Raw genomic sequence first — 1,153,433 nt, forward strand, 5'->3', positions numbered from 1 at the left:
AATCCCACGTCGGGCTCCCGGTGCATGGAGCCTGCTTCTCCCTCCTCCTGTGTCTCTGCCTCTCCCTCTCTCTCTCTCTCTCTCTCTCTATCATAAATAAATAAATAAATCTTAAAAAAAGAAAAAAAGAAAATTTGAAAAAAAAAAGTTGCCTTGGGGATCCCTGGGTGGCGCAGCGGTTTAGCGCCTGCCTTTGGCCCAGGGTGCGATCCTGGAGACCTGGGATCGAGTCCCACATCGGGCTCCCGGTGCATGGAGCCTGCTTCTCCCTCTGCCTATGTCTCTGCCTCTCTCTCTCTCTGTGACTATCATAAATAAATAAAAATTAAAAAAAATAAAAAAAAAATAAAATGGTAATTCATGCTAAACTTTAAAAAAAAAAAAAGTTGCCTTAAAAAAACCCAGAAGCACCGAGAAAACTGGGTTCAGTCACCCAAAAAACCGCTCAAGAAAGGGCCACCCATCCGCAGTCCTGCTGTGCCTGCCGGGACCGCGGAGGAGTTTCGGCAGCAGGGACCCTCCCCCGGCTCCGGGCGGTGCTTCAGGGAGGGGGCGTGGCTTGCGGGGCGGGGCGGGGCCGGGTTGAGGGCGGGGCCACGTGGGGCGGCCCCCGGGGGCGGGGCGTAACGAGGAAGGACAGGAATGAGGCGGGGCGCGCGCGTCAGGAAGATGGCGCTGCGTCTGCTGCGGAGAGTGCCACTCGGGACGCCGGCGGCGGCGCTGCTGAGGCTGTAAGTGCGGGTCCCCGAGTCCCCCGCCGCCCGGCCCGGCCTCCCCAGTACCTGTCGGGAACCACCCCCCAGCCCACCCTCCGCCGGCCGGGAGCCCCGCGCGCCTCCCGCGCGCAGGCTCGACCTCTGCCAAGGTCGCCGACGCTCCGCGAGGGTCGCCTCAGGGTCGCCTCTCCCGCGCGTGCTTTCCTGTGGGAGGGTCCTTGCTCGGGCCGGGGAAATGGGTACAAACGTTCGGTTTAGCAGCCCCAGAAGCACAAAACGAGCCTTTCCCGCAAGTGGAAACCGCGAACGCGCGGCTGTTTTATAAAAGGGTCCCGGAATCAGCCCCTGAGGGGTGGCTCGCCGCCTGAGAACACCCTCCACCCGTTTGTCCCCACAGAGGCTCCCGGACTGGTCTCGGGATCCCCTTTACACGCCGGAAAATTGTCGAGGACCCCGAAGAGCTTCTCTTGTGCCTATTAATTCTTATGGTGTGAGGAATTAAAACAAATTTAGTTTTTTTTAAAAGATTTTGTTTATTCATGAGAGACACAGAGAGAGGCAGAGACACAGGCAGAGGGAGAAGCAGGCTCCCTGCGGGGAGCCCGATGCAGGACTTGATCCCTGGACCCCGGGATCACGCACCCTGAGCCCGATCGCAGACACTCTGCCACTGAGCCACCCAGGCATCCCTAAAATAAAATTTAAAAGCACTCATTTATAAATGATAAACCCATAACATGTCAACACAAACGTAGGTCGTGAAAGAGAAGCATGGTTTCATATTTTTGAAAATCTCCTTAGTTTCATAAAGGACAACTGGACCCATCAACTGCTTTGGAAGAAGTTTACAAAGGAATTCTGGGTGCAGGCAGGTGCTAGTTGGAAGAGGGAAACCTCTCAGACCATCTCGAAGGATCTCAGGAACTCCCAGGTGTCTTTGGACCACACTTTGAGAACCCCTGGTCTGGTAGTTGGCCAACTACATGCACACACGTTATCTCATTTGATTTCCTGACCACCATGTGAAGAAGTCAGGAGACTTCTTTGTAAAGATGAAGAAACAGGCTTCAAGATGCTAAGTGATGCCCAGATGAGAATGGCAGAGTTTGGTTCCAAAAGCAAGTTTATGGCTCCTGGTCCAGAGCTGCTTACATTTGCCTGCTCCGTGCTTCCTGACCCACCAGTGTGTCCGGAGCTGAGACCTACCCGATGGTGTGCATCCCACCTTCCCCATTCCTAAACCTGAGCCTGGAACATGCCCTTGGGTTCAGGTGATCACCCCTGGAACCAGAGATGCTGCTGAGGCAATATACCCAGACCCTTCCAGCAGGCCCCTTTTCTTGCAGGCCAGCTTCTAAGGCTTGTTTAATAACAGATCCAGTCACCACATGCAGTCACCTACTTCTAAGAGATGAGCGTGGGGCTCATCTCTCAGTGCTCTTTGCTGTCCTTATTAGCATGCTGGCTCATTCTCTACACGCTTAACAGATCCTACTAAGGCCACAGCAGCAGGCTTTCATGCTGGGTGCTTCAGAGAGCCTACCCATGGGTTTAAGTCTTCTAGGTTTCTGCCCCTTCAGAACACACAGAGATGGGAGAAGTAAAGGTGTCAAATGCCAACTTAGAAAGGTCTGCTTAGAGATGCTTTAGTCTCTACCCCTTGGGTTGTGCTTAAGCTTCAGGTGGATGTGCCTGCCTCTGGTGGCTTTTCCTTCTGTTATTAGAGCATTAGCACCATTGCTGGTAGACAGGGACCATTCCTGGCTGCTCTTCTGAGTCTCCAATATTTTTCCTGATGTAGTGCTGTCCCTGATGCTGTCCTTTTCATCTTATCTCTGGCCCCGCTTTCTGTAGCTACTGCTCAATTTATGTACATACCTGGCCCTCCACTTGAGGGAGCATAACTCCCCACTCCTAGCAGTGCTTTTGGTAGGAGTGTCATTTAACCCCTCTCCACTGACAGAGCGAAGAAATAGATGTGTGAATAGCAACCCATGCATGTATTATTATAAATACATATTTTTTAAGGTAAGCTCTGAGCCCAAAGTGGGTCTTGAACTCATGGCTCTGAGATCGAGAGTCATATGTTCTATAGACTGAGCCATCCAGATACCCCTAAATATTTCTATATGTAACTATTGTATCTATATTAGGCTAAACATGCGTTCATACTACCTCCAGTTCTAATTTATTACCAGGGATCCCTGGGTGGCGCAGTGGTTTAGCGCCTGCCTTTGGCCCAGGGCACGATCCTGGAGACCCGGGATCGAATCCCACGTCAGGCTCCTGGTGCATGGAGCCTGCTTCTGCCTCTGCCTATGTCTCTGCCTCTGTCTCTCTCTCTCTCTGTGTGTGTGTGTGTGACTATCATAAATAAATAAACATTAAAAAAAAGATTTAATCTATTACCACATGGATCATTCTAGCTTCCTCCCCTTTGCTTATTGATCAGTTTTTACTACTGGAATTAGAAACTTGGTGCTACTCCCCCTCCCAAATCCCTTCCCCTAACCAAAAAGGAAAGAAAAGAAACCCGGCTCCCACCATCCAATTTCATCATACACATATAGCAGTATTTGGATTGTTAGATCATACTCCATGGGAAAAAAACTGTCAAAAGTACAGTACTTATGTGCAGTTCCACTCATTTCCTTAGTTACTTAGGTTGGTGGCATTTCGTCCTGTCCCCTTCAGTGAGATTGTTTCATACATCTGTGATAAAGGTAGATTCCCTTGTCACAGTCTGTATTCTTTCCTGGGGTCTCTTACCTCCTATGTGAATTTTTAAATTGCATATATTAAGGTTCACTCGTTTTGCTATAAAATTCTATGGATTTTTACAAATGAATAGTATCATGTATCTACCATAACGGTACTATACAGAATTGTTTTATTTCTCTAAAAATGCCTCTGTGCTTCATCTATTCATCCATCCTTCTTCCTCCGAATTCCTGGCAAGCACTGATCATGTTCCTGCCTCTAAAGTTTTGCCTTTTCCAGAATGTTGTATAATTGGAGTCATGTAGTATATAGTCCCTTTAGATGGTGTTCCTTCACTTGCAATGTGCCTTAAGGTTCCTCTGTGTTTTTTTCGTGGCTTCATAACTCCTTTTATTGCTGAATATTCCATTGTAGAGATGTTTCATAGTTAATCTGTTTATTTGTTCACTGACTGAAGAACATTTTAGTTGCTTCTATAAAGTTTCAATAAAGCTGCTCTAAACATTCTCTCTCTCTCTTTTTTTAAAATTTTGTTTATTTATTCATGAGAGACAGAGACATAGGCAGAGGGAGAAGCAGGCTTCCCACAGGGACCCTGCTGCAGGACTCGATCCTAGGACTCCGGGATCACAACCTGAGCCAAAGGCAGACACTCACCCACTGAGCCACCCAGGTTCCCCTGTGCTAAACATTCTTGTGCAGGTGTTCTATGTGCATAAGTTTTCAGATTAATTGAGTAAATACCTAGGAGTATGATTGTGTGTAAAAGTATACATTTAGCTTTGGAGAAACACCCAAATTATGTTCCAAAGTGCCTGTGCCATTTTGCATGCTGCCCATCATCAATGAAAGTTCTTGTTGTTGTGCCAGCATTTAGTATTGGCAGTTAATTTTTTTTTGTTTAGTCATTCTAATAGGTATGTACTGGTATCTGTTGTTCTCTCTCTTTTTTTTAAAGATTTTATTTATTTATTAGAGAGAGTAAGTAAGAAGGCATGAGCAGGGGGAGGATCAGACTCCCTGCTGAGCAGGGAGCCTGATGTAGGGCTGGATCCCAGGACCCTGGGATCATGACCTGAGCTGAAGGCTGATGCCTAACTGACTGAGCCACCCAGGCGCCCCTCTGTTGTTGTTTTACCATTAATTTGTTTAACTTGAAGTTCTTTGGTGTCAAATGATGTTGAGCATCTTTTCAGATGTTTATTTGCTGTCTGTGTATCTTCTTTGGTGAGCTGGCTATCTAGATCTTCTGCCTATTTCTTGGATTGTTTTCTTATTGTTAAGTTTTAAGGCTTTTTTGCATATTTTAAATACAAGACTTTCATAGATATATGTTTTGCAAATATTTTCTCCCAGTCTGTGACTAGTCTTTTCATTCTCTAAATAGTATCTTTCACAGAAGTTTTTTATTATTTATTTTAGAAGTTTTTTATTTTAATGAAATCATGCTTATTGATTGTTTTCCCCATGGACCATGCTTTTGCCTTTATTTTTTCTTTTAAGACTTACTAATTTAGGGGATCCCTGGGTGACTCAGCAGTTTGGCGCCTGCCTTCCACCCAGGGCACGATCCCCGGATCGGGTCCCACATCGGGCTCCTTGCCTGGAGCCTGCTTCTCCCTCTGCCTGTGTCTCTGCCTCTCTCTCTCTTTCATGAATAAATGAATAACATCTTAAAAAAAAAAAGGTGTACTAATTTAGGGGCACCTGGGTGGTTCAGTGGTTGGGCATCTGCCTTTGGCTCAGGGCGTGATCCTGGGGTCCTGGGATCAGGTCCCACATTGGGCTCCCTGCAGGGAGCCTGCTTCTTCCTCTGCTTATGTCTTTGCCTTTCTCTCTGTCTCTTATGAATAAATAAATAACATCTTTAAAAAAAGATTTATTAATTTATTTGAGAGAGGACAGGGGGAGAGGGAAAGAATCCTCAAGCAGACTCCCTGCTGAGCACAGAGCCTGAAGCTGGGACCCTGAGATCGCAGGACCCTGAGATCAATACCTGAGCTGAATGCTTAATGGGCTGAGCCCCTGCTTTTGTTGTTATATTTAAGAACTCATTGCCAAATCCAAAGTCACATAGATTTTCTCCTGTATTGCCTTCTAAGTTTCACAGTATTATGTTTTACACTTGGGTCTATAATCCATTTTAAGTTGTTTTTGCTTTTTGTCATGAATGGATATTGGATTTTGTCAAGTTCTTTTTCTGCATCAATTAATATAATCATATGATTTTCCTTGTTTAGCCTGTTGATGTGGCGGATTACATTAATTGATTTTTGAATGTCAAACCAGCTTTGTATACCTGGAATAAATCCTACTTGATCATGGTGTATAATTCTCTTTATTATATTGTTGGATTTGATTTGCTTATATTTTCTTGAGGGTTTTCCATCTATGTTCATGAGAGATACTGGTATTGGTCTGTAGTTTTCCTTTTATGTGGTGTGTTTATTGAGTATTGGCTTCTGTATGTCTCATGTCCTTTTTGTTCCTCTGTTCCTTTCTTACTGCTTTTTTGTGCATTAAATGAATATTTTGTAATGTTTTACTATTTTAAATTTCTTTAATGATTTTTAACAATTTTTTAACTTTTTAATTGTATTTTTATTTTTCAGATTTTATTTATTTATTTATTTGCCAGAGAGAGGGAGAAAGCACAAGCAGAGGGAGCAAGTAGGCAGAGGGAGATAGAGAAGCAGGCTCCCCATGGAGCAGGGTGCCTGATACAGGGCTCAGTCCCAGGATCCTGAGATCATGACCTGACCTGAAGGCAGACTTTTAAGCAACTGAGCCACGCAGGCACCCCATTTAATTGTATTTGTATTTTTAAAGGGCTTTTTATTAGTGATTACTCTAGGGCTTATCATATATATATATTTTTAAAGAATTGTGGTAAAATAAAAACAAAATATATGTAACATAAACTTTGTCATTTTAACCATTCTAAGTGTACAATTTAGTGGCATTATCACATTCACACTGTTGTGCAGCCCTTGCCACTATCTATTTCCAAATTTTGTTCATCACTCCAAACAGAAACTCTGAACCCATTGAGTAAATAACTCCTTCCCCCAGTACCTGGTAATCCCTAATCTACTTTCTGTCTCTCTGAATTTGCTGATTCTAGATATTTCATGTAAGTGGAATCATGCAATTTTTGTTCTTTTGTTTCTGGCTTATTTCACTTTGCATATTTTCAAGAATCATTCATTTTGTAGCATGTATCAGAACTTCATTCCTTTTTGTGATTCAACGATATTCCATTGTATATATATTACTATATACATCTTAATTTATCAGAATCTACTTTTTAAAAATTTTTAAATTAAATTTAATTTTTTTAAGATTTTATTTATTCATGAGACACACACATACACAGAGAGGCAGAGACACAGGCAGAGGGAGAAGCAGGCTCTATGCAGGGAGTCTGACATGAGACTCGATCCTGGGTCTCCAGGATCAGGCCCTGGGCTAAAGGTGGTGCTAAACCGTTGAGCCACCTGGGCTGCCCCTCAGAACCTACTTTTGATTTATACTAACTTAATTCCAGAAGTTAGAGAAAGTTCCTTCTATATAATTCTATTTCCTTTCTTTTTTTCTTCCATTTATTTATTTATTTATTTATTTATTTATTTATTTATTTTTTCTTCCTCTTTTAAAAAAAAAATTTATTAGAGAGAGAACATACAAGCAGTGGGAGTGGCAGAGGGAAAGGGAGAAGAAGCAGATTTCCCACTGAGCAGGGGACCTGGTATGGGACTCAATCTCAGGACCGCAGGATCATGACCTGAGCTGAAGTCAGATGCTTAACTGACTGAGCCACCCAGGTGCCCTCTTCTTTTCTTAATTTTTTTCCTTTTTTTTTTTTTTTAAACAAAAAGGTTTATTTATTTATTTGAGAGAGAGAGAGCACATACATGAGGGTGCTTATATGCCAGGAGAGAGGGAAGTGGGGCAGAGGGAGAGAGAGAATTTCAAGCAGACTCCAGGCTGAATGGTATTATAGTTATACATATTGTATTTATATGTTACAAACCCAGTATGCACTGTTATAGTTCTACTTATATACTTTTATGTCATTTCTTTATTTTTAAAATAGGCAGTCTTTTTGTGCTCTCTGTCAAATAAATAAATCTTAAAAAAATAGAAATTTAGAGAAGGAGATGCAAATACACACACGCTTTATAGTATTTGTTATTGTTACCTTCTTATTTACTATTTCTGGTCCTCTTCATTTGTTCCTAATTATTTGAGTCACCATCTGGTGCCATTTTTTTTTTTTTCAGCCTAATACATCTTTGCTTTCACTCATCTTTGTCTAGTTATCAGTAAATATCTTACGTTTCTATATGTTATAGACCTAACAACACAATTATATAATGCTCTTCTGTATAGTTGCTTTTAAATTAGATAAGAAAAGAGGAGAAATATGGATTTATATTTAATTACCTTGCCACAGTTCTGTGTGTGTGTGTGTGTGTGTGTGTGTAAGAGTTTGAATTACTGTCTGGGATCACTTACTTTCAGTCTGAAGAACTTCCTTTAGTATTTCTTCTAATGTGGGTCTGCTGGCAATAGCTCTGCACATGTGTGTGGCCTTTTAGAATCCCAGGAATATGTCAGAGCTTTTCAAAACTTCTTATGGACATTTCGTTTTCCAGCGTTTCCTTTTTTAAACAAATTATATGTTTTAGGTATACAGCTTTATAACTTGACATCTGCATACACACATAGCAATCACCACCATAGGTCTAGTTACTGTCCATCACCATTTTGCCAACTCCTCCACCCCCTTAACCCATAACCATTAGTCTGTTCTCTGTATCTATGAGATTATTTTTGTTTCATTCATTCATTTCTGTTGTTTTTTAGATTCCACATAGGAGTAAGATTTTATATTTGTCTTTATCCATCTAACTAATTTGCTTGACACAATACCCATGTTCATCCATGTTTTTGCAGATGGCAAGATTACATTCTCTTTCATGGCTGAGTTTGACTTCATTATATAAATATAACATTCATCTATTGATGGACATTTTGTTTTTAAAGGTTTTATTTATTTATTCATGAGAGACACTGATACAGGCAGAGGGAGAAGCAGGCTCCATGCCGGAAGCCCGATGTGGTACTCAATCCCAGGACTCCAGGATCATGCTCTGAGCTGAGCTTGACTGCTGAGCCACCAGGTCGACCCTACTGATGGACATTTTATTTCTGTATCTTGACTATTGTAAACTATGCTGCAGTGAACATAACAAGAAACAGGAGTGCGTATAATTTTAACTAAAGTTTTCTTATTCTTTGGATAAATACCCAGAAGAAGAATAGCTGAGTCATATGGTAGTTCTATTAATTTTTTGAGGAAACTCTATACTGTTTTCCAGTGGCTATACCAATTTATAATCCCACCAACAGTGCGTGAGGGTTCCCTTTTCTCTACATTCTAACACTTGTTATTTTTTGTCTTTTTGATAATAGCTATTTTTACAGGTATTAGGTGATATCTCATTTTGGTTTTGAGTTGCATTTCCCTAGTAGTTAGTGATGTAGAACATCTTTTCATGTGCCTGTTGGCCATCTGGATGTATTTTTTGGAGAAATGTCTATTTAGATCCTTTCCCCATTTCTTAATCATGTTGTTTGTTGTTGTTGGGTTGGATGAATTCCTTTTATATATTTTGGATATTAACCTCCTATCGGATATATGTTTTACAGATATTTTCTCCCATTCAGTAGGTTGCCTTTTCATTTTCCTGATGATTTCTTTTGCTGTGCTGAAGCTTTTTGCTTTGATGTAGTTCCATTTATTTATTTTTGCTTTTGTTTTTCCTGCCTTTGAAGTCCAGTCCACAAAGAGGTTGCTGAGACGGATGTCAAGGACTTTACCACCTATGTTTTCTTCTAAGAATTTTATGGTTTATGGTCTTATATTCAAGTTTTTAATCCATTTTGAGTTAATTTTTGTGTATGGTGTAATACAGTGGTCTAGTTTTATTCTTCTGCATGTAGCTATCCAGGTACCTCAACACTATTTATTCAAGAGACCATTCCTTCTGCATTATATATTCTTGGGTCCAGCTTTTCCTTTTAAGCTTTTTAGTTTCCCTGTTGTTTGCTCTATTATCTGCTATCTCAGGTGGCGGTGATATTAAATAATTGCTTCTGATTTGACAAACGCTCTCAGGGAAAATGCTATGCCCACGATTCAGGCTCTGAACTGGGTGAGCCTTGGAAGTGGGATTTTCTAGGGGACTACTGGATAGGTGAGATAGTTGTCAGTTCTCTGTAAATGGTGCTTTAAAAGAGCTCTAACCCGGGATCCCTGGGTGGCGCAGCGGTTTGGCGCCTGCCTTTGGCCCAGGGCGTGATCCTGGAGACCCCGGATCGAATCCCACATCAGGCTCCCGGTGCATGGAGCCTGCTTCTCCCTCTGCCTGTGTCTCTGCCTCTCTCCCTCTGTGTGTCTACCATAAATGAATAAATAAAATCTTTAAAAAAAAAAAAAAAAAAAAAAAAAGAGCTCTAACCCTGCCCTGCTTCCTCCAGTGGCTGCCAGGCTGCTGGTTTAAGACCACGATTGTGGCTCTTGGTTTTCAGGCTACCTCTGAGCTAGGGAGAAGGAGTGGGTAAGTTAAAAAGAAAAAAAACAAAACAAAAAAACACAACACCCACATAGTTTGTTGTTCTTACCGAGATTCTTCCGTGTTTTTTGAAGAAATGCTCCCAGGTTGCTGCAAGCCTCTGATTAATTTCTAGAGTTCTAAAAATGTTGATTTTGACAATTTTTGCCAATATTTTCTTTGCTTTTATGGAGGATTGGGTTTTTGAATGTCCTTTCTCTGCAATTTTGTTGAAGTCACCCCTGCTTAGAATTTTGATCAAGAATGGATTTATTTTTTCTCTCTTTTTAAAGATTTTATTTATTTATTCATGAGAGACACACACAGAGACAGAGAGAGAGAGAGAGATAGGGAGAGGCAGAGACACAGGCAGAGGGAGAAGCAGGCTCCATGCAGGGAAGCCTGAGGTGGGACTCGATCCCGGGGCCCCAGGGTCACGCCCTGAGCTGAAGGCGGCGCTAAACCACTGAGCCACTGGGCAGCCACTGAGCTGCCCTCAAGAATGGATTTGAATGTATAAAATGTTTTTCCGGTATCTATTGTGGTGATCATGTGGCTTTTCTTCTTTAGTGTGTTAATATGATGTTAATTAGATTGATTTTTTTTTAAAGATTTGTTTATTTATTCATAGAGACACACACACACACACACACAGAGAGAGGCAGAGACACAGGCAGAGGGAGAAGCAGGCTCCATGCAGGAAGCCTGACGTGGGACTGGATCCCAGGTCTCCAGGATCACGCCCCGGGCTGCAGGTGGCGCTAAACCGCTGCGCCACCGGGGCTGCCCTAGATTGATTTTTAAAGTTAAGCTAACTTTGCATTCCTGGAATAAACTCTACTTGATCATGATGTATGATTTTTTTAAAAGATTTTATTTATTTATTTGAGAGAGAGAGAGCAGGTGAGCAAGGGCAAGGGCAGAGGGATAGGGAAAAACAGACTCCATGCTGAGTGAGGAGCCTAAAGCGGGGCTCCATCCCAGGACACTGAGATCATGACTTGAGCCAAAGTCAAATGCTTTATTAACTGAGCCACCCAGGCACCCCATGATGTATTATTCTTATATATTGTTGAATTGAATCTGCTAACGGTTTGCTGAAGTTATTTGCATTTGGGGGTGCCTGGGTGGCTCAGTCAGTTAAGCATCTGCCTTCAGCTCATGTCATGATCGATCCCATGGTCCTGGGATCAAGCCCCATATAGGGCTCCCTGCTCAGTAGGGAGTCTGCTACTCCCTTTCCCTCTGCCTGCCACTCTGGCTGCTTGTGCTCACACTCTCTCTGTCAAATAAAGAAACAAACAAATGAATAAATAAAATCTTTAAAGTTTTTTGCATCTGTGCTCATAAAGAACATTAGCCTATAGTTTTTTGGTACTATTTTGGTCTGGGTTTGGTATAGGGATAATAATGGCCACATAGAATTCATTGGAGAGGAATACCCAGGTGGCTCAGTTGGTTAAGCATCTGCCTTCGTCTCAGATCTTGATCTCAGGGTTCTGGGGGCCCACATTAGGCTTCCTGCTCAGCAGGGAGTCTGCTTTTCCCTCTCCTCCCTGTTGCTGCTCTCTCTTGCTATCTCTGTCTCTCTCAAATACATAAATACAATCTTAAAAAAAATTCATTGGAGAGTGTTCTATTTTCTGGAATGGTTAGTGTAAATTGGCAGTATTTTTTTTACTTAAATGTTTGTACCTGGAGTTTTCTTTGTAAAAAAATTTTAAACTACAAATTTAGTTTCTTAATAGATATAAGGTAACTGAAGTTATCCACGTTCTTCTTGGTTATTTGTGGCTTTCAAGGAATTTGTCCCGTTCATCTAAGTTGTCAAATTCAGGGACATAAGAGTTGTTCATGTTTTTTTTTTTTTTTTAAAGAGTTGCTCATGTTAATGCCTTATCCTTTTTCTTACAGCTTTATAAGGTATAATTTGTGTATCAAAAATTCATCTTTTGGGCAGCCCTGGTGGCTTAGCGGTTTAGCGCCGCTTTCAGCCCAGGGTGTGATCCTGGAGATCTGGGATCGAGTCCCATGTCAGGCTTCCTGCGTGGAGCCTGTTTCTCCCTCTGCCTGTGTCTCTGCCTCTCTCTCTCTGTGTCTCTCATGAATAAATAAATAAAATTTATTTTAAAAATAATAATAACTTAAAAAATTCATCTTTTGTAAGTGTGGAATAATCTTTAGTGAATTCATAGACTTGTGCATCCATCACTACAGTCCAGTGTTAGATCCCTCCAAATTGCCATCTTCCAGATTCCCTCAAGCCCATTTTCAATTAACCCTCACTCCCACTGCCGGCCCTGTCACCTTTTAATGGGCATAAAGTACCATCAGTAGTCACGTGCCCCTCTCCCTATTTTTTTTTCTCTCTCGTTTTCATTTGGTCTGGCTACAGTTTTGTCAGTTTTATTTATCCTCTTAAAGAACCATCTTTCAGGGATCCCTGGGTGGCTCAGCAGTTTAGCACCTGCCTTTGGCCCAGGGCGTGATCCTGGAGACCTGGGATCAAGTCCCGCATTGGGCTCCCTGCATGGAGCCTGCTTCTCCCTCTGCCTGTCTCTCTCTGTCTCTCTCTGTCTCCGTGTGTGTGTGTCTCATGAATAAATAAAATCTTAAAAAAAAAATCTTTCAGTTTTATTTGTTTTTTCCTGTTTTTCTGTTTTCTGTTACATTGATTTATATTCCTATCTTTATTATTTCCTATGTTAAGCTTACTTTGGGTTTAATTTGCCCATTTCTTCTTGCTTCTTAAGGTGGAAATTTAGATCTATTTTTTTAATATAAGCTTTTAATAATAAATTGCCTCTAGGGTTTATTTTAACTACCTCTAGCAAACTATGAGAGTTTTCTGATCCCTATAATCTCTTTTCACCTCTTACCTTGATCCTCTTTTTTTCTAAAGTAGTTAGTAGTAAAACTCTCAAAGGAACTACCTCTTGCCTTGCAGTATCAGGTTAGAGAGGAGCCTGGTATGGGAAAAAAAAATAGGTGAAGGTAGTTTAGAGAGGGACAAAGACAAACTAAGCATCTGAGACTGAGTAAGCAGGAGGGAACAGTATGCAAAGAGGCAGCAGGGTTGTGTAAGTGGCTGAGGGAGCTTGACTGGGGTTACCTGTTAGAGGTCCCAGTAGTCCCTTTTATAGATTTTGCCTGAGTTTTGAAGATTTCTAAGGTTGTGGTGACAACCATTGCTGTCCCTCTATACTACTGTGAGGCCATTAAAAGAAGGGAGGGAAGGAATTAAAAGGGAGTATGGAAAGGGAAGAAAAGAGGTATACATGGGGGAGGCCAAAGGGCAGAGAAGAACAGAAGTGGTGAGAAAGGGGAGAAACGTTTACAGAATGAATGCTAAAAAGCAGGCAAGGATTAAAAAGGACTGAGAAATTTAAAAATGATCATTTTGAAAAGAACTAGAATAAGAGTGAATATGTATACTTTGCTACTTGAACTGTTATTAATAGGTCAATGTGGAATATTACTTGAAAATATATATTGGCATCATTAGAAATTGACTTGCCCAGGTACATGGTGAGAAGCTAAAAGGGAATGCTATAATCAAAAGTTGTTTTGAGTTGCAAGGCAGAAAGTAATTTTAAGTGGTCCAGGGAGGCAAGGGACCAATGATTTCAGCTTGCCCAGGACTGGCCTGGTTTTAGCACTGAAAGTCCTGCCTTCCAAGAGGCCTCTCTATTTCAGGTAAAGCTGGATAGTTATTCACTGTAGAGATAGAGAAGTGAAAGGCTGAAGGATGAAGTGAAAAATGATCAAAGATGGTAGACCAAAAGTTCAAGATCGGAGCTCTAGCCTTTTAGAATGGCCTCCTAAAAGAATGGAATGGGACAGAGTATTCCGAATGTTTTAATGGAGAAAGAAATGCCTCTGTTGGAGGCTGAAGGGAAGAGAAAGAGGGAGGAGACTCTGAGGGTGCAGGAAATACCATGAGAGGGTACACAGATCAGGAGTAGCCTGTGAACAGGGGACATGTCCTCAGGCTGGACAGAGGAGTTGGTGGGAAATGAGGTAACCCAGAGCAAAAACTAGTGGCCAACAGCCAAGCTGGTGATCAAGAACTAAAAGTGGTAGCTGGGCCTGAATTGGAAGATGCACGTGTGTGGGTGGTACCTCCTGGAGAAGATGTCCTTGCAAGGAGAAATTCCCAGCAAAGTGCTGTTTGTTAAAACAAGGCTGCGCCAAGTCTACTAAATAGCATAGCCTTTGCTGTGGATCTCTTCCAGCTGTGTTAGGGCTTCTGCTCCGATTGTACTGTTTCTCTGTCATAGAATTTTATGTGAACTAGAACCATCTGTGTGGGTACAGGCCAAGAGAAAGGACTTTGGGTAACCCAGATGGTTTCTATGGAAGAGGCCAAGGAGTAGAGGAAAGACTGAGACCTGAAAATGAATTCTTGACTGAATAACCATTACCCTCCACCCCCTTTACCCTGTGGATCCATGGGGGGAGCTGAGGACAGTTTCACCACATGTGTTTTTCTTTACTCCCCTCTGAGTAACTGTGGCCACCAAAGTCTGTGCCACCCAAGGAAGTCTCCTGAGTGTCCCTGTTTTTTAGAATGCTTGAGTGGCATATACACTTTATGATTCTAGAAATACTCCATGGTGGCGAGTAGAGGATGGAGTATTTTCTGAAGTTACATTTGAGGCTTAGAAAGTGAACATATATGCTTGGTTGTGGATGAGCCTGGTGGAGAACATCATCATACATGGTCAGTGAGATAGCATCTACAGAGTGGCTGGCACCACTCAGCATTTGTACTTCACTGAAGTGCTTATTTTCTCCAGTTACAGGTTTTTAACAGCCAGGGTCTGATTGATGTAATTTCTAAGAACAGTCTTTGGTCACAGTTTCCCTTAACTGAATGTTGTGGCTGCCCTAAAGGAGCTACTGTTTTATGTGTGACTCCCTGTGAGGCAGTCTGTAGAGGCATGTGGCTAAAATTTTAGGAAGGAAGGGAGAAGAAAGCTGGGCTCCTTGGGGAGTGATTATTGGTAGGTTTGATAAATATTCTTAAGATGGAAAAGTTGTTAATTGTAAAAACAATACACTCTCTGCCCCTGAGTGCAACTGGAGCTGTGTTCTGTTGTTAAATTTTGCTTTGTTATTCCTCTATGCATCGTTCATGAGCTTGACAAGTTTAGAATTTTATTAGTTAATTTAAAAAATTGGAAATAATGTTTATGTTTTCATATCAGTCACTTGGATATGAATTTAAATCCATTCTAATTAAAACAAACTTATTGTTGTTACTTGAGTGTTTTATGACTTATCAATTAACTCACTTGAATGAGTAGATAATATATGCACTCCAGAATGGAGACTCATTCTTTCCTTACCTCCCTCTCTCCCTCCCTCCTTCCTACCCTCCTTTCTCTTTCCCCACCTTCCCTCCCTCCTTTCTTCCCTTCCTTTTCCCACTATAAGCCAGGTATTTGGTGGCTTTTTATTTAGCTCCTTTGATTTTATACTTTGGTTAAATTTTAGGATGTTAACCTAATCTGGGAGCATTGATGTTCACTATTGTTCCATGACTCTATCACATATATATTTGTATGATATAATTCCATTTATTCATTTAAACTATTTCCAAGTTTTCTGCCTTAGGAAATACAGAGAAAATGTCCCTATACTCAGATCTCTGTAGTTACTCTTACTCATGTACTTGGAAGTAAATTTTTGTATGTGAAATTGCTGGGTCAAGAGTAAGGACATTTCAAGTCTTTTGAGGCTTATTTTCAAATCACCCTCCAGAAAAACGAAGGATACCTGTATTGCAGGATGCCCTTTGGAGGCTTGTCTGCTCATTTTCCTTGGCATCAGCAGGCCCATGCACAGTAAAGGAAGTATATAGACTGTCTTGCTGGTCACACAGCTGGCAGAGCCAGGGCTAGAAAGATCCCATCCCCTAGCTGTGAGTCAGGGGTGGCTTTTCTGTCTGTGGTGTTGGCTGTTATACTGACCTTGCTTCTAGGTGTTTCTATAAACAGCTATGAAATTTTACCTCTTCTGCAAGTTCTCTTTTGAATTACACTATATGTAATGTCTTCCTCCTAGGTTTTTGAGATCGACAGAGGCGCTTGATGTCATAATAAAGGATTCAGAGTCAATCTCTGTGAGAAAGTAAAAATTCTGCTTTAATAGGATGCTAGTATGGGTAGGTTTTACATACCTGCTCCCCTTCACTATGTTCAGCCTGAGAAGGTAGAGTGACTATAGTATTCGGTAAGTATTTGCAGGACACTTTTAAAAAGAATATTCAGAACATGCAAATATTGGGAATTTTATTTTTAAAAATATTTATTTATTTGAGAAAGAGAGTGAGTGGGAGAGAGCACACAAGCAGGGAGTGGGAGAAGTAGCAGAGGCTGAGGGAGAAGTAGGCTCCCTGTTGAGCAGGCAGCCAAATGTGGACCTCGATCTCAGAATCCTGGGATCATGACCAGAGCTGAAGGCAGATGCTTAACCAACGGAGCCACCCAAGCACCCCCAAATATTGGAAATTTTAGAAAATGCTTTCTACTTTATTGCCCTCTTTCCACCTTTAGTAAAATTAGGGTCACAGTTCAGTGGTAGATTGTGTTCACTGTTTGACAGTTCTACATTGCTAAAAAATTAAATAAGGGATTCTATGAACCTTTTACAAGTGTATATAGTCATTTAAAAATATCATCACACATGTATACATTGTACCACTTTACAAGTAGTGCACACTTTAAAGCACACTTGCTTTGTCTTCTTATTTAATCTCATAGTATTTGTGAGAAAGATGATATGTCCTCCTTGATATACATATCAAGGATGATATTTATTTTTTGGCCAAATACAAAAGTTTAAGAAATGAAAAAGAACAACAACAAAAATCTGTGCCAAATGGTATTTTCACACAGAGGCACTGGAGGGTGCTCTAGCAATGGGAGATGTAAATTGTCTCCTTACAATCCTTACTTGTGATAAAATAGGGGAGATGGTTTTTGGTCACTTAAAAATTTTTTTTTTGAATTAGGTAATCTCTATGCCTAACGTGGGCTCGAACTCATAACCCTGGGATCAAGAATCACATGCTTTACTGACTGAGCCAGCCAGGTTCTTTCTGTCACTTTTTAAGACAAATGAAAGACACATATATGGCAGAGGAATTATTTCTATACTGATCTTTTCCCTTGAAAAGTTTATAAAACTTAAGAAGTAAGTCTGTGCCTTAGGGTTCCTTATTACTCCTACCTCTGTTGGCTCCATCCAACCATACTGCCTCCTTGGCAAGGCTCTGTCTCTATCCTAAGACTTTGCTTCTTTAAATCTTTCCTCAAATGTCACCCATGGGAGAGGTCTTCCCCCACAGCCCTATACAACATAGCAACTACCCCCCACCAAGACTCCACACTCTCTTCTTCTCACCCTACCTGTTGTTTTTTCCATTGTTTTCATTTCCACCTGACAATGTTTCTCTGTTTGTTTGTCTTCACTCCATCACTTCCCACCTCCCAAATATTCGTGAGAGCAGGCACTTGTTCTGTTTATCCCATTGCTATATAGTCCAGTCCTAAAACAGCACCTAACATATAGTCCCCAATATAAATTTGCTGAAGAAAAAAAGAACAGATTTAGGGAGTGCCTGGGTGGCAGTTGGGTAAGTGTCTGACTCATGATCTCAGCTCAGGTCTCGACCTCAGGGTCATGAGTTCAAGCCCTGTGTTGGGCTCCAAGCTGGGTATGGAGCCTAAAAAAAAAAAAATCAGGTTTCAGAAATGAAGTATTTAGGATAGTCCTTCTGGAGATTAGTGCCTTTTTTTTTTTTAAGCGTTTTTTCCAAACCACTTTTAAATATACAGATTGGTTCATTTCTCTTCTCTGCTTAGCATCCTTAGAGCTCCTTCCCTTGGCCTCCCAGGGCGTGTCTGGTCTCTTTCTTTCTACCCCTGGTAGCTCACCTGCTTCTACCCTTCTCACATGTTCTGCTCATGCCAGCATCATTGGCTTTCACTTGCTTTTTCCAGCAAGGAAGGCAGACCATGGGCTTTGAGGGTCAGAGGGGTTCAGACACTTGCCCGAGATCACACAGACCTGAGCAGTAGCCCTGGCCCTGCCACTTATTAGCCAACTCCCTTTAGTTTTGTCATTTATAAAAGCAGCTTGTGGTACTTACCACAGAGAGCGGTAAAAATTAAATGAGATACAATGAATGCATAGTGCCTGGCTCATAAGAATGTTAATAAACAGTGGATGCGAAAAGAAAGTAAGATAAATATGTAAAAGCCACCTCCTTGGGGAGGGGGACAACCATGTAAAGCATGTCCTCTCTCACAACCCCATTTTCCTCCCTCAGGGCATCCTATTCCTCATTACACTTGCAGTGTAATGTGCTGTGAATGGGTACATTTCCCTCATGTTTTGTTTCACCCACTAAACTGGAAATTCCATGTGTATTCTTTATGCCTGTATCCAGCATAGTGCCTGACACATAGTAGGTACTTACTAAATATTCTTGAATGAAAAATATCCTCATAGGGTCACAGTAAACAGAATTCATTACTCATTATTCACTTGACATGAGAGGATGGAAAGGCAAACTTTTTATTTGTGAGTGTGGGTGTATGTATGTTTTCCTAGATTATAGATTTGTCTAAACATTCCTGCTAATTTAAGATGTCAAATCTGAAGGTTCTTTCTTGGCTTGAGTTTTTGAACACAGTCCAGGGCTGTTTTCAGATTTCTTAGTATTCTCCTTTTTGTGAAAGTTTTTGAAAGCATAAAGGGGCATCTTCCCCACATGCTTGTCTACATTATTTGTTTATGTAAATGAATTGTGGGTTGAGGGGATATTTCAATGACAGAACATGGCTTTACCTTGGCATTGAGGTATCACTGGGAGATCCCAGCCTGTCTGAGTCCATGTGGTATAAATCTCCTGCCAGCTAGTGTTTCTCTCCCAGGTACATTCTGTTTATTTCAGAATTTCTCACCTGGGGAACACACTACTTCCTTTTGATTCCAGATCAACTCAGCAACTAGATGTGTTAAAAAAAAAAAAATCTTTCAATTCAGTGTAGGAATCTTAGCAGGATCCAAAACAATATTTGCTCTTATTCTGAAATTTTTTCTGGTTTTGTTTTTCCCTCTCCCTACACCATTTCCCACCCTCACCCCAGATACCCTGGTTGATACTAGGGTGAGGTATCCTAGAAGGCTTGGACTTCTGGCTTTGGCTGTAAATGTATGTGGCCAACACTGGATTACTGACTGCTGTTGGAGAAGAGCCTCCCTACTCGTGACTTCTCTGTTGGGAATTTGTTGAATGAGCCCACAGGCTGATAGGGGCAGAGTTCTGTTGTTGATCTGAGGCCTGGTGGGCTGTATGCTCCTTGAGGAAAAGGCATCATGTTTCCTCATTTCTGTCTCTCTGCAGTTCCTGTGTGAATCTGCACCCCAAGCAAGTTTCTGAAACCAGCTGGATGGCTCCATACGTTCTGTTGTGTGTGGGAACCGCTAAGCATTAGCAACTAGCCAGTGACCAGCAGTGACGAGCAGTTTTTAGGCACCACACACATTTAATGTGCTAAATGAGGACCCCAGGCATCGGCTGAAGAAATGACTTTTAAAGATAGAAACAGGACTGTTGACACAGGTGCATATTACTAATTGGTGTACTGTTTTTGAGGCATAGTAAAAATGTTAGTATTTCCAGAATTATTGTTAATGAGGGATAAAAAACTTATCTTTATCTTCATGACCATATGGCTTATTGCTTGATTTGGTTTTCTTTCTGTGGTGTTTTTTTTTTTTTTAATTTGGCTTTTATTTTAGTAAGGACAAAACCATTTTCTTGCAAGAATTATTATTTTATTCTGCAGGTAAATGGGAAAAGTATTTAGTTTTAGAACATTTCTTTACAAGAAATTCTAGAATATATTGATGGTGTTCTTTTTAAGTAAGAGGTACTTATATTTCTTTTTATTCAGACATTCATTTATACATTCTCCTGAAAAGGATGAGAATTATGCCTCTAGTAAGTTCTAGGAGGCTCCTAAAAATGAGGAAGGGAAGAAAATTTCCCATGGGTTTTTTTCCATGCCACGCACCTGGAGGTGCTTTGTTTGGCACATCTTTTGTAAGATATATGTGTCATCTGAGATGCCTGGGTCAGGGAATGAGACCCTGAGAGGACAATTCTCTTATTATATTTTATTCCTTGAATAGCTGGCATAGTGCTGTGGACCGTGGTGTGTACTTAGTAAATGTTGAGTAAACTGAATGTGTCATGGGAAATGGTAAAGCAGAGGCAGGAGTGACTTTCAGAGGGCATGGGAACTATTCCCAGGCAAGTTAACCTCTGAGCAGATTTGAAACGATGGCAGGAGAGGGAAGGGCATTCCTGGCTGAGGGAACTGCATGTGCAAAGATACAGCAGGGGAGTTAGGAGGGGGTTGTTGTGGAGTAGGGGGTGCCTAGTGGCAGAAGAGCTGGGCCTAAAGCTGAGCAGGGGGTTTGGGGCCAGGTAGCAAAGGGCCTCCAAAGCCAGCCCAAGATTTCAGATTTACATCTTGTTGTTAACAGGGAGGCAGTGGAGATGTTTATTGTCTCTCAGCCTCCATCAAGTTAGTTCTTTGTGCTATGGTCTAGGTTGTAGTCCTCGTCATGCCAACCTCTTGTCTTTCTCTTTTCTTTTAATTACATTCAAAATGTGCTGGGAAATCTAGTTATCTAGTTGGAATAGAGAAAAAAATGATGAAATTGTAGCCTATGGTCAGGTTAGTTCATCCTTTCCTCCTAATGCACATACTATATTTAAACGCTTCTAGTTATTTGGAGCCTTCAGGTGACTTCATTTCTCTGAATACTATACACTTAGTTTCCTACATCTGCTGTTAATTTCTTAAGCGACCTTAATGAGAAACTTCAAACAATTTAAATGTCAATTACCAAAAAAGTGAGGTTTTCAAATTCCAGTAATCTGTCCATATTGGTCAGTGGAACATAATCCTAGGTGGATGTAATTCAAGACAGATGACATTCCAGAGCTTCCCTGACAAAGAGCTTATAGATATTTGGGACTAATAGGCAGGCCCTGGTGTTGCTATAGTTCTGGCTTATCTGGCACAGGCTCTGTGCTCAATGCTTTTAGTTTGCTGCATTCGTTCTGGCTCTGTGTTTTAGCTGGTGCTTTTGAATCTGGGAAGACCCAAAAGCTACTATGTACACAAAAATATGTTGAGAATATAGTAAATGTAATAATTCCAATTTTTAATCCTACATTTTTGAGAGGGATAAAGTATTCACGATGTACTTTATCATAGAGTTATTCTTTTTCTTAGTAGGTTTATTCTTTTTTTTTTTAAGATTTTATTTTTAAGTAATCTTTGCACCCAGCATGGGGCTCTCAAATTCACAACCCCAAGATTAAGAGGTACATGCTGCCCCAACTGAGGCAGCCAGGTGCCCCTTAATAGATTTATTCTTAACACATGGGTTAATCTTAAATTTCTGACTGAGAAATCCGTTTTTTGCCACTCCCACTTTTTCTCCCCAAGTTCCTTCCTTTGCCTTTATTTTTGATTAAGATAAAACACAGGAAAAAAGAGTTGAATATGGTGATGAATATTATTTTAACAGGAAGTAAAACCGGAAGCATGCAGAATAAATTACGCTTACATTTTCTCTGCAGGTCACTTAGTGGGTGTTATGTGCTACAGAGTAAACAATTTTTGGCAGCTAGTTTAGTTTTCACCACTTCTAAGCCTCTGACAAATGATCTTAGATGATCTTTGGTCTTAAAAAGGAAAACTTTTTATGTGTAAGCTTTAAGTTCAGTTTTGTTGTTTTTTGAAGGCTTTTTAAGCCATTTATGTGAACTTTTGTTTTATTTGAATTTGAAATTCTAAAGTTTTTAAAGTAGAGTCTGCCATATTGAATTGTTTTTCACATGGTTTACATTTAAAATTTAACGTACCTTTTCTAGTTTTAAAAGATACTGAGAGGGATCCCTGGGTGGTGCAGCGGTTTAGCGCCTGCCTTTGGCCCAGGGCGCGATCCTGGAGACCCGGGATCGAATCCCATGTCAGGCTCCCGGTGCTTGGAGCCTGCTTCTCCCTCTGCCTGTGTCTCTGCCTCTCTCCTCTCTCTCTCTGTGTGCCTATCATAAATAAATAAAAATTAAAAAAAAAAAAGATACTGAGAAAATAAAGTTCCCTCATTAAACAGTCACTATCAACTACTTTTGAAAACTGGAATATTATGTTTAGTTTGTATGGCTTTAGGTTGTTTTTCTCCCCCAGGAGAAATAACGTAAATATTTTTAGACCTACTGTCTACCCATTTATCTATTTAGCTTGCCTTAAGTCTCTCTTTAAAAAAAAAAAAAAAAAAAAGATTTTTATTTGTTTATTGGAGAGAGAGGGAGCATGAGCAGAGGGAGGGCAGAGGGAGAGGAGAGGAGAGGAGAGAATCTCTCGTCTGCCCTGAACACAGAGCCAGATGCAGGGCTCAATTCCACAACCCCAGCAAAAACCAAGAGTTGGTTGCTCAACCAATTGAGCCATCCAGGCACCCCTGCCATAAGTCGCTTTTAAAGGTAAGAAAATAGTCATACAAATATATAGCTGAACATGTGAATTTCAGTACTTTCTGATAATCAGCCCTGTTTTAAAGGCTTCCAGAGTTCTTTCAAAAGCAGGTCATTGGTGCTGTTATTTGGTATTTTGTATATTGTTAAAACTTCACGCAAATGTAGAGGTGTACCGAATTGTGCACTTTATTTTTTTTTGAATTGTGCACTTTATAGAATCTTGTATGCCAACATGATCACTTTTCCAAGTATCAATAATCATTGTATTGTGAGATACATGTTATCATGTATACAAAACTTATGTCTGACTTGTCTGATTAGAATGTGAAATTTAACAGTTTTCAGTAGTTACTTCTCAACATTCTAATCGACTAATACCCACTAAATGTATATTTAAGTCCAAATGTAAAATCAGTGGGTTGCTTAATCAGCTTTACAGGTGTAAGTTAGGATGCAGATTCATATCCCTTCTCTCTCCAGAGAGGTGACTTGGTGACTTACTCCTCTTTCAGTAATGTAGTAGAGCCTATTTGGCTTAATCAGCATGGGAGTTGGAGCAGCCATTTGAAATATTGAGTGGAAAAGTTCTTTGTACTTGGAAAAGTCAGGAGGCCAGGAGTGAGAGACATATCCACATCCTTTCCCTGGTGGCCCCTCACCTGTGAATTCACACCAGGGTGGTAATAAAATTGTAGGAGCTCATTTTATGTGAAACCATTAGCAGCCTGAGAATTTGGAGCTAGCTGCCTCTCATACTTTAAGACACTAGAAAGTGTCATTTATAAGCATGGAGGGGCCTGAAAGCAGGCAGAACAGGCTTGTAAACTGTAGCTTTAGGCTCTGGACAGTAATCGGTTTGTAATATAGTTTAGTCTTAGGCTGTCAGAACCACAAATGCGCCTTTTAGTGTTGCAGGCAAATCCCATGAAGTATTTGCCTATAAAAGGTGGAGACAATGGCTAGTTATTTCCTATTTTGTTGTGATATGTTATTTTCTTTTTGTGCCTTCACGGATGAGGGTGGAGGGGAAGGGGGCCATGCTGCTAGTGGAACAAGTGAAACTCTGAATATTTTTGTTAGTTTTTAGGTTGCCTATGATGATGGTATAACTATCATAGCTAATATGGAGGTTTGACTTTCATACAGCTACTCGTGCATGCTTCCTGCTTCTTTGTGTGGCTGACTCTGAGTTCCAAGGCTGGGGCAAGTGTGTGTGACAGGCAGAGCCCTTGGGGCTGGGGGAGTAGGGAAACATTTCCAGCTTCCATTGGCTCAGAAGATGGAGAGTTCCCCAACATGAGGGCAGAATTCAGGTTCTTGGTCACCTGTGGAAATAACAAATGCCCTCACCGTGGACCAGCCCAGCTTCAGGATCTCGCCTGATAATCCCAAAAATAATTCTTTAACTGAAGCCATGAAGAAACCAGATTAGGTGAGATTTCAAGATCCAATTTTGCAGATCGAGAACAGTCTACAGAATCTACCTAGGCAAAACAGTGTATATATCAGGATGCTCCAGGTTTTGCCTCCTGACCAGTACAAATGTGACTGTTTAAAGATTTATTTTATTATTATTTGAGACAGAGAGCAAGAGTGTGTATGTACACAGGTGAGCTGAGGGAGGAGTAAAGGAGGGGGAAATTTACATATTAAATGGCACAAATCTTTGGCCAGCCACTAAGCTGTCTGTTTGTGTAGAGGAGCTTCCAGTGGAACTGGTGAAAAAGCAGTAGCTGGAAGCTGAAAGAACTGAGTAGAGATCTTAGCTGCTGTTCACCACAGAGGAGACAGAGTGTGGTATTTGTGTTCAGACAAACCAACTGTCTGAACAGTTGGTTAGTAAAAATCACCCTTTAGATAAATTAATATACAGAATATAGAATCTATATAACATATTAATCATTATGTCCAAAGGCCTATCAAAAATCATTGTATCAAATCATGTTGTATACTTTAAATGAATACAATATTATATATCAATTATATCAATAAAATTTTAAAAATCACTATATACATGAAACAAGAGGGGAAAAGCACTTAATTGAAGCCAAACTCAAGATCATTCATATGTTGTAGTCAACAGATAAGGATGCTAAAACATCTATCATAAGTATGTTCAAGGTCTTAATGGTAAATATATACACAATGAAAGAGCAGATAGAGAACGTCACCTTAAAAATAAATACTATTAAAAAGAGCTGAAAAGGGATCCCTGGGTGGCTCAGCGGTTTAGTGCCTGCCTTCGGGCTGGGGCATGATCCCGGAGTCCTCGGATCGAGTCCCACATCAGGATCCTCGCAGGGAGCCTGCTTCTCCCTTTGTCTGTGTCTCTGCCTCTCTCTCTCTCTGTCTCTCATGAATAAATAAATAAAATCTTAAAAAAAAAAAAAAAGCTGAAAAGTACTGGTTTCCAGGGGTTAGAGGAGAGGAGGAAATAGGTAATGACTATTTTAATGTGTTTAGTTAGGGTTTCCTTTTGAGGTGATGAACTTTTTTTTTTTTTAAGATTTTATTTATTCATTCATGAGAGGTACAGAGAGAGAGAGAGAGAGAGAGAGAGAGAAGCAGGCTCCATCAGGGAACCCGATGTGGGACTCGATCTGGGGTCTCCAGGATCACGCCCTGGGCTGAAGGCAGGTGCCAAACCGCTGAGCCACCCAGGTGTCCTGATGAACATGTTCTTGAACTAGATAATGGTGCTGCTTGTATAATATTGTGAATATATTAAATGCCAGTGAATCGTATGCTTTAAAAGGTTAAAATTAATTTTATGAAAAGAGAGCTGAAAAGTACCTTAGCTAAATTGAAAACTTACTGGATGAGCATAATAGCAGGTTGTAGACATCAGAAGAGTCAATGAACTAAAAAATAGACCAATAGTAATTACTCATTTGATGAACAGAGAGAAAAAAGATTGAAGAAAAATGAATAGAGCCTCAGAAAACTGTGGGACAATATCAAGCAGTCTAATGTATGTAATTAGAGTTCTAAAAGGAAAGAAAAGAGACAAGAGGCCCACAAAATATTTGAAGGAGTAATAGAAACTTCTCAACTTTTTTTCAGAAACTTCCCAAACTTGAAATACATTAGCTTACAGGTGACTCAACAAACCCTGAGCAAGATAAATATCTTTCCTCTCTCTCTCTCTCTCTCTCTCTCACACACACACACACACACACACACACACGCACACGCAGCATGTTGCTGAAATCCAAAAATAAAGTCTTGAAAGCAGCCAGAGGAAAAGAAGATACATTACTTATAAGGGAACAGTGATATGAATGGCAGCCAACTTCTCATCAGGAACAATGGAGAGCCGGAGATAAATGAATTGATGTTTAAAGTGCTGAAAGAAAAAAGAAAATGTCAACCCAGAATTCTGTGTTTGGCAAAACTGTCCTTCAAAAATGAAGCTAAAATAAAGACCTTTACGGAAAAGAAGAACCTGAGAGAATTTGTTACAAGGAAATCTGCACTATAAGAAATGCTAAAGGAAGTTCTTTAAGCTGAAGAGAAATAACCCGATAATAACTTGAGTATACAAAAAAGAATGTAGATCACCAGAAATGATGAAGAGAAGAACCAGGTAGATTTGTATGTGTTGATGTGAGCATGTAATAACCATAAAAACAATAAATATTCATATAGCAAGTAGTGCTCTAAGTGCCATATATATATATTTAATATATATATATATTATATATATTTAAAGATTTTACTCATTCATCCATGAGAGAGAGAGAGAGAGGCAGAGACATAGGCAGAGGGAGAAGCAGGCTCCATGCAGGGAGTCTGATGTGGGACTTGATCCCAGGACTCCAGTATCACTCCCTGGGCCAAAGGCAGGCGCTAAACCACTGAGCCACCCAGGGATCCCCCTGCCTTAGATATATTATTTAACCCTTCCAACAATCACATGAAATGGGTACTATTATTAACCTTATTTTGTAAATGTGATAACTGAGGCACAGGGTAATTTACCTAGTGTCACATAACTAGTGGGGGTCATATGTAGGATTCAAATCCAACATTCTGATTCTAGAGGCTGTCCTCTGAACCACTCAACTCAAGCCAAATTGCCACTTGATATATTATTACCTAAACAAAGCAGTGTGCATATACTAGGATCTTTATGTAAATAAAAATATATATGAAGAGGGAAGCCCCAGAGGTGCAGCAGTTTAGTGCCGCCTGCAGCCTGGGGCGTGATCCTGGAGACCTGGGATTGAGTCCCACATCAGGCTCCCTGCATGGAGCCTGCTTCTCCTTCTGCCTCTGTGTGTGTGTGTGTGTCTCTATGAATAAATAAATAAAATCTTAAAAAAATATATATATGAAGATATAAATTATTTTTAGGAAGAATACATAAGAAAAACCTTTAATGGCAGTCATCTTTGGGGAAAGATTGAGGGCTTGGGGTATGAAAGGGGAGACTAAAGTTTTGAATGTTTTTTTAATGTGCTTGTATCACTTTTATTTTTGAAAAATAAATTTTAAAGATTTTGTTTATTATTTTAGAGAGAAAGTGCATGAGCAGAGGGAGGGCCAGAGGGACAGCAAGAGAATCTTAAGCAGACTCCCTGCTAAGAGTGGAGCCCAACGCAGGGCTTCATCTTATGACCCTGAGATCGTGACCTGAGCTGAAATCACAAGTTGGATGCTAAACCAACTGAGCCACCCAGGTGCCCCTTGAAAAATAAATTTTAAAATGTCATGAAATAGGGCAGTCTAGGTGGCTCAGCGGTTTAGCGCCACCTTCAGCCCAGGGCATGATCCTGGATACCCAGGATCGAGACCCAGTTTGGGTTCCCTGCATGGAGCCTGCTTCTCCCTCTGCCTGTGTTTCTGCCTCTCTCTGTGTGTGTGTGTGTGTGTGTGTCTCTCATGAATAAATAAAATCTTTTTTTAAAAATGTCATGAAATAGCTGGGAAAAAAATAGAGATATGTGGTAGAGGGTAAGGGAATATAATCTGTTTCTGCCTTATAGGAAATTTGACAAAAATGAAGAAAATGTGGACTGGGAGTCAGGATTCTGGGTCAGAAAGAAAGGATGTCATTTGACAAAGGCTACCATGGAAGTGTCAGATAATGTTACTAGGTTTTTGACACTTTTCTCCCTTTCCTATATCTTCTCTATCCTCAGACTTTCCCCTCTTATGTAGGAGACAACTCTAAGGAAGCACCTCTTGCTTTGAAGTTTTCTCCTCAACACTACCATCTCAACACACATTCTGGCTTAATTCTTACTCAGAGCTGCTGACATTAGGGCCCCTGGCTGGTTCTGCTTAAGGTTACTTCACTCCTAAGTGGTAGAGCCAGGATTTGAACAGGATGGTATGATTCATAGGAGCCCCCTCAGTGACTATGAAGTCCTGTGCTGGTTGGCATCACATCAGTTAACCCTATCCATTGCTAGATCAGGGAACCAAGAAGGAGAGGGGTGGGTAGCACGGGTGGCTCAGCGGTTTAGCGCTGCCTTCAGCCCAGGGCCTAATCCTGGAGACCGGGATCGAGTCCCACGTCAGGCTCCCTGCATGGAGCCTGCTTCTCCCTCTGCCTGTGTCTCTGCCTCTCCCTCTCTCTCTCTCTCTCTCTGCGTCTCTCATGAATAAATAAAAACTTAAAAAAAAAAAAAAAAGGAGAGGGGTATGTACCTCTCCCAATATGAAACTAAGAGGCAGAGTTGGGATCTCAACCACAGGTCCCATTCCAACGGTAGAGCTCTTTTGACAAGACTATGCTGACCTAGTTTCTTGTGTTTACCCTTTCACCCAAGGCTAAATTGTAGTTCACAATCAATCAGATTTTGAAGAATCACCCATTAAAAGATCTTAAAGATGACAGTGATAAATGCTGTTAGAAAGCCAATAATCTGTGGTGTCTGAGTAGCTCAGTTAAGTGTTGGATTCTTCATCTCAGTTCAGTACTGCTTCTCCTCTTGCTCATGCTCTCTCTCTCTCACTCTCTATCAAATAAATCCTTAAAAATACATTTAAAAAATAATAAAACCTATAATTAGACAAGCAGAAATACTAAATAAATAGCTAAGTATGTAACTGTCCAGTCTGCTAAACTGTCTTATATGATCTGGGGGTCTTGAGTTCAAGCCCCACATTGGGCTCTGCATTGGGTATGGATTATACTTTTAAAAAAAAAGGCCTGGCCGGAGCCTGAGTCCTGGCCTCCTGTGTCATGCTCTTACTCTCCGAACAGCATGAGTTCACCACCCACTCTACCTTCTCTTCCAACTACAGGTCCCTGGGCTCCGTGCATTCGCCCAGCAACCAGGTCTGGCCGATCAGCAGCAGGGCGGCCAGCATCTATGCAGGTGTGGGGAGCTTGGGCTCCTGGATCTCCATATCCTGCTCCACCAGCTTCCAGGGTGGCTGGAGGTCTGGGGGCTCGGGCCTGAGGATGGCCCGAGGTCTGGGAGGCAAAGGGGCATCCAGGGTGAGAAGGAGACCATGCAAGACCTGAATGACCACCTGGCCTCCTACCTGGAGAGGGTGAGGAGCCTGGAGGCTGATAATCAGAGACTAGAGATGAAAATCCGGGAAACCTGGAGAAGAAGGGACCCCAGGTCAGAGACTGGGGGCATTACTTCAAGACCGTCGAGGACCTGAGGGCTCAGATCTTTGCAAGTGCTGTGGACAATGCCTGCATCGTTCTGCAGATTGACAATGCCCATCCTGCTGCTGACGACTTCCGAGTCAAGTATGAGACAGAGCTGGCCATACACCAGTCTGTGGAGAGTGACAACCATGGGCTCCACAGGGTCACTGATGACACCAGTGTCACTCGGCTGCAGCTAGAGACAGATTGAGGCTCTCAAGGAGGAGCTGCTCTTCATGGAGAAGAACCATGAGAAAGTAAAGGGTCTATAAAACCAAATTGCCAACTCTGGGTTGACGGTGGAGTTGGATACCCCCAAATCTCAGGACCTCAGCAAGACATGGCAGATATCTGGGCCCAGTATGACGAACTGGCTCAGAAGAACCGGGAGGAGCTGGATAAGTACTGGTCCCAGCAAATCAAGGAGAGCACCACAGTGGTCACCACCCAGACCGCTGAGATAGGAGAAGCTGAGATGACTCTCACGGAGCTGAGACATACCGCCCAGTCTTTGGAGATCAACCTGGACTCAATGAGAAACCTGAAGGCCAGCTTGGAGAACAGCCTGAGGGAGATCGAGACCCACTATGCAATGTAGATGGAGCAGCTCACTGGGGCCCTGCTGCACCTGGAGTCAGAGCTGTCTAGCTGTCCCAGACCCAGGCAGAGGGGCAGCGCCAGGCCCAGGGGTATGAGGCCCTGCTGAATGTCAAGGTCAAGCTGGAGGCTGAGATTGTCACCTATCGTCACCTGTTGGAAAACAGGGAGGACTTCAGTCTTACTGATGCCCTGGACAACAGCAACTCCTTGCAGACCATCCAGAAGACCACCACCTGCAAGATCGTGGATGGCAAGGTGGTCCCTGAGACCCAAAGACACCAAAGTTCTGAGGCGTTGAGGCAGCAGAAACAGCGTACCCTTTGAGGAGCAGGAGGCCAATAAAAGGTTCAGAGGTTTTAAAAAAAAAAAAAAAAGAGGGATGCCTGGGTGGCTCAGCGGTTGAGTGTCTGTCTTTGGCTCAGAATGTGATCCCAGAGTTCCGGGATTGAGTCCCACGTCAGGCTCCCTGCATGGAGCCTGCTTCTCCCTCTGCCTGTGTCTCTGCATCTCTCTCTCTCTCTCTATGTCTCTATGTCTCTCATGAATAAATAAATAAAATCTTTAAAAATAAAGAAACAAAACCAATCTACCAGTCTTCACGTTAATGAACAGTATAGCCTTCGAATTTATCATCCAAATATGGACAGTTTTGAGAGTGAAAGGGATGCTATTAATACTGACACTGGGACATCAGGAGTCAGCCAAGACCATCACACAAGCCAGGGCTTGTGGTCAGTCATTCTATATACATAGTATTTTATTTAGTGCCCATACATATGTATTGTTATTTGTAAATTCCGTTACTCTTTGGGATGCAAGCCTCGAAAGTGCAGAAATAGTTCTAAGCCTTAATCATACATTGTTTCGTAAATATGGGCAACCATAATAGCAACTACTTGGCTAAACTGATTGGCTAAATCCAATCAGTTCTAGAACATAAGCGTTTGTAGTAATTCTTAAAGGAGTGCTCCAGTGGTTTAGCAATTATTTAAATGCATTTATATATAACACATGAAACCAAAAACAAAAATAAAATCTAAAACCTATCCTTTTTGCCTACACAAGGTGACTGTATTTTTAGAAATACAAATTAGTGTACTCATTGAGCACATGAGTACATTTGTGGAAGTGGATATTGGGACAAAACATTTGAAATTGAAATTATCTGGGAAAATTCTAGGTATGTGATTGCTCTATGTGTAGTTGAAAATGCATATTCTCTAAGTAATGTAGAGTTTAATTAAACAGAAGGATCTCATTTTAATCTAACTTTTTATACTTATAAAATTGTTTCTAGGCACCTGGCTGGCTCAGTTGGTGGAGCATGTGACTCTTGATCTCAGGGTTATGAGTTCAAGCCCCACGTTGAGTGTAGAGATTAGTTTAAAAAAAATTTTTTTTTAAATTTGATTCTTTTACTTTTGGTGGCTTTTTAAATTTTATTTTTAAAATTCCCCCCCTCCCCCGGCTTTTTTAAAATCATGAGCTCAAAGCTCAAAACAATTTTTTTTTGCATATGAGGCAGTTTAATAGACTGGACAGTTGCATACTTAGCTGTTCAGTGTTTTTGCTTATCTCATTATGGGTTTTATTTTTTTAATATATATTTTTTATTTTTTAAAGATTTTATTATTTATTCATGAGAATAGACAGAGAGAGAGAGGCAGAGGCCCAGGCGGAGGGAGAAGCAGGTTCCATGCAGGGAGCCCGACGTGGGACTCGATCTAGGGTCTCCAGGGTCACGCCCTGGGATGAAGGCAGGCGCTAAACCGCCGAGCCACCGGGCTGCCCCAATGTATATTTTTTAAAAGATTTTATTTATTTGAGAGAGACAGTGAGAGAGAGAGAGCACAAGCAGGAGGAGAGGCAGAGGGAGAGAGTGAAGCAGACTCCCTGCCGAGCAGGGAGCCCAGCGCCCTTCATTATGGGTTTTACAAATCATTTAGTCTGGCTCAGTCAGCTTAGCCTCTGCCTTTGGTTCAGGTCATGATCTCAGGGTCCTGGGATGGAGACCCGCGTTGGGCTTACTGCTCAGTACGGAGTCTGTTTCTCCCTCTCCTGCTCCTCTGCTTGTGCTCTCCCTCTGTCAAATCAATGAAATCTGTAAAAAAAATACTTTAGTTTGGAACCAGATATATTTAGCTATGGCTTTTGTATACTAATTGACAGAAAATATTGTTGTTAATGTTTAACAATCTCCACCATGTTAAGCTGAAGATATTTTTTGTTTGTAACATATCCTTTTGTGTCTTATTTAAATCTATATCTACTTGCTTTAAATAGTTGGGATTATTGCAAAGGGGAGTGGAAAATATTATAAGTGTAAAAATGAGGGTTTTTTCCATAGTGTTCTATTGAGTAGTTGACATGTGAAAAAATTCAGGTTTTCTGCCTTTCCACCTTCTAGTAAGCTGTGCTTCTGAAGAAATATTCCTAACAACACGCTGCAGTATGTCAGAAACTGCTACATTACGGATGCAACATCATCTGAAAGGAAAAATTGAGTGTGGGTTTGAAGATGACAAGTGATGAAAGTAGCCCTGAAGTTGTTGATTAGAAAGTGAAGGCCTGGAACTAATAACTTAATAGACAGAGCCCCCTGCTATTTTATCTTAAGGACTGTAGGATTTTTACTATTCTGGCAATATGTATGTGTGTGCCCCGTTATGTACATAAATACACACGTGTATGTGTACGAATATATGATAGGAGGTGCAAAACCAAACTACTCACTGATACATTTACTAAAAATACATTTACTTTATGGGAGGACTTGCCAAAAAAAAAAAAAAATTCAGTGCCTAGTATTACCCTTGTTTCACGTTTATTGTTTTTCTGACATAGAGCTTATATTGTTTGGTTTTATGACTGTATTGGCAAATCACAGATGTGAAATATATATAATTTTTGTGGAGTTTCTTATGAAAATTCTTGCTTTCAGTCCTGCTGGGAGTCTTTTTTCCAATCGGCAGTGCAAACATAGAATCATGCATTATCTGTAGTTGATACAACCCCAATTGATATAGTATGCTTTTTGCTGATTTTAAAATATGAAGGTCACCTGGCTGGCACAGTCAGTAGAGTGTACAAGTCTTCATGTTGAGGTTGTAAGTTCGAGCCCCACGTTGGATATAGAAATTACTTAAAAATAAAATCTTTCAAAAATATATGTGTAATCATTTATAACCTAGGTCAAAATGAATTGTAAATGGATAAAGTAGAAATCCAAATTAACCAAAGCTATATTGTATTGGCACTATATGCTGCTTTCCTTTATTTATTATATCAATTTAAAAAATCACTTTATTTATTTAAATAATCCTACAACAGAAGAAGGGATGAAAGTACAGAAATAAAAAGCCCAAGGTGAACTCAGTGGAGTTATGAGTTTATGAGATTGGTGCATTTTCCTTTTATGAGATGTCAATTCAAATTAAAACCTCAAAAATTGAATTAGAAAATAATGCTTCCCAGTTTTTTGAAGGAATTTTAATTTTTTTTATTTTTCAAAGATTCTGTTTTTAAATTTTTTAAAGTAAACTCTGTGTCCAACATGGGGCTAAAACTTATGACCTTGGGATCAAGAGTTGCATGGTCTACTCACTGAGCCAGCCAGGTGCCTCTGAATGGAATTTTTAAATAAAATGTGACAATGCAAAAAAATGCATACCTGTGTTAATGAAAACCCATAGAAGACAGATCAGAGATGACTTCCCCAGGAAGAACTCTTAGAAGGGTCCTAAGTTCTTGGGCACAGTGCAAGATTCTGAGAGATTGTTGGGAAACATCCTGATTTTATGATCTCTGACTGTAGGTAGATTTGGTTGAGAAGCCCACACTCACTGGAGAGGGGCAAAGGCCTCATCTCATGGGCATTCTGACCCTTCAGTACTGCATCTTTGGCTAATGTATGTCTCTTGTGAGGATGGGAATATGCAGTCATCATTAGCCAAAGCAGGCATGGGAGAGCTTGGCAGTGATCATAGCGGGTTCCTTGAATCTACCACCAGCATGAAAACCAGAATATTGGCCCCTTTCTAATCTATTGAACTCAAGTGTTCATTGGGCGTGGCCTTCACAAGGACTTTGGCCCTGGGCTTATGAGGTTCCTCTCAGGTACTTACTTGTCTCTGGATTTCCCAGAGTCATCCCTTCACCCAGAATCTTTGACTTTTCTCTGGAGAGAAAAAAACAGGTCTGTGTGAAGGAGCTAGAAGGCTTGGGATACTGTGCTTCTGTCTGATTTCTGAGATAGCACCTAGTGGGTAGTAATGACATTCCTACTCCCAGCAATGTTTGCACATAGCTCTGGTGCTGAAAGCTCAAGCATTGATTAAATTATATCCATGTGTTCTGAATAACCAGAAACATTTAAGTTTACAGATCATCAGGCTTTTCATCAGCATGATTTGTAGTCTCTGTTACCTAGTATCTGTATCTATAGCCTCAGGTTTTCTGCCAACATCTGTATCTTTGACAAGATAGAGAAGGGATAAAAAAAAAATAAAAAAAAAAATTAAAAAAAAAAAAAAAAAAGAGAAGGGAAAAGAAAGGAGTTGATTCAACAGGTTAGAGCCTGAACCAAGGGACACATGTATCTCTGACACATATGCAAGAAATTGTCTCACTTTTATATTTTTTATTCATAATTACATTAAAATTTAGTCATATGCTATAGAAAGTTGAAGAATCACACATGAGCAGCCATCACTCACTACCCCTTTGTGTCTCATTTTGGATCATTTGGCTCCCAGGAAGTGAGCTGGAAATTAATTTGAATTATAATTAAAAATGAATTATAAGAGTCATTTTTCTAGTCAGTACGTTACATGTTAAATTTTGTTTTATAAAACTGTTGTTTCTTTTAATATGTGTGGGGTGTGTGTTGGGGATGTTTCTGGGCTCAGTATAAAATACGTTTCTTCCTGTGGGTTGTAGTAAAAAAAAACTTTGGAAAATGCTGCATTTGAGGAATCTTTGGTCCAGGGAGATGGCTTTCTTTTGGGTGTGTGTGGGGCACCCACAAGCTACGAGCAGCGTCCTGCGTATTTTTCCTGTGGTTGTGGAGCTCCTTAGTTTAAACTCAGATTCTCGTCCCATGAATACTCTGTTACGTAACTATTTGGGTATAGTTAAACCAGCACTTTAGGACATTGTGGGGTTGAATGGGTTTCTGTGGGCTCTCCTGAGACCCTAACCATCATTTGTAACATCTTTTCCATGGGGAAAAGTGCATTTTAAGCTCCAAAAAAGCAAATTCTTGGTGCATTTATTTTAGCAGAACTCTGTCATAAATTAGGTACTACTTTTTTACACTTTCTGTATATTTAGTAGTAAAATATATTTGTACCTTAAACATTCCGTCACATTCCTTTACCCCTTTTTAATTTCTTATGAAGAGCGATGTGTTCTAGGAGCTCTGGGTGGCCGGGGGTAAGTGATGTTGCTGACAATGCTTCTGAAGAGGGAGGCTGGCAAGTTCAAAGGTTAGAACATCTGCATGTCTGCACCCTTTAACGAGCCTCAGAAGTTATCTTCCCACATTCACAACACTTTATAATCATCAGGCTCCTTTTACCATTGAAGCCAGGATGGCCCTGTATTAATATAAGGTGTTCTTTACAAAGGCACATTCATACTGGATCTGCCTGCTGTTCTTTCCGCAGGCATTGATTGAGTACCCCTTCTGTGAGAGGCACTATTCTAGGTCCTGGGATAAGACAGTGGGCAAGGTGGATCGGGGCCCTGCCTAGGAACTTCCTCTCCAGTGAGCCTGCCCTTGGTTGATCTCCCACTCTGATCTTTTGTCATGGGGCTTGTTGGGGGTCAAGCTGTGCTACAGATTTACCCTTCCAGTATGATAGCTGGGCCCAAAGATGACTCTGTCCTCACTTTCAGTTGGGCCAGGTGTCAAGCATGTGAAAGACTTTTAAGAGAGAAAGGAATTCCTTCTTGGGAAATGGTATATTATTTGAAGAACAAAAACCTTACTAAGATTTTGAGAGCCCCAGCTCAACAAAACAGTAGTTGGGACACAAGCTTATAGACAGCAGAGAGGACAACATGCATCAAATCAAGATTTATTGCTCTAGTGTCTAAACAGCCCACTTAGAGAAGCACCCCACCCCCATCTATAGCTTCCCAATTCCATAGTATCTAACATTTATCTATGAAATCTATCCATGTTACATGTTGCCACCCCCCACCCCCAACACAACTTCATGCTAGGAAGAACTTATTTTACTGCCTATTTTTCCTGAGGTTTATAAAAACGAAATGTGTGAAGGGAATGTATGCTGATTCTCTTGGGACTAATTAAACAAACAGACTCAGGGAAAGAAAACAGAGAAGATGTAGGATAGTTAAGATGTAAAAAATGTAATTTTCGGGATAACAGCCGTCAATTTTTCCACTCGAGTGTTTTTCCGAAGGGCAGAGGGCAAAAAGCATCTTACGTTCTCTCAAAGCTGAGACACATTTCAACATGGAGATATTAGAAGCAAATTTGGTGCCCAAGACAGGTGCCAGATTTTAATTACAGTTGGCATTTCTGAGCATGCTTTTGGCAGAGGTGGCCATCTCATTGGAAAAGCCATAGATTTTGACACTAGCAGTATGGATGCCCAGTTAAAAATGATTGAAAATAATTTCCCTCCTATTTTCATCATGTTAGTTTTGAGAGAAAACTTTAGTGGTTAATATTTAAACAGGAAATTCTCTGTTCAGAGAAAACAGTTGTTCATTGGAATTGTCTTGGTGGTTTGGAGCATTAGTTCTGGGGGTAATAATTTTTATCTTAGAGCCTTTGAAAAACCCCAGTTAAAACAATAATATAGGATGTTTCATTATAAGAAAAGAAGTTGGCATGTACCAGGTTTTCCATTAAGTTCCAGGTCACAGACAAATAAAGAAAGTATGTTAGGGAGAAAAATCCTTTTTAAAAATAATTAGGGAGCTGTCTGTTTTGTTCACCAGATGGAAAATCCGTAGTTGTGGGTGGTCTGTGTTGGAGAGGGCATCTCACAATTGGCAGGACCATGCCTTTAACTTTTCAAGTCCTAGGACAAAAATTTGAACACCATTGACTGTTCAGAAGGCTCCTAATATGTGTTAGCCCTTCCTAGGGCTCTGCTTCCTAAATTTTACCATTTTTTAAAAGAGTATATAGGTAAAATGATTATGGAATGCCAAAATAAATGGCCTATTGTTCTTTGAATTCTGAAACAGTTTTCCTGTCAGCCCTTGTTTTCTGTGACTTCTCTCACTGTCAATACATTATGATGATAATGTGATTAGTGGAACTGCCTGCATTACTATTTAGAAGCCCCTTTTTATTACACTAATGTATTCCAGAGCAGATAGGATGGCCAAATGTGCCTGAAGCCTAAGAAATTGTCCTAAGATTGTTATTTACTGAAGAAGGATATTGGACCTTCATCAATGTTTAAGGTCTTTTATAAACTTGCCTTGATTATCTGATAAAATTAATTCAGCAAAAAGATATATATAGCTTTTCTCACCACTTTCTTGGACTGATAATAGAAAGTTAGCATCTAGCTTCACTAGTGTTTTTTTTTAATAAACTAGTAGTTTTTTTATATGCATCAAAATATCATTTTTAATCCCAATTACATGTTACATGGCTTTACATCTGCAAATCAGACTTTGAGATGAATATGTTTTATGTTTGAACATAAGGGTGTACATATATGTTTATATTAACATTTCATTCATAAGTTTAACCCTTCCCAAATAAAAAACTGTTAAAGATTATAGGACAGTTAAATTGATAAAAATCGTTTTTGGATGCATAAATGGGTAAACTCTCAAATTGAATGGGGAAAAAAAAAAGCCCTGGGACGTAAATCATTTTTCTCGGACAGCAAATGTTTGGCTTTGGCTGTACTATGATATTCTGCCTATGTGTAATAAAAACGGCAATGATTTATTAGTTCCATATCCCCCCAGCACAGATGCTGCACAGTCTGTCCCTTTTCTGGGCACTAAACACTGGGTTTTAAAAAACATAATTTCACTCAAGTTTTCTGCTTGTGTCCTGTGTTGTACTATTAATAGCAACCCTTTGTTGCTGGTGCCAGCTCTCTTCTAGCATAAGACAATGATGCACAGCGACCAGTTTTAACTAAAATACTGTAATTGGCACCCATTTTTCATATGATAGTCCAAGTAGTGCAGTTCTGTGAAGAATACAAAGACCCTTAAAAATGATGTAATGAAGGTAAAAAAGCTAAACACGTGTAACAGTTCAGTAGATTTTAGTGAGCTATACCTTTGCAATGTCATGGTTTCTTTGGCAAATCTTATTTAGTTGCTGTTAAAAGGGGGTGAGGAGTGGGGGAAAATTTGAAACATTGATCAAGAACTTACATATTAAATATTCTATGATTCTTCATGAGAAAAATATTTTCCTAGAGGGGACATAGTAAAGAACAGTGTTGGAAACAAGCTTTACCCTCTTTTAGCCTCACTGTTCAGGAACCAGGAACTGTATTGCTAATTCTCATTCAGAGATGAAGTTGAGTCTTGGTTTGGCCAAAGGTAGGTGTCTTCTTTTGAGTAGTGAGGTAAGCATGGAAGCCTCTGTGTTTGGTGTGTTGTTCTGGTCATTGCACCACTCCATGTTTCGTGGCTGAAATCTCATTGATTCCATCCAACTCCTTAGATTCTGCGTATTTCTACCATGGCTCCTGGCCATTCCATCCTTGCTGCTCTCCCAGCTCATCACTATATCCTCTTGCCTGGTCTCTCCTCCCTCCTGTCTGTCTTCCAAAGTGAAGTCTCTGAATACAAATCTCATTGCTCTACTCTATAAAAGTTGAGTAGCTCCCAACACTAAAGAATGGAGACCTTACGTGGCCATACAGTAGCCTTTATACTCTGACTTGAAACTACCTTTCCAGAATCATTTTCCAACACCATGTACCTGACCCACCAGTCACGTTAAAACTCTTAATGGGGCATCCCTGGGTGGCTCAGTGGTTTAGCGCCTGCCTTCGGCCCAGGGCGTGATCCTGGGGCCCCGGGATCCAGTCCCGCATCGGGCTCCCTGCATGGAGCCTGCTTCTCCCTCTGCCTGTGTCTCCGCCTCTCTCTCTCTCTCTGTGTCTCTCATGAATAAAAAATTAAAAATGAAAAAAACCTCTTAATGTTAAGATTCCCCAACCCTGGCTCTTGCCCATCTCCTTGCCGTTGCTTAGGCACTTCCTTCTCCCTATAGTGCTCCTCTTCCCATATTCTACCTGGTGAAATCCTAATCATATATCACCTTCGTCTCATGACATCTTAGCAGTCACTCACACTCACCCTGATAAAGGACACTCTTCCTCTGCATCCCTATAGCTTTACTCATGTTTATTGTTTTTTGTGCTCTATTATGTCTCCTATATTAGGTTAAGTCTCTTCAAGGATAGCGCTAGTCCTTGTACCTGTGTGAAAGCCAGCACCTGTCTTGGTGCTGAGTGTGCTACAAAAAGAATAAGTATTTTTTTGATTTAATGGAATTCTAGTTTGTGGCCTTCTATCAGTTAAGATTCTTGGTTAAGCAACAGATACTGAAGTGGGCTCTTTTAAGGTAACAGCAACAACAAAAATTTTTTTTTTAAAGTAAAGTTCTACATCTGATGTGGAGCTTGAGCTCAGCACCCAGAGTTAGAGTCACGTGCTCTACCGACTAAGCCAGCCAGACGAAGAAAACAAAAATTGCTTTTTTATAAGTTTTTTTTTCTTAGATTTTTAAAAATTTATTTGAGAGAGAGATTGCAAGAGGAAGAGGGAGACCAGCCTTCCTGTTGAGCAGGGACCTCCTCGCCCCCCCCCCCCCCCATGTAGGGCTCAATCCTAGGACCCTGGAATCATGACCTGAGCTGAGGAAAAGGCAGACGCTTAACCAATTTAGCCACCCAGGTGCCCCAAGGCAAGAGCAGTCTTAAGCAAGAGATACCAAATTTGGCTTTTTTAAGCAAAAAGGAATTTATTGGAGGGATATGGACACACTCATAAAATCATTGGGAAGGCAACCCTAGGCATCTTGGCATCAGCATGACTCCTTCGTCTTGTCCCAGCTCAGCCATCAGAATGGAAGTGCTACCAGCATGTTCAATCTTTAACTCTATTCAAAATGTTAACTGTGGGGATGACATGTTTGATTGGTCTAAAATGGATCCACCCTTTGGCTCTCAAAGAGTTGGGCATCTTGATGTTAATTCCAGAAGACAGTCAGTTGTGGGTAGGATGACGCAATTCCTCAAGAGGTGGGGTGGATCTTGGGGCGGATGGTAACCAATAAATGTTCATATGGGACTGAATGAATGTTCCGTTTCTAGCACTCAGGCACCCTGACTGGCCTGTCTGATAAGATTCTGAGCAAGACTTTCTACCCAAAGGAGAAGAAAGTCCTTTATAAGAATGCATATATTCCTGGAAAAGGATAACACAGACCCTGCAATTCACCCTCTCTCAAGCCTGGCTATGTGGCCTGTGGATGCAGGGTTTGGAGTAGGCTTGGGCAGCTGAGGTAAGAAGGGGCAGTGTACATGCCAGCAGTACCATTCACCCTGCTCAATGGTGTCATGGTCATACTTGTAGTAAAGCCATTCAGGGGCCTTTGTGCAAGAATGGTCAGGTTCTTAGCTGGGCCCTAGATGTGAGGATGCCCCTGAAAGTTGTTTCTCCTAAGAAATCAGTCAAATCAAGATGATGGGTACCACTCTCCCAAGTGGAAAGGGCTGTGTTGGCCAATGTGGGAGTAGATGCAGTCATGAACTCAGGGAGATATGACCTAAAAATGATGAACAAGTGGCAATAAAAGAATATTTCCACCGTGAGTAGGCTTTGAACATGCGTGGTAGAAGGGATGTGATACTGGGGAGGCAGGAAGTTATGCAGTGTGTTGAGAAGATAAGTCAGTTGAAGGCAACAGTTTGTGTGGGGACTGGTGAGATATGAGATTGGAAAGTTGTGTTTGGGTCAGAGTGTGGAGAGCCTAGACTTATAGGCTACTGATTTTAGGCATTGCTTTCTAGGCAAGTAGGAGCACCTGTAGATTTCAGAATGGGAGTATGGTAATGTGTTTTGTTTTTGTTTTTGTTTTTGTTTTTTTTTAAGATTATAGTTAAGTAATAGGTCACAGAGGAGTCTTTGTCATGAGGCAGATAACCTAGGGACAAAGATGGCTGGCCAAAAAAAAAAAAAAAAAAACACTTTGGGAGGGAGCACCTAGGATCTTAGTCTTAAAGTTACTCAGTTGTGGGGAGCCTACGTGGCTCAGTCAGTTAGGCATCCAACTCTTGATTTTAGCTCAGATCATGGCGTCAGGGTTGTGAGTTTAAGCCCCACATCAGGCTCAGCACTGGGTGTGGAGCCTACTTGAGATTTTCTTTCTCCCTTTCCCTCTATGCTGCCCTCCTTCACATGCACCTGTGCTTTCTCTCTCTCACAAAGTTTAAAATAAAGTTAGTTGTTGGGGCAGCCCCCCGGTGGCTCAGCGGTTTAGCACCACCTTCGGTCCAGGGCATGATCCTGGAGACCTGGGATCAAGTCTCATGTCAGGCTTCCTGCATGGAGCCTGCTTCTCCCTCTGTCTGTGTCCCTGCCTCTCTCTCTCTCTCTCTCTCTCTCTCTGTCTGTCTCTCATGAATAAATAAAATTAAAGTTAGTTGTAATTCCAGGGAAGTATCTGTGCCTCAGTTTTTTTATCTGACGGTAATGGCACCATTTTTATGATGATGAAATTAAATAATGATGTTTCACTTTAAAATGTCTCCTTAATCATGTGCATCTATTTGAAAATTTAAACTACTACCTAAGGGGCTCCTGGGTAGCTCAATTGGTTAAGCATCTGACTTTGGCTTAGGTCATGATCTTGGGGTCCTGGAATTGAGCTCTGTGTTGGGCTCCCTGCTCAGTGGGGAGTCTGCTTCTTCCTCTCCCTCTGCCCCTCCCCCTATTTGTGCTCTTGTACCTCTCTTTCTCTCTCAAATAAGTAAATATCTTTTAAAAAATAAAACTAAACTACCACATAAGAAGCTGATTATTTTCTCCTTGGCTTTCCGTTTGTTCTGTTTTTTTAAATTCTTTTTTCCTCCATGCTAGTTTTTATTAACCTTGCCTTATACTTGAAATCGCATAGTGCTCCAGATGTCCTAGTGGACCAATAGTGTAGTTTTGGTTTACTTGTTCTTTCTCCTGATCAAATTTAGACTGATTTTAGTGATAGCTAGGCACAGTAGGCTAGGTGCCCATTTCATTCAAACATATAGAGTAACTTGTATATAAGTCAGGGTACAGGTTTGGATATTGTAACCAAAAGGCCCCCAAATACAGTGCATTATCTAAGATAATTTCTCTCTCACTTTAAGTATACGTAGGTGGTAGAAACTGTGATGGCTCTATGAAGGCCCAGGTTCCTTTTATCTTGTGGCTCTTCCTTCCTCAGCATCTTACTACCTAAGAAGGCTGCTCTGCTCTGGTCCATGACACAGGAACCTGGAAGATGTGCAGGATCTTCCTTTTACTTCTGCTCCATACTTCTGCTTATCCTGACCATACCCCATCCACCAGAACTTTGTCTCATGAATATACCCAGACACAAGAGAGGCTGGGAAATGTCATCGTTAGATGGGAAATCTATTAGCTTCTTCCTGGGTCTGTCCTGGTGGGCAGACAATGCCACTGTAGTATTTACACACCAGAGCTGAGGGATAGCTAAAGGATGTTTGGGCTGAGACAAACACCGAGCTTAGATGTACAAGTTGGCATAGGCACCACATATACAGGACTGAACCAGGGACATGAAGAGGAAGGGTGGGCAGGGTCTTGGGTCTTGGGGCCTCCACTCAAGTGCACTGAGGCCCACATGTGGAGGGGTGGCCATGTTCAGCCCAGATCATCAGGTCTCAAGTTGTTTCTTGTGCATTATATTAGCCTGCTTCCCTGTCATCATAGTCTTGATTACTGTCAAGGTCTCCAAAGAAATCATCTCAGAATAATTCGTGAAAGTGGGCAGAGCACAGAGCCTCTGACCTCAAAGCCCAGAGTGAGCCACATTGAAACAACTCACAATTTTAAAACTAAGTATTTTAACAAAACTTAAATGTCTATAATGAGAAATAACAGTGCTGATATTAATCCTGTGGGGTCAAACCCAGTGGTTAATCTCTTCAAACTTTGCTCTGCCACACATATTTCAGACTGCTCACTGTGTTATCTACTTTTATGCTTCAAAACCGACCTATAGGGATCCATGGGTGGCTCAGCGGTTTGGCGCCTGCCTTCGGCTCAGGGCATGATCCTGGAGTCCCAGGATCGGGTCCTACATCGGGCTTCCTGCACAGAGCCTGCTTCTCCCTCTGCCTGTGACTCTACTTCTCTCTGTGTGTCTCTCATGAATAAATAAAATCTTAAAAAAAAATACAAACAGTCCTATAAGCTTGGTCCTGTTATCAGCCCCATTTTATAGATTAGGAAATATGTTTACTAAAGTTAAGAAATAAAAATAAATAAATAAAAAATAAAGTTAAGAAATTTGGCCAAGGTTACTGAGAGAACAGGTAAAAAAACAAGAACAACAAAAAACTGCACCTGTGTACCTAGGTCTGCCCAACTCCAGAACCTGTGTTCTGAAACTTTAACCTGTGCATTTAGCATGCATGGGGGAAATGGGGGCAATGCCATACACTTACAGTGGAGTTCCCATGGCGATGCTCCCCGCCATCATCCTTTGGTGATCCCCTCCTTTCTTTCTGTCATTCAGTAAATATATACTGAGCCTCCCTCCAAGGTTGGCACAGAACTCTGAGTACATCATCTCATTTAACTCTGATTAGAACAGGTGTTGTGACTCCTGTTTCATATTGGATGAGCACAAGACCCAGAGGGTTAAGGATCTTTGCAATGGTCACATGGTGATGCTTGGCAGAACCAGAATTCTGGCCCAGACCCACTCCAAAGCCCATTCTTTCCATGCAGTGACCCATCTATCTTGAGAACCCCTCTTCCTGCCAGACCGAAGTAAATAGATCTTAAATGTTCTTATTTCATGCACACAAAAATGGTAATTGTGTGAAGTGATGGCTGTGTTAACCTTACTGTAATTATTTTGCAATGTATATGTATATCAAATCATGTTGTATATCTTAAATTTACACAAAATTATATGTCAATTATATCTCAAAGTAGGGTGGGGGGAAAAACTTAGAAGAGTATGGTAGGTTCTACAGTGTTGCATTTTGTTACTGTCAGTACAGCTATGTTCTTTTAGGTGTCTGCACACAAAATGTGACTCACAGAAGCCAGGACAGTGGCCTCTGGTGGGTGGAACAAGCGTGTGGGTCAGTCAGTTCTGGGCATCTTTCTTCCCTCATGGGCCACCGCACACATGTACTGTAGGATACTGCCTCAGATGGCTGGAGAAGTGCTTCGAGGTATGCTTGCAATACTAACCACTGTGTTTGTTTTAGGAGGATTAATATCAGCAGTTATTTCTCATTATTATTCATAATTCAAGCTTTCTAAATCCGGTTTGTCTCTTGGGCTATGGCATAATATGGGGAGGGGGGTTCCTCTCATCCCAGTAAATGACACATTATGGGTTGGTGCTCCATGGAACTTTAAGTATTTGAAGCATGGAAACTGTTGGCCTTGCTTCTGGTGCCTGTTGTCAGTGTGTGACGTGGCCCTCTCTGGGTGTCAGGCAACAGGGATGGTCTCACACGATGAACACGAATACCACTTCTGTTCCAGTAGACTTGAATTTTTCTTTTTAAGGTTTTATGTATTTGAGAAAGAGCATGAGTGGGGGTTGGGGAGAGGAAGAAGGAGACTCCCTGCTGAGCACAGAGCCCAATGCAGGCTCCATCCCAGGACCCCAGGATCATGACCTGAGAGGAAGGCAGATGCTTAACCGACTGAGCCACCCAGGTACCCCTGGACTTGACTCTTTACAGAGCATATCCACACAGATGATCTCATTGCATTTTTAGCAACCTACTCTGAGGCAGACAAATATTGTAGCCCTGTATTATAGTCCAACTGATGCTCTGACATTATATTCTTGCCCACAGCCCATTACTGGAGAATGCTTACTACCCTGCATATCCAAGGGCTAACCCTGATAGTCCCTAAACACCTTCTTTAACTGTTAAACTCTTTAAGTGTCCATGTTTTCATACAGAGGGGAAAGGTGCTTTTGTGGAGGTGGCACAGTCTGGACCCAGACTCCTACACTTCATCCCAGCACTGCCACTATAGTGAACTGGCTTCACTTCTCTAGTCCAGTTGCCTTTTCTATGAAATGGGGATGATAGTACCTACCTCAGAGAATTTTTGTGAGGATTCGGTGAGATAAAATTGAAAGAACTTGGAACAGGTGTGGGCATAGTGTGATGTAACTGTTTATTATTGTTATTAAAGTGAAAAGGGAAAGAAGGAGTGAGACCAGGTGATCCAAGGAAAATCAGCCTCACTTACCACTGCACAAGACCCTAGTGTGCTGGGGCTGCTTTTGACTATGTAAGCCCTCTGAGTTACCATGTACCCTGGCCTAGGACTCTGCAGCACTGTATGTGAAGAACGTAGGTACCCTCCCTTGCTCATTCTCATGTGAACTGTTCACCCTCCTTTCAGTGACCCCTTCTCGGAGCAGGAGGAAATGATGAAATGAGTCTTTGTCTCTCCAGGTCACCTGGGGAGGGTCCTTCACCTTTCTGAGTCACTTAAGCTGGAAAATGAGAGTTGGAATATGTACTTTTCAGCTATAACAGACTATCCACATCTTGTTCTCTCTCAGTACCTGCACAGGAATAGTGATGCCCAGCCATAGAGCTAATTATCCATGCCCCACCCCCACCCCGCCTAAAGATTTAACACCAGAGAGTGGGCAGGTGTAGATTGTAGGGCTCCCTGTTTATTTAGCCTGGTCCTTCAGGTGTGGTCACAACAACTCATTATCTAGAAACTCTTTAAGTTTCTCCACATGGCTTGGAGCAGCCCTTAATGGGGACACCTGTGATACACTTTGCTTCTGGGAGACTCACCCCAACCTTTGGGATCATCATTGATCTTGTTTTCTGAGGCTGTTCGTATTTTTGGTTTATTTGGAAAATAGGGGAGAAAAGCTTCATTTATCGGGCAGGAGGGTTTTGAGTACTGAAATGAGCCAAAATGGAGTGGAGAAATGGGGGTCATTGGAGGACTTTTCCAAGTGTAGCTAGACCAGGGTGCAGTTCTAGGCAGACCACTAGATGGCACTCACACATTAGCGTTGGGACCAATCCCTGACACTTTCCACTTTGGGTTTTTTGTAGAATCTCTCTAGGGACTAGCCAAAGCTTTGTATCTGTCATCTCCATCCATCCATTCATCCCTCTAACCTCTCTTGCTCTTCTACAAATAGGTAAATGTGCCTGCCTCTCTGTCTCTCTTTCTCTCTCTCTATTTAGTGACCTTAAAAACCTGCCAAAAATAACTTCAAAGCCTCCCACATTTTCAGTGCTTTATTTTTACTGTATTCTCCTAAGCAGATGTTTACATGGCAGTAAATCCATTTTCAGAGTAGGAAACAAGGAAACATATCTCTCTTTAGTCATTCTGAGGATAGGTGCAGTAAAAGGAATGGAAACTGAGGGGAAAGGAGTTATTTAAAAATAGTAGGTAACAGAAATGTATAAAAATATTTCCATTCAAGGGGTGCCCAGCTGGCTCAGTCAGTAAAGCGTGCAACTCTTGATCTCAGGGTTGTGAGTTCAAGCCCCATGTTGAGTATGAAGGCTTTTTTTTTTTAATGGTAAAAAAAAAGAAAAAAAAGAATCCATTCAAAATTATAGGTTCCTAACTTGTGATGAAACAAAACACCACTTAAGATTAATGAAATTTTGGGGGCAGCCCTGGCGGCTTGGCGGTTTAGCGCCTGCCTTTAACCCAGGGCCTGATCCTGGAGACCGGGGATCGAGTCCCATATTGGGCTCCCTGCATGGAGCCTGCTTCTCCCTCTGCCTGTGTCTCTGCCTCTGTGTGTGTGTGTGTGTGTCTCATGAATAAATAAAATCTTAAAAAAATTTTAATGAAATTTTTAATCAAATCATTTTCTATTAGAGGATTTTCCAAAAATGGGGATTCAAATGCAAAATGTCTCATTCTACTGGGGATAGGAGAGAGAAGGGATAGGCAGGAAATCACAGTTGATATTATCTTTATCAGGGTGCTTGTATAAAAGCAAAACCCCATCTTAAATTTATAATCTGATGTTTCAGATGAATTTAAAAATTAATTTCTATATGTCAATTGAAATGGGTTCTGCTACTGCCTTGTTCAGTTTTCTCGCAGCTGGGTGAACATGTTGGGGAGCTGTTTGGAGCATACATGCAGACGTGCTTCATCTGTGCACTTCTTAGCTGAGATAACAGTGCCCTGAGCCCCACTGCTAAGGTTAACCTGTATACTGCAGAAGGACAGCAGATGGAAATTCTGGTTTGCAGCCACTGCAGAAAAATAAAAACATGTTCCAAAGGGAAAAGGATCTTGTATTTCTGCGTTTGAACCTTTGATCTGCACTCACATCTGAAGGGAAGGCTAGACCTTTTGGTGGAGACACATGGCTTTGCATCTGTGAAAACACAGCTGTATATAGCAAAACAAAACTAGTGGAAAATACAATGGTTTTGCTGTGTCAGGCTAGCTGCTAATGCTCAAATTCTATACAAATATTGTCTTTTGATAGCTCTTTCAGAAACCCTTCTTGACTTTCTCTGTAATTGTTTAGTAATGTTTTATTCTTTTAAATTCAGATTTTGAGCTCTTTAGGATTAAGGTACATGGGTCTCTTTCATCTTTTCTTTTAAAAAGGCAGTGAAATAAATGGCTTATTGTTAAATTGTAATATTATTTAAATTCTGACCTAATTGGGAGTGTTGAGGGAAAAATTAAACCCTTAAAAAAAAAGATTAAGTTCCAAGTTGATCCTGATCCTGAAAATTTTTTATTTTTCAAAGATAATATTGCACTTTGTGCTATGAATTACATTCTTAGTCATTCTTGAAACGTATTCTCAGGCCTCTTAGGCATCCTTGAAACTTAGCTGCTTGGTTTTGAGCAATTAGCATTTGTTGTTAAGTGAATTAGCAGCTCTGCTTTCCCTCATCTTTAAATAGCCATCTTCGGCTGGTTTCTTTATCAGCGTCGCCCAGTAATGTGAGCCAAGTTTGTTTCATTGGGAGGCATTTGCCTTGAACCTCCATGTTTCCTCTCAGTCCCAGCCAGACACTGAGCCCAGTCTGTGTGCCTGCCTTATCCTGCCCCGTTCGGTGGCTTCCTACTATTGAATTGGCGACCTTTTTCCGTCCCTCCCCTTCCTGTTGGAGCTCTGGCCCCTCTCAGCTCCCTGTGGCAGGATTTGGGTGCAGAGAGCTGGTGGACAAAAGATGAGGATGAGGGTCTAATGTGCCCCACTTTGCAGAAGTGTGCCTTACATTTTTCTGAAAGGAGCAGAGAGCTACGGCAAGGCCTTTTGTGCTGTCACCCTCCCCACCCTCCCTAACACCAACATCTTCATCAGCAAGCAACTCAGGAGCTGAAAAGTGGTTTTCTTTAAGAGAGATAATTTTGTTTTTATCATTTAATAACAACCTTTGGTGTTAATCACACTGATGGGAAGAGCAGAGCTAGGAAACAAGTCCTTCCAAGAAGTTTCGCCTTTGAAGTGCTGGTTCCCGCCTCACCCTTCCAAGAGCGAAGAGGGGAAAAGAAAACAAGTGTGAAGATCTGAAGCCACTGAGGAATGCCGAATTGATGTCTCTCCTCAGCATCCCTGCCCCTCTAACAGTTATCCCCTCCTTTCAACTCCCTGCCCTTTGAAACCGCAGGGTTGGGGTGGTCAGGCCCTCCAGCCAGGCCCTGTTGTAGCCACAGGCCTTCTCTGTCAGGTGACTGGTGATGGGCGGTGGAGAGAGGAAGAAGAGGGAGAAGAAGCTGGGAGGAAGTCGTGGTGTAGATCCTCTGTAGAGTCAGGGCTGAAGGCTTTATCCATTGTGATAAAAGAAAAACAAACACACCCCCCAAACAAACAAAAAAGCCCTCCCCCAACCCCAAGTCCTCCTTTACAGCTGCATTTTGTTTCTGGGACTGTGGGTGTCACTAGAACCTCTTTCTTTGCAATTCTAGAAGATATTGTAAAGGACTTGTCAAGCCTATTAATTTTTCAGGCAGAACGGATCAAGCCTGCCTTTGATGTGGCTGCTTCCTAATTTAATATTCAAAGGTAAAGAGTCTCACCTTCTCTTCACTCTTTACATAATTAAAGTTTTTTTTTTCCAGTGGCAGAGAACTAGTGATGTGTAGTATTTTTTGAAGTTAAAGGTCTAAATTTTTATATAACATCTGTTTTTATCTCTTTCCTTAAATATAGCCAATATTTACTTTTTGCTGGTACTTAGTTGTATACCATTCGCCCTGTGCTTTAATTTTTGGCAGATGGGGTTATAAACAACATGTTCCCCCCTACCTTATTCCCCTAATTTTAAATACATATATATATTTACGTACATACATATGTATATATTTCTATTCTAACAAACTGATGGTACAGTTAAAAATAAAACTCTGGAGTTGTTGCTTGCCCTAATTTGTCCATTGCCCTCGATTTTTATACTTGAGCATTCTAAAGTTCACTCAAGTGGACTTTCACATGTTTCCTTCTGCTGTGTTTAATAGCAAATTGTGACCCTCAAAACCACTTCAGGGCCTTTTGTAACCTTATCTGTGCATTTCAATACCTTCTGGGAAGTGCCTTCGGTTTCACTACATATGCAAAAATCCCAGCTTGAATTTTTTGACACCCGCTCTCCGTTTGTTGGTAGAGTCCTGTTTTCCATTGTCTGGTTGTTGATGTTGGCAAAAGTCATTTGTTTAATGATGCCAGGGTTACTGTGCCTTATTTTTTATTGGAATGAAATCTGAAAATATTGCTAAGTATTAAAAAATTAATGCATGCTGTTGAAACTGTTACATACTGTCATGGTTTAATTTTTCCATAGTAAGGTGAATTATATTTTAAAGATACTAGGTAGTAATAGTCACTAGAAGCCAGTTAAAACCACTAGGATTCTATCAAAAACCTGTTTGACAGTATAAATAATTGATATCTGGAAATAAAACGGCTGCTCCGTGCACAAGGCCCGTCTGTACATGACTGGGCAGCGTTAGCAATCTCCGTACTTCACGAACCAGGAGATGATTCCTGGGCATTGTCGCCTGGGTTTTAAAATTTTGATGATAAGGCCACATGCAAACAGATTTTTAAAAAACATCTTCTTTACCTATGGATAGAGAGAAATAGTGGCATTATTTTCAGATGTTTGAGCTTCTTATCGTTAAAGGAACAAAATACCCCCACTCCTCAAGAGCCAGGTGTGAATGGAATAAATTGAGGCACTGTCCCGACCCATCCAGCTTTTTAAAAAAATGATGTAATTAAAAAGGACATTTGAGAACAAATTTATGAAGTTGTTATGGCAACTGAAACACTTGGATTGAAATGTGTATAACTGAAACATGAAAGATTGTAGGAAGCCAGAGAAATAAGCACGGCATTGTATTTGGAAAAGGCAGCTGAACAGTGGTAGCCAAATGTTATTTCTTCGTCGGTCATCACTGAGGGTTACTGCCTTGGTTTCCACTTGTAAAAACGTGTGGTGATTGATGCTTTCCCAGACTGTGTCGCCCAAAGTCGCCATGCCTTGAACCAGCGTTTGCTCATTGGTCATTTGACCCGTTGAGAACTCACCCTTATGTTGTCTTCAATGCGGAGATTGCATTTAGAGTTGCCTCAGTGTTTGCCCCTAAGTTTATACGTCTGTGTTTTTATATTAACGTCCTTGTTTGTTAGTTGCCTCTACAGTGTGACCATTCACCATCTCCCCCAACCCTGGCCCACCACCGGTCACCAGTAAACAGCCGCACTCAAAGGAGTCAAAAGATTTAAATATTCCCTAGAATTCTCTGTTTTCTTCTAAAAGCTGTATATCCTTTCTACATAACTTGATTCCATCTTAACTTCTCATCCTTTTTAATTTTTCTCTCTGGTGCTGGCAAAAGTATTAAGTAACTGTTGTTTTAAATCATAGGCAAGGATGTTTAAAGTTAACACCTACAAATTTGTAGTACAGAGTGTTAGAAAATTAATCCAAAATGCTTCAAGTTTTTTCAGTCATTAGATTTCAGATATATAGTGTCCAGAAAATTGTTTTAAAGATATTACTACAAATTCTTTGTAATATATATTTTTGGCTTTACATGAAAAGATAGTTAAATGTCAATTATAGTAATTTTAGTAGATTATCCCATAAGTAATATGCTATTTTAATTTAAAAGAGTTTGATACCAAAAAATACATTTACACCAAAAAATTCAAATGAAAATTTCTTCTTTATAAACATTGACTGTTGAATACTGATTACTGGTTATTTGGTCTCCTTGATTTTAAGCATAGTACTTTTAACTTTGAATAGTCTTAATTCCTAAAATTAAGCGAAGTGAAGCAAAGGAGCAGAAAAAAGCAAAATAGTATTTGGAAAATTTTATATTCCTTAAGTCATGAATTGGAACTTTTTACTCTTGCTGAAATTACTTAGCAGTTTGATCTTTTTTTTTTTTTTCACTTAGCAGTTTTTTAGTTGGACCTGAGGGCATAATACCAAACTTCCCATGTATAATGGAGTGTTTTCCTATTTCTTTAAAGACTGAGCTCAAAATATTATTCTATTGCAAAATTAACTGCTGTTAAATCTGTCAGACTTATTATTCATTTTAAGTATTTAAATCTGTGCATTTGTGGTTTTAATCCCTTTTTGCATATGTACATGGAAGTGAGTCTATTTTGATATGACTTCCTTATTTTGAAAATTCATAGATTGTAGATGACATCAAAATTAAAAAAAGTGTTTCAAGAGTATTAAACATAAGAATTTGGGGTATTTACACACATTTAACAGTAATGGATTTCTTTTTTCCTTTCTTTAGTCTTTCAATTTTAAGGATTTAAAAAAAAAGTATGATTTTGATGCTTCCAAAGTGGATACTATTTTATTTCAGGTGGGTCATTTAATAGTTTGTTGATGTTTTCAAGGTCTCTAAACAAAGTCTGATGTGTTAACAGTCTTATTAACGATGTTAAAATAGAATTAACAGCTTGTGGATGCCTCCAGAGCACAATAGCCTGTCAACCTCGCCTGCCCCCTTATAAATTGTACCCCTGCTGTCTTCCCTTTGTTTCATGCCCAATCAGCAAACTAAACTTTTGTGGAGAGAGAAGGCAGTTCAAGTGTTTCTGCTGCAGCTGAAGGGAGGAGCTAATGTGGAATTTACTGGGAGACCAATCAGTGCTGGAGGGAAGAATGACCCCAGATTGGGAAGAAGGACTTTGTTGACCTGCTTGGCTCCCTGACCTTTCCTTGCTATTTTGTCGCTTTAAAGAGGTTTACTCTGGTTGTCGAGTACTTTATGATGCTTTTACTAAAGCTGCTGACGTTTTAGAAGTTTGGGATTATTTAAGATAAATCTCAGCATACATTTGATAGTGCTGTGTGATCTTTAGTAATTTGATGAGATGTTTGCATTTAAAATTATTTAGAAAGCTGGCACAGCAATAATAACGTGTTTTTTTTTTTTTAAGAGAGGAATAGATTTTCATCAATTATCTTGAGCCAAAATAGATTCCAAATCTTTTCTAGTGTCTCTTCCCCATAGCTATTTTTGTGTAGGGAGACTCACATTAGATACTGATGTTAGGCCATTGGTTCTATTTTGTTGAATGTATGCTTGCTTTGAAAAAATAGATTTTTATTTTTTTAAAAAGTTCATTTATTTTTAGTGATCTCTGTACCTAATATGGGGCTCGAACTCATGACCCTGAGATTAAGAGCTGCATGCTCTTCCAACTGGGCTGGTTAGAGGCCCCTGTTATCTTCTAACTCCTTAAAAGATTTTTCTTTGTCAGGTAATGGTTAAAATGAGTTGAAAACTAATATTTTTAGGAGAAGAGTTATTTTTTCATTAGTATTGCTAATTTGACAAACTGTCACATTTAAAAGCACAGATTTAAGGGTTAGCCTGACAAATGGGTGATACCATCTTCCTTTGTCACCATCCAATATAATAACTTACATAGTACAGCACATTTATAGAGTATTTCCCAATTCTCACTACACAGTATACCAGTTTTGGTAAGAGATAAAGAGACATTATTGAAATTATTTTTGTTTTTGTACTTATTAACCTTTAAATGGGCCACTGTTAAGTGAATCAAAATACAGTGCTGAACTCTGAGATATTTACTGTTGGTAGAAAGAACATCTCATGCAGGTGCAAGACGGAACATTTTCTTTAAATCAAGGTTTAATAAAATTACTCAAATGCAGGGCATCTGGGTGGCTTAGTCAGTTAAGCATCTGCCTTCAGCTCAGGTCATGGTCTTGGGGTCCCAGGGTCCTGGGATTGAGCCCGGGATTGGGCTCTCTGCTCAGTGGGGAGCCTGCTTCTCCCTCTCCCTCTTCTGTTTCCTGCTTGTGCTTGCTCTCTCTTTTTCTTTGCCAAATAAATAAATAAAATATTTTCTAAAAATTGGGGCAGCCCGGGTGGCTCAGCGGTTTAGCGCCGCCTTCAGCCCGGGGCCTGATCCTGGAGACCCAGGATCGAGTCCCGCGCCGGGCTCCCTGCATGGAGCCTGCTTCTCCCTCTGCCTCTGTCTCTCATGAATAAATAAATAAAATCTTTTAAAAAAATATTTTCTAAAAATTACTCAAATACAGGGTGCCTGGGTGGCTCAGTTGGTCAAGTGTCTGCCTTGGCTCAGTTCATGATCCCAGAGTCCCAGGATCAAGCCCCACATTGGGCTCCCTGCTCAGTGGGTAGTCTGCCTCTCCTTCTGCCCCTTACCCTGCTCTCATGCTTTCACTCTCTCTCTCATTCGTGAGAGACACAGAGACAGAGGCAGAGACAGAGGCAGAGGGAGAAGCAGGCTCTGTGCAGGAGCCCAATATGGGACTGGCTCCTGGAACTCCAGGATCACGCCCTGAGCTGAAGGCGGATGCTCAACTGCTGAGCCACCCAGGCATCCCAAAATAAATAAAGTCTTTTAAAAAAATTAAGTGCATACAGATCAGGGAATGAGATATAAGGAAATGAACTATGATTTCAAAATACAAGTATTTTGTCAAGGAATATGCTAGAATGAAAATAAGGCAGTACAAGCATATTACTTCTCTTAGCTCACCTTGTGCTACTTACTTAGGTGAAGCTCAAGAGGAATATTTCCTCCTAACTTTATAAACCCCAGAGATATGTATCCATTGATTGAACAATATATAAAACTGGGGCAAATAGGGCCTTGTTTGATACTAGCTACGTGCATGGGTATAAAAAACATTTTCTGTTTGGCATCCTTGAATGCACACTGCTTCATTAGAGTCCTTTTACCTGGCCAAGGAAGAATGTCTCTGTGGTAGTTCTCCCACAAATGTAACTGCTTGTCATTTTTACCCAAAGCACTCGTTGCTGCCCACCCCTACCCCATGGCCTAGCATGTCCACACATTCCACTGCTGGGTAGCAGAACCATCTTGCAACCAAGTGTAACTGACCTCTTTTTTGGTGTGCCCACTGAATGAATATTTCAGGCTGTAGAGTTGGGGATTTGCCTAGGGATGTGGGCACAACACTTTTGTGGAGACCGAACATCAGGACTGTAGCCACCTGATGCAATTGTCCAGTGCATGTTTGCATGAATTGAGGATAAGAAGCCAAAGGGATTAACAACAAACAAAGAAACCTTGTTACCTTTGTGCAGAAGCCAGCTGGCATCTCACAGGGACAACTTCAGCTGCTCCATTGTCACTAAAGCTGGGTTCGGGTGGATCTCATTTGCTACTGCTGCAGTATGCCACAGACTTGGTCACCACAGGGGAAAGGGGAAGAATCAACTGGAAGCCCTGTGCAGGGACCCATGTCTTTTGTTTTAGGTGCTGCTGAGAGGGATAAGACCATAAATTTAAAGAAATTTTAATAGTGCAGTTTCTCTCCTCAAGGATGTTGTGAATAGCATTTATCTTCCAAAAGTTCTGTCCTTTTTTTCGTCATTTGTTTTATAAGCTTGAAGGAGCAAGAGAAGTTGGTGGTCCCAGCATTTGCCTTCGTCATGGCCTAAACGGATTGTAACTTTTGAGGACTACATTTACTAAGATGATCAGAGTCATAACATAGAGCTATATCCCAGTTCAGGTCCTGACCAGCCCCCTTGAACAGAAGTTCTCGTGTGCTCTTAGGATTCTGAATTGTCCCCAGCAACTTTCAGGAAAGTAAAGGATACAAATAAAGTTTCTGACAATTTGACTGTTTGCTTCTGCCTCTTAAAATTTGGGAAATGTAGAAATAATTTTTCTCTGAGATTTTGTAATTCTCTGAAGTGGATACTTTAAGGGCAATTGTGTGTGAAATGCTGTTTAAGAAAGAATTCATGTAAGTGTGCTTCTTTATTTAATCATAAGGGAGACTAGAGAAAGGATGTTTTATTTTTCAGTAGTTTTTGTTCCATAGAATATGAAATTATTGTTGTCACGGTTAGTAATACTTTACCTTTACACAAACTTTATAATTTTTCATATACTTTTACACACATTATTAAATATAACCTCTGAAAGAGTTCTGCAGGAAGATATTATTATCCTGGCTTATAGATGAGGAAATAATAAATGCACATACTCATAACATGCCACATAGTACCAGCTTTGTATTTCCAGAGAATTTTATGTTTTAGGAAATATATGTGGTATGTAAAATGGTTAGATAACATAAATCTAGTACTGAAGAAGTTATTTTGGTTCCACATCATTGCTATAAAAGATGACAAAAAACTGGAATAAAATCATATGATAATGTGCAGTCCTCCTTTTAATACACAATTACATGAATGTTGGTTTTATGATTGCTTTGTTTTCATGTGTAAAATACTATATGTCACATAATAATCAAATAGAATTATTCCACCCTGTTTTTATTTTTTTATTTTATTTTTTAATTTTTTTAAAAGATTTTATTTATTTATTCATGAAAAACACAGAAAGAGGCAGAGACACAGGCAGAGGGAGAAGCAGGCTCCATGCAGGGAGCCCGATGCGGGACTCGATCCTGGGACTCCAGGATCACGCCCTGAGCCAAAGGTAGATGCTCAACCCCTGAGCCACCCAGGCATCCCCCACCCCTGTTTTTAAAGATAGAAATTATAATCAGTATCATAGTAGAAGGATATTTTCCAGTTAAAAGGTAGTCTGATTTGTAGTTTATGATTTTTTAAATGAAATACCAAATTTGTCAAAATATATTTACTCTTAAAAATCATATTTTTTTTCCTGCTTGTTAAAGACTAGGTAGCCATGGTATTTGTTTTGGGGCAATTTAATGCCACTGTTCAGAAACAGAACTATGTTACTGGGGACAGGAAAATCTGATTAGTGTTTCTAAGAATTATTATAGCACAGCAAGACAGGGAAGCAGTCCAAAAGTACTAAAGGTTAAATGCAATTTATAATAACTAGGAGAAGGCTTTACTTGTTTTTAAAAAAAATCTTAGCCATTAAAATGATCTAAGTGTTACTTGGACTACTTTCCACTATAATATTATATTATTTTCATAAAAAATATTTTGTTGAGAGGAGCAGAAGAGGAAGAATTAAAATGAGAAAGAAAACCAAAATAATTTCCTATTTTATAAAATCCAAAATTTTCTCAACGTACTTTTCAGTGAAAAAAATTATTAGTGTTCCGCTGTGTTTCTTTAGGTGTATTTGTTGCAATGACTTTGTAATTTGGAGATTTTATATATCTCCAAAATATATGTATATACACATAAAAAAAGAAAAAAATTATTAGTATAAACTTCCATATGACAACCCTAAGAATTCTCTGCATATGGTCCCAAAGATTTAAAAAAATAATAAAACTGGGGAAGTAATTATTTTCTGAAAAAAAGATTGATTTAGAATTTTTCTAGGGTTCCTCTTAGAATCAAATCAAGGTTCATTTTTATCTTTCATTCTGATAAGCACACATTTTGCATTCTAGAAGTTTAGAGAAGGAAAAACTATTGGTATTATATGTCCAGGGTATTTTTTAAACAGCTCTAACATCAAAATGGCCAAACTGTTGGACTGATTCATGCTAGATAAAACAGATGGGATTCCCAGATCGTGCACCGTTCAGCCGTTTGATGGAATTCGCGCCACCCTGACCAGCGAGCCCAGATGGCGCTTAAATCTGTCACTCTTTAACGACCCTACTGTTTTTTAAAAATATTTTTATATTTGAGCCCATTCGGTTAATCTGAGAGATTAATCATTTCCAAGATATGTCTGGGGAGGGATTTACTGTGGGTTTCATTTGGAGGAGCTGAGGATAAGAAGAATGAAGAGGCCTTCCAGACACAGGTCCACCTTCTAGAAGGAACATGAGGGGAGAGGCCTGGTGGACTTGGGCTTTGGAATACTTTCTGGGCAGCAAGGTTGAGAAGGCCACATAGAGAGCAGTGGCATTAGGAGTTAAGGGAAGAAGAGGGACATTTGGGATGGGTCTGGAAGTGGATGAATGGAGATGCCTAGAGAAACTATTGCATTGCTAAGCTTAGACCCCAGCAAGGGCCCAAGTGCCAACTGCCCACACCAGGGTGGTGTGTGTGGTCTGATTCTCATCCTACTAGGATGACTCTGGTGGGTGTGCCACCTGCGGCAGAACCCAGAGATCAAATCCAACATAAGCTTCTCTGAAATGGTTCTAGGAAGAACCTGTTCTGCAACAGAACATTCACTAATCTCACTGGGTTTTTCCCTGAAGGGTTTTCGCCCCTTTCTTTCTTGAATTACTATTTTAAGTCAGTTTGCTGAAATGCTTCAGTGATTTGGGGCATGAGATTCTGGCTGGCTCCTCCCTCCAGAATCCCTAACCTTGAATACATTTGCAGAGTGGCTTGGAATTGCTTTCTGTTCCTGCTTGGATGGAAAAGGGAAAAATGAATAGTTTTTCATTATGCAAACCCAATTTTTAAAAATTTTTATTTATTTATGATAGTCACAGAGAGAGAGAGAGAGAGGCAGAGACACAGGCAGAGGGAGAAGCAGGCTCCATGCACCAGGAGCCCGACATGGGATTCGATCCTGGGTCTCCAGGATCGCGCCCTGTGCCAAAGGCAGGCGCCAAACCGCTGCGCCACCCAGGGATCCCAAACCCAATTTTTTAATTTGCATTTGAATCAGATGTAGTAGATGTCAAAATATGGTGCAGAGGTTACACCATTCATGCAAAATTTGCATTGCCCCAAAAAGCCATCAGAAATGGGCAAACCCATCTACATTAACAAAATTTAAAATGCCGTGCTCTCTTTAACCATGTTTTTGATGGTATTCTGCCAGCTTAGTGGTGGTTTTCCTTTTTTTTTTTTTTTTTTTTTTAACCTGAGGGTCCCTATATAGGTATCCTCTGCTTTTTGAAAGTTTGCATTATGCCACTTAGCCTTTATGAAAGACCTATATTAATATCTGTTTTCACCAACTCAAAAAAATCCTAGGGGATCCTTGGGTGGCTCAGCGGTTTGGCACCTGCCTTTGGCCCAGGGCATGATCCTGGAGCCCCATGATCGAGTCCCACATCAGGCTCCCAGCATGGAGCTTGCTTCTCCCTCTGCCTGTATCTCTGCCTCTCTTTCTCTCTCTGATATACATAAATAAAATCTTAAAAAAAAATCCTAAGAGGATTTTTGCTCTTACGAAAAAAAAACAAAAATAGCATTCAGTGTTGGTTTTATAGCAAACTGTTATAGAGGCATCGCGAACCCACAATAGCCAGAGGGGCTCCACTAGGTTCCTTCCCCAAGAACTGCACTCAGCATCTCAGCATCCAGCCACCAGAGCTTTGAACTGTGTCTGTGAACATTTGTGCTTTATCTCCATTTTTTTGTGTGTATCTGTTAGCAAGATGTGTTGTATCAGAAAAGCCTAAGAGGATATTTTTTGGATTTGGGAATGCTAAAAAAAATTCCATATACATTAATCGTAATTGCTTCTTCACTTTATGCCATTTCAGTTTACAAAAGGTTTTTATAGAAATGCTGTACTTTAAAAAAAAAAATGCTGTACTTTCAGATAATGGGAGAAACCTATACTTAGGAGTCTCACGGAAGGCATGCTGATAGGTCTTACCCTTGTGCATGCCCGAGCACGTGGGAATGGGGTCCCAACATCCTGTGCCCCACCGAAGTATGTGCACACTGAAAACATGTTAGAGTTTTGCTTTAGAGGGTTTCCAAGGAAAATTAAATGACCTTCATATACACTAAAAAAGTCGAAGAAAAGTAAGTTATGTGGGGAGGTTCCTTTGGAAGCTTTAGAGCTTTGGGGGTCTCAGGGACTCAGGGTCAGTTAGAAATCAGATCTAGCTGTACCAGAATACAGTGGGAACTGACACTTGTAATTAACCACCCATGTGTAACCATCCTGTGGGGATAAAGCTAGATAAGGTTTTGAATGAGTAGAGTACCTTCAAGCACAGAATATGTTGTTTTCATCTTAAATCTGCTGTAAGCAACTATCACGGTTCTCATTCATTCTGTCTGTCTGTCTCTCTCTCTCTCTCTCTTCCACGCACACAGAGCCAGATTATGGAAAGGATTGCTGATAGTCATGCTTAAAGGATGTTGCTTTTTATAGACAGTAAACTGTCACTGGAAGAGTAGAGAGGCCACTCTGCATCTCATTCTGTAATGTTTAGGACTCAATAGTAATCCGTAAGACTCAGTTTTGTGTGTATGTGCATTGTGTGTTGGCCTCAATTTCTTTGGGTATTTATGGAATAAAATTGAACATTTTAATGAAAGCAACTAATGCCCACATTAAAAATTATTTTTATGGGGGCAGCCCAGGTGGCTCAGCGGTTTAGTGCTGCCTTCAGCCCAGGACGTGATCCTGGAGTCTCGGGATCAAGTCCCACGTCAGACTCCCTGCATGGAGCCAGCTTCTCCCTCTGCCTGTGTCTCTGCCTCTCTCTCTGTGTCTCTCATGAAAAAATAAATAAAATCTTTTAAAAAATTATTTTTATGAAGCAATATAATGTATCATATTAAACAACCAATTTCTTACCTTTTGACTAAAGTATATATACGTGATCATCCAAATAAACATTCTCTCTTATTTTTTTTTAAGATTTTATTTATTTATTCATGAGAGACCTAGAGAGAGGTAGACACACAGGCAGAGGGAGAAGCAGGCTCCATGCAGGAAGCCCAATGTGGGACTCAATCCGGGTCTCCAGGATCACGCCCTGGGTTGAAGGCATATGCTAAACTGCTGAGCCACCCGGGCTGCCTAAACATTCTCTCTTAAATTTTACCAGTCAGCTCATTCCATATTCCCGATTTCCTCTAAAAACTAAAATCTCTCAGGGTGCCTGCCTGGCTCAGTCAGTACAGCATGAGACTCTTGATCTCAAGGCTGTAAGTTTGAGCCCCACGTTGGGTGTAGAGATTATTTAAAAATAGAATCTTAAAAAAAATAAAAAAGACTAAAATCTCTCTACTATTCCAGTCGGCATATGGTCTAAGAACAAAAGGATGTGTGTGTGTGGGGTGTGTGTGTATTTGTTTTGTTTGAAGAATTCTGTGGTCACCTGAGAAATAAGTTTTTCACCCATCATTTTTCACTAATGCCAAATAATTATTAAAAATGAGGACCAGAAAAAAAAAATGAGAACCAGAGAGGCATCTGGGTAGCTCAGCTGGGTTAAGCATCTGACTATGGTTCAGGTCATAATCTCGGGGTCCTGGAATTGAGCCTCGCTTAGGCTTCCTCTGCCTCTGCCCTCCCCACTTGTGCTCTCTCTCTCAAATAAATAAAATCTTCTAAAAAAAAGTGAGAAGCAAAAATAATACTTCACTGTTAATGAACTGTTGACCATTTAGACTAGATGATTGTTTTGGTAGATAGAAGAAAGAGGAAAACTGCACTCTTCATTGCCTGTGTCTGTATTCCCTCCTTGGCATGAGACTGGCACAGCAACCCCAGCCTGGCTTTTGGAGGTTAAACTGAGCATTGCGTAGCCAGCCAGGTCCAAGGTGCTGGAGCCAAACCAGGAAATAAGATTAAGGGATAAAGCTAAACTCAAAGAACATGGTACTGTCAAATCAAGGTATTAATATAGGTGAAGAGTTACAGGGACAAGAGTCAGATTCAGAGCAATCAGGGAGCTGGGCCAGTTAGTTCAAGGTGGAAGGCAGGAGATGGAGCCCCTGGAGGTGTCCTCAGCTGTTGGACAGAACCACTGGTGTTCTTATAGGGCCTCAGCTTTGAACAATAGTGAAGCATTAAGGAACCAGAATACTGTGAAGAACATGCAGGTTGTCTATTCTTCTTTCTAGAGCCCTGTCTAGTCTTGGCAGAGATTCCACAGGCTCTTTTCAAAGTATCTTTTAAGAATCAAAGGAGAAAAGTCATAAGCCTTCAAAAAGTTGGGTATCCCTAGGAACCCTAGTTTTCCAAATAGGAAATGTAAAGTTGGATGGCAGTTTCAAATTATTGTTTCATCTTCTGCAACTTTGAAAGATTTCCTAGTTCACTAAGAGCCTGCCTTCAACTGCATGGATATTACAAAGTTTTTTTTTCATTCCCTATAAAGATCCCTATTTTTAGCTTTAAGGAACTGTTACAACTGAGATATAAACTGTACTCTGTACCCCACACAGTACACATCTCAGGATTAGAGACAGAATTCCTAAAACTGCAAGACAAGTTTAGTTTTAGTCAATCTGTTACATTTCCTTATAGGCATATTTTCTTATATTATTTAATTTGAGTGAAAGGCCTATTAGAAATTTCCATGTGCATAAATGATGCTTAAAAAGTTCTCACTATTCAAATTATGTGAAGTCTCATGGCAGTTTATAATTTCCCGAAACATAACTTGTTTGTAATATCTACACACATGTTCTAAAAGCAGCATCCATCAGACCCACCCGTAATGAAGGATGGGAGACTCAGTGATGGACTGGACTACAAGGCCAAGGAATTGAAATTGAACTGGAAGGAGCTTCTGAAAATTTTCAAACTGGGAAGGGACATGATTGAATTTTAGGAAGATTAATCCATAGCAATGGGCAAGATAAATTCAAGGGCTCTGTGGGAGCCAGGGAAAGACTGGAAGCTAAAAAGCTAAAGTGAGGAAGTGATTGCAAAAGTTCTATTAAAAGATGGCAGGGACCCAAACTTTGTACATTGAAGAGATGTGTGAGAGACTCCCCTTCTACCTGGACTCATGTCACTGACTTGTGCACCCCAGTGTCAAGCACAGTCCTGATCTCACCTTTTCTCAGCTCATGCCCTCAGGCTCTGACTGCCTTTTGGGAGGCTCCCTCACAGACTTGTAGTATTGAGGCCAGGAACTATGTCTTACTCTGTACTTACATACTTATATTCAGTGTCTAATTGAACAGATGTAATAGGTGTTCAATGAATACTTCTGGATAAATGAATCAATTCTGAAAGCAACTTATCATGCAAACTTTTAATTGATATTGTAACTTTGGAGCAGTTAATACACATTCCTTTGCTTCCTGTTTTTTTGTTTGTTTTTTTGCTTCCTGGTTTTAATTTGGTGGCAGGAGACAGTTATGGTTAAGAATGAAGGCCCAGGGCAGCCCGGGTGGCTCAGTGGTTTAGCGCCGCCTTCAGCCCAGGGTGTGATCCTGGAGACCTGGGATTGAGTCCCACGTCGGGCTCCCTGCATGGAGCCTGCTTCTCCCTCTGCCTGTGTCTCTGCCTCTCTCCCTCTGTGTCTCTCATGAATAAATAAATAAAAATGAAAAATGAAGGATACTGTTAAAATGATCAAATGAGACCAAGTATCGAAACTTCTAAGATCATTGCCTGGTACAATGTTAGATCATATAACTATTAATTATAACTTATTATAATTAATATTGATAGCAATCATAGTGGGAGCCATTTACTACATTTTGATTTGGGATTGAAAGTTTACTGATAGTAAGAGATATATTGAGATGATAAGCAGGATTGTTTTTTTAAGTCCTTCACATTCTGTGGGGCTACTCATCTTTTTAAATGATATTTGTGAGGCACCTGGGTGGCTCAGTTGTTTACGCATCTGCCTTTGGCTTGGGTCATGATCCTGGAATCAAGCCCCATAACTGACTCCCTGCTCACTGGGCAGTCTGCTTCTCCCTCTCCCTCTGCCATTCCTCCTGCTTGTTCTCTCTCTCTCTCTCTCTCTCTTTCAAATAAACAAAATCTTTAAAAAATTAAAATAAATATTTTTATGTAAATGAAACTTCTGGAAAACCATTAAAGTTTATGTGAAAGTATATTATAAATAATCATATTGAATGTATTAAGAGCTGTTTAATGAGTTGGTGTAAAACTCAAAATATTCGTGTGTGTTTACCCAACATAAATGACACTGGTTCACGAGAAAACTGAGCAAATTCTAGCTCTCCTCTTAGTATTGGGACGTGACTGGGACTTTTTGTAATTAAAGAAGAAAAAAAAGATTGGAAAAAGAAAAAAAGATGCTAGATTCTAGCCATGCTGAAGCTCAGAGGTATACATTGTAATTGATCATTGATGTTTTTATTAATTTTGACTCCAAGCACCACCTGTGCTAGTGATAGTTGTGAATACAGGGATGGTGAGATTGCTTCTTGTTGGGAGTTGTCACCTCTGAAGCAGGCGCTGCAGGCCCCCCTGGGTGGTGCTTACATGTCAGATCTGTCTTATGTCTTTTAGATGATATCACTCTTTAATATAGACCTATATTATTAGCTATTAATATTAATAACTATATTCTTTTTAAAAAGATTATATTTATTTATTCATGAGAGACACACAGAGAAAGAGAGGCAGAGACAGGGGCAGAGAGAGAAGCAGGCTCCATGCAGGGAGCCCGATGTGGGACTCGATCCTGGGACCCCAGGATCACGCCCTGGGCCAAAGGCAGATGCTCAACTGCTGAGCCACCCAGGCATCCCTAATAACTATATTCTTATTAATGATTATTAGCCCCTGTTAAAGCTCTTCTCAAGAAAAAGCAAATACATTGTAGGTGACTACTTCAGATCTTTTTCTTTGGGAATTTCTTAGTCTTAGCACAGTAACAATAAGTTTTGAATATAAAATTTTGACATAGAATGTGGCAGTGCTTCCACAGTCTCACTGGAAAATTTCATGCAACATTCCTTTTTTTTTTTTTTTTAAGATTTTATTTATTCATGAGAGATGCAAAGAGAGAGGCAGAGACACACAGGCAGAGGAAGAAGCAGGCTCTCTGGGAGGAGCCTGATGCGGGACTTGATCCCAATATTCCGGGATCACGCTCTGAGCCAAAGGCAGACGCTCAACCACTGAGCCACCTAGGCATCCCCATGCAACATTTCTAAAGTTACAGATTGTGAAGAGGATCAATGTGTTCTTGTTTCTAAAGTCAGAAATGAATTTTGTTTACAAAAAGACCAAGATACAAGATAGGTCATTTTAACTTTTCTCCTTTTGTAACACAGGATATTTTTGGATCTCTCTTTAAAGACCATTTTCACATGTTATTGCAGGGAGGAGCACCACCATAGAAATCTAAGCTTCTCGAAGATCACTTGAATTTGATGGATATCTCTATAATCTGCTCTTTTCCTTTCTACTCCAAATGTTGGTGTTAGCGCTTCAGAAATCTAGAACACATTTTCCTCTTTTACCTGTGAATTTTCATTTGCCAAATGAGTGTAAATATCTTAACATTCATAGTTTTATTTTAAGATTTGTGGAGTTGAGAGAATCTCATCTGTGTCACCTGTGTCATGTTTCAGGGCCATAATAAATACTAAACAGCAATAACACCTTACATCAATTTTCTCCACTGTTCATTTTGTGTAAAAATACGTGTAGCAAAATTTTATACCGTTAACTTGTAAAGTCTCCATTAAACAAATGTTGGCAGGTTATGGGTCCAGTGAGATTTCAGGAGTCATTCATTCATCCAACCAATACATATTGAGGAACTACCCTGTTTTAGGAATTTGAGATCCATCAGTGAACAAGAACAAGTATCTGCCCTTCTGGAGCTCACGTTTTAGCAACCTGACAACAAATAGAGATAATAAGTAGACACAATTTTATTTTTTTTAACTTTTTAATTTATTTATGATAGTCACAGAGAGAGAGAGAGAGGCAGAGACACAGGCAGAGGGAGAAGCAGGCTCCATGCACCGGGAGCCCGATGTGGGACTCGATCCCGGGTCTCCAGGATCGCGCCCTGGGCCAAAGGCAGGCGCCAAACCGCTGCGCCACCCAGGGATCCCAGTAGACACAATTTTAGAAGATGGTGAAAGAAAAGGCAGCTAAGCCAAGGAAACTTCCTTTGGGGTGAGGAAGGGAAGGCAGGTGGCAATCTTAAATAGCATACCAAGGATAAGCCCCATTGAGAAGGTGAAATATGAACAAAGGTTTGAAGGAGGGATGGGCATATATCTATATACATACATACATACATATACACACACATATACACACACATATGTATGCATATGTCTTATAAATGCATATAATGGGAGAAGAGTGCTTTAGGCGCAGGGAACATCCTGTGCCTAAAGGATAGCAAGGAGGCCTACAGGCCTGGCATGGAATAAGAGAGGGGTGGCAAAGCAGTAAGAGATGAGATGAAGGAAGTAGTGGATGCCAAACTGCTCTAAGGATTTTTCCCAGTACAAGTGAAGGGAGAACTATCGGGGTTTTGAGCAAAGGAGAGACACGGGAGGGCCCATATCCCTCTGTAACCTGTGTTGAGAATAGACTGTAAGGGACAAGGGTAGAAGCAGGGAGACCAGTCAGGAGGTAGTTGCCTTGATCCAGCTAAGACCTGATGATGTTTCAAACTAGAGTGGGAAATGGTGAGATGTAGTTTAGCTAAATTCTGAAGCAGAACCAACAGCACTTCCTGGCAGATTGAATGTTCCTCAGTTGTAAATAAAAAAGAAATCAAGGGTGACTGTCAAGGTTTTTGGCTCGAGTGACTAGAAGAAAAGAGTTGCCTTCAAATGAGATGGGAGAGGGATGCTTGTGTGGCACAGTGGTTAAGCTGCCTGCCTTCAGCCCAGGGCATGATCCCAGGGTCCTGGGATCAAGTCCCGCATCAGGCTCCCTCTGGGGAGCCTGCTTCTCCCTCTGCCTGTGTCTCTGCCTCGCTCTGTCTCTCATGAATAAATACATAAAATCTAAAAAAAGAAAAAAATGAGATGGGAGAGATTACAGATGGAATGTGGTTTCCTTGGGTGTTGGGGCCAGAGGAGGAGGAAGGATCAGGAGTTTAGCTTTAGACATATTGACTTTTAGATTCTCCATTAGAAATCAGGTGGAGGGAACACCTGGGCAACTCAGTGGTTGAACTCCTGCCTTCAGCCCAGGGCGTGTGATCCTGGAGTCCCAGGATCAAGTCCTACACTGGGCTCCCTACATGGAGTCTGCTTCTCTCTCTGCCTATGTCTCTGACTCTCTCTGTGTGTCTCTCATGAATAAATAAATAAAATCTTTGGAAATGAAGTGGAGATGCTAAGTTGGCAGTTGAATGTAGAAGTATGACATTTGGAAGAGCGGCCTGGACTAGAGAGCTACATGTGGAAGCTGCTAGCATAGAGGTGACATTTAAATCAGTAATACCAGGCATGGTCCCTGTGGGAAGAGTGTGAGGCTGCGGACCCAGCGCTGGCTGTGGACACTCCCAACATTAAGCGGTAAGTGGGAGGGAAGATCCAGCAAAGTAGATGGAGAAATAGCAAGCAGTAAGATAGGATTATAACTAAGGAGTGTGTGTCCTGGAAATCCGATGAACACAATATATCAAGACAGGGTAGGGATGGTGATTATGCTACATGCTGCTGGTAGGCCAAGTAATTTAGAAACTGAGAATTAGCTAACGTGAGGGTCATTGGTGGCCTCAACAAGAACAGATTTGGAGGAGGTATGGGTTTTTTCTTCCTCTTCAGAGGAGGAGAATTTTTAAATAATACTCTTTGTGGAGTACTCATCAATCTTTATGGTTGACCCTATAGCTTCTCCTGAGACCAAAAGGAACCAAAAATGTAAGGAATCTCTACTTTTTAAAATATATGCATAACAACTTTATTGGAATGTCATTTACATATCATATAGTTTATCCACTTGAAGTGTACAATTCAGGGGTTTTTAGTCTATTTATTATACTATTTATTTTAGTCTATTTAGTCTACTTACAGAGTTGAGTGGGCATTACCATTGTTAATTTTAAAACATTTTCATCACCCCAGAAAAAAAGTCATACTTATTAACAGTCATTGCCCTACACACTCCCCAGGCTTAGGCATCTACTAATCTATCTCCTGTTTCTATATATTTACCTATTCTGGATATTTCATATAAATAGAATCATAAAATGTCATCTTTTGTGACTGGTGTCTTTCCCTTAGCGTAATGTTTTCAAGGTTCATCCATGTTCTAGCATGCATCAGTACTTTATATCTTTTTATGGCTGAATAATGTTTCATTGTTTGAATATACCATAGTTTATCTCTTGATCAGTTGATGGACATTTGGGTTGTTTTCTGCCTTTTAGTTACTGTAACACTATTAGGAACATTTGTATCCAAGTTTTTTTGTGGACATTTGTTTTCTAGTGTCTATACTTAGGAGTGAAATTAGATTTCTACCTTCTTGCTTTTTTTTTTTTTAAGATTTTATTTATTTATTCATGAGAGAGAGAGAGAGAGAGAGAGGCAGAGGGAGATTCAGGCTCCATGCAGGGAACCCGACACAGGACTCCATCCCAGGTATCCAGGATCATGCACTGGGCCGAAGGTGGCAGTAAACTGCTGAGCCACCAGGGCTTCCCTCTACCTTCTTGTTAATATTACAGTAGCCTATATTGATAGTACCACAATTGCAGGCTAGAGGTAAAAAAAACGAGACAAAGTTGATAAGTGGGGCCTAGAGCACATGTCTGTTTTTCTTTCCCAGATACCTACATTTTTAGAGCTATTTTAGCCATAGTTACTGTTGAGTTACTGCAATGTTAAATGAATGGATATTTTTTTTTTGTTCTGCTTTGGAGCATAATGCTATATAGTAAGCTGCATCAAAAAGGGCAGAGAGTGAAAGAGAGAGTCCACCTGCCATTGGCTTACTGAAAATATAAGGTTATTTCAGAATCTAGATCATTGTTTACTTTTAGCTGCATTAAAATTTCAAGTAGATTTTCTTAATAGCATCACCAAAATAAAGAAACCAGGAAAGGCAGCCAAATACATTGACTTGGAGAAAAAAAACAACTTGTAATTGCCTATCAGACTTTGGATTTATTTCTGGGGAGCACCAATTAAAAATCTCAAACATAGCTTTTTCAGTGAAATTATATTGATATGAAGGAGTTTTATCAAATATGATCGTGTGTGTGTGCGTGTGTGTGGTTTTAAACATTTCCATAATGAGTTCCCAAGTGCTTTTTTGGCTGTGGTTATTAAAGCTTGTGTGTTTGCAATTTATTTGGCAAAATGCCTTTAGTGAAGAAAGGATATAGTGTTTTCTTGGTTCTTTGCCCAAAGTAATTTTGGAGAAGTCTGTGACTGTGTTTAGTTCATGTCATTCATTGGAGACAAGTCATTGTAATTACATTTGATCACAATCAGTTTACAGTTGTTTTATCATGTTTTCATACTGAATATCTACTCAGACATCATAGCAAAACTTAATGGCTACTGTTTTATTTGTACATAAAATGTTTTATAGCCTTTTTTGCAGTACACATCAGGTTTCAATCATCACTGCTGCATAGTGAGAGGAGAGAGATGGATAAGGAACTATCAAAAATCCTTAACTATATAAAATTTTATTTCGGGTCACCTTGCCATTAAAAGACATTGAATATATTTTGTGGCTTTTCTCCCCAACATGTTAACCATTGTAGAAGAGTTACTATATTTGGAGAAAACCATATGAAACATGGAACTTAATTCACCTAAGATGGTTTACATTTGCATTCGCTTTCTACTGGAAGTGGGTATATTGAGTACTTTGAATAGCTCTTAGGTAAAAGGCAGCAAACTGTTATTCTTGGGATTTAAAAGCAGGTTATCTTCTTAATTGTAAGGCAAAACATTTTGTCATTGTTGTTTCAGAAAGTCTGCTCTAACATCTGCACTGTGTGGCAGAGTTACATTACAGGGTGTTATTTACAGCTACCAAATGCTGGAGGCTCTCAAATCCCGGACAGTCCCTGATTTGCTAATTGTGGTAGCCCTGCTTCACCAGTGAATTTGGGTGAATTCACTAGTTATCTCCCAAGTGTCAGTTCTCACCGTTATTTTCCCCAAAAGGTTGGTCCTTAGCCCTTCTGAAAACTGCTGTTGTATATGTTTGCTTCTCCGTGGTTGAAGAAGCTCCTGTTAGAAAAGTGTAATTAATGGGAAACTTTGACATCCAGCTGAGAAAATTAGTTTGCATCAAAAAAGGCAAGATAGAGGATTAAAGAAATTTTAGTCCTAATCTAATTAACACCAATTAAAAGATGCAGATGAATTTGCACCAACAAATTGTTAATTATGCACCAATTTGCCTTTTCTATGACAAAACTAAAATTAAGATAGTATTATTATCTTTTTTTTATTTTAGGAGACTACCAGAGTGGGCTTGTTACAATCATCTTTTGTATAATTAAAGAAAAGGTAGGTGGCAGGAGTTAGTGTGAAATATTTTACTCTCCTGACATTTTCACATAGATTAACTCTTTAAAAACAAAATATAAGAGAATGTGCTTAGCATGTCTCTCACAGATATCTGAGGAGGACCCAGTATGTACTGGATTCTTGCTCCATGCAGTGAAAAACTGAGCATGTGTGCAACAAATTGGGTTTTCTCATTCAGAATATTTCAGCTCTTTATAATGGACTGATGTACTGTTCCTTAGAGAAAGCCTTGGGCAGTCCCGGTGGGACAGCGGTTTAGCGCTGCCTGCGGCCTGGGGTGTGATCCTGGAGACTCGGGATCGAGTCCCACGTCGGGCTCCCTGCATGGAGCCTGCTTCTCCCTCTGCCTGTGTCCCTGCCTCTCTATGAATAAATAAATAAAATCTTAAAAAAAAAAAAAACTATTAAAAAAAAAAAAAGAAAGAAAGCCTTGTGACCTGAATTGTACAGCTAACTAAACTCTGCCCTGGGTATGTTTTAGAAAAGGAGACTTGAACTTTTTCTAGGCCTCAAGAAATGGTCTTTCGTGTCCCCAAATTCCTCTTTAACACTGTGGCCTTTTGGGGTATTCTGCTTACATGTTCCTCAGTTGGCAGATCTGTGCTTCGGTTTATCAGAGTATTACTCAGATGTCCACTGTGCTGGGACTTTGATTTTACCTTTTGAATCGCTCTTATAGGTCCTCAGATGGTGATCTGAGTAATTGTGTAGGGGGCAGTGAAGCACAGACCTGTTGTATCTGCAAATGATACATCTGTCCGAGGGTCACATAATGAGTAACCACAGCCCACTTTATATAAACCATATTTTTTCTGTTTCCAAAACAGGGGGGAGAGAGGGAAATATCTGCTAGAAATGGGAAGAAAGGCAGATCAGTGGATTCCTCTGGCCATTGACTGGATGCAGAATCCAGCAGCTGCCCTTAGATTTCCAGGTACCCATTGTTAAACTTCATCCAAAGAAAATAGTTGGCCAACGGGTCCTGATGTGAGAAACAGCATTTTTTTAAAGATTTTATTTATTTATTCATGAGAGACAGAGAGAGAGAGAGAGAGAGAGGCAGAGACACAGGCAGAGGGAGAAGCAGGCTCCATTCAGGGAACCTGATGTAGGACTCTATCCTCAGTCACCAGGATCACACCCCCGGCTGCAGGCGGCACCAAACCGCTGCGCCACCTTAGCGGGGCTGCCCGAGAAACAGCATTTTTAAAGAGTAATGTTATTACTGCCCAGTGTATATACTTAGAACCTAAACAATAATATCTAAATGGCCATGTTTTATTAATGGGACAATAGTCAATATAAAAATTTAGGATGCTCAGTTTGCATTTTTTAGTATTTGTGCTGGAAACTTTTGCGTTCATGACTTTGGCTGAAAGCAAACGGCTATAAAGTATCTTTTACTGTCTGATATTTTCATGGGCAATGGTGGTTTGAAGTAGGCCTACTAATGGGAGAATTTCACTATGGCAATGCCTATGACAGCAAAGAAGGGGTCTTCTTTAAAAACAATGTCTTGGGGATCCCTGGGTGGCTCAGTGGTTTGGGGCCGCGTTTGGCTCAGGGCGTGATCCTGGAGTCCCGGGATCGAGTCCCATGTCGGGCTCCCTGCATGGAGCCTGCTTCTCCCTCTGCCTGTGTCTCTGCCTCTCTCTCTGTGTCTCTCATGAATAAATAAATAAATAAATCTTAAACAAACAGACAAACAGAACAATGTCTTCCGGGCACTGGTGGCGCAGCGGTTTAGCGCCGCCTGCAGCCCGGGGCGTGATCCTGGAGACCCGGAATCGAGTCCCACGTCGGGCTCCCTGCATGGGGCCTGCTTCTCCCTCTGCCTGTGTGTCTGCCTCTCTCCCTGTGTGTGTCTCTATGAATAAATAAAACCTTAAAAAAAATGTCTTCCTTCACACATTCAGAAGGGAATATCTGATACCATTTTTGACTTCTAGAACACCCATTGTACTTCTTATTGCTCATGTCTGAAAATCTCCAAGGATACAGTGCACCCTTCCATAAAAACATATTCCTGGGCAGCCTAGGTGGCTCAGCAGTTTGGTGCCGCCTTCAGCTCAGGGCGTGATCCTGGAGACCCGGGATTGGGTCCCAGTCAGGCTCCCTGCGTGGAGCCTGCTTCTCCCTCTGCCTGTGTCTCTGCCCCTCTCTCTGTGTGTCTCTCATGAATAAATCAATAAAATCTCAAAAGAAAACATATTCCCATTATCATAGATTCTATGTAAAATGTTTTATGAATCAGTTTAGAACATAGCCTGATGAAGTGGCATTAGTAGGGTTAGAATAGCAGTTGCTTCACTGATACTTCTGTTGCATTAGAATAAAAGAATGATGCCTCAGTTGACCTAGTCTTAGAAAAGTACTCCAAAAATAATTAATCAAGGACTGATCAACTAGCCTACCAAATTTCTCACCCCTAATCCAAACCTAGAATTTGTTGTGATTAGTAGAAAAGTTTATTTGTTTTATACCTAAATAAGATCCTGAATTACCCAGTGAGTTTCCTTCATTGAATGATGATGATTCCACCAGGGTAGAACAGGAATTTCGAGTGTAATTTTCCGGTGCTAGTCATTGTGCCTACCGAATGCCTTACCCCCATACTGAGCCTTTTCTCTGATCAGCAGCACAGACATGATACAGCTACTAACATCAAGGGTCTAGGCTGTGGCCTCACAACAGACTGCTTGTGTTTCTCTCCCTAGCCTGAAATCTTAGTTATATTTGCATCAGGCTTGAACCAAATAAATAGCTTGGTTGTGAAAACACATATTTTTCATGATGTTTTACTGTGCCTCTCCTATGTCCTCTTTCTTTTTTAAAATGAGTTTTATTGGGATGCCTGGGTGGGTCAGCAGTTGAGCGTCTGCCTTTGGCTCAGGGTATGATCCCAGAATCTGGTATAGAGTCTCAAATCGGGTACCTTGCAGGGAGCCTGCTTCTCCTTCTGTTTGTGTCTCTGCCTCTCTCTGTCTCTCATGAATAAATAAATAAATCTTTAAAATAAAATAAAATAAATTTTATTTTTCCTCTTGTGATTATTTTGGACCAGAGCCATAGCATGAGATTATAAGGGGAATTATTTGTGAACAGTCTCTTTAAGAAATAATGTGATACTGTGCTTTACTGACTTTAAAGAGGCATGAGAACTAAATGTAGTTAATGATTTGGGATCAGGTCATGGGCCTGAAAAAATGGACTTAATCACCTTATTGGGACAATTGATGAAATTTGAATAATGTCTACAGAATAGACAACAGCATTATATCACTGTTCTACTTCTTGATTTTGATCATTTTAGTACAGTTGTGTAGGAGAGTATCCTTGATTTGAGGAAGTATTTAGGGGTAAAGGAGCACAATGAATACAATTTACAAATGGTTCAGAAGAAAAAATAAATAAATACGTAATATATGAACCTCAGTCAATCAATAGAGGGCAGTAATGATAAAGCAAATATGAAAAAATGTTAACAATTGGCAAATCTGGGTAAGGGGTATTCAGGAATTTTTTTCGGCTACCCTTGCAGCTTTTTTGTTAGTTTGAAATTATTTAAAATTTTATTAAAAAATTAAAGTCAAAATGCTGTCTTTTTGCCTCAGATTAATAAGCCTTTTTGTATATGATTCTGGAAAGAAATCAGAGGTTTCTACTATGACAGAGATTCTCAGACAAAGCCTGCCACTGCATCACATGCAGAGGGTCAGTTGTAATGGCTCAGCTAGTCAAAACGGATTCTTAGGAAGAACGTTCACCAAGGTGTATTGGTTATATTCAACAGTTTAATGTATTTCTTCAAAATCTACCAGCCTGATGGAACAGAGAACTAAATGATCCCCTCCGAGTCTACAAATAACAAGATAAAATGTTCTCAAGTCCATCTTATTTCTCACGTGCACCTCCCTGGTAAGATTGAGCCATGGCCTTCAGTGAGCATTAGAACTGAAGTTCACTGTATTGTATGTTCCTTTTCAGATGGGATTTCACAAAGACCCTCTTTTATAAAGAAAACAACCAGCCAATAAAACAGTATTACAGTACATTATATATGTGACCAATCATTTTATAAAATCTGATGTAAGCCTTCAGGCATAATTGGAGTTCTTAGCAAAATACTTTGGTTTTTAATATTTCTATGACCCTCTAAGGGGGACTTAGCAATTACTCTTAAATTTTCAAAGTGGTGCATGGAGTTTTAGCTGTGTGACTTCCATTAAAGCCCATAGGAGTCTTGTTGCTAAAACATCACACAACTCATGAAAATGTGCTCCTTCTTGTGAAATTGTTAGAAGTAATGGGTATGGATGTGTAGCCTGGTATTTCTGGTACATTTACAGGCTTTCTGCACTTGTTTCAAATTTTATACTTTTATAAAAACTCAACAGTTCTATAGGAACTGAAAAAAAAGCTTATTATGTGTATTTCAAAAGTGAAAGGGTAGAAAAATACAGAACCACTAAAAAATAAAAAATAAGTTCTAAAATAATTCTTAAATTTTTAAAAAAGATTATCTGAGAGAGAGAGAGAAAACCAACACTGGAGGTAGGGGGCATGCAGAGGGAGAGAGAATCCTAAGCAGACTCTGCACTGAGCACAGAGACAGCCCATTGTGGGGCTGGATCTCACAGCCCTGAGCAGAAACCAAGTCCCCCAAGAGTTGGGGGGGCCACCCAGGTGCCCCTAAAATAATTCTTTAAGAAAATCCAAATGTTTAAAAATATTTATCACTGGGCAGCCCAGGTGGCACAGCGGTTTCGCACTGCCTGCAGCCCAGAGTGTGATCCTGGAGACCCCGGATCGAGTCCCACGTCAGGCTCCCTGCTTGGTGCCTGCTTCTCCTTCTGCCTGTGTCTCTGCCTCTCTCTCTCTGTGTGTCTCTGAATAAGTAAATAAAATTAAAAAATATATATTTATCACCTTTATTTCAAAATTAATATATTAGCTCCCAGGTTTTTTTTTTTTAAGATTTTATTTATTTATTCATGAGAGACACACAGAGAGAGGCAGAGACACAGGCAGAGGGAGAAGCAGGCCCCCTGCAGAGATCCCGATGCGGGACTTGATCCTGAGACTCAGGGATCACGCCCTGAGCCAAATGCAGACACTCAACCGCTCAACCACTGAGCTGCTGAGCCATCCAGGCGTCCCGTTGGTGACCACTTCTTGAGTTAATTATTGTTGGCTCAGTTTCAGTGGTACTGTTTTGCTGTAGATCTTTTTTTTTTTTCTTCCCAAAATTGCTGTAGATCTTTTACTAAGCAGTATTGAATTATCTTTTTTTTTTTTTTCATTATCTTGGGAAGATCCGTTAGGCATTGTTTTCTCCTGAAATTTCTGCTAATGTCTGAAGAGATTTTAGGATAAGTTTTAAAGATGGAGAACTTGACATAGAACCAATTTTGCAACATAGCATCGAGCAAATAACATCAGTTAGGTGTAAACTGTGCCACTGATTTGAAATGTCCCAGCTGGGGTCAGAATTAGGGACTGTCTAAATAAGGGAATTTCAGAAAGGCAGGGGAGAATATCAAGGTACAAATCGGAGGAAATAAGCCATTGTTCCTTTAAAAAGCATAATCACCTCGATAATGAGAGGCTATGAAATCGTTCTTTTTATGACAGTAGCTTCTTAACTTCACAGCCCTAAGAACTCCTAGGGTCACTTGCCGAGAGCCCCAGGGCTACACCTGCCTTGCATAGATTAGGACCTGCTGCAGCTGTCTTCATTTGCAAGACTAAGGTGGAGCTCGGTGAAGCTGTGGGTCTCCGCAGGGAGTGCTTCTTCCTGAGCTCAATAGGCTGGCATTTCAGATTAAGATGGTCATTGCAAGTTAGGCTCAGAAATGGCAAGATGAAGCAGGTAACTATTTCCTGAGTTTTATGTATCAGACCTTACGAGGTATCAAGCAGGAACTGCTATATAAAGCTGCCTTGAATTAGCCAGGCCTTTTCCAATCAGCCCTGCAGAAGGGCAGCTCCCTACACCATCTAGCATATTTAGGGGCCAAGCCAGCCTTTGGCTCACAACATGTTTGTAAAGAGCGTGTGAATGTATAGGATGATCTATTGATGAGGACAAAAGGGAATGCTCTTTGGAACCTATACCCGTCAGCGTTGGTCTGTGGGTTGGATACGCTTTCTCTGTAATGTGCATTCATTTCACAGAAAATACAATTAGGATAATTCTTGTGTGTTCTCTACAGGAAGGAAGTAGTATACTGCTAGTGAATGGTAGGCTAAATGAGGGAATCATTAAAGGGTTTTTAATAGACTTTTGAACGAAAGGCTTAAGGGACTCAGTTATGTTGCCTTAATTGAGAAATATTTTGCAGTATGAGGAGACTTAATCAAATTTTCATTTCATACCTGGTCAGGGACTAGGCTGATTGTTTCTTTAAGCAATTTGATAAAATGCACATGGAAGACTTGTTGGTTATGTAAGAATGTGTAGAAGTGCTTAGCATCTCTCCAGTGGGTGCCTGAGTATCAGATACTTGGTTTACTGTGTTGGGTTGAATGCTTCTGTTCTAATTTCTAATGAACTTTACCACCAGACTACTTGATCATGACTCAACCCAGGAACAATGCAAATGGAATTGCCCCCTGATGGGGAGGAATGGGCCCAGATGGCCCTTAAAAGGTGATAATTAGGAAATATAGCATATCTGAGTAGCTCGAAAGAGAGAAACTTGTTAAAGACAGTCAATCTGTTTGAAGCAATGGTCTTTCCCTTAATTATATGCATTTTCATTTAGAGTTGCTTTAAAGTACTATTTTCTCAGGAAAATTTTTTATTAGTAGCTAAAACCTAGAAACCAAACATTTTTTTTGCTACTCGGTTTTAGATTATTTTAAAAATCCTTTCTTTCATACATTTTTTGTTTTCTAGATCTGTGTAACAGACTTGCTGTGTGTGTTTTAGGAGGCCGTTTTAGGTTATTTTAGCTCTTATGCTGAAACAGTGGGGGAGTGATTAAAAGTGAGAAAAATATTGATATATATTTGTAAACTGAGCTTTTAAAATTAAAATAGTTACAGGATATGACAGTCTGTGATTTCATATACTTTGTAGGATTGCCTTAAATGTATCGCCTTCTTGGCAACATAATCTCCAGATTCTTCTTGAATATGTCACTAAAATAATTTTACATATGACAAGTAGGACTTTTTAAGCATTATGTTTTTATCTCAATTAGCATATTTGCATTCACTAATGACATCATTTCTTTGGCTTTTCCCTAGCCTCGTACTTTTTGGTGTACCAATTTGTCATTGCTAGAAGAATAACATGTGAATGGAAAATGAGAAAGTGGTGAATTAGGTGTGCTCAGTGTATCTTTTCCAGCTTCTACATGGCCTGCAGGGTTGGGAATATAGCTGTTCCAGGAATTACAGCATAAAAGAAAAGCTCTAATGGTCAGTAGGTAACTTCCTTATTTGTAAAATCAGAAAGTGCAATTACATGAAGTGCTAAATCAGAGTATTCCAAATATCGTGGTAGTCATATTTTGGCATGTGAGTTGCTTTCCTGAAATTATTCAACACCATCATTCATCTTGACAAAAGCCCGAGGTATATAGATGCACTTTTGGGACTGTGGCCAGGGGAAGACCTATATTTTCCAGGTCTGCCCACTTTGGTTTTGAAGGACTCACCATAAAATAAGCCTCACACCCCAGGCATTGCCCCTCCCATCCTTAGCAATTACATGTGGCTGAAATGTAGAGTTCCCAGGATCTAGTCCTTGGGGCCTAATAAAACTCCAAGTATCTTCTTCCACTCAAAAACCTCTTAGAAAAAAAAAAAAAAAAAAAAAAAAAAAAACCTCTTAGAGTGTCTTTGACATTGTAAGCCTTGTTATTGAAAAATAGCCATAGTTAATAATCAATTTCAGGATTCCAGAAGCACGTAAACCAAGACAGAATGGAGAAGTGTCGTGCTCCCCTTCAGCAAGCTTCAGGGGGAAATAGGACCGGGAAGGAGCCTTGGGTCCACTATTTGCAGGATCTTTTGAAAAGTATCCTTGTAATCATTGACAGGTTGGCCCAAAGGAAATAATCTGGCTCAAACTTCTCTTGTTATCAGTGAAAAACAAAAATTATTTAGTGCAGGTATGCTTAAGGGAAGAAAAAGTCAAGAGAAAATTGGAGATAAAAATCACTGCTATCTTTAATTCCATGATTCACAGCAAGGAAGGGAGTAGGTTTTACATCCTTTGTGCCCAACTGTATCTATAAATGAGGGTTTGATTTTTAAAGATTGTACCCAATTATTTCAGCCTTAGTAATTGCAAAACAGATCTAGCACTGTTGACTGAACAATCACATATATTTACCCTTACTTCCTAGATGTGACCTGACTTGAAACGTTTATAGTTGTTGAAACTTTTATTCACCACAGAACAAGCTCTGAGGAGAAGAGATTCAACTTTTCAAGTGTTTTTAAGAGACTTAAGTTTCATCAAAACCTAACTTGCCTTTTCCTAAGATAACTAAAACATGATTGCTATAACAATATTTGGAATTTTGTTTAACAGCAAGTATAAAGAACGGAGTTGAAATAGACCAGGAGATGGATGGCAATTAACTCTGCATTCTGTTTTAGACTGTTTTATTAATTAGTTCTCTAGTCTCAAATAGGTTACATCCCCTAAGCAGTAAATTGCATTCCATTTGCAAGCTCTGTGGATGAAATTTGCATGTGGCCTAAATGCTATTCACATTGTTGTGTTAAGTAGCATTTTATCTCTCTAGACCCTTCCCCCCCTACCCAGTGGAAAGTTTTATCCACTTTTCTTGCTAGAAGGGAAAGTTGTATGTAGTTTGGTCATTTGGCGCCATCTTCTTTTTTTATTGTTAAATCCACTAAAGTCGGTCATGCCTGGCAGTACTATGCAAGCTCTTTCCGGTGTTCTGGTCTGCTAAGGATTTGGAGTTCTTTGCTGTTTATTTACATGGAATGTTTTCAGTTTCTGTCTTTGCTTTAAGAGCTGATTAAAAGGAACCTTAAAAAAATAAGTTTTGAGGGTAGGTTTTTTCTTTCTGGAATCTTTTCACCTCTCCCTCTCTCCCACCCCAACACAACCTTGCCCCTGTCCCCAGCAACATGTACTTTTCCTTTTTAAATTTTAACATGACTTTAGGAATCACAATGCTGCACAGCTTGGAGGATAAGAGAACTGGACAAGTCCCCATCACCAATTGGTCACATCATCAGTGTTCTAGTTTAGTTTATTGTTATGCTTTGAGAATTTTTTTTTAAAGATTTTATTTATTTATTCATAGAGACACAGAGAGAGGGGCAGAGGCACAAGCAGGCTCCATGCAGGGAGCCTGACGTGGGACTCGATCCAGGGTCCCCAGAATCACACCCGGGCTGCAGGCAGCGTTAAACCGCTGCGCCACAGGGGCTGCCCTGCTTTGAGAATGTTACCCAACAGCTGCCCCTCAGAGGATGTTGATACTTAGACCCTCCTGTCATTTATCTGACTCAAAAGCAGAACTCTTTTGAAACAATCAGTATCAACCTTACTGATGAGAATTTCATATTTAATAGAGTGGATTCCTTTTAGGTACATACTTCTCAATTCAACAGGGAGGATCCCCTCTTTTAAAAATCATTAATCACATACTTCTGACATTTTCCTTTTGAATTTCCTCTGGGGGAAAGTTATTTGAATAACAAACAAATAAACAAAAACCCCTCATCACAAATAGCTGTCAGCCTCCTACTTCAACAAAAGGTTTCTATCATACTGAGACCTACAGTGTCCTGTATGGTTAGAGGCAGCAGGGTGGTATAGACACTATGCAGAAAGCCTTGGGTTAATGAGTACTCTCTGGATTTAGTGTTTTTCCTAACCCTTGGATTACTACTTTGAGTTTCTAGCATAACCATTGCCCTATGCAAAATTTCCAACATGGTAGCCTCTTCCATAGATGGCTCTCCTAGATGTCCTGAGTAGATAGCATGGAAATTTGTAAAGCAGTTTGGTTTTCGAATGAACTGGAAGTAAAAACCTTAGGCATTGATTCTTTGACCAAAGCACCATTTTTCTTAATGAATGTCTATCTGGAGCTATGAATGAGGTGCACAAATGAATTTTTATGCTTATTTATTTATTTATTTATTTAAGTAAGCTCTGCACCCAATGTGGGTCTCCCACTCATGACCCTGGGATCAAGAGCTGCATGATCTGACTGAGCCAGCCAGGCAGCCCAGTACAAACTAATTTTTAGACACACATCTTTAAGTCTTTAGTTCAAACCAACTCTTATATAGAAACTCTGACTTATTTTTTTGGAGGAGTTCCTTGGGGATCAGAATCCCTCCCCTTTGCCTCTCAGTTGCTGGTCCCTGAAGGAGCTTTCAGAGAGCCCCAGGTTTAAAATGCATCTTGTGTAATGAAATAGGATCAAAATGATATTCTTTCTTGTGACTGTGTGTTAGATTGAACCATTGGAAATTGCATACTGTTTGACCAATTTGACTTGTAAAAATGACAACTAGAGTACCAAACATTTTTCTTAGTGTAATAACAACACCTCCTGATAAGAAAATGAACAAATAAGAAGGCTTGAAGAGGGGCACCTAGCAGGTTCAGTTAGTAGAGCACGTGATTCTTGATCTCAGAACTGTGAGTTCAAGCCCCATCTCTTTTTAAGAGGTTACTTAAAAAAAATAAAATCTTAAAAAACAAAACACGAAAGCTTGAAGAATTAGGCTATAAGCTCATTATAAGCAAATAGTGACTGACTTCCTCCTTTCCTCCCCCTCCCTCCTCCTCTCTTTCTTCCAGGGTCACCTGTTGATTCCCCTGTGTGTTTCTGGTTCTAGGGATATAGAGATAAAATGTTTAGTCACTGCTCCCAAATCGCTTGAAGGACAGATAAGTGCAAGCACTCCAAGTGATGGTGGTGGGAACACAGCAGGTGTTTTTTAAAATCTTCAAAACCTGAAACCCACACTGCACAGAGTTTTAAGCCCCTGAGTTTTTAGAATGCTGTTTCTATGGACTGTATGGAAGTAATTGTTTCAGAATGTGGGAACTCTGTACATTCTTCATGGCCAGGAGGTTTGAGGTGAACAATGAATCCAATGATTTGTTTTCTGTATTCACTCATTCTTTCATTTTAAGAAAGTGCTTAAAAAAAAAGAAAAAGAGGGATCCCTGGGTGGCGCAGCGGTTTAGTGCCTGCCTTTGGCCCAGGGCGCGATCCTGGAGACCCGGGATCGAATCCCACGTCGGGCTCCCGGTGCATGGAGCCTGCTTCTCCCTCTGCCTATGTCTCTGCCTCTCTCTCTCTCTCTCTCTGTGTGACTATCATAAATAAATAAAAATTTAAAAAAAAAAAGAAAAGAAAAAGAAAAAGAAAGTGCTTAGAATCCTCATCATGTTCTTTTTTTTTTTTTTTAATGGTTTTATTTGGGCAGCCTGGGTGGCTCAGCGGTTTAGCTTCAGCCCAGGGCCTGATCCTGGAGACCCGGGATTGAGTCCCGCATCAGACTCCCTGCATGGAGCCTGCTTTTCTCTCTGCCTGTGTCTCTGTATCTCTCTCTCTCTCTCTGTGTGTGTCTCTCATGAATAAATAAAATCTTTTTTTAAAAAATGGTTTTATTTATTTATTTGAGTGAGTGGGGGAGAGGGGCAGAGGGAGAAGCAGACTCCCTGCTGAGCAGGGAGCCCAACACTGGGCTCTATCCCAGGACCCTGAGATCGTGACCTGAAGGCAGGTGCTTAACTGAAGGAGCCACCGAGGTGCCCCTCCAATAGCAGTTTTAAATAGTAGTATTATTGAGATCAATTCAAATACCATAACATTCACCTTTTTTTTTAAAGATTTTGTTTATTTGAGAGAGAGCACAGGTGTGCGAGCAGGGGTGGAAGGTCAAAGGGAAAGGGAAACAAGCAGACTCCCCACTGAGCAGAGAGCCCAATGTGGGGCTTGATCCCAGGACCCTGAGATCATGACCTGAGCTTAAAGGCAGATACTTAACTGACTGAGCCACCCAGATGCCTCAATATTCACCTTACTAAAGTCTATTCATAAAGTTGTGTGATGATCTCTACTAATTCCAGAACACTTTCCTCACTCCAGAAAGAAACCCCATACCCATTAGCAGCCATTTCCCCACATGCCCCTCTTCCCTCCCCCTGGCAACCTCAATCTACTTTGTGAATCTATAGATTTGTCTGTTCTGGACATTTTGTATAAATGTAATTGTATAATTGTGCCCTTTTGTGTCTAGATTCTTTCATTTAGAGTAATGTTTTCAAAGTTCATCCTTGTAGCATGGATCACTATTTCATTCCTTTTTAGGACCAAATTATGTCCTATTGTAGGAATATACTACATTTTATCTATCCATTCATCTATCATGGACATTTGAGTTGTCTCTGTATTTTGGCTATTAACAATGCTATGAACACTAGTGTACATTGTTGATGTATGTTTTCTTTTGGGGGGCATACCTAAGAGTGAAATTGCTGGGTTATAGGGTACTTCTGTGTTTAACATTTCAAAGGACTGGGATACATAGCATTCTGTCCCTAATATTATAAAACTAATTATGAAGCAACTTAGTTATCACAAGGCTTGTCTCTTGCACTAGGTTTTAAGTTTCCTGAGACAGGGGTTGTCCTTTTTCATCTTTGAACCCCTCCTCTCTCTAGTGTGGCACCCACCACGGTGTGTAGCATGTAGTATGTTCTCAGAAAGCTGTTGAGAATGGAGCCGACCAATGCAATGTCCTATTGCCTATGAAATCCCCAACACCCCTGATGACATTCTCCCTCTTTGTCTCTCTCTTCCCTGTAACAAGTGACAGCTTGTCAGGAATAGAAGCAGCTCCGTATTGTCCATTGAGCTTTTCAGCTGGTTGCTGACCTTCCTTATCTGCAGCAGGGCCTTTTCCCAGATCTTGGGATTTCTCCAGGCTGCGTCATCCCCACAGCAGCAGTTAGGACCCACTCTGGTTTATGCAGATACCTAAAGAGAGATTATTTTAAGCACCACTAAGACCCAGGCAGAGGCAGGGCTGGTGGAAACCCCAGCATTTGGGGGCACGCCCCCTGCTTGACATGGTTCACATACCTACTTTCAGGGGATTTGGACAAGGAGGCCCTAAAATGCCTATCTAGGCTTTGACTTGGGAGCATTGTACAGGAGGTTTAAGAGAGCTTATTTTAAGACTTTCTCAGAAGGCTGGAGCAGCATCTTTATGATTTATTCTGCTACCTTTCGCTCAGAGCCCATGATTTCTAATAACATCTATTTCAGGTTGGATTTGAGAGACAGAGCAGCCGCTACAGAATTGGCCACCTTTGATGTTACAGTACCAAGGAGGGGAGGGGCAGATGGAACAAAAGTCGTAATTGCCCAAATTTACAATAGCTTCCCAGCAGCAGCCAGCACAAAAGAAATGTTAATGCAATAAACTATAAATGGAAGGAAGCTAAGCAGGATTTATGGTTGGTGAAAACTGCACCAAATCACTGGAACCTCCTTCATCCATGAGGCATTTCAATAGTCACAGTAGAACTGAACCCATTTTATTTATTTATTTTTTAAAGATTTCATTTATTCATGAGAGACACACAGAGAGAGAGAGAGAGAGAGAGAGAGAGAGGCAGAGACACAGTCAGAGGGAGAAGCAGGCTCCATGCAGGGAGCCTGACATGGGACTCGATCCTGGGTCTCCAGGATCATGCCCTGGGCCGAAGGCAGGTGCCAAACTGCTGAGCTACCCAGGGATCCCCTGAACCCATTTTAAAGTCAGCCACCACTCCACATTCTCCATCCCTTGTATGTCTTGTACCCCCTAAATAAACAGTTTCCTGTAGAAACCTAGGAAATCTGATAGAACAGTTGGGGAGAAAAGATCAGTCATTGAGGGTTCAAACCTGAAATGCTGGCAGCGTCAAGAAGGCACATCAGCTCTAAGCATGTGCATTACAGCTGCAACCAAAGCAGGCATTTTTCTTTTGCTCTGAGTTGAAGATCTCTGCAGACACAACAGATGGCCAGAGTGTTTCCATGTTTCAGCCACGGAGTGAGAGGGCAGCGTGTCATTCGCCAGCCAGGCACTTACCCATCCGTCAGGGCCACTGCTATAAATGGCTGCTTTTCACATTTGGGTTCCTGCAGCTTTCATTTCCATTTAGGCTCACACATACCTTTACCTGTGTTGTAACGTGTGGGGTGTTCATTGTCTCCTTGTCCAGATTGCTGGCCCGTTTGGTTTTTTAATTAGCTGAGGAGCACAGTCTAAACGGAAAATTGCTTTCTGAGATCCCTGTGCTCCAGTTCCATGCTGTGAGGGGCTCCCTGTAATTAAACACGTTTTAAGAGTTGTTCTCTTGCATATGTGCTGTAGGCCTCAGTGCCTTTTCCACTAGTTGGAGAGTTCTGTTTCAGGCCTGAGACTTAAATATTAATACTCAGTATAATTAAAAAGGAAATTTATATATCAATCAATTAAGTATGGGCGATTTTTCCCCCCTTTGGTAGCTGGGGGAAAGAACTCCTCAGTGGGAAAATAATGTTTACACTTTTCAGGGCTAGGAAGATGGTCAAGCTTTATAGAGGCACTGAGGAAACTGGACAGGAAGTCAGGAGATCAGGAGCACAGATGTCAGGAAATTCTCTAAGGTCCTGGTCCCCACACTGGGTATTCCACAAGTCCCCTCACAGATCTAGAATTCATCCTAGAGTTATAATTTTCAAAATAAAGTACCATGTTTAGAAGTTCCTTCTGCGGGCAGCCCTGGTGGCTCAGAGGTTTAGTGCTGCCTTCAGCCCAGGGCGTGATCCTGGAGACCTGGGATCGAGTCCCACGTCGGGCTCCCTACATGGAGCCTGCTTCTCCCTCTGCCTGTGTCTCTGCCTCTCTCTCTCTGTGTGTGTGTCTCTCATGAATAAATAAATAAAATCTTTAAAAAAAAAAGTTCCTTCTGCAGTTTCAGATGCTACACAGGCAGTTCATTTTGAGCTTGGGACACGAAGGGACATGTCATAGGGGTCCCTTCCTCGTGAGGGATCAGTTCACTAATAATTAACAAAGGATAAAGGAAACCTTCATGAAGTTTTTGCTGAGACACTGAAAAATTTAGAGTTAATGGTCCCTAAGTCAATGTGTCTGTTAGAAAAAGTCTGACATAGGGCAGCCCCGGTGGCGCAGCGGTTTAGCGCTGCCTGCAGCCTGGGGTGTGATCCTGGAGACCTGGGATCGAGTCCCACATCGGGCTCCCTGCATGGAGCCTGCTTCTCCCTCTGCCTGTGTCTCTGCCTCTCTCTTCACTCTCTCTGAATGAATAAATAAATAAATCTTTAAAAAAAAACATTAAAAGAAAAAGTCTGACATAATCTGTAGAATAGCATGCTCTTCTCTGCAGTCTTTTTTGGAAAAGATTTTGCAGTTTTTCTAATAAACATCTGGACAAAATCATGGGGCACATAGAAGTCTGAGACCAAAACCGTGTAATAGAGATCATTCACTAGGAAAAAATATTGGAATGAAAATCTACTAATCAGGCCCTAAGATACAAGGCACATGGCACGTGGTAAAACTTAATTTAATCACTTCCTATGAGGCCTAATCCTGGCAAAGAAGGAAAAAGAAAAAGATGAAAAAAAAAGACAAAGAAATACCTATAGACAAAGAGCCACATATACTCAAACTTCTGTTTTTTTCATAAATGTCCATTCCTGTATTCTGTGACCTATGTCTTCTGACTCTGTCTTCTCTATGTTTTATAGCAGAGCTCATATTTTTCTATGTATTTCTGCTGCCAGTACTTTTCCCAAACCTTGGGCCATTTGCCCTCTAACACTTTATCCCATTTGGGTAAGCTCTTTGAGCTACTTTCTTCTTTTTGAGTCTTAATTGATGTTTAAGGTGTGTGACAACAGAAAGCACCTAGAATTTGGATGTTGCTTTGCAGAACCTTGGAGTTGTAGTTGCCAGCACTCTGGTTTCCTTCTCTGTGCAGTAGGTACAGTCAGAGTCTTGGAAGGCTTTAGGAGGCTGTGAAGTGGATGTGGACAGTGGGGTTGTTTGCAACAACTTTCATATTTTGTTTCCTTGTAAGTTTGTGATTTCCTCTCACTTGGATCCTCTTTTGTGCTGACGTTGCCTTTCCTTTTCCCCACAGGCTTTTAAATCTTGAGGTCAGCAGGGCAGTGGGTCAGGAAGTGTATTTGGTATCATGCATTTGATTTAATGTCTGGTAGGAAATAGATTAATTAAGGATTAATTAAGATGGTTAACGCCATCTAACACTAAATCTCCTAAAGCCTCGCAGGGCACCCAAAGCCCCAGTCAGTCCATACAACACATATACAGTCACATGCTTCTGAGCATTTTGAAGGCAATTTGCCTGGCTATATTTTTTAAAATTGTTATTATCAGATGGGCTCAGGATGACAGCCTTGATGGAGTTTCCAGTGGAGGGATTAGTGTCATTTATGGGCCCCCACCAGAATTCCAGTGAAGCTGTAAGTAGTCATGCAAAGTCGTAGGTTAAATGATTTGGGAATAAAATGTCATTTGACGTGACAGAAATGAACCCTTAGAGGCCCACACTTCCTCTGGGACTTGCTCTCAATTACAGTTCTTGTGTTAAGTAATTTTATTAACTGAGGAAAGGAGGAGCATGAGGTGACAAGGGAAATGTACTTTGTTAACATTTTAATTCTAATCACAAAATTAAAAAAAATTATTGTGTATGTTTTTCTATGCATTTGTAGCTATGAAGCCCTGGAAGACGATGAAAGTAAAACTGAGAATGCCTTGTTTTTCTTCCCAGGTGTTACTTAAAGCATTGTATGAATTGTCAAAAAGATTAATTGTTGTTGCTTGCAGCTAAACAGATGATAAATTTTAAAATTATATTATTACTGTGTGTCAGCATAAAAGCTCTGTGTCCCAAGTGTGTCACCTTTTTCTGTTGCTGTTGACAAGGTTCACATTTTATAGCACACCGCCAGAAGGTGTTGACATATATTCAGATCACGGGATTAAATGTTTTTAAAACGTGCCACTCAGAAACTAACCCTGATGTTCTAGGAAAGAATCGTTTTGGGGAGTCAGATTTTTTTTCTCTTTGTCATTGATATGGAAGATATTTATTTTTATTTTTATTTTATTTTTTTGGAAGAGATTTTAAATGTTGCCATTATAAAAGAAAAAAACAACCCACAAAAACCTCGTGATTACATTTTCCTATTTTAAATTGTGATGCAGAAGAGAAAACGTTGTTCAGCATTCCCGTTCTTCCTCTTCTCCTTCTCAGGAGGAAAAGCAACACAGTGTAAAACTATCTCAAGGAAGGTGCGAACTGGCTACTTGTTGAGCATGGGACTCCTGATGGAAGAGAGTGAGGGTGGTTCTGAGGTTGTGTTGGAGTTGTAAAGCCTGGTGTTGTTGTGACTCCTTCCTGGTTCAATGCTGTGACAGCCTTGTGCTACAAAGTATGAGAGCAGACAACTTTTGCACAGCAGCTGAGTGGTGCAGAAGCCTGTTTCTTTTCACAGCATAATGCTTGACGATGTTGCTGGTCATGGCTTTTTGCGTTTTGTGGATGGAATGGGCTGCCCTTTAGACCAAAGGCTTTCAGTGAATCTAAATGTGTATTTGTTACAGTGATAAACATAATGCCTCATGAAACAAGATTTTTTTTTAAAGATTTTATTTATTCATGAGAGACGCAGAAAGAGAGGCAGAGGCAGAGGTATAGGTAGAGGGAAGAGAAGCAGGCTCCATGCAAGGAGCCCTATGTGGGACTTGATCCTGGGAATCTGGGATCAGGCCCTGAGCCAAAGGCAGATGCTCAACCACTGAGCCACCCAGGCTCCCCGCACCCTTTTTTTTAAAGATTTATGAATCAAGATTTTTTTTTTAAGATTTTTATTTATTCATGAGAGACAGAGAGAGAGAGAGAGAGAGGCAGAGACACAGGCAGAGGAGAAGCAGGCTCCATGCACCCGGAGCCCGATGTGGGACTCGATCCCGGGTCTCCAGGATCGCGCCCCGGGCCAAAGGCAGGCGCCAAACCGCTGCGCCACCCAGGGATCCCATGAATCAAGATTTTAATGCTTTTTCTTTTCACTGTTAAGGTACTTGTGGGACACTGTCAGTAGATGCTCTTGTCTGTCTGAGCACAGCATGAAAAAACTTTGAAACAAATGATTTGCTACTCATTATGGAAAAGTTGAATTTTTCCTCCTCCCTGATTGTCAGGATTCCTTTGTCTATGTCAGTTTGGGAGTGTGACTTTTTCCCTCTCAGTAGAGAGGAAGTTGACATTGTTTCAGTGATGTTGCAGAGGATGATGTAGGATGTAAAGCCCATGTCGATTGTCACTTCACTCCAGCATGGTGCAAGCTTAGAGATGATTCAGTGACAGCCTTGGGTGCCCTTAGGGGGACCAAATCTCCAATGATCTCCATGACCAACAGTATATAGAAGGTTGCGAATAGTTAATAGTTCATGGCTGCAGACATGATAGCTGCCATTTACAGAGCAATTAATGCCTATCAGGAGCCCTAACTACATCACATATATTGTGTCATTTAATTCCAACAACATAACTGCAGCTATGCGAGGATATGTGTTTATCACCATTTTCACAAAGGACTAAAAGCAAGACTCAGTCATACTTCTGGTAAATGGCAGCCAGCATTGGAACCCAGGTATGTCATATCTTAGAGGCACCTTCACATTCATCCAACAATTGTGGGTTTTTAAAAAAATATATTTATTTATTTATTTATTTATTTATTTATTTATTTATTTATTTATTTTTGGAGCACACACAAGTGGGGGGAGGGGCAGAGGGAAGAGAAAATCTCAAGCAGACTCCTTGCTGAGTAGGGAGCCCAATCCCTCCAGAGGGGTGCTTGATCCCATAACTTCGAGATCCTGACCCCAGCCAAAATTGCTCAACCAATAAGCCACTTAGGCGCCACCCCCAACAATTGTTTATTGGTAATCTATATATTAGACACTGTTTTTACCACATCTATCACTTTAATCTTCTTCTTCTTCTTTTTTTTTAACCTTAATTTACTTATTTTGGGGCTTTTAAAAAATTGGCTCACCATTAAAAAAACCTCATGCAGAATTCCCTGGAAATTCAAGATAAAACAGTATTCTGGGAATCTTGTTTTCCTGCTTTAAAGAAGGAGTGAGGAGGGGATCCCTGGGTGGCTCAGCGGTTTGGTGCCTGCCTTTGGCCTAGGGTGTGATCCTAGAGTCCCGGGATAGAGTCCTACATCAGGCTCCCTGCATGGAGCCTGCTTCTCCTCTGTGTCTCTGCCTCTCTCTGTCTCTCTCATGAATAAATAAATAAAATCTTTAAAAAAAAATAAAGTAGGAGTGAGGGGAAAAGATTTTAAGATGCTCCCTGGAAAATAGCCCCTGTGGCTCCATCTTATTTACTTTGGACAACTGGAGATGCCTCAAGAGCTTCTGAATTTATATGTAAACACTTTGTAGGTTATTTAAGTTGCTGATAACATTGGTTGGCTTCTTGGAGGTGAACTGGGGACAGAGGAAGAGTGGCTGAACAGAATACCTTTCACTATTGAACTCTTTGGTACCTTTCTGGAACCTTGTGAATATAGTATCTTTTCAAAAAGAAAAGGACACTTTCTGCTGAAAAGCCACTTCAGGTAATTTGGTTGAAATGAAAATTTCGGGCAGCTCGGGTTGCTCAGTGGTTTAGCGGCGCCTTCAGCCCCGGGCCTGATTTTGGGGACCCGGGATGGAGTCTCATGTCGGGCTCCCGGCATGGATGCTGCTTCTCCCTCTGCCTGTGTCTCTGCCTCTCTCTCTCTCTCTCTCTCTCTCTCTGTCTCTCATGAATAAATAAATAAAATCTTTTAAAGAGAGACAGTGGGTTGAGGAGCAGAGGGAGAGGGACAAGCAGATAGATGCCTTGCTGAGCATGGAGCCCAGCACAGGGGCTTGATCCCACAACCCTGAGATCAGGACCTGAGCTGAAATCAGGAGTCTGATAGTCAACCCACTGAGTCACCTGGGCACCCCTGGATTTCTTTTTAAGATTTTATTTATTTATTTGAGAGAGAGAATGTGCAGTGGGAAGAGGGAGGGGCAGAAGGAAAGGGAGAGGACTTCCTGTTGAGCAGAAGCCCAATGCAAGGGCTTGATCCCAGGACCTGGAGATCATGACCTGAGCCAAAGGCAGAAACTCAACTGACTGAGCCACTCAGGTGTCCCTGAAATTTGGTTTAATTTATTTTTACATTTTTAAAGATTTTATTTATTTATTCATGAGAGACACACAGAGAGGTGGAGACATAGAGGGAGAAGCAGGCTCCCCACTGGAAGCCTGATGTGGAACTCGATCCTGGGACTCAGGAATCACCCCCTGAGCTTTATAAAGGCAGCTGCTCAACTGCTGAGTCACCCAGGTGTCCCTGAAAAAAATTTTTTTCCAAGGTATGCTTATAATTTATTTTTCAGATTCCTCTGCAGGATTAAAAAGTCTTTTTCACATTGAATTGCCATGCTTCCTGTTCTTGGTCCTCATTTCCATGTACACATTCTTCAAGCATTTTCTCATCTCCCTATCAAGATCATTGCAACGACCAAAAAATTTCAGAATACTGTGCTGACTGGCGGCCACACCAGGACGGCTGAAGTGACCGTTACTACTGAAGACTCCCCATCCAAAGGCTGGCCCCCCGGGACGCCGGAGGTGGGGCAGCTCCGGGGTGGCAAGAGCTCCTGGCACTCTCCACAACTGACCACGGCTGACCCCACTGGGCTCGACCAGCCCCTGAAATTTGTTTTTTTTTAATTTTTATTTATTTATTTTTTAAAGATTTTATTTATTTATTCATGAGAGACACAGGGAAAGAGAGGCAGAGACACAGGCAGAGGGAGAAGCAGGCTCCATGCAGGGAGCCCGACATGGGACTCGATCCCTGGTCTCCAGGATCAGGCCCTGGGCTGAAGGCAGCGCTAAACTGCTGAGCCACCCGGGCTGCCCTGAAATTTGGTGAGTTTTGTTTGTTTGTTTGTTTATTTATTATTATTATTATTTTTTAATTTGGTTTTAAACACAGGCTTCACATTAGCTCCCTAAACAGGATGAGAAGCTCAGAAGATCTGGGGGACTTTCACAGACTAATTTACATCTTTCTTCTTAGTGAGTTAAGTGGCAGGTAGAGCCAAGCATACTGTTTAAAGTGTTTCTATTTCTCTTTAGGCCTTTTTTCTTCCAAGTGCATGTAGTTGAATTTGAGTACCTTAAAGTACAAGCATTTGGCACCTTAGGTGGCTCAGTTGGTTGAGTGTCTGACTTTTGATTCTGGCTCAAGTTGTGATCTCAGGATCCTGAGATTGAGCCCTAACTGGGGCTCTTTGCTCAGTAGGGTGTCTGCTGGTCCCTTTCCCTCTGCATACATAATCTTTCTCTCTGTCTCTCAAATAAATATGTTAAAACTTAAAAAAAAAAAAATAAATGCAAGCATGACAATTTTTTTTAGAGAGAGATTTGGCCTTGATTTTTGAATGATTTATGGTGATATGTTTTATAATAAGACATTTAAAAGTTTAAACAGTAGTGGGGTATCTGGATGGCTCAGTCAGTTAAGCAGCTGCCTTTGGCTCAGGTCATGATTTCAGGGTCCTGGAATTGAGCCCTGCATCAGGCTCCCCACTCATCAGGCATCTCCCTCTCCCTTTGCCCCTCCCCTTGCTTATGCTCTCTCTTGCTCTCTCTCTCTCTTAAATAAATAAAATCTTTTTAAAAACTAAAAAATACAAGTTTAAACTAGTTACTAAAAAGCATTCTCTTGGGGCAGCCCAGGTGGCTCAGCGGTTTAGCGCCGCTTTCAGCCCAGGGCCTGATCCTGGAGACCTGGGATCAAGTCCCACATCGGGCTCCCTGCATGGAGCCTGCTTCTCCCTCTGCCTGTGTCTCTGCCTCTCTGTCTCTCTCTGTGTCTCTCATGAATAAATTAAAAAAATTAAAAAATTAAAAAATTAAAAGCATTCTTTCTGTACTGTTAAACATGTTGCTGCTATAATAACTGTTGACCTTGTATTAGGGAGTTGATAAAGCCTGGTAATTTGTATAGATGACCAAATTGTGTTTTTTTCCAGGCTGGCTACTAAAATCTCATCTTTTTCACTTACATTTTTTTTTCAATTATAAACCTAATTTTTCATTTTATTCCTTGTATCAACAGGTTAAGAAAGTGAAATTCTCCTACATACTGATTTATGTTTATAAGCAGCACACAAAACATTATTTCATAGAGAAATATTCAGTAATCCCCTTAATTGCAGTTTCTTATTTTAATCTAAATGCAATAATTTAATAAGCTTAACACACACAAAAATGGTATATCCTGAACTACAAAAGTGGTTTCCATAGCCATATATAATTTTAGTCAAGTACACATTTCCACAATGAACAATTACTAACAAACATGTTAATATTTTATTTTATTTTTTTTTAATTTTTTATTTATTTATGATAGTCACAGAGAGAGAGAGAGAGAGAGAGGCAGAGGGAGAAGCAGGCTCCATGCACCGGGAGCCCGACGTGGGATTCGATCCCGGGTCTCCAGGATCGCGCCCTGGGCCAAAGGCAGGCGCCAAACCGCTGCGCCACCCAGGGATCCCAAACATGTTAATAAAACACTATCTCAAATGCTTATCCTGCCATCAGCTTTTTAAGCAACACCATTTCTACTACTGAAAGTATTTATTTTCAGAAGTTTTAATCTGACCTAGGAAAATGAGTTCTCTTAAAACTTGACAACTAGTTCATTATTAAGTCCAAAAGGTTTTAAATCAAAGCCTTCCAATACGGAAGAATTCACATGAAACTTTTCATTTAAAAAAAACAAACAAAAAAATCATTCTTGTAATCTAAAGAATATTAAAAAACAAATATCTTAAGACCGATAAACATTCCTCCAAAACACTATTATTTTCTTGTATTATCTTCTCCTTTAAAAAAAAATGCAAACCAGTTCACTCTCTTAATAATTTCTTAGACTTCTGTAGTCTAAAAACTTTAGAATACATGAAACATCTTAGCAATCATAATCAAAGGTGCCCTTTAGATTTCATATATTAAACAGCTATTGTATAGCCTACAATGGCACAAATACATTCAACACATAAATACTACTTCATCATTTAGACGGTCAAAGTCGGAAGGAACTGCATGGTTTGCAAGGTATTTCAACTTACATGTGGTCATTAAAACCCAACAAGTAATTCAAGTATAGTCATATAAGGGCAGGCAATTCAAGGCTCAAATTTCACTCTAAAATTGAAGATCTGAAAATAAAAGCTGAAAACTTTGTTTCTCCATCTTGGATATACATGGATAGATACTGGGACCTTACTGTGGAAAATATACAATTATTATACACGGTTTCCCCAGAAAATAATGAAGCTTCAGAAAATACAGAAAGTGTCAAGACCCATAATTTGCTTCATCAAAAGCTTTTCTAGCTCGTTTCAATTCTTCATTCATAGTAAGCAAGTCTTTAACCCTAGCAAACTTCCTTGGGTCCTTTCGAATCAAGAAGACGATATCTTCAACTTGTACCCGACCTTGTCTTCCAATTGACATTGCCTTGTGAGTCATTTCAGTGATGAACTCTATGACAAGGTCTTCAAGAATATCCACTGACTCAGTATAAGGATTCTGGTCATCCCCAAACCCATACATCATACATCGCAATTCTTTAGAAAAAAGTCTCTTCCTTTTACCCTGTCCGCCTTCTGCACCTCCTCCAATTTCTTCATTTTCTTCCTCAAAAGCAGGGTCTTCCTCCTCGTCGGCCATGCCGCCGGCCAGCCTAGGAGCGCCGCAGCCTCGCTTGCAGCCGCTTCACTAGTTCCTCTTCACTTACATTTTTTTTAAAGATTTTTTTTATTTATTCATGAGAGACCCACAGAGAGAGAGACAGAGACTCAGGCAGAGGGAGAAGCAGGCTCCATGCAGGGAGCCCAATGTGGGACTTGATCCCGGGTCTCCAGGATCATGCCCTGGGCTGAAGGCGGGGCTAAACCGCTGAGCCACCAGAGCTGCCTTTACCTACATTTGAAAATCATTTCAGAATTGTTTAATTAGAATTGGGCACACACATTAAATCATTAATCCATATGTTTCCTGCCACCAAACACATTCATTCTGACTCTGAAACCTGCATGCTCTGTACTAGGTGGCATTTAGCATTCACCCTGGATTTAAGGATGCTACTAGAACTCTGCTGGGTGCTTTGGACCACAGCTCTACTGTGTAGAAGTTCTCAATCACCACCAAGTTTGTGTATTTCCCATTCATGTACTTCATTCATTCACTTGGGCATTTATTTATTGATATCTGAATGGGTGGGTAGAACCGTCTCCTTTTTTTTTTTTTTTTAAACTCTGCCTACTGCTGGGATTTGAACTCAAGGACCCTGAGATCAAGAGTCATGTGCTCTCCCTACTGAACCAGCCCCACCCCTAGAACCCTGTCTTTTTATATAGGGAGTAAAGGATAGTAGTTAGCACCTTGGTGATCTCTGCCTTAATTTCAGACTTCTGGGGACTCCTGGGTGGCTCAGTGGTTAAGCATCTGTGTTGGACTCAGGGTGTGATCCTGGAGTCCTGGGATCGAGTCCCACATCAGGCTCCTTACATGGAGCCTGCTTCTCCCTCTGGCTATGTCTCTTCCTCTCTCTCTCTCACTCTTTCTCTCTCTCTCTGTCTTTCATGAATAAATAAATAAAATCTTTTTTTAAAAAAAATTTCAGACTTCTGGCTTCCAGAACCGCAAGATAATACATTTTGTTGTTTCAGCCACTCAGTTTTTGGTACTTTGTTAGGGCAGCCCTAGAAGATGAATATGGTTGACGTTATCATCCTCAGCCTTCTGTGTTTCTCATTGACCTGAGAATCTGCCTGTATTTCCTGGCCAATGAGAAATAACGTGCTCTTTTTTCAGCTTGTATTTCTTTCCTTTTCTTTCTTACATAGCATGAAAATAGATTCCTAGCAAGAAATAGCACAAAAAATACTCCAAGCAAGAACAGGTGTTTAAGAAAATTTCCATGTCCTTTCATTCCTCTGTCTCTTCCTAAAAAGCTGTAGTTGAAAAATTTGTCTTCTCATTTAACCACATTTCTTCTCCCCTTCTCAGCTTGATGTTTCTTTCCTTATAAGATCATAACCCCCTTATAAATTAACTCCTAGAGATTGCTACCTCTCTCCCGAAGTCCTGACAAGAGGTGGGAGTGTTTTGGTAGGCTTTTACATATGACTTCTTTTGATAAAAAGGAAATACAGGCATGAGGGGAGGGGACACATGGAGGGGAGGTGCTGTGGCAGATGATGGAGCACATGATGGGGGTGCTCATAGTGTGACGAGGCACGTGAAGGGGACAGGCAGAGTGTGACAGGGCTTGTGAGGAGGACACGTGGAGCATGACTGGGCATGTGGTAGGGGCATGATGGGACCCATGGGGAAGTCACTCCCAGCAGTATATGTAGGCAGTGAGGACTAGGGTTGGGGCGCGTGATAGGATGCATCCAATGTGATGGGGCGATGGAAGGGTCTGGCCATGTGAGATGCAGCAAAGGTGGGGATGTGTGGAACATGATAGGGCAGGTAATGGGGAGGCCAGAGCATGGTGGGACATGTGGCAAGGACATGTGGGGCACCTGCTGGGGCACTTAACATGTGAGTTCGTGGTGGAGTAATGTGGTGGGACACATGGGGAAGGGAAGGGAGCGGGACACACAGGTAGAGAAGATTAGCAGTGGGGCTCATGGTTAGAAGGGAGGAAGTGGTGGGACATGTACCTAAAGCAAGGTCTTGAGGTCAAGACCCAGAAACCCAGGCCTGGCAGCAATGGGTTACTACCACCTTCCACCTTTTTGTTCCTGAGGTTCTTACTATTTCTTTAAGTAAACTCTGTGCCCAAGGTGGGGCTTGAACTCAGGACCCTGAGATCAAGAGTTGCTTGCTTTACCAACTGAGACAGCCAGACTCCCCTGTTCCTGAGAAATTTAGACACAGACAGGACTTTGAGGTCAAACTGCCCAGTTCCTGAGAAAACGAGGTTGTGTCCTTCAGTTTCCCATCACCAAATCCACAAAATCTGATGTACTTGCTGCCATGTGATACAGAGGGAGAATGGCCCTGGATCTGCCCCTTTCTGCTTGTTCCCTGGGTCCTTCCACTCCTGCCTACTCAAGGACTTGACTCCTTTGAGTATTCTGTCCATTGGCACCAGTATTGCCTTGACTATCAGATCATTTCCTCATCTGTGTCCTATAATTTCCCACTTTAGAACAAATACCCTCTTTTTGTCCCATATCTCAATCCTGCTACAGGTGGCCCCATTACGACTCCTCACAGAAAAACTTTTCAGAATAGTTGCTGCAAACTATAAACTCTCAACTGTTTTTTTCTCTTGGCTTCTGTATTAGTTTCCTATCATTGTGATAACAGATGACTACAAAACTAGCTGTTTAGAGCAACACCTATTTATTATCTCTCAGTTCTGTAGGTTAGAAGTCTGACACCAGGGTCACTAGTCTAAAATCAAGGCATCGGCCTTACTGGGGGCTCTAGGGAAGAATCTACTTCAGAGCTCATTAAGTTTGCTAGTAAATCCAGATCCTTGCAGTTCTAGGCCCGAGGTCCCCATGTCCTTGTCACCTCAGCTCTTAGAGGCCATTCTCCAATCCCTGCACATGAGATCCCCACATTTCAGAGTCAGCAACAGTGTGCTGAGTATGTCTCAGGTCTGGAATCCACTTGCCCCCTTTTCTGCTGCCTCTGTTTCTGACTCTTGCCATAGAATGTTCTTCACTGTTTAGGGGCCATGTGATTAGGTTCGACCCACCCAGATAATTCAGGTCCGTGACCATAATAGCACCTTCAAAGTCACTTATGCCATGCAAAGTAACATTCACAGATTCTAGGAATTAGAGCATGGAAATCTTTGGGTAACCATTCTGCCTACCACCACTTCCTGGGCAGCAATCTGATTTTCCTCCTACCTCACTGGCGCTCTCTCCTCAGTCATCCTCCTCTTCCTGACCTCTAAACAGTAGCAACCTCAGGGCCCTGCCCTTAGACCCCATCCCTTCTCTGTTCTCAATCCCTGTGAGATCCCAGCCGTTGCCCCAGGTTTAAGTATGTGGTGTACTTAAACAGGTGGTGAATACCCGGCCAGCCTCGAGTCTCTCCTGAGTGCCAGAGCTCCAGGCTCCAGGGTCCAATTGCCCTCATTCTCATTGTGTAGTCCCCAGACAGCAGCAGCAGTGTGGTCTAGTCACTTGTTATAAATGTGAATTCTTGAGTCCATCCTGGTATGCCTGAATCAGAGATTCTGGGAGCAGGGCCCAAGAGTCTGTTGTTTGTTTGCTTGTTTGTTTGTTTTTTAAGAGTCTGTGTTTTGACGAGCCCCTGCGCCCCCCACCCCCCCCCCCCAGCTGAATCTGTGGTTTGCTGAAGTCTCCAGATCACTGGCTACTCTACTTCACCTGGATGTCAGGTACCTGACTCTGGATTCCCCCATCTACCTTGTCCACCTTCTCTGTATCAGTCTTCAGCATCCATCCATCCATCCCTGTTCTCAGGCCACTGGGATCCTTTATCTACACAGTGGCCACAGTGATCCTTTAAAAATATAAGATAGATGATATTCCCTTGGCTTAAAACCCTCTAATTGTGCCCACTGCCCTTGAAATTAAATACAAACCTTTGCGCTGCTCAGGCCCTTCCTGCCAACACCTCTGGGTGCCTCCTCTGGTGTTCCCTCTCACTACCCCCCAGCTACCCACAGATCTCCTCTGTAGTGTATCTCCTAAATACTGAGCTCATTCTAGCCTGAGAGCCTTTGTACTTGCTACCCATTGCCTGTCCTGTCCTCCTGCAACCTTTCAGGTCCTCGGTGTTCCTCTATCATTCAAGTCTCAGCTCAGCTGTCCTTCCTCAAAGCATCGCTCTGCCCCTTTCCAGTGTGCCTTTCACACAAGCCACCATCCCCATCCCTCTTTCTCACACTGGTCACTTTCTGCTTAGCATTTAACACTGCAGTATTATCTTGTTTATTTATGACCTTACCCCACTCCTGCCACCACTACACTATAAACCCCAACAGGACAGAAAGTTGTCTGTCTTCTTCTCTAATGACTCCCTAATACCCAGCTGAGTGTTTGACACATTGCATGTGCGAGATAAATATTTGTTGAATTAACAAATAAAATTAGCTTTCTCCCTGCCTTTACCAGACCTTGGTCTTGTTGTTGCTGTCACAGGGCAGAGACACTCTCACTGGCAGACATGGATTTAGGCCTGTGGGGGTCATGGCCTGCTGGTCTAGAGCTTTCCTTTCCTTTCCTCTCCTTTCCTCTCCTCTCCTCTCCTCTCCTCTCCTCTCCTCTCCTCTCCTCTCCTCTCCTCTCCTCTCCTCCCCCTCTCCTCTCCCTCTCCTCCCCTCTCCTCTCCCCTCTCCTCTCCCCTCTCCTTTCTCCTCTCCTTTCTCCTTTCCTTTCCTCTGTTTTTGTTTTTAATTAATCTTAACACTCAGCATTGGGCTCAAACTTACAACCCCGATATCAAGAGTCACATTCTTAGGGCACCTGGGTGGCTCAAGGTGGTTGGTTGGTTAAATGTCAGACTCTTGATTTCAGCTCAGGTCGTGATCTCAGGGTTCTGGGATCAAGCCCCATGTCAGGCTCCATCCATACTCAAGGGTTCTCATCCATACTTAAGGGTTCTGTCTCTCTCTCTTTTCTTCTGTCCCTCCCAGTGCTCACATGCATACGTGTACTCCCTCTTTATCTCTCTCTCTCTCTAATAAGTAATTCTTTAAAAAAAAAAAGAAAAGAAAAGAAAAGAAAAAAGAGTTGCATTCTCCACCCATTGAACCAGCAAGGTATCCCAGAGCTCCTTTTTTTTTTTTTTTTTTTTAAGATTTTACTTATTTATTCATGAGAGACACACAGAGAGAGGCAGAGACCTAGGCAGAGGGAGAAGCAGGCTCTCTGTGGGGAGCCTGATTCGGACCGACCCCAGGACTCTCCAGGATCATGCCCTGAGCCAAAGGCAGACACTCAACCACTGAGCCACCCAGGTTTCCCTTCCTTGTTTTTTAATACTCCTGGAGACCCTCTTTCATCTCTGTCTTTTCCAACCAGTAATTTTTCACTACACCCCTGTGATGCACATAATATATGGTCACTGTAATATTTATTAACTATAACAAAATGTCATCAAACTTAAACATTTAAAAGACTTTATATTAGGGGCACCTGGGTGGCTCAGTGGTTGAGCATCTGCCTTTGGCTCAGATCGTGGTGCCAGGGTATCTTTTAAAAAATATTTAAAAATAAATAAATAGATAAAAGACTTTATATTTAGAAGTTCACAATTTAATAATATTGAGTAAGGGAAGTCATACTATATACATACTATATAATTCTGTTTATTTGAAATCCAAAACCATGCTGTGTCAATCTGTGGTGGTATGAGTCAGGATGGTGGCTCTCCTTATTAGGGTGCTCTTACTGGGGAGTGCGTGAAGGTATCTTCCAGGTGCTGGAAATGTTCTATATCTTGATCTTGAGAATGAATATACATATATAATGTACATCAAGTGCATGGTTAAGGTTCGTGCATCCTGTAGAAGCCATACCTCAAAAAACCTAAATAAGTAAAAATAAATACCTTCACAAAGGGTGGGGGAAGGAAATGTAGATGAACAGCTGTCTGGAATGAAGCAATATAAAGGTCTGGTAGAGCGTCCTCTGACTGCACTTGAGTAGCAGACCTCACCCTTATCTACCTTTAAATTGGTGGCTTGGGTTTTTCTTTGTTGTTTGTTTTTAAAGAAATTGGAGATTGGACAGTGTTTCTCTTTCCCCCCCAGAGGCCCAGAGCAATGTGGCCGGGTGCATTCTGGACTGGGCAGCATTAACATTTGTTCTTCCCAGGGACCGTCTGCTACTTTTCTCTGCCCCAGTGGAGCTGGAGGAATAATAAAGCTGTTATTATTTATACTGCACAGCATTTTTGTCAGTGGTCTTTGTCATTGAGAGTTATGAAGTCAATGGAGGGCACGAGGGAATTTGTGAGTTTTGTTTGTCTGCTTGTTTGTTTTAAAGATTTTATTTATTTACTTGAAAGAGAAGGAGAAAGGGAGAAAGCACAAGCAGAGGGAGAGGGAGAAGCGGACTCCCCGTGCCAAGCATGGAGCCCAATGTGGGGCTCAATCCTAGAACCCTGGGATCATGACCTAAGCTGAAGGCAAATGCTCAACTGACTGAGCTACCCAGGCATCCAATATATGAATTTTTAATATAGGTAAGGGAGAGAGGTAAAGGGGGGTTATTTTTCCAGGGATGTTACTTTTCCAGACACTTTCAGTTTTCCCACTCCTTTTCTTGGCCCTTTGTGCACTGTCCTTTTACACACATTTAAGATTTTACTTATTTATTTGGGAGGGAGGGAGGGAGCAAGAGCGAGCGAGAGCATGCTCACATGAGCAGGGGGACAGGGAAAGAGAGAGAGACAAGCAGACTTCCCATTGACCTGGGAGCCCAGTGCAGGGCTTGAGCCTAGTACCCCAAGACTATGACCTGAGCTGAAGTCAGATGTGTAGCCAACTGAGCCACTCAGGCACCACTAAATATCCTATTCTTTAAGGCAGAAAAGTACTTGTTGGGTTTCCAGAAGTGCAGGCCATGACTCAAACATCACACTTTCTCAGTCTCCAACTGCTGCACTTGGAAGGGAATCTTCTTCCTGCCTCCCTAACTTTCTCAAATTAGAGGCTGTTCTTTCTCTTCAGGGTTGCTGCCTTCTCGTTTCTTCCTGCTTCTTGGGGAATGTTAGCACACCAATTGAGCCCTTCTCTCTCCTGGTTTTTTTACTTCCTTCCCCTTTGTGGAATTCTTCTTCTCCACAGCCTACAAAGAGATTCTATACACATTGCTGTCAAAAATGAAGTAAAACATAAACTTACCTTTATGTCTACATCTTTAAGCCATTGACATGTGTCCTAACCTCTCTTGATCCCTAACTTCTTTGAGGAGTTGTCTGCATCCACCTTTCCTACATCCCACTAAGTGACATTGAATTCTCAGTCCATTAGAACCTATTTTATTCCCTTTAACTCTGCACCTGTCCCCTGAAGATCCCCTGCCTTTAGAATTGCCAGATCCAAGGCCTCATACTAGTTGACTCATACTAGTTTAATCCTCATACTAGTTGACTCTCTCTAGTTCTTGGTACTGTAGATCATGCCCTGCATCTCTAAATTCTCTCCTCCCTCTCCCCTGTATTGAAGATGCTAATCTCCCTAGATCTTCATCTTTATGTCTGAACATTCCTTCTTGTTTTCCTAAAAGGATTTTTCATCCTCCATTGGACCTAAAATCCTAATATTGCTCTCCTGGGTCATTTCCCTTGATGACGACATTCTTTTCCTTTATGATGGTCTCAGAATTTTATTTCAATCTAGATGTTAGTACAGCTCTTCTAAAGCCTGTATATACCAGTCTGGCTTCAGGAGGTTTCTAGAAAGTATACTGCCTAAATTTGAGTCTAAATAATGGCTCCATTTTAGCACTAACCATATTGTGGTGTGACTGCATGTCTGTCAATCCAACTAAAATTTGAATGCCACAAAGGCAAGACTTGTGTCTTTTCTATAGAATCTGTGCTTGATTGCTGCTGGTATGTGGGAATGCTGCTTGATTTTTTTAAATGTAAATTTAAATTTATATGAAATAATATACTCAGAGTTTCTCACTTCTCTTGAGTGCTCTGCCTGCTAGTTTGTTTTCAGTCTTTATCTTTCATTTTGTTTATTTTTTTAAAGATTTTATTTATTTATTCATGAAAGACAACAGAGAGAGAAGCAGAGACACAGGCAGAGGAAGAAGCAGGCTCCATGCAGGGAGCTCAGTGTGGGACTCGATCCCGGGACTCTGGGATCACTCCCTGAGCCCAAGCCAGATGCTCAACCAATGAGCCACCCAGGCGTCCCTTTATCTTTCATTTTAGCAATTTACCTCAAATGTCTGGTGATCTGTGGCTATCAGCCCATATTTAAGAATGAAGAGCTTAAGGACACCTGGGTGGCTCAGTCAGTTAAGCATCTGCCTTTAGCTCAGATCATGATCCCAGGGTCAAGGGTTCAGGGCCTCTATTCAGGCTCCCTACTCAGTGGGGAGCCTGCTTCTCCTCTCTCTGCTCTTCCCCTTCTCATGCTTACTCTTTCTTTCTTTCTTCTTTCTTTCTTTCTTTCTTTCTTTCTTTCTTTCTTTCTTTCTTTCTTTCTTTCTTTCTCTCAAATAAATAAATATTTTTAAAAAAGAGTAAGGAACTTAAAAATTGATAGGGAGTTCTTTTTGCATGCTAACTAATGGGCTTTGCTTCATGGAGGGTTATCAGATGGGGACCTGCCACCTTCACCAGGGGACTGACAAATATTAGTGTCTAGAGGGCCTCTGTTTCTCCTCTAACCTCTGGCTTACAGGAATAACCTGACTGCTAGCATTCTGGAAGCCAAGGAGGGGATGGATCCAAGGGGAATCCTCACCATTTCATAGCTGACTTTCACTTGGGCCCAGTTCTTACTCCCATGATTAACTCCTCGTGTTTTGTATCCACAAGTTGGAAGCTGGTTCAGTTTCTCTAGAGAGTTACTCCCTTTCCTTTATTAGCATGGGAAAATTAGTAGGGGCAGGGTCTTAGTGTTCTTTATACAGATTTATAAACAATTCTTTTGTTCATGCCCACAACCCTCCAATCATGGGTTGCAGGAAACTCAATTCCTCAGCATTTCCAGAGCTGTATTCTAGAAAGTCGCTGCATTTCTTTGGCCTGCCACACCTGTTTGGCCCCGGTATGTCAGGCAGTTCAGTAGCTAGTTTTTCACCTGTCGACTCACTATTTCCCAAATTTGTTGACATTTCTTTTTTTTTTTTTTAAGATTTTATTTATTTATTCATGAGAGACAGAGAGAGAGAGAGGCAGAGACACAGGCAGGGGGAGAAGCAGGCTCCATGCAAGGAGCCCGACGTGGGACTTGATCCCCGGTCTCCAGGACCACACCCTGGCCTGAAGGTGGCCCTAAACCGCTGAGCCACCCAGGCTGCCCAGTTGACATTTCTTAAAAGGGGTTTCTTCCATTGCATCTGGTACTGGGGATTCATACTCCTCCCCTTCAGTTGGGTTTTTGAAAGGAAATGGAATTAAATGCATGTTGATCTGGCATGTTTCAGCTTTTGATTTAGTATCCAGCCAACTGTATGAACATTTGTTAGTTTTTTAAAAAAATTATCTTGATTTTTGTTGTTGAGTTTTAGGAGTTCTGTATATATTCTGGATATTAATCCCTTATCAGATATAGAATTTGCAAATATTTTCTCCCATTCTGTCAGTTGCCTTTTTGCTGTTTATATCTTTTGATGCACAAAATTCTTTACATTATTGAATTTGATAAATGATTTTCCTACATCTTTTGAGATGTTCAGAAGACTTAAGTAATTTGTTAGTGAACTATATACTAATATACTTTCTAATGTTATTACTGGTATGAAACCATTTTTTTTCATTTTTTTATTTGGTTTGCTAAAATTCAGGAATTTTGCATTTATGCCTTAAGTGAGACTGGTAATTTTCTTGTATTCACCTTCTTTGGTTTTATTTTTTTTATTTTTTATTTTTTCCTTCTTTGGTTTTATACTCTCTTCAAATATATTGTGAAGAATTGTTGAGCACCTTTCCCTCATTCTTTTCTGTGAAAGTTTGTATAAAATACGAATATTCTGTTGCTAGTAATTATCTGTACAACTTGTGTATGTGTATATCTTGACTATTAATTCAGTATGTTTAATAGCATGATTTCTTCAGGTTTCCCGGTTCTTATTGAGTCCCTTTTAGTTGCTTATATTTATCTAGGAAATTGTTCACATTGTCGGTTTTCAGACTTATTGCCACAAGGTTGTTTCTAGCAATCTCTTAGTCTCTTTTGTACCTACCTGTAGGTTTAGGGTTTTGTGGTTTTTTTTTTTTTTTTTCATTTTTTTTTTAAAGATTTTATTTATTTATTCATGATAGTCACACAGAGAGAGACAGAGAGGCAGAGACACAGGCAGAGGGAGAAGCAGGCTCCATGCACCGGGAGCCCGATGTGGGATTCGATCCCGGGTCTCCAGGATCACGCCCCGGGCCAAAGGCAGGCGCCAAACCGCTGCGCCACCCAGGGATCCCTTTTTTTTCATTTTTTAAAAATGTTATTTGAGAGAGAGAGAGAAAGAGCATGAACCGTGGAGGGACAGAGTGAGAAGCTGACTCCTGGCTAGGCCGAGCCGGGAGCCTGGGGGGGGGGGGGGGGGGGGGGGCTCTATCACAGGACGCTGGGATCATGACCTGAGCCAAAGCAGATGCTTAACTGACTGAACCACCCAGATGCCCCTGTTTTTGGTTTTTTTTTTTTTTTCATTTCTAATATTATTTATTTGAAATTTTTTTTTTCTTCAGAGAGAGAGAGTGAGTACTCATGGTTGGGGAGGGGCAAAGGGGGAGAGAGAGAGAAGGAGGGAGAGAGTGAATCTTAAGCAGGCTCCACACCCAGCACAGAGCCCTACATGGGGCTCCATCTCATGTCCCTGAGACAACCTGAGCCAAAATTAAGAGTTGGATGCTTAGCTGACTGAGCTACCCAGGTGCACCCAAATTTTTGTCTTTTAGACCTATCAGTTTCTGCCCTTGAATTTGTTATTACTTCTGTACTTCTGGTAATTTGCATCTATTTCAGATGTCTATAGTTTAAGGAATACTATGTCTTTCTAATAAAGTAATCTTTTTGTCATTATCTAATGATATATTTTTTATCCCTAAGGATGTTTTTTGCCTTAATTTCTATCTTGTTTGATATTAACATTAATTAATTCAGTCATTCAGGGATGCCTGGGTGGCTTAAGCAGTTGAGAGTCTTGCCTTTGGCTCAGGGGATCTGGGGGATCTCCCTGCAGGGAGCCTGCTTCTCCCTTTGCTTTTGTCTCTGCCTCTCTCACTGTCTCTCATGAATAAATAAATAAAATTTTTAAAAAATTCAGTCATTAATTCAGCAATGACTATCAAGAAAGAACCTAATCTATGCCAGGCATATCATGACCGGAACAGGGCAGTGTCCCCTGACCATCCTTATCATCATATATAAATTTTTTAACTTTCAGCCTTATGTTTTAATGTATCTCTTTTAAACAGTATTTAATTGATTAATTTTTGTTTTTCTTAGCGTTTATTTTCTTTTAACAGGGATATTTAATGTGTTTACATTTGTTGTGTTTACTTACAGAAATTTATTTTTGCTGCCTTTTTTGAAAAAAAGATTTTATCTTTAAATAATCTCTACACCCAAGTTGAGGAGATCCCAACCCTGGGATCAAGAGCAGTATGCTTCACCAACTGAGCCAGCCAGCAGCTTTCTTTTTTTTTTTTTTTTCACTTTTTTAATGTACCATTGTCTTTGCTTTATTTTCCTTCATTTTCTGCTTTTAATTGGATTTACTTAGCTTTATTCCTTCGATTTTGTTTATGTTGATTTACAAATTACATATTCTAGTTTTTTCTTTTGGCGATTACTTTTATAATTTTAATATGTATATTTGATTTAACAAAATCTAAAGTTAACTGATAAATCTCTATTCTCCTTCTGAACAAAGTGTTCTAAAATATTTTTTTTGTTCTAAAATATTTTAGCTTTGATATATACCCCTAGTCTTTCATGTCCTCTAATACATTATCAGAGCCTACTACTTATTTTCTTGTTTTATTTTGTTTTCTTAGTCCTTTGTTTCAAGTGAGATGACATTATTATTGCTGCTGCTGTTCTAAAAGGCTCTTTTAGATTTAGTTACCTATTTGCAACCTCTTGGCTCATCATTGTTTCTTGGATCCCACTCCCTTCTTCTAGACTCGGCCTCGTGTATTATGAAATATATTTCTGGTTACTTTGTTTGCTCAGAGAAAGTATGAGAGTTGTAACTTCTTTTACTCTATGTTTGTCTGAAAAATGTATTTATTTTACCCCTATCTTGAATGATAGCTTAGTTGAATTCAAGACAAAAAGTTATTCTCCTTTAATACTTCGAAAATATTTTTCCATTATTTGGGGTTTTTTGCTACTGGGGAACAGTATATTGTACAACAAAACATGTTTTTTCTTCATGAGTATTTAGTCTTTTCTGGATTTTTGTTTTTGTTTTGTTGTGGTTTTCTTATTTAGGTATTCTATAGGTTCACTGCCATATGTTTTAGTGTTGATTTGTGTTTAGGTCATGACTGCTTCTTCATTCTGAAAACTTAAACATTTCAGTTCTGAAAAATAGAAGTCATGAATCCTCATTCTATTCTCTCTTAGATATACTCATTTTGCCCTTTTTGTTTCCTATCTTCATGACTTTTCTTTTTTTCTTTTTGCATTTTTAAGCCACTCCTGTTTTTTAGTAGTATTCAATTTTTATCTATCTTCATGATTTCTGTCACCTACCTGTCTGTGCCATATTCTGTATGATTTCCTTTTATCCATCCTATAGCTTACTATCTGATAAGAGAAGCAAAAACTACTGTTGTGCTTATTAATTTCATGACTCTATTTTTTCCTTAAAGGAAATCAAATGCTATTTGATTCTCTTTCAGATTTTTATTTTCAGTACTGTCCCTTTTTTTTTTAATAGTTACTATTCCTTCTTGGATCACTTTAATAACTTCAAACATATATTTCAGATTCCTCCTTAGGTTTTCACCTATTTCTAGTTCCCAGGTACCTAGTTACCCTTGCATTGTACTTGCTTACTGTCCCACCTGGTGGCTTATTTCTTCACATAATTGGAACTCTCTATTTTAAGCTCATCTTCAGCAGGGGTGTTTTTATCTCCAGGAGTCCAAGTGCCCTGGACTGTGGATATATTCTTGCAGCACTGCTTTGCATTTTTTCTACTATACACCAAGACTTAGTTGTTTCAGGGTCTTGAATTCAAGTTAATTTTAATTTCTTTATGTGTAACATCCAGGTGGTATAAACTTAATGCCTGCACTGCCCCTAATCCTTGTGCCAGGACTGATATCCCTCTGTGGCTACAACGTCAGTTCCAGGAGTTCCAGCCCTGGAATTCCTGCTCTTTCAGCACTTGAAGATTTCCCTTTACTTTTTCTTTCAATCTCAGCTATACATTTAACCTTAAAAACACACATATATATATATATATATTTTTTTGCTTTATATTATCCAATATATCTCTGTATTTTAAGTGGAGTGGGTTCTGCATCAACTCAGCTTGCCATAAACCTATTCATCTTTGTACTCCTCAGCCCAGAAGAGTAACTAGTCTGTACCAGATGTTTGATGACTGATTGACTGACTGACTGGATAAATGAATGAATGGATGAGTTTCTCACCTCTGGAAGCAAATGTAAGCAATGTTCCAGTGAGTAACAACCCCTGTCTCTCCAGGGGCATTGGAATAAGTGGAATTTACCTTTTTTTCTTCTTTTTAAATTTATTTTTTATTTTTATTTATTTTTAAATTTTATTTATTTATTCATGAGAGACACAGAGAGGGGCAGAGACACAGGCAGAGGGAGAAGCAGGCTCCCTGCAGGGAGCCTAACGTGGGACTCGATCCCAGGTCTCCAGGATCACACCCTGGGCTAAAGGCGGCGCTAAACCGCTGAGCCACCCGGGCTACCCCTTTTCCTTTTTTTTAGAATTTACTTTTCTATGAGGATGTAAGTTCCCCGTAAACAAAATGAAGAAGAGAATAGGACTTCTTATGTGTTTTTTCTGTAAGTTCTGGAACAATGGGAACATTTAACTGCCTTCTACTAGTTGATATCCAAAGATGGAGGGAAAGTGGGCTGAGGAATGAGTGCTCATATCGTTTGCTATCCTTCGCTGTGGCCCCATACTGCACTGCATGCTTACCAAGAGGAGAGATTGAAGAATTGCAGAGAACAGGACGCTGGGCCAGTTTAGTTCCCCTTCTCTCCACTGTTTTAAGAAAAGCGTGCTTTTGATGAGCTATAGCTGTGGGCTCTTGTTTTCCTTCTTATGTCAGCCACCTTTGTTAGAAGCTGGTTATTGATGCCATGCCCTGTTTTAATTCACACTTCTCTGCTAATCAATTACAGCGTTTATCCATTAATCAGGCATTCTGACAGAGTCAATAACTGCTTTTTTAAGGATTTTGTGAGGGGCTGCACACTATCCAGCAAGGAAACACATTCAGGAGTGCACTTTAAAACAGTGTGGCTTTCCCAGGCTGGTGGACTTCCGGAGCAATAAACATCTAGTGGGGATTTCATATGGTGGTTTTTTAATACATTTGGTTGATGGGATTTTCTCACTGAACACTTCATTAGCAGGGCTCAACATTAGTGAAGTGTGGACAGGTGTACCTCTGTTTAAGAAAAACAGAAACATCAAAAGGTAATTATTCCCATCATGTATAAATGACTGCATTCACCTAAAAGTAGCATTAAATCATGAACTTCCTTCACTCATAATAAGTGTAACAATATCTTCTTGGCAGTGGGGTTTGAGAGCAAAGAAACTGAAAGCCAAAATGTTTGGAGCTGCTACTAGATGAAAGCCAATCCAAAACTTAGAGCAAATATGTCTATAATTACAATGTGAGTCAAGAGGAAAATATTTTATAAACAAAAGCTGAGTTTATAAACAAATTTCCTGAAGCCAATCTTTTACATAGAGTGTTTTAAACCTTTGTATACATGTATTCATACATTTAAGTACTCCTAGAGCTTTATAATTTGTTATAGCATATTCACATGTTATAAAGTGTCATGGAAATTAAACTTTCCCTTTTAGCAAGGGTAAGAAACAGAGGTGGCAAGGTTTAATTGGAGAGTTACAGTTTGGGTAGTTAAGTTTACCGCACATAATGATGGTAACAGGTTTCAGTGATCTTTTTTTTTTTTTTTTATGACAGATGTACCAACATTTAATTGTTTTTCATCAAGGGTGGAGAGAAAAGACACTTCTGTAGATTTTTCAATTCTCCTATGTGTCACTTAGCTGTCCTCACCATTGTCTAAGCTCCTTTCTCTCATCCTTTTTGCTGCAATGAGTTGTGTCATTCCCTCATGATCAGCACTTTTGTTGTCTTTGTTTTTTGCTGTACCTCAGAAGTCCATCTTTTCTTTCATCTCCTTCCCATTCATGCATGAGGGAACAGTTGTGCCCTGTTGTGGGGATGTTCCGCTGGGTTTCAAACAGTAGGGTTTCTTTTTATTCTCTTCTAAGTAGTACAATGGGGCTGAATGTCTGTTGCAGAATGCACACACTAATATGCCAGGTTATTTGGTTTCTAAGAAGTCAATAAAAATACTACATTTAGTCTCAGCCTTTGGCTTGCTTTTTCCCTGTTTGCCTTTCATGTCTTCGGTTATAAATCTGTTTGTTTGTTTCTGATTATGAAATATAATCTTCCATATTAAATCAAAGCATGGAATCAACAAACAGAAAAATGTTCCTGTCGGTGGAGTATTTTCACACTAGCAGATTTGGCAGTCTGCGCCCTCCCTTGATAAGAGCCTTGAAACAGCCGCCAGAGCTAATTAATGGTAGCTAAACTCAGAGTGAAGGAAAAAAAGAGTGGATCACAAGTTGGTCTTGGCAGAACTTTCCAGTGTGAGAAAGTACCACATCTCTGCATTTAGAGGTTTGCAACTTTGGCTATTTTCCCTCCAAGTCACCTTGCTTGATTGTTGTTTTATGGGGGAGGTAAGTATGAGCATGAGTGTGTATACTGTTATAAACACAGACCCAAAGTCCATCCCAGCAGTAAAAGGCTAAAGACATAAAAAGCTAGAGATGTCTTAAGACACTTTGTTCTCATATTCAGGAACAATCTTCAAAATCCTCCTTAATGAGGTCATAAAAGAAAAAAATGGAACAAGTGTTCCTTGTGTATCTCACTAGGGCATGCCATCAGGGTCACTTGCCACCAGTATCCTATTTAAAAAGGGATTGGGGTAGTTCAATCAAGCATTGCATTAAGAGAGAGACTTTGATTAATTCCTTCTCTTTTCTTTTGTGCCACAGATAATTTCAGTAAATTTGTGATACTTTCTGCTTAGCCATTGCTGAGGCTTAAAGTTCTTGATGCGTCATGCTGAGTATTAGCATTTATCGGGCCTACTTGGCGATGGTGAAGAGGAGTGTATGCTCCAGACAGCTCTCTAATCTTTGACAAGCAGGGCTGGTCTTTAAACATGACCATTATCTGAGATCTTAGCGTAGGGAAGTTTCTACTCTCAGGTTGGTGGAAAGAAATCTTGGTAAAAGAAGGAAAAAGACTCAACAGTAAGGAAGATGGTGATTTATCACGGTTAACTTTTTTAAAGGTACTGGATCTGCCTCTTAACTCAGAAACGCACAGCTTGGGTAAGTTTCAGGGATGGCTCTCAAAGGAAACAAAAGCAAGAAAGGGACAAGTAAGTCCTACCACTGTGTGCTTTCACTGAGGCTGCTGTGGGGGGAGTTGCAGATTGGCCCCCGCGATGGTCAGGATCAGGTAGGAAATTGGATTCTATTGTCATTTGTTTTCTCTTATTTACCAACTTTGTTTGTTGAGAGGCCATCGGAGATATGAAGGGTCATTTAGCACTATGCTGCAGAAACCCAGGGTTGAATATTGTTAACTCTTTCGGTTGTTTTGACCTAGTAGCAAATTAGGGTATATTTCAAGCACTTAGTTAAAAAAAACTCAAGCACATACCTATTGTATTTTTTATAAGCTGATTTCGAAAGGGTGTATCGTGTTTACTTTATTGCAAATGCAAGGTCTGTTAGGTGTCTGTATATTTAGGTGTCATTGAAAAGTTGGATTTGGGTTCTGATGGACTGGAACGGCTCCCAGGGGCCATTGTGATGGTGTGTAAATCCCTTTTTGTTTGTGGGTTTACTCACTGGACGCACTAGATCGGCTCTCTTAGGGCTGCTGCTTTCTGTTCTGATAATTCAGTCACCGCACATGCGCATGAAGGCAACAGGTTAATAGTTTTAAGAAGATAGTTTTAGATGTGTGTGCAGATAGAATCTCTTTGCTTCCAGTTAAAACATTTGTTTTCAGCTAAAGTGAGGTAGTTGTATTTATTTTCATGAATTCATACATCAGATGTGTTTTTATTAAGGCAAGTTAAGGCAAGATTTTAGAATTAATTTTAAAGTACATCTTATGACAATTACTACTGTCCTGCTAAAGATTTAATAGCCAATCATAAGAGTTTTTTAAATTATTAGTTTAAAATGAATAAGATATTAGATTTCTCATAGATTCTCTTTTGGTATTGTTTCCAGATTAAACACCAAAGCTGAACTTATTCATTCATTCATCGAATACTAATTATTAAACTCCTACTTTATGCTAGGCTCATAGAATTACAGCAGCATTGTTATCATTGTCAATATAATTGGTTTTTAACTCATTTCTACAGTGATTATTATAAATTGTGGAAACCTCTAAGTATTTAGTTTTTGATAATCAGCTTTAACTGTGGGAGTGAACATGTTCTCTGTGAAGCATGTCTGTGAATAGATTACTCAGGCCTGACCATAGTTCTTGGAATACTAACCAAAGTTGCATGCTTGATAGATGTTTTCTTTTTGTCTCTTTCAAAAAAAAAATTTTAAAGTTTATTTATTTCATTATGTAATCTCTACACCCAGTGTGGGGCTTGAACTCACAACCCTGAGATCAAGAGTTGTGTGCTCTCCTGACTGAACTAGCCAAGTGCTCAAGTAGATTTTTTCATATTTGAAACTGTAAAGAGCCATGGAGGCAGAGTAGTGTCATGAAAAAGATAAAGGCTGTCACTTACTTTTTTTTATCTGAAAGGGAAAAGCCACTAAGTCAAGACAGTGTGAGAATAAGTTCTCCGATTGTGGTGAAGGAACCAACACAGGGCTTTGCTCACAGTGACTCCTCTGTGAGTGCCCCACCCCCTGCTTATTCCCAAGAAATAGGTATCTACAGGGCATCCAGTGTTTGCAGTCTGATTCCCATCATGCATGTTGAGGGTCAGAAAGTTACTTAGTCATGCTTTCTCTGTGCCACCAAAAATGGTGTGAAGATGTCCATTTGGAACCTCACACTGTAGAAAATCCTCAAAGACTCAGGTTCAGGGAATACCTGCTTCATTTGCTTTATATGAAACACAATTGCATACATTTTGGTATTCCCTACAATGGAAATACTCTAAATGCTGCTTTTTTACACAAAATCAGCATGATAATTGCTGAGAAGAAAGAAGTCACAGCCTTTACTTTCTCAACAAAATCAAGCCTTCCACCACATTTCTTCCAGGGTTGCAGGTTCTTTTTTGGATAAAGGTCTCACAGGGCAGACTGTCTTCTCATATAATCGGAGGACTATGATCCTCTGGACTCCTCATCTTCAGAAACCAAGTGGGAAAAAAATTGATGAACACAAGCACGTTTCAGCCTCCTTCAGACCTCCTTATGGTCAAATCTGGGATCCAGTAAGTAGCAAAAATAGGTCACCTAGCAAATGAGCTATTTCCTTTGAAACATAATGCAAGTGAGAGATCTGGGCTTAAACATAGACCTAGTTCTCTCTCCCATAGCTAATGTATAATAAATACAAACTGAAGAAAATTATCCTTTTAACCTTATGATAGATATCACAGGGAATGATACCATTGCCTTTATTTACAGAGGATATTAGGATTGATATTGCAGGTTCCATTATACTGCTTTTCATGTGTTTTATGATGAGAATTCCTCAAAATCCATTCAGTATAAATTGGAACCTTCTCAATACTTAATTAAAACCTAGAAGCTTGAGGATCCCTGGGTCCCCCAGCGGTTTGGCGCCTGCCTTTGGCCCAGGGCACAATCTTGGAGTCCTGGGATTGAGTCCTGTGTTGGGCTCCTGACATGGAGCCTGCTTCTCCCTCTGCCTGTGTCTCTGCTTCTCTCTCTCTCTCTCTATGTCTATCATGAATAAATTAATAAAATCTTAAAAAAAAAACTTAGCTTTTTTGAGATATTCAAGACAGTTGTTTGTTCTGCTTTGGAATGCTGAAAACTTTCTGCATAAATAGTGCTTTGCTATTAGAGCTAGAAAAAAGCATAATGACAAGGACCATCTCATTGTTTTCTTCTTGTAGATCAAGTTGAAGGACTGTATTACGTGTTCTCACTCATTAATAATTGGAAACAAGTAGCACTGAAAAGAATGATTCAAAAAAAACTTTTTTTAAAGATTTTATTTATTTATTTATTCACAAGAGACGGGGAGAGAGAGAGAGAGAGAGAGAAAGAGGCATAGGCAGAGGGAGAAGCAGACTCCATGCAGGGAGCCTGACATGGGACTTGATCCCGGGTCTCCAGGATCAGGCCCTGGGCTGAAGGCGGCACTAAACTGCTGAGCCACCCGGGCTGCCCGAAAAAAATGATTCATACTGATTTTTCTTGTCTTTTCAAAATGTGAACCCTAGATGAGAGAGTGTGTTTTTGTGTGCTGTCAGTATGCCTTATATATTGCTGGTGACCAGCAAATGTACTCAGTCATTTATATGAAGATAATATATGTGTGATCTTAGCCAAAAGGCCCTCCACTTATATGTCAATTGCTAAGCCTGTCTTTAATGGCCTTTTAGATTGGACTCCTTTTTTTGTTTTGTTTTTTAAAGATTTTTATTTATTCATTCATGAGGGACACACAGAAAAAGGCAGAGACATAGGCAGAAGCAGGCTCCATGCAGGGGCCCCGATGTGGGACTCGATCCTGAGACTCCAGGATCATGCCCTGGGCTGAAGGCAGGTGCTAAACTGCTAAGCCACCCATGCATCCCTAGATTGGACTCCTTTTTCAGCCATCTGCTTGAACCAATTATGCTTTAAGGAAAAGACACAGGAAGTGTCTTTGATTGATGTTACTTACTGTAAATGTGTCTCTGAAGCACAGTTTCATCTGGTCAGTAAGATGTCTGCCTTTGGATACATGGGTCTGTTTTGACTGAATATCCTCAGAGTTTGATGAGCTCTTGAAATGTGCATAAATAGGATAGGAAAGAGAAACCATGAAGATACATCGCCAGCCCTTCCCTCCCCTCCAGAGGGAACCAAAGAAAAGTGCAGATGGCCATTGGCCCATGGACTAGACACTCCAAAGTCATTGAACTATTCTTTTTATTTCTGTCGGTTAACAACATATAATTTTCTTCTGTTTACAAAAGTTTACAAAAAAGGAGAAAGAAGAGCACTGCATCCTGGACCACTGTCAGCTTGTACTTGAGTGTTTTGCATGTATGACTGTCTCGACCCCTAGATGCCACTGCACCCCACTCCCTGCGCCAATCAGTGCTTTGTTACTATTGTCAGTGTTGTTGCCAGACCAGCCCCTGGCTGGACAGTGGCAGGGCCTGGAGTGCTATCTTTCTGGGAGCCTGTCACCATAGCTGTGGATCTCAAGCTACACCAGCAGGTATTCAAGAAACTGACCTCCTAGTTGGGCAGTGAAGGTGTCACATTCCTGCTTTAATGTGTTCCATCCAGTATCTGGGTCTACCTCTTGCAGTTTGACTAATGTATGTAGTAGAACTGGTCTGCATCAGTCTGCAGGTGCATGGACAGTGTGGCAGGCCTGGTGGCAAGCAGGAGGCACAGCAAATGGGCCCTATGGGGGCAGCCCCAGCACCAGCCAAGTCTGCACAGAGAGCAGTTGGCTACATCACTGATCTCTTTGTTAGTTAGGATCAAGGATTGTCACTTGAAGCACTTGCCCCTTTGTCTTTCCTCAGTACAGGCCATACTAGGTTGAAGAGGAGGGGCAAAGTGGTTCTCTACCCATGCAGGGATGGGTGGGACTGGGGGACAGGGCAGCTTCTGAGCAGTAGTTTGTAGAAGGAATGGCGACACATGGGCCCCAGAGCCCAGGGAGCAGCAGAGCAGCCCAAGATGATTCTGTAGGGAAGCCAAGGTACAAAGGCTACAGCCTGGAGTCTCAGTGGAGAAGACCATGGAACCCATAACTAGGAGCCTGAGAGAGGACCCCTCCCCCAGGAGCCCCAGAGCAAGCTCCTCTGGTCAGGGTTCAGGAAGGAGGGTCATGGATTTGTAGTACTTTGTTAGTATAGGCCAGATACTGGCAGGTTGCGCCATAATAAGAAAAATAAACAAGGATGAAAAGTTATGTGGATTAATACAGTCAAAATAGGGCTAGCAAAGCCTGCTTTAAAAGTTGAAGGTGAGGCAGCCCGGTGGCTCAGCGGTTTAGTGCCGCCTTCAGCCCAGGGCCTGATCCTGGAGACCCAGTATCAAGTCCCACGTCGGGTTCCCTGCATGGAGCCTGCTTCTCTCTCTGCCTGTGTCTCTGCCTCTGTGTGTGTGTGTGTGTGTGTGTCAGGAATAAATAAATAAAATCTTTTTAAAAATTATTTAAAAAAATAAAAGTTGAAGGTGACTTGGGGCACCTGGGTGGCTCAGTGGTTGAGCATCTGCCTTTGGCTCAGGTCATGATCCTGGAGTCCTGGGATGGGGAGCCTGCTTCTCTCTCTGCCTGCGTCTCTGCCTCTCTCTGTGTCTCTCATGAGTAAATAAATAAAATCTTTTTTAAAAAGTTGGAGATGACTTTAATTTCTTAAATAAAAAGCCTAGCAGTGGACTGGCTTGCTTTCAAAAAAAGGATGCCGGGGAGGGGAGGAGAATGCCTCAAAGCATTGAAATAAAACTTACTGGTGATTCCACCAAAAGAATGGAAACATTCGCTGTTGATTAGGCTGATAGGTGATGGATTCAGATGGTGATACAAGGATTCAGACGCATGTAAAGATAGAGGTTATGAGGTGAGGGAGTGCTAGCAGGAGAGTGTGGATGCACATTTGTAATGCACAGGGTGTGGGGCGACATGGACAGTGGCAATACTGGGTGATGGAGGGGGTGCAGGGAGAAGAGAACGGAGAAATCTCCTGAGAAAAAAAGGTCTGTGCTGGCACTTCTAACTTCTTTGTTTTCTTGCTAAGGAGTAAACTGAATAACAGACTTCCCACAATGCGGTTTCACATTGCTTTAGCTTTTCAGGAACCAGTACTTCAGTTTTTTAGTGAGAACTGTCACTATGCTCCTCTGTTGGAGGCTATTGGGATGACATATTTTGAAGCACAGGAAGTGTAGGTACTCTTGCATGAATAGTACCAATGGCTATGCATTTTAACAGTATATTCTGTTGGGGCTTCACTTTTATTAAGAGTATATAGTTGTTTCTTTTCTTTCTTTTTTCTTTGTTCTGTATATAATATATAAAAACTCCCATCTTCCAGACCACATTGTTTTAAGGATTTCAGCATTATGTGGCATTTTAAAGGTGTTATCTTCTTTTTTCTCTTTTCAGAGAGAAATTGATTTCCTGTGTATTTTAAGCTATATCCACAGGAGGATTATGATAATGAGTCATTGTTTTGTAATTTTGCTATTTTAAGTGAGTTTAAAATAAAACCTGTGGCTAGTTCATGATCACTGGGAACATATCCATAAACCTTAGATGCTATAAATATGTTGAGAGCTTAAAAGTAGAGTTAAATATGAAAATAGAGTGTTGTAATAAAAAAGGTTTTCATTACCTTCACCCTTCCTATCAACAGGACAATTTTATATTTCACCCAAAGATATTTAAGAATACATCATCTTCCTCAGAAATCTCTTTTGAGTATGAGGCACCTGGTTGGCTCAGTTAGTGGAGTGTGCAACTCATGATCTCGAGGTTGTGTGTTTGAGTCCCACATTGGGTACAGAGATTACTTAAAAATAAAATCTTTAGGGGCACCTGGGTGGCTTAGTTGGTTAAGCATCTGCCTTTGGCTCAGTCATGATTACTGGGGTCCTGAGATAGAGCCCAATATTGGGCTCCCTGCTCAGCGGGGAGTCTGCTTCTCCCTCTACTTCTGCCCTCCCTCTACCTCTCTTTCTCAAATAAATAAATAAAATCTTTTTTAAAAAATAAAATCTTTTAAAAAAAGGAAAAAAAGAAATTTCCTGCCTATGTATCACTGTTTTCTATTTGAATGATTAACATATGCACATTAGTTAGTAGGCAAATAGTATAATTTTATTTGTTCTTCCAATTCTCTACAAATAATTATTATCACTGTCATACAGTTAAGGAAGGGAAATTTATACAAAGCTAATTTAAGATACTTGGTTTTCGCACCCATTTATTTACACATTTATAAATTTAATTATCATCTACTGTATGCCTGGTATAGTGCCAGGGTCAGCAACAAGGCTGCTTTCTAAAATCACAACTCCCTAAAATCATGGCTCTTGGGCAGCCCTGGTGGCGCAGCGGTTTAGCACCGCCTGCAGCCCAGGGTGTGATCCTGAAGACCTCGGATCGGGTCCCACGTTGGGCTCCCTGCACGGAGCTTCTCCCTCTGCCTGTGTCTCTGCCTCTCTCTCTCTCTGTGTCTCTCATGAATAAATAAATAAAATCTTTAAAAATAATAATAATAAAATAAAATAAAATCATGGCTCTTAAAATCAGTTCTTTATCTCTGTTTTCACCCCTCCAATATTCTCTTCTACCTTATCATTGTTATCAAAGCTTTGTGTTAATTTTTAAGATTTTGTAATCCCAGTGACGTGTAATATGCAGTAGGTATGGTCAGAGAAGAGAAATCTTTAAGAAATTTTAATTACGAGGTGTGGGGGGGATGACTCTAGCAGAGAAATGATCAGACTTGTCCATATAGAGATGGAGGGTTGCTCAGGCTGAACTGAGACCCTGTTGTGACTGAAACTCTTTCTACTTTATTGTTCAAATTACTGCCGTGACTTCCTTCCCTCTCCTCATTTGCCTATTCCTCTTGCTTTTTTATCTTCTGTGTTACCAGTGTACAACATAGTGGTGTTTAACTACTTCCTGAAAGCATTATTAGTCATCAGGAGCACTAGTTCGTTATGGATGTAGATAAATGGGTAGTCAGCCCATCAACTACGAGTTGGACTAATTTGGAAAATATGGTTCCTTCCCTCCAAAGAAACTGCTTATACTCCTTTGGACACTTCAGTAAAATAACTATGTGCATTTCCCCATTCATTATGAACAACTAGAATCAGGGTGTCCCGCTTGATGCTAGAACTGGAATTTAATTCACAATGGCAAAGAAGCTTTACCTAGAATGTCTGTCCACAGGAAAGGAGGGGGAAAGGCCTTACAACTTCCCTCTCCCTTTCCGTTTTTGGTGAGCCTTCGACTTTTCTTCCTTGTGATTATTATTGAGTAGAATGTAACCCCAAATCTTTCACCAGATGTTGCCTCACCATCTTAAAGGGAAGAAGAAAATTATAATGGATGTTTAGAATGTGCTCAACTTTTGTTTTGTTCAGAGCCAAACTGAATGAGGCAAAGAAGTTAAAATCTTTTCTTGTTCCATCTGAGTAAGCATGAAAACCTACAATCCTTAATCTTTTAAAAGAAAAATAACCCTCCTCTGTTTGTGGGATTTCTGATTCATTTCTTCCACCCTGCTCCCCTGTGCTGCATTTTTGTAGTCAAATTCTGTCTGGACTTTTGTGAGCCAATAACCTCCCTCCTCACCCCACTCCCCTCTCCTCCCCCACCTCTACCCTATGATCACACAAAGAGCAGGGAGCCCACAAAAGAGTGAGTTTCTGGGTTTTGTATTTAAAAGGAGGATGAAATTCTGGTAGACTTAGGAACACAAAACTGATTTGTTAAAACTTTACCAAAAAAGAAGTTTTTTGGCCTCAGGATACGGGGAATAAGGAAAGTGGGAGAAATTGAGGTTTTGTTTTTTTTTTAAATGCCACAAACAAGTGAATATAACATACTTTTTGTGATTCAACACTAAGTTGACTTTAGTGTAGCACAAGCTAGTTGGTGTGGTAGCAACTTCAAACCTCCAAAGTTAGCAAGTAATATAAAAAAAAAACGAGAATCCCATGGGAGGGCAGTGGGGAGCCCTGGAAACTTTGTATTTGTTGATATCTCTGAATAATAAACAGGGCTGGTGCATGGCTGCTGTTCAAAGCTGAGAACCTGAGTCTTAACCATTTTGCTCTGTTGCCATGATTGTGGTGAGGGCACTTCTCTGTAATTTGGGTCCTATGTCTGTGTACTCTGGGTCTCCACGGTGTTTATTTTTATTTTTTATTTTTATTTTTTCCACAGTGTTTAGGTTTGTCTTAGGCTAAACCCTTAAATAAGTATTCAAATTTTGCTCACTACTACAGGCCAAATTTTGCTCACTACTTATTTTTATACAGCTCTTGAACTGAGTTGGTTTTTCCAGATGCATGCTCTGATGAAGGGAACATATTTACCATTAACTCCCAATTAAGCAAAATGCTATTCCCCACCCCCCCACCCCCCCACCCCAGCCCCGCAAAGAAATTCTTCTCTTGGTTAGAACTATATTATCAAAAGTTGTACTCAATTTTATTTTGAGTTTCATCAGTTAAAAAAATATGGGAAATTTGTGTTCTCTCTTGTACAAGTCCTTGTATAATATCCCAGCATTTATCTCTCAGCTCACTATCTGAAATAGTTACTATCTAACCCTTTCAGACAACATTTGCTGAGCCTTCTTCTAGACTGTCCTACATAGAGACAATTTTGAAGGGGAGGGAGGAGGCATTCTTGCTATCATTCCTTGTTTGAATATCTGTTTTGATTTTTTTTTTTGAATAGTGAAGCTCTTCTGATCAATATATATGTCAGTTAATATGTTCTGGCTTGTGCACTGCCCTGAGAAAATGTATCAGTTGTTAATGTGGCACAGTATTGTCAGCAGCTGCCCGTTTGAAAATTTACAGTTACTGAATAAAATAAATTTAAAATTATTAAATAAAGTTACTGAAGTTTAGAAGTGCTCCCCTATATAAAATAGGTGACAATAAGAGTATCTATTTCATACAATTGTTGAAAGGATTAAGAGAACTGTAAATAAAGAACTCAATAGATGTTAGAAAGAACAAAGTCTACCATTGAGAATTTAGGTTTGGGGATCCCTGGGTGGCGCAGCGGTTTGGTGCCTGCCTTTGGCCCAGGGCGCGATCCTGGAGATCCGGGATCGAATCCCACGTCGGGCTCCCGGTGCATGGAGCCTGCTTCTCCCTCTGCCTGTGTCTCTGCCTCTCTCTCTCTCACTGTGTGCCTATCATGAATAAAAAATAAAAAAATAAAAAAAAATAAAAAAAATTAAAAAAAAAGAGATTTTAGGTTTGTTTGCCTTAGAATGAGTATGGCTACCTTGTATTTTAACATTTCGAATCTGTGTATTATCCCTTGTGCATTTGGAGTTACCTAGATAATGCTGCTTTGCTCCTAAGCTTCAGATAATACAAATCGTAATGGTTGTATCTCTTCAACATGATTCTGTTGGAAATACTTGTTTAAAACAAAATTATTAGTTAAGTCTAAGATAATTTTTTTTTAAGATTTTATTTATTTATTTATTCATGAAAGACTGAGAGACAGAGAGAGAGAGAGCGCCAGAGACAAAGGCAGAGGGAGAAGCAGGCTCCATGCACCGGGAGCCCGATGTGGGATTCGATCCCGGGTCTCCAGGATCGCGCCCTGGGCCAAAGGCAGGCGCTAAACCGCTGCGCCACCCAGGGATCCCAAGTCTAAGATAATTTTAAAGCATAAATGAATCCTATCAGAGAGCCAAAAGGGGAGGTTTTTTGATTCAGAAAATTTCAGGATATTGGATTGTCACTGTTCTGCTCACTGTAACAGAGGACAGGATCAGAAAAAGGACAGTTTTTTGGTGTTTTATATGGTTAGTGTTTACATCTGGGAATCTAGCACATGCACGAAGCCAACATATTAGTTAGAGATGGGCATGGCATTTGCAAAGAAAGAAAATCACTGGTGAGGGGCGCCTGGGTGGCTCAGTCAGCTGAGTGTCCAGCCTGACTCAGGTATGATCTTAGAGTTGTGGGATCAAGCCCCAGATGGAGGCCTGAGCTCATCAGAGTCGGCTTGTCCCTTTTCTTTCCCCTCTGCCCTTCCCGCCCTTGCACGTTCTCTGTCTCTCTCAAATAAATAAATATAAAAATCTTTTTAAAAATATGGATAGTGATTATATTTAAAAACAACAACACTGGTGATAATTGAGATGAAATCAGTGAGTTCACCTGTGCTCTTCCTCATCCTTTTGCACCCACAATGCACCTTTTGCCTCTGGAGTTTGCCCCCTTCCAACATTGTTACCACCTCTGAGAAGCCTTCTTTGAATGCCTCCTCCCACTCCTGGGCTTCTGGCCTCTGTTTGCCTTAGAGACCCCTTCTTGGGTCTGTCCCTCTACCTAGACTTCAACTTCCCAGACAGCTGATTCTCTCCTCATTGATATCCCCAGGGCTAGGCTTAGGTATCTAATGCCTATTTGTAGAATCATTGAAAGAAAAAAATTGCCTAACATTAAGATAAAATGAATGGCAAAACCCTTTGGATTTTCCTCTCTTTTTAGATGTAAGATTAATGTGCATAGGTAAACATGAAACATTATTTTAGAGCTGTTTAAAAATTCATAGGTATGCCAAAATTGGTATCTAGTTTGCCCAACTATTAAGTTCTGAAGACCCAGAGGGTTATATATTATAGAGGAGATATAACTTGACGTTTTTATTTTCTGCGCTGCTTACTCTTAGCATGGATGAGGGGTCCCAGTCCCATTGGTAGGTGTGTTTCCCAGATGTGGCAGAGTGCCTCTCACCATCTGTGTGTGTGTGTGGGGGGGGGGTGGGGGGGACAGCACACCTGTAAAAAATCCCAGGCAACACTCTGTTCCAGACCCCCATGTCTAACTCAAAGAGGTCAGAGAAGAGGAGGGGGAAATGCCTTCTTTTTAATAATAGTGGCTATTATTGATTGGACTTCCTGTGTGTGAGACATTTTATTTTATTTTTTAAAGATTTTATTTATTCATGAGAGACACAGAGAGAGAGAGGCAGAGACATAGGCAGAGGGAGAAGCAGGGTTCATGCAGGGAGCCTGATGTGGGACTCGATCCCAGGACTCCAGGATCACGCCCTGGGCCAAAGGCAGACACTCAACCACTGAGCCACCCAAGCGTCCCAATGTGAGACATTTTATCAGGTGTTCCCTGCATTCACTGATTTCTCACAGAAATCCCAACTCATAATATGAACCTAAGATTTAGGGAGACCAAGTAACACACTGAAGGTGTCACCAGATCCAGGTGTGCTGGATTCCAGAGCCCATGCCCTTAACTGCTCTGATTTCCTTACCACTCACCTCCTTTCCAGGGAAGTAGAAGAACAATTCAGAGATGGCAGGTCTGGGGACAAATGACCCTTTCTTTCTCCTCATAGCACAGACTAGCGGAGTCAGGTGGGCAAGTATCACTATCCTCTCTCCTTGAGCTCAAGAAAAACAACTCTGAGTATTAGAAGTTAGTTATGTCCTGGTCATTGTCCCCTTATTCTCTCATAACTCAGAGGAGAGTCATCACACACCCCTGGATGTGGGTAGACTGCAAGTTGCAGGTGAAAAGTGAGGCAAACTGCACGTATGACCTCCAACTTTTAGGAAAGGCTAGCTCCTGTGGACTTGAATTCTTCTAACCATTTTTGATGGGATTGTGCAGAAATACATGTGAGTTAAATCCATTGAGTACTACGTGCTAAAGTTCCAGGCAAGGAGAAATAAGCTGCATGGTAATTGAGAATGAATTTAAGGAAGAAAATTTTATTATTAATCAAGGACTTAATTGCCTCTGGGACATTTTAAATAAATGCCACGCCATACTTAAGGAGCAATATTCTGTAAGTGAGATGCAAAAATTCTTTAATTAAACCATCGTGGGTATTCCCTGATTGAAGTATCTGTCTTTATCTTCATAGTTAAGCCTTCATGATTCATGTAACAACTCAATCAGGGATTGAGTAAATTAAGGTCTCCTTGAAAGAATAGCTCAATTGCATAAAATTGATTGAAATTATTTCTGGGACAGTCTTCATTGTACTTATTTGTATTGACCAGAGCATATTTTTGGTGTATTTGCTATTTAGTAGTCTTATAGAGTAAGCTGTTTTTCAGCCTGCAAGGGACAGATTGTGGCTATTGCATAGTACAGCACAGGCAATTCTTAGACTTCATCTGAGCAATGGAACAAATATAATTGTTTAATGACCATGGAGAAACCCAATGATGATGACCATCAGTTAACCAGTAAAGAAGCCAGTAAGTCAATCAGTCAACAAACACGAGTGTGGCTACATGTAAGGCCTCATGCTAGATGCTGATAAACTTGAGTCAGTGTCCACGAGCCAAAGGGCCGAGTTCTTATTGCCAACTGAACAAAGCCAAAGACTCAGATTCAGAAACAGACTAAGGAGATTTGTGAGCTTTCTCATTGTACATGGAAAAAACAAAAAACATGAAAATGAGATATTCAAAATTTTTGACTTATGAGATTCCTCACTTTGAGTGGCAGAAGCCCTTGAATGGAGCTTGGTGAAGTCTTGTGAAAAGAAGAGTGGGGACCAGCGCCTGGGTTGGGGGTGGGGAATGAGCTGCCAGCACATCTGTCCTTGTCCCACTCTAAATTTTCCTTTAGTTGGACACTCAGCTACAATTCTCATTGTGCCATAAACAGAGGTCTTTGTGAGAATTCAAAAAGTATACAAGAGTGTACATCAGAGGCATTTAAAAAAGTTTGTAATGGTTTGTTTTGCCAAGCTTACACTGTGATTTCATTTAAATTTTTTTTCTTTTTTAGATTTTACTTATTTATTCATGAGAGACACAGAGAGAGGCAGAGACATAGGCAGAGGGAGAAGCAGGCTCCATGTAGGAGCTGGATGTGGGACTTGATCCCAGAACTCCAGGATCACATCCTGAGCCGAAGGCAGATGCTCAAGCACTGAGCCACCCTTACACTCCTTAATTCTTAAAAAGAGAAAAATTACTATCTGAAGCTACCAAAATCTTCAAACATATGATCACTTCTATTTATTTGTTTGTTTATTTAGTACAAGCCGAGGGAGGGGCAGAGGGAGAGGGAGAGAGACTCTAAAAAAAAAAAAAGGGATCCCTGGGTGGCGCAGCGGTTTGGCGCCTGCCTTTGGCCCAGGGCGCGATCCTGGAGACCCGGGATCGAATCCCACATCGGGCTCCTGGTGCATGGAGCCTGCTTCTCCCTCTGCCTGTGTCTCTGCCTCTCTCTCTTTCTCTCTGTGTGACTATCATAAATAAATAAAAATTTAAAAAAAAAAGAGACTCTCAATCAGACTCCGCACTGAGCATAGAGCCCAACGCGAGGCTTGATCTCACAATCCTCAGATCATGACCTGAGCCAAAATCGAGAATCAGATGCTCAAGTGACTGAGCCGCCCAGGGGCCCCTGATCACCTGTATTTTTAAATTTTTATAAAAGTTGAATTATCAGAAAATAACCTATATAATTAATCAAATAATGGTATTTTTTTAAAAAGATTTTATTATTTATTCATGAGAGACACAGGGAGAGAAAGAGGCAGAGACACAGGCAGAGGGAGAAGCAAGCTCCACACGGGAGCTGGACTTGGGACTCGATCCCAGGTCTGCAGGATCACGTCCTGGGCCAAAGGCAGTGCTAAACTGCTGAGCTACTGGGGCTGCCCCAAATAATGGTATTTTATAGAATGAGTTCATAACTGAAATTATTACCTTCTGTTATTTAGGGTTCTTGATATAAAACAACCGAGTCTTTTATTTTATTATTATTGTTTTTAAGATTTTATTTATTTATTCATGAGAGACACAAAGAGAGAGGCAGAGTCACAGGCAGAGGGAGAAGCAGGGTCTATGCAGGGAGCCCAATGTGGGACTTGATCTCAGGTCTCCAGGATCATGCCCTGGGCTGAAGGTGGCGCTAAACCGCTGAACCACCCAGTCTGCCCAACAACTGGGCCTTTTTTTTTTTTAATTTATTTATTTATAAAGATTTATTTTTATTTATTTATGATAGACATAGAGAGATAGAGAGAGAGGCAGAGACACAGGCAGAGGGAGAAGCAGGCTCCATGCTGGGAGCCCGACACGGGACTCGATCCCGGGACTCCGGGATCGTGCCCTGGGCCAAAGGCAGGCACAAAACCGCTGAGCCACCCAGGGATCCCCCCAACTGGGCCTTCTAAAAGTGACTTCATTTTCAGTAAAAACACAGATATACTTTGTGAACGGAGTACTTGAAGAAAGGGAATGAAAGGAGGAGAGAAAAATATTTGAAGTCATATTTTCATAAAGGCTGTGTTTAGACATGTATGGCCAATTCAGGCCAGGCTCAAAATGACAGGTAAGATTTTACTTGCTGCCCTGGGACCACACTGGACAGTGTGTCCCTTAAAAAGCCTTCTCTTCTTTGTTGTGGGCACATAGAAAGCCTATGTGGTATTCATCAGCTACAGAAGGGTCCTGTGATGGTTTAGATGTGAAATCACAACTTTTGGACAGTGTCTGGAAACTTAACATTGTAATGTCCCTGCAAGTGTAGAAATCCCTTTAAGATTTTACGTGATGACTCAAAGGATTAATTCTGTTTTAAATATCATGCTCTGGGAAGAACTGTATTTGTTTAAGTTTGACAAGAACAAGCATATGTGCACATAGTCTGTGAAGAAAGGCAAATGAGCCATACACTCATAGCAAAACTAGCTACCTTCCCAAATAGATATAAATACACCTTATTCTTTAACCTATTCCCAAATGACTCAGACTTACTTTAAGAAACATTTGTGAACCTAGGAAAACAAAATGGTATCTTAGCATTCTCTCCCATCAACATTTTTTGATTCTTTAATATCATGTAAGATATATTTGTGAAATCACTTTTTCTGACTCGAGTATATCTGTCTTTGGGAGCTCTGTCATAAATACACAACTTACACGGATACTAAGGGGTTTGGAGTTTCTCATGACACATTTGCCCCTGCTCTTTACAGAGCGATGGTGCCCATGAGCATGTTTTCATTAAGTGTGCACTCACTCCCTGGTTGAGTCCAGAGGGTCTCAAGTCATCTCAAGAAAATTGCCATGTGAACATGATGTTGCAGAGCTCTGGTGTTTGCTATTTAGGAGGGTGCATGGATTGTTTGATCATTTCCCCCTCTCTGTCTTGTACATTCTACGTGCTGGGCTTACCTTAGTCCATACGCTTCCAGAGAAGGTATCATGAACAACTTGACGCCCATATTATGACTTAACAAGCTGGCAAAGTCGGTGTGTATAGATTCTTCATCTCTCAAACTGAGATTTTTGATTCAGAGACAGGTTGCCTGTGGACACTTCCCAGAGGCTTTGGCTGCTTGACACACAGATTGTAATCACAGTAATTAGCACTGAATTTTCAAGTCCTGCTCTCCAACTTGACCTGGCAGCATTTAGTCAGCATGCGCACAGCTGGATCAATGGCAGGAACTGAAGGACCCAGTTGTGGTGGGCGTCATCCCTGGGGAGTTCCAGGGGAGCATCAGGGACAGGGGAGCAGTGTTGAGACCTGGAACTCAAGAGAAGAAAAATATGATATTGATAAAACACCTGTCAGTGGGAATTGTGTTAAAGATTGTTATAAGGGATAGATCACAGTACAGACTTTGCATGAAATTCATTATCAGTGAATTCATTTTTTTCCTTTTTGCCTAGTTCAGTTTTGGGTGTTCTTAAAATATCCCCTGTTAAAACTTTATACTTCCTTTTCCTAAGAGAAAGTACCTGCATATCTTAATCCAAAAGCTAGTCAAGAAAAAAAACAAAACAAAACAAAAAACAAACCTGTAGGACACGAAATAGAAGCTTTGATGGATAAAAAATAAAGTCTTTTTTTTTTTTAAAGATTTTATTTATTTATTCATGATAGTCACAGAGAGAGAGAGAGAGAGAGAGAGGCAGAGACACAGGCAGAGGGAGAAGCAGGCTCCATGCACCGGGAGCCCGACGTGGGATTCGATCCCGGGTCTCCAGAATCACGCCCCGGGCCAAAGGCAGGCGCCAAACCGCTGCGCCACCCAGGGATCCCAAAAAATAAAGTCTTTATTTCACATTCTGCCTTCAGGTAGCTTACTTGAGAGCACAGTTATGGCAAAGAAACACCTATGCCTGATTTGGAAATAGATTATCTGATAAGTTTGGTGGTGGAGGTACAGAGACAGGTATTCAGTTCAAGTAAGCTGTAGGGCACTTCTGTTATCCACTTGCTCTTTTCATTCTCATGGGTAGTGTGTTTGTTACCTAGAAGGGAAGGGTGATAGAAATATGGCAGTTGAGGGGGGGGATTTCAGACCCTTGACTCCCACCCATTAAGGGTTAATGATTTTTGGGGGGGATCCCTGGGTGGTTCAGTGGTTTAGCGCCTGCCATCTGCCCAGGGCATGATCCTGGAGTCCTGGGATAGATACCCACATCAGGCTCCCTACATGTAGCCTGCTTCTCCTTCTGCCTATGTCTCTGCCTCTCTCTCTCTCTCTCTCTCTCTCTGCGTGTCTTGTGAATGAATGAATAAATAAATAATTTTTAAAAAGGGTTAATGATTTTTTTAAAGACTTTGAGAGAGAGAAAGAGAGAGCTAGTGCACAACCATGGGTGGGGAGGCATACAGAGAGAGAAGCAGACTCCCCACTGAGCAGGGAGCCTGATACAGGACTCAGTCCCAGGACCTTGGGATCATGACCTGGGCCGAAGGCAGACGCTTCACCGACTGAGCCACCCCGGAGCCCAAAGGTTAATGAATTTGAATAGACAGTTGAAGACTGAGTGCTGAATAATAATAAATAGGTTTAAACTTACAGAAAATACTTTTTTCGGGGGACATCTGGGTGGCTCTGTGGTTGAGTGTCTACCTTTGGCTTAGGGCACGATCCTGGGTTCCTGGGATCAAATCCTGCATTGGGCTCCCTGCTGCGAGTCTGCTTCTCCCTCTGCCTGTGTCTCTGCCTCTCTCTCCGTGTCTCTCATGAATAAATAAAATCTTTTAAAAAAATACTTTTTAAAAAATAATCTCTACACCCAGTGTGGGGCTTGAACTCATGACCCTGAGATCAAGAGTTGCATGTTCCTCCAACTGAGCCAGCCAGGTGCCCCACTTACAGAAAATACTTAATTCACAACACAAAATGATGTGAATGTATGTAATATCGCTAACACTATGGTCATTATAGTTGGGAAAGCAGGTAGGCAAATTTTTTTTTAATGACAGATTTTTAAAAGTTTGGTTCTTTTAGAGTTGGAGACACAATTGGTTCCATTCTGCCATTTTGCAAATCAGTACTTCCTATATATGCTTTAGCTTTGAGGAGGTACTTTTGCATTTCTCATAATTGTAAGTTTTGCACTCAAGTTGCTAGAATGTTCATGTGGAAAATGAGGGCAATTCTGTGTTTAAATGAACTGTTATTGGATATCTCACTTGATTTTGTGACTTGAAAGTTAAATCATGTAACCGTCACATGCACACACATAGTAGGTTTTAGGCCACAATTAAATTTGCCGCTAACTTGTCCCTTAGAAAGTATTTATAGATGCTGCTATGAATGCCCTGTTCTAGTGATAAGCATCTGTTGGCAGAATGTACCTTATTCTGAGAGTAACCTGGTATTTTTTCTCAAAAGTTCCTTAATATCCAGTAGCTCATTCATGCAAGCACTTAGCATTTTTTCCAGAAATTCTTTCGTAAATCAACAGGAAGCCTTCTTTCCCGGTTTTATTATAAAGGGGGAAATGATGATAAAACTTAAACACACGTTGTTATTTTAACATCTAGTCTTAAATCTGTTGAGAAGTTGTGTTTTTACTTAAAAATATTTTAGCCGAGAATCAAAACCAGAGGATTATGCCTGTTTCCCAACCTTCTGTCAATGATGGCTGTTTGTTAAAGGCATACAGCAGAAAACACTATGTCAAACTCTCATTGGCTTTAAAAAGCCAAAGAAGCCTGAAAGCTTCAGTGCTTAATTTTTCTTAATATTAAGTAAATTGCGGTAGAAATCTGTGCCAAACTTTTAGAAAGTACTTCTCACATCTTGCCCTTATAAGTAACTGTGGAATAGGCATACAATAAATTTACTTCCTATTTTCTTAGTAAGTTTGGATTTTCAGATAGCCTCTACCTGTCATGTTATAGATCTTACAAAGCTGTTCCATTTAATGTTGAAGAGACCCAGCTGACATTGGTACACAATTTTTTTTTTCCTTAAGTGCAAAAGTTAGGTTGGGACAGGGACTGTTGAATTCAGAAAACATCAGTTTTCTTTTTTCTCCATCCTATCCTTCTGTGTTTGTTTCATTTTGTAGCTGGGGGTTGTGGGGGTTTTTCACCCTCTTTGTTTCTTTTCCTTTACAATACACATTAGGACAGGGTGGTAGGCTTTTTTGTTCTTGTTTCGGGTTTTTGTGTTTGTAGGATTTTGTGGGGAGGTTTTGTTTTTGTTTTTGTTTTTGTTTTTTGCATATTCCTCCCTTTCCTTCAGATATTGTTGCTGACCAAATTTAAAACACTACAGTGTTTAGGATCCCTGCGGGGCCATTTTTAGTATTTGGACCCGTAGAGGGCCCCAAGCAATAACTACCTGAATTGCTTTTAATTACACAATAAAGCTGCATCATTTTACTTCAGATTCTTTTTGATTGATGCTGCAAGGCAATTGTAACCGCGGATGATGGGATTAAGTGCCTCTTGAAGTGACTTTAGCTTCTTGTGGGAACAAAGGGAGCGAGGAGAACACTTAGTCCCTTTTTGCCTGAACTGCCTTTTTCTTCACTTTCGTATAAAGAAATACAATTAACAAACATTATCCCCAGAGGTAAATTGAAATGTACATGCAGACAAGAACTGCTCTTGACTGCAATTAGACATATATGATCCGAGGTATTCTGACCATTCATTAGTGTTAATTGTTTGAGAAACAAGCCTAGAACAAATGATTAGAATGTAGGCGCCATAACTGGGATTATTAGCATGTGTGATAAAATGTGTGCTCTGCAGCTGTACTAATAAAACGCTTTAGAAAGTGGCTTTGATTAGACAAATGCTTGGTTTGGCTCTGTGGTGAGCTCTTGGTGTTTGCTCAAGACCTGGTGGTGTTTATAACAAACAACTTATATCTTTCTTTCTTAATTAGTGGGAATTACTATGCAAATGTTGGTATTTCGTAATTTAATATCCTATCGTTTTCCCTGACTTTAGATTGTTATTGCAGTCTATTGGTCTTGCTGGGAATGGGATAAACTGAGCTCTAGGGTTGTGCTTCATTAAAATGCTTTCTTTAAAATGCTGGATACCCTGGAAAACTGCAAACTTTACTCTTACTTGGTTTTTTGTTTTTTGTTTTTTTTTTTTAAGATTTTATTTATTTATTCATGAGAGACACACAGAGAGAGGCAGAGATGTAGGCAGAGAGAGAGAAGCAGGCTCCATGCTGGGAGCCCTATGTGGGACTCCATCCTGGGACTCCGGATCATGCCCTGGGCCTGAAGGCAGGCGCTCAACCACTGAGCCACCTAGGTGTCCCTCTTACTTGGTTTTTGAACCAAAATAGATTCTTTTGTATTTAGAATTTGTATTATGGTGACAGAGATCTGGCAAGGGTGACCTAATCAAACATAAACTAACTGGGAACTGGTTGGCCCATATGGGCAGTCAGCATTCTGCTAAATCCTCCAGCCTAACCCGAGCTAAGGGAGTGGAACCGGAGGAAGACAAAAATGACCAGCAGAGTAAGGCCCAATTTCAAGATATAGACAGCAATTGAATTCCCCATGGAAATGAATCTAGGAGTTTGGGGTTATGAAAGAAATGTGAGTTCAGCTAAAGGAAGCACTTCTTTGGGAGACACAAGTGGGAATGGAAAGAAGATATGAGATGGAAGAAAGAATGGGACCCGGGTACCAAGAGCTGTTGGGAAATGTGCCAGGCAATCAGTAGCTAAAATCTGAGGCTGATCTAAGAATGGATGTTTTATGTCTCCTGACTTGTAGCTTAGTATTTCTCTGTAACTTGTTTGCGTTTCTGGAAACCAGAATCAAAGGAAGAATCTTTTGGAAATTGTCCATTTGGTGCCACAAAACCTTCAACAATTTTTCATTCTCAAGTGGTCTGTCATTGTCATCCAATGATCTTCTGAGCCACTTAACTTGTAGCATATCATTAGCACTTTCCAATAGAAGACAAAACATCAGTGTTGGTCTAGATAGAATGTAAAATTAAATTAGCTTTTAAAATTAGTTAATGTATTCCAAAGACAAATACTAAAAAGTTGTCTGGCTATCTTACTCTCTGTATAACCTATTTTATCTCTCTTGTCATTAGGCCAGAAAACTGTGAATCAAGTCACAAGTAAACCAAAACATAGATTATCATTGACATGCACCTTGTGGAAAAGATTCACCTCTTAATTTTTAATTTTATTCCCTTATATTTACAAAAGAATGTTACTGTCTGAGTTTGACCGGTTTATTCCATCAAAAACTAAGTAACAGTACACATTCAATAAGAGTAGTCTTTTGGTTTACTCTACTGGAATTAAAATAAAAAACTTAATAAAAAGAGTGGTTTTACCCCAAAGATACAGATGCAATGAAACGCCAGGACACCTGCACCCCGATGTTTATAGCAGCAATGTCCACAATAGCCAAACTGTAGAAGGAGCCTCAGTGTCCATCGAAAGATGAATGGATTAAGAAGATGTGGTTTATGTATACAATGGAATTTTACTCAGCCATTAGAAACGACAAATACCCACCATTTGCTTCAACATGGATGGAACTGGAGGGTATTATGCTGAGTGAAATGAGTCAATCGGAGAAGGACAAACATTATATGTTCTCATTCATTTGGGGAATATAAATAATAGTGAAAGGGAATAGAAGGGAAGGGAGAAGAAATGTGTGGGAAATATCAGAAAGGGAGACAGAACATAAAGACTCCTAACTCTGGGAAACGAACTGGGGGTGGTGGAAGGGAAGGAGGGCGGGGGGTGGAGGTGAATGGGTGATGGGCACTGAAGGGGGCACTTGACGGGATGAGCACTGGGTGTTATTCTATATGTTGGCAAATTGAACACCAATAAAAAACAAATTTATTATTAAAAAGAAATAAAAATATTGGTGTAGTTATAAAGTAAAAAAAAAAAAAGAGTGGTTTGAGAGGGAACCAAAAATAAAGGGAAAAGAAGCTCTTTTGTACTTCAAGCTGGTACATGCTAAGTGTGGCACTGAATTAAAAAAAAAAAAAACCTAAGCTCCCCTAAAATTAGAGCAAGTTCTAGGAAATCTGGCCTTAAATAGATATTTAAAGGAATTAGTGCCTGTAGCATGTTACACGTACTTAAAAAAAACAACCAACTATGTTAGAAAAAGCCTTCATGATCACATCCATATGTTTAGTTTTAATTTTTATCACACTTAGCTCTGAATAATTAAGAAGGAAAAAAAACAATCTTAATCTTATTGTGGGTCCCACACAATCAAAGCCACATACACGTGATTCGTGATCACAGCTTGTATTCACAGCTTTCGTGTGTGTGGTATGGGTCTGGCAATTAGACTCAGACTGTTTTTTTTTTTTTTTTCTATTCAGTGCTAGAGAGAGATCAATATTAAATCCTCCCAAAATCTACAAATCAGGATAATCAAAGGACCATAGCTAACAATATCAAAATTCTAAGCTATGTAACATTCTGGCCTTATTTCATTGAGATTGACACTTGAAAGGAATTTTTGAGAGAATCTAGGGAGAAAAATGGAGATTCCATTAACCCACATCATTTTCATGACAGTTACAAAAAAAATTTAAGATGTGGAGAGAACTATTTTCTCAAAATTGCAGAGCCATTTTCTGGAAGGGGAAAAAAAATCTCCCATGATTACTTTCATATCAAAGAACCCGGTCATGGGGGAGATGCATTAATTTGACACATTTAGCAGCCTTTGAGCTTTTGAAGAGCTCTGTGAAAGAATCCATGGTTACATCTGTCAGGTTGACAGTCTTCTTTCGTGACCTTTAAAAAAAAGTTAAGGAGAAATTGATCTTTCTAGTTCACATTTGCTCAGTTACCTCTAAAGCTCTGTTAGGAAATAATCATCTCAGTTTTTAATTTATTATTTTTTGAGATAGAATACCTAGTTACTAATGGAATCTCTAAAGGGAGAAATTTTGTGAATGGTCTTTTTTATAAAATTTTCTGGTAGACCTATGGTAATATTTCCTATACTCTCCACTGGCTGTTTTAATATATTAACTACTAAATATTGTCTTTTCTGCAACTTGTTTTAGAATGGATCTTCTTAGGCAAGGGATGTAAACAATGAACCATATAAACAGAAAGCTATACTCTGAATGTTCACCTTTGGTCAGAAATGAAACAGTATGCTATTTATTCCTCAGGCTCAGAGATTCCATATCATCTCTACAGAGGCAGAGGAAAATCTGATGGCATGTCCTTTAGGTTTTTATAACAATTTACCAAAAAGCTCCCATGTTCTGTGCTACGACAGGTACTATATCTCGTATGCGATGGTGGAATTACACTTGTTAATTCATCTATCAAATCTCTGTGGGCAGAGGTCCTGAGTGTCATTCCTGGACCAAGTCCTCAGCAACATCAACAGTTAACCATTAATGAACAATATCCTTGGACTTCTTTGTGTTTCTAGGAGCCCCTGGTGGAAGCAGCCCAGAAATAGAAGAGATGCTAATCTCATTGTGTTCTTAACCGTGTTCAGTGAAGGAGTGCAGGTTTCCCTCTTGACCTCAGTGTCACTCCAAGAAAAAAAAATCCTTCCAGTTTTCCGTTCAGATAAAACTTCTGCTCCTCCTTCTCTCACCAAAAGTAGAGCAAGAAAGTGGGATTACTGTGAATACCCAGTAACAGGCACATGCTCTATTGTCATCCCCTCCTCAACACAAAACAAGGAACTTTGAGGAAAAACAAAGGTCTTCTCTTACCCCCTCCCCTCCTCCACTGTCCCTTTCTGCACCCTCACTTCCAACTGCCTTCCTTCACTCCCACTTTTCTTACCCACCCCAACTTTCCCCTTGCAACTCCTCTTTCTCCTCCTTCCTTTCCTTTTTCACATCCTCTTCCTCTCCCTCACCTCCTCCAGAATAGTCTTCTTGCTCTTCTTTTCCTCCTTGTTGGCTGCTGGGCTGGCCTGGCTTAGCCAATATCAAACCCTTCCCTTCCCTCATCTTCCTTTCAGAAAAATGGCAGTCTTGACCCTCAGAGGTGCTACCAGATGCCTGAGTCTGAAGACCAACTCTGAAAGGTGCCCATAACAGTTATTAATAAAGACTAATAAAAAAAAAGACTAACCCATATGGGATATAAATGTGGGTCTCTGTTCTCATGGAAAACTTGCCCCCTTCTTTGGGACCCATTCATGGTCACACTATTGTAGGTGTTTTTCCCCCCAATTCTGGAACTTATCCCCACACAAGTTGTGCACACATCTAGAAAAATAGAGTCCTGCAGCTATAGCAGGCAGATGCATGTGCAACATTGAGGGTGTGCTGGACGCGTAGCTTTATAACCGTGTTTGCTCAGCCCCCACACAGCCTATACTGAGCAAGGACCAGCTTGCAGTGGACTCAGTATTTATTGGATGCATGATTAATACTAAAGTTGATCAATACATTTGTGTTTATGAAATGATAGCATGGATATGACAAGGGAAACAGATTTGGTAACTTTTTTCTTCATTGCAGTAAAATATACATAATATATAATTCGCCATTTTAACTATTTTTAAGTGGACCATTCAGTGGCATTAAGTACATTCTCTGTGTTGTGCAACCATCACCACCATCTCCAGAACTTTTCATCTTCCCAAACTGAAATCTCTTCCCATTAAATAGGAACTCCCCTTCCCCATGCCACCACCATTCTACTTCCTGTCTCTGAATTTAACTATTCTAAGTACCTCATATGAGTGGAATTATACAGTATTTGTCCTTTTGTATTTGGCTTTTTATTTCACTTAGCATAACGAGTATCTTAAATTTTTGACATGGTTGGTTGTCTGCTTTCTTGTTCTGTGTGAAAAAAGACCTCCATGCAGGGGGTCACTTGCTTTGCCTTTTGGTATTCTGATGGTCTGAGGAGGCAGAGATCTGCTGTGAAATAGCATGACACAAACTTCACCAAACTGGGCATAAATATAGATTCTTTTTCTTCCCCCTACTCCTGCTAAGTCTGCCCTTTGTCCAGTGTCCACTCTTTTTTTCTGGGGCTCCATGGCAAGGATAGTTTAAAAGGGAATTCCCTCACCAGTCACCCTCTTTGTACATGACACCCCACAATGGCTAAAAGGCTGGTCCACAGCCCCTGGGTTGCCCCATCCTATGTCCAGGGCTTAGAAGCAAACCCACAGTGGACCACAAACTGCTATCTTGTGTGTCTACTTTGGACACAAAAAACTATATCTTCACTTCAGTACAAAATGGAGCATTTGATTAAGGTGTGATAGAATTGCTTCATGAGAGAATTTGCCCTGAAAATGTTTTCTTGGCTTTTCTGAAGCAGCCTGCACGCTTATTTGTATTTCCACCACATGCTAATCTCACGAATGGCCCTGTTCTGCCAATGGGAGGACAAATAGCTGTTCTTTTACTCTCGTGCCCAAGGAAAGCTCTCCCCTTCTCTGTGCACTGTTGCCATAGTAACTGAAATAGTCCTCAGAATAGGGAATCTCTCTGGCACTTGGGAACTTAGGAAAGTGAGAACATAAGTAGGCCTCCGTTATTATAGATGCTGGCATAAATACCTATTATTAAGTCATAAGCATGGTTGAAATTCATAGGAGAATTTTACTGTTTTGTGGGGGTAGGAAAGGATTGGTTAAATGAGTTTTTTTTTTAAGATTTTATTTATTTATTCATAGAGACAGAGACAGAGAGAGAGAGAGAGAGAGAGAGGCAGAGACACAGGCAGAGGGAGAAGCAAGCACCATGCAGAGAGCCTGACATGGGACTCGATCCAGGGTCTCCAGGATCACGCCCTGGGCTGCAGGCGGCGCTAAACTGCTGCGCCACCGGGGCTGCCCGGTTAAATGAGTTTTTATCCTCATTCTAATTACATATATTCTTCCATAAGCACCAGAATTGTCATGCAAGATCAGACCTATGGGCCATGCAACACAGAACTCGGTTTTTCCTAGTGTATAAACTTAGAAGAAACAAAGATATAGCTCAGTTATACTCCTCCAGCCGTCTCAAAGGAATGAAGATCCAGCCCCAAATAGAGGAAACCCATCAGGAATCTGTCCTATAGCTATGGATTTGTGCAGATTTTTTTTCATAAGAAATTTTTATTTAAAAAAAAAAAAGAAATTTTTATTTTATTTTTTTTATTATTTAAGTAAATTCTACATCCAGTTGGGTGCTAAAACTCATGACCCTAAGATCAAGAGTCGCGTGCCCTACTGAGCCAGCAAGACACTCCAAGAAATTTTTAGTTTTAACTTTGATCAGTTCTTAAGAGTCAAAATCTTATTTTCTTTATTAAAAGATTTTATTTTAAGTAATCTCTACACCCAACATGGGGCTGGAACCTAAAACTCCCAGATCGAGAGTTGCTACTCTACTGACTGAGCCGGTCAGGTACCCCAAGTCAAAATCTCTAAAAGAACTTAAAGGACCTTGTCATTTCTGTGCAGTATTCTAACTAGAAATTTATTGATGCATTATTTTTATTTTTATTATTTTTAAAAAATATTTTATTTATTTATTCATGAAAGACACAGAGAGAGGCAGAGACTTAGGCAGAGGGAGAAGCAAGCTCCCTACAGGGACCCCAATGCAGGACCCAATCCCAGGATCCCAGGATCATGACCTAAGCCAAAGGCAGACACTCAATCACTGAGCCACCCAGGTGCCTGATGTATTATTTTTAAATGGTGCTTTGTTTTCTTATTATTTCTTAGGTTTATAAACAAATGAGAATCTACCAAAATTTATTAAAATTTTTGGAAGGAAATTTCTTTTTTTTTAAAGATAGTATTTATTTGAGAGAAGGAGAAGCAGACTTCCCACAGAGCAGGGAGCCTGACACAGGACTATCCCAGGACCCCAAGATCATGACCTGAGCTGAAGACAGGTCACTGAGCCACCCAGGCACCCCTGGAAGGAAATTTCTAAAGGGAACATAAAAGACGATTCTTTTGGGGAGGGGGTCCAAAATACCTGTTCAATCATTACTGTATTCAAATGCAGCATAAAATATTTAAAAATAATATCTGAGTGGAAATGTAAATTGATACAGCCACTGTAGAAAGCAGTATGAGAATTCCAAAAAAAAATTAAATATAGAATTAACATATGATCTAGCAATTGCACTTCTGGGTAAGTACCCTAAGTCATTGAAAGCAGAGATTCAAATAGATATATGTACACTAGTGTTTCTTATTTATTTATTTATTTATTTATGAGAGACACACACAGAGAGAGGCAGAGAACAGGCAGAGGGAGAAGCAGGCTCCATGCAGGGAGCCTGATGTGGAACTCGATCCCGGGTCTCCAGGATCAGGCCCTGGGCCAAAGGCGGCACTAAACCGCTGAGCCACCCGAGATGCCCTACACTAGTGTTTCTTTTCTTTCTTTTTTTTTTTTTTAATTTTTATTTATTTATGATAGTCACAGAGAGAGAGAGGCAGAGACATAGGCAGAGTGAGAAGCAGGCTCCATGCACCAGGAGCCCGACGTGGGATTCGATCCCGGGTCTCCAGGATTACGCCCTGGGCCAAAGGCAGGCGCCAAACCGCTGCACCACCCAGGGATCCCCTACACTAGTGTTTCTAATAGCATTATTCACAGTAGTACGAAAGTAGAAATAACCCAAATGTCCACCAACAGATGATGGATAAACAAAATGCAATATGTCCGTGCAACGGAATATTATTCAGCCTTAAAAAGGAAGGAAATTCTGACACATCCTACAGCATGGATGAACCTTGAGGACATTATACTGAAAAAAGGCAGGCACAAAAGACAGTGTATAATTCCTCTTCTATGACATACCCAGAGTGGTCAAATTCATAGAGGCAGAACAATGAGTGGTGGTCTCCAGGTGCTGGGAGAAGGGGAATGGGGAGTCTAGTGGGTTTGGAAAGATGAAAAGTTCTGGAGATGGATGGTGGTAATGGTTGCACAATGACGTGACTATATTTCATGCCACTGAAATGTGTGCTTAAAAATGTAATGATAAATCTTGTGTTATATATTTTACCATAATAAAAAAAATTGACATGGTAGGAGTGTAAAATGATAGAATATAGGTCAGCTCAAGGTGGGGAATGCCAGTTTTGAAGGGATTAATACAATCCATAAATTGGGGATCCCTGGGTGGCACAGTGGTTTGGCGCCTGTCTTTGGCCCAGGGCGTGATCCTGGAGATCCGGGATCGAATCCCACGTCGGGCTCCCGGTGCATGGAGCCTGCTTCTCCCTCTGCCTGTGTCTCTTCCTCTCTCTCTCTCTCTCCCTGTGTGACTATCATAAATAAATAAAAATTAAAAAAAAAACAATTCATAAATTGTTTCATCATTACTCAAATAGGGCTGTTGTAAACCTTTTCCCAAGGCTTCACATCTCCATCCCCTTCCTTTTTTTTTTTCAGATTTTATTTTAAGGGGGATCCCTGGGTGGCTTAGCGGTTTGGTTTGGCCCAGAGCGCGATCCTGGAGTCCCGGGATCGAGTCCCGCATCGGGCTCCCGGCATGGAGCCTGCTTCTCCCTCTGCCTGTGTCTCTGCTTCTCTCTCTCTCTGTGTCTATCATAAATAAGTACATAAATAAATCTTAAAAAAAAAAAAGATCTTAAGTAATCGCTACAGTCAATGTGGGGTTCGCACTCAGAACCCAGAGATCAAGAGTTGCACGCTCCACCATCTGAGCCAGCCAGGCACCCCTCCAGCCCCTTTCCATGGCAGTCTTCACTCACTACATCACACCTCTTCTCCTTGAATACCCCAAAACCACAGTGTAAAAGTTAAGAGGATGTCAGGAGCCTGGGCTCCTGTACTGCTAGTGGGAGTAGAATTAGTACCTTTTGGAAAGAAAATTTGATGAAATCTGCAGAGCATTACAATGACCATTTCCCTATTATCCTTTTTCTAAGATTTTATTTTTAAGTAATCTCTACACCCAATATGGGACTTGAACCCATAACCCTGAGATCAGAGTTGCATGCTCTACCAACTAAGTCAGGTAAGCAAGCACCTATGCCTGCTCTCCTCGTTAGCCCTTGAGGGACAGAGGCAAGTGGAAATATGTGGCCCTTTCTCACCACCCAGCTAGCCCTGAGTTTGTTCTTCCCTGCATTCAGCTTGCATTTCCTGAGTCCCTAAATATGGGAGGCTCAGTGCTGAGTACACAACGCAAAGCAGGTGCTTGCTCACCAGAATCCTGTGCCTTGGGTGTGTAGAGTTGTAAATGGCCAATACCAGCTGGGACTGACTTGGGCAGAAAAGGAATTTCTGAAAGGGATGTGGGCAGGCTGGAGAGTTGGGCTTGGAAAGTGGGCAGTGACAAACACCTGAAAACACAGCCCAAGTCAGGCCAAGACACCCTCCTGCTGCCCCCAGCTCCCAGGCTCCTGGCACCACCATCCTCGGCCACCTCCCTCCTTTGCCACTACTGGGATGAGGGAAGTCTTCACTGTCCTCCATCTTTGCCTCATTCCTCAAGGCTCCAAGGCTTGTCTTTAGCATCTCAGTGGCCACACTGTGCCATGTGTGCTCACCCTTGCTTTTAAGGACCATTGGGTTGCCTACTTCTTTCCTGCCAAATAAGAAGGATGGGATACCTGAAATGAAAAAAACTCTTGTCAGTTTTGTGGAAGGAAGACAAGAGACAAGTCAACAGGCTAATAATTCACTTCAAAAGGGGAAAGTCTATGAAATGAATAGACAGGAATCTGGAGTAGAGGGTCACAGAAGGAGTTTGATTTAGTATTAAGAGGTTGGGGAAGCCTTTGCTGAGGAGATAACATTTAGACTTGATGAGGGAACTAGACATGCTAGGATCCAGGAGAAGAAACTTCCAGAGGGGATAGCATGGGAAGCTTCTGAGGCAGACAGGAAAAATGAGGCTCATTCAGGGAACTGGGGGAAGATCCCTTGACCAAGGCTAGTAGCAGAGAGGGATGGACAGGTCACAGCAGCCAGGCCCTTGTTGGCCAGGGTAAGGTATTTGGGTTTTAATGAGAGAACATCTGAAAGCCATTAAAGTATTTGGAGCAGAGAAATACCATGATCTCAGGATCCCTGGGTGGCGCAGCGGTTTGGCGCCTGCCTTTGGCCCAGGGCGCTCTCCTGGAGACCTGGGATCGAATCCCACATAGGGCTCTCTGTGCATGGAGCCTGCTTCTCCCTCTGCCTCTCTCTCTCTCTCTCTCTTTCTCTGTGTGAGTATCATAGATAAATAAAAATTAAAAAAAAAAAAAAAAGAAATACCATGATCTCATCGACACTTGTAAAGGTCCAGCCTGGCTGTGATGTGAGGAGGAGACTGGAGAGGAGCAGAGAGGACATGGGATGATGATAAGTCTTGAATCAAAAAGTTCTTATCTGCACTTGGTTAAGTCTGGACTGCCATTTACTTACTTATTTACCTACCCACTTATTTATTTACATATGAAAGAGAGTGTGTGAGCAGGGGGAGGAGCAGAGGGAGAGGGAGAAGCAGACTGCATGCTAAGTGTGGAGCCCAACATGGGGCTTGATCTCATGACCCTTAGATTATGCATGACCTGAGCTGAAATCAAGAGTCGGACATTTAACCAATTGAGCCACCCAGGTGCCCCTATTTCTTTCTTTCTTTCTTTGTTTCTTTTCTTTGTTTCTTTTCTTTCTTTCTTTCTCTTTCTTTCTTTCTTTCTTTCTTTCTCTTTCTTTCTTTCTTTCTTTCTTTCTTTTCTTTCTTTCTTTCTTTCCTTCTTTCTTTTCTTTTCTTTCTTGTATTTATTTTTTTAGAGAAGGAGAGGGGGAGGGCAGAGAGAATCTCAAACAAGCCCTACAGGCTCCATGCCCATTACAGAGCCCAATGTGGAGCTCGATCTCACAACCCCGAGGTCATGAGCTGAAATCAGAAGTTGGACACTTAACCAGCTGAGCTACCCAGGCAACCCTGGATAGCCTGCTATTTAGATGATTCCGAGAAAGTATTAGATTCCAAATTTATGGGATCGGGCAGCCCGGGTGGCTCAGTGGTTTAGCGCCTGCCTTCATCCCAGGGCATGACCCTGGAGACCCCAGATCGAGTCCTACGTCGGGCTCCCTGCATGGAACCTGCTTCTCCCTCTGCCTGTGCCTCTGCCTCTCTCTCTGTCTCCTCTCTGTATATTCTCATGAATAAATAATAACATCTTTAAAAAAAAACTTATGGGCTCAAAACATTTGTGTTTATGAAATGATAGTAGGGATGTGACAATGGAAACATTAGAAGTCCTTGAAAGTTGTTGAGCTCGCCAGCCTGTGGTGCTTATGGAGGGCATCCATGGGTGAGGCAAGGGCATCTTGGGTCAAGGATCAGGGTCAAGCAGAAGACATGGAATACTGAGGGAGGGTCCCTGGACCTTGATCATCATATTTTACCCCACATTAGCTTTCAGAGACCTTCTGCTGCTTGTGAAGAGACCAGCTCAGGCGTAATCCCTCAGTCCTGCTCTGCCCATCCCACGCTGTGGATCTGGACACTTGACTGCGCTCAGGCAAACTTCTTCTCTATCTGCATTGGTTATAATTTGGGTGGGACCCAGCATCAGGGCACTCCACAGCCTCATCTGCCCAGGCCAGAGGAAAGGAGTCAAGTCTGGGCAAGCAGCTTGAGGGCAGGAGGAACCAGCCAGCTGGCATCTGTGCCATGGAACAACTAGTTGGGGGGGTAAGGCTGAGAAGCAGAAGTTTCTAATTAGCAGGAATGCTCTGAAGTGCTCTAGCAGCTGGTGGTCTACTGACCACGATGAGAACTAGGCCAAGCAGCAGGGTCCTGATGAGCAAGCCCAGGTATGCTTCCAAGGCAGAATCTGTGGGGTCCTGGCAGGGAGCTAGGGCTACCTTTCACTGGCCCTGTGGGTTCCCAGCCTTCACCTCTGCAAACCTGACCCCAGTATGAGGAGAGCATTTCTTCCTCCAGTTTCCACTGACCTACTTGTGACTGTCTCATCAGAGTCAGTACTGAGGCCCTGGCCTCAGCTCCTGGTGTTGCAGGGACCCAAGGAAAGGTACCTCTGACTTAAGATGGTGGAAGAGGGGCAACTGGAAGAGAACCTACCTCAGCCTCCTACTTACAGAATATAGCAGAAAATTCTTCTAATGCCAAGTTCCTGTAGCTCTTGCTTCCTAGGGAGGTGGCTTGCTTCCTTGGGATGTTTCCCAGGACACAGAGGGCATCTACGGGCTTCTCCACACCCCCAAGTCCTCCCTGCTTCCTATTCTATGTGGTCATATTCTCCCTATCTCGTCAGGGACTCTGGCCCCTCAATGCCTCAGCCTCCTGACAGAGTCTGAGTGGTCAGTTTCTGAGAATCGCAGAAACTCTCTTTATCTTTGTATTTTTTCCAGGGGTCTGGCCCCCTAGTGATCACTAATTGTCTGATGATAACTAGAATCAGAACTGGGATTGAAAGCAGCATCCAGCCAACAGGCCCCAGTCCCGGACCTGTGTATACTGACATAAAATCCTACCTTCCTGAGACACCTGGGTGGCTTAGTTGGTTAAGTGTACAGCTCTTGATTTCAGCTCAGGTCATGATGGGGTTGTAGGATCAAGCCCCATTTCGGCTCCCTGCCCAGTGAGGAATCTGAGATTCTCTCTCTTCCTCTGCTCCTCCTCACACTTGCAATGTCTCTCTCAAATAAATAAATCTTTAAAAAAAAAAAAAAAATCCTCCCTTCTCCAACTTTGAAAAGCCTGTCAAATTTTCTAACAAAAATTAAATATGATAAAATAAAATCAAATTGCTGTTTTAAAAACTCCAATTGCTGTATAAACACATTTCACCTAAATAAAAATACATTTGTTAAATAGACCAATAGTCAGTTGGCCCAGCATTTGTAAAAGTATCTGATATACAGGGCTCTTCTTGGAATATGAGTTTGTTATAACTTCAAAAGCAAAACAGCATGAGTTTGGACACTTTGGTGGAGCACTGGTGGGTTCTCAGGAAACTAGAGGCTGGGTGATTGTTATTTGTTAACTTGGGATTCTGTCTCTACTGCCTTCAGTTTAGTCTTTAGTCTTTCTTTTTCAAGATTTGGAAGTTTCCCTTCAAATCTAGTTCATTTTTATGTTTTTCATTTCTATGTTTTTATCATTAAAAATGTTGTCAGTTGCTCTTTTCTGCATCTATTCAGATGACTGTGATTTTTGCAAAAATTGTAAATTTGAATTAAATTGGCTCCAAGTAGAGGAAGATGTGACTCCTTGGAAAATACAAAGCAGATAAGACTCAGCAGTTATGGGCGCCTGGGCATTCATTTGGCTAAGCATCTGCCTTCAGCTCAGATCGTGATCCCAGGGTCATGGGTGTGAGTCCTGCATCAGGCTCCCTGTTCAGCAGGGAGTCTGCTTCTCCCTCTCTCTCTCCCCTGCTTGTGCTTTCTGTCTTACATGCATGCTCTCTCTCTGTCTCTCAAATAAATAAATAAAATCTTAAAAAAAAAAAATTCAGCAGTATACCTGAACCCAGAATCAGAGGCACCAGTATTCGCTGTAGCGAAATTTAACTAATTTTGTTACCTCAGTATCATGGGTCATGAGGAACTACTAAGCTGGGACGCCCAGGTGGCTCAGCGGTGGAACGTCTGCCTTCGGCTCAGGTCGTGATCCCAGGGTCCTGGGATCGAGCCCTCATCAGGCTCCCTGCATGGAGCCTGCTTCTTTCTCTGCCTGTGTCTTTCATGAATAAATAAATAAAATCTTAAAAAAAAAAAAAGAAAAGAAAAGAAAAGGAACTACTAAGCAAGAATATAGTATGCTCGTCTTGGGTCCTGTTGGTGGCAGGGATTTTGCTTACTTTTAAGTCCCCCATCCTTTCTCACTCGGCTTCCTGGGAGCTGCAGGTTCAGCCCCTCCAGCTACTGGAAATGAGACTTCCTTTTCTGTTAACAAAGGCAAACTTATGGGGCAGCCTGGGTGGCTCAGCGGTTTAGCACTGCCTTCAGTCCAGGGTGTGATCCTGGAGACCCAGGATCAAGTCCCACGTCGGGCTCCCTGCATGGAGCCTGTTTCTCCTTCTGCCTGTGTCTCTGCCTCTCTCTCTCTCTCTCTCTCTCTCTCTCTCATGAATAAATAAATAAAATCTTTAAAAACAAAGGCAAACTTTTTATTTCACTGTGGACTTGATCTAAGACTCTAGTTTGAAGTGCCTAGTATAGCAGAGACTTCCTGTTCACCCCACACCACTTTCAAGCCCCTGCAGGTGATGGCTACTGGTTCAGTGAGTGGGGGATGTAGAACATCATGATTTCTAGGCCAAGAAGGTTTTCCTCACTCCTCTCAAAATTATCATTCCCCAGCCATTTGATTAGTAGGATAATTTGCATAGTTGGTACCCAGCTCCCCTGCCTAAATATGGTAGGATTCAGTTCTGGCAACTGGTGAAGTCCAGCAACCTTTAGTCCTTTCTAGGACCAATTAGACATTTTGGTTGTCCTTGCAAATGGTAGTGCAGAAGTTCTCTTCCTTGGCTGCACTTTGGACTTTCCCTGGAAGCTTTAAAGAAACACTGATGCTTGAAACTCACCGCTGTGCTCTTATTTCATTGGGTTGGGGAGTGTGGCCTAGGGTTTTTTTCTTTTTCTTTGTTCCTTGGGTGATTGTGATGGGCAGCTACTATAGGGACATCTGTACTAGCTATCAGCTAGATAAAGACACCACTAAGTTGGGTATAGAAGTTGCGTACCAAATTGTAGATCTTAATATGGCTATTAGCTCATTTGAGTATTGCTCTTATTTCAAATATTGTTAGCAGTTGGTGTGTTAATTTTTTTTTACTAGAACAACTTTTCTTTAAACATGGATTTTTTTTTCTAAGTTTGCTACATTTTCAGTTATGATCTTATTCTTTTCCTGGCATCTACTTATGTATAGCAGTAGCACATGACTTGAGAAATTTTTGTTGGGGCAAAATTTCCTGTATTAAGATAGTGGCTACACATTGGTCCTCCTCAGAAGACCTCCATATAGAGAGCTTTTAGAAGTCCCAGAGCCTAGGCCTTACCCCAGACCAATGACACCAAATTTTCTGTGCCTGGAGCTTTAATGACAGCATATCTGCAAGTTCCCCAGATGATTTCAACATGCTCCCAAATTGAATCAGCCTAGAGCAGTGGTTCTCAGACTTCCATGTGATAAGCAGCCCCTGGAGATTTGTTAATATGTAGTTTCTGATTCAGAGGGACTTGGGGAGGGGGGGCAGATTCTGCATTTCTAACAAGCTCCCATATGACGATAGTAGATGCTATTATGAGAGATGGGAAATTCTCACATGAGGACAGGTAAGAGACCAGTAGTACTGGTCTGCAGCAACACCTCACATAATTCACAAGGACTTAGCTCAAATATATATATTTGAGAGAGCCTGGCCCTATTACCAATGAATTGAATTTGATTATGCTGGATGGGGCTAATTAACATATAGTGTGTTACTAGTTTTAGAGGTAGAGGTCAATGACTCATCAGTTGTAAATAACACCCAGTGCTCATTATATCACATGCCCTCCTTAATGCCCATCACCCAGTTACCGCATCCCCTACCCCTCTCCCCTCCAGCAACCCCCAGTTTGTTTCCTATGGTTAAGAGTCCCTTATGGTTTGTCTCCTTCCCTGATTTTGTCTTATTTTATTTTTCCCTCCCTTCCCCTATGCTCCTCTGTTTTGTTTCTTAAATTCCACATGAGTGATATCTTGATAATTGTCTTTCTCTGATTTACTTATTTCACTTAGCATAGTACCCTCTAGTTCCATCCATGTCATTGCAAATGGCAAGATTTCATTTTTTTGGTGGCTGAGTAGTATTCCATTACATATATGGATCACATCTTCCTTATTCATCTGTCAGTGGACATCTGGGCTCTTTCCATAGTCTGGCTATTATGGACATTGCTGCTATAAACATTGGGGTGCAGGTGCCCCTTTGGAGCACTACACTTATATCTTTGGGGCAAATACCTAGCAGTGCAATTGCTGGATCTAGGGTAGTTCTATTTTTAACTTTTTGAGGAATCTCCATACTGTTTTCCAGAGTGGCTGCACCAGCTTGCATTTCTACCAGCAGTGTAGCTTCCTCACCAACATTTGTTGTTTCCTAACTGGTTAATTTTAGCCATTCTGACTGGTATGAGGTGATGCTCATTGTGGTTTTGATCTTGACTTTTTAAATTTTTATTTATTTATTTATTTATTTATTTATTTTTAAAATATTTTATTTATTTATTCATGAAAGACATAGAGAGGCAGAGATAGAGGCAGAGGGAGAAGCAGGCTCCATACAGGAAGCCCGATAAAGGACTCGATCCTGGGACTCCAGGATCATGCCCTGAGCCAAAGGCAGACAGACATTCAACCGCTGAGCCACCCAGGCATTCCAATTTTGACCTTTTTTTAAAAAAAATTTTTTTAGTTATTTAATTTAGAGAAAGAGTGTGTGAGCAGGGTGGGGGGCAGAGGTAAAGGAAGAGAGAGAATCCCAAGCAGACTCCCCACTGAGCACAGAGCTCTATGCGGGTCTCCATCCTGAGACCATGACCTGAGTTGAAATCAAGAGTCACTCAACCAACTGAGCCACCTAGGTACTCCTGACCATTTTTAAAAGGTCCCCGAGTGATGGTTATATTGAATCCCAGGTGGGAAACCCCTGCAGCATTAGGGGTACCTTTAGTTATATAAGTGGCTTATAAAAATTTACCAGGTAGAGGAGGAAAGGAGGGCCAGGAGGGCCCCCTTCCAGCCAAAAGAACCCTTGGACCTGCCAAGGGATATTTTACATCCAAAAGAAGGTCCCTCTGTAGAGAGAACTCACCATAAGGCTACCAGATTTTTTTCAACGCCTCTTAAGCCCTGTTTTGCATATTGTTTGAATACATTTACATGTTGACTATCAAGAGGCCCTAACTCCAAATATGTAAGATAAAATTAAGTTAGCTCTTGTCACCTACTACAATTGTATTCATACACAATAGTCAGTGCTGAGCACAACTCAAGTGTGGAACAGATTTTGAAACAGCCGGAGATGGGGAAGGAAAGGACACAGAAGCAGTATAGGGATGAGAGAGAGGCTTGAGGAAGCTGAGATGGGCTTCTGCCACCTACCCAGCAACAGCCCCCTCCTGAACCTCAGAGTCTGCAACAGAACCTGAAACCCGAACCCTCTCTATACCTTTCTCCTTTTCATTATTCCAGTTTTACTGCCTTTGATCTTTTTCTCTGGAGCTTCATTATGTACTTTAGACTTCCTGAGCTGCTTGCGGACCATTGTTTGGGTGTTCTTCCCTGGACCTTCGGGGCATGTCCTGTTTCTTTTGTGCCACCTCCCCACTGCACTCAGCACAGAGTGAGTCAGAGCCCCTACATACAGTTGTGTGGAGGTATGCCCTGATCGGGGGGTGCCTACAGAGAGGCATGTGTCAGGACTGAGCTTCAGTGTATCTCCACTCACCAAAGCATGTTGCCTCAGAAGTAGGAGGTGTCGTTTTGCCCTTCTACCTGCTGGAAGGTGCCAGGGGGCCCTCTTTTCTTATTTGCAGAGAAGGACCTGACATATGCTAGTGGTGACCCAGTGTAGGTCTCTCCGTAGGTGCTTAATCAGTGCTTGCTGAATAAGTGAACAAATGAACAAACGAATAAATGAAAGAGTATAGTGGAAGGCAAGATTGATAAGAGGCTTCCATAGTCATCTAGGTCTAGGTTAATGAGGCCCTAAATAAACTAGCCTGTTAACACTGTGTTTATGGAAAGGAGGGGATAAATATGGAAAAAGAAGCAACAGACTATGGGTCGGATTAGAGTTTCCAGGATGGCAAAGGAAAGAGGGAATAAAAATGACCTCCTGCCTATAATCACCACTAAAACTTGACTCTTCCACAAGAAGAATAAAGACACTGTGGTTGCAAATCTGTCCTACATACCCACCTCTGGATTGCTGGCTTTTTTAGATGATACGGTAACAGGAATTGTTTGTCTCCTTGTGTGTAAAGCCCTGTGCTGAGCAGTGTGGAGGAGACATAGGCCTTTCTCTCCCTCATAGAACTCAAGACCTAGTGGAAGAGGGTGCTGGAGACAAGATTCCTGATTTAGGGCTGTGCTGACCAGCATTGAACATGAGTGACAAGTTTCAGATAATCATAATAGCTAAGTGCATGATGCTTTACTGCTTGTGGTGAACTCTCCCCTGTATAAGATATAGCAACATATAGCTATCTGTTGCTTCTTACTGAAGAGGGAATTAACACTTAGAGTGACATGGTGGCTTGCTTCTTTTTTTTTTTTTAAGATAAAAAATTTTTTTAAGATTTTATTTATTTATTCATAGAGACACACAGAACAAGAGAGAGAGACAGAGAGACAGAGAGACAGAGAGGCAGAGACACAGGCAGAGGGAGAGGTGGGCTCCATGCAGGGAGCCCCATGTGGGACTAGATCTAAGGTCTCCAGGATCACGCCCCAGGCTGCAGGTGGCGCTAAACTGCTGTGCCACTGAGGCTGCATGATGGCTTGCTTCTCATCCCATCTTCTGAATGCCAATCACGGTATTGGATTGAACCATATAAAATGGCTATTTTTGTAAGTCAAAAATGGTCAGATATCCTAAATTGCATATAGTCCATCTTTTCTACTATATTATGAAGCCATTTGAGACCTTTTGGGTGATTTTATTGATTTGTTTTAAGCCAGTTATAGAAGAGATTTTTTTTTAAGATTTATTTATTTATTTATGATAGAGAGAGAGAAAGGCAGAGACATAGGAAGAGGGAGAAGCAGGCTCCATGCCGGGAGCCCGACACGGGACTCGATCCCAGGACCCCAGGATCACGCCCTGGGCCAAAGGCAGGTGCTAAACCGCTGAGCCACCCAGGGATCCCCCTAGAAGAGATTTTTTAAAGGAGCATCTGGCTGGCTCAGTCAGAAGAGCATGTGACTCTTGATCTTGGGGTCGTGAGTTCGAGCCCCACATTGGGTGTAGAAATTACTTAAATAAGTAAAACCTTAAAAAATGAATTTTTTAAAAAAGGAGTAATGCTTCTTCTAGTAAATATGCAAAATAGGAACAAATGTGCAGAAGCAGAAAAATCTTAATCCCAAACTCTACAGTTCAGAGGTATCCCTCATAACATTTTGGTGTCTTTCCTTTCCGATATTTTCCCTTGCATTTTTTTACAATTTGAAATGTTATTGTATATATAATGTTATATCCTCTGTTTAAAAATAGCAGTAACTACCTTAACATTAAATATTTTTATAAACTTAATTCTTAACAATAGCATCATATTCCTTGAATATATATACTATAATTCATCCTACTGTTGGACCTAAAAGTGGTTTTCAGTTTCTTTTTTTTTTTTAATTTTTATTTATTTATGATAGTCAGAGAGAGAGAGAGGCAGAGACACAGGCAGAGGGAGAAGCAGGCTCCATGCACCGGGAGCCCGATGTGGGATTCGATCCATAATTTTATTTATTTATGATAGTCAGAGAGAGAGAGGCAGAGACACAGGCAGAGGGAGAAGCAGGCTCCATGCACCGGGAGCCCGACATGGGAATCGATCCCGGGTCTCCAGGATCGCGCCCTGGGCCAAAGGCAGGCGCCAAACCGCTGCGCCACCCAGGGATCCCATGATTTTATTTATTTGTTTGAGAGAGAAAGCACAAGCGGGGGGAGCAGCAGAGGGAGAGGGAGAAGCAGACTCTCTGTGACCAGGGAGCCCAATGTGGGGCTCAATCGCAGGACCCTGGCTAATGACCTGAGCTGAAGGCAGATGCTTAACCAACTGAGCCACCCAAGCACCCCTCTAGTCTTATTTCTAATTATTTTCTTAAGATAGATTCCGGTCTATTAGTTCGTTCCAGCTGTTATAGAAGGATACCATAGATTGGGTGACTGGTAAACAACAGAAATGTATTTCTCATAGTACTGGAGGCTGGGAAATCCAAGATCAAGGCTCTGACAGATTGGGTGTCTGATGAGGACTCACATCCTGATTGTAGACTTCAGTCTTTTTACCATGTCCTCACATGGCATAAAGGAACAGGGAGCTCTCTAGGGCCTCTTTTCTAAGGGCAAAACCCTCAGGACTTAATCACCTCCCAAAGGTCCCACCTCCAAATACACTGGGGATTACATTTCAACATATGAATTTTAGGGAGTCACAGACATTCGGTCTATAACAATTTCCAAAAGGAATTTTGTCAAACAACTTAAAATTACCGGGTCAAAAAGTAGAAAACTTTTTAGGTCTTTTGATTTGTATCATCAGTTGCTTTTCCAGAACTCTTCTGCCATCTTAATTAACTTTAGCTTGATAGCAGAACTTTAGCCTTAGTAGCAGCCTTGATAGCAGTCCTTTGCTGGTTCTGGTTTGGTTATGATTGATAAATGCTGTAAGAGTTTAAGATGAGAGAGTTTTTTTTTTAATTTTTTTTAAAGATTTTATTTATTCATGAGAGACACACAGAAAGAGAGGGGCAGAGACACAGGCAGAGGGAGAAGCAGGCTCCATGCAGGGAGCCCAATGTGGGACCCGATCCTGGGTCTCCAGGATCACACCCCGGGCCGAAGGCGGCGCTAAACCGCTGAGCCACCAGGGCTGCCCCAAGATGAGAGAGTTTAAATAATAGTCAAGAAAGCCTCAAGATTCAGAGTGGAATTTGAACTGAACTTGAAGGATCCTTAATATTCTAATAAACTGAAAGGGAAGACTTTTCCAGCAGAAGCACAGCAGAAGCAAAGGTACTCTGGAAACAGTGACTGTGGCATGTTCTAGAGATGATCAAAATCTAAGTTTCCTAAGATACTTACTGAATGGGAATAACGGGATATAAGTTGAGAAAAGGAATATCAGCTGAGAGTGAACTTAATCATATAGGTAGTGAGGAACTGTTGACAGTTTTTGACCAGGAGATGAGCAAAATAATATTTTAATGATTATAGAAGACTATCTGGGAAACCAGAAACATTAACAGTGGCAGATTTTTTTAAGTGATCATCTGTTTTAATTTATTTTATTTATTTATGATAGTCACAGAGAGAGAGAGAGAGAGAGAGGCAGAGACATAGGCAGAGGGAGAAGCAGGCTCCATGCACCGGGAGCCTGACGTGGGATTCGATCCTGGGTCTCCAGGATCCCGCCCTGGGCCAAAGGCAGGCGCCAAACCGCTGCACCACCCAGGGATCCCGATCATCTGTTTTAAAATTACACTTCATATAAATGTGCTAGGAAAGATTTACTCAAGTGCTTAGCATGATGGTGATATGATTTACAACATGAGCTATAGCTGGGAGCTCAGGCTTGAGATTCAAATAGTGTAGCTTGGAGACCACAGTGGCTGGAGCTGAAATGGTGGTCAGAAGCTATTTCACGTGGAAGAAAGCTCAGTTTTCATTAAATGACTGTCGGTTGCCAATAAACAGATGTGTCCAGACATTTACTCTGTCAGGTGAAGTGAGAGATCTAGGAAGGACCACTGAAGCTCTTTCTACTAGAGCCATTCTCAATCCTCTATTTGGGTTTTACACGTGCAGTTACAACAAATTCTGATGAAGAGTAATTTTGACCCCAAGCATTTCCTGGTAAATAAGATTTCATCTTGTTTAATTACTTTTACCAATTTTAAGGAAATGGATACATTGCAAATTTTGGATTCCAGTATGAATAAGTAAAATATGATTCTTGCTGTTACATCATTATATTTTCTCACTTTTAAAAGATAAACCAGATATTTTTAGTCAGTGCACAGCAATGACAGGTGTTTCAGTTTTCTTCAGTTAGCTCACCATAATATATTCTTTCAAAATGCATTTTATATTAAATAAAATGTCTTATAAAACTTGTACAGTTTTTTAAAAAGATTTTATTTATTTCAGGGAGAGAGAGAAAGAGCGCACGCGAGTGCATGCATTAGGGAGGGACAGAGGGAGAAAGAGAATCCCAAGCAGACTTTCCACTGAGCATGGAGCCCAACTCAGGACTTGATCTCACAACTCTGAGATCATGACCTGAGCCAAAACCGAGTCAGATGCCCAACCAACTGAGCCACCCAGGCATCCCAACACATGCACCACTTTTAAAATCCATTTGTATCTCGCCATACCTCATGTAGCGTAATGCTTATGCTGTGGAAAATAAGACCCAGACTCAAATTTTATAGTGTATTTAGGTTGGCTACAAGAAGGAATGAGGAGTCACACACAAAATTGACAGACCACCAAAGAATGAATGATTTTTCTTGAGATTCATTTTCACAAGGTACCCTAATCATGGCAAAATGTTACATCCATGTAAAATACTTGATGGCATTAACTTAGGATAACTTCCAAAAAGGGAGTTTTCATGAAAAGTAGAGCTGATATATATTTGGAAAGGATGATGCTGTGTACTCAGGGCAGAGTAAAACATTAGGGTGCTTCTGGCTTGCTGTGGCTTTAACCTTTCCTTAACTGGGCACTTCATGACATATATAGCTTGTCTGTCGTGGGGAGGGCTGGCTTTGTAGATATGTCATCTGGACAGTCACATATGGCCCTGTGCTTAAAAGGGTCTGGGGCTTGGTTTGATGTTCTTCTGTCACCAATCTTAAAATTCCTAATACATTTTGAACAAGGGCCTATATTTTAATTGTAGACTGGGCCCAAAAATAACGTAGCTGGTCCTGATCTCACCTTCCTTTACCATATGTTATGGGCTAAACCATAGCTTTCCCAGCTCCAAAGTATGGACCAGGTTAGGGGTGAGGGCTGTAATGAGCCAAACAAGCTTCTGGCTAACTCCTCTTATTTCCACAAGAGCCTAAACTGAGTCCAGTAGGGAATGGAAGGAGAGAGCAGGTGTCAGAAGCAGGCAGGGGCCACTGACACCTAGTTTCTCCACTAAGAATAACAACTGTCAAAAAAAAAAAAAAAAAAAAAAGAATAACAACTGTCTGTACTCCTGGAAAGCGTACCACCACATCTTCCAGGCCCTTACTGGGTGCTTCATGTGCCTTATTTTCTTTAACTCAACCCTCTCAACAACCTGCAAAATTAGTATTATTTTTATTGATGAAGGACCTGAAGTTTTCAGTAATGAAGTTGCCTTCCATTCCAGAGCTAGTAGTGATCTTTTCCCATTCATTATCTTTTTTGCTCCCTTACAGAGTAGCCAAGCATCCTTATCTGTTGTTAAAACTGAACTTCAATCACTTATTTGCCGATTTTAGACTCATTGGCAGGGAGAGGGCCATAGACTAATGTTTATATAGGTTGTTTATTTTCTGCTTCTGTTTTCTAATAATTATAGATAGTTACTTAGGACCTTCTGGATATAAATTTATTTTCTCTCTGTTCATGGATACTATCTGGATAATATATTAATACTGGAATGTTTTTCCAAGATGAAATAGGTACACACTCCTTCTTTTGTCTGAAGATTGTCTCAATAAACAGCGCTATATATTTTTTAAACTGTAGCCAAAAGGACATTTTGTTTCTTGGTTATTTCTGTTATTATTGTTTTCCTAGTTATATGTGATTGTGATCTGCTGAAATTAAAATAATCATGTTTCCCGTTTTATTTTGCATTAAAATATAGTTTTTCAAAAATTTGTAAATAGATTCTATTCTAGACTAACCCCAATTATGTCTCCTGCAGGAAACCATTTCTGGTAGCTGATGTGCCCAGGCTTGGGTACAGTTCCTCATCCAATCACAGGTACGTTCCCCGGAGGGCAGTGCTCTATGTACCTGGAAATGATGAGAAGAAAATAAAGAAGATTCCCTTCCTGAATGTAGATTGTGCGGTGCTCGACTGCGAGGATGGTGTGGCTATGAATAAAAAGGTAATAGCATGATTTTTCCTTAGGACAGGAAAAAGAAGTGGATTGAAATTTGGTGCTGTCTTGGTAACATTGCTCACTAATTGAAAAGATGCTACCACCCTCACCTTTTGCTATTACTAATATATTCTTGACCCAGTCTTCCTATGGGTTCTGAATGTGTCTCTTTTCTCCAAGAGAAAGGAAGAACCCAACCAAAATATACTTAAAATCATGACCTTCAGTATATGTGACTATGTGTATATATTGATAAAGAGATAAGACAATCTATTTTGGCTATACAATTTACCACTTAGGGCAAATGAGTTTAATCTGAGAATTATGATATAAATCTTTTAGACCAGAAAGACGCAACTAGGAATTTATTTCTTTTTTTAAGTAGGCTCCACCCTAGAGCCCAATGCAGGGCTTGAACTTAGGACCCTGAGATCAAGACCTAAGCTGAACAGGGCTGGACACTCAAGTGACTGAGCCACCCAGATGCCCCAGGAATTTATTTAATTTTAATATTGAGAAATAGCTTTATCTTTTCTGGGACAAGTGCCAAGAAAATAAAAGATAGACTTTTACAAATAAGTCACCATTTTTCTTACTTAATTTAAGGGAAACTACATGCAGAACCTTAGGGTTGCAGCTTTTGGCTGATTCCCTCATGGCCTGACCAGAGAGGACTGAGCCTTAAAAAGTATCCCGTTGTAACAGGTACAAGAGGTTCTTCCTGGGTGGTGGCATAATGGATGCTTTTTGTTTCATTTGGTATACTTAACTTCATTTTCCAGGTTTTTATAATTAAGATGGATTTGTTTAGTATTTAGGTGAAATAATTAAGTGTAAATCATTCTAACAATAAGTTCTCTTTGTATGGAACTTTTGAAGTTAAAACCTTGTTTTTACTTGACCTTTTTCCTTTTTTTTTTAAAGATTTTTTTTCTTTAACGATTTTATTTATTTATTCATAGAGACACAGCTAGAGAGAGAGGCAGAGACACAGGCAGAGGGAGAAGCAGGCACCATGCAGGGAGCCCGATGCGGGACTCGATCCCGGGTCTCTAGGATCATGCCCTGGGCTGCAGGCGGCGCTAAACCACTGCACCACCGCGGCTGCCCTACTTGACCTTTTTCTATCTAGTCCCTAGAGAGTGACGTTGTCTGGGAATAAATTGTAGGGCTGGGTGATAGAGGGAGATAGCCATCTGGATTTATGCCTATCTGGACACTTTCTTGTCTAAAGTTATCTGAAATAGCATGGCTGTACTGTACAGCTTTCTTGATTAGTTGCTTTCTTTGGAGAGTCTAGCAAACAAATATTTGCCTTAATTAAAAAAAAAAGACAAAGTTAACTTCCAACATCTTCCTAATGGTCAAATCAAGACTTTCCAAGTATTTGGAAAAGGATTAGAATAAGCATGTGGAATCTAAAGAGCCTCCTCGACATCTTTGGCATGCCCCAAGGAAAATACAATTAATCTTCTTTTTCCCAAAGATTAAGGTAAATAGGCCTTTTCTTGGAGGATATAATGTGCTTCCAATATGCTCCCTTCCAAATATCATGTAGTGCGCTCTAAGATTAGATACTAAATTGTAATTTCAGTTCTTTGTGACCCAGGGCAATTCACTTTACTTCTTTGCCTCAATTTCTTATCTATACTGTGGGATGACAAAATCTTCTTTTGTCAGAGACAGGGATTATTATGAAGAAAAGTTTGATAAAATGCCTGGGAGTAGCTTGATTTCCTATAGGAAATAGATTAGATAAATCCTATAGTAATCATGATTAGAGGAGAATTTATTTTAGCATGTAGCACAGTGAGCCATTAGGTACCCTGATAAACTTCTAATTACATTCACAAATCTTGAGGCTATCTTCCCATATCAACCAGAGGATGTTTTCTGCCACCCAAATAAGTTGGAAATATGGTCCATTCTTGCCTCACATTTCCTTAGTGTTCACCTGTGTTCTCAAGCGCATCCTTGTACCCAGAGCCTCTACTTATGAGGACGAGGAAGCTAAGGAAAGGGAGGAAGGAATTCCTGATGGGCAGGCTATGCCTGCCATCTTTGGGTCTATATCCAGACAATGTCTTCATCAGGACACTCCGGTTCTCTTAATGCAGTTAAACTTCCCATTAATTGCTCAGCTTGTAAAAAAATTTTTCTTAAGATCTCTATCCAGGACTTAATTTTATCTCATATGTTTTATTTCATTTCTACCTTGCCTATCAAGATCTTTTTTTATTTTGATTCCATCATCCATTATTTATAGCATTTGAAAATTTGACCAGCATATCATATGAAAATGTAACAAGTTTTTGATGGAAGTGTTGAAGAGGTTGGAGCCAAGTACTGCAAAAGCATGCAACTAGAAGCTTCTGTTCATGTTTTATTTGTATAATGCTGACTAAATGCCAGGCACTGTTCTAAGAGCTTTAATTTGCATAAAAACCCAGTATGGTACTACTATACTGTTTCTACAGATAGAAACTAAGGCATGGAGAGGTCAATTTTATGAATCAGTACTGTGAGTTTGGTTATTCAATCACCTAATGCTCCTAAAATCCAATCTTTTCATAAGGATTTACAAGAGATTTTTATCTAATGCCATTTCAAAATAAAGATACCATCCCAATTAACTGCCTAGAAATGCCTTCTCCCCCTGCACTTAACACCTTGCCACAAAAACGAAGTTAAGCAGATGAGACTTGATCCTGAAGACCCCTTACTCAGACAGTACCTAGCTGTCTTCATTTTGAAGTGCTGGAGATAGAAAAATAGTAATAGCTACCATTTACCAAGAATTTTCTATATAGGAGGTGTTATAGTAAATCCTTTTTTTTTTTTTAGATTTTGTTTATTTATTCATGAGAGACACAGAGAGAGAGGCAGAGACATAGGCAGAGGGAGAAGCAGGTTCCATGCAGGGATCCCGATGTGGGATTCAGTCTCTGGACTCCAGGATCACGCCCTGAGCCAAAGGCAAACGCTCAACCGCTGAACCACCCAGGCATCCCTATTTTAAATGCTTTTTATGTATTATCTCATTTAATCCTTGCAGCAGTTTTCAAATATGTCCAAGATCACAGTGCCATTAAATACAGAACCAAGATTTGAATCTCCTAGAATTTTTGCCAGGAATCAGCCTCAAGTTCACCTGTCTGCATAATCCCATAATTAAACTTTTTTTTCTTTCTTGGCAAATTTATACCTTGGCTTTTCTTTATCTTTTGTCATCTTTGTGACCTGATGGTTTCTCAGAGATTACTGATGGGAGATTTGTATTCACCACTGCAAATTCTTGTACTGTCCTGGGATTGTTAATCTAATTAGATTAAGTCTAAATAGATTTAGGGACTTCGATTCATTTGAAATGCCCAGATACATCTGAAACTTCTCACATATCACACATATATTATTTTTTCTTTGTTGAGGTCATCTTTTAATCATATTTCTTTTTTTTCTTTTTTTTTAAAGATTTATTTATTTATTTATTTATTTATTCAGAGAGAGCGAGAGAGAGGCAGAGACACAGGCAGAGGGAGAAGCAGGCTCCATGCAGGAAGCCTGACATGGGATTCGATCCCGGATCTCCAGGATCACACCCCAGGCTGCAGGTGGTGCTAAACCGCTGCGCCACCGGGGCTGCCCTTTTAATCATATTTCTTATTGAATATTAGTCTTTTTGATGAACAAGATGGAGTAGAGACCATTTTTAGGGAGTTTCTTTTTCTTTTCTTTTTTTTAAAAGATATTATTTATTTATTCATGAGAGAACACAGAGAGAGAGAGGCCAAGACACAGGCAGAGGGAGAAGCAGGCTTCATGCAGGGAGCCTGATGTGGGACTCGATCTCGGGACTCCAGGATCATGCCCTGGGCCAAAGGCAGGTGCTAAACCACTGAGTCACCCAGGGATCTCCGGGAGTGTATTTCTTAAGAAATACATGTTAAAACTCACTTCAGGAGGTAGCTCAGTCAGTTAAGTTTCTGCTTCAGCTCAGGTCGTGATCTCAGGGTCCTAGGATCAAGCCCTACATGGGGGCTTTCTTGATCAGCAGGGAGTCTGCTTCTCCCTCTCCCTTTATACCTCTCAATAAATAAAATCTTTTTTTAAAAACCTCATTTCAGATCGTTTTTTTCATTTCAGATGTTTTCATTATAGTTTTGCTAAACTCAACTATTGTCTAATCAACTTTCTTGGCACTATTAAAACTTGCTTCATTTTGTAACTCTTTTTATTTCTTTTTTATTAGTAGACTAAATCAATCTTTCATTTGATTGACATTGTGGAGTATGGGTTTGTAATGAAAACAATAGGAGTTTCCACGGAGCAGTGTATAATACCTTCCTGCAGGCTCTAAGCCTGTCCTGCTAATCCAATTTGTGTTTAAGTAGCTCCTTCATGTCAAGGATGGCACTACCAGCTCACCTTCCCAAGTATGGATGATGAAAAGACTGTCTTCACTCCCTTCATTACATTTTTCTTTTTGTTGTTAAATGTGTGAGAGATACAGAACTGCATAAGCCACTGCTTGCTGGGACACAGTGAAAATAAGCCAAGTAATATACAGATTTCTGGTGAATTTCCATGACACTTGGGTGAGGCCAAGAAAGTAGGAGTGGAATAAATAGAGACAGGATTCCAGGGTTGCTATTTTAGTGAGCAGATATTAAGGTAAATACTTAAATTGATTTAATATTTAAGCTTAAATATGTAAATTTAGACACTGGATATCTAAATAAATATTGAGTATCTACTCAACCAGGCACCATGGCAAGAAGGAGGGGAACAAAGATGATTGCATGGTCCCCAATGTGGAGGACTCAAAGGCTGGTGGTGAGACAGGGAAAAAGTAAAAAATAAAAAATTATAATCTAACCATAAAAGTCTATAAGAACATATATTTTTTGTTCTCATTGGATTCTAAGTATTTTTTTAAATATTTATTTATTTATTATTTATGATAGACACAGAGAGAGAGAGAGAGGCAGAGACACAGGAGGAGGGAGAAGCAGGCTCCATGCCAGGAGCCGGACGCGGGACTTGATCCCGGAACTCCAGGATGGTGCCCTGGGCCAAAGGCAGGCGCCAAACCACTGAGCTACCCAGGGATCCCTCTAAGTATTTTTTTAAAGATTTATTTATTAGAGAGAGAGAACGTGAGTACACACGTACATGAGTTGGGGGAGGAAGGGAGGGAGAAGGAGAGAGAATCCCAACCCAACTCCCTGAGGATTGAGGAGCCTGATGAAGAAGGTGGAGTGAGGCTTCATTTCACAACCCATGGGATCATGACTTGAGCCAAAATCACGAGTCAGACACTTAACCGACTGAGCCACCCAGGTGCCACAGTTCTAAGTATTTTTTAATTTCTATTTTCATATCTTTCTTGAACCAGGAGCCAGTAAAGAATGCATTCCTCTCTGCGGTAAAGAACCAATTTGGGGGCAGCCCCGGTGGGGCTCAATAATTGAGAGGCTAGTTGAAATTTAGGCTCCAATAGATAATTTTCCAATTTCCCCCTTTAGTTTTATCAATTTTTGCTACTTGTAGTTTGAGCCTATGATATTGAGTATATAAAAATTCAGAATTATTGTATCTTCCTTGTATATTGAATCACTTATTATTATGCACTGACCCTCTTTGTCACCTAAAATGTTTTGCTTTAAAGTTTCTGTGATCTCATATGAATCCACCAGTTTCCTTTTGGTTTGCATCTGCCCAGTATATTGTTTTTAGCCTTTTGCTTTCAACTTTTCCATATCTGTATATTTTAAATATATCTCCTATTGTTTTTTTTTAAGATTTTATTTATTTATTCATGATAGACATAGAGAGAGAGAGAAAGGTAGAGACACAGGCAGAGGGAGAAGCAGGATCCATGCTGGGAGCCCAACACGGGACTTGATCCCGGGACTCCAGGATCACGCCCCTTGCCAACAGCAGGCGCTAAACCGTTGAGCCACCCAGGGATCCCTTCTCCTATTGTTTTTAAATTTTTTTAATACCTTTGTGGATAATCTCTGTCTTCTGAATGGAACACTAATCCACTTACTTTTTATTTTTATTTTATTTTTAAGTTATCTCTACACCCATTGTGGAGCTTGAACTCACAACCTGGAGATCAAGAGTCACATGCTTCTACCAAATGAGCCAACCAGATTTACTTTTAATGTAATTACTGAAAAATTTAAATTTAAATATTACATTATTTTTGCTCTATTTTTCTCATCTTTCTGTGTTTTTTCCCTCTCATCTTTCCTGCCTTTTAAAGATTATTTGACTTTTTTCATTTCTTAGTCCTTGTTTTCCTTTCTTAGTTTAGAAGTTATGACTGTATTTCTAACTTTCATTGGTTACTCTTGAAATTTTACCAGTATACTTAACAAAGCTTAAAATTAACCTACACCTTCTTCCTGGGCAACACAAGAATTTTAGAAAACTTTTTTATTATTATTATTATTATTATTATTATTATTATTATTATTATTTAATGATAAGTTACCTGCAATTAGAGAGGTTTGGAACCTTTTTCTTTTTTAAGATTTTTAAAATTTATTTATTCATGAAAGACACACACAGAGAGAGAGGCAGAGACACAGGCAGAGGGAGAAGCAGGCTCCATGCCGGGAGCCTGATGTGGGACTCAATCCTGGGTCTCCAGGATCATACCCCGGGCCAAAGGCAGGCACCAAACCACTGAGCCACCCAGGGATCCCCAAATTTTAGAAAACTTTAAATCCAATCCTCTCCCTTGTAATTGATGTTATTTTTGCCTAGTATTTCAATTATCTCTTTTTAATCTCACAAATTTTGTATTGTTGCTGTCATTATTTTATATATACAGCATTTATTTAGATTAACCTACCCACTTCATCATTTCTTTAACTTGCTCATTATTACCCTTTTTTACATCTCAGATCTCTCTGGGATCATCTTTCTTCTGATGTGCCTCCTTCAGAGTTTCCCCTATAGCAAAGTTTTGATGATGTAATCACAGTTTTTATTTGTTTGAAAATGTCTTTTTGTTTGGTGAGGTAGAAAAATCAGGACTAATAGTTATTTTCTCTTAGAACTTTGAAGATGTTATTTCATTTTTTTCTGGTCAAAGTTATTTCATTTTTTTCTGGCTTCTGTTATTGCTTTTGGGAACTCCATTGTCAGTCTATAAACAAGGTTACTTGCCTTTTCTTCTTTGGCTGCTTTTAAGATCCTCTTGTCTTTGCTGTACTGAAATTTCACTAAAATATTGACTAAGTGTTAGGGTGCCTTGTGGTTCAGTCTGTTAAACATCCGACTCTTGGTTTTGGCTCAGGTTATGATCTCAGGGTCTTGAGATTGAGCCCTGTATCAGGCTCCATACACAGCAGGGATTCTGCTTGAGATGCCCTCTCTCCCTCTCCCTCTGCCTCTCACACCCTACCATCTGTTCACAGACACTCTTTCTCTCTCTCAAATAGATAAATAAAATCTTTAAAAAATATTGACTAGATGTTGGCTTATTCCTCCTTCCCTTCTTTTTCTTACTTTCTTTAGTATAAGTTGCTTTTCCCATATTTGTGGATTCATGTCTTTTATCAGTTCTGTAAAATTTCTACCATTAGCAATTCAGATATCACGTCTATTCCATTCTTTCTGTTCTTTCCTTCAGGGGTGTAAGTAGACCTACTAGGAGCTTTTCATCCTATCCTCCATGTCTCTTAGTATCTTTTCATATTTTCTGTCTTTTTGTCTATCTGTGCTACACTGCTGGTTAGTTCTTCATATCTGAACAATACTTTTATCATTCTCTTCGGTTGTATTTATTTTACCCATCCTCTGAGCTTTTTATTTTAGTTGTTATATTTTTCATATCTAGAAGTTCTGTTTGACTTTTTTCATATCTACTTGGTCTATTTTGAATGACTATTTCAATTCTTTTATTTTCTTTTTTCTTTTTTTAAGGTAGGCTCCACGCCCAACACGGGCGAGTCAGATGCTCTACCAACTAAGCCAGCCAGGAGCCCCAATTTTAATTCTTTTTGCTTTTAAATCACTTCTTGTTGTTCACTGACTCATAGTCATGATCTGAACTCATATTGATTGAAATTAATTCCTGGGAATCCCAAGGGCCTAGAGTAGGGAGCTTTTCCTCCAAGAAATTGTGTTTGCTTCTGCTGGGAGTCAGGGATATTACTAATTTGGAGTCTCAATTTGTTCTCCTCCAACTTTGCAGTGATCTCAGACTTAGTATCCTGATACCAGGTCTGATATAGGTATTTAGTTCTAAGCTTTCTTACTTTTCTGACCCTTCATAAATCAAACATCAGCTCTATGTTGTTGTTTTACAATGGCCTTGGGAAAATTCCCTTGCATTCTTATGAGCCCAGCAATGCAATGAAAAGTACTCATGTTGAAATGGATCCATCTTATGGTTGGATGGCCCTTTAGAGAATCTGGTTTGCCATATTGCCGAAGTAAAGTATCCAACCTTTAATTTTCTTTTTTTAATTATAAACTTAAAGGGATGCCTGGGTGGCTCAGTGGTTGAGCATCACCTACAGCTCAGGGTATGATCCCAGAGTCCTGGGATTGAGTCCCACATTGGGCTCCTGGCAGGAAGCCTGCTTCTCTCTGCCTATGTCTCTACCTCTCTCTGTGTGTCTCTCATAAATAAATAAAATCTTTCTTAAAAATTATAAACTTGAACAGAATAATCTAAAATTATACGTAAAAAATCAAATAGTTATGAGATAAGCAGTCCCTAAACATCATTCCATTTCTCCCCTTCAGACACAGTCCCTTTTATCTCTTCTAGCTTACTTTTGTGGCAATAACTCCCCTATCTCTAAATGATAGACTTCTTGAATTATTTTTTCAGTTTCAGGCATGATATTGACTCCTTGCTATGGGATTTTCCCCACCACCACCCTTACTACTATGTGTGAATTTCCTCATCTCTCAGTTGTTCGATAAAATTATATATAACTTTGATAAGATTAGTATTCAGTGTAAAAACTACTTAGAGTTTAACTACGTAGTAATAAATCAGTTATCTTTTTTCCCCCTGCCAACCTGTTGTTTCCCCTGGAGTTCATAATTACCTTTCCTTTCCCCTGAATTTGTTTCATATTCAGTTGTTACAAAGTGAAAACTTACTTCCTCACTAATTATCTAAATCTCTTCTAAATATGTTCAGAAGCATCCAGTATTTTATGTTTCATCTTCTTGTGGAAATGTGTCCTTGTGTCTTCTCATCCCCTGTAAGAGTTCCTGAGAGATAGTTCTCTTATTCTTCCTTTAAAAAAAAAAAAAAAAGATTTTATTTATTTACCCATGAGAGACACAGAAAGAGAGAGAGGCAGAGGGAGAAGCAGACTCCATGCAGGGAGCCCAAGGTGGGACTCCATCCTGGGACTCCAGGATTAGGCCCTGAGCCAAAGGCAGATGCCCAACCGCTGAGCCACCCAGGCGTCCCGATAGTTCTATTTTGAAGGACAAAAGCAACTTACATGAACATAGTATATTTTTTTTTCTAATATGATTTGCAAGTAGTGGGGATGTATTAGGACTTTATAGTCATGAGGGGTATTACACCTACCCTTCAGGAAGCCAAAGGATGAACTCTGAATTGTAATTCAGGGAAGATTTTTCTGTGGGAACCTAAGGTAAAATCTGGGATGTCACTTGTGGGCACCTTGACTTGGTACCAGGAACCCAGTTCAGTAGAAAGGGTAGAGAACTTGACAACATGAAGCCTATTTAAATTTCCCAGTTTTAACACTAGCTAGTCAGGAAACTTGAGTTTATAAACTCAAGAGCCTCTGTTTCCTTCTGTGTTCCATAAGATAGGTGATAATGAAACCTGCACTGCCCACCATAGGACCAGCTCTGAGGTTCAAACAGAACAGCACTTTGTAAACTCTCACGCATTACAAAAATATTTCTTGGGTCCCTGGGTGGCGCAGCGGTTTAGCGCCTGCCTTTGGCCCAGGGCGTGATCCTGGAGACCCGGGATCGAATCCCACGTCAGGCTTCCGGTGCATGGAGCCTGCTTCTCCCTCTGCCTGTGTCTCTGCCTCTCTCTCTCTCTGTGTGTGACTATCATAAATAAATAAAAATTAAAAAAATAAAAAATAAAAAAAAATATTTCTTTAAGTAATGGTATCATTCTTTTTTTTTTATGATAGAGAGAGAGAGAGAGAGAGAGAGAGAGGGATAAGCAGGCTCCATGCCGGGAGCCCAACGTGGGACTCGATCCCGGGACCCCAGGATCGCGCCCTGGGCCAAAGGCAGGCACTAAACCGCTGAGCCACCCAGGGATCCCTAGTTGTATCATTCTTAAAGGAATAAAGCTTAGAAAACTTAGGAGAATAGATAATATGTTCCATAAGATGTCCCTTTCACATAGAGGAAAGTTATTTGATGATCAAGAACACACATATTGAAGTCAAGCTGCCTATGTGTGGATTCTGGTAATATCTTGTCCTAATAGTGTGACCTTGGGCGAATTACTCTGCTTCTCTGTGCCTCAGTGTTCCTTCTGTAAGTGCTATAAGAAGGTTTGATAAATACTTAAAGAGCAAGTGTCTTAACTATATTCCTGACCAAGGGTCTGATGGATTAATTCAAGTCTCCTTGCAATGCCAAGATTCACTGGTATTGATTCATACCTTAGATTCTTGACTCTCATAGGGTAATATATTGGCATAGATAGGTTTTTGCTCTAAATGTGATGGAGTTTGCCAATTTTGCTATTTTTTTAACCTTTCTCTTAAAATGGTAGACAAATAAAGAAAAGACCCTAGAGACAAAATACCAATTTTTCTACTTTCCTCACAGATTTTTTTTTAAGATTTTATTTATTTATTCATGAGAGACACAGAGAGAAGGCAGACACATAGGCAGAGGGAGAAGCAGGCTCCCTGCAGGGAGCCCAATGCAAGACTTGATCCTGGGACTCTGGGATCACACCCTGAGCTTAAGACAGAGGCTCAACCACTGAGCCACCCAGGTGTCCCTCCCTCGCAGATTTCTTAACACTAGGAGGCTAGAGACAACTATGTCAGGAATATCTTACTTATTCTTTTTCTTAGGAAACCAGAAAAGAGATTATCTTTCTTGAGTAGCTAATCAATAAATTTTTACCTTGCATTTACTTTCTTGGCAGAAAGGGAGTAGGAAGATGGTAGAGGAAGGTAGACAGATCTGCCTGTGAGGGCCTGGGCCCCATGAGAATAATTAGAGTAAGGAAGAGCTAGGCTGTGGTCTAGGTCCTGAGAAAGACCTGTTTAAAATGACATTCTCCATTTTGGGAAACTGAAGGAGGAAGACTGTCACAGAGCTTCCCTTAGTAGAATGTCAGGGGGAGCCTCTTGGTTGGTAGGGATTGGAACAGCAGCTCTCTTCCCACCACTTGCTCTGCTTGGCAGAGGACCTAGGACTGCCAGGAGGACCATGTTGTCAAAGCTGCCCACTGTCATAAAAAGCAAGAGGGAGCCATTTGCCTTCTAAGCAACCACCAGTGCTTCAGAAGCCCCATAGGATCATTCCATGAGGCCATGTTCTTTGAATGCTTCTCTTCCCTCTATCCACTTTGGATATCAGTACACATGTGAGGCCTACAGAAAGGTTAGTGGTTGTGAAGGAAACAACAATTTCAGGCAACACTGCAAAGGCAAGGGAAGTGCAGTTGTGTCCCCAGTAGAGAGCAACTTTCTAAGTACTCTTCACAAACAGTAATTGAGAAAGCGCTCCTGATTACCTGTCAGATTGCAGAACCCTGGAGTCAGTTGCATTTGAGAGTTTGAGTTGCTCATTAAGAAACACCAAATATCATGATCTCAGGGTCATGGGATCAAGCCCTGAGTTGGGCTGGGTGTGGAGCCTGTTTGGGATTCTTCCTCTCCCTCCTCCCCACTCCTGCACATGCACTCTCCTCTCTCTCTCTCTCTCTCAAAAATAAAATAAAATAAATAAAATAAAATAAAATAAAATAAAATAAAATAAAATAAAATAAAATAAAATAAAATAAAATAAAATAAAATAAAATAAATAAAAACTAAATGTCAGTCAAGGCCTTTGGCTTATATTATCAATTGAAAAATATGACTATGACTTCCTGACACTCATCAGTTTAAGCAGTTAACTCTTGAGTTCCTTTGTAATGCCTTTAATTGTCATACAGATCCTTTTCTACCCTGAACACATGTATTCTAATTTGTGCTCTTTCATTTGGTTTCTTTTTGTGCACATTCATGTGTGTGCAAATACACACAAGTACATTATTACTACACCCCATTTGTACTTACCATATGCACACACAAATCCATTTAGCTAAATTTTAAATACCTGTGCTGTTACTTCAGTTGAAATAAATTTGTAGAGTAGTGAGGTGTATTCTCCCTACAGGGAGAAAGCTAACTGACGTGCAATGAATGATTAAATGTATACAGGGGCGTAGGGCGCTAACTCCTCTTCAGTAGGGGTGTGAAATTGGGATGGAAGGCTCCTCTCCCAGGGGCCTTGCCTTTATTAAACGACTTGAAAGCTTGGGAGATTTCTTCAATAGGAATTGGGGTATCTGTGAGTCTTTTTGGAACAGTATGGAAAGCTGAACTGTGCTTAGGAACTCTGCAAGGTCTTTTTGATCCTTAAAGGTTCTGATACAAATACCTTTCCAGGTTTTCAAAGAAATAGTAAAGTGTTTTCGGTCTTTTATTAATCCCTTCATACCCTTAAATAACCTTTCCCCTTTTGTGGAGTAATTGCTTTAACCTCCCCCAGAAAAACTCTGACCTTTTCCCCCCTCATTGTTTTATTCTTCAAAACAGGGTTCTTTTTAATGCAAGGATTCAAATATCTCTATTAGGGTCATACTAGTCAGCAATTTCCATTTAATGAGCTCAACAAAATCTCTTTACAAAGAAATACAGGCTTCAAATAACCAGTTATTTCTTTTCCTGCAATTCCTAGGAATCCAATTAAGACAGTATGATCTATAATATGATATACCTGACCATGGAAAGCCCAAGCCTAGAACAGATCTTTGAGCTCCAGTTCAAAATTAAGATTGAAAGAAAGGAACCCAGCTTAAATGAGCTGAAACTTTATAAAAGTAGAAACTATAGTCATTTCCTTCAAAATGAAGTAAGAAATAACTTGAAATCTGTAGTGAAAATCATTAAGCTGATTTATTCCAAATTTAGTTACCGGTGGAAAAAAAATCTCTTCTTTTTTTATCAAGGGACCTCAGGTCATTTTCACAAAATAAGCCTAGGAGACCTCAGTTTGGTAAATTTCAGTCACTAAAAAATTGAGTACATATAGCCACAACCAAAATGAAGGAGCTACAGCATGAAATTTTGCAGTGCAACATACTTGATATCAAAGAATAGTATATTCTTCAAGTTTTCCTATTTCAGTGACCACAATTTATAAGTATTAAATGCCACCATGTTTTCAATAATGAATTATTGGGTATATTTTAAGGCATAATTTAACATTTTGAGTTAGAGAGGTGATTAAGAAATAATACACTTTTGCCATGTATTTTTTTAATACATCAGAGTTTCTCAGGATGATGAGAATTTAATTCTTATTCTATACCTGCTGAGTAGGTTGGAGAAGATGGTGTTTTGATGGGAAAAGAAAAGTGTGGCTTGTCAGAAGCAAATGTCAAGTCAAAAACTAACCCAAAGCATAGCCTGCCTTTCTAATAAAGATATGCTGTCTGTTTCAGATATGTTTTTGCAACTTTTTCCCACTTAATAAAATCAGTGGTCATAAATTAACCTGCAAAAGTTAGTAGTTGTACCCTGAATTTCCACCCAAGTCTTGTCTAAGAAGCACATATTTTTGGGAAAAGTACTGAATAGCTCCAGGTAACTAGACCAGAAAGACCTTCCTACACATGTGTCAGAAGAGCAAAAGCCTAGAGAGAAAGATGAGCCAGGGAACTGGCCTGAGATGAAAGTAGGCTTCCCAAAGATGCCTCAAGTTTTTCCAGTAGAGGATGAATTCTTGGAACCTCAGAGGGTGGAAGAATGAAGCTAGATTAAGCCCCAAGAGGCTGTTCTACTAAGCCTTTTTATAAACATTATCTAATTGCCTTTCCATAGTGGCAGGAGGCTGATGGTCTGGCATAAATATAAAGAGCTTCTCTTTCTGGATGGCTAGATGCATAGGGGAAGGAAAGTAGAAAAGTAGGGCCAATAAATACAAAGAACTAACAAGGGATGCCTGGATGGCTTAGCGGTTGAGCGTCTGACTTTGGCTCAGGAGGTGATCCCCGAGTCCCCAAGATTGAGTCCCACATCGGGCTCCCTGCATGGAACCTGCTTCTCCCTCTGCATATGTCTCTGCCTCTCTCTCTCTCTCTCTCTCTCTCTCTCTCTCTCTCATAAATAAATCTTAAAAAAAAAAAAGAAAAAGAAAAAAAAAGAAAGAACTAACAAATAGGCTGTCAAAGCAAAGGAGCCTGAAGTGGGTATGAAGCACCCAAGTTTGGAACCAACATATGAGAAGGTTAGGGAGACCTTTATCAAGAATTCCATTGATCAAGGAGCTCCCACTCTCTGAGCTGGGAGCTGTGACTGGGTTTTCTTTCCACATTTGCCTGGGAGACATACTGAGCATATCACCCTTCAGTTCTGAGGGTCATAGCAGGTATGGACAATATCACCACTCCTTCCTGGGTTCTCCTTGGATTTTGAATTTTGGTCCATTCCTGGGCCAAAGGCAGCTAGCTATCTACAATCATTCTTTCTGGCCTCTGCCCTAATTGGAGTGAGCCTTGGAGCTGACCGTGGTGCTGAAGGTGATATGGGACCAATACTAGAGAACATTTAGAATATGTCTATGTGCCAGCACTACTTCTAGGTGCTTTGCATGGATTGCCTCATTTCATATGCACACCAGCTCTATGAAGGAGGTACTGTTATTCCCACTGACAGATAAGGAGATTGGAATACAGAGAGGTTAACAAACTTGCCCAAGGTCACACAGCCAATAAGTGGGAAAGCTGTACACTCTAGAGCTTCACTTGTGGTCACTATGATGGGAGAACAGAGGACTAGCTGAGGACAAAGCACAAGCCTGGGACAGCACATTGACAAGTCCTTGAAACAGGCAAAGGGACATTCCTCTACAGACTCAACTGCCTCCATGTTAATACTTTGCTAAGGGCAAAAACAATCTTAGCCCGACTGCCAGGATCTTGTAAGTCTACTTTAACATAAAAATTGCTTTAGAAATTTCCCTTTATCAAAAAAAAAGAAAAAAAAGAAAAGAAAAAAGAAATTTCCCTTTATCTCTAAACCCCCAAGATACATGTTGGCAATCATTCTCCAAGCACATGGCCCACTGATATACATCTGAAGGGTTTCATGACTCAGGTTTTATTAGACAGTAATAAGTGACCTTTTCCCAACAATAGCTACCTCAAGGTCCTGGAAACTTTGCTTCCAGAATTCCTTAGAGAGTACAGTATCCTCAAACCCCTCCCAACTCCCAGGTATATAATCAGCCACCCCTCACAGGCCTGGAGCAGCAGCTTTTCCTGCCCACGGGTCCTGTCCCCGTACATTAATAAAACCACCATTTTGCACCAAAGACGTCTCAAGAATTCTTTCTTGGTCGTCGACTCCGACCTCACCCCACCACACCTCACCTATATTCCAAAACTTCATCAACTACACTTGCAAATGAGAGTTATTATCAGAACCATACAGAACTTACTGAACTTCACTTGTTTATGTTTTATCCAAGCAGAAGTGAGCTACAGTCCCCTATCTCAAGTTGCCAGGGTAGTGCTGTGGTTTGGCATCTTGGAGAGCCAGACACACAGTGAAGACTGGTTGGGTGTACAGAAAAAGAGTGACTGACTTACTCCATCATAACAGCCATTACACCTTAATGTAATGACCTATTCCACATCTGCTTTCCTGGTAGGCTCAGTTAGATGAAGAGGGTGCCAATGTATCCCCCACAGCTTACCATAGTACTTGATACATAGTAGGTACTCAGCAAACGTTTGATGAATAAATGAGTTGCATGTGATCAATATAATTCTTATTAGCACATGTACTATTTCAACATTAATAGAAGCACTGTAAATTTGTTAAAATCTGAAAAAAAATAGAAACACTATGTTATGGAAAATATAGTCTCTTTGTATTTTATATTTGTCATGCCCCATCTTGGGCATTATACGAAATTTGGAATGCGTCTTAATCTCTTATAGATGCATCTATACAGACAAAAGAAAAATGCCCTAAGGTCATGATTTGGACAATTAAAATTTTTTTAACATTTTATTTATTCATGAGGGACATAGAGAGAGGCAGAGACATAGGCAGAGGGAGAGGCAGGCCCCATGCAGGGAGCAAATGCAAGACTCAATCCAGGATCATGCCCTGAGCCAAAGGCAGACGCTCAGCTGCTGAGCCACCCAGGCGTCCCATGATTTGGACAATTCGAAGGCCTAAACACATGTACATTTGAACTTTGGTTATATGTTAGATTTGGGGGCTTGTGCTCCCAAAGTTAGATTTAGGATTTTATAGTATCTCAGGAAGATAGTTCCTATTGACATGAAAATAACTGTGAATGCCTTTTTTAGAAGGTATATGAGTACTCTGTGGTAGCAGTTTGTAGTGGCAATTATAGCATACTCCAACCAAATTTCCCATTTGAAGGCTATTTGTTGTTTGATGTTCATCAAACCATATTTTTGTCGTGTTGTATTAACATGTAGAAGATTTCCATATCTGCCGTGTTAACTCTTTTCCAGCGTGTGTGTGTTTTTAAACAACACTCCACAGCTGAGCTCTTGGAGGACCAGCCTATTTTGACAGCTCCCCTTAGTCCATGTATCACCAAGCTCGTTCTCTGCCAATATGTTTCACATGATTCTGTGGACATGTGTAGCGCGCCTGTGCAACTTGCAAACACCCATACATTATTACAATAATAATTGGGTTTTGATGCAACTGGAACTCAGTACTACCAAGCTGCCAGCATTTCCTTTTGGCTACCAGTGCGAGGCAGGAAAATTATAGTCTAACTGTCTTCCTGTTTATTGATAAACAAAGTGGCCAGCCCAGCAATGGAGCCTGATTAGCAGTTTGCACCCTTTGTGAAAGGATAAACAGAACCCTACTGTTTTCTGTGTTTGACTGCAATTTGCATCTTTAAAGAGGTTGGACTGCCCTGAGATTCATGTTCAACTTCCGAGTGCCTGAATATTCTTTGATATGTTACATGTCAGCCTCCTTGTTTTCTTCTCCTTCATCTTGAAACGGTTATTTGCCAGCATATCTTTGTTCCCATCTGGCCCACCATAAGCTTCCGGAGTCACCTGCTTGAAAGAGGAGGGGAGGGAAGAAGGGAAGAGAAATATGTCTCTGTTTCACCACACTTGAATTTTGCATTCCCAGAAGGCCCTTTAATGCCAGCTCAACTTCATTTTTGAAGACAGAGTGATATAGGAATGAAGAGCCAAAGACAAAAGGGAATCTGCTTACCACCCTCACTTTGGTAAGCAGTGAGATCATTTTTGGGGCCCTTTGCCTTTCCTTATCTTCACCCACCCTCCAAAAAATGCCCTCTCTTTTGTAAAGTGAGATATAATGTTAGCCTCTACCTCAATTGTGTTATAGTATTCTATTCTGAAATTTATTTGTACCTAACTAGATTTTTTACATGTTAACAGACCAAATAGTTGACTCCCCTATGACTGTTTTTAAAAGAGAGGAATGAAGATCATTTTAACTTGAATTTGCGTGTTGGAAAAAGGAGCATTAATACATGTAAACATGGATTAATCCGTTTAAATAAATGTTTCCCGTAGTCCTTACTGTATGTAAACAGCATTTGTTCTGCCTTAGAGATACTGCATGATTGGACCCATGAGACTGGCTATCCACTGAACAGTTTACTTTTATAACTTCAAAAGAAATGTTATATATTTATTGGAGGTTGTAAGAAGTTAAGTGCAGTTAGACATGAATTTTACCTCGGCTATTTTGTTAATGCCAATAGGGATTAAATTCGATTTTATAGCTGTTGTAGAAGTCTATTTGGTAGCTAACAAGTGGGATTTTTAAATCCTGGAAAACATAATCCTATTATAAAACAGGCAGCTGAATTAACATTACCCAGAAAGGTTCGCTTCATGGATTAGCATTTTTTGACAATAACAAAGAAAATCATCAAATTCTATGGGGATATTACATGCTTTTCTCAAAAGTCAGAATAACGAATTGGGAAAAAAAGAGCAAGATAAATGACCAAACATGTTATTACTTAGACTGTTTCTTTTTAAGAAGAGCAGTGGAGGCTGGGGAGAACAGCTGAGTGTGGTCTTGTCTGTAATAATGGCACGTGCTCTGGAGTTGGAAATGTGGTCTTAGTGATTTATATGTCTGTGCTGTACCTTCAGTTGTATGTAGTTGTTTACATCGGTAATTTTCAACCTCTCGTTTCCTTATGTGGTCACCAAAAGGCAAAAAAGTCACTAGGACACAAAGTCTGTGAATTAAAACACAAATTGTGGAATAAAATGCTACTTCCTATGAAATCAGTAACAGGTCTTAGGTTATTATTAAGACCCTAGAATCTGAGAATTCTGGAGCTGAAAATTACCTTGATATTTCTTTTCTTTCATTTTTGTAGTCCTATTCTAAGTTTTAAACACTACAGAAAAATAAATCTCAATCTCTCTCCTGCATATACATTCATACACACCACATACATACACAGTTAAGTGCCTGTTTATTTTTAAAGAACCTTTCTTTAAGTCTTAGCCATTGGTTTTGGCTTGTAGTGAGGGTTATTATTAGAGCTCACAGGACTTGCCAATTTTCATTTGCATGGGTATCATCTTAGCAGATAATCAGATGGGTTTCAATCACTGGCATATCATTGTGTTAGATAATTGCACAAGCATAATCGCATATGGATCTGGAGCAAGTCATCACATGGGCACCAATTCCATCTATATAGAGGAAGGTAATTGCATTAGAAGCAGGAAAGGGTGTATCTTCATGGCAGATAATCGCATAGGTATCAATCACATTAGGTATTGAGGTCGATAATCCTTTACATATCTACAGCATGTACTAATGGTGAGAACTACATGCATAGCAATTACATCAACACCCTGGTTTTCTCATAGAGGTTTCATGTAAAACAATCATATCACGTGTTTGCTTATGTCCGAGAAGAGGCCTGATGTCCCTGTACACACACCAGGTCTGGTGGCTACCGAGTGGCTTAATGGGTAGAGGAAGCAGTGCCATCCACAGTCAAGTGTTTGCAACTCCATGATTAGAGAGCCATTTGAGACTCATTTTAAGGTTTTGTGTCCTGCAAGAGTTTAAATACTGGGAATAATGTGAATGAGTATAGAAGACATTTGTGATTTGCTACTGAGCATCCATTTTTCCTTTTTTAGAGGATGGCTCCTGATTTCCATTCCCAGCCCCCCCATCCCTCTGCCCTCTGAGTCAGATGTTCAGGGATAATCAATCAGTGAGTTGCATTCTTCTTGCCGCAGTGATTGGCCACGAGCACATGACATTAGCCCATCAGAGTCAGTCTAGGAACTTCTGTGGGACAAAGGGGCAGGAGATCTTTCTGGCTGGAGCTTCTGTGAGCGGAGGTGAACTGGCACTGTGGCTACCCTCAGACCACAGTAGCCCAAGAATGTCCAGGGTCCACAATGTGGAGCCAGAAATGAAGCCTCTCTAGAGAAATTAGGACTGAGAAATGGAGAACCCAGCCCTAAGGTCGTCCTCTGGACCTGATTCCAGGAAGCCCTGAAGCAAAATCCCTGGCCTGAAAACACTCGTTTAAGACATTAAAGTCCCTTTGGGCCTAAGCCTGTGGGAGGTGGTTTTCTGCCCTTTTTTTTTTTCAGAGTCCTAACTGATGGGACACATTTATCAGATTTTTTCCTGAGAACAAGGTTTCACTGGAGCAGGCCCTGTAGGAGAAGAGCAGCTCTGAGGGATGAAGTGAGGGCAGAGGAGGGGTTTGGTTAAAGACCAACACTGTGGCCCTCAGCCTGCCCCCGGGGCTGCACTTGGCTGTGTTGGCGTGCCCCAGTCCGCTGGCCCTTAAGCATTTGAGCTCAAGTTGTGAGGAGTATTTATTAAAAACCTTTAAATGCAGCCAATTTTCACTTTTTACCCTTGCCTATTCTTACTATTTTGATGTTTATCAAATGTTCCCAATGTACAAGTTACATATCATTGTTTAAATTAGTTTCTACTACCAAATAAATGAAAAAAGTGTGTGTGTGTGTGTGTGTGTGTGTGTGTGTGTCCTAATGGCAAGACTCATTCTGTTGCAAGGTATTCTTTTATTGACATTGCAGTAGACAGTTGGATTTTTTTTTTTATCAGACTGAATACTACATTGGATTGATTACTGATTGATTTGGAGAAAGCCATAGTTTTTGGAAAAGGAGTAATAGAAATAATTGTCTTTGAGGTATAATCAATCCACTGCTATCCAGAATAGAACATGTCTTAGAAAAGCTAAGTGGAATGTGTATGCTTTATTTACCAAATTCTATGTGTTAAGCAGTTTATCTCTTTTCCCCTTGGTTTGTATTTTTGTATTCTCTGCCCCCCCCTTTTTTAAAGATTTTTATTTATTTATTTTAGAGAGAGAGCATACAGGGGCAGGAATAAAAGGGGAGAGAGAGGGAAGGGAGAGACTCTGTAGCGGACTCCATAATGAACAGAGCCCTACCCTGGACTAGGTCTCAGGACCCTGAGATCATGACCTGAGCCAAAACCAAGAGTCAGATGCTTAACTGACTGACCCACCCAGGTGCCTCATGTATTCTTATTGATATTATCACCTGTATATATGCTGAGATTTGAAATAAGAAATGAATGGCCCAATCCATAGAAACACCTAATAAGAGAATGCAAATAATTGAAATTTACTTTAATCTTAAAACTGCACCTTAATAATTCCAAATTCTTTTTTTTTTTAATCAAACTTAACTCAAACATTAAAGATACCACTTGTGGTTTGAAATTCACCTTTTTGAGGTGGTCCAGACTGCAGTGGAAGTTTAAATAAACAATAGTATGGCTAGTGAAAAAGAGAGATGAAGTGTAAGGCATGGCTCATTCGCAGACTAATCAGCTCTTAAGTCCCTTTCACCGATGACATGCATACCTTCTCACCTACTGCTGGTAGATATTTATGTCACGAATGCATCAGGAATGACTGACTAAACAAATGATTGGTCTCTGGTTGACAGGTGTCCCAAGAATGAAGAGTTCAGTGTGAGAGTTGTTCAACTCATTCTCCACTCCACTATTCCCTCTGCTCAGCATTGTCTGAGTCTCTCCAAGATCATCATTCCTTAGGAGGCCTTCCAGAACCACTGAGACTCAGCAGTTTTCCAGACTCTTTGTTCTACATACTCCATGTCCTTTCCCTTCTATAACATGCATCATACTCTTATACTTGTACAGTGCTTCTTTTCTTTCGTACTAGATCAGAAGTCCCAGAGGGGCAGGAATTGCGTTTGGATCCCCAGCACCCAGCACCAGACCTGTGTATGCCACTCCGCAGGGAGCCCAATGCGGGGCTCTATCCCAACACCCTGGTATCATGACCTGAGCCAAAGGCAGATGCCCAACCGGCTGAGCCCCCCAGGTGCCCACAGAATATCCTTTCTTTTAAAAACTGAATAATATATCATCGTATGGGTATACCATATTTTGTGTATCTGTTGATGGACACTTGGGTTGTTTCCACCTTTTGGCTATTGTGAATAATGCTGTTAGGAATATGATGAGTATACACTATCTGTTTAAGTGCCTACTTTACTTCTTTTGGACATATACTCAAAGATGGAATTGCTGTGGATCTTATGGTAGTAACTGTTTAATTTGAGGGGTAGGGGAGATTGACCAGATTGTTACATAATATTACATGCTTTTTTAGAACCATATATTAAGTAGGGAGGAAAAAACAAGTTCATTTTGATGAGAGAATCCAAAAGTATAAGTGTCCAGATCATATTGAGCTCTGGAAATTATAGATAAAAAGAATAAAAAGCAAAAGGAACACTCTTACTGAGAAAGAGAAAGGTACGGAGGTATTGCGTGACCAGTGATGATCCTGTATCTGCTGGATGCTTAAGCTGGAAGGAAGGAGGGGTGAGGCAGAGAGGGCTGGGGGGAGACTGTCGAGTGCCTGCAGACTTATCTCTTGCTACTTTTGCATCCATTATTTAATCATCAAGGCAACCCAGCAGGTGCCCTTATTTTTAATGAACAAGTTTTTTTTTTTTTATTAATGAACAAGTTTTGTCAGCTACTTCAAATTTTAATTTTTATTGCTTTTACCAACAACAAAGAATATTTTTAAAAGGGAAGAAGTCATTTTGAATCCACCAATCCACAAAATTCATTTTATTAATTACTCCCCTGTTCTTTTTTAGGCTTTGTCCATTTGCAGCCATAATTTTTACATGAATGAGTAGTTATAATTTTATATTTTCCTTTTTTATTGCTATAAAAAATTTTTGTTTTTATTATTTTTGTTTGTTTTAATGTATTTATTATTTTAATAGGTATATAATATGCATCAAGTGGTTTCATTTCAATTCAGGTAACCATTTCCCTATTATTGAATATTTAAGTGTCTCTGGTTTTTCACTACAATTTTATGATGTAGTTATTATATAATTTTATTGTATGATTAGTATATAACTTAAAATTTTATAACCTTAGCACTATAGAGCTTTATGTATATAACTTTTCCCTCCTTAGACTACATTTCTTTCTTTTTTTAAGATTTTATTTTTTTATGTAATCTCTACACCCAACATGGGGCTTGAACTTATAACCTTGAGATCAAGAGTAGCATGTTCTCCTGACTGAGCCAGCCAGGTGTCCCTAAACTGTATTTCTTTAGAATACATTTCAGGACCACGGGGCACCTAAGTGGCTCAGTCAGTTAAGCATCCAACTCTTTTTTTTTTTTTTTTTTTAAGAATTTATTTATTTATTCATGAGAGACACAGAGAAAGAGAGAGGCAGAGACATAGGCAGAGGGAGAAGCAGGCTTCATGGAGGGAGTCCGATATGGGACTCGGTCCTGGGACTCTAGAATCATGACCTGAGCCAAAGGCAGATGCCCAACCACTCTGCTACCCAGGTGTCTCAAGCTTCCAACTCTTGATTTCAGCTCAGGTCATGATCTCAGAGTCTTGAGATCAAGCCCTGCACCACGCGGAGTCTGCTTGAGATTCCCTCTCTGTTTGCTTCTTCCACTCACACATATACATACTTGGGCTCTCTCTTTCAAATAAAAAAATAAATAAAATCTCTTAAAAGAAATAGAATACGGGCAGCCTGGGTGGCTCAGCGGTTTAGCGCCGCCTTCAGCCCAGGGTGTGATCCTGGAGACCCGGGATTGAGTCCCACATCAGGCTCCCTGCATGGAGCCTGCTTCTCCCTCTGCCTGTGTCTCTGCCTCTCTCTCTCTCTCTCTGTCGCTCATGAATAAATAAAATATTTTTTAAAAAAAGAAATAGAATACATTTCAGAACTAGGATTACCAGCTCAATGGGTAGAAACGTTTTTATGGATTTTGTTATGTATTGCTAAAATGTTTTACAGAAGGTATATATAAGAAATTTCTGGGATCCCTGGGTGGCGCAGCGGTTTAGCGCCTGCCTTTGGCCCAGGGCGTGATCCTGGAGACCTGGGATCGAATCCTACGTAGGGCTCCCGGTGCATGGAGCCTTCTTCTCCGTCTGCCTATGTCTCTGCCTCTCTCTCTCTCTCACTGTGTGCCTATCATAAATAAATAAAATTTTTAAAAAAATTTCTTTTTGAAAGATTGATGATACATTTTCAGCAGCAGTGTTGGGGTGTACCAGTGTGTCCACGTTATATATTTATTTTAAACTTTGTTTTACGGTTTAGTCCATGTAAAATTATATTTGTGTAGCATAGAAATGTCTGTCAGAACAGGAACCCAGGGAATCCCTGGGTGGCTCAGCGGTTTAGCGTCTGCCTTCAGCCCAGGGCGTGATCCTGAAGTCCTGGGATTGAGTCCACATCGGGCTCCCTGCATGGAGTCTGCTTCTCCTTCTGCCTGTGTCTCTGCCTCTCTCTCTGTTTTTCATGAATAAATAAATAAAATCTTAAAAAAAAAAAGAATAGGAACCCAGCACACCCATGTTCAGAACAGCATTACTCACAATAGCCAGAAAGTAGAAGTAACCCAGATATCCATGATAGATAATAGATTTAAAAATGTGGTGTAGAGGAGCCTGTGTGGCTCAATCGGTTAAGCATCTGCCTTCGGCTCAGGTCATGATCCCAGGGTCCTGGGACTGAGCCCCACACCGGGCTCTCTGCTTCATGGGGAGCCCGCTTCTCCCTCTCCCTCTACCTGTAGCTCCTCTTGCTTGTGCTCTCTCTCTCTCTCTCTGTCAAATAAATAAAATCTTTTTTAAAAAATGTGGTGTAAGGGCACTTAGGTGACTCAGTTGGTAAAGTGTCTGATTCTTGGCTTGGGCTCAGGTCATGGTCTCAGGGTCCTGAAATTGAGCCCCATGTTAGGCTCCATGCTGAGCAGGGAGTCTCCTTGAGGGATTCTTTCTGTCTGTCTGCCCTTCCTCCCCCCCCCCTTTTTAAAATAAATGAAAAAAAAATTGTTAAATATGGTGTATCCATACGATTAAATAGTAGTCAGTCTTAAATAGGAAGGAAATTCTGACATGTGCAACAACATGTATGAATCTTAAAAGACATTATGCTAAAAGAAAATGACCCAATCACAAAAGAACAAATACTGTATGATCCCACTTATATAAGGCATCTGGAGTGGTCAGATTTATAGAGACAAAGTAGAATGGTGGTCACCACAGCCTACAGGGAACATGGAAGGGGAATTACTGTTTAATGGGTAGAGAGTTTCAGTTTGAAAAGATGAGAAAAGTTCTGGCAATGGATGGTGGTGATAGTTGCACAACCATGTGAATGTGCTTAATGTACCACTAAATTATACCTAAAAATAGTTTAAGTGGTAAATTTTATATCAGGCATATTTTACCAGAATAAAATATTTTCAAAATTGGGACCCAACCAAGAATATGAAGAACATGAAAAGAGATTAGTTGAGGGATGCCTGGGTGGCTCAGTAGTTGAGCACCTGACTTTGGCTCAGGTCATAATCCCAGGGTCCTAGGATCGTGTCTTAAATCAGGCTCCCTGCAGAAAGCCTGCTTCTCCTCTGCCTATGTCTCTGCCTCTCTCCCTATGTCTCTCATGAATAAGTAATTAAGATAAAATGTTAAAAAAAAAAAACAATAACAAAGAAAGATTAGTTGAAAAAAGCAAATGGGTGAGAAGGTTGCCTCTCAAAGCAGAGGAAAGAATTAGGTTCAATTGTAATTTTTTTGTTGTTAAATTTTATTTATTTACTCATGAGAGACACAGAGAGAAAGGCAGAGACACAGGCAGAGGGAGAAGCAGGTGCCATGCAGGGAGCCCGACGTGGGACTCGATCCCAGGTCTCTAGGATCACGCCCTGAGCCAAAGGCAGACACCCAACCACTCTGCCACCCAGGCATCCCTCAACTGTAATTTAGACTCAAGAAAACCAATTCTATCTGAAGGGCATGAACTTTAAATTCCCTATAATCATGGCAACCAGAAGAGGGCTCAGGATCCTGTTGGCAGAGGAAGAATCACCTAGGCCTGTGTGCCTGCAGAGGATCTTTGGCCTATAAGCAACCTCAGTTTCCAGAGTATCTTATAGATTTACAAGCACTATTGAAGTGCTTATTTGGGGGAGGTTTTGCCTGCTCAGTCGAGTATTTGAAGCACTTAAGAAAAAGAGGGTATTGGGGCACCTGGGTGGCTCAGCGATTGAGCACCTGCCTTTGGCCCAGGGCATGATCCTGGAGTCCTGGGATTGAGTCTCATATTGGGCTCCCTGCATGGAGCCTGCTTCTCCCTCTGCCTGTGTCTCTGCCTCTCTCTCTTTCTCTCTCTCTCTCTCTCTCTCTCTGTCTCTCATCAAAAAGAAATAAAATCTTTAGGAAAAAGAAAAAGAGGGTAAAATCATAAATACGATTTTAAAAGTTTAAGGGAATTTAATAAAGTAAATTGCAATTTAAACTTATTTATTTATAAAGATTTTATTAATTAATTAATTTATTTATTTATTTATTTATTTGAGAGAGAGAGAGAGAACATGAGCAAAAGGAACAGTGGGAGAGGGAGCAGTAGACTCCTCACCAAACAGTGAGCCTAATGCAGGGCTCAATCCTAGGACCTTGATATTATGACCTAAACCAAATGCTTAGCTGACTAAGCCACTCAGGCACCCTTCAATTTGAACTTATTTAAATCTAGTCAATTTGAACTAATCCATTTCATTTATAAACAGAATAATAAGATTATAGGCTGAACTCAAAGGCCTAAGGAAAATAGATTTCTGAATTGATAATTTTTAAAACCAAAGGAACCTACATGATCTTTTCTGTATACAAAAACTGCCTTCAGACATTAAAAGAAACTCATGTTGACACCTCCAATCCTATACTTTCTACTCTACAACATAGTTGCTGATTTGTCCGTGGCTCTCTTCCACTAATACATAATAAGCTCCTTGAGGGCCACAACCATGTTTCTGTCCTAAGCATCTAGTATATAGCTCCAGACACACAGAAGGTACTCTACTAATGGTTGAGGGAGATGAGTTAAGGAGAAGAGATATGCTTGAACTTATCCAGGTGCTATGTTAATTTTGTATACACACACCTCCCAGATACTTGCAACTTCTGTTTTGATATCTCTGTGGACATTTGCTAGATGAAACCATCCACTTATTATCATAGATTACCATAATAATGTAATTAAACAAAGAAATTATGAGGACTGTTAGTTATTTTATTTTTCCCCTAGGAACCTTATGTAGGAGTATCTACACAATGGGTGTCCAATCCACATTTGCCCACATACTTTCCTAAAAGCAAAATGTTACTTTTGTGAGACCCCTTTCTGCAGATGGCCAGTGTCACACAGAAGGCCATCCTCTGCCATACTGGGCTTAATTAAGATCACAATTCTGAAGTCCAGAGGCACTACATTTGGATCAAAGCATCAAGATTTCAAGCTTAGTAACAAATAAAGAGACGCTTCCCAAAGCATCTTGTACAAGTTGGGGAAGAAATGCCCTTTCTCTGAGACAGGAGCCATGTCTTCATGCATGGCTTCCTCTTTTGGCACCTTTCCCCTCGTGGGACAGATCCTGAAGTGAAGAAAAGGACGGCTGTAGGCCCTTGGCTGTCATGCTGTTAGTGATTAGCTGTTTTCAGCAATTATGCCCTTCCATCCAGGGTGTGACGGCTGGCACCTCTGGTAATGAGATGATTTCCAGGGCTTGCATGTTTAAGGCTCTGCCGGCTTCCTCTTGGCCTTCGCTTGCTGCTCTCCTTGGCAGCTTCAGAGTTTACTGACATTATTACCAATGTGACATGTTCCTCTTGGCCAACATGAAGACTAGGGGAAGACATGCCAGTCTGCCATCAGAGAGAGCCTTTGGAGCTTCAGGAGAGAAACATCAAGCTGGATGTAGTCTCCACAGCTGACTCCAGGGAGTGGAGACACTGGCTCACTCATCCAGACTCTTAAGAGTAAACCATGCCTGAGTTTTCCCAGCAAGTGGAATTTCCACTCCATAGTGGAGTAACATAGGAGTTTTTTTCTTACATAAGAGTAGTATTGTTCATGAGGTTGTCACACTAGCTAGATAAATCATTCACTGGGTACCTCATCAAATAATTACTAGGAAACTACCCTCTGGGAATGCAGAGCTAGCACTGGAGGTGATAATCCTGAGCAAACAAAATTTCAGCCCCTCCTCTCACAAAGCTGATGGGCCAGTGGGAGAGACAGAGAGACATCAGCCCAACAGTTGCTGAAATAGCAAGTTGTCAATTGTGATAGGTGATAAGGCGAAGTCCAGAGTGCTGTGAGAGTAGGAAACAGGACTCCAGGCTGGAGAAAAATGAACTGGAATCTGAGAGATGAACAGGAAATAACTGGATTAAGGGGTGGGGAAACGTGGCAGGGAAGCAGAGAAAGAGCCTTTTGGGCAGGAAGAAAGGTGTGTGTAAAGACCCCGGAACAGCAAGAAACCTCTGAGAAGGCCAGTGAGCATGGGGATCTGCAGGATGAGGCTAGAGAGGGGTCAGGGGCCAGTTGATGCAGGACCAAGGGCCATGGTAAAGACTACATGCATTCTAAGAGTAATGGAAGGCCACTAGGGGTTTTAAACACAGAGATGAGTGTCTTACAAAATATCATTCTGGGTGCAGTACAGTGGATTTGGCCTGGGCAAAAGTGGAGGAAGAGGCCACTATTAGTCACCATGGTTAGTGAGAAGAAATAAGCACAAAAGATGTGGGAGACAAAGTTCTCTTTGCTTGCTTGCTTGCTTGCTTGCTTACTTGCTGCTTACTTGCTTGCTTGCTTGCTTGCTTGCTTCCTTCCTTCCTTCCTTCCTCTCATCCAAACCTACCCATCATGATTGCTCCAAAGACATACATGGGTTCTTTTTTCTTAGAAGACCTTTATGGTTTACTAAGTAAAATTCCATCCTCCTGTCCCTATGGTGAAATTCCTCAAAGAAACAGGTGCCTACAATTCTATGCCAGATGAAAAATTTTAGAAAAGTTGTGATCCAGTTCTGAAGGGGCAAAGGGCACAATCACAATATTCCTTCCTGTATCACTCCAAAACTCTTCCATCGAGGCCCATTAGAACCCCCAAAGTGATCTGATTTCCATCAACCCCAAAGTCAGCCAAGCAAAGTCACGTTTATAGGACTCCCTCCCGGCAACAGTCCAGAAAACAATAAAAACAGATGCAAACCCTGCTGTTGTACAGAAGCCCACTTTGGAAACCAGGGGGTCAAGTGCCCATTATCCAGGTAAGCAGGCTCTCCCTGGGAGACCAGAATTGCATGTCGACATGCCAAGTGAAGAGGGCTTGGAAATCACAGGGGCCACCTGGGAAAGGAGGCCTCAGCCAGGCAGTACTAATAAAACCGGACAATGCCACAGAGCTGGCGTGGCTAAGCCAGGAGTGAGGGAAGCATGGGCTGGGGGAAGGGCCTCCCTTCCTCCAAAATCAATGTCTTTGTTAACTTGGGCAGAAGAAAATCTGACAGCCCTGGAAACCTGCCCATCTGATGAGAAGGAAGAAGCTGAGAAGCAGTTGGAGCCGGAGAAAGCCCAGAGATACAGGCACGATCAGTTGCCCGTTGGGGACCTGGTGGCAAGCCCTCCCTGCTCAGCTTTTACTGAAGCCCAAGAGGACAGGTGCTGCTTCCAGTCCCCACCATGACCTCCCCAGCTGCCTCATAAAGCACCTGCCCCTCCGGTGATCCCAGCAGGATCTGTTTCATAAAAAATCTAAGAAACAAACAGGGCAGCCAGCTTCTGAACCCAAGCTCTTCTAAGGTCTATCCAGCATGGGACCATTCCATTTTGTTATCTGGGATATAACTGAAAGGCAGTGGGAATAACCGAAGTCTACAGAAAAACAAAAGTCCTAACAAGAAGAAGCTATTGAAAAACCACCCTTTTACTGATAAAAGTGATTGATACTATCCAACTGGTCCATGACACTTGTTCAAGGCCACCCGTGTGAAGAGAGTAGTATGAATCCACAGTCCTTTATTCACAGTTCCAAATCCAAAGAGCTCCAGAAACCACAGGTTTTATCACAAGTTTGCAGCCGACTTACTCAGCAGCAAAACCTGACCTATACTGATGTGAAACAGTTTGTAGACTCCATCACCTTAGCCTGACTAGTCCTACATTTTGATCCAGGTTTTGGGAGAAGCAAAACAAAACAGACTATCTGGGTACTGTTTTACTTTTGCAAGGTTCAAAAAAAAAATGCTTCATTCCAAAACATCTTTGTCTCTGAGATTTTCTAATAAGGGATTGTAAATCTGGTATCGTTATGGGTTTGACGACCTGTGGTCCAATAGACAAACAGGAAATCCAAGAGCAGGCAAAATAGAGCCCTTCACATTATAAAATATTTCAAAGACATCTAGAGATTTAGGTTGATGGAATTACAGAAATTTCCTGTTAATGGAGGCTAAGACCAGATTTCAATGGAGACAGCATGAAGTGAAAAAAAAAAAGCAAAGGTTTAGAAGTCAGAAGGTGCCTGAGTCATTGTTCATGACCCATGTGGCCTGGGCAAGACTTTTCTTCTCCCTGTATCTCATCCATAAAATGAAGGAATTGGACAAGATAATCTCTAAGGACACTTTCTGTTTTCAGATTCCATAGTTCAGTGAACTACCTGTAGAAGGGATAAGGTGCTGGGTAGCAAGAAGCTCAAAATAGGCCTCCAGGTGGGAAAAGCAAGAATATAGTCTCATGTTCCAGTACGTTAATAGGAATGGAAATAACACAAGCCAGTCAACTGCGGTTCAGCGAATCATGCCACCATTTATGGGACTATTCACATACCCTTGGTGACTGGGTGATCAATACACCCAGGACCCCGGATGGTAACAGGCCTGGCACTGAGTGAGGCCGAGAAGGATCCCTGTTGTGCCGAGGCTGTGACATTGCATTCTGCTGAAATCAATTTGGCTCCGTTTCATGCATACCTAGCAGATTTACCAGATTGTGAAAATGAATGTTTTCTATGCGCGTGGCTGATTTTTGCATGCATCTGTTCACTCATCTAAACCTTAGTTACATGCTGCTAGGAGAATGAAAGGCTATAATTTCTTCTTTTTGAAGCAAGAGTGGTAAAGGCACCATGATTTCTGCTCTACAATTCTGAGCCAAAATGCTGAACCACTTTTCTTCTTTTTGTCTCAGGAAAGAAAAAAAAAGTGATATAGCTGTATTTTCTCTGGATTTGCAAATGATGCTGACCTTAATGGGAGTTCAGTGCCTGAGAACATGGTCTGCAGAATATAAATATCTGGTGTAATGCAAACATGAGTATTTAACTATATCATTTTCATTTGACATTAATAAGCCCTTGCTGGCTTGTCACGTTTCCATTTCAGATGACAGTGCTTCCTTCAGATGTCAATGGTCAAGTACAAGAACAGTAATACTAGTATTTATTTAGTACTCTGCATTTCTGAGATGCTTTTATTGCCCTTAATTAGGAAACCACAATAATTTCTGCTCCATAGCTTAGAACTACAGTCTTTCAGTGTTCATGAGGATAATATGCTCTAGTGACTAATAAATAGGATGGACTTTGGAATCAATCAAACTCAGATTTGAACTCTCACTTACTGGGTGTCTGACCCTTGGCAAGTCTCTGAGCACTCATCTATAAAATCAGGATAGTCATACAGAGCCGGTATGAAGATTAAATCAGAATGTGCATGGTTACTGCATAACTTAGTGCCTGACATGTAATGCTCAATATATCTTACCTGTAAATCAGATGACAGCCACTCTGCTGTCCCCGGGTCTTCCAGCTACTAGAAAACACACCATAGGATAATCAAATACTTGAAACAGAACATAGGCCACTGTCATGGACCAAAGTCCCACCACCTTTCTAACTCCCTCTCCCCTTCGTTCTCAAACTGCTAGAATGTCTTCATTCTTCTTACTTCGTTTTGCAAAGAAATTTGGTTTTCTTTCTCTCACTCCGAATCCATCTCAGCCTCACCTTCAGGGTTATCTTTCCACTAGCAACTACCACAAACAGTTTATTTCTTTTTAACCAAACAGAGCTAGTTCTCTCTACCATTAGCCTTTCTATGCTAACTATATTGAAGGTGATTTTTAAAATAATACTTTTTTAAAAGATAGTTTTCTTCTTGATAATTCAGATGCCTGCCTTTAAGTTGTCATCTTCTCCCACTTCATCATATAGATATTATGGGTTACTGCAAGCCCTGGTTTAAGGGCTGCAAAACCCATGCAAAAGTAAGGAACTTACCCAGGTCATATAGTCAGAGAGACTGAACTCAGAGAATAGGAATTGAACCTTCTAGTTGTTTATTTTTTTAAGATTTTATTTATTTATTTTGAGAGAGAGAGAGAATGAATGAGTGAATGAGAAATGAAAATATAAGCACAAAACCAAGAAAGGAAGACTGGCTTCCAGTTCTTGCCCTGTCTAGTTAGGTGGGAGCATTTGTGTAGCAGAGATCAGCTAGCTGTTCCCCCAAACCCATTTCCACTTCTTCCTGGCACACAGATGATATTTTCCCATCTACCTTTGCAGTTACATATTACCGTGTGATTATGTTTTGACCCACAGAATGTGGGTTGGAGTGATGTTTATCACTTCTGGCTCTTGCCCATAAAAACTTTTTGCTGTCCTCCGTGTTCCTTCTCCTTGTTTATTATTAATAGCCAAAGAGACAACTTGTGAGTTAAAGATGATAGAGGCCTAGCAGCCTGAGTCCTGGAAGATAGGGTAGAGCAGAAGGCACAGCCACCCCGCCCTCCACTCCTCCACAGTTGAGATTCAACATGAACAAGATAGGAGCTGCTACTGTGTTAAGCCTCTATGATTGTAAGTTTTCTGTTATAGCAGCTCATATCACTGTAGCTAAAATGTGAAGTCGTTTGCCCTCTTCAGTTTATATAGCTGTAAGGTAGGATTTGCTTTGTGTAAAGCTCTACTTAATCCACTAGAAATGTGATGTGTGTAAAAATGCTTTCCTTACTCTATGTTCTTTTCCAGCCCTTCCCCATGCATTTTCACTTCGTTGCAGTAATAGTTTGAATATAATTTTGTAGTTAGCTATTTTTTACTTAATACACAAGAATTTTTCCACATCACCACAGTCTTCATAATTATAAATGTTAATGACTGCTTAATATTCCATCAAGCTGATGCACAATTGTCTAAAACAAGTATGAGATGCTGCTGTTATACCCTGCTTCAAGACAATCCAACTTATCAAAACACTTAAATCAGGGAGGTGACTAGTAAAGTTAGGGGAATTTTGCTCATCAAAAGAATTCTCAAAAAAAAAAAAAAAGAATTCTCTACCAAGGACTTTTTTTTTTTTTTAAGATTTATTTATTTATTTATTTGAGAAAGAGAGAGTATGCATACACACATGCAGCGGGAGGGGCAGAGGATGAGAGATTTGGATATGGAAGGATGTCTATATTTATCTGTATCCTTAATAGGTTCCAAGCGGCTTTAAGACAGGAGCTATATGGGAACCCTGGGTGGCGCAGCGGTTTAGCGCCTGCCTTTGGCCCAGGGTGCGATCCTGGAGACCCGGGATCGAATCTCACGTCAGGCTCCTGGTGCATGGAGCCTGCTTCTCCCTCTGCCTATGTCTCTGCCTCTCTTTCTCTCTCTGTGTGACTATCATAAATAAATAAAAAGTTAAAAAAAAAAAGACAGGAGCTGTAATGTAGTCATCTTTGTTTGGGTTTTTTTTTTTTTTAAGATTTATTTATTTATTTATTCACAAGAGATACAGAGAGAGAAAGGCAGAGACACAGGCAGAGGGAGAAGCAGGCTCCATGCAGGGAGCCCAATGTGGGACTTAATTCCAGGACTCCAGGATCATACCCTGAGCCAAAGGCAGACGCTCAACCGCTGAGCCACCCAGGAGTCCCTGTATTCATCTTTGTATGCCAAGCATCTGGTACAGTGCCTGGCACTTAGTTGGTTTAATTCACATTATTCTGTAAGTAAATGAATGAACAGATAAGCATAATTTATCTAAAATTGCTACTGTTATTGGATAAGCATATCTCTAATTTTCATTTTCTGTGGAAAATTGGACTAATTCCTCTCTGTGAAGGACATAGCCAACGGATTCTGGTGTGTGTTGCAGGGCAGCACCAAGGCACTGCATGTGTGTAGTCAAAAATGCTGCTGCCTTTTCCTTACCTCTCTTTGGTGTTACCTACCTCAGTGGTGTTGAGATCAGACTCAGGAGAACCTAGTTTCCTACATAGAAAGCACACTGCCTTTGTTTTCTTTTATGGAGGGGCAATAAAAGAGAGAAAGATAAATCCTTATGAGCTTACATTCTTCTTGGAGAGAAAAAATGTTACCTCCATTTCCTGGGGAGAGAGCTCTGTCTCCATTGAGGGTTGGTGCCTGGAAATCAAGCAGGGACCCAGATCACAACCAGAGAATATGTCTGTGGTAGATTCCAATGATTCATGCCTCCTATATCCACACTCTTGTGTAGCCCCCTCCTGCATTAATTCTGGTTTAGGCATGTGACTTGCCTTGGCCAAGGAACACATTGGGGCTTGCCCTTCTCGAACTTTGCCATCTCATAAAGGATTCCTGGCTTTCCTACTCGAGACACATGGCCCTAATGATAGCCTGCACCAACAATCGGGTAGATGGGACCATTAACATCATTCAGGCCCAGTCAAGCCACGAGATAAGTGGATGCACATTAGCAGTCCCCAGTGAGACCAACAGAACCACTCAGATAAGCCAGCACAAATTCTGACCCACAGAATCATGAGCCAATAAAATGGTTGTGGTTTTAAGCCACTGACTTCTGGAGTGATTTATTCACAAATATAGGGTCCATACTGTCAAGTCTAAATGAGTAGGTAAGAATGTAAACGGGATAGCAAAACAGCAGAACCGGTGTCTGGGAAGCCTAAAACTGGGACAGGATCAGGGTCATGAAAAAAGTCAAAGAAGTGGTTCACGAGTAAGGCTGAGATTCCTGAAACCTGAAGATCCCTCTAGTCTGGGTAAGAACAGGCATGGTAACTTAAAAGAGTCCTGCAACACACCCAGAGATCAACCCAATGGATCTTAGTAAGTAGTGATTATGGATTTGTGCTGAGCAACTCCATTTGCTGTAGCCCAGTTTTGTTTTGTTTTGTTTTTAAGATTTTATTTATTTATTCATGAGAGACACAGAGAGCGAAAAACAGATACACAGGCAGAGGGAGAAGCAGGCTCCATGCAGGGAGCCCGATGTAGGACTTGATCCTGGGACTCCAGGATCACGCCCTGGGCCGAAGGCAGGCGCTAAACTGCTGAGCCACCCAGGGATCCCCTGTAGCCCCTGTTTTAATTTAGACAAATGGCACATGACTGCAATGAGATGAAGATTCATGTGCTCAGAGAACAAGATCATAGTTCTGACTTTATTAATATTATGTCCTACCTACTACATAACTGTGACCCAAAGTGCTGAGGAGTCAGGGAAATATAGCTGATATAGGGGTTTCCTTTCTTTTACAATAAAGCTCATAAAGAAAATCCACCATTTCCTGCCCCTCCTCAGGCCTTGCTTCCTAGAAAAAACTACTTTCAACTTTTCTAACTTTCTTACTGCCTCTAAATAGCATGTTTATACTGTTACTTCTTCATTTTCCAGTTTTATATATTACCTATTGACTTCTTTTTATGTAAGATGAGGATTGAACTCTCTCACCTCTCTTCCTTACCCCCGTCCTCCCAATATAAATATAGTTTAGGATTAAATCAATATTCAGTGTTTACCTAACATACTTATTTTCACAACTGAGTCATATGGTTTACTGTGATTATATTTTCTTTCTCGTTCTTCTTGAAATTAGTAGGCGCCTTGGTTTTACTTACTTATTTACAAATTTTTTATTAACCAAAGTTAATATATATTTTATATATTTATAACTATATACTATACTTTACCTTACGATTCATTCTCTGTCTTGTACAGATTACAGGCTTTTGACAACTGCATAATGTCATATATCTACCATTACAGTATCATACAGAATGATTTTATTAGTCTAAAAATCCCCTCTGCTCTATCTATTCAGCCTGCTCCAGTGAGCTCCTGGGAACCACTGGTCTTTTTACTATCTCTATAATTTTGTCTTTTCCAGAATGTCAAATAGTCAGAATTATACAGTATGTAGGGGGATCCCTGGGTGGCTCAGCGGTTTAGCGCCTGCCTTTGGCCTAGGGCGTGATCCTGGAGTCCCGGGATCAAGTCCCACATCAGGCTTCCTGCATGGAGCCTGCTTCTCCCTCTGCCTATGTCTCTGCCTCTTTCTCCCTCTATGTCTATCATGAATAAATAAATAAAATCTTTTAAAAAAAAGAATTATACAGTATGTAGACTTTTTAGACTGGCATATTTCACTTAGCATTATGCATTTAAGATTCCTTCATATCTTTTTGTGACTTGAGAACTCTTCTTTTTATTACTGCATAATATTCCATCAAATGAGTATCATGGTTTATTCTTTCACCTATTGAATTTGCTTTATTTTCTATATATTTCTCACTAATTCAATCCCAAACTCTCCAACAGAACCATCATCCACTGCTCCAATCTGTGCTGTTTGCCCAATAGCTTGTTATCTGGTAACTTCCTTTCCTGTCATCCTGGGAAATCCTTTGGTCTGATTTCTGAGTTGGATTTTCTATATATCAGATCTCATATCTTTTTCTTTCTTGGTTTATTCTCTTGTTTTAAGGGAGTACATACTCTAGGAACTTCCTTAGAAAGGATGCATGGGAGATAACTTACAAAAAAGTTTTGACGTATCTACACATGTTTATTCTGTTCTCACAGATCAGACTTTTCTGGACTTAAATCCTAAGAGGAAAACTAGTTGGTTTACTGATGGCTTAGTATAAGCATGCTACTAAGATTCCTGAATAGTTTACACTCTACTATTATATCTTTGGTCTAGCTTTTCTTTTTTTACTATTTGAAAGCCTTCTGACTAATAGCCCCCTACCTAATCCTATTGTAAAATAATTTGAACTAGCCATGCTTGATTAATTGAACATTAGAAATATTAGCTTCTATGCAGAGATATATGTTATATCATAAGAGTGGTTATGTTCATTCACGTGCTCTCTCTCCTTTTGGATTGAAACAGGACAGAATAATTAGAGACTTTTTGGCAAATAAAACAGTCAGTAGTTAGAAAGGTATGTTTTAGTGAAGATTGTTTATAAACACACCTCTTGCTGCCAGGATCTTAAAGTCTAATTAATGAGCATCAGCCTTTCCTCTTCTATCAGTTCTTTCATCTTCTTTCACTTATACACACTTGCACACTCCTTATTCTCTTGCTTTCTCTTTTCCTCTTTATCTCTGTCTGTACAAGTTTGCACACAAAATTGGCTTCCCTTCTAGCTGTTTTGTCCCTGCGCTCCATCAAAAAATATTTTCTGCATCTCTAATTTCATCAAGATATGCCTGACTGAGAATGTCAAAACCACTGAGCAGAAGTGTTTAATCCAAAGTTGGCTCTGCCGGTGATGATCAGCTGAGGAAACAACCTCAAATTTTTTCTTAATTACTTGTTAGGACATTCAGTTTTCACTTTATGGAATAGATTCATATCCTGCTTCTCATTCCCTGCTCTTTATGGTGCAGAGACACCCCCCCCACACACTGAATTCCAACAGAGAATTCTCTGCACCCAGGAAAGACACATGGAAGGGAAAAAGGTAGGGTACCTGGCCGTATGTAGGAACAATACCTTCAATGAAGATTTTCCAGAAGCAGAGTCACTTCTTGATTTGGTGGACAGTTGGATTCTGGCCACCTTTATGTAACTCCATAAACTAGAGTTGGAGAGTTGAGCTGGTCACCAGCAGCAAGCCCTGGAATGAACTGAGCAGCCCCAGGTGTAGCCAGGAGCAGAAGGCTACACCTCCAATCCCTGCCTAGCAGTCTGATGGCTGTATGGTAGCAAGAGAGGCTGCTAACCTCTCCAAACTTTTTATGGCATCATCTGTAAAATGGGAGTCATACAATCAACCTTTTATCCTCAAGGATAAAATATAAGTGTGTGTGAAAGCGCTTTATAAATGATAAAGTGTCATGTGAATGGTTCTTATTACCTGCTTTAGTCCTCTTTAGATGAAGGATGCTTTGTTGTTTAAACTGTTTTATATGGGGCAGCCCGGTGGCTCAGCAGTTCAGCGCCGCCTTTGGCCCAGGGCCTAATCCTGGAGACCTGGGATCGAGTCCCACGTCGGGCTCCCTGCATGGAGCCTGCTTCTCCCTCTCTCTGCCTCTCTCTCTGCATCACTCATGAATAAATAAATAAAATCTTTAAAAAAATAAAATAAACTGTTTTATAAATATAAAAATTATGATTTATAGTACAATTAGCCGGGAAGGAAGCTTATGTTTCTTTAGGATGAGAACACCCATGACTTGTTGGCCCAGTATATTCACAATTTCCTTTTGTGAAGTTTACCCACATGGTAAGAGTACATCATGCTCCAAGGACACACTTAGTGAATACTTAGGAAACAGTGTTCAGGAAAGACACGTGCTAGTACCTGGTTGGCTGGGCAACACAGACAACTATTGCAGTTGGAGTAACTGCTTTGGAGACACTGGTAGAACCAGAACAGAAACTATAGAATAAGTGATTTTTCTCCTCTCCATTTCAGCTTGTTTGCCAGTACCTTCTCTGGACATTTATAGAAGGCTCAGAATCTGCATCCTCTTCCAATAGATATCTGGTGAGGAACACTGTAGAGCTGCATATTGTTAGTGTATCATGCCTCATTTGATGAGGTGTGGCTTGCAGGACCCTTTCAAAAGGAAGAAAGCTGAATCTTCATGGACTGAAGACATTTATTATTTTTTTACAGTTTGAAAGAAATCTACTGTGATGATCTGTTTTATGTGTCAACTTGGTAAAGCTATATAGTACCCAGTCATTTAATCAAACACAAATCTAGATGTTGCTAAGAAGGTATTTTGTGGATATGATTAATATCCATAATCAGTTTACTTTATATAAAGTAGATTACCCTAGAAAATGTAGGTGGGCCTTATCCTATCTGTTGAAGATCTCCTGGAGAAGATATTCTGCTTTAGAATTATAACATCAACTCTTACCCAAGTTTCCAGTGTGTCAGCTTACCTTATGGATTTTGAGCTTGTCAGTCCACAGCCTTGTAAGCCAGTTCCTTAAAATAAATCTGCCTGTCTGTCTGTCTAAGTATCTCCTGTTGGTTCTGTTTCTCTGGAGAGCCCTGACTGATACAGCTTTTCTCTACCCAGAGATTACCTTTTCTTTGACTCTGTTATAATCCAACTCTCATCAATCCAGGATACAAAATGTTTTCTTTTCACTAGGAAAATCACTGCATTACTAGAACAACAAACCATGTAAATTGACCCCAAACTATAAACCAACTCTGATCTTAGAATCTACTAAACTTTGGTATAACTAAAGTATATACTTTTTTAACCCTTACTGATTTTACCTCATCAAATTCAAAAGTTCAAAACATCTGTGTTCTAATCCTGTATCTGCCTTAGTTCTCATAGCTATACAGTCTCTAATTATTCCCCAAATGGTCTCCCCATGAATACATGCTCATCAGTAAAGAATCTCAATGTACTGTCCAAGTGGCAGTTGTCACAGGGTGCCAAGGCAGTAGAACCCAAGTTGTAAGCTTTATGTTTCAAAGAAGTAGTCTTTCCCTTGACACTAAACTTGAAAAGGTAGTGATCTCATAATTCAAGGTTTTAAGATCAGTCAGGGGTGAAAAAATTCTTCCCTGTTTAAGTAGTTATTTTTATTTGCAGGGCCAGCCCTGGAATTCTTTACATACATTCTAGTCACTTGAACTCCCATGAATCACAAAAGTGATGAACCTCACCTCTGGCCATTCCCAGGCAGACTAAGTCAGGGTCTGGGTTCCGTGAGTCATTTATCACAGACTTCAGTTTTAAGCAGTTCCCAGTGGGGTTACGTGTGAGCCTTTTCAATTGTCCGTGACTATGTTCCGTATACACATATCGATCGCCCTCTCTAATTCCCAGACCTGGTGCCCTGCCCTTCTGTCTGGCTTGGGACAAGCAGCATGGAGGCACCATGCTGGCCCCTGAGGGCTGGGGAAAGAACCTGGCGCCACTGAGCAGACGTCCCTTAATGGTAATCCTCCAGCGAGTCAGTGGCCTCCAAAGAGACCATGAGTGTGGCCTGTTGATGAGGAATGTAGTCATGGTCACACAAAAAAATCCCCAGTCTCTGCCTCAGGACCCCATGCATGGCCCATCATCCCTGCTGCAGAAAGAAACTGGACAGGACCTCCCCTTAGGAGCCTGTCAGCCCTCGTCACTAATCAGCCCAGGGGCTGCTCAGAATGACTGGAGGCACTCACTTCTACCCCCCACCAACTCACTGCCCGCTCTCAGCCCGTACCACCTGGGGAGCCCCACACTAGGCCAGGGCACTCAAGCTGACTTCTGCGTGGCCATGCAGAGCTCACCATCAGCCGAGCTCCTAAAATATTTATATTTATACATGCATGGCTCAGACTTTCTTTCTACCATAGCAAGTAAGGACTGAGTATGGTTTGGGAGAGTTTGTTCATCCCATGCTAGCAAACCTATCAGCAGTGGTTCAGCTGGCCAGGAGAGCAGAGATCTCACTTACAAAAAGAGCTAAAAAGTTCGTCATTGTCATAATCCATGCATTGGAAGAAATACACATCAGAAAATAATATGGCCTCCCCCTCCCTTTTCTTCAGAGGTTTGATTTAATTCAAGCACAGGCAAAAGTCAAAATACCTTTCCTGATGGATGCCCCTTCTGGGACTCATTGCCAGCACATTGAAGGATGAGTGAGCACTATATATGTATTTATTTTCAAAGATAGCCTGACCTGACACCATTGAGCTTTTGTGGCTACCATTCTTTTTTGAAGGACTGTTAAAAAACTAGATGGTTGGCAAAAAAAATCTATAGAAGAGAAGGAGGCTAGGAGATCTATAGAAGAGAGGGAGGCTAGAAGATGGGTGGTACACTTGACCCTCACTTAGCAGTTGTCCCCAAATATTCAGAAAATACCTTAGACTAGGGTTTTCTGATAGAAGACAAGGATCAAAGCCTGAGAGTTAGGTGAATTTTTCTGTTAGTGATGATTGTCCCCACATTAATAGTTAAGTTTTTCTAAAAACTGAAGGTTTCACTAGCTTGTGCCTTTCATCAAATTGGCTTTGCATGCATGGGAATTATTTCTAAGTACTCTAAAATGGTATTATTTCCTAGTTGCAAAGTATTTGGGTATATTTTGAAACTAATCAAAAGGGAAATGTCCTATTTTTTAAAGAGCAGCATTTCTACATTTAAAAAATCAGATGTTCTCAGTGGGGAGCAGGGTTTTATCTTTGTCACTGTTGGCTATTGCTAAGTGCATCCCAGATTGAAAATCTAAATGAAATAACTACAAGGATTTACATGGGGGAAGTTTATATTGGAAAAGCAGGAGGGAGACCCATATACATATATAATACATAGACAATTTATCTGTGAATTTAGAAAGCGTTTTCTTGTCATATTTTTTTCTTCCTAGTTACCTGTTATTTCACTGAGTATTACAAACATGGAGGGCTGCAGAGGTGCCAGGTTCCATCATGGTGTCCAGAAATTGGCTTTGTACATATGCTAGATTAGAGACTAGCTGGCAGAAGCAGTTCACAGATCCTGGATTGGCAGAGATTCCTCATGAAAGAAGACAGGGCCGCAAGCCCAAGGGACTCATTCTCCAGCCAGCAGTCATGCAACATGCTCCATCCAACAAGCCAAAACCCTTTTTAAAATAAATTCTGAATCTTCCATTAGGAATCAGGTCCATCTCAGGTAACATAGCCTCCAAAAGTCTACTCCCCTTTTCTGTTTCATGAGGAAGAGACTGTATTGAACCTTGCATGGGCCAGAGCTTTGAGATTTGTTGCCAGAGGTTTCAGGTCATTTAAATTGCCTCCAGCAGTGAATAGGCCTCCCCAGTATTGAAGGAGGAGGGTAGGAATCTTACAGATAAAAACCTTTCTGTTTTTGTTTTCCTTAGAAATAAGCAAACTGCTGTGATGGTTCTGATGGAGGAAGAGTTAACACAGTGGATAAATGTATTAGACAGCCGGAGCAGATAAGTCTATGCCAAAAGGATCCACCATCTGGGTCTTTCTCGCTCCTGTGTCAACTAGAAAACACCTCTCTCATTTACAAGTAGCTAGTTGATGGTTTCACTGTTCCCAAGAGATATACTTTATTTTATGGAGAGTAATGAGTTTTAATTTTTTAAAAAAACAGCTTTTTTATTGTTCTTATTGTTGACTTTGAGTTCCTGCTAATTCTTAGAGTTGAGTACTAGAGAGGAAATAAGGAGACTTATCTTCTAAGTCAAGAAGTGCTTTGGACTCCAATGATGACATCTGACAAGTTACAGAACAGTTCTAAGTGGGGACATTGACTTCAGGTACTTTACCTTTCCTCTAAGGAGATAGTGAAGAATTAAGAGCTGAACTAGGTGTCCCTAGTCCCAATCAGTGCCCTAACAGATCTGTAAAGCTGGATCAGAGCCTTGCAGCCTTTTGGGTTCCATCAGTCTTTCACTTACCTGAATGCAAGCTCTGTGAGAGCAAAGACCTTGTCTGCCCATAGCACACATTCAGTGAATATATTCATTAGGTTATGTCTTCATCAGTTTGAGCTGCTATAACAAATAGCATAGACTGAGTGGCTTAAACAACAAACACTTATTTCTTACTGTTCCCAGGACTGGGAAGCCCAAGATCAAGGTATAGGACAATTTGGTTCCTGCTAAGAGTCCACTTCCTTTTTTATTTTTTAAGATCTTATTTATTTATTCATGAGAAACAGGGAGAGAGAGGCAGAGACACAGGCAGAGGGAGAAGCAGGCTCCATGCATTGAGCCCAACGTGGGACTTGATTCCGGGTCTCCAGGATCACGCCCTGGGCTGAAGGCGGCACTAAACCACTGAGCCACCCAGGCTGCCCAGGAGTTTACTTCCTAAATCATAGATGACTGTTTTCTTGACTTTTCTTCACAATGCAGAAAGAAAGGTCATCTCTCCTTGATCTCTTCTTTTAAGACATTAATCCCACTCAAGGTATTCACCCTCATGACCTAATCACCTCTTTACTTCCAAATACCATCACATTGGAGGTTAGGGCTTCAACATACGGATTTTGGGGAGACACAAACATTCAAACCATAGAAGGTTGATTATTTCATTAGCTGACACCAATGAGGCCAACATCTCAAAGAGTAATTCATGTAGAGCAAGCTTTGCATCACATTCTGTATCATGTGTGATGGAGTGGGAAAGTGTTTACATAGGCATCAGGAGACTTGAGTTCTAGTCTTGGCTCTGCCCCCATCATGTAGAGTGGCCTTCAGTAATTTGTTGATCTGTCTGGGACTTTTATCTCCTTGTTTCTAAAGCAATTAGATAATTGCTGAGATTTCTTTAGCCCTAAGATTGTATGATTTTATGATTCAAACCTTTGCCAACTATCTAAAAATACATTTTGTGGTTGATGAAAGATATCTGTGAGGCTTACATGGAAAAACCAGCATTTTTGGTAGAAAGAATTTCTCCAAGCACATAGCCTAAAGACTGTGGATCAGAAGTACTATTTTCCTCTTCCCTTATCCTTAGGTGCTCTTTCAGTGGGAGTAAGAAGCAAAAAAGGGAGAGAAAGGCACTGATGCACAGAATAAATAGGGAGGCTGAATATGGCCAGAGACAGCACTATGGCCTACAATGTAGTGGTTAGAGCTAGCCAAGAACAAAGAGGTGGACTCAGAGGCATTCAGGTGGTTGTGAGTGCCCCTCAGGCCAGAAATTTTGCAGAGGGGAGTTATGTATGCAGTTAGGGTTGTCCCAGGTCACCTCTAAGATCTGTCCCAACTCAACTACCCTATGATTCTGACAATACTGAGCCCTGTTCCCTATCTTACAGTGGCACCCCTGGAGACCTTGTCAAAGACCTATAGTAGTCCAGGCATGTTCACCTAAACAGAGAAGGGGAGGAGAGGGTGGATAGAAAAGAGAGAGATCATATTAACATATGATTAACATATTTTCTAGTACCACTTTTTAAAAATGTATTTATATATGTATTTTTAAATTTTATTTAAATTCAATTAATTAGCATATAATGTATTACTGATTTCAGAGGTAGAGGTCAGTGATTCATCAGTCTTATACAACACCCAGTGTTCATTACATCACGTGCCCTCCTTAATGTCCATCACTCAGTTACCCCATGCCCCCACCCACCTCCCATTTAGCAACCCTCAGTTTGTTTCCTATGATTAAGAGTTTGTTATGGTTTGTCTCCTTCTCTGATTTTATCTTGTCTTATTTTTTCCTCTCTGTCCCTTTGATCCTCTGTTTTGTTTCTTAAATTCCACATATGAATAATATCATATGATAATTGTCTTTCTCTGATTAACTTATTTTGCTTAGCGTAATATCTTCTAGTTCCATCCACATCATTGCAAATAGCAAGATTTCTTTTTTTCTTTTTTTTGGCCTAGTAGTATTCTATTGTGTGTGTGTATATACATATATACATATACACACACACACATAAAGTAGTATTCTATTGTGTATATATATATACACATATATATATATAGTATATATACATTCATCTCTCGATGGACTTGTGGGCTCTTTCTATAGTCTGGCTATTGTGAACATTGCTGCTATAAACATTGGGGTGCAGGGGCCCCTTCGTATCACTACATTTGGATTATTATGTCTTTGAGGTAAATACCCAGTAGTGCAATTGCTGGGTCATAGGGTACCTCTGTTTTCAACTTTCTGAGGAGCCTCCACTGTTTTCCAGAGTGGCTATACCAGCTTGCATTCCCAACAGTGTATGAGGCTTCCCCTTTCTCCATATCATTGCCAACATCTGTCGTTTTCTGACTTGTTAATTTTAGCCATTCTGACTGATGTGAGATCATGGTCTAGTATCTCTTTTAAGGAACCATTCATCCCACTGTTTGTGTTCATTTTAGGGAGTAGGTTTATTTTTATTCAAAAAGTTACTGTCTCAAGACATAAATACAAATTAGAAAACAGTACAATTTAGGACACTAGATTGGAGTGATATATAAAACATTTTTAGGGACACCTGGGTGGCTGAGCAGTTGAGCATCTGCCTTCGGCTCAGGGCATGATCCCAGAGTCCTGGGGTCAAGTCCCACATCGGGCTCCCTGCATGGAGACTGTTTCTCCCTCTGCCTATGTCTCTGCCTCTCTCTCTCTCTGTCCCTCATGAATAAATAAATTAAAATCTTAAATAAGTAAATAAATATCTTTAAAAATTTTTTTAGCTGATTGAAAACAAAGCTGTAAGAACTGCTTTCACAAAGTACTGTTTTCAAGAGTAAGAAAAAAATCAACTTAGGTTGTTTTTTTTTTTTTTTTTAATTTTATTAATTCATGAGAGACACAGAGAGAGAGAAAGGCAGAGACATGGGCAGAGGGAGAAGCAGGCTCCATGCAAGGAGCCTGATGTAGGACTCGATCCCTGGACCCTGGAATCATACCCTGAGCCAGAAGCAGACGCTCAACTGCTGAGCCACCCAGGCATCCCTCAACTTAGGTTTAAAATCATATATCTAGTTCTCTCAGCAGTTCTAGTAAGTGTCATGGTGTGAAAAAAAAAACACAGGCAGTAGTTTTGTCCATAATATTTGTTGATGGCAAATCTGTTAGACAAGTCTGGTTTCATTTGTTATTAATAAAATAGTAGTATCATGATCTTTTAGTTAACCTATGATTCTTGGCTATCACAACCCAATGCTTCTTGATTTTCTACTCTAAGAACTGGAAGCCTTTATGGGATGCTTGGGTGGCTCAGTCATTTGGGCGTCTGACTTCAGCTCAAATCATGATCTCAGGTCCTGGGATCGAGTTCCACATCAGGCTCCCTGCTCAGCAGGGACTCGCTTCTCCCTCTCCTTCTGCCTACCATTCTCCCTGCTCATGCTCTCTCTCTCTCCTCTCTCTCTCTTAGATAGATAGATAGATAGATAGATAGATAGATAGATAGATAGATAATAAACAGATAAACAGGTAAACAGATAAATAGAACTGGAAGGCTTTGGGGGTACCTGGCTGGCTCAGTTGGTAGAGCACACAACTCTTAATCTCAAGGTTGTGGTTTCAAGCCCCATGTTGTGTGCAGAGATTACCTAAAAATAACTAAACAAACTTGAAAAAAAATAACTGGAAGCCTTTTGGTATTTACCCATCTGAAGATATTCTTGCAAGCATATTAAGGGTGGAATAATTGAAATAATATACCTCAATTACTGGGGTGCCTGGGTGACTTAGTTAGTTGACTGTTCAACTCTTGGTTTCAGCTCAGGTCATTTTTGATCTCAGAGTCATGAGATCAGGCCCAGCATCAGGCTCTATGCTTAGGACAAAGTCTGCATGGGATTTTTTCCCTCTCTTCCTCTCCCTCCCCCTCTGCCCCTCCTCTTGCTCACTTGTGCATACTCTCTTGCTCAAATAAATAAATAATACATATATGAGACATATTTTTATATTTTTTATTTATATATAATAAAAATATTTTAAATATATATAAATATATAATATACATTTTATATATATAAAATACTCTAGTGGTTTGAAATGTAGCTCTCAAAAGCCATGACTATATCCTAATCCCCAGAGCCTATAAATGCAAACTTATTTGGAAAAAGGGTCTCTACAGATGTAATTCAGTCATTGAGATAAGATCATCCTTGATCATCCAATGTCAGGTGTCCTTTTAAGTGACACAGAGGAGAATGCCACGTGTAGAGAGAGGCAGGATGAGAATGACACAGCTAACACAAACTGGGAACAGCCAGGAAAGATTCTCTAGGGAGGGAGACAGCCTGATCGATACCTCCATTTCAAATTTCTGCTTTTTGGAGCTATGAGAGAATAAATTCCTGTTGTTTGAAGCAGTCAGAGTTTGTGGTAATTGGTTATGGCAGCCTTAGGAACTAATATACTTCAGATGAGTATATCTTAAAGGATGGACACCATAAATCAGGAACTCTAATCTCTTTTCCTATTAACCTCATAGCTGGTCTTACTGATCATTAAAATCAAAGAACACTGACTTAAAACATATTAATAATATTATTAAACAGGAATACTAGATCTCTTTTGAGATAAACATTTTTGCTCACATAAGAGCTGTCCAGGGCAGCCTGGGTGACCCAGCGGTTTAGCGCTGCCTTCAGCCCAGGGTGTTGATCCTGGAGACCCGGGATTGAGTCCCACATCGGGCTCCCTGCATGGAGCCTGCTTCTCCCTCTGCCTGAGTCACTGCCTCTCTCTCTGTGTCTCTCATGAATAAATAAATAAAATTTTTAAAAAACTGTATAAAAAAACTGTCCATAAATACCACCCTCTGAATGAACTACTGTTTCCTTAAGATTTTTTTTTTGTGGAAATAAACACCTCATTATCAGAGAAAAAGGCTTCATGATGGTATTCCTCCATCCTCAGCTTTGTTTGGTAACTTCATTTCTGTATCAGATATATACTCTCCAATAACCTCTCCATTGTAGGGCATTTCAGCTTCTTAGAGTAATAGTACCAATAAAATTTTGCTGTATACATTTATCAAATAGTCCGCTATCTGGTTTTTTGGCCAGAATTTGTTGGCGTGTCCTTTCAATCAATAGCTCTGTCTCAGTACATCTTTTATTTTTATTTTTTTAAAGATTTTATTTATTTATTCATGAGAAACACAGAGAGAGCGAGAGAGACAGAGACGCAGGCAGAGGGAGAAGCAGGCTCCATGCACGGAGCCCAACATGGGACTCCATCCCAGGTCTCCAGGATCAGGCCCTGGGCTGAAGGCAGCACTAAACCGCTGAGCCACCCGGGCTGCCCCTCAATATATCCTTTAATAGCTGTTTCCCAACATAGTCTTCATTTCAAAATTAGAATGTGATGTTAATCAGATTACTAGTTCACAGTTGAGGGTGAACAGGTTACAATGTTTGTAGCAATACTGGATTTATTTATTCCCAAATGAGTGATTTTTTAATAACAGCACATTGTGTACTTGCTTGTTTTTCTGAATCCAGGTCAATATCTGAGCAACTCTGCTGTGATGATTCACTTCCATCAGAAAAACTATGAAAGCATTGACTGGGTTGTACCACTTGTTTGTCCTTTCAAATCTTAAGATGATCTCTTGAAAGAACTTGCTTTAGATTCCACTGTTACCTTACTTCTACTTCTTTTTCTTATTATTCAATTCAGTTCAGTAGACATTTGTTAAATACCCACAGCATGCTATCCAGGTAGAAGAAAAAAAACAGCATATATATGGATCATTTCAGTAGATGGTTAATAAGGAATGACCTAGCCTGGGTGTGAGCTAGTGTGTTCAGATTTATTAAAACAGACATACCCTGGAAAGGAGTTTCATTGTCAGACTTCTCAAGTTACCTTCTGAGGGAACCCAAGAACTCATCCCTTATGTGGACAGGGCAAGTTGGCTGTTTACTCCTTATAATCAGAATTAGGAATATAGCTTTAGAAAGAAAGCAGAACATCAGTAATGGCTCCATTTGACCACCAGTGGAGATCAGTTCAATGTGATACCTCTACTCATGCTCTTTCTCTCTCCCTCTCTCTCTCTCTTTCATAAATAAATAAATAAATAAATAAATAAATAAATAAATAAAATCTTTAAAAATAAATAAATAGATGTTTTGATTCTCCTCATGCTGATTCTTGGTTCAGAATTTTGATGATCAAGAAGGATTGAATTTTTTTTTTTGGTGGACTTTATTTATTTGAGAGAGAGAGAGAGCACAAGTAGGGGAGGGACAGAGGGAGAAGCAGACTCCCCACTGAACAGGGAGCCCAACTCAGGGTTCAATCCCAGGACCCTGAGACCATGACCTGAGCCAAAGGCAGATGCTTAACCAGCTAAGCCACTCAGGTACCCCTATTTATTGAAATAATAAAGAAACACATCTAAAAATCAAATTAATCATCTACACATACAGACTCCAAAATTCCACCTGTTCTGTTGGGTCTTCCCCCTCCATTTTTGAAACATGCCTCCCAACTCCCAACACACATACAGAGCAATGAGAAAGGGAATTATCTAGAACCAGTAAAAGGAATACCAGTCAATGCCCAGGGTTTAGAGGCTAGGAAGTTGGACTTTATAGCAGAACCTTCATGTTGTTATATTCTCCCAGACAGTCTTCTTCTCCCAGCTGCATACTCTACTCTCACCCTCTCACCATTTTCCCCACTCTTTATATGTAGGTGATTATTCTCTTCTTTTGTGTTCAGGCTCAGCTGCTATAACATAAAGACCCAAAGCTGCATTGGCTCAAACCAAGTGAGGTTTATCTCTCTTTCACCTAACGATGCAGAGGCAGGCAGGTGGTCCAGGTGGGTAGGCAGCACTCTTCCTTGAGGTCATTGGGAGACCAAGTCACTTCTACCCTGTTTCTATGACACCTTAATCTGTGTGGCTGAGACTGGCTCCATATTGTATTTGAGTTCCAGCCTGTGAAATAGGAAAAGACAGAGTGAAGAGCAAGTGGCTTCCTTGAGAGATTAAAAAATCAGACACATCACTTCTGTTACATTCATATCCTAGTCATAAGTAGGGCTGGGCCATGCAAGTTTTGAGAGGTAAACGATATATATACCCTGGTAAAACTCAAAGAGGCAAGAATGGGTACTGGAGCCATGAGCAGTCTTTGCTATACCCTATACAACCACCACATGATGTCTGCCCTGTTGTATATATTATCACCTTGATTTGCAATTTTTCATTCCTGTTTATTTCAAGGGTGCATTTTAAAAATTTATGTAAGTGATCTCTACACCCAACATGGGGCTCAAACTCACACACCCCAAGACCAAGAGTCATGTTCTCTTCCAACTGAGCCAGCGAGGCATCCCAAGAAGGATGCATTTTTAAATATATTTTTTAAAATATTTTATTTATTTAATCATGAGAGACACAGAGAGAGAGGCAGAGACACAGGCAGAGGGAGAAGCAGGCTCCATGCAGGGAGCCCAATGCGGGACTCAATCCTGGAACTTGAGTATCACGCCCTGAGCTGAAGGCAGACGCTCAACCACTGAGCTACCCAGGCGTCCCTTTTAAATATTTTTAGTTGTGAAAATCACATAAAATATACCATCATAGCTATTTCTTAGTGTACAGCTCAGTGGTATTAAGTTTATTCACATTGCTGTACAACCAATCTCCAGAACGTTTTCATCTTTGCAGAACTGGTTTTAAGTCCTCAAAATCCCAGTAGCTTTAATATCCACTAATACTTCTTTAATCCAGTTTAAAGATAGGTAGGTGTTATCTATTCTTTGACTATGCATAATTATATATTACATATATGTGTATAAAGGCTAATGTATACAGGCTAATAATAAATTTCAGCTGACTTTTTAAAAACATCATTTTATCCAAAATGATTTAAAAAGCTTTTATATTTAAAACTATAGAACACTCAAAATATTGGATATTTTGCATTTTCCTACTATAAAATACTAAGTTGAAATGTTAACCTAGCAGTATGTTATTACTTCTACCTGAAAGGAGATGATAGAGGTGTGTATTTCTATGAATTGAGAGGCTTTTCTTGAGACACTTGACCCAGGGTAGGGATATACAGAAAATGTTAAATGTTAAAGCCAGAAAGCAACTCAGAACTTATCAGTTTAGAAACTGAGGCCCAAAACATGTGAAATTTTTATCTTGGGAAGCTTCCATCTGTGGCATATTTTCTATCGCAGATAAAAATGAAAAAAAAATGAGTTGCCAAAAGAAAATTCTGAATATACATATCATTGTTTATCTTTAGGACAAAGACTGACTTTTATGAGATATGGTAATTTTCTCAGATTATGTTATTAAACATATAACATTCTTTTTGTTTTTGTTTTTTTTAAGATTTTATCTATTTATTCATGAGAGACACAGAGAGAGAGAGAGGCAGAGACACAGGCAGAGGGAGAAGCAGGCTCCATGCAGGGAGCCTGACATGGGATCCTGGAGACCCAGGATCTTGCCCTGGGCTGAAGGTAGGCACTAAACCGCTGAGCCACCGAGGCTGCCCAACATATAACATTCTTAAAAACCCTTTTGAAAAACTGAAAAATTGTTATTCACAATGGCTGGATTTAAGAACACTGTAATGAAAGCCATGTTGTTAAGCACATTGAATGTATAAAAAGTCTAACATCCTAACATCCTTGTCAACCAACAATTTTACCAGCCTTCTTAGGAATCAACTATCCAGCCAGCCAGATGTCATGCCCCCACATAACATCCAGATGAAGAGCAATGGGATCCCTGGTTCTGAGTTTAGAAAGAACTTAGCCGAATCTGGATTATGTCCAGAGGAGGACAACTCAGTGGTGCGGGGAGGTTGAATCTGTATCATAGACTTCCAGAGAGACAGCTATGAGAATGAGGAGCATTAGAAGACCAAAAACTTAGGAAATAGAGTGACCATCCTGAAGATTTTGTAGGACTTCCCATAGCCATGCTTACACAGTAGCAGAAAAATCACTTGCCAAGAGGATCAAAGGGGAGTCCTGCCCTGGCCAGAGCTTCTTGGGGTTAATTTCGAAGACCCCTCCCAACTCTAAGACTCTGATTCTCTGTGATTCTTACTCCAGGACCTCAGTTACTGATCATGTTTACAAAACATAAGAAAGAATCCATCATACCTAAGAATGGGGCATCTACTTCTTGGTGCAAGAACCTAACAGACATGGAAAAAACAATGCATATGTATGTGTAGGAGAGAGAGAGAAAGTGAGAGAGGGAAAGAAAAGGTGTGTGTGTATGAGCAAGAGATGTGAGATCTGCTCACTCCTGTGAGATCTCACATCTGACTCCCTAGGTAATCTTTCCAGATAGGGCATCTATTCCTTGCCCTGCCCTACCCTAGGAACTTTGAGGGCTTCAAATCATGGTCAGATCTCAATGAGTTTATTTCCTTTACCTGCTTATGGAGACAAGACTGATATGCCTAAGATGAAAGAGAAACCAGGAATTATTCTGGGGCTCTTGTGCTTTGCAGTCTTCATTTTCCTCCCTATTCCATGCTCTCCAGTCTTAAAAAAAAAAAAAATTAACTTCATCTATGTATTAGTACCTTAATCACAACCACCTCCATTCAAAAATGCATACAACCTAAAAAAAGATCAAAAACCTCTTATTCCCTCCTGCCTTCTTAATCAAACATGACCAAAGTAGTGTTTGTTGCCAAAATATAGTAAATATGGCTTGAGAAATCAGTTTACACATAGTCCAAATTTAAATCTTTAAAATCATCCTCGTTCCTAGACCAAAATAGCAGCAGATGGACAAAGGAAGAAATGGAACGTGGTCATATTTTATACCAGCAATATAGACCTTTTCAGATTGCAGTAAGTCATGTGCCATCTGCAACCTGTGGTCTTTAATTCCTCCTGAGGCACTGAATCAAGATTCTGGGTTTGGGGTTTCTAAGTTGGAACAAAAACATTTAGCAGGTTGCTTTTTTGTTTTTTAAATCAAGCAATGGTGTTTTTTAAATCAAGCACACTGGACCTAGCTGTCTCCCTGAAGAACCCAGTAACTTGAAGGCTATAGTACCCATAGGAAAGTAGACTCTAGATATTTAATATCTGATTTTATTCAAAATGAAAGTTCTAAGATTTGGGGGACAGGCTATCTCCCATTATCTGTGAGTAAATTTGGTTCCTTTGGGGACTGTCCTTAGTGCTAGAAGACCAACCCCATGTGTTTTCCTTTCAGTTAGGCATTGGGGACACAGGAGCCATGAAATCCCTGTTATCATGTGGTTATAGTTCTGGTGTGAGGATACTGGGTTATCAAAAATAGGGCAAGCTAGTATTAGCTCAGAACCAACCCCAAGTAAGTGGACTCCAGGAAATGGGATTTTTTATGTTTTTATTTTTTAAAGATTTTGTTTATTTATTTGACAGAGCACAAGCAGGAGGAGCAGCAGAGGGAGAGGGAGAGGGAGAAGCAGGCTCCCTGCAGGGAGCCCTATGCAAGACTCAATCCCAGGACCCCAGGAACATGACCCGAGCCAAAGGCAGACACTCAACCACTCAGCCACCCAGGCGCCTTGGAAATGGGATTTTAAATTTGGACAGCCCTTTTTTTAAAAGTAGTTTTCATATACACATTAAAATGAGCATGTATTTTGTTTTCAATGTAACATTTATTAACCACTTATACTATTTTTAATCCTCACCAATCCCTAAGTCAGGCACTATTATTGTCCCCACTTTTCTTTTTTTTTTTTTAAATTAATTTGTTTATTTATTTATTCATGAGAAACACAGAGAGAGAGAGAGAGGCAGAGACACAGGCAGAGGGAAAAGCAGGCTCCATGCAAAGAGCCTGATGTGGGACTCCATCCCGGGCCTCCAGGATCACACCCTGGGCTGCAGGCGGCGCTAAACCACTGCGCCACCGGGGCTGCCCATGTCCCCACTTTTCAGATGAGGAAACTGAGTCACAGTGAGGTTGAGAAACTGCCCAGTTTCTTACAGAGCCAGGAATTTGCACAGTTGGAAACATTTACGAGTTGATATATATGTATATGAGTGTTTACACAGGAAAGCAAAACTCCAGGTGCATCAGAGGAAGAATTAGGTACATCAGAGTCACCCACAAGTTTCAATACATTTCTAACATGTGGGATTGCCTCTGAAAAAACTAGACTTGCTGGATCAGAGCTGGTTTAGAGGGAGGCTCTGAAAGTTGGAATTTCATGGCCAGTCCTTTGGAGCCTAAATGAGCGTGTAATTTGACCTAGCATTTGCACTTCTAGGATTTATCCTAAGGGAATATTCAGACAAGTGCTCTGAAATGAATGTTCTGGGGTATTCATTACAGCTTTGTGTATAATCTTTTAGGTATCAGGGCAAATGTCATGTCTGCAAAGAAGCTGTTTGGCTGCCCTACTCAAGTACTACCACCACCCCCCCAGCATGCTATCCCATTACTAACTAAATTCTGTCCTTTTAAAGATCTTTTCATAGGCTGCAGTTATTTATTAGTTGTTTTCCTAACTGAAATATAAGTTCCATGTAGGCAGGGATCTGTTATTTCTGTTACCTGACACATAAAGAATATTCAGTAAGTATCTGTTGAGTAAAATGAATGAATTAATAGCAAAAAATTGAGGAAATTTAATATCTTAGTCATTAGAGGATTGACTAGCTAAATTATGTCCTATCTATGTAATAGAATACTGTGCAGTCATCACAAATTATTGTGGAGATTTTCTCCTTCATTAGAGATATACTGTGCCTGTTGTTGGGTGAAAAAAGTAGGTGATGCACGTTTAAGATGATCCCTGTACTAGTCAGGACTCCTGGTAGCCAGACACAGAATCTACTCTACCAAGTAAAAGCAGAAAACAAAATAGTTTATTATAGACTACTGGGTAACTCACAGACCCTATACAATGCAAGAGGGGCTCCACAGACAGGGCACAAGATTGGGAGCATGACACTTGAGTTCTGCATCACCTCCACTGCTTCCTAACTATGCAATCTCTGAAAAACTTAACTGTTGTAACTCCCATGTTTTTCAAGCAAATATGGAGAGTAAAACTTTCCCCATTACACCTTACGACTGCTATTAGGGCACATGAAATACAAGCCCTATGGAAAGTTAAAAAACATGTTCCATCAGGCACCTGGCTGGTTAAGTCAGTAGAGCATGCAACTCTTCCTTTCAGGATTGTGAGTCTGAGGGCTACGTTGGGTGTGGAGATTGCTTTAAAAGTAAATGAATGAATGAAAAAAGCAATGGGGTATAAAAACAAGTTTAAAAAGTACCAAGTAACATTTACATCCCTGTTGAAAAAGACAAGAAATAACAAGGGTTGGTGAGAATGTAGAGAAACTTTCATGCACTTTTCAGGGAATGCAGCAGCCACTGTGGAAAACAGGATGGAGGTTCCTCAAAAAATTTAAAGTAGAAATACCATATAATCCTGTTATTGTAGTACTGAGTATTTATTCAAAGAAAACAAAAACACTAATTCAAAAATTTCAAAAAGATAATATACACCCTTATGTTTATTGCAGCATTTTTTACAATAGTCAAAACATGGATGCAACTTTAGTGTCCATTGATAGATGAATGGATAAGAAAGGTTGTGTGTGTGTGTGTGTGTGTACATGCACACACAATGGAATATTACACAGCCATAGAAAAGATGAAATTGGGATCCCTGGGTGGCGCAGCGTTTTAGTGCCTGCCTTTGGCCCAGGGTGCGATCCTGGAGACCCGGGATCAAATCCCACGTTGGGCTCCCGGTGCATGGAACCTGCTTCTCCCTCTGCCTATGTCTCTGCCTCTGCCTCTCTCTCTCTCTCTCTCTCTCTCTCTCTCTGTGACTATCATAAATAAATAAAAAAAATTTAAAAAAAAAGAAAAAATGAAATCTTGCCATTTGTGACAACATGGATGGACCTAGATGGTATTATGCTAAGTGAAATGTCAGACTAAGAAAGGTAAATACCATAGAATTTCACTCATGTGGAATCTGAAAAAAAAAAAAAACAAATGAATAAACAAACAAAAAGCAGAATCAGACATGTGAATACAGAGAACAAACTGATGGTTGCCAGAGGGAAGGGAGTTTATGGGTGAAGGGGAGTGGGAAATCCAGGCTTCCATTTATGAAATGAGTAAGTCATGGGAATAAAATGTAAAGAATAGGGAATACAGTCAATGATATTGTAATATGTTGCCTGATGGTAGCTATGCTTGTAGTGAGCATAACATAAGGTATAGGGAAGCTGAATCATTATGATATACACCTAAAACTAATGTAACATTGTATGTAAACTACATTAACAGAGTTTAAAGAAAAAAACATTTACATCCTTATTATCCAATGATTCTAAATGTGTGAACATATGTCCTTCTTTTAAAGCCATATTACTCAGCATTGAAATGCCACTGGGATGCCACTGGTCCTATCTACTAACTGTACATCATGAAGCATTAAATTACACATGGCAGTGATCTAGACAAAAAGGCTGGTAATTTTGGCAGTCTTGTTTACTAAATCCCTTTCCACGTGCCTTCAGTTACTCTTTCTGTGGGGTCACCTCTGCTTCAGGCCTGTCCTTTTCTTGAGACTCCGTGAGCTTGCCATCTGCATGGAACATGCTATTCTCATCTGTGAGATCTGCAGTGTCTAGCATCAAAGTTTGGCGTCTCCCTGAAAGTCTTCCCTAAGCTGCATCCCAAGGGCTGACCTCTGGAACATCAGTGTTCAAAGTCACTATCAACCAAGACTTCATGTGTGATTTGGGCAACTTCCCAGGTATATAATGAAGGCTGGATTTAAGAAGCCTTTAAATTTCCTTATAATTCTATTCTTTGATATATTTTTTAAAGATTTTATTTATTTATTTGAGAGAACATGAGCAGGGGGAGGGGCAGAAGGACAAGTAAACCCCCCACTGAGCGGGGAGCCCAACTCAGGGCTTGATCCCAGGACCCTGGGATCATGACCTGAACCGAAGGCAGATGTTCAACCACTGAGCCACCCGGGTGCCCCTATTTTTTGGACCTTTTTAAATTGTTTGGTTCTCATTGCCCACCTATCATTAGGGAAAAATAGCATTGTGATATAACAGGGCATTTCTACAAGGTACTAACATTGTTAAAAAGGACTTTGATGTTCCTGAAACCAGGCATGTGGTGCAAAGTGGGATGATGTTCCTATTTCCTGTATGTCCAGAAGCCTTTCCTGGCAGAGCTTTTAGCCCCTGAGACTTCCATCTTCATCTTGCACGAAAGATACAATTTGGTCCTGACGCATGGATTATAGAAGCTGCTGAGCGTCCACACAATCTGTTATGCTAAATCACACCTGGTGTCTGCACAGAGAAGGCTCTGGCAAGCTTCCTCGCCACTGGGACCAAGGCCTCTGACTCTGACGCCAGAACATGGCAGTGTTGCAGGGAGCCTTCCGAGAGCCTGGCTCACCGGCATGGCAAATTAACCTGCTTGTTCTCACGTTAAATGCTTTATGAAAATTTACTGGGCGATAAAAGAGGGAAGAAAACCCAAGTGGTTCCGCACTGAGCCTGCCTGGCACCAGTGAAGGAATGAAGCTGCCGAGAAAGTCAACATGAAGAGCTGGCAAGAGGACAAGGTGTACAACACAATGAAAATCAAGTGTGGTGCGGGCCATTGCATTGTTTTATTAGCATTTCCTCAAGGAAGACCTTGAATTATAGAAGAGCTGGTATTCATGAACTAGGTAAAATGATACTGGGCTCTGCCACTTTCTCCATGGTACCCATTTTGAGAGAAATTATGGCATGCTCCAATGGACTGTAAATAGAAACTTCCTGGGTGGCTCAGTGGTTTAGTGCCTGCCTTTGGCCCAGGGCATGATCCTGGAGTCCCAGGATCGAGTCCCACGTTGGGCTCCCTGCATGGAGCCTGCTTCTCCCTCTGCCTGTGTCTCTGCCTTTCTCTCTGTGTCTCTCATGAATAAATAAGTAAAATTTTTTAAAAAGAAAAAATAAACTTCCTCCCGTGTGGCTTGGTCCTTGAGAAGGGACCTTTGCTGTAAGCCAACCATAGTTCTCAAAGCATAGAATCTGCTTTTTTAAAAAAATAAGATGTTCTAATGGCCATCCTCCTCCTTCATTCTTCAATTTTCCACATTGTGCCTTTCTTCTCTTTTCCTTGTTGATTTTAGAATTAAATAAAATGTCAAGAATAGGATAGAGAAGTTCTCTTTCAGATACCTATAAATTTTGGGGTACCTGGCTGGCTCAGTTGGTGGAGCATGTGTCTCTTGATCTCAGAGTTGTGAGTTCAAGCTTCATATTGGGTGTAGAGACTACTTAAAAATAAAATCTTAGAAAAAAATAATTAGAGGCGCCTGAGTGGCTGAGTCAGTTGAGCAGTAGACTTGGTTTCAGTTCAGGTCATGATCTCATAGGTCGTAGGATCAAACCCCATGTCCTGCTTCATGCTCAGCAGGGAGTCTGCTTAAAGATTCTCTCCCTCTGCCTCTCCCCCGAATCACTCTCTCTCTCTCTCTCTCAAATAAATAAATAAATAAATCTTTAAAAAATAAAAATAATAATAATAATAAAATACCTATGAATTTGCCACCTAAAAGAAACAAAGCCTTTTTAATGACCACTTTCTTTGGGAAATAATTAGGAAGCAAGACAAACGAGATCAACAATGAACCATGAAAAATAGAGGCACCTGGGTGGATCAGTTGGTTAAGCCTCTGCCTTTGGCTCAGGTCATGATGTTGGGCTCCCTGCTCAGAGGAGAGCCTGTTTCTCCCCATCCCTCTGCCACTCCCCCTGCTTGTGCTCTCTCTCTTTTCTCTCTCTCTGTGTCAAGTAAATAAATAAAATCTTTAAAAATAAAAGAAAAAGATATGAGGGGATCCCTGGGTGGCTCAGCGGTTTAGCGCCTGCCTTCGGCGCAGGGCGTGATCCTGGAGTCCCGGGATCGAGTCCCACGTCGGGCTTCCGGCATGGAGCCTGCTTCTCCCTCCTCCTGTGTCTCTGCCTCTCTCTCTCTCTCTATGTCTATCATAAATAAATAAATAAATAAATAAATAAATAAATAAATAAATAAATCTTTAAAAAAAGAAAAAGATATGATTACCTACTATAAAATGAAGCATGGGTATTTATTTGAGCAATAGAAATCAAAATCTACAAAGATAGAACCGACTGGTCATATGCAAGGGATTTTAAAATTCCTTTTCATTTTAAAGCCTCAACTACATTAAAAGTAGTTTGTGGGAATAATAATCCAGTTTAGCTTACTGTAAGAAATACTTCTTCATATTCGATTTCTGCTATCACAGAGCTTATTCAGTTACTCGATTTCTTCATTCATGGCTGCCAGGAAGACTAATTAAGAATCCTGCTTGGGATGCTGTTCTTCCACAGAGTAAAGCTTCTTTCCCAAAATGTGAAGTCAAGGCCTTGTGCCTACAACTAGCTGAAATGCCCATTATTTTGGTTTGTTGAATTGCGTGGCTGTTTGTGCCTTATTATTAGACATTTATCCTTCTATCTGTAAGCTTTTATAACCTCCTACTTACAGAGACAAGATTCTTTGTGTCAGCACCTTAGAGAAGTGTTGTAGAAGCAGTTGGCACATGGACAGGAATTTCCCAGCAGCACCGTGGTCGCAGCAGAGCTCCTGTGGAACCCACCTTAATGCGGCCTTGGGAAGAAGTTGGCCTGATTCGCCTCCAAAATTGTGACAGGCCAGCAAACAGATGCTTCCCCACATAGAAGGGAAGCTTTGGCTTTCTAAGAAAATTGGTTCTTCCTACTGAGATTATGGGACAGTTTGGATTAGTTGCTAGCAATATATCTTTTTTTTTAAGATTTTATTTATTCATTCATGATAGACAGAGAGAGAGAGAGAGAGGCAGAGACACAGGCAGAAGGAGAAGCAGGCTCCATGCCGAGAGCTCCATGCAGGACTCGATCCCGGGACTCCAGGATCGCACCCTGGACCAAAGGCAGGCGCCAAACCACTGATCCACCCAGGGATCCCCTAGCAATATATCTTAGGAAGTCATCAGCCACAACAGTTGTGAGCATCACACTAGAACTGCTCAGGCCAGGCCAGGTGACATGGCTATTATCTGAAGCATCCTTGAAACCATGGCAGAGCTGCCTCATTACATGATGACCCAATCACTCTTGACTTACCGTTAAAAAGGAATAAAAGGCCCACAGACCCTGCCCTGCGTGGGTGGGTAGTCTATGGCACCTGTGGCAAATGGCAGTATTTGCATCCTTATAATGAAGAAAGGTAGGTACAGAGTCCTTTGATGACACTATTCCCTTTCGCTTGTTTACTTTTATTCTCCCACACAGACTGCAACCCAGCAGGAGGGCTTTAAAACCCAAACAGTTAATTACCTTCTGTAACCCAGAGAAGTCGAGAAACAGAAATCTAGCAAGTTGAGAGGAAGAGGGCAGCTTTGCTTGGGGCTGTGCTTTGCACCAGGTGGGAATGGAGCCACCTTCGCCATTCTCAGGGCAGAGGGAGACCAATTAGAAGGCAAAAGGGAGGGAGGTGGGCCTCGTTCTCACTCTATGTGTACTTTACATTTCTTTTTCAGAAGAGAAAATTCACTGTAGTGTACCTATACTGGACACTGAATCCCAGATCAGAGACCCATGTAGAAAAAAGGAAAAACAAAAAAGCACCCATTCCAAAGACAAAATTGAGTAGCTTTAGGACTAGAGGCCCTCTGATGATAAAAGCATGCTTCACGCTCGCTCCCGCAATGGAGAAGTTGCCCACGGGCAGAGCAGGCTCAAGCAGGGAGCTTCTCCACTTGGCACTCAAGGGATAGACCTTCTCCCAGTCCAGGGCTGTGCACCAGCAGCTTCCACTATGGAGAGTACTATCTCAAGTGAACTGCAATTCTTGTCCCACCACCCCCAAAACTGTCTTCTCCCTCCATGAGGGGGGAAATATAAGGCTTCAACCCTTGTATTCCTAAATTGGGGCTGACTCCTGCCCATCTGGGAAGCTCTTGTCTTTCTGTCTCCTGGTGCCAGAACCTTCCCTACCTCACCTCATATGTATTGACCATCTGCCTCTTAATTCATTCACTATTCCTGCCTCTGCCCTCTGCCCTCTGCCCTTTACTGGCTCTTTGCTGGGTGCTAGCCCCTATGCACCTCCAGAAATCCCCAACTCTACTGCCTCCTAACTGAGCCTGAAGTGCCCTCTCCTATTTCTAAGTCCCACAGTCCTATTGTCTGTTCCATCCACTTGAACTATTTCACTTCTCATTCTATAGATCTTTCATTGCCACAACTAGATGACACAGTCCTCTGTTGATTTATATATCAATATAAAGTTATTTATATATTTTTCCCTATCCCTCTACACCTGTTCCCAGCACAGTGGATAGCATTTGATTGATCCCTCTCGTACTGGTTAAAAAATTTTAAATGCAGCAGACCAAAAACATTAAACAATCTGGGGATAGTATTCAGGAAATTTTCTTTTCAGAATCACAAATGTTCTTAAAGAAAAGGACAAATCCTATCAGTTATCTAAGTGTTTTCAAGTATCTAGGGATGTTTGGCCTTAAGTACATAAAATACCTAACTAGTGGTGGTGTTGTCTAGTTTTCCTCTGGATCCTTCACATCATCTAGACATGGCTAGTGGCCCCCTGCTAGCACCCTGTTCCTCCACTCACATTGTCCTGCCTAGAACAAGTCTCATGGCTTCTTGTGCCTCTGCTTCCTTGCTAGAAACCAGAAGTTATACCATTGCCCCTCTGAGGCTGTGAGAACAAGTGATGAGTGAGAACAAAGAAAATAGTAAGAGTAGGAGGACTCCAGAGCTCCATAAACACATGTGAGCATGGCAGTTATTATTCACATGGGGAAATGCAATACATGCCTTTAGTAGGTAAATACTTTTTGTCTTTTGAAAAGGTGATGTGCAAAGTGTACCTCAAAGCCACAATGCTAAGTCAAAGTTAACAAGAAATGAAGAAAGCATAGGCAGCTGTGCCCACGAGGGACATCTTCTCAGCACTAGCTCCCCATTGCCTGTGAGTTTGGCCCCTCAGAGGCCCATAGGGGTGCCTGGCAAGATTCTTTAAAAAAAAAACTGTCATATACAGTTGAAGCAAATCCATGAGAAGCAGGTGGGGAAAGGCAAAGTAAGAGAGGAGTAGAGTGGGTAAAGGTGATGGATAAGACTCAGCAGTTCTTCTCCTAGATATATACCCAAAAGAATGGATACAGAAAGTAAATTAGAGGTTACCATGTCTGGAGGTAGACAGGAATTAAAATTATTACTTAATGCTTAGAGTTTCTGTTTGGAATGATTAAAAAGTTTTGGATATAGGTAATCATGATGGTTGCACAACATTGATGAATATAATTAAGACCATCAAATGGTACACTTAAAATGGTTAAAATGGGGACCTGAGTGGCTCAGTTGGGTAAGCATCTGACTCTTGATTTTGGCTCAGGTCATGATCTCAGAGTTGTGAGATGGAGCCCTGCATGGGGCTTCTCACTTACCTCAGGGTCTGCTTGGGATTCTCTCTCTCCCTCTCCCTCTGCCCCTTCCCTCCAAGTGGCTAAGATGGAAAATTTTGTATTGTATGTATTTTACCATACTTTTTTAAATGGGCAAAGGATTCAAACTAGACCTTTCTCGAAAGAAGATATGAAATTGGCTAATAATGGCAAAGCTGGGTGGCTCAGTAGTTGAGCATCTGCTTTTGGCTCAGGTCGTGATCCTGGGTCCTGGGATCAAGTCCTGCATTGGGCTCCTTGCAGGGAGTCTGCTTCTCCCTCTGCCTATGTCTCTGCCTTTCTCTGTGTGTCTCTCATGAATAAATAAAATCTTTTTTAAAAAATAAAATAAAATGGGCTAATAAGCACATGAAAAGATACTCAACATCATTAGTCATCAGGGAAATGCAAATCAAAACCAAAATGAGCATGGTGAGAGACCACTTCACACCCACTAGGATGACTGTAATCAAAAAGATCATAACAAGTGTTGGTGGGGATGAGAGTAATTGGAACCTTCATATACTGTTGGTCAGAATATAAATTGACACAGCCACTCCGGAAACAGTTAATAGTTTGTCAGAAGATTAAACAAAGAATTACTTTATGACCCAGCAATTCTACTTTTTCCTAGATAGTACTCAAGAGAAATGAAAACAGATAACCATACAAAAACTTGTATATGAATTTTCATAGCAGAATTTTTCCTAGCAGCCAAAAGGCCAAACAAACCAAATGTTCATTAACTGATAGTAGATTAACTTAATGTGGTATATTCATACAATGGAATATTATTTGGCAATAAAGAAGAAAATACTAATACATGCTACAACATGATGAACCTTGAAACATTGTACTAAGCAAGAAACCAGTCACAAAAGATCACATATTGCAAGATTCCATTTATATGAACGTCCAGAATAAGCAGATCTACAGAGAACAAGATAGATTAGTGGTTGTGTAGACCTGGGAGTAATTGCTAAAGAGTATGAGGTTTCCTTTTAGGATGACAAAAATATTCTAAAATCGATGGCAGTGGTTGCACCATGAATATACTAACATTCATTCAATTGTACACTCAAAATGGGTGTATTATTTTATTTGAGCTTTATGTCAATAAAGCTGTTAGCCAAAAAAATCACAAGCCAAAAAATAATCTCCCCCAAATTATTTCCCACAAATAACAAGATGAAGTTCACTTGTCATTAACTTGTTTTTTTTTAACTTGTTTTTTTTTTTTTTTAATTTATTTATGATAGTCACAGAGAGAGAGAGAGGCAGAGACACAGGCAGAGGGAGAAGCAGGCTCCATGCACCAGGAGCCCGACGTGGGATTCGATCCCGGGTACCAGGATCGCGCCCTGGGCCAAAGGCAGGCACCAAACCGCTGCACCACCCAGGGATCCCTTAACTTGTTTTTTTAATTGAAGTATAATTAACATACAGTGTCGTATAAATTTCAGGTGTGCAATAAAATGATTCAACAGTTCTATACATTACTCAGTGCTCAATGAGGTACTTTTTTTTTTTTTAAGATTTTATTTATTGGGGATCCCTGGGTGGCGCAGCGGTTTGGCGCCTGCCTTTGGCCCAGGGCGCGATCCTAGAGACCCGGGATCGAATCCCACATCGGGCTCCCGGTGCATGGAGCCTGCTCCTCCCTCTGCCTGTGTCTCTGCCTCTCTCTCTCTCTCTCTGTGACTATCATGAATAAATAAATAAAATCTTTAAAAAAAAAAAAAAAGATTTTATTTATTAATGAGAGACACAGAGAGAGAGGCAGAGACATCGGCAGAGGGAGAAGCAGGCTCCCCACAGGGAGCCCAGTGCGGGACTCAATCCTAGGACCCCGGGATCATGCCCTAGGCCAAAGGCAGAGGCTCAACTGCTGAGCCACCCAGGTGTCCTTCATCGACCAACAGTTTGGTCTCTGTGTTCAAGAGTCTGTTTTTGCCTCCTTTTTGTTAATTTGTTTTATTTCTTAAATTCTACATATGAGGGGCACCTGCATGGCTCAGTCGGTGAAGTGTCCAATTCCTGATTTTTGATTTTCCTGATTCCTGATTCCTGATTTTAAGGTCGTGATCTTGGAGTTGTGGGATCAAGCCCTGTGTCGGGCTCCACACTCAGCATGGAGTCAGCTTGTCTCTTTCCCTCTGCTCCTCTCGATCTCTCTCTCTCTCTCTCAAATAAATAAAATCTTGGGACGCCCGGGTGGCTCAGCGATTGAGCATCTAGCTTTGGCTCAGGGCATGATCCCAGATTTCTGGAATTGAGTCCCACATCGGGCTCCTAGCATGGAGCCTACTTCTCCCTCTGCCTGTGACTCTGCCTCTCTTTCTGTGTCTCATGAATAAATAAAATCTTTAAAATAAATAAAGAAAATCTTTTTTAAAAAATTCCACATATGAGTGAAATCATATGTTGTCATTTTAACCAGTTTTTAACATTTTTTGTGGAAATATTCTAATATGATGGTTCAATTTAGGATTTTTCAACTTTATAGTGGTGCAAAGTGATACACATTCAGTAGCAACTGCACTTTGAATTTTGAATTTGGATCTTTTCTGGGCTAGCAATAGGCAGTAAGATCCTCTCTCATGTTGCTGAGCAGCAGCAGGGAGCCACAGCTCCCACCCAGCCACATGATCACAAAGGTAAACAACCAATACACTGACAACTATCTGTACCATACAACCACTCTGGTTTTCACTCTCAGTACAGTGTTCAGTAAATTACATGAGATGTTCAATACTTTATTATGAAATAGGCTTTGTATTAAATGATTTGCCCAGTTGTAAACTAGTGTAAGTGTTCTGAGCATGTAGGCTAGGCTCAAATATGACATTTAGTAGGTTAAGTGAATTGAACACAGTTTCCACTTACAGTATTTATTGACTTAAGAGTTTATTGGGACAATGAGTTTATTGTCAATGAATTGATTGGGACATATCCCCATCATAAGCTGAGGAAGATCTGTATATGCAAATGTAAAGAGAATAGTGTCAAGAGTCCCCATGTATTCATGAATCAGCTCCAAAAATTATCAACATTTTAGAGGCACTTTAAGAAATTTTCTTTTTTCTTGGGATGCCTGGGTGGCTCAGCAGATGAGCATCTGCCTTCAGCTCAGGGTGTGATCCTAGAATCCCAGGATCGAGTCCTACATCAGACTCTGCAGGGACTCTGCTTCTCCCTCTGCCTATATGTCTCTGCCTCTCTCTCTCTCTCTCTCTCTGTGACTCTCATGAATAAATTTTTTAAATCTTTAAAATCTTTAAAAAAGATTTTAAAATTTTTTAAAATTTTTATTTATTTATGATAGTCACACACAGAGAGAGAGAGAGAGAGAGGCAGAGACACAGGCAGAGGGAGAAGCAGGCTCCATGCACTGGGAGCCCGACGTGGGATTCGATCCCGGGTCTCCAGGATCGCGCCCTGGGCCAAAGGCAGGCGCCAAACCGCTGCGCCACCCAGGGATCCCAGATTTAAATTTTTTTTTCTCAAATTGTATTATAAAAATTTTAAACATCACAAAAGTTGAACAATTGTACAGTGAAAAACCTACCTCCTATATTCTCCCATTAATGTTTTACAGAGTAAAACCTTACCCACCTATCTGTCCTTCTATCCATCAGTCAATTCATTTACTTTTTAATTAATTTCAAAATAAGTTGCAGACAACAGCAATAGACTTCCCTTTAAATACTTAAATGTGTATATCATTAACCAGATTTCAAAAATTGTTTACCATTCTCTTTGCTCTTTTGTGGTAAATTTTATATAAAATGAAACACAAACTTTAAGCATACATTCTATAAATTTTGATGAACGTATAGGCCTATATGACTTAAAGTCATTTTTAAGTGTCTTTAAAAAATATTTTTAATTGCTCAGAGATCTTCAGACTAAATTCTTTTCATAGATTTATTGTATCCTAGTATTGTTTCTTGTAGAGTTTTCTCTTTTTCCATTATATCTCTGAGGGGCAGAAATGCCCATTGCATGTTATGAACTATCTATCCATACACCCTGAGTCTTCTTAGTCCTTTGAATGAAAACTGATTTGGCATTTCACCATAAACTTGTGTTTTATTTATTTATTTTTTTAGATTTTATTTATTTATTCATGAGAGTCACAGAGAGAGAGAGGCAGAGACATAGGCAGAGGGAGAAGCAGGCTTCATGCAGGGAGCCTGATGTGGGACTCAATCCCGGGACTCTGAGATCACGCCCTGAGCCAAAGGCAGAGGCTCAACCGCTGAGCCACCCAGGCGTCCCTAAACTTGTGTTTTAATGTACCTTTTATAATTAACACATCAGAGACTTTGCTCTACCCAAATCTACATTTTCAGAATAAACAGAGTGCCTAGAATATAAGAAGTTGTGGGATAAAACAGTGAGTGAAAATTTTTTCACTTTTTTTTTTTTAATTTTTTCACTTTTTTTTTATGGTGTATTGTATCTATAACAAAATTTACCATCTTAACCATTTTTAAGTGTACTATTAGGTTGTTAATGGTATATTCACGCTGTTGTGCAACCACTACTACCATCCATCCTTGTAACTCTTCATTTTGTAAAACTGAAACCCTGTGCTCATTAAACACTAACTCCCCAATCCCTCTCCCCCCAGTATCCGGCTACCACTATTCTACTTTCTGACTGCTCTAAGTACCTCACTGCAGTGGAATCACACAGTATTTGTCTTTTTGTGACTGGCGTATTTCACTTACCCTAATGTCCTCAAGGTTCATCCATATTGAAAAAAATTAAAATTTTTAAAAATAAAAAAAAGGGATGCCTGGGTGGCTCAGTGGTTGAGCATCTACCTTTGGCTCAGGGTGTGATCCCGGGGTCCTGGGATCAAGTCCCACATCGGGCTTCCTGCAGAGAGCCTGCCTCTCTCTCTGCCTGTGTCTCTGCCTCTCTGTGTCTCTCATCAATAAATAAATAAAATCTTAAAAGAAAAAAAAAGGAAAAATAAATTAAATAAATAAATAAATAAATAAATAAATAAATAAAATAAAGGTTCATCCATAATGCAGTATATGTCAGAATTTCCTCTCTTTTTAAAGTTGAATAATACTTCGTTGTACATACATAACACATTTTGCTTATCCATTCTTCTGTCAGTGGGCACTTACATTGCTTCCACATTTTAGCAATTGTGAATAATGCTTCTATAAACATAGGTGCACAAATAATCTCTGTAAGACCCTGCACCCAGAAGCGGAATTGCGGGATCATATGGTAATTCTATTTTTAACTTTTTGAGGAACTGCCATGCCATTTTCTATAGCAGCTATAATTTACATTCCCATCAGCAGAGTACTAGGGTTTCAGTTTATCCACATCCTCACCAACACTTGTTTTTTTTCTGTTTTTTGTTTTTGTTTTTTTATAGTAGCCATCTTAATGGGTGTGAAGTGGTAGCTTAGTGTAGTTGTGATTTGCATTTCCCTAGTGATCAATGATGTTGAGCATCTTTTCATGTGCTTACTGGCCATCAGTATATCTTCTTTGGAGAAATGTTTATTCAAATCCTTTGCCCGTTTTTGAATTGTGTTGGGGTTTTTTGTTTGTTTGTTTTGCCCATTTTTGAATTGTGTTGGGGTTTTTTTGTTGTTTTTTGTTTTGTTTTGAATTGTGTTGTTTATTTTGTTGTTGAGTGTTAGGAGGGAGATCTGTATATATTCTAGATATGAATCCTTTATCAGTTAAATGATTTGCAAATATTTTCTCCCTGTCTGTGGGTTGCCTTCTTTCTCTACTTATAGTCTCTTGATGTACAAATGCTTTTTAATTTTCACGAAGTCCAATTTGTCTATTTTTTTCTTTTGTTACCTGCACCTTTGGTATTACCCATGAATGAAATTTTAAACCAGTTAATTCATGGTATATTCATGGTATATTCATTGTTGTCAGTTTTCTTCTTTCAAAAACAAGCAAACCAAGGTTTCCTTTTCATGTGGAAAAAACACTGGAATAGAAAATTCAACACTATTACCTTCCTAAAGAAACACTACCACGTTGTTGTTAGTTAATGAGGAATTTATTAGCCTTTGTCCAATGTAGTCACTACAACAGTCTCTGGGATTTATATACATTTTTATGAGAAAAATACGGTAACATAGTTTACAAGTGATGACCTATCTTATGTCACAAGCACTTCTTTTTTAAAAACATAAATATATAAAAGAAGTTACATGGAAAACGAGCTCCTCCAATGGAAAAGTCCACTCCAAGTTTTGTATTTTAAACCAAACAACCTCAAAGTTTAAAAAATTTCACATGGATACTGATAGCAAGGCCATCTGCCCAAAGTTTGTTGCACCCCCATGCCTGTGTGACATCATTTTACAAATTAGATAAAATGGAAATCAGATGGGCAAATTCAGAAAAGATAGAATTCACTAGTGTTTTTGAGGATGTAGCATGGCAATTTGCCTTTTGGCATGATGAAATATTAATTGCACATTTTAAAAAAATCACCAAGATTATGCATCTCCCTGGAGTCTAGAAAGTCTTTCATATTTCTTAATTACCAAATCTGGGTTCGGCCGCTCGGCTTTCTCACTGCTCCTGTTGCATCAAGGGCGAGCTTGTGGTTTCCCCTGAAAAGGACTATACATTAACATACAAGGTTTGAGTGGGGGGTGGAAGAAGGGAAAGGTGTTAATTCAGATGTTATGAAACTGTGATAATGCTATTATTTAAGGCACTTATTTGGGTATGTTTATACTTTGTAGTTTTATAAATAAACCCAAGGGGCTCCTCCTGGTTGTCACAATCCTCCTTGAATCTTGTATCCTGTCTGTCTCTTCCTATCCGACAGTAGAATTGATGCCGCTCTAATCCCTGGAAGTTGGGAACTAATGAACTGACTGCTGAGCTGCCGCCACGGAGCTTGGTCCCAAACTATACTGTACTTCACACTCGATTTATTCTCCAGATGGCGAGACTGTGCCGCCCTGCCGCGAGGGACCACCTCTTCCACTGGAGTGTAAAAGTGGACGGATGTTGTTTTCTTTGCAGATTTGATCATTCTGAGCTAGAAACTTGCGAGGATGATTAGTTATTAGCTTTAATGGGTGCCAATTGAACCAACTGCACGCATATTTTCTCCTTTAATTTTGGAGTCTGCAGGTCTTGGCGACGGTTGATTTATCCGCTCTGTTACGTCACCGGAGCATGTCTCTTCCCCAGGTGATAAGAACCGGGTCTCTGAAATCATAGCACGCCTTGGTTCCTGGCCCAGACAGAGTCACATAATACGGTGGCTTATGTAGAAGGACAAGTTTATTAGCCACTGGTCCACTGCACTGAGCAGTCCGTGGCACGAAATATCGATTGAATGTGGGAAGTTTGGTGACACCACTTTTCATTTAGAACAGGGCGGGTGAAGAGTCTGATCCGTGCCAACTTTCTTTGTGACTTCTGCAAAGTTCGCCTCTGGAATCAGACATGCTATAGAACATACTTCAGTAATTAGTCTCTGCAAAGATCTAATGGAACTGTTGAGAAAGGCCTTAATGCCATTATTCTGTTTTTTCCAGGTTGACAGATTTTAGAGGGACAAATTCATCATAGATTAAGAAATGCTTACCAAGGCCGTTCTGTAGTGTTAACACATTTAGAATGCAGTTCCTTCTAAACTTCACTTTGAACAACCTGTCTTGCCATCAGAATATAAGACACTCCTCCCCCTCCCCGCCCCCCAAGAAAGGTCTTTTTTTGAGTGGCCTCTTTTTGCTTTGATTTCCTCTTCCTTCTTTTGCCAGGAAACATTACCTCCCAATAATCTCAGCAGATCATATATAGCCCTTCAGAGAAGGAGTTGTCTGCCAAGCTGTGTCTTATGGATCCCCCGAATGAGATAAAAATTGGAAGGATAGTCAGGGCCAAACAGGAGCCAGAGAGAGAGAGAGAGAGAGAGAGAGAGAGAGGGAGGGAGAGAGAGAAGGGAGTATGGTGATGCAAAGGAGAGAGCTGTGAGAGAGAGAGATTGGTATCAGGGAGAGAGGAAGAAGGGACAGGGAGGGAGAGAGGGAAGGAGGGAGAGATCAGAATGAACAGAATTTCTTTCATTTCACAACTGGGTGGACTGTGGCTCTCTCTAGCTGAGCACCCAGAACTAAACCTAATTGTTCTTAGAAACTGCCTTCCTCTCACCCAACAGATGGCATGGGTGTGTTTGCTAGCACAGTAACATATTTCACCATTAAAGCACTAAAAAGAAAAAAAAAATCAACATACTTGTTGGTTGGTGTAAATTCAGTGAAGTTGTTGGATATTTTGGGATACATAGCAGAGGGATGCACACTTAGTTTATGTAAATTGCAACAAGCAGCAGCCTGTTAATAAGGGTGTTGTGTGGCAATATACCTCCAAAGCCATCATCTTTTTTTGGAAAGGTACAGAATGATGAAGTGGAAAGAGCTTGTTTTAATTCTGAGAAAAAAAAAAAGCCTAACAAAATGCTGAGTATTCACTATTCATTATTATAACACGAAAAGTACTAATCAGATTATGCCTAAAATTGGAATTAGGTACTTCATTTGCAGCCAATTTCACAAAGGTTGAATTTTACTAAGTAAACCGGAATGTGCTGAAACCATGGCAATCTGACTTTAGATAAAAATCACAAACAGGTTTAGAACATGAGCTTTGAACAAACAGCCCCTTTCTAATCCAAATGAAATAACAAAACAGCTTAGAGGTCAGATTTTGTTTGACACCGACATGAACAATTTAGGAAGTTGACTTTGCCAGGGATCCTATACCTCGAGCACACGGGATGATTAAAGTAGAGCGTATATGATGATTCGAGTAACCCAAGTTTTAAAATGCATTTCAGGCTAAATGATCTAGTTTAGTTCCCTTCCATTTTCTATTTACTTTGTCCCAGGAGACCCTTTGACAAGCCCAACCTGCTATCAAAAGAAATCCTGGAAACTGAAATATTTACAAGTTGGAGCAATCCTGAGTTTGTAGCTTGTGCGGGCTACACAGAGCATAACACATTTTAGGTTCTCGGAGGCCATGGATCTAAATACCTGCACTGCCAGAGCTGAAGGCATTCTCTCCACAGTTCTAGATGTTCTTGGAACCATGATACTGAGCTCACTTCCACCCTTCACCTTCAGGATTTTCCTCTTTAGTGAATATAACAAGAAGGCATGGTAGAGCAAGCAGATGAGTTTTATAGCTGTGGAATAGCCAACGGCATGATGTGGAATCAAGCCACTGCTGGCCACATCGCCCTTCACTTTAGAAGCTAGTGTGCGCTCTTTCTTGCTTTTGTCTAAGCTTGGCCTAATTATCTGCAGTCAGAGTTCTGTAAATCAGGGCTCCACAGGGCTGTCTTAAACTGGTCTACGTATTCTGTTTCCATCTGACCTGACAACTCTAAGCCACTGTTTCCTCACACTGTTTAACTCAGACCACATTTGGAAGCCTTCCCCGTTTCCACTCGGTCGTAGACCTACATCCGTCTGCTTTAAATCTACTGTCCTGGCTTGTCTTGTTGATTAGACTTAGACCCAATATCGGCTCTAATAATTCTCTTTTTGTCTCCACTTTGGCTTGCTATTTCCCAGATAAGTATTGTTGTTCAAATGGCTGTATATTGTTCAGGCTTTTTTTTTTAAACCACATTCGTCAGCAGTAAGAAGCTTTAAAGTTTTATTAGTATCATAAAAACCCTTCCCAAATGAAACTACTTTTGATAAGTGTTCATTCTGACAATGAGAATTTGTTGAGGGCTTTTGGCAAGTTGAAGGAATTTGTTTTTGAAACTGAAATTGGCAGGAAGTAATGACCGCAAGTGCTTTCTTTCTCTTGACTCCAACCCCCAGCTCCTCAGTGTCCTTTCTCTTCCCACCCCCTACCCCACCTTCAACACTCCAACTCAGAGCCAATAAATAACATGTTTGGTTTCATACAATTTTTCTAGGGATAGTTCATATACTGAAGCAGGCTTTCAACCTTTCAGCTTTTCTTAACTATGGAGCACAGACTGTCAAATCCAAGGGGAAAAAAATGTATTTGTCCTCCACTTCATGAAGAGATTTCTTGGTGGTGTTATTACCTTCCATCTGAATAAATTGGAGTTTTTTTGTACTATGGAGTGTCATTTTCCTGTGAGCGGCTTAATTGAATGTCAAAATTCAACTCAGTAGCAAAAATATTTTAAGTGACTAAAAAACATGACACATATGGAAAGAGAAAAACAAATCCTTATTTTTTCCCTAATGTGAATATGCTGACAGACGAGACTACCATTATCCACATGTTATGTAGTTCCTTATGTTTATGAAATGAGAAAATGCAGGTAGAGGACTTAGAACCATGCTTAGAGCTTAATAAATGCTCAATAAACGTTACCTAGGGCACCTGGGTGGCTCAGTGGTTGAGCATCTGCCTTTGGCTCAGATCGTGATCCCACAGTCCTGGATTGAGCCCCGCATCAAGCTCCCCCTGCAGGGAGCCTGCTTCTCCCTCTGCCTATGTCTCTGCCTCTCTCTGTGTGTCTCTCATGAATAAATAAATAAAATCGTTTAAAAAAATAAGTAAGTAATGTTACCTATCAGTTATTTTACCTTTGTAGTTGAAAAACAGTGCTAATGGGTGAGAGCACAGAACTATTTGGAAATGCACCAGTATGCATTATGGTTGCTGTCATCTCTGTTATCTTGAATGAAATCTGGAAATCAATCACTTGTCTATCAGATTGGACAACTTATTTCAAATACCATCTATCTGCTGGACAGGAAATGTGTAGATATAGTCTTGGTGCTCAGAATCTGAATCCACATAACATATCCCCTCAATGATAAATAACCTTAGGAGATACATTTTATTGTCACTGACAGAATGACGCTAGGCTGAGGATAGTAGAAACTCTTGAAGACTTTGACCTGGGCCCAACTGAAACGTGTGTGAGAGTCAACTCGGTATCCAGTGGTCTAGCCGAAGAGGACCTGGAGACCCTTCTGCAGTCCCGGGTTCTTCCATCTAGCTTGATGCTGCCCAAGGTGGAAGGTCCTGAAGAAATCCAGTGGGTGAGTAGCTGATGTCCTGCTTTAATTAAAGTCTCAGGAGCAGCTATGAAAGAGTAACAGAAGGGAAGGATGTGGGGGTCACAGATTTTGAAAATGTGTACACGGAGCAGAGAGAAAGGGAACTGAGGGAAAGGGGAGGGGAGCCCCAGAGACTGTTCCCTTCACACAAGGAGAGCCTGGCCTTACCCAGAGTGTTCAAAGGAACAACTCTGCTCTTGGGATGATGCTTCTGCTCCCTACTCAAGACTTGCAGTTTGGCCAGAACCGCCTCCTCAGCAGCCTCACATAGCAATCCCTGGAAACAGGCTGGCCTGAGAACTGGATCACTTCTCACAGCCTGCCAGGCCCTAACCTCCACCTGAAAGAGCAGTGAAGTAAATGGCTCTTAGCCAGGTTCATTTGCAGTCTTCATAGACAGCGAAAGCACATTAGCCACGAAGGAAAAAATGAACCTAGAGGAGAGGGAAAGGTCACTCCTGAGGGCAACTAGAGGAAGTAACAGGAAGCTTTTAACTAGTGGTTTTAATTAGCACAGATATTATTTCCTGACCAGCTCTCTAGTCTGTCCTTTTTAAATTGCTGACAGGTGTGTGTGTGTTTCATGACAGACTTTTTGGCCAATAAAAACCTGGCATTTCAAATTACTTAAGAAAACTTTGAAATAGGCCTAATTATACTATGATTGTTTTCACTGTTAAAGTAGGGGGAGGCTAGATTTTATTTAGAGGTTGCTATGATTTTGCAGATCTCTGCCAAATAAAATACCTGCCAGTTGTGCCACTCCAAGCACAAAGCCTGGGACATGTCCGTGGGTATGCAGACGGTGCTTTTGACGCTAGATCTGGGATTATCCCTGAGGCTGTGGCTGCAAATGTAGCCATACACGGAACAGTTGTAATACTGGAGCAAACTACTACTCACCTTTTTCATGCATGTAGATGCATTGAACCTGTACTTTCCAGCACAGTGGCCGCCTGCCCCATGTGGCCACTGAGTACTTGAAATGTGGCAAGTCCAAATTGAGATGTGCCATAAGTGTGAAATACACATGGGATTTTGAAGCCTTAGTAGCCCCCTCCCCAAAAAAGAATGTAAATTATCTGGGTAATTTTTATATTGATCACATGTTGAAAGTGGTAATATTTCAGATATACTGGGTTGAACAAACATTATTAAAATTAAACTCCCCTGTTTCATTTTACTCTGTTAATGTAGCTACTAAAAAATTTCAAATTACATCTATAGCTGCCACTATTTTTCTGCTGGACAGCTCCATGTTGGGGTCTTCTTGAAGACCCCATGTTCAAGGACCCATATTTACTTTCTAAACTGGAGTTCCTCTCCAGGGTCACCCCTCAGAAGCTAGGAGATACCCGTTACAGTAGGTTACAATCCCTGAGGCCTCTACCCCATTTGAATGTGTCTTAAATTGATTGAAATGGAATCTGAAGCCACTGTTCCCTCTTGGTTTCATGTTAATGCCTGTTTATCACCGTTATTACCCTTCATTTAAGAGGGGAGGACCCAACCCAGCCTTCAGCTACAGCTTCTGTTCGCTGTTTTAAATCCTTGGATAGAAATAGGATTTCTAGTTAACAGAAGTCTTTTGGGCTGTTTATTTTTTCCTCTCCGTTTGTATTTATGTGAAGCATAAAACCCAGAGCCCTGATGCACAACTGAAAGATGGGCTTCCTTGTTTTCTTTTGTGTGAGAATCTCTTGCTGGCCTTTTGTCGCTAGTGTGGGTTCTTGTTTGACTGGCATGGCTTATTGGACTATAACAAGCGTGACTCTGCCTCCTTTGTCGTGGGACAATTCTCCCACAAATCCCGAACAGTGTGCATTCTTCCAACACACTATTGGGTGTGCACTGGAATTGAAAGAATTGCTGAGCCCTGCTACTTCATCTCCTCCCCAATCTCTTTGTGATTTTTTCCCCTTCTTTTCCTTCACCCCCCTCCCCAGCCCCACCACCTCACTGAAATGAACACTTTACCAGGCCGGAAACATTTAATCGTCTCCTTTTGAAAAAATTAATTGAAACTTCTCCACTAGTTACCTTTTGTGTCAGTATTTAATGCAATTTTTTAAGAAAGAAGGGGAGGAGGAGAAGGAGAATGGGCCAGAATATTTCATTTTTAAATGCCCCTGTTGGCTTAAAAACAAAAGGTGGTTAGAGATTTTTTCTAAGAACAGGAAATAGAGTGTAAAGTATTTAACTAGTTTTAAACTTCATGATTTTGTTGTAGGTACAACCTTTATCACAAAGAATGGGGCAAGTACTGTTGCACATTGCTGTTGTTGTTGTTTTAATGAGAAAAAAGTTCCACCGGTGCATCCATAACACCAAAACCCCTAATATTTCACTCCCCATTTTCTAACTTAAATGTGACATAAGTTAGGTTTTATTTTTATTTTCATGGAATATTATACACTTTGTCTCCTTACATCGTAGCCTTCTCTTCTTTCTTGCTGTTTTGCTTGAGTTATTCCTTCCCTTGAAAAGTTACTAAGGAGGTGATGATGGTGGTGTCTGAGGCAGGGAGGGGCAACATGGGAATAATTCTTCATTACTGAAAGCTGTGATTTATTTTAGCCTAATTGTAAAGTTACTGCAAATTGCTCAAAAGCTTTTTAAAGATCCCAGTGATTAGATTTGGTGGGGGGGGGGGGGAGGGAGTGCTGCATAAGCAAGGAGGGGGCAGCTAAAAGGGGAAATAACACCTCTAATCCTGCTTCTGGTAAATAGGCTGCCAGCTTTTAAAATGAGTTTCCTTTCTATTAGTCAGAATATTATGCTAAGCCTTAAGCATTAGTTTTTTTATGTTGCCATAGCAGCCCTATTCCTGCAGGGTGGTGACCTGCGATGATTACAGTACAAAGCTTATAGGGTCTTGAAACCCCCTTTGAAGATGAAAAGTCTTTGATGGTTTATATTTATGCAAATCTCTTAGATATGATTTACCCAACTGAGACTGAATGGAGAGATGATTAAAATTCCCTTTTCCTTTGATATCCATTAATGGCTGAATATTCCTTAAATTTAAAATGGATATATATGTTTTCATCTTTATTTACAAAAATATCTTTATCATACCTGTGTTGTTTCTTTTTTATCTCCCCACATCTTATTAGATCTAGATAGACATAATAGATTTACAATTTAGAGTGTGGTGGGTTGTGGTTTTTTTTTTTTTTTTTTTCCTTTTGAAAGGGGGGGTGGTGGTGGTGGTGGAGATCTGTGCAAGAGCTTTTGTATGTTTCCAGATGATAGATTTTGGAATTTGGGCTACCCCACTGGCAGCACAGAGCTAGCTGTGAACTGGTCTCATGGAAAAAATTGGCGAGCTTTGGTCTTCAAAGAATTAAACTTCCTTTTTAAGGTCTTCCTAGGTAAGCTAAAAAATTATGAAGAAAAACCTTCAGAACAAAGGATAATGGTGCTATAATGAATAATATGGGTTCCACGTAGAAGGCTGCTGAACAGTTACACTCATGTCAGTGCCTGGTCCAAAACAAAAACAGAATGGCAGGTAGAACAAGACTTCGCTGTTTTGGGGGCCTATCATTTGCATTTAGCTAAGTGAAGGCTAGAGGTCTTAAGTAAATATGTTTTCAAGGAAAGCATTTTGACTCCAGAATCTCTCTTTCCACTTCTAACTCCTAGGCCTCAAACTGTTCCTTTAGGGGGAAAAAAAAAAAAAAAAAAAAAAACAAGCATTATAATGCACTAAATTTACTATTTACTATTTAGTTTGGTGGAAACTTTGTTACCTTTTTATCTTGGTCTTTCCTCCTGGTTTTGTTTTGTTTTGTTTTGTTTTAATTCTTTTTCATGTATGAAATAGACTGGGATATTACTTCCTTAGGCCAAAGACTCAAATACTACCGTGTCTACATTTCAGTGATTGTACATTTTTCCCCCTACTAATTACCAATGACACTTCTGATTTTAGTTTTCAGACAAATTTTCATTCTACTTAAAAGGCCGAAAACTTGAACAACCTATGAATTTAATCCCTTTTGTGGAAACTGCAATGGGTTTGCTCAATTTTAAGGTAAGAGAACATAATGTAACTAATAAGTTAGCTTTATTTATTACCTAAAGAGAACTTTTGTTCTCAATTTTGACATCTACTTAAAATATTTTTCTAGAAAGATTTATAGGCAAAGTAAACCTTGAACACCATTTGTTATCTATAATAATCTAAAACCAGGCTGTGAGCATCTTAGAAAACAAAGAAACTAGCTAAATAGCAAGAAAAGACTTCCCAATCCTAAATATTTAAGTGAAATATTTATATATTCTCACTTTAAATAATCCTATGTAAACACACGCTTTGAATTATATTTATTAATGAATTGTACATGAAAATCTATTTTGTTGTCCTTATGAATTAACTTTCGATTGTTCTTTTGTAACAATTGCCTTTTAGTGGGAAATTTTCTGGCCTCTTTGTAGTAATAGTATCCATAACGTCTAGCATATAAGACTGCTGTTTGTCAGTTAGTATACATCAATAATTTGCAGTATATTAATTCAGTTTGTCACATTAGAACATAAAATATTTCCTGATATGCATTCAGGAAGATCAGCTGAGCCAAGTGTTTTCCAGCATTGTATGGTTGCATTAAATAATTTGCCTTAATGATATCATGGCTAGTTTGTTTTTTTCCCCCTTTATCACTGATCATTTAAACTGTTTTCCAAAATATGCCTCACATTTCACCTGACTCATGAACATCAATGTTGCACCCCATCTCAGAGGGCAAAAGGGAAGAAATCCCTAAAACCAAAGAAAAGAGATAGTTGAACACTTCCCTAGAGAGATAATATGGGAGTAAATGCTCTGAGAGGAAACTTTGAGACCTACTGGACCATGCAGGAGGGGCAGAGGGCACATGTTTGGGAAGCTGCTTCAAGCCTCATGATGAGCGCATTTACACAACTGATCATAAATTCTTCTAGGCTGCCCCACAATTCTGAGATATAAATAAAGCATGTCCCTTAGATATGACTAGATTCATACGATGATTGAATTCTAAACTCCACCGCCCCGTTTTATTTCATATTGTACCTAGAAGCACTTTCAACCCCTGAAATTAATCAACAGTGTCCACTCCCAATTTTCAGATCTTCCCTACCCACATACATTAGCATGCTGAATCTCCATCTCAGTAGATTGTTACATCTATGACAAATGTTATTAATCTTTATTTTCACATAGAAATATGGAAGTTGCTAATTAATACATCTTGGATGACTTGTTGCATTTTTATTTTCCCCTCTGGAGTTGTAGATTTTTGTACTGTATGTCTTTAATCCTGAGACCATTTACTAAGAAATCCTGATCCTAACACAAATAATCCAATTAATTTGATTTAAAAATTCTTTCCTTCTCTCCTGTGGTTTTATGTTTATTGTTTGAGAGTCTCTTAAAACAAAACAAATTTCAGGAAAAGAGAATCAATTTACAGAACAATCAAAGTGAATTCAAAGTTTTTTTAGAAATTAGATGAACTGTGATTCAAACATTATAACTGTATTCATATATATTTGGAACTAAATATAATCCACTAAGCAAAGCAAATCTATACAGCATAATTATTTTGGACAATATTAAATGCCTTTCAAAAGGGGTAAATTTAGGGCTGCATTTTTAGGACTGCCGGTTTGCTTTCAGCCAAACTGTGTTCAGAGTTGGAATTTTCTGTTACTGAAAATACACCATGCTGCTTCTCTCTATATTGTGCATTTCTATGAGATTTGGTTCTGTTCTGTTCTTTTACAGGCCGTGTGTGAAGAAGCACTAAAGAGTGGACCTCAAGTAGGTCTTTTTCTAGATGCAGTTGTTTTTGGAGGAGAAGACTTTCGAGCCAGCATAGGTATCAAACACATTTCTCTCTTTTTCAGTCTCCGTGTGTGCATGTATCTCTGTGTGTCTATGTATGTGTATGTATGTATTTTTTCTTTGCCCCTTCATGAAAGGACATTTACATGACAATATATATTTGCCAATCATGACAATGGTTTTTCAGCTGAATGGGCAGTACTTTCTGATAATTTAGGGCACCTCAGAACTGTCCTGCTTCCAGAACACCATATTACTACTTCTGTTCATTTATAAAGTAATAAAAAGCCTGTTGCAACCTCAAATGTGTTCAGGAGTATATGACATCTACTTTATTCATTTTGAGTATAATATATGAATAGCCTCTCTGTTGCTTAAATATTTTGTTTTCACATCCATCTGAGAGTTAACTAGGCTTGTAACACAAATTTAACATAATTTCACATTTGCTTTAGATCATTTTCTACAGTAAATGTAATATGCAAATATTATTTTAAATAGATCTTAAGTTCCTCCTAAAACACATTTCAGAACTCCTTATTAAATATTTATTGAGATAGTATGCTCATTTCCACTGATCTTCCCCATCCCTTGGGCACTATGCCTCCGGTCTGGGTACATGTGTACATAGTGACTCTGGGCACACCTAGAAAAGACAGCAAGGCCACAAAGCATGTGCAGAACCACAGTCCCGGTGGCCTAGAAACTGGAGCTCTCCCTGAGCGGAGTGTCACGGTCCAAATGCAAACAGTGACACCCCACACACACCCGCCCTTAGGGTGAAAGAAAAGGAACTTAGTTTAATACCAGTCTTTCTAAGAGACCTTTGTGTTTCCGACAGTTCAGTGGACACTTTCTGCCTCTTTCAAAATGAGTGCCCTTCCGTTTCCCTGAGTTCTTCATCCAAACCCTGAAGCTGCGCTATTTGGCTCAGAACCTTAGTTATGGCAGAGCATTGCAACCCCAGCACGCAAATTTCTGTGCTCAGTGAGAGAAGTTAACCATTTCCTCACACAGCCACTTGGCCACCTTTTGTGGTACTGTCTTTGGACCGATACTTTCCAAGCAACGGCAAAAAGGAAAAAAATATACCAGAAGTAATTTGTGACCTATCAAGTCATTTGTGATTGTATCTCCTGAGATGCAGGAGAATCCTTTTTTTAACACACACAAGTAATGACGCTGAAAGATGCCTTCCAAGATAAAGAGACACATAGGAGATTTAACTCTGCCTCCACATATCCCTCTCTTCATTTATATTAGAGTCATCATTTTGCTGGGGAACAATCCCCAGGACGATGTCTTTACAAACCAAGTTTTTACAACAGATGGCTAGGTTTGGTTTCCGAGTTCATGTCTCTTTTTTCTGTCTACATCCCATTTCAGGTGCAACAAGTAGTAAAGAAACCCAAGATATTCTGTACGCCCGACAAAAGATTATTGTCATAGCGAAAGCCTTTGGTCTACAGGCTATAGATCTGGTGTACATCGACTTTCGAGATGGAGAGGGGCTCCTCAGGCAGTCAAGGGAAGGAGCTGCAATGGGATTTACTGGTATGATTTTTGATGATACCTTAGAAAGCAGGATCTAAATTAGCAAACATTCCAGAAAAGTAGAAATAGAACCAGAAATTAGAGTTTCTAATGTAGCCATATATCTCATATACTTATTCTGCTATTTGAAATGTGAAAAAGCCATCTAGGGCAAGAACCTGCTGAACAAATTGTCATGTTTTCCTTTGTCTGTGCAAGTCGAACAATGAAGCATTCATTTTGTTTCCTCTTTACATTAGTTACCATTTTTTTTCTGTCCTGTCCTCCTAAGTATTTTGTTTTTTGCTGACCCTGGAGGAGGGATGAGGCTATTATAGAAGTGTTTTTGAATGAACAGCCGTAAGAATTTGGGCTGATGGGTAGAACAAAAATTTCCTTAAACATTCAAAATATTCACTCATTTCTGAAAGAAACTTTGTTGATATCTTCTTTGATTTTTTTTTTTTTACTCATAACTAGCTTTTTATTCTCCTGCCACTTCAAGCCCCGTATTTCTCTCCCACCTCCTAGTAAGTGTCTATGCACCTGGCGACACCTACGGGCATTGGCTGGCACTAAGGTCAGTGGGTTCCCTACAATCCAGTCCTGGAGCGCTGGCAGATATCTGTTGATTGATGTGTCCGATCACTGAGCATCAGGAGTCCAGGGAGCAACTGAAAATTATGTTTTTGAAACAGAAATCCATTTTTTTCCAAAACCACAATGGGATTCTATACACAAACACATATCTGCAGTTGTGTGCACTCACACTCTTTCTCTCTCTCTCTCTCTCTCACACACACACACACACACGCAACCATGGCTAAGCCATAAATTCTTTTATGCTTATTTATTCTTCTGCTACAAGTTCTAAGAATATCATGATCAGAAATGAACTCAAATAATGAGAAAAAGAGACAAGCATCCTTGCTGTCCCTTTTGTAAATATTTTTGAAATGTGTCCAGTTAGGGAGTTCATAAAGTGACCTTACATGTTAAACATATCTTAATGAATGATGCTTTAACTCCAAATAAAATCAAACAACTGGAGAAACAATTTTAGTGTTATATTAGACTTAAATAATTGTGTTATTTGTTATGTTTTTAATATGAAGAGTTAAAATAAAATGTGATTCCCCTCAAATCTGTTTAATAAATAAATAAGTAAATAAATGTGATCTTGTATAGAGAAATATTTTCCAGTCATCTGAACTATTAATAAATTAATCCTCCCTACATTTAACAGTGACTAAGAAAGAAAGAGTCCCTCTATCCTGGCCTCAAGGTTGCCATTGTCCCCATGGCCTGTTACATCTGCCTCTTTCCAATGACCAGTTAGGACATAGCCCAAATGGAAAAGTTAAGAGAAACACTCCATGAAATCTATCTAATAGACCTCGATGTTATTGGTCTAAAATGTGTGGCATTAGCTGCCAAGCAGCCAGATGTTGCTGTGAAATGGGTACTCATTCAATAAAAATTTTAAAAAATTTTTGAAAACACTGAATTGATGCTAGCCTGTATCACCATCGCTCAGTATAACCTGGGTGTCCTCAGCTACCTCTGGGGTAAATGTTTGCTCCAGAACTTACAAAGGAGTTTGAGAATTTCTCCAAGAAACAGGGCTGAATTAAATTGGTCCCTAATTCAGTCGCAGAAGACACGTTACTTCAAATCACATTTAGATTTCTAGACTGTGCCCAACTCAGCATGAGGAGCTTATGCGCTTGGCACTATTGTTTCTCAACAACAGGGAGTATTAAATCACACACACACACAAAAAATGGAAGCAGGGGGAGGATGGGGAGACATAGAGGGTATAGTGCCCATTATATATTCAAGTGAATAAGTCAGTAAACTAGGGAGCTATACTTCATAACCAGTTTGCAATTTTTAAAAGGAAGATCTTTGTTGTCCCAATTATATTTCTACATACCAGTAAAAAAGGTAATTAGTCCAATAATAAGATACCAGATTATTTGTAGTATTTTGAAATAAGAAGGGCTTTGAGTATTTTAAACCCACTTGTGATCTGTTTGTCCTAATTGTCATTTAATTGTCATAACTTGGGCTTTGCACAAGCAGAGAGAAAAGCAAGGAAGGAGAAATACACACCCTCTCTGAAGCAGGTGTTTGAAAGTTTTAGAATCTCATGAAAGTATCATGTTACCCACAACACTGATGAGCAACAGTCTATGCCATAAGGATTTTCTCTGCTTTTAAAAATGATACATTTTTAAACGAGTTTTGTAGTTTTTTTTTAAAGTTAGCCAGGCATCAAACAGTGCGTTATGGTTTCTCTTCTGCAGTCGTTATTTCACGGGGCCATAGTCCATGTGGATTGATTTGAAATCAATGCATTGGCCATACAAGTGGCTATTCACATTAGGAATTATTTTTATAAAAAGAAACCAAAACTAAATCTTGTAATAAAGCTTCAACAGCTGACTTGGTCATCACAGTTATTGCAGTCCTGCATGCTGAGAAGAAAGATGATAAATATGAAGCACTGTAGGTTTTCTTCTTTTTTGCAGTCTTTTGTAGAAGACAAAAATGACACCATCATATAGTCACCTAAAAGACTTGACAGGTATTGATTTAAAGCACGATATATCAAGTGGTACTGTAAAAAGGATTTCATGGTCATAAATTTTAATGTCTTCCAATTTTGTACCCTCGGTAACTTGCCAATAACAGCACTTCTGTATAAAATATTTGCCTCACTCTCACATGACATTAAAGTGTGATGTTCCATTGTTGGGGTGCACAAGAATCGACAAAAGATAACTTCATACATGGATGTTCATAAATTTCTAAAACTTAACACATATCCTAAAATTAGCCTCACTACTGAAATATGGGTACTTGCAGGCCATCAGTGGTTTCCCAGTATTCCTAAATAGTTTCTGTTTTGCTCCTTAAGTCATAGTATCTGTACCAAGAAGTTCCCGTGAAATATGGCTTTTTACACATCTGTGTAAATTATGTACATAAATTATAAAATTCAGGACTAACAATTAGTACAAAATGACTACCAGAACTGACATCCTTTATTAATAATATTGTAACAGCTATTAGATGACTTAGTATAATTGCAATACCTACCATTGAGAAAAGCTCTCATTTGTCATCACTGATACTATTTGTTCCCTGAAATTATTCCTCAATTTTAATATATGTTGCTGCCAAAGCAAGCATGATTACTCAAATAATTTAAAGCATCTTTATTTGTATAGGGTTTTAATGTTTTATTAGTATGCTGACATATGCGAATGAAATAGCAAGGTTGAAGGTGTTCTAATTATGCTACTGTAAGAAAAGATACTGCTATATTTATTCACTTAACTCTTTTTCCATGAAATACTAAAAAACTTTTTTTTACATCAAAGGTATAATTTGTACTGGCCAAATGTTAAAACAACTATTTCAAAAGCAAAGCACATTGATATATGGTCAAATATATTTAGGAGAGCAAATTATCATTAAGTGCACATTCATTTTTAAAAAACCAAATATGTCCATAATTTTATCATGTAATAAAATATAATCTCATCATTATTATAACATTAAATTATGTTGTATTTTATTAATGACCTGATTCGATTTTACACTTCCCTGATTGTTAAATTGTTTCTTTTAATGACTGCATGATTTCGTAGAAGCCTGTGAGTCTTATGTTTGTGTAATGTTTTTTCCTCAAGATCCTTAAACTCCAAAAAGAAGCAGAAAGCTTTTCTAAAGCTATTAGCACAGAGATAAGCTTTTCTTCTGGGGTATTTAAATATCTGTATAAGAGGGAAGTATTTAATCTTCATTCTACAAGAAAAAAGGGAAAACCTGATTATGTTTTTGGTTAGAGAAACTTTCAGGCACTTTTTTATTTAAATATTTTGAAATGGAGTAACCTAGAGACCACTGTGTTCAAATCTGCCTTCTGTTTCACTGTACTGAGTAAAATCTTTTCATTGAAATCCAATTTTCTGTTAGTGGTTAGAAATGACACACACTATATTTGTCTAAAAGAAAGAAAATTAAATGTGTTATTGTAAGCCACTATTTTATATTAATATAGTTGTAACATCTGCTCCTGTTAGCTTTATGAAAATCAACAGACCACTTCTAAAAGAAATCATGGTAGGTGGGATAATGGTACAAAATAAGCAAAAGACAACTTATAAAATTTGAAAGAGTTAACATATAATTTTTTTTACCTTAACTCAAAATAATCACTCTAATTTGCAGATATTGTCCTTTAAAGTTCCAGCCAAAGGATTAGTCAACAAGCTGTCTAGTCAACCCACCTGTAACTAAAAATGAGAGATTATCTGCGCTAAGGTGGCATTTCTGTAGGATCAGAAACACAATTACTTCCATTCTTCTGTGTTTCTTATGTGGTATTATGGAAAAGCATGCCAGATTGCAGTTACTTTCTTTTTAAAAAGTCTAAAATAATTAGTTATTTTACATACAGTTTGTGAGGCATTAGGAGCCTTTTGTGGTTGAGACATTTTGTTTGAACATCTGTTTGTTGTTTCGTGTTTCTGGTGTTATTAATCTTCTTGTAGGTAAGCAGGTGATACACCCTAACCAAATTGCCGTCGTGCAGGAACAGTTTTCTCCTTCCCCTGAAAAAATCAAGTGGGCTGAGGAACTGATCACTGCCTTTAAAGAACATCAACAATTAGGAAAGGTAAATGTTTTGTTAATGCCTCGGGTGAATCTGGTGTTTAAAATACTGTGGGGGGGGATCTAAAATATAGATCCTTTGAGTTGTTTCAAAAATTAATTGGCTTGTGGCGGGGGCAGAGGAGGGGCCGTGCGGGGACAACATTCATCAGGGAGAAATATGCTTCAGGTAAATTTGCCCTTCCATGTTTCTGAATATTTCACTACATGGCCCTCAAGTCTCTCTATAGCTTCTTCTTTTTATAAACTATATTGGCAGCCTTTGAGAAAATAGAAGTCTGTAGTTTTACTCTATAGACTCTGATGCAGCATTCACATGAAAATAATTTTAGATCAAAGTAAGAGCAAGTTGTAATGAAATAAATGCAGTTTGATCAAATGGTTCTTGTGGAGAGAGGATATAAATTTTCGAGTTATTTTAATTTGAGGGCAAAAATGTACAAAAAGCTCCTCCGGTTTAGTCATTTAAGAGTGGGAGGCTGTGTATGTGTTTGTACCAATTTCTGGACCTGAGATTTGGATAGAATGGAGAGCAAATTAACACTGGAGTATGGTTGTTCCTAATTTAGTGCATCATTGAGCCTCGCGTTTCCTGCTCTGTGGGTTTCTGCTATGTAAATATTGCAGTGGTGATGCGCAATCTGTCTCCACTTTGTGCCAGTAACACTTAAATTAGGTGTCGCCTGAAGGAAGATTTTATGCTAGTTGCAGCATTGTCAGTTAATTATCTTAAAGGTTATTTGCAGTAATACCGTTTGCCTCTTTGTAAGAGAATGGGGAGAAAGTTGCATTTATAAATCTATCCTAGAGGTACTATCTGAACTCAGCCTTGTTACCTACATAAGGAGTGAAGTTTTAAAACCTGTGATGCAAAAGTACTTGGGGGGGAAAGAATGCTGAAATATTACCAAGGTTGTAAATGCTAAACAGCCCCTTACAAAAAAAAAAAAAAAAAAAGACAAAACTGACTTCAGTGGTGAACTGGTGACATCAATGTGAGAAGTATCACTTGCACTTTTCACTGGCAGTAAAAACACCTGAAAATCCCAGGACTTGGGAACATGGGTAGCAATATTAAGTGGGTCACCCCCTCCCTCCCATTACGAATACCTGCCTTCAGCTTTGACCTTGCTCATCCTCACACACTCAGAGGTTCATCTTTGCACAAACTTGCACTTCAAATCAAAAGACAAAATATGTGACATTGGAAACATCCCATTTGGACTTACGCCAATTTCCGCATAAATACCATTACTTCATTTCAAATCAGGAGTGGGCTACTGGAAAAACACTGCAGTTTATAGAAATATATTTTGAAATTGACATTGTATTTTAATGTCCATTTCTGTATCCTGACTCCAAAACCCAGCTCCTCCATGAATGCACATAAATATTTGCCTAGAGAGAAGAGCCATGTACCTTTTCTTTAAAAAAAAAAAATTTATTTATTTATTCATGAGAGACATAGGCAGAGGGAGAAGCAAGCTCCCTGCAGGGAGCCCAATGCGGGGTTTCGATCCCTGGACCCCGGGATCACGACCTGAGCCAAAGGCAAATGATCAACCACTGAGCCCCCCAAGCATCCCACCATGTACCTTTTCATTCTATATATGCAAATAATTCCATCCACTCCCCTGTCCCACCTGTGCACACACTCACTAAATGTTCTCCACCTCTCTGTGTGTACCTTATAGTCAGCTGATAAATACTTCTGACTGAAATAAACTGAGGCAGGATATGGGCCATCAAAATGGCAGACCAAGCAGTGTTCCACTCTGGACCAGCACTGCCTCCATTAACCATCTACACTGGGTTTCACATTGAATAACAGTTTAAAGGATGCCACTTAGCATTATAAGCAGCCAGGAGCATGGAAAAGGTTACCCTAAATTTCGGGAAGCCAGTGAACAAAATTCAAATTGGAAACACACTCTTTTGTTGGCATTTATGTTCTCGAGTGAACGAAAAAAAACCACACTTTTCCTTGTATCTTAAAAGTGTTCCCAAACAAAATTGTTCCAAAGTGTCTTTACCTTTTGATGATGGCAACTTAAATGTTAAATTCTGAACTGGCTTTTTTTTTTTTCCATAAGAAATGCTCTCTTGTTGGGGCATAAGCATTCATAACAGTGTAGCAGGACAGCTTTTCTTAACACAGAACCACAGAAATTAGAGCAGAAGGGAGACTCACTATTAGGTCATTTCCTCCCTGCCCCATTGGTGTAGGTTTGTTTCCTACAGCAAATTCTCCTGGTGCTTTGTCCAGCAAGGTTTAAATGAGTCAAGTAATGGGGCTTCCAGTGGGGACATATGGTTATTTTATCCAGTTCACATGTTTCTTTCACTTTGCCTATAAATTGGCTGGTCACAAAAATTGGGTCTGCAGGTAGGTGACTCTGGGTCTTGAAGGGTCTTGGGGTTTAAATAATGTGGCATTCTGTTTGTAAAGATTTAGTATAAATAGGTTGTTCAATTGTAGAAAGTATTGCTTCCAACAAACATCTAATCTGTTTTATTTCCAATGTGAATCGTGATGAAAACATACACCCTCAGATACTTTATCCAAAGCACAGGTGAATTTGTCAGTGATGGGAAACTGATAGTTTGTGTCCTAGTGAGATGGTTACAAATTTCCAAAAGACCTTTTTCCCCCCTCAGATGAAAATTTCGTTCAAGTAATGTTTTTAAAGGAATGACCCAAGAAGGCAAAATTACATATTTTTGCTTTTCTCTGCTTCTGCTCCCATCTTAAATTATATTCTGCCCTAAAACCAAGGGTATAGCTAAAGCTCACAGGTAATGCTGGGTCCTTTGTATTTTCTATAGTGATAATAATAATTATCATTATACAACAATAATAATTATTATCAATAATAAAAGTTGTACCTTTCTTCTGTTCCTTTCAAATAAAATTTGTGGGAATACTTAGATTATAAAGTAGATAAATTATTGGAGCTCAATCTTTGGTGTCACAGAATTATTTGTTTCATTTTAATTGGAAGTTCTTAGGAAATAAAGTTTGATGTCAGGTGAAAAATACATTAAGAAATAATAATCTCCTCATATAATCTGTTTGGCAGCTAGTGATACTTGTGACTGCTTTGCTTCAGGAAACTATAGCTATTTACAAGCAAAAGCCTTTTGCCTGGCACAGTAGTCCTCACTAATAAGAATTAGGCTGTAGATTGAAATTAGAGACTAAAGGCCATCTTCTCTTATTAAAATCTTTTAGAAAAAGCTTAAACACTTCACATACTCTATGCTATTTTAATTCCCATAAGTTAAATATGTCAAATTTAGCTGACATCAGCCATGAGATATATATATCCTCAGTATTCATCAAACTTGAGTTTTTCTCCTGTCCTAGAAAAATATATTTTGAGATACAACTTGCATGTCATTAATTATTTTAACTCTAAATTATTTGGTAGAAACTTTAGTCAGGATAAATCACTTTCCATGTAATTTATTATAAGACTATAGAAGATTTTCCTAAAGGTCAATTTTATTTTTGATGTTATTTTTTCTGTAACAGTGGTGATTCCAGTATTTGAAAATTCTCCATTCAGAACTGAATTTAGTATTGTTTCTTAAAAATAGAATTTTGACAGTTCTTTTTGTATCAATTTAAAATTGTGTATAGTATGAAAATTGGATAACTGAAATGAAAACATCTCAAGAAAATATTTAGTTAATATATATCAGTGAAAACTATAATGTACATATAAGCACATTTAAATATTTATGCAATATTTATACATTTATGTATTATGATACAGTATATTTTTTCAAGCCTGTTATAAATTCAGTTCTGATTTTTTTCTCTTTTCATATTCATTTCTTCTTGGGCAGAAATGACAGCTAAAGGAACTGATCAATAGGTAATCTAAGGTATCTTAATATAAGAACTTACCATTTCTTTCTAAGTAAAGACTCTAAAAGAAAAATGTGAGAGAATAGCAAAGTATATTTACATGTGATAGATTTTAAAGGTACTTTGCTAGAATAGTCCCGTTTTCTGTAGTATCTGACCACAAATATGGCTTTGCTTCATTTTCAGTTTTATTCATATCATTATAATTTGGTTTTGGAAGGATTTCGTTGAACTTTTTCAATATTTTTCATTTGTTACAGCTTCACAAGCTAGCTAAAAACCAAGGAAGGGGAAATGTTCATCTTTAAAATCTAGGTTCAATTAACAATTATAAAGGTCAAAAATAAGGTCACTGACATAACAACTGTAAGCATCACTGAAACATTCTAATTTCACTCATGAGAAAACCATAGAGCAAATTAATAAGTTTACATTAATAAGCAAATCCTCTACTGGAACATAAATTGGGAATTTATATCAATAAAGAAAGAGGGTTTTTCCCCCTCGTATAAGTCTTTTCATCTAGAAAATTACAAAGAATAATAACCCCCCTCCAAATATTGAAAGCAAATTATTTTCATAGGTATCTGATTGCTGCTCACACACCTTTCATTTGTGTTTCCAAATGCAGGGCTTTACAAAAGAAATACTGTTTGGGCCAGATGGCCTTCTAGAGGGCTCCCTGAGAGAACTCAGAAGTCTCTCTAGCCAAAAATATTGTTTCCGCTTATTCAAGTGCCAGAAATCCCACTGCCACTCTTTCACGCAGATCAAATAAACCATCTAAAGATTTGGTTGTTGTCTTTGTCGTCTGAAAGGGTTGATTCCACTAATAGACAACAATATACCCTCCCACACCCACGCATCCCACCACCCACAGCCTTCCCCCCCCTTTTAATTGTAAGTAGGAATACTAAAATCAGAACCAAGTGATGTGTAGTGAAAATGAAAACTGAAGAAACACAACCCTATTTTTGAGATGCTCAGTTATTACATTACTCCTTTTATTACCTTTTTCATTTAATATTTCTAGAACCATATGCCATAATTTTGATTTTGAACAGTCAAGTTCATTAAAAAGCTGAGAGTCTGGCAAGGAGGACTTCAAGGGTGATCTGATTAGCAACAAATTGCAGATTTCTAAACATATGAAGTAAGACAATACAATTCTGGTGGCAATATATTCGATTTCTCATAGTTTTAGTGGCAAATGGTTCAGTACTAGAAGATAGATTATATCATTGAGGTTAAATATGATGATTTCTAAAGTTGTTTGCTTTGTCCTTAATTTATAACACATTCTTAGGGATATTTTAATCAAAATATTTTTCTCCTGATTTATATTCTCAGGATATTTTTTTGCTCAATTTCAATTAAAAATATAATTCTTTCAGTTGGATAAAATCTCAGAAATCTTCCAGTTAAATCTTTTCAGTTTACAACTTAAGACACTAAGACTCAGCAAGGGTTTAGAAGTTACCTGTGGTCACTCACAACCAAGGTAGTGATAGAGCCCCTACCAGCATTCAGGGCTAACTTTGTAAATAAAGATATGAACACAGTTAACACAAATGTAGTTTTACTTGGATCATAGTAAACCTCCGTCCACATTAATGACCAAAAGTAGATAGAGCCTTAAAACTGTTCAGTCACTAACAAAATGTTAATTTGGTTAGTTCGGATTAGTATTTTTTTCTTAGTGCTATATATATATATATATATATATTTTTTTTTTTTTGCATGAGCAGAAACCGATGAGGAGGGAAAGAACACAGAGTTTTCTGTGTGCCTTCCCAACACTCACTGCTCTTATTCCCCACATCGCACCCTCCTTCTCAATTCTCTCTTGCCCCAGAAAGACTTTTTGGCTCAGATCACTGCAAATCCTGCTCTGTTGTATTAGTCATCATTTGTTCCATCTCCCAATGTAGATTGGAAACTCTCCTAGCTAGACTGGGAGCCTTTGGCAAAGAGGCCATATCTAGCTCCAAGCTCCATTTCATCTCGCTCGAGGACAGGTTCCCAATGTCCTGTGTCTCACTTACACCTGTGGTTGCACAAACACCATGGCTTTCAGCGTCTGTAATATAAGCAAGATCCAAACACGAGCCATGAAAGGATGGTTTTTACTCTTTGGACATCTTCTTTTTTCCCTCGTAGAATATTTCTCCCTTTTTGTATGTGTGGGTCGGATGTGTGTTTCTCTGTATAGCTTGCCTATTCCTTCCTCATTTTCCTTTCCATGAGCTCTCACGTGTTTCCTCTTTATCTTTCTCTCCCCCCACATCATCTCCACACCCCACCGACATCCCTTGCCTTCTCGCCCTTAGCCGACTAAAATAAAGAAGTTCAGAGCATTCTTTGAATTGTTTGTTATACTTATTAAAGAATTTTGTAATTCTTTTTATATTAAAAAGCAAGCAAATGGAACTTTTATTTTATTAAAAAATATAAATCGAGTTTCTATAATTTTTTTCATTGTAGGTTAGTGAACCTGAATCAAAAGAAAGTAAGGAAATTTTTCACCACTACCCTAGAGAGTAAAGAATTCTGTTTACTAAAACACATACCTCCCCACAGCATCTTGGATAGAAATAGGTATACAATATGCATTTAGTAAATACTATTTGGCTAACTGGTCTCTAAATTTCTGACTCTCCTAGAAAGAAATGATTCACTCTACTTTTAACAGGTTATATCATACTGACCTTTTGTTTCCTTCTAGAATAATTGAAAAAATATTTTCACCAGTTATTTTATCATTGTCATCAGTTATATTTTAATAGATTTTTAAAATTTAAAGTGACTTTGAGTTAATTTATATGTGCTTTCCAAAGAAAGAAGAAACCTATGGTGTACAAAATAGAAGTTTTAACATTATTGCTCTTAGCTGCAAGCTGCTTTAAAATGACTTCCATTCTCTGCTTTTCTCATAGGCAATACCAGCTTAAATTTGACATGAAATATCCTAAGTTAAATAAAAAATGTTTACATATTTAACTCAGTGTTAAAAATATTTTCAACTAAGATTTCTAGTTTAAAAAAAATTTGAGTGGAAGGTGATAGCTACAGAACTCTATATAATTACTAAAAATCAACCAATTGCACACTTAATAATGGGTGAATTGTATGGTTATACAAATTATACCTCAGTATACCTCAGTTTTTTTCTAAAAAAAAAATTAAGTACATCTAATGCACTAGCAAATGTGGAAACTCCTTTAAATTACAATATGCTTATAAATCCAATTGTTGCACCTCATTAGGTAGCTTTCCACATGGCATACTTGGTTCCAAATTTCCTTATCAAAAGATATTTAAAATAAAGACTTGCCTGTCCCTATCTGATCATTCTGCCTGGGTACTTTTAAAGATAAGTTTTGCAGCCTACATTTTGTGAGCTCTGAGAAGAATTTTCAAAAAAAAGGTACCTTTGGTCTCCCCATCCGTTTGTATAGTAAAGATGGCTCTGGTCCACTGAGACCGTCCATCTGGGCAAGTAGACAACTCAGTACTGGTCACATATTAAGATAATTGACCCAAACATTCACCTCTGCTCTCCTCCCTACTGTCCAGCCACCTCCGTCTTCCCTGCCAGTTTCATTTTGCAAGCCTTTCACTGTTTTCTTTTCTCCTCCCACTTCCTAAAACTGTTGGTGAAGTCCCCAAATAATCTTAACAGCATATAACACGAGAGTTTCTGCCTTCTGTGCAGAGCTACAGCTAAATGATTTCATGCTTCCTTTTTAAAGAACAAAATGTTAATGATGCCTATTCATTTTACATTCACTCAATGTCCACATCCCAAGGAATTTCCTCCTTTTTATAAATGCATCAAGCCATGTGCTTTGCTAGCACTCTTCTGTTCTGCTCTCCTGTTGCTGGAAACCCTGTCCTTCTGTTTACTGCCTTCTCCAGTGTAAATTTCAGATCATCTGCATTTGATTAGTATCTCCTCAGCTGATATTCTAAGCTTTTAAATGATTTTAAATGTATTTGTTTTCAAATTTCAAATACATATATAGCACCTGGGTCTAGTTTCTTAAAGGGACAATTCAATCTATGATCTAAGCTATAGCTTAGAGGAGGCAGGGAGCTTTAGGCATGAGTCGGGCTTGACTCATTGCATCTTCAAGAATGTTGACGTCCCTAGAATCTTTAAAGCTACTCTGAAATCATGAAATCCTGTTATAATTCAAATACTGTGCAAAGGGGATCCCTGGATGGCTCAGCGGTTTAGTTCCTGCCTTTGGTCCAAGGGCGTGATCCTGGAGTCTCGGGATCCAGTCCCACATGGGGCTCCCTGCATGAAGCCTGCTTCTCCCTCTGCCTGTGTCTCTGCCTGTGTCTCTGCCTGTGTGTGTGTGTGTGTGTGTGTGTGTGTGTCTCATGAATAAATAAATAAAATCTTAAAAAAAAATACTGTGCTTCTCACTGCACCTTTCTGTGATAAATGGAATTGAATCATCTCTGGCTAACAATAGCAGTGGCAGTAACAACAGTGATCATGCTGGTGGTGACAGCAATCAGGTAGAGGTGATAACATTGGTAGTGATAGTGGCAGCAGTCTCAAGGGGACACAGTCACAGTGGTAGTGACAGTAATGGGAGTGGTGCTAGAAGTTGCAGCTCCCATATACTGAGAGCCTGTTCTGTGACAGGCCATTGCATACATTATTTTACTTAATTCTCACAACAATTCTGTAAGGGAGATATTTTCACCCCAATTTTACAGGTGAAGAAACTGAGGCTCAGAAAAGTAACATTGTTTGCTGTAGCTCACAGCTAGGAAATAGCAGAGCTTGGATTCAAGGTGTAGCTGACCCCAAAGCCCATATTCTAACCTCTGCATTAAGATGCCTTACATAGGAGAAGCAAGACCCTTTCTCTGTTTGTGTTTGTATACTTTTTGTTTCAGCTGCAAGCTACAGAATACCACTTCAGAATGCCCATCCTAGAGAGTTGCCTATTTCTGTTTGGTGGAAGGTCACAAAGGGGCTTCCTAGACAGACAATCCTTGGTGTCCTCTTGGGCCACTACTGCCTCAGCTGGTGGGCACTGCTCTGGAATAGAACCCTGCCCTTCAAACCCCTCTGGAGTTTTTACAGTCAGAGAGCTATGGGGGGGAAAAGATGGGAAGAATAAGGAGGGAGCTTCTCCAGGCTTTTTCACCTTTCAGAAATTGGAAACTAAATCTGATAGGTTGCCCAGGATGCAGGATCCCCCAGACCTCATACCCTTTCTGAGTCCACGTCTGAGGCAGGTGCTGAGGGGCCTTCCTAACAGTTTTACAGTCCTGAACTGTCACTGCATTCCCCAATCTGGTACAATACAAACCCGCTTCAGATAGTCCAACTATTACATTCTTAGGAATCATTTAAAGGGCTTCCCCACCAAAGGCCATGCAGTGTCATCTGTCAGAATTTCAGCGCTAGTAGTAATGACACATCAGCTCAATGTGAAGTGTTGACCAAGTCGAATGGCTTCAGTTGAACTTTTAGAAATTCATGTAGAGCTACATTAACATTTGAAATTTTCTGGCCATAGCAGTAATTGGCTTTTGATTTTTTTTTTAAGATTTTATTTATTTATTCATGAGAGACACACAGAGAGAGGCAGAGACACAGGCAGAGGGAGAAGCAGGCTTCCTGTGGGGAGCCTGATGCGGGACTTGATCCCAGGACCCCAGGATCATGACCTGAGCCAAAGGCAGACGCTCAACCACTGAGCCACCCAGGTGCCCCTGGCTATTGAATTTTAATTCAAAATATTGTTAAAGTACCTATCAAATTATCACTACAACATAAGTGTGAAAATAAGAAAAACATGTTCTCTATTTTCCAAGTCTTCAGAAATATTCTTTTACCCTCTTAATGGTAACATTAAAAAGTGTTTATCTATAAACCAAGGGTTACTGATACTCAGAAGTATATATAAGGATCAAATGTCACCTCCTTTAGTCCTTCTTAGAAATGCTTTAGGTTTTTTGAGGACTTTAGATGTCATTCACATATTTATTATTGATTTTTTCTCATTGAAAATATCTTTCAGTATTCCTAATATCATAATAATTATAGTAAAGTGGGTTCACCAATGCATACAACCACCCGCCTGGGTGGCTCAGCGGTTGAGGGTCGGCTTTTGACTTAAGGAGTGATCCCGGGATTACAGGATGGAGTCCTGCATTGGGCTCCTCTCAGGGAGCCTGCCTCTCCCTCTGCCTATGTGTCTGCCTCTCTCTCTGTGTCTCTCATGAATAAATAAATAAATAAAATTTTTAATTATAGTAAAAGCTGTTAAGTGGAAACTCAGGATTGAAGCATTTATATTTCAGTTGTTCCTGAATTCAGTTATTAAAATTACATTTTGGGGGCTCCTGGGTGTTTCAGTCAGTTGAGCATTCAACTCTTGATTTCAGCTCAAGTGATGATCTCGGGGTCATGAGATGGAGCCCTATGTAGAGCCCTCAACCTCAGTGCTCAGCACTGAGTCCAGTTGCTCCACTTCCTCTGTTCCTCCCCTACCACCTGTGCTTTCTCTCTCTCTCTCTTTCTCAAATAAATGAATAAAATCTTAAAAAATAAAATGAAATAAATTACATTTTCACATATTTGCTTATCTGACCTTATCTGTATATCATTTTTTTCAGCCTCATCCTAAGTAATATTATCTCTGAAATAGCAGTTCAGATATGGTGGTTATTTCTTATAATGCACAAAATAAAATCTTTAAATATATAGTATTATGTAAAATAAATATATATTTTAATTTTTTATATTTAAACATTTTTATAACCATCTCAGATAGCACTGTCACCAGTCATACTTTGGAGTATACCAATTAGGAGGAAGAGTTTGGGATTTAGGGTGATAAGCCTTAGATTCTAGTCCTGTCCTTCCCATAAGTTGCTTTAAAAAGGTTAACTAAATCTGAACTGTAGTTTTTGCATCTGTAAAACAGAAATTGCCATGCCCTACCCCCTGCAAGTAAGAAGATGTCTTTGAAATGTTTTGTAAAATCCTAAAGTACTATTAGATGAAATCTCTTTTTTTGGTATTGGGTCTTCCTAATAAGATTGTACCTCTCCGGGGCACCTGGGTGGCTCAGTTGGTTAAGTGTCTGCCTTGGGCTCAGGTCCTGATTTCAGGGGCCTGGGATAGAGCCTCAAGTTGGGCTCCCTGCTTGGCATAGTTGCTTCTCCCTTTGCCCCTCCCCCCACTTGTGGGCACTCTATGTGTCAAATAAGTACATTAAATCTTAAAAAAAAAGATTGTACCTCTCCGATTTTCAGTTTGGAAATAAATCTTCCAGGCCTTACTAAGGTCTATTGCTAACTAGAGCCTAGGCTATAGTTGCTGAGGGAATCTTCATATTTCCTCTTCAAAAGGGAATGAACATCCTTCTCATCCCCCTGGTGCCCAAGTCAATCCATTTATGATGGTCCCACTCAGAAGCAAAGCTGAACCAAGCCAGCTCTTAGCTTGTTGGATCCCCAGACCACCCTTAGACAGGGAGATAATGCCTAGAATAAAGGAAAGGAAACAGGTGATTCACTCTCTTTCCCCTAGGGTCCAGGAAGGGAGCAAGTACTGGGTTCACCAGGGCATACAAGAACAAAGGGATTCCAGTGGGTTCCAGTCCAGCTTCATCAAGGAGAAGCTAAGTTTTGTGCCTTGCATAAGGAAAGCCAAGCAGCCAATGAATAATAGAACCAGTAATCATCCATATTAATATAGGCTAGATCAGGTTCCCTTTCCTTAGATCCTAGAGAATCCCATTCAGCCATAGACAGATGCAGTATCTCATACTGTGTTCCTTCATTTTGCTTGACCTATTGAATCATTGGTGGCCAGAGGCATGAAGGGGTCCTGCAGACACAGAAAGCCAACCCCACTGATGTGTCTCTACATGCTGCTCCTAGTATCCATTGCCTCTCTCTTGTTCCTTTGGTATCCCTGACCTTCTAAACCTGACTTTAAATGTACCTGTTCTTCGAAGCCTTTTCTGGCCAAACCACCTCCATCTTGATGGCCCTGTTTCTCTGTAGTTCCTCAGTCCTTAAATGCCACAAATATGACAGACTTGCTTGTATTTTAACTATTAAGTCACTTGCGGGATCCCTGAGTGGCGCAGCGGTTTGGCGCCTGCCTTTGGCCCAGGGCGCGATCCTGGAGACCCGGGATCGAATCCCACGTCGGGCTCCCGGTGCATGGAGCCTGCTTCTCCCTCTGCCTGTGTCTCTGCCTCTCTCTCTCTCTCTCTCTCTCTCTCTGTGACTATCATAAATAAATAAAAAAAATTAAAAAAAAAAAAACTATTAAGTCACTTGCATGAGTTAACCTGACCCCAACCCAGCATCACATTTCTTAAGGTAAATCACTGTGTCCCACTGGAGGCTCAGCAAGTGTTAGCCAACTGACCAGGGAGTATTACCAGACCAGGGAAAGATCAAGTGGCATAGAAGGATGTTTGAAAATGAGGGAGAGTAGATAGGTATGATGGATAGCATCTTCCCATATCACTCTCCCCTCAGCCACCCAACTCGAGGCCCACAAAAGAACTAAGTTTCTTGACTCCAAACTATGTTTTGAGTACTGGGTTCTGGGTATTCAAAGATATATGAGACATGACCCCTTCTTCAAGAGTCTTACAACTTGGTGAGAAAGACAGCAGAGTAAACAAATCATTACAATGAAGTGTGACAAGGGCTGTAATGGGAGGCTGTGTAGGGAAAGGAAGGATAGGAGCATCTGGCTGGCACAGTCAGTAAAGCATGTGACTCTTTTTTTTTTTTTTTTTTTTTTTTAAGTAAGCTCTACGCCCAATGTGGGACTTGACCTCACCAGCCTGAGACTAAGAGTTGCATGCTCTAATAACTGAGCCAGCCAGGCAACCCCAGGCATGGGACTCTGGATAGCAAGATTGTAAATTCGACCCTCATATTAGGCATAGAGTTTACTTAAAGGAGAAAAAAAGGAGAGATCAGCCCTACCAGGAAAGTCTAGAAACACTTTATAGACCTGACATCTTCTGACGGTTTAAAGGATGAGTTTATAGGACAGATAGGGAAAGATCCTCAGAGCAGAGAATAGAGCATATGGGAGAGGTACAGAAGAATGTAACTATGGGGGGGGGGGGGTGTTGTATGGGTGTGTGGGTGTGTGTGTGTATAGTGGGTGGACCAGCAGGGGACAAGGCTGAGAGCAGAGACAGAGTCTGGTGTCCTCATGGGAAGCCTGGGATCCCTGCTAAGGAGATTGCATTGATTTTGTAAGTCCAAAGAGAGCCAAAGCCAGGTATAAGCAAATGGATGATCCTATCCAGTGCTTTAGAAAGATTGGGATGCCTGGGTGGCTCAGCGGTTGAGTGTCTGCCTTTGGCTCAGGGCATGATCCCAAGATCTGGGATCGAGTCCCATGTCGGGTTCCTTGCAGGAAGCCTGCTTCTGCCTCTGCCTATCTCTGTGTGTGTGTGTGTGTGTGTGTGTGTGTGTGTGTGTGTGTGTTGCTCATAAATAAATAAAATCTTTAGAAAGAAAGAAAGATAACAACATGATCCCAGTTAGGGAGGTGCAACATCCCAGTAAACATCCCAGCAGTCTCTCAGTGAGACATCCCCACTGAGCTGTGGGTGCCTGCCTGGCAACCAAACTAACATCGTTGGAAAAAAATGTCCTAACAACTCATGGGGCAACCAAGGGCTACCCTGGGGCCTCTCCAAGGACTCTCGAGGGTGATAGGGTGAAAAATGGGAAAGAAAGAAGAATGAAAGTGTCCATCAGAATACCTCAGTGGAGTAATCATCCTCCTCCTTTTTGGAGTAGGGAGGAGCAGATGATTTTCTAAGGAAGAACTAATCACAGACCATGCTGGGTCTGAGAGATTTGAGCAAATAGAGGGCACAACCTAGATCTTGAAGAGAAATTTCATAAAGGCCAACGCTGACAAAAGTTTTAGGAATTCACTGGGAACTGCTGTGAGGCAAATATTTCACTGGGCATTAGGCTTAGAGTCATACAGGAGGAGTGTCACCCTGAAAAAGAAGGACCATGACAGCTGTACTAATGTTATCATTTGTGCCAACAGAGCACCACCATCACTGGCATGCCAGAGAGAACTCCCCAAGTGCTCAAAGACATTATTTGAAAAATAAAGGAGGAGGGAAAGAATTAAACCCATTTGTGTTTCTAGTAAATTACTCTTTTAGTACTCTAGAGAAAAAAATTCTCAAGTATTAAGTGCCAAAAATGCAAAATATATTAATATTTCCTATAGATGATTCCTTTTGTCATCACCACCACTATCATCTGTACTTTTGCTACCAAACTGTAAGTCCAATTCACCCCTATGAAGAACTTTTGAGTCTGGCGAAATTCAGGTTATCTCAGTGCTTGTTTTACCAATGGGCAATAACTACATTGTTAGAGAAACTATAACCCAAGAGTAATTGTTTTCTTTGCTATACAGATAACATGTATGCTAAGAGGATATTGCCCTTCACTTCCAGGAATTTGAGACTCTAAACATGTATATAGTGAAATGTGCCAAAGTGATTGACCAATGATTTACTACAACAAATAACTCAATAGATAACTCTGGAATAAAACCCCATTGCTCCGTGGCAGCTCTAGCCAGGAATGCATGATATGTACTAGGTACACAGTATCATATCCATGTGAACAGGGCAAACGATCCTGAGTAGACAAGGGCAGTCCTTTCAGACCCTCAGATCTCTCTGTGCTCATCACACTGGGCTTTTTTCTAATTCTTGTTGCATTTTATGGCACCTGCTTCTTTTCCAGCACATTGCTCCTGAGGGCAAGGATCAGGTCATATCCATATCAAAGGGAGCCTAACTATTTCTAACCAGAGGAGCTAACACACAGAACTTTTCCAACTTGAATATTGGCTTTAGAATCATGAGATGATTGCTGACAACCCTCCACCCCCAACCTTCTGCATCAGATCCTGTAGGATGGGACTGTATGTGCATTTTAACAAGCCACATCCCCTACCATCCCCCTTAGATGATTCTGATCTGGTTGAGAACATTTCTCAGTCTGTGAGCCTACAGTGTAAGCCTGGAGCACACTCTAGATCAGCTAGAGCTAGCTTTCATCCCAGTTCTGTACTCAGTAGCTACAGGGCAGACATATAGAAGTTTCTTAAGCCCAGCCCCCTCAGTTATAAAATGGGGATATATGTACAAATTAGATACACAATAAGAATGATGGCTGCCAGGGGCTTCTGGAGAGAGGATGTGGAGTAACTTGTTTCATGGGTACAGAGTTTCAGCTCTGCAGGATGAAAACTTTCTGGAGATCTTTTGTACAACAATGCAAATACACCTAACATTACTAAGATGTACATTTAAAAATGGTTAAGGTGCGGGATCCCTGGGTGGCGCAGCGGTTTGGCGCCTGCCTTTGGCCCAGGGCGTGATCCTGGAGACCCGGGATCGAATCCCACATTGGGCTCCCGGCATGGAGCCTGCTTCTCCCTCTGCCTGTGTCTCTGCCTCTCTCTCTCTCTCTCTGTGACTATCATAAATAAATAAAAATTTATTTAAAAAATGGTTAAGGTGATAAATTTTATGTGTTTTTGCCACAATTAAAGAGAATTTTTTAAAGAAAATTTTAATGGGGTTGCATAATAGCATCTACCTCACACTGTTGTTAAGAGCATTACATGAAATAAAGTATGTCAAGTATCCGGCGCAGTCCGTGATCTAGCAACTGCTCAAAAAATTACAGTTATTATTATTGTCATGGTTCTGGTTGTTAAGGTAGTTAACTATGAATAAGTTACTATTTAAAGGCATTTTAAACCAAATTATAGACTGAATCTTCAAGCTGATGGAGGTTCTCTATACTTTTTGAAATGGTAAGCCAGTTTTTCAGGAAAGCATTGGGCTGTAAAATGGAAATTTATTGGGACACCTGGGTGGCTCAGTGGTTGAGCTTCTGCCTTTGGCTCAGGGTGTGGTTCCGGTGTCCCCCTATTGAGTCTCATGTCGGGCTTCCCTCGAGGAGCGTGCTTCTCCCTCTGCCTATGTCTCTACCTCTCTTTCTGTGTCTCTCATGAATAAATAAATAAAATCTTTTTAAAAATGGAAACTTATTTCTAATCATTAATTAAGGACTGTTTCAATCTCTCCCCACAAATTCAAGTAACTTTTGACAAACTGCATTTTTCCAAATCCTGAGCAACAGACCCATTCACATTTCACATGTAGATCCTTATGTTTAAAAACCCAACCATATTACAGGTCAATATGTGAAAGCAGGAGGATTAGGCAGTTGAATTCCTAACACTAAGATCCTCAATTGCAGAGATGGAGACAAAAATGTTTAATTTTGTTTTTGCAGCTTAAGCTTAATGAAGGAGGCCAAGCAAAATCTGCTACTGTAAAAGAAAGAAATGATCTTTATGAAATATTTTGCATCTTTGATGTGCACATGGAACCCAAAGCAGATTTGGGAAACATGGCATAAACCCAAGGCCGTAATTTTGATTGTCTGTGCATCATTTTGATTTTGTGTGCATCTATTCTAATTTCTTCTCTCCAGCCTATTATTTAAACCTTAGCAGGACAGATGTGCTGTTTTACAGGGGCATAATCCACTTGGTGGGCGGATAACCAAGAGGCCTTTGGTCTTCATCATTTACTCCAATAAGAAAACTAGACTATTGCCTTGTAAAACAGCGTGAGTCCCACACCCTGATTTCACACGCTATGCTAACCCATGGAATATCCTTGGAACTTCTCTAACTGAATTCATAAAATTCATCATGGTCACAGAGATCACCAAAATTTGCTCTAGGCTGAATGAAATTAGGCAAAAGTCAATCTAGAGATATAAATAGTAAAAATGAGAGGGTTGGAAAATGAATTCAGGTATAGGATGTTAGGCCAGCACAGGTGCTCTTATGAATCAGATTGTAAGGCTGAGTACTACTGGTACTCTAATCCCAGTGGCTTTTAAATCTCTTAATTGAAAAATAAATTCCAAAGTCATTGCTAAGGATTCCCTGCCACTTTTAAAAATCTCCATTCTATGTGTAACTCTTGTAATTGTGGGAGGTAAGGGTTTTCAGAAAGACCAGGAGACCCATCCCAGAACTTTTGAGTGATGACAATATAGACTGTCAAGAGGTGATACTTGTGAAATCAGAAATGGACGGCAGTGTATGCAGATGGACCACCAGCAAGGATTATGATTGCTCCCACCCACTATTATCCTTGCCACGTGTTACGTGGAAGGAAGGAGAAATATGAAGAGCTGTGATTGTAAACGGCAAGAAGGAGTGATTAAAAGAATGTAAATAACCAGACATTAACTTCAGATTCTGGGCATACTGCCTTCTGTCCAATTAATTTTTCTTTTTCTGATGCAGTAAAGACATTACCTTGTTACCTTAATATAGGAGTCTCTGATCAAGGCTTGAGGTTCTGATACCCAAGTGTTAGCTCCAGCTCTAACTTTTCCTAGTCACGTGATCTTGGAAAAATCACAAGCTACTCTAGGACTCAGATTCCTCATCTAGAACAGAACTTGGATCACATGACACATTGAATTTGGTATTTGCAGAAATTGAAAAGAAAATATATCTGTAAAATGGTGATAAACCAGGAGATCTCAGAAATTCTTTCCAGACTCACCATTCAACAGACCTGTGACTTCTTTTTTATAGGCTCATGTCCCTTGTCATTCTAGTCCTCTTCTGCACTTCTGTATCACCAGAGGGATCCCTTTTTATTTTTATTTTTATTGAGTACAATCCTACCTTACATTTTCTCATCGCATGATAGTGTTACCCCTCAATTATGTTACAAGAAGGAAGCATTTGCCATTAACCTGATCATACAGCTATTTTTTCAAACAACAATCAGTTGGTTACCAGAGCATATTACTATTTTTAAAGTTCCGTGTAATATTTTGAAAGCTATATAAGGAAGTATTTGCATTTTCCTTCCATAGTTGTGTTCTGCTTGATTTCAAGAGTTAAATGAACAGTTTCAAATGCCTTGTGTATGATGCTTTTCCCCTCCATTAAAATGCTGGAGGGTTGGGGGTTTTTTTCCCCTTTTGAGGAGGAAAAAAGAAATCTTACCCCTGTAATTTACTTTGGTTTTTTCAAAAGTTGGGTAGGGAAGTCAATATAATTCAGGTAGAATCTAAAGTGTTTTTGTTGTACAAGTGTGCACAGAAAGGAAGCCTATAATTTCTGAACATTCTTTTAGGAAGTTTGTATTCTCTGTTTTCCAGGGAGCCTTTACTTTCCGAGGGAGTATGATCGACATGCCATTACTGAAGCAAGCCCAGAACATTGTTACGCTTGCCACATCCATCAAGGAAAAATGATCTGTTAAATGAAACTCTCATCAGGTGGGCTGAACATATACAGTGGGTTTCTTAAAGACAAACCATAATACTCAAGGCAACTTGTTAGTATGCCAGATCGGAACCTTTTTCCCATTTACAGTTCATGTTAATCCAATTTTTTTTATTATCTCACTGGCCAGTTATTCCTTTAAAAATGAACTTCCTTCTTTTTGATTCCAAGCTTATGATTTTACTGCTCATTAATGTGTTACAAATATGCACTTAATGATTTCACAGGGAGATAAAATAGTGAAGAGAGATGGGCTGAGGGGCTGTTAGGACTTTAATGAAACAGATCTTTCCCGAATATTTCTCCCTTCACATTTCTCACATTAGATGTTTCCCACATTGTTCTACTCCACACTATAAATAATTTTAAGGCCAATCTTAAAAAATGGTAGTTAAGTGAAGGGGTTGTGTTTATTTCACTAGAAATCTGATAAAACGAGAGATGACATAGAAAAAGTTATCATTTTTGTTCATACAGATGGCTTCTAAAAATAAATCTTCAAAACTGATTACTTTTAACCTCCACCTCCCAAAATGAAACATCCCTACATTTGAACTGCTAGGTGAGAACTCTGAAAGCCCTCATCCTGGGTGAAGGCTATGGGTCAACAGATACCAGCAATTAAAAAAAAAAAAAAAATGTGCAGAAACACAAGACCATCCATTCTCTCCCTTAATTTCCCCATTTAACTGTTTGCCATTGAGGCCACTTCCCCCCTGTAAATGTATGGCCAGGACAGGGCCCCCTCAGCAATAAACTTGTAGACTCTAAGAAGACACAATGCAGCAGAGCTGGTGCATATGGTCCCCTGCGAGATTTGCATCACATTAGAGATGCTGCTGCAGGTCATATGGGCGGTATGGTTAACGGGCTTAGTAAAGCTGTTTTGAAGAGGTTAACCCAGCTTGTAGTAAGGGTAAATAAACATAACAACCAGCCATTCTTCCCTATTCAGCATGTGCTCTTATACTGAAGGCTAAAGGGTATTGAAGCTGGGAAGGATCAACTTGTGTTTGCCAGAGGACGCCAATGAAATTTGAAACACCAACAATCAGAGATTTTGTTTCTGCTCCTCATTAAATCATGAGCTTTTGTGTTGAGACTCTGGATGACTGTTCTTTAAGAAATTAACAGAATGGGAAGTTTTAAACTCTACACCAACCTTTTCATGACCTACACAGCAGCAAAGCTGCTACTCTTAGACAAACACTGCAGGGAAGGCTGTTCTGTTTATTTAAATTTGTAAATAGAAAACAGTTGTTTTTTTATTTTCATTTTTCACCTCCTCCTATACCCTTGTTGTTTATTTCCTCCATGGCCTCTACTGTACAACCCATTCAGGGGTCCACTTTGTCCCTGCCTCTTCCAGTTCCTACAGGAAGCCTAGAGTTGGAAGTAGAGTTGAAGGTTATATACAAGGAAGGGCGCCATGGAACCCAAGCAGAGTGGGAGAAGCCCACACACCGTCCTGCAACACCCACGCATGCAGTGCACTGAAGAAAAGGGATGATTCATTTCTAACTGGCATCCGGAAGGAACTGAATCTAGGCAGGAAGAAAAGGGATGATTCATTTCTAACTGGCATCCGGAAGGAACTGGATCTAGGCAGGAAAGTTTTTTGCAGGGGGACACATTCTTGAAACACCAACTAATAATCCCAAACTTGGGATCTGAGGAGACTGGGATGGGACATGCTAAGCCGGGGTCCTAGGCTGCCTTGGGCAGTGGGTCTCCTTTCTTCTGTGCACCCCTCTCTTCAGTCCCTCATGAGAGCATTGTCACCCTTCACCTAGGTCATCCTGTGCTGCCACTGAGTTAGCTGGAAAGGAAGGTAGGTGCTCGCTCCATCCTCACAAGGAGCCACCAGCAGGAGGAGGATGACACCTTAGCCAAAGTGGGAGAAAACTGGCCTCCAGCCATTTGGGGCAGCAGTCAGCAGTTACAGCACCACCACCACCACCACTCTTGCAGCTATGCCAGTGTGGGCTGGCAGCCATGTGTGTACCAGGGTAGTTCAGGATCATAGACCTGGTTCGGACCCCTTTACTCAGAGCACAGAGACACAGGAGGACTCCGCAGAAGGCAGAAGGCAAAGGGAGGCCTCCTCTCATCCTGACCTGTCCCATACACACACCTCCTCCTCACCTGTAGAACTAACCCATGCAGGACCTGTCTTAAACAAAAAAAGAAAATGAAAGCCTTCCTTCATACTTCCCTACATCAGCCCCCACTTCAACCCAACTGCCCTTCCTATTCTTGTATGTTGGTGCAGATAACCAGTTGATTTGACAGGATGAAAGCCCAGACATTATACTCTCTACCCCAGTTACATAGGAAACCCCCTAACCCTACATGTGAACGTCCTCAGGCCAAGGGCCCACTGAGAGCTAAGCCCTCCCTCTGAGGGCACCTCAGATTCTGGGGTGAAGGCATTGGGACCTCAGGAAAAACAGACCCTCAGCACTGTCTCTGGGTGCTGAGAGCCTGGATGTGGCTAGGACTCCCCACCCCCATTACCAACAGACCCATGGGTTCCTAGATACCTTACAACGTGGGACTGACTGGTCACCACACCCTTTGATCTGACACCTAAATGTTGCATTTATCTTCTTTCTCACAACCCAGTGTTCCCAATTATGGTAATATCATGAGACGAAGACCCACTAGAGCCAAAAATGCGGACCAACATCGTACTCTGAGCAAAAAACCCTAAGGAGGGCCCCAGAAGAGGGTTTAAGTTAGAGTCAGAGATCCTGGGGAATTCCTCCAGCTAGCAATGGCCTACAAGAAGAGGAACTTGCAGCAATCTGATTAATTAAAAACCATACCTGTTTATATTTTGTGTAGCTCATCACAAGCTGCTTTGCCATATCACCCCCTTGTTATTAATTCTTGGGGGCTAAATTATGGGTAACACTATTAAAACATTATCAGAACTAATGAGAAACAATTACTTAGAAAATGAGCCAGGACAAGATTGAGTTGAGAACATCAGTGGTGATCACTGTAGATTAGTTTAATAAATCATCAGGTGCAGGGCAGGGCTGACTCTATGTATGCAAAGCCCTGTCACGGGAAAATGAAATTGAGATTTTTTTTGCATAATTTTTTCATTAATCTCAATAGGACCCGTGTGGTGTAGATTGTTTTATTCCCCTAATACCTTGCCTGAGGGGGGGTGCCCAATAATGTCTTCATTGTTTTACTGAGATCTTAATGACAATCTGTGACAACCTCATTTTAATGTATAGAGGATTATATCAATACAATCATGTTTTATTGAAATGGTGCAGGGGAAAGTCCAGCGGAGTCAGGCACTGTCTGTGAGCACAAGTTGGGAATTTCTCGGGCATCTGGGTGCAGTTCCCTTCAGATTTCCAAGTATTGAACCGCGGGCTGCCCTTAGGTCCTCTCCTCCAGGGACAGGCTGGGAAAAGCTTCCTCAAGACTTCACCACAGCCTCTTTGAATTTGAAAGTAGCTCGTAGCTTGCCATGTATTTCTGGGCACATGGAATAGACCATGTAGGTTGTTGGGTTTTGTTTTGTTTTGTTTTGTTTTGTTTCCTTTTCTAAAATATACCTGTTACGATCATTAACACATGAACCCCTAATAGTTCTGCCCGAGTTTGGGAAACTGACCTTACACTGGAGAGGTTATATTTTCTAAGGACGTCTTAAGAGGATAAAGAGGAGTACATGGCTTTTTAATTTGAAGGACATTCTGGTTTTAAGGTTTGCATTCATCTTGGAAGGCTAAATGTCCGTTTTGTTTTTTATTTGTACCTCTAGTCCTTGGAAGGCAATTGATGGTACAAAACAGGTTATAAGATTACCAGCAGGATCTCGTGCATATTAATGCGGGCGAGGGGCACCGAACCGGTGGGTCACTGAAGAGTTTGTGCCCCAGGCTCGGGGACACTGCATTGTAATTGAGGGGAAAGTGGAGGAAAGTCATTAGCAGAGCTCAGCATTTAAATGTTAAAACTTTAATCTTCCTTTCCGCGCTTTATTTTAAATCGGGGGCGGGGGCTAACCGAGCGAACAAAATGGCAAATAATTAACTTTAAAATACCTAACTTAGTACCTGAAAAGCTTGCGCCGTGGTACTGGGCAGCTCTTTGCTCTCCTGTGACGGGCGATTGTGGCTGTTGGTCGTGGTAGTTTGTTTACATTCCAGCAATTATTTGGCAGCATATTTCTTTCCGAATCGGTAAGAATTGCCAACGACATAAAGAAAGTGATGGGTGGGAAGGAACCAAAAGCGTCGTTAGCGCCTTTTGCGATGGTTTGCTGTCGATCCGACCCGGTTCCAGCTAAGCGGTCTGAAGCCTGCAGAATTTTTTTTATTTAAAAAAAAAAAAATGTTTACAAGTCTTGTAAAAGACGAGATGTCTCGCTCTCGCCCTTCCTTTTTTTTTTTTTTTTTTTTGAATTTTGTTCGTAAGCAAACGGCTCGGCGTTGCCGGTTGCTGCTTCTTCCGACAGAAGGGCTCGGCGAGCCCGGGCCGCGCGCCCCGTCGGAAGGACGTGCGCCCCCGGGCCCGGCGCAAGGCCGCGTCCCCGCCGCTCCCCGAGGACGCAGGGCGGCCGGCGGCGCAAGGGGGCCCCGGGGCGCGGAGCTCGGCGGCCCCCGAGGCACCGCGCGCGCCGTCCCTACCCCGCGGGGGCGGCCGGGGCCGGGAGAGCCCGGTGGGCCGGGGCCGCGCACCCGTGGGCCCCCGGAGCCCGCGAGCCTGTCGCGCAGCCCGGCTGTAATGGTGGCAGATCAAAGGCTGCCCCGTGTCCCCGCGGAGCCCGGGACAATCCCGCGCCTTTGTGAGCTGTTGCTAGGAGCTCGGGAAACTAAGGGAAAGTGTCAGGAGCATGTTAATCAGACTCGTTACAGTGTAACAATAACGTCTCTCTCGGGTCTCCCAGGCCCCCAGCACCCCTGGCGCACCCTGCGCGCAGGCCCGACACCTGCGCGGGGCCCTCGCGCCCGCCCTGGGGACCCGCCGGCCCCTAGGTCCCTCCGGCACTGGCAGCGCGCAAGGCCCAGCCCTGGGGACCCTGCAAGCGCCCGGCGCGCCCCCTGGGCCCAGCTCGCCTTGACCAGAGCCCCGCGCGCGCCCTTCGGCTGCCGGGCTCAGATCTGGATCCCTGGCCGGAGGGACCTTCGGAGGAATCGGATCCCACCCCCCGCACTCAGTCACTGGACTGGATTTCCCACGATATTCAAACACCGTATTAGAATCAAGAGAAAAACGAGCATTCCATTTTAGATTGGTTTTTGGTTGAGTTTCTTCAAAAGACTCAAAACCAACTTTGCCAATCTCCCTCTGAAATCCATAGAGGATAGATACTATGAGTGATAATCCCGAGTTTAAAAACAAAACTTTTCTGAAAGTAAAGATTCCTCTGCACTTTTTTGAGAGAATCCTTTCATTCATTCGTTTATTCATTCAACAAACATCTGTTGAGCCTGACCCGGTGCCAAACAGCTAGCTTGTATGAAAGTCATAGGACTGGTTCCGGATGCACTTTTCTTTCAAAATTAAAATGCTCTTGTGTGAAGTCAAAGGAAGAGCAAAGGCGTAAAATAATGTCAAATGCGGAAACAAAAAGTGCCATTGACTACAGTAGTGATAGTAACAAGAGAGGTGCGGATTAAGAATTTAAAACATTTGAAAAACTATACACCATATGCTTGGAAAACCAGCCACTTTTTTCATCTGTTTTATCTCCTTCTGCCCTCCTCTTTTGGTCTCTAGATGCTCGGCCAGGCTGCAGTCCTGAAGCTGGGAGTCCTGCCTGAAGTCTGAAGAGTGAAGTCAGTTTGTAAACAGCCAGTCAGACTTATCAGAACAAACACTCGATCTCGTCCCATTCTCCCCTTGACTTTACACAGGGAATTGGAAAGCCGTGCTCAGGTTTAGGATAGAATTTGACCAAATGGAGGTGCCGTCCTCCAGTATGGGCTCTTGTTCAGGAACCAAGGAAGTTCCTTTGGTTTAAATGCTGAACCCTAAGTCAAAGACCAAGCTTTCTATTTATCAGAAAGGATAGAAAACGCACCCTCGGATCACCTGTGCCTATCGACCAAGGGAGTCCTCGGTCCTTAGACTTCTCCACTGGTCAAAATCAATTTCTCACACTGTGTGTGCAACATGTAAACATCTAGAAAACTGGTCCCAGAGATTAGTCTAAGCCCTGGAAGGAATTTTTAAGATTCCCTTTATTACATGTTATAAGAGAGTTGATATACTGAAAACTCAAATCTTGTGAAAAACAAAGAGAGACCAAATACCAACTACATTTTGTGATGTTAAAACGTCTAGCTAAACGGAGATATTCAGTGACAAGAAACTGGATTTTTTGGTCTACACAATGCCAGATAGCTGGTCTGGCCGGGTTCTGCTTTGTTTTTAAACAATGCACAAATTGCCTTAGTTATTCAGACCAGAAAATAATCAAGAGAAAAATGAACATTCCATTTCAGATAGCCTTGTGGTGGAGAGTTTCTTCAGAAGACTATACATTCTAGGCTTGTGGCTTTTTTTTTTAATTGGCTCTTTTGAGGTCCATGGAAGGAAGAACATAAAAACTAACATGAATTTCTGGCTTAGATTCTCTGGGAAAACTGTCTTAATAACCTGAGCACCCAAACGAGGAAAGGAACACACCCGTTTCCTCCAGCGGATTTCCAGGGATTGGAATCATGCAGCAACTTCTGGGGAGCTCTGTGAGACCTCTCCCAATCTGGCTGGAGGGAGCTCCCATTGCTGGGAGCTCCACCAGCATTTCCACACTAGTGCCGCATCACCTCTGTCAAGGGGCCCTGGTCTTCAACTCGCTGCAGCTACTGACCCTCTTTTGCAAAGCCTGTGCATAAGCTGCAACCTCTTCCTCTCTGGCACACCCAACAAACTCCTAACCATTCTTCCAGACATTCCTTGAAGGTCAGTCTGTGAGATCTCCCCAGCTTCCCACAGACGACTTGCTGTCCCTCCCCCAGTCCTTCTATTGCACTGGATCAGATGGCTGCTGTAGTACTTGTTGTGTGTGTGTCCCCCACCCCCAAAGAAGAGTGTGGATGCCCTGAATACTGGACATTGCCATGCGTTCCTGCTCATCTCTCACCCCCAGCAAGAGTTTGCGACAAGTGCATTCATTCAAATTAGGAACAGTTTTTCCTCGATCAGACACTTAGGTTCTAATCCTGGTCATTTCTGATGACCAGATTGTGTTACATTTAGAGAGAATAAATGAGTATCAGTTTCTTCAGCTAGAATAATAATACCTAACTCAAAGAGTTGCTATGAGGAGGCAGTGGGCACCAAAATGCACCTCCGGGGTCCCCCTTCCACCGCTCCCACTCGCTGGCTCGGCCAGCCAGGGACAGTGAGGTAAGCAGACAGCCTCCAGCTGTCAGCTCCTCCTCCTTCAGCATCTGCCTCAGATGCAGACAGCTGACCAGGGTCTCAACCTTCTCATGTCAGCCTGCATCCGGTGATGTGTAGATTTTACCACGATTTAAAAAAAGAATCTTTAAAAAAGAATGAATGTCAAATAAATAAAAAAAACCAAATGAATAAATATAGTACTTTTTGAAAAGTACTAACACCACGATTGGTGCACAGCAGGCATTCAGAAAGGCCAAATAATTTCCATCCCAGTGCTGAACCTGTGCTGTAGTCCAGGATGGGAAACACCCCCAGCAGCAAACTGGCTGGATAATGAATTTCTATTAAGTGAACCCCATTTTCTCATTTACTTTTATTGGCAGGTGAAGGATATGTTCTCACAGGAGAACATATTGGTGGGACCAATCCCAGGACATGCTGGGCATGGCAGCGCACTCCCAACAGCCACGCACATTCTAGGGGAGCTTTGTGGCTCTGTTGTTGTTGTTGTTGTTGTTCAGAACTTCCTAGTCCCATTCCCAGACTATGGAAATTTCTCCCGCTATAGAGCTATTCTGACTACCAATTCATGTTTTCATTCTGTCCAACCACCCTGATTTTGGAAGCTCCCAAAGATTATACAGTACCGATTCCTGGCTGAAGGGGGCTCCATTCACATAGGAAAAAAAATGGAGTTGTGCAAATACTGGCCCTTCTAGCGGACTTGCTCAAGGTCACACAGCTGGCAAAACCAAGACTACGACTAATGTCTCAAAATTAAACCGTAAACCACATAGCTCCACACCCAAGAACTCCTCTCCTAAAACCAGATTTCTGGTTTTACATTAAGTTCCCCACTAAGGAAGCTCCAAATAAGTTTTTTGAAACAATGAGAAAAATAGCTGAAACCTCTTTTTCATTTTTTTTTAATGTGGGCTCCACACCCAACATGGGGCTTGAACTCACAACCCCAAGATCAAGAATCAACGGTTCACTGACTGAGCCAGCCAGTGGCCCCTGAATCATCTTTTTCAATAACTCCCTCCCTCAGACACAGGGCCTGACCCAGCAGAGATATTTGAGCTCATCACAACTGAAACAACTAGTCCTCAAACGCAGTCAGGAAGCTCCATCACCAGGCAAACGCCATCCTGATGGCCCCTGGCTCCTGTAGGCCTGGATCACCTCCTAGGTTAAATATTTCCCATGCCTGCCCACTGAGGTCTGGTCTGAATGGCTAGAGAATGTCTTGGGTGGTCTAAAGAAAGGAATACCAGTGGAGGGATGAAGGAGCAGTCTGAAGACCTCCAGGACAGAGCTATTTAAGCTCTCTGGGATTCCCCTTGGCTCCAGCCTCCCGGCTCCCTCCATGGCCTTCTTTCTCTGTCTCCTCTCTCATCCCTGTACCTACTGTTGGCCTGTGTCCACTCCCACTCCCCTCTTCCTTAGAGTCTCCCTTTCCTTCCTCCCCTTGCAATTCCAGATGCAAAACCAACAAATGTAGGAAAGAAAATGAAATGGGGTAAAAAAAAAATTTTTTTTTTCCTAATTCTGTGTCCACATTTTGGAAGTAAATCTAACATCTTAAATTGTGTGCAGGAGGCTCCATAGTCCTTCATTTACTATGAACTTGGCACAGTAAGTTTATTAGCCCATCTTACTGCAGAGAACCCGAGTGCAGAGGACAGCTAATATTGTACTTTGGGAATCAAAGTAGAAATGCCAATGAGACTGCTAATTATTCAGTAAATTAAATATCGCTGCCAAAACTGCTATTCCTAATATCCTGCATTTGATCATGTTGTCTTAATGCAAAGGCAACATTCAGATTCTATTTATGCGATAAAGATGAGGATCCTGCAAATTGATTACTGGTTCTTTATGTTTTACTAGAAATTATTTGATATGCAGCCTGAAATTTATGTTACTTATAAGTAACAATGTTCAAGGATATAAAATTTGATTTCTGTCCTGTTCTTAACCGTATTCCTTTTGGGGCCAGAGCAGGGCGAGGGGGAGCATTACTAGACAGGTAGCAATAAGTGATTATTTACAAAAACAGATATTTTCAAATTATGATAAACATTCCATTTTACATAACTAAAGGTGTGACGCCCCCCCCCAATCATTTTTTACAACTATGTTTTGTAAAAGCCTTTAAAAAAATCAATTAGCCTTTGTGTCGTCTAAGGAACTTTAAATTGCGGAATATATTTATGAGAATATTTAAGGTAAATATTTCCAAAGTAAGGAGCAAATGAATGGGCCATAAATTTGCATGCACTGCCTCTGAAAACGAGCACATTTTAAAATGGTTTGTTCAAACGGAGCCATTGGCCTTTTTCCTTCCTTCTCAGAGAGCATATGTGTTAGATTAGTACTCAGAAAAGAGCATGATTTCATAGCCTCCAGTGCTGCATTTATAAAAATTGTGATGATTTTAGGACTGCACCTCCATTTTTTGAATTTTCAAAACTTGTCCCTTTTTACTCTTTTATTTTCTTTCAACAAAGCAAAGACCGAAGAACCCTTTAAGAAATTTTATACATTCCCACAGAGTCCCAGTTTGTTGACCTTCAGGCCACGGAGTAAAACCTTCCTTTTAAGTCAACCATTCCCCATTGGGAAGCGCTCCAGCTTTTTCTTTTTATGAGGAATTTTAACTGCTGGACTTAATTTAATTATTGTATTTTGTACATACTCCCAGAAGCCCCAGGGCATGAGCTTTACTTTTTTTCAAAACTTTCAAATGAATCTTTAGAAATGCACATTTCTGATGGTAATATTACTTCTTTCACTTGTATTTCTAATCTAAATACCAAACTTGGATCTGTTTCCTGACTTATTCACAGAGAGTTTCAACCTCGCATCTCTGCCACAGATACACTTGTGAGTCCACAAGTAAGGATGTGGTTATTTGAGCCTTCAGTGTGGATGCCTGGGCTTTATAATAACAAAATAAAAATCATCCCCAGCTGAACTCATTTTAAAAAGTTGATGGTTCTGGGAACGAGTCTTCAATAAGAACAGTTCCTAGGTAGACGTTGCTTTGAAATCAGTAGCATGCTGGCCCCATGGCTGCAGTGTGCCATCATCTGTCCTTTTCGTGTCTATGAGATCCCCTCACGCATATCAACTGCTCCTCCCGATCCCAGCAGACGCTCATGTGCAAACACACACTCACGCATAGGGAGTTGTCATCCCAAGCTAACAGCAAAGATTCAATATCTTCATTTCTCCCATACCTTTGTCCACAAACATTTTATTGGGTCCCTTTTCTATTATTATTATTGGAGTTCAATTTGCCAACATATAGCATATCACCCAGTGCTCATCCCGTTAAGTGACCCCCTCAGTGCCCGTCACCCAGTCACCCCATCCCCCTGCCCACTTCCCCTTCCACTACCCCTTGTTCACTTCATTGGGTCCTTTTGATTTCCAAATCAAACACTTTGACCACATCTTGACCATCAAAGGGGAAAAATAATTTGGGGAGGGGGGTAATTCCCTTAAAACTCAGTTAGGAGTGTTGAAATGCAGGGCAAACATAAATTTTCAAAATTCATAAAATCTGACCAAAATACCTTAATGGGGTTGGAGTTGGGCTAGTTATGAAATAAATTTCATTTTAGGATTTCTGAGACCTCTGAATTTGGAAAGATGTTTTTAAGCAGAATGCTCTATGAAATGAACCTGATTTTCTGATTGATTTTGATTTAAATTTTAAATTAGAAAAATCACAGCATTTAGGTGCCATAGAAGGACTCTAGAGATCACCTAGGCCAATGGTTCTTAACTCTACACATTAGAATTACCTGGTGGGCATTTAATAAATACCAATGTCTGGGCCCCACTGAGACTCATTAAATCAGGCGCTGGTCTGACCTGTCATTTTTCAGATACAAACAAAAACAACCAAGCAAAACTCTGAAAGATTAAATATGCCTTTTACATTAGGGATCTGAGTCTAATTATGCTGTAACATACTTTGGGAACTCCTAGCCAGGCTAACCTTTAGAAGCAAACTTACTTACAAGTAAGTAACAAGTAAATTTCCATAATTCAGTTTAGGGTCACATTAATTATAAAATAGTTGATTGATTCTTCCCATGTGATGGTACTTTCTAATGTTTACACATTCACATCCCTGACTGATTCACAGAAAAGGTTAGTATAATCATAGTCTTAAAATGTCTCACACTTAATTTTTAAAATATGGCACATTTATATGGATGGTTACCCTCCTATACATTGTACTTAAAAGTTTGAACTCTTCAGTGGCAGCGTCATACTTCATGACTAATATTCTGTAGGGGTTTTTTTACATGCATTTAAAACGTTCAAGCAGAAAGCAGTATTTGTCCCAGTATCATCTGAAGATCTCAAAACACCTGAATTTTACATTGTACAGTTTTTATAGAAATGGAGTCAGGGATGTCAAACAACAACTCATCTTGAGTGAGTGAGTCCCCACATTCCCCCCCGAAGGCAGGAGTGAGCTCAGCCATCGGGGCTCTGAAGGCTCTGAAGGCTCTGAAGGCCCCGAGAGAACAAGAGAGGCCATGCTGAGCAAAAGAGCTCCTTATAGTAAGAAGCCTCAGCCTGGGACTCAGCAGACTTTTGAGCCATCTTTGTAAACAGTCACCCTTACTGGCCTCCCCCAAGAACATCATCTCCCTCACCTTTTACACTCCCCCAAATCTGCCTCCTTCTCCTCTTTTCCCATCAGAGACAGCAAGCTCACAGGTCACAAAGGCAAGGGGAGAGCCCAGTCTTTTTTGAGTTGAGGTCCTGGTTCTCTCAGGCAAGGACCTCCCGGGAGAGATCCAGGAGACTTTGATCTCAGTTATTTGCTTTGGGCTAAAAGACCTCTGGTTGGCCACTACTCTAGGATCCTAATAAGGCCAGGACCTGGGATCACAGATGCAAACCTTTTTTTTTTTTTTTTTTTTTTTTTTAACCAAAGGGGACACTGAGGTGCAGTGATTCAAGGGATAGAGTTGCTAGGAGAGAGTAGGTTAACATGTGGCCGACTGAGATAGAACAGTTTATTGATTCGCTCCTCCAGAGGGGATTTATTGAGCTCCTATTATGTGCCTATGCTAAGTGATGGCACTGCGTTCATGACGGCTAAGAGGGCAATCCTAGAGATGGTCCTATGTCCTCTATGGTCCAGGAGTTTTGTCAGGAGTGAAAGCAGGATGGGCTGTTGAGACCTTTCTTATTCTGGTTTTCTCCATCCCCATTCCGTTCTAATTACTCTTTATTATCCCTTATAACAAATATGCAGATGCACTAAGAACCTAGCTCGAGGTCTGAAAAAAAAAAAAAGGAAGAAACTTACAAGTATCTTACAGGTAAATTCTCATGTAACCATAAAAACGAATGTTTATAAAAAGATTAAAAATTTTTCAGGGCAAGGAGAACTGCTGAAGGCAATATGTTTTTGCCTATCAAATTAATCATTTTATGAGTGGTAACCTCTGAGGCCGACACTCACATGGCTGGTGGCAGTGTGAGTCCAGTCCTCCTGGAAAGTTTTGGGCAGTGTATACCAATGGACTTGTCATCATCTTCTTGTACCTTTTAAACCTGGATCTGAGGATTTATCCTAAGGAAATTTTGTGATCCTAAATGTAGAAAAAGCCTCATTCACTAAGACTACTTGATTTACAATTATATCATTTAAATTACTGAGCTGTGGTTAAGTAAACCATGGAACATTTCTTGGATGGAATATTAGCAGCCCTGAAAGCTGGTGTTTCTGAAGAAAATAAGAAAATGCTCTTAATATAAAGCTAAGGTCAAAAACAAATACCAAGCTTCATATGCAGAGTCTGGAGATAGACTGCCGGGCTCTTCCGCTTATTATCTACTGCTGGTACTCACTTCTCTGTGCCTCGGTTTTATTATCTGTGAAAAGGGGTAATACTAGTAGCTATCTCATAGATTGATAGGAAACTTAGATGAGGTAAGACATATAAAGAACTGGGGCACCTGGGTAGCTCAGTGGTTGAGCATCTGCCTTTAGCTCAGGTTGTGATCCTGGGGTCCTGGGATCCAGTCCCACATCCGGCTCCCTCTGAGGAGCCTGCTTCTCCCTCTGCCTGTGTCTCTGCCTCTTTCTGTGTGTCTCTCATGGATAAATAAATAAAATGTTTAAAAAATAAAATATTAAAATATATCAAAATTTTATAAACCAAGTTGGGGCTAATTACAAATACAAATCTACTGAAACACTGCTTTTGATCATTATATGATCATACTGAGAAGACCCTGAAAAGAGAGGCCCTAGCAGGTTGTCTTCACATGATTGGAGACATGCTGCTGCCAGGACTCTAGGCAGGGACTCCTTCTGACTTGGCCACCATGGCCACTTCTCATCACAGGGAGGACAGGCTCAGCTGTGCTGGGCGGTGGAAGGCCACTCAAGATTTGCAAGAAAGTACACAAGTCCCAGTCCCCACTCTGGCACCGACTCCCAGTGAGGTCTTGGGATGACACTCTTCCTTCTCTATAAGGAAGGATCTCTGATGCAATTAGCAGCCTCCGAGAAAGAGAAAAGCAGTTTGAGGGAATTTTTGAGATACTGCCTCAGAGGTAGAAGAAGTGATTCTGAAAACTGTAATACTCCACTCCAGCTCTCCTTCCAGGGCAGAGAGCCCATCTGCTCTGTTTACACACCTGGACCTGGTGTGAAGGGCGGTTTAGAGGAGGTGGCTTCCTGACCATTTGTGGAATCATTCCTGCTTCCAAGCAGCACGCTATAGGCAGGCCTTCAAAGAAATACCAGAAGCCAAGTGTACTATCTGTCATCACTTACTAATGCTTGAAGCTTTTCATATAACAAAAGGGGAAGAAACAGCCCTACCTCGCATTGTGGGAGCCTGATAATTCTTCCATCAGCTCTACACCAAAAGGGCTTTCTCTTAACTGTAAGTATTAGATCCGATTAACATAGGCAACCAGTGCTTTTGGTAAGTAAAATTGGAAGAAAATAACTGTTCACAACTTTATTTCATCTCATGCTATAATAAGGAAGGAATTGATAAGTTGCAATGACAAGTAACTGCATTGGTTTTTTTTTTTTCATTTTGGGGGGTTTTTTGGTGGCCTTTTTTTAGACAAATATGTCCCATTTAAAAAATGTCAACATCATTTTTCTACACATACTCTTGTGAGGTAGGAATTAATCCACAGAGACAGAAGGGTTATCTGTTTGTTCATTCCTGGCATCCAGCATGGTGCTTGCTGGCCCTTAATAAATTTCTGTTGAAACTAAAAGACAGCCTACAGAATGGGAGAAGATATTTGCAAATGACATATCAGATAAAGAGCTAGTATCCAAGATCTTTTTTTTTTTTAAGATTTTATTTATTTATTCATTAGAAACAGAGAGAGAGAAAGAGAGGCACAGACACAGGCAGAGGGACAAGCAGGCTCCATGCAGGGAGCCCAACATGGGACTTGATCCCGGGTATCCAGGATCACATGCTAGGATAAAGGCGGCGCTAAACTGCTGAGCCACCCAGGCTGTCCAGTATCCAAGATCTATAAAGAACTTATTAAACTCAACAGCAAAGAAACAAATAACCCAATCATGAAATGAGCAGAAGACATGAGCAGAAATTTCACCAAAGACATATACATGGCCAACAAGCACATGAGAAAATTCTCCACATCACTGGCCATCAGGGAAATACAAATCAAAACCACAATGAGATACCACCTCACACAAGTGAGAATGGTGAAAATTAATAAGGCAGGAAATAACAAATGTTGGAGAGGATGTGGAGAAAGGGGAACCCTCTTGCACTGTTGGTGGGAATGTGAACTGGTACAGCCACTCTGGAAAACTGTGTGGAGGTTCCTCAAAGAGTTCAAAATAGACCTGCCCTACGACCTAGCAATTGCATTGCTGGGTATTTATTTACCCCAGAGATACAGATGTGGTGAAAGACCGAGACACCTGCACCCCAGTGTTTATAGCAGCAATGTCCACAATAGCCAAATTGTGGAAGGAGCCTCGGTGTCCATCAAAAGATGAATGGATAAAGAAGATGTGGTCTGTATATACAATAGAATAAGCTTTGCACAGTGGCGGTATCGTAGCCAATGAGGTTTATCCAAGGTGCAATTTTTGCTACAATAGAATATTACTCAGTCATCAGAAAGGACGAATACCCCCATTTGCTTTGACGTGGATGGAACTGGAGGGTATTATGCTGAGTGAAGTAAGTCAATCGGAGAAGGACAATCATACGGTTTCACTCATACAGGGAATATAAAAAATAGTGAAAGGGATTATAGGGGAAAGGAGAGAAAATTAGTGGGAAAAATCAGAGAGGGTGACAAACCATGAGAGACTCCTAACTCTGGGAAACAAACAAGAGATAGTGGAAGGGGAGGTGGGCAGACGGATGGAGTGACTGGGTGACGGGCACTGAGGGGGGCACTTGACAGAATGAGCACTGGGTGTTACACTATATGTTGGCAAATCGAACTCCAACAAAAAAGATACACATATAAAAAATAATTTTTTGTTGAATGAATGAGGTAATAGATTAGTGAATCAAATGAAAGATGTTCTCCTCTCTATTGTGTTAGATGCCATGGATATAAAAATGTGTGTAACTCAGGGTCCCACTCTTAGCAGCTCACTCTGGTGGCAGAACCAGACCTACAAATGGAGAATGATTCAAATGCAGTGATAGATTCCTAAAATCATACCACTGATCATCAGTATTCATGGAGCTCCAAATAGGAGCTCCTCCTATTTCAGGTATACACAGCAAAACATAACCCCTTCCTTCACAGTCTGGTCCAGAAAGCAAGCATGAAGCATAAAAAGCCCAAAACCACATGGAAAGCAAAATGGAAATATGTACACTGCAGAGAGGCAGCATGCCGTGATTTCATCATACAGACAACTCTGACATCAGACTGCTTGAGTTCACAAAGCTGTGTGGCCTTGGACAAGATGCTTAACCTCTCTGGGCTTTAATCATTCCACTTGTAAAATGGGGATAATACTGAGACTTACCTTACAAGGTTGTTATGAGAAATACTTGGGTTAATACCTGTAAAATACTCAAGATAGTGCCAAGCTCATACTAAGTATTATGATAAATATATGTGAAAAAAATCTTTCCTGTATTCTTTGAATTTTAAACTCTAAGAACTTTTTGGCTTTTTCTTTGTGCATGCCTGATATTCTCCCCAGATAAAACATACAACCAAATGCAACTCCAAAGCTGTGGGCTAAGCTTAAGAAGGGAAGGAGAAGTGAGATTCCTATCCGCTTGTGGAAAATAAGCATTTGGCAGAATGGAAAAAATTCTCCAAGCCAAGATACCTAAACCAGGACTGCAAATTCGTTCTAAACAACCACTACTCCCTTCTACCTAGTCCAGGACAGAGACTGCTAATCAACCTCAGTATCCTTTCCAACGGGGTCTAGATTCAGGGTCCAAATTATTGTCCAAAAAGGACAGTTAGGTTAGTATTGACTACTAACCAAGGCCTACTGGATCTCTGGCCTAACCCCTATCCTTATGGTTGGCCTCAGGGTTGTCCTTCCCACTGGGTCCACAGTCGCATGGTGAACCGCCTGCTCCCATGACTGAAGCCCAGCTCCCAAAATGCCCTGCCAGACCCCACTCCTGAAAAAACACTAATGGAGTGGGTCCCATTCTGCCCTCCCTTGTGGGTCCATGGCTGATGGCTAATTCTGTGACCTCAGCTAAGCAAGTTACTTAACTTCTCTGAGCCTCAGAATCCGATTCTTCCTAGGAAAATAGGATCTCTCCCTCTCTCAACTGTTGCAAAGATTAAATAGGATAATGCATATAAATAGATCTGGCTGGAATACTGGAGGAGGCTCCCAGTAAATGGCAGGTCCCATTATTGCTAAGCCCTGCTTTGTATTCCCTCCAGCCAGGCCCAGTGCCTTCGTGACTTCATCCCCAGGGTCCCAGCATAACCTAAAACAAGGCTGGGATGCTCCTGTTTAAGCCACTGCTACCGGCTCCCCCCAACACAGGATTAATAGTCCATCATGAACTCAAGGTCATACAGGCTCCACCACAGTGGCTGGGGGGAGGGGCAGAGGTGGGGGCAGCAGCTTGGGGATGGGGAGTGGGAGTGAGGGGATCACCAAGGTGCATGCAAGGACTCACTGACCCTACTAAGGATCAACAGAGAGGGCACTTGGCTCCAGTAAGCCGAGAGGGTGTCTTCTTCAGGCAGGGACCAGGGGCAAGACCAGGCCGATGGTGACCCACCTGTCTGCCTCCTCCTGCTCCTCTGAATGCAGCGCTGACTCACCTAAGACTTTCCATTTCTGGAAGCACTCCCCTTACTTCCTCCCACTGGATCTTGGTATGGATGACTCAGTTATGAGTTCCTGCCCCTTCCGCAGATGGGAGCATTGTGCCCTGAGAAGCTTAGCCGCAGTCTTCTCCCGCTGCCTCTGCCTCTCCGCTCTGCTTTCCTGCTCTGACTCTGCCTCCTCTCTCTGACTGTCTTTGCCTGCTCTTACCAATATGTGTGTAATATCCCCCCACCCTCACAGAGAGGAGCAGGTCCCACTGGCCTTCCAGAGAAAGCAGCCTGGCACCCTTAGCCCCAACCCATGTTCAAGAGCAGCAAATTAGTCAAGGCCTGGCATCTCTGGGTCATCTGCGGGATAGCCAAGTGACCCTTCTCTCCTCCCTGCATCCACCACTTCCTGGGCCTGGCCTGCGATTTGACACCTCCAAACCCAGAGCCCTTCATGTAAAGGCCCTGTCAACATTTCCATCATAGACTTCTCTCTTGAGAGTTGACAAGTTAACTTGGAAAACGAAATGAGCCCAAGCGGAAAGTTGCCTTACAAGGGCAGAGAGAGTACAGTGCAGTGATGCTCTCAAAGAGAGTCGGTGTTGAAAGGGCGGCCAATTTAATGTCTACATTAAAAACGGATTTGTGTGGAACACAGTGCTTCTTTTAATTGCTCCAAATAAATATCTCGGGTAATTTTAAGAAAGACTGCTGCAGTAGCTTCCCAAGCAGCACGAGCCATATATTACCAGGAAGTGCTTTGGGGTATTGTTTGCTGAAAAAGGCGTTACATAAATTGAAACTCCTTTTGCTCAGAGCCGAGTCCTGAAAGTTCATGCAGTGAGAAACATTTCTCACCATGCACAAACTGTGAATTGTATATAAAATTAAATTTTCTGATTAAAATCTGCATTGTTGGACCTCCTGCTGACTGCCACCATTTTGCTGAAATAAGATACTATTTGTGGTAATGGCAGCACAGGAAACCTGTTATCATTGATTGTAAACTGGCCTCACTCCTACGGCTTAAAAAATCTGGAGAGCTTTATTGTGCAAACATTGCATTTTCCTTACAAATATTACAGAGCAAAGCTTTACCATGGATTCATCAGCTGGGGTGCACACAGATTACAATCCAACCCATCGGCCCTAAATCTCCTGCACACCCAACAGTGGGCTGCAGGTAGGGTTGGGCAAGGTGCAAGATGTCAGCACAAGGAGACAAGCATATATAACCATCTGCTATCTAATTTTTAAAATGTTTGGCTTCACAAGGGTGTTATTATGAGAGACAAGGAAGATAAAAGAAAAAGATGAGGCCCAGGAAGAATTCAAATTCAACAACCCACCCTACCCCCACCTGTGTGAGCCCCAGGAGACTGCCAGCATGGCCCCAGCCCCTTGCCCAGCACTGCCAACTTCTGAGCCCAGGTCTGAGAATCAACTTTATGACAATCAGCTAGAACACTGCCCAGAAGTGCTGAGAGAGGGGTCCACGCTAATAGCTTCGCTTGACAAATGCAGAATCTGAAACCAAAACAATGACTTTTTTTTTTCCTAAGAAGATCTGTGTTCAGAATTAGAACCCCAAGGGCTGGCTTTTCATCTTTCATTTTCCCCAGCTTTGAGTTTACAAGCGTACGTACGCTCTCCAAAAGTCAACATCAGCCAGCCACACATAAATATTTTTTATTGCCTCTTAACCATTAGAATAGATTGTCCCTCTCTTTCATTTCGTAAATCACTTTGTTGCTTGGGTGATACAAAATTGCTTTGACTTACAAAGAAAGATGGGGCGCGGGGATGGAGGAGGGGTACAGGGTGGAGAAAGGTTTCACAAAATGATTGATCCATAGTGGTATATCTCATGTTTTGACAAATAAAATTAACCAACTTCTTAAGTCTGAATTTAATAAATCTCACCAAATCTTTTTTGAGAAAAGAGCACTAAGGTTACGGGCAAAGCCAGGGCTAAAGTAGAATAAGCTAAGCTATGTGCTCTGAGGGAGCAAATGCAAGGTAAGTGGCTTGAGGTGGATGCGTACTGGAGACCTGAAGTTCAAAAGCATAGACTTCCTGGAAGGCACCTGTGTAAAATGGGTAGGATCACACATCACATCACATCACATCACATCACATCACATCACATCACATCACATCACATCATCACATTGGGTTCAAGTGTCCTTTTGCAGTTTCCTTGCCCAAAAAGCCAATGCTAGGTATTCTTATTCATTAAGCCGTCTCACCTTTAGGAAAAATATGTGGAGGGTAAGAAACGGGAAGTGCCCAGCGGGGTAGCTGACCCAATCCCCAGTGTATTACCTTGCCTGTAGAATAGAATTTGAGGAAACTACTAGTAATTATGCAGACTTTTGTTTCAATTGCATAACCACTAAACAAATTAAAGTAACTTACAAATCCATAAGTTAGCTAATTTTGAAAATTATTCCACTGTTTATTTTTCTCCCTCTGGACTTCTCTTGTAATTCTCAGTCTTTCATGGTTTCCACAACTCTAAATAGCTCTAACCTGAGTTTCTTACATGAACATAGTGGGTGAGGGTGGGGAGGAGTTATCTGTTTTCCCTTTTTCTCTTATTACTTACCATCCATACACATGCCTTCTATTTGAAAACCAATAATAAAATCAGTTGCAATATCACACCCATCCATTCGATAATATGTCCTGAACTTACCAGGTGCTAGGAGCTAAACTATTAATCCTCCTTCACTCAAGAGTTGTGCCAGCCTGAGGAATACATCAGAAGTCCCAACTTTACTGTCTTTTGAACTAAGATTTGAAGAAACCAAGAGAATCTACAACAGGAACTTGCATCTGATGGCACCTCCTTCTCCCAACTTCACTTTTCTCTTTTGCCTTAACTCCTACCTCTTTCCAGTTAACTACAGATCCTGGCCCTCTCCTTGTTCCCCATAGGGCTCTGCTACTGGAAGGATTCCTTTCCATGGTTCTGTTATCCCCTCTAGTCTTGACCAAAGATGAAATTCGTGATCTGCCCAAACTTAACCCACATTTTTGCTCTAGGCTTCCATTTATTCTTAAAGACAAAAGTTGTTTCTGTAAAAAAAAAAAAAAAAAAAAATTAACAATATTCCACTGACTTTTTCACAGCTTGCAACAAGAAGACATAATGCCAAGTCCCTCTCTAGGACACCAAAAGTCAATGACAGGATAGACACATTCGAAAATGAGTCAAGATTTAATAGGCTGGACAAGCCAATCATACCCTGCTCAAGTGCTCTGGCAACCATAGCCAAAGAGTGGGCAAAGCTTGGTAATATGTCAAGAGGGGAGGAGCTGGGGTGAGAAGGAGCTCCAGGAGCCAGTAGTAGTTGCTTCCCCTCCCCCAACAAGGCCCTCAAGTCCAGGCATATGCTAAAAGGCTAGACAGTGAGGCCCTGCCTGCCTTGGGGATTACTGATAGAATCCCTAAAAAGAATGGAAATCTCTAGTACCTCTCCATCTCAAGGAAGAGGTGAGTTCTCAGGTAGGGATCTGCCATTGTGATGGTTGGTCATCACCCAGTTCTTTTCCCTATTAGTCCCCCAAAGAGAAAGGCCAAGCCCCATGCCTCCATGAACCTACTCTTCATCACAAATCACAGAGGCACCAGATTTATTAGACAAATAGCCATGGAGGTATCAACTCTCCTCAGCCAAGGGGGAGTTGAAATCCCATCATTTACCAGTAAAAAGAATCCAGTACCATGCTCATCTCCCTTTTTCCCTCTCCAAGTCTCCACCTTTCCCCTGGTATGGAGTGTCTTCTTTCTATCGTCCCTCTACTTCTCGTGCCCTTCCTGAGTTCTAGTCTTTCTTTTGGGTTGGCTGACACCAGAGGGCAACATAATCTTACCTACTTGTCATTTCTTTCATTTCACCAGTAGAGGGAAGAGTTTGAGAGAACCTACGAGAAGCAGGAGGTAATGTGGAAATTATTTTGAAATATGGAATTAGCTAGCCCACTAGGACAGCTCTCTCAAATGCATCCCGTGCCAAGGCATTCTGTTCCCGTTGGTAAATAATCTGTTATAAAACTGTTTAAATGCATATTAACTCACCAGAGCACGACACTGGCAAAATTTCCCTCTAGGCTGTATTTTACAAAGAGACAACTTTCAAGTGATGTGAGACCTGAGAGTAAACTAACAGAAGTCATACATTATTCAAGGTAACACTGCTGCTCCATCCCTTACTCACCACTTAGTCTTTTGAGATCCAGCTTTTTTGTTTCAGAAATAATTAGTAAGGCATTTAGCTCTAAGTGATCTTGTTTTGGGTACCCATCGTCTTCCCTCTCTAGGTGCTCTGAGGGTACATATGGGCTTATTTGGGCAAGTAAGGCTGAGTTAATCAGAATGACTGATTATGAATCAAGCAGCAGAGCCCTAAGGAAGAAGTGCCCCAGAAGCCTCTGTCAAACTTAGAAGTCCATGCAAGGGCATACTCCATCACAACCTCCCCATTCCGTCACATAAATCAGAGAACGTTCCCCTTAAAAATGTTGGGAAGGAAGGGATTCGGAAACTAAATCTGTGCCAATGAACTGACCATTTACCAATCATCATCCTGACCAAGTTAACATCAATACCTTTAAAAAGTAGACAACGTGGGGCTAAGCAATCTGCTCAACCATTGCAATGTGCTCAATTGTTTGAATCTAATTACTTGGCCTGGATATTTTCTGCTTGGTATCCCCAGCCTTTGAACCTTTTCCAAAGCCAGAGCTTTATAGAAAAGGTCTTTGAAAACCCTAAGAGTCTGTGATTCTGTCGTTCTTTAGATGGATTTTTGATCCAAGTGGCTGAATTTATCCTTTGCCTTTATTTCTTCATCAACACTCTTTCTTTGATTAATTATCTAAAGTGAGAGTTCTCATCCTGAGTTTCAGAAGTGGACTTGAGCAATTCTATGAATCTCTGGAAATTGTGGGCAAAATTCTATATGCATGTACATGCACAGTGTTTCTAGGGAGAGGACACATAACTTTAATCAGATTCTCAAAGGGCTCCAAGACCTCTGTCTTGTCACTGTACATTCATGATGTTCACTAGACCAGGGTTTCCTCAATCAACATGCAAGAACAGGTTACAGATGTGTGCCTGGGTCTTTAAGTCCAGACAGGGCCAGGAATGGCTGGCCAAGAGCTGCCCAGTTGCTATAAAAATATTATTTTCTCTGTGTGCCACAGTGTTTAACAAGTTGGGAAGCATTACATAAACTCTTCGCTTTTTTTGCTTTTTTTTTTTTTTTGAAAGTAAGCGCCACATCAATATGGGGGCTCGAACTTATGACCCTGAGATCAAGAATCTCATGTTCCACTGACAGCCAAACAGGTGCCCCTAAACTCTTTCTTCACTTTTATCGCATCCACCACCTTTGCTTTCTGCATCTCTTTCATCATTTCCATGGCCTTAATTTTCTAGAAAGAAGTGTGGCGTGGATCTGGCCATCTATGGCACAATCTGCCCTTGTGTACTTTGACAGGAAAGAAAATGCCATTGTACTATTCCCTTTCAGAAATGCTCCCTGGCTCCCACATCTGGGAATTTGCCTTGCTGGCCACATGGTAGTAAATGAGACCAGCTCATACCTCCCTTTCCTGGGAGATTCCTTTTGCTGATTCCTTGCATCTGCCCCTTTCCTATAGTAGCTCTGTCTTGTCCAGAAGTGTCTGGAAGAATCTCTATGCCAGATAAATGGCTCCCAGCTTCATTCCAAATATTCCTCAAAAGAGGAATTCTTTCTTTAGAAAGAATCCATGAAAGCAGGCATTAAAATTTTACATAGAAGGGCAGCCAGGGTGGCTCAGCAGTTTAGTGCCGCCTTCAGCCCAGGGCCTGATCCTGGAGACCCGGGATCGAGTCCCACGTCCGGCTCCCTGCATGGAGCCTGCTTCTCCCTCTGCCTGTGTCTGTCTCTGCCTCTCTCTCTGTGTCTCTCTCGTGAATAAATAAATAAAATCTTTAAAAAATAAAATAAAATCTTACATAGAATCCATGTAGAACCAAATTCAAACTCAGACATAATAAACAAGGCAGGCAAAGTCTCTTGGGTCCTGACTAACACAGAGTACCCTGAAAACAGTTACCTTTTTTTTTTAATTTTTTATTTATTTATGATAGTCACAGAGAGAGAGAGAGAGAGAGGCAGAGACACAGGCAGAGGGAGAAGCAGGCTCCATGCACCGGGAGCCCGATGTGGGATTCGATCCCGGGTCTCCAGGATCGCGCCCTGGGCCAAAGGCAGCCGCCAAACCACTGCGCCACCCAGGGATCCCAAACAGTTACCTTTTCAGCCCTTCCCTGCCCAAACCCCTAAGCACACAAAAGTCCCTATAGTCCCTGACCAGACAGGCCATCTGGGATCAGTCTCATCACCTAATACTCAGATCACATCATTTTCCTAGCAACAACTTCATAATTTTGGTAAACTAAGAAGTATCCCATCCACTTAGTTTATTTGTTTATTTTTTTAATCTTTGCACCCAACGTGGGGCTCAAACTCATGACCCTGAGATCAGGAGTCACATGCTCTTCTGACCAAGCCAGCCAGGTGTCCCAGTATGCCACCCACTTAGGATTAATTTATGATTCAGACTTTTGTATGAGTCAACAGAATGTTGACAATTGTCTGCTGTACTTCATCTGTCCTTTTCAAAGTCTTGAATACCTAATTCTTAAATATTTTTCTAGCCCATACTGTGTTGCTATTAGAGAATAAAACTATCTCTCTGCATTTTACCAGTTAATCCAAGCTGACAGCCCAAGATTTCAACCACATTAACTGATCCTTGACACAGTCCTGACCCATAACTTCCTAGTCAATACACCATTTCAAAAATACTTAACTTCTGGGGAAAAGAAATCATTGCTAAATCATAAGGAACTATAAGCACTTGTTTCTTAAATATATAACTGCAGTGTTACTAACTAGAAGGTTATCTGGCATAAAATAAGGAATGTAAAGTCAAGAGTGTGGGTGTTCCTCTCCTTTTGGGGTGGCACTGGGAGAGTCTGCTAAATCTGTCACTGTCACAAAGCCCCTAGGTCTCCAGATTTCACTTTGCTGTCGAAGAAAAACCACAGACCCACAAATAAGTCTTTTCTTGAAACCTACCACCAAGCGGCAAAAAAAAAAAAAAAAAAAAAAAGAAACCTACCACCACTAACTCTAAATAAATTAATTCTTCTTAGACCATTTCCAGCTGTAGTTAGAAAGGTCCCCCATCTGGGTGCTCCTAGAAAGCATTACTGTCAGTATTACAGGGCGTTGTTGAAGAATATTTATACGAGATGAGCTACTTCCTTCTTAATGAAACTGACAACCAGACTGAATTCAGGATCACTTTCCTTGAAGGATATAATCTCTGGCAAATCCTTTATGAAAGCCATCCTATCACTTTTCTGTGTATTTTAGAAATGGATGTATTTGAAAAAATGCCTGAAAATCACTTGCAGTCATTTTAAAACTGACTTTTTTTAAAAAATTTATTTATTTATGATAGTCACAGAGAGAGAGAGAGAGAGAGGCAGAGACACAGGCAGAGGGAGATGCAGGCTCCATGCACCAGGAGCCCGACATGGGATTCGATCCCGGGTCTCCAGGATCACGCCCTGGGCCAAAGGCAGGCGCTAAACCACTGCGCCACTCAGGGATCCCTAAAACTGACTTTTTTAAAGCCAATATCTGGAGTTAGAAAAAACTATGTGATGGGTTCCCCAAAATAAAAATACACAGAAAATATTACATTTTCTTTTGATTTATTTATTTTTAAAAGATTATTTATTTATTTGAGAAAAAGAAAGCAAAGGACAGAGCACAAGCAGAGAGGGAGGGGCAGAAGCAGAGGGAGAAGCAGACTCCTAGCTGAGCAGTGAGCCCTATGTGGGGCTCAATCCCAGGACCCTGGGATCATGACCTGAGTTAAAGGCAGAAGGCTAACCACTGAACCACCCAGGTGCCCCTACATTTTATTTTTAGAATAAAATAATGTACATTTGCAAGTTGCAAAAAAAAAATTAAATCTTTTTTTTAAATATTTGCTGAGTTGACAGAAAATGAAACACTGCACTCTCATCTGCATCCATTATAACAGAGGATTTACTGGTTATCATTCATGAACCTTATGTGTGCTCCAGCCTTTGAGGAGAGAGATGAACACAGTTTTTGCAGTGTGATTATAAATAAATGAAACATTAAGCACACCCCCGAATCAGCCTCTTACTCAAATCATATACAATGTAGATCATGCCAATTTAACTTGATTCGGATGTCCAGATATCCCAAGGACCTCAAATTTGTGTGATACTGGTGATTAACAATATTCCTTATTTTGTCAACAGGAGCCAATTGAATTTCATTCATGGTGATGTTTGTTTCCGTTTTCTATTACTTTTTTTTTTCTAAAGATTTATTTATTTATTCATGACAGACGAGAAAGAGAAAGAGACAGAGAGACAGGCAGAGGGAGAAGCAGGCTCCATGCCGGGAGCCCGATGCAGGACTCGATCCCGGGTCTCCAGGATCGCGCCCTGGGCCAAAGGCAGGCGCCAAGCCGCTGAGCCACCCAGGGATCCCTACTTTTTTTTTTTTTTTTAAGATTTATGTATTTTGGACAGAGAGTACATGTGTGGGCACGAGTAGGGAGAGGGGCAGAGGAGAGAATTATCAAGCTGACTCCCTGCTGAGTGTGGAGCCCCATAGGGGCTCTATCCCATGACCCATGAGATGACAACCCATTAGACTGCCACCTGAGCCAAAACCATGAGTCAAATGTTTAACTGACTGAGCCACCCAGGTGCCCCAATTTTCTCTTTTGATTGCTAAAGTTTGAATAGTAGTGAAACTCCTTTTTCTTTTGTATTTTTTCATTTAGGAGTTCAAAGTATGTTTTAACATCTTTTCATTTTCCTTTTGATCAATCTAATAGCTAAAGCTGCTTTCATTGTACTTCTTTTTTTTAAAAGATTTTACTTTTTATTAAAAATATTTATTTTGAGAGAGAGAACACAGAGGGGAGAGGCAGAGGGAGATGGAGAGAGAGAATCTTAAGCAGACTCTACACCCAGCGAGAAGCCTGACCCAGGGTTAGATCCCACTACCCTGAGATCACGACCTGAGCAGAAATCAAGACTCAGACACTTTAACCAACTGAGCCATCCAGGCACCCCTAAAGATTTTATTTTTTAAGTAATCTCTACATCCAGCATGGGGCTCGAGCTCACATCCCAGAGATCAAGAGTCACATGCTCTACCAGCTGACCCAGCCAGGTGTCCCTCATATATACTTTTGTTGTCTGACCATCTCTAAGCAAATACGTGCTTTCTACTTGATACTAACCTAATACGTTTCTTGACATGGGGTTTTCAAAGCCTCAGAAGCATCAGTTAGCAAATCCCCAACAGTCTCATGGGGAAGAAGCAATAAGGAAGCATGCAACACGACAGCTATAGCCTGAGATCCAGCAATAATGCAGGTCTGCTTGGAACCCTGGCCGAGGGCCTTTCATTTTCTGATATATCTTCTCTCTTAAAATATAAATGCACAAAAAAGAAAAATAAGTGGAAAAAATTTCATGTACAGAATAGCACAGTGCGTTCTGGACACTGGCAGCTCCCAACTCCCAATCATGTCATTCTGTACCTGGGTTCAGTGAGCTGTGTGTCACTTCCTCTTTGAAGGCTTTCCTGATCCATGCACCCCAAACTCCTCCTTCACACCCCCACTGGACCCTCTACAACCCATTACATTTGACACATCCCCATTCATTGGCTTTTACATTCATGTCCCTGGCTGCACAACTGACTCCTCAAGAGTGAGAAGCAGTATCTGCATCACCTGGATCCCCATCAACTGCCACAACCACTCTGACAGAGAATGTACTCATAAGTGTGGAGAAAACAAATACCTGGCTTTTCTGGAATCCATGATTTATTTTCTAAATCCCACTTAGCACATTTAGCCTGGAGCTACTTGGTATCTAGAAGAGGATGAATCAACCTTTTCAATTTTCTAGTAACCCAGGTGGTAAAAATACAGGTACTAATTCCCAAAAAAGTGGGAGGAAGCTAGGAAGTAGAAACATGTGCATGGGCGCATTCAGGACCGGGCAGAAGAAGGTGAATGAGGGACAGAGCCTCTGAAGAGGTCATGGAGTAAACAGGAATCGGGCAAATGGTATGAGCCCACACAAAATTTCTGACACGACTGGTGACATTTCCCCGTGTTGTAGCCACTAGCACATGAACAACCTGCCACCTCTGGACTTCTTTCCATCCCAGGCGTCCTGGCTTCTGCTGCCTAACGAGGTCTCCACCTTCAGCTTTCCTCGTGGCCAAACATGCGGGCCCTGGCCCACCTTCCCAGGACTCCATGCCAGCCGCAGGCCAGCCACGGTGCGCACCATGTTAATAGGTAAGTTTCCTGCGGGGGGATGTTAGGCACCACACCCACCTGGTAAAGACTATCTTTGGCGCCAGGTGGACATTTTGGTGCCGTGAAATCCCACTATCAAGGTTGCCACTGTCTCCTAATACAGCCCCAGAGGGAGTGTAGATCTAGGGAACTCAAACAACTTGGTCCTACATGCTCAAATTGCTAGTTCCTTCAAAGAGGGACATTGCTATTATCATATGCTACTGAACATTCAGCATGTGCCAGGCATCGTGCTAATCAGGCCTTTTGTCTAGAGATTGAGTCTAATGATGCCTTTAAAATCAGCCCCTCCTTGGGGCATCTGGGTGGCACAGTGGGTTAAGTGCCCAGCTCAGGTCATGATCTCAGGGTCCTGGGATCAAGCCCTAGGTCAGGCTCCTGCTTAGAGGGAAGCCTGCTTCACCCACTCCCTCTGCCCCACCCCACGAACATTCTCTCTTTTTCTGAAATTAAAAACGAAGTGGTAGTGAGGTGCAGAGAAATTTGAACCCTTCACACTGCTGGTGGGAATGTAAACTGGTACAGCCACTGTGGAAAACTGTAGGCCGGTTCTTTCAAAAATTAAAGAACGCCTGGGTGGCTCAGTCAGTTAAGCATCCAACTCTTGATTTCAGCTCAGGTCATGATCTCAGGGTCATGAGATTGAGCCCTGAGTCGGACTCTCTCTCCCTCTGCCCCTTGTCCCACCTCCCTCTCTTAAAAAAAAGAAAATAGAATTACCATATGATCCAGCAGTTCCACTTCTGGGAATGTACCTCAGCGAATTGAAAGCAGAGACTCTAATAGATACTTACACACTCATGTCCCTAGTGACATTATTCACAATCATTGAAAGGTAGAAACAACCCAAATGTCCACTGACAGATGAATGGATAAATAAAAAGTGGTGTATGCATACAATGGGATATTATTCAGCCTTAAAAAGGAAGGACATTGGGGATCCCTGGGTGGCGCAGCTGTTTGGTGCCTGCCTTTGGCCCAGGGCGCGATCCTGGGGACCCGGGATCGAATCCCACGTCGGGCTCCCGGTGCATGGAGCCTGCTTCTCCCTCTGCCTGTGTCTCTGCCTCTCTCTCTCTCTCTCTGTGACTATCATAAAATAAAAATAATAATTAAAAAAATCTTTTAAAAAAGGAAGGACATTCTGACACATGCTACAGCATGGATGAACCTTGAGGACATTATGTTCAGTGAAATAAGCCAGACACAAAAGGACAAATACTATATGATTCCTCTTATATGTGGTACACTTAGAGGAGTTAAATTCATAGAACTTGGAATGATAGCTGCCATGGGTTGGGGGAAATGAGGTACTATTGTTTAATGTATATAGAGTTTCAGTTGGGTGTGGAGATGAATGGTGATGATGGCCACACAACAATGTGAATGTTTTTATTTTTTTTCCAATGTAAATATTCCTTTGTGGTTTTTAAAAAGATGTTATTTATTCATTTGAGAGACAGAGACAGAGGTAGGAGAGCACAAGCATGGAAGAGAGGGAGAAGCAGGCTCCCAGCTGAGCAGGGAGCCCAGTGTGGGGCTCAATCCCAGGACCCTGACATCACGACCTGAGCCAAAGGCAGATGCTCAACAAACTGAACCACCCAGGTGCCCCTCAACGTAAGGGGGCACCTGGGTAATGTTCTTAATGCCACTGATCATATTCTTAAAAATCCTTAAGATAGAAAATTGTATGGGGGAGCCTGGGTGGCTCAGTGGTTGAGCATCTGCCTTCTACTCAGGTCGTGATGTCAGGGTCCTGGGATCATGTCAGAGTCCCCGCAGAGAACCTGCTTCTCCCTCTGCCTAAGTCTCTGCCTCTTTCTCTGGGTCTCTCATGAATGAATGAATGAATGAATGAATGAATGAATGAATCTTTTAAAAAACTAGAAAATTGTATGTCACGTATATGTTACCACAACAAAATTTTTAAAAATAACCTGCTGCCTGCCATTCCTAAAACCCAACCTGATGCATCTGTGCATACTGTGGAGCACTCATCCGAGACCCTAACTTGCCCTGGCCTGCCTCACCCAGACCTTGACAGCAAGCACAAGCCTCAGTTCTGCATCCCTGGTGCCCGAGCCCCCACTTGGTGCTCATTTCCCCACTCTCTACACCTCAGCTTTTACTCACTGACCTCCCAATGGCTTGGCCTTTGCCTGTCTGTGGCCTGGGCTTGTGCTCAAAAGCCAGTGCCCCAGACCCCAGGAGTAACCTTACACTGCCACCCCCCAAGAGGGATGAACGGGCAAAGAAATAGTCAAAACCCATTTCCAATCTTCATCTTTAGATAATACTAAAGTAATGCTTATTATGTGCCAGGTCCCGTGCTAAGCATATTGTTATCTCTTTTTAATTCACACCCCAATCTCACAAAGGGGTCCTTCTTGTTCCCATTATCCTCATTTTGTAGTGAGGAAGCTGAGGCTAAAGGATGCTAAGTAATCTGCCCAACGTCCCAAAGCCAGACAGAGAGCTACATGTTCAGGATAGGAAGCCAGCACTCTGATTGACAGTCTGTGTTCAGTTATGAGGCCGTACCATGAAAAATCTTTTTTTCTTTTTTTGAGGTTTATTTCTTTATTTAAGAGAGAGAGAGCAGGAGGAGGGGCAGATGGAGAGAGAGAGAATTTCAAGCAGACTCCCTGCTGAGCACAGAGCCTGTCCTGGGGCTCGATCTCACGACCCATGAGATATGACCTGAGCCAAAATCAAAAGCCAGATGCTTAACCAACGAGCCACCCAGGTGATCCTATGAGAGGCTTCTATAAGCTTCAATCCTGGATGACACCATCTTGATTCTCTCCCTCGTTGATATTAAAGTTATTTAAGGAAAGGAGAAAATGGGGATCCCTGGGTGGCGCAGCGGTTTGGCGCCTACCTTTGGCCCAGGGCGCGATCCTGGAGACCCGGGATCAAATCCCCCATCGGGCTCCCAGTGAATGGAGCCTGCTTCTCCCTCTGCCTATGTCTCTGCCTCTCTCTCTCTGTGTGTGTGACTATCATAAATAAATAAATAAATAAATAAATAAATAAATAAATAAATAGGAAAGGAGAAAATGTTTGCTACAACCTGACCTGTGCTCACAGCAAGCCAGGTGTAAGCTAAAGGTCCCAGTTTGTGTTGGGACGCCTGGGTGGCTCAGCGGTTGAGCGTCTGCCTTCGGCTCAAGGCGTGATCCCAGTCTGGGATCGATCCCACATCCGGATCCCTGCATGGAGCCTGCCTCTTCCTCTACCTATGTCTCTGCCTCTCTCTGTCTCTCATGAATAAATAAATAAAATGTTTTTTTAAAAAAAAAAATGTCCCAGTGTGTGTAAAAACATTAAAATTAAAAAAAAAAAAAAAAACCTGTGACTGTATAACTATAGCCCAATCTAGGAAATTCTGAGACCAGAGGTTCAAAGCAAACTTTTCGGAGCTTCAGTGGCACGTTAGCTTTAAACTCCAGTGTCTAATTCATGATCTTGGGAAAGCCTGTTAGGAGAATTTCCATTAAAGAGCATCAAATACAATCAAAAGCTGGTCTTTCCCAAATACACATCCGTATGACCAGGCTGCCTCTCCAGCACGCCAGCAGCACTTAGGTGTTTAATTTGGAATTTGTTTTTTTTTTTTTTTTTTTTTTTTTTTTTTTTTTTTTTTTTTTTTTTTTTTAAATTTTTATTTATTTATGATAGTCACAGAGAGAGAGAGAGAGAGGCAGAGACACAGGCAGAGGGAGAAGCAGGCTCCATGCACCGGGAGCCCGATGTGGGATTCGATCCCGGGTCTCCAGGATCGCGCCCTGGGCCAAAGGCAGGCGCCAAACCGCTGCGCCACCCAGGGATCCCTAATTTGGAATTTGATAGCTGCCTAAATCTCGACATCTCCCGTAGGTGCCGCACACAAAGCATCCTCAATGGCCACTGGCAGAAATTCTTAGAAAAACAATCATTCTGGTTGTTGGAATCACAACTACTACTTTCACTCCCCGCCTCCCCGTCACCAAAGAAGCTGTTTTGACTTGAATCACAGGAGCCCATGCGGACTACCTGCAGTCCAAATGTGCATGTGACAATGGACACTCCTTTGCTGGCCGCCCGGTGTTATTTCAGACACTGTTGGACAGATGGGCTCTGTTCCGAGTAGGGAAGAACCACACCTCACAGAGGAAATTTTTTACAGAGCTGTCTCCTCCCCGCACACAAAATGTCTCATCTCTTTGCCAGGGTGGGGGCCAAAAGGGGGCAGATCGCTTCTGAATATCAGGGCAGTGGTTTCTCCCCCAGCATCCACTCTCTGCTCTCAAGCCCTGGACAGAATTTCAGAGATCCTGGTTGTCTGCTCCCCCCACCACCTGCCCAGCTCGTTTCTGCCATGTGTGGGGCATGTGCTTGGAGCACAGCAGCTGCTAGAACGCAGTAAATCCATTCACATCCTGACATATCCCGATGACTAATACGGGCTTAGCGAGGAAACAGAAGTGTTTGACAAGCAGAAACAACTGAATTACTTGTGGAGGGGTGAGGAAATGACACCCCCAATGGGCTTGATCTCACCATTTGGTTTGGACTGGGGAGCTCACCATGGGAGGCCGCTGGATGTCCTTGCAGTTATCCACCATCATTAATTTTGAGCACAAGAGGAGCAGGGCCAGTGTTGGGGGAGCAGGAATAAGAGGGATAAGGAGATGGTGGTCTTGAGACCATGTTGAACGTGAAAGTAAATTGCTCACACCCCGAGACTGGAAATGAAGGGCAGTCTCTTTTGCAGGTTGGAGGGCTGGGTTTGGAATCAGACAGAACTGGGTTCAAATCCTGCCTCTGCCACTTCTGTGACCAAGCCATGTAGCCTTGAGTCTCTGTTTCCTCATTTATAAAGCGAGAATAATAATAGGATTCCTCCCTAATCGGTCTGTTTTCAGGAATGAATGAGACGACTGTATGAAGCACTTAGCATATGTGTGTATAAAGCCTGGTGTACAATAAGCACCTAATTAACATGGGTATTAATCATAGTGATATATTTTTAATAGGAGATAATGAACCCGGTGTTTGTCCACACGTGCAGACAAGTAACCGAGAATTCACCTCACGCTAACTAACCTAGCTCCTAAAAGAGTGTGGAATCAAAATGAAGCTCAACATTTACTGCTTCAAAGCACACTTTCTGGGACGCCTCAGTGGCTCAGCGGTTGAGCGTCTGCCTTTGACTCAGTGCGATCCTGGGATCCAGGATCAAGTCCCACATCAAGCTCCTTACAGGCAGCCTGCTTCTCCCTCTGCCTGTGCCTGTGTCTCTGCCTCTCTCTCTCTGTCTCTCTGTGTCTCTCATGAATAAATAAAATCTTAAAAAAAAAAAAGCATACTCACTTTCTCACCAAGATCCCCACCACCACATGCATCAGAGCCTCTGCCATGAGGAGAATTAGAGAACCACCTGAGGCTTGAAGATGGCAGGCACCACCAGACTTTGTGTCCACGAACAGACCTCCACAAACACCTCCTGCCTCTCATGGAACATGAAGAATGCCTTCTCCCATAGTTCCATAAATTACAGGGCAGAGCCCTAGAGCTTGGGGTGCCAACCTACAGAATCTACTGGTCTGGATATTATTAACAAGTATTACACAAATAAAGTAGTATTTGCTCCATCAAGTACACACAATTTTGTTCCCCTGGAACAGTGATTACCATAACCTCCACTTACGAAGTGTACCTACTGATGACGTTCCATTCCTTTTGGACATCTTTTTTTTTTTTTTAAGATTTTATTTTTAAGTAATCTCTACACCCATTGTGGGGCTCAAACCCACAATTCTGAGATCAAGAGTAACATGCTATGCCGGCTCCACCATCAAGAGCCAGCCAGGCGCCCCCACATCTTACATCCACCAAGCAGAAACCCACCAGAGCTCCTCCCCAAGCCAGTAGAACAAGGGAGAATGAATGGCTTGTTCACACCTGCTTCTAACTCACGAAGTCAGCCAGGGGTCGCAGATGTGGCCCTTTATAACGAAGCTGATCAAAGGAAAACATGAATTAACCACACTAATATAAGCTGAAGAGAATAGGACAAGGAGAGATATGAAGTGGATTTTGTAGAAGGGTGGAAGTGAAAACTCTGGAAGAGTTCAGCTTGCTTCAGGGAGGACTTTCCACTGGACCTCCTACTGACCACACCAGGGCAGGGATGTGCCAAACTGTCCACTGGTGCTCCCACCCTCTCCATCCCTCTCCTTCCACCTCCTTCATCCCCCTGCCCAGCTCCAGCTGACTCCTTTTATCCTCTCCTGGCCCCTCGGCCTGTGGTTGGAGTGTTAAGTGTTGCTTTGGGTCTTCCTGTGAAGTTCATCACTAAAGAGCTTCTCCCTCCCCATGCCATGTTTTAGTTGGAGCCCATATTTTTTCCGAATGACAAAAACTATGAAAACTGATGTGCTTCCTGGCCCTCTCTATCCCAGAGTATCCCAGCAAACGCTCAACACTTGCTGTCTTTACTGGGTCTTCTCTCCTCCTTCTCATTCTTCTCCACTGATGTTCCTTATTTGCTCTGGGAGCTGTATACCCAGAGAACATTTGAGTCCTGTACTGACCCAGAGTAACAAGAATATACTGAGCCTAGTGTCTTCGTATTTCCTTAAAGCATTCCTCCTTCCCTGAGTTCTAACCCTGTTGACTATTTATAGACACCAAGCAACACCAGGCTGTTTGAAGATGCAGGATAGAAGAAATTCTGAGGGCTGCCCCTTCCTTCCTTATACCTCCCTCAGAGCTATCTCCAAGAATTTAAGGCAAGGAGATTCACTGAAGCACATTTCACTGGTTTATTATTAATTGTCCCTTGGTGGGCCCAGGAAAGTACCAAGCAGAGGCAGGGATGCATGACTTGTGGTCACTGAAAAACTTTCAAGTATCTGCCCAGGTCCCAAATTTATGCCACAAACAGGGAGCCAAAATGAGGAAACAGAAGTCACAGAGATTGGATGGGAAGTAGGGAGGGGAAAGGAGGGGGCAGGAGTTGACTAGTACAGGGAACAAAACAGGGAAGCTTGCTGGAGGGGGCGGGGCTTCCTTGGAAATGAAACCAAGGTCTAACACCAGGGTATGGGATCCAGAAAACGCTCACAGGTCAACATGAGCAAGAGCCCACCAGCAGAAAGACAAACACTGCTTCTGGCCCCAGAAACAGAAACATGGACAGCCAAGGAAAGCAGATCATTATCTTCTGGACAAGGGCGCGGCAACCCACCAGCTCAGAAACATATTAGCAAGAAAGGGACCCTGGGGCAGCCAGAACACTGTTACTGCCTGCAAAGCATGTTCCAAGCTCCCACCTGTGGAAGAAAAGCAGACACACACCTCACCGAGCACACATTCACACAAGCGCACACACACACCATGAAAAAATTAAATGGCACCTCACTCCCTGATAACACCCAAGCAAGGCAGAGACGGTGACACGCAGCCAGACCTGAAAGGACTCTTGCCAGTGACTCAGTTGTTCTGTGCTGACTTCTAGTTCCCAGAGTAATTTATTTGGGAAAAGGGGCCGTTTATTGTTGATATTTTATGAATGGGCCAGAATCATACAGACAATAGTGAACAATACAAACTGGATTTTGCAAAGTCTGAAAAACACTCCTCGGCTGCCCCTCTTTAGGATTCTCCTTTCTCCTCCCCCAGAGTTGTTCTGTCTTTTATTGATTAGCATGCATGAGCCCCTTCTTAAGGCAAGGGACTACATCTTTTTTTTTTTTTTAAGATTTTATTTATTTATTCATGAGAAACACAGAGAGAGGCAGAGACACAGGCAGAGGGAGAAGCAGGTTCCCCGGAAGAAGACTGATGTGGGACTCGATCCCAGATCCCAGGATCACTCCCTAAGCCAAAGGCAGACACTCAACCGCTGAGCCACCCAGGTGCCCGTAGGGACTAAATCTAACAGAGATATCATGTTATTTTCATTCCCCTAGAATTTTTTTTAAGATTTTATTTATTCATGAGAGACACAGAGAGAGGCAGAGACACAGGCAGAGGGAGAAGCAGGCTCCATGCAGGGAGCCTGATGTGGGACTCGATCCCGGGCCTCCAGGATCACGCCCTGGGCTGAAGGCAGGCGCTAAACCACTGAGCCACCCAGGGATCCCCACCATTAGGATTTTATAGGCAGGTTTGGGAGGCATCAATTCCCTTATGGTGTGCCAGGCAGGAGCCATGACTGTCTTCCTAAGTGGTGGAAGACATTCCAGAAGCTTGTGCTGTTCACTGACTCTTACCCTTCCAGCACCGAGTCGTTCACTCCTATTTTACCTAATCAGTGCCAACGTCAGTAACACACCTTGTAGGGAGCCTGTAAAACCGAGGGTCCTTTCAGACCCCTGGGTGAACATGGGATAAATCAACTATTAGGATAAAAAAGATCTGGGTGGTAAGGGGCACCTGCCTGGCTCAGCTGATAGAGCATATGGCTCTTGATGTCAGGGTCATGAGTTTGAGCCCCGTGTTGGGCACAGACTCTACTTTTTAAAAAAGGATCTGGATGGTCTGTGAGGTATATGTGTCTTCGAGTGGTACCACTGATCATCATCTCTTCTGAATGCTAATCTTTGTTAAAAGGCACAGTTATACTCTGACCAGCCTGTAACACAGGAGTGTTTGACGTAGTCATAATTTCAAAAGCAACCTGCTAGACCAGCAGGGCAGAATGGTCATCTTGTTAGGAAACTGAACTGCCCTCTGAAAAATTAAATGATGAAGGTGGTAACCAGAGCTCCAGGGACAGGGGAGCAGCTGTTCAGTAGGGGGAATTTCAGATTGCAAGGTACAAAGTTCTGGAGATCCGTTTCACAACAATGTGAATGAACTTAACACTAGTGAAATACACATTTAAAAGTGGTGAAGTTGGGAAATGTCATCTGTGTTTTTGCTGTAAAATAAATGCAGATAGTTTTAAAAATTAATGATGAAGATTACCACATGGAAACAAGTGTGGGAAAAAGTGGAAATGGCTACAGGACAGCTTTGTTTGTTTTCATGGACAATGTTTGATACCTGTGAACTCGTGCCAACAAAACTCAGGAGTACTTTCATAAGAAAGGGGTTCTAGGGCAGCCCTGGTGGCCCAGCGGTTTAGCACCGCCTTCAGCCCAGGGTGTGATCCTGGAGACTCGGGATCGAGTCCCATGTCGGGCTCCCTGCATGGAGCCTGCTTCTCCCTTTGCATGTGTCTCTGCCTCTCTCTCTCTCTCTCTGTGTGTCTCTCATGAATAAATAAATAAAAATCTTTAAAGATAAAAATCTTAAAAAAAAAAAGAAAGGGGTTCTAAAGAAAGATAAGTGTCTTTCCTGACAGATGGCTATTGCCTGGCTATCCCTAAACCAGGGCTCCCCAGCACGGCATCACTGTGATCCCCTATCAGAAATATCCATGGGAGAGGGAGAGGAAGGAAAGACTGGAAGGAAATACCAGTCACGCAGGCTGGTATTTACGAAGAGGCAGTTCTAGCTGCTTTACATAAACGACTGCATTTATTTATTTATAAAGATTTATTTATTTATTTTAGATAGTGAACAGGGAAAGGCAGAGGGAGAGGGAGAGAGAAACTCAAGCAGACTCCATGCTGGGCATAGAATCCAACATGGGGCTCGATCTCACAATCCTGAAATCACAACCCTAGCTGAAACCAAGAGTTGGGTGCTTAACCAGCTGCACCACCCAGGTGCCCTGTAAACTACTGCATTTAATACAACAAACTTATGAAGTGTCTTTTCATTCTGGCCTTTTTAACTGTAAAGAAATTGAGCCGCAGAGCTAGCAAATACTTTGGCCAAGGTCACGTGACAAAGACCTGCTTTATGTGTTTCCAGAGCCCATGATTTTTTACAATCCTTTTGCCCCTTGACCTACAAAACTACAAAACAGAGAATCAACTATCCGGAACCCTAAAGGGAGCATTTTTTCCTGCATCCCATTTGAGAGTTTAATTGTAATGTAACCAGAATTTAGCTGAAAAGTGACCTCAAGTGTATTCCCTAGAGCTGAAGTCCACCTGTCCCCCAGGTGTGCTGTGGAAGTGAGTCACAGGTGTGCCAGGACCCTGAGAAGGCCCTCAGCCATCAGGGTGGCCAGGGTACCTCCTGGGACACAGGAGTCCCTGGGCTGAGGCCCTTCAGATTGTAAGCATCTGAGGCTTTTACCCTATTGTGTCATAAAACGTCACTGCCTATGAGTGCCCTCTGGGACAAAAGTTGGGAGGCACTCTGCCTTGTGCTCTGAAGCAAACTGCCTAGATTAAATCCCAGTTCCAGCATTTCGTACCAGCACATGCTAACCTCTGTGTGCTTCAGTATCCTCATCTCTCCATGAGAATGGAAATAGAATTTACCTCATGAGGTAAAGAAGTAAGTCAGATTAAAAGGCGCCTGGGTGGCTCAGTCGATTAAGTATCTGACTCTTGATCTCACGGTTATGAGTTCAAGCCCCACACTGGACTCCACACTGGGCGTGGAGCCTACTTTAAAAAAAAAAAAAGTAAAATAAAATAAACAGAGCTGTCAGTGTACCTTCCAGAAGTGATCCCTCAACAACCATGAACTGAGCCAACAGGTAGAGTCCCATAGGCTGTGCGTGCCATGACACTGTGGTACCATTCACTCAGGCTAGGCTACCAACAGTGCCCCCCAGAGTTGTGTGACCATGCATCCCTCACTTTAGTCTCGCATTTTAACCTATAAGTGTCATTCATGGTCAAACTCTAATTTATTTCCCAGCCTCATTACCTCCACTAGTTCTCAACCCTCTTCCCCACAGAACATCAAACACAACAGCCCACTTACAACCCTGTGGATTTTCATGAATGTCCCTGCTGCCTGGAACATTCCCTCTACTCTTGCTTGCTTCCATTCTTTTTTTTTTTTTTTTTTTTTTTTTTTTTTTTTTTTTTTTTATGATAGTCACACAGAGAGAGAGAGAGGCAGAGACACAGGCAGAGGGAGAAGCAGGCTCCATGCACCGGGAGCCCTGACGTGGGATTTGATCCCGGGTCTCCAGGATCGCGCTCTGGGCCAAAGGCAGGCGCCAAACCGCTGCGCCACCCAGGGATCCCCGCTTACTTCCATTCTTATTCATCCTTTAACACCCAGCCTATAGTCACCTTCTTTCTCAAGCTTTCTCTGACGTCCCCCACAGAGTTGGCCCACCTCCAGCGTCCCCAGAGCACATTGCAAATACCATGATAGAAGGATCATTTTGTTTTCATGTGGCTCACACAGTTTACCTGCATACAGTCCTCCTCACTGAGCCATGAGTTCCTTGCGATCAGACAGTCTTACTCCCCTTAGCATGGACTGGAACTATCTGCCTGCCCGGGTGCCTGCATCTCTATCCACCTCACTCAGTAGAAGACGGTCTGAGTGGGACCCAATATTGTCAAAGGAAGTTTGGAATACCAAGGACACAGACCCACTTCAGGATACAGAAGATACCCTTGACCATGTCTGAGTGGGGCCAAGTTCCCCTGAGTAAGGGCCTGAATACACCAAAAGGGAACGGGGCCTCCGAAGGCCTCCTGGCACCAGTGTGCGAGGTCCCTTGACAGAGCGAGATGGCAGACTGGCAGCGGCTTTGACAGGTGGGCTTTGTTTGATATGTGAGAGTAAAAACCAGGAAGCGTGGCCCACTTGCTCTTTCGAAATCCCTCCCTTCATTATATTTGAACCTCATGTCTCTATGCTTTGTTTCAAACTAAATTTCAAAAGTCTTCCGTTTCTGTTATCTCCCTGACAGTTCTTCAATATACTATATCAAAAACTCTCCGAGGACCCCAAAATGCACTTTTCTTACAGAAGTTTTTTTTTTAATTTATTTTATGATAGTCACACACACACAGAGAGAGAGAGAGAGAGAGAGAGAAGCAGAGACACAGGCAGAGGGAGAAGCAGGCTCCATGCACCAGGAGCCCGACGTGGGATTCGATCCCGGGTCTCTAGGATCGCGCCCTGGGCCAAAGGCAGGCGCCAAACCGCTGTGCCACCCAGGGATCCCCAAAATGCACTTTTCAAGTGATGTTTAAGAGCTTGCCACCCCGTCCCCCATCTGTCTTCATTTCTGAATCTCGGATACTGCATAAAACAAAGGAGAATGTACCAAAATGTGCTTCTGGACTATTTTAAATACTTTGAGAGATCTCCTCTGTCTTATAGAGCAAACAGTGCAGACTCAGATGTCTCGAAAGTCATATAATTCATACCTCATGCTGACGGGCCACTAACCATATCTGCACAAACTCTATCCCACATGGTACATGCAATCTCTGTGCATGGTGATTGAAGAAAATGGCCTGCTTCTTGTCAAAATGCCCTCTCCTTACCTGCCCACTCTACCAAACTGGGTAGCTACACGGCTTGAACTTTATTTTATTTTTTAAAGATTTTATTTATTTATTTATTTATTTATTTATTTATTTATGAGAGAGAGAAAGAAAGCATGAGCAGGGAAGGAGGGGCAGAGGGAGAGGGAGAAGCAGACTCCCCACTGAGTGCAGAGTCCAACCCAGCGCTCGGTCCCAGGACCCCAGGATAATGACCTGAGCCTAAGGCAGACACCTATCCAGCTGAGCCACCCGGGCTCCCAGGACTTTAATTTTATTAGACAATGTTTTCTTTTGCTTTTCTCTGTGTATATAAACTCTGCCTGGGTTATCCAAATGCTTCACTGGTAAGTGTTCATTCGCTGAATATTTATTATCTACTGTGTACACCACATGATCATTGATTAAGGAAAGTCCTTATTCTGTGCCGTGTAGGGTATTTAGCGGCATCCCTGGCCTCTATCCATGAGATGCCAGTATCATCCTAACCCCTCAGTTATGATAATCAAAAATGTCACCAAAAATCAGTGAAAAGAGGAGCGGTCACCAGGAGTTAGTGAGGATGGAGGGATGGAAAGGTAGGCATGGAGGGTTTCTCAGGCGGTGAAACTATGCTGAATAAGACCATAATGGTGGATACATGTCCTTATATAATCGTCAAAATCTACAGAATATACAACACCAAGAGTGAACCCTCTTCTTTTTAAAGATTTATTTATTTTAGAGAAAAAGGAAGCAGAGAAGAGGGAGAGGAAGAGAGAATCTCCAGCAGACTTTGTACTGAGCACAGAGCCGACAGGGGACTCCATCCTGCAACCGAGACCATGGCCAGAGCTGAAATCAAAGGTCAGACACTTAACGGACTGAGCCACCCAGGTGCCCTTTGTTAGATAAAATCTTTTAAAAAGATTTTATGTATTTATTCCTAAGAGATACACAGAGAGAGGCAAAGACACAGGCAGAGGGAGAAGCAGGCTCCATGCAGGGAGCCCGACGTGGGACTCGATCCCGGGTCTCCGCGACCACGACCTGGGCTGAAGGCGGCGCTAAACCGCTGAGCCACCCGAGCTGCCCACTCCTAGATACTTTTAAATGTGATACTTTCCAGATCACTTCTTATGAGAGAACATGTGAGGTCACCGTGAATTATTCACGTTATGGTTATTCAGATTCCTAACACTCACAGCCAAAGACAATCATGATCTCTTAGATACCGAGTAAATCTAATTAAAATGATGTTATCTTACTTGAAAAGCTTGTAACTGATTAATATGTCGATACTTCCTTTTCAGCCTGTCCCCTGTCACTCACTGCCTTGGGGAAGTGGCCCAGCTGCCTTACACATGTTTCCTGCTGTATTGGAAAGAGGATGATGAACACAGGCCCATCTCCCTGGCCTGTGAGTGAGAAATGAGGCACAGAGTTCGTGGATGGCCTGCACAGGCAGTGAAACTATGGTGGCGGTCCCATTGGCGCGGTCCCATTGGCACGGGCGTGAAGGAGTCACGGCGACAGACAGTCGCGGCCCAGGCAAGAGGCCCTGGCACTGGGGTGGCTCGGGCGGGCTGGACACGCTGCTGCCCAAAGGCTCATCCCCTCCCCTCTTCTCTTTTACTGAATCCCCACTGGGCTCAAGGGGCCACCTGCCCAGTAAAACACTCCCCTCCCACATGCCCTGGCAGCTGGCAGTGGCTGTGCCCATGCCACTCAAGTCTAACCAAGGAACTGAAAGAGAAACTGGGTGAGGTTGCTCTTATCAACCACTTCTATATGTGAGGGTTCGGAAATCAGGCCTTTATGTATTTGTAAGTCAAGAGGGATGTCACCCCCACCCATCCCAGCCTTGTTCCCTTCCTCCTCTAGTCCTATTGTTTCTTTTTCCTGTGTCTCCCTTGCAAGTATGAGCAAGTCCGTGGGTGTGTGCACACAAAAGGATGCATATCAACACTATCTACATCGATGTCTTCACTGTTCTTTATTTCCTATTCTTGTATCTTGGCGATTACCCCGTGGCTATATGTGTAGCACTTCCTCTTTTTTACTGCACAATATTATTGTGTCTACTATGACTTATCCAAACAGTCCCTCGTTGATGGACACTGGGTTATTTCCAGGGTTTGTTTGTTGTTGTTGTTTTTTAATCACCAGTAATGCCACAGTAAGTAATCTTACCCATGAGTCATTTTGTATTATGCCTGATACCATTCAGGACAGATTCCTAGAAGTGGGATTGCTGGTTGAAGGGCAATAGCGTGAGTAATTGTGCTGTAGCTTGCCAACTTCTGTGCCACGGGAGTTGTACCATATATTTTTAAAGGTTTTCTTTCTTTCTCTCTTTCTCTCTTTCTTTCTTTCCTTCACAGAGAGAAAGAGTGCGAGCCAGCAAGCCAGAGAGCACAAGAAGGGGGAATAGCAGAGGGAGAAGCAGAGTCCCCACTGAGCCGGGAGCCCAACCCCCAGAGGGGGTGGGACGACTTGATCCCAGGACCCTGAGATCATAACCTGAGCCAAAGGCAGACTCTTCGCCAACTGAGTCACCCAGGGGCCCGGAAGTTGTACCATTTTGATTTGCAAAGCTTTTGGTTTGCCTTCTGCTTTTTTTTTTTTTTTTCTATCTTCTTTTTTTCCTGTCTAGGATCCAGAGCTGATTCTAAAAAGAACAGAAGCCTTCTCATAACCTTGAAGATGAAAGTCACACCACAAGGATAGTAAAACTGGAAGGTGAAAGAGTTCTGCAAGGCCCTGTCCTACCCACCGGTCCAGTCCTTCACTGCCCACCACTGCCCTTCCTGCCGTGGGAGAATATGAACCCACCTGCATGGCCCTGGTTATTCAGATTCCTAACACTCACAGCCAAAGACAATCATGATCTCTTAGATACCGAGTAAATCTAATTAAAGTGATGTTATCTTTCTTGAAAAGCTTGTAACTGATTAGCATGTCGGTACTTCCTACAAGCTCCACTCCCGTATGGCAGCTACTAGTCTCATGTGGCCATTTAAATTCAAGTTAAATTGGGGGATCCCTGGGTGGCTCAGCAGTTTAGCGCCTGCCTTCAGCCTGGGGTGTGATCCTGGAGACCCAGGATCGAGTCCCACGTCAGGCTCCCTGCATGGAGCCTGCTTCTCCCTCTGCCTCTCTCTCTCTCTCTCTCTGTCTCTCTCTCTCTCTCTGTCTCTCATGAATAAACAAATAAAATCTTTAAAAATAATAATAAATTCAAGTTAAATAAAATTAGAATGTCAGTGCCTTGATTGCACTAGCCATGTTCCAAGAGTTCAGCAGGCACAGGACCCTAGTGGCTGCCACACGAGACAGCACAGTATGGAACATTGCCATTATTACAGAATGTTCTGCATCGTTGATACGAAATTTGACGTAGCCCTACAGGGTCTCTGTAGTGCCATTCTGATGCCCTCCTAGGTCTTCTAAAGTATTCCTGGAAACATTATTCATGTGAGATTAGGTTTGTCTATGAATCACTTAATCCAGTGCCATGGTATCAGGTGACCTTCTTCAGCTTCTCCCATTGTGGAACAGCCCACCCCCTGTGTCTTTCTGCCTCCTCGTCAAGGGCATCTGGGTTATGGGACTGGCCTTCTCAGGTGTGGCCTTCTCAGGTGTAGCCTTCTACATAGTGCAAGTGCATCTTCCAGGAACATAATCTGTAGGCCAAAAATATATATACATAGGCAACATCAGAAAACTCGGTCACCAGAAAGGATGATTGGTGTATTGGAAAGAAGAGATTATTTCAGTCAACAATGCAGAAAACAGCCCAGGGCGTGAGAAGCACGGAAGAGGTGAGGTGTGAGGAGATGTCAGAGCAGAAAGCCCATAGAGTTTGAGAAGGGGCCTTTCTACCTCCACTTCAGTCTTGAGGGGAAAAGCATAGGGCAGAGATGCAGAAAGCAAGAAGGACGTTTGCAAGTTCCTGAAGCTTTGGGGGTTTTCACACAGTGCGGATGCCCATATTGTGTGATCAGATAAAGTGGAATCATCTGTCAGCCTGTCTGTTCACATAGCTATGCTATTCATAGAAAATGTACCTCTTTCCCCAAATAAACCCCGTATGTGTCTCCTCCTACCTAATTGGGTGCATGTGTCCTAGGGGAGGTGATGCTGGGTGCCTCAAGTGGCTACTTCGGGCTCTTGTGTGGAACATTCTTCAGGGGTGTCGAGCAATAGGGAACCATGTTAATTAATCAATTTGAAATGAGTTTTGACTCCTGCCATCTACGGCATCACAAGAAAGGAAAGGAAAGACGACAGCACCATCTTTTGGACTCCAAAGACATCATTGGTCACCTCTTCCCACCCTCTCAGCCTGGGCTTACACAGCCTGACGTACAAGGTCCACCCCTGGCACCCCTGCCTCGCAAACCCCTATAACTCCCCTGCTCCCTTCTACCTCCCCAGCACGCCTACGTCACTCGGCTGGGCGCCCAAGCATGTCCGCACCCCAACATGCTGGGTAGGAAACATGCGCCTGCGGTTCCCAGGAGCTTTGGGGGGTGGGGGTGGGGGTTACCATTTAATGGCTGCAGAGTGTCGGCAAGGGACAACGAGGCGGACCTGGAGAAGCACAGCGGTGACACTTGCACACAGTGTGAATGTACTTAATACCGCGGAACTGGTTAGCGTGGTAAATTCTTGTCACGTATATTTCACCATAATAATGAAAGAGTTTAAAAACTGCTCAGTGTTGCTGGCTGGTGTCACTTTATTTTTCTTTAAGATGTTATTTATTTGCTTGACAGAGAGAGAGAGACCTAGAGAAAAGAAGGGGCAACAGCAGAAGGGGAGGGAGAAGCAGACTCCCCACTGAGCAGGGGCCTGACGTGGGGCTCCATCCCGAGACCCTGGGACCATGACCTGAGCCCAAGGCAGACGGTAAACTGACAGCCACCCAGGCACCGGCTGGTGTCACTTTAATTCAAAGACACGAACAGCAAATGGACACGTGACACGGCCAACGACATAGTCTTTAGTTTTGCACTTTCCCACTCTTCAGATGCCTCTGCACACTTTCTTCCATCTCTTCCTACGCTCTTACCCCAGTGCTCACTCTCCAGCCTCAATGAGAAAAGGTGAGCAATCCCCAGAGCCTCTCCTATCTGCCCATTGACAAGACCACCAGCCTACCCTACCTCAGCCATAGTCCATGCCTTCCCTCTTGTTATTAGGGCTAAGATGTCCTGCTTTTATCAAAACCTCTCTGGCCTTTTGGCTCGCTGCTTCCGAGAGAGCAAGGTAGTGACCAGCGGCTCTTCCTCTCCTCAGGAAGCCATCTGAGGAAATGTGACCAGGGTTGTCGTTCCTGCTGCCTCTGCTCAAACCATACGGTGTGAGGTCTGGGAATACGGCCTCAGGGCCTGGGTACTGGAGCTCTGGGGGTTCTCAGCAGTGTATGGAGGATACAGGCTGCAGTAGTGAGACCAGGTCAACTTCCTTGAATAGGTCACCCAGGGCACCTGCCTTAACTGCAGATACCCGGGCTACCTACCTTAGTGTAACTCTTTGTACACAACATAAAAATACTTCAACTAATTAAAAACTCTCTTGGGGCACCTGGCTGGCACAGTTGGTTAGTGGCAGCCTCTTGGTTTCTGCTCAGGTCATGATCCCGGGGATCTGGGATCGAGCCCCACGTCGAGCTCCCTGCTCAGTGGAGTCTGCTTCTCCCTCTCCTTCTGCTGTTGCCCCTTCATTTAAAGGCCTCACCTTCCTCATGGCACTGCTGCTTGCCCTGTTGCTGGATTCAAATCCTTGATGCTTCTCTCCATCATCTCCACTTCTTTCTGCTGGTTCAGCAAGTGCTGCCAATTTGTCATCTGAGACATACCCTGGAGATAGCCGTCCGCCTCCATTCCCCCATTGCCCGGGCCATTACAATGCTTGCTCCCCTCTTGCCCCCAGCATAATAGCCAGTCCCCCTACTTGGGACTCAGTTCCCAGAAAGTTACTTACATCGTTCCAGGCCCCAGTTTAAACCTTTGCACTGAACCTCTGGTAACATCTAAACATCTAAACTCCTCACCTGATCTGAGCCCAGCCTCTCTCTCTCTCCAAGCTCGTCTTGAACCACACCCATCTTCTTTTTTTTTTTTTTTTTAAGATTTATTTATTTATTCATGAGAGAGAAAGAGACGCAGAGACAAGGCAGAGAGAGAAGCAGGCTCCTCTCAGGGAGCCTGATGTGGGACTCAGACCTGGGAATCACGCCCTGAGCCAAAGGCAGACGCTCAACTGCTGAGCCACCCAGGCATCCCTACACACCCATCTTCCTAACCACACTCTAGCCACTCCAGCCGCCCTCCTGTCCTCTAACTTGGTGGTTCTTATTGGGCATGATTTTGTCTTCAGGGGACATTTGGCAAAGTCTGAAGATATTGCTTTATTTCTACAGTTTAGAGGGGAGTGGATTGCTCCTAGCATCTGATGTATAGATCAGAGGGAGGGAACAGTGCTAAATGTCCTACAAGGCACAGGAACCACCCCCACCACCACCACCCACACACAAAAAATTACCCGGCCCAGAGGTCAATAGTGCTACCATGGGCTAAATATTTGCATGCCCCAAATTCATTTGCTGAAGTCCTAATGCCCAGGGTGATATTTGGAGGTAGGGCCACAGGGAAATAATTAGATTTAAGTGAGGTCACAAAGGTGGGGCTCCCTTGAAGGAATGAGTGCACTTAAAGAAGAGGAGGAGACTCTCTGCCATGGAAAGACACAGCAAAAAGGCAACTATCTCCAAAACAGGAAGAGGCTTTCACTAGACACCAGCTTTGCTAGAGCCTTGATCTTAGACCTCCAGCCTCCGAACTATAAGAAAATAATGTCTGGGGTGCCTGGGTGGCTCAGTCAGTTAGTGTCTGGCTCTTGATTTCAGCTCGGGTCATGATCCTGCGGTCCTGGGATTGAGCCCCACATTGGGGTCTGCCCCCTAGTGGGGTGTCTGCTTCTCTCCCTCTCCCTCTACCCCTATCCCCACCCCATGCTCTCTCTCAAAAATAAATAAATAAATATTTTTTAAAAATGTCTGTTGTTTAAATCACCTAGTCCATAGTAATTTGTTATGGCAGTTCAAGCTAAGACATGTACTGAGGTTGGGAAATCCTGCAAATTGCTAAAGAAATTGGACAGCAATCTCCCTGCCTCAGGGCCTTTGCTTGAACTATTCCTTTATCTAGAATTGCCCTTTCTCTACTCTCTGCATGTCTCACTCCTTCTAGTCATTCATAGCCTGCCTTAGATCTTATTTTCCTAGAGAAGTCCTTTCTCATCCCCATTCTGAAGTATCACTATCATATCCTATTTTAATTTTCCAATGTATTAGCTGATAGTTTTCTTGTTTTATCTGTTTATCATGTTTCTCTTCCTAAAATTAAGTTTCTTAATAGCAGAAATCTTATCTAACTTGCTCACCAGGGCCTAATAAGTGCTTGTTGCATAGTTGGTACTCATTGAATCCCTGGGGGACAGATGATTTTTCTAGCTGATTTAGCATGATTCTAAAAATATGTGTGAGTATCTATTATTACATTGTATAAGCAATAGGTACCTCAGGACATTTAAAGCTGATTATCACAGTCTCCACTCTCAAGCAGCTTACAATTGCTTAAGAAGGATAAAAACGTGTTTTTACACATCTTGGGCAGAACAGTCAGTACATGCACTATACAGAGACAGTGTGGTGTCATGTGGGGAAGGGCGCTCACTGAGTTGTGAGATACTGCATGTGAGATGCCAGCAGGAGGGGCACCTGGGCGGCTCAGTCAGTCGAGCATCTGACTCTCAGTTTAGGCTCAGGTCATAATCTCAGGGTCATGAGATCAAGCCTTACGTTGGGCTCTGTACTCATCACGGAGTCTGCTTGAGGATTCTCTCCCTCTCCCTCTGCCCCTCCCTCGAACCCCCACCCCCTCCCAATCTCTCTGAAAAATAAATAAATAGATCTTTTAAAAAATACACAAAGATGCCAGCAGGGTAAGAGCTGAGAGGCAGCATTGTGCAGGATCAGGAGTATGGACTGTGGAGCCCAGACTAGTGAGGCTCCAATCCCAGCTCAGCCACTTCCAGATGTGTGACCTTGAACTGGATTTTTCACCTCTCTATGCTTCGGTTTCCTCATCTGCAACACGGATGTAATGAAAGTACCTGCTTCCCAGCCTTGTTGTGGAATCAAGTGAGTTACAGTCGGTAGAGTGCATGGCTCCAGAGGACACACCAGCCTGGCCTCTGGGACTAGACAGAGATGGTGAAAGGGCTGACTTCTGAGAGAAGGTGAAGTTCAATGGAAAGGATAATGAGGCGCTTCTCCGTGGAAAAGTTATGTTCTACATCAGAGAAGACGCACCACGGCCTGGAGCATTGCTTACAAATCGGGTCAGGCAAACATCCATTTTCCCCATTCACTCATCTGTTTGTTTTTTGAAGGAGAGATGATAATGGGATGCTGGTCATCTGCTGATCCTATTATATCAGAAAACATGACAGAGCTGGTCACCAAACCACAATATCACTTTCTACCTTATTCTTTTTTTTTTTTATTATTTCTGTCCATTATGCTTTGGTTTATTTTTTTTAAGATTTTATTTATTTATTCATGATAGACATAGAGAGAGAGGCAGAGAAAGAAGCAGACTCCATGCAGGGATCCCGACGTGGGACTCGATCCTGGGTCTCCAGGATCATGCCCTGGGCCAAAGGCAGGAGCTAAGCCGCTGAGCTACCCAGGGATCCCTATGTTTTGGTTTAAAAAAAAAAAAAAAAGATTTGAACTAATTTGGTCCTACCCTTTCTACCATGTGAGTCCATCCACTCGCCCCTAAAATGATAAAGCCCGCCCACTGTCCTCTGGAGGGCTAGTGCCTGGGTTAGAACATGAGCAAGATGCCAAGGTTTGGGGAGATACCACATAGATGTCAGATGGATTTATTACTGTGGTCTTTTCCTAAAAGGAAAACCCACCCAGGGTTTTAGTCAGAAACATCATATGCAGGGGCTCCTGGGTGGCTCAATTGGTTGGGCGGCTGCCTTCAGCTCAGGTCATGATTCTGGAGTCCAAGGATCAAGCCCCATGTCGTCTGGGCTCCTTGCTTGGTGAGGAGACCACTTCTCCCTCTCCATCTGCTGTTCCCCCTGCCTGTGCTCTCTTTCTCTCTCTCTCTTTCTCTCTCACTCACTTTCTCTCTCAAATTAATAAATAAAATACTTGGGATCCCTGGGTGGCGCAGTGGTTTAGCACCTGCCTTTGGCCCAGGGCGTGATCCTGGAGACCCGGGATCGAATCCCATGTTGGGCTCCCGGTGCATGGAGCCTGCTTCTCTCTCTGCCTGTGTCTCTGCCTCTCTCTTTCTCTGTCTCTGTCTCTCTCTCTCTGTGTCTCATGAATAAATAAAATCTTAAAAAAAAAAAGTCAAACTTGAGAAGAGACATGACCCAGAATTTCTTTAAGTTGCAGAGACATTTCAGGACACATCAGTCCATCTATTTTGAGCCTCCCCATCCTTACTTTTCTTTCGTCCCAAGGTCAGGACTAAAGGGCCAGCACAATGCTCTCCCAAAAGAACAGGTGGCGGGGGGCAGTGAAGGTGAGAGCAGCGACCACAGGAGGGGCTCGGTCCTGCCACCTGTGCTCCAGCCGCTGCAGCAGCGCTGTCCCTCCCAGAGAGGCAGAGGTGCCCAGCCCAGGCTGGTGCCTTCTCCCCTGGGTGCGGTGAGCACCCCACACGCTCTCCAACTTCCATTCCTGGCAGGGGCACTCAACAGAGTTCCCAAGTAAAGGGCCAAGGGCTCTGGGGCCACAGCGGGACCAAAGGCCATGGAAGACAGTGGGGCTCAGTGGGAAGGAAGGAGCGCCTTTGGGCCCCCAGGGTGGAACGGCAGGAGAGGCCAGGCTCCTGGGGTCTCATCAAGAACGAGATCAGAAAAAGGCATAAGGTCCCATTTCTCCCAGCCCTGGGAGGTTGAGGGGGCGGGGTGTCCCTTCAGGGAAGCTCCTCAAAAAGATGGGGGGAGTTCGAGAAAGTGTTGCAAAAACCAGAAACCAAAAAATCGAAAAACCCAGAGCAGGGAAGGGACAAAGAGAGAAGCCAAGATGGGATGGATGGGGAGTGGGGAGCTGCAGAGGCCTAGGGGAGCACAGGGGCAGGGAGGGCAGACAGGGGAGCAACCACTCTGCTCAAGGGGGTGGGGGGGGGACGCTGCCCAGAAACCTCAGTTCAAAAGACTCCCTTGGGTTTAACCGTCCCCTAGGACTGTGGAAACAGGGGGAAAGGAAGGGAGAAACAAGTCAGAAGTCTCAGGAGGATGGAGCTTTGTGCTGTAAGGACTACCTCTTGGGCCTGTCCCCAATTTTCTGGGTTTTGTTCCTGGTTTAAAGGAGGTTTTATGTCACCCATGAGAGTCTGCATTTTTGTGGGATTCAAATATTCCTTAATTAGGTGTTGTCTCTTTACAGAAAGAAAAGACGCCTTTTATTTCATTTTACTTTGCCATTTTAATTTACTCCCTTTCGTGTTTAATAACTAGGTAGGGAAATGTTAAACAGCTGCTGTAAAATATTACAAACCCTGCTCCCTGGGAACGTTGAGAAGGAACTTTCTAGAGCTATCTCCCTCCCAGAGAGGAGCCCTGTGAGAGTGGACCCACAAATCCCAGCCTGGGTGGGGGGAAAGGTAGAAGAAGAGGAGGTGCGCTCTTTCCCCCTTCCACCAGGAGTCCCCCTACCCTGTCAGCCAGACCCTCCCACCCCCCAGACCCCCATCTCTGAGGTCTGAATGCAGAGGGAGTGAGAGGGAAACTGAGAAACACACACATCCACCTCCTCCAGGTGCCCCGGCTGATAGGACCCATCCAGAGCTAGAGGATCTGCCCTGGGAAGCTCTGGAAATTCAAGAAAGAAAAAAAAAACACAACAGAAAAGCAAAAGTGTCCAAGAAAACGTCTCTGTTTGGCCTTAGTCTACTGGATACTGCCTTTCTTATTCTGTCCTTATTGAGTCTGAGGACGACCACATACACCGGACCAGGCTCTAGTTTTTATACAGCTAGAAAAGTAAGGGGGGTGGACTCCCCATCTCTGGTGGGTTGACCCTTTGGCCAAGGGTCAGTAGCTGTCTGCAAACTGCCAAAGCTTCCCAAGGGATCTGGAACACAAATTTGTAGGGCAGCACAGGGCACCAGTTTCCATCGACTGAGCTGTGTATGATGCTTATACGCTCATTTTGCTGGTAAAAGAGCCTGTCATAAAATGTAATACTGACTATAAAACAAATCAGCGCTTTGAAACGACTTGCTTCAGATGTTTTCATAAATCCCTAATGACTCAGGCACTGCCTGCTATTGATAATATTAATGTGTTAATAGTTCCTCTGAAGCAGCAGCACTGGGTAGGCCTGGACACACACACACACACACACACACACACACACACAGAATACCACGCTGGAAAACACAATGCTTTGGCTCTCCCTCGAATTCCAGCTGCACTTGATTGACCTCAGAAAGCCAGATCCAAGTGAGAAATCTGAGATTTCAATTATTGGCTGGAGCTCCCCTTTAGTTTAAAGTGTTTTACATCGGTTCATAAAAAGGTATATTTTTTATGCAAAAATATGCAAACATATAAAAGCATGCAGGCACACCTGTGTTCCTAGCAGCATTAGTCACAGCAGCCAAAATGTGGAAACAACCCAATGTCCATTGACAGATGAACAGATAAACAAAATAGCATATATCCAGGTGCTGGAGTATCGCTCAGCCATAAAAAGGAATAGAGTTCTAAAGCGTGCTACAACTCGGATGCACCTTGAGGACATCCCACTCGGTGAAATAAGCCAGTCCCAGAAGCCGTACGCATACTGCAGGGCTCCACTTACATGAGGAACCTGGAGCCCTTAGGTTCACGGAGGCAGAAAGTGGAAGAGGTTCTCAGGGGCCAGAGGAAGGGGACGTATATCTGTTTGGGAAGATGACAAAGTTCCAGGGGGCGGGTGCTGATGGGTGCACAACATTGTGAATCCCCTAATGCCACAGAACCGTATACTTAATGGTTCACATGGTAAATTTCATGTTACATTTACTTTACCAGAACTTTTTTTTTTTGCAAATTCATTTTTTTAAAGATTTATTTATTTATTCATGATAGACATAGACAGAGAGGCAGAGACACAGGCAGAGGGAGAAGCAGGCTCCATGCAGGGAGCCCAACATGGGACTCGATCCCGGGTCTCCAGGATCGCGCCCTGGGCCAAAGGCAGGAGCTAAGCCGCTGAGCCACCCAGGGATCCCTACCAGAACTTTTTAAATGGGAGAAGAAAAGCGTGTAAGGGACATGAGGGTTTTCAACAATCTTCCACACCCTGCCTCCCCTGCTTGTATTCCTCTGCAGAGCCTGCAGCCCGTCCCCAGGCCCTGGAGCTCCCAGCACCACCCACGCCTGAACCAGCCACGTCTGGTATCCTTTGCCCTTAAGAAAATGGCACGTTTTGGGGCGCCTGACTGGCTCAGTCAATGGAACATGTGACTTTCGGTCTTGCTGTTGTGAGTTTGAGCCCCATGTCGGATGTAGAGATTACTTAAAAATAAAATCTTTAAAAGAGAGAGAGAAGGAGAGGTTTTGTGTCTACACTTCCCAAACGCCCGAGCAGCTCAGGGAAGCCTCTCCAGGAAAACCCACTTCCAACCTGAAAAGGGAGTTTAAGGAACCAAGAATGACATTTTCATGATGCAATTTCTCTGTTCCTAACCGGCAGCATTCAGGTCGGAGGAATCTCAGAAAATCAATGCTCCAATCTCCCTGCCTGTGGCCACAGACACTAAAGTTTTCTCGAGGTATGTTTCTGTGGCTGGAGCACCTCAGCCCCTGTTTCCCAAGATGGACAGGAAGGGTCTAGAGAGCCAAAGTGACAAATAACAGGGTGGGTGGGCCGGGAGGGGAGGCGCTGGCTAGATGGCAGTGTTTTCCTGGACTGGCCTGTCTTTTTGGGTTCCTCATTCCTGAGAAGCTCTTGCCTAGAATCATTTTGTGATTTTGCCCCCACACAGGTCCAAGAAGGGGAACCTGGGAACCCCCAAAGGTTGGATCTGAAGGCAGAAAGGGGAGGCCCAATCTGAGGCCAGCACCTACCTAGAAGTTCTCTCAGTAACACGGCAGACACTGGACACAGACCACAGGTTTTTCTAACTTGTTCTTTGGGGTCAGTTTATTTAAGAAAAGGCCAGAGCATGGTGTGGCTCAGTCGGTAGACTATGTGACTCTCTCTTTTTTTTTAAAGCAAAGACAGATCTTTTTTTTTTTTTAAGATTTTTTTATTTATTCATGAGAGACACACAGAGACAGGCAGAGACACAGGCAGAGAGAAGCAGGCGCCATACAGGGAGCCCGATGCGGGACTCGATCCTGGGACTCCAGGATCATGCCCTGGGCCGAAGGCAGGCGCTAAACCACTGAGCCACCCAGGCGCCCCGACCATGTGACTCTTGATCTTGGGATTGTGAGTTTGAGCCTCACACTGGGTGTAAAGATTACTTAAAAATAAGTCTTAGGAAAAAAGATGGCCAGAGCAGTCAAACCCTTGGCCCTCTCCCCCTGAAAGGAGAAAAATATTAGCATAATCCTTCCTATTCCAAGTCTCCCTGGGCCTTCCTTTCAATTTTCCCTACACTCCATTACCCCAAGCCAGGCAGCCAAGAGCTCCTGGGTCCCCTCACACAGGCTTTGGCCCAGTTTTGCATCTACAACGCATCAGAGCCAGTCTTCTCCCTGCAAGTCAGAAAGATGACCCCCACAGCTGGTATGAGAAGCATGTTCAAAGCCCTCCATAGAGATGAGGACAGAACGGAACACGGTGCCTGTGAATTTTCAGGGTCATGGGCCCAATGTTAAGGACCCCCTACAAAAAAGAGGAGCCCACCAGAAGGGCCCCACACAGTCTATAGGAGGAGCCCCACTGGAAGGTGGCAAGCAGAGCATAGGGCTCCCAATATGGAGGGAGGGCCTCAGGTGGTTTGGCCCCAGGGTGCAGCCGGTTCAGAGCCTGAGATGTGAGCCAGTTACTAGGTCAAACACTGTTAGGACTTGGAGCTGTCAGGACTTGGAGCCAGGAGAGATGCATCGTCTAAGTATCACTAAGAAAACTTCACAGCCAGCATCCAGATTTTCTAAATCAGCCACTTCACCAAATTACCTGCCAGCTCGTAAAATGCTTCCCTGACTTGCCTTCCTTTCTCCAAATGATTTTATTAACCAGTGTGGGGGGGTGTGTGTGGGGGAGCAGAGAGAAAACTCAGGGGTGAATTACATTTTAATTTTATTTTAGGAAAGCCTGGGTGGCTCAGGGGCTGGGCATCTGCCTTCAGCTCAGGGTGTGATCCTGCATGGGGGATGGAGTCCCACATCCGGCTCTGGGTGGGGAGCCTGCTTCTCCCTCTGCCTGTGTCTCTACCTCTCTGTGTGTCTCTCATGAATAAATAAATAAATCTTTTAAAGAAATTTTATTTTAAATTCAGTCTTTCTCAGTTTTGTTTCTTTCAAGGCTGTGCTAAATTTGGTTAGGTCCAGGATGTGTAGGCTCTGAGAATTTGCCAGCTTGGATTTAAATGTGACGTAATTGTGTGTGTGTGTGTGTGTGTGTGTAGACTTCTCTGATCCTGACCAAACATACACTTAATATGAACAGGTACTCATTTTAACAGAGCAGAAACATGTCAATTTCAAGAAGTGCTTATGCTTACAGTATTTGGAGATACATTTAAAAAAATCATATTTCGCTTTGTGCATACATATTTGCTTTTGCTTGTAATTCTTCTAGAAACCTGTAATTCTTCTGGAAGCCTGATTGTTTCAACTACTTCAGCATGGACTCACTGGAGGAGCAGGGAGGGTATGCAAAGCTGCAAAGTGCTTTCATATTTAAAAGGGCCTTCTCCAGGATTGCAGACCAGTGGGTCGATGGTTTTTCTCTGGATACATTTCCTGTTTTTCAGGCTGACTCAAGTTCTCAGACTATCCGGGGTGGGTCTCAGCAGCTGGGGGTCTCAGCGGGATCTCTGCAATTCAAGGGAGCCTATTCCGGGCCAGGATCTGAGCCACCGCCTCTTTCTCATCCTCTGTCCACCAGGCACTAGGCTGCCAAAGACCCCGGGGGTTGAGGGCCAAGTGACCTGTAAGTCAACTTTACAAAAGGGAGGCTGGAGAAAAAAACAGGATGAGTTTAGGATCGTGAGACCGGAGGAAAGGAGGAGAAAAATGGAAGACTGAGGAAGCTGGAACCTCCTAGGAGCCCAAAGAAGGAGTTGTCATGGGTTTGGGCTCAGCAGACTGCAGGCCTCAGGAGAGCCCATGTCTGGGTCCCTGACAAGCTAGGCCTCCAGCCCCAGGAGCACAACCACAGCCAGCTGAATCCAGAGGCCCTGGGGCCACTCCCCTCAGGACAGACCCTGTCACCATGCAGCCACCCACTGATGCACTCTCTGGGCCTGCTGGAGCACAAACTCCACACAACTGATTGAGTCTGTATTGAAACCACAGGTCAGAAGATCACCAACAAGGCAACAGCTACCTTTACACACTCACTACCTCCAAACAGTTAACTGGATCACACACGCCTGGCCACACAAACCAGTGGAGAAATCGAAGACCTTCTTCTCACAAACACAGATACACGGGGTCCACCTAGGAGAGCAAGCTCCAGGCCCCCCAGCGACTGGCTTCCCAGGCCCAGTGGCAGGCTGTACTCCCCGGGCCTCTTCCTAACCTCGCGGCTGTCCGCACTCGCAGGCTCCTGGGAGAACCGGATCATCAGGGACCCGCCTCTCCCCGGCCCTCGGTGGCCTCGCCATTTCCTGGGCTGGGAGCTCCCGCAGCAGGAGCGCGTTGCCCGTGCTCCAGGGACTTCAACTTGGAGCGCAAACCGGGCCCGGGGCAGGGGCGCGGGGGCGCAGGGGGGCGCCCACACCCCCAGGGGCCGCACGGAACTGGGCCGGCGCCGCGGCCTGCGGGGGGGGGGGGGAGCGGGGTCACGGCCCCCCGGGAGCCGCGGCGCGGGGCGCTCGGGGCCTGGCGGGGCCTGCAGCGGCTCCCCCTCCTCTCCAGGCGCGCGCTCGCAGTTTGTGGGCCGCCGCGGAGCTGCGCCCGGGGCTACAGTCCCCAACGGAAGGCGCCTCCGCGGCCTGGACACCCAGCGAGCTGCCTCCGCGCGCCCCGCAGCGGGGACGGAGGCGAGTCCACGCGCAGCCGCGCACACCCACGTGCGCACACACGCGCGAGCCTGGGCGCTTCGCAGGAGGTGCCTCCCGGCCCGGCCAACGCGCTCGGCCCTGGGCCGCCCCGGGCCTGGCTCCTGCCGCCGGGTCCCGGCTCCCGTGCGCCCGCTCGGCCCGGGAGGAGAGCGGCCGCGCAGCCGCCCCGCGCGCCCAGCACGGCCGGGGCTGCGGGCAGCGGGGGCCGCAGGGCTGGCCTCGGGCCTGCGCCCTGTTTGTTTTCCCTTCGCCCCGTGAATGCTAGATTAAGACGTAAAGATTACCCGCGCCGAATAATGCCGGGAGTCAACACTCGAGCAAACAAAAGTGCTTGCACAACTCCGCCAACCCCGCTGGGACCCGGGCCGCGGGCTGGGGGGGAGAACGCGCTCCTCGCTGCTAATTACAAATAAATGATGATGTGCTCACTAAGTAATTGATTTAATGAAGTTCCTATGAAACTATTAAACCCGGGTGGAGGTCAGGCTGGAGGCGCCCCAGAGCGCCCATTGTGGGCTGTTTAACTCCACCAGGCTCCTCGGAAAGACATCGGGGCTAATAGGTGAAGTCACAGCTGCTCGCGCTGACTTCTCGGAGCGCCCGGCCGGCCGCGGGCACCCGCGCGCCCTCCTCCTGCCGCGCCCGCGTGCCCCGCCGCCCGCACCCGCGCCGGCCAGCTTACCCACGCCACTCCCAGCCCCGCCGCCGGCTCCCGAGGGCCTCTCCAAAGGGATCCCTGGTCTCGTTAAGAGCGGGAAGTTGAGCGCTGAACTTGTGCGCACCGCCAGCAGTTGGCGGCGTCCACCGCGCCCACCCCTCCCTCCTCACCCCACCCCCGCCACTCCGTGCAGGAACTGCAGCCAGTGTGCCACGCAGGGTGCTCGCGCGCTCTTGGCAAGGTGCCTGGAACCCAAGCGTGTGCCCAGTGCACTGGCTAGGGCGGGGGCGGAGGGGGTTGAGTTGTACATGGGTGTGTGTGTGTGTGTGTGTGAGAGAGAGAGAGAGTTGTGTGTGTGCGCGCGCCCTTGCGTTTCAGACCTAGAGGCCACGTTTTTACATCCCTTACCCTGGCCTGCGGCCTGTGTGTGCCAAAAAGTAGTAGAGGCAGGGAGAAGGAGACCAAAGAAAAAGGTGCAAAAAAGATCACCCATGGGGGCAGTTGGGCATGGGAAGCCTAGTCTCTCCGGTCTTGCAGACCCGCCGCTGGAGGAGGGGGCTGTTCTGGCACAGCGCCCCGACCCGGCCTGAGGGTTCCGCCCTAGAGCAACGCCTCCAGCTCCCAGTGGGGCTGCTGTGTAGGCCGCAGGCCGAGGCTCCCGCTGAGAGATCCCAGCTCCCTCCCCGCCCGGCGCGCAGAGCCCAGACCCCGCTGGAAGGTGGCAACTGCTTCTGCTGCGGGATTGCTCTGGAGGGAAATGTAACCGCCCCTTATCCTGGAGCCCGAGGGGACCCCTGAGGGGACACAGGCCCTAGGTGGAGAAGCCGACATTGCAAACGGATCTAACGTTAAGGATGCTAACCCCCTGCCCTCTGCAGCAAGGGCACGAGATACTGCATCTCCCTTCACCTTCTGGGTACCTAGTAATGAAGGAGAGGGCCCATGTCCATCTGGAACTCCACGCCAGGAGCCAGAGCCTCCCGTGGGGGTTCTGGCCCCAAAAGTCAATCCACCAGGGTACCCTGCACCCCTCCTCCCTCCCCCCCTCCAGCCAGCCAGGTCTTGTTTGTCCTGGTCAAGAACTGAGAGTTCACAAAGTTTCTTAAAGTACTCATTTCATGTATGTCACAGTTAGTTAGCAATAAGCTCCATTCCTTTTTTTTTTTTTTAACGTTAGTAATTTCCAGCTGCTGAAATACACTTCCATTTGATTTTGAGTCAAATGCTTGGCAGCGGGGAGGAGAGAGGTGTATTGGCTCGGTTCTTGGGGCCCTTAAAGAGAACTCCCTCTGTCTGGGTGTTTGGTCTTCCCTTGCCGGGAAGGAATCCTGACAAACATCTTCCCTTGAGGCTTGCTTGAGGTCTCAGTTTCACCGTCTGTAAAATTGGAGTGGAGGAGGTCCTTGGCAAAGCTCCTTTGTGCTCTGGGAGAGGAGGAAGTCAGTAAAGATGCCTGCTTGCACCAAGCTTTCGGTTTTCTTTGCACAAACCAGCTCCTTTGTAAAATAACACCTGGCCAGACTGCCTCGCGGATTTTTGCAAGGCTGGGGTTTTAATGTTCCCCACGCGAGCCAATGACAGAGAGCGGGTGTGCCAACTCGGCCGGTCCCACACGGCCCTGGTCCGCTGAACTGCACTCTCCCACCTGTGCCCAAAGTGGTGCCCGCCGGCGCCCTCACCTCCCGGCCGGGGGCAGATGTTCCCAAGTTGTTCCCGCCTCCCCTCACCCGAGCCCTCAGCCCTCGGATTCCTTTAACGCCTGCTGAGGACTGCATCCCTGCCGCCCTTAATGCAGGATGGGCCCTTCTCTTCAGCCTCCAAATGAGAAGTGACATTTGCACTGGGCTCAGCCACCGCGTGAGCACAGCGCGGGGACACAGGCCCATTGACCTAGTGGGGCCGAGGGGCCGGCGGGCTCGGCGGCATCCGAAGCTGCCTTAATTAATACCATCTTAAATAGTCCAGCAGCCACCGAAGACAAAGTTGAAGAAAGACTTTAAGGCTGAGTGCCCCTCGACAAGCTCTTTTTCCCCGTGTCATTCAATATTTAATGCGCCCGCTTCTAATGCTACTACTGGTGTTCCTTTCTCAGCGAGGACATTATTTTTTCACGGTGCCCATAGCCAGGGAAAGCCCTTTAGGCAAAGAAAATCAAAATGTTTGTTGTTTTGGATGACTTATAACTCTTGTTTAACACAAGCACTTTCAGCAAAGTATAACAGGCGCAGCCTCCAAAGCAAACAACACAATCCTTGTGACAGAGTCAGACACAAAAAGCGCATTGTCTTGCGGACTACCCCTTTTCTCTGGTGCTAGATGGGGGCCTGTCTCCGAGTGAACACCACGATGCCATTTCACTTTTGAACTATTGTTTTTGAGTTATGCCATGTGGTCAAAAGGAGCGAGAAGGGGGTTGTTTCCAGGCTCATAAGACAAACGAGTTGCCTTTTCATTGAAATCCCCCCGCGATCCTTGAAAACGGAGTTTAAATGTCACCTCCGCCTTTCTAATGGGCACAGGGCTGGAGGCGACCCTTCAAAGCGCCCGGGTGATAAACGACCCTTATTAAATATAGCCGGGACCGCTGGGAAAGTCCTGCGCCCGGCCAGCACGTGGGAGAGCGCCCCTCGCTGGAGCGCCCCAGACGGGCCGGGCCTCCCCTGCAGCCGAGCGGCCCGCGGCCGGCCGTGGCCCAAGCCCAGGCTCGGGGGCGGGGTGGGGAGACCGGGGTGAGGGGGGCCGGTTGTAATACAACTTCTTATCTGCCGCCCCCAACACGCCGGTGCGCCCCCATCCCCAGAGGCTCGGCGTGAACGCTCGGAGCATTTCCCCCTGACTTCTTTTTGTCCGTTGCCGAGTGGCGTCTGCAAGTCTGAGCTGCAAAGTTACTGATTTGCAGGCTGCATGTTAAGGCAGTCCATGTAAGTAATTTCTGCGGGCACCCCGGCAAAGGAGAACAAATCGCTGACAAAGGCGAGCGCTTTCGATTCAGCGGCGTCGTTAAGGCAACCCCAAAGTATTCCTCCTATAATAAGTTCCACTTCAAAGGGTTTCTCATTCAGCGGTGACTGCTTCGCACTTTTATTAAGTCCGGGCTTTTTCACTCGGAGGAATCATCTGTTTGGTTATTTTTCATCGTGTTTATTTTTCACCATTCACACAGTACTTGTATTAAATAAACAAAGAACAATCGCTCTGCAAATAAAAGTACTTAGGTGGGGAGAGAAGGAAGAGGAACTGGAGCCCGGGCGCCCCTTGCTCTGTCCCCTCCTCTAACTGCACCCACCCCACCCCCACCCGGCCTTCCCTCCTCCTCTCCTATCTCCCTCTCCCCTTTCTGGCGAGCTCGGACGTTCTATGGGCCACCGTAACAAGTGGGTGGAAAGACCTAGGTTATTATAGGTCGTGCGTGTCATATTATATGGGTGATATTACATGTAATACCTATATTTCCGATGAGGTGAAAATTGAGTGAGCTACGTGGGCATGAAAGTGCAGGTCACTGCAACTGTATCTTAATAGTGTCTCGAATGGCTGTGGACCCTCTGCCAGGGACTCCCCTGGCCCAGCCCATTGCCATAGCAATTCTGAACACTCGGTGTGGGTGTACCATAAAAGCAGTAGTTTGAATTTCAAAGAACATGCCTTTGAACTTCTCCCTGCCTGATTAGGCACTTGTGCCCTGTGTGAATGCGTGTGCCCAGGAGTGTTTAGGCGTGGGCATGTGGGGGGTGATCTGTGAGTTTTTGTTCAGGTAGGGAAAGTGGTGTGCTGGCAACCCCAGGGCAGTGTCACTGTGGGTCTCCTTAGCCATCCCTCCAGCTCTGGAGGGTGGGTTTTCCTGGCCATGTGTCTATTTTGGTAGATGATGGGTCCTGTGATGTGACAGGCTGAAAGTATTAATAAGTATCTAGATTGTTTGTTTCTCTTGTATTCAGCTATCTTTTTCTCTGACTCAAATGATCTCTCTAGAAATCAGGTTCTCTCCTCCTCCTCTCTCCCCCATTTTCTATTTCCTAACTGAACTGGGCTAAAAAATACTTCTGGGGGAACATCTCATCCCATTTCAGAGAGAAAGGAGAGGTACATAGATGATAGATAAATAGATGATAGAAAGATAGAAAATAGAGAAATAGCTAGCTAGATTAGTTGCCAGGTAGGTAGGTAGGTAGGTAGGTGGGTGGGTGGGTAGGCAGAACAAACCACTCTTGTCTCAAAAAACTTCCACAAAATGCCGGATGTAAAAGACAAGAGTGCAATACAAACATGTGTGCAGATAGTTGGGCCTCGCCTTCAAGGACTTTGGGCCCCCTGTTCCTGTCCCCCAGCGCTATCCCTCTTGTGTGGCCATCTCCAACTCCTTAAAAGAATATAATTCCCACCCTCAAGCTATTCCCGGTGCTTTAGATTTTTGGAGCATTAGTTCTACCAAAGAATCATGAATGCGGTTAAAGATAAACATAAGCCACAAATAACCATGCGTTTGAAGATTCTCCTAGCCTGGAAAACAAAGGTAGATGATTTAAAATGTTTGTGAGGGCCACAAGGGCCACGCTTTGCCTAGAAGAGATGAAGTCTTTGATGATAGCCAACTTAGTGTCAATAAGTGGCTTTCTTTGAGACATATTCAGATGGGAACGTCTTGCTTGCCAATTGCCATAGAAATCTTAACACACCATGAAGATTGTCCAAGCGCCAAGCCTTCCGTTCTGGACTAAATTACTTTGAAGTGGCGCAGGACGAGCAGTGGTCAATTTTAACTCTATAGACTGGACAGAGAACTCTGGGAGTGGGAGATTGTGCGTTTTAAAGCAGAAAATAAGAAGGGGAAACTTGTTTTATACACTCTATACAAGGTTCTGCTCATTGTCAGATATCTTTTATCTTTTATATTTCCCATGAATGATTCATGTCTTGGTGGCTTTGTGTCACCCCTTTCACCAGAAACTTCATTAGAGAGCTATAAGTTTTCCCATTGATTGGGGCCCTCAGCTATGAGTGTTTTTCTCCTTCGTGTGGTGGTTATTGTCATCTGGCTTAAAACAACTCTTTGCAACGTGTTTCACTTTTACTACATTTAACAAATCTTTTAAAAACCGCCATAACCTTATGGAGAACTGCTTGTTGACATTACTACCAATTGTTTTTTCTTCATCTTTTTTTTTTTTAACTATTTGCCTTTTATCCCTTTTGTATCAGCTAACCGAAAAACAAGCAGAGGATCAAGTGGACATCCAATTACATCAGTTTGAGCTACTTGGATATTTTGTTGCCATTGAATCTAATTTCTAGCTAACACTGCCTACTAAAAAAGCTGAGCTAGGCTTCCTAGATCAGCTCAACTTGCAAATAACCACAATCCAACTGGATGCTGCCTGCCCCCCCCACCTTCCCCAATACCTGATGGGTAGAGGTATTTGATGCCCACTATTCGTTCACCAGGTGTTTTTAACCCCGCACCCATGCCAGCTCCTGATTTCACCTTTTTTGTCTGGTAACCTATCACTGTCCCTTCAGCTTTTCCTCAGTCTTTTTACCCTTTTACGTCAGAAGCTAGGCACCAAAGAAATGCTCAAATTCACTCACCAGATTTTCACTGATTATGATCACTAAGGATATTATTAACAAATGGATGCAGTAACCCCTAAGACTTATGCTAGTGTTACATGCAACTTATAGGGCTTAGTATTCATAAGTACATTGTATTTTCTAGATTAGATTGTAAATTAAACCAAGCTGTAAAAATATTTTATTGCTTGGGAGAGGCTAAGAATAAAGAGCTCAAGAGAACCCCAATGTTCACTAGTCAGCAACCTGTTCTGTTTGTAAAAGAATGGCAGAAAAATGCCATTAGGTAAAACATAAGCAATACATAGGAAGAATACCTTTATTAAATTTTTTACTTCATAATCATTCTTGCTTTCTTTCTATTGGAGGTACACATTTTAAGTTTTTATTTTAGGTGTATCAGGAACCAATAGATCTGTGGCAGAGTAAACCTATGCATGGCAAAATACATAAAATACATATTCCTTTGTTTCATAATAAATAAACCTGTAGCATAATAAAGAATAGTGCAAACTACCATTGAAAAAGTTGTATAAATAAAACAACTCATTATAAATCAGGAATATTTTGTTCTAATAAGTTTACGATACATAAATTATCCCCCCAAAGTTCATACCTATTTTATCTATTTGAAAGAGCTTTGAAAGTGAATAATACGAAAATCAAATAAACTTTAAAAATGTAGAATTATTTTATATTCAAGTTTTATGGTCTTTTTCTTTATAAAGGAGGGTCTGCATGTTTCATATTCACTGTAACAATCTGAAGACAACATTGAAAGGCTTTCAAAGTGACAGCACCATGCACTGTACTAGTAATATAATATATCTATAAACTATATAGAATCTTGTCAACACAATGCAAAAAAGACATGCAGGAAGAGTCCTGGTTTTCACATTACGTTGTTCATTCAAGTAAGCTTAAAAATATATTCCCCCATTTTCTTTCCTTTTTTTTTTTTTTAAATAAACCGTGTGTCATAAACAATCCTTCACCAAAATGTATAATATAATTCTTTGGTGTGCTTTGAACTCTTCCAGGAAAAACAAAGGATGATGTCTGAAAATAAATTAATTCAACTGTACAAATAATAGTGTTCACATACAAGTTATTAACAATGACAAGACTACATCAACCACTCACAGCACACAGAACAAATTTCTACAAACCCTGGGGAGGGGGTGTCTTCAGGGTCTCTGAGGATAAATTAGTGCTCTTTAGTATATTTGTAAGATGTTTATGATGAGCTATATTTTGCATGAGATGTGTTGCACGAACTGAAAATAAATTGACTAAGAGTTATTGTCCTAGGTCCTTGACCTTTTTTATCCTAGCATGACAGCTCTGGCAAAGGTCACACATTCAACAATGTTTGGTGGTAACTATAAACCCTTAAAAAATTTTAATATGTATAGCAACTCCCTCCCCTCTTTTAATGTAAATCATACACTTCACACACTGTCATTTTTAAATGGGATCCAGTTGCGTGTGCTCAGTGCTCAGGTGGGAAAAAACTCATGAAAAATGCAGTTTCGGGCATTGAAAAATAAACACTTTTTTAAAAGGCTGATACAACAGTATAAAAGAGGGCTTGGCCTGTTTTAAAAACAACAGCTTTTCCCAAAAATAGGCATGTTGCCAACATCACACCTCCTTAGACTTGCCTGTTAATTTTGACATCCCCAAGAACTTATCTAAGACTTATCTCTTTATTACACGAGAAGTTTGCACACAGTAAAGAGGCAGCATCTGAGATTTCAGATTTTAAAAAAAAAGAGAGAGGAAAGGAAAGCACTTGAATTTCTTCTATTTCACAAAATATCACAGTTTCACAGTTGTCTACACAGCAGCCTTTTCTGTTCTCCACTTTTGCTGAAACAATCACAGTAGCACAATAAATGGAGACGTCTTAAGGCTGCTGCATCTTTTTCGTTTTAAATCATACAAGCGTGGTACCAAGGAAATAATCCTGTATAAAAATAGTGTGTTAGGATGAGATCAGTAAGAAAAGAGTGGAAATTTAAAATTACAATTATTAGAACTTAAAGGGTTTTTACAAATATTTTTTGGACACATGTACAGTCTAAGATCTGTTGGCAATGCAGCAAGTGTGTGGTTTACAATCAAGGGGCCTTTTTTTGGAATTCGGGCCCAAGGAGGAGGCAAGGGGGCTCTAAAGAAGCCCACGTTATGGTGTTAAAGGCATTCTGGAGGCACTGCAGGAAATGCAGAGGGCCTTGTTGCTCTGTGGAGTTGACTTCAAGCTTTTTCTCACTCCTCTCAAAGTATACATGTATTGTATTGGCAGTGTGTATCTCGATTAACCCTTGGTACATTTTGCTCCTAGCCCTGTCCCCCTGCAACATACAAGTCCAGCTTGGTTGGTTTTTTGTTTGTTTGTTTTCTAAGGAAAAAAAAAAAAAAAGCCCAAATATCTTAATTAAATTAATTAAATGTACAAACACCATAGGGTTTCATACTGAATAAATAGGGCTAATTAGACCCGGTGGCAAGTCTGAGTCAAGGGTTTGTCTCAGGCTCGGCATTGTCCCAGGTTAGGATATGGTCCAAGGACTCCCACTTATGACTTATTTTTATTATGACTAGTAAATTCTAATGTATCGTCCGTGCAACTTCAGAGTTCCCATATATCTCCTCATCTTCAGACTCCGAAGTGGTTCCATTACTGGAAGGTGTGTGAAGGTGGCTGGGGGCTCCACTGGCCTGGCAAACGTACCACTCATTGAGGTTGGTCACCTGAGGGGATAGAGTGCTCGAGCGACTCCTGGTTGGGTCCAGCACAGGAGAAACGGGGGCACCCACTGGAGTCCCCACTGATGAGTAACCAAGGGCTCCTGGAGAAGGTGGTGGGGACTTGCAATGAATCTTCATGTGTTTCCTCAGAGAGCTGGGGTGAGTGTAGGACTTGTCACAGCCTCGGATCTTGCAGTAATAGGGCTTGTCGCTGGTATGGACATGGGAATGCTTCTTCCGATCACTGCTGTTGGCAAACTTCCTGTCACAGCCATCAAATTCACATTTGAAAGGCTTTTCCCCTGCAACAAAATAGAGGGAAGGTCAACAATTGCTTTTCAGAGACCCCTCACTTGATAAGAGAAATCCTGGAGCAGAAATGTGAATGCATCTTCCCATTCTCTTGAAGACCAACCCCAGGCCTGGCTTCTCTTCCTAATCCCTATGTTCCAGAAGGCAAAGGGGAAGGGATACTCCAGGGATGGGCCTGTCAGTCCCTGGGTTACCACAGGGCTCAGGGGCAGGAGAGCCAGAGTGTTGAACCAGCCAGTGTGCTTTGAACTCTTGGTCCAAGAAGCCACACTGAAACCCTACAAGTACCCAAATACCCGATCCTCACTGCCCTCAGGGTCTGTACCTGCAAAAACACAAGCAGATCCCCTGTCAAAATAAATGCTGATAAAATGATTCTTCTAAAGCCACAGCTTGGGTGAAGGATATATAAAAAAAAAAAAAAAAAAAGTAAGCACAGCCACTAAATTAAAAGTGAAGTGGGGGTAGTGCCATAAAATTACAATAATGGCATTTTGTGTCAGAGCGGCCCCAGGATTCTACCGATTGGAAAAGAAATGAAATAACGCAAAATATCATTCTCTTCAGAAACAAAGGCACCTGTGAAACACACAATCCCATCACTAGATTTTGTATAAGCCTGGCAGGGCAGAGACTAGGCTGACGGCCTCTTCATTCTACCACCTTCCCTCCCAACTTGCAGGGCAATTGAGAGCCTCTGGAATAGAACTTTAGCATGTTAATAAAAAACCTCCACCAGAACCGAGCCCATACCTGATGCCCTGCAGAAACAGATGCTGACAGCTTCCTACCTTATTTAATAGTCAGAAAAGGGACTATTATTTACCAGTCTTTGGCCCACTGCCCCTTGAAGCTGCTCTAACCACCCCAGGAACACAATGTCTTTAAACACAAGGCCCCTAGAGCAGGAAGCGGAAATGCTTAATAAGACAACTAGAAATTCAGCCACCATACATTGGTATTAAAAAGGAAAAAAGGAAGACTGCAGATAACAGTATGAATTTTCTCTCTCACTAAGTATCTATGAACTTGATGTATTTGAGTCATGATTGAACAAGTCATCTCTTACATATTACTGTTTAATAATATTTCCCTCATATTTACATGATTTTAAAAATAAAGTTGAATTTCTCTACATTACCGCAGCTATTCTGGTGGCTTGCGAGGTATGGCTTTTTCCTTGGTTTGGGATAATACAGTTTTTAAAAAAACGAACAACTACTAAAACAGCTCAGTGTATATAAATTTTTGTGGTGAATTTTCTTCTGCAAATATTTCAGTGCAGGGTTTTCTGTGTTTTGTTTTGTTTTTTTTTAATTTCACCAATGATAACTGCTTCGATGCCAGAGCGTATTAACACAATCTGAAAGTATTCAGATGGCTGGAATATTACTTATCCTACCTAGAAAGACTGTTTAAACATGAAATTAGATATTATTCAAATATAGGTCCTGCATTGATCCAGAGAGGAGAAAAACACAACAAAACACAATAATCACAACCTTCTCTGCAGATGAGCTGCAACAACAAAAAACGTTAATTGTTTTTTTATCAAAACATCAGTTATCTGTCCTGACTTGTGTTCTACTTTAACTCGAAGATAATACTAATTTAATACAACATAATTTTTAAAATTGTCATCAGCCTTTCTTCAATTGGTAGGCCTAAGTGGTTTTATTCACCCTATGTAAATGTGCAGTGTTGTTTGGAGTTGTTTTCTAGGCTGGCTATATATCCCGGGTTGTGAAGAACACACACAGCTTAGACACTGCTGCCCTGCCACTGCCCACGATAAAGAGAATTAGGCCCAGTGAAGGGAGATATGGAATGGGGAGGGGGGGGGGGAGTAGAAAAGGAGGGCCAACGGAGAGGTAGAGGAAGAAAGTAGAAGCAGGGGGGAAAAGTGGGGGGAAAAAAGTGAGGGTGAAAGAATTGCCTGATTTATTCAGGGGGCCTAAGAGGGCAGTGAGCAAATTCTAGCTAACTGGAGAGGGTGAGACCCCAGTGTTTACATTTCAGATGCGGACAGAGGGGTCAATCAGAACTCAGCTCCTTGCAGAATCTGAGGGAGTAAGGGATGCTACGTGAGCCACCCTCAGGTCTACCAGTTGCCTCTCCCAGACAGAACTCGAGTCCGGCCCGGAGGAAGGCTATAAACCGAACTGGGGGCACGTGGGCCAGGAAATGGGCCTTCGGGAGCGACCGGGGAAGGCCTCCCTTTGATCAATCTGTTCCGGAATCTCGGATAACCCCCAAAAGGGAGAGTGCCGTGGCAGGGACGGGGCCCGGATGGCCCTTCTCCGCACACAGCGCCCCGGGGCTAAGCGGCAGGCGCGGGCTGGAGCACGACCGCGAGGGCCGGCACCCCTCCCCGAGGGCCCGGCGAGAACCACGCGGCCCGGGGAGCCGGGCTGGCAGTGCACCCTCGGCCCGGGCCCGGCGTCCCGGATCTCCGCCCCGCCGCGCGCGCCCCTCCCCGGGGGCCTCCGGCCGCAGGGCCCACCTGGGAGCCGGCGCTGCTCCCGCGCCTGCAGCTCCGGCCGCCGCGAAGGCAACGTCCGCGCCCTCGGAGGCCTGGAAAGGCGGAGGCCCGAGGGCGCAGGCTCAGCTCTCAGGGCGCCCGCAGGGGAGCGCGCTGCGGGCAGCCTCGCCTCCTGCGCCCCGCGCGCCCCGCCGCCCCGGCCCCGGGTCCCTGCCCTGGCGGCAAGCGCTGGCCACGGGGGCGGGCCGCGGAGGTTTTCCAAAAGCCTCAGGGGGAGCTTCCTTTTGGAAAACTCTCGAGGGCGGTCTGCTCCCGACGAGAAGAGCGCGGCCGGCCTCGGGAGCTCCAGGGGAGACTTCCTCCCAGGCCATCATCGGTCCCCAGGCGGCCGGCCGGGTGTGGGCCGACAGGCGCAAGGCCCCGGGCCCCGCCTTGGCCGCCCTGCCCCGGCTTCCCCCCAGGAGCCCCAGGAGCCCCCGGTGCCCCCGGCCCCGGCCCCGGCTGCCAGCCAGGCGTTGGGCCCACGCGCGGAGGCTGCCTCCTCGCCGCCCAGCGCCGATAAATCAGCCAAGTAATTACTGAATGTAAACTCCAGTTACTTAAGTGTCCTCCGAGGGGTAATATTGTCTGTCCCTATAAATCCCGACTGCTCGCGCTCACCAGCGCTTCCCACCAACCCGCTCATCCGTTCCACGGAGGCACACGACGCACAGGAAACACCCCACGGTCCCACGCCGCAGCCGCCTCCACTGGGGGGTGGGTAGGATGGGGAGCTGGGATGGGAGGGGTCGCCGCCGCGCCGGGGGGGGGGGGGGGACAGGTACCAACGACGGCAGGAGACTCAGCTCACCCTGTCCTCCTCCACCGAGGGCCTTTTTTGAAAGGACAGAGTAAATTTCTCGAGCAGCTTCTAGGACACGTGTGAATGTGTGTGACAGAGCTGTGTGATGGCGCATGGGTGTGTACGAAGTGTGCCTAAGTATAGAGGTAGGTGGAAGAGGAGGGTGTCCGAGCATACGTGTTCCCGGAATGAGGCAGAGGTGGGTAGTCTGAGATGCAGATGTGTGAAGTTGTTGACGGGCCGCGTGCACGTGAAGGAGTACCTGTGGGGTGCGTGAGTGTGCGCGTGTGTGTGTGTGTGTGTGTGTGTGAAGGCCTGGGGGGGGGGCCCAAAGGCGCATTCCTTTGGCATTTCGCACCACGCCCCGGAGACCCCGAACCCCTCCCCTCCTGTTAGGGCCACAGTGAGCCTGGCCTAGTGGCCCCAATACCGGAGTGAATCCCACGTGCCCCCTTGCACGCGGGCTCTTCCGAGCACGGCGACCGCGCGGGGTCCGCCACCGGGTGCGGAGGGAAGAGCCACCGGGGCGGCTTCGGCTCCAGCCCTCCTTCCCCAGCGCCCTCCCCAAGTTCCCGGGGCCGGGCGAACGTGGGCTGCCGACCGTCCTGGGCGCCTTCCTGCTCCGACTGCTGCTGCTTCTGCTCCGGGGCGGCGGCGGCGGCGGCTGGAGCGCGTTGCCGGTCCCGGCGAAGGGGCTGTGGACGCGCTGGAGACTCCACCGTGTGGGAACCCAGCGCGGGGCCTGTGTGTGCTATCGAATTACTTATTCATAGAAAAAAAAGGGGGGGAGAGAAAAAAAAGAAGTCACATGTCCGGGTTATACGTATGCGAAGAGAAGCAGCAGAAGTAGGGAAAAATTAAGGCGAGCAAGAGGAGGAGGAGGAGGAGGAGGAGGAGGAGGAGGAGGAGGAGGAGGAGGAGGAGGAGGAGGAGGAGGAGAAGCAGCGGCGGAAGCGGCGGCGGCGCGGGAGGCGGCGGCGGCGGCGGCGCGGCCGGGGACAGACACCCACCTGTATGAGTGCGCTTGTGGATCTTGAGGTTCTCGGAGCGCGCGAAGACCTTGCCGCAGCCCGGGAACGGGCAGGGGAAGGGCTTCTCGCCCGTGTGCACGCGGATGTGGTTGATGAGCTTGTATTTGGCCTTGAAGGGCTTGCCCTCGCGCGGACAGTCCTCCCAGAAGCAGACGTGGTTGCTCTGCTCGGGGCCGCCCACGTGCTCCACGGTGACGTGGTTCACCAGCTCGTGCATGGTGCCGAAAGTTTTGGAGCAGGGCTTGGCGCCGCCGGCCGGGGGCGGTGGTGGCGGCGGCGGCGGCGGCGGCGGCGGCCCGGCCAGCTCTTCGGGGTCGATCCACTTGCAGATGAGCTCCTGCTTGATTGGCTGCCGCATGTAGCGCAGGAAGGCCCCGGCCGCCCCTGGGAGGTGGGGGTGGTGCTGGTGCGGGTGCTGCGCGGGCGCCGGCGGCGGCGGCGGCGCCGGGGGCGGCGCGTGGTGCTGCAGGTGGGGGCCCGGCCCGGCCGCCGCCGCAGCAGCCGCGGCCGCCAGGTTCAGGTTTAAGTTCACGGCTCCGTAGCCGTGCAGGGCGGCGGCTGCAGCGGCCGCCACCGCCCCGTAGTGCGCATCCCCGGAGCGCGGCGCGAAGGGCGGCTCGGCGCGGCCGTACAGCTCAGCTGCCGCGGCTGCCGCTGCCGCCGCCAGCCCCAGGCGCATCTGGCCGTTGAGCGGGTGCGGGTGGCCGCCGGGGGCTCCCGGAGCGTCGTGCAGCGCGGGGAAAAGCGCCGGGCCCCCGCCGCCGCTGCTGTCCGGGCCCGCGTAGGTGCCGCTGGCCGAGATGAACATGCCGGCCGAGTGGGGAGGCGGGGCCGAGTGCTGGGGGGAGCCCGTGCCAGACCGCTGCTCCCCTCCGAGCGGGACCCCGTGCATGGCCGCCGCGGGGGCCGTGGCGAAAAGGTCCCTCCGGAGGACGAAGTCCCTGCTGTGGCCTTTGCCGCTGCTGCCGCCGCCGCCACTGTCGGTGGTGGTGTAGCCCGAGAGGGCAGGAGGAGGGGGAGGGGGAGGGGGAGGAGGAGAAGGAGGGGGAGGGGGCGAAGGGGAGGGAGGAAGAGGAGGGGCTGGGGGCGGGGGCGCGGAGGGCTGCGCGCGGCTGCTGCCCCCGCCACCCGGGTAGGTGCAGGCGCCGGGGTGCGTGTCCGAGGCTGCAGCACGGGCGGCGGCCGCCGGCGCCTCGGGCTGTGCCGGGAGAGCCTGGGAGGGAGGGCTGAGGCCGAGCGCGCTCGCCTGAGCCATGTGCTCGGGTCCGAGCGGAGTGATGGCCACGCCGGGGTCAGCGCTCAGGTCCCGAGGGCGGAGGTGCGTGGCTGTGGCGCGGCCTTGGGAGTGGGCGGGCGGGCTGGCCAGCGCCGGGAAGCCTGTCATATTCTGAAGCGGCCTGGCCTGAGCCGTTGCCAAATCCGCTAATCTCAGCGCTGGCGGGTTCCTCTTGCTCAAAGGGGGCTCCATCAGAACTACACAATCAGACCCATAGACCCTCACTGGGGGGACTTTTTTTCCCTCTGCCCACCTTCAAAAACATGTATATATTAGGCTCCCTTTAACTTCTTTGTCCTGGCCTCCTAACTCTGCTTATTCCTGTTCCCACTCTGTCCTCCAGCGATTGGCAGAGCCAACACCACATTTGAGCTGCACAGTGGGACCGAGATTTTGGAAATGGCACGGGTGGGATTGGAGGGAACAGCGTGATTGGCAGCAGCCACGGCTGCCGGATTGGCTCCCATTCAGGCCTCCGGCCCAGCAGGGATCCGCCCCCGTGCTCGCCGCCGCCTTCGCTTTCGCTTCGCGCCCCCTCCTCCCCTGGAGCCCTGCGTCCCCGCCTTCCAGGGGGATGCCCAAGTTGCACTTGCAGAAAGTTTGCGCTGGGCCTGCGCGCGCAGCGCCCCGCGTTCCCATGACGCTCCTTTCGGAGACCGTGCGCCGGCACGCGGCCGGAGGGAGCGGGGTGGGTGGGGGCTGGGAACCCCCCCACCCCGGGACAAAAGATGGAAGGGGCATAGCCCCCAACTTCAAAAACCTCCGCCTCGCCGCACGCAGCGTCTCCCCCAGCGTGCAAACACTTTCTACCTCCTCCATTGGAAGAGCGCTGGGCTGCTCTCTGGAGGAGGAAGGTGAACAGAGTATAACCCGTCGTCGTACTTCTAGAGGTGATGCTAGAAACTTCGTATTTGGGAAGGACACCCAATCTGCCGAGCGCTCACGTAGGGCGCAGAGACAGGCCCTCTCTGAGGACGGATATTAAGGACGTCCTATTGGTTGCAAAACAATTTAGGTGATTTGGCTCCGCAAGACACCAGGTGAAGTCAAAATAAATATTTCCGAAAAAGGAACCGTTTTACCTCGACTTTTTCGCTCATGCAGTCCTTTTCAACGTGGTTCAAAGGAGTTGGCTCGAAGTGTAATCTCACTGCTCGTCAGTTCTAGATCTGCCACTTCCAATTAGATCTACGGGAGGGAGGGAGTTGGGGGGGGGGGAGCGTCGGGTAGCGATTCTAACTTTTGCCTTTCTGAGATACAGTGGCAGGGCAGGCCAAACAGCATCTCTCCGGAGGGAAGCGGCTAAGTAAACAATATCCTTTACGCAGAATTTCTTTCCGTCCCAGAAAGTACTCCATATGTGTGCCTCAGTTTCTTTGAAAGGACCATAAATTAAAATTAATCCAATAAAGTGAATATTTTAAAATCAAGCTATTTATTAATAGAATACCTTTTACCTTGTCATCATTTTATAATAAACTGATATAGTAGGCGAGATGTCTTATTTGAAAACTATAAACTGGCCCTTTTTTTTTTTAAGTGAGCCCCATTCTTTCCAAGCGATTTGTTACCACACCTCTTTAAAAAGAGAACTAGGTTCCTGCGTCACTTTTGAGAGGGTGGAGAAATGTGGCATCCCCAAACTTTAGGGTTATTGCTGCCCAAGTGTCACTTCAGCTCCTTTGTAGGAGCTGAAAATTTTGTGATGTTCTAAGATGCTCAAAAATTAACGTCAGGGTTTTTAATTTTTATTTTGTTGCCCTGTATAAAATTACTTGTAAATAAAAAAAAAGGTGATAATGACTTAAATATGATCCCCCCCCTTGGAGATACAAAAAAAAAAAAAAAGTTATCAGGTTAATTCGTTTGCAGTCCAAGTAAAAATAGACTGTGTAGAGCCATCATCTTTAGGGTCCTGGGAGATAGATGGTCCTGAAAAGTGGTAAGAAATATTTTCAAAAGAACTGATTTGATAGTCCCATTTACGTCGGTGTGAGCAATGTTTAACAGGGAACTTCCCCGTGAGCCTTGGGAATGTCATTCCTCTTATAAAACTGACAAGCAAACAAAGAAAATACTACAATCAAATTTCAAATGGTTTTTTTCTTTAATTTCAGTGAAGTTCATATATGGGGAAATAAGAAAGGCATGAGTGCAAACACAACGAAAAAAATTAATAAACAACAGAGACTAAATCCGCATCTGTATTTGGAGAGGATGAGTCCTTTGACAATTTTCCTTTCAGAGACTTAAAATGTCTCTAGCCAACCAGGCAAAAGTGGAGCGAGGACTGCCATCTCTTTGGATGGTTTATGGGGGAAGCATCATTTTTGGAATTGTCACCACTGTCTTCATCCTCTCTCAGAACATTTCAAAGGAGTTTCCCTTATTTGAATTCCTTGGCAATGAGCATCATTACTTCGATAATAGCTTTGCATTCAATCCTGCAGGTTATAAGTAAAAACAAACCAAAAAAAAAATGAACGACTAAAGAAGAAAATAAACACAACCTACCTTTTAATATGGACTATTGAGCATTTTTATTGTGCAATAAAACGGGTACCTCCACCCCCTTCAAAATAGCTTTTCCTCAAAATTATAACTGCTTTGTTTTATTGAATTGCTGAAATTTAATGGTTTAATGGGTGAAGGCATGAAGGAAAGGCTGTAAAAATGTGAATAATAGTGCAGCAGAGCCGTGCGGAATCTGGAACCCGCCTCCTTGTACAACTCTTGTTAAACACAGCATGATATGTATCTGTCATCGATTTAATATGTCTTAATTCAAATATAGCTCCCTGATCAATTTCTTTTTATGGAAGCCTTAAAAAAAAACAAGTCTTTCTTAGGAAATAATAGAGGTTTGGGTGGTGATTGGAAAGAGGGATATTTACAAAGTGCGTTTAATGAATATTTGCAAATTTATGGCCAAACCCAGACTCTAAAAAGATAATTGACTCAGGTAAATCGACTTGAGATGCTAATTCTTAAGAGAAAGAACTGAGAGCAAAATTTCAATCAACACCAATAAGGCGCCAATAAACCGCCTGCCAATTAAACCTGAGAATAGGCCTAGCTAGATGGTCACCAGGAAGGCTCGCAGTGGATTTCCGGGATTGCCTTTCTTTATAAAAGGGCTTTTTATTTTGTAGACGCGCTTTTTGTTATTGTGATGACCCGCCTGACCCCAGGTGCGCTGTTTCTTTTTCAAGCCATTTGTGAGCCAAATCAAACCCCTTAAATCCCGAGTTTCTAAGGACCCAATAACTGTGTCACACTTCCTAAATAAACACCAGCAATTTCCAGGGCGTTCAAGAAAATAATAATAATGGTTTCAAAAAAAAAAAAAAAAGAGAGAGAGAGAGAGGATAGAAGTCAGTTCCCATCTGTGGATTCAGCCCCATGTTTCCGCGGTGGTGCTGGCTGTCAGGGCCGACCCTAAAACTCGAGCCCTTGTCTGCGCTTTTGCAGCAAAGGTGCTGTGTAGGGGGGCAGCGATGTGGCAATCTATCGAAATGCCCTTTCTGGGGTCAACAGGTGCTCTTGGGGAGCGTCGATTTTCAGACTTCCCTGTTGCACCCGGAATCCCAGCCTCCTTCCAGAGCCAAACAAAGGCTTGAGGAGGCTGAGGAGGTACAGTAAACGCCGAGCTGGCCCGAACCCGGCGGCCCCGCCGCGCTCAGCTGCCTTGAGGCTATGGGACCGGGTCTTGAGGATGCCCAGGCTGGCCGGCTGGCTTCCCGCTGCGCAGGGGCGGGGGTGGGGGGTGACTGAGGCTCCCCGGAGCCCTCCCTTCGTTCGTCTCTGAGCAGAGCCAAGTTTCCTTGTGATGGGTGTGGGCGATTAATAAACTCTAAGGGAAGTGAATTGGACATTTCCTGGCTTTTGAGCCTTTGTTTGATTGTTTCTGCAGGCGGAGGGAGGGCATAAGCCGGGGACGGTGAGGTGGACAAGAAAGGATCTGGGGGACCCACTGAGCTGCCTTTTATTGCCTTTGCAATTGCTTTACCGCTGGCCAGTCCCGCGTGGTTTCCGCGAGGGCGGCCTCCTTGCAGACGGACTGGGTGCCTGGCGGGTTTGAAGCACCTCGTGCCATTTGGGCCGCGCCAGAGGCACGTTCAAGGGCGAACAGGGTGCCCGGAATTACTCCAGGGATCAAAGGACTTTCGGAGCCCGGCCCCAGGGCGCCAGTGGGACTCAACCGGGAGGGGGAGTCACTAGCCGCACCCCGAGAAGGTGGGGAGGAGTACACTCAGACCCCTCGGAAGCCCAGGCAAAGTGGGCTCAGGAGCCCATAGAGGTTCCTCTTCATTGAGCTTTGTCTTGCCGGAAGTGGTGAGGACTTTGGGTTCAAGGCTTTTCTCAACTCAGGCTCGCTAGGCGTCTAGGCAGCCACTTCTCTTCGGCCCCTTGCCCGGCTTGGTCTCGGCAAATACCAGCTCCCCGCCCTCCCGCCTTCAGCACTCGCGGTGCAACCACCTGGGAGCTCCGAGCCAGCCCTGGGCCTTGGGTGCTCCCCGACGCTGGGCGATTCTCAGCCCTCTAAGTGTCCCTCCGGGGCGGCTCTCCTTCTGCACTTCTGAGCTCGCCCTCTCAGGCTTAACAGATACCTGCCGGGCTAGGAGTAACCTAAAAATGTGCTTCTTGCTAAAGTTCATGATCCCTGTCCCATGTACCTGGACTTAATGAGGATTCTCTCTCTCTCTCTCTCTCTCTCTCTCTCTCTCTCTCTCTCTCTCTCTCTCGTCTTTCTAAGGCACAAGACCGAGATTCTGTAGCTGTGCCTGAAAGGTTGGATTCGGGGTTTGTTTATTTTGAATAGTAAGAAGGGGGACCCATCCCATGTCTACCTGACCTTGGTGCTTAAAAGCCCTTGAAAAATTATGGCTCTCTTTACTTCCCCATTACTAAAAAATAAGTTGGGTAAAAATGGCCTGTCATCAAATATTCTCATTTGGTTATCAATCATGTTTACCCTCTGAGATAGGGGTTGTAGGAGAATGGCCTTTGACCCACATTTAACCATTAGGTTTGGTAATTTCGTGGGAAACGCCTAATTGTTACGCTAGAAAATATGCTTAGAAGGTCAAAACAGGAACCACAAAACCCCCTTACATGTTCACGGTACCTATAACCACCCAGGATTTATGTTGGATCCAAGATGTGCCTCTCTTCCCTTCCATTCTTTATCTTTTAGGATGTCTTTGGATGGGAGATAAAGGAGGAGTAGAGTTTGCGTGGAGTTTTTTGGTTTTTGATCCCAGATTATCGTGGGCACTTCCCCCTGTTCCACACCCCTTCCAATAACTATACTTCAATATTTGAAGAAGCTGTTGAGGCAAATCAAATAGTGACACGTTGACGGATTTACTTGTGGAAGCAATATGGTTGACATATGGCATTGTTATTTATGAATGACAGCATAAATTGTATTACAAAGTCTATTGCAATAATACTGCAGTTTATTGGAAAGCTGCTCCCCTGTCACCAGTATTCAACCTCCCTGGATGTAGTTCATTTAGGAGCCCAAAGGATAACGGTCCTCAAAATAATTAAACACATTCTTGTAAGCTAATGCCTCCCATTTTCTATTTTGTTTTTGTTTTGCTTTGTTTTGCAGCCGTAGAAAACACTCCCATCAGGAAAGAGGGGATGAAGTCAGGACAATTAGTTAGTTGTCTTCCTTTTTGCAAAACCACAATCACTGTCACGTAGAAGTGTTGACTATTTTTTTTTTCCTGAGTCCCTAGTGACAAATAGACAAACATTTGTATTCCTATCACTAAACTACTGGTGAGCATATATTTTATATAGAGACTTTTTATAAGTCCAGTTACAGAACAGTAAATTTTAACAGTAGGAAGAAGAGAAGAGTATTTTTAGCAGACTGGAGAGGGCCCTGTCCTATGATACCTCCCCACCTCCACTCAACCTCCCCCTTCTAAAAATGGCATTTAAAAGTTACAACAGAGGCTGAGATTTTCATCATTTCCCCTTCTTTTACATTACAAATTTTCTCTCTCTCTCTCTTTTTACATTATGCTTCTCTAAAGCTCTGACAAAGAACTTTTGTTCGAGGTAGGTTTTAGAGAGGGGGCTCCCCCACCACACATGTGGTCCTTCAGGGTCAGGGGTCACCCAGCCCAGGAGAGGCTGAGAGGGCTAAATCAAAGGTATTCTGCAACTTAATATCCTGTTGATGATCTTGTTGAATTTATGAGTCTGTGATACAGAGGATGGTGCTAAAATCCTCTTTTTTTGGCGGGGGGAGGTATGGTGTGTATAGACAGTTGATTCCACATTTGTTTCTCCCATCTTTACCCCATTCCCACTTCTTTCCCTAAGAGGAAATTAAAAATTTAAATGATATGGCCACTGAGTGTTTCAGCTTTCCAATTCAAAGGTCAGTTTTGTTTGCTTGTTTGTTTTTTACTTCTTCTGGTCAGCAAGACACACCTATGTGTGTGTGAGAATGTGTTGTGTGTACATACACATTGTTTTTATATTTTGTGTGTATGTACACACAACATACCGGTCATGCTACAAAAGAAGTCAGTCAACCGTTCACAGAGGCCCTTAAACCGCAATGAGGTGCTCAAGGGTGCCTGGGTGTTTGAAGGGATTTGCCGTTTTTTGAAGACAACCTGAATTCTCTCTGGCACTGCGGGGTAAGGGGACACCAGCCCATGCGCCAGGGCCAGCCATGCAGGGCCGTCCACAGACAGCAAAGCTCCGACTCTCGCCAGCCCCAGGCACCAGACCTGGCAGGGTCCATGAGATTATCAAAGAACAGTTTTGGAAAATTTACAAAGAGGGGACATATTTACCCGATGGAGACAGTCGTGAGTCCCCTGCGTCTGACATCGCCAAGGCGGGCCCTTCCAAAGACCTGTTGAAAAATTGATCACAAACAAGGTGCAGAACAATCTTAGCCGCTTTTTTCCCTTCGGCCAAGGAGCCCAAATCTACTTTTGAGGCTACGACTCTGAAAGCCTTTGCAGGGATCCCTCCCCCCCACCTTGCTTTCTTGCGCGCGCCCTCTCTCTCTCTCTCTTCCCTTTTTCTTCCTTAAAACAAAACAAAAAAACAACAAAAAATCGTGTCATGGGAGAAAGGCGTTTTGCGGTTTGTAGAGAAATAAAGCACTTCTAAGAGGGGGACTGCGACATGACTTTGAACTTGGCTCAGCTCTTCTGTGTCCTGCAGAGAGAGGAGAACTGGAGCTGGGGAAGAATAGCCAGGAGGGCCCAGCCTGCGGGCTCTCCGGCGGGAATTAAGGAGCCTGCCCACTACTCGGCCGCGGGCGGCCCCCCGAATCCAGCCTGAGCGAGCGCCCAGCCGCGCCAGCCGAAGCGCGCGGACGCTGCAAAAGGGGAATCAGAGCGAAAAGGAGAGAATGGGGCAAAGAGAAGGCTGAGGCGGAGGACGGGGACGAGGCGACAAAGTGTGAAAGGAGGAAAACTTGAAGTCTGGTGCCTTGATAAAAGGGGGGAAGTGAGGTTTTTAGATGTGCAGGTCTGCTATTTTCACGACCAATCTCTAAGAAAATACTTTATTTAGTAAATATTTTTGGAGTAGGCTTTTCCAGTTACTCCCACCCCCCATAGAAATTAATGAAGAAAGTAAGCAAGTGTAAAGGCTGTGCTGTGGGCAATCTTTTTATTGATTCAATGTCCAGAGGCAGCCTTTCTCCTTGGAGATCTCTCTCTCTCTCTCTCTCTCTCTCTCAATGCCCTCTCTGCTTAGGGGGCAGTTTAGCATCTGCTTCCCCTCCCTCCAACAGAGAGGTGTGTGGAAATGAACATTTCCTCCTTTCAGGTAAGGCGAGGATCTTCAGCTTTCAGACAAAAATCTCGGGCTTTCAGACAAGATGACCCAGCCTCCCTCCTTCTTGCCCCCCTCCAACCGCAATTGGGTGGGGACATCGGGAGGGCACAGGACATCTGTAAGCAAGGGGCTTCGGCCAGCTCCGACCTTCAGAGAGCCGCTGAAGCCGGGAGTGGCTGGCTGCCGGCGGCGCCGGCGGTAGAGAGACCAGGTTTTCCCGGCAATAGCGAGCCGGAGTTGTCATCCCGCGTTTTTGTTGATTCCATTTCACCATGAAAATTGCAAATGCATGTCGATTCTTTTCTATTCTTTGAATTTTATTTCAACTCGAAGAGATTTGTAAATAAAAGCAGTTCTCTAGCGAGCTGGGCGAAGAAAGGCGCTGGCTTGAGGCCTTTCATTCACACCTCTGCAGCCTCCCGGCCCGGCGAACCCTCTCCGGTTACCTCCGAGCGCAAGCGTTCCGCGGCGGGACGGGAAAAGTCCCCAACGGCCGACCAGGAGCCCGGGGGGCGGCTGTAGCCCCAGGGCCGCTGGGCGGGCCTGGAAGGGCCCTGGGTCCCGCCGGGTCCCGCCACCGCCCGAAGGTGGGGTCGGGCGTTCCCAGCTCCCGCAGAAGGAGTGATAAATATCTTCTAGAAGGTTTCAGCCCTACAGTCTGGAGGTTTCTTCTCTGGGGGCCCTGCGCCTGACCCTCAGCCAAGCTCCAGCCTGAGCCTTGCTTCGCCGCGCGCCTCCGGCGTCCCCATACTTCCCACCCCACCGTAGCAGCGGCCGGGGCATCTGGGCATCCACCTCCAGGACCACACTGTCTTTAAAGGGCTTCCAGTCCACCCCCTCCGTCACGGGGGCCGCTGCCCAGTGTTTACTGCTGTAACCGGAGCAGGACGCGAGCCGCGGGGGGAGCGAAGCGCGCGGAGCTGCGAGCGGGGCCAGCGCCAGGGCGGGGGGCGGTGTCTGGGTGAGGGTCCGGAGGGCGGGGGGCAGGGGCAAGTCTGGCTTCCCCTAGGCCCGCCATCCGGCCCCCGTGCTTTCGATGCCACAGAGTAAGTTTAAACGGGGGAGGGAGCAGGCAGGGCGTGCCACTCGCTCCCGGGGACCTGTCCCCGGGCCGCTCCCCGCCGCGTGCTCCCGACTGCGCCCGGGGCCTGTCGGATCCCGGCTCCGGCCACCTCCCGCCCGGCGCGCCCGGTCGCTAGCCGAGTGCGCGTGTGACCGCGGCTGCCCTTTCGGAGCCCGCCGGGGCTGGCTCGGGTACCCGGGAGCCGGTGGCCTCTGCAGAAGGGCTCGAGTGCGGGTTGCAGTCTCCTCTGGACCCAGCCAAGGGCACGGTGACCCCGCGGCGCGGACCGGCGACACGCGGCCCTCCCGGCTCCGGGGAGAGCCGCAGCCGGCCGCGGAGGGGAGGCGCGGCGCCGGGCGCGCGGGCGAGGAGCCGCCGGCAGGCCGGGCTGGCTGCGACGGTCCGCGGGAGCCGCGGCTGCGGGGGCAGCGGGGAGCTCCGGGAGAGCCGGGGAGGAGGGGCAGGCCAGCCGCGGGGCGGGGGCGCCGGATTGACGGGGCCTCGGCGGCCAATGGCGACGACGGAAGGGCGGGCGGGGCGGGAGCCGCCGTTAAAGGGGCGGTGTGACCGGGAGTCCCGGCCTGGAGCGGGAGGGAGAGCGGGAGGGGGAGCGGGAGCGGGGAGCGGGGAGCGGGGGGAGGGGGACGGAGGGGAGGGGAGGGGAGGGAGGGGGCGGGGGAGGGAGGCCGGGGCGGGAGAAGCGGGGGCGAGCGGGGGAGAGGAAAGGAAAAGGAGGAGACAAAAAATTAAAAATAAATAAATAAATAAAAGGCTGCGGCGCCTGCTGCAGCGCCCACCGAAATAAGCAGAGGCGGAGGTGGACCGCGGAGCCCAGCGCAGCCCAAAAGTGGGGAGGGACCTGCTTTGGCCTCTTCGCACTCGCTCGGGTCTCGGACTCCGGTCGGTCCTCGAGAGCGCGGCTGCCCGCTCGGGGTCCGGCGCCTGTGGCCGCCCGGCGAGCGGCGGCGAGGGCAGCGAGAGAGCTGGAGATTACTTTTTTATTGTTGTTATTGTTTTTCAGCCTAGCCTCCCCTCCTCCCCTCCCTCTGCAAGCCTTCTCCCCTCCCACATCCCCCCTCTCTCCTCCTCCCCCGCCTCCTCCTCCCGCACAACTTAAAGAAAGAGGGAGCGGCGCGGCAGCCTCCTTCATCTGGGGGAATTCGTGGCTGCCGCAAGTTTACTACGCGAAGCACAGCCAATGCCAAGCGCGGAGGACGCGGAGGGCTAAACACCGCGGCCGCGGCGCGGAACAATACCGGCCGCGCGCGGGGCGGCGCGAGTAGGGCCGCGGGGGAGGGAGCGGCCGACCCGGCGCGCCTGGGAGAGGGCGCCCGGCCTCCGCCCGCCGCCCCAGGGCCCCCGCCGCCGTCAGGTGGAGCCGTGGGCGCGCCTGGGCCGGGGCGCCCCGCGCGGAGCTCGCCTGCGTCCCCTCCTCGCGCGCCTGCCTGGCCGGTGCACGGCCACCGCGCTCGGGCACCGTGGCCCCGCCGCTGCCGTGACTCCATTCTGCGGGCGCCGCTCGGCGCTGCCGGGCCCCGGGTCCGCGGGGCTTGCGAGCGAGTGAGTGTGTGCGTGCGCGCGCGGGTGCGCGCTGGGGTGGGGGCCGCGGCGCTGCGCTCGCCCCCCTCGGCCCCCCTCTCCACTCTGCTCCCCACACCTCCCTCCCGCTCCCTCCTCCCGCCCGCCCTCCCCTGCCCTGCCCGCCCGCCCCCGCCGCAGCTCCTTTAATACACTTTGGTTCTCCGCCTGGCTTTGGACTCTTCTCCTCCTCCACCTCCTCCTCCTCCTCCTCCCGCGCCTCCTCTGCCGCCGCCTCCTCCTCCTCTTCCTCTCCGCGCCTTCGCTCCGCGCCCGGCCGCCCGAGGCAGATCCAGGCGGCGGCGGCGGCGGAGGCGGCGGGCGCAGGAGCGCGGCTCCGCGGGCTGAAGCCGCCACCGACTCCGCCGCCTGCGCTCGGAGCCGGGCGGCCGCCGGACGCGCCGCGCGCGGGGCGGGAGTGGGAGCGAGGAGGCGCGGGGCTCGCCGGGGCCGGCGGGGCGGGCGGGCGCGCTGGCCATGCTCTTGGACGCGGGGCCGCAGTTCCCGGCCATCGGGGTGGGCAGCTTCGCGCGCCACCATCACCACTCGGCCGCGGCGGCGGCGGCGGCGGCTGCCGAGATGCAGGACCGCGAACTGAGCCTGGCTGCGGCGCAGAACGGCTTCGTGGACTCGGCGGCCGCGCACATGGGCGCCTTCAAGCTCAACCCAGGCGCGCACGAGCTGTCCCCCGGCCAGAGCTCGGCGTTCACGTCGCAGGGCCCCGGCGCCTACCCCGGCTCTGCCGCGGCTGCCGCCGCAGCCGCCGCTCTCGGGCCCCATGCGGCGCACGTCGGCTCCTACTCTGGGCCGCCTTTCAACTCCACCCGGGACTTCCTGTTCCGCAGCCGCGGCTTCGGGGACTCGGCGCCGGGCGGCGGGCAGCACGGGCTGTTTGGGCCAGGAGCGAGCGGCCTGCACCACGCGCACTCGGACGCGCAGGGCCACCTCCTCTTCCCCGGCCTCCCGGAGCAGCACGGGCCGCACGGCTCGCAGAATGTGCTCAACGGGCAGATGCGCCTGGGGCTGCCCGGCGAGGTGTTCGGGCGCTCGGAGCAGTACCGCCAGGTGGCCAGCCCGCGGACCGACCCCTACTCGGCGGCGCAGCTCCACAACCAGTATGGTCCCATGAATATGAACATGGGTATGAACATGGCAGCGGCCGCGGCCCACCACCACCACCACCACCACCACCCCGGTGCCTTTTTCCGCTACATGCGGCAGCAGTGCATCAAGCAGGAGCTCATCTGCAAGTGGATCGACCCCGAGCAGCTGAGCAACCCCAAGAAGAGCTGCAACAAAACTTTCAGCACCATGCACGAGCTGGTGACCCACGTTTCCGTGGAGCACGTCGGCGGCCCGGAGCAGAGCAACCACGTCTGCTTCTGGGAGGAGTGTCCGCGCGAGGGCAAGCCCTTCAAGGCCAAATACAAACTGGTCAACCACATCCGCGTGCACACGGGCGAGAAGCCCTTCCCCTGCCCGTTCCCGGGCTGCGGCAAGGTCTTCGCGCGCTCCGAGAACCTCAAGATCCACAAAAGGACCCACACAGGTAACTGCGGGCTGGGACAGGGATGGGGCGCAGAGAGGAGAGGCTGTGGTTGGTTGGCTGGGAGAAACGCGCAGACCGCCAGCTCCTGCTCTGGGATAGGAGGGGTTTTTGTGTGTGCGAGACAGCCAGCGGCTTGTTTTTGTTGGAGAATGAAAGAATATTATCGGGCTGGGTTTTTCCATGTACGGAAATTGCGTTTAAAATGATCGGTGTAACATCAAATGTACGCTTTGGGTGATGCAATTGCTTCGTTTGCTCAGCCCCAGTTAATAATTTCCGATCTAAATAGAACGTACAAAATAAAACTGCTCTCCAACTCGGTGCCCGGGAATTGAGCCTAGAGAGGATTTTGCCAGCTTGTCTGGATGTGCTTTTCTGCTCCGGCTGTGTGTCTGTGTTTGGGTGGCTTGTGTGTTTTCCCACTTCTTTTACTCGCGGTCCAAAAGTCCTTCCAGGGACTCTTCCCATTAAATTAGTCTGGTGTGAGCCGAAGCATTTCTCGTTTAAAAAAAAAGAAAAAAAAGAAAGTTTTTTTTTTTTTTTTTTTTTTTTTAAGCCCATTTCGAGGTAGGTCGCAGGGCTTTACGGTGGGTTCGCAGTAGTTTGTGAAATTCTCTAATGGGCACCAGAGGGTTTTCAATTCCAAACTTGGACCAACAACCCGGTCAGAGAAAAAACCCTGGGGCAGCAGAGCCCCCGGGCGTAATCGCGTGAGAAGAGGGAGCTGCAGAACGCGCCTCTCGACTCATAGATTATTCATCTCTGACCAGGTCCCAGCCAAAATCGTGCCAGACGATTTCCTAAAAGAAAGCCAAATGTTTTAGCAACTTCCCCCGTCAATATTTACTCCGAAGTGGGGATGAGCCAGCGGCCTATTGTTCTCTTCCGGGAAGGGAGGGAGCCGAGGTGCGAGACAAGCTTTTAACAAGGTTTAAAATTTGAGAAATTTATTTGCATGAAATGCTTTCGAGTCCTGTGTCTGAGCGGATGTCTTTAAAAAACAATTTAGGTGTTAATGGAATTTAACGTTAAATGGTCCCCTTTCCAAGAGGAATGATGTTTGAGTTCTCACACCTCTAAATGACTCCAAGCATTTGGAATTCTGGCAACAGGATGCAGGGACCGCCAGAAAATTAAACAGGGAGATTTTGAAAGGCTTTGCTGACGCCCCCCCCCACCCCCCACTGCCCAGCCTGTGCCTCTGCCATCGCTAGATGCTTGTCTTATCCCTAATATTTACCTTCCCCCCAACCCTCGACTTCTTTTAAAATGACTAGAAGAGAGACTAGAATAATGGTTTATTTAATTTGCAGAATTTTGGATGAAAAATACTGGCTCAGTTACGATCCACAGCCCCGTCCCCAAACAACATAGCAACTCCAAATGTAATTGCCTACTGGCTCCAGAGACAAACCGACAGCAGCCCAGCCGCCTGTGTGATTTTGATAATGCCCTAAATATTTTGTCATAATAACAGCTTCTCCATGGCGAGACCAATTTGTTAGAAGCTGCGAATCCAAGGAGTCCTATAGAAAGGTGGGCAGGGCCGGGTTCTACCCCAAATTCATTACAAATCTGAGGAAATGGGTGTCAGTCTAGAAGAAAATTAAAATATGAAATAAATGAGCAGGACTGTCAGGTGGGAAGGCGGTTAATTTCATCTTAGTTCTGTGGCAGAGGCGATCCGACCTGTTAAGGGACCCAGGCCCTTCTGGTTCGCCTTGCAGCGGCCTTGCTCCCTCCGGGGTGGGTGGGGGCTCTGCGAAGCCCTGGGTGTGGGCAGCCTGCGCCAGTGTTTCTATCCACAGGGGAGAAGCCGTTCCAGTGTGAGTTCGAGGGCTGTGACCGGCGCTTCGCCAACAGCAGCGACAGGAAGAAGCACATGCACGTCCACACCTCCGACAAGCCCTATCTGTGCAAGATGTGCGACAAGTCCTACACGCACCCCAGCTCGCTGCGGAAACACATGAAGGTACCACCGGGGAGGCCGGGAGGAGTGCGAGGTGGCTGGCCCGCGGTGCCCGTCCGGCCTGGACAACCCTTACCAGCCTGGGCAGGCCAGGGTTCCCCGGTGCCGGGAGGAGGGCATTTCTGGGCGTGCCCCCCCCGGGAGCCCGGCCCCACAGCAGCTGCACTCACACCCAGTCCCCTTTGGTCTCCCCTCCCGGCTTTTGTCTTGCAGGTCCATGAGTCCTCCCCGCAGGGCTCCGAGTCCTCCCCGGCCGCCAGCTCTGGCTACGAGTCGTCCACGCCCCCGGGGCTGGTGTCCCCCAGCGCCGAGCCCCAGAGCAGCTCTAACCTCTCCCCGGCTGCGGCGGCGGCGGCGGCGGCGGCGGCGGCGGCGGCCGTGTCCGCGGTGCACCGGGGCGGAGGAGGATCGGGCGGCGGCGGCGGCGGCGCGGGCGGCGGCTCCGGCGGCGGGGGCGGCGGCGGCGGGGCGGGCGGCGGGGGCGGCGGCGGCTCCGGCGGGGGCAGCGGGACGGCCGGGGGCCACAGCGGCCTCTCCTCCAACTTCAATGAATGGTACGTGTGAGAGGCGGGGGCCTCTCTCCCTCCCCCAGTCCCCTACCCTGGCGCAGCCCTCCCTCCCGGTGGCCAGCGCCAAGGGCACCCTGTGATGTGTTGTTAAAATTATGAATCTGATTTTTATGATGATGAAAATGATTTTACCAGCAGAAGGATTTTTAAACGTTTTTTTTTAAAAAAAAAAAAATAATCTAGGCATGAAAAGCAAAAATATCCCTTCCGGAGTCTCAGAAGCTGAAAACAAAATAAATAAAAAAATAAAAAATAAAAAACCCCATAAAAAATATTGAACCAAACCCCCATCCTCTCCCCCCTGCCCCCGTGTCCTCTTTCCTTCTCACCCAGTTCCCAGTCTTCTGACAAACTGTACATAGTGAACTCCTTCCTTCTCCAAGGTGGTTTTAATGGCTTCTTGGTGTATAGAAGTTTGTCCATTTGTAACTCTCCGGACTGCGTTCCTTCCTGCCTTTCTTCCCTTCCCTTCCTCAAGTGATGGGCTATTTCTTTTCTCTTTTTAGTTTACCCGGTTTCTTTTTAAGTAATGTGGAAGAAAATGGTTTATTTTGTATTGTGGTATTGAATATTGTGTTCCTTTTCATGAGGCAACTTGATTGTAAACTTCATGCAACTATAGACTGGAAAAAACCGAGCCGTGCCAAAGTCTCCCTTCTGTTTCTTCAACACGTTGATCCACAGCACACATGTACACCACCACCACCACCACCACCACCACCACCAATGCTTGTGAATGTATTTTTTCTGTTAGCTGGGTTTACATGTGATGTTTTAGTGCTTTTGCAAGTTCAATTCGTTAGTTCCTGTATGAAAGATTGTGGGGGAAAATAAACGTTGTGCCGTTAGCTTTTCCGTCATAACACCCTTCCTTCTGTAAATACCCGTTACCATATTTATCCATTTGTAATTAAATTATGGTATTAACTTGCTACAGAGGAAACAATATTTATAAAGAATGTTTCTTAACTATAAATATGTACAATTGTGGGCATAAACTGTTTCAGATTTTTTATTTGAAGGTTTTAAGTGGTTTGATCATTTCTCGTGATATGTTTTGAGAGTAATGCATACAGAAATATAATAAAATGTGTTGAAACTGCATGAACATACTATTTTTTTTTTCTAGCAAAGTTATTAAAGACAAGGGGAAGGGGACAGCTGAGGGTTGATGTGGGTATGGCTCAGCTGCCTAAATGAATGGGAGGTACCACCTTGCATCCTGGGGAGGAAGGTGTATGTATGCATAGAAACCAGGCCAAACTGCCCCTTTGGCAGAAAGTCTCAAAATTATTTTCTACGTCCTTTGTTTGTGGCTGAGAGTGAATTAAATTTTTGGAAAGGCCCTGTGAGGAATGGCGGCAGGAACCTTCAGAGTTTCTAATGGCTCCATTATCTGAGGGAATGCCTTTCTTTCAGCTATTTGGACTGGATTTAAGAGCACTAAACATTTCCTTATTCTTTGTTTCCCCTTCTTCCCTGCCCCCTTTCCTCTCCCTCCCTCTGAAAAGCTGAGGTACAGTTATTTTTAATTGCACATTTAAAACTGAGTTGAGTACTTTGTTTTTGAACTTGGTCCAGTGATTGTAGTTTAAGGGCCCTTTTCTACCAAGTTTTTTTTCTTGAAATTTTAGAGAGCCAGCTCAAATTCTGCTTATCTGCACAACTGCTGCACCACCCATAACTAGGATGTTCAGGAAAAGGAGATAGTACATTTAAATTTCAGAAAGCAACAAACTATTGGCCCCAAACAAGAGAATCTCTTTAAGAATTCAGTAAAACCGAATAAGATAAAGACTCAAATGGTCAGGTGGAAGTGAGGCAGAGCCCCAACCACCAGTTTGTGTATAAGGTTTGCAGCTTCACTCCCCTCCCCTGAAAACAATTGATCAAATTTCAAAGATGCTCTAAGGAAGAAGGTAAAGATAATTTTAATAATCAAAGGGTGGGAACGGGGGAAATTATTTTGAAATCCCTGAGAACTCAAAAACCTCTCATCTCTTCCTGAGTATCCTCTAGAGTCCCTGGCAGACCCTGAGTCACCCCCCCCCCCACACACACACACACACCACCCGGTACTGAGTAGATATTCTGAGAGAGTACCAGCAGCGACACCTCCTGAGGATGGCCCAGTGGGCTCTCCGGACTCTGCGGGGGGAGACCCAGGGCGCGGGTGGCTGCTTCAGAGACAGCTGCTTCTGTCTCCTTCTTTCTGCAGTCCACTGAGCTGCAGGGCCAGGCAGGCTAGGCCAGAGGGCCGCTTGAAGAGAAGGGCAACCCTGACCTCCCCGAGACCACCTATCCAAAGGGGAGGGAAAGACTCCAGCCTGGTGTGTGTGTGTGTGTGTGTGTGTCCCCCAGAGGGTGACAGACACCTGGCTAGCCCTCTCCAGTGGCCCAACCAACTGCCCAAACACCAGCTCCTGAAGCAATCAGCCCCCTATTAAAGTCAAATTTATAACCCCTAATAATATTAAGGAGAATTATTTTTTTTTTTTTTTTTTTTTTTAATTTTTGTTTATTTATGATAGTCACAGAGAGACAGAGAGAGAGAGGCAGAGACATAGGCAGAGGGAGAAGCAGGCTCCATGCACCGGGAGCCTGATGTGGGATTCGATCCCGGGTCTCCAGGATCGCGCCCTGGGCCAAAGGCAGGCGCCAAACCGCTGCGCCACCCAGGGATCCCAAGGAGAATTATTAAAATAATTGGCATATGTTACTGATCCTTGGAAGATTTCATTGAACACATTATAAGCTATGAGGAAAGTGTTTAGTTTTTCAACCCCAACCTCCCACTCCCCACCTGGGGGGACCCCCCTCCAGGGGAAGGGTGAAGGAATTGGATGAAATATTTATCATCACTTGGGCAAGAAAGAGATAGTCTATCCTAGATGTGTTAAACGTGTTTTTTGTTGTTGTTGTTTTTTTTTTTTTGTTTTTGTTTTTGGTGGAAATTATTGGCTTTGAGACATCTTCCCAAATCTAAAGAGAAGGGTGGAATGGAGGGAGGTAGGCAACTTTTAGTATCAGGTCAAGGCTTGGGGCTTTTCTTCTCATTTGGCAGCAGCAGAAGGAACTGCGCAACAAGAGGCAGTGGCTCTCACAGTCCTGAGTTGGCTTGGCTGGCTTTCCAGCGCTGAATGTCGGAGAGCTACCGGGGGACCCTTCAGGCCCGGGGCGCTCATCCTAGTTTTCAGCTTGAGATAAAAATGGGAAGGCTCCTGGCGTGCGAAGGGAGATCGCAGCCTGGGAGCGGGTACCTGGTCCTCCCTAGGACGCGAGGAGCGAGTGGGAGCGGCTCTCCCGCAAAATGGCTCCTGTCCCCAGGGCCTGGCGCCCCAGCGCTTTGTCCACACTAGGCACCGACCCGATGGTGTGCTCCGCTCCACGCCTCTCGCTCCGGCCCCTCGAAGCCCGGGGACAGGATGGCGGGGGGAGGCGGAGATGGCAAAAGTGGTCGAAGGCGTCAGAACTGCTCAAGTTGGAAAGCGCGAGGGGGGCTGGCGGTGCAAGACTCTGCGTCGCAAACGGCGCCAGGCCCGGGGGTGGGGGGCGCGCGCGTGTCTGCCCACTGCCTGCACCGACCTGAATTCTAACCTGCCCTCTTCTGGACTCCAGGGCTACAAAACCGAAGCCCATCTTCGCTTCCCTCGGGGAGCCAGAGTTGCGGGGAGGCTCGGCTGCCTCCGCCCGCCCGAGGACTGTTTGTGCCGGTCACTGCCATCAACTTGAACTTCAGGGCGCCCAAGCTCGCTCCAGATGCGCGCCGCTCCGTCCACCACCAAATACCTCCCCTCATGCAAGAGCCGCTTTATCCGGAGGCAGCTGGAGCCCCCTTGGGAGGCCCATCATTATTATTATTAATTATCATGATCCTCACTGCATTATTAATGATCACAATGATAACTGGCATCGGTATCAGCTCCTCCCGGTTCAGTGAAGTCCCCCAAGTCCCAGGCGGGGAGGAGGTCACTCCTGGAGCAGAGGCCGTGTTGATTCTGCTCTGGGCCTGAGCAAGGGGAGGCTGCTAAGGTCGAGGCCCGGTGGGATGGGAGGAGAGGAAACAGGTCTCGGGCCCTGCACACCCCGTCCCGCTGTCACAGCCTCTTTCCTTTTGCGGGCACCTTCTCTCTTCCTCCTCCTCCCTACCCCCTGCCCCTTTTGTCTTTTTCAGACGGATGTTTTCAGTATCAAATGGTGCATTTTCTGCACAAAACTGTGAGATTAGGACAGATTACAGGCTGGACTGGACTTTCGGAGTTTCCCTGTACATTGGGCTGTTCTCTCGAATTCCAGGTGTGACCAGGAAGGCCTGGGTTTTCCAAGGGATCAGTAGCCTGCTGAGTAGGCAGGGCTGATGGGGGGGGTGGGGGGAGGTGTTCTCTGGTGGGTCCCTGGTGAGCACACCAGTAGTACACCTGGACACGCAGGGGCCCACCAAGTACTCATTTGGGACTGGGGTCCAGCCCTCCCCTCTATCACCCCACGGATATAACCCAAAGGGCCCCCTAGGCCTGTGTCCAAAAGCTAAGCAATAAAGGCCTCAAAATAATACCTCATCAAGACTTGGTTGAACCCTTGGATGCCTTTTTACTTAAACAGACCGGAAAGCGATGCACAATACACGTTCAATAAATACTTGAGGATTGATTATATAGTCTGATATCGCTTTGGTTCCATAGAAACTTGGAGCTCCTCGGCCAACTGCTACCCCTAGCAGAACGCAATAAACGTTTTCTATTTTTAACTGGCAGCTTAAAACAGGGCTGGAGACGCGTTGCCCTCCTCGCTCACCCCCCTCCCTAAGCTCCCAACAGATTGCTGAGGGGGGGTTTTGTTTTAGGGAAGAATCTAGATCCTTTTAGACTGGGTCCAGTGATGGGGCATAAACCCTCAGGTCGTCCCTCTGGGATCCTGTGAAAGTAAAGGCAGCCTTGGCAGTTTCAACAGGGTGTTGCGAATGAGAACTTCTGTAAACCATAACCAGGGCAGCCCGAGGGTTGGAGTTGGGTTGGAGTTCACGGTCAAGGCTGTGGGGCTACTGGGGCCGCAGAGTCCACGCCCGGCTCCGCCCCTGCTCCTCCGCGGCCCAGATCGCCCTCAGGGCGCGCGGAGCCAGGGTCCTCCCACTCCCGCCCCGCCCCTCAGGGCCGGGTCCCCCGGACGGTGGGTCCTAGGGCCACTCCTCGCACTTGCACCTTTCCTTTTGTTCCCAAGGCTCAACGAATTTTTTTTTTAAGATTTTACTTATTTATTCATGAGATACACACACACACACACACACACACACACACACACACAGGCACAGGCAAAGGACGAAGCAGGCTCCATGCAGGGAGCCCGATGCAGGACTCGATCCTGAGACTCCAGGATCACTCCCTGGGCTGGAGGCAGACTAAACCGCTGAGCCACCCAGGGATCCCCTCAACGAGCTTTTCAAGAGGTGACACCTCGCTTCGTCTCCGGGGGGCCTTGCATCCTTTCCTTGGTCCCGCATCCCGCATCCTGCCTGCCGGGTCATTCGGGTTAAGGCTCAGCGCAGCCACCAGGCCAGAGCTGGGGGCACCGCATTCACTTGAGTGCTGCACACAGACACCCCCCCCCCCCCCCATCCACACAGTTCTCTCTCACAATCTCTCTCCACGGTCAACATACACACATACACACATGCACTCACATGCTCGTCTCCTTCGGCAACCCCCAGCCACCCACTCTCGTGCATGGGATAGACCGGAGCTGCAGAGATTGGGGGCGCATGGAAGCAATCCCAGCAAGAGATGATCCTCTCACCCGTCCACTCTTTCTCGGCTACCCCACCCCCTACGGCCTCCCTCCTAAAGGGCCCGGCCTGCCCTGAACTCTCCATCCAACTTGGGTTTTGAGAGTCTTACTGCCTGGGCCTTAATTCCGAGGCCCAGGCCCGCACTTCCAAGTTGGGCGGGGGATCCCCCGCACCCAGGCCCGATCCTTCAGGCTCACTCCCCGGGGAAGGTGACAGGCCCGACTGTCCGCTCCCCCCACCCCCCCACCCCCCCACCCCCGGGTGCGCGGGCGGGAAGGTCGCTTCCTCACCTCTCAGCTAAACCAGAAGGGAGGGAAAGAGTTTTCTAACCCTCGCTCCTTTCCAACCTCCGCCTTTATTTAGCCTCTTCTTTTCCTAACCCCCTGAAGCCAGTATTTTTCTGTCCCCGAGGCCAAACCTGGTGGCCCAGGGGAGCAGAACAGGGCTCAACGCCGCCAGAGAGGTTGGGGGTAGAAATAATAATAATGTTAATAATGTCAAAGATAATCATCCTAGTTAACGCTCCCTGACTGGGTTGCTCCTCAGAGGCCGACGGAGGCCTGGGGCGGATACAGACCGCGCCGGGCTGGGAGTGGGCGTGGGGTCCTTCATGGGGGAGGGTGCGGAAGGGGTTCTTAGGTTGTCTCCCCCCATCCCCCCATCCTGGGTCTGGAACCACGCCGAGCCAGCGACTGCTTGGCCAGAAGCCGCGCTGGGCCTCTCGCAGCAAACGCGCACGGTTCGTTCTTTTTCTTTTCTTTCTCTTGGCCCACTGGGCCCACAGTGGTTGGTGTGGCGGAGTGTGGTTTCTCGAAACTCTTTGGAGTCGTCTGGGTCTGTTTGCCCGACGCCCCCACCCCATCCCCCCAGCCCAGGCCTGTTCCCCCTCCCCCTCCCCGCCGGCAGATGAATGAATGGTGGCTTTAATGATCCTGGGCGCGGCGTTGGCCCGGCGGTTCTGAAGATGCTCTGACCTGTAGGGAGGGCGCGAGAGGTCAGGCGCACGCAGGGCCGGGCTTGGGCTCCTCCCAGGCCCGCGCTGCCCCGATATTGATCTCGGGAGAAAGATAAACAGAAAAGCTGGACATTCGGTCATGAATACTAATGAGCCAGGGTAGGAGTTTTAATTGCTGTCGACTTCCTTTTTCCAGTTAATCTTTACTGCAGACTTCGGAGTCGTCATTTCGAGCTTCGTTTTGTCTCCTTCTCTCCCCGCCCTCCTTCTTATACTTTCATTTGAAATGCCCAGGCGAAAGAGACCCGCGTCAACTTGACTTCATCCCTTCCCCTGTGCCCGTGTGTGCGCGAGAGCCCACAGCCCGCGTTCCCAGCAGGGCGCTTCTTCTGCTCACTAATTCTGGAAATGTAGGGGATCCTATAAAATAAATTGTTTCAATGTGGCTTTGGCGAGTCTGCTTCTTGACTTCCTCACCCTTATTGTTTCCAAGACTTCGTGTGTTCTTGGCCTTTAAACTTCCTCTTGACGATCGCATCTTTTCTCCAGGCACTGAGCTCCTTTCTACTCCAGACGGGTGTATTCCATCCCCAAACGTTCCCGTTTCTCGAGTCTCCAGGATTTGACACTGGCTTTGCCAACCGCAGTGTCTAAGCGTTTCAATCTAGCAGTGAATTCTCAGGCAGGCTAATTCATCAGTTTACATAATTGCAGTGTTTTCTTTGGTACCTGTAAGCAACAGTGAAATCTGAGACAGGAACCTGAGGGAATTTCCAGAAACATTTCTGCCTCCATTCTTAATATGCATTTGATAACTTGGTTATACTGTCTTTCTTAAAATAGATTCATTCTTGAATTGATTTTTCCCTTGAAAATATATAAATTGACTGTAAATCCCATAAAAGAGTTTCAGCTGTATGATCAGGAGAGAGAGAGAAAAAAAAAAAAAAAAAAAGCAAACCCGATTTCTGAAACAGATTATGCAACTCAAGGCAAAACCAAAACCAACCAAAACAACACACACACACACACACACAAAAACCCCAGCTGTATTAGAATAATTTCCAGTATTATTTTGATCTTCAAAGTTTGGTACAAAATAAACTGTATTTTACATCATTGTCAATAGCTCCCAGCATTGAAGTCTCCTGAGGATTCTGTTTCACTTACACTTTTCAGTTCAAACTTTTTTTCTTCACACAATGATTTATTATGTAGGTAATTTTAGGGGATACAGTTTACAGCTTGAATTATTAGACTGAACACCTCTGGCTGACACCACGACGCCTTTTTTTTCAGCCTGCAGCTGTGAGTCACAACCCCATTTTCATACCCAACCACTGCACATTCCTCCACAATGTATATTTCCTTCTTGCAAAGATCAAACATGCTTTGGTCAAAGTGTTTATTTTAAAATACAGGAAAATTAAAACTAAACACAGCTCTGCCGAAAAATCCCCCAATGTATCATATTTTTCCTCCTTCTGTGCCCACAAAAAAGTAACAAGTTGTAGCACTTTCAGGAATAAAATTTCAAATCGAAGGGGAACACACAGGCACATACAGACTCGATTTTCATTTTATTATTGAAACACATCAGGAAACTTCCCACTTCTCTTCATATTTGAATCCTGTTTGGATGTCTTTAGTTTTTCCTATAAAAATATCAGAAGCAACAACAGCAACGGATCTTCAAGAAGATACTGATAGGCATCTATTTTAGTCACAAACCTACACATTCATTATTTCTAGGATGTTTTTCTATCTCAGTATCTTTCTTTTAATTGTATCATCCAGAATATAACTTAAAGGAGAGGATATTTTGAAGTATTTGCCAACAGGAAGGAGGAAAAAAAAAAAAGTAACTCAGAAACAACATTTCCCAAGCATCTGGGTAGGTTTTTGGTGTGTGCATGCGTTTCCTTTTTCCCTTAAAATTAAGGTGAAAAATTACAAGGTAAAATCACTGTTTTTCAGCACCTAAATCGTGTGAAGCGGATTTTAACTGCAGATTTTGATGGACAAGTTGTCCTTCTGCAGCCCACTATCTGCTGCTTTTTTCAAGCTTCTCTGGATTCCCATCTGACAGGGATATAGACCTCAGCCACTCCTCTCCCAGGCAGTTTACTCAGCTTCTCAAGCCACGCAGTTCTTTAACGGGGCAGAAACTGGTAGGCTGTTTTTAATCAAGTTTGGAAGCAGAATCTTTTCCCTCTGACGACTGTGCCCAGGGGTGGATCCGGCTGAATGTCTGGCGCTGCGGGCTGCAGGCTCGGCCACCCCTTTTTCAGACACAACATCAGAGAAGGGTATTGAAATAATTGCGTGTGGCAGAAATGTTTAAAAAATAGTATTTAACCTCTCTTACTTCCCATACTTCTGAACTAAAAGGCAAAAGAAGCCAAGAGGAAATCTGAAATGATATTCATTTACCTGCCCAAGGCAGACAAGAAACTTGTAAGAACTTGATGCTTTGAAAATGTGCTCTACAGAATCTTTCAGATTAGGTGCTGCTTAAGATCAACGGCAGTAAAAAACTGTTTAATGATTTGATTGGTTAAAACTTTTCTAGATATCAGTGATAATGAGTTAGGCTAGAAGTCTCTTTCTAGAAATAATTTGGAGGGCATATAGAAAATAATCTATATGTGATCCTCTTCTTCCTGTTCTTTAAGGCGAGATAAATTACAGTACATACTACTTGGATTTTTTTTAACTTTAGAGAAATAATAAAAAATATCTAGCCCTCACATATTATACTATTGAGAATTCTTCGCAAGAGTGGAGAAACAAGGATTTTCAAGATGAAGAACAAAACAAGGAATCAGATTACAATCTTTCTCTAAAATACATGTCTTCCTCCGCTGGGTTTTCAAATGATATCTTTGGTGATTGTTTATCTGAACTATCTGTTCAAATTAAAATGAACTGAATATTTTCCCCTTGACAGTTTAACTGCTGACACACAAAATATTTCTAAAAGTTCTAAATGAAATTCAAAGATTTAAAAAAAAATAAAGCCTCAGTAACAATATTTCTTATCATGACCAAACCAATTTATAGTGAACTTCCTTTCATCCTAGGTAAATCATCTGATACATCAAAATAAAAATCTCACCTTGAAAATATCAACTGTTCTGTCAATGTTATGAGGAGTTATTTTCATGATATGCAATTGGGATCTTTTATTTCATTTCCTTTTTTTTTTTTTTAGATCCAAAAGAATTAAGTCAAAAACTGATTTGCACTAGGGAGGAGGTATTATCAATGAAAAGTCCTAAAGTATAAATCAGACACATCTCAACTACCTCCTACTACATACATACACACACCCTTCCTGAGAAAAGAAAATGTTTTAACTGAAGAGAGCAGTCATACCGATGATCATCTGACTTCAAATGCCTTCTGGAAAAGTCTATCATAGTTATTTTACAATAGAGCAAAACTGTCATCAAAAGTTTCAGGGTGACATTTTTCTAAATCTTTACATGCTAATTTACTAATTCAGACATGTAAAAAATAATTGATTTTATCGGGCAAAGTATTGCATCATCTATCTGTTAACATAGATATCGCCCATAGAGTGCTATTGTAATCTATGTAAGTTCTCTTATTTTTGACAATTGAGTTCACTTGTAGTCTACTATTCACTTATGCCCCCAACATTTTTGCAGTTGAAAGTTAAATGCTGGGCACTCTGAGGTTGGAAACCCTATCAAATGCTTTCTGTGGAAGCAAAAGTATCTTCCTCTGACAGATGCTACTTTAGGTGTGTTTGCTGTCAAGCGGATCTCGGAATTAAATTAGCGTCATCACTTGCTACTATTTTTCCAAGGTTTGCGGTCCAAGTGGCAGCCCTCTCTGAAACATGCCGTAGGTTCTGTCACATGTGACTCAGAGTCTCCTATTTCTTTGCTTCAAATTTCGTTTTGTGTTTAAAATATAATAAAGTCGGTGTAAAAATAATCTTTAAGAGAGTACTTTCAAGAAGCATTTCCTTTCCTACTGCCAGACAACGCTGCTCCCCAACCTCTTGGCTGGAACCCTTGCTTTCGATTTGTTTGTTTCACGCATTTCCCTAAAGAACCAGGCTCTTTGCGCTATTTAATTCTGCTTAAAAAAATGCATAGAAACTTGTGCCTTGAATCCTAGTATGAAACAAATTGCTATCAAAAGTGTATCAGATTCGTTCCAAATATGTGATTTAAATCAATATTCCCATGCTAGAATATTTTTGAATTTAAGGAATATTTTTAAAATTGTCATTAGAAAAAAAAATTGTCATTAGAATCCGCACTTTTGCAATGTATTTTCAATTGAAGGAGGCTTGCCTGCATTTCTCATGATAAACAAACAAAAGATAACGATTACCGTCTGCTTAGACCTTCCTTTATTATTATTTTTAGCCCGTGTATCATTACCTAACTGGTATGTGTTATTCTGTCCAGCTCTTGATGATCTAGTTGAATTCTAGACATTGTGCCAAGAAGTGTATTTGAAGCAGATAAGTACATATAATACAAATGCGTTTTGTTAGACCTGATGGATGCTATTTTTCTTTTAATAGGTTTGTAGCAAACTAACACAATAACACAATGTATTCCTTTTCAAGGTACATTGTTGAAACAGGTCTATTAAGAGCGCGTTGAGCTATTTCTCGCTTCTATTGAACAGTCTGTTGCTCAAACACAACAGCCAACAAACGCCAGCTGCCTCAACAAAAGTAGAAACCTAACCCTTTTATGTAATGTTTTAACAGAAAGGGTAGCTCTGTTTAATTAAAAACATTGATGATTCAGTGAAACAATGGAAACTCAAGTTCAAGTGGTGCTCTATTGATTTAAGATGATTTTTACTAGCAATGGGTATAATTCATTTTTTTTTTTTCCTGGCTCTCTCTTGTGAAAAGGGGTTCCTTCTTGTGGCATTATTTGGGTGAATAGGAAAAGACAGAGATGGCTATTGCCTTAGAAACCTGATTAACGCACGTCGCTTTGAGGGTAAGGTGTTTAATTTATAAGTGCACCCCATATTTTTTGTCAGTTTATTCGCGGTGGGGAAGCTTTGAAAGTAGCTCCTCTCAGCAGGTTAAAAAGTGAAGTCTGCGTCCTGGCATTTAAATGTCTTTGTTATTGTGTCAAGCAAGTTGTTGAAAACCGCATGCCCGGAATACTAAGGTTGGGCGGCTAGAGGAGGCAAGTTGTGTGTGTGTGTGTGTGTGTGTGTGTGCGCGTGTGTGTGCGCGCGCCCACACGCGCCCCTGGGCTCGGGGCTGTGTGCGCTAGGACAATTATTTTCATCAGCTGCTTGCTGGCCCGCGCCCGACCGCTCCTCTTTGCAGAACCGACGGCCTCCGGGCTTTCAAGTCTGAAAGCGAGGCAAGAGGAATTCCTCCGAGGAGACCCCCTCCTTGGGAGCGTCGAACTCTCAGCGCCCCGGGGAGCGGGCCTAGGTCAAGGGTTTCCGGGTGCCCCGCCCGCCCCGGCAGAGGACACTCAAAGACCGCGAGGTTCCGGGTTTGGCCCTCCCGGGACCTCCGCGAGGGCCGCCCGGGAGCTCGGGGCGGCGGCCGGGGCGGGGGGGGCGGGGAGGGGGGATAGGTCAAGGTGGGCGGAGGCAGGTGCTTCCAGCGCCCCGCAGCCCGGCAGCCGGCGCCGTTCCGGCCGCGCTCGGCGGCCGCCCTTCTCATCCTTCCTCCCGGTCCTCCCGGGCCCCGCAGGCTGGTCTTCTGCATCCTCGGACCCCCCCCCCCCAGTGCGAGGGATGTGGGGACGCAGCTCCCATCCACATCCCTCCCCCAAAACAGGCGGCACGAGGCTCGGATGTCCGCAAAGCCGACCTACATAGAGGCCACCCCCAGGGCCTCAGCGCGGGTCGCTACCCATAGGACGCCCTTGTCCGCAGCCCAGGGAGGGCGCGGGTGGCCCCGGGTCGGGAGCTGCTAGGTCCCATCCAGTGGTCGTACAAGTCCCCGGGGTAGGGCCTGCGAAAGAGCGCCTCGGCCACCGTTTGCTTGACGTGGCCGCTACCCTCGTCCGGGGCGGCGTCCTTAGAGCCGCTGCCTCCGGGCCAGGACAGGCCGCGACAGGCCGCGACGGGCCTCGACAGGCCTCGGCGCTGTCCTTCCGCCCGCTCCCGGCGTCCTGTGCGCCCGGGGGGTCAAAGGGCCCGGGCCCCTTCCGGCGCCGGGCCTCGCGCGCGTGCGCGGGCGCCTCGGGCCACGCGCCCCCTCCCCCAGCAGGCGGAGGACTGGTGGCGACGTGGCCTTGAGGCCGCAGGTGGCAGCCCGTCGGGGCCTCCTTCCCAGGTGAACCCCGGGGAGAACGTGGCCAGGAAGGGACCGGGGAGAGGGGAGAGGGAAACATCCACATGGGCCCCGCAGGCCTAGACTGAATTATTTAAGCTGTTCCCGGTGTTTAAAGAGGTTTTTCAGTTTTTAAAGAATGTCGTAAAAAAATATCAGCCCTTGTTAACTCCCTCATTATATGCTTTTTTCTCCTCCGCTGAACAAGCCATATTTCCTGAAACTGAGGAGTTCTGTGTTTAAACACGTGTCAAGTGTCTTATAAATAATACAAATTCATAAAGAAGAGGAGGAAGTTTAAGGGATACCTGGAGTACTTGGCGTGGCTGCGTGTCCCTGTTGGGTTATTTCTGGCCGTGGGACTGTCGTGAGGAAACGGCTGCGGGACGACGTGGCCCCTCAGGAGCCCGTCCCGTACCTCAGCTCCCTCACCTCCAGTCCCCACGCTGCTGCCTCAGGAGCAATGCCTTTGTCCCTTCGGTGAAAGACTTTAGAGTGCTCCGCGAAAGTCTGGAATATAGAGAGGTGATACTTCACTCGGTGCTTGGAGGTCACCTCCCTGCCTTTGCCTCTCAGCTCCCTCTCCCTCGGAGTGTCCGCTGCTGTGACACTGCCATGAGAGCCAGCACCCCTTGTTAGAACGAAGGTTAGGGCTGCTTCTGAGGAAAAAAAAAAGGCAGTAAGACAGATGAGATCTGGCCTTTATTTTATTTTATTTTTATTTATTTTTATTTATTTTTTTAAAGATTTTATTTATTTATTCATGAGAGACACACAGAGAGAGGCAGACACGTAGGCAGAGAGAGAAGCAGGCTCCTCACAGGGAGCCTGACACAGGACTCGATCCCCGGACGGTCGGGGATCACACCCTGAGCCAAAGGCAGACACTCAACCTCTGAGCCACCCAGGCGTCCCTATTTCATTTTTTTAAAAGAATTAAAAAAAAAACATTTATTTATTCATGAAAGAGAGAGAGAGAGAGGCAGAGACATAGGCAGAAGGAGAAGCAGGCTCCCTACAGGGACCCGGGATCACTACCTGAGCCAAAGGCAGATGCTCAACCACTGAGCCACCCAAGGTGCCCCAAGTTCTGGGCTTTAATTTGGGATCTGGGCTAGGCTAGAGCATCATGTAAGTGTTTGTATTCATTCTCTTGCCTAGGAAAGCCGAAAAAAAAGAGACTGCCCTAACACGATTTGAGATCCCCTGAGTAACACGTAAGTACAGAGTATTATTTCACAGTAAAATGACATATGTTTGTTTTAGAATTAGATTGAACTTTAGAGTTACATCCATCCTTCAGATCATCATTCCAGGAAAGATGTCTGTGGGCATTCTATTTCTAGCCGTTTTCGAATGTCTTAACGCTGATCAGTCATCTCTTCTGTGTGCGGTGTTGCTACTGCTTCTGGATATAGCAGGTGATGAATGTAATGATCATATGGAGATGCCAGAGTGCTGCAGTGTTCATTGTTGGCTATCCGTGATATATGTTGTCAGAGGTTCCCAAATGGTCTGCCAAAAATGGTTTTAATATAAAGAGCTATTTCATTGTTACTTGTAGCCTTCTCTCTCCTTAGAACCTCACTAAGAATCTAAGGTGGTCTGAGCTGGGAATAATGCCTAGTCTCAGGAACTAAGATACATTAAAAATTCCTCATCTCCTCTAAGCACCAACTAAGCACTTTGTTTTAAGAGCAAGCTACCTAACCTTCTCTTTGCTTAAGATAATGAGTCTACTCTCAGGAGGTTTCTAAGGCACTCATGTAAATAGATTTCAGATGGTCATCTTACTGTTCTTTCAGAATTGCTCAGACATCTACGAACCTCAATGATGGAAACAGCTTAGACTGTATAGTTGGGGAATAGTTGGGGCTACTCCCCTTCCCAATAAATTCACTCAGAATCAGCTCTGTATGCATACTGATAAATTCCCAGGTTGGCAGATGAAGACTTTGCTGAGCTTAACAAATACCTTTTTGATGTTTAAACAGCCTCTAATAAGAATGCCAACCATCTGTTGAAAGCCAAACAATAAATAGTGAGCAGAATAGTCAATGCATAGATAATTTACTCATTTGTTGTTTGTTCTTAAACATTAGCCAATTGTCAACAAATTGATATTCAGGCACTCTCTGAGCCAAGCCTCTGTTGCTAAACTCAGATAGGACATTTTGATCTTTTTCTTTGTGTGCCACTCCCTATTCCATAAGAGAACAGGGTGCCTCTTTAAAGGAAAAGATGTACAGCATTTACTACAGTATCAAGTAGCTTGTTCTCTAATGGTAGAGTTAAGACAATTATGTAAAATGACTAAATAATACAAAGTAAATAATACTGGAATATGGAGAATGACTAAATAAAGCACAATGAGTGAGTTGAGTACCTTATTTTTTTTAAAATATTTTATTTATTTATTTATGAGAGACACACACACAGAGAGGCAGAGACACAGGCAGAGGAAGAAGCAGGCTCCATGCAGGAAGCCCGACATGGGACTCGTTCCCAGGTCTCCAGGATCACGCCCTGGGATGAAGGCTCAACTAAACCGCTGAGCCACCCGGGCTGCCCATGAGTGAGTGCCTTAAAAGAAATATTTATACATTGTCACAGAGTGTTCAAAGATGGATAAAATAACATCAGAAACTGTAAAAGGAACAACATTTAGGCTAGCAATATACTTCCCAACATCAACAAGAGATGTCGAAGACAAAGGAAAGGTCTGAGAGAAAAATAACTGTAACCCAGAATGCCATACTCAGCTAAGCTGTTATTTTAAAATAAAGGCTAAATAAATATGTTTTCGGGGCACCTGGGAGACTCAGTTGGGTAAGCATCTGCCTTTGGCTGAAGTCATGATCCCAGGGTTGTGGGATTGAGCCCCACCTTAAGCAGGGAATCTGCTTCTCCCTCTTTCTCTGCCCCTCCCCACCCAGCTTGTGCTCACTTTAACTCTCTCTCAAATAAATAAATAAATAAATAAACAAGCAAATAAATAAATAATATATATATTTTAGATTTTTATTTATTCACAAGAGACACACACAGAGAGGCAGAGACATAGGCAGAGGGAGAAGCAGGCTCTGTGCAGAAAGCTCCATGTGGGGCTCGATTCCGGGACTCCAGGATCATGCCCAAGCCAAAGGCAGACGCTCAACTGCTGAGCCACCCAGGCGTCCCTAAATAAAATCTTTTTAAAAAATCAATTTTCAGGGCAGCCCATTGGCTCAGCGGTTTAGCGCCGCCTTCAGCCCAGGGCCTGATTCTGGGGACCAGGGATCGTGTCCCACGTCGGGCTCCCTGCATGGAGCCTGCTTCTCCCTCTGCCTGTGTCTCTGCCTGCCACCTCCCCCGCCCTCCCATGTCTCTCATGAATAAATAAATAAAATCTTTTTTAAAAAAGTCCATTTTCAGACCCAAATAGTGGGAATTTACCACTCACCTTTGGTAACAATTATAGGAAGTTGTAGGAGGTGCAGGAGGAAAAGAGTCTAAATCCAGAAGGAGAGAGTGGGCTGCAGCAGGAAATGGTACAAAGAAGTTGTTCATTGACATGCAGGAAATTGAATAGTTACTGCATGTATAAAATAATATGATGAGGACTAGTTCAGGGTGTTTCAAAACATGATGGCAACACAACTTACCCAAACTGAGAGAATCATGGGATCCCTGGGTGGCGCAGCGGTTTGGCGCCTGCCTTTGGCCCAGGGCGCGATCCTGGAGACCCGGGATCGAATCCCACATTGGGCTCCCGGTGCATGGAGCCTGCTTCTCCCTCTGCCTTTGTTTCTGGCTCTCTCTGTCTCTCAGTCTTTCATGAATAAATAAATAAATAAAATCTTTAAAAAAAAAAAAAAAAAAAAAAAAAAAACAAACTGAGAGAATCTGATATAGCAGTTCATGTAGAAACTCTTAGCAGACTAAGACCAGAAGGCATCTTCCTCTGCTAGATAAAGAGCATCTACAAAACCCACAGCTCACGTAATACTCAAAGGAAAAAACTGAATACTTTTCTCCCTCAAATTGGGAACAGCTTAAGGATGTTAAGCCACTTCTATTCAACATTATACTGGAAGGCCTAGCCTTGTAGCTAGTTGCAGTAAGTCAGGAAAAAAGGAAAGGCATAAGGATTGATAAAGAAGAAATCAAATTTATTTGTGGAGAATGAGCCTGCATTGGTAGAAGATCTAAATGAGTCTACAAACTTTCAGAAGTAATAAGTGCATTTAGCAAGAATAGGTAGATACAAGGTCAAAAGGCAAAATATCACTTGGACTTCTGTATGGCAGAAAGACACAAATGGGAAAGGAAATTTTAAAAATGCTTTTACAATGATATAAAAAAAAGGTAGAGGAAAAAATCTAACACAGCTATGAGGAGGGAATTAAGTAATGATAATGAGTACAGAAATGAATGCACTGGAAATCAAAGAAGCAATTGGGAGGCTCAAGAAAGTGAAAGTTGGTTCTCTTTATTAAATCTTTAATTTTTAAAGATTTTTTTTTTTAAGATTTTATTTGTTTGGGGAAGCCTGGGTGGCTTAGTGGTTGAGTGTCTACCTTCGGCTCAGGGCGTGATCCCAGAGTCCCAGGATTGAGTCCTGTATCGGGCTCCCTGTGGGAAGCCTGCTTCTCCATCTGTCTATGTCTCTGCCTCTTTTTTTTTTTCTATTTTCTTTTTGTGTCTCTGCCTCTTTATCTGTGTCTCTCATGAATAAATAAATAAAATCTTTTAAAAAATTGGGGGGATCCCTGGGTAGCTCAGCGGTTTAACGCCCCCTTCAGCCCAGGGCATGATCCTGGAGTCGCAGGATCAAGTCCCACATCAGGCTCCCTGCATGGAACCTGCTTCTCCCTCTGCCTGTGTCTCTGCCTCTCTCTCTCCCTGTGTTTCTCATCAAAGAATAAATAAAAAATGTTTTTTTTTTTTTAATTGGGCCATCTGAGTGGTGCCATAGGTTGGGCATCCAACTCTTAGTTTTAGCTCAGGTTGTGATCTTGGAGTCTTGGGATCAAGCCCTGCATCGAGCTCCACACTTGACCTGGGGTCTGCTTGGGATTCTTTCTCCCTCTACCCCTCCTCTCATGCTCTCTCTCTCTAAAATAAATAAATCTTTAAAAAATTAATTTTATTTTTTTATTTTTTTAAATTTTATTTATTTATTCATGAGACACACACACACACACAGAGAGAGAGAGAGAGAGAGGCAGAGACACGGGCAGAGGGAGAAGCAGGCTCCAAGCAGGGAGCAGACGTGGGACTCAATCCCAGGTCTCCAGGATCACACCCTGGGCTGAAGGTGGCACTAAACCACTGAGCCACCTGGGCTGCCCTAAAAATTTAATTTTAGAAGGCACAAGTGCACAATGCTAGGAATTTTTAAAGGTGACAAACTATAGATATAGCAGAGATGTTTTTCAAAATGATAAGAGAATTTAGAAACTTAGGTGGTATGGATAATTTCCTAGGATAATGTAACTTATTCAAAGTGAGTACAGCAGATACCAATTGACAATTCAAAATCCAGCCTTCTTTATTAACCTAGTTCTGATTTTGTTTAGAGTAACGTGCCCAAATAAAAATACTTCCCTAAAATTCTTTGTGGCTAGATGAGCTTTGTGATATAGTTTTGGACAATGAGATGAAAGCGTTTTATTTCCTGATATGGGTGTTACTTCTTTCTGCTTCAGTTTCTCTCTCTCTTTCTTTCTTTCTTTCTTTCTTTCTTTCTTTCTTTCTTTCTTTCTTTCTTTCTCTTTCTGATTTTATTTATTTATTCATGAAAGAGAGAGAGAGAGAGAGAGGCAGAGACATAGGCAGAGGGGGAAGCAGGCTCCATGCAGGAAGCCCGATGTGGGACCAGGACTCTGGGATCACGCCCTGAGCCAAAGGCAGATGCTCAACCACTGAGCCACCCAGGCATCCCTGCTTCAGTTTCTTTCTTACCTAAAAAAAGTGAGAATTGGAAATATAAGCAGCTATTCTGAGCCCAAAGTGTACCAAGCATGAGGTGCAGACCTCTAAGCTAAGGGTAGTGGAATGGAAGGTTAAAGGCTACTTTCCTGACAGCATCATTAAGGAGCTGTGTCTTCTCTGAACAGACTTTATCTAGGGGGAAAAAAAAGAAAAAGTAAATGTTTTTTGTTGTTGTTTTGTTTTGTTTTTACAGAAAGTCAGTTTTTCTCTTATTTCTAGCCTAATGTATTCTTTTTTTTAAAGATTTTATTCATCCATTCATGAAAGACACAGAGAGAGAGAGGCAGAGACACAGGCAGAGGGAGAAGCAGGCTCCATGCAGGGAGCCTGACATGGGACTCGATCCTGGGTCTCCAGGATCATGCCCCAGGCCGAAGGCAGGCACTAAACTAATGAGCCAACTGGGCTGCCCTAGCTTAATGTATTCTTTACTTGAGGTATTACTTTAAGAGGAAATAGAAAACCCATGTGAACATATAACCGTTTAAAAAAATGGAATTATTTGTTTAAAAATTTTCCACAGTAAAACATACCAGGCCCATAATACATGCATGTGTGTGTGTGTGTGTGTGTGTGTGTGTGTGTATGTATGTATGTATGTATGTATTTCTCATAATGCTTTTAAACCTTTAAGGCTCATAATGGCTTTTAACCTGCAAAGAACAGATAATGCCTATTGTATGTCAACAATTTGCGTGTTTGTTTATTTTAAGTAAGCTCTGTGCTGAATGTGGGGCTTGAACTCATGACCCTGAGAGGAAGTCACATGCTCTACACTTTGAGCCAGCCAGGCATCCCATCAATTTAATCAGTTTTTATAAAAGAAGGGAAGTTTTCCAATTTATTTGATGAGTATGGTAAAAGCTAATAAAGTATTAAGAAAAGAAAAAATTATAGTCCAGTTTTACTTATACACTTTATGTTTATAATTTAAAAATCCTAAATAAAACATGAGCAGATTAAATGTGGCATGTATAAAAAAATGCAATCTTGGTTAAGGAGGAATTTATTCCAGGAGTTCAAGGATGGTCTACAGTAGAAAACTTACTGATAACTGGTATAATCCAGTATGTTTACAAGTTAAATAAAATGGTAAGATCATCTCAAAAAATTCAAAAACAGTTTTGGTAAAATTCAAAACATTTGTAATGCAAACTTATCTCTGTAGGAATAATAAAGGAATTTCTTTTTTGAAAAATATTTTATTTATTTATTCATGAAAGAGAGAGAGAGAGAGAGAGAGAGAGAGAGAATGGTAGGCAGAGACACAGGCAGAGGGAGAAGCAGGCTCCATGCAGGGAGCCTGACACGGGACTCGATCCCGAGTCTCCAGGATCAGGCCCTGGGCTGAAGGCATGGGTAGCTCATGCTAAACCGCTGAGCTACCCATGCTGCCCGAATTTCTTTCTTTTTAAGAAAGATTTCAATCTATTTATTTGACAAAGAGAGCAAAAGAGCACAAGTAGGGGAAGCAGCAGGCAGAGTGAGAGAGAGAAGCAGGCACCTGCTGATCAGAGAGTTCGACAACGAGAGGCTTGATCCGAGGACCCTGAGATCATGACCTGTGCTGGAGGCAGATGCTTAACTGACTGAGCCACGTAGGCACCCCCTAAATTGTTGTTTTAATTAATTAATTAATTAATTAATTAGTTAATTATTAAAAGATTTTATTTATTCATGAGAGACAGAGAGAGAGGGAGAGAGAGAGGCAGAGACACAGGCAGAGGGAGAAGCTGGCTCCATGCAGGAAGCCTGATGTGGGACTCGATCCTGGGACTCCAGGATTACCCCCTGGGCCGAAGGCAGGTGCTAAACCTCTGAGTCACCCAGGGATCCCCGTAAATTGTTCTTTTAAATCCTATATAGAAAATCTAAGAAAGCCAAACCACTAAAATTAATAAGAGAATTCAGCAAAATTATAGGTTACAGGATTAGTATACAGAGGACCAACAATATTCCTGTGTGCCAACAACAAATTGAAAATCCAGTTAAAAAAATACTTTATGAAGGGGCACCTGGCTGGCGCAGTTGGTAGAGCATGTGACTTCTGATCTTGAGATTATGAGTTTGAGCCCCACATTGAGTGTAGAGATTTTTTTGTTTGTTTTCTTTTTAAAAAGATCTATTTATTTATTTGAGAGAGAGTGAGAGTATGAGCAGGAGAGGCAGAGGGAGAGGTAGAGAGAATCTGAAGTAGACTCTGTGCTCAGCACAGAGCCCAACACAGGGGCTGATCTCAGCACCTTGAAATCACTAACTGAGTTTAAACCAAGAGTTGGACACTTAACTGACTGGGCCACCCTGGTGCCCCTAGAGGTTACATTAAAATTTTTTTAAAATAAAAATTAAAAAATAACATATTAAATAGTGAAAAAGCTATAAGGGACCTTGGAATATATCTAACAAAAGATGTTGAAGATTTTTATGGAGAAAATTATTAAAGAATTTATTTAAGTACATAATGTATACACGTAACATGCTTATGAGTGGGAAGACTTGATTTTGTAAAGATGTAATTTGTTCCTGTATTAACTCATGCATTCCCTACAGTTCCACTATAAGTCCTAATACTTGTATATGTGTGTAATTTGATAGGTGGATGTTAAAATTTATTTATTTATTTAAATATTTTATTTATTCATTAGAGACACAGAGAGAGAGAGAGAGGCAGAGACACAGGCAGAGGGAGAAGCAGGCTCCGTGCAGGGAGCCCGACATGGGACTCGATCCCAGGTCTCCAGGATCACGCCCTGAGCTGAAGGTGGCGCTAAACCGCCGAGCCACCGGGGCTGCCCAGATGTTAAAATTTAAATGGAAAAGTAAAATGTTGGGCAGCCCCGGTGGCTTAGTGGTTCAGTGCCTGTCTTCAGTCTAGGGTGTGATCCTGAAGACCCTGGATCAAGTCCCATGTCGGGCTCCCTGCACGGAGCCTGCCTCTCCCTCTGCCTGTGTCTCTGCCTTTCTCTCTCTGACTCTCATAAATAAATAAGTAAATAAATAAAATCTTTTTTAAAAAAAGGAAAAGTAAAATGTCAAGAATTGCCAAGATGATTTTGAAAAATAATGAGTGATTTGTCCTGCCAAATATAGGATTTAATGTAAAATTTTAGGGATCCCTGGGTGGCTCAGCGGTTTAGCGCCTGCCTTCAGCCTGGGGTGTGATCCTAGAGTCCCAGGATCGAGTCCCACATCGGGCTCCCTGCGTGGAGCCTGCTTCTCCCTCTGCCTCTCTCTCTCTCTGGTCTCTCATGAATAAATAAATAAAATCTTTAAAAAAAAATAAAATTTTAGTAATGATAGTATTGTGACATTTTCACAAGCTTATAAGCAATGGAACAGAGGAGAGTCATGTACCTATAGTAATTTGGTATGACACAGGTGATATTATAAATCAATGGGATGGTATATTCAATAAATAGTACTGAAACAATCAGCTAACTGCATATAAAAACTATAAATCTTTACCCTAACTGTATACAAACCATGTTCTAGTATTAAAACCTTAATCTTAAAAGCAAAACTTATGGGATGCCTGGGTGGCTCAGCGGTTGAGCGTCTGCCTTTGGCCCAGGGCATTATCCTGAAGTCCCAGGATTGAGTCCCACATCAGGCTCCCTGTGTGGAGCCTGTTCTCTCTCTGCCTGTGTCTCTGCCTCTCTCTCTCTCTCTGTGTGTGTCTCTCATGAATAAATAAATAAAACCTTTAAAAAAATAAAAGCAAAAGTTAAACATTTTCAGAAAAAAAATGTAAGAGAATATCTTTATTATCTCAAGAGGGACTTCCTACTAGACACAGATCATCCTAAAATAACTATTTGTGTGTTATCTAAGAAATTCTTTTTTTAAAAAAGATTTATTTATTTATTTCAGAGAGAGAGAGAGAGAGAGAGAGCACTAGTGGGAGGGCCCAAGGGAGAGGGAGAGAGAATCCCAAGCAGATTCTGCATTGAAAGCAGAGCCTGATGCAGGGCTTGATCTAATAATCCTGAGATTATGACATTAGCTGAAATCAAGAGTTGGACACCTAAATGAACCACCCAGGTGCCCCATCTAAGAAATCATTATTTTTTAAAAATATATTTTATTTATTTATTCATGAGAGACACACAGAGAGAGAGGGAGAGACATAAGCAAAGGGAAAAGCAGGTCCCTGCAGGGAGCCTGATGTGGGACTCAATCTCGGGACTCTAGGATCATGCCCTGAGCCGAAGGCAGACGCTCAACCACTGAACCACCCAGGTGTCTCTAAGAAATTCTTCTTCTTCTTCTTTTTTTAAAAATTTTGTTTATTTATTCATGAGAGACAGAGAGAGAGAGAGGCAGAGACACAGGCAGAGGGAGAAGCAGGCTCCATGCAAGGAGCCCAATGTGGGACTCAATCCCAGGACTCTGGGATCACACTCTTAGCCAAAGGCAGATGCTCAACTGCTGAGCCACCCAGGCAGCCCCCTAAGAAATTATTCTTGATCATATTTGGCATTTTTGGTTTAGTTTCTGGTAAAAAAAAAAAAAAAAGATGCCCAAATGCAGTAGCCAATTAGATAGCAATTTAACTCTCTTTCATGTAATAGTTCAGGGTAGATAGATGGACTTTGCTCCATAAAGCCATCCTAGAGATCTAGACTAGTTAGCTGACTAGACAGCTTTGTTATCTTCAACATATAGCTTGTAAGGTGCTCTAGTTTTAACATTTAACATGACAATGTGAAGGAAGATGAAGAAACAGCAATTGAACACGTGTGCCTAATAATTGAAGGCTTTTACCCAGAAGCAGTATACATTGTTTCCAGTTTTTCCAGGCACATTCTGTTATTGGCAACTGAGTCCCACCAAGCTGCAAGGGAGACTGGGAAATGTAGCTTAGCTCGGTAGACCTATGTCTGGCTCCAGCTGTTACTGTGGAAGAAGAGGAAAATAGCTGTTGATGTCACTGGAGTGGATGAGATACTCGCTGTGGCTTGTTATGATCTGGATAAGGCCTCCCTTTCTGGTCTCAGTGCTTGGTGGCCAATACTCAGTAGAATCTAAGGAGTAAAAATAGGCCCCAATGCAAAGTCTAATGTAGGCTTACCCTCAAGAACAACATAAAGAGCTTTTTTCTCTCCATACATAGGTATATAACTTTATGACCAAATAACATTTAAAAAAAACTAACAATTCTGGGATGCCTGGGTGGCTCATTGGTTGAGTGTCTGCCTTTGGCTCATGGCTCAGGGCATGATCCCAGAGTCCTGAGATTGAGATCTGCATCAGGCTCCCTACAGGGAGCCTGCTTTTCCCTCTGCCTAGGTCTCTACCTCTCTCTCTGTGTCTCTCATGAATAAATAAATAAAATCTTTAAAAAAACCTAACAATCCCAACACTTATATAAACATTCTTTGGAAAAGTTAAGAAAAAGTTAAACTTGAAAGCAACACACTATAAAAAAAGTAAACAGAGGGGCACTTGGGTGTTTCAGTTGGTTAAGCATCTAACTTTGGCTCAGGTCATGATTTTAAGGTCCTGGGATTGAGCTCCCCAGTTAGTTGGAAGTCTGCTTGTCCCTCTCTCTATGCCTCTGCCCCTGTTCCCACTCATGCTCTTTTTCTCTCTTTCTCAAATAAAATCTTTAAAAAGTTTATAAACAATATTTTCCCACTACCAACAGTGTTTAAATTATAATCTAAGTTAAAATAGTTTTGTGATAACGTATATTAGCAAAATTTTCTAGGCTATACAACTTCATTTTTGAGTTGCTTAAATTTCTGTCCTAATTAGTAGTAACTCAATTAAATATTTCTTTAAAAAAATATTCTTAAGTAATCTCTACACCCATTGCATGGGGTTGAACTTAAAACCCTGAGATCAAGAACCACATCCTCTACCAACTGAGCCATGCCCCTGTTAAATGTTTCTTTATTGTGATCCTGAAGCGGTCTTGGTTCATTTTTTTTTTTTTTTTAATTTTTATTTATTCAAGAAAGACATAGGTAGAGAGAGAGGCAGAGACACAGGCAGAGGGAGAAGCAGGCTCCATGCAGGGAGCCTGACGTGGGACTCGATCCGGGGTCTCCAAGATCACACCCTGGGCTTAAAGTGGCACTAAACCGCTGAGCCACCCAGGCTGCCAGGTCTTAGTTCTTTTTAACTAAGAGAAAGAATGTCTTTTTTTTTTTTCTTTTAATTCCAGTATAATAGTGTTATGTTACCTTTGGGTATTCAACAATTCCATACATCACCCAGTGCTCATAAAGACGAGTATAATCCTTAATCTCCATCACCTATTTCTTTTTTTAAAAAAGAGTTTATTTGTTTATTTGAGAGCAATAGTGAGAGGAAAAGAGAGAGAGAGAGAAAGAGAGAGAGAAATATTACGAGTAGGGGGGAAGGATGGAGGGAAAAGTAGATTCCCTGCTGAGTAGGGAGCCTGATGCAGGACTTGATTCCAGAACCTGGGGATCATGACCTGAGCCAAATGTAAACACTTAGCCAACTGAGACACTCAGGCACCTGCCCCCCATCACCAGTTCACCCATCCTCCCACCCACCTCCCCTCTGGTATCCATTAGTGTTTTCTCAATAGTTAAGAGTCTGTTTCTTGGTCTCTCTCTCTCTCTCTCTCTCTCCTGTGCTCATTTGTTCTGTTTTTAAAATTTCACACATGAGTAAAATCATATGGCATTTGTCTCTTTCTGACTGACTTATTTTACTTAGCATTATATTCTTTAGCTCCATGTTGTTGCAAATGGCAAGATTTCATCCTATTTTATGGCTGAATACTATTCCATTGTATATGTATACTACATCTTCTTTATCCATTCATCTGTTTTTAAATTTTTATTTATTTTTTTAAAGATTTTATTTATTTATTCATGAGAGACACAGAAAGAGAGGCATAGACATAGGCAGAGGGAGAAGCAGGCTCCCCACAGAGACCTCGATTTGGGACTTGATCCCAGGACCCTGGAGTCATGACCTGAGCCAAAGGTAGTCGCTTAACTGACTGAGCTACCCAGGTGCCCTTCATTCATCTATTGATGGACACTCGGGCTACTTCCATCATTCACTATTATAAATAACACTGCTAGGAGAATGTTTTGCCATAGATATACAAATAGGCTTCTCAAAAATAAAATTTAAAAGAATACATTTTGGGGATCCCTGGGTGGCGCAGCGGTTTGGCGCCTGCCTTTGGCCCAGGGCGTGATCCTGGAGACCTGGGATCGAATCCCACGTCGGGCTCCTGGTGCGTGGAGCCTGCTTCTCCCTCTGCCGGTGTCTTTGCCTCTCTCTCTCAATCTTTCTCTCTCTCTGTGTGACTATCATAAATTAAAAAAATAAATAGGGATCCCTGGGTGGCGCAGTGGTTTAGCGCCTGCCTTTGGCCCAGGGCGCGATCCTGGAGACCCGGGATCAAATCCCACGTCGGGCTCCCGGTGCATGGAGCCTGCTTCTCCCTCTGCCTATGTCTCTGCCTCTCTCTCTCTCTCACCTCTCTCTCTCTGTGATTATCATAAATAAATAAAAAAAATTAAAAAAAAAAAAATAAAATAAAAAAATAAATAAATAAAAGAATACATTTCGGTAAAAAACATACTCTTATAGGAGCACCTGGGTAGCCCAGTTGATTGAGCATCTGACTGGTGGTTTCTGCTCGGGTCGTGATCTCATGGGTTATGAGATCGAGCCCTGAGCAGGGCTCCAAGCTCAGTGCAGAGTCAGCTTGAGATTCTCTCTATTCCTCTCCTTCTGCCCCTCTCCCATCTTCATGTTTGTGCACCTGTGTGCTCTCTCTCTCAAATAAATAGATCTTTAAAAAATTTTTTTAAAAATATTTATTTATTTATTCATGAAAGACACACAGAGAGAGAGAGAGAGGCAGAGACACAGGCAAAAGGAGAAGCAGGGTCCTCACAGGGAGCCTGATGCGGGACTTGATTCTGAATCCTGGGATCAGGCCCTGAGCTGAAGGTAGGTGCTCAACCACTGAGCCACCCAGGCGTCCATATGAGGACAATTTTAAACATAAACTAAAAATAAATACAAATAATGAAAATTTATGCATAGCAATACATGCCACATGCAATGTGAAAAGACGAATGACTAAATGGGAAAATATTTGTAATTCATATTATAAAGGGATAAGATCCCTAAAATATAAAGAGCTTTTAGAAATAAATCAAGGGATCCCTGGGTGGCGCAGCGGTTTGGCGCCTGCCTTTGGCCCAGGGCGCGATCCTGGAGACCCGGGATCGAATCCCACATCAGGCTCCCGGTGCATGGAGCCTGCTTCTCCCTCTGCCTGTGTCTCTGCCTCTCTGTCTCTCTCTCTCTCTGTGACTCTCATAAATAAATAAAAAAAATTAAAAAAAAAAAAAGAAAGAAATCAAGACCAGAGCAACAACCCAGTAGAAAAGTGTAGAACATATTTTAACAGTTCAGAAAAAGAAATCCTATATATTTTTTATTTTTAAAATTTTATTTATTTATTTATTTTTAAGATTTTTATTTATTTATTCATGAAAGACAGAGAGAGAGGCAGAGACAGAGGCAGAGAGAGAAGCAGGCCCCACGCAGGGAGCCCGATGTGGGACTGTATCTCGGGACTCCAGGATTGCGCCCTGGGCCAAAGGCAGGCACCAAACTGCTGAGCCACCCAGGGATCCCCAAAAGAAATCTTTTTTGTTTTGTTTTGTTTTTTTAGAAATCTTTTAAATATGTGAAATGATGTTCATTTTCACACATGAGTTAAAACCTTACTGAGAGGGCAGCCCCGATGGTGCAGCGGTTTGGCGCTGCCTGCAGCCCGGGGTGTGATCCTGGGGACCCTGGATCAAGTCCCATGTCGGGCTCTTTGTATGATGCCTGCTTCTCCCTCTGCCTGTGTCTCTGCCTCTCTCTCTCTCTCTGTGTCTATCATGAATAAATAAATAAAATCTTAAAAAAAAAACACCTTACTGAGATAAATAATTTCTCACCTAGGATATGGGCAAAAATTCAAAAGTTTGATAACACTCTTTGTTGGAGAGATGGTGGGAAAATAGGCACATTGCTGGTAGAAGTACAAAAAGGTACAAACTTTATGGAGGGAAATTTGGCAATATACAGAAAGCTTACATTTGATTTACCCTTTGTTTCCTATTGCTGCTTAACACATTACCACAAACATAGTAGCTTACCCAACACAAATTTATTATATTTCTGGAAGTCAGAAGTCTAAGATGTGTCTGCAGGGCTGCATTCTTTCTGGAGACTCTAGGAGAGTATAAATGTTTATCACTTCATGGCCAGGGATTATATAACTTTGAATCTCTCATGTGCATTGAGTATAAACTTAATAAATACTTATTATTGGTAATGATATAAATACTAGTGATCCTTTAAATTAAATACTTTTATCTTTTGTTTTTCCCTAATTTTCTATTTTGGAACTTTTTTCTGTTTTCTTTTTCCTTTTTTTTTTTTTTTAATATTTTATTTATTCATTCATGAGAGACACACACAGAGAGGCAGACACACAGGGAGAGGGAGAACCAGACTCCCAGTGGGGAGCCAGATACAGGACTCCATCCCAGGACTCTGGGATCACGACCTCACCCAGGGGCAGACACTCAAACACTGAGCCACCCAGGCATCCCTGGAACTTTTTTCTTAAGTAGCCTCTACACCAAATGTGGGGTTCAAGCTCATGATCCTTAGATCAAGAGTCTCATACTCCATCAACTGAGCCAACCAGATGCCCTTATTTTAAAACTTTTCAAACACAGTTGCATGAGTAATTTACCATCATGAAACTTCACCCCAACGTGCACATGCTGAGATTTAAGGACATTCTCCAATATACTACTATTATCACAACTTAGATAACATCTAATACCCAGTTCATGTTCAAATTTCTCCAATTGCGGGATGCCTGGGTGGCTCAGTGGTTAAGCGTCTGCCTTCAGCTCAAGGCGTGATCCTAGAGACCTGGGATCAAGTCCCATATCAGGCTCCTGCATGGAGCCTGCTTCTCCCTCTGCCTATGTCTCTGCCTATCTTCCTGTGTCTCTCATGAATAAATAAATAAATAAAATCTTTTTAAAAATGTCTCCAATTGTTTTAAGATTTTATTTATTTATTCATGAGAGACACATACATAGAGAGAGAAAGAGACAGAGAGAGAGAGAGGCAGAGAACACAGGCAGAGGGAGAAGCAGACTCTATGCAGGGAGCCCGACGTGGGACTCAATCCCAGGACTCCAGGATCACACCCTGAGTCCAAGGCTGGTGCCCAACCGCTGATCCACCCAGGGTTCCCCTCTTTTTTTTTTTTTTTAAAAAAGATTTATTTATTTATTCATGAGAGATAGAATGAGAAACAGAGACATAGGACAGGAAGAAGCAGGCTCCCTGCAGGGAGCCCCATGTGGCATTGAATCCCAAACCCTAGGATCACACCTTGAGCCAAAGGCAGACACTCTACCACTGAGCCACCCAGGCGTCCCTCTCTAATTGTTTTAACAGATACCTTTTATAGGTTAAAAATCATACAAAGTTTTCTACACTGTTATCTTCTTAGTCTTTTTTGGTCTAAAAAAGTCCTTCACAGGATGCCTGGGTGGCTCAGTGGTTGAAGGTCTGCCTTTCGCTGAGTGTGATCCTGGAGTCTGGGGATTGAGTCCCACATTGGGCTCCCTGCATATAGCCTGCCTCTCTCTCTGCCTGTGTCTTTGCCTCTCTCTCTCTCTCTGTCTCTTTCTCTGTGTGTGTGTGTCTCTCGTGAATTAATAAATAAGATCTTAAAAAAAAAAGTCCATCACGTTTTTTTTTTTAAGATTTTATTTATTTATTTGACAGAGCAAGAGCACACAAGCCAGGAGAGAGGCAGAGGGAGAGGGAGAATCAGATTCCTCGCTGAGCAGGGAGCCCGATGTGGGGCTCGATCCTAGGACCCCAGGATCACGACCCGAGCAAAAGGCAGATGCTCAACCAACTGAGCCGCCCAGGAACCCAAAGTCCTTCACTTTTAATTTTCTTTTTATGACATTAATAGTAAATGTTTTTGAAAGGTCCAATCTACTTTTATTTTTATTTTAAAGATTTTTATTTATTTGTTTGTGAGAGATACACACACAGAGAGAGAGGCAGAGACACAGGCAGAGGGAGAAGCAGGCTCCACGCAGGGAGCAGGACTCTATCCCCGGACTGCAAGATCACGCCCTGGGCTAAAGGCAGGCGCTAAACCGCTGAGCCACCCAGGAATCCCCTCTACTTTTCTAATAGTGTATATCTCACATTCTGTGTTTGATTATTTCCTCATGGTGTCATTTAACCCGTTCTATCCCTTCTCTTTTCTATAAACCTAGAGGGTTTTTTTTCTTTTAAGACTTTATTTATTTATTTGAGAGGGAGAGAAGGACATTCTCCAATATACTACCATTAGTATTCATAAGCAGGGGGAGGGGCAAAGGGAGAGGTACAAGCAGACTCCCTGCTGAGTAGAGAGCTTGATGTGGGGCTCAATCCCAGGACCCTGAGATCAGGGCCTGAGCTGAAGTCAGATACTTAATGGACTGAGCCACCTGGGCACCCCAAGTCTAGAGGTTTGATTAGACTCAGGTTGAATTCATGATGTCATTTAGTTCCGTTATTAGTGATGCTACATTTGGTCACTTTGTTAAGGTGGTAACTGTCAGTTCTTTCTATGATAAAGGTACGTTTTCTTCTTTGGAGTTAAAAATGATATATGGAGTGATACTTCAGTATAGAGTGAAAATATCCCTTCACTCAATGAACAAACATTTACCTGTCTTATTTAGTTTGCTGTGATGTAGGGTTGATTCATATTCATAGGCTCAAGATCAGAAGATACTTCCAATTAGAACAGTACTTCTCACCTGGAGGTGATTTTGCCCCTCAGAGACGTATTTGGTTGTCACAACTGAGAGGGGGTGCATACTACAGGCATCTAGTGGGTAGAGGCCAAAGATGCTTTGCGTATCCTGCAATGCACAGGAAAGCCCTCCTAGCAAAGAACTGTTCAGCCCAGGATGTCAGTATTTCTACTGCTGAGAAACCTTGTCTAACCTAGATATAGAATTAAGCTGCTTTCTCACACACAGTTCATTTCAGAGACACTAGTAAAGTTTTAGACCCTATCTTCAGCAGTGGTAGAAACCAAGCAGATATTAGAGTCCATCATAATATTATCATGTTTCTTTCAAACCAGGCAGATTTTGCTGCCCACCTGTTCTGTCTTTCCTTTCCTTTATAGGTTATCTTCTCAAGAAGGATTTAAATTGCTTTTCTTTACTTTTTTTTTAAGGATTTTATTTTTAAATAGTCTCCACACCCAATATGGAGCCTAAACCCGCAACCCCAAGACCAAGAGTCACCTGCTCCACCAACTGAGCCAGCCAGTTGCCCTGCTTTTCTCTACTATTAATAAACTAACGACATAAGGATGGAAAGAAAAAAAAAATACTAGAATTAATACATTGAGGGATTTTTGTCTGCTTTTGTGTTTCCTAGAAGATTTTGTAATGTCATCTTAAAAGCCTCAGAACCAGAGAAGAGAAAATGGAGAAAGAGAAATATCAGGTTAGGAATTCACTGTTACAAAAATGGTCCAAAGAGAGTAACCAGAGTTCAAGAAGGGGCATGAGAGTGCAGAGGGCATTTCCACTCTCACACCTGTAAGTTATTAATGACCTTTGAAGTGATTGTTGATGGAAGCACTTGTACATTTGAGCTGCTTCATATGTATACTTAGTGTATTCAGAGAACTGCCTAGCTCTGGAGCCCTGAAATACCTTCAAGCTGCATTAGAGATCAAACGGCAAAATCCATGACTTGGGAATATCATATAGCCATGTGACATGTGGAAGGGTCCAGAGTATGAGAATCAATGCATAAACAATCACACTGTATATTTTTAACTGAGAGATTTAGCATTGCTTCCATAACTTTTAAAATTGCAATCTCAGAAAATAATGTCCCACAGTTTCAAGATAAGGTGGTAAGAGGAAAAGTGTTTATACATTTATTTTGGGTTCCTATTCTTAAAAGGTTAGAATGTAAGTGCCTTGTTTTCATTCAGGTTGTCATTGGATACCTTGTACAGCATTTGCTTGTCTTAGGTTTTGAACTCCTGGGACAAGGCATTGCCTTTCCCTATTGAGGGCTGAGTCAGCAGTTTTGTTTGCACTTAACAAATAAGGAATCACTCAAGTCTGACTTTTCTGTGCCATGGAGTGAGCACATGAATGCATTCAGCAGCTACAGTTAAACTTTTGGAGAAATCAGCAAAATATCTAGGTCTGTGGTTTTATTTTGTTTTCCCTCAGTATTTCTTAAAATTATTTTTCATACTTTTTTACCACATACTTTCCAACTAGAATAACATAGCAATTGTCGGCCTGACATAGGATTAAGAAATAATCCTAGGGCACCTGGGTGGCTCAGTCAGTTAAGTGTCTGCATTTGGCTCAGGTCATGATCTCAGATCGAGTCCCACATTGGGGTCACTGCTTTAAAATCTTAAAAAAAGAAAAATCATCCCAAAGAACTCCATGGAAAATTACAGAACATGATTTACTTCTCAATTTCTACTTTTTTTTTTTAAATATTTTATTTATTCATGACAGACACAGGGAGAGAGAGGCAGAGAAACAGGCAGAGAGAGAAGCAGGTTCCATGCAGGGAGCCTGTTGTAGGACTTGATCCCTGGACTCCAGAATCACACCCTGGGGCTGAAGGCAGACACTCAACCCACTCAGCCACTCAGGTGTCCTTACTTTTTTTTTTTTTTTTAAGATTTTATTTATTTGTTCACGAGAGACTCAGAGAAATAGGCAGAAACATAGGCAGAGGGAAAAGGAGGCCCCTACAGGGGAGTCTGATGTGGGACTCAATCCCAGGACCCCCAGATCTGAGCCAAAGGCAGCTCAACCACTGAGGCACCCAGGCATCCCTCAATTTCTGCTTCTTAATGAATAGGCAAGTTTTTCAGGTGAACAGTTTGATTAGAAATTAAGAATTAGGGGATCCCTGGGTGGCTCAGCGGTTTAGCCTGCCTTTGGCCCAGGGTGTGATCCTGGAATCTCAGGATCGAGTCCCACTTTGGGCTCCTGCATGGAGCCTGCTTCTCCCTCTGCCCGTGTCTCTGCCTCTCTCTCTGTGTGTCTCTAATGAATAAATAAGTAAAATCTTAAAAAAAAAAAAAAAGAAATTAGGAATTAAAACTTAATCTAAATCCATTTATCATTTTTAATATTTTTTCCTGTATTTGCTCAATTTCTGCAAAATACACAAAATTGAAGAAATAGATGACATAGTATATGTCGTTATTCTTTTATATCATTCTCTGTAAGTGGGAAGAGGGAATAAGAAAGGAGGCATAGGCTGCCTCTCTCTCTCTCTCTCTGTGTGTGTGACTATCATAAATAAATTTTAAAAAAATTAAAAAAAAATAAAAATAAGTAAAAAAAAAGAAAGGAGGCATAGGGGATGCCTGTCTGGGTCAGTCAGTAGAGCATGTGACTCTTTTTTTTTTTTTTTTTTTTTTTTTTTTTTTTTTTAAAGATTTTATTTATTTATTCATGATAGACACAGAGAGAGAGAGGCAGAGACACAGGCAGAGAGAGAAGCAGGCTCCATGCACCGGGAGCCTGACGTGGGATTCGATCCCGGGTCTCCAGGATCGCGCCCTGGGTCAAAGGCAGGCGCTAAACCGCTGCGCCACCCAGGGATCCCGAGCATGTGACTCTTGACCTCAGGATTGTGAGTTCAAGCCCACGTTGGGTGTAGAGATTACTTAAAATCATAAAATGGTGCCTGTCTGGCTCAGTCTATGGAGCTTGTAACTCTTGGTCTTGGGGTTGTGGGTTTGAGTTCCACACTGGTTATAGAGATTACTTTTATTTTTATTTTTATTTTTTTTAGAGATTACTTTTAAAAAATAAAATATTTAGAAAAACGAAAAAATAAGATCTTAAAAAATATTTTATTTTATTTTTTTTAAAGATTTTATTTATGTATTCATGAGAGAAAGAGAGAGGGGCAGAAACACAGGCAGAAGGAGAAGCAGGCTCCATGTAGGGAGCCCAACATGGAACTCGATCCTGGGTCTCCAGGATCACGACTTGGGCTGAAGGCAGGCACTAAACCGCTGAGCCACCCAGCCTACATTTTAAAAAATATTTTAAAAAGAAAAGAAAAAAGGAATAGGAAGATGGTCAGAGTAATTATTCTAATATCTGGGGTCTTATCTCTTGTCATTGTCAGTACCTTTACTTCTCTTTGAAATTCTCATTATCTTTATGATTAATTAATTAATTCATTAATTTAGAGAAACACCAAAGCTAACAAGGATAGTATAAGAAAATAAATTATAGGCTTATGTCATTCATAAATCCTAAGTAAATCTAAGCAAACTAAATCCATCAATGAGTAAAAGTGATGAAATACATCCTGACCAAATTGGATTCATTCCCAGAAATGCAAGTTAGTTTAACATTTGAAAGTTGATTTTATTACAATTAATATATACGATTTACTAGATTAAGAGGCTAAAGGGTAAAAACCATATGGTCATCTTTTTTTTTTTTTTTTAAAGATTTTATTTATTTATTCATGAGAAACATGGAGAGAGAGTCAGAGACATAAGCAGAGGGAGAAGCAGGCTCCACGCAGGGAGCCCGACGTGGGACTCGATACCGCGTCTCCAGGATCACACCCTGGGCTGAAGACAGGTGCCCAAACACTGAGCCACCCAGGGATCCCCTGGTCATCTTTTTTAAAAAAGATCTATTTATTTATTTATTTATTTATTTATTTATTTACTTACTTATTAACTTATTTACTATTTATTTATTTATTTATTTATTTATTTATTTATTTATTTATTTATTTATTTATTTATGAGAACCACACAGAGAGAGGCAGAGGCAGAGCATAGACAGAGGGAGAAGCAGGTTCCTCACAGGGAAGCCAATGTGGGACTCGATCCCTCCACCTATGTTGTTGTTCAAGAGTCAATGGTATATTTGCCATGAATTTTTCTAAGGTGGGCTTTATCGGGTTATGGGAGTTTATTTATATTCCTAACCTGTTTAGAGTGTTCTCATTTTATTTTTCTGCATTTATTAAGATGATCATATGGGGTGGGGGGACACCTGAGTGGCTCAGTCAGCTAAGCATCTGCCTTTGTCTCAAGTCATGATCCCAGAGTTCTGAGTTGGTCCTGAGATCCCCCCCAACCCCTACCCTCACTACCCCACCCCCCACTTCCAGCTCCTTGCTTAGCAGGGAGCCTGCTTCTCTGTCTCCCTACTACTCTTTCTGTCTGTGCTTTCTCTCTGTCAAATAAATAAAAAAAGGGATGCCTGGGTGGCTGAGTGGTTGTGTCTGCCTTTGACTCAGGGCCTGATCCCGGGATCTAGGATTGAGTTCCACATCCTGCTCCTTGTGAGGAGTCTGCTTCTCCCTCTGCCTATGTCTCTGCCTCTCTCTCTCTCTCTGTCTCTCATGAATAAATAAATAAAATCTTAAATAAATAAATAATATCTTAAAAAAAAAAAAAAAGGATGAGGGACACCTGGGTGGCTCAGTGGTTGAGTGTCTGTTTTTGGCTCAGGATGTCATCCCAGGGTCCGGGATCAAGTCCCACATAGGGCTCCCTGCGAGCTGCCTATGTCTCTGCCTCTCTCTCTCTTTCATGAATAAGTAAATAAAATTCTTTAAAACATAAAATAAAACCACTATTACATTTAAACATCATGAAAAATCTGTTAGAAATATATATATTTTTAAAAATTCCATTTGTGCCTGGCTGGCTCAGTTGGTGGAACATGTGATTCTTGATCCCAGGATTGTAACTTTGAGTCCCATATTGGGTGTAGAGATGACTTTTACAAAATCGGTAAAAATTCCATTTATTATAGTACCGAAACTTTTGCGATACTTTAGAAAAATGTAACAAAAAGAATTTATTTTCAAGAGATCTAAATAAATGTAGAGCTATTTTATGTGAATGGGTGAGATTCAATATTTTAGGAATGCTAATTCTGCCTCAAGAGTTATTGGAATTCCAGTATCTCCAACAGAGTTATTCTTTGAATTTAAGATGCTGAATCTATAATTGATATGAAGGAGCAAAGGTCCAATAGTATCTAAGACACTTCTAATGAAAAACAGTAAGGTTGCTAGATGGTCTTAGAATTTTACTTTACAGATATAGTCATTGAGAGTGTTGAACTGACTCAGAAATAGAGAAATAGACCAGTGGAACAGAATAGAGAATCAGACCCCCTCCCCCCCCAGATATGACCATATTGGGACAGTAAGTATACTGGAAATCTGAGGGTAAAAAAGATGATTTTTGAAAAAATGGTCCAAGTACCATCCAATTAAAAGAAAAACAAAGTCTGGTTCCTACTCAAACCATAAACAAAAATTAATTCTGAGTAAATTAAAGATTTAAATATGAAGGCTAAGCTATAAAATTTTAAAAAGGTGATAGATTTATCACCTCAGGATAAGAAAGGATTCTGTTAACAAAACAAAATTTTCAAACCAAAATTGAAAGATTAATCAATTAGATTACATCAAAATTAAAGTTCTGTTTCTTTTTTAAAGATTTACTTATTTATTTTAGAGAGAGAGAGCATGCACAGGGGGGAGGGGCAGAGGAAGAGAGGGGAGAGAGAGAGAAAATTCCAAGCAGACTCTCTGCTGAGCACTGAGTTCGACATGGGACTCTGTGTCATAACCCTGAGATCATAGTCTGAGTTGAAATCAAGAATTGGCACTTAACTGACTGAGCAGCCCAGGTGACCCTTGTTTTGTTTTGTTAAAGATTTTATTTTTAAGTAATCTCTACACCCAATGTGGGGCTTGAACTCACAACCCTGAGATCAGAAAAAGTTCTGTTTAAAAAAGACATAAAAAAGAGTGGGAATATAAACTACAAACCAGGATAATATAATTCTAACATATATAATTGAAAAATGAGGGGATCCCTAGATGGCTCAGCAGTTCAGTGCCTGCCTTTGGCCCAGGGCGTAGTCCTGGAGTCCAGGGATCGAGTCCCACATGGGGCTCCCAGCATGGAGCCTGCTTCTCTCTCTGCCTGTGTCTCTGCCTCTCTCTCTTGTGAATAAATAAATAAGTCTTTAAAAAAAAAAAGAAAAAGGAGCAAAATATATGAACAGGCATTTCATAGAAGAGAAAGACAAACAGCCCATAAGTATATGCAAAGACATCAAGCTCATTAGTAGTATGGGAAATGCAAATTAAACCATAATATATCATTCATATTTACTAGAATGGAAAATGTTAAAGTTGGATAATAACAAATACTGACCAAGGTTATGGAACAAACATTTCTCATTGTAACATTGTAAATTGCTACAATCACAATCAATTGCTAAAACCATCTTAGCATTATCTAGTAGTAGTTAGTACTAGTCAGCAGTAAAGTTGAACCCTGGTGCATACCAGCAATTTAATTCCTAGGAATGTATCCTAGAGAAAGCTCATACATATGTTTATTAAGATACAAGTGCACAGGGGCACTTGGGTGGCTCAGTTGGTTGGGCATCCTTTGGGTTCAGGTCATGATCCTGGGATCCTGGGATCAAGCCCCAAGTTGGGTTCCCTGCTCAGCGAGAATCTGCTTCTCCCTCTCCCTTTGCCCTTCCCCATCTCATGCTTTCTCATTCTCTCTCAAAATAAATAAATAAAATCTTAAAAAAAAACTTTTAAAAAATGTAATATTGAGCAAAAAAAAGCATGTCGGAAAAATAAACATTATATCATTTTTAGTGCATTAAGCCTGCTGTAACAGAATATCATAGAGTGGCTTAAAAACAGCAGAAAATGTATTACTCACAATTCTAGAGGCTGAAAGTCCAGAATCAGGATACTATTATGGCTGGGTGAAAGCCTATTTCAGGTTACATACTTCTTGTATCCTCACATGGCAGAAGAGGTCAGGGAGCTCCATGGAGCTCTTTTATATGGGCACTAATCCCATTCATTAGCATGGCTTATTATATGCCCATGTCCTAATACCATCACGTTGGCAGTTAGGTTTCAACAGATGAATTTGAGGGAGACACAAACATTCAGACCATAGCACATTTATTTGTTTAAAATGTAAAAGAAAAAAAATGTAAAAGAGACACATTAATTATTTTTAAAGATTTACTTATTTGAGAGAGAGCGAGCGAGCACAGAGGGAGAGGGAGAAGCAGACTCCCCGCTGAGCAGGGAGTCTGACTTGGTGCTTGATCCCAGGATCCTGGGATCACAACTTGAGCCAAAGGCAGATGTTTAACCAACTGAGCCATCCAGGTATCCCTAAAAGAGACTTATTTATTTATTTTGATTTTATTTATTTGAGAGAGAGAAAGAGAGAGAGAGGTGTTGGCAGGGGCAGAGAGAGAGAGAGAGAGAGAGAGAGAGAAGCAGACTCCTTGCTGAGCAGGAAGCCTGATGCAGGGCTTGATCATAGCATCCAAAGATCATGACCTAAGCTGAAGGCAGACACTTTAATCGACTGAATCACCCAGGTGCCCTGAAACACATTTAAATTATACATTTTTAAGTTCTACATAAATACGTGATAAAAACGTGTAGCAAAGGATTGAATGATTATAAAAGTCAGGATTGTGATTATTTAGGTTGGAGTGATGGAGTGTTTGAGAAAAGGCATTGTATGGGTAGGGGCTTCAAGGATACTGATAGTGTTCTTTTTTATAAGCTACATCCTGAGTACGCAGGTATTTGTGTTATTGTTTTTCAGGCTGTGTTTATAATATACACTTGTCCATTTGTGTGGTATTTTCATATTAAAATAATTAAAAAGAAGAAGAATTTGTTAAAAAAATCAGATATCTGACTCTCAGTCCCTTTACCTTTAGCAAGGATATAAATGAGTCATGTTTTTGGAGAAGACAGAGTTGTTTTTTTTTAATATTATTTATTTATTTATTTATAGAGACACACACACACACACACACACACACGCACACACATGAGAGGCACAGAGACACAGGCAGAGGGAGAAGCAGGCTCCATGCAGGGAGCGGGACATGGGACTCGATCCAGGGTCTCCAGGATCACACCCTAGGCTGCAGGCGGCGCTAAACCGCTGCACCACTGGGGCTGCCCAAAGACAGAGATTTTTATTATTTATTTATTTTTTAAGTTTATTTTTAATTAATTAATTTATTTTTTAAAGATTTTATTTATTCATGAAAGACCGGCAGAGGGAAAAGTAGGCTCCATGCAGGGAGCCCGATGTATGACTCGATCGCTGGGACTCCACTATCACATCCTGGGCTGAAGGCAGGTGCTAAACTGCTGCTGAGCCACCCAGGCGTCCCTATTTATTTAAGATTTTATTTTTAGGTAATCTCTGCATCCAACGTGGGCTCAAACTTAAACCTTGAGATCAAGAGGCACATGCTCCACCAACTTGGTCAGCTGGGTGCCCCTTAGGGCAGATTTTCATTTATTTTTAAAGATTTTATTTATTTAATCATGAGAGACACACACACAGAGAGGCAGAGACATAGGCAGAAGAAGAAGCAGGCTCCTCGAGGGGAGCTGGATGTGGGACTCAATCCCGAGACTCCAGGATCACCCCCTGAGCCAAAGGCAGATGCTCAACCATTGAGCCATCCAGACGTCCTAGGCTAGATTTTTTTAAATTAAAAAAGGGTTTTATTTGGAAATAATTTCAAACTCACAGAAAAGTTGCAAGAGTGATACAAAAGTACTTGTTTGGCTTTTACTCAGATTCATTTATTGTTAACAATTTGTCATAAATTGCTTTTTTGTTAGAGGTTTCTCATTCCTCTTTCTCTATTTTTTTCTAAATTAGTTAAGAATAAGCTGCATGCATTATTTCTCTTTGTCTCTGAATTCTTTATTGTATTTTTCCTAAGAAAAAGGACATTGTGTTCCATGACCACAGGGCCGTTATTAACTTCAGGAAATGTTAACAGTAAAACAGTACCTTTGAAAGACTTATGTCCACATTCCTGTTTGTCAATTGAATGGCATCCTTCACAGCATTTGTTTCCCTCCACTAGAGGTTGCAGTGTACATACTGCATTCAGCTGTTTTCTTTAGTCTCTTTCATATGGAACAGTTCTGGTGCTTTTCTTTGTCTTTTATCACAATGATAGTTTTGAAGAATACTGAAAAAAAGTTTTTAAAAGAACAGTTCTTTTTAGTTTGCTTGGTATTTTCTCATGATTAGATTTAACTTATGACCCTAGTCAAAATGCTATATAAATGATGTATTTTTCTCAGAGTATCACATCTTGAGGTGTATAATATCTATCTGCCTTTCATTGGTTACACTAATTTTTTTTTTAAAGTAGGCTCCATGCCCGGCATGGAACCCAATGTGGGGCTTGAACTTATGACCATGAGATTGAGACCTCAGCTAAGATCAAGAGTTGGACGTTCAACTGACTGAGACACCAGGAGCCCCTGGTTACAGCAATTTTGATAATTTGGCCAAGGTTTTGCAATTTCTCCACTATAAGGGAGAGGAATTTTTTAAAGGATTTCTTTGGAGAGAGCTGTTGGTAGGCTTTGAACCTTGCTCCCCTCTGATAAGGAGAAGTAGGTATGTGGTTTCCTCCTTCCCTCAAGTCAAAAGTGAGCAGCTTCCACTTGGAAAGCCTAATGTATGTCCTCTGAATTTATCAGGTCACAGTTCACTGAGATCTGACTCTTTTTCAGAAAATCTAGAGATCAAGAGAAGAGCTGGCTTGCTACTTAGAAGTAGAGCAGGGGGGACTATCTAGTAGATTAGAATCAGCCCATTCTTCCAGAATTTGTTAAGTAATCAGTGCATGAGTGTTTCCCATGAACCATATGTGAAAGAGAGGCTCTTTGGGGTCATTGCATAATCTGACTCAAAGGCCATGTAAATGAGGAGAAGCTAGAAGAGTCTCATTGAATTCCCAGTGTTTTGGAGTGAATAAGGGACTTGGGATAGAGTGTATCCTTTCAGGTCAAAGGAACAGCAGCTCAGTCCAACAATGACTTGTAGGGTGTATCTCTTAAGAATCCACGAAGAGCCCCAAAAGAGAAAGGGTTGGCTTAAAATATCTGCAAGCACAGAAGCTATACAACCATCTTATGGTCCTACCAGTAAAGTAGGAACATTTCTTTCCTCCTGTTGGTGGAGGATGATGGGTCGGAAAGAGTAGTGGGGCACCTGGGTGGCTCAGTGGTTGAGTATCTGCCTTTGGCTCAGGTTGTGATCCCAGGGTTCTGGAATCGAGTCCCGCATCAGGCTATCCACAGAGAGCCTGCTTTTCCCTCTGCCTAGGTCTCTGCCTCTCTCTCTGTGATTCTCATGAATGAATAAATAAAATCTTTTTTTTTTGAATAAATAAAATCTTAAAAAAAAAAAAGGGAAGAGCAGTAAAATGCCATTAAGGAATGGTAGAAGTTTGGAGAGGAGAAAGATGATTATGCTCCCTTCTGCCATTGATAGGAGTTAACTCACTGCAGAGCCCATCTGCAGGACAGGACAAGAGCTAGCATTAAATTAACCTTGAAGCTTTCATTCTTTTATGGGATCAAACATTTTTATTTATTTATTTTCTTTAAAATGGAATTGAGGGGCACTTGAGTTTCTCAGTATCTACCTTTGGCTCAGGTCATGATCTCAGGGTCCTGGTGCAGCCCCACATCCAGCTCCCTGCTCAGTGGGGAGTCTGCTTCTCCCTCACTCCCCCATTTGTGCTCTCTTGCTCTCTCTCAAGTAAATAAATAAAATCTTTAAAAAATATAAAATGGAATTGAGTCTGTGTTTATTTAAAGTAACTATGTGACCTTTAATTATGTAAGAATGATTTAAAAAAGCAAGTGACTGGGACGCCTGGATGGCTCAGCAGTTAAGCTCTGCTTTTGGCTCAGGGCCTGATGCTGCTGGAGTTCAGGGATTGAGTCCCACATCAGGCTCCCTGAGGGGAGCCTGCTTCTCCCTCCATCTATGTCTCTGCCTCTCTCTATGTCTTTCATGAATGAATAAATAAAATCTTTTAAAAAATTAAAAAAAAATTAAAAAGCAAGTGACTGCTTTAGTCAGAGAAAAGCCATACCTGAGTAAATGTTACTGAGTTGTTTGAAACATCTATTCATTTTTGAATAGGTAGTATATTACATGATTTAAATAAAAATGATATGAAGAGTGTACATGGAGTAATCTCCTCACATCTGTCCCCATCCACACCATTCTCTTACAGGTAAACATTCATATATGTTTATTGTTTAGTATTTCTTTATGCAAATATAAACAAATATGAATGTTATGCCCCTATTTCTTACACAAAAGGTAGAATACCTTTCAAAAGTTTTTTTAAAATTGTGGTTAAAATATACATAACATAAAATTTAGCCCCCCTCCCCTTTTTAAAGAGGATCATGGAAGGGGAGGGTGTTTGGGGGTGGAGTAACTGGGTGACAGGCATTAAGGAGGACACATGATGGGGTGAGTGCTGGGTGTTCTACACAACTGATGAACTATTGCAAACTACATCTGAAACTAATGATGTACTATATGTTGGCAAATTGAATTAATTAATTAATTAAGAGAGGCAGAGACACAGGCAGAGGGAGAAGCAGGCTCCATGCAGGGAGCCTGACATGGGACTCGATCCTGGGTCTCCAGGATCATGCCCCAAGCTGAAGGTGGCGCTAAACCGCTGAGCTACCTGGCTTCCCTGCAAATTGAATTAAAATTAAAAAAAGGAAAAAGGAAAAGGAGTGGATGTGCTCTAAGCCTCAAAAGGAAGCAAGGTAGGAGGCAGCTACAGGAAAGGTGGCACCAACCATGTGGCCACAGGGAGACTGTGGTTAGAGGGTATACAGGCTCACAGAGAAGCCAAATAGTTGAGGGAGTTTGTAACTCCAGAGTCACCACAGAACAACTTTTAATGGCAGAGAGTGAGAGCCCAGAACAAGCTCTGAGGCAAGGAAACTCCAGGAGGGCTGTGGAGGTGCTCGTGCCCCACCTGGGTCTCTGATGGGTACCCAGGTCCCACTCCCAGCACCAACAGGGTCAGAGAGAATGGCAGCCCTGAAATATCAAATCCCTGAAAGATTGGCTTCACTTTTTGTCTGGACCTGCTGCGCCACCCAGGGATCCCAAGGGAGAGAATTTTAATAATGAGTCAATGGGGATGACTGGGTGGCTCAGCGGTTGAGCATTTGCTTTTGGCTCAGGGTATGATCCTGGGATCCGGGATCAAGTCCTGCATCGGGCTCCTTGCACGGAGCCTGCTTCTCCCACTGCCTGTGTCTCTGCCTCTCTCTCTCCCTGTGTCTCTCATGAATAAATGGGTAAACTCTTAAAAAAAAAAAAGTCAATGATCAACAATGTCAAATTATATAGACAGGTTAAGTGGAACGTGCCCTCAAGCAAGGCATCGGATTTAGTAGTTAGGTCATTAAGGATTCTTAGTGAGTTCATTTGCTTCATTTTCCTTTAGGTATTTAGAAGTTGCTAAAATTTCATCTTGTTTTAGGCCTATGTAAAGTATTTACATTGTTTCAAATTCAAGTATACAAAACATGTCTGGCTTTTATCACTGTCTTCTCTATCCTGTTCTTCCTCCAACCTCATTAGTAACAACTTTAAAAAAATTTTTATGATTTATTTTCCCTTTGTTTTTTAGATTTGAGACTTTTTTTTTTCATGCTCAAGTATGTATGGGTCGAGTCCCACCACCCTTCACAGAAGGAACTTTTACTTTTGATCTGTACTTTAGAGAGTGCCTCAGCTTTGGTAGCTTGTAAGGGATCAGTGGCATTGATCCACTTGAGCATCCAATAACTGGTCAGCAGGTCAGCCTGGTCTGGGTAGCAGCATTCAAAGATTAATGGTAGTAATCATCTTTGTAAATTTGAGAAGTACTGAAGGAAATTTTTGTCTTGAAGTTACCATCATAGCATCATCAACCTGCTGTCAATATATTCCTGTAAAATCTTTTTGTAAATATTTTATTTTTAAGTAAAATAAACCCAACATGGGGCTTGAACTCACAACCCCGAGATCAAAAGTCATATGCTCATGGTCTGAACCAGCCAGGTGCCCCTATTCCTGTAAAATTTTAAACCAGAAATTATTGACTGAGGTTACCCCATCACTGAAGGCTCTGTTGGTCACCAGAGACTCTTTTAAAGGATTAGAGTCTTTGAATATCATCTCTCAGGAGATGTTTTTCTATCCCATTCTTTGGAATTTTCATTGCTGGTAGCAGAGACAAGTAATGGGAAGAAAATCAGTGATCCAAGAAAGGGACTCTCATTTCAAGTCCATGGGTAGCAGTAGTTTGATCTATGTGGAGAACAACATCAAACAAACAGTTCCTTCAGAAGTTTCTCGCCCAAGTTGGATTTTTTAGAAAAAGAAGTTTTCGGAATGCCTGGGTGACTCAGTAGTTGAGCGTCTGCCTTCAGTTCAGGGCATGATCCTAGGTCCAGGGATCGAGTCCTGCTTTGGGCTCCCTGTGAGGAACCTACTTCTCTCTGTCTATGTCTCTGCTTCTCTCTGTCTCTCATGAATGAATGAATGAATGAATAAATAAATCTATCCTAAAAAAAAAAGCAGAAAAATAAGTTTTCGTGAGAATATGTGTAACTCTGTAGAAGTATATCTGAACCTTCTCCAGAGATCACCATGCTGTGTTCTTCCACATGTACTTGGAAGTTAAATACATATCTACTGAAGTGTGAACTGTTGTAAGGTCATAAGTTTCTAAGGAAAATATGACTTCATTCAGTATCTGTATGCTTTCCTTAGAGTTAAAAAAGACTTCATGATGTTCATTCCCAAAGTGATTTGCTACCTTTTCAGCAGCCAGGAAATGGGGACTGTCTTCCAATGCCAGTTGCAAATGATTGGAGAACATACTGTACCAGAGCTTCTTTTTTTTTTTTTTTTTTTTTTTTTTTAAGATTTTATCTTTTATTCATGAGAGGCACAGAGAGGCAGAAGCACAGGCAGAGGGAGAAGCAGGCTCCATGCAGGGAGCTGATGTGGGACTTGATCCTGGGACTCCAGGATCACTCCCTGAGCTGAAGGCAGGCCCTAAACCACTGAACCACCCAGGGATCCCCAGTACCAGAGCTTCTTTTAGCTACTTCAACAGGGTGACAGCAACCAAGCTGGAATCCAAGCCCCATGATAAAAGGCATCCAGTCCTTCTGTCTATCATGTAATCTTTCTCTCTCTCTTTCTTTCTTTCTTTCTTTCTTTCTTTCTTTCTTTCTTTCTTTCTTTCTTTCTTTCTTCTTTCTTTCTTCTTTCTTTCTTCTTTCTTTCTTTCTTTCTTTCTTTCTTTCTTTCTTTCTTTCTTTCTTTCTTTCTTTTTTTAATATTATTTATTTATTCATGTGATTGATAGAGAGATTGAGAGAGAGGCAGAGACACAGGCAGAGGAACCATGCAGGGAACCTGACATGGGACTCAATCCCAGGTCTCCAGGTCAGGCCCTGGGCTAAAGGTGGCACTAAACTGCTGAGCCACCAGGGCTGCCCTGTAACATTTCTTAATAGCATTGTTAAAAAGGATCTGAAAAAAAAAAAAAAAAAAAAAAAAGAAAGAGGATCCAAAAGTAGGCATGTACATGAAGAGGAAAAAGAACATAAAAAGAACATGAATAAATCTGCTTCCCCAGGCAAACATTAATTACTTTACCACAGCGGAATTATAACAGGTTTGCCTTGAGTTTCAGTTTTAAGGATTGTTCCTCTTGTCTCATGCATCATCAGTTTGTTCTTTCTACTGGACCATTGATAACATGTGCAAATCCACAGACACTGTACTATCTCTCATCTTGCATCTATCTCTCTCCTTTATAGCAAAAGTTCTTAAAAGAGTTGTCTAGGGATCCCTGGGTGGCTCAGTGGTTTGGTGCCTGCCTTTGGCCCAGGGCGTGATCCTGGAGACCCGGGATCAAGTCCCACATCGGGCTCCCTGCGTGGAGCCTGCTTTTCCCTCTGCCTGTGTCTCTGCCTCTCTCTCTCTGTGTACTCATGAATGGATAAATAAAATCTTTAAAAAAAAAAAAAGATTAAAAAAAAAAAGAGTTGTCTATACTTGGGGTGCCTGGGTGGCTCAGTCGGTTAGGTGTATGCCTTCCGCTTAGGTCATGATCCCAGAGTGCCAGGATAGAGCCCCATATCAAGCTCCCTGCTCTGCAAGGAGCCTGCTTCTTCTTCCTCTTCCTCTGCTATTCTTCCTGCTTGTTCTCTCTGTCTCTATCTCTCTCCCTCTCTCTGTGTCAAAGACATAAAATCTCAAAAAAAAAATTGTCTATACTTGCTGTCTCTAATTCTCCTCACCTTCTCTCCACAAGTTCTATGTCAAGACCTGGGAGTAGGGGAATCTCTACACTGCTGTAGAGGGCATGCAGATATTCATCTCTACAGTGATGATATTTAACCATTTTCACTGATGCAACTTTGTCACTTGACTTTAAGTCCAAAATTTGATAGTGTCCTAAAAGAAAAGCTCCACTATTTTTTTTTGAAAAGGCTCTATTTTTTTTTTTTAAGGCTCTATGTTTTAAAAAAAGATTGTAGAGGAACCTGGGTAGCTCAGTGGTTGGGTCTGCCTTTGGCTCAGGTCGTGATCCTGGAGTCCTGGGATCAAGTCCCGCATCAGGCTCCTTTCAGGGAGCCTGCTTCTCCCTCTGCCTGTGTCTCAGCCTCTCTCTGTGCGTCTCTCATGAATAAATAAATAAAATATTTTAAAATAAATAAATAAACATTTTACTTATTTATTTGACAGAAAGAGAAAGAGCATGCACAAGCAGGAGGAGCTGCAGAGGGAAAAGGAGAAGCAGACTCCCCACTGAGCAGGGAGCCCAATGTGGGGCTTGATCTCGGGACCCTGGGATCATGACCTGAGCTGAAGGCAGACACGCAACTGACTGAGCCATGCAGGTATCCAGAAAGGCTCCATTTTGATAAAGAAGTTGTGATGTACTTCAAGTTAACAAGACCTTTCTAAATATACAGTCAAAAATTGATTTTCTGTCATGGCTTTATACAAAGCCCTGACTCCACAGGTGTCTGTGCCCAGGAACACTTTCTAATTGGTGTAAAATATTTATAAAATAAATGCAAGCACCCCATCCAACATACAGATTATTTGCTCTGTTCCTCCTTTGTCATAACAATGAGGGATGATCTCACCATTAATTTTGATGTAGTAATTAAATTCAAAATAAATTCAAAAGGAGAATTAAAGGGTAATTAAATTCAAAAGGAGATGTGTTTCATCTCCTTGTGGTTATAGATTTTACCATTGTAACAGAGCCACAAGTAAGGATGTTTCTTTGCCTAAATTGGCTGCATTCCAAACATTTGGTCAACCACTGCCAACCAGTAAAATCCAAAGTAGCAGTTCATGTACCTGTTGACATTCTGAAGATGAGATGAATCTGGACCTCTGTGTGTGATTTCAAAGCACTCCAACACTGATCGGAGAGACAATTGTCACTGCCAAAAGGGGCACAAATGCCACATATGGCACAGTAGAGCTACTGGCTCTCTGGACATGAGCAGGTCAGACTGGCAGCAGGAATGGAGGCAAGGGCTATGGATTATCTCCATTGGTTTTTTTTTAGATTTTTAAAAAAATTTTTATTTATTTATGATAGTCACACACACACACACAGAGAGAGAGGCAGAGACACAGGCAGAGGGAGAAGCAGGCTCCATGCACCGGGAGCCCGACGTGGGATTCGATCCCGGGTCTCCAGGATCGCGCCCTGGGCCAAAGGCAGGCGCTAAACCGCTGCGCCACCCAGGGATCCCTCCATTGTTTTCAATATAAGCATTATCTATGTATTTATATCTGTAGTCCTCCTTTCTTAGATAAATGGTAGCATACTATACATACTTTCTTTCTACCTTGATTTATTCCTTTTTAAAAATCATTTATTCATTTATTTATTTTAAATATTTTATTTATTTATTTGTGAGAGACACAGAAAGAGAGACAAAGACATAGGCAGAGAGAGAAGCAGGCTCCCTGTGGGGAGCTCGATATAGGACTTGATCACAGGACCCCAGGATCATGCCCTGAGCCAAAGGTAGACTCTCAATCACTGAGCCACATAGGCACCCCTCTTTTTTTTTTTTTTTCCTAAAGAAGGCTCTATAGGGGGATCCCTCGGTGGCTCAGTGGTTTAGCACCCTGCCTTTGGCCCAGGGAGTGATCCTGGAGTCCCAGGATCGAGACCCACATCAGGCTCCCTGCATGGAGCCTGCTTCTATCTCTATGTCTCTGCCTCTCTCTCTGTGTCTCTCATTAATAAATAAAATCTTAAAAAAAAAAAAAAAGGCTCTATACCTAATGTGGGGCTTGTACTCAAAACCTCCAGGTGTAAGAGTTGCAGGCTCTACCAACCAATCAGCCATGCACCTCTGTCTTGATTTCTTTCTCTCAACAATATATCCTGTTAATCACTCCATTGTTGTATATAGAGATTTTCCTTTTTTTTTTTTAATTTTTTAAAAATTTTTATTTATTTGTGATAGTCACAGAGAGAGAGAGAGAATGAGGCAGAGACACAGGCAGAGGGAGAAGCAGGCTCCATGCACCGGGAGCCTGACGTGGGATTCGATCCCAGGTCTCCAGGATCGCGCCCTGGGCCAAAGGCAGGCGCCAAACCACTGCACCACCCAGGGATCCCTATATAGAGATTTTCCTTATTCCTTTTATAGGTGTAGTACCCTATTATATGGATACATTTTAAGAATAAGGGTACTAGGTTAACTTTTGGAAGAGGAGGCCTTTTATTTTGCTAATCTGTGGTAACTCAGGAGTCCCAGAAGAGGCTTAGATGATGGTGCCAACAGAGAGATGGCTGAGCATTATTAACATAAGATTGCTGCTGGTCCTACATAGTCTCTTTGTTCTCTGAGCTGAAGAGGAACTGGAAGGGTTTGAAAAAAGAAATAAGCTTTTCCTCTTCTCCTATACTTCCTTTATTTATATACTATGTTATTCCATTTGGTTTATATACTCTGTTATTCCAAGCCTCAAATTAACCTGGAGTATAGCTATCTCCCGCAGCAGAGGTATCTAACAGAGTACCAAGGAAGTCCTGCTTTCACCTTTGTGAAACCACTTTCCTGATAATTGTTATTTCCCCTCTGACTCTTTTGGAGTCAACTCATTGGGCAGATGAGGTGTTCCATTACAAGCCTTGACTTGAGTAAAAAATGGAATAACTCAAGTCCAAAGCCCTGTTATATACTAGGTTCCTATATTCAATCTCTAGTTTTTTTCCCATCCCACACTATACTCAGCCATACTATCTAGTAAAGCTTACGAAAGACAATGTTTCAATGAGTGCTATATAGTAGCATAACTACCAACATACATGTAAGTAAAATCCTCAGTGGGGCTAACAGAACAAAACTCAGAGAGAGTAGAACATAGAAGATATTTGCCCTTCTGTTTCCCTCTCTCTCAGCTCACTTCCTAATCTCTTCTCAAAGAGAAGAGGCTGCTACTATGGTTGACCATACTCTGTTGATCTAGTTACATAGATAATGGGAAACTCTGTGTTTTAAGAGATTATGGATCAAGCCTATATGAGGAAGATTTTGAAAGAGTCCTGAAAAATCACAAAAGTATGATTAAACAAAAATAGAAACACATTCCTTGTTCTTGGATAGGACCAATTAGCATCATAAATATTTTAAGTCTTTCCAAGTTAATGTATAAACTTAGGATAATTCCCCAAAAAGATGCCAGCAGAATTTTTCCTGGCACTGGATCCTAAACTTCATATGGAAAAATAAATAAGAATACTCATGAATGTCTTCAAAAGGAAGAGCAATTAGAGAGTTTGGTTTTACCACATATTAAAAATTATGGTAGAGACCCTATAATTAAAACAATGTGGTGTTGATGCCTGCTAACAGAGAAACCAATGGAAACAATTTCAAGTATATGTGGAGATTTAGCATTTGACAAAGGAATCATCTTAAATCATCGAGGGGAAAGATTAACTTTAAAAAAAAACAGGTATTAGTACAACTGGAGAGTCATTTGAAAAAATACATATCTAGATTTATTCCCTTACTTTACATTAAAATATACTCCAAATAGATCAGTCATTTCAATATATATATAAAAAAAGAAAAGATACATTCAAGAATAAAATGTCGATTTCTTTATTACATGGACATGAGGAAAGCCATTCTATTATAATTGAAATTCCAGAAGCCATGGAGAGAGATTGGTACCTTTAAGCCTATCTCTATCTATCTAATATCTTATGTATCTATCTATATATATGTACACATAGATAGATAAAAACTTTTACTTGGCAAAATCATCATAATAAAAGTGAAAAGAAAAATGGAAAACTGGCAGAAAATATTTTCAGTTTAAATTACACAAAATAGTTAATTTCTATCAATAGGTAACAAAGGGGGTGCCTGGGTGGCTCAGTTGATCAAGCCTCTGCCTTCTGCTCAGGTCATGATCCCAGAGTCCTAAGATGAAGTCATATTAGGCTCCCTACTCATGGGGAGTCTGCTTCTTCCTCTCCTTCTTCCCGTCCACCCATTCATGCGCTCTCTCTCTGTCTCTTAAATAAATAAAATCTTTAAAAAATACATAAACAATAAAGAAGAGTATTGATAGATGCTACAACATGGATGAACCTCAAAAGCATGCTAAGCCAAAGAAGCCAGTCACAAAAGATCACGTACTGTGTGATACCATTTGTATGAAACCTATACCTATATAGAATAGGTAAATCCATAGATATGGAGAATAGATTCATGGTCACCTAGAACTGGATGGGGCAGGGTTGGGGGTTCAGGATGAGGGATGACTACTGAGAATTTTTAGGGGGTATTAAAAATGTTCCAAAGTTGTATTATGGTGATGGTTGTATATCTGTAAATATACTACTGATTGAATGGTACTCTTTATTTATTTTTTTAAAGATTTTATTTTTTTGATGGGACACCTGGGTGGCTCAGCAGTTAAACGTCTGCCTTCGGCTCAGGGCATGATCCCGGGGTCCTGGGATGGAGTCCCACATCGGGTTCCCTGCACGGAGCCTGCTTCTCCCTCTGCCTGTCTCTGTCTCTCTCTCTGTGTATCTCTCACGAATAAATAAATAAAATATTTTTTAAAATATTTTATTTATTTGAGAAAGAGAGTGAAAGAGAGAGAGAGAGAGAGAGAGAGAGAGCACAAGCGGGGGGGGGGGGGCGTTGGTTGGGGAGGAAAGGGAGAAGCAGACTTCCAGCTGAATGGGGAGCCTGATGTGGAACTTGATCTGAGGACCCTGAGATCATGACCTGAGCTGAAGGCAGATACTTAACCAACTGAGCCACCCAGGTGCCCTTGAATGGTACTCTTTAAATGGGTGAGCATCATGCTATGTAAATTATAGTATAATACAACTGTTTTTGTTTTTGTTTTTTAATAATACAACTGTTAAAAGAAAAAGACAAAGACAAAAACCTGGTAGGAAAATTGCCAGAAATGTTGAGATGGTTCACAGGAAATGAAAGGCAATTGCTTTTGAAACATTTGAAAAAGTGCTCAGCATCATTCTTCATGAAAGCAATGCAAATGCAGTGGAGGGCAGATTTGTTTTCTGACTAGGATAATAATATCTTCCTTGGGAGTAAAGATTGGGTGGGTTTTGTAGCAGCTCCCTTATATAAGTTCGGTGGTTTCCTAGGCTCACTGTTCCTCTGGTATGATACAAACTTACCTGGACACAGCATCTACCTAGGCTGCTCCTCCTCATCCCCATGGGACTTGAGGGGCAAGATGAACCAATGCCAACATGAAGCTCAGGCTCCAGCTCTACCATAAATAATAGATTCTCCTGTTTTTGACCTAAGAGTCTAAGGTCTTCTGGCAACACTCACTAAGGCTATCTTGTTATCATGCAAGGAAGGTAAAATCTCACACCCTTTCCACTTCTAGACTGCTAAAAGTCCCAAAGCTTGACATCACACTATGTTGGTAATCTTAGGGATAAACAGATATTCTTTTTTTAAAGAAAGACTTTATTTTGGGGGTACCTGGATGGCTCAGTTGGTTAAGCAGCTGACTCTTGATCTCAACTCAACTTTGATCTCAGGATTGTGAGTTTAAGCCCTGTGTTGGGGCTCTGTGCTGGCTTGGAACCTACTTAAAAAGATAATAGTGGGGCAGCCCAGGTGGCTCAGTGGTTTAGCGCAGCCTTTGGCCAGGGCTTGCTCCTGGAGACCCAGGATCGAGTCCCACGTCGGGCTCCCTGCATGGAGCCTGCTTCTCCCTCTGCCTGTGTCTCTGCCTCTCTGTCTCTCTGTCTCTCTCATGAGTAAGTAATTAAAATCTTAAAAAAATAGTAATAAAGTAAAATATAAAAGACTTTATTTTGAAGTAATCTCTACACTCAACATGAGGCTCAAACTCACAACCCCCAAATAAAGTCTCATGCTCCAGTGACTGATCTAGCCAGGTGCCCCAGAAATAGGTATTCTTAAACATTGCTAGTGGGATTGAAAAATGGTAAGACCTCTCTGGAGGGAAAATTGGGCAATATTTAACAAAATTATTATATGTGCATTTGCCCTTTGATTCAGTTATGTTTCTAGGAACCTAGCTGAAAACGTACCTTCACATATGCAAAATATGATATGCATGTACTCTGCATTGTGAAATTATTTGTGATCAGAAAAGCTTGAAAACAAATCCAAGTATCCATCAAGAGAAGAATGATTGAATAATCTAGGGCATATCCACACATAAACATATTTGTATATACTTGTACATATATATATACTTATTTTTATGAAAAAAGGAAGAATAAACAAGATATTTTTGAAAGTGGAAATGATTCCTTATTGAGTATGGGTAGAATGGGTGTAAAGGAGTAAAGGTGAGAGCAAAATGTCAATTCCCTGGCTACCCTTTTAATGTAGCTTTGACATCTGAACCATGGAAATGATTTAAATATTCAAAAAATAAAATTAAATAAATAAGAAAAAAACCCTGAAATTGAACACAAACAGAAACCACTGAGTGGAACTGACTATAAAAACTAATCACGGGGATCTCCGGGTGGCGCAGCAGTTTGGCGCCTGCCTTTGGCCCAGGGCGCCATCCTGGAGACCCAGGATTGAATCCCACGTCAGGCTCCCGGTGCATGGAGCCTGCTTCTCCCTCTGCCTGTGTCTCTGCCTCTCTCTCTCTCTCTCTCTGTGACTATCATAAAAAAACAAACAAACAAACAAAAAAAAAAAACCAACTAATCACACTGAGAAAATATATATTTTTTAAGATTTTATTTTTAAGTAATCTCTATACCCAATGTGGGGCTCGAACTTGCAACCCCCAGATCAAGATCACTTGCAACCCACATCCCCACTGACTGAGCCAGCTAGGGGCCCTGAAAAAATAATTACTTAAAAGTTATTTTGGAACATAAAACACTGTAACAATTTCCCCACATGAAGTCTAAGGACAAATAAAAGTAGGAAGATATTTTGAACTGTATTCAATAAGTTTATTGTCAGGTAATATTGTTGTTCTTGTGCTTTTACATATTATAAAATAAAACAAATAAGGAACTATTAATGTTATTAGAAACCAAGATTTCCAAGTTAGGAAGATAAGGAAAAAAAGCACTATAAGGGTACCCGGTTGGCTCAGTGGGTAGAGCATGTGACTCTTGATCTCGGGATTGTGAGTTTGAACCCCATGTTGGGAGTGGAGATTACTTAAAAAGTAAAATCTAAAAAAAAAAAAAAAGGAGGGCAGCCCGGGTGGCTCAGCGGTTTAGCACCGCCTTCAGCCCAGAGCCTGATCCTGGAGACCTGGGATCGAGTCCCACGTCAGGCTCCCTGCATGGAGCCTGCTTCTCCCTCTGCCTATGTCTCTGCCTCTCTCTCTCTCTCTCTCTCTCTGTATCTCTCATAAATAAATGAATGAAATCTTTTTTAAAAATTAAAAAAATAAAAAAAAGGAAAATCTCTGTGATGATAACTTTGAGTCAGAATTGTCAATATCAACTCATTATATATAGTGCCTAGTATGTGAGCCAGGCATAGGAGATACAACAGTAAATAATCAAGGTAGAGACCCTACTGCAATAGAATTTACAGTAGATACATACATTAAATGAATAATTGTACAAATAATTAGTTGAATTAAGCCTGGCATTTCACAGGAGTTTAAACTATCACTGTTCAGCACATGAAGTTCCTCAGCCTGAAAAGTAGCCCAGCCTGAAATGAAGCATTCTTTTTAAGACAAAATACTCAGTGTCTGCTTTTTTTTCCTTTTTTTTTTTTTTTTAAGATTTTATTTACTTATTCATGAAAGACATAGAGGGAGAGAGAGAGGCAGAGACATAGGCAGAGGGAGAAGCAGGCTCCCTGCAGGAAACCCGATGTGGGACTCAGTCCTGGGACTCCAGGATCATGCCCTGAGCCAAAGACAGACGCTCAACCACCCAGGCCTCCCTCAATGTCTGCTTTAAGAAAGAATGTAAGTGCTCAGAGTGAGAGCCAAAAGTGAAGAGTTTGGATCACTCCACATGTGTGGGTAGTTTTAGTTTTCTGGTGGCAGGAATGAAACAGGGCCATGCTGAGTTGTTTGGGCTTGCACTGACAAGCAGTGGTGCTTGCACTTCTCAGACAAGATTGAGAAATACTCTGTATCTTCTCATCTCTCTCTAGTAAGGAACATCTTGCCTTGAGCCAAACAAGGTCTGAAAGGAACTGGCAGCTAGTTTTCAGTGCAGCCCCCAATTTTTGTGGGCAAAGATGTCCTGTGGTACTTTGAGCGATTGTGTCACTCATCAAGATTAGTGCAGCATCAGTGACTGAATTTAGAGTGGAGAAATCAGGAGCTAGATCTAAAGTGAGAGCTCCAGGTTGAGCCTTCATGGCGTGCCATCTTGTAAGGTGTGCAAAGATGGGATGACCCCTGAGTGTACACCATCTGTTTCCAACTTTGTAAAGATCTGTGGCTGTGAAAGTTTCCTTGCAAAGACTAGCACTCCTGGAAGATTTACAAGTGAATATAGGACTCTTCCTTTCCGGTACAATGTGATAAGGAGTTTCAGATTCCTGGTTGCCTGGCCTATGAGGTGTTTGCCATCCAAAAAGTTGCTTCATGACTGCATCCAGTTACCTAGGAAACCAACCCAGACTGAAGGAATGGTCCCAAATGAAGCTGGGTGGTCTCCCAAAGGAAAGTGAATACAAATTCAGCAGTTTGACAGTGTATGTTAGCCATATCATCAGCAAACTGTCATCAGTTGGACATATGTGTGGGAGTGACTAAGGATGCAAAGGACAATATTAAAGGACAGGGACCTTCTAGGAAGTGGTGTGCTGGTAAATATTTAACGATAGATTCTCTGGGAAAGCAGGAGTCGGGGAGGCCCTGATACGTAGTTTTCTGTTTTCCATGGCATAAATGTTTCCACAGGCTGATTTCTTTCAAGAATTTAATCAGCAAGGCTCCTGACAACTCAACAATTGATTCCCCTTAGCTGATTCTATTTGGCTCCAGCAAACCATTGCTTCTAGGTACCATAGTTAAGAGGTAACAAGCTGTCAACAATTCAGAACCTAAACCCAAAGAGGTAAAGGAAAATACCTAGGAAAATTAAAACATGCATACAGATTGAAGCGTGACCATGTGTGGTGCCAGTACCCTCACTTCCCATGTTCTCTGGGTCTTGGGTGGTTGCCTTTGTGCAGTCATTAGTTTTTTCTGATAGTCTAGAGTGGAAGCTGTTTTCTTGCAGTTTTTGGCTTCTGGAGGACTCCTAAGAATTCTCCGGTTGAGGTCTATAGCAGGAACAGTCTTTCTGAGTCAAGGAGGGCGTCTTTCTCCTTCATTAACACACAGGAAGCAAGGATCAACATACTAGGGTATAGGTGCTGTGTTAGTTATTAAGAATAGTGCCTATAAGGCACAATTTCTACTGAGCTCAAGGGCAGTGTTTTTCTCATGTCTTTTTAAGATGACACCTCTGGGTTTTATTTTATTTTCATTCTTTAAAAGATATTATTTACTTATTTGAGAGGGAGAGCAAGACAGAGAGAGTGAGCAGGGAGCATGAGCCAGGTGGTGGGGAGCAGGGAGTGGGAGGGCAGAGGGAGGAGAAGAAGCAGGCTCTCCGCTGAGCAGGGAGCCCTATGCAGGGACTCATGGGTTTATGACCAGAGCCAAAGGCAGATGCCCAACCAGCTGAGCCACCCAGGTGCCCTCCTCTGGGTTTTATTTATTTATTTATTTTTAAAATTTTTTCCTCTGGATTTTATTTTATTTTTATTTATTTTATTTATTTTTATTTTTTTTTTTAATTTTTTATTTATTTATGATAGTCACAGAGAGAGAGAGGCAGAGACACAGGCAGAGGGAGAAGCAGGCTCCATGCACCCGGAGCCTGATGTGGGATTCGATCCCGGGTCTCCAGGATCGCGCCCTGGGCCAAAGGCAGGCGCCAAACCGCTGCGCCACCCAGGGATCCCTCCTCTGGATTTTAAATGGTGAATAGGGATTATTGAAGGATTTGAAGGATTATTTATTTATTTATTAAAATATTTTTATTTATTTATTCATGATAGACATAGAGAGAGAGAGGCAGAGATACAGGCAGAGGGAGAAGCAGACTCCATGCCGGGAGCCTGATACAGGACTCGATCCCGGGACTCCAGGATTGCACCCTGGGCCAAAGGCAGGTGCTAAACTGCTGAGCCACCCAGTGATCCCCTTGAAGGATGTTTTAGATAAGCAACTCATATCTGTTGATAAAATTGTGCATTGATTCCACTTACATGAGCTACCTCGCATAGTTAAATTCATAGAGACAGATAGTAGAATAATGGTGGCTGGGGTCTAGGGGAAGAGGAAAGGGGCAGTTTAATGAACATGGAATTTCAATTTTGCAAGATGAGAAAAGTTCTAGCAATGGTAGAACTTTTGGTGGTGATGGTGGTGATGGTTTATACAATATCAATGTACTTAATACCACTGAACTTAAAAATGGTTAAAATGGTAAATCTTACATTAATTATACTTGACCATAACTTTAAAAAAGTTAACTGAATATATCATGTAAGTCATTTGTAATATCTGGCTCTATCAGCCTGTAATAAGGCAAAGTGTATAACTAGGGACATTTACAGGTAGGTAAGATGCCTAACTATTAATAGGTTGAGAGTCAATGGTCCAGCTATGCAGTTGATTTCATTGTCATTAGGACCAAAGGCAACAATTTAGGCCAAGTTCCAGAGTTTCTAAAAATTTAACTAGAGTTGAGAATTCTGTTTGTCTTTTCTGTATTATCTGAGGATGGAGGATGATATGGGCAGTGAAGTATTGAGCCTTATAAAACTCATTAATGATAAATTTTTTTTTTAATGAAAATTTCAATGAAATTAATGTTTCTTCCCTGGAGAGAGAGGATGTTAAGATTCTTTAAGTAGGAAAGTCTATGCTGCTGGTAAAGTTGTGGCTCTCTGAAAAGAGAGAACTTGATTCCGATAATAAACACACAGTTACCAAAACACATTCATTTCCCGATGTTGGGGCAATTTTTTACCATGCATTTGGAGGTGCTCAAAGAAGCTTTGGTTCAGGGCAGCCCAGGTGGCTCAACGGTTTAGTGCTGCCTTCGGGCCAGGGTGTGATCCTGGAGACCTGGGATCCAGTCCCATGTTGGGCTCCCTGAATGGGCCTGCTTCTCTCTGCCTCTCTCTCTCTGTGTGTGTCTCTAATGAATAAATAAATAAATAATTTTTTTTTAAAAGGAGAAGCTTTGGTTCTATTCTCTTTTCTGTCTTTAGTTTTGCCAGGATTTTGTTGCAAGCAGGTTAGAATATGTACTTTAAACATCCTTGATTATGCTTTGAAGTGTTTCCACATCCATTGTTGGAGTAAGGTGGTCACCAAGCTGTCTTTGCTGTGGTAATAAGACTGAAGAGCTTGCCTACTAGGTTAATTACTAAGGATGGAAGAGGGTAGGATCCTCTCTTGAAGTATGACATATAATTAATTTAGAAGAATGTAATCAATAGTTACTTTGGGAGAGAACATGTTATGGTCTGTAAGGACACCGATAAACCTCCAGGGCCTTTTAAGTCATAAGGTATACTATGATTGGTCTTGATTAATAATGGTATTTAATCCTAGAAACAATAATTTATGTAAAACTGTACCAGTTTTAGTGCTTAGCCATTGGATATCTCAGCAATCTTTTTGTTTTTTATATCTTATTTATTTATTCATGAGAGGCACAGAGAGAGAGAGAGAGGCAGAAACATAGGCAGAGAGAGAAGCAGGCTCCATGCAGGGAGCCCAATGCAGGATTCGATCCAGGGACTCCAGGATCACACCCTGGGCAGAAGGCAGGTGCTAAACCTCTGAGACACCCAGGGATCCCTTAGCGATCTTTAATAAGGAAGTAAGAGCAATGAAGCAGAGCTGAGGGGGTCATTGGTAAGTGTGCAGAAGAGAGTTAACACAGCAAGCCTGAAGTGATACTTAGAAGGGCCTGCTTGCATAGTTAGCCCTTGGCTGGATTTTGGGAGTGTTCCCACTGTTCCCCACTGGTAAGAGTGGCTCACTGTGCTCAGACTGTGCAAACAACGTGGCTTATGCTGAACACCTGCTTTCCTTCTGGGTATCTGGAGTTTTGGTACATGCTGAGCAGACGGTGGTTACATGACTAGCCCCTAATAGAAACATTGGTCACTGCATCTCTAATAATCTTCCCTGGGCAGAAACATTAGAAGCATTCAGAATGTCAACAAATCAGCTGCAGCTTTTTTTTTTTTGCAATTACAGAGTGGTATTCAGTTAACAGAACAACAATTATTTTGTAGAAGCTGCATCAGAGACAACTGAAGATGAAAAGCTACCATCCTCATATATAACTAATTTGTGCTGTGCACCAGTAAGAACCTGCTTTAAATTTCCACGCCAATTTACAACCCCCATACTGTACCAGGCAAAGTTAGTGTCTATTGAAAATACCACCAGGACAGGCTATCTAAAGACACTTTAGGTAGTGTGTTAACTATACAAAAAAAAGACACTGTACAGTTTAAAAACAAATCTTAGGGGCACCTGAGTGGCTCAGTGGTTGAGCATCTGACTTGGACTCAGGTCGTGATCCCGGGGTCCTGGGATCAAGTCCCATATCAGGCTTCTTGCAGGGAGCCTGCTTCTCCCTCTGCCTCTCTCTGTGTCTCTCATGAATGAATAAATAAAATCTTAAAAAACAAATAAAAACAAATCTTACACAGCCTTACATTTCAATTTTTTTCTTTAAAAGGAGTGAGTTGTGTACAGGAGGGTTAAATGCTTTATAGACATGAAAAAAAAAACTGCACTAGAACCAACTTATTCATCATCTTCTTCATCTTCATCTTCCTCCTCCTCCTCTTCATCTTCCTCATCTTCCTCTTCTTTTTCTTGCTCTTTTCAGCCTTGACAACTCCCTTTTTTTGCTGCGTTAGGCTTTCCTTTAGCTTGGTATGCTGCAATATCCTTTTTGTATTTTTCCTTCAGCTTAGGAGCTTTCTTTTCATAAGTAGCTGCTTGTCATCTGCAGCAGTGTTATTCCATATCTGTCCAGTTTCTTTTTTTTTTTTCTGTCCAGTTTCTTTGCAACATCACCAATGGATAGGCCGGTATGCTCTCCTTTGAGTTTTGGGTGATACTCAGAACAAAACAAGAAAAAGGCCGAGGGAGGCTTCTTGGGCACATTGGGATCATTGAACTTCTTTTTTGTTTCCCTTTATGGGAGATACATTCAAGAGTTTTCATTTCTCTTTCATAATGGGCCTTGTCTGCCTTAGCCATGTCTTCAACTTTTCCTCTCTCTTTAGCGGACACGGTCTTCCACCTTTCTGAGCACTTCTTTTTTTATTTTTATTTTTATTTTTATTTTTATTTTTTTATTTATTTATGATAGTCACAGAGAGAGAGAGAGAGAGAGAGAGAGAGGCAGAGACATAGGCAGAGGGAGAAGCAGGCTCCATGCACTGGGAGCCCGACGTGGGATTCGATCCCGGGTCTCCAGGATCGCGCCCTGGGCCAAAGGCAGGCGCCAAACCGCTGCGCCACCCAGGGATCCCTTTCTGAGCACTTCTTAGAAAACTCTGAGAAGCTGACCGAAGCATCTGGGTGCTTCTTCTTGTGCTCCTCTCAGCAGGTTTGCACAAAGAATGCATATGATGACATTTTGCCTGTTGGCTTCTTAGGCTCTCCTTGGCTCATGTTTAATTATCTTCCTCAACAGAGTTGCCCAGTACCTGTCTGGCTCTCATTTGCCCCGGTGCTGTCTCTATGGAGCTCTATGGAGCTCAATGGCTGTGAAAGCGGGAGCCAGATGCCACACATGTGAATTTTCATTGATGGGCAAAGAGGGTACTCTGTGTGACCCTTAATGGGACAGTGTTATGGGCTGAACGTATCCCCCATCCCATTCATATGTTGAACCCCTAACCCCCAATGGTACTGTATTTGGAGATAGGACCTTTATGGAAGTAATTAAAAGTTAAATGAGGTTATTAGGTCAGACTCTGAAATGACAGGATTAGTGACTTTAAAAGATCTCTTTCTTTTTTTTTTTTTTTTTTTAAGGAGATCTCTTTCCCTCTACAAACACAGACACAACAGGAAAATGCATGTGTAGACACAATGAGAAGGCAGCTGTCTACAAGACAGGGAGAATTCTCACCAGAAATGGAATGGCCAGCACTTTGGTCTTAGGTTTCTAGCTTCCAGAACTGTGAGAAAATAAATCTTTGTTGTCTAAGCTACCCAGTGTGTGGTATTTTGTTATGGCAGCTCTAGGAAACAAACACAGACTCCCTCAGGAAGGGCAACTTGTCTTTCAAAATTAAGACTAGTATTCCCATACACTGTTTCGTCCCTTTCTTACGTATGTGTTCTCCAATAATATGAGATTGTTTCACATATGTTAAAGCTTTTGTGAAAATAGTGTCCAAATGTATATATTCTTCAGCAATTTGTTATTTATTTATGCATGCTGCATCTTATATTTGTGAGATTTATCTTGCACTAGTTCTAGAATGGTGTAAAATATTTTTTTTATTTTTATTTTTTTTTTTTAGAGAGGGAGAGGGAGGAGAGGGTAAGAGGGAGAGAAGGAATCCTAAGTAGGCTTCAGGCCAGCATGGAGCCGGATGTAGGGCTCCATCTTACAACCCTGAAGTCATGACCTGAGCCAAAATCAAGAGTTGGATGCTTAACAGATTGAGCCACCCAGGTGCCCCAATTTTCTAAAATGCAAATACAGTATTGCTTCCTGGATTAAGATGCTTCAGGTTTTCCACCCCAAAAAACAGGGATGTAGAACACAAGCACCTAAACAGAACAAATAAAGGGTTGAGTGTGGCACACGGAGATGCCTTTGAATGTTTTCAGGTGGGAATCACTCCCTGCATTGTTAAATCTTTCAGTATCTCAAGAGAAGTAGAAAATTTGGAATTTCATTTGAAAGCTGCCATATTTTGAATATAGCTAACTAATTTTTAAAAACGATTTTATTTATTTATTCATGAGAGACAGAGAGCACAAGAGAGTGAGGCAGAGACAGGCAGAGGGAGAAGCAGGCTCCATGCAGGGAGCCCGATGTGGGACTCGATCCTAGGACTCCAGGATCATGCCCTGAGCCAAAAGCAGATGCTTAACTGCTGAGCCACCCAGGCGTCCCTAGTTGACTAATTTAATTTAACAAGCACACCTGTGTACACAGGTGTGTGCAACACACACACACACAACCACACAGAGGGCTAAAACCAAATATAGCCTTGTACCATATGTGGCCCACATTTGCTCCATTGTGATTTCTGACCTTGAAGATGAAAACCCCAAACTCCATAGCATAATACATGCTTTCAGGATCTGGCCTTTCCTCTTCCTTCAGCTTTGTCTCAAAACACTCTTTTGCTCAGAACAGTCTCTGGCATAGAGTGAGCATTCAGAACTTGCTTCCTCTTTCTCTGCTCTCCACTGTGTGAGGATAAAAGAAGATGGCCATCTACATACCAGAAAGTAGCCCCCAGCAGAACATGAACTTCTAGAATCCTGAACTTCCCAACCTCCAGAACTGTGAGAAATAGTTATTGTTTAAGCCACACAGTCTATGGTATATCTGTTACAGCATCCTGAACAAATACACCATAGACTGTGTATTGGGATATATACTTGAATCATTAGAAGATATTACAGAACTGTCATAGAACTCTCCCATGGTTGGCCAATTGGCACTGGTTCCTGGAGTGCACTTAGTATAGCACTCCTCTGTAGCAGAGCATACCTCAGGACAAATTCAGCCTCCTTTCTGTTTTTTATAAGGATTAGAAACTAAGACTTTAATTTAAAAATTTTTACATTTCAAAGGGCTGTTAAAGAAAGAACAAAAAGAATATGCAACAGAGACTTATGTGCCTCTCAAAGCCTGAAATATTTATTTTTACTTACACAGAAAAAGGCAACTCCTTCTCTAGAGCCTACTCTAATACTGAATTCTTTAAGATATCCTTGCCACATTTTTAGATACCTTGGTTATTATTCATAGGATTGATACTGTTCTTGATATTGTTAATGTATATTTTATTCTGACAAGTTTTTTTTTTTTTTTAAGATTTATTTATTTGATGGAGTTGCAGAGGGAAAAGGATGGAGACACAATCTGAAGTAGATACCTCACTGAGCACAGAGCCCCTTACAGGGCTTAATTGCATGACCCTGAGATCATGACCTGAGCTGAAATCAAGAGATGGATGCCCAACCAACTGACCCACCCAGGCACCCCTTATTCTGACAGTTTTTTAAAATTTGAATTCAATTAATTAACATATAATGTATTATTAGTTTCAGAGGTAGAGTTCAGTGATTCATCAGTCTTATATAATATCTAATGCTCATTATATCACAAGTCCACCTCATGTCCATCATCGAGTTACCCCATACCCCCACCCCACTTCCCCTAAGCAACCCTCAGTTTGTTTCCTATGATTTAAAAAAAAAAATACTTATTTATTCATGAGAGACACAGAGCACAAGAGAGTGAGGCAGAGACAGCAGAGGGAGAAGCAGGCTCCATGCAGGGAGCCAGATGTGGGACTTGATCCCAGGTCTCCAGGATCACAACCTGGGCTGAAGGCGGCACTAAACCGCTGAGCCACCCGGGCTGCCCCCTATGATTTTTTTTTTTAAGATTTTATTTATTTGTGGGATCCCTGGGTGGCACAGCGGTTTGGCGCCTGCCTTTGGCCCAGGGCGCGATCCTGGAGACCCGGGATCCAATCCCACATCAGGCTCCCGGTGCATGGAGCCTGCTTCTCCCTCTGCCTGTGTCTCTGCCTCTTTCTCTCTCTCTCTGTGACTATCATAAATAAATAAATTAAAAAAAAAAGATTTTATTTATTTGTTCATGAGAGACAGAGAGAGAGAGAGAGAAAGAGAGAGAGGCAGAGATGCAGGCAGAGGGAGAAGCAGGCTCCCCACCAGGAGCCCAATGTGGGATTCCATCCAGGACCCTGGGATTGTGACCCAAGCCGAAGGCAGACACTCAACCATTGAGCCACCCAGGAGCCCCTGTTTCCTATGATTAAGAAGAGTCTCTTATGGTTTGTTTCCTTCTCTGATTTCATCTTGCTTTATTTTTCCCTCCCTTTCCCTATGATCTTGTTCTGTTTCTTAGATATTACATATGAGTGGGAGCATATGATAATTGTGTTTCTCTGATTGATTTACTTTGCTTAGCATAATACCCTGTAGTTCCATCCACATTGTTACAAATGTCAAGATTTCTTTCTTTCTTTTTTTTTTTTGGCTGAGTCAGTATTCCATTGTGTGTGTGTATATATATATATACCACCTCTTCTTAATCCATTCATCTGTTGGTGGACATGTGGACTCTTTCCATAGTTTGGCTATTGTGGACATTGCTGTAAACATTGGGGTACAGGTGCCTTTGGATCATTACATGTGTATCTTTGGGGTAAATACCCAGTAGTGCAATTGCTGGGTCATAGGGTACCTCTATTTTCAACTTTTTTTTTTTTTTTTAAGATTTTATTTACCTATTCATGAGAAACACACAGAGAGAGAGGCAGAGACACAGGCAGAGAGAGAAGCAGGCTCCATGCAGGGAGACCAACGTGGGACTTGATCCAGGGACTCCAGGATCACGCCCTGGGCCAAAGTTGGCGCTAAACCTCTGGGCCACCAGGGCTGCCCTATTTTCAACTTTTTGAGGAACCTACATACTGTTTTTTAGAGTGGCTGCACCAGCTTGCATTCCCACCAACAGTGTACAAGGGTTCCCCTTTCTCCACATTCCTGCTGACATCTGTCGTTCTGATAGGTGTGAGGTGGTATCTCATTGTGGATTTGATTTGTATTTCCCTGATGCTGAGTGATGTTATGCATTTTTTCATGTGTCTGTTGCCTCATTTGTATGTCATCATCGTCGTCGTCTTCTCCTTCTTCTTTTTTTTTTTTTTGATTTTATTTATTCACGAGAGACACACAGAGAGAGGCAGAGACACAGGCAGAGGGAGAAGCAGGCTCCATGCAGGGAGCCTGATGTGGGACTCAATCCCAGGTCTTCCAAGATCATGCTCTGGGCTGAAGGCAGCGCTAAACCTCTGAGCCACCCAGGCTGCACCCCTCTATGTCTTCTTTGGAGAAATGTCTGTTTCATGTCTTCTGCCCATTTCTTGAATGGATTATTTGTTCTTTGGGTATTGAGTTTGATAAGTTCTTTATAGATTTTGGATATTAGCCCTTTATCTGATAAGACATTTACAAGTATCTTCTCCCATTTTGTCAGTTGTCTTTTGTTTTGTCAACTGTTTCCTTGCTGTGCAAAAACCTTTTATCTTGATAAAAATCCCAATAGTTATTTTTTGCCTTTGTTTCCTTTGCCTTTGGAGATGTGTCTAGCAAGAAATTGCCATGGCTGAGGTCACAGAGGTTGCTGCCTGTCTTCTCCTCTAGGATTTTGATGGATTCCTGTTTTACATTTAGGTCTTTTATGAACTTTGAGTCTAATTTTGTGTATGGTGTGAGGAAATGGTCTAGTTTCACTCTTCTGCATGTGGCTGTCCAATTTTCCCAATTCCATTTGTTAAAGAGACTATCTTTTTTGCATTGGATATTCTTTCCTCCTTTGTTGAAGATTAGTTGACAGTAGAGTTGAGGGTCCATTTCTGGGTTCTTTGTTCTGTTCCATTGATCTATGTGTCTGTTTTTGTGCCAATTCTAACAGTTTTTAAGCAGTGGTCTACTTCATTGAGAGTAATGGTGAAAAAATATTTTCAGTACTTTGATTTTGAATAATTCTTGTCAAAATTAATGAAGTATATAATTTAGTATTAACTATTCTTTTTTTTTAAGATTTTATTTATTTATTCATGAGAGACACACAGAGAGAGCAGAGACATAGGCAGAGGGAGAAGCAGACTCCCTGTGGGGAGCGCAATGTGGGACTCAATCCCAGGACCCCAGGAACATGACCTGAGCCAAAGGCAGATACTCAACCCCTGAGCCACCCAGGTGTCCCAGTATTAGCTATCCTTTTATTCCATTTTTGGAAAAGAAAATCTACTTTGCTTTTAAATATAACCTTTTCCCTTCTGATGTGTATGAAAGTCTTTTTTAGTCTATTTTATTTACTTCTATTAATGCTCTATTAGGCTGCGTAGACTAACTGTTCTAGTAATCCCCAAATCTCAGTGGCTTAAGTGAATAAAAAATTATTTCTTGGTCATGTCACAGTTTAGTGTGGGACAGCAAGAAAAATCCTAGTCTACTTAGTTATTGAGATATCAGTGCTCCTTCTATCTAGCGCCTTCCAGCAGTCTCAGCAGATGAGAGGAGAAAGGGTGTGAAGGAATGCATGGAAGTTATGACTCTAGCCTGGAAGTTGGTATATCTCACTTTCACTCACATTCCACTGGCCAGAATGCAAGTATCTCACTGCATCTATCTGTAAAGGAGGCTAGGAAATGTTGCCTAGTAGTGTGCTCAGGAATAATGAACATATTTGGAGAGCAGTTAGTTTCTGCCATCTCTTCAACTCTCTTTTGCCTGCATTCTGGCAAGCTGGGAAGAAAAGAAGGGAAAGTGGAAGACATGCCTCTTCCTTTGAAGGACACAACCCAAAAGTTGTCCATGTCACTTTTGCTTACATCCCATTGGGGAAAACTTAGTAACCTGGCCACTCTTGCTGCCATGGAAGTCCTTACTTAAGGAAATGTAGTTCTTACCATGTACCCAGTTAAATTGTGAGAGTTCTTTTACTAATGAGAGTAAGATGGATATCAGGGGACAATGAGCTGTCCCTGTCACAGTCCACCCCTTCATCACTCAAATAGTTGTGCTGGATGCCTGGGTGGCTCAATCAATTGAGTGGCCAACTGTTGATTTCAGCTGGCCTCATGATCTCAGGGTCCTGGCACTGAGCCTGGGGCTCCACACTCAACAGGGAGTCTGCTGGAGATTCTCTCTCTCCCTCTTCTCCTCCCCTCTGCTCTCTCTTTCTCAAAAGAATAAATCTTAAAAAAACAAAACCAAAACAGTTGTGTCAAATTCTCTACTTTCAGTGGTGGGATACAATGGCATGTTGTGTCTCTAGGAATTAGTATCACTTCAGAGCCAGCAATTCCTGAAAACTCTGGTTATTTTTCCTTCCTTTGGTGCATTTTCACATTAGTCAATGGCTATAGGCTCCTTCCAGAAGATCAAAGAAAGAGATAGTAAAATAATTTGCCTGATACATTGGCAAGGTAGACAAGTTGGAGCTTGAGGGATAGCTGAGAAGCCAAACATACCTGGTTGCCAAATGGGAATGAGAAGGATCCCCTGGAGGGGTCAATAAGAAGCAGTTACATCTGAGGGTGCCTAGGTGGCTCAGTCAGTTAGGTGTCCAAATCTTGGTTTTGGCTAAGGTCATGGTCTTGGGTTCATGAGATGGAGCCCTGCTTCAGGTTCTGCACTCAGTGCAGAATCTGCTTGAGATTCTCTGTCTCTTCCTCCCTCTCTGTCCCTTCCCCTACTCTCTCTTTCTCTCTCTCAAATAAATAAAGTTTTAAAGAAAAAAGAAATAGTTACCTCTGGATAGTTACTCATCTGTGGGTCTGCAGTCAAGCATCCAGTGGTGGGCCTTGAGTTGCTGGGGGTCATCAGGGCTTAGCAGTTGGGAAAAACAAAGTGGATATAGGGTTGTGTCTGAGGACAAACTGAAACTTTGGAAAAGGAAACTGTTCCTTATCTTACAAAGGAAATGGCTACTGCTTTACTCCTCCCTTCTAAGTATTTTACAAGTTCTTCTTTTGGTTAAATCTAACCAGGAACCATACAGGGAAGATGGTTTCAGGAAACATAGTTTCCAATCCAGTATACCTGGTTTACAGAGGTACTCACTCAAAGAGAGCCAAATATGTGTAGCTCAAAGATCAGGGTCTCTTGGTAGAGTAGAGACTTAATACTTGCTCATGATTACATCATTTGCAACCCCGACTTATTCTCTATTCCATACCCACTACACAAGGCATAGGGGCCAGGTAACTGTAAGAAGGAAGATACATCGGATCAAGAATAAGAGCAATTTGGGATCCCTGGGTGGCGCAGCGGTTTGGCGCCTGCCTTTGGCCCAGGGCGCGATCCTGGAGACCCGGGATCGAATCCCACATCAGGCTCCCGGTGCATGGAGCCTGCTTCTCCCTCTGCCTATGTCTCTGCCTCTCTCTCTCTCTCTCTGTGACTATCATAAATAAATAAAAAAAAAATTAAAAAAAAAAAAAAAGAATAAGAGCAATTTTGGAAGCTAGAAAATGATGTAAGGATACTTTCAAAATTCTGAGTAAAAGACACGCTTCTGGCCGTTATGGGGTAACTGACTCCAGGCTGCTTCTGGATTGAATAACCATCACTTTTGATAAAGTGGACAAAATATATGGAACAACTGTTTTCAGACATTTCAGCCAGGAAGTGGATTTGGAGATCAGAAACATCCCAGATGTGTGGCACAGCTCAGACAGGGTAGGACTATCCAACTTAAAATGCCACTGTTCCTTTGAAAACACCATGTAAGAAGTACAGGTTGTATCAGAGATAGTGATAGCGAGATTGTCCAAAAGTTTGAAGTAACCATTTTACCAATAGCGAGATTGTCCAAAAGTTTGAAGTAACCATTTTACCAATGAGGTACCCTGGCAAAAAGAGTGATCAGTTTTCAGCTTCTGCTTTGCTTTTTGGGGGTGGTCACTGTTATTACCATTCATTTCAGGTTTCATTATGTCAGCACCTCACTTCTAGATACTAAATTATGATCTGGTTAAGATACAGTTTTGGCTGGTATTATAAAGCCAGAAATAAGTTCTTTAAACAAGATAAAACTTTATTTCTGTCCTAGAACCTTCTATGCATTATGGTAAGATGACTCCACAGTGTCAGGGTCCTGGGCTCCCCCCATCTTTTGTTCTGCTGTCTTCAGGATCCTGTCTTGGAGTTAAGATGGCTGCTCCAGGGCAGCCCGGGTGGCTCAGCGGTTTGGTGCCGCCTTCAGCCCAGGGCCAGATCCTGGAGACCTGGGATTAAGTCCCACGTCAGGCTCCCTGCATGGAGCCTGCTTCTCCCTCTGCCTGTGTCTCTGCCTCTCTCTCTCCCTCTCTGTGTGTCTGTCATGAATAAATAAATAAAATCTTAAAAAAAAAAAAAAAAAAAAAAGACTGCTCCAGCACTCACCAGCACGTGTAATTTCAAGGAGAGCAGAGGAAATGGAGGGCATGCCTCTACTCTTTAAGGGCACAACCCTTACATTCCATAAGCCAGCCCTTAGTCACATGGCCACATCTTGTGTAAAGGAGGCTAGATATTGTAGCCTTTGGATGGGTTGCCTGTGTATAGCTAAAATTTAGGAATTCTTATTAAAGGAATGAGTAGCAAATAGATAAGGGACAAGTAGTTTCTGCCACAAATGACTTTCATGAAAAGAACTTCTATAAGACAAAGCAGATAGGATCTAAGGTGAACCAATCCAAAGGTTAAAAATGGGAGAAAGAAAAAGAAAAAAAGAGAAGCAGATTTCTTGGTAGGAAATGATTCCAGGCTTAGATAAATTCAATGAGAAATACTGTGAAACTGATACTCCTTTTTGTCTGTCATGAAAGTTCCTACTTAATTTTACAGTTCCATTAAATGTCATGTCTCTGATATCCCTGAATATTTTGATTGTATCTTTAGGCATTTGCCATGCTGTAACATACCTAGCTTTGTAACTCTCTCAAGGTGACTCAGAAGGAGTATCAAAATAGTTAAGATCAGAGCCCCTGTTACTGGCCTATATGAAGGCAAGATGACCTGATGTCTGAGATTTGCTTTAAAACACTCTAGCAAAAGATGAAACAGGGGGAATTGATGGAGCATGATTTACAAAATGTTGATTTGTTGGAGCTGTGTAACGAGGGCCTGGTGGTCATAATACTGTTTCTCTCTTGTGTATGTTAATAAATATTTCTTTTAAAAAGATTTATTTATCTATTCATGAGAGACACACACACAGAGGCAGAGACACAGGCAGAAGGAGAAGCATGCTCAATGCAGGGAGCATGATACTCCAGGATCACACCCTGAGCCAAAAGCAGAAGCTCAATGGCTGAGCCACCCAAGCGTCCCGACAAATTTGTAATATAACAAAGCATAAGACCAGTCCCTGGAGATAGCCAGCTGCAGGTTCAAATCCTAGTGTCACCATTTACTATCTAAATGACTTTAGCTCTCTATAAATTCAGCTTTTCGAAGTGGGAATAATGTATGGGCCTTTAGGATTCTTTCTTTTCTTTCTTTCTTTTTGTTTTTTTAAAGATTTTATTTATTTATTCATGAGAGACACACATACAGAGAAAGAGAGAGGCTGAGACTGAGGGAGAAGCAGGCTCCATGCAGGGAGCCCGACGTGGGACTGTGGGACGTGGGACTGTGGGACTTGATCCCATGTCTCCAGGATCACGCCCCAGGCTGAAGGCGGCGCTCAACCGCTGAGCCACCCAGGGATCCCAGGCCTTTAGGATTCTTGTAAAGATTAAAGAGACAGAATCTGAGATATCTAGCACAAGGTTTGGCCCTTTGTAGTTGCACTAATAAGGATGCCTGCTAGCAAGCAACAGAAACTGTCCCTGATTTTGGCTAATTCCCGACATGCAGATATTACCAGGCAGTGGGAGAACTTGAGCTCTGATTTCTAGACCTAGAGCGTTTTCTCTTACCACACTCATTCAACACCGAACCTTGACCTGGTACATTGCAATTTATGCCTTCGAAGAAAAGGAATATAGTTTGGGCGCATATCTGGAATTTGGGACACTGGGCTCTGGGGGGGTGGGGGGTGGGGTGGCTGCGGGGCTTAGGTGACGAAGTGCCGCAGAGTGGCCTGGCCCCGGGCTGGTAGCTCGGTGGACGCTGGTAAACTGGACCGGGTTTACCCCGAGCAGGCGCGGACCGACTGCCTCCTGAACTCCTGCGCGCCCTCCCCGCCTCGCTCCCCCCGGGGTCCCGGCACGCGCCCGGCCGCGGGGCTGCGGGTTTCCTGGGTTCGACCGGTCGCTCCCTCCTCCCGTCCTGCGCGGCAGGGGGCGGGGCCGCGGGTCCCGGCGCGTGATTGGCGAAAGCGCTGGCGCTCCCTTCTCCGCCCCTTAGGCGGGGTGAGAGGTCAGCAGAGCGCCGGTCTGCAGGGGCGACAATGGCGGGGCTCTGGGTGGGGATGGCGGCGCTCGTCGCGGCCGGACGGCGTGAGCGGCGATGGCTGCAGCCGCTGATGCGGAGCGCAGCGCTGTGGACCCTGAAGGTGAGGAGCGACCGGGCTCCCCGCGGACCTGGGCTTCGCTGGGCTCGCAGCCGGGCACCGCCTGGGGGTTGGCGGGTGCGGCGGGGAGCACCGCGGGGTTCCCGGCCGTCCGCGCCCCTCGTCCCTCTCCCACCGAGGCCGCGCTGCAGCGCGCCGGAGCGGGCGCCACCCGCCGCAGCCCTTGCGGCGAGGCTCGTGGAGGGCAGAGGGGCCCAGCGAGCCGGCCGGCGTGCGCTTTCGGCTGGCCTGCCCGGGAGCGGCTGACAGCCCTCTGGCCGTTTTGGACGTGCATTCCCCGCGCTCACGCTCGCGCCCAGCGGCTCGGCTTGGCCGTCAGCTTCCTAGGGTGAATTTTTAAGGGTCCTTACAGTTTCCATTTTCTCTTGCCTCTTCCCTAATTTGCCTCTTGCCTCTTTCCTAACTGAATTGCTGCTGAAGTACAGCTAGGGTTGTGAGTTTATCTCAACTTTTAAAGTATCTGCGATGCCAGGATTGCTACCTCCTTTTACGTTTTGGTTGAGAGCCTAGTTTAAATTATTACATAGCAGTATACTGTATATTCTGTGAATTTATTTTTCTTTTCTACGTAGTGGTTAGCCAGGTTTTTGTACTGTTCTAAACACATTTTGCCACTGTTTGTGTATGCCCCAAGGTTTCATGGTGGCAGCCTTGGCATGTATGTTGGAGTGTTTCTGGGTGGCTGTTAACACTTTCTCTTGAAATTGGAGTCTTGCAGTTTCTGAACAGAGATAACCTTACTTTGTTAATAAGATTTATTATGTTATTTGAACAAATTCTTTAAAATAAAGATCTCCCTGAAAATCACCTGCCATCTGGTTCAGTCTGCTTGTTAAACTTACCTAAAAAAATTTTTTAAAAAAATTGTCACATAATATGATTTATTGTCATTGAACTCTAGAATTGGAAGACATTTCAGAGATGATCTGGGCCATCCAACTCTTTTAAAGAGGAGGGAACTGAGGCCCAGGTAAGCAGTGGAGCTGGAGCTGGAGCTGGAAATGGAAGTAAGCCTGCACCTGTACTAGCTTAGCGTCAACTTTGGAATGCCACTCTTAAAGTACACAATATTCTTTATGTTGCCACAAAATTTATTGTTTTTAAATGCTTTGTGTTTGTAATCATTTTTTGGCCACATCAACTGCAGTTTCCACAACTCTTAGCATTTACATAGGAGTCTGGAACTTGGGGTAGTGGAAAGGAATGGCCTGTGGAGTCACACAGATGAAGTTTTGTAGGGTATTAGATAAGTCACTTTGCTGGGCCTCAGCTTCTTCCTTTCAGCTACTTTTTTATTCAACACATCTTTATTGGATTATTCCTGTGTTCCATTGATAGGGAACAAGTATAGTTTCTGCTCTTTTAGACATTTTTGTCTATTAGGGAGAGAGAGATAAATGTAAAATGGTATTAGGTGAGAGGTCTTGGTGCTATAAGAAAATAAAATGGAGGGATTTGATCAAATCAAGATTTTGAGCTCTATGTCATAAATATTGTTGTGGTGTTTACTTGAATTAATTTATTAAATCCTCACAACAGCTATATAATCTGCTTATAGATGAAGAAATTGAGGCACAAAGTGTTTTGTGACCTGCTCAAAGCTATGGAATTAGTAAATGGCAGAACTAGGATTTAGAACTCCAGAATTGGTGTCCTTAATCATGCTATACTGCTTAAGAGAAAGGAATGTTTTCCTTTGGAAGTGAAAACTAAAACAAATTTTGAAGGGTAAAGTGACCTTTTTGTAGGCAAAGAGAAGAGATGAGTGTTAAATGTGCAAGAACATCACATCCAAAGGTCCTATGGCCAGAGGGAATGACAAGATAGAAGCACTGGGAAAACCTGCTGAGGCAGTTTGTGCAGATATTAGATGGTGCTAGGAAGGTAAGGGTGAATCCTATCATGCTGTGCTTTGTAGATCAAGCTATTAGTTTTGGTCCTTTTTTTTTTTTTTTTTAATATTTTATTTATTTTTAGAGCGAGAGGTCAAGGAGCATGAAACAGGGTGGGGCTTGCCTGGGGAGAGGCAGAAGGGGAGGGAGAAGCAAACTCCCCGCTGAGCTGGGAGGCTTATGTGGGGGCTCTGTCCCACGACCCTTGGGATCATGACTTGAGCCGAAGGCAGATGCTTAACCAACTGAGCCACCCATGTGCCCCTTAGTTTTTGTCTTTATCTTTTAGTAATGTGAAGCCATTCATGTTGGAGGCAAGGGGGATTACACTGACATTTTAGATTGGTGAAGGTGAGAGGAAAGATGTTACAGTATTTACTGCTAGATATTAATTATACACTGTTGTGTAATATGTAAACTTTGAATTTTTCTTTCCTGCTTTCTTTCAGTGTGTTGGCAGAGACTGCGAGACTGCATCTTGTCTATTTCCGTGTGTTTTTTTTTTTTTTTTAAAGGTTTTATTTATTTATTCATGAGAGACACAGAGGGAGAGAGGCAGAGACACAGGCAGAGGGAGAAGCAGGCTCCATGCAGGGAGCCCGACGTGGGACTCGATCCCGGGTCTCCAGGATCACACCCTGAGCCGAAGGCAGGCGCTAAACCACTGAGCCATCCAGGGATCCCCCTATTTCTGTGTTCTTAGCCCAGTATTTGGTACAATAGGTGCTGGATGTGTGATAGTACTGACTGGAGTAGAGTTATGTTTGTGACAGTAAGGAATTCCTTTTGCAGGTGGGAGGAATGTCCGGAGTTCACTGTCACCTCTGGGAAAGAGCTTGGAAGAACTTGAATAGCTGCTTAGCTTCTCTCTGTGCTTCTCTTTCATGAATTTTTTTTTTTAAATTTATTTTAATTAATTTATTTATTTATGATAGTCACAGAGAGAGAGAGAGAGAGGCAGAGACATAGGCAGAGGGAGAAGCAGGCTCCATGCACCGGGAGCCTGATGTGGGATTCGATCCCGGGTCTCCAGGATCGCGCCCTGGGCCAAAGGCAGGCGCCAAACCGCTGCGCCACCCAGGGATCCCTCTTTCATGAATTTGAAATGTGCTCCACTGAATCTGCATCTGAGGTAGAAGCATTTGAAGATTTTTTTTTTTAAAGAATTTATTTATTTATTCATGAGAGACCCACAGAGAGAGGCAGAGACATAGGCAGAGGGAGAAGCAGGCTCCCTGCGGGGGAGCCCAACTCAGGACTCAATCCCAGGACCCCATCACACCCTGAGCCAAAGGCAGACACTCACCAACTGAGCCATCCAGGCTTTCCTCATTTGAAAATTTTATTCTTCTCATTCCTCTTTCCACTCCTGTAACCATTTGGTTGGTTAGAAAGCAGTCTGGCAACTCTAGACCCTAGTGTCCCCGTTCTTTTTGTTTGCTTTTAGGGTTTGAGTTTACCTTTTAGTCTTATTTGTTTTGTGTATTAGCTTTTTAAACACGTTCTGTTTAAATACCTAGTTTTTTCTCCTGTCTACATTTTCAGTGGCTCCAGGTTTTATGGTAATTGCTACAGTTGATTGAACTTCTGTGTGTTTTATATGGTTTTCATGTATTACATCTTATCCATCTGACAACTAGCTAAAAAGTTGCAGTTTTATAGATGAGGAAACAAAGCTCAGCAGTTAAGTGACTTGCTTTAGGGCACCATTGAGGTGGAATTTAAATCTTGGGTGGCATGATTCCCAAACCTTGCTTTTACAATTACAAATTGTCTTCATTTGAGTGATATTATATGGTGAATTCACTGAACTTAAATACTCAAGCTTTACGGTCCTTAAAATCTAAGAATTTCTTTTCTAGTCTTGAAAAAAAATGTTTAAACCTTTCTGAATGGTTTAGAATTGCATGGAGGTATATCTTTCCAATGTGCTAATAGATTTCTGACCATCACTTGGGAAGAACAGTTTCTAAGATTATTACAGATATCAGTTTCTGGTAGAATAAAATACTTCTGGACGTTTGTATAGTTATATATATGCTTTTTGGATTTTATTCTGTTCTTAAGAGGTTTAGGGGGCACCTCAGTGGTGCAGTTGATTAAGCCTCAAACTCTTGGTTTCGGCTCAGATTGTGATATGGGGTTGTGAGATCGAGCCCCATGTCAGGCTCAGTGTGGAGTCTGCTTGAGTTTCTCTCTCCCACTCTCTCTGACCCTACCCACCTCCTATCTCTCTCTCAAGTAAATAAATAAATCTTATGAAAAAAGAGGTTCAGAACCGAGGAATGATTAGTAAAAGGCTTTTCTAAATCAGGAGGAAAGTTAGGGGACAGTTTGATCAAAAGAGTGAGGGAAAAGGAGTTGTTCAAATGATTCCAGTTTTTTTTTTTTAAAGATTTTTTATTTTTAAATTTTAATTATTTTTTAAAAAGATTTTATTTATTTATTCATGAGAGAGAGAGAGAGGCAGAGGGAAAAGTAGGCTCCATGCAGGGAGCCTGACGTGAGACTCGTTCCTGGGTCCCCAGGATCACACCCTGGGCCGATAGCAGGCATTTAACCACTGAGCCACCCAGGTGTCCCGAGACTCAGGATTCAAACTAAAATCTGACTTCAGTGCTTTTATTATACCATATTAACAAACTTAATAAAGGGGATATAGGGCATATTTATACATCTTGGGCACGAAAGCTAGTTTGAACACCATAGTAGCCATAGAAAAGAGGGAAGCAGTAGGCCTTAGAGCTGTCCGTGTCTTAACAGTAAGGAACATTCCTTCATCGGGATGAATAAACTTTGTTCTAGCGTTGACTGCATAGAATACATTATATAAGGGCAACTAGCAATCCAATAAATAACTGTGATACTTGTTTTACAAAAAATGCAGCAGTCTTTCTCATCTCATTAGTTGCCACTGATCTGACACTTTGTGAAGGCTGTAGTTGTGGAAAAACAGTTCTGTTGGAAGTGGGATGGTTAGTTTTTTAAGAAGCACAGAAAAGGGATTTTGTGCAGGTGGTGGTCAATAGAAGTGTGAAGAAAGCAGGGTAGCACAGGGGATAAAAAACTAAGCAAGGAAGGGACCCCAGCTAGAGACTAGCTTTAGTCTCACCCCACAGGGGAGGTCTGGAGCAGTGGTTCTCAAAGTGGGGACTCAGTTTACAGTAGAAGTAGCATTACCTGGGAACCTGTTAGAAATGCAGATTTTGTAGTTGTACCCCAGAAGAATGTCCAGTTAGAAGCTGGGGATAGAGCCCAGCAATGCTTTCTGAAGCCCTCCAGGTCATGTTGATGCACAGGAAAGTGAGAAGCACTGCTCTAGATTAGTTCTGTCCAATAGAAATGTAATGTGAGCTGCGAATGTAATTTAAAGCTTTCTAGCACTCACATTAAAAAGTAAAACAAGGGCTTGCCTGGGTGGTGCAGTCGCTTGAGCATCCAACTCTTGGTTTTGGCTCAGGTTGTGAGATTGAGCCCTATGGGGGCTCCACATTCAGTGCAGAGTCTGCTTGAGACTCTCTTTCCCTCTCCCTCTGTCCCTCCCCACTATGCCCTTTCTCACTCTTTCTCTCTCTCAAATAAGTAAATCTTAAAAAAAAAAGTAAAACAAGGTGAAATTAATATTAGTGTATTTTAAAAAATTCAATATATTCAAAATATTTCAGTATATAAATGTAAAAAATATTAATGGAGACTTTTGCATTGTTTTGGTATTAAAGCTCCAGATTTGGAGTGTATTTTACATTTGGACTACATTGGAAATTGGACTGGCGTATTTCATTTCAAGTGCTCAGTTAGCTATGTGTGGCTAGTGGCTGCCATATTGGACAGCCAGTTCTTAAAAACCAGATTGCAACACTGCCCCATGTGGAGGTGAGTGGAGATGGTCTTTTGAACCCTCTTTGCCTACTCAATCATTGGCTGTAGGCTGAGAAGTGGTAGCTTCCTGGCTTGATGGAGAACTGTCTGGTAAAGGCAAATTGGTCAGACTAGGGAGCAGGTGTGAACTGTGAGTAGTCAACACAGCAGCTGGGGATGCTGCGCTGCCTGCTGAAGAGGATCTGTATGAGCTCTAACAACATCTGCTACGTCTGGGGTGGCAAGAATGGCTTGGTAGGGTAGAGCTGGGTGGGATGATAAAATTTTAGAGTTGATGTATATAGTTTTCTGGTGCTCTGACTTTGTGGAGGCAGAGCCAGAAAATCTTGAGATTTGATCATTTCAAAAAAAAATCTTTGTGATTTTTTTGTATGATCCTTTTGACAACTGTAGGGAAGCCAGGAGGTGTTTTCGTATTTTATTAAAAAGAAACAAGTCCAGAGAAATGATTTGCCCAGTGGTACATAACTGTGAGGCAGTGGAGCTAAGAGCTGATCCAAGTCTTGTGACTCTGAAGGTTCTATTACTTGTCATGTGCCACACTATAGGCCATTTCTTTTCTAAGTGTGAAAAATATAGGAAATCTTTATCTTGTAGAAAAGAACCAATGGTAAGAGGTTTCTGAGAAGTCATTTTGTACATGTTGACCTTTCTCCTTTTGGCTGTGATAGGCTAAATGGTCTTTATAATTGGAGTTGATTTAGGTTTTTCCCCTAGAACTCCTGGTTTTAGGAAGTACCTTAAAAGATTTTGGACTGGGAGTGCCTCTTGACCTCAGCTCAAGGTCTTGATCTCATGGTTGTGAGTTCAAGCCCCTAGTGTGGAGCCTACTTAAATTTTCTCCTTTCCTTTCCTTTTTCCTTTCCTTTCCTTTCGGCTTGTAGTCAGTTTAACAAAATATGCTTAACAAAAATGATAAAATTCTGTGTAGAGGTGCAAATAAGCAGGTTTCTACTAACTGTTGTTTGTATTTAAAAAAAAAAATTTAGGGGCACCTGGCTGGCTCAGTCCTTGATTGGAGCATGCAACTTTTGATCTTTGGATTGAGAGTTCCAACCCCATGTTGGGTATAGAGATTACAAAATGAATTAAAATAGAAAAGAAATTTTATCTTGTATCTCTACAAAAATCTTCTGATTTTTGACCTATATTCTTTATAACTTTGACCTTCCATGAAGGTCTGCCAGGAGTAAACAGGAACAGAGAAAGTCTTTATGGGGCCAACTACAAACCAGTTCAGCCTCGCTGTGGAAATGGCCCAAACACTTGTTTCTTCTTTATAGTTCTGCTGTTGTAGTTCTGCTTGAGTCATTTCTATTTCTAGTTATTTGGCTAACCAGGGGAATCCATGCTTTTCAAAATTTTGCGCCACATTATCACAAATTCACATGTGTACAAGCTGTGTGAGTGTGTGTTTATATACTGGTGGTAAAATATAGTCTTAGATCTTCAGAATTAAGTATTTTAAATAGTAATAAAAAGATTCCCCAAAACCAGCTCGATCACAGTGCTATAGCTTTTACATTTTGGCCAGGTGTAACTTGTAATAGAGTGGACTTAGTTTTAGGAACTGTAACATAGACTTACTTTATTCTAGTTTTAGGTTACTGGTAGTTTCCTGAAGGTAAGTATAGTTCATTTGAGTCAGCAGACCCAAATATTGCTCAGAGGTTGGCCACGAGATTTCTGAATGGTTCTGGGATAGAAACTCTTTCCTTTTGGGGTAAGTTTAGCTTATTCCTCATGGGCTCATCTAATAGAGTCCTTAGGTTTTTATTCCCAGAGGTAGCCTAGCAGCTTAATGCATAATTCATATTTATTAAAATCTATGAAATTTACTCTTATTTCCACCAAGTATCTGCATGTTTGTTACTCTCAGAGTAGTTCAGCAGTAAGATCTGGGTCACTACCTTCTTGGCCTGCTTGTTGACTTTGGATTTACTGCATATCCTCCCATGATCTTCAGAGGTTTGTGCATGTTAGATATATTGTACTAAGCTCTTAATTTTTTTTTTATTTTTATTTTTTTTATTTTTATTTTATTTATTTATTTTTTTAAGCTCTTATTTTTTGGATAATAGTGGTTTAGGTCGGTAAGAGACCTGATAGGGAAGTCATCCAAGCTTTCATTTCTTAGCAGAGAGCAGGGTCATAGTGGTTTGCTCAAGTCCTAGAGTTAGGGGTGGAATTTAGATCTCCTGCTATCATAGTTCTTTGCTGGGTGGTAAGTTGCTTTTTGAAGTGTTCCCTTCCCCAGACATACACATCACTGTTGTTCTCACTCACCGAAGCTAATTAGAATACCTAAAATGTCTACCCCAGATTGTGTTTTGTCTCTGGAAGATGCAAATTTGTTTTTTGCCAGCAGGAATCAGTTATAGCCTTTATTTGTTAGTGATGAAAGACACATGTTTGGTTTTTGTCTTTTGTAAAAGGATTATGTTGATTTGTTCATGCGACAGACCATTATGTACCTTACAGTATTAGGGAGAATTTGTAAAAATGTAAACTATTTTGTTGTTACATTTTATAAAATGGATAGGAAGCTGGTGTGCTATTTACTTTGTGTAAATATCCCAGTACTGCCTTGCAGCAAAATAAATATAAGAAATTCCCAGGGAGCTTTTGGTTTTCTTTATTCTCAGAATTTGTTTTCTTAGTTTGTGTTCTGCTTCGGCTGAGGCTGTAAACACAAGATCTGATTTTCCCAGGGAAGATGTATTACCTTTATCCTATTAAATCTGATGTAGGAGTAAAGTTGTTAAATTATAATTCTTCTGCTGAAGGCGGTAGAAGACTAAATTTTTGTTTGGGCACATAGAGTGGTTAAACACTCCTGGTAAAGTTTTTTTTTTTTTTTTTTCCCTTTTTTCTTTCTCCCCAAGTCATATCTTTGCAGACACATTGGTGTTAATGTGAGGTGCCATTATCTTTTTATTCTCGAAATAAACTCCAGAGTGCTTTGATCTGTGCTTAAATTTTGCGACCATTGCATCCTAGCCCAAGGACGTTTGACCAACTAAAATTCTTGAGACTCTGTTTTTTGATTTTTAAAATTGGGCTAAAAACTCTTGAATTTACTGGGATGTCTGAAGTTGTGAAAGAGTGAGTTTTGGTCTTTAAAAGGGATGGAATACAGAGTGTGTTTCTCAGTCTTAGACCATTATCTTCACTAGTCTTTTACTTGATAGTGTAGGCTTCGTTGTATAAAGTGTATCTTTCTTATCTATTACCTTTGCTTTTGTATTAAGATTACATTTTGTAATTTGGGGCTTGATGCTTTACAAAAATTATATGAATCTTTGAGTTTATTTAAAAATGGTGCTATAAAAACATTTGCTTATTTGTGTTGTCTTCTTAGAAAGTTCTAAGAGGTATTACTGAAAAAAAAAAAAAAGAGGTATTACTGATTGCCTGATTGCCTTATTTTCTGGTCTCTTAAAATGGAAACTCTTTGAAGACCAAGACTCTTGTTTTATGTTGTATAAAGTTCTGTGTGGGATGTATCTATGATTTTGCCATGTCAGTCTGCATAATTAGACCTTTCTTCAAATTTTGACTCATTGGCTTTGTTTTTTAAAGTTTTAATTAATTCCAGTTAACCTACAGTGTTATTAGTTTTAGGTGTACAGTATGGCGCGATTCAACAATCCCATGCATCACCTGGTGCTCATCACTGCTTAATTCTCCTCCCCTTTGGTAACCATCATTTCACTATAATTAAGATTGACCCCATTGACTCTTACTTTACTTTCCTAGAGATCCTTCCGATGCCTTTTGGTTTCTTTTGTGCGCCAAAGGAAATGTCTGTGGTTATGATTTATCTTCCACAGTTACGGCATGTGGCTTAGAACTACATCTGTTTTTTTTTTTTTTAAGTTTTTTATTTTTTTTAAAGATTTTATTTTTTATTTATTCATGAGAGACACAGAGCAAGCGAGCGAGGCAGAGACACAGGCAGAGGGAGAAGCAGGCCCCATGCAGGGAGCCCGATGTGGGACTTGATTCTGGGTCTCCAGGATCACAACCCGGGCTGCAGGCGGCACTAAACCGCTGCGCCACCGGGGCTGCCCAGAACTACATCTGTTGATTGGTAAAATATTTTAGGTAGAAGCATACTGGAAGAATTACCCTGAAAAATATATTTTAAAGATTATTATTTATTTATTCATGAGAGACACAGGCAGAGGGAGAAGGAGGCTCCATCCCAGGTGTCTAGGATCACGCCCCCGGGGCTGAAGGAGGAGTTAAACCGCTGAGCCACCCGGGCTGCCCGGAGAAAAATATTTTTAAAGCCCATTCAAGTATCTGTAACTTTCTTTTCTTTCTTTCTTTTTTGTAGTATGTTCCACACTACTCAAGACAGCACTTAATGGTGACCCGTAGTTTCTGTTCAGCAGGATATGATTCTAATGAAAAAGTGAGTATTTAAATACTTTGAATAGCAAAGTTATAATGGTTTCACTTTCTTGTCTCCATGCTGTGTTCACTGGACAGATTAAATTTTATTAATGCTATATAATTACTGATCTAACATCATAGGTTTTTTCATTGTGGGCCACAACCTGAGTCATAATTTTAGTATCTGTACCAAAAAGTTGAATACATTTTAGTATGTTTTCCTTGTTTTTAGCAGAATAACATAATATTGGGCATTTGAGAGATTTTGACTATTGATTTTTTTTTTTCACTTAATATTTGTGGGATTTTTTTTTTCTTCTCAAAGATTTTATTACTAATTTGAGAGAGAGATAGTGAGAGAGAGAGAGAGAGAGAGAGAGAGAGAAAGAGAGAGCATTAGCACACTTAACCGACTGAGCCATGCAGGCACCCCTATAGAATTAATTTTGAAAACTTATTTTATTTATTTATTTATTTATTTATTTATTTATTCATTCATTCATTCATTCATTTATTTATTTATAAAAAGATTTTATTTATTTATTCATGAGAGAAACAAAGAGAGAGAGAGACACAGGCAGAGGGAGAAGCAGGCTCCATGCAGGGAGCCCGATGTGGGACTCGATCCGGTGACTCCAGGATCATGCCCTGAGCCAAAGGCAGATGCTTAACTGCTGAGCCACGCAGGTATTCCGAAAGCAATTTTATATATTGTAAATTTTGGGATAAGAGAATTCCAGTGAAAATCCTGATATAATAGCATAATGGTTGGGGCTTGTAATAGGAGAAAGAGCAGACCTAGAAGTGGCGATTGTGGAGATAATATGTAATTTGTGTCAATGAAGGCCTCTAATAGGGCAGGAGGGAGTTTTGGTTAAGAGATGGTTCAATTTGAATGTCATGAAGTTAAACTGGTGAATGATTATTTGAGAATGAAGTAGCTGATGATCTAATAAATCATCTCTTGAAGTATATAAAACTCCTCAAAACAACAACAAAAAATAAAACTCCTCAAAGGAATCTGGAGGCTTGGAGAAAGGATCTATACCATTGTAGTTGAATATTAATAAAATGTGGACACAATTGCAGAACATAGATCATTTTAAATTTTCTAATAGCCACATTTAAAAAAAACAGAAGAGGGGGATCCCTGGGTGGCTCAGCGGTTTAGCGCCTGCCTTCAGCCCAGGGTGTGATCCTGGAGTCCCAGGATTGAGTCCCACATTGGGCTCCCTGCATGGAGCCTGCTTCTCCCTCTGCCTGTGTCTCTGCCTCTCTCTCTCTCATGAGTAAATAAATAAAACCTTAAAAACAGAAGAAATTAATTTTAGTAGTGTATTTTAACTATTATTTAAAGTGTTGTTTCAATATATAGTCAATGTAAAAAGTATCAGGGCACCTGGATGGTTTAGTTGTTTAAGCATCTGCCTTCGACTTAGCTCATGAGCTTAGGGTTCTTTTTTTTCTTTTTTTTTTTTTTTAGTATTTTATTTATTCATGAGAGACACAGAGAGAGGGAGAGGCAGAGACACAGGCGGAGGGAGAAGCAGGCTCCATGCAGGGAGCCCGATGTGGGACTCGATCCTGGGTCTCCAGGATCACACTCCGGGCTGAAGGCGGCACTAAACCGCTGGGCCACCACCAGGGCTGCCCAATCTTAGGGTTCTGGGGTTGAGCCCTGCTTCGGGCTCCCTGCTTGGTGGGGAGCCTGCTTTTTCCTCTACCTTTGGGCCTCCCCCCCCCCCCCCCCCAACTCATGCTCTCTTTCTCTCAAATAAATAAAATCTTAAAAGAAGTATCAGTGAGATACTTTTCTTCTTCTTTTTGTTTTTTTGTACCAAACTTTCTAAATCCAATGTATAATTTACAATTCTGGCATCCTGATTTGATTAGCCACATTTAAAGAGCTCAGTAACCTTATGTGGCTAGTGGTTATTTTATTGCACAGCAGTAGTCCAGATGAATTAGCTATAATACACTTCTGTTATGAAATCCATGATTTTAAAAAAGATTTATTTATTAGAGTGTGGGGGGAGGGGTAGAGGGTAAGAATCTCAAGCAAACTCTCTGCTGGGCATGGAGCTCTACATGGAGCTTATCCCAAGAATCATAAAATCACCATCTGAGCTGAAACCAAGAGTCAGATGCTTAACCAACTGAGTCACCCAGGTGCCCTGAAATCCTGGTTTATTTTATTTTATTATCATTATTTTTAAAGATTTTATTTATTCATGAGAGACACACACACACACACACACACACAGAGAGAGAGAAAGAGAGAGAGAGAGACACGGCAGAGGGAGAAGCAGGCTGGGAGAAGCAGGCTCCATGCAGGGAGCTGGATGTGGGACTCAATCCAGGGTCTCCAGGATCACACCCTGGGCTGAAGGTGGTGCTAAACTGCTCAGCCACCCAGGCTGCCCAAATCCATAGTTTAATATGAAACTTCAGCATAGACAGTATACCTTGAGGTACATGTAAGTCTGTGTGTTTCTTTTTTTTTTTTTTTTAAAGATTTCATTTATTTATTCATGAGAGACACAGAGAGAGAGAAGCAGAGACACAGGCAGAGGGAGAAGCAGGCTCCATGCAGGGAGCCCGACGTGGGACTCGATCCCAGGTCTCCAGGATCAGGCCCCGGACCAAAGGCAGGCACCAAACCACTGAGCCACCCAGGGATCCCCAGTCTGTGTGTTTCTATACACATGTGTTGAGTTCAGTCTAGAGGTAGTGAGCTGTGCTAACTAGAAACATTCTAGGGCATGGTTAGCTAGTATTTGTACTAGAGGTCACATTCCAGAGTGGGGGCAGTATAGAATACTACAAAGAGTTCAGCTGTCTTTCTCCCTGTTAACTCTGGGAGCCTTTCTCATTAGCATAATAGGTGTTAGAAATGGGTTGTCATTGATGAAGTTAGTGGTATGCAAGATAGGTGTTCTGGCTATTACTTCATATCAATTCTTAGCCACTGAATTAGAAGAATGTAACAGTCTGGTTGGCCTTCCATTCTTTACCTTTAAGGATAGAACCTAAGCTTGATCCCTAAATGAAGTCCTGTGTGCAGCTGCTTGTCTGGGGGTTCACCAAGCTTGAGTCCGACAGTATGGTTAACTAAATCAGAATATCAATGTATTTGCCTCAGGTGAACCTTTCATGCAGGCTATTGGAGCATTACAGAATGAAGGAAGTTGAGACTTCACTGAGCTTATCCAGCAGATTTTAAGATCCTTTCTATGTCTGTTTATAAATGTGTGTATGTGTAGCAGAGTTGGGTCTGAAATTTGTTTTTGCCATAACCTCATAGTGAGCTTAAAGTAATAGCTGATTCACCCCTCACATTGGTGGCCATTGCTAATTACTAAAAAATAAATGTGTATAACTATTTTGGTTTAGGAGACACCCCCTATCCCCCCAATCCACAAAGGTACATGTTTTATTGTAAATGTCTAAAATCAGATCTGCCTACTGTCCCTGCTGATGTGAGATTTCGGGGTCTGGGAGCGAATGGTCAATAAAGGATTATTGAGATGTCTTCACTGCAAAAAAGATGGTTTTATTAAAGAACGGGGACAGGACCTGTGGGCAGAAAAAGCTGTAGTGGGGTTGTGAGGAGGGACTGATCATATACTTTCAAGTTGAGAGAGGGTCAGGGATAGCGCAAGTGCCTAAGGAATTTAGAAGCGAGGTTTTCTGGACCTTGAAGGGTCATTTATTACTGTCTAGTGTAACCTTAGTCACAAGACCCTTCAGATGGATATCAGTGGGCGCTAAGTTTGGAGGATGATTGCTAACCTGTATCTTGGTGTGGGGGTAGTGATAAAGGAGGTTTCCAAAGAAGACTTACGGGATCCTGGGGGTGGGATTTATGTTGAGCTGAGGTTGCCTTTTGCCTCTAGCAAAGTATTAATATTAACGTAAAGGCTGTTGAGTCCTGGAGAAAGGTCACTCTGTACAGAGTACTTGTCAGTGGGACATAAGTTGTAAGGAAGTTTAATTTTTTCGATACTTTTGCCTTTGTTCCCCACATCATTTGCTTGAGGTTATTGTAGAGAAACTGTATCATGTGCTCAGTTATGAAAAAGTCTATGATACTTTTTGGCACCTAATGGTGGTTATAGGTGTTGGGCTTTGGGCCAAATTGAGGGCTTGCCCTTCACTTGAAGGCAGCATGTTTTTTTAAAAATATTTTATTTATTTATTTATTTATATTTTATTTTATTTTATTTTATTTTATTTTATTTTATTTTATTTTATTTTATTTTATTTTATTTTATTTTATTTTATTTTATTTTATTTTTTAATTTATGATAGTCACACAGAGAGAGAGAGAGCGGCAGTGACACAGGCAGAGGGAGAAGCAGGCTCCATGCACCGGGAGCCCGACCTGGGATTTGATCCCGGGTCTCCAGGATCCCACCCTGGGCCAAAGGCAGGCGCTAAACCGCTGCACCACCCAGGGATCCTTTATTTTTTATTTTTAAAGATTTTATGTATTTATTCATGAGAGAGAGAGGCAGAGACACAGGCAGAGAGAGAAGTAGATTCCATGCAGGGAGCCCCATGTGGGATTCGATCCCAGAGACTCTAGGATCATGCCCTGGGCTGAAGGCAGACGCTTAGCTTAACTGCTGAGTCACCCATGCGTCCCAAAGATTTTATTTACTTGTTCATGAGAGACAGAGGGAGAAGCAGGCTCCCTGAGAAGCAGGACCCTGAGATTACTACTGAGTCAGCCAGGCACAGAGGGCAGCATTTAATTGAGCCTTTCAACTTCTAGGAATTCTTTCTTATAGCCATTCATTAAATACTGTACTTTTTGTTGTTGTTTATTGTTCCTGTCTTAAGTACAGGTAATGTGATCTTTGAGAAAATGTATTTGTTAAATAAATTGATTTAAAAAAATTGATTCTCATCTGAACTTGCCTTTGACTCCTTTCTTACTCCACATTTTACCAGTGACTCACATTAGGTTGAAGTCAGGTAAAATTTAATCATTACTAAAAATACTGTTTTTCGACTTGTTTTATAAAGCATGTCACCTTGTCTCAGGAATGTTCACAAGAATAGGGAAGGTTTAAAAGTAACCTGCTTAGAAAAAGACTAGGAGGTTTTAGTAGGCCTTAAGTAAGTGTGAGCCAGTATAGTACTATGGCATGCCTGGCATGGCAAATTTGATCTTATTTATTTATTTATAATTATTAATGCAGTGTTTAAAGCTTGCACCATTATATTTTTATCATGTCACATCATGGTGTGTTTTGACATGAATAGGTCTGTGAACTCTGGCTTTCCCCCTTTAACTTTGTAAGTGACTTAGGCAAGTGATTTGGCCTCATTAAGCTTCAGTTTTCTCATTTGTAAATTGAGGATGTTCTCAACTGAACTCCTAGGACTATTGTGAGGATGAAATGGAAGAGTACACAGAAGGGATTTGTCCTGGTATCTGGCATAGAGAAAGTATGTGTCCTAAATATTAGCTACTTAATATTAGTCTTTTTAGGGGTGCCTGGGAGGCTCAGTGGTTGAGTGTTTGCCTTTGGCTTAGGGCATGATCCTGGAGTTCTGGAATCGAGTCCTGCATCAGGCTCCCCACAGGGAACCTGCTGCTTCCTCTGCCTATGTCTCTACTCTCTCTCTCTGTGTCTCTCCTGAATAAATAAATAAAATCTTAAAAAAAAAAGGTTAGTCTTTTTTTTTTTTTTTTAAGATTTTATTTATTTATTTTTTTTTTTTATTTTTTATTTTTTTTAAATTTTTTCTTTATTTATGATGGTCACACAGAGAGAGAGAGAGGCAGAGACACAGGCAGAGGGAGAAGCAGGCTCCATGCACTGGGAGCCCGATATGGGATTCGATCCCGGGTCTCCAGGATCGCGCCCTGGGCCAAAGGCAGGCGCCAAACCGCTGCGCCACCCAGGGATCCCAAGATTTTATTTATTTATCCAGGAGAGACACACAGAGAAAGAGAGAGAGAGAGGCAGAGACATAGGCAGAGGGAGAAGCGGGCTCCATGCAGGGAGCCCGATGAGGGACTTGATCCCAGGTCTCCAGGATCACACCACTTGTGCTGCCCAAAGAATTAGTCTTTAAAAAATTTTTTTAAGTAGCTCCATGCCCAGTATAGGGCCCAGTGTGGGGCTTGAACTGACAACAGATCAAGATCTGAGCTGAGGGCAGCCGGGGTGGTTCAGCCGTTTAGCGCAGCCTTCAGCCCAGGGCGTGGTCCTGGAGACCCAGGATCGAGTCCCATATCGGGCTCCCTGCATGGAGTCTGCTTCTCCCTCTGCCTGTGTCTCTGCCCCACCCCCTCCTCGAGTAAATAAAATCTTAAAAAAAAAAAAAAAAAAAAAAAAAGACATGATCTGAGATCAAGAGTTGGACACTTAATCGACTGAGCCATCCAGGCACCCCTGCTTCATATTAGTCTTTACAACTTGGTTTTATACATTTGAAACAGGCTTAAAATCCACAGATAGTAAGTGTAAGTGGGGTATAAACTCAAGCCTAGGCTTCTCCTGAGGCAGTGGATTTACCCACTGTGCTGGACCCCTTCTCAGAAGTGTTGGTAAGTGACTACTACCCTTTGGTGTTCTATGATTGTTCCTTCAAGTACCCAAGGGAATGGGCCAGCCTAGCCCTTCTCTCAGGCTCTGAACAGAGTAAAATGTCCTTGGTGGTTTTAGACACCAGCTGTGAAGATCTAAATATGTGGAAGGGAAAGAAGGAAGGAGGATAGAGAATGGAATAAAAGGAGAGAATTAAAAAATTACCTCCATGAAATCTCCAGTGTGTTTCTTACCCTGGGTGACATCATTAGCACACTTATAGAACAACTGCTGCAAAAGTTCCTTCTTTATCTTGCATGGTACCTGAGAGCCTCCTGATTTAAGGGTGGTTTTGTTTGTTTCCCTTAGAATATCTTTAGAGTGTCTTATATGTTGTGGCTTTCCACATATAAGATAAAGTCCAGTTCCTTAATGGCATATAAATCCTTTCATAATCTGGCCCCTTTTACCCTTGTTTTGTTTGCTACAACTCCCCTGCACGTATTTTGTGCTTCAGCTATATTAGAAATTACTTGTTGGGGCGCTGGGTGGCTCAGTTGATTAAGCAACCGCCTCTTGATTTCAGCTCAGGTCATAATCTCAGGGTTGTGATATCGAGCCTCATGTCAGGCTCCGCATCAGGGGAGTCTGCCTGGGATTCTTTCTTTCCCTCTCCGACCCTGCCTCCCTCAAATTAATTTGTGAAAAAAATTACTTGTTTTTCAGTGTCATCTTCTGCTTTCAGTGTCCCAGCCTTTGTAGAGAACTCTGTGCCATCCTTCTCTGCAAAGGCTATATGTAGCCTTCTGGATGTAGTCATATTGTAGCAATTACCACACTTTGTTGTGATTGTGCCATATTTGTACATTGACATTGTCAAATGCTCTTGATGTTTCCCTGTAATTTTTGATGCAGAGGGGAATTTTAAAGTTGGTATAAATTTATTTGTATGTATATTCTTTTATATGTAGAGCTTATCTGAAAGAATATATAGGAAATGGGTAATAGCAGTTGCCTTTGGGGCAAAGACCTAGGTGTCTCCAAAGTATATCACCTTTTGTACCTTTTTTTTTTTTTTTTTTAAAGATTTTATTTATTCATTTGACAGAGAGCACAAGCAAGGGGAACAGCAGAGGGAGAGGGAGAAGCAGGCTCTCTGCTGAGCAGGGAGCCCAATGCAGGGCTCGATCCCAGGACCCTAGGATCATGACCCGAGCCGAAGGCAGATGCTTCACCGACTGAGCCACCCAGGCTCCCCTCCCTTTTGTACCTTTTATTTATTTTATTTTTATTTTTTTTTCCTTTTGTAACTTTTAAACCTTGAACCACATACATGTGTTTATTTAAAAGAATATCTTATGTATGGAAAGTTGATATCATCAGCTTTATTTAGCTTGTGCACTAATTGGTATTGATAGTCCTGTATTAGTTAGGGTTCTTCAGAGAAAAAGAACCAGTAGGAGATATAAAGAGATCTACTGGCTCACAATTATGGAGGCCTCATTTCATGCTCTGCCCCCTGCAAGCTAGAGACACAGGAAAGCTGGTGGTGTAATTCTAGTCTAGGTCCAAAGCCCTGAGGACATGGAAGCCAGTGGTGCCCCCAGGTAAGAGACGACCCATGTCTCAACTCAATCAGGAGAGCAGAACAAACACTCCCTTCCTCTATTTTTTATCTTTGGGTCTGTTAATGGATGGGATAATGCTCACCCACATTGGGGAGGGCAGTGCACAGGGCTGAGTCCCCGATGCACATATTAGACTCATCTGGAAACACCCTCACAGACACACTCAGAAATAATGTTTCATCTGGGCACCCTGTGGCCCAGTCAAGTTGCACATAAGGTTTACCATTATAAGCTCTGCACAGAGAAGGTGTGTTAGGTCAGATATTGGTTTTGATATAGATATTTTCCTGTTAGGTTCACTCATACACCTAGATTTGTTAGAGCTGGTGTGGTGTGTGGCCCAAAGGAGTGAATAATAATAGCTAACACCTCTTCAGAATATATTGTGTGCGAGGTACTATTCTAAACACTTTTGAGTGTTAATTCGTGTCCTTGCAGCCTCTTGTGGCAAGTGCTGTTATTACTCTCATTTTACATACCAGGAAATGAGGGTCATGAAGGGTAGCTTGCCCTGTTGTGATGAGCACTGGGTGTCAGATTAAGGGATGAATCACTAAATTCTCCTGAAACCAGTACTACACTATATGTTAACTAACTTGAATTTAAATAAAAACTTGGAAGGAGAAAAAAAAAAGGCGACCTCCTTATACAAGAAACATGGTAGTGTTGAGATCCCAGACTGGGCACTTTGATTCCAGACTGACCCTTAATCATATTCTTCCACTCAGATAAAAATTAGGATGGAGTTCTTTATCCCTAAGATGTTATAATTTGTTATATTTGCTGTAACAGTTGCTGAATGTGTAACTTCATTGTTCTGTTTTTATCAGATGTCATCTGCTTAATAGCTATAAAAATGCACATTTAAAAATGCAGTTCAAAGAAATATAAATACTGAAAAAAAAAAAACCCAAAAGTATAAATACTTTTTTCTTCAGATATTTTTACTGTTCAGCAGGGATTTACCATGACCATTTGGGTATAGAATGGCAGATGATTTTGCAGTCTCAGGCTTGAGGTGAGATTAGGATATTTTAAGGCTCAAGGCTCTGAATGACTCAGGTTTCTATCAGATTGGAGTTTACCCATTTTTAAGCCAGAGGTTTGTCTCAATTTGGTGGAATAAGCCATATGTGACATAAAGGTTAAACCAAGACTTTGAAAGCCTTTTCTAATTCTGAGATTGTGACTCCGTGTTGGGTTAAAACATTGCTTTCAGTTACAGAAGAATACTTTTAAGGTCATATATAGCTTTAACTTTCTTTAACTTTTCTTTAACTTTCTTTTAGAAATATAACTAAAACTAAAAAAAAAAAAATATAACTAAAACTATTTCTATAGTTCTATATAACTTCTAACAGTTCACTTACCCAGAAATAATTGTGTACTAAAATGTCCAGATTACTTATAATGTGTGTTTCTTTAAAAGGATTTAGCCTGTATAATTTTAGAGTAGAGAACCTTATGAAATAGTTTCTCCTTAGAATGCTATCAATTTATATGTGGGAGGGAAGACCTACAGAGATTGATTTGCTTCAACTCAGATAGGTATAGTTAGTGGGAAAGCTGGGCTTGGAATTGAGGTTTCTAACTCCCCACAGAATGGAACTACTCTATTATGAGGCCTCAGCTGCTTCAAAATGTGGTTATTCAAACTTAACAGTGTATTCAAATAGCATAACCTGCGTGGTCTGGGAATCTTTAGATATAAGCATATTTAATTTTTATTCTGAGTTACTGAAAGTATCATTTAATGCCCAACAGAGATGGCATAAAAATTGTATCAGACTTTCCTTCGATAATCAACTCATGACATTTAGAATTTCCCTGAATTTAGAATATAAATTATTGAGTAAGTGGCCAAGGAATTCTGTCTAAAGTATTTTAGCATTCGGAAATATCATTTGAAGTTTATCTTTGGGGAAGGGAATTTATAAATCAAATTTATAAATTTAGTCCACTTATGATTTACTAAACTTAATTAGTTGATGCTTTAACAGAGTAATTATAGGGATCCTACCAGATGAATTTAGTAGCAACCTGGTTGTGGATGAACATATGTATGATGTTTAATACTACTGTAAGAAGAAATGTTTTTTTAAGGATCATGTCCAGTGTTGTGGGAAAACTTGTTTTCTGGTTCCAAAGTGAGAGTAACAATTTCTTATATGTGTTTTTTTTCTCTCTTTAGACTTTTGATAAAATTCTTATTGCTAATAGAGGAGAAATTGCATGTAGGGTAAGTAGATTTTAATCTTCCATTTTACTTTGTGAAGTTTATTATTAGGAAATCCCTTTAAATCCGAATCTCTGTTAATAGATAACATTTATATATTTTAAAATAGGTTATTAAAACTTGTAAGAAGATGGGCATTAAGACGGTCGCCATCCACAGTGATGTTGATGCTAGTTCTGTAAGTATATTTTTGCTTTATTTGGATCAGGACTTATTTGGAGTAAAAAAAAAAAGTAAAAATGTGGGTGTCCCCTCCCCCACCCAATTGTGTGGGTGTGCACAATTACAAAAAAATCTAATCATTCACTTGTATATTAAGCAAAATGCAAGTATCATAATGTCTTTATATGTGTCTTTTTTCTTCCCCCTGAGTTTTTAAAAACCTAGAGTTTAAAAATTGCTGGACTGATTGCTGACCACCAAGTAGATTTGAGCAAAGCTGGAGGAAGTTTGATTCAAAGATCGATGAAATGCTTATATACTCTGCTGCCTTATGAGAGCACATTTTCCCACAGATGAATTCTAATATTACTAAGGGAATGCTATAATTGTTTAAACTTCCTAAATGCTTTGTCGTGTTCATTGGATAGTTTGATAAATGAAAGATAGGCAAATAATAACTGGACATGAACACAAGGAATAGTATAAAGCAATGAGTGATACATAGTTTTATTGGGGATTTTTACCACAGCAGACATTTTTAGCAGTAATAAACTATGAAAGAATAGAGAAAAATCCCATGAGAAAAGAATGTAAATTATTGGAACTTTAGAGGAGGAAATTAGTAGCTGTACTTTAATGTAAGTTACTGTTTGTCATTCTTGCTTTTGGTAACAACCTATTGGTAATGGCAACTTTTATTGTATAGTAATATACAGAAGATTTCCAATATTTGTGATTACTTGTTTTATCTAGAACTGTTGTTCATTTAGCTTTATTGTGACTTTCTTTTTTTTAAAAAAAAAGAACTGTTGCAAGCTACTCTAATTTCCTGAAAATAAAGGTTAAGTATTTATCTTGTTTATTTGACAGATATATTTAAAATCATTATCTTTTACTTAAAAGCAATTAAATCAAGCAATTAAACAAATTTATTTTGTGTCTGTAGTTTTTTCTTTTTTTTAATATTTGTTTCTGGCCTTTTTACTAATAATTTGTTTTAACTGACAGCTTCAATAGTAGTTTATATTCCTTACAAGATACTCATGAAGGGCAGCCCCGGTGGCTCAGCGGTTTAGCGCCGCCTTCAGCCCAGGGTGTGATCCTGGAGACCCTGGATCAAGTCCCACATCAGGCTCCCTGCATGGAGCCTGCTTCTCCCTCTGCCTGTGTCTCTGCCTCTCTCGCTCTCTCTCTCTGTGTCTCTCCTGAATAAATAAATAAAATCTTAAAAAAAAAAAAAAAGATACTCATGAAATAATGAGAAAACTATTTAATCTCTTTCTTGTTTGGTAAACTAAGGCATTTATCAACACCAAACTCCTTTACAGAAAAGTTTGTGTTGCATCAGACTAATAATAGATTTAAAATTCTTTCTTTGGATGCCTGGCTGGCTCAGTCAGTGGAGTGTGTAACACTTGATTTTGGGGCTGTGAGTTTGAGTCCCACGTTGGGTGGAAAGATTACTTAAAAAAAGAAAAAATCTTAAGCCCCTCTTTATTTTTATTTTTATTTTTATTTTTTTAAGCCCCTCTTTTTGTCGTATTGTGTTTTCATTGTGTTAGCTCACAAAGTGTTTTCATTCATGGGTAAATTGAGAGAGAAAAAGATTTGAATTGTGGACAATCGCTGTTTTTAGATCAAGTCTGATAATAACCTTTCACTTATTTTTCTTATATCAAAATAGTTAATTCTCTATTCTGTGTTCTCATGAAGATGACTGTTGGTGTGGATAGTCCAGAATTATTTATATTTTGTTTTTTTTAACATTTATATTTCAGGGTTGGTATTCTAACTCCCAATAGCATGACTGTCTCTTCCCATTCTTAAGTTTGAAGCTTTGTATTCTTGTTAGGTAGAAGCTAGACATGGCCAGTGGATGGAGCGCTCTGAGGCAGAGTCCCAGATTCTTCAAGAGGAATGATAGAGACAGGAGCTGCTGGAAGCAAGGATGGGGATAAATGAGCTACACATTAAAAGTCCAAGAGTGGGATGTCTGGGTGGCTCAGTGATTGAGTATCTGCCTTTGGCTCCGGGTGTGATCCTGGGGCCCTGGAGTTGAGTTGCAAATCGGGCTCCTTGCAGGGGGTCTGCTTCTCCCTCTGCCTATATCTCTGCCTCTCTCGATGTTTCTCATAAATAAATAAATAAAATCTTAAAAAAAAAAAGGTCCAGGAGCGCAACATCCTGACCTTGTGGCTTCCCCAAGACCTTGGGACTGACAGACCAAAGAGCCTCAGGTGGAGAACATGTGTTCTCCTCCTCCACTTCTGCTCCACGGTAACCCCATTATAACCTCATTATAATATATTTGCATTGTGGGTAGAGTGGCCCCTCCTCCCCAATGGAGAAAGGCTGCCTTGTTATATCAGGTACAAACCTTGTAGGGTCGGGATCCCTGGGTGGCGCAGCAGTTTGGCGCCTGCCTTTGGCCCAGGGCGCGATCCTGGAGACCCGGGATCAAATCCCACATCGGGCTCCCGGTGCATGGAGCCTGCTTCTCCCTCTGCCTGTGTCTCTGCCTCTCTCTCTCTCACTGTGTGCCTATCATAAATAAATAAAAAAAAAATTAAAAAAAAAAAAAAAAAAAAAAAAAAAAAAAAAAACCTTGTAGGGTCAAAAACTCCCTTCTCCCAACCGCCCCCCACCCATTAGAGGCCATCCCACTGTCCATCACAGCTCCTCCTAGCCCAGAGAGACCCAGTAATATCCAACCCAAAACAACCTAGAGGCCACTGGACCTCTGGGAGCCTGCCTGCTTTCCCACCTTGAGAGTGTACTTGCTGTTTAATAAACCAATTTGTGCTTTCTACTTTCTGTCTCTGTTTGAATGCAGATTCTCAGATGCAGGTGTTCACATAAATCTTTCTTGTGGGGAATCCAAGTACCGATGCATTCTCAGATGCAGGTGCTCACATAAATCTTTCTCTTGGGGGAATCCAAGTACCTCTATTCACAGAACACAGACTCTCACCCATAACATTCAGATCTATAGGTGGACTGTTACTTTCCAGGCTTGGAAAAAGCTAGTTTTAAAGAGTTGGTCTAAGTTTTTTTTTTTTTTTTTTTAAATTTTTTTATTTTTATTTTTATTTATTTATTTTGGTCTAAGTTTTAAGATGGTCATTCACATCTTTCTAAAGCAGGGATGGTTTAGTTTTATATTTTAAAGACTTCTAGTTACTTTTTTGGCGGCAATGGAAAAGAGTCTACAAGATACTAGAGTACGTAATTTAGATTAAGGTTTCCCAGGTCCCACAATTGAAGCAATGCATGCTCAGAACTTCCTCTAAGTATGACCTGCTTTAGGTCCTTTACTAGAAAGGTACAGTTTTGGATGATAATGATAGTTGGAATACCCAAAGTTTAATTTAGGCCTCAGCAGTAGAGCCAAATCTGTTATTTGCTGTCTGTGTCAGCCTCGAGAAAGGGTGAATTCCTCTAACAGTTTATTTTGCTTCCTTAATATGTGATCAGAAAGATTACTATCATATTTATTATTTATTTATTTATTTATTTATTTACTATCATATTTAATCAGCTTTACAATATGAATAATATGAACCAGATGTGCTATTCAGATGTCTTGTTAATGTCGTAGTGTTTATTTTCAGGAGGCAAGCATCTATAATGTAACTTGTAGGGAAATCTTTTGTGCTTCATAGGTTAATTTCATAAATGGAAATGTAAATACTGCAGTAGGAAATTACTGTAACAGTTGATTGTTTTTAAATGGCAAGTTAACAATTTTCACAACTAATTTTTTTAACAGTTAAGCAGGGGAAAAAGGCTAACAGTTACTTCAACTATTAAGTGATAAGTCACACAAAGCTAACTACCTTGCAGACGATTAATGTGTAATGGAAAAAAATTGGCTTTTGAAGATAATTATGCTGTTTTTTCACTGGTACCCTTTCGGCCCTGTCCTGTTCTTCAGTATTATCTTCAGCATTCTTTTTTTGCTCTTCTGTGTTAATCTTGGGATAATCTTATCAAATAATTAGACACATCCACTCACGAGTTTTTAGCTATTGTGAACAAGACTTCTTTAAACAATCTAGTACAAGTCTTTGTGTAAACATATACTTTCATTTCTCTTGGATAATACCTGGGAGTGGAATTGCTAGGTCATAGGGTAGATGAGAGGCAAAGCAGCCTTTTCCTGTTTGGATAGTAAATCTGTTTGTCTAGAGAGTAAATATATTTTAGACTTTGCAGGTCTCCTTTGTATGATCTCCTTTGTATGTTCTTTCTTTCTTTTTTTTTTTTTTTAATGACCTTCCCCCTTTTTTTAAAAAAAGGATTTTATTTATTTGAGAGAGAGATAGCAAGAGGGACAAGTGGAGTACAGGAGCCCAGGGAGAAGGAGAAGCAGACTCCCTGCAGAGTTGGGAGTCCTTTGCAGGGCTCCATCCCATGACCCTGACCCTGGAATCATGACCTGAGCAGAAGGCAGATTCTTAACTCACTGAGCCACCAAGGTGCCCCTTTTATGACCATTTAGAAATGTAAAAACCATTCTTAGCTGAGGGCTATAAAAAACCTGTCCTTAGATTGGATTTGGCCTGTAGGTGGGTGGTATTTTGCTGATTCCTGGCACAAATAGATGCATGTTTAACTATAAGAAGCTACCAAACAGTTGCCCTTCATGGTCATGCCGTATTATGTTCACACCAATAACGTGTTAAGTGTTCATTTTGCTCCATGTCCTTGCTATACTTGGTCTTATCAGTCCTTTTGATTTTTGCTATTCTATTGGTCATTATGTGTTACCTCATTGTAGTTTAAATTCTCTGATGAATATTGATGTTGAGTACCTTTTCATATTAATGGACATTTATATTCCTGTGTTTGTTCAAATATTTAATTAGGAGAGCAATACAGTGATACTTGTGTACCCTTTGCCTGGATTCATCAGTTAACATTTTGATACATTTCCTAATATCTCTCTCTCTCTCTCTCTCTCTATATATATATATATATATATATATGAGTATAAATAACTATTACGTTTCTTCTTTTTTCTTTGCTTTTAATTTTGCTAAAGAATTTGAAAGTAAGATATAGACATTGTGGCATTTCACCCCTAAATACTTCAGTATTTATTTCCAGGAAAAGGATATTTTCTTACATATACCTTATCAAAGCTAGGAAAATTACCAGTTCTTCTATAGAATATTCTAATATGCAAACTATATTCACATTTCCCCACTTGTCTCCAAATGTCTTTTTTACTTTATTATTATTTTTTTAAATGTAAGCTCTACACCCAACATGGGGCTTGAACTCATGACCCCAAGATGAAGGTGCTCTAACAACTAGGCCAGCTGTGTGCCCCTCCAAATGTCTTCAATATTTTTCTTTGATTCATAGTTCACTTAAGGTTCACGAATTATATTTGGTTATTATGCCTCTTTAGTATCTTAATCTGAAATAGTTTTCCTATCTTTCCTCCTTTCTTTGATTTTCATGGTACTGATATTTTGAGGAATCCAGGCTAATTGGCTTATAGATATTCTGGATTTGTTGGATTCTTTCCTCATGAGTAGATTTGGTTTAAATATATTTTTATAAAGGTTTTATTTATTTATTTGAGAGAGAGAGATACTGAAAGAGAGCATGAACAGGGGTTACAGGATAGGAGGGTGAGGAGAGGGGGAGGCAAGGTGCCTGACCTGGGGCTTGATCCCAGGACCCTGGGATCATGACCCGAGCTGAAGGCAGACACTTTACCGACTAAGCCACCCAGGTGCCTCCAGTTTAAATATTTTCTTTTTTGACAACAATACTCCGTAGGTTTTCTTATTATTCTTGTATCATATCAAGAGTTTCATAATGTTGGGTGTTTCTGATTGCACTAAATTTGGTCGCTTGGTTGAGGTAGCTGTTACCAGTTTTCTCCATTATAATGGTACCTTTTTTCTTCTTTTTTTAAGATTATTTATTCATTAGAGAGAGAGAGAGAGAGAGAGGCAGAGACACAGGCAGAGGGAGAAACAGGTTCCATGCAGGGAGCCTGACGCGGGACTTGATCCTGGGACTCCAGGATCACATCCTGGGCCAAAGGCAGGTGCTGAACCGCTGAGCCACCCAGGGGACCCCCCCCTCTTTTTTAAAAATCTTTTTTCTTCTTCTTCTTCTTCTTCTTTTTTTTTAAAGATTTATTTATTTATTTATGAGAGAGAGAGAGAGAGAGGCAGAGACACAGGCAGAGGGAGAAGCAGGCTCCATGCAGGGAGCCCGACTTGGGACTTGATCCCAGGATTCCAGGATCACGCCCTGGGCCAAAGGCAGGTGCCAAACCGCTGAGCCACCCAGGGATCCCCTTTTTTCTTCTTTTGATACTAATTTTTGGAGGGTGAATCTTTGAATCCGTGGGGATATTTGTCCCCCATCAACCTCTCATCTAATATTTTTGCATCCACTGATAAACATGATCTGACAATAATTACTTTGGTTACATTTGTCTTGTGCTGTTGTTGGGAAAACTGTCAAGTCTACTCCATTTTGAATCTGTTTTTTTGTATTTTCTTTTTTTATGTATTTGAGGCCTCCTTTCATGTCTTATTTTTAATGACTTATTTTGAAGCTTCTATCGTACTGCTATGTTATTCCAAGTTTCTAGGTGTCTGTTTCTGACTTTTCTTCACAATGGATGATCTTTTCATGTGTGTGGTTTTGTCTGTGACCTCCTATTTGAAATCTCTGTGTTGAATCCCAGTGTGGTGTGGGTTGCAGATATGGCCTGGCTGGGTATATGCTATATTTGTTTCTACCAGGCTCTCCACGGTATCCTTGATCAGGGACTAAGTTTTATATTAACTTATTGGCACAAAGGTTGCTCAACAGTTTTTACTTTGAACCACAGCAAGTAATTTAAAATATTTCTCTTCCACGTACTTAGTAGATTGATATTTTCCCCCCTTCTCACTTAGGTTGTAGTCTTTGAGAAACCTGGCCTTATTAGGGAGTTTTCCTTTTGATCTTCAGTTCCTTTCTCTTAGAATTAAAACTCAGTTCTTTAGTTTCTTTTTTTTTTCTTACTAGATTATCATTTTTATTTATTTATTTATTTTTAAATTTTTATTTATTTATGATAGTCACACACACACAGAGAGAGAGAGAGAGAGAGAGGCAAGAAAGGCAGAGACATAGGCAGAGGGAGAAGCAGGCTCCATGCACCGGGAGCCCGACGTGGGATTTGATCCCGGGTCTCCAGTATCGCGCCCTGGGCCAAAGGCAGGCGCCAAACCGCTGCGCCACCCAGGGATCCCGATTATCATTTTTATTATAAAAGGATATAGCCTTTAGCAGTAGCCAGATGGAAGACCTGAATAAGGCAAAGTATGGGGAAAGGGCAGGAAGCTTGTATACCTCCTTAAGCACACCACTCTCTCCAAATCTCCATGTGTTCACCAACCCCCATTCTTCAGATTCTTCAGATGCTCACTTCATTCCTCATGATTAGCTGTGATATCGGCTCTAGGGGTACTGTCTGGTTTTCAGCTTCCTCTGTTTTTGATCCCTGGGGATTGCTTGTAGTTGCTTGTAAGCCAAGTTGTTCATTTAAAGATGTTTGTTAAATTTAATCTAGGGTTTTAGGTGCTTGTAGGGAGGATTTGGAGGTTATCTAGTTCGTTTATTCTTGAGTGTGATATCCTATTCTCTTTTGAGGAAGTTGTCCTGCTTTTGTTAAGAAGTGAAGACTGATAGAAAGCAGTATCAAAATTGGATTTAGGAAGGCAGTTCACATATACTGATGAGATTACTGCAACTGCATCCAGAGAATGAGGCCAGAGTCCACAAGCAGTGTAATGCGCTGCAGTGGGAAATGGTCAGGGCAGGAGAGAGAAAATGGGAATTGTGCCTTCTACCAAGTCATGAATTGTCTTTTATATGTTCACCAGGCCCTTATTATTCTTTGGAAAGAGTTTTAGAGAATAGTTTATGAAGGGAAGATAGTCCTAGTAGAAGACTGTATCCTGCTGGAATTTTGGATTGTGTTGTATCTGCAGATCAATTTGGGAAGTGTAACTATTGCAACATTTTTAAGTCCTCCTTTCCACAGTTGTGGATATTCCACTTGATGTTGTTCCACTTAGGTTGCTTTAATTTCATCAATGTTTTGTAGTTTTCAGAGTATAAATTTTGCACTTAGTTACGTTTATTAGTAAGTAGTATTTTTGATATTAGGATTGTAATTTTTTAAATTTCAATTTTTATTAATTGCAAGCTAATAGAAATACAATGAACTTTTGTATAGTGATGGTGTATGTCCAGCAACCTTGCTGAACTTGTTTATTATTATGTGCGTGCATGTTTTTTAAACAGATCCTTAGAGTTATCTCTAGAAGAACATGTGCAAATAGAGAGTTTTACTTCCTTCATTTCAATCTGGGTGCTTTTTATTTCATATTCTTGCTTAATTTTCCTGGCTTTAACCTTTAGAATGCTATTGAAGTAGTGAGAATAAGCATCTTGTTTTGTTTCTCATCTTTGCGGGAAAGCATTCAGTATTTCACAATTAAGTTTGATTTAGGCTGTGGGATTTTCATAAATTCCCATTATCAGGTTGAGGAAGTACCCTGGTATTTCTAAATTATTGAGTGTTTTTTCATGATTGGGTATTGGATTATTTCAAATACTTTTTCTGTGTCTACTGAGATGATGTGGCTTTTGTCCATTATTCTGTTGATATGGTATATTACATTAATTTTTGGATATTAGACCAGCCTTGCATTTTTGGGATATATCACACTTGGTCATCATGGTGTATAGTTTTTTATATATGTTGCTGGATGCATTTATTAGTGTTTTGTTGAATTTTTCATCTGTTCTTATGAGAGCTATTGGTTTGCAGTTTTCTTCTGACGGCTTTGTTTTGGGTATCAGAGTGGTCTTGACCTCATAAGTTGGAAGTGTTCCCTCATCTCCTGTTGTTTTGGAAGAGTCTGTGAAGAATTGGCATTAATTGTTCCTTAAATGTTTGTTAGAATTCACCAGTGAAGCCTTCTGGGCCTGGGCTTTTCTCCATGGGAAGTTATATGTGTTTTGTTTGTTTGTTTGTTTGTTTTTCTTAAAGATTTTACTTTTACGTGATCTCTACACTCAACATGGGACTCAAACCCACAACTCCAGGATCAAGGGTTGCAGGCCCTACTGACTGAGTCAGGCAGGTGTCCCTTTGTGGGTAGTTTTTCAATTATTCAATCTCTTATTGAAGGTTTATTTGAGGGGTAGCCCAGGTGGCTCAGCGGTTTAGCGCCGCCTTGGTCCCAGGTTGTGGTCCTGGAGACCTGGGATCGAGTCCCACATCGGGCTCACTGCATGGAGCCTGCTTCTCCCTCTGCCTGTGTCTCTATCTCTGTGTGTGTGTGTGTCTCTCATGAATAAATAAATTAAATAAAAAAAAATAAAGGTTTATTCGATTTTGTTTCTCCTTGAGTCCGTGTCTGTAGTTTGTGGCTTTCTAGGAATTTGTCTATTTCATCTAAGTTATCTAGTTTATTGATAAGATTGTAATATTTCCTTATTTTTATTTCTGTAAGTTTGGTAATAATTTCTTTACTGATTTTAAGCATTTGAGGTTTTTTTTCTTGGTCATTTTAAAGGCTTTCAATTTTATTGATCTTTTCAAAGAGCCAACTTTTGATCTCATTGATCTTTTTTTAATTCTCTGCCTCATTTACATGTAGTCTTTATTATTTCCTTTATTCTGCTAGCTTCTGGGTTTTTTGCTCTTTTTAAAAGTTTCCTTCTTTCCTTTTTCTTCTTCTTCTTCTTCTTCTTTTTTTTTTTTTTTTTTTTAAGATTTACCCATTCGCTTGACAGAGAGAGAGAGAGGGAGAGAGAAGGAGAAAAAGAGAGAGAGAAGAGAGGCAGAGGGAGAGCAAGGCAAAAAACTAGACTCTGCTCTGGCATGGAGTCCAGCATGGGGCTCCATCCCATGACCCTGAGATCAATACCTGAGCTGAAATCAATAGTTGGAGGCTTAACTGACTCTGCGGCATCTCTTAAAAGTTTAAGGTAGAAGATTAGGTTATTGACTTGAGGTATGTTTGTATGTATTTATTTATTTATATTTCTAAAAAGATTTATTCAGTTGAGAGAGAGAGAGTATGAATACGCAAGAGCACAAGCAGGGGAAGAGTCAGGGAGAGGGAGAAGCAGACTCTCGCTAGGTGGGAGCCCCATCTGGGGCTCGATCCCAGGACCCTGGAAATCATGACTTGAGCTGAAGGCAGATGGGTAACTGATTTAGCCACCCAGATAGATGCCCCTTGAGGTCTTTTTTTTTTTTTTTTTTTTTTTTTAAATTTATTTATGATAGAGAGAGAGAGAGAGGCAGAGACATAGGCAGAGGGAGAAGCAGGCTCCATGCACCGGGAGCCTGACGTGGGATTCGATCCTGGGTCTCCAGGATCGCGCCCTGGGCCAAAGGCAGGTGCTAAACCGCTGCGCCACCCAGGGATCCCCCCTTGAGGTCTTTTTTAAGCTTGAGCTATATACATTTTTCTTTGTTGTTTAGCTGTAACTCATATGTTTTGGTATTTTGTTCTTCATTTTTATTTTGAAAATATTTTCTGATTTTCCTTGTGATATCTTTTTTGACCTACTAGTTCTTAAGAGTGTGGTGTTTAATCCACATTCTTTGTGAGCTTCCCAAGTTTGTTTTCATTCCTTGTTTCTAGTTTTCTTCCATTTTGGCGAGACAACATGCTTTTTATTTCTACCTTTTAAAATTGCTTGGTGTTTGTTTTATGGCATAGTGTATGTTCCATCCTGGAGAGTGTTCCATGTGAACTTAGAAGAATGACCATTCTGCTGTTTTGTGGAGTGTCCTCTAGATACTTGGTTGGTTCATATAAATACTTACATCTTTTGTTTCCTTTTTGATCTTCTGGTTGTACTATCCATTATTGAAAGTAGGGTTTAACATGCTTTTAATCTTTTAAAAAATGTTAGTATTTATTTTGTTTTGCTCAGAATACAAAATGGGTGACAATTATAGGCCTATAACTATGTGCATGAAAGAGCCCGACTAAGTAAGAGATCATTGACTAAGGGACTCTCAGTATTTTTATTTTAAGATTTTATTTATTTATTCATGAGAGACACACACACAGAGAGAGAGAGAGAGAGAGAGAGAGAGAGAGAGAGGCAGAGACACAGGCAGAGGGAGAAGCAGGCTCCATGCAAGGAGCCTGATGTGGGACTCCATCCCGGGACTCCAGGACTACGCCCTGGGCCGAAGGCAGGCGCTAAACTGCTGAGCCACCCAGGGATCCCCTGGACTCTCAGTTGTTATAGAAGGATTAGAGTAGGGTGTCCAGATAGAGATTCTCACAAGAATTTTTTTGCAGTTTTCAGAAAGCAAGAAATTTTGACACTACTAAATTGCTGTAGACTTAAAGAAAAATAGATTTCATTTAAAAAAATATTTTTATGAAGCCACTATAATAACAGCAATAAGCAAAAAATAAAATTACAATGAGGGTCATATATTGATAGAAGAATCCTAATAGGAAATAGGGTAACATAATTTATTTAATTATAATATGCTGCAGTCATATGGAATGTAATCATGACATTTCAGTATGGTTCAATATTAGAGACTATTAATTTAATTGAATATACTAATAAGTTAGCAGAGGAAAACTAGATGATCATCTTGATAGAAGCCTAAATGTCATTTAAAAGAAATTCACTGTCTTCTTGTAAAATCCTTAGTAAAACAGGATTAGTTGCATGCTGCCTTCCCTTAATACAAAGGTTATACCTCATAGGACGCATTCTCATGAAATTCAGGATGAAGACTGATAAATTTACTATCACTGCTATTATTTAACAGCATTCTAGAAGTGCTAGGTAATGCAGTTAGGCAAGAGTTGTAAAATGGTAGGCGGGAAAGGCAGAAATAGTAAGATTGTATTGAGTTTCTAATTACACAGTTAACCGAATAACTCTTTAGAAACAGTAAAAACAATATCTATGGTAGTTAAATAAATCTAAAGGTTTCCTACAAGGTAGAAAACACAGTTTAAGAAATAAAGCTTTGTAGAAATAGCAGAAAAGCTGAAACACTGATATGAAATTTGTAGGACTTATATGAGGACTTCTTATTTTCATATAGGGAAATTGAATAGTATAAATATTATTTGAAAGTTAATGTGCATTTTTCTATTAAATCCTAATATACTGTAATCGCACATACCAAATTATGTGTGCGGGGGCATTCACAAAGGACTAAATTTGTAGAATGGCCTAGTCAATTCTAGGCCAATTCTGTGGAAAATTGAAGAGGGGACTATTCTAACAAATACTAAAATACATTTTAATACCTTATCATGCAGAAATAATTAGGGCAACTCCATATAACTTTGGAACAAGAAGAGACAGGTCTATGGAGTAAATTCATTGGATTTTAGGCAGAGGGCTGATAAAGGAGAACTTCTTGTCAAAGATGGCCTTATTATTATATTGACTTAGAAGGCAGGAGAGGTAGATTCTAGGGTTTTATGCCATTAGTCTGTGATTTAGGTAGTCTCAAAGAAGTTAAGAAATATAAAAGATGAGAAATGTTTGGGTTTAGTGACTAGGACTTTGTAAATGAGAAGGCAGATCTTAACTTCTTTAGTTTGGTGGATAATGAGAACCAAGAATGGGTGAACCTAAAAGTTGTACTCAAAATGCATGCTGGATAACTATTTACTTTTACAGCTCTGTTTTTAAGTAAAAAGACTAATATGCTTTCCCATGCAAAATATTGTTATATCAAACCTCTGAAGTTGTGGTTTTGATTTTTCTTAAAATGGATTAAATAATTCTGTATTTTAATCTTTGACAGTATTTTCTATTTATGCTCCTAAATTGAATGTATCAATATTTTATTGCTTTGTGTACAATAATACTGGCTTTGAATGAGAAATACCTGATATTGACTGCTTTAAAACCAAAACTTAAAATCAGAGAAGTCGTCATTGTGACTCACATCTTGGTCAGGCAGCTAGCCTGCTGTTTGAAGTATGATTCCTGGTGGGTATTGTAGTCTTACCCTTAGGATTCAGTAATAAGATTGAGCAGTGTTTCCTATGAGCACTCTGGGATGATTGACAGTGAGGTGAGGGGAATCATCACTTAGCATGCCTACCCTTGATAATATTTCCCTGCTGTCTGGGGAGGTACTGAGGACAAATAGGACTTCGTGATGTCTATGTAATTAGTGTATGTTGGTTCCAGTTGAACAAACTGGAGGGTAATGATCAGGTAAATGAAGAAGGAATACATTAATGTAGGCTAAGGTATAAAAGACCTTTGGGAAAACCTTATAAAAATTTTATGGGGTTGTTAGAATATCTTTATTTTTTATCTTTGCGTATTTTTTGTGTCTTTATATATTTATTATTAATATATCTGTTAGAATATCTTTAGTTTTATTTTAGGTGTATAGAGATGAAAGCATTTTAAAGGCAAAAACCTCATGATTTTTTTTATCATTTATAGGATTTATTTTTTGGAATGTTTTTCAACCTTTTAATATTTGGAAAAGAGTTAAAGTTCTTGAGTTAAAAATATGTTTCACAATCTGTTAAGGACTTATTTACAACCAGTGTAATCATTGATCCTCAAATAGGAATAAGCAACTAGGGGCAGGTTTGGAAAACTTCGGTGGTGGTAACTGAATTCACATGACCATTTATTATATGTGTGTGTAGTTGAGATGGTGTATTTAAATGACATTTTCTTAAATTGCTTTTATTACTGCAGAGTAATTTAAGATGATGGCCATGAGGTCCATGTTTCCCAGTTGGTCATAATTCATTCAGAAACATTGCCAGTCATTTAGATTACAATAGAAAAGCTAAGGATTTCTAATTCATTTATTAATTGTCATTGTTCCACATGAAGTTTTCTTATCAGTAACATCAAGTTGCACAGCAAAGCCTTTGAAGTTACTGCAATACTACATTTAATGGGAAGAGAGGATTTGATTTCATTAATGGGATTTTTGGACCTTGGAATTCTGGTAATTAGGTAACTAAAGGGTTTTTAAATGGTATACTTGCTTTAAAACTTGTTATTGCTCACTTTTCTTGTAAAACTTAGTGCTTTCAGTAATCTTTTTGAATTAATACAAAAAAAGAATTAAGAATACAGTATCTACCTATGCAAATTCAAAACACTAGACTTTACAGTGAAGAACTAATAAGGAGAAGAAAGTAAAATAGATGTTTAGACATTTTCCATTTTTGCTTTTATTGTCCTTGGAAAAAACATATTTTGCAGAAACATTATACTACATCAACTTAGAATATTTTGATTATCTTTGGCTTGGATAAATTACTTTCTCTATGTTTTTGGGTAAAATGGAATAGGTTAGGATTCCTGGTAGGGATTTGTTCACATTAATATGGCTCATCAGGGACATTATATTTAATTGGAGATCCTGCAGAATAGTAGCAGGAGGCTGAAGAGAATTATTTAGCATTAGCAATGGCTCGTCTGGGAGTTGTGCACTAATCAAGGAGCTTGAGTGTTAGCAGTGGGGATGATGGGAATTATGACGATTATGACATGTAAGCATGTCTGTGTGAGAACTGGACAGGCAATGAGTTAATCAAGAAGTATATTAAATGGCTCCCATGCTGATTCATTATTATCTACCATAGTGCCTGTCAGGTTGTGTATTTAAAAAATACAATTATTGCTGAATTCAGTATGTATAAATTCAGCCACCATTCTTTGCTTTTCAGTAAAATAACCTCAGATTACCTAATACATATAAAAATAGAAAAATGAACCAACCCTGCTGACTGTGTGATTTGTGTATTATAGTCTCTCTCTCTCTTCTTTTTTTTTTTTTTAACACTTTAGAGTGAACCCTTAATTTTAGATTCATTTAAAAATGTTTGCACTTTCATATATTAGTTTAAATACTCTGGTTTATCTCTATTTCATAAAAAATTTGGATTAAAAAGTGAAATTTTTATATCTTAATTTTTTGAGATGAACAGTAATTCCATTATTTCAAAAAGATATCAATATTTAACATATGAAGCTGCAGACAAATCAAAGTGTTAATCTTTTCCACCATCAAAATGCTCTAAAATCAGGGGGTGGGTGTGGTGGTAGTAGAATTTTCCTTTGCTCTAGTGGGTGGTCTCTTTGTGCCAGGTAGACCCATTCTGTGCCCAGCATGGTTAGAGCCATCTGTCATGAAACTGTCAGTTAGAAATGCTAGAAATGTACATATTTTGGGGGAAATGAAACTAATAAATTGAATTCCTTTTAGAAAATAAATTGAAATACAGCATAAATCCATGAGCAAACTGGATTATATCTATAGGCAAATTTATGGAGTTACTGTACAGATGAACACACACAGTTTCTTTTGTTGTAAGCACTGCCAAATTTAGTAAAACTTTCTACCAAACTGTGACCTTCATGTATTAACTTAATTAAAGCAATATTATGGGTACTACTAAAAGTGTTAACCTGTGGGTGGTTGTTATTGAAATCCATTATCTGTGAAGTCTGTATTAGTGGTCAGCTGCATCAGAAATAAAACTTGTAAGCAAGACCCTCCCTTGGGTGCTGTGAGCTCAGCAGGTTAAATCGTCAAAACCTGTCAAAGCTTCTTAAAAGACTGATCATTTAAGCTCCCTGGAGTTAAAGGTAAACCAATCATTCCAGTTAGGAAGGACTGTGACTTTCTTTAGCAGCATATAAAAATTAGGTTTGGACAGGAAAAAGGATTTATATCAATATCATGTATGAATTATTTTTTTGACATCCGTGTTTGCATACTTGCTATTTAACTTAAAAAAATTCCAACTTTAAATCTGTGGAAAGTAACTTGTGAAGATTTTCCTTTGTAAATTGGAAAAGAGTATCCCCAGATCTTAATTTTGTTCAAACAAAACTTTGAACTTTTACCAATACTAAAATTTTAAGATCAAAACACAGTGAAATATTGAGTATATTTTATTTTTGTGTATTTCAACATTTCTGGCAAAATTTAAACAGCATAGTTGGAAAAAGAACATTGTGTTTCAATGTAAAGCCTGATGGCAGGAAAAAGTACTTAATCATGGACTTTTTTTCAAGCATCTATTCAAGAAGGTTTAGAAATTCTGTAGTTTTACTGAAAAAGCTTACATCAAAAATATTTGAAAATATAGCTTACCTTTATAAATGTAATATTTATTTTTATTTTGTTAAATTCCAGTATAGTTAACAGTTATATTAATTTCAGGTGTTTAATAAATCAACAATTCTGTACATTACTCAGTGCTCATCACATTAAGTGTATTCTTTTGTTTTTTTTTTAAAGTTATTTATTTTTATTTTTATTTTTTTAAACATTTTTAAATTTATTTATGATAGTCACAGAGAGAGAGAGAGAGGCAGAGACACAGGCAGAGGGAGAAGCAGGCTCCATGCACTGGGAGTCCGATGTGGGATTCGATCCCGGGTCTCCAGGATTGCGCCCTGGGCCAAAGGCAGGCGCCAAACCGCTGCGCCACCCAGGGATCCCATTAAGTGTATTCTTAATCACTTTCACCTATTTCACCTACTGCTCTACCCACCTCCCCACCCACCTTCATCCACTAGTTCATTTTCTATATTTAAGATTCAGGTTTTTTGCTTCATTTGTTTCTTAAATTACACATATGAGTGAAATTATATGGTATTTGTCTTTCTCTTTGACTTCTTTCACTTAGCATTGTACTCTCTAGAGCCATCCATATTGTTGGAAATGGCAAGATTTCATTTTCTATGGCTGAATAATATTCCACTCTGTGAGTGTGTACACATACGTACATGTACCACATCATCTTTACCCATTCATCTATTGACAGTTTGGCTGCTTCCATAATTTGGCTATTATTACAAATAATGCTGCAGTAAACATAGTGGTGCAAATATCCTTTAAATTAGTGTTTTTGGGGGGATCCCTGGGTGGCGCAGCGGTTTAGCGCCTGCCTTTGGCCCAGGGCGCGATCCTGGAGACCCGGGATCGAATCCCACATCGGGCTCTCGGTGCATGGAGCCTGCTTCTCCCTCTGCCTATGTCTCTGCCTCTCTCTCTCTCTCTGTGACTATCATAAATAAATAAAAATAAAAATAAATGTTTAAAAAAAAAATTAGTGTTTTTGTATACTTTGGGTAAATACCCAGTAGTGGAAATACTGGATCATACGGCAATTCTTTTTTTTTTTTTTTCATTTTTTTCATTTTTTTTTCATACGGTAATTCTATTTAATTTTTTTTTAAAGATTTTATTTATTCACGCGAGACAAAGAGTGAGGCAGAGACATAGGCAGAGGGAGAAGCAGGCTTCCCACAGGGAGCCTGATGTGGGATTCGATCCCAGGACCCTGGGATCACCACCTCAGTCAAAGCAGACACTCAACCACTGAGCCACCCAGGCAGTGGGTGGCTCTATTTAATTTTTTGAGGTACCGCCATACTGTTTTCCACAGTAGCCAAAACCAGTTTGCATTTCCTCCAATAGTGCATGAAGGTTCCTTTTTTCCTACATCCCTGCTAATACTTGTTGTTTGTTTTCTTTTTTTTTTCTTAAGAATTTAAGTAATCTCTATGCCCCATGTGGAGTCAAACTCATAACCCCAAGATCAAGAGCTGCATGCTCCACTGACTCAGCCAGCACCTCTTCACTTCTTGATTCTAGCCAGTCTGACCGATGTGAGGTGTTATCTCATTGTGGTTTTCATTTGCACTTCCCTGATGATGGGTGATGTTGAGCATCTTTTCACGTCTGTTGACCATTTGTATGTCTTCTTTGGAGAAATGTCTGTTCATGTTTTCTGTCCATTTTTAATTGGATTATGTGGGGGATTTTGGTATTGGATAAGATCTTTATATATTTTTGGATTATTGACATCTCTTGTTACTTTTGAAATTCTCTTTATCACTACTTTTTGTCACTTCAATTACTATGTGTCCTGATGTGAAACTCCTTGAGTTGATTTTGTTGGGAACTCTCTGTGCCTCCTGGATCTGGATTTCTTGTTTCCCTCCCCAGATTCAGGAAGTTTTCAGCTTCACATATATTCTTTGAATTTTCTGTTCCTGTTTCTCTCTCTCCTTCTTCTGGGATCCCTAAAATGTGAACATTATTAATGCTTGATAATGCTGTTGAGTTCCCTTGGTCTGTTTTCATTTTTTTTTTTTAATTTTTATTTATTTATGATAGTCACAGAGAGAGAGAGAGAGAGAGAGAGAGAGGCAGAGACATAGGCAGAGGGAGAAGCAGGCTCCGTGCACTGGGAGCCCGATGTGGGATTCGATCCAGGGTCTCCCGGATCGCCCGCCCTGGGCCAAAGGCAGGCGCCAAACCCCTGCGCCACCCAGGGATCCTGGTCTGTTTTCATTTTAAAGTTTTTTCTTTTTCCTGTTTAGCTTGATTATTTTTTTTTTTTAGCTTGATTATTTTTTACTACTCTTCATAGGTTCCTTATCCATTCTTCTGCTTCCTCTAGTCTAGTATTTATCCCATCTAGTGTATTTTTAAGAGAGAGAGCACATACTAGCTGATGGAGTGGGCAGAGGGAGATGGAGAGAGAGAATATGAGTGGGGCTTAGTATCACGACCCTGAGATCATGAGCTGAAATCGAGAGTTGGGTGCCTAATCAACTGAGCCACCCAAGCATTCCTCTGTCTAATGTATTTTTAATTTCATTTACTGAATTCTTCATCTCTGATTCTTTTTCTTTGTCTTTGTTGAGGTCTGACTGAAGTCCTCCACTCATAAGTCCAGTATCTTTATGACCATTACTTTAAGTTCTCTATCAGGCATATTACTTATTTCTCTTTAATTTACCTCTCATGCTGTGATTTTTGTCCTGCTATTTCATTTGGGACATATTCCTCTCCTCATTTTGTCTGACTCTCTGTTTCTGTTTCTCTGTGTTAGGAAGGTCACCTGTGTTTCCTGCTCTTGAAAGTAGTGGCCTTATAAAAAAGAGGTCCTGCAGGGCAATGTACCCTGTTCACCAAAATCTAGCACTTGAGAGATGTCTCCTGTGTTTGTTGTGTATGCCCTGCTATTGTGACTGAGCCATGTTTATCTTCAGTCATATTCAACTCAAGTGAATACATCAGACATAAATCTACTGTTGCTCTCTCCAGTCATTTATCTGTTCAGTATGTTTACTGCAAAGCCCTGTCTAAATCAGGAATGGGGTGTGGTCTGTCTAATGGAGATTTTGTAGTCTTGGGACACAGGGCTATGTTTATATTATTTTCTTCACGCTGTTTGTTTTAGGCTTATTTTGCTCTTTTTCTAGTTTGTCAATGTGGGAGCTTAGATTATTGATTTGAGGTATATCTTAATATTTGCTACTATAACTTTCTCTATAAGCAGTGCTGTAAGTGGTGCATCTATTATTATTTTTTTATATATTGTATTTTCATTTCTTTTCAGTTCAAAATATTTTCTAATTTTCCTCTCTTATCCACCATAGGTTATTTATAATTTTTCAATTTCCAAGTGTTTGGAGATTTTTTTTTTTTTTCTTTTTTAAGTAAGCTCAGTGCCCAATGTGGGGCTTGAACTCCTGACTCCAAGATCAAAAGTCTCATGCTCCACTGCTCTACTGACTGAGCTAGCCAGGCACCCTGGAAATTTTTTGTTGTCTCTGTCACTGAGTTCCACTTTAATTTGTTTATGGTCATAGAACATATTTTATGTGTTTTCTTTCTTTTTTTATGTATTAAAGTTTATTTCATGATGCCTCTCTGGTGTATCTTGGTGACTGTTTCATGTGTACTTGTAAAGACTTTCATCATTTATTGGATGGATTAAATGTCAGTTAGATGCAGCTGATTCATAGTGTAATTCCTCTCTATTTGTGCTGACCTGATTCTCTCTACTGCTAGTTTGTTGCCTTTTATTGAGAGAAGAGTGTTAGATTCACCAACCAATATAATCAGATATTTGTTGCTCTTCAGTTCTGATTTTGCTTTACAAAGCACTGTTGTTGGGTGCTTACATGTTAAGAATTTGTATATCATTTTGTTAAAGTGACTCTCTTATTATGTAATAGTCTTCTTTTTTTTTTTTTTTTTAATTTTTATTTATGATAGTCACACACACAGAGAGAGGCAGAGACATAGGCAGAGGGAGAAGCAGGCTACATGCACCGGGAGCCCAATGTGGGATTCGATCCCGGGTCTCCAGGATCGCGCCCTGGGCCAAAGGCAGGCACCAAACCGCTGCGCCACCCAGGGATCTCGTAATAGTCTTCTTTATGCTTTGTTAATTTCTTCAGAGTTTGCTTTGTCTGATAGTAATAATGGCATTCCAGTCTTCTTTCATTGAATATTTGCATGGTATTCTCTCTCTCTTTCATTTTACTTTTAGCCTATGGATTTTAATATACATTAAAAACTCCATTAGACAATGTATTTTGCTTTCAACAGGCAAACACGTTTTAAAGAACTCAAGAGAATAAGAATTATTATATTCACCCAGATGGTTGCCATTAGTGTTCCTTCTTCACTCCTGATGTTCCAGGTTTCCTTCCTATATCATTTCCCTTCTACCTGAAGAAATTCCTTTAGCCCACCACCTCTTTTTTAGAACTGATCTGACAATTAATTCTCTTCATTTTTTTCCTTCCTCTGAGAATCTCTTTATTTTGCTTATATTCTTGGCGGTAGATATAGAATTCTGAGTTGATAGTTTTTTTTTTAACCCCAGCAGTTTAAAAATATTTAAAAATATTTTGCCACTTCTATAGAGAAGTTGAATCACTATGTTATACATTGAAATAAATATAACAGTGCGTATCAACTATACTAAAAAAATTAAAGGGTCATCTGGCCATCTCAGTCAATAGAACATATGACTTTTCATCTTGGAGTCATTTGAGTGCCACATTTTGGGGGCAGGGTTACTTACGTTTTTTTTATTCATTCATTCATTCATTTATTTATTTATTTATTTATTTATTTATTTATTTTAAATTTTTATTTATTTATGATAGTCACAGAGAGAGAGAGAGAGAGAGAGAGAGAGAGAGGCAGAGACACAGGCAGAGAGAGAAGCAGGCTCCATGCACCGGGAGCCCGATGTGGGATTCGATCCTGGGTCTCCAGGATCACGCCGTGGGCCAAAGGCGGGCGCCAAACCGCTGCGCCACCCAGGGATCCCGAAACACATTTTTTTTTAAATAAAGATTTTATTTATTTATTCATGAGAGACACAGAGAGAGAGAGAGACCTAGAGACATAGGCAAAAGGAGGAACAGGCTCCATGCAAAGAGCCTGATGCAGGACTTGATCCTGGACCCTGGGATCATACCCTGAGCTGAAGGCAGATGCTCAACCACTGAGTCACCCAGGCATCCATCCCCCCAAATTTTTTAATTACTTAAAAAATTAAATTTTTGTTCTAAAATAATAAAAATACTGTGCCACCTCTGGCTTCTGATGTGAAACCTAGTTCCTTTTTAAAAAAAAAATGGTATCTATAATTCTTTGAGTAATTATTCCTGTATAATTAACGTGTTGTTTTTCCTCTTTTTGTTTTTAGGATTTGCTTTGTCTTTAATTTTCAGTGGTTTGGTTAGATGTGTTTGATCCTTGATTTCTTTTTGTTATCCTTCTTGGGATTTGTTAAGTTTTTAGAATCTATAGTTTTATGTCTTTCACAAACTTGAGGCATTTTCAGCCATTTTAATTTCAAATATTTTCTTAGCACTGTGTTGTTTTTCTTCTTGTTCTGTGGTAACCTGTATGTTAGACTTATCATTATTCCATAGTTCTCTGAAGCTTTGTTAGTTTTTTCCAATCCTTCTTCTCTTTGACTCTGATTGTATAATAGATTTCTTTTACTTTATTGACTCTTCCCTCTGCTATTGAGCCCATCCATTAAGTTAAAAATTTTTTTGGTTATTATATATTTCAGTTAAAGTTTCCATGTGTTCCTTTTTGCAAATTCTGTTTCTTTCTCATTTGTTTCTAGAGTGTGTGCTCTTGGTTTTTGGAGTATTTTTATAATAGCTTCCTTAATCTTTGTTAGATAATTTCAGCAGTTGTCATCTTGGCTTTGTTGTCTATTGATTATCTTTTTTTTTTTTTTTTAAGATTTTATTTGTTTAATCAGGAGAGACACAAAGAGAGAGAGAGAGAGAGAGGCAGAGGCACAGGGAGAGGGAGAAGCAGGCTCCATGCAGGGGGCCTGACATGGGACTCGATCCTGGGTCTCCAGGATCACGCCATGGGCTGAAGGAGGTGCTAGACCACTGAGCCACCCGGGCTGCTCTGATTATCTTTCTAAGTGTTGAAATTTACCTTGTTCTTGGTATGCTAAGCAATTTTGGATTGTGCAGTTGACCCTTAAGCAACATAGGGGTTAGAGGCACCAAACATCTGTGCATTCAAAAATCCATATATAAACTTTGACTTCTCCAAATCTAATAGTCTACTATTTGACTTACCAGTAACTTACAATTAACACACACACACACACACACACACACACACACACACACATTTCAACTTTTAGAAACTATTTATTTTCCACCAACCTTATTTCCATTTTTATTTTATTTTATTTTTTTTTTGTGGAAGAGCAGCCTAAGACTCCGTGGTTGTTCCTATCCATTCATTGGCCTGAGCAGTGGGAGCTGTAGCCTAGTCATCAGTGGCAGACTGAGAGCTTCAGTAGAGGGCCCCTGCATATCTTCAGACCAGTCTGTGACTTCAGGTTGAGTTATCAGTGGACCCAGGAGCTGGAGCAGTCCATTGCCCCTGAAATTCCTCCTTGGCTCCTCTTGGTTTTCAGTCTCCCGAGGATCTCTCTATCTCTGTAGAAGTAGGAGATTAGGCATGACTTCCCAGATTAATACATATTTTGTATCTTGTATATGTTATATGCTATATTCCTAACAATAAGCAAGAGAAAAGAAAATGTTACTAAGAAAATTATAAGAGAAAATACACTCACAATATTGGTTATATAAGTGGACTTGTGCAGTTCAAACCAGGTTTGTTCAGAGATGCAACTGTCTTTGGGATATTTTATGTATTATGAAATTGAAATTTAAATTCTTTAAAGAATTTTTTTTTTTTTTTTATCAGCAGCAATCAACATGGTTGGCTTCAGAGCCAATGTTGTCATCCCTTTTCTGTGCGCTTTAGGCCTTTGTGATACTGTTTTTGTGTCTCACAGGTGTACTACCATCTAGTCAGTCTGAGATCTGTCGTCTGTTGAGTTTTAAAATATTCTTGATATGCCTATTAGGATTATATCTATACATGTCCATCCAACCAAGGGATGGGTGCAGGAGTTGATAAATTTATTGGGTCACTTCTCTTCACTAGCTTTTCCTTTGTTATCTGTGCTTCCCTTTTCATTCCTCTTATTGGGGAAGCTGGGATTTTCGTTACTTTGCATTTATATATCTGTTTATGGCCAGGTATTGAGAGTACAGAGGGAGACTAAGGAAAACTACTTTTTTACTCATAGCACTTCTGACACTAAATGTGTGGGGTTTTCCCCTCGCACCAAAAACCAGTTCTCCAGCTCTCTGTACAATTTAATTCAGCTCTAATACCAATTACCTGGAGTTTGATTCCATAGATAAGGTCTTGTGAGACTGCCCCCACTTTAGATGCTTTTCTCAAGTCCTGGGTTATCACTTGAACTTTTCCCCAAGTGGCTATAAATTAGGGGTTTCCACAGCCCCCTCCTCAGGTTTGATAATTTGCTTTGATAACTCACAGAACTCAGCCAAATACTTGACTTAACATTTATTGGTGGGTTGCCTGGGTGGCTCAGCGGTTGGGTGCCTGCCTTCAGCTCAGTTCCTGATCCTGTGATCTGAGATCTAGTCCCTCATTGGGCTCCCAGCAAGGAGCCTACTTCTCCCTCTGCCTGTGTCTCTGGCTCTCTCAATCTGTGTCTCTCATGAATAAATAAATCTTTTAAATAAAAAACATTTACTGGCTTACTTTAAATGGTATCATAAAAGATACAAATGGATGGCTAGAGGAAGAGTTACATCAGGCAACGTCTAGAAGGGTCTTGAGTACAGGAGTCCATGGAGTTAAGGTGTGCCACCTTTCTAGCGCGTGGCTGTGCTCACCAACTCAGAAGCTCACCGAATCCCCGTTGGCTAGGAAGGTTCCATTATGTAGGTGTGATTGATTAAATTGTTGGCCATTGCTGATTACCTCACTCCTTAGTCCCTCTCTTCTCCCCTGGGGTCTGGGGAAGGGAGTTGAAAGTTCCATCCCCCTGATTGTGTCTCCGTTAATCTGGTGACCAGCCCCTTCCCCGAAGCTATCTAGCCTCCCACCCCCAGTCATCTTATTAGCATACAAAAAGACACTCTTATCACTCCGGAGATTCCAAGGATCTTAGAAGCTCTTGTGTCAGGAACTGGGGTCAAAGACCAAATATTAGAACAAAAGATGCTCTTAACACCCCTATTTATCAGGAAATAACAAGGGTTTTAGAAGTTCTGTGTCAGGAACCGGGGGCAGAGACCAAATATGTATTTCTTCTTCAGTCAGAAAAAAGGCAGTGGGAATTCACGAACCCTCATGGGACTGCAGTTTCACTGATGGGAGAAGAATGTTCCTTCTCTGACTGTTTTGGCTCCTGCAAGCTCCCATTTTGTCTCTTGGCTCCTGTTGCAGTAGTAGAGTTACCTGATGGCTGGGGCACCAAAGAATCAAGTTTAAAACAAAAACAAAAATCCCTGGGAAATTTCTAAGTCTTAGGAGCTCCCTTTTCTACTTTTTGAGTCAGAAATCTAGGGCTTCTCCTGGAGGAGCTCTGTCAGCATACCAGTACCTACTTTGGGGATTAAATTTTGTTCATCAGCCTGGGGGTGGGGGGTGGTGGTGGGGGAGAACTTGGAAAATGTGAAAACTCACCACTGGTTGAGGTTTCTTCTTCCTCTTGATCTGCCTGCTACTTCTCAGGGTTCACACATAGTGGATTCATGTATTCATGTTCAGATTTCTTAGCTGCATTTAGCGGGACAGACAGAAGACCACATTTACTAATGTTTTATTTGCAATTAGAATGATCAGTGGGGTTTCTTAAAAGTCATTTTAAAACAAGTGTGGGAAGGAATTCAGTGTAGCTGAATAGGTGTTTGTGTCTGATACTATTATGCTGTATATGGGAAAAGTTTGGTTAGATAACAGAGGAAAAGCAAGAGATTTTCATTGTGTGATCAAGAGCACTGCCTGTTAAGTTTGTCTGAGATTTGTGGGAGAGAAAGGAGGTTATAGTTAGTTTATAGCTAACTGCTTGGAATGGCCCAACTGCAGCAACCTCTAGTAAGCTGCTGTTTGTGATGGAGTATAACATTCCTCACATGAACATTATTTTCTTTTCACAGGAGATAATTGTTAAGAGCCGCCAGCCCCCGTTAAAGCCTAAACTCTTCACTAGGACATTGAAAATTGGTGGTGGTTTCCCTTCTAAGTCTTTATGTCTTTATCTTCCCCATACTCACCCATCAGTACATCTTGCTTTCAGGCTGTTTTACGGATGTCTGGGTAGGCTGGGGCCTTTCCCATTTCCACGACTTTGAGTACAGAAGTTGCCTGTTAGTTACTCTCTTCACTTTTTTTCCATTTATTAGAAACTCCCTTTTATACTTAAAAAATGGATTCTTCATGAAATCAGTTTCTGTATTAGCAGTGTGTCCTGCTGTTGGTTGTATTAAGTCTTTTTTTGGTTCTAGCCTGAACTCCTGGAAGGGAGAGGACTGTGATGTACCATTTCTTTATGTAGCAGAGTGCCCATGATAAATGTCAGAATGAGTCAGGGAAGGGAGAGGGAAGTGTTCAGGGTCTATTTAATGGTAATGATATATGGTGGGTGGAGCATAAAGTAGTTGAATTAGAAAAGAGAGTGAAAAGCAGACCCAGTAATCTATAAATGGAATTAGGAATTTATGTTTAGGGCAAAATGTTTTATTACTTTGGGTTTTGGGAATAATACTCAGGTAGTCCTATTCTTTGTCTGTTTGTTATAGTTTTTCTTTTGGAGGGGCAGCTTTTTCTCTTGTTCTTTCTGTCCATAGAGCCAGCCGTCATCTCCCTGTTCAGAGAGGCAGCTGCAGATTTTTCTACCGTGTGTTGTCCAGATGTTCCTCTTCATTTGAATACATTTATTTACTCTCTTATACAAAAGCGGCCTGTGGACAGCTGCACCAAGTATTCTTTCTTAACCCAGCCAGACATTTGGATTTGAAAAAAAGTTAGATTTTTCAAAGAAAGACGAGTAGCTTGTGCCATTAAACTATTTATATCTTCCTTCCCCATTGCTGTTGCTGGGTAGGGTACCCTTTTACCTCTGTCCTTACAGTATGTCCCGTGACAAATCTATTTCCCAATGTAAGGAACTAATTGATCCTGAAATCTGAAATTCCCTGAGCTGCCCTACAGACTAGAGTCTATACCTGGGTTCTCCAGTGCTTTTGGGAAGCTCACTGAAGTCCTGCATTCTTGGGCTTTTATCTGGCCACTTTCAGCTGTGACCTTGTTGAGTGGACCAGGCTCCTTGTGGGAGGCAGTGCGAGGTGGGTCATGCTTCAAGCTATCAGGTAACTTGATCTCTCCGGACACTTTTGAGTTCTTACCCCATTTTGACTCCTGTTCTCTACCTTCTGTGTTGTTTATAATTCCTAGGAAGGTGAGAGTCCTGTTTTGGCCTCAGGCTTGATTCCAAGTTCTGTTTATCTGACTGTGTGTTGCTCAGTCTCCAGACTAAGTCCTCATAGAAGTACCACTCAGCTCTTATTCTGTTCCTGGTGGCTAGGCCCAGGCATAGAGCCTCAGGTAAATTCAATGGATGGCAAAAATCACTTTGGATTTAATTATTGAAATTAATTATTAGGCCTGGGGCTCATTCAAAGTACTCATCCTGTCCTCTGCTAGAGAATAAATTTTCTTGTTTGGAAGATGGTGAGAAAAAAAGATTTATTTTTAGAGAATAAAAACATTTCCCAGATGTTTTTGGTGACTTCGTGTATCCTCTCCTTGCTCACTGAGAATGAGTGTGCTGACAAAGACAAAATCTTTTTGAACTCCTTAACTGCTTTTTGTGATTGTTGCTTTAAGTAAGGGAGCTAACTGTAGAGTGCCAGGATTTTGTTTTAAAGATTTTATTTATTTATTTGAGACAGAGGGAGAGAGGATGAGCAAGGAGGCGGGCAGAGGGAATTCCTTGGTATCTGGGAGAGTGGCTGCTTTGAGAAGGATATCTGTTAAGCTGCACTAATGGAATAATGGTAGGTAACAGGTATTCCTTAAAGCTAGGTTGCATTTGTGGCTGTGGTAATTTAGGAACTATATGATGATTTTCATATAACCATTTTGATACCAGATTAGATTTTCAGTAAAGGTTTGTAGATATTTTTCATGACCATCTTTAAAAAGCTTTTTTTTTTTTTTAAGATTTTATTTATTTATGTATTTGACAGAGAATGAGAGAGAAACAGAGTGAGCGAGCACAAGCACAAGCAAGCAGAGGGAGAGGGGAGAATCAGGCTCCCTGTTGAGCAGAGGGCCAAACTTTCGGCTCTATCCCAGGGTACTGGGATCATGACCTGAGCCAAAGGTAGACGCTTAACCGATGGAGCCACCCAGGCACCCCCCCATCTTCAAAAGTTTTAACTGCTTCATTTAAAAAATAATATTCACAATTTTTGATTTTTAAAGTAAAATAAAAATATACATGCTGTATTTCCTGTGGTAAGAAATACAAAATTTTAAAGAGTCCCGACATCTAATTTAAGCTGGTGGGATAAATCAGACATCATCTTCCTGTTCCAAATTCCCAGGAAAGAGAAGCACTTAAAAAACCGAAAGAAAATAACCAGGATTTTGGTGCAAAAATACGGGAAATACGGTCTTGAAAACAGTGAAGAATTTCTGAAGGATAGATAGCAAATGTATTTATTCATTCAACAGAAAGTACTGGTCAATACACAGGAGGAAATGGCTACAAAAGGTGGAACAGTTTCAGAAGAGAAAGATCCAGAGCAGGAAAGGGAACCTGGAATAATTAACAAGATGTCTGGTTCAGAAACCTCATTATGATCATCCAGCTGGGTGATTCCTCCATGCTGAGTGTCTGTCAGGGGAATGGTTGGTGAACTGGAGTGCCATGTCTTGAAATTTTTTATTTGTCAAAAAAGAATGAGGTACATCTCTAGATTTTGACAGAACATCTCTAAGACATTAGAGGGTGAAAACAAGTAAAATGGCACTAGAATAATACTGTTGATGTTTAAAAAAACTCCATGTGAAAAGAAAAGATTTTATAATGTAGTTACATACATTACATAAAAGCATAGACGGGGCGGGGGTGGGTGGTGCTCGGCAGTGGCAGTATTGGTAATTGCTTTTAAGGTGGGAATTTGGAGTTCTTTAAGGGAGTGAGGAGCAGTTGTTATTATTATTGCTTAAACTCTTTGTTTTATTTATTTATTTTTAAAAACTTTTTTACTCACTAAAGACAGAGAGAGAGGCAGAGACGCAGGCTGAGGGAGAAGCAGGCTCCATGCAAGGAGCCCGACGTGGGACCCAATCCTGGATCCTGGGATCATGCCCTGAGCCGAAGGCAGACACTCAACCGCTGAGCCACCCAGGCGTCCCAAACTCTTTGTTTTAAAAATTGAAGTAGTATATTCACATGTTACTTGGGTGATTAAAGGAAAATAAAACTTTAATAACATCTAGATGATTCATTTTTATAGTGTTGTCAATTAGTGGCACATGTTGAGCAATGGTACTGATGATGGGGCTCCAGTAGTTTTTTGAGATCTCATGACTTTGTTGACTCTCTGTATTTTAAATGACTAGAACTGACATGTAGCTATTCATATGCTCTGGAAATACTTTTTAAAAATACCCTGAATGGGGCATCTATCTGGGTGACTCAGTCAGTTGGATGTTGAACTCTTGGTTTTGGCTTAGGTCATGAGTCCATCTTAGGGACTTCTGGTCAGGTTTATGAGGTACCCATGCTCACATGTGTTAGGTGTTTCTCTGTGGTGGGGCAATCTCTTTGAAAAGCTGTGTCAATCTGCAATTAGAAAGATATATTGATTACCTTGTGTGTGTACCGAGCTTTCCCAAAAGTTATAGAGAAAAGAAAATGTCCTGCATTCCCAAGCATTACAGTTAAGCCACATGAAAGACTAGTCTTCAGTTTTTCTTTCTTACTTGACATTTGCCCTTCAACTGAGGGAAGCCAGGCTTCTATTTATTGTTCTTCTGAATTGGTCCTCAAGGTCGCCAGAGATTTGATATTTTAGATTCTGTAGCTACTTCTCTGAATCTTCATCTTAGTTGGTCTGCATGAGGCATGCAGCACTGATGACTCTCCCACCATTTTGATGACTTTCTTCTCCCTCACCATCCTCTGGTCTCTAAGGGCTCTGTGCATCTGCTGCTGGAGCACCATTCTGAAGTGCTTTCTGTAGCCAGAGTCCTCTTTGTCAGGTTAATTCCAACTCTTTCTTTACTGGCTGCAGTTACTAATCAAACATTTATAGTATGTGTCACTGTGCTATGTGCCAGAAATTCCTCACCTAGCAGAACTCACAGCAGAGTGTATTAAAAAAATGAATATGAAACTTGCTGATTTTTTTTAACAGTGTTATTGAGGTACACTTAGCATATCATAAAGCTTATCCATTTTAAGGGTATAGTTCAGTGAGTTATATCAGTTGCTGGGCATTTGGGTTGCTTCTAGTTTTTAATTAGTATGAATAATGCTGTTATGAATATGTGTCTACATGTTTTTGTGTGAACATGTATTACCCTTTCTTTTGCATGTATATTTAGGATTGGAATTGCTGGGTCATTTGGTAACTATACTTAAACTTTTCGGTGTTGCTAGACTGTTTTCCAAGGCAGCTGCATCATTTTACATTCCTATTAGTAGCCCATGAGGGTTCAAATCTCTCTTCATTCATGCCAGTGCTTGTTATCTTTTTTGTTATAGTTCTCCTAGTCAGTGGGAATTGGTATTGCATTGTGATTAACAATGTCTTTTGAAGAGCAAAAACTTTAACTTTTGATGAACTCTAGTTTCTCGGATTTCTTTTTTTATGGATTAATCTGCATCTGTAGAGTATATCACTTGAGTTTCTTTGCCCTGTGTTTCTGCTTAGCTCTTTGAAGATATCTAGAAGATTAGATTGCTTATCCCATCTTTACTTCCCTGCCTTGCCTCAGTTTTGATAGTGCTCACATTGTTCTAGGGCTGGGGCAGTGGTTGGGCACGCATGTTCCCTAGTTCTACTTATGTTCTTCCTGGCCCGAGCACTTTCAGGACTGGGGTGATCATAGCTTCCGACTCTTGCTAGTCCCTTGAAAACCTTTTTTTTTTCCTTGAAAACCTTCTGTTGGGTTTCCTAGCCCCATTCAAAAGTGTTATTTTCAGGTAAACATGTTTGATCATGTCACTTTATTATTGGAGAATCCTGACTGACCTAATTTGGACTGAAAGCATTTCTGAGATGGGGGTTGGAAAATGATGGCCTGTGAGCTAAATTGGCCCACCACATAGTTTTTGTAAATAAACCTTTATTGAAACACAGCCATGCCCATTTGATTTTGTATTGTGTATGGCTGCTTTTGTGCTACAAAAGCAGATTTGAGGGGTTTGATGGAGTCTGTGCTCTACAAAACCTAAAATATTTACTCTGTGGTTCTTCACAGAAAAAGTTTGTTGACCCTGGTTCTTTTGCATTTAAGGTGGCTCGCAGAATCCACAAGAGGGCCAGAAGATAGACAACCCAGTCAGGTGAAATGAGTCTGTTAGAGAACAGATCCATCTTCCACTACTGACCATTCTTGCCAGTTGTGATGTTCTGGGATAGACTCAAAAGTTTCTCTAAAGCTGTCCTAGAAGAACTGACTCTTTTACTTCTGTGCCTGGTATGATACGTAATCTGCTTGCTGGGGTACCACTTCATATTACTCTTATTTCTTTGGGTGTGCCTGATTGGTGGAACTGGGATCGTGTACACGCCCCCTAATTGCAAGGAAGTCTGGGAAATCTTTTTGTTTGTTTTTGTTTTTTAAGGATTTTATTTCTAAGTAATGTCAACACCTAATGTGAGGCTCAAACTCAAAATCCTGAGATCAAGAGTTGCATGCTTTACTGACTGTGCCAGCCAAGTACCCCTGGGAAATGTTCTCTTTTGCTTTTTGCCCTTGATAGAAGAGGGAAGCAAGTTAGAGAGGAGTGTTGGAATGGTCATTTAGTCAGTCTTCCTGCAGCATGAGAAGTTACCAATCACTATCAATGCTTTTTTCTTTTTAACATACCTTGTTAAAAATTTATTCTTCTTTTCTTCTCCCCTTTCCTGCTTATAAACACAAAGAAAAAAACCCCTAAAACAGGGAAGTAACCCATGTCCTAGAAGATGGCAAGCGTGATATCTGCCACAATACTGTCAGTGCCAAAAGTAGACAACAGTCCATCCGAACAACATTTGGAGTGTCTGCATGGTGACATTGGCTGTTGGCTCAGAAGTCCCACAGGGGGATGTCATCCTTCTGTTGAGTGGCAGCAAATGAAGTGGGTTGTGTCACAGCTAAGGAACACAGTCCTGTCATGAACTGTGTTTTACTCTAATCTTTACTGTGAAATTTTCCTTTCAGGCTAACAAGTTTGCCTCTTTCCTTTCAGGCTAACAAGTTTGCTCTCACAGTTTCATGGTGCTGCTAGAAGATAAAAGGCAGCTCCGTCAGAGATGAAGGACCGTTTACTCCTCACTAGCCATGGCAGTGGTCAGAATATCAGCATTTTTGCTCTCATTCCCCAAGTCCCAATTCCCAGAAGGTGATATGGAGAGGATCAGATGATACCTGTATGAAATAGTTTGAGCTTAGACTTCTTCTCACATAGTGAATCTTTTATAATGGACTGTTAGCATCTCTGCACTTTGCCCCAGAGTCTGACAGTATCCTTCTCTTCTCAGGCTGTTGGTTATCCAAACACTTGTGCAAATACACTTTGAGACAAAAGGCAGTTGGTGCCTTGCTCATATGATGTGCAGAAATACAAAATACTCAGGGAAAGTTTGTGCCAACTAGGATCAGGGTAAGTTTAGCATGTTTTGTAGCAAGCAACAAACTAACAAGGGCCCCTCCAACAGGGAGCAAGTAGTTCTTTAATAGTCACACTATGAGTGCTTGTTTTACTTAGTTGCCTAGCTTATATGACTAGCTGCAGACACTGCTCAAGATCAGATTTTGCCATTTGGAACACTCAGTAAGGATGCTTGGGGTGGTCCGATCCCATGGTGAACTGCCTATACCAAAAGTATGTAATTACCAGTTACTTCCCTTTCTGACTAGGAACCTCTAAGGTTGACCTGGTCATATTCTAATGAAATCTCTACATCCAGTTCACTAATCTGGTCTTCTTGTTAAGAAGAATTGAGTTGGAACTTATGGCGGTGATTGTATTTGAGATATTATTATAAGTAATAGTTACTGATACTACAAAATATGATGTTTTAGGCACCTGGGTGGCTCAATTGGTTAAGCATCTGATTCTTTTTTTTTTTTTTTAATTTTTATTTATTTATGATAGTCACAGAGAGAGAGAGAGAGAGAGGCAGAGGGAGAAGCAGGCTCCATGCACCGGGAGCCCGACGTGGGACTCGATCCCGGGTCTCCAGGATCACGCCCTGGGCCAAAGGCAGGCGCTAAACCGCTGCGCCACCCGGGGATCCCCAAGCATCTGATTCTTGATCTCAACTCAGGTCTTGAACTCAGGGTTGTGAGTTCAAGCCCTGCTTTGGGCTCCATGCTGAGTGTGGAGCCTACTTAAAACAAAAGCAAAATACTGTGATTTAAATAATATGACTTTCAAATGTTCTCCCACAAAACATCTAAACATCTTTTTAATTTTAGGTTACAGATGCCAGTGTATCTAAGGATATCCAGAAATTTTGGTTATTGTTTTTGCCATCCCTTAGGGCACAGATAGGCAAACTTTGCCTATGAAGACTCAGAGTAAATATTTTAGGTGTCTGTCCCAACTACCCAACTTTGTAGTTATAGCACAAAAGATGTCATAGAGAGTAAGTAAATGAATAGGTGTAGCTGTGCTCTCATAATTTTTTTTTTTTTTTTTTTAAACGCAGACATCGGGCTGGATTTGGCTGTCACTATAATTTGTTGTCCCTTTCCCTGGGAAGTTATCTTTATTTTGCATAGTTGAACTTGGTTACTACATCTGTGTTCCAGATTAAGGGAAAGAACATAGTCAAAATTCAGAAAATATGCTTATGTTTAAGTTGTAGGGAATTTCCAAGTTGTACATTTCTCTTTCTGATCCCAGTGACTCAAACTTAAAAGACTCTTCTTAGTCTAATAAACCTGGTCTCTACCTAGTCAGTCATATGCCATGGGAGCAGGGAAATGAAGGTTTTGGGGCACAGTAGTGGTCTGCTACCATGGTGTGATATCTATAATTTATTTACTTTTTAAAAATATTTTATTTATTCATGAGAGACACAGAGGCAGAGAGGCAGACACACACAGACAGAGGGAGAAGCAGGTTCCCCTCAGGGAGCCTGATTTGGGTGGGACTCAATCCCTGAACTCCAGGATCACGCCCTGAGCTGAAAGCAGAGATTAACTGCTGAGCCATCCAGGTCTCCCTATAATTTATTTTAAACTCCTTCAGAACGGAGAGGCATAAACCCCTGTGTTCATTTAAACTACATTGTAGGTCCTTTCAGTTCCTCTTACTGGCAATCAGCAATCTAGGGATGGCTTTTAAAAGCATTTACAACTTTCCACATCTCAGTCAAGACTAAATTTGTAAGTAAATGGGTTTTCATTGGTGACATTAGTGGTTTAATATTTAGCAGTATGGATATTAGAAACTGATGCTTATTAGTGAAATTAACACTATCCAAGATACTTGGATTGGCTGAAACATTTCCAAGACCTCTCACCCTTGAATGGACATGATACAAGAATTAATAAGGCATTTACCTCTATGGATGGTGCCTTGCACTTGAGTTCCTTGTTTTTGGTATCCCACCATCAGAGAGGAGGATTTCTGGTTGCCTTTATAGCAACTGTAAAGATCAAATCTTGCATTTGGAATTTTATTATGTCTCTCTTGGTGACTCTTTTATGCAAGCTGATAATTTGACAAGAATTGGGATTTTATGCAGCATGTGGAGCAAGCTGTATGCTCTTTTTAATTTTTTTAAAAAAGATTTATCAGAAAAACATGAGTAGGGGGAGGGGCAGTAGGAAAGGGAGAGAGTCTTCAAGCAGACTCCCTACTTGAGTGTTTGATCTCAGGACCTTGATGTTGTGGCCTGAGCCAAAACTGAGAGTCAGGCACCCTATGCTGTATGCTGTTTTGCTGAGAAATGTTTGCTTATTAACTGTATGTATGGTGGACTTTGGACTGAGAGTTGCTTTTATTATAAACTTTTTAGCAACATAGATTTAACTAGTAGATAATCTTTACCCAGTTTTTCCTGTTCAACTTTTTGGTGTCCACCATTATATCCATCTCCAGAAATAACTTGTGTATGGCCAATATGGCCTAAATTTTTTCATTATTTTCTTTTCAGATTTTGTGGTAAGAACATTCACCATGAGATCTAGCCTCTTAACAGATTATAAATGCACAATACATTATGCCTGTTTATAACTCCCCATTTCCTCCTCCCCTTATCCCTGATAACTACCATTCCAGTCTTTGATTTTATACATTTGACTATTTCAGGTGCTTCCTGTAAGTGGAAACCTGAAGTATTTTGTCTATGTCTGTCTTATTTCACTTGGCATAATGTCCTCAAATTCATCCGTGTTGTCACATATTGCAGAATTTCCTTTTCTTAAAGAGACTGAATAGTATTCAGTTTTAAGTGTATACCACACTTGGTTTATCTATTTAGCTGTCAGTGGACATTTAGATTGTTTCTAAACACATTTTAACTATTACGGATAGTTCTGCAATGAACCTGGGAGCGCTAACAGCTCTTTGAGATCCTGATTTCATTTTTTTTTTCCCGATACATACCCTGAAGTAGAATTGCTAGAGCATATAGTAGTTCTTCTTTTTTTTTTTTTTTTTTAAAGTAAACTCTACCCTCAGCTTGGGGCTCAAACTCACAACCCCAAGATCAAAAGTCACATGCTCCACAGACTGAACCAGTGAGGCACTCCATGGTATTTCTTTTTTTTTTTTTTAAGATTTTTATTTATTTATTCATGAGAGACACACAGAGAGAGGCAGAGACACAGGCAGAGGGAGAAGCAGGCTCCATGCAGGGAGCCCAACGTGGGACTCGATCCCGGGACTCCAGGATCACACCCTAGGCTGAAGGCAGGCGCTAAACCCCTGAGCCATTCATTCAGGGATCTCCTCCATGGTAGTTTTTTAAAAAAAATTTTTGAGGAACTTTGTACTGTTTGACATAGAGCCTGTGCCATTTTGTTGGCCTAAAGTTCTTTCACAACAAGGATTTTGAAATTTATGAATGCTGTCAATATCTGGCGGTCTTACTAGATTTCTCTTGATAGTTTGCTTTCTCAGACTCTCATTTCCAGCCCTTTTTATATTCTTATACCACCAGTGACTCTTTTGGTAATCTTATCTCTTGATTTGCACACCAAATAGGAACTGCCAAAGGCTGGAGCCTTCAGTTTCTGCCAATAGATTTATGAATCTACCTGTATTTATGCCTATTCTTGGTATCTTCCGACTACTGAGAAGGAAAGACACGTTCCTGATCTTATTCCTGCTGCTTTCTCTGCAGTGGTGGCTGGAGAATGTCTATGGAGAAGGATTTTTAGGCAGCACAGCTGAGGAGTGGGTGCTTTGGGAGCTTGTCTTGGACTGCTTAACAAGCTGTCTGTCTGTCCTTCTGTCTTTATTGTTTGTCTTTCCTGTCTGATTTTCCTTTATCTTGTTTCATTTTTTTAAAGATTCATTTACTTAAGAGAGAGAGCAAGAGAGGGAGAGTGTGCAGAGTGAGAGAGAGAGAGGCAGGCTTCCTGCTGAGCAGAGAGAGCCAATGTGGGGCTTGATCCTAGGGCCCCAAAAATCATCACCTGAACCAAAGGTAGATGCTTAACCACCTGAGCCACCCAGGTGCCCTCTCTTTCATCTTTTTTCTTTTTAATTCCTGGCTTATATTTTTGTGTGTGTTAGAAATGAGCTCTATCCCTTTGTCCCTGTCTCCTGCTTCCCCTTGTCTCCTAGCTCTGCCACTTGATTGTCAATTTGAATTGTTTCATCTCCCAGATGTTTTTAAGCTCCTTACTTTCCAGAGAGTCCTACTCAAGTGCATTTGTTCAAATTTTCCTAAGCTAAAAAAAAAAAAAATCCCACTTCAAACTTTTTCTCAGCTATATCTCTGCCTCTCCCAACCTTTACAACCAAACATATAAGTAACCCCTGTCCCACCCCTTCATCTCTCTGCACCCCTCCTCCCATTCCACGGTCTCTTTCATTGTGGTCTTGGTACATTGACATTGCTTTTGCTAAGGTTTTGCTTTCATACTTGGTCTCTCCTCTCCCCTACTCCATCCTTCCCATCGTTCCCTGATGCTTCTACCAGGGATTAGTGTTAAAAGTATATGGTTCTAGTCATGCTGGTTTTCATTCTTTTTTTGTTTACCATGTTCTTAGAAATGCCTCCCTGCCAAAAAAAGACTCGGCAAACCCATTGGTTCCGGGACAGAACCCTTTACTGATAGGAAAACAGGATTTTTAAAAACTTAAATTCTTTATTTAAATTCAACTTAGTTAACATATAGTGTATTATTAATTTCAGGGGTAGAATTTAGTGATCCATTAGTTGCATATACACTCAATGCTCGTTACATCAAGTGCCCTCCTTAATGCCCATCGACCAACTATCTCTTCCCCCAACCCACCTCCCCTCCAGCAACCCTCAGTTTCTTTCCTAGAGTTTAATGTCTCTTATGGTTTGTCTCCCTCTCTATTTTCATCTTATTTTTCTTTGCTTCCCCTATGTTCATCTGTTTTGTTTCTTAAATTCCACATATGAGTGAAATCATATGGTATTTGTCTTTCTTTGACTTACTTTGCTTAGCATAACACTCTCCTAGTTCTGTCCACATCCTTGGAAATGGCAAGATTTCATTCTTTTTGGTGACTGAGTAATATTCCATTATATATATGTTTTATATATTATATATCCCACATCTTTATGCATTCCTCTGTCAATGGACATCTGGGCTCTTTCCATAGTTTGGCTGTTGTGAACATTGCTGCTATAAACATTGGAGTGCATGTGGCCCTTTGAATCACTATGTTTTTAACTTTTTGAGGAACCTCCATACTGTGAAAACAGGAATTTAGAAAATAGATTGGGAGTTTTGCAACTAACAAAAACCTAATCTCTTTTCCCTGTAACTTTTAATTTGTGGTTTTACCACTCTGAAAATTATGTAAGTTGTAACCAAAGAAAAATAGTAAAGTCACTAACTCTGGTATCTAAAAATCATGAATAGGGATGCCGAGGTTGTTCAGTGGTTGATCATCTACCTTCGGCTCAGGGAGTGATCCCGAAGTCCCAGGATTGAGTCCCACATCAGGCTCCTCGCGGAGAGCCTGCTTCTCCCCTGCCTATGTCTCTGCCTCTCTTTCTGTGTCTCTCAAGAATAAATAAGATCTTAAAAAAACAAAGAAATGCATAAAAAAAAAATCATGAATAAATGTGTCATGGTGCTACACATGTAGTTTTACAAAATGAAATCAAAACAAATACAATATATAATGATTTTGAAAAATCATTCTTGGGACGCCTGGGTGGTTCAGTGGTTGAGCATCTGCCTTTGGCCCAGCGTGTGATCCTAGAGTCCAGGGATCGAGTCCCACATCGGACTCTCTGCATGGAGCCTGCTTTTCCCTCTGCCTGTGTCTCTGCCTCTCTCTCTCTCTGTGTCTCTCATGAATAAATAAATAAAATCTTAAAAAAAAAGAAAAAAGAAAAATCATTCTTTATCTTCTAGAAATGAATTGCCTTTCTAGAAGGATATTCTAGAATGCTAGTCTGTTGACATTTGTGTGTAAGTCTCTTTAGACACATTGTATGGAATAGAGAGAAAGGTTCTTTTTTTTCCCCTCTGAGAAATAGGATTTTATTTCATTTTTAAAAATGACCTTTCTGGGGGCACCTGACTGGCTCATTTGGTGGAGTGTGTGACTCTTGGTCTTAGGGTTGTGAGTTTGAACCCTATGTTGGGTATAGAGATTAGTTAAAAAAAATCTTTTAAAAATGGTTTTTTTCTTTGGGTTCTCAAATTAAGATTGACGTAGTTGGCATTCTTTTCTTTACCTTTTCAGTCTTTAAGGGTGGCTTTTGCTTGTTGATAAAGAATTGGGTTAGATTTGGTGGATACTAAAGTCTGGACATTTATTAGGCATCTAATGGGCTAATATGAAATTTTCTATTAACTGAGTTTTAAAATTCAGACCACAATTTTTAATCTATCTATATCCAAGTATTTACAGTCATTTAAAAGAAAAATCAATGAAGAAGGTGATTTTTTTTTTCTTCTGTAAGTTGAAAAACACACTTTGTTCTGTTAGATTATTATTTGGAAAATAAAAGGCTGGTTCAAGTAATTTTTTCTATTTTAATAATAAAATTTAAAATATAAAACTAAATGCTTGAGGGGGAAATTAATAATCTTTAAAAACTTATTGGAAAAGTTTCTGAAGACTACTTCATACTTAATTTTTTTTTCTTTTTGAAACTTGTAGCCAGCAATATCCTAGTTAACTGATTAGTCCAGTTTAAACTTTTCCATGATTATTACATATCAAAGTATATAAAAAGGAATTTATATTTTTCAAGATTTTGAAATTCTTGAAACATAAATCCATCTAGTCAGTGTAGGCAGTGATAAGTTGCTCTTCAGAAGAGCCACCTACATGGCTTGAATGCAGTTGGTTTTGTATTAGTAACCCAGTGAAATCACCTCAGGCATTTAGTATAATAATAACAACAAAATTGAAATTTGAGTCAGAGTTTTTAGAATTATTCTTTCCAGGTTGACTCATAAGTATTTCCTTGGGGACCAAAGCAACAGAGGCTTCTAGTTTTTTCTTTTAAATAGCTTTGCCACGGATTTTTGCTAGTACTGACCTTGGACTTCACTGTGGTTTTGTTGAGATGCTAGTAAAGGCTTCTACCTTAAAGAAAGATTTGTTTCTGAGAAACAGAAGAAAAGAAATCAATCATTTAGAAACAGCATGTTTTGCCCTTCTTTGTAAAGCCTTGATCTTTTGACATATAATTTATCTGTTAAAATATGTTAGACTCTGAGCTAGATTCTCTGCATGTTTATAAACAGTTTGTGATAACAGGAAACATGTCTGTTAAGATGTTGTAAAACAAAAGGATGCAAACATATATGCAGTATGGTTACAAACTGTATTTAGAAAAAAAGATGGGAAGTAATAAAATACTATTTAATCTCTTTTACTTTTGATGCATGTTTATGATAAAAAATTTGGACATATAAATGTACACACGTGTGTGTATGTATTTTTGAATTTCTTCCCATTCAACCTTTAGTTCCTTTATGTATTGCTAAGTATGATTGTAGAATTTTTAATTTGCTGTAAACTTTCACCACAAAGAGAATGATTTATCAGTGAAAGTTATTAAATAAACTGCCAGCCATGTATATCTGTGAGATAAGTTTTTAGTACACAACATTGTGCTGGGAGTGATTTAAAAAAAAAAAAGAATTTAAGGCAACCTCTGCCTTGCTGGACTTTCTGATCTGGTGGAGCAAGGTGTCTAAATTGTAGTAGTCCTAATCCGTGAAGCAGTCAGAATAACTTTGCTCGGCAGGATGCAATTAAATGCCAGATTTTGTACTAAGTACTATAAGAGTTCAGATTAAAGGCGATTCATCCGAAGCTGAAGTACCTGGGAAAGACCTGGTGGTAAAAGTGAAACTTTAAGTGTATCTTTAATAGTAGTTAGTACCAGGAGGTGAATAAAATACACAGAATAAATGTGGATTTAACTTTACTTTATTCCCACCTGGCTAATGTGTCCATTTTAAAGGATTGCTCAGTGTTCAATTCCTTTCTTATAGAAAAAAAGCACAGCCACAATTATAATGACAAAATTGCTAGTAATAGGGACCCAACTGGGAAGAGCACAGTAGAGGAGGAGCAACTTGAGGTTAAGGGGGGGAAGCAAGACAGAAATAACCACAAGGAGAGCCTTGCTTTGAACATGGAAATATTTAGGATCCCTTTGCAGGATTGACTGCTTTTTCCTTGCAGGGGCATTATCATTAAAGAGATTACAGAGAGTATATATTTGAGCATTTTCTATTAAGATACTGATGTGTAAATCTCTTGGGCACAATATAATTTTTTACTTATTTGAAAATATTGAATTGATTATTTCTAAAATATGACTTAATTGGTTTCATTTTTTTGTAGATTTCATTTAAAACAATGTGCTTCTTAAAATTTCATGGGTGAAGAGTAGAACTTAGCAATACTCAAAAGTATTTTCTATCTTAGACTTTTGGGGAGGTAGGGTCATAAATATCCGGGTAGATGTAGGTGCTCTAGTTTTTATGTCTGCCTTGTAAAATAAATTCAAACACAGTAGAAGTTCCTTAAGCTGGAAAATTTAGGGAAAGCCATTTCAAAGATATATGAATCCCTTTATCATTTTAAAAGAATAGATTTTTGTTTTTTTAGAAATAAGTTATTCTTTTCAGTAGTGAAAGACTTACCTCAATTAAGCAAAAAGTAGAATTAGAATGGAAAATGAGTAGTCTTAAAAATGGAGCATATATTTCTAAGTTTTGAGTAGATTCAGAACTTAATCCGCGTATCAGCTGTTTTAGGAATAAAGGTAAAATCGTTGAGGATCAGATGTGAGAGTATTTAGATGATTGTCAAGATTTTCTGGCTCATGTGTAGTGATATTGAACTCTTTACTTGTGGACTTTAATTTGTGCTTGGTGCTGACCTGATGCTGTGCAGGGACACTCACTACATCCCTTCATTCAGTTTCTCTAATTATCCCCACTTCCTGGGGAGCTTGCTTAGAACTGGGCATGAGTGCTTGTTAGGAAAATATTGGGCTAGCCTGGCTACATGTAAGAGGGTAGTTTTTGATATAAGGTTTATGTATAGATGAACCAAATAAGGGGCCAACGTTGTTTGCAGGGGTTTTATTTAATCAAATTGGTACGGAATATTATGAAAGTTATCTGGCTAGACATGACTAGGCTTGTAATAAATGGAAGTCATGGTTAATATAGTTCTGAGTTGATTTGTTGCACTGTTCTTTTTTTAGTGCACTTTCAAAAAGAATCTGACTACTAAATGATATGTGAAACCATCACATTTGCAATTCTGTGTATATTAGCAAATGATGGGAGTTCTTTTTGCTGGGAGCATCTGTTAATGCAGAGATTTGTCTCTTCAGGTTCATGTGAAAATGGCGGACGAGGCTGTCTGTGTTGGCCCAGCTCCCACCAGTAAAAGCTACCTCAACATGGATGCCATCATGGAAGCCATTAAGAAAACCAGGGCCCAAGCTGTGAGTCTGAATGAATCTATCTACTGCAGCTGTTTCATATATAGTGAGCAGAAAGCTAGAGTTTGTATTCAGAAAAAAGAAAAATAAGAAAGAATGATTGAAAATGCTGTTGCAGTTAGTTCATGTCACATGAATTAAATGTGGCCGAATTCGCTACTGGAAATCAAAGGCTTTGTAGCATCTGGCAGTGTTGGTTGCTGATCCTGCAGGTGGCTGTTGGATTCAGCTTTCACACCAGGGAGCAGTTTCAGTTCATTTCCAAATTTGTTAGGGAAGAAAAAAAGAAATCCCAATTAGTTTTGAGTATTAACCCTTTGAGTGTAATAAAAATGTTAAAAAACATCTCTCATAAATAGGATCCACAAGATTCTTGTTTAAATTGTTTTAGTCATTTAAAGTTATGTATACCTGGTTACACTTCCAGATATAAAAACTTTGCAATTGGTAATTATTTTAATTTGATAATGTCAGTAGAATGCATTTCACTTACATGGAGAAGTCAGTAATTCTTCCCATCTCTAATTCTGTTTGAATGTTGAATCCAGGAAAAAAAAAACTCATTTCTGACATCAAGAATGGTGTTTTGCTGGTACTGTGTGTGTGTGTGTGTGTGTGTGTGTGTGTGTGTTAGATCAGAGAACTTATTATATAATGTTACAAACTATGCAGAGTTATCTCTAAAATTGGATGGAAACAGCCAATACCAGCAATTAGCCTGGAGTGCTTCAATTAATGCTCACATATTTTGTGAAAGAAATGGTTTAGTAAGATATATGTTTAAATAAGTAACTGAATTCATGAACCCATATTATAAGCGTTTACAGTTTATTATCAGAATTAATGAAGGTAGAATTCTTAACCCTTTAATGATAGCTTGTTAGAATATAACCTTTCATTAAATGTTTCTGTAAAATGTGATTGGTGGAGTGAAACTCTTTTCCTGTGATGCAGTTTTTTGAATTCTGTACCATGTTCATAAAGCGTAGTTTAACATTTAAACATCTCGGATGTGTAGCTACTTCTACATTATGATATTGGCTCCTTCCAAAATTTGGCGTTCCTTATAGCAGAATTGTTCTCCTGGAAATACGTTTAATACTCACTGATAATAGAGCATCTAAATTTGTTGGGCCAGTATGATAGAACAGGACAATAGAACTTAAATCATAGCGACATGGTTTGTGAGAGAGGTTAGCATAAAGTGTTGTGAAATGCTAAGTGGGACAAGGGGGAAAGAAGAGTAAATATTAACGGAAAAAAATTCAATGTATACAGAAAAAGTAAAATCAGACTTCCACTTTAGTTTTGATAAAAACTGCTCATTAAGTGGCTGGTGTATTCATGTTGTCAGGAATAAAATATGTTAGCTGGCTTAGCCAGGGTTTTGGAAAGCAGCATTTCCGGAGACAGTAAAGAAAGGGGGAATCAGGAGTTTTTCATTCATCTCACAAATGGTTTCTTATAATGGTCTTTGACCCACCAGCCATTAGAAAATTCTCCATGCTTGTGGCCAAAATTAGCCTCAGAAAAAAGTAGGGAGAGTTCAGGTTGTGTTGAAATAGATGTAGGTGGACAGACAGATTTATAGGTCAATGGTTCTGTTTATGGTTAGGACAAAGGTAGCATGCTGCGAGTGAGTGTTCCGTTTGCAGTTTCTTGAATTTGGGTCTGTACTCGGGAATGTGAGTTGGAACTGTAGGAAAAGTAACCTTACTCAAGGCTCTTGAAATATAAACACATTCATGCACAATGTTGCTTATAAAGGTTTTGTGATGTGATAAAATTGAAAGTGCTTTTTATTTTTCATTTCTAAGGTACATCCAGGTTATGGATTCCTTTCAGAAAACAAAGAATTTGCCAAATGTCTGGTAAGTTTGTAACGAACCAGAATCTGTTTGTTTATATTTCAGAAAGCAGTATAATGGTGTTACTTTTATAAATGTGGGTAGTGATGAATTACAGATTTTTAAAAAAAATGATTCTATTTATTTATTTGAGAGAGAGCAGAGTGAGAAAGAGAATGAGTGGTGGGGAGGGGCAGAAGGAGAGGAAGAAGAGAGGCCCCATCCCAGGACCCTAGGATCATGACCTGAGGCGAAGGCAGATTCTTACTTACTACCCAGCTGAGCCACCCAGGCGTCCCTGAATTATATAGTTTTAATTGACCTGTCAATTCTTTGAAAATCATTTGTGAAAAGTGAAGAATTTTTATTCTGTAACCCAGGTCTTAGTTTGGAGAATAAAAGTGGAGAAGTTCCAAAATCAGCTTTATACCTAATGAGTGATACCAAGTTTTTTTTTTTTTTTTTTTTTTAAATTTTTATTTATTTATGATAGTCACACAGAGAGAGAGAGAGGCAGAGACATAGGCAGAGGGAGAAGCAGGCTCCATGCACTGGGAGCCCGACGTGGGATTCGATCCCGGGTCTCCAGGATCGTGCCCTGGGCCAAAGGCAGGCGCCAAACCGCTGTGCCACCCCAGGATCCCAGATACCAAGTTTGTTATATATTGTATGGACTTTTAAAAAATTCAGCTTTTCAGATTCGTAGCTATGTCAAGGAGTCCAGTGATTTATTATTATACAACAGCATTATTTCCCTTTTTATCACTAATTGTGGCATTTAAGATCAAATCTTACTATTTTGTCTATTTTGGGGAAAGATTTTTGATGATCTGAGTCTCTTTCAGATATTACCACCCTGATTGGGTGAATTGAACTGATTTCTCAGGTGTATTTATAACTACATTCAACAAGGTACTGAAACCTTAGTTTTCAGGTGCTAAAATAGAATTTTGAATGTTTTGTACACCAGTTATCCCAGATGATATCTTAATTTATTATTTAATATGTTTTACTTTGTTTCTGTGAAATGCTTGTATTTTGTTCTTTCATAGGTTCAAAATTATTTATGAATGTAATTTTCTAGATGACATTTCCACTTAAAATCAGTAATTTTAATTTGGACAGTTTTTAAGATCCTAGAGTTCTAGTTTAGAATGATCTATTTTAACCAATTGAAAGATTAAAAAGTAGAGCCTAAGGATGAAAAACTGAGGCCTGCAGAAATTGTGATGTAAGGTGACACAGATAGCTAATGTGTCTGGAGAGGGCAAATTAGGTGGAAACAGCCAAAGGCCCAGGTTTATAGATTGGACAGTATAGCCACATTTTCCCATTTATATTCTTTTTTGTTATCTTCTTTGAAACTTTGGCTGAGTTCTGTCCTTGTGTCAGAAAGTGACTTGAATGTGCCTGTACAATATAAAGTACTAAATTTAAGTTGTATAGATGAAGAGTCTAAACCATGGTCAGTGGGCCAAATGTGACCTGCTGCCTTTTTTGTAAGTTAAATTTTATTGGCACATAGTCAAGCTCATTCACTTATCTGTTGTCTGGGGCTGCTTTTGCTCTATAACAACAGAATTGTGTAGCTATAGCAAGACCAAATAACCTGCAAAGCCTAAAATATTTACTGTGTGGCCCTTTATAGAAACATTTTGCCAATTCCTGGTATAGAAGGATATCTGGGTCTCCTCAGAGAAGCTAAATGACATGGTCATTATGTTCATTCATGTATTCATTTGATCATTAAAAAATGTTTGTTATCTATGTTTAAGGTATTTGAGGAAGATATAAAAATGAATCAGATGTGTGTCCTGCTCATGAGGAGCTCACAGTCAAGTAAATCAAGTACACAGATGACTTCAATTCAGGGAAGAAAATATTACGAAGAAGTTCGCATTCTCCTTAAATGGAGAGTATTTCCATCAGGGGTTTCATGTTAGAAGAGTGCAGAATATATAAATGATTACTTTCCTTTCTCATGAATTTTCTTATATCCGCTCCTCCATTTCCCTTTCTTAGAGCTATCCCTCAGCCATGCCAGAATACCATGCTGTTCTCAAACATGACTTGTTCTTTGTGTGGTCCATCCTTTTTGTGACTCTGCTCAGGGAACATACTTGTCCTCTCCCACATTTCCAACTACTGCCTGTCTTGAAAGACACAGTTCACATGTTACTTCTACCAGGATAGTTTCTCTATCCCTCTGGTGAGAAATAATGTCTTTCCTCTGTTTTCTAGAGACTTTTTTTTTTTTTACTTTACATATTATGTTAAAATTCTGTATTTTTATTTCCTTGTGAGGCAAGAGACTTGGCCTTATCAGTCTTTCTTTCCCTTTTGTTTTATAGTCTAATGATTTCTACATGTTAGATTCAATGAATGTTATAGAAAGAATAATTATTAAATTAAGAATTATAAAACAATAACATGCAAGAAAATTTTCCTCATCTCACAAAAAGGACTATTTTTTAAAAAGATTTTATTTATTAATAGTCCCAAAAAGGACTGTTTTATAGCCAGAAGGCATTATTGCCATGTTTTGGTTCTCTATGAAACCATGTAGTTCGTGATAACTAGCCTCTTTTTTTTTTTTTTGGCATCGTGGCAAGATTCCTTTTTGGATATAATTTTCGTAGCATTAAAGTCTTTGCCCATTGGAGCATGTGATTTAAAACTCTCCTTTTGGAATATCTGGTTATAGTTGGTAAGTTCAATTAAAAAAATAAATAAATAACAGGGATCCTGGGTGGCTAAGTGGTTGAGTGACTGGCTCAAGGCATGATTCTGGAGTCTCGGAATGGAGTCCCACATTGGGCTCCCTGCATGGAGCCTGCTTCTCCCTCTGCCTATGTCTCTGTTCTCTTTCTCTCTCTGTGTCTTATGAATAAATAAATAAAATCTTAAAAAAAAAAACCCACAACAGCACTGAAATGAAATTGCCTACTGATTTTTGTTAGGCCCTATAAACGTGTGATTGGTGACTAGCCATTGAAATTCAATACTTATTATCACAAACTGAGTTATTTTTAGAAATCTGATTTCCAGTGTAGTGGTGATAGATTACCATGTTGATAGTGACTTTGCAATGAGAAGATGGAATTTTTTTTTTTTAAAGTTGAATACTGTGGAGTTCCATTTATTGTAATACTGTATCGTTTGAGATATATAATCAAATATGGAGAGGGAGAGAGAGATCAGGGGAGGGGCAAAGGTAAAGGGAGAAAGAATCTTTTAATTTTTTTTTTTTTTAAAGATTTTATTTATTCATTCATGAGAGATAGAGAGAGAGAGAGAGAGGGAGAGAGGCAGAGACATAGGCAGAGGGAGAAGCAGGCTGCACGCACAAAGCCCGATATGGAACTCAATCCCGGGTCTCCAGGTTCATACCCTGGGCTGAAGGCACGCCCTCAATGCTGAGCCACCCAGGTGTCCCTGGGAGAAGGAATCTTAGGTAAACTCTCACTGAATCTGGAGCCCAACCCAGGGCTTCATCTCAACACCCAGGCCAAAACTAAGAGTTGGCTGCTTAACCAGCTGTGTCACCTAGGCGCCCCTGTTCTGTGTGCTTTTTGTTTGTTTTGTTTTTGTTTTTAGATTTTATTTGAGAGGGAGAGACCATGAACATGGGAGGGGAGGGGGCAGGGAGAAGTAGACTCCTTGCTGAGCAAGGACACTCCCTCCACCTGCCCCGCCCTCCCCCATCTGGGGCTGGATCTCAGGACCCTGAGATCATGACCCGAGCCAAAGGCAGATGCTTAACTAACTGACCCAGGTACTCCTGGTTCTGTGGTTTTTAAATTGCTATTCAAAATCATGCATATTTCTAGAAAAACTAATTGTGCTTTATTGATACATTGTTATTTTTAGTTAACAACCATGAATAATTTCTTGATTTTTCACCCCTGCATTTATGCTATATATTTGCATTAGAAAGTATACAATAAACTTAAAAAAAAAATAACAGCCTTCACTTGGGGCTTTGTGTGGGGTTATTTGTGGGTGCTGGTGACGACTATTCTTTATACTTAATTTACATGCAATGGGATCAGATTATACAATCTGTACTGTACTTGATTTAAACATCATACTTAAAAAAAATAAACATCATACTTTGTTTTTGCTTAAGTCATAGAAAAATAACAAAGCTACAAATAACACTTGTGAAGAAATTTCAGTAATTTTAATGTGCTGAGCCAACAGATTTTATTTCTAGACTGTTTTTCATTATGTATTTATCCTCTGGGCTCCTCATATTCTGAGCAGTAAAAGCAGAGTGATAGGAGGCTATGAGGACTGTTAGAATTAAGAAATATTTTTAGTTTAGGAATGAGCTTTGGGAAGGACAACTACCTGTTCCTGGAAAGAGGAAGTATTGGTTTAAAGAGATTTCATAGGGGCGCCTGGGTGGCTCAGTCAGTTAAGCGCCTGCCTTTGGCTAAAGTCATGATCTCAGGTTCCTGGGATCAAGCCCTGCTCAGTAGAGAGTCTGCTACTCCCTCTCCCTCTGCCTCTCACCCTGCTTGTGTGCATACACTCTCAAATAAATAGATAAAAATCTTTAAAAATTTTTTTGTTCATGAGAGGGATCCCTGGGTGGCGCAGCGGTTTAGCGCCTGCCTTTGGCCCAGGGCGCGATCCTGGAGACCCGGGATCGAATCCCACATCGGGCTCCCGGTGCATGGGGCCTGCTTCTCCCTCTGTCTGTGTCTCTGCCTCTCTCTCTCTCTGTGACTATCATAAATAAATAAAAATTAAAAAAAAAAAAGGAAAAAAAAATAAATTTGTTCATGAGAGACACAGAAGGAGAGAGGCAGAGACACAGGCAGAAGGAGAAGCAGGCTCCATACAGGGAACCTGACATGGGACTGGATCCCTGGTCTCCAGAATCACACCCTGGGCTGAAGGTGGCGCTAAACCGCTGAGCCACCCGGGCCGCCCCAAAAATAAAATCTTTAAAAAATAAATAAATACTTATAAAAAAAGATTTCATAGCGTTCCAAGTTACTTTTTGAGCTTATCTATACACACATATTTTCATAATATTTCATGTTTTAGTGTTACATAGCATTATAAGTTATGGTAATTAGCTTTACGGGAAATTTGTTATATTAAATAACTTCTATTTCACATTTGGGCCTTGCCCATGTATATATCACTTATAGATGGTGAGTTCTATCCACAATGCTCAGCATTGGGAGTATAGAGAACAGCAAGCAGGTTAGATTTGATGATTGTATTCTTTTATCTCCTTTCATTGGACACTTTTTAACAGGATAAGGATTATAATAGTAATTAGGTATAATTTTTCTATCCATTGTATTAATCAAAAATTGAAAAAAATAGGTATAACATCCAGTGTAGGCAAGTGTACAGGACAACTGTCTTGTTCTTTGGAGTGTAAATTATTTTAGGGTTTGAGGAGGGTGCCAGAAATTTGCTAGTATCTATCAAAATTTAAAATGTATGTACTCTTTGATCTGACAAGTATAGTCTTAGGAACTTCACCTGCAAAGATAAATTTTAAAAAATGTTCACGGTAAGTTTGCTTATAATAGCAGAATTTGGAAATAAATTAACATTTTTTCATCTATAAAGTGAAAAGAATGACCTCTATCTGCAGGGTTGTTGTAAAGATGGGAAATCACATACATAGAGAACTTACCACACAGTCTGACACTGCTAGGCAAATCATCTTAAGCATTACAGTTGTTAATAATTACTTCATTTATTTATTTATTTATTAAAAATTATTTACATTTTAGATTTATTTATTCATGAGAGAGGCACACACAGAGAGGCAGAGCCACAGGCAGAGGGAGAAGCAGGCTCTTCGCTGGGAGCCTGATGTGGGACTTGATCCCGGATCCCAGGATCAGGACCGGAACCCAACCGCTGAGCCACCCAGGCATCCATAATAATTACTTTAGTAGAAAGAGACCTATTGAAGAGTTTTTAGGACAATGAGATGGTTGAAATTAGTACTTTTGCATAATTAATCAGATAGTTTCTTTTGTGAATTTTGTGAATTTAGATTTTTTTCCTGTTGAGATTAATAGTTTGGTAGAATTATACTGCTATATGTATGTCCATGATACTGTAGTTTATGAACTATTTTGACGCATGATTTCTTTCACTCATGCAACCACTGAAGCTGGATATTATGAACTCTGTATAACAAAAGGAAAACAGTGACTCAGGTGCAGTGACCTCCCAATAGTCACACTATGCTAGTAAGTAACAGAGTCAGGACTTGACACAGGTTAGCTGATTTTTGGGTAGGGAACACTTGAAAAAATAAAACAAAAAACTGTACCCTACTTGGCTAAGTTGGAAAGAGAGAGCATTTAAAGAGAAGCCAAAAGTGAAGACCAAAATAATGTTACCCACTTAGGCAAAGCCCATAGAAACCTTTTCCTTCACTTTGTTGTAGTACAGGTAGCACAGGTAGATTGTAGGAAAAGAACTTATGTAGGTAGAAACTGGAAGACAGCATGTTGCTAGGTTTTCTTCAGTTATGGGGTTGTAATCCATAGAGTCTTATTAGAGTTTGGAAGTATGTTAGAAGTGCTTTGTAACTAATACAATAATTTTGAAGTTAGGAAGTTGGCCAATGGTTTCATTTAACAATATTTTTGTTCTTAAAATAGTATAGAGTAATTTAAAGGGATTCATATGATACCTATTCACTTGTAGTTGTAAAAGCTTTTTTTTCTTTTTTTTAAAGTAGGACCTTGCAAGTCCAGAATTGTATATAACTCTGATTTTATTTATGTGGGCTGTGATCTAGGTAACTCACTGAAGTTTTTTGTCCATGGCTATTGAAATTTATTTGTATTATGGCTTAAGAGAGTTGAGAAATATGGGGCCCCTGGGTGGCTTAGTTGGTTGTGTGTCTGTCTCTTGATTTTAGCTCAGGTCATGATCTCAGGGTTGGGAGATTGAGCCCTGCCTCTGGCTCCAAGCTGGACATGGAGCCTGCTTAAGTTTCTATCTCTTTCTCTTTGTCTCTTCCCTCTACCCCTCCCCTTTACTGCTGCCACCCCCTCTTCCACCCTTGTACACTTTCTCTCTCTCTTAAAAAAAGTTGAGAAATGTTATTAATACTAGTGTATTTTATAGATACAGGTTTAGCTACATTTTTGTAGTGTTAGTAGAATTCACATTTTGGATACAGGTCTTTGATTTTATTATGTTAAAATTAAAAAATTTTTGAAAGTGTAAAATCTTAAATTTAAGTCACATGTATATGTTGAAAGAGGTTTCCTTCATCTGTGAAACTCTGACCCCAGCTTCCAGTTTAAATCCCCGGAGGCTACCACTGTACCACTGCAACCATATTTATATCCTTTTGGAGTGAGGGAGTGTGTGTTATAATTTTGCTATAGATTTGTTATGTAGGGTACTCTTATTTGCCGAAGTAGGATTTTTGTGTATAAGAAAAAAAGTGGCACAGAATGTTTCTTGCCTTCCCCCTGGCTCTTAAAAATAGGTATAGGATATGAACCTTCAGATATGCTAGTACCATTCTTATTTTATCTTCCTGACAGTCTGTGATGTATTATTCTTATCCTTGGTTTTAAGAAGAGAGAATAAGCTCAGAAATAAATGCCTTGCCCAGTATCACATAGCTAGTAAATGAGAGTATAGTTTCTAACAAAAGTATAAATTCCATACCCAGTAAATGTTCCAAGCTGCTTCAAAGATGAATTGAAATGAGATCAGGTTGTTAGTGTTTTCTGTTTTATTTTTTTAAAAGATAGCTTTGGATGGTTCCTATTTTTGCTCTTGGAGACTTTTATCTTTTTGCTCACTGCCCCCCCTATTGGTGTGCCATTTTTAAGGTCTAAAAACAATTATTGTTGTTTTTCTGATCTTTGATCTTGGACACAAGTGAAAGTGTCTTCACTTGGATTTGCTGACTTTGTAAGTAAAGTATTTGAGTGAACTGATAGAGCTACAGAATAGTCATTGATACTTTTTACTGCTTTGTGATATACTTATGTTGAATTAATCTGGTCTCTATGGATTTAGAAGAAAAAGTTCAATGACTCTTTCTTTCTGACAATTTTATATTTGTAATTGTGACTCTTAAATGTCATGTTCAGCAGAATTGATGAAAACCAGTGCAAGTAGCTTCACAAAACCATTGTTGTAACAGAATGTGCTTTGAAATGTTTGAGAACATGTTTCATTTCCTGCATGTTGGATGAGGGTTAACTTCTAGATATTTATTGAAGAATTTGAAGATGATGTTGAGTAGAATGCTCTCCCAACATGGATACTTGAAAAATCCTCCTTTATTTCTAGGGAGTTTAGGATTGTTGGGTTGGGGGCGACTTCAGTAGGAAGGTTAAGAATCTGGGATTTCATGAAAAAAAAAAAAAAAAAAAAAGTGATTCAGTGAGGTTGGGATTTTCTAAACTTTGCTTAAAGTTCAAATAGCTTGAATTTACTCAAGCTTTCCTTCTCTTGCTCCTTACTGTTCCCTTGCACTTATTAGGCTAGTCTGGAATCAGAGTTAAAATTCTTGCTCTGCCATGTTGTAGCTATAGGATCTTGGACAAGTTGCTTAATGTTGAACTCTCAAGACTCTCAAGAGTCTTATGCTTACAGTATGCACAGTATGCATTTCTCCATCTGACTCTTTATATTGAAAACATATCTCTTGCAGTCAGCTTGTAGATGGGTTGTATTTTTTAAATCATTCTCATAATCTGCACCTTTAATTGTAGTGTTTAGTCTGTTTATTGGTTTGTCTTATTTTCGTTAATAACGGCTTTACTGAGGTATAATTCCTGTGTACTACTACTCACCCTTTTGTGATAAGTAGTTCAGTGCTTTTTTAGTATTGTCATGCATCTGTGTACACTCACCGATATGCAGTTTCAGTAAGATAGGTTAGCATTTATATGACTGGGTTTATGGCTACCATTTTCTTTTTCTGGTTATGTCATTACTTCCTTTCTGTTTTCCTTTCTTATTTTATTTGGATTATCTTAATTTTTGGAATTCCATTTAAATTTACTTATTAAGACCTTTTACATTTTTTTAAAAAGATTTTTAAAAATTTATATAACAGAGAGAGAGAGAGAGAGAGAGAGCCAGCATGAGCATGGGGGAGGGTAGAGGGAGAGGGAGAAACAGACTCCCTGCTGAGTGGGGAGTACCACCTGTGAGGCTTGATCCCAGGACCCCAGATCATGACCAAAGCAGGAGGCAGGCACTTAACTGACTGAGCCACCCAGGTACCTCAGACCTTTTATTTCTTAGTGGTTTTTCTAAGTATTGCAATATACATCCTTAACTTTATAGTCTATTTAGAATTAATATTATACCATTTACCATTTTTAGGTGAAATGTAGAAATGTTACAATGTGTATAGTCCTCTTCCCCTGTCTTTCCATCGGCATTCTCTGAAATACCATTCTCTGAAATACCACTGTCATGTGTATTTCATCTGCATAGATTATACATTCCATAGGATAATGTCATAACTTTTGCTTTAAATATGTTTGAGGTGAGTTAGGACATTTCCTTCATTAATGACCCAAACGTCAGTCTCTTGAAATTAAGAGTGATTTTCATTTTGGCCTATTTTTAGGGTACCTTGAAGAAATTATGTTTTGTTTTTATTTCTTTTATTATATACATATTTAATTGTGGTATATCATGTATAACATAGAATTACCTATTTTACCATTTAAAAAATATGGAATGCTTCATGAATTTGCATGTCATCTTTGTGTGGGGGCCATGCTAATAATCTTCTCTATCCTTCCAATTTTAGTATATATGGGCCCCTTTTCATCATTATTAAAAAAAATTTGAGAGAGAATGAGTGAGCACGTGAGCAAGGAGAGGGGTAGAGGAAGAGGGGGAGAGAATCCCAAGCTGGCTCTCTGTTGCTGAGCATGGAGCCTGACATGGGGATTGATCCCAGGACCCTGAGCTGTATGGACCAGAGCATATGGTTGGTGAAGGTTTGTGATAGCCAGCAGCAGTCTCAGCTGGATGAGGGCAACCATAGAAATGGAAGAAGTTTTTACGTCTGGGATTACTGAGACAAGTGGCAGGAAAACAGGTGGATACAATAACTGGCAGCTTGACATGTGCATGCAGAGAGAAGGGGTGTTGCTTCAGTGCTCAGGCAGTGGAGACTGAAAGAACTTGAATGTTATTTGGCGGGAGTTTAATCTGAAGATTTTCTTTGTGACAGTTTGACTCCATTATCTCTTCCCCATAAATTCTAGTAAAATTAAAAAAAAAAATGAGGTCATGACCTGAGCTGAAATCAGGATTTGGATGCACAACTGATTGAGCAACCCAGGCGCCCCACATTTTCACCATTTTTAAGTGTACAATTCAGTTGCATTAAGTACATTTACAGTGTATAACTATCACTACTATTTATGTCTAGAAAGTTTTCATCATCCGAAAATGAAACTTTGCAGCCATTAAACAATAACTCCCTCTCACTCCCACCGGTGCCCTTGTAAGGTCTGTTTTACTTGCTGTCTTTATGAATTTGCCTATTCTAGGTGACTCTTATAAGTGGAATCATAGAATATTTTACCTTTTGTTTCTGGCTTATTTGACTGAGCATAATGTCTTTAAGCTTCATCCTTGTTGTAGCGTGTGTCACAATTTCATTGCATTCTAAGTCTGATAAAATCCATGGTATGGCTGTAGCACATTTTCATCTGCCATCTGTTGATCGTCCCAACTTTTACATGAGTAAAAGGCTGGAAATCATGCTTTTTAATACTCTTGTATCACTGAAGCTTTCAGGAAGTGTTTTTTTTTTTTTTTGATTTTATTTATTTATTCATGAGAGACAAACAGAGAAGGAGGCAGAGACACAAGCAGAGGGAGAAGCAGGCTCCAGTCCGGGAGCCTGACGTGGGACTCGATCCTGGGTCTCCAGGATCACGCCCTGGGCCGAAGGTGGCGCTAAACTGCTGAGCCACCTGGGCTGCCCAGTAAATGCTTGTTAACTATTTGATAGGTGAGAGAAGTTGCTGAATTAAAACTTGGAATTCTAGAAATAAATAGAGAAAGACACTTGGAGAAACTTCTCTGTGTTTTTAGGTTGTAATGCTGTTTTTAACTTTCACTAACTTAGTGATCTCTTAAAGTTGAATTTCAACTATTTATTTGTATATAACCCCTAAACTTGGAATTCAATAGGAAAGATTTTTTGTTGTTCTAGTGAACATAATAGATTGAAGATTTTGTCAGATTTAATAAAGTACATTATCACCGTTACATATAGTTAATGATGCTTAATGCCTCAAATACATTCTAAAATTAAGCTTTTAAGTGCATGTTTTCTAAAATGGACTGAGGCAGAAATAACGAGATGATTGCTGGGGTTTTGTTTTTGGACTGGACCTTATCTAAAGATACTGTTTATTTTTTTTAATATCTTCCCTTTTATTTTATACTTTAAAAAAATTTTTTATTTATTTATGATAGTCACACACAGAGAGAGAGAGAGAGGCAAAGACACAGGCAGAGGGAGAAGCAGGATCCATGCACCGGGAGCCCGACGTGGGACTCGATACCGAGTCTCCAGGATCGCGCCCTGGGCCAAAGGCAGGCGCTAAACCGCTGCGCCACCCAGGGATCCCTAAAGATATTGTTAAAAAGTTCCTGAGGCACCATATTGAAGCACAGTGTGTGATATGCTAATTTGCTAAGCAAAGAATATTCTATTCTTATGTATGCACAATTCCCAACATACTAATGGCATATTTGTTTGAACCTCTGAGTATGTGCTCCCATTTATATTTTCTTAGCTTTTTATTTAGTTCTTCACATGCTCATTGTTTGGATCTGAGCTCCCCAAATTTGAGAAATGCAGTGCCAAAAGGTAACTGGGTTACCTCTTTAGAGAAGGTGGCAGCAAAAAACCTCTCTGAGAGGATGACGCTTAAGCTGAAATGTCATGGGAGAAGAGCTTTCTTTCTTTCTTTTTTAAAAAATATTTTATTTATTTATTCATGAGAGACAGAGAGGGGGAGAGAGAGAGAGAGAAAGAGAGAGGCAGAGACACAGGCAGAGGGAGAAGCAGGCTCCATGAGAGAGCCTGATGTGGGACTCAATCCCAGGACTCAAGGATCACGCCCTGGGCTGAAGGCAGATGCTTAACCGCTGAGCCACCCAGGTATCCCAAGGGAGAAGAGCTTTCTAGTTTGAAAGAGCAAGATTTCTTTGAGTACACTTCCCCTCCTCATTTTGGCATCATTTTTGGCCTTATTTATAATTACATGTCAAGGGCAGCCCCGGTGGCGCAGCGGTTTAGTGCCGCCTGCAGCCCAGGGCGTGATCTGGAGACTGGATCGAGTCCCACGTCAGGCTCTCTGTATGGTGCCTGCTTCTCCCTCTGCCTGTGTCTCTGCCTCTCTCTCTCTGTCTCTATGAATAAATAAATAAAATCTTAAAAAATTACATGTCAAATCAAGGACCTTTACTTATTTATCTCCGAATTCCTGTTGTTTATTTCTTTACATACTAGTCATAAATAATTCTTTGCCAATTTAAATGGAATTTTTATATACATTTACAAATATGAGATAAACTTTGGAAAGGGGCTTTAATCTCCTTGCTGTTCACTCTAAGCTCATTTGAAATACATTTTTATTTTTAGAAATAACAAATATTTGTTAGGGTATATATCTTATGTATTTTACATGAAAAAAATCTTACATTGGATGTCTATATATGACAGTATAATATTCATATTTGTTAATGGTGAATTAGTTTTGCAATCTTTATGCTTTGGAGTTATAACTTGGGCCCATATTTATTAGTGAAGTATATAAAGACTGTTTTTTTTTTTTTTTTAAGATTTTATTTATTTGGGAGAGACAGAGAGAGAGGCAGAGACACTGGCAGAGGGAGAAGCAGGCTCTTTGCAGGAGCCTGATGCAGAACTCAATCCTGGATCCCAGGATCATGACCTGAGCTGAAAGCAGCTGCCCAACTGCTGAGCCACCTAGGTGTCCAGGACTGTGGTTTTTATAATCATTCCTGCTCTTACTATCCTTTATCACACCATTTAAAAGCAAAAGTAATTTATTTATTTATAAAAGATTTATTTATTTTTTTTAGAGAGAGTGAATGAGCTAGTGCAAGTGCGAGTGAGGTATGTGAGCAGCAGGAAAGAAACTCAAGCAGACTTCCCACTGAATGTGGAACCTGATGTGGGGTTTGATTTCATTACTCTGAGCAGAAACCAAGAATCGGATACTTCAACAACTGAGCCACCTAGGTTCTCCAAAGCAAAAGCAATTTTAAAAGTGAATAGTAGAGCAAGATGAAAGGAAATAAGGCATTTAGATAAAGCAAGAGTTTAGGCAACAAGATTGATTGTGAGCATGATACAAGTGGATGATATTTCTCCAAAGGATGAAATTTCTACCTTTAGTAGATTGTTAAATTGTTGAGTACTTATTGTGTGCCAGGTGCTATGCTAAGTACTTGTACTAACTCCATTTCCTTTTTATTTTTTAATTAAATTTTTTAGAGAGAGAGGTGGGAGGGGCAGCAGGAGAGGGAGAGAAAGAAATGTAAGTAGGCTCCACGCCCAGTGTGGAGGTGGATACAGGGCTCGATCTTACAATCCTGAGATCATGATCTGAGCCAAAATCAAGAATCAGACACTTAACCAACTGAGCCACCCAGGCGCTCCTCTATTTGCTTTTTGTAACTGTTCTGCAGGTGGATAGTAATGTGTTCACTTTATAAGTGTAAGAGGTAGAAGGAAGGTGGTGAGTATAAGCAAGTTGCTCAAGGTCATACAGCTGTTAGTGCCAGGGTAAAAAGATTGGAATGGAGGCTTACCTACTCTCTGTTACTCTCTACTGTTACTGGGCTATATGCCCTCTGAAAGAGATTCTACAACTTTTTGCAGCAAAAAACAAAATCTTAAACTGTTTTCAACTTTTTTCCTCACCCGTGATTATGTTTTCCCTGTAAGACCATAATTTTATAATTTGTTATAACTTTATAACAAGTTAAGCCTCTTGGTATCTTCAGATTGCTGAACATTTTGATACCTAAAGGGACTATATAAAGAGTTGTCTGTAAAAGTTCAGGTTTCCTCCCTAAAAGCTAGAATTTGGGAAAAGTAGCAGATGAAATAAGAAAAGCACAAAGAAGAAGTTAGAAAACAGTGGAAGCAATAATGGTGGTTTGTAGTAGAGCCTTTGTTTTATTTTTTATTTATTTTAAAAAAATATTTTTTTATTCATTCATGAGAGAGAGAGAGAGTGAGGCAGAGACACAGGCAGAGGGAGAAGCAGGTTCCATGAGGGAGCCCAATATGGGACTTGATCCCAGGAATCCAGGATCGTGCCCCGAGACGAAGGCAGATGCCCAATCACTGAGCCACCCAGGCGTACCTGTAGTAGAGTCTTTAGTGTAGTAGTTCTGGTTACAGTCTGTGGCAGCTACAGCACAGTCCAGAACACACTTGGTGGAGGACTCAGTTTCTAGATGCCTTGGCCAGTGTAGTTTTAATAAATGGGTATAGAGGCTGTAATAGCCTTAACAGAATTTGGTAGAGGTTAAAAACAGCAACGTGGATGATCTGTGGATATTAAAAGATATGAAATAAGGAATAAGAAGAGCTAGAAGATAAAACAGTTACCCGAGGTGCCAAAACAGTGACCAGTAATGCAGAAATTCGTATCCTATAGAAGGTGGACAAATGTGTTTACCCCTGAGCAAATTATTTGGATCAGTGTACATTTTCATTAAGGTAAAAGAATGTCAAGAGTGCTGGACTTGTGATGCATAGGCAGGTAAACTTCTGAGTAAGACTCGACCTTGCTAAATGGGACTCTGATAGGAGGAGGAGGAGGAGGATTTGGGTTCTTAGTGAACTAATTATTCTGTTTTGGGGGGATTGTCTGATAATATGAAAAGTATTTCCTATGTGCTTTTTAAAAATCTTTATGTGCTCTTGTGTTATCATTACCTCTAACTTATAGATGAAGGAATTGAACCAAATAAAATAATTTTCCTAGGGCTCCTGGGTAGATCAGCCAGTTAAGTGTCTGACTCTTGGTTTCAGCTCAGGTTGTGATGTTAGGGTCATGAAATTGAGCCCAACCTCAGGCTCTGCACTGAGCAGGGAGTCTGCTTGAGATTCTTTCCCTCTCTGTCTCTCTCTAATAAATAATTAAAATCTTTTAAAAATGAGATGTATGTGTGTGCCTGGGTATCTCAGTCAAGGTTAAACATCTGACTTTGACTCCGGTCATGTTCTCAGGGTCCGGGGATGGAGCCCTTTGTCTGGCTCCCTGCTCAGCAGGGAGTCTACTTCTCCCTCTCCCTCTGCCCCTCTCCCTGCTCATGCTCTCACTCTCTCTCAAATTAAAAAAAAAAAAGAAAAAAGCAAAGAAAGTAATTTTCCTAAACACATAATAGTAGATGATCACTTCTTTTGATTGAAGTCTATTATTTCAAGCCTGGAGGGTTCTAGAAAGCTGGTTTAACTTCATATATTGTGTGGAAAATTAAGATTTACTCAGCATCCATAAAGAGAAAATAGATTTTTAATGTGTTATTTGTGATACTTATTGGATTAATTTTGAGGGGAGCTTTAAGAAGCTAGCATGCTTTTTAGGTCATCAGAGAATGATAAACTTAATATTTTTTTATTTTTTTTTAATATTTTTTTAATTTTTTTTATTTATTTATGATAGTTACAGAGAGAGAGAGAGAGAGAGAGGGAGGCAGAGACACAGGCAGAGGGAGAAGCAGGCTCCATGCACCGGAAGCCCGACGTGGGATTCGATCCCGGGTCTCCGGGATCACGCCCTGGGCCAAAGGCAGGCGCCAAACCGCTGCGCCACCCAGGGATCCCTGAGAATGATAAACTTATATTCAAACAGGAGCACCTGGGTGGCTCAGTCAGTTGAGCATCTATCTGCCTTTGGCTCAGGTGATGATCCTTGGGTCTTAGGATTGAGCCCCGTAGGGGGCTCCCTGCTCAGTGGGGAGTCTGCTTCTCCCTCTCCCTCTGCTGTTCCCCATGCTTGTGCTCTCTTGCTCTCTCTGTCAAAAGAATAAATGAAATTAAAAAAAAAACACACATATATTGAAACATGTTAATATTATAGGTGCTTACATATAGTATTTAGACAAATGTCACATAATAACTCAAAATAGTAAATTAATATATTAATGATACCTTCATTCCATTGCTCCATATTTTGAAATTTTCATTAAAAATATTTTATTTAGGGATCCCGGGGTGGCGCAGCGGTTTGGCGCCTGCCTTTGGCCCAGGGCGCGATCCTGGAGACCCGGGATCGAATCCCACGTCGGGCTCCCCGTGCATGGAGCCTGCTTCTCCCTCTGCCTGTGTCTCTGCCTCTCTCTCTCTCTCTCTCTCTCTCTCTCTCTCTCTCTCTGTGTCATAAATAAATAAAAAATTTAAAAAAAGAAAAAAAATATTTTATTTAGGTCCCTCAGTGGCTCAGTCTGTTGGGTGTCTGCCTTCTGCTCAGGTCATGATCTCCGGCTCAGGTCATGATCTCCGGCTTCAGGGATTGAGCAGGGAGTCTGCTTCTGTTCTCTTCAGCGCCTCCCCCTCCCCCTGCTTGTGCACACACGTCCTCTCTCTCTCTCTCTCTCTCTCTCTCTCTCTGTCAAATAAATCTTAAAAAAATATTCTATTTATGAAAACCATAATTTATTTTTTTAAAGTAAGTTCTAGGGGTGCCTGAGTGACTCAGTTGGTTAAACATCTTGCCTTTGGCTTAGGTCATGATCTGGCTCCCCACTCAGAAAGGAGACAGTTTCTCTCTCTGCCCCTACCTCTGCTCATGCTTTCTCTTTTTCACTCTCACTCTCTCTTTCAAATAAGTAAATCTTAAAAAAAAAAAAAAAAAAAAAAAGTAAGTTCTACATCTAATATGGAGCTCAAACTCATGACCCCAGGATCAAGAGCCCCATTCTGGGGCATCTGCCTTCAGTTCAGGCCCTCATCCTGGGGTTCTGGGATTGAACCCCAAATCGGGCTCCCTGCTAAGCAGGAAGTCTGCTTCTCTCCCTCTGCCATTCCCTCCCTTGTGCTCTCTGGCTCTATCTCTGTCAAATACATAACTAAAATCTTAAACAAAACAAAACTGTATCCTCTTACAACTGAGCCGGCCTGGCACCCCTGAAAATCATAATTTATTTCAAAAGTTAATAACAGATACTAGATGTCTATACATATTTTATTTTAGGTTTTCCTACTGTAAATTGCAGATGATATTATAGTGAATAGGCTAACATTTTTAGCGCCAATAAATGAGGCTCTGCTTATATAAAGCAAATATTTTATTTTGAGATCTAAATCATTAGTTTATATGATAATTTTTTCTTTTTCTTTTTTTAAAAGATTTTAAAATTTATTTATTTATGAGAGAGAGAGAGAGAGAGAGGCAGAGAGAGAGAGAGAAGCAGAGAGAGAAGCAGAGACCTAGGCAGAATGAGAAGCTGGCTCCATGCAGGGAGCCCAATGTGGGACTCAATCCCTGGACTCCAGGATCATGCCCTAGGCCAAAGGCAGGCCCTAAACTGCTGAGCCACCCAGGGATCCCTGATAATTTTTTTCTTAACAAACTTCTAAAGTTCTCAGTCTTTTCAAGTTCCAGGTGAGCTTTATATAACTAAGTCTGAATTTGTTGACTGAGTAATGAAAAAATCAATAATTTAGTATGTTGTTGATTTTTTTTTTCTTTTTAGATAACTAGACATCTTATTTTCACTCTTAGGAAATTGTTTGAAGTCATGACAACTTTGAAACAGGTCACACAAATCTTAACTAAAGCTGACCATGTTGACAGTCATGTTTTGCACAATATTTTTAGTTGAGGAAGTGTAGAAATTTCATGTTTGTCTTAGCTTTTCTGTCTCTGAGGTATTTTAAGTGGTGACAGGGCTGCTCTGTTACTGTTTTGCAGCTAGCTCTTTTAATTGATGTTGAATTGTGGCTTTCCGTGCACACAGGGTTAAGTAAAAGGGCTGCAGTCATCTAGTGAGCATTTTCCTTTAATGTGCTCATTAGTGGTGGCAAGTCCAGGTTTCAGCACATGCCAGTAATTTACATTTCATTGCCGAGTGGCTACCCTTGTTCAAGAGTTGTTTCTAAGCCCGAAGAATATATATTGGGAATAAACAGAGTAGAAGAATTGAAAGCCAAATACCCTGCCAGGCTTTTCAGTTGGTTCTGAAGCTTCCAGTGGATCTCTGATTAGCAATGCATGAAGCAGGATGAAAATGCAAAGATGAGGCCTACAAATGTAGTCCCAGGTAGGCTCTCCCCTTAAACCTACTCTTTTTGTGACTACTTTTCCATTTAATTTTCCCCAGATTCTTCTTCCAAGGCCAACTTTCTGTTAAAGTGAAAATATTCTATAGACCTAGGAAGTAAACAATAGAGGATCAATCTGCTTCCTTTACCCCTTCTAAGTATGAAGCGAAGTCTGATTGTTATGCAATGAATCCACAGAGGCAAAGGGCTTGATCGGCTTTATGGCTCCTAGGGACCCCATTATTGTGATTGGGGTCTCTGTGGTGATTCCTTCTGGGATTCATTTTTCCCCCTTTGCCTGATTGGTACCAGCTTGTTCTGGCTTTTGAAAGCTTGCATAGATCATTAAAGGGTAATCTGTGGAGGCCGTGGTCGGTGTTCCTGGACATAGCGACAGGAATTGTGTTAATGTTGTCTTTGAAATTGGGGTGTTGGGAAAGATCCAGAAGTTTTCTGTTTGTAGAAAAATTTGATATATTAAAATGAAGCATTTTTAGAACTCGGCATTTTATTACAGGTTACTTTGTGCATAGAGGAAATACTAGCCTAGCTATCTTTAGAAGATTAAAAATGTGCTGCTAATTCTACATTTTGAGTTTACTTTCATATACATGGAAATTTGAGTTGTAAAAATCTAGGTATTGCAAGTTGTGTGTGTTTATCTACTTATTTATTTTTGTGCTGCTTTCCAAAATGTTGAATTTAATAAGTTTTTTCATAATTAATGGTTAGAATCAAAAGTGAATGAATTTATGACTGCAGTATTAAAAGACATTAAAAACCATGAGTACTCAAGTCAGATTATTATTATTTTATGTTAAATTCAGGTTAGATATGATTTAGCTTTTGAATCATTTGACCATGAAGGTATATTAGCCACGGTTTATTAAACCTTTACTTTTTTTTAGCTAGAGTTTTAATAGAGGAGCAACATAGTTTTGGAGTTCTTTATATGTATGAAAGTAAAGATGGGACTTTGAGAATATTAGTTTAGTGATGTTCCAATCAGTACTTGAGGCCTTTGCAAAAATGTAACAATAAATTTACCTTCTAGATGACTACTTGAAACTATTCTTTCTGGATGCTTGCCAGATAAAACCCCATGAGATTAAGTTCTGGAAAATCACTTGCAAATTTGTGGGGGGCTATCAGTGACTTTGAATATTTAACTGTCCAAACTGTCATCTATGTGTGTTCTCTAAGTGCTTTGGATAAAAAAAAAATTAGAAGTTTGTCAGCCAGTTAGAATTAAAGGTGACATCTGCTTTTAATTGGTGTTTTATTTTCTTCCAAGTCAGTAAAAATTCAGTAAGACATGAATGATCAAATTTTGCAATGCTAAGCAACTTGTCAAGCAATGGTAAGCACTACCTTGAGCGTTTGTACAGATGGGAAATGTTAAAATGTTGATTAATCATCCCAGCTCTGATTACGGTTTTAGAAGGCTAAAGCTTGTGTAACCATTGCCAGCTTTCTAGTGTCAGAATAGCATTCATTTGTTAATTTTGTAGGCTTTTTTCAATTACTGGCAAATTGCCTCTTGTATAACGTGTGTTTAGTTTTAGTGATACATGGTTAGTAGACTTGGGGTCAGATAAAGAAATGTAGGATTCTTCTGTTTCTCAACTCCATTATTTATTTAGTAAACACCTTTAATTCAATTCTTTGTAGTAAAAAAAAAAAGTCCCAAAGTGAGCTTTAAGATAGTATTCTTTTCTACACACTCATGATGTGTTGAGAAGGGTGTATCTGTTTGAATTTTGGCAAAGGAAACCTTGCCTTGGCCCCCTGTTGAAAGAGAAAATTGATCATTTCTGTTTTTACCATTTCCAAACCATTTTAACGTATAAGATGTAAGGAAATTGTTCCTTCTAGAAGTGCATGTAAAAATAGCTCAAGACTTTAGACATTCTTTTTTTAATTTATTTATTCAGAGAGAGAGAGAGAGAGAGAGAGACTGAGAGGCAGAGACACAGGCAGAGGGGGAAGCGGGCTCCATGCAGGGAGCCTGACGCGGGACTCAATCCTGGGTCTCCAGGATCAGACCCCGGGCTGCAGGCGGCACTAAACTGCTGCGCCACCGGGGGTGCCCGACTTTAGACATTCTTTTTTTTTTTTTTTTTTTTTGACTTTAGACATTCTTAAAGCTAAAAAAGACCCAAGGAAATATTCCCATCATACTGATTACACTTTTATTTTCTTGTTACTGAAAACTTGAGCATGGTACTAAGTGGTCTCTTTATATAAAGTGTGTCTTTAAAAATTTCACTGTGGGGCACCTGGGTGACTCAGTGGTTGAGCGACTGCCTTTGGCTCAGGGTGTGATCCTGGTGTCCTGGGATTGAGTCCCACATCAGACTGCCTGGGTGGAGTCTGCTTCTCCCCCTGCCTATCTATGTCTGTCTGTCTCTCTCTGTGTCTCTCATGAATAAATAAAGTCTTAAAAAAAAAAATTTCACTGTGAAGGATATTTTTTCCCCCTGCTAATTACTAAATAAAAGTAGAGATTTCCCTTTTCCTATTTGAATAAATCTGTATTTTAGAGGTAGAATTCCGTTTTAAAAGTGGTTAGGACTTGAAGCAACATATCTTAGATTACTTTAATATTACTAGACTTCAGTTGATTTCAGGTCTTCTTTTTTGTTCACTTCTGAATATCTGATAAATATTCTATGTAGTAATATATTTTTCCTACAGAAAATGTTGGATTATTTAATTTGATAAAAATTTCCTGCCCAGTTACTTGGATATTGTATAGATTTATTTCAACTTAAAAAGTAGACAAGATGCTTATGTAAATTCACCTTATAGTTGATAAGTGGCATCTTAAACCCAGGAGCCAAATTTAGCAGTTTTTACATGTTTTTAGAATATAGTTGAAAAGCAGAAAATTTAGATTTTCCAGCTTAACTGTAGAAAACATATTGATGTCTGATAACTTCAGGATTCATTGCCCCTGTACATTTTCAAGTTATTATGATTATTTTTAAAGATTGCATTTATTTATTCATGAGAGACAGAGAGAGGCAGAGACATAGGCAGAGTGAGAAGCAGGCTCCACAGAGGGAGCCAAGTGTGGATAATGCCCTAAGCCCAAGGCAGATGCTTAACTGCTTAACTGCTGAGTCACCTAGGCATCTCCATCTTTCAGGTTATTTGCTTTTCAATGCATAAGGCTTTAATTTACCTCCTACTGACAACTCCCAAGTGGGTTTTTCAGAATTTTTAAAGTGGACTACTAGAGCTGCTCTACAGCACTAGCTTGGGTTGCTGGTACAGACTCTCCCAAATCTAGAATGATGGGAGGTTCTGGCAACACCTACTGGCAAATGTTTTTCTTTTTAAAAATCTAATTATTTGCGTGAGAAAGAAAGCTAGCACAAGCAGGGGGAGGGGTAGAGTGGGAAGGATAAGCAGACTCCCCTCTGAGCAGGAAGCTTGTGGGGCTCCATCCCAGGACCTTGAGATCAAGACCTGAGCTGAAGACAGATGCTTAACCAACTGAGCCACCCAGGCACCCCTAGGCAAATGTTTTTAGATATTTTCCCAGGTACAGCATTAAAATTTTCTATATTATTTTTGTTTCTTTGAATCTTGTTTTAATGTCTGTTTATTTTAAGAAATTACTTAGATATAGACATAAGGCTTTTTTTTTTCACTTGTTAACAAATTTTTTTCTGTATGGTCTTTTTTTTTACCTTGTATTTTACATAATAATCATAAAGTTAAATATTTATAGCTTGAAGTAATTATTACTTCTGTAAATAACTGATTTTATAAGGTAGAATTTATATGCTGATAAAAGCTGTTATATATATATTTTAATTTAAATTTTGTTAGTTAACATATAGTGCAATATTGGTTTCTGGAGTAGAGTTCAGTGATTCATTGTGTACATACCACACCCAGTGCTCATCACAACTAAGTACCCTCCTTAATATCCATCACCCATCTAGCACCCACCAGAAACTATTGTTGAATAGTATCTCATGTGCATTCTTTTAGAGATGCTCAGTGACTTTCGTGTCCTCCTTCTCTGCTTGCTGTGTTTTTAAGGAATGAGAAACCGTTCAATCTGTATTTTACTGAAAAGAAGACTAAAACCTATAGCTGATATTTGAATTGGGACAAATAATTTACTTTTTTTGGCCCCACATGCTCTCATGATCTTTTAGGAAATGGAGATCAAGATAGATTTGGCTGGTTAATCATTTTTAAGTTCAGTTTGGTCATATACAAATACACATAAACATACAAATACATGTACATATACAAACAGTTATGATAAGTAGAAAAATTGAAACTCCACACTGAATATGACAAGAAACAATGCTCTCGAAGAAGGTAAAGTCTCACTCCTGCCCACCTGCAGGACATAGCTCTGTGAAATGAAGCTATCTTCTAATTTATACTTTGCAAATCATAGACTTTTTAGTAAACACCATTTTTACTGTGAAAGATTAATACCAAGAATTATTCCTCTTCCCACAATGGTTTATTTTTCTAAATCCAGATTATTCAATCTTGAAAAACCCTCTAGTAAGTCAGCTCATGGGAACATTTTACCTTCAAGTCCCAAGAACAGTTAGTAGATGGATGTGGATACAAGGAGAATATATGGTATTCCAGTTTAAAGTGGTCACTTGAAGTTCTGTATCCTTTGATATCTTCCACCAGTGTTAATTACTTATACGCTTCTTTAACTTTCTGTCTGGCTAGCAGGTGATGGTTATACTACACAGACATGCTTAAATGAACGCTGTGTATGTCAGGTGTGCAGGTGAGCATGCACTCTCACACATTTTAGTGGATGGTTTACTTGTCCAACACTGTTTCTATGATGGTGATTTATTTAAGCCAGTCAGTGATCACTTTATCTTTCCTGATGATTACTGATTTAGGGATGAGTTGGTGAAGGCCTATGTCAGTTTGGGTCAATGGAACATGAGAAGATTTTTTGAGATTCCTAGAAGAGAAACTTTGTCATTCTTAGAGAGTTGCATTGAATAGCAGAATAATATATTCATTATTCATGAATAGCCTTCTCCTCCTCTCCCCTTTCTCCTCCCACACTTTTTGTGAATGAGAGGGCTTGGTGCTGCTGGCAGCCATATTGTGATTGTGAGGATAGCTAGCCTAAGGATAGAGTTGGCTTACAGAATGGGGGTAGATCCAAGAGAATGGCAGAGAAATCAAGAACTGTGAGATGTACTTTTAGAAGAATTTCTGTCTAGAAGGTTGGTGGGGTGTGTTGGGGGAGGGGAGAGTTGGGATGTTTCATGGGTTAATAGCCTGTTGTATTTGATTAGATATTTATTGAAAAGTTTTCCTATCTCATTGTGCTAGACATTGAGGAATTAAGTTAAAAAATAGAGCACAGAACTTGCTTTTCTAGGAAACTTTTTTTATGGGCATTGGCTTTTGATTTGTTTTAAGACTATTTTTGCATTGAGTTTGGGGACTGAAAAAAATACTCCATTATTAATATTTAGTGAAAATTGTAGAAACTCAGAGCTTTAAGGCATAAACTCTTACTTATTAGGTAACCAGTCTCAGGACTGTGAGTTGCTTCAAGGATGTTGCCAGACAGCCAACTATTTGCATATCTATCATAAATGGGTGTGTTGACAGATCCAAGAATTAGAAGATAGGTAGGCTTGAGCAAAGTATTAGAAACAGACTATCCAGCTGTTAGCTCTTTGTTTCTCTCTGTTTTTGCTTCTTTCTTTAAAATCTCTGCATGCCTGTCCACTTTCATCTTCTGCTTCCTTGCTCGTGTGGCCCCGTGGAACACCTGGAGCTTAGGTGTTTGAGGTCTTGCATCTTGAAAAGAGGAAAGCCTCTTCTTTCTGTCCTCATACCTAGGAAAGGGACTATGATAGATGTAGTTTGAGTTAGCTGCTTTTTGCTTCAATTGTCTATGTTCAGGGGGCAAGAATATATCATTCAAAAGGGATCTTTTGCTGTGTTTGGGAAGTTGAGGGATCTTTTGCTGTGTTTGGGAAGAGGACAATTCAGCAAAGTTGTGAGCTGGGTAACTGTGCCACAAAATGTGTTCTACCCCTTGATTATATAGGACAGTGTGATAATTTCAGCAAAGTATGTCTAGTGTAGGTGTTGCATGAAAGTAGAAGTTAATTCTGATAGGTTTGGGATTGGGTTTGCTGGAGAGAAAATTGTCCAACTTTATGAGAGGTGTATGTGTGTTTAAGGATTAGTGAAGAGTATTTTTATAGTTCCTGGTTTCCTCCCTAGGAATTGACACCTGTCATTAAAGCCATGTGCCCCTATAAAGCTATGTTTCATGACTGTAGCTTTTTCAGAGTTACAAAGTATACATGTAGAAGACCATCATGGACTTCTTGAGCAAGGAGAAACTTAGAACTTAACTAATTTGATTGTTTGGCATGTATCTGATTGTTTGGCATGCATCTTTTGGTGTGACAGTGCTGATGAATACAAAGATGGAGGTTCACTACATTGAAGAAGTTTGTGGAGAAGAGATGGAACAGGGAGGAGGTTAGCTCATCAGGTTGTCACAGATGGCCTGTGGGGAAATCAGATGAAGAGATTAGTTTTTTTTTTTTTCAAGATTTTATTTATTTATTCATGAGAGACAGAGAGACAGAGACATAGGCAGAGGGAGAAGCAGGCTCCCCGTAGGCAGCCTGATGCAGAACTCCATCCTAGTACACCAGGATCATGACCTGAGCCAAAGGCACTCACTCAACCACTGAGCCACCAAGTGCCTCGGAGAGATTACTTTTGATCGGGGAAGAGTGTGTCGGAAAGTCTCATAAAGAGGGTAGCATGTAGGAAAGTCTCATAAAGAGGGGAGCGTATAAACTAGGACTTGAAGACAGGTAGCATTTAGAGGAAAAGCATGGACATACAAAAGGGGAAAGGACGTTTCAGGCAGGGGATTGATTTTTCTTGGCTCTCCTTTTGAAATAAGCTTGGAATCTGAGCACTTTTCACTATTTCCTGCACTACCATCTATTCCAGTCACTAGCATCTCTCGTCTGCATCACTGCATTAGCCTCCTAATTGCTCTCCAGGTTTCCATGCTTACCTCCCTCTAGGGTTTACTCAAAAACCAGTCAGAATAATCTGTCAACATTCAAGTCAGATACCAAAGCATTTCTTGGCTAAAAACCAAACCACAAAATACCTTTAATTGGTTCCAATTTCATTCAGAATCAGAGCCAAAGTCCTTCAAGACACTCACCACCCTCCCTATAGTGTTCTGACATAACTATTTTACTCTTACTCATCTCCTTTGCTTTAGTTCTCTTTTGAGAGAAGATATACTTAACAATCTCAGGGTCTTTTCACTTGCTAGTTTCTTTGCTTAGAACACCGTGCCTCCGATAGATCTTCTTTAGGCCATAATCCAAAGTTATTTTCTCAAGTGTGCCTTTAAAATTTCAGGTTACCATTTTCCTACCACCTCATACTCTTAATTCCCATTTCTTTCTTTCTTTTTTTTAAAACTTATTTATGATAGTCACACACACACAGAGAGAGAGGCAGAGACACAGGCAGAGGGAGAAGCAGGCTCCATGCACCGGGAGCCCAACGTGGGATTCGATCCCGGGTCTCCAGGATCGCGCCCTGGGCCAAAGGCAGGCGCTAAACCGCTGTGCCACCCAGGGATCCCTTAATTCCCATTTCTTGATTTATTTTCCTCTGAAGTATGTATTGCTGCCTGATACGTATTTAGTAAATCACACAACCGCAGGAGTTTTTTATTTGTTTTGATCATTACTATTCTCTCAGTGCCTAGAACTGTATCTGGTTTATATACATTTGTTTAAAGAGCAAGTAAATGAGTAAGAGGTGGATTGTCTACCTTTGTGTGTAAATTCCTTCTTAAGTAGGTAGATATTTATAAATGCAGAACTCACTTGTAACTCATCTGTGCAAGGTGGTTTATTCAGCTGGTGCTCATGATTATGATCACTGGAATTTTAAACCCTTTTATCATATAAGCCAGTGTTTGGCAAACTTCATCTGTAAAGGGCCAGATAATAAATATTTTAGACTTTGCAGGCCATAATGTCACAACTGTTTAACTCAGTTGTAACTGCACAATTATATATTTTAACATGTCATGAAATACTCTGTTTTTAATTTTTTTTCCAATTACTTAAAAATGTCTCTTTTTAGTTGGATGGGAATTGACTACTTGGTACTCTGAGTGTGGTGTTTGAAACAGCTGCGTATCTATACAAATATATTTAATCTAGTGCAAATTCACTATTTTGTTGGTAAGCACATACTTAGTTATAGCCATTAGAAAGAGACTCTGGGTGAATCAAAAAGCATATGGTAGAGTTAATCTGTACTAGTGGATGGGGAGTAGAGAATGATAGGGAAAATTTAACAAACAGGGATGATACAGAGGTAATCTTAACATGTGTTGTGTAGTTTGAATGTGTGGGGCCCAGTAGTCCTTTTCAGTAACTTTCGATTTACATTCTCTTCAGTGCACATCACTTGAGAATGTGAACAATGAATTCAGAATGCTGTGGAGGAATTATTTTCAGAATTAAACATCTTCCGTGGATTGAGAATTAACTGCATTGATAAAATGTATGTAAAGTATAGTAGCTTATGTAAACATTACTGTTAGAGTTATAAAATGTATGGTTTCCCCAGAAGATTTGAATTATGTTCTTGAAGAGGCCAAAGATTCACCCTCCCAGCCCCAGATAGAGTGGGGCAGAATCTGGCAACCTACTAGATGTGGGATTGAAGCATTAGAGGTATAAACACACTCCATTCTATGGCTACTTGATAATTCATACCTGCTGATTGCTAATGTTTAAATTTATGGATTAGGTATTATTCTCTCTGATGAAAAAATTGGAGAAACAGGGTAAGCATGTAAGAGGGAACCAGAATTATGTCTTAGCATGTTGAGACTAACATGGGGCAAAGGAATTCTTGGAAGTAAAAGTCAAATGGGATCTGTGAAAGAAATGAGGGATCCCTGGGTGGCGCAGCGGTTTGGCGCCTGCCTTTGGCCCAGGGCGTGATCCTGGAGCCCCGAGATCGAATCCCACGTCGGGCTCCCAGTGCATGGAGCCTGCTTCTCCCTCTGCCTGTGTCTCTGCCTCTCTCTCTCTCTCTCTCTCTCTCTCTGTGACTATCATAAATAAATAAAAATTAAAAAAAAAAAAAGAAATGAGATTTTTAGGCAGATAGATGGATTAATGTTAATTTGAGTCTGTTTTCGTGAAGCTGACCACAAGGTGGGGATGTATTTTGTGTGATCTCTGGATGACCTGTGATCTTCATCCCAAGTTGTTGCAATAGGAAGACTTACATTATTTTGAGTAGCTTTTTAAAATTTTATTTAGAAACTTACAGATGAATAGTTTGAAACAATTATTTTATAGATATATCTTGACTTTGAGCAGTATAAACAATGGTTATAATTTTTTTTGTTTCCTAATAGTGTAAGATTCTTATTTTAAACCCATAAGGTCACACCTTTCCAGGCTAAGGTAATTTCTATGCTATCTTCTCATCCAAAAAAAAAAAAAAAAAAAAAGCCTCAAATCAATTTATGTGTGGTTAATTGGAAAATTCTTCATAGATTGGACAAACATATTGGAAAAGGACTCTTTTGAGGGCTTTATTATAGGTAGCCTAAAGAATTGACAGAAGACTATTTTAAATTACTTGCATTTCATGAGGTGTTAGCCTTTATTTCCTGTTAGGTCTTAACTAGGGTCTAGCCTCCTCTTATAATCACTGGAAATTGCTGGTGACTGATGACTCCTATGTCATCTGAGCACTGTTTTCTGATTGGCATGGTGGGTGGACCTTAGTGTTCTATGGAAATGCCTTGGCATGTCATCCCAGTTTATGGATTTCATCCCTGATGGCAGTTTATATGTTCTGCTCACTTGTCACATCCTCGCTGTTCAACTTCTTGTGTGGATATTGATGCCAAGAATTGAAAAAGACTTTTGAAGTATTTGTAATTAAATAACAATGTTAAACCAGAGTTGAAGTCTTGGTTAGTAGAATAACTGCAGTGTCAAAATTGAGCTTCTAAAACAGAAAAACATCCTAAACCACAGAACTTTATAACATGAACAGTAGTACTCCAAAAACACCTTTTTTGTTTTCAAAGTGAGATATTAAAGGTGATAATAACATGAGTAAACTGTTTATAGTCGGTTAGAAGTATTAGTACATGACAGTAGAGATTATATAGGTACATGTGAGATTTTAAGTGCAGAGTAGTTTATCACAAGAGATTATATGATTGGTTTGGATCTGATCTACTGAAGATAACTCTAGGTCCAGGTACAAAATGTCTTCCCTTGGAGGGTCACCCTGATTGTTTTACTAATAAGTCCCTACTAGGCAGAATGAATCCTATTGTCCATGTAACCAAGCCTGCTTTTTGGTTCCGTATTGCAGTGGAGTTTTCTGGTCTGAAAAGCCTTCTAGTTATCTTTGTCTATTCCCCTCTCTTCCTCATTGATTCATTCTCCCGAAATCCATTGCCAGATCTCCTGTTAGTATCGCTGCTGCATTTCTTGCCTCTTTCCTCCCACTGGATCCCACTGCTGCTCCAGAACCTTCTCATTTTCTCCTTTTTTACCTGGGCCACTTCAGTCTTTCCTCCTTGGAGCCATCTCAGTGCTGCTAACATGCTGATCTTCTGAAGTGCTTCAGAACTCTCTGGAAGTTCTGCATTCATTCCTCACGTGGGCCATTCACAACACTGATTTCTGTTGGTCTAGCAATACCATTTGTGTTTCCCTTCTCTGCAATTTCTGTTACCAGGGGAGATCTGCTGCTGTGTTGTGATAGTCATTTCAAAGAACTTTTGTCTGTAGAACATCTTTTCCTCTTGGAGGACGGTGTCTTGCTCTTTTTTTGGAAGAAGGCTCACCTCTATTTTAGTTACATCTTGGAAGGGCATGCAACTATCCAAGCAAGCAGGGTTTTTGGCTGAGAGGAAGGAGCCAATTGAGAGGAAGAGCTAAAAGGTGTCGGGGAAAGGTCGGTTTAGCCTCTTCAGGAAGTGTCTGAATTAGTTGGGGCTCAGGGGTTAACAGCAGTAGGACTTGTTCTCTGGAACAAGGCTCCCTGAGTGTGTTAAACATATGTACCCAGGAAGGCAGGCAGGGATTCCTCACCAGCTAACAGTTGGACTTATAATGGACTTCCATAGCCCTTTATATTTATGTAGCAGCTTACTCTGGGGCCCCTTTGTTTGTTTGTTTGTTTGTTTTTTAAGATTTTATTTATTCATGAGAGACACAGACAGAGACACAACACAGGCAGAGGGAGAAGCTGGTTCCACGCAGGGAGCCTGATGTGGGACTTGATCCCAGGACCCTGGGATCATGACCTGAGCCAAAGGCAGACACTCAACCACTGAGCCACCCAGGTGCCCGTGGGGCCCCTTTGTCCTATGTACCTTACATTTATCAATTCATTGAATCCTCACAGGTTCAGAAACAGGCACACAGTGGTTAAGTAATTCGTCAAAGGCCAACCACGTAGTTTATGGTACAATTGGAGTTCAGGCAGGCTCCACAGTCCCTGCATCAACTATTATACTCTATTGCTTTTAACTACTGCCTTTCTTTCAAGAAAATGATTAAAAAATTTACCTGACAATTTTTTTTTTTTTTTTTAATGATTCAAGTGGCATGGGAGGTGAGGAGTAAATAGATAGTGTCTGTTGAAACTTTAGAACTTCAAAAGGCTATGTCAGGGTGGTGATCACGTACATTTGAAGAGAGTCACATTGCTGGTAAAACATTTTAAGAATATCATTTTGCTGGGATTTATGTTTATGCATAGTGGATGTTGATGTAAAATGAAGCTTAGCCTATTATATATGATGTTCATTTTCTCCCTCCTCAGTTGCAAGCTTGACTTTAATAAAGGGAGAAGATTGGATTCTCAAATCTCATTTATCAGAAGTTAGGAAGGCCCTGGTCGGACTTTCTGAGAAAGACAGAAATATTAAGTAATCTGAGCATGTTAAAATCGTAGCATATCTCACATAACTGAAGGGAGAAATTTTCTGAAGCAAAGGGCAGGGAATTTTTGAAATATTGCACTCCATGTATGATAAACTTACATTAAGTTGGCTCACGAAGTCTCTACTCATGTTTGCTTTATTCCAATTACCATTATGAGTTTCCCAGAATATTTTAGACTTACTCTATTAGAGTACTCATTCTGGATTGTGATTTTTTTTAGAAAAAAAAAAAAAAAAAGATCTTTAAATTTTATTTACTTGAAAGAGAGCGAGAGAGATAGAGAGTGTGTGTTTGTGCACAGAGGGGGAGGGAGAAGCAGACGCCCTGCCCTGCTGAACAGGGAGCCTGACTCTAGGCTCAATCACAGGACCTCAGGATCATGACCTGAGCCAAAGGCAGATGCTTAACTGACTGACCTACCCTGGATTATGATTTTAATTGCTTGTTATTTTACATCTTCCTAGTTGCTGCCTCAACTAAGAGGGTGATAACAGTTCTTCTTATCTGTTATTTTATCCCTAGACTTAGAACAGTGCCTCAAACAATAGGTAAGTACTTGGGAGGTGTTTGTGGAATGAATGCATGATTAGCTGTTGAGTTGGATACCAGAGAAGTCTATAACTGAGATCTGGTTGTTGTTGACCTTAAGAAAAAGAGGAGACCCTTCTGGATGAGCACTGGTTGCGTGTGATCTCGTCGTCATTCTCTGATGACCACTTGGCCCTTTACAGGCCAGTGAGAGATGTTTTCCTATGGACTTAAATGTTTGCTTTCCTGTGCTGTTTTTCTAAATCCTAGTTGTCTTTTTCCCCTCAAATGCTTCCCTTTTTGTAAAGCCTTCCTTGATTTCTACATTGCATGGACTCTGTTCATAATAAGTGCTTTATTTATTACTTTTTTTTTTCCAGTGTCTTTACTATTCTCTGCCACGTATTGCTCCTTTTGTTTGGCACATATTTTTCTACTAGACTGTAAACTCCTTGTGGGTAAAAACCAGGTCTGTCCAAACCATCATGCTTCTTCTGTGAGTCGAGAGGGGGCACAAATCAGGTGGATGCTGGGGTAATGGTCCTGTCCCAGGACTCTTTTGGGCACACCTTATGTGTGATGGGTGTTGAGTAGTCAGTGCATGGTCTTTGACTTGGTGAGTAAGTACGGGCTGCCTGAACCTGTTCACAGTGTGTGAGACAACAGGAGAAGGTAGTAAGGTTGGAAGCTTCTTCCTGGCACTTTACCTGTTTATTGGTGACAGTGGGCAGTTTATTAGTGACAGTTGGACAATCTCTTGGATTCTTGGATCCTCATTTTACTAACATGCTCAGTAGAGGGGATGATTTATGTCCTCTGGTTTCTTGGCCTACCACCCCACCCCCACCCTGAGAAACAGATATTAAAAAGAATTTGAAATGTCCTACCACACTGTAAGATACCACTCTGGAATTCTAGAATAAAGTAAAGACTTTCTAGTTTTGTAAACAAACTAGAAGCTGAAGACTGAAGTGTTTATCTACGAAGTGGGTTTTAGGATAAAGGAAGCCTTAATATGATGCCCTGTAAACAATGTTAAATAAGTAAATTTAAAAAATATATTATTAATGTTAGTGAGTTCCTTTTTCTTTTACTCTCTTTAAACTTAAAAAAAAAAAAGAAAGTTTCCCACCTAGAGATAAATTAACCTCTACTCGGGTCATTCCTCTACATCTTTTTTTTTTTTTTTTTCTCTACATCTTATTGTCATTTTCGCCTCATTGCATCTTCGTTAATGACCAAACAGAAGGGTGAAAGTAGCAGGTTGGTGGGTTAGACTATGCTGAGTAGTGTGAGGAATTCCCCAGTTGTTCTCGGCAATTAATTTGAAATCATGATCTCTGCTTTTTTAGCATCCCATTCAGTATTTGAAATAAGCCTTATAATGTCAGTGATCTTAGAGCACGGCAATTAAATGTGCCAACAGAAAAGCATATCCCAACTGTAGGTGGAGCATGCTTTATTCAAACCATATGACTTCTTTCTGTCCAGTGGTGGTACCGAGAACTTGATGTATTCCAGAAAGCAGTAAATTGAGTGAGTGCGGAAGGACTTCTACTTGTAGTAAATTTTTAAAGAAATTGACAAATATTTTCAAAAGAAATAGAAACAGTACATAATTCATATCATATCCCAGAGCAATTTTTAAAAAAATAAATTAAATTTGATATCTAACATTTAGACTAAACAAAAGCTTTCAAGCCTTTCACCAGCTTACCACCTGACTCCTTTTACTCACTCCTGGCAGTAAATATTAATGGACTGTGAAGAATAGGAAGGTATCTTCATTAACATCCTCTCATACTAACTGAAGTATTATTAAATCTTAAATTTTTTTACTGACATTGTAAAGTTGCTCATCTAATTTCATAGTTACTATACGGTATATTCCAAAATTGAACTGGGAAAGTATTCGTTTTCAAAAGTACCAATTAGTTTTAGTGTTCATGAAACATTAAAAATAATTGGATCAAGGAGAAATGAAGGCAACTCATTTTTAATGTCCAGACTGTAGGGATATAAAATATTTTATGTGAAGTGCAAAAGAAGATGATTACAACTTCATAACTAATTTCTCTGGCCAGTTTACATAAGGAGAACCTTAACAATACATATATATTTAAATGTGAAGCTTCTTACTTTGTCCTTTTAAAGTATGCATTCTAAAAGAAAAACTTTAAAATTTGTACCTGCATCGTTAATGAAAGCATTATTACTATTATAATATAAATTAAATTCTTGAAAATTCCAGGTAGCTGAGTGATAAATTTAACAATTTCGTCTGAGAAAACTGTCATTCAACTGATCATCAGTATTTTGCCAATGTATTTTTTTTAATGTTCTAAATATTAAAACTAGAATTTCTTTAAAGGAGGGAGGCTGAGCTTTATCCCAATGTCCGACTTTTTAGTTAACTTTAATTTTCTTAATGTGTTGCTAAGGAAATTATTGAATTCATTTTCTCTGGGTGTCGTCACTTTGCTTTTCTTTGATTCTTGCCATTGCAACCAGTCTTGAGATTTTACATGATAAAGGAAATCTGTGGAACTAATCCTAGAAACGTCTTTCTGTTTTCTCACATAACACCTCCAGGCACAGAAAAGACAGAAAACTTCATTTGCATTTTTAAACATTAGGAGCTTAGAATGAGTATTACAGCTGGAAATGTTAATGCATCTACATTTCCCTCAAAGAAAAAACAGGGTTAACAGCCCTCTCAGGTTTATGTGAACTCTTCTCTTTTTAGTATCCTGGTCTGCACTAACTCAGAGCATAGACCTGTAAAGCTTAAGTGCCCAGTGTTTTTCTTCTTTACAATCAGTTAGACTCTGGAAATAGGTATCAGTGCTGATTACAAGGAAATAAAAAGAAGAAATTAGATATGCACAAAAGAGATGGCAAACACTGACAAACTTTAATCTGAGTCTTCTAAAATGGACAATTGCATTCCTGGGGATTTACCCCAAAGGTACAGATGCAGTGAAAAACCGAGACACCTGCACTCTAGTGTTAATAGCAGCAATGTCCACAATAGCCAAACTGTGGAAGGAGCCTCGGTGTCCATTGACAGATGAATGGATAAAAAAGATGTCTATAAATATATATGTGTACAAACACACAGACACACACACACAGACACACACACACACACACACACACTGGAATATTACTCAGTAATCAGAAAGGACGAATACCCACCATTTGCTTTGACGTGGATGGGACTGGAGGGTATTATGCTGAGTGAAGTAAGTCAGTCGGAGAAGGACAAACATCATATGGTTTCACTCATATGGGGAATACAAAAAACAGTGAAAGGGATTATAGGGGAAAGGAGAGAAAATGAATGGGAAAAATTAGAGAGAGTGACAGAACATAAGAGACTCCTAACTCTGGGAAATGAACAAGGGGTAGTGGAAGGGGAGGTGGGCGGGGGATTGGGGTGACTGGGTGACGGACACTGAGGGGGGCACTTGACGGGATGAGCAATTGAACTCCAATAAAAAAATATACAAAAAATAAAATGGAAAGAACATTTCCAAAATTAATATGGACTATAGTAATGAGAATTTAAAAAAATAGACTGTCTTCCTTAAGAGCTTGAAAAGCTTATCCCCAAAGTACAAAGATACCCAAAGATTTATAGTTTATTTCAATGTCTTTTATTAAATGAAAAATTACCCTCAACTTCTTGTATGCTCTAAGTACCTTTGTCAGAAACCCAGAACATTTGATAAAGGAAATTTAACCATTTTCTGACTTAGTAATAGCTGAAAAGTAGAAATGAACATCATTCCACTGTCAAATATTAGAAGTAGAGTGTTCTGTTGCTGTAATGCTCACTTCCTGTGAATGAAAAACAAGGTTTAATATGTAACTATAGTCTTCAACTAGAAAACCTGACTTCTGCCAATTGTTAAAGTGGGGACAGTTACCATTACTCCATTTCCCTAACTAAATATTGTACATGGCTATCATCTGGAAGTAATAATATTGCCTTGTGCCAGGTAGACAATGCAAAATATACAATAGACCGAATGAAGTCTAGATACTGGGAATATTGAAATAGACAGATTTCTTTGGTTAAACTAAGTCACAGCACACACAGTGTACTAGAAGGTAAATACAGTATGTAAGTAAGTATGTCATTAGATTTCAGTTGATCTTGCAGTTAGCATCCAAAACAAATAAAAAAACTGTATTGGTTTATAAGTTTATATTTAGAATTTAAAAATAGAACCTTTGTCTCCCCTCTGCTACCCATCCCCATAACAATCAAATGCCTTAAAGTTCTTTTCCCAGTGAGTCACATAAATTGGGTTCTAAATTCACGGTGAGCTGACTGGTACCTCAAAGAAAATGATTCCTGTAAATGTAGGGTTGGAGACTGCTGGCACCCTCTTTTAGGGTGGTTCTGTGCCTCTCTTGATTGATACCCCACTGTCTGTGTGGAGGAAGAAGAATCAGGATTCAGTTAGCAGTCTTCTCTAATCTCGCACTGTCACACTGCACTGCCTGGGGCCTGCAGTAGAATGGTAGTGGTGGGACTTGCTCATCCACACCTTGTTCCTGTCTGCTCTGGTCCAGCTAGTGGTTTCATTCCTATGAGCTGGTGTCGCCACTCTGAAATCACTTTCGAAATGTTTATTGTAAAATAAAAGGAAAATACGCAGAACAAATGTGTGGCTTACTTAAGGTAAATAATCTTGTAATCGCTGCATAGGTCTAGATATTAGATGTTTGCCCTGAATCTTGTCCATGTGACTCATCTCAGTCCTTCCCTCCAGTCGCTCTCTATTCATACCCACTGCTTGACTTTTACAGTAATCCTTTTCTTGCATTTTAAAATAATTTTATTGTCCAGATGTGCATCCCTAGGCATTATGCGTTGTCTGGCCCCTTTATTTTCAACTTTGATGCCTTTTAGGTTTCTCTTAAACCACAGGGTTGCTTTTCATACCTTTCTTTTCCTTTCAGTTTTGTTGAAGAACCCTGGGTTATTGACTTGTAGAATTTCTGTCCGTCTTGACTTAGTTGATTGTGTGCTCATGGTACAGGTCAGGATTTTCCTCCATTTTTGGCATTTTCTGCAGTTGGATTCCTACATCTGAATTCAGAGATGGAATCAGATTTGGGTTTGGATGCCTTTGGCCAAGACTGTGAGAGGCACATAGGGTCTTGTTAGCACTGTTTATAATCTAAGCAGCCTTTGATGCTTACTGTCGATATCTAGTATTTCACTGGATTGCAAAATGGTGATATTTTGACTCTTGACATCTTTTTTCATCATTAATTGGAATATATTTAGGGGTACCTGGGTGGCTCAGTTGGTTAAGCATCTGACTCTTGATTTCTGCTTGGGTCATTATCTCATAGTTGTGAAATCGAGCCTTGCACTGGACTTAGGATTCTCTCACCCTTTCCCTCTGTACCTCTCCCCACCCTCCAACCACTTGTACTCTTTCTCTCTCAAGTATATTTTATTTATTTATAAATATATTACAATTTATAAAGAGACCTTTTGCCACATTTATTGTTTGGTTACTTAGAGGTACTATTCCTATAGAAAGAACAATATAAATGCATAATTCTTTACCTTTGTTTACTAGTTTTCAAGGTAATGAATGGTTTCCTTATCCTTCAAAGTTGACCCAATTCTTTAAAAAAAGTGTCATTATGAAGTCATAGATTGAAACATATTTTGTAGGTTTAAATCTATTGGAATTCTCAATGAGGCCCAACTTGTTTCTCTAGGCCAGTGGGGCCTAACTAAGTTGGCTCATGGTCTCTTTGACTTGATCTCTTAATCTTTTACAGCTTCCTGGTTCTCTAGTCTCACAAGACATTCTAGGCTCTTGTTTTATGTTTCTTGCTCCAGGCTTTAATCCGCTATCTTACCAAGATGCACTGTTTTTTTAAAAATGGTATTAGAGACCAGAGGGTGCGAGGCATGGTCATTGCTTCTAGGCCTTTTTAATAGGGCTAGGAGGATATGTGTATTAACAGGTTTTTAAACATAGGTTTATTACAAGATGTGTGCATTAACTGTGTTCTGCTAGTAGAAATATAACATGCTAATGTATTTCATATATATATTTAGGTATAATGCTATCCCCGAACACAAATAGGGTGTATATAATATAAATGTATAATACAGATATTGCATAATACACATACTATATTACAAATACAGTTCATATTATATATAACCTATAATAAATGTAAAATTAAATATAGCCTTTTAGACTGCTCGGCCACACTATCAGCTACATGCAAATATAGCCTTTTAAGTATTTAAATTATAAATTATAATTTAAAATATAAATTAATATAGTCTTACTTGATGTGAGATTAAAAATACCCCCTGTATTCATAGTGATACTTTCAATTATATTCAAGATTGCAGAACTTTTACTTAACCTCTTCTTTTTTACCTCTGTATCTTTGCTTTCATATTTAGAATTCTGACTCTCTGGGACAGGAGAGATGACAAAATTAGAATACCTCATAATTCCTTGTCTAGTCAGTAGTACACACATAGTAATCTCAGGATATCAGTATCAATACCAATATGATATTACAATCATTAAAGAAGTTTTACATGTCCTCTTGCTGTTCTTCCCCCACTTGAAAAATAGTTGTACTTTATATGTGCTGTCAGAAAATACAGTTAGCATGAGGAGCCTGGGTCAGTTAAGCATAGGACTCTTAATTTTGGCTCTGGTCATGCTCTCATACTTATGAGAGTGAGTCCTTTGGCCATGCACTGGGTATGAAGCCTGCTTAAGATTCTCTCTCCTTCTCCTTTTGCCCCTCTCCTTTTTCTAAAAATTAAAAAAAAAAAAGAAAAGAAAAGAAAAAAAGAAAGCAAAAAAGATAATAGAGCTGGTATAAAGTATACTCTCTCCATAGCCTTAATTTGGTTTTAGTCCTGCAAATAATCACAGGCCCTTTATGTTGACCTCTTTTTAGTCATTTTGTTTTTCTGAAGATCATTTTTTAGAAAGGAGTGGGTAAACTCTTTTGTAAAGGGCCGGCTAGATAGCAAATATTTTTGGCTTCGCAAAACAGTCTGTTGCAATTTTTCAGTTTTACTCTGGTACTGAGAAAGCAGACACACAACATGTAAACTAATGAGCATGGCTACTTTCCAATGAAACTCTTTTAGTTTCATGTAATTTTCACATGTCAGGATATAGTATTCTTTTTTTAAAGTGCATTTTTAGATTTTATTTATTTGAGAGAGAGACAGAGAGAAAGAGAGCAAGAATGAGCAGGGGGATTGGGAGGGAGAGAAGACAGAATCCCAAGCAGATTCTCTTCCTAGATCAAGAGTTGGATGCTTAACCTTCTGAGCCATCCAGGTGCCCCAGGATACAGTATTCTTAATTTTTTTTCCCAAAAACTTTGTTTCCCCTAAAATCCATTTTACATATACACATATATATTATTTTTAAGTAATTTCTACACCCAATGTGGGGCTCAAACTCATAACCCTGTGATCAAGAGTTGCATGTTCCACTGACTAAGCCAACCAGATGCTCCTGCCAAAATTCATTTAGAATGTGGATTGTACAGAAACAGGTAGCAGGCCAGATTAGGCTCACAGCCTGTAGTTTGCAAACTACAGGTTTGTTCGATTCCTCAGAAAGAGGCCCAGAGTTCTTGTTTGTTGTTACGTTTTCTCTATACTTTATTCTTGGATGTCGGTTTTGTTGGATTTAGAATCCTTGGCTCATACTTTTTCTTGACTATGTTATTCCATTTTCTTTTGCATGGATTACTGTCAGAGTCTTGTGATAAATGAAGCTTCTCTTTTATATAAGTCATATATTCTTTTTCTCTTGTAGTTTTTTCTTTTTCTTTTAAGCATTATTACTAGAGTGTATCATGATCATTCTGGATGGAATTTCTCAGTTTTACTGTAGTATATGTCTTTTTGCTATTTCTAGTTTTAAGACTATTTTCTTGGAATATAATTTTTGGTATTCTTTCTTTGCTTTATTTTTCTTGAAAGACACCTCTTATCCATATATTGGATGTTGTTTATCTTCAGTTTTGTCATTTTCTTTTATACCTTAAAAATAATTTCATTTTTTGATCTTTAAGAAAAGTTTCCTTTATTTCTTTTTTTTTTTTTTTCCTTTATTTCTTATAAGGCATTATCTGTTTTCTTTATTCACTCTTGAATTCCCTCTGGGTTAGTCTTAATTTCTAGAGTGATATTTCTTTTTCATTTCTTTTTTTTTTTTAATATTTTATTTATTTATTCACCGAGATGCAGAGAGAGAGAGAGAGAGAGAGAGAGAGAGAGAGAGAGGCAGAGACACAGGCAGAGGGAGAAGCAGGCTCCATACAGAGAGCCTGACGTGGGACTCGATCCAGGGTCTCCAGGATCACGCCCTGGGCTGCAGATGGCGCTAAACCGCTGCGCCACCGGGGCTGCCCTTCATTTCTGGTTTTATCTTGAGGTCTGTCACCTCATTTCTGAACATTTCTAATTCTAATTTATGTTATTTCATGTTTTCTATAACTTTAAGAAATGTTTTTTAGCTTGTTTTGAAAGAGTAGATAACAGTTTTGATCTGTTTTGTGTTGGTATGTTTTTCTCTTTTGCTTTTTTTTAATTCTAGTATTGTTTTTTTCCTTGTAAAACCATTGTAAGGGATTTTATCTTGATCCTTTCATTTTACTTACATTTATCTGTGAAGTTAGTTTTTCTATATATTGCTTTTTAAAGAGCTGTATATATTTTTTAAATGAGTGATACATGTCTAAGAAGTTTAAGTAATTGAATAGAAATAGAAAAAGGTTTTTCCTGAGGTCTTGAAAAGATGAATTAACTTGTAATCTCCCTGTTATTTTTGATGTTCATACTGTTATTATCATATTCAGGGAGTAGCCTTTCTATCTGTTACTATGTACTTTTTGACATAATCATATTAATTTTTGAAAGCTTTCTCACTGGATCACTTTTTAATCTCATGTACTGAGTTCCCCAAACCAATCCTAAACTGACCTTTTATACCAGAAATTCTTTTTCCTTTTTAGCAAGGAATACATTAAAGCCTAGAACCTGAGTCTTTGGGTAGTTCAGCAATTTTTTTCATGGCTGTATCTCTTGTCTGACCCTGATTTTACAGTTACCCAAGTAGTATCTTAGCCTGAAGTGTATGAATTTAAAAGTAATCTGAATTCATAGTATAGCAGTTTACTAACTGTTGTATTTCTGTAAACGAATTATGTATCGTACTGTTTTCACAAATGATGACTATATCTATCCTTCATTCACAACATAAAGCTTGTTGTAAGCTAAATCTCATTATTCCCCATACATGCTGTTCAAAATGAACTCTTGTTCTCATTCTTCTATGAAAATTTGACCAGAACCATAAAAATCACAGAAGTTAGATAATGAAAGGAATCTTTAGAGCAGTGATTTCAACTTTTTGTGATTTTAACTTTTTATGGTTTGCTTCCTATGTATCACAAAGTGGTTTCCTGTGCTTCTTAAAAAACACCCACTTAAAAAAAAGATTTATTTATTTTGGAGAGAGAGAGAGACAGACAGAGGGCATCTGCAAGAGGGGGATGAAGGACAGAGGGAGAGAGAGTCTTAAGCAGACTCCCTGCTGAGCATGGAGCCTGATGCAGTGCATGACCTCATGACTCTGTGGTCACCACTGGAGCCAAAAATCAAAAGTCGGATGCTCAGCCGACTGAGCCACCCACATGCCCTCATAATGCTCACTTTTTTTCATGACTGTAAGACATTTAGCTGCCTTCAGGTATAATACTTATCATCATTATAAATTTACAAAGACCTTAAAAAGCACATATTTAGGAGTACATTTTATTGCTATACAATGTCAAAAAGACTTACTGGTGATTAAGGGAGATGGAGAATTGGATGGATGACAAAAGATCTAGGGTGAACAAAAGATTATCAAAAGGGTACTAGTGATAAATTCTGGCTTTCTAAATCACACTGATGACTGGTCAAAATCTCAGAACTTTTAAAACATGCCCTATCACTTTTGCCGTTTTACCCTGACCTCATCCTTGCTCTTTTGGTCAAAGAATCATGGGAGTTAGGAACTAGAATACTGCATTCTCATTTTGCTTTAATGACATTTACAGGCTAACCCAGGGAATGCTACCAAAACATCTAGATAAACATCTGTCTGAGTAGTTACCCAGCTTACCACTGGCTATTTTTCTTTTCTGTTGGGTGGGCCAAAAAGAATAGTCCCTAAATTCTTGATGTGAGCTTTTTTTCTTGGCAATTTTGCATTTTGGGGTAATTTGTCTCAAATCAGAATGTATGAGAAAAATCTAGTTAATCAGTGGTTCCTAGTTGTTGGGCTCCAGTTAATCAGAAGTTTTACTGTATAATCATAATGTATTTTGGATGTTTTCATTTATGTTATTTCTTCAGCTGTCTGCATGGGTATTCTGATTACTTGATTACATCTGTGTAGCATAGTGGTATTTAAAATAACATTTATAATTAAAAAAAATCCTTCCATCTTAGCAAGTAAAATGAGAATATGGAAAGACAATTGGTAGTTGAAACAATCATGTTTCCTCTTGTCGTGACTTGGCATTTAGTGGGTTGCAGGTTTTGGGTGAGAAGAAATGAATATGATAATTGCTGTGGTCCAAAATGACTAGTTGATCAAGCTGGAGACATGTGGAGTATGTAGAAATGTAAACCTACAACCACTTTCTCCCCTTACAGAGCAGTTCCACTTTTCATGTGTTTACATTTTGGGAGTTTCACAAAAGATTTTTTTAATTAAGAAGATAAAATTCTGTTAAAATTAAATACAAACATTTGATGGGGAGAGACTTCATGAGCCTTTGTTTTGTCTGAAGAGACTTCTTATCTAGCATTCTGCCATTTATAACTGGTACTTGGAGGTATTTGGTCTTCTGTAATGTATTTTGGGGTCTCTGGACCTAACCATCTTACTATTCTAGTGTAGAATAGTATGAAGACTATTTTATGAAGACTTCTGATTAAGAGATACGAACTAACAGTTGTGGCACTCAGCTTTGTACTATTTTATTTAATCCTTCAATCAAACTTGAAAGGTGCTTATTATTCTCATTGTCCGACAAAGGAAAGGAGGTTATTAATTCAGAATCTAAAAAAATTCCCTTTTCTTCTGTGTTGCTTTTTGGGCATAATGAAAAGTATTGGGTTTTCTATACATTTTATCTGAGTGATTTCACCTACAACTTTTAATTTCCTCCTATATTTAATGCCTTTGAAAATCCCTATCTCAGCCTGGACTCCTCTTAGAACCTCTAGACCTCTCTGTCAGCTTCCTGAGCACTATCCCATAGACATCTCAATTTAGCATGTGTAAAGTTTAAGTCATCATCTCATCCCCCAATTATTTATCTCTCATACATTCCTTTTGTTGATTCCCTGTTCTCCTTCCACCTTCTGCTTCTAGGTGTGTTTAATCCTCTTGATTTATAATGGCTGAGAGGCCAATCCAAGCAACATACTGTAGTAGCTACTCTTGATAATATACCTATAAGGGGAAGGAAGCTCTTTTCCCAAGCCAAAAGTCTTTTTGTCACCAATGCCCATAGACAGAGTATGAAGCATAAAATACACGACCTATTCTTTTTTTTTTTTTTTAAATGATAGTCACACAGAGAGAGAGAGAGAGAGAGAGAGAGAGGGGCAGAGACATAGGCAGAGGGAGAAGCAGGCTCCATGCACCGGGATATATATACATGCATAATCATATGTGTGTGTGTGTGTGTATATATATATATATACACACACACACACACACACACATATATATATAAATCACATTTATATAGTTATATTTATATAGTTTTTGTTGAAACTATAATCGACCTGGTAAAGTCCCACTGTATTCTTCTTTTTTTTTTTTAAATTTATTTATGATAGGCACACAGTGAGAGAGAGAGAGAGAGGCAGAGGGAGAAGCAGGTTCCATGCACCGGGAGCCTGACGTGGGATTCGATCCCGGGTCTCCAGGATCGCACCCTGGGCCAAAGGCAGGCGCTAAACCACTGCGCCACCCAGGGATCCCCTTCCCACTGTATTCTTGACTCATTTCTTATAGTTACAAGGATGTAAACATTCTGTACTTTCTTTTGTCTATTTCCCTGAGGTATCAGTAATCACATTTCCTTGAATTAGTAGATATCCTGTGGTTTTCATCCACGTCCCCTATATTTATCTCAAAGCCTGGCACAGAGTTGGTATTTAATAAAAAAGGACATTTGTGTTGAAATAGGCAGTGTGCTGTAGGGTATGGAGAATACAAAGATTTATAAAGTGTTTTTATTTTATTATTTTTTTATAAGATGTTTTAAAGGTGAACCTACTGTTTAGGTTAGGTGACAGGATACTTTATATAAATATAACACCACAGAAGTGGTTTTCCCAAAGAATATTGTTAATATCAAGCAGGAATCCTTCTTTTGTTATTTTTCTTTAGCCTGACTTTGTTTCCTATATCTTTGTGCACTTGTGCTATATACAATACTACATATTTTAATGTATTGACCTGAATGCTTTGCTTTTTTTTTTAAGATTTTACTTTAAATTTATTTATTCATGAGAGATACAGAGAGAGAGAGAGAGGCAGAGACACTGGTAGAGGGAGAAACAGGCTCTATGCAGGGAGCCTGATGTGGGACTTGATCCTGGGTCTCCAGGATCAGGCCCTGGGCTGAAGGCAGTGCTAAACTGCTGAGCCACCAGGCTGCCCGAATGCTTTGCTTTTAAGTTGTTTTCGGTATGTAAATAATTAGTAAATATACTTATGGTTTTTTGTTTTTATAAAATTGTGACTCTGTATCAAGCATGATACTGTTTTTGTTAAAATTTCTACTTGTGTTTCTCCACAGGCAGCAGAAGATGTGGTTTTCATTGGACCTGACACACATGCTATTCACGCCATGGGTGACAAGATTGAAAGCAAATTATTAGCTAAGAAAGCAAAGGTTAACACAATCCCCGGCTTTGATGGAGTAGTCAAGGTGAGAAACTATTTTACTGTAATATACGTGTCCTTAAGTCAAACATTTTGTGAGAAGCGTAAGATAAAATGCTATTACTGCTTTTACAAAATATACATGCATAGGTTAAAATAAATCATTACTGTTTACCCTGGATTAATTAGTTAAGATTTTATATATTTATTCACGAGAGATGCAGAAAGAGAGGCAGAGACATAGGCAGAGGGAGAAGGAGGCTCCCCAGAGGGAGCCAGGTGTGGGACTGCATCCCAGGACCCCAGGATCACGACCTGAGCCGAAGGCAGACGCTCAACTAGTGAGCCATGCAGGTGTCCCAGATTATTTTATTTTTTAAAAGATTTTATTTTTAAGTAATCTCTAAACCCAATATGGAGCCTGAACTTACAGCCCCAAGATCAGGAGTTACCTGCTTTAGTGACTGAGCCAAGCAAACACCCCTGGATTATTTTAAATGATATAAGTTAAAAGGAGCAAGAAGTCACTTAAGCATTATATTTCATGGTTAGTTTTTTTAATTGAAGTATCATTGATGTGTACAATGTCTCATTAGTTTCAGGTTTATGACATAGTGATTCTTTTTTTTTTTTTTTTTGACATAGTGATTCTATAACTCTATGCATTATGCTATGTTCCCCACAAGTGTAGCTGTCATCTCTCATCATACAACCCTATTACAGTACTGTTGACTATATCCCCTGTGCTGTACTTTATTATCCCTGTGACTTATTCTGTAAGTGGAAACCTGTACTTCCCACTCTCCTTCAACCACTTACCCATCTCTGAACCCCCCAGTCCCTTTTGGACACATCAGTTTGTTCCTCATGTTTATGAATGTATGATTCTGTTTATTTGTTTTTCAGATTCCACATATAAATGAAATAGGTATTTGTCTTTCTCTGATTTATTTCACTTATATAATACCCTCTAGGTCTACGCATGTTGTCCTAAATGTCAAGATCTTGGTCTTTGTTAAGGCTGAATAATATTCCCTGTGTGTGTGTGTGTGTGTGTGTGTGTGTGTGTGTGTGTGTTTCACCTCTTCATCCATTCATCTATGGGTTAACACATGGGCTGCTTACATATCTTGGTTGTTGTAAAGAATGCTGCAATAAACATAGTGGTACATATATTTGAATTCATGTTCTTGTTCTCTTTGGATAAATACACAGTAGTAGAATCACTGTATGGTATGGTATTTCTATTTTTAATATTTAAAGGAACTTCCATACTGTTTTCTGCAGTGGCTGCACCAGTTTGCACTCCCACCAACAGTACATGAGGGTTCTTTTTCCTCCACATCCTCACCAACACCTGTTATTTCTAGTCTTTTTGATTCTGGCCATTCTTACAGGTATAAGGTGATGATCTCATCATGGTTTTGATTTGCATGTCCCTGATGATTAGTGATGTTGAGCATCTTTTCATGTGTCTGTTGGTCATCTGTATTTTTTTTTTTTTTGAAAAGTGTCTATTCAGGTTCTCTGCCCATTTTTAATCAGATTATTTTATTATATTATATTTATATATTTATATATATTTATTATATTATTATATATATTATTATATTATTATTATTATTATTTGGTGGTGTTGTATAAGTTCTTTATACATTTTGGATTTTAAACCCTTTTTGGATAGGTCATTTGCAAATATCTTCTCCCATTCAGTCATGATTAGTATTGACTCTTATTTCATAGGAAAAACTTGGTATTTTAAAAATATTCTCTTAGCTCTCTGGACTTCATTTAATGATGGTATGTATTTAACGTTTGAAACATTATGATGTTCTCTGTATTCTCTGTTATGTATCTTTGTGTTGAGCTTCTGTCCAGATGCATAAAACATAAATTATTATTATTTTTTTAAAAATATTTATTTATTCATGAGAGACAGAGGTAGAGACACAGGCAGAGGGAGAAGCAGGCTCCCTGCAGGGAGCCTGATGTAGGACTCCCAACTCGACTCCAGGATCATGCACTGAGCCAAAGGCAGACGCTCAACCACTGAGCCACCTAGGTGTCCCTAAAACATAAATCATAAATGTGTTTCTGGTGGAAAGTGGTGTAGCTGTAGATGATTATAGATTTCAGCTATAGGTCCTCAGGAAGTACGCAGTTTTAGCAGCTGAAGCTTTCTAGGAAAGAAATGCAGAAATTGAAGTGTGTGTGTATGTGTCTGTGCTTGTGTGTTTCCCAGGAAAAGTTCTGTTTTTTTTTTTTTTTTTTTTTTTTCTTCATTAGAAGAAGAGTGTCCCTATGTAGACTTTAACTTTGTGATTTCGGTTAGTCTGCAAAAACTTTTCATTTCACTGTCAATTATTGTTAGTTTTGGGGCTGTGGGATTCTTGATTGTGTATCTTTCATGTGTTATAGGACAGTTAGCAAGCTTGGCCTCTACTAATATCCTCAGTTTCTTGCCTATGTTTACTTTAATATATATATTTAAATTTTTTATTTATTTATGATAGTCACAGAGAGAGAGAGAGAGAGAGAGAGAGAGAGAGAGGCATAGACATAGGCAGAGGGAGAAGCAGGCTCCATGCACCGGGAGCCCGACGTGGGATTCTATCCTGGGTCTCCAGGATCACGCCCTGGGCCAAAGGCAGGCGCTAAACCGCTGCGCCACCCAGGGATCCCCCTATGTTTACTTTAATCTCTATTCATGTTCTTCCCCTGCCCCTTCTCTCCTGTTAACAAGGAAAAGATCCTCCCATCCTCAGTTGAGCCAGTTCATGTTAGTTAGGTTCCAGATGTACCCCTGGTAACCTTCATGTTCTACAGTCTTTACTAATTATTTTTTTTTCTATATCTGAAAACGCATCTTTTAGTCTTTTCCATTACCCTTGTTATGAAAAATCCTTAGTCAAAAGTGTACTGATCCCTGGGATCAGTAAGTGGGAAGGACGTGGTGATAAACAGGAAGGATGCTCGTGATCCCTCACCACATGGCGCTTCCAGTTTAGTGGAAAGAAATATGATTGTTCTCTTCCTAGAGCACAGTAACCCCTCATCACTTCATAGCTGTCACCTTAGTCTTTCCATTTTCTTTGAAGATTTGTCCTTACCTGCTTTCATTTCTACACTTTTCAGTTAATCATTAATCTATGGTTGGCTGGCTTCTTTCCTCATTTCCATGACAATTTCTTTTGCAAAGGCTACCAGCAACCTTTCCTTCTCACTAAATTCATTACCTAGTTTGTCCTGCCCTTTATCTCTTCGGAACATTTGAGACTCTTGGTCACTTTTTCCTTCTTGAAATATCTACTTCTGGCACACTTCTGCGTTCTAGTCTTGTTTTTGTGTTTTTTGGCTTGTTTTGAATGCTCGTTCTTAGTTTTCATGCTGATTGTTCTTCCTATCTTTGTTCTGTAAATGGTGGTTTTATTTTGGGTTCTGAGTAGGAAATTTTTTCTTATTGTACACTCTCACCCTAGGGCAGCCTTATTTATTCTTACAGCTCATATCTTAAATCTATGTCTATATCTATATGCATATCTGTGCTAGATCTCTCTTAAACTTCAGAACTGGATGTGTAAGTGCTTAAGCAGTTCTGCTTGATGCCCCTGAGACACCTTGAAAGTAACAAGTTAAAAACTAAGCTCATAATTTTCTTTCTAATTAATGATTGGCAAACTATGGCTCCATGCTCACCTGATTTGTGAATAAAGTATTATTGGTACACAGCCATGTTCTTTCCTTTATGTATTGCTGAATGCTGCCTTTTCATTAACAGTGACTGAGTTGGGAAATTGTGATAGACTGTGTCACGCAACAAACCTAAAATATTTATTACCTGGGCCATTCAGAAAATGTTTACTGACTCTTGCTATAAACTTCTCAACCTGATTCTTTTCCTGCCTGAGAAAGTGGTGGTATTTTCTATACCGTTTCTCAAGCTAGAAACTTAGAGTTATTCTTGAAAAATATTGCTAGAGAGAAGTCACCTATAGATCTTTCTGATCCATTTGCTTTCTTTGCTCACGCTAACACCCAACTTCCAGCTACCATCATTAATTTGGATTACTTTGTCAACCTTCTAATTGATCTCTTTGCAGCTAGTCTTGGTCCCATCTAACTAACTTAGTCGTCTTCTTTTTTTGAAAGTTTTAGTTATTTATTTTTGAGAGTGAGAGCACAAGCAGGAAGAGGGGTACAGGGAGAGAGAGAGAGCATTCCAAGCATATTCCCCTGGGAGCTGGACATAGGGCTCAGTCCAACAACCCTGAGAGCTTTACCTGAGCTGAAACCAAGAGTCAGCTGCTTAACTGGTTGAGCTACCCAGTCGCCCCCCAATTAACTTTCAACACTAGCTTGAGCGACCTTTCAGAAATCCAATTTCAATTCTATGCCTGTGTTTAAAAACTCTTGAATGGCTACTCATTTAAATCCTTTAAATAGCTAGCCTTTGTTTTTCTCTTCAAAATGATAAGGTGCCAGTTTACCTTTTACATTGTGTATACCAACCATATATGACATTTTCAGATTCTTGAAACTTCTATACTAAATTTTGTCATATGTGTTGATTCTGCTTCTGTCTTCATTCCTGAATGTCTCTCATTGTTTAGGTAGCTTCAACATACATTTCTTCCAGAGGCATTCCTTGACTGTCTAGATTAGATTAGGCCCTCTGCTATATTCTCCCTTAGTACCCTACACTTTGCCCATCACATTTTAAATCATTCATTCCTTCATCTACTAAGTAAATATTTAAGTGCATACTGTTTGTCCAATGCTGTTTGAAGTGCTATGGGTGTAGTAATGAACAACAATAATAAAAACATTCCTGTCCTCATAGAGCTTATACTATAGAAGAAGGAGAGACAATAAACAAATAATCAAATGTATAGTACATACAATGGTGATATATAAGACAGGGAATGGGGAAGGAGAATGCTGGGAGGGTGGGGACTCCATTCAAAATATTATTTATTTATTTATTTATTTATTTATTTATTTATTTATTTATTTATTTATTTATTTATTTTTAAAGATTTTATTTATTCATGAGAGACGGGGGTGGGGTGGGCGGGAGGGGGGAACACAGAGAAGCAGGCTCCATGCAGGGAGTCTGATGTGGGACTCTATCCCGGGACTCCAGGATCACGCCCTGGGCCGAAGGCAGGCTCTAAACCACTGAGCCACCCGGGGATCCCCTCTATTCACAATTTTAAATAGTTTTAGCAAGCCATCTAAAGAGGTAACAGGATAAGTCATGGGGGTATCATTATATTAGACTCCATCTTAGGAGACTAGAGAACAGATTCTAGTTTTTGGCTTGATGAAGGAAGATGCCATATTGAGAAAGTCCACATGGCAATAAACTATAGGCAGCTTCTAAGGATCTGAGTTAGGGTAGTTTTTGAATCTAGGGTCTTCAATAGAACAACTTATTGGAACCTCCCAGATTGCCTCAAGGTGATGGTATCTTTAACTGTAGTTGGTATAATAAAGTTGGTTTTGCTTGTTCAATGTGGTCGTCTTTTTAGGGAGCCTGTGTTTGACAGCCTGCATTTGAATTTGCAACTGCTATTAATTTGGAAAGGGATAAGTAGCAAGTAGAAGAAAAATCCACTTACCTTTTTAGTTTTGTCTCCTCCTATGCTTTAGGTGATCTTTAAGATCTAATCATACTCTAAAATAATGGCAGGTTATCATTACCTGAGTTAACTTTATGGTATACAGTTCTTGACACCTGTTCCCTGAAGTAGGTAAGCCCCAATAGAACGTGCAGGTTATAGTTTTCAGATAAACATTTAAAAATAATGTTAGGACTGCCCTTTAGTTTCGCTTATAGGTTTTCAGGGTGGTTTTACTTGTAGCTTACTTTTAATTATTTGATATAAGAGGTTGTATATACTTTTTTAAAGCTTGGTTATTAGTTTCCTGTGTAGTAACCCTACATTCATTTGGAACTACATTGTTTTTCACAATATAGTTTAGAACTTGTTGGTACAAGATTACTTTTAAGGGTACTTACGAAGATAGAAGTTTGCTGATGCAAATAGTGTAACTTTTTGGAATACCTTGTGGTTTTAGCAATTGCATTAGCAAAACTTTTCCATTGGAAGAATGTATGTGTTAACTCTAGATACTTCTAGAGTTTGTACAGTTCTTTGTATTTGAATGAGGCTAAATTTTTTTTTCTTTGACAACTGTATTCTTTCTTTCCCCAAGTAATTTTCACCTCTAACTTGAAATTAATGTGGTTTCAATTTGTTACATTGCTTTTTAAAACCTTTCTTTCTTTCCCATTTGGATATTTAGGCTGTTATATGGAGGGTATATAGAGATGGTTTACCACATTTTAAATTTTTTTTTTTTTTTTAGATTTTGCTTATTCATTCATGAGAGACACAGAGAGAGGCGTTCATGTAGGCAGACGGAGAATCAGGCGCCCCCATGGGTAGCCCAATGTGGGACTTGATCCCAGGACCCTGGGATCACACCTGAATCAAAGGCAGACTCTCAACCACTGAGCCATCCAGGCACCCCAACTGCATTCTTTTAAAACCTCATGTGTAATACTAAAGAGTCTTCTGGAATGGTTTTCATTATGTTTTGTTCTTGAGTCATTCTTTTGATTAGAGAGAAATAGTTACAAGGTATGATTCTTAAGTAGTCATCTGGTATCAAATATTTGCCTTTAATGAGTTCTGGTCTATTCAACATCTCATTAATCTCAGGAACTTGAGCTTAGTGTAGAGTATGCATCTGAAGCTGGTGGAAGACAGGGTCTCGAAAGCCCAGCCCACTTGTTTAGCAACGAATAATGAATTATAGGCCTTGATTTCAAAGAGCTTCAAGTCACCGTAGTTGACCTACAAGTAGGCAATTGAATACATTTTAATAATTCAAAACTCAGAGTGCAGGGGACCCATGTAGGAGGGCACCTAACCTGTGTGAGGGTGTCATGGCAGATCTTCCATTGGAAGTGCTATCTAAGAGATGCCTGAAGTTTGAGTAGTAGTGAGTTCATTAAATAAAAAGTGAAGGTGGTGATGGAGACACAACTCTAAGGTCAGTGAGAATACCTTATTGTTAAAGCTTGCAGCTGAGTGACTGCAGGAGCTTTGGAAAAGTGCAGATCTGCAGCATCAGGGGCTGTAGTAAGAGTGAGCTGGAGAAAAAATGAGGATCAGATATGTGTGGCCTTGACTGCGACGTGCCTGGATTTGTAGGTTATTATGGCATTGGGAGCCTCTGAATGGTTTCCTGTAGAAAAGTTAACGTGATAAAATTGTATAATTAGAAAACTTACTTTTATTTGTGATGTGGAAAACGGATTGGAGCAGTGCAAAACTTGAGGTTGGTCAGTAAATTAAAAGTGCTTTTCCTGGATAATGATAGAGGCCTGGGACACCTGGGTGGCTCAACAGTTAAGCGTCTGTCTTTGGCTCAGGGCATGATCCTGGAGTCCCAGAATCGAGTCCCACATTGAAGCACATCGATGTGCTTCTCTCTCTCTCTCTCTCTCTCTCTCATAAATAAATAAATAAATAAAATCTGAAACAACAACAAAACAAAAAAGAAATGATAGAGGCCTAAACTAAAGTATTAGGATGGAGCAGGGTGGATCATGTGGAGGAGGGCCTGGTGGAGGCTGAATTTGTAGCTTCTCTGATCTGGTACACGTCAGGAGTGGTGCAGAGGGAGCAATCACCACTAATAAACTCACCGCCTTTCGTTGTGATACCTGTTCACCATTCTTACTTTGGGAGAAATTCATTAAACTTCTCTGAGTTCCTGTTGTCCTTTATGTCTCAGAGCAGAGCGTGGTAATGTATTTGAATGAGGTCTGTAAATTTCAAGGACAGGCTTAAACTAGTCATTGTTTTTGTCCCCCAATTAGCCAGATTTTAAAAACTGTACTCTTGCTTTATCAGGAAGAGCCAAATAATAATAACACAAATTAGCATGAAGCGAATCATTTAAAAAACCAAAATACCGAAAAAATTGAAAAGCTATGTCCTAGTAATTACAAAGTACAATAATAGACGTATACTTTTCCCCTACTAAACCAAGAATGACTCTCCCGATGATGCCTCAAAGCCTTTATTTGAAAAAAAAAAATAAAATTCAGTTATGGTTACCATGCAGTTTTACAATTATAAAAATGTGTAGTAAAGTTTAGAAAGATTTGAGAGTGTATTCATAGTCTTCTCTTTGACTCAGAGTTGTCTGGAAAACCCAGTGAGCTGGAATCAATTTCCTGAACCCAGGACTGTTGAGTTTTGCTTAATTTGTACAAAAATGCAGAATAGTTTGAGGATGCTTTTTGTGTCCATAGTATATTGAACCAATGATCCCCCCCCCCCCCCACCAACCCAAAACAGTTGCTAATTTGTTCTAGAAGCTGAGGAAAGTAAATTTTTAAGTAGCTTCCCATGTGAATGAGTGGCAGGACTCTCATCCAGTGAGTGCAGAATTCAGGGTTGGTATGTAGGCTCTACTGTAGTGAGTGAGAAAGGAGAAGTATGGTCTGAGTCACTGTAGGAGTGAATTGGGTGTTTAGCATCAGGGATATCTGTTTAAATTTGCCTGTTTGCCTGTCCTTATTATAGTTTTTGCTTCCCATTCCCTGCTCCTCTTCCCTGCTCACCAGAGACAATGAGTGCACAGATCGTCTGATCCAGTGGCATGTGCTGGGGATGCAGGTGCACATTTTTTGCAGTATTGTAATGCCAGTATTAGTTCTGTGTTCTGTGGAATCAGAGGATGGATGATGCCCACAAGATAGACCAATTAAAGGCAGGCAGGCAAGGGACAATTGGGACTCTGTGGGGGCAATCTGCCCGTTTTATCACAGATTGCCAAGCCCGTTGTGTGCCGCATATCGTTCTGGTGTATTTCAGCCCTGACTCATTTCATCCTCTCAATGGCCCTATGAGATAGATACTGTTACTATCTCCATCTTACATGTGAGGAAACCGAATTCGGGAGGCTCCCTGGGAGGTAACCAGTTCACTGTCTGAGAGCGGGTGTTGGAGCCCACACCTTCTGTCTCCAGCACCTATGTTTTTGGTATTGGTTCTTACCATTTGATGCCTCCCAGGTGAGGGCTGGAGAGTAGTAGCAAACAGGCTTGTAGGAAAGGCACTTGATTTTTCTTAGCTCCTTTTGACATTTTTGTGATCTGCTTATTTGGTTATAGCAACATTGCTCAACCCTCCCATAATATTCTCTGTTAAACAGAATTTTTCACTGTTTTGCTCTTGGGTTAAGTGATTGAGCTCTTCTAATGTAAATTGTGCTGTAAGAGGGAAGTAAAAGAAATGGTTAGTGGTTCTGGTGCTGTCTTTGCTCTTTCTCCATTTTTGGAATGTTGTGCCCAAGATTGCGAATCCGAGAAACCACCGAGGAGCTGACACCGATGCAAACACACAAGGGTTTATTTACAAGCTTGAGCTTGGGTCCAAGTATACCCGACACAGCAGAGCAGGGACTTGGACCCCGAGGCTAAGAGGCGTAGCAGCTTTATAGGGGCCGGTGGCCCATGGGATACACAGAAAGTTGCACAGTCATGTCGGTCCACATGCAGGTGGCCAATTGAATTACATCTTAGCCTATAGTATCCATTTGAGCTGGCCTATTACTTTGGTCAGAATTGGCACGCAGTTTTGGCGGGCACAAAGCAGGGTTACATTTCCGATTAGGGTGTGCCCACCGGCTTGACTAGGGTGGGGCAGCGCCTTAAGCAATAAGCAGGTCATGTGGGGGTCATACAGGAGGTGGCAGGTGTAGCACAAAATGGAATCAGTCCTGCTCTGCTTGTCCAGGGGTAGGAGATTTTTGTTAAATTTCCTGGGTCCCACATGGAACTGCTGTTCTGTAACCTATATGATTTAATATTTACCTCATTGGTGTTCCCAAGTGGTAAATAACTTCAGAACCAGCGTGTGGGTTCCTTTAAACTGGGATTATAGGCTGGAATTGCAGAACAAACCACAGAGACTTGAATTGAATCATATCGTTAGACTGACTGTTCCTTTTTCCTACTTCCTGATTTGAAGCCATAGGAATAGGATTGCTAATATTTTGTTTCATTTGGTTTTATACTTTCCAGTGTTTTCTCAGTAGTATTAACATAAAAACAAATATTCTAAGTACTTCAATTGACATTTTATTTTATTTAGTTTTTAAAGATTTTATTTATTTGAGAGAGACAGAGACAGAGATAGTGAGAGGGAGAGCACAAGTGGAAAAGAGAGGGAGGGGACGCCTGGGTGGCTCAGTGGTTGAGCGTCTGACTTTGGCTCAGGGCATGATCCTGGAGTCCTGGGATCGAGTCCCAGATTGGGCTCCCTGCATGGAGCCTGCTTCTCCTCTCTCTGCCTGTGTCTCTGCCTTTCTCTCTGTGTCTCTCATGAATAAATAAATAAAATCTTTAAAAAAAAAAAAAAAAAGGAAAGAGAGAGAGAATCAGACTCCTCCGTTGAGCAGGGAGCCCGATGCGGGGTTCGATCCCATGACTCAAGTTGCAGGATGCAGTAAGAAAAGTGCTTGACTGAGGGTTAAAAGACAAGGGTACATATTGGGCTGTTTTGCCCAGCAGCAGTGGTATTTCACTGAGTGTGCTTTGTGTTAACCTGAAGCAAAACCTAAGCCTATTTGTTTCCTTAGCTCCTGTCTGAACTACTGTGTGGTGCTTCCTTACTGTATCACTTAAATGTGTCAATTTGAATAAGCCACTACATCTCATTGGATATAAGTTTGTTCACTTCAAACATGGATGATGGTGGAGATGAGCAGTTCTGTTGGCCCTGGAGTAGATCATTTAGGAGACTATTATCACAACAGACTTGTTTCTGCGGAAGCTGATGGATAGTTTATTAATTCAACAAATAACGTGTTGATGCATTGATTTGCTAAGTTCTGGGGATTTCGTGGAGAGCAGTAGACCTAGTCATTGCTGTCATAATTGAAGGACAAAGTGTTATCTGGTCACACAGCAAAGGCTTTCTGGAGAAAATGAGATTTTGGTGAAACCTGAAGACTCACCCCTGAGTTTAACAGAATATGGTCATTTTTTCTCTCCTCCAGACTGCTGCTTTCCAATCTCATATCTCTCTTGCCTCTCTCTAAATTCTGTTTGTTGGTTCATTCAGCATCAGCTATTTATTGAATGATGACTGTGTGCCAAACAGTTCTAGGAATTTAAAACCTATTCCTGAACCAGTTAGAGATTTAAATCAGCTAGAGATTTCTGCTTTTATGGAGCTTATATTTTAATGTGGTAGGGAGATGCAGAGGGTAGACAATATTCAAAATAATAAGTAAATTATACACTCAAATTCTTCAAAATGCAGCCATAGTGAGTACTCTGTTTTTTTGCTCTTAGGCTGAAGTTCAGCAGCCTCTTTATTGTGGCCTGTGCAGCCATGCCTCACTCTCTGGTTGGCTTGCTGTTCAGGCCTTGTCCCCCTGACTCTGTTCTACTACGCTTTCATTTGTCAAGTCTCTTGCATAGGAACTCTGTTCTTGAATTAGAGTGTCTCTGTTGTCACGTGCCCTCTTTACTTTTCCTGCGTAACATGCATCTTGATAATGGTTTCTTAGCTGCTGTATAGTCATTTAAGGGCCTACCTTTCCCACTAGACTATAAATTACATGAAGACTGGGATGGTGCCTTTTTTATTCCCTCCTGTCTTCAGGGTCTGGTACATGGCATATAGGCTAGGGAGCTGGAGAATGCCTGTGTGGGCTTGAGGGTGGGAGGGAAAGCCAAAGTAGGGAGGGGCTGGGGACCAGACTGGTACTTAGGCAGGCAGGATCCAGTACTGACACCACGTAAAGGATTTGAATTTTGGTTCTAAGGCAGTGGGGAGTCCTGAAAAGTTTAAACAGATTTTGGCAATACTATTTTGTCTTGATAATGTTTTATGCCCTAGAAATAATTAATTAGTTTGACACCTTCAAATGTGGCTGATTTAATTTTTATATTGTGAAAATAGTATCTTAATGGTAAAAAAGTTAAATATGTATGTGTCTGCAGCACTAAGTCAAAGTTCCCTCTTCCCTACCTCTTATCCTACTTTCAAGCAGTAACTCAAGCTGAGGTTTTTGTATATGTCCATGCATAAGCTTTTATGAGCATTCCAAGGTGTTTTTCTGTCTAATAAAGATAAGGTCATACTATAAATATTCTGCTACAACTTGATTCCCCCCACATTGTGCACTGCATTTGACATATTCTTAGAGTGTAGGCGTTACCTTCCTGAACCCCAGTCCTCATTACTCGGCATAGAGCCAAGGCATTTGGAACTCTGCTGAGTCCCGAAAGTCCTACCAGAATAGGCCATGCTTTCCCCTGGACTTCATGCTGTCCTTTTCTGCCTCTTGCTTTTTGTCTTCAGTTTTCACCTTGTGTCCTTGGTTTCTAGAACATATGAAATAACTTCTGAATTTGGATTTTTGTTCCTTGTTGTTCTTTCTATTTAGACTTCTTTTGCCTTAATTTTCCTGTAGTGGTGATGGTTCTCTTTAGGCATTCGTTTACATTTTATTTCAGAAGAATCCTTTCTGTTTTTTTTTTTTCTTTCTTAAAAAAGAAAATTATTAAGTAACCTTTACTGCCTGTGTGGAGCTTGAACTCGCAACCCCAAGATTGGGGGTCATATTCTCGACTGACTGCACCAGCCAGGTGCTCCCAGAAGGAGCCTTTCTGAGCAGTGTTCTCCCTGCTCCCTCAGTACCATTTGTTTCCTTGTAACATTTATTTCAATTCTCAGTTGATTTGTTTGCTCCCTTTCGGTTTCCCTTATTAAAGAAGACTGTAAGTTCTGTGAGTGCAAGAACTATTTCATCTAGTATTATATTTGAATTAACCTCATCGTTTTAGACTGTGGCATATTCTGTTTCATGTATGTATCCTTTTTGGTACCAATCCCTTATTGAAGACCTTTAAAATGGTTTTCTGATTTTCCTACCGAAATACCAGCAACAAATTAAAAATTATTTATTTATATATCTCTCCACGTGCATGCTTGTGCATGTATCTATAGGACAGCTTACAAAAAAAGAAAAACGTAGGTCTCCAAATTTTTGATGGATACTAGACAATTCTTTTCAAAAAAAGATCACACCATTTCATATGACATCAGTAGTGAGAGTCATGTCTGCTTACCTTCAGGTCTTCACTTCTGACTATTGGCAGACTTTGGCAGATCGAACGTGGTCTCTCATTGTTTTAGCTTAAATGCCTATAATTATGACTCAAGTTGAACATATTTCATATATTCTTTTGGATTTCATTTTACGGAAACTTCTCATTTAATTTTTTGGCCATTTTTCCTGACAATTGTTGGTCTTTTTTCTTGTTGATTCAGGGGTTTTAATTAAAAAATGTTTTTCTGTCTGTAGTCTTAAAGGAAAGTTATAATGTGTGATATGTCATTGCCATTGAATTTGGAGCTATATGGGGCTTTTTAATCTCTTTATATTGCCTGATGATACCTAAATAAATGTACTAAAAGAACATATTAGAGATGAGTATATTTAATAGTTTCTTGTTGGAACTGGTAATAGTTTTTAAATGTCCAATATATAATATATCCTGAATAAAATATCTTGGGATAAATGAATAACAAATGAAAACCTAATTTTTAAGGCGGTTTGATTTTACTTGGAAGTTCATTGAGTAAAATTTGCTTTTCATAGTAGGAAATATTCTTAAGAGTGACAGCTGAAAACACAGGTTGCCCAGTTAAATCTGAATCTTAGATAAACAATGATTTTTTAAAAAAAGTATGTCCCAAATATTGCATCATAGTAAGGAAACATATCTGTTAGTTAAAAGAAAAGATTGTTTTGTGGCAGTATATTGAAGTTATGAATTATGACAGTCAAAAAATTTTTAGAAGTTTTGGTTTGTGTAAACAGATATATGTATGTACACACATATATCCGTAATGTGTATATAATAAATATAACTAATGAATTCTGTGAATTATCTTTTAACATTTGCCTGTTTGTCAGTTCTCTCAAGCTAACGGACTTTTGTGACAGTAGTTTATTTTCTCTCCAAATATATTTTGCAAATATGCTGTTACACATTTGAAATAAAAGACATGTTAAAACTTTTCCTTTTAGGCTTCTTATAATCCAGTCTCCATCAGCCAGCGCTCTTCCTGTATTTTGTTCGCGAGGCACTAATTGTCCGCATTTGGCAGGTTTAACACTTCCTGACAGAGAGGCTATTAAGGGGAAGTATTCTCCAATAACTGTCACTGGCTTGAACAAAGAACCTTCAAACTCAATGTGTGGAAACCACTAACATTCTTAAATGACCCTTTTCATGGATTTTTGTCCCTTTAAGCTAAAATTTGGAGAATGTAGGGCCAGCAAAAACAGCAAGGTGTCATAAAGCAGTAATCCTTGATTTTTGGGAGAGTAGAGTGGGAGGTATAGATTTATCTCTGACTTGAGAACAATTGTTATTTGGAAAATCTCATTAGCAGATGTGACTGCTTGGAGTAGGAAAAAAAAAAGACTTAAAACTGATGTCGCTTTCAGGACCGCTTTGAACTTAACAAGCACCTATTTGTGGAGCAGACTGGCTAATGAAAGGAAATTAAATTTTTCTGACAACTTCCCCTGCCAACCTCCTTATTCAGGGGATGTTATTAGGTACTGAAGACTTTTAAGGAAGATTTTTTTTTTATTAGACATAAATGAACCAGTTATAAACATCCCCTGCCCCTCCTTTTGGGGGAGGATTCTGACATGGTGTTACACTACATTTTTAAATTGCTGGCTTAAAGGCTTACAAAATACCAGCCTTCACTTTAGTATTTTAAAGTTATTTTTTTTGAAAATTCATGCATTCTCACTAGCTAATGGTTTCAAAATATTGTCATTCCTTGTGATCAGTTTATATCCCTGAGTTGTAAAGAAAAGCCACATTTTAGCTTTCTCCATATTGTTCATGGGGAAGTGTATCAGGAGTGTCCTGTGCTAGGTAAGAGTTAGTGATCAATGAAATGGTTTAGATCTGAGGAAACTTTTTCTTCTTTCGGTTGCATTGGTTGATATTTAGCAATAATTAATCCTTACATCATCAACTCTTACCTTGTACTGTTTTGGAAAGCATTTGCTTTCCTTGGCTTTATCAGAGTTTCCTCCCACAAGTTGGCTCATGGAATTTAAGGTTTTAAATTACATAACAAGATGTGCCTAGTAAAGATAAAATATGTACCTGAGAGAAAAGGACAAGAAGGAAAGGAAAAAGTAATGGAGACTACTAAAGGAATTTTTTGGGGGGACAGTTGGCAGTTTCTGTAGATACTGGAACTTTACCTTTTATTTCTGGAAAATCTTGAGCCTCTCCCAAACAATAGAGAATCAACTCCCCCTGCTGACAGAATCCAGGAAAACATGACATATAAATATCAGAGGGACAGAAACAAGCTGGCTGTAGACAAGCTTTAATGATCTGATTTATGATTCAGTATTGATTGTAAACATCTAAATTCTGCTGTTAAATTCCAGCAACTGCACCAAGTCATTTGGCAATTCTAGTAGTGCTTCCTGCCAGCTCATTTCGAACTGCTTTGAGTTTCTTAATATAATAATGATGAGGTAGAATTTACATTCCACTTATGGTATTAATTTTACATTTCTCTGAATGAAAAGAGTTAGAAGGTTGTAAAATTGAACATTAAATGAATCATTGGAGACAGTAGTGCAATATATGACTGCCCTAAAGACATTGTGCAATGGCTGATGGGATTAATGTTGGGTCTCATTTCCTGCTTTTACAGGATGCAGATGAAGCTGTCAGAATTGCAAGGGAAATTGGTAAGTTCTTAAATTAACTTTGGTAGAGTTTCTAGGTCTTTCAGCAGCAGCAGATATGGTTGAGTAAACATGTAATAAGTAACCCCATAGAGCAAATAATATTTTAATACTTTTTGGATTTTGATTACTTGTCCCTTTGGAAAAATTTATCAGGTGAATTACGTGTTCTATTATGAAAGTGAACTTTAAAGAGTAATTTGACTTTAATTATAGCCCTTTTGTAAGTTGAAAATCACTTGCTAGTTAAAAGAAGAAATTGTCTTAACACTTGAGCTTCAATGTGATATAAATTTTATGTACTAGTTAAATACAACTTCTTAAAGTTTAAAGAAATGAAAGGTTAAAATGAAGATTTCCTATTTGTCAAGGCTCTTGGAGTTTTTACCTTTTCTTAAGATGTTAAATATCTACTTTTAAAAATCTTGCTAGGAAAAAGAATACGAGAAATCAGAATGGAATATTCTAAAAACTGTCCCTATTGCTCATGACATTGATTCTATTTTCAGTATCTACTAACTTAAAAAAATGTATGAGGGCATATTGTTATCAGGGATTAGTAATGCTACTCAGTAACTATAATTGTATTAATCTGATTACTATTTATATACATTTGACAGAACATTGTAGGTATGTGAGAGAATCAGTGCCTGGCAATCAGGAAATCTCAGCATCTTAGCTTTCCTACATGGGTAGGACTAAACTTTTCAGCATCCTACTTTAACATTCTCTAGTCTTGTTTTCTCATTAAGATCGATTATTTAGAATGATTTTATTCACTGGGAGAGCATTTGATTTGGCAAAATTTACATAGTTGTGATATATATCTTATTTCTGAAAGTAATTGAGTTAGTAAATACATTCTTCACAGTCAGTTCTGGCTAGCTTAACAGGTCTGCAGTGACCTGGAAAGTTGCTTGGTTTCTGGGTCCCTGTGTCTAGTTGGGTCTGGCTAAATTATTTTGGTTTGGCTCATGGTTAAGTGTGTTTTGTTCTTTGTTTTGCAAACATTGCTGCTGCCGATGGAGATTTGGACTTAAGACCAGGTCTTAGAAAATTTTACTTTATCTTATAACTATGTCTCTTCCTTAATCATTTCTTCAGACATATCAACATTTTCAAAAAGCATTTTACTACTTCACAGGAAGATTTGCTAGATTGCTGAATAAGCTGGACTACATGGAAATGATTTGTGGTTTATTCTTTGAGAAAATCAAAAGCTGCCTTTGAGGTTTGAAATCGGTTGCATTCCTCGCAGCCTAAGAGGCATGTTGGGTACCTGCTGGCTTTTGGGGAGACTTTTTTTTTTTAAAGTAATTTCATTTTATTCTATTATATACTCTTAGATTTAAAAAGTCATCTTTTTGGTTCTAGTTTAGACAGTATTGTTATCCATAATAAGATAGATTAATACTATTAGCACAACAGTATCTACATAGAAAGGACAGACTATTTGGAGGAGCTTCGTGCAGTGGCAGTATTGTAGCCAATAGGTTTATCTGAGGCGCGATCATTGCTAATTGAAAGACTGTTTGGAGGAATTTAGAGAAATGAAAGAGATTAGAAGAAAATCTTGAATTACATTGGCATGCCATATTTTGAATTATGACTCTTCCACTCTTGAGCATTTCTTTTGTATAAATGGCAGGCTGCAGATTGCTTGCTTTCATGTCTTTTACCTTTTTTTTTTTTTTAAATAATCTGTGACCTTTAAAATAATTAGTTAATCATAATGGGACTCTGAATAGTTCTCATCATTTGGCTTTCCTCCCTTAATATTTTAATGCTGTGCTTTACTTCCCTTTGAGCTTACTCCCGAGGTTACCTAATTTGATCTCAGGCTCTTTTCTTTATATTGAGGCATAACCTTTATGACTCCTTCCTCTTTCCTATCTTCTAATTCTTCTCCAATTACGCCTTCTCATTTGTGAAATAAATGATCGTAATCATGGCTGTTAAGTGTAGGAGTGCTGGAGTTTTGCTTATACTGAAAGAAAGGGAAGCCGTAAAACTTGACGTGAAATAAAACATAATAGAGAACTAGGGTCATCAGCTTTATAAAGCATTTGGAATTTCCCTGAAAACCTTTCTGAATCACCTCAGAAGCCTCCCATAAAACCTCTTCCCTCAAGTGCCAGCTTCTAAAATAAATGAAATTACATATTATTAGTCTCTTGGTATTCTGTTTTGTTTGGTGATTCATCAGTTTTGTTTTCTACTAATTTTATTGAGATCTATCACATTTTAACTACATTATGATTTTGATGGGCTTTTGTGAATTCATCCAAGAGTTGAATTAAACATTGATTTCATAGGAAAATGTGCTCCTAGTTCTAGACAACTGAATTATAATCAAACTTTTGAACTTGTCCATTTATAGGTAGCAAATTGTCCATGTCATAAATATCTATTCACAGATTTCTCTGTCTACTTCTTTCTGTGTTACATGGAGAAAATTAAATTGACCATCTTTTCTGTGGTTTCCTTCTCTCTTGTGTCTTCTCTCATGGAAACGGGAATCTTTGAGGACAAAGGAGGAAGCTAGCTGCCTTAAGCACTGATGAATTAGGTGTCTTTTACATAATAGTAGCTTTTGTTTATGGAGTATATTTTCCATGAATCAGGCACTTTGTGAATGTTATTTTTAATGCAAATTTTTGGGTTAATTATTTTTTACATTTAAGAAACCAAGGATTAGAGATGGTAAGTACTTTGCTCAAGGTCTTAGACCTACTGAGTGGTGGGCCTGCTTTAAATTTAGGTTCATTTAGCTCCAAAGACTATCGAGTTTTCATTATACTTTTGCTAAACTAATGAGATTACGTGATGAGAGCTCAAATTTGAGTTACTACTTTGTGTAAGGTACTGTAAGGCACTTACACATGTGATATGTGGAATTGAAGAAACCTTCTCTTATCAGTGACAGGGTGAGAGACTGTTAAGGCTTAATATGTTACTTCTGTGTGCTTGTTTTTTGGTCTTCCTCATCTCTCTCATTCTCACTCCTGATTTTTTTTTTCCTTTGACCTAAGTTTAGAGATACAGGGCTATTGATCCCCAGTTTATCTTTAACCCCAGAGATTGACAATGGTAATCAGTGAGCTTGATTTGCATTAAAGTTTGATCTTTTTATTTAATCAAAGGCCCGAATTGATTCGTAAAAAAAAAAAACCAACCCCCCACCCCAAAACCCATAGATATATTGTAAATATAAAACTTGTCCTTTAACGACTTCTGGATAATTCTGATTCTTTTCTTTTACCTGTTTTTCTTATAGCCACAAATCATGCCCGATTTAAATAATATATTATTTTTGATCCTCAGATTCACCATACTCTAAGCCTGCTTCACCCAAAGTTTCTACATCTTGGTAAATGTCACTCCATTTACTCAGTGGCTAAAGCTAAAACCCAAGATCTATCCTGGTGTCGTTGCCCTGTCGTCCCATTGTCAATATATCAATAGATACTGTCAATCCTTCATTCAGAATACTTCCCATATTCACTACTCACTATCTTTTTACTACCAGTACTCTCTTGCAAACTACCATTGTCCTTGGAGGGACTGTGACAATAGTTTCTCTACTTCTTTTCTTAAATACTTCAAAGTCATTCTTCACATAACTGTCAGTGTGATATTTTAAAACTCTAAGTAATAAGGACACACCCCCATCTCATCCCACACCGTATCTGCTTTAAGCCCTCTAATGGCTTTTCCTTGCATTTAGATAAAATCAAAATTCCTTACCCTGACTACAAACCCCAAATGATTTGGCATCTGCCTTTCTCTTCAATCTCATTTTATACTACTCCCTTCATCGCCTGCTGTGCTTTAGTTACACTGGCTTTCTTGAATACACCAGACTTCAGAGCCTTAGAATTAGGCTTTTTTGGGGGTGGGGTGGGGTGGGAGTCTGGAGTACTCTAGCTGATGTTTTCACATAGATGGCCCCCCCCCCCTTTTTTTTTAAGATTTTATTTGTTTATTCAGGAGAAACAGAGAGAGAGGCAGAGACACAGGCAGAGGGAGCAGGAGGCTCCTCGCAGGGAGCCCGATGCGGGACTTGATCCCCGGACCGAGGATCACGTCCTGAGCCAAAGGCAGATGCCCAACCACTGAGCCACCCAGGTGTCCCTAGATGGCTCCTTATAGCCATTCATATCTTGGCTGACATGTCATTTCTTCAACAGAAGATACTCTGATATTGCCACTCAATCATTCCTCTTATAACCGTATTCTCCGTCTCTGCAATGATATTTTTCTTGTTCATTACTTTTTCCCTCAATATAGTATTTTGAAATTTTTCTATCATACAACATTTTGAAATCATACATTTTCAATCATACAGCATTTCAAAGTACAGTTGCAGATATGTATCCCACTAAATACTTTAACATAGAAGTCATTAACTGAATTCGATATCTATATACAGTTTTGTGTTTTTTTTTGACTTTTTATTTTTTATTATTTTTTAAAAAGTTTTGTTTTTTAAAAAAAGATTTTATTTATTTATTCATGAGAGACACACAGAGAGAGGCAGAGACATAGGCAGAGGGAGAAGCAGGCTCCCCACAGGCAGCCTGATGTGGGACTTGATCCTAGGACCCTCGGATCATGACCTGGGCCAAAGGCAGAAGCTCAACCACTGAGCCACCAGGTGCCCCCAGTTTTGTTATTCTGAGACAAAATTTATATACAGTAACATGAACTAATCTTAATTATACATTTGCTGATTTCGATGTATGCATACATCTGTGTGTCCTAAAATCTCACCGAGGTATTGGACATGACTGTCACCCCAGAGAGTTCCCTCATGTTCTTTCCACATCAGTTCTCACCATCCTCCTCAGGTCCAGAGGCAACTAGTTCTAAGTTTTTATACTAAAGGTTTGATTTTTAAAAATTGAGATAAAATTTAAATACTATAAAAGTCAATCTTTCCAAGTGTGCAGTAAGTTGGTTTTTGTATATTCACAGTGTTGTGCGACCACCACCATTGTCTGATTCCAGTACATTTTTATTACCCCCAACAGAATCTACTCCTTAGTACTCATCTGCTTATGCCCCTCCAGCCCTGGTCAACCACTAATTTACTTTCTGATTCTATGGATTTGCTTATTCTGATTGATTTGTAAAAATGGCACCTTTTGTGTCTGGCTTCTTTCACTTAGAGTTGTTTTCAAAGTTCATCCATGGTTTACTGTGTATTGGGGCTTCATTCCTTTTTATGACTGAGTAATGACTGAGTAATATTCTATTCTATGTGTATACCACTTTATGTTTGTCCATTCACCTGTGGATAAACAGTTGGGTCATTTCCTCCTTGACTATGGTGAACATGCATCTACATGTATTTGGATAACCAGCTTTAATTCTTCAGGGTGTATACCTGTTTGTGGAATTGCTGGGTTACATGGTAATTCTGTGTTTAACTTTTTTTTTTTTTAATTTTTATTTATGATAGTCACAGAGAGAGAGAGAGAGAGAGAGGCAGAGACATAGGCAGAGGGAGAAGCAGGCTCCATGCACCGGGAGCCCGACGTGGGATTCGATCCCGGGTCTCCAGGATCACGCCCTGGGCCAAAGGCAGGCGCTAAACCGCTGCGCCACCCAGGGATCCCCTGTGTTTAACTTTTTAAGGAACTGCCAAACTCTTTCCTCAGTGGCTGGACCATTTTTACATTCCTACCAGCAATGTTCCAGTTTCTTGACATCTTTGCCAACATTTGTTATGTTCAGTTTTTTTTTTTTTTTTAAATAATGGCCATCACAGTGTGTGTGAAGTGATATCTCACTAGGCCAGACATTGACAGAATGGATAAAAAATACAACCCAACTATATGTTGTTGACAAGACACTTACTTAGATCCAGAGACAGAAATAGATCAAAAGTGGAAGGATGGAAAAAGATATCCCATGCAAATAGTAACCAAAATATCTATACAGTCCCTGCATTATACAGATTCTGTTTATCTTTGCAAATGATTGTTTTATGTTCATTTAGTTACTGTTTTATAGATAGTGACCAAGTAGGTTACTTTCCTTTTGTATTTCTAGTACTTAACACAATGCTTATCCCATAGTATGTATTCAGGAAGTGGTTATTCAGTGAACAAATCTAAATAAAAATGTTGTATCAGTATACAAATGAATTAAATAATCATGTATGTAGAAATTATTTTCTACAATATTTATAGACCATAATTTGACAGTAATTTCTTATTTCTTTTCCTTTAATCTTTAATTTTGTAATGGATATACCTGGGAAGAACAGGAATATTAAGTAATCCATTATAAACTCTCTGTAAATAGGTAATTAAAAAATAATCTGATTTTTCAAGTAAATTTAGTTTGTGCTTATTAACGACTACTACCCAGCAATTCTTGTAGGTTGTTCTTGGATTCATTAGACTGGGCTAATGGAAGTTTTTAGGAATCTAAGATTCAGATGTATAAGATTATGTGACTGAACCTTATTGCCTTGTCCTTGTCTCTGGTGACGTCTTACATTCTTTGCAAGATAGATTCTATGTCTTTTTCTTTCTTCCTTCCCTCTCTTCCTCCCTTCCCCCCTCCCTCTATACCCAATGTGGGGCTCTAAATTATAACCCTGAGATCAAGAGTCCTATGTTCTACTGACTGAGCCAGACAGGTGCCCCCTTCCATTTGTTTCTTTTTGATAGTAGTCTTTATAAGCCTTGGCCTCTGTCTCTCATGAGTATGTAAGGGCTTTGGTCATCCTTTCTTCTATGCCTTGGCTGTTTTCCTTTGTCTATTCTTCCCATCTTCCTTTTGACTTGGCATTACATAAAAAACATTACTCATATTTGTTTGTGTGTTTTTTTAAATAAATAAAGACAAATTGCTTGTACTTAAGAGGGATAAAAATACTTGGCTAAGCCACCAAATCTTTTATTTCTTCTCTTTCATCCCACTTAGAAAATTTTTCACATGTAGTATACAACTGTGTGGTTGAAGATATATTAAAAAATATTATAATTTAGACCATCACAATCTCACATCCTGTTAATTTATTTTCCAGTTTGATCCTCGATATGTTTAATATGCTAAGGAGATTTAATAAATGCCTAAGGAGAAGTTATGTTGAAGATAATAATTTTAAAGTATTCTTTGTGAAATCCGATAAAAAGTGAGGTATTTTACTTCATTGTTTTCCCATTGTTGAAGTAATGTGGTGATTGAGGTCAGGATGATAATCCCTGGGAGATGGGAACTAGAGATCTTCATCCCCTCTCTCCCCGACCCCCAACCCAGCCCCACAATTGTCACTTAGGGTATTTACTTACATTTTCTTTTATTATTCCAGTATACACCTTTTGAATTTAAGCATGATTTTACAAGTTCTCTCTCTGTATTTTTACCATATTCATTCCCACTGCCTTTTTTTTCTCAGCCCTTAATCATATATTTTTTTGTTTTATTGTTATTCTTTCTTGAATTCCTTTTCTTTTCATTTTTTTTCTATTACTCTATTGCAAAAGACTCTGCATAATGTTCTGACAATAATATGAAAACAAGGAACCTTTGGTTTTTGTTAGGAAACTTCCTGTCTGTGAACCCCTTTTGCTTTAATCTATCAATACTTTGAAATGTGCTTGATTTCTGTTCCCGGAAATAGAGTTAGGATCTAATTTTTTTGTTTGCCTGAGTAGAGGGAGAGAGATAGACAAGATTAGTTTTTCTAAAGAGAATGATTGCCTTTCTGTCAACTAAATAAATAAAATCTTAACAACCAAAAAAAAAGAATAATTGCTTTTCTTTCCAAATCAAAACAAGTAATGTTGTTATTGGTTTACTTTAGCTTGTAATATATCTTGATTATAGCTGTATATGTACAATATTGGTTCATTCTTACTTAAACTAAAATTGTTGTTTGTTTATGTGTGTGGATGGTCAACTTAGGAAAGGCAAAATATCCTGTGTCCACTTCACACTTTGTTTTTCCATGGGAAAAATACAGTGATAATAAGGATCACCTGAGATATATACAGGTGATATATACACCTATATATATCTCTAGTAGTAGCAGAGATATGAATAATTCATAGTTGGACTGCAGTATATAACATGTTTATATTCTAGTTACTGGATGAGTATAGATCCCACATAGTACTGACGCATATGAATATCATTTTGGTCTGAAATGCGTGAACCCATACAGTATAGCAAAACTAAGTTGATAATGTTGAAATTAACTATAGCTAATTTGTAATTAAAAGAAAAATAAGATTAGGAGAAAATTATGAACAAACATACACAAAGTGGGTAATGCATTTGTTAATGGTATTCATTTCCTCAAATTTCTTGAATTTAAACTACCTCTTTGTATATATGATAGGAATTTTTCCATGTAGCCAAGTGTTGTATGGCAGCCATGTTTCCCAGTATATTCTGAATTGTGTTTCCTTGGAAAATTCTAGTAATATGCTAATATTTGAGTTCATGTAGCTGTCATTAATTCATAAGAGCACTAGTATTCCACATTTGTATTGCTCTTTCTTGTGATCGTAAGCAAAGAAGGGTTTTTCTTCATCCTATGTGTTTACTTCCCATCGGTCACATTGTGGGATAGGAAGGAGTTCTGCTGTCTTGCTAACCTCATGCAGAGAATAAAGCTGATGGAAGTTCTACCATTTACAATGTCATGGATCACAGAGGCAGGAATTAGAGAGGGCTCAATTGGGCTTTTCCCATGATTCAGTTGTATTTCATTATGTGGTTTCACTATTTATGCATGATAGTCATCATTTCCCAAATCTTGAATTCATCAACTTCTCTCCATTTCTCTACTGATCTCTTTCTGTTTAAGCTAATGTCATCTCTTCTCTCTCTCTCTCTCTCTCTCTCTTTCATCTCTTGTCTTAATCACTCTAATAGCCTTTCAAATGTATTCCTCTGTCAGGTGGGATTCTTTTGGAAACAGATTCTGGAATTTTACTGGGGAAATACTCTTGGGACCAACGTGTGTGAGGGAGTGAAAGAAACTAGACTGAAGGAGAAATTGAATTGAGTTGAGATGCAGACTCAACAAAGGCCTTAGCCTGCAAAGAGCTCTGGTCTTTTATAGTTGTTTCAAATTAGGGCCATGGGATTGAGCCTTATACACCCATATCAGCTTACCACTGGATGTGGGCTGCCCCTAAGAAGGGGCAAGATCATAGGCAGAAAACTGAGGACCAAGACTTCAGTAGCTGGGGGAATGGCTTAAAGTGGTGATCTGGATAGAAATCACTATTTCACAATTTTGATATATATTTTTCATGATTGTTCATTTCTGAGTACTTTCAGATTTTAAAAAAGATTTTAGTTTTTTTTTTAAGATTTTAGTTTTTAAATTTTATTTATTATTTAAATAGATTTTATTTTAAAATAATCTCTATACCCCAAATGGGGCTTAAACCCACAACCCTGAGATCAAGAGTCTCATGTTCTACCATCTGAGCCAGCCAGGTGCCCCAGATTTCTATTAGGTTTTTTGACTCATGATTCTTAGGAATGCATTTTAAAATAACTGAACATTTTCTACTTTTTATTCTATTAATTTCTAAATTGCTTTCTGGTAAGTGAATATGATCTTTTTAAATTTAGAATCTTTCTGAGTTGTTGAGAATTATTTTACAGCCAAGGAGTAAGTCACTTTACATATTACATGTGTACCTGAAAAGAATGTATATTCTCAAATTATTGTGTGATATATTTTATAGATAACCAGCAGGTCAAAGCTACCTATTAGGATGTTGAAATCTTGTAATGACTTTTTGGCTATTTATTTGGTCAATTTTTGAAAGAGTGAATTTCCCAGTTCTTCCTTGCTTGTTAGGTTTTGCCTCTGTATATTCTTAAGATAAGTTAATGGGTAATATAACAGTGTAATGTGTCATCTTGGCTAACTTTGCTTTTAATCAATGTGTAGCAAATTTTGGCTTTTTAATCTGATTTTTTGTGATGATAATATGTCTACACCAGCTCATTTTTCTTTTTTCCTTGTATGTTCTTACAACTTTTAAGTCAACCAGTGAACCATTGTTTTAGGTGAATCTCTTTAAGTATATTGCCTGGTGTTTCGTTTCTATTCAGAGTATTTGTCTTTTGACCAGAGTGTAGTCCATGTATACTCATTGTATTTACTGCCGTATTTTGATTTATTTATATTGTCTGCTTTTTAAAATTTATTATTATTATTTTTTTATTATCTGCTTTTTATTTTTGTTCCTTTTCTGGATTCTGTTTTCTCTTTTTTCTTGACTTCTTGATGTGACTTTAAAAATTTCTCTTGTTCTGTTTTATTTCATTTCCCCTCCACCCCTCTCCACCATGATGGAAATTTTACACTCATGTTCTAGTCTTTCAGTGTTTACTATAGAAATTTCAACTTTGGACACCTGGGTGGCTAAGTGATTGTCTGCCTTTGCTCAGGTTGTGATCCTGGGGTTCCGAGATCAAATTCTGCATCTGGCTCCTCGTAGGGAGCCCGCTTCTTCCTTTGCCTATGTCTCTGCCACTCTTTCTGTGTCTCTCATGAATAAATAAATAAAATCTTAAAAAACATTTAAATTTCAGAGATATTCCTTCAGGTGTCCTTTCAGAATATAGTCCTTCAGGCTATATTCTCCTATATTAAACTTTTTAAAACATTCACTTATTTTAAATTTCAGTCTAAAGTTTATCCTACTACCAAAGAAGTACTTTAATACTGTTTACCATTTATATGCTTTTTAATATTTTATTTCCTTATTTTTTTGCTTCACTAATAAAACTTTATTATAGGGTGTAATCATCCATTGTTGATTTAGCTTTACCCAAATGCTTATTTTCTTTGTTCATTGTTCCTTTCATCTTTGATTCTTTCTGTTTTTCCTGGAAGTTACTCTTTAGAAGTTAGTGTGGTTAGTTAATTCAGTTTTTGTTTGCATGAACTGTCTTTCATTCTTTCTTGAAAGATAGTTTTGCTGTATATGCAAATCTAGATTGATAGTAGTCCTCTATCAGCAAAGTGCTGGAATGTTGGTATTGTGTTACATAGCTATTGAAGACATAGCTCTAATTTTTGTTTCTTTGTAGGCAGTCTGATCTTTTTTGTCTGCTTCATAAAATCATTTTTATTGATGTACACTTTATGAAGAATAAAATCTAGCTATTTGAAATGTCTAGTTTAGTGAATTTTAATAAATGTAACAATTAAGATATAGAACATTTCTATCCTTTTTGAAATGTCCCTTCCCCCATCTTACATTTCCACTAGCAGCGTTTGAGAGTTCCAGTTATTCCAGCAAAACACTTAACATTGCTTGTCTTTTTAGTTTTAGTTATTCTAATGGATGTGTAGTTTTATTTCTTTGTTATTTAAAATTCTGTTTCCCTAATACCAAAATACTGTTGAGTATATTTTCACATGCTTAATGCTTTCACATTCATTAATCTTCTTTTGTAAACTGTCTTCAAATTTTCAGCCCCCCTTAAATGATTAATAATAGTTTTTTAGCACAGTTTTAGATTTACTGAATAATGGAACAGTTCATTAAGTAGATAGTGTTCCATGTACATTCCCAACCAAAGCCTTCTGCAGTTTTCTAAATGTTAAAACTTTGTGTTAGTGTAGTGCACTTGTTACAATTAATAAACCAACAATGATACATTAACTGTAGTCCAGAATTTACATTATTTCCCTGTTGGTATTGTATAGTTCTAGGTGTTTTGACAAATGCATAATGACATGTATCTACCATTATAGTTTCATTCACAATAGTTTGCCTTGTGCTTTACCTTTCAACCCTCTTTTCCCTTCCTCCACATACTGCTTATTATAATTCTATGCTCTTGCCTTTCCGGAATGTTACATACTTAGAATCATACAGTATGTAGCCTTTTCAGACGGGCTTTTTTCACTTAGCTACATGCATTTAAAAGTTCCTTCATGGGCGCGCCTGGTTGGCTCAGTCAGTTAAGCATCTGCCTTTGGCTCAGGTCTTGATCTCAGGTTCCTGGGATCAAGCTTTGTATCAGGCTCCCTGCTCAATGGAAAGTCTGCTTCTCCCTCTCCCTCTTTGATATGTCTTTTTGTGGCTTGATTTCTCATTTTTTAAAATTGTTGAGGGGTGCCTGGGTGCCTCTGATGGTTAAGTATGTCTTCAGGTGAGGTCATAATCTCTGGGTCCTGGGATTGAGCCCCACATCAGGCTCCTGGCTCAGCAGAGAGCGTGCCTCTGCCTCTTCCCTCACTTGTGCACTTAACTCTCTCTATCTCTCTGTCTCGAATACATAAAATCTTTAAAAAATAATTGTTGAATAATATTCCTTTGTATGGATATACAACAGATTGTTTATCCATTTGCCTTTTGAAAGATATACCTTGGTTGTTTCTGGTTCTTGGCAATCATAGCAAAGTTGATATAAGCATTTTTATGTGTAGGTTTTGTGTGGACATAAATTTTCAACTCAGTTGGGTAAATACCTAGGAGTATGGCTGCTGAGGCCTAGGGTAAGGTTATTTTGCATTCCCACCAGCAGTGAATAAGCATTTTTGTTGCTCTCCTATTGCTCTGCATCCTTAATAGCTTTTGGTATTGTGAATGTTTTGGATATTAGCCTTTCCGAGAAGCATATAGTAGTATCTTGTTTTAATTTGCATTTCCCTGAAGACAAAGATGTGGAGCACCTTTTTTTTTTTTTTTTAAAGATTTTATTTATTCATTCATGAGAGACACACACAGAGAGAAAAAGAGAAAGAGACACATGTAGAGGGAGAAGCAGGCTTCCTGCAAGGAGCCCAATATGGGGCTCGATCCTGCATCCCAGGATCACGCCCTGAGCCAAAGGCAGACACTCAAACCGCTGCCGAGCTACCCAGGTGTCCTGAGCATCTTTACATTTGCTTATTTGCCATCCTGTATCTTCTTTATAGAGGAGTCTCTTTAAATCTTTTACTGATTTTTTAAATTGGGTTTTCTTATTATTGAGTTTTAAGAGCTCTCTTTTATATACAAGTTCTTTATCAGATATATGTTTTGCAAATGTTTTCTTTTAGTCTTGACTCCTGCTTACATTCTCTTATTTTTTTGTTTTTGTTTTTACAGAGAAGTGTTTCATTTTAATAAAACTCAGTTATCAATGTTTTTCTTTTATGAATTGTACTTTTGGTATCATATCTAAAAACTATTAAACCTAAGGTCATCTAAATTTTCTCCTATTTATTTTCTAGAACTTTGTTTTTATATTCGGGTCTCAGATCCACTGAATTAACTTTTAAGGATTGTGTCTAGATCACTTTTTGTGTCTGAAATTCCACTTCTAGCACCATTTGTTGAAGAGATTATCCTTTATTGAATTGCTTTTGTTTCTTTGTCAGAGATCAGTTGACTATATTTGTGTGTGTCTGTTTTTGGTTTCTCTATTCCATTGATTAAGTTGTATGCTCTTTTATCAATCCTATGTTGACTGTAGCTTTTCTAATACATTTTGAAGTTGAGTAGTACCAATCTTTTGAAATTGCTATTCTCCTCTAACATTAGCTATTTGGGTGTATTGCTTTTCTGTATAAATGTTAAGATCAGTTTGTTGATATCCACAAAATAATTTGCTGGGATTTTGTTTGGGATTGCATTGCATCTATAGATCAGGTTGAGGAGAATTGGTGTCTTACACGTGAATATTTATCCATTTACTTAGATCTTCCTTAATTTCATAGTTTTCCTCATATAGATATCATACATATTTTGTTAGATTTATGCCTAAGCTTTTTTAGGGGGCGTGGCTAATATAAATGGTATTGTGTTTTTAATTTCAAATATGAAGTTTTCATTGCTGGTACATAGGAATACAATTAACTTTTTTACATTGACCCTGTATCCTGCAGCCTTATTAGTTCTAGATTTTTTGGTGGTGGTGGTTCTTGATTCTTTGAGGTTTTCATTATAGAAACCATATTACCTGCTAATGAAGAATTTTATTTATTATGTGTTTACCTTTTTTTTTTAACCTTTTTCTTGTCTTATTGCATAAAATTGAACTTGTAAAGGATGTTGAAAAGGAGTGGTGAGAAGGGATATGCTTACTTTGTTCCTTATTTTGGGGGAAAGTTTCTATGATCTCACCATTAAGTATAAGGGTAGGTGTAGGTGTAGATGTTCTTTAGGAAGGACTTTCCTTCTATTAAGGACTTTCCTTCTATTCATAGTTTGCTGAACTCAATGGGGGTGAATTTTGTCATGCTTTTTCTCCATCTGCTAATAGGGTCATGTCAGATTTTTTTTCCTTAGCCTGTTGATGTGAAGGATTACAGTAATTGGTTTTTGAGTGTTGAACTAACGTTGCATAATGGGAATAAATCCCACTTGGTCATGGTATAATTCTTTTTATACATTGGGATTTTTTCCTTTCAGTTATTTTTATATCTAGGAATTCAAATTTTAATTTTTTTTTTTATATTTCCATTTCTCTCACCATGATAATTTTTTCGTTTTAGAAAGATTTTTAAAACGATTTATTTAGGGACGCCTGGGTGGCTCAGCGGTTGCGCATCTGCCTTTGGCTCAGGGCGCGATCCCGGAGTCTCTGGATCAAGTCCCACATCGGGCTTTGTGCATGGAGCCTGCTTCTCCTTCTGCCTGTGTCTCTGCCTCTCTCTCTCTCTCTGTGTTTCTCATGAATAAATGAATAAAATCTTTAAGAAAAAAGATTTATTTATTTTAGGGGATCCCTGGGTGGCTCAGCAGTTTAGTGCCTGCCTTTGTCCCAGGGTGTGATCCTGGAGTCCTGGGATCGAGTCCCACATCAGGCTCCCTACATGGAGTCTGCTTTTCCTTCTGCCTGTGTCTCTGCCTCTCTCTCTGTCTCTCATAAATAAGTAAAAATCTTTATAAAAAATAAAGATTTACTTATTTTGTTTCTTTGTTTATTTATTATTTATTATTTTTTAAGATTTACTTATTTTAGAGAGAGACAGAGAGTAAGTGATGGGAATGGGCAGAGGGCAAGGGAGAGGGAGAGAGAGAAAATCCTGAAGCAGACACCCCACTGATTGTGGATCTCACCACAGGGCTCTATCTAGCCCAGGACTCTGTGATCATGACCTGAGCTGAAATCAACGTCAGCCACTTAACTGACTGAGGCTCCCAGTTGCCCCAGAAAAAAATTTTTGCTTGAGGTATAGTTGATAAAGTTTTCTTGAAATCCTTTTCCGTATTTACAGTGTTTATAATAGCTGTAATTTATAATAGCTGTTTTAAGGTTCTTCATTTCTGGGTTTGTTTCTGTTGACTCTTCCTCCTGAAGTGCATTACATTTTACCTCTTTTCACATGTCTGTTTCTCTCTCTCTTTTTAAAATAATCACTATGCCCGATGTGGGGCTCAAACTCATGACCCAGAGATTAAGAATCACATAGTCTGCAGGCATCCCTTTTCACACATCTCTTAATTTCTTAAAAAGATTTATTTATTTACTTGAGAGAGAGCGAGCAAGTGAGCTTGCATGTGAGTGAGCCCCTCAAGGGATTGGGGGGGGATAGAGGCAGGGGGAGAGGGATAGAGTCTTAAGCAGACTCTTCACAGAGCCCGAGGGAGGGGCTTCCTCTCAGGACTCTGAGATCATGACCTGAGTTGAAACCAAGAGTCTTTGCTTAACTGACTACACCACCCAGGTGCTCCCATATGTCTCTTAATTTTTAATTGGATTATAAACACTGTGAATGTTATATTGTGTATTTGGATTTTGTTATCTTTGTGTAAAAGGTGTTAAAGTTTATTTTGTTTGATAGATCAGTTAATTGCTGTTCATATTAATACGTTTTAGGCTTTTTATTTTTTATTTTTTATTTTCTTGGCTTAAGTCAAGCATAGATTTACCTGGTATTGTGATTCAGTAAGTATATGGCAGGCCATCTTTCTGTACCTTCCATGCTTCCTGTCCCTGAGTTCATTATTTCTATTTCATTAAACATCTATGGTTTCGTTTCTTTCTTTCTTTTTCTTTTTTTTAAACATCTATGATTTCTTGGTACAATATAAGCTCTTACAAAACATAATGTTTTAGGCAGGAGAGAGGTGATCTTACATATATTTGAAGAATTCCAGTGACTGCTGTATAGTTTGAGGGGACCAAATGTAGTGGTAGGGAGTTGTGTTAGGAGGCTACTGCAGGCAGTCTATGAAGAAGTAGGTGATGGTAGTTTGTATAAGTGTTGTGGTCATGGAGATGAAGAATAGTCAAGAAATTGGATTTTTTAATAGACTTTATAGCCGTTGCATACTATCCAACAGTTAGAGTTCTAGACATAAACTCGGGGAACTCTTACATAGGGTCTCAAGCAACACATTCAGAAATATTCATGGGAGCATTGTATGTATAAATCTGAATGTCTATGCATACTAGAATGGATAATGCTTCAGTATATTTATACAGTGAAATATATTAGAGTAGTAAAAATAAATGATTTGCTACTACTGAAATTATAAATTAATACATTTACTTATGGGCACCTGGGTGGCTCAGTGATTGTCTGCCTTTGGCTCCGAGGAGTGTAAAAATTCTATAAAGCAAGAATCATTCATGTTTATTATTATCATTGAGTGGAATATCGTATGAGTATGGGATATTCAGAGTTTACAAGTGTCGATATATAGATCATTTGCTAATTATAAACACAAAATGGCATATTTTTCATGAGGAAATTTAATGAACACCATTTTAAGTAAGCAAATTTCATAAGGAAATGGACAAATGTTTTTTTTTTTCTCCCCCCCCCCCCCCTTTTTTTTTTTTTTTTTGCTTTCTGGTGTCACAAAAGGATTAGGGTATGATATCAGTTATGTAGTATTTAAAATTTTTTTATAATTCTGAATCTTATAACAAGGAAGCAATCAGGTAAATTTAAATTGTGGATTTTTGTTTTTAAAGATTTTATTTATTCATGAGAGACATACAGAGAAAGGCAGAGACATAGGCAGAGGGAGAAGGAGGGTCCCTGCAAGGAGCCTAATGTGAGACTTGATGCCAGACCCTGGGATCACGCCCTGAACCAAAGGCAGATGCTTAACCACTGAGCCACCCAGGTGTCCCCAAATTGTAGAATATTGTATGCAATCGCCACGTTGGATTTTTCAAAATTATTACTTTCAGGAAGGATCCCCCTCTCCCTCACATAAACACAAACTCCAAACCAAAATGGTAACTGAACTATTTTACATTAAAGGAGAAGAAAAGATTCCAACAATTGCAATGCATAATACTTGATTTCTCTGTAATTGTAATGTTAAACTTCTGTCTGGAGATTTCTTTTCTGGCTGTCTTGGAACTCCCTCCCCTACCCAGGTTCTTCTTTCTTTTGAGGTCCCATTATCAGATCCTGTTCTATCCATCTGGAAGATTATCCTGCTCTTTAAAATAGCTTTCATTTCTTTTAATTTGGAACCTTTTAGGAAATAAAAGCCTTGCAATTAATTATAAGTGTTTTCCTACTGTTTTTAAAAGAAGGTAAGGGGTGCCTAGGTGGTTCAGTCCGATGGGCATCTGACTCTTGATTTCGGCTCAGGTCACGATCTCCGGGTCCTGGGATCGAGCCCTGGGTCAGACTCCTCACTAAGCAGGGAGTCTGCTAGAGATTCTGTCTCTCCCTCTGCCCCTCCCCACTTCACTGTTCCTCTCTCTCTTTCTCTAAAATAAATACGTCTTAAAAAAAATAAAAGAAGACTACCACCATCACCACCACCAACAAAAACCATACTCTGACTCTGCAGAGATTTCTGATTTGTACACCAAATTAGGAGTAGAACATTTCTCAAGAAATAATTCACTTTCATTAAAAAAACAAAAACAAAGAACTTTTTGTCTCTGTCATTAATGAAATCTTAATTTAAGACACCATAGATGAAAAACTATATAAAATTATATATTTTATGACAATTGCATCATTAAGGTGTCATTTATTTTATCGGTTTTATGTTCTCAGGTTATGTTATCAGGTTATGTTATCATGTATAGGGACAGGTTTTGCCTGAAGCAGAAAGCTTATATATTATGTCTTGTATGGGACAGCATTATGCTGTCAGTTGGTAAAAAGAAATCGTTCCTTTAGACTTGCCATCCATAACAAAATGAGAAAGTGCTGTATCTCCTAGACTCTTTTTCATGTTCTTATCATCCGTATCCAAATTGCCAGCAATTCTTTCTGACTCTGTCTCTAAAGCCAACTGTCAGCCTGAGTCCTGGTCACAGCTGGCTCTCCCTTGGAACACTGCAGAAGCTTCCTACTCAGTCTCCCTGTGTCCACCTTTGCCCTTCTACAATTCGTACCTTGCAGAGTAGCCAAAGAGATTGTCATAAACCTGACCGTATAACTTCCCAACTTATTCCATCTGTCAGTAATGTTCTTCCCTTACTGTTATTCAGGGGGCTGGCTCCAGCTCATGCAGGCCTCGCCTTCAGTATCCATTTTCTCAGAGAAGCCTTTAAGGAAAAGTAACCCTAAACACCTTCAATCACGTCCTTCTCTTGTCTCTATTTGGAACTCCTCAGCATTTCACGTGTTGTGTGTGTATTAATACATGTATGTGTTCTGGATGTATATGCATATTTAGGTGCCTGTGTCCTCACACATCTTTTTCCACTAGATGATGGTAGGTGCCTTGAGAGCAAAGAACTTTCTGAATTGTTTATCTTTGTATCCCCCAGAGCCAGATCAGTGCTTATTAGCACATAGTGTTATACTGAGTGTATATGTTTGAGTTGATGAACAAAAATGTGATGGAGAGTTAGAAGGAAAGACGATTGCTGCTTTATGGTGAAAAGTAAGACCTGCTGTTTGCTGGGGGGACAGGAGACCAGACCTGTCCTTGAGGTTTGAGGACAGAAATGTAGGAATGGTGGATGCTTTGGTAACCTGAGTTTCTGTATTTTCCTAAATATCTAATTTTTTTCTCTTGTAGTATTTAGTTAGTTTCTTTTTGGAAGCATTAGTTGGAAGGTAAATAGAAAACGGAGAGTCCATGCCTGTCGGAGTTGGAGTGTTAGTAGGAGCATCACATGAATCTTTGGTCTGGGTTATGAGATCAGGTAGTGGGAGTAGGCAACCAGTGAGAGGATAAGAAGCATGAAGAACTCGCCAATACCACTAGGGCCTGAGGTATCTTTTTTTAAAGCAATCTTTTCATGCCAAGAGATTTTCTCCTTTTAAAAAACTTGGAGAATTTTGTTTTGTTTGTTTTAAGAAGATTGGCCTGTTTCAAACCTATGGCAACTGAAGAATAGAAAATTAAAGGACTGCATCACAGACAAAAGCTGAACCCAGGAGTAAGTACTCCAATGGATAATAAATTGGGACAGAACATTAATGGAAATTTTGTGTCTAGACAGGTAAAGTAAAGGAGTGGTGATAGTCATCAAATTGATTATTTTGGATTTTTCCAGGAATGTCAACTTTTGGCTCTTTTTAACCTTTTTCTTCCAGTTCCTGGCACCCCAAGATTTATCCTAATCAGAGTTGCAGAGACACCATAAAAAGTAGGGGTGAAGGACTGGGCTTTTTGATATTATTTAACATCATCTTTGTGGAATATTCTTCCCCTCTTCAAATGGCTAGGTCTAGTTTCTACATGGCATGGTGACAAATTAAAGATATGTTCTATCTGAGATTTAATGACTAACTTGGCATAGCAAGTTGAGTAGAAAACCTTAGCTTTACATTATTTTCAATTATAGTTCAGAAATTGGATTGAGTTTGTGACTATAATGTCACTAGCTTATGGCCGTTTCTTCCTCTCTCCCAATTGTGTTATATTGGGTTTGTTTTGTCAAGGAATCTTGTCTTTCTGGGTAATATGTATTGACAGATCTAATGCTACATTACCTCCTTTTGGGGAGACATTTTATAATTGCTTTAGTACATACTGCCCTGTTGCCTAACAATATCCCACCTTTGCTAAACATAAAATCTCTCATTGACAAATTACTTTTTGTGTTTTGTCTCTCCATCTAGTTTCTTGTGATCAAGGACAATTTCCCAATCTTATTTTGAACCTCACAAATCACTGTGTAGTCTAGGGTCTATAGTAAATAACTAAGATGAGATAATACTGCAAATTTCCTAATCCTCAAAGGGAACTGAAAACCACGATAAGGGATGTAGGTATCTTACCTCCTGTGGTTTCCTGTTTCCTGTTTATATGGATAAATAGTTTTGGGTGGTAAGGTGATAGAAACCCCCCCCCTCCCCATGGATCCATTTGTTTAAATTTTTGTGAAAATGTTTTCTTAGGCATGCCATGTTTAATGACATGTTTTCTAATTTTTAGATATTATTTCTTCACTGCTCCAAAACAGGCTACAATCTGATTCCTTTATGTGACAATTATTGTGAGGCTATAGCATTGAAGGAGACAAATACTCTTCACTCTCATGTAGGATCTTTGGCATACAAAAGTGAGAAGCGTACATTCGTCCTAATTTATATTTTCAGTTCTGTTTTTCTTCTACCATCTCACAGATACACTCCAGCTGGATTATTTCAGTCATTTTTTTAAACCAATCCGTGCTATTCCTGCCTAAAATGTTGAAATCCTTCTCATCCTTCATAGCCTCATGTAGATGGCTCTTGCTGTAATATGCTTTCCTTAACCCTTTTCTGTTACCTTCCTATGATACTTTTCTCCTTGCAGTTTCCAGTGATAGAATTATTTGGGTGCTTTTCCCTTTTTCTTCCAAGATTCTAAGGTTCCCAGTGAGAAAAAGTATGTTAATCTTTCTTCTCACTACACTTAGCATTGCTTTTAAAATGCTGTCCCACATAAATATAATCAACATCAGAACTTTAAAAATTGAATTAATTAGCAAACAGAAAGCAAATGGTATTTTAACTAAGTTGAAGTTAAGGGTGATATTTTGTGGTTTAGAGGTTAAAGATCTATGACATTTGGCCCTCTCTTCCTTTTCCTCTAAGGTCCTATGGTTAGAATGTAGTGCTGTTAGAGCATCACAGGCCTGGAAGAGTCTTTAAAGCACTCACTTCAGAAAAGATCATAAACAAGTGTCTCAGGCATGGGTGTATCCACCTTGTTTGCAGAAAACCTCTAAGCAAGGAGATTTTTACAGCATTTCTTGGTAAATTGGTGGAGGTGACTCAAGTTGTCAAAATTTTTACTTTATAATAATCTAAATACTTATCAACTAACAATTTTATGATTTAATTTTCTCTTATAAAACTTTAGCTGGAGATATTATTTGTTCTGGCCTTACTTTGTGTTTTAATCTTACTTGCTATCATACACATTCCCTGTTGGATGAGTGGAAATAGTGGGGTTAGCCTCTTCATGGATAATAGCGAATCCTGGAGCTTCTGTTTCCTCCCATAATACAATAACTGTGTGACTTGATTCCCTCCCTCTTCCCCCCCATATCATTGTGTCAGTTCTTGCTGATAAAAGCTGTAGGGGTTCCCTGTGACTTTTCAGATAAAAATACCTCAAATGCCTGTGAATCATTACTTTTGGAAAAAGGTGTTTAGTTTGTTATGCATGCAAAAGAACACTTTTGGGGAATGTTATATGTGTTTATTTCCTTAATATTATATAAAAGTTGCTTTTTATCTTTGGTTAGTTAATACTATATCTACGTCCATTTTTGGAATCCATGGTCAAATAACTTATTTATGTTTCCTTAGTTTTTTATTTCATTAATGGAGAAAATGTTATATTTATTGATACAAATAGTCTTTTTCTTTTAAAATGATCATACTCTCATTTTTAAAATATATATGAGATTACCACGCTGGTGTTATTTTCCTGACTCTAAAGAAAGGAACTTTTAAATAAATTAGTTATTGTCTTCTGTGTTATTGAACATGTGGTCAGTTGTCATGTTCATGCATCCAGATGATCAAAGTCTGAACTTCTGTCTAATTCTTCCCTGCTGTTAGGCTACCCTGTCATGATCAAGGCCTCAGCAGGTGGTGGTGGGAAAGGCATGCGAATCGCCTGGGATGATGAAGAGACCAGGTGAGGTGCTGTCCAAAATATACTTTTGATGAAAATTGCAGTTACTAGAGTTTTATTAAACTGTCAAGTAAACAGATACCAAAAGTGTAATGGAATAATTATAATAACCATCTCATTTTTACTCTTTTAGATGGGAAAAAATGGAAATTATGCAGAAAACTTCATTGTTTATATTTTGATGATGGTTATTCTCTTATAGAAAGGTTTTTTACTTTCTTAAGCATAAGAAAGAGTTGTTTTGTTTTTACAGTGTATTTTTTTAAAAAGATTTTATTTATTTATTCATGAGAGATACACAGAGAGAGAGGCAGAGACATAAGCAGAGGGAGAATCAGGCTCCATGCAGGGAGCCCAATGTGGGACTTGATCCCAGGACCCCGGGATCATGATGTGAGCCAAAGGCAGACACTCAACCACTGAGCCACCCAGGTGCCCCCAAAAGGGCCTATTTCTTTCACTAGCCTCTAACTGGGATTTAGTGTTTTCTCCAAATAGGCAACAAACTACAGTAGTGGTATTATCTTTGGAAATCACATCTTTGGAAATCTACCACTTTGGAAATCACATATCTTCAACAACTATAGTGTGATAATATATCTCTAAGTAGCAGTGATTATTAGATTTGTTGTTGGAGCTTATTATGAGTAAAGAACCCCACATGTTATATCCCAAATTTGTTCTTAGAAAATATTCTGTATTTCTTTTTTTTTTTCTTTAAAGATTTTATTTATTCATGAGAGAGAGAGAGAGAGAGGCAGGCAGAGACAGAGGCAGAGGGAGAAGCAGGCTCCATGCAGGGAGCCTGACGTGGGACTTGATCCAAGCTCTCCAGGATCAGGCCCTGGGCTGAAGGCGGCGCTAAACCGCTGAGCCACCTGGGCTGCTCCACGAATCCTGTATTTCAATGTAATTTGTTTCCTGTGCAGTCCTATGCATTTTCTTCTCTCTCTCTCTCTCTTTTTGCACTTAAAGCCTTATTTTGCAAAGAGATTCGTGTACTGTAAGATTAGGCAAAAGAGATCTACAGCATAAACACATTGAATGGGAGATAGCCCTGTTACCATCTTTGGGAAGGACAGTCTGCTATAGCCTCTGGGAAGGAAAGAATGATGTAACAGGATATTAAACACAACCTCATGGTTTTGTGAGAGATACATGTTTCAGAAACTTTAACTTTTTTCTCATGAGGTGGCCCCCATTGTATGGTACTTACATAGCAATTCCCTTGAAAGCCTTAGCACTTATTAGCAACATATTCTCTTATGGTGAAGATTACTCTTCACTTTGTGGCATTGCGATTTCCTGTGTGCTGTTAACACAATGGATTTTAATGTAGTGTTCTGTATTTTCAGAAATCGCTATAACCATACAGAGAGTGGAGATCTTTTTCGGGTGTAAATAACTCTTTAAATGCATATTGATTCAAAATATGCTAATAAAACTAATAAAAAGACATACACAAATAATTTGCTATCTAAAATATTCTCAACTTGATCAAAGTATGATACTATTTGATTTAATGATACATGCTCCTCATTTAAAATAATTGCTCTGTATTCCCTATTAATTTGGAAAAATCTAAACTACAGAAAAATTGAGAGAACAGTCCAGAACATGCTCAGTAGTTTTCTTTTAGAGTCACCAATTGTTAATATGCCACATTGCATGTGCTCCTTCTTTTTTTCCCTTCTTGAGGGGGAATTTTTTTTCTTTTTAAATAATGCACGTAAGTTTTAGTCTTCTTTGGAAGGCTTAGCAACCATTAATTGCCTTATTATTTTATTCTGGGGAATGTCTCCCTTTTGTAACATCTTTCCTAAGTGTTTCAGGGAAGTAGCATCTATGGCTTATCTTTAGAACATCTGAAAGTTTTTTTTTTTTTAAATGGTGTTTGTTGTTATTGTATATTAAATTAGGGTGAGGATTGTGAAGGTTGTTAAAAGTAGACTCATAGCTTCATATTAACTTCTGGCTTTCTTTTCCCCATTCACATTTCAATGAAATATGGCACAATGGAAAATTGACCACATCTGCATTTTGGAATACCCCTGCTACACTTTAGGTGATGTGAGGGCAGTTGTGGCTTTATTTTTGTATTCCCATCACCTAAACATGCAGCAGACACATGAATTCATGATGAGTAAATATTTGTTGAATGAATGTGTAACTGAGTGTAACAAATGTTTTTAAAATAGTTTTCTGTGAGCTCCCAAATACTCTGGTTATGCTTTCAAATGTGATAATTTATTTGGGTGACTTTGATTTTTTTTCCCTCTAGCATGTTTGGGTTAAGTGCAAAATGAAAGTTCTTAGTCATTAGAACAGAGATAAATTGTAAAGTACTTTGTTTTTTCTTTGCAAATCGTCATACTCCATCTAATAAAAAGTTGGTCGTATGGTACTGAAAACAATAATTCATTGTGTTTTAGTTTCTTTGAGGTTTGCAGTCTCCAGAGATCTAAAAACTCCATTCCTCTAAATCAAAGAAGTAATAGAGGACTAAGAAAACCTGATACCTTTTCCTTGAGAACTCTGAGAAACAGGAATTGTTGCAATATGTTTTGAATTTATCATCTGGTCATTGTTTACTTGCTATGTTGTGTTTTTTAAGCACAAAAGCAAATGTATTCATTTCTAATGCCAGATGGAGTGTTTGCAAATGAAAAGATTGGAAGAATTTTAATATTGTATTTAAATACTTATATTTAATCTGAAGATTAAGAAACTATTAGTGACATGTAAAAAGAATTAAACTTTATATTCTCAATATATCAGTGAGTGTAAAATAATATACTCAATTAGTTTTAGGTGAACAAATGTGTGTTTTTAATAGACCAAATGAGCCCATTTCATTGTGTATGAATTTAGTGAGCACATTTTAATTACAACAATTTAAATTATTATCTTTGGAGAGTAAAACATGTAAAGCCATAATCATATTGGTATTTTTATTTTCAAAAATTGTTTTCTCTTTTAATGATTAATTTAGAAAGAGTCCAAAGTCGATAAAGTTGTAATAATTTGTATGGGTGTGTGAAGGGCAGTTACATTTAAATATGTATACTTAAAATATCATTATATGTCCATAACATATGAAGAACATAAAATGTTCTTGAGAATCCTCCTCAAGGATGTTCATTCTCACTTGAATATTTTGCTCCAGTTGTGACGTTGGCCAGATTGGCTCTTTGTATTTTTGTGTGCATATTCTGACTCTTAAGTCAAATGAATATGCATTTTTAATTTTTTTAATTAGTGGAATTAAGGTATTGAGGAAATGGAATTTTATATGTTTCATGTGGTTTATTAAAAATATCTAATTTTTAACAGTTGGTGAACTATGTAGTGGTATTCCTATTTGATTATAAATTGATTATAAATATATTTGATTATAAATATATTCCCCCAGAATCGGGGAAGTTACATCACTGATTCCAGGTGACAAAGCTGGTAAGTGTAAGAGTTATGGGTCCACTAAGTCAATTTAGTTATTTGTGCATTAAGTGATTTTTTCTTTGCTTTGTTTATCAGTGAACCAAAATAAGGATTTAATTGCTTTGTTTTCTTTTATATTGAGGGCTGTATTTGTTTAGCTAGTTTGATTGTTTTTCCCTTTTTTTTTTTTTTTTTTTTTTTTTAAATAGGGATGGTTTTAGATTTTCGTCTCAAGAAGCTGCTTCTAGTTTTGGTGATGATAGGCTACTAATAGAAAAATTTATTGATAACCCTCGTCATATAGAAATCCAGGTTGGTACATTTTAAGATGTTTTCTAATTATTATGACTTTAATAAAACACCATTTATTCCTATTGGAAACATATCCTTTCTCGCATTTAGAATGATTGTGAATTGTTCTGATACACTTGAATAACTTCAAAATAGAGAATGTACATAAATTGATCACTTCCTTTTGGAATTTGGTATACTTTGATCAAAGCACCAGCATGTTGGTCAACATAGGGAATGATATAAAAATCCTGCTGTAGAAAGAAGCTGTCCCAAGCTATCTAACCAAACTAAATACATTGCACCTAGAGACTCATTCCTTCCCATTCTGAGACTGGGCCATAACAGGGCTTACTTTTTTTTTTTTTTAAGTGCTTAATCTGGACTCATTACTTCAATTCACCAAATGTCTGTGTGGCTCACTGAGACAGGCATTCTTCTAGGAGCTACTAGTATAGAGATGAATAAATAAATTCTTCTACTCAGGTTAAGATTTTAATCCAACTGCTAAAGCAATTTGTGAGGATATGGATTTCAGCAAGACAAAAGTTGATTTTCTGAAATAATACACAGAAGACAACATCTCCTGAAGTTTGATTTCTATTAAGAATGTCTTCGTGCTATTTTACACGTTATGACTATGAATTGAATTCAAACTGATAAAATACAAATCAAATTTGAAATCATGCTGAAGTTTAAGTATTTTTTTCCTTATTTTGGTGTGAATAGAGAACCAGAAAACTAAAGAATAGTTCTTTGTTGCCCTTGCCCGCCCCTTCTGATTATGTGTAATAAAAGTTCTAAGTTCTGTCATTGTGGGGTTTTTTTCAAGTTTAATTATTTTACATAGATATTTCTTATGGGTAGAAAATCTTCATCTAGATCCTCCAGTTTTCCAGAGTGGGAAGAAATGTGCAAATATATATAATCCCAGCGAGGGTTTTTTTTTTTAAGATTTATTTATTTGACAGCAAGAGAGCACAAGCAGGGGGAACAGCAGAGGGAGAGTTGGAAGCAGACTGCCTGTTGAGTAGGGGCCCTGAGATCATTGCCTGAGCTGAATGAAGGCAGATGCCCAACAGACTGAGCCACTTAGGCTCTCCAATCAGAGTAGTCTTAAAACATTGAACGTAGTGTATTTCTTTCTAACATCAGCAGGATTTTTTGTTGTCATTGGGTTTTTTGTTTTTAGATATTCTAAACTGAGATATCACATCTCTTCAGCAAAGTCCACAAATCTTGAGTGTCCAACTCAATAAAATTCTTATGTACACATGTGTAGCTATATAGCAACCACCCAGATCTGTGTATAGCACATTTCTGTGCCATCAGAAGATTTCTTCATACAACTTTCCATTCAGTCCCTCCACTTGGCCACCAAAATATCTACTGTTCTGACTTCTCACACCCCAGAATGTTTCTGTCTTCTTAAACTGCATATAAATGAAATACAGTATATACTTGGTTATGCCTGGCTTCTTTCACACAACATGTCTTTGAGATTCTTCCATGAAGCTGTGTGTTACTATTAACTCTAAAAAATTGCTCTGATACTTCATTGTTTGAATAACTTCCAATTTATCCATTTTCCTGTTGGTAGATCTTCAGGTTGTTTCTAGCTTTTTGATATATATATATATTTTTAAAGATTTTATTTATATATTCATGAGAGACACAGAGAACGAGACAGAAGACATAGGCAGAGGGAGAAGCAGCCTCCCTGTGGGGAACCTGATGCGGGACTCAATTCCAGGACCTTGGGATCATGACCTGAGCCAAAGGCATGTGCTCAGTCACTGAGCCACCCAGGGGCCCCTCCAGCTTTTTGATATGAATAAATTGCCATGTCTTTTTATGGACATACACATTCTTTCAGATATCCTGAGGAGAGAAATATTACTGGATTATATGATAATGTTATATTTAGGTCTAGTAAATAGCATAGTTGCTCTTTATATGTGTATATATGTGTGTGTGTATGTGTGTGTGTGTGTGTATTTTCTTTTATTATTAGTTTTTTTTTTAATTTATTTTTTATTGGTGTTCAATTTACTAACATACAGAATAACCCCTACTGCCCGTCACCCATTCACTCCCACCCCCCGCCCTCCTCCCCTTCTACCACCCCTAGTTCGTTTCCCAGAGTTAGCAGTCTTTACGTTCTGTCTCCCTTTCTGATATTTCCTACACATTTCTTCTCCCTTCCCTTATATTCCCTTTCACTATTATTTATATTCCCCAAATGAATGAGAACATATAATGTTTGTCCTTCTCCGACTGACTTACTTCACTCAGCATAATACCCTCCAGTTCCATCCACGTTGAAGCAAATGGTGGGTATTTGTCATTTCTAATAACTGAGTAATATTCCATTGTATACATAAACCACATCTTCTTTATCCATTCATCTTTCGTTGGACACCGAGGCTCCTTCCACAGTTTGGCTATTGTGGCCATTGCTGCTATAAACATCGGGGTGCAGGTGTCCCGGCGTTTCATTGCATTTGTATCTTTGGGGTAAATCCCCAACAGTGCAATTGCTGGGTCATAGGGCAGGTCTATTTTTAACTGTTTGAGGAACCTCCACACAGTTTTCCAGAGTGGCTGCACCAGTTCACATTCCCACCAACAGTGTATGAGGGTTCCCTTTTCTCCGCATCCTCTCCAACATTTGTTGTTTCCTGCCTTGTTAATTTTCCCCATTCTCACTGGTCTGAGGTGGTATCTCATTTCAACATAGTACTGGAAGTCCTAGCCTCAGCAATCAGACAACAAAAAGACATTAAAGGCATTCAAATTGGCAAAGAAGAAGTCAAACTCTCCCTCTTCGCCGATGACATGATACTCTACATAGAAAACCCAAAAGTCTCCACCCCAAGATTGCTAGAACTCATACAGCAATTCGGTAGCGTGGCAGGATACAAAATCAATGCCCAGAAGTCAGTGGCATTTCTATACACTAACAATGAGACTGAAGAAAGAGAAATTAAGGAGTCAATCCCATTTACAATTGCACCCAAAAGCATAAGATACCTAGGAATAAACCTAACCAAAGATATAAAGGATCTATACCCTCAAAACTATAGAACACTTCTGAAAGAAATTGAGGAAGACACAAAGAGATGGAAAAATATTCAATGCTCATGGATTGGCAGAATTAATATTGTGAAAATGTCAATGTTACCCAGGGCAATTTACACGTTTAATGCAATCCCTATCAAAATACTATGGACCTTCGGGCAGCCCCGGTGGCGCAGCGGTTTAGCGCCGCCTGCAGCCCGGGGCATGATCCTGGAGACCCTGGATCGAGTCCCACATCGGGCTCCCTGCATGGAGCCTGCTTCTCCCTCTGCCTGTGTCTCTGCCTCTCTCTCCCTCTGTGTCTCTCTCCTGAGTGGATAACTAAAACCTTTAAAAAAAAAAAAAAAGAAAAGTTTAAAAAAAAAAATACTATGGACCTTCTTCAGAGAGTTAGAACAAATTATTTTAAGATTTGTGTGGAATCAGAAAAGACCCCGAATAGCCAGGGGAATTTTAAAAAAGAAAACCATATCTGGGGGCATCACAATGCCAGATTTCAGGTTGTACTACAAAGCTGTGGTCATCAAGACAGTGTGGTACTGGCACAAAAACAGACACATAGATCAGTGGAACAGAATAGAGAATCCAGAAGTGGACCCTGAACTTTATGGGCAACTAATATTCAATAAAGGAGGAAAGACTATCCATTGGAAGAAAGACAGTCTCTTCAATAAATGGTGCTGGGAAAATTGGACAGCCACATGCAGAAGAATGAAACTAGACCACTCTCTTTCACCATACACAAAGATAAACTCAAAATGGATGAAAGATCTAAATGTGAGACAAGATTCCGTCAAAATCCTAGAGAAGAACACAGGCAACACCCTTTTTGAACTCGGCCATAGTAACTTCTTGCAAGATACATCCACGAAGGCAAAAGAAACAAAAGCAAAAATGAACTATTGGGACTTCATCAAGATAAGAAGCTTTTGCACAGCAAAGGATACAGTCAACAAAACTCAAAGACAACCTACAGAATGGGAGAAGATATTTGCAAATGACATATCAGATAAAGGGATAGTTTCCAAGATCTATAAAGAACTTATTAAACTCAACACCAAAGAAACAAACAATCCAATCATGAAATGGGCAAAAGACATGAACAGAAATCTCACAGAGGAAGATATAGACATGGCCAACATGCATATGAGAAAATGCTCTGCATCACTTGCCATCAGGGAAATATTATTAGTTTTTTAAGTAAGCCTCATACCCAACGTGGGGTTGGAACTTGAGACCATGAGATATGCTACACTGATTGAGCCAGCTAGGTGCCCCTGTCCTTTATATATTTTGGATATTAACCCCTTATTAAATATATCATTTGCAAAATCTCTTCCCATATTGCCTTTTTTTCTTGTTGATGGTTTTCTTTGCTGTGCAGAAGCCTTTTATTTTGGTATAGCCCCAACAGTTTATTTTTGCTTTTGTTTCCCCTGCCTTAGGGGATATATCTAGAAAAATGTTGGTTTGGCTAATATCAGAGAAATTATTGCCTGTCCTCTCTTCTAGAATTTTTATGGTTTTAGCTCTCCATTTAGGTCTTTAATTCATTTGAAGTTATTTTTTGTGTATGGTGTTAAAAAGTGGTCTAGTGTCATTCTTTCACATGTAACTGTCCAGTTTTTCCAGCACCATTAACTGAAGAGACCATCTTTTCCCCATTGTATATTCTTGCTTTCTTTGTTATAGATTACTTCACCATAAAATCATGGGTTTATTTCCGGTCACTCTATGTGTTCTGTTGATGTAAGTGTCTGTTTTTCCGCCAGCACCATACTATTTTGATGACTGTAGCTTTGTAGTATATCTTGAAATCTAAGATTGTGATACCTTGAACTTTGTTATTCTTAAAATTGCCTTGGCTATTTGCGATCTTTTGTGAGTCCATACAAATTTTAGGATTATTTGTTTTAGGTCTGTGAAGAATGCTGTTGGTAATTGGTAGGTATTGCATTAAATCTGTAAATGGTTTTGAGTTCTGTGGATATCTTAACAAAATTCTTTTCAATTACATGAGCATGGAATAGCTTTATATTTGTTTGTGTCATCTTCAGTTTCTTTCATCAGTGTTTTATAGTTTCCTGAAAATAGATATTTTATCTCCTTGGTCAGTTTTGTTCCTAAGTGTTTTATTCTTTTTAGTGTACATGGAATTGTTTTCTTAATTTCTCTTTCTTCTACTTCATTATTGTATGAAAATATGGGTGATTTCTGTATATTAATTTTGTATACTGTAACTTTACCGAATAAATTTATTACTTCTAATAGTTTTTTTGTTGGAGTCTTCAGAGTTTTCTATGTATAGTGCTATGTCATCTGCAAATAGTGACAATTTAACTTCTTCCTTAAAGAAGGATGGATGGATGCCTTTTTTCTTGTCTGACTATTGTGGTTAGGACTTCCAGTACTTTGTTCAAGAAAGTGTCAGGAGTGGGCATCTTCATATTGTTACTGAGAAAAAAGCACTTAGTTTTTCACCATTGAGTATGATGTTAGCTGTGGGTTTATTGAGGTATATTCCCTCTAAACCTACTTTGTGAAGAGTTTTTTTATCATGAATGGATGTTGAATTTTGTCAAATGCTTTTTCTGTATCTACTGAGTTGATCATACGATTTTCTCTCTTTCATTTTGTTAATATGGTGTATCACATTGATTGTGAGTATTGAACCATCCTTGCATCCCTGCAAGAGATAAATTCCACGTGATCGAGGTATATGATTTTTTTAATGTATTGTTGAATGTGGGGGCCGTCTTTATTTTATTTTATTTTATTTTTAAATTTTTATTTATTTATGATAGTCACACACAGAGAGAGAGAGAGAGAGAGAGAGAGGCAGAGACATAGACAGAGGGAGAAGCAGGCTCCATGCACCGGGAGCCCGACGTGGGATTCGATCCCGGGTCTCCAGGATCGCACCCTGGACCAAAGGCAGGCGCCAAATCGCTGCGCCACCCAGGGATCCCCGGGGCCGTCTTTAGATGAGCTACCACAACCCATCCTCCAGCTCCAGTGATCATGTCCTTCCATAAGTAGAATATAAACACCTTCCTTCCAAGACCAGAATTTCATCTTCATACTTGGTCCAGCTATGGATAAGACTTACTGTAAATGGTCCTATAAAGACAGTTCTTCTGATGCAGAGACTTTTGTATTTGAAGACAGTGTGACACCTGCTCATCAAACTTACAGGGATGAGAAGAGGATATGACACTGCAATAAATAGCTCCATTCAACAAGGTTAAAAGAAAAAAAAGCACACAGTATTCATTGGCTCTTACTTAGTATTTGAAGACTATCAGTTGAAGCTGAGAAATCTCATATGAGACTCTTTTTGCTGGAATTCTTGGCGAGAGATGATGGCAGCTTAGGCCTGAGTGTTGGTAGTAGAGATGGTAAGATGTAATTGAATTCTGGATATTCTGTGAAGGTAGATCAGATTTTCTAAGAGATCAGATATGATATATAGGAAAAAAGGCATGAAAGATGGCTTTCAGTTTGGGGCCTGAGGAATTAGAAGACTAGGACTGTCTTTTACTGAGGTGAGAAAACTGTGAGAGGTGTGTGTTTTGGGGAGGAGATCAGGGTGTGATGTTGGAGAAATCAAGGTTGTGATATCAAAGTATAAGTGTTGAGTAGATTGGATATTTAAGTCTGTAGCTTATGGGAGATATTTTGGCTGCCTTTCTAAGATCTTACAGGCAAAATTAATTTTCCTCTTCCTGTATTCCCTGTCATGTATAACATATACATAGCACAGCTATTAGAAGACCATTGATTTTTATCTTGAGTTGTCTAACTTTTCAAATAGATCAAGAAGTACCTACTAACCAATAAGACCTACTAAGGTCTTATTCATTTGTTGGTCTTACTCATTTGTTGGTTCCAGCAACCAGGTGGATGTCTTTCACATTACTAATACTCAATAAATGTATGTCAAATTGTGTTAAGTAATTATATATTTACATCAGCTTTTAGTTTATTTTCATTAGCCACAGCATATAATGTAGGTGATAATTTTAAACATAGGTAAAAGTATTTCCTAGTAACTTGAATAGGTAACAGATGTTTGCTGTATCTGATCATCTACACTTGGAAGTTTTAAAAATTATTTTCCTCAATTTGCATGTATATAATTATATGAGGTAATTTATGCACATAGCAAAGGATATCTGATGAAAAATTAACATTTCCTTTTACTTTTGTTTCCAAGTTCCTTGGTTTCTGTCTCTGGGAACAGGCTCCAAAACTCTTTTTTGAATATCCTGCTGTGGACTGTGAATTATATATGTGTATTACCTATTTTTTTAGACAGACTTTCGTATACTGTGTCCTTTCTTATGCTGAAACTGTACTGGTAGTGGCAGCATTCTGTGTGGTTTATTTATTTTTTTTAAAAAAAAATTTTTTTTTAAATTTTTACTTATTTATGATAGTCACAGAGAGAGAGAGAGGCGCAGAGACACAGGCAGAGGGAGAAGCAGGCTCCATGCACCGGGAGCCCAATGTGGGATTCGATCCCGGGTCTCCAGGATCGCGCCCTCGGCCAAAGGCAGGCGCCAAACCACTGCGCCACCCAGGGATCCCTTCTGTGTGGTTTAAATCCTTTTTTTCTCACCCCGGACACTACTGGCATTTTTTGGGTTGGATCCAGGGTTTCAAAATGGCTTGCATTATGTGGACACTCTTGTTGTCATGAAGCTTTTTTCAGTAAGCAGTGTATCTGGGAGATTTTTCCACATTGAGTACCTGCCGATTGATAAAGGGCTATATTAAAGCTTTAAAAAAGAAAAACTCATGATGGGGTTATCTAGCTGGCTCAGTCAGTGTTGCATGCAACTCTTGACCTTGGGGTTGTGAATTCAAGTGCCACATTGGGTATAGACATTACTTAAAAAATGAAATCTTAAGAACCCCCCCCCCCCCCCAAAATCCCAAAACTCCTAAGGGATTTAGGATTAACTTTCTTTCCATGCACTCTTTATATTGTTTGGTATTCTAGTCTCTTCATTTATTAGTGTCACACTATCATTATCAAATTATTTTTGTTGAGGAACACCTGAGTGGGTCAATTTGATTAAGGGCTATTTATTAATATTTTTAAAAATTTGAGAGTGAGCAAGCATGAGCTGGGAGAGTGGTGAAGGGAGAGGGACAAGCAGATTCTCTGCTGAGTGGGGAGCTCGACTGGGAGCTACTCTTATCTCTGGACTCTGAGATCATGACCTTAGCCAAAGTCAGATGCTTAACTGAGCCACTCAGATGACCCCAAGCAGCTGACTCTTGATTTCCCCTCAGGTCATGCTCACAGGGTCCTGGGATTGAGCCCCAGGTCATGCTCTGTGCTCAGCGAGGAGTGGACCTGAGGATCCTCTATCTCTGTCTCATTCTGGCTTAACCCCCACTTGCTCTTTTTCTTTTTGTAAAGCAAATCTTTAAAAAAAAATTATTTTTGTTGCATGCTTAGGAAATAACAAAACTTTTTTAAAAAAAATATTTATTTATTTATTCAGAGATCCCTGGGTGGCGCAGCGGTTTGGCGCCTGCCTTTGGCCCAGGGCGCGATCCTGGAGACCCGGGATCGAATCCCACGTCGGGCTCCCCGTGCATGGAGCCTGCTTCTCCCTCTGCCTGTGTCTCTGCCTCTCTCTCTCTCTCTCTCTCTCTCTCTCTCTCTGTGACTATCATAAATAGATGAAAAATTTAAAATAAATAAATAAATAAAAGATTTATTTATTTATTCATGAGATACACAGAGAGAAAGACAGGCAGAGACACAGGCAGAGGGAGAAGCAGGCTTCATGCAGGGAGCCCGACGTGGGACTCGATCCCGGGTCTCTAGGATCACGCCTTGTATTGAAAGTGGCACTAAACCACTGAGCCACCCAGGCTGCCCAAACTTTTTTTTTTAAAGAGAGAGAAAGCTAGCTGTCAAAGGGAGGGTAGAGGGAAAGGGAGAATCTTTTTGTTGTTGTTATTAAGATTTTATTTATTTATTCATGAGAGACACAGAGAGAGGCAGAGACATAGGCAGAGGGAGAAGCAGGCTCCTCTCAGTGAGCCTGATTCAGGACTTGATTTCCTGGACCCCAGGATCATGACCTAGCTGAAGGCAGATGCTCAACCTGGTACCTGGAGAGAAGAATCTTAAGTAGGCTCCACAGCTGTTGGGAGCTCAGTCTTACAACCCCAAGATCATGACCCAAGCCAAAATCAAGTTATTTGCCTAATTGACTGAGCCCCCCTCTCCCCCAAGACTTTTTAAAAAAGAACTATACAGGCTTTAGGGGAAAAAAATGTGATTGTATATATGAATATAATATTTTACAGTTAGAAATATTTCTGAGAAGTCTTGGTTATTGTAGCTTTATTTCTTGGACATAAAATATTTTACTTTGTCAACTAGAATGAAAAGGATTAGAATAAATTTAGTGTTAAAATATTTTTTAGTGTTAAATTTTTCTTAGGCTGTACTTCATGCAGCCACCTCTGAGACTAAAAAACTAAATTCCAACTATTGTCATTTCACTATTGCAGTATTTTCCTTTGTTTGTAATTGTTCTTATGGTTTAGGTAGGTTTTATTACTAAAAATTAAGTTTGCATTTATATGTTAACTACTCATTTTATAGTTTATTCTATTGCTATAACCATGATCTTTACTGATTTTATATTTTCAGCAGCCATATAAATCATTGAGATGATACTATTTGATATTTATAATATATAAGGAGAAAAGTGACTTGCCCTGGGAAATTGTATAGTACAGAGTTAAAATGAATGTCTACACTTTGGCTTCTAGAATAGCTTTTACTTCTGTGAACTTAATGATATATGCATTCAGTAATACGTATTTACTCTTAATCATGAAAATAGATTAATCTGTTCCTAAAAACAAACATTCTATGCAAAAATGCTAACCAATGGCATGTCTTAGGGTTACCAGATTTAGCTGTTAAGACACATGTTAAATTTGAATTTCAGGTAGTATATTTTTGTAAGTGAAATTTGGGACCTATTATTATTAAGATTTTTTTGTTGTTTATTTGAGATTCAATTTCAGGGGTGCCAGGGTGGCTCCGTTGGTTAAGTGTCCCACTCTTGGTTTCAAATAAGGTCACGATTTCAGGGTTCTGAGGTAGAGCCCTGAAGTCTGTGTGTTCAGTGGGGAATCTACTGGAGATTCTCTCCTCCTGCCCTGCTCCTCCACTCATGAGTGCACTCTCTCTTTCTAAAAATAAATAAATCTTTGAAATTCAAATTCATATCGGTGTCCTGTTATTTTATGTGGCAACTGTAGCTTATTTTTCAGTATTACAAATGAGAAAAATCATAATGTGTTACATTTTAACCCCAGGCCTTTCATCAGTTTCTATAACAAAAATAAAGCTCAATAAAGACATCCATATATAAGTAACAGACTAAATGTAAATAAAATAGCATTTCTTGATCAACAGACATTTAATTATGTTAAAAACAAACAAACGTTTGTAATAACAGTGGTTTTTCTAAAGCACCACTGATATCTAGAATGTGTATTTCCTTTATTGATACTCAGTGTCCTTCACAAAATTTGTACAATTGATGTGATATCTTATCCAGTGCATTGGAAATATAACATGAGAATTTTTTCCTCAAGTTTTAAAAAACATTTTAGTGAGTTTCAGGGTTGTAAATAAAGTTTTCCTCTATTAACATCAACCAAAAGAGGGACATAATGGAGAGGTAGATGTGTTTATGAGGTATGAGTGGTAAAAACCAAGGAGTGTTGCATGATGACAATGTTAATGGGGCACATACTCTGTAGGTATGACTATATAAGTTTTCAAGTGGTGTTGCTCTATCAGGTTTTAGGTGACAAGCATGGGAATGCTTTGTGGCTCAATGAAAGAGAGTGCTCAATTCAGCGAAGAAATCAGAAAGTGGTGGAGGAAGCACCAAGGTAAGAGTTTTTCTCAATGAACATTCATAATAGACTGTTTTGTTTATTTAGTATATTTCTTTCCCATTTTATTGGCTAAAATTGCTTCAGTAGCAACTTGTTGGAATTGTCATGGTAGAATCTGTTAGTGTATATTTTTATAATTAAGAATTTGTCACTCAGTCTTCCTCAATATGTCAGTGTGTGACACGTGAGAGAATACTTGGGAAAATATAGGTGGGGTTTTGTTAGAGGAGAGAGTTGGCTGGATGGCCAAGTAGGATTTCCATGAGCTTCTAGGTAATAGAGACCCTGTTGGTGTTTCTGGTCATGTGGAATGCCTGGGGATACAGGCCTTCTAGGATCTTCTGTTGGTGAAGGTTTCATAAAGTTGATCCTGAAGTTTTTGAATTTATCCTACCATCAAAAGGCTTCTGGAACATGGTTTTTAGAAATCCCTTGATTATCAGAACTATTTTGAGCACGAAAAGTGGTACAAAGACTTGTACAAGATACAAGTCACCTTTAGATATGTTTAGTTTAGCAATTTAATAGAACCTCATTTCTAATTTGCTAGGTTAGTATTTGTATATATTCTAATTGTCTCTGAGTCCTTAAAAATCCCTCAGTTGAGTGTATGTTGTCATTTTTAATAGCCAAGCAATAAGGAATATAACCAGTTGTAACTTTGTCCTAGCCAGTGTGCCTTGATATGTGTGTATGGTTTGTATAAAGAGTACAGGTGAATATGAGTGAATTTTTAATTACAGGGTAATGGGAAAAAGCAAGTCCTACTTTAATTATTATTAGGTTTTAAGCATATGATACGGTGTGATGATTTTAAGACATCGTTCCCAAGTTTTTTGCCACTTTTCTTGTTGACCAGAGAAGGTAGGGATCTTTGACCATCTCCTTGATTCTGTGCTCTGTGACTGCTTGAGAATAGACTGCATAGAAGTGATGGAGGCCTTAGGAAACTGCCAGATTCCATTTCCTGCTTGTTGGGACACTTAGCTTAAAAACCAGGCACCCTGCTGTGAAGAACTGCCCATTGCAGCCTACACGGGGTTATGGCCTTATCTCGTGGGCCAGGACTGGGATGTAAGAGGGAAGGAAGAAGAAAAGGCAAAAGAAATGATCTACCTGTATCTTTATGGAAAGGCCCCAGAACCTACTAGTCCTGATTGCTTGGTGGTGATCTGAAGTTAGGGACTTTGCTAGGGAAGTTGGAAACTGCCTTTTTAAAATTAAGTAACCATATTGCTCTGCTAAGATTCTAGTTGTGTGGAAGAAGGGTACAGGGTTGCTGGTAGAATGATAATAGTCTTTATAATTTCGTGTTGTTCTCTTCTTATTGTTTCCAATATAATGAACCTTTCTTTAAAAAAAAAAAAAAAAAAAAACCCACTCAGGTTTTACCTGGGATAAAAATCTTTCACAGACTAGGAACCTTGAATCATTATTTTTGTTTCATCTCGCTTTTTCTAGGAATGTAAGTTTTTCATGTGAACTCATCTGTTAATTGAGGGAAAAAGGAAAATTTAAAGCAATAGAAATGCCACCAACAAAAAAGAAACCCCAAAATGAGAACTGATTATTAATAGTGACTTGATAGGTGTTTGTTATTATTTGTGAAATATTAAATAAGAGAAATACATAGTTTTCAGTTTCTAAAGTATGAATTTACTGCTGTGTTTTGAGTGCAGTGGTAAGGTTGCTTATGGCTCTTGAGTGTTACTAGCAGAGTTTATGACAAAAGAAAGGACAAGACCAGGTAGGACAAAAATAGTTTTATTCTGCTGTCTTTGAGATTCTCCAAATGTTATGATGTTAATTTGGGTGTTCTTTCTTTTTTGTATTAATTTTGTCAGTGAGTTATCATTGAAATGTAATTGATGCAGAAATGTTCATAATAGGCAAATAAGATTCATAGTGCTTAAATTCAGTGATTAATCCTAAACACCAAAAGAAAGACATAAGGAGGTACACTTCGTCTTTGAAGTTTTCTTGCCTCCTACTCTTCCAGTCCAATCTGAAATCTGTTCAAGGTTCTAGATCTAACCAGCAGTTTACAAGAAATATAAATATAATGCAGATGTTAAAATGCACTGTGGGGCTGCATCCGCTTGAACCCAGATTATGAGAAATGAGACGGGAAAATGAGCAGATTCTTGCTTGCCTTAGGAAAACGGGAAGAGAGCATTGCAAGTTAAAAGAACTGCAAAGATGTAAAAATAAATAAGTAAATGGAGTGGCTGGGCCTTATTTGAATTCTGATTCAAAGATATTACCTGAAAAAAATAGGATTAACCCGGGAAATTTGAATTCTAACTGGATATTAAATGCTATTAAGAAATTCTTGTTAATGTCTTAAGTGTGATTATGTTACAACTTTTATAGAAACAGATATGGAAGTCTCTATAGATGAAATGATACCTAATTTGGGATTTGATTTAAAATAAAATTTGTACAAAATGGGTAGGACTGGTAGGAAAGTAGATATGCGGTATAGACGTTAAACAAGACAGGATACATATTAATGATTATTCCATATGGGTAGCAGGTGCATAGAAGTTCAATATCTTCTTCCATAATAAAATGTTATGAAAACCACCTAAATCTTGATCTACAAATTTTAATCCACAAATAGAAAAGTAATCAATGTTCTATTTCTTGCATGAAGCAAAATTTGTGAAAATACACAAATGATTTTATAATATTCTTTTTTTTTAGGGCTTATTGAAAACATTTCAGCTTTATTTGCCTGCTGAAGGGTTGTTTTGGTATTGTGAAATAAAAATTTTGAGGATTTATTACATGTGTAGTCAATTCTTGTTATTTGTGGTAGTTAGGTTTTACAGAGTCACTATGAACACTGAATTAGCAATTACTGAAGCATTGTCCCTAGGGGAAGTTCAGAGTTAGGTTCTGTGAACTTCCAATTAGGACATTTTAATCAATATGTAACCTTGATGAAAATATCCTGACATAACCTTGTTTTATGTCTGTTTCTGTTGAAGGCTACCTTATTTAATACATGTTGTTGATTCATTAATATTGAACTCACAGTCCTGGCCAGCAGTGCTGTAACACTTGCCTGAAGGAAGCTCATCCAGCACACATGTGTTCTCTGTAAGGCACGTCTCCCAGTTTTAGCTTAGGAAAGTTCTGAATATATTAAGTTTTACTGGTTGTAAACAACTACTAGTGCTAAAATTGATGGAAGTTGCACTGTAATGGGGAAGTTCAGATGTCAGTTTTATAAAAATCTGAAGCTGACTTAAACATGTTAGGCTTACTAATGCAAAAAGCATATTTTCTAAACCTATAAAGCATATAATATAAAATCTTAAATTGATACACATGATCATATCTGAGTAAAGTTTAAGAAAAATTTTATATGGTGTATGCATAATATTACTTTTGTTCAAAATGTTGATTACTCTTTCTGTATTTGCAGCATTTTTCTGGATTCTAAGACCCGAAGAGCAATGGGAGAGCAAGCTGTAGCTCTTGCCAAAGCAGTAAAGTATTCCTCTGCTGGAACTGTAGAATTCCTTGTGGATTCTAAGAAGAATTTTTATTTCTTGGAAATGAATACGAGACTCCAGGTAACTCTCCCCTTCCTTTCCCACTGCTTTTTGTTTTTATAAAAGTTAAAAGTCAACTTCATAAAGTATTAAAGATTTCATTTTTATGCTTGTGCTAAGACATCTGTTGGGAATGACAGATTAGTATCAGGTTAATTTAATGGTCAGTGTCTAGCTCTTCTTCATTACTGTTAATGCTACATATTGGAAATTCAGCTTTGTTTTTTTTTTTTTTTTCGAACTTCTCTTGATGACTTATATTAATTAGGGTTCATGTGCTGTTAAGAGAACTGCTGTTAGATATGATAAACCGAAAGGGCATAAGTGCTTACAGATCTTTGGAAGGGATGGAGGAAGGAGGAGTACCTAGAGTAACTTTCAAGAATGGCACTCAGGACTGTACCATTCAGCCTGGCTTCTAGAGGAACTGCCACCACTGCCGCTGTGACGGTATTTAGAAGTCACTGCCTAATCAGAGCTAAACTGTTGACGTTAGGGATATACTTCCTCTGTTCCTATCAAGGTCTTAGGAGGACTAATGGCTTTCCTTCTTCCCTTTTTCTTTTTTAAGTTGTAAACTAAAATATACATACAGAAGAGTACATAAAATACATAGTTGAAAAATTATTATAGCAAAAATCCATGTAAGCATCAAGTGGATCTACATAGATAACAAAATGCCAGCACTTCTTACCAGCCCACCTCTCACTAGCTTCCTCTCCTTCTAGGTATTCCTCATCCCTCTTCTACAGCTGTTTACTGTTTTGAATTCTAAACACTTTATTTCATTTCTGTATAATTTTTCCTTTTAATCTTGCACACCTAAGCAATATATAATTAATTGTACCTCTTTTTTAAACTTGAAATCAGTGAGATCATGTAATATGTAATTTTCCATACCTTGCTTCTTTATTCAACATTATGCTTATAAGATTATGCTGTGGGACTGGTTTTCGTTTATTATGGCAGAATTTATGGTATCTGGATGCATTTGAAATCAGTATCGTAAATATTTGTAGAGTTTGTATAAGTCTTACCTTAGTGCTGTTGTTCAAAACTTAATGATACTTGTGTTTGAAATCACTTTTTTAGCCTGTAATTTATTGGTGTGACTATCTTTAGGAGTGACAGAATTTTGCCTTTTAGAGATTAATTTGATTTTGATTAAAAATATGCCTTTATAACAAAGTATATCTAATTAGATAATTAGCTAGGAATTCATGTTCTTTTATTAAAATGGAGAGACTTTACTATGCCATGATGGGAATGCTAGTTTGTAATACAATTCTGAAGGCAATTTAAAGTGACTACTTTAAATTTGTAGTTTATTCCACACAAAAGAGCTATTAGATTGTTTAGTCAGGGTACTTAACAGAATTTACAGAATTAATAACCAGTGCTATCTTTAGTTCACTTTATTGCTATGTTCTTGTGTGTGTGTGTGTGTGTGTGTGTGTGTGTGTGTTTTATTTGTTTCTGGCTCATTTATCTCAACCCATAAGTTTTTCTGAGTTTGTCCCATTGTTGGTTTTGGTATTAGACCTCTGGAAGTTGGTATTCATAAATAATGCAGTTACTCAAAATCATTATGTACTTAGGTTTACATTTTGTATCTTGGATGGCTTGTCAGCAAGTTATATTCTGTTCTCTCAAAAAAAGATTATAAATTAACTTAAAATTAATTTCATGAAGAGTTTCATCTTACTACATCTGATAGTGCCTAATTTAAAAAAAAAAGTATTTATTCATGAGAGAGAGAGAGAGAGAGAGAGAGAGGCAGAGACATAGGCAGAGGGAGAAGCAGGCTCCATGCAGGGAGCCTGATATGGGACTCGATCCTGGAACTCCAGGATCATGCCTTGGCTGAAGGCAGGCGCTAAACCTCTAAGCCACCCAGGGATCCCCTGACGGTACCTAATTTTATGCTATTTATTATCACACTTGGATTCATATGTGTCTCTCAATTAATGTTTTAATATTTCTTTACTGTGGATTTACTTCCAGTGACCATAATCCTATCGGTTACCAGATAAATTAATTTTGATTTTTCAAAAGCATCTGTGTGATGGAGGGATATTTGGTGGTAGAGGCTGGGACTGAATGGGAGCATGAATAAAGAACTTTGTATTTTATTGTATTCAGAAAGTCAATCTTACGTATTTTGGAGACTTCCTTCTGATATTTAAACAATTCAGATGTTCTTTTTTTTTTTTTTTTTTTTTCAGATGTTCTTTTAATAGATTTTCTTTTTCAAATTTCTTTACTAACCTATAATTATAATACTTAAGGCACATTTGCCAAATCCTTCATCTTCTAAGATAAAAGTTATCTCTAATTAGTGTTTCATTTTGAGTCTGGAGAGCTATAATTTTATGTGGGTTTTTTTTTTTTTTTCCTTGAAATATCTTGATTGAACTGTTACTTTTTCCAGCTTCAGAAGTTAGATGCTTTTTTTCTGGTAACAGAAGTGTGAGTAGCCTCTTTACTTTGTTTGATTTTTTTTTTTTTAAGGGCAAAATTTAAAATAAATACAGTTTCTCCTTAAAGAGATGTAATACTGAGAGATGCCTGGGTGGCTCAGTGGATCTGCCTTTGGCTCATAGCGTGATCCCGGGATCCTGGGATCAAGTCCCATATCAGGCTCCCTGAAGGGAGCCTGCTTCTCCCTCTGCCTCTGTCTCTGCTTCTCTCTCTGTGTCTCTCATGGATAAATAAATAAAAATCTTTAAGGAAAAAAAGAAGAGATGTAACATTGAGAAAGTCTTACAGGTTTGGTGTCAGTCACCAAACTTATAGATTTAAAAACATAAATACTTGGTTGAACTGACTGGTTTTGTTCTCAGTCTGGTCAAAATTTCTGTATCAGAATTATGTATGCTATCCTTATATACGTTTGTTTGTGTTCACAGTTGTTAATCTTCTGTTTCTTAATGGTAAAATTCAAGTGTTTCTGCCTTAAGTCCCTTTTCAGTATATCCTTCATCTTCCCTCAGAGTTATCTTTCCTGCCAGTGCCATTCTCAATGTACTTGCTAGGAGACACTCCTTTCTTTCCCGAGTATGCCATTCAGTTTGACCTCTGTGTGTCTTTCCACATAACTCCTTTTGCTCGAAAATGGTCACTTCATTCTCTGCGGTAGAAGCTCACGTACGTGTCCACTCACACACACACACGTATTTGTGTGTGTGTGTGTGTGTATTTATATATATAAAATGTTTCCTTCTTTTTGCTTATGAAAGGTGAGTAGAGAGTTGGAGAAATACTCTACCAAAAAACCATAATTTTGTTAAAATGCTGTTTTAATTAACTAAATTATATATGATTTTGCTTGAATGATTTAGTTTCTTATCAAATGATAAGACTAAGAATTGGTAGTATTTGGTTAAAAAAAAACCCAAATGGTTCAAAAAGAGTATATGCATAAGAAAAGTAACACTGTATACTATGTTTTTATCACAACCATTTGATTTTCCTCTGGAGGCAGCCTTTGTTTTACTTAAAAAGTGTGCCTTTGGTAATGTTCCATATCTAACTTAAAACATTATATTCTTCATTTTTATGATTTTCAATATTCAGATATAGATGTAGTCATGTAATTTCCCCAGTTTCCTGTTGGTAGTTTTCCTAGTATTTTGCTTTCACAAATATTGACAATTATGAATGATCCATTGTATCATCATTCTGCACATGTGAAAGTAGAATTTCTGGGAAACAAGAATTTTAATAATTTAGTTAAGTATTATCAGTGTTTTTTACTCCCTGATTTAAAGGATTTTTGACTTTTGGTCTTTTTCTGATAGTGAAAAATAGTATATTATTTTTATTTTCCTTATTATGAGTGGTGTTGAATTTTTCTTCATAGATTAACATTTGTTTTTCTTTGAATTGGCCATTAGCTCCTTTGTCCTTTGGGTTTTCTTATTATAAGTGTCCCTTAGTTTTTTTTAAGGCAATTAGCCACTTATTATATCATGAAGAAGCAATGCTTCATGAATATTTTTCACATTTCTACAGAGTGAGGGTCTTTAACCAAGGACCTTTGGTACCAAGATGAAAGGATAGCAAGTTTAAGATAGAGAGTGCTTGAGAGAAAGTCTTATTTTTCCTCAGAGTCATTTGTTGGCATTGCCCTTCTCTCCTCAGAAAGATAGGTGTACATTGCAGAACCAAGTTTGTGCTCTCTGTCTCCTTCCCCCACCCCGCATTGAGGAAGGGCAGAAGAGACAGCAACTCTTACATCAGCTCTGAGTGTAATAGTTTTAGGGTTATTCTCCTGTGCTACTTACCCATCTGCCTACGCAGGGCAATCAGACCTTTATCACACACAGTGCTCTCTACGTGGGATTGAGGTGTGTGTGGGTTATAATGCAAAGATGTTCTGTGAGTACGTAATTGGTTTCTTCTCCCATTCACAAACTGTTTTCTAGGAAGATTATCAAATAAATGTAGATTAAAAAAACAAAAACAAACCCAGATGTGATTTATTTTTCCTTCATCTGTTGCCTTTTTGATTTTGTATGTGTGTGTGTGTGTGTGTGTGTATTCTGTGTAGAAATGTTTTTAAATCTTAGAGTTGAATTTTAAGTCTCTTATCATTTCTGGTGTTAGAACATACTTAGGCTTTTACTGTTCATTCATAAATTAAACATTTTTCTTCTATGTTTTCTTTTAGTACTTATTTCATCATTCCTGGTAAAATTTTCACTCCATCTGGAATTTATTTGATTTGAGTTTTTTATTTTAAAAATGGCTACCTGACTGTCACAACCAGTTTTGAATAATCATTCTTTTATGTAGTAATCAGAAGTCATCCTAATTATATCCTAAATTCTCATATGTATGCAGATATGTTTACTTGACTGTTTTGTTTTTAACCTGTTTAATCATGTGCTAGTACCACATTATTTCAGATGTTGTATCTCTGTATTATAACACAGTATCTAGCAGGGCTAGTCTTTTCTTATTACTCTTCTTTTTCTATATGGTGTGATAGAATGAACTTATTTCATTTATATTTAACCAAAGAAAAAGAGATTAAAATGATGAAATTGCCAAACTATTATATAAATGTTTGCAATTTTCCAGAGATATTAATTCCTTAAAAATGTCCTTAATTATTAAAAAATGGTTATTAAACCACATATTTTTGTCATCATATTTCTTCATACTCCAATTTGAAAGAATGTATTGTTTTTTTACAAAAATGAATAGAAATTGGCATATTTAATCCTACTGTCTTTCCCCCTAATTCTCCATTTTTACTATTTTTATTATTAGTTTTGTATTATTGTAACATTACTTTTCTTTAGGCATGGCTCTTTAGTGTATTCCCCTTTTGTATTTTAAATTGTTTTCATCATCACCATCTGCATCTTACCATTGCTTTGTGATTAGTCAGTTCTTCATTTTGATTCATCTTATGGTTAAGTTCTTCTTCTGTTTCTTCTTAAAATCAAGAATTTATTTTTGAGAGGTATCCATGGGTACTGTATCTTCTGAGTTCTTAGATGGGTGATAAGGTTATCTTTATAACTGATGAATTTTCACCTGGGTATATATAAACTTATGGGATTTGAAACAGCTGATTGACATATTTCTGGCTTTTTTGATCCAATATCAACCTTTGAGTAATCACCAAAACCCACCAAAAAGAAAAAAAAAAAAAAAACAGAATAAGGAGAAATGAGAAATCACTTAGAAGAGGGAAGACTCTTTAAACTGCTGTGTGGGTAACTACAGCTTTGGGCAGGGAATAGCCAGTGCTGCTTTGGGAGAGAAAAGCAGGAGGAAAGCTCTTGTTTGTCAACTGCCATTGTTTAGGAACAATCCCTGCCTCCCCTCACAGGGGAGCCTAGTATGGATGGCTCTGACCAATTTTAATTAATTTAGTTGATTCTTCTAATATTTTTATATCTTTTTCATCAGTACATGTGTATAGGTCTTTCTTGATTTTCCATTTTCTTCAGCCAGCTTCCCACCTTGCCACACCCACTGCACAAATGCACACTTCTCATCTTCGTACCACCACTCTATCATGATTTGGGTTAGCTCAGTATTTGGGATTTTGTTATGATCACAGTGTGAACGCTATTCACAGCAGTCCTGTTGTCACCTAAGATTACTTTCACTTTCCTGCACCATTTTTTCTCTACTACTAAAAATTTGCTTAGTTTTCTGTGTGTCCATTACTAATTTATCCACAAATTTGTCCCATGTTTGAATATATTCAGGCAGATGGAGTTTTCCGTCAATTTCATCTTTTTTTGTAGAAATATTTGGTTTCTTTTAACTTTTTGTTGTCTATACTGATTGCCTTCTACATCTGTCTTTGGCTTTTTAGCTGAGATTTCCCTACTTTGTCCTGAAGATACCTTTACACTTCTCATTTTTGGATCTCTTTACTCTCAGATTTTTGTTAAACACTTGGTTTATTCTGTTTTTCCCCTGGAATACATCTTTAACTTTCTGAGAACCAGAGCATAGGAGCTAAATTGTATGAAAATTTGCATGAGTGTAGAGAGACACTGTATTAACTTATTGGGGAGAAAACCCAATAATTTTTCTTGTGGTTTAATTTGCAAATCATAACATTCATCCATTTAGTTAGTTAATTAATTGACTTATTTAGTTTTGGTTGAATCTTTCTTTTTTTAAGGATTTACTTTAGAGAGAGAGAGAGAGTGGGAGTGAAAGGAGGGGCAGAGGGAAAAGGAGAGATAGAATCTCAGACTCCCTGCTGACCGTGGAGCTGAATAGGGGGCTTGATCCCAGGATCTTGTGGTTATGACCTGAGGTGAAACCAGCCTCTTAGGCACCCTAACACTCATCCATTTAAATCTTACAAATGCAATATAGACTGAATGTATCCCTCTAAAACTCATATGTTAAAACATAACTTCCAAGATGATGGAACTGGGAGGTAGGGCTTTGGGAAGGTGATTAGGTCATGAGGATAGAGCCCTAATGAGTAGGATTTATGACATCATAAAAGATATCCCAAAGAGAAACCTGCCTCCTTCTGTTACGTGATGACACAGTGAGAAGACTGCCACCTATGAACTAGGAAGTGACTCCCATAAGACATTGAGTTGGCTGGCACCTTGATTTTGGGCTTCCCAGCCTGAGAACTGCAAGAAATAAAATTCCGTTTTTTTTTTCCCTTAAAAATTTTTTTAAATTAAATTAATTAACATATAATGTATTATTAGTTTCAGAGGTAGAGTTCAGTGATTCATCAGTCTTATATATAGCCAATACTCATTATATTACAAGTCCTCCTTCCTGCCGATCATCCATCCATTTACCCTAACCCTCCACCCTCTTCCCCTCCATATACCCCCAGTTTGTTTCCTATGATTATGAGTCTTTTAGAGTTTTTCTCCCTCTCTGTTTTCTTTTTTTTTTTTTTTTTTTAAATTTTTATTTATTTATGAGAGTCACACAGAGAGAGAGAGAGAGGCAGAGACATAGGCAGAGGGAGAAGCAGGCTCCATGCACCGGGAGCCCGACGTGGGATTCGATCCTGGGTCTCCAAGATCGTGCCCTGGGCCAAAGGCAGGCGCCAAACCGCTGCGCCACCCAGGGATCCCTCCCTCTCTGTTTTCATTGTGTTTTATTTTTCCCTCCCTTCCCCTATGATCCTGTTTTATTTCTTAAATTCCACATATGAGTGAGATCCTATAATAATTGGATAATAATAATTGTCTTTTTTGGATTGACTTATTTTGCTTAGCATAATACCCTCTAGTTCCATCTATATCTTTGCAAATGTCAAGATTTCATTTTTTGATGGCTGAGTAGTATTCCATTCCATATATATATATGGAATTCATTCATTCATATATATATATATATATATATATATATAGTATTGCATTATATATATAGTATTGCATTATATATATTCTTTATCCATTCATCTTTTGATGGACGTGTGAGCTCTTTCCATAGTTTGGCTATTGTGGATGTTGCTGCTATAAACATTGGGGTACATGTGCCCCTTTGGATCATTACATTTGTATCTTTGGGGTAAATACGCAGTACAAATACAGTAGTGCAATTGCTGGGTCATAGGATACCTCTATTTTCAACTTTTCGAGGAACCTCCATAATGTTTTCCAGAGTGGCTGCATCAGCTTGCATTCCCACTAACAGTGTATGAGGATTCCCCTTTCTCCCCATCCTCACCAACATTTGTTGTTTCCTGACTTGTTAATTTTAGCCATTCTGATAGGTGTGAGGTGGTATCTCACTGTGATTTTGATTTGTATTTCCCTGATGCCGAATGATGTTATGCATTTTTTCATGTTTCTGTTGGCCATTTTTATGTCTTTGGAGAAATGTCTGTTCATGTCAGCTGCCCATTTCTTGATTGGATTATTTGTTCTTTGGATGTTGAGATTGATAAGTTCTTTATAGATTTTGATTACTAGCCCTTTATCTTATGTGTCATTTGCAAATGTCTTCTCTCATTTTGTCGGTTGTCTTTTGAATTTGTCCACTGTTTATTTGTTTGCTGTGCAGAAACTTTTTATCTTGATGAAGTCCCAATAGTTCATTTTTATCTTTATTTCTCTGCCTTTGGAAATGTGTTTAGCAAGAAGTTGCTCTGGCCGAGGTCACAGAGGTTGCTGCCTGTGTTATCCTCTAGGATTTTGATGGATTCCTGTCTCACATTTAGGTCTTTCATCCCCTTTGAGTTTAATTTTGTGTATGGTGTGAGGACATGGGCCAGCTTCATTCTTCTACATGTGGCTGTCCAATTTTCCCAATTCCATTTGTTGAAGAGACTGTCTTTTTTCCATTGGATATTCTTTCCTGCTTTGTTGAAGATTAGTTCTCCATAGGATTGAGGGTCCATTTCTGGGTTCTCCGTTCTATTCCACTGATCTGTCAGTTTATGTGCCAATACCATACTTTTTTGATGAGTACCACTTTGTAATACAGCTTCAAGTCTGTGATAATGATGCTACCAGTTTTGGTCTTGTTTTTCAACATTCATTTGGCTATTCAAGCTCTTTTCTGGTTCTATACAGAGTTTAGGATTACTTGCTCCAGCTCTGTGAAAAAAGCTGATGGTATTTTGGTAGGGAATTGATTGATTGTATAGATTGCTCTAGATAGGGCAGCCCTGGTGGTGCAGTGGTTTAGCGCCACCTGCAGCCTGGTGTGTGATCCTGGAGACCCGGGATCAAGTCCCATGTCCCGCTCCCTGCATGGAGCCTGCTTCTCCCTCTGCCTGTGTCTCTGCCTCTCTCTCGGTGTGTGTCTCTATGAATAAATAAATAAATAAAAATCTTAAAAAAAATAGATTGCTCTAGGTAGCATAGACATTTTAATGATATTTGTTTTAATCCATGAGTATGGAATGTTTTACCATTTCTTTGTGTCTTCCTCAGTTTCTTGAGTGTTCCATAGTCTTCTTGAGTACAGAGTTTTTGCCTCTTTGGTTAGGTTTATTCCTAGGTATCTTATGGTTTTTGGTGCAGTTGTAAATGGGATCAACTCTTAATTTCTCTTTCTTCTGTCTCATTATATATAGAAATGCAGCTGATTCCTGTGCATTGATTTTATATCCTGCCACTTTGCTGAATTCCTGTATGAGTTCTAGCAATTTTGGGATGGAATATTTGGGTTTTCCACACAGAGTATCATGTTATCTGTGAAGAGTGAGTTTGACTTCTTTGCTCATTTGGATGCATTTTATTTCTTTTTGTTGTCTGATTGCTGAGGATAGGACTTCTAGTACTGTGTTGAACAACAGTGATAATAGTGGACATCCGTCCCATGTTCCTGACCTTAGGGGAAAAGGTCTCAGTTTTTCCCCATTGAGAATGATATTTGCTATGGGTTTTTCATATATGGCTTTTATGATCCTTCTATCCCTACACTGTGAAGAGTTTTAATCAAGAATGGATGGTGTACTTTGTCAAATGCTTTTTCTGCATCTATTGGGAGTATCATATGGTTCTTGTCCTTTCTTTTATTAATGTAGTGTATCATGTTGATTGATTTGTAGATGTTAAACCGCCCTTTCAGCTCAGGAATAAATCTCACTTGATCGTGGTAAATAATCCTTTAAATGTACTGTTAAATCCTATTGGCTAGTATCTTGGTGAGAATTTTGGCATCTGTCTTCATCAGGGATATTGGTCTGTAAATTCTCCTTTTTTGTAAGGTCTTTGTCTGGTGTTGGGATCAAGGTAATGCTGGCCTCATAGAGTTTGAAAGTTTTCCTTCTGTTTCTATTTTTATTTTTTAAATAGCTTCTGAAGAATAGATATTAATTCTTCTTTAAGTATTTGATAGATTTCCCCTGGGAAGCCATCTGGCCCTGGACTCTTCTTTGTTGGGAGATTTTTGATTACTTTTTCAATTTCCTTGTTGGTTATGGATTGTTCAGGTTTTTTTCTTTCTTCCTGTTTCAGTTTTGGTAGTTTATACGTCTCTAGGAATGCATACATTTCTTTAAGATTGCCTAATGTTTTGATATATAGTTACTCAATATCTTCTTAAAATTGTTTATTTCTTTGGTGTTAGTTGTGATCTCTCTTCTTTCATTCATAATTTTATTAATTTGTATCCTTTCTCTTTTTGGTAAGTCTGGCCAGTGGTTTAGCAATCTTACTATTTCTTTTCTTTTTTTCTTTTTAAAAAATATTTTGTTTATTCATGAGAGATACAGAGAGATGCAGAGACATAGGCAGAGGGAGAAGCAGGCTCCCTGAGCTACCTAGGCATCCCCAATCTTACTATTTCTTTCAAAGAACCAGTTCCTAGTTTCATTGATCTGCTGTGTTGTTCTTTTGCTTTCTATTCCATTGATTTCTGCTCTAATCTTTATTAATTCTCTTTTCCTGCTGCATTTAGGCTTTATTTGCTGTTCCCTTCTCTAGTTCCTTTCAGTTTAAGATTAGATTGTGCATTTGAGACATTTCTTATTTCTTGAGAAAGGCTGGTATTGCTGCATACTTCCCTCTTAGGACTACCTTTGCTGGTGGTTCAAAGATTTTGAACAGTTATGTTTTCATTTTGATTCCTTTCCATGTATTTTTAAAATTCTTCTTTAATTTCCTGGTTGACCCATTCATTCTTTGTAGGATGCTCATTAGTCTCCATGTATTTGAGTTCTATCCAAATTTCCTCTTGTGATTGAATTCCATTTTCAAAGCATTGTGGCCTGAAAATATGCAGGGAGTCAGTCCAATCTTTTGGTACCAGTTGAGACCTAATTTGTGACTCAATATGTGATCTCTTCTGGAAAATGTTCCATGTGTACCTGAGAAGAATATGTATTCTTTTGCTTTAGAATAGAATACTTTGAATATATATCTATACAGTCCATGTGGTCCAATGTGTCATTCAAGGCTCTTGTTTCCTCATTGATATCCTTGGATGATCTGTCCTTTGCAGTGTGAGGTGTTAAAGTCCCTTAGTATTATATCATTATCCATGTATTTCTTTAATTTTTTTATGCATTTGTTTATATAATTGGCTGCTCCCATGTTAGGGGCATAAATATTTACAATTGTTAAATTTTCTTGTTGAACAGACCCTATAATTATGATATAGTGTCCTTCTCCATCTCTTATGGAGCCAAGTCTTTGGCTTAAAATCTAAATAGTCTATTATAAAGATTACCATTTCAACTTTCTTGTGATGTTTATTGGCATGATAAATGTTTTCTAACCCCCCTCACTTTCAATCTGTAGGTGTCTTTAGGTCTATAATGAGTCTCTTGCAGACAACATATCGATGGGTCTTGCTTTTTTATCCAGTCTGATACCCTGTGTCTTTTGATTGGGCCATTTAGCCCATTTACATTCAGAGTAATTATTGAAAGATATGAATTTAGTGCTATCATATTACTTGTGAAGTCACTGGTTCTGTGTATTGTCTCTGTTCCTTTCTGGTTTGTGTTACTTTTGGGCTGTCTCTTTGCTTAAAGGATCCTTTTTAATATTTCTTGCAGAGCTGGTTTAGTGATGACGAATTCTTTTAGTTTCTGTTTGTCTTGGAATCATTTTTTAAAACGTATTTAATTAATTTATTCATGAGAGACACACAGAGAGAGGCAGAGACATAGGCAGAGAGAGAAGCAGGCTCCCTGCAGGGCACCTGATGTGGTACTTGATCCCAGGACTCCAGGATCACAACCTGAGCCAAAGGTAGATCCTTAGCCACTGAGCTGCTCAGGTGCTCCTGTCCTGGAAGGGATTTTGTTTTGTTTTGTTTTTAAATCTCTCTTTCTATTTTAAGATTTTATTTATTTATTTGACAGAGAGAGAGAGAGAGAGCGCACAGACAGGAGTAGCAGAGGGAGAGGGAGAAGCAGGTTTCCCACTGAACAGGGAGCCTGAAGTGAGGCTCTATCCCAGGACCTGGGATCATGACCTGAGCCAAAGGCAGATGCTTAACCTACTGAGCCATGCAGGTGCCCTTCTCCTTCTATTTTTTTTTTTTTTTTCTTTTCCTTCTATTTTGAATGCCATCCTAGCTGGTTAAAGTATTCTTGGCTGCATATTTTTCTTATTTAGCTCCCTGAATATACAATGCCAGTTCTTTCTGGCCTGCCAGGTCTCTGTGGATAGATTTGCTGCAAGTCTAATGTTTATGCCCTTGTAGGTTACAGACCTCTTGTCCTGAGCTGTTTTTAGGAGTTTCTCTTTGTCTCTGGGATTTGCAGCTTTTACTATTATATGTAGGGTGTTGACCTATTTTTATTGATTTTGAGGGGAGTCCTCTGTGCTTCCCGGACTTGAATGCCTGTTTCATTCCCCAGATTAGGGAAGTTCCCTACTATAATTTGCTCTGATATACTTTCTGCCCCCTCTCTCTTTCTTCTTGTTCTTGGCTCCCAATTATTCTAATATTGTTTTGCTTTATGATATCACTTATCTGTTGAATTCTCCCCTTGTCATCCAGTTGTTTATCTGTTTTTCTCAGCTTCTTTATTCATCTTCGTTTTTGTCTTCTATATCACTAATTTTCTCTTCTGCCTCATTTATCCCAGCAGTTAGAGTCTCCATTTTTTATTGCATCTTTTTACTACACTTTTTTATTTTAGCTTGATTAGATTTCAGTTCTTTTGTTTCCCCAGAAGGGGATTCTCTAGTATCTTCTATGCTTTTCTAAAGCCCATCTAGTATCTTTATAATCGTTACTCCGAACTCTAATTCTGACATCTTACTTATGTTTATACTGATTAGTCCCTTGCAGTCATTACTGCCTCTTAATCTCTTTTTTTGAGGTTTTTTCTGTCTTGTCATTCTGTTCAGAGTAGAATAGGTGAATGAGAGAACAAAATACTAATGTAGCCACAGTGACCCCAGAGAAATATACAGTAAACAAATCAGAAGAGACCTCAAACTGAAAACAAAAAAGAATATAATCAGACAGGTGGACAGAACAATCCACTGGATCCTGTCTGTATTTTGGACTGGTGGTTAGAAAACTAGATCCCAGAATTAAAAAGAAAGAAGTATATTATACATATACTTATATATGTATAAAAATATAATTAAATATAATGAAAAGATAGAATGTAACTGCAAAAATGAAAATTAAAAGTCAAAAAGAGAGGAATATAAACAGGTGAATAGAACAGAGCAATACACTATACCCTGAGTATATTTTGGTTGGTTTGATAAACTATATCTCAAAATTGTAAAGAAAGAAAAACTTATATATGTACAAAAAAACTATTGATAGAATTTAACTGTAAAGATGAAAATTAAGATTTTTAAAAAGGAGTTTTTTAGAACTTATTTTTTTCAAAAGATTTTATTTGAGAGCACGTGAGAGAGAGTGAGCATGTGAGCATGCAGAAGCAGAGGGGAGAGGGTGAGGGGGAAGCAGGCTCCCTGCTGAATGTGAGGCTCAATCCCAGGACCCAGGATCATGACCTGAGCTGAAGGCAGATGTTTGAGCCACCCAGGTGTCTCAAAAAAAGAGTTGATAAAATAAGAAATTTGTTGGAAAAAGAAAGAGAAAATTAAAAGACTAAAGAATTGTGGGGAAAAAAACCCATGAATTCTATATATTATTTTCTCCTAGTTCTGGACTTTTGCAATTCTCTGTGATTGGTTAACTTGGTCTTAGCTGATGTTCTTGCTGATCTTCTGGGGGAGGGACCTGTTATGCTGATTCTCAGATATCTTTTCCCTTGGTGAGACTGTACCACCCTTGCCAGGGGTCCAGGCTAAGTAATCTGCTCTGAATTGTTCTGTGTTGGCTTTGTTCCCTTGAAGCCTTTCAGTGTAGCTTTAGAAGATGAAAGTGAAAATGGAGCTGAAAGCTTGGGGCTCCACTCCTCAGTGCACCACAGGGAAAGGCACTCCTCAATCACTCCTTGAGGTCTTTCATTTTCTTTACATTTATCATGCCATGAATTCATAGGGAATGGGTTCCAGCAGTTCAGGCTCTTTTCCATTGGTTCTCATAATTTGTGCTTCTCTCGCTGGGGAAGGCTGGCACTTCAGTTGAACCCATGTACCTTTCTCTTTGGCTTCCTTCTTTTTCTGATCATTTTCCTTCACACGCTTCAGGAAGCTGTCTCGACCCTTTGAGTGTTTAATATGCTCAACGTGTACATTAATTCTCTTGGCAAGAATCTTGCCCTTAACCTGTTTATTTACAACAATGCCCACAGCATGCTAAGTAATGATGTAGACTCTTCCAGTTTTGCCATGGTAACATTTGTGGGGTATTCCTGTTTGAACAGTGCCCATTCCCTTGGTGTCCACAATATCACCTTTCTCGTAGATTTGCATGTATGTGGCCAAAGGAGCAACTTCATGTTTTCTAAAAGGCCCAGAGAACATATTGTGGTACCTCTCATCTTTCCCTTTGTGTTGGTCACTTTGTCTAATTATTGGAAGAAGGGGGTTCTGGCTGAAAGACTGAAACAAAAGTTTTTTTATTGCTAAAGCCCAATTTACCTTTCTTTTTTCCATTTATGGATTGTGTTTTTGGTGTTGTACTTAAGAAATCTTTGTCTAACCTAAGATCATAAGGACTTTCTCCTAAATTTTCTTCTAGCATTTAGAGTATAGAATTTTGGATTGGAAGTAACTTTCTCTTCGCATCTTGAAGGCTTTATTTTTATTTATTTTTTTTGTTGCTTTCTTTTAGTTTTGACTTTAGATATTGAGATGTATTCTGATTCTGTTTAAAGTTTTTTTTCTCCATCTAGAAATTTGTACAATCTTATCTTTGTCTCTGATTGTGACCAAAACTGCTAGTGACCTACCAATTACTAGTAAGGAAAAATAGCTTTTATCTTAGTTCGTTAATATTACAGGTTTTTTTTTTATACTTTTGCTTTACATTCTTGGAATAAATTTTAATTGGACGTAATGATTTTCATTTCATTATTCTACTAGATTTGTGTGCTAATACAATGATTTCTAATTTTTACTTTTAAAATACTGTCTTTAGGGCAGCCCCGGTGGCGCAGCGGTTTAGCGCCGCCTGCAGCCCAGGACGTGATCCTGGAGACCCTGGATCGAGTCCCACGTCAGGCTCTCTGCATGGAGCCTGTTTCTCCCTCTGCCTGTGTCTCTGCCTCTCTCTCTCTCTCTGTGTCTCTATGAATAAATAAATAAAATCTTCAAAAAATAAAATAAAATAAAATACTGTCTTTACCACGTTTGAATAATATGTGTTTTTTGAAACTGTGGGAATATTGTACAGGTAATAATAGGCATTATCTGTTCCTTAAATATTAAAATTCAGATGTGAATCCATTTGTACTGGTATCTTTCTCAGTTGTAGATCTTTAAACATCATGTTGATTCCTTCTGTGGTAGACTTTTAGTATTTTTGAGGTAATACGATCTATTCAAAATCAAGGTTTTTGAAGATTATTAATTGTATTCATATTCCTTTAGATTTCTTTTTTTAATTGGATCTATTTGACTTAGAAAAAGAAACATGGGTTTTTTCATAATTTTTAAAAATAGATTTTATTTTTGAGCAGTTTTAGATTTACAGAAGAATAAGTAGTGAGTACAGAGTTTCCATATACACCTTTATCCATCCACTCTCAATTCCCCTACTAGTAATATGTCGTATTAGTATGGCATATTCATTACAATTGATGAACCAGTGTTGATACATTGTTATTAACTGAAGTTCATAGTTTACATTAGGGTTCACTCTTGGTGTTGTACATCCTGTGGGTTTTCACAAATGTGTAAGAACCTGTATCCACCATGCATCATGTAGAGTAGTTTCACTGCCTTAAAAATTCTTGCATTCAAAACTTCTTTGTCTCTTTCCTTCTTTTTTATTTCTTTCCTTCCCCCTCCCTTTCCTGTCTTCCTTCTTTATCTTCCTCCCTCCATGTGTCAGTTTTTCTGTCTCCCTTATGCATGGTAATCTTCAAACATACAGATGTGCTAAGAGTAGCATCAGCAAAAGTGGTCTGGTAAAAGTCTCATGAATCTGTAACCTAGCTTTGTGTTTACTTTGCCAAGTATTGTTTTGTGGATATCTTCTTTTCCTTACTTCTATTTTTAGCTGGAGTATTTTAACAAAAATCTCAGACATATGATTTTGTTTATTTTTTTAAATTTTGTTTATTAATATTTAAGTGTACACATATTCATTATGTTTTCTTTGCATTTTAAATGTTTATTTTGCATATTTACTTATAAAATAATTTGCCATATAGGTTTCTGACTATTCTACATGAATCCTGTGCCTTTTGTCATTACATAATATCTTTATTTTGTTAAAAGATTTTAATTTTAAATTCCACCTCAACTCATATTATGTTGCATCTGCTTCTTTTTCTTTTATTTGCCTTTTGATTTATTTTGAAGCCTTCTTGTCACTTGTTTTTTTTTTTAAGTTTAAATTAAAAAACCCAATCTGACACTCTTTGAGTATGAAAATTTAGTTCTTCTAATTTTAAATACTTGATCTTATTTCATCTTTATTTGTATCCCATTTTCCCCCTTGTTTTCCCCCTTTTTATATGTTGCTTGAATTAAATTGCTAATTATTCCTGTTGTTTCCCATTGGTAGATTGGAAATCCTCTCTTTTAAGATTTTATTTATGTTCATCTTCCTGTTGAGTTGGGTATTTTCTCCATTAATACTTGTAAATAGAATATAGCTGATTGCCCCAACTTGGCAACATGAATAATCTTATGCTTCTAGGCTATATTTGGTTTTCACTTGCTGTTGAACTCTTCTGTTTCCAGACTTGCTTTTAGTTTGTGTGTACACAGTTTTCTCATTTCTCTATCTTCTCTGTCTTTCCCTTCTTTGAGATTTCTGCCCTAGTTTATTAATTTCATTAGAGCATTTTTTTCATGATGTTTCCTCAGCTGGAACATATGGAGGCTATGCTTAGAAATGCCACATCCTAAATACATTTCTTTAGCCTGAAGGGGAATGATATTTTGAGTCTAGGATTCTTGGATTTCCATAGTAAATACCCTGTGCTGTTGTCTGGTTTCTGGTATTAAGTCTGAAGTCATTCTGATTTGTCTTCCATTATATGTAATATAATCTTGCTGTCTGAAAGGTAGCCCAGTTTCCTCTTGATCATTGGAACTGGGGATTTTTTTTTTCCTCCACCAGAACATGCCTAGATATGTATTTATGTCCATAGATTCTGCCTTTTACTCTGTGTGTTCTTTGAAGTGTACAGATTTAATTGTTTCTTCATTCCAGAGAAAGTTTCTTCTGTTAAATGTTTCCTTTTCTCACCTACTCATTTTCTCCTTTGGGAACTCCTTTTATTGTGGGCTAGGTGTATTGGGCATACACTGAAGCTTGAGTCTTTTTCCTCATGATTACTCTCATTTTTTATTTGTGTTCTGTTTTTTGCTATTCATTCTTTATGTTGCTCTTCCAGGCTACTAATTTGAGTTCTAATGGCGATCATCTTTTCCTTAAAGTACTAAATCTGCATAATTGGGAAATCATGTTATTTTATCCTGGAAAGTCTCCTTCTGTGTGGGGGTATGTGTGTATGTATTGCTGCTCTTGAAGTTTTCAGGTGCCCTATTGCTTTTTGGATGTTTTGTGTGTTGTGTCTCCCCCACCCCATTCCTCAACTGCTCTGTTTCTCTTCGTGTCTATAGTCATTATTCTGAATGCTTGCCCTGTCTCTGGGGATAAGCCACCTGCCGTGGTTTTACTGTAGTTGATTTTGAGATCAGTACTAAGTGCTGTTTGTTGTAATGTTCAGAGTGGCAGCAGACCTTCAAGTGGTTGCAGATGTAACCGTATCTACTCCTGAAGTCAGGAAGAGCATGTATCTCCTTGCACGGCCTTCATCTCAAGGGTAGAACCTAGCTAATATTTATTGACTCCTTGAACTTCTTAGGAAAGTGACCAGGGACTCTTTTGAGCCTTTAGTGAGTTTGTTTTCAGGCTGCATGGATCTCTGCAGGCCAAGCTGTCTCCCTGACCTCTTCTTTCACACCTCTCCCTGGAGATACCTGAAGCTAGCCTCTGGGTTTCCCCCAACCCATGAGAGACAAGAGCCCATTACTTGCTATTGGCTCTCACTTTTCCCCAGATGTCACTATTTGCAATATCCTGTGGTGCTCACAGACTCTGGGGGATAGAGACTGTGGGATTTGGATTGGAGAGGTGGTGAACCATACTAGTTTTGCCATTTTCCCAGAGCAGAAATATTTAACCAGGTTTATCTGGATTGCATTAATGAGCTTCGGGCAAGTCTGTGGACCCTCTGAAATTGGATACATGCTTTTCTAGGGAGAAATTTAGTGAAGTTCTAGACCCTAGAATGGTTCAGAACAACTAGAGCTGACTAAAACAGAACTTTTTTATTTTTTATTTATTTTATTTTTTTAAGACAGAAGTTTTCTAGTCATTGTTTTAGTTAATTGCGACCATCCACTATTTTGACTTAATGCAAGTAAATCCTAGCTCTATGCCTTCCTAGTTGTATGACTGTATGGAAATTCTTAAACTTCGCTATGCTTCATTGTCTTTATCAATAAAGAGTAATTTTTAATAGGATTGTGAGCATAACTGAGTTATTAATACATTTAAAATGCTCAGAAAAGTGCCTGGTTTAGACTAAGCACTCATTCTTCTTCCTGACTATAAGCATGTCACCATTAATATTCCACATGCTATGTTTGTTAAATATTGGTTAACATGTTAACTGTACTGTTGTCGTTAGTGAAGCTTGTCAGTAGTCAATTTTTTTCAGATGGCAAACTGAGCTACAAATTAGTAACTTTATTCTTCTGTCGGTTAACTGCAAAATTATTGTTATAAATGAACAAACATGCTTGCAATAAACCACTTTAAAAGCCACTTTTTATCGTAAGAGTGTTTGTGTAAGAGTCTAGAGAAAAATGGAGATGGAAATCTCCTAAAAATGAAACTGATGGGAGAAGTGTTAAATTCATAAGCTATTTCTGCTTAGTCTCTCGTACTGAGATTAATGTTAAGACCCTGAATATACCTTTCCAAGTTTGTGTGTATAATTATTAATTTCTAAATGTAGGTTATGACTAGGTTTTAATTCTTTGGAAAAACAGCCTTTATGTAGTCTACAAAGATTATAAGAGTTGGAACACTTTTAAGTAGAAAGAAATAGCCTGGTAGTTAATGCCGAAGCATGGTCAGCCATATCCTTAAGAACAGAGAGCTAAATTTCCCACTGTTGTTAGACCATAGTCAGTTGCTTATATATGATTGCTACAGTGAAGAAAGAATGTGCTTTTGCAATGGGATGACAGAAAAAGTGCAGTGGAATTGTTGAAATTCTATGGAGACCAGATGCCCCCCATCTCCTATGAGATAATCCTGTACCATGTACCATCTTTATATTCCAGGAAGATTTAAGAAACTCTTACCTTTTACTATTTCATTTTTTTAAAAATTAAAAGAATTATTAAAATTATTAAATTATTAATTAATTAATTAATTAAATTAATATTAAATTATTAAAAATTAAGAATTATTGTATTAAGAATTATTGAAATTCTATGGAGACCAGATGCCCCCCATCTCCTATGAGATAATCCTGTACCTGTACCATCTTTATATTCCAGGAAGATTTAAGAAACTCTTACCTTTTACTATTTCATTTTTTTAAAAATTAAGAATTATTGCAACCTAAATTCTGGTTTCTAAGAGTTGACTGTAACTGAACAAATATCATGTTCGAATTTCAGAGCAGTTTTGGATTTTAAAAATATTCAGGATTATCCATAGTAAAAGAGTTTGGTCTTTTTTGGAGTTCAAATACTGATTGAAAGAATAATTGGTGGAATTAGGAAAAATTACAGGGAAATGGATTTGTGTCTAATTTGTAAAACCACCTTATTGCCAAAAGGGACATTTTTAGATTTAGGTAGAAGTTGACCTTTTTGATTATTTTTAACGTCCTAGAGGCTAAGATTCTCAAAATGGCTTAAGTAAGCCAGAACTGGGGTGTTCTGGAATATTTGAAATTAGTCTCCTAAGAAACTGAGAATATAAAGTAGGGTGTATTATACTTTCCCTTAATATTTATTGAGTCTAATTAGAAAGTTTAAAGGAAAGAAGTTTTTTATTACACAGACGTGAAGAGGTAAACTTGTCAGATACTTTCAGTTAGGTTTTTGTTTTAAAGCATGTTATAAACTATTTTGGTATCTTTGAGTTCTAGACTCTTCCCTAGATTTTAATTTTACAAATTTGTTCCTGTATTAGTTTCCTATAGCTGTCGTAACAGCATACCACAGACAGAGTGGCTTAACCAACAGAAATTTATTTTCTCACAGTTCTGGAGACTAGAACGAGTCTAAAATGAAGATGTTTGCAGAGTTGGTTTCTCCTGGAGGCCTCTCATTTTGGCCTGCAGATGGCCATTATGTCTCCCTGTGTCTTCTCATGGTCTGTCTTCTCTGCTGTGTGTTGTCTGTGTCCTAATCTCTTCTTTTAAGGACATTAGTCATGTTGGGTTAGGGCCCATCCTAATGACCTCATTTTAATTTAATTGCCTCTTTAAAGACCCCATCTCCAAATACAGTCATATTCTGAGGTACTAAGGGGTTAGGGCTTAAACATATGTATTAGAGGGCACAGTTCAGCCCGTAACAGTTCCCTTGTCCTTTCTTCATCTGGTTATTTGTGTTGTGGTCAACAGGGAAGCTCTATAATAGAATCTATTCAGTTTTCACTGCCACGCTTGAACATGGCCATTATTTTCAAGGTGAGTTTACAGGAGTTGTGTGTTGGGGCCTATTTCCCAACGTGCTTTTTATCTTTGAGTCCTGTGGATCAAAATCTAATAACTTTAGATCTTTATTTTGAAATCCTGTATTCTCAGGAGGTAGAGCTTCAGAATTTTAATAGATATATGTTAGATTCTGTTCTGGACAAAGCAGCTCTTTGAACCGTAAGAGCAGAACCAAAAATAATGGCATCAGTTATCCTTTTAGGCTGGAATAACAACAAACTGAATCTAGACCTGTTATGCCAAAAACTATTATGAAACTCAATTTCCTCATAATTCAACAGGTAATCACACCTAAACTGCTTTGTTGAATTGAACAAGTTCTGCTCATCAAAGATAGCTTTGACAAACCAAGCCTTGTAATATTTGTCATTTAGACTCGATGTATTTAAGATGTTCCCTAGAATTATATGAATTTAAAATAACATTATTTGAATATTAGATTTTCTTAATTTTCACTCTCTATATACCTCTTGTTTGTATCTCATATGCCTTCTTTATAAAATGGCAATGGAGTATTGAGGAACAAGTTCATGCATATGGAAAGATTTTGTAAGTTTCAGTGTTATTTAGGTGTTACAGAATGTTTGTTGGGTTTTCTACCTTTGGGGGCAGCTTCTGCTTTGATTAGGCAACTGGGCCACCATTCACCAGCTGACAGTTACAGCCAAATATTCCTCCATTTAAGGAATCTCAAATATTTCTCATTGCTCTCCTTCTGTCAGTGGCCAAGTTTAAACACACTTGTTCCATCTGAATTCTTTCTACACTTTCTGTGCCTTTTTTTCTTTGGAACTTCCCTCAGTGTTAACTTTCATTTGAAGATAACTTAAGTGTATAATAAGAATTTGCCTGCATCTCACTCACCTGGAGGAAAACTTGCCTGTCATCTAGTTACTTGTGCTTAAAATCTTAGGAACTATTGGTAAATAGACACATAATATGTAAAAGTTTAGGTCAGAGAAAACCTATTGAACAACCTATCTGCTGCTGATTATTTTTATTTAACACAGTGAATTTTGATTATAGAGAAGATGTTGATCAAATTAGAAATCTTTATTTTAATAATATTTTATTATTTAAAAACAAACTCTAGTGATGTTGCTTTAATTTCTATTAACTTTTATGTGAAATTATTTCAAATGTACAGAAAAATTACAAAGTGTTACAAAAATGTTCTGACATTTACATTTGCATTATCCTTTTTTTTTTTTTTTTGGTATCTGTGTATCTAAATCTGTCTTCTTTACCTGAAACATTTAAGAGTAAATTGCAGGCCTGGTGTCCCTTTACTCCTAAAGGAGTATTTCCTAAAAACAAGAAAACTCTTACATTATCACAGTACCATTAGCAGTATCAGGATGTTAACATTTATATGTTATGTATCATTCAGTCTAGAGGTCATATTCAGATTTCACCAGTTGTTCCATTAATCTTTTATAGTAAAAGAAACACCTTTTCTGGTTTGGGATCTACATTACATTTACTTGTCTTACCTCATTCTTTCCATCTAGAACAGTCCCTTAATCTTATTTTTTTTGGTCAATTGTGGCCTTTACTTTTATTCATGAGCACAAGCCCTTTACTTTATAGAACATCTCTTGTTTTGCATTTGTCCGTTTTCTCATGGCTATATTGAGGCTCTGCACATTGGCAAGTATACTACAGAAGGTGTATTGTCCTTCTCTGAGTACCATGTAAGAGAAACATGATGTCTGCTTATCCCATTATTGCTGAGGTTGGCATCGTTAAGGTGGTGTCTTTTGCATTTCTTTGCTATAGAGTTACTACTTTTCCCTTTGTTGTCAATAAGGCATCTAATAGGAAGATACTTTGAGACTGGAAATACCTCATTATACTTTCGACCACTAGTTTTAGATACTTCCTAGTTTGTATTTAAGTTTGTATTTAATGAAGAGTAAGGCTACAAATTACAGTGGCAATGGCAGACACAATGCCAGGAAGATTTGTTTTTCTAAGTTCGTCAGTATTGAAGTATTGAAGTTTGATACATTGAGAACGCAAAGTTAAAGCAAAACCAAATTTACCTTACTGTTGCATTTGATGAACTCAGTTATTTATTTATTTTTTTAGGAAATACGCTTAAAGCAACAAATACATTTGAAAATAATGGCAAGAGGTTTAGGCACTGACATTAGTGACAGCTTGGTGGTGATCAAGAAGACAAAACTAAATGAAAATAGCTAGGAGATTAATAAAAAGTTGGATATTTGCCACTGTCTAATATAGGCATATAGAACTGTGTATACTCACTGTAGCATGATTGTGTGTGATTATGTTCCATAATATGACATTTCATGATTATAGTTGTTTGTACCTGTTTGAACAAAACATTCATGGAGTGATAGAGGCATTGCCAGTACAGACTGATTTATTAGCTACTGATAGACCCTGCTGAATGCACACTGTCTCACTGATCCCAACTGGAAATTTGTCTTTGAGAATTCAGAAATTCTGACTGGTTTTGGGCTTTTTTTGTTTTCTTTTTGGCATGTGTGTGTGTGTGTTTTTTTTTTCTTTTTTTTGGAGGGGTGGGTGGGTGGGTGGGTGGGGTGGGAGTTTGATCTTTTGTTGACTAAATCATAAGATTTACCTATTAGAATGTCAATATACTGATCTTGAAATGCAGAATCATACTATTTGGTGTATCCCTTATTCATATGCTTCTAGCACCCATTTCAGTGAGGTAAAAAAACCCAATTATTTATGAATATGGGTTCTCAAAAACTTGTTTGATGAGGATAGTCACAATAAAGGAATTCAGTTTTGTATTTTGAATGTTTAAGGCATTGTTTCTAAAAGTGTGTTCCATGGAATTCTGAACCTATAAGGATATCCTGCAAAAGGAGATGTGGTTAAGTATAAACACCATGCGATAGCCTCCTACTGAGGATCCCAAAGCATGGTCACAGATGAGTGAGTCTGAGGAGTCTTTCATAAAATAACATGTTTAATATAGTTAAAGTCAGTGTTTTCTAAATAGAAGTGACACGGAAGCCTTGTTTTGTTTTCCTTTCATATAACAGCCCTCAGAATATATATTTATTGGCATTAGACTTGTGTAGATTTTCCTTCTCGTGGAACAAGACGAACTCGTCAGCCTACCAGATACCAGTCTGACTCTTTCTTTGTATAACCTTTCATTCCACGTAGCTACCTTCACTTTCCATTGATCCTCCCTCCCTCCCTTCCCTTCTCTTTTCCTTTTTTTTTTTTTTTCCCCTCTCCTTTTAAAGGTATTTTTAAAACGTGTGTTGAATTATACTTTGGCCTGGGAGCTGTTTTGTCTCTTTGTGTATCTCTGTTTTGATCTCTTAAGTATTGAGCTTGACTTGCAAAGGGGACCTGTTTCCTAGTTCTCAGAAATGGGGCTATACATGGTTATTGAAAAGATGTTACGCCTACAAGATTCCTGGTAATATAATACAAAATCTAGAGGAAATGCTTCACACAAAAAATTGAATAACTTCAGAATTCTATTAAAATGTGTTTAGAAAGACTTCTTGAATAATTTTTGGACCCTAAATGGATATATTTTTAAATTCTGTAAGTAATTATTTTGCCTTTGGCAGCTAGTTATTATTCTAGTTATTTACTTAATTATTTTAGTTTGAAATGCTAGTAGCTTACTAATTTAGTAAAATGGGCTGTTTCTGTTTTATAATTCTAAGTTGCAGTAAAGTGGGTCCATTTTTGGATTCCATTCAGTATGGGTCGAATATACTTTTTTCTTACACATTTAGTTACAGAGAAGACTTCCAAGGTAAAACAGAGCCTAAATGAATTCATATCTTTTTTTTTTTTTTATGAATTCATATCTTTAAACTTTCATAATACTGTGGTTTATAGAAGACAACGGCTCATAATTATGTAGTTGTTTATGTTTTACTACACTTTTTTAACTAATCTCTATACCTTATGTGGGGCTTGAACTCATGACCCCAAGATCAAGAGTCACATGCTCCACTGACTGAGCCAGCCGGGCACCCTAATTTACTACATGTTTTTATATACATTTTTCCATGAAGAGAATAGGAAGGTCGTACCATCCCTGGAGTGACCCAAATTCCAACCTTGCCTCTGCCATTTACTATAGATGTGGCTCTGGATTTGCTGCTTATTTATTCATACAACATTTATTTATTTGCCTAGTATATAGTGTTTACTTTCCTGGGGACTAGACATAGAAGGAGGAAGTTAAATCATTCACTTAACTTTTAAAATTGTTTTCTCATCTAACAAGGTATGTGAATAGTATTGATTTAAAGCCCTTGGCACACAGTAGGCTCACTTTGACTAGAGTGGTAAGTTGGTTTCTCAAATGAAATTCGTTTCTAACAAGAGATGGGCTTTACACTTGTTCCTTTCTTGTTATATTTGTCATATAGAATCTTGTTTCTCAAAAAACCATAGCTTGCTTTCAAAAATTTATTTTTTGAACTATCTAGTAAGATCTTTATTTAGTGTCACATTTATTTTACAAAGGGTAGATGCTTATTTTAGTGATGATTTGTCATTAAAATTATGTCAAAATGTCTTAAAATGTTGTTGAAACTGTAAACAAACTCATAACACACAGAGAGCTAATTATGGATGCCATCTGTTTATTTTTACAGAGCTTTTTTTTTTTTTAAGACCATGGCATTGTCTGCTTATGATAAGCTTCAAGATTATTATAATGACTTAAGTCCTGTCCTTCAATTAGTGTAGTTGAAGATTGGAAGACAATTCGTTTGTTCGTTGACCTTTTCCCGTGTCAGAGTGTACGAAATTAGACATGTCATGATAAAGGAACTATTATGAAGTGCATTTAGAACATGCTTAATTTTTATGAGAAAAGAAATTGGCATTAAAGCAGCAGATGCGGCCAAACTTCTATTTACATTTCTAAAACTTATTCAGGGATTTCGATGAAAGATCATCTGCTCTTTATCAGTGCCATGAGTGGTTTATTTTAGCTTTGTTAAGTTTAGGAAATTGTATGTGACCAAATTCATAATGATGTGTATCCCTGTTAATATCCCTATATGTTGGTGCATGTTTTTGTACATGTGTATCTCATGTATGAGTGTGGAAGGCCAGGGATCCCCATGACAGCATCATCCAAAGTAGTTATCAGCAATTTGCTGAGAGAGCAGAGTGATTTCACTGGCTCAGGTTTGCTATTGTGCATGGTAAGCACTCCTCATGTAAGTCTGAAGGGAAAACAACCTGCAGGATCCATCTGCTCCTTTCTGCTACACTGCATTGATGTAAGAGTACGCTAATCTGGTTGCTTGTCAGGACAGGTTAGTGAAAGCATGAGAGTGGGTGAGACTAGGCTAGCCTAGTGCTTTGGAAAATCATAAGCTGCCTCTGTGGATGCCATGCTAAGTGTAGCAGAATAGGTTGATTATCAGCCATACGGAGGATTGCAGCTAAATATGTAATTTTCAGATGAGAAGTTGTTTCTAAATTGAAAGTGTTAAACATTGCTTGATGACATCTAATTAAAACAGACAAGTAATATAGGTAGTTTACAAATACTTTTTAGGTATTTAAAAAAAATCGTACCTTGTATGAGATTGTGTTTAATTTTATTCTCTTAGTTTCTTAGTTAAAAGTGATTTAATGTTAAATATAATTGACCTCATTTTACTCAGAAGTTATTGAACTTGTTCTTGCTTATTTCTGTTTATTTACCTTTTCCTACACCTATTGATTGGCACATATTGGTCTTGCAGGTTGAGCATCCTGTCACAGAATGTATTACCGGCCTGGACCTAGTCCAAGAAATGATCCGTGTTGCCAAGGGTTACCCTCTCAGGCACAGACAAGCTGATATTCCCATCAATGGCTGGGCAGTTGAATGTCGGGTTTATGCTGAGGTAAAATGAATGATGTTGAGAGGAAGGATGGTGATTGTGTCCCCAAGTCATGGGACCAGGTAGAGCTAAACAGAAGGTAAAGTTAGGATTTCATAACCAGTGTCGAGTGTATGCTTATGTAATACAGAATTCAACATGAACAAAAATTGGACATTTTTTTTTCAAAGATTAAGTGCCTCTCTCTCCTCTCTCTTTTTTTTTTTTAATTTTTTTTATTTATTTATGACAGTCACACACACACACAGAGAGAGAGAGAAAGAGAGAGAGAGAGAGAGAGAGAGAGAGAGAGAGAGGCAGAGACTCAGGCAGAGGGAGAAGCAGGCTCCATGCACTGGGAGCCCGACGTGGGATTCGATCCCGGGTCTCCAGGATCGCACCCTGGGCCAAAGGCAGGCTCCAAACTGCTGCGCCACCCAGGGATCCCAAATTAGACAATTTTGATGTAATTCAAGTTAGTGTTAAAAGATTGAGTTAAATTAAGTTCCATGTTTTTTTGTTTTTGTTTTTTTGTTTTTTGTTTTTTTTTTTTGGATGGGAAAAATAGCTACCAGTCAGTTTAAGGGGAAACAAAGCATTCGTTAATTTTTCCTGCTTTTGTTAAATATTCAATATGCTTGAATGGACCATGGTTTTCGTTTTGTTTGCTTGTTTTCAAATCATATTTGAAATAAACAGAAGCATTTATTTCTGTGTTTTTGTTTGTTTTGTGCTTTTTTTTTTTAGAGCCTATCCTGAGTACACATGAGTTGTTAATTTGATACTTAAATTTTTTGCTAGTTTATTTTCTAATAATTTTATCTCTTAGGCTTATATGAAAGTAGGAATTAAAATTTAAATTGCAAAGCTTTCATTCATAATTTTAATCATGGATTTTACTCCTAAAGTATCAGTCTGTTACTTTTATACTATTTTATAACTATATTAATCAGATAATAAAGCAGTTAACATCTGAAAATGCTTTTTTTGAATGACTAAAACAATTCAAAAAAATAAACAATTCAAGGAAACATTTATACTATCTTTTACTTTTGACATTTTAAGTTTGTCGAAACAAAAAGTAAATTAAAAATACCTGTTTAAGAATACTGGAAGTTGTTTTGAAATGTTTTAAGGATCTTAAGAATATACTTGGCTTGGTTAATTTTGCTTTTTATTATATTTTAAGTGGTATTGTTATGACACTGAACTTATTTAGTATTTATTCTGATGATCTAAGATATTTACAAATAGAGCACATATCTAATAGCACATAAAGTTTCTTTCAGGTCTTTATTTGAAGAGCCACAATTCTCCAATTTTACCATATGTGTACTGTTTTTTGAGAGTAAGAAAAATATCTTTAGTGCACTACAGTTGTTCAGAACTTGAGGATGTTTTGATGTAGCGCCTAGGTTATTTTATTTTTGTTCAAGGCATTCTAAGAAGATTTATAAAATGTTGGAATTTTACCAATTTCAATAAAGTATGACTAAGGTCAGGCTAAATTCTGCTTACAGTTCTGTTTGATTTTTAAATACTTTTCTAAGTAGTCTAGAGTGAGTATACAACAATAATTTCTGAAATATGTGATTTGGTAAATATTGTATGTTGAAAATAGATCTATAAATGCTTCTTCATTGTATAAATATTTGACCTTAGTTTGCTGATTTATATTTCAAAGACTGTGCTTCCTTTCCTTTGAACTTCCAGGACCCCTACAAGTCTTTTGGTTTACCATCCATTGGGAGATTGTCTCAGTACCAAGAACCGATACATCTACCTGGTGTAAGTCATTAAGCTGTAATACCAAGTGAGGGGTTAAAACCTTGATTTATGTCATACTTTTATGTTATGCATATCAACACTAAAGGGTGTAAATTGAAGGACAAGCTAAATTCCTGGGGAATGACAGGTTTTTGGTTTTGTTTAATATTTTGTACTTTGTGATATGTAGGAAAGTCAGAATTTACTCAATAGGGGGAGTCCAGAGACATCTGACTTGTAAATAAATAATAGTTTACAATGTTCCCAATTCTTTTGAAAATTCTAATGAAAAAGATCACAGAATTCTAAGAATGGGAAATGATTTTACTGTATTACACTTAAATCTTTTCAGTAAATCTAACCCAGAGTCCCTGTATAGTCAGATGTTAAAAATTCAAGTGCAAAGTCAGCCCCTTAATTGAAACGGATTAAGGAAAACAAAGTGCCTCATTCTATCAAGTGTCGTGGACTTTAAGAAGTACATATTTCCACCAGTTAAAGAAAAGTGATCACTGTCCACTTAGTTCATAGTTCTTCTGTATTTAATAGCTGTTCTTTAAATAGTTTTTACTGCACAAAAGAACAAGGACATACCCTTTTTCTTAATCAAGGTAATAAGTGCATATATATATGACATTATGTTAACTAGTGGATGACAAGGCTGTACCATCTGTGAATATGATTATTCAGTTTGATTACTGGCATGAAGATGATGAAAGATTATAGGAAGAATTCTAAATTTGAAGATGTTATTGGATATATGATTTATTTCACTTTTTAAATTGTTTTTGCCCATATGCATTCTGAAGAGACTTGACCCTTTCTAGGCTGGGATACCGCATGCTGTGTTCAAAGCCTGAAGGCAGAAAAAAGATTGTAAAGATTTAACAGGCATTATGTGACGTTAAATAGCAGATGAGAAAACAAGTGTCATAGGGACATATCTAAACATTTTTTTAATCAAACAAAAAAGTATTAAATAAGAATTCATAATGATTACTCTAGTTGTTAGAAGTTTTCACCATGTTGTAATAGCTAACAGGATGTCAAATATTTTGCCCTCGCAAGTTTTTGCAATTTGCAATTTTCAAACGTGAGACCTGTTGAAAGTACAAGTGATAATGGACAAACTATACCCCCTACAGTCTTTGTCCCACCAAATCTTTCTTCAATTAATGCTGCAGCAGGAGTTTTATGTAATAACATTTGTGGTTGTGAGCCATCCACAGAAAGAAAAAACAATTAAAATGCCTTAAATGTTCTGCTTACTGCTGTTATTTGCTTGTGTGAATGTTGCATGTCAGCTAAATGGACCAAGGAATAGATAAAGTGATTGGGTGCGGGAGAGTGCACACCAAGCTTTGTCTATCATTATTGCTGGGAGCAATCAAATTGATGTCAGCAGGACAGTAGATGCGTTGACAGCTGTAATTATGTATCTCCATGGTGATCACTTTTGGCCTGTCATGGAGGCCCACGAGTCCCCTCCCTTGGAAGCATTTAATCAGATTGGGCTGTCACTTGTCAGGTAGACATGGCGGGCTGGGAGTTGGACTGAGGGGGAGAGGCGAATAGAGCATGAAGGGTGGGAGATGGCTGATAGTTTCACACGGTCCACTGTTGATAAAGAAGAAAGACATTTAAATTATGCCAGAGGTTTCTGAGCAATGGCTTGATATCCTCATACACAGGTGCCTGGGTGGTAATGGTGGTGGTGGTTTTTCCTCCTTGCCTCTTTAACTAGATCAGTCAGTTTTAACTTGGGAAACTCTTTTTGGCTATTACTGTTTTTGGTCACAAGATACATACTTGAGGGTTAATTTACAGGCTGTACTTCTCACATGCTTCCTTAAGCCTAAAATTTACTTATATGGTATAGATGAAGATTTTTTAAAATCTTTGATTACCACATTTTATCAATTTGTTATTTTCAGACTGCAATTTTGTTCTCAGAAATTTGGTTACATTTCCATTTGACTTTATTCTTAAAGCGTTTTGTGCAAAAGCTAAAATGTATTCTTTTATGTAGCCTTTGTTTCCATAAAGAAGTGGCGACTTATTTTGACTTTTAATTCATTGTTTAAAAAAAGCCAATGAGTATTTGAAATGAGCTACATAAGCAGGAAATTATAAGTCATAGTCTTCATGCTTTGTTACAGTTTTAAATTGGAAATGTTGATTTACTAATGAAATGTATTTGATTAGAGATGTATGTTGATTATGTATAATACATCCTGATTTTATCCTATGTATTTTTAAATTAAAATGACATACCTTCTATGACCATAATTTTAGTAGATGACATAGTTATATTTAAGAACCCTAGGCAACTTAAATTTTAGGATGGTGGTGTTCAAGGTAACTAAAATTTTGAATTATAAACTATAGAAGAATGTAATAAATAATCTTTATTGTCTATGCTATTTGACCAGTGAGTTAGACATCAGAGTTCCACACTAGCCTTGTAGCAGTTTATGTAGCAAATAAGATATATTTAAAGTCAAACATGTTAGAATTTGTACCAGTCTCAATTTGAAACATAGCTTTAGCAAGTGTGATCTGGTTTTAAATAATAATACATGGTGGTAAAATAAGCTCTTTAACTTTTTTACTAAAATTAAGAAAATGCAAGTTCAGAAGGCTCTTTTCTGTTATGTAAGTTGGTTGCCAGCTGCCATTTGGGAGCTCTTTAAATGTGAGGAGAGGGTAGATTATGGTTTTATTGCTTTCACAGCTGTCCCATTAATTCTTTTCTAGTTTTTATAAACACTGAATTTCATAGGACTGAAGTATGTTTCCAGAAAATAGAAAGCCATGATGTGTTTAAATGTGATGAGTGACTTTCATTTAAAATTAAGATTTTCATATATGAATGTGAATGTAAATACAAATATCCATACTTTTGTGTTTGCAAATAGAGAAATAAAAGCACTCTGGGTATGTTACAATGTTATCTTCTAAAACCTTACAAAGAGAATAATAGTAGTTTGATTTTTTTTTTAAGAGAACGAAACTATGCTTTATCTTTTGATGTCACCATATAATAAAGCCATCATCATACCCTCATGTGGATATTCTAGACAAGAGGTTCTACATGTGATCCCTTGATAATTGCCTAAATTAAAATATTAAAGGCCTAACAGCCGCTGTGTTGACCTTTTTCTGCCTTGCTGCAGACAGATGAGCTGCTGTTTATTAGGAAGCCTTCTTCCCACAGGTGAAGAGCTATGTGAGCCTCCGCTCTTCTCTTCCCAACCCTTTACAATGTTGGGCGTCAAAGTCCTGCTGTTCTAGCAGCTTCGATTAAATTCTCTATCTTCAAGATCCCTAGGACATGCTTGACGTCTTAAGTATTTTGATTAGCTTTTAAGTACTTCAGATTCCAAAACTTAGGCACAATAATTTAATAAATATTTCATCCTCAGGAACTGCTCATTTTTAAAGTTTTACATGGCTAACCTCTGTGCCTTACTGCTGGTATCAAACTGGGAGATGAAAACAAGAATCAGCGATGTACTAACTAACTTGTTGGCTGGTTAACAGCAATCAGGCTCTTCAAAAGAATATTTTGAACTTGTGCTATTTTTTTCCCCATGAAAATCACAAAATCAGAACTCTAATTGGGACTGTGTCCTTACAAAGCAAAGCTATGAGAAAAGCTGTGTAAACATTAAAGTCTCAGAGGACTAACAGTAACGGAGAAAAAACGCTATACAGTTGAGAGGGTAAGGCAAAAAAGGAAAGTGTTACAGACATGAAAGCCACAGGACCAGTGTTCCTGTAGAGCTGATGAGCAGAACTCCCGAGTCCTGCTGCATAGCTTGACTGTGGTCCTCCCTAGAGCTCTTGAAAGGGTACAGTGGGGAGTGTGCCTAGAAGGGGCATCATTCATGCCATGCTTCAGTTGGAAGACACCATCAAATAGCTACAAATGCATCCCAGGATAGTGATGTATAAAGTATTACTATTGTTACTTTTTGAGGTTTCTTAGTTCCTTTGTTTAGTGGAAGAACAAAAAATACTTTATACTACATACAAACAGATCAAGATAATTTGGTCTCTATATAGTTTAGATCATTTTTCTGTTTTCTGGAAGCTGAAATGTTACTTGAAATTAAATTATCCATCTGGTCCTTGGAAATTAAAATTGTTGTGAGAAAAATATCTTCACAATATGAAGTTACTTTCATTTCTTTCTTTTTTCCAGGTCCGGGTTGACAGCGGCATCCAGCCAGGAAGTGATATTAGCATCTATTATGATCCAATGATTTCAAAAGTTAGTTTGATTTCTTAATGGCTTTGTTCACTTTTCTTCTGAAGAGACAGTGGAAGTATTTAATTAAAAAAATCTGAAGTTGAGTTTTTCTCTGAATCATGCTATAATTGAACAAGTAATTATGCTTTGATGGAAAAGTGAAAAGGAGCAAATTTTCTTCCTCTTGAGACATTTCAATACTGTGTTACTTTGTAACATTCCCTAAGGGAGTCAGTAGTGGCTCTTCCCCAGTCAAATCCAATGATGATCTCTTTTCCCAACAGTAACAAAGATACCTAACCAGTGGCTCCAATGCAGCCCATGTAGTGAGGATGAATTAAGTTGTTATTTGTTCATTCCTGAAAATTGCCTGAGATGGAAGTGTGAATGGCAGGCCACATCATGGAGTCAGGGTGTTACGTCATGTTTTTTGGAGTACTCTTTACTATTTGTCTTCAATTTTATGAATCACTAATTATTTGTGGGGATTGCACAATAATTAAATCTTATGTAAGAGTATCTTTTTGCTCACCTGTCTTTTTGAAATTTGACTTTCTGGAATACAATGCTGCTTAAATTTTTAGATCTTTTAAGAGCTTTAGAATTGTAAGATTTCATATGTAAGCTTTCTTATGTACTTGAAGCAAGCAAACCATTTTTCTTTTTTCACTTAAGTTTTTACAGTAATGTTATTAAAATGAACTTCAGGTATTTTGTCAGAGAAGTGCAATTTTATTTAAAAATAAACCCCCCCCCCCAAAAAAAAATAAAACCCAAAAATATTATAGATTGATTTTAACAGATGTGGTTCCATTTTTGATTAGTACATTTCTGTTCAGAAATGTAGCCTGCAAATAAATTTTCAACCTGACTTGATACTGAGGAACTGATGAAGTGTACTAAAGTAATTGCAATTACAGATTGACCAATGTAATAACCAGGAAAATATTTTATGAGTAGTTAAGGTCTTATTAGCAAGCAAATTAGTAATAAAATGTTGCTTATTGCTTATATTTATTTGTCAGTTTGTTTAAGATTCCTATAAATAGTCACAAAATCATATAGAACAGAAAGACCCTTTTGATTTTCTAATCAAAATTAGATTTGCTTCTGTGCTGTGTTATGTGTAAAAGCTAGCTAAACAGAGTGTCAGACTTAGAAATGACATTCTTGTAAGGAGAGGAAAACCAAACCTTGCTTAATCCTTTACTATCTCAGATGTTCATATTCTATCTCAAATAATGTTCACATTTGATATCTTTCCTTTTTTTTTTTGATATTTTTTTGCTTGGTTATCTCAAGTAGCTCTTTTCTGTGATAGCGAAAGTAGGAGAAAAGTCTTAAAAAGCTTGATTTTCATATTGAGTTTTAAAAATATGAATTGTTGTGCTTTATATTATAAACTGAACCACTGTGAAGTTTCAAAAGATGTTCTGGGAAATCTGTTAGGAAGTATTCTGATTTTTATTAGGATGAATTGTGTGACTTTTAGATTGATAGGTACTATCTATGTAAATTGTTTTTTGTTTGTTTACTTTTAGCTGATCACATATGGTTCTGATAGAACTGAGGCACTGAAGAGAATGGAAGATGCACTGGATAACTATGTTATACGAGGTAAAAACACACATTTAGAGTCTTGTTATTCGTCATTGGACATGATGTCCAATTCTGGAAAACAGCTTGAAGATATGCTAGAGAATTCAGTAGAAAATATGCTTACTGTATATTTAGATAGAAATCAGAAAAAACTTGAACTAAACGACATACTAATTAAGAATAGGTATTTTTTCTTCTTTTTTGATTCATGAGCCTTCCTAGATGAGCACTTAGTATTTTACATACTGTATGGAAAATGGTTCTGTATTTTGAAGCTTTTTATTAACGAGCACAGAAAATTAACTATTTATTGTCTTTGTCCTTGTTGATTATATTTTGAAGTGTGAAATCTGAAAATGTATGGAGATATAAAATATAGTGACCTATAGTTGACTAATTTGAGAGTAGAGGGAATAGCTCTTTGTGCCTATAAGAGCAAATTATAAAATATCTTCTAGCAAATGCAATTTTGTTACCACACGTATATACAAGTCAGTTCTAATGCTAAACAAAGTGTGATCCTATAAGCCTTTAGAATGTAAAGCAATAACTGAATTAGAAACAACCCAGTTTATTTTTATATGTATATATAAAAGATTTTATTTTTAAGTAGTCTGTGTACCCAATGTGAGCTTGAATTTATAACCCCAAGATCAAGAGTTGCATGCTTCACCAATTGAGCCAGCCAGGTGCCCCACAGCCATTTTATTTAAATAATTGAAGCAAAGTTGTACTTACTCCCCTTAAGGAGTAAATTATGTTATAAATTGTATTAGCAACTTTTCATTAGTCGTGAAAAGATTTCATTTTAGTTTAACAAATTATCATCAACTTCAGAATAAACATTGAATTTAAAGTGTAAGATGTAAGTTCACTTTGAGTTATGAGTCAATAGTGTGGGTCTAAAAACATTCCATATGAAGGACTGCCCTGCATAGATTTTCTCTTTTCTCATGGCTTAGTAAAACAGTGAAGCCGGGAGGCTAAAGTTTCGAGGCTGAGGGGGTAGAACAGTGGGTGGAATATGATTACATAGTCTCCATCAAGCCCATACAGAGCTTTATGCAATTTCAGAAGGATTCCCTTCAAGTGGACACAGCCTGTAGGTCAGAAGGCTTGGCAAGATAAATTTGTTTGAAATAGAAAGTGCTCTGTTCTTAGGGTGCATCCAGCCCTAAGACAGCCCAGCTTAGTAATGGAGCATGTCAAACCCTTACTTGTACCCTTGACCCAGTGCCTTTGTGCAGTAAACAGTTCATATAACTGTACAGCAGTGGCTTAGGACAATTTAGTGAAATTTAAAAAAAAATTTTTTTTTTTTAAAGCAAGAGTGTGAGTGGTGGGGATTGGGGGGTTGGGTGGGCTGGGGGAAGAAGCAGAGGAGGAGGGAGAGAGAGTCCCAAGCAGGCTCTTTGCTGGGCTTGATCTAATGAGCCTGAGATCACCACCGGAGCCAAAATCAAGAGTCAGATGCCTAATTGGCTGAGCCATGCAGGGACCTTAGTGACTATTTTTACATATCTTCCTTTTCCTACTCATTTTCATCTAGTCATCTAGTCCTCACTTATTTCTCTTGTTAGATCTGGAGAAATTTCTTCCCTCTATTTCCTTTTATTTCTCTTCTTAACATTTGTTCACTAACAAGTAACAGTGATTGAATCTAATCTTATGTGCTAATGATTTACCATTGTCAGTGAAAGGAAAACAGAAGCTCTCAAATGAACTCAGATGTAATAAAAATCAGTTATATCAGTATCCAAAGCATATATACATTTGAAAAATCCCCTTTATATTCTTTCTAGTTCATTCTCTAGTTATTTTGTAGCCTTAGTTGTGGAGTATTTACTTTTTTTTTTCTTAAAGTCTGCCATGTTCCACCATAAGCGGCAAGTACATATTTTTTCTATATATTGGTTAAGTAGGCCTGGAGGTGTCTGTTTTCCTTAGAAATAATATTCCTCACATATTACTTTAGTGTGTGTTTGGAATAGACCTAATTTGGGTATGTGTTTGTCTCTGTATGTTTACATACACACATAGACATAAACAAAGCACTTAGGATATTATTCCCAGAGGCCTTTAAAGTATTTATAAGAGTTTTCTCTTGATTCTCCCCCCCTCCAGTATCTTTGTAATTTTTATTGTGGTTGAATTATTAGATTTTGGTTAATTTGAGTTTGGCTCTAATGAGCTTGAGTAGTAAATTCATGAATTTGAGTAAGAATATTTTGTCAAATCACATCTCTATTTAAGCTTTGATGTAACATAGTGGCATGGCATATGGGCAGTTTGTCAAAATACTAGTGTTGTATTCTACTCTGGCTTCTGAAAGGAATATTCTTTCATATTTATAGAATACACTTTCATATTTTATATTTAAATGAATGTTTACCACTTTACTTACTATATATATTTACTAGTTAAGACATTTTTATTTTACTTTTTCAAGATTTTATTCATTTATTTGAGATGGGTGGAAAGGGAGCACAACAGTCACCTGTAAGTCCTAAGGCAGTGCTCACATTACTTCCAAAGAATCAAATGCAGAGGTGAGGAAAGAAAAATATCCCCTCCCCCAGTGTATCCCTGGGAGGGGATACATTGCCCCCAGGCCTTTTATGTAATTTATCTTAATTAATTAATCTATTTATTTTTTCAGAAAAGCCAAATAAAACACTTTTATTGCAATAATAAAACTTGAAACTCATATGTAGTACTATTAGTTGGGGGTAGAGGGTAGGCAGCAGTAATTTCTCTTACCAAATCACTACACAGGACAGCAAAGTGGTGAGAGGGGGAGGAGGGAAAACCTAGGAAACTCTGAGATCAGCCAGGAGAGCCGAACATCAAAAACCAGGAGATACTGAAGCTGTGATGACCAGCATCATTTTCTCAAGACAACATTCAAGGGTTTGTCATGATGGCTGGGCTTTCATTGGGTATTGTGTGTTCAGGTGTTCTCAACCTAGAGAAGAGTTGAATGAATGGTACATTGCACTATGTTCTTCACCTAAATTGCTAAGCTTTTTCCCTCTGTCCCTTTCTTCCTTTTCCTTCCTCCTCCTCTTTGCTCTTCCTCCATTCTCTCCTTGTTTTTTTCCTTAACTATTAAAAAAAAAAACAGTTGCAGGACGTTATGACACACGACTCCTAAATATTTCAGTATGGATCTTAAGAGTAAGATTGTTTTCTACAAAACTACAATACTATTATGGCACTAAAGAAAATTAACAGGATCTCATAATATCATTTAGTACATAGTCCATATTCAAGTTTCCCTAGCTCTGCCAAGTGTGTGTTTTTTTTTTTTAAATCTCATTTTTTAATCTCCCAGTACAGTCAGAGTTTACACATTGCTTTTATTTGTGTCTCTTTATTATCTTGCTCCTTCTCTTTTTGGATTATGTATCATTAACTGTTCAGCAGATTCCAGGGCAGCTGACTTAGAATGTCTCACATTCCAGGTAGGAAGTTTCAGTTTTGGTCCGATCAAGGCACTTGGTAAATGAGGTAAAAAAATGGGGGGTGTGCAGTTGGAAAGCAATTTATTTTGAATTGGGAATTTTGAATATGGTGCAGCTAGTGAACCTTAGATGATTTCAGGGCTCTGGCACTAGATGGATAAAATAAGAGAAGAGATTATTTGAAATGAGATCCTTAAGAGCTGAGTAGTGAGGATGTTGCCTGAGTCATCCACACAAGGTGACAGCAGTTAGAATCAGAAGGAAGGCCATGAGTCAGGTGACAAATTCTGCAGCAAATAGTGGGTTGTGATGAGGATGTTCATAGATGACAGGGAATTGTAGGAGATTTTTTGACCAGATAAAATAAACCTTAAGGAAATAGAAGTTTCTCCAAAGATTAGAAGAGCTAATGTTCTAGAAGTGGCTGTGGATTTCAAGGAGGTATGTGAAAGTTGTTGGAAAAATGAGGTCTTTGAGGGCACTGAGGTTTTCAGGTGAGGCAAGGTTCTAGATGGAATGTTCCATAAAAATACTGACCCTTCACTAGACCTGGAGATGATCATGGAGCAGCAATCTCAGAAAATATTATAGAGCGCTTGGAAAAGAATTGCCTGAGGTGTTTTGGGGAGGTGGCAGTAGTTAGATGAGCTGATGTTCCAAGATGAGGGATGGCCAGAAAAGCTAATCCTTCTGGTGATAGATGCAGAGTCCCTGAAGTACCTGATAGGAAGGTGAGCCCTTGGGCTCAGAAAAGTGGTCTCAAAGGCATTGTGAAGGGGCTGGGTCTGTCCATTTCATCTCAGTAACCTCTGTCTCAATTTCCTTTTCTTTGGCTCTGCCAGCCCATGCTACTTCTGTGTATGTCATGGCCCAGGGTAATAGCTTTCTGAATGGGTTCTCTGTGGATACTCTGCACCTGCACTAATCCATTCTTCATTATGGACAGAGTAAATGTTAAAGTACAATCCCAGTGATCCTTTCCCTGCTTAACAACCTGTAATGTCTCCTGATTGTCTTCCTGTAACTCTATGGTCATTTGCACCACTTTGTCTTATCCCTTTCCCCCTTTGTGTTTCCTACTTCACTGTTTTCATTTCCTGGGATGGTCTGTCCTCTTCTTACCTGAGGGCATTCATAGTCAGGGTGAATAAAAAATATAGTGACCTAAGAAAGATACAGTTTAATTTCTCTGCCATGTCATAGTCTCAAAGGGAGATTGTCAAGGTCTGGTAGGGAGACTCTTAGATTCCCAGTGGATCATTTTCATTTGGGGGCCTCAAAGTGGCTGCTTTTATGCCTATCATCTAGCCTCAGCAGGAAGATGGCAGGGGGAGTTCATACCCATTTATTTTCAGGGCATAACCTAGAAAGCACTATTTAAAAAAAAAGATTTTATTTATTTATTCATGAGAGACACACTGAGAGAGGCAGAGACATAGGCAGAGGGAAAAGCAGGCTCCCTGCAGGGAGCCCAGTGTCCAACTCGATCCCTGAACTCCGAGATCATGCCCTGAGCCAAAGGCTCAACCGCTGAGCCACCCAGGTGTCCCAAGAAAGCACCCTTTATTTCTGCTCCTATTCTATTGGCATTTAATCATGTGATCTTACATAGCTGCTAGGAAAACGGGAAAAATGCAGTGGATATCAAGGGGTCCATAAACTAAGTTAAAAAGTAGTATTTCTCATATTAAAAAAGAAGAGATATTGGTGGATGACTAGGAGAAGTAAGAATATATACATGTATCTGCTCATTTGTGGAAATACATATACACACACAAGAGCAGAACTAATAAGATGGTGTACTTACAGGGCATAGAGGGAGGATAGGATGGAAATGTTTATGGGATAGGAAAGAAAACACATGGGATGAAAGAGAGAGACTTTATTTTACTTTTCGAATTCTGACATTAATATCTCAAAATTGTTAGCATTCTGGGGAGAAACTCAAAATGGAATACAAACAGAAACCAATGGATTGTACTGTATGAATAATCATGGTGATGGGGGTGGGAAGGAGAGAAAGAAAATAAAAACCTAGCCTTAAATAACTTCTAACCATATTTTGACTGGATACCCTCAAGCTAAGAACAATATGTATAAACAAACATTAAACTCTGGTTAATAGATTTGTTTTTCCTAGTTCATGGGTTAGTCGTTCTAAAACCAGTTTATGTATATTCTGGGATTGAGGAAATAAATACATGGATTGTGGATAAGATGAGCAACATTTCTCATTGTCAGAGAAAGAAGTTACAAATGTGGAAATAGATGAGGATACGTTGAACCCTGTGGTGTTGAGTTGAAACTGGAGGTATCAGTGTAAACTCATGATTTTTAACACAGATTAAAAAATAAGTGTATAAATATGTTACTGTGTGCATGTGTGTTTGTGGGTACCTACATACACCTATTCTGTAGCTCACAGTTTCTCTACTTTAGCACTATTGATATTTTGGGGTAGTTAATTTTTTTTGTTATGGTGGGGCTGTCCTTCACATTGTAAGATGTTTATTACCACCCTTGGCCTCTACTCACTAAATGACAGTAGCATCCTCTCAGTTGTGACAACCAACTATTTCCAGACATTGCCATATGTCATGAGGGAGGGGGGCAAATCATCCTCGATTGAGAACCACCAGCCTGCTGAGAGGTCATGGAAACATTGACACCCATAGCAACGAGCATACCAAGAACCCAGATCTTGTTTTTTAAATACCATTGTCTCATAAATGGAAACAGTACTCTGTGATAAAATGGCTGGTTTCTGGAAGAGTATAAGATGAGCCTGGAACATCTTGTATAAGAAAATTATCCAGTGCTCAGAGATGATGATCTGTCAAAAAGATACAGGAATCTGCTCTCAGGGGTTTCCCACTGGCCAATCTGGGAAAACTTCAGCAACAAAATAAACAATGTTAGCAATGGATTAAAGCCCAGGGAATAAGATGAGTCTGTGGATTCATACTGACCTAAATAGGTAAGAAAGATAAAAGAGGGAAGAGGCACAGCTCTTTCCTACAGTAGAATTTTAATTAATAAATGTAGAAAAATCCCCATTTGTGCCAAATTGTTTCGTAAGAATCATCAGGGACAGATGTTAAAGTTAGTGGGTGAAAATATGATGAGAAACAGGTATTTGCATAGTTTCATAGTATATCCCCAGGATACACTGATTAATTACAGTGTAATTAATAATTTTAATATAATATAATAATTTAAATATAATTGGGAAATATATAATTGGGAATATATATAGTGGGAAATATAATAATTTTAAAATGGATGGACCTAGCAGTTTCCCCAATGATCACAATTAACATCACTGGTAATGGGACATAGCAATATTACATGCCTCTTGAGGTATGATGCACCGACAAGAACACAAGAACATCGTTCTATGATGTTCTTCCCCAAGATGTGTAACGTGGGTATAATCATTGAGGAAACAGCAGAGAAACCAAATTTGAAGACAGTGTACAAAATAAATGGCTTGTACTCTTCAAAAGTGTCAAGGTCAAGAAACACAAAAGTGGATCAATTTACCTAGATCAAAGGAAACTAAGGATATATAGCAACTCAATGCAGGATTAATTCCTGGACCAGAAACTAATAGTCCAATGAGACAATTGGTGAAATTTGAATAAGATTTGCAGATTAGATAAAGATACTGTTATCAGTGTTAATTTTCAGATCTGGTCATTGTACTGTGATTACATGACTTATTTGTGTGCTTTTCCTAAAGTTACTTAGGTTTTAGGAAATACTGAAGTATGTAAAGTGCATCCTGTTTTCGACTTACTCCCAGATGTTTAAGGAAAAGAAGTCTGTGTATGTGTGTATGTATAAAGAGAAAAAAAAAGAATGATAAATACATATGTTAACAGATATTAACATTTGGTGAATCTGGGTGAGGGATTTTGATCATTCTTCATGCTATTTTTGTGAATTTTGTATAATTCTGAAATTATTCTAAAAAAGTTAAAAAAATAGGTGAAGAGGAGCATGTGCCTCCTCCCCCCAAAGCTGAGGAATTTTATTTAAGGAATAAAAACAGATGCATTTGTGATTAATATATTATTCATTTGATGACTTCTAAAGGGTAGGGGGCTTAAAGAAATTGTTTTGTAAAGAACAGAAAAGGAAGGACAATTCATACTGTCTTGTTGGATAACTGCTTAGTTCAAATAGTATTTTCTTCGTAAGCTGATTGTGAGCTTTTGTTAAAATAAAAAATCTTGAGAGCAAAAATGTAATTTGGTTAAAGTTAATTTCTGAGTCCCCATGAAATAAGCAGTGGCTTTTGGCCTCTGTTTGATCCTGGCAGTGTGTGCAGCTCATGTCTGGCCAGTGTTTTGGAAACAGCAGGTAGTCAGGAGAAAGCTGCTCCTAGGGGTCCTCTCTTCTGTGGCCTGGTCATGAATTCCCATACAGATGGGACCCTGTGAACTTTGGCTGAGGTCATTTTCAATTCCCTGTCTAAAACTCAGAGCCATAATTTCTATGAGTATGTGATTAATAATATCATTGAAGTTATAAACTACGCCTCAGAGTACTTTTACAACTGACTTCTTGTTTGAACAAGGATCAGTTTAAAGAGCATTGTCTTTCCTGGGACATGGAAAGAAAGTAAACTTTGTACAAAATGATAACTTTCAGATGTGTAGGATATCTCTTAACAGTTCCCTGATTTTTCCCATCTATCTGGTACTTGGAGCTTTTAGGAAAAGAAAATAGGTTTTTGATTATTCCTCCATTTGGCTTTAGAACTAATTGCTGTACAGTAGTCTTTGGAGCTGTCAGTAGAGGCACCTATAGTTTGGTTGTCTGCCATTAGCCACTGTTTGATCTTCTAGTTCTTTGGAAAGAGAAACAGATAATGATTGGATTTTGCATAGTAATATGTGATATTTTATTCAGAGAAGACTTAAAGAGAAAATGCTTTTGTGTAGTAATTTTATTCCTGAAACATCATTTAGCAAGATAAAAGTCTGTTTTCATGCTCTATTTACTATTCAAGTAGAAAGATTTTTTTGAAAGTCTGGGCTTCATTTGTGTGCTTGAATGGCTCTGCTCTTTGATATCCAAAATGTAAATTAATATTTGCTTATAATTCCTTTGACTTAGATTTTCTAAAATCACTCCTTTTTCAACTTTGAATATGTAATAAAAGTACAACAGATCATTTATCTTGTAAAACTACATACATTTTAATTTTTTGACGTTCTCAGTCACAAATAGATTACTGGGTAACAATCTTATTTTTGTTCAGATGATCATTATTTCTGAAATCTGTGTTGGAGCTTCCTGAAGAGTTTGATGCCAACTATTTTGGCATCAGCCTCAGACCTCAGAAGAACAAGAAAATTTATACTATAACTGGGCCTGAGAGTTAGATTACCTTTCTAAGTTATTTACTGTTAATACATAAACTTATAAATTGAAACATTCTGAAATATTAATTTGCACATACGAATACTCTTTTGGAAAAAAAAAAAAAAAAGAATACTCTTTTGGGGGCACCTGGGTGGCTCAGAGGTTGAGCGTCTGCCCTTGGCTCAGGTCATGATCCCGGGGTTCTGGGATCAAGTCCCACATTGGGCTCCCTGCTTCTCCGCCTACATCTCTGTCTCTCTCTTTCTGTCTCTCATGAATAAATAAATAAAATCTTTTTCCAAAAAAAAAAAAAATTTTTTTTTTTTTTTTGGAAATGAAAGTCCATCTGCACCTTGATTTTCTAATTTTTATCCTTTTCAGCTCTTTTGTTGGGATCTTACTTTTTCAAAACTTCAGTTACATAGGAATAAGTTACATACTGCTGGCTTTGTCTTGCGTTGCTGTCTCCTGCTCTGGACTCTACCATGTGGACAGTGGACATCTGCCTCCATGCTTTCTATGCTCTGGGTGGAATTGCATTCTAATTGGCCTGCTGTTCTGAACTCTTACCTCTCGGATACCATCAATCGTCTCTCTCAGGGGTCTCCAGTTTAACTTGTCCACAATGAATCAGATGTTTTCCTTTCAACCTGTTTCTTTTTTGTAAAGCAGCTTCTTCTGTCATTTAGTGTGCCAGAGCCAGAAGTGTGCATGTTTGTTGACTCGTCTCCCACATTCTGTTTTTTTTTTTTTTTTTTTTAAGTAAAAGATTTTATTTTTAAGCACTCTCTGCACCCAACGTGGGTCTCAAACCGACTGAGCCAGCCAGGCACCTGCATCTCCCCCATTCTTGACATCCACTAAGTCATCATGCCCTCTCTGTCTGGTAACTCTCTCTTTGTCTGTATTGCCCACACCCTTGCTGTGGTTGGAGGCCTTGCCCTTGTTCAGCAAGTCTCCTGAAGTTGTCAGCTAATGGGTTTTTCCATCTTCACAACCCCTCACCCTAGTCCCTTTTTCAGTAGCAGCCTGCATGATTCATGGGCACAAATCTAGTCGTACTTGCCCTGCTTCACTCATTCTGGTTGGCTCCAAGGAGAGGTAAAATCTTTGCAGGGCTTTCAGACCTGAACACCCTGTTGGATTTTTCAGGTCCACCATTCTCTCCTTTGCTCATGCTGTTTGGTCATGGTATCCTTCTTTCTGTTCTCTTCACAGAAATACCTGGTGGTATCCATTTGCTTTGACAACGCTGAGAATTTTTTTTTTTTAAGTATTTTACTTATTTAGAGGGTGAGCACCCACGTGTGCATGTGAGAAGAGGGGAAGGGGCAGAGGGGGGAAGGAGGGAGAAAGACCCATGCAGACTCAGCATCCTGAGTGTGGAGCCTCTATGGGGCTGATCCCAGGACTCTGAGTCATAACCTGAACCAAAACCAAGTGTCCTACATTGAACTGACTAAGCCGCCCAGCTGTCTCAACAACAGTGAGAATTCTTCAGTACTTTAAATTATTCCCTAATATTACCCATCTTTGTGTCCTTTTGTATCTTTCTTTATTTCTTCCCCCAACCAGGAAGATTTACCTTAAGTCACGGCTACTTTCCTCTTCCTGGAATGCCACATCATTTCCTATGCATAGAAATCTCCCTGGCAGGCCATACCCTTTTCTTCTTCAAAAGTGCTTTTTGTTTTGTCTGTTTGTAAAACATACAACAAAGGGATTCTGTTCCCTTTCGTAGCCTGACCTCTTTCAAGGAGTCTTTTATTTTAAATTCTTGCCTACTGAGTTTATCTTTGTAAAGATAAACTTTCTAAGCACTCATAGAACATTGCTTTCAATTGCTCTTCATTTTCATCTACTCAAATATCACCTATAATTTAGGCAGATGTCACATTTTTGCAATGATTTGTTAGGTACATTTGTGTCATCACAAGTTTCTTACACCTTTTTATACTTTCCTCATAGAAATATACATAAATAGAATAGCCCTTCTAACCATTAGTTGTTGAATATTGTCTAAGTTATTATCCACTGAACAAAGTTTGGATAACTGTTCATTTGTCCTGGGCATGTACTATGATAGACATTTATTAGGTTATTGTCTCTATGTGATAATGTCTTCCATGGAAATTTAGCTAAAGGGATGCATTAATATTTTCATTTGGAACTATCTCCGAATGTTTTGAGGTAGTTTGAATAGATTGAAAATTAAAAAAAAATTTTAGTTACATGGTATCTTCTGAGTCAGGAACAAAGATGTTCAGATTTTCGCACATGGCTTCTAGCATGGTCTAGTATGCAGAGATGCATAGAGCAATGCCTAGTTGGATATATTAAGTTGCATGGCTCAGAGATAGGAAATCCTATTAAAAGATATGCCTTTCTCTCCCATATATATATTAGAGTACAGGGTAACCTGCTGTAACAAAGATTCTTTTTATTTTTTTAATTTTTTTTAATTTTTATTTATTTATAATAGTCACAGAGAGAGAGAGAGAGAGAGAGAGAGAGAGAGGCAGAGACACAGACAGAGGGAGAAGCAGGCTCCATGCACCGGGAGCCCAATGTGGGATTCGATCCCGGGTCTCCAGGATCGCACCCTGGGCCAAAGGCAGGCGCCAAACCGCTGCACCACCCAGGGATCCCTGTAACAAAGATTCTTAAATACAGTGGTATAAATAAGATAGAAATTACTTACTACTACTTCCTTTCTTTTTGGGGGCGGGGTGGGGGAAGGGTTTGAAGGAGAGGGGCAGCAGGAAAGGAGAGAGAATCTCGAGCAGATTCCACTCCTAGCACGGAGCCTGATGTACAGCTTGATCTCACATCCCTGAGAGATCATGACCTGAGCTGAAATCAAGAGTCAGATGCTTAACTGACTGAGCCACCCAAGCACCCTGAAATTTATTTACTTCTCATTTAATTGTCTGGCTTGTCTGTGCTGATGGGGCAAGTTAGTGTCTTGTGGTCATTCCAGGAGATACATCCCTTTCCCCCTCTACACCCCCATCATGTTTCTCTGCTTCACCTTCATTTCCAAAGCTCAGTTCCTGCCATATCAGGAAGCTCATAGGAAGAAGGAGGAACAGAAGTCCAAGCAATTCTTTTCAACTAAATGAAACGGGAGTTGGATGTGTTGCTCTACCTCCCAGCAGCTCGTCTAGGAATTAGTCTGTCAGGTCCAGCTGTAAGACAGATGGGAAGATAGAATCTGTGTCTGTGGGATCTTTGTTCTGCTAAGGCTCCGTTAACTGTGGAAAAGATGAAAAGCATATTTTAGGGGAAACCTGCAGTCATATTTTTAAACCTATATTGCTGTTATAATTTCTATTTTACTAAATTTTAGATAAATGATTCAGTCCCGCTGGATCACAGTTTTCTTATTTTCAATCTTTTTTCCTTGTAATTTTCTTATGCTATGACTGGTCACTGAAAGTTCGTCCAGAGCAGGCACCATATTGTCATACAGCGTTGGCTCTCATCCCCTTTCCTGTGATACCTAATTGCACACGAGCAGCAGGTGTAGGGTAAATGTTGCTAGGTAGAGATTAATTTGCTCAGCGTTTCAACATTGTTGAAAACCTTATAGCAAGGTCAACAACCCTTTTCAGGGAAGGGTTGGAGAGTAAGTAGCTTAGATTTTATGGGTCACATGGTCACTGTTACAACTACTTGACTCTTGTAGCACATACACCGTATGTAAACACTGTTGTATTCAGAACAAAACTTGATTTACAGAAATAGGGGGTGGTTAGATTTGCAGGCCAAGTTTGTTCACTTTCCGATGTTAACTGCACGCTTCTGCTGGTATGAAAGGATAATGAGCATGATGTTGATTAACTGCATGTCTTCTTGTATGAAAGGGTAATGAGTATGACATGAGTGCACCTTCCTGAGTGCCTGGCATTGCCTTAAGCATTATCTCAATTTATATCTCATGACAGTAATGCAAATAGGTTCTGTTGTGATCACCATTTTACGAATGAGGGAACTAAATCTTTAGGAGGCAAAATAGCTTACCTTACCCAACGTAAGTGGTAGACCTGGTACTTGAGCCTGAGGGTCTGATTCTTTGCTTACTTTAGAATTATTTTTGTAAAAGTGAGCACTCTATAAGACTGAATAGCAAGATCAGAACCAAGCTTTCTAGGTTCGTTATGCAGCAGAATGGTATAGATGAGGATGTAAGGAAGTGGGATGAAGAAATTGGAAGGACTTAGCAAACCTTTCATCACTTCAATTCTGTCCTGTTCCTCTTGTGGAAGCCTCATCGAGTTCTCACTTCCCCTAGATTTGACATGCCTCTCATTCTCCCTTTTTTAGTTGTCTTGATATCTTTGTAATATGAGTGACCAGTTCAAATATTCCCTTCCTAAAGTCCTTCTGTCTCAGAGAACTCATCCAATACCATTCGAATCCTTATTGTGGTGGTTATCTATTTTAACTTAACTTTGTAGGAGTCTTTGTGTTCTAGGCTCAGTGTTTCCTCCTGGATCACAAGCTTTCCCTTCTTTCCTTCCCTCCTTTCTTCCTTTTTCTTTTCCTCTCTCCCCCTCTCCCTCCCACCTTCCCTCCCTTCTTGCCTTTCTTCCTCTTCTCTTTTTCTCCTCCTCCTCTACTACTGATTGAAGTATACTTGACATAAAATGAACTTATCATATTTAGAATGTTCAGTTTGATGAGTCTTGATGTATATATCCATCTTTGAAACCATCACCACAGTCATGACACTGAACATTTCTATCACCTCCAAGTTTCCTCATTGTCTTTGTAGTCCACCGTCTGTCTATCCCTGTCCCAGTGCGACCAGGTGATCTGCTCTGTGTCACTGTAGGTTGTCGAGGCTTTTCTGAAATTTTATGTTCAGGGACTCCTACAGTAGTCTCGTTAAATTCAGCATAATTATTTTGAGATGCATCCTCGTGTATCTTAGTAAATCATTTCTTTTTATTGCTAAATAGAATTCCATTAAATGGACAAATCACATTTTGCTAATTCATCTGTTGATGGACATTTAAATTGTTTTCAGTTTTGACTGTTGCAAATAAAACCCATAACCTTTGTTTATGTTTGTATAGATGTATGCTTTTATTTAACTTGGGCAAATATTTAGGAGTGACTTGTCTGAATCATATGTGTGAGTATATGTTTAGCTTTTTAAGAACCTGCCAAGCAGTTCTAAAGTATTTGTGCTATTTATATCCCCACCACAGGGTGTGACACTTATACTGCCCCATGTCCTCACTGATATGTGCTATTTCTGTCTTTTAGCCTTTATCTATCTATCTATCTATCTATCTATCTATCTATCTATCTATCTATCTATCTATCTACCTATCTTTAAAAGCAAAGACGTTTTATTTTATTTTTTCATGAAATAGAGAGAGAGAGAGGCAGAGACACAGAGGGAGAAACAGGCTCTATGCAGGGAGCCTGACATGGGTCCTGATCCCAGGTCTCCAGGATCTCGCCCTGGGCTGAAGGTGGCGCTAAACTGCTGAGCCACCCAGGCTGCCCTCTTTTAGCCTTTAGCCACTAAATTGGGGGTGTTTGGGGGGCATCTCGTTGTATTTCCTTGATGATAGTGATGTGCAACAACTTTTCATTTGTATATCTTCTTTTGTGAAATGTATTTATTTATTCTGTCATATTACTGTGTTTTAAGCATTCTTTATATATTTATATATTCCAAATGCAAGTTTTTTGTCTGATATGTATGTTGTGAACATTTTCTTTCAGTCTGTGGCTTGCTTTTTCACTTGTTTAACCATATTCTTTGAAGCAGACTTTTAAATTTTGACGAAGTACACTTTTTTTTTTTTTTTTTGTGGCTCAGTTTCTGTGTACTACCCAAAAATCTGTTGCCTACCTCAAGATAATCAGAATTTTCATCTCTATTTTCCATAACTTACAGTTTTAGGTTTTACATTTAAGTTTGTTGATTCAGTTTGAATCAAATTTAGTTTATGGTGTGAGTTAGGGTAGAAGTTTGTTTTCTTTTATCCTAAATAGATATCTACTTGTTTCAGTACCATTTACTGAACAGACATTAATTTCCCTGTTGAGGGGCGCCCTGGGTAGCTCAGTGGTTGAGCATCTGCCTTCAGCTCAGGTCGTGATCCCAGGATCCTGGGATAGAGTCCCTCATCGAACTTCCCACAGGGAGCCTGCTTCTCCTTCTGCCTCTCTCTCTGTGTCTCTCTTGAATAAATAAATTATATATATAATTTCCCTATTGAATTGATTTGGCAGTACAAGCTTAAGTTTGCATTTGGTGTTTTATTACTACCATAACTTTAGACATTTTTTGCTGTTACTTGAAGTCCAGGAGGTGAATAATCTTTCCTTGGTTCTTGCTTAGTCATAAGACACAGATGATAAATTTCTCTAGATAGTAAGAGACTTTTAACTGACACGTTCTCTAATTCAATCTGATAACACTTTATTTTTAGGTGTTACACATAATATTGCGTTACTCCGAGAGGTGATAATCAACTCACGCTTCATAGAAGGAGACATCAGCACTAAATTTCTTTCTGATGTATATCCTGATGGCTTTAAAGGTTTGTATGCATTGAAGTATTTTACTGTATTAAAGTTGTTACTTTATACTTTATTATAACGCATAATTTTTCTATTTTGAAATTAAGGCCTTTAGCCCATACTATATTTGATTTATTAACATAGAGTATCCTAGACTATTGACATTCGTGATTTTAGTATTCATGAGTGACTCATGAATGTGCAATAATCCATAATTTTGTTGAGTGAGGAATTCAAGTATGTGGAATGTTCTGCAAATCTAGTTTTGATGCAAAACATGGAGACAAAGCATTAGCCTACCTGAGCATTCTGGTTTCTGAAAGCCAATTCAAATTTGTACTCCCTGCTGGTATATTATAGGAGTATATACAGGAACTCTAATGATTAAAACTTTATGAAAATTAGTACTGAAAATTTCAGAATACCACATGCTATCTCTGTTAACGAAAGTGAGGATGTTTAAGAAGATTATTATTTTTATTCATAAAAATGAAGCTTTTAATAAAATAATGAGGAGAATGTGAACTTTAGCACTGTGAAGTTACCAGTGAGTGTTTCCCTTAGTAGAAAAATTGCTCAAGTGAGACAGAGAAAATCCTTTAGTGAGGATTAAAAACATGGTCCATATGTGAGATAAAGAAACCAAGAGGACTTACATGTGATTTAATAGAAATGTTATTCAGGAAAAAAAAAAAAAAAGAAATGTTATTCAGGTGAAAGCCAGAAGTATCTACATATGTTCCTGATGAATTTGAGAATATATGAAGATGAGATTTTACTCTCACAAATGGCAAGTGTTCTTTATATCCATTTAGAGTGTTTTATTATGTAAGATGACGCATTCATATGAGGAGCTGTGTAGAGATTCAGGTCAACTTCATGTATTGAGCTTTTGAATATATTTATAAAGCAGTTTCTTAGATTTTACAGTACAGAGTTTTCATAAGACTAACTGGAAATTACTAGTTTGATTATTGTTTTAAAACTTAAATGTTATAGAGTTTTATCATTAGTACCAAGAGAAATTAAAAATGTTTTTTATTTGGGATCTTAGAAGAAAAACTAATGAGTCATATGGTTCTTTTTCCTGAACTTTTGAATTTTTAAAAAATATAACCCATGGGCAGCCCCGGTGGCTCAGGGTTTAAGTGCTGCCTTCAGCCCGGGGTATGATCCTGGAGATCCGGGATTGAGTCCCACGTCAGGCTCCCTGCATGGAGCGTGCTTCTCCCTCTGCCTGTGTCTCTGCCTCTCTCTCTCTCTCTTTCTCTCTCTGTCTCTCATGAATAAATAAATAAAACCTTTTAAAAATTTTCTAATTGTAATTGATTACAATGTACTGTACATTTGGCATTAGTAGAAAGTGTTCCACATTCTCAGGCGAACTCAGAAATTTACTTAGAAACTAACATTGCCATTTTCTAGAATACATTTAATATATTACACTTTTTTTTAAAGGTTTTATTTATTTATTCATGATAGACATAGAGAGAGCGAGGCAGAGACACAGGCAGAGGGAGTAGCAGGCTCCATGCCAGGAGCCTGATGCGGGACTCAATCCTGGGACTCCAGGATCACGCCCTGGGCCAAAGGCAGGCACCAAACTGCTGAGCCACCCAGGGATCCCCTACACTTTTGTTTTGATAGGGCATCATCAGCATGGATATTATAATTCCATTAATGCTCGTATAAGATAGGAACACAGTCTTAAAAATTGTTGTAAGTTGTTAGGACGATTGTTTAATCTCAGCCTTTATTTTACATGTGAGGAGACCAAAGCCCAGAGAACTTGATAAGGCTAAATGATCAGTAATAGAATAAAGCCAGTAATTGAACTTAGAGTTTCTATCTCCTGTTTCAGTACTCATTCAATTGTGCTAGGATTCAAAAATCATAAATCATACAGGTTTTAAGAGTATGATATTTGTTGTTGTTGTAGAATGGCCATAAGCACTTTAAAAGTACACACTTAGCTTTGCCATTTTTAGTGTGGACCTCTTACTGTCTTCCCTCCTATTATTTTCATGTTGGTTCTTCTCTGAGTGGCTACTCTCTCTTGTTCTTCATATAACTCTATTTCCCTCTCCCTCTTTTTCCCTAGAGCAGATATTTGATATATTAAACTATCATTTTTGATTGTTTGTTATATGTGCCTGGAAGAGACAGCAGGAAGTGGCCACTGAAGTTAATCCAGGATCTTCTCCATATGTTTCAGGCCAGGTCATTTTGCCCCTTTGGGATTACCCGTCTGCTTCCCATCTGTCCAGCTATCCTAGGCACTGTTCACAGGCAAGTGCCTGTTTTTATGACTGATTTAAATTTTTCTAGTATATATGTTTATCATCCCAAATTTATTTGCAGAGTAGGAAAGTGTTACTAATGGAATGGAATGACTGTGCTTAAAACTAAAACAGGTTACATAGGAAGGTATTCTTCATGTATACTTATTAGATTATGATGTTGAAAAGCTATTGGCCTTTGATTCTGAAACATAAATGAAAAATAGGGAAGATGATATTTTGATTCTGGAAGAAAGAGAGGTAGAAGATTTTTTAAGAACTGTCATTTCAGGGATCCCTGGGTGGCGCAGCGGTTTGGCACCTGCCTTTGGCCCAGGGCGTGATCCTGGAGACCCGGGATCGAATCCCACATCAGGCTCCCGGTGCATGGAGCCTGCTTCTCCCTCTGCCTGTGTCTCTGCCTCTCTCTCTCTCTCTCTCTCTCTCTCTCTCTCTGTGACTATCATAAATAAAAAAAACAAAAAAACAAAAAAAAACCCTGTCATTTCAGGGCAGCCCGGGTGGCTCAGTGGTTTAGCGCCACCTTCGGCCCAGGGTGTGATCCTGGAGACCCGGGATTGAGTCCCATGTCAGGCTCCCTGCATGGAGCCTGCTTCTCCCTCTGCCTGTGTCTCTGCCTCTCTCTCTCTCTCTCTCTCTGTATTCTCATGAATAAATAAGTAAAAAATCTTAGAAAAAAAAAAACTGTCAATTCAGTTGGCCTGTAATGAACATTTTGGACTCCTTTCTCTGCTGCCTTGCTGCATTAAACCTCTAGCCCCATCAAAGGAAATGATCAGATTTTTTTGTGCTCTGGAAAGTGACATCTCTTTAATAAAAATTTGATTAAACACAAGTAATATACCATTTATTATGTTTCTCTCTTTTCCATTAAATTTAGTCAAGTATTTCTATACCTTTAAAAGTGGTGTAACCAGATCAGTGTGAATTTGCTCCTTGGTGAGTCACAGATAGAAACCACACCAGGTGGAGTTGTCACACAAAAGAAACTTTATTTGCAGCAAATAAGGATATTGTGGGGTGAGGGGAGCTTCCAAAGCTGTGACACTCTGGGCAAGGCTGAATGGGTTCCTATTATTTAGGATTAGGATGTATATTTAGATGGGGGCCTTGTTATAGTATGTAAAGGCAGGTATAAGGCCTCACATGTGATGTAAGGAAACATGCCTATATATACATTGTATATTATGTAAACGAGGCTTTTTTTCTCCTTTGGTAGAGATTTGAATATAAAGAGTAAAGATAACTGTCAATCATGCTATTGTCTATATATATAGGTGTGAGTCGGGTTAATTTCAGACTGGTCTGGGTGGTCTGCCACGTGGAACTCTTTGGGGCAGTTATTAGTGCTTTAGGGGTAGTTTCAGTTTCCATTGCAGGATATTATGCCTGTAGGGTCTTTTGTTTGAATTAAGAGAGAAATTGGAGAGAAGAATGTAAGGAAAAATTGGGGACAGAAGATGGTGAGTCCAAGCAGGTGAGCAGTAAAGATCATGTCTTGGGGTCCAGCTGACCCCAAGACATGGTGGTACTCTGATACTTGGACACTTGTATTGCCTTTGAGAATTCAGTCATTAAGTCATTCAGCAAATAATTGGTATAGGCTCTTGAAGAAATTGAAAAATGAGTAGTGTATTTACCTTGCCCTTAAGAAGCTTATATCACAAGAGAAATAAATATGTAAAGAACTAGCTACATCACAGGTCAAAATAAGGGCTAAGTGAAGATAAAAGCCAAGTGACCAGCACCAAGAAAAAAGTAACCAGTTTTGATTGAGGGACTCAAGGATGACTTCAAGGATGAGGTAGCATTTGTACCATTGTAGCACCTCTCCAAGGACTATTCAGGGGTGCTGCTTATCTCTGCCTAATTTTCCCTTGGGAAATTCCTAGAGGTAGGACTGTTGGTCTAAAATCTCTGGAAGAATTTCTTTATATTCCCTCCCTTACTCTTTAGAGGAGGGTGGCTTGCTCTCCTCCACCCTGGCAATAGCTTTGAGATTCTTCTTTATAGAGAATAGGATGCCCTCTATACCAGTGGACACCAGGCACGTTGGACAGAGGATTGGGTAAATGTGGACATACTGAATGTGGTGATGTCCTTCTGCCAACTGTTGTTCTCTTAGCTCCCAAGTACTGGCCTGGGAGACAGGCACTCTCAGTCACAATAGGAGAATATCCTTCTCTGAGAAACCTAACCGGCCATAGACAGATTACCTCTAGGTGCCACAACACATGAAGCCTACACATGAAGCAAAGCATCAGCAAAGCCACATCCCACAGACCGAGAACATGCCTGGCTCAGAATCAGGACATCTGTTAGCATCATTAATGATGACACTAGATTGGAAGGAAGGCACCAGATGACTGTTAAAAATAGATGATAGAACTAAAGCCACTTAAGAGAACACAGATCAGGCTTCTTAAAAACTGGGTCATGGACATGGGTGTGTTTATAGCAGAAAGTTTACAGAGGTGTATCACAGATCTTGTGGTGCTACTATGTGATTTGACCTCCACGTAGTAACCACCAACTTAATGAGTAAGGGTGAGAGAACGTAAATATTATTTGAGGGTTGGGGCTTTTGTTTAAAATTCCATCCCCCACATATACACCCCAATCTGTAAGAAGGTTAAGAAGGTGAGGACATATTGTGAGGAGGAAGTTTTTCTCTTTTATTTCATAAATATTTACTGAATCTATTAGGTTAAAGGTAGTTATTTAGGGTCTCAGGATACTGAAAACTATTCTAAAAAGACTAAGGGTTTTAAAATCAAGAGTTGTATCTTTTTCTAGCCTGTCTTCACTAGAGAGTGCAGTAGAGATTTCAAGCTTTAATCCTGGAGGTTTCAAAAAATGGGTTTGAGAAACTCTTAGAATTCCTCCCAGGCTAGGGTTCTAACTTTTAAGTGGAAATGACTTGCTGCTACTGAAGACATCTGCCCTAGAGTGTGTGAGGCTGTGTCTGTCCTGTGTGCCAAGCTGGAGGTTCTCAGTTTGTGCTGCCTCACTATTCAGGTTTCACAGACTTCTAGGATCATGCTTATGAGTCTTCTCAGTCAGGGTTGGCAGAGGTGAAAACCAAGTGTCAAGATCGCAGTGCTCTCTTAGTTTACCTTCACACTTGACAAAGGGATAAAAAGAATCTAGAAGTACTTGAATATACTTTATCTATATCCAAAAGTTCTAGGTGCTTAGGATTCCTTGGTAAGCAGAAAGACCTGCTGCCCTTGGGGGGTTTTTGTTGTTAGCAGGCAGCAGGTGTTCTCAACCCCCCTCAGAGCAACTTTACAGGTTTTTCCTGCTCACAAAGCTCAGTGCAGTGCACTAGCCCTTGCTTGTTCATGGAGAGCTGGGAATTGAATGCAGGCATGTCTCCATTCAACACCAAACTAGCACACCACTCCCAGTCCCAGCTGCTTCCCTCCTGCCTGGACTCGGAACAGCCTTCTCACTGACCTCCTTCCAGCCACCATTGCACTTAGCAGTTCATCTTCACTCAGCAGCTGGAGTTCACTTTTAGAACCAAATCACATCTTCCCTCTTACATCGAAAGCCCTCAGGGAATGAATGGCTATACGAATTGTAATATATCCATGCTATAGAATACTTCTTAATGCTAAAATGTTAGAAACTGTCAGTTCATTCAAAAACATGGATGAATCTAAAAAATATTATCTACAAAAGAAGCCAGACACGAAAGAGTACTTACTATCTGGTTCCATTTATATGAAACTAGAAAAGGATTTAGTTGCTTGTGGCTAGGGAGGGAAAGCTGATGTAGAGGTCTTGATTGGAAAGAGATGCAAGCAAGCATTTTGGAGTAGTGGAAAATTCTAAATAGATGGTTGTGGTGTTTATATGGGTGTACACATTTATCAAACTCTTGAATTACACATTTAAAATGGACGTATTTTGTATGCAGATGGTGCCTTACAAATGGCACCTCAAGGTTAAATGGTACCCCTAATCTTGTTAATAATATCCATTGCAATTAGAATAAAATAAAAAGTGATGGCTTACAAAAAAAATAGTAGAAAAATAGTTGTTATAAGTTCAGTTGCCTTTTCTTATTAAAACACTCTAAAATACAAAATTAAACTAAGTTTGATTGGGGATGCCTGGGTGGCTTAGTGGTTGAGCGTCTGCCTTTGGCTCAGAGTGTGATCTCAGGGTCCGCAATCGAGTCCCGCATTGGGCTCCTGGTGGGGAGCCTACTTCTCCCTCTGCCTATGTCTCTGCCTCTCTCTGTGTTCTCTTCTAAATAAATAAATAAATAAAAATCTTTTTAAAAAGCTAAGTTTGATTAAAAGCCTACGTAATGAAAAAAATAAAAAATAAAAGCCTACGTAATGAAAACTAATAACATAATTTTAAATGAAATGCTAAACAAAAATTTCACTTAAAATCAGGAACCAATGAATTCTATAAAATGACCTTTATTATAAATCATTATTTTAGAAGATCAAAAAGCCACCTGCCGGCCCCCCCCAAAAAAGGCTGGTTTAAATATTTTAAAAAGGGGAGAAAAATTTTTCTTTTTCTATATGTAATTATGTTCCTAGAAAACCCAGAAAATATTACTAAAAATTTCTAGACTTAATAAAAACACATTTGGCAAGGTAGCTGACTGCAACAAGATAAGCATTCAAAGTTAGTGTCTCTTCTTTTTGTCAGTGAGAGCCAGCTTAAAATGAAAATGGAAAAAAAGCCAATCCTGCTCATATTAACTGGAGTATCTTGCAAAATAGTGGAGAGAAATTTAATAGGGAAGACATAAAACCTATATGATTCTATAAACTGTAAAATCTTGTTGAGGAAAAAGAAATAAGATGTGAACATATGGAAAAACATGTCAGTTATTGTTTGGGGACTTAATGTTATAGGAGTGCCAATCCTTCCCCAAATGATACACAGGTTTTGTCATCTTAGATTCACAAAGGTCCACTACATTAAGTGATTAAAAAGTTCGTACATTTCTGTAAATAGCCAAGAAAATTATGAAAAATGAACGAAAAATAGACCTGTGCATTAAAATGTATTGCCGAGCCCCTCTAACTAAACAATGTGATATAAATGATAGGAATGGAAGTACTTGAAAACAGAAAATAGAAAAAAATGAATAAATATATCAGTGTAATGGAATAGGGAGCTCATAAACAGAAATTAATATATGTGGGAATTTTTCCTCTTACTATTTATGAAATGTTAGACCCTTAAATTATGCCAAATAGAAAAACGAATCCCAGGTAAAATTTAATTGTAAAACATAAAACACAAAAATAATTAGAATGAAATTGAGGAGTCTAGTCACTACCTAGAGATTGAAGTGATTTTTTTTATTTAAAAAAAATGATTTTATGTATGTATTTATGAGAATGAGTGTGGGGGTGGTGGGGCAGAAGGAGAAGGAGAAGCAGACTTCTCACAGAGTAGGGAGCACAATGTAGGGCTTGATTCCAGAACCCTGAGATCATGACCTGAGCCGAAGGCAGACACTCAACCACTGAGCTATCCAGGTATCCCTCTTTTTAAACTATTATTGATTGGTCAGTGTCCATTAAATGGCTAGAATATAGTGGGGGTTTTTTTGTTTGTTTGGTTTTTAGATTTTGTATGTCAGTAGTCAGTTACTTGTTGAAATTTTGCATTTGGGCTTTTTGTAATTTTAAAAAATTACTCTGTCTATATTATACTTTGGAAACTACAAAAATAGCATATATAAATATTTTTTGAAATTAAAATAAGTTTTTTATATATTAATACTATTGTATAATATACTATATTAGTCTATATTAGACTATAAGTATAGTCTAATAATATCTTGTATTGAGTCATAGTATGATTATATAACCTCTAGTCACAGACTACCTCAACATGGTTGTGATATTAGGCAAAGCCATTTACATTTTAATGTCTATTATTTCACAATTTGTAAACATTACCATTGTTAGTAAAGAACTAAAAAAACTTCCATTTTTATGTGCATGCAAAAGAAAGTGATTATGATGAAGATCATAATGTCTTATTAGAGATGGTATGATGGTGTGGAGAACATTGAAGGAACTGTAGGTAGTTAGCTTGGAGAATTGGGAGACTCATTATTAACGAATAATGCAGCTGTCATTAGTTTGACCTAATGTCATTTTAGTTTGACCCAGTTGAGCCCTAGATGCTGATCTGTGTGTATTTGTTGACCGTGTCTAACACAAAAGGGATCACTTTTGTAGTTGGTAGGGCGTACCATATATTGATCCCTCTGATGAAAGAGTCAGATAATGAACTAATCCTCATGTCAAACCCAAGATTCAATCAGTGTCCCTTTCTGCATTTGACCAGCTTTCAGGTCCAAGTGATAGGATGGATTTGAGTCTAATCTAGTTAGAAAAATATTTGGAACATGTATTATCAGACATCAGGACCAGCTGGGCCAGAGATTTCAGCAAGGGAGAAACCAGGGGGCATAGTAATAAACATTCGGAAGGAATGCAAAGTCAGGGCCAGGGCAGACATGTCATGGGCATCAGGTCCTAAGAGGACAATAGGAATCAAGGCCCCTTCGATCTGTGATCAGTAGTAACCTTAGGTTAAAGCCATTATCATGAGAATAGTCACGGTGGAATCTCTTCTACACTTCCAGTTTAGACCTGAATACCTTCTTTTCAGGGTGGCTAGATACCCCCAAAATGGTCAAGATAAACCCTTTTTTGAGTTGTAGCGTATCTAACTGCAGTGTTATCCTTCAAGATTGTTAATGTACAAGTGTAAGAAAGAATAGAATTAGAATTATTTAATGTTACTCTAGTTTGGAAGAGTTGGGTGGAAGTCACAAGCAGTCTAACTCAGTATGAGAAGTTAACAATCTAATGATTTAGAAATCTTTGAAAGGATTTGTCAGTTTCCAAGTGTTGAAGTTTTATAGATCCTAGATAACCATCTGTCAATCAGTGCCGTAGAAGAGATATTTGCACTGCATGGAAGTTGAAGAAGATCATCTCTGCACCACTTATTTGTGAAAATTGCCAGAGAGACTTAAACAGGTTCTAGAAACAGATATAAATTGTAGAAGTAGATGAGTCTTCTGCAGTCAGATGGAAATTTACTGGGAATTAGTCATTGGTAAAATTTGTAAATCTTTTCAGTATCAATAAAAGGATTAAAATTGCTATGGTGCCTGAGTGGTTCAGTGGCTTAAGCGTCCAACTCTTGATTTTGGCTCAGGTTGTGATCCCCAGGTTGTGAGATTGAGGCTCACATTGGGCCCCATGCTCAGCGCAGAGTCTTTTTGGGATTCTCTCCCTCTCCCTCTGCCTCTTTCCCCTGCCAATCCTGCTTGCTTGCTTGCTCCTTCTCTCTCAAATAAAATCTTTAAAAAAGAAAATTGATATGCATTATGTCTATTTCTCTGTGAGATGTGATAAATGGTGGTGACTCTTATTTGGGAACTTCCTTCCTCACTATTAGTACAGCTAGCAGTTTATTAGATCAAATGAAACACTGATTCTGTGTCTTACAGTTGAAAGGATTCTCATAATGCATTGTCTTTTTCTCTGCTGCTGACATATGATGTGTAAATGTGTCCAGAGAAATGACTGAACCACTGTAAGAAATCTATTCTGCATCATGATTTAGTGTACACACAAAAAAGATTTGGTGTTCAAAATGTTCACACAATTTGTCTTTCTGATCATGACCTACTAAAAGGGTTTCATGGACTATGTAAGTGGTTTTTATTACACAGTTTGATAAATGTCTCTAAAATAGTTCTATTCAAAGTGAGCTCTGTAGACATGCAGCATCAGTACCACTCTGAAGCTTGTTAGAAATACAAGTTCTTGGGCTGCACCCCAGACATATGACTGGTCTGTTTCTTCAGGTAGAGCACAGGGTTCTCTGCTTTAATGCAGGTGATCTGATGCACAGTAAAGTTTGAGATCATTTTACTGGTCCTCTTTGTGCTCCAAAGAGCTTTTGTGTTATATCCACAGATAGTTGCCATTCTATAAATTAAAACTTATGAGCTTTAAAAATATTTATTACTTCATTTTTAAAGTACCAAAAATAGATCCATTATATGTTGACATCAGAGCAGTGATGTCATCATACATAGATCTTTTGAATCAGTATATACCTGAAAAAAATGAGGGGAAAACAAATAAATCTTAGTATTATTAGGAAAGGAGGTTTTGCTCTTTTTTTTTTTTTTTTTTTTAAAGAGAGAGCATGTGCATGCAAGCTGGAGGGATAGGGAGTTGGAGGGGCGGAGGGAAGGGGAGAGAGAGAGAATCTTAAGCAGGCTCCATGCCCAGTGCAGAGCTCAGTATGGGGCTTGATTATGAAAGTAGTTTTGACCGGGCAGGCCCCAAAAGTTCTTGGAGACTCCCCATAGTCCCCAGGCCACACTGAGAATTGCTTGTGTAGACTGTATATTTTGAGAAGATAGACTAAATTTTTGTAATCCTCATATAGAGTAACCATGGAATCATATGAGATGTTTTTATCACTAAAGTGTTGGGGAAATCAGGAACTTCTCAGAGCCTCTAGTAGAGGTTTAATCAGGCTATTGAGAGATCTATTCTGAATTTCCAGAGCTAGTTGATAGATTTCACTTGGATTTTTTGGTCTTATTTGAGCAATCTTGCTCCCACCCCTCTCCCCACTGCATGCCCCAGTGCCTGGTATAGCTCTGTAATAAAGGTTTGATAAAATACGATTTGCCTGACTAAATAGTTCTAAAAGATTGAAGTGCTAGATGTTAATATGATGTATATGATTGATTGATTGATCAATTGATTGATTTCCCTTAGGACACAAGTTAACAGAGAATGAGAGAAACCAGTTATTGGCAATAGCATCATCATTGTTTGTGGCATTCCAATTAAGAGCACAACATTTTCAAGAACATGAAAATTCAAGGTATGTTAGATCATCTAAAACAGTATAAATGAGAGAAAAATACTAATAATCGAGTCAGCATAGGAAATAACTAATAAAAGATGTGACTGATCTTAGTTTTAAATCTTGTGTTTGAAGAAGTATAATACAATTGCACTGTTTAAAAATGGTATTGTTTCTATTTTGTTCAAATGATTTTTTTAAATTCAAACACAAAGGATCTTGGCCTCTCTAATTTGGACATTATTAGAGGTAAGAAGATACTCTGAAACCTTATGGAGTATTTGTTTAAGTAATTTTTATTTATTGTTTCTGTTTTATAGCTTTGTTAATTTCCAGCAAAGTTTTAAAAAGTGTTACAGTACAAAAAATTAGGATTGAATCTGAGCAGTAAAAATATACATATATATATATAAAATATACATAATATATATATGAAACTCATGAGATTCCAGAAGGAACTAACACCAGGTTGAGTTAGTTACTTGTGAGCCCTAAGTATACTTTTGAGCTTCCTAGTAACACAAGTGAAAGACAAAATATGCTTTATACCAGGGCAAACCAAAGCAAAATCATCATGACATTAATGCCTCTACATGACGGGATAACTTCTTATGAATGTCTGTGTCCTTGCTAGTGTAATCCTCCTTTAGAAAGTAGAGTCTATTATGTACTAGAATGATGTTGTTGATAAAATTGTGTCACTTCAACTTCGTTTCCATTCTTTTTGCTTTTCCACAAGAGGAAGAACAAAGATAAAAACAAAAAGATGGCAGGTGACTAAACACAGATCAGAAACTCAGATTACCCCTGAAGAATTAGGTAGAGTAAAAGTAAATTGGGTTTGGGCTATATCTTAATGGCTAACTGATTTTAGTCAGGAAATCTTAGTCACTGGTACTCTTCATTTGTTCTCATTCTCAAGAGAACATACAGGAACCTTAATGTATGATTTTTTTCCCATTTTTTTATTAAAGTATAGTTGACACACAATTTTACATTAGTTTCTGATGTACAACATAGTAATTTGACAGACAGCTCTTTTGCTCACCATAAGCATAGTTAACATCTGCCATCATATAACACTATTACAGTACCAATGACTATAATTTATATGCTGTATAATTCATATGGACTTATCTATTCCAGACTGGAAGCCTATACCTCCTCCTCCCCTTCATCCATTTTGCCTATCCACACTACCCACCCCGTCAGCACCTTCCCTGTGGCAACTGTCTGCTCTCTACGTTTATGGGTTTGTTTCTGCTTTGTTTTGGTTTTTAGATCCATATATAAGTGAAATCATATGACAATGGATTTGTCTTTCTCAGATTTATTTTACTTAGCATAATCCCTAATAGGTCCATCCATGTTCTTGCAGATGGCAAGATCTCATTCTTTTTTATGGCTGAGTAATATTCTCTTTCCCCCTCTCCATATGTATATAATGAAGAAAATGGCCGTTGTAAATAATGATTCCATAAATACAGGGATTCATACATCTTTTTGAATTAGTGTGTTCATTTCCCTTGGGTAAATACCGATTAGTGGAATAACGTATGGTCTTTTTTTAAGTTATGATTTGATGTCCAGGGAGAGATGACAGGTTATTGAATACCAGTAAATTACTGAGTGACTGGAAGGAGGAGAAAAATGGGCAATAGAGCCATGAATCTGGTTGACTTTTTTCCCCCAAAGTTCTGCTAACCAGTGTGGTAGCCGCTGGCCATGTGTACCTACTTGAATTAAAATTAGATTAAAATTTCAGTTTCTCAGTCATGTTGCAGTGCCACTTTAAGTACTCACTGGCCATATTCTCCATGGTACTGTGGTAAGTGGTTACTGAATTCAGCAGTAGAAAAGAACCTTCCATCATTATAGTTCGTTTCCATCAAGCTCTGTTGGTACAGGGATGTTTTGGAGGTATCTGTGTGTCTAGCTTTTGTTTTATTTATTTATTTTTTTAAATAGATATCTCATAGGTTTTCTTTTTTTTTAAGATTTTATTTATTCATGAGAGAATAACACACACACCCACACACGAGAATAGAGAGGGAGAGAGAGAAAGAGAGAGAGAGAGAGAGAGGCAGAGACAGAAGTAGGCTCCATGCAGGGAGCCTGACATGGGACTCGATCCCGGGTCTCCAGGATCAAAGACTGGACTGAAGGCGGCGCTAGACCACTGGGGCTGTCCCTAGCTTTCGTTTTAAAACCGGAATCATACCTTGTACTATTTTTTATTTTTTTTATAAATAGAGTATTCATATCCTGATTACGTTAAGATGTTATTTAGACCTTGATCATTTCTGAAGTCCTGAGGATAGCTAATGATGAATTGGTTTGATCTTTTTTTTTTTTTTTTAAAGATTTTATTTATTTATTCATGATAGTCACAGAGAGAGAGAGAGAGAGAGAGAGGCAGAGACACAGGCAGAGGGAGAAGCAGGCTCCATGCAGGGAGCCCGACGTGGGATTCGATCCCGAGTCTCCAGGATCGCGCCCTGGGCCAAAGGCAGGCGCCAAACCGCTGCGCCACCCAGGGATCCCTGGTTTGATCTTTAAGAAATGTATTCAAGTTGTTTTCAGAGAGTGCTGACTTGCCATTGGTAAGAATCTGGAAAAAGGTTTGAAAAGGAAAAGAATAGGGGCCTTGGGTGGCTCAGTCGGTTAAGCCCTTGCCTTTGGCTCAAGTTGTGATCCCAGGGTCCTGGGATGGAGCCCCACATCCAGATTCCTGCTAGGTGAGGAACCTGCTTCTCCCTTTCCCTCTGCCCCTACTTGTGCTTGCCCTGTCTCTCTACTGTTCTCTGTCTCTCAAATAAATAAATAAATAAATAAATATTTTTAAAAGGAAAAGAATAAAAATTATCTGTAATCCTACAAACTCTTCAGTAAACACTTTTTTTCACATTTTGTTGTATTCCCTTCTAAGTGTGTGTGTGTGTGTGTGTGTGTGTGTACACACACCTTACATAGAGGTAGAGGTCCGCGATTCATCAGGTTCATCAGTCTTCTATCATTCAACGCTCATCACATCACGTGCCCTCCTTAGTGCCCATAACCCAGTTACCCCACCCCCCATCTACTCCCTCCAGCAACCCTCATTTTGTTTCCTCCAGTTAAGAGTCTCTTATGGTTTGTCTCCCTCTCTGATTTCATCTTGTTTTATTTTTTCCTCTATTGAACTTATTAAAGAAGTTCTATGAATGACAAGTTCAGGAAAAGTTATTCAGCATCATCAGTCACTAGGGAAATGCAAATTAAAATCACAATGCTACACTAATACACACCAATAAAATGTACATTAGGTGGTAAGTGGATAAATAACTGTGATTTATCCATATAATGGAATACTATTTAGCAGTAAAATAGGAAGAAGTACTGATACATGCATCACCATAAAAAATCTAAAATATAAGTCATGCTAAGAGAGAGAAACCAGTTCAAGAAGACTATGTAATCTATAATTTTATTTGAAGTTTCTAGTAAAGGCAAAAGTATAAAGACAGGAAGAAGATCATTGGTTCCCTAGGTTGATGTTGATGTCACAGAATTACATCTTTATACATTCTGTGCCCCAAACCATAAACCAGTAATTACTTTTAATGTATTAGTTTCTTAAGCTATATAGAAAACAAAATGTGGAGTTTGAAACCAAAGTTAAAATAATACTAGCTTTTATAATTGCTTGTGTGTTTACCTTTACTGAAGAACTTATTTATTCATGTGACTTCCTGGGTACTGTCTAGTGTCCTTTCATTTCAACCTTGCAAGACTATTTATTGCCTTTACCATTTATCGTACGGCAGGTCTAGTGGTCACAGACTGCCTCAGCTTTTGTTTCCCTGGTAATGTCTTAATTTCCAGTTTTTTTGTCTTGATCCAGTTTTGTTGGTTTTAGGATTCTTGGTTAACAGTTTATTTTTGGTTTCTTTTTTTTCCTTTTAGCACTTTGAATATATCAGCCTCTGGCCCCCACAGTTTCTGATGAAAATCTAGCTATCTATTGAGAATCCCTTCTATGTGATGATTAGCTTCTCTCTTGCTACTTTCAAGATTTTCTCTTTATCTTTGGCTTTTGAAAATTTGATTATAATATGTCTTGGTGTGAGTCTATGAGTTCATCTGACTTGGAGTCCATTGAGCTTCTTGAATTTTTGTTTTAAGATTTATTTATTTATATGAAAGAGACAGAGAGAGAGAATGAACATGAGTGGGAGTGGCAGAGGGAGAGAGAATATGAAGCCGACTGTGCTGAGCGCAGAGCCTGACACAGGGCTTGATCTCAAGACCCTGACATGACCTGAGCTGAAACCAAGAGTTGGCCACTTAACTACTGCACCACCCAGGTGTCTCAAGCTTCTAAAATGTTTATATTCATACCTGTCACCAAATTTGGGAAGTTTTCAGCCATTATTCATATATTTTCTCTACCCTCTCCTCTCTCTACTTCTGGGACTTCCATGACATGTACATTAGTCATCTCGATGGTATCACAAAGGACCCTTAGGTTCTGTTCATATTTCTTCAATCTTCCTCTTCTTTATACTTGAGAATTTCTCTTGTCTTCAAATTGGCTGATTCTTCTGCGTGCTCAAATCTGCTTTTCAATCCTGAGTTTTTCATGTCAATTGTTATGCTGTTCAGCTCTCGAATTTTTCAATTTCCTTGTGGGTTTTTAATCTCTTTATTAATATTTTCATTTGTTTACATATTGTTTTCTTGACTATCTCCACATCTTCCTTTAGTTTTTTTTAGCATCTTTAAGAGAGTTGTTTTAATGTCTTTGTCTACCATATCTGCCTTTAGGTCTTTTTCATGGTCATATTCTGCTAATTTTTATTCTTTGAGAAGGCCATGCTTTTCTCTTTTTGTCTATGATTTGTGATTTTTTGTTGTTGAACACTGGACATTTGAATCTAATAATGTAATAATTTTGGAAATCAGATTATCCTCCTTCCCTAAAGTTTACTCTTATGATGTTGTTGTTATTTCTGTTTATTTGTTGAGGGCTGTCTCTGTGTCAAGAATCAGCCTGAGATGTATATCTAAGGTCTTCTCAGGTATTTTCTGAGCATTCTTCTGCACATGTGTGGTCGCTAATTTTCCTCATAAATGTGGTCATTTTTGAATGTAATAGTCTTTAGTGTCTGGCTCTTGAAAGTGAAAAAAGCAACAAATGGAGGAAAAAGGAGGTACTGACCCTTTAAGTCCCCTGGAACTCACTTTAGCCAGAGAAGAAGGGCTCACATTGGGAGGAGGTGCAGTAACAATGTCTACCCACCTTTTTTTCTGGACCTCTGTGATCAGAAGAGCAATCAGTTATCATAGCACAGATCCCCAGTATTTGGAGGGACACTGTCCTTCTTTTGCCCACCCTGGCTTCCACAAACTGTGTGTAAGCTGCTCCAGGAACACTTGCACAGTTTCCTGCTGCTGACTGGGGATGGGGGGATGAATAGCTGCTACCGGAGTCAGTCCTGAAGTTGATGAAAATTGATTGCAGTTTGTCATCCAACTTTTCCCCTGAAATTTGTGAGCCTTTTACTGGAGTGGAGTTCTAAACTAGTTATCAGAGATATCCTGCCAATGTAATTGTCATCTAGGTGGTGAGACAGATTCCTGGAACTTCATAGTCTACCATCATCCCAGAATCATCCTCCTCTATACATTACTGTTGAATTCATTACCCCCTTTCTTTTTAAATTTTAAAAAGATTTATTTATTTATTTATCCTAGAGAGGACACATGAGCAGGAGGGGCAGAGGGTGAGGGAGAAGGAGAGGAAGAGGAGAGTGAATCTCAAGCAGACTCTTCACTGAGTGCAGAGCCCGTCTTGGAACTTGATGTGGGGCTTAATCTCATGACCTTGACATCACAACCTGAGCTGAAACTAAGAGTCCCATGCTTAACTGACTGTGCCACCCAGGTGGCCCTAATTACCCTTTAAAAGTTGGAAAAAATTATTTAATGAAATATATAGGCCAGAAGTTCAGTTATATAGATAATTGTGCATGTCTTACCTATATAACAATGATTTGAATTTGGTGAGTTTATTTTCTCTGAAACTTACTTATGTGTAAGCCAGCTTATTGTGAAATAGGTACTACCCATGACAACAGAGATCTGTAATATCAAGCAAAATATATTGATTTATTTGACAGAGTATGATCTTGCTTAGGCAAAGTGAACCTGAGTTATTTTTGCTTGTTTGCTTGAAAGGGTCTCTGACATCAAAGCTGATGGTAGGTGATTGAATCTTTACATTTTGGCTTAGGAGGCCTGTTTTCATCATTGGTTTGGGGTTGGAGTCTAAGAGTCAGCCTCCAGGTGTGGCTGCACATTGCTCAGTCATGGGTGTGCTCATGTAATGTTTATGCTTTCAAATCCAGTAGCCCACAGCCCTTCCTTTGTGTGGCTTGTTTTGGCTGCCGATCTTATTTTTCCAGTATCTCTATGGATTTTGCTCTTTCATCATTTATGACTTGGAAAAAGACACTGACAATATGTACTCATAGTATTTGGATAGTAAGAAGATAGTGCATTTTAAGGGCAAAAAAGTTAACATCAGAAACAATAGTGATTTTTCTTTGGATGACCATAAATAAATTTGGTAAACAGAATTTAAGTTTTTACATAAGTACATAATAATTATTCCAAAACACTTATATTGACAGGAATGAATCCTTGAAAGTTGTATCAATCACTTCATGTTATTTGAAGCTAAAGTGATTTTGTCAGCATTGTGGACAATAATTTGTTGCACTAACAGATGATGATGAGAGGAAAAATTTTGAAGGAAACAATTCAGTCCTTTTCAGTAATATTTCATTTGTTATGCTCAAGATGCCTGTAGAACCAAATGCTGCTCACAGGTCAGGATTCACTTTTCTGAGTGAGGCCCTATTGGTCCTTTACTCTGGTTGGGGTCCACCTCTGCCATCCCAAGCTTCTTAGGTGCTAGTGAGAACACCATGTGCTTTCTCTAAACTTCTGTATGTCTGCCATCCCCACTGTTATTTCTGCACCTTTTGTTAGATCTGATACCTAAGTAAGTAGTCTTCCAGCCTTTCTTAAGCTTTATCACTTACATTTCCTAATTCCATAATTACTCTCTGTTAAGCTGTCTAATTTATCATGTAATGATTAGTTCTAGAGAGAGCTGCACCAACTTTCCTGGTGGTAGAATGGCTGGTGATCAAATCTCCTCCCTACTAGAGGGCTGTTTTGCATTCACTTACCTTGTATATTATAAGAAGTTGTCAGAGGGTGTGGCTCAGAGTTAAGCCCTTGACTCCTATTTAGATGTCAGTCTTAAAGGCTAAGCTGCACTGAGGTGGATGTGGGAAGTGCTCTCTGTTTTTATGTATTAAAGCTGTTTTAAGGTGTTTCAAAGTAAACGTTGATTCCATGGATTTTACAAAAGTTTTTTTTTTTTTTTTCTTTCTGCAGATATGTAGTAAATTAATCAAATCTTCTTGGCTTCTTTTTGCTTGTTTGTTTCATTTTCTTTCTTTCTTTGTACTTTTCACCATTTCCCAGAGAATGTGTTCATCAAATTCCTAAACATTTATGGGGCACCTGGGTGGCTCAGTTGATTGAGTGGCCAAGTAGATTTCCGCTGGGGTCATGATTTTTGGGGTCCTGGGATCAAGCCCCATGTTGGGCTCTGCCTTCAGTGGGGAGTCTGCTCAAGGATTCTCTCCTCCTTCTCTCTGCTCCTGTTATCTCTTTCTCTTTCTCAAATAAAGAAAGAAATCTTTAAAAAAAAATTCCTAAACACTTACATGTGAACTATTGGGAAAATCAGGAATATCTAACTCTTTAATTCATTTCGAGTTCACTTATGTGTAGGTTATAAGTGGGTTTCTTCATTGTGATTTGGCAGCCTTTTCTTTATAAAATATTCCAACCTATTTCTCAAAGTAGTATGCCTTTATATGTCCAACGATAGCAAGACAAATATACATGAGTGTCTCAGTATGAGCCACTCTCACAAATTACCATAGACTGAGTGGCTTAGATAACAAACATTTATTTGTCATGGCCCTGGAGGCTGGAAGCCTGAAATCAGGGTGCAGCCATAGCTGGGTTCTGGTGAAGGCTCTCTTGTAAGTGGCTGAAAAACTACTTTTTATACCCTCATATGGTGGAAAGCAGGCAAGCTAGCTCTCTGGCCTCCTCTTATAAAGGCATAATCCCATTCATGAGTGCTCTATTCTCATGACCTAATATCTTCAGAAGCCCCCTCCTCCAAATACCATCACAATGTGTGTTAGACTTCAACATAGGAGTTTTGGAGTGAGGACACTAATATTCAGTTAACAGCAGTGAGTGTATGCTTATGCACCCATGCCTTCTCTCTCCCCGCTCCATCTCCCTCCCCTCCCTTCCCTTTCCTTCCTCTTTCCTTTTTTTCTTTCACCTGTGTGACTCCTGCATGCACAACCCCCGCCCCCCACCATTTCAGTAGGTATGCATATGTTACATAAATACATTCTGCTTTAGTGGAAAAAACTAGAACTTAGAAGTCTGGTATTTAGTAATAACTATACAACTTATTAGTAATGTGACCTTAGGAATGCTTGGGTGGCTCAGTGGTTGAGGGTCTGCATTGGGCTCAGCTCGTGATCCTGGAGTCCTGGGATCAAGTGCCACATCGGGCTTCCTGCAAGGAGTCTGCTTCTCCCTCTGCCTATGTCTCTGTGTCTCTCATGAATCACTAAATAAAATCTTAACAAAAAAAAAGGTAATGTGACTTTATGTATGTTACTTTATCTTAAGCTTAAGTTTACCAGTATATGGGTATCATGTGTATTCTGTACTGTTTCATAAAGTTTTTATTAGAGTAATTGATCCTGTGTAATTATGTTTCAGTACCAAAATTTTTACCCAATTTGTTATAAAGAAATAAAAAATAAATTCTATATTGTAGTATAAAACTAAGGAAATACCTTAAGCAAAATCCATAAAGAATGAGAAATGCCTTTTTTGTTTATATCAGGTAACTATTATATGACAAGAAAGTAGAATTTGGGGTCTAATTCTCTTCATTGAAATAACTGAGATGTCTTGTCTTACAGTCCAGCAAATGGGATACCAGTAGGGTGTGTTTTTAATGTTACTTATATCATTCTTTTTCTTTGTGGTTTTTTAGTTTGCTTCTTTTCTTAAAAGGACCTAGGATTATATCAATATATCACTTATTGTATTCTATTTCCTTTCTTTTGTAGTTTATTACACTGGTATTTCATATTTCAAATTTATTTTGTAGGCTGAAATGAAGTTGAGATCGAATTTTACTTTTTCATATAGTTAACCAGTAGAATCAGTTACATTGTTTTAAATTTTAATTCCTGTATAGTTAACATATATTGTTATATTAGTTTCAAATGTGCAATATAATAATTCAACATTTCCATACATTCCTCAGTGCTCATCATGTTAAGTGTGCTCTTCATCCCCATCACCTGTTTCATACCCCGCCCCCCTCCGTAACCACTGGTTTGTTCTCTGTAGTTAAGAGTCCATTTTGTGTTTTGTCTTTTTTTCTTTGTTTTATTAGAATTAGTTCCATATAGTCACACGTCTGTCCTTTCCTTATTAATTATAAATGTTACCTTGATCCTGTGCAAAATTCTTAAGATATATTATGGTCTGATTTCTAAATTTTTCTCTTTATTTTCATTTGTCCCTCTATTCTTTTTTTTTTTTGTCCTTCTATTCTTATGTTAATAATTTATTATGTTCTTCTCCTAAAATTTGTTGATCATTCTTCTAGTTGAGCTTTGAAGGCACTTTGATATTGAAATTACCTTAAAATTATAGTAAGTTAGGGTAGGATAAACATCATATGTTAAAGTTTTACCTAAAATATATGGCTTTGTATTCATCAGAGTCTCTTTGATTCCCTAATTAAAGCTTTATAATTTTTTATTATAAGGGTTAATTTCTTGTTATTCTTAGTTTATGTTTTTGTGTCATTATTCTTAGGTTATTATATTATGGATGAGATATTTTTCTCATTTTAAAAATGATTATTGATTTGGTAAAGAGAAGCTAATGATATTTGTGTATCTTTTTTAAATTGTAAAAAAAAATCGGAATTTACCATCTTAATCATTTTTAAGTATACAATACATATGTGTTAACTATATGCATAGACAGATCTCTAGAAAGTTTTCATCTTGTAGAACTGAAATTCCACCCTCATTGAATGCCTTGTTTCTTCTTCCCTCGAGCCCTTGGGCAACCACCATTTGTTGCTGTCATGAATTTGATTACCTTATTATTTGTATTTCTTTTGTAATAATTCTTCTTCCTAAACTTAAAATATCTATTATAATACCTTTGTACTTGATCTTAAGAGGGACAATCCTGTAACTGTCTGAATCATTCGAGATGATTTTGGGTACAGGTAACAGAAACTCTGCTTCAGACTGACACTGGTTCTCCCTTCATAGTGAGCAGAATGGTCAGAGGAGAGAAAAGACAGAGCTCAGTATGTTCATCTGCTGATGCCATGTTCTTTTAGGCTCACTTTCTTCTTTCTGTGACTTTTTCATAAGGCTTTGGTAACAGGATAGCTGTAGAAGTTTCAGGAATCAAATCTAGATTAAGTTCTGAGGGTTATGTCTGTCTCTAAGTAAGGACAGCTTTCCCAGCTATTCCCCAACCAGCTACTTCTCGGTTCTTATTGACCAGAAGCAAAACTCCTGCCCATTCCTGAGCCAGTCACTGCAAAGGGAACTGAGTTATTATGATTGTCTTGGACTAATTTTCTGGTAACTATTATAAATAGATGTTTGAGTAATCAACTAAAGTTACCACCACTTAATTTAGTCTTCCATGCCTTCCTTTCTGTTAGAACTTCCAGTATAGTTTCATGTTTAAGAGCAAAAGTTTTTGTGCCAGAGACTTGGATTTCCCCTGGTTCTGCCAGTCCCTAGCTATTATCTTAGTATAAATTATTTAATCTGTTTTGAACTCCATTTTCTCATCTGTAATGTGGAGATAATAGTAGGTCTTAAAAGAGTTTTTGTCAGTGTCAAGTGAGATATAAAATACTTAACATGCCCATTTAATTTTAGCTATCCTTGCCTAATTTTCTTTTTTAGAATTCCATTTCAATGGTAATGGTCATGATGCATGCTTGTTTTATTTTTTACTAACTGAAATGCCTTGAGTGTTTCAACATCAATATTAGCAATTGATAAGAAAATTTTTTTCTTGCATTAAGAATGTGTTCTTCCATTCTGTTTTAAGTAACAGAATCATATACACATATTAAATATAATCACATTTCTTATAATATCCTTGATTGGTCATTGCAAGAGTTGAGTTAGAAAATTTAGATAAGTTAGCAGGGAACAAGGACTTCTGGGTGGCTCAGCTGTTGAGCGTCTCCCTTTGGCTTAGGGCTTGGTCCTGCAGTCCTGTGATCAAGTCCCACATCAGGCACCCTGCAGGGAGCCTGCTTCTCCCTCTGTCTATGTTTCTCTCTCTCTCTCTCTCTCTCTCTCTCTCTCTCTCTGTGTGTGTCTCTCATGAATGAATAAATAAAATCTTTAAAAAAAATAGCAGGGATCAAAATTATTAAAAAAAAATCCTACCCCCATTGAGCATACATTTAAGCAGATGGTAAATAGACAAAACAGGTCAATAAACTCTGTGATATTATAATGATAATGATGATAAAAATTTTGGTGATAAAACAGAGAAGGGCTATAAATTTCCTAGAGGTGGATGGTGGGGTAGTTAGAATTTTAATTTGGATCACAGGGTAGTATAAGGCAGGAAGGATGAGCAGGATGAGAAGATTGACTTTATTTAAAAATTTTTTTTTAAAATTATTATTATTATTATTATTATTTTGAGAAGATTGACTTTAAAGCTGAGACCTAATGGAGGAAGGGAGCAAATCACATGAGTATCAGAAGAAGAACCTTCCCATCAGAGGAGACGCCAAATGCAAAGCCCCTGAGGTCAGGATGCCTGGCTGGCTCAGTCAGTAGAGTGTGCAATTCTTGATCTCAGGGTTAATAAGTTTGAGCCTCATATTAGGTGTAGAAATTACTTAAAAATAAAATCTTAAATAAATAAACAAACCCAAAGCCCCTGAGGTCAAAGTATGCCCGGCTTCTTTGACAAATAGCAAGGAGGCCAATGTAACAAGAGGAGTAAGCAAGCTATGCAGTGGTAGAACGGGAGTTAGTTTGGATAAGGACTTAGGTTTTCACTGAGTGAAATGGGGAAGGCATTGCAGAGTCTTCAGCAAAGAAGAACTTGTATGTAGTAACAAGGGCATTGTGATCACAATGTTTTGTTTTTTTGAAGATTTTATGTATTTATTCATGAGAGAGAGAGAGAGAGAGAGAGAGAGAGAAACATAGGCAGAGGGAGAAGCAGGCTCCCAGTGGAGCCCAATGCAGGATTCGATCCCAGGACCCGGGGATCATGAGTTGAGCCCAAGGCAGATGCTCAACCACTAGGCCACCCAGGTGCCCCCTGTAATTGCAGTATTGTAAACAACTGTAAGGGGGGAATAAGGGGAAGCCAGGTCACTGTTAGGCCTAAAAGTCCTAGGCCTGAGCCCCGTGACACTCCACAGTAACAGATTGGGAAGGTGAGGCAGATCCAGCAAGGAAGGCTGAGAAGGAACAGCAGAGGAGATAGGTGGGAAAAATAGTTCAGAGAGCCAAGTGCAGAAAGGGTTCAAGGAGGCATAAATATTCAACTGAAATACATCACATTTGAAGAGTGCCTATTGACCATTGAATTTAACAATGTGGAGGTTCTAGGAGACCTTGATGAGGGCAGTATTCATGAATGTTGTGTGGAAGTGGTGGTTCGAGGTAGATTAAAGGGAATTTGAGATGAGTGGGAAGAGAGAAATTGGAGATTGTGTAAATTCCAGCAACTCTTAGGATTTACCTTTTTAAACTATATATACATGTAATATCTTATTTTGATTTTATAGAAAGTGGGCCATTTTTAACATTGTAGATGTTATGGCAGCTCCTCTGTTCAGTCATTTTGGCTAGGGAAAAATGGTTCCTTTGGCTCCTTCAGCTATCACCGAAATGTCAGTGCTTGGCATGGTGCAGTGGAGCCAGCTTTGAATGAGGTGGCCGGACTCAGGATTTTGGTCTCAGCACCACTGCCAAGTAAGTATACAGGTGGCCCAAGTCTCCGTACAAATGCTTCAACTTTTGACTCAGTTTTTTCTTCTGAGAAATGGCAGTGTTGAATTGAATGATTCCTGACATTTTTTTCCAACACTGATCCTACGTGGATTGCATGTGGTCAAACAAGACCCTTTCACTTTCTGGTTTCTACTTAAAGCTTCTAGTGCCTCTCTTGAGATTCAAGTGGAGGTGGAAGACTCAGTAAAAGGAACTCCTTCGCTTTGGCCAACAATAACACTGATGAAAAGACTTTAGCCTGAAAGGTTTTAAAGCATGTAGTGTTCACTTCGGGGGAGATGACTTTGGGTGTGTGGAGTCAGTGTATGGTCACCCCTGGGAGCTGATCCTTGGTAGAATGTATCAGCGACATTGACTGGCCACAGAGCCTGCCCTGGCTTTATTGTTAGCCAGAGTTGTGTAATGGAAAGTTATATTCACTTGAATCACACTCATGTTGTATTTTCTTTCCTCCTCTGGCTTCCTGATAAAATAGAGAATCAATTTTTTAGTGATTTTTACCTGACATGTGCAATTATCTGGGGTTTTTTTTCCCCCTTGCTTCCTTCCTTTCCTGGTTGTAGATTTATAATTCACTTACCCATTATTAAATTTTCAATTAGGTAATAAGGGTTTGAGGTTTTAAAATATTGTAAGAATTGAAAGATAATTTGGGAAAGAAGCAGAATAAAGCAGCCATGTGAAAATAGTTGCCAAGGAGAAGCAGGTATTGCTGTACAGTTGCAGTTGGTTGTTATGCTTAAATGTCTCTGAATTTAGAAGGACGTGTCAAGTTGTTAACACACTTAACACCATCCAGGACAATAAAATACAACTTTATATCATACTTGTTACATATTTGCCCTCAGCTAAGTTACTTCATTATGACAATGAAGTTGATGTTCTCCTGATTATATAATTAAATAAAACACTATTCTGGGTATATGTTCACAGACATACATAGCCATACTATTTCTTTGGAAATACCTTCTTTCATTTGAGCAAATAAGTCTCCTAAAAGCAACAAAAGGGAGAAAATGTTAATTCAGTCATTAGCCTTTAAGTGTGGTTACTTTTTACTATATGTTATGATATTTTTAGTTACTTGGTATGAGTATGTCCTGAATGATTTAGAAATGTATGTGAGGTTAAGCACACAATACTAAGTGGCTAAGATGTCCCATTTATACAATTTTTGCTGAATATTGCATTTAAAAATATTTTTTTCTTTTATTCCACTATAACAGCTGAACCGAAGACAGAATAGCCTCATTATTGTAGGAGAATTTCTCTGTTCCCTGCAATGATTCCAAGAGCTCTTGCACACTTCATCAGTATTATTGTAATTCTTTGGCTGCAGGATATTTGGCAGCTGTTGCACCCCACTGGCAAATCCTATTCATACTTCTTTTCCATTCACTACTGCCATTGGAGAATTGATTTCTCTCTCCTCTACTCTAACCTTTCCCAATTCATTTTGGATTGTTCAATGTGAAACATTTTAATTTCATATCATACAGCTATTCAGCTCACAATCCCTTTTTTAACCTGTCACCAGGGTAACAGCATAGCATGCTTTCTTTAGGCAATCAAGTTTTTATTTCACATGCTTAATGTTGCATTAAATGTTTGCATTTTGTTTAACCCCCCTTAAATACTTTGAACTCTGGATATGTTTTATAGGATAATGAAATCCTTGATTTTTGAATTGAAACTAAATCAACACCATCACTACATTCATAGTAAAATGTCAGATGATTAATTTACATAATTCAAAAATTTATAAAATCCAAGTTAGCCGATCTGTGTAAAGCAATTTTCTGTAGGTAATGGAGGAATATTTGTATATATTTATGTTTAGCCTTGTCCCAAAATAGGATATAAAGGGGAGTTAGAGAGATTTGTCAGAGAAGTATACATTTAAAAGAGCAATGGAATTAATACAAATAGAAAAATATATCTTTTGAAGATAAGACTTGATTTTTCAGTATAATGCTCTTTTCTCTGTGTATGTGTGTACTTAAAAATGTAATGATTTATGTATTTGATGATAGATGAAATAATCTACCAGAATGAGATTAAAAGTCTCTTCTGGGAGATTGATTTGGGCACTATCTTCATTAACAGCTATTTATACATTTACTTGTATACAGGCATAGCTCATTGATATTGTGAGCTTGGTTCTAAACTTTCACAATAAAGTAAATCTCACAGTAAAGCTGGTCAAATGAATTTTTTGATTTCCCAGCTCAAATAAACATTACATTTACATTATACTGTAGTCTGTTAAGTGCGCAAAGCATTGTGTCTAAAAAAATCATGTACACATCTTACTTTAAATTACTTTATTGTCAAATAGGGGATCCCTGGGAGGCTCAGGGGTTTAGAGCTTGCCTTCGGCCCAGGGAGTGATCCTGGAGTCCTGGGATCGAGTCCTGCATCAGGCTCCCTGCATGGAGCCTGCTTCTCCCTCTTCCTGAGTCTCTGCCTCTCTGTTCTGTGTCTCTCATGAATAAATAAATGAAATCTTTATAAAAACAAATAAATAACTTACTTTATTGTCAAATAAATGCTCACAATCATCTGAACTTTCAATGAGCCATATAAAACACTGACCACAAATCACTATATAAAAGTTCTGATAATTAAAAAGTTTGAAATATTGTGATAATTACCAAAATGCAACAGAGACACAAAGTGAACAAATGGAAAAGTGGTATTGGTAGACTTGCTTGAAGTAGGGTTGCTATAAACCTTCAGTTTATTTTTGAAAAATGAGTATCTGTGAAGTGTAGTAAAACAGCACAATAAAACAAAGTATGCCTGTACTACTTTAAAAAAAAAATCCAGTAATAATGATAGATTAGTGAAGATGAAAATGAATGTGTTTAGATCTTGATTCTTTGAATTTAATAGACTTAAGTTTCTCTTTATAGAACTACTTTCCATCTTTATTCTAAATAACAGATTTGGTGAAATTTTTTCTGTGAATAAATTTTATGAAATTTGGATATTCTAAGAAATACAAAGAAATATGTACAAAAAGAGCAGAGATTAGTAATCCATGTTGTTTGAAAGCACTGTTAATTAAAAAAATTAGCATAGTAGCTCTTTATCCTAATATTCCCTTATATAATCACTAAAGTTCTTGCATTAATCTATAGGCTAAACTCTAAATTAAGCTGCCCATCTTTTTCTTTTATACTATCTTTTTTTATTTTACTTTTGAAAAAAAGGTATCATTAGTACTCTTTGGAATTTCTGGCTTCTCACAGTGTATCAGACCAATATCATACCTTGAGTGCTCATGTGTAATGAATGGCCCTGGATCAAGGTAACATTGGTCTAGATGACCAGTGTCCTGACCTTCCACCTCACAAAGGCTACTTTCTTTTGGTAGAATAAATTCCTGAATATATATTTTAATGATAAATAACATTTTACCTTTAAAATTGGAGTTACTAGATTATTCTAAAAATAACAACTAGCACTCCTTGTGATAAGTTGCTTGGGCTTAGAGTAATAACAGTTCCTGTCCGTTAGGAAGCCTAAAATGGAATCAGATAGCCAGACATTAAACAAAAAATTATCAAATCTGAAGACTGCTAGAGGAGAAGTGCAGCTTATCCTGGTGAGGGAAAGGAATCTCATTTGCAGGTTAGCCACACTATGTCAATGTCTCGTTTTCAGTAAGATGTTACAGGACATACAAAGAAATATAGAAGTATGTTCCTTTTACAGGTTAAAAAAATCAATAGAAACTGCCCAGGAGGGAGTCCAAATGCTGTATTTTGTTATGCAATAATATGTTCAAAGGACTAAAGGAAACCAGATGTAAAGAATTAAAGAACAGAATGGCAGCTATGTCGCACTAAAAGAAAATGTTGATAAAAATTCTAGAGACGAAAATACAATGCCTACAATGAAAAAGTACACTGGAGAGACCTCAACAATAGGTTTGAACTGGCAAAAGAAACCATCAACAATTTTGAAAATATGTTAATTGAGATTATCTAGTGTGTGGAATAGGAAGAAAAATGAATAGAGCATCAGAGACCCATGGGGCACCATCACATATACCAACATACATGCTGAGTCCCAGAAGGAGAGGGGAAAAAGATGAAAGGATAGAAACAATAAAGAAATCATAGCCGAGTATACCTGGCTGGCTCATAGGTAAAGCACATGACTCTTGATCTTAGGGTCATGAGTTTGAGTTCTACTTTGGGTGTATTGCTTACTTACAAAAAGAGCAAAAAGCATCCCAAATTTTGTGAAAAACGTTAATCTGTACATTCAAGAAGCTTGGTAAACTAGAAGCACAAAAAGATCTGTATCTACACACATCGTCACACTGTCAAAAACCAAGCAATCCTTTTTTTTTTTAAGATTTTATTTATTCATGAGAGGCACAGAGAGAGAGAGAGAGAGAGAGAGAGAGAGAGAGAGAGAGGAGAGAGACATAGGCAGAGGGAGAAGCAGGCTTAATGCAGGGAGCCTGATGTGCACTCGATCCCGGGACTCCAGGATCACTCCCTGAGCTGAAGGCAGATGCTTAACCGCTGAACCACCCAGGCATCCCCAAACATAATCTTAAAAGCAGCAAGAGTTAAAAATGATGACCCACTCTGTGAAGGGGGGGGGGTCCTCAATAAGATTAGGACTTAGAAACAGTGGGGCCCTGAAGAGAAACAAAAACAAAAAAAGAATGTCCCCCAAAAATTCTATATCCAGCAAAAGTATCCTTTAAAAGTGAAGGAGACATTAAGACATTCCCAGGTAAACAACACCCAAGAGAATTTATTGCTGCAGATTTACTCAACAAGAAATATGAAAAGAACTTCTTCAGGGTGAAAGGAAAAGACATTAAACAGAAACTTAAATACATATGAAGTGGTTAAGGATTACTACATCAGTAAATGTAAAAGACTGTGTAAATGTATTTTTATTTTGTACATCTGTTTTTCTTCTGATTTAAAAGGCAGCTAACTGCAGTAGATAGAAATAGTTCTAAGTTGATGGGTGCACAATATATGCAGATGAATTTGTATGACAAAAGGACAGATGAGAATGGAGGAAACAAGATATAGTGAAGCAGATTTTCTGTATATAGCAGTTGAGTTAGCATTATTCCAAGCTGTGTTTGAACATAAGATGCTAATTGTAGTCCCCCAGGTAACCACTAAGAAAATAGCTTTTAAATGTAGTAAATGAAGAGAATCAAAATGGTATACTAGAAAAATATCTATTTAAACAAAAGGCAGTAATGGAGGAATAGAAAAACCAAAAAGACATGACATATAGAAAGAAATAATCAAAATGAAAGATATAAATCTGGGGATCCCTGGGTGGCTCAGTGGTTTGGTGCCTGCTTTCAGCCCAGGGAGTGATCCTGGAGTCCCGGGATCAAGTCCCACATCAGGCTTCTTACATGGAGCCTGCTTCTCCTCTGTTTGTGTCTCTGCCTCTCTCTCTCTCTCTCTGTCTCTCATGAATAAATAAATAAAATCTTAATAAAAAAAGATATAAATGCTACTTAAAGAGTGTATCACATATAAATGGATCAAGCATGACAATCAAGGACAGATATTGGCAGAATGGATAAACAAGATCAAATTATATGGTTCTACAGTAGACATACTTTATTATTATTTTTAAAATGTTCCATTCATTTATTTAGTTTTCATCATGAAAAACGTACTCTTGAATCTCCATCCCCCAAGTCCCCCTCTCTTCTGGGAACCAACCATCAGTTCTCTATAGTTAAGAGTCTGTTTCTTGGTTTGTCACTCTGTTTTCTTCCTTTGCTCATTTGTTTTGCTCCTTAAATTCCACCTATAAGTGAAATCATGTGGTATTTGTCTCTCTGACATTGCACTTTTCATCATACTCTATAGAGCCATCCATGTCATTGCAAATGACAAGATAAAAAACAAGATCAAACTGTATGCTTTCTGCAATAGATACACTTTAGATTCAAAGATACAATAGGGGGCAGCCCGAATGGCTCAGCGGTTTAGTGCGGCCTTCTTTCAGCCCAAGGTGTGATGATGGAGTCCTGCATCGGGTTCCCTGCATGGAGCCTGCTTCTCTCTCTGCCTCTCTCTCTCTCTCTCTCTCTCTCTTTCTCTCTCTGTGTCTCATCAATAAATAAACAAAGTCTTTAAAAACAAACAAAAAACCCACAAAGACACAATAGGTTGAAAATGACAGGGTTATCAGACAAATATTTGTAATACTAATTTTTTGGTTACTAATACTAGTATAAGACAAAATAATTTTATTTATTTAATTTACTTCTATTTTAAAAGATTTTATTTATTTATTCATGAGACACACACAGAGAGAGAGAGAGAGAGAGAGAGGCAGAGACACAGGCAGAGGGAGAAGCAGACTCCATGCAGGGAGCTTGATGTGGGACTCGATCCCAGGACTCCAGGATAACGTTCTGGGCCAAAGGCAGGTGCTAAACCGCTGCACCCAGCAATCCCCACGACAAAATAATTTTAAGACAAAAATTGTTATTGGAGACAAAGAGAAATTTTATAATGATACAGGTGTCTGTCCATCAGAAAGCTATAATTGTGATGAATATTTATGTACTAAATAACACAATTGTTGGAGATTGTAGGTACCTCACTTTCAGTAATGGATATATGACAATTGGACAAGATCAACAAGGAAGTAGAAGACCTGAAAAACAATATAAACCAGATAGATCCAATACATTAGCAGTAGCACCCAATAATAGTAGAAAAGGCAACTGTGGGAAATTTACGAATATGTGAAAATTACACCTAAATAACCAGTGGGTTAAAGGAGAAAGTATAAAAAAAAATTTAGAAAAGATTTTGAAATGATGAAAACGAAAACACAGCATTCAAAAATTTATGGATGCATTGAAAGTAGTGTTTCAGGAAAATTGAGGAAAATTTAGGGCTATAAACACTTATGTTTAAAAAAAGATACCAATCACTTCATTTTCTACTTTAATAAAATAGGAAAAGAGCAAACTAAACCAAAGCAAGCAGAGGGAAGGAAATACTAAAGATTGGAATGGAAATAAATGAAAAAGACTGTTGTTTTTCTACAATAAAGTAAATTAGTAAAAGTAGAATTTGGTTCTTGGGCAGATAGGCAGAAATGCAAACCCTTAGGTAGACTGTCCAAGAGAAAAAGACTCCAGTTGTTAAAATTGGTAATGAAAGAGGAGGTGTACATGTGGACCTTACAGAAATTAAAAGGATTATATGGGAATAACCTGAACAGTTGTATGCCAACAAATTAGGTAACTTATAAAATGGAGAAATTTCTGAAAAGATGCAGGCTCTGGGCTCAGACTCAATAAGAAATCGAAAATCTGCAAAGATCTGGAAGAGACTGAATCAGTCATCACAAAACTTCTTGGAAGGAAGAGCCTGGGACTAGAAGGCTTCACTGGTGAACTCAGTGAAGTATTTAGAAGGGAATTAATACCATTTCCTTACAAACTCTTCCAAAGATAGAAAAGGGAAAAATTTGCAACTCATTCTATGAGAGCAGTATTATCACGATACTAAAATTGGATAAAGATGTTATGAGAAATGGAAACTAGAGACCAAATCCCTCATAAATGTTAATGCAACAGTCTTCCACAAAATACAAATAAATGGAACTCAGGAATATAGAATGATTATGCACTGTAACCAGGTGTGAGATTTGTTTTAGGAATACATAGTTGGCTCAACATCCAAAAATCAATGTAATAAACCATATTAATAAAGGACAGAAATCACAGAATTATTTCAATAAATGCAGTAAAAAAAATTGACAGAATCCAACAGCCTTTCACGGTAATTACCACTCACTGGGGGTGCCTGGGTGGCTCAGTCAGTTAAGCCTCTGCCTTTGGCTCAGATAATGATCCCAGGGTCCTGGGGATCAAGCCTCACATCACACTCCTTGCTCAGTGGGGAGCCTATTTCTCCCTCTCCTCCCCTGTTCCTGCTCTCTCACTCTCTCAAATAAATTTTTAAAAATTCTTGGGAAAAAAACCCCAAAATACTCATCTGATAAGGAATAGAAGGGAACTCCCTCATGAAATGAGGAAGATTTAGAAAGATTTAGAAATGATAAAGGCCATTTCTAAATAACCTACAGCTAACGTTATATTTAACGATATATGACTGAATGTTTTCTTCCTAAGATCAGGGATAAGAAAAGGATGTCTGTTAAATTTTTTTTTTTTTTTTAATCATTTTACTGGAGTTCCTAGGCCAGTTTGGCAAGAAAAAATGGAAAGTGTTAAGATGGGGAAACAAAGTGATATTTTCAAATGACTTGATCTTGTATCTAGAAAATCTTGAGGAATTCACACACATACAAAAATCATCTTTTTATTTTATTTTTTCCATTTAAGACAAGGAATACTTTAAGCCCATCAAAGAAATAGAAAGCATGGGTCTGTAACAAAGCACTGTGTTTTAAAGCTTAGGTCAGTAATTGTATATGAAAATATACACTGCTACACACAAATTAACTGATCAGAGCACAAACTGCCAGTGTTCAAAATAGAATAAACTTCCCTGTTGAAGCAGTGCCTTTGTGACATTTTTAACTTTTAGTATTCCTCTGTTCCTTCTTCACTCCTTCAACAGATCCACACCAACCTCCTCATAATCCTTCTCAAGGGCAGCCATGTCCTCAAGGGCAGCCATCTCCTCAGGGGCCTTAGAAAACTCTTTTTCCTCCCTGCCCTCACCCACATACCAGTGAACAAAGGCATGCCTGGTATATATCAAGTCAAATTTGTGGTCCAGGGAAGCCCAGGCCTCAGTAATGGCTGTGGTGTTGCTCACCATGTACACAGCTTAGTGTATTTTGGCCAGGTCTCCACCAACTACCACAGTGTGAGGCTGGTGATTAATGCCGACTTTGAAGCCAGTGGGGCATAGGTCCACAAACTGGACAGTATGCTTGGTCTTGATGGTGGAAACAGTAGCATTGACATTCTTTGGAACCCTGTCGCTATGGTACAGCAGGCAGTAAGCCATGTATTTACTGTGGTGAGGATCCCATTTCACTGGTTGGCTGTGTTAAAGCATACATAAGTGATCTCTGCTTCAGAAAGCTGTTCGTGGTAGGCTTTCTCAGCAGAGATAACAGGGGCATATGTGACTAGAGGGAATTGGATACAAGGATAGGGCATCAGGTGGGTCTGGTAGTGTAGGTTGGATATTTAATATTGAGTTTTCTGTGACATGTCATAGATGGCCTCATTGTTTACCATGAAGGTACAATCAGAGTACTCCAGGGTGGTGTGGTTAGTGGGGATGGTATTGTAGGGCTCAACTATGGCTGTGGAAACCTGGGGGTGGGTGGTGAGGGCTGGGTAAATGAAGAACTCCAGCTTGGACTTCTTGCCATAAATGAGATAGGGAGATGTTGGTTCACCTTCAGAATGGAGGTGAACCCAGATCCAGTTCGCCCTCCAAAGCTGTGGAAAACCAGGAAGCCCTGAAGACCTATGCACTGGTCAGCCAGTTTCTGAATTTGGTCTAAGATAAGGTCAGTGATCTTCTTGCCAATGGTGTAGTGCCCTTGGGCATAGTTATAGGCAGCATCTTTCTTGTCTGTGATGAGCAGCTCAGAGTGGAAGAGCTGGAGGTAGTTGCCAGTGCAAACTTTATCAATGACTATGGTTTCCAAGTCTATAAAAACTGCCTCAAGTGCATGCTTGCCAGCACCTGTCTCCCCCTGAAGAAGGTGTTGAAGGAGTCCTCCCCCATTGGTCTTGTCACTTGGCATCTGGCCATTGGGTTGAATGCTGTATTTTAGGCAATAGAGCTCCTAGCAGGCATTGCCCATCTGGACACCAGCCTGGCCAACATGGATGGAGATGCATTCAGGCATGGTTGCTACTTTGCAACTGACTAGTAGATGGTGAAGAGGACGAGGAAAGGTGACAGCTTCTTACAGTGTGACTCTTAGGTGGTTGATATAAGAGAACCTCATGAATTCACAAAATAATCTATTAGAACTAATGACTTTTGCAAGGTTGCAAGATACAGGAATGATATGCAAATATCAGTTTTATTTTTGTACCGTACCAGTGTACAAACTGAAAAGGCAATTAACAAAACAATTTTGTTTATGGTAGCACTAAAAAGAATACAGTACTTAAGCTTAAATTTTTTAATAGAAGCATAAGATTTGTGTGCTGAAAACTACAAAACAGTTGATATAAATTTTTTTGCATGAATTGTTTTTTTTAAGATTTTATTTATTTCATGAGAGACACAGAGAGAGAGAGAGAGAGAGAGAGAGGCAGAGACACAGGCAGAGGGAGAAGCAGGCTCCATGCAGGGAGCCCGACGTGGGACTCGATCCCAGGATTCCAGGATCACGCCCCGGGCCGAAGGCAGGCGCCCAACCACTGAGCCACCCAGGGATCCCCAAATTGTTGATATAAATTAAAAGCAGCTTAAATGAATAAACTTCCCACATTCATGGATCAGAACATCTAATACTAATTTGACAGTATTCACCAACATGACATACAAATTTTGTGCAGTCCCTCTCACAGGCTCAGCTGTGGTTTTTTTTTTTTTTTTTTTTTGCAGAAATGGCCATCTGATTACAAAATTTATATGAAAGTGCAAGGGACTCAGCATAGCCAAAATAGTCTTGAAAAAGAACAAAGTCTGGGGACTTCTACTTCCCAATTATAAAACTTGTTACAAAGCTATAGTAATCAAGACAGTGTTGTACTGGCCTAAGGATAGATATATTGATCAATGGAATAAATAGATTGGGGGGTTCAAATGTAGTTACATTATGATCAGTTGATTTCACCAAGTGTATGAAGACAATTTAGAGTATTTACGTATAATCTTTTCAATAAATGCTACTGGGGCAATTGGATATCTTCATGCAAAAGATCAAAGTTGTTCTCCTCCCTATACCGTATACAAAAATGAACCTAAAAAGAAAAAAAAAATCACAGTCCTAAAAGTAAGAGCTTTCTAACCTTTGGTTAAGTGATGACTTCTTATGTAAGATGCCAAATGCACAAGAAACAAAAAGAAAAAAACTTAATGTGCTCTCAAGGGCACCAACTAGAAAATGAAAAGACAGAATAGAGAGAAAATACTTGCAAATCATGTATTTGTTGTTAGGACACTTTTGTTTAGAATATGTAAAGAACTCTTACAACTCAATAATAAAAAGCCTAATTTTAAAAAGGTCTAAGGACATGAATAGAAATTTTTCCAAAGACACAGACAACCAACAAGCCCATGAAAAAAGGCTCAGCAGTATTAGTCCTTAGGAAAATGCAAATCAAAACCACAATGAGTTACTGATTTATGCCCACTGGGGTGGCTGTAATAAAAACGATGGACAATATCAAAGTGTGGTGAGGATGTGGAGAAATTGGAACCCTCATACATTCCTGGTAGGAATTTGAGTAAAATGGTGCAAACCTGGAAATGATTTGGCAGTTTCTCAAAAGGTATGCCATTACCACATGACCCAGCTAGCTATTCTACCTCCAGGGTTATACTCAAGGGAAATGAAATCCTATGTCCATACAAATGTTGTATATAAGTGTTCATACTGACATTTTTCATGAGTGAACAGAAACAAGCCTAATATTCATGATGAATATGTAATATTAAATAAAATGCTGTATATTTATAGGATGGGATGTTATGCAATTATAATAAAGTATTAACACTACAGCATGGGTGAAATTTGAAGACACTATACTAAATGAAAGAAGGCATCATGATAGACCACAAATTCTTTGGTTCCATTTATATGAAATATCTAGAATAAGCAAAGCTGTAGAAATAGAAGGTACATTAGTAGTGGTGTAAGGCTGTGGGGGTTGGGGGAGGGGATCATAGAGTGACTTGCTAATGGGTCCAAATTTTCCTTTTTGGGATTACAAAAATGTTTTAAAGTTGCCTAAAATTTCCTGGAGTGATGGGTACACAACCCTGAATATACTAATCACTGTTGGATTATGCAGTTTAGATGGGTTAAATTTATGATGTGTCAATAAAATAACTAACATTTTTAAAACGATGTATTTTATATTCAAGAATTTACTTTCCTATTGGTATAATAGCTTAAATTTTAGAAATTAAAGTCAAATGATATTGTATTTTCTAGCATGATGAAGTCTTCTTTAAGATTATTTCTTCTCGGGACGCCTGGGTGGCTCAGCGGTTGAGTGTCTGCCTTCGGCCCAGGGCATGATCCTGGAGACCCGGGATCGAGTCCCACATTGGGCTCCCTGCATGGAGCCTGCTTCTCCCTCTGCCTGTGTCTCTGTCTCTCTGTCCCCCCCCCCCCCCCCCCGCTGTGGTGTCTCTCGTGGATAAATAAATAAAATCTTTTAAAAAAAAAGATTATTTCTTCTCATAAAATGTTTATATGACTGCTCTCGATTTAGTTACATGAATAAACTTGACAAGTAAAAATGTCAGGTGTTCGTAGGCTACTACCTGGTGGGTAAGAATGGTACATATATGTGATCCAGAGTATTTTTCCATTCTTTGTTTCCTCTTCTGCCTTTCAATGTGAGGGATATATAAAGTTAAATCAACATAGAGAATTTTTAGTTTCTGTAATGGTGGTGTAGCTTACTTATTTCCAACTAACCCTCCTCCAAATAACAATTAGAAGCTCCAGAGAAGATCTACAACAATTTGAAAGCTCTGGATAATAACTAAAACCAGTCAGAATTCAAATGGATTTTGAGCATTTATAGAAGGAAAACACATTGGATGAGCTCCAAATGTGTATGACATTTTCCCTGAAGGCAGTCAACATTGCACGCATGTATCAGAGCATGGCCAGAGCTCAGGAGTTAGCCACTATCTCAGTGACTTGAGGTCGTGAAGAGTGATGCTCAGAATTTTAAGAACCGCTGAAAATTGAGCAGAGATATCATGGCAAAAGAGAGCAACAGAGTGAGGATTTCTGTATCTGAATTTAGCTTCCATCAAATAGATGGTTGACTTCTGAAATGTGCATGCATAAAGACTTCAGAAATCCCAGCATATGAATCCTGCTGGAATGCTGAATGAACAGAGCTGAAATTTCAGTTGCTGCCCTCCAAGGAGATGGTAATGTTTGGAATTTGAGCATCACTAAATTTGAGGGGCTTGTAAACACCTTTGAGTTTTTCATAAAAACCCCAGAGGGACCATGTCTTAGAAGAAACACTATGTTTCTGGAATAAGGACTTTTAATAACTTCTGGATTTGGACTTCTAAGTTCCTAAAAGCAAAACCAGGTAGACATCACAGCACAAAGATGAATCTTCATGATTTCAGAGTGATCAGCCAGTAATTTAACTGCCTACTGTAATAAAAATCAGTCCTTTTCAGGGGAAGATAACAGAAAAATAGCCAACATTTCCACAATTGAGGATACAAAAACAATTTCCTTGGCATACAGTTTAAGAATTAAATTTGACCCACAGTCAAGTGAAAAAGCAGTCCATAGAAAACAACTGTGAGACTACTAAGATGTAGATCATGGATAAGATTTTAACACAGTTATTGAAATTATTTTCAAATATTAAAGATCAAAATGAGGGAGTTAATAGGGCATATATGCATACCTGGAAACTAACAAATTGCCAACTAGAAATTCTAGATCTAAAATGGTACTAATTATCCTCTGCAGTGGGAAACCTACAGGCTAGGCTGAAAAGTATAATGGTGCTGGCAGAAGGAAGAGTTGGCAAACTTAGAGGCATAGAGACTATATTGTGTGAAGAGAAACCGTATTTTACAAGTCTCAGTGACCTAAGTTGATAGGATTAGGAAGTTTAACTTATATGTATTTGGAGATACAATAGAAAGAGAAGACAAAATGGGGAAAATATTTGAAAAATATTTTGTTATCCTCTTTAGATTGGAAACAGGACAGAGTTGTCTGTATTTGTCACTTATACTCAACATTTTACTAGAGATCCTGGCTAGTACAATAGAAAATAAAAAAGTCATGGAGATCAGAAAGGAAGAAATAAAATTGTTTCTGTTCACAGAGGAATTTTGTTTATATAGAAAACTTTAAGGAATCTAAAACAATTACTGGAATAAATTTAGCAGAGTTGCAAGATAAAAAGTCACTCAAATATAAATTGTGTTCTAATAATGAAAACTTAGGCAAATACTTTAACAAAATCTAGACCCACTTGTCAGAGCATTAAGGCTTGGAAAAATAGTGAAGCATAAGGATTGGGGAAAGGAAGCTTTCCAGGACAACTTAATAGGCTACTTAAGAAAACTCTATAGAATCTGTGATACAACTAGTAAAACTGAAACAAAAAATAGGTATAATTTTAACAAAGTAGATTCAAGACTGCCACACTTTGTTGGGAGAAATTAAAAATGTGTGAAGTAGGTGAGAGCTATTATTATTCTTATAGATAGGATAAAATACTGATAAAGTGTCAGCTCTCCCTCTATTAATGAAGAGATTCAGTGCAAGCCTAAACATAATCCCACTAGGGTTGTTTTGGGGAGGATGGAGAAGAAATTGCCTGCTGATTTTGAAATTTTTATGAAAATGCAAAGAATAGCCAGTATTACTGGCTATTCTTACTGATTCTTACTGTTAGACAGACCTGCAGAACTTGGTCTGCAGATTCTTACTGTTGGACAGACCTGCATCTTACTATTCTTACTGATGGACAGACCTGCAGAACTTGGTCTGCAGATTATCTTTCAACAACTAGATGAACCTCTTCCTCTTTCTCATCATACTAGAAAAAGATGAATCATAGGTCAACATGTAAAACCTCTAAAGGAAAATGTGAATATTTCTTCTGGGCCTTGCTATAGTCAAAACACTTCTTAGCAAAGACATAAAAGCACTGAACATAAAAGGGAAAATTCATATGTTTTTATTAGAATTAAAAATTTCCATTAAACAGCAGAGATACATGTTTGTTAGAAAGATTAAAATCCTAAACACTGACAGTACCAAATGCTTGTGAGACTGTGGGACCACAGGAGCTCTCATTCATTGCAAATGGGAATGCAAATAGCATAGCCATTTTGGAAGACAGTTTAGCAGTTTTTGTACAACACTAAACATCCTTTTACCATATGATCCAGTAGTTGTACTACTTGGTTTCTATCCAAATGAAAATGTTTCTGCACTGAAAGTTGCATATGAATGTTTGTTTATAGCAGCTTTACTCATCATTGCCAAACTTAGAAGTAACCAAGGTGTCTCCTTCAGTAGGTAAATGGATAAGTTAAATGTGGTATATCTAGACAATGGACTTTATAATTCAGCAGTGAAAAGGTATTAACCATTAAGCCACAAAAAGACATGGAGAAACTTTAAATGCATAATGCTAAGTGAGAGAAGCCAATCTGAAAAGGTTTACATTCTAGCTGTACAACATTCTGGAAAAGAATGTTGGGAGACAGTAAAGATCAGTGGTTGCCAGTGATCTGCGGGGGGGGAGGGGGGGTAGAAGAAGGATTAAAATAGGTAGAGCACAGGGAAGTTTTAGGGTGAAACTGTTATATATGGAATCTTAATGGTAGAGACATATCATACATTTGTTAAACCTACAGCTCAGATTGTGATTCCTAATGTAAACTGTGGACTTCAGTTAATACTAATGTATCAACATTTGCTCATCTATTTTAACAAATGTACCACAGCAATGCAAAATATTAATAATAGGGACGCTGTATCCAGGGTGAGGTGAATGAGGGTATATAAAGGAACTCTACTTCTCTATTTTTCTGAACATCTAAAACTGCTCTAAAAAAAATTAAGTCCATTAATGAAAACAAACTGCTAAAGTAAGACATTTTTAAGGAAATTTATAAGCCACAGAGGGGGAGAAAATATTCACAACACGTAAATCTGACAGAGGCTTTCTAAAAGATAAAGAACTCCCACAAATCAGTAAAACCAACATCTTAATAAAAAATGGGCAATTTTTTTTAATACAAGTGACCAATAAACTCTAATACTGAGGTGTCCAACATAATTTGTCATAAGACAAATGCACATTAAATTATAATGAGAGTTTCTCAGTCAGCCACTAGCCTTGCTAGAAGTAGAAACACAATTTGAACTGGTGGCAAGGTTATAGAACAAGCTCCATTGCTGGAGGCAGTATAGATATGTTTTAATATCTTGTGAAAGAAGTTGGCAGTTTTTATGAAATTAAATGTGTTTACCCTCATATTTCCACTCCTAGAGTTTTTACCCACAAGAAATCAAAACATCTGTCTTCAAAAAAGACTCATACAAAGAATGTTTATAGCAGTTTTGTTCCTAAGAGCCCCAAACTGGAAACAACCCAAAAGTGCATCAGCCAAAGGATGAACTAACTTCTTTATGCTTGTACAATAGAGTACTACTTGACAATGCAAAATGAATGAACTGTTCAACATGCATGAGCCTCAAAAATATCCCATTGAGCAAAAAGAAGCCACACATCGGAGCACGTGTTTTGGTGTCTGTTTATGTGGAGCTTTAGTCTAATTTATAGTTGAACTACTGGGGGAAGAGGTAGATTTCCTGAAAGGATACTGATGGAACTTATATTTGTGAATTTCACTGTCTATTAATTGTAGGTTAATATATTTAAAAAAATAACAGGTTTTTGAAATAATTGAGGATTTCAGATGTTTGTACCAAATTATGGTAACGATTGATGGTATTGACTCTTACCTGGCATTCTTTACCATACACCAATCTGAGCATGCTATACCTTTTATCTTCTTTAATGAACATATGGATAAAGTGTTCTTACTATCTTGGCCTCACTGATCAGGAAAGAGACACAAGGAGGATAAGTGACTTGGAAGGTCACATGGTTTTTGGGGTCAGTGGTCAGTCCAACCCCAGGGCTTGTAGGGGTGATGGCTAAACTCCATTGCCTTTCCAGACTAGTCATGGCCAGTGTTTCAATAGAGAACGTGAAGCTTTTATTGGTGGCAGAAGAAATAGGGTTTGCATAATATTAAACTCTATAAAATTATAAGTAACATCAGTATTTGTTTCCTGATTCAGGTGTCATATGTATTATTATTTGTAATGCTAATGATATCAAACTTGGGTATCTCATAACCCTTTCTAGGCAGTATTTTGTGATACACACTCTTCTACACAGCCTCCTCTATTTGAATGTACACATTTTAAATTGCATATAGGCAGGATTCTGTTCCTCTACTATGACAATTTCTTGCTTTGAAGAGGTTCTCTGAAAAATGCTGCTTTTATCTTTTTTCTACAGTGATGAACTTTAATGTTGGAGTGTTGTAAGTTCTCACATAATAAGGCTTAGATTTTTGTTTGCTTTGGCAGTAGACTTCTGTTTAAAATTCCTTTAATCTGTTCATTCCATGCTTTTTATATTCATTTGATAGCTGATGGCTCTGTGAAGAATTTTATATAAATTTATTGAACTAATAAAACTTGTAAATTCTTCCTCTATCCCAACTTGCTAAAAGTGAGTTTTTCAGCAAATCGCTGAATTTTTGTCATCTTTAGATTTTTTTTTTCCTGGAGGAAATAAGAAACAATTCATATGTTAGATCTAAAGTTTCATTAAAATTGCTTATGCCCTGTCTCAGGCATTTTAAGTGGGCCATCTGTCTAAACATCTCTCTCTTTTTTTTTTTTCTGATCATTTCCTCGACTTATTCATGAACCATGGGAGGGCTCCTTTGTAGTCGCCATGTAGCTGGTTCTGTCTACCCCCACTGAATACATCTATGTGCTTGCATAACATATCTTTTCACCATGCTGGAAATTCTCTGAACTTGGTTCAGATGAATGGCCCACTTTTCTGAAGGCCTTTTTCTTCCTGCGAAGATTTGTATGCAGAAGCTGACCTCTGTGGCTATGGAATGCAGCGTATTATTCTTGATCATTTTACAGACCACCCACTGTGAAAGTTATGATCAAGGATTGCTTAATGATTCTTTGACCACTAACATTGTTTTAACTCAGTATTTCACTCCTAAATAGGTAATGGCACAGTTGAAAACCAGCTTTTCTGAGTGTCTCATAATATGGTTTTGAGATGCTTATTAATCCTTGATAACAAAGATTTCTGTGAGTTATGTTTACATAAAATCTGCCTTAAACACAACACTTAATAGCAGTGTATTTGGGTTAGTATTATTTACACTTTTTTGAGTATTCTAGTAAATGGATTAGCAATAGCATTTGTGATAATGAGCTGTTTTTACTATAAAATACAGAAAAATTTAGTTTTATTGAGCATATTCATTCTGGTTGGCTGATGATAATCAGAGTGGACAGGTCTGGATAAGAGCTATTATTTGACTTGCTTTGTGAGTAGCTGTTTATGTGAATTCCCTTTTCCTGGGTTTTGTTTGTTTTTTGAAGCAGTAACTTAAATGATATCAGCTTTTTAAGTAACTAATAAGCTGCACAGATGAAATTTTTGATCAGAGGGCATCCTCTTTCACTAGGATGTAGTTCAGTAAAAAGCTGTTTTCTGTGTACCATTACCGTAGTAAGTTGTGTGAAACTCCAGGATTTTTTTCTCTCCCTTTCCAGAGAGTTAATTATAAAAATCTTTGAGACTATTTTAGATTTAATGAATAAATATAGCTCTTTTCTAAAATTTAAAATATAACTATAAAATGTAACTGGTTTATAATGATAAACATAGTTGTGCTAGTGAGATTGATACCAGTGTTTCAAAGTAATTATTGTTACTGTAGTTTCAGTGGTTTTGCAGAAATAGAGCACATGTACTTTCAGGTTGGTGTGTGTTACTATCTTTATTTATAGTTTATTATAGTTTATTTCTACTGCAGAGTTTATGGATCTTTATACTGGGCACATATGCCCAAACCCATCCATTTTATTTTAAAACAAAACTATTTTCAAACTCACATAAAGCCAGAAGGGATTTTAACAAGTTGTATTTGTGAAAGAATTGAATGCATAAAGAGATTGCACAGTGTGACCTTTTTTTTTTTTTCATATCTCATGGGCTTACTTCCACAGGAAATCCTCTTAGTAACTCGTCATCTAAAAAGATATTGTTTGGAAAGTACCATCTCAGAGTTGTATGCTCAGAAGAAAGAACAGCTTTTCTTTTGCTTTCCCAGCGCTGCGCTAGCTGTATTTCACATGTGTAGAAATTTTGATTACAAGGGACTGAAAGAGTCCTTGGTACATCGTTAGTAAGAGAATGGTCTAAGATAAAACCTCAGAATTTCAACTCAAAAGAGACTATGCTCTTTGCACAAGGTTCCTCTTGGGGTAGGTTATAACATATATGAAACAGATGTGGATCAAAATAAAACAATGGAAAAATAAATAGTAGTTAGGTTCTGAAGGGTGGCAACTGTATCTCGCCACCATCTGTAGGATTGCTTTCTGTGGGAAAATGCAGTCTGGGTTCCAGCAGGATGTCAGGATTAACTTCCCAGCTCCTCTGGAAACAGAGGCTTGTTGCATAACTAAGAGTGGTCTCCAGGTTTACTGGAAGAGTTACCTTCTCTGGTCTACTGAGTTGTGAAAAGTACTAAGCATATAATAAAGTTTAAGCGGAAGGGAGATGAATGAGGTTGTACTCTGATCAGTACCTATAATTAGAGAACGCTTATGAGAGAGATGATATTCATGAAAAATTTGTGGAGCAGAAGGAATCCAGGGTTTCCTTAAAGGGGTTTCAGTTATGGGGGGGGGGCGAGGGGCAATGAGTATAGGTCTAGGGTTGGGACTAATCAAAGTAATAAAAGTTACCATTTATGTGCATTATTTAACCTTTGGTATATCACTATGATATATGTCTGGTTTGATACTTAAAGAGACAGAGACCTAACAGTTGGCCCAAAGTCAGAACTAATGAATGGCAGAGCTGTGTTTCTTAGCTATTTCTGTGAGTCACCAGAGTCTGAGTTTCTGATCACTGGGTTTAGTTCTTCTGCAGGTTTTATTTGTGAAGTAACTTAAGGGTTTGGCACTACTGGCTATACAAATCAGAGAATAATCAGAAATAAAACCAGATACAAGAGTGGGGTGTTATTTATAAGAAACTTGAATGGTAGGTAAGTTAGCTAAGATTTCAGTAGCCAAGATTTAAGAAAGCTATGTTGTCAGTAATATTAGCTGCCAGGTTATTTCTGTTATCACAGTATCCCTGAAAAGGTCAGGGGTTAACCCTGTTTGAAGGTAAACAGGGCAAAGTCTAGAGAGGTCATCTGTATAGCCCAAGAACATTCAGCTTGGGGTCCATGCTCCTTTTGGAGTGTACTCTGCCCCTTGGGTGACACGGCCTCCCCTCTGCAGTCATTGGCACATTGCAGGTGCTCCTCAAATTCCTTCCGGCTCCTGCCCACCCCAACCCTTTCTCCTCAACGTGCAGTGGGACCTGGGGATGCAAAAATAAGGCATGATCTTGGTCCTTTAGGAGGTCACAGGCCAGTTGGGGAGATAAACAGATGCCTGTCCCATGGAATGGCATGCCCAATTAGAGGTGGGCTTGGCACACAGGAGCACTGTACCCCGTGCTGCTCTTCCTCTCTCTTCTCCTCCTCTGCCTCCTGTATGCTTCCCTGTTGTTCTTTCCAGCTCTCCTATGTGAAGCTCTGTCCACTGAAACCATCCTCTTTAAATTGCCAAAAGAAAATCCTCCATGTCTCTGCCATGTGCATTAGTATTGGTTTGTTGATGCATTTTTAAACTTTTCTTTAATTTTAACTAAATCCTATAGTATTTAAAACATTTCTTCATCTTCAGAAAATAAACAGTGGGCCAAATACAAATGTTCACCTAAATCATCCATAATCCTCCATTAGACATTGTGTCTATAGATGATTTGATTATAATCATAGTTTTTGTGACTGAATTTTTTTTTAATAGAATACACAGAGAATCCTTTTGAAGTTTGAGGGAGGGGATATTAAAACATAACCTGCACAGAGTTATGACATAAGACAAAATCTGAATACTACCTATCCATAAATAGGTAGTAGTTAATAATAGTAGTTCATAAATATTAGTAGTTCATAATATTACTTTGCAACTATAAAAATTGAAAACACTTAATATTTAAATTAGGTTAATTCAGAAATCATTAAAATTTTGTTACTTTAAAATTTGTGAGAAATACTTATATTCTAAAAATGTTTTTGTCTCTGGCTGTTTGACCCAGTTTTTCTGGATCATGTAATGTGGATCATGGGCAGGAAAAGACCTGTGTGTTAAGACTAGCATCACTGATGTTGTATTCTTATCCAAACAAACAAAAAACCAAAACAAAAGGAAAGGATACAAGAAACTTTTTGGATGTGGTGGATAGGCTTATTACTTTAATTATGGTGATAGAAACACAATTGAATACCTATTTGTATGTTAATTATATGCAGTTTTTAAAAAAAGATTTTGTTTATTCATGAGAGACACAGAGAGGCATAGACAGAGGCAGAGGGAGAAGCAGGCTCCTCACAGGGCGCCCGATGTGGGACTTGATCCTGGACTGGGACCACACCCTGAGCCAAAGGCAGATGCCCAACCACTAAGCATCTCAGGCGTCCCGTTTTATATGCAGTTTTTTGATACCAAGTATAACTCAATAAAACCAGAAAAATAAGAGACCAAAATTGTAAATTTTTGAAAATAGTCTGGAACAGTAACCAAATAGTGAAAAGAAATTAATATTGTATAAAGTTGATTTTTGAAAGACTGTCACAATGAAGCAACTCAAATACACAGAATAGGTGATGGTGCTTTGAGTAGATGGAGGAACCACAATTATCCTAGAATGATCTCTGTTGTCCTTGGAATGTCTGTGTGTTTTTTGTTTGTTTTTAATTGCTCTAGTTTAAACCTGAAAGCTTTTTTCAAGGATAGAACCTTTTAAAATAATGTGCTGAAGTACAATCTTTGGCAGTTTTACCCAGCACACTTAATGTCAAAGGAAAATCAGTTTACTAAGAGAATCCTATAAGATTAACTATTTTTTTCTTTTTTTCTACTTCAGAGTGCCTATTATTAAACCACAAGTGGCTAACTGGGAGCTCTCAATAAAATTGCATGATGAAGTTCATACTGTCATAGCGTCAAACAGTGGGCCAACAACGTTCTCTGTGAGTTTTCTTTCTTTCCTTTTTTTTTTCTCTTTTGTCAATCTTGAAATTATCTGTGAATATTTAAAGCAGTTTTTAACCTATTCAGTGACTGTCGTCTTTTGAATCTGTGACAAAGCTATGTGTTTGACTCATCTTCTTTAGGAAGCTGAATGTAAATGGCAATTTTTGTTGTCTCACGTTAATTAGGAAATATATTCTGAGATTCAGCCACATTCTAAACTCACTTCCTGACACCTGATTCATTTTCCTTTTGTTATTGAGAAGTAATAAGTTTGTTTTTGTCACAGAGAAGAGCATCTTTAGGTATAATTCCAAACATATGATAGCTGTGGTAGGTAATCATTGTTTTAAACAAGTAATCTGAAGCCTATATAACATTTTCTTGAGACTTCAGGTTGTGTGAGACATTCTTGAGGCTAAATTTACCTTCTGGTGACATTCCTTTTGTTTTGAAGGAACTTAAAACTTGAACTTAAACCCCTTGGATAGTATCCATACTAGAACTGTTTTAGTTTAATTCCGGTCTATACTGAACAATGTTACATTAAGATTTAGTGTTTATACTGTGGTACGAATGATATGTTTTAAGTTCTGTGATTTGAGATTGCCAGAAAAATACCATGGAAGGTTAACTTGCGTCCTTTTTTGCTTTCAGCATGAACCCACAGAAGCTGTTGTGTAGTTAGTACAATGAATATTTTATTAAGCTACATTTCTTTTCTTGTGGCTAAGTTGCAATGAAATGTCATTTTATTGTATGGAAAAATGACTTTTTTAATAAAAAGATTTGAATAGGATATGAAAATCAAAATAATACAACTTCACAGAAATAAAACCTGGTGAGGCTGAGGTATTTAGTGGTAGTTTTGTTTGTATGTTTGTTTTTACATAACCTCTACCCCTGGCTTGGGGCTCAAACTCCAGACCCCTAGGTCAAGAGATTCCTGCTCTACAGACTCCAGCCAAGCAGGTACTCCCTTGTGGCAGTTTCCTGATGATAGAAAATAACACAAGTCAGGAGTTAAGGAGAATTCATTTATGCACCATATCCTTATTACATCCCTACTGTGTGCTTGGTGAGTGTTACACTGGAGAAACTGACATTTTTATGTAGTAGTCAGTCACAAGTAAATGAGATTAATCCATGAATTAAGTGTAGTCTCCTGGTTGTCTATAAATTTTGTGATTCATTCTATATGCCAAAATTGTTAAAGCATTTGTTCCTAAAAAGTATTTAGTCACCTCTCTCTCTTTTTTCTTTTTTAAAGGTTTTAATTTATTTATTTATGATAGTCACAGAGAGAGAGAGAGAGAGAGAGAGAGAGGCAGAGACATAGGCAGAGGGAGAAGCAGGCTCCATGCACCAGGAGCCCGACGTGGGATTCGATCCCAGGTCTCCAGGATCACGCCCTGGGCCAAAGGCAGGCGCCAAACCGCTGCGCCACCCAGGGATCCCAAGTCACCTCTCTTAAAATGAAAACTATGTTGGAGCTAAGCAATTGTCTTATGATATGTTTTGTGATGGTCTTATGTGATTCATTACTTTCCTCCTTTCTATATGATCATTTTAAAAAGTAGTTTTATAAGTGGAAACTTAAGTGGACATCAGGTTGGGTAGCAAGTTATATGTATTGAAGTAAAGACTATAAACATTATAGCATTTTCCTCAGGGAAGGTTAACTTTACAAAAATGTAGACTTAGCATAATTTTCAGTTCTGTAGTGAGTCACCACTGAAGTGTTACTGTTCATCTGATACTCCAGTATGCTGTTTTTCTAAGCAGTGCCTTTAATAAGAAAACTGCTCAGATTACTTCTTAAAGCTGTTATTTCTTTGTGCTTATTTCAGATTCCATGTTGAAAAACTAGAGACCATCAACTCAAGTGGTGTCTTTGACTTTTTCCTGAAGAATTACTCCTTGTTTTACCTTTTAGCTCATGAGAAAAGTAGGGCTGTTTGAAAAAACACATCAAAGTTATTCTATTAAAAATTTCCCTGGAAAATATCCACCGTGATATATAGTATCATAACCACTGCCCCTATTTATTGGCTTTGCTACTGTCAGACATATCAAACCTAATGAAAAGTAAGTACTCCTGATGGTGTGTACTTTTTTCCTAAGCATATTTGGACTGAGCTTCATCTGGCATTAGTCTTTTTGAAAAGTGTCAAGGTGTAATGTAGAGTAAGTAAAGGCTCGTTGGAATGAAATCTTTAATAGTGTGGAACCTCTGCTTTTAGGTTCTCGGAGGGAAGAACTGTGACTATTGGTTTTCTAGATTGCCCAGTGCCACATCAAGAAAAAATTGTCCTGGGGTGACAGTCTAGGTCATTGGTCCCAGAAATAGTACCAGGAAAATGTTTAGATACAAATGTTCTATACAGGTCTCATTAAAAAAACAAAACATTCATAGTTACAGCTAAATACCTTCTTTATGCTGTCTCATTCTGCCCTCTTTCTCTCCAGAGGTGATAGCTATCCTAAAGATGCTATGTGTCCTCCTTGTACATATTGTTGTTGTTGTTGTTTTTTTTAAAGATCTTATTTATTTATTCATGAGAGACACAGAGACAGAGACACAGGCAGAGGGAGAAGCAAGCTCCATGCAGGGAGCCTGATGTGGGACTCGATCCCGGGTCTCCAGGATCAGGCCCTGGGCTGAAGGCAGACACTAAACCGCTGAGCCACCCAGGGATCCCCTGGTACATATTGTTATACCTATAATATGTGGATATGTACTATAATAATAGTAAAAAAGGAAGTTGTGAAAATATAAGTACTTAATGATACAATTTATATAAAATTTTGAAACACGTAGTACAAAAACTACCATTTACAACAGCATAAAAGAGAATAAGATACTTAGGAATAAAATTAACCATGGATGAAAAAGACATATATATGAGTTGCTACAAAATGTTACTGAAAGAAATTAAGGAAGGCACAAATATATGGAAAGTCCTCTTGTGTTCATTGATTGGAATACTTAATGTTGTTATGATGTCAATATTACCCAAAGCAATCTACAGATTCAATACTGTCCCTATAAAAATCCCAACCGAATTTTTGCAGAGAGAGAGAAATCCATCTTAAAATTTATATGAAATCTTAAGAGAGGGACCCCAATAGCCAAAACAATTTTGAAAAAGAAGAACAAAGTTGGAAAGCTCACACTTTTTGATTTTAAAACTTATTACAAAACATAATGGTCAAAATGATGTCGTACTGGCATAAGACAGACACGTAGACCAGTAGAATAATTGCGAGCCCACGAGCCCAGAAATAAACCCTTGAATATATGATCAAATGATTTTTGATAGGAGTACTACGGCAATTCAATGGGGGAGAGCATAGTCTTTTTAATAAATAGTAGTGGAAACATTTTTATCCTCATGCAAAAGAAAAAAGTTGGATTCTTGCCTTACCTTATACAAGAGTAACTCAAAATATATCAAAGACCTAAATGTAAGAGATAGAACTATAAAACTCTTAGAAAAACAAGGGAAAAGGCTTATGACTTTGGATTGATGATAATTTCTTGGACGTGATTTTAGAAACCCAGGCAACAACAACAACAACAACAAAAAATACATTCCAGTGCATCAATGACCCACAGTCAACAGAATGAAAATGCAATTCCCAAACTGGGAGAAAATATTTGCATATATCTGAGAAAGAGTTATTTCTCAGAATATATACAGAACTCCAGTAACTCAACAGCAGTAAAACCAAACAACCTGATTTTAAAATGGGCAAAGAACTTTAATAGACATTTATCCAAAGAAGATATAGAGATGGCCAGTAAGCAAAATATGCTCAGCATCACTAATCATTAGGGAAATGCAAATCAAAACCATAATTGGACACCAACTCACAGTTCTTAAGATAGCTATTATAAAAAATGACTAGTAAGTGTTGGTAAGACTGTGGAGAATTTGGAATCCCCATGCAGCCATTGGTCAGAGTGTAAAATGGTGCTGCTGCCATGGAAAACAATTTGGTGCTTCCTCATTTTTGAGGGTAGAGGGTAGCCCCAGTGGCGCAATGGTTTAGCGCTGCCTGCAGCCCAGGGTGTGATCCTGGAGACCTGGGATCGAGTCCCTCGTCAGGCTCCCTGCATGGAGCCCGCTTCTCCCTCTGCCTATGTCTCTGCCTCTCTCTCTCTCTCTGTGTGTCTCTATGAATAAATAAATAAAATCTTTTAAAAAAATGAAAAGTAGAATTCCCATATGACATAGCAGTGGTATTGCTGGGTATTTACCTCCTCCAAAAATCAGAATCAGGGTCTTGAAGAGATATTTGCACACCCATGTTCAGCATAGCTAAGAAGTAGAAGCAACCAAATGTCCATTGATGGATAAATGGATAAACAAATTGTGGTATATACATATCATGGAATATTATTCAGCCTCAAAAAAAGAAGAAATTGTGGCACGTGCTACATGGCTGAACCTTGAGGACGTGTTCAGTAAAATCAGCCAGACACAAAAGGACAGACACTGCCTGATTCCAAATCCTACATTACATAAAGTAGTTAAATCTGTAGACAGAAAACAGGATGGTGTTTGCCAGAGGCTGGGAGGAGTGGGGAACAGGCAGTTACTGTGTAAAGGATGTAGAGTTTCAGATCTGTAAGGTGAAAAGTGATGGAGAGGGCCAGTGGTGATTGATGCACGGCATGGTGTATTATGTATGTATTTTTTAAATAGATTTTATTTATTTATTTGAGAGAGCACACACAAGCAGGAGGGACAGAGAGAGAGGGAAAAGCAGACTCTCTGCTGAGCAGGGAGCCTGATGTGGGGCTCGATCCCAGGACCCTGAGATCATGACCTGAGCCGAAGGCAAACGCTTAACTGACTGAGCCACCCAGGTGCCCCAAGGTGTATGTATTTAATACCACTAAACTGTATACTTTAAAATCATTAAGATAGTAAATTTTCTCTTCTGTAAAAATTTTAAAAATACGCAAACCAGCATAGATTAGTATTTTTGATTAAAAAATGTAAAAGCAAGAAGGATGAAATTTTGGGGAAACAAAGGGAAAAGTGGTTGAGGGAAAAGTGAAGTGAAGAGGTAATAGTAGATGGGGTAAAATTTTGTTTTAGGTCTTATATATTTATATATTATAAATTTATATCTTATATATTTATTCTAAATATAAAGGTCAGAATGAATAGCAGAATTAAGTATAAAATCTGCTCAATACAAAGTTCAAATATTATCTTGCATATTAAGATGATAAACTTAAAAATAAAAACTAAGTTTCACTTATGTTTAACTCATGATTCTCTTCTGGATTCTGAAGATATTTTCCATTCTCTTTTACTCTGTGTAATGTGGAACTGGTCAAAATAGTTCATGATAAAAAAAAAAGATTAATACATTTGTTATCTTAAAGATGATGGCCTACTTCCTCCTCCTCCTATCTATCTATCTATCTATCTATCTATCTATCTATCTATCTATCTATCTATCTATCTATTTACTTATTTATGAGAGACCCAGAGAGAGAGGTAGAGAAATAGGCAGAAGGAGAAGCAGGCTCCCTGTGGGGGAGCCTGATGTAGCACTCGATCCCACAGTTCTGGGATCACGCCCTGAGCCAAAGGCAGTTGCTCAACCATTGAGCCAACCAGGTGCCCCGATGGCTTATTTTCATATTGAAAACAATTCACTTGGAAGAAAAATTTTGATGCGAAGAAAATTAGCTCAGGAATTCAGACTTCTTAAATCATGGGATGCACTTAACTTTCTTTTTGCATAATATTTATGTTAACTACTAATAAGCAGAAATAATAGAGAACAGTTATATGACCGTTGATATTAATTTAGATTTTTTTTTAAATGTCAAAAATTTTATGACCACTTGGAAGAGCAGGAGAGTCATATATTTAACCCCCTGAATATGGGTCACTGTATCACTGAAATCAGTCTTCTTTCTTCAGGCGCTGAAATGTCTGCTTATGCTTCTAAGAGCCAGGAGGGGTTCTGTTGGTTTTTTGCTTGTTTGTTTTTTTGTCTCTTTTGTTCAGTGCCTAAATATTTGTGAAACGACCCACTGACTGGCTATCTAACCCTCTAGGTAGTCGGCCCCCAAAGGCAGAGCCCACACCCATTTTTGTATCTTAGCTCCTGGGCAGGGAAGGGGGCTTCATGGAAGTCCCCAGAAGGGAGCTGCAGGGTATTCACTGCCAGGAAGCCAAGCTTGCCTCCACACCGGGTCTTGTGCCCCATGGCGGCAGTCAGATGGATCTCAACCAACGTGCTCGGTGGGAGAGCGAGAAAGCACAAGTGGGGGAGTGGGGCAGAGGGAGAAGCAGACTCCCCATTGAGCAGGGAGCCTAACATGGGACTCCATCCCAGGTCAGTGGTATCATTATCTGAGCCAAAGGCATACGCTTAACTAGGTGAGCCACCCATGGGCTCTCCCCTACCTCATTGCTCATCAGGGAAATGCAAATCCAAACCACACTGAGAGAGCACCTCATACCACTAGGATAACTATAATAAAATAGGTAATATGTGTTTTGGAAGATGCATAGAAATTGGAGCCCTCACACGCTCTTCGTGGAAATATAAAATGGTACAGCTTGGCATTTCCTGAAAAGCTTAAACATCTGGGTTATCCAGAGCCTTCTTGGTTTTTTATTTTGTTTTGTTTTTTGAGAGTGAGAGAGAGCGGAGGGAGGGGGTGGGAAGGGGGGAGAGACAGAATCTTAAGCAGACTCTACACCCAGCACAGAGTCTGTGGGGATTAGGGGGGCTCAATCTCACGACTGTGAGAATATGACTTGAGACAAAAGAGTTGGATGCTTAACAGATTAAATATTTAAACAAGTATCTTTAGACTGAATTATATCCTTGTTACTATGGTAGATATGTTTTACCTTCCAAATAATATTTCAAATAATAAATTTTTCCAAATAGTAGTTGCTGAGCTTTCAGCAACTCAAAGGTGAATTAAATAGCAATATGTATCCCTTATCCTTTCTACAAATTAATTTGATAACATTCATTCAAAGACCTTTAAAAATATTCATGTTCTTTGGTGTACTGACTACTTCTAGAAATCCATCCCAAGGAAACAATAAAAAATTGCTAATATGAACATGATATTATGTTGAAAAAGATGAATTAAAGACAGCTTGCCCTGGAGATATCCATGTGAAAATCTCTACTTACGATGGTAAAGGGAGACGTGGAAGTAATTAAAATGCAGTGGTAAATGCTGTAATAGAGGTGCCTTCATCCAATTAAGTTTGTGAGAAAGATACAAGAAAGAGCACTCAGCTGGCTGGGGGAAAGGAAGGATCTAGGCAAAGAAGTTCTACTTGACAGAGATGACTAATGAGTAGTAGCTTAGAACGTGATTTATTTATGTCACAACTTGCTTTGGAACTCATGCTATACATAGACAAGGAAAAGCACAGGCATGTGGTAGCAAGCTGAGTTCACTGAAAAATAAGAGACATCCTCTGTAGATAACTTCAATTTCTTATGGAAGTATGTGCTTCCTTAATATTTTAATTATTTGTTTTCCACAAATAGAGTGAGGAAAGGGTTTCGCGGTCTTGTTCTAGTTGCATTGTTGTTTTTAATGCTGTTTTAGCCTTTTTAAAGGTATTTTCCTGAAGCAGCTGTCTCTAGTATTGAAGTATTGAAGACAGATCCTGTCCCAGGCACTGTATATACTTGTTTTTGTTTTGGTTGATGTAAAATTGTCTCATTTTTAGATGCCTGTGGTAGAGGGAGGGAAATGTTTTGTAGTATTCATATCATTGAAATTACCATCCTATAGTTTTCTTCCCAAACAGAGAAAATGGTGATGAACATAAGAATAAAAAATAATAATTACATATGGATGCATAAGAAATAATTATATACACATTGTCTGAGAGTTTCTTACTGTAATATAGCTAACCCTTTTCCATTTGTTCTACTGCCATGTATTTTGCTCTAAACTTCATGGCTAAGAAAATATTCCACCAGTTATTTATTTTTTTTAAAGATTTTATTATTAAGTACTGTCTACACCCAACATGGGGCTCAAACTCAAAACTCCAAGTTCAAGAGTCACACACTCTGAGGACTGAGCCAGCCAGGCGCCCTCAGTCAGGGCTTAGAGAGCACTGTGAAAATGTGGTTTTAAGTAGAGCTAGTAAAGTATTTTTATGTAATATTATCATAAAGATGAAGGATTAAATGAAGTTAGCATTTGTCAATAAATTTGTGCACAGAATATTTTCTTTTTTTTCTTCTTTGTTTTCAATAAGAATTTAGACTTATTTCACATCACAGTCTCTGTTCCTTTTATCCTATTGTAATGCCAAATCATGTAGTTTCATGGAATTTTTGTAGAGACGTGGTAAGATCATGGTTCTTTTAAAGAAATAATTTTCAAATAACCCTTCCTAGAATAAAATACAATATTATTCTATCTGTCTCTTGCCTCTGTAGTCAATTTTTAGAGTAGACTCTTCTTTTTGAATGTGAGAAAGACATCAGCAAACAAGGTTGGTTCACTTTTACATATATGCCTACTGTAGGCCCTTTCTTACAAAATTATCTATGGCTTAAGTGCACAATAGGCAGACAGAAAACAGAACATTTTGGAAGTAGCATTTTAAGATGAATACCATAGTACTCTTAGGTGCTTCTAATAAAGCACTTTAATCCTATTTAGAAAATTGACATATGTGTACATGATAAATGACAGAAAACTGAGGTAAGCTTTTGATATTATGCAATATTTTATATTTAAAACTTAAAAATTGGGCACCTAGATGGCTCAGTCATTTCAGCAGCTGCCTTCAGCTCAGGTCATGACCTCAGGGTCCTGGGATTGAGCCCTATGTGGGGCTCCCTGCTCAGTGGGGAGCCTGTTTCTCCCTCTACCCCTCTCCCCTGCTCATTCCCTCATAAATAAATAAATAAATAAATAAATAAATAAATAAATAAATAAATAAAGTCTTTAAGAAAAACCTTAAAATCTTTTTCTTTTAATAGCAACTCAATGTTATGATCATATAAACTCCTTTTTTTCCTATTAGGTAGTTTTTTCACTTAGACTTTCCTCCTACCCAGTTTTAAAATGTATGCTAGACAAAGTGACGAAAATATTATCCTATTTGAGGAACATATTTTCTGTTAATGAATTTTTTTCCAGAAAACATAATATTGTGTAAACATGAAGTTCTTTCACCGTGGCCAAAGTATTTGTTTTTTTCATAAACATTTTTCCATTTGTGAAAAAGTTGCTAGCAAAATAAATTTATGCTTAAAAAATATTAACTATTTCTGCAAAAAATATAAAACTATCTTAAGTGAAGCCAATAGAGAAACTAACAGACCTGAGGAGAAATTTGCCACTCATTTTAATGACAAAAGGGAAATGTTCTTGATATATAAAGAACTCTTACAGCTCAATATATAAAAGACCAACCTTCTAGGTGAAAAATGCTCAGATGGTTTATAGCAAAGGAAATATAAACGACTCCTACACATATGAGAAATGTGCTAACAATACACAGAGAAATTCAAGTTAAAATTATCACATAACCTTTTCCCACTTGCATTTTGGCAAAGATAAAAAGTTTGATAATTCTCTCATTATTTAAGGTATAGAGAAATAGCCCCATGTATGTTTACTGGTGGGTGTACAAATTGATACAACCTCTAGGGAGAGGGATCCCTGGGTGGCGCAGCGGTTTGGCGCCTGCCTTTGGCCCAGGGCGCGATCCTGGAGACCCGGGATCGAATCCCACATCAGGCTCCCGGTGCATGGAGCCTGCTTCTCCCCCTGCCTGTGTCTCTGCCTCTCTCTCTCTCACTGTGTGCCTATCATAAATAAAAAATTAAAAAGAAATATTTTTTTAAAATAAAAAAAAATTAAAAAAAACCTCTAAGGAGAGCAATTTGACAAAATGAATTTATACTACAGGATATGTTCACATGTATAGGAGATGTACAGGTATGTTTGTGGCAGTATTGTTCATAATAGCAGAGGCCTGGGGAGAACTGAAATATCCATCAAAATGGGATAATTAAATAAGCCCTATCATTGAACTACTGAATAGCCATTTAAAAGGATCTGAACTGGGCAGCTCCAGTGGCTCAGCGGTTTAGTGCTGCCTGCAGCCCAGGGTGTGATCCTGGAGACCCGAGGTCGAGTCCCACATCAGGCTCCCTGCATGGAGCCGGCTTCTCCCTCTGCCTGTGTCTCTGCTTCTCTCTCTCCTCTCTGTGTATTCTCATGAATAAATAAATAAAATCTTAAAAAAATAAAAACTAAAAGGATCTGAACTTTCTCTACATGCTGATATATTAAGTGACAAAAGTATTTTCATTGTGTTAAAAGAACATTAAGCATTTGCTGTGTGTATAGAATATCTTTGGAAGGAGCCACAAGAAATTGATAACCATGGTTGCCTTTGCACTGAGGAGCTGGATAGCTGATCCCATGACAGAAGTGAGGATACATACCTTGTACTAGATGTCTCTTTAATACTTTTTGGATTTTAAATCTATTTTGTGTTACCTGTGTCCCTACCCCCACTTCTCCCAAAAAAGATACTTCAAAATTATGCAGTGGAAAGGTCAGGAAGATGTGAGACTATTGAAATAATGAAATTTTAATAACCTGTCAAGAAACTATTGTAATGCCTGTGGCATCCAGGGAAGTAGTCATATGAGCAGCTGGCTCATTGAATAAAGAGCTCTTTACACATAAGTACACAAGGTACAATTACTGAAACTCCTGCTAGCACTCGGAATTTGAAGGTAATTGCTGGAGATCACTTAGTAGGCTATGTTAAGAGGTTGACCTAATGTGAATTAAGAGACTGGAAAAAGCAAAGGAAGGATGGTAACATGGGTCAGAGGAAGGAAACTGAATCAGATAGATTTGGACAGCCCCTCCAACAGCTTCCTATTTTTTTCCTTCTTTAGGTGTGTAAACTATGCAAAGAGGTTACTATATAGAAGAGCTAGAAAAATGTATATCTTGCTAACAGCAAAAGTAGTAAGAACTCACTGCACAAAGTTTGCTCAGGGTCCCAGAATTCATAGTAATTTCATTGGTCCTAAAATATCAGTGGTAGAATGAAATTATTCTCTGCTGCTCTTGGTTTAGGGAAGAAGGCTCCAAAGTAACTTGCTCTTCAACATGACTTCTTTACCGCAAGTTAAAGAATATCCTTTCAAAGCCAGCTCCTCCAAATCAGCTTGACATCTGTTAGGAGGGGGTCAGATAAATGGGGTTGTAGACAAATCAAGTCTGAAGAGTAACCTTGCACAGCTTGACCTATTTACTTTTCAAATGCACCCTTGTTCAGTGGATATGGTACTGTACTTCTAAACCATAAGACTGAATTTTCATAAAAAGGTGAGGCTCCTGCCCATGTAATCTGGAAAATTGCTTGTCTAATTGGCTGCACAGTTGCACCTGTACCCTCTTGAATGACTGTCATGTTGTGCTCAAGAGTCAAGGAACTTGTTATGCGACTAAATGAAGAAAAAAATTAGTTATGAAATCCAGTTTCTTTGGAAATGGAAAACACTGAATGGTATTGGTTGTTACCATATTAGAGTCGGCAAATACTATAATTTAGGCTTTAAGTGATTTTTTATTATTAGCCACTGGTTTCAGCCACTTTCTGAAGCATTTTATTAGAATAAAACTTTGTTTTATTTCAGACACCCAGGCATTCAGGTTGAGTCAGTTCAGCTTTATAAGCCCTTGTAAATAATTCACTGTAGTCTAGTAGTTTGTTAAGGGAACTGCTAAAATTTTTTCCACAGCAACTTACTAAAAGTTATTTTATTCATTTTATTATATTACTGGCCCCTCAAACTTATTTATAAATGAACAGTGAAGCAAACCATTAAACATGCCTTTGCTGAGTGACTCAACCATTAGATGAATTCTGATCTATTTTAAGTCATTATACATTTATCATTTCAGTTGTAATATAGCTTAATAGCTTTTATCCAGTATCTCCTACAACATAGGTCCTGCCTGGAGAACCAACAGTAATCAAGAGAAATGGTGTTTCACTCCTCATAGAACTTGCCATCTGTTGAGCATGGCAAGGACAAAGGCTGTGTCTGTCAAGTAGAACAGGTGAGATAGGAATTTGAATTTTGGGCATGTTGTTGAGTGCTTGAGATAGACAAGTGGAGATGTTTACTAAGCCTCTGTATTAAGATTGTGTGTTTTAAGAAAGTATCTTAAGAAGGTGGAAAGGTCAGTGATGCCAATGAATATTAAGAAGTCACAAAAAAAGAAGAAAACCGAAGTGCGCCTCTTGGATTTAGCAGAAATAATTGATCGGGGAGACAGCAGTACCAGAGCAGGGCTTGGCAGGAAGAGGGCTAGGAAGTTAACAGTGAGCAAAGCGGACACGCACAGTTCCCAGAGGGCCTTTTAAACCATGAGTTTTTACTCTGATGTTCATTATCTCACCAGCTCTTGTTGGAGCATTTTATAAAGTATGTTGTAGAGAAGACTCTTGATCAATCAAGATTTTTGAAAGTGTATATGTTCAAATTGATGTCTTATGAATTAATAGACTATGTACTTTGATCACCATTAGGAATGAATAAATTTGTCATACTTTTAGTAAATCATATTTTGTATCAATTTCTTTTACTCTCTAATTCTGGTATGAGAAGACCAGAATTCTGGTTATCCTTTTGTTTTGTCTTCATTCTTATTTTTACGCAAGGAAGCAGGAACAATGCTTAGGCCCCTTAAGTGAACTGTATGGTTTCTGGCTATCAGATCACAGTGGTTATTTTCTTTGTTGCACTTATCATAAACTTTAATTCTTTGCCCCCTTGTGTAATTTCAGTCTCTTTACACTAAAGTATAAGCTTTATAAGGATGAGGGCCATGCCTTGTTTACCATTTGTACTTCTCAGGAAATTTTCAGTGGGGTGGGAGGGATGGGAGGAGGGAAGGAAGGAAAAGGGGGTAGAGAGTTGAAAAATCACTTCCTGATGGCAGGCCAAGGCTTCAGCTGATAAATTAGAATGTTAATCTATTACTTGCAGGGTGATCTGCATTGCCAGTTGCCTTTTGTTTGCTCTCCAACAAATTAGTTACAAAACAGGATATCAAATTCAGCCATTGTGTTTGCTGCTATAATTTGTTATGATTAAAGAAAACAATAATTTTGTTTGTTATAAATCCAGCACCTAGGGAATGTAATTCCAGATATAAAATTTAAGCTTTCTTCCTTCATTTCAAAACTGAAAGTCATTCAGACTAGATTCATGTGTGTAGGTAGGAGTGTGATTAAAAGTACCCAATCACTGTAAGTATCATTAAAGGGGAGATGATTCTTTTTATTCATTAATGGAATGTTCTGAGGTTTAAAACTTAAGAGATTTTTATTTGTCATCAGATAATATTGTTCCAGTTACTAGATCAAATGAAATGGATTTTGGCCTTTCTTGTGATAACCTGGCAAGCATGTAGTCTTTTGTTGGTCTGCAAAAAGCACCTCAGAAATGGGATGGGCCTAGAATAATTTTTTTTTAAACAAAAATAATTTAAAAATAACACAGGTGCCAAAACTGTGGTAGAAGGTAGTCACTAGTGTAGCTTATGTGCGCATCACCCCTCACGCCTCCCCTCCAAGAGGGAAGGCCAGGTTACCATGGTCTAGGAGTTAAGTCTTAAACAGCAACCTAAACTGAGACCAAGCTGAGCTGGCCTTTACAAGGAAGTCTAAGGGAAGGTTAGGGTATCAGGTCTTGGTAGGGAAAAAACAAAAAAACCACCCTAGGGCACCTGGGTGGCACAGTCAGTTCAGTAGTGGACTCCTGGTCTTGGCTCAGGTCATGATCTCAGAGCGGTAAGATTGAGCCCCCCTTGCTAAGGACTCCCTACTCAGCACAGAGTCTGCTTAAGACTCTCTCTGCCTCTCCCTCTGCCCCTCTTCACCACATGTGTTCTCTCTCTCTCTCTCTCTCTCTCTCAAATAAATAAATCTTTTAAAAAAGTACTTGAATCCCCCCTGCCGTCCCAGTTCAGCTGTGACATCATTTGGTGAGGCTCATCTTGATTCCCACTAAGGTTGGCCTGGGCTTACCTGGTTTGACCAGGCTCACCTGGGTTTTGGTCTAGCCTGCAGGGCAAGCTCAGGGTTTTCATAAAATGGGGCAGGAGAATGGGAGGGCAAGTCATACCGTGTAAACACATGTATAGTCTAATCTCCACCATGCAGTAAATTTATCTGCCCAGAGCAAGATACATGGTGAAGCTCAGCATCATTGTTGAGAAGTGTATGCCTGCCACAGTGGGACAGACAGGAGAATGAGCTGAGTGAGAAGTCAGCCCACCTTCATGAGCTGGCTTGTCAAGAATATGGTGTCCCTGCACTCTGGAACTCGAAGAACATAGTGAAGAAATTTGGGTATGGGGCACCTGGGTGGCTCAGTGGTTGACTGCCTTTGACTCAGAGTGTGATCCCAGAGGCCCGGTTCGTGTCCCACATCAGGCTCCCTGCAGGGAGGCTGCTTCTCCCTCTACCTGTGTCTCTGCCTCTCTCTCTCTCTGTGTCTCTCCTGAAGAAATAAAATCTTAAAAAAAAAAAAAAAAGAAATTTGGGTTTGAATTTTTAAAAAGAAAATCCGTTATGTTTTCCTTTTCTTTTTTAAAGATTTTACTTATTTATTCATGAGAGACACAGAGAGACAGAGACACAGGCAGAGGGAGAAGCAGCCTCCCTGCAGGGAGCCTCAGGTGGGATTCAATCCCGGGGATCATGACCCAAGCCAAAGGCACACACTCAACCAATGAGCCATCTAGGCATCCCCCATTTTATTTTTCTTGTTTATTATACTCAGGTATATAGTAAATAGGCAGAAAAATCTTTTAAAAAAATTTTATCAGCAACAAAAGTGAATTTTTGTTTTCTATACTAAATTTTAACTGCCAAGATTCAATCTGCCCTTTAGGCTAAGAATGATGGGTTGTTTTCTAAAAGATCATTTTCTAAAGGACCATTTTAATGTTACTGACACTTGTTACAGATTCAGATAAATCTTAATATACCATTAGGTGGCTCTTGTTTGCTTTTGTTGTCTTATATTGGACTTTGCTGGAAACCAAAAAAGAAAAATACACATTACTGATGCAACATCACTCAGAATATAGCTTTATGTATCTGTTAGGATCAGCTGGACTATCATCCTACATTAACAACCACCCTAAAATTATGGAACTTGGACTTGTTTTTTATGCATATCAGATGTCCATTCTGTGTCTGCTGGGAGTGCATCCTCACTGTGAGACTCAAGATGCCATGTTGTTAGTTGCTCCAACAAAGGAAAAAAAGGAGCATGGGAATCATGGACTAGTTCTTGTAATTTCAGCCTACATCCTTTTGCTCATTCTATTGGCAAAAGCAAATCATGTGACTCTACCCTCGGCTTTAGTTGATGGGAGGTATGGTCCTACTGTATGCCCACATGAAGGAGAACGGACTTGACACTACTTCACAAGATACCAGTTGGGAGGAAAAACATTTAGTTTTGTTGAAAAGAAAGTTGCTTACTATACCATAGTGTGCTTTTGAAGAAATAAAACATTTTTATGAGTAGGTTAGATGCAGGAAAAATATCCATTGCATATTTTGATTGACAGTTTTGAAAATCTTAGTATATATATCTTTGACTTTTATATTTCATTATATTTTCAGTGAAGTCATTAGCAAAGGTCATTGCAACATAAGAGGTTAACTTTTGATAAGTGTTGTATTCTGACTTTACCAATGTGGAGGACATTTTTACAGAATGTTATATAATCATTTTTAGGACAAATCAAAAAATGAAATATATTTAGATTTATAAAATTGCTAAGAAAATGTTTAGGATACAAAGAGTTTGATTAATATATTCTGATAATACTTCAAATTTCCTCAGGGTCTCAGGAAAAGCAAAATAATATGAAGTGTTTTTTTTTTTAAGCAACAAAAGTAATTTATTTATTTATTTAGAAAAGATTTTATTTATTCATGAGAGAGGCAGAGACGTAGGCAGAGGGAGTAACAGGCTCCCTGCTGGGAGCCTGATGTGGGACTCTATCCTGGGACTCCAAGATTATGCCCTGGGCCAAAGGTGGGCCCTCAACCGCTGAGCCACCCAGGTGTCCCACAACAAAAGCAATTTATTTATTTTTATTTAAAAAAAAAAGCAATTTAGAAGACATTTGCCATTCACCAGGAAGAACATGGTTCTTCTTAATTTCTTTCTTTTCTTTCTTTCTTTCTTTCTTTCTTTCTTTCTTTCTTTCTTTCTTTCTTTCTTTCTTTCTTTCTTTCTTTTCTTTCTTTTCTTTCTTTTCTTTCTTTTCTTTCTTTCTCTTTTCTTTTTTCTTTTCTTTTCTTTTCTTTTCTTTTCTTTTCTTTTCTTTTCTTTTCTTTTCTTTCTTGTAAAGATTTTATTTATTCATGAGAGAAAGCAGCAGGTAGAGAAGCAGGCTCAATGCGGGACTTGATTCCAGGACCTTGGGATCACAACCTCAGCCAAAGGCAGATGCTCAACCACTGGGCCATCCAGGTATCCCTGATTTCAGTTTCTTACAAAGCAAATTTAGGGAACATTCAAGCTGATTAGTTTCAACTTTGTGATTAGAAAAGAATAAGCATTAAAACAAGCTCAAATTAATATTTGGACATCGATAAAAATCAATAGCTTGAATGATACCAAGAGATTAATCGACTGTGGAAGCTGCAGAGCCCAGGATATGGCTTCATGTGAGAAAGAAGAAATCATGTCAAGTGTCATGTTACTATAACAGGAGGGCAGCTGGCCCACTCAGATATGTCACCTGCCTACCTAAATTCTGTAGCCTACTGAGTGATATTCCCAACTTCTAACAACTCTTATAACCACATTTGTTTACTAATTTTGCGTACCTCATTAATTTAGTTATAAATGATTAATAACATTGAATACATTTAAAGCTGTGCAATGAGCATGTTAGTACATTGTATCATGCTTTATTGTTTGGAATTTAGTAAGTCATTTTAAATTTGATTTTCATTCAGCTATTCTAAATTTTATACCTAATATTTTCCAGCACTATAAGTGGTACCCATATGAATTAAATTTATACTTTCTCCTGTAACTGACATTTTTTCCAAGTTTTTATTTAAATTCCAGTTAATATTACACACCCAGTGTAATATTAGTTTCAGGTGTACTTAAATATACTTGACAAGTGGGCTCCTTAAGCCCCATCATTAGCCCATCCCCTCGCCCACTTCCCCTCTGGTAAGCCTCAGTAAGAGTTTGTGTAACTGATGTTTTTTAATACTAGGATCAGTGCTGTTTGTGGGTGATAACTATTACTGAATGCAAATTCTTAAGTATACAATTCCAGGCAGTATTTTAAATTGGATAATAATGTCAGTATTTAGATACTATTTAAAAAAATTTTTTTTCTTTAAGTTTTTTCTTTCAGTAATAATAGCAGTATGTATTTGTTTCCAGAAATTTATTCTCTGCTATGTAATGTCCTTTGACTTGAAGTCTTACAGTTAAACTGTCATGGTATGCCCCAAATTTTCTTGGGGCAAAGAAGGTAGTACAGAAGTGGGGCATTAGCATATTTCTGTTATGTAAACAGCTATAAGTAGGATTCTCAACAATCCATTTAGTGTTTGCATAGGTTCGTATTTGAAGGAAAAAAATCACAGAATTTTAGTGGTTATAAGAATTTCTTGGCTTTTCTGAAATGTTATTATGTTAGAGTCTTAAAGATCCTATCTCCAACTGAGATTTCAGATATTAAAAAATAAAGTAACTGCATAATATTTCATAAAACTTCTTATTGTTTTTCCAGAAACCAGCTTACATGGTCTTTATTGTGATTATTCTTAAAGTTCAGAGACTTGTAATAAACTAGCATGCTTATTCTTAGTGTCTGTGGACTGAGATGCAGTAAATCAAAGCATGGCATTAGCTGATTTCCCTCAGACTGGTGTGGAGGGCCACACTGTTCTGCGGGCTAGTTTTGCTCTGTTCGGCTCACTGTACAATGACTGCCTTTCCCCTTATTCCTGTGGACAGAAGTATTCTTTTCGCTCTGCTTATCTTCACTGCCTAACTTCAAATAATTCTGGATTGGGATGCTGGGGTGGTTCAGCAGTTGAGCATTTGCCTTTGGCTTAGGGCATGATCATGGGGTCCTGGGATTGAGTCACAGGTCAGGCTCCCCACAGGGAGCCTGCTTCTCCCTCTGCCGTGTCTCTGCCTCTCTCTCTCTCTCTCTCTCTCTCTCTGTCTCTCATAAATGCATACATACAGGGCAGCCTGGGTGGCTCAGCGGTTTAGCACCGCCTTCAGCCCAGGGCATGATCTTGGAGACCCGGGATCAAGTCCTATGTCAGGCTCCCTGCATAGGGCCTGTTTCTCCCTCTGCTTGTGTCTCTGCCTCTCTCTCTCTCTCTGTCTCTCATGAATAAATAAATAAAATCTTAAAAAAAAAACATACATACATACATACTTATAAATAAAAATTCTGGATTGAGCATGGAATTTATTTGTTTTAATTACTTTTTGAGATATAATTGACATTACTTTCTGGTATATAACAATGATTCCATTTTTGTATATACTAATGTGAAGTGATCACAATAGTAAGTCTAGTTAACATCTATCATCATATGTAATTACAATTTTTTTTCTTGTGCAACTTGAAATGTGGTACAGTATTAACTGTAGTCACTATGCTGTACATTGCATCCCCATAGCTTATTTATTTTACAACTGCAAGTTATTACCTTTTGACCCCCTCTCCCATTTCACCTAACTCTGGCAAGCATCCATCGATTTTTTGTATCTATGAGTTTGTGTATGTGGTATTTTGTCTTGTTTCACTTTGTTAAGTTCCACATATAAGTGAGATCTGATAGTATTTGCCTTTCTCTGATTTATTTCATTTAGCATAATGGTCAATGCATCAATGCATTTATTTCATTTAGCATAATGCATCAAGGTCATAATGCATGCCATCATGTCATGGCAAATAGCAGGATTTACCTCTTTTTATGGCTGAATAATATTCCTCTCTGCATGTGTGTGCATGCTTCACACTTTCTTTATCCACTCACCCATTGGTGAACACTTAGGTTGTTTCCATATCTTGGTTATTGTGAATGATGCTATAATGAACATGGAAGTACAGGTTTTTTGAGTTAGTGTTTTCATTTTCTTCAGATAAATACCTAGAAGTGGAGTTGCTGGATCATGTGGTAGTTCTATTTTTTTTTTAAATTTTTATTTATTTATGATAGTCACACACAAAGAGAGAGAGAGAGAGAGGCAGAGACACAGGCAGAGGGAGAAGCAGGCTCCATGCACCGGGAGCCCGACATGGGACTCGATCCCAGGTCTCCAGGATCGTGCCCTGTGCCAAAGGCAGGCGCTAAAGCGCTGCGCCACCCAGGGATCACGGTAGTTCTATTTTTAATTTTTTGAGGAACCTCCATACTGTTTTCCAGAAGTTATAAGTCTTTGACTCCCCTAGGCCACCTCCTTGTCTATATCAGAGTGCATATCAAGCCCAGAAGGCTGAGGGCCTTACCTAAGATTATTACATGAGCAAAGTCAGAAGCCCCAGGTCTCCTAATGGCTAGTCCTTCTCTTTATATTGGGTTCTCTATAGTGAGAAGAAACTCAAGTTTAATGAATATGAGGATGGCATTAGTTTTGAGAAAACTAACAAAAAAAGTTGAAGTACTAAATTTTTTCTGTTTAGAGAGGTTGTTGCCTACCATTACATTCTATAGTGTTCCTTAAGAAAAAAGGTGTGATTGCTTAATAGGATTATATGAGCTCGCCATAACCAAGTACAGAAATTTAAAAAGGCTTGGTAGGATAGACACTGAGACTGCTTTATTCTGTTGGGATAATATTCCTAATCTGAATATAACTTTCTTCTACCACTTTGTAGTCCAAATTATGGCTGTTAAATGGAATATTTTTGTCAAACCAACAAGTGTTTAAACTTTTGAGCTGCTTCTGCTGGCTTTTATTAACTATTCAATAGTCTTAACATCAAAAGCCTGTTTTTTCCCCAGTAAAAAAGTTAACTGTGCAGCTATGGCTAATTTTTTAATGAACTTTTTAACTACTTCCAGCCCACAAATATTTGAAACACTTGAAATATTGATGTATCTCCTCTGTTTTTGAGGTCTTATGAAAGATGTACAAAAATAGAGTCAGAGGCCAGGAAGAAATTTCAGATAGAAATAAAATATTCTGCCTTAACTCTGATTTTTCAGTAATGAAATCATGTAAACTCGTAACATTACTTTTATGGAGCTTTGTAGTCCATAAAAATAATATTGTCATAGAGTCCCGATGTGCGTCATTTGTGACTGAGGGTTTTGATGTCTCTGCAGAAGGCAGACTGGTGCCTGCCTTTGAAATGTGTGAGGCAGTTTTAGACGTGCTTCTCAGATGGATCTAATTAGCCCTTCCTGGGACTGGGTGTCCGCTGGTTGCAACTGAATTCTCATTTCATTCACCCATAACTAGAAACACCTCGCTTCAAACAGGCTTCTTCAAAGACAGAGGGCTTTAGGGTTCTATGTTTTACTGCTGTTTGATGTTGGTTTCCCTTTAACTGAGAAGACCTTCTGTTTATACAACTGTTATTATTAAGAAAACATAGCTTTCTTCACTAAGATTCCTTTTGTATCAGTGCTGGTTATTGGTAGAAGTCTGGGATCTGTGGAATAGATGTTGTTCAGCCAGACTATTTGAGCAGCTGTGTGTTTGCATATTTTGCTTACGGGAGGCATGAACCAAAATTATGGTGTAAACTTGGAGAATAATTCTCTAAGCCCGAAATTTGAATGCCAGCATAAGGTGAGAACCAGTAAATGTGTTAACAGGGCATTTGTTTCAGAAGCTTATAATATGAACCACAAGAGCAGAGCAAATCAAACTAATAAGGGTTGCTATAATTCAAATAGTGTTTTGATTTACTTTCCCTACAGTGCATGGCTCATGATATACTTTCAGTAAATCTGCTGAGAGGATCAAAACATATTTTCCATAGTATAATTATATACTTAAAAAACTATATCCTACTAGTACCATTTGGGGGTCTTTAAAAAATTATCCCTAAATCTTTACATTTTCATTAGACTAGCTACTTGGATTTCCCCTGAAAATGATGGTCTTTCTTCTCTTTCTTCAGCTCGTGTGTCTAGGGTCTGGCATGCTTCATCATCAAGGCAGCTTTTATCTTCTGTGCCCACAATTCTAATTACATTTCAGGGGTTTGTGACCCCTCCCAGAATCCTGGTCATTCATTGTATCTAGGATGAAATGCTTCAGGGAGTTTTGGTCTGTTTACTCATGGGCACAGGTTTGCATCTCTAAAAGTTTTTCTTCATATAACAAACATCCTGATTTGTTAGAAAAAAAAAATCCTAAAAAAAAAAACCAAAAAAAACCTCTAACTTCTTACTACTTTTTTCTTTTTATGGAAAGACAAAATTAATTTAGATGATTCAAGCTTAAAATTGTCCCATAGCCTCAGATCACACTGAAAAATACATAGCAGTATATCCCACAAATTCTTTTGGTGTCTTGTTATTTCAGTATTCCACCCAAGAATCTGTAGCTCTCAGGCTTGTATTTCTGCCTAGTTGCTTTGCCATAACTGATCTTTCCCATGTTAGTCACTGGACTTAGCGGTACATAACTGCCAGTTTTTAACACTAATGGTCAGAGATGTATCACTGTTGAAGATGTGAAAAAAAGATTAAAAAAGCCTTTAATAGGGGCCGCCCGGGTGGCTCAGCAGTTTAATGCTGCCTTTGGCCCAGGGCCAGATCCTGAAGACCCAGGATCTAGTCCCACGTCGGGCTCCCTGCATTGGAGCCTGCTTCTCCCTCTACCTGTGTCTGTCTGTCTGTCTGTCTGTCTCTCTCTCTCTCTCTGGCTCTCATGAATAAATAAATAAAATCTTTAAAAAAAAAAAGCCTTTAATAAACAATTTAAAAAAATATATTTTGAGCTATGCTGGCATAAGTCAGAAAGGGACTTCACCAAAGGGCTAACTAACAGTATTGTTGGGAATTGATCTCTGTGTTCTTCGTTACATGTTTTGTGACTTGTCACTATGTTGAGGGAAATCCTAGTATTAGAATTATGGACATGTGAATCAGGAATATATCATTAAATTTAGTAAATTTAATGTTTAAAATTTTTATTGATATAATTTATTTAAGGTGTTCTTTTAATTGTTCTGCCTTAGTACAGTGTTACATCATTTCACAGTCTTTATTTCCTACAAATGTTCTAAAAATCTTGGTAAGAATATAAAATGTCAAACACAAGGGACAGAACATTGTGAATTTTCTTTTATATCAATTTGCAAGACAACTTGTTAGGGGATCCTATATGTAACATTTGAAGTTAATAAGTAATCACGTTTTCTCATCTGCATACTGGGCCATCTTATAAAAAAGAAATATCAGGAAAAAAAAAGAAAAATCAGTCACATTGGATATAGGGAAACAGGCAATCATATTCTTTCTCCATTATCTTCAGTTATAAAAATTAACTGTCAGTATTTACTAACAGGTTTAGTTTGGGGGTAGGTAAGTAGGTGGGTGGTGGAGGATTAATAATGTAACATTGCATTTAAAGCAACAGTTTTTGAAGACAGATAAACCTTATTACTAGCCACTTAGCAGTTGTGTAACCTTGAGAAGACTCAGGGAGTATCCCTCACCCACTCTGAGATAGGCCCTGGTACTCAGGAAAACATAAAGGCCAAAAGTCAGATAGACTTTAGTATGTACTCAGTCCTGGAACTGCTGGCTATAAAATCAGTGGAAGTAACTTCTCTTTTCTGAGCCTTTGTTTTCTCATGTATAGCATAGGGTTAATGTTCTCCAGGGTTTTGTAAAAATCAAATGAAATAAATGTATGTAAAGTTTCTAGTACAGTGTCTGGCATGTAGTAGGCACTTGAGAAACCATTTCCCTCCTCCTCCCAAATATACAGTATGTGCTATTGAAAAGAATCTAAAGTAACTTTTACATTACAGCAGTTCTTTTCCATTGTATGAGAAATGTGTGAAAAGCTTTAAAAATAAGACTAAAAATAATTGTACACTCACATTGGCAAGACTTGTTCATATTCTAAGATTCTAATATTCTTGGTTGGAATTATATTATTCATTTGTTTTATGAAGCTCTTTTTGAGGCTAGAATAGAGTACCTGGAGCGTTGTTGTAGGGTAATCCCCTCACTGCTTGGTGAATCATCTTGGGGAAATTTTGTCAAGTGAGGCTCATGAGCTGCTGGCTGTGGTCCCTACCCTCCCTCCAGTCACTTTGTGGTTTGAAATCACATGAATCCTGCAGTTCCTCCCTCCTTCCCATCACCCCCCCCGGGGAGGGGGGGGGGGCATGCTTATACTGTTAAATTGCAGGGCTGAAGGGATCAGACTCTTTGGGAAATCTCTACCTTCTCCATGTAGAGCTGTTTTCTTCTCAAGTAGACACTATACTGATGTTTGTTTAAAACTCCAGACATCATGGAATTACCATACCAAAGAATGGTTATAGTAACCATTCTTTGCAGAAAAAAAAAAAAAAAAAATCGACTCTTGCTGTTGCATTGTCCCTCCAAATGACTTTATCTACAAATTCCTAAATGGGCTCAGGTGAGATGTAATCAGATCATCCTAGGTTTGGATATGCTACTTAGCTAGTTTGAAGCCCTGAGCAGTTATTTTAACTCCTCCAAGCCTCAGATTTGTCTTCTATAAAATGTGATTAAAAACCTCTGTTGTAGGATTGATTGCTCTGAGAATTCAGTGAGTTTAGTGTTTATTAAAATATCTAATTGATAGTGGGCACTCATTGTGTGTTCCCTTTAATTTAGTCTTAATTTTTGTGAACAAGTAACAAATGTTAGACCGCTCAAAGATAGCCAAAGGGGATTCATAATCTGGGTATTCTCACCATTGGAGCTTCTATTCCGATCCAGTGTTTTGTTTTAAGGTATTTTACTTCTAAGAAGGAAATTATAAAATAAACGATGCTTTTTGTTTTTAACTAGTCTTTGAATCCCCTCCAAAATAGATACTGCTTGAAATTTTAAAATTTAGTGTAAATGACTGAGCATGACTCCTCATGGATCTAATTGCTCTCAGCCATATTTATCATGCCAGTATGATGATAGTTATGTATTGCTGTTGCCCTATTTTGTTACTTGGCTTTTTATAAAGACCGCTGACTGTGTTTAGATGTGTGATGCATGGTCATCATATGGAACAAGAGCAAGGGAACCAGCTGGAGATTAAACATAGCACAATGCTCTGTTGTAAATAACCATAGACAAATTTGTATTTAGTTACCAAATTTACCCAGTTGGACAAAAATGCTTATGTTTAGCTTTTAAATCTAGGGATGGTTACTTGAGAACTAGCTTCAATGTATCTCTTTAAGTATACAAGTTCAGCATTATTAATAGAAGAGTTGTTGCTTGCTGTTTTTGTGATCAGATTTGAAACAGAATTTATAGAAATTTATGATTTGGTTTATAGCCAGCTACTAAAAACACCAAGGAAGTCTGAGAGCTGATAGTGATTGGCAAGATTGCTGGCAGTGGGTGTGGTGTTCCATTAGTTTATCAAAGATTGAGGAAAGGTCTGTTCTGTTTAAGTCCACACTACTGGTTGGATTTTTCCATCCATTAATGGATGTTTTAACTAAAAGTTTAATCTAAATCAAATCTCCTAGGTTTATTCTATTCCATTGGTTTTAAATGGTCCTATATCCCTATCACACCACACTGTACCACACCTTGAGAATTTTATCTCAATGGGGGAAGTGTTTCCTTTTTGTTGAGTATAGCATACTAGCTTGGCATTAAGCCACAGTAGAAGACATATACTAACTTATGGGAGGGAGGATATTCTTGCTAGCATTCTAGTATCATTTGCTTATTCAACCATGTAAAACTTCAACAAGAGGAGGTAATTGCTTAGATTTCTTGATTTGAATTGTTCTACTATTTGGCACTGGGTGGAAAAAGGGAAAAAATCATATTGAAAGCATTGTTCTGTTAATGAAGTTGCTTGTCCCTTTTTATGCCAAATTTGGCAGGTAAAATTACCATTTGTTTTACTTGCTAGAGCTGGAGAATAGATTGTTGAGGAAAAGTAGCAATTTAAGTAATGACACTAGATAGAATGTGCTACACTATAAACATCTCCCATACTTTTAGATATTGACATGCAATTTTTATTTCTCTTTAGTAATGCACTTTGTCTTTAACCACTATATTACTTCCAGTAGCTTTCATCAGCTACATGCAATTTGTGAAATTTTTAAAAATACTATGAAATCAGTTGTGAAATTTTTAAAAATACTATGCTATTAATTATAACAAACCAAAGTGAAGCATTTTGATCTGAGGATAAAATAACGATTATATTTTGTTCTGGATATTTCAGAAGTATTGCATGCGTTTAAATTATGAACAATTAAAATTTACAAAGGATAGATGAAATATATACTTTAATTAATATGACGATATATATCAGATTTCAGAAGTTCATGCTTTCTTCCATGTTAATTACACTTTGCTCTTTTATATGTGCTTTAATATTTGACAAATTTAAAAAGACAAATTTGAATTCAAAAATCTTGTTCTAAAGTGAGAACACTCATTTAAGATATGAATAGGTGATTTAAAAAAAATAACCACTTGTTTAAATGATGTGCATTAACTTAGCATTTGTGAAATTTTTAAGTAAATATATAATTCACTAGATTTATTATAAATTAGATTCTCCCTAGTTATGAAACTGCAGGTTTTTTAAAAAAATATTACTGTTATAGTTTAAAATATAATGGCTAAACCTACTCTCTTTCCAAAAATATAAGAAGTCCTCTATAGAAGCTAATCTGCCAAATATATATTTAAAAAAAAAAAAAAAAAAGCCGAATGGTGAATTTGTAGAGCTGCCAGTGTTCATGAAGAAACAGAGAGTTTAGTGTTGCTGAAACTTGTAATCACTGGTCACTTCTTTTTGCTTACTAAAGCTAACTGGTAGGCAGGTGCGGATGCTATGAAATCTAACATCGCAATTGACACTAATTGGCATAGTTGTTGGCAGTCTTATCAAAAAGCAAAGGGCTGAATGGTTGAATGAGTTTAGAGAACTTGAATGATAATAAGCATTTTTATATGCATCTTGAATTACTTTTGTGACCCAGGCTAACGGGAACACTTCATTCTGACCTCATCCTTCAGTGAATAAAAATTATAGAAAGCACAATATGCAGTGTGTGTGATTACTGATTATTTTTCAGGTAACCTTTTACAGCTGCCTGCTCCACTGCCCGCTCTCCACCTTTCCCTCCCTTCTCAGGCTCAAAGAAACCAAAATGGATGTGTGGAAGAAAAAGGAGATAACTGTTGTTACTGAATATTAAATTATTTTTTTGATTGATTTGTTGCCAAAAACTTCATGCATGTCATAGTACTTTAGACTCAACTTAAGAAAAAATACTCATTGAATTTATGGATGAAAGAACAAGAAGCCTGGGATTTGCTTCTAAATAGTCATGGAGCAGGCTAGGGGAATCAGTGGGGATATATGTGAGACAAGATTGGCTTAATAAGTGGATAAGTTTTGAACTAAGGTGCTGGAACTATGAGGGTTATTAAGCTGTTCTTGCTGTTGGTGTATATATTTGAAATTTTCCATAACGGGATTGTTGTTTTCTTTCTTTAATATGCTTGTGACCTCACCCTCTACTTTTGTAAGGACTTCTGTACTTCCCAGTTCCTTCCCAGTACCTGCTTTTAAAAAATTTTCCCAGATCCTTTTATCAAAAATGACTCCTCTAAAGCGAAAGTTGCATAACCTAATGAACTAATATGCATGCTCGTGTACAAATGAGTTAATTTCGAGACAGTGTGGATTTTAATAGGAGCTTTCTAAAGACAGTTTCTTCATTGAAAGCAATGACTGTGGGAGGTGGGTGGGGGGATGGGGTGACTGGGTGATGGGCACTGACGGGGGCACTTGATGGGATGAGCACTGAGTGTTATATGTTGGCAAATTGAACTCCAATAAAATATACAAAAAAAAAAAAAAAAGAAAGCAATGATTGTGTAGAATTTGTAGTCACTGGACTGGATCTTTATGCCTGTTCCTACTTCACCCCTCACAGAAGGGTTAATAATTTTAGTTTTTCTGTAATGATTGATCTTAGCTTTTTTACACTAGAGTTAATGATGTGTGTTTTTTTCTGTAGAAATATTTTCCATAAAGAAAGTATTTTTCTTTAGTTGAGTTAGGAGAAGGCATGACTATACTGTTTAGCTTATGTTTGGTTATATAGATATTTCTCTGTATTTTTGGTCTACTCCCCACCCATAATAATTTAGAATTACCTATATTAAAAAATCAAGTCCAATCTTATTTGGTTCGAAGGGCCCTTTTCCAAAGGGATGTTTAGGAGGGATGCTGGCTCAAGGCTTCTGCTGGGGAGTTCAGTACTGCAAACAGTTACTGTAACCCTTCTGTCTACTGGTTAACAGATGAGTACTTTATGTAAATTTTGTACTCTGCTATTGATCCAAGTCCCCTTGAGATTTATTATGTTCCAGTTATAGTAAACTTTTAGAAGCTGTTTGAAATGTCAATCCTTGGCTATAAGAGGTAGAGAAACCAAGATTTTTCATACTCTTGTGGCTTTTTTCCATGCATCTGATCTGTCCTGAGAATTGATTTGAGTTGATCCTTGTTTCAAAGTATCATTGCTTGAAATGTTTTTTTTTATTTTTTTAAAAATAAATTTATTTTTTATTGGTGTTCAATTTGTCAACATATAGAATAACACCCAATGCTCATCCCGTCAAGTGCCCACCTCAGTGCCCGTCACCCAGTCACCCCCACCCCTGCCCACCTCCCCCTCCACCACCCCTAGTTCGTTTCCCGGAGTTAGGAGTCTTTTATGTTCTGTCTCCCTTTCTGATATATCCCACTTATTTTTTCTCCTTTCCCCTTTATTCCTTTTCACTATTTTTTATATTCCCCAAATGAAGGAGACCATATAATGTTTGTCCTTCTCCTATTGACTTATTTCACTCAGCATAATACCCTCCAGTTCCATCCACGTCGAAGCAAATGGTATTTGTCGTTTCTAATGGCTGAGGAATATTCCATTGTATACATAGACCACATCTTCTTTATCCATTCATCTTTCGATGGACACTGAGGCTCCTTCCACAGTTTGGCTATTGTGGACATTGCTGCTATAAACATCGGGGTGCAGGTGTCCCGGCATTTCACTGCATCTGTATCTTTGGGGTAAATCCCCAGCAGTGCAATTGCTGGGTCGTAGGGCAGATCTATTTCTACCTCTTTGAGGAACCTCCACACAGTTTTCCAGAGTGGCTGCACCAGTTTTTTTATAGCTTTCTAAGTAATTAAAATATAAATATGTCACTATTTCTGTTTCAGTTTGTATCTCTGGACGTCTTCAAGAATGAATACAGTTTGCTCATTAATTTCTTGAGCTATTCCTCATCAGTGTCCAGTCTTCTTTACTTGTTAGCTTTCTCTCTGGCCATGATAGGTATGTTATTTCTGGTAACTGCTACCCAAACTGATATATTACATTAGCCATGCCCCTTTTCAAGGCTCCTGGAAAAGTGCCAGTTTTCTTCTCCTTTCAGTTTGGGAGCAGTTTTAGAAATAATAGAATGGTCTTACTTTGTTCGCAGTCATCAGAATGAAAAGGATTAATCTAACAACTTGAATAGATAATTTTATTTGTATGGACATGAAAGTGAAACCCTAGAAATGGGATAGAATTTTAAGTGGCATTTTTTTAAGTGGCATTTTTAATTTCATTTGAAATTCTTGGGATCCCTGGGTGGCGCAGCGGTTTAGCGCCTGCCTTTGGCCCAGGGCGTGATCCTGGAGACCCGGGATCAAATCCCACGTCAGGCTCCCAGTGCATGGAGCCTGCTTCTCCCTCTGCCTATGTCTCTGCCTCTCTCTCTCTCTGTGTGTGACTATCATAAATGAATAAAAGTTAAAAAAATAAAAAAGAAAAAAATTCTTTCTCACTTTTTGTAAATGAGCTATGTTAAATGTATGTGTATGTGTGTGGGGGGAATGGGTTGTTCATTCTGATATACTAGTTCCTGTGTAGATTTTGTATCCTAAAAGGACGTAATGGATTTTTTTTTATATAGTTGGAATAACTTTAATCTGCTACTCTAAGCACATGAGAACTTTTAAATACAAGTATTATCAACACTTCATAGGACATTATGACTAAAAATATCTTTTAAATTTTTTATTTAAATTTAATTTAGTTAACATATAGTGTATTATTAGTTTCAAGGGTGGAATTTAGGGATTCATCCATTGCATATAACACCCAGTGCTCATGACATCGAGTGCCTGCCTTAGCACCCATTTCCCAGTTACCCCTTCCCCCCACCTACCTCCCTTCCAACAACCCTCAGTTTGTCCCGTGTAGTTAAGAGTGTCTTGTGGTTTGCCTCCCTCTCTCTTTTTGTCTTATTTTATTTTTCCTTTCCTTCCCCTGTTTTCATCTGTTCTATTTCTTAAATTATGCATGTGAGTGAAATCATGTGGTATTTGTCTTTCTCTGACTGACTGATTTCACTTTGCATAATACCCTCTAGTTCCATCCACATCGTTGCATATAAAAATACTTAAAAGTTGCTTTATTAGTCTTACCAAAAGCTGTCCTGGGGAGTTTTGAATTAGCACTACGTTGTCAGTGATCAGCAATGTAAGATAAAAGCTATTTATCTGAATAACATGCATTAAGACTATATGAAATCGGGCAGCCTGGGTGGCTCAGCGGTTTAGTGCCACCTTCAGCCCAGGGTGTGATCCTGGAGTTCTGGGATCGAGTCCCATATTGGGCTCCCTGCAGGAATCTTTAAAAAAAATAATGAATCAGTATTAATGCACTGATTTTGCTTGTTGTACTGTACAGAGGGGTACTGTACAGAGGGCATCTCTGTACTTAGGAATGGAGGCAGTGGAACATCATAACTGGCAAAATTATTAACTGGCAAAAATTAATAACAAATAGGGAATCTGAACTTGATGTACTGTTGCTGCAGTTTTTCTGTACATTTTTTTAAAAGATTTTATTTTTAGAGAGAGAAAACTAGTGGGGGAAGGGGCAAAGAGGGAGGGAGAAAGATCTCCAGCAGACTCTCTGTTGAGTATAGAGCCTGATGTGGGGCTTGATCTCACTACCCTGAGATTATTTTTTTTTTAAGATTTTATTTATTTATTCATGAGAGACACAGAGAAAGAGAGCGAGAGAGGCAGAGACACAGGCAGAGGGAGAAGCGGGCTGCATGCAGGGAGTCTGATGTAGGACTTGATCCTGGGACTCCAGGATCACGCCCTGGGCCGAAGGCAGGCGCTCAACCGCTGAACCACCTAGGGATCCCCACTACCCTGAGATTATGACCAGAGCTGAAATCAAGAGTGAGATGCTTAACTGACTGAGCTACCCAGGCACCCCAGTTTTTATATACATTCGAAATTACTTCACAAAAAAAGGAACAGAGTAAAAGGAAATATTTTCCCAGACCATTCATTAAAATGATAGAAACTGACTTTACCATTTTCCCATTAGAAGCAATGAAAAAATACTGGTAACTGGTAAACCTTATCTCATACTAGTACGGTTATGTCAGTTTGTTATAAGCTATCCTATCAACTCATTCCAAGTGTGTTTTTAAAAAAAATTATGATCAACTTAATGAATAGATTTACTAGGGTTTTTCTTGAGATATAATTTGGTCTTAAAGAGTATAAGGTTGGTTGTTAATTTATTCACTGGATGGATGTGGTGAATAGTTCTTGGGCATTAATTCCAGTATCTCACTCCTTACCATGACAAAAAGTTTTCTTTTTTTAAGATTTTTATTTATCTATTCATGAGAGACACAGCAAGAGAGAGAGGCAGAGACATAGGCTGAGGGAGAAGCAGGCTCCCTGCAAGGAGCCTGATGTGGGACTCCATCCTGGATTCCGGGATCATGCCCTGGGCCAAAGGCAGATGCTCAACCACTGAGCCATCCAGGCATTCCAACAAATATTTTCTTGTTCATGCTTATAAAATATTCTATTATTAGATCTATAATTCACATGAAGTTTTAAGGACATAAAATACATACTAATTTTTTGGCAGTAAATTTGGTATTACAGTTTTAAAATTCAAACATAAGACTATCATATATATGCTATTGGTATTACAGTACAAGAAAGACATAATAAATATCTTTATAATGTATTAGGAATAATATTATCAATGGCCACAGAAGTTAAGAAGAGAGTGCAGAACCAGGAGTAATCCTTGGTAGGTAGGAACATAGAATATCAAATATATTTGTTATTGGCCTTGAGAAATGAGCTATTAGGGTAGCTTGTGTGCCTAAAGCTAGAACCAGAATGCATAGTCCCGGGTAGGGTAGATAAAGGAGGTGGGATTAGGAAATGGCACGTCGCAGTTGCAACATATGGGAATGTAGGAGGAAGGAGGACTTAGAGGTTACCGTGAAAGTAGTGTAGCCCACTTAGGTCTTGTGTGGGTGAACCAGCATCTAAGGTTCTGGGATTTCATTGTGGGGGGCTGTGGTAGTGAAATACAGAGGAAAAGCAAAAGAGATGCTAGTAGAAATGAGATGAAATTAAAAGGATAAAAGGGATCCCTGGGTGGCGCAGCGGTTTGGCGCCTGCCTTTGGCCCAGGGCGCAATCCTGGAGACCCGGGATCGAATCCCACGTTGGGCTTCCAGTGCATGGAGCCTGCTTCTCCCTCTGCCTATGTCTCTGCCTCTCTCTCTCTCTCTCTCTGTGTGACTATCATAAATAAATAAAAATTAAAAAAAAAAAGGATAAAAATGGAAGAGGTATTAATGGAAGAACAAGCAAAAGCAGGCCTGTTGAAAAATAGATCCAGAACAGTCATCATTGTGGGGGGAGGACATAGTATCACTCTACTGAACGTTCACCAACAGCCAGCATTTGCTGAGGGCTAATTACATGCCTGGTACTGTTCTAAGTGCTTGACTTTGTTCCTCATAACCACTCTGTGAGCACAGATCTAAAATGTGAGAACAGAGGCACAAGCAGTTAGGCAGCTTGTGAACCTGAGGTTCAAATATAGACATACTGACTCTTGACAAAACTACAGTGAAAATGCAAGATTCCATCTTGATTTGGTAGATTTGGTAGGAGAAGTAAAGGCAATTTTGCTTGCTCATTATGTTAAACCCATCTACTTACAGTTATTCCTTAAGCATGATATAATTTACAGTATTATCTGCAGAGAATGACCTTATCACACCAATCCAAAAAAATTACTACTATAATTAAAATGTAGGCAAAATAATGCAGGATTTTTTTTAAACCATATGACTGAAATTACAGTTGTGACTGATCAATTAATGAGGCGATAATTAAAGAGAAACTAGTTAACCTGGCTGATTGTAGATGAGTACCTAAAATTCGTTTTTTGCAATTCACATCCTTTGAGATATATTTAATTACATTTATAACACATGCATATTTAATATAATCTTTTGTGACAGATTAACAGATCTTCACCATCATGGTGTCTAATCCCTTTGATGTTTTTGTCATTATTACATATCTTTTTGGGAGAGAAGTAAAAGACTGTTTCCAAGGCGATGGTGGTAAAGAAGAAACTTAAGAAAAATGGTTGTTTCCTTTTGTCTTCAGAAAACTAGCATCTCATTTCCCTCTGGAAGGGGAGTAGAGGTATCATGACTATATTTTGGAAGAAGTATTTTAGTAAATAGGAAAGCAGGATAAAGAAAACCTACATTTGTTATATCATATTAAGAACTAATTAAGATTGTGCTGTAGTTTATATTAGAATGTTAGGAATTATAATTTAATAAAAATGTCTGAGTTATTTTTATCATGTTTTACCTGAGAAATTAAAGCAAGTAAGTTAGCAAAGTTATTAGACCTAAATTTTAGGAAAGTTATGTTTCTTATTGTCAACATTGCAACTACAGAATTTTTTTTTTAAAAAAAACTTGTTTGTGTTTCACATATTTAGACTCAGTGTATGTAGAAGAAGTCAGTGAGCTATGATGATGGTAGATGGTGGTAATATCCCCATGTAGTTAACTGCATGGCCTATAGATTCCTTTGTTATTAGGGAATGTTGGACATACCTCATCAATTTGATATACAGTTAAATAATCATATTTTTGTTAGCAGTAATTAAGAGATAAAAACCAAAAAGAATCAATAAGCATCTTTATCTCTAGAATAGTCTTCTTTCAAGGTACAAATAAGCAGAGAGTATCTGCCATAGAGAAGCATTATACCTTAGTATTTAGATTATAAGTGTTACTTTTGCTTTTGACATGTGGATTTCAGTGAAATACTCTGAGAATTGTAGGATAATTGCCTCTTTTGCTTCCATAATTTATATGTTTCTTTAATTTCCTTATACGTGCAATAGGAGGAGGAGAGGGTTGGGTTGGAATATGCTTTTCTAGGATCCTTTCCAGCCTAGTCAAATCAGAAAACTGCACATCTTTTTCCATATTTTGTGCAAACTGATAATTTTTAAGATGTGCTATGAAAGTCTAATGAGCAGACACTAATTATTCTTTTCTGAAAAGTAGTTATAGCTTGATCAACAGATCTTTTTTATCCTTCATATTGTTTTCAGAAACAGAAGCAAAATATGTGATAAAAGTCTTTTTAAAGTAGTGGAATGAATACCTTGATTTTTATCTTAGATCTAATTCTGCACAATGCTAATTTTAACACTTCATGACAAAAAAGAATTTGTGTATAACAAAATAAGAAGAATTGTATGGTGAATCAGAAACTCTTTTTACAGCCTGTATCTTCCCAAATTTTTATTTCTGGAAAACCTTTTTGGCAAATACTTTGTTTTGTAAGTTTTACATTCCTACTGTTGAAAAAACTCATTTAGCAGGTGGTTATTGCAAATGGAGTTACAGCATTTTAACTGTGTCATGAGGTACCTCTGAGGAAGTGCCTTTTTTTGTTTTTTAATGGTAAAGGATGTAAGTAATCTCTCTCAAATGTCAAATTAATTTTGGGTGTGCACTTTCTTTTTCCCTTATGGTTACGTAGATAGGAAAATTGAATGTTCCAAACAACTCATGGAAAATATTCCACATTAACATTATTTGTACCACAAATGCAATTAAATGCTTTTAATGAAGTACAAAGTTACCAGTAGATTGTTATATATGAGAAAATGCTTTCTTGAAGTAAGAAAGAATCATGTTTTTGGAGGGTGGTTTTAAACATCATAAACATTCTTATGAGTAACTTAAGTAATCCTCTTTAGGTGGGGGCATCTTTGCAGAAAATGGTGTGTTAAGATGGGTTGCATAGCCTTTCTCTGTTTAATTTGAACTTTAAATATCAATACTTTAAATAGAGTGTAATCTTTAATGATTATAGAATGCTGAGATGATGTTCACGTACTGAAGGTTGCAGTATTACACATCTTTTTTGGAGTTTACACTTTCCAAAAGCAGTCAGGACCTTTATTTGGTCATTCTCATAGTTTTTACCCCCTTTCTTTCTAATTTTATAAGTGATCAGGTTTATGTTTATCAGAGACTATTCTGCCTGTAGTGAGAAGAACCAATTGGAGATCCAGAAAAATACACTTGGAAGACTAGTTTATTGCAGTAGTCCAGGTGAGAGGGAGGAGCAGGTGCAAGTGGGATTGTTGTGGAGGGAAGCTGGGCCATTGGAAAGCCTCCCTAGTCATCCACACTCTTCAACATCATCTGTCCCCTTCCTCTCTCCCCTTCCCACTGTGCCCTCTGTCTCTTGCTTTGTTGTCAACAAACTGCCCTGTATTCTCAGACATTTTCTCTGAATATTCTGCCACTTACTTGCCTCCACAGAAACCTGGTGGTTGTTTTTCTCCCATAATACATGCCCTTCTGAGATGGGAAGTAAGACTGTTTTTTCCTCTAGTACTGTTCTAGGCCATGTTCCCCTCCCTCTTGGAAAACCCTTGTTCTTTGAAGTTCATATCACCTGGCTATATCACTACCTCCCTTCCCTCTTGGCAACTTCTAAGGTCCCTCCTGTGCATTTGAAGGCCAGCAACCAGTTCATGGTCTATCTCTCTGCCTCAGTATAACCATTAGTCCTTATATTTTCTCTCCATCCATGGATCCCATTCCTGTTTTTCTATTCTTTATCCAGCTTAGATACCCTGGCCTATAATTGTAGTATTTTGCTTACATATACCCTCAACTTCCTCAACCCCTTTGTTCTTCCATTATTCTCAAACTTAGATGAACTTAGCCAGTTTCTTTATGGCTACAACACGCAAGGTACCTGAGCATTGCTGGGGAAAACTATACACCAGAAGCAGATTGTGCATGACGTCCTGCTGTGGCTGAGCATTCAACACTGGGTGGTAGTTTTTCTGGTTTTCTGATAAGCTCATCTCTCTTTTCTTCATGACTATTTCATGACGTCTCTATTCACACTTTTTACTTTCCTTCCCCAATTTATACTACTCCTGAGTATCCTGCTTCTCCCCACTACCAGCTGTCTAGACTACTATAGTTTTCGTTTTTGTTTCGTCTCATTCATTCTCCAAGCTGTAGCCTGACCGATCTTTAAAAAAGACCAAGTTGATGATGTTACTCTCAAATTGGAATCCTTCAGTTTTCCCATTTCCCCCCAACTGGCTACCATGCTTACCTTGGTTTTTTGTCCTTGGCACCTTGGTTACAGGAGTAAACTCTTTTTTGCCTCTGGGACTTTTTACATGAAATTCCCTCTGGGATATTTCCTCTGGATATTACCGCCCACCCACTGCTACCAACTAATTTCTACTCACTTTTCAGACCTCGTCATAAATATCACCTCCTCCTGAGAGTTCTTTCTTCCTGTGAGGAGTAAACAGTAATGAGAATTAAGAAAAGAGTATATAATTGCTAAAGAAGATTTGTGAACTTTCAGAATACTGTTTTAGCAGCCAGATTGTAGAAGGTTATGAGAAAAAGTTACACAGTAGGAGAAAAGGTACCGAACACTTGTTCTAGAGCCTATCAGAGAAATAAAGGAAAGAAGCAGTTTGGTGGTTGGAGGGCATAGTGGGTCAACTCCCCATCTGTGAAAATATAGGAGTCCTGTACGTGCACAGAGGCAGAAGAAGCAGCCAGTGTGTGAGATATCAGTAAAGGAAAGATGGTTCAATGATGCCAAAAAATAAGAGGACTGATGTCTTGTGGCTTCAATTTGGGTAAAGAAAAGAGGGGGTCATCTGCCAAGAGTGTGGGTCAGAATTCATGTGATAATTAATGTAGATTTGATGCACTTGAGTCCTAGGTCTATTTAAACTAAATACATGAAATCTGTATATCTGGGTTAGGGTTTCTAAACAAAGATGTTGTGTCTTTGGGTTGTTTTTTAAATATAGTTTTAAAATAATTTAAAGTAGTTTAGTATTTTCATAGTGCTTAGAACATTTCCGTGATACTGTCTGCCTCAAAGGTATGAAATTTTATTTGTACCCCAGAGTATTATGTCATTTGTCATTTTATTATTGGTCTGTTTTTTTTTAATTCCCACACAGAATTTGAATTAATTTGTTAATTTTTATTGTTTGTCAAAGGAAAGGTCTTAAAAATTTCCTATCCCTGAGCAAAACAAAGTTCCTTTCGAATGTTGGAATTTGCCATATCAGAAATAGTAAGTGTATCTTAAATAAAAGGGCTTTGCAACCATAAAACCATAGAGTTTTAGCCTAAATGAGATCTTCAGCATTGCTCATGCAGGTGCCTCCTTTTCAGATTAGGAAGAGTTGATACAGAGGGTTTGTCTAAAATACATTGCAAAATTGGGTGCTGGAAATGAAATCAAGACATCTATGACCAGAGAAATTGAAATGAATATTTGTGTCTTAACCAAAATGAAGTTTTAGAAGAATAGCTGTTATGTGTTGTGTGCCCATTAGTGAAAGGTATAAAGTAAATATTGACTTCATGATACCATGAGAGAGGAAAATAGATCCTTTTACTTCTCCTCACCTTTATAGTTTTTAATATATAACATATACAGAACAAAGTTTAAATAGTATGAATAGATTTACAGTAAAAAGCAAGCCTCCCTTCCATCCCTGTCCCTCAACCCCTCCTCTCCTCTTATATATTTTCCTAGAGATATTCTGTACATTTACAAAATGCACTTAGAGGTTTTTTTTTCCTTAACAAATGATTAATGCTATCAATTTCTTGGGTGTGGTTTCATACCAATTTGTAGAGAGATGCCTCCTTTTTAAAGAAAGGGTGTTAAGTTCTTCTATATGCTACAAGATGTGTTTATATGATATACTTTAAGGACATCTTGGCTGGGTATAAAATTGGGGGGCAACATTTTTCTTTTTAGTACTTGGACCACATTCCTCTGTGGTCTTATGTATCAGTTTTGTCCTTGAGAAATAAGGCTGACCTGAGGTTTTTGCTTGCTTGTGCCTGATTTCTTAATTTTGCCTAAATCTCCACATAACTCTCTGTATTCTTAAAAGTTCTGTAAACAACATCATTCTACAAATTCAAGGTTTTATTCATTTTGAAAAGTTTTACTCTGTCATGTCTTTGAATTTGTATTTATTCTTTCTTCTTTATAAACCTTTTTGAAAACGTCTTTTGTATATTCTTTGAATCCCATTTTTCCCTCCTCCATGTTTGTTGTCTTCTCTATAAATTTTTATATTGCTAGTCTTTTCTGTTTTATTTTATATGATTTCTCTATGTCTTTGTCTGTCTTTGTAGTCTCATTGATTCTATTTTTGGTTGCTTCTTAAGGTGGCTTTTATCTTTATAATGTTATTTTTCTCTTCATTTTTTTTCTGAGTTCTACCAGCTTGATTTTCATTTCCTTCTGTTGTTGTATGATCTCTTCTTTGAACCTTTGTTTTTCTTCTTTGAGCTCATTTTTTAAAAGAGGAGTCATGTTTCCTATGGTTATCTTTGAGACTTTGCAGAATTATTTATCTGAACTCTTCCTGTGTTTCCTTGAGTAGTTCTTCTTGTGTTATAATACTCTGAATTTACCTTTTTTCTTGATAAAAATGTCTTGCAAATTGTATCCGAAGATCCAGTATTGCTTATTTTCTGATCATTATGTGCAGTCGGGTAGTTGGTTGGGTGTAAGCATGGGCAGCCTACAACTTTGTTAGGCCTATTACTCTAAAACCCTCTCATCAAATCTGTGATTTCCATTGTCCTAGATTTCACTTCCCATTAGTTTTTGGCATGGAAAAGATAGGGTGGTACTTTATGTCAGGTTCTCAGTGTTGTAATAGTGAAACGCCACTTCTACTCCACATCTGCTGTTTCAGTCCCCCTTGGCTAAAGAATTAGGTGTAAACAATGTGTATATGGCATAGTAACAGGAATCTATCTATAGTATTATAATGTTCAAATTCCCTGCTCTCCTCATGCCCTATACTTACATCTAGATTTTGCTCATCTAATGAAAGCATCAATAGAATCATTGCATCTGCTATTGTGAATTATACTTCTTGGTGAAATCTGTTTACAGCTTGAGGACTGAGAAGGCATCTGATCGTTTTCAGCGTGTTTTCTTCCCTCATTTAAATTTGCAGATAGGCTTCGTAGTTTATGATTTGGAGCTATGATAACTTCCTTGCTTCAGTTATAAAGTGAAGTTGCAAAATTATGCTCCTTACTTCTTGGGTTTACAAGGAAATGTTTCTGCATGTCTGTCACATCCGCTTCCTCACAAGCCCTCTCCCTTCTACCTTTAGTAAAGGGAGAGGGGGAGGAAACACTTCAGTGTAAGCAGTGTCATTCCAATACCATGGTGCTTTAGGTTTCTTTCCCTTACTCCGGCCATCACTGCTGGATGGAATTTGGGTGCAGGCAAAAAGGGTCTTTAGGCACGTGGTTGGACTCACCTCATAACTATAGAGGTGGGAAAGAGAGTGCAGACCCACGGTGTCTTTATAAGGCTTTGCTGCAAGGACCTGGACCTGTGACTGACTGTCAGGTGATGATTTATCCTCTTTGTCACTGAAGAAGCCTATGCTACCCATAGTTCTGGTTACTACTTGCCTGTAGCCATGGAGTTCTCTGTACTATGTTGTCTTTATCCTGGCCCAGACTTTGTTATCTCACTAAAACAGGTAGAAACTTCTGGATTCCTATCATGGTGTGCTTGCGTCATCTATCCAGCTTCTTCCACTGTCAGTGCTGTGCTTTTGGTTACACACCACATTAGGAATGTCATGACATCAAGTACTGGGCTTTAGTAGAAGCCTACTGCCTCTCCAGACTATGGACCAGAAGTAGACCTCCAGCGCAGATATTTTTAGGATACCTGATACTTGTCAGAATGTTTTCACACATTTCTTTCCATTTCTACTTCCTACCCAAAGGAGATGGGGAGGTCTCTGATCTTTGATTTCTGATACTCTCATCTGCCCTCTGTGTCTTTCCTTCATGTAATTCATAGAACTTGAAAAGGACTTTTCCCCCTGGGTTTCTGTCTAGAAGAAACTTTCCTTCTGTCTTTCTTCCCAAATTAACATTCATGTTCACTCATCCAGTAGCAGAGGATGCAGGTAGATAAATTATTAGTAAGGGAAGATAAAGGTGGTTCAAACATAACTATTTTCAGTTTTTGAAGAAGTAGACTTCCCTCCCTCTGTTTTTGTTTTTAAAATCATTTTATTTTATTAGAGATTTTTTTATTATTATTAAAGATTTTTTATTTATTTGAGAGCGAGTGAGCAGGGAGGGAGGGGAAGAGAGAGAGAGAGAGAATTTCAGGCAGACTCCTCACTAGGTGCAGAGCCTGACATGGGGCTTTATCTCAAGACTCTGAGATCACAAGCTGAGCTGAAATCAAGTCAAACGCTTAACCGACTCAGCCACCCAGGCAACTCTGTTTTTGTTTTTAAAAGTCAGATTTCTTGGGACCCCTGGGTGGCTCAGAGGTTAAGCGTCTGCCTTCAGCCCAGGGCATAATGCTGGAGTCCTGGGACTGAGTCCCACATCGGGCTCCCTGCATGGAGCCTGCTTTTCTCTCTGCCTGTGTCTCTGCCTCTTTCTCTCTGTGCCTCTCATGAATAAATAAATAAAATCTTTAAAAAAAAGTCAGATTTGTTGAGATATAATTAATAAAAAAGTTTACTCTTTAATTGTATGGTTTGATTGAGTTTTGACAAATCTGTACAGTCATATAATCACCACCAAAATCAAGATTTAGAACATTTCACCGCATAGAGTTCACTTATGCCCTTTGTTTATCAAGCTTATCCTCATACACCCGTAGCCCCTAGCAACAGCTGACCTGGTTTCTGCTTTTTCTCAAATGTTCTATAGATGGAATCATACTTATGTTCCATATACTCTTTTGCGCCAGCCTTCTTTCACTTAGCAGAATACTTTTGAGATGCTTATTGCTCTTTTTCTGTTGTGTGGATATACTGTTTTTGTCCATTATATTTGGTTCATTGGACTTTTGGGGTCTTTCCAGTATGAGGTAGATGTAAACTTTCTGTGTATATATTCTGCTATCATAAACAAGCTTCTGTGAACGTTCATGCACACTCTATGTGTACATATGTCTCCACTCCTCAGGGGTTTTCTAAAGCAGATCTATTCTGCATTCCTGTCTGCAGTGTATGAAAGTTTCAGTTACTTCACATGTTTGTCAGCTCTTAGTATTATCACTCCTTTGCATTTTAGCCATTCTTGTGGATGGACAGTGCTATTTCATTATAATTTTGTTTTTCCCTAATGACCACTCAGTGATGTGCTTATCGTCCATTTCTCTTTTTTTTTTTTTTTTTTAAAGATTTTATTTACTTATTCATGAGAGACACACACAGAGAGGCAGAGACACAGAGGGAGAAGCAGGCTCCATGCAGGGAACCCGACATGGGACTCGATCCCAGGTCTCTAGGATTGCGCCCTGGGCCAAAGGCGGCACTAAACCACTGAGCCCCCCGGGCTGCCCCATTTCTCTTCTTCGATGAAGTGTCTGGTCAAATCTTTTGCCCATTTTTAAAGAAATTCAGTCAGTTTTCTTATTGTCTTATGAAAGAGAATTCTTTTTTAAAAAATTATTTATTCATGAGAGACACAGAGAGAAAGAGAGAGAGAGAGAGAGGCAGAGACACAGGCAAAGGGAGAAGCAGGCTCCATGCAGGGAGCCTGATGTGGGACTCAATTCCAGGACCCCAGGATCAAGCCCTGGGCTGAAGGCAGATGCTTAACTGCTGGGCCACCCAGGCATCCACCTGAGATTTTGGACTCTGATCCTTTATGTGTTTTGCAAATATTCTCCCCCAACCTGGGGCTCAACTGCCCTTTCCTTAACAGTGTCTTTCAAATAAATTTATAATTTTGATGAAGTCTAATTCATCTGTTTTTACTTGTAAGATTTATATTTCTTAAAAAAAAAAAAAAGATTTATATTTCTTATGTCCTAAGACATCTTTGCCTGGATCAAGATCATTAAGGTTTTCTCTTAGGAGTTTTTTATTTTTACACTTTATATTTAGTTTTCATGGTTTTGAATTGATTTTTTTTTTTTAAATTGTGGGATAGAAGTCAGGTTTATTTGTTTGAATATGGATGTTTAATTGTTTCAGTGCTATTTGTTCATAAACTGTTTTTGCCATTTAATGTCTTAGCACTTTAAAAAAAATCCATTAACCCTTTATATATAGGTCTCTGAACTCTCATTTTCTTCTATTAATGACTATGTCTATTCTTACACCAGTGTCTTGATTAGTGTAGCTTAATGAGAAGTCTCTTTTAAAAAAATATTTTATTTAAATTCAATTTACCAACATATAATATAACACCCAGTGCTCATCTCGTCAAGTGATTGAGAAGTCTTAAAGTCAGGGGACGTAAGTTCTCCAAATTTGTTAATTTTTCAAAATTATCTTTATTCTATATCCTTGCTTTTCCATGTATTTTAGAATCCGCTACCAAAACAAAACAAAACAAAACAAAACAAACCTGTTGGGATATTACAATGAATATATAAATTGGTTTGGGAGAGAACTTATATCTTAATAATACTAAAACTTCTATTTCATGAACATGGTGTATGTGTATGTTTGTGTGTGTATCCATTTTTTTAGGTCTTTAATTTCTCACAAAATATTGCTTCTGATTTTTGAAAAAAGCAAAATCCCTCCTTTCTATTTTCATTTGTTACTTATTTTTTAACAGCCTTATTGAGATATAATTCACATACCATACAATTTGTATGAATTGTACAACTCAGTAGCTTGTGGTATATATTCCCAGAGCTGTGCAGCCATCACCACATTTTAGAACATTTTCGTTGTGTCAAATAAGAAAGCCCATATCCCATAATAGTCACCCCTCGATCCTTCCATCTATCCCCACACTCCCAACCCAAGGCAACCACTAATCTATTTTATGTCTGTATGGATTTTTCTCTTCTGAACATTTCATTCTAAATGGAACTATGTAATATGTGATCCTCTATAACTGGCTTTTCAGTTAGTATGTTTTCAGGCTTCGTCCACATAGTAGCATCTATCGGCATTTCATTCTTTTTTACTATCAAATGATATTCTATTATATGAGTGTGATACATTTTGTTTGAACATTCTTAAAAATAGTTTTCTTTAGTCAGTGGTAAATTGATTCTTCCTCTACAGAAGTTGACTAGATTGGATTCTTTTCTCAATTCCCCCTCATAAGTCCTAAAAATGACAATTACAATTTCATTCTGTCACCTCTGTTGATTTAAAATGAATATCAAATACAAATTTTTAAATGCTTGCCATTAAAAATTTTTCCTTATAGCTTCTAACTTTCCTTTTTGACAAATAAAACTTTTATAACTGAACATTGGCCTTTTAAAATCTTTTTAAATTTAGAAGCCATGTCAAAACAAATATTTTTTTCAGTTTTAAAAGGTATCTTTAGCATTTAATATTTGTAAAAACTCTATTAGGAGCTTCTTTTGGAAATCTTTCATAACATAAGGATATATTTAATTCGGGGAGAGGTGCTAAATAGATAATTTTAAAATGTATTATTGCTGCTTCACAGATCTTTCTCATCTAGTGTTTTAATAGTAAATAATTTATGAGGTAGTATGATTATCTGACCTTATTTTTAAAACTCATTCAAGGATAGTGGAACCATTAGGGATGGGAGAAAGGAGAAAATACTTAGTACCTACCATGACAGGAATGTTGGTAGAGGGTTTTATATGTTAACTTCTTTAATCTTACAGTACCCTTTTGGATAGATATTTTTACTCTATTTTAGTTTGGCAGCTAAGGTTCAGAGATGTCAAATGCTCCAGCTTAGTTAAGTAGCTCTAACTTAGTAAAACAGCAATGTCACGTGAGACCCAAGCCAATGTTCCTTCTTCCCACTATCTAAAGTCCGTATAGATGTATAAGGACACACTAAACACACTAAACAGTAACGTCTCCACATCTTTTATTTTACTAAGTATTGTTTAAGAGAATTAAGAGAGAGGGAAGGAATCGTTAGGGATCATGTGTCTTGACTTTGCTACAGGGTTATTCTGAACCCTGAACAAACTTAAATATCCCTTTGTTAGGTTGTTTACTGTAGAGTTAAAATATTAGTTATTGTCTTCTTAGCACTCATATACACGAGTTGGGTAATCCGTGAGTGAAAAGGAAGCAATAACTAACAATACTTATTTTATTTTTTTAAGGTTTCATTTATTTATTCATGAGAGACACAGAGGGAGAGAGGCAGAGGCACAACACAGGCAGAGGAAGAAGCAGGCTCCACGCAGGGAGCCCGATGTGGGACTCGATCCCAGGTCTCCAGGATTAGGCCCTGGGCTGAAAGCAACGCTAAACCGCTGAGCCAATATACTTGCCAATACTTGGGTGAAGTATTTCACCCAATACTTATTATTTTAATTTAACATTGCTTTTTTTTTTCTTTCAGTTACTTTTATATTATTTATTTGGAAATTAGAATTTTTCTCTTGAAAGTATCTATTTTAAAAGATTATGAAGGTTTTCTTACATCTTCATAAATGATGACTTGATGAAATTAGTCATTTATGATCGACAAAAATATGACAGAACTTTTGCAAAGTTCAAATGGACTTTTAATATTCAACACTAAAGAATTTTGCCTAATTAAAGCTTCTGTTTAATTAAGATAACAATGCATAGTCCTTCATTAAAATTAACACAGAAAAAGTTCTTTCTTGGTCCTTGGAGAGGATATTATATGCAAGCCCTGATGTTGGGTTGCAAAATGTCACTGGAATTTATATGCATTACTTGTCTAATTGCAGTAAATGTAGCATGTCCAGATAGGTTTAGAGTTAGAAGGCTGTTTGTTACTTACTGGAAATCACTTGAAACCTCAGTACCCAGAGGCAGCTGTGCCCAGGTCCTTCACCTCTCCCCAGAGATGGCTGAGAAGACTCTTGTTGGACCCTGTCTTTCATGGAGGGAGCAGTAAACATGACAGGTTGTTTGGGAGCCATCTGTTTAAAATGGCTGCTGCTTTGTATGCAGCAATGAACTTGAGATCAGTTTTCTGTCTTTCTTCATGGTAACCATCTTACTTGGTGTCACAACAGGTGGAAGTTGATGGGTCGAAACTAAATGTGACCAGCACGTGGAACCTGGCTTCCCCCTTATTGTCTGTCAGCGTCGATGGCATTCAGAGGACGATACAGGTAAGTACTCCTATAATTTACTTTGAGGAGTCCGGCAAGTCTAGAATCCTGACTAGCACCTGGGTGGTTAATACTGACAGATACAGTTGCAAGAAGCCACATTTATTCATCTCCTACATTTTATGGTTGAAAACATTTTTCCTACTTTGGAGGATCTTGAAGCAAGTCTTATTCCGAGGAATCAATATTTCTTTTTTTCAGGCCATCCAGGAAAGTTAGTATATGTTACCATACTTTGTCCTACATAAAGTATCTTGTGTGCTTTGCTAAAAATTTTTGTTGCCATTTTGGGTTTGTAGTTATAAAATATGACTTCATTACCTTTCTTTTCTGTGTAATTGAGATTGTGTAGCATTAGATCAGCAGAAAGGCGAGCTGTGTTCAGCTTGACTTGCTAGAACACATTGATGCCTTTTAAAAATAGAATGGTCTTAATTTTTTAACCTATATTTTCCCTCCAAAGTATGATTTCTTGCATTGAGAAAATGACTTGAAATCCAGAATTGATTGAATGTTCTTTGTCATCAGTAACCTCCATTTTAAAGTAGACAGCTATTGAAAGAGATTCTGCCCAAATTCCTTCAGCTCACCTTAGTTAAGGTTTAGGGCTCCAGGGAAAACAAAACAAAGAACACCATGTAACATGTGATGGTCACATGCAAATAAAAAATCATAACCTTCTCCCCATAGTACTAAATACTTATTCTTTTAGGGTTTTTTTTAACACGAAAATATTTTTATGTTTCCTTAACTTGATTTTGCACAGGAAACTGAATTTTATACAGGAAAATGATTTTTAAAGCATAGAGAAATCAAGAGAATCACAGATAAAAACTCTCTATAGCAGATTCACATATACCTCTATTAGAGATAGAAGCCTCCACTAAATATTTGATAACTAAATTGATTTCTAAGCTAGGCCATTGGGTATATTTTCTTTATGGTTCTAAGAAATCTTAACTCTTAGGAATGAGCTTTATATTTTGACTTTGATTTTGTAGCTTGCTACAGTTATTTTATTCTCTCATATTTTCTTATAAATTCTAACTATGAGGTGAAACACTTTAAGATCCTTGGAAAAAATATCAGTGCATAATTTCACATTACTTAAGATCCATTTATTGTGTCTTCAAAAAACATGGGTTTATAATACTTGTGTTCCATTAAATGTACTCTGCACTGAATGTACTGTGGCCAGTGACACTTGTTCTGGTTGGGGACATAGAGTAACCTCCCAGGAGCGGGTATAGAGAGGGGAAGGAACTGCTCCCCAAAGCGGCATATCAGGATATTTTCAGTTTCCTTCTCAATGACTGCAGGTAGGTAACTTGATGGCCCTTTCATATGTAGAGTTCCTAGCTATGTTAATGCTGGATATGTATTTAGAATAATTCCCAGAAATATTTTTTTTATCATAAGGATACAGTTCAGTAAATTCCTTTTTATTCTTTTTTTTTTTAATCTTTTTTTTTTTTTTAATTTTTATTTATTTATGATAGTCACAGAGAGAGAGAGAGAGAGGGGCAGAGACACAGGCAGAGGGAGAAGCAGGCTCCATGCACCGGGAGCCTGATGTGGGATTCGATCCCGGGTCTCCAGGATCGCGCCCTGGGCCAAAGGCAGGCGCCAAACTGCTGCACCACCCAGGGATCCCTCCTTTTTATTCTTGTTAAGTTCTTTGCTTTAAAAAAAAAAGTCATTAATCTGAAATCAATGACCCCTTAAGGCAAACCCCCTGACTCTTTAGAGGAGGTCATTGCTTCCAGTTAAATACTATCTCATTGGAAGGAAATAAACTCAGAGAGGTATAATTGGTATACTGGATAAAAACCAAACAAACTTAATTACTCTAAAAAAAGGTGAGGAAAGTTTTTCTTTACCTGAATAGGTGAACTTTATACACTTGTTATGGTCATTAGCATTCAGTGGTGACATTTTTTATCTCCAAAATGTAATGTGGTCCCCATGAAATTAATAACATAATAAGAATAAATAATACATAATATTTACTCTGTATCAGGTATAGTTCTGAGCACAGTGCATATATATATTGATTTCATCTTCATGGCAACTGTATGAAGTAGGTGTTATAATGTATGCTTTCATAAATGAAGCACCTGAGGCTCAGAGAAAGTAAGTGACTTGCTCAAGGTCACATGGCTGATAGCAGGTATAACCAGGATTTACATCCAAGCAGGCTCGCTATGGGACCTATGCTGTTAGGTATCACACTCTGCTGAAGCAGTCTAGGCAACTGTTCTGAGATTACAAATCTAGGAGGAAACTGAGCAGAAATTTGAATGCTGGCACCATAACCCCAGAGTGTGTGCTACATAGTACTATCTTATTTTCTCCTTCAGAGTTCTTCAAATAATATTTTACCTTTCATGCTTTAAGCCAATGATACTCAAACTCTGACATGCTTCAGAATTACCCAGATGGCTGGACCTACCCCTGGAGTTTACCCCAGTGTAGTAGGTCTGGGCTAGGTGTACATTTCTTTTTTCTTTTTTTTTTTTAATTTTTTTTTTAAAGAGATCTTATTTATTTATTCATGATAGACAGACAGAGAGAGAGAGAGAGAGAGAGAGGCAGAGACGCAGGCAGAGGGAGAAGCAGGCTCCATACCAGGAGCCCGACGTGGGACTCAATCCCAGGACTCCAGGATCATGCCCTAGGTGTGCATTTCTAATAAGTTCTCCAGTCATGCCAATGCTGCTAGTCCAGGGGGAACAGTTTGAGAATCATTGCTTCAGAGAATAAGCTGAGTGTGATGAGCAAAAGTGAAGCAAGTAGGAACCAAGTCATTTGAAACCTTGCTAATTAATTACATACTGTGGCCTCTGCCTTATCCGTGCGTGGCCAGTGGGACCCGTGGATGAGTGTTCAAAAAGGAAATGGTGTGGAGAGCATTGGAATTTAGGAAGAGTTTGGTTCTAGTTGCATTGTAGAGAGAGGATGCAAGGAAAATGAGACTAGATGCAGAGAGAGAAGTTAGGATGAGCTTCAAAAACAGAGGAGGGAAATCATCTTGTCTCAGTCTTTTCAGTCAGAACAAGAGCATTGTGTGGTTAAGGGATTTGAAAAGACAGGAGAACGAATACTAGCTTCACAGTGTTCTTTGTGGCTTTCTCTTCCACCTGCCTTAAGCATAGGCAGATCTTCAGGGTTGGTGCCCAGCTGCCTTTTCTCTGTGTTGACTTCCTGGGCTGAGTTGCCCAAGACTTTCAGTTCAATACTTCTAAATAGCTGTGGAAATGCTACTGTGTGTTTCAAAGAAGAACTCTGGGGTGGATATGACCACAGTGTTTTTAAAGTGATTTTATAGTAATAATGACTGGGTTTTTTCCCCTGGATTTTTGTGCCTACATTTAAACTTTTTATTATTAAGTATTCTATATACACAAATATGTATTAATCTGTATATAAACTAAAGAAGAATACAGCAAAAACCCAATTACTTACCATCTAGATTAAAAAATACTCCTGACTTTCTCTGTGCTCTTGCTTAATTAAATTGTTCCTCCTGCTCCCCTTGGTGGGTAACTACCATCCCAATTTTTAATTTCTTTTTTTTTTTTAATTTCATTTTTAAATGCATCCCTTACTTCCTCTTCTTTAGGAATATTATATATACAGTGCAACTATAAACAATATGTTGTTTAGTTTTTGATGTCTTTGAGCTTTGTGTCATTGGCACCATACTCTCTCTTTGCTTCTCTGAGTTGCCTTTTCCTCTAGTATTATGTTTGTGAGATTGGTCATGGGGATGCATGTAGCTTTATTTATTTCCATGCTATATGTTATTAAGTCATGTAAATATACCATGATTTATTCTTTCTCCCCTAAGTAGATATTTGTGTTACTTATTTTGTTTTCAGAACATTTCTCTGTATGTTTCTTCTTGAAATAAGAGTTTTTCCAAGGAATATGCCAGTAGAACAGCTTGGTTATAGGGACTATGTATTCTTAATCTTACACAGTAATGCCAAATGGTTTTTCCGATGTGGCTGTACCAATGTATATGTCTATCAGTGCTGCTGGTATCAACAATATGAATAATAAGAAAACCTTATTGTATACTTACATACAACATATTACATACAAAACATATTGTATACTATGTCAGGCACTGACTATTCTATATGCTTCATTTGTATTAAAGTATTTAATCCCCACACCAATCCAATGTACTGATGTTATCCTGCATTTTGCAGTTGGGGAACTGAGGCCTTCTAGATACTAAATTGCTTGCCCAAGTCATTCTGCTAATAAATGGAAGAGCCAGGATTTGAACCCAGGAATCTGTGCCTTTAACAATTTTGCTTCACATCCTAGATAACTCTTGGTATCCAGACTATGTAAGTTTTTCCTGACTGGTGGGTTTAAATGGTATCTCTTTGTGGTTTTATTTATTTATTTATTTATTTTTTAAAGATTTTATTTATTTATTCGTGATAGTTACACAGAGAGAGACAGAGAGGCAGATACACAGGCAGAGGGAGAAGCAGGCTCCATGCAGGGAGCCCGACGTGGGATTCGATCCCAGGCCTCCAGGATCGTGCCCCGAGCCAAAGGCAGGCGCCAAACCGCTGCGCCACCCAGGGATCCCTCTCTTTGTGGTTTTAATATATATTGGTTAGTAATGACAATGAGCATTTGAAAAATATATTTATTGAAAAAAAATTTAAAAATATATTTATTGATACTGCTTTTTCTCTTTTGCAAACTGCCTCTTCATGGCTTTTGCCCATTTTTTTTTTATTGGAGTGTTTATCTTTTTCTTATTGATTCATAAAACTTCATATTTTGTGAAATTTTGATCCTCTGTTAGTGGCTCATATAGTAATTCTATGTTTAATTTTTAAGGAACCACTCTACTGTTACCACAGTAGCTGTACCATTTTAAATTCCCACCAGCAATGCACAAGGATTCTAATTTCTGCACATTTTCCTTATTTTCTAGTGATTTTTTTCTTTTATAACAGTATTCCTAATGGGTTGAAGTGGTACCTCATTATAGAACAAAATTCATTTAGATATTAAGAAAACATTCTGAGTACTTCCTAATAGTTGGCCTTCCTTTATCTTTTTACCATGTAACCACTTTACTGCACAAATGGAACTTTTTTAGTGCAAGTAGAAGGAACCTTTAAAAAAAAAAAAGATTTAAAAAAAATTTATTTGGGAGAGAGAGAGAGCATGTGAGTGGGGGAAGGGGCAGCAGAGGGGGAGGGAGAGAGAGAGAGAGAGAGATAGAATCTCAAGCACTTCCACCTCAGACTGAGAAATTTCTGTGGGGAGATGGGAGTGTTGTTGCTTTCTTCTCCCTTGCTTTATATACTCTCCCACTTCGTACTTGCATTCCGAGTTCTCTCCAAAGTTGAAGTTTGGGGTAAAGAGAGGAGGAACATGGTAAGAACTAGGGTGACCCAGGCTAATGTAACCGGTCATTCATTATTTTGGGGGCATGGCAAGCATCCAAAGTTGGCTGTTGTCTTTAAGGACACTTCTGTGGATTTGGGAGAATTTCTCACCTGCAGAACTCTTAAAGTCTGCTCGTTTTTTTTCAATTGCCTTTACCCTCCCGTTTCACATCGCTCCAGGTTTTCCTATTGAACAAGATCTCTCATAATGACCTAGCTTGAGTTTCTTCTGCATGATCTATATCTGGGCCACAAGAAATAATTATAAATGCATGCCTCATCAAACTCTTTTCTTCCTGCTTTGTCACCAAAACAATTGCTGATCTTACCTAGGTGTCCTTCAAAACCAGGAGATACATGGAAAACCAAGTGATTCTTATAAAATCCCTTTCACTTAGCTTAAAGTATTCAACCTTGAACCCAAAGTATTGGGTTCTTAGCTTAAGAACTCACCTCCACTGATTAATTTTTCATATTCTCTTAAGGTGGGAGATTCTCTTAAGGTGGGGCAATTGTTAGTTTTGCAGTTCCTAGCATGTTCTACTAGGTAGCTAGTCTAGCATCCTAAGGTTATGTGAGTACTTAACACCTATTTAGGTTTTTTGTTTTTTTTTTTTTAAGATTTTATTTATTTATTCATGAGAGACACAGAGAGAGTCAGAGACATAGGCAGAAGGAGAAGCAGACTCCATGCCGGAAGCCTGAGGTGGGACTCGATCCCAGGACTCCAGGATCACGCCCTGAGCCAAAGGCAGAGGCTCAACCGCTGAGCCACCCAGGCGTCCCAACACCTATTTAGTTTTATAACTGAATCCCTGTGACTACATGAAAAGTAGCAATTAACATCTTTATCTGATTAGATGATAAAATAATTGGGGAAGAAGCATACCCTTTCTTTAGGAATTAGCTCCTTATGCATCCAATGAAATTCAGTCATATCACATTATCTATTTTCCTGGTTTTCATTGGTAAACCTCATAAGCTTAATATTATCCATGAATTTCTTTAAAAATAAATGGTAATTTGGCATGTACCGTCACTTGGATAATGAATTTCATAGATTACTAACTTTTTAATTGATCAAAAATTTCAGTTTTGATTTGACCTTTAATTATTATTGTTGTGCTGAATTCCTGGCAAATGTAAAGTCTCAGTAACTGGACAAATGGATGAGGAGATGAATGCATGGATAGACCTCTTGCATTTTGTAATTTCAGAAATTAAATCTGTCTTGGGGCACCTGGGTAGTTCAATCTGTTGAGCATTCGTTCAGACTCTTGGTTCCAGCTCAGGTTGTGACTCAAGGTTGTGGGATTGGGCCCTGTCGGGCTCCACTTAGTGTGGAATCTGCTTCTGTTCCTGTCCCTGCTCATGTGCTCACTCTTGTGCTCTTGCTCTTCTGCACATGTGCACTCTCTCAAATAAATAAATATATAACTAAATAACTACCTAAATAAATAAATAAAATCTTCAAAACAAAAAACAAAACAAAGAAATCTGTCTTATCTACACTTTTAAGATTTAGATTTTATTTCTTCTAAGAAGTCATCAAATTAAGCTATGTTCATATGGCAGCCTTCTTAGTTGTTTTATCAATTTTCTTTAATTTCCAAACATCTGACATTCACAGATTCTTTTTTTTTTTAAGATTTTAAATTTTTTTTTTTTTTTAGATTTTAATTTTTTATTCATAAGAGACACAGATAGAGAGAGGCAGAGACACAGTCAGAGGAAGAAGCAGACTCCGGGATGCAGTACTCGACCCTAGGACCACAGGATCACACCCTGAGCCAAAGGCAGACACTCAACTGCTGAGCCACCCAGGCATCCCCAAATAAATAAAATCTTAAAAAAAAAAAAAAAAAAAAGTAGGTCTAAGTGGTATAATCTGAGAATATACAGTCATTTCTCATTTCTATTGTGGGAAGGTATCGTCTCATTTTCAAATTACCAAATTAAAAAGTGATAAAATGGAGCAGCATTGTCCAATAGAAATCTAATGAACCATATACACACAGTTTTACGTTTCTGAGTAGCCACATTAAGAAGGTAAAAGCAAGGGGCACCTGAATGGCTCAGTTGTTGTGTGTCTGCCTTTGGCTTGGGTTGTGATCCTGGGGTCCTGGGATCCAGTCCCGCATTGAGCTCTCTGCAGGGAGCCTGCTTCTCCCTCTGCCTGTGTCTCTTCCTCTCTGTGTGTCTCTCATGAATAAATAAATAAGGTAAAAACAAGTGAGATTAATTTCACTAATCCATTTCGTTTAACTCCGTATATTCAAAATGTTAGCATTTCAAGACAAAATAATATAAAAAATTATTAATGTGGTATCAGGAACAACACGCCTGACATGCATATAAGAATATACTGATAACAGCTCAAGCAACAGAATGATGAATGTGAAATGTAGTCGTACCAGAACGATGAAATCATGTGTAAAGAAAAGTGTATTCCACAGCTTCTATTTTTAAATTATTTACTATTAAATAAAATGGGAAATTTAGTTTCTTAATTGTACTAGTCACATTTCAAGTCCCCAGTAGACACATGTGGCTAGTGGTTAACTCATAAACAAAACCTTTCCTAAATAAGAGTGCTTGTAGAAGAAAAATGTATTGGTTTTTTCATGCTTCCCTGTGTCAACAACAGTTTGGGTTTTTATCATTTAAAATTAGGAGTAGATGAACTAAATTCACTTTTCAGCAGAAGATGAATTTATCATCTAGTTAATGAACTTTTCACATTTTATTTTAGAACTTTAACAAAAATTAGGACTGTTTTTAATACACAGAATGATTTCTATCCTACAGCATATAGTTAAGTATTGGATCAAATGATTTTCTGTGTTCTGTACATGTAGAGCTTACTGTATGTCTTCATACACCCTAGCACCTATCTAGCATGAAACAAATAGAACTTTCTTTTTCTTTTTAATTTCTGTGACTACACTCTATTCCTTTTTTTTTTTTTTTGACTACACTCTATTCCTGTGAAGCATTCTTTTTTTTACCTTGAAAGAGGCTCTTCAGTTTTACTTTGAACAACTCAAATAGTCTTCCATTTCTTACAGTGTAATTTGTCTGCTGGGATTTAATGTGTTGTTTCTTGTTAGCATTTTACATACTAGATTTTGATTTTGTGTAGTCACGTAGTTTGAACATTTGGAAGCAGAGCTGCCGACTAACTGCTATTGGCCTGTTTCTTTGTGTGGCATGATTTCTTCTATCCACCTGCTCACAGCAGGTTGTCTACAGGCCTGAAGAGTAGCTAAATACTTTTGAAAATATCTTGAGATCCTGCTAAGGTCTAACAATCTCTGCATTTATGTGATGTGAAGCCATTCATGATGTACCTTTGAAGGCTTTTTTTCTTTTTATTTCTCATATTCTTGGTTAAATATTTTCAGGAGAAGATAAATTTATGATAAGTAACAGTACAAAGCTGACTGCGGTACCAGGGCATTCTACATTGAATGGGTTATTGATACTCAACTATGTGGAACTAATTTTCTATGTTAAAGCAGACACATTTGGAATAGTCTCACATGAATGTCATGTTATTTACTACAGAATCCCAGATTAAATGGATTATTTGTGAACTGATTGCAATGTTAAGTAGATTATATAACATGATAACTTAAAATTCTCAGTGGGCTGGTATAATATAGAATATTATATATAAACACATAAATATGATAGAAGATATGTAATGGTGTTTGTGGATTAACTGTGATATGTTTGCAAATGCTTATCTGTATAGAGTGAATAATTTTTAAATTTTAAACCTATTTTTCTCTTTTTGAAGAAAATGAATTGATTCTTATACCTCTTGAGTAAGGGAAGTTAAAAAATAAGTTATTTCCTTTTTTTTAGGTTTTTTTTTTTTTTTTTTTTTTTTTTTTTTTAGTTTTTTAGATGAAAGTAACTCTCACAACTTCTGGGAACCAACTTTTGTTATAATCCTAATAAATGTGTATAGGTGCTAAAGTAAATGTTTTAATTATATTTTAATTCAAAAATTAAATGGAGTAACTTATGTGTTTCCTTATTCTTTGCCAGTGCCAAAAAAAAAAGTGGATTTGGGAAGTGTTCATCTTCTTTTTTTTTTTTGGAAGTGATTATCTTCTGTTTTTAGTCCCAAAATAAATGTTTTCCCTGTTTTCAGCTGTTTCTCCTCATCCCCTTAGAAGTAATTAGTTGTTATTTTGTACTATATGCATGTGATTACCCTAGAGTTATCAAATGTAATATGAAACCATTTATTTAGGATGTATAGGATATATAAATATATAACTTAGTAAGTGGGGTTTGGTATTTTTTCCCAAAGAAATGGGAAATGAGAGAGTAATTATTAACCATCTCCTTTTCACATTCCTGAAAACATCAATTACAGTTACACATCTTAGAAACAAGCCCACCAGGAGAACAGAAATAACTCCTTTAACTATGCTTTGAAAAATTTAATCACAATTTAACAGCTGGGATGTATTTACAACTATAATTTGAAATATTAATTTTGACACATCTACCTGCTTTTGTAATGGAGTCCCAGAAGCTTAGCAGTTTTCTTGTCTCTAGTGGCATTGGTTTTATGATTTGGAGTTGCTTTTAAAAATTTACTGTAATGGGAAAATGTCATTCTGCGTCTCCCCTGCTCCTCCCCCCACATATTTTTTTTATCCTCTACTGTTTACTAGAAAATTATATCTTAGTAGCTGCCAGAAGAGAATTTTGAATAGTATAAACACTGATTGTAGTAAACGTGGAAAAGAATACAAGGAGCTACGTTGGAGAGTGATAAGACAAATCCTGTAGTAATGGCCTTTACAACACATTATCATGTTGGAAATCAGTGAGGGGAAAAAGAAAACTATTACTATTTCTTCCTCTGACTTTTCAGTGAGATTACTTTTAAAGGTTAAATTGCCTATGATTTTATTGTCCCAGAAAGATATTTTTGGAGCATTTATTATTTTGTGGATGTCCTACTTTTTTTGAGTGAACAGCCTTTCCTAATTTTGTATGAACTTGATTCTCACAAATGTTGAAGTCGTTTCAATCATCAAAGCCTTACTTCTTGAATATACTTTTCTTTACAGAAAAAAAAAAGGTATATATTTTGTGCATGTTGGAGCAGAGTATCAAAATAAGGACAGAAGAAAGTTTTTATCTAGCTCTGAAGTGCCACTCAAAATAGGAAATGGTGTAAAAAACACTTGGAGAAAATATTTTAATAAGGCTGGGATACATTTCATGAAAATAAAAGTCTTAATTTTTATTTTATTTTACTTTCTGTTACTAGCTTATCAAATGGTCAGTTCCTATTTGTTTTGGCATGTCTCAGACTCTTTGTAAGCTCTGATACTTTGTTCTTTGTGAATTCTAAAACCTAATTGTCTTAATCATAAACTGTGGGAAAATTGTATATTCCTGTTTTTTGTATAGAGGTAAATTCCAGTTTGAATGAAATTTTATTTCCCTATTTTTTTTATGTCAGTCCTTACTGCTGAGCTGTGTCAGGTTTGGGCACTTCTGTCTTTCTCTTCCTCCCACTTCTCCTCCTTGCTTTGATATCCCCCTCCCCCTCACAACATGTACAACATTTACAACAGAGATGTAGATATCAAATGTAAGCACATAAGTAAGGTAATTTGAGTACGAAGAAGGTTAATAAAGGCTATAAAACAGTATAACTCACAGAAAGTACCTGTAGGAGGCGATTTTAGCTAGAGTGGCTAGAAAGTTGTTTCTGAATAGCTAACATAGAGTTGAGACCTGTAAGGAGAAGGGGGCAGCCATGCGAAAATTTAGAGGGTGAAAGTCCCAAGTCGCAGGAATGGCAAGTGCAAAGGCTCTGAGACAGGAACTGCCTTGGTTTGTGTAGAGGTCTGAGGGAAGGCCAGTGTCTTGAGTATAGCTTAGGAGAGTAGAAGAAGATAGGCAGGGATTAGATTGTACAGAATCTTGGTAGGCCAAAGTTTGGGTTTTATTCAATTCCCACTGTGGAGCTTTTGAGGGGTTTTGAATAGAATGATAGGATATGATTTAAAAGCACTGCTGTGAGGAGGTTGGACCACAGGGGACTAGTGGCGGAAATAAGGGAGCCATTTATACAATCATTGTAGTTGTATAGCTGAGAGTTGCTGATGGCTGAGGCCAGGAATAGGCCAAGTCTAGTCAAGGGCCTGTGTTTGGATGGCTCACAAGTTGAGTGGTTATCACATTTTTAAATGGTTGGAAAAAATTAAAAGTAGAATAGAATTTCATGACACATGGAAAGTATGTGAGATTTAGATTTCAGTGTCCATAAATACAGCTTTACTGGAATACAACTACATTGATTTGTTTTTATTTGCTATGAGTACTTTTGGAATTTTTGTTAAATGGAACCTTAATACCCCAGTTTTCCCTATCACACAGAAATTCAGTGGCTTAGTAGTAGTAAAGTTTATTGTGATTTATTTTGAGCTCAGAACGAATATTTAAATTTTTCCGAACAAGAAGAACCACTCTCAGCCAGTGTTTTCCAACATTGAATAGCTGTGAGGAGAATTAGCTTATGCTGCAGATTTGATGTTTATCAACAAATTCAGCCTAAAATTGCAAGACAAAACAGTGCTTACATGCAAAATTTATACTGTGGTAGTAACATTTTGACAACAATTAATGTTTGAATCACAACTAATGTCAAGCTGCTTTTTATACTTCCCAGGCTGTCAAAAGATTAAAACAAGAAGTGAACTATAGTTTCAGCAGCATTTTTTCAAACCTCAATGCAAAAGCAAAGGAAATTTCCATATTTTAAAATCCATTTCACTGTACAATTGAGGATCTTCCACCTAGCCTAAAATTGGAAGTGATCAAACAACAATGTAATGTTAGGCTAAAGGCAAATACCAGGAGAGTAATCTAACAAAATTCTATAAATGCCTTCCAAACAATGAATATGCTTAAGTAAAATCCTGTGTCTATGGATTGTCATCAGTATTTGGCAGTAACTATCTGTGGGAAAAGGTATTATCAAAGATGAAATAGTGGGATATCTGGATGGCTCATTCAGTTAAGCGTCTACCTTCGGCTCAGGTTATGATCCTTGGGTCCTGGGATTGAGCCCCACGTTGGGCTCCTTGCTCAGTACGGAGCATGCTTCTCCCTTTCCCTCTGCCACTTTCCCTTGCTTGTGCTTTTTCTCCCTCTCTCTGTCAAGTAAATAAAATCTTGTTTTAAAAAGATGAAATAGGTAAAATCTCATTGCAGATCAGCATTAATGGATACATATTTGCCATTGATTTTGATGATAGAGAACACTAACTTTGAGCCCCAATTAAAACAATTTTATCCCTAGATAAGAGAATTCCATTTTCCTTACTGCAGTATTATCAAAAAATTGTGCTTAGGCATTATATCATGAATATTGCCCCAAAATATTGTGAAAATCTGTTTTCTCTCTTGTTCCGTAACTAGCTACATAATATTCTCAATTTTGCCTCACAAAGTCTAAAATGTTTACTATATGGCCCTTTACAGAAAGAGTTTGCCAAGCCTTGGCTTAGACGAAGGTGGTAGTGGTGAAGATGGCAAAATAATTTGACATATATTTGGGCAAAATGGCAGGAAAAATCGACAGATCAGATACCAGGTGTGAAAGAAGTTAAAGAGTGAAGGGTAAGCAACTGAGTGAAGGAGAGCAGTATTTGCTGAGATAGGAGTTAGGTGGAACAGGTTTGGAGAGGCAAATCAATAATTCTTTTTGACTTTGAACTCATAGGACAAATGGGAATTGAAAACATAAATCCCATAGTCATGAGCCTTTAGATTTTCTCTCAAAGCATGGGTCTGCCACATACAAAAGATCTTATGCCATACACAAAAATTAACTCAAGTGGATTAAAGACCTAAAGAAGATAATGGAGACCAAAAGCTTCATGACACTAGACTTAAGAAAGATTTCTTAGATATAACACCAGAGTCATAGGCAACAAAGTCAAACATAAATAGGATTACATCAAACTTAAAAATGTCTGTACATCAAAGGACACAAACAATAGAGTGAATGGGAGAAAATATTTGCAAATCATATATTTGATAAGGGGTTAATATCTAGAATGTATAAAGAATTAGCACTTAACAAGAAGATGAACCTTATTTATTTATTTATTTAGATTTATTTAATTAGGGGCACGTGGGTGGCTCAGATGGGTGTCTGCCTTTAGCTTAGGTCATAATCTTGGGGTCCTGACATCGGGCCTCTTGTCAGGCTCTCTGCACAGCAGGGAGTCTGCTTCTCCTTTTCCCTCTGTCTCTCCCCCACTGTTCATGCTCTTTCTCTCCCCCTCAAATGAATAAATAAAACCTTAAAAAAAAAAAGATTTATTTATTTATTTTAGAGAGAGAATGTGTGAGTGGGGAGGGTGGAAGGTCAGAAGGAAAGGGAGAGAGAGTGAATACCCAGCAGACTCTCTGGTGATCAAGGAGCCTCAGTTTGGGGCTCAATCCCAGAACCCTGAGATCTGACCTGAGCTGAAATCAAGAGTCAAATGCTTAACTGACTGAGTAACCCAGTTACCCCAAAAACTAACCTGACTTGAAAATGATCAAAGGACTTAAATAGACATTTCTCTAATGATTATATACAAACAAACAATAAACATAGGGAAATTTGCTAAACATCACTCATCATCATAAAAATATAAATGAAACTGACAATGAGATGTCATCTCACATTAGGATGGCTACTACCCCCAAAAAAGGCCAACAGAAAATAACAAGTGTTGGTGAGAATATAAAGAAATTGGAATCCTTGTGCACTGTTGGCAAAATGGTAAAATGGCACAGCTTGTATGGAAAACAGTAGGAGAGTTCTTCAAAAAATTAAAAATAGTACTACTAAATGGTCCAGCAGTCTCACTTCTAGATATATATCTGAAAGAATTGAAAACAGGGTCTTTTTTTTTTTTTTGAAGATTTTCTTTATTTATTCATTAGAGACAGAGAGAGAGAGAGGCAGAGACACGGGCAGAGAGAGAAGCAGGCTCTATGCAGGGAGCCCGATGTGGGACTTGATCCCGTGACTCCAGGATCATACCCTGGGCCAAAGGAAGATGCTCAACCGCCGAGCTATCTAGGCTTCCTGAAAGCAGGGTCTTAAAGGGGGTATTTGAACACCCCAGTTCATTGCAGCATTATTTAGAATAGCCAGGAGGTAGAAGCAACCAAAATGTCCACCGACAGATGAATGGATAAACAAAATGTGGTATATGCATACACTGGAGTAGTATTCAGCTGTAAAAAGGAAAGAAATCCTGTCACATGCTACAACATGGTTAAACCATGAGGACATTATGCTAAGTGAAGTAAATCAGACAAATACTATATACACCCACTTATTTGAGGCACCTAAAGCCATCAGGTTCATTGAAACAGAAAGTAGAATGGTGGTTACCAGGGTCTATGGGGAGGGAGGGAAGGGGAAGTTGTTGTTCAGTGGGTGTAGAATTTCAGATTTGCAGGATGAGAAAGTTATGATGATCTGTTTCTCATCATCATAAATATATTTAATACGCTGAACTGTGTACCTATGAATGGTTAAAACGGTAAATTTTATTATATTGCTTATCACCAAAAAAACTGTTAGTTGAAAAGTCGTAGGAGCCAAAACAATTTTTAAAAAGAAACACAAAGTTGGAAGAAATATATAACTTGATTTCAAGATTAATTATGAAACAGCAGTATCAGGACAGTATGATATGGGTAGATAGATAGATAGAAGAGAATAAAGTATAGACATAGATCCAGTTACAGGTGATCAGTTGATTATTGGCAAAGATGCTAAGAAATTTTAATGTGAAATTCTCTTAAATGGTGTTGAAACAATATCCATTTGGTGAATAAAATGAACTCGTTTATTAGACAGCAGATCAGTGATTGCCTAGAGGTAAGGACCAAGGTTGGACTGTGAAAGGGCAGGAAGAACATTTTGGAGGTGGTGGGAATGTTCTGTGTGTTGACTGTGGTGGTGGTTTCTTATAGTTGTCGAAAGTCATTGAATTCTATACTTTAAATGGAATGTAGTCTTCTGTACATAAGTTATATTTCATTAAAGTTGATTTATTTTAAGATGGGGATTGGAACTGTAGGGGAGCATGGATGTCAATGAGATGACACAGGGAAAGAAAGTAGATGGAAGGGATCCCTGGGTGGCGCAGCGGTTTGGCGCCTGCCTTTGGCCCAGGGCGCGATCCTGGAGACCCGGGATCGAATCCCATATCAGGCTCCCGATGCATGGAGCCTGCTTCTCCCTCTGCCTGTGTCTCTGCCTCTCTCTCTCTCTCTCTGTGACTATCATAAGTAAATAAATAAAAATTAAAAAAAAAAAAAAAGAAAGCCCTTTGCTTTAAAAAAAAAAAAAAAAAGAAAAGAAAGTAGATGGAAAAGAGAAGAGAGCCTAGGTCTGGGCCCTGGGGACCTCCTGCAGGTGGAAATTGCATGAGGCTAAGAAGGAGCTTTCAGGGAGGTAGGAGAAAACTTGAAGTCCATGAAAGAATTGTATTTGGGAGAGAGAATAATTGACAGTTCATAGCATTGCTGGATGAGGACAAAGCCAACTTATCGATAGGTAAGGCAACATGGAAACCGTGGGTGATCTTGATGAAGGACTGCAGATGAACAGTGGGGAAAAAAACACATGGGAGCAGGTTCAGAGGAGAATGGAAAGGGACAAGGTAGAGACCATGAAGAGAAAGAGCTTTTTACAGAGTTTGGCTGTAAAGGACAAAGGGAACAGTAGCTAGAGGGACATGTCTATAGAATTTTTTAAAATTATTTTTTGCATTTTTTTTGTTCAAGGAACAGGACTGTTTGTCCTGTACAGTTTTCCATTGTCAGAACTGAGCTGATTGCTTCTCAGTGGTGTGGTTTTACATGTCTTCCCTCCTTTGTTTTCTATAAATTGATATTTGGCTCCAGAGATGTAATCAGATTCCAATGCCATTATCTTTGGCAAGATTGGGTCATAAAATGGTGTGGCACACCTCATACAGAGGTCTGGTCACCTCTACATTGATACTCAAGCTTCGGTCAATAAATTCCTTAAGGTTTACAAAATGCTGATGTCTCAATGTTGTCTTTTTTTTTTTTTTTTCTTTTTTTCATTTATTACCAGGATTGATTCTTTAAAGAGAAACTGTATCTCAACTGTTTCTTGGGTTATCCAGGACTACAGCATTCATAGAAAAGACGTAAGATAAATGCTGGATCTTTTCCCTTTACTTTCCAGTCCCGAAGAGTTGGTTCCCTGTCATTCTTCAAAAGTGACTAAATTAGACTGTTATTTTGTTTCTGGTATCCATTTTGAACTCATGGCTTCAAACATAGTTGGTCTGCTTTAATCCATTGCAGTTATAATCCTTACTCATGGTCAGATTTTGCCAGCTTTGGCCAGGGAATTTCCTGAGCCCTGAGTCTTTGTAACTTGCCCCAATCTTTGATAGCTCCCTTGCTTTCTGATGTGATGAGATGTAGCAGCCTTATCTCTGCCCCCAAACCCCGGGATCAGCCATTCTGCTGAGAAGCCTTGATTTCTTGGAGTGGGAAATGGTATTTGTAGATAACATCTGGGGTGCTAGGGATGTTTATTGCTGCTGGGTCTCTTCAGTGTTTCTGTGGAAGATTCAGAAACCATGCCACCACTGCCATCTTCCCAGAATCTAGTAGCTACACTTTTCAATCAGAAAATTTCTCTTTCTTCACAGCTGTTAGGATTAAGTGTGTTGCTGCATGACACAGGTGGTCAGTTGTGCTCACTTTGTGCTGGTAAATATAGACTGGATTCTGGATCTCTGCCTCAGGCTTTTGAGGAGAGAAAATTTAACTGCTGAGGCTTGGGTTTGTAGGAATGGCGATGCTTTCACTGAGTATTTTCCTCACTACTCCTAGAATTACAGCATATCATTGAACTGCCTATCCTCAGTCTACATAATTCTATAGCATTCCTTTCCCTAATTTTTTGACAGCTACACCTCCAGCTCTGCCCAGCTAAAACTTCGGCTAGATAGTTGAAGATTGAGAGAGATATGTAGGTCACTCTTGTCTTTCTTGGTATGGAAAAGCTTCAGAATTCTTGGTGAAAATTGATTTTTTTCATTTCCATTTTGTGGCACTGATACGCATGCTGTTGGGATTAAGGAGGAAGTGCAAGAAATGGTCCTTGTCCTAAGTGATGACCTAGTCCTTATTGTAGAGATATTCCATCCTACACAGTAGAGATAGCCCAACCCTGCACAACTGCTTGAATTGGAATTCTTATTCTTCTACTGTAGTGTAGGCAAATTACTTTTATATCCCTGCACGTTTATTCCTCATAAGTAAAACAAAATGTAGATTTTGAGATCTGTTTGCCCTCCAAATTATAAGTTTCTGGGAATGAAACAGGCTTAGCTCTACTTTTGGGTTTACTTCTAGCCTTTGAGTCCTCCTTACTTGAGTGATTGCTACCTGCTGCATTTTTCTTGGGCTCCCCGCCCACCTCCTCCCTCATTCCTGTTTATCCTCAACCTTACATCAGACTTCAATCTTTCTTTCTTTTTTTTTTTAGACTTCAATCTTTCTTAAGCAACCACGTTACTCCCCAATTTTTAAATGGTAATACTTTGTAAAGTATGAACTCTGCAAGATGGGACCTGGCTCTGTAATTCCTTCTTGGTTTTCCTTTCATGCCCCTTTACTCCAGCAGCCAAACCTATCTCTGGCCGTATGAAACCATTCACCACACCTTAAAATCACCAGGCTTTTTCTTAATCTGAAATTCATGCACACTGTCCCATCCAACCAAAGTGTTTCATTTATTTCCTTTTTGGAGAATGCCTGCTAATTTTTTAATCCCCAGCTCTAATGTGTATCTGCAAATCTTCCTTGACCTTTCTGGGCATTTAGCTGGTTTGCCTCTCATCCTTTAATACTTTGTATGTTTTGTACTATGGATTTATCATATTGAATTATAATTTATTTTGTTTCCTTTTTTAATGCAATCACTATCCCCAATGTGGGGCTTGAACTCACAGTCCCAGATCAAGAGTCCCATGTTCTACTGATTAAGCCAGCCAGATGCCCCTATAATTTATTGTAGAATTCTCTTTTTTCCTTCAGTCTCCCAGAGGGTGAATTTTAACTCAGCTAGCAGTGCTCAACTCAATATAGCTAATGGACAGATGAATGGATAGATGGATGGTTGGATGTATGGATGGATTGATGGATGGATGACCAAAGTAGAAGTGCCAGTGTCAGAACCCAGGATTCAAGACTTAGTTCTTAATCCCTTAGGACATTGAGGGAGATAATTGATTTTGTTCCATTCTGTACCATTTCTCTTTTTGCCTTTATGAAATTATATATGTACATTTGGAAGAATAGGAATAATAGGTAAGCCAAAAAAAAAAAAAAGCCAACTAATATCTTCCACCCAGAAATAATAGTTAACTGTTTTATGTGCATTATTTATGCTAGAATTTTATCTTTAACATATACAAGTTTTTAACATGATATCTTCCCGACCTATTGTTTTGTTCTTTATTTTTGCACTTAGAAATATACTATAAACATTTTTAATGTCTCAAATTTTTTAATGGATGCATGGATTATACCATAATTTATTTAACCACTTTAACCATTTAACCTGCTTGAAGATTTTAGAATCTGTAAACTGCAACTGTGATGTCATTTTTGTAGCTATGGGTGTCTTTTGTTTTTGTTGTTTTTGCCTACTCATGACTTTTTCCCTTAGGTTAAATTCTTAAAAGTGAAATTAATAGATAAAAATACTGATTTTGAGTTTTCTGCACTATACCACACCATGTTGAGTGTGCTGGTCAGTTTACTATTGTGTTGGGTCACTGGGGGCAATATTTGCAGGGGAGGGGGGAGCTAACCATTTTGTCATTGTGCATTAATCTACTTTCCTTCTGACTGGCATAACTTCCCTCAATCAGGAACCAGGGGCTTAGCTGGAATTCTGGAGATTTGCTCTGGGTTCTATGATTTGAGTGATCTTAAAGATTGGGGTTAGTAAACCTACACTTTTTATTATTTTTTAATATTTTAATTTTTTAAAAGATTTTATTTATTCATGAGAGGCAGAGACATAGGCAGAGGAAGAAGCAGGCTCCCTGCAGGGAGCCTCATTCGGGACTTGATCCCAGGACCTCGGGATCACGACCTGAGCCAAAGGCAGACACTCAACCAATGAGCCATCCGGGTGCCCCAACCTACACTTTTTAAAAAAGGAACAAAATAAGAATATATCTGTGATAGCTCATGGCATGCAGTTGAGTGCAGGCTACTGCTCCCTCCAGAGTTACATCTGGGAACTTAAAAAACAAACAAACAAACCATATAGCTACTTAGTTAGAACTGCTTTATTTTTTGTGGAATCTTTGAAGTCATTGGGCCTTTTCTGAGGAACACAAGAAAGAATTTTGAAGAACAGGTTAGGAATAAATAAAGCAATTTTACAGGTGAGAATTTTCTGGAAAAAAAGTATAATTTACTTCCAATGAACTATTTAGTTATCCATTTCTTGCAAACTAAAATTAAAACAAGATATGCATAAATCATATTGTATTACTCTGAACTTACTTTATTTACAAATACATGCATAACATAGGGGCTATGTCTCTTTTCACTGCCCTCTGGACATAGAAGGATTGTGTTGTCCCTCTTGTTATTTTAAACAAATGCTAGCATTATATGACAGGTTTATTGAGATAGAATTCACACATCATAGTTCACCCAGAATGCACAAGTCAGCATTTTTTAGTCTCTTCACAGAGTTGTTCAGTCATCACCACAATCACTCGTAGAACATTTTCACTAACACAAAAATTTGAAACCCCATACTAATTAGCAGTCATTTCTCATTTCCTCCCAGCAATGCTCCCTTGGCAGCCACCTTTTCTTCTTCCCGTCCTCACTTATCTTTCTTCTCTTTTCCCTCCCTCTCCCCTCCCTTCTTTCCTTTCTAAAAGGAGTTTGATTTGTGCTTTATATACTTGATTTTTTTCAAAGTTTGGTAGAAGCACAACCACCTCCAGAATTAGCATGACATTAACACTTGGACCAAATCGATAAGTAAATTGTCACAAGTTCTTTCCGAAACCACTTAACATATATTTACTTTTGTATATAGACTGTTATCCAAGAAGAACAAAATAGAAAGTTAAGAGTTCAGACTTACTAGATAAGACTTGACTTTCAGAAAGATGTGGAAACTCTTTCTGAAGAAATTTTTCTTACTTTTTCCCCTAAACTTTTCTTATTGGCTTTAATGTGGGCTTGCTTCTCTAGTCTCAGTCTGACAAAATGCCCCATGTAAGGCATGGCAAGGAATCATTTCTTGTAACTGTTACTTAGATACCAAGGTGTAGCCATTTCTTGAACTTGTGCCAGATGGATCTTTCAAAGATGTCTCTTATCCAAGCATGAGGTCTAGCTTTTTCTTGAGCAGTCTGAAGAAGCCTTAAGGCATCTTCTCTTTCCTGGACAACTTTATCTAATGTACCTCTGGAATCTGCTACCCTTTCCAACTGTTCCAGACTTGGCATTGGCAATCTCTGCCCCTTAGCATCCTGCTCTAGAGTTAGGAGCATGTTTGTTTGTTTCTTTTTTTTTTTTAAGATTTTATTTATTTATTCATGAGACACACAGAGAGAAAGAGAGAGAGACAGAGACACAGGCAGAGGAAGAAACAGGCTCCATGCAGGGAGCCCAATGTGGGACTTGTTCCCTGGACTGCGGGATCACACCCTGAGCTGAAGGCAGATACTCAATTGCTGAGCCACCCAGGCATCCCGCATGTTTCTTTATTCAGTAGGACAACCAGAGTTTATGTATATTTTCATTACTTTCATTCCTAGTTGTTGACAGGTCCATGAAGCTCCAAGTTTCATTCCCCCCACCCTAATTTCTTGGGGAATCAAAAATTTTTTTCAATACATTCCTTGACCAGTGGAATAATGTAATCTACACTAATGAAAAGATGTGACATTTGGTGGATTTTTAGGCAATCTGTGCTAGCCCAAGAAATTGTGACAACCAGGAAGTCTCCAGGGCAGCTGTGAGTCTTCTGTAAAGAACAGCCAAACTGTACTAATCTACTTCCTATCTCTGTAAATTTGCCCATTCTGGACATTTCATGTTAAATAGAATCGTATAATATGTGGTCCTATGTGATGACCTTCTATGTCAGTACTGCATTCCTTTTAATAGCCAAATAATATTGCATCATATAAGCATACCATATTTTGTTTATCCATGTACCACTTGATGGACATTTAGGTTATTTGACTATTAATAATACTGCTATGAACATTCATGTACACATTTTTGTGTGGATATGAATTCATTTTATACTTCTTTTTTTTCCCCAGTGTCTTTCTCGAGAAGCGGGTGGAAACATGAGCATTCAGTTTCTTGGTACAGTGGTAAGCATGACGGGATTATTATTTTGTATATTCACTAAATTTACAGAGGGGGAATAAAAGTGTTCAACTAGCTTTAACGCATGTATTTGAACTTGTCTTCATCAAGGTTTTACTTTGCTATTAAATGAGATGTTTTTGTTTAATAAATGCATTCTTAATGTTCAAGAGGTTTCCATGATAGAATAATTTTAGCTATTTCTCATTAGAGAGAAAATAGGTTTTTAAAAATTATTTGTATGTTGTTATTTTAAGTGCTTTTTTTTCAATTAGAGGTTTTCTGCCTGTTTTTTAATAATAAAAAATAAGAAACATATTATTTAAGATGCTTTTCCTGTCGGTTTTCCTTATAACTTTGTCTATTAAGTTTTTTCAAGTACGCATTTCTAAGGAAATGGAGTCATAATTTTGTATCTTGATTTTTTTTCACTTAAGATTCTACTAATCATTTTCCATATTGCTAGAATATATTTATCAGCATCATTTTAGTGGAGCTGTGTTTAACATTCTGGTGAATGGATATGACATATTTTATTGTCTATGAATCCCAGTTGTTAGGTATTTAAGTGACCCCTCATTTTTGCCATTATGAATGGTGTTCTAATGAACAACTTTATGGTTTTGCTTTTTTGATATTTTGAATTTTTTTCAAACATGGATATTTTCAAAAATGTATAAGATATATTTCATTCAAAGTGTAATGAAGACCATCAATAATTTTATGGCTTAGTATGTGTTACTAGTTATTTCCTGTCTTTTTACAATGCCCTTTGTCACGTATTAGAATACTGCTTTGCATTCTTGTTAGCAGTAGTTACAGTTTTCAAAATTATTTAACTTTAGCTGGTGAAAAGAAGTTTACAGCTATTATTTTTCTTTTAATGTGAAGGTAGTGGTCGTAGTAATGATCATATTCATGAGGTGTATGATCAGATAATAAGGTGCCTTAGTGTTTTAATTAGCATTTCTCTGTATATGGGGGGGGGGGAGAGAGAGAGAGAGAGAGAGAGAGGAGGCAAGTCCAAAATATGCATGGTAGGCCTGGGAAGACTTGGAGTTCAAGTCCAAAGACCATGTACTTGGAGGATTCCTTCTTACTTGGGAATTCCTTTTTCTTCGTTTAATTGAATTATGCCCACCCATGTTAGGGGGAGTAATCTGCTTTACTCCAAGTCTGCTGATTTAAATTTTAATCTAAAAAATATCTTCATAGAAACATCTAGAATAATGTTTGGCCAAAAATCTGGATACTGTAGCCTAGCCAAGTTGATACATAAAATTCACCATCACTAAAGTATACACATCCCATCCCTTAGTGGCAGTTACATTATTATCAATAGATATGTGTGCACACCTTGGAGATACTGTGAGTTTGGTTCCAGACCTCAGCAAGAAAGCCTATGTTGCAATAAAATGAGTCAAAAATACTATATTGCTGGGGGGGCCTGGCTGGCTCAGAGAAAGTATGACTCTTGATTTCAGGGTTGCAATTTTGAGCTCCATGTTGGGTGTAGAGATTAATAAAAATAAATTATGAAAAAATATAAATAAGAATACTATATTGCTTTAAAATGCTAATCATCATTAGAGCTTTTTTTTTTTTTTTTTTTTTAAGATTTTATTTAATCAGGAGAGAGAGAGAGAGAGGCAGAGACACAGGCAGGCTCCATGCAGGGAGCCCCACGTGGGACTCCATCCTGGGTCTCCATGATCAGGGCTTGGGCCGAAGGAGGCGTTAAACCACTGATCCCAGGTCACAATAAAACAGTAATAATGAAATACAGTCATAATATAAAAGTTTGAAATATTGTAAGGATTATTAAAAAGTGACACAGACATAGCAAGTGAGCAAATGCTATTGGAAAATGGCACCAATAGATTTGCTTGATGCAGGGTTGCCACAAATGTTCAATCAGTTTAAAAAAAAAAACCCCACAGTATCTGCAATGCATAATAAAACAAAGCACCATAGAATGCAGTGTACCTGTGATCTTCTGGAAAGAGAATTACACATCTTCCTAGAATGATCTTATGTGGACGTTTCTCTGTACTTCAGCACTTGTGCTAGAAAGGACTTGTTTTTATGGATTCTAGCAGAACAGTGTGTTGTCCTTGCTTCCCCTTCTACTACTTCCACCACCCCATCCTGACCAACGCTTTTGTCATCTCTTGTCTTCCCCTAAATGCGATTCATTTACCAGTTAACATGATCCTTTTAGAGTATAAATCAAGTCTATTGTTCTTGTTACTTTTCTTCAGCTGCGTCGGGTGCAGACACCAAGATCTCTTCACCTACCTTTCCTCTGCCAAGACTGTTTGCCCCCAGGCAACTGCGCAGAAGGTTCCCTCACTTTATTCAAACCTTTGGCCACCACCTCAGGGATGACTTCCTGGTCACATTGTTTAAAATTTTTACCACTTTTCCTCCACTTTGTTCTGTTTCTTTAGCAGTTAATCACTATCTGACATATTTTAATGTTTGACATATTTTACTTTTTTAAAACTTGTTTATTGTCCATCTCTCCCACTTGGGTAAACTAAGCTCCATGAGCACAGGGCTCCTGACTGTCCTGTCCACTGCTCTCACTCAGCACTCAGAACAGGGCCTTCATAACATAGGCACTCCATGAATGCTTATCGAGTGGATCAATGACATCCGTAAGTATGGGACCTAAAGATTCCACTTAAAGAAGAAGAAAGCAAATACAGAAACAAAGGAGGAGACGGAAGAGCCTAGGGGACTGTTTGGGACCTTAGCAATGAATCCCTCTTGCCCAAGTGAGGAACTTGAGTCAGAAAAGACAACTCTCTTGGCCAAAGGTTCACAGATAGTGGAACTCACAGAAGGGAGCTCCAGTTTGTCTGCTCAGCCCAGTGCTCTTCCCATCATCAAATGCCCTTTACCTTATTTCTTTTCATCTACTCCAGGCCCCTAAAATACAGCAGGCAACGTACATAAACGCACCCTAAACAGCCATAAAAACTGGACCTGTTTAGGGCACCTGGGTGGCTCAGTGGTTGAGCATCTACCTTTGGCTCAGGTTGTGATCTGAGGGTCCTGGGATCGAGTCCTGCATTGGGCTCCCTGCATGGAGTCTGCTTCTCCCTCTGCCTATGTCTCTGCCTCTCTCTCTGTGGTGTCTTTCATAAATAAATAAATAAAATCTTTATAAAAAAAAAAGTGGACCTGTTTATGTAGCTGATTCCACTGTCTTCCTCCAGGAAAAAAGAGGTGACTTGCTAGTGAATCCTAATTATTTGTCCACATTGTTTATACACTTTGTACAGAGAAGAAATGTCAGTGTCTAGAGTAATTTTGAAGTACTCTAAAATTCTACATCACAGCCATTGAGATGGCCATTGTAGTTTGTTACAGTGCATTTTTCTATGTGTACTATTGGCAGTAATAATAGATCAGTATGAAAGAGAGAAAGAAAAGGTCTTGAGAATAGTGGGACTGTTAAGACAGATGCAGAGTAATTTCTAGCGAGCGTGTACTGCTTCACTTCTAATTTCCTAAAGCAGATGCAGTCAGGAAGAGCATTGGTAGGTCACATGGTTAAGGGAAGACTTCCGAAATACAAATTTTCTTTGTGAGAATATTGTAGAATTTTCTATACAAGTTGGCTTTTGAATGTTGATAAACATACCTTCATGTTCAAAGAGTTGAATTTTAGACTAAGAAGGACTTTTGTAAAAAAAAAAAAAAAAAAGAAGAAGAAGAAGGACTTTTATGGGGCAGCCCGGGTGGCTCAGCAGTTTGGCACTGCCTTCTGCCCAGGGCATGATCCTGGAGACCCAGGATCGAGTTCCACGTCGGGCTCCCTGCATGGAGCCTGCTTCTCCCTCTGCCTGTGTCTCTGCCTCTCTCTCTCTGTCTCTTAAATAAATATTTTTTTTTTTAAAAGAAGGACTTTTGTTGCATTGATAAAGTTCAAAAATGTTCTGTCAGTTCAGAGAAGGTACAGACTTCAAAATAATTTCATTTGTTGTTTCACACAATTTGAACTTTAAAAAATACAATTTTGTTATTTCTCACTAAAATCTCATTTTTAAAAAAGATTTTATTTATTCATGAGAGAGACAGAGAGAGATGCAGAGAGACAGGCAGAGGGAGAAACAGATTCTGTGCAGAGAGCCTGATGTGGGACTCATTCCAGGCATTCCAGGATCATGCCCTGAGCTGAAGGCAGATGCCCAACTGCTGAGCCACCCATGTGTCCCTAAATCTCATTATTAAAATTAGATTGCTACATATATAAATACTAAATATTATATAAAATGTTATAAATATACTTTACACATTTATAATATGTATAAAAGAACATTTATAAAATACTTATAAGTTACAAAGACTAATGATAAAACAAAGACCTGTATACCCACCAGAGTTTTTCTAAAAAACACAAAAATTATCATTACCTTTGAAGTTCACTGTGTATTCCTTCTCAGTCCTATCAGATCTCCTTTCTCCTCCTTCCTAATTTTTATCACTTTTCCTTTATAACTTTTCCATATAAATATATCCTTAAATATTAAACAATTAAGTTTTACATGTTTTTAAGCTCAACATGCATGGGATTATATTCTGTTATTGTCTGACTTTGTTATTTGGCTCTGTGTTGTTTGTGAGGTCCACCTCTACAGTTGATGGACCCCTGGGTGGTCTGTAGTGTCTTTGTTGTAACTCCGTGCTGCTCTAAGCATATGTGCATGAGTACATATATCCTGATTGCATGTATGCCAGAGTTTTGTTAGGGTTGATGTGCACAGAGTATGCAGTGAATGAGTTCACTTTGTTCCACATTTTCACTAGTAGCTGATATTATCAGACTTGTTAAGTTTTGCCAGTGTCAGTAGTGTCCTCATTGTGGTTTTAATTAACATCTTGATTATTAATGAAGTAGAACATATTTTTCTGCATTTATGTTTATTGACCATTGAGTCTAATCCTCTGTAAAGTACCTCTTCACACCTTCTGCCCATCTTTCATTGGAGTGAGACTGTATATATGCATGAATTTAGTCTATTTATGTAATTTGCATTTTTAATAAGGCAAGGAGGACTGGGTTGGATCACCTGACTAGTCTGGATTGTGAGCTGTGAATGGAAGTGACTGTCAAGAACTGTGGAGGCTCTGAGATTTTACCTTCCTTGAAGCTGACAAATTAGCCCACTACAGTCATGGATGCTGGTAGAAGAGGTGAGACTCCAGGGTCAGAGATGAAGGATGGTTTATTACAGCAATAGCAGTGGCCAGAATATCATTGTTTTTGCATCATTTCCCTGAGCTCCAGTTCCCACAGTGTGGTGTGAAGAGGGCAGGAGGACATGTGCTCACACAGTGGGTTCTGTTATAGTAGGGGAACCTGAGTTTAGTTCAGAGAACTCTGAGTTTCTCTGTGGGCAGTGAACATGCCTTCCCTTTGTTCCAAGGGTGTCTCTGTCTTACAAGGCTGTTTGTATAGTCCAGAACAAAGGATAGTCAGTGCCACACTCACAAGAAGTAGAGAAGCACGAGAGACCTATGGAGAATTGTCTCCTTACAGTGATGTCCTTCACTTCTGGTCAGGGACAGCCATGAGCAGGCATGAGCTCTCTAGGTCCCTCCCATGTCTGCTGGGGAAACAACATGCTTGGCTGTTGAGTTCCTAGCAGCATGGGTTCCTGGGGAAGGCTGGAGCTGGGGCACCGTACCCCCAACTTTCTGTGGACTGAGATTTCAGAGCTATTTCTGAAGCCTAACCTAGCTTATCCTAACACACAGCCATGGAATATAAAGGACTCTTCTTGCTGATAGAGTTCCATATCCATTTACATGTATAGAAAAGATGTAGACATTGAAGAGTCAGTGGATTAAGTCGATCTACTGTAAAATCTTTGGCTCTTTAATTTTAAATCTAAGTGTAAGGTATTTCCGTTCTGTTACTCTGTTTGAACTTGATTTAAAAATTGTTAAGTTAGTAAGTATTTTTATATAACGAAAGGCAAACTCTTCTACTAAAGGCATTGAGATCAGGATACCTGGGTGGCTCAGTGATTGAGCGTCTGCCTTTGGCTCAGGTCACGATCCCAGGGTCCTAGGATCGAGTCCCACACTGGGCTCCCTGCAGAGACCCTGCTTCTCACTCTATGTCTCTGCCTCTCTGTGTATGTATCTCATGAATGAATAAATAAAATCTTTAAAAAAAATAAAGGCATTGAGATGAAATTTGCGCCTCTGTGATTCAGAGGAGCATATTTTACTTGGATGTACCTACAAATTCAGGCCATCCACGTTTTAACCTTTAGTATCTATCAACTTCATGACCACTCCCAACATGGAGGACATAGGACTATATTCATTTCTTAGGGTTGCCACAACAAATGACCACAAACTGGGTGGCTTCACTCAGAACACAGAAATGTATTCCCTAAGAGTTTAGGAGATGAGAAATCTGAAATTAAGGTGTGGGCAATGTTGGCTCCTTCTGGAGGCTCTCACAGAGAATCTGTTTCATGCCTCTCTCACAGCTTCTGGTATAGTTGGAGCAGTACTTACTGTTCCGTGACTTGTAGCTGCATCATTCTGATCTCTGCTTCTGTCCTCACATGGCTTTCCTTCCCAGGTCTGTGTATATTCGGTCACAGAAATCTAAGCACACAAGTCACTGGCTTTAAGAACCACCCTTATATAGTAAGACCTTGTCTTAGCTAATTACATTTGGAAAGACCTTCTTTACAACGGAGTCACATTCTGAAATATTGGCTGGATGTGAATTTTTGGATGGCAGGGCTCAACCTAGTATATACCCAACATAGATAGGCATGAAAGCATTTATTTGACATGTATGAAAATTTGAAAACTAACTCAGGCAATTTACCTAAAAGTATATTTCATAATCAGAGCATTGTTCCTCATTAATACCTGACTTGAGCACTGCCATTTATTTTCCAAGATATTTTCTTACCTTTTATCATCACCTATATCCCATACTCAAACATGCAAAACACCAATTAAAGGGTATGCCTAATTTTCAGAAGACAAAGTGAGCATAGTCAGTTTAAATGACTATTCTGTGCTAATAACTGGCAGAAGCAGGATGCAAAATCAGGTCTCTGACTTTCAAGTTAAGCTGTTTACCATCAGAGTGCCTTAGAAACAGCTTTATTGTGTGATCCAGTTATTGCTATAACTGCTATTAAGTACAAGTATTTTAGCTTAGGCGCTATGCCATAGATGGGGTAGCTTAAACAGCAGACATTAATTTCTCACAGTTCTAGTGGTTGCTGAGTTCAGGGTCAAGCAGATTTGACTCCTGGTGAGGGTCTTCCTCCTAGCTGGTAACTCTATCTTCACATGGCAAAGAGAAAATTCTGGTCTTCTTATCTTTTACTTTTTATTTCTTTAAAAGCTTTTATTTTAATTCCAGTTAACTAACATACAGTGTTACATTAGTTTCAGGTGTACCATATAGTAATTGGTCTTTCTTCCTTTTTATAAACACTAATCCCATCACGAAAGCCTTATTATTCCCTTGACCTCATCTAAACCTAACTGCCTCCCAAAGGACCCACAACCAAATAACATTATACTGGGGATTATTAGAGCTTCAACATAGGGATTTAGGAAGGGACACAAACATATAATCCATAACATACACTTGGTTGGTGAGTTACATATCCCAGAATTTTTCCAAGATATATATGCCTATCTCAGATTGTAAGTTGTCTGAGTTTTGTTTTATGTGCATGTTTTTGGTGCAGCTGTGAGTTTGTGTACATCAGATAGTATAAGCTCAAGAAGAAATGAAAGAGGTCCAGTGTTTTACTGAACCAGAATTACTTACTTGAACTATGCTTTGCAATAAGGATGAATATTTCATTATTGCTTTTAAGAATGTAGAAGTTACCAGTTTATTCCAAAGTTTTGTTTTGTAATCATTGTTTATGTTTAATTTTTAAAGTACTATTATTTTTTAAATACTATAATATTAAGTCAAACATATCTCACCAAGACTAATTTTTTTTCTTGTGAAAACAATACATATTGCCCCAAAGCGAAAATAAGCATAGAGTACAATAAACAGCTCCTTCGTAGCTGCGCTTTTGGCATTTACCCAAGGACTCTTGAGGAACTATCAAATTATATGTCTTTGAAGCTTAGCCAGATCTCTTAATGAAACCAAATCATGCTGAAGTTCTTAAAGCTAATTTAAATCTCAAATTGTACATTTTAAATTAAGTTTTTATTGATAATAAATATACTTTATTTCTTATTAGCCTTGAAAGCTTGAGTGATAATATCAGTAGAATAAACATGTTTTACAAAGATTTACCATTAAGATGCTATTAATATGACCCTTGATACACCAGCACAATTAGATTTCAAAGTAAGCGTTTACGGAGTAACAGCGATTAATGACAACCATCGAAAACAATTTTGAACTCCATCAGTTTAACTCAGGAGGGTAAACTTAATATGATAATTCATCTAGTTGAATTGTATCAGCTTAGCAGGAAAGTATGTAAATATGTGACCCTTACCTAGTTTCTAAATGGCTGCTGTGCTGATAGATTTATCAGTTCCATTAAAGAACTTTGGGGAACTTTGGAATTTCAGCAATTGTTCCCCTGGAAGCTGAGAACCCAACCTGATCTCATACTGGGACCATTCTGGTCTGCATATTTCCATAATTTGCCTTTGCTACTAATATGACAGCAAGACACAAATAACTGTTTCTAATAATATCAGATGGAGTTGTGGAGGACAGCATTTTAATGTAGTAAAAGACCTCCCCGTGGGGTTGTTATTGCTACTATAGAACAGCAGCTACACAGTTGCAACTGTAGTCTCTTAATTGATTCGTTTAATTAGCAAGAGCTGAAGCTTAGGCTGTATCTTGTCATCTGATATCATAGGATCCAAAATCTGCATTATTCATATTTATAGATAGATGTATAAACATCATCAAAAAGTTCTCTTTCTTCTGAAAACTCACATATGGATATTGAATTTTGATAGAGTAAACTCCTATTTGTTTGAACTCCAAATAATTGGAAAATGAAAGGAACTATGTTTGTTATTGTTCTTCTGAGTCAGTACTCTTGAGAAGTAAATGATGTCATATAGTTTTGGGTTATTATTGTCTTCCAAAAATAAACTTCCAGGGAACTTGTTCAGTCTTGTATACCTTACAGATTCGTAAGCAGCCCTTCTATTTACATCGTGTCTGGCTCCTCTAATCTCCATCCGCCGTCTCTCCCTTCTGTAGCCCATTCCTTTCCCTGTATTAATAAGGTTTGAGGAGTAAACGACGGCTTATTGGGATTTCTGGCATGGTCATCCGTGTCCCAGCCTGCCTTTGCAGTCATCCTGAGTGCTGCTGCTTTAGGCTTTCCATGTGTGCCCACCCCTTGACTGAATTGCCTCTATGGGATTTGCTCACCCCACCTACCTGTGCTGGTCTCGGTTTCCTTGGATGGGGAAAACTGGCGTAAAATCCTACAGCCTTCGGCAGAGACCCACTTCCACCCCATCCACGCAGGGCTTTATCCCCACTTGGGGCATGTTCTCTTTATTCCTGATCCTTTTCCTGTCCAGCCATAGACATCAGGATGAAAGCCACAGAGCAGACATTTTGTGGAAGAGTGATGAGTCTTTCTGTTTTTGTTTTTGTTTTTAGAAAGGGAGAGACAGAGACAGGGAGAGGGGAAATGGGAGAGAAATGATCCTAAGCAGGTTCTACCCCCCAGTGCAGAGCCCAATATAGGACTTGATCTCACAACCCTACGACCATGACCTAAACTGAAGTCAAGAGTCCAGCCTTAACCCCCTGAGTCACTCAGGCACCCCCAAGTATTTCTGTTCTTTAGATACATTTTATAATACTAAGAAAAAGTAATTTTATAGCATTCTGTCTTGCCTTTCCCCCACATAATGCGAAATTTCAACCAAAATGTCACTAAAATAAGATTTTAGGAAATGGGCTTTAAATGCTTTCCTACTCTTGAACATTGTTTTTTGGTAACATGTTCTATGTACCATGTAACCAACCCAAGAACAAACTTTTGGGAGGTAACTGAGTTTACTTTTCTAGCCTTTTGAAATTGGCATTTTGTATATCATATGAAACTGCAATTATTAATATCCCATTATGTGATGCATTTTGAACAAAACATTTAAAGAAATCACAGACTGCCTGCTGTACTATGTGCTAGGAAGTGTCCTGGATGAATGTGATTTGGTCTCTGCCCTTAAACAGTGTACTGGGTCCAGGTGACACAGACTGGTCTCATGAGTACATGGTAAGTGTGAGATGGGTTATGTATAGGGCAAGGAGATAGCAGAGGAAATTATAGATTAGTTTATTTCTTCTTCTGATACAAAACCCAAGACCATATGTTCAGAAGCTGTGCTCCGTGACGATAGTAGAGAAACAAAGGAAATAAAATAAATGGAGGTACAGAGGCTTGTGGGTGACCAGATGTTTAAAGAAGAGTAGGTTGCCTAGTGAGGGTAGCAAGCCAGTGGCCAAGGTCTGTGTTGAAGGTGAAACTGGAATAGTGGGAGCTGGATGATGCAGAGCCATGCCAGGGAGATTGGACCCTATTCTCTAGACTTTGAAGGATTTGAAAGAAGAGAGGTGTGATTTGTTTTATGTTGATTTTAAAGAGAACTTGTGGGAACAAACGAAGAGGGTGCACTTGAGAGACTCCTTGAGGACCCAGGGTCCAGTGATATGTGTTAGACAGATTCAAAGATGATTCTGAGATTTCCAGATGTGATAACTAAGTTACCCAAAGGAGAAAAACAGGAAGAGGAGAAGAATTATACCAGAGAAAAGGTGGGATAGGTAATGACTTAGATTTTTGACTGTTTTCAGTTTGAAATACCAGGGAGACATCTCTGATGTCAGGGACATTTCTAGTCTGGAGATCAGGAAAAAGATTAAGGATGAGCATGTTATTTGGCACTTGGTCAACATGCAGAGATGAGATCTGAGGCTTGCAGTAGCTGAGATTGTCCATGGGGATGGGATGGTGAAGAAGAGAAAAGGCCCAGATCAGACCCCTGGGAAAGTCCACATCTGAGGAGGAGGCTCTGAGTCTCTATAATATCATTGTTAAAATGGCATTACCTATTGTCCAAATAATTTATATTATATGTGGCTATTAGAAGTTAACTTAATGTAACCTCAGTCATGATTTCACATTATCCTAGGGTATCACTAATTATTTCAAAGTGTCTCAAAATCCTGCTGCCATCTGCCAGAGATCCTTAAAATAAAATTAATTTTAATAAATAACATCATGTCTTACATTTGTATGATGCTTTAGGGTTTTAGAATGCTTATTTGAATCTATTCACTTTCTGAAACAAGGCATATAGCAGCTTAGACTTCGTTGTAAAAATAAGGCACACAGCACTCTGAAATGTCAATGATAAATATTTGCAATTATTGAGTTACATGTTCACAAGAAATTTCCAGAAACCACTCCCAAGATGTTCATGGATGTTGAGGTAGGCTGCTAAATAAAGCTTGATTCTCTGAGTCTGAATCTCCTACATGCCAACTTTGTGAATTTGACCAAGTTACTTAACCTCCCTGGTCCTCAGTATTTTTTTTTTATCAGCAGAACATCTACTTCTATAGAAGTTGTGAGGGTTTAATAAGAAAGTGTTTATAAAATGCCAAAGAATAATAGGTACTTGACATATAGTAGCTTGACATATAGTACAGCACCCCCCAAAAAATATTTAATATTTAATACACTTTCCCTTTGCTTCATTTTGCCCTGTGGGGTTTATTTTTCTCCTTTTGCTTGCTTGCCTGGAGACCTGTTGTCATCTGAGATTGTACTCTCCATTGAGATCATACTGGGTGCTCAGTTTGCAGAAAAATTCAGAAGGAAAATATTTCTCTTTTATTTGAAAAGTCTAATTATTGTTCTTAGGTTTATGACCATTAACCTCTCACAGTTCATGTACTAATATAAAGCATGTATTTAATCCTTCAGATACTTGTGAAGGTTTGTGGCCTTTAGATGCTTAAGAACATTCACTTCCTTCAAGAGTGAGGATGTTTACCACGAACAGTCGTGACTAGGGAAATCCAGAGTTTGGAAGACAAAATACTTCTCATACATCATTATTTTACGACAGTGCTCAGGGGCTTTCTTCCTTAGACTGGCCCCACGTGGAAGGGCTGCTATTTTAGGTAGGCTCTTGAAGGCCACTGTAGTATAGTGCAATATACTGCTGATTCTGTTTTTTTTTTTTTTTTTTTTTTGAAAATGGAAGCCTGCTTTTATTGATGCACACATTGACGGACTTGCGATTGGAAGGGGTGGTGACGTTAACATGACTGGTGGTTAACGCAACGGAAACATGAGGGCAGGAGATGGCTTTGCAGGGACATGATGCCTTCATAAGTTAGGGAAACGGACTGCTAGCTGGCTGCCCTTTCATTTCATGTTCTTCACAAACTCCTCTCCCTTTTTGATGGAGGCCTTCAGCTCGGGGATGGCTTCTGCTATCATCTTCTCTTCAGAAGGGGAGATCTTGCCAATGCCTAGATTCTTCTCGATGCCCTTTTTCCCCAGCAGTAATGGTGTGGAGAAATAGGCACAGTCTGCTTCCTGGGATTTAACAAAGGAACATTCGACAACTCCTTCCTTCCCATTCATTGCATCCACAAGGGAGAAGACAAACCGAGCTCCAGCGTATGCCATGGACAGGGTGGCAGAGCCTGCTCCAGCTTTGGCCTTCACCACCTCCGTGCCGGCCTCCTGAATCCGCCCAGTGACGGCTGTCAGCTGGTCCTGGGGAAGGTCCACCTTGGGAGTGCACTGAGATATCAGGGGGATGATGGTCTTCCCGGCATGACCGCCAATGACAGGAACATTGACTCGCGCGGGATCCAAACCCTTTAGTTCTGCAATGAAAGTGTTGGCCCTGACAATGTCCAGGGTCGTCACCCCGAAGATTTTATTGGGGTCGTAAGCTCCGTGTTTCTTGAAAACCTCTGTTGCAATTGGGATGGTGGAGTTGACCGGATTTGAAATGACGCAGATCATGGCCTCGGGGCAATGCTGGGCGCAGGCAGCAGTCAGGGTGGCCACAATTGAGGCATTGGTGTTGAACAGGTCATTCCGTGTCATGCCTGGTTTTCTTGGGACTCCAGCTGGAATAACCACCACATCGCAGCCTTTGAGGCAATCCGGCAGCTGCTCAGGTCCAAGGTAGCCTTTCACGGTTGCTCTGGTCTCGATGTGGCTCAGATCTGCGGCCACTCCGGGTGTATGAGCAATATCGTAGAGGGTCAGGCGGCTCACTAAGGGGCTGTTCTTGAGAAGCAGTGCAAGGGGCTGCCCAATTCCTCCGGAAGCCCCAAGCACAGCTACTTTAGCATTGTTCTGGGCCGAGGTGCTGAAGCTGCGGTGGAGAGCGGCGCCGGCAGGGCGGGCGAGGGCGGAGAGCGTGGTTGGTTGGAGTGGGCAGGGAGCCCTGATTCTGTTTTTATAAATTATTTGGTTGCTATTTAACTTATGGTAAGAATGATTCACAAATGGCAGCTCTTTTCTTCTAGAATCAATGACTGTCAGGGGTTGTCAAACTTGAGCATGTGTAAGCATCACCAGCAAAGCTTGCTAAAAATGCAAATTCCTGGCTTCTTTCTCAACAAGGCTTATTCCCTACATACCAGGTGATACTGACAGATCTGCATTTGGAGAGATCAGTTTAAAATACACGAGGACTTGGGCAGCCTGGTGGCTCAGCGGTTTAGCACCACCTTCGATCCAGGGTGTGATCCTGGAGACCTGGGATCAAGTCCCATGTCGGGCTCCCTGCATGGAGCCTGCTTCTCCCTCTCTCTCTGCCTGTGTCTCTGCCCACCCCACCCCCCGTGTCTTTCATGAATGAATAAATAAAATATTTTTTAAATAAAATAAAATACACCAGAACTGATATGTCATATCAGATAAAGGACTAGTATCCAAGATCTATAAAGAACTTATCAAACTCAACACCCAAGAAGCAATCCAATCATGAAATGGGCAGAAGACATGAACCGAAATTTCTCCAAAGAAGACATACACATGGCCAACAAGCACATGAGGAAATGTTCCACATCACTTGCCATCAGGGAAATACAAATCAAAACCACAATGAGATACCACCTCACACCAGTGAAAATGGTGAAAATTAACAAGACAGGAAACAACAAATGTTGGAGAGGATGTGGAGAAAAGGGAACCCTCTTGCACTGTTGGTGGGAATGTGAACTGGTGCAGCCCCTCTGGAAAACTGTGTGGAGGTTCCTCAAAGAGTTAAAAATAGAGCTACCCTTCAACCCAGCAATTGCACTACTGGATATTTACCCTAAAGATACAGATGCAGTGAAAAGCCAAGACATCTGCACCCCAGTGTTCACAGCAGTAATGAAAGGAGCCAAACTGTGGAAGGAGCCATGATGTCCTTCAACAGATGAATGGATAAAGATGGTATGGTCTATATATACAATGGAATATTACTCAGCCATCAGAAAGGACAAATACCCACCATTTGCTTCAACATGGATGGAACTAGAGGGCATTATGCTGAGTGAAATAAGTCAGTAGGAGAAGGACAGTCATCAGATGGTTTCACTCATATGGAATATAAGAAATAGTGAAGGGATTATAAGGGAAAAGAGGGGAACTGAGTGGGGAAAATTAGGGAGGGAGACAAACCTTGAGAGTCTCCCAACTCTGGGAAACAAACAAAGGGTTGCGGAAGAGGAGGTGGGCGAGGGGTTGAGGTAACTGGGTGATGGGCACTGAGGAGGGCACATGATGAGATGAGCACTGGCTGTTATACTATATGTTGACAAATTGAACTTTTAAAAATGTAAAAAAATAAATGTATCCATTTCTGGGAAAAATAAAGATGTGAAAGGACAAAAATAATACAATACAATACACCACACCACACCACACCACACCACACCACACCACACCACACCAGGACTGGGGCGCCTGGGTGGCTTTGTTAGTTAAGCACCTGCCTTCAGCTCAGGTCATGATCCCAGAGTCCTGGGATTGAGCTTCCCCACTGCTCATCAGGAAGTCTGCTTCTCTCCCTTGCTCATGCTCTCTCAGTCTCTGTCAAATAAATAAATAAAATCTAAAATATAATATGCCAGGATTAGGATTTAAATATATTTTTTGACTTTTTTTATTTTTTTATTTCTTGACATTTAATGGTAGAATTAGTTTCTAGTTTAGGAAATGAATACCCAAAACACATTAGATTACTGGTGTTATGAGTCAAGCATAAGAGCAATGTTCCTGATGTTTCTTATTGTAATTAGAGGGTAGGACAAACATTTGATTATTTGGATTGATTAGTGTATACATTCATAATTATTTATTTATTTATTTTTTAAATTTTTTCATAATAATTTTTTTTAACCAGGAAGGGACGATAGGACCTGAAGTATAATTAAATCTATAGTATCAGCTATATCTCTTAAGTTTTATACCCATTGGACAGTTTGTTTGTTTGTTTTAAATAAGCCCTGCATGGAGTCCAAGTTGGGGCTTGATCATGACCCTGAGATCAAGACTCAGATGCTTAACCGACTGAGCCACCCAGGCACCCCAGACAGTGATCATTTTTATTTTTGGCTTAGAATGAGGTTTTCAACCTTGGCAGTAATGACATTTAGAACCAGATAATTCTTGCTATAAGAGACTGTGCTGTGCTTTATGAGATGTTTAGCAACACCTCTCCAGATAGAGCAACCCAACTGTCTCCAGACATTGCCAAATGGCCCTGGGGGTGGAAAGAGAGCAAAATCACCATACACACCCCGGTTGAGAATCACTGGCTTAAACTACATGTAATAACAATTGAAGTTCCAGAGTTTTCTTTCCCATTTCACTATAATGTTGTAGAAATTAAATCTCTAGAACAGATGAGATACTCTTCAGTGGCCTAAAGCTTACAAAATCTTACACACATTTTGACCTATTCAAATGGCTTTATGCAGAGAAAATGACAACACACTTCAGCTAACCTCATATTCCATTTGTTTTCATGACCTTTTTAAATGTTAGCTGTGGGAATGGTACAAGGGTTAGACCCTTCTAGTCTTCCAAGTATTGGATCATCACCTAGATCTGCTATGGATGGCTATTCATGGAAATTCTAGTTTGCATAATTGCATTCTATGTGGGTCCTTTTTAAACTATTTACCAATAACAGTTTCCTGAAGGACTCATGTGCTGAGTCAGCAGGGAACAGGTACAGGTCATATCTTATCTCAGAAGCTGTGGCTCCTCCTTTGGTCCTCCATTTTGTAGAAGTCTTGTAATCTTCCCACTGAGAGATGTTACGTAGAATGTTTTATAGCACCACCTCACAATGGCTGCTGCAAAGAGTAGTTTTTGTTCTCTTCTGGCTAGCATTTAATTGCAGAGCTCTTTAATATCTGTGGCACTTTCCCCGCCACGTATGGGCAGTACATGGCAGAGTGCCCGGTAAGACATGTGAGCATCAAATAGTAGCCAGCATGTCAGGTGTGTGTTTCTGAGGCTTCCCCTAGCTGGCGTACATTTTGTATGGTATAAATTCTCAAGATTGTGGGGGACAGCAAAGATAATTACTAAGGTATCAGTGTTAATTACCCTAGGTAATTACCAGGCATCAGGGGACACATGAAACTATGAAGTGCCCTTGTTTGCAATAGAACCCCTGCCTCATTTAAGGGCAGGGAAATGATTAGTGCATAAGTTTTAGCAGCCACCCTGATTGTATGCTGTCTCTCAGAGCTCACCCAGCCCTTTCCTTTTTTTTTTTTTTTTTTTAAGATTTTATTTATTCATGAGAGACACAGAGAGAGAGAGAGGCAGAGACACAGGCAGAGGGAGAAGCAGGCTCCATTCAGGGAGCCTGATGCAGGACTTGATCATGGCACTCTAGAATCATGCCCTGAACCAAAGGCAGATGCTCAACCTCTGAGCCACCCAGGCATCCCATCACTCAACTCTTTCCTATCTTAGCTGTTCAGTAAACCAGACCAAGGAGACAATGCTCCTTCAGTGCATACAATGCTCCCAACACTTTACACTGATACCTCATTCAGTTCCCACTACTGTTTGAGACCATTGGCAGAACCCCTATTTTACAGATGAGGTCATGCCTCCATTGTAATATTATGGACATTAAGTGATTTGCTCAGATTGGCTCCTATACTAAAGGCAGTAATAGGGGATTCAAACCCAGATCTGCTGACAGACCTGGCTTCCTTCACAGTTGCTTCTGAGTTGTTAGGATTTAGGTCTTCTAGTGGCCCTTTACACATGCTAATTACTTCTGACTGCCTGGTAGAGAGCAGCTAGCTTTGGTGGGAGCAGGGCCTGGAGGTAGGGACATACTAACCCTCCTCTTCTGGGTTTGAACTTAGAGACCAGCCATTTAATGGGGTAGAGTGCTAAAGGTTCAGATTCCTGGGCTTCCTCATGTGAGTTATTTTGTATCCAGGGAGGGAATTTTTTTTTTAAAGATAATATTTACCAGGTAATCATTCCAGATATTAAAAATAGATTAAAATTACAATTTTTTTTGTTTTTTTTTTTTACAATTTGATTTAAAGTCTTTCAGTTAGAATGTGAGAAAACCTTAGCTATTATTTAGGGTGAGTAGGTTGTTAAAGTGTGTTGTGAAAGACTAATTGTTCTTATCCAAGTATTTAACCCCTCTCCACTCTTCACTTCCTTATGCAACCAAAGTGTAATCCCCCTTGAAGGATTTTATGAATACCTTGGGTAGTTTTTGAAATCGAAGTTCCTGATGGTATTTGTGTAGGTATTGTAAGTCTAGATTAGTAGTACTCAACCCTGGGCAGTTTTGCTTCTCAAGGGATGCTTGGCAATGTCTGGAGACATTTTGGCTGTTACAAGTAGTGGGCTGCTACTGGAATCCACTGGGTGGATTTCCTAAAACTTCTTGCAAGCATCATCAGGGATATTTCTGAACATCCTCCAGTAAACAAGACCGCTCCTTACAAGAGAATTATCCAACCTAAAATGTCAGTGGTGCGGAGGTTGAGAGTCTGAGTCTAGAGAATAATTATGGACGGGCACAAAAGTACCTGTTCCATCTCCTTAACCTTTCACAAAGCTCTCTGATGCTCTGCAAACTTAGGTGTCCTCTGGATAAATAGTCCACAGCTGTCCCACCTTATTCATTCATCACACCTTACCCAGCCTTAATTTGTAAATTGAAGGAACTGCTGGTATCTTGATCATATTAAGAAAGAACTGGGCCCCATGTCCATATATGTCACATGTATTGTTTTGCTGTCTTGCCCTCACTTGATGATTCTGTGTGTGCATTTTTGTCTTCACAGACTTTCAACCAACATGTCATTCCTCTAAATAAGATTTCCTCTTAATCAGTGTCTGCAATTATGATCCAAAGGACTTTGATATTGTTTTTTGTATTCTTGATTGTATCTACATTTCATTTCAAAAAAACAAATGTTTTACATTTCAAGCTTGTCCATCAGCGATTTCTTGTTGAATGATCTCTGTTAATGCCATAGCTACTCAGAGTAAAAGATCAATTAGATGTTGTGGTATCAATTTATCAATTTGTTGAAGATAAACCTATATAAATACATGCTGTGTGCTCCATGTGTGCACACAGCATGTGTAAGGTTTCCATAGAGCCTGTGTCTTCCTCACAGCAGCTCTTGTGATTTGAAGGCAGGGCTGCAAGCAGGTGAGAGTGGGGCCCAGGCGGGAGCTTCCTGGCCTTGCACCTCAAGTGACCTTGCACCGTGTGGCCTGCATTCTGGCCTTCAGTGATTCTGCAGATTTGCTCTTGCCTTTGCAGGGTGTTCTGAAATGTACCTGCAGGTTTTTAATTTATGGAGGTAATGAGTGTCAACACCAAGGTTAATGCCATTGAAGGAATTACTTATACTTCTAATGAGGAGGGAGCACCCCACAACACACAGGGCTACTGGAAAAGCACCAGGGTTTGTCAGGAGGCAAAAAGGAGCTACGGGGAAAGCATGGTTGGGAGCCTTTATTGGGGTTTCCACAGGAAGGCAGAGTAGGGCAGGGTAAATGACTTAAGACTGCTAGTTTGAATGTCAGTGTGGGCTTGGGACGTCAGCCTGAGGTCTCTGTCTGATACCTGGTCCTAGGCTGATAGAGGGCTGGGAAATAATGGCTTGGTATGTAAGCTAGATAAAAGGAGTACTTAGCTTGCATATGAAAGGCATATTCCCAAGGTCTTCCCTATCTTTGGGTGCGGGGTGGTTTAGCCAGCCCTGGGAGAGGCTGGATCTCCTCAGGTCTATAAGGCCTCCAAGAGGTCATGTGTATAAGGAATAGGAGGGGGGGAAAAACACCACTAATTAAATGCACAAAGAACTTGGAAATAATCAGGTCCAAAGGAACTGACATAACAGTAACTAAACCCACAAGACTGACATCTAATCCAGAATATGAGTAATTTTTTTTTCTCAGAAAGATTTGGTCATGGGAATATTAAGAATATTTATTAAGAATATTTCTCCCATGACCAAATCTTCAAGTCTGTCCTCTGGAACATCAGCTGAATGATGATATCAGAATAATTAGGAAGGCTGGTTAGAATTTTTTTTTTAAGATTTTATTTATTTATTTGAAAGAGACAGTGAGAGCATGAGCAGGAGGAGGGGGAGAGGCAGAGGTAGAGGAAGAAGCAGACTCCCTCCTGAGCAGGGAGCCTGATGTGGGCTCCATCCCAGGACACAGAATCATTACCTGAGTCGAAGGCAGATGCTTAACCCACTGAGCCACCCAGCACCCCTAGGCAGAATTATTTCAAAACTAGGCTGGGTTATCAGGACAAAGAGAGACCTAGAGTACCTATGTTATGCTAAAGTCTGGCAAATCACTTCTGAATTCCAGCAAGAACACTCTTCAGTGTCCCCCTCTTTGTCTTCTCTGCCTCAGTGCTGCTGCTGATCCTCCCACCAGGGCTCAAGCAGTTACCAGTTTGCAGCTACTGAAACTGTAGTCATGGACTCGAACTCTAGAACCATAGTCTTGCTTCCCTTAGGCTGACACACAGATCACTTTGCTGGGAATTGTGAGTGTCCCCAAACTCTTAGGTGATGCACTTTCACAGATGGTTAGTTGTAGCACTTCTGTGTGGAGTTTTATACACGCAGCTCTCAGAAGTTCCCAAGAATTTTCCATGTCTTAGGTAAGCAGCTCTCTCACCCCACCAGGGAGTACATAGAAAAAATATTGCAAGGAAAGAACCCTTGAAAGGTCTCATTTTAGCCCCAGTAATGCTTTAAACTGATTATGTGACCTTCCTAAACCTCTGTTTTCTTTGTTGTAAAATGAAAGGTTGGGGTTCGTGACCCCTGAGGTCTTCCCCAGCACTGGCTTGCTCTGAGAATGATTACATTTGTCACAATATGGGGTTTGCTTCACTACAGTAGCAAAACATCACACATGCAACTTATTATCATTGTCTTTTGATTTTCTTGAGTTTTTCAGCCTCATTTGGGGAAACCTCAGTAGCTGCTCGCACAATGATACTGTGTCCTGTCACATAATTTCAGGGGACAGTACATTGTGCTGGCACAGACTCAGTGCTCATAATCAAGATTATATGTTCTGCTTCCTGTGACTTTTTTGTGGCTTCTGGGGAAAAAATGCAGATGCTTTTCAATTATTCTGAGGGAATTTTGATTAACCCCCTGGGTAGACTTCTTTGTACCACCTGCCATGGAGAAGCAAGTTTTATTGAACAGAAGGTATAGAATTGAATTGCTCATATTTGTTTTCTTTCTGGTGCCTATAGCGTTATTTCAAACTAAAGCATTTTAATAAATATTTAATAAATATCTGTATAAAATAGGTTGAAACTGTTAGAAACTAAAGCTCTTTTGTTCTTCAATTTCAAATGCAAATAAGCTAATTGACTTTTAAGTAGAATCTTCAAATTAGAGGCTCATTTTTCCTTTACGTATGTACAAAGTAGTTATTTTTGACTGAGATAGTGTCCTGCTTACTTCATAATTCCAAGTATTAGCCCTTGGAAACAATTGTTTAGGTTTTTTGCAGTGTCACTATTTTTGTGTTTCTTGTAGCTATTTTGCATGTTTACTACTTCTCTTTGCATTCCCATTTTTACCTTTTGCCTCTGGTCAGAAGATGTCAAGTTCTCCATTCATAGAGCATTTTAAATGGCTGACTGTCAGGCCTTTTAAAAAAAGTTTTATTGAAGGGCACCTGGCTGGCTCACTTGGTAGAGCATTTGATTCTTGATTTTGGGGTTGGGAGTTTGAGCCCCATGTTGGGTATGGAGTTGATGTAAAAAAAAAAAAAAGTTTTATTGGGACGCCTGGGTAGCTCAGCGGTTGAGCATCTGCCTTTGCTCAGGGCCTGATCCCAAATCCTGGGATCAAGTCCCACATCAGGCTCCTTGCATGGGAGCCTGCTTCTCCTCCCTCTGCCTGTGTCTCTGCCTCTCTCTCTCTGTCTCTCATGAATAAATAAAATCTTAAAAAAACGTTTTACTGAGATATAATTCACATTCTACACAAGTTACCCATTTAATGTGTAGAATTCAGTGGTTTTTAGTGTGTTCACAGGGCTGTGCAACTCTTAGTCCATTTGAGAGCATTTCGTCACTCCAAAAAGAAGCCCCTTTCCCTTTAGGAGTTAATACCCTATTCTCCTTCAGCCCTGCCAGCCCCTGGCAGCCACTAATCTTTCTACCTGTATATGTTTGCTTATTCTGGACATTGTGTATAAACAAAACCATTTATGTGATCTTTTGTGACTGGCTTCTTTCACTTGGCATCATATTCTCAATGATTCATCTCTCTTATACCTTCAGTAGTTCATTCACTCTTTGCTGAATAACGTTCCAGTGTATGCATATATCACAGTTTGCTTATCTATTCCTCAGGATGGATGTTGAATTGTTTGTTTTTTTAGCTATTATAAATAATATCGCTGTGAACATGCCTATACATGTTTTTGTGGGACATATGTCTTCATTTTTCTTGAGTGAATATCTATAAGGGAATTTTGAGTCATATGGCAGCTCTATGTTTAAGTTCTTTTTGAGGAACTGCCAGGCTGTTTTCTGAAGCACCTGCACCATCTTACATTCCCACCAGCAATATGTGAATCATTTATTTTCTCCACATCCTTGCCAGCATGTCTCTATCGTTTTTATTATTGAGGTATAATTGACAGCACTGTGCTTGGTTCAGGGATTCGGTATTTGTATGTATTGTGAAATGATCACCGTAAGTCTAGTTAACATCCGATGTCTATATCTTTTTGATTTCTAGCCACCTAGCAGGTGTAAAGATAGGACTTGTTTTTAAATACTCTCTACGTAGGATTCCTTCTATTCTCTAGAGATCCTAATTCAAAAACAGCCCAAATGGCATATTATTGTGTTTTGTTTTTTAAAACAAACTTAACCCTAATGAAACAACAAAGCACATGCATTTTAATTATTGTGTATTTCCTATTGCATTGTTGTCTCTTCCTTCTGCAAATAAAATGTTTTTGATATTAAGCAGTTCCTTTCATTTCCCTAGGCTTTTTTTTTTTTTTTTTTTTTAATGGTAGCACATACTGTGCAGGAAGGTCATTACACTGAGAGGAAAAAAGAATAATCAGCCTTGAAGAGAAAGTTAATGCTGTTTGTATAATTTTTAAATAGGTATCTTGTAACATTTTGAGATTTAAACCAACTAATAATATTTTTTGCACATTACTGGGCAGTTTGTTTTTGTTGCCTGTGAATTGATATTTTGCTTTGGGAACTATGATAGTGAAAATATCAAGCTTCAAATACTTTGATTCCTTAGTCATTTAATTCCTTAGTCATTTAGGTAGTAATTCTGTTCTGCAGACCACCTACAAGTGTTTGTAAGGGATATAATAACTGACACTGTATTTAATTAGCACTAATATTGTGTAGAAGGAAAAACATATTAAGTATCTTTATGAGTCACTAGTTCAAAATTAGCAGAAACTAGGAAGGGAAAGTCCTTGTCTGCACTTTTATTTTGCCTAGCCATGGAAGTTTGTGACTCGTTTGTTCATTTGTTCCTTCATTCATTCATTCAACAAGTATTTGTTGGGTTCATATTATGTGCCAAATAATGTTCCACATCCTGGGGAAAAGGACTAATTGATATAGGACAGAGTATAAATCACAAATAAATATCCAGAAGCAACCAGCTAATGTATATAAATATACAACAAGCTGATGTAATAAATACGGACCTTCCTCTGTTTAGGACGGGGTTATGTGCTGATAAACACATAATCCTTGAAAATGCACTTAATACACCTAACCTTCTGAACACCATAGCTTTGTCTGTTCTATATTAAATTAGCTCAGAACGCTTACATTAACCTGCATTTGGGCAAAATCATCTAACACAAGGTTTGTTTTATAATAAAGTATTGAATATCTTATGTAATTTATTTAATGCTGTACTGAAAGTGAAAGACAGAGTGGCCATATGGGTGCAGAAGGGTTGTCAGCATATGGTTGTTTACCCCTGTGATTGTATGATGGATAGAAGCTGTGCTGCCACTGCCTTGCATCACCAGAGAGGATCATACTGCCTTGTAGTAGCCTGGGAAAGATCCAAATTCAGATTTGAAGTGTGGTTTCTACTGTATGCATATATACTTTCGAGCCATCATAAATCATATGGGACCCTTATAGGTCAGGGACTGTCTGTATAAATTCATATGCCCACAGAATCACCTTTCTTGGGTTCTCATGGCAAAACGAAGGACACCAAGGTCAGTTCTCAGTTCCCGGTTTGAGGGTCAGGGCAGGGAAGTTTAAAGGGGGAAGGTGAAAGTTCAATTCTTAAGTTTTTCCCTTTCTTCTCCCTTTTTAAAGTAAAAGCCATTTTTTGGTTTTGTGGTCTTGTCTCTTTCCACAGATGTAAAGATCTTTCTTCCTTTCTTGAATTTCTTCTGGGTTTTATAGTTATTACTTCAATTATGTATTTCCCACCTGTTTGTATATAGAAAGCAATTTACTTGTTGAGGTCCTGCATATGGGAGGTTGGGGAGGATGCAGGAAACCCCTCTATTTTCCACTTCATTTTGCTTAAACCTAAAAAACTTCTAAAACATAAAGTATTTTTAAAAAATGTAATTTGCAGAGCAATGCCTAAAGACACCTGCTCTAAAGTCAGGCAGATGCTTATTTATTGGCTGTTTGATCTTAGCCTTATTTACTTTCTCTAAACCCAGTTTACTGGTTTGTCAAATGAGAACAATAATTCCATCTATTGTGAGAATTAAGTGAGAGAATGTGCATGTACCACTTAAATAATCCTTGGCACAAAGCAGTCACTCAATAAATATAACCAGCACTGTAGAAATATATTTTACACCAAGGACTAAACATTTATTCATCTTTATGAGAGGATCCTGGGAACTTTCTGCCATGGTGGTTTCCTAAGAACAACTACTGTAGATCTAGAAACTTTAACTCAGTGTGACTTGCTCTATTTCTTCATTGTATTATGAACATTTCTGTACCACTCTGTCTTTTCCCCTGAAATATCTAACTTGTGGATGCCTCAGATAAGCTGTCAGTGGGGCAGAGCCTTCCTGCAATAGGCCTGGTAGAAAACGGAGGTGGCCTTGGTGGAGCCCAGGGGAGGAAAGATGGGGGCGAGGCAGTGAAGAGGAAGGCAGAAACTGGAGGGGATGCAGAGGCAAAGGAGAGTTTGTGCTCTTACTGAGAATGACTTAAGCTTGTTTTTAGGCTGAAGACAAGGAGCCAAAAGAGAGGAAAAAAAGAGTATGGTTGATGAAGCAGAGTCATAATTGATGAAGGAAGGAGTAAAGAATAGGCCAAGGGTTCAAGTGCAGTGTCTAGTGCCAAACAGGACTAGAGCTAAGGGGGTGGAGCTAAGGATGGGTGCAAATCGAGAAAAGTTGGTAGGGTTGTAGGCTATCTATGGAGCCCAGGGGGCTTTTTTCTTTGTAAAAATGTCCATCCATTCAGTAATAGTTATTCTGTTGACATAACAGACTTTTCTATTTCAAAAGACCAGTGTGAGCACAAATTTATTTCATCTTACACTCTTTAGAATGAAAATTCATATTATTTTTAAAGCCAGATACCTTGGGTGCTATTATATGTTTATTATCTAATGTTTTTAATAAAGAAATTAACAACAACAAAAAAAGTGACCAAATTATCCAAGTTTGACTTTATGCTACCATGATACTTGCCTTACTCAACACTCAATGTCCCTGAAGGTCAGCAAGAGAGGAATCTGCCCTAGACTGGTCTTTTCCTGCATTCATCACTTAAAAAAAAAAAAAGAAAGAAAGAAAGAAAGAAAGAACAGTGAGAACAAGCCATCTTTTACTTTTATAATTTTTAATCCATCATTAAAAGTACAACTTGCTTTATGATCTAAAGAAATATCTAAGTCTTTATATTAGGAACAAAAGTGAGCCTTTCAGGAAAAAGGGAGGAGAGCTTAATATGCATTAGCCCTTTGAAGTATTTCTAGATTTTGAAAAGCTTCCCGCCGTTCCCAGCCACATTGAGAGAGACCCAGCTGTATGTCCAGCAATGACACTGTCCTTTCTCTTATCGGCACATACCAAGCTAGAGAGTGGGCCTTTTGGGAGCTAGCCAGGCTTCTGCCATCAGTGATGTGTTACCAGGGCAGTTGGCCCATTGGGAGTTTCCCTTCTCATTATACTTCTGGGGGAAGACTCTTAAGTTAATGATTGATTTGGAAAAATAAACCATATCACCCTTTGCTCTTCTTTGGAACATTTCTTTAAAACTTGACTGTCACTGGTGGATGCAGGGAACTTTATGGAGTGAAAAGTGGAAGAATGCTGGCTGAAGTAAGGCCTATCAGTCTAGGGCTGTGAAGTAGGGGTTGCAATAGATAAGTTTGCTTTTAAAAATAAGAAGTGACATCATATCATTTGAATTCTTGCCATTTTTATTCATTTGGTTTCATTTCTTGTAACCTAGTTTTCAAATGTAGAGAAGTTGCTGAACTTTATATAGCAACTTCTTGATAAGCATGCTTTCTTGTGTGGTGGAAAGTGATGGGTTGGTGTCTCTTTTTAATGCTCTTTCTATTCATGGACATTTTTGCCAGAAGGAGTGCTTGGTGCCAGCTAGTTTCATAGATGGGGGGAAAACAATCCGGGTTTCAGTTTCACAAGAGGAAAAACAAAACCTAAGAGGAAAAGGAAACAATTCGTTAGCAGTGGACCACTGTGCAGAGGAGGATAACCTGCCTTCAAAGATTTTTGTTTCGAGCACTAATATAATGTTTAATAAATAGTTTACTTCAAAGGACCTCACTACAAGAAAGTAGGCAGCTTTCCTGCTATTCTTGTTCTCTGGTTCAATTTTACTATAAGTAGCTCATATCCGGTCCTCTGTGGTCTCAGGTGGTCATTTGTGTTTATGATACTAATGTTGAAACGCTAGGAATTGGGGCCCTATTTTAAGTCAATGGCAAGTATGCAGTGTTCTACAGGAACTGAGTGAGGCCCTCCTGAAACCCTTGACCCATCTTAAGGAAAGTGCTCAGATGCTGTAAGAGGTGTGTGTGGGATTATGTCCTCCAAAAATAGAAGACGACTAAGGAATAGAGAAACCCATCAACAGGCACCTAAAGTTTTTGATGTATTGTGAGGACGCCTGTGTTCTCATTCTAAACATCTAAACAATATGTGTGTTTAGAGTCCTTGAGATGAAAGCCGGGGGTTACAAAGATCACTGAAGATGTTTGAATTTTTTTCTTCCTGTGGATATATTTGGCATATGTAGACTTTGAGAGTCCATTATTAATATCAGTTTCTTCCAGATAGTACCAGATAATCAGGTAGACAGATGTAACTTGGAAGAAACTGATGGAACTTATAAAGCAACCATTATTTTTTTTCTACTATGAATATTAACCCAGTAGTGTATTGGGTCTGAGTGGAGCCTGGTTATATCCATTTTTAAATGGCTTTCCTGTGATTCTGGTGAATACCTCATAAAACCACTATTGTAAACTTGTTAGGTACAGTTTTGTTTTGCGTATTTTTTGTTGCCAACTGTTTGATGAAGTTAAGGACCTAGGGCCATCCTAAGAAACCCAGGCTTAAGATATTTTCATACCCGCTTATGCCTCCTATTCCTATTCCTCTCATTCTCTCTCTATTCAGAACCAAAGAGACAGCATCACTCTAAGATCCAGGAGCCAAAGCAGAGAGCTTGAGGAGTGAAGGGGGGAAAAGGGAACAAGTGGGTATCTCACCCCATTGCTTTCATGATAGTGGAAAGGTTTTTATGGATTGGACCTGTGTTTCTATATTAGCCACATTGTTCTTTAAAGCACTGGCTAGGGATCCCTGGGTGGCACAGCGGTTTAGCGCCTGCCTTTGGCCCAGGGCGTGATCCTGGAGACCCGGGATCGAATCCCACGTCGGGCTCCCTGCATGGGGCCTGCTTCTCCCTCTGCCTGTGTCTCTGCCTCTCTCTCTCTCTCTGTGTGTGTGTGACTATCATAAATAAATAAAAATTAAAAAAAAATAAATAAAGCACTGGCTAGTAGAGCCACCTCTTTTTCTCCCACTCTTTGTATTCTTGAATATTTACCCAGAATGAACTCACTGTGGCAGCTCTGATGGGGCGTGGAGGTGCATTATCAGTTCTGGTTGTTGTTTCTGAGACCCATATTGAACTTGAACACAGATAACCTTATTTCACAGCCATTTACATATCAAGTCATGTGTACCAAGCATTTCTAGGGTTTAGGTATCATATGGGTCAATTCTTTTTGAGTAATCAATTCACACCAACATTCAGCATGAGTAACTTGTAAGAGAAGTTTCTCCAAGAGAATTATATATACTATTCTTTGACTTGACCATCCCAACTCTGGAATTAATCATAAGGGATTGTTTTAGTTAGGTTCTTTTGCATGTGGGAGATTCACTCAAGTTTCTTAAACGTATTACCAGGATATGTGTACAGACACCTTTGGGAAAGGCCAATTGTCCAGGCCCTAGAGAATGCATTAACTGGAGGTTTTCTGAGCCCTGGGTAGCTCTGATCATAATGATAAGACTAATTATAAGAGCTAACATGTATTGAGTGCTCAATATATTTGAAGCTTTTTAGTTTATCTTCTCATTTAATCTTTGATGAGATAAATACTGTTATTATTCATGTTTTTGAGATGAATTAAGATGCACAGACACTAAGTAGTCTTCCCAGGGTCATGTCGCCAGAATCAGAAATCCAGCTTTACCCTTGAGGTCTCTGACAGCAAAGCTGTGATTAGAAGCCCAACAAGAGCAACTCCTGGACCCTCCTCACTCTTGTGCACCCCCACTAACATGACTGTCTCTGCAGGGGTCGGCCTGCATCCATCCATGGCTTTCACTTCTGCTGGGTACAGTTTCTGTCTTGTAACTGAGGACTACGTATGGCAGATTGACACATGCCATAGCCTCCTCAGCCATTCTCCAAATCATGCTATTCCTGGAATCTGCCTCATCCTGAGATAGAGACTCAAACTAGCCCATCTTATTGTGTCTCACCTAGATGTGTAGTGGATTACAGAGGTCCCACCAGCCCAGGGACAGGTGATAGGGCTCACATTGCCACCTAGGAAAACTTGGATGGGACAAGTACTCAGACTGAAGTCTACCATGGGAACTGATTGGACGAGTTCCCGAAAATATGTCTGTGATATTCATCACAGTGTTGTTTATATTAGCAAAATAATTAGAGACTACCAGCCTGTCCATCAACAGGGGTTTGATTAAAGAAATCAAGGCATTCCATATGGTAGAACATTAATATGCAGCCATTAAAATTAAGATTAGGTCAGTGTTTATTAACATGCAAAGATGCAATATGAACTACACTGACATGAAAAAATAAAGGTTAAAGTGATATATATATAGGACACTATTTTATTTAAAAGATGCAAACTTAGAAAGTGGAATCCAGGAATATTAATAGTTGCTTAATTTGAGTAGAATCTTCTTCATGCTCTTCTGCTAACATCTGATTTTTTTTTAAAGATTTATTTATTTATTTGAGAGAGAGAGTTTGTGTGGGAAGGAGCAGAGGGAGAGAATCTTCAGGCACACTCCCCTCTGACTGCAAAGCTGGACATGGGGCTTGATCCTGTGACCCTGAGAATGTGACCCTAGCTGAAATCAAGAGTCGGATGCTCAACCAGCTAAGGCACTCAGGAACCCCAATATCTGATTTTTTAAAAATTGTATTTATTTATTCATGAGACACACAGAGAGAGAGAGAGAGAGAGAGAGGCAGAGACACAGGCAGAGGGAGAAGCAGGCTCCATGCAAGGAGCCCGACGTGGGACTCGATCCTGGGACTCCAGGATCTTCCCCTAGGATGAAGGCAGGCGCTGAACCACTGAGCCACCCAGGGATCCCCCAATATCTGATTTTTTAATAATGAACATACATTACATATATATTCAGCAGCATATTTGCAAAACATACCAAGGCACTAATTAAAAGTAGCTAAAATGGGGATGCCTGGGTGGCTCAGTGGTTGAGTGTCTGCCTTCCACTCAGGGCGTGGTCCCCAGTCCTGGATTGAGTCAACATCAGGCTCCCCTCCAGGAGGAGCCTGCTTCTCCCTCTGCCTAGGTCTTTGCCTCTCTTTCACTTTCTCTCATGAATAAATGGATAAAATCTTTAAAAATATAGAATATTTTATAATATAAAATAACTAGCTAAAATGGAAAGTATTAATTATTAAGGAGAGAACAGAGTAAGACATAGGGGCTACCAACCAAAGAATAACTTTTACCTGTATTCTACAACAAATTAGGTAATCACACGAGGGGACTTAATAATAGAGCAGCATTATAACTCAGGAGCTGAAACAAGAAAATTATATTTCTTTAATAGGTTAACACCCCAGATTTCTGGAGGCATCTCCCCATGGATTTTTTTTTTAACTTGGAATAACTGGAAAAAACTTGAAAATCACTAAACAGTTGTTATTAAGTTCATGACTTCAATTTTATTAACTCTTAATTTACATAGAATTCTAAGAATTAGCTAATTCTAATAATTTACAGCCAGTTCTAAGAATAAGTTGATCTCTGTGTGTGTATTTAGGACAATTTTGCCAACCAATGTGAATGGTAATGCTTCAAAAAATATATTCTATTTTAGATAATTTGGGAAATGGTCGGTTAAATAATTTTTTAAGGTAACCTCTACTCCCAACATGGAGTCCATACTCATTGACTCCAAAATCAAGAGTTGCATGTTGTACCAGGTGCCCCTAAACAATGTTGCTATTGTTGTTTTTAATTTTTTTTTTTTTTTTACTTTAGAACTTCTTAGTCTTTACTAGAATTACATTCATTTTTGAATCTTCAGGAGGGAATATGGAATGCAGTAGTCTCAAATTTATTTTGACCACTGATTTTCTTTTTTTCACTGAGTACTTATTAGCTTTTCCCAGAACTCGTTTTGTAGACTTAATATAGGAGATACTGCCTTGGGAACTTTTAGTTTTTGTTTTTATTTATTTTTAAGTAATCTTTACCCCTCTGACATGGGACTTGAACTCACAATCCTAAGACCAAGAGTTGCATGCTCTTTTGAATGAGTCTGCAGGTGCCCAATGCCTTGGGACCTCTTAAACTAGGAGTTAGAAAGAAGCAGGATGGTGTAGATGACTCAGAAACAGAAATAATAGCCGAAATGCCAATGATTTGGAAGAAGACCTCCAAAAAAAAAAAAAAAAAAAAAAAAAAAAATCCTCTACAAAACTGTAATCTTAGAGGAAGGATTGTAGCATGTCACTTACTAGCATGTCTGAACTAGAATAAGCTAATGTTCTCTATATTGTACCTCTATAAAGAGTACTTATATATTTTAAAAAGGTGACCCCATGCAGTTGTTTCAAATACATAGGTAGTTTTGAAATATAGTTATTATTTAAAAAAACACACTGATTTACTTAATGATTTTATAGATTTAAAAAATACTTGTAAGAAGCAAAAACTCTCTGACTTAACATACAATATGCAAGTTAACATAAACTCTGAGTTAACAGTATGATCTGTGAAACCCAAAAGATAGATTCTCTATCTGCGCTTTGTAGAAAAAGTGTGTCTACCTCTGCCCTGGATGATCAGTTGTAGCTGGTTGATGTGCAGACTAATTTTACCTTTTTTAGTACATACACACAGGTGTGTGTATATGTGTGTACATATGTATATTCTAAAATATCGTAAAATGTCAAGTGTTTCAAATAACATTGTTAACCAAGGGTGGATAGAAATGCCAGCCAAACTTATTCATTGTATTTACTGTGTCAAGAACAAAAGGCACTGGATAATTGAGAAGACCCTTTTATTCAGGCTATTGCAAGAGAGAGAATGTTTATTAATGAGGGATGTCTTAAAGAAAAGGAAGGGCTCGGGTTGCATAGAAGCAGATACACAGGGGAGTCCTCATGAGTTTAATGGGGTTTATGAGGAGAAGAAGATGGTAAATGTTATCTAAATCGTGTGGGGAGAGTGGCTCTTTGTCCTTAGTCATTTACTGGACACGAGAGTGGGAGGGATCTGTAACCATTTCTGTTTTCTGGGAGCACAGCGCTCAGGGAAGGTTCAGCATTGTCAGTTGTCCACAAAATCAGTACTGTTAAATACAGACTAGTATATAGTTCTGGCACTGAAATGTAGTTGTTTGCTAAGGTTCTATCCAGGGCCATGTCTGGCTCTTCTTGTGTTTTGTCTTGCATCGCTTCTCTTGCCTGTATGCTAATCAGTACAGTTTGTGATGAGTCATTCTTTATTGAAATAGATGGCAATCAGGAGGACTACTATGAATTAGAACAAAAATCCACGTTTACTGTATTTTGAAAGGAAAGTAAGTGATTATGGTAAATGATTATGGAGCAATATAACTGGATTGGTTACATATCAGTTTGCCATTGATACATCACTCTGTGGGAAATCGTTTTTCCATATGTAAAATCTTCATAATAGGAATGATTGCCATAGTCCTAATTTACTTTTTGAATCAATTACAGGTTACAGCGCAGATCCCACTCAAGACATCAAGGCAGAATGTGACCCTCACACTTTAAAGGGAGATTAGTTCTTTTTAGAACATGTACAATTTGATAAATCTGTTTGAATGGCTTAAATGATAAGAGCCAATATCTGATCCTATGAACTAGGCACTCTTCTAAACATTTTTAGGTTTTACTGAGGTATGCTTCACAGACAGCGGTCTTCTGTGTAAGTTGCAATTCAGTGATTTGTAGTAAATTTATAGACTTGTGCAGCTGCTGCTACAGTTCAGTTGTCAAACATTTACTGTCACCCCAAAAGTTCCTTTCTGCCTGTTTGCAGCTGACCCCTGCCCCACTGCCAGCACCAGACAACTGCCGTGAACACTCATGTGTTCCTCACAGTGTCTTTTAAGATAGTTTACCATTACTCCCTCTCTTTTCCTGGTGAAGAAAGTGAGACAATGGGAGCACAGGGGCAGTGGATTCAAACATGAGCCCTTTTAGTCACTACACATCAGAGCCAGCATCCTGATCCCCTGAAGGGCTCATGAGAGCATAGACAGCTGGGCCCCCTTTCTTAAATCTTGGCTGGGGCCTGAAAATCAGCTCTTCTAAACAAGTTCCCATTGATGCTGCTAGTCAGGGGACCACTGGTCTACATAATCTCCAGCATTGTGAGAAATATTTTATGACGGGTCTGCTGTGTATGCTTGGTGCCGGGCATACTAACATATAGCTAATTCTAGAGGAAAGAAATACACCTTGTAAGACTAAATGCTGAACCTACCACTAACTACCACCTGAACGGTGCTGTTTTTCAATCACCTTGAAGTGCCATGGCTGCTTATTTTCCGTGTGTGTGCGCACACTCGTGTGTATTTAACCCATCATTGAGTGACTAATTCAAACGAATTAACGTCTTGTGCCTCTATTAACATTTCTGCCTTTTATTTTTTTTCATTTCTGCCTTTTAAAAAGCATATAGCTATTCACAGCAGCAAGACACAGACCTAAACTTTATCTTAACAACCCTAGTTACAGACATAAATGTCAAGAGTAATTTACCCAAATAGAAGAAAAAAATGAAGAAGGAAAAGAAAGAATGAAAAGAAAGTACTGACTCACTGCAAACAGCTGCAAAATGTTGCCCTTGGGATAGAGGTTAACTCAGTTGTGAAATAATGGCCAAAGCTCACACTCTTAATAACTTACTCTCAGCCCTCGAGAAAGTGCCTCCATTAAAGTGAGATGCGTGGCAGAAGGTGCTGCTGTTAGTGGCTGGCTCAGCAGGAGGCCTGGATGGAAAGCTCTCCATTTGTACCAACTCATTTGCATTTGTCATGCTTTTATTTCAAGTCTTCTCTCAATGTAAATATCTTGGTCTCTTTTTCTCTACCTTTTAAACTCAAAGTATTTTAGTGAATGAGCCTAAGTAAAGGTGGAGCAACTGGCTTCTTGTATGCCCCGAAAGCAGTAGAGGACTCTCAAGAGTCATGTACAACTATAATCCAAAGAACCTGGTGAAGGTCAATGGGAGGGCCCATTTCAGAAGGATTTTTGGAATGCAGTGGGAGAATTACTGAGAAGAGGTTCATTTGTACCATTGGGAGGTGGTTTGATAGGTTTCTTAGAGAAGCCAGTAATTTCCTGCCCCTGAGTAACTACTCTGATAGACTGCCCTTTTTCTAAACAGCAGAAGACAACAGACTCAGCAGGAAGGTGTTTACTGTTTCTTACAGTTGAGTGCACCAGTGAAGGGGCCCCACGGCCAGTGGGTGGGAGGCACTCTTGGCATCTCAGACCTTCAGAGGACTCCGGATGGAGTTGCCTGCACTGCCATCCAGTCTCTGTACAGAGGAGGTGCCCTGGAAGTGGTCCTTCAGTCTCCCAAGATTCCAGCACACCTTCTGAACATGAGCCCTTCCTGAGCCTTTCTGAATACACTTGGCCCCATGCCAAAGGAGACCCAGCCTGCCCTAAGGGAGCTTGGTTCTTAAGGCTGGTCCTGGCCTTGATTAAGCTCTGACCCCCAGTGATGCCACATGCCCAGTTTTCTCACACCCACAGCATGACTTGGGAAAACCTTCTTGTGGTGACTTTCAGATCTATAGAACCAAACAAAATAAAGAATGAAGTATTGATCATCTCATACACTTGGAAATTCCAGACTTCTTGGCATGAGGATATTGCTTGAATATCGCAGAATGTTAACATCCTACCATCTTTCAGGAAACCTGATGTGTTTCAGTACAGTGTCTGGTGACTACTGTTCTCTTCCTCTCTTCCTACTCCCCACTTACTTGCCTTCAGCTTCTCTTCAACATGGACTTTATTTTCAATTTTTTAGAGAGAGAGAGTGCTCATGTTCACCTGTGAGGTCAGGGGTAGGGTGGGTAAGGGCACACATAGGAAGAGGGAGAGAGAGAATCTCAAGCAGGCTCCGTGCCCAGCATGGAGCTCGATGTGGGGTTTGATCTCATGACCCTGAGATCATGACGTGAGCTGAAATAAGAGTCAGAAGCTTAACAGACTGTGCCACCCAGGTACCTCTTCCACTTGGACTTTAAAATGACAGTCACATGGTGCAGCCTGGGTGGCTCAGTGGTTTAGCGCCAATCCTGGAGACCTGGGATCGAGTCCCATATCAGGCTTCCTGCATGGAGCCTGTTTCTCCCTCTGCCTGTGTCTTTGCCTCTATCTCTGTGTGTGTTTGTGTCTCTCATGAATAAATAAAATCTTTAAAAAATAAAATAAAATAAAATGACAGCCACAGGGATGTGGAGCCTGCTTGAGATTCTCTCCCTCTGCCCCTCCCATCCTTGCTTGCACTTCCTCTCTTAAAAAAGTAAAATGAGGGCAGCCCCAGTGTAGCAGCGGTTTGGCGCTGCCTGCAGCCCAGGGTGTGATCCTGGAGACCTGGGACCGAGTCCCACATCAGGCTCCCTGCATGGAGCCTGCTTCTCCCTCTGTCTGTGTCTCTGCCTCTCTCTCTCTGTGTCTGTGGATAAATAAATAAAATCTTTAAAAAAAAAAAAAAAGGTAAAATAAGAATCATATCTGTGTCAATCACACATAGAGAGCAATGACAGATAAGAAAGCAAGTATTTAATGTTTTTGAAAATGGAGGAGTGGTTAATACTCCATGTCACCTACCTGTACAGAATCCCATCATTCTTCCAGAATGTGTGTCCTCCAGGACTACATTCACCTTTAACTTTCCTATGACATGGATAGGTCATGGATGCTAATCTAAGTAGCCTTGACTTCAGATTGGAAATTCCTTCAACACATTTCAACACTACATATTTTTCTAGCTTTATCTACTATTGAACCCTTCTGCTTGGCCAGCTGGCTTCCTAATGATCCTCTTACAGCCTTATTCCTTCCTAACTGTTCAACACCTTGACTCATACCATCCTTATCCAAGAAAGCTCACTCTTTCCTCTCCCTTTCTTTAGAATTATTTTTCTCCAAGACTCCTCTCCAGTCCTGCCTTCACAAGTCCCCTGACTACATTAGCCCTCTCTGAGGTTCTGTATTATTTATTTTCTTAACACACAGACTCAGAAACTTGCTGTTTGGAGTATTTCAGCTGGGGACAATTTTGCTCCCACTCCCCATCACATGGCAGTGACTGGAGACATTTTTAACCATCACAACTGGGAGCAGGTGCTATCTAGGGACCAGAGGCTAGTGATGCTGCATTGAGAAACCTGACCTTCAGTGATGGAGCCTACATGATGTAGGAATCTTAGCTTCTTGTAGGACATGAAGAGTACATCTTGGACATACTCGAATGTGTTCAGGGGTGAGGCTTCCTATGTCACAGCCACCTATTTCATTGTTGGAGAGCTCTGCTGGAAATTGTACCTTATGTTAAGTCAAACTCTGCCTTCCTGTATGTCATCTATGGCTGGGCAATAAATCGATTCCTTTTCTACCTGGAGTTATTTATAGAGCTCCCTTGTGAGTCCTTGCAGCTTTTGGACCCCTCGTTGGTCTCCAATTATCCTGTGCTCCAACTTACCTCTACAGGTGTGTTCCTCAGATGTCCTGGTAAACTTCCTGATGGCAGACACAAAGCCTCATTCTTTTTGTTTTATAGCCCTAGCGAGTACAGTTAATTTAGTCTTGTCCTGGAAAGTGCCAGCTCTGAAATGACCAAACCCATAGGGATAGTGCTGCTGCTGGCAGTGAGCATCCATCGATGACAGATTATAATCCTTGTTCAGTGTATTGTCCCTTGTCTTTTATGTGGGGTATTTGTAAGATGATTACCTTCAAGGTGAAGCTGGGGCTTTTTTAACTTTGTAAAGGCTGTGTGAAAAATATTTATTTGTAAAGCAGGTGGAGATCTCAGTATTGTTTGCAGTGTTCTTGCTTCTTACTTATGACGACACAACTAAAGAAAATTCCTTGTACTACTCTGCTGTCCAGTTTGTTGGGTTAATCTGGGAGATAGTGTCAGTGACCTGGAATTGTGCCAACTTCCAATTAGCACTCTGTGTAGCCACTGATGTCATTTTAAAAGTAATTACTGCAAGGAAGAAAGGAGTAATTACTGCAGATTTTCTCATCTACCCTGAACATAGCATATGCGTTTCTAATCCCATACATTATTCCTCTCATCTAAAAGGAAAATTTTCTGTAGGTATTTGTAATTAAAAAATTTTTAACTTATCTTGGTATAATTTGAGACTTTAGAAAAATTACAAAAATAGTACAATTATGAATGTCCATATAATTTCACTGATTCCCCAAATTAACATTTTATTGTGGTGGCTTATATTGTGTGTCATCATCTCACCCCTGTGATTATTTTCTCTCAACCATTTTAGTAAGTTGCTAACAACTTATCTTTAAAAAAAAAAAAAAGATTGGTTGATTGATTTAAGAGAGAGAGAGAGACTCCAGCAAACTCCATGTTGAGCTTGGAGCCTGATATGGAGCTAGATCTCAAGATGGAGATCATGACCTGAGCCAAAACCGAGAATTGGATGCTCAACCAACTGCACCCACCCAGGGGCCCCACTAACAATCTATCTTAATTTTTTTTAAGATTATTTATTTATTTATTCATGAGAGACACAGAGACACACACACACACACGCACACACAGAGACAGAGACAGAGACACAGGCAGAGGGAGAAGCAGGCTCCATGCAGGGAGCCGGATGTGGGACTCGATCCCTGGTCTCAGGATCAGGCCCTGGGCTGAAGGCAGCACTAAACCCCTGAGCCACCCAGACGTCCCTAACAATGTATCTTAAAGACAAGGCAGCATTCCCTTATATAACCACAGTGCAGGAAATTAACATTGGTATAGTACTGTTTTCTAGTCTAAAGGCCTTTCAAGTTTTGCTAGCTCTCCTACTAATGTCTTTATAGCAAAACAAAATATTTTTTTTTCTGATCTAGGCTCTAATTCAGAGTCACGTTGCATGTAGTTTTCATGTCCTTTTATCCTACTTCAGTCTAAAACAGTTCCTTGGTCTTTGTCTTTCGTGACCTTTACTTTTTTTTTTTTTTTTTTTTAAGACAGGCCTTTTATTTTGTCAAATGGGTCTCAATTTGGTTAGTCTGGTGTTTTCTCATAATCAGATTAAGATACATATTTTTTGGCAGGAATACCACAGAACTGTGTTGTGTCCTCAGTGTATTCTATGGGGATGCACATGTTTCTGTTTGTCCCATTACTGGTGACATTACTTTGACTTCTTGGTTAAGGTTGGGGTTCATCTAATTTCTCTGCTATTAAAGTTACTGTGTTTCAGGCGTGTTTGCCTTCGGCTCTGGTCATGATCTCAGGGTCCTGGGATCGAGCCCCAGGCCTCCTTAGTGGAGAGCCTGCTTTTCCCTCTGCCTCTGCTTTTACTTTGTCCCCTGCTCATTCTTTGTCTCTCAGATGAAGTAAATCTTAAAGAAAAAAAAAAAAAAAGGTTACTACGTTTCCTTCTTCTGTTTGTCTGGTAAAGGAAATAAACCCTTAAACTGGTAATTTCAGTACAGTCTGGTAGGTAAGACATGCCAAGTACCATGGGAGCCTGTGGGGTTCCCTGACTGGATGACACCACAGTGGTGACTTAGGGAATGATTGTGAGTCAGCCAACCAAAGGAAACTGGGGAGGATATTCTAGAAGGATACAACACATAAACATAGCCATGGAACCATGAAATGGCAGGATATGTTTAGGAAACTGCAGTGGTTGGCAACTTGAGTTCTAAGATAGAAATCTGAGTGCATGAGGTTTCATGGGAAGCCAGAAACAGAGCCCATGCTCTCTCAGGATTTGTGGAGTCTCTTTTGTCTCTGAGGTCTATAGTCTTCTCTCCTCTAAGTAACAGAGCCAAAAGTAGCAGGAAAGTGGGGCATTAGAGGGAAAGTCACAGTATTTGATAGTCACAAAAGTTACATCATCGGGGGTACAATTTATTTTATTGCACTGGAAATTGATTTCCTTCTCAAAGAAGATAATTATCTTTGCAGAAAATTATGTCACTTTTTTTCCCTCAGTTTTTTTGAGTGTAAAAGTTATTGAAAATAAAAAGTAAAAAATGTGCAAATAAAAAGTCAACCTGAATCTGGCTTTGCAATATATTATCCAAGAAGCCTGTTATTCTTTGGCTTGAGCACGAAGTTAAAATTGTAGAATGGTGAATGAGTGTAGCCTCTCTATGCTCTTTGACACTCAGTCTATTTAAAATTTTTAGCTTAGTGGCAGCATGTTGCTAACTTACCCAGGTATGAGGTAGCAGATACATTTGGACTGGCCAGGACTTCTCTAGGTTTCTGTCAAGCAACTGCTGTAATTCTCCTGTCTTCAAATTAAATTCACATCAAGACATTTCCTTTGTTCTGTCAGTGAGGTCATCTTTGCAAGGTGAACGTTAGTGATACTGTGAGCAAGAAAAGGGTTATGAACCTCTCTAAATTTTAATGATGTCTGGGCAAAAATACATTTTCAAAAGAATTCCTTGAGGTTTCCAAGACCCGCCAAATTTCTCCCTATGAGTAATTGCCAGATTTGAGGCTCACAGAATCTCATTCTGTAGCATTGGAACTTTTCATAGCAGATAACTCTGCTTTTTTGCGACTTCTTGCTGGGGTAGAGACATGTAGAGCTTAGGTAAATCATTATAGATTCTTTTCTTTTTTGATCTACAATATTGAGTATCTTGTATGTACCAGACACTATGATCCCTACCTCATGGAGGTTATTACTATCTGTTGGAGAAGATGGATATGTGTATAGTTGCCAGCCACAAATCAATTAGCATCTCCATACTTGTAACTAAAGAGCCTTACCATGAATGTTTTACGACATCCACGTGGCAAACCATATTCTTGTAATTGAATTAAAATTAACATAGCCTAAAATTAACCATTAACTATTTTTAAATGTATTATGGCATTTTAAAATGTACTAATCGTTGGCAGCCTGGGTGGCTCAGTGGTTTAGCGCCGCCTTCAGCCCAGGGCGGGATCCTGGAGACCTGGGATCGAGTCCCACATCGGGATCCCAGTATGGAGCCTTGCTTCTCCCTCTGTGCCTTGTGTCTCTGCCTCTCTTTCTCTCTGTGTCTCTCATGAATAAATAAAATCTTTAAAAATAAATAAATAAAATGTACTAATTGTGAAGCGCCTGGGTGGCTTAGTTGGTAAAACATCTGCCTTCAGATCAGGTCATGATCCTGGGGTCCTGGGTTCGAATCCTGCAGTGTGCTCCCTGCTCAGCAGGGGTCTGCTTCTCCCTCTCCCTCTGCCTTTGCCCCCCACTTGTGCTTTCTCTCTCTCTCTCAAATAAATACATTAAAAAATAAAAATAAATAAAATGTGTAAATGGCATTTAGTACATCCACAGAGCTGTCACCTCTCTCTAGTCCAGCACATTGTCATCACCCCATAGAGAAACTATAACTCTTAGCAGTCACTCCTCATTCCTTTCTCTCCCCAGCCTCTGGCAGCCACTAGTCTACTTTCTGTGTCTGGATTTTCCCATTCCAGATGTTTCCTATAAATGGAATCATAGAATATGTGACTTTTTGTGTTTGGCTTCCTTCACTTAGCATAATTTTTTTTTTTGTAGTTCTCCTGTTGTAGTAAGTTCTGTACTTGCTTCCTTCTTATGGCTGAGTAGTAATATTCCACTACCAAGTATATTCTTTAATTATGTTTAAAAACCAAATCCTCCCTGTTGAACTATTTTGGAATGATATTTCTAGGATTGGAGCAATTTCAAGAGTCAGCTCTGTTTTGTTAGCAAAATTTTTTATAGTAGGGAAAAATTTTGTATTCTGCCCACAAACCTTGCCCAACCTTTTCGCAAGGCATCAACTTAATTCTCTGGTTCTGAGAACTTGGCAGTGACAGCCAACAAGACTTGAATCAGCCTTGTGGGCAAAATCACTGCTGTCAGCTAATGCCGTCGTGGAAAAGTGTGAGTTGGGGTGACAGGTGGAGGCTTTTCCACCTGTTATAGGTGGAAATCACAGGTGTGCAGTCTATGCAGAGAACAGTGTTTCCTTTCAGTGCTCAGCATGAAACTGCTTCACCTTTCCTAAATACCAACAGCCTTTACTATTCCCAAAAGAGGCCTGGAAATAAGGGGGTTTTTCCCCCTTTGTCAGCATCGTTGTTCACAAACTGGTAAAACTAAGAGCTTATTGCCCTGGGAGATAAGTTTCATTCGATTGGAGTGTTGGGCAGACAGAAATGGCCTATCAATCCAGTCTCTAGGATATAAGATGTTAGTGAAATATTTGTAATTCTGATGTTGATGACTTTTAATGTTTGACAAAGAAACTCTTCCCATTTTTTCCCTCCGGGCCAGCAATCACAGTTTCTGGGCCACGTGACTTCATCCCTGCCTTCCTGGTACTGTTTGACTTCTTTTATTTGGCGCAGTAATAGGCAAGCCTGTAGGGTGCCTCAAGACAGATGTTTATGTTGGGATGATGAGTAATATTTTAGTAAAGTTTCAGCTTTTCCTGTCATGCCTTCTCATGACAAAGAGCATGGATTGCCATGAAGACCAAAGCTCATGTGAACTTTGACATACTTTCTGATATAAACAAATCTTAAGTATATTTGACATTAAAATAAAGCTTTTTCTTTTACAGATGACAGTTTTCAAAATGATACAGAAAAAGCCAAGAAAAACAACATTTTGTGTTTCTGGTTCATAGGATACATGAGACTTTTCTGGAAGTGTTAGTATTTAATTGTCCCCAGCTTAAGAGTCTCGAGAGTTTTTAAGGACTATTCAGTTAAATCATGTTTCTGCCGTTCAGGGAGAATGAATAAAAGATTTGTTTGTTGGTTTTTGTTTTTGTTTTTTTAAGATAAGATGAACAGTATTTGAATGCTATTGTCAAGTCACTGCAGCTCTGAACTTAGTTGAAGTAAAAAATTTGGTAAGAATGGAGTCTAACTGTCCAGGAAAGGAGCTAAAGAGTTCTAGTTCAACTCCTTTTCTCCTGGGACCATCTTCAGATTGAGGCGATTAGTTTTAAAAAGAATGGAGTTTCCAGACTCTCCATGTTCTAACAAGATTGGAGAAATGTTGAAAGTCACATGGGAGTCAAACTGGTTGAGTGTATAATTTCCTCTTGCAGATGCCAGACCAAAGGCAGTAGTGATCTAGTACTCATATTTGCTGTCATTTATTGAGACTAGAATTCTCCTTTGGATATATTCTAATTTCTTTAATATTAAAGTTTCTTTTCAAGGGATTTATACTTAATAAGCTTGTGTAATAACATATGCATTCCGTTTGAAGTATCCTTGCCAACTTTTCTAAGACTTTTTAGCTTCCCCATAGTTTTTAATAAACCAAGAGATCAAATGAATACTCCCCCCGTTGCCCAGATATTGTGTGGTTATGGCCAGTTTCAGCCCATCTACAATCTGTAAACATTTAAAGAGAACGTCTCTCCAGAAGATACTTTGAGCCCAGTGGTATTCTCCAACTTCAGAAGGTTACTTACAGAACCGGAGAAGCCTAGCCTTCAATCTATATTAACATGTTTCTTTTTTCTTTAAAAGATTTTATTTATTTATTCATGAGAGAGAGAGAGAGGCAGAGACATAGGCAGAGAGAGAAGCAGACTCCATGCAGGGAGCCTGATGCAGAACTCGGTCCCAGGACCCCAGGATCATGTCCTGGGCTGAAGGCAGATGCTCAACCGCTGAGCCACCCAGCTGTCCCTATTAACATGTTTCTTTCCCCAGTCATACCCTTCAAATCATGTGTATGATCTCATTCGGGGACAGCAACATTGGAGCCAACAAGAGAGTAATTCCCCAAACTTAGCAAAACTGGGAAGTTTTAAATTAGCTAGAAGATTGTGGAAGCTATTTTTAAGTACACATACCATACAATATAATTATTGTGAAGTTCCCCTAGAGACTCTTATCCTGCTTACATCTATGTAAATTCCAGCAATGTGTTTAGACTACTGACAAAAGTTTCATGAGACATTAGACACAGTCATCATTCCAAGCTGTTTTTCTTGCTGCCAAAATTCGCCAAGATAATAAACGTATTTAGTAAGCCTAGGTAGAATAAAAGTATTATATTTAATATTGATAACTTTAAAGACTTATTTTAATTGACCAACAAACTTGAACTAGTTTTTTTTTTTGTTGTTTTTTTTTTAATATTTCATCGATTTATTCATGAGAGACACACAGAGAAAGGCAGAGACACAGGCAGAGGGACAAGCAGGCCCCCTACAGGAGCCTGATGTGGGACTCGATCCCGGACCCCGGGATCATGCCTTGAGCCCAAGGCAGACACTCAACCACTGAGCCACCTAAGCATCCCTAAACTAGTTTTAATATTGAATAATTTCCCAGACCAAGTGAACCTAGGAAGCATTTCGGTTTATTACATTTCTGAGAACTTTAGGAATACTTCATTTATAAGTGCTTAATTTTAAGCCAATTAATTTTGGAGCTGTTGACAAATTAATTTTGGTAGTACCATCCAGAAGTAGAAAAATATGACACATCTGTAACATATATATATAGACACACATAAACCTACAGATGCATACGGCTTTCATTTTCTTTTTTTTAATTTTTTTTAAAGATTTTATTTATTGATTGATTCATGAGAATACACAGAGAGGAGAGAGAGAGAGAGAGAGAGAGAGAGAGAGAGAGAGAGAGAGAGGCAGAGACACAGGCAGAGGGAGAAGCAGGCTCCATGCAGAGAGCCTGACGTGGGACTTGATCCCGGGTCTCCAGGATCACACCCTGAGCTGCAGGCGGCGCTAAACCGCTGAGCCACCGGGGCTGCCCTCTTTTTTAATTTTTAAAATTTTATTTATTTGTTCATGAGAGACACACATAGAGAGGCAGGCTCCATGCAGGGAGCTGATGGGGGACTCGATCCCGGGACTCCAGGATCACGCCCTGGGCCGAAGGCAGATGCCCAACCACTAAGCCACCCGGGCATCCCAGGCTTTCATTTTCAACTTCAGCCATGAGATGGGTCTAATAATGCAAAACTTACCAACTTATAAAAGAGCATTTGAATCCAAGTTGTGTTTCTGGCACATGGAATATATTAAGGTTTCTTGCTCAGATGGCCAAAGATTTTTCTATTATTTCCTGAGAAGACATTTAAGATTTTTCAGTAGCCTATTTTCCAAATACCTTCCTGTTCCCACTGTCCCCTTCCTTTTTCACCTTCTGATGAGAAACATCTCCCTAATGTTCACATTTCAAAGAATGGCTCTTACATCCTAGAGAAGATAGAGGTAGAAATCTATATCGCAAAGGTACAGAGAAAGTATCCAACTTTTCTTCAAGGAGTTTTGGAGCTATTTCTGCCAATTATCAGAGGTCTAGAGCGATTACTATTTAAATCTTCCCTTAAGTACAAGACCATGGTTTCCAATGTCCTGATCTTTTATGGCACCTAGAAGTATTTTGGGATGAATAGGGGAGGTTTGAATTGCTTCTAGAACCACATTTCTGATTTTGTAGAGATTGCTAAACAGTACAGTTGTTTCTGATGCCCCAGAGATTTGGAGTGCAGCCTGAATATCAAGGGACTGACTTGCTCATTCAATTAAATTATCTTCAATTTGGGACACCGGGGTGGTTCAGCGGTTAAGCGTGTCTCCCTTCGGCTCAGGGCGTTGATCCTGGAGCCCTGGGATCCAGTCCCACATCAGGCTCCCTGCGTGGAGCCTGCTTCTCTCTATGCCTATGTCTCTGCCTCTCTTTCTGTGTCTCTCATGAATAAGTAAATAAAATCTTAAAAAAAATTATCTTCGGTTTGCTTCTTTATATCAGGGAGAAGACTTCCATTCCAGCTAAGATGGGAATGAAAAGATTTCTGTGTTCTAGAACATCAGGGTTTCATGAGTTATGTCTTTTAAAAGTCTATATATAAAGTGTTTTAAAAGGGACCTTGGATGCTCTCCTTCCTGAAAGCATAATTCAACCTTGGCTTTTATCAGTCCCTAAATGTTGGTTTCCTGCTGATCATTTTGTAGGAGAGCCTAGGAGAAATTTGTTCATTTGTTTCCTCTATGATAAGGGGTTGTGAATGGCCACTAATCTTTCTAATCCCTTTCTAAATTTGGTAGGATCATCTGAAAGTGGAGGTCAAAGAGCTCTGTAATTGAAAGATCTGTTGCTGTCCAAGGGATGCAAATTCTTTGCATTGGGTGTCCAAGATGCATCTGTAAGAACATTGTATACAAAAGCCTAAAGCTGGCAGAGCCTGATTACAGAGCCCTGGAAAGCAGGAGCAATTGTAAGGGACCTCAGAGCTATTCCACATACCAGCTAAGGTGCTTACCAAATTCACTACCTGGCTCTTAGTATTTACATGAGTAAGCTGCATATCCTGGGCTTGGAGATCAGGCCGTAGTGCTCTCGGTCAATCTTGTTAAAAGAGGGAAGACCAGACAGGCAGCTGGATGTTTATGGGATATTCTGGGGAAGTTGGAGGAGTTGGGGGGTCTAAGGGAATTTGCTGAGGTGTTAGAGTTGGACTTGGAGGTGGAGGAGGGCTTTAAGCCTAGGGACCCAGAGATCCAAAATGTATTCCAGAAGGTTGGGACATGGAGTTGGGAGTAGAGCAGGAAATAAGAGGATGGAGAAGGGGAATTTATGTTAGATATGGACTCAAATTACTGTTCTTAGTCTAATTTCTATTCTTCCATTTTACTAAGGGAGTCCCTAAGGCTATTCTACCCTTCCGTGTCCTTATTTGACAGAGAAAACAATCCGTTAAGGGTGATATTTATTTTATTTTTTTTTTTTTTAAGGAAAGATTTTTTTTATAAAAGATTTTATTTATGGGGCAGCCCCAGTGGCACAGCGGTTTGGCGCCGCCTGCAGCCCAGGGCCTGATCCTGGAGACCCAGGATCGAGTCCCACATCGGGCTCCCGGCACAGAGCCTGCTTCTCCCTCTGCCTGTGTCTCTGCCTCTCTCTCTCTCTCTCTCTCTCTCATTAATAAATAAAATCTTTTCTTTAAATATATAAATAATAATTTATTTTTTATAAATAAATAAAAATAAATCTTTTATTTATTCATAGAGACACAGAGAGAGAGAGAGGCAGAGACACAGGCAGAGGGAGAAGCAGGCTCTGTGCCCGGAGCCCGATGTGGGACTCGATCCCGGGTCTCCAGGATCAGGCCCTGGGCTGCAGGCGGTGCTAAACTGCTGAGCCACCCGGGCTGCCCAAGGATGATATTTATCTAAAAACATATAGCATATAGAAAGGTGTTCAATTCAAAGCATCCATCATCTTCCTGCCATTTACAAGACAAATCTTACTTTAATCCCAATAACAGGGCAGCCTGGGTGGCTCAGCGGTTTGGCGCCGCCTTCAGCCTGGGGTGTGATCCTGGAGACCCAGGATCGAGTCCCACATGGGGCTTCCTGCATGGAGCCTGCTTCTCCCTCTGCCTGTGTCTCTGCCTCTCTCTCTCTCTCTGTGCCTCTCATGAATAAATAAATACAATCTTAAGAAAAAAAAAATCTCAATAACGACTCACCAGTAAGCCATTTTATGGCTAAACTGTGGACACCCCTCAAAACTGTCTCCTCAGAAGAGTACAGTGTGAGCCAAGCCTTGGGTCTCGGAGCCAAACAAATACCTAAGAGGGATGCATCACTGGGTTGGGGAACGTGTAGTGTTTTACAGTGTGCCTCATTACACAGAAGCTTTCTTGAGGTTGGTGGGTGACCTACTGTCAGTCTAACCCATTGTGTGTCCAACTGTTAATACGAGAGTCTGGGTTAGGTGGCAGGCGGTCTAAGAGCTTTGAAGTGTTCTATCCTTGCCCACCAGTTTTGCAGCTTTGGCTTCCAAGATGTCCCTTGGGGATAGCCTTTACCTCATGTACACCTTAACCTATCCCAAAGTTGGTCTAAACAGATGCTAGTTTGGTGAAGACTATGAACTCACCAGTCTGTGAGGCTGGATAAAACAGCAGGTTATTAGGTTCTGCCCTGTGATTTTCCTCCTTCTTACAAATGACATAACAGATAGACAAAGTTAAAACGGTAACCATCTCTGGGAGGAAATGGATCAAAAGAAACCAAGAGTATTCAACCAATTTTTATCCTAGGTGCTATACTCAAGGAACTAGTTCCGTAAATATTTTTTCATGCTAATCTAAATTTAGAAAACCAAAAAAGGACTCTCACCACTCTCTGCTCCACGGGGTGACTGACATGGTAAGAATCCTTACCTTTCACTGTTCCTATGTCAGATCTCTCAGCTGTGGCAGCCTGGAAATGAGCAGTGTCCTGCCAGTGAAGGTACCTTTGGGGTTGCCAGAATTGTAGGGGCAGGAAGGTTTTTTCCTTCTGCCTTTCTAGGTTCTTTGGTGAGTCTAGTAATTCAGTGGACATCAGACAGATTAACAGGAGGAAAACAGAAGTTTGATAAAATATACATCTCCTGCATACCTGGGAGAAACCCAGGAAAACTGAGCAACTCCCCAAAGTGGCCAAAACCCTCACCTTAAATACCATCTTAGTGGGACACCTGGGTGGCTCAGTGGTTGAGCACCTGCCTTCAGCTCAGGGCGTGATCCTGTAGTCCTGGAATGATCGAGTCCCATATCAGGCTCCCTGCATGGAGCCTGCTTCTCCCTCTGTCTATGTGTGTGTGTCTCTCTCTGTTTCTCATGAATAAATAAATAAAAATTAAAAATCCCATCTCAGTTAATGATAAAAGAAGATATTGAGGCAGGGGAGTTAGTTATGGAAGGTCACCAGGAAAAGCCTGATAAACAAGGGTAATGTTATGCATATCTAAGTCATTGCCTTCTCTGTTGATAAGTTGCCAGAGATTTGACCACTGTGTTGTAACCTGAAACCAATGTAATACGTCAACTATAGTTACAAAGTTTCTAGAGACTTAAAGTCATCCCCCTCTTTCTGGTACAGGGAAGGAGATGCACTTTCAAATGGAGAATCCCTTATAAATGTGGATATTGCTTACATGGGTAAGGGTAATAACTTCCACTTCGTTTTTAGAGCTTCACTTGTGTGAAGCTGTTTTTAAATAATAACCAGCTTCAAATAATCGCCATGCCAAAGAGATACAATTTGGAATGGCAAATTCTGCTGTCCTTCACTCTCCTTTTTCCTGTGTTCTCTCATGGTCTTTCCTCTGTGTGCACAGACTCCTGATGTGTCTTCCTCATCTTATAAGTACATGGTTTTGTTGCCTTAGAACCCTACTTATGACCTCACTTAATGTTAATTGCCTCTCAAAAGACCCTGTCTCCACATATAGCTACACTGGGGGTTAGAGCTGCAACCTGTGAATTTCGAGGAGTCAAAATTCAGTTCATATCAACATAACAAGAGTCATGATAGTCTCTCCCATTCACTGGATACTTTGTGGGCTGGGAATTATGCCAGACAGTTTACATCTTATCTCATTGAAATATTAAAATAAGTCAACAATTTGTTAACTAACTAGAATTTAAATAAAAATTTGGAGGAAAAAAGTCTATAAGTTAGTTTTTTTTTTTTAACCACAGCTAAAAAAGTTCTACAAGACAGCAATATTCTCCCCCATTTAACAGATGAGGAAATAGGGTAGAAAGTGAGGTAACACCATAGACCACACAAAAAAGTCAGGACCTGAACCCAATTTAGAGAGTACTAACCCTCTACTCATAATTTCTTGGGCTTATCAGTGATTATCATATATGAAGAAAGACCATGTCACTCAGAAGTTTTTTCTATGCAGAGCAAGAGTCAAAGAAGCATTCTTTAATAGCGTTATATTTGGCTGAGTCTAGGTAAAGAGAGACTTCTCACTGGACATGAGCTCAAAAATCCCTGCTAGAGACAGAGTGTTTATATCTCCCTACCCCCAAATTCATGTGGTGAAACCTAGCTGCCTTATGGTGGTATTTGGAGGTTGAGCCTTTGGGATTAGTGCCTTTATAAAAGGGACCCCAGAAAGATCCTTTGCCCCTTCTACCATGTGGGGACAGCAAAAAGATGGCTGCTTATGAACCAGAGAGCAGGCTCTTACCAGACACTAAATCTGCCGATGCCTTAATCTTAAACTTGCCAACCTTCACGACTGTGGGAAATAAATGTGTGTTGTTTATAAGCAACCCAGCCCTGGTGTTCTGTTAGAGCAGCCCAGAGGGTCTAAGAAAGCCCCCTTGGAAAGGCTGTTCCAATAGTGGAGAAGGATGTCTTATGTCCACACTTGCACAAGTGTGGCCCCAGATCACACTTCAGCATTTCCTGAGCATTTGTTAGAAATACAAGACCCAGCCCAGGCCTGAATCAGAAACTCTGGATGTGGGGCTCAGCAATCTGTTTTAGCAAGGCCTCTGGGGAAGTTTTGATACTTCTGGTTTAAGAATGTTCCACTGCTTATTCTATCTGAATGGAGAGCACTGCTGAAGACCATTTGATGCCCCTTCTGCTGACTCCATCGTATCAAACAACCACAGACTGTAATTTGTATACCCACACTGCTACCCTTAGGGTACGGATATATTTCTGATTATAAATTCATAAGATAGATTTTACACATCCATTTCTTGTGAGTTCAACGAGCAGATACATCTAACTGACAATGACCCAGTCTGTGCTATAGAGGAAGTCTAATTTCTAAGACTGTGAAACAGAGGCCCAGACTCTGATCCAGGGTGGATTCACTAAAGTGGATGCCACGGAGTGAGGTTGCCCAGCAGCAACCATCCCATCCCACTCCCCGGGCTCTCTCTATCCTATACTTGCAACCCAGAGGAAAACATTACAGGTCAACAAAGAATAGCCAGTAGCACTCCTGGTCTCTGGATTATGGGCACACTTGAAATGTTTCTCAGCTTTATTTCATGGACTGCTGTGTAACATCATTTAGTTGTCATTGTCAAAGTGTTCGGTGTTTTTCAGTTTGATTAGACTGCTATCACTTAGAAATAAGTCAATAGCGAAATGATCAAAACTTCTGTGACCAAAGCTTTTGGTGGTTTCTTTTGGCATTTCTTTCCTTCTAGACTCAGAAAATCACCAAGTAGTTAAAATTTATAAAGTTAAGAGAGCTTTATGTTGACTGGTATGAGTATTAGTATTTGAGTGAAGGACGACTTCTGGGGAAATTTTTTTTTTTTTTAATGACTGGAAAAATTATTTATTTTTTTTAATTTATTTTTTATTGGTGTTCAATTTACTAACATACAGAATAACCCCCAGTGCCCGTCACCCATTCACTCCCACCCCCCGCCCTCCTCCCCTTCTACCACCCCTAGTTCGTTTCCCAGAGTTAGCAGTCTTTACGTTCTGTCTCCCTTTCTGATATTTCCCACACATTTCTTCCCCCTTCCCTTATATTCCCTTTCACTATTATTTATATTCCCCAAATGAATGAGAACATATAATGTTTGTCCTTCTCCGACTGGCTTACTTCACTCAGCACTTCTGGGGAAATTATTGTGGAATCATTGCACCCAGGCTGAGTTATCTCTTCGGTACACATAACAAGTCATGCTGTTGAGGATAGTTAGAGAAAAAGAGAACAAAATTGAGAAAAGGATAGGGAGATAGAGCAGATGGCAGAGTATGTGATTTGTCAGTGCAGCCTTGGGAAGGAGGGTTGGAGAAGCATACCCAAGGCCTTCTTGCATTTACAACAGGGCTTTCTCATCCTCACAGAGAAGGGAACTGAGCCCTTGTAAAAGAAGCTGACAGGGCCATGTGGGTCTATTTTTCTACATTCTGGAGTTGTCATGGCAGAGTCTGTGTATTATGGAGGGGGGTTGGGAGCAATACACGGGTATTTTCCTCTGCTTTAGATGAGCTAAGCATGTAAAAAGAAAAATAAGTTACCTAAATTTCTTCCTGTGTTTAGAAGTTCATCCCTTTGTTTAAGAGCTTATAGTGAGTCAAGACTGTTGAATGGCAAAATTTCATGGATTTCTCCTTTTTAAAATTTCTCCTTTTTTGAATGGCTTCGTTGTATTTTACACAGTATGGAAGCATTTGTAAAAATAGATATGTGTGTTTATGTTTTTATAGATCTTTTTGAGTAGGAGGTTTATAATACAAATTATTTCATGACTTCAGGGGAGTAGGGGGATTATTAGCTTGTTTTATATACTTCTTTATTGTAGTACTTGTACAAGCCTTTAACTATTGTTAACTCCATAAAATACATCTTAAATTTTATAAGAGCTTTCAAGGTTCACTTACAAACTCGGTCCCCAGTTCTCCTCCTCTCTCTCATAAATCTATTTCCTCAAATATGAATTCTTCTGCCATGAGAAATTAGAAACATAATCTGGGGAAAGATTATGATAGATCAGCATGGATATGGCAAAGTTTCCAGCTAGGAGAACACTCATAAGAATTGAATGGAAAGGGGCAGCCCCGGTGGCACAGCGGTTTAGCGCTGCCTGCAGCCCAGGGTGTGATCCTGGAGACCCTGGATCGAGTCCCACGTCAGGCTCTCTGCATGGAGCCTATTTCTCCCTCTGCCTGTATCTCTGCCTCTCTCTCTCTCTCTCTCTCTCTCTCTGCATCTCTATGAATAAATAAATAAATAATCTTTAAAAAAAAAAAAAGAATTGAATGGAAGGCCAAATTATTAGGCTAAGGGTATTATCAGTGAAAATTCCAAATGAGAATGAAGCATGAGAAGTAAGCTATGTGTTTACATGTACTTGAAAGAGAGATTTAGATATGTATGCTTTGATGAATTCTAGACCCACCCAGTATGGCCTCCAGCATCTTCTCAGAGAATATGCCCAGAATTCTGGTGTCAAGAGTTTTGACTTGGTGAGATACTGTGATTTGTAATAAGAAATAAATGTTTGGTCTTTGTCTCATTCCTGGCATGCAGCTCCTAAATCCTTTAGAATTTCCTAAGTGAAATGAGTGATGAAGGCAAAAGGAGCATCTTCCATTACTTATAGCAAGCCCCTTTAAACCATACCTGAGCTGTGTTGATGAGGTAACTTTTGCAAAGCCTCTAAAGATGGAGCCTAGTTGCCACGGAAGCCAAGAAGATGATTCAAGTACTAAAACTTTCAGCCCTACCTTCCTGACCTCTGGGGAGGGAATAGAGAGAGACCGGAGGTTGAACTAACCACTAATGACCACTAATATAAAATTGCTAATGATTTAATCAATCATGTCTCCATAATGTAGCCTACATAAAAGACTCTAATTGAAAAGATTTGGAGAGGTTCTGGATTGCTGAACACATGGAGGTGCTAGGAGGGTACCACCCTGGAATGCACATGGAAGCTTTACACTCCTGTCACCATACTTAGCTCTACACATCTCTTTTCTGTGGCTGTTTCTGAGGTGTCTCCTTTGATAATAAATGAGTAATCTATCTTCCCTAGTTCTGTGAGCCATTCTAACAAAGTATCAAATCTGAGGAGGGGATTGTGGGAACCTCCAGTTTATAGCAGGTCAGTCAGAAGCGCAGGTGACAAGCTGGACTTGCGGTTGGCATGTGATGTGGGGGCTGTCTTGTGGGCCTGAGCCTCTAACCTGTGAGGTCTGACGCTAACTATAGGTAGATAGTATAAGAACTGAAACAAACTGTAGAATACCCAGTTGGTGTCTATCAACTGGGAGAATTACTTGGTGTGGGGAAAATGCCCAGAGTTAGTGTCCAGAGTAATCGGAGTATGAAAAAGAGGTTTGGTTTCCTTTCACTTAATTTCAAGAGAGGGGCTAAAATAAAAAAGTCCAAATCATATTGATTGCATCCTTTGTAGGACTGATATGTATTTATATTATTATGTATTATTCATGATTGTCTTTTCTCTCTGGCCAGGTTATGGTGTTTGAGGTCAGAAGCCATTTTTTCCTATTTATATTTTCATATTGCTCATATATGCTTGATAAATGGTTTTTGAATGAATGAACCAAACTATTTCTCTAATTCAGTATGACAGTATCTAAGGAAAGGATGACCATAGAATCCTGCATTGCCTGGTCTAGAAGCCTTCTTAATATCAGAACCAATTTCCTTTCTTTGATCTTAGAGCCAAACATGGTATTTGAAAAATTTAGTCTATTCACTCCTGAATGTGGAACCATAGAACTAGAACTGTAACAAGTAAAGTTGCTAATTCAAGATGTTTTACAATATGCAATGAAAAAGCAAATTGTATCTACTGTCCCTTGTCTTCATGGAGAGGTGTTTAGGAAGGAAACAAAATATTTGGTGAGCAGTTACTGTCAGGTACTTGCTAGTTACTTTGCAAATCTTTGTCAGTTTAATCCCTACATCATTTAATGCATGTTTTTTTCTTGATTTTAGAAATGAAGAGATTTGTTCTGAGAAGTTAGGTCACTGGTCTAAAGGTGACATTTATTGGGATATCAAAATTCAAGTCATTTGGCTTCAATATCTTATGCTTTTTTTTTTCCCCCCACTCTTTTCTGCTGCTTCCAGTATGGTGGTCACATCTCCTCTTCCCTCAGATGACCACAGGACCTTACAAGTTTCTTCTATTTTCAGTATTATATGTTTTGTATAGTGCATAGTTTGTGACATGCCAAAAGTCCATTAAGTGGCACAGGTTAAACTTCTAAGATATGTTAGAATTTTAAACTATAAAATTGCTAAGCAGTACCCCCTGACAGATGGCAGAGGCCAACCTCCTCCATAACTGCCTGAAAAAATTTAGATAGAGGACCTGCTCCATGAAGAGAGCTGTCACCATAGATAATTACATTATACTGTGAACTAGGTCTGGTAGGGAGGAATCAGAAAGGCCTGTCTGATCAAAGTCCTCTATGTCCCATTGTTTCTGAGTGGCCCAGCAAACATTTGCCTACCATACCATTTACTGTTTTTTATTTTTTCCGAAGGTTGCATCCCTTCCCTTTGAGGTCCCAGACCCCGTTACCCACTTCTCAGTGTTCAGCATGACAGAGATACCTCATTTTGCCTGTCTTTGCAATTTCATGTCTGTGTAAAATCCTCATAAGTATGATTTTAAATTTGATTTTCTCCTGTTAATCTGTCTTATGTCCATCTGATCCTTGGTACAGCTAGAAAGAAGGACCTTGAAAGGCAGATTAAATTTCGTCGTCCCTCACATGATCATTCCCAGTACTTTGGACCACTGGCTGTTGAGTGGTGTAGGAGAGGAAAACTTCCCCCTCTGTCTTAGATTTCAGTGCCTGGAGCCTTGCAAATCAAACTGACAAAGACAGATTAACAAGAGAAAAAAATAGGTAATATCATATACTTCTACATGGGAGTTCCCAAAGAAATGTGACTTGAGACATTTAGAACTTGGGGCAGATAAGAGCTTTCTCAGGTGATAATAGTAGTTCTGGAGCAGTTCTCTTCCTGTGTGTGGGAGAGAAAGAGACCTGCTTTTAGACAGGATGGGGAGGGCAGAGAATTAATTGCTTTCAGCTCAAAACCTCCTTGTGCGAAAGTACTACCCAGTAGTATTATCTGTAGTTTTGTTTGCTTTGCCTTGGTATATTTTTCAGATTTCTGACCAATACAAGCCAACATTTGGGCTTATTGGGTTCTGAATTTCTGTAGTGAATTCATAATAGTAAAAAAATATTTCGTCATTTAAAAAATCCATATAAAACCAAAAGTATCGTTGAACAGCTCCTGGCATCAGCACACTACCCTGGCCTCTGGTGTTCCATCTCAGGACTGTAGGACTTACAAGGGAAGGCCAAGCTCCCTGACTTTACCCCCCAGAGTTCGCTTATTCTGCACCCCAGAGACAACATAACTTTAACTTGAGATGAGCAAAGAATAATTCAAATAGAAGAGGAGGAAATAGAGGGGTGGGGGACCATAGCAAAATAGTACACTTCCCTATTTTATAACATTTCCTGTACTTTTCTGTAACCTGATGCTGCCCTAATTATAGATTTTCAAGAGAACATTTCATTGTACCTCAAATTATATAGTGCTTTTAAAAAGGTACCTTCTTACTGGTTTACCAAATACCTTATAAATGTGTAATTACGTAAAACAATTCAGGATACAGAATAGAAACAGCCTATACTGTTCACAGATGTTGGTATTGTTACATAATTGAGTACAAGGCTTTCAAAGATCTATAATATTTTTCTTGTATAAGAAAGAAATGACTCATTATAGTCATAATGTGTCACAGAGACTCCTGATCAAACAATACATGGGCTCTGTTTTGTGAGTTCTGTATAGCACATTGTCAATGGACTTGCCTTTGTGGATGGGAAAGTGCCACTTATTCCAGCAAATTACCTTTGTGGTATATGTACCTGCTTGTTAGACAGCTTGTGGGCACCCCAGTGAAGCACAGGCTGAGCTCCTTTATCGTGGCACACCTGTACCTCGTGTCCCCACCGTGCTGGGCACCAGGGACGTTACCCCTTTCACAGACTCACTCTTTGAGAAACCCACTGAGGAGGACCTGCGATTAGTGCTGGCCTGCCCAGCAGAGCAGGGGTGGGCTGGCTTCCTGTGCTTAGCTCCTTTACTTTTCCATCAGTTTTGGTTCTCTCTTAAGATACCAGCGATTCAAATCATGAGGAAAGTAACGTCAGTGGAATACAACTGAGGAAATAGGATTTATGAAGTACTGGGCTTAATGTTTAATTGTCGATTTCATTTTCAGCACTGTTGTGAAAAAAGAAAAGTTGCTTATCTTAGGATATTAGAATTGGAAGGACTCGTGTGTCCAGATGAAAAAAAAAAGAAATTGAAAAAAAGTTTGGTTAGGTTTTATGTTATTGACCATTGTCCCCATATCTTTCCCTTCAGAGGGAATTGTCTTTTGGAAATAAGCCAGAGATACACCCACATTGACCCATTCCTCCAAAGGTTTTGATATTAGCCTAAGATAGTTCTTTTCTCTAAGAAAACTTCTTTTTCAGCAAGAACTTTGAAAGATGAGTTGCAGAAATGGGCTGCATGGATTTTTATTGTTTTGTTTTGCTGGAAATTTCCTCCTACCTCTATTTTTGTAATTCTTGCCTCAAAAACTGTCCATAATGAAATCGCTGCACCACTGTGACTCCTTGTGGCACATTGGTCGTTCCCCCAAAGACTGAAGTTCAAGAACCAACTTAGCAGTGAAAGAATAAAACCAGGAATATAGATTGATTCATAACCATAAGTGGGCCGGTGTTGAAAGTGGTGCATTATGTCACTGCCACATATTGACATTATCAATTATGTGTCATTAAACAGCTAACCTAACTGAATGATTTACTTTGTGTTTAACTGCCTTTTTCAATTAAAGGGAGCAAATGCTGGGGAACTGGTTGCAATATCAGAAACCATATATTTTCTCCTGTTAACACCGGCATCATAAATAAGCTTGCAAGCAAGGGGTGTGATGGTGTTTTGCTGCGGGCTGTACTGCCTTAGTTTAAGTGGTTCAAACAAGTGATTAATGATAGGGAGCAGGCCCTTACACTGCTTCCAGATCTTTTCTCCAGTGCACTTCCATTTATGTCACCTAGCTGCACGCATGGGAGGTGTTACTTCAGGGTAGATCATGCTATTTATCTTGCTGACACTGTTTTCCATTTCAAGGACCAATGATGTTTCTTTATATACATATACATATTCTCTGTGCGTGTTTATTTAAGTATCATATGAAATATACTATAAATAATATATACATATATAAGTATTATTTAGCATAATGCCCTAAACCTTAAACTGTTGACTTTGCAGTTGCAGTACAGGTGTTGAGGATATGTAAGGACCATTTGGTACCATGAAAAGCAGGTTTGCCCCCCCCCCCCCCCCCCCCAGGTTTCACTGGTGATAACTGGGACCAGACATTATAGTTTCTTGGGATGTTGTTTTATTGTCTTGCAAGTTAATATGGTATTTGGATTTCACAAGGCTGAACTATATACCCAGTATTTCTCAAAAGTGCATTTCCAATAGATGGATATATTAACTGTTACTCTGAAGTTGAGAATTTGAACTACTAACTGACCCACTATATTTACTCTCTGTGTAAAAGTTTGTTATAACAGTGCTAATTACTAAACAGCTGGATTTGTGAAAAAGTGCACAGCAGTAATTTGCACCTTACTGCTGCTTTGCTATGAAAAAAATTGTGAACACACCCAGGATGCATGCACTTGATTTATAAACTTCCCCAGAGCACATTTATCCGTGGATCTTTGACAGTTTGACTTTTTGAGTGTAGCATTTGATTTCTATATTTGTGCTCCCAAGACACTCATTTTTACCCCACTAAGAGCTGTTGAGTGCTGAATGAGACATTTTAAAAAGAGAAGAGTAGCACTTTGTAATAAGACTGATACTTTTAAATTTCGATGTGCTTTTGTTTATTATGTTGTGCTAGTTTTAGGGGGAAACCAAAAAAGATTTCCTCTAATCCATTACTATTGATATAAAATCATGAACGGGAGTAGTCCAATTTCAGCGTTTTGGTGATGGTGTTAAAATCATTGTTTCAATGGCAGATCAGAATGGTTCTGTTGGATTCACATCCTGAATAAATCCTTCTACGTAATTGGAGTCGATAACAGACATAGGCCAGCAGCGTTTTGTGTTGTGTTTTGTTTTGGTCTAGAAGAACAACTCCAAGTCTTGGGAAAGAATTTATTTTTGCCCTGTAGATGGGTCAGAAACATCTGCTTCAGGTAGTTTACAAGTGTTCCTTATTAACCCGTGAGCCCAAAACCCAGATAGGGAGATCTGACTTTGAAAACTACGCAGCCCGTGTTTTTGTAAGTGTATATTCAGATTAATTCCACATACCTCTTATTTAGATTTCTGGCAGCGAGGAACTTTTCAAAGAAGTGGGTGTTTCCAAAAAGGAATGTGAAAAATTAAATTTTCTTTACTTGCACAAGAGTTTTTCTGTACTTTTAAGAAATCCTGCTCTTGGGCAGAAAGGAAAGGTTTCAAAGGAACCTCATCTCCATATGGTTTTACTCGATAATCCTTTATCCAGCATCTTCAGCCGTCATTCCTTTGCTTTCTTGCCTGTGGCTACATTTCTATCTCTGCATCAATTAGCACAGTGATTTATACAACAAGCAAGCAGTTTAGAGGTAATGGTACACAATTAACATCTCATTCCACCATAAAGGGTATGCTAAATACCCCAGTCATTGCTTTCTCTGCCTGGAATTGAAATAAGTGTTTGTCCTAATTCATATGCTATCTGATGTGAAGTGGGCCTGCTTTGTACTGCACTACACCATTAATCTAATTATAGATAGCTGCAAATGAAGTGCTGTCTGAGCTGGGAGAGTGAAGAAAATAGCCTTTTGTCATTTAGCCTGACTCTGTGAAGCAGGATCACACTTTACGGGGCAATACTGCAAAATGAAAATTTCCATAATATTGCTGCCTGTTGCATCTTTTCTAATTGCTACAGCATTGTAAACACAACTGGGCGCTGATATAAATAGAGCTGTAGATATGCTGTCATGTGGGTTGTCGGAGAAAGTCCTTCGAGTGCTGTTGGATTAAATGATGCGTCCTGATTGACGGCTACCTTGAGACTGTGTGGATGGAGTTGTCACAGCATTATGCTAACAGGCTGCCCCAGTGGTTGCAGCTGTACAGACACTTTTACAGCCGCTTGTTCAGTTCACCTTCATCGCCAGGGGCATCCCTCCAAGAGGAGGGCAGCTACATACTCACTGATTCTTGATGTTGGATGTTCGGGGCATTGATTCCTGGAGATTTTGGTCGATTTGGCTTTGCTGGGCCCGATGCTGAAATAGAGATGCTTGCATGTTACAGGACATCAAACCCTTGCTATGTTCCTCTCGTGTTAATTGTATATCCCACAGAGAACTTAGGAAAGGGAGGAAAAAAAAGTTGAATTAAGATTCTAATTCTACCTCAGTGTTTTAATTTCTATTTAGTGGGGTTTTTTAAAAGTACTTTTCCGAACTACTGATGTCTTTAAAGATGTGTCATCTTTTGCAGCTAGTCATTTCTGTCACTTCAAGAACATTGACTGCTCTCCAGCTCAGAGTTAGGAAAGCAGACTTTTAGGGGCATATTTGAGTGTTCGCTCTCACTGCCACACTGTGGAAATGCAGGCACAGGTGAATGTTGGAAACCCTTGGGGCTGAAAGGTGGAAAACCTTGAAGAAGAGAGCCTTGTATGTGAAGAAGTGCAGTGCTGGCCACCTTAGTGAGGGTCCATATGTAGCATGTGGCCAGTGATTCAGGATGCTGAGGGAATCGATGTAAAATAATTCCTAGTAAAGTTTATCTTTGACCCTTGGCCAAGATGACCCACAGTTGCCATGCAAAAACACGAACAGTTCATCAGCTGTACATATCCTCATTGTTTTGGAAGAACGACATAGAAACGGAAACCAGAGGTGAACTACTTTAAGAGGAAATCACAAGTGAAAAAATAGGTAAAGCAAACTGGAAGCACTCCTCTTGCAAAGAACCCATAGACCTCTGGGTCATGCAAGTGCGGGCACATGGGATGTGTCAAATTGCTGGTGGATCTAGAGGCCCTAGAGACGCAAGGAGACACAGAGACGGGCAGCAAGGTGTTTTGTGTGACCACCTGAGTGGAGTTGCGTCCAGAGTGAGAGCTGCCCGGAGCGAGGGCTGCCCTGCCCCTCAGTGGCACATGAGCTGTGTGTATGCATGGCACCGGTGGGCACGCCTGTTCTCAGGGTGTTTTTTGTTAACGGATCTGATCAAAAACATAGATCCTTCCCAAACCCTGACCGCTCCCTCCTCCCCCAACTTCAGCAGCTCTCTGCCCCACACCTTTCCCCCTTTTGTCAGGTTCCATGTTAAGAGCTGCACATCAACTTTTAAAACAATTCCATTGTGTTCCTTTTAATTGTCCATCTCTGGTGGTTTTCTTCCTGGTCCTCTTACATCTGGTATGATTGCCTTCTCTTCCTTCTTTCTGTTGAACTTTTTGGGAGAAATTTTCTTGTTAGACATGGTTTTACATTGCAGAAGCCAAGCAATTCATTTGCTTAGAGACCTAAACTGGGGTCATTAGATGGCACCTCCTTCCCTCCCATTATTGTCCAGCTTGGAGTCCTGGAGAGCACCTGTCCTCAGTGCTTACACCGTGAAGTGTGTTTTCCAAGAACTTGATCATTCATTCAGCTGCAATTTTTGAGCACCTCCCTAAGCCCACAGTGAGGCTCCATCCATTAATGGACCCACAGCGAGTCTAGTTCAGGACCCAGGACTGAGCGGCTTCTAATCCCTCATGGCCTTGCAGGGTGAGAACCTTCTGGTCTCTTTGAGGATTTACTTCCCTGTCCTGTCAACTAACCTGTAAAATTTTGGACTCCCACCGCCAAAACATCAAGTTTGTGGTTTCTGTGCTTGCAAACAGTAACAACAACAACAACTTAAAGTCAAAACCCTCCAGGGAAGTTCTGCAGAACCCACTAGGAATTTTTAAATGCCTGGCATAAAAACCAACTCTGTGCCCTCAGAAGGCATTTTCATGGATTCTCTCAGCTGGTTGGCTGCTCTGCTCGTGCCCCCTCAAAATTCAGAGAAACCAATAAATAGCAGTTCTGATCATAAGCTTTGAAAGCCCTAGTGTACATTCTTAAATGACTTCTTTTCTGGGAGCATCTAGAAGCTTTTATGGTTCTCCCCTGGCAGCTCGTTCTGCAGGGCCCATGTGCTACACTCGCTCGGATGCCACCCGGGCAGGCTGTATGCCACGCTTTGCCAAGCCTGGAGCCAAGACGCAGTTTTAAGAGGCGTGTTTGTGTGGGCGCGCTCAAGGGGTCAGGACAACATCAAAGGTAATCTTAAAAAGAGAACCTTCTTGCTGCCTCCTCTTTTTATATTCAGAAAGGTCTTTTCTTAGCCAACTATTTGCACCGAGGCCTTTCCCGAGGCATTTACCCCGTTGTTATTTTTTCACTTGTGATTACAATAAGTCGCTTATCCCCCAAACAGATTTAAGAACAATAAACAAATACAAAAGGAAAAGGAACATCTCATCAATAACAAAGACTGCATCTAAAGGCGTTGAGTTTTGTGACTCTTTTACATCTCTTTCCAAGCAAAGCAGGAGTCCTACAGAGAAAGGAATTCAAGAGATATGAAAATTATAAAAATAGTAAAAGGATCCAGTTTTAGTCAGGATCTTGTAATTTCTGGGGAGAAATGGAGCTGGGTACAATCTTAGCTCTTTATTTATAATAAGACTTGTTTGTGATTTAGCTAAAATTAGTTTTTAAGCCTATCCACTGTGGTGAAATGTGATAAATCATATTATCCTCAGTGTAGAAAGATAGTTTCCCTGAATTCAGACTTCACATTTTGAGGTCAAATGTATGAAAAACAGAGGGAAAAATCTCCATCTGGGTGCTGGCCAGTCACATGGAGCAGCCGAGGGTGCTGGTGGCTGGAGAAGTGACTTTCCCCGTGACTCTCCTCCTGGTGATACTGGATTTCCTTTTCTAAAGCAGATGGAGCACAGATATGAAAACCATGCAATTTGGTACAATTATATTCTCCCTTCTTTTGCTGTCCACCCCCCCATAGTTTAATGAAGGACTTTGAGGTACAATTCAACACCGATAAATAGTCCCTCTGCCCAGAATGTTTATTAGACTGACAGCAGAATGCACTCTCCTTGCTTTTCCATTGCCACTTATGACTCAGATGAATTTTAATAGGAGCAAAAAGCTTTTATTTGCACTGTAATTTCACTTAAGGATCATATCCTTCAGAAACTGGCAGACACTTATATGTCTTGATTGCAAAACACACACTCAGGAGTAAAGAAACATGCAAAAGATGTTATTATTCAACCTGTCATGGTGGCAAATCTGCTTGGAACCTAGGCCATCAGATCTCCTCCTGGGGCTCTCCCCTACCCCTTTAGAATAGGCCCTGCAAAGAGCAGGCTTAGAGATTTCTGCCATCCCTGTCCAGAATGAAAGGGTTAGTTCTATTTTGTTTTTGCATCCCTGCCATCACGATGCCCACAGGAGGCTTTGAGTTACAGCAGCTTTTTTCGAACAAAATGGAACTGCCTCCATGCTGCATCTGTCTTACCCCAGGGAGATGTGATCTGGTAGGAATCCAGAAATCTTCAGGTGGTGGTTTCGCCTTCACTGAGTAACACCTCCTCAAACCATTTTAGTTAGGTGTTTTTTGTTTTGTTTTGTTTTGTTTTTTGTTTTGTTTTTGATAGACCAAACTGTGGCTCCTATATTTGTCCACAGCGATAGAGGGTTTTTTTTCCTGCTGGACAGAAATTCTCTTTTATTGGAAATGTTTTGTTTGAACTCCCGTTAATGCGCCCCTAATTGAGAGCCACCTACAGAAGTTTCCATTGAAATACTTGCTTGTGCATGATGTTTCTTTCAGTGGTTTTAAAATCTGGATATTATTGTTTTTCCTCACAGAAGATAACTCATTCTATTTCATCTTTACCCTACTTGTCCTTGGGAAAACTACGTCACGTTGTGTCTAAAAAGAAAGCTAATTTTCTCAGGAGTGAATATAACATATTATGTCTCTAGAAAAATTTGAATTTTAAATATTATTTTGCCCAAAAGGAACACTGAAAGCCTTTGTCTTAACTTCCAGGTGGCACAGCCTCCGCGGAGGGGAGTGGGAGGCATGAGACAGCGATCTGCTGCCATCTGCTGGCAGGTGTTCGCAGGCTCACCCCTCTTGCTCAGGCTGACACAGTTCAATCTCGGAAGTCATGTTAATTGGGATAAGTTTGTAAGCGGTGAAGAGAAGACAAGGGAAATTCCTACTGTTTATCAAGTTTTGAGCTGCTTCTCAGAGTGATACAGGGTGACCACCGTTTGTCATTAATTAGTTACTGGGGTCGTTCTTTTTTTTTTTTTTTTTCTGGGGTCGTTCTTATTTCAAGAAGTTTCTTAAATAACTAGCTCACAACATGTGCCAGAAACAGATGAATATGTTCTGTTTCTAACTACAATTATCAAAATCCATTTGACTTCAAAGATGTTATCATTTAAATTTCAAAGCTAAAAACGTATGCCAAATGAGTGCTACAGCTGAGGAAAAGTTCTTCATTTAAACTCATTGACGGTTTTCTCTCCCCCTCCTTGCCCCCCCTTAAGTACCAGGTGCATATCTTAACCAAACTAGCTGCAGAACTGAACAGATATATGCTGGAAAAAATGGCTGAGGACACAAGCAGTATTCTGCGCTCCCCGATGCCTGGCGTGGTGGTGGCCATCTCTGTCAAGCCTGGAGACATGGTAAGGACCGTTCCTGTCTGTGGGGCAGGTGGGCTGAAGCGTGTGGTCCTGCTCCGTGCCCCTCTTGCTTGACTCATGCTGCCCCCATAGAACAGCAAAATAGCTTTCTTGCCTTCTCTGTCCAACTGTTGCACATTTGAATTGGGTTAGTAGCAGTATCTCCTGAATACCTTCCCTCCCAAAGACCTGGGACTAGAATAGAAAGAAGGCCAGATTCATTCTGTTCTTTGGCAAATTTAGTATTTTGGAAGTATTTTATTTAATTTTTAGGTACTTTCTAGCTTTCTGTGCTTTAAGCATCCTTGAAGAACTGATACCAAGAAATAGCCCTTTGGTGAGGAACTTTCTGTATGATTTCTGAAGTAAATGGGAAGGAAACTAAGGAAAGTTAATCCCATAAACTGTGTAGTACCAGAGCACTTCCGTAACTTGATACATGTAATTTGGGATCACAGTTTGAAGCTTTTCATCTTGACCTTGTGACATTAAGGCACAAATCAAAGCTATATTAATATTTCCTCACATGTTCAGTCTCATGATAAATAGGCTATAGACAAATTGATGGGATCCGTGCGTTTCCATAGAGCATGGATAGAAATCTCCACTGATTTGCAGCAAAAATAAGAAAACAAAAATGCAACCAGATTTCTAGGGGAAACTTAAAACTAGCAGTTTTACTTATGTGCTGGAAAGTAATGGCCAAACATGATCATTCCATTTTCTATGTCTGGTAAGTCACAAGAGTTTACACATTTTGCTGTAAAGAGTGCATTAAAACTGTCTCTATATTTCTGCATTAACATAAGTAAAATAATGTTGAGGAAAACTCATGAAGTTGGCATTGGCTTCTAGAAAAATATTTACAATAAATGCATATTAAGGAAAAACAATCAGCTTCAGTTGTTTAAGTGATTAGCCCTGAAATGCTAAGTGAAGTTGGAAAACTGACTTAGCAGTTGCTTTTACCTGATGATATGGAAATGGACCTCTACCTGCTTTTTCAGAAAAGCATAGAAGAGGCTCAGCTAGGAATTGTTACCTTTACTTTAATGGCATTGATATTCCTGGAAGAAAGTACTTGTTAAGACTGTCTTAAGAATTTGGGAGAGGGCAACCTGGGTGGCTCAGTGGGTTAGTGCCACCTTCAGCCCAGGGCCTGATCCTGGACACCCGGGATCAAGTCCCATGTCAGGCTCCCTGCATGGTGCCTGCTTCTCCCTCTGCCTGTGTCTCTGCCTCTCTCTCTGTGTCTCTCATGAATAAATAAATAAATAAATAAATCTAAAAAAAAAAAAAAAAGAATTTGGGAGAAATGATACATAGAAATTACATATATGCATTTGCATTCTAAAGGGTTAGGGTCGTAAGATGATAGCCGGTTGGCCTTGACATTAAGAATACCTACAGCGAGATGTCAAATCACTGTGTTATATGCCTGAAACTAATGTAATCTTATGTGTTAACTCTACTCAAATAAAAAATCTTGTAAAAATGCCTGCATATGGGGCACCTGGGTGGCTTGGTTGAGTGGTGGACTCTTGGTTTTGGCTCCGGTCATGGTCTTCAAGTGATGAGATGGAGCCCAGCTTCCAGGTCCTCGCTCAGCAGGGAGTCTGCCAGAGGCTCCTCTCCCTCTCCCTATACCCCTCCTCCTGTGTGTGTGTGCATGCATGCACATTCCCTAAAATAGATAAATCTTTTAAGGAAATGCCTACCCTCATACAGTGCCATTATCAGAGCAGTCAGTGGAATCTTTTAGCAACTAGAAATGTAGGTTTGTAAGCAACATGGTGATTATTTTTGTTTGTTTGTTTTCATTTTTCTTAGCCTTCTGTAGAAGCTACATAGGCTGCCATTCTGAGCTTGACAGTCCCGACTGTGTAGTTTTCATTATAAAATCATATTTGCACTTAAAAAAAAATAAGCGTGTAACTGAAATCCTTACTTTTCCAACACCTAAGTTGAAACCTGAAGGGTGGGCAGGAAGGGGCACTAGCTTCCCTCTGGCACCAGCCTCCCTGGTACCTCTCTTGGGGCAGAGAACTGGGAGGGAGCATGCAGCCTCCTTGTTTCCAGCAACTGCTTTCTTCTAGTCTAGCTTCTCCAGACACCGGGAGGGTTTAGTCTTCCTACTTTCCATTTCCTGGCTAATAATTTTATGTGGGAAAGCAAGGCATTTAGTAAGTTAGGACAATGTGGTATTAGTTGTTGGTTCTTTGGGATAGCTCAAATATTGAAAACCACCACCCATAATTAAATGTGGGTATTCGAGAAGGGTTTAATTTGAGAACTAACTGTTCAAAATATGTTTTTGTGTAGTAATGGGACCTCTATTTTATGTAGTCCTTTGAAGTCAGATATGGGTGAATTGGCTCCTAAAATCTGTGTCGCTCACCTTAACTTAGATGCAAGTGCTCTCCGCTGCCGGCCTCAGCTGGTCGGGGAACTTGTGCTTTCTTCTTTCCACTTCCCACACCTCTTGGCCCCTGCACAACTTCCTTTCTTATTCTGTGCCATTGTGTTTTGGTAAAACAATGTTTTCTCTTGAGTTACTATTTGTGAAAAGTCTCCCCAAACCGCTAATACCTTCACCACATGCGGGGGACGGGGAGCAGGGGTTCATCGCAGACTCTTTACAGCAACTTGTACAGTGAAATCTGCTTTGTGTAATTAAAACACAAAAAACGTTCCTTTGCCCAAAGGCACAGCACTGACTTGAGGCCATTATGAGAAAATAATACTTGTAACTTTTAAGTTTTGTGGTTTTAAATTATTTTAGCACTGTGGGGCATGTTGTGTTGTTCTAGTACTAGCAATAGCTGAGCCAAAGTTCTGCTTTTATCAGTAGAAAGATAATGGAATCAATCATCTCTGTGTGTATTCAAGGAAAAATAGGACCTAAGAAATAAGTAGGGGGCTACAACTATTCTTATTCTTTGAATTTTTTTAATAGATTAAATTCCAGGTATCTGTAATTTTTATATTTAGGTTAAGTAAAACTTGAAAGATCTTAGAATGGTGGGCCTGGCAGTAATGTGTTTCACAAAAGCACCACATAAATAATAAATAATAAATCTGCTTTGTGAAGTAAACAATCTTAGCAGAGTTAAAAAACAAACAAAAAAACACCTTAGGATGAAATGATATGGGGTGGTTGTTCAGAAGTAATACATGCACTCAGCTGCCTGTGGGAAGGTCTTTCCCCTCTCTGAGCACAGAAGCTGTGTGGGTTTTTTTTCTTTATTTCTTTTGGATTCACACAGCAAAAGTTTCTAAAATCTTTCAATGTCTTTTACATAGTGTTTGACATTAAATGTGGCAGTAAAACCATCTTTTTAAACAATTGTATGATAGCCTTTTTGAACATGTGTGGGGGGTGTGGATTCTGGTCAATAAAGCCAAATGCATACAAGCAAACAACCCAATAACAAAGTAGGAGTTGATTATGGAAACTCAGGAGTTACACATTTAATTCAGAAAATAGTTGATAGAATGACTTCTTTTTTTAAAGATTTATTTATTTATTCATTCATTCATTTGAGACACAGAGAGAGAGGCAGAAGCAGGCTCCATGCAGGGAGCCTGACGTGGGACTTGATCCCCGGTCTCCAGGATCAGGCCCTGGGCTGAAGGCGGCGCTAAACCACTGAGCCACCCGGGCTGCCCCAATAGAATGACTTTGATACGCCTTTAGTCCGCTAGGTTTTTTTGTTTGTTTTGTTTTATAATCTACCCTCTGAAAATACTTTCACAACTGATTTTTCATTTCAGTTAGAAAAATACCTATTTTTATTTAGCACCATCATAAACTGAGGGCACTTAAACAAAGACAGCATTTCTTGTAACTTGTTTTAATTTTTAAAATGTCTACCTTTATAGTATTCTTGAACAAAAATATTAAAAACACATATTTTCTCAATAATGGCAGAATGTACTTGCCAGCTTTAGGCTGAGAGCTGCTGAAATCAGTTTCCATTTTGACTCTGAAGTGTAAAATAAAGTCATTAGGGGAACAGTTGTTTTGTTAGCCCTTTGATATCAGAAACAAAGCAAAAAAATAAAAATAAGGCAACCCAAGGGGAGATTTTAACTGTTGCAATGAATCGAGATTGCTTCTGAGTTAGGTTCCAGTTCAGCAGACATCTCAGATCTGTATCTGAAATATCCAAACCATCCAAGAAGAAGAAGAAGAAGAAGAAGAAGAAGAAGAAGAAGAAGAAGAAGGAGGAGGAGGAGGGAGAAGGAAGAAGAAGAAAGAAGAAGAAAGAAGAAGAAGAAATATCCAAACCATTTTAATCCGATAACAATTGAGACATGAACCAGAAGCGGGCTGTGTCTCCTTTTACGTATCTTTCTTTCATAATTATCACTTTGTGACTTATTTGTGAGACCAGATCAAAGAATAGATTGGCAATAAGTACCTGTTGCTGCTTTTCTTGCCACATGGCTTGTTCCATATTAGTAAGACAGGCTTGGGAGTATTTTTGTGTGGCCAAGATGGGGAAGATCCATGTGTAATGGAACTTGGCCTTTAGCAGAAGGGAAAGTAAGTGGTTGGGACTTTGGTTCTCCTGCACAGCGTCTTGGGCAAAGAATGATATATTGTAAAGTGCATCAGTGAGAACATAAAATTTGTCATCATTAATGGGAGTACCACCCAGATTTTGCCCTGATTTTTTTCCCTCCTTGCCTGTGCTCCTTCAGGGGATCTAAGGGAAGTCTCCCAAGCAGCTAGATGGCCACTGATAACTAGGCACAAGTGTGCTGTTTCAGAGCATGGTGTTCACATCTTTGCCCCCAAATCATCTATAATTGAGCCTACAGCTAATTTTGGGGAAACTGCAAATAAATTTGGCAGGAGACCAGTGGTTTTCCAGTCTTGAAGAAACAGATTTGAAGGCCCCCTCCTTTGCTCTTAGGTATTCTAGATGAGGAGCATTGGAATGGGCCCTCTTGACATGTTTGTTTGGCAGTGGCTTCTGTACCTCGTGCGGCCCAGTATCCACGTCTGCATCTTTTCCTTGTAGAGGACCTGGCCTGACAGATCGATTTTTCAACTTCAAATTACAAAATATTGCAAACAAAGTTGCAGAGAATGATACAAGTACTCATACGCTCTCTGCTCATTTTTACCAGTTTTGCTTCCCAAGGTACTTAACAATAAAACGTAGCTTATACTGTGAACCTACCCTGGGGCTCCTCCCTAATCAGATTCCTTCTTCAGAGGTGATGGCTACTCTTATTTTGGCCTTTTTGTCCTTTCCAGATAACATTAATTTTTCAATGTTAGGGTTAATTTTTGTTGGAGGTAGCAATTTGAGAATTTTAAAAATCTAATTTAATTATCCAGTATAAGATAAAATATTTTTACAGATCAAGCAATACATTGTTGTAGGTGAGTCTTCTGCAAGTTTGGTATTTTATTTTATTTTTCAAGAAATGATCTACTTGGGATTAGAGGCTATGTTATCTTGGTTTTAACCATTTTCATAGATGGCAGTTTGTAACCTTACCGAGATTCAAAAGATCTTTTTTCACCCTTTTGCTTAAAAAAAAAAAACAAAACAAAAACCAAAAACCACATCAAGTCCCTGAGTACTTTAAAAACAACGTCCTTCACAGAGGTGGAGGATCCAGATTGATTTCTTACAGATACTGTAAGTTCTCTAATTAGGGGCTCTGGCTCCAGTTCCCAGCAAATTTAGAGGGCGAGAGGGAGAAATGGTTTCCATTTTAAGGAAACGGGACCTGTTTTGTATTGGCCATGACTCTGTATTTGCTCCCTGCTTGGTTGCCCACTGCATGGAGTCAGGGAGGCTACCAGGGCAGCAGGGGAGCGGGGCCAGGAAGGAGCAGGCAGGGAGAGTGGGGGCCGGGGTGGGGAAGGGGCAGGCGGGGACCCGGAGTGCCTTGAGCCCGCTGCCCGCCCCAGCCAGCAGCCTCAGTGGATGCGTCACTCCTCATTGCACGTGCCCTTCCCAGTGAGTCAGGCAGCTTGCGCACAAACTCATGGCAGGAGGCCTCAGACTGCAGATAAGGGGTTTGGTGGCATTTCTGTCACCTGCCTCCTCTTTCTTTGTAATTTGATGTTGGTTCCTTCCATCACTGCTTAAATACTAGACAGTCTCCCGGGGTCTTCCTCCCTCCCCCTTTACATGACGATGTTGGGACGCGAATGCACATTTCTTCTCGGAAAATATCAGGGGATATTTACCAGCCTATCTTCCGGGCTCAGAAAGAGGAAGTTATTATAATCAGATTCTAGCAGTGCCTTTTAACCAAATCTGAGAGGCCTTTATCTTGTGGCCGTTAACTGCGTCTTTCTTCAGATCTAAGGGCCATAAAATGCATTGCATTCAGGCACCTGTGTTCTAAGTAGAACAGCCTTTAAAAAGTAATTGAAGGATTTTCACTTTTGTAGAGTCGTCGGCAGGGTTGATATTGATCCACACTTTCGGGGGCCCATGCAGCAGAAGGGGAGACTGCAGCGGGCCGGTAAGCCCTCCGAGCCTTCTGTCTAATTTGGCAGAAAAACACAGAATGTAGGACAACAAAAGAAGGCTCCTTTTCCGTAAAAATTCTTGCCTCCCGCCCACCCCTCTTCCCCAAAAAAGGGACTTAATTTTTCAGCTGCACACAGTGATTTGGTGCTCACTCTTGCATTGAAACAGTTGCTGTCTGAACAGGCAGGAAACAGTTTTCTTTTAATTGCTGAAATCATTCGGAAGTGCTTCATGCCCTGCTTCTATACAGCAGATGCTGTGCATTAATTGGCCTGCGTAGAAGTGACCCAGGGTTCCTTGCAGCGGGGCCCAATTTTAGGCAGAGGGTTTAAATAGCTTATTTATTATTTTGTATAATCTGGCGTACATTATGTACGTCCGCACGTGTCGTATTTCATGGTCTGCAATTTCTAATGTCATATGGGTTTCAAAACCTGTGTTTCTCTGGTAATGTAATAGCAGCAGGTAAGCTCAAAATACCATCCATCAGGAGCTAATTTTTTATCCAGATACCACAATGACTGATGAACCTGTCTTTTGTGTGAACGTTTAGCACAGTAGAAAGCCATATGCCACTGGCACCGTTTCCTGTACATTCTTTACAGTTGCTGGAGAGTAGGCTTCGGGCGGGGGTGGGGGGAGCGCTCCCTGACATTATGTCCTCCTTCCTCCACTTAAAGGATAACTCCTTTAAAACAGCCCTGGTTTTGGACGACAAAAGAGGGTAGGGGCCATCCTCGAGGAAATCCGACTCCCATACTCATTTTCTTGATCAGAAATAGGACTGCACACTCTTAATAGGGAACCTTGTTTTGTTACTCCCCGTCTGTTCAAAACAGACCTTCGCCCATTAGAAGGGCCTCCCCTGTGTGGGAAGAGCACAGCTGTTACTGTAAACCTCATCCCATCACTGTATCACCCCCATTTTGTGGCTCTGAAGGATGAAATTGAGAAATGGAATACTGTGCAGTCAGCCTTTACATCTCCAATTTTAGGCCTTTGCCATCATTTTCATGCTTTTATTCCAAATCAAATAACATTAGTGGGCTACACCATCTTCTGATAAATGTCTGCTCTCGAGCACAGCTTTCAAGTCTGGACTTTTGGGGGCTTCCTTTTATGTTTGGTGGAGGTCTTTTTTCCCCCCTTTCTCTGCTCATCCTCTCTCCGCACTTTCTTTGAGCTTTCTTCGGCATTTGCAGTCTGAACGATACAAGTTGCCAAACGTGTCCCGGTCTTAGTGTGCTTTCCAAGAGGGACATGTGCAGGAGAAGGTTCTGTGCCTTTTCATCTTTGGGGAAGGAGTGAAGCGAACTGGTAGAAGGATATTGGGGGCTTTAATCAGAAATAAGAAGGGTTTTAAATCATTAGCACAACAAAGCATACTATAAGCTTGAAGATAAAAGTCTCTGGGGGAAAGAGTCCTCTGAAAATAAATGGAACTTGATAGATTTCCATATCATTTATAACTTCCCTTAATTACACTTGGAAGACTTGCCAGTAAAACTGGAAAATTGGCAGCCTAGATCCATTAGAGTCATTTTGCCGACCATGGCAAGCAGCTGGCTTTACTGGATTTTATTTCCCATCACTCACAATTAATCATCAGCTGGAGATGTCTGAAACTCTTCAGCACAGAGCACTGCTGCCTGACATTCAGGCCTCCTAAACATACTAAAATCTGCTGAGTAAATGGGCCGGGTTTTCTGTCCAGCTTACTCATTTTGGAGTGAGGCAGGCCTTTGCTTAATGAGTGCGCCCTGATAATCGGATGCGAATGTGAACCTTGACCCCACGTCAAAGGAGAAGACGCAATAAACCGGATGAAAGATACAGGACTGGGGCCTCCAAACTTTACACCAATTAGACGGGCAGCAGAGAAGTCCATCAGGTTGACTAGGTTTATCGAAAAGACTGGTGAGGCTTGTGACCATTTTGTAAGCTCAACGTCAGAGACCTCTTGTCACAATCAGTGAGTCTTTGTCAGATGATGCACAAAAGTGTTAGAGAAGTGTGCGCACAAACCCTTCAGAGGCCGTGCCCTCACACAGGAGCTGTCCAAGCGTTCCCTGCCCATGCGAGCACCTGGGGAAATGCGGAGGGTGTCCCCGTGCAGGGGAGGCCCTGGGATCTAGGGGGCATGGGTGGGGGAGAGGTGGGCAGGGGGACTCTGGGGGGCAGCAAGCCCCACGTAGCTCCTCCGGCTGCAATTATGGAGGGATGAAATAGTGTGAATTTAGATCAACTCCGCGTGTGCGTAACACAATTCTGCTGACCAAGACGTTCCTCACTATTTTGTGGGGTCCCAAGGAACAACCTCCAAGAGTTTTCTCTTTTAAGGATCAGTGAGTGAAAACAGACTGCAAAACCCATTGCCTAAGTAGGCAGAGAGGGAGAAATAAATTACTTAAGGTTCCATACAGACCTAAGTAGAAATGGAGAACTGCAGACCAAGGGAGGTGACAGGAGGGGACAGCAGGCCCGGGTTGCAAGGATTGGATGTGGATTCAGGGCAGTGCTGCCCGTTGGGCCCCTGTAAATCCAGAGGCACTTTCTTTGAAGTCCTTTTAATTAAATTGCCAGAATCACACAACAAAAAAAGTACTGTAACTTTGGGACTTTCCCACCTCTCTTGATTATCTCTGTCTAAATGAGAGGTTTTGTTTTTCTGAGTAGTGGATTGGGGACCTGCCACTTGAGTCACCTGGAGGTCACCTCTTTGCAAATCATGCAGGGTACAGCACCCAGAGCCAGCCAGGAAGGATGGTCAGAGGGCAGCAGGCCCTGATCTAAGCACCACCGTGGCCCAGGCCCCACTGCCCTTCAGCGTGGGCCCTTTGGCATCCTCGTCAGATTGGTCTGTGCCCCCTTGGTATGACCACTGGAAATCCCCTGGGTTCCTATGTGCATTAACCATGAATTCACTTAGTTGAAGATCCCATAAAGGACCAGTGGGGTGCGCTCTGTGTGGCCTGGAGATTCTGGGGGGTGGGCCAAGCAGCTGAGAGGGATCACACCTGCTGCAGAGGGGGCTAGATTGTGCCCTCCACCCCAGAAGCCCGCTGAGCCAAGGATGGGGAGACGGGAGCCTCTGAGCAAGCCCTGGGCTCTTTGATGACAGCAGAGGAAGCCCAACTGGGTGGAGGCTGGGGGGCAAGCTCACCTGGGTCCCCGCTGTGGGCACTCATCCACCCCATGAAGGAAAGAGCTACCAGAACCCAGAGGTGAAGAGCGGATTACTAATTTGGGGGGAGAATTTCCGTTCTGTTTTGTTGAGTTTCAGATCCATTTCCAGAAATCCACTGGGACCTGACTGGGACATTGCATCCTGGAGGTCAGCCCAGGCTCCCCAGCCTCCGTGAGATGGTGCTATGGGTCTACCGGAGTTTTATGGGTGGAGCTAAGTGGCAGGTGCTACCCTTGGGGACTTGGCCTTCTCTTGTCTCACGGGGTCCCTGCCTGCCTCTGAAGAGTAAAAAAAAAGCCCTGAAATGAGGACTGGAGGGGGTAGCTGTGCTGCCACCCTGCCTGCCGTCCCTCTACCTTGTGAAGAGCAGCCCTCGAGTGTGGATTCTTCACTCTCTATGGAATGCAGATGCCAGGGGAAAATGAATCAAAACAGGCAGTGAGCACAGCGCTTCAAAGCCCAGCTCCCCAGCACAGCGTCTCTCTCCTGTGCCAGCATCGAGCCTTTGGCATCCCCTCTCTTCCTAGATTTCTGTGCCAGGAAAAGGCAGCCCACCACCTGATCAGCAGAGGAAAGGAAGGCACAGGGCGCAAGCAGTCCCAACTGCCAGCAAGACAGCTTGTGCCGCGCAGGGGGCCGGAGGGGGAGCTCGGGGATCATCTGGGGATTTCAGGAAAGAATATTCTCTGGGCGCTCCTGTGACCCTGAGCCAGCACAGCCGCAGTGGTGTGTGTCCAGGAGCTCCACACCGGGATGCCCACCAGCACCCCGAAACAGCCAGCCAGTTGCCCTGGGAAACTCAGCTTTACCATTTCAAGAACTGGGAGGCCCTTCTCACAACGATAGGAGAAAAATTCGGCTCAGGTCCATGGTGCTTACCCACCTGGGGCAGCAGAAAGAGGATTCGTAGAGTGGCTTTTGGTCACAACTGCCTCCTGGGTTGAAGTCCTAGGCTTAGCCAGGGAGCTCATTCTCAGCCTCCCCTGGCTTGCCTCCCGCCCCCACCCCCCTCCAAGGAAAGGCAGGTAGAGCTTGAGCCCACGCTTGTGGGGCTGCGGGTCTCTATGCAAGCACTGGGCGCAGCTGGAGAAAGCATTCCCTGTGCTGGAAGACACCTTCCAGGAGCCACCCCATTGTTCCTGGGCATGTCTTGCTGAGGTTAAGACAGTGGTCCCCCGGCTGGCCGTGGTTCCCAGCTCCCCAGGACTATGGACAGAAATACTCCATGTTTCGGTGACAGCTTTGCTGAGATAAAATTCACATCCAGTATGGCTCAGCCCCTCACAGTGTACACTTAGTGGTTCTCTTCGATTCCTGGAGTCACTCGTGCGACCATCACCACAGGTAATCTAGAACACCCCCCCCTCTCCCACAAGAAACCCTGTGTCCATCAGCAATGGCTCCCCTCTTCTTCCCAGCCCCTAGAAACCACAAATCTTCCAGTCTGTAGAGATGTGCCAAGTCTGGACGTTTCACATAGGAGAATGTCCCATTTTTGCCACGTCTTGGTGGTGCCTGATGAAGATCGAGGGAATGGTCCTTCTCTGCTATCCCCCAAAGATTCACTTGGAACATAAAATATTAGAGGTCATTGCTGCTGCTTGGGTAACATTTCTGAGCATGTGACAAAGAATCTCTTGATGGCTTCACTCCTGAGTGTTGCTGCAAAACTAGAATGGTTTTAAAACTTGTCTTTTTTCCTATTCGTTTTTCCAGGTAGCAGAAGGTCAGGAAATTTGTGTGATTGAAGCCATGAAAATGCAGAACAGTATGACAGCTGGGAAAACTGGCAAGGTATGTCCCCAAGTTCCCACCAGCCCTCGCCTGCTCTGTGACAGGAAGCAGACCTTGTACCTTTGGCTTTTGGATGGTCAGGCCTGGAAGGGACCGTGGGGGTGACCACTGCCAACTCCTGCCCCTGCAGTCCAGGACATTAAGATGGGGAGGTCTGTCTGAGGTGCAGGTAGTCAAAGAACAATTCTTTTTCACCTTAATGTCTTTCAAATTAAGGGGTCCTTAATTTTTAATGTTTACATCTGTCTTGGAGGCAGTTAGTGATCTGAGACTTACATGACACAGCAGGACATGGTTTTAGAGATTGCAAGAATTAATGTTAACTCTTCAAGATAATTTCTCCACAAAGAGAACAATTCAATTTCAGATCAAGAGGAGCTGAGAACCCCGTGTACACACGTGGGATGTAATGATTTGGGGAGAAAAAAAGGACTTGTATTTGTCCTGAAACTTGCTAAAACTTCTTACATGTATTTTCTCCTTGAAGAAAATAGAAAAGTCCTTTTAATAATAACTTCATTATCCTTCCTGCTTCTAAGAAGATGCCACACTAGCAGAATGAGCCTTTTCCGAAGGACAGCTTGGTTTGGAGGTGTCTGCATCCTGGAGTGAGGTGGGGCAGGGTGGGACAAGGAGAGGAGCCGTGGCCATGGCCTGCCCTTTGGCTGTAGCCGAGACCGAGCCAGGGGTACGGGGGGGTCCCTGGCAGAGAATACTGTCCGCTCACAGTGTCATCTGTGTCAGAGGGATGCAGCCTTTGTCATCTCAAAAGGAAGTGAGGCTGCTGGCCCAGCCCACAGGTCTGGCAGCGAGGACAGAGGCCGGGTTTGTGGTGGGTGGGCCTGGAGCTGCCTGGTCAGGCTGGAAGAGGCTGCCGTCAGCTGGGCCCCATCTCTGTGGCGTTTGGGAGATGAGAATGGCACAATTTGGGAATCCAGTTTTGGGGAATCCTGCCCTCTACATCTGATGACTTTTCTAAAAGTGAACCAAAAATGGTATCTGTTCTTTTGGAAATTGTTGTTTTTGCTCCTGGGATTACTTAACATTTATGTGACATTAGTGTCACAAAATGTCCACGTGTGATAAGAACCTGGCCTCACTTGGGTGGGGGGGCAGATTAAATAAATAAATATATATTTGTGTGTGTGTGTGTGTGTGTGTGTGTGTGTATGCGTGTATGCATGTCAGATGCCTGCCAGGGGCCGCCCATGTTGCTGGCCTGGGGTCCTGACTCACAACAAACATGGCTTTAGCTCCCTAGTCTATCACTGTGTTGTGTGGCCTCATGGTGGGTCTTGTGTGGAGGCTCAGCTGATCCCTGGCCCTTGGCAGCCCCCAGTGGCTTTCAGGGTGGTGATGGGCTCTGGGTCAACTTGTACTTTGGCCTAAGCCCTATCATCTGGAGCCCTTCCTGGCCATCCCATTTCCTTCTGCCCCCAGCGGCGCCCTGGGAGTGGCTAGAGCCCCGGCCCAGAGGAGCAGACCCTGGAGAGCCTGGGGACTAGCAGTTCTTACCTGGAGAGCCATTTTTCCTCCCAGAGAAAATGTTCACAATGGAAACCGGTCCTCCGTGTCGTCCTCACAGCATGAAAGATACATCCTCTGCAAACATCGGAGGCTTCAGATCAGAAAGAGCAGCCAGTGCCAGTAGCACCTACCAGGCCTTTGAAGTAGTCACTGCATAGCTTCGCATGGTTCTGAAGGCTCCTGGGCTGGAATTCAAGGGAGAAAGGCCCTCCTAGGCCTCGGCTTCCTAGCGGAGCAGCAGGGACGCAGGCCAGGGCACCCGACCCGTGCGGTCCAGGACATTCTTCCTGTTTGCCAGGTCTCAGGTGGCCAGGAAGTCCTCGCCCACCGTTTGTTTTTATGCCTGAGCAAGAACCTCCCAAGAAGTCCAAAGGCTGCTTCTCTCCACTCCAGTACCTCCCCACTCATTTTAAAGCTGAACACAAATTCAGGAAAGCAAAACATGTCTACAACCGAGATAAATGAGTAGAACGGAAGGGCAGTGTGGCACGGCCATGGGGCTCAGCATCTGTTCCACGTTAGGCCACGAGCACCGTCCATGCAGCCGCACATCTTCGGAGCGTTTCGTTTCCCTTCAGAAGGAAGTTTATGATCTCAGGCTACAGAGTTTCTCCTGTTAATTAGTGGTCCCTGTTTTGTTTGAATCTTGTAGAACTATGTGGGTTTTTTTGTTTTTTTTTTTTAAACACTAAACCAAGTATGCATTAACTCGCAGAAACTATTTATGCCACCTGTAGCTGCAGAAGGGCTTGGGAGGGCTGGCTGTGGAGGGTTCACCTGGCACAAGTGCTTCTGGCTTCTAGGATGCCGTGCAGACCCTGGGGGTACCCAGGGCAGGGCCAGCGGGCAGACGTCAGCACAAACTCTGTTGGACTAGCCACTTCTGGGACAGCCAAGGAGAGGCCAGGAGGCGGGAGACGGGAGGCGGCAAGTCACAGCCCTCCACGAGGACATAGCTGTGCGTGAAGTCCCCTCTGCCGAGTGGGAGCCGACTGTGCTACCTGTGTGCAGGGCCTGCCAGGCTGTCTCTTCATTTCCAGAAGTGGATGATGAGCTGGCTCCCTCATGGTCTAGTTAATAATTCTTACTACCCCCCCCCCCCTTTTTTTAATTCAAGGTGAAATCAGTGCATTGTAAAGCTGGAGACACAGTTGGAGAAGGAGATCTGCTCGTGGAACTGGAATGAAGTATTTATAGCCTTTCAGTCATCACCCAATTTAATTAGCCATTTGTATTATTATTATTTCACACTCAATTTATTCAAGCGTTTTGCAGGAACACTCCTGTGCAGCAGATTTTACATGGTCATATTTATTCCACATATAGTCAAAACCAACATTCTGCCAAAAAATCACCAATGGAAATTTTTATTGATATAAATACTTGTACATATGATTTGTACTTCTGCTGTGAGATTTCCTAGTGTCAAAATTAAATCAATAAAGCTGAGCATTTGTCTAAATATTAGTTTGGCCTTTTTTTGAATGAAGACAATGTACATAAGAGGCGACTGGCTGTGCCAGTAGACTTTAAATACTAGTGTTTCATTGTGATCTTTAAAAAAAAATCTATATAAATCCTAGTTCTTTGCCTTAGTTTCATTAAATAATCATTTGCCACCTCATAATCTGATTACCTACCTCTCCTGGTTGAGGCCCTCACTCTGGTCTGTGGCTACACCTGACTTCCAAAAGCCTGTGCAGGACCCCCACCCAGGAGCTTGGAAACCCCCTGCCACCTGCCCCGCCTCCCCCAGGCTTTGCTGGGGCTCCCTGGCCTGAGAGTGGTGGGTGTGGCTGCCACAAGCCCATCAGTTGATACCCATCCTTGCCTTTTTGTGTTTTTGTGAAGCAAGTTTCCAATTAAGAAAAAAGGGCTAAAAATACTAAAAATACTGATGGTGTTTTTGTGCCAGATGCAGTTAGTAATCATAGTCTACCATTAAGTTGAAGAGCAAGTGAGCTCTCCCAGCGGAGAACGAGGTTACTAAGGATCAGCAGCTGCGTTTTCACTGCTTCTGAAATTCTTGGAATACATTTCATACTTTGCTGGTAAGTAAGCAGAGGCAGAGGCGTGCGCTGATCTGAATCTACGCTGACAGATTATCAGATGGAGGTGGGTAGTAATTGGTACTTCGTGCCTTGCTAAAATTATTTTAAGTGCTGTTTGTATTTGGAAGCTAAGCTTTCTGTCAGGCCTGAAGAACAAATTACTAATGTGTTGGTTCTTCTCTGAAAGGCCCCCCGTACTCCCTAAACACCGCTCCCTCTGGGGGCAGGGACAGCACCTTGCCCCTCGGGCTCGGGTGAGCTTCTAGCTGACATCGGACTGCTCAGCAGTATCTGCCAGCAAGTAGGTGGCTTGTTATTTTGCTAGGTTATAATGAAAAGAACCTTCTAAAAAAAAAAAAAAAAAAAAAAAAAGAACCTTCTACCAAGTAAGTAATGCCCCGCCCCCCCCCCCCCCCCAAAAAAACCCAACAGTAGTACCAACACTTTTAAATTCGGTTTCCCAAAACATCCAGTTTAATGTTACATGATCATTCTTAGTAATCCCTTCTTTAATAAGGTTGATCTGAAAATTGTGAATATGATGTTTTATATGCTTTAAAACTACCCCCAAAACACAGTATGTTTTTCTTGAGGTTCTTTTATTAATGCTGAGATAACCCAAATCAGTTTAAAAATTCATCTCACTGTGACAGGTTAGAATCCATACAGTGGGGTTGCTAAAATCTAGCTGCTCCACAAAGTCTACATTTTAAATGTTCTCTTCAGATCAAAGCAAAGCAAAAAAGAAAGAAAGAAAAGTATGACATGAGTTCTTGAAATGTCATTTAGGGGAATTAAAATCCTGGATCTTCCTTATCCCATCCATTCAAGCCCAGGGCGTTCCTGAAGCAGCAAGCAACAAAGCGCTAGCAGAGAGAGGGGCTTCAGGCATAATCTTGTGATCAGTATGTCAAAATATTGGGGAAATCGGCTACAACTGAAAGAGAGATTGTTCCTTTTCCCACAGATTAAGTTTTACAACTATGTGTTTCAGGGAGCATTATTCCGCTTGTGCATTCAGTGGTGTGGTCCGAGGGGAGGCCTCCGGGGCTTACCATCTGTCCACAATCTCGTCATCACCAGGGCTCCCTCTGTCCCCTGGTCAAGGAGCAGTCCTGGCACTTCTCACCTGTTCTCCCGGGGATTATAGCGCAGCCCATGTTTCCCGTGGGAGTCATAGTTGTCATGGGATGGGAGGTGGACCCACTCAGGTGAGTAGGTGCCTGTGCTGTAGACGAAGCACTGCAGGGTCCCGTCTGAGGCCAGCGTCTCCTCAGGGGCTCCCTGTGTGTCTTCCCACTCGAGGACGGCGATCCTCACCAGCATGCGCTGGTACATGTCGGGGCAGCCCTCAAACTCATCCAAGAAGCGCAGCATCTGCTCATCCACGGCATAGATCTCCCCGACCACACACTGCCCCTGCCCCGGGAGGTTCAGCAGACGTGGGATGTTGTGCTCGCCAGCAATCACCAAGGGGTACGGTTCCACCGTGCGGCCCCGGCCTTGGAAGGCCGCGCAGCCGTTGGTGCCATCCAGCAGGACCTTGTGGTTGGGCTGGCCTCTCTTCAGAGTCCCATACACAAACACAGGGGCCATGCGGGCCACAGAAGCTGCGGGAGAGAAAGGAAGCAGACTGTACACACTGTGTGTGGCAGAGAAGGATCTTTCCATCTTAGTGGGGGTTGGATACTTCGGGAAGGGCCCGACAGGAAGTACTCCAGGCTCTGCTCAGCCAGCAGCTGCTCACGAGCCCCGCACAGCCTAGAGCCCACTACTCTTGCCCCCTGTGTGGTGGGCCCTACGGCATCAGGAAACACCAGCCACCCTTTAGAGTCTTCTGGGCAGAGGCACTCCTTTACGACCATACCTGTCAGAAGGAGACTGCCTGCCTTGGGATCAAGCCCTGCAGAACTGCTGTTTCTTAGGCCGGTTCATTTTCAATCTTTTTGAAAAGACTTTAAAAGTTATACCATAAATATATTTTATTAGAAAAGTTAGAAATACCAATAAGCAAATATAGGTACATACACATGTGCATAGACACACACGTAGAAAATAGTCACATGTAGTCAGCTACGAGAGATTATTCAGGTGTCGGTACTAAATTTACATTCTGGCCCTGGCAGTAGGACCCAGCAAATTTTAACAATCACACCTTCCTTTTCAAGGTCCTAGAGGGTAATGAGGCTTCCCTGTGACTCACTGTGACTCAGCGCGGCAGTCTTGGCTCTTGTCGTGAAGGTAAATATTTACTGCTCACTGGGGTCTGGGCCCCAGATTGTTACATAATTGATAAAAGTCATTTGTGTTAAAGTGACTCAAACCAAACTAGAAATGAAGTTAAAGTGGGCCTCTCCTCAGGGCCTGGCATCTCGCTGCCCTACATGCCCAGCGCTGTGTGAGGACAGCAGGCTTTGGAAGGAAGACACCTTGCACAGGAATACAAGATGCATCCATGTGCTGGCAGCAGCCCGCCCCCTGCCAGGAACACCTGGAGGGTGACACCCCCTAGGTGCCAGTCACCTGGCAGGTGGCCCTTAGGGGAAGTCACATTTGGCTCACAGGAGTTGCACTTTTTGGTGTGGGGGTCTCAGCCTCGCCTCACCTCCTCAGGGCGTCTGGGGAGGGTGCACGGCCCCCACAGACGCACTGCCTCTATCACCAGCCTGCAGAGTGTCAAGAGTTGCACAGGTTTCAGGTAAACTGCGGTCGGACAGGGTTGGCTGTGAGAGCAGCACCAGGCTGGCCGAACATGTGCATACCGGGCAACATTGGGACACCTTGAGCAGGACAGGGGACATGGTGGGAGCTCTAGTTCTAGTGACTCCAGTGACAGGAAGGACAGATTAGAGCTGTGGGGTATGACAGGGAGGCATGCTGGGCATGAGAGTCTGGAGGTGAGTCAAGGAGAAGATAGAGTGCAGCCATAGAGGGAAAAGGACATTGTGGGCACCAAGGAGCTGAAGGTGACAGGGCTGCTGCTACAGGGGACCAGAGAGGATGGGCAAACCTGAGCACAAAGAGGGCGTCAGGAGGAGCCACGGGGGGTGGGGGAGGCTGTGCGCCAGCCTTGGAGACATTCAGGAGGAGCCTCCTGACTCCCCCAACACTTGCATCCTGTTTGCTGGTGCGATCTGGCCACAGCTCCTCCAGGGGAACCCAAGGTCCCTCTCTCACCCTGGTCGCCATCCCTACCCTCGCCCAAGGACTGCCCCCAACCCCAACCAGACCTGCCTGTGTTCCCTGCAGCCTTGGGCCCTCCGCAGGGGGCACAGAGGCCTCCCCCCGCTGGCCTGGAGCAGCACCCAGCAGCCCCGCACCACCCCGACATGCTCTCCGTGGTCCCTGCTCTCTGAGGGGCTGCTGGTCCTGGTCCCGGCCGTTCAGAGCTGGAAGGAAACATGGAAACATTGGGTCTAGCGATGCCCAGGCTCAGGCTGGTGAGGATCTGAGCGTGCACAGCCAGGCAGAGCGAGTCCTCACGGAGATGCGCCATCACTGCTGCCCGAGCTCTTCTCTTTAAGTTTTTAAAGTAATATGTGTCCGTGATGTCCAAGTCCAATAGCTTTACCAGAACAATCAAGCCGCCTACCCTTTCCACAGCCTGGGCGGGGGGCAGTACTTTTAAGCCTTCAAGCTGTAGCATTTGGTGTTTCTCTTCATATTGTTGATGACTTGCCCTGACTTCTCGATGTTTTAAATTAAGTGTTACCTGCCAACCCCCGAAGCAGGTGAACAGAGTGGTTTAAGGCACAGACTTTAGAACCCCATTGCCGGGGTTGTGACGTCAGGCAAACCACTTAACCTCTCTGCCTCGGCTGTAAAAGGAAGTAATGGCAACCTGCTCAGCAAGTGGGTACACCGGGCGGGCCGGGCCGACTCCCCGCTGGCTCAGCGGACTCCTGCTGTCGCTGTTCCCGCCTGGGTCTGTGCCCCAAACGCGCACACCGCTCTGCCCCGCATCCCTCCGGCTGACCCCGTCACAGTTTTGGTCAAATCCATATTCATGTCAGCGTTAGAACTATGTAAACACTGTTCTCAGATAAGGCACATAGCGTACTATCATTAATTTCCTTTCTTGGACAACTTTTCTGTTTTTCTTGGAATTAAAAATTGCTTGCAGCTTTTTCCCTCCTCTGCTCAAGCTTCTCTGACAGTAATTCAGCCTCTCGGTTTCAGAGAGTTTCAGAAAGCATCCTTTCAGCCTTGACCACCATTAAAGAACAAAAATCAAACTCTGTAGTGTGAAGATGTAATTGCCTTTATTACTCGATTCACGAGTCAGGCAGCGTCCCACCGGGCACGCGGGCACACAGGAGTTGTACTAAAGGGAAGGCTCCAGGAAGGCCGGTGGGGCAGGGAAGTTATTAGCAAAAGAAAAGGACTGTTCTGGGCAAGGGCACCTTCCCCCAGAGGGCAGAGGACAGGATGCCAGGTGGTCTTACTAGCAAGTTAGCTGCTCTGTTCCTCTGGGGATGGAGGAGGGCTTGGGTGACACGTTACCTCATAGGTGCTCATCAGTCTAGAGAAGTTACTAAGGAAGTCTGACAGCACAAAAAGGTCAGGTATAAAGTCCTGGTTTAGTGACTTGGCCTAAAATGCAGCCATTTGGGGCCTCTTATTTTTAAAGTTTATTCATTTAAGTAATCTCTATACCCAATGTGGGGCTGGAACCCAGGACCCCAAGATCCAGAGTTGCATGCTTTCCCGACTGAGCCAACCAGGCACCTCTGTATCTCTTTTTAACCACTACCCACTGGTTTCCATTCATGTTCCCCTGGAGCCCATCCTGCTCCTGTCTGGGCACTGCTGCCTTCTGGGACGTTCCGTGATGCCATCCAGGGCTTCCGTGAGCCAGTGCCAGAGCCTGGCACCTGGATCCCATGGCCCCTTCTTGGTCGACTCCCTCATTTTGCTGAAGTTAATTCTTTCCCACCTTTAATTCACAGCGTGGCTCAGTAGAGAATTCTAGAAACAATTTTCTTCAGAACTTTATTTTTTTGTTTAAAAAGCCTTTATTCATTTTTGCTCAGGGAAAGGACAATCTCAATGTCAACTTGTCACCTATTCATAAATTTTAACTTAACAGGATTCACTGCCCTAAAGGCTGCACCTACAGACTTTTGACAACATAACTTAAAATGAAAATCTCCCTTGTTCCCTAAGGTTGCATGTTTAAAGAATAAACAGTCCCTTGCAATAACCAACCTTGGTACTTGGCCTAGGTTTAAGGTCAAATAGCAAAACAAGAGCAAAAGGAGGCCAAGTGCATTGTAACTTGATAGCCAGCAAGTACAAACATCATTGAACAAAGGAAGTTGCAGGCACCAAATAAAACAAAAGGCAGGTTCATCAGCAAGAAAAATTTACAGTTTGAAGGTGAGATCAACTATTCCACATGTGAACATGTAGGTCAATACTAGAGACTAATGTGGAACCACAGAAACAAAACTTCTATCTTAGTACCAACTACACTGAACGTAAAATTCAAAACTTAATTACCCAGGAAATTCTCCAAAATCTAAAGCTAAAACTGCCTCTTGATGCACCAGGAAGATGTTTTAATGACTGGGTCACTTAGATTTGCACCGACATATGTAAAATTTGAAGTGTATTTCCCGCCACTACTCTTTCCTGTGTCTGAATCTGGGTATGCTTAACTACTCAGCTCATGCACTAATGCATTAAAAATGATGCAACCTACTACCATGACTTCTTAAACTCACACCACCTTAACAGTTAATACCCAAAATAGCTTCCTGAAAATGTCCCAATATTAAACTTTTTGTTCAGTTTGGTGCTTGCTGTGACAATACAGAACAGAATACAACTAATTTCCTCAGCCACTACACTTCCAAGTAACTGAATCTAACTTTTGCTCAAGTTTCAACCCACCTATCTGCCAAAATGCTTGTTAAAATTTAACCATCTCTGATACTCTTAAACTGCAGCTCCTATACACAGTTTAACAGTGCCTTTCCCTGTGTGTATCTGGACATTTTAATCAAGAGAATTAAAGTCATGGTATTATGATTAGCCAAAGCTCTTCCTAGCAGACTGATTCTGATTTAGCATATAATAAATGGCTTCCCAGAGATAGAAGCAAACAAGCCACAATCATTTCTATTCATGAAAGGAGCTACCAACATGCCTTGTGCCAAAAAGGTGCACTTTTCCAAAAACACAGTCCAGAAGATTGATGGTCAGCTGGAAATCTTCCACTAATGACAACATTATGACAAGATCTCCGGATACACAGAGAAGAAACATTAAAAGTGTGGTGGAATCCTCAGCAGGGAAATGAAGCCTTAGAGAATAGTATACATTTAACAAAAATGGGGAACAGGGTGACACTGTAGCTGGCTATTCATAAAGGACCACAGATTTTCCTCATGGACCAAAAGTCCCTACAAAATAAACTGTGCCTCAATTATTGCTTATTTTAAATTACACTTTTACAGAGCTATTTAGTACCTGACACAGAAAAACAGTCGCATAAGGAAGCATTTATTTGAGGTTTAACATGAAATCATACAAATAAAATTTGTATAAACACAAATCCACATCGAGTCGTAACACAGCAAAAGACAAAGTAAAAACAAAGGAAACTAATTGGTGGCTATATACAGTTGGACACGGTTGTGTCTTGCACACTAGAAAGTCTTTTACAAAATAATCATCTTAGATCAACAGAAGACCAATCTTCAATGTCGTCCTGCAAGATGGGTTAACTTTAAGCAATCTCCTCCTGTTTTCTCCAATGTCCTCCTTTAGTATGGCTGGTAATTGTTTTGGTAACTGCCACCCCCTCTAGACGCCTTGCCGTAAGTGCTCTGTTGGCCACTGTAGTCTACATATCCCTGTCCATATCCATAGTTCCCATAGTTATACCCAGTATAATCATAGCCGCCATAGCCACTATAGTTTTGATCACCACCATAGGCACTATTGTAATTTCCATATCCTTGATCATAATAGTTATTAAATCCTTGGTTCCAGTTTTGACCCTGACCTCGTCCACGACCCCTAGTACCACCTCGTCCACCAGCTGCAGCACCTCTTCCTCCTTTTTGTTGTTGCTGTTGCTGCCTATATACCTCTTTGGGTTGTGCGACTTTGATTTCACACTTCCCAGAACCAATTTGATGATATCTGCTTTCTAACAATTCCTTTACTGGCTCTTCGTCTGTATAGGTAATAAAACAAAATCCTCTTCTTTCGTTTGTTTTTGTATCCATGGGAAGTTCAATATATTCAATCTCTCCAAAGGCTCCAAAATATTCTTTAATTTGTTCTTCACAAGTATCTGGGCTCAATCCACCCACAAAAATCTTTCTGGGGGGTTCTTTCCCTTTTAAAGCTTTGGCCCTTTTGGGGTTTATCAACTTGCCATCCAGTTTGTGTTCTTTCAGTTCCAAAACCTTATCAACACTAGCAGCATCTTTGAAAAGCACAAATCCAAATCCTCTTGGTCTTCCAGTCACTGGAACTGTTTCAATTGTACAGTCTACAACTTCCCCAAATCGAGACAAATATTCAGTCAGATCTTTCTTGCTTGTATCCCAGCTCAAGCCTCCAATAAACATTTTACCGTCATCCTGCTGATTCTTGCTCGCGTTGATCTTGGATCCCTCTGCGAACTCCTCTATGTTGCTGTACTCATTCATGTCCTCCATGGTGGCGGAGCTGGCGGCCGGGGTCGGCGGCGGAGCGTTGTATGGAGCTGGATTTAAAACGGCGGCGGCAGAGCTCTTCAGAACTTTAAAGGCATTCCTGTTTTCTAAATTTCCCAAGATCTTGTTGAGAAGTCCAGCGCCACTGGGCTCCACCATCCTCTGTTCAGGACTTGAGCTTTCCTCCTGGAGAGTTGCGAGCTCTTCTTTTTTCCCTTTTTAAAATATTTATCTATTTGAGAGTGAGAGCACGAGCGCGGGGAGAGGCAGAGGGAGAAAATCCTCAGGCCGACTCCTTGCTGAGTGCAGAGCCCTGCCCGGGGCTCAATCCCATGAGCCCGAGATCATGAGCCTGAGCTGCAATCACGAGTCCGACGCTTAGCCAATGGAGCTGCCCAGGTGCCCCACTCCTTGTGGGGTTTTCATTCATTGTGCCAGGAACTTCCATCTGAAAACTCACCATCTTGGACCGTGGGAAATTTCCTTCTCATTCCTACCTTCTTGTTCTCTTTCTGATCTAATACTCACGTATTCCATATCCTGAAATAATTTTCCCGTTTTCTCTCTCTCCTCCTTTTTTTCTAGGTATTTTTCTTTTTAATCTACTTAACTCCCAGTTCTTCTGTGAGTTTGTGTCTATCTTTGCCATCATAGTTCTTTCCCAGCTTCAAACCGCCTCTCATCTTTGGGAAGGTATTAATTACCTTAGGTTTGGGTTGTTGTTTGATGTTTTCATCTTTGCCTGCATTGACTTTGTTTTGGTGTTTCTTTACAGGTTTTCTTCCAAAGCTGGTAATCCTTGGCCACTGGCTTTTCATATTGAGAATCTAGACATCATATAGTAAATGAAAGCTGTGTGTGCAACGTTGAGGACCTGATGGTTGGCAGGCCTCGTGTGGGGATTCTGGGTGCAGGTTTGGGGGTGGCAGGTAACAGAATCTAGGTATGCAGATTTTCCCTTGGTCTCCATTTTTAGGGTGCCACCTAACCTCACCCTCAGCCGGGCCCAGTGCCCCCAGTACGAAGCCTCTCTGGACAGCATACCCTCTACTCCCTGCTGGGAAGAGGAGACTGGGCATCTCTGCTCCCTTTACAGACTTTTACCCTTCCCTGACCGTCATCTTCACACGCCCTTGGGTGCAGAGTTTCCCGGGTGGTCTGCTGTACCAGGTGGCTAGCTGCTTGCTTCCTTCACACCGTGCAGGGGTTTGGGTTTCTGGCTTCTCAGGCTGCTAAGGCATTTTGTCTTCCAGAATGTTGTTGTCCTCCCTGGCCTTCTGTCTTTATAGGTCACTGGAGTGGCATTTAGGGAGAAAGCAGGACTAGTGGAGCCTGTTCCTCTGCATCTCCTCCTTGGGGAGCCCTCCCTGACCACCCACTCCACCATTTCACAGGCCCACAGACCTTCATCTTTCCAGAGGCTCAATATGAAATGGGACACAAGTGGAGGTTTGGAAACCACTTGCTTAGAGGGGCGCTGAGAAGAGTTTATGGCACCACTGATCTGGCTATGTTTTAGATTGCCAGTAAGGTGGCAGGTGGGCACAGGGGGCTGGCCGGGGCAGGGGCGGGGGCGGGGTGCAGGTGGGGGCAGACCTGCAGAGGGGAATCATCTTTGGCAGGCAAGAGCAGCCTAGGAGAGGGAAAGGCCAGCAGGGCCCTCAGGGAACCGCAGGGGTGCACACTACAGGGGAGCTGAGTTTGTCACCCCACAATATGCCTCTTTGGTGGGAGGATTACTTTAGGCTGATTATATTTTATGAAACACAGGAGAAGCTCTGAGATAAGTAACTCTTTTAAGAAGAGTCATTTGCAAAAAAATAAAAAATAAAAAATAAAAAATAAAAAAAAATAAAAAATAAAAAAAAAAGAAGAGTCATTTGCATTTCTAAGGGGTGTCTCCATTTGTAAGGTTGTCTTCCTACCTGTCCCAGCAAGAGGGGGATGATTTTCCATCTCTAGAAATTCTATCTGTGCCAAAGGCAGAGAATGGGAGATGCATAACCTTACCCTGTTTACTGAGCTCTGCCTGCAAACCTCCCACAATCGGCTCCTGGGCCCCAGTGTCTCTCCTGTTTTAGCAGGAGACAGTATCTCAGGGGAGGGTGTGGCCTTTGGGGTGTTACTCCTTTTCCTGGGTTTCCCGGGGTATACAGGAGAGACACATGTTATAAAATTTTTGTGTTTCTCTCCTGTTAATCTTTTACTACAGGGAGTACTAAAGGTAGAGGGAAAATTCGGCTTCCTACATAAGGACTGAGACAAAGTCTCCCCTCTCCTGTTCACAGTGAAGGTCAGGGGAAATAAACTAGTAAACAGGCAGCATCCAAAAAAAAAAAAAAAAAAGTGGAGCAAGGACAGTGGGAAGGAGTGCGCCCAGGGCGTGGTGAGAGGCCCTGCCTCAGAAGGGACAGATGGGTGGCCACAGGGATGTGAAAATAGGTGATGTCATCTGTCCAGGGCGGGTGCCACCAGGGCTGAGGACCTGCAGAATGGAAAGAGGTTTAGAACAGCCCTCCTGGGAAAAGCCTGGGCTTTGGAATAAGAGCCATAGGATGCCAGAGCAGGTTCTTTGCAAAGAAAGCACCGTGCTTCCATGACTCCAGGACAGCTCACCAGGACTACACAGGCTGGCCTACTGAGGGTGACAGAAGGACAGAAATTGCGGTTAGGGAGCTGGAGAAGATGGTACATCTGCAGGGCTGATTCCTCCCAGCGATGCCCGCCAGTGCCATCTCTGCAGGTGGGGGAACCCCGCTGAGGGGTGGGGGAGGCTCAGGTGGCTGAGATGAGGCTCCAGCGCTCTGCCCTTCCGGCTGACCCCAAGGCCACAGGTGAGTGCCCACCGCACAGCCTAGGACTCAGGCCCTGCAGTGACAGCGACGGTTTACAAAGGACACTCCCGACTATATTCTTGTGTCTCTCTCACTTCTTTTCACTAAATTTTGATAAACCAATTCCTTCTCTGAATTTATTTTCAAAATTTTTAAAAATCGTGATAAAATACACAAAATATAAAATTTACCATTCTAACCATTTTTAATTATACAGTTCAGTAATGTTAAGTACATCCCGTCTCCAAGACTTTTTCCATCTTATAAAACTGAAACTCTATACCCCCTGCCCTGTCTCCCTACCCCTGGCAACCCCATGCCACTTTCTATTAGTTTCATTACTCTGGGTACCTCATGTAAGTGAAATTATTCAGTGTCTGTCTTCTTGTGGCTAACTTCACAGAGCATAATGTCCTCAAGGTTCCATGAGGATCCATGCTGCAGCCTGTCAGAATTTCTTTCCTACTTAAGGCTGAATAATACTCCATCATATATATGTACACCACATTTTATTCACCCATCCTCCAGTAGATATTTGGGTTGCTTCCACTTCTTGGCTATTGTGAATAATGCTGCCATGAACGTGAGATTGCTGGACCATATGGTTATTCTATTTAATTTTCTTAATAACCTCTGTTTTTCCACTAGCAGCTGTACCATTTTTACATTCCTACCAAGTGTACAAGTGTTCCAATTTCTCCACATCTTTGTCAGCACTTGTTCCTTTTTGTTTTGCTTTTTTTTTCTTTAAAGACTTTATATTTATCCATGAGAGACAGAGAGAGAGAGAGAGGCAGAGACACAACACAGGCAGAGGGAGAAGCAGATTCCCCGCAGGCAGCCTGATGCAAGACTGGATCCCAGGACCCTGGAATCATGACCTAAGCCCAAGGCAGATGCTCAGCCACTGAGCCACCCAGGTGTCCATTTTGTTGTTTTGTTGTTTTTTTGATGGTGGCCATAACTGGTGTGAGGCAGTATCTCACTGTGGTTTTGAGGATTAGTGATGCTAAGCATCTTTTCATCTGCTTATTGGCCGTTGGTATATCTTCCTTAGAGGAATGTCTCAAGTATTTGCTACTGAATTTTAATTCTCTAGCTCTTCTGGATATTAACCTCTTACCAGGCACATGATTTATAATATATTCTCTCACTCCGTAGGTTGCCTTTTCATTTTGTTGACTGTGTCCTTTGATGCACAGTTTTGAGCTTAGGTGTTGTCCAATGTATTTTTACTTTTGTTTCCCATGTTTTGGTGTCATATACAAGAAATCACTGCCAAATCCAGTGTCATGAAACTTTTGCCCCATGTTTTCTCCTAAGAGTTTTGTAACATTAGCTCTTATGTTGTTGGTCCTTTTTGTATGTGGCATACAGTAAGGGTCCAACAGCATTCTTTTGCATACGGAGACCGAGTTTTCCAGTCGTTGTAAAGATTGCTCTTTCCCCCTTGGTCTTGGCACCCTTACCAAAAATCATTCAACTGTATTTGCAAGGACTGATTTCTAGACTCTCATTGTCTTTCATTGTGTCTCTATGTCAGTACTGCCCTGTTTATTTACTTATTTATTTTTAAAAAGATTGTATTTATTTATTCATGAGAGACAGAGAGAGAGGCAGAGACACAGGCAGAGAGAGAAGCAGGCTCCATGCAGGGAGCCTGATGTGGGATCGATCCCAGGTCTCCAGGATCACACCCAGGCGCCAAACTGCTGAGCCACCCAGGGATCCCCTGCCCTGTTTTTTATTGCTGTAGCTCTGCAGTAAGTTTTTTGAGATCAGTAAGCATGAGAGCTCCAACTTTGTTATTTTTCAAGATGACTTTGCTTATTTGGGGTCCCTTGATATTCCTTATGAATTTCAGGATGGATTTTTCTATTTCTGCAAAAATGCACCTTTAGAAATTTTCATAAGAGCTACCTTAAACCTGTAGATCACTGTGGGTAGTGTTAGCATCCTAACAATAGTCTTCCAATCCATGGACATGAGCTTTCTTTCCATTTATTTGTCTTTAATGTTTTTAAGCAACATGTTGGTAATTTTCAGTGTGTAAGTCTTTCACCTCCGTGGTTATGTTTATTCCTAGGTATTTTATTATTTTTGATGTTACTCTAAGAGGAGGAATTAGTTTTTATATTTTCAGATTTTCCATTGTTAATATATAAAAATGCAACTGACTTTTTGTGCACTGATTTTGTATCCTGCAGCTTTCATGAATTCATTTATTAGTTCTAACAGTTTTCTTATAGAAATCTTAGAGCTTTCTACATATAAGATAACATAAGCAGTGATAATTATTTTTACTTCTTCCTTTCTAATTTGGATCTCTCACATTACTTTTTTGCCTGATTGTTTCAGGTAGGACTTCTGATACTATGTTTAATAGCATCCTTATCTAATTTCTATTCTTAAAGGAAAAACATTGTCTTTTATTTTTGAGAATGAGGTTAGTTTGGGGTTTTTCATATATGGCCTCTATCATGTTGAGGTAGTTTCCTTCTATTCCTACTTTAAGTGTTTTCACCACAAACTGGTGCTGAATTTTGTCAAACTTTTTTTCCTTCATTTTGTTAATATGCATTACATTGATTTTCTTATGTCGAACCACCCTTGCATTCCTGAGATAAAGTCCACTTTGCCATGGTACATAATTCTTGTAATGTGTTGCTGAATTCTGTTTGCTAATATATTTAGAATTTTTGCATCAATCCTCAGCAGGAATATTAAAATGATAAAAATATCTACTACTATACTACTACTAGCTTATATGCTTTTCAATGAAGCCTCCTAAAAAATGAATATTCTGCATAATAAATGGGAGAGGGAATCATGCCATATCAATTACTGGTTGGGCCTTAATGATTTTTCAGAGCCAAGGATACCTGGGAAGGTGGTGTTACATAGAAACGATTGTGGGTAGACCACAGATTAACTTTAACTCTGTGGAGAATCATTCCAGCAGCTTTCTTCCGCAGAAGACAAGTTCTTCTTGTGAAAGAAAACTTGACAATAAAAATTAAACTTCTTTTCTAGGTAATAATGCAGCCTGCCAAAATGACCAAATTTTAATAGTCTACATTTCATCTATTGAGTTGTATCCTTTACTACTTATGTAAGAAAAGAATTAACATTTTGCATTTCTGGCTCCTTTCATAAGAAAAACATCATTACCTTTCTGATTGTGTTTTGAACAAACAGAGATCCTGCAGGAAGAAACTCATCCCTGTGGGGATTGAGAAAGGATCAGAGTTAAGCACTGAAACAAGCAATTAATTCCCATTAGAGGATGAAGGCACTCATGTTCACTTTGAATCAGAAAAACAAATTGTGAATAAAATCATGTACAACCAAGAGGTGACTTGTCAAAGTTAATAACTTAGAGAATGGAAGGGAAACTGAATGCACAGGAGAAACTGCACGCCACAGGAAGTGCAGGCCAGTGAACTGGAGGGGTTCTGTATTGGTGGGATAAGACCCACCACTCTAAACGCCACAGTCATGTGGGGGCAGGGGGTTCCGGTGCCTGACCTTCCTCTAACAAATGCAGTCTAGGAGAAAAAGTCTCACAGTGTTTTCTACCTGTTAGGTCACCATCCCCCAGGCATGGATTTCCCTACAAAAGCAATGAGAGAGAAGCAGGGAGACTAACATTCAACGTGGCATATGTCACTCTCAGGTAGGAAAGGCAGCTCTGAATGACCCCGAGTGCCATCTCCTCCAACGATGTGATCAATGCGCACAGGCCTGAGTGGAGGCTGTTGCTGCACCAGGGTCTCAGCACCTTCCACTTGGGAATCGAAGAGCCCCCAAACTGAACCCCTGTCCCAAACCCAACTGTTTGGGAGTGGTGTGGACAGCCGGGGGTCTGCAGGGAAGGGGGGACAGGCTCAGAGAGTCTCGAAAAGTTTTACTTCAGCAAAATGTGGCTACTTGAGTATCGTCGGTGTTTAAGAAAACAAAGCCAATCCTGGATGTGCTGCTCGGCCTGGCGCTGCAGGAGATGCCTGTCACTTACTCAGCAGTTCTGGTCTGCAGGCGCAACCCGTCTATGGTTTCATATTTCATCGCTGAAGCAGAAATTGAAAGTGATTACAAGTCATTCCTATAATTGTTGAATTTTTCCTGCTTAATTTTTTTTTCCTAGCCACCTGGTGCTAAGAGTGTACAAGGCAGGGTTCGGCTGAAGGGTTTATGATGCTAGTTCATACACAGTGACTACTGCGCGTGCTGAGGACCTATTCGGGAACACATGCAGACCAGGTGAGCCCAACAAAAAAGGGGCTAATACTGAGCTCTTCTTAAACTTATCCGCAAAAGGACTTAAATGGACATCATTTTCTAACATGAAGACAACCTTTAAAGAAAGGCGCCTCCAGAGAATACTCATCCCGCGTGGATTAAAGTGTAACGATCCAGGGAATGGCAGTTGTCTGTTTTCTTGGCCACCAGCAATGGCCACTGCCTGCCGTAAGGGGTGCAGGATGCGCGCGGCCTTGCGCTCTGGGCTCGTGGGCTACGGGCCACGGGGCCACGGGCGTGTGCAGGAGCCTCCGGCAGGCCTGACCCGTGGGGCCAGATCTCAGCCGGAAGCCGGGGGGCTGCGGGCCTGCCTGCACTCTGGACCGGTCCTGCTCCACAGAGCCCCCCCCACCCCGCCCAGCCCCCAGCTCAGTCCCGGGGCTGCTTCTCCCGCCCTGCTGGCTGCTACTTTCCCTGGAGACAACGCCCGAGTGTCCCATACAGTTACCCATTAATTCTTCACAAGTTTCTCAGAGCTGTAGGAAACAGGTGAAAAAACAAAATCCCTTGAACCCTGCGCGGGAGCTGGGCCCGAGCCCGCAGGGCCGTGAGGCCCTGTCAGGCTCCCCTCAAGTGGCCCCCGGGGCGGGGGGCAGGGGGGCTCGGCTGCATCCTGTGGGCACTTTGATACTGTCGCCCTGCTGCCTGCTGCTTTCTTTACAGCAGCGACAGGGCTTCCTGCCCGCCGACCCTCGCCCACCCCAGTGAATACCCCAGAAACGGTTACGGCAAAACACTTTTCTTACATTAACCAAGCGGCTCCGGCAAAACTGCAGTGCCTTTGAACTCACGAAGTGAGGGATCTCGGTTCACAGCTGTCCCCTCCTGCCCTATCCCTTCACGGCCGTGCAACAAATAGGGGCTTTATGGGCCCTGATGCCACACTGGGGCCTCTGAACGCTGCCTCAGCCACCATCCCATGGGTTTTCACTCTGGCTGTGCCGGACATTTTACAAAGGAATGTTTTAATGTCATACCACCTTTAAGGCAATTCTTTTTTTTTTTTTTTTTTTTTAGATTTTATTTATTTAGGGCAGCCCCGGTGATGCAGTGGTTTAGTGCCGCCTGCAGCCTAGGGCATGATCCTGGAGACTCTAGATCCAGTCCCATGTCAGGTCTCTGCATGGTGCCTGCTTCTCCCTCTGCCTGTGTCTCTGCCTCTCTCTCTCTCTGTCTCTATGAATTAAAAAAAAAAAAAAAAGATTTTATTTATTTATTCATGAGAGACAGAGAGAGGCAGAGAGAGAAGCAGGCTCCATGCAGGGGGACTGACGCAGGACTTGATCCCGGGTCTCCAGGATCACGCCCTGGGCTGAAGGCAGCGCTTAACTGCTGAGCCACCCAGGCTGCCCATTTAAGGCAATTCTTTTACCATCTTTAAAACAAAGTGACCAACAAGGGAGATAGGACCATCCCCACACACCCCCAGGCCTACTCTGAAAGTCTGCAAAGAACAGCTGTAAACTCCCCGAACACCCAGTCAGGGAAAGGGCTCGATGGAAACAGGCTGGATGGTGAACGGGCCGGGCCTGCCGGGGCCACAGCCTGGAGTAACAGCCCCCCACCCCCACCCCCCCATCAGGCTCGGGGAGGAGGCACTGAACACTCAGGAGAGGCCTGGCCGCGCCCGCCAGAGACCATGTGCTGCCGGAGGTGGAGGGAGAGCACTGGTACCAGCACGGGCTTGCCCATGGACAAGGTGCTGAGGCTCATCCCCACAGGGGGCCCACCTGTGGCTCAGAGGGGACAACAGGAATAATGCCGGCCTCCACAACGGAACGGCATTTACTCGTGCCTGCCCCATGCAAGTTAACACTCAATGGGAGATCTCCTTAGTCTCTAGCTTCTCCCATTTTACAGATGGAGAAACTGAGACAGAGTGACTTAGCCAGTTATAGCCAACAGAGCAGATGTGTTTGCTCTCACCCAGCTCTGGGAGGAGACACTCCTCTCATTGCTTCCTGCCCTAAACTGCAGAACAGGGATACCTTCCTGCCTCCAGGGGGCCCAGGCGGCCAGTGGCTCGGACCACGGCTCCACACTGGGCTCCATTGATGTCCTCACCCAGAAGGCACCCACAGGTGTTCGCTGAGCACTGAGCATACATCACTGCAGCCTTCCAGGCGTGCACCATGGAATCCGCACTCAGAAGCTGCCACCATCCTGGAATTCTTACTACTTTTATCTTTGAACTTGTGTTAAGTGAAGTCTGATGGGACACTAGTGAACAGAGGAGATCCACGCAGCCAGAGGCACAGCATTCTTGATGTTCCAGGAGCACAGAACCCCAGGGTCCCACAATGTGTGGGAGACTCAGAGCAAAGACAAGAGGTCATGTCTTGCCTGTGACTGTCTTGCTCAGAGAAGCAAAACTCCATTCCCAGCAGAACTTCCTTGGAATACTGGAAGGAGGTATATATATTTTTCAGAATGATCTACCAGAGGGTTCGACTTTCCAGGTGTGAATTTTCTTGTCTGTAAAATTTTATCTCAAAGAAAACTGATCTAAAGAAAAATACTGAGATCATAGAGGGAACACAACTGGCTGGCCTCTCAGTCTATAATTACTATTACAGGTTTATATTCTTATTTGAGTTCATGATGCTTCACAGTTCCCAATCAACAGCAAAACCTTCCCATCTTTTATTTAGGATTTGTGGTGGCCTCCCTTAAACTTAGTTACTTTCTGGAACCCAACATGCAGTAAAACGAGGCCAGCAAATTTCTCTGGATCTGTTCTCTGGGCTCGTGGCAGGTGAAGCAGCCCTCGGAGGTGGGGCTGTGAGTGCCGTGAGCTCTGGGCATGGCTACTGAGATTCGGGTCTCACAAGCTGTCATTACCCACCCAGGGCCTGTCCGCACTGCCACTGACCAAGCAGAGGTTTCTCACACTTGGCTACTAGGAAATACAGCAAATGATTTGCCCTTAAGAGGGTTTTTGCAAGCCTGCTAGAGGAGAGTGCAGCTCTTAACTGACATGCTGGCACTTGCTCAAAATATGTTCATTCTGCCTGGCACAAGCCCTCCGATCAAGGAGAAAAAGCCAAGAATGTGCGTCGTGTCCCAACCCGACATCCGTCTGCAGGGCATAGCAACAGGGCCAAGCGGTCTGGTTAGAGGCAGGTGACCCTCCACCCACCTTGTATCCCCCCCGAGGGTCTTTGTTTTTCTTGGTGGCAACTCGAGCCAAAAGCAACAGAGGGAATGGGAATGACTATCCCTCAGTGCACCATCTAAAAGGTTTTGTTTTGGGGCAGCCCGGGTGGCTCAGCAGTTGAGCGTCTGCCTTCAGCCTAGGGTGTGATTCCGGGGTCCCAGGATCGAGTCTCGCATCGGGCTCCCGAGGAGACTGCTTCTCCCTCTGCCTGTGTCTCTGCCTCTCTCTGTGTGTTTTTCATGAGTAAATAAATAAAATCATTAAAAAAAATTTAAAAATAAAAGGTTTTGTTTTTCAGAAACATTTTAAGGCTATCTTAACAAAAGTGGTTTTTATTTAGCTGTTCTGCTTTCTAAGGTGAGAAATGGGGAGCCTGGAAATACACTTAAATTTAAGTCTGAAGCAACAGAAAAACACTATTACAAAATGTCATAGAAAACCATTCCTGGGATCCCTGGGTGGCGCAGTGGTTTGGCGCCTGCCTTTGGCCCAGGGCGCGATCCTGGAGTCCCGGGATCGAATCCCACATCGGGCTCCCGGTGCATGGAGCCTGCTTCTCCCTCTGCCTGTGTCTCTGCCTCTCTCTCTCTCTCTCTCTCTCTCTGTGTGACTATCATAAATAAATAAAAATTAAAAAAAAAAAAAAAAGAAAAAAGAAAACCATTCCTTTAGGTGGTTTGCTAACAATTCCAAGAAGAGAACACACATGTGTTTAAACAACCTGCCGAAGTCAGGCCTACCCAAAAGTGAATAATGTTACAAATGCGGGTGAGGGCTCCTGAGCCCATGCTCCCTATATTTAATATAATATTGCATAGCTTAGGGGGAAGAAGCCTCCCAGAAGGAGCACTGGACAGAGAGCCGAGAAGTCAGAGGTCAAAGCCAAGCCCCAGCTGATGGTCAGAGACACCTGCCTCACCCAGCCAAATGGGGCAAGGCCACAGTGATTGGGAGTGAGAGATGCAGGCATCTTGGACTTGGCTGCTCCTGGACCAGGGTCTGCAGGAGAGCCAGTCAAAGGCCTCCCAATGACGTGGGGCAGAACAAGTTAGTGAAAAGACCCTGGAACATGACCAAGTACAACGACAAAGCTCCAGCACGCCATCTATGTTACAAAAGGCACCCTGAGCATTACTCAGGGACCACCAACACGTGGCTCCCACCCACTGGTCTGGTGCTAACCTGGTAACCCACATTACACTAGGGCCAGGACTGTGCTCCCCACCCAGGGCTCTACTACTGGTTGGCATGGCCAGCCCACAGCGAGTCAGCAATAATCCAAACTCCATTTCCAGGGGGCTCTGGACTTCAGAACTCATTTCTTTCGGTAACAGATTTACCTGCAGAATTACCTTTTGCTAAAACTATTGATAAAGCCAGTTTAAATTCTCTGCAAAAATCCTGGTTACCTGGAGGTTGTCGGACAGGCAAGGGTGAGGAAGGCAAACCAGACAGACACTGACTGCCTCTCATCAGAAGAATCACCCCACATGCATATGTGACACATGATTCTCCATTTTTAACCATTTTTTAAAAAGTTTTTGAAAAAACAAAAGCACAGAAAATTAAGCCTAATGGGGTTTTTGATTAATTATCTGTCCCTCAAGCATTCAAATCCTTCCAATGCTTTTCTCATTACCCTCAGTTCAACTCAATTAAAACAGTTAAGAGAACAGCTAAAACTCTGAATTATAAGAAAGAAGTGGGGATGAAATGAAGGCTGTGTTATGAACATGCTTTTAAATACTTTACCTAAAGTAGATCCTTCACTCACATTCCTGAGTCCTAAAACACACAGCAGGTCGCTGTCTGCCGACAGCAGCCAGGATTCTTTGGGTCCAAAAACTACTAGAAAAACATGTTGTGTTGGAGGGGTTTCAGGGGAACTGGATGCACTGAACTAACTGAATCCAATCCTTTCATATACGAAACCCCCACCAGAAAAAATTTTTTAATCCCACTTTAAAAGCTATGGTACCATTAGGGCCAGCGGCCAGCAGCTCTGAGGCTGAACACACCATTCTTTCTCAGGGTTCATGATGCTCTGGCCTCTCTAGTGTAGGGGGGTGGATCTCAGGACTCTAAATATTACTAAAAAGCACAAGTTAGTCTATACTTGGCTTTTAAAAAGCACTTAAAAGCTAACACAGAGTCTATTCCTGGAAGCGCAAAATCCAGTGAGAATCTAAAAATCCCTCGTTGCTACTTTGTGGTTATCAGAGAATAGATGCTGCTGTATTCAGTTTAAACACTTTTTCAAAAATTTCAAAAACAGAGTAGCTTAGTTTTTTCCATTACTAGACTTTTTTGTTAGGTTTCTTAATGTTCTTTCAATCACGATAAACAGAAGGATTCAGGGAGCTACCATTGTGTTTATTCAAACATTTTTCTAATCAAATAGCCCAAGAATTTTAGTTTTCTGGAGGAACTTTGTCATTTTTCTTGCCCCAAATGGCTTTCTTATATATATATTTAAAAACCCCAAGAAACATGTCATATATGTAAACAACAAAGACAAGAAAATAAGGTCTCTCTCGTCCACCTTCCCCCCATCCTGGGACAGTCTGTGGTCAGCAGCTCCTCCCCCAGCTGAGGCTGAGGTAACAGGTGTCACATGGTATCTCAGGGATCTCCCCAGAGAGGAAACAAATAACCGCCCCCCCCAACTCCCCAAGGCCCTGCTTCACAAGCCACAAACTAAGAATCAAGGAGAGTCTTGGTTGAAGTGGATATGTCGTTTCCTACCAGTCCTTTGTTTTGGATCTTTTTAAAAAAGATTTTATTTATTTATTAGAGAGAAAGAACATGAGCAGGGGAGGGGTGGGTAGAGAAGGAGCAGCAGACTCTCTGCTGAGCAGGGAGCCCCATGTAGGGCTCGATCCCAGGACCCTGAGATCATGACTCGAGCTGCAGGCAGATGCTAAACCGACTGAGCCCCCCGGGTACCCCTACACCAGTCCTTCGAATGGGCCCTCCAACCAGGACACCTGGGCCCTGCTATCCAGCATGACCACGGTGCAGAGGCAGCAAGCAGGGGGACCCCCGGCACCACAGTGGCCCAAAGGAGCGGATCCTTCAACATTCACGCAAACTTGGCATTATATTACTAGAACAACAATTTCAACTATTTTTTTTAAATTTTTATTTATTTATGATAGTCACAGAGAGAGAGAGAGAGAGAGAGGCAGAGACACAGGCAGAGGGAGAAGCAGGCTCCATGCACTGGGAGCCCGATGTGGGATTCGATCCTGGGTCTCCAGGATCACGCCCTAGGCCAAAGGCAGGCGCCAAACCGCTGCGCCACCTAGGGATCCCTCAACTATTTTTGAGTTAGGAAATTTCGCCCTCCCTCCTACTGTTCCCATTCTAGAATAAAGACCGTTCTTCAGAGAGCTGGTCTCTAGCTCATAGAAGAAGCAAGACTGATGCAGCCCAGATGGACTATACCTCCTCCCCACGGGCTAAGAATTAAAAGATGACTACAAAACAACTGTGGGGAGGCCAATGAGACATGCCTGGGGCACCAGGGCACCATGTGTCCTGAAGGATGACTATCTGAACAGCAGAGTCTTCGAGGAGAAACAGGAAAGAGGTGGGCACAAGTCAGGGTTAGGGGACAAATGGATAGTCAGGGCAGGGGGGATGGCCTGGCCATGCCTGGGGGTAGAGTGTGCGTGTAAGGCCAGGACCACAGGGGAAGAGGCAAAGGAGGGAGGCTGGGCCCAGGTTTCAGCCCTATGTGATGGCAGTAACTAAACGTATTAAACCTAGGAAGTGACATGGTAAGATTTCTGTTTTAAAAAATTATTTAGGGCAACCCCAGTGGAAAGCTGCTTGACAGTATCTATGGAAGCTGGGCCTGTGCCTCCCCCATGACCCTGCCATCCACTCCAGGCAGATGCTCCACAGAAATGTCAACACAAGTGCGCAAAAAGTGACAAGCATTTCTGATCAGCTCCATTTGTAATGGCCCAAAAGCAGTTCCTACCCAGATGACTACCTCCGGTAAAATGGGCTAATAAAGTGGGGTACACTGTGGGGACCAACAGCAGTGGGAATGAATGGCCAACCACGTGTAGCACCACGGATGAATCTCACCAGCAACGCCAAGTGATAGAAGTCAGGGAGAAACAGCACAAACTGTGTGACTGTATTTATATGAACATGAGTAACAGCCAGACTAGTCTCTGGGGCTGGATGTCAGGACAGTAGCTGCCACTGAGGAAAGACATGAGGACACCTGATCTAGATGCTGCTTACATGGCATGTTCCTAGTAGGAAATCCATCAGGCTACATGAACTCTACACATTCCTGATGTGTTACACTTTCATCAATTGTGCACTATAGGGAGCCTAGGTGGCTCAGTCAGTTAAGCCTTTTGATTTTGGCTCAAGTCATGATCTCAGGGTCTTGAGACTGAGCCCTGTATCGGCCTCTGTGCTCAGTGAGGAGTCTGCTGGGGACTCTCTTTCTCTCCCTCTGTCCCTCCCCCAGCTTGCACTCTCTCTATAAAAATAAATCTTTTTAAAAAATGTGCATTACAATTTTTAAAAAAGATTTTATTTGAGAGAGTAAGCATGCATGCACATCTGTGGGTAGGGGAAGAGGGAGAGGGAAGAGGACAAGCAGACTCCTCACTGAGCAGGGAGCCTGACACAGGGCTTGATCCCAGGATCCTGAGACTGTGACCTAAGCCTAAATCAAGAGGCATAACCAACTGAGCCATCCAGGTGCCCCTGTGCATTACATTTTTAAGACATATATATTAACAGAGTAGAAGACAGACATCCAGGAAGTAGGAAAAGAAGAACAAATTACGCCTAAAGTTTGCAGAAGGAGGGAATAACAAAGATCAGAGCAGAAATAAATAGAGGTAAAAAAAAATAATAGAAGATATCAATGAAGCTACTAAAAGCTGGTTTTTTTTAAAAGGTAAAACTGAGAAAACTTTAGCTAGACTAAGACAAAAAGACTCAAGCAAATAAAATCATAGATAAAAGAGGAGACATTACAATTGATACCGTGAACAGACCAACAACAAATAAGGAGATTAAATCAGTAATCAAAAACCTCCCAGGGACTCCTGGGTGGCTCAACAGTTGAGCATCTACCTTTGGCTCAGGGCATGATACTGGGGTCTGGGACCGAGTCCCGCATGAGGCTCCCTGCATGGAGCCTGCTTCTCCCTCTGCCTGTGTCTCTGCCTCTCTCTCTCTCTGTCTCTCACGAATAAATAAATAAAATCTTAAAAACAAACAAACAACCTCTTAATAAAGAAAAGCCCAGGACCATATGGTTTTACTGAATTCTACAAAACATTTAAAGGAGAATTAATACCAATCCTTCTCAAATTCAGCCAAAAAATGGTAGAGATGGGAACACTCCCAAATTCATTTTACAAGTTCAATGTTACCCTGATACCAAAGCCAAATAACAACACCACTAGAAGACTACAGACTCATATTCCTGATGAATACAGATGCAAATTTTTTTTAAAGAATTTATTTATTTATTCATGAGAGACACAGAAGGAGAGAGAGGGAGAGACACAGGCAGAGGGAGAAGCAGGCTCCATGCAGGGAGCCCAATGTAGGACTTGATCCCGGGTCTCCAGGATCATGCCCGGGCCAAAGGCAAATGCTAAACCGCTAAGCCACCGGGGCTCCCAGATGCAAAAATTCTTAACAAAATACTAGCAAATGGAATGTAATAGCACATTAAAAAGATCACACATGATAATCAAGTGGAATTTATCCCTGGGATGCAAGGATGGTTTGTTATACACAAATCAACAAATATGATACACCACATTAAATAGAATGAAAGAGGGCAGCCCGGGTGGCTCAGCAGTTTAGCACCGCCTTTAGCCCAGGGCGTGATCCTGGAGACTCGGGATCGAGTCCCACGTCAGGCTCCCTGCATGGAGTCTGCTTCTCCCTCTGCCTGTGTCTCTGCCATTCTCTCTCTGTCTCTCATGAATAAATAAAATCTTAAAAAAAAAAAAATCTTAAAAAAAAACTTGTATGAAACCACAAAAGTTCCCAAACAGACAAAGCAGTCCTGAGAAGGAAGAACAAAGCTGCAGGCATCGTACTTCCTGATTTAAATCTATACTACAAAGCAATAGTAATTAAAACAGTATGGTAGTAGCATAAACATAAACACATGGACAATGGAACAGAATTGGGAGCCCAGAAATAAATCTCAGCATATATGGTCAACTAATGTGGAGCCAAGAATACACAATGGGAAAAGGACAGTTTCTTTTTTTTAAGATTTTATTTATTTATTCATAGACACAGAGAGAGAGAGGCAGAGACACAGGCAGAGGGAGAAGCAGGCTCATGCAGGGAGCCCGACGTGGGACTCGATCTTGGGTCTCCAGGATCACACCCCAGGCTGCACGCGGTGCCAAACCGCTGCGCCACCAGGGCTGCCCAGGACAGTTTCTTCAATGAATGGTATCATGAAAACTTAACAGCCGCATGCAGAAAAATACAATTGAATACTCATCTTACATCACACACAAAAATTAACTTGAAATGGATTAGAAATTTAAAATAAAACTTGAAACTTAAATTCCTACAAGAGGGGATCCCTAGGTGGCTCAGTGGTTTAGCACCTGCCTTCACGCCCAGGGCGTGATCCTGGAGTCCCAGGATCAAGTCCCACATGGGGTTCCCCACATGGAGCCTGCTTCTCCCTCTGCCTGTGTCTCTGCCTCTCTCTCTTTCTGTGTCTCTCATGAATAAATTTTAAAAATCTTTTAAAATAAATAAATCACTACAAGAAAATACAGGGGTAAACCTCCTTGACATTGGTCTTGGCAACAATTTTTTAGGTGTGACACCAAAAGCACAAGCAACAAAAACAAAATCAGTGAGAGAACATTAAAACTAAAGAGCTTCTATACGACAAAAGAAATAATTAACAGAATGAAAAGACAATCTATTGAATGGAACAAAATATTTGCAAACCATCTATCTGATAAAGGGTTAATATATAAAATATATTTTTAAAAACTCGCACAACTTAATAAGGACAAAAACAAAAGCAGACTCTGCACTGAGTGTGAAGCCTGATGTGGGGCTTGATCCCACCACCCTGAGATCACGACCTGAGCCAAGACCAAGAGTCAGATGCTAAATCAACTAAGCCACCCAGGCACCTCTGTAATAGGTTAAGACTCCATAAAAGTTAGGCCTTATCTTTGCCAAACTGATTTATCCATTCCTCTCTGCTCCAATTTCAATGAAGACAGTTGAGAAATCTCTATATTCTCTTTTCCTAACTTTTACCCAGGGAAGCTTAACTCAAATCTACATCCAGAAACAAGACAGAATTGCTCTGGGGTGAAGGTTCCACCCCCACCAAGGTTACCAGCTGGGTGAAAAACCTCTTCCTCAGCCAGGCCCTGAGAAGGCTGGATAAGGACACAGAGCACCTGGTTTGCCCTCAGGCACACAATGCCTGTTGGACAAATGCCTATTTCTACTGTTCTCACCTAATGACCCCCCCTTGCTCCCCCAGTTAAGGACCCGTATCTGTACCATCATCACTTGATCTAATTCGATGCTTTTGACTTGCCTGGGTTTTTTTGTTTGTTTGTTATAGACAATTCCATATCTTCACATAATCTATCTCTGTTTTCCTAGATTCTTGTCCAAGTTGTGTGTAAGTTTCTAGGACACGTTGTCCTCAAATATAGTGCAGTTGTTTTCTAAAGCACTAGGACATGTGAGCTACAAGACTGATGTATATGTGGGGGAAATCTCTGATATCCAGAATGTCTCTGACAGCCCAGGCTGCACCCCCACCCCATCTCCTCCAGGGCTTACGACTATGGGAATCATTTGATCACAATGCACCTAGAACACCCAACAGTCACACACTGTCTCATTTGCCCAGTCCCTGACTTCTGACTCTGCAGCCATAGGGTAAGCTCTTGGCCTACTCACCTGTCTTGTTAAACAGTAATATTCCTGGAACATTTTAAACTGTTTCAGTATTTCAAGTTACATTTCTTATTAACTCGCCATTAATGATCTAAACTTTCTTGGGCTCATCATTTATTATCTAACCTTCCTGAACTCTGCTTTGTATTTCTCTTTGGTTATTTTCTCATATAAGCAAAAGTTCTATATTAGTTACAAACTTCCCCAGAGAATTGCTTATTTCTGATTGTTACTGAGAGGTAAGACCCATATTTTGCTCCATTACTCCCATTTCTTTAAAAAAATTTTTTTTTAAAGATTTTATTTGAGACTGTGAGAGCACAAGCAGGGAAAGAGGGAGAAGCAGGCTCCCCACTGAGCAGGAACCCAACACGGGGCTCAATCCCAGCACCTGAGCCAAAGGCAGATGCTTAACCAACCGAGCCACCCAGGCACGCACCCCTTTTACTCCCATTTCTGACCCATTTTAGAGCTTGTCTTGCCAGTGAGGGCTCTTCTGAGACACGATGCCTATTTCAAAGTATGATTTTTCAAAGGCCAAACATTCTCCAAGTGGTCTCCTTTTGCTATCTTTAGAATAAAAACCTGTGCAGAAAACATTCCCTTACTTAGAACTCAGCTATGCTGAGTTCTGGGAGTGCTTTTCACCCATCTTTCCAGGGCCCCAGGATGGGCAGAAGCATGTCTGTTGTGGGGACTGGCTTTGAGATCAGGCCAGCCTGGACAGTGACACTGGCAAATGACCGAAACTCTGAGTCTCGGTTTCCTTCTCTGTCCAGTCGCACAGCAGCACTTCATGGAGGTAGGGTGGGCACCCCCTCAGATAACACAGGTAAAGTGCCCCAGTACAGAGTATCATCCATGTAGGTACCCAACAAACAAGAGTCAGTTTAGGTTGTTGTAACAAAAATAACATGGACTGGGTGACTTACAGAATTCTGGGGGCACACAAACATTTGGACCGTAGCAGAGTTATTTTCAATGAAATAAATAGAAAAATATTAATTCTGCTCAAAAGATCACTCTCCAGAGGTTCCCTGATCTGAGAAGATACAGGAAACAGAGGCTTATTTGCCTTGGAACTTCTCCCAGGCCATGTGACATAGTGGGACTCAAAAGGTCTGGATTCAGGGCAGCCCTTGGGGGACCTCACGTAGCCTCACAGGGAAGAACCGCTTGTCTTGCCTGCCTTACTGGCTTTGTCATAATGTTCAAATTACTGGATGCAATGGAAACACTGTGAAATTTTATTTTTCCATAAATGACAAGCCCTGCCTATGTGGTCCCCAGTCACATACCCTTAACAGCAAATAATAGATAATCTAGTCAACTAAGTTTAGGAGAGGCTGACATCTTGATTTCCATTCTCTCACACACACCCTTTTTTAGTGTTGCAAGAAAAGTAGTATTTCCTTGGGTAATCATCACCCTCTTCAAACCTGGTGTCACTAATAGTCCTGACCAGCACTTCTGCAGTACTTACAAAGAGCCAGGTGTACTTCTAAGCACTTTACATATCTTAACTGATTTAATCCTTCCGGAAACCTGTAATTTAGGCACCTTTGTTTCCATTCTGCCTATGAAGAAGTGGAGACAGAGGGTATAGGTCAACAGAGCTGACCTGACCAAAGTCACACAGCTAACAAGTAGCAGAGCTGGTCTGATTCTGGAGTTCAAGCCCTTACCCACCTCCAAATAGCTACAGTCCCAATCAGATCTCTCCTTTCTAGGAGCTCTAGCCCTGACCTTCACCCTTAAGCTGTACTGAGCTTCCTGAGGCAAGTTCAGGAACTCTAACCCAGGTGGTGATGCTCAGGACACCCCTGCGTCTTGTCCAGCTGTGTGCAATCCCACCTTGTACTTGCAGCCTGAGCCCCGCCAACTTGTCCTGCTGTTGCTCCCTGAACCCTCCCCAGCTTCCCTCAATCCTAATCTTTTACTACCACCTGGACACTACATTTATACCTTCCTGCCCAAATCGAACCCATCCATAAAATCTCAGCTTAGATCCTGCCTCTGTCCCAAAGCCTTCTCTGTTTGTATCTTAGTGCGCTGGTCACATTCTGTCCTACATTCTGGTTATTTGCTCTCTTACTAAATTCCTGAAGGACAGGGAGCACATTTTAACTTGTCCCCCATAATGCAGCACATGCAGAGAACATGAATGAGTATGTCTGCCTGGTTCTGGGAATTCTCAAATAGCCAATTCTTTTCTCTATTTTGATCAGAAAGAAATCAATGACAACAAAAGTTTCCAAGCAGGTATTAGATAAAAACTGCCTTCTCCAACAACAAGATCTACAAGGATCATTAGTTCATTGGAGACACACGTATTGTGTACTGGTGCAGATGGAGGACAGAAGAGGACACTCAGCTCCCTGTACTGGGTCTGGACAGAGCCACAGCACTCAGCATCCACCCAGAGCTTGCCACACTGTGAGGACACAGATGGGAGCTCTGCCCTCAAGCTCAAAATCTAGAAGGAAGAGGGGGCATGTGCTCAGAGAACTCTAATGTGGAAAATGGTGTGAAACCTAAGTTGCAAACAAGATATACTGATTGTTATGGGCTGAATTGTGCCCACTTCTTGCCGAATTCATAAAAACCCCAGCACCTCAGACTGTAGCTATATTTGGAGACAGGGTCTTTAAAGAGGGGATTAAGTTAAAACGAGGTCTTCAGAATAAGCCTTAGTTCAGTCCAACCAGTGTCCTTATAAGAGGAGGAAAGTTAGACAGCAGGGATGCTGGAACAGAGGGATGGCCATGTAAGGACACAGGGAGAAGGCGGCTGTCTGCTGGTCCAGGAGAGAGCCTTCAGGAGAGATCAACCGTGCCCTGGACTTGCAGCCTCCATACATTCTGTTGTGTAAGCCCTCAGTCTGCGGAACTTCGTTACACAACAGCTGTGATACAGCTCCTAGGATAACATGAGGTATGATACAAATGGATGATCCCAGAAAACATCCTAAGTGAAGGAGGCTAGACATAAGGTCACATATCGTCTGATTCCATGATATAAAATACCAGGATGGGTGAATCCAGACACGGTGGTTGCCAGGGGCTGCAGGGAATGACGGTTTGGAAGTGACTGCCGAGCCTACATGGATTTTCTTTCAGGATGATGAAAATGTGCTGGAACTAGACAGGGGTGGTCATACATCATTATGAAAGTGCTGAATGTTACTGAGTTCTTCACTTAAAAGTAGTGAATTTTAGGGCAGCCCGGTTGGCTCAATGATTTAGCGCCACCTTCAGCCCAGGGTGTGATCCTGGGGTTCCGGGATCAAGTCCCTGTCGGGCTTTCTGCGTGGAGCCTGCTTCTCCCTCTGCCTGTGTCTCTGCCTCTCTCTCTCTCTCTCTCTCTGTTTCTCATGAATAAATAAATAAAATCTTTAAAAAAAAAATAGTGAATTTTATGTTATGTAAATTTCATCTCAATAAAAACTCTAAATTAAAAAAATCTTTAAAAAGATACACATACAAGAATACAATATACTGACAGGTAAAAGTGCTTGAACAGAGGGTCATGAAGAACAGAAAGAGAGAATTGAATCCTGCTTGTGTGTGATTTGGCCATGAACTGACCTTGAAGAGAGGGCAAAGGTCTCCTGGAAAGAAACAGAAGGGTGGCAGGGGTGGTATTCCTAGGGGGAGATGACGGGCCCGGGGCCTCCAGGTAGGAAGGTGAGGCTGGCAGGAGCCTAGGGCACAGCCTGCCCGGGAAGATGGATGGAGGGGAGCCTGGGGTCACTGAGTAGACTCTGCTGAGCTGCTGAAACACGGGAAGTTTCATCATACCTGCTCCTGGGCTCCTTTTCCCAAAGTTTAATTTAGTAAGTCTGAAGTTGGAACAGGAACCTGTATTTATAATAAAATACAACATTTAAAAAACCTCTCTAGTGATTAATCTTTTGGGAAACCATTTATTTCTCAGTGAGCTTTCCCATCTAGGGAAGGGTCTTTCAGGGTTCCCCCCACCCTGGATCATGTGATGGCTTGACACATGTACACATTGTGAAATGATCACCACAATCAGGCTAATTACCACACTCCTCACCTCAAGTTACCACACACTCGAGTGCACTGTCTTAGCAAATTTTAAGAATACGATGTATTATAACTATAGTTCACCAGGCTGCACAGTAGATCCTAGAGTGAATTCCTCTCAGCTGGAATTCTGTACCCTGTACCCAGCTCCCATTTCCCTCTCCCCCTAGTCACGGGCAATCACCCTTCTACTCTCTGCTTCTATGAGTTTAACACTTTTAAATTCCACAAATAAGTGATATTATACAGTGTTTATCTTTCCGTGTTTGGCTAATTTCACTTAACATAACGTCCTCCAGGTCCTTCCATGTTGCTGCAAATGGCAGGATTTCCTTCTTTTCTATGACTGAATACTATAACTATATATATGATATAAATATATGTAATATGAATAATATATAAAATTCCATTATGTTATATATATATATAATTCCACATATAATGGAATATTACACACACACACTTTATTCAACTGTTGACACGCAGATTGTTTCCATATCTTGCCTACTCTGAGTAAGGTCCTTTAGTTTTATGCTGATGCTACTACAGAATTACTAATTTTAGGGTAAAAGAGGCTTCATTATGCTCTGTATACTGTAAGAACAGGGAAGGCATATTTATTCATTTCACAAGATTTTCTAGAAAAGATTTTTGCTTAACTCTCATCTATATGGAAAGTTCAATTAACCAGAAAAGCAAAATTTTCAAATATTAAAGATGTAACACAAGTGGAAACCTGTGTCTTTAAAAATAAAACACTTCAATTGTCCAAGTGACACAAAAAGGAAAATACATTAAAAAGATTCTAAGTAACTAAAAGGTGGTCCCTTCCAAGTATAATACATGTTAGGCCTTTAATGTGCCCCATCATTTCACTGTGAGAGGGTTCCCTCAGCAATATCACTAAATACAAATGTTCTAGGAGCATCATGTTTTTATTCTTACGATTTGAGGTCAGCCTTAAGTACAAATATTAAGCAACAAGAATAATCATGTTAAAAATGTGGAATAAATACATTTTTTACTTTCAACACCTGGTGTCAGCAGCATAACACAGTCCAGGGCTCTCTGCACAGGCTCTGAGCTGGGTGTGCCCTGGGGTGGCAGCAGCTGGGCCTTCAGGGGAAGGAAGCCCAGAGGCTGGGTTCACATCTTCCAGAAGCATGATTTAACCATTGCCCCAGGTGGCTGAATTCCCAGGAATCACCCAGGGTTAATGGACAGTCTTTATGTTTGTTTTTAACTCTAACCATAATGATGTGAGGAAAAGCTAGAGTGAAGTGAACCTGAAATGCTTTCTCTCTATGTGATGCTCCACAAGTGAGATGGCCTCACCTCCCCGCTGCCCAATCCTCTGAGCCTGTCTGTCTGCTACCCAAATTCAGAGGTAACCTGGTTTAGATTGGCTTCTGATGACATGCCTGAAATTAAAAATCCAAAATCTCCATCAAAACATCATTCTTTAAAAAAAAAAATCATTCTTTAAAGTAACTGGGGTTCAGGTCAGACTTCAAACAAAGGGGAGACATGAGGAAGAAGAAGCCATCCTTCTGACATCCTGAGCAAAAATCACAGCGTTGACCTCCAAGAGGGACTGGCCAGAATTGTAAAGCCCGGTGCAGTTCAGCCTGCTAGACAACCGGGAACCTTTCCTTGCCCTTTACCAGCAGGGCGAAGTACCACATGTGAGATACTTCCTTTCTAACTTATTCATCCACATAAAAAGTCACCATATCCTAGTTTTCTAGCATGGCTGAATGGTAGCTCTTCATAATAAAGTTTAGCCTTTTATGCACAGAAAAAATTGTATAAACCCTCTCTGCATTTGTAAACACTGCATACTACAAATGATGCAGCACAGCCTTATTCACAATTGCAAAGAAGTGGAAGTAATCCAGGTGTCCATTCACAGATGAATAGATAAATAAAATGTGGTATCTACAGACAATATTTAGCTTTAAAAAGGAAAGAAATGCTGTCACATGCTACAAAATGGATAAACCTTAGGGACATTTTGCTAAGTGAAATAAGTCAGTCATGAAAAGACAAATACTGTATGATACCACTTACATGGTCAAATTCATAGAGGCAGAAAGTAGAATTTGGTTGCTAAGGACTGGAGGAAGAGAGGGGAGTTATTTAACAGGTACACAGTTTGTTTTACAAGATGAAAGTTTTGGAGGTATGCTGTACAGCACTGTGAATACTTAATGCTACTGAACTGTATATTTAAACATGGTTAAGGTGGTAAATTTTGTTATTTTTGTACCACAATAAAAATTAAAATATTTTTTAAATGATATAACTTGTAAGCTTTCATCATAATGCAGGATTGTCATACTGATTGATTATGGACAGTGGTACAGATACATCTATGCAGTTTGCTGTCCGTATCAAGCCTCAGGAGTTACTCTAGAGTCTGCTTTCTTAATAAATATCTGGGACTTGTTAGGATTTAGCTGCTAAAAGAGAAAGTGGAACTTAACATCTTTCGGTACATAATATGTGGTATTACCATCAGAGAATTTTGAAATTCTGGCAGATGTGAAAGCTGGAAAAAACTTTCAAAATTACATTTTAAAGGTGAAGTGAAATATAGGCTGTAATCAAACTAAATGATTTGCCTAAGATCATACAGATAGTAATTATGAACAGAGCCGGAAAGAGAAAACGTCTCCTCTTGCAAGGCAAGACTCAGCTCTGTGGAATGCCTCACCGCCGAATGTCACTGTTTAACATGATGCCACCAGGGGGCAGCAGATGTATTAGTCTGGTACTCCAAAGCCCCAATTTAAGGCCCCAGGACATGTCTATTGTTCCTCCACCCCCCACACTACATATGCACATCTATAGGACTTTATTAGTATCAACAGGAATGAAGTTTAAAGAACATCTATACTGTTTTTAGACGAAACAAAGACTTAGGTCCAATGGAGGTAACAACCTTCCTAATCCTTCACTATTTTTTATTTATCCCAATCCTACTTGACATAAGGGTTAATTACTGTTAGGTTTAAACCAAAAATGACTTAGCCACAGGAACGCATCCCATTGCTTTACATTTTGAACCAAATTTTCCTAACACTTGGCCTCTCAGTCTTCATACCACAGCAACCTCAAGCCTACCAGGCAAGTGGTCCTCCATCTTGGTTTCTTTGTCTGGCTCCATCTTTCTTTTTTTTTTTTTTAAAAAAAAGATTTTATTTATTTATTCATGAGAGACACAGAGAGAGAGAGAGAGAGAGGCAGAGACACAGGCAGAGGGAGAAGCAGGCTCCACGCACGGAGCCCGACCTGGGACCCGATCCTGGATCTCCAAGATCACACCCCGGGCTGCAGGCAGCGCTAAACCACTGCACCCCTCCATCTTTCTTTCTAATGCCCCTGGGATTACAAAGGAAGGTCTCCCAATTGACCTAATCCTTCAGCAACTTTTCAGAAATATTCAGAAGAATCTCTGATTCTGGATGATGGTAATTTCCGTTCTGTTAAATGATACTACCAACTGGAAGCTCAAACCATAGCAGCTAATGGTGAGACTTGACAGAGCTGTCCCCCAGCAGTGACCTCCACAGTTTCATCTAATTCAAGGAGGGAAGGACAAAAGCATTAGCAGTGACATTTAGGTAATTAAACCAGGAGGCAACTCCACACTTTCAGGCAATAGTAACCAGTGACTATGGTCCCTAAGTCATACAAAGAGATGCAGACGATCTTTATTTCACAAATGGTTTTCTTCCTTGAGCTCAATATGCTTTAATAAAGAAAAAGGTATTCAAATGCAAGCTTTCACTACAGCTTTAGACACATGGGAGTTCATTTTTAAACTATAACACTGCAGTGTTCTCTGTAGTTAAAAGGCAAATAAATTACTCTTACATCCAGTTGCTCCCATGTAATTTACTATTCACAGATCTTTTTCTTTTTTAAAAAAGATTTTATTTATTTATTTGAGAGAGAGTGTGTACAAGCAGGGGGGAGGGGCAGAGGGAGAGGAAGAAGTCTCTCTGCTGAGCAGGGAGCCAGACCTGAGACTCGATTCTAGGACTCCGGAATCATGTCCTGAGCCCAAGGCAGATGCTCAACCAACTAAGCCACCCAGGTGCCCTCTTTTTCTTTTTAAAATAAAGTTGTTGTTTAGAGGCGGTGGGGAAGAGGGGGAGAGGGAGAGAGAATCTTAAGCAGGCTCCATGTCCGGCACAGAGCCCAACACGAGGCTTGATCTCACGTCCCTGAGATCATGACCTGAGCCGAAATCAAGAGTCAGACACTTAAACAACTGAGCCACCTGGGAGCCCCCTGATCAATCTAATATAAAACTGATGCCAAAAGCAGTTATAAAATTTCTATAAAATAGAAATGAGACAAGCACAAGATGCTTATAATGAATGGATCACCGCAAAATGCATCATGTATTCAGGTACTGTTCTGTAATCCTTTGCCAAATATGATGTGTTGACTGGTGAAACTAAAGAAAAGTCTATCTAGTGGCACCAGAGTGGCTCAGCAGTTGAGCACCTGCCGTTGGCTTAGGTCATGATCCCAGGGTCCTGGGATTGGGTCCCACATCGGGCTCCCCACAGGGAACCTACTTTTCCCTCTATGTCTCTGCCTCTCTGTGCTCTCCATGTCTCTCATGAATGGATGAATCTTAAAAAGAAAAAAGAAAATCTATCCAAATAACATTCTGGTTTTGATTATTTTCTATATGGAATATTTACCGTATTTAAATACAGAATATCATCAAAAAGCCAAAAATAATTATTTTTATAATAGGTATATAAAATAAATTTAATTCAGTAATTTACTCAAGAGTTATTAAAAATATTTTTTTAGAATACTAAAAAAACTGAAATCAGATAATTAAAAAAAAAAAAACAACACACCTATTAGGAGGGCTTAAATAAAAAAAAAAAAAAAAAAAACCAAAACCCTGACAACATCAAGTGCTAACAAAAATATGGAGCAACTGGAACTCTCATACATTCGTGGCTGAGATGCAAAATGATGGGGTACAGCCACTCTGGAAAAGTTTGGCAGTTTCTTAAAAAGTTAAACACACACTTACCATATGACCCACCCATTTAGCTCCTGGGGGTCTTCTCTAAAAAGATGAAAAATTTAAATCCATAAAAACCTATCTACAAATGTTTATAGCAGCTCTATTCATAATCTCCTCAAACTGTAAAGAATCCAATGTCCTTCAACAGTGAATGGATATGTAAACTGGGGTATGCCTGTAAGATGGGCAGTAAATAAGAACACACACAGAGGAATTTCGAAGATGTTGTCCAAGTGAAAGAAGCCAGTCCCAAGGTTGCATACTATTTAATTTCATTTATGTGACAATCTAGAGATGGCAAAACATTTCAAGATAGAGATCAGTCAGGGTACCTGTGTTGCTCAGTTGGTTAGGCATCCCACTAATGATTTCAGCTCACGTCATGTTCTTAGGATTGTGCAACTGAGCCCTGCTTTGGGCTCCATGCTCAACGTGGAATCTGTTTAAGGTTCTCTCTCTCTCCCTCTTCCTCTGCTCCTCCCCACCTCATACATACTCACTCTTTCTCAAATAAATAAATCTTAAAAAAAAAAAAAAAAAAAAGATGGAGACTAGATCAAGGGTTGTCAGCAACTAGGGGAAGGGGAAGGGTTTGACTTACAATGGGACTGAATGAGGGAAGCCAGTATTTTTTGGTTTTGTTTTCTGGCTTTTCTTGGTGGTGCTGTTCTGTAAAAGAATTGTGATGAGGGGCACCTGAGTGACTCAGTGGTTGAGCACCTGCCTTTGGCTCAGGTTATGATCCTGGGGTCCTGAGATCAAGTCCTGCATCAGGCTCTGTGTGAGGAGCCTGCTTCTCCCTCTGCCTATATCTCTGCCTCTATGTCTCGCATGAATAAATAAATAAAATAAATAAATAAAATTATAAAAGCCTAATAAAAACTCTAAGGGGAAATCACAGTTGACCTTTGAACAACACAGGTTTGAACTTGTGAATCCACTTATATGCAGCTTTTTTTTTTTATAAAAATAGTACTATAAATATATTTTTTCTTCCTCATCCTTTTTTAAATAACATTTTTTCCCTAACTTACTTTCTTGTAAGAATACAATATATAATGTATACAGCTTACAAAATATGTGTTAGTTGACGCACACCTTATCGCTAAGGCTTCTGGTCAACAGTAAGCTCTCAGTAGTTAAGTTTTTGGGGAGTCAGAAGTTATACTCAGATTTTTCAAATGCAGGGTGTTGGTTCCCCAACCAAGCATTGTTCAAGAATCAACTGTAGTGTACCTTATAAATGAATAAAGAACAATTAGATTGCATTTTGAGGAGTATTTACAAAGACTAAGTCACTGTGTTTTTTTTTCCCTTCTCTTAGCATTTTGTTATGAACATTTCCAGCCGTATTCAAAAATAGAGTACAGTAGATCTTAACCATTCATGAACTGACAGCACCATCCTGGCTTTGCCATATATGTTCCATTTGTCATTCTCCCTTTGTTTTTTGTTTTTGTTTGTTTGCTTTCTTCTGAAGAATTTTGAAGCAAATACCAGAAATCACATAATTTTATCACTAAATATTTTAGTGATAAATACTAAATATTTTACTATGATTTTTTTTAATTTTAGTTTTTGCATACCTATAGTCCTAACAATGAACAAAATTCCTTAATATCATCTAATACTATATTCAAATATCCCCATTTGCCTAAAAGGTCTGTGCAGTTGGTTTATTCAAACCAAAGTCAAAACAAAGCCCATTCATTGTATTTGGTTTATATATGTCCTAGGTCTCTTTTAATAATCATAATTGATATGTGCCAGGCATTAGCTTAATTCAGAATTCTCTTATTCTTACTTTTACCTCTTATTTTGTTTTAGAGTAGTTACATCTCTGATACTTTCATTCATCATTACTAGAATTTATATAAAGTAAAATTGGCCTTTTTTGGTTGTATAATTCTATAAGTTTTAAAGTTGATGTAACTTTCATCACAGTTCTTTTTTTTTTTTTTTAAGATTTTATTTATTCATGCGAGACAGAGAGAGAGAGAGAGAGAGAGAGAGAGGCAGAGACACAGGCAGAGGGAGAAGCAGGCTCCATGCAGGGAGACCGACATGGGACTCGATCCGGGGTCTCCAGGATCACGCCCTGGGCTGAAGGCAGCGCTAAACCTCTGAGCCACCCAGGCTGCCCTAGCCTGTGCATTTAATAACACAAACACTCCCGGTGTTCAACACAGAGAAGCTTAATAGTTGCTGAATATGAACAAATGGGACAAAGAAGGTTTTTCCCCTACTATTTTTTTTTTTTAAGAAAAACTTCTTTATTATGGAAAGTCAAATATATACAGAAGTAATGATATAATGATCCCTCAAATACCCAAATTCCAACTTTAACAATTACCAACGTAGGGCCAATCTTAACACCAACATTTAATCAATTTAATGTTATCTAGCAGAAAAAACCCACTTCAATATTCTCTCTCTTTTTTAAGATTTACTTATTTATTTTAGAGGGAGAAAGAGAGTGCATGCAAGTGGGGGGGAGGGGAAGAGGGAGAGGAAGAGAGAAACTCAAGCAGACTCCACGCAGAGGGTGGAATCCAAAGTAGGGCTCAATCTCACGACCCTGAGATCATGACCTGAACTGAAACCAAGAGCCAGACACTTAACCAACTGAGCCACTCAAGTGCCCCTCAATATTCTCTTACAGAATCACATGTTCCTAGTTCTCATCACATGTTCATTTATCTGTATTATTAACACCTTAAAAAAAATCTTGAAATGGACAAGTCTTTTTTTTTTTTTTTTTTTTTAATTTATGATAGGCACACAGTGAGAGAGAGAGAGGCAGAGACACAGGCAGAGGGAGAAGCAGGTTCCATGCACCGGGAGCCCGACGTGGGATTCGATCCCGGGTCTCCAGGATCGCGCCCCGGGCCAAAGGCAGGCGCTAAACCGCCGCGCCACCCAGGGATCCCCTGGACAAGTCTTTCTAAGCAAAATATAAAACAAGGGAACTGTAAAACAGAAACTGTTATTTTCCTCCCTATATAAAATTAAATTTTTTACAGAGCATAACTATTGTAAACAAAGTTTAAAAAAATGGGGGAAACAGTTGTAACACATATAACAAAAGATTAGTATCTCCAACGTATACAGAATTCTTACAAATCAATAAGAGAAAGATCAATAACATACTATTCAGAAGAATGGGTATAGGGATGAACAGACAGTTTCATCTATTAAACAACAGAAAGACAAGGACTTCCAAGTGACACTATTTGTCAAGATGCTACCTCTGGTGGTCCAGGATTTAGGAGTAAAATGCACTCTACAACAGAGGGGAAAACAAGAATTCTTACCTGTAAACATGTTTCTTCAAAGCTGTGTTGCCCTAGAATCCAGCACCAGAATAAGTGTATGAGCTTACAAAAGCTTTTGACTTTAGAATCCTTCTAAACGGGACAGCAGGATAAGTACTCCCACCTCACAGGATGACCAGGAAACCATGGCATGGACCAAGTATTTCTTTCCAGCTCTCAGTCCTGTTGGGAGGATGAGGAAGAAGATGAGTGAAGAAAGTTGAGTGTTTAAGAGACAAGGGGCTTAAAAACAAAAACAAACCAACCTAGCCCTTACCAGATGGCATCTGAAACCCTGGGTCTGGGAAGGAAGATATTTCCATTCAGTGGGAAAATGTGGTCCACCAGCCAAGGGGCCACAGGGTGGGGTTTCCACTGACCTAGCAGAGGGATTCAAATTTCTCAACATCCTGGAGAAATAGAAGCCATATCTTCTCCTTCAAGTAAGGAATATTAAGACAAGGGGGGAAAAATGTATTTTCAGCCATAAGGCAAAGACTATTTTAGGAATATTGAGCCATATATTTACATTAAAAAACAATTAAAATGACCTCTGAAGTACACCTGCCAAAAACAGAGAACCTAAACCTAATTAGATCTAACTTCCTTTAGAACCTTTAGATCTAACTTCCAGTTTATAGGAAATACAAGGGATAGAGGAGCAAGCTAAATGATACTACACAAAAAGCCAAATAAATCCAGAACGTGAGGCATCTATAAGCAACCAAGTGCCACCAGTAAATCATTGGCATTAAAGAAACCCACTGGGACCATGACAGACCAGTGTCAGCAAACTATAGCTCTCAGGTAAGTCCAGCCTGCCAGTGGAATTTAAAACAAAAAGTCTTAACAAAATTTTATCGGGACACAGCCACGTTCATTCATGTACATATCATCTGCAGCTACTTTTTGTATGAACACAGTTGATTAGTTGCAACTGAGACCATAAGGCCTGCAAAGCCTGCAGGAGTTAGTATCTGGCCCTTTTCACAAAGTCTGCCAAACCCCTGTCCTAGATTAAGAGAGGCATCAGCTGCTCAACAAAATATCATGTGTGGACCTTGTTTGAATTCCAATTCACATAAACCAAGAGAAAAGTAAGTGCATTTTTGAGGCAATCAAGGAACTTTATGGACTGGGTCTTCGAAAACATTATGGAATTATTGTCAATATAATCGTGACAATGAGATAACAATGGTATTAAGGTTATACAAGAAAAAGACCTTTTGTTGGAAGCACATACTGCACTAAGGATGACATGATACGGTGTCTGGAATTTAAGCTGCTTCAACAAAAAAGATGAAGCAGATATGGCCAATGAAATTGTTTTAACAAACTGTTCCATCTATTTGATGGATTTGTGGAAGTTCATTGTACTACTCCCTGTGCTTTTGTGTTTGCTTTAATAAAAAAGGAAAAAAGAACCCAGAACCTTGATCAAAAAGTGTTTATAGAGGTGTCTTATAGCTCAATTGGCTAAGTTAGACTCTTGGAATTTCAGCTCAGGTCATGACCTCAGGGTTGTGAGATTGAGCCCCGCATGTCCCCATGTCCAGCTCCATGGTGGGCGTGGAGCCTGCTTAGATTCTTTACCTCTCCAAAGAAAAAAAAATGGTAGAGTTTATAGCCAGACAGCCTTTCTCTTCAGGTATACCTCCGCCTCAGAGTCCAGACTCAACACACCAGTTGCTCCTATATCTCTGAACCTGGTTACATTTTAAGCTCCTTTACTCTGTTCATGGTGTCTGCCACAGGAATGCCCCATTCAACTCCTTAGCCCATTAAGATTCCACTCTCTGCTCAAGGTCCAGCACAAATGTGACCCTAGCCAGGTCCTCCAAGGTCCTCCAAGGGCAATTTATCTTTCTGTGCCCCAATAGACCACTGCCACTTTGAAATTTTTTTCATCCCTTTTAACATTTTAGCTCTTTACTGTGTCTATTACCTCATAATGCCCTACAAATCCTGAGATTCCTAGTAACTGGGTCTTTCTGTAATTCCAGTGGCGGAGTATACCACCTTATGCACAGTAAGCTCTGTCTATACAGCTCTCAGGTCCAACCTAAACAAGGCTGTCTTGCCCTGAGCAGTTTCACTGACAAGAGAGAGACCTTCAAGTAAAGAATGAATTTCTGTTAAGAGGCTGGTCATGTTTAAATGATGCCCTCCTAATACATTCTTTAATTGCTAAGGTTTGCCCCTGAATAGAGAATGTTCTAGAGGGGAATGCTAAGTTTGCTTGAATGTGTCCTCTTATTATCACCACCTCTCCTTGGGACCAGTCCCTCTGCAAACAAACACTGCAGCCCTCACCTCCACCTCAGTCAGCAGGGTGCCCCGCCCCCTGGTAAAGGGCCTGGCTAACTGCGTACAAAGCCTTTCAGTGACTCCACTTAGAAGAGCTGACACAGGCTGGAACTTTCAAGAGATCTCACTAGATAAAAAAAAAAAAAAAAAAAAAAAAAAGGGCAGATAATTTTAAAAACAGTAACAGCTTCTGTGCCTGTTCTCTTATACTTCCTGCTGCCCAATATCTAAGGCCAGCATGAATAACCACCCTCTCTAGATCTCATGCTAACAGTTGAGACCGTCGTTAGCAAGGTCAACTAGTCCAAAATATTTCTGAACCAAAATCCACCAATTAGAAATTAACAGAACTCGGGATCCCTGGGTGGCGCAGCGGTTTGGCGCCTGCCTTTGGCCCAGGGCGCGATCCTGGAGACCCGGGATTAAATCCCACATCAGGCTCCCGGTGCATGGAGACCACTTCTCCCTCTGCCTATGTGTCTGCCTCTCTCTCTCTCTCTCTGTGACTATCATAAATAAAGATCTTAAAAAAATAAAATAAAAAGCTCATAAAAAAAAAAAAGAAATTAACAGAACTTTACAAACGCGGCTTTTGAAATACAAACGCTCTCTACCAGGGTTGTCTGCTTATTCAGGAACTTCCGGCTTCTCCTGGGAGTCATTTCAGGAAAACAAGGCATTTTGGGAAAATGAGGGCAAACTGCAGGAGCTCTTCATATTAGCATTTCAATAAATTGAATGAGAGACCAAGGAGAACAGTCTTCCGTTATAGGAAAAAGTACCTGAGGACAGTGTGAGACCTACACTTTATATAGGCCAATCCAACAGATTTAGAGATGCCCTTTAGGTTATTTCTTTTTTTTAATCGGGGAGAGGGGCAGAGGGAGAGAAGAGGACGAATCTTAAGCAGATTCGTGCTTAATTTGTCTAAGGTTTGTGGCTTCATCACGAGCCCAGTGGAAACCAAGAGGCGGAGGCTCCACCCAGAGCCCAGTGGAAACCAAGAGGCGGAGGCTCCACCCACTGAGCCACCCGGGCCTCCGTGTCCTTTACTTTTTTTTTTTTTTTTCCTTTAGTTTTCAATACATGATTTCTCCCTAGGGCGTTTGGCACAATGAATGATCTGCTTTTTAAAAAGCGGCTACAAGTCTCCTGCATGTTCTTACCAGCTCAGTATTCATAAAGCCAGCTTGGAGCCAAGAAGCGGTGCTTCAAGAACCGTGCACTGATTCAGGGTTTCAAGTCCAATTACCGGGCACCCTTTGGCCGACAGAGCGGAAGAGCAACAACGAGACTCGGTAGTCAAGGCTGTTCGAGAAGTTTCTCCCCGTGTTTCAGACGTGTACCTAACAGCTCCAAAGAAACCTAACGTCACACGCTGACAAACACCAGAAGTTTTTAGATTTCTTCGGCAGCTTCGGGTTTCCTCACAAACAGGAATCTCTGAAATCACACACAGATTTTCAGGGGCGCCTGGGTGCCTCGGTCCGTTAAGCAACTGCCTCGGGCTCAGGTTGTGACCCCAGGGTCCGGCATCAGGCTCCCACCTCCACGGGGAGCCTGCTTCTCCCTCCTCTCTCTGTGTCTCTCATGAATAAAAAAAAAATTTTTTTTTAATTTTATTTATTTATTCATGAGAGACACAGAGAGAGCGAGAGAGGCAGAGACACAGGCGGAGGGAGAAGCAGGCTCCCCGCACGGACCCGACGTGGGACTCGATCCCGGGTCTCCACAGGATCACGCCCCGGGCTGAAGGCGGCGCTAAACCGCTGAGCCACCGGAGCTGCCCTCATGAATAAATTTTTAAAAATCTAAAAAATAAAAAATAAAAAATTCTGAAAAGCGGTAGCCTGGTTCCCCTGAGAGATCCTCTTAAAACTACCTTGCGAGTAACCCCCGCCTTTCCTGTGGGAGCCGGCAGCGTCCGCCCCGCAGACAGCTCCTAACTTGCCCGCCCTCGCCCGCTCCGGCGGTGGCGCCTGCGTCACGCCGCGCGCCGGCTCCGGGGCCCGTGTCGCCTCCGGGTGCCCCCCCCCGCCCCGCCCCCGCCCGGGAGCTCCCGCAGGCCGCCCGCGGCCCCTTCGCGGCCAGGCGCGCTCCCCGGCCTCCTCCTGCCCCCGCCCGCGCGGGGGGCCGCGCCCCGAGTCCCCGGCGTCCCCAGAGCGCCCGCGCCACGGCAGCGGGGACCGAGACCCCGGGTCGGCCCGCGCCCAGCGCCTCACCTGCGGCGGGGCGCGGCGCCGTCGGGAGGGCCGGCCGGGCAGCGAGCGGAAACGTGGGGCGAGGCGCGCGCAGCCGCCCCGGGAGGCCGCCCCCGGCGGCGCCCCCTGGAGGCGGGACGCGGCCCCGCCCGCGCGCCCCGGCCGGGCCCGGCCCGAGCACACCTGGGGCCGCCCCGCAGCTAAGGGCACGCGCGCCCACCACCAGGCTCCTCCGGAGCACCCGCGCTCAGCGCTGGCATCAGCGGATGCAGGTGCTCCTACGTCCATACCAACGGGCATTTTCCGATTCTCCCTTTTAGAATAAAACAGTGGTTGTGGGGGACAATGAAAGAAATGACTTCCCGTCTGTCCCCTGGCGCCCAGGACAAACCTGGAACCCCAGACATTAGAAGAGTGAAGACCAAAAGCTGAAGGAGAATTTTTCTCTGGAAACTTTGTTCATTCTGGGTTTAAACAATGCTCCTTTTGGGACCCAGGTGACGAGAAGGGCACAGAGACAGAGCCCACTCCTGTCGCCTCTCTCCAAAGACACAGAGTTACTGGAATGGAATTATCCACCTTAATCATTTTCTGCCCCTTCCACTCTTTCATGTATGTGGACTAGGTTGTTTTTGTTTGTAAGATTTATTTATTTTTTTATGATGATTTTTTTTAATTTTTATTTATTCATGATAGACATAGAGAGAGAGAGAGAGAGAAAGAGAGAGAGAGGCAGAGGGAGAAGCAGGCTCCATGCAGGGAGCCCGACGCGGGACTCGATCCCAGGACTCCAGGATCACGCCCTAGGCCAAAGGCAGGCGCTAAACCTCTGAGCCACCCAGGGATCCCCTTTAAGATTTATTTATTAAAGAGAGAGAGAGAGAGCAGAAGCTGGGAGGAGGAGCAGAGGCAGAGGGAGAAGCAGACTCCTCGCTGAGCAGGGAGCCTGACGCTGGGCTCCATCCCCACACCCTGGGATCATGACCTGAGCTGAAAGCAGATGCTCAACCAATTGAGCCACCCAGATGCCTCGTATGTGGACTAGTTGAAACTTTATTACAATTTCATTTTTATCCAAACGTTTCCAATAATAATGCAGATGTGGCTGTGTTTTGGATGGATATACAGTTCCCAAAGAAAACTAGAAGATCATATTTATAAGCCATAATTTATTTCCAAAAGTTCTTTCTTGTCTTGGGAAGTTTATAATTAAATTGAAATATTAAAAAAAAAAACTTGTCTAACATATATTTTCAACAATATATTTAAAGAGTAGCAGTAATCATCTTAATATTTTTTTTAGTGAAGAATGATTCTTTTTTGAGGGACGACAAATCATGTTGGCAAAAGAAAATGAGCCAAATACATGAATAAATAATTCTTCTGGTGAAGGAAAATTAAAGACGATGACAAGGGGAGCATTCAATTGTATTTAATGCCAGGTAAGCCTGAGGAGTCTGATTCAACATAGCTCTGTGGGATAATGTCTTCAGCTAACTCTCAAGAAATAACTCATAAACAAATAGTTTATAGTAGAAGTTTTCAAAATGTGGCCCCAATCCAGTAGTATCAACAGCACCTGGGAATTTAGAAATGTTAAATCTCAGGTCAGACCCCAGGTCTTCTTAATCACCAATTCCAGGAGTGGGGCTTAGCATTTTGACTAGTGTCTATGATGCGCTTTCATGTTTGAGAACCATGATTTAGTGAAGATTTGCTCCAGTGCTTCTCAAACTGAAATGTGCCTGTGAATCAACTGAAGATCTGGATTAAAAATACACATTCTGGTTCCTGTGGACTGGAATAGGATCTAGATTCCCAAGATCTACTAGATGGGCACACACAGGGTGTGACCCTGTGTGAATAAACTGCCCAGCAAAGGCAAGGGTGTGGATTACTTTCAGAAAGGTGAGAGTCCCATAGTTTTTCAAGGAATCTGTGTGGTCAGTTACAAGTCCATGGCCTGTCAGTTTAGGATTGGTGGGCACACAGGAGTCCTTTGTAAGCCAATTGCTCTGGTGGGTTTAGGAACAGAGTTGACTCGGGAAGGCTATCTGGCTGCATCCAAATTGTGGAGGTGAGTGACTCACCAAAAAGGGTTCAGCTTCCCATCAGCTAGCTGTTTTTGTGCTCATTCTGGTCTATTATTTTGCCATCTATAATCTCCCATATCTTCCAGGCTCAGGGTCAAGCGTACAAATGATTTATGTAGGTTTATTTATTTATTTATTTTTTTAATTTTATTTTTTTTTTATTTATGATAGTCACAGAGAGAGAGAGAGAGAGGCAGAGACATAGGCAGAGGGAGAAGCAGGCTCCATGCACCGGGAGCCTGATGTGGGATTCGATCCTGGATCTCCAGGATCGCGCCCTGGGCCAAAGGCAGGCGCCAAACCGCTGCGCCACCCAGGGATCCCGATTTATGTAGGTTTAAAGCTCAGACGACATTTCCTTTATCAACTCAAATGATTTAAACCAATAGATTGTCTTTAATTGGAGTTTTCTGGTTTAGCCATTGTCATTGTTTAAATCCAAGCGGGTAATTGCCAAGCTCTTGTTTTCCAGATTTCGGTGCGATAAGGTAGATAAAATAGATGCCTGATTTATATTTATATTTGACTAAATACACTGCTACTTTATGCAAAAGGGACGGCCCCATCTCCTTGTCACTCCTCCCACTTGCCGCCAGCATTGCAAATACCATACTGAAGATAGGAAAACATCTTCACCTCTTGAAACTGTAGTTATAATGTGAAATAAATAACAGAATGAGGAGACTATATAAGGAGCTTGGAATCTAACTAAATAACATTACAAAATCTACTGAAATGTTATCAAATTATTCTGGTAAATCATTTTAAAAAGTCATCTTTGGCCCCAAATAACCTACAACATAAATCCAATACTTGTTTTTGTATGGCCCATGAGCTAATGAGTTTTGCATTTTAAATGCTTGAAATTAAAAAAAAAAAAAAAGAAAAAAGAACACTTCATGACACATGAAAATTACATGGTATTTACAGTTCAGTATTCATAAATAAACTTTTACTGAAAACATAGTCACTATCATTTAATCATGGAGTCTTTGCTTGTCATTGAGACTCTGTGACCCACAAAGCCTGAAGTATTTACCAACTGCCCTCTTACAGAGTTTGTCTACCTTGCCCTGTAGTTTTTTGCTCCAGCCTCTGTTACAATACCTACCTGTCTCTTCTGTAATAGTTGATTTATATGACTGCCTCCCTCCTGGACTGAGTTTCATGAGGGCAGACTTGTATCCTTTTTATGAGTTTCCAGCATTTGCCACTATGGTACACAGAGTTAGGTATTCAATAGTATTTATTTAAGTGAAGCTTACTTTTTGATCATTTTCCTTATGTAATTTTTTTTTGAAGATTTATTTATTTATTCATGAGAGACACACACACAGAGAGGCAGAAACAAGAGGGAGAAGCAGGCTCCATGCAGGGAGCCCGATGTGGGACTCGATCCTGGATCCTGGGATCAGGCCCTGAGCCGAGGCAGACACGCTCAACTGCTGAGCCATCCAGGCGTCCCTTCCCTATCCAAATCTATGTGAACTTAGACAAAAAGGCTTTGCAGTTCAACACAGGATCCATTAATTAGGCTAATTTAGAAACTTTTTGTGCAGAAAGTAGAAACAAATATGTTCTCCCAATAATTGGACTCCTTATTTCCATTTCTAAACCTGGCTCTAAAAAAAAAACTGTTGTTAAATTTGAAGGCAGCAGGGTTATATTTTTTTCCTTCCTTTCATTCTGTCAAGTTATTTTACTTATTACAAGAGATCTTACTGCTAAACAATTTCCGTGGCCAAAAAATGAACGAAGAGAGAAAACCAACCTCATGAAGCTATCTATGTTCACTCACATTAAATTCAATCCTGGTATTTCTGGAATTAATGTTGTCAGATTTTTTCTTTATTTCCTTTTTTCTTTTTTTAGAGAGAAAGAGAATGCACTCAGGCAGGGTGGGGAAGGCAGAGCGAGAATCCTCACCTATTGCAGATCCCCATGAAGGGCTCAATCTCATGACCTTGAGATCATGACCTGAGCTAAAATCAGGAGTCAGACATTCAACTGACCCAAACATCCAGGCGCCCCTGCTGTCAGATATCATTTTTAAATTTAATTAAATTCAACTTGTCAACGTATAGTATAATACCCAATGCTCATCCCATCATGTGCCCTCCTTAATGCCCATCCCTCCATCCACCTCCTCTTTGGCAACCCTTTATTTGTTTCCCAGAGTTAAGATCTCTCATGGTTTGTCTTGCTGTCAGATGTTTAAAAATAAGGCATTGACTTTTTCTCCGCAAAAGAAATGTGGTATCTTTTCTGAAAAGTCTATGGACTTTTCCAGGCAATTGCAGTTGAAATGGTTTATGCTATTCTTGCCCATCTTCTGTACTTCTGGGGATGACAAGTAAAGACTACAGAGATAATATATATGAGATTATTTCATTAGTTTTGTTGGATAAATCCCTAACCATGAGTAAGAGAATAATTATGAGAACTCCCAGAAAAAGTAATTTGACCAATAAAATATGTTATCCATCATGATGGAAGCTAATTACATTGCAAAGAACCATTGTTCGGCCACAAACTAATCTCTGAGTATATAATATTGCTGTCATCGTTCTTCCCAAAACCAGAATCAAGTAATTTGGTCCTGCTCTCCAAACAGTAACTTTCTAAAGGAAATAATGCTGACCTGGTGCCTAGAAATGTAGATATTACAAAATGTAGCTTGATTCCCTTGAACTATTGATGTAGGAAATGAACATATTTTGAGTGCTGTCATGTGACCAGCATATTACGACTCTTCTCTTTTTTTAATCCCTTGAATGATAGTATGAAGCAGAGGTTATCATTCCCATTTTACATATGAAATGGCTCCAAAAGGCTAAACAACTCACTTAAAGACATGCTGCCAGTAAATAAAAGTGATAGGATTTGAACCCATATCTGGGTGAGCCCCAACCCATGCTCTTTAACCTGAGGGCTAAAATAGGGAAGCTGGGTAATATACACTGAGATGTATGTCATCTGGGCTCATAGTTTCTTTTTAAGTAGGCTCTTTTAAAAAGGTTTTTTTTTTTTTTTTTTTTTTTAATTTATTTATGAGAGACACAGAGAGACAGAGGCAGAGGGAGAAGCAAGCTCCATGCAGGGAGCCCCATATGGGACTTGATCCTGGGACCACAGGATCATGCTCTGGGCTGAAGGCAGACACTCAACCGCTGAGCCACCCAGGTGTCCCAGTTTCTTTTACATTTGAACCTTGTTGTTAAAGGTACTGATTCCAATGAACAATTTCTACATGTGTAGTTCTTTCCCTGAAGAGCCTTCATATACGTGATTACATTTGAGGCTTACTCTTGCATTGTATGGTAAAGACCAGTTAGAGAATTTGTTTTACTTTACAGATGAAGGAGGGAGGTTACATAGCTTGCCCATTCTTACTGATAATTTCAAATAGCAATGTTTCTTATTGTCAGTGCTTTTCCAGAACAAGGTTTCTTAGTAGGAAAGCAGCAGTCACCCAGGGAAGGGTGATATTTGACATATCACTTCAGTGTATCCATGGGAGGAATGTGTCTTCCTGTTCACTTTGCAGCCAACATAATCTGTGCTATCTTAGTCTGATGAATGGCAGAGGAGAATTTTCCTTTTTCAGTCTGAGGTACTTTTACCTTCAAAATATTGTGAAGGACTAGAAACCTTGAAAATATTTTGTTTCCACAAAAGCATTGGCATTTCAAACATTCTTACATTTCACAACAAATATTTTATTTATTTTTAATTTTAGATTTTATTTGTTTATTCGACAGACAGCACAAGTGGGGGGAGTGGCAGGCAGAGGGAGAGGGAAAAGCAGGGTCACCGCAGAGCAGGGAATGGATGCGGGGCTCCATTCCAGGACCCTGGGATCATGACCTGAGCTGAAGGCAGACTCCCCACTCTGAGCCACCCAGGTGCCCCCAACACAACAAATTTTTAAATAACCATTTATATCAGCATCCAAAGAGGCTCACTTTTATAGCTTTTTATAGAAGACTTCTGTATAAGATTTAGGTATTTTAGTAAAAAAGGGTTATGCATCTGGGGATGTTTGAAGACCCTGGCATAGCACAACCCTCTTATTTCATAGAGAGAAATTAACAACAAAGCCGCAACCACCACTACCACTATTAATTTTATTAGAAGCACCTTTGATACGCAGTAAATAATTAAGTGGCTCATTCCAGGTTTCTGGTAACTAATAGCAGGTTGGAAGTGTTTGTAACTAACTGAATTATTAAAGTTTTAAAAAAAAATGACTAATGCCTTGAACTTGGCCCTAGGATAATCTCATACTCCTGGTCTCTGTTCTTTCTACTTTATCACCTTGTTTGCTGATGTCTGCAAATTACTAGACCAGTACTCTAAAAGCTATCATCCAATTTACTTTATCAGAAAGTTCTAGAAATGAGTAGCTTTTATTTTCTTTAAGAACAAATCTCAAGTCTGGCCATCAAAATTAATGCTATAGAAATGTAGCTGCTAAGACAAACCTGCTTTTAAAAGATGAATAAAAGTGCAATTTAAATCTGCAGGCAAAAATTTTTCTCAAACGCTTGTCACAAGTTGGAAGCAGAAATCTTTATTGTTCCTTGAAAAATGCCACGTATTTAAAAATTATCAGAAAGGCAAGATGCTCAAGATAGTCTTTATAAATAGTGTAGCAGATTTAAAGGGGGGCCCCTGGGTGGCTCAGTCAGTTGGGTGTCTGATTCTTGATGTTGGCTCAAGTCATCATCTCAGGATCATGAGATTGAGCCCCATGTCAGGCTCTGCACTTAGTGTGGAGCCTGCTTGGGATTCTCTCTTTCTCCTTTTCCTCCCTTCTCTGCCTGTCCCTCTCCTGTCTCTCCTGGCTCTCTAACTGTACACATAAAAAAATAAAAACAGTACTTGCTAAATGAATCAGACTCAGAACACAGTGCTAAAAATATAAATCTGAGATTGTTTCTGAGGCATTTAATTACAGGATACGAAACTTCAAGAAAAGTAAGGGTTATCCCCCTTCAATTATTTATTGAACATTATTACATGTCAAACACTGATCTAGGGCTTTATATAACTTTTCTCATTTAAACCTGTCAATAATTCTGTGAAAAAAGGTAGTTTTATCCCGTTTTGTAGACAAGAAAGCCAAATTGCTGAAAGACTAGGTTACTCGCTGAACTAGTTTCCTGGGGCTGCCACAAATTATCAGGGACTGGGTGGCTTTAAGCAACTGAAATGTTGCTCTGGAGGCCAGAAGTTTGGAGTCACTTACTTTGAAGGCTCTAGGGGGGATCCTTCCTTGTCTCTTCAGCTTCTGGTGGCTCCAGGCATTCCTTGGCTTTTGGAAGCATCCCTGCTTCTTTCCTCCTATGGCCATTTTTCTCTGAGTATCTCTCTGTGACCTCTCCTCTTATTAAGACACCAGTCTTTGGACTTAGGACCCACCATAAATCCAAGATGATTTTATTTCAAAATAGTTAAGTGTATCTGTAAAGGCCCTCTTTCTAAGTGAGGTCACATTCTGAGGTTCCCAGGGGATATGAATTTGGGAGGTGACACTACTCAACCCACTACATTTGCCTAGGGTCATACAACTGGTTAAGTGGAAGAATAAGATTCAAAGCCAGGTGTAACACCTTTTCCTTTCACATGCAAGCTTTATGCACCCAAAGGCTAGCTATTTCCAGACTACCACCAAGATGGTCACATAGCATCTAGAATCTAGTGAAGATATAAAGGCTTTGTTCAGAGAAGAGTCTAAATTGCACACCCGGGGTTCAGCCAATGATCTGGAAAATGCTGCCTTCCAAGTTCTTGCCACTCAGCATTGCTCTGGAGCCCCCATCTCCCCAGAACTTTTTTTTGTCTGCTGGGCAAAGCAATTTAGCAACCACCTTGGTTACCTGAGTTTCCATTATAGTATCTCCCTCCCACCAATGCCCCTTAGCACAGCTTTATTACAAACAAATCCATGGCTCTCTTGAGTAAAGATTTCTCTGTGAGCTGCACATGTAGTTTATTTAGAGGGAAAAATTATATCAAATGATGCAGATATTACAAGGTAGAAGGTGAAAAGTCTCTCATTCCCACTGCTTATTACAAAGAATTGGCCAACGTTAAGATAAACTATAATTCCTATAAAAGTTTAAAGAGATTGGAAAATGACAGAAGAGGCTGAGAGCCTTAATATTTAGTATCTTCTTTTGGCTTCTGTCCCCACCATTATCTTTCCTTGTCTCCTTCATTCCAACCACGCTATTCCACACAGGACCTTTGCTCCTTCTCCTTTGAGCTAGACATCAGCTTGTCCAATTTGTATTTTATGAGGAGTATTAATCTTAAAAGAGGATAAGAGCCTAAATTAATGTCTTCTTGGTAGAATTTTAGAGGTGAACGAGATCATTTAAGACAAGACTCGGTGGGATTTTTTTTTTTTTAAGATTTTATTTATTTTTTCACAAGAGACACACAGAGAGGCAGAGACACAGGCAGAGGGAGAAGCAGACTCCATGCAAGGAGCCTGATGTGGGACTCGATCTTGGGACTCCAGGATCACGCCCTGGGCTGAAAGCAGGTGCTAAACTGCAGAGCCACCCAGGGATCCCCTCTGTGGGATTTTTAAAATGAGGCTATAACATTCGATAATCATTAGTATTAGTATTTATTAATGAATATTTTGAGTAATATTAAGTACCTTACTTTACTGAAAACTAGGGTTACTCAACTCTGGGGATCCCCTATTTGGGCCAAATATGGTAAATGCAAACACTTATCCATGTACAATATGGCTGACCCCTTGATGGACTTTATGCCTTAATGTCCTCTTCCCCAGATGCCCAGTGAAGCTTTCACTATAAATTTGAGGTCCAAAGGAGAAGGCAGAGGTGACTGAACCATTATCTGTTTCTGTGAAATAGAAAATTGAACTTGATTGTAAGTTTCATTGCCTCCAGGAAAAACAGATTCACTAACTGGTGGAGAATTTTGAACACAGAAGAAAAGAAATGCCCTGGCAACATGGGACTTGGACAGCTACAAATGTAGACATGAATGCTTGACCAACAGGCCTGTGGACTCCCCAAGAGAAGTTCCCTGGAAAGGGGATGGTAACAGTGCTTAAAGGCTGAGGTAAGGTAGACTGAAGCTCCATAGGGGCAGAAATTCCCTTTGTATGCACTTTCTTTGGTGTCCCCAGCAGCTGGCACAGATGGTATACAAGAAATTATTTTGTAGCGGGGTGGCGCCTGGGTGGCTCAGTTAGTTGAGTGTCCGACTCTTGATTTCAGCTCTGGTCGTGATCTCAGGATCATGAGATCGAGCCTCATATTGGGCTCCCAGCTTGGCAAGGAGTCTGCTTGAGATTCTCTCTCCCTTTTCCTCTGCTCTTCACCCCTCTCTAAAATAAATAAATATTTTTTTAAGATTAAAAAACATATTTAGGGACAATTTGTAACATAAGAATGGCACAAGAGATCCTTGTGGTGGGATTGTTCTATATCTTGACCATGATGACCACACAAATCCTCACAAGTAACATTTTATAGAGCTAATGAGGACATATGAAACTGATGAAATATGAATAAGGTTGGTAGATGTATCGATGTCAATTTCCTGGCTGTGATCTTATACTATAGTCACTTAATCTATTACTATTGTAGGAAACTGGGTGTAGAGTATTGGGAGCTCTGTATTATTTCTTACAACTTGCATGAATCGACAACAACCTCCAAATGAAAAGTAGTGATGTGAGAAAAAATAAAGCAGTAATGTGAGAGTAAAAACAGTCTAAGAGAGGTGATAGCAGTCCAGAATGTAAATGTGAGTCAAGATAGACTGACTTTGAAAAGCTAAACCCTGTTTAAGTTATTTATTTATTTTAAAGATTTTCTCTATTTATTCATGAGAGACACACACAGAGAGAGGCAGAGACACAGGCAGAGGGAGAAGCAGGTTCCACGCAGGGAGCCTGATGTGGGACTCGATCCTGGGACTGCAGGATCACACCCCGAGCCAAAAGCAGATGCCCAACCACTGAGCCACCCAGGCGTCCCTAAGTTTTTTATTTAAATTCCAGTTAGTTACTTAAGCTAAACTGTTTAAAAGAGAGAAGCCCCTGAGGGAGGAGTCACAAGACAGACACGTATGTGGAAATCTAGGGGTGGATGCTCCCCAGAGGGAGATAAAGAGAAGTGGAGAGCTATGAGCTTAGTGCTACTTGCCCAGGTGGGAGGAACGCATGGTGGGCCCCAAAATACACATCACAAGATCGGGCCCAATGCCATGTAGAGTGAAGAGGGCTCCAGTGACCTGAACATCTGCTGGACATCGTATTTGGCAGATCCTCTGTGAAGATTCTGGCTGGCCTTACAATTTTCATTCCCAAACTGGGGTTTGGCCAACCATAAAAATGTACAGATGTGTCTACATCTGTCTCTTTGTGTAACCTGTAACATATGGGGACTTTATTTCCTCTTTTCTAGAGCTAAACTCCAACCAGGTTTGGGTCCTGACTCGGCTTCTATCAATCTATGTTTAACTATATGAGAACACTAGCATTCCCTCACCCACCCACCTCCCATCCATCACCAGTTGACTCCTAAGCATTTCTTAGATCAGTTCACAAGTCTTCAACTTCACTGCCACTTGGTTACAGCAAGCTGGCTCATCCTTCCCCTGGACACATGGAATGGTCTCTTCACTCCAATTCCTCCCCCATCGATAGCCCAAGTGATCCTTGCAAAATAGAAATCTGATTGTGTCGCCTCTCTACTTTGCAGCCTTCCATGGTTTAAGGACCGTTTAGTCTGCAAACCCTGGTGAATCTGGCTCTAGTTACCTTTACCTGCTCTAGCAAGTGCCCCTCCCCCTTCTCCTTGGACTTTGTTCTGCAAGTACTCTAACTTTTTCACCCAAGAGCCTTTGCATGTGGGGTTTCTTATGCACACAGCCCAGGTGTTCCCAAGCTTGGCACTACTGACACTTGTGGCCAGATAATTTTCTTTGGTGGGGGCCATCCTGTGCATTGGAGGATATGCAACTGTAGCATCCTCTCACCCACCATCAGTTGCGACAACCAAAAAATCTCCAGGCATTGCCAACTGGCCCCTGGGGGCTGAATCTCCCCTGGGTGAGAAAACTACTGGCCTAGAGCGATCTCATTCCTCTCTGCCTATCAAATCTCAGTTCAAAAGTCACCTTCCCTGGGAACCCCTTCAGGCAAGATCCAGTCTCCCTCTTCTATTATTAATTTTATGACTATTTGATAAGTATTGTTTCTCATGGTTACTACCCGTTACATGAGGGCAATGGGCCATGTCAACTTCTACACACCACTGTATTCCCAGTGTCTAGGAGAGTATCTGGCACAGAGCAGGCACTTAGATTTGTTTGAATGAGGGAATGAGTGTGTTTAAGGTCAAATCTGCTGTAAAATCTGCACCCTTCCAAAATCCAAGCTATCATTTATTTCTTTATAATAAATTTATTTTTTATTGGTTTTCAATTAAGCTATCATTTATTGAGGGTCTACTGGGTCAAGTACTTCATTGCCATGAGGGAAGTCTTATTATCCCCATTTTACAGACGAGAAACTGAGGCTTAAGCAGTGCTAAATGGCTTGCCTATGACATCACAGTGGGAGAACCCAGACTCAAATCTAGGTTTTCTCATCCCAAAGTCTAAGCTGATAGATGTGAATACAGACATGGATGTCCAGTGCTTTGCTGTGGGGCTCAGTCTTTTATCCTGCATATTTTAAGTGAATAATTTGAAATCAATGCAAAGGCCATGCTTAAGAAATAGGATAGAATCAGAACCCCCGGGGGCCCCATCTAGGCAGTAGGCTAAGTCTAAGGATGAAACTTTTAAGAATTACTTACTTTATAAGACTGCATGTAAACAAAGAAGAAATGTAGCAAAGAGAGAACAACTGCAAACTGCTTTTCAGGATTTGGGGATTTCACCATCAGGGAGGTGCAAGATGGGGATCAGGACTCAGATTTCTCAAACAGGAAACTACCCCTAACCATGTCTATTTGGACAACCACCCATCCCACCCCCCTACAGTGATCAGTAACAAAAACATTAAAATAAGGGGGAGAACAAGGTGACAGTCTCCCGCTTCTGCCTCCGGTGGACGGTTGGGATGGAAACCCAGGAAGGAGAAGGTAGGTGCCATCGAAAGGTGGAGAAAGAAGGAAGAGCACCAGTGTGGTGCACTTTCAAGATCTGCAGAGACAGGAGACTGTAGTACCAATCAAACTACTGTTTTCTCTGCAAAGAAGGCAGCTGTGATGGAAATCCTGAGAGATGGAGCTGGAACAGTGCAAGCTAAGGTGATTCCTTCTGCAGGCAGGGCTCCCGGATAGGTGTGTCTTGATTTGACATGAAAGTTTTAGTATCAGTAGAAAAAAAGAATCCTGAAGGAACTTTTACAAGAAATGTTTTTCTTTACTCTCAAAAGGCATGTACTCTTTTAAAGAAAGACATTTGCTTTAAAAACAAAAAAGATCAACAAGCATATAGTGCATCTATTATCTGCCAAGCTGAGTACTGTAGGAACATAAATAAGAATATGACAGCTCTTGCTCCTGAGAGATCTATAAATTGTTACTGTTATTTTGGGACCTTTTAAGAAATGTTTGAAACACAGCACTTTCTTTTCTGATGTATGTCAAACACTAGCACTTTCTTTCCTGAAGTACCTCAAACCATCATAAGTTACGATTTCTAAATTACAATTTGACGCAGACCTGCCCTCCCATCCAAATTTGAGTGTAGAGAATTAAATTCATTTCCTTGTGGATCTGTTCATCCTGTTCTCTAAACCTGGATATTCCAGACTGCAATCCTATTACATGGTCCTTGACACCAAAGAGAAGCCACATACTAGAAAGGACGAACTGGTCACTTTGATTTCATTTTAAAGGGAAAGGAAGACAAAGTTCACTACTTTGAAAATCATCTATTAAGAGGGCAGTACAACATTTTTATACCAGTTTGTGTAATAATTTTACTGCATAAGAAATTACAGAGATTGCATAAATCATTAGCTCAACAGTATATATAGAAGAGCAAAACAAAGCAAACATGATTATTCTGATCAAGTAAGAGGAAAAATTTCAAGTCTTAAAAATACCACAAACACCCCAAGTATGACTCCTTTTAAGAGAAAATTTACCTCTTGCATTTTCTGGATACAGTAATGACTGCAGTTCCATTAAGCCAAATGGAAAACTGCTTTACAGCTAAAAACATGAAAAAGCAATTTACATAGATACGTAGCCCTCTTAATACCGGATATAACAAAAACAAAGACTTCAGACTGCCTGCTTTTGCCTAAAGCATGGCTTGAATTTTCTATTAATAGTAACAGCTTAAGTAGAATATGAATACTATATAACTTCCTATGTTATGAAGCTGCACAAATTGGGAGAATCCAAAAATTATTGCAGGAGTGAGTGTCTTCCAATGGGGGGAAAAGTATATAAATATATTAGATGTTAAAACTTCATTCTTCGTGCAATTATTTGCCCTGTTCAAAACATAAAAATACAAATAAATATATTTCCTTACAAATGAAGTTTATGGTGTATTGTTAAAAAAATGATTAAAAAAACAAAAATCTCAATTTATTCTTTGTCATTAAATAAAAATTCTAATATACAGACACATTTGATATTTATATAAATTGTTAAGAGTCAGTTTGTCATTTCTTGTTCAGGACTGACATGTAATAGTACTAGTCTCTGTACAACATGGCTCACACCCCAAATGCAGGTTTAATTCCACTGCGAGTTGCTCCAGATAATTTTTTTTCTCTTTTTTCTTTTTAATTAAAAAAGATTTTATTCTTGGAATTTTAGAATTTACATTTGAGTTGTCTGAAAAAATACAATTTCAATGCAAAAACCACATCAAGCATTTAAGAGTATATTGCTGGTGCTGTAATCTTTTTGCATGTCTTTGTTTTCATAGAAAAAAAAACCCAGAATAAAATAAACAACACTTAAGACTTTCAAATGGTTAAACATAACCACATAATATTAATGATATGCTTCATGCACACAAACAAAAATGTAGGATAAAGGATCAGACGTTTTTCTTTTGCATTTGTTCCAGCTTTCTTCTTAACAGGCCATAATTCTCCTTAGTTCCTAATGCAGTGGGGTCAAGCTGCAGAGAGATTTCATAGTGTTTTTTGGCCAAGTCTAGATGTCCCCAACGATGATAAAGCACAGCTGAAATAGCAAGAGATGGATTTCATTGGAAATGCTTCTGAATACCTTGAGGTATTCCTAACCACTTGTAAAAAAAAAAAAAAAAATCACAGCACCTCTGCAAACAGTTTTCAGAAATTGTTGTTTAAAATAATATTGTCTGTACCACAAACTTTATTTATTACAACCACATTCTCTGGTGATTGTCCGTTTAACCACCTCCTGTTACTCCTGGGGTTCTGCATATCACTAGACATAACCCATCTACCTAAAGCAACATTATTACATAAAGAATTAAAGGAAGAGTACACGAAGGCTGCCATGAAATTTCCAGGAAGTAAGGCTGGATAGGGCTGGAGTCCGCCACTGCTCAGAGGCCTGACCACGCAGAAGCCCAGCATATGAATAAAAGATTCCCCTATATCTTTTGTCAAAATAATATCTTGTTTGTTACTAGCTAGAAATAAGGGCTCTAACATTAAGATCTGACCATAAAATGATAACTAAAATCTAATTATCAGAATGATAAAATGTCTGATTATTATTGTGATTTTGTGAGTAAAACCAACTTTTGACATGGGCAGAAGGGTAACTGTTGCCGTTTCACGACTTTCATGATGAGAAGCTACAGAGTCTGTAGGGAACAGATTTGGTAAAAATATATTCACATGTGAACCATTCTAAACATTGACATTGTTATGCTCTAAAAATCTTAATTATTGAGATGTAAAAATGGAAGAAAGCAATTTTAAGGAATAAATCACTGTAAATGCACTTTTAGCCAAGATATGAGAACACATAAGAACACAGAGACCAGGCTACAATGGGAGGTCCACTAGGGAAGAAGGGAGAGGACATAAGTTAGATTAGAAACTTCCAAAGTACTTCTTAGTTTAACATTCTAGGATCTTTCACACACAAAGGAAGAAAATCAAAGTTTATCATAAAAAGGGGATACACTGAGTGGGGGATTATTGGAGTTGGTCTAGTCATACAATTATGACTTGTAAATATGACTTACTTAGATACTTTTTTAATGTGTTAATTTCTTAAAACAAACACACACACACACACACACACACACACACACACACACACACACATCTTAGAACCAGATTATAAAGGCCAATACAGGCTAGATTTGAAAAAACCATTCTCCCAACATTGATTTTACAGAAATGCACACATTTTTTAAAACTTCCACAGGACTTCAATACAATTCAAACTGAAACACTTCCTTACCCAAATTACCATGGTAACTTGCAGCATTTGGATGAGCTTTAATTGCTTTGAGAAATAAAGCTTCAGATTCCTGAAGAATGATATTAAAAAAAGAAGGTATTAAGGTATTGACGATGCAAAAGCAACACAGTTTTGCTGTGTATGGTTTTCAGACTTCTTAATGTTCTCCTTGTGTACCACTGCATCCTTTTCCCAGAAACATTTGGGAAGACTAGGAGGGTCACACCCTGTGCAGAGGTTTGGAAGGGCAGGCAGGGCACTGTGCGGCAGGACAAAGGTGACAGGGCAGCAGTGAGGGGAAGATGGGCAGTGGGAAGCAGTGGTAGCCATAGAGAGAGGATGGATATGCAAATGAGCTCTGCCACTTGCCTCCCTGAGGAGGGTGGGATTTTGCTACTTACTTCAAGTAGCAAGATCCCAGGGTGCAGTGGAGGATGAGCCAAAGTCAAATGACCAGGAAAGGGCTGGGCTGCTAAGGACACCCACAAAAGTATCATTTTCAGTTAGCATCAATAAACTCATTTCCAGGTTTCTTAAGGTAGGAGCTTGGGGCCAATTTAATCTCCCCCAAGAACTCACAACCTTCTCAGCAATCCATAAGTAGCCCATTCAGCTGGAAAAAATAAGCAGAGAGAATGACGGTTTGACAGCCATCTGTCATCTAAGCAGTCACAGTACTGCATGTGACCATGACCAAATGCCCCTGATGGGCGCGAACCGATTCTTCTATAGACTTGCATTTCCTCCAAACAGTGCTCACTTTCAATCGGGTTGCTATGGGGCATGGCCAAGTGTCTTCTTACCTGATCATTATGGGACCATGGCTGCCTGGATAGTCCCATTCTACCATAATACTGAGAAATAAAGATGCCTAACTGTTCTTTGTTGACACCTGCTGGGGTAGCTATTCACACCATCCACATTTGTGTTCCTAAAGGGCCATGTATGTGTTAGTGAGTATCAAACCCTAATCTAAATCAACTAAAGTTGGTGGTTCAGGGATGAGTTTGCTCTTTCGAGCTGCACCTTCTGTGAATTTCCAAGGGAGCTTCCCACATCTAGGATCACGCATCTTATAAGGTATAGAAAGACTGAATTTCTTGCCCAGAGATGGCCTCGGGAACTCCTGAGAAGCAGGCTGGACCCTTGGGAAAACTTCTTTGAAACCACAATCTTTTAGAGAAAGCTGGCAAAGGAAAATTTGTATTTTGGGAATGTCATCCAGAAAGGACTGAATGAATGAAGATCTCAGGCTAACATACAAGATGTCAGCAAATATCACTACCAGAACTCAGTCAATGACTATGGTCCAAGTTAGAATAGCTGAAACTCCTTTGAGGCAGTGTAAGGTTCTCTTGCCATGTTAGGTATGCTGGAAAAAAAAATTAAGGATTGTAGAGATTTGTAGCTATGCTCTAAGTAGCTATTCTTTCTGATGATTGTCAAACATTATCATTTAACCTAAAATCTGAGAAATAGGAAGGCCAGGGAATCTAAATCGACTTTAAAACTTATTTTCTTTCCTTATCTTAGGCTCAGCATCCTGGCCTAGACAATTAGGATGCAAAATGTATAGAAAAAGTAGGAAACCCATTTCTCCATTCTGCTCTATGGAGTATTGTCTACTTTATCTAGAAAAAAATCAACAAGTGAACTAGAAGCCAAATTTCAGTCATTTTATTAGGATTCTAGTTTATAGACTGTGGGATGATAGAAAGAAATCAATACAATGGTTACGTAAGTTGTATCTTGAAAATGACTGGCTGTAGCTGGTGGCTGGACACTTCTGAGCCATTAGGTTGACAAAGATGGCTGGAAAGGTCAATGGAAGGGAAAACCATAAACCTTACCTTCTTCCCCCAGCTCTACACAGGTAAACCCATAAAAAACAAAAATTAACCCCCTCAAAAAGCTTCTCTAGGGGCACCTGGGTGGCTCAGTCGTTAAGTGTCTGCCTTCAGCTCAGGTCATGATCCCGGGATCCTGAGATCAAGTCCCAAGTTGGGTTCCCTGCTCATTGGAGAGCCTGCTTCCTCCTTCCCCCACCCCCTGCTCATGCTCGTGTCTCGCGTTCTCTCTCTCTCTCTCTCCCTCCCAAATAAATAAAAATCTTTAAAAAAAGCTTCTCTGGAGCAAAATCTAGAAACGTTAATATGAAGCTATTAAACTCTCTGATATATTTTTTAAAGATTTTTATTTAAAGAAATTTATTTATTCATGAGAGACCCAGAGAAAGAGAGAGTGAGTGAGAGAGAGAGGCAGAGACACAGGCAGAGGGAGAAGCAGGCTCCACGCAGGGAGTCTGATGTGGAACTTGATCCCGGGACCCCAGGATCATGCCCTGGGCTGAAGGCAGGCGCCAAACCTCAGAGCCACCCAGCGAGATATTTCATGCACGTCTCTCATTTTTAAATATCAGAGTAGGGGCTGGGGTATCTGCTAGGAGAGCTGTCACTGTCTCTTCTGTGGTCTTCTCCTCCCCTCCCCATGTTAGAGCAACGGTAATGAACTCTGATGAGAAAAGACATGAAGTCTGACCCTGCAAATCCATTTTTTGGGCAACTTCTCTAGGAAGCAAATTGACCAAGCCACACTGGTGCCCTGCCCTTGCTCTTTTGGCCTGATTTGGAATTTAACTGGGCAGAAGTAAAATTTATGGCTTCTGTCAGATGCTGGCATTAATTGCAAGAAATCTCGGCCTGCAGTTTACACACCTTGTATTTCTGGGACTTCCCCAGCACATTTGCCAGCGAGAACATCAGAGAGTGATCGTTAGGTATTAATTCCAGTGCCTCTCTTCCAACTGCTTCAGCTTGGGCTAAATTACCTGTGAGGAAACCATAGAAAAACTTAAAAAAACATGTTAACATTCTACTGGTAGTTCATTCTGTCTCTCAAACAGTGCTTATGTGCATTGTACACAATGATTATGAATAATTCCTTAAGAAAATCAATGAAGAATGCATAACACATGTACACATACAATATATATACAACAGACATATATACAACACATACACAACACACAAACACACATGACACACAACACACACATATGCACTATACACAACACATATACATACACACAACACACACACGATAAGATCAGTTGCAAAACCACTGCAGTCCAGCACAATTCTGACATAATATATAAACAGCCTTTGATTAAATGCTATAAAAGCATATAAAACCTAGTTTTAATTTTTCCCCAGATACCAGTTATTCCTAAATGAGAAAACAAGTCTGTAGAATAAGAGTAACCATAGTAACACTTTAATAACTGAGTATTTATCATGTTGAAGTACACATTTTATACCTCCATTAGAAACAAGTGTGTATCTTTTCTCCACACTGCTTAGATGGCTCACTGGCTTGAAATTCCACCAAATTAAAACTGTCATTTCTTACCGAATACTTGGATTTTCAAAAGAAGGGGAGTAGAGTAACTTTCAGTCCACAGAGCTAAGATCCCGGCTGAGAAACCACATCAAATCTGTTAGCATTAGATCTAAAATAGGAATCCATGGCTCTCAGTGTAGGTTTGAGGGCATCTCCTTTAAAAATAGTCTGTGAACTTTAGAGCATGGACCTCGCATTTATTAACCCAAAAGCCATTATTGATCACTTTTGGGTACCTCCAGCACCTTAGATGATGGACAATGCTAGATGACAGGCTCCAGGAGAAATGAGATCCGAGCACCCGCCTTCCCCCATGGCTCAGCACTAATTCTAAGTGCACCATTTCCCCACACATACATATTTGTCAAAGGAAACTCTGTTTTCTAGAAGAATAATTTTTGTCATGTAAAATATTATCCCATGTTAATTCTTTTTAACTCATACACACTAGAGAAAGAATGTACATTTAATCTGCTGATTATCCAATGGCACTGTGGCACAGTGTCCTCTGAATTATGCAAGGTGCCTTTCTGTACCTGTGTTATCGAGGAGTATGATCATGTTGTTCCAAGCCAAACTGTGTTCTGGCTTCAGCACGGTTGCATTTCTCCACGCGTTCAGTGCATCCACATGGCGATTTAGATCTGCATACTGAAAATAAAGCACGGCCCTTAAATATCAGTATTTCAATGTCATTGCTTCCTCTAAGACATAACTAAAATCAAACCCCAAACTAAACAAAGCCTTGTGCTTACTGAGCTTCTAAGTTTTCATATTAACTCATTTGATCCTCAAATATCTCACTGAAGTAGATAACTAGCCCCATTTTACAGATGAAGCAACTGAGGCACAGAGATATTAAGTCATTTGCTCAAAGTTACACATCTAGAAATGGGAAAGAAGGATTGAGCACCAGGTAGTCTAGTTCCTGAGCCTACAGCCTCTTAACTGTAATTCATAATTTATTGATTCTAGGTGTCAAATAATATTTGAGATTCCTGGAGAGAGAAATTAAAAATCTAATCATTACTTTTTCTAGAAAGACCACATAGTTTACCTTTGATAAAGTATTATTTAAAGAGGTAAAGAAAATATTTAATGTGATTAACAGCTACATGTGTCAAATTCATCTTGTGATGGATGCTCTGGGTAGGCTCTTCCTGCCTACGTCTAAGCAACATCCAAAATGAGTGTGTTAGACATACTTTTAGTAAATTCCTTGGAATATGGAACCCCTTGGCAATTTTTAAAAAAGAGGTTTATTTTTAAGTAATCTGCACACCCAACTCAGAGCTTGAACTCACAACCCTGAGATCAAAAGTCACATGCTCTATAGACTGAGCCAGCTAGGCACCCCTGCATTGGCAATTTGAAGTCTGTTTGCCTCCTTTAGGAAGAAGAGAATTATCTGTTGCTTTCTTTTTTATTTTTTTCCCAAAGATTTTATTTATTTATTTATTCATGAGACATACAGAGAGGCAGAGACAGAGGCAGAGGGGGGAGCAGACTCTCTGTGGAGAGCCTGATGTGGGGCTCAATCCCAGGACCCTGGGATCACGACCTGAGCCAAAGGCAGACACTCAACCACTGAGCCACCCAGGTGCCCCTATCTGTTGCTTTCTTTTGAGAGGGTACGTTGTTTAACACTGATGACAACACAAAATGGTGGCTCTCACTTTGCAGTTAATAAAAGCACTCCAAGTGGGGAAGTGATAGATTTTTTTTGGCAGGTGAACTTCTTGCAGTCTTTCACTCAGTTCAAATGCCCATCTCATTTGAATGAACTTAGTTCCTTTGCCTCTGTCTGCAAAAACTAGAAATGATAACAATTCATTGGACTTGAAGGCAATTTCCTTCCTTACCGGCAAGTCTTTTTATTAGGCAACAGAAACATCCTGACTTTCTCTCTGACTCACACAGCAAACAGGTGGCATATTAGGTAAGGAAAGGAAAGGTTTAATTATGGGAGCACCTCGGTGGCTCAGTGGCCAAGTGTCAGCCTTTGGCTTAGATTGTGATCCCAGGATTCTGGGGTCGAGTCCTGCATGGATTCCCCACAGGGAGTCTGCTTCTCCCTCTGCCTATGTCTCTGCCTCTCTCTCTGTCTCTCATGAATAAATAAATAAAATCTTAAAAAAATTTTTTAAAAGAAAGGTTCAATTATGGAAACCTTATGGATATCCATTTGCTAATGATGTTGTCAGATTTTCCATGAGACTCAGAAACTCAAATCACGATATTTCACCCCATAAGTGAGGAAAAGATGTGAAAAGTTCAAAAAGTAAAATAATTTAGGGTGTTAGTTATACCAACATTTAGTTGCTTATATTTGACTTTCCACTGATTTCTTGGTCCATTCTCTCTTGCAAGTAACATGCATCTGAATCAGTTGGGACAAAATCTGTGGCGACATTCTTTCTAACACACAGGCGCAAGCCAACATAACATCATGTACACAACAACAAAATTCTTCACATATTTTATTCTTTCTTCTTATTATATATTATTACTATTTCCTGAAGAACAACAACAGACTAAATCAGGTCAAATTTACTTTACTTTTATATTGTTTCAAACTCCCCCTTCTGTAGCATCTATATTTCAGGGAAATATAGAGAAAAACAGTGATTTGGCCAGAACTACCCATGCAGAAAGCAGACAGGTAATGCACACATTATTTACATATTAGCCTCATGCCCATCCTTCTATACTTTGCAAAATGCATGTCTCAGGGTCTTTTGCCACTTTGCTCCTTGCTAGCTTTCTGCCACAGGAGTCACAGATGACATCAGATGGTTGGAAGAGATATCCTTTCCCTCACTCTCACACTGTCCCTTCTTTCCCTTCGTTAAATAACGAATGCGTAACATAGCGCATCTGAAGGAGCTATGTCCCCCTCACCCCAACTTCACAGTTCCAGGCTGGAAGCAGTGGTCCTCCTTCATGATATCAGCTCCTGGGATTACAGGGGCTCCCTTCTCTGAGCCCTTATGTTTTGGTGGCACCACTTCCTCCTGTTTGTTTCCTACAGGGTTTCCTTATACTCTCAGAGTTAACATCGTGGCTAGACATTGTGAGAAGGCTAGAAGAGCAGAAATGGAAGGAGTTCCCTAAGTTAAAATACTTAGCATAGGGGCACCTGGATGACTCAGTTGGAAAACATGCAGCTCCTGATCTTGAGATTGTGAGTTTGAGCCCCACATTGGGTGTAGAGATTACTTAAATAAACAAACAAACTAAATAAATAAAATAAAAATAAGATACAATACTTAGCACAGTTTCTGTTTTCCTGAATGGTTCCTGATTGATACAATCAGTCCTTGCATAATGAATCACCTCTAATAATATTTCCAGTCACTATTACTGAAATTCTCTAATAGTAACATGTCCCAAATAAGCCACTTTTTCTCAATTTTCTATTTTACAAGGAAACTGCATTACATCTCCTTCTCATTCAGTGCAGAAATCAAAGCATGTTTCTGCCTCTTGTTACTAAAGAGTGACTAAGGAGGATTTTTAAAAAGAAAATTTTAAGTTATTAGGTTCATCTTATTCATCAATATATAAATGTGTTGGTTGAGCTGTTAAAGATTAAGCTCTTAATGCTTTTAAGCTGTCAAGCAGGCAAAAGCTGGATAATTAAACAACAATGGAGAGCAAAATCTTTAAATAAGCAAGAACAGTTGGCAGAAGGGAACACAGGAAGATCATTTCACAGTAGCATAATTAGTAAACAATATACAGAGAGAGTGGTACCAGGTCTAATATACTTAATACTACAGATGATATTCTACATGAAAGTGGAAAGGACTTTCCAAGGACTAAAGCCCATGGATAAAATCCTGACTTTTATATTCTGTTTCCCTTTCTTAGGACCTGTTAGAGGGCGTATTTAGCATAAATTCTCTATTTTCCAAACCCCACAGAATTGCAGTGACAGGCCGTTACTAGGGGAAGGAAACAGACTGCCAAGCATTAGAGCCTTAAGTGTGACCTAGAAGACTGAGGCAGATACACTCACTTTGCAAACAATAACCTAGAAAGCTACCTCCGAAACAGAAGAAAAAAAATGAAAGAACTCATATGGATATCAAATATAATGTCATGCAAGTCCTAGTGTAATAGGCATAGTCAATAGAAACAGTAATCCCTGCAAGTGTTCAGATAATACCCAACCTGCTCCCATCCCTCATTCTTACTTCATTGACTTTGGAAGGATCCACCCTGCCTTGCATGTGGTTGAAGTTTTTGGTCTCTACTTGTATCACTGTGGTGAAGTTTTACTGTCTCCCTACCCTCTGCCCCAGAGAGAACAATGTACAGGATCAAAATATGCCATCCCAAATATACTGGTCCGACATAAGGATTATTGCATTAAAGACATTTGAGATTCCACAAATGCAGAAAGAAGCCTTCATGGAGCTTCCCTTATCTGACTAAAAGCAGAAACAGAGACATAAGGGTTGTCATATGCCCCCTTCTCCTGGGGGCATTTTATGGCCATGAAGAAGGACCCACACAAACCTTAGTTTCCATATGTATTTACCTTCTGACAGTTTGCCACCCTTGGAAACCTAAAATCTCTTCCTTTCTCTTGTCACTTATCTACAAATGTATTGTTCTTTGTTAAGATGCTATAGAAGCCCACGTTCTAACCACCTCTTTGAGTTACTCATCACTGTTTTTCCCATGTGTATGCACAATGTATGTGTTAAAAAATTGTTTTTTTTTTCTCTTGTTAATCTGTCTGTAGTCAGTCTAATTTGCAGGGCCCCAAAGGAAGAACATAAGAGGGTAGAGGAAAGTTTTTATTGTCCTTCAACAGCTTCTCACTAGAATAATTTCAGCTTTCCTCAAATCTTAGGTTTCACAGAGAAAACTATTTCAACATCAATGTATGTAACTAGATCGTAAAGCACAGAATTTTAAAATGTAAAAGGAAAATAGAAATGTGGGAAAGGTTGAAAGGCTCTGAAGAAAGTTATGTGGGACAACAGGAATCACCTGCCATCAGTTTTCCTTGTTTAAACACCTTGCTGTTGCATGGATTCAGTCACATTACTGCCACCTTCCTCTGAGCACAGGAAGAAACAATTCCTCTTTTCCACACTAGAGCATCTATATAGAGATGGTATCTTCCCAGGGTATATCCTAACTGAAACATGTTTTTTATTCTTTGAATAATAAACACACAAGCCACTTCAACTTCACTTTAAAATGTATAACACGTACAGTACCTGTCCATTTAAAGTGACATATACATAGTGGGAGAGGTAAAACTTCACCATCATTAGCCACACGTTCCTACCACTTAGTTTCCTCCCTTCATAAAATTCTGCCTCCATGACACCCACAATCATGGCTACCCAATCCATAAACAGCAGTTTAGACCACATACATTCCCATCATGCTAAGAACTGAACCCTGGATTTTCAATAATCTTCAAGCAATTCATGATTTCCAAGTTGCCCTCCCCAAACAGTCTCTTCTGCTCTAAGCTGGTTGGTCTGTCTTCTCAGGGCTCAGATAGATCTTCCCAAATATAGGGCCAACAATGGTATTGGAATGACTGGAGAATTTTGTTGGTTTGCTTTGTAAATGTGGATCATCCATGGAGCCTCTGATTCCATAAATCTGAGATGGGGTAGAAGGACTTAGTATTCAACCAGTTTTAGAAACCACTGGTTTTGCTAACACAAGGACTCCATGAAACCAAGAAGTTTCAGGACCCTTAAAGTGAGGATAAATAGGTATCTCTTTAAAACAACTTTGATGTAATCCTACCTGTGAGGCAAGTCTGGATGAAATCTGGAAAATTATGTCTAAATTTCTTTTCTTTCTTTTAAAAAGATCTTATTTATTTGACAGAGAGAGCAGAGCATGTGCACACGTGAACACACAGGTAGGTGGAGCAGGAGGCAGATGAAGAGGGAGAAGCAGGCTCCCTGCTGAGCAGAGAGCCAGACATGGGGCTTGATCCCAGGACCCTGGGATCATGATCTGAGCTGAAGGCAGATGATAAACTGACTGAACCACCCAGCCACCCCTCTAAACTTCTTTTAAAAGTTATATCATTATATATGTATTCCAGTTTGGCTAAAATGAGCAAACCCTTTTTCCCTTAACAATTTCATTTAATCGGGCAGCCCCGGTGGCGCAGCGGTTTGGCGCCGCCTGCAGCCCGGGGTGTGATCCTGGAGACCCCGGATCGAGTCCCGCTTCGGGCTCCCTGCATGGAGCCTGCTTCTCCCTCTGCCTGTGTCTCTGCCTCTCTCTCTGTGTCTATGAATAAATAAATAAAATCTTAAAAAAAATTTTCATTTAATCAAACTGAATATATTAGAAACATATGCATTTAGTTTCTTAAAATAAAATTAAAGGCTTAACTGAAGGGAGAATATAATCATTCTTATTTAAGGAATTTTGCTGTTTGTGGGTCTTTTTTCTCCAGCCTTACAGAGATATAATTGGCATAGAACCTACATAAATTTAAAGTGTACAACGTAATGATGTGATAAATGTGTATATTGTGAAATGATCACCACAATAAGGCTAGTTATACTACCTCCATCACCTCACATCATTGTGTGTATGGTTCTTCATTAAGAAAATCCAGAGCTCAAAGGATTAAGCTGTGCATCCTCATGGAGGTTTTTCAGAAGCAATAACTGGATCCACATCATTTACCAATGCATGTTTTCAGATTTTAGGATTACTGAACTTATCGTTTTAGCTATTGTTGTAATATTTATTTGAATAAAGAAATAAAGTATAAGAAAAGACAATCAGGAGGAATCAGATCTTTAGCAGTAACTAAAAAAAGGAAGTCATTATGGAATACATTCTTTCCTGTTTCCTTTGGAGAATCTGGAGGCCCTTTCAAATAAATCCCCCTGAGCTTTCTTTTACAGGAAGAACAGTTAGTATGAATGTCTAGGGATGTGGGGAGCTGTCCTTGGAAGAAGGAGAAGATGGAAACTCAGAAACCACATTATGGGTTTGTTTTTTTAATCTCTGCTTTTATTCATGTTTTAAAAACAAAGAAACTGATGTTTATCAGGAAGTGACCCTCAGAGTACTGTTTTATAGGGCACAAGGGACCTGAAAAAATTCTAATTTATTCCTTGGTGTAACCTGTTGCCTTTCAGATAACTTAAATTTGGCTAAGTCAAGCTGAATTGCTCTCTAATTAGAGCTTAAGAAGTTACAGACTAGGAAATCAAATAGTTACCTTCAAGTGATAAGCATATCACTTTATAAGATGTAGGGTGCTAGCATTGAATGTTGCTTCTATCATTTTATTATAAAAAGGAAAAACCAAGCCTTTCTTCTGCAGCCATAGGACACCTAACACTTACCAGACGCCCAAGGTTGTAGTAACAATCTGGGTACTTCCTTCTGTGTTTGATTGCCGTCCGGTAACTCTGCTCGGCGGCTTCAAACCGTTTCAGGCTGTTCTGAACTATGCCTAAATTCATCCATGCGGCGGCAAAGTCTGGTCTAGAAGAGCATTTTTTAATGAAAAGAGAAAGAAAAGAAAGGCTTAGACCCCAGAATGCAGGAGTCCATCTCTTTGTCGTTAGCGTAATTATAAAAACCAATGCTTACTGTATTTGTACAGCCAAAGAGAGCAGCTCTTCCGCTTCCTGCAGCTCATTCCTTTCTTTTAAGATGTTTCCAAGATTATTCATGGCATGAACGTACTTAGGATTTAATCTGAAAGCAGAGAGAGAAACCGAGCTGTCTGTAAATGCTCAGTAGTTAGTCTTCACTAAATTGTCAGGAATTGGCAAAGAAATTTAAAGTTGGGGTCTTTTTAAATCCTAGACAGTTAAAACAAGACATGGGTATAAATGAGACAAGTAGCTTGCAGTACCTCACAGCTTCCCGGTAATATCTGATGGCGGCTGTTTGATTGCCCTTGTCAGCCAGGTTCTTGCCAACATTGTAGTGAACCTGAAAATACAGATAAAAACTTGGCCATCAGCTGATAGGCTTCTTTGTTCAGAGCAGGGATACCTATTATGGCTTCTAACTGAAAAGAAAAACTAAAGGTTAAAAAAAAAAAACCACAAAAAATCAACAAAATCCCACCAGAGCTTTGGCTAAAACCCTACAGAGGGCAGGCCACCCTGTATAAAAAGAAAAAAGAAGGACAGGGTGCAACAAGCAGATGATATCACTCAGATAGGACAGAAGGATATTTAACTTAAGAAAACTCAAAAATTACAAAGCAGGGCTGGTCTTACTGCTAAACCCTCAGTCCCCCTCCTCCCAGATGCCCATCATCCTCCATGAGGGCTGAGATGCAAAATCCAACCACACAGGGCTGTGAGAGGAAAAAACAAGGATTCTGCATTTTAACTACAGCCCTTTCTTGTAGGACACCTTTCTTCTGTAGCATTGCAAACATCCTAGTTTATGCTAATGAAATTCTAACACCCTTGTTCCTTCAGGTGATGCCTGTGGTGACTGCCCAGGCACTTCTGGCAATTAGAGACACAGGGGCGAGCAAACCCATCAGATCCCTGCCTCTTGGAGCCCCAGCTGTGGGTGAAATGACCCTCCTGGAAGGTGTGTCACTAGAAGGCACCTGGGGCTATGGAGGAAGGGGAGTTCCCAGGGTGGCACCTGGTCTGGGCGGGAGAAGGCTGTCTTGTCACAGGGCCCTCCCTCCAGTGGAGATCTGCAGGGGGTCACCAGGTGAGGGGCTGGAATGAGTGTGCAGGGCAGAGCAGGCAATGGGCAGGGAGGAAGCCAGTGTGTTCAGTTGGGTAATTACAAGAAGCCCAGTGTCGCTGGAGTGCAGAGGGCAAGGGAGAGCAGGCAGGAGGGCATGGGGGAATAGGCTGCACAGGGAACCCCAAGCAGTGATGGGTCTGGTTTAGTCTTTGCCCAGAAGCAGTAAAAGACCAGCACAGGGTCTGTAGGTGTGTGAGTTTCTGAGGGCTGCCAAACAAAATACCAAAATCTGGGGCCTGGGGATGCTAAGACAACAGACGTGTATTCCCTCATCATTCTGGAGGCAGATTAGTGGCAGCAAGGTTGATTTCTACTAGAGGCTCTAAGGGAAAAGGTATTCCGTCCTCTCCTGGCTTCTAAGGATCGCTGGCAATCCTTGGTGTGCCTTGGCTAGCAGCTGTGTCGCTCCAATCTCTGCCTGTCTTCACGCGGTCTTCTCCTTGTGTGTCTGTGTTTCTTTATAAGGATACCAGTCATTTGGATTAAGGGCCCACCCTGTACCACTAAGAACTCATCCTACATCTTGATGACACCTGCCAAGGCCCCCATTCATAGGTACCAGGCGTAAGATTTGAACATCTCTTTTTTTCGGGGGGCACAATTCAACCCATAACCACAGCCAGGTGTAGGAGGGTGGCAGGTCATAATCAGAGTTAGGTTTATAACAAATCAGTCATGCTGTGGGAGACACGTGAGTGGGGAAGCAGCAGGTAGCAGGGGTCCAGGGAGAGCCCAAGGAAGCAGGCCCAGGGAAGGGAGGACAGCTGATTGAACAGGGTGGTGGTGAAAGAGCAGAGGAATTTCAAGAACACTGTGGGAGCAAAGGGCAGAGAAACTGGTGATGGATTAAGAAGAGTGGGGAAAGCATGTAAAGAATGAACTCGAGGTTTCTAACTTGCACAACCTGAATGATATGATGGCTTTGCAGGGAGATAGGAGAGGTGGCTAGGCTTGCTTGGGGGGATAGGAATCAGGCTGATTTTGAAATCCCTGGAGAACTCAAGTAGAGAGACCAAGGTGGCCACCTGAGCTCAGGAGAGGAGCAGGCTGGGGACACCAATGTGGCAGGGAGGCTGAGGTGGTACAGCCACAGGTCCTGTGATCATGTGGAGCAAGCCAGCCAGGAGAGGAAGAGATCCCATAAGACTTTCCTGTTTCAACCTCTCTAATCAAACTGCGAACTGGGGATAATATAGCAACAGCAGGAGAATGAAGTGATGAAATGTTCTAGAACTAGAGAGAAGTGTGGGTCCCACTACATCATGACACTCTACATGTCACTGACTATGTTCTCTTTGAAATGGCTAATTTAAAAAGGTATTTAATAGTGACCATCTTATTCTAAAAAACACATGGGAAGTTTTTTAAAAAAAATTTTAACTAAAATTAATTTTAAATAAACATAACTTTAAGGTTACCATCTTTTTAAAAAATTTTTAATTAAAATTAGTTAATTTAAAATAAACATAACTTTAAGGTTACCATCTTAACCACTAGAAAGAATGTAGTTTTATTTGAGTGTAGTTAGCACACAATGTTTCATTAGTTTTGGGTGTATAGTTCAGTAGGGTTGAGTGCATTCCCACTATTGTGCAACCTATCTCCAGAACTCTCCTCATCTTGCATATTTGAAAGTCTGCACCCATTACACAGTTAACTCTGTTTCCCCCTCTCCCTAGCACCTGGCAGCCACCATTCTACTTTGTTTCTATGAATTTGACTATGCTAGATAACTTCCAGAAGTGTAAGCATACAGTATTTGTCTTTTTGTGACTGGCTTGTTTCACCTAGCGTAATGTCCTCAAGATTCATTTACATTGTAGTAGGTGCCAGAATTTCCTTCCTTTTCAAGGCTGAGTAATATCCCATTGCATGCACATACTACATTTTGTTCATCCATTCATCTGCTGACAGACAGACCCTTGGGTTGCTTCTACCTTTTGGCTACTGTGAACTATGCTGCTAAAAACATGTGTGTTCATACATCTCTTTGAGATCCTACTTTCCTTTTGGGTATCTACGCAGGAGTGGAACTGCTGGATCATATGGTTAATTATATTTTTAATTTTTTGAAGAACTAAAATGGTCAACTTTATGAGAATTTTGCCTCAATGTAAAGGAAGGGAGAATAAGGAGATAATTTTTAAATGATTGAAGAGGGTGGTAAAGTTAACTAGAAGAAACTGGACTCAGAGTTGCAAAGCTACCAGAAATTCTCAGGTCAGCTTAACTTGAGGGCCCCCGGGAGGCCAACCGATGGGCATTTTTCTCAACTGTACATGGGCTCAGAACTAATTACAAGGAAAGGGGCTGGGACCCAAAATAATGCTGGGGCAGCAGAATCACAGACTCACAAGGACTATTGTCAGAAGTATTTATGGACACTCCTCTTAGAGGCTTATGATGCATAGGCCAATAGCAATCTCAGACGAGATGATGCCAGAGAAATTCATTCAAATCAGATGTGTTCAGTGTGGCTCATGACAACAGTAATTCTGGAAGCTGGCACATACTGAGGGTTACCACAAGCCCGGTGCCAGGCTGGCACCATATACATATGTGATTTCTCTGCATGGCAGCCCTGCCACATGGCTATCCTTCTGAGTTGGGGACTGCTGTGGCATCATCAAGCATCTCACCCAAGGGATGTGGTGCTGAGTCTGAAGCCAGGCTCCCAAACCTGTGCTTTTCTCACTATATCACACCTATCTATGAGGGCACTGGGTGAGGATGGGGCCAGCTGCTTGAAATGATTTCTTGACCCACTCATTCATGCCATCTGTTATTTTTCTTAAAGTAAATCATGTTTCTTGTTGCATGTTAACAGCTGAATTGTATCCCACTCCCACCTTATATTCGCCTGCTGAAGTCCCGACCCCCAGTACCTCAGAATGTGACTGTGTTTGGAGACAAGACTTTTAAAGAGAAAATTAAGTTAACCTGAGGCCATTGGGGTGGCCTTGATCCAATCTGACCTTTGTCCTTGTAAGAAGAAGAGATCGGGACACAGAGGACACATAGAGGACAGACCGCATGAGGACATCAAGAGAGTAGAGGCCTCAGGAAAAAACAACCCTGCCAACACCTTGATCTTGGACTTCTGGCCTCCAGAACTGTGAGAAAATAAATGTCTCTTATTTAAACCGCCAATTAATATATCATGAAATACGGTAATGGTTTAAGCGCATTTCAAGTAGCATCACATTGAATATTTCAAAAACCCTTCTGGAAATATAACCACATCCTTCCGTATCAATCTTAATCTACAGTTACAGCTTGTCTTCAAAAATAGTAGTATTTCTGGAAAGGTATGGAACAGTGCGATGTTCTTTTAAGCACATACATACCAGGGATTCGTTTTTTAACTGCCAATTTTAAAGCCTATACGTTTACTTTTATCTAACCCAACAAAAGGAATCACAAGCAGGGAAGTCACAGGTGATAGAAATGTACAGGACTGCACAGCATATGGTATAATTTAAGCTTCTCGACCCATATTATTGTCCATTCATAGGTATTAGTGTCTTCAAATTGTAGCTAATGCTATGGCTGTAGCACATGCTTTGAAAAGTGGGCTCTAGATGGTTTCACCTTATGCCTGCCCTGGCCCCAGCCTCGATGTGCTACCTCACCTCCCATCCCATGCACAAAGCAGCCAAATCTGGAGAATCCAACCGGTGAGCAATGTGGGTGTGTGGTCCCTAGAATACAAATTCAGCTTCTACTCAGACTTTCACAGGACTCTGGCCCATTCTGCCCCTGGGCTCCTCTGCTTTTCTTTGTTATGGGCAAATTCTGTTTTCTCAATAAAAAGCTCAGACAAAGAGTTCAACTGCCCTCTGCAGTACACATGGTGTTCTGTTAGGCACCCAGAATGACAGCAGCCAGGAGATCAGGGGAGAAAGATGGAGTGCTCTGGAAATTCAGACTCTAGTTATTTCCATGGAACTACTTAAAAATCTGACACAGACCTAGAAGGCAAGCTGTCCATAATTAAGAATTGATATAAACAGGCTGGCCCAGAAGCCAGCCTCATCCTATGGGTTACATGGAGGGAAGTATCTATATGGAAAACAGCTGTCTAGATAACCCATTGTAAAAGGATAAACACCCGAACCCTCCTAAACAGTTCACTTCTAACAGCGTTTAAAGAATGAGTGAGTTTTGTTTCCATACAATGTAAAAGACTGAAAAACCCTGTTTGTTCTTGAACTTTGCCTCTAGCCTTTGTGATTCATCTGCTGAGGCATCAAACCAGCACAGAAACTGCAAATAAAAAAACCACCACCCTAGCCCCATGACACGTGAACCAACAATGGAAGGTACATTAACACCAGAGCTATGGCCAGTTTGCTTCAAATTTTCTGCTCACGCTTGATGCTAAAATGTTTTAAACACATTAAAAGTCCTATAAACTATCCTGGCTCATCCTTAAGGAAATACCTCATCATGGCGTATGATCCTTTTCATTGTTAAAAGGATTTGGAATTGTATCTGAATTGATACAAAGTGGCACAATTATTTTTAAAGCTTAAAAATGAAAAATGACTAAGTATAATTAAATCCTTGATATTGCATCTGTTGTAGGCTAAGGATGTTTAATTTCCATGTTAATCAATTCCATCACTAATATTGAGTGCCTACCACATGCAAGGCAGTGTGGGTAATTTAACTGTAGACCAGGCACTGGCCTTAGCTACGTGGATATTACAATATTTGGAAAAGATGAGTCTCAGCTTGTAAATCTGGGCCTAGTCTAGAGCCAAGTGCCAAACACTTACTTAGTATGCAATGAATATAAAGTGGAAACCAATATAGAAAATGTATTTCCTGCAACAGAGCTGAATGAAAACAGCATCTTTCTAAATGCAGTCTCTTCCCTGAAATCAGCCTAGCTTTTTTCCAAAAAGAAAAAAAAGGAAACATAATTTTATTACATGGCAATTTATAGTGGAAAGGGAAACAAATACACAGAAACAGATAAAGAAACCCCCCAAACTGCTATCTTGCTTATACTGAATGGTAACATTGAGAAAGGTTCTTAGGAAGGACTTTCACCACTGGGTCCATTTTGAGGATGAGGTTTTGTATCTATGTCTTAAATTTTTTAAAAGATTTCTTTTATTTTTTTGAGAAAGAGGGAGAGAGAGAATGGGAGAGAGAGGGAGAGGGAATCTGAAGCAGATTCCATGCTGAGTGCAGAGCCTGGTGTGGGGCTTAATCCCATGACCCTGAGATCATGACCTGAGCTGAAATCAGGTCATGGTTAACCAGCTTGGACGTTTAACCAGCTGAGCCACCCAGGCACCACATGTATGTCTTAAATTTATTAAAAAAAACCCTACACATGCAGACATATGATTGTCTGCCCATGTGTCATACCTTTAACAAAGGAAATCACCTATTATAACATATGAAATCACTTACTAGGGCAGACATATAGGCTCAAACATCACATATGTCACCCCTCCCCTTCACTTACTTGCATAACCTGGGCAGTATATCATACCATGTCTCTATCTACCACCTAAATTAGTCATCTAGATAGTATCAGTTCCATCATTCTATGCCTCAGTTTCTTCCATTTGGAAAGTAAGGAAAAGAAAACCCTCTCTATAAAAACCTTAGAGGGAGGATAATAGAGATTAATTATAGAGCCTCTACAAAGATATCAGAGTTCCTTGTGGGAAAGAACTATATAAATAGAAGGGATAATTATTACTATTCAAACAGAAAAGCAAAAATAAAGCATATCTATTAACATTTATGAAATTCAATCACAGGCAATTTATTTTTAGTAGCATAAAATAAATGGATAGATCAGCAAATCAAATTAAGGAGAAAAGCTTGAAGTAATTCACTCTTATCTAAGTCTCTTAACTATAAAACATGAACAAGCTTTTTTTTTTCAATAAAAAGACAAACAAGGAGTTAGCACCTTTTATACTATTCTTTATTCAGGATCACAATAAGATGTTAACTCTCCATTAGATTTATTCATATAATTTTGTCTGAAATCACTGCTTTCTCTTAAATATAGAATATGGAAATGAGAAAGAACTCCAGAGAGCTCTTTTTCTCCACCTAGAGGATCACATTTAAGCATCCTAGGAACTCCTATTCTGATGACCTGAGAGAGAATATATCATTATTTATTAATAATCTATATACCGATAGAAAATTATTCTAACCAAACCCATTTCTCCTATTTTGGGAAGGATTATCTTCTTGTCATTTAGCATTCTCTTCTTGTCATTTAATGACACAACCCAAAACCAAAATGAGCCCCAGAAAGCTAATATTTCTTGAGTACCTACTATGTTCTAACTACCATGTTAGGGCTCTTTGGATGCCATATTTCATTAAGGCCTCCCAACAAACCTGGGAGACAGACATTATCTCCCCTCTATAGATAAGGGCACTGAAAGTTCAAAACAGTTTACTTTTGCCCAAAAAGGCACAGCTGGTTAAATGAAGAGACTGGATTCATCAAAAATACAAGTGAAACAAATTCCTACTCTGTCCTTCTCCCAGCCACAGTCTGGATGTGTGGGGTTACTTCTCTGCCACCATTTCAAAGGGTGATTGACTGGACTAACTGGAAGATGAGCAAAACTTCATTACAGTTTCACTGACATTGGTTGTAATAATTTATTCTGAATTATTTTGGTCAAGTGGAATTGTAATAAGTTTTATCAAAATCATTAACAAAACTGAAGAAAAAAACAAGTATTTGGTCATGGTCTTATGCTAGATTCTGTGTGAAGGTAAACAATCTTCTTGTTAAGTTGAACTTAAAGCCTATCCTAAAGAAGTCTTTCTAAAGAAACACAGCAGCCAACATACCTTGGCATTGAGAGGACACACAGACAGGGCACTTCTAAAAAGCTGTTCTTCATTCCGCCATTCGCCACTGCGAATCATGCACCTCAGCATGTTTATGAATAAAATTCCCAGTACAACAGCAGCAACCAATTTCTTAGGAAGAGAGAGAGATAGTAAATGTCATAAGGAAGATCTGTCTAATTGTCTTGGTTATGAATGGCACCACTCTGGGCCCAATACCTTTTTCTTAGTGTGTTTACTGAGAGCTCCAAATCCGAAAGTCAGCAGCATGCAGTACCCAGCACTGGGGAGGTAGAGGACTCTCTCTGCAACCACAAAGCCCACTCGGAAGAACAAATTACTTGCAGGAAGAAATGGGATAATGAGAAATCCCAGGCCCAGTGTAAGGATCCTGGAAAATGAGAAGTACTTGAAATGGCTATTTTCAGACCTTTAAAAAAAATCCTGTCAACATTAAAATAGTCATAAAAGCCTCTTTTTGTTTTGTATTGTTTTGTTTTCATGCCATCAATTGAGAAAAGGTATCAGCAGTAGCAAAGAAATGTCATCAGTAGGGCCCAGGGCTTAGCCTGGTAGGATTAGGGATAAGTAAAAAAAAAAAAAAAAAAAAAAAAAAAATCTCATTATTAATGCACCTAGCATCAAACACTGGAATAGGACTTGTAAGTTGCCCAATCCATCTGAGTAAGATTAGAATGATCACATTGTGTGAGGCCTCATTAATTCACCTACCCTTAGCCTCACCTCAAACCATGTAGCATTGAATAGATCAGAGGAAATACTGGTCCCAATTAGTCCAATATAGCTTTCATGGGGAAAAAAAATCCCCCCCTCAATCTTATGAGGAATAGTAATACTTTACTAGTTTACGCTTTATAAAAATCTGAAATCAATGAAATCATTTTTGGGTGGTACATTACCATAAATGTTAGTCAAGCAAAAAGAAAGTGGAACAAGAAGACACTTCTGGAACCAGGCAACATTCCCAGTGTCCCATGTGATGCAAGAGACTAAATTTCCTAAGTCAAATTTGGTGGCTCTTTCCTGGAACTTGTGCCCCCAGGACTGAAAAAAAAATACTATTGCACATGTATAAGTAAGCTGGGACTAAAGTTAGTTGTTCTTTAGAATTATGAAACAATTTAATAAACTTAAAACTTATTTTATTTTGAGATATTACTAATCTAGTTCCATAAACACTTATGCTTAAAGGGAATAAATCACCTTAAATAGTTTTCTTTTTTTTTTAATTTTTTTTAAATTTTTATTTATTTATGATAGTCACACAGAGAGAGAGAGAGGCGCAGAGACACAGGCAGAGGGAGAAGCAGGCTCCATGCACCGGGAGCCCGACGTGGGATTCGATCCCGGGTCTCCAGGATCGCACCCTGGGCCAAAGGCAGGCGCCAAACCGCTGTGCCACCCAGGGATCCCTAAATAGTTTTCTTTATCATGAAACTTGTTTGCTTCCCTCCTCAATTATTTTCTCAATAACCTTTCTCTCTCTCTCTCTCTTTCTTTCTCTCTCTTTTGGCAAGAAAGAATAGTTTCTTTGGGGCAGCAGTTTATTTTTCTACTAAACAACAACAGAAGGAATTACACTAGAGCATCCATCAGGGCTTTCTGAAGGAGAATTGTGAAATAATGGGCATGGCACACATCAATTACACTCACCATTCTGACCATAAATTACTCTCTACCACCTACAGTGAGTAGGATCTCAAGATGCTACTTCAAGGGGATTGTGGAAGGAGAAGGGAGGGTAGTCAGCCATCCCCCCTCTTCCATGTCCACTCCCCAACAGCTGAAAGCAGCAATGGACTCCAAAGGGACGGCACTCATCCTGGCTGGAAGGATGTATTGGAAATAAATGTCCTTAGACATGACAAAACTGTGAACATGATTGGTGCTGGATTTAGCAAAATGCTCGGACTTAACCCAGTGTGGAAGTTAAAATTCAGTGCTGCCTCTTACCTTCTTCTGTGGCTGTCTTCAGAGCACAGCGCTTGGCATATTAGGCCAATTAGGCACAACCAGAGGGCCACTGGTGCAGTTACCCTCCAGTCCCCGGCCGACTTAATGAGGGGGATGCAGCCCATTGACCAATCAAAACACAGCCACCAGGGGCATAGCAGCAGCCAGGCATTCAGTGAATAGTAGTAATTATAGTTTATGGCCTGTCAGTCAAAAGGAAAACAAACATTTATTTGATACAGAGCTTCCAATACATACATATGTATACACACACACACACACACACACACACACACATACACATCTTGTAACTTCATTTTTGAGGCATCCATTCTATTCAAGGAGAGCAATTGTAGAAAATAAAATACTGCCAGTTTCTACATTGGACATGAGGCCGTGGTTTGCCATTTATTAAATGTGTTCGGATTATAACAGACAAAAATACAGCAAAGCCATCAGACTCTGTTGTACATCTGTTATATTTCTGGTCAAAGTATGTCCCATTTACTTAGTGATGCCCAAAGTCTGTGACCCAGGAAATCTGAGGCCCAGGGGTCACCTATGTGCCTTACAATATAAGAACAGGGTTTTTCCTTCTTTTGATTTCTATCTCTATGAAATGCACAGCTAAGAATTTGTGGCTTGACATCCTTGCCTTCAGAAAAAGCAAACCTTTACAATAAAGAGTCTTGATACTGCTGGATGTTTAAAGATATAACCAATGTGCTTCTATTTTGTCTTAATCCTGCTATATCAATTTTCTTTATGACAAAAGTAATGGGGGTCAGGGGACACTTTAGTGAGGCTGGCAGGAAACCTGATATTTGAAAGAATCATTTCTCTTTAATTTTGATTAGAATGGAAATACAAAGGGCTTATACCCTCTCAATCTCCTAATAAAACTCTGGTTTCATCCTAGAGTATCCTTAGAGCAAACAAATGTGGAGGTGTTCCACTTATCAGGGGTTTTGTGGATGTGCTGGGAAGTGAGAAGAGGAGGACAAATTTTCTGAGATTTGGTGGGCAATCCATCGGGGGGGGGGGCAGGCTCACCACTCACCCTGACCAACATGCCATCAGCGAAGGAAGCGGGGTTGTCTACCTCTGTGAACGCCGGGGGGCCTGTACCCATGATTTTCCAGCGCATGTAGAGCACCCCTGCGCCCCCCGAGGCCAGAAGGGTCATTCTGAAGAGGAGGCCCCCGTTCCTGAGTATACCAGTTTTCTGAAAGGACAATACAAAGCCCCTGATGGTGCAGATTTTCAAATGTAAGTGCAGCCAAGCTAGGTGCAAACATGCAGCATACTGACTTGAACCACGGTGACACTGTGCTTAAAAGGGCTAGTTATTTTAAAAATCAGAACCACAAGAAATATTTTGAAAATGGCATTTCTAAATCAGCTGGTACTTGACATTTTCCACGTCTGGGTTGGAGACAAAAGTATATACTTACCTCTAATGATTTGTCTTTATGTAGTACCTTCTGGACCATTTCCAGAACATTTAATTTGCCTATCACCAAGATGTCAAAGACTGCATTCAAACCCTGAGGAAGCAAAGCAAGGCAATCAGTGATGGGAGAGCCTAGCTCTGATTAGGCAGCAATTATACTTCATAATTTTATTACTGAATCCCAACAAAAACTGCGGTGGATAAGATAATCACGGAAGGTGTCTTCAGCTCTAAAACAGACACTCTACTATTGTTCCTATAAAACCAGCTCATGGTGATATATCAAATTTATTATCAAAGATATCCCTATTGGTCATAATTTCACAGCCTACATGTATGGGTCTTTTAAGATTCAGGATAGCTGGAATTTTGGGGTTCCTAGGAGAAGTTCTGCAGAGGTCCTTGTTTTTCTTTCACTATAAAAGACTCTTAGTTGATATAATGGAGGGGTTCCCTGCACAGTAATTATGCCTCAAAAGATAAAGGCAGCCATCAACCTCGAAAATCAAGGCACATAAGTAATTAATTGCACCTCCAGAACACCAAGTACTCACTGATTTCAGCATGTGGAGTAGTAGCAGGGGTACACCATACATAATAATCTCTGATAGGGCTTTGGAGATCTCTCAGGTTCAGACTCCTAGCTGTCTGCTGGTTTTCAGTTCTCACTGGGCACACAGCCAGACTGCACTTCCCAGCCAATCCAGCAGTTACATGTGGTCACATAACTGAGTTCCAGCCTCCAGATCATGGGTAGAAGCCATAAAGCTCATTTTGGAGGTTTGGTTATAACCTGGGCACACTCTGCCACTTGGTTTCCTCTTCCCGCTGGCTGGGATGGACACCATTGGGTCAACTTTGGAAACTACACTCTCAAGATGGCAGAGCCTCCATGAGCTTGGGTCCACTTTATGGACAACAGCCACCTCTGCCCATAGCCACTAGGTGAACGATAAATAACTTCCATTATGTGAAGCCACTGGATTTTAGGACGTGATACTATAGTTCCACCTCTGCTGACAGCTTCCGGTAGCACTAAAATAGTTTCTTTCTAGTAGGTGAGGTTTGCTTTTGGAACTACTATACCTACAATTATAGACTGGAGGCTAGATGAGCCTTGGATTCCCTTCTCTACCCTGTAGGAGACTTTCTATAGATGCCATCGCTGCAGGCATTGTCATCTTCTGGAACTCCCTGCCCAATCTAGATAAGGTGGTCACAATACATGTGGCGTATATGGTTAAAGTTCCCCCTAAATGACTTTGGCCTTTTTAATATGGAGCCTTGTGGTGGAAAAGTTCATAAATCATCAGAAGCCAGTGGTAATTTGTGGCTTCCAGAGCAAGGATGACACCCCTACTTAACCCTCTCCCATAAAGGCTGGAAGCCATTAATTATCTAATACATAGGCTAGTGCTGGGTTAATCATGTCAAAGAATTCTGATTTTATCCACTCATGTGATACAGGATTTTAGTGGGTCACAGCGGACCATTTCTGCCTGGGTATAAAACCATTTTCTAGAAGGCAGAAGCTCCCTGTTGAGCTGCTGTTGTCTTATACCATTTGTTTTTCTCCCTATGAGCTATAGGACAATCACCAAAGGGGTGAGGGGACCTGTCATCACTTCTGTTTCATACTCTCCAACTTGCCATTTATAAATGCATCATCAAAAGTTCCACATTCTTTTTTTTTTTTAAGTTCCACATTCTAATTAAATTTTTGGAAATAGCTAAATTTTACCATATCTTTAGTCACATAAATTCAACTTAATCCTTTAGTGCTTTTCGAACATTAACAGGAGCCACTTTGTATCTTGTTAAATGGAGATTTTTGACCTAGCAGGTCTAAAGTGGGGTTGGAGATCCTAAATTTCTAGTAAGTGCCCAATGGTGTTGATGCTGCTGGTCTTTGAGAAGCAAGGGTTTATAGTAGTGGATGATTTTGCCACCTGAAGGATGCTTGACATGTCTAGAGACATTTTAAGTTGTCACAACCAAGGGAGTCCCACTGACGTTTAGGGGGTAGAGGCCAGGGATGTCACTTACTGTGGTATAATGTGCAGGACAGCCCTCCCATAAGAAAGAATGATCCAGCCCAAAATATCAATAATGCCAAGACTGAGAAACACTGCCTTAGAACCAACTTAAAAAAATAACTTAAAAAAATAAAAATATAGGGATCCCTGGGTGGTGCAGCGGTTTGGCGCCTGCCTTTGGCCCAGGGCGCGATCCTGGAGATCCGGGATCGAATCCCATGTCAGGCTCCCGGTGCATGGAGCCTGCTTCTCCCTCTGCCTGTGTCTCTGCCTCTCTCTCTCTCTCACTGTGTGCCTATCATGAATAAATAAAAATTAAAAAAAAAATAAAATAAAAATATAGACTGAGCCTAATAAAACCATGGGTCTTTGCTTTGACTTACATCAAATCCCATACAGCTTTTACCTGCTCTTTCTTTCCCAAGCTATTCCTATATGGGCGATTCAAATCCCATATCTTTGTTTTCCATTTCTCTACCTGGGATCACATCCCTAATTTCTAAATTTTCCTCTAATAATGTCAAGCATAAAATTGGCTAGAATGGAAAAAAAGGAAAATGAATTTCAATGCCTCTCCCTCCCTGGAGCTTCAATTCTAATCAGACATAAGAGGTGTACATCTGTACTCTTCAGAGGCTCCTCCTTTCCTTTTGATATTTCCAGTTGAAGCTGAGCACAACATACACTCAATACTTCTCTAATCAGGACTGGAAGCATTGATGGGGTCAGCCCACTGTTGTATTCAGAACTACTAAAATAGGAGAGCACCCTAGAAAACTTAAATTATTTTTTTCTTTCTTTTTTTTAAGATTTATTTATTCATGAGAGATACAGAAAGAGGCAGAGACATAGGCAGAGGGAGAAGCAGACTCCCTGTGGGGAACCTGATGTGGGACTCAATCCCAGGACCCCAGGATCACAACCTGAGCCAAAGGCAGATACTCAATCACTGAGCCACCCAGGCATTCTGTTCCTCTTTTCTCTTTTTCTACAGTATACCTCTGTGAGAGCTAATCATGGTCTTTTTTTTTTTTTTTTTTTAAGATTTACTTATTGGAGAGAGAGAGAGAGAGAGTAAGAGAGTGTGTGCACGAGTGGGAAGAACAGAGGGCAAGGGAGAGAGACTCCTCAAGCAGACTCCATGCTGACTGTGGAGCCTCACAGGGGTCGATCTTTTTTTTTTTTTTAAAGATTTATTTATTTATTTATAATAGACACACACACACAAAGAGAGAGAGAGAGAGAGAGAGAGGCAGAGACATAGGCAGAGGGAGAAGCAGGCTCCATGTCGGGAGCCCGATGTGGGACTCGATCCTAGGATTCCAAGATCACACCCTGGGCCAAAGGCAGGCGCCAAACCGCTGAGCCACCCAGGGATCCCCTGCAGGGGTTGATCTTATGACCCCAAGATCACATCCTTAGCTGAAACCATAAGTACAACACAACTGACTGAGCCACTCAGGTATCCCAGGAGCCGATCATTGTCTTGAAGTCCTTCCCACTTCCCATTTCCCACTGTTTGCTAATGATCATCAACTGAGACAGCCCATTTCCATGAAATATCAGATGTACTAAATGCACAAATAACTGGCAGAAAGGTCAATGGAGTGGAGAAGTAGAGGCAGGGCTAGCCCAAGACGTCTCTACCACAGGGGAAGAAGGGCAGGCCCTGACTGCATCTCGGCTCTTACCAATACGGTGATCCCTTGCTCTTTGCATAGCATGGCCACTGCTCCCAGAAGGATACTCAGCAACACCCAGAACGTAGAATGTGTTCCCTCCTTGTTACCTGCTGATTAAGAGAAGTGAGAAACATAAAAGTCATGCAATACAGCTCAGACTTGTTAGCATCAAGAACTAAAATTCTAAGCATGTACCTTAAAATAGCCACAACCTCCCTTGCATAAAAAAGAGTTTGGTCTTCTGGTAGCATTTCTCTGTAGGCAAGTATATTACATTCTGCATTTCTAGTTAGACAGCACCCTCAAAATGCTATACACACCCACTCTTCAGGCAGACCCTAGCAGGTGCCCACGGCCTCTGGGAGGCATTCCAGCAAAGCCCTGGCCACAGAGATAGCTCATCGAAGGTTCCCTTGGGCCAAGTTCCTTCTGCCCGACCTGACAGTCACCTAACAGGCCACTCTGGCAAGTTGTATTGAGCACTCCCCTGAGAGTATAGGCACTGCATCTGGTCATAGGCTGACCCTAGCAGTGACTGCTGTTGTCAGCACAGCAGTGAGGGCAATGGCTGAGGGGCCCTGAGAAACCCGACAACTGCACATGAGTCCAGGGAATCACACAGGCCAGGCTGGGCTGCTGACCTCCATGGGGACTCAAGCCAAAACATTACTCGGAGTGTGAACTCTGGAGTAAGGAGACTGAGGTGGGAATGAGCTCAAGGAATCACGGAAAGTCCTGGAACTGACTTCTGGAAAGGGAGGGTCTGGCTCCATGCTGTTTGGTGGGGGATATTTGCAATTTGGGGGCCAGAGCTGAACTGCTTAAAAGGAGGAAAGGCCACATGTGGTGTTCATCTCCATTCTTCCTTTGTAAAGACTTCACCTCCTCACCCATGTGGATGGTAAACAAACATTCCAGAAAGACAGGTATGAAGTAGGGCAAAGTGAACCTGCTTAGAGAGCAAAACCATTAGCTTGCCTGGGCTGTCTATGCATCCTGGTTCCGTTCTGATTAAAACCACAACTCTTGGTCCAAATTCTAGCTCTGCTGTTTACTATGTGACCCTGAGCAAATTGACACACACAGTCTCAATGACCTCATCTATAAAATGGGAGCAACATTACCTACTTACTGATATATTTGAGAGGGGAGAAGTTACATAGAATACCTGGCCATTTGTGTTAAAAATTACATAAACATTCTTGTAAATGCAAAACGTATCGGGAAAACATGCACAAAACCAACCACAGTAGTTTCTGAACAGTTCTAAGAAGAAAATTTTTGACAGTGGAAGGAAGAAAGTCATGTATTGGGAAGCCTGGGTGGCTCAGCGGTTGAGCATTGCCTTTGGCTCAGGGAGTGTCCTTGGGTTTGGGGATCGAGTCCCACATCAGGTCCTGTTTCTCCCTCTCTGTCTCTGCTTCTCTCTCTGTCCCTCATGAATAAATAAATAAAATCTTAAAAAAAAAAAAAAAAGAAAGTCACGTATCTTTCACATTTTCTTTAACCACGTGCATGTTTGGCAGCATCTTTAACTTCTACCCATTAGATGCCAGCAGCACCCAGCAGACCTCAGGCCTCAGTTTTGACAACCAAAAACATCACAGGTTTTGCTAAATATCCCTGGGAGGAGGGGGACAGAAATCACCTGCAATTGGGATCACTGCTGTGAACCAGTGGTACTGACAACGGGTGGTCTGTGCACCTGCCCTTGGATGATGTTAGTAATGCAGAGTCTCAGGCCCCAGCCAAACCTGTGCAATCAGAAATGCGAGGGTGGAGCCTAGCATCTGGCCTTTTAACCAGGCTTCCAGGTGCTTCTGCTGCTTGCTATAGGTTGGAGAGCATCACCCTAGATAGGAAGCTTGCTCCCAGCTGCATCCCTGGTACCATGCCTAGCTCGTAGGAGCAACTCAAACTTTTGTTGTAGGAATCCACAACACCTGACTGACGCTGGAAAGGCAACACATGGTTGGTGAATGAAATTACTGTCTTAGTCTACCAAAAAGGGGCAAGACGTCAACAAATCCTAGAACCACAATGCAGGAATAATGGCAGTGCTTCTTAGAGGCTGTGCAGGAAGTGCTGGAATCTAAGACGCTTCCAGCAGGGGGCCACGTGGTCTTGACTTCAATAACTTCAGGGATGGGTATTCTCTTTCTGCAAGGACCCATTTTGGTCCTTAAACTCTGAGCTGTTGGAATGTTCTTTCTCAGGGTGAGCCCAGACCTGCTTCCCAAGATGTCAGGGTTTGGCTATGCTCTGCTCTAACACCTTCCAACTCTTCAGGAAGCACAGTGCTTGAAAGCTAATTTCTCATTACTGAAAACCATTCTATATTGGTATACAGAGCCCCATCAATCCAACCCAGGGTCATTACACTTGCAGAAATTAATGATATTCCATGGATGTGAAACTGAAAGATCACAATTATGAGCAAACCCCATTAAACCAATGATTGTATCTGAGTGTTTACATATTTATTGGAACTTACTATTTTGGGGGGAGGGGATTTGCTGGTGATCATCAGCAAACAACATCAGAGCAGACACTATCATAGACCCAAAGCTTTTACATAAAATCTTGGCTGAAATAACTCTAAAGCTAACACACTGGTTAGCTCCTTTTAAATTATGATTTTATGAAAGACCTCACAAGTTGTGGAAACACAGCCCAGGGGTGCTCAGAGTTCACAATGCACCATGCTTCTGACATATGATGGAGATGGGAGAGGCAGATGACATCCTTAAGGCTTGTTCTCTCCATGCTGGTGGATGTATGGGTCCATTGCACTTTTTTCCCACCATACATTTTCCTGCATCTGTCAAAGCACTCTCAGGGTTTTCTCATATTAGCAGTTGACAGCTGCCTTTAATTATTAAAGAACTCATGTATTACCAGGGGGTCTCCTCCACAGATAAAGGGAGTAAATGACCCGTGGCTCATGTGCCCCCAGGGAGGCCGCTCAGGACAAGGCCTGCTCCAGGCCAGCGTGAGAGATGTGTTGTGGGCCCTGGCCTCGGCCAGTTGCTTCCACATCCACTAAGCATTAGGTTTGGTGGTTCACTAGGAACCAAATGGACCTCTCTTCCACTGCCTGGATTGGGTTTTTCTAAGCTTCCTCATTCAAACAATCTGTGTTTGGAACTCTTCATGAAATGTAACAGGACTTCCCAATTTAATGCTACTGTTTTTAACATTTACACAAGGTCCCTTGTGGGCGACTGGCTGGCTCAGTTGGTAGAGCATCCAACTCTTGATCTTGGCGTTGTAAGTTCAAGCCTCACATTGGGTGTAGAACTTACTTTAAAAAAAATTAAGAAGGAAGGTCCCTTGGCCATTATATATTCCTTCCTAGAAAAACTAAACGAGCTTGTATTTTACTTGACTGTGTAACCTGGATGAATTTCCCCCCCACCATGGACCAGTGGCTTTGGATAAGAAAAAATTCCCAGTTCCTCCATTAAAACACCCAAAGGACAGCTTTTGATGCACTCCATTAACACAATGTTAAATTAGTAGAGAGATGTGAAAGTAATGAGCTCATGTTCCACTTGTCTGGAATTTAAAACGGTTTTTTCCTTAGATGGCTAAATCAAAGATTTCACTGAATACAGAAAAATAACTTCTATAGAAAACACAGTGTTCAGATTTACTGATAACCTTCTCCCTAATCTCACCCCATAATTTCACACTTCTCAAACCCCAGATTTTTGCAAGGACCTGGACACCCCACACCTCTCAAATCCTCTATCACAATTCTTTTGGAAGGGTCCCACTCTCTAATTATCTCTCATACTTTTGATATTGTGCAGACATGTCTGGTAGAAGACATATAAAAGACAATTTTTTTTTGCTGAAGAAATGTCTTCAGTTACAGTGATTATTAAATATTATGCCACTGCTTAACAATGGCAATTTCTGATCAAAGGCAAAATTTCAGTCATTGGTTACAAACCCAGAGATGGCTTCACATTCAGAAAATCAAATTCGAGACTGCCACTGTCTAGAAGAGTCAGCACTACAGCTGTTGAGCATCTGAAATCTATCCAGTCCCTAGTGGGATGTATTGTAAGCATAAAATACACACCTGATTTGGAAGACTCAGTACGGAAAAAATGTAAAATATTTCATCATTTTTATACTGATTATTACATATTGAAATTATAATATTTTTGATATATTGGGCTAAAAATGTAGTTAAAATTCATCTAACCAGGGTCTCTTTATAATGTGGCTGTTAGAAATTTAAAAATTACATGCATGGCTCATACTATATTTCTACTGCACAGTACTATCTATATTATGTCCTCAGAGACCCAGTTCACAGAGGAAATGATCTGCACATGGCTTTGTATTACAAGTCTGTCTTCGAAAACTCAGAAACTATGAAGTGAGTTTGCCTGTTTAGCTCTCTTTCTCCTGCAATTCTCCTAACCAGATTGGCCACTTGACATTATTGGGAGTCATAAGATGAAGCATGCACAAACACTTCAGTTTTTCCAGAATTCAAACAAGAAAGCTTAATTTCACTAATGTTTTTAAATGATTTCATATAAATCAAAGGGGTCCTCTTTATAAAGGTGTGGTACACACGCGCATGATAAGTGAAGACCACTGTGCATTGACAGTATTTCTATTATGGGGGTATTCAAGAAAGGCTTTATAAAAATTAAATATCAATTGGGAAACTGGTTCCGAGCCCAGCCTAGTGGACTTCTGGTAATATGACCTGCAGCAGCATAGTTTTACCCGGATAAATTTTTCTTGAGTTGATTTGTCAAGTGACCAATGCTAATAGCTGCTAAGATACAACATACCTAGATGAGTTTGGACTTTGCAATTTTGGGAGTATGCTCTGATTTAGTAACTAATGCAAGCTATTTTAATAGGACAGCTGATACTGATAATGATAGGCCACCTCCAATATAGTTGGCACTCAACAAATATTTGGGGAATCAATACTTTCATTTATTTCTATGTCTACCAGAAGTCTTACTATATTCCCATATTTCTTATGCAATTACGATATGTAATAATACCAAAAAGCTAATAATTTGCTCAATGTGAACACATATAGCCAGAAGTCACATCTTATCATATGACATTAATTTAATGTCTTTAAACCTGGATGGCTCAGTGGTTGAGCATCTGCCTTTGGCTCAGGTTGTGATCCCCAGGGTCCTGGGATTGAGTCCTGCATCAGGCTCCCCGTAGGGAGACTGCTTCTCCCTCTGCCTATGTCTCTGCCTCTCTCTGTCTCTCATGAATAAATATAATCTTTAAAAAAATGTTTTAAAAAATTACATAAGCCTAATGGTCACACTGTATGTCAACTAATTGGAATTAAAAATTTTAAAAATTCCATAAGGAATAATAAAAAAGCACAGTAAAATCAATTATATTAATTTTAAATTTAGAGTTGTTAAAAACAGAAAAAATAAATCCTGAGAGCCAGATGTTATTTCCAGTGTAACTGCATTTATGAATATTTTTATTCAAAAAAATCTTCTCCAAACAGGCAATTCTAAGTAGTATGTAGCTACATGCAAGCATCTCGGGCTGTTGCATGTACCCAGAGTTCTCTGTCTCATCTCCATCCAGTCTGCAAAACTGTAATCACCAATGACCCAGGAGAAGAAGAGAATCACCCTTACACCATGTGACATCTCTCATCACATAAGAAGACCACCTGCTCTAGGATAATTATGCAGCATTAGTGAACTTCAATAGTTTATGATACAGAACTTAATAAACTGGCCTAGAAAACGTTTTCCTTGTTTCCGTATATGTCTGCAGTATCTAAGAGAATACAACCACTTAGATAAGTGGAGGTAAAGGTTAATGGAGTGGAGGGAGCCCAGGAAAAAAAAAAAAACTCACTCCTAAGATGCACTAACAGAAAGACACTTGTCAGTGCTAACACTCACAAGTGCCAACAGATGTGATCAATTTAATGAACCATGTGCCTTGGATTTGGCACTACTTTCTGGTGGGAAGATCTTCTTTCAGAAAAAGCATTGTACGAGCTACCCTCTTCACCACTCAATGCCTGGCATCTTTGCTGCCTTGAAACTGGCACGTCCTGTTGTGTGTGGGAACCACGCCACCCCGACAGGTGGCCCCTACTCCCTCTGCCAGAGCGACACAATGAGCGTCAGATTCCCGTTCCAAATGTTGGAGCCAACCAGGCAGTGCTTCCACGCGCAGAATGAAAGAAGTCAGACATTGTCATTCTAAAACACCAGCCCGTTTGGGCGAAATCAAGCAATGCAGGAACCAAAGAAACATGAAGGCAGAGAAAAGAAAATCCACATGAATCCCACCATCAGAATTCAGTCGGCAATGACCCCAAACCTAAAAACAAGAGTCCCATGCTATGTGAGTTACACAATTGCCCTATTTTTTTTAGAGCCACATGATTCTAAGTCAAAGAAAAACAGATGTCTTAAGTCAGAATGCAAATATGAGGACATGATACCCCAAGAGTAAGAATTATCCTATTTTAGCTGCCTGAACTCCTGCAAGGAGAGCAATAGAGCAAACAAAGTTTAAGAGCTTGCAATGACTCATATTTGGGAGCTTGTCTTTTGTAATCACTTGAAATTTAAAATGGTTGTTCTAGGGATGCCTGGGTGGCTTAGTGGTTGAGCGTTTGCCTTTGGCTTGGCGTGATCCTCAGTCTGGGGATCTAGTCCTGCAATCGGGCTCCTTGTGAAGAGCCTGCTTCTCCCTCTGCCTGTGTCTCTGCCTCTCTCTCTGGGTCTCTCATGAATAAATAAATAAAAATTTTTTAAAAAAATGGTTGTTCTAGGAAGTAGCCGATTCATTCTCCTCTTAAAAGGTTCTCTCCTAAAACAAAACAAAATAAAACAAAACAAAACAGAAAGTTCTCTCCTGCTCACCATAAATGAACTAATTAAATTCCTCATTAGTCTTAACTCCTATGAAACAAGTATAATAAGTTATTTGTTTATTTTTATTTTTTTTTTAAGTTATTTGTTTAGAAGAGAAATTGTTTTGGCTACTCTACCATGTTTACTGTGCAGAGAAATTATCTGCTTCCAACCCAAAACACCAGGCTTTCAAAGAGATGTAAATGTTGACAAGATATCTCATCACAAGAGGAATTCTTTTTGTTTTGGGCATTTGGAAACAATGACCAGCACACCGTCAACTTTATCTGACTTTGTGTTTTTCTTTTTTCGAAGAAAAAGTATGGTTTCCCTTATAAGGATATTTAGTTTTTTTAAATAAGGATTTTTGTTTATTTATTTGAGAGAGAGAGAAAGAGAGAGAGAGCAGGAGTGGGAGAGCAAAGGGAGAGGGAAAAGCAAACTCCCAGCTGAGCATGGAGCCTGACTTGGGACTTGATCCCAGGACCCCAGGACCTGAGCTGAAGGCAGATGCTTAACTGATTGAGCCACCTAGGCATCCTAGGACATTTATTTTTTAAAAGAGGATTCTGTTGCAAAATATCTTGCATGGAGATATTCTATTTAAGTACCCCATACCTCATTACCACTACCCAAAAAAAAAAAAAAAAAAAGTAGACAAATGTTACATGAGTAGATTTTTTTCCATTTTCTGAAAATGCAGGGATTCTAGAGGTTAGCACAGAATTGCTTTTTAATAAACTCAGGCAGTTAAAAGTTGTCCTGAGGTTTAAAATACAGACATTGCATCTATAAAGAAAGCTAATGAGGTTATCAAAAAGAAAGGTATCCTTTGAAAGAGCTCTTTAACTAGTTAAACCACTAATTTCAGAGTTCCCAATGTTTCATTCCGTTATAAAAATTGTTAAAAACCTTTCTTGAAGTACAAGTTTCTGTGTAACTGATGCTAGACCTTTGAATTTATGCTCAGATCCAAAAAGAACAAAGCCCAGGTCACTTTAAACCTTATGTTTAAACAATAAATAGCATTCTTATTTTTATCCAATAAATACTGGCCTGAACGTCTACCACAAAGGAGCTTTGATTCTCAGTGGAGCGCTTATAAACATGTGGATAACAGGAGCAACTGGCACAAGGAATCATCATGGCCAAGACAACGTGTTTACCACACGTGTTTACTACTTGGCTTTTTGTACAATCCATACTGACCAGATGGGAGAAAACAAAAAGTGAGTGACTATTTCTTAACATATCTGAAAGGCCAGATGAAAAAATATACACCTGAATGTCCACAAATAACAGCCGCTCTGCTCTGTTGGACTGAAGGAAATTTAATAGAGATGAAAGAAATTAGCAGCATGAGCAAAACTACCATATGATCCAGCAATTCCAATTCTGGGTATTTATCCAATGGATGAACTCACTATCTCAAAAAGATATTGTATTTCCATGTTCACTGCATTTTTTCCAAGAGCCAAGACATGGACACACCTAAATGTCCATTGGTGAATGAATGGAATAAAGAAAAATTGTTATACACACACACACGCTCTCTCTCTATATATAAAATACCCTGTGTGTACTATATATATACCATAATACTATGTAATTTCATGGTATATTACTCTATACTACATATGTATGTATATGTATACATATACTATATACCGTGGTATATTACTATATAATACCGTAACATATTATAGTGCAGCATATTACACTACAGTATGTAATACTATAGTATAGTATTATCCAAAAGATATACAGAATAAATATACTATAAAACATGTAGTATATATATAAAATATATACTGTGCAAATATATATTCATACACAGTATAAACAAAATAGAATATTACTCAAACATAAAAAAGAAAAAAATCCTTCCATTTGCAACAACACGTTTGGCCCCTGAAGGCATTATGCTATGTAAAATAACTCAGAGAAAAATACTGCATGATCTCACTTATATGTAGAATTAAAAAACAAACTCATAGACTAGATTGGTGGTTGCTGGAAGAGGGTGGAGGTGGGCAAAGTGGACAAGGGTGGCCAAAAGGTAAAAATTTTTAGTTACAAATCCTGAGGATATAACGTATGGCATGGTGACTATAGTTTTATAGTTAACAACACTGTTACATACTTGAAAGTTGCTGAGAGTGTAGATCTTAAAAGTTCCCATCACAAGAAAAAAAACCCCTATAACTATATATGGTGATGGATGCGAGGTGGGGATCATTTCACAATATGTAAAAATATTGACTCAATATTTTGTACATCTAAAATCAACAAAATTTATATGTCAATTATATCTCAAAGAAAAAAAAACAATGCACATTCCAAGGCAAACAAAGAAATTAACAGCACAAAGGCCATAGTTATCAATTCTGCATTAATGCACCATGATAAGAAGAGAATACTTATTGAGTGCCCATTGCAAGGGCGTACAGGAAAAAATTAACAAGGAGGTATGAAAAACCAGAATATTCTACTCCTTGGGCATTCTCAATACTGACAGCTTTATTTTAATCAAAACACACTTGACTGTAAACCCTTTGAGGCACAGATGTATCTTTCTAGTTTTTGTATCTCCAAAACAGGGCATAGGACATAGTACCACGGACACCATTAATGTTTGGTTAATTATTGCTGAAAGAATAAATGACCAAAATTGAGAAGCCTCTACTCTATTTTAGAACAGAAAAATTGTCTTATTATGGATGCCCTTACCAGAATTACTTTTTTTTTTTAAAGATTTTATTTATTTATTCATGAAAGAGAGAGAGAGAAAGGCAGAGATATAGGCAGAGGGAGAAGTAGGCTCCAGGCCCCGTATTATTAGTTTCTGAAAGTCTTGGTCCTCTTTAAAAGACTCTTAGGGCAGCCTGGGTGGCTCAGCGGTTTATCGCCGCCTTTGGCCCAGGGCGTGTTTCTAGAGACCTGGGATCGAGTCCCACATCACGCTCCCTGCATGGAGCCTGCTTCTCCTTCTGCCTGTGTCTCTGCCTCTCTGTCTCTGTCTCTCAAGAATAAATAAATAAAATCTTAAAAAAAAAAAAAGACTCTTAGCCACCATAGGGAGGAAGTCAAACATTAAACATGATGTGTAGAGATTATTCCAGAGAGTTATAAACAAAGAAGTAGTTTCTATTCTTAGTATGGTTAAAGAGGAGTACAGAAAAATCTGAAACACAGAAAAGTGGCTGAAAACATAGTGCTTTCGTCCACAGAGACTAAGAAAGACTCTAGCAGACGTCATGGGCACCGGTTTGGGGTGGGGGGTGGGGAAGTAATGAAACAAAGGGGTATTTGGGAGAGGGGAGGGAAGGGGTGGCTGGCACAGTGAGGGCAGCTGTCTGACGTAAGCAGAGCAAGCGGGGGACAAGGTGGGGCATCCAGTCACCATGTCCTGCCCTGCTCTGCTTGCTCCCAAGGTACAGCAGGTGGGGGCTCATAGCACACAGCCTTGTGCAGAGGGATAAGAGATCTGCCATCTGTTTCAGACACGGGGCTTCCCCCAAGCAGCCAGCAGCCAGCAGCCGAGTGGAAGCCATTCTCTTTCGTATCCAGGTTGTCTGTGCCTCCAGACCTGCAGAATTCAATCATGCCCTCCATACTCTGTGACGTGAAACAACGAGTGGGAAGTGAAAAGAGCAGTGAAAACCAACTCAAAATGATGGAGAGTGCAGATTGAGGGATGGGTGTCTTCAACCACCTACTTTAAACTCACAAGGAACAAACAATCATGAGCTGTAACTCAAAGCATACCTGGACAGGTGGATACAAGAAAGGACAAAAAGGACACAAAAGACCACAGCCAATAATAACTTTCAGGGTCAAGACCCTGAGGCTGGCTGCGTGGAGAGAAGCAAGCTCATAGCTTTACATTTTCTAATGACTAAATAAGCTGCCAGGGACTGTAAAAGACCATTCCAGTCTGGAAGCAGGGCCACAGGCTTCCTTTTTATCTACTCTTTCCTCTTCTTGAAGGAGGGTTCAAGTGAACAGGAGAACAGACCCTGGGAAGGCGTGGGAGGCAGGTGCTGTAGATAAGAGGTCAACACTTCTTCAAAGACTTCCTAATTGATGCATTTGTCTTCCATTCTAAGTAACTTCAACCTCATGAAAATCTATTCATATTCTTAAAAGGCTCCCTGCAGAAGCCACATTTACCACTGCTGCGTGCAAACATTCAACATTTCCAGGTTAACTTTCTTGAAAACATTAACAAATGTAACATTAAAGGCCCAACCAGCTCTTTCCAATTTTAAAGCAAATACATAAATGTCAAAAGAATGCCACTGGACCAAAGAAGAAAGGTCATATTGCTACTACAATCAACATAGTTCCATTAGGACTGGAACAGACTTTGTAAATTTCTCAAGCATCAACTTAGTAGTTGAAAAGCCATTACACGTTGGAGCACTTTTACCTTTGGTATTAGTTTCTGAAGGCTTTATTAAAAAATTTATCTTCTCAGAAATAATTTTGTAATTTACAAATGAATTTAAAACAGATGCATATATCAGAATATGTACATTGTGAAATAAAAAGATCAGTAGGAGGGGTGCCTGGGTGGCTCAGTTGGTTAGGCCTCTGCCGTTGGCTCAGGTCATGATCTCAGGGTCTTGGGATGGAGCCCTGTATCTGGCTCTCTGCTTAGTGGGGAGTCTGCTTCTCCCTCTCCCTCTGACCCTCCTCCCTGCTCATGCTCTCACTCGCTTGCTCTCTCTCAAACGAATAACCTTCAAAAAAAAAAAAAAAAAGGTAACGCTAAAGAAACCAAAAGAAGAATGTAAGATGTCTTTAGTTTTGCACCTTTCTCTGAGAATATTCCACATTAAAAGAGGCTAATAAATGTATTAGATTTTATTTAACCACAAGAGACACACACACAGAGAGAGGCAGAGACATAGACAGAGAGAGAAGCAGGCTCCATGCAGGGAGCCCGATGTGGGACTCGATCCCGGGACTCCGGGATCACGCCCTGAGCCAAAGGCAGATGGCCAGCCACTGAGCCACCCAGGCATCCCCCACATGTTCAATCTATCAACATTTAGAATTTTCTCCAAAAACCCCTTCTGATGTCTTTGACAAAGACAAGCATTCAGAATAAGGAATAGATTCTTTATGTTAAAATTAATAAAATGATTCTTCATGAAACTTTAGCTGTCTTTGAGAAAGGCCAACAGATTTAAGTTTTCATTTTCTTTAGGAAAAATATGACTGGTAAATGATTATCCTCTGTAACTGGAAATTCAGATTTGCCAACGGAGACACATGAATTACCACCATCTATAATACGTAAGAGTAATAAGTGAATGGACCCCCTCCTGCTCTCCCACTCTCGTGCTGAGCCAGTCTTATGGAAAAGTCACACGATGGTGCTGAATGCCCTATGACGCTAGGCATCTATGAGGTGTACACCCCCCTGCTCCCCCACCAGGCCCCTGGGGCCATGTGTATCTTAGGAACCGTATGCTCATGATGGGTAGGGAGATCTCAACCCCAGGAAGAGCAGGACATGCTTCATTGTTAAGTTAACTTTCAGTCTCAGGAAGAAAAGTTACCACCAATATTATCTGTACTTGAAGCTGTTCTATTCAGCTGTCCCCAACCTCTCTGCTGTATCAGAAACATGGTGAGTCACCAAAAAACTGGTGGTCTTATATTGGTATGATAAAATAATGGTAACAAGGGGGGTACAGAGTTGTTGTATGTAATCAAGCTCTGAGTGAGCATTGTACAGCCTAGGGTCACTGGGGTCACCTGTCTGCTGCATCTTAGCAGAGCTGTAGGTTTGAAAGAACAGATGCTCCAAGACACAATCTGCCCCATGTTCAGCCTGTAAAGGATGGGATGGAGGAGGGGCAGTGCTAGAAGAGTTTATAACCCTGCCTAAATCTTTTTGTAGGAAAAAATAAGGTTAAAAGGAAATCTATTGTTCTTTCTTTAAAACAGTCCATTGGGTACACCAATGTGCAGAGCAGCATTATTCATAGTAGCCAAATGGTAGAAACAACCCAAATGTCTACTGACAGATATACAGATAAACAAGATGTGGTATATACATTCAATGGAATTATTCAACTTTGAAAGAAATTCTGACACACAGAATAGAATTACCTTGAGGATGTTATGCTCAGTGAAATAAGCCAGACAGAAAAGGACAAATATTGTACAATTCTACTTATACAAGGCCCCAGAACAGTTAAATTCATGGCCAGGAAGCAGAATGGTGGTCGCCAGGGGTTAGGGAAGGGGGAATGGGGAGTTACTGCTTAATTGGTGTAGAGTTTCAGTTTTGCAAGAAGAACAAGTTCTAGACATGGACAGTGGTGATGGTTACAGAACAATGGGAGTGTATTTAATAAGCTCAACTGTGTTTAATAAGTGTGTTTAATAAGCTTTAACCATTTAAAAATGGTCTCTTTTATGTTATGTATATTTTACCACAAGAAAAATTAGAGGGAAAAGTCTACTGGGATTTAAATAATAGAACTAATTCTTTTTGTGTCTGCTAGGGAACTCTCACTAGTACACAGGACATTAAAAAAATCACGAGAAAATCTGGTCTTTGTGCCATTTTCAACTTAGGACAGCATTTCTTGGAAGGCAGACTGTATTAGAAACTCTTTTCAGAATCCTGAGAGCAAATAATAAGGTTAAGTAGCCTCACCTACATTTACTGTGCAGATGGACACCACCTGGGAGTCATAGGGAGATGACTATTCAACCTTCTAAGTGGTTGTCTTCCAAACCCACAGAGACCTCAGGAGAGGCAGAGCGCCAGGACTCAGGGATGGTCCCACGCGGCCAAAGGGCTGGAGACGAGGTGGTGGGGGAGAGGGGAAGAAGCAAAGTCTTTAAACTGTTTTAATTTTGAAAAGGTGCCTTTTTTAAAAGTTGGGAAATGAGTTCACAGTTATGAGTTACAGAAATGAATTCTGGCTTACTACTTATATATCAACTGCATTCTTGTGTCTCAAATATTTTACAAATGTGTCTAGTTGCCTTTCTCGTATTTTGTTTTTCACGCTTAATTGCTAAATTATATTATTACATTTTGGTTTTAAAATTTCTCTCCTGATTCCATAATGAAAAGTCATTAACTATGCACTCGTTTCATGTAATGTAGGGAGAAAAAAAAACTCCTAAAGAATATATCATCCAGTTGTCTGAGATAAACACAATGTTTTAAAGATGAAAAGAGCATGTCATCAAAATCCGTTGATTCTTAATCTGGTGACTCACCTGGCATTAAAAAAAAAAACTATTGGGATCCCTGGGTGGCGCAGCGGTTTGGCGCCTGCCTTTGGCCCAGGGCATGATCCTGGAGACCCGGGATCGAATCCCACGTCGGGCTCCCTGCATGGAGCCTGCTTCTCCCTCTGCCTGTGTCTCTGCCCCTCTCTCTGTGACTATCATAAATAAATAAAAATTAAAAAAAAAAAAAACTATTTTAAAAAACAAAAAAACATACAAAAGTATAGATACGGCTACAGTGATTTTTACATCCTCTAACTTAGCTTAAATAATTATCAACTTCTGGCTAATCTGACTACATTCTTCCTGCCTCCTCTCAGATTATTTTGAAGCCAATCTCAGACATTATTCCATTTCATCCGTCAGAATTTCAGCATGTGTCTCTAAAAGTAAAGGATTGTTTTTAAAACATACCTGTGATGCCATTATCATGCCTCATATCTTAATAATCTGTTAGCAGAATTGAATGTGTCTCCTGGCTAATTAACTAATTTAAAGAGACAGAGAGAGTGCAAGTGGGGGGTGGGGAGGGGCAGAGGGAGAGGAGAGAGAATCTGAAGCAGACTCCCTGCTGAGCATGGAGCCTGGCATGGGGCTCAAATTCACAACTCCAAGATCTGAGCCAAAATCAAGAGTCAGACACTCAACCGACTGAGCCACCCAGGTGACCCTGCTCTGTTTTTTTTTTTTTTTTAAGATTTTTTATTTATTCATGAGAGACACAGAGGCACAGACACATGCAAAGGTAGAAGCAGACTCCCTGCAGGGTGCCCAATGATGTGGGACTTGATCCCAGACACCAGGATCACACCCTGAGCCAAAGGCAGGCACTCAACCACTGAGCCACCCAGGTGTCCCACCCCCTTCCCCCAGTTATTTTTAATGATGGTTTTGATAAGCTTTGCCTTATTTTTTTTTTTTTTTCATAATATTGTATTTTATTTTATTATTTTTTTTTTAATTTTTTTTTTTATTGGTGTTCAATTTACTAACATACAGAATAACACCCAGTGCCCGTCACCCATTCACTCCCACCCCCCGCCCTCCTCCCCTTCCACCACCCCTAGTTCGTTTCCCAGAGTTAGCAGTCTTTACGTTCTGTCTCCCTTTCTGATACCTCCCACCCATTTCTTCTCCCTTCCCTTATTTTCCCTTTCACTATTATTTATATTCCCCAAATGAATGAGAACATATAATGTTTGTCCTTCTCCGACTGACTTACTTCACTCAGCATAATACCCTCCAGTTCCATCCACGTTGAAGCAAATGGTGGGTATTTGTCATTTCTAATAGCTGAGTAATATTCCATTGTATACATAAACCACATCTTCTTTATCCATTCATCTTTCGTTGGACACCGAGGCTCCTTCCACAGTTTGGCTATAGTGGCCATTGCTGCTAGAAACATCGGGGTGCAGGTGTCCCGGCGTTTCATTGCATTTGTATCTTTGGGGTAAATCCCCAACAGTGCAATTGCTGGGTCGTAGGGCAGGTATATTTTTAACTGTTTGAGGAACCTCCACACAGTTTTCCAGAGTGGCTGCACCAGTTCACATTCCCACCAACAGTGTAAGAGGGTTCCCTTTTCTCCGCATCCTCTCCAACATTTGTTGTTTCCTGCCTTGTTAATTTTCCCCATTCTCACTGGTGTGAGGTGGTATCTCATTGTAGTTTTGATTTGTATTTCCCTGATGGCAAGTGATGCAGAGCATTTTCTCATATGCATGTTGGCCATGTCTATGTCTTCCTCTGTGAGATTTCTGTTCATGTCTTTTGCCCATTTCATGATTGGATTGTTTGTTTCTTTGGTGTTGAGTTTAATAAGTTCTTTATAGATCTTGGAAACTAGCCCTTTATCTGATATGTCATTTGCAAATATCTTCTCCCATTCTGTAGGTTGTCTTTGAGTTTTGTTGACTGTATCCTTTGCTGTGCAAAAGCTTCTTATCTTGATGAAGTCCCAATAGTTCATTTTTGCTTTTGTTTCTTTTGCCTTCGTGGATGTATCTTGCAAGAAGTTACTATGGCCGAGTTCAAAAAGGGTGTTGCCTGTGTTCTTCTCTAGGATTTTGATGGAATCTTGTCTCACATTTAGATCTTTCATCCATTTTGAGTTTATCTTTGTGTATGGTGCAAGAGAGTGGTCTAGTTTCATTCTTCTGCATGTGGATGTCCAATTTTCCCAGCACCATTTATTGAAGAGACTGTCTTTCTTCCAATGGATAGTCTTTCCTCCTTTATCGAATATTAGTTGCCCATAAAGTTCAGGGTCCACTTCTGGATTCTCTATTCTGTTCCACTGATCTATGTGTCTGTTTTTGTGCCAGTACCACACTGTCTTGATGACCACAGCTTTGTAGTACAACCTGAAATCTGGCATTGTGATGCCCCCAGATATGGTTTTCTTTTTTAAAATTCCCCTGGCTATTCGGGGTCTTTTCTGATTCCACACAAATCTTAAAATAATTTGTTCTAACTCTCTGAAGAAAGTCCATGGTATTTTGATAGGGATTGCATTAAACGTGTATATTGCCCTGGGTAACATTGACATTTTCACAATATTAATTCTGCCAATCCATGAGCATGGAATATTTTTCCATCTCTTTGTGTCTTCCTCAATTTCTTTCAGAAGTGTTCTATAGTTTTGAGGGTATAGATCCTTTACCTCTTTGGTGAGGTTTATTCCTAGGTATCTTATGCTTTTGGGTGCAATTGTAAATGGGATTGACTCCTTAATTTCTCTTTCTTCAGTCTCATTGTTAGTGTATAGAAATGCCACTGACTTCTGGGCATTGATTTTGTATCCTGCCACGCTACCGAATTGCTGTATGAGTTCTAGCAATCTTGGGGTGGAGACTTTTGGGTTTTCTATGTAGAGTATCATGTCATCGGCGAAGAGGGAGAGTTTGACTTCTTCTTTGCCAATTTGAATGCCTTTAATGTCTTTTTGTTGTCTGATTGCCGAGGCTAGGACTTCCAGTACTATGTTGAATAGCAGTGGTGAGAGTGGACATCCCTGTCTTGTTCCTGATCTTAGGGGAAAGGCTCCCAGTGCTTCCCCATTGAGAATGATATTTGCTGTGGGCTTTTCATAGATGGCTTTTAAGATGTCGAGGAATGTTCCCTCTATCCCTACACTCTGAAGAGTTTTGATCAGGAATGGATGCTGTATTTTGTCAAATGCTTTCTCTGCATCCAATGAGAGGATCATATGGTTCTTGGTTTTTCTCTTGCTGATATGATGAATCACATTGATTGTTTTACGGGTGTTGAACCAGCCTTGTGTCCCAGGGATAAATCCTACTTGGTCATGGTGAATAATTTTCTTAATGTACTGTTGGATCCTATTGGCCAGTATCTTGTTGAGAATTTTTGCATCCATGTTCATCAGGGATATTGGTCTGTAATTCTCCTTTTTGGCGGGGTCTTTGTCTGGCTTTGGAATTAAGGTGATGCTGGCTTCATAGAATGAATTTGGAAGTACTCCATCTCTTTCTATCTTTCCAAACAGCTTTAGGAGAATAGGTATGATTTCTTCTTTAAACGTTTGATAAAATTCTCCTGGGAAGCCATCTGGCCCTGGACTCTTGTGTCTTGGGAGGTTTTTGATGACTGCTTCAATTTCCTCCCTGGTTATTGGCCTGTTCAGGTTTTCTATTTCTTCCTGTTCCAGTTTTGGTAGTTTGTGGCTTTCCAGGAATGCGTCCATTTCTTCTAGATTGCCTAATTTATTGGCGTATAGCTGTTCATAATATGTTTTTAAAATCGTTTGTATTTCCTTGGTGTTGGTAGTGATCTCTCCTTTCTCATTCATGATTTTATTAATTTGAGTCTTCTCTCTCTTCTTTTTAATAAGGCTGGCTAATGGTTTATCTATCTTATTAATTCTTTCAAAGAACCAACTCCTGGTTCTGTTGATCTGTTCCACAGTTCTTCTGGTCTCGATTTCGTTGAGTTCTGCTCGAATCTTTATTAACTCCCTTCTTCTCTTGGGTGTAGGATCTATTTGCTGTTTTTTCTCTAGCTCCTTTATGTGTAAGGTTAGCTTTTGTATTTGAGTTCTTTCCAGTTTTTGAATGGATGCTTGTATTGCGATGTATTTCCCCCTTAGGACTGCTTTTGCTGCATCCCAAAGATTTTGAACGGTTGTATCTTCATTCTCATTAGTTTCCATGAATCTTTTTAATTCTTCCTTAATTTCCTGGTTGACCCTTTTATCTTTTAGCAGGATGGTCCTTAACCTCCATGTGTTTGAGGTCCTTCCAAACTTCTTGTTGTGATTTAGTTCTAATTTCAAGGCATTATGGTCCGAGAATATGCAGGGGACAATCCCAATCTTTTGGTATCGGTTCAGACCCGATTTGTGACCCAATATGTGGTCTATTCTGGAGAAAGTTCCATGTGCGCTTGAGAAGAATGTGTATTCAGTTGAGTTTGGATGTAAAGTTCTGTAGATATCTGTGAAATCCATCTGGTCCAGTGTATCATTTAAAGCTCTCGTTTCTTTGGAGATGTTTTGCTTAGAAGACCTATCGAGTATAGAAAGAGCTAGATTGAAGTCACCAAGTATAAGTGTATTATTATCTAAGTATTTCTTCACTTTGGTTAATAATTGATTTATATATTTGGCAGCTCCCACATTCGGAGCATATATATTGAGGATTGTTAAGTCCTCTTGTTGAATAGATCCTTTAAGTATGATATAGTGTCCCTCTTCATCTCTCACTACAGTCTTTGGGGTAAATTTTAGTTTATCTGATATAAGGATGGCTACCCCTGCTTTCTTTTGAGGACCATTCGAATGGTAAATGGTTCTCCAACCTTTTATTTTCAGGCTGTAGGTGTCCTTCTGTCTAAAATGAGTCTCTTGTAGACAGCAAATAGATGGGTCCTGCTTTTTTATCCAGTCTGAAACCCTGCGCCTTTTGATGGGGTCATTAAGCCCGTTCACATTCAGAGTTACTATTGAGAGATATGAGTTTAGTGTCATCATGATATCTATTCAGTCTTTGTTTTTGTGGACTGTTCCACTGAACTTCTTCTTAAAGGGGAATTTTAAGAGGCCCCCTTAAAATTTCTTGCAGAGCTGGTTTGGAGGTCACATATTCTTTCAGTTGCTGCCTGTCTTGGAAGCTCTTTATCTCTCCTTCCATTTTGAATGAGAGCCTTGCTGGATAAAGTATTCTTGGTTGCATGTTCTTCTCATTTAGGACCCTGAATATATCCTGCCAGCCCTTTCTGGCCTGCCAGGTCTCTGTGGAGAGGTCTGCTGTTACCCTAATACTCCTCCCCATAAAAGTCAGTGATTTCTTGTCTCTTGCTGCTTTAAGGATCTTCTCCTTATCTTTGGAATTTGCAAGCTTCACAATTAAATGTCGAGGTGTTGAACGGTTTTTATTGATTTTAGGGGGGGATCTCTCTATTTCCTGGATCTGAATGCCTGTTTCCCTTCCCAGATTAGGAAAGTTTTCAGCTAGAATTTGTTCAAATACATATTCTGGCCCTCTGTCCCTTTCGGCGCCCTCGGGAACCCCAATTAAACGTAGGTTTTTCTTCCTCAGGCTGTCGTTTATTTCCCTTAATCTATCTTCATGGTCTTTTAATTGTTTGTCTCTTTTTTCCTCAGTTTCCCTCTTTGCTATCAACTTGTCTTCTAGGTCACTCACTCGTTCTTCCACCTCGTTAACCCTCGTCGTTAGGACTTCTAGTTTGGATTGCATCTCATTCAATTGATTTTTAATTTCTGCCTGATTAGCTCTAAATTCTGCAGTCATGAAGTCTCTTGAGTCCTTTATACTTTTTTCTAGAGCCACCAGTAGCTGTATAATAGTGCTTCTGAATTGGCTTTCTGACATTGAATTGTAATCCAGATTTTGTAACTCTGTGGGAGAGAGGACTGTTTCTGATTCTTTCTTTTGAGGTGAGGTTTTCCTTCTAGTCATTTTGCTCAGTGCAGAGTGGCCAAAAGCAAGTTGTATTGGGAAAAAGAGAAAAAGAGAGGAGAGAAAGAAGGAAAGAAAAGAGAAAGAGAAAAAAAAGGGAAGAAAAAGAAAAAAAAAAAACGAAAGAAAAAAAAAAAAAAGAAGAAAAAGAGGAAGAAAAAGAAAGGAGAACAAAAGGGGGTGGGGGAAGGAAACAAATCAAAAAGCAAAACAAAACAAAAACAAAAACAAAAACAAACAAAAAAAAGAACCACCGGGGAGTATCTTCTGATTCTGTGTACTTTAAGTCCCTTCGCTTCTCCTGGAAGTTGTCCGTCTAGCTGGTGTTCTGGGGGAGGGGCCTGTTGTGCTGATTTTCAGGTGTTAGCAGTTGGGGGAGCTGCTGTGCCCCTGCCTGGTGCAGGGCTCAGCGGGGGTTGTTTACCCCGTGAGGCCGCAGGAGGAACAGCCCCAGTGGCGGGGCAGCTCTGGAAACCTGGATTCAGCTCCGGCAGGAACTCCGTCTGCAGGGCCTGGAGGCTCCGGGCGGGGCCGCTGATCTGCTCAGCTGGGGCAGGAGCGTCCTCGCTGTCCTGGGCCCTCCCGGCCTCTGCCTGTCCCGGGGGAGGCGGGATCCTGGGCTGTGTCCCGGCGCCCTGTGCTCCGGGGCCTGCGCTGTTGGATTCGCGCTCCCGGGCCGCGCAGCCCCCTCCGCGGAGCCGCCGCCCGAGCCCCTTCAGCTGCTCCGGGTCCCGCCGCGTCCCGCCGAGCGCGCTGCAGCCCTTAGGGAGCTCGGCGCACTCTCCTGGGCGCGCAGTTGCTGTTACTGTCCCCGGGAGCCCGAGGGCATCCCCGCCCTCCTGGGTCCTGCTCCAACTCCCCGCGAGCCCCTTTCCCCCGGGAAGGTCGGTGCAGCTCCTGCTCCTCCGGGACGGGGCTCTCCTGTCCTGGGGACACTCGCCCCGGCCTCAGCCCGGCTCCTCGCGGGGCCCCTCCCCCTTGGAGGCCTTTGTTCCTTTACTTCTTTTTCCCCGTCCTTCCTACCTTGATAGAAGCGCGAACTCTTCTCACTGTTGCGTTCCAGCTGGTCTCTCTTTAAATCTCAGGCCGAATTCATAGATTTTCAGGATAATTTGAAGGTTTTCTAGGTGGTTTGGTGGAGACAGGTGATTTGGGGACCCTGCTCTTCCGCCATCTTGCTCCTCCCCCCCCAGCTTTGCCTTATTGATCCAATAAATATAAGGAAGCAGAAGAGCACAAGGCAGTTGGTGTTGGCTTTGAAGTGAGTTAGACTACAATAAGTTAGACTCCAGTGTGAACCCAGTTTTGCCATAAATAGTGTGTGACCCTGAAAAAGTTACTTAAACTTTAAGTCCTACATCTGGAGAAATGGGAAAGTAATTCTACCTATTTTAAAGATTGTTACATAGTTAAAAGAAGAAAAAATATATATACAAATATATATATATACACACACACAAATACACATGTGCCAGTAGACAGTCAAAAAATGGCAGCTATTATATTAACAGCAAAGTCATCTACGTTCCAAAGTAAAAACCTTCTGCTGGAAACCCCTATTAATCATTACTAAAACAATTTTGGAACCACTCAGATGGTGACAGCTACACTGGGAATCATCTGTCTTGGAGCCTGGCAAACTTTGCAAAGAACTAGACAGTTAAGTGTCTTAGGCTTTCAGGCCAGATGGCCTGTACCAACACCGTGAAACTCTGCCATCGAAGGGCAAAAGTGGCCACAGACAAAATGAAAATAAATGGGTGTGCCTGTTTTAATAAAACTTTATATATGGACACTGAAATCTGGATTTCATGTAACTTCTTATATGTCATGAAATGTTATTATTGTTCCTTATTTCCTAACCATTTAAACATGTCAAAATCAGAGCGCTGAGGATGAGTCAAGCCCAGGCGGTGGCATAAAGGCTGGAGGGAGCTCTGGAACGTGTGGAATCCTAATGCCGGGCAGCCAGGGCCAAATCCCCAGAGATGCCCATCCTGCCCATCCACTGCCTGTCAATCTTGCCTATCCTCCAGGACTCTCTCCAACTCCCCTGGCAGCTCCCCAGGGGAATCTAGCTTTCTCCCCAGATGCACTCCCTCATCTTGTACCACAACCAGGGTATCCAGGATGCCAAACTCTCAGTCTTCACCCACCACCTGCTCCTGGCACGCCTCCCGTGAATCCCTGGGCACAGGGCATGGTAGCACGAGGAATGGTGATGGACAAGAAGATGTGGAAGAAAATGAAGAAAGTTCATAAAAAGATGCATAAACACCATGAGCATGACAAGCATTCCTCCTCCTGCTCTTCCAGCAGAGACTCTGACTCTGGACCCTTCCCTCAGGCCTCTCCAACAGTTCTGTTCTCCCATCAGCTTCAGAAGCCATCTTGTTCTGGGGAAAACTTGTCCTTGTGTCCCTCCTCCCTCACCTGCCAATCTGAGCCTTACCTTGCTGTTCAGCCCTAACTGGTTAGGAAAAATGAGAGAAGAATTACCATGGGCTAGTGAAGACCATCTTCTCACTACTGAGATAGAACTTTAAGCTGATTAGCAGGAGGTTAGCAGGAGAACTATTTTTTCTTTTTAAAGATTTTATTTATTTATTCATGAGAGAGGCAGAGGCATAGGTAGAGGGAGAAGCAGGCTCCCTTTCGGGAGCCTGATGCAGGACTTGATCCCAGAACCCTGGGATCACCACCTGAGCTGAAGGCAGACACTCAACACTGAGCCACCCAGGTACCCCAGGCGAACTATTTTTTGAGGACGGTGAGACCTTTGAGCTAAATGCTAAAGATGAGTTTAAGATCTGTAAAACATGATTTTTTTTTAAGTTTTCTTTTGTAATAGTTGTGAGGTGTTGTGGAAATTTAATTATGGAAAAAAAACGGAATCATTTTGTAATGGTAACAAAAATATGTAAAAATCATTATTAAAATTTGCCACAGTGGTCATTAAATTAGATAGTAGTGGCTCAACATGTATTTGGAAAAAAATCATTCTTAGTTTATGGGCCACATGAGAAAGTTTATGGGGTAGTGGGCTGGCTTTGGCCTTGGGTCCCTTTGTTTACTAACCCTGAAATTTCCATTTCACCAGCCCCAGCACACAAAATTCTCAATGAGCAGTCTGCTCTTCATTATTAGTAAGAGATTAATTCACAGGAGAAACCAAAGTACAAGAATCAGTACATGACCACAATATGAAAGCCCTGGCAGCTCTGGACCACACCTGAGCTTTGAGAAACTCTATGGAAAAAGCCTCAACATGCCAAGATACACATGCTCCTGCTTAAATTGCTCTACTCCAACATTCCAGAGGAAATCATCCCACTCACCTTCCCTCTTTTCCCCTCCCCCCAAATATAAATCATTGATTATGATATACAAGGAGAGTTCTACAGTCCATACACTTCTCACTTCTTCAGATACAGAAACTGAATGTATATGCATCGCTGGAGCTAACAGGTATGACAGGTACATAAGCTGAATTCATCCCATCCAATGTCTACAATAAAGCAATTGGGAAGGTAGGACTTGACTTGGGGATCATTGAGCCATACAGGGACTCTGTTGCATCTCAGTTAATGCACCTGCTGTGCTGCTGCAAACCATTCCTCCATGCCTCCTCCCCGACACACACACTCTGAGCCATTTCAACTCCAGAAACAATGCTTTTTTTGTAAGTATTAATATTCTTCCAATGACAAAACCAAGAATTTCATAATCCAGGTCCACATCCATAGCTATTCATTTTAGATTTTTTCTATTTTTCTCACTGAGAAGTTTTAATAAAGAATAAACAAAAGTGTTTTTCCCCTACAATTTTGCTGCAAATAAAATGATAAACACCCATCACAACTGCTTTAGTAAAGAGCACCCAATAGAAGGCTCCCCTGTGAATGCTAATGTATGAACTTTGTATTATTAAAAAAGCAACAGAGTAAACATGTATCTAAAGAGAGATCTTTTGGTCCACATTCTCGCAAAGTGATAAAATTAAATAAATGGATAATTTCCCAGCTTAAAATTAAGAAGGCAAACATCATCCTTACTTTCTCTAAATGCTTTACAGTAGCCAAGGAAAGATAACAGAAAGAACAGGGCACCCAGGAGGTCTGCACGGCCGACAACACCAGCAACCTTAAAAGAAGGAGAAGAAAAAAAGATTTATGTAAAAAAACATTTAAAAAATCCTAAACTTAGGAAACATAAAAAAATTCTTAGAAAGGCAAGGCAAAAACCTTACAAGATTTTGCCATCTGTTAAAATAACTGTGCAACAGCCCTGTGGTCTTATCTTACAATTGGTTTTTCTTTTCCCTCTTTGGTCTAAGATTTGAGTTAGTTGCTTCCATGAGAGCCAGGCTGCAAGGATCGTACTGATGGCTGTTTTGGGAGGACACAGTCCTGCATGAGCTGTGAGAGCCCCATCCCTGCACACTGCACCCTGGAGCCCAGACACCCATCCCACTGATGTCCACAATGTGGATTGTCAATGGAAAAAACCATCAGCTCAAAGGGCATAACATTTAGTAAAGAAAATTTGATTGGAAACATGGAGGAAAGGTGGGAAATAAATGTGAAAAGTCATCAGGTAAATAGAAAAAGGTATGGGAACAATCATTCAAAGTTGCCCCTGCCACTCCTCCTCCCTTCAAGATCAAAATCAATTCAGTGGGTTGACCTGGAAATCAGAATGCTAAAAGTGATTAAGAAGGAAGATGAAAACAGAATAAAATGTCTACCATTTCTTTCTCCACAAATGCCCTTTCCTCCCTTGCTTTCTCACATCACATCCAGTAATTGTTCTCCAAAATCTCCTGGCAGAGAAAGACACAGAATTCCACCCAGGAGTGTGGGTCTGGTTTATGCGGCATGCTTTGCTAACCCGCACTCGGATATGACACATACCAAAGCCTTACTGGGATTCTCTAGGTATCTCTCCAATGGCACACATATCATGGTACCCTTCCCTCAGGCCTCTCCAACAGTTCCATGATATGTGGGACAGAATAAAGACTAAGTAAGCTATAAATGGAGGTAAAGAGAATACACAATGAACATGAAAATTACTCTACTTATGTATGATTCCCAACTGTGTGGACAAGCAATGACTTTTGCTTTTTGACAACAGTTTCCTGCTACCATGGCTAGATATAAAACGTCGGAGGTGATTATCCATTCTGATCATTAACTCCTGATGGCAGCGCACGTGGCAGTGCAAGGTTGTCACACGATCATTAAGACTGGAAGAGCTGATGAATCCAACTTGTGAATGCCACCCACAGGGAAAAAAAACCTCCTAAGAAGGAAGAGAGAGAATCCCAAGCAGACTCCGAGCTGAGTGCAGAGCCCTATGCGGGGCTCAATCTCATGGCCCTGAGATCACGACCTGAGCTGAAACCAGGAATCAGATGCTCAGCCAAGCCACGTAGGCGCTCCCATGATAAGCTTATTTTTAAAACAAACATTCTTTGGCTCACTGGTGAAAATACTCCCAAGTCTTTAAGCAACGTACGTGATATTATCTGACATAAAGAAAAACAAATTTTAAAAAGTACAGCAGGCGTTTTGAAGTACAAAGAGTTTTTAGTCCTTACAAAGAACTTTTGACATCGTGATTAAAGACAGATTTCACAGAAAAAAGTTTTTAAGGGCTATCTAAGGAAGCACTGTGTCCAATTGTTTGGGGACATGAGCAAGAGTGTGGAGAGGTTTTATTTTTCTTTCCTAATATCTGCATTATATATATTTTCAGGCAAAGGTCTTTATAATAGCCTTTGCAGGCTATTTTTTTTAAAGATTTTATTTATTTATTCGTGAGAGACATAGAGAGATAGAGAGGCAGAGACACAGGCAGAGGGAGAAGCAGGCTCCACGCAGGGAGCCCGATGCGGGACCGGATCCCAGATCCCAGGATCACGCCCCGAGCCGAAGGCAGGCACTCAACCGCTGAGCCACTCAGGCGTCCCCCTATTTTTTTTTTCATACAAAGGAAAGGGAGCAGGCTCTGCTATCCTCAGATATGCCACTTTGGCATACTGAGTATTCTGAATTAAAGGTACTTGAGAAACAGTCAGGACAAGAAGGATGATCTAACCATCTTTTGTCCCCCTGAAAGCAGGAAATAAATCTCTCCTATTAAAAGCACCCTCCCTCTGTCAGGAGGGTAGAAGGCACCCTCATCCCCAGAAGGCTAAATAAACAAGCCTGTTACTTCACTAATTCACGACCCCAAGCCCAAACCCCATTGTCCTGCCAATGCTTCTTCACAAGTTTGGAAAACTTTCCTGCTTTGGTCACTTCTTTGAATCTCCTATTTTTACAGGGCTCCAGTATATTTTATGGGGTTCCAGGAATCAAATTTGTTTTTCTCTCGTTAATCTGTCTTAGGCCAATGTAATCATTAGGCCAGACGTGAAACCTAGGAGGGAAGAGAGGGAAATGTTTCCACTCCTACAGAGATAACCCAAAACACTCATATCAGGGTTTGCAATTCCCTCAAATCCACAGAGCGGGTCATGTTGTTTCCCCACTGGGAACAATGTGCATGGGTTTGTAAGAAGGAACTAGAGGAAGGGAAGGGGGGAATGCTTCCCCCTAATGCCTGAGTATTGAACTTTGGGTTTGGGGTTTGTATAGACAGAATTCCTACAGAACCCGAAGTTTCCCTCTTTGATACCAAATCCAGGCAATACTTGATATCCTTACCAATACTCTGAGGAAAAGGAAACCCTGTGGTGGCACTGGTGTTTGCTGGGGCCTCCATCCTGACAGCCACAGATGAGGGTTCGACAACCATCTCCCTTAGCTCAACTCCCTCCCATAATGACTGGCCTTATAGGCCTACAAACACCCCAGAGTGATTTGGAGTGGTATCCTTGAAAACGAGAGACATTCCTGTCAGTTGAAGAGCAAATAACACTCATTAAAATTATTCATTACCGGGGATCCCTGGGTGGCTCAGCGGTTTAGCGCCTCCCGGCATGGAGCCTGCTTCTCCCTCCTCCTGTGTCTCTGCCTCTCTCTCTCTCTCTATGTCTATCATAAATAAATAGATAGATAGATGATAGATAGATAGATAGATAGATAGATAGATAGATAGATAAATAATCTTTAAAAAAAATTATTCATTACCAATCAGGGCCTGGGAGGTGGGAAAACTGTAGGGTGATGAACTCACCCTGAGGTTTGCCTGGGACTGTCCCAGTTTTAAAATAGAAAGTCCCACGTCCCAGAACCCCCTTAATAATGGGCAAAGTGGATAGCTAGTCACCCTGTAAGACTGGGAAATTCAGATTCTTATTTGCAGCAGACAAAAACATCCTCAATGCTAATATCAAGAAAGTATAAAGACACAAACACATAAATGCTAATACAAAGAAATTTATATTACTAAAACCTGGAGGGACCCACATTGCCAGTGCTTTCTCTTCACAAATGTAATCAGAAGCACAATAACTCCCCAACCCCCAGACCTCATCCTAGCTCGCTGGTCAGTTTGGGGGCACTGTGCCAAGGGCTGTCACACAGGTCTTCATCTGGAGTCCATAGCCCAGGGCTGCTTCCCCAGCACTGTACTGGGGGCTTCAAAGGGCTCTCCTTCCTCCTAACTCCTTGGGTCCTGCTTCTGGCTTATTTTTAAAGCTGGGTTAAATGCAGAGTGGGGTATAACGAGGGGGTGTAGATAGGAGGAAACTGAATACTCCCTATTTGCCAGAACAATGAAAGATGAACATACAAATTATTTAAGAATGCTAATTTTGGGGTACTTGGGTGGCTCGGTCAGTTAAGCGTCTGACTTTGGCTCAGGTCAGGATCCTGGATCCTGTGTTGGCTCCCCACTCAGCGGGGAGTCTGCTCTCTCTTGCCCTCTCCCCACTGCTGGTGCTCTCTCTCTCTCTCTCTCTCTCTTTCTTTCAAATAAATAAAATCTCAGAAAAAGAATGCTGATTTTCAATGACCCATAATTTTTTCTTGCAATTTGAGTTTGAATGACTTTGACGGAATAGAGGTTGAGGGAGATGAAGAGATTTTTCTCAAATATTTCTTTTCTCCTATAGCTAGACCTTCCTTGACTTCTTTTTAAATAATTCAAATGGGGAATCCCTGGGTGGCGCAGCGGTTTGGCGCCTGCCTTTGGCCCAGGGCACGATCCTGGAGACCCGGGATCGAATCCCACATCGGGCTCCCGGTGCATGGAGCCTGCTTCTCCCTCTGCCTGTGTCTCTGCGCCTCTCTCTCTCTCTCTGTGCCTATCATAAATAAATAAAAAATAAAAAAAAATAAATACTTCAAATGTAGAATTTTAGGATTAATATGATCCCAGATGGCATCTACTGGGGCATGGGTGTGTGTGTGTGTGTGTGTGTGTGTGTGTGTATCTAGCTATACTTGCTAGCACTTGAAACTTTTCTATAAACTAACTTCTCAACATTTAAATTCAGAATTTTAGGAAAATTTCTTTGGCTAATAATTCAAATATTCCATTTTGCTTTAAGATCACACTAAATTAAACTGTAAATCAATACTTTTGCCAGAAATTCCCCTATTTCTGATTAACGCATACACTATTTCTGGGTCCCAACGAACATTTAAGCCATAATGAGAACTCACATGGAAGCAAATTCTAATTTGGTCACAGTTATATATAAATAGTCTATAACAAATCTTTTGTAACAGTTTCCAGATTGTCAGTCCTCTGAATTTGCTAAAGTAAAACATTATGAGAATTTTTTTTAAAAAAGCTTTATAGTGATAAGATACTAAGAGAAGGTTGTGATAACAACTCTACAATCCTCTTAATACCGAGAATAGAGTCCAACAAAAGCAGATTCTAAAGGCAGGAATTCGGTTCAATATAGTGAAACTCACTTCAAGATGCTCAATACATTTGGTTAAATGTGGGGATTTAAACACACATGAAATGAAAAAATCTGTTGTGGAGAAGTAATAAGAAACATGTAATATTTTATACCAGGTGCTTCAAGCTCACAGAACAAATGGCTAAAATCACATCTTTTACCTCAGCAAATATGTAGACTTTCATTTTTAAAGGGTTCCATGGTGGCAGGGGAATAGGGTGGTTCTTGAAATCCCCACACATATGGTTAAATCCCAACACAGTTTGTACCAAATACATTCAGTGGCAACTCAATGGAAAAAAGGTGTGGCCCGCAGGACAGCAGGTGAGGGCCCTGTCAGGAGCTGCCACGTCAGCTGGGCCACCTGGGTGGAGTCTTTCAAGGGAAGGAGAACCATCCAGGCAGCAGAGAAGAAGAGAAGGTGGGAGAGCTCCAGACCAGTCCCTAGCATGGTGTGGAAACCACACCTTCCCAGTGCCGGCATCTCCCCAGCATGGGCCTCAGACACCAGAACTTAAGTTCTGCCCCCAGACTGCTCTCAGTGGAGGTAAAAAAAAAAATTGCATTGGACCCTTTGCTGAAGATAAGCTCCTACTTAGCTTCTGGTCTTTAGACTTCCTAAGCTGGCGATATTCACGATTTACCCTTTATGGTGTGGTCACGCAAGGGAAACATGATGTCTGCATGACCAGATATCACATCGTATCAGTATTATAAGGTCTTCGCCCATCTTGGGACTCTGCATTTTTCCTAAGAGAGACCTGTGGGATTTACAAATAAGTGGCTCAGGTGTCTGGCAGGGGGTAGCACCGTACACTTGGTACTGCAATAAGGCTCTTCAAGGGGAGCCTGTTTTAGGGAATGAGCCGACAGATCAAAGGCTCCTTGTCCTCACACAAGCACGGATGCCGCGGACAGATGCTACTTACACACTCGGTGTGTACCGGATGCACGGCGAATAGCAGAGCGGCCAGCAGGGACGATCTGGGGGCCAGGTTCAACCTCCGCCCTTTACTGGTGTACTGCAGGCCACCAAACAGCACAGAGAAGACATCCACCATGAGGACAGAGATGCCACCATGAAGTAGGATGTTGATCACGTGGAAACTCATGGGGTGGAAGCCTCCAGATAAATAGTAGTTAATCCTGTAAGTGAAAGGTGTTTGTTCATACCAGATGCACAGAAGCATGCACAGTAAAATGCAAACCACCTGGAGGAAAAGGTTGGTGAGTAATAGCATGAAAGGGGGAAGAGAAAGTTCTGGTGAAAGTGACATCAAGATGAATAATGTCTATCAAGCTTGGAAGGTTGAAGAAAGGGTAAGAGCATAATTAAGTGCAGATGGCAAAAATGGAAGAGAAGAGCATGTCAGAGGAGTGAGGCAGATAATATGTGGAGAGGAAAAGCAAGAGGAGAGCTGGACCAATTTTTAAGTGCTAAAAAGGCAAGACTGCATGCCAAGATGATATAACATAGCCCACATTCCTCCTGGCTACCCCACAGGGACCCAAATTTAAGACAGTCATGTGACTTGCTTATCCAAAAGACAGGAAGCATTCCTTGATAGTTCATCCATCAGCCTTCCATCCAACAAACATTCTCACTGTCATGGATTCTTATTTCTGACTGCTTCTCAATTACCACCAGTTCTAATTCATCATTTCTGTGCTTCTGAGAGATTGTACACAAGTGTTTAATGCACCTGAGATATAGCTATGAATGGGAATTTTGGTGAGGTGAATAAATCTACTTAATGCAAATGGGGAGGTGAGTGAGAGGTGTTTTTAGCTTTATTTTGGTTTTTTTTTTTTTGCCTATTGGCTTGGTAACACTAGGAAGATTTTTACCTTATTTCTGTAATGGAAAAAACCTCACAATTTCATTAGATGCCTCATGTTGCCTTGACTCACATTGTTTCTCTGGTTAACACCAACAAAGGTGCAACCTCCAAGAAATGTGCAAAATACGGAACATTTCACTAACTTGTGTGTCATCCTTGCAAGGGGCCAATGCTCATCTTCTCTGTATCCTTCCACTTCTAGTATCTGTATTGGCAGAGCCAGCCCTGGAGTCGTGTTTCCTCATGCACATTCTCTCCATCTTCCTGTGACCTATTCCTAGCAGTTGGAATTGGCACATACTTTTTGGAGACCCATATGAATAAGTGGTTTATTCTTCCCTAGGATCCACTGGCTTGACTACCCCACACTGGGAGCCTTATCACACAGAACCTCGTACAGCATCGCATGCAGCCCACGCTATCATATCTTACCTAAAAGTCAGGACAGTCAGAGGGCGATAGGACTTGTGGCTGGTGTTGCTGCTTAGCCTACTGCCCCAGAAGTCATGATGCCAGAGGTCCCCAAGGGGGGTGTCTGCTCGGAGGTCCTGCAGGAACACAGCAGAGGGCATTCTGGACAAAGGAGTCAGGACTTCACCCTCATCTCGTGTCTAAGCCCTCACCCTGAGCTCTTCCTTGGAGCTGCTCATTGCCCTAGGCTCCACCTCTCCAACCAGTCCTGGGCCAGGCCACCATCATCTCTCATCTAGGATACAGCCAGGCCTCCCAGCAGGTCCACTATGCCCTGTGACATGTTCTCCAGGTTGACCTCTCCAAAATACAGATTTGGGCACCCACCCTACCCTGCTTAAAACACTGCAATAGCTCCATTCCTCCCCCAGGACAAAGCCTACATCCTGATGTGGACATCACAGGCCACAGGGTGCTCTGGCTCCTGCCGAGCTCTACCTGCAACACTCCTCTCACTCAGACCCTGACCTTTGTCCTACCCACTCAGCACCTGCTGCCAACTACCCCAAAGGCTTTGCACACATAGGTGTCCACCAGTTATCCCTCAGCTCTTCACAGCCCAGCGCATCCCATCATTCATATCCCAACCAGTGAGCTGTGACCTTCCTCAGCTGATGCAATTCCCCTTCCATGGGTCACAGGGCATCTCGCACCCAGCCTCACAGCAGCTGGCACACTGGTGGTTTATCATCTCTAACTACCATCTGTCTGCCCCACAGGACTGAGGGTCAAGGAGACCCAGGTCACATCTGTGGCTGTGGAGTATACAGTATACAGAAGGTGCTTAATCCATGTTGAATGAACTAATGGATCATATAGCTCTTTCATATTCAATACATAAGTTAATTTCCCTACAATATCTTGGTTAAAACATGGATGGAGAAGCATATGTTTATTTTATATCATGAGCTAAACAGAAAATTGAAGAAAAAACCAACTTCTACATAATTTTTAAAGATAAAAAAATTACTAAATATTAAAAAAACTATACTTACCTTTCTATTAAGGTCATTTAATTTGGTCCTATACTACAGATGCTTAAAAATGTATCTTTTAATTTACTTTTTGTATTTTTAAAAGGTTTTATTTATTTACTCATGCAAGACACACAGAGAGAGACAGAGACACAGGCAGAGAGAGAAGCAGGCTCCCCGTGGAGAGCCCAATGTGGGACTCGATCTCAAGACCCCAGGATCACGACCTGAGCCAAAGGCAGATGCTCAACCACTGAGCCACCCAGGTGCCCCAAAAATGCACCTTTAAAAAAACATTTAATCATAATACCAGGGGCGCCTGGGTGGTTCAGTTGGCTAAGTGTCTGATTCTTCATTTTCGCTCAGGTCATGATCTCAGGGTTGTCAGATCAAGCCCTGTGTCGGCCTCTGTGCTCAGCACAGAGTCTGCTTGTCTCTCTCCCTCTGTTCCTCCCTCAGTAATGTGCACTTACTCTTTAAAATAAATATGTAAATAAAATCTTAAAAAATAAACGTAACACTAGATGGCTTAAACTGTATCTTAACAAGAAGAGAGGCAGATAAGGCACTACAGAGTAAGTGACACAAGTGAATATCAATTCTCTCTTTGAAGCATAACTAAACAGGAATATTTCAGGGACTAGCAATTATGACATGCTAAGCACATACAGTGTATCAATCAAGAGTCTTCAGTGCAGGAACTAAAATCAACTCTGATTAACAAGCACAAAAGAAATGCATTAGGGAAGATGGCAAGGCTCTCCATTCCCAGGTGGGCTCCCAGATTTGGGGCTCTGTGGCCAGATGCACACCCACAAATCACACTGCCAGACACCTTGCTGAGGCTGCCCAGCCACTTCCAGGCCCTGTCCTCTTTGTGTGGCTAGCTCCTGACTCCAACAGGTGGGTGCACCTGAGAGGAGAGCCTGCGCCCAAGTCTGCACCCAACCCAGGCAGTCTCTGCAGCTTTGACCAGCCGAGGCGGGGAAAGCCTCAAGCAGGAATGTCAGATCATGGCTGGCCCAGGAGAGCACCCAGTGTCTATGGCACATGGTGGAGTTCAGTAAGTATTTATGACTTCAGTGCTCATGGGTTCAAAGGCCAAGGTTGGGGATGGGTGACAGGCAAAGCTGACCACCCCATACCCACTTTGATGGTGAATTTCACTTCTGTTGCATACCGGTTTCACCACCCTGGAGCATACTGTCCCCTCTTCTACGAGTCAGTTTGACATTTCAGGAAGATCTTGGAAACTACCCACTAATTTGGCTTGCTCGGTTATAAAACTGGAAGTTCATCTTCTTTTGCATTCTCCCAGAAGTACCTGTTCACTTGTGCAGGAGCTGGGCGTAGGCTCTTTCCCGCCATTTGAGTAGAAAATGAACACCAACGAAGCTCTAAATATTTGATTAGGTGTAGCCTACACACAGCAGGGCGCACTATAGGAAGAAAGGTCAATTTTCCTCCTAATGATTTATGGAAAAGACGTGTGTCTGAAATTCCTGCTAACTCCACTGTCTCAAAGAAAATCACCATCTCAATGAAAAAAGGCAACTCAACCCTACAAGGAAGCATCTGGAAAACAGTCTTTAACACCAATAAAACCCAGGAACAGCCTGTTTCACATTATGGTGGGCACAGTGCCAACGAACAGAGCAGAGCCTTTCATTAAACAGGAAAGGAAAAAAGGAAGGCTAAGAAGTTAACAAAGGGGCACAGTGTGATGCTCTAGAAAACACTGCCAAGACAATGTGCAGCAGAGCCACAAAATGGCTTCATCTGCCTTACCCCACACAGAAGGAAGAATTATAACCGCATACCAGGGCATCTCACATACAACAGAGCGCGCACCTTCCCCTGCCTTGTTCATCAAAGGTCTTCAACATACATCCTAAGTTAATACTGTATCTATCTTCCACTTTGGAAAAGTGGAAGAGTTAAGAAACCCTCAACGAAATGAAGAATGGGCTTTAAAATTAAGTCATCTGCTTCTGTCTTTGTTTCAAAAGCCAACTCTACAGCCACAAGCCACGATGTGACACAGTTGCTGGGAGCTACAAACTTACTACTTTTGATTTTAAGCGGGCTGAAAAAAGAAACAAAACACTGCAGCCACTGCCTGGTGAATCTGAGAAATATTACACATGAAGAACCCAGATTAAAAACAAACATCAAGGAGGCTGTGGTCTATGTCATCAAAATAGAGACAATCAGGTACAGACAATATGTTACAAATAAAACACCTGCACAAGTCACCCCTACTTCCCCCCACCCTCACCCACAGAACACATGTTGGTCGCAGAGACGTTTTCTCAACATTTTCAATATGAAAATGACTTTCTTCTTATTTGAGAAAAATCCATAATTTTGAAATGCTAAGGGCATTCAACCACAGTGTTGCAGAGTTGCTACAGTTGCATCTACTAGAGAGAGATTAATATATACCTTCAGGTTCTCTTCATTGGGTTAAGGCACACACAGACTCTATCTGCTGAGTAACTGGGTCATCATAAAAATTCTAATCTATGCCATTTCTGCATTCTTTCTCCTCCTCTCCTCTGGCTCTCCTTACTTCCCAGTTTCTTGTTTCGATTTTTTTTTTTAGCTCATTTAAATTTTGTTCTTCCCTTCCTCCAAACCTAATTATTCTTCTCTATCTCCAGCTAGTGAAAAGCAGTATCATTTATCCTGCACCAATATAGCACCCACTGGTGAGCAAAACTGGCTGGGATTTTGCAAACTCAGCAAATCTGAGTCTACACACAAGAAATGAGCAGGAACTGCAGCTTCCAGGACAACACAGTCCTCACTCTCCAGCAGCTACCAGCAGGCTGTCCTGATGTTATCAAGCAAAGGACAAAGAAGCACAGCCAACTCACTGCCTGCTGCTGAGGACGCACCTCTTGGTAGGTCATTAGACTGGTCCATTGCTGCAGCAAATGCATATTGGGGCAGGGCAGGGGTGGGGAGGGGGAGGACAGCTGTGGCCTACGATTCTGGAAATTTGTCCTAAAACCTAAGATACTTAGTCTGCAATGCCTTGCAATATCCTTCCTTGCCTCGTAATCTGAGAGAAATAGTCTCTCTGACACGTGAGTAGACTGGAGCCTCGAAAAGGGTATACATGGTGAGGGTAAAGCTTGAGGCCAGGCAGGGGGCTGGAGAGCCTGCTTCCAACAATAAATTAAAGGGGTCCCAAGTTGAGGAGATGCGACCTAAAAGAGGTAGGAAATCTAGAATGCTTAACCAAAGCTTAACACAGAATTATTCAACACAAACTGTGATTATTAACGAGAAACAGGCAAATGGTTAACACAAGTTTACCAAAAAGGAGTTACGATACGAACCTTATTGTTAATAATAGCTTCCGAGTCATCAAAGACAAAATCTCCATCGTAGCTACGGGCGAAACACACGAGGGAAACAAATCCCACCACTAACTTAGCCCAGAAAGGGGGCAGGACAGAAGCTGGAATGATGTGATCCAAATCGGCGTCCAACTCGGTCATTTTGAAAACTGCAGCCTGCCGGCCTCTCGCTCCAGCATTATGCTGGTTAGAAATCTACGGGAAAAGTGACACGACACAGTCATCAACACGCTGTTAGGAATGTTTCTGCAGCGGACACGTGTACCTAGCAGCCATCTATGCTGCACGTTCGTGGATGTGGTTGTTACAAACTTCAAGTCGTGGTTTTCTGTGGGCAGAAGAGTCACCCGGAACACATGTAAATTCTCCCTGGGCATAACGGCAACCTAGCAAACCGAAGCCTTTGGGTTTCTGATACAGGATTATCCTGAGAAACATTAATTTCAGAGAATCTGGTATATATATCAATCCCTTAAGACAAATTGTTTTTATAATCTTTGAACTAGTTTACACCAAAGTTAAAAAAAAAAAAGTCACCATGTTGCTTCATTCAATCAAGAGTAATCAATAAATATTCCTTGTTGGGTCTTAGCATGTGGTGTAGGTCTACGTATTAGGGTACAAAACATGGTCCTGATTCTGAAAGAGCTGACAGTCTCTCTACAACTCAGACACGCACTCCAGTTAGATGAGGATCTGGGAGAGAGAAGAGTTTTAACACAGATGATGAGGCACAGCACACGATCGATGGCCAGGTGAGAGGTTCACACACAGACAGAGGAAGGAGAGAACGCCATAGTGACTGGTTTACCTTAGTCCAGAAAGGGCTGAACTGAATCCTAACAGAGAAGAGGGGAAGCTATTCCAAGTAAGGATATGACCTTCACTGTTGGTGAAAGAGTCAAGTTAAAAATACACTCTTATTTTTTAACTTTTTCTAACAGGCAAAATGTTAAAGCCAGAAGAGTTTGTCTCTCCGCCTTGCCATTTATTAGTTCTGTGGCCTCATGTGTGTCACCTGCCCTTTCAAAGTCCACTTCCTGAGCCACTCAGCAAAGCATAAGGACTTTCCAGTGGTGAGATCCGCCTGAGAGCTTCCTGCTCTGGAATTTGCCCAAATATCAAACTATCCTGCAAATCACATTTTATCTGTCCCTATCCTCACTACACCCTCAAGAGGTGCTTTCTCTGGGTTTACCAGAATCATGTTTGGCTCAAACTGTTCAGGTTCCAGTCCTATGTTACTCTGGACAAGTTACTTAACCTCTCTGGCCTCAGTCTCCTGGCCTCTACAATGGGGATAATTCTTCTACCTTATGTGGTTGCCATTAAACAAGATACCCACCTAAAGTGCTTAGAACTTTAGTCTGGCTTTAATGAATGCTCAGGGGAGGTAACTATTATTACAAACACTTTCTATAAGAAGGGTAAAAGCACAGGCGAAAGAACCATTTCTTAAAATCCCCTTTAGTGTTTTGGTTTATTGTCTGGTGTCGTAAAGGGACCTGGCCCCCAGTCCTTTAATGCTAAGATGGAAGAGAATCCCAGAGTCGTTGATTGGGAAGGCAGTTTAGATGTATTTGTTTCCAGGCCTCCAAGGGAATACCCCGGATAACAAAATCAATAAGAAATCAGCCAAATAGGCCATCTGAGGTCACAGGCATCTTTTCTACAGGCTTTTATCTGAGTAAATGTGGAGAAAGATCCAACAGTCAATGGGACACGTTATTCTTGGGTAACATTGTCCCTTTCCGGGTGTTGGAAAGAGGTCTAGATTTACAATTCCAGAGAGGAAACGCTCTGCATCTCTCACTGCAGGTCCCTCAAAGCTTCTCCACCTAATGTAACTCACACTCTCAGCAAATGCTGGAGGGAAATAGTCCATTTACTATCTGCTGCCTTTTTCTTTTCCACTGAAAGGATTAAACCATTGGTGATATCCAAATTACAGCTGCATATACAATATAGGTCACCATGCAGGCCCCTACTACTGTGTCTGCATTTCAGCTAAAGAAATCGCTACTAAAAAAAAAAAAAAAAAAAGCAAAACAGAGAAAAATGTGAAAAAAAAATCACAAAGACTATGTAGTTAGAAAGATACCACGACTTAACATGGAGGGAAAGTGTTCTTGGATTTGGAAAATTAATGTGGAGGAAAATACATGTTTTTTGTTTGTTTGTTTTTGTTTTTAAGTAGGGCTCCATGCTGGCCATTGAGCTCCAATGAGGGGCTTGAATTCATGACCCTGAGATCAAGACCTAAACTGAGATCACAAGTTGAATGCTTAATGGTTTGAGCCCCTAGGTGCCCTAAAATACATCAGTTTTAAGTGCACAATAGAGCTGTGAGCTGATGCATGGTCACAGAGCTGGTCTTGATGTTACCTGCTTTAGGCCCAAATATCTGAGTATTATTATTATCTCACAAAAGGCTGTTGTGAGGTTCCAATACCCATACAGGAAGAATACCGAAGCAAGAGATAATCTGCGCTCCTGAAGTCACTGTCCTGCCCCACTTTTCATTTCAGATGACTTGTAATACAGGTGAATCATTCTGGTAGTCAGGCACCAGCCAAAACATATGAAAGGCAGACTATAGACCTGAAGATCTGCAGTGCCCTGGTGGGCCAGGCCCGGACTCCCGGAGCACTCCCAGGACAGCTGAGGCAATCTTGGAATGATCTCCCCCTCTTCTACTGCAAGGACATCAGCAAACCTAGAGTCTGCCCCATTCCTCACCCTCCAGCTTATTCTTTTCTGCTGGGCTCCTGCCACCTCATGGCAGCTTCCTCCCAAGTCTCTGAGGTTCTCACTACTCTGCTGTCCCTGTAAATACTCACAAATGCCCTTTTTACTTAAGGTATGATGATTAATGTATACACTGGGATGGTTGAAAGAATACTGTAGATCAGTCAATGCGATAAAAGCCATAGTGTGTTAGGAACCTATGCAAAGTTCTCGGAGCGTCACCCAGGGGTTAAGAACTCAGGCTCTGGAGGCAAGCAGACTTGTACTTGTCATCTCTGAGACCTTGAGGATCAGTTTCTCATAGGCCCAACAGGGTACCACTACATACTCTGGGAGGTTGTCATAGGCTTAGAGGAGAGAATGTATGGAAGTAATTCATTCCTGTTATGGTTACTATTTCGGAGAAACTAGTTCCCAAGGCCTGGTTCCTAATCTCCTGTCTTGGGAACACTGATGCCATCAACTCTTCATTCCTGTAGATGGCCTTACCAACCAAGGCCAGCAGTAGCCCATCCAGTGTCCCGATATAACTGAGAATAGGTGCCCTTCTTTGGATGGGTCCAGGGCACTGTGTGCTTGGCTGGCATCTGTATGTCCTGCATAAACTGCACAGTATATCATGGTGACCCTGCTCCCAACCTCACTTCCCCCAAAAGGAAATGGCCTTTGTTCTGTGATGATCCCAGCCGGGCTTGGTGCTCAAGTAAAAGAAGCCCTGCCAGAGTGAGGGGATACAGACAGGTGTACCCGCCCCTCCACCTGTTGTTTATGCAGGCTATGAAATGGGAAGGCACACATTCTGATTTTCTCTTGATAGGTCCCCAGCTGCACTGTCTCGTTTCTTTCCTCCAGGTGTCCTGCCTGGAAGCCCTGGCTCTGGGGGGTGGCTGGACAGTAAATTCACCATATGGGGTGAAAAGGAGGGGGCCTCATGTAGGCCACAAGCTCAGTCCCAAGTGGTGCTACAGCCAGCTTGCCTACCAGTAAGGTTGCTCTGCTCTGACCCCTGACTCCTGTGCTCATTTCTCACTGTTCCGAATTTAACTGGCCCCAGGTGTAATTGAATTTGGAACAAAGCAAAAGGCTCTAGTCTCGATTTCTCAAAACTCCTAATATGAAGCCTCTATTGCCAGGAGGTTGAAACAAATGAATCAATCGTCAATGGTCAGAAAGATCTCATACAAGGACTCGACCTCCCAAAACAAATGTCACAGAGTTGTGAACCTGGGGACCCAGTGACAGCTGACACAGCTGCCTTGGACGGCAGGAAATAGGAATGATGAGACTAAACCCCAAGGATTCACCCTGGACTTATAAGCAGCAGCCAACTACTACAGAATATTCTTCCACATGCATGGAAGGGCCCGCTGGCCTCCGGGCGACCTTTCTACCTCATCAGTAACAATCCATCCGTGCCAAGCTGCCCTCTACCAGGCTGAGATGAGACAGTGCTTCTGGAAATCAGATTAAGGAACACCATCATTTCTGACCCAGCATCTGAAGACTTGAGCTGGCCGCTGCTCTCTTGGGGCCCTCAAGGTATGGGAGCTGGTCATCTCCACCGCCCTCCCCCACGCAGAGCTGGGAAAACAAATGCTACTCATTGTATCTTCCTCCTGTGATAGCCTTTCTTCTTTTTAAATTCAGGAACAGGCGGGAGCCACGCCTGCCTAGAGCAAGAATGACTGCGTGTGGTTCGACATCCACAGTTACACTGTCCCAGAAAGTTTCCAGCTTGCTAGCTTGTAGCCATTTTCCCAGCTAAGTCAGCGCGCATCACTTTACCCCACGTCCATCTGGGGTGTGCCAGGCACGGCCAGGCCCGGCGGGAGAGGGGACCGAGAGGGACCCAGCCAGTCGTTATGGTAATTGTTCCTCCAGGAATTCTGCGCGTCCATCTGCTCTTCTAGAGATAACAGTGTGGGATGATGACTCACAACGCGCTGGCTTGATCTTTTTTCTAACTCCTCCCTTCTTTTGTGTGGGGTTGGAAAAAAAAAAAAGAAAGAAAGAAAAACACACACACACACAGAGCCCACAGTCAAAACACCAACAAGCCCAAAGCCCCGCGGAGCTCGCAGGAGGTGAGGCGGCGGCTGCGCCACCTGCTCGGCTTCCCCAAACTCCAAACGCGCGCAGGGAAGTGGCAGCTCGGTGGCCCCGGGCACCCCGGCCGGTGGCACGCGGCTCTCCCGCCGCTCCGCTCGGCCGCCGGCGCGGGGTTGCTGGCACTCGCGGCACTGCGGGGAGCCGCCTTTACCCCAGGGCGGGCGGCCAGGAGGCCCGGCTGTGCCCAGCCATCCCGGCGCCGCGGCCAGCTGGCGGCCAGGCGCGGGGCCCCGCGGCCAGGTGGCCGCTTCGGGGACGCGCTGCAGGCGCCTGGCGCGCCCGGGGCGACGGGGCGACGGGGCGCCGCGCCGTTGGAGCAGGCGGGGGTGGCAGCGGAGACCACGGCCCGGGGCGAGGGCAGGCGGGGCGCGCACCCTCCACGCCGCGCCCACTGCCCCGCGGGCAGCTCACACCCGGGCGCGCCGCGTCCCCCGTGACCCCGGCCCCGGCCGCGGCCCCGGTCCTGGAGCCAACTCCCAGCAGCACGGCCGCCGGGCCCGGGCCGGCCCGCGGGGCTCGGAGCGCGGCGACAGCGGGCACCCCGCGTCCACTCCGCGCCCAACTCCGCTCGCCTCGCGGCACGCTCGGCCGCTCGGCCCTGCAGGGGCCGCCCCGCGCGTTACCTGCAAGGAGCCCGAGCGGCGGCCGCATCTCCCTCCCGGGCGCGGAAACTCCGGCCGCTCTCGGCGCCCGCCCGCAGCCGGGCAGGGGAGGGGCCGCCCGCGCCGCGCCCCCGCCCCCGCCCCCCGCCGCGCCCCCCCCCCCCCCCCCGCGCCGCGCCGCCGCCCGCACCGCCCGCGGCTCCCCACGCGCGCGGGCGCTCACTCTCACACTCCCGCCTCGGCCCGCCCTCTCCCCGCGCCCATTGGCTGCGCCGGCCGTCACTCTCACGCCGCAGCCCGCTCCTCTGCAGCTCATTGGCGGCCGCGCCGGGGATGTCGGACCGCCGGGCGCTAGGCGGCGGCGAGAGAGGCGCAGGGCCAGGCGGCGGCGGCGGCGGCGGGAGCGCAGGAAGCGGAGCTCCCGGCGCGGAGGCCCGGCGAGGCCCGGCGGGAAGAGGCGGCCCCTGCTGGCCCCGGGGGCGGGCTCAGGCCGCGGAGGCCCGCCCCGCCCCGCCCCGCCCCCCCCCGTGCGCGCGGACCTGCCCGCGCTCGGCCTGCGCCCCTGCGCCGTGGGTGGCGCTCCGCGGGGGAACCGCCGCGGCCCTGCAGGGAAACGAGCTGGGAGAGGACCGTCGGGACCCTTCCTGCCGGGGAGGAGTTGGTGTAAATCGGTGTGTCTCCGCGTTCGGCCTTCCCGACTTCCTCCTGTCTGGCAGGAGTTGTTTCAGGTCTGTGGGTCCCCGCTCGGTGCCTCTCGGAGCAGAACTGAAGGCTGCGTTCCGCCATCCAAGGCCCTGCCGGCCGCCTGCTGCTTTCCATGGATCCTCTTCCTCGGCTCGGGTCTTCGTCCTCCTGCTGATGCACGAGCCCCATCCCCGCCGTGGCTCCTCACCCGGCTGCAGCCGACATTCCGGCGTCCAGTCACCAGTAGTCACTTTGTCCTAAACTTTTACTCCCGACCGGGTTGCCAGGCCACCCGCCAGGAACTCCCATCTCAGCAGATTGCTTTGCTGCCTCAACAGAAAGAGGGGAGCCTTTTCCACTTTCCACCGCCAAACGTACAAACCTTAAAACGCGGATTCCACCCTTCATTCCCCCGCTTCCAACACCCCCCTCCCCCCCAGTATGACACAGTCCCATCCAGCCTGAGATCAATCCCTCCCTCCTGACTGGATCCCTGTCATCAGCGTTTAATCAGTCCCAAGCCTTCCTCTGCCCCTCACCCTACCCTTCCAGCTGCCACCCTGTTCCCTCTCCTCCTCTCCATAACTGAAGTTAAAAGAGCTGCCGGTCCCCATGCCCCCCGCCCTTTCTAGTCTTTCAGCTCCGAGAGCCACTTCTTGGTTTCCACATTCCACTGAAACTGCCTTTTTCCTATAGTCACCCACAATCACTAAATCCAAGGGACACTCTCTTGTCTCATTTTACTTGATCTCTCAGCAGTATTCTTCCTCAAACACACTTCTTTTGGTGATAGTGGTGTGCTGCTCCCTTGTTTTCCCCAGTCTCCTTACTTTGCTCATCTGCTGCTTGATGACCTCCAAAGGACATGTTGTTAAGGTCTCAGCCTTTTCATGCTACAGTTTTTCCCTGTATGATTTAATCCACTGCCAACATTTCAATCAATATATCCCAGATTGATACAGCTCCAGTCCTTACTTATCTGAGCTTCAAACCCATTTATCTAGCTTCCACCTGGCTGTGTCACTGGCACCGAGGATGGAAGACATCCCAAATGGAATGCATGCTCTCACTGCTTTCTCCTCCTCAGGTCTCCCTGTAATAAGTGATGTAACTGTAATACTACCACCTGCCCAGTATTTCCCAAACCCTTGGCATCTAACAAATCACCAAGGTTTTACTTGCTAAATGTCTATCAAATCTGTCCACTTCTTTCCATTTCCACTGCCAAAAGGAAATAGCATGCTGCTGTGCTTGGGTCTTCCTAACCTACCTTCAGTGATGTCACATCGGCAGATTGCAGTCGGCCATGGTGACGGTATCTACACCATAGAAATTGGCAAACGCTATGAATCAGAGCTTAGTTTGTTGTTTTGCTGATTGTCTCTAGACGTAAGAAAGTGATGGGAAAAAAATGTTAATAATGCAGATTAAACTTTAAAATGTGCTGTGCTTAGTATTGAAGCTAAAAGATTGTAGTTTAATGGGTTTATTTATACAGGGTAAAAAAACAGCTTAGCAGATCACATATCAGATTTAGTGATAATAACTTAATTGAGAAAAAGAGCAGATTGAGATACAATCCTTTTGTGAAATCGCAGTTGAATTACAAGCATCGGTTGGATACAGATACAAGCCTTCAGCAAAAAATCAACAAACATGTTCTGTAGAATGCCCCAGTGATGCTGCATGACCTGGCCCCTTGCCTACTGCTCCCAAATTGTCTCATGTGCCTGTCGCCTGTTTCCTGAATTCAGCTCCATTGAGCTTTTATAGTCCTACAGTGTGCTATGTTCCTTTCCATCGTGGGCTGGTCACACACTCTGCAGCACTCTCTCCTGCTCTCCTTGACATTCAGCTAACTAATTCATCCTTCAGGTCACTGCTCAAATGTCAATTTCTCAGAAAAGCCTTCCCTGAATTATCTCCCCAAACACCCTTAAGTCCCTCTGTATGTGCTCTCGTTGTTCTCTCTCTCTCTCTCTCTCTCTCTCTTTATTTTAAGATTTTATTTATTTATTCATGAGAGACACACAGAGAGAGGCAGAGCCATAGACAGAGGGAGAAGCAGGCTCCCTGCCGGAAGCCTGATGTGGAACTTGATCTCAGGACCCCAGGACCATGACCTGAGCCAAAGGTAAATGCTTGACCACTTAGCCACCCAGGTGCCCCTGTGCTCTCATCGTTCTTATCACAAGTATAACTATCCATGTGATTCTTGTACAAAATCTAGCTCCATCATTAGACTGTGAATTCCATGGAGTTAAGGGACATGGCTGTCTTAAATACTGTACCGCTGCAGGTGCTGTGCCTCCCACAGAGCAGGCACTCGACAATGTCTCTCCAAAAGGAGTACATTTCTGAAAGTCATACTACATTGTTATTGGCGATGCTAGAGTTAGAATTGGAATCTCCTGACTTAATCCAATGGAATTCTATTCCATAAATTGCTGAGCCAGCCGTGATTAAAGTGTTATCATATTATGTGCCAAGGATGGGGGCAGGCTCTGTGAATATTAAAGTGAACAAAGTGCTGATTCCGCCTTTCACAGTCCTGTGGTTTATTAAGAAGTATAAAATGCAGGGGCAGGATGAGCACTGGGTGTTATTCTGTATGTTGGCAAATTGAACACCAATAAAAAATAAATTTATTATAAATAAATAAATAAATAAATAAATAAATAAATAAATAAATAAATAAAATAAAAAATGCAGGGGCACCTGGGTGGCACAGTCAGTTAAGTGGCCAATGGGCCAAATCTTGATTTCAGGTCAGGTCCTGATCTCAGGGTCCTGGGATTAAATCTGAGTCAGACTCCATGCTCACTGGGGAGTCTGCTTGAGGATTCCCTCTCTCCCTCTCCCTGTCTCTCTAGCCCTCTCCCACTCACACACACTCTTTCTCTAAATAAATCTTTAAAAAAAAAAAAAGGTATGAGATGCAGAGAATACCTCTATACACTGACCCTCACCCTTTGACCACAGCCTCTTGGGTCACTGTCACACATAGAAAGCAGGTTGGTTGAGTGCTTAGTGTGTGCCAGGCGTGCTTCTAAACCGTGTTTGCATATGCTATTTTTAAAGATCCTCACAGAAACTCTAACAAGTGAATATCATTATCCTTAGCCTATGGATGAGGAAAAAGAAGCATAGAGGTCCAGAGGCAAATAGCCAGTCCATTTTTCTTTTTCTTTCTTTCTTTCTTTCTTTCTTTCTTTCTTTCTTTCTTTCTTTCTTTCTTTCTTTCTTTCTTTCTCTTTCTTTCTTTCTTTCTTTCTTTCTTTCTTTCTTTCTTTCTTTTCTTTCTTTTAGCCAGTGCATTTCTTTCTTCTTTTTCTTCTTCTTCTTTTTTTTTTATTAGTTTCAGAGGTAGAATTTAGTGCTTTGTCAGTTGCAAATAGTACCCAGTACTCATTACTATCAAGGGCCCTCCTTGATGCCCATCCCCCAGCTACCCCATCCTCTACCCCCTTCCTCTTCAGCAGCCCCCAGTTTGTATCCTAGAGTTCAGCATCTCTTATGCTCACCTCCCTCTCAATTTTCATCTTATTTTATTTTTCCTTCCCTTCCCCTATGTTCATCTGTTTTGTTTCTTAAGTTCCGCATATGAGTGAAATCATGTGGTATTTGTTTTACTCGAACTGACTCATTTCGCTTAGCATTATCCCTTCTAGTTCCATCCATGTTGTTGCAAATTTAGCCAGAGCATTTCTTAGTGGAGCCAAGACTGAGTGTACGACTGCGGGATGTAGCTGGAGATTTAAAGAACTATTGACACTCAACCACTAATACCTAATGAGGTTGATATTCAGGGCAGGAAAGAACTAGAACTGAGAAGATGGTTAAGTATTGTCTTCCTTTCCCCTCCACCCCCATACATTTTCCCTTTTTCTTTTTTTAGTAGCAGGTGTCAAAAGTTGTTAGAGGGAGGTGGACCATTTGAGCCTTTTGGAGGGCAACTACGTAATTTTTTTTAAAGATTTATTTATTTGTTTGTTTGTTTATTTATTTATTTATTTATTTATTTATTTATTTATTTATTTATTTATTCAGAGAGAGCGAGAGACACAGGCAGAGGGAGAAGCAGGCTCCATGCAGGGAGCCCGACATGGGACTCGATCCCGGGTCTCCAGGATTACACCCTGGGGCTGCAGGCGGCGCTGAACCGCTGTGCCACCGGGGCTGCCCAACTACATAATTTTTTGAGGACAGGTGTTATGGGGCACCTTGCCCAGCTGCCACACTTTTGCCTCTCATTGGTATACCCTGAATGCTGGTGCTGCTGTTCAGTGCACCTGTGTTCCTTGATAGCACTTCTAACTGGGGTGGGTGGCAAGCAAGAAGGGAACCTTAGAGTCCCCTTACGTTTATGCTCTTGCCAGAGTCAAGGTGGACAGAGGTTGTTTGCTCCAGGGTTGGCTTAGTCATCAAGGACCCAAGTTCTTTCCATCTCCTTGTTCTGCCATCCATGTTGGGGTGGCATTTCAGTTCCCTTCGTGGTATAAAATGGCCCTCCCAGTTCCTGGTGTCTTATTTGAAAAAGGCAAAATCTAAAAGCAGGAAGGAACCTTCTCCAATGACGTCTGACTGTTAGGAGGGTAGAAATCTTTCCTAGAAACTGTCTACCTGAGATCCTGGCCATATGTTCACCCACAGATCATCTACCAGCAATGGAAGAGAACCACAATAGACTGATCAGGACTTAACGGTAACGCAGTCTTGTTTCCCTAAATCACAGAGGGGTGGGAGAAGTTGGTGGGCTGGCAACTTGGGGAGTTTCTGTTGGGAGGAATGGATGTTGGATAGGTAACCATTAGCATGTTTTACCAGGTGGCATTTGGAAGGGGATAGAGCATCAAGGGAGAATTTTACTATTAACACATGAAAGAGTTGAATTTGTATGTTGAGAAGTAAAAACCAGGGAGAGGAGAGGTTGAAGAGAAAGGAGGGGGGTAAAATGATATGGACTATGGTCTCTGAGGAACTAAGAAGAAAATCTAATCCAGGGTACAGGTTGGAATAGATACCTTTCTCCTCTTAAGCTAAGGAATATTTAATGATGCTAAATAAGATAAACCTCCCATTCAGTGTTATCTAATTTGGGGGAAACAATTTGTTTATCTGCCGTCAACAAATTGGTTATCTACCCTTAAATTAACACCTTGGGGCACCTGGGTGGTTCAGTGGTTGAGCATCTGCCTTTGGCTCAGGTTTTGATCCTGGGGTCCTGGGATTGAGTCCTGCATCACAGGCTCCCTGCATGGAGCTTGCTTCTCCCTCTGCCTATGTCTCTGCCTCTCTCTTTGCATGAATAAATATATAAAAAAATATATAAATAAATATTGAATGAATAAATATATAAAATCTTAAAAAATGAATAAATATATAAAATATTTAAAATGAATAAATATATAAAAATATAAAATACTGAATAAATATATAAAATATATTGAATAAGTGTGAATAAATATATAAAATCTCATGAATAAATATAAAAAATAAATAAATATGAATAAAATCTCATGAATAAATATATAAAATCTTAAAAAAAATTAACCACCTCCTTTCTTTCATTTCTTCTAAATTTTTCTCTTTTCAAGAAGCCCATGATCATCTCTGTTTTTAGAATTCCCAAATTTCACAAGAGTTGGTAAGAACTTTTGTAGGTCAATCAATATTTGAGAAGTGTAGATATTTTTTTGGTATAAACACTAAAAATGCTCTGGAGAGAAATGCTAAGTGGTTTTATTTGCTTCATTTTAAAGCATCATATTTTACATAGTATTTCCATACATTTTCATTTTTAATGTGCATTTTCAACACTAGGTGTGTAATAATACATTAAGCAAACAAGTTTGTCTAGCCAATATAGTTATATTTGAATCTAAACTTTAAGCCCTATAAGTGGCTGGTGAAAGAGTATTATGCCAGAAGAGGGAACGAAAGTGTGCTTTCTCTCTGTGCCATACTGTCCTAAGCACATTAGGTGTATTAATTCATTAGGGCCAGACAACACCTTATTAGGTAGATCTAATATTGTCCCCTATTTTATAGATGTAGACACTGAGGCACAGAGAAGTAACAGCTGTATGGGGTAGAGCTAGGATTTAGGGCCAGGCAGTCTGGCCAGGCAAGGATCATGATTTAACCAGTTCTGTCTTCCACTCCTACATGGCCTGGGGTGCACATCAACCAAGAATTGTACAAATTCCTTGTCAAAACTTGCATCATTATCTCTTCAGCATTTCTTCTATTCTTTTCTTTAAAGATTTTAAAAGTTTATTTATCTGAGAGAGAAAGAGAGAGAGAGAGCACATGAGCGGGGAGAGGGACAAAGGGAGAGAGAGAAGCAGACCCCCTGCTGATCAGGGAGCCCAATGCAGGGCTCGGATCCCAGAACCCCAAGATCATGACCTAGGTTGAAGACAGAGGCTTAACGGGCTGAGCCATCTAGGTGCCCCCCTCCTTTCTTCTTCTCAATATTCCTTTGCCTGACCTTTAATATTCCTCTGCTCAGCAGCTTATTTTCTTTTCCTTCTCCCTGTCTTCTTATCTCCAGCTGTCTTACTGTAAATCTCTATTTAAAATAAATATTACAAACATGGAATAATCAGCAATAGTAATGGTTAATCTTCACTGATAGCTTAGTATGCTTCAGGCATATGCATATGATACATGTGTTCATAGATGATTTTATATGAATCCGATAACCCTTGCAGTGTGCTAATTTTCCCCTTTTCACAGATGGGGAAATCAGTCTTAGAGATGCTAAGTAGCTTGTTCAAGGTCATGAAGAAAGCCAAGGGCAGGGCTGGGATTTGCTCTGGGCAACATGGCACCAGATCCCATTTTTTGAATCATTATACAGGATTGCCTCCTGTTTGATTACTGTTTCTTCAAAGTTTTGCTTTTCTCCTCCAAAATACTAGACTCTTTCCCATATGCTCCCATATCTTTGGATTGCCAAATTCTTGCTCTTAAGCTCAAGTTTTATGGTGTTTGTGCAGACCACCACCCTCCTGTCTACATTTTTAGTAATGGATTACATGTCCATGATTGTAATTCATTTTTTATGAATTACATTTATATTGTTGTAGCTCTCATGGAATTTGGAGGGCACTCTAGTACCTTCTGACCATTTGAGGATTTTCCCTTGGCTTTTTGGTTCATATGTTTTTCTACTTTTGTCTAGGATATCCATCACACCTTGACCTTCCAGAGACTTTCCACTTACTTTCAGAACCTAGTTCAAGGGGCACTTTCTTTGGAAGTCAGCCTTTCTCAACCCCCCAGGTAGAATTAATCATGTCCTCTCTTGGCTCTTCCTTGGATCCCATAAAGCTGTGAGACTCTTTCCAACCTATTAACTGTTCTTGTAGAGATTTGTTTAAAAATGTAGTTATCTCCACAATTCAGATGGTGTGATTCCCTTTCTATGGCTTCAGGGCCCAACATGATAGAAGCTCAAAAATTGTGTTTGTTGGGGGATCCCTGGGTGGCTCAACGGTTTAGCGCCTGCCTTTGGCCCAGGGCGTGATCCTGGAGTCCCGGGATCGAGTTCTGTATCGGGCTCCCAGCATGGAGCCTGCTTCTCCCTCTGCCTGTGTCTTTGCCGCCCCCTACCCGCCCCGCCCCCCGTCTATCATGAATAAATAAATAAAATCTTTTTAAAAAATGTGTTTGTTAAATTTAACTTCCAAATTCAACTAGGAATACTCTAGTGTGCATTGGACTCTAATCTATGGAATCTAATCTAATCTCAGTTTAGCCAGGGAAGAAAATACCAGTAGGGATATGATCTCAAATATCCCAAGGACTGTTACTCAGTTAAACACAATTAAAACTAATGGGTAAGAGTTGGAAAGAGACTGTATCTCAGTTTGAGAAATAACTTTCTAATAATAAATATCTAACAACAAACTGGCTACCTTAAAAATAATCTTGAGTTCCCCATTAAGCAACATCTCTAAGCATAGGCGGAACAAACCTATGGCATATGTACAGAGAAGGGAATTCTTTCCTACCTTTAGAAGGACACTGAATCAGATGACCTCAAAAGGACATCTTGATCTTAATGATTCTGGTGCTGTTAAGGTATAATTTTCAAAAAAGTTGAAAACATGCCTCCCATACATGTATAGAATAAAAAAGTGTTGAAGATTTCATCCAGCTTTCTAATGAGAGAACTAGAGAGGTGGTAAAACCAGTTCAATAAAAATTAGAGGAATAGATATGTTGGCAAATTGAATTTTAAATAAAAAATTTACAAAAAGTAAATAAGGCAAATGCACTGCAAGAAACAGTTTGGAGAATAAATGTAAATGTAGCAAACACTTGCAATGTAGGTATAACCATAGAAATGGTGAAATGAGTATTTTTTAAAAAAGAATTAGAGTAATAGGAGTTACTTATTCTGATATAACTGCCGAGTGTGAAATAAAACTGGTTAATGTCTACAGGGAATACAATTGATACCTTTAAGATTATCCTTTTTACTAGATGGAAATTATTTGCATCTCTCCTGGATAAGGCTTAAAGTTAATAGTAACCACACAGAGACAGAACTCTTATTAATATTAAGTAGAAAAAGCAGATAAAGTGACAATCCCCCCAAATTTAATAATACTTGGATGAGCCTGCTAAACAATGCCTCAGTGTGTTAAGCTTCCCAGAGCTGCTGTAACAAATCACCACAAATTGGGGAGCTCAAAACAACAGAAATGTAATTCTCTCACTATTTAAGAGATCAGACATCTGAGATCAAATTGTCCTGAGTGCTGGTTCCATCTGGAAGCTCTGAGGGAGAATCTGTCTTATGTTTCTCTCTTAGCTTCTCATGGTTGCTGGCAATCCTTGGGGTTCCTTAGCCTGGAGACACATCGCTCTAATCTCTGCCTCTGCCATCACATGGCATTTCTTCCCTGTGTGTCTGACCATTTTTCTATCTTTCTTTTCTTCCAAGGACACCAGCTATATTGGATTTAGGGCACACCCTACCCTGGTATGACATCATCTTAACTAATTACATCTGCAAAAAGCCCTCTTTCCAAATAAGGTCACACTTTGAGGTTCTGGGAAGGACATGAATTTGCCGTGTGTATATATGTGTGTGTGTGGTGTGTAATCAACCTAAGTGAGTAATGGGACATGCCACCTACTCTTTTTTTTTTTTTTTTTTTTTTGACCTTATTTCCAAGTTTTAAAGACTTTTTCTGAATAGCAGCAGTCACTTGCCGGTCTTTCCACTGATGTCTAATACATTTCAACCATAGTCATCCAGCTGGGGCTAGCTCTATATGCATTGACATGATACAAAAGAAAGATACTAAGTATGTGTCTAAAAAAAGTAAGGTCTAGATCACATAGGGATGCTTGAATATAATCATACAAAAGGCTTTAATACTTCTAGTGCAGGTCTCAGGTCACTTGGTTACCATTTTGGGAGAAGTCATTGTCATGAGCTGTTTGGGTATGTAATGTGTCCCTGGAATTATTAAGGCTGATTCAGGAGAGTAGGTCTTGACACAAATTAAGAACAGAGGAGAAAATTTTAAGTTATACAGGCAGCTTCCCTGCCCTCTTGTTTTGTTTAAATGAAACCTTCTTAATACGATATCCAGTTAGCCAGGATTTAGGATTTTATAACAGAGGAGCTATCTGCACTTAGCCAGGTTAGCCTTTGTAACAAGTGTCTTTAGAGTTAATTTTTGGGGTTGCTGGAGAAAAGAGTCACCTCAAGGGCCCCTCAGTCATACAAATGTAATTTGACTAGGGATTCATTACTCTGGTCTTTTTGCTGGACTTTGTACCAAAACCCCTGGCTGTTGGAGACAGTTACTGAATTAGCAGGTGGGTAGATTTGGGAGGAAGAGGAGTGAGGCTCATCTATCCTTTCACTCCTGAGATTCCATGTTCTTAAGGCTTTTTCTGATGAATCAAGATGGCTTTGACCCAGATGAAGTCAGTTGCTGGAAAAGGTCACCTAGGACTCAAATCTATCCATTCACTTACCTACCCACCTAGCTACCTAGCTATCTACCTATCTAATCTATCTATTTGGGTGGGGTTGTATCTGGACTGGTGAACTAGGTTCAGCACAAGCCTTAAATATTCGTGGTCTTCCTAAATCTGTTCTAGCAGAGTATCATGCTGGAAAAAATAGCCAACCATGTGGTTGAAGTAAAGGTAATATAACTGTAAGATCCAGGTGCAGGATACAACTGTGTCTGAAACCAAGAAGCCATAACTGCCAACTGGGCATCTGTCAGGCATAGTGGCGGCCCCAGAGAGATGGTGCTGAGCTTGATCTGCAAAACTCAGATTTTCCTCTGCCTGGGACTAGGGGATAGGCAACTGAACTTTGAATTCTTGGCACTGAGATGGCAGGTATAAGGAAGCTTTCCGGGAGAAGATAATGAAATTTCTGATAAATAGGGCAGGTAAATGTTCAAGAAAGAAATTGGAAAACTAAAAGCAATAATTACCTTGGTTTTCTCCCAGGTTGATAAGATGGCTCAACTAGTTACAAGAAATTCAATAATATTTTGCCTGATTTTCTTCTTGCTGCAAGTTACCCCCCAAGTAAGTGAATCTTTCCTTTTTCTCTTTCATATGAAAACTCTGGGTTTCTAACTAGAAATGTGTTGTTTTATTTCTGGAAGAACATTCCAGAGAAGTGGGTAGAATGATGTCATTCAAAACAGATGATGACATTCTGTTTGTTTGCTTATGGCATTTGCAAAAAAGTATGCTTTGTATTCTTTATGGTATTTGCTTTATAAAATGCTGTCATGTCTCCCAAGTAGTTGTTATACAAAAGGCCTAGGTATAATCTTGAACTGTTGCAAATGCTGTTATTGTTTTCTGTAGCTCTTTTCAAAGTTAGCTTTATATTTTAAAATAAGTATACAGTGAGTATACTGTGGGACGCTCAGTAAGCTGTGTGTCAGCTGAGTAGGTTAAGTGTCTGCCTTTAGCTGAAGTCGTGATTCTAGAGTCTAGGGACTGAGCCCCACATCAGGCTCCCTGCTCAGTGGGGAGTCTGCTTCTCCCTCTACCACTCTCCCCTGCTCCTCCCCCTGCCCCACTCGTGCTGTCTCTTGCTCACTCTCAAATAGATAAAAATATTTTTAAAATAAAATGAAAATCTTATTAAAATGTTACTTATTATAAAATATTTAGGTATCCATCTTCATAAATGTGGATCTAGAAATCACTTATAATGATTGGGGGTTATCACATTGTCTGTACCATAATTAGTTCTCTATTGAAGGTCATTTAGGTTGCTTCTGATTGTCCATCATTATAAACAATGCTAAACATCTTCGTGCCTACATTTTTGACATTGTTGGTAATTATCATCTTAAGGTGGGGGCACCTGGGTGGCTCAGTCAATTGGGCATCTGACTCTTGGTTTTGGTGCAGGTCATGATCTCATGGGACATGAGACTGAGCCCTGTATTTAACTCTGTGCTCAGTGGCAAGTCTACTTGAAGAGTCTCTCTGTCTGCCCTTTCCCGCACTCTCTCTCTTCCTCTCTCTCTCTCTCAAATAAATAAATCTTTTTTTTTTAAAGATAAAGCAGAAAATCTTCAAAAAATTATCATCTTAAGGTAAACTCCTAGAAATGAGATTGCTAGTAATAATATGCAAACATTTTTGTAAAAACATTTCTGAAGAGGTTATACCCTATTCATGTTTATTTTATTATATTTTTTTTCCCTATTCATGTTTAGTGCAACAGTTCATGAAAGCCAATTTCTCAGTACCTTGCCCAAACAGGTTTTGTCAATATATTTAATCTTTGCCCACCTGAGAGACAAAGTTTTCCTTTGTTTCAAAAATATTACAAATAAAATATTAAAAAATTTAAAATTCATGTATTTTCTATACCACCTTGGTGTCTAATTCTACTCTATAAGATTCTCTATTTTGGAACACCTGGGTGGCTCAGTGGTTGAGCTTCTGCCTTTGGCTCAGGGAATAATTCCAGGGTCCTGGGGTCTGAGTCCTGCATTGGGCTCCCTGCAAGGAGCCTGCTTCTCCCTCTGCCTGTGTCTCTACCTCTCTTTGTGTCTCTCATAAATAAATAAATAAAATCTAAAAAAAGATTCCCTATTTTAAATATTTCTACTTTTATCATTCATAATGATTATTTCTATAACTTAATACTGTTGTATTTCTATGTATTTATCAATGTAAGAGAACATATTGATTTCCTTTAAATTATCAAGGACGTGTTCTCATGGTCCTTTCTACTTTTCTGCATCCATATCTTTGCTGTATCTATTTTATCCTGCATTAATCTAGAGGTAAAAGTCAATATTTGTTTGGATTTTCAAAAAAAAAAAAAAAAAACCCCAAACCAAAATCCATGTATACAAAGCTTTTATAAACAATATACATTCCCCAGAGAGATTGGAGATAAGTTTAAATTGAAGCAAAACAAACAATTTTAATGAGCATAGAAGACATTCCCATTTTTAAAAGCTCCATTAGCTGTCTGTAGTTAATTAAAGATGGCAACCAGTTGTTGGTCATTTTTACCACTAGAAGATGGACTTCATTTCCCATGCCTTTGAATCTGGGCCACCCTGGTGACCACTTAACCAATAGAATGCAGTAGAAATGAACCATTGTCAGTTTGAGGACTGGTAGTCTCTGCTTCCTCTCTCTTAGAATGCTTATCCTCAAAACTTGGCCACCATGATGTGAGATGCTCTGCACAACATGTGCCCACCTGAGCTCCCAGCCAACTGCCGACACCCACATCATGCCAGCCCTGTGAGTGAGCCATCTTCTGGTGGCTCCAGGTGTTCCTTAGTTTGTGGCAGCTTCCCTCCAGCCTCTGTCTCTGACCTCAGATGGCTGTCTTCCCCCTGTGTCTGTACCTGAATGTTCTTTTTCTCATGAGAACACCAGTCATGTTGGATTAAAGCCCAGTCTGTTCTAATATGGCCTCTTCTTAACTTGATTAATTCTGCAAAGACCCTATCTCCCAAAAGGTCATATTCACAGGTATGGGAATATAACTCCAACCTGTTTTTTGGCAAAGAACACAATTCTATTAACTCTTCTCCCTTTTCTCCACACATCTGTACTCTCCATTCTCATCCACCTCCACCCCAGACCAGCCTCCTCTTCATTTCCAGTGTAAACCAAACCCTATGTCTCTCCTGGTGGTGATGTTGCCTCCATTGGAGGTGGTTCAGAGGCCCAGAGGTGAATAAAGAAGAGAAATGACAATGTCTTAGCAATTGCTTTCTCTCTCCCCCTCTCTCAATATCCTGCCATCTTGAACATACCACCCATTGGTAAACAACCTGGAAGGAAAGAGCCGAGAAAAAAGAAGGGAGATAAGGATGAAGAAATTCTCTAGATAATTATAGCAGGCAATTAATCTAATTAAGTGAGTATTATTCAACCACTTTCATAATACCTGCCAGAATGGTGTCAGATTTTGATAAAGTACAGCAGTAGATTTCTAAATAAGTAGGAAAGGATTACAGCTCTTAACTTCAGCAATAAAACTTTTAATAAATCCATCAACTCCATTTACCCATTTTATATTTCCTCCAGTGGGTCCTGCCTTTACTGACAAGTGGGGTTTGCAATCGGACAGCATGTCATTGATGCCTAATACTTGAGTGATTTCTTTTTTTTCTTTTTCTTTTTCTTTTTTTTTACTTGAGTGATTTCAATCAAATCAACAAAGCATTGGCTCATGTAAATGCTGATGAATACACTTTATCAAGCTGATCCAGCTTCTGGTATCAAGAAGTCAGCCTCTGGCACCCACTCCCTTCACTCAATCACATGAGAGTGAGGGCTTGTGGTCAGATCTTAACAGACACAAGTATATTATCTCAATTGTTGATAGTCTGTGTTCCAGTGTCTCTTTCCCAAATAAACAGACAGTTGTAGCCTTCACTCCCCAAATTCTGGCATCCCAGAAATGAAGAAAGCCATATTGTGATGACACATTTCAAACCAACTCCTACAGGCTGTGAGCCAGCTCTGAAACAGGTAAGAAGAGCTGGTTTATTAGTTTGCTAGGGCTGTCATAACAAAATACCAGACTGTGTAGCTTGGCCAAGCTATGTATTTTCTTACAATTCTGGGGGGTGGAAGTCTGAGATTGATGTGTTAGTTAATTTGGTTTCTTCTGAGACCCTCTCTCTTTGGCTTGCAGATGGCCATCTTCTTGCTGGGTCTCTCCTGTGATCTTTTTTCTCTGTGTACCCCTGGTGTCTCTTTTTGTGTCCAATGTTCTTTGTCTTATAAGGACACCAATATGATTGGATTAGAGCCCACCCTAAAAGCCTCATTTTAACTTAATCACCTCTTTAGAGATCCTATTTAAAGAACCAAAATTTGGACAAATTGAACACCAATAAAAAATAAATTTATTAAAAAAAAGGAACCAAAATTTGTCACATTATGACATTATGAGTTAGGGCTTCAACATGTGAATTTGGGAGGGACACAATTCAGTCCATAATAGCTGAGCTTGCCAAGTCCTGCTGGTTTTGGAAGCAGTATATGACTCTTAACATGGCTTTATTTCCTTCTCCTGTCTTTACCCTCATCATCCGGTGCACTGTAAATATGAATGTCTTAAAGGTGGTACCTAGGAAGACCCACCCAGGTCATTCTAAGGAACACTGAACTGTGGGTTCTCTGTATCACTGTCAGTTGGTGATAGCTGACTTTACAAAGTCAATGATTAGTCTCTAATTTTTTATTTTTATTTTTATTTTTTTTCTCTAATTTTTTAATATTTTGACATGCTATTCAATTAAAAGTCACAGAGAGAGGGCAAGCTGCTGTGGGTGAATTGTGCATAGCTCGTATCCTTTTATTGATGTTGTGACTGATAGAGATGGACCATTACCGAAGCATTTAACAAAGAGTTGTAGTGATTATCAACTATTGTAGTCCAATGCAGGAAGTGCCACAAGTGTGTATTGGATGTGAGAATTTTATGCATCATGCAATTCTTCACAGTAAAACCAAAGAGCATAATTTTTCTAGTCATCCATTCTAACACCAGTGAGATTTTATATATGTATCTATATATACAACATTATATATGTATGTACATATGTATGACTAGGTATATCCTGGTATGTATATATATGTGCATACAGATATGTCAATACACACACATATGTGTGTGTGTGTGCACATTTCATGTATAGTAGAGTATCAGGCACCCTATCTACAGACTTTGGAGGATTTCCTTGGAGTTTCTGATCTTGCGCTCATCTCTAGCTCCATATTTCCAGTATTAATTATCTCCATCTTGAAGTTCTTTGCCTAAGCTCAGCACAGAGAATAGCTCACTTGGCAACTTTCATAAAGGTTGGCTTTCTTCCGTGTTGCTTGGCTGCCTCTCTCACCCTGTCTCCCTTAAACTACTTCCCATGCTTCTGCCCTGTCCTAACATCCACTCCAAAATTTTCTTCCAACTCCCCTGGGTAAGACTAAAAACTTTATGTTACTGAATTATATATAGCAATTTAGCTCTCTATCCTGATCCTAGACTGGGTTCTGGGCCTTCTTTTGAACTGAGAAGAATCATTCCACCCATATTTACTGGACACTTACCAGGAGGCACTATTGTGGGTGTGTGACGGACTCCTAAGGGGTTCTGCTGGTGAGGAGAGCATCCAAGCATCCACCTTTGGAAAGAAGAATGAATTGAAACTTAGATTTTTTTTTTGAGATATCCTTATATTTAGATGAGTGAAATCCTTAGAACTCTCTCCTCTATTTATCGGGAGCATTTTTTTAAAATTCTTGTTGCACTCTTAAAAAATTATTGTGAGCTTCAGAACTTTTCATAAGCTCCAATGGAAATTTACAATAACACCCCGTCTCCCGTTCCAGCCCCTGGCAACCACTATTCTACTTGTTGTCTCTACAAAATTGGCCAATTCTACCCCCCTCAGAAAAGCGGAATCATACATATAGTATTTTCCCTTTTGTGTCTGGCTTATTTTACATTACCATGATATTTTAAAGTTTCATCCATGTGGAAACATGTACCAGAATTTCGTTCCTGTTTCAGGTTAAATAATAATCCATTGCATGGATATCTCACATTTTGTTTATTCATTCATCTGTTTAAAGACATTTGGTGTGTGAGTGTGCATGTGTATGCCAGTGAGGGAAGATGTGTTGACAGTTTTGAGCTGGGCTGTGGAACTGGTCAGGCTCTGGGGAAGTAGAGATGAAAAGCTCTTTCCTAGCTACAGGAGTAAGCTCTTTCCTAGTATGAGGTAGAAGTAAGATACCAGGTAGATGTGATAGGCACTGTTACTACTCCACCCAAACCCTCTAGGTTCCTTTACCTTTTTTCATCTTTCACCCCCCTACACCGACTGTGATATGTTTTGCTTTCAACAGCTCTGCACCTTTGACTCTTGGAGGACTGCCTTTGGACTACTTGGGCCAGTTTCGTCTCCTTGCACAGAGATCCAGAAAAGCCTAGAGTTTACATCTCACCTTCCCTACCCAGCCCCTAGCCAAGGACTTGCTGGTGCAGGAGTAAGAAGGCCAATAACTTTGTTTCTGAGGCTGACTTCAAAGTTGCAGCTTCCCCATGCTGGATCAGGCCTATGTTCCCAACCAGAAATGACACACCTTCTTCGCTTTTTTCCCTCCTGTGTCTAGCTGCCTCCATAAGTCATGCACACTAATCATCATGTCAAGGACCCTGGGGAAGCCCTGCTGAAATCGTAAGAACGTGTGTTGAGAACAGAAATAGCTCACTTTAACTGTGGTGGAGAAAGGTAAGTCGGGGCCAGGTTACGGAGGGCTTTGACAGCCCAGCAAGGCATTAGTACTTTATTCTGGAGGGAGCAGGCCCTCATTAGCAGTTTCTCAATGTGAATTAGCCTCTGTGTGAAGGGGATTGATAAATAAGTTAGAATGTAGGGAATCTGGATGTGGTAAGTCAGCTAGAAGGCTCTTTCAATAACCCCATTACCATGAGCTTAAAATGTTTGTAGGACGCGGCAGCAGGAGGTGAAGGATGGCACACACGTGAGGAGGACTTATAGGCACAGGACGGACTAACACCAAGGCTGAGAGAAAAGGCACCTAAGCTGATGCCTTGTCCTGAGTCTCGGCATGTGGAGACACGGGGACACCATATGCACAGAAAGAAGGAGGATTTAGAAAGAAATGGTGAACCTGGTCTCCACCTGTGTTCTGCCTCACTGAAACCACCCATTTTAACCCAGAATTAATATTTCTTCCCCTTACATGCTTCACAATTTATCTCTCAGGGCTAGACAGTCCCTTCCTAGTCATCATCTTGCATAATTCTTAGATTGCTGTGGCTTAATTGGTATTTGATCATTCTTAGCCTCGGCATTTCAACATCAACAGAGAGTTTACAGCAGGGAGAAAGAGGTCTCCTCATTGCAATGACAGGGAGTTTCACAGAGTGGCGTGTTGTCTCCTCCAACGGGTTCTTGAATGGCATGCATTGCATTTAGATAACACCTAATGCCAACTGAGCAGCCAGCTGGGAGTACTGAGCTGTGAAACTGTTCCATTTAACTGTAGGCCTGAGTTTACTGCACATTTAAAAAATTAACTGTGTCCTTCTTCATGATCCTACAATATACTCATTATTCTGCTGAAGCAGAGTGGGGGTGACCTTACAGGCCAAACGTTCTGAATGATAAAAACATAATACAACCAGAGTATCACTGAAATAATTTTTCTTACAGACACAACACTTAGCTTTATTGTCAGTGTTATCTAAGATTGTATTTGGCTTAAGATAATGAGCCCTTGTACTAAGAACTGAGAAATACTCAGGGGCGCTTCACTTTTAATTTAATCACAAGTTAAATGTACCACCCCAGAGCAGAGTTGTTGTCATTGTTATTAGTATATCTGGGGTTTATTGCTTTCCAAATTTACACGCCCCTCATGTTAGACGATGGTGCTGTGCCTTATCAGCAGCTCTCTGTGGGGATCCTGGGGAAAATTTTTGTATTTAGTAAATGAAGACCAAAACACTGAAGCATGATGCCTAAATTAATTTAATCATTCATGAGTTCCTTTAGACTCACCAATGTTTTTGAACTCCTACTATGTGCTAGGCATAGTGCTAAATACGACACTGGCTCTTGCTGTGCAAAGACTTGCAGGCTAGTCAAGGATTACTGCCATTGGAAATGGATAATTTCAGTACAATGTGGTGTGATACACAGAGGTCTTACCACACAGCAGAGAGGAAGGGACACTGCTGGAGGTTACAGAAAGCCCATTCCAGTTCTCCATTGCCAGCAGCATGTTTCAAACAGATTGAACACTCCTTACATCTGGCACTTTAAAAAGCGAGGTGACTCCTCCAAAAGTTAAATATGGAATTTTGATCCAGCATTTCCACTCCTAGGTAGATAGGAGAGAGAAAAGAGAAATGAAAACATGTCTACACAGAAATGTGTTGCAACATTATTCACAATAGCTGCAGGGTAGAAACAACTCAGATGTCCATTATTTGAGGAATTGGATTGGCAAAATGTGATCCATGTAAGAGAATATTATTCAACTGTAAAAGATAATGAATTTCTGACACATGCTACAATATGGATGACTCTTGAAAACATGCAAAGTGAAAGAACCCAGTCATTGATAGGACATTCCAGACATTTACATGAAATATCCAGAAGAGATTAATCCAGAGACAGAAAACAGATTTGTGGTTGCCTTGGACAATGAGGATAGGCATGGAGTTTCTTTTAGGGTAATGAAAATTTAAATGTCTTGGAACTAGATAAAGGTGATATTGTACAACCTTGAGTATACCGTAAATGTTACTGAATTGTACACTTTAAAATGGTGAATTTTATTTATGTGAATTTTACCTCAATTAGAGACAGAGAGAGAAGAGAGTCAGAGAGGGGAGACCTAGTTATTTGTGTTCAGACCAAAGCTAAAGGGGCACCAATTAGGCAGGTTGAATTCTCTTACCTGGGAAAGCCACTAATAGGGGAGAAAAGGATCTCTTCATAGTTATCTTTAGTTCACGGCACGTTTTACATCAAAATATACTCAGTCTTTGAAATATAAACAAAGGTATTCTGATTCTTACTGTTCCTTTTGCAAGGGGAGAAATGTGTAACAGGCTGACCTCTTGCTCTCCATTCTTTACCCTTCCTTCAATCTAGAAGAATCTCCTGGTCGAAGGGATTTCAGAGGAAACTTTCCGGAGGAGAAAATTCCTGTCTGCACTGAGCACTGAAGGATGAATTGAAGCCATTTAGAGGATAACTTTGGGAAGGAGTGGAAAGAAGGAAATGCAGTCAGAGGAAACAGCATGAACAAAATAGCATAGCATAAAAAACATGATGTAGTTGGAGGAACTACAAGCAATTCCTGTAGAGGAAAGTGAGGTAGGGACTGGAAGTTGGGGCTGTAGAGGTAGAAAGAGAAGGCCTTTTGTGTGATGCTAAGTACTCTGGAGGCAGTAGTATTCTGGAAACGGCTTGCCTGTGCACAAGCTCATTGTGCAAATCCCCCCAAATTGGAGTTCATTGGCCAAAGCGAGTGCTCCTTGAATGTGAAATCTGTGTCTTTGCACAAGAACTCATGTTTGGTTTAATGCTTTCTTGTCGCTTGACAGTCTAAATAATTTTTTGACAATCAACCTTACATATTCATTTTGTGGCAGGCCCATAAATTATGTAGCTGGTCCTGCGTGGCAGAGTTTACACTGAAGAAATCGGCAGATGCTACATATCAGGGCTTTGTCCTGTAAGAGAACCGGTTACCAAACAAAGCTCACCACACCATTGTCTGGAGGCAAACCAAAAAGTATAGTTTCCAAGGTATGACTAGGTGGGAAGCAGGATGTTAAGGGGCTTAATGTCTAATGAGCTCCTGGTTTAGGAGATGATATGCACGTAATGTAAGTTGTGTATGTCTTTATTGCATCAAAGCAGTAGGTAGTGCCTGCCCATTCTGCCTTAGTTACTTTGCTAAGTACTAGGAATGAAAACCAAATAGAACTCAGTCTTGGGGAAAGAAGGTCAGGGAAGACTAGCCACTTATGTGAATCATGAAGTAGAATGAGATTCTGGTGCAAAAGCAAGTGAGCAAGAGAATTTGGGTCCTTTTAGAGACTGGCACTTAGTCCCATGTGGCTGAAGTTGTCTGCTTCTAGAGAGATAGAGTGGAGATTGAAGAAGTGTCAGATGGCTCTTAGATCACTAAAATCATGGTCACAATTTTGACTTATATGGCAAGTGGTAGGGAATCCATCATAGGATATAAGCAGAGTAGTGATGTGCCTAGATGTTCAGTGTGGAAAAATCCTCTTTGCCAGTGTAGGGCATTGACTGGAGTCAGGACACTAGGCAAGATGCATTTATAGCTGTCCAGGATGGGGGTAAGGGGTGTCTGCTGTACCAAGGTGGTGGCAATGGGAAGAAAGAGAAAAGAGGTGTTTGAAATATTTAGGTAATAATGGCAGTGTGATGCCTCAGTGTGGGTAATAAGGGAGGGGTGAGAAGCTAGAATTACACCCAGGTTTCTGGCATGAATATCTATGTGGAAAAGAAAAAGAAAACAATTTTAAAAAATCATGAAAGCATCTCTTCGATCCCCTAAACCACCGATCTTATTTTTCTTAGAGAGGGTTATGTTAGTCCCATACAGGCAATCAAAATATAGCTGTAAAAATGTATAGTTCAATGAAAACATGCTCCAGAAAGAAATCATACAAGGAAACAGCGGTTCAATACAAATGCATCTTGTTTTTAAGCCAACTTGGGAAAGGTAGATAGAGTTCAGTTTCATAACAATAAAACACTGATTCATGAGCCCAGTGAGATGGTATTTTGCCTCTCATTGGTGACCTGTCATCTTAATTTCAACCGAATCCAGGCAAGGGGAGATATACAAAGATGATGAGAGGACAGATATATCATTGAGGTCAAATCAGCCACAAGTGGAGTCTGGAGAATTGTTAGCAGAGGGAGCTTGCTTCAAATGTCTTGCTTCAAATGCTGGACGGTATAGTATTGTGCATTTAGAATTTTGTGCTAAAGGGAAAAATAAAGCCAATGATCATAATAGGGAAAATGAAATATAGTCAACTTACTTCCCAAAACATATGTGAGATGGATTCAGTTTTATTCTCAAAATAATTATCTTAGACTCTGGGTCTTGGAAACACAAACACAAGGAGTTGATCTCTGTTCTCAAGGAGCTTATAATCATGAACATAAATAGGCAACTATAATAGATGAGAGACTGAATATAAAATGGACAATGGCCAGACCTATAATAAAAGAAAATTAAACTATAAAAATAAAATTCTGACCTCAAATCTGCAGCAACCAGCTCAGGAAAAACAATCCACTATCTACAGTAAGCAGCTCGGAAGACCAGACTACTATCTATAGGTTAGACTCGTAGGAAGTCAGACCACTATTTCTGGCAACCAGCCCAGGAAGCCATACAATAACCTCTATAATGATTGGCCCCAAGTGGCCAGGATTTGATTAATATCTTACAGTTCCCCCCCCCCCAAAAAATCTTACAGTTCCCTAATTCTCTTTTTGTCTCTGCTTCCACCTTGGCACCAACCACAGTAAGCCAAATATGTGCCCCAAACCAATTGCTCAGGATTCCCTGCTCCCTGTTGACCTAGCTCCAGCTTCTCCAGGCCAATCAGGGCACCCCTGGAGCCTTCTCTTCTTCTATTATAAAGCACTTCCACTCTGCTGTCTCCTTGCAGTCTCTGAAATACAAGTGGTGGTCCACTCCCTTGTCATGGCAAGCTCTAAATAAGTAGCCTTTGCCCACTCTTAGTTGGGTGGTCTTCATTTATGGACACATAGAGAAGGCAGAAGGAAGTAAGTGCTAAAGATACCTCAAAAACTGCACACTGTGTGGGAATAAAGGAAAGACCCATTCATTCTATCAGGGAAGGTTGGGAGTGCAAACTTGCAGCAACTAGCTGAAAAACACCTATGGTACTCTCCTAAATAATTTCTTTTTAAAATTTTTGTACACTAGTGGTAAAATAACTTGTAGACTTTTGACAGAAGGAGAGATGCTGTTTTACCTTCAAGGGGAAAGAACAGTTTGGGCAGATATAGCTTAGATCTCCCCTCTTAGCTCACGAATTGAAGAAAAACTTGAACCACCGAAACTGGAAGGGGCTCATCCAGACTTCAGGCATTCTCTGTCAAACATGAGCATAAACTGTTTTGAGTATAAAGGCTGCATATTTCATTATTATTGGCTAAGCAGCATTTTGAGATATTTGTATTTCAGTCCAGTTTTCTCCCTTCCTCTCACTTATTTAAACAGATAGTAGACCATGATGTTCCTTGTTCAGAGAAGGTTTGCAGCTGACTGATTTGTTTCCAAGCCCAACCCATTGAAGAGATAAGACTGTGGGTCCCTGATCAGGAAGCCCCAGTAAGACTCTTCTGCTTGGAGATCTGCTTGGAGGAATGAGAGGTGTGATGGAGCTTTCCCCGCTCCATCTGGGCCACTCTCCATCACAGATTAGAAAGAATTTAGATCAAAGGAGAGGGAAGTCTCAGGGTCTTGGAGGAAAGTGTCTTGGTTATGGCTTCCCAGAAGTCCTTGGACCCAGCTAGGCTCCCACGTGTGGATGGCAACAGCAGAGCCTCGGTAAGCCTCCCCGGCCATGCAAGGAGAAATGACAACCTGATAACCCTTGTCCAGGGGACTCATCACAGAACTGTGACAAACCTCCATGCGAGCACCCCAGGGAACCATCGGGAAACCCTGAAAGTGATCAAGGTTCCATTTTCTACCAGACTGGCATTATTGGAATTGAATCAGAAATCAGACTGATTGATGTAAATAAAGAGATGGGGGCTTTTTGCACCTGAGTTTCTGGATTGTGAATTGTGGATACTTATATGAAATTAACACCAAGAAAAGGACCACAGAATAAATACTTAAATTATCTCACATTGTGTGTCTTCGAGGTCACAGGGTGGACTGTGTGTATGGAAACATTCAAGACTTGGGGGGATGGAAGACCAAGTCGGAGAGATAGATCAGTTATCTAGCCACCCCTGGTTAGTGTCAAGGAGCATGTTTGTTTACATTTGTGTGCAGATTCCCTTCCCTTCTTATTACAGATTTTGTGGCTGTTCTTTGTGTCAGGATTTTGTTTGTGAATCAGGTAAGAAGTTAGACTCCCTTAGGGAAATGCACTGAGTAGGAGTTGAAAGCAGGGTAGAAATGATAAGGAAGTTGGGAAATACTGAATCTCTATTATATAAATTCTTGGTGTGTTTATATTATCTGGGTTTAGAGAGAAGAGAGCTCGAACATATTTTTTTAGGGGAGAAATGTTTCAAAACAAGCAACATTTAGAACATATCGCCTACATCGTTAGATTACAAAATGTGGTTTCATTAGAAATATTCACTAGATTTCCAACAAAAAAATGAACTGGTCCTAATTTATGCTTTATACAGGCAATCCATGACTTTATTGGATTATTGTTCCTGTTTTTCTGCTGCTAGCCCTAGTGAGGAAAGTCTCTTTGGTGGCCATAGTGGGGAGAAAATGGAGGCTGATTCTGGGAGTACTGGTAGTGGTACTGGATCCTGGGGACATGGCATGTTGGAGGCCAGTTCACCACGATAAAAGATTTTTGGAGGTGTCAGGCAGTTCCTGGAGTGCTGTACAATTGTAGTACAACACCAACCTGTGGTCAAGCTCCTGGGGAGGTCGGGGGGGGGCGGTGGTGGGGCGAGAGGAGGACCAGTTTCTCAGATGGGTGCTCAGGTCATGCCGAGGAGACCTGAGTCCCTGGCAGGACAGTGGGTGGGATTAAGGAATCAAGGTAGTAGGTAGATTGCAGAGCTTGGTGCAGCACTCAAAGGCTTTCCTGGGTGTAGAGGGCTTGCTCTAGGCACAATAGATTCTAGATCTGCTTGACATCAAAGGAAACTTGGGGGTGGGTGGGAGATAGAATGGCCCCCAAAGATGTCCACACCCTAATTCTTAGAGCCTGTAGATACGTGACATTACATGGCAAAAAGGATTTTGCAGATGTGATAAAAATTTGTAATTGATAGCAGATTGACATGAAGATAGGGAGACTATTCTGGATCAAGATGGGAAGGAGAGAGGGGAACACACACTGTCATGAGTCCTTAAAGCAGAACACTCTCTGAATGGAGTCCAAGAGAAAGGACAGAAGAAGTCAGAGAGACTCCAGATGTAAGTAGAATTCCATGTGCCATTACTGAGTTGAAGATGGAGGGGGAATCAAGATGAGGAACTCAGGCGGTCTTAACTAGTTCAGACAGGTTTCTAGAAACAGACCTCAGTCCTATAGCTGGCTGCAAGGCTGTGAATGCTGCCAACAATATCAATGAGCTTGGAAGCAGATTCCCCCCAGGGTCTCCAGATGAGAGAGAGCCCAGGCAGGCCAGCATCTTGATTCTGCCTATGAGACGCAGAGCAGAAACAGCTGAGCCCACCCAGAATTCCAGGAGCAAATATGCATTTTTGTATAGTTTTAAGCTGCTAAGTTTGTAGTAATTGGTTATGGTAGCAACAGGAGATGAATACAGAGAAAGGGGGGATTGGCCAGCTTAGTAAATTCAGGCTGCTATCACAAAAATACCACAGGTTGGGGGGATTTAAACAACAAAAGTTTTTTTCTCACACTTCTGGAGTCTGGCACTTTGAGACAAAGGTGCTGGCATGGTCGGGTTCTGGAGAGAATCCTCCATCGGCAAACCTTGTTGCTATGTTCTTGCAATGGCAGAGAGAGCGAGCTTGGGTCTCTTCATCTCCTTGTTGCACTCCTCCTAACCTAGGGACCATCCTCAAGACCTAATTACCACTCAAAGGACCCACCTCCAAATATTGCCAATAGGGGGTTTAGGCTTCAACACATGAACTTTGTGGGGGACAATTTCACTCCATATCATAGAGCGATGGGTCCAGTCTAGCTTGATGGTGGGGGTGGTTTGAGCAATTCTGGGGTGTGGGACTGAATCTTTGGGAAGGAATATCTGTGAGCTAGTGCCAGAAGGGAAGCACACACACACACACACACACACACACAGAGAAGCAAGAGAGGACAATAACTCAGGAAAGCAGAATCCTCCACATGGTCAGGGACTTTTAACTCCACTGACTTGATCTTGGTAGGGGGCAGGTGAATCAAGTTAGCAAAGGGAAATAGCATTTGTACCCGATGGCATTGGAATCAGTTATATTTTGGCTACTCTCCATTCTCAAGCCTAACTGTCCCATGTCTAATTCTCCTGCAATCTGTTAACTGTTTTCCAGGAAACCTGTTAGTAAAACAGAACATCAGGTTGAGGAGGGAAGGGTTTTTCCAGCCACCATCTACTTTCCTTAATACAGCATTTTAGAAGATAAGAGATGTCTTTTCTCTATTCCATGTGAAAACTGCTGGAAAATTTGGTCAGAAAAGCGGAAGTATTAAGATTTATATTGTTTTCATCTGAAAGAAAGTTGCAACAACAACAAAAAGATAAAGCCTAAAATCAACTTCCATTTATTTCTTGTGATATGTCTTTGAAATATTTACGATTCAAAGGTCTGTTTGTAATTATAGTGGCTGCTTGATGGAAAACCAGTGAAAAAACGTTAAAGATTGCTGGTGGACGTGATGCATCAAATGACTAGCTTCGAATACAGCGCCGATGCAGCCTTCCTTGCTTCCCAGCGACTGTGAGGCAGCTGCGGTGGCCACTCCTTCCACCTCAAAGGTGGAATAAATCACTGTGTTCCCCAAGCAACTGTGCAGCTTTTCATCAATCACACCTGTGCAGAACGACGGTCGTGACCTCTCAAGAGCTAATCTATTAATTCGAACAGGAAATTGCTCTAGAGTGCCCAACAAGGGCGGTCCTTAGAACAGCTTCTGAGAACTCTCCATTGTCCTGAGGGAATATTACTTCCTTGGCAAGTTTGAGCCCTCTTTAGGATGTGAGATGCTATGTTCAAGATTTTACTGGCATTTTAAAGTCTCTGTTGTCCATGTGAATAAAGGACAGGCAAGGCTAGGTAGGGAGAGACAGGTAGGGGCCACGTGACCAGGCTCATTCAAGGGGGCTAAGTAACGAGGCTCACAGATATCCCAGATGTGGAAAAATGTTATGGACAAGGTATTAGCCAGAGAGAAGGGAACATAACAAATCCACTTTGTTTGTTCTAAATATAGTCTAGATATTTCCATAATATATACAAATCCATTTTGTTGTCTTAAATGTTACAAGATATTTACCAAGTCCCCTGGTCAGTTTTCTTTTCTTTTCTTTTTATTGGAGTTCAATTTGCCAACATATAGCATATCATCCGGTGCTCGGCCCTTGGTGCTGAGGGCACCCGTCAAGTGCCCCCCTCAGTGCCCGTCACCCAGTCACCCACCCACCTCCCTTTCCACTACCCCTTGTTCGTTTCCCAGAGTTAGACGTCTCTCATGTTCTGTCTCCCTCTCTGATATTTTCCACTCATTTTGTCTCCTTTCCCCTATAAGCCCTTTCACTATTTTTTATATTCCCTGAACAAATGAGACCATATAATGTTTGTCCTTCTCCTATTGACTTACTTCACTCAGCATAATACCCTCCAGTTGTATCAACGTTGAAGCAAATGGTGGGTATTTGTAATTTCTGATGGCTGAGGAATATTCCATTGTATACATAGACCACAGCTTCTTTATCCATTTATCTTTCGATGGACACCGAGGCTCCTTCCACAGTTTGGCTATTGTGGACATTGCTGCTATAAACATTGGGGTGCAGGTGTCCTACCGTTTCACTGCATCAGTATCTTTGGGGTAAATCCCCAGCAGTGGAATTGCTGGGTTATAGGGTAGCTCTATTTTTAACTCTTTGAGGAGCCTCCACACAGTTCTCCAGAGGGGCTGCACCAGTTCACATTCCCACCAACAGTGCAGGAGGGTTCCTCTTTCTCCACATCCTCTCCAACATGTGTTGTTTCCTGTCTTGTTGATTTTCTCCATTCTCACTGGTGTGAGGTGGAATCTCATTGTGGTTTGGATTTGTATTTCCCTGATGGTAAGTGATGTGGAGCATTTTCTCATGTGCTTCTGGCCATGTGTATGTCTTCTTTGATGAAATTTCTGTTCATGTTTTTTTGCCCATTTCATGATTGGGTTGTTTGTTTCTTCGCTGTTGAGTTTAATAAGTTCTTTACAAATCTGGGATACTAGCCCTTTATCTGATATGTCATTTGCAGGTATCTTCTCCCATTCTGTAGGTTGTCTGTTATTTTTGTTGATGGTTTCTTTTGCTGTGCAGAACCTTTTTATCCTGATTAAGTTCTAATAGTTCATTTTTGCTTTTGTTTCCCTTGCCTTCATAGATGTATCTTACAAGAAGTTGCTGTGGCCAAGTTCAAACACGGTGTTGCCTGTGTTCTCCTTTAGGATTTTGATGGATGCTTGCCTCACATTTAGGTCTTTCATCCATTTTGAATTTATCTTTGTGTATGGTGTAAGAGAATGGTCTAGTTTCATTCTTCTGCACGTGGCTGTCCAATTTTCCCAGCACCATTTATTGAACAGACTTTTTTTTCCAGTGGATAGTCTTTCCTGCTTTGTCAAATATTAGTTGACCATGGAGTTGAAGGCCTATTTCTGGGTTCTCTCTTCTGTTCCTTTGATCTATGTGTCTGTTTTTGTGCCAGTACCATGATGATCACAGCTTTGTAGTACAAATTGAAATCCGGCATTGTGATGCCGCGGCTCTGGTATTCTTTTTCAATATTCCCCTGGCTATTTGGGGTCTTTTCTGATTCCACACAAATCTTAAGATGATTTGTTTCAACTCTCTGAAGAAAGTCCATGGTATTTTGATAGGGATTGCATTAAATGTGTAAATTGCCCTGGGTAGCATAGACATTTTCACAATATTAATTCTTCCAATCCAAGAGCATGGAATATTTTCCCATCTCTTTGTGTCTTCCTCAATTTCTTTCAGAAGTGTTTTGTAGTTTTGAGGGTATAGATCCTTTACCTCTTTGGTTAGGTTTATTCCTAGGTATTTTATGCTTTTCGGTGCAATTGTAAATGGGATTGACTCCTTAATTTCTCTTTCTTCAGTCTCATTGTTAGTGTATAGAAATGCCACTGATTTCTGGGCATTGATTTTGTATCCTGCCACACTGCCGAATTGCTATATGAGTTCTAGCAATCTTGGGGTGGAGTCTTTTGGGTTTTATGTACAGTATCATGTCATCGGCGAAGAGGGAGAGTTTGACTTCTTTGCCAATTTGAATGCCTTTAATGTCTTTTTGTTGCCTGATTGCTGAGGCTAGGACTTCTAGTACTATGTTGAATAGCAGTGGTGAGAGTGGACATACCTGTCATGTTCCTGATCTTAGGGGAAAGGCTCCCAGTGTTTCCCCATTGAGAATGATATTTGTTGTGGGCTTTTCGTAGATGGCTTTTAAGATGCTGAGGAATGTTTCCTCTACCCCTACAGTCTGAAGAGTTTTGATCAGGATGGATGCTATATTTTGTCAAATGCTTTCTCTGCATCTATTGAGAGGATCATATGGTTCTTGTTTTTCCTCTTGTTGATATGATCTATCACGTTGATTGCTTAACGAGTGTTGAACCAGCCTTGCATCCCAGGGATAAATCCCACTTGGTCATGGTGAATAATCTTCTTAATGTACTGTTGGATCCTATTGGCTAGTATCTTGTTGAGAATTTTTGCATCTGTGTTCATCAGGGATATTGGTCTATAATTCTCCTTGTGGGTGGGGTCTTTGGTTTTGGAATTAGGGTGATACTGGCCTCATAAAACGAGTTTGGAAGTCTTCCGTCCCTTTCTATCCTTCAGAACAGCTTTAGTAGATAGGTATTGTTTCTTCTTTAAATGTTTGATAGAATTCCCTTGGAAAGCCATCTGGCCCTGGACTTTTGTGTCTTGGGAGGTTTTTGATGACTGCTTCAATTTCCTTCCTGGTTATTGGGCTGTTCAGGTTTTCTATTTCTTCCTGTTCCAGGTTTGGTAGTTTGTGGTTTTCCAGAAATGTGTCCATTTCTTCTAGATTGCCTAATTTATTGGCATGTAGCTGCTCATAATATGTTTTTAAAATCATTTGTATTTCCCTGATATTGGTTGTGATCTCTCCTTTTTCATTTGTGATTTTATTAATTTGAATCTTTTCTCTCTTGTTTTTAATAAGGCTGGCTAATAGTTTATCTATCTTATTAATTCTTTCAAAGAACCAACTCTTGGTTTTGTTCCACAGTTCTTCTGGTCTCTATTTTATTGAGTTCTGCTCGAATATTTATTAACTCTCTTCCCTGGTCAGTTTTCTATAAAAGACCAACCATAAAAGTCCTCAGTGGTGACCTATTCAGGAACCCTCTCACTCTACAGAGCTTTCCTTTCTGTTCTCACCTTCACTTAATAAACTTTCACTTTGCTTCACCCTATTGTCCAAGAGATTCGTTCTTCGACTCTGTGAGGCAAGAACCCTGCAATACATGATGGATAGCAATTTCAAATATTACAAATAATATGGCTGATTGTGCGCTTGTCCATATGTTTTAACACAGAACTGAATGTTCCTTTGTAATGTGTCAATGTAACCTGACCCTTCCGTACCTCTCATAGGTTCTGTCTGCAAATCCTGTCATCTTTCTCTTTATAATCTCCCCCAAATGCTATCACTGCCATTGCTTCCACAAATATCACCCTAATATGAGCCCCCATCACATATTGTTTGGACTGACATATTGTTAGCCTCCAAGGTGACCAACTTACATCGCTCTCCAGCCTTTTCCTCTGCTTTTTATTTTTTTTTAAGATTTTATTTATTTATTTGAGAGAGAGACAGAGAGAGTGAGTAGGAGGGAGAGGGAGAGAGAATCTAAGGCAGACTCCACACTGCATGCAGAGGCTGAAGCGGGGCTCCATCCCATGATCACAAGACCATGACCTGAGCCAAAACCAAGTGCTGGATGTTTAACCGACTAAGCCACCCAAGTACTCCTGATTTTTTTTGTTTTTGGATAGCACCTTTATGTGAGATTATATTACATACCTATAGGTTTGTGTCTGTGTCTTTACTGGAATGTAAGCTTCTGTTAATTGTCTCTAGAGCCTATAAGAATGCCAGTCACGAAGGATGCACGTGGTAAACAATGATGAACTAAAAGTAACCTGAGTCATATGGATCAAATTCATAGACATGTTCGGGTTTATTCCTGCTGCCTTATTTGCATTTCTCTTACTATGCCTTTGAGTTGTGTATAACTGAGTTAACTGGTTTTTTGTTTGTTTTCTGCTTTTTCCTTCCGTAAGTTTAAAAATGTAAGCTTGTAATGCTTACCCTTGTAGACATGTAATGCTTACCCTTATATGTAATCTTGTAATGCTTACATTAAATGCTAAACATTGTCTAGAATGCATAATTACTTGGAAATAATCCGGAAGTAATAAACTTTGCCTGGAATTAGTTTTATCTTCGATCATCCACACTCCCAACAAAAAGGCAAGAACTTTATTCCCCTTTAGAGTTTCCCTACCTATTCACAATCTCACTTGTCTCCATAAAATTCCACCTGCATTGGATACCTTATTTAAAACTTAAATATTTAATACTTTTTAAAAAAATATTTTATTTATTTATTCATGAGAGACACACAGAGAGAGATAGAGACATAGGCAGAGGCAGAAGCAGGCTCCCTGCAGGGAGCCTGATGTGGGACTTGATCCCAGAACCCTGGGATCACACCCTGAGCCAAAGGCAGACACTCAACCATGGAGCCACCCAGGTGCCCCCTTTAATACTTATTTTAATGTAACAATTAATTTTACCACTGTGATTGTCACTTGTTCCTTTATAAATCTTCCCTCTTTATCCTGAAACTCCCTTCTCCCTACCCCCATAATTTTCATCATGATGCTTCCAAGAAGAGTCACTGAATAGTAAACTTCATAAGAGCTTATGTCTGTAAGTGTCTTTATGTTAAAGCAGATGTCAGGAAACTTTTTTTTTAATGTAAGCTCTACGCCTAACATGAAACTTGAACTCATGGCCCTGAGAACAAGAGTCACATGCTTTACCAACTGAGCCAGCCAGGAACCCCCAGAAACTTCTTTAAATGGTACAAATAATAAGTATTTTAGGCTTGCAGGCCATATGGTCTCAGTTACAGCCACTCAATTCTGCCATTGTGGCACAAAAGCAGCCACAGACTACATATATAAAGGCAATAGGTAAGTGAATGAGCATGCTGTGTTCCAAGACATTTTTATTTATAAAAACAGGTGGCTGGTCCACTGGCCATACTTTGCTGACTTCTGTTTTATTTTTTTTAATTTTTTATATTTTTAAAAGATTTTATTTATTTATTCATTAGAGACACAGAGACAGGCAGAGACGTAGGCAGAGGGAGAAGCAGGTTCTTTGCAGGGAGCCCAATGCAGGACTCGATCCCAGGACCCTGGGATCACTCCCTGAGCCGAAGGCAGACGCTCAACCACTGAGCCACCCAGGTGTCCCTGCTGACCTTTGTTTTAAATGTTAGTTTGTCTGGGTATAGAATTTTAGGCTCAAAGGTTATTCTCCTTTATATATTGAAGATGATTGCTTCGGTGTCTTTCTGTATCCACTGCCATTGCCACAAAGCCTGACATCAACCAGGTTCATCTTCCTTTGCAGACAACCAGTACATACCTCTCTGGAGGGTTTAGGATGTTTTTTTTTACTTTAATGAAGTTTCTCCATGGATTTTCAATAGCCCACTCCCCAAAATGTCTACTGGAAGTAACTTTTTTGATGAGCAAAGCTGAGTTTATTAAACCTACTGCAGAAAGGGAGACCTTCACCTAAGAGAGGCTCTTAGGAGTGCCTCAGAAGGGGAAAGCCAAGGTAGGTATTTATAGGGTTCTGGAGTCAGGGCTCATGTGATTTAAGGCAGGTCTTTCAAGGCAGGGAACTGACTAGGATTGGGCAAAATTCCTCACTAATAGCTTAGTTTTGGTGGACACAGTGAAGCTCAAAACAAATATTGACATATATACTGTTGTTGATAAATGAGCTGTTTGCTCAGGTGTAAACACTATTGTTGAGAGAAGAAAACTGTTTGCCCAGATGCATACACCCTTTGCCCAGACAAATTGGTTTTCAGGAGTTTTCTGAGGAAAAAGGCAAGTATTTATTGATTTAGAGCCTTATCTTTCTGGGCAAGGATTTCCTGCTACAAACAAGTCATGTTGAAACAGGTGGTTTTGGTTCTTGGTCCCAAGAGCTAAGCCATGTGGACACAACTGTTTTCTAATATCAATTGTGTCTGAATAATTTAAGAAATGATCCTACTGGGTGATGAGTTCTTCCACAGACCTCATGTTTTACTTTAGTTCTGTAATTTTCTAATCAGTTATTTCTTTAAATTTTGTTTTCATTTTCTGTAGACTCTTTTGCAATTCTTTTTTTGTAATGGATACCGGAATTAGATTTATTCTATGAAGTATCTTAATTCCTGTCTTTTGAGCAAATTCTACAGCTTCATTTTCCAATTGATTTGCTCCTCAGCTGTGCCCATTCTGCTTCTCTATACATCATATTAAGCTTTCAATTTCAACAAGTATAATTTTAATGCCCAACAGCTTTTATTAGTTCTATCTATCTATTCTTTTGATTGCATTATTTCTTTAAACCTTTGCTATAGTTAAAAAAAAACCCTTCTATGATTGCACTATTCAATCTGCTTCTTTAGTTGTACATTTCCTTTTTTTCCATTTATTTCCCCACTCCCTTCTTTTTCTTTTTTTTTTTTAAAGATTTTATTTATTTATTCATGAGAGACACACAGAGAGAGGCAGAGACATAGGCAGAGGGAGAAGGAGGCTCCTCACAGGGAGCCCAATGTGGGGCTCGATCACAGGACCCTGGGATCAAACCCTGAGCCAAAGGTAGATGCTCAACCACTGAGCCACCCAGGTGCCCTTCCTTCTATCTGATGGTGTTGGCTCTCTTCAAATATTTGATTCTTGCTTAGGTATCTTAATGATAAGATTCTGTGTTACAGATGTGCTGTTACAATTTATGCAGACTGGGTGAGGGAGTGTGGGGACTGCCATTCAGGCTTGTACTCATGTTTTTAGTGAGCATGGCAGGAGCTTCTGTGATGTGTCAGTATATGTCCTTAAGGGACACCAGGTCCCTGCCCTCTCTCTCTTTCTCCCAGAGTTCCTGTGCCCACTGCTTTGTGAAAGGTAAGAATCTGTACCGTGGCTGCCTGCTGCCATGCCTGGGGAGGAGGCGGGATGCTCAGGGGCTGCTTGCTGTTCTTGCCTTGGTGGCTCTGAGCTGGTGCCCCCTTCTGGATTCCCTCCCACTTGGTCTGGTGTGCCCTTGAGGCTTTTAGCAGAATTCTCCCATCTTCATCCTGGACTGCAGTTTTTCTTCTTTAATGTATTCTTGCCTACTTTGTAATTTTAAGAGAGTCTTTACAGTTTCTGGTTGTCCCAGTGTTTTCTTTCTTTTCATTCATTTTTGTACTTTTTAAAATGTCTCTATGTGATGATTTTTATGAGTTTCATATAAAAGGGGTTGACAATCTGCCATGGGACATTCATTTCTTTTATATCAAATTAAAGTCCAAGTCACCATTTTATCTGGCAAAAAAAAATGCATTCAATCACTTTGGGGTACCCTCATTAAATAATAAGGCTGTGGGGTAGTTAGCAGGTAGCTATCCTGGGAGCAGATCTGTGGTCTGCCCTGGTTACCCTTGAGAATCCCATTGCCAAAGCAAATTGCTTGTCCTGCTACTTCTGTATCACCACTGATACGGAAATCTTTGCCAGTGCTGTGCCCTGTGCCTGGAATCCAGTCTCTCTAGGATGACATCAGCCTTTCTTCTGTGGTTAGGCTACCTTTGGTGGCCATCATGGGGGACCTGGTGGCGAGCTGTAAGTTCCTGCCTCTACCCTGCTCTAGTATACTAGTTTAGGGGATCCTCCCTTATTTGTATTTCTTCTGCGTTTCTTCTCCATGCCTTTCCATCCCCCTCCCCCTCTCTCACATACTCATTTTCTTCCTTTCCATCTTTGGGATGTAACCCCCAAAAAAAGAGAGATAGGGTTCCAGAAAAGTCTATTTTTAGGGAAAGGAAACATAAAGGCTTTCCTGGAATGGGCAGAGAAAAATCCAACAAATAAAATGTATAGCTCTTGTTCTTACTCATTTCCATTACTATCATCTCATAACCCACCACAGAATTCAGGAGTATAAAATAACCCTTCCAGGACGCCTGGGTGGCTCAGCAGTTGAGCGTCTGCCTTCGGCTCAGGGTGTGATCCCGGAATCCAGATCGAGTCCCACATCAGGCTCCTTGTGGGGGGCCTGCTTCTCCCTCTGCCTATGTCTCTGTCTCTTTGTCTCTGTCTCTCATGAATAAATAAATAAGTCTTAAAAAAATAACCCTTCTGTTATGTTCATGGATTCTGTGAATCAGGAATTTGGGCAGGAGAAACAAGGCTGGCTTGTCTTTGTTCCATGATGTCTAGATACTCAGCTGGGAAGACCAGAAGATACAAAGTAGCCCAAGGCTAGGAGCTAGAATCATTTGGTAGAGTCTTCAGTTACATGTTTGGTGTTTGGTGCTGGCTGTCAACTGGATTCTCAGCTAGATTCTTAGCTTAAACACCTATATGTGTCCTTGCCACGGCATCTCTCCACACGAACTAGTTTGGGCTTCTTCATAGCACCCTGGCTGAATTCCAAACATCAGCTTCCCAAGGCAAGTGTGTGTGGCATTGTTAAGCCTTGGAAGTCACAGAGTCACTTCCACCTACTATATTGGTGAAGCAGTCAAAGTGGCACTCAGACTCATGAGAAGGAGGTAGAGACTCTCCTACCATGGGAGGAGTGTCTAGGTCACATTGCAAGAAGAGCATGTGGGACAGGACCTGTTGTGGTGCAATGTTTGGAAAACACAATCTGGCAGAGGACACCTTTTGGCACAACAATTCATATGCCTTCTACACATGATATATATTCCCTCCCTTGCTCAAGAATCCTCATATCAGCTCTTCCACAGCATTATCAAGGGGTGGCTTGAGTAGAAGAGCCTTTGCCTACTACATAAGTCATCATCTTCCTCCTGAAACCTGCCCAAAGTAAACAGGCTGTCTAAGTAAAAAGGGTAAGCATCTCTGCAGATATTAGAAATTTCAGAAATGCCTTAGGGACATTAGAAAAAAAGACAAAGCTATCAGCAACCCCAGAAAAGCCCCTAAATAACCATGTAATCTGATTGAAGCCAGGGGGCTTATTATATGTTTTACCATAATTTTTTAAAAATTAAAAAATATGTGCCCCATTTCAAAATGAAAGGGGGTGGGCATTCCATGGTTACATCATGTTTGGAAAAGCTAGGTATTATAGTTGTTCAGATTTACAGGACACGAAAGAAGTCTAGAGTAAAAAGCCCCAATTTCTTCTGTATAAAACCATTTTCTAGAATGACCTGAGCAAGGAGAACATAGTTCTGAATGTAAGTGAAGAAGATGATCTCTAGAGTCCATCGTAGTTCTAAGTCCTATGATCGTTTTCTGAGTCTGAAAAGAGTAAACCCCAGATGGTACTAATTCTGACAATTATTTTCTGCTTTTTCCTGAACTCGGGGATTATTTCTGCCACAGATGTGTCTGGATCGTGACAGATGGAAAAGAATCTTCTTCAGTGACCAGAATCTCTGCCGACAGCCTTGGGAGCCCAAAGTAAGCTGCATTTATTTCCTTGGGCTCTCTGAGTACTGCGTGGAAGGAGGCTCCTCAAAATATTTGAGGGTTGCTTGAATGTAAATATTTTGCGTGTGAATAATTTTCAGTTGTTTTCTTTGTTAGTAATACTAACGTAGATCAAAAGCCTAGGAAAATATACTCGTAAAAACTGTTCAAATTCTCCGCAGAATGTTACTGTATTTGCTGTATTTTATTTGAATGTTTTATGGGCTAGAGAATTTTTACAAGGATTTTTTTCTTTGTAGTTCTGTTTATTATATTAGAAATCTGATTTGTGATAATCTGATACAGACCTCCTTTAATCAAATTGTACATAAGTACTTAGACCTTCTAGATTTCCTTCAAAAGGTTGATCATTTGGTAATCAGGAAGAGTCATTACACATTTAATTTTAAAACAATACTTCAAGGAGCTCAATACAAAGAGAGAATTCCAGAGCAATGATTATATTCAGATGACACTTGAACCATAATAAATATTTATGCTACTCGATTCTTAACATTGAATTGGCCTAGTAGGAAACCAAGGAAATTATTAGATGGTGTACTGATACCCGACCTTCCTTTTCTCTACCTATTTCTCAGCACGGGGTCCAAAAAGGGGGCCTCTGCTTTCTCAGCCTCCTTGCAATTGATTGTGTTTGACCTACCTGAGAAAACAGAAGAGCACTTGAGGACATGTCCCTCATTGCATGGCTAGTGCTACTTCCTCCTTTCAGTGTTGTGCTGTGAGGGTATGAATGGGGCTGTGGTAGCCACTCTGCCAGCCATAAGAAGGCCAGAACCTTACAGAGTGGTTGATGGAGTGCCCTGGATGGATTGGCTCTGGAAACTACCTGCACTTGTACTTCTTTGTGTGTAGTAACTAAATCCCTCTGTTATTTCAACAAACTCAGCAATGTTTAAGGAGCATCTCTAATGTGTTTGGAGCTGTTCTAGGTACATTAAGAGATCTCAATGAACAAAGATCCTTGACATCCTAGAGCTAATTCTAGCCCTTCTTAGCCAGATACTATTACCTATAGTTTAAAGCATTCCCTAACATTGATAGTGTCATGTAATCTTTTGTGGGTTCAGTGCAGTTGTGTGCTGAATTTGGCTCCTACCAGTTTTCAAGAACTTATGATTAAATTCAGAAATTTTCAGAATCAGTTGTTAAACACAGCCATTATTAAAAATTAGATTGTATGCACTTATAATTAAATCAGTTATATTAAAAAACAAATTCATCACCTTCTGTTTACTGTCTAATCTTTTGAGATTTTTATATCTATAGTATTTATATGGTATCAATAGTATATAATGGTGTGCTACTGTGCATCTCTCTCAATGTCACTTTGGTAGCTTCAAGTCTGCAATGGTCGGAGTAATAATGACATGGGAGTTGACAACTGCTACAAGTTAGGGCTTGATTTACTGGTAATGACTGTCTAGACATAAGAAGGGATGGTGGAAATATTAACAATACAGACTAAACTTTAAGATGGTCACATCTGTGGTCATTACATTGTGAATGGCACAAAAATTTGAGGAAATATTCTTCCTGCATTAGAAAATTATCAGATTCGGGATCCCTGGGTGGCGCAGTGGTTTAGCCCCTGCCTTTGGCCCAGGGCACGATCCTGGAGACCCGGGATCAAATCCCACGTCAGGCTCCCGGTGCATGGAGCCTGCCTATGCACCCTCCCTCTGCCTGTGTCTCTGCCTCTCTCTCTCTCTCTCTCTCTCTCTCTCTCTCTCTCTGTGACTATCATAAATAAATAAATAATTAAAAAAAAATAAAATAAAATTATCAGATTCAACAAGGAAGTCAATAATGTCAATGATGATTAAGTGAAAGTTTGAATGTCTTCATTGTTTCACCCTACTTGTTAATGTAAATAAAAACATCAACTGACGTTCTTGTCAAAACTACATTTGCTTATCAGTTGCAATCATGGGTTTATGTAAACATAAGAGTTTGGCAAAAGATCAAGGAAAGTGTTCTATGAGAATCAATTGGCTAAAATCAATTGGCTGAAATTAATTGGCTAAAATATGTTACCCAGGGCAATTTACACGTTTAATGCAATCCCTATCAAAACACCATGGACTTTCTTCAGAGAGTTGGAACAAATTATTTTAAGATTTGTGTGGAATCAGAAAAGACCCTGAATAGCCAGGGGAATTTTAAAAAAGAAAACCATAGCTGGGGGCATCACAATGCCAGATTTCAGGTTGTACTACAAAGCTGTGGTCATCAAGACAGTGTGGTACTGGCACGAAAACAGACACATAGATCAATGGAACAGAATAGAGAATCCAGAAGTGGACCCTCAACTTTATGGTGAACTAATATTAGACAAAGCAGGAAAGACTATCCACTGGAAGAAAGACAGTCTCTTCAATAAATGGCGCTGGTTAAATTGGACATCCACATGCAGAAGAATGAAACTAGACCACTCTCTTACACCATACACAAAGATAAACTCAAAATGGATGAAAGATCTAAATGTGAGACAGGATTCCATCAAAATCCTAGAGGAGAACACAGGCAACATCCTTTTTGAACTTAGCCACAGTAACTTCTTGCAAGATACATCTATGAAGGCAAAAGAAACAAAAGCAAAAATGAACTATTGGGACTTCATCAAGATAAGAAGCTTTTGCACAGCAAAGGATACAGTCAACAAAACTAAAAGACAACCTACAGAATGGGAGAAGATATTTGCAAAAGACATATCAGATAAAGGGCTAGTTTCCAAGATCTATAAAGAACTTATTAAACTCAACACCAAAGAAACAAACAATCCAAACATGAAATGGGCAAAAGACATGAAGAGAAATCTCACAGAGGAAGACATAGACATGGCCAACATGCATATGAGAAAATGTTCTGCATCACTTGCCATCAGGGAAATACAAATCAAAACCACAATGTGATACCACCTCACACCAGTGAGAATGGGGAAAATTAACAAGGCAGGAAACCACAAATGTTGGAGAGGATGTGGAGAAAGGGGAACCCTCCTGCACTGTTAGTGGGAATGTGACCTGGTGCAGCCACTCTGGAAAACTGTGTGGAGGTTCCTCAAAGAGTTAAAAATAGACCTGCCCTACGACCCAGCAATTGCACCTGCTGGGGATTTACCCCAAAGATACAGATGCAGTGAAACACTGGGACACCTGCACCCCGATGTTTCTAGCAGCAATGTCCACAATAGCCAAACTGTGGAAGGAGCCTCGGTGTCCATCAAAAGATGAATGGATAAAGAAGATGTGGTTTATGTACACAATGGAATATTACTCAGCCATTAGAAATGACAAATACCCACCATTTGCTTCGACGTGGATGGAACTGGAGGGTATTATGCTGAGTGAAATAAGTCAATCGGAGAAGGACAAACATATGGTCTCATTCATTTGGGGAATATGAAAAATAGTGAAAGGGAATAAAGGGGAAAGGAGAAAAACTAAGTGGGAAATATCAGAAAGGGAGACAGAACATGAAAGACTCCTAACTCTGGGAAACGAACTAGGGGTGGTGGCAGGGGAGGTGGGTAAGGGGTGGGGGTGACTGAGTGACGGCCACTGAGGTGGGCACTTGATGGGATGAGCACTGGGTGTTATTCTGTATGTTGGTAAATTGAACACCAATAAAAAATAAATTTATAAAAAAAATTGGCTAAAATTTACAAGGAAGAGGGCAGCCTGGGTGGCTCAGCAGTTTAGCACTGCCTTCAGCCCAGGGCCTGATCCTGGAGACCTGGGATCGAGTCCCACGTCAGGCTCCCTGTAAGGAGCCTGCTTCTCCCGCTGCCTGTGTCTCTGCCTCTCTTTCTCTCTCTGTGCCTCTCATTAATAAATAAATAAAATCTTAAAAAAAAAGAATTAAAATTTACAAGGAAGAATATTGTATACTTTACCACTTGGAAACTGTGTGATATACATCCTTTAAAACAGATAAATTTGTTTGGAAGAAAAAAAAAAGCCAGAAAGAAAAATTCACCTTAGCAGCAGAGGGCTCAAAGCCAGTGTGGATAATTTGTGCATACTGCCTTCATTGTCTTATTATGAGAATTTTTTTAAAAGTATAATAATCAGGGCACCTGAGTGGCTCAGTCTGTTAAGCATCTGCCTTTAGCTCAGGTCATGATATCAGGGTCCTGGAATGGAGCCCTGAGTCAGGCTCCCTGCTCAGCGGGAGCCTTCTTATCCCTCTCCCTCTGCTGCTCTCCCTGCTTGTATTCTCTCGCTCCTTTTCTCTGCCAAATAAATAAACAAAATCTTTTAAAAACATACAATAATCATTGACAGCTTTCAATATTTTGGTGTACTGAAACTGTCATCTAATAACCTTTTGCCCCATCTCATCATTTTTAATAAAAAAAAATCCTTTGTCTCTATTACAGTCACCATGAATGTAGCATATTGACGGAACTTCCTGTGTTGGTATGATATCTACTTAATTGATTTGTGAGATACTAAAATATTATTCCTTTATGACTGATATTAGAAAACCTCACTTCAAAAAAATAAGCTTAGCTTATGCTAACAATACCAAGAGGATTCTCATCAGTGAATGTGTAAAATTGAAGTGCTATTGAGAGATTGATCTGATTACAAGGCTGTTTTATGTACCGCTGAAGACAGGAGAGTCTTTAATACATTGCACAACTTCATTCAGGACCCATTATTTTGTTAAATCTTTTGGTAGGAAAAGTCTAACTTAGAGATGCAATCTCCCTTGATTTTAGCAAGACTTAAAATAAGAAGTTAAGAAGTAAGGAACGGGGGGTGGGGGTTGGGGGAACTATTATGAACCCAGACGGTGCCACCTTCTAAATGGTAAGCATTTACCACATAGAGATGAGCTCAGGTCATTCAGAAATCTCAGTGGATTCAATGCTGCTTGCTTACAGTGCACTTATGCCCCATTTCTACCCTTACAGGAAAGGAATCACAGTGGATAGAAGGATGAGTTGGCTAGGTCCAGGTCTATACTTTCCTTTTGCTGCTTATTCTGTAACTTTGAGCAAGTCCCTTGATCCTTCTGAGCCTCTGTTTCCTCATCTGTGTCGTGGGCATAGTAAGAGCTACTACATAGATTATTATGTTTCTCACATGAGAAAATGTTGTCATGGCCTGGGACTCAAATATTGAGGCAGACTCAAAGTTGAGTAAGAAATGACGCTTGAGGGATCCCTGGGTGGCGCAGCGGTTTGGCGCCTGCCTTTGGCCCAGGGCGCGATCCTGGAGACCCGGGATCGAATCCCACATCGGGCTCCCGGTGCATGGAGCCTGCTTCATGTCTCTGCCTATGTCTCTGCCTCTCTCTCTCGGTGTGACTATCATAAATAAATAAATAAATAAAAGAAAAATGACACTTGCCTTCAAGTAAGTTATAGTCTAGTAGGCACTTGAAAAGTAATTTACTATGATTCAGGCATGATGTAGTGATTTCTTGCTTGCTGCTGTTGGATATTATCGCATTATTCTCGTGAGAGATAGTATGGTTGGAACTCTATAGGGAAAAGGATGGGAAGACGTCCTTTGGGACAGTGTGAGGGTGATCTAATCAAATAAGACATTTCAAGATGAAAAACCTAGTAATAACCTTCCTCTCTCCTATTCTCCTATCCCTACCTTTACCTCTATAAACAATAAAACCATATAGCCAACATCAAAACTGACAGCAGTTACTACCCAATTGAAAAAAAATAGGCAAAGGATTTAAATAGACATTTGTTATGGGCTGAATTGTGTCTCTCCCTCCCCCAAGTTAATATGTTGACATGCTAACCCCTAGTATCTCAAAATGTGACAATATTAGGGTTTTTGAAGAGGTAATTAAGGTAAAATGAGGTCACTGGTGTGGGCCTTAATGCAGAAGGACTGGTGTTCTTATAAAAAGAGGAGATTAGGACACAGATAGGCATGGAAAAAAGACCACATGAAGGCACAGAGAGAATACAGCTCTCTACAAACTATGGAGAGAGGCCTCAAAAGAAACTAAATCTGCTGACACCTTGAACTCAGACTTCCAGCTTCCAGAACAGTGAGAAAATAAATTTCTGTGATTTAAGTCACCTAGTCTATGGTACTTTGTTATGGCAACCTTAGCAAACTACTACATTTCTCCAAAGAAGATATACGAATAGCCAGTAAGCACATGCACAGATGCTGAATATTACTAATCTGCAGGGAATTGCAAGTCAAAACCATGAGACATCACTTCACTAATCATGCTACTACTACTCTAGTGGCTATGATTAAAAACAAACAACCCTAAATAGAAAATAAGAAGTGTATTGGAACCCTTATACATTGCTGATGGGACTGTAAAATGGTGCAACTGTGGAAAACAGGTTGGTGCTTCCTCAAAAAGTTAAATTAACATACGACCCCCTTTTACATGTATATACCAAAGAACTGAAAAGAAACTCAAACAGATACTTGGGGACCAGTGTTCATAGCAGCATCATTCACAATAGCCAAAAGGTGAGAATAACTGAAGTATCCATCAACAAATGAATGGATAGGGATCCCTGGGTGGCGCAGCGGTTTGGCGCCTGCCTTTGGCCCAGGGCGCGATCCTGGAGACCCGGGATCGAGTCCCACGTCGGGCTCCCGGTGCGTGGAGCCTGCTTCTCCCTCTGCCTATGTCTCTGCCTCTCTCTCTCTCTCTCTCTCTATGTGACTATCATAAATAAATAAAATAAAAAAAAATTAAAAAAAACCCAAATGAATGGATAAGCAAAATGCAGTATATACATATTATGGAATATTATTCAACCATAAAAAGGAATTAAATCTTAACACAGGCTACCACGTGGAAGAACCTTGAAGATATCATGCTGAGTCGAATAAGCCAAACGCAAAAGAACAAATATTATATATTCCACTCACGTGAAATATCTAGAATAAGTGAATTCAGAGGGACAGAAAATCGGTTAGAGGTAGCCTGGGCCTGGCAGAGAAGAGGAAAGAATGGAGAGTTATTGCTTCGTGACCAGACAGTTTATATTTGGGGTGATGAAGAGTTCCAGAGATGGATCCTGGTGATGGTTGTACAGTGTGAATGTACTTAATGGCCCGTGCGCTTAAAAATGGTTAAAACAGCACATTTTACGTTATGTATATTTTACCATAATAAAAATTATCCTACCTGAAACGGTTTAAATGGAAGCTTCTTTGTTATATATTTTCACAACTTCAAAAAATGAATAATGTAATATACCCAGATACATTGAATTAAACACTTTAAATCAGTGAGTTATCCAGTATGCAAATTACATGCCAAAAAAGCTGTAAAAAAAAAAAAAAAAAAAAAACTTCCAAAAACCCATAGCGGTTGAGAAAAGGAAGACAGGGAGAACAGGTGAAACTGAGGAGTCTGCTGGGATTTTCCTTGATTTTCCTCTGCTCTCTAACCCACCAATGAGGGTGGGTTAGGACCCGCTGGGGAGCTGAGACTATCAGGCTTTCCTCTGTTGCTGCCTTTCTGTCTTGAGTCTGAACAATTTCAAAATTATATGACAGCATGTCCAGTGGCTGCTGCCAGGGCTGACCAGCCCTCTGCCCCAGCAGAGAAGGGCTCAAGCCCTGAGTTTCGACCAGCCTATGGTCAGGTGGCAGGTCGAGTGGCATCTGCTTTCTTTCGCCGCCACACACACTCCCTTAGACTCTCTAAATGTGGATCGAATGTCAACAAAGAGCCAGCGTTGGGGTCTCGAAGTGGGATTGTTATTTACTGTTATGTAGTATGATTTTGCGTCCCTCCACACCCCCAGGGCTGTAAGATAGTATTTGCTTTGGGGGCCTGATTGAAAGGTAGTTCCGCACAATCATAAAAACGAGTTGAAATCATCTTCTGTGATCCAGCCTGCTGCTACCAGCTGCACTCCACGCTTTTACATTATGCATGATTCTTGACTGCTCATCCTGGAGGAGAAAGATACACAATTCCATTAGTGCTTCCCAGCGTTATGCTAAGCTTTTCCAGGCTACTGCTGCTAATTAACGCTAATATGGAACTGCTTACATATTTATGTCTTAGCTCATGCATCATGAAGGTGGCACAACGGTCTTCGTGTTTAGGACTGATCAAGCCAATTTAAGCTGATTGGAGAGCTAGAGAGAGAGGACTTCTCGATGGATGGCTTTGGCAATGCCGCTTCACGTTATTAAACAGGAGGCACCCATGTAGTGACTTTCTCTCCAGGGCTGTGGCTGCACACACATATGTACACCCTCTGTTTTGCGCTCTCCCTCTGCCCAGCTCCTCCCGACACATTTACAGCATTTGATAACCAGGTGGGCCTGTTACTTGCATGTTCATCCGTGATCTGTCCACCTGAAGACCCAGGATCGAGTCCCACGTCAGGCCTTGGGTGGAAAGCGGCGCTAAACCGCTAAGCCACCAGGCTGCCCGAAAAATGAATATGATTAAGGAGGCAGAGAGAAGATATTGCATTCTGAGCCGAAAGTAGAGTGGAAGCAAAAAGGAAGGGAGGTTAGAAAGACAAAAGGAGGAGGGAGATCATCCTTTGCTGCAGTTATGTCCATGATGGGCGTGATTCCGGGTGGAGCTTGTAGCCTGAGCAGGTGGACAGATCACGGATGAACATGCAAGTAACAGGCCCACCCTGGAAGCGTGGAGCCTGCTTCTCCCTCTGTCTGTGTCTCTGCCACGCTCTCTCTCTCTCTCTCTCTCCATCTCTAATAAATAAACAAAATCTTTAAAAAAAATCATACTCATTTTTCAAACTCATCCCATAGACAGGGATGGTCTTGGAGGAGCATCTGTCCTGTGGCTCCCACCCCGGGTTGCCCTGAGAAGCTCTGCAAGGAAGTGGATGGAGTAGGCTCCTTCCCTGTTCTCTGAGAGGTGCAGGGTGAAGGGCAGGTCCCTGAGCAGACAATAGATCGAAAGCTCCTTGGGGCTGCTGTCCACACCTGCAGCAGGAGTCCAAGGTGAGGTGCACACAAGAGGCACCTGCTATATCATCTGGAAAACAGGAGGAAGCTCCCCATTTCAGCTGTTTCAGTGAGCCCTGAGCACCCGAGGATGTCTGTGTGGCTAGTTTGGACTTGGTGCCCCCTCCTCATTCCTTCTCCTTTCCTTATTTCCACCTGTATCTTCTCCCCGAGGTTCTTTAGCTTTAACTTTAAACTCAGTTATGGCTCTTCATTCATCCATTCAAGCATTGGTTCGTGCTGGACCAGGCTCTTTGCTAGTACTAGGGATAAGAAGAAAAGCAAGGAAGGGACTATGTTTGTCTTAGAACCAAGACGTGAAGACATGGTCCCAGAAACAGACCACAGAGGGAGGCAGGTTCGCCAAGTAAAAAGGCTCATGCACTTATCTCAGGTACCTACCCCCTCTCCTGCCTCACCCTTTTTCTCTCCCTCTCCTGAGGATACAGTGAGAAGGTGGCCATCTGCAAGCCAGGAGGAGGGCTCTCACCAGGACCCTAACTGGCTGGCACCTCTACCGGCACCTACCAGCCTCAGAACTATGAGAAATAAAGAGATCTGCGCCCACTGGTACTGGAGTTTGCCAGCCATTCAGGCTGTTCCTGCTGCTTGACAGCAGCTATCCGAAGGCCAGGTGAAGTTGCATAAGGTGACTGTACATGTGTTCTTCTGCACTGGACACCGAGGGAACCGCAAAGGTTGTCTGGCTTCCTCATTTGGCAAGATGATATGCCCTCAAGTATTCATCAAAAGATGAGTATCTGCAGAATCCCATCATCTGAACCCCTGCCAAAGAGGACAATGCTGGTGAAAACCCCTCCCTAGACAGAACTGTCAATGTGCCAGCCAGTGCTGGGGTGAATGGCAGGTCCCCAAAGTTAGGGGCTTGTGGGACATGCATTGCACTGAGAACCGTGAGCTATTGGAGCATCCGTGACAGCTGGCTGGCTGTTTCTCAGTATTGCAGGGCGCCCGGCAGCAGTAGATGAGCTAGTTGTGAAGAATGTGGGGTTGATTCATATGGGAAGAAGACAAGCTTTACATTGGCAACATACTTAAAGCTTTAGTTAGTTCACACATTGCTGACTGGATGGCAGTGATATAGTCAAAATGTAATCGAGAATTGAGGCAATTATCCACATTATTCAACTCACAGAAAACAGTTTTGCATGATCAGCAGGATATTTCTTTCCAGTGAAAGTAATTGGGAACCTTGAATTATAGAGCTAATCTCCTCAGTTAACTTGGCATTTGGAGATATGGCCCATATTTCCAGAACAAAACAATTTCTAGAGGTACTTCCCCAAAAGATATGGCTTTAGCTTGTTCCCTACCCTCTCCAGTTCTTTTACACTTCTTGGTTCTGATATATTGTGCACACACACACACACAAAAATACAGATTCAAACAAGGCATTTGTGTTCTACCAAAAATTATACTGTGCTTCCTATTTGGCTTTTCTCAGTGAGAGTAGTGAAAGTCCAGTTTGTAAAGCCTTGATGTTAGTTTTTGGTATCGGGGTGGCAATGTAAGCATCATCTTTAGCAGGTGTCACAGTCTGCTGGGAATGCTATAACAGAAACCTGTAGACAGTGGCTTATAAATAACAAACATATATTCCTCACAGTTCTGGAGGCTAAGAAGTCCGAGATCAAGGCACTGGCATATTTGATGTCTGCTGAGAGTCTACTTCCGAGACACTGTCTTTTCTTTGTAACCTTACATGTTGGAAGAGATGAGAGGACTCTCCTGGATTCTCTTTTATAAAGGACACTAATCCCATCATGGGGGCTCTGCTCTCATGACCTAATCACCTCCAGGAGGCTCCATGTCCTAATACAATCACCTTGAGGGTCAGATTTTCAACATGTGAATTTTGGGTGGGGGTGAACAAAACTCAGTCTGTTGTTGGTGATGAATTATATCTAGATAGAGCTTATGACCAAGTTATTAGGTTAGAAACTGAGTTGCTTGAAGTCAGTCATGTACACAATAAGAGGGTCAGAATCATAACCCCCATTCTTCCCCTTCCCTGAGGATGGGAACCACAATCAAAAGTTTTCTCTCTCTTCCTTTTGGCAGCCCACTGACAGCTGGATGGTGGTCCCAATTGCACCACACAGGTCCTCAATCCATGTGGTGTGTGTGTGTGTGTGTGTGTGTGTGTGTGAATTTCAGAGTTTCATATCCACTATTAGAACCAGAAATATGCTTTTCTTGCTGGCTTGAGTTTAAGCAATTCTGGGAATGTTATGGCAGAAGGACAGTTTTCTCTATGGTAACATGTCAGGAATATTGTGAAACCTCCCTAAAAGTGTTGGATTGCATTTCACACAAACACACACCATTGGCACTTAGGTATGCACAGTGCATTTATTTTTCAAGGGGTTTCCTGATCTGTCATTGCACATGTTTCTAGTCATCTTTGGCCAACATAATCAGGGATCTATTCTTCCAGGACAAAGGAATTCATCTAAAGGAAGTGATGGGTTTAATTATAAAAGACACTGATCATGGTAATCCATGGTAAGAGTGGGAAGTCCTCTATACAGAGGAGGACAGCAATTGTGTCCATCTTTTCAAAGGACAAATGATAAGTTCAGTAATTACAGAGCAGCTCCCTTTACTTGTTGTACTTGGAAGTGACTAGGATATGTCAATGCACAATCAATTTGTGATAACCTAGAAAAGAAAAAGGTGACACAGAACAATCAGGCTAGCTTTGTATAAAGTAGATGAAATTTTTCTACAAGAGATAAAAGAGCTGAACAGAACCAAGTGTGTAGAAAATATATCTGGGCTCCAGGAGCCTTTCCATACAACATTTTCATCCTTGGGCTGGGAGGATTTGGGTTGAGTCCTGCTACTCTTAGGTAAAGAGTGAGTTATGGGTAATTTCATGTCCACCTGGAGAGAGGCACAATTGACTGGGACATCAGAGAGGTCAACCTTCTTGTTTAATTTTGCATAATCATTGCTAGGAGACAGGATACACCCAGTAACAACTCTCCCCTCGAGACACCCACATACCTGCTTTTCCCTGCAGTGTTCCCACCCCTGCACTAGGTCTCTTTTAGAGTTAGTGAGCCAGGGATTGTGGTGGCCACGGCTTGTGCCCACATCTCTAAAACCAGTGGGAAGTGGCAGTTAACTAGATATTTTATCTTTGCATATTTGTGGGGGATGGATTCTTGAATTTTTGCAAAACTGGAAACTGGCATATTCTGTATAAAGACAACTCCCCTTCATAAGGGGAGTTGCTTTGCTGAATAGACCACCTCCCCCAACTGATTTTTTTTATGACATAGTTTGGAAATTTGCAAGTTAATGATACCCACTTGAAACATGCAGAATAGGAATTTCAGGATACAGCTGACATTTAGAGAAGTGAGCCTGTGGGATGCACAGAGACTCATTTCTTATAACTACAAAAAGCACATTGGGAGGAAGAGGGAATCCTAGTTGTCATAGCCAGTGTTTCTTTACCACCAGGCATTTTAAATGCACTGCTAGTTATCATAACCCCATATGAAGACAGAGGTATCCTAAGAATCCCAAGGTCACGAAAGGAAGATACAGTAGAGTTGGGACCTGAACTTGGCTTTGTCTGACCTGAAGCCCATTTTTAAGCCTCCACCCCTTCCAACTTTCAATCTCTTGAAATAAATAACACTAGCAACCTAGTTTATAACCTTTCACAACTCCTTTTATGCTTGAACAACCTGTATACACATATCTAAGGCTTAAATTTTTGTTTACTTCTATACAAATGGAACATACTTGCATAGTTCTCCATAATTCATATGAAGGTCATACTAAGGAAGTCTTCCACTTTTTTCTAAGATCTAGGAAAGGCCAAGAAATAAGAATTTTCTCTTGTCCAAAAGTTTGAAAGCAGCAATAAAACCAAATGGACCATGTGTCTTTTTAAATACTGGCCCTTTAATATTCCAATCTCATCTCTTGGTATTGGTCTTTTGAGGTATTCAACTTCTTGGATTGCTTTTTTGTAATACTAATTTGTTTTTAGGTATTCAAATGTATTATTATAAAGTGCACCTATTATTTTTTGAAACTTAATATATCTCACACCTAGAGTAAAATCTATTTATTCATTCCTATGAATTATGTATTAGCTTTCTCTCTCTCTTTTTTTTTTTTTTTTGAATTATGCTTTCAAGGGATTTTCTATTTCAGGAATCTTTTAAAATGATAAGTGTTAGTTTTTATCATTCTTTCCATAATTTTTATCTTTTCTATTTAATTATTTTCAGCTTTTATCTTTAAAATCAATTTTCTTCCTTTATTTTTGATAAATTTTATTGTTTCCTAAACTGAAAAACTTAGGGGAAGTCTAAGGTAGTGATTAAGTTCATGAACTGAACACTAGCTACTTTGGTTCAAGACCTGGCTTTGACACTTAGTATCTGGGTTGACGTTGGATAAGTTACTTAAACTCTCTTACAGGTAAGTTTTCTTACCTGGAAAATGGATTCTTGTGAAGATTAAATGAGTTAATATATGTAAGCTCTTAGGAAATATTTTCTATCTCTTTGTTGAGGTTCTCACTGAGGTCCTCCACTCTTTTCTCAAGTCCAGTGAGTATCTTTATGACCATTACTTTAGATTCTCTATCATGCATATTACTTATCTCCATTTCATTTAGCTTTCTTGCTGTGATTTTGTCCTGTTCTTTCATCTGGGACATATTCCTTTGTCTTCTCATTTTTCTCTAACTCTCTGTGTCTGTTTCTATGACAGCTATGTATCCTGAAAGCAGTAGTCTTATGAAGAAGAGGTCATGTAGTGCCCTGCAGGGCAATGCCCCCTGTTCACCAGGACCTGGCGCTTCAGGGTTTTCTCCTATGTATGTTGTGGGCACCCTACTGTTGTGGCTGAGCTGGGTTTGCTTTCAGTCCAGTCATCTGCAGTTGCTGTTTGGCTTACTGTGGGCAAAGTTTGGTCTCTGTTGTTAGTGGGACAATTTGTGGCCACCTAGAGCTTGAGTTGAGTCAGACCAGGTGTTTGTCAGTGCTGTGGTTGCACTGAACTGCAGGGTGCTTTCCCTGTGTTGTCCCCTGAAAAGCTTTGGTTGGTGGGCAGGGCCTGCAGTGAGGCCAGAGGTTTTCTCCCAGCCCACTGCTGGGGCTGCAATTGGATTTGTGCATGTGGTAATTTTCCTATGTCCCCAGGGCAGGAGTCATTTGGAGTGGTGCTGGCCCTGTTGGGGGGCTGTTTGCATTCTGCCGGGCTTGTGGCTTTGAATGGGCTCCAGCCAAGGGCCTATTGGGCAGAGCAGGTCTGCAGAACATGAGGGCAGGGCATGTGGTACTAGCAAGGTTTGTGCACATCTGTTGTGAGAAGAGACCTGCAGTCACTTTAGAAAATTCTCACCAAAGGCTGGAGGGGACAAGTCTGCAGGAGAGCTCAGTGGCAGGGCATGCTGTTAGCAAGCTGGGTGGAGAGTGTTGGTGCTTTGCTGGTTCCCATAGATGTCTATGAGTCTAGGCTGGGGGGCTAGGGAGGAAAATGGCACCTGCCAGCTCCTTTGTTGCTGGAGAAGTCTCCTAAAAGTCCCTGCTCCTCTAGCACATACTCTGAGATTAGTAAATAAATCTCTTCCCTACATACCTCAGGTATTTTTCAAATTGCTGCTTCTATGCTGTATCTCCAGGGGGCTCTTTGTTGTGCTCTTTAAGGGTGAGGACTCAGTTTCCTATTGCTCTCCCAGTTTTCCCAAAGCCAAACTGCTGATTTTTAAAGTTCCAGGTGTTAAACCCTGCTGATTATAAGAAAATTAGGCCCTTCTGGTTTTCAGAGCCAAATGTCATGGGGATTCATCTTTCCTGTGTGGGTTCCCCATGCTTGAGGTGCTTTTTGTGATGCCTGCAGCATCCCTCCATCCCACCGACAGTCCCTTGGGTCCGTTTAGCTCTCCACCATGTCTCAACCCTTCTTATCCTCTTCAATGTAGACTCTTCTCCACATTTAGCTGTTGGGGCTGTTCTGCCAGTTTTCAGATCATTTTCTGGGTTATTTACACTGATTGGTTGTTACCTAGCTGTATCCATGGGATGGGGTGAGCTTGGGATCTTCCTACTTCACCATCTTCTCTGGAAGTCCTGATAATACTATTATTATTTAAATATTTTATTTATTTATTTAGAGAAAGCAAGAGTGTATGAGTGGGGGAAGGATGGACAAAGGGAGAGGGAAAGAGAACATCTGAAGTAGACTCTGCACTGAGCATGGAGCTCGACATGGGCCTGAGGTCATGATCTGAGCAGAAATCAAGAGTTGGACACCTAACCAATTGAGCCACCCAGACACCCCCGGATAATATTATTTTTGAAAACATAATTAGTTATGGTTTTGGTATGAAACCTTCCGTTCAATACTTTTTTGATAATTGTTTCTGATTTTGATATATTTCTTCCAATATTTATTATAAAACATTTCAAACTTACAGCAAATGTGAAAGAATCATACAGAACCATTACCATCAAATTCTCCAATGAATATTTTGCTGTATTTATTAGATCACATATACATTGAACTACCCATTCCTCTGTTTATTCACCAATCCAGCTTGATTTAGGATGCATTTCAGGTAGGTTGTAGACAAATTTTGATATATTTTTGATAAAGGGGTCAATTAAGGGAATGTGCCTTAATTTTAATAATGCACATTTTGGGACCATTTTATCATCAATCTTTTCTCCCTTGTAAGAGTATGAACCAAGAATATGGCTTACACAATTTCTACTTCAGGGAAGTTTTCTTCATGGCTAAGCACATAATCATTTTTTCTCACATGGACACAAAAGAAAAGTTGTATTCTCTGCTTGTAGAAAACATAGTTCTCTGTGCTTCATAAATTGTTCTTGTGGACTATAGTATTTAAATCCTGTATATCATTATTGATTTTTCTATACTTGATCTGTCAAATTCTGAAAGATGTATATTATAATCTCGTTATCTTTTTTTCTCGTTATCATTTTTAAAACGTTGTCCCTGTATTTCCATTAAGTAAATCTCTTCTATTTGAAATATTTTTCTATATCATTCATATTCTAGGTTCCCTGACACCCTCCTATCCATTTAGTGTAGCTATAGATTGAAAGTATCATTGTGCCTGCTCCCCTCATCTTTTTCTCTCTTGGGTTGTCAGACCTCAGTCAATGGACATTTACTTAAGTCTTCCTATTTTCCTCAGCTAGGGAACATTAATAGTCTATGTCCTGAATCCTTGCAAGTACAAAAAAAGAAATCCTTCTGCCCTTATTGCTGAGGGACATGTTGGCCTGATTCTTCTAAACCTCTTATCTTTTCCCTTGGGATTTTCATCTCATTGTGTTGTTGCTTTGGGCTACTAGCTCTTGATCTTTTGGACCATTTAATTGGTTCTCAGCTATGATCATCATCTTTCTCAGTTCACACATTGCATATTTAAATAAAGATATCAAATGACTTAGTCCAGGCTGCCATAACTAAATGCCACAGACTAGGTAGCTTAAACAACAGGAATTTATTTTCTCACTTTTCTGGATGCTAGAAGTCCAAGATCAAGGTGCCAGGATGGTTAGTTTCTGGTGAGGGCTTGCAGATATCTGTCTTCTCTCTGTGTCTTCACATGGTAGTCTCTCTCTCTCTCTCTCTTTCTCACACACACACACACACACACACACACGCAGATGGGGCAGAGAGAGAGAGAGAGAGAGAGGGAGAAGGAGAGAGAGAAAGCACAAGCTCTCTGGTGTCTATTATAAGAGTACTAATCCTATTGCCTGGGTGCCATCCTTATGACCTTATCTTAACCTAATTATCTTCCAAAGACCTCATCTCCAAATACCATCACTCAGGGATTAGGGCCTCAACATATGAATTGGGGGTTGGGGAGAGGTAAGCAATTCAGTCTATAGCATCAAAGCTTTTTCTTCCTTTCTTCAACTTTCAGAACATGTTTTAGGTATCTTATTTAAATCTTCTTGGGGGTTCTTATTAGGCATCTGTTAAATGTTACCTTCTGGGTCTTCGCTTAGTTCTCCTCCAATGGGAGCCCCCTATCCAAACATTTCATGGCCTGGCCTTCCTTCCTGTTTCTTTCACTCCCTTTCCCAGATTACTGAGTCCTCTTAAATACAAGTTTATATATATATTTTCATTTTTATTTATTATTTATGATAGTCACAGAGAGAGAGAGAGAGAGAGAGGCAGAGACACAGGCAGAGGGAGAAGCAGGCTCCATGCACCGGGAGCCCGACGTGGGACTCGATCCCGGGTCTCCAGGATCACCCCCTGGGCCAAAGGCAGGCGCTAAACCACTGCGCCACCCAGGGATCCCAAGTTTATATATTTTTAACCCAATCACTTTGGTGTTCCTTCAGCCCTTATACTGGTCAGGATGTTGAGACCTCCTGAGCAGTGTCTAGCTGGTCAGCCTACAGTGAATAAACTGGAACATTGCCAAGTCTTCCTGAGAGGGAGGCCACTGACAATCTTTCCTAGCCAATGTCCCCCTGGACACTGGTGAGAAGAACATCCATACTGCCCTCTCTTTTAGAGATCTTGGAAGAAATCATGGCCTTAATGCACCCTCCAGACTCTTCCAGCTTGGCTGGTGTTTTTGCTCCAGAGTGTTAAGGAGGAGAGGAGATCAAACCATGATCTTCCCCCAGTTTTATCAGATGTGTCCTTTTAGCATAATAAGCATTGTGTTCTGATAGGATAATTTCTGTGAGAATGTGTTTTGCATCACACCTTCTGTCAGGTGTGGAGATGGAGTGCTCTACCTTCTATCAATAAAATTAGAAATATAGAATTGGGGTGAGGCAGACATCCTGAAAGCTGTGTAATAAATTAAGGTCACTTGCATTATTAGATCTTAAGGCATTTTGGGGTCTAGAGGGTCTCTGAATAAGGAGGAGGAATCCACTGAGAAAAGTTTTAAGACTCAACAAAGATACCTTTCAGGAAACACCTGGGAAACCAGGTACATTTTTGAAACAAAAAGGAAGGGAGTGTGACAGACATAAGCAGTTAGAGATTAACTCAGCCTGTTTGGGAGAGCCATCTGGAGTTGGATTGGTCCAACTCAGCATCATTCCACCGAGATACTGGATATGCAGGAAATGGCTCTTGCTGGGTGAAATGGGATCAGGTCTGGACTAGTGGGTGGCAGTGGGAGGGAACAAGCATCTCCCTGTGGTGTGCAGATAGCACATGCTCAAAGGAGCCTGGTAGAGGGTGTGGGTAGGGCTAAAATCCCAAGAGAGGGGTTGCTTTTGTAATTTATTCACTGACAGGGTGCCATTTTGTAATTCTCACAAATGTGACATAATAGTAGCAATGACTCACTGCTGCAATCTTGGGACGATTAGATCACAGAACTAAAGTTATTTTGCAGTGTCAACTGTGGTGCTTAGGCAGAGTTACATAATGAGATTTATTATCTGTTGTGAGGTCTTGAACAAAGACAAGGGTGATAGACTTTAAGAAAGTAACATCATATTTTTGTGCCACGTACATAAGGCTTCATTGACATACCCAGTTATAGTCAATGTAGAGATGGCATTGATATCAGGTGTTCAGTCAATACTAATTGAGTGAACACATGCACAAATACATAAATGAGTGATGAAAAGATACCAATCTGTTTTTCTTTGGAATATTAAATGTGCTGATGCCTTTATCCATTCTGCTCTTCTAATTTCAAAAGAATGCAAGTATCACTTTTCACAACATGGGAGATATAGGTCCCTGCGGTAGGGGTAGGGGTCCAGGTAGTCTAGGAGGCAAAAGTTGTAACAAAAGTTATACTACAGCAAGGTTCCATATGGTTTTCAATGCTGGGGGCATTTAATAGATGGGAATGAAAAACATAAATTTCTTATGTTGAGTTAGGAATGTATACCCTGATTTTAGCTTAAATAAATAAACAAATAAATAAATACAATTGTGATTCAAATACTGCCTTGTACATATTTGCAATTTCCAAATGTGTTGTAACTGAACTGGAGGAATTACTGAGAGCAGATGCTAACCCATCCACTACACACACCATACAGCAAGAAAAATGACAGACTTCCCTCTACTCGCCCGAAATACATTTAAATCTTAAACAGCCTTAATTGGTGCCTAGTTTTTATGCAATAAACTGAAAGTTTACAGAAAGATCCAATGAAAAACAGTAGGTTTTGTAAAAAGCTTCAGGGCTTTTGTGTGTGACAAACAGTAGCCACACCTATAGTAAGTGGCTATCCAACTAGGATGTGCTTTTCATCACGTTTCTTTTAATAGAAAAATGTTATCACCTACATATCTCACTATTATTTACATTCTAATCACCCTCTAGTGATGAATTCAGATGGAAGCATTTTTCATTAGACAGTTTGTCATGGCAACTTGAGTTGGGGAAGGCCCTTCTGCTGGCTCTGTCACTGGGCGGGTAGCAGGCCTCTCTCTTCCTCAGCTATCATTGACCTCCTGCTAGGATATTCATCTTCTGATGTGCACTTGGTGGCAAATGGGACCAGAAAACCCCTACAAATTCTCATTTGGAAAGAAGAAAAGATAGTTTGTCTCCAGTCGTTGGAAGTACAATTATCCGTTGATAGACAAATACAAGGCTGGAAAAGCAGGCATTAATAAAGAGCTGTAAAATCTTGTTTCATCCAGTCTGAGAAAGCTAAGTGGGAGATGTCACTATTAACCCCAACTGAGCATGGCAATTCTTAAATCACTACATCTTTTGATCTTTTGAAAAGGGTCCTGGGTTTTCAACCAGTTGTCAGGAATGACTGAAATTATTGGTAAAAAAAATCTGGCTTTTGTAACTTTGTTGGCAGCTGCAAACAAAGAAAAGGCGGTTTTCCAGGATTATTAGGACCAGTATAATTTCATACTTTTTATATACATTTCAGAAAAAATATATAGTTGCTGAAGAAGAACAAATGAATGTTGAAGCAGGTTTTATACGGGTCCATGTGCTAATATGGTTCATTCATTACTATGGTCACTCTTAGTTATTCAAGAATGTCTATCATGAGCTAGATGATGTTAAAATAGACATCTGTGTCTTTTGATTGTACACAGTCTTGTCTGTTCTCTTATATAAAACTTACCTTAGTCTTAAGGAGATTTTTAACACAGGACAATAACACATAGAAGAAAAGAAAGAAGGAATATATATGTATATTGTGTTGTGTATATATGTATATATATATTTACATATATACAAATATATACATATAAACAGTGGACAAAATATCCAGCTGTCAAAAACATTACTGAAGTGAGGGCAGTAAGTAGAGCTAAGGAGTAATCTGAAAAAATTTCAAGGAAGAGGTAGTCTTGGAATAATTGGTCTTTAGTTTGGAGATGACAGGTGGATGAATATATACAATGTTTAAATATCACAAATATATCACAGGTAAAAGTGAAAGTCTTCTCTATTATCACCCCTTACAATACTGTTGAGCAGAGTCCTGCAACTTTTTAATGCATCCCTGATTACATATTTTAAAAAAAATTATAAACAGGATCATGGTATACATAATGCTCTTCGATTTGCTATTCACTGAACAAAAACAGTACTGTGATGTCCTGGGAGGATAACATGAGTCATTTGGAAGGTGGACACATGATCAAATAGAGGTGAGGCAGAGGTGGGTGAGAGAAGTGGTCCTACTGATAGGCTGAGTTTCTTTTGCCAGAGTCGGAAGAGAGCAGCAATTGCCAGAGTCCCTGGCAGCCAGTGAAGGGCTGGTGGCTTAGCGGGCAAGGCTTTAGGTTTATTAACATCATCATATGTATTAATGGGAAATTCGGCTTGATTTTACAGTTCAGTTTTATTAAAAAGGCAAATGGAAAGTATTAAAGCCACGAGAAGAGAGTCTTTGAGGAATATGAAGAATACGGTTCTGTTTTCAAACTGAAGAAAGGAGAAGAAACCAGAAGGCAGGGAAGCCCAAGATGGGCTATGCCACTCCAAAGAAAGCAGCAAAAAAAAAGGAAGAAATATCCTGTTGAAACAAGTTAAAATCCAGTGAAATTCTCTTTTGAAAATCATTTGCTTCTTGCTGCTTATTTCTTTTTGGTTTTCTCAGTTGGGTTGTGTTCTTCTGAATTTAGCTAAGATGACTCTGACACTGAAATGGTTCCCGTTTCCTCTTTACTTTCATTCTGATACAAGCTTTGGCAGATGAGGGTTCTCATTCAGAGTTAGACAAAATAACAGTATAGGTTCATGCATTCTTTGAAATTAATTCTTGATTTTCCTTTGAATGCGTTCTGTTGGCTATGTGGTATGGAAATGACATGAAAAAAAATTGCCTGATTGTTCATAGCGGTGCAAAAATCGTCTTGATTTGTTCTCAGTCTGCTTCCAGATTCATTTTTCTGTTTATCTTGGTTGCAAATAAAAACATACCATCTACACATACAAGAGAATTCTGCCAAACAGTTCTGGGGAACACTAACAAAAATCCAAGTTGCTTTTGGTTTCATTACACGGGCTTTGTGATTGAGTTAGTGAGAGAAGCGTTGACTGGGTGCATCTAGAATCAAACAGGCACGTGAGGAGAGGTATTGTAAAATGCACTTTGTACAAATTATTGTTGTTGTGACATGTAATTGAATGTTCACTGTGACAGATATTCTGTTTCTCATTTTTCATACAAGATAAATTTAAAGTTTTTTGTGTGTTTTCAAAGTAAAAGCTACACAATACAAAATATACATATGAGATTTCCACTATTTAAGCAAACAAAACCCCCCTGCATTGTTCTTTTTTTATTTTTTAAAACCTAATGAACCTAAAAGTAATGAACCTAATTTTGAGGAAAGCAGTTTTCAGGTATATTATGCATTCTGGGAGAACCTGGGGAGAGAACTTTTTTTTTTTTTTTTAAGCTACGTCAACTATGTTTGAGTATACTGTAACTCATTAACTGACCAGTTACTCCATGTCCACTGCTGAGCTAAGTGGTCACTGCACATCATCTCATTTAATCTTCATAGCAAAGCCTCTGGGACTAATACGCTCTGATCCCCACTTTACAGTTTGTTTTATATGAAGCAGCGTCCCCCACCAAAGAACAACTGAAAATGAAAAACTAAAAGTTTTACAGGCAATTTGGTTTTTCATGGAGCCTTCTGCTTTTTCTCTGCAAAACTCTTTCTCCCCATATGGTCTTCTTGGAAACAGGACTTTTGTTCTATGACTTCTGCTAGTCTCGCCCTTGCTCACACCCCAGACAACCTCATTCACGCTCATGGCTTCGGTTATGCTTTATATAGATTGATATTCCCCAATCTATAGCTAGCTCATACATCTGTTCCAAGTGCCAAACACACATAGCCAACAGCTCATTCGCTACTCCATTAGATGTCTAATGGGCATTGCCAACCAGCCAAACACTCTCCAAACTGAATTCCTGAGACCCTTTCCAGAATCTGCTTTTCTAGTTGTCTTAGTCTGTTTGGGATGCTATAACAGAATACCACAGACAAGGCGGTTTGTAAACAACAGAAATTTATTTATCAGTCTTAGAGGCTGGAAATCCAACATCAAGGCACCAGGAGATTGGGTGTCTGGTGAGAGCCTGCTTCCTGGTTCATGGATGACTGTTTTTTCACTGTGTCCTCACATGTGGAAGGGGCGAGGGAGCTCTCTGGGGTCCTTTTGATAAGGGCACTTGTCCCATACATGAAGTTTCCACTGTCATGACCAAATCACCTCCCAGAGGCCACACCTCCTAATATCACCACATTGGGAGTTAGTTAATATATGAATTTTGTGGGGGAAACATTTATTTTCCCATATCAGTAATTCTACCAAATTCCTCCAGCAGGAACCCAGTTAGTCTTTACTTCTCCCTGTTTGTCACCTTCCACTTTCAATCAATTCTCAAGTCTGATCAGACCTGCCTCTGATACTGTTTAAATCTTCCAGTGTCTTCCTCAGTAATCACTGCCATCACCTTACACCAGGCCTCCATCATCTTGTCCCGGATAGTGGCCATTATTTCCTCTCAAAAATCTGTGAGGTTATAAATTACACTTACATTAAAATCTTCTGTTTGCTCTGTTAACTCTGTCTCTTTACGATTATGTTTTTCCTTTTCATAGGCTTGGGTCCTCTTTTTCACTGGTTTGATTTCCCTAACGTATCCTTTGATTCCTGGCTGTCTGTTACTCTTTTTGAGACTCTTCCGCCTGCTTTGTTTAACTTAGTTGACCACAGGTGACTGTAGTGGTGGAGGTGGGGTATCATTTGATTAATTTGTTCTTTGCTTTTGGGGATCCCTGTTCATCCTCAGAGCTTGTAGCCACGCAGGAACCTTGCCCTGCCTTTCCAGTCTGAGCCATGCTCATTCATTCATCAGTACACAGGGAATAACAACTATTTGCCAGATGCTCTTCTAGGCTGGAAGGATCCAGCAATTGAACAAAATGAATCAAACTGCTGCTGTAGCCACCCAAGGTCGGAGGCAGCAGGAGTAGCTGTAGTTCTGTTACTTTCACCCTGCAAGGTACCCAGGGCCCGTCCCACTGTTCGGATCCTTGGCTCAGAGCCAGAAGTTTCTCTTGATCTCTCGTGGGCTCCGATTTTCCCTGTGAAATGTATCCTATTTGCATTTCATCTTTCAGGAATTTACTTTTAAAATTTTTCCTAAATTAGGTGCTCAGTCTCCCTTCTTGATCTGATCCTCTGAAACCATCCGTCTTCCAGAATCCCCTCCCGTCCCTTTTCGCCTAATGCATTCATCATCTTCAAGTGATCTTTATAAAATGTTACCTTGATTGTATTACTCTCCTCCTTAAAACACTTCAAAAGTGTCCTGGTGCCCTTAGAACTAAGTCCAAAATTCTTAGCATAGTCTACAGAAGCCCAGATGATCACAGCCTCTGCTTGCCTCAGCTAGTACTATTTCTGCCTCCATTTCTCCAGCTAACCTACTTTTCTTAATTTCTAAAATATGCCATCATTCTCTATGAGGAAGCCTAGGACACACGGAGAAACAATGAATTGTTATTCCTGCTGACAATCTCAGCTGAGGTCTTGGCCTATAAGTAAATTAAGACCTCAGGTGATTCCATTCTTCAGCCTTTGACTCTTCCAGCTGAAGCCCTAGACATCGTGAGCTGTGATAAACTGTCCTCACTGTGTCCTGTCTGAATTTGTGACCACAGAATCTGTGAGCATAATGGTGGTTATTTCACAGTACAAAGTTTTCGGATCATCTGTTACATAGCCATAGCAACTGGAACACAAAAATACACAATATGGATTAGCATACGGGTTGCTTCGTTGACTTCTTGGTCACATTGCTGTCCTAGCCCTTCACTTGATCTTAGCCAAAAGGCCGAGAAGCGATGTCCTAGCCCTTCAGATACTGAAATGTGGTTTGGGTTAAAGAGATCTAGAAGAGAAATGTGGCATGGCTTAGGAACATAATTGCGCTCAGGTGACCTACCGTTTATACTCCTCTTAAGAGAAGATATGATTATTGGTTTGGGGCAATCCTAATGTACCCTCGTTAGGGGTTGAATTGTGTCCACAAAAAAAGGGATGTTGAAGTCCTAATCCCAGGTACCTCAGAATATGACCTTATTTGGAAATGGGGTAGTTGCACATTTAATTAAGATGAGGTGGTATGGGAGTAGATGAGGGGGTCCCTAATCCACTATGACCAGCATCATTATAAGGCGACAGCCGTGTGATGAAACATGAATGGAGAGAAGATGATGTAAAGACACATAGGGAAGAGATGTTCATGTGGTTGGAGTGGCATTTACAAGCCAAGAAATGCCAAGGATTGCTGGCAGACCCTGGAAGCTGGGAGAGGCAAAGAAAGATCCTTCCCTAGAGCCATCAAAAGGAGCACAGCCCTTTTGCCCCAAACCTTGATTTTGGATTTCTAGTCCCTAGAACTCTATGACAATATATTTCTGTTTTTCTCACATCATGTACTTTGTGATACTTTGTTACAGCATCCCTAGCTAACTAATACAAAACCTTGAGAGGCTGTTTTCACCAAGCTACCTCTAAGGCAGCTGGTCTCTCTTGTGCTTCTATTATAGATGAGATTGTTTTTGCCTGATGTGTGACTTTACCTGAAATGCTAGGTAAAGTTTATATGGTATGAACACTTGAAGCTTTGGCTTATAGCCCGATGATTTTAGCAAAGCAAAACTGCTCTTCTTTTTTCTTCTCTTCTACTTTTCCTCCCTTTTGTTTTTTACCTGAAACTTGCTGCTAGCAGTTTCTGATACAGGGTAAGCCCTCAGTAACTATTATTTCATTCATCTATTCATCTATCCCTTCGTTTCTTTGCTTTACTTCTCTCACTGATGTTTTTGAGCCTCTATCTTCTATGATTTCAGACACACTCAATTTTCATTTTTAAAGATGATCTTTACTTGAGCCTTCTGCTTTGTACTCTCTCCTTGGACAGTCTTCACTACCTCATCTCTTTCCTCACTTTCTTCTCCTTTCTTGGCTTCCTGACATTGTCGCTTGACTTTGTCATCCTCAGAAGGCTAATTTCTCTAAGGTCACAATGCCTTTTATTTTCTCCCTTGGCCTTTGTCGGTCTCTGCCCAGCCCTTTCCATTTATAATGTGTCTACTTATGCTTAGCCATTTCTCCCTTTTTGTTTCTAATCATTTTTTTGATGGGTAACACACTTATGAAAAGTGCACATATTATAAGTCTACAGCTTGGGGAAGTTTCATAGAGTGACCATACCCTCGTCCCAAATCAAGAAATTCAACATTCTTAGTATTCCAGAAGACCTCTTTTCATCTATTCCCTTCCTTTTCTCTAAAGGTAACCAAAATCTTAACTGTAATACCACAAATTAGTTTTGCCTGTTTTAAGACTTTATATAAATGAAATTATACAATTTAACCATGGGTTTTTTTTTTTTGCTTAATATTAAATCTATGAAATTCAATCATATTGTTGTATGTAGTTCATTCATTTTCATTGCTATACAATATTTCATTGTATAAAAATACCAAAATATATGTCCCCATTCTACTATTGGAGGACACTTGAATGGTTTTGAGTTTTGGGTTCTTGTGAACAGCCCCACTATGAACCTTCTTGTACATGTCTATTGTAGCGTTGTTTATATATTTCCATGGGACACATTTTAGGAGTGTAATTGTTATGTCATAGGCAAAGGTTCACCATTGATGAACATTAACAGTTTTCCAAAGCGATTGTACCAATTTACACTCTTATCAGCAACATATGTTTACTTTTAATTTTTTTATTTTATTTAAATTAAATTTGTCAACATATAACATCCAGTGCTCAGCTCATCATGCGCATATGGATGTTTAAATGGCTCCATGTTCTTGCCAACTATATTAAAATTCTGTTAAGTTCTGTTTAATTTCAGCTTTTCTGGCAGGGGTACAATGGTATTACACTTCATTTTCCTTGGTGACTACTGAAGTTAAGCTCCTTTTAATATGTTTATTGGTCATTTGAATATTCTCTTGTAAAAAACCTATTCAACTCTTGAAGAGTTTGTATTTTGCAACTTTTTTTTTTGTTAATTCAGCTTTTAAGTTAAGGTTAATATATTCTGTATTCTTTTTTTTAATTTTTATTTATTTATGATAGTCACACAGAAAGAGAGAGAGAGAGAGAGAGAGAGAGGCAGAGACATAGGCAGAGGGAGAAGCAGGCTCCATGCACCGGGAGCCCGACGTGGGATTTGATCCCAGGTCTCCAGGATCGCGCCCTGGGCCAAAGGCAGGTGCTAAACTGCTGCGTCACCCAGGGATCCCTATATTCTGTATTCTGTTTAAGAAAAATTTTCCTACATCAAGGCAATAGATATATTCTTCTATCTTATCTTTGAAACTACCATTTTACTTCTCATATTTAGATCTATTTTGGAAAGATTCTTCTATGGGGCATGAGGGAATAGATATGCTTTTTTTTCCCCATGTGGCTATCTAACTAATCTATACACTAAAATTGCTTTGCATTGTTTTGTCATAAAGTAAGTGTCCTTATATGTTAGAACTCCAAAACTTTTGAGTGGCTGTATTATTGATGCTTCACCAATTAATCATCCTAAAAAACAAACGAATACCAACCAAACCAATAAACCTCCTCTCATCAGATTTCACTAGATAGTATTTGACAGGGAGGCTTCCAAACAAGAGACACAGAAGGAGCCTGGACTTTGGGTTAGGCCACTTGTCCCAATCTTAGCTCATTATTTTACTCATCGGTGGCTTTGTGTACATTACTTATGCTCAGCTTTTCTCATCTATAAAACAAGAATAATAATAATGACCTCATCCAATTATGGGGATTAGTAATAGGATAGTTAACCAGGCCTGGCACAGAGCTAGCTGTGTAGCAAAAAGTTATAGCAGTTACTAATACTGTGAAAGGTGTAGGAAGGGAGAATTTGAGAATTCATTTCCATTTCAGAAAGACCTCAGTTGTCTTTGGAACAAGGAAGCTGCTTTCATCTATCAGCTTTGTTTGGGGGGTTTGAGGTGTCTGAACACACTCCAAGGACTATGAGCTTTTTGGCTCCTGACTTCCTTTGGCTTGAGAAAATCAACAGGGACTCAAAAGACAGCATGTTTGAGACAACATATGAAAACCTTTGCTGCTACTTTCACGACAGTACCCCCACCCCCCAGAAAAAAGAAAGAAAAGAAGAAGAAAAAAAAAAAACCCACACCAAAACCAAAATCATCACTTTGTGTTCACAGGATTTTCTTTTTCCCTTGGAGGGACAAGAAGCATATTTAGACAATATTTCTGTAATTAATTATTTATTTATTATTCATTTTTAATTTCCCTAAAGAAAGAAAAACATTGATTGATATAAAAATAAAACAAAGCAAATGACATTTAAAAAGCCATAGATGAGGATATTTTCCTAATGGACCTTTAGCCTCCAGATTCCCATGTCACTGTTTTTATAGCTCTCAATAGCTTTGACCCTTCCCAGGTGGCTGTGAAGGCCTGGAATATACCGTAGTGTGCATATTTAAGACATAACAATTTTTTATACCTATTGCTGTCAGGATTATTGATATTGTACTAATTATTATGTTAGAAATCTCCTTGGAAACCTGGTGGAAAAAAAAAGCAGTGTTTACAGTGGGATAGGAAAACATCTTTACAACAGGATAGAAAAACACAGCATAACCATCTTTGCTTTGTGTTCTCCCACCAAATAAATATCTGAGTTAGTGCTAAGGGTGGAAACGTGCTGATTTTTGGACTCATTCTATTAAAAACTCAGAAATAAAATGATTGAAATAGGCACAATTAAAAGGTGTCTGTTGAGTTTCTCATATTCACCTTTGTTAATTTTATTCCGAATGCACACATGAGGTGTTCCGGGTCAGTGATTTTTTTTTTCCTTCCTTTCTTTCTCTCTTTCTTTCTTTCTTTCTTTCTTTCTTTCTTTCTTTCTTTCTTTCTTTTTTTTTTTTCATAATAAGATCATCTTCTATTGTAAGATACAGGTTTTGCTCCATAAAACTCCGATGTGATAATTATGTCATCAATCAACGTTTCAGAGACTTTGCCCTCTCTCGGTGATTATTTCCTTAGGACTCCGTAAAAAGGGCCCAGCCAGGCAGCCCTTGGCTTCTGCAGCTCAAGGGCCGCCACGGTCTTAGCTCTTGTCCTCAGTCACCTGTTCGGTCCCCTTACTCCTCTACAGAGCGGGGACAAACGGTGTCTCAGGAGGGAAGACAACTGGCACCCCCAGGGCGTGAGGGCCCCCGGACCTGAGGCTGTGACTCGAGGGCGGGGCGGAGGGCCGGGGAGGCTGCACACGCGCTCTGGGGCCCCGCACCTGGCTGAGCCCCGCGCCGGGACGCAGGTGCGAGCGCTGCCAGGTGCCGCGGATGAGGCCCTCCGGCTGCGCTGGGAGGGAACTGGGGCCCGAGGGGCAGGGCTTTGAGCTCACACCTGGCACCTCCGCTTTTAAGACTGGGACCTGGGGGACAAGCCCCGAGTCCTCTAGCTTGCAAACCCCAGCTCCCACTTCCAGCCCCTGGGAGGACTCCCCCTGCAGCGCTGGGCGGCTGGGCCGGCACCCGGGGGTCCTCGCGCTGTCCCCTCTCCAGGGCCCTGTGCCCCTTGCTGCCTCCCGGGTTTGCACCCGGGCTAGGGTTTTGCTCCCGAGGGTCTGGTTTTACATCTGGGCCTCAGTTGTGTCTGGGTCCCAGTTACATCCAGGTCCAGGTCTTATATGGCATCCGGTGTACACCTGGGCCTCAGTTTTAGGGTGGGCTCCTCTCTGCACCCTTTGCCACTAGAGCCCAGGGCCGCTCCTGGCTGGCTGGCTCTGGGTGCCGACAGGACTGACCCATGCCACCCACAGGACTGTATCTTTTGCACACCATAGAAGCTGCTGCTTGAGGAGCTGGGTTCTGGCCAGCGAGAAGCTAGGTGCTGAGATGGACTCTTAGGGACATCGACAGGTCTTGGTATACCCTCAAATACTGGGGGCCATTAAAAAGAAAATAGGCTGCGTGGACAGGCACAGAGCTTTGAGAGACTACCAGGAGCCAATGTAGGGTTGACTGGCCAGGATTACCTCCTAGAAGACACCACTTCTTCCAAAGTGGGAGAGGAACTGCTTCATCTGATGCATGGGCAATGGTTGCACTGCAGCACACACAACCAGCAGTCCTGAACGCCCAGTGCTAAATCCAGGCAAAAGCAAGCCTAGGCCTCTGCTCTTTCCTCAGTGCTGTGGCACACACCTTCAGAATGCTGCCACTCCAGACAGGCTTAATAGCAGAGTGTCCCTTTGTGTTCCGCCCAGAGCCTCATACTCGAGGCCATTGGCAAAGGAGTTCTACACTCCATGCCAAGGCAAGGTTCAGCCCCTCCAGGAATCTGCCTGACTAAATCCATGGTGCAAGGTGAAGCTTATTTCCATTGAGAACTGTGTCCTTTAAAGTGCTCATTATCTTGCACTTGTCATTGAGTGTCAAAGCTTTAACATGGCTAGAAAACGAGAATTTGTTGCTTTTCTCTGCCATAGTAGTGTGTGTGGTTGACTCCATTCCTCATCATGCCTTCATGCCTTCTCCTGACTTTCAGGAACAAGTGACTCCCGATCAGTGTTTGTTATGAAAGGACATACATAACTCAGGAAGAGCCAGATGCAAGAGGTGCATGGAGTGAGGCGTGGGGGAAGGGTGCAGTTTCCATGCCCTCTCCAGGTGCTACTCTCTCTGAATCTCCATGAGTTTACTAACCTGGAAGCTCAGAGAGATTTCTTATTATTGCTCAGTAAATATCAATGTGTCAACCCTTGTACCATTGCTTACCTCTGGGTGACATAAGAGCCAAAGGGGATTTTTTTTTTCCCTATCTAAGTAGTGGACATACCATAGGTGAGGGAGATGGATAAATGATTTAACTTTGCTCATAAAGGGGAAAAGAGGCAGCTGTTCATAATCCTTCTGGTACATAAATAAAATTCCCCCAGGAACTAGGTAGCCCTGTGTAACTCCATTTTATGTCCAGAAAGATGATGCTCCGGTCTCCCCAACACCCTTGGAGCTAACTTTGGTACCTATTCCAGGATGTAATGATTTTGCCTTTGGGAAAGTAAAAGATTTATTAACTTTCCTTTTTTTTTTTTTTTTTTAATTCTGTTTATTCTTGAGAGACACAGAAAGAGGCAGAGACATAGGCAGGGGCAGAAGCAGGCTCCTCACGAGGAGGCCAGTGTGGGACTTGATCCTAGAACCCTGGGATCATGACCCAAGCCAAAGGCAGATGCTCAACCACTGAGCCACCCAGGTGCCTTGCTTTTCTGATCAGAGTAATTAAGTAGATGAATGGCTACAGATCTACCTTTCATGGTACATGGAGAGTCTCTGGAGGCCGGGGCTTTCCCAGGAGCACTAGCTGGCATTGTTCCTTCTGTCTGAGATGCTTACTTGTAGTAAAGGCATCAGACAGGTGACAGGGGCTGCTTTCTCTAAAGTGTAGTAGTGACCACAGTGCCACTACTTCCAGGATGAGTGAGGAATATATGCTGGCTGTTAGTGGGATGCAGTGGAGGAGATTCTCCCCTCCCTCTATTATAACAGAAAAGCATCTTTTTTAAAAAAACGATTTTATTTATTTATTCATGAGACACACACAGATAAAGAGAGAGAGAGAGAGAGAGAAGCAGAGACACAGATAGAGGGAGAAGCAGGCTCCCTCTGGGAAGCCTGATGCGGGACTTGATCCCAGGATCCCAGGATCATGACCCGAGCTGAAGGCAGACGCTCAACCACTGGGCCACTCACGTCTCCCCAAAGCATCTTTTTTTATGTGCAATTTACCAACTGTCAATATGACAAGAACAAATAGGGTCAATAGCCAATAAATGATTATCTTTCTCTCTCTCCTATTACTTGCTTCACTGATGTGTTTAGGTGAGTTGCTTCAGTTTTTCACTTGGAAATATGAATGGCATTGACTAATACTTATAGCAGAGGGACTTTTGGTTGCATCCTTATTCTATGATACTGTAGTTAAGGTGCTGGCAAAATTTTTCCCTCAAGGGCCAGAAAGTTCAGGCTTTGCTGTCTGTATATGGTCTATGTCTCACTTTCCTTGTTTATTTTATAACTGGTTAAAAATGTAAAAACCATTCTGAGCCTGCAGGCTGTTCAGAAACAGACCACTGGCAAGATATGGCCCTCTAGGTTATACTTTATCTGGTACCTCTTCTCACTATGGTTGGGTGATCATATTTAAAGGAAATATTTCAATAAAATGATCTTTGGAGGGCATGATTTCAACGCATATTTTATGCCGTTGGGTCCTAATTTACAATGATGAAATTCTCAGAAGACAGAATGCGGATATTCTATTCCTCCCTTGTTACTGGATCGCCAAAGTGATAGGATCTATGTGAATATTTCTTGCCAAATTCCATCTGACTGATGTGACATAGTCATAATTTAGCTTTGTATCAAGCTGCATGGAATAGGTAACTTGATACCCATAGGTCAGATATCAACCATGATCTGAACACTAAGGAATAAAACAGAATATAATCATTATTTCAACTTTCCCAAGTTGGGGATTTGGAGCAAGAGAGACAGACAGACAGACTGAGAAAGCTGAACTGGAGCAGGAACATGAAGATTTTTTTTTTTTCCAGGGAAGAGATAAGCCTCAAAACAAACAACAACCTCACAATAACAATAACAACAGGTGGCATTAAGCACCAACTGATTGGGGTGGGGTATGAATGCGGGACATGGGCAGGATGATTTCTGAGCTTTCTGTGGCAGTGACCCTGTGATCAGTCTGTTTGGTCAATATCTTCCTCTCAACAATTTCCAGCCCGATAACTGGGCTAGCCAAGGTTTTCCGCAACAAGTGGGGTGTTAAAGATAATATTCTATTCACATCGCAGCTTTTGATTTGCATCATTGAATTACATGCTTAGTTCTTACTTGTTTTTAATTGGAAGGGGTTTTGTGTTTATGTGACTTATGTGGTTAGTCAGTAATTTGGGGGGAAAAGAGGACCTCATTTTCCTGCTGACTTCTGTATGCAGGCTTTGTATTAGGAAGGCTGCGGCAGTGCTGTTGGCCCATACAGGGTAAGGTCCTCTGACGTGAGCATAGGGAATGGCCATTTATTTTATTCTTTTATTTTTTAAAAAAGATTTTATTTATTCATGAGAGATACAGAGACACAGGCAGAGGGGGGAAGCAGGCTTCCTGAGGGGAAGCCGGTGCGGGACTCGATCCCAGGACCCCAGAATCATGAGTGAAAGGCAGAAGCTCAACCCCTGAGCCACCCAGGTGCCCCAGGGCATGGCCATTTAGTGGGAAAAAATGCTTTGTTACAGCAGCTGGAGGAGATTAATACAAGGATCATGGGTTGATAGCCACCTGGCAGGGGAGGGGAGTAGGCTAGAGTGCTCTTTGCCTCTTCGGGGCTATGTTGGTGATAATTTACTCAGCAGGTGGGATAGGAAAGGATCTGAGATCTGGGGGAGACTAAATCTGGGAGAACAAGAAACCTGCCCTTGGTAGCAGGTTCCATGCCTCCTGAATTCTCCTTGATTGTCCCGGCCTGCCTCTGCTTGTAGAAGGCAGCCAAAGCAAGCTGAACCCTTAGTCAAGGAGCAGCCTGCAGGGGAGCAGCATGTCCTGCTGGGGGTCAAAGCCATCGAGGAAGAGCACTCAGGGATTAGATTAGGGCCAACCCATCTGTCAGTTACCCCTCATCAGGGTGACTTTAGTTTTTTTTCTGAGTAATAACTTTAAAGGTTTGCCTTTTGTTTTAAGAAGGTAGGTACCTTCCTTAAAAGAGGAGAGAGGGGAAAAAATACTAATTCTTTAGAAATCAGGACAAATGGACTGAAAATTTTCTTTCCCCATGGGTTTGTGGCCTCTGCCTTGTCTTGCTTCCGGTACCCCCGATGCCACCTCAGACAAGAGTTCTCATGTGCGCACACCTCCATATCCTATTCTTTTTAAAATTTATTATTTTATTTTTAATGAACTAATTAATTAATTTTTATCCTTATCCTTATTCTTAATGATCATCCTCTCCATCTTTGCTCAGATCCTTCTCATAAGGGAATCCCTGGGTGGCTCAGAGGTTTAGCACCTGCCTTCAGCCCAGGGCGTGATCCTGGAGTCCTGGGATCGAGTCCTATGTCAGGCTCCCTGCGTGGAGTCTGCTTCTCCCTCTGCCTGTGTCTCTGCCCCTCTCTCTGTGTCTTCCATGAATAAATAAATAGAATCTTAAAAAAGAGAGAGAAAGATCCTTCTGGTAAATACAAACCTACACTGGTCTCCTTTTTTATTCCACTTATGGGCTACAGCACCTCTCAGTAATGATGCTAAACTAGGATATGGACACATCTGTACTGTGCCAGAAGTGGAACATGTGACAAAGGGCCAGACTTTTGTGCTGGAAAGTCCCAGAATAGTTCTCTAAGACTCACTGGAAGTCCCACAAAGGTTGCTGTGCTCACCTTCCTGCCTTTAACTGAACTGTTTCCTCTCAATACTAGGGGTCATTTACTTATTTGTTTGTTTGATGATTAAAATTGCCACATGAGCTTTTAATTTTTTATTCTAAATATGTGTATAAAATATCCATAGACATATTCGTGATATATTTGTTTTATAAGGAATTGGAGAGCTTACCTTGCTGACTAGTGACCTGTTCTGTTGACAAGAAATCCATCATCTCTTACAACAGCGCATTCCCTGGTGAAACAACTCTGAAGTTAGAAGATGCAAGGGGTGCCTGGGTGGCTCAGTTGGTTAAGCATCTGACTCTTGGTTTCCACTCAGGTCATGATCTCACGGTTGTGGGATCGAGCCCCATGTTGGGCTCTGTGCTCAGTGTGGAGTCTGCTTCAGATTCTCTCTCCCTTTCATTCACTCTCTTTCTCTCAAATAAATAAATAAATGAATTTTTTTTAAAAGATCTTATTTATTCATGAGAGACAAAGAGAGGAGGAGGAGACATAGGCAGAGGGAGAAGCAGACTCCCTGTGGGGAGCCTGATGTGGGGCTCGATCCCAGGACCCCAGGATCATGACCTGAGCCAAAGCAGATGCTCAACCACTGAGCCACCCAGGCATCTCAATAAAGAAAATCTTTTTTAAAAAAGATGCTTCTGTCCCCAAATACCTTCCATTTATGGGTTTATGTTAAATTGCTCTGAGGAATATCGAACAACTGACTCCCAGATTTTGAGACCCCAATCTGTCTATAAGCTGAAAATGCCAACTGCAGTGGTTTAAAAAAATATATGCTGGAAATCAGAAATTATTGTAATGAATGAAAAATACCCCTCACATAGTATCTAGCAGAGAGCAATTTACTTTTGTTCTAAATAGAGGCTCTCCTCAGGCCATGATCTGCTGAAGAAGGCAGCTGAATGCTGTATTTGTCAGCACCCTGGCAGATGTCTAGGAATGGAGGAAAACAAATATCGCACAAGTACCCCCCAATCCCAAGGCCACAACAAGCAACCCCTTTAATCTGGGAACAACCCCGGATCTGACTTCTTAGACCAGCTGGGGCATGCCAAATTGTGGAGAGGAGACAGTCTCCTTCCAGAAGGTAAAGGAAGAGGAGTGAGCAGCTTGAGTGGCTTTGGCTGCCTGCCAGTAGGCGGGCTCTGCTTTTTGGCTCCCAGGCCATGGCCATGTGGTCTGTCCAGGGAGGAGAGCATAAATGCAATAATGTCCTCTCTTGCACGTGAAGCATATGGCCTAGGAAAAGCCCCGTGATAACACGAAAGAAGAAAAATCTAGGGAACACTCACAGTACTAAGGCACCTAGTGAAGAAAATCCTTCTCCAGAGTTGCTTGCTTTTAGCACAGAATCAGTATGAGTTGAGAAGGAGAATTCTGTTGGCTGCTTGAGGCTTTCTGTCTCTCTCTCTTTTTTCTTTTTTGTGAGGGAGGGGGTAGGGGAAGAGGGAGAAAGAATCTTAAGCAGATCTCATGATCCCAAGATCATGACCTGAGCTGAAATCAAGAGTTGGGTGCTTAACTGTTTGAGCCACCCAGACGCTCCATTTCTCTCTCTCTCTCTCTCTTTTTTTTTAATAGAGTGACATACCTAATGACCATTAGATGGTGTTTTCCTTCTTGGGACTGCACAGCATAAGTGCTGAAAAATTCTGAGCCCCAACACTCCCTTTTATGATAACATTTCTTATGAGTTAGAGAAATTCACCATTTTAGTGCCCCTTGCTCCCTGTGTCATGGTTATGAGGACAGCTTAATTTATCTTAGCTACATGTTATGATGCCTACTTCTGGACATTCCAAGTCATCAGTAAATTTTCTCCCCATCACACCTTAGGATGGCTTGTTTCTGGGAGTGTTTGACCGGTTGGCTAATTCTAGCCATCATTTCCTGCTTCTAGTAATTTCTTGCTCCATTCTAGAATAACAAGTTAGCTTTGCAGCTTGCAGCCTCTAACAATGGCTTACAGAATTTCTCTTTTTGACTTGTGTGTGGGTGTGTTTGTGTATGTGTTTGTTCAGTACAGAAGAAATATGGCCAGACTCCTCTCTATAGGACTTTGATTATTTTTATTTCTCCATACTGATTCTACGGATTGAAAATACTTCAATTTCAATGGTAATTCATTGCACATGGTATTTATGTCTTTAATATAAAGTGTGTTTATTTATTATCATATACAAGTGACTTAAATAGTGAGCCTTTCAAAATAAGGAATTTCTTTCATTTTTATCATTTGAGAAAAATGTGCTATCTGGGGAATGAACTCTACAATAAATATGGTTCATTTTAATTTTTGTAATAAACTATGCCTACAGTAGAGACCTCTGAGAGTAACAACAATGGCTAATTTATTTTTAGCTCTTATATGCAGAGAAGTGTCATTTACAAATTATATGTGATTTTAATTGATATTCACAAAAACCTAATGAGGCAGGATGCCTTCATTTCTTCATTCTTTTATTCATTCAACAAATCACATTAATTGCTAGTGGGTGCCAGGCACATTACAAAGTACTGTTGATACAACAGTGAATAAGGTAGATCTGGTCTCAACCTCATGGAATTTATAGTCCAGTATGAACAGGTATAATTAACATTCCTATTACCAGAGTTCAGGTACATTTGTATCTGTCTATAACACAGACTCTCTGAGACCTCATTCGTATTCAACTGCCCCCCTCTGATAGAGGTGAGATGGCTGGGGAGCAAGCCTTAACTCAAGGATGCCTCCATGGAGCACTGATGCAAGGAGATGCTCAGAAAGTGCTAGAAGCTGTGTGCAGGTCATTGGAGAACACTCCCTTCAGAATGTGGGATTACTTTTGAAGAGGGTTGTGGGGGCCTCTGCAATAAGACGTTATAATTCTGATTTAGTGGCTTAAGGGTACTGTCCCCCTCTGGGAGTGAGGCTTTCAAGGATGAGAGTTGAGGTTTTGTATCTGTATAGACCTCTAATTGAATTTCTTTGTGGCCAGCCAGGCACAGAGGTTTATACCTTTTCCACCTAGATGAGTGGAAGTGCACTCAGTTCAATGTCATTAATTAAGGGGGTTTTAGACAGCTGAGAGAATGCTGGTATCTGCTTGGCAGATGCCAGGTTCCCCAGGAGCGATCTGTCTAAGGAGCTCCCTGTGGTATTGGCGGCGATATGGGTGACTGGGCATGAGGACAGGCACATGTGAATTTTTAAATGCCCATGAAGAGTGTAGAAGTTGTTGTGGCAGAGATTACATAGTTCGAGGCCTCCTCTCTGTGGGTGCATAATCCTTTAGAGGGTGGACTTGGTCAGGAGGAGTTCTTTACCCCTCCCCCACTTCCCAGGACAGCTCTTGAGAAAGCTGTGTAGATGTTGGTCAATACCCTTGGCCCTGTCTGCCCATGATGGTTCTGGGGTGACCCCATGCAGCTTAGTAGACAACTTGGGAAGAAAAAGCTCAGCCAAAGCCTACTTAGTTTAAGATTTAAAAAGATAACAAAAGTATCAATTGTATGGCACCAGTTATGAAAAGACTCAATGAGATTAAGTGGGTGGATTTATAAACTATATCCTCTCCCCTCCTATAGTCACTATATTCACTCCCAAACATGGGTTGAACATTATCTAGGGAGTGAGGTTAAAGAAAAGTTCTAATTTCCCTATATCACCATCTACATATCATATTTCTGATTATTTCCCTTTGGGTAACAAGAGTTCCAGGGATTTTTACCAGCTGTGTGACTCTGGGAAAATTGCTTGAACTTTCAGAATCTATTTTGCCTCTACAAAATAGGGAAAAATCAAAGCACTTTTTCATGTGGGATTTTAGCATAGTGCTCACAATTGCCTATTTCTTTTTTTCTTTTTTTTTTTTTAAAGATTTTTTTTTTATTTATTCATGAGAGACACAGAGAAAGAGGCAGAGACACAGGCAGAGGGAGAAGCAGGCTCCTTGCAGGGAGCCCTGATGTGTGACTTGATCCCAGGATCCCGGTATCACGCCCTAAGCCAAAGGCAGATGCTTAATCACTGAGCCACCCAAGTGCCCACAATTGCCCATTTCTAACCCTCTGCTTTGTCTTTGCCAGATTTTGGCCAGAACTCTCTCTTGCCTATCGGGCCCTGAAAACTGCTTATGCCTAAATTGGAGCAGTGAACTCTGTCCCTCTTATGAGTTTCTCCTGGAAATCAACTGGCCATAGCCAGACCCTCTTCTAGTCAGACCCCACTGGTCATTTCTCTTTGCTTGCCCAGATTCCCCTTCAAAGATTCTGCTTATTTCTGCCTGCTTCTTACCATATAAAAGAAAACCCTTTTTCTGTTTGGTTTTGAGGTGTTACAGACCTTGTGATCACTAATCCTTCTCCCCCATCTCAATAGTCCCTTTCCATTCCTCGAAATAAGCCTTTGAACAGAAGTCTCTTGTCACTGAGTCCTCAAAAGTGTTCCTTTTGACAGCACTTAATAAACATTAGCTAGTAACGATGAATAGTCTTTTTGATCAGTTCACCAGTTTTAACCAGTATCAAGATTCAATGAGAGAAAGCCAGGCAGCCCCAGGCAGACTGCCTTCTGTCTGATGTATCCGGCGCACTCAGAAATAGCTAATGGTTTAAGTCTTTATGTCTGAGTACCTCTCCAAAAGGCCCCGTCTTTCTCTGTGGCATTTTGTTTTCCAAGCAATAGAAAAGAAATGATACACTCTCATTGTTTCACTTTTTTTGTGTCTGAGCACATTCAGGTGTCTGCTTGGTGTGGGAAGAATGTGAGATTCCCTCTAGTTCTGATTTAGGGGTGCATGTGGCACGTGCTGCCCAGGATGGGTCCATCCACCATTTCTACAGGGTGTTGATGGTAAGTCACAGCAGGTTGGAAGCCAGCACTTTGAGGGTCAAGCGGGTACAAGCCACCCGGTGAGTCTACACCTTGCTAGGTTCAAGGCGACACAGCTTTTGTGCTGGCCAGCAGGCTCCCAAAATTGATACAGGGTCAGGATGCAGTCTGTGGTCTGGCTTCCTGGGGTGTTCCTTCTTCTTGGAATTGTTTTTGCTGAATTAAGGAGAAGAAGGGGAATTCTGCTTAGAAACTTAATCTGGGGATCCCTGGGTGGTGCAGTTGTTTGGCGCCTGCCTTTGGCCCAGGGCACGATCCTGGAGACCCGGGATCGAATCCCACGTCGGGCTCCCGGTGCATGGAGCCTGCTTCTCCCTCTGCCTATGTCTCTGCCTCTCTCTCTCTCTCTCTCTCTCTCTCTCTGTGTGTGACTATCATAAATAAATAAAAATAAATAAATAAAAAAATAAAATAAATGAAATATTCTTTAAAAAAAAAAAAAGAAAGAAACTTACTCTGCAGAAGGTGGTCTTTGGAGTTGAAGGATTCCCTGGGTTTGTTTTAATAGAGAGAAGGTGAATGAGTGAGTGAGCATCCACAGACTCCCATCATCGCTTCTGTTGGCTTAACTCCCTGTGCCTCACTGTTTCCTTTCTCCATCTCCTGGTCCTGGCTCCCTCTTGAGCAAATAGCAGCTTCCCTTGACGTGGCATACCTGTCTACACCTGCCTACACTACAGAACCAAAGGGAGACACCAAGAATTACAGACTTCTTTCTGACCTTTCATGTTCAGGGCAGCAGAAATTCCCAAATGGGGGGAGATTTTTGTTATCAGGATAACTTGTATGTAGATTATACAGCCTTGAGGCGATTGGCAGCCCAGGTTCCTGACAACTGATAGTCTCTTCTCTTTTTGAAATTATTTATTTATTTGAGAGAGAGAGCATGAAAGAGAGAGAAAGAGGTTAGCAGGAGGAGGGGCAGAGGCAGAGGGAGAAGCAGACTCCCAGCTGAGCAGGGAGCCCAACATGGGGTTCGATTCCAGGACCCCGGGATCATGACCTGAGCAGAAGGCAGACACTAAACCGATTGAGCCACCCAGGCGCCCCTGATCGTCTCTTACTTTTTTTTTCTTTTTTTTTTTTTTTAGATTTTATTTATTTTTATTTATTCATGAGAGACACACACAGAGAGAGGCAGAAACACAGGTAGAGGGAAAGGCAGGCTCCATGCAGGGAGCCCGATGTGGGACTCGATCCCGGGACTCCAGGATCATGCCCTGGGCAGAAGGCAGGCGCTAAACTGCTGAGCCACCCAGGGATCCCCTGATAGTCTCTTCTTGACCAACTTTAGACTCTGAGCCCCTTTTCTAGTAGACTGTCCTAGAACCTGTCCTGTAAAGCCCTGTTGTCGCAGGAATCTTGCTGAGTCAGTCTAGTGAGAATACCTCACCCTCCAAATCTGGTCCCCTTGGATATCTGATCAAATATCCTCACCCTCCACCATCCCCTGGTGATCTCTGATCACTCAGGTCTGCCTTCAGCAAGAATCCCACCAGCTCTATCTTTTTTTTTTTTTTTTAAAAAAGATTTTATTTATTTATTCATGATAGTCACAGAGAGAGAGAGAGAGAGAGAGGCAGAGACACAGGCAGAGAGAGAAAAAGGCTCCATGCAGGGAGCCCGACGTGGGATTCGATCCTGGGTCTCCAGGATCATGCCCTGGGCCGAAGGCAGGCACTAAACCGCTGCGCCACCCAGGGATCCCCCACCAGCTCTATCTAACCAGATCTCTCCCCATCCTTGATGTTTTTCCCAAATACATGTCCCTTCACTGACTCCACCCTCTACCTTGACTATAGATCCTGGCTTGTCTGTGCTCTATTTAGGAACTGAGCCAGTTCTATACTAAGGTTTCTTTTCCCCTATTGATGGTTCTTAAATAAAATCTGTTTACTGTTTTACCACTACCCTCATCCTGGTTTTCTTCACCCACCCCAATAAAGGCTCTGCAAGTCATGTTTTAGTTGTTGCTCATGATGGCTGGAAAGTTACCTTTTTAAAAATCTTTTTATTCCTCCCAATGCAATTTTTCATTGTTTCTTTTCAAAAGAAATCTATCCTCTCTCTCCCCATAAAAAAAATATATATTTTTACCACCTGGATGAGTTTTGCATGACCAAAGCAAGGTTTCAGAGCAACTGGGTTCTCAGAATAAAGACAGAAGACTGTATTTATAGTTCAAATTATTATATAGCAGTTGACAGTTCTGTTTTGATTTAAAGGCCTGTCTCTGATAATAGGAAACAGGATCACAGCTTATCTCTGGCTGTAAGGCTTTAGAATGGCCCTGTAATTCAAGGCTTATCTCTGGGAATACAAGGCTTTTAAAAGTGTAAATCTTTTCTCAGCTGTGATAGTTGCCATCTTTCCATATGAGACAGAGCTAAGCTAAGGATAAGAATGTCGGTTTTATTTTTTGAGGTCTTCTTGTAAGCAAATTCTACCCTGATGGCATGATTTGGACCAAATATGTAGAATATTTGGACCAATATTCTAGAATTTCTGATTTAGCATAATTAACTTGATGTTCTGTTCTATTTGGATGGTTTTGTTGACAAAAAAAAAAAAAAAAACAAAACATAGAGGAAGAAGTGATGATATTATGTAAAGACCTGCTTGTTCTGAGCTTAGTAATAAGATGTTAGGGTTAAAGAGTGAGTTCGTGTCTGTGACCCCCTTACAAAGCCCCAGGATTACTTTTATTATGCCAGATATATTCTATATTGCCTATCTTTTTTCCAGAAACCAAGAATACTTACTAGATTTCTCCTTGGAGTACCTGTATCTGTAAGGTTTTCTTCTTTCTCTGTGATGCCCCATGTATCATAGACTATTCAGGCTGCCATAATAAACACGATGGCCTTGGTAGCTTATAAAGAACAGAAATTTCTCATAATCTAGAGGCTAAGAAATTCAAGCTCACAATGCCTGAAGATTGTTTGGTGAGAGCCTGCTTCATGGTTCATATATTGCCATCGTCTTGCAGTGTCCTCACCCAGTGGAAGGGACAAGAGAGCTCTCCGGGGTCCCAGTCCCATTCAGGAGGGCTCCACCCTCATGACCTATAAGCTCTCAAAGACTCCCCTCCACCTAATATGATCACATTGGGGTTTAGGATTTCAATATATGAATTTGAGGAAGACACCAATAGTCTGTAACAGCAGGTTTGCATGTCTTGGCCTGCCAGGAAGTGTGAACCTTGACCTCCTTTAAGACCGGGACTTCATAAGCCTCGGATCAGGCATCAGGGCAGTTTCCCTGGAAGATTTTTTTTTTTTAATTTTTATTTATTTATGATAGTCACAGAGAGAGAGAGAGAGAGGCAGAGACATAGGCAGAGGGAGCAGGCTCCATGCACCGGGAGCCCGATGTGGGATTCGATCCCGGGTCTCCAGGATCGCGCCCTGGGCCAAAGGCAGGCGCCAAACCGCTGCGCCACCCAGGGATCCCTCCCTGGAAGATTTTGTAGGCATTATTATCACCTAGGAAGTACAGTCCTTGTTCCTTAATAAATGGGCTGATCATCCTCAATTAAGTGGGATTTAATTAAGACATTTCTGGAATGGTAACAAATTTGGTTTATCCAATTATATCATTACAGATTCCTACTGAACCGATGCAAATAGTCACATTGCCAGGAGAAATAAAGGCCTTTGGTGAAGGCACTTTGGTGGTTTGAATTAATTTTGCAGTCTTCTATAGTTCTTAAGTTCCCTAGTCAGGGATACTTGAGTGGCTCAGTGGTTGAGCATCTGCCTTCGGGTCAGGGTGTGATCCTAGGATCCTGGAATCCTGGAATCTTGGCATGGAGTCCTGCTTTGGGCTCCCTCCAGGGAGTCTGCTTCTCCCTTTGCCTGTGTCTCTGCCTCTCCTCTGTGTCTCTTATGAATAAATAAATAACATCTTTAAAAAAAAAAGTTCCCTTGTCAATTCTCTAGCTGAACCACCCAAGTGCCCCCACTAGCTTATAACTTATATTAGATTTCTCATAAAGTATTTCCCCTGACTTCTGAAGAGGGGTTTGGAACAAGGTGTTTTTTCTTGCTGCTTGCAGATTAGCCTGCTAAATTCTAGAAAGAAAAGATAGATCAAGATGCAAGAAAGGATATTTCTCCCCCCTACAGCCAAAGAAGAACATTTACCACAATTAAATTACCCTTTTCAGTTCCATTTAATCCTGCACAGTTGATTCCTGTTCTTCTGGATCTTGAGTCAGCAGCTGGCTTTCATAAAGTCACCTGCTTCTGAGCTATAGGAGTCCAGGGAGTTATATCTTGGTCCTTTGGGACAGTCTGACAGGACATGATGTCACTTTATGGTGGTGTCATGAGTAGCTGGAACAGTGCTCTCCTGTTCATTCCTTTTGTGTTTCTTCCAGAAACTTCAATTCCTGATCTGGAGCTTCTAGCATAAAGGAAAAAGGGAGCCACTTTTTGTAATACTACTGAACAATTCTAATTAATTTATTACAGTGATGTCAAAGAAGACATCACAGATTCTTGGTAACAGCGGCAAGACAACTTTTCTTCAGTTGACTGCAGTAGGTACCAGAGACTTATATATGAGCTGAGCTCAACTCCAACTAAAACAATAATGACTGAGGTATGTATGTATGTATTTATTCATGAGAGACACAGAGAGAGAGAGAGAGAGAGAGAGAGAGAGAGAGAGGCAGAGACACAGGCAGAGGGAGAAGCTGGCTCCATGCAGGGAGCCCGATCTGGGACTCGATCCTGGAACTCCAGGACCACGCCCTGGGCCGAAGGCAGGTGCTAAACCGCTGGGCCATCGAGGGATCCCCATGACTGAGGTTTTTAAAGAGAGAACAGAGAGGGAATGAAAGGAAGCCATGGGGAATTGAGGAAAGGGGAACAAGAAAGGGGACCAGGGAGGACACCGGCAAATGGAAAATCACAGAAGGAGAGTAAGGAGAGAGTTACTGAAAATGGTTTGGCAATGTAGGTGGTGACTATGGACATTTTGCAGGTTGGCAGCGCTGTGTTTTCTTGAGCAAAAACTGCCTGGATGTGGCACAGTAGAGGTGGAAGCCAGGCTAAAGTTTGGTCAGCACAGTGTTTTCCATAAGTTCCTTGTATCATGTGGGAGTTCACAGTGCAGTGACCAGCGATGAAAGGATGGGGTGAACTCTCCTATTGGAGTATATAACTATTTTGTAGTGATTGATTATCCTGAGAATAACAGCATTGATGTCATTGAGGACACTGACAATTCTCCAGGACTTTGCATCCAACAGGTAAAGAATATTTCTAAATACAAGGACATTTTAGATTGAAGGGGAAAAAAATCTTAAAAATTAATTAAATAGGCCATTCTTTGCTTTTCAATGTGTGATATCTCTGACTCATCCTTCTAAGTCTACAATGCTGAAAAAATCATGTTTATAACCTAGGTGTAATTTTACTTCTACTTAGTAGATTGAGTCTAGGTGAATTGAGTGGTGAATCAAGTCTCTCTTTTTGACTTGATAGCATCCATATTGTTGACTGGGTAAACGGGTCACCTCTACAATAGTACTGAGTTATTTGAAAGTTTGGAGGATAACAACCCTGATTGTCTTGTCATTGTTCTTCATTCGTAAGGGTGCTGGGATGGGTTCTGGTCACCCACAAGATTCCCTGCCCTGCCCTCCACACTAGTCCTTATCCACAGGTTCTGGCTCTTTCTGACCCCTACAGTGTTCTTAGGATCAGGCTGATGGATCTGGTTTCCTAAGATTCAGGACCATTCCTCCTTCCCCAACTGACTTCTCACCCTTCCACTCAGGGTCCTACCCTTCTGTTTTCAATTGAACCAACCAAATTCCTGAGGGCCCATGAAAATGGGGTTAGATATTTGCATTAATCATTTCTTTTTATTTTCTGTATTTTTGATGCTTTGACGTCTTGAGGACTTGCTGACCATAGAAGGACTGCCCCTTTCAGAGTTGGTGAATTCCTAGGGGCAGCAAATGATTCACCTGTGGATATGCCTTTCACATGCAAACCAACCAATCCAGAGTCCAGACTCCAAACCACCTCTTCTACTGAGCTTTTCCACCACAGGCCACTGTCTGCCTGCCCCCATCACCCAGAGCCAAGTACCAGATAATTGGGGACAGCGTCTACACCCCAGAGCTCACAGAAATTATTCAAACTAGCCAATCCTAAACCTGCTTACCTTGCCTCATACATTCCTTCCTACAGAGACCACAATAAGGGTCTTGCTCGCTTTTTCCCTTGATCTTCAACTCCTGATCCACCTTACTTCTTTCCTGTGTGGTCTTGCATGGTGTGGTGTGTCCCCTCCTCTCAGGTTCCGTGAGCATAACGAACTGTCTCTTCAATGGTAATCATCTCCTGATCTGTTAGCCTCAGTTATATGAAATAATTAAAGCTACATTTTAAATATTTTATTTATTTATTCATGAAAGACACAGAGAAGAAAGAGGCAGAGACACAGGCAGAGGGAGAAGCAGGGTCCTCATGGGGAGCCCGATGCAGAACTCAATCCCAGGACCCCGGAATCATGCCCTGAGCTGAAGCCAGATGCTCAACCACTGAGCCACCCAGGCATCCCTAAAGCTATATTTTAAAAGTGTTAGAAACACAAGGTATTACTACCTTCCAGGAAATATGATGGAAATCAACTTCCTTCCCTATCCCAAAGGAAGAAAAATACCTCTCACCTTTCCTCTTCAATGATTTCACCCCTACCACTCCAATGAGCCAAGGAAGGTAAGGAGGGACTTCTCATCACAGAAAGGAAGTTCTAGAAATTTTATTCCACCAGATAAGATTTGATAGTTTATTGTGATGTATTTTTCTTTTTACTTATTTTTGGCTTTCCTGTAAATAATTAAGGTATATAACTTGATGATTTGATACGTCTATACATTGTGAAGTAATCACTTCAATCAAGCTAACATTTATCACTTCACATAATTTTTCTTTCTTTCTTTCTTTCTTTCTTTCTCTCTGTGGGCTTCTAGTCTTGATTTGGGTCTTGAGCTTTAGTTCGGCTTCTATTGGTTTATGTCGGGTATTTCTTGGTATTTCGGGTCTGTGAGTTGCGTTTCTTCTTTTGTCTTTTTTCTTATTTCGTTCTTCTTTCTTTCTTTCATTCATCACTATCCTCCCTTCCTCTCTCTTTCCCTTCCTCTCCTCTCCTCTCCTCTCCTCTCCTTTCTTTCTTTGTGATGTGAACATCCAGGATCTAACCTCTTAGCAACTTCCAAGCATGTAGTACAGTATTGTTACCTCTAGTCACTATGTGGTATATTAGATCTCCAGAACTTGTTCCTTTTTGTGTAACTGAAACTTTGTGCACCTTGACCAACATTTCCTCATTTTCCCTCCCCTCATCTCCACTATTCTTTTCTCTGCTTCTAGGAGTTTGACTATTTTAGATTGTGCATATGAGCAAAATCATATAGTAGTTGTCTTTTTGTGTCTGGTTTATTTCATTGAGCATGATGTTCTTCAGGTCTATTCATATTGTCACAAATGGCAGGCTTTCCTTTTTAAGGGCTGAATAATATTCCATCATATGTTTATAACACATTTTCTTTATTCACTCATCCATCAATGGATGTTGGGTTGTTTCCTTGGCTTCTCTGAATAATGCTGCAGTAAATATAGGAGTGAATATAGGATATTGATTTCAATTTCAATTTCTTTGGATAAATACTCAGAAGGGAGATTGCTGGGTCATTTGATAGTTTTACTTTTAACTTTGTAAGGAACCCCTCATACTATTTTACAAAATGGCTGTACCAATTTACATTCCCATCAACAGCATATCAGGGTTCCTTTTTTTCCGTATCTTCATCAATACTTACTATTTTTTAAACAGCCATCCTAGCAAGTGTGAGGTATATTTCCTTTTGGTTTTGATTTATATTTCCCTGATTATTGAGACTGTTTAATGTACCTGCTGGCCATTTGTATGTCTTAAATTAGAAAAATGTCTATTTAGGTTTTGCCCATTTTTAAAATGGAGTATTTGGGGTTTTTTGGCTATTAACTTATATGAGTTCCTTATTTATTTTGGATAGCAACCCCTTATCAGATAAATGGTTTCAAGTATTTTCTCCCATTCTGTAGGTTGCCTTTTCATTTTGTTGATTGCTTTTTTGCTATGCAAAGAAACACAAGGTATTACTACCTTCCAGAAAATATGGTGGAAATAAACCATTTCCACCATATTTTAGTTTGATGTAATCTCATTTATTTTTTTTTCTTTTGCTGCCTGTGCTTTTGGTGTCACATCTAAAAATTTATTGCCAAGACCAAAGTCAAGGAGCTTTTCTATTATGTTTTCTTCTGGGGTTTTAAGGTTTCAAGTCTTTTATGTTTATATCTTAAATCCATTTTGAGTTGATTTTTGTGGATGTTTGAGACAAGAGTCCAGTGTTATTTTTTTGCATGTGGCTGTCTGATTTTCCCTATACCATCTACAGAGACAATATTTTCCCCATTGTGTATTCTTGGGGTCTTTGTGAGAGATGAGTTGACTATATATGTGTGAGTTTATTTCTAGGCTCTCTATTTCTGTTCCATTGGTCTGTGTTTCCATTTTTTATGATAGTACCATACTGTTTTGCTTACTGTCACTTTGTAATATAATTTGAAATGTGGAAGTGTTTTGTCTCCCACTTTGTTCTTCTTTTTCAAGGTTGTTTTTTTATTCAGGGTCTGTGGTGGTTCCCTATGAATTTAGGATTGTTTATTTTATTTCTGTGATTTTTGTTTGAACAGGGCTCTGGGGCCTTTCCAGTTGACTCCCAGATTCTCACAGAGCTACATCTATGGATGGTGATCAAAATGGATGCGTCTGTGGAAGCATGAGGGCTGGAATCTCTTATTTTGCCATCTTGCTGAAGAATAGCAGTGAATGTGGAGTGAAAGACCACCCTGCTCAGTGTCCATCTGGTTCTATGAACTTTTATGAAACTCAACTTCTCAGGGCCTTATTTTTGCCTCTATTTATAGGAATTTTGTATTATACTATCTAATTCTTACAATTCTATATTTTTTAGGTTTTAAAATTTTATGAAAATCTCGTGTTTTGAGAGACATTAGAGTGTTTTGATTGGAAACAGAAACCAAGTGAATGCAATATTTATCTTTGCTGATAGAAAGCAATTGGCCATGGTTCTCTAGTTTGACTCCCAGAGCATTCTTTTTTCTTTTCTTTTCTTTTTTTTTTTAGAGACGGATGGGAGAAGGGGTGGTGGGAGAGGGACAGAGAGAATTTTAAGCAGGTTTCATGCCCAGTGCAGAGCCCAACATGGAGTTCGATCTCCTACCTGAGCTGAAAACAAGAGTTGGATGCTTAACCAACTGAACCACCCAGGTGCCTCAATTTCCAGAACTTTAAAAAAATTTTTGTTTATTCATTTATTTGAGAGAGGGAGTGTGTGTGTGCATGCACAAGTTTAGGGGCAGTAAGGGCAGCAGAAGGAGAGGGAAAAGCAGACCCCCCACCAAGCAAAGAGCCCCATGTGGGGCTCCATCCCAGGACCCTGGGAATCATGACCTGAGCCAAGGCAGATGCTTGGCGCCCCCATCCAGAGGTTCTTCACTCAAGTGCTCACTATGGCCAATTCCTTTTTTTTTTTTTATGGCCAATTCCTATTTGAATATCTATTAAAGCAGAATTTTTCTTTGATGACTTAATGGGAGGCAATCCTCTTAGCAGATTATCTATTCTCACAGCCCAGTACCACCTTGCCCCAGAGTTTGGTGCCTCCCATCTTATAAAGAAACTGCCAAATACAAAAGCATCCAAACTAATATTCCTGCTTCTAGCCTAATCACCCTGTGTATTAGTTTCCTAGAAATGCTGTAGCAAAGTATCACAAATTTGGTGTCTTAAAACAACAAAAATTTGTTCTTCATAGTTCTAGAGGCTAGAAGTCTGAAATCAAGGTGTCAGCGAGGCCAGATGTCCCTTGAAACCTGTCAGGAAGGAACTTTTTCCAGCTTCTGGTAGCCCCATGCACCCCTCAGGTGGTGTCAGCCTTACTCCAACTCAGGCTCAGGCAAGATCACCTTCTTGCCATGTGTCTCTGTCTCCATATGGCATTCTTCTCTTGTTTCTTATAAGGATACCAGTCATACCGGATCCAGGGCCCTCTATTCCCTGTGACCTCATCTGAACTAATTATACCTGCTAGGACCCTATTTCCAAATAAGATCATAATCACAGGTACCAGGGGTTAGGACTTCAACATATTTGGGTGGGGGGTAGGGGGAGAAGTATACAATTCAATGCCTAATTCTCTGTTTACCATAAGCACATTAATCTTTCTGTGATACTCTTGTTTTCTTCTATGTCATTATTATAGAGGACACAAAGAAGCAACCTTGAGGTCTTTCTAGCAAAAACATGAAGAAGAGAGGGGGAAAACATTGTCCTCTGATAGCTAAACTATACACAGTGGGTTAGTGCAGGGAAACAGTAGGTCAACCTAAAGACACAAAGCAGATTCTAACTAAGACCCAGCAGCAACCAGTTCAACACTGTGTTACTGTGTGTGTGTGTGTGTGTGTGTGTGTGTGTGTGTGTGTCTTATGGTGGATGGTGGATTAGTTAGCTATGGAACCTGAGACAAGGGAGAACAGAGAGACCCATGAAGGGGAGCATCTTCTGTATGCCCATGATGTGGAGCTCCTGAGTCCCATGGCCTGGGAAGCTGGTAGCAGAGTAATTAAGATCCAGATAGTCCCTGATCTGTGTCCTTGCTCCCTTTCTTCATAGTCGAGTGACTTTGGACAATTTACTTAACCTCTTTATGCCTCAGATAGCCTGCCTCTGTGGTGGGAATGGTCAGCGCCCCCCCCCCACCCCCCCGCCCTTTGGTTGGTTGTATAATAGGGCACTTGGAGTGCCTGGTGTGTAATAAGTGCTAGGTAGTAGTTATTGCAATAATGATCACACACCAAATATGTGTTAGGACCCTAGGTGCAGAACCAACTTAGTCAAAAGATGGGCAGTATTGGTGAGTACAATATGGGCAGGGAACCAGCTGGAATCAGAGTCTTGAAAGTCACCAGGACTATGTGCTTCTATGGATTATTTGGCACCCTTTTGGAAAATTTTGTTGCCTGAGTGAAAGCAGGTACTTTCCAAATATCTTTCCTCAGTCTTGGGCTGGGTAAAAGAGCTTTTAATCCTCCTCTCTGCATCTTGCTACGAAGAAGAAAGGGTGAAGAAAATGAATATTGCTTTGTTCACAAAACGTTTACAGTAAGGATAATTTTAATTATGGAGAAGTTAAAACAAAGCTCCAGTTTTCTCAGCAGCACACAACAAAGAGCTCTTTAATTTATATACATGATCCTCATTCCCTGTTTTCCTAGTTTTTGCTCTCGGTGACAATTTATCACTATATTCTGAAGCTTCAGTCTTAGTGCTTTAGATGCTCCCATGGGTCCGGAAAATGGAACCCAGCAATCTTTTTCCTTTGTTTCTCTGTTTATTCTTCTCCTCCCCTGGCTTTGTTTTGTATTATTAAAACAGCATATGCAGTAGAACATTTCCACAGGAGAGATGAGGAAAGATAAACTACACCAGGACTTATCTGTTTTCAATTTTCCTGTGACTTATTTTGTCTTTGCTTGATAGTATTTCTTGCTCTCGGTGAGAAATGGAGCAGGTAATAAATACAGTCTCATGGGAAAACCATATCACATTATTAAACCCAAACCAGCCGAGGCAGCCAACTTCGAAGTTATTATATGAAAAGCATTCTTAGCTTTGGTTCTCATTCTCTTTTGCGTTCACTTTTGGCTATTTCTGGAGAAGATGAAATACTCGAATTGATCGACTGAGAAAATTATCTAATAGAGTTACTTTGTTTCTTGGGAATACTTGCATGTATATTTGTGGGGGGTGAAAGTATCATGAGCACTGATGTGATTTGTAGCCGTGTTCATGGATGCAGATGTGAATGCAACGGCTAGGTGGACCCAAGAACCTAGCGAGATGATAGTGTTTGTAACCATCATTGTTCCTATACCTGCTCCGGAGCTTTGCCATATTAGTATACAAAACCCCATTGCACGGTTCAAGGTTGATTATTATTACAGGAGTTGCCGAGGGACAGACCTATTCACTCTTTTCAATCCTTTGTTCAGACCAGACCCAGGCCGTTGTGAGTGGAAACTGCCTTGTGTAGTGAGTTGCTGCTGTGTTTACGGGGCAATAAAATGATAGCTTTTTCCTCTGATAGCACCAAAAAAAAAAAAAAAAAAAAAGAATCCTGTTGTCTATAGTATATCTTAGCAGCCTCAGTTCATTCTGGGATTTGGTACTCTTAATTCCAATGGGATCTAAAGAGATGTCTTAGCATAGATTTTAATAATGCATAGAGCTGCTGCACTTGGACACCACTGTGGATGGTATCAAATAAAAAACCAGATCTATACTTAGCAAGGAGAGACTTTATTCTAAAGGATTGCAGGAGTGGGAAAGAAAACCATACCCGTAACGTCTGCAACTGTCTCAAGTGTCAGGCAGAAAAAAGATTTTTCTTTTACAAGGATGAATAAACGAGGCTGGGAGAACCAGGTAAGAGAGATGGTGAGATAATGGATCAGAGACTATTTGACCTTGAGGCCAGCCTGTTCTCGGAGGGGCTGTGTGCTGCTCAAGGCTGAGGTGGGCCAAAGTTCAGAGGCCTGGAGGAAGGAGAGACGCTTCCCCACAGCTGGGTGAAAAAGTATTTTGTTCTGATTCATCACTGGTCATAAGCAGTTCAGCTAATCTTTTACGAGGCCAACAATGGGGGATTGCAGGGTGCAGATCTGGCCTGGTGGTAGGTAAACAAAGGGGACATCCACGAGGCTTATCTAAGTCATCTGAGGAAGGGGGTTCTTTGTAGGAAGTCGCAAAGAGTGGGGGCATTCCTTAACCTCCACTGTTTTCCAGAATCACTGGGCTCAGGTGAAATCTAACATTGTCAAGGGCCAGGTTGCCAGGCTGTGCTGTAACTTAACCCGGGAGAAGGTGAATCCCCACCAGCTGGGCCAGAAAGAGATCCTAAGGGAAGTCAACCATGGGAGTGTTTCCATTCAGGAAAGGCTTTTGTTTAGGGGGAAAGATTGCTCTGGAAAGAGAGTTTGTTTTTCCTTTCCAAAGCAATCTTTTTCCTGAAACCCAAGGACGGAGCAGATTAAGACCTTCTATTCTTTGCAAAAGAAGAACAAAAATCACATTAATAAGGCAATTTTAATAGAGAATTATGAGTGGGGCTGAGATGGGGAGTGGGTGGTGATTCCAAACTGTGAATGGGTGTCATGGAAGGCAGGTTTTTTATTTTTGTTTTCATTTGGTCTATGTTTGGTATTGCTCACTTATGCTGTCCATTTCTGGTCTGCATTTGCCTTGGGTACTTGTAAATACTCGATTTTTTTTGTATGTACGATAAGTGTGGCGGTTCTGTGTGTATTCTTAGCTGTTAAAACCTGCCCTGCCCTGCCTTTGATGTATTATAGACACCAGCAAGAATTCATCTCACTGCTAATAAAATCCGAGCAGAGGCCAGGAGAAGACAAAACCGCCTTCTTGGATTTGCCCCATCCCTAACCTGTGACAGGAATAGCAAGCCAGGTTGAGATCAGCTTGTATCATCTGTTTTAGGATTTGTGCCTCCAACATCAAACTTCAATCAGCACATACAAATTATAAAGATGACCTGATGCAGCCCTTTAAATATATGTGTATCACATAGGCTCTATGTCTTATGCAATTAAATAAGAAAATTATTTTGTAAGGAGGGCTTTTCGAACTCTGGTATATGTGTTGATCACTAAGCTTTGTACTTGAAAACAATAAGATTGTAACCCATCTTTTATATTTACATGCATCATAAGAGATTTCTATATGCAAGATTTTTATAAAATTGGACGGGGCCTTTATTCTGGAGTTTCTCTGTACATGGCTATCCAAGACATCTTTTTCTCCTTTTTCCCTTTCTTTTTGTTTTTTGTGCTTTTTGCCTGGTACATTTAATCTTTCATATCCCCTAGCTTTAGTATACATGAATTGATGATTGAATAAATTAAGGATAAGCATACTGTTCTGTTCTTCTAAAACCTGTATTTATTGCTGTGATTTATCTAACAATTTACATAAAGTGCTAGTTAGTACAGCTGAAATTATTAATTCTTCAGAGAATGAGATGTTCAACTGTTTCCACAGCTTCAGGCAATTTTTCCACATTGAAATGCAGGAATTACACAGACCACAACTTGTTTTTTGAATTAAAATGCATCATTGATGCTAATTTTAAGGAAGTCTCTATATTGTACTCCTATTTAACCAAACATCACATTTCCTCATTAAAATATCAGCATCCATAATGAAGTACTTTGCTTTGTAATTTAAAATGTCCCACTATGTTGCAGGCACATTTGGACATTTAAATGTAATTCTGCTAATGTACTGATTAATTTATGTTATTCTCTGCCACTCACGTGGCAGATTTTAATTGCAATTAGTTAGCTGCTGTCGGGTCTCAGCATGCTGAAGGCTGGGGGAAAGCCTGATCACCGTGGAACAATTATGGGGACTTTTGAGCGAGCTGGCGTTAGGGGGGGTGCGGCGAGAAGAACCATCAAAGTTGTGAATCCTTATTCTCCTGGTAATAGCTATGCTTGGGGGGTCAGCATTTGCTCTGAGGAAAAAGCCAAATAAATGGGAATTATCTGAGCACCATAATACAATTAAGCTGTCACAACAACTTTGGGGACTGATCCTTTGTTCTCTTTCCATGTCCGTCCGGCTGCTTGGGGGTTGATGTGGCAGGGAACGTGCTCTCGCTAGCGTCCTGGGCTTTTGATGTGTGTAATGTACAGCTGTAACAAGGCATGGGGTACAACACCCGCCTTTCACTCAGTGTTGTTGAGCTACAAATTCATGTAATTAATTTTAAAAAGCCATTACTTTGATCTTCATAAATATGCCCAGGATTCACATGGAAAACCTCGAGGGGAGTTTTCTCAGGAGGATGATGATAGGGCCAAAATGCAGTTTCATTAGGGCCTACAACTTGTCTATAAATGAGGCTCCCCCCACCCCCACCCCAACCTCGTGCTTTGTTTTAGCGGCTGCTATTACCAGCTGCACTGCTATATTATGCAGAAAATCTGCTTGCTTACCCTGCAAACAAACTGCCTTGGTTCAATGAGCTATTTGTAATGCTATGCTAAGCTTTGCAATATATTGCTATCATTTCGTTGAAAGCACTTTTAGTTCTTACTCTGGTTATATTGTCTTAACTATGGGGCACTGGTGTTTAGCAATAAGATGAAAACATAGTCTGTAGTATTCATTATCAGTGAGGCACAGAGGAGGGAGCTCTCAGCTCCTGGGTTCTAATCCTACCTCTTCCACTTTCTGCTCTCTCTGCACCTGTGTTCTCAGCTCTTGGGTGCCAGTAACAAGGAATGATTGCTAGCTCAGGGTTGTTTTGTAGGCCATGTGACAAATGCAGATAAAGATAATGTGAACATTAGATTGCAATGTTTAAGGCTTGATGTTATAGCAGTGTTTTACCTTTGTGTGTGTGTTTTTTTTACTGGTGAAATGATTCTAACTTATAACAAAAATGCTGCCAGAAAGAAATGAAATTAACCCTTCCCCCCATTCTTTAGTATATTGTTTCTAATAACTCTAACAAATGGCATAAAGTTAAATAGGAAGAGTGTTAAGCGGTTACATGGTAGGGTTTTCAAAAGAGATTATGGAAACTAAATTTACCCCTTGTTCAATAAAAATGCGACAAGATTGTAAGCAATCCCCAAATTTAAGTGGCTTAACACAACAGAAGATTATTTCCAGCTCATGCTTCATGTGCAGGGTTTTGCTGGTTGTAGTCACATAGGGGCACAGCCTAATGGAGGCCCTATCTTATCATTGCTTTTTTAAAAAAGATTTTATTTATTTATTCATCAAAGACACACAGAGAGAGGCAGAGACATAGGCAGAGAGAGATGTGGGGCTTGATCCCAGGACCCCAGGATCATGGCCTGAGCCAAATGTCGTTGCTTAAAAAAAAAAAATCGTGGCAAAAAACACATAAGATGATATTTGTCATCTTAAGCATTTTTAAGTGCACAGTTCAGTGGTATTAAGTCCAATCACATTGTTGTGCTGCTAGAGATTGTATCTGGACATACGTTTCCAAGGACACCAAGGCAGGAAAAACATGAAGGTGGGAGGGACATGTGCACTTTGGTGCTTTGTCCTGGAAATGATGCAGGAAGCCTCAGCTCATGTTTCATTGGCCCCATCAAGTCAGGTGGCCACTTCAGAGAGGCCTAGGGAGTGCATCCTCATGTCCTCTAAAAGGGAAGAGAATTGAAAATTTTGGTGAGTAGCACTAATGACTACTATACTCTTGCTCTGTTGGATTTAGGAAAATGCTTTGTGCCCCCCTGGGAGGCTGATTAGCTCTGGGCAGCCTGAGAAGGGCATCGGAGCCCAGGGAGAGGAGTTTTGATGGTAGACACCAGCACTGTCTTCTTACTGGGAGAGGATCCTCATCACCACCTACCTCTGCTACCTACTTTGGTACTTCTGTTTCTCCTGTATCCTCAGCTTGTCAGATTGAGCCTGACCTCAAGGCCTGGTCCAAACCTTGTGTGTGTGAGAGGCTGTCCCAGGCAGCTCATTCTTTGGCTCGGAGCCTCATACACTCTCTACCCCGACTCGTAGAGACCAAGCTGCCTGTCTGACACTGTGCTGGGCATTAGGGGCATAAGAGGAATGACCTCTCCAGGGCCCTTCACCCTTTCTTCCCTGAACATTGTATAGTCTTCCTTTAATTGCCTTTTGTTCATAATCCCAGGCCTTAGTCTGCCTTATTTTGTTAGCACTGCTTCCCCCATCTGGCCTCAGGAGTGGAAAGGAAATTTGTTATTTGGATCCCACTTAGCTTCATATTTTCACATCCCAAGTGAACCCCTCTTGGCTCTGGTCCCCCGAATGCTAGGGTCTTTTTTTTTTCTTTTAAGATTTATTTATTTATTGTGAAAGAGAGTGTACAAGTAGAAGGGGCAGGGGGTCAAAGGAGAGAGAATCTTAAGCAGGCTCCACGCCCAGAGCGGAACCTGACACAGGGGTCCATCTCATGACCCTGACATCACTACCTGAGCTGAAATCAAAAGTTGGGCACTCAACTGACTGTGCCACCCAAGCACCCCAAAATGCTGGGTCTTAATGATGGTCTTTGAGAAGGAGCTATGGATTTTGTCTCTTTTGGTCTCCACACTATTTTTGTAAGCTCTGATATTCTGACTTGGTGGTGGAGAAGACTTCTCAAAGATGATACTATTCATTCAGGGAGCATAGCTTGGGTGAAGGTCCAGGGGCAAGTGAACATGCTATGTTTATGACATGAAGGAAGTTTAGATGGTGCTGTAGGGCTGTTTGTATATGATTGTGTAGGTTGTGCACTGAACAACCACGGGATGTGACTTTTGGATGTTAGTGTAGTGGCTGAGAAGATCCAACATGCCACATAACACAGCCTTGCAGCTGTGTTAAGGAGTTTGAAATTCCTCCAAAGGAAGGTAAAGCCAGTGGATGAACTGAAGCAGGAATGGGGCATATGAAGAGTAGATTGGAGAGGGGCCAGCCTAGAAGTGGGGAGATGTGTTGGGAGAGTCCATCATGCGAGAGCTCATGTGGATCAGGATCCTAACGACAATGTGGGTGGTGAGAAGTGAAAGACTTGAAAGACATGCAGAAGGTGGTATCACTAGGATGCCTTAGGCCTGGCCTTGCTTGGACACATTCTCCTTTCTACAAATGTTTTCTTTATTTGCTTCACATGCATGTTCTGTTTTACTAAATTCATTTTGATCATTTTAAAGACGGGGATTGCATGTCCAACTTCTTGGATATACTTAAACATTTGGACTCAAAATATTCAATGAATGTTAATGGACTCATCATCAATTCACTTGCCACCTGATCTGAATTAGCATGTCTCAAACCCAGTGTCCTGTGTTTGGATGGAAGGGATGGCCAAAAAGAGGTCCCGAAGGGACAGGGGCTTCTCTGAGAAGCATTTCCAAGAGGCCTGATGCATTGGCAAAATTTCGCAGGACCACCAGACAGACAGAATTAAAGCAATGCTTCTAGAGCTTTACAGATACTGTCACTGGGGTTATTTATCTTTTTTTTTTTTTTTTTGTCTAAAGAAACTCAATTTATTTTTTATTTTTATTTATTTTTATTATTTTTATTGGAGTTCAATTTTCCAACATATAGCATAACACCCAGTGCTCAACCCATCAAGTGCGCTCCTCACTGCCCGTCACCTAGTCACCCCGACCCCCGCCCACCTCCCTTCCTACCACCCCTTATTCGAGTTCCAGTTAGGAGTCTCTCATGTTCTGTCTCCCTTTCTGATATTTCCCAGTCATTTTTGCTCCTTTCCCCTTTATTCCCTTTCACTATTTTTTAAATTCGCCAAATGAATGAGACCATATAATGTTTGCCCTTCTACAATTGACTTATTTCATGGGGTTATTTATCTTGATGCATTTTACTCAGTCACTCAAAGGGTCAATTAATCAAACTCAGAGGACTCTTCCAAGAGAAAGATTGTAGGGAAGATGGAAATGCAAGCCATAGTCCCTGCTCGGAAACAAGTGTTTTATTCTACCCAAGTAGCCTTCCTAAGAAGCAGGGCGGACAGCCGGACAGCTGACCAGTAATACCCTTGTCTCCTTCATGTGTTAATTTCTTGTTGCTGATGCAGCAAGTTGCCACAAACTGGGTGGTATAATACACATCTATTACCTTCCAGTTCTAGGGGTCAGAAGTCTGAGATGGCTTATAGTCAAGGTGTCAGCAGGACTGTTTTCTTTTCTGGAAACTCTAAGGCAGAATCCTGTCTTTCCCTTCTCAGTTGCCTGCCTTCCTTTGCTTGGGGATCCTTCCTCCACCTTCAGTGCCAGGAACTTCGCATCTGTCTCCAGCCCTCTGTTTATCTACACATCTTTCTCTCTGATTTTCTTCTTCCTCCCGCTTCTGCTTTCAAGGACTCTTGTGATTACATCACTCCTATTCGGATAACCCAGGATAGTCTGCATCCATTCCAAGGTCCCTAATTCAACTACATCTGTGCAGTGCCTTTAGCCATATAATCTAACATGGCCACAAGTTTTGGGGATTAGGACTGGGGCCTTTGGCAGGGGCGGGGGATGAGGGTGGGGATGGGCATTATTCTGCCTCCTGCATGGACTGATGGTGGGTGGGAGCACTTGCTCTGGTCTTATATGCACCTTTTACTCAGCCTGCCCTGCGCTGTGAGGCAGGATGGTGATGCCCTTTTAAGCAGGTGGGAAAATCAAGGCTGAGCGAATGACTAGCAAGAAGCTGCAGTAGGCTTTGAACCTGCCTTTTGCAGTAGAAAGAACATGGGTTTGAGAACAGGATAGGCAAAGGTGGTGAATTCAGGTTCACATCCTGCTTACCTATGTGATGCTTGGCTCCTCTGAGCTTCAGTTTTCTTACACACACCACACCGGCCATGTGGCATGTGGCTTTCATTGACAGAACAGTGCCTATTAAACAAAACTGAGCTATATCCCCAATTAAAAAAAAAAAAAAAACTGGAAAAACAAAAGCCAAAACAAAAACAGAAAAACTGAATCTGCCCTCTCCCCGCCCCTGACCCCGGGGCACCAGATGCTGTGGTGGAAGGAATGCAGAATTTGGAGCAAGAGTGATTTGGGAGCGATTCCTGGCTCTTATCATGCAGCAGGCTCACTGATGCTGGGCTGATATGTTTCGGGTAGCTAATAAATAGAAGGTTCCCTTTTCTTCTATTCACTCATTAAACACGCTTAGGGCAGCAAGCTGGACCCTGACAGATGTAAAGACGCGCACGATTTTCTTCGTCATTGTCCAGAGGAGTGGGCTTTCTGTGTATTTTCTGCGCCCCTTCACATTTTTAAAGGTTGGTTCTGTGGACCAGAAAAGGCTGCATCCTAGTTAGATTCAAGCATTTCTTTCTGCTGTCTTCAGGAGCTTCCCCTGCTGCTTGCCAAGCATGCTCCCTTTATCCTAGTTTGCAAGATCATTGCTCTCTCCCTGCTCCCAGCATCTGGCCTGTGTCATTAATCCCTGCCCAGTGTCCCTCACCAGTGACTCTCCTCCTTCCTCTCCACGCCCACTGTCTTAGGTCACTGTCTTAGGTCATCTTCTCTTAACTGGGCGTGAATCCTCCTATGGAGTTTCCTGCCTCTGGGCTGGTCCCCTGTCGTCATAACTTTGAAGACCCCTGGGCTCTCTGAATAAAGTGACACCCCAGTTCAACTAGAGGATGATAACAGAGATTCTGGGGGGGGGGGAGGTGGTGAGGAGGGTTATCTGGGTCTCATGCTCCCTCTCTTCTGTCCTGGAGATTTAGCCTCTCCATGGGGATGCTGTCAATCATGGCTGCTACCTTTTCTGGCCTTTTACAGCTCTATTTTCTTACTGGCACTTTGGGACAGGGGCCCTTTGTTTAATTTTCTATCTCACAGCTGAGACCAGCATTAACATAGAAGCATTTAAAAAGCCTTTTCTGTCCATGAGAAAAACAAGAAATGACAATACAAGAGGTCATTTCGTATTTGTTACTTGTGATACTTAGTAACCTCTTGAGACCTGCAGGTGCTCCCTATCGGCTTCTGTGCTCCTCAGTTAGGGCAGAGGCCATATTTTCCCTTCGGGCAGGGAGTTTCTCCAAGCTTCTGGAACCTCCTTTCCCTTCTATCTCACAACAAACCTCTAAATCCTCAATTCCTGCCCTAGGATCTCAGTCTTCCCAAGAGGGCTGATACTGGGGCTCCACACCCTTCAGGGCAACTGCACGCCTCACCTGGAAGGGCATGGCATAGCCCTGTAGTCTCAACATGAAAACCACATCCAATCTCATAACAAGAGGAACAGGAACAGTAGTAGAGGCATTGTTTGCTTAAATCTTCCTCGGGAATCCCTCGGTGGCTCAGCGGTTTAGTGCCTGCCTTTGGCCCGGGGCGTGATCCTAGAGTCCCTGGATCAAGTCCCACATCGGGCTCCCTGCATGGAGCCTGCTTTTCTCTCTGCCTGTGTTTCTGCCTTTCCCTCCCTCCCTCTCTCTCTGCCTGTGTCTCTGCCTGTGCCTCTGCCTGTGTCTCTGCCTTTCCCTCCCCCCCTCTGTCTCTCATGAATAAATAAATAAAATCTTTAAAAAGAAAAGTCTTCCTCAAATGCAAATCCAGTCAAGTCAATTACTATTGATGATTTGTCAATATCTTTCCATTGCCTCTTGAATAAAGTCTGATCTCATTGATGTAACTTTGGTATCTAAGAGGCTTTCCAACGTATCTCATATTCTCTATCCATATAGAAATGTTTGATGCTCCTTAAAGGCATTCTACTCTCTCATGCCCCTGTGCTTTGCACCTGCTATTCCTTCTGCTTGGAATTCTTTCCACCTAGCAAACTCCATATTATCTTCAAGTCACAGCCCAGGATCCCCTTCCTCCTCTGTGAATCTGTCCTTGGCCTTTCTCTCCTCTCCCTTCTTAGAGAGAATCACTTTCTTCTCTCTGTTGCTAATATCTGTAAGGGGAGAAAATATTTTCTCTATTCTCCCAGGTTCAATGATTGGGGGCTGATGAATTAAATTGACAAAGGATAGAGTAATAAGAGAAAAGGCATATGTTTTTTTATTGATGTTCATATTTTTACATGCATGGGGGTTTTATAGAAAATAAGTAAAAACCTAAAGAAGGGGATAGATTTGGAAGCTTATATACCAGTATAACAAAGAGCAATACATTGTGAAGTGACTGTACAAAGGAAGCGTATGTGGGCTTCTAGGAGTGGTAAATTATGGAAACATAAATATATGAGGAGACCAATGAAAGATAAGGGATATTTTAGTAAGGCTTGTGTGTAAAGACTTATCTTGGTGCTTACTTCCCATCTTCTTCATGGCCATAAAACTGGGAGAGTTTTCTCAGAAGTTTCCACATTTAATCACATAAGGAAAGCTCTGAGAAGGCCTGCATCTGTGGATTCTCAATTGACTCCAGCTCAAAATAATCCATATGCCAAAGTGGCATATTTTGGGATGACATTTTCCCTTTCAGCTCTCTAAGATGGCGTAGGTCACATTGTTTGCTAGTCTGTCTATATGTTTCCTCCTCTGGAATCTAAGCCTGTGAATTATCTATCTTTACATCCAAATACTTACTGATGCTTGAGTCCTACATCCCTAGATTCTGATATAATTGATCTGGGGTGCTGCACTGGGATATTTAAAAGCTCCCCAAATTATTCTGACCTATGGCAGGGTTGAGAACAACTGCCTTGTCTAGTATTTTAGATCCTACCATTTTCCTAAGCCCTTGGGAGAACTTACTCTCAAGTGATGGAGAGGAGGATGCTGAAATCAACCTCCAGCTTTGGTTTTGTTGTGAAATCAGAGTATATGTGGGGGGGAAGGTGAGGATGCTAAGTAGAGACTTAAAATTATATGGGCACCATATTGGAACCAGCATTGCATTTGAGGCCTTACATTTAGAATGAATTTTAAGGTTTTCTCTAGATCAGACTTCTGGCATTTTGAAGCTAAGATATTTGGTGGTGGGGGGGGGGGCGGGGTGGATGACCCTCTTAGCGAAAAACAACAACTAGATTCAAAATAAAACCTACTTTTTGATGAATTGCTTAGTTTGAGGCGTGGAGGAGATTTTCCCTCTCTACTTTCTCCAAAGGAGCAAACTATGAGTAACTCTGGCTAATAAACTAGCAGAAGGAAAAGGTTACCCTGGGAGCAAATGCCAACAGCAGCATCTTGATGAATAAGTGAGTACTAAACTGAGGACCAGAAGCTGGAGGGCAGGTGGCCTGGAGACTTGGCACGGACTCACTGGAGTAGTGTTTATTTGCTAAAATGAACAGATTAAGGGTAGCACAGAGCCAGACATCACAGAGAGGATTTGACCATGGGCTGTGGAGCTTTAAGTTGCATGGTTTGGGAAGAGATACAGTAGCAATATGATGTGGCTGAGCCTTGGCTTTAGCACTGTCTTGTCAACTCTGTTCATGGGTGAGGAAGTGCAGCCCATTCCCTGGTGTGGTCAGAGGGCCACAGGCCAAGCTTTGAGGTTGACTAGGATTGACCACCATAAGCAATGAACCATGGCTAAGTTTCCACATTGCTTTGCAGGAGGCCAAGTCCTCTTCTAGAAGGCCAACCTCCAGGGAATCTGTCTTAGACAAGTTAACCCTGGCCACTCATACAGGATGGAATCACAGAGATTGGAGATGTCAAGAATCAGCAATAGGAGACATCAGAAATGACCAAGAAGATTCAAAAGAGAGCAAAATAAAACTTCTAAAATGAAAACGATCATGGTTGGAATTAAAAAAAAAGAAAAACTTTTAAAAAAAAAATGATCTAGATGAAAGTCTGAGAGGCAGAAGGAAATTGTGAGCCAATAAAATGGTAAACATAAATTTAAACAGTTTCTAGGCCGGAGAATAATACTAATTTTTGTTCTTAAAAAAGACATGAAAGCACAGTTTGGCTATGAACTTGTCAACAGTATTAGGGAAAAGATAGTAACTATGTAAAGTGCTTTTTATTTTTGTTAACAAAGTTTAAGATATAATCTATTATTTGACTTTATTAAGTTAAATATGCAATTGCAAAAGAATCACTAAAAGAACAGCTTTAATTTCCCAGCCGGTAAAGAGAATAAATGGAAAGATAATATGAAAACAAACAAAAATCCTGTCAATTCAAAAAGAAGACCAAGAAAGAAAAAAGTAGTATTGAAAAGGAGAGACAAATACAAATTAAAAAGGTGGTAGAAGCAAGTTTAAGTATATCAATAATCTCAATGGCAATAAATCAACTGGACTTACAACATAAAAGAGATTGTCCAAAAAACTATTGGGGCGGGAGTAGCAATACTGAAACTAATGTAGCTCTATCAGGTTTCCAAGAAACACACTTATAAGAACAGAAAGCTTGAAAGAGGATGGAAAAATATATTATTTATCAATATAATTAAAAAGAATGCCGGGATAAGTCATATTATTATCAAACAAAAGTGGATTCTAAGACAAAAAACATTATTAGAGAATGAGAGTGTCACTTCTCAATGACAAAGATTCAACTCGTCAGGAAGATTTAATATTTTAAATGTATATGTACCTAATAAAATATCTTCAAAATATATAAAGCAAAAATTGATAGAACTGAAGAACTAATTGACAAATGCACCAGCACGTCTCTCTCAATTATTGATATGTCAAGCAGACTAAAAAATGATAAAGAAGATTTGCCTACACAATCACCATGCTTGATTTATTGAACATATGTAGAATTCTGCTTCAAGGTACATTCTTTGCAAGCACAGATGGAACATTTACACAAATTGACCACATAGTAGACCTTAGGCAAGGTCTTATCAAGACCTTATCAACCACTTTCATAGAACTGGAAATATTCAGACCGCATTTTTCTTTCCACAATGACGTTAAGTTAGGCATCAATAGTAAGATTAAATTGAAATATACCCCCACATATTTAGAAATTAAGCCACATGTCTGAGTAGCCCTTTGGATTACAGAGATCATAATGCAAATGAGAAAGATGATCCAGAGTTGGGAATTATCCAATCCAGTCCTATATGCCCTTGATCCACAGAACCAAGTAGCAATGGCTCTGGGAAGCTCTAAAGAAGGATAGATATTGAAGCAATTAAGGCAAATACAACCAAATCTCTGGCCTATGGAAATTTCAGTTCTTTTTATTGACTGATCAAATGCTTTAAATTCCCTAACTTGGGTTGCTTCTTCTCTAATTGAGGATAATAATGTTTCTGTGTTACATTGCATGGTGCTGGGAAAATAGCCCATTGAGCAGTCCATGCAGATGTTGGAAGGATGTTCTTACCTGGCTTTTGGGATGCCTGCTGGACTGTAAGCCCCAATTAAGCATCTATTGTTTGTTACAAGGCTGCTAACTCCTAGGCAAGGACTTCTGGGCACCACAGGAGAGGCATTTGATGCCTGGAGATGGCTGGCTGCAATTTAATTATCAAGAAAATCATCCTCCACTCAAGTGTTCAGTTTCACAGGCTGAAATGCCTTTGGACTGGCAACCTAAAGGAATTAATGGTACCCTGGGCTTTTCACAATCTTCTTCCCAACTTTACTTCCAGCTCCTGCTTACCCTGGAGGAGGGCAGGTTAGAAGAAGCCCATATTTGTTTTCCTGCCTTAACAGATTGCAAGGAGTGAGGGGTATGTCTGTGCCAAGCACTGTGCAAACTGGCAAGTCCAGTGAGCGAGCACCTGTCATTTCAACTCTAATCTTTTCATATGTTGACCTAGAGAAACTCAGTACTGTTTCTGCATTCTAATGTGGACCCATAATGTTAGGGGAGCATGCACCAATCCAAATTATTTTTCAACTTATTAACATTAGAACGCAAATCTGTAGATGATAGAGAAGCTTTCATCTGCCTAGTTCATTGACTCCAATTCCTTCATATCATTAATGAACTGACTAATCCTAAATGATTAATCCTAAAATTATAATGGAAATAAAGTCAAACCTCCCACTTCCCAAATGTAACAAACTGCCATATGAGCCAAAATGTTGATTATTTCAATCTTTTGTGGATGGTGCATAAATATGAACTCCTTAAACCAAATTTTCGTGCAGATGGGACCAGATCTAATGAAGTGTCACAATTAGAAAGCCCTGTCTGGCTTTCTTAACTGAATTTTGAAGTACAGCTAAATATCCTAGAAATTTAAACTGTGTTGTCTGCCTTTTCCAGGTGGTTAGTAGCTGGTATTTACTTCTCAATACGGAATAAATTTATGAGCAGACAAATTACATCTCTCACCAAATCCTGCAACGAAATTAAGGCAAATAGGCTCTTGCTATACATTTCATTGACAGTTCAAAATAGGCAGAGAAAAGAGGTATCTTACTTTTCTAAAAGGCAAATTTCAAAAATGAGTTGATTTGAATAACAATGTCTGAATAATATCAATACAAAGAATAGCCACAGCATATCCCATAAGCAAATGGAGACATAAAATTTACCGTGTCTTATTCAAGCAATAGATAGGTCTAGAATAAGGGCTGGGAAAACACACATGTATCACTTGAGGCAAGAAAATGATCCAACCGGAGACTATTCTTTCCTACCCCTGACAAAATTGATATTATTTCCATGTCTATTTTCCCGCTTGCTCCTGGCCAATACTATAATTAAAAGGCCTCCCTCCAAGGAGCTCAAAGTGCTTTGAAGACATGATCTAATTAATCCTCCTGTAATGTCCACAAGCTCCAGGCCCTACTCTGCCCCGGGGGGGGGGGGGGGATTGGGGGGGATCCAGCAGCCCCGTGTAGGTGTGTGCCGAAGCTCTTCTTGAGAGGCTTATGGGAAGTGACAGCAGCCGTCCTAACCAGCCTCTCTTTCCCAGAAGCTGTGAACAGACTCTTCAGTTCGAGGGCCAGAGTGTGTCAGCTGAAGGGCCGCACAGCCAGCAGTCTGCCCCTGTATGCAAAATCTGTACATTCACTCTTCCACACAAAGCTCTGTTGCCTCAATTGTGGCTGAAGCCAAGCCTGTAAATGGGTAGCAGCATGTTTTAGAGACTTTCAGTAAATTCATCTTCCTAAATGAATCTGCTTTTACCCTAGATGTTGCTTTGTTCCTTATTATCACTTACCTGGCCTTTTCTGCTTCTTTTCCGTTTTATTTTTTGTGAGGTCGGAAACACCATTACTACGCTGGCTGTGTTGATGGTATCATGGGTGGGTTCTGTTTTCTGTGCAGTTCTAACCCTGATAGTGTTAAATATTCCCTTGGCCGTTTCAACCCCAACGACATGTTGGAATAATGGTTTTCAGCAGCACCATCAACTATAACTTTAGATCTGCTTCCTACTCCGGGTAGGGAGTCCATCTGAGAGCCCTCACAATGCTGTTTGCCTAGTAGTAAGTACGAATATCTAATAAGTGGATTTTTGGAATCTCATAATTGGGTTGGTTAGTTTTCTTTTAAATATGTTTTGTTTCCCCATCTGCCATTTTTTTTCCTCGTCCCTATCATTAAGGTCTATGAAGGTGATAAAACATCAGGACAGGCTTCTAATGAAGGGCTGCAGAGCCAAAACTTCCTAGTATCCTAAGGAATGTTTCTCATTTTATTATTTATTCTATCACCTGATAGTCATAGGGCACTTTGATACACTCAATATGATATTTTAAAGAACACTGTGCTGGGTGCCTGGGTGGCTCAGTCAGCTAAGCATCTGCCTTTGGCTCAGGTCATGATCCCAGGGTTCTGGGATCAAGCCCTGCATTGGGCTCCCTGCTCAGTGGGGAGTCTGCTTGTCCCTCTCCCTTTGCCTCTCCCCCCATCTTGCTTATGCTCTCTTTCTTTTTGTGTCTCTGTCTAAAATAAATAAATAAAATCTTTAAAAAAAGAACCTGGTGAAGAAAATACAAGGTAAGAAGCATTAGCTTCATGTCTCATAGTGATATGAAGCTCAGAGAGGTTAAATACTGTTTTCAAGATCACAGAAGTCAGATTCAGATTTTCTTTTTACAATATAAATTTTCTTTCTCCTCTCATCTGTTCATATTCACTCTTTCCATTGCCACCTATTGTTTCTTCAATGATTGTTTACTTTATAGTGGACAATTACATGATGATTTTGCCACCCAAAACCCACTCATGCTTATTTTTATTTTTATTTAAATTTATTATTTTTTAAGTTTTTATTTAAATTCCAGTTAGTTAACATAGTCCAATATTAGTTTCAGGTGTACAATATGCATGCTTATTTTTTATAAAAGAGTTTTGCCTTCTGTCTGGCTCCAGGGGTAGAATATGGGACCTAGATTAAATGAATCAGCACTCAGCACTTCATTTATGAATTAAATGAGTGAATAGGGATCCCTGGGTGGAGCAGCAGTTTGGTGCCTGCCTTTGGCCCAGGGCGCGATCCTGGAGACCCGGGATCGAATCCCACATCGGGCTCCCGGTGCATGGAGCCTGCTTCTCCCTCTGCCTATGTCTCTGCCCTTCTCTCTCTCTCTCTCTCTCTCTCTGTGTGTGTGACTATCATAAATAAAAAATAAAAAATTAAAAAAAATAAATGAGTGAATAGATAGCAGATGATTTATTTGTGGAGATTCTCCTCCTACCTTAAAAAATGACTTTCCTAAAAAAAAAAAAAAAAGACTTTCCTATGGGCACCTGGGTGGTTCAATCAGTTAAACGTCTGAGCTTTAGTTTAGGTCATTATCTCAGGGTCTTGGGATCAAGCCCCAATTCAGGCTCCGCACTCAGCATGGAGTCTGCTTGTCTCTCTCCTCCCCATTCTGCCCCTGCCCCAACTTGTGCACATGCACACTCTCCATCTCAAGTAAATAAATAAATCTTTTATTTAAAAAAAATTTATTTATTTATTTATTCATGAGAGACACAGAGAGAGGCAAGAGACACAGGCAGAGGCAGAAGCAGGCTCCATGCAGAGAGCATGATGTGGGATTCGATTCTGGGACTCCAGGATCACACCCCGAGCCGAAGGCAGGCGCTTAACTGCTGAGCCACCCAGGCATCCCTAAATCCCTAAATAAATAAATATTTAAAAAATGACTTTCCTTTGTAATATACAACATCAAGAAGCTGGAACAAAATATTAAAGAAGTTCCCAAAGATTCAATATTAATCACATTGTCACACTCCAGAGCAAACTTTGTTAATTGATATGAAAAAAAAAAGTCACTTTCCTTTAAGACTTGCTAAGCTTCAGTGACCAAAGCTCCAGGATTGTGGAATATGAAATTTAGGCAGCAAAATGTGATCTCTGAGTATGACTTTGCTGATATGACTTGTGTGACCTCAAGCAAAGTCTCTTAAATTTACCTCTTATAAAAGTATAGGTTGATTGTCAAATCTCAATCACTTCAGGCTTACCATATGATGAAGAACTGACAAATCTGACAATATGAAGTGAATAATGTAGAAAAAAATTATTTTCTTGGGTATGGATTTCAGCCTCTATTTGTCTTGGGAATATTTCATTTGGCCATTTGGGGATATTAAGGTTGAAGGTGACTGGCATTCCTCAAGGTCAATGCAGTTCCTTGTAAAACACAATAAAAGCTTGCAGGAGGCTGAGGGCTGTGCGAGAAAATTAAGTATTGATTGAGGAGTAGATATGATGTTGTGCAATGTAGTTATTAGGCTCAATTCAGTCCTGTTAATTTGAGGTCTCGCACTTTCTCAGAAGATTACACCAGTTAACAATACATTATTGAAGTCTGGGGTACTTTGGTTCTCTGATCACTGCATCCTCTTTCCTCAGCCGTGGAAGACTACTTTGTCCAATCGATATGCTTTTATTGAACACAGGTGCATATAACCACTCAGCTCAAATATGATCACTTTCAGGAGTTTGTGACACTTGGCAAAGTCAACTTTTCTTGCAAATACTCTTTTCCCATCAAGAAATTGAGAACTCAGGCAGCCCAGCTGGCTCAGCGGTTTAGTGCTGCCTTCAGCCCAGGGCCAGATCCTGGAGTCCCGGGATCGAGTTCCACATCGGGCTCCCTGCATGGAGCCTGCTTCTCCCTCTGCCTGTGTCTCTGCCTCTCTCTCTGTCTGTATCTCTCAGGAGTAAATAAATAAAATCTTTAAAAAAAAAAAGAAATTGAGAACTCTGAACTTAATTGTCCTCATTTATAGTTCCCATTTATAATGAGACCTCAGAAAAGTAGAACAAAAGAAATTTGTCATTTGCTTTCAGTGATCCTCTCTGCCCTGAACCTTTTTAGGGCAGTGCCATTTGCAGTGAAGCTGGACTGGGCAAGATTCCTGAACATCAAAGTATTGGTGACTCAGAACAGTGGATGGAAAAAATCGTCCATAAAATCTTAGAACTGGAAAAAGCTTTGGGAACTACCTAGTCAAGTTCCTTCACCTTACAGATGAGTAATTCTATATACAGAATGACTGCAACATGCTTAAACTCTATAGCTAGTTAGTGGCAAGCCTGGGAGAGTAACTCTAGGTGTCTTGACTCTGCATCTAATTCTTTCCACTGTGTTTTCTGTCTGCACAATTATCTTGGCTATGGACAGGGAAAGTATGAGAGTCAACAATCCCTTTATGAACATGCGCAGTTATAAAAACTTAAATTTACCTTAGTTTCCCCCCAGTCCTTAAATGGCACATGCAACTAATATCTAGACTTCTGACAACCTTGTGCATGGTTTTATTGCATTTTCTAACAACTCTGTTTTACAGAGAGTGAAGTTTTTAATCGCCGCCACTGCACTGAATACAAAATTGAGGCCCAGAAAAGCTAAGTGACTTGTCTCAAATGGCAGAGCCATTTATGATTGACAGATAAATTCTCAAGCATGAGTCTTTATACTCTGAATTCAGTGCTCTTCTTCCATTCTAGGTTGCTTCCCCTGCTCACTTGTCTTTCTATTAGGGTGCAGGCACTGAACACTTCTGGAAGCCGTATGCTCTGGAAGAGGCTAATGTGCTCGGTGCTTCAGCACAAACTCTGACTTGATGCTCATGGTCAGAATCAAGAAGAGAACTACGTTATTATTTCTGGCTTCTCTGGGCATGGCAGATATTGTACTGATTACTCCATGTTTGCAATCATTTTCATTATGTCTAATATGAATATGACATGCAATATATGAGTCATTTAGTAGCCTCTCTAAATTTACATTTGGTAACATTCCTCACAATCTGTGCAGTGAATACATCCAGCCTCACTTGCCATAGGAACCAGAATCTTTTCAAAACACTGTTCCTTCCTCAGCTGTCCTGTGTGACTAGCTCTTTCTTTTCCAAGGAAAATCACTCTGGTCGACAAGGGCTTCCAATTTGGAGTTTCCTTTTGAAGTGATTGCAATTTATCTTTTCCAATCAAATGGGAACAATTTGCACTTTCTTACAACTCCAGAGCTGCCATAAATTTGGGGTAATAGATTTTTCAATGTCTAGGAAGATAATTGCACTGGGGAGAAGATTAATGTGAAGGCCACGAGCTGTGGATGCAGTACCTCTCCATCCTGTTCCATGTGGCTTTGCAGAACAACCTAGAAAACTGGGCTGGAGGAAGACAGCTTTAAATTCTTCATGCTAAATTAGTTCTGAGATGCTTCTGGGCAAAGGCTGCCAGCTGAACTCTGTTTTGACAGTGGAAATGTTTATAATGAAACATGACGAAGTAAAATTTAAGTCCCAGATTGTCCCAACATGGAAGCATTGAAATTGCAATTCTGGTTATAGTGACACCTCCAATTACTGAAATGTGAGGTAATTCTCTTTGGAAAATGACTTCACTTTGAGGAAATGAATACTGAGTAAGGGTTATGACACACATGGTGGGCTTCAAATCCTCTCTCTGGTGTTAACTGCTGACCTCAGACAAGCAAATTGTGTCACTGTGTCTGTTTCTCCCTCTAGAGGCAACAGAATTACCAGCAAGCGGGTTCTGGGTCTTACCTGGGTCTTACCCAAGGGAGGTGAAGCATCCTCAAACAGCTCTAGGAATGAAAGCACTGAGTACAGATTGGGAGCATTTGCAGCAGTCTTAATAATTATGTATAATATTATGTAAATATGATGTAATTTTCAAGCTCCCGGACTGCCTCTTACTTTTACAGGCAATGCTCATGCTTTTTGACAAAGATCTGCAGTGCCATTGCTCTGAGACTCTGAGTCAAGAGCAAACAATATTTCTGACACAAGCTGATGGTTGCTTCATTTATTAGTGAATGAATTCATTTATCCCTTTATCCCACAAATATTTACTGTACACTTACTGTGTACCAGATGTTGTACTTGATACCGAGGATGTAACAATGAATATGGCTGATGTGGCAATTTCCCAATCAGATAGTAAAGAGATATTGGTTAACTTTAGATATTACGGGTTGTTATGTTCTAGACTGTTTCCTCCAATGCTGAATTCATGCATACACTACCATTGCCCCTATGGGAAATACAGGGTTAGGTTCCTGTGAGCCTCTGGTCTCAACATTTTTGTCAACTGATCAATACATGACTTTGTTTTATGTGTGTTTCTGTTTAAAGACTGTCCCTGATGCCAGAATGAAGCTCAAATGTATTTTCTCTGTGAGACTCATAACAGCTTTTTTTCTTTGGGGAACACTAGAGAAAAACAGCTGAGCAGAACCAATCTGACCCTGGACAGATTTCTTTGGGAAACATAACTAACAAACATCTCAAGAAAGCTCCTTCTTCCTGCCCCTTACAGAATGACTGAGAATTGATTTCTATCCTCTGTAGCAGCTTAGAGCCGAGTCATTTTCTAATTTCCCTGCTAAGAAAGAGATCATCTCCTACACTTTGAATGTTGTCAAGCAAAATCACACTGGTGTCCTAGTGAATTCAGCAGGCATCTTGGTTTTATATATTCAAGTATTCCTTTATAATTACAGAATGTGTCAGCTACGCATTAATTACATTGTATTTACTCATTTATACTGGCAAGGAAATGATCAGCCTTCAACTTGTCTTACAAGCCTTCTGATTACCTGAAGAGGAAATTTTCAGTTTGTGGTGGTTTTATTTTATTTTATTTTATTTTATATTTATTTTTATTTTTTAAATTTTTTATTTATTTATGATAGTCACACACACACACACACACACACACACACACACACAGAGGCAGAGACATAGGCAGAGGGAGAAGCAGGCTCCATGCACTGGGAGCCCGATGTGGGATTCGATCCCAGATCTCCAGGATCACGCCCTGGGCCAAAGGCAGGCGCCAAACTGCTGCGCCACCCAGGGATCCCTTTTTTTTTTAATTTTTATTTTTTATTTTTTATTTTTTTTAATTTTTAATTTTTTTTAATTTTTAATTTTTTTTAATTTTTAATTTTTTAAATTTTTTATGGTTTTATTTTATTATGGCAAAATACACATAACATAAAAATTTACATTTTAACCAATTTTGAAGTGTACAATTCAGTGGCAATAAGTACATTCATAGGGCTTAGTTGGTTATGTGTCTGCCTTTGGCTCAGGTCATGATCTGAGGATTGAGCCCCTATAAGAGGCTGTGATCTTCAGCTGTGTCCTAATTGAACAGCCCTCTGGGGACCAAATGCTTACCCCACTTCAGTGTCTTGGGGGAAGAGCACAGCATATGGTAACTTTGTTTAGTCTGGGGCTTTGACTCACACAGAGGCAAGCAGGAGGAGTGGGGGCTTAGTAGGAATTCAGGTAGAGAAGCCTCTGACTCACTACTTTATGGCATTAAGCAAAATGTAGGTGCATAAATAGCTTCTGAATGGAAATTTAATTTTTGCCTTATCTTGCATTTTGCAATGCCCTCTTTCAGTCCACATAAGCAAATGTGACCTTTGGAGCAGATCCAGTATTGAATGGAATGAAATAAAAATTGATCCTGTCAACTTAGTCAAAAATGGCCTAGTAAATAATAAGTCTCAGACTTTAAAAGCTGAGTTAAAAATAGCTTAGAGAAGTTCTACAAATACAGAAATAACTAAGCGGCTGTGGCTACATGACAGAAGAAATTCGCTTCAGTATTGTAGTTGACTTGTGCTTTTTATCCTTTTCTGCCTGGGGCCTGTGTGTACATTTATTTCAAGTTTGACAACCATCACATATGGCTTTATTAATGCCCAAGAAAGTAAGTCCTGGTGAAGGGAATTGAAATGTGTGGACAGAGAAACTCAGAAACTTGTGAAAGAGCAGAGGCTGTGGTCCCAGTGTCTGGAGGCAGATAGACCTAGATTGGATTCTCAGCCTGCATGTTAGTAGCTGGGTAACCACGGGTAAGTTACTCTCTAAGACTGAATTTTCTCCTTGCAGGACTGATTGAAGGGTTATATTACATATTTTTAGGAACCACACATGAAAAGTAGTTGTCATACAGTAGCTTTTAATATAACTAATAAAAAATTTTAATATATTTTTGGGTCTGTATGATGTGGTTCTCTATTAGACTAGGGAACAATGGACCTTGGAAATATGTCTGGCCTTTGGGGAGGAGGAATATGGACCTGCCAAGACACTATAATTTAAAGAGGTTCTACTATATAGGGTTGCCAGATTTAGCTAATAAAATTCAGGACAATCAAATACATATCAATTTCAGGTAAGCAACAAATAATTTTTTTAGTATAAGTATGTCTCATTCAATATTTGGAATATAGTTATACTAAAAAAATTATTTGTCATTTATCTGAGATTCAAACTTAGCTGGACATCCTCTATTTTTATCTTACAACTCTACAGGTAGGGCACCTTATCTAAAAGATCTATTTTAGATTCATTCCTGTGGTTCTTAAAGGGTTTTTTTTTTCTTTCAATATTTCTAGGGCGTTTCTTTATTAATGTGCCAGTTTAAGCTTCAGTAATATATAGACAAGTAATGGTTTGATGATGCCTAGTTGAGAGCAGGCATTGTGGGAGTGAAGCTTTAGCCAAATCCCTGCCCTTGGAACCTGCCTTGCCTTTGTTCTATGGCAAAGAAGAATTAAGGTTGCAGGTAGAACTATTTGCTCACCAGCTGACCCTAAGTTAGTGAGATCATCCTAAATTATCTAGGTGGCCTCCACCTAGAAAGGAAATTTCCCCTTTCCTTTAAAGGGGAAGAGGAAGGTAGCTGAGAATCAGAGAGGTGACAATGGGAGAAAAACTTAGCCTACTGTTGCTGGCTTTGAGGATAGAGGAAGAAGGCTAGAAACCAAGGAAGGTGAGCAGCTTCTAGATGCTGGAAAAGGACAAGGAAATGGATCCTCACCTAGAGCTTCCAGAAAGGAAGACAGCTTTGTTAGCATCTTAATTTCAGGCCTATGAGACCCACGTCAACTTCTGATCCACAGAACTGTGAGATAGTAAGTTTGTGTTGTCTTAAGCCACAGAGTTTGTGTTTGTATTATGGCAGCAGTAGGAAACTAATACAGGGATTGGAGAAAGGAAGTGGCCAACGAAGTGGCTCAAAGAGTAACTGGAGCTGACAGTGAGGATGTGCACAGATGTCTTAATGGAAAACCCTAGTTAAGAGAATTGTGTATACCCAGAGGATAATGGATTGAACATACATCTTGCCCATATAGAACCATCAAATAGAATCTAAAGAAGGTAGAGTCTGAAGGAATCCTAGGAATCCTCTAGTCTGGCCTCTTCATTTCTCTGATGACACATCCAAGGCTCAAAGAGATAGAATTGCTGGAGTTCACAGAGCGAAGTAAAGAATGAGCCAGAATGAGAAATCTGTTCTCCTGACCCTTTGGCCAGCACTCCCTGTACCACATCACACTCCCCAAATTATTATTTTACAGATGAAGGGATTATCTATTAAAACTTCAAAGAAATCTTAAAGAATATTTTTGAACATCCAATGCTAATTAGTGAATTGACTCAGAGCAGAACAGCAGTTCTGCCTCCTGGACTCCCCATGGCTTTGTATCTGCCCATGGGATCCTCTCCCTGCTTCTTTTTTTTTAAGATAAAGATTTTATTTATTTATGAGAGAGAGCGAGAGCAAGAGAGAGCAGGGGGAGGAGCAGAGGGACAAGGAGACCCCCTACTTCCCCACTGAGCAGGGAGTCTGATGCAGGGCTCAATCCCAGGACCTGGAGATCTTGACCCCCAGCCCAACACTCAGTTAGCTTAGCCACCCAGGTGCCCCTCCCTTCTTCTTCTTCTTCTTTGAACCCACAGCTGCATGGTCCTCAGGACTCTGCTCACCTACTGTCACCTGCTAAAGGAAATAGAGAATGATGTTAAGAGAGCATGTGTGGGCATTGGGTCCAGACAGGCCTGAGTTCTCATCTTGGTTTTGCTCCTGACATGATATGGTGTATCCTTTAGAATAATGTAGGTAATCTCTTGGAGACTCAGAATCCTTATCTATAAAGTGGGGATAATAATTGAATTTAATAGGATTTATTAAGACAATTCACATATTTAGCACAGAGTCTGGGACACAGTATTGTTCTTTTTTAGAAACAATTTATTACAGAGAGAGAGAGTGAGTACAAGCAAGGTGGAGAGGCAGAGGGAGAAGCAGACTCCCCGCTGAGCAGGTAGCACAACATGGGGCTGGGTCCCAGGACCCTGAGATCGCGACCTGAGCCAAAGGTGAACACTTGACCAGCTGAGCCACCCTGATACCACATAGTATTGTTCTCATTGAATGTATCACACAGGGCTGTAATTTACTTAAATTTCTCCCTGCTTTAGACTATGAATAACGTGGAGTCTGTGTTCATGGCTTCCTGTGTTTATATTTCCCAGCACCATGTACATATAATAACTAACTCAAAATTTGACCCAAAAAACCCCCCAAACAAACCAACAGCATTAACATTTATTGTTTACTTATCACATGCCACTGTTCTACATACTCCATGTATAATAATTCATTTTATCCTCGTGGTACTCTGAAATGTAGGTACTGATACACATTTGATAGATGAGGAAACAGAACTATCAGTTTTCCAGGCTTTTCTTTTATTCCCACCAACATTGTCAAGTATTTGTCCAGTTGTCTTTCTCCTTCAGCTACAGAGTTTCTAGAAAGGATCACAGGGTGGTGGCTGCTAAAGCTGGAGGGACCAATTACAAATTCCAGGGGGTTTATATGCAGACACACAGAGGCTTTCATTCTTGAAAATTGTCTGTTGAATGGATTAAGAAATGAACAACATATATACTGGATAAAAACAAAGCAAGCCAATTAGCTAAACAAACAAAAAACAAATAACCTGGGGGCAGCTTCCTTTAATACTCTAAAAATAGCTCAGTCTTTAATGTGGCCTCATTTGAAAATAAAGTACCAGTGTGAAATCTCCTAGTGTTTCTGGTTGGTCTTTCAAGCATAGCAGACAGGTAATAACTACTAATTAGTTAGCTATTGACACTTCGGATTTTGCTTTCCCAGTATGGGTAAATGAAATTCTCAGTGAGGATGGGAAGGGGTGATGCTTACTTTGGTTTCTGTAAGTTCTCTTCCAATTCTAAAATCTTGCAGGCTTTGTCATTTTTATATTCTACTTGTGTTTAATTGGAAATTTGCTTTCTTGCTACTACTTATATTGTATGTAGGATTAGATATTTAGTGAGGAAATATTCCTATGAATACATGACACTGGAAGGGTGTATGTGACAGTTCCCAGTAGACTCTGGGAATGGTTATTGCTACTGGATTCCCTAACAGACATGCATTATGGTCCTCTGAATGGGGTCGGTATTCCCATACTATAGTTTGATGGGGAAATTTGTTTTCAAATGAACTCTGAGATTTGGAGAAAATACTCATCCTTCATGAGCTGGAGAGAGTGACATCTTTATAGTTGGGGCGTTGCAGAAAACTCTGAAAAGAAGCATCCTCTCTTCCACGGATAAAAATGAGCTGAAATCAACTAAACTCCCTTCAGTTTTCTTTTGTCTAAAATTTCTAAGTGATACTTGAGGAGAATTTCATTTTGTTCTCATAGTAGGAAGAAGGGGCTGATTAAGCCATTAGACTTGGTTTCAGATGGAAGTAACGTCACTCTGCTCTCCCTATGTGGTTCTGGACCTCTAATAGGAGGGAAGCTATTTCTCTATAAACATTTATCTACACACTTACGAGTGGAGGGGGAGTAACTGGAAAGGGCCCAGAGAAGAATCACAAAAGAATTAAAGTCTTGGAAAAGAAAGTTTATTAGTAAGGATTTCTAATTATTCACAAGACAAGATCAAGGAATGGAAATAATCATCCTAAAGTCTACTAAGAATGGTTTGGCCACCACAGTAGATAAATGGACAATGGATAGAAGATTTTTCTCAAAAGAACTGGTGGTTACTCTACCTTGTTAAAAGATAGTCAACGTCATGAGCGCTAGAAAATGAAAATTAAAAAGACAAAGTGGGATTGTTTTTCACGAATCAGACTGGCAAAGATTGCAAAGATCTGCTTCCACCCAGAAGGCTAGGGTTGGGGAAGGGGATTTCCTTATTCTTGTACATTGCAGAGGTTCACAAGCATTTGTCTTAGTCTTCTTGGGCTGCCATAACAAAATACTTTAGACAGAATGGCTGAAACAATAGGAATTTATTTTCTCACAGTTCTTGAGGCTGCGAAGTCCAGGATCAAGGTGTCTGATTCAGTTCTGAGGGAAAGCTCCCTTCCTGACTTGCAGGCAGCCACCTTTTCCTTGTGTCCATACATGGCAGAGAGTCTTTCTTTTTCTCTACCTTTCTCCCAACCTTTTCTTTTAAGAGCATCAATCCCATAAATCTCATGCTCTCATGACCTAAGCATCTCCCAAAAGCTCCACCTCCTAATACCATCACACTATGGCTTGGGGCTTCAACAGGACAATATGTATCAAAACTTTAACAAAGGGACTACTTTGTTCCAGCAATTCCAGTAATAGAAATTTATCCTAAGGGAAAACTCGAACCAGTGTTCAAAAGTATATCTACAGATTGTTTTCTGTAGTGCTGCTTATCTTAGATGTTGGAAATGCTACACATAGACATTAATCTGAGATGAACTAAGCAGTTTATGATCTGCTTATACCAGAGGTCAGCCCTTTTTCTTAAGGGGCCAGATTAAAAAAAAAAAATTAGGCTTTGGGGTCAAGAGGCAAAATTGAGGATATTATATAGGCACTAATATAATAATTTAAAATGTAACGACTTTTTTTTAAGGTAATTTATTTATTTATTCATAGAGACACACACACACACACACACACACAGAGAGAGAGAGAGAGAGAGAGGCAGAGACACAGGCAGAGGGAGAAGCAAACTCTATGCAGAGAGCCCAATGTGGGATTCGATCCAGGGTCTCCAGGATCATGCCCTAGGCTGCAGGCGGCGCTAAACCGCTGCGCCACCGGAGCTGCCCAAAATATAACTACTTATAAATGTAAAAATCATCTTTAGTTTATAGACATACAAAACCAGAGAACTAGATCTCTGATCTATACAGTGGGATACTATAAAGTAATTGAAATTAATGATGTAGATCTATATTTATTAATATGGAAAGATATCTATAATAAATTAGGGAAAACAGTCCATATAGTATGACTATGTATTATAGCATGTGTGTATACATACAAAACAACATGATAAATACAACTCTATTTTTGTGAAAATCACTTTTTCTGTAAAAATATATATGCATACAAAGTATAAAAGGCCAAAACCAAAATATTAACTGTGGTTAACTCTGAGCTGTGGATTGGGGTGATTTTTATTTCTTTCTTTAAGAACTTCTATATTTTTCTGATTTGGGAAAAGCAATAGGCATATATTCTAGAATTCTAAAATAACATAAAATTATTAAAAACTTCATAAGCATCTCCAAGAAACGAAAGTAAATTAAGAAAACAAAGTGCTATTATATAGAATATTGCTAACTGCTAAGTATCATGCCAGAATGTAGGGGCAGGAATTTAAAAGAAATCAATCTGTTTTTCAGATGATAGATTTAAGATAATGTTTGGACATGAAAGGGTTAGCAGGACTTCTCCCCTGCATTTCCTAGAAAGTTATAAGTGCAGATTTGAGGAAAGGAATGGTCTAATTAAACCTTCAATACCTTTTCCAAACATCTAATCGTTGCTATTGCTTATGTTGAACACAAGTTTTAGAATCCACATTGCAGTAAAAGTCTTGTAAGGTATCTTGGTGGGAATGGAAGACGTGTTGATATTTTCTGCCATAAAGAAAATTGGGACAGTTAAAATTTCATGAGAGCTTTCAGTTTTAACATGAGAACATTGCAAAGCCAGTGAAAATACAGCCATCTAGCCAGGATGAGAATGTGACCAGGGAACAGAAATTTCAGAAACATGACACTTAGTTATTTAGCTAAAATCAATAAGTACCTTATTTTTCATCTCGAATGAATTAATTTCCCAGTGCTTGCAAAATTTTCTCTTGGATGCACTCTTTAAAATAAGCTTTTCAAGTTTTTATCACCATCAGTGGAAGAAATTCCCCCTATAAGTGGATTCTCTGAATCCCTCGTGATGGCAGCTCATCTTCTATGGAAAATGCTGGTGTGTATATATGATTGATAAAAATGTTCTGAATGAGTGGTAGTCCATAACTTTGAGTAGTTTTTACTTGGGCAAGGAAATAGATGTTAGGTAGTTCTGTTATATAGCGACAGCCAAATAATGATAACCATGATAAATAGCAAAAGCTTTGATTTGTCAAATACTTACTAAACCATGCACAATATGAGATCACAAGTCTGCTAGGTCACAGGTATTACTATATCCATTTTAAGACGTGGGTTAAGGTTCAGAGAGGCAACATAACTCTTGAGATCACACAGCTAGCAAGTGATAGAGATGCAATTCAAACACAGGCCTGCTTTAAGTTTATCCACTTTCTGCTGTGCCAACCTGCCCACCATATAGTAGAAATATAAACTATAACTGTAGTATCTACTAGTCTGTTATTCTTTAGCACACTTAATGCCTTTGTCAGTTTAGGCTATTATAACAGAATACCATAGACTAGGTATTAATTGGCTTAAACAACTAACAATAATTTCTCAGTCTGGAGTCTGGAAGTCTGAGATTAGGGTACTAGCACAGTTGAGTTCTTGGTAAGGACCCTTTTCCTGATTATGTCCTCACATGGCCATTCCTTGGTGTATCCCCTTTCTATAGGGGCATTAATTCCATCAAGGGGCCTCCACCCTCATGACCTCATTTAAACCTAATTACTTCCAAATATCATCGTACTGAGGTTAGGGATTCAACACAGGAACTTGGGAGAAACACATTCAGTCCATAGCATGTAATAATGAGTTGATTACTGCTTCAAAACCATATCTGAGAGGAATATTATGAATCTTATGAAATAATTATGGAAGTATTCAATGTAGAAGGGACCCAATCTTGATTATTAAAAAATAGCAGCCATATGAATGGCCTCAGTGAACATTTGTGGTCATCAATCCCTTTTCCCTTCTTATAGAAATATGCCCTCAACATTCTGTTGTCCTTGGTAATAGATCGTTGCTCTCAGACCCTCAGTCCTCTTGTGATGTGGGCTACAGACTCAGGTCTTAGGGAGATCACATGCTTATAATTCACAGAATGCTGTCTTTGCAGCATTTTACTTTTCTTAGGAGCAGCATTCATCCATTTATTTGTACATTCTCTTCTGCTTCTATCCAGTTCATTCATTTCACCATTGCTTTGGGCTAGGCATTGTCCTGGATATAGAGGCACAATGCCAAATGAAAGATGATCCCTGGCCTCCAGGGAACTTTTGGTTTTGTGTTATACAGTCACATTTATATTGTGACTACAAGATACTGTCACATGGATAAAAAATGGAGATCTATATGATGGTTAGGTATTAATCATCACAGTGATGCTAGGTAACATATCATTCCCAAAGTCAATGACTCCAAACAATAATTATTTACTCTCACTCATGTGAGAGTATTGAGTGATGTGTATCAGTCTCCTAGGGCTACCATAACAAAATACCACAGACTGGGTTGGCTTAAACAACAGAAATTTATTTTCTCACAGTTCTAATGGCTGTAAGTCCAATATCAAGGTGTTAGCAGGTTTGGTTTCTTCTGAGGCCTCTTTACTTGTAGATGGTAACCTTCTCTTTGTGTCTTCACATGGTCTTCCTTCTTTTTTTTTTTTTTTTTTTTTTTTACATGGTCTTCCTTCTATGTGTGTGCATGTCTGTGGCCTAATCTCCTCTGGTTATAAGGATATCAGTCAGATTGGATTAGGGCCCACCCATATGAACTCATTTGGTTTTGCCACTTTAAAGGTTCTATCCTGAAATACAGTCACATTCTGAGGTATTAGGAGTTAGGAGTTCAGTAAATTTTGGGGGGACACAGTCTAGCCTATAATAGATGGGTGAAGTTGATCTAAGCTGGCTTCAGTGGGCTTGGCAGGTCTCATTTCTCCCAAACTCCTGGTGATGTGGGCTAACTGGGGCACATTATTCTCATGGCAGATGTTGGAAGCTTCCAGAAGGGTGAGCAGAAACATGCAGTGCTTCTTAGGATCTTGGCTCAGGTCTTACACACAAACACTTCCTCCCATATTCCATTGGCTGAAACAAATCCATAGCCAAATCTAACTTTAATGGGTTGGGGAATACAATTTACCTCCAGTAGAAGGAACTGCGGTCACAAGACAGAGTGTGAGTACATAGGGAGGGATGAAGAATGGGAAACAATAATGTTGTCTACCCTCAAAATGGAATGCATTAATTCAGTCTGGAGTTTTCTTTACCTGATGAGAACTGAATATTTATTTTACTTCTGAGTATTTAGCATCGAGTAGTTTCATTGAGTTTTTTTAAATGGGTGACAGTATGCTTGTACTATTTGGGTGATTTCAAAGTTCTTTTCTGAAGCAATCACATTACCCATCATATTAGTTGAATAAAAATGATCACAACTTAGTATCCAGTTGTTTCTCTCAGTAGATAGAACACCAGCCATCTAGATATAGAGCAATGAGCTAGTATCCCAGGTCTGATATATACAAAACTGCTGGTTTACAGCTGTAGAGTGTCTTGGAAGGTTCTCCATCTGATGTATGACATGAGGAGAGACCAGCAGTTCTCTGTTAAAAAACATTTCAAAGTGGAGTTCCCTGATGAGGGGTCAGTAATATGTAGAACAACATGAATTAGGTTATAATGTGCAAGTCATTCAAATACCCTGGAAACAACTGAAGAGAGGAACAGTGTGATAAAAGGAAGTATCATCAGTGCATTTGCTGAGAGAGAAAATTAGAATGGCTCCTCTTCTAGTTACCTAGTGTGTAGCCCTTGGCTTATTATAATCCTTGGCTCAGCCAGGTGACTTGAACTCCACCAGAAATAAAGAGATGGGTTAAGTGGGAGATTACTATCTGTGGGATTTGCTATCAGACAAAAGAGAGGGAAGTAACACATATTGGGCTACCTTAGGGAAGGAAAGGAAATTTGAGAACAAAATGATTTCAGCAACTGATGTAGAGAAAAGAAATTGGAGAAATGAGAAAAGGCTAGATTAAAAATGTCCAAAATGGCTTTCTGGCCCCTGGAGCTTATGGTTACATTCTCTAATGTCCATGAGTTTTATACAACTTTACAATCTTTATACTTTCACTTCTCTTTTTGTTTGATGGCAAGCTAAAGAACAATTAATCGAAGACTATCCTGGGTGACCCACATGAATATCTTCTAACTGGGTACCATCGGGAAATTTCAGGCCTACTTATGCTTTTTTAATAACCATTATATTTGTGCTAAACATAAGCCAAAAAGACAGGCTAGGGCCCTGGATAATGAAGTGATTCATAGTAGTTCAAATATGAAAAATACAGTTTGAATTAAGTAACACTTGGTATGTGGCTGCTTAACACAAAAGAACAAACACATTAAAGTATTGATGTTTCTCTTATCCTGAATGTGTACACACCTGTTTCAATATTTATTAGCAACAATTATAGTATTAAATACAGCAGTATGATTTTTTTTCTTTAAATCACATAGGAAAAGATTCCAATATTTTGTTTTTAGATGTACCATTATATGGTCAGACCCATCGATAAAATGGAACAGGATTACATTTTAGTTTAAAGCTAGAAATAAAAAATAGCAATCAAAGTAACAGTAAAAACTTTGGTGGTAAAAAAAAAAAAAAAAAAAAAAAAAAAACTTTGGTGGTAATCCATCTTGCTGACAATCAAAAGAATCAAGCCAATGTAGGGGTCAAGGGCAGGCAGCCCCAAGACAGGCCATGTTGGCATGAAGATTATTTTGAGTTAAAAACAATCAAAAGCCCAGCAGATTCAGCAAAAGCTCTTTACTTCCTACACAACTCCCTACAAAGAATTTAGATAGAGGACCTGCTCCAGGAAGAGAGCTGTCACTGTAGATAACTCCATTATAGTGTGAACTAGGTTTGGTAGACAGGGAATAACCTAGCAAGGCCTGTTTGATCAAAGTTCTCCATGTCCCATTGTTTCTGAGTGGCCAAGAAAACATCTGTTTACCAAACATTCACTCTGTTTCATTCTTCCTGAAGGTTGCATTCCTTCCCTTTGAGGTCCAAGACCTGTACCCACTTCTTCTTAGTTCAGAACGACATATATACCTCATTTTGCCCAACTATCTTTGCAGTTTCCATCTCTGTGTGGATTCCCCATATATACAAAATGAAATGATTTTCTCCTGTTAGTCTGTCTCATGTCAATTTGATTCTTAGGCTAGAAAGATCTTGAAGGCAACAGAAAATTCTTGCTCCCCAACACCAACAAGAAGTGAAATCAAAAGGCATGTGTATCTTTCTTCTATTAACTTCAATGTTGGTGATTTGCTCTCAGTAAATATCAAACATCACATTAATAATTTTTGAAAAATTGTATTGGTGTTGTGGTTTCATTTATATTTACTTTGTAAATTTATTTTGGTTATAGAGTTCTCTGAGAGCTATAAGTGCAGGGAGTTTGTACTAGTTTAATTTTTGTACATGTTTTAAAACATTACAGTAAAAATTATTTAAATTAATGCCAGGGGTATTTGAAAATTTTTTTCCCTATAGAGGTAATTTGTTTATAAGTTTGATGAAAGATAGAGATGATAGGAGACAGTTAATGAGGCAAAGTTTTCTAGAAGGATAATGGGCAATCAAGGAAGATATATTACCTTACTACTGGTACAGTAACAGATGTAGGGGCCAACAGCAGACAGCTCAAAGATGAGCCACTTTGGCATGAACATTTTTTTGAGTTAAAAGCAATCAAAATGCAACAGATTGGGGGGGGGGGTGCGGGGGAGCTCTTTATCTCTCCCTCTACCACCTGCTTGTACCAGGAAGAGAGCTATTGACAGATTCCTGTTTACCTAAGAAACTTACCTACATAATAGGGCAATCTTTGCTTTCCAAACACCTCCTTTCATCTTCCTGCTAATGACCTTTCTCAGACTCCTTTTTGTATCCTCAGACTCCTAACCCTCCTCTCTTTAGCTTCATGTTGCTTGCTGTCTTTGGAGTTTCTATGTCTGTGTGGATTCCCTGTATATATGCTATTATTACTTTTGATTTTCCTTTTTTTAAAATTTAAAAATAGAATATTTTACTTTATTTTTTAATTTTTAAATTTTCTAATTTTTTTGTGTATTTTTTATTGGAGTTCAATTTGCCAGCATATAGCATAACATGTCAAGTGCCCCTCTCAGTGCCCATAACCCAGTCACCCCATCCCCCCGCCCACCTCCCTTCCCCTTGTTCAATTGAACCCCTCGTTCAATTCCCAGAGTTAGGAGTCTCTCATGTTCTGTCTCCCTCTCTGATATTTCCCACTCATTTTCTCTCCTTTCCCCTATAATGCCTTTCACTATTTTTTATATTCCCTGAATGAATGAGACCATATAATGTTCGTCCTTCTCCGATTGACTTACTTCACTCAGCATAATACCCTACAGTTGTATCAATGTTGAAGCAAATGATGGGTATTTGTCATTTCTGATGGCTGAGTAACATTCCATTGTATACATAAACCACATCTTCTTTATCCATTCATCTGTCGATGGACACCGAGGCTCCTTCCACAGTTTGGCTATTGTGGACATTGCTGCTATAAACATTGGGGTGCAGGTGTCCTGCCATTTCCCTCCATCTGTATCTTGGGGTAAATCCCCAGCAGTGCAATTGCTGGGTCATAGGGTAGCTCTATTTTTAACTCCTTGAGGAGCCTCCACACAGTTTTCCAGAGTGGCTGCACCAGTTCACATTCCCACCAACAGTGCAAGAGGGTTCCCCTTTCTCCACATCCTCTCCAACATTGGTTGTTTTCTACCTTGTTTATTTTCCCCATTCTCACTGTTGTGAGGTGGAATCTCATTGTGGTTTTGATTCGTATTTCCCTGATGGCAAGTGATGTGGAGCATTTTCTCATGTGCTTCTGGCCATGTTTATGTCTTCTTTGGTGAAATTTCTGTTCATGTTTTTTTTGCCCATTTCATGATTGGGTTGTTTGTTTCTTTGCTGTTGAGTTTAATAAGTTCTTTACAGATCTTGGATACTAGCCCTTTATCTGATATGTCATTTGCAGGTATCTTCTCCCATTCTGTAGGTTGTCTGTTATTTTTGTTGATGGTTTCTTTTGCTGTGCAGAACCTTTTCATCCTGATTAAGTTCTAATAGTTCATTTTTGCTTTTGTTTCCCTTGCCTTCATAGATGTATCTTACAAGAAGTTGCTGTGGCCAAGTTCAAACACGGTGTTGCCTGTGTTCTCCTCTAGGATTTTGATGGATGCTTGCCTCACATTTAGGTCTTTCATATATTTTGAATTTATCTTTGTGTATGGTGTAAGAGAATGGTCTAGTTTCATTCTTCTGCACGTGGCTGTCCAATTTTCCTAGCACACAGAGGGAGAAGCAGACTCCATTCAGGGAGCCCAACGTGGGACTCGATCCCAGGTCTCCAGCATCATGCCCTGGGCGGAAGGCAGGCCCTAAACTGCTGAGCCACCCAGGGATCCTGAATTTATCTTTGTGTATGGTGCAAGAGAGTGGTCTAGTTTCATTCTTCTGCACGTGGCTGTCCAATTTTCCCAGCACCATTTATTGAAGAGGCTGTCTTTTTTCCAGTGGATAGTCTTTCCTCCTTTGTCGAATATTAGTTGACCATGGAGTTGAGAGCCTATTTCTGGGTTCTCTCTTCTGTTCCTTTGATCTATGTGTCTGTTTTTTGTGCCAGTACCACACTGTCTTGATGATCACAGCTTTGTAGTACAACTTGAAATCTGGCATTGTGATGCCCCGGCTCTGGTATTCTTTTTCAATATTCCCTGGCTATTTGGGGTCTTTTCTGATTCCACACAAATCTTAAGATGATTTGTTTCAACTCTCTGAAGAAAGTCCATGGTATTTTGATAGGGATTGCATTAAATGTGTAAATTGCCCTGGGTAGCATAGACATTTTCACAATATTAATTCTTCCAATCCAAGAGCATGGAATATTTTCCCATCTCTTTGTGTCTTCCTCAATTTCTTTCAGAAGTGTTTTGTAGTTTTGAGGGTATAGATCCTTTACCTCTTTGGTTAGGTTTATTCCTAGGTATCTTACGCTTTTCGGTGCAATTGTAAATGGGATTGACTCCTTAATTTCTCTTACTTCAGTCTCATTGTTAGTGTATAGAAATGCCACTGATTTCTGGGCATTGATTTTGTATCCTGCCACTCTGCCAAATTGCTGTATGAGTTCTAGCAATCTTGGGGTGGAGTCTTTTGGGTTTTATGTACAGTATCATGTCATCGGCGAAGAGGGAGAGTTTGACTTCTTCTTTGCCAATTTGAATGCCTTTAATGTCTTTTTGTTGCCTGATTGCTGAGGCTAGGACTTCCAGTACTATGTTGAATAGCAGTAGTGAGAGTGGACATCCCTGTCGTGTTCCTGATCTTAGGGGAAAGGCTCCCAGTGTTTCCCCATTGAGAATGATATTTGTTGTGGGCTTTTCGTAGATGGCTTTTAAGATGCTGAGGAATGTTTCCTCTATCTATACAGTCTGAAGAGTTTTGATCAGGACGGATGCTATATTTTGTCAAATGCTTTCTCTGCATCTATTGAGAGGATCATATGGTTCTTGTTTTTCCTCTTGTTGATATGATCTATCACGTTGATTGCTTAACGAGTGTTGAACCAGCCTTGCATCCCAGGGATAAATCCCACTTGGTCATGGTGAATAATCTTCTTAATGTACTGTTGGATCCTATTGGCTAGTATCTTGTTGAGAATTTTTGCATCTGTGTTCATCAGGGATATTGGTCTATAATTCTCCTTGTGGGTGGGGTCTTTGGTTTTGGAATTAAGGTGATACTGGCCTCATAAAACGAGTTTGGAAGTCTTCCGCCCCTTTCTATCTTTCAGAACAGCTTTAGTAGAATAGGTATTGTTTCTTCTTTAAATGTTTGATAGAATTCCCTTGGGAAGCCATCTGGCCCTGGACTTTTGTGTCTTGGGAGGTTTTTGATGACTGCTTCAATTTCCTTCCTGGTTATTGGGCTGTTCAGGTTTTCTATTTCTTCCTGTTCCAGGATTTGTAGCTTGTGGTTTTCCAGAAATGTGTCCATTTCTTCTAGATTGCCTAATTTATTGGCATGTAGCTGCTCTTAATATGTTTTTAAAATCATTTATATTTCCTCGATATTGGTTGTGATCTCTCCTTTTTCATTCGTGATTTTATTAATTTGAATCTTTTCTCTCTTGTTTTTAATAAGGCTGGCTAATGGTTTATCTATCTTATTAATTCTTTCAAAGAACCAAGTCTTGGTTTTGTTGATCTGTTCCACAGTTCTTCTGGTCTCTATTTCATTGAGTTCTGCTCGAATCTTTATTAACTCACTTCTTCTGCTTGGTGTAGGTTTTATTTGCTGTTCTTTCTCCAGTTCCTTTAGGTGCCAGGTTAGCTTGTGTATCAATTTTTTTTTTCCAGTTTTTTGAGGGAGGCTTGTATTGCGATGTATTTCCCTCTTAGGACTATTTTTGCTGTATTCCAAAAATTTTGAATGGTTGTATATTCCTTTTCATTAGTTTCCATGAATCTTTTTAATTCTTCTCTAACTTCCTGGTTGACCCTTTCATCTTTTAGCAGGATGCTCCTTAACCTCCATGTGTTTGAGTTTCTTCAAGTTTCTTCTTGTGATTGAGTTCAAGTTTCAAAGCATTATGGTCTGAAAATATGCAGGGGACAATCACAATATTTTGGTATTGGTTAAGACTTGATTTGTGACCCAGAATGTGGTCTATTCTGGAGAAGGTTCCATGTGCACTTGAGAAGAATGTGTATTCAGTTGCGTTTGGATGTAAAGTTTTGTAAATATCTGTGAAATCCATGTGGTCTAGTGTATCATTTAAAGCTCATGTTTCTTTGGAGATGTTGTGCTTAGAAAATCTGTCATTTGCAGAAAGTGCCGTGTTGAAGTCTCCCAGTATTAGTGTATTAGTATCTAAGTATATCTTTACTTTGGTTATTAATTGATTGATATACTTGGCAGCTCCCACATTAGGAGCATAAATATTCACGATTGTTAGGTCCTCTTGTTGGGTAGATCCTCTAAGTATGATGTAGTGTCCCTCTTCATCTCTTACTACAGTCTTTGGGATAAACTTTAACTTATCTGATAGGAGGATTGCTGCCCCAGCTTTCTTTTAGGGATCTGAGGTAAAGATCCTTTGAATGGTAAATGGTTCTCCAACCTTCCATTTTCAGCCTGGAGGTGTCCTTAGGTCTAAAATGAGACTCTTGTAAACAGCAAATAGATGGGTCTTGCTTTTTTATCCAGTCTGAAACCCTGCATCTTTTGATGGGATCATTTAGCCCATTCACGTTCAGAGTTACTATTGAAAGATATGAATTTCGTGTCATCGTAATACCTATTCAGTCCCTGTTTTTGTGGATTATTTCTTTGGGCTTCCTCTTTCTTTTACAGAGTCCCCCTTAATATTTCTTGCAGAGCTGGTTTGGTGGTCACATATTCTTTCAGTTTCTGCCTGTCTTGGAAGCTCTTTATCTCTCCTATTCTGAATGAGAGCTTTTCTGAATAAAGTATTCTTGGCTGCATGTTCTTCTCATTTGGGACCCTGAATACATCCTGCCAGCCCTTTCTGGCCTGCCAGGTCTCTGTGGAGAGGTCTGCTGTTAATCTAGTATTTCTCTCAACATAAGATAGGGATTTCTTGTCTCTTGGTGCTTTAAGGATCTTCTCTTTATCTTTGGAATTTGCCAGTTTCACTATTAAATGTCGAGGTGTTGAACTGTTTTTATTGATTTTAGAGGGGGACCTCTCAATCTCTTGGATCTGAATACCTGTTTCCTCCTCAAATTAGGGAAGTTCTCAGCTATGATTTGTTCAAATATGCCTTCTGTCCCTCTGTCTCTTCAGTGTCCTCTGGAACCCCAATTATACTTAGATTGAGGCTTCTGAGGCTGTCATTTCCCTTAACCTTTCCTCATGGTCTTTTCATTGTCTTTCTCTTTTTTCCTCAGCTTCCTTCCTTGCCATCAGCTTGTCTTCTATGTCACTCACTCATCAACCATTATTGTTAGGACCTCCAGTTTGGATTGCATCTCATTTAATTGATTTTTAATTTCAGCCTGATTAGATCTAAATTCTGCAGTCAAGAAGTCTCTTGATTCCTTTATGCTTTTTTTCCCCAGAGCTACCAGTAAGCTTTATAATTGTGCTTCTGAATTGGCTTTCTGACATCGAATTGTAATCCAAATTCTGTAACTCTGTGGCAGAGAGTACTGTTTCTGATTCTTTCTTTTGTGGTGAGTTCTTCTTTCTAGTCATTTTGCTCAGTGCAGTGTAGCTGTATGAGCGAGCTGCATCAAGAATATCAACCACAACCTAGATAAATTTCACCCTAGATGATTCTGCTGAGGCCAGAGACCAGAAATTGAAAAGAAAGATCAGAACGAAATAAAACAAAAGGACTACTAAAGTGAAAAACAAACTTTAAAACAAAGCAGTAAAAAATAAAAGGCCAGGAATCTTAAAGAAGAAGAGAGAGAAAAAAAAAAGAAAAAAAAGAGAAGAAAAAAATAGGGGGGACTTAGAGAAGAGATGGTGGGGTGAAGAAGTTGTAGTGTAGGGAGAATGTAATCTCCCTCCACTACAACTGAGGGGTTCTAGAGGGTGATCCTCTTGTTTCTGAGTATATTAAGTTCTGTATGTTAGAAGATGCTCAATCCCAAATTTATATAAACCAGAAATACTTGTAGAGGGGCCCAACACTGACCACCAAAACATAAATGAGATAAAAGAGGGGGCAGAATGGGAATGAGGCATCTCACAGAATGAACTAGCACAGTATACCACTTGGTTCTGGGTAATGCTGGTCATGTTTTAGAAGATATTAACTTCCGCCATTGTAGAACAAAATGAGGCAGAGAAAACCACACAACAAAAAAACGTATCTTATATATATCCCAAAATTAAATTGAGTATGTTGAAGGGAATCTAGAAGTGGAAAATATATCTAGGACCTGTAATTGTAGAAATATGAAAGTCAAAAAGGAAGAATCTTAAAAATGAAGAGGTGGTAAATATTGTAGTTAAGGTGGAAAAAGAAAAAATGGAAATTTACAGTCTGATATAAAAACGAGTTGTACTGGAAAAAGGAAGAAAAAAAAGGAGGGGTACCCTCTGGTTCTCTGGTTCTATGTACTGTAAATCCCTCAACTTTCCCTGGAGCTTTCCAGCACTGCTCGGTCAAGAACTTGCTCTCCCCCTGTCCTTCCAGCTGGTCTTCTGGGGGAGGGGCTGCTGTGCTGATTCTCAGGTGTGTGCACCTGGGGGAGCTGCCCCCCCACCCCCGCCGGGTGCCGGGCTCAGTGGGAGCTGTTTACCCCCCATGAGGCCCTTGTTCCCTGGTGGCCCCGCCTCTCCCAGGCACAGGGTGACACCAGGAGGGACAACTCGACTGGCAGTGGCCAGCTCTCCAGCCCTGGAGTCAGCTCCCGCTGTAACTACTGAAGCTCCCAGTCCACACTGGCCTGGATGCTCCCGGGGGTGGGGCGCTGACTTGCACAGCTTGGGGGCACCCAGTGGCAGGAGGGTCCTTGCTGTCCTGGGCCCTCCCCACCTCTGCCTGTCCTGTGGGGAGCGCAAGATCGTGGGCTGTGTCCCCCAGCACCCTGAGATCTGGGACCTGTGCTGCTGGAATCATGCTCTTGGGCCGTGGTTCCCCAAGGTAGCAGGATGCAGCCCCCTCCGCCCGGAGCCGCCGCCTGAGCTTCCCCCCAGGCCCGCGGGGCGCGCTCCAGCCCTTTACCCAGCTGGGCCCGGGGTGTGCGGCGCGCTCTCCCCCCCGGCGCATCACCTCTATTAGTGACTCCGGGAGACTGGAGGCTCCTCCACTGTCCCTCCTGAGGATCTGCCTGAGTTCCCTGCTAAGCGCCTTTCTGTCCGGATTTTTTAAAGTTCCCGCTTCTCGGGGGCTGGGCTTTCCTGTCCCAGAGGCTGTCGCCACCCAGCCTTAGCCCGGCTCCTCGCGGGGCTCCTCCCCCACTGGATTCTTTTTTACAGTTTTGGTAATTAGCCATTCTTCTTGTCAACAACTACTGGATGTTAGTAACTACCTATTGTGTTGAAGGATGCAGAATATGCCACCCCAAAATATGACTCTTTGGTAGAATAATTATTTTTGAGAAACAACAGACACAGGAGGAACTTGGAAGACAAAGTAGGAGCTATCCTTTTGCACGGGAAGTTTACATATATAAGGGAAATCTCAATTTATAACAGTGTCTCCCTTTCTATACCAGGAACAGAAGGGTGGCTGTAAATCACAAGAGAATCTAATCAATTGAGAAGGCACTAACTTAAATCTGCATAATAAACCTTGCCTTGTTTACTATGCTTTTCATTGTTTACCCCCCAGAACTATCTACCCACACTCCCCTCCCAAACCTTTCTTTTATTATTAGCTGAGGATGGTAAGGTGTCTAACTTTGGGCCATGTTACTCAGTTTTCCTGGGTAAGTTCTATGTACACATAAGGTATACGTGATAATAAACTTCTATTTGTTTATTATTATTCTATTTGTTTATTAAACTTCTATATTGTTATTATTGAGCAATATTGCTCAATAGCAATATTGAGTTAGATTCTAGAGAAAGGAGGAAAGGCCCATTGGTCTCTTGGTCAAATGAAATTATAAACTACTGGAATAGATTTCTAAAAAAATGTTTTGGAATCTTCTGGAAAATTTAAAAATGAAGATGAAACTATGCCATTGAATGTACTGCGAGACTGTTAGGAGAGGAACAGGGTGATATGAATTTAGGTTTTGAATGCAGTCAGTTATAGCTGGCCCTTTCTATGGTGCTTTTCAATATATGTTTGTTCCCAAGCCATTCTTTTTGTTCAGCCAACTTGGAAGAACTTTCTGGCCAATAGCGACTGGTTATGTGTTCCCGGAAGCAGAGTTACAGACCTCTGTTGATATCTTCTTGAAGCTTGGAGTAGTCATGACTATGTTTCCAAAACACAATGGTATAGAGTTGGTGAGGTCCTCCTTCGCTGTGTGTAGATAGCAACCTCCCAAAGTGAGAGTCCGACCATAGCTGCTGCATGCACTAGTACACACTGCGTACAGCCTGTACACCTGCCAGCTTTATGAATGTGCACTTTGCATGATTGCCCAGGGCCCCTGTGTTTAGAAGGAATCTGTGATCCCTTTAATATTCCACTATTGCCATCTTGAAAATTTTAATAATTTTTGAATAAAGGGGTCTGAGTTTTTGTTTTGTAATGCAAATTATGTTACTGGCGCTGCATGCACAACTTCATCCAGTGTCCCTGTCACTCACCTCTGTATGGTGAAGCCTGTCCAACTAAAAAAAGAATGCATGCACCTGAAAATCATGTAATAAGGAGTAGAAACAGCGGTGAAACAGGCAGCACGTTCTTAGTTACTACACCAGCCACTGTTAGGCAATATTCCCATTATCCCTCACAGCAATCCAGTGAAGTCTATGTTATTGCTCTTATTTCATAGAACAGGAAACTGAGAATTGCCTCCAAGAAAACTTACTCCTGTTCCTATGGAGCTAGTATACAGCAGAACTAAAAATCACACAGAAATCTGTGGTTCCAAAGCTTATGCTTCACCTAAATTAACGCTCTTCACTTCCTGGGCAGGCATTGTACTTATTGGGGAGCAAGAGTTCTGCTCCCTGGAAGGTCCTTCTAGCTGGACTAAGAATGAAATCAACATGAGACAGATTAACAAGAGAAAATCAAGTTGAATAGGTGTAATACAGGGAATCCACAAGACATGGAAATTCCAAAGACAGTTTGGCAAAATGAGGTCTATGTGTCATTCTGAACTAAGGAGAAGGGGGTAGAGGTCTGAGATTTCAGAGGAAAGGCTGCATTTCACACAGGGCAACAAGAAGAGCAGATGTTGGGTAATTAGATGTTTGCCCTGCCATACCGATGGGTCACTCAGATAAAATTTATCTCTGTTAATAATCCTTATTCTGGGAAAAAACCCCAGTTTAGATTCATCTGTGGAATTAAGGGAGGGTAAAAGTTTGTCTAGAGTCCATAAGTTCTCAAGTGCCTTCAGCCCAAATGTGGCACATTCTGGAGGTGAGGTTGGCAGGGGGGCTGTCCTGAACCCATTCATACTTTAGAAATAATTGCCTACTTGGTTATTTTCACAAGGGACCTCACTTTACTTTTGGACATCTCCTACTGCAGGAAAGTTCTTACTCATTCTGGAATATGGAATAGGCCTCAGACACAGGGATACTTATCACAGCATTATTTAAATATATGAAACATTTGAGACAGTCTTAATATCCAAGAAGCTGTGGTGGTACATCTACAAAATGGGCTGTTATATGGTGATATAAATCACATTTATGAAAATTTTAATTATGTAGAAAAATTTTTAATAAGGTAATACAAAATTGTTTATTTAGACCATGTGAAAAGTGCATGGAGAAAAGACTTGAAGGGAATATGCTAAGATATTAATAGAGATTATCTCAGGGTTAAAGATAATTTGTGTTTCTCCTTTGTGCTTTCCAAATTTTCTAAAATCCAATGAAATTTTATTAATAATTTTAAAAAGTGGATGGAAAGTAGGTCATGTTACTTCAATAAATATTTATGGAGCACCTACTATGTACTAGTCATTGTTCTTGGCTCTGGTGGTGAATAAGACCAAGGTCTTGCCCATTTAGTTTGTTTTTTATAATTCTTATTTTAATGAAATCTGTTATTATTACTTAGGCATTTATGCCAAACTAATAGACACTCTTGGATTTACAGGCAACCAAAACGTTAGTGTGTGTGTGTATGTGTTTAAATGAACGGCTAAGTCAATCTTGTTCTTAGAAAGTTGATTTTTTTCACCAAATAGGCTCAGCCTCTTAAGATGTTTGTACTTCAGGGATTTTAATTCTGACAAAGAGTATATCTCTTCTAGCATTGAGATATTTATACATTTTTCAAGCATATTTTCTCTGACTTTTGTAGGGAGGGAATCTCTCCTTTACCCATCCTAGTTTCTCTAGCTAGGCCCTTTAAATCAGACCAACATAAGACAGATTAACTAGAGAAAGGCAAACAGAGTTTATTAATATTTGCACCACACATGTAACATGTAGGTGTAGCCAGAGATGTGTAACTCAGAGGTATAGCTAGAACTTGAGTTTATATAGCACCTTAGCAAAGGAACAATAAGCTTTTAGAGGAGTGACAAGACGAAGGAAAAGGAATTTTTCGTGTGCCCTAGGTGTGACACATAGAAGGAAGGCGAACACATGGAAAATTAATGGTGGATCAAAGCTGGTTGGTGAAATTTGTTATGTGGGTTCCTCTAGTGCCATCTCCAGGCTGATGAGGGTCTATGGTTGTGCCCAGTGATTAACTTTTCCTTTCTAGGAGAGAGAGAAAGAGGGACACCTTTGTAAATTGATATCCTGCTTTTCACAAATACGGGGAGGATGGGAAGCTTTTCCTGCATTTGCTGCTTCTCAATTACTCTTAGCTCAAAATAATTCTTGTTGTCAGAGAGGCATTTTTGTGGATGATATATTCTGATTTCCTTCACTGTATTCAGATCAACAGTAGAAAGAATAAAAGAACAGTACCAAATATGGAGTCAGAACTTACCTTAAAGTCTTACCTTTGAATCCCTGGTAGTTCCAAAAATTCTGGATATGGCTGTTCATCTACTGAATATGTCTATTAGGAAGTCATGAAAGAGTTTTTCCAAAAGCCTGTTCACATTGAGATACATTTATGGAATGTTAAGCCAGTTTAGCAACTCAGAGAAGGAAATGAGGGTAGGTGGGCACATCTCATTCTTAGAGAGCCCACACCACTTCTTAGGGTCCTCGGCCTGTGTGCAAGGTATTTTCTGAATATCTACAAACCATCTGTTAAGTAATTCGCTATAGAATTTCCCAGTGAATAATATTAAGTTCATCTGTCCACGGTTTGGGAATTTGCGTTTTTGTAAATCAGAACAATATTTTCCCATAATAAAGTCCTTGATGGGCTGAATGGAGAATCACAAATACCTTGATAGGTGGTCCTTGAGATGGAAAATAGTCTCTAATCCTGATTAGCCAGAAGACCATAGAGTGTCTTGGCCTCCCCTCTGTGGTCCTGAAGGCCCTCTGAGAGAGGTGAGCTCTGTTAATTAAACACTCTTCATCTAAAACAAAGCTTGCCGGCACAGGGAGATTTCAGAAGAACCATAAATGTGAATTTTATTTTGCATTTAAAAAGCCATGCTTTATGCAATTGACATGTCGGAGAAAAGATTGATAGGGGACCTTCTTAAGAACATGAGAGGGCCTGGCAATTTGCATATTAATTTATGTACCCAAAATGAATGCAGACAGCCATAAAATGCACTTGTAATAATTATACTACCATTGAACTGTGGGCTTTTAATTAAATGGAATGTTTTTATCTTATGTTTTTCAAGTTAGCCACGTTGCTATGGGTGTCAAGCTGTTCTTGCAAATCAAAGCGTTGGAGATGCCTGATCCTGGGCTTTCATCGCTCTGGGCCCTCAGTGGCCCGCATTCCAGGACTGTGGCAGCTGGGTCTGGTGCTCTGGGCAAGCTCTGGGCACCTCTGCTTTATGCACACTTTAAAGAAGGGCGCTGGAGACCTAGCTCAGTCACACTGGCATGGGACAAGCATGACAAACCCCGGCTTTGGAAATGAGAAAGAAAGGAGGCTTGCAACCTGTGAGCCTTTCAAATAAATCAGAAAACGAAACCATGGGTGTTCTTCTTGAGACCCTTTTGCATTATTTGTTTGTCTGTGCTAGCTATTTTGATCTTCATCTACATTGTGGGCATATCAGTGTTCAAGGCAGAAGCTGTGTTATACAAATGATCATTTTCACACTTTTCAATGCAGCAACAAGAATGCTCTTTTCTCCTCTTTTTTTTTTTTTTCCTTCAAAAAGCCTGTTAAGTGGGGCCACTTGTGACTGATGTAAATGATTACCATTGTGTTTTGATGTTCCGGGCTGGACACTGCTGAGCTGATTGTTTTTTTTGTTTTTTTTTTTTAAATCTGAGTTGCACTGTCCCCATCCATTATAATAATGACAACAGAAGAGGCTGGGGATATCCCAACCAATGACAACCAACCATATTTTCCAGGAGGAGCTCAGGGGCACTTGAGTTGGGGCTGGAGGATGTCTGTTGATACACAATGAGTTGCACACAGGCACAGTTCGTATGTACAAGGAAATTCACAGGGAGAGTGATATTTAGCGTTCACATGACTTTTTGCTACAACTTACACACCAGGGACTTTTTACAACAGCTCTACACTGTACTGATCTCTTGTTTTCAAGTAACAAGAGCAGCTTAAGTTAAAAGGGGGAATTTATCATAAGGGCACAGTGTTGAATGAATTAAATAGGGAGGGTCATTAGACTAAGGTGACTCTAATGGCTTAGTGGCTACTTTGCAAACACAATCTAATCCTAAAATGCCTCAGGTTGCTAACTTGAAATTTGAGGACAACCAATAGTCAACTAGGCTTTAAACTCTAGTCAATCATTTCCTGGCTTTACTGCTGCCTTTTCTCCTCCAGCTTATGAGAGAAGTGCTCCTAACCACTTCTGCTTTGCTGCTGCCTGATGCAAAATGATCTTTGCTCAAACATAGTCTTAAAATTTTTAATATGCCTCAGTTTATCTTTTCACAACAGGTAAGTATATTTAATAGAACGTAAGATTAGGGATTGGGCTGAGATTCAGAAATGATCATTACAGGACCTGGCAATTTGGCCAAACCCCAGGGAATGTTCTACTCATCTCTTGGTCAAAGAAACAAAAAACAAAAAAAACAAAGAAAGAAACACACTTTCTGTTGTTAGTTCTTCATTTTTTCCCCTTGGCAGACTGGCACTTTCTGCTGCTCTGTCTACAGGCCAAACAGAGCCGGGGGCCACTGAGACCATCTGAATGATGATCCAGTCTCAAACAGGTCTCCGTCTGTGTTACTCTTTGCTTCCCTCAACTCCAAATTCCCAGAGGAGGGACCCTTGTCCAGCTTGAATCAACTGCCTGCCCCTAGTCCAATCAGTTGTGGCCAGGGGGTGGGGGAACTGTGTGTGGGTGTGAGTGTGCGTGCCTGTCTGACAAATATGACTGTGACTAGTAGGGTTACCAGGTACCCTTGTCTCTCTGCCTCTGCCTCCTTTTACTGTGACATGCTCATGGATTCTATCTAGGAGTTTTCCTCACATGGCAGAAAATCATGAAAAGCAGGAACCATGATGCTGAGGTCTTGGTGATTCATATCTTTTCAAAGCTACGGGAGATGTAAACACCATGTCTTCAAATGAATCACTTAGGGCAGCTTTAGTGTAACCACTGTGTGATACCTAGCATTGACAAGCTAGGAGGGGGCAGAATAGGGTTGTGACATCTCAGGCTGAGTCCAAGAGATCAATGCCAGCACACCATTTCTCTTACATAAAAGAAGGATTTGGTCAGAGAGCTTTCTGAAATTATATGCATCATCTACTGAAGGGTCCACATCAAGCCTGTCCTTATCACAGTAATGATGACAATTTAGAATGTAGGGGCACAGATTTTATCTGTGGCTTCCTGTCATTACTTAAATTTTAGTTTCTACTTTGTCCTATTAGTATTCAAGCTTTATTCTCCTTCTTTCTCGGCATCCAAATTTGTGGCGACAAAGTCACATATTCTATGGCTTCTATACCATATTTTTCTCAAAATAATTCTCAAAAGTTGTTAGCATGTTTTTTAGGCTTTGGGATTAAAAACTCAAGAAGGAATAAGCAGCAACTGTGAAGTCCTAATTATTGCTATTATGACATGAATTACTAGGGAATAATCAAAACAAATTTCTGTGTGGATTAAGAAACAAGGTAAAATAAAAAGCCACAATAGTTCCATAATTCTTCAGGGAGTTTGGAGTTATTCGGTCACCTCTGTCATAAATCCAGAGTGATATTATCACAGAAGATGCATAGGCATTGACATAGACACATGATCGTGTGATTTGGTTTCTGGGTCAGAGACTCTGGCTTTCTTTCTGTCTCAGAGTCCCGTCGCACTTATTGTCTCTATAGTACCACAGTCTATTGTGTACTAAAATCATGCCTACTCATGTCTTATGTTCCTTCTTAGATTGTAAAGGCCTTGAAGGTGGGGAGTGTGTCAAATTATACAAATTGTGACTACATAATTAGGTGTTGGCTTACTTTTTTTTCTTCTGTCTCTTCTACTGAGACTTTGTGGGCATCTTTGAGGGAGCCTATGATGCTTTTGTGTGGGCTACATATAAAGCTACCTTTTCAAGTAGTTCTAATTAGTTTCTTGGTTTTTTTGTTCTTTTAAGAGAGAAAGAGAGAAAAAAAAACACAAGCTGGCAGGGAAGGGCAGAGGGAGAGAGAAGCTTCTGCAGGCTCTATGCCCAGTGCAGAGCTTGATGTGGCGCTTGATCTCATGACCCTGAGATCATGACCTGAGCCAAAATCCAGAGTTGGACGCTTAACTGACTGAACCACCCAGGCACCCCTAGTTTATTGCTTTAAATTCAAACCTGGAGTTTTGTATAGGTACTGTGTTAGATGGGTTGTGCCAGCTGCTCTCTTGGCCATGAAAGAGTTGACTGGATGAGATAGGCCAGTCACTCCTGAAATGGAGGCACTTCCTTTGCCCAGAAGAATCCCTCTAAAACTCAGGATGTAATTGTTTCCAGTATCATCATGGGAGAACAAATAGAAAGCCATTAAATGCAGCCCCGGCTCAGTTCAAGTTTGCTGCAGTCTCAGGTGGTGGTGAATAATTTTCCTGATTGCTTGTGATACCTGCCATGTATGTGAGTCAGGAAAACTGGGGCCTGAGGTGACTGTTCGGTGGAGGGGGCAGTTTCTCTCTTTACCTCATTTTACCATGTTTAAAATAAACTGATGTGGGCTAAACTATGCCCCACCAAAAGATATATTGAATTCCTAACCTCCAAGAGCTCAGAATGTGACCTTATTGGGAACAGGGTTGTGGCAAATGTAATTAGTTAAGATGAGGTCTTATTGGAGTAGGGTGGTCTCTTATTCCAATATGAAGTGTATCCTTGTCAGAGGATGGTTTAAGGATAGATTCACGTAGCGGGAAGGTCATGTGGTGACAGAGGCAGAGACTGGAGGGATGTGGCTGTGAGCCAAGGAAAGTCAAGGCTTGACGGCTCCCACCAGAAGCTGGAAGAAGCCAAGAAGGATTCTACCCTTCTGAGTTTCAGAGGGAACATGCCCCTACCAACACGTTGATGTCAGACTTCTAGCCTCCAGAACTGTACAAAGAATACATTTCTATGGTAAGCCACTAGTTTGTGGTACTTTGCTCTGACAGCCATAGGAAATGAATACAGAAGCACTCATGCCTGTGAAGTGATTTCTGCTGCCCTCTGCCTTGAGATTCTGAAGGTCTAAACTCTCCAGATCCTCTTAACAAATCCCACTTACAAGTCAGGAAATTCAAGTCAGACACATTAAGCATTCTTATCAAGCATATTTGAACGTGGGTCTGTCTGAACGCAGAGCTTGTGTGCCATCCATTCTCCATACCTGAGTGGTTTGACTATCTTTGTTTTAGGCTCCAGTTTGATACACCTGTGTGATGGAAACAGTCTGCATAACTGCACTGGTTTGTCCTTTAATCATGTCTTTAGTGGATGTTTGATGCCTACGCACATGTGATGTCCTTCTCCCAAGTACCCCAATGGTGAGTCGTACCTTCGAGCTTGATTTATAGCTGTTGTGATGTGTGATGTCAAGTTATTCACATTGTCCAGGCACGCCATGTGCCACCATCTGAGTGGGGCCACCAAGAGTTTTTAGGCAAAAGCCTCTGGCTCTAGGGCAGCTAAGATTTTGCCTTTTGTTTCATAACTAAATCTTCTTTGTAAAGAGCATTCCATTCTCCAGAAGGATCCAAGGAGTAACCAGGTAGTTAAGACAGTGCTTCTGACTCCCACTCACAAAGGTGAAGGGGAGGGTTGGGTGTGGTGAAAATATTGAATATTTCCTTGGAGCCTTTGGATGTGACATGGAACCCCCCCTCCTCCCCCCGCCAGTGTTGTCAGGATGGGCCACAGGAAAGAGAAGGTACAGTTCCTTTTTCTGGTCTTTATAGACCTAGACACGGGAATGGAAGTAAAACCTGGCCATTTCTTGTATTAGTGTTTTTCCCTGCGTGAGTTTGCGATGGCTACTGTCACAAGGTACCACAGACTAGGCAGCTTAAACGACAGAAGTCTCTTCTCACAGTCTTGGAGGCTAGAAGTTGAGATGTCCTCAGGGTTGGTTTCCTGTGAGGCCTCATCTGGCTTGTAGATGGCCCTCTTCTCCTGTGTCTTCACATGGTCTTCTCTCTGTGCGTATCTGTGTCCAAATTTCCTCTTTTTATAAGGACATCCATCATAAGGACACCCAGTCCACCTTATTGACCTCATTTTAACTTAATTATCTCTTTAAATACCTTATCTTTGAGTACATTTTGAGGTAGTGGGTGTTAGAATTCCAGCATGAATTTTAGGAGGGCAAAATTTAGCCCCTCACAGTCTCCTTGACCAGGTAGTCTCCTTGACCAGAGTCCTCGACCAGTCTCCTTGACCAGGTAGTCTCCTTGACCAGAGTCCTCTCTTTGAAGACTTGGATTGGGCTTCACACATTTTGATACCTCAGGGGAGCCTCACACAAACCGGGCCCCAAGTGAGTGCTTGACTCTTTTGTTATGTAAATTGCTTTGATTCTTAAGGAAGACACAAAAATGAAAACAAATCTGGTGTTTGCTTCTGCGCTTGCCACACATAGCCTCCAGTCCTGAACTGCAATCCACATTACTTGTTGAAAATGTACATGCGGGATGAGGAAAGTAAGTAGGAAAAAGAGACAGACATGCCAGATGGGAAAGGTGTGCCAGTGCATAACAATAATAATAATGGCATATGGCTTGTTGTTCTCAGTACAAGGTTCTCAACTGCATGAGAGTTGCGAAATGGAAATAGGCCCTTGGATGTATTAAGAGCTTTGTTTCATAATCAAAACCATGAGGTGGTAGAAAACAAAGAAAGAAGACATATTCCACACCTGGGAGTTGTCTTTCTTATGTCCAAACAGTAACAGGTGTGCCAAGTTGCTCAAGGCTTTAGCACCTCTCTCTTTTGCCAACACTTGCTGGTCATTTCAGTCCAGCCAGCTCTACAGGGTTGCTGAGCCAATCTGTGGTTATCCCATTCTTAGAATAGCTGCTTTCAAATTTGAATTCTTTTCCCCCAAAACAGATAGAAGTAGGTTACAGACATGTTTGGTATAACTTATGAAAATACAGGATACCTCCACAAAAGGAATGAATTTTTCATTCATTTAATTTTTTTCATTCATTCATTCATGCATGCATTTGACATATCAAGAACCTACATTATGCAGCAAATGCAGAGTTAGGCACTGTATACATCTAGAAGATTTTTCCTTCTTATAACATACTCACTCTTCCCTTTACTTGATTTCCTTTCAGAAATCAAGTCCAGAAGCAGGTTGGTATAAACTCTAAGTCAATGCTTATACTTTTCTGTGAATGAGATTCTCCTGGGGAACTTAATAAAAATGTAGAGACTCTATACAGGCTCCCAGTTATAAGTCAGGGGGAGGAAAGGTTCAGTATAGAGAATATAGTCAGTGATACTATAATAGCATTGTATGGTGATGGATTGTTGCTGTACTTGGGGTGAGCATAGAGTAATGTACAGACCTGTTGCATCACTATGTTGTACACCTGCCACTAATGTGACATTGTGTATCAACTATACTTCATTTTTAAAAAATGCAGAGATTTCCCAAAGATTTGTATTCAATGGGTCTGGTGTAGAGCCTAGGAATCTGGATTTTTAACAAATATGGGAGATTCTCATACAGGTGATCCATGGACAAAAGCCCTTTGAGAAACTCTGCTCCGGGGTTAGAAGTACAGGTTGAGAGTGGAGGCCTGTAGCCACATTAGCACCTTGCTCTCAACACTGAGGTGGCAGCCCATGGAAGAAAGTGTGTTGAGATGCGACCTATGGGGTGTGTCCAGGGGGGTTGAGTATGTGTCTATGGGCTGAAGAGGGCAGTGGGGAGTAGAAAATGAAAGGGTCTCCCTCAGCTGAGATCCACCCTTCCCTGTGTCTGTTTCCTCTGAGAAGTCTTGAGTTCCAATGGCCAGGCCACTCATTTCTTCCTTGTCTTCAGTGTGTGCAGTTCACCCAGGTTCAGCATTGAGTTGCTTTCTTTAGTAATGGAATTTAATTTTCAGTGTGTGAAAATATAATCAAGTTGCATGGCCCTTTGCCTTGGGCCTTATAGCAGCTTCTCATCAGTTTATACTAACTTGTCAGTGATAAGATTCGAGATGTACCTGGAATTCCCATGGAGGGTTTTCCTGGTAGCTCTGAAAAGCGATCGTTTTCACGCCCATTATTTCCGGCGTAATTTGAAATGTTTGTTGTGGAGGGAAATCGCCTTTGCTTAGTATGCTGGGAGGTCTTTTGCTGAGATCCGAGGCTTCTGTGTTTATAGAACGAATATTCTAGCTTGGATGAACAGTTATTTTTATCCGCTTTCTATGTTGAGAACTAAATGGGAAATAAACCCAGGATAACTAATAGGGAACTGTACCACCTATGGCAACTCATTTCAGCATATAAATTTGTTTTCTCTTACCTTCAACATAAAAATCCTTTGTAAGTCTCCCTCGGCAGTATCCAAAATTGCACGTCTGATCTTTTATGCACCAATCACTCCCTAAAATATCCCTGCAATTTCAATGCTATCTGGAGCAGTTACTGTCCATATTCTACGTAAAGGTCTAATGGAGGAAGAAGAATAAATATGGCGATTATTACTATGAGACTTTAAGAGGCAAAACCCAAGATTTCTATGGAGACACAAGTATGTCAAACTATATTTTTTATGGTCACATCTAAACTGGGCAATAATAGCATATCAATAAACTTCAATTACACTCGAGCAAATACCAAAAGTGAACCTCTAGTGATGCTCAATAAAGTGTACAGGCACATTAGAGTTATATAGAGCGGTGACATCCATCTGGTATTTTCGGTGACTTCTAGTCAATTACCGCATTTCATCATGTGTAATCCTCTTTTATCTCCAGTTCCTGCTGGTGCAGTAATTCTCACTCTGCTACATCTGTGGCTTTACTGTGAATTTTTATCGCCTACAAGGTAGCGCATCACTTCCCGCTCCTGGATGTTGTTGAACTGTATCTGTTGAAGATTTAATTGCAAGGTGGCATAAAATATAGATTTAGAGACACATAGGAAACATGTAAAGCAACTTACATTAAAAAATGGGCATGCTTTGAAATAAAAAATTGTACTACAGGCAAGATATGGATTCCATCAGAACATCTGACCTGGGGTTTGCAGGGTTGTCTTTAGAGGATCAAAAGTAAGGAAAAGAAAACAAAAACAAAGAAGCAAAAGCAACCCTGTCCAATGGCAGTCTTCTGGAGATGTTTTGTATACATGTTTTATATATGTGTGTAAAGTGTTCTGTGTGTGAATAAACATGTACACTCATGTACATGAGTACAAATGTTAAATGCATATGTTCTTTTGTAGAATTGTTAGCAGCCATGTTGGTTATTTATTTGGGAAAGTCGGCTGTCTTTTTAAAAATTAGACTAGCTTTCAGAGCAGTTTTAGGTTCAGGATACAGAGGGCTACCTCCTCCCTGCAACCTCATACACCCATATCTTTCCTCAGTCAACAATCCCCAACAGAGTGGCATGTTGGTTACAATGAGTGAACTTACTCGCCAAAGTCATCACTCTAAGTTCATAGTTTATTTTACCATTCGCTCTCGAAGTTGTATATTCTAAGTGTTTCGACAAATGTATAATGATGTGTTTCCACCAATACAGTATTTTGTAGAGTATTTTCAGTGCTCTAAAAATCTGCTGTGCTTCACCAATTTGTTATTCACTATCCATTTGCAGAGTCTGTTCTCATCCTATGATAGTTGCTCTATCATAATGCATATCCATCCCTTCTTCCTTCCTTCTCCTCTTTTCTCATTTTCTTTTCTCCTTCCTGTCCCTCTTTCCAAAACTACTTATTGTGTATGAGCTATGTGCCATGTTCCCTGCTAGATAGTACAAATGCAATGGAGAGGAAAATAGACATAGTATCTGTCCTCATGGAGCTTACAGCATGGTCAGGGAGACAGATTTTATTTTATTTTTAAATTTTCTTATTCATGAGAGACACAGAGAGGGGCAGGCTCCCTGCAGTGAGTGTGATGCAGGACTCAATCCCAGGACTCTGGGATCACAACCTGAGCCAAAGGCAGATGCTCAACCACTGAGCCATGCAGGTGCCCTAGGGAGACAGATTTGATTTGATTTGATTTGATTTGATTATTATTATTTTTTTTTAGGGAGACAGATTTTAAATGATGCTTACCAAATAGAAACATAGTGACATAATTGCTGGGAATAATGAGGAAGAATGTGAGTAGAAGTAATAAAGAGGGGGCCCAATATGGGAATGAGAAATAGCTTGAAGGCGTCATATTTCAGCTGAGATCTGAAGGAAGAATTAAGAGCTCACCAGGAAGTGTTCTAAGCAGAGGGAATATATTCCCTTCTGGATTGGGAACCACTCCCCCACCCCCACCAAGATTTCCTTTGGTTTGTTTGCTTTGTTGTTGTTGTTGTTTAAGACTTTATTTATTTATTCATGAGACACAGAGAGAGAGAGAGAGAGAGAGAGAGAGAGAGGCAGAGACACAGGCAGAGGGAGAAGCAGGCTCCATGCAGGGAGCCTGACATGGGACTTGATCCTGGCTCTCCAAGATCAGGCCCTGGGCTGAAGCCTGCGCTAAACCGCTGAGCCACCCGGGCTGCCCTTATTGTGTCTTTATTGATCAATTTTTTTCTCTTTCATGCATTGCCTGCCCATATTTTTATTTATTTTTCAATTTTATTTTTCAAAAGATTTTATTTATTTAGTCATGAGAGACACAAAGACACAGGCAGAGACACAGGCAGAGGGAAAAGCAGGCTCCATGCAGGGAGCCCGACGTGCGACTCAATCCCGGGTCTCTAGGATCACACCCTGGGCTGAAGGCGATGCTAAACCGCTGAGCCACCTGGGCTGCCCGGTTTGTTTGCTTTGAAATAAACTTTTCAATTTCGAACAGTTTAAGATTTACAGATAGTAAAGAGATTCGCAAAGGTAGTATTGAGAATTCCTGTGTACCCCTCATCTAGTTTCAGTAGATTATTGTTACTGTGTTACATTATAAAGTACACTTGTCACAAATAAGGAATCAACTGGTTCATACTTTTTTTGGTGGGGGGGGGTCCATACTATTAATGAAACCTCAGACTCTATTCAGACTACCTAGCCTTCCCTTAAAGTCTGTGTCCTGTTTTGGGGTCCAGTCTGGGACACCACACTGCATCTAGTCATCATGTCTCCTGAGCCTTCTCTGGTCTGTGATGGTTTGTGACTTCCCTTGTTTTTTTTTTTTTTTTTTTTCAGGACATTGGCAGTTGAGGAGTACTCATCAGTAAGTTTGTAGAATATAGATAATTTGTGGAATGACCCTCATTTTGGGTTTGTCTGATGTTTTTCTCATGGTTAGACTAGGGTTATTTGTTTCTGGAAGAAAGACAGGAGAAGTGAAATATCATTCTCATCACATGCTATAAGAGGGCATGTTTCATGCTATCAACATGACTCGTCACTGATACATCACACTTCATCACTTGGCTCAGGTTGTTTTCATTAGGATTCTCCTTTGTGCTTTTTTCCTCCGCTTGCCACTTGCTATTCATTGGAACCAAGTCACTGAATGCAGCCCACTCTCAACCTCCTTGAGGAGGGAGTATTTACATAAATTATTTGGAATTCTTCTCTATGGGAGATTTGTCTTTTCTTCCCCATTTGTTTATTTAGTCAGTCATTTCTATTAGTATGGATTCATGTATATTTATTTTATACATTGGGTTATAATCCAATACTACATTATTTATTTTGTTGCTCAAATTCTTCTAGCCATTGGGAGCTCTTTCAGGCTGGCTTCTATATCCCTTTTACATGCTTCCATTAGTTTATTTTTTTGAGTACTTCTTGACTTTCTGGTGCTGCAAGATGCTTGTAATGTGCTATGTAATCTGCCCCAGCCCTAGAATTAGACATTTTTCCAAGGAGCCTTGTTTCCTTTTACTGGCATTAGAAATTAATTTGTGGCACACATTGGTGTGTTAATTGCTAGTGCAGTGCCATTGCTTCTTTCTAGGTCTTCTTAGCTGAGAGAGCAAGGAAATATATGTGTGTACACTAACCTGTATATATACACATATCCATATCCATCTGTATCTGTATTATACTGAACATGAGTTCATATTGGTGTCTCCAATTCTAATCTGTCACCACATGGATCATTCTAGCTGTCCTTGGCTTGTGTATAACCTCCCATTCCTATGGTGAAAAACCTGGCTCCCACTATCTGCTATTGATTTACTTACTAGTTCAATTCTAGTATACAGATCTCTTTGACTTAGGATGGGGTTGCATCCCCATAAAACCATCATAAGATAAATATCATAAATCAAAAATGCATTTAATACACCTAATCTACTGAATACCATAGCTTAGCCTAGCCTAACTTAAATGTGATCAGAATGCTTATATTAGTCTACAGTTGGGCAAAACCATCTAACACAGAGCACACTTTATAAGAAAATGTTGACTACCTCATGTGACTTATTGAATACTGTGCTGAAAGCAGCACACAGAACTTTGTGTGGGTACAGGAGGGTTGTAAGTGTATCAATTGTTTACCCTTGTGATCATGCGACTGACTAGGAGCTGCTTGCTGCTGCCCAGCATCATGAGAGAGGATTGTACTGCATATCACTAGCCTAGGAAAAGATCCAAATTCAAAATTCAAAGTGTGGTTTATAGTGAAAACAAATTGCTTTCTCATCATTGTAAAGTCAAAAAATTGTAAGTTGAACCAAAGTTAACTTGGGGCCAAGTATCATGGTTTCAAGATTGTTAACCTGTTTTCCCATGTGAGAAACTTTACCAACTAGAGTACCATGCTTATGTACTGTTTCTTCTGCCTTTAGTCTTGCAACCTCCACTCATTTCCAAAGTTACTAGATCAGCACCTTTTCCCCTCGTATGAAGTTACTTCATACATTAGATGCTACTGGTTCTATGCCATCCTGGGAATTCCTGACCTCCTAAATAATTTTTAAATTTGCTTACACTGAGTTTCACTCTTTGTTGCCATAAAGTTTATGGGATTGACAAATGCATAGCATCATGTATCTACCACTGCTGTACCAGGCAGATTAGTTACATGACCTTAAAAGGTGTGCTGTGCTTTCACTAGTCAAACACCTTCTTCTAACTCCTGGCAACCACTGATCTGTTTTCTGTCCTTAGGGGCCCTCCTTACCCCAAAATGTCCTACATACACAGCCATTCAGAGTAGGTTTTTTCCCACTTCACAAAATGCACTTAAGATTCATTCACGTTGTATGAATTAATAGCTTGTTCCTTATTATCACTGAATAATATTCCATTTTATGCATGTACCACAGTTTGTTTACCCATTTTGCATATTGAGGAACATCTTGTTGCTTCCAGTTTTGGCAATTATGAATATAAAGCCGCTACAAACAGTCATGTATGTCTTTGTCAGTTCAGGCTGCTATATAACAAAGTACCATTGCTGGAGTGACCTATAAACAACAGCAATTTATATTTCATAATCTGGAGGCTGGAAATCTTAGGTCAGGGAGCCGTATAATCAGGTTCTGGTGAGAGATTTCTTCTGGCTTGCAGACTATGACTTCTCTTGTATCCTCACATAGCAGAGTGCAGAGAGGAAGGCCAGCTTTGTTGTACTGTTCTAAGGGCACTGATCCCATCATGAGAACTCTACCCACATGCCCTCATCTAATCCTAATTACCTCCCCAAACCCACACCTCCTAATACTATCACATTGGGGAGGGGTTGTGTTTCAATGGATGAGTTTTGAAGGGAAACAATGAAACTGCCAAACTGTCTTCCAAACTGACTGTACCATTTTGAGTTTCCACCAGGAATGAGTGAGAATGTCCGTTGCTCTGTACCCATGTTAGTATTTGGTGTTGTCAGGGTTTTGGATGTTAACCATCCTACTAGATTGTAATCATTTTTATAGTCTCAGTGGCCAGCATAAGGCTTACCATTATTGGAATGAATCAATGAATAACTAACTGAATAGAACAAGAAAATGTGATTTTACGACTTATATCTTAAGAGATTTCTCTGTAATTAAAGAGGGTGCATTTGGACAGGGATTATATTTGGAAATAGACTGCAAGCTCAGATGCTTTACAAAGTGAAACAATGTGTAAGGACAATAGGGAGTGGTAGGAACTGTGGCAATGTGGAGACTCCAAGAGAATCAGTGAACTCAGTTTTGCCAGATTTTCCAAATTTTTAGATTCAGACATAAAATCAAATGTATAAGAAATCTCACAATTTGGATATGTTAGTAATCAACTAAATATCAGATTTGAACAATAAGCTACCAGTTTTTTAAAAATATTTTATTTATTTATTTGAGAGAGAGAGCATAAGTCAGGGGAGAGGCAGAGGAGAGAAGCAGACTCCCTGCTACATGGGGGGCCCGACATGGGGCTCGATCCCAGAACCCTTAGATCATGATCTGAGCCAAAGTCAGATGCTTTACCAACTGAGGCCCATAGGAGCCCTAATCTACCAGTTTTTAACCTATGTGTTTTTAATCCCTTCTGATGTGGCATCAAGATAAGTGTCTGCAATGGCCTAAGATTCTAGTCATTATGTGATCAGTATTTATTATTTGAGATTAATTTTATTTGAGATAATAGGAGTTTAGGGTGTGGGGGATAGACTGAGGAGGAAGAAAATCAATGTAAAGGTTTCAGTATAAGAAGGGAAGCTAGAGGGGCAGCCTGGGTGGCTCAGCAGTTTGGTGCCATCTTCAGTCCAGGGTGTGATCCTGGAGACCGAGGATCGAGTCCCACGTTGGGCTCCCTGCATGGAGCCTGCTTCTCCCTCTGCCTGTGTCTCTGCCTCTCACTCTCTCTCTCTCTCTTTATCTCTCATGAATAAATAAATAAATCTTATAAAAAAAAAAAGAAGGGAAGCTTGAATGTGACTTTATGCCCAGTTTACAACTTATATTAAGGAGCATGCTTAATAGTTAATTATTTGAATCTTTGTGATTATGAGAACTGAGCTTGGGAGTCACCTGGATCAATCAATTTTATCCTGGAATGTGAATACTTCATTAAGCTACTGCCTTTCAGAGCTTTGAGAATCGCTTTCTTTCTCCATTGTGGAGTTTTCTGGGGGAAAAGAATCAGGCAGTCCCCAATATGCAGCCAGCCATTTCAATTACCTGTTTTGTTCATTGTCGTCCTACACTTTCTCCACCTAGTGATGTATAAAATGTGAACACATTTTATAATTTATGGGGAGAGAAGAAATTATATGTCACACGCAGCAATCTGGTAAATATTTATGAATTTTCTGCTTCTTAATATGAGGGTATGAAAATAACTCCTGATTACATATTAGCAGCTACCGTAAGTCTGGAGAAGAAAACCACAGTCCTAAACAGGGTCTCTGTGCCTCTACAGAAACATTCCCGTTGGAGAGTCTCTCCTTTTTGACATGCCTGACTCCCTTCTGTTCCATTACTGTTCTTTCTAATAAACCCCAAAGCTGTGTTTTGAACCAATACGCTCTCTAATCAGAGATGATGTTATACACAGTGAAATGGTTTCTACATTCTATGTGGAATGGACAACAGGCAAGTAAAATACCCCCTTCTCTAATTTTAATTAGAAGTAGAAGGCTCCCCAGGCTGATTAGCTCAGTTAGTGAGAGCACCCTGCAGAGTTCACGTCCTGACCCTCCCACGGGCCAGTTAATTTTGCTTAGTTCAGTAGCCACAGCTTGTAGCTCTGGCTCTGCAGTCATCTGGAGAACACGTCCCTTTAATCATTTTGGAAACAGAATGTCTGAGTGTGGATGCATTGCCACTTCTGGCAAAACCACTTAACGTGCAAGCCCTTCTAATATCTGTGGTCAGTGTCATAATGTTGATAGCCAAAGAAGAGAACATTATATGGAGAGAAACCCACTTATTATCTGTGTGATAATAGCCTTTCTTCCTTGACCTTTCAGAGCAGCTTTCTTATCAGGAAGTTGGCAGTTAGGATTTAATGATATCTTGTCTGTAAAAACTCTCAAAATGCAAAGAGCTGTACAGATCCAAAACAGGATTGTTAACTCTGGTTGCTCTCTACGGAAAATAATATCCAGTCATGGTGATAGCTTTACATGAAAGACCTGCACTTTATTTCAAGAAATAACATGTTGATCTCATCCCAGTTGGAGCAACTGAAGGTGTTCAAGAGCTTTGAACAGAAATTCTTCTTTTCTACCAATTCTTCACCCCAGAGTTATTCAGCCCCAAGGCTCCACTGTAACTGCAGTGCAGCCCTCCCTGCCTGTTCTGGTATGGCAGGAGAGGGTCACGAGAGAATGGGCATTTCCAGCTCTCCCACCCTGCTTCATTCCAATAGAAAAGGCATACCTTCCTATGCTTTATCCACCGTGAATTATTACTTACATAGTATTTTGCTTAAAAAGAGGGTCTTGTATATATGTTAAAAATTATATTTAGAAACCACCATTGTATATATTCTAAACTATACAATGGAGATGTGAACAACAATGTCCAGACTGTGGGAGACTTTATAGGATAAGTGATCTGATGTCTCCATTAAATGTATTCCAAGGGGTAAAATGTGTCCATATAGTCTACGTTCTCTCTGTCAATTCTTGTCTTTCTTCTGCAAAAGCTGGTTTTGATCCATTTCCTCTCAAATGGATTGTTGCCATCAATAGACAGGCATGTTATTATTTTTCCCAACTTAAAAAATAAATTTTTCTTGGTCTGACCAAGGCTGCCGATGCAACTCCTTGCTTTGCTTCCCTTCACAGCAAAGCTCTTTGAAAGTATTGTCCATAATTGCCTCCAATCTCTCTCCTCTCATTCTTTCTAGAAAGCACTCCAAGCGGGTTTTGTCTTCACTACCATTGTTCTTATCAATGTCACCAGTGATCTTAATGACATTAATGAGTCCAGTGATCAATCTCTGGCTTCATGGTACTTGAACCATGAGCAGAATTTGACATTCTCTCCTTCTGGATATTGTATTTACCTGGCTTCTGGGACATGCCGCCAGCTGATTTCCTTCCTATTATTCTGTTTTCTCAATCTTTTATGCATTTTTCCTGGTTTCTCTTTCTTGTCCTGACCTCTAAATGTTCTCTGTCCCAAGGCTCAGTGTTTGGAACTCTTTTCATCCTACTCTGCTTACCTCGATGAGTTCATCCAAGTTCTTGTCTTTAAATAACTGTCTCTATGCAGAGAACTCCTGAAGGTTTATCTCTAGGTCTGCTGCCTCCCATAGCTTGTAGACCTTTCTCTATAACAGCACACCTTTCATTACACTTGGATGTATAGTGGATATCTCAAATTGAACATGTTCTGAACTTAACTCCCAATATTTCTCAATAGGCCTTGCAATGACTAGTTCCTCTCACCATTAGTGGCAACTCTGGTCCTTTCAGTCATTCAGACAAAACATCCCAGTGTTATCTTTGCTTTAAAAAAATTACTTATACACTTGTTAAAGACAGTAAGGCCAACTATTCCTGGGGCCTCCTATAATAGTGTTTGCAGTAGAGGAGAGAGGCCAGGCTCGACTCCAAATACAAGGAAAAGTGGGAATTTATAGCTAAGGAGCAGGGTGGGAATATGTGGGTAGAAATTACTAAGAGGAAACATCAAGGCTAAGAGGATTCATGCTAGATCAGCTCAACAGGGTCCTTGCTAAAGGAAAGCTAGGGTGATATGGTCTTAGTTCAGGCTGCTAGAACAACATGCCAGAGACTGGGTTGCTTGTGAACCACAGTGACTCCTTTCTCACAATTCTGGAGTCTGGAGGTCTGAGATTGGGCAACCAGAAAGTTTGGATTTTGGTGAGAGCTCTCCTCCAGGTTGCAGATTGCCAGCTTCTTATATCCTATCCTTTACATGGTGGAGGGAGCAGAGAGAAGGAAAGCAAGCTCTCTCAATGACTTTTATAAGTGCTAGGTGAGGGTTCCACCCTCATGTCCGAACTATGTGCCACCACACTGGAGATTAGACTTCAACATATGAATTTTTGGTGGGTAATAGATACTAATATTCAGTCCATACAGTTATCAAAGTTGGGGTTTCTCACTGAACCAACCCAGCAGAATTTTTGCTAAGACTGGTCTAAATGTGCCAAGATTCTAAATTCTGTGAGATTATTACTCATTCTCTGCAGAATCCCTACTCTAAAGACAGTACCTAGGGTAGGCAAGCATTGAATGTTTATTGAATAAACAAATGAATTCATTTCCAGTTTGGAAAATATATTTAAGGATGCATATTAAAAATTTAAAGGTGGTTATTTAAAGAAGAGCAGTAAGACAAGTGATTTTCAAGTAATCAGAAAAGAAAAATAAAAAATGTTTTGCTGACAAGAGATCAGGAAAAAAAGGAAAGTAAAAACTGTGCACACAAACCAAACAGAAAACCAAAACAGAACAGCAAAAAGGAGAACCATGTCAGGAATCACAATCCAGTTTTTAATGACACGGACTCTCAGACTGCATTTAAAAATCCAGTTATGAGCTGTTTACAAGAGGCAAATATAAAACCAAATGATGCAGAAAGTTTGAAAATAAAGAGAAAGAAAATTATATGCTAGGCAAACATTAATAAAAAGAAAACGGGAGTAAAAATGTTAAAATGACAAAATGTAACTCAAGGGTGAAAGCATTGAGAAGGAAAAAGGAAAGATGCATTATATTAATAAATCACCTGCCAAGAAGATAGAAGAATCATAAAGCAATTTACAATCTTCATCATTGCTTTGAAATATAAATAAACAAAAGAATAAATTGAAAATCTACATTCATGGTGAGAGATTCTAACATCCCTTTATCAGAAACTGGCAGATCAAGTAGATAAAAAATGAGGACACAGAGTATTTAAATAGTCCATTATAAGTTTTCTTGTACACTGGGTGAAAATTATGCCCCAAATATATATCTAGAGAATCATGAGGATTTAAAAAACAAGGAGACATATGTGGAGATGATGAAAAATAATCATCTGTTGTATATACATTATCTAAGCATGAAGAGTCAGTTGAGAATCCCTGTCCATTTTCTTTCTTTTTTTTTTTTTTCCCTTAAGATACATTTATTTATTTGAGAGAGAGAAAGAGAAAGAGAGAGAATGCACACAAGTAGGGGAGGGTCAGAGGGAGAGAATCTCCAATCAGACTCCCATGCAAGACTCAATCTCATGACCCTGAGATCATGAACCAGCCAAAACTGAGTGGGATGCTTAATCAACTGAGCCACCCAAGCACCCCATTTTCTTAATATTTTGACACATTTGGATCCTGATATGGCACAGAAGAGTGATTCTCAAAGCAAGAACCCTGGATTAGCAACAGTAGTATCATGTGGGAATTTGTTAGAAAGGCAGATCCATAGGTCCCAGCCCTAAGCCTTCTGAGATTGTAACTCCTAAGATGGGCCCAAATGTAACACACACTCCAGGGCATCCTTTCTCTGCTTCTCTTCAGGTACATGCTTTCCAATTCAAATGGCTAAAATTGCTCACTGGGAGCATTTGTGGTGGTGAGTAGGGCATTTACTTTGGGAAACATTTGTTTTAAAAAATATAACAGTATAATGTATGCAAACTTAACATTTACATATAGCTATGGACTAATTTTGTCCACCTCAATTCATATGTTGAAGTCCTGACCTCCATATGTGATGGCGTTTGGAGATTGGTCTTTGAGAGGTTATTAGGTTTATTTTTTATTTTTTTTTTAAATTTTTATTTATTTATGATAGGCACACAGTGAGAGAGAGAGAGAGAGAGGCAGAGACACAGGCAGAGGGAGAAGCAGGCTCCATGCACCGGGAGCCCGACGTGGGATTCGATCCCGGGTCTCCAGGATCACGCCCTGGGCCAAAGGCCGGCGCTAAACCGCTGCGCCACCCAGGGATCCCCGGTTATTAGGTTTAGATGAAATCATGAGGGTAGGGCCCTCATGATGGGATTAGTGACCTTAGAAGTATACCAGAGAGCTTGCTCTTTCTTTCTGCCATATTAGGACATTTTGAAAAGGTGGCTCTTTACAAGACAGTGAGGGAGCTCTCAACAGAAACTGACCATACTGGCACCTTGATCTTAGACTCCCAGCTTCAGAACTGTGAGAAAATAAACTTCTGTTGTTGAAACCACCCAGTCTATGGTGTTTTATTATGGCAGCTCGCGCTAAGACAGTTTTATCCATAAAAGCATCCAAGATGCATATCAAAGACATCACATGGTCATCTATGAAGCAGAGGGAAATAGGAATGTGGGTCAGGTATAACACAGAAGTAAAAATCCAACAAAAACAGAAGAAAATGAGAGGGTCCCTGCATGAAATAACTATTATAAGATGCTCTGAATACAGAGGTATGATTAATTGAAATCTATGTATTTAAGATCCTAAAGGAAAAAAGGGAATTAATGAGTGACCTTGAGCAAGTCCCTCCTCATTTGGTCCTTCAGAGACCCCATCTGAGACTCAGGATCCTGATTTCACTGATGGACTATCACCAAGCCCTCCCCATGGGAAACCTACTGGATCACCTTTCACTAGCTATGTTGACCCTCAGTTCTCCTTATTGTTTCTGTGCTTCTTTTGGAGAGTGTTGTAAGGGGCAAAGTAGTACATCATTTTCTGTCTATGGATTCGCTTTCACCAGAATAGTCTATTTATGCTCTCAAATGATACAAGCTAATGCATGTTCACTACTGGTATCACCGAGCACTTATCTTTTAGAAGCCACCCATACTATTTTTTTCCATTGAGGACGCTGCATTTTCAGACATGCAATGCTTCCTGTTCTCTTTACCTTTTATTTGCACCCTTCATGATCAAGTGGACTTCCAGAAATTGATTTACTCACCAATTTTGAGATTGGTTCTTGGTGAGTTTAAAGCTCTTATCTAACTGTTACAAAAAGGCAGTTGAGCATTCAGGTGTGTAGGACACTTTTATGGGCTGGAGGTTTGAAAGATGGAATTGGTTTACTCCTTATTAAAAAGCTAAGTCCACAAGCTGAGAAAGTCTGGGACAGGAAGTTTTTTTAGAAATAACTTTAGCTTTTGAGAATGGAACACATGTAAATTTGGAGATTAATTGTAAGTTGACTTAAGCTATGGGCCTGATATGATTTCAGGCTTATAATCAAAGATATAACTCAGGATTTGGGGTAGGTAGCCAGGAATTTGAATCCTAGCTAAGCCACTTACTAGCTGTATGACCATAGATTTGGTACTTAATTTCTTCAAATTCAGTTTTCTCATCTGAAAAATTGGGATAATTGTATCCATTTTACAGATTTTTTTTTACAAGAATTGAATAGGTAACCATATATAAAAAGCTAGCAGTGGGGGATCCCTGGGTGGCTCAGGGATTTAGCGCCTGCTTTCGGCCCAGGATGTAGTCCTGGAGACCAGGGATTGAGTGTGCATCAGGCTCCCTGCATGGAGTCTGCTTCTCCCTCTGCCTTTCTCTCTCTCTCTCTATCTCTCCCTACCCCACCCCCCGCTCCCCCCCACCACGTCTCTCATGAATAAATTTAAAAAAAAAATTAAAAAAAAAAAAGCTAGCAGTGAGTTAGGTACAGAATAGGTGCTATCAAAATTGGTCTGTTTCTTTCCTCACTAGTGGGGAGACTTTCATTAGACACTAAGCATGGGATCCATACACATTGCCTGGTTTTTCAGAATGTGATAGTATTATTACAAGGAAAAGTATGGCTAGAAATGAAAAAGTCTTTGTGGATTGATTCATTTTATTGGAACCTAGCTAGCTTGACAATTTTTCTCAATGGCCCCTAAATTTGTGGATCAAGGTTCTTGGCTAGTATACTTGTGCAGACATGAGAGAAACAAATCACCTTCCACATCTCCTCCTCTCCTCCCCTGGTCCCTCACCACCCCCACTTCCACCACAGTGCACACACTTGTCCCACTTTGTAGTAATTGGGATCTGTGTTTTTGTGGCTGTTAGAAGGAAGCCAGATCCAGCATCTGCCACTACTCTATAGTGTGACGGTGGGCAAGTCCCTTAAACATTTTTTAAAAAGGAAGCATATTCCAGATAATTTCTTAAGTTTCATCTCATTCTTACACTTTCCAATTCTGCATTTAAAGAGTATTATCCTCTCTCAATCCCAAGCCTAAAGATCATTCTTTGACCATGGAGAATTAATACGCTACTTAGCTTTGCTACTGAAAGTGTGGTCCATGAACCAGCAAGTATCACCATCACCAGGAAGCTGGTTAGAAATGCAGAATCTCAGGCCTTGCCCAGAATAAGAATTTTAACAGGATCCCCAAGTGATGCGTATCCCATTAAAGTTCGAGAAACTGCTTTTGAGAACTGCAACTCGCTTTTATTTGTGTGTGCGAGTTCACTGCTTTGAGCTTTATTTTATTTTATTTATTTTATTTTATTTTATTTTATTTTATTTTATTTATTTTTTGCTTTGATCTTTAAAGTGTGTCTCCAGAATCCACATCAAATTCCATCAAATCCCCATGAGGAGGCTCACATTTAGACCATTTTTATGAGGGGAAACTGAGTCAGAGAATAAAGAGGAATTGCTAAGGGACTGGGCTTGATAACTGTCACATAGAGAACATGAGCGCAGTCACATTGAGACAGCTGTTGTGGTCTCCCGGCTGGTTGGATGTAATGTTGGGATTCCCGTTGGAGCCTTATCAGCCTTTTGTTACCTGAGCTAGTTAAACAGAATAGCGCGTGTCATTTGCCCAACATGATGCTCTTTGGAAGTCGTCGAAGTTCCTTTGAAATGAAAGAGACAAATTTGTACACTAGTATTTTTAACACTTGATTAATGCCATTCTGTTTATTTTGGCCACCCCTGTTCTTTAATTATAAAATTACACAGTTTGGAATGAGACTCTTGGCTCCCAACCTCCGTGCCAAGTTTAACTGAACATGTTTCTCTCTGGTCTCTTGTTGTGGTGTGGGCTTCAAAGTCAAAAGCAAACCGCCTTGCTCTCAGACTCTTGATTCCCTTTTCTGTAGTTAGCAGTCTTGATTTTTTTGAGGACAAACATTGATTGTTTCTGCTGTGGCCCAGCTGCTTCCACAGCCACTTCAAATGGGCTTTGGAGGAAGACAAACTTCATTTGGCCAGTAGGTGAGTAGGTGAACCTGAGCTTCTTCCCTCAGGCCATTGGTTCTGGGTGTCTGTTTTCCTTGGAATGTGAATTGTCCCTCTATAAAAGAAATTACAAGTAGGCAGAGAGTAGCGTGTCTACCTAAACTACCAAGAAACGCACAAGAAGCATGGAAGCTTCTGTAAATCCTGTGAAGAAGTGGAAAATGCTATGGTACTATCTTCTCTTGGAGTCTTTCCCTGTGTCCTTTATGCCCTGTGTACTTTCCCAAGCTGACTTGTCATCATCTGGAGACTCTTACAGCTCACCATTTTAAAAAGGAGGTGTCCCTGTCCCCTCTTGCATCCATCTCTGATTCCTAAGGAAACGACAGTAATTTCTTGGGGTAGAAGTAATGGGAAGTAATACCTTGACAATGCCCCTTGATATACTTTTGGAACCAGATGGTAGTTTTTAATGATACATTTCCTAGACATGGTTATGTCAAATATCTTTCTATCTTACCTGTCCCCGCTGCCCTCCTCATTCATCATTTTAGGGTTATTTGAAACTACTGTATTTTAGACTTGAGTTTCCTAAGTTTTTTTTTTTCTTAAAGTAAGCAGCAACCAATCCCATAATCTTTATTGTATAGACAGTTTTGGTTTTCCATTCTTAAATCTTCAAAATAAACTTTCAACATGCTTTTTAACACATTGTCTATAGTGAAAATTAAATGCTGCTTAAAATCACACCATGGCAATTTTGTGCAGAATATGAAGCTTTCACACTACTTGATGCTATTATGAATCATTCATATTCAGTAAATGTCAAAAATGACTAGGATTTAGTAGCTTAGGGAATAATATACTTTTTTTTCACTCCTATCCAAAGAATTCTAATGTAGTTCAAAGATCTTGAGAAATGAGTTTAACTCTTCTGTGATGATGGAAATGTTCTCTACGTGCTATCTAACATGGCAACCACTGACTGCATATGGCCATTGAGGACTTGAAATGTGGCTAGCACAACTGAGGAGCTGAATGTAATTTTTTTTCTTTAGAGAGAGGGAGAGAGGGAGATGGCAGAGAGAGGTTTTTTGTTTTTTGTTTTTTTTTTAGAGAGAATTTTAAGCAGGCTCAGGGCCCGATGCAGACTCAATTTCATGACCCTGAGATTGTGACCTGAGCCTAAATGAAAGAGTTGGATGCTTAACTGACTGAGCCACCTGGGCATCCCTGGATTTTAAATTTTATTTCATTCTAATTAATTTGAATTTTAAAAGCCTCATGTGGCTAGTGGCTACAATATTGATTTAGATTTGAGATTGATAAATCATGGCCCAGGAGCCAAATCCAGGCTGCTTGGTTTTGTAAAGAAAGTTTTATTGAAACTTAACTACACCCATTCATTCACATGTTGTTTTTGGCTGCTTTTGAACTACAGCAGAGTTGTAGTTGTTATAACGCAGAGTTGTGTAGTTATAATGCAGATGAATCCACAAAGCCCAGTGTTTTTTATGGAACTGTTTACAGAAAAAGTTTGCCAACTCTGGTGGAGACCAATGTTCAATGGAGTAGATCTGTAGAACATTAGAAAAAGCAGTCATGACAATCCAGAGATATCTAGATCTAGGCACCAACTATAGTCTTGAAAATTATATTAGGAGATTGGTGATTTCTTAATCACTATTTTTTCTTTAAGTGTAGTTCATGGTCATAGTACAATTTCAGGAAAACTACAAAAAGAGAAGATAAAAGTCATTTTCCATGCATAAATAGGTATGTGTGTTTGTTATAGAATATATAATATCATTCCATAGGTAGTATCTTACAGAATTCATGTAAACCCCTTTTAACACTTTATCTTGACATTTTAAGGACTTCAAACATTAATCTACCACTGCCATGGTAAAAGCTTACTTCAATGAATATTTTCTTTTTTCACTTTCCCATCCTCAGAGTGGGTTTTGTAGTATCTGTGTACAAATGTGAAAAAGGAAGTTTCAAGCACTTTACTATGTTTGAAGTCTCAAGTGAAGTTTTATAACTGAATGTATGTGTGTACTCCAAATTTCAAAGATAAGAGTTTTTTTTTTCAAAGATAAGAGTTTGATGATATTTCTTATTGGTAAGGGTTAAATGTGAGAGAAAATTTAAACTTAGTATTCACTCCTGCTTTTGGGAACAAGCAAGAAAAATAAGAAATGGACAAGTAAATTGGCGGGCAGGTAAGTAAGAAAAATAGACAAGTGTGTGTTGAGAGTTTATTGTACTTTTGAAAAAAAATACAGTTTTATTTCTCACATACTGGAAACTAGGCATATTGTATACAAAAAACATTGATTCAACCAAATTCTTTAGGCACCGACTCAGTGATGGCTAACAGGCTTTTAATATAAATGGAAGATATGATAGGTCTTGGTATATGATATCTCTGAGTATTTAATCATCCAAGAATAAAAAGCAAGGCAGTATGTAATCAGAACTCATTTGGGTAATATAGTAAATGTCAAGAACATCTATTGTTGCTAATTCTAACCTGTGCTATGGCACATAACCTTAATTGGGCCCTTTTATGGGAAGATCCAGATCAAGGAAGGAGTTCTGTCTCCCAGGAGGCCAACAATGATTTGGTGTCTGGGAAAGATGAAAGACTTAGTGAGTACAGTGGAGGATGATGTGCAAGAGAAAGGAAGCAAAAATAAATAAATAAATAAATAAATAAATAAATAAATAAATAAATAAATAAAATAAGAAAGGAAGCAGAGTGAAAGACTGTATGGTAGAAATGCCAGGGAGATTCAAATGATAATTATAAACACACAAAATGGAAATACTGCAAAATTTTCATTTTTCCCCATAGTCATCTTTTATGTAGAATGCACACTATTGATTTAAACTATGTTGGAAGAATAACCCTCTGAAGTTGTCTGAAATGCAACCCCTTTGGGAGAGGCTGAAGAACCTGATTAGGTCCAGGGTAGAAAATTGGGAAAACCTGGAGGAGGCAATTAGCAGCCTATATATACTTAATGGGCTGTTTTAAAGGGTATTGGTGACAATTAGCCTGGTACTTATCCTGTGCCAGAAGGAAGTCATTTCAGTTAACACCAAAGTTTCTTTGTGCAGATTGCTATAAATAACACTTTCCTTTGGCTGGAAATGACTCAGCAATGTCCTTCTCCAACCCCGCTGTGTCATTAAGAGGTTTTGAAGGAAACTTATTCCAGGTTCCCTGGGCACAAGCCGAGCAGGTAATGAAGGAAGAGAATGCCTTTCCTTTGGGGAAGAAGGGCCTCGTGAGCAAGTTGTGACTGGCAATGTGAAGATAACAGTGTTCTGAGTCCTTGCATTGAGCAGGCACCATGTGTTTTGGGGAAGAGGCTTGCTGAAAGGCCTAGGCCTTGCTCATATGACCTTGAGCAAGCCATGCAAGCTTTTTGTAGATCAGTTTCCTTTCATTTCTCTGCCCCACCTTCCTCACAGTCAATAAGAGGAGATGATGATAAAGAATGCTTTGGTAAAGTAAACAACAAAAAACCTATATAGATAAGAAATCATCACAATTACACAGTCAGGTGTAAAAGTGAAGGTCAGAATTGGATATGACCTTGGGGGAAGAAGGAGAGGAAGGTGTTACTTAAAAAATTCATCCCAAATCTGATTTAGGTCCTCAGTCTGAGAACCACTTTGGGATTAGGTCTATTCCGTGAATCTATCTACTGTATTGCTCAACATACTGTAGACTACTAGTCTATAGAATGTCTGCTGGGAAAGGCCCTACCCTGGGCTAAGTTGTAAAAGTGTCATCCTCTCAGTGTATCAGTATGAAGGTATATGCCATGTTTAATTGTCAGTGATAGTCCTTGCTTTTGAAACTGTGAAGGACAACCTTGAGTTGATAGTTGTGGAAATAAATAAAGACTGGGCCACCTGGGTGGCTCAGTCGGTTAAATGTCCTCCTTCTGTTTAAGTTATGATCCCAGGACCCTTGGATTGAGTCCGAGTCAGGCTCCTTGCTCAGTGAGGAGTCTGCTTCTTCCTCTCCCCCTGCTCATTCTCCCTCTCTCTTTCAAATAAATAAATAAAAAGAAAGAAAGAAAGAAAGAAAGAAAGAAAGAAAGAAAGAAAGAAAGAAAGAAAGAAGGAAAGAAAGAAGGAAAGAAAGAAGGAAAGAAAGAAGGAAAGAAAGAAGGAAAGAAAGAAGGAAAGAAAGAAAGAAAGAAAGAAGGAAAGAAAGAAAGAAAGAAAGAAGGAAAGGAAAGAAAAAGAAGGAAAGAAAGAAAGAAAGAAAGAAAGAAGAAAGAAAGAAAGAAAGAAGGAAAGAAAGAAAGAAAGAAAGAAAGAAATATGAGAACTTAATGAGAAAAGTAAAGGTTATTTATTTGTAGTGCTAGAATAGTGGAGAGTCAGCTGTTGTCACTTGTGTTTGGCAGAGACTCAGGCAGGCCAAGGGGTGGGAGAGCTTCATAGAAGAAATAAGGGAAGGCTCCAGGTGCCCCAATTGGAGACTATTGACCTGGGCAAGCTAGAGGTGGGCTAAGTCGGAATGGGGTTTCATGTGATTGGTTAGGGGGCATATTTGGCTTTTTCTGGTTGGCACTAAGTTGGAAGTGAGGTCAAAAATTAGGAAGGCTAAAAAAAAAAAAAAAAAAAAAAAAAAATTAGGAAAACTGGTACTTAAAAGGTCCTGGCCACTGGGTCCAACTTTTAGGGAAGTTATTGTTTAGCTTCCTGAATTGTCACTAAAGATAGCATTCTGGCTTCCTGTAAACCTGGCTGATAGGCTGGCTTCCTGGAATGTTTATTGTAGATAGGGGGCTGATTTCCTGGGCAGGCTACTGCAGGTTTTGGTCTAAGGTTCATTTTCATGTATGGTGTGGCCCTTGTTTATTTTACATTCATTCTCTCATAGTTAAGACCAAACACTGAAGAATGTCTTCAAGTTCTTGTTTTGCTATGACCTGCATGACCTTGAGCAAGTCAGTTAACTTCTCATGTATAAATGAGACCAAATTACCTGCCCTGGCATAGCTCACAAGTTTGTGTGGGGGCCAAATGTGATAAACTACACAAAATGGTAGCCTGTTTTCTAGAGTGTTGAATAAATTCTAATGATGACAATGATAGAGACCACTATGGAATAATAGGTATCCTCTCTTTTCCCTTTCTTGGTTTAAGATATATGAAACCATATTGTTGTTGATTAGAAAAGGCTAATTCCTATTAGCATTTCTGGTGCTCATTAAATTTGAACCACTTTCCCCATGAGTCTTCTAGTTACTAAATAAATAAGAGGAATGCATTATCTCTTAAACCCTATTATTAGCCCCTCTTGATATAACAGATCTATTTGAGTATTTGATGAAAGTCATGGGTCCTCTTCTAGGAAAATATACATATGCACTTACACGATATTTTATACAAAATTTCAGAGGGTCCATACAGGAGGAGTCCATTTATATAGATGTTTTGAGGCAGACAGTCTAACTTGCATATTAGAAACATCTGGTCTTTTTTTTTTTTTTTTTTTTAAATCATGGGATTTTAAGCAAGCTACACTCCAAGCTAATTAAATCAGAATTGTTGGGGAGACCCAGACATCAGTCCTTTTGAAAGCTTGAGAACTACTGTTTAAAGGCAGTGCTTCTCAAGCTCTAATGAACATTTTAATAACCCAGAGGGCTTTTTAAACCTGGTTTCCGGTCCCACCTGCAGAGTTTCTGATTCAGTAGGTCTGGGGTGGGAAGTGGACTTTTGCAGGTTAAAAAAAACTTCCTCAGGTGATTCTGATGCTAATCTCTGAGATTCACAGCCCTAGAGGAGGGAAATCTGGGTCCAGCCTGAGACCATTGTGGTATTAGAGTAGCTCAAAGGTCAACTAATGCGTCAACATACCTTTCTTAGCCTCAAAGGCACAAGGCAGCGTCTGGCTGCATACTCTGAGCGAGTAATAATAACTAGATGCTTCTGTTTCTCCAGGGTTTACCAGCACAGAGGGATGGTGAGAGGACAGAAGGCACCTCCAGAGCTCAGTTCTAACGGTAGATATGCTAGTCCTATTCCCTCCCCCGATTCCTTCTATTCCACATGGCCTGTTATCTCTCAGGCTATAGGCAGGTGCCCAGGACTGCACTCTGTTGGGGAAACAGAATTAAGAACAAAATCTCCCAATCCAGAAGTCTTCTCCACGAAGGTCATAGAGAGAGAAACTGCTTTTATTATTGAGTAAGCATTAAATCTGAATGTGATGTGCATCAAGGTGACCTTTAATAGATTGTAAACGCAGAAAGCAATCCCACCCTTTTATAGCCAAGGAGATCCAACTCATGACAGACTCGTTCTCAAGATAAACAATAACTAGCTCTCAAGTAAGAGGACTTGACAGCACCATTTGTCACACGTAGTTCTTCTTAACTTTGTCTGGTAATTGGGGTGGCCATCTGTGTTAGCTAATTGGCTTTATCCAGAGGAAAAATAAACTTCTCCTATCTTTATGACTGGAGGGTAGCTGTACTAGCTCAGAGCCAAGCACCCACGGAAGTTAGGTTCCTATTCCCACCCTCCCAGAAAATGGGAAATAGGGGTGCTATCTATCTAGCTATTTGCATTTCAAAGAGTTGACTCCCAGGTCTTTGAGAAAGACATTTCTGGGTCATAAGACTGACAAAAGACCTATCTAGTTTTCAAGAGGATTTATCTCCGTTTTAAAGAGAGGAAAAATTACTTATAATTTTAGGTTTTTGAAATGCTCTAAGAAGGAAGGGAGGAGGATCTTTTCTATTTTCAACAGCGAGAAATATGCCTCTTATTTCAAATTAAATCAAATTTTATACCCTGTCTTAGTTGGGGGCTGTCATCACAAAATTCCATCGACTGGGTGCTTTAAACAATGGACATTTATTTCTCACAGTCCTGGACGCTGGGGTCCAACCAAGCTCAAGGGGCTGGCAATTTGGTGCCTGGTAAGAACCCACTTTCTAGTTTTTCTAGTTTGCAGATGGCCACCTTCTCCTGTGCCTTCAGATGATGGCAGGGAAAGAGAGAGCAGGAACTCTTGTAAGAGTGTTAGGACACTAATCCTTTGAATCAGGGTGCCACCCTTAGGACCTCATTTACATTAATTACCTCCTTATAGGCTGTATCTCTAAATACAGTCACGTTGGGGGTTAAGATTTCAACATACGAAATTTGGGGGGATACAATTCAGTCTGTAGTACATGCACAGTCCGAGGGGTGTGTTCTACATAACTGCCCTGCCTCACCGCATTTTTGGAAACTTTTCAACTTAGCCTTTCTGTGCCATTAACACTGTGGCAGCTGTCAGGCCAGATCAATACATTGGAATGGTTCTCTCTTGCCTATCATGTCCCTACCACCACTTCCTCCTCCTCCTTGGGTAGCAGTCTTTTCTGTCTTACCTCTCCTCACCATCCAAGGATTTTAAAGACTCTGAGGGGCTCTAGGCCAGACTTTCTCTAACAATATCCCAGATGAATTTTGAGAGTTCTTTATGCTCCTGTGTTTCCCACCAGAGAGCATTTCAGTAAGAATTCACATATTGTGCATTATAGTGCAGATTTACTTCTGTCAACCCTGCTCTTTGATCTGGTACCTTGTCTCTCTGGATTAAGGGAGAAGACAGGCAATTTTTTTTTTTGGGGGGGGGGGGTGGATTCTAAAACCTCAGTGGAAATGTAATAAGATTTAGAAATTGGTCCTTACTAGAAGTTTCTTTGGGAATTTAATGCTTTTCTAGAAGTAAAATTGAGACCCCTGAAGTGCATACTTTAATCACAAAAACAAGCTATAAACTTTCTTTAAAAGATGTGTTTAGGTTAGCTGTATGGAGAACTGTTTTACTAGTGAAGAGCACCCATCAGAGCCCCTATTCTCCTGCCCTCCCAAAGGTGGTCCCCATTCTCTCCTCCAAGTGAACAAATATTTAAAGAATGCTGGCTTGCAGGCTTCCAAAATATGTGGCTTTTTTTTTTTTTTTTTTTTTTTTTACCCTCCAGCTTATCCACATATCTAATTCTGGCTCTTGTCTTTACCACACACACACACACACACTCCCTCTTCCAGAAGTCCCCTTTTTCTTGAGTTGACCGAAATCCTGTTTTTTTTTTAATCCAAACTTTTACTATACTTATATTAGTAATGTCCTTAAGACTACCAAAATCACAGTGATTGATTAAAATATGACATAAAGCAACATTCCTCAAATTCTTATTTTATGTGTCCCTTTAGCCAGACTCTCTCTTTCTATACTTTTGCTAAACTCTTGGTCATCTAGCTTGGTCCACATTCCCATCCCAGTAGGACACCAAAACCTCCAAGGTTGGCCAAGACTGAGCCTTGCCCCATGTGTTCTTAACAATATCCTTCTTCCACACGTTTAAAAATGTGTAATATAGTTGTCTTGCTACTTAACAGGAGCAAGGGCAGAACCACAGGATTAGTCTAAAATGGGGAAAAGGAGGTTTTAATATGTTGTTTTTTCCATAGGTAAGAATAGCAATAGAAAAACGACTAAGAATTATGAGTGTTTACTATATGCCCAGCACAATGCTTCATATACACGATTTCATTTAATCCTTACTGCATTTCTAGGAAGGAAGGACAATTATGACCCAGGTTTTATCGATAAGGAAGAAGAACATTAGAAAGGCTAAGAGCTACTTATGATCTTGGGAACACAGAACACCAGGTGGAGGTAGAGGCAGTACCTGGTTTAAAACTCTTCACTCCAGGCATACCTGGGTGGCTCAGTTGATTAAGCATGTGACTCTTGATTTCAGCTTAGGTCTTGAACTCAACATAGTGAGTTTTTAAGCCCTGTGTTGGGCTCCATGCTGGGTGTGGAGCCTACTTAAAAAATAAAACAAAAACTCTTTGCCCCAGAACTTGGAGTAGAGTCTAGAACGGCACCATCCAGTCTAAATAAAATGAGATCTATACATGTAATTTAAATTTTTCTAGTACCACATTAAAATGGAAAAACAAACATGTGAAATCAATTCTAATAATATATTCAACCCAATGCATAAAATATATTACTGCTTTAACAAGTCATCAATATAAAATTACAAGTGAGATGTTTTTCAATTTTTTTTATACTAAATCTTTGAAATCTGGTTTGTGTTTGATATTTACAGCACATCTCAACTTGGATTAGCCACAGGACAAATGTGGCAAGTGGTTACCATATTAGATACCATATTACATACTATATTACAGTGCTGGTCTAGAATCTAGCAGGTGATTGGAGCAGAGACAATGGTGCTCAGTAGATATTCCGTGTGCTCCACTACATTTCCTAGCTCCTCTTGCTGGTGGGGAGAGCACATCATTAGTTCCAGTCAGTGGGCTGTAAGCAGTAGTTACATATGCCATTTTTGGATCAAAGCATTTAACTGTCAGTGAGAACCACCCCCTCTTAGATTTTTCCTTTGCTGTGTCAACTGAAGAGGCCTGTGTTCTGTTGGTGAAGGCACAGTTGATGTAGCCTGGATCTCTAAGTTGCCACATGGTGGTAGTTGCCCTAGAGATACACTGGGCTTTGCAAAGGGGAGAAATAAACTTCAGTTGTGTTAAGACACTAAGATTTTGGAGTTGTTTGTTTTCACATCAAAGCTTAGTTTTATCTGACTAATAGAGTGATTACAGATTTTGGTGAATGAATGAGTGAAGGGACACAATGAGAAGAGCCATATTCCTCCAGGGACCAGAAGAACATGGGGAGTTTGGACCAACCAGCTAAAGTGACCTTAACCCGGAAATATTGGTGTGACTAAAGACTGTGCCAAGCCTGATGATGTCATCTCTGCTGGATGTAATGGAGCGATCCAAGATGAGGTTCAGAACACCAGGATCCTGGCCACTTACCACTGATGATTTCACTTGAAGAAAGTTTGTGCCCTGATGTCTCCTTCTCTTGTCGTAACATTCACTTCTAGTTTTGAGTATCATGTTTGCTGGGCTATACTGGGTAAAATATAAACGAGGGAAGCATCAAAAAATACATAAAGTAAAGAAAAGCTCTTGGACAAGAACTAACTGTAAACAACAATCCAATAAGACACAATGTCTAAGGATCTAGGACCTAAATGGTTTTGCAGTTAAAGGCTACCTATCTCAGTTTTCAACATCTCTTGAAAAGGTTGTAAAATTTTATTGAATCCATTGTATCAATTTATTTCTGAAAGTAATATATTTAACTAATGAGGCTATCAGCAGAACCAGTCATAATTCATCTGGGATTACCTTCACCTCATGATCACTGGTGTTCCCTTGATGTTGAACTGCTTATAAACTACAAAGATTGATGTTTTCAGCATCCAGAGAGATTATTTTATTGTCATTGCTGTTTGTAGTCATGTTCTATCAAGGTCAAAGACTTGTGAAACCATCAATGCTGAGTCACTATTATTGAGCACTTACTGTGTGTCCAGCATTTCATAGGTGTTTCCTCCTTCAATCATCATAAGCATTATTATCCACACTTTACAGATGAAGAAACTGGTCCCCAAAAGATGAAGTACCTAGCCCAAGTTCACTCAAAAAGGTAGTGGTGGTGTGGCAATTCCAACCAAGCTTTATCTGATTTCCAACAGATGGTTCTACTGAGGGAACCATGCTGCTCTCTAACGTGGAAATGGTTATTGTATTAGTTTGCTAGGGCTGCTGTTACAAAGTACTGCTGACTGGGTTATTTAAAAAATAGAAATTTGTTGTCTCACAGTTCTGGAGGCCAGAAATCTGAAATCAAAGTGTCAGTATGGTTGATTGCTTCTGAGGGTTGTGAGGAAAGCATCTGTCCCAGGTCTCCCTCCTTGGCTTGTAGATGGCCATCTTCTCCCTGTGTCTTCACATTTTTCTTCCCCTTTCCTTCTCCCAGGGACACCAGTCATATTGATTAGGGCTCACCTTAATCACCTCTACAAAGGCTTTGTTTCCAAACATAGTCACATTCTGAGGTATGGGGTTAGGATCTCAATGTATGAGTTCTAGAGGGGATACAATTTAGCCCATAAAGGTATGCAATCAATTTGGTTTTCTAAAAGGTTGTACTATTGTTTACTTTAGGGATGTGGTCTTCATTTGATTCTGGCTGGAATTCGTAGCCAAGTCAGCGTTTGAGTTGTGTCTGGTTTGTATTCATCCTCTTTACGGCTGAACTTGGAAGCGCCACCTAGTAATGATACCCATGGCTTGGAGGCATGTCTGCCTCTTCTTCAGTGTACAAAGGGATACATGGAAAAGATAGACTTAGGGTATTTTGATTTATCAACTCTCTGAGTCACTGCTTCTTCCTGCCTCAAAGGACTATTTAGAGGTTAACTGAATAAAAATGGCAACATGAGTGGGTAGTTGGGACTTGGAGGCAGTGACTCATATTCTTCACAGGACCTGGTATAAATTATAAGCAAAGGCCAGTATACTTGCCCTTTTGTGTCACTAGCTATATGGAGGGCACATTTGATTTTGATTGAATTAGAATGGAAAGAACAAAGGATTTGGAATAGGCTTTTGGGTTTGTGTATGAGTGTGTGTGTGTGTATGTGTGTGTAGTCAAAGTGTTTGAGATAGGCAAGTCAAGAGCACAGAGATAATGAATGACCTAGGAGGAGCAATAAGCCTGAGGTGGGGTGGGTTTGGGGAGGAGGACCCACTAAAGGAAAACCAAGGACCATCTTTGTTGACCTTTCTAGGCAAAGATCTAAATCCAAGTCTCTGAGAGCAGTGTTGGATTCTCACAAGACAGAGGTCACAAGTTGGCTTCTTTTCTCATTTTCTTAAGGATGGAACTTTGGAACATCATAAAGCCTGGATTGTGTTCCACCACTGCCTCTTCGCCTCTGAGATTTTGCAAAACACTGTGACATGGGTCTCATCTATCTGTTTCAGAAATGGACCCACATCTTGATAGTGGATGTCTCAGCTTTGCCATGCTCACTGGATATGAATTCTAGAAAAAGTCAAGCTGAGTGTTATGCAGTTTATATAGTCACCTTTTATGTTCTCAAAACACAAGCACGTTGTGTCTGACAAAGATCATATAATAATCAGAGTTCTTTGTTGAGAACAGAGCTGCCTGAGTTATCCCAGGGGGATGCAGTGCAAAGGGAGAATTCTGTTTTATACCTTTTTCAGAGTAGCCACCTTCTTGCTCTTGTTGATGGCTCCCAATGGCTCTGCGTCTGGACCGTGCTTGGGATATGAAATCTGACAGAGTATGTAGAATTGTTTATGATAGTTAGGTAAAAGACATTCGTTTCCCAAAAGGAAACTTTTTTCTGCCTCTGAGTCTGCTTTTGCCTAAGAGTATCAAAGCTGTAGTCCTTGTGCTCTCATGAAGAGAAATCTTTGTTTTCTGATCTCTAGCTGAGTAGCCTGAGTTCAGCCTGAGATGAGATTCTAGCTTTTTCTTCTGTCATAGTCAAACTTTTCAGAATGAAGCGTTAATAGATGCAGAAACACTTTTACATGGTTGGAGAATTGTTCTCATAGGAGGATAAGATGTAACGATCCTCACAGAAGTCAGCCCAGTCCTCAGTATGAAACCTGTCAACACCGAAGCTCCGCACAATGTAAACACCTACACCTCCCTCACTTGTACTCTTCCTGAGGTGCTGTCTCTTTGCAGTTCACTGTTTTCTCTTTGTTATGTATGCTCTTGAGGTTATTTCTTTATTTTTTTTAAGAACATGGACTCCTGAGTGAAAACAATGGTATCTTTCTCACATATTTGGTTTTGTATTTACCACAGCACTGTAAAAATGTACAAGCATGTTGACTATGTATTTATCTTCACGAAAAAGTACCAGAAAACTCCTGGGAATTTAATTTGAAAGTCTGTAGATTGATCTGGCAAGATAATCAGCCAACCATCTGCCATCTGCATTAGAAATGCAAAAAAGAGAGTGCCTGAATGGCTCAGTCAGTTAAGCATCTGATTTTTGATTTTGGCTTAGAAGTCATGATCTTGGGGTTGTGGGATTGAGCCTTAAGTCAGGCTCCAGGCTCAGCATGGAGTCCATTTGTCCCTTTCCCTTTGCTCTTCCCCTTGCACATGCTCTTTCTCTCTCTCAAATAAATGAATAAAATCTTTAAAAAATGCTAAGAAGAACAGAAAATGGGTTCAAAATCTGATTTTTTTCTAAGAGTGAAAAAGGAAGAGAGGGATCCTAAGAGATGATTCAGGCACTGGCTACTAGGTTCCACTAGCCTTAGAGGCTGGACTGATTCCAGGAAGTGGTGCCAGAATCTTGGGTCTGCAAGAAACAGGGAAGGGCTATGGTCACGAGTCCGCTGTGCAACAGGTTTCCTTGGTCATCTTCTCTTTTTGAAGGACAGGATTTTGCTGGGGCTTCCTGATGACTAGATTATGCTGAGAATAAGGTCAGTGCTAGAAAGATGAGAAGCCTATGCTGTGGGTATAGGAATAGACAAGGATCATGTGTATTAGTTATCTATTGTTATGTAAAAATTTACCCCAAACTGTAGTGTCCTAAAGTAACATTTTTATTATCTCTCAATTTCTATGGATAAAGCCTAGCTGGATGTGTCTGTCTCTAGGCCTCTCCAAAAGCTGCCATATAGGTGTCCCCTGGGGCAGCCATCTCATGTGAAAGCTTGGATGAAAAAAAAAAAAAAAGAAAAAGAAAGCTTGGATGAAGGAGAATCTGCTTTCAAGCTCACTCATGGGATTGCTGGCTGGATTTCTGAGTTTCTCATAGGCCACTGAACCAAGGACCTAAGTTTCCTGCTGGCTATTGGCCAAAGATCTCCTTCAGTTTGTTGCCACATGGCCCTCTCCATGAGCAGTTGGCTTCCTCAGAATGAAGAAATGAGAGAGCAGTAGAGGGTGTCCAAGACGGCAGGCTGTCTTTTTGTAAACTCATCTCACAGGTGGTATCTCATAACTTCTGCCATATTCTTTTCCTTAGAAGTGAGTTGGTAAGTGTAGCCAAGATCCAAGGGGAGGAGATCACACAAAGATGTGTCTACCACGAGATAGAATCATCGAGGACCATCTTAGAGGATTCCTACCATATCAAGGCAGAACAAGATAGGAATAGCAGAGTCACAAGAGCAGAAATATGGAGAATTGGGCAGCCTGGGTGGCTCAGCAGTTTTTCACCGCCTCCAGCCCAGGGTGTGATCCTGGAGACCCGGGATCAAGTCCTGTGTCGGGCTTCCTGCATGGAGCCTGTTTCTCCCTCTGCCTGTGTCTCTGCTTCTCTCTCTCTGTCTCTCTCTGTCTCTCATGAATAAATAAATAAAATCTTTTTTTAAAAAAAGAAAAGAAATATGGAGAATTGAAAGCCTAATCGTGAAAAAATAACTCACAGGAATTTGGGCTTTGTACAAACAGCTAGAAAGGACAGATGTGAAACAAGATCTTATGAACTAGGATAAATTTTACTAAACTCATATAAGGGCAAGAAACACAGTCGTACACATATTCATATTTAGCATAAGACTAAGTGCGTATTATGCTTTGTAAATATTTGTTGACCACATGAAGCAGAAAATTTCATATTTTTTTATAGTGCTTGATCTTTTTAATTTCTTATAATGGTATAAAGAATGTGCATCTCCTACAGATTAAATCCAGATAGAATCAGGTGTTTCTGTCATTAATAGGGTGACTAAATAATATGTTGCCCAAATATTTTGCCAACATTCACTTCTGAGAGTAAAAGCAGGTGCTATTAATGACTTGGCATGGTCAGCACATGTACACTAAAGTCTTCCAGGAAACTGGGATGTCTAGTCCTTCTAGATGTTACCCCAAGTAACTTCAACAAAGCATCCAATGACCTGGGACTGCTTTGCAATGACTCAAGAATCCTCTGGTTTGGGGAAGACCTGGGCATACTGGGCCAGAGAAGCTCAAGGGAGGACCCTCTTCTTCCAGTCTGGGCTGCTACCTTGTATGTGGTATCAGAAAGGAGAGAAACACTATCCCTTTTCCCTTGGGAGTTGATCCTGTTATTGTTTTCCCCTACTCTGGAGATTAATATAATTTTGTGGATCATCTGGGTACAGTGAGTAACTGGCATATCGATCAACAAATGATTGTGTGGATGAGCAACTGCCCAGTTCAAGATCAAGTTCTGAAGTTGAGACCACTTTACCCTGATGGCTCTCCCTTTTTCTTTCCCTATGAAACTTAAAGGAAATTTCCTTGTTCTGTAAATAAAAGTAAACAGTTCAGGTCCTATAGTGACAGAAATAAAGATTCTAATTGGTTTCAGATATTTTGTAAGTAAAACACATGGCAAAAATGAGAATTTACCCTCAGCAATTATCACAATATTTACAAAGAGATAGATTCTTATCTCAAAATCAGCACCTTGGGATCCCTGGGTGGTGCAGCGGTTTGGCGCCTGCCTTTGGCCCAGGGCACGATCCTGGAGACCCGGGATCGAATCCCACGTCGGGCTCCCAGTGCATGGAGCCTGCTTCTCCCTCTGCCTGTGTCTCTGCCTCTCTCTCTCTCTCTCTATCATGAATAAATAAATCTTTAAAAACAAAACAAAACAAAACAAAACAAAAAAACAAAATCAGCACCTTTGATGATTAATTGTTGAAAGCTGTAAGGTTGCTTTTTGGACTAAGGCTGTGTCTTGTGCCAGAGCTGCCCCTGATAAGGCAAAAGCGTCATGTGAGCAAAGTCTCATAGCTAACAGAGTTATGGGCAGTTACAATCTTGAATATATCCTTGAGGAGAAACTACTCTCAGATGACAGAAAGGCTGATGCTCTGAACCATTTGATTTTCATTAGCCTGTGACTTCGTCTGTAGATCTCTGAGGTTGAATCTGAGTGTGTATCTTGTTAATCAAGGATATTTTCCCCTATCTAGAGCCAAACCACCTTAATAGGAGGGAAACACAGTCACATCCCCATCTTAGCCTTTTTCTTTAGCCAAAAGTTTGAAATTATGAATTGCGTTACCACTAATATAACTCCATTGATATTTCTAGGAAAAGTTCATCTTATTTATAAAGTTGGAAGAAGATGGAAACCATGGAGAAAGACAATAGATTTTTATGGTATGGTCATGGCAAAATGACAATTTTTACAGTTTGTCTCATGTAATGGAAAAAGACTCTTGAACAGAGAGAGTCTTGGATAGAGTAATTTCTTTAACCAAAATTATGCACAGATAGATAAATGGGACTTATTTAACAAATACAAGTACAAGTAATCATTTAACCCATAATGTTATGTTCAACACAGTTAATATGGAGATAAGAACAATGGGCTGAAAAATGCAAAGCATTCTTTGGAAGAAGTTGTTCAGGATTTGGCCAATTTCTTTTGACATGCATTAAGAGTTGTATTTCCATGGCAGGCTCAAAATTTCACAGCTTTTGTGGCTTGTGACATTCTGATTTATGTGGAGATTAAAGAGGAACAACATACCAGACCAGAAGAGCATGATCACAGAATGAATATGGCACAATTGAAATCGAGGATGCTTCTTTCCTTCTGAGGCTCCACAGACATCTCTGTGGCTCACACATCATATTTGTGTCTTAACCACACCATAGGGCTTTGATAGTGTTTTCTTGAGGAACCTCAAAAAAGGCCCATTCTACCTTGGGGAGTAGGCTTGAGGTAGGCACAGAGCCTGGCCTCTATTTCTTCAGAATAGAGATTCCTGAAGGGTGGAGGCAGCACATTGGGGTACAGAGGAGCAAGGCAGAAGCTATAGAGTTTCAGAGAAATGGGGCTTAGACCCAGCCTTGAGTTTTCTGGTGTGTGACCTGGGGCAAATCAGTATCTCTGGAGATGGGTTTCTTTCTCTGTAAACAAGGAATGATAATTAAACCTACCCCCAAGATGTGTTGGAAAGTGAAAGAGCGCTCATAAAATGTGGTAATTACATGAAAGAACACATAAAAGCACAAGCGCATGCAGTTATCAGTAGCTGTTATTACTGGAGCATTCGGGGGCATCCTCCAGATGGTTTTGGGGTTGGTCCTTTGAAGGATGAATATTTATAACATAATAATAATTGTATCTTTGTTTCCAGACCTAAACCTTGTATCACACCAAAATAAGGAAAATTATTTTCATCAATCCCTCTGATTTTTTGGGGGTAGTAGCAGGTGGAGATGGGAAAGATTGAGGGAGTCAGTGGAGACTTTCACCATTATGGGCATTTCTGTGGAAATAATTCAGAGAGCTATTGCTTACTTTGGAATTGATGCAGGGTTCTCCCAATCTGCAGGCTTCTGGGGCCTGGGCTGGGCTTGGAGGATGTCTTTATTACATCAAGTACCTGGGAGTGGGGAGGTTCAAGCTGCCTCCACTGCCTTTTAAAGTGTTTTCTTGGTGCATCATTTCAAAGTCTTTTCTTCTTTAACATGTGAAGCAATGAAAGAATTGCCCCATCCACCCCACCAAAGGTCAATTGCTGGTCTTCCTCACCCTCCTACCTCAATTCTCATGTGTCCTTCACCTGTCACCCTAATCCCACCTCCAAGCCAGTTCTGACCAGTGGAATGGAGCCAAGATCTCAGTTCACCAGCTGGAGCCAGATACGCATTGAGAGCTTCTTGCTGGCCAGATGCATTCATAACACCAGGATCCTTCACTTTTTCTGCTCATTCTCGAGTTTCTTACTGGCATCCTTGGAGGTTGGCACCCCTGCTCCCCATGACCTCCAGCTGATGGCAGCTGCCCTGGAGATCTCAAAGCCACCATCTGACTTAACGTATTATGTGCTGTTGGTCTGGTAAGGCTAACTACACATAGTGGCTTGTTGAGATTTTACATATTGATGCCTGTCTGTCCCTTTTAAGTTTGGTCTTTCCCTACATCCTCTCTGTGCCAGACACTGAGTACTGGACAAGAATTAGTCTTCCATGCACCTGGAAGTTTGTTCACCTCCATCCCGTGTGGTCCTGATTTCCTCTCCACTTTCTCTAACTCATAATTCAGAAGTCTTTGCATGCCTCATGCTTGAAAATGCCCTAATGACTGATAGAAATAAAAAATGGAAATAAAATCCTGCTTTTTTCTAGGCAGAGGTTTAGCTACCTGCTCACTAACAGAAACATCTATACAGAAGCCTGAGTATAACAGAAGGTATGTAAACTTTGGGTCAGACAGACTTAGGTCCTAATCCTAACTCAGCTTTGTACCTTGAGTGGTTACCCATTCTCTGCCAGCCAACATTTCCTTACTCTCAGATGGCAATAAGGATACTACATTTTCAGGATTGTCAGGATTAAACAGACAATGCAAGTATGTAAATTAGCTGACACTTCCTAAATACACAGCAAATGTTAGATATTATTATTATTATTGTTATTATTAATAACCCATTACTGCTGAAAAGAATTAGATACATGACACCACCTTTTTTAAAATTTATTTTATTTTATTTTATTTTATTTTATTTTTTTATTCATGAGAGACAGAGGGAGAGAGAGAGGCAGACACAGGCAGAGGGAGAAGCAGGCTCCATGCAGGGATCCCGACATGGGACTCGATCCCAGGTCTCCAGGATCAGGCCCTGGGCTGAAGGCGGTGCTAAACCGTTGAGCCACCCGGGCTCCCCACACCACTTTTTTTTTTTTTTTTAAGATTTTTTATTTATTGATTCATGAGAGACACAGAATGAGAGAGAGAGAGAGAGAGAGAGAGAGGCACAGGCAGAGGGAGGCAGAGGGCTTCATGCAGGGAGCCCGACACAGAACTTGATCCCGGGTTTCCAGGATCACACCCCGGGAGGAAGGTGGCACCAAAGCGCTGGGCCACCCGGCTGCCCCTAAATAAGGTTTCTAAACTGGATTCCTAGATAATCTCAGCCAGGGAGCAGGGACCCATGGAAAGTTTTCATAAATAATCCAAACATTAAGATGCTGAGTAAAATTTATTAATTCTTTCTTGAAGAAGAATAGCTGCTTATTTCGTGGTGGGGGGCGTTGGGAGCCCTTGGAATTCTCTAGTTAAACTTGCTAAGTTCTGATGAAAAAATGTTAAGATTACAGGCTACTATGGCACCAAATGAATTCTGACTAAAAGTCAACAGATGTTCAACAAAGCAATGATTCATTTAAAGGATTGTCCTATTGTGTTTGTTACTATCACTCACCAAGACTCAAAGTAGTCCCAGAAAAAAATCTAATACGTGTAATTTATCTTTGAGACACTCTTGTGTCTAATAAGTATGCAATGTCTGGGCCCTTAATGGTACAGTTTTTTTTTCTTAAAAAGTACATAGATTGGTATAATGACTACTAAAGGAATATGAGACATAAGGAGGGATGTGTACCCCATCAATCTGGCAGAAACATCTGGAAAGACATAATGGAATAGGAACAGAGTGATGGGGACCATTTCCATAGCTTTATCACCTGCTTTATGAGGTGAGAACGCACCTGCCTGAGGATATTGGCATCCTTGTGGCTGAACTGAATGCTTTGATTTGGCCACTCACAGTCAGACTCTGTCAGCAAAAGAAGAGGTATTGCTCTTTGGGAGGGTCAAACATTCCATGAACTGAGAACAAAATATGAGATCATTAGAAGTTTTTGGTAAGTCACAGTATACTTGAATACCTCCTTCAGAGGTACGCTTATGCTGATCTTCTAGCAAATAAAGATAACATAGTTTACTTACACATCAAATAAACCTCAATGGAAAAGTGATAAAAACATATGTATAGATTAAAAATAATAATAAAATGAATACTTGTGTACCTGTACCTGAGAAGCTTCCCTGTGAGACCTGTAGTCTGACAAAATCAGGTTCATTGGCCTCCTCCAATGAAGGAAACCACACACCAAGAATCATTAGGCATCTCACCAAAAGAAAGGAGTCTTATGATCAGAGTTTGGAAAATGAGCTAGAAGTTGGCTAGAAGGGAAGGGAAGTGGCTAGAGTAGTATGGAGCCCATTGTGGTTTATCAGCAGACAGATAATGATGACTTGGCCAAGGGTGATGCACTGTGCCAAGTAAAACCAATTCAAATAAAATAAGGAGAGACTTGACTGGATTATTGCAAAAGGGAGGAAAGGGAGCTATTGCAGTAGGGAGATGTCTTTGGCTGTGAGATCTCCAAGCATCTCCAAGGTGAGGCAGAAAAGGTTTCTCTTCTACAGGGAGGAGTGAATAAGTCTAGAACCTAGAACCTATGTGGAACACCTACCCAGACCAGGTATGGGTGTTGGGGTAAATGAGGAGGGTGGCCTGATAGGACAGTAGAACAGAGAAATGATTCACCCCAAGGTCAGCCTATTTGGGGCAGGGGCTAGTAAGGTCCTATGCCAACTCAGGCTGAGGGTGAGTTCAGTGTAAGGGTCTGGAGAAAGGACAGAAGCTTTTTTTTCTTTTTAAGATTTTTATTTATTTATTCATGAGAGACACAGAAAGAGAGAGGTAGAGACACAGGCAGAGGGAGAAGCAGGCTCCATGCAGGGAGCCCGACGTGGGACTCGATCCCAGGACTCCAGGATCATGCCCAGAGCCAAAGGCAGACGCGCTCAACCGCTAAGCCACCCAGGCGTCCCAAGGACAGAAGCTTAACTAAAGTTTGATCAAATCAGGTGAATGGACATTTTATTCTGATTGATGAGTGAGGACAAACTGATCATCTAATTGTCTATGAGGCAAAGAACAGAAACGTGGAAGTTTTGTGTCTTGTCTTGTCACAGGTGAACGTGGGGACATCCATGAATCTTGTCTACATCATATGGAGAAAAGGGAGTTCTTTGCAATAAGCTATTTCCTAGAAGACAAGAGGATGGGGGAGGTTGTTAATCATTGATGATTTATGTGAGCTACAGAGCTCAAGTAAAATTCAGGATTGTCAAGTGGGTTGGAAGAAGTAAGCATATCTAAGAAATAATGAGTGGTTGATTTCATAGGATTTGCTGATAGGTTGAATGCCGGTATAAGGAAAAGAGAAGAATTAAGAATATGTCCCAAGTTTCTGGCTCGGGGTCTGGGTGAGTTATAGTCTACAAATGAAGATAGTGACAGAGATTAAAGTAATTCGATGTGATGGGCAGATGGAGGAGATGCCCATGGGATATTTTCAATTTCTCTTCCATGCATACCCTCTTGGTCATCAATTTCCTTAATGTTAAGTCTTAAATATATCTTCAAACCCACTCCTCTGCTGCTGCCTTAGTTCAGATTTCCATCATATGTTGCCTGTACTATTAAATTGGCTTTCTAAACAGAACCCTTGCACCTGGCTTTGTTTCCACACTCTCAAATACATGATCCACATTTCCACTGGGATAATCTATCCAAATAAATTATAGCATGCTTTCAAAAATTTCCCATTTCCACATGTTTTTGGTTCTGGAATACTTTCTTAGTCAATGGCAAACTTTCATTGATCATCCAAAACTCTCCTTACCCTTTTGTGAGCTGTATCTCAGTTGAGGAGGGCCTCAACTGAGCTAATGTCTCCCTCCTTAAAAATAAATCTTCACATTCTATGCCCTTTAATTGTTCATCTATTTCATTGGATTTTTGAGCTCATTTAAGGAGGGGACCAGTGTCCTTAATCTTTGTTTCCCCAGTGCTGATAGAAGTTTTGGTATATAGTAGATGCTCAATAAATGTTTGTTGGACTATTGATTAAACTAAACACATGGAGATCTACTTGAATGGAGTCTCCTTCAAGCTGTTTCATACCAGCTTTTTAAACTCTACTTCATCCAGTAAGTGAAGGCTGTCTCTCCTGTAGGCTGTGATTTGAGGACAGTTGTGAATTTCCTCACCCTCCTGGTGTTTTCAGTCTCTCTTTAGATGCTTCACTTGCTTGTTTGCCTAGAAACAAGGCAAACAAGCAAGTGAAGCATGGTTTCTCTAGAAACTGGTTTCTTTTGGTTTCTCTAGAACTGTCATGACTCCTCCATACCTTAGTGTGAGCTGGTTCATCTGGTAGCCTTTCTCCTCAGGAGGAGAGATTACTTGGTGTTTGGGGAGTGAGCAAAGGGGACAAGAGGAGGGATGGATAATACTGAAGACTGACTTGATTTGAGTCATGGTCTTTCTTGGATAGCCCTGCTTAGACACGTTCTATCTTACTAGTAATTTAGTACACTGATTATTATAGGCGTCTGGGTTGAAGGACAGATTTTGAAATGTGTTCTGAGGAGCCTCTGCCTTCTTAGAGGGGCTTCTGAGACTTCAACTCTTGTTGAGTGGGGACAGCAGATGATCAGTGAATGAGATGCTAGGCCTCTTACCTTTATTCAACCAGTGTGCCTCCCTGGATTCAAGCCTGGATTCACACCTGTCCCATCTAAGCCAGTAATCCATCCATGTTATTATTATTTTTCAATGTTCTTCTTGGGAGAGACAGGCCCTACTTTTCCCTTAAACTATTTTAGCCCACAGAGTTCACAACTCATTTCAGCTAAGATATAAAGGAAAATTTTCAGGCTTTTTCTCTTTGCCTGGTCTTTCCCATTAGGCTCCTGATTCTGAAGATTGACAGGAAAGGCCTGGTTCTGTTTCCCAAGATGTATGAGGAATCAAAAAGAAGCTCAAGAAATCTCAGAAACTGACTAGAAAAATACTTTGCAAATCAGCCTCTTTTGAGATCTAGGGTACTGCAAAGGCACTTAAGGCCTCCCAAGGGGGCTGAGAGAATCGCCTGCATCTGTGTTTTAGCTAAGCAGCCCTACTTTTATCTCTTTTAATTACTGGGACTTTGTGGAATATTTCACTTGAAAAACAGCATTCTGCTGCTTAAAGGGCATTTGAATACCGCTGGCCTAGATTACTACTGCCTGTTTCAGCTAACGTGTGTATGTTCTTTCTTATGAGGCAATGATGGAGGGCAAGTCATATTCTTTTCATCGTATGCCCATAAACTATGGCTCACAAGCACAGAGGTTGAGCTCTGAAGGCTTTGCCTCTCAACAGCAGATCCAAGTGTCTCCCACCTGAAAGAAGAAGAAAGAGGTGTCTTCTCCTTCCTCAGTTGCTGGGAAGGCATGGTGCACTCTACCAGTGTGCGTTTTAATGCCAGTGTCAGGGCAAACTTCCACCAGCTGTCTAAACATTTACTGAACCAAATAATAGCATGCAAGATATGTGGGTTTCAGATAGTTGCCATCTTAAAACAGCCCTTAGTCATTAACTTAATTACAGCTGCTTATATGCCAGCCAATGTATTTTGTTTGTAAACAATGCGTTTGCTCCAGGCAGCCATTGGGAGCCCTGCTGCAGTAATACACAGCAGGCAGGTTAATGCAGAGGTGAGCATCCAAAAGCTTGGAACAAACAGGCCCATTTCTCAGATTGAGACTGTTGACTCCAGTGGGGAAATAAAAACTTGGGGTTTATTCCACATTAGGTGCTGCTGTCATGGTTTTTCTCTCAACAGAATTAGATGTTCAATTTGGAGAAATGCCCTGATGTGCATGATCGTGTGTTTGTTTGAAATGGGACATATCCCGTAAAGAGTTCACTGTTTGCCCTTTGTTTTGGACTGAATGTTTGTGTCCCCTGCCAAATTCATATGGTTGAAGCCTTAACCCCTGATGTGACTGTATTTGAAAACAGGGACTGTGAGGAGGCAATAAAGGTTAAAGGAGATCATCAGAGGGGCCCTAATCTGATATAGCTGGTGCCCTTATAAGAAAAGGAAGAGACACCAGGGCTCCCTCTCTACCAAGTGAGGACCCAGCGAGAAGGCAGCTGTCTCATGCCAGGAGGAAAGCCCTCACCAAAAACTGTTCTGACTGCTACCTTGATCCTGGACTTCCCAGCCTCCAGAATTGTGAGAAAAAAATTTCTGTTCTTTAAGCCACTCAGTCTATGGTATTCTGTGATGGTAGCCTGAGCTCACTAATGCACCTTTATTTTTCCTTCTTTAAATTCCTTAATCTAACTTGTTTCTTAATGTCAATGAATAGCCCTGGGGCTTCAGACATCTTGACCCTTGCTTCTCATTACTCAGCAGCTATTCCAAAACATTTAATTTAGCCATACCACTTGTTCTCTTCCTTCGGTATTGAATGAATTTCTTAGTGTCTCTGCCTGAGAGAAAGTACTGTGAGTTCTTGTGGGGTCCTGCAATATGGTTTAGGCCATTTGTTCTCCCTGCTGTCTCTTCCTAGACTAGGCCCAAGGGAGTTAGATTAATTTGTTTCCACTTTGAAGTTGTATAGCTGACACTGTTGGTTGTCTGTACAATATCCATCCCTCCTGTCTGGCTTGCTGAAGGAACTCTGATTTTGCTCTGGGTGGTAATATGCCCGAGCTCTAAGAAGAGAAATAAAAATTGGTCTAAATCAAGATTGACAGTTCTCGTTTCTGACTTTCATTGGGGTTGTTATGTGACCTGCTTCTTGCAAAGCATAAGAAAGCCAGAAAAGGGAACTGTGGGATGAAAGTCTGATGAGAAGTAGACAGATGGAGCTGGTGTTGTCCTAACCCCTTTCCCCTGCCCTTGACATAAATGTGATGTTTAGAGCTGTAGCAGCCATCTTGTGACCATGAGAATGAAAGTCACAATACTTACCTGGCAGGGGAGATACCATGATCACGAGAATGAAAGTCAGGATGGTAGGAGTGGTGGATCAGAGAGAGAAAAAAGAACCTGGGTCCTGGAGGCATCACTGAACTATTGAACGATATTAGTAACTGCCTGCTCTGGACTCCTTCTCAGCATAGCATTTTTGAAACTCCTCTGTATTGGGGGAGGGTTGATTTCTTTTTATTGCATCTATTCTATTATGTAGATATATCACCATTATCCATTCTCCTATTGATGGAAATCTGAGGGGTTTTTTTCCCCAGTTTTTGGTTACTCTTAATAAAGTCACCATAAGTATTGGTGTACAAATCTTTTCCTGGACATAAGTTTTCAATTTTGGAAGGATAAATGCCCAGGAGTGGAACACTTGGTTTGCAAAGGAAAGTGTATATTTAATTTTAGATAACAAAACTGGGTTTTCTGTTTTCTGTTCCTATCAGCAATGTATGAGGATTCCAGCTGCTTCACAACATCTGCCTACACTTTCTGTTGTCAGTCTAACTTATTTTAGCCATTGTGTGGGTGCTAAGTGGCATCTCATTTTCCTATGAATTTGCATTTCCTTCATGCCTAATGATGTTAACCACTTTTCCCCCTACCTCTGGCCATTGGTAAATGTATTTCTTGTGTGATATGCCTGTTCAAGACTTTGCCTGTTGAAATAAGTTGGATTATTTGTCTTTTTATTCTTGAGTTGTAGGAATTCGTGATATACTCGAGATATAGCTCTTTTGTGTGATATAAGTGGTTGGTTTTTTTTTGATATTGGTGTTTGCAAATATGCCTTCCCAATCTCTGGCTTATTTATTCCTCTGCTCAAAAACTGCTTGCCATGTTCCAATGTCTGTAGACATTTTTTCACCACTCTCCAACATTTCTTGCTCCCATCAAATTGGTTTCCTCCTCAGCTTTCCCAAGTGTTGTGCTCACTCTATGGCTTCACCTGTTTGGATGCCTGGCTACCCCGACCCCCTAGGGTCTCTTTCCTGATTGGCAGCTACACTTAGCATTCATGTTTGCCTGCCATCAGATACCTTGTTTATATTCATGTTCTTTATCTGTATGTTTTGTCTTGAATGTTAGCTCCTTGAGGACAAGGCATGCTTCTTATTTTTTCCTTACTGCATCTAAAACAGTGCTGTGCAAATATATTTGGAGCCCTCTATGTGCAAATAGTTTAAGGTGGAAATCCTCTAAATAGGGGTTTTGGAGAAGATCCTCTTTCAGTTTCTTTGCTCAGTATAGTTGGCTATTTGCAATTTCTTCCCTTTATTTTAGATGAGATGTTGAGTCAGTTTTATTCATCCACAGAGTTTCTCTACCAATTCATGATGCCTTTTTATTTTATAGTTCCAAATAGTTTATTAAGTTTGTGCAGATTTGGAAGTACAGATATCTTACAAGACATTATACCATTGTATTCTGGATTTAGGGAATTGAACAAATTGCATACTCTCAAAATCAGAGTTTCCAGAACATCACTATATTAAATTTTTAGGAAATAATGAGAAGAAAAAATAACTTTATTCACATTTTCGTTGTTGATTTAATGTGTCTCAGGGTGCTAAGTTAGGTTCTTAGAGGCCATACTGACACCTAAATCAATTAACCAGTAAGAATATTTTGAGGAAAATGTTACTGCTTTTATGGAGAATGGAAAATCTAGGAGTAATGTAATATATTATCCCCTTCTTGGAAAATTTATTATCTATTTACTAGGTCAGAATTTCTTTTCTCTTATCTGCAGTAACAACAATGATAACAAAAATCCTTTTTACAAAGTGATATATTTCCGTGGTTTCTTGGGTTTCTCATCCTACAAAGCCATGTTGGGAATTCTGGGCTATGAATGATGATCCATTGGAAGAAAGAGTGAAAAGAATGTCAGGAATTTTTAAACTATCTATTAACTTATTCAGCAAAAATTACTTGATTATATACCATGACTGAAATGATGAAAGCCGAAGAGAGAGTTATGGATGGATTCATGTTATGGATGATTGGGGAGCATAGCCCTAAATTTTGGAGATTATTTCATGGAGAGCAACTGTACTATCCTACAAAATGTCTAAAAGTCTCTTGCCTCTCAGAAACCGCTTGCTGAGATCAGTGGAGAATTGGTCCAAACAAGTGCAGCACTTCCTGTTTTTTTCAAAGTGATAAGATGTGAACTGGGTTTATATGTGCTCAGGGATGCAGAATATAGACATGACAATTTGCTTTTAATTTCCATGATTACAGATTTATAGAAATCAGTAACCTCTCATTACAGACTACTTTCAAAATATACATTGGGAGCTTTATCTACCTCTAGGGGATAAAATAAGTGCATTAGTGCATAATTTCCACCTGTTTCTCTAGGTTTGTTCTCCATTTAGCACGTGCTCTCTGCCTTGGACAGTTGACCCATGGGAATAGTATTAAGGGCTTCCTTGTCATCTGGCTTCCACTTGGGTTTGACTAATGGAGAAGCTGGTAAATCATTGGAGGAAGTATGATAATGAGGCCATTTCTTTTGAGACAGAGAGAAAGAGGGAGGGGTGGAGAAGAGGATTAGGGAGAGGGGGAGAGAGATTTTTTTTTTTTTTTTGACAGAGAGTGCGTGTGTTTGTATATGTGCAAGCAGGGTGAGGAGGATCAGAGGGAGAAACAGAATCTCAAGCAAGCTCAATGCTATGCTCTGTGTGGAGATCATGACTTGAGCTGAAGTCAAGAGTTGGACATTTAACTGACTGAATCACCCAGGCTTCCCTAATGAGGTCATTTAAAAAAATATTTATTTATTTGAGAGAGAGTGAGAGTGAGTGATTGAGAGAGAAAGGGAAAGAGAGGGAAAGAGAGAGAGAGAGAGAGAGAGAGAGAGAGCGAGAGCTCCTTGCTGGGCAGGGAGCCTGCTTCTGGACTCAATCCCAGCACCCCAGAATCAGGACCTGAGCTGAAGGCAGAAGCTTAACCAACTGAGCCACCCAGGTGCCCTGAGGTCATTTTTTAAACCCTTGACTTTCTCCCTCTGAGGTCATTCTAGGCTGGCTGTGTCCATTGATTAAAGGCCATTGCTCATATCAAAGTGGCTTCTCAACACATCTCTTACCTTCTGGGTGAAGGTATCTGCTTTCTCCACTCATGCCTTTGCCCTAAGTGTGGTAATAGCTTTGAGTGTTAGCACCAGGTTACTGTACTATTCCTAAGGTTCCCTTCTTCCTGGCCCGGTCCTTTCTTTGTAAACAGACTCTTTCTAAATAAGCCTCCTCAGATTGTCTTGCTATGAGTGTGTCATCTTGTTAGTATCAGGGCTGGTATGTTACAGTACAAAATTACATTATGTTTTATACATTCTATAATTATTTACTTTATTAAACATACAAGTAAACTCACTGTGGTTAACTTATGGCATCATTCATTCCCTTTGACCCATCCTGTATACACTCTAAAATGCCTTTTCAGAGCCTCTGAGAGCAATGAGAGGTAATTAATCCCTTAATCTATGCTAAAGACCTTCTACTGAAGTGATTCCTGTTATTTTTAATTCAAGAGGTAAATGTGCACTTGTGGCCAATAGAGAGGTCTGGGCAAAAATAAAGGCCCCTCCCTCAATGACACACAGAGATGATGGATAAAATATGGCAGCAATTAAAAATATGCCCAAACATTTCATACTTGTTGTTCTGGCAATGATCAAAAAATGGGAAATAGTGTTGACGAGGATGTAGAACTCCTGTGCATTGCTGGTGGGAATGTAAAATGATGTAGTTGCTGTGGAAAACGTCTTGGCAGTTCTGCAGCAGGTTCAACCTAGAATTACCATACAACCCATTTCTAGGTATATACTAAAAAGGATTGAAAGCAGGGACTCAAACAAATACTTGTGCACTTGTGTTCATAGTAATATTATTCCCAATAGCCAAATGGTGGAAACAACCCAGTGTTCATCAACAAACAAAAATAAACAAAATGTGATATACACTTATAATGGAATATCATTCACCATAAAAAAGAAATTCTAATAAATACTGTAACATGAGTGGACCTTGAAAACATTATGCTTAGTGAAATAAGCCAGACATAATAGGACAAATATTATATGATCCCATGTATATGAGGTAATTAGAATAGGCACACTTTATAGTGACAGAAAGTGGAAGAGAAGTTACAGGGACTAGGAGGAGAGGGCAGTGGGAAGTTTTGGTTTAATGGGTATAAAGTTTCTGTTTGGAATAATGAAAAAGTTCTGGAAATGAATAGTGATCATGGTTATACATCAATTAGAATATACTCAGTGCCATGAACTATATGCTTTAAAGTGATTAAAATGGCAAATTTTACGTTGTGTAGATTTTACCACAATAAAAAAAAAAATCTCCCCCACAATGTGTCCAACCTGAAAACAAGAAAGAGAAATCTGCAGGTGTCAAAATTGAAGACATATTTAGGAGCAAGGAGCAGAGCCTGCATGCAAAACAAAGATAGTGAAAGCCAGATATCGGCTGATATTGTAAGCTGTGGTGTCGACCTCAATTGCACATTGAAATCACCCAGAGAGCTTACTGAAGTACTGATTCCTGGACCTGATCTCCAGAGATTCTGATTTAATTGATTTGAGGGTAGCCTGGACTACCTCCCTAACCAGGTGCTGGGTATTTCCATGGAAATGAATTTTCTCTGAATATGAATTCACAGCCAAAATTATGAATCATATGAAGAAAGAGGGAGGGTGAGCAGACATAAAATAAAGGGAACATTTTCATATCCAAACAAAAGATGAAAGAATAATATAAAAGAGAATTTAAAATAAATGTACTTTAAAGGATCAAAGATTTAAAGGAAGGAATAGTATCACAGAGTAGGAATTTGATATTGTAACAAAGAACAAATGGATTTGAAAAAAACAAAAAACAAAAATTCAGAAAGTAAATGGAGAGAGATCAAGGGATTGAAATTTGAAAGAGAATGTATAAGGTCTACAAGCTCCAATGTAGACCTAAGAGACATTTCTGAAGGACAGGATGAGAAGAATGGAGGAGAGACATAATGGTGGGGAACATTTCATATTCAGGACAGTTATACATTCTCAACGTGAAGAACACACAAGTCCTAAGATAATAATAATAAATAAGTCATCCCAGATGCATCGAAATTAAACTGTAAGAAACCAAAGACAAAGAGAACATCTTATACTCTCCCTGAGAAGGAAGACTGATGACTTAGAATTGATGGATTCTAGATTGGCAGCTGCTTCCCCATGGCAACAAGAGCTGCCTAAAGTCTGTCTTCAAGAGACTGAGGGAGAACAAGCATCATTTGACTCATTCAAGAATTAAGGCAAAAATCTAGATACTTTCAGATCTACAAAGGAAAAAAAATCCTACCTTCAAGCCTCTGCTGAAAGAGCTACAAGAAAGGATTCTGCAGTAGCGACATCACATAATTTTTTCAATTAAATTAAAGCACTATTAATGCTTGTAGAAACCTAAAGCATTTACTTAAGGAGATATTTGTAGCCTTGTATGAACAAATTAGAAAATGAGGGGGAAAAAAATGTCCAAATCAAGAAAATGACAGAAAAACAGAGTAAACCAAAGTAGAAGGGGAAATATAATAAAGATAGAGTCAGAAATTAATGAGCTAGAAGACAAATAATAGAGATGATTAACAAAGCTACTTGGTTTATATAGCAGTCAAATGGCTGCAGAATATCCATCTCTATAATCTATGTATCTGTCTCCTCTGTAAATCAATAACCCCCCAATCCTAAAAGAGCAAAAAGGTTATGAGCAAGCATTTCATATATAAAGCAAAATATGAAATGGTTAATAAACATGGAAAAATGCTCAGCCTCACTACTAATTAGGAAAATGCCAATTAAAAAATTTGATATAACATTTCACATCCATCAAATTGTGGAAAAACTAAATGAAAATCTGTCAGAGCAAGAAAGGATGTGGGGAAGCAGGAACTTGGATTGATTTAAATGTAAATCGATTTAATGACCTTATAGGGTAATTTGGCAGCTTTCTGCTAAAGCTGAAGATGCACACAGCCAGCATTTCCACTTCCAGGTGAATTCCCTCCATATTCACTGTAATATTTCTTTAGTTATAGCAATGAGTTCAAAATTTAAATTTCCATCTCCAGAGTAATGGATAAATTATTGTATCTAATGTACTGGAATACTATACAACATTTAAGATGACTGACCTAGATGTGTATGTATCACTATGTGTTGAGATCAAAGACCTAATGTTGATTTGCTAAGTGAAATAAGCTAGACTGAGGGACAAATACTGTTTGATTCTACTTACACAAGCTACCTAGAATAGGCGAAATCATGGTGGCAGAAAGTAGAATGGTGGTGGCCAGGAGCTGGGAGGAGGGAGTTATTGATTAATGGGGACAGGGCTTCTCTCTGGGATGATGAAAAGGTTCTGGGAATGGATAGGGATGATGGTTACACAACATTGTGAATGTGATCAATGCCCCTGAATTGTGCACATAAAATTGTTAAAATGGTAAACCGTGTGTATATTCACAATAAGGAATTAAAAAATCTGTAATGTTGGAGAAAACAGTTTGTAGAAAGATAGGTATGTGTACTACTTGAAGACTTGTAAAATTGTTTATGATACATGCTATACAAAAGCATAGCAAATAGACAGTATTTGCACAAACTTCAAGAGAACAGTCTCATCCATAGTGGGGAAGCGCCAAATGGAAGGCCTCAATGGTATCTGTGATATTTCCTTAAATAATAAAAGTTCCTGAAGAAAATAACACAGTGTTGATCCTTAATTCATTGTGGTGATACATGTATGTTTGAAATATTTACATTGAAAAAAAAGTACAGAAGTACAGTTTTTCGGGGGGATATTCTGATCATTTTGTTGTCTGTTTCTAAAATTTACAAAATAGAATTATATTAGGGTGGAGGCAGAGGAGGGGAATGTCAGAGTCCAGGTGCTACATATCTTTAAAACTTCTGTTTACATCTTTTTTACTCCAAAGAATTTAATTACTAGCTAGGCATTTCCATGTATCGCAGTAGACTAGGGGTGACAAGCATGGTCCCCAGATTTTAGTAAATGAAGGTGAGCCAGTCTTTTGTGGAAGAACATCCATACAGGGTCCTTGAGTGAGGAAAATCATCTGGCGCCTTCTGGCTGGCTGAATTGTACATGGATTCTAGCTAACTGTAAATAACCATGAACAAAGAATATCTCAGTAGCCAATATTTTTCTCTGCTGGTATCAAATGAAATTCATTTGGTATCAGCTGGAGTTTTTATAGTGCTAATGGAAGTTATTTTCAGTTATCACGTCAGTCCATAAGTATACAAAGGCAGCAATTTCACTGGTAATCTGGAGATCAGTTTGTATGTAGGGGGTATGCTTTAGACTGTTTCTGCAGTGTAAGCTTTTATCTTGAGAAATGTGGGGGAATCATAAATAAAAAGGGAATGATGAAACAGAACATCCAACGAGGGCTAAGGTTGGGCTTGGCAACGTTTCATAGTGTGAACATCTGAATTCCAAGATGTGGCGATGTCCAGGAAGCCCTGGGCATGATGGGAAGCTGGCACATCTGAGAACCTATCCCACCAAATGTTAGTTAGCTCCCCCCTTCATTCCAGTGATAGCGCTTTAAATACTGACAGTTCTTCTATGCAGCCGCTGTTTGATCTCATTCCATGGGGTAGGGGCAGGAAGCTGGAACCATCAATTTTTTTTTTTTAATAAACTCATGTAATTTTGCCATACTCCCACCAGGTACAAGAATGACGATGGAGCCTTGCAAATAAAAATCTGCTCCCCGCAGGATTTTAATTATTTATATTCTTTCAGCAAACAGAACCTCCATCCATTGTGATGATAGTATGTATGGAGACTGGAGGATTGAAACGCAGTGCCAAGGTTGTTAGCCCAGAGAAGGGTAATTTAATTTTTTTCCTCTCTGAAAATGGACATGCTGAATGCCTGAGATATTTGCATTAAATATCGTAACTGTTAAGATTGCAGAAGACTTTTTTGTACTAAGGACTCTGGAGGCTAGGGGATTTGTTTTTCCCCAAAGATCAAAGACAGGGTCATCTGATTCCTATTACTATGCCATGTGTTCGACTCTTCATAGAAGAGAACACTGCTTTTAGAAAGAGTAAGCAAGAATGGTTTAAATGGTAAATTTTATGTTATATATATTTTACCACAATAAAAAAAAACAGGAAAAGATGAGTAAGCAAGTAAACAAGGGTTAATAAATGTTGGTTAGGCAGGAACACTATGCCAGGTATTGTAGGGAAATGGTAAAGATTCTTTGCAACAGACAGCTGCCTTAATTCCTTCTTATATCTGCTTTCTCTTACAATTCTTCCTTAGCTTTGAGTAGAGCGCCTGGCTAACAATGGGCAAATAAATGTTTATTGAATGAAATAAAAGATAGGCTCCCTGTTCTCAAAGAGCAGGGCAGAAAGAACACTGTTCTGTTGTTGTTGTTAAACCTAGGAGGAATTATTTATCTACGTGTATATATCCTTTGTCTGAGTGCACCTGGAAGCATGGGCTAGGTCTTATGTTTGCATCCTTGGCCTTTAGTCCAGTGCCTCTGAGACCCCCACTTAGGCCCCTGTACTGGGCTGGTGCACCTATACTCCAGCTGCTGGGATGCTTGACACTTAACAGCTCACAACTGTTCTTGACCAACTAAGAGCCATCTGTCTGCTCTTCTGATGGTTGCACTCTTGCTTAGTTCTATTTTTCTATTTTATCTCCCTCCTTTCAATTCTCCTTCTGATATTTGTAACCCAATGGTGGAGCTTCTTGGTGGAAAGTCAAGGTGGTTTATGAAAGTGGTCTCACTTAGAATATGCTTTTCGAGGAGTATAAGAGTATGGAAAATTTTCAGGGAAATCAGTGTCTGGATCCTTAGATTCTATAGGAAAGAGGCTTCCTGCAACTCATTCCTGAGCATTAATCTGAGTTCACAGTAGTCCTTCCAATTGGTAAACTGAAAACAGATTCCTAAGCCATCCTGAATCTTACCCATGGGTTGGAAGTGCAAAGATCTCTTGGGCTTTAAACAAAGGGAGGCCTTTTAAGAATGTTAAAGAAGGTTCAGAAACCCAGAGGGATTCTGTATTTCTCTATCCTAATCACTATTCTATTGAGGGCGAAATTTGGTGTTTTAGACTTGGGTTGGAATGTTCTGGTTCAGCTCTTGGAATAGTAAGAGTTATGACAATTTTTATTTAATGACTTTGTCTTTTCCATTCCCTTTCTATGAGAGCAAAGTGCACTTTAAGACCTATTGAGTACTAAAAATGACCTTCTCGTGTATTTAACTGTAAGTAATTCTTTTTGGATATTCTTAGGATTCATCCTTAGTCTGTTTTATTAGCTGGAAAGAAGAGATCTTTGAACAGCCCAACAGTATATCAGTGTTGCAGAATCTTTTTAATATAAGTGGAATGCTTCTAGAACTACTAAAATTTGTAGGATACATTACATAGAATCCTTGGGTAAAATTTTGTGCAATTTCTTTTAGATTCAGGATGTGTTCAATTAGATAATTAAAAATTATTTTATCGCATCATATTATAAAATATTTATTTTAGGTGTAGTCAGTCTTAATCTTACTCCATGTTATAGAAGGTTTAATATTTTCAACTTCTTGTTAACATCAATATATAGTATAATTGATTAATTTTTAGCAGTAGCATTACTAGATGATTAATTTCCAATAAAATTTTTATTTTAATAATTATTTTTTCAAATTTGAAATACATTTACATTTTTTATCTATTGTTTACCAATAGTATTCTAATGATCACACAATATGGAAGAATTTTTAAATTAGAGCATTATGATCATAGGAAATGGAGCAAATTTTTAAAACTTCATTTCTATAAACATATTTTTGTTGAATAGAGAGTAATGGTGTGACCAATAAAAGACTTCCAAGCATTAAGCTTTATTACATTAGGATACCAGTCCAAAGGAAGAGTAATGGAAATAGAAATAAAGGAAAGAGGAAGAAATATAAACTTTTTTGAAAGGTTGGAAAGCTCATTTAAAGCTTTAAAGTACTATTAAATTGAAAATAGTGGTGTCAAGACCTGTGAAGAGTGAGATTTTACTGTCCTTGCAAGCTAGTGAGTTAGCCTGCCATAGTTTTATGGATGCTGACGGAAGACACAAGACTCCCAGGTCAGAGATAGAAGACTTCCTTATTCAATATACAGCAGGCAGCATGCATCTCCTGTCTGGGCTGGCACCCCATGACCAGCAAGGAGTGTGGTTTGTGATGTGTTTACTTGCCTTAGCTGAAGCACACCTCCCAGAATTCTCTATTCTGTATGTTTCTGGTTAGGGTGGGAGATTGCAGGGCCAAAGGGAAGTAGCAGGCATTTTGTGTTTCATGCACATTGTTCCTGATCTGCTAATTCACCTTATTGGTGGGAGGCAGTAGCTGGGCCAGTAGATATTCCACCTTCCCCTGGAACCTCTTTTAGCTTCTCTGATTCCTGAGTCAGGTTTGAGGGTTCATCTCTGTGATGAAGCGCCCTGGCTTCTGCAGGATACCTTTGTCACCAAGGTCAGAAGCAACAATAAGAGGCCACTGCCTCCCAACAGATGGCTTTCAAACCATTAAGCAACTTAGATTCCATTGCATATATTTAAAAGGATACCAAAGCTTTCATTTTTAAACTTCAGCATTTACAATCTGCTAGAAATCACATTCTTTACAATTATTTAAGCTTGTGAAGAAAGAAGTTTAAATGTCAACTTGAAAGTGTTCAAGGTGGCACCTAATTTTTCAAAATAATTTCAGGGAGTGTGTTACAATTTATAATATTTAAAGCAACCAAGTTTGAGACTTTTGGTTTATAGGATGGTTTATAGGAAGTCAAATTTGGGTAGGTGGATCCCTGGTGTTTCTGGTACCCCAGGTAGTATCTGGCATCACAGTAAGACTGGATCATCCCTAACTGCAATTTTTCCTTTTTTTTTTTTTTTTTTTATTACCTCTGTTAGATGATCCTTAGAATTTTACTTTGAGAAGAAAACAATTTAATACAAAGTTTTCTCATGTAATCAAGGAAAAAGTTTGTTGGTGGTGATGATGAAAAACATTCCCTGCAAAGGACATGATCAGCAGTGTTATGGAGCTTCCGTAACAACATTGGTGAACCCATGGAGATGTGGGGAAAGTAGTTCTGGGAGGAAACATGGAAGCTCTGCACCCCTTCCCACACACTTTGCCCTGTCCATCTCTTCCATCTGCCTGTTCCTGAGGTTTACTCTTTTACAATAAATGGTGATCTCTTGAGGAAAAATAGTGGTGTTACAGTAATAGGACCACATAATAATGTTAAGAAGAGCAGAGAACTTGTAACCATGAGCTGGTTACAAGTGGTCCAGCATTTTGTTTGCCCTAACCATGCTTATGCCTGCAAAGTCTGCTCCAGGCAACTGGACTGGGGTGTACCCTGGGTCAACTAGGACAATGATAATCTCTTTTCCAGGGATCTACAGATCCTGGAGATAGGGAGTTAGAAGACTTGATGTGCTTTACACTTACTGTATGCCCATGGGCTAATCATTTACCTTGAACTTTCTATCTACACCTGGAAAATAGTGAAATTAACAGAGCCATTTTGAGAACTAACCAAGAATGCTTTGTAGAATACAAAAAGCTACAGAATTTAATCTGTGATTCCTGCCATCTTCTCCCCAAAGTCTTGTTTATCTGTATCCTTGCTTAGGGTTGGTTAGGATATGGACTTGTATATTCAGCCCTGCTGTGACCCAGCAGCATAACATTTATGAAGAAAATACAGGTGCTGATGACCAGCCAAGCCATTGACATGTTGATCTATGTATAGCAATCAAGTATAAGTTGTGTGGTTCTTCTGGGTTTGTGTTTCCAGATCATGTTCGTAGTATGCATGTTTCTGCATGAATATCTGTAAACAAGCATATTAATTTTAAAGATTCTCTTTTCCTTGTTCTCCTTACATGTTCATGAGACAATTTCTCTCAGACTTGGTATGTGGGCCTGAAAAGGCACCCAGACACTCATTACCCTTTCAAGTGGCTGTACCTTAATGGCCTCCAGTGTGAGGGAGAGCAAACAGGATCCGATGCCATCTCAGACACCAGGTCTTAGCTCCTGTGGTTCAAACTACAGATCTTTTAGGCATAATCCAGACTATAAAACTATCCATGAGCTTCAAATTAGATTACTTCTCAATAATCTTTCATATATCATGTATGATTTTAGCCCTCTCTCTGTAGAAAGAACATTTTCCTTTTTCCTGTTTCTTTGAGAACAAAGAAATGAAAGGTGGCTACTAAGGTTCCTGGAACCCAAGCCTCTTGCTTGAATTGATTTAAAAAAAAAAAAAAAAAAAAAAAAGCAAACATTGGTTAATACAGCTTGTAGAATGTGGATACAAGTTGAAATTCTGGGAAGATAAACTTCCACATTTCATAGACATCTGTATTAGTTTCCTAGGGCTGTCTTCAGAAAGACTTCAAACAACACGAGTCGATTCTTTCACAGTTCTGGAGGCCAGAAGTCTGAAAGCAGGGTGTAGAAAGTCTTGGCTCCCACTGGAGGCTCTGAGCGAGGATCTGTTCTGTGCTCCTTGCCTGGCTTCTGGTGGCAGCTGGCAATTCTTGGCATGCCTCAGCTTGGGGACACGTGACACAAATTTCTGCCTCTGTCTTCATGTGGTCTTCTTCCTGTATGTCTCTGTGTCCAAATTTCCCCTCTTCTTATAAAGGCACCAGTCACATTGGATCAAGAGCCTACCCTACTCCAGAATGACTTCCTCTTAATTTAACTATTATATTTTAGTGTCTCCATTTCCAAATAAGGACACATTTTGAGATTCCAGGGGTTAGGACTTCCATATTTCATTTTTGAAGGACATGATTCAAGAATATCTAAGTGTTAAATGTTTGCTCGGGGGATTTTTATCTGTAATATTTCCAAATAGCCAAGCCTTAAGTCTGAAGCCATGTGTTACTATTTCCAGCACAAAATTTTATATTCTACAGTGCTTTCATTTTTGTGATTCCTTTACTGGGAAAAGTTAAGAAAGGATTTTTCAGTGAAGATTTAATAATGGGCATTCAAATTAGTCATGGTTTTTAAGTTCAGAACAGAAAGCACTGATCTAGGAACACAATTTTTTTTTAAATGGAAAGACTTGGGGATTTAAAGCTCAGTGATTATAGTCTGAGGAGATATGATTGTCTCCTGTTAATTCTTTTAGGTGAGTGAGAGATCTTCTATAAGACCTTAATTAGACCTTGTATGATTCATTTTCGTTTTCTTCTGCTGTAGATTATCTCTTAAAAGCAGTTTGGATTTGTGCTTTTGCAAGCATCAGGATATTTGGATTTCGCACTTAAAGCTGTGACTATTGATCTCAAAGATATTTTGTTCTCAAGACACATGGTCATTGAGCTTTTGTATCTGGAGACTGAATTACTGGTAAGAAATAACTTACAGAAATGTTCTTCATATTTTTTGTTGTTTTTCAGCATGGAATAGATGAACATTAACATAACCATTTGGCTATAATTATAAATACATCAGATGTGATGCAGTTTTAATTATACAAGGCCAACTGAAAATGCAAAACATGGATATGTGATTTTAATTAAGATACATGCATAATTACAAGAGGACTTCTCACCAGGAAGAGCACAGGAAAGTTCATTTTCACTCCTCTTTTCCCCTCTTCCTTTAAATGTTATTCTTGTTCATTAAATCCCCTAATATCCTTGGAAATGTTCTGCTCTAGTTTTCCTTTATTGCTCATAGACACTAGGAGTTAAAACCCAAATCCGACTGCAAGCTAGTGTGAGAGCCTGAGAGCTTCCCTGTTTTTAGGAGAATGGCCCATCCTCTTTCATTTGTATTGTCACCAAGTAAAATCTCAACAGAAGTGGATTTCTGACCCATTGACCACTTATTGAAGATATTTATTTATTTATTTATTTATTTATTTATTTATTTATTTATTTTTTTATGATAGTCACAGAGAGAGAGAGAGAGGCAGAGACACAGGCAGAGGGAGAAGCAGGCTACATGCACCGGGAGCCTGATGTGGGATTCGATCCCGGGTCTCCAGGATCGCGCCCTGGGCCAAAGGCAGGCGCCAAACCGCTGCGCCACCCAGGGATCCCGATATTTATATAAACATATACATAGTAGGAATTATATTACACTATAAATTTATAAGAGCTTTAAGTTTAATTGAAGATTGAAGGCTGCCCTCTGTATGTATATATTTTTATTAGCTTGTATGAATCTTGATGTCTACATCCTCAAATACGTGAACTTTGCAGATACTGAAGAATACTTAATACTCTGTAAGTACTTACATGCTGTTAGCACTTAGAGTCACCTTTATTCCCTTTGAATTGATTGTGATTAAATATTTGTTTACTTTGTTTTTAAGTAACATGAAGGGTGTGAATTTCTCATTATGAGCAATGACTATCAATTACACGATCAACCTTTAGCAAATATATAAAAACTTACAAACCAATGGAATGTGGCCTCCTTCAGTGTTCTCCTTGGAGACCTAGGCCAATAATGATACCATTTCTCAAGTCAGGGAGACCCAACAAGCTGATGCCTTGACCCATGAATCTCAGCATTTCTGGAGGCAGTTCAGTTTCTTCCCATTCTTTCTTCCTCTAGGCTGATGTCAGAGCTACTTTTACCTACAATGTTAACATAATGCCAAGTGCAAACATTGTCTTATATCTGATTTTCATGCATCATAACAATAATTATGCATATCATTAAATATTAGTGTTAAGGTAAGATTTATTTATTGCTACACAAATTCTATTCTCATATGATCAGTTCACATATTTTGTTGCTCAAGCAAAAATTGTGTCCTAGTGAAAAAACAAATTAAATGAAAAAACACGTTCATCAATCTGGTAAAAACCTGATTTGGGATGATTCTTGGAATTGCTTAGCAACAAAGCATTTTCATTTTACAATACTGGGTGCAATTTGACTACTCAAAACACAATGAGAGGGAAATTTTCACTTGTCCACTTAAAGATTTTCCACTGTTATTGCAGATGCTTAAGTGGATTTCTCAGAAACATTGGAATTAAAAACAACAGCCTCCTTTTGAATTAGTGCCTTTTTATCTTTTAGAGGCATTTTTTGGGGGGAAACTTTGTTACTCAACATCATTTTACCCTATAACACAATGATCGTTATGAAGATCACTTATCAAAAGCAATATTAAAAGCATTTTCCTGGTTCAAAGAGGTCTGTTGCTGTGGGAAAGAAGTATTTCATTAAAGACTACATCAACAGTGCAAAAGCATCTACACAGCCTTCTATGTTGCTTTCGCTGGAGTGTCAGGAGGCATTTTGAAGAGCAGTCAGTGGGCATGGAGGCTAGTGAAAAGTAGTTTGTAGCTTAAGTCCTGCCAAATTTGACTCTCAACATTACCTCTCTCTTTAATTACAAGCCACTAGGATGATTATCCTGTGTCATACAGAAGGTTCTGGTTGTCTGTCTGTGTGTGTGTGCATCGCTCAGAGAGGGATAAAGGGCAGAATTGTTGCAGTGCTCACCCAGAAAATGGATGGGCTTCTTCTGGAGTGTGTGAGACCCCAGTTTGCCACTAAGTGGTGTGCCTCAGAGATGTACCTGCTCTGAGAATGGGGTTTGAGGTCCCGAGAGATACAACTTTCTAACCCACATGCTACATATGCTTATTTAAGTGGAATAGATGGGGAATGAGTGCTGTTTGTTTATTTATTTATTTATTTATTTATTTATTTATTTATTTATTTATTTTAAGATTTTATTTATTTATTCATGAGAGACACACAGAGAGAGAGGCAGAGACACAGGCAGAGAGAGAAGCAGGCTCCACACAGAAAGCCCGATGTGAGACTCGATCCCGGGACTCCAGGATCAGGCCCTGGGCTGAAGGCAGGTGCTAAACCGCTGAGCCATCCAGGGATCCCTGAATGCTCTGTTTAATTGACCTTTTTTATTAATAGGAAATTACCTTACTACTTTTTAATCACTAATTTTCAGAAATTCTAATTGTTTGAAAATTAGAAAAATATAGTTAGTATTAAAATGACAGTGGACATAATCTGAAATATCACTTCTGGAAAAAGCCTTTTCTGACTGTCCCACCCCCATTTTAACTAATTTCTATTTCGAGACTGGGTAGGTTTTTTTTTCCCCCATAGCACTCAGCACACCATAAATGATCCGGAGTATGCATTGGATTGCAAGCGCATGGCATTTTCTCTGCTAGGAAACAAGTTCCATGAGGACTCAGACACAATGCCTGCTTGTCCACCATAGCATCTCAGCTACTGGACCAGCTCCTGGCATCTAGTGGGAGCCCAGTGTATTTGTTGACTGAAAGGGTAGATTTCAGAGTATCTTAGAGCAAGGTTTTTCCAAATTGCATGTTTAAGTAGATCACTTCTATGGAATTTTAGTAAATATTACATGATAAAGGGGATCTGAGGCCAAATAAATTTGGGAAATGATGGGATAAACAAAGTGAAACAGATGCAGTAAATGTAGAATTTCTGAGCATCTTTATAAATCCTAATTATCTCACCACAGCCTTCTTTGTTGAAAAGCATCTTGACCAACATTCAGAGCCACCAGACTTTGGAAAATGTTGCTGAATAGAAAATGAGGACATGGGGTGCCTGGGTGGCTCAGTTGGTTGGAGGTCAGACTCTTGATTTCAGCTCGGGTTGTGATCTTGGGGTTGTGGGATCCACCCCTGTGTGGGTCTATGCAGGGCTCCAAGCTGAGTGTGGAGCCTGCCTGGGATTTTCCCTGCCCCTCCCTTCCACTTGCGTGCTCTCTCTCTCTTTCTTAAAAAAAAAAAAAAAGAAAAAAGAAAAAGAAAACAAAGAAAATTTTGTTGTTTGGGATGAGTGGTGGTTTGGATTCCGTATACATTGGAATACATTTCAGGAGACTAGATATGCTCCTTCAAGTGAAGTAAGTCATGTCAAATGGCCAATAACATTGGGGAGTGGATGTGGGGAAAAGGTGGAATTGTGGTATGTGAGCCTTGAGTATGATTGAATCCTAAATCTCACCACCTTGTTCATTTCTTGAGCCTAATGATTTCCTGAGAACAGCTCAGGGTCATATGGCAAAGCATGAGGACAAGAGAAGCCAGAGCAACAGTTCTGTTTTTATATTGTGAACTTCTGTGACCTTCATATGTCAGCAGTGTATCCATTCAATAAGATGCCTTTTACTTTTTTCTATGACAGTCCCTTTTACTTTGCTTTTTTAATCACAATGCTTTCTATTTAAGAACCACCTTTTGACCTTGATCTTGGGTGTACATTTTTCTCCTGGACTTTCAATAAGTTTTTAAAAATGATCTTTTGACTTCTTATGGGATTTTTTTTCTTTTTTACTTTTTTCAGCTATGCATTTGATATTATTTCCCTAACCAATGCTATTAGTTTATAATAGCATCTTTCCCCAAAATTGAATAATCAAATGGTTTTTCTCCCCCTGGTCATGTCCATCCTGATATTATTATATTAAATTTGATCCTATTGTAAAAAAATATTACAGAGTTGTTCTACCCCAGATATTCTCTGCATCATTTTTTATTTCTCAGAGCCTTGTCTAATTTCTTTATTTTTCTTTGGTATACCAAAATTATCCATTCTATGGAATGGTAACTTATCAAAGAACCCCCAAATTTTGTGCTTGATGCAAATTTGATGTATTTGATGAATTATTTTGCTGCCATGTAGAAATCTAAGATACTCCTTACCACTAAATGTCTAATTTCACCTCTTTGTCAAGGTGCTTAAACATTTCCTTCTAGTCTTATAGCTGGTAGGTGGTCTATGTCTGAGGTCCCTCATTTGCAGACCACAAATTCCAGTAAGTCACTGAATTACTTCCTGAGTCCATATAGCTACTAAATATGTCTGTAGGCTGAATAATGTCCTGGATATGTATGGATTAATATTTTTTTAAATGTAAGTAGCACTTGAAATTAATTAACTCAAATTATTTAAAAGCATTAACAAATTCATAGGGGTTTGTCTTTTATGTATTTTCTTAGTATCATACTTTATAATCTTACTATCTTATAAGGGCCTAAGAAATGTTTTGGTGTTAAAAAGCATCCTCCACGTTTCTCTTCTCTTTCTGTAAAATGTTAACTGTACTACAGTATGTGTTGTTGTACCTGCACCTTATGCTATACTAATTCTACATTCCCTCCTATTCCTCTCTTGCTTTTAGACTTTATACCCAGCGGTGTGCCAAATGGTTTTAGGAGTGTGGAACCCCTTTACTTTAGTACTATCTGTTCATTCATTTTTCATACATTGAAAAATATGCATAGGGCTCACACTGAGTGGTTCTCACCGCTGGCTGCATATGAGAATCACCTGCAGAGCTTGAAACACTACAGACGACTCCTACCCTCTGGATGAGCATCTCCTGGGAGGAGAGGGTACTTGGGCACCTCTGTTTTTGGAGTTCCCTAGGAGATTCAAATGCATGGCAAGTGGGGAAAAACAGCTGCCAGCTGTAGGCCAGGCATCATGCTTGGTGCCCAGCATCCTGGGAGTGAAAACATTAGATTTGGGAATCATTTCATCTGAGAGCCTGGCCTTGTGGGAAATCTCCCAGAAACTTCTCTTTGAGTACAGTCATCTTGTCAACATTTGCATTGTATTTCAAGACCCTGCAATTATTGCATAAAAATGGTCTGCTTAATTAGAAAATGCCAGATATAAGTGTTTGATTCTTGGCCTTAAAAGCTCAGATACCAGACTGTCTGGCTCTAAGCTGCATGCCTGGCAAAGTGAGTGCACAATGCCTGGCACATGGGCATTAATCAATAAATATTTGTGTTGAATGAACAATCGAGTAAAAGAGCAGTACTTAGTATAAAGGACTTGTTTGTCAACTTTAGAGTTTCAGTTGTTAGTAGAGGGGGAAAAAGTGTCCAGAGGAAAAATTCTTGATTCACAGAAAGTAGTCACTTAAATGCAAGGCTGTTTCTATTACATATCCTAGGTCTATTGAATTTCAAGCATATTAGAATCCTTACTGACAAATATGACAAACTGTCCTTAATTCTGAGGGGAATAAATTAAATTTAGGCTTCTTTCTTATAGAAGCACTTACCATTTTTTTTTTTTTGGTTGCTGTTATTGTTACATTTTGGTTTCCTCCCTTCCTTCCTTCCTTCCTTCCTTCCTTCCTTCCTTCCTTCCTTCCTTCCTTCCTTCCTTCCTGTCTCTGTCTCTTTCCTTCCCTCCAAGGCTAAGAAGACGTTAATCCAGCTGCTTGCCTACTAGATGACTTTGAGAGATCTGGGGAAGCTTTATCATCTGTATTTCCTCATCTGTAAAGTGGAAATAACAGCATCTACCACATCCTATTTTAGAAGGCTAGATGACATATAAAAACACATTTAACATGATACATAGGAAATTCTGTGTAAACGTAAATTGTATCTAGTCAAACTCTAATCCTCTCATTTTACAGATGAGGGAAATGAGACCTAGAGAGTTTCACCGACATGCTCAAGGGCCCTCAGCTACCTAGGAGTGGGTGCATGCTTGGAATGTGGTGGCAAAGGTAGATGCCCTGGAGAGGGATGTACCTTGATTATAGAAACATCTTTAGTAACAGGAAGGTGGCACAGGTAGGGCCCTGTAGGAAGCAAGTGTCAATCTGTAACAGAATTCCTGAGAACAGAAGTGAGGATAATAAAATAATAGAAGAGAGTCACTACAGGTAGGAGGTACTTTGGGACTTTGGCCACATGGAAGGCAAGTGGAACCAGTGAAGAGGGATGGTGTATCAGTTATTTATTTCAGAATTTTGATGTACAAGAAACGACTCCAAAACTCAGTGGCTTAAAATAGTAAGAATTTATTGCCCATGTGTTGGGGTGTTGGCTAGCTGACTGCTGATTGGAATGAGTTCAGCTGGGATGACCGGGGGGAGCTCCATTGTTTTTCTAGGCTCTCCTTCCTCCATACATGTCTTATCTTCCATCAGGCTGACCCAGGCACACTCTCCTGATGATGGCAAAGGGCAGGAGTGAGCAAAGCATCAATGTACAAGGGCTTTTCAGGATGTATTTGCATCATACCTGTTAGTATGCACTGGTTAAGGTAAGTCGCAAGGCCAGACATGCTTTGGGAGTGAGGCATATGCCTTGATAGGACGTAGATTCTGCTTTCTAAGAGTGATTTCCCAGTCTATTTCCCACAGCTCTTGTCTTACCATCTGAGATGTCCTCATTTTTGTTTTTCTTTTTGGCTCTTTCTGAAAAGGGATCAGAAGATGTACCCTTTGAACAACTTTCTCAACATGCTTCTTGCATCTTGAACAGTCTTAGTTCCTTTTAGGTTACTCTATGTGTTAAAAATAAAACTCACAATTTTTTTTTGAGACATGCTTCTCTCTCTATGTAATCATTGATGTTTTCTGTATTTTATATTGCTGTGGGACAATACCTTTAAGAATCTTGAGAGGTGCCTGGGTAGCTCAGTTGTCCAACTCTTGATTTTGGCTCAGGTCATGATCTCAGGGTTGTGAGACAGAGCCCCATGTAGGGTTCCACGCTGGGTATGGAGCCAGCTTGAGATGCTCTCTCTCCCTCTCCCTCTCCCTTTGTCCAGCCCTCCTTCCTCACTCACTCTCTCTCTCTCAAAAAAAAAAAAAATATTGAAAGCACATTTGTTGAGCTTTGTGGGTCTGCAAGATACCATCTTAATCAAATTCAAGAAGTCTTAACAAAAGGTCTCACAGACACACCTTTAATTTGGTCTTTACCCATTGTCATGTCTTTTTTTTTTTAAAAGGGTTTTTCTTTTTTTATTTTAATTTTTATTTATTTATGTATGATAGTCAGAGAGAGAGAGAGAGAGGCAGAGACACAGGCAGAGAGAGAAGCAGGCTCCATGCACCGGGAGCCCGATATGGGATTTTATCCCGGGTCTCCAGGATCGTGCCCTGGGCCAAAGGTAGGCGCTAAATCGCTGCGCCACCCAGGGATCCCCCCCATTGCCATGTCTTAATCTGAGAATCTTTTATGGCTTGAAAGGTTGGAGATGAAAATTGGTTTTATTGTCCAACTAGCAGAGTGTGGCCCATCTATGTTCTGACTTTAATTCCCAAGTTGTTCAGTTACTTTTTTTTTTAGTTCATTTCTTCCTTATAATTCTTCATTATGTACAGCTAGTTAGAAACAGCTGACACTTTTAGTATTTGGTCTCCAACTTTCTTTACTCAAGTCTAGAATTTCATCAGGAACATTTCTGTCTTATATTACACAGTTTGTCACTATGATAACATGAGTCACCAATTTTCCATCCTCCTAAAACAGTTTTTTTTTTTTATCACTTTTTCTAGGTTTATACAGCAGTTTTATTTTCATTTTTCTAGGCTCTCCTTGCCACCTAGTCACAAAGCCAATGTCATGTACTTGGGGTTTTGGTTATAGGAATATCTGTGTACCTGTCTACCAATTTCTGAGTCAGTTATTTATTGCCATAGTAATAGTATACAACTATGAGCCCAAAACTCATGGCTTTAAATAATATGTTTATTATTTATGCATGCAGGTTCTTGGGTGGGCTTATATACCTGAAGGTTGATTGACTGTCAGCTGTTCTAGGACAGCCTTTCCTGGGATCATTGGAGCAACTTAGCCCTGCTGCATATGTCTCTTGTCTTTCAGCAGGCTAGCCTGGTTATGTTCTCATAGTGGTAGGAAGTGCTGGAAAGCAAGCAAGCTCCAACATGTGAGTGCTTTTCAAGACTCTGTACTACATTGACTAACATCCATTAGCCAAAATGAATCTAATGCATACTAAGTCCAGGTTTGGGGAATTATACCCTGCCTACTAAAAGGTAAGGATGGGGATCCCTGGGTGGCTCAGCGGTTTAGTGCCTGCCTTTGGTCCAGGGTGTGATTCTGGAGTCTTGGGATTGAGTCCCACGTCGGGCTCCCAGCTTGGAGCCTGCTTCTGCCTCTGCCTGTGTCTCTGCGAGCTCCCCCTCCTCTGTCTATAATGAATAAATAAATAAAATCTTTTAAAAATAAAAAAATAAAATAAAAGGTAAGGATATAGGGAGAGGCAAAGAATTAAGGCCATTTGTGTAACTGATACAGATGGAAAGTGAGAAAAGACATTACCTCTAATGCTGACTCATGAAGGACATTCAGGGTCAAGGTTTAGTGTTTAACTGGGAATCAATTACAACTTTGCAAATCAGAAGAGATAATCAACTTTTTTATATCAGAAGAGAAAGAGTCCAATTTAGGAGCAGGACACCATGACCATAATGGAGACAGGAAGAACAACAAAATGAAAGTAAGGAGAGTATGTGATATTATGACTTTGGATAATTTGTCTTTTCACAGAAAAGAACTCAACCAGTAGATAACGGATGTTGGGAGCAGAATCTGGTCTACTAGAAAAAGGACTAATAAGAACCAGTAGGGTATGAAGGCCCTAGGTATGCTAGTTAAGATTCAAAGTTAGGTTTTATCCTTAGTGGAAGGAAACTAGAGGACTTGGCAGAGAAATAGGGCACTCTTGAAAATGGGGAGGCAAAAGGGCAGGGACTGTCACAGCAGTGAAGCTCATCACCAACATATGGGCCCAAGTATAACCATGATAATTAAGCAGAGGCTCCACATTTATTTCTTAACTAAATCAAGATTTTTTTTTTTTAATGGTAACTAGAGTGAGTGAGGTCCTTGGCACTTTACATTTATGGACCAATTGCCCATACATGATTTCATTGGATGCTCACACCCTGTAAGTGGGCAGAGGAAACATTATCTCAAAAAAAAATTTTTTTAAATACGTATTTACTTATTTTAGAGAGAGAGAGAGAGAGAGAGAGAGCAAGTGTGGGAGGTGTGCAGAGGGATAGAGAATCCTGAAGCAGATTCCCTGAGGCTGACCACAGAGTTTGACTGGGGGCTTGATCTTACAACCCCAAGATCGTGAGCTTAGCCAAAACCAAGAGTTGGATACTCAATTGACTGAGCCACCCAGGCACCCCTCAAATTTTCATATGAGAAAACTGGGGTTCAAAAATGTTGCAGGACTTTTCCAAGTTATTGAGATGGTGACAAGATTAGATTCAAAATCCATCTACGCTCACCTGAGACGCACTCTGCATTGCTGCAGAACAGGTGGTGAGGAGTGATGTTATGCTGGTAGGGCACTGTGGAAGACCTTTCTGGAAGAAGGGGGGGTGTTCTTTTCTCATATGGAGTGCAGAAATGGCACAGAGGAAAGGCAAACACGAATGGCAGTCTTCCATTTTCCAGACATTTCTGGGAAGTGCCTTCTAGTAAAAGCAGAGAAATTGGAGAAAGTAGAGGAATTGAGGAGGGGGTGGTAACTGCTCTGCTGGAATATGTCTCATCAAAGAAAAGGTTAAATATGTGGAAATTATGGGAATCTATGTAGAAAGTGTTAAGTTTGAAACAGAAGAGTGTGAGATTTCACTTTCTTTTTGAGTTAACAGGTCAGCTTGCCATAATTATAAATATGCTGACAGGAAGCAAACATGAGGTCTCTGAATCAGAGACTGTTTATTACTCACAAAGCCCTGAGCATGGATCTCCAAGCCCCCATCCCTACAGAACTGCATGGTGAGCTACCTAAAATGTAGTTAAATCACTACAGGCCAAAGAAAATTACTCTTCTTTCTGAGTGGTCACAGTAGTCTCACTGATAGGAGTGTGGATAGAATTAAGAGTGGGGAGGGAAGATGGGTATAAAGTAGAGAAAGCAAGGATAAACTAGGAGCTACAGGTATTAGCTGGGATCCAAGAGAATGGGCTGGAATATGTGTTGGTCTCTCACAGCCTTCTAACTTCCAGGTTTGATGATGGGAGTGTTGACCAGGAGCAGCTGGCAAACTAAACGTTCTCTTGGTCACAGAGTCACAGAAGTTGAAGGAGGAGAGGCAGCAGGAGCTAGAGTTGCTATAGGCCAGCAAAGCAGCTGGCAGATCAATAAGGCTTCTAGCCTGGTTCTGACCTTCAAAGCCTCCAAAGCAATATGGATGCTACTTCACTACCATCTTCCAAATCACCTGCAAAATGCCTCTTAACCTCCCCACAGAATTACACACAGACACACACACATCTAGACACACACACACACACACACACACACACACACACACACAGGAATTCTGGGAAATGTAGTTTTAGCTTAGCTGAATTGACAATCCTAAGCCCCATGCCCTCATCTGTGTGAATTAGACTCAGGAGATGCCTCTAGGCACCACTAAGGTCTTTCATATGAGCTTTCAGACTGTTTATAAATCTTTTAGTCTGCTCTGCACTATGCCATCCGAAGCCTCTGTCTTTTCCTTATATTTTTGCTACTCTCAAACCATCCTCTATCTCTTATTTGTATTCTCTGAGACTTCCCATCACTCTGTAGATAATGTGGCTGAGTGCCAGGCACTACCCTGGCAAAGGCCCAGGCATCTTGGCTTATCGGAATGAGAACCTCATGGTTCCCATGCTTTGTTCTATGTCCTTATGATTTTTAAGCTGTGCTTATGCTGAGCTAGGTGTGCCTTGTGTTTCTGCAGTCAAGCATGCCTCGTAAGGACGTCTGTCTTACATACAGATTTACTGAACCTGGTGCCGACTCCATCCCCTGATTTCTAGTGGGTCAGAGTGTTTTTCCTAACAAAGAAGAGCAGTATGCTTTGGCACAGCTGCTTGGTATTTTTCCTAGAATGGTAGAAGGAAGCAGACATTCATTTGGTTTTGCCAGTCTGTCTTTGTCTAAATTGTCCCATTTGGCTTATCCTGTTGGCTTTCATTTATTAGGATAGTGATGAAGGAAACTGTGCCTCTTGGTTTATGAGCTTGAACCCAAGTGCATCAACATGTGCCTTAGCAGGACAGAGATTACATAAATATTTCTGGGCTATCAGATCTCTGGAAAGACCATTTCCACGTTCCAGATGTAGGGTATGAATGTGCAAATCCCACGTGGAGATCACAGTTCACTAACTTGTGGATGGCCCCGCAGAGTAAAGAAGTGATTCAGTATAATGACTCTGCACGCTGTAGATGAGAGACCCAGAAACTACAATTCTTTCGGCGCTGTTTAAAATTTGGGCAAGGAGCCACATTTCTGAGGCAGAAAGAATTGTATTTTCCTTTTCATAATAATAAAAAAAATCTTTAGCATTTTGGAATAAGCAATATTCATCTCTCAATTAGTATTAACAGCTAATCAGGGTGCAGCAGGGTGGTAGAGCTCTCGTCAAACAGCAGGCAGCTTGTTTTATTTTTTCAATGCCACTTAAAGATTATTTGAAAAATCTCCTTCAGAGACCAGTGTGTGGGGAGCCACGTACCCTCAGTCAGAATTTAAAGTGATCCAAAATACAATATTAATGATTGATGCACAAGCTCACAGTTTGGTGCTGGGGTTTAATTAGATAAGCATTGCAGCTGTTTTTGGGTGGAGGCAACTTGATGGGATGCAAAGCTGTTATGTGACTTCCCATCTACAGGGTATCTACTGAAGCGGAAACAGAAGCAAGCTACTAGGAATTATGATGATGACATTCTTTTTCAGTGTTGAAATGAGTAGAAGTCTGATTGTGGGGGAGAGAGAAGCATTTTATAATTAAAAAGGTGAGCTTGGATCTTCTATTCCATTTGTTGATGAACTGAACACTCATAAAAAGCAGCTAGTGCAGCCAAGCCACTACTGGTGAGACATGCGTGAAGAGCTTGCATATGTGGCTCTCTTGGTTCATACCACTTTGCAACATACCAAATCTTCTTGTTTCAAATCCATCCTTCACCTTGCAGGCATCAGAGTTGTGGTCAGGTCATTTAGTGTCTTATTCATGCAGACATATACCTGCAAAAGCTGCTTTGGAATCACTCAATCTCTGAAAACTTAAGAATTTAAACTGGGTTCGATAGCATTTCATTTCACTGGGTCAAAGAGATTGTCAACATCTAATTACAGTAGGAGTTTGGAGTCTTCTGTGTCTCGAGCTGGAAATGACTAGAATGCACTGTATAGTGTCTATCTGCAGCTAAGCATCAGTATGTGTGCATGACCTCTATCACGTGAGACAGGTAAAGAGTACAATTTATTGAAGCTCATTGTAAATTAAATGTGCAAGACTTCAAGAATGTGTCTCACCAGACTAAGGCTCAGAGCTCTCACATTGAAAGTGGTATTGTTAAATTGATCTTTAAAACCTCTTTTTCCAATAAAAATGAAGCTTGTCTAGGTGTCCTGTGTTGTGAGATGATTATAATAGTCATCTATGAAATAAATTCTTGATAGCTCCTTGTCAGTATCTATAAAATGTGAAGTTACGCATGAATGCCAAGTATTTCATTTTTGTTGTGTAGGTGAAGCTTAACGAGCCTTCTCCTGATTGTTTTAAATCAATTTATGAGAAAGTAGAATAAATCTGACTCTTTCAATGTAAGTAGGGGAGAATTAAATCTTTTTGGAGGTACATTAACTTGCTTGGGTTATTAAATTGTCATTCTTTGCACTGAGAAGGGATTTGTGCACTGCTCTGTTCTTTCTTGTTAAAGGTGTTGCAAGGTGAACAACTAGCAATTAGAAAAGTTGAAAAATCAAGTTCTGGTTTGGCCCTTTTCTAGCTATCTGATCTTTGCCAGTTTGCTAAACCTCGAACCTCCCTTTCCTTAATTGCAAAATGGGATGAATGGTCCCTTACCTTCTTATCTTCCTTGGCAATTTTGAGGATCCAACTGGATGAAACAAGTCTTTAGGTTTAGACCTGAAGTTGAGTGTATCTAATATTCTGCAAATGTACTTGTAATAGTTAATAGTGGCTTCTGTGAGGCAGGTCCCATAGTTTACACCATAAATCTACTGAGAACAGATGACTGTCTCTTAAACTTTCCACTGAGCTAAGACAATGGCTATGTTGGGTTTCCAATGCTTTTCCTAATGGTAATACTTTTACCCCTGCTTGTTTGGAGAAGGTGAGGAAGGAGTATAAGATTATTCACACAGAAACAGAGATGAGGAAAATCAGATTTTGTGCACACTTGATTAAATTACAAGTTAAAGCTTGGACCCATGCCTTCTGGTTCCAAGGTGAGTGTTGTCCTCTTTTTAGTAGATTGTCTCTCTGGACAGTCTGCAAATAAATAGAAATGGAGAGGTGGACTATCGAGGAAATGTGTGATTGACTTTGGAATCGAAGGGTGCAGATGTCAACAAAGCAGGTAATTCATTTGAGAAGATCAATAAGCTTAGCAGCAGGGTTGCCATGAACACACTGAATATAACTGCCTTGTGAATACATGACAGTTGGCTATATTGTACATTTTTTTAAAGCATAGAATGTACTCGGTGAATATTCTTGCTGTTCTGATTTTGTAATAATTGTGGCAGGCTAAACATTCTGTATATCAAGACCATGCATGTGTTCCTAGATCTAGTTCTTCCCCTAGTCTGGTTTTATCAATGCTGGTGATTAACCAAGTCTGATTTATATGATGCATCTTGTGTGGGAAATGTCTATGACTCTAGGTATCTGATCATCCTTGAGAAATGACAGCACAGCTAGTGTAATAACTTTTAAAGATAACCATTGTTAATTTGATGATCATAAGTTGCCATTAAATGAATTATGAAACTATTGTGTTTTATTTTCTAGGGAAAAACAATAGAATGTACTCCTTTTAGTTGCGTGCAATAATGATTATTGAGCACTTACAAGTGATGCTTCTATACTTGTTCCCTTGGTAAAATAATTAACATATGGTTCCTCAATGTCTTTTCTAATTGATGCTGATGGAAAAGCTGACAACAGCAAGTTGTAGGAATGTTGCAATACTCCATCAAAATTTCTAAGGATAGAAATGGATTATAGTGCTTTAGACATCACCATACATCCTAACGGCAATCAGTAAAAATTACCGATGCTGGACTGAATGGATGAGCCAAACAAAGCCTGGTGGTATACTGAGTGAAAGGTAGGCATGAATTTTCTGGGTGGAATGTAGGAAATGCTATTAAAAAGTTAATGTGTGAGTCCTATACACAGGTCTTGAAATGAACAAACAAGCACTTGTAGAATAATAGTAATTATGATAAATAATAACAGTAATTACTTTTATTTATTGGTGTTTATTCATCTTCCAATCCAGTCAACGGGTTCTCTTTCCTCTCTTTATAAACACTCTCCTTGGGCTTCATTATCTGCCCAAAGCCTAAATTTACCATCTGGGTAGCAATGACTCAACTCAAACAACCTTCCTGTGCCTCAGGAGTGCCTGCCCCTGCCTCTGAACACTCCAATAGCGTTTTTCACGGGACTTCTATATCAGCCATTTGAAACCATGGGTCTGAACAAGATTGGCCTGAAGAGACAAGATAAAGTAAGAAAGGTAGAAGGCTTACAGTCAACGATTAAGGAAACCCGACATTTTAAAGGCTAAGTCAATGAGGATTTTAGAAACAGAACAAACATACAATGACCAGAGAAGTAGGAGCACAATCAAGAGAGAGTGGTGTCACTGGGGAAATCCAAAAGAAGAGAGTGTTTCGTGAAGAAGGATTGCTTGGTAGGATTAAAATGTCAAATAAGATAAGGGCTGAGAATGCCTGTAGGATTAAGCAACACAAAGACCAGTAGTGAACCTGGCCAGACCTGTTTGAGTGAAATGCAATGGATGGAAATCAGATCCCTGTGGGTTGAGAAGTGAGTGGGAGCTGAGTAAGGGGAGACAGAAAGTACAGGCAACTCTCTCACCTAGAGTTATTTTAAAATCAATGATGCTATTTTCCATTTGTTCTCTTGGAGTCACAGTTAAGACAAGCTGTAAAGGATTCCATCCAGAAAGGCCTCCCATCAATCTGGAGCTAATGCTATTTCCAGCACTCAGTGAGGCTCCTGGGAACCAAACAATCTTGTTGCCAGCCCACCTGGTCTAAGATTTCCAGGAGCAGCTGGCTTGTTCCAGAGAGGTCCAAGTCCTTCAATCCATCAGAGACCTCAATCCATCAGAGACTTCCAGGCCCAGTTCTGTGAAAATTTCTAGGCCAGTTATTTTCCCCATGACTCATCCATGTTTTTTCCTCCAAAGTGAAAAACGTCCTCCAGTCATCATCCTCTCCAAAATCCCAGCTCCCTGTGGCTCTGTTTCTGTCTCCCTGAACCAGATGTGATTGCTCTCCTTCTAACCTTTTCCTCTATAGTCTTCACAACCTTTCCTTAATTGCAAATCACTTCATGTACACACAGATGCTTCGTCCATTTCCTGGCTGTCCCTGAAAACTTCCCTCTCAAGTGACACACATTTGGATTGGGGTCCTCCTTGCTCCCTGAGTAACTTGCAGATTTTTTATTCTTCCACAGTACCTTTTGGCCACTCCCTTCTTATGGGGAGCCTCTGGGCTCACTATCAATCTTTTCCTCTCAGGTGTGAAGAATCCACCCTTCATCCTAGGCTCTTAGCTACTTTTCTTCCTCAAAAGACTAGGAATCTGGTAGGACCTATCATCCAAATTTCTCCCACAGTTGACCACTCCTTCTTCTGCCTTCACTGCTTTCACCCTGTCCAGGCCACCACAGTCTTTTACCTGGGCTGCTACATACAACTCATAAATCAGCTTCTGGGAGCATCTGGGTGGTTCAGTGGTTGAGTGTCTGCCTTTGGCTCAGGGTGTGATCCCGGGGTCCTGGGATT

The 1,153,433-nt window shown here is 40.5% G+C and overlaps 8 protein-coding genes, 6 long non-coding RNA genes, 3 other non-coding genes and 5 pseudogenes across 58 annotated transcripts; 6 read left to right on the top strand and 16 right to left on the bottom strand.

The window, feature by feature from the left end:
- The first annotated feature begins 610 nt into the window (after window positions 1–610).
- CLYBL (citramalyl-CoA lyase) lies at window positions 611–299,132 on the top strand. Of its 9 annotated transcripts, XR_005376521.1 has the most exons (11): window positions 611–731; window positions 153,576–153,762; window positions 226,555–226,743; window positions 230,699–230,800; window positions 232,535–232,628; window positions 233,981–234,148; window positions 238,693–238,817; window positions 256,956–257,075; window positions 285,093–285,225; window positions 298,312–298,448; window positions 298,895–299,132. XR_005376521.1 is itself a non-coding variant. In XM_038569953.1 (9 exons), exons 1-8 carry the CDS (start codon window positions 643–645, stop codon window positions 257,049–257,051), a joined length of 1,050 nt encoding a protein of 349 aa, XP_038425881.1. In that variant the 5' UTR covers window positions 611–642; the 3' UTR covers window positions 257,052–257,075; window positions 273,689–276,693. The 9 variants fall into 9 exon arrangements, 8 of the variants coding, with proteins under 8 accessions (XP_038425881.1, XP_038425879.1, XP_038425878.1 ...); XM_038569953.1 differs by lacking the exons at window positions 285,093–285,225; window positions 298,312–298,448; window positions 298,895–299,132 and adding an exon at window positions 273,689–276,693; XM_038569951.1 differs by lacking the exons at window positions 285,093–285,225; window positions 298,312–298,448; window positions 298,895–299,132 and adding an exon at window positions 262,834–268,097.
- On the top strand, window positions 25,315–30,320 carry LOC100687412 (annotated as a pseudogene).
- On the bottom strand, window positions 93,131–93,505 carry LOC476973 (TAF13 RNA polymerase II, TATA box binding protein (TBP)-associated factor, 18kDa pseudogene; annotated as a pseudogene).
- On the bottom strand, window positions 221,714–314,665 carry LOC102154680. The gene is made up of 3 exons (XR_005376522.1): window positions 314,535–314,665; window positions 261,168–261,412; window positions 221,714–226,786 (listed from the first exon to the last, which is right to left on the bottom strand). It is a non-coding gene; the product is annotated as an uncharacterized LOC102154680 (long non-coding RNA).
- Window positions 314,666–320,379: 5,714 nt separating this feature from the next.
- ZIC5 (Zic family member 5) lies at window positions 320,380–329,188 on the bottom strand. The gene is made up of 2 exons (XM_038569958.1): window positions 327,478–329,188; window positions 320,380–323,134 (listed from the first exon to the last, which is right to left on the bottom strand). The coding sequence occupies exons 1-2, from the start codon at window positions 328,964–328,966 to the stop codon at window positions 322,692–322,694; spliced, it is 1,932 nt and encodes a 643-aa protein (XP_038425886.1). The 5' UTR covers window positions 328,967–329,188; the 3' UTR covers window positions 320,380–322,691.
- Window positions 329,189–339,708: 10,520 nt separating this feature from the next.
- Window positions 339,709–344,433, top strand: ZIC2 (Zic family member 2). Its single transcript, XM_038569387.1, has 3 exons — window positions 339,709–340,791; window positions 342,600–342,763; window positions 342,974–344,433. The coding sequence occupies exons 1-3, from the start codon at window positions 339,720–339,722 to the stop codon at window positions 343,322–343,324; spliced, it is 1,587 nt and encodes a 528-aa protein (XP_038425315.1). The 5' UTR covers window positions 339,709–339,719; the 3' UTR covers window positions 343,325–344,433.
- An 11,497-nt stretch (window positions 344,434–355,930) lies between these two features.
- Window positions 355,931–395,147, bottom strand: LOC100687654 (annotated as a pseudogene).
- Window positions 356,290–819,047, top strand: PCCA (propionyl-CoA carboxylase subunit alpha). Of its 5 annotated transcripts, XM_038569960.1 has the most exons (25): window positions 356,290–356,373; window positions 357,532–357,587; window positions 424,365–424,442; window positions 434,788–434,835; window positions 434,942–435,010; window positions 476,494–476,607; window positions 478,422–478,475; window positions 522,222–522,353; window positions 538,111–538,147; window positions 560,070–560,148; window positions 563,793–563,895; window positions 574,805–574,899; window positions 578,339–578,489; window positions 605,433–605,576; window positions 607,266–607,340; window positions 611,527–611,595; window positions 613,116–613,191; window positions 628,466–628,576; window positions 639,664–639,772; window positions 674,939–675,044; window positions 719,778–719,876; window positions 741,718–741,771; window positions 804,434–804,574; window positions 815,981–816,058; window positions 818,703–819,047. In XM_038569960.1, exons 3-25 carry the CDS (start codon window positions 424,395–424,397, stop codon window positions 818,769–818,771), a joined length of 2,061 nt encoding a protein of 686 aa, XP_038425888.1. In that variant the 5' UTR covers window positions 356,290–356,373; window positions 357,532–357,587; window positions 424,365–424,394; the 3' UTR covers window positions 818,772–819,047. The 5 variants fall into 5 exon arrangements, with proteins under 5 accessions (XP_038425888.1, XP_038425887.1, XP_038425890.1 ...); XM_038569959.1 differs by lacking the exons at window positions 356,290–356,373; window positions 357,532–357,587 and adding an exon at window positions 414,083–414,233; XM_038569962.1 differs by lacking the exons at window positions 356,290–356,373; window positions 357,532–357,587; window positions 719,778–719,876; ... (2 more) ...; window positions 815,981–816,058; window positions 818,703–819,047 and adding exons at window positions 414,083–414,233; window positions 676,896–677,258.
- Window positions 402,640–403,627, bottom strand: LOC100688851 (annotated as a pseudogene).
- LOC119865284 lies at window positions 488,158–488,262 on the bottom strand. The gene has a single exon (XR_005376661.1). It is a non-coding gene; the product is annotated as a U6 spliceosomal RNA (small nuclear RNA).
- LOC102155319 lies at window positions 512,971–515,781 on the bottom strand. Of its 2 annotated transcripts, none has more exons than XR_005376532.1 (4): window positions 515,656–515,781; window positions 514,276–514,472; window positions 513,665–513,759; window positions 512,971–513,161 (listed from the first exon to the last, which is right to left on the bottom strand). It is a non-coding gene; the product is annotated as an uncharacterized LOC102155319 (long non-coding RNA). The 2 variants fall into 2 exon arrangements; XR_005376531.1 differs by lacking the exon at window positions 515,656–515,781 and adding an exon at window positions 514,912–515,013.
- On the bottom strand, window positions 624,885–648,387 carry LOC111091699. The gene is made up of 2 exons (XR_005376533.1): window positions 648,326–648,387; window positions 624,885–625,264 (listed from the first exon to the last, which is right to left on the bottom strand). It is a non-coding gene; the product is annotated as an uncharacterized LOC111091699 (long non-coding RNA).
- On the bottom strand, window positions 682,407–750,361 carry LOC119865226. Its single transcript, XR_005376530.1, has 5 exons — window positions 750,295–750,361; window positions 748,310–748,402; window positions 711,010–711,058; window positions 686,084–686,281; window positions 682,407–682,788 (listed from the first exon to the last, which is right to left on the bottom strand). It is a non-coding gene; the product is annotated as an uncharacterized LOC119865226 (long non-coding RNA).
- LOC111091698 lies at window positions 740,304–740,995 on the bottom strand (annotated as a pseudogene).
- On the bottom strand, window positions 754,122–775,184 carry LOC102152275 (malate dehydrogenase, mitochondrial-like). The gene is made up of 2 exons (XM_038570155.1): window positions 775,082–775,184; window positions 754,122–755,348 (listed from the first exon to the last, which is right to left on the bottom strand). The coding sequence occupies exons 1-2, from the start codon at window positions 775,182–775,184 to the stop codon at window positions 754,216–754,218; spliced, it is 1,236 nt and encodes a 411-aa protein (XP_038426083.1). The 3' UTR covers window positions 754,122–754,215.
- LOC106557570 lies at window positions 798,656–818,004 on the bottom strand. Its single transcript, XR_005376534.1, has 2 exons — window positions 817,574–818,004; window positions 798,656–801,263 (listed from the first exon to the last, which is right to left on the bottom strand). It is a non-coding gene; the product is annotated as an uncharacterized LOC106557570 (long non-coding RNA).
- A 1,033-nt stretch (window positions 819,048–820,080) lies between the features above and the next one.
- GGACT (gamma-glutamylamine cyclotransferase) lies at window positions 820,081–862,597 on the bottom strand. Of its 16 annotated transcripts, XM_038569974.1 has the most exons (6): window positions 862,510–862,597; window positions 861,454–861,730; window positions 857,981–858,163; window positions 834,159–834,210; window positions 833,315–833,366; window positions 820,081–821,246 (listed from the first exon to the last, which is right to left on the bottom strand). In XM_038569974.1, exon 6 carries the CDS (start codon window positions 821,230–821,232, stop codon window positions 820,762–820,764), a length of 471 nt encoding a protein of 156 aa, XP_038425902.1. In that variant the 5' UTR covers window positions 821,233–821,246; window positions 833,315–833,366; window positions 834,159–834,210; window positions 857,981–858,163; window positions 861,454–861,730; window positions 862,510–862,597; the 3' UTR covers window positions 820,081–820,761. The 16 variants fall into 16 exon arrangements, 9 of the variants coding, with proteins under 9 accessions (XP_038425902.1, XP_038425901.1, XP_038425893.1 ...); XM_038569973.1 differs by lacking the exon at window positions 834,159–834,210; XR_005376527.1 differs by lacking the exons at window positions 820,081–821,246; window positions 833,315–833,366; window positions 834,159–834,210 and adding exons at window positions 844,659–848,474; window positions 849,356–849,415.
- LOC102155805 (heterogeneous nuclear ribonucleoprotein D-like) lies at window positions 824,336–828,816 on the bottom strand. Its single transcript, XM_038569964.1, has one exon. The coding sequence runs from the start codon at window positions 827,466–827,468 to the stop codon at window positions 826,407–826,409; it is 1,062 nt and encodes a 353-aa protein (XP_038425892.1). The 5' UTR covers window positions 827,469–828,816; the 3' UTR covers window positions 824,336–826,406.
- Window positions 862,598–874,986: 12,389 nt separating the features above from the next.
- On the bottom strand, window positions 874,987–945,616 carry TMTC4 (transmembrane O-mannosyltransferase targeting cadherins 4). 8 transcript variants are annotated; one of them, XM_038569978.1, is made up of 18 exons: window positions 945,459–945,616; window positions 939,756–939,971; window positions 935,396–935,511; window positions 934,052–934,268; window positions 928,312–928,399; window positions 904,162–904,262; window positions 900,436–900,528; window positions 900,084–900,206; window positions 898,982–899,184; window positions 897,227–897,398; window positions 897,008–897,139; window positions 889,296–889,375; window positions 889,028–889,135; window positions 888,778–888,919; window positions 881,956–882,070; window positions 880,735–880,847; window positions 878,021–878,090; window positions 874,987–876,799 (listed from the first exon to the last, which is right to left on the bottom strand). In XM_038569978.1, the coding sequence occupies exons 1-18, from the start codon at window positions 945,549–945,551 to the stop codon at window positions 876,651–876,653; spliced, it is 2,331 nt and encodes a 776-aa protein (XP_038425906.1). In that variant the 5' UTR covers window positions 945,552–945,616; the 3' UTR covers window positions 874,987–876,650. The 8 variants fall into 8 exon arrangements, with proteins under 8 accessions (XP_038425906.1, XP_038425905.1, XP_038425904.1 ...); XM_038569977.1 differs by having other exon boundaries at window positions 900,042–900,206; window positions 904,162–904,259; window positions 945,459–945,615; XM_038569976.1 differs by having other exon boundaries at window positions 900,042–900,206; window positions 945,459–945,615.
- LOC119865288 lies at window positions 935,083–935,187 on the bottom strand. Its single transcript, XR_005376664.1, has one exon. It is a non-coding gene; the product is annotated as a U6 spliceosomal RNA (small nuclear RNA).
- LOC102155889 lies at window positions 944,560–968,896 on the top strand. Of its 7 annotated transcripts, XR_005376540.1 has the most exons (6): window positions 945,787–945,963; window positions 950,573–950,624; window positions 956,417–956,497; window positions 962,594–962,712; window positions 965,110–965,769; window positions 968,261–968,896. It is a non-coding gene; the product is annotated as an uncharacterized LOC102155889 (long non-coding RNA). The 7 variants fall into 7 exon arrangements; XR_005376535.1 differs by having other exon boundaries at window positions 945,785–945,963; window positions 965,110–968,896; XR_005376536.1 differs by having other exon boundaries at window positions 945,797–945,906; window positions 965,110–968,896.
- A 182,193-nt stretch (window positions 968,897–1,151,089) lies between these two features.
- Window positions 1,151,090–1,151,220, top strand: LOC119865293. Its single transcript, XR_005376667.1, has one exon. It is a non-coding gene; the product is annotated as a small nucleolar RNA SNORA72 (small nucleolar RNA).
- The last annotated feature ends 2,213 nt before the right edge of the window (window positions 1,151,221–1,153,433 follow it).

The sequence above is a fragment of the Canis lupus genome, chromosome 22 (genome assembly GCF_011100685.1).
Source record: "Canis lupus familiaris isolate Mischka breed German Shepherd chromosome 22, alternate assembly UU_Cfam_GSD_1.0, whole genome shotgun sequence".
Taxonomy (NCBI): Eukaryota; Metazoa; Chordata; class Mammalia; order Carnivora; family Canidae; genus Canis; species Canis lupus.

Bases quoted from the DNA above. Each gene is read 5' to 3' on its own strand.
- ZIC2 (XM_038569387.1), top strand. From the start codon at position 339,720: ATGCTCTTGGACGCGGGGCCGCAGTTCCCGGCCATCGGGGTGGGCAGC. The intron at 340,792-342,599 runs GTAACTGCGGGC...TTCTATCCACAG, and splicing joins CCACAAAAGGACCCACACAG to GGGAGAAGCCGTTCCAGTGT. The intron at 342,764-342,973 runs GTACCACCGGGG...TTTGTCTTGCAG, and splicing joins CGCTGCGGAAACACATGAAG to GTCCATGAGTCCTCCCCGCA.
- ZIC5 (XM_038569958.1), bottom strand. From the start codon at position 328,966: ATGGAGCCCCCTTTGAGCAAGAGGAACCCGCCAGCGCTGAGATTAGCG. The intron at 323,135-327,477 runs GTGGGTGTCTGT...ATTTTGTTGCAG, and splicing joins CCACAAGCGCACTCATACAG to GGGAAAAGCCTTTCAAATGT.
- PCCA (XM_038569959.1), top strand. From the start codon at position 414,129: ATGGCGGGGCTCTGGGTGGGGATGGCGGCGCTCGTCGCGGCCGGACGG. The intron at 578,490-605,432 runs GTAACTCTCCCC...TTGGTCTTGCAG, and splicing joins AAATGAATACGAGACTCCAG to GTTGAGCATCCTGTCACAGA. The intron at 605,577-607,265 runs GTAAAATGAATG...TTGAACTTCCAG, and splicing joins AATGTCGGGTTTATGCTGAG to GACCCCTACAAGTCTTTTGG.
- TMTC4 (XM_038569976.1), bottom strand. From the start codon at position 945,551: ATGAGCTGCAGAGGAGCGGGCTGCGGCGTGAGAGTGACGGCCGGCGCA. The intron at 939,972-945,458 runs GTGAGCGCCCGC...CTTTTCCCGTAG, and splicing joins GCCGAGGCGGGAGTGTGAGA to ATTTCTAACCAGCATAATGC. The intron at 897,140-897,226 runs GTATTGGGCCCA...TCTCTTCCTAAG, and splicing joins GTAAACACACTAAGAAAAAG to AAATTGGTTGCTGCTGTTGT.
- LOC102155805 (XM_038569964.1), bottom strand. From the start codon at position 827,468: ATGGTGGAGCCCAGTGGCGCTGGACTTCTCAACAAGATCTTGGGAAAT.
- CLYBL (XM_038569953.1), top strand. From the start codon at position 643: ATGAGGCGGGGCGCGCGCGTCAGGAAGATGGCGCTGCGTCTGCTGCGG. The intron at 153,763-226,554 runs GTAATAGCATGA...TGTCACTGACAG, and splicing joins GTGTGGCTATGAATAAAAAG to AATGACGCTAGGCTGAGGAT. The intron at 226,744-230,698 runs GTGAGTAGCTGA...TTCTGATTTTAG, and splicing joins GTCCTGAAGAAATCCAGTGG to TTTTCAGACAAATTTTCATT.
- LOC102152275 (XM_038570155.1), bottom strand. From the start codon at position 775,184: ATGGAGAGCTTTCCATCCAGGCCTCCTGCTGAGCCAGCCACTAACAGC. The intron at 755,349-775,081 runs GTAAGTTATTAA...AACCCCTGACAG, and splicing joins CACTTTCTCGAGGGCTGAGA to TCATTGATTCTAGAAGAAAA.